Here is a 1,153,433-nt window from a genome sequence, read left to right on the forward strand (position 1 = left end):
GTACAGAGGGGTTACAATTACACGAGTCAGGTAATGAGTAAATTTCTTTCAAATAATGTCTTTAGTTCCCTCATTCTCTTCCAGTCCCTTCCTCCTGTCTCCACTCCCTACAAGTTGTATAGTTCACTTTCACCAATGTCTAGTGAGCTCCACTGCTACACTTTTCTACCCTTTTTACCTCAAGTTCTGTAACCCCCCCTCCGCCCCAAGGATAATACATATGAATACATATGTAAAAAAAGGAGTTAGAATCCTCAACTAATAGACATTTAAAAAACAACTAATGTTTTTAATGTACAATGTGATTTTTTTATATGTTCTTCCTCTAACTTGGGGAGGGAAAGAAGAGTAATAAAATGCTGAAACAAGGACACAGGATGACCCATTGCAACAACGAGACTCACAAAACACTATGTTGGAAATGAGCCTTACAACTTTGTGGGGTGGGGAGTGGGGTAGGTAGGGGAGAGAAGGGATAGTGGGAGAAAAACAAAGGAGGGGATAACAATGCTCAACAAGAAATGTACTCATTACCTTACTGATATAACTGCAACCCCTCTGTGCAGCCTCTTTACAGTAAAATAAAATTTAAAAAACCCCACAAAAAAACAAAAAGAGATGTCTTGTTTCCATATTTTGGAGTTTGTTTTCATATAGATATATGTATATACATAAATATATTATTTTATACATATACAATACATTATATTATACATACATATTTTATATAAATATAAAGAGACATATAGGCATTGTGGCTATATTGAGGGCATTCTTACCTCTATTGATCTCACTGTGTGTGTTTAAAATCCTGTATAATTTTTCATGTCACAGTGTCTTTTAGAGGGGACATGTGCAGTTTATCTGTCTGAGTTTGGCTTACTTCACTTAACATGATTTGTTCTAGTTCCATCTATTTCCCTGCAAATGGTATTATTTTATTCTTTCTAATGGCTATGTAAAATTCCTTTGTGCATAGGTACCATATTTTTTGGATCCACTCATCTATTGTGAAACATCTGGGCTGCTTCCATATCTTGGCTATTGTGAATAGTGCAGCAGTGAACATGGGTGTGCAGGTGTCCTTATTCTCTCCTGGCTCATGATGTTCAAGATAGATGCCCAGGAGTGGTATGGCTGGGTCGTAGGGAGAAATCTATGTTTAATTTTTTGAGGAACCTCTAGACTGCTGCCCGGAGTGGCTATACTAGTTTGCATTTCCACCAACAGTGCAATAGGGTTCGTTCCTTTTCCCCCAAATGTGGGTGGGGACCCACATTTGCTGTTTGAGTCCACAATGTTGACCAATCTAACGGGTGAGATGGAATGTCAGAGTTGTTTTGATTAGCATTTCCTTTATGGCCAGGGATGATGAGCATTTCTTCTTGTGTTTCTTTGCCATTCTTACATCTTCTCCCTAGGGCCAAGTGAGCAGAATCTTCATAGTTCTTTTTTCAATGTAGAGCAATTGAAGCCACTTGTGGCTTAACTGAATGTTAGGAGTAACATGTTTTAGAAAATCCAGTTGCCACTCCTTGAGTCCTTTCCTTTCCACCCAGTTTTTAGTGACTGAACCCAAATGCCTCTGGCTTCCCCCAAAATGTCATTGAGAACCACAGCAAATCATGCCCTGAGTTCAACCTCAAATCTTGCTATTCTGCCGCTGTCCTTATAGCGTGACACCTTGGACGTGGAGCCTCCTTTGAAAAGCCAGCCCTGGAGGCCCTGCTTGAGGACCCCTGGCGGGTGGCTGTACCCTTGAAGAGAGTTCTGGCTCCGGAAGCACTGGGCTTTGCTTCAGAAGCAGAAGAAACCAAAGAGAAGAATGGCTCTTTGCCAATATGGCTTATTCAAATTTCAGGCACTAGATTCTCAGTCCAGAGCTTGCTTTAAAGCCGAGCCCTTACACCGAAGCCAAACAGATAAAATATTAAGCACTAGTGCACTCCCCAAATCATTAGCGCGGAGTCCACAGGTAATGAATTCAGCTTGAGGCTATTTGCAGCCTGTTGTTTTTATTGCCTACCCACAGTACGCCCTTTGCAATAACAAACTGCTGCACAAGTTGAAGAGACACACTCCATGTCCCCAGCAGACTTGGGATGTCTCTTCTGCCAGATGTTCCAACCCTGGGGGCTCTCACACTCTCCCCCCCCCCCCCACACCCCGCCCCCACCCAACAGAGAGGAAGAAATGGCATACATGCCAGTCTAGGCTCACTGAGGAGAAAACTCTTCCTTAAGCCACAGTACTGATTTGAAACTATGTGGAGGATTTGGACTATCTATATACAAATGGACTGAAAGTTAAGTAGTACATCTTTCCCTTTTCTACAAATATTTTAAGTTGCTTCATTAGTTGACCAGTATCATCTCTGATTCTCATACTCATCTTAGGAGACGAGTAGCTCTGGCCTCATCATCTCAGAGCTCTCTATAGAAAAGCCAGTTTTCCAGAGAAATGGTTTCAAGAGGTTCCTGACAAGCAAATAGAAGAAAAATTTTGAAGATAGTCTCAGTCTGCCATTGAAGTTCCTTGTTTTTCTGAGAGTCTTACCCTGGTCTAACTCTGATTATGTGGGGATGGCAAACTCACTTTGCACAGGAGCTACCCAAATATTTTCAGCAAAAAGAAGCAGCAGCCAGGTGCTAGTGGCTTAAGGCTGTAATCCTAACTACTTATGAGGCTGAGATCTAAGGATCAGAGTTTGAAGCCAGCCTGGACAGGAAAACCTGTGAGACTCTTATCTCCAAGTAACTACCAAAACGCTGAAGTGGAGCTGTGACTCAAGTGGTAGAGTGTAAGCTTGGAGCACAAAAGCTCCAGGACAGCACCCAGGCCTGAGTTCAAGCCTTAGGACTGGTATGGGAAAAAAAAAGAAGTATACTTCTGTTCTAGAGAAGACATCAGCCAGATAGATAAACTATATAGCTTAAAGTGGGCTACTGAGCTGCAAGACTTGAATGGAACAAATTCCATTCATTAAGCTGTCAAAGAAACTTTGTTTTATGTACATTTGTGATTATAGGCATGCGGGCGAGGGAGTGATAATATCAGACTTTTGCCGATTGCCCTTTGGAATATAATAATTATACAGTTTAAATGTAAGGTATTATTTGAAACTTCTTTCTCTGTACTAGACTCATGAAGTCAGCTACTAGTTATTTCCTGCCTGGCATTTATAAAGGCTCTATGGCCTTTTAGTTCAGTGTTCTGAATCATAGCAAAGGATTTTAGAGATTGTGCTTAAGAAGTTATCTTCAAAAAATACAAAACAGTAAGTTAATGTTTAGTGAGCTTGACTATCTGATCTTTAAATCCAGAAAAATACCGTGGAAAGACAGAATGAGGGGTAAGATAGGGAGAGAAAAATAATTCTACTCTAATATATTGTAGTGATCAATGTATTTGAGGGTGAATATATGGTGGCTAATACTAGGCACTAACTAACACAGCATGGCAGAATCAATGGACAAGTTGGTCAGTAAATTTGTTTTGTGTAATTATCAAGTATCAGGACTATTCTGTTATGACAGAAAATTCAACTGATTTAAGTCAAGAAGAAATTTATCTGTTGATGTAATTAACCATTCAGAGCATATCTAGTTTCAAGCAAGACTACTTATCAGGAAACCACCCATGTATCTATTGGCTTGGCTCTGTTTTGTTGTTTCTTGTTTTTAATCATGTGTTGGACTAATTCATGGACTTTATGTGGTAACTATTTACTCTCAATATGCTCAAATTCAGGTCCAGAAGTGTTATTAATAGCTGGCCATGGTGCTACATGCCTGTAATCTTGGTATTTCAGATTGTTGAAGCAAGACAATCATGAATTTGAGATCAGGCTGGGCTACATAGTGAGGCCTTATATCCAAAAGAGAACAAAGAAGAAAGAAGAGGCAGAGGAGGAAGAGAGGAGAGAAGGATGAAAAAGCAGAAGAAGGAATAAAAGAGGGAGTAGGGAGTAGAGTTTTATTAACAGTTACATTTCATCTCTTTATTTCTGAAGGCTTTCCCCTGACCCAATTGCAGTCACCAATAGATCCTTATACTATGATTGTGACTAGGTTTTAGGCCATGTGACAAATTCATACCTTGGTCCAAAGTCAGCCATTATTACTGTGGGCTGAGCCTTGTATGAAGTGAAAACTCATAACAGAATGAAGAACTGGTAAACAAATAAGGTGAGTGGATTCCAGAGAATCAAAACTTCATTTCTACTACACATAACATAGCCAATAGTAGTAAATCAATGGAAAAAATACATTAATACAATAAGTTAAATAGCATTGAAGATGAAGCAATACCTTAATGAATGATGATTAGTCTTCCATGTTAGAAACACTCACGTGCCTTTTTGTATCATATGCATACTTCAGAGAAGATCTATTAGCTAAAGACCATGACATTTAATTGTTGTAGGAGAACTAAAGTATTTCCAGAAGTTGTTGCTAACCAGGTAGACGGCTGATTCCAATGGTTGGTTGTGTGTATGCCAGTCTAGGGGCCGGAACTCAGGGCCTAGGTACTGTCCCAGAGCTATTTTGCTCAAGAACAGCCCTCTAGCACTTGAGCCAGAGCTCAACTTAGAGTTTAAGTAGCTTTTAGCTAGTTAGCTGGAGATAAGAGTCTCACAGATTTTCCTGCCCCAGCAGATTTAGAACTATAATCCTCAGATTATAGTTCTGAATAGCTAGGTTTACAGGCCTAAGTCACAGGTGCTCAGTTTGATACCTTTCTTTTCTCCCTTTTTTTAGTGCTTAGTTGGTGTATTTGTAGTGAAAAAAAAAACATGACTTGGACTACAGAAGTTTTTAGGTAGTACTGAAGCCAGCTGATGATCATTTTTGTCTTTCTCAGCCTTTAAAGTCATGTCTGAGAACTATGCAGGTGAGTAGGAGTAATGGGAAAGTAATGAGAACAAAAAAGATACAGTTGATGGACTCTGAACACTGAGAAGAAATTAAACCAAAGGAAAAAACCCAGCCTTCTGGATTCTTTATTTGTAGATTAGTTTTATGATGACCAGAATGCAGATAATCCAGCAGGGGCTAACATAGGAAGTCGAAGCCTTGCAACCTGGCCTCTGCCTTGTCCTCTGCCTGGAATATATATGCCCCAGCCTTCCCAATCTTGGCATGCACTCATCTTTTAGAGTGCAACCTTCAGAGATGCCTTCTTACTCCCTCACTCAGTCCCATGCACTTGGCATGTTTCTTATTTCTTGTACAGCACATCCTAAAATATGACATTAGTGCACTCATTTACTTCTGTTGTCTTTGTCTTCTCACTACAATTATGGTCGTTGGAGGCCAGGGCCTAGTTTATATCAGTCAGTGTTTTATTTTTGGTGGTGGTGGTGGGGGGAGGGTTGAACGTAGGACCTTGCATTTGCTAGGCAGATACTCTACCACTTGAGTCATGTCTCCAGTCCTTTTTCAATTACAGCTGGGCATTTTTGCCTGCAGCCAGCCTTAGAAATCATGATCCTTTCTTCACGGCTGGGATTATAGGCATGACCCACCATGCCCAGCCCATATTACTCACCTCTTAATCCCCAGTTTCTAGAATAGTACCTGGCATACCTGCAGGATCAAATAATGTTTGTTGAATAAATGGGACGCAGAAAGAACAAAGTGTGTTGGAAAGACAGCCTGGTTTGCTCAATGAAGGCAGTAGTATGAATCATCATCACTCTGGCAGGGTTCTACACACATTTTTGTGCAATAGACCATCTGGCAGTCTGGTCCAGTCTATAGACCTCCCTCTCAGAATAGTTTTAAAATGAATCAAAATATATTTTTGATTAAATTTTCAATCAATATTAATTATACAGAAAGAGAATTACTAAAATACTTAAAATCTGTGCTGTGGTATCCTATATTCTGTATACTAGTGTAAAAATAAAAATGCAGTTATGGATCACAGAACTAACATGATTTCAAAGTAATAAATAAACACTCTTTTGCAGCATTCATAATGGCTATATCATGGCATGAAAATATGTACAATTTATTTATTTTTCAATATTCGACATTCCCATTTACTAAATACATTAGATGAATAGCTATGTAATGTTCCTTTAACCCTAATTTTAACATAACCTTAACCTTAACATATTACCCAGTTGGATATTATTGCATAATTTTCCTTTAATTATTCATTTATTTTTGTATTATAAATGTCCTGGTTATAAATATCTTCTCCCTTTTGCAGAGTGGAAGCAATATACCTTTATATCCTCAATTATTTATTTAGGGTGATTTTCCAAAAGAGAAATGGCCAAGGTAAAAATATATACATTAGTAAAAATTTTAAGAACACTTCAGACTGACCCAGGAACAAAAAGTTTCATTTACTTCATCTCGGAAAATATTTAGACATATCAGGTTATTGGCAGCATAAGATGTTCTTGTGGGATTTTACTGAAGACCTGATGGTAAAATATGTCCAGTTTATGTAGCTACAAAGTCACCGATAACTGACACTATCCATAGATTGTTAGCTATTATCATAATTGAAGGAAATACTAAATTTAATCAAAGAAAATTAAAATGAAGATGTATTATTTTTTCCTAACAACACAGATCTCCCTTTGAATTCTATCTATAGACTTAGAAGTTTTAGGAATCATTAAGCTAAGGTCTTCACCATGCCATAAATCTGGTAATGTAGAGCTGACTAACAACTTGCCAGCCAGAGAGCAAGTCAACAGTGATCTTATCAACAATGACTTGCCAGTGAGAACCTTTACATGACTGTATAGAACTAATCTGTCGTGATAATTTAATTCTGATTTAAATATTAAAATAATCTTGCCTTTATAGAATATCGAGCTAATTAGTGTTAAGAAAAAAAAATAACCTGACCTGGTGATCTCAGACATATTGTTATTCTAGTTCTGTGATTAGATAAATGAGGGAACAAAACTTTATAAAACAGATACGCTTGCAAGAATAAACTATAGCCGGACATTGGTGGCTCACACCTGTGAGCCTAGCTACTCAGGAGGCTAAGATCTGAGGATCATTGTTTGAGGCCAATCCAGGCAGAAAAGTCTGTGAGACGCTTATCTCCAATAAAGTACTCAGAAAAGGCTGGAAGTGGTTCTGTGGCTCAAGTGGTAGAGTACTAGCCTTGAGCAAAAGAAGCTTAGGGACAGCACTCAGGCCCTGAGTTCAAGCCTCAGTACTGGCTGGGAAAAAAAAGAATAAACTATAGCTTAGGTGTGCCAAGACCCTTAACATATGCATGGGAGTTTGGGCATCTTGCAGTTCTCATCTCCAACATGGCTACACATCACATTTTTCTTTTGTATGGGAAAATAATCTGCTTACAATGAGTTTTACTTTTTCCAGTAGATACTGAAATATAAATCACAGTGGCTATGATGTGATATGCTTACTTTCCTGACAGTATATGTTTAAGATTTCATTTTTTGGCAGTACGGAGGTTTGAGCTCTGGAGCTCTACCAGTGAGCCACAACCCAAGCCCAATTTCCTTATTATTCTTTTTATAGCTTATGCTAAATTTCGTGAAAGAAGAGATCAACTCATACACTGCTAGTTTTGGAAGAGGTAAAAGGAGCAGAAGCTTCAGACTTCATTTCTTTCCCTCTCACTCATGATCAGAGAACAAGCATCATTTTAAAAAGTAAGAAACAGGGACTCAGAATAGGCTGTCCCTCTTCAGCCCGCTGAGAGGGCACCGAAGCAGCTCCCAGGGCTGCCGTGAACACCTGTCACGACCCTCAAGCTGGAAGACGAGGCTGTGAGTGAGCATGTCCATTTCAATAAGGGTTTCAAAGAGATGTTTAAGAATTTACTTTCCACTATGACCCCAGGACACGCTGTGTGATCCTCACGCAAACTTTTCCTTGATTCTTCTAAGGTATAATTAAGAATTTAGAGACATAGTTATAACTTTAAGATTTTTCAGACCTTTGAAGTATAGTTATATTTAATCTGAGGGTCTTATTTCTTGGGTGTTTTCAATCATTTCTATACCAGCAAGGGCACGATTTTCTTGAATTCAGTTTGACACAGGTGCATCAGTGAGTATATAGTAAGCTTGTCGTGATAACAAACAACCCTTAAATCTAAGAAAAGTTTCTTAGATGCATTTTTTCCTGTGGTACAACATAGGGACCTCTGTTGATTAGAGTAACTTGGGGACTGAGGCTGATAAATGCACCATCTTGACATATGCTTACTCAGTGGCAGGGAATACGTAAACTGTGAACTAGCTCAGCACACACATCCCTTCTCATATTATTCTGTCTAAGGGAAGTAGCATAGCCACACCAAACATCAAAGGGTAGGGAATTAAATACCTACCATGTGCCTGAGAGGAGAGCTGAGCATGTCTGTGAAGCATCTGACAACCTTTTCCTTCTCGTTATCACTTAAACAATACACTGAAAGAACAAATTGCACATCATTTGCATTATATGTGATATTCTAAGTAAACTAGAGATAAATATACTTCTGAGTATATAGAATTATCTGAGTGGGTTTTATGCAAATGCTGTATCATTTTATATCAGGGACTTGAGCAGCCTTAGATACTGGTATCCACAGTTGGTTCTGTAGCCAATCCCCTACAGCTATTAAAGGCTGACTATATTTTATTTATTTTATGTGCTCAAGAGAGATACCCCTCAAGATCTAGCCCATTGGTAACATCAAGCTCAGAGATCAGAATTTCTGAGGTGTGTTCAAGGAGTCTTTGTTTCAGGCCAAAGGGTTAAAAACTTCACAAATATAAACATTCAGAAAGGGTAAGTACAGAATACCCTTAGGAATTCTGTAAACCCTCTGGGCAGAAATAACAGGAGCCACTCTCTTCGTCTTTATTAGACAAAATTCTGCCCTTTGTTCCTCTCTCCGAGAGGCTCTTTCCTGTTATCTCCCGTCACATGAGACGTGAGCACTGGAAATTAAGCCTTCTTTGAGTACTAGCAGCTTGCGTGCTCAGCTTTCTGCTGTCTAGCCTCTTTTGTTGTTAGTTCAAGGGTTTTTTTTAAACCAGTCACAATCTGTTTAAACCAGGTTGGTGGTTCTACTGGCAGCACAACTCTCTACAAAACTTGGTCAGCTTATATATTTGATTCTAGTCAGCCTTATGTGCCAAGAGCTCGCTCACATTTTTAAAGACATAGTTTCTAGATAATGCTACATTTCTTTGCTTTCTGTCCCTTATATTACCCCATTATTTCTCTACTTGACTGTGGGCTTTTGGATTTATTAGGCCTCCAAGTGAGAGCTACACTTTTAATCTCTTTTCCCAAATGTTTGTATCCAATTGAAAAGACTTGCAGGGTCTGTTGGAATTCACTCTTTAGCATGTGGTTGTCCAGTAGTTTTAGAATCATTTTTAGAAAAAACCACATTCTTTTACCATTGAATAATCTTAGCATCTCTACTGAAAAATTTCCTTTCTCCTCTTCTCTCCTCTCCTGTCCTCTCCTCGCCTCTGCTTCCCCTCCCCTTCTCCCTTTCATCCCTTCCCTTTCCTTCCCCTCCCTTAGTACTAGGCTATACTTAGGAGAAATGATGCTTTATTATACAATAGAATGATGTTAGATAATGGTAATGTATTGCACATTTCATGAAAAATTCAGAAGAAATGATTTTGAATGTTTTCACCACAAATAAATGATTACTATTTGAGAAAAAATATATTACATGGTACCCTGTAGATATGTATGATTTTTGTATGATTACTAAGAAATATAAATAAATAAAATGTAGAAGAAATAGCCATAGCTCATCTATTCAGTTCCTTTTGTCCACTCATATTTACAGGAAATTTACTTCATCTTTTTCTCTGGGGTCATAATGTTTTTTTCTGAGCCAAGTTCTTCCCAGAATTGACAACTTTGTGGTAAGAGGGGAATGTCTGCTTATCTTCAATTGTTCAGGGTGACCACAGAAAAATTTCCTACCATCAAGACCCCAACAAAGCTGAAGCCTCTCTTGTCCATGGTCTTCAGCAGTTATATTCTCACAGGGGAAGGAATGGAGAAATGAAGTTGGGTTCAGGTTTTTATCAATCTCCCTGCATATTTCAGGGAATATCCTGGGTTGGCAAAATATAATTTCAGCGATGCTTGTATTTGTGGTGATGGAAAACCAAGTTTTATGACTGCGAGAGCAATATTACATTAAAAATGTTTAATATGGAACTGTTCATGTTTTGGTATAATCAGTAGATAAATGGATGCATAGGCAGATAGATGAATAGATGACAGACAGAAATGTGAAGGGATTTATTAGGAGAATCGAGTCATGCAATCATGGAGGTTGAGAAGTACCACAACAGGCAGTCTGCAAACTGGAGAATCAGACAAACTGGTAACATGGCTGTGTCCGAGTCTGAAGGCCTCCAAAGCATGATGATTAGACTAATGGTATAATTCATTGCCCAAGGTTAATGCCTAAGAACCAGAAAGAAAACCTAGATCCAAAGGTTGTAGAACCTGAAGTTCTGATGTGCAAGGACAGGAGAAAGAAGAGAAACAAGGTGTCCAGTGGAGAGGGAGGGAGAGAGGGAGAGTATGGAAAGTATGGGGGAAGGATAGAGAGAGAGAGAGAGAGAGAAGGAGGGAGAGAGAGAGAGAGAGAGAGAGAGAGAGAGAGAGAGAAAGAGAGAGAGAGAGACCTTCTCATTCTTCTAGGACCCAGGCAGTTGTGGTCTTCCAGATTGATGATGTATCTTTCCAGCAACTTCACTCTACCAACTCACATATCGATCTTGCTTGAAATCTTCTCAGTGTCTACTTCAACGTTTGTATTGTAATTTAATTGCTATTATATCAGTGTTAGGAGTTGGTACCTCTAAGTGGTGGTTAGGTCACAAGGACTCTGCTATCATGAATGGATTACCCATGTTATGATGGTAGTGGGTTAATTTTCACCTAAGTGACTACATGGTAAAATGGCGGGTTTGGCCTGGTTTTATCCCTGTGATTCACATGTACTCTCTTGTACTTCTGTTATGCTATGTGACACTGCACAGAGGTCCATGCCATCCTTGCCAGATTATGGTGCCATGTCATTTGAAACTTGCCAGCTTTCAGAACCAGGAGCCAGATATACTCCTACTTTTTATAAGACGCCCTTTATTATTTCACTCTATAGAATTCTATTATAATAGCTAAGAGACAAAATACACATAGGCTAAGAGACAAACATGTTCATAAACAAGTAAAATTGTCAAGTTGACACCTAAAATTAACCATCACAAGCACTGTTTTCTCAAATTACTTACACTGACTTTTTTTTTTGTCTTAAAGCAGGCAATGTATCAATTTTTGGCTTTATGATATCTCTTCAGGATATTAATAGTGAACAGAAAACTCATGTAGTTGCTGCTGAAATACAGGGAATCAGGTGACAAATGGTACTTCAGCTATAGTCTTTGTACTTACATTGCTGCAGTTTTAAAATCTTATGTCATAGATAAGTGAAATGTCTTTCAGTTCAAATATCAATAGATTTTTTTCAATTTTAAAATGCAGAGTAGTTGAAAACACGTGGATAATATCCTAATATCATTTAATTTATTCTATATGCAAGTGAAATGACAGATCGTTGTATATTAACAACCTCACAAGTCATCTTGGAAAATCAAATTGTATCAAAGATTTATAAAGTCAGATGAGTAGGACTGGTTGTAGGAGAGGAAAACAGGTGATCAGATCAGATCAAGTAAAGGACTTGAATTCTAAATTCATTTGAAATAAATTTTAAGTACATTAAATATTTTGCCTTCTCTAAAATTATTTCTGGGTAGAGGCTGGAGGAGAGAGTGAACCTTGATATCTTGCCTATTCTTATTCTTATTTTCATTTTTTAAAAATTTTGCCAGTACCATAGCTTAAACTTGACTTTAAACTTTCTCTCAGCTTGCTCACTCCTGGCTGGCTATCTGCTACTTGAATCACATCACCACTCAGGTTTGTGTTGGATTGGAAATGGAGTCTCAAAGACTTTCTGTCAAGGCTGGCTTCAAACCATGATTCTTCAGATCTCAGCCTCTTCAGTAGCTAGGATTATAGGCCTGAGTACTGGCATTGGGTGGTATCTTGCTTTTAAAAAAATCTTAATTTTAATTTGTAAATAGCTTGTGTTTGTAGATAGTTAACAAATTTAAATCCATTAACATTTTATTTACAATATTACATTCTTATAAGAATCTTGGTTATACATACAATCTATAGATTTGTTGTTGAGTTGTCTACAAGACAATTTTCATTTGCTGTAAAATCTACCACTATCTTATACTCTCTGTACTTTATCTCTAAAGGAACTTGGAAAGGCCCTTCATGATGAGACCTTTGCACAACCCCAGGTATATAAAACACTTGCTTGTATCTTAAGTTAGCTTAGTATTTGAATGCATAAAGAGATATCCTTGTGTGAGGTTTCAATATCATATATTTATGGAATCAGAGTTTAGATTATTGGTTTCAATGATCAGAAAAACTACTTGACTTTTTGCTTCTTTTGAGTCATCAGAAATATATAACCAAAGTGCCAATACATCCTTACATACAGAAAATCATTAAAGCTGTGCTGTCTTGCTAGGTTTGTCTAGAGGAAGCATTTCTATGTTCTTTATTGCCCATTTATCTTGACTGATCTGGCAACATAATTCTTGATTTTCTGCATTTTTACAGGCCCAGGTGGCCAAATGCTATATCTGTAAGTCTCATTTCTTTTTCCCTCTTCATGGTTCTAGCAAGAACAGAAAAGACTAGTGGGACACAGCCACTTATAAAACACTGTCTAAACACCTTTTAGGTCATTGGCATAGTTCATTCTTACTTTGAATGAGAAAAGGAAAACACTGGCTCCTCATTCTCAAGGACCTTGCAGCATGGTATAGGGAATCAGTACATAAAACTTGGGGACAAGAAAGAACCTGGTCATTTGTATATGAGATAAATTCTGTAATTGGGGTAAGCTCATAACAAAGTTTAACAGTTACAACTTTAAAATTTAAACACTCCCTATGGATTTACTTTACTAATTATTTTTTCTAGTATAGACCACTTGTTTTTGGATACTTCATTTTGTTAGATGCTAGAGTTCTTTAATTTTCTTCTATAGAGCAAAACAGATACTCTTTGCCCTAAAGTATTTGATATAATATTTCCTACTCATAAGCTACTACTTTTTATTGCACACAATTGTCTGTTAGGGGATTTTCATGAAGGCAAGAATGCTTGGAACACTAAATTCTTTTGGTTTCATTCAGCAAGTGCCTAAGAGACAAAAGAGATATTGAATGGACAGTTCAACTAGTAAAGAATGCACCATGGCCTCAATAACTTGGGGAAGGTGTTATGAGAGAAATTATTATACATCCTTCCTCTTGACTGAGGATATGTGGGAATTCAGGCATGTGACAGATGGTGTGGAAGTCAGTCAGACAGAAAATACAAAATTAGAAATAGAATCTGAAGCCAAGGATTGGTGACTCATGCCTGTAATCCTAGCTACTCAAGAGGCTGAGATTTGAGGATCATGGTTCAAATCCAGCCCAATCCAGAAAGTCCATTAGACTCTTATCTCCAAGTAACCAAAAGGCCAGAAGTAGTGCTTTGGCTCAACGCGGTAGACCACTGGCCTTGAGCACAAAAGCTCAGAGACAGGGCCCAGTCCCTGAGTTCAAGTCCAAGGACTGGTACAAAAAAAATAAAAAGGATATGGATCCAGTATCCAAGAGAGGAAACTCAGAAGAGTATGTTTAATCTGGAGAATACAGTCTATGTGGTGAGTAACAGGGGGCTGTGTGCTAATTAATTATCAGTGTTTAACACATCTGTATCATGGAGTAGGTACGCAGACACAGGAACAAGAGCATCCAGAATCTCTCCATTCTGCCCAAAAGGCATGTACTACATTGACCAATGATAGGATCTAAGAGTCACCTGATATATGCCTTAAATGTACCTTGAATTACCTCACTTCTGTACCAAAGTCATCATTTCTTAATTTTCACACATCATAATTGCTTTTGCCACCCTCCAGACACAATAAACCTCCAGTAAAGGAAGGCAGCTCCCTCTGTAAGCACTGAAAGTCATGGGTCTCACGGACGATATGCATTTTCCTCATCCGTGGTGCATGACAGCTGCCTAATCTGCTTAGGCAGCTGAACACTCGCAGGTAAGTTAGATGTGACGGTGCCAACTGGATGGATTACAGTGTTCAACATCAGGTCACTCTTTCACTTGAAATTCTTAGTGAATGCAGACAAGGCTGGAGCCATAGGAGGAATGTAATCCTTGGAGCAGAGCTGCAGCTGCCTGGCTCCTTCCTCTAGGCATCAGACATCACTAACTAGGTCTTCTTTGTCCTGTCCCAAGGACATTGCAGCTCTGTCTGTCGATAGCAAAGTCTGTGTGTATGGAGTTCTGTATTAGAGCATGCTAGGGGCTATGAGCTGTGGTGCTGTGTATTAACCATCACTGCCAGGAGGCCAGCAGGTCCCCTCAGGTACTCTGTAAGGCATCTGAAATTCTAGTTGCTTACAGAGCTGAAATGGTGCAACTTCCTAACAAATCCATCAGAACAGGACTTTAGCCTCTTACTGCCGCATACACAACCTAAAAAGGGTATAGCTGAGACATCTTTTAGCAAAATCCTTTTTGGAAACAAGAATTAAAGATTTAATGATCATTAAAGAGAAAATGTCCATTCTTTGCTGATCCTCAAGGTTACAGTGGAAGGGTGTGTGGGATGGAAAAAGGAGGAGGGAAGGGAAGGGAGGGGGGAGAGAGGAGGGAGGTAGGGAGGAAGAGAGGAGGAGGGGGAGGTGGAGGGGGAGGGGGAGGAGGGGGAAGGAGGGGGAGGAGGGGGGGAGGAGGGAGGAGGGGGGGAGGAGGGGGGGAGGAGGGGGGAGCGGGAGGGGGGAGGAGGAGGAGGAGGAGGAGGAGGAGGAGGAGGGAGGAGGGAGGAGGGAGGAGGAGGAGGAGGAGGAGGAGGAGGAGGGAGGAGCAGGAGGGAGGAGGAGGAGGAGGGAGGAGGGAGGAGGGAGGAGAGGTGGTAGAGAGAGGTGGTAGAGAGAGGTGGTAGAGAGAGGTGGGGGGAGGTGGAGAGGGAGAGAAACCTGGAGGATTATCAGCTCTGTTGCAGAGAAAAATAAAGATAACAGATGGAGAGAGCCTGTCTGGCTTCCTATTTTTTGCTCCAAATATTTGTGTATCTTTATTTCATGAGAATTATTTATACCCTCTCTCCATTATGCCCTCCCCCCCATTTTGCTTTAGCTAACTCAAGTCAGTTTCTGTTGTTTACAGTTTAAGGATCTTAGCAATTATGAGTGTTTCTTATAATGGACCAAACTAATTTCCTCCAAAATACAATTATAGTAGTCTTTTTCCAATTCTCAGAAAAATGTTAAAGTTAATGAATAATCTCCTTGATTTTATGTTTTTCTCTCACAAATTACTTCACAAACCATTGGAAATTGTAACCGTTTGCCTGGTTGTGAATACTAACAGATGAGAAAATGAACAAGCTGAGAAATGTTGGGGGAAAACTGAGAATCAGCCCCTGTGTTAAGCTCACCGCTTGTTTTGCTAGACATGTGGTAATGATTTTATATTGTGTATATGTATTTATACACACATATATCTATCTGGCACACAGAAACACATACAGCAATATAATAGAGATACTTTCTGCTAGTCTAATGGATGCTAGTTTCATGTTAGAATTCAAGGAAACAATAGACATTTTTGGTTCCTTGAAATATTTAGGAGCCGCTGCCTGCCATTTACTGAAATCTCCTGTTTTCCTCATTTTCACCTTTCCCAGGCACTGCAGAGCCATACGGATCCCCATCTGTCTCTCCTGTTGCAGTGTTGTTTCCTGCCAGCCCAGTTTCTAGCCTTTCACAATGGGAGTATCCTTGCAATACTCAGGCTTAGGGTGTCTGCTGTGTGGAGAATAGAGGGTTAGCAAAACCATGCTTGCTTAGCTGTGGGTGGGAGGCCAGACTCTGAAAGCTGTTGTGTGGATATCTGGGAGGTTTTCACAGCAGTGGGTCAGTCTCTATGAAGAATATTTGCTTATTAGATTGCTTATTTATTGGCTTAGAAATTCCCACCAGTGGCCTACACTGTAGTCCTAGCTACTCAGGAGGCTGAGATCTAAGGATCATGGTTCAAAGCCAGCTCGGGCAGGAAAATCCCTGAGAGACTTATCTACAATAAAACTACTAAAAAAAAGCTGGAGATGGAGCTGTGGATCAAGTGGTAAAGTGCTAACCTTGAGTGAAAAAGCTCAGGGACAGCACTCGGACCCTAAATTCAAGCTCCAGGACCAGTGCCCATAAATAAATATGTACATAAATAATTAAATTTTAACAAAGGGAGTTGGAATATCTTAGTGAATAAGATGGTTCCTATCTTGAATTTACAAGTTTTTAACGTTCTGTTTATTGAATATCTCATGAATGGTGTTCTGATAAAAAAAGATAATTTTTGTAAAGACTGAGCTGATTATTTTCTTGCCATTTCTGTAGTTTAACAAGGAGATAAATAGTAATTATTGAACCCTTCCTTTCAGAAAAAGCTGTTTCTTATGCAGATAACAAGGTAAATTTATTATTAATGAAGCTGAGTTTTCTATAAATAAGGAAATCCAGCAATTATAATTCTATTTGCTGAAATTTCAAGTGAACCAGATTTCTCTTGGGAAGATCATTTATTTATTTATTCATTCTAATTTGGCATTTAAAAGGCTGTTGTTCGTTGGATCATCCTTAAAGTTTTTGTGGTTTAGAAAAATCATATTGTTCCAAATGGAGTTATTCACTTTGGTGTTTTTAGATAGTAAAGTTGTTGTCTTCAAAATTACCCATCTTCTCCTAATTTCCCCTACTGCATTATATTTGAGAACTGTGCTTTGTTTATAGCTAATGAGTAAAACAAAACACTTGATTAGGCCTTTTTCTAGACATAAATTTACAGTAGATATTACTTTATATTGTAGACTTTTTGCCTGACTCTATCATCTCCTTCCGTGTCTTCCTCTTGTCTATAGGTTCTCAGTAATGATGGTGGATAAGGGATAAAGATTGGGTTCATGGTCCACTGAGGAAATCATTTTCAAATAATTACTTCTTTTTTTTTGTCAGTCATGGGGCTTGAACTCTGGGCTTAGGCGCTGTTCCTCCACTCTTCAGCTCAAGGCGAGCGCTCTACCGTTTGAGCCACAGTGCCATTTCCAGTTTTCTAGTGGTTTATTGGAAATAAGAATCTCATGGACTTTCCTGCCGGGGCTGGCTTTGAACCATGATCCTCAGATCATGAATAGCTAGAGCTATTCATAGGCGTGAGCCACTGGTACCCAGCATAACTAATTACTTCTTAAGCCACCTTCTGATATATTGATTCAGTTGATCTGGGGACAAAATCAAACATGAATTTTTATATTTATTTATTGGCATGTATTTTTATGTTTATTTATTGGAGGAAATGTATCACACTGCCCTAGATTTGTGTTGCACAACTGAGGTTTGGTCAAATCATGAGAGAGCTTCCTGTTTCTACATGATCCACAATTCAGTCACAGATGCAGAATTGAGATAGGTGGGTGGACAAGAAGTCAGCCAAGGCTAACACCGAATAGATTCTTTTGGAGTTGATTTCTATATGTCCACTCCCACCCCCTGATTTAAGGGGGATGGCCTTTGAGGCCCTAAGATTAAACCTTGGTACATGCCCTCTCCCCACAAAAAAACCTAAAGAATTTATAAGTACTTTATTATAGAAGCAACAAAAAGAGAGTGGAAGCTTACCAGGGCTTGGTGAGGCAACTCAGTGATTAGTGACACCAGGAAGCTACTCACCGTCTAAACTGGAAGGAGAAAGAAAAAGTCAAGGCAACCAGAACTCAGGAGCTGGTAACCTACTGAGGGCTAGGAAAGATTCTCCAAGAGGGTAGCAGCTGATGCTGGAGAAATCCTAGGCAAATAAAGATAGGGAGAAATGCCCTTTTTAACACTCTTCAATCTTTTCTTTTTTCTTTTTTGTTTAATAGAGCCGGTGAGGTTACCTCTGGTATGTATGACACAGAACAAGGGAAGGGCAATAAATAAAAAGTGAAAAATAAAAAAATGAGTATAAGGACATAAGGCACTGGTACTATCCACAGATTGCAATAGGATGTAATTATTAGTCAAATAATCAGAGCCATACTCTGAAAACATCTAAGATGATAACACTAGTAATTTGTCCTTTGCTTTGCATTAACTATAGGCAATGCATAGCCAAATGACTAGGCTATCTGAAATCTGACATCCCTTAATATTTATATTCTTCTCTCTTTCTCTTCTCTTCCTGGTTTGCTCATGACATCCCTTCTTTCAAGAAGATCTCAATATTTATCTTGCATTTTCTTTTGACACTGGTTTTCAGTGTCATCTCTCACATGAAGATATTTCTAATAACCAACGCCTTCTACAACTAATTCACAGAGATTTACTTACTGTGGACCCCACATATTTGGCTTATTCAAAAGGCTAAGACAATGTTTGTGTTTTTAGATGTCTGTCACACTTCCCTACATGGATTTTAAGGTCTTTTAAGACAAGGAATGTCTATATTCCTAAGCAAAGTGATAGTTACAATCGAAGATATAACTATGTAACATCCATTGATGGGGAGGGAGTCCACAGTTATCCTAACACATTGACTGTGTCCTGCCCATTTTATTTTGTGTAACTTATATCTTAACAAAGCAACTAAGAAAACTTCTCCTTAGCCATTTCCCTTTACTCTCAGGGAGATTAATAGTATAGAGATTTCCATTTTGAATACTTGTTACAAAGGTTGAAGCAAATTAGGGGACTCCATATCAATACATATTTATTATGTGCCTTCATCTTCACAGGCTAACTCATAAATGTAAATTAGAGGAGGGGACTCATTCAAAGTCACATTATTAGCTAGTTCATTGTAAGATGGGAACCATACTTCTCAGCTTTCAAGGTTAGTTTATTCAGTATTAAAGAAAACAATAGCAACAATAGAACAGTGCAGCATGCCCAAGGAGGTATAAAGGGGTTGCGGATGCTAGAGCTTGCTGTCTCCCAGGATGTAATCCTAAACCCTCATTTGGGTTGAAGAGCAATTTAGGAGCAGGCAGATTTTCTGTGGTGCTGCAGAAGGCCTGTGCTGACCATGCTGAAGCAGGGAATGCGATCTCAGCAGGAAGCATCTCCAGTCCCCAGCACTCCTCTGGTTCTGTAACTTTACCCAAGTATTTTCCCTAGACTTTCAAGTTTTCCCTTCTAGGACGGGCTTTTCAAGTTTAACCTCTGAGGCACCACGTCTGCCATTAGCGTTTTCCTTTCTAAGGCATTTTCTAAGGATGTTTCACCACACTCCGGAATTCTCCAGGGGCAGGAATCACAGCTCACACATCCAACAGTGGTGGGGGCTGAATGTTTGTGGAGTCACTCTAGGTATTTAGCAACAAAGAAGAAACCCACCCTCATTTCCATCAGCAACAGCTTGCAGTGTTTTGCAAGCACTTTGACGCAGCTTCGTGAACTGCAGAATTAAATCTGCAACCACAAAAGAAAGCAACTGATTTCTCATGGCCCATTTTGTAACTTCAGAAAGCGTTTGGGAAGTTTCTAAATTAAATTTAACTGTTGAGCACAAGCTGAACTTAAAACCTTCATCTGTTTTAAGTCATCCTCCCTTCCATACACTGTACACTCAGGCAGTAGCTGAATCCTAAGTGCTTTGGTTGAGGACATATGCTCTGGGTGAAAGGCCATGGAGCCCAAAGTGCTGAGATTACTGTCTGCACCACCACATTCTTTTTCTTTGAATCTACTCAGCTAAAAACCACCGAGTGGTGGTTGAATGTCTTGCACATAGCAATGGGGGACCAGCTAGGCCACAACTGGGGTGGACAGAGCACTGGCCCACCAAGAATATGGCCTTCTGAGTAAAAACAAACAAAAAAACAGGAAGATGGGAAGGAACAGTAGATATTTCTCAACAATAATACTCCCCAAATTTTCTACCTCATAAAGGAGGTGTAATTGACATCTACCTCAGAAGTAATACCCATGGAAATTAATTTTTTTTCACAGCACTGGCTAAGTTATCTCATGGATACTCAGTGAATCTCCATGAACACAAAGAAAGTGCATATGTTCATCAGGATCACTGTTTGGGGGTAAGAAATCATTGATTTGGGGGGCTAGATGACACAAGAAGAGTCATTTTCTTGCTGATGGTGCAGCAGGGGCTAAATGGGGAAGAGGTGGTAGTGGTGCATGTTCTTTCCTGCAGTTATTCAGAGACTCATGGGCCTTCTAACAGCATGACTCTGCCATGGTTGAGTGCTTGTTCTTTGCTGTGTTAGGCTGATAAGTGGGGAAAGCAAATTCAAGGAGGCCAACTGAGGAGACTTAGGGATTAAGTGTTAGCATCATTTCTGCCCATATTCCATTGTCCATAACTCAGTCCATTCCAGAGAGGCTGGAAAATGTGGCTCCATTTTGTGCCTAAAATAATGAGGGTTTCATGAGGACATTGCATTGTCTCTGTCACATTAGTTAATGGCAGTGACATAAATCTTTATCAGGTACTTAACTATCTCCTGACAAGTGGTAAAAGGTAAATATCCTATTTAGTCTTCCTAAGTGAAATTGGTAGAGCTTCTTGGGAGGTTCAGTGTAAACAGGGCCCAAAACTTTTATACCATCTTCATGACCCTTGTCTAGTCTTTAACCTACAACTTGGCAATTGTCACTAGTTGCAGAAATATTTCCACAAGCAGATTTTCTCTACAGGCCTAAAAACTTTCATGTTTTGTGGAATATGCCAAGTCTTTAGCTGATTAGGAGTCAAAACTCAGCATTCCACAACAGAACTTCTACATCATCTTATTTTGTCACTCCCTACCATTACACCGCCAAGCAGAGTTATTAGTTTGTCCCATTGAAATGAAAATAGAAGACACCAAAGGTCACTTAAAAAATACATCCTCTGGGCTGGGAAGGTGGCTCAGTGATAGAGCGCTCGCCTTGCATGCTTGAGGCCCTGGGTTCGATTCCTCAGCACCACATAAGCAGAAAAAAAAGCCGGAAGTGGCACTGTGGCTCAAGTGGTAGAGTGCTAGCCTTGAGCTGAAGAGCTGAGGGATAGTACCCAGGCCCAGAGTTCAGGCCCCTTGACCGGACCCCCCAAAAAAATACATCCTCCAAATTTCTGTTTTTCTAGTCAGACAATAACAGTTTCAACACAAGGTGAAGCACCTGTCAGAAATGAGGCTCTCAACTGGCAGCTGCTTCAAAGGATGCTTCTTAATTTAAAACAATTATAGCAAAAAAATGAGGTTCTCATCAGGTGGCAGTGTCAAGGGCAGAGAGAAAACTAATTCCAGATCCAGATTTCTAAGCAAGGAAAGAAACTATATCTGGGAGTTGTTGTTTTCCGTCTCTAAGCGTACAACAGTGTGGAAGGTACTCAGGGTGCCAAGGTCCTTGGAAAAACTGTAAGTAGTGAGAACAGGTACAAAAGCAGAATTCTTAGCTTCTGTTTTCCCTGATTTGGGGCAGGGGGTGTAGGCATTTCTAGCTGATCTTCTCTTTTGGTCTTGATACAATGTGTTAAGGGTGAATGAATTGCCTAACCCAGACTCCAACAGATTCTTTTGGCTGGTCAGGCATCTAAAATCCATAGTACCTCTCATAGGCCAAGTCTTAGCCACACCATCTCAAAATTTCCTTGGAGTTTCTTTTGTTTTTCAAATTTTTATTGTTAAAATGATATACAGAGGGATTACAATTACATAAGTCAGGTAATGAGTACATTTCCTTTTGAACAGTGTCACCTCTTCTCTCATTTTCTCCATTTTCCCTCCCCCCACAAGTTTTATGGTCCGTTTTCAACACAGTGTCCAGTGAGTATCATGGCTGCATTAGTTAACCCTTTGTCCCACCATTTCTGTGCTCTCCCTCACGCTCCCCCCAAACAGGAATTTCTTTATCAAACACTTGACATAAAACTACAGGATTAAAGAATAGTTGCCCTGGTGATAACTAGAAATCCAGGCTGCCATCTCTTCCTGCCAGACTGTAATTCTCAAGAAAGTCACTATTTCATTTCTTAATGAGACACAGTTTAGTTCCAAGGGTCTTTTCAGTTCTTGGTGCTCTGAAAGCTATACTATGCCACAGACTGAGTAACTCTGAGGTGTCATGGCCTACACATCCCAGTGCAGTTAACTGTAACAGCATGTGACAGAAGTGTGCACTGAATATGTAATCTGATGCTGGGAATGGGACAGTGTCAGGTGCATAACACGCTTGAGTTTGTCACCATTTTTGTCTTTCATGTGAAAGAAATTACCTCATTTTGAGTTTGGAAACTTGCCAAATAGTGAGAGCAGGGTAAATTTCTCTCTTTGTCATAAAAGGTTGTAGGATTTGTTGCTAATAAGAAACCTTTAACACAGGCCTTTGTGAAAGCATTTCTTTACATCTGTCTCATGTGTGTGTTCTTGACCTCATATATCTAGGGAGGGAAGAGGAAGATTGAAGGAGGGAAGAGGAAGATTGAAGGAAAAGAAACTAGAAATCTCATACATGGGTCGATGCTGAGGATAGAAGTGAGGCTGAGGGAAGAGACGAAAAGGAAGATAATAGATTCCAAGAACAGGGAGGAAATAGTATCATAGAGACTTGAGAGTAAAGGGCTTAGTGTGATTGTTGCATTAGAAATTAATTCAAGGAAAGAAGGATAGCATCTGGGCTGGTGTCTATAACCCTAGTTACTTGGGATTCTGAGAGAGAAGGAGCACTGGAGTTCAAGATTTAGAGTCAGTTTGGGCAACATGGTGAAACTGTGTCTCAAACACATACCAAAAAATGAAGAAATCACCCCATAAATATTAGACCTCAAGTCAAAAAAGTGGTTTCTTCTTAGATACCTGACATTAATCCACAAATAGATACCATCCTTACCAGTGGACAAATCACATAACATGTTCCAAACTATTGTTTCATATGCAAAAGACAGACAATAGCCCACTATAGTGATACAAGCCTGTAATTCCAGCAGTCCAGAGGCTGAGGCAGGAAGATTTGAGTTCCAGATCACCCTGGGCTTCAATGTGAAACCTTATCTCAACAAAGGGGGAGGACATTGATAGTAGGTCTTTAGTTGAATTATTGTGAGGTGTACATGAGACGGGCTACGTTCGGCAATTAACACAGAACTCTATCATGAGAGTTCCATGTAGTTTAGGGATGAGGTTGAGGTTGGTGATACAGATGATGAAAGATATCAAAGAGGATGTTGTGAGAGTTCAGTCAATGAAATGCATTTAAATGAAACAATTTATTTTCAGATTAAAGTTACTGGGTATTTCCATCTATGAGGGAGCTATAGGGTAGCCACAATTTATTTTCACCTCCCTCCAGTTCCTTCACTTGTCAAATATATGGATAAAAGAGGAAATAAACACTAGGGAAAAATGCCAAACCTGTGTTGTTTTTGTATCTATGTCCTCAGTGATAAAAGGTGCATCATGAAATCATCTTTTATCAAGAATTATACTTAAAGATTTAAACATCTTAAGACAGGTGAGTGTCTATTCTGTTCTTTAGGGCTTCCCAAAAGTGGGTTCAGGGTCTAATTATCTGGATATTTAACTCAAACACCATTTCAATCTGGTTCTCATCTCCTTGGCAATGCACAACAGCTGGAATTCTCTAAAGTAACCCATGACCCACAGGGTTGGAAGATAGAAATAACATCCATGCTACAACCTGGTGGCGCTAAACCAGGCTTAGCACAGTTTCCTAAAGGTGAGCATAAGGTCGTGTGTCATCTGCCTTCAATCAGAGATGTTTGTGGGGAAAATGAGAAGCATGTCATGCCACAATGCAGTCCAGCTGTCGGAAGAACCTCCAGGGAAGAGAATAAGAGGCATTAATGCAAAGCAGGCAGAGTTCAAGGTGATTCATATGGCTGCCTAGGATTGGTCCATTCTGACATCAAAATAGCCATGAAAGAGTAGATGTTCCATAGTGGGAGTATAGTCTGGAGAGTCTCCTCAGAAGTCATTTGGAGTTTGATCCATAGTAGAACTGAACAGGAATGTAGATATAAATATTTCTTCTGTCAGCTCCTTTGGAGCCTTCCTTTCCAAGTCTTCATCACCTCTGTGGATCTCCACTGGATTTCTTCCTGTATTCCCACGTCTGAAATCAAGGAAAACTACTGGTCTGACCACAGGTTATTAATTAGAGTAACTCACAGAGTGTGCAGCCTTAAAATCTCTCTCTGATTGTTATATGCCAATAGTGGAGTTTTTGCAGGGATAATTTTCCTTTAGCGATTCATATACAAACAAACAGAACAAGAGTACATCTTTCCCGATTTTATATACCTTATGCATTCCAACATGTGAATGTTTTCCATGCATTTGGTCTTATATTCTTCCTGTTTTAGTTGCATAGATTGTTTTGGGTCTCTAAGCATATATCATGTACCTGGTAACACTGACAGGTCCCTTATTTCTCTATTGCCTTACATAGTGCCAACACTATAAGGGAATGACAAGTACTTCTTGAGAAAATGAATGAAAAAGGCTTGAAAGAAAGCATCCATCTTTTTGCTTACATTGATTTTTATTTCAGACCCTAAATCAGGGGCTTTAATACACCAATTTGCTCACACACAGCTGGATGCAATACTCTTGTTTTGCCTGCTACCATCTGCCTCATCCCCTGAAGGCCAAAACACAGAACAAAAGGAGCATTGGGAAAAAGGGGAAAGGAGGTGTGGAGACTGGACAGGAAGAGGTGTTTAAGGGAAATGGTGTGCATTAGCAGATGTCACAGAGATTTATTTCTTTTTCTATGGGGATTTACTCCAGTGACCGAACTTTGCTTTCAGATTTTTTTTTCCTCCCAAAAAGCACTTGGAGCATTCATCAGTTGCTCTAGGGGATTCTTTTGTGGATAAAACTTTCCTTCTGTTCAGATTTTGAACTTAGGTTTTGACTTGAGATATTACAAGGAGTAATACTTTGAAGTTTTGGGGAGATGGAAAAAGCGCAAAGTGTAGGCGTGGAGGAGTTGTCAAGATGAATTCTCTAGGCGCCTTTTTCAAAAGCTTTCTTCCCCTACTCTCTACAGAGCAACCGCATCAAGAAGTGTGAGGAGTGAAGGCCTCAAACCCTCTACATGGTAGAAATGCAAGAGGTGTGAGCCCTTGGGGTAATGTTTTTGGCTATATTCTTCAAACTAATGCCCAGACAAGTCATGGGTGTTCCTGAGGGAGCATCCTCAGGATACGGCTTAGAAGGTTGCCAGCTACCAGGGAAACCCATGTATAAGTCCATACACTTAGGAGACTCATTAATCCTCCTGATTAAGTCCAGACCAGAACACCTATCCCAATTGAAATCTTTCTTAAACATGTTTGTGGAAGATGGGGAGTTATTGGAAGAGTTTTACAGATGCAAGTCTTTTGATTTCATTTTTGGTCATATTTTACAATGAACTACTCAATAAAGAGGTGGGGGAGGGGAAGTGAGGGAAGGTATGCCAGCCCCCGGCTTGAATGCTGGGTCTGGGTGCTGTCCTTGGTCCTTGCACTTTTTAAATTAAGGCTAGCATTCTACCACTTGAGCCACAGCTCCACTTTCAACTTTTGGGTCATTAATTGAAGATAGAAGTCTCAAGGTACTTTCCTGCTGGACTGGATTTGGACTGTGTTCCTCACATTTCAAGCTTCCTGAATAGCTAGAATTTACAGGTATGAGCCACTAGCACCCAGCTAAAAGTTTGTTGGTTTTTTTTTGGGGGGAGGGGCTGGTTGTGGGGCCTGAACTCTAGGCCTGGGCGCTGTCCCTCAGCAATTCAGCTCAAGGCTAGCACTCTACCACTTGAGCCACAGTGCCACTTTCGACTTTTTTCTTTTTGTTTATATGGTGCTGAGGAATCGAACTCAGGGCCTCATGCATGCAAGGCAAGCGCTCTACCACTGAGCCACCTTCCCAGCCCATTTTTTTAAATGACACTTTTGTTCAAGTGTAATAAGTAGAAATTTATGTATAATAAGTCGAAATTTAAGTATAATAAGTAGAAAATAAGTAAAAACTTAGGAAAGATAGAGATCACTGGGAAGATGACTTGTTTCTATTTAGTACAATCAAAATGAGTTTATCAAGTATGGATATTTATCAAAGACTAACAGAAAAGTTAAGTTTATCTCCAATAAAATATTATCCTTTTATAATATTTTTTATGTTTTTATTATAAAAAATAGTGTACAGAGGGGTCACACTTACATGAGTAAGGTAATGAGTACATTTCCTATCCAGCATTGTTACCTCCTTCTTTGTTTTTCCCCTACCATCCTTTCCCTCCCCACCTCCCTAACTCCCCCCTGCCGGCCCCCGGTTGTAAAGTTTGTTTTCTTTTTTTTTTTTTTTTTTTGTAAAGTTTGTTTTCTACATAGTGTCTTGTACATTTCATTGTTACAATGGGTCATCCTGTATCCTTGTTTCAGCATTTTGTTATTTCCCTTCCCCTTCCCAAATTAGAAAATTGTATATATAAGATGCAGGACATCGAATGCAGTGAAAACAGGGGTTATACTGTGGGGGAAGAACATACAAGAGAAACAAAAAAAATCACATAGTACATTTTAGATACATTAAAAACAATAGCAAGAAAGAAAAAACAAGTTATGTCCCTATCTTTGGGTTCATTTCACTTAACATCATCTTATATGGTCATATGTACATAGCTTTTGACCTTTTCTGCTTGTCCTCTACTTATACTAGTTATTGCAAAAAAGGGAAACCATGAGACCTATGTTTTTTTGCACCTGGCTTACTTCACTTAATATAATTTGTTCCAAGTCTTTCCATTTCCTAACAAATGGGGCGATGCCACTTTTTTCTGATTGAGGTATATAATTCCATTGTATAAATATACCACATTTTCTTGATCCATTCATCTACTGAGGGGCATCTGGGTTGGTTCCGTATCTTAGCTATGGTAGATAATGCTGCAATAAACATAGTTGTGCTGGTAGCTTTAGTAAAATATGATCCTTTTAAGTAGGGCATGTTTGCTGCTGTAACAGGCAAACCCTACAAGTTTAGTGGCTTTCACAAGAAACTTTTTTTTTCTTTTATATAATTAGTAGTTCATGTGGCTATTACTAGTCAACAGTCAACATGTGGAAGGCATTGTTCCTCTACTTTTTTTTTAAAAGATCAAAGTTCAGTGGCTTTGTCATCTACAACAAGTACCTTTCATGGATAGATACCTGGAACAACAGAAGCCAGTAGATTGGCTATCCAAGAAGTTTTAGTGACTGACCAAAACTCTCCAATATGTAAGTGGGGGGTTAGTTAGGCAACTGTGATATGAGCGGAACTAGGAAATGTGTTGAAATAGAGGGAACAATGAAGCTGAGTTTATAAAATCCCTTGGAGGTCTGACTCTGCCACCCACTAACTTTGATCAATAGTTTCTTCATTTACAAAGTCAAGTTTATAATAACAGCACCAAGGACTAAATATAGCACTAATTATGAGCTTCTTTGTAAACAAGAAAAGAATGAACTGCTGTCCTGCTTCTGTGGATAAGCAAAGTTATTTTTTAATAAAATTAGATTTATTATATATTTTTGAAGACTTACTCTCCAAGTCATTTGTTAATTCATGACTGAAGAAAAACAAGTTTTCTTAAGCTTACATTATATTTATTAATTATTGCATAAGAAAAGGATCATGAATTTTTAAAAGTACAGTTTAAAAATGTGGGGCTACCATTTGTTAGGAAATGGAAAGACATGGAAAAAATTATATTAAGTGAAGTAAGCCAGGCCCACAGAAATATAGGTCCCATGGTTTCCCTTATCTGCAATAACTAGTATATGTCTAGGACAAGCAGAAGTGGTCAAAAGCTATACACATATGACCATATAAGCTGATGCTAAGCAAAATGAACCCCAAGATAGGGACACGAGATTTTATCTTTCTTGCTGTTCTTTTTAATGTACTTATAATGTACTATGTGATTTTTTTGTTTCTTTGTATGTTCTTCCCACATGGTATAACAACCCCTGTTGTGACTGTATTTGATTCTGGTGCCTTGCACCTTGTATATACATTTTTCTAATTTGGAGAGGAGAAGGGAAACATCAAAATGCTGAAATAAAGATACAGGATGATCCATTATAACAATGAGATGTACAAGACACTATGCTGTAAATGAACTTTGTAACTTCGGGGCTGGGGGGAGGGAGGATATAGGGAGGAAAGGGGAATGGTAGGGGAAAAGCAAAGGAGGGGTAACAATGCTCGACAGGAAATGGACTCATTACCTTACTCATGTAACTGTAACCCCTCTGTACTGTATCTTTACAATAAAAAAATAGAATATGTGGGGCTAGGGTAATAGAAAGAAAGCTGTCCCCGACTGTGGCATTGACATTGGTCAACTCCTTGACATCAATCTGGTCACTTTGTTTGTGCTTTAATTTCCTGCTGCAAAGAATAGTAGTTCTTTCCAATCACTGTTAGTAATGTGGCACTGGCTGTAGAAACAAAAAATGTGACTGACAGGTGTTTCCTGGTATATGCATATTTAACCAAGTTGTTATATTTGGATTTATGGATAGCTCTTTCTTATTTGCAAAGAGTTTTGTTGGTAATTTATAAGGTATAATTTTGAATAGTGTAAATTGTAAAAATTTAATGGGGGACCAAACACCTCCTGTTTTACAGAGTGAAAACTGATATCAGAAAAGTCTGATTTGCAGGGAAAGATCAGAAATCAGATGTGTTGGTTCCAGTCATTTTTTTTTTTTTTTTTGTGCTCTGGGGAATAAGCTTCACTTGAGAACTGAATCTTGTTTTTGTCTCTTAAAATTCAAGACATTTATTCTAAAAAGATTGATAGCTCAAATGAACATTGGAAATGGGCTCTACCTTTCATCTTCTGAAATCCTGCCAGAGAAGGCCTCCAGCACGCTCTTCTCTAGCTTACCTTTTCTAAAGTTTCTCTGTCCCTGGATGACGGCAGTCATGGACTCATCACTTGTTAACACACAGATGACTCCAGAATTTTCTGCACTTCAAAGTGAATCTTTTATTCACCTGAGTGTTTAACTGTGTCAATGTGCTCTCATTATCAGATTTAATTGAATAATTCAACAAGGAAATGTGCCTGGTGCACACATTGTACAGATGTGTTTGCCAAAGTTATCTTGGCTTACAGGAAAGAGCAATCCACGGATGCCCTGAGTTATTTAGAAAGGACATGGCAGATGTCAAGGTAATGCAGAGGAGATAAATACTTGTAGTAATATGTAAATACCAAAATTCATCCTTAATTTACTCTTCCATCACATTGCTAGGAAGTCACTTTGTACCACAATTGTACAAGGGAACATCTGGCCACGAGGAAGTGTACTTAGTCTCTTACTGGATGCTAGATTATGCTTGGTGGTTTCCAGGCCTGTCAAAAGTGGCTAAACTCCAAGATGAAGTAAAAGTCCTTGCATGTATGAAGACCTTACTAGCTTCTGACCTGCTGATAGACAACAATTTAAGTGTGGCCTTAACAAGAAGATGCAGTTTTCTGTGGTTTGAATGAATTTGTCCCTCCACAATTCAAATATTGGAATTTAAACTCTAAGGAGATGGCATGAAGGGAAAAGCCTTTGAGGAAGTGATTAAACATATGAGCTACGGCCTTGTGAAAAGATTAGTATTATTAGATCAGAGGTTTTAAAGAGCTTCTTGGCCTTTCCATCTTCTGCCATCTGAGGACATAGGTTGTCCTCTTATTCCTCCTTCTATGTGAATATGTAACAAGAAAAGTCACCTTAAAGGGAGAGGACAAGTCTTTAGCAGACATGAGATGGGCTGATTTTTTTTTTTTCTTTGCCAGTCCTGGGGCTTAAACTCTGGGCCTGGGAGCTGTCTCTGAGCTTCTTTTGCTTGAGGCTAGTGCTCTACTTCTTGAGCTGCAGTGCTACTTCCTGATTTTTTTGAATAGTTCTTTGGAGGTAAGAGTCTCACAGCCTTCCTTGCCCGGGCTGACTTTGAACTGCAGTCCTCAGATCTCAGCCTCCCGAGTAGCTTGGATTACAGGCATGAACCAGTGGTATCTGGCTTGTCTGCTGTTTTGATCTTGAACTTCCCATTCATTATTTATAAATTACTATTAAAATACTTACTATGTATAAATTACCTAGTTGGTAGTATTTTGTTAGAGCATCAAGCATGGGATAAGACAGATATATTTTTATTGTACTTACCTAAATGTGGTTGCAAAAACTTTTTTTCTTTGCTAATTCACGCAGAGGATCAATGAAGAAAGGCATGAAAAAATGAAAAAGGATATAATATAATTATAATATACAATATAAAAATCACTGACATTTTTGTGCTTATAACAAAATTTTGAAACATTAACCGAAATTAAAAAGAACTAGGAGAACTGAATGCCATCAAAATTAAAATTTTTGGAGTTTTAAGGATATATTAATGAGTAATAACACTATTTCTATTCTATTCTATTCTTACTCTCAAAAAATTAGTATTAAAGTAACACATTCAAACACATTGAACAGAGTAAAAAATATACAGTACTATATACCCTCATGAATGTTCAATTGATACTGCTCACAGTACTTTTTGTGTTCAAATATTATTTTTCTTGTTAACATGTCTTTTTCTGAGTGTCACTTTAAAAAACTAACCGGAAGTGGCGCTGTGGCTCAAGTGCTAGAGCATTTGCCTTGAGCTGAAGAGCACAAGGACAGAGCCTAAGCCTAGCGTTCAAGCCCCAGGACTGACAAGACAACAACAACAACAACAAACAAAAAACAAAAAAACTAATGCTGCGTACTGGTGGCTCACAGGAGTAATCCTAGCTACTCAGAAGGCTAAGATCTAAGGATTCACGTTCAAAGCCAGCTGAGGCAGAAAAGTCCCTGTAAGATTCTTATCTCCAATTAATCACTAAAGAACAGGAAGTGGAGCTGTTGCTCAAAGTGGTAGAGCTCTATCCTTGAGCAAAATAGCTCAGGTACAGTGCCACCCAGGCCCTGAGTTCATGCCCCATGACTGACAAAAAAAAACAAACAACCAAAAAAACTAATAGCTTACAAGTTTTGAGAAAGACAATATAAGTTTATCTTTTTTTAAAATTTTTATTTATTTTTATTGTGAAAATACTGTACAGAGGGGTTACAATTAGATGGGCAAGATAATGAGTACATTTCTTTTTTTTATGAGTACATTTCTTAACAAGCATTGTAGCCTCCTCCTTTGTTTCCCCTTCCCATCCCTTCCCAGCCTCCCCTCACCCCCTCCCCCACCCAATCCTCCCCCATGACAACTTGTACTTCTCATTGTTGCAACAGGTCCACCTGTATCCTTATTTAAACGACTTGTTTTTCCCCTTCCCCTCCACAAATTATACCGACATCAAATACAGTGAAAGCAGGGGTTATACTGTGGGGGAGGGACATACAAAGCAACAAAGAAATAATCTTATAAATGCATTAGAAACAAATGCATGAAAGAAAAAAAAACATTTGAATACATATCTTAGGGTTATCTTATTAGTCAAACTATTTGCTGTGAAAACAGAGACAAGTGCTAGTGAGTAGAGTCTGCAGGTGGTGAAATATCAGCATGTGCCCTGGAGAAAGCACTCTGATTTTGTTACTGCTCTTGTTTACCTGCATTCAAAGAAGGGCCTAGGCTTTGGCTTGATGGTGGAACTCTGTTCCCAGTGTCTATTTGGATTCTTAGTTCTTAAGGAAATCATTAGAAACATGAATTCACAAAATTCATTCAGTTGAACATACATAAGGCACTGGAATATATTTGAGAAAATATTTATTTGTGAAAATATACACCATATAATGGAAAGGGATAAAGGTAAGCAAAATTAGTAGGCAAGTAACTTTGCTTCCAATAACAGAAGTCAAAAGTAATCATTGAAGCTCTGGGAAAACTAGATCATTTTTGTCTAGATTGTCTAGATTTTGTCTAGATTTTTCTCTCCTGTGGGATGAAGTCTAGGTTACTCAGGGACATTAAAAACTTTTTTCCCCCTGCTTTATTTCATATGCAGTGCTCTTCTATTGTTTGATATAATACAGATCTTAATTATAGCTAATGTAAGAAGTTCCTGCTTGAGGTCAAAGAGAAAGGCACAGTTCATATACAAAAATAGGGAAGGTTTTTTGCTTGACAAAATGTTGAAGAAAACTAGAAAGGGAACATAGTGATTAAGCAAGTGTCCTAGAGAAAGATAAAGTCCTCTTAGAGAACAAGGCTAGTTTGAAGCAGGATGAAGGGCTTATAAAAATGTCAGGGACTCAGTGGAATAGATTTTTCCTCTGAGAAATTTAAGGTATGCTGCAAACATAGATTTGTCCTCATAATATTTGTTTGTGTCTATATATGTCTTTCTGAGTGTGTTTCGCTTAGATTTTTAATAGTTGTTTGATGAATAACATCTTGTATTACAGAAAATCATTGGAAGAATGGCTTTAGTGCTCCCCTTTTCTCTCTGTAATAGGGCAAAGCAGTTCTCAAGCTTAATTCTTTTACAAAGAAGATCCTTATTTGGTATGAAGGCCAGAAATTAAAAAAATGAAATCTCTCTTTGTGTTTCTATGGCTGTGATAGTTCATACTCTATGATTTGGATTACATTTAATTTTATTAGTTGAGTTTTTCCTTACTAAATTTGGAGAGTTGGGATGATAAGTTTCCTTATATCAGAATAGAGACTAAGTGCCAAAGAGAAAATATATTCAGATGTTTTATTCCCATAACATTTTTAAGCTAGTCTAATGCAACTGGATTTCCAACAATGTAAAAACAAAGCAAGCATTACTGAGAGACCTAAGCAGTTCCAGACTGACACTGAAGGGAATTTCCTTCCCTTTCACTGGTAAGCAGTGAAATAATCCTTGACCTGAAACAATGCTTCACAATGCTAAGGTATGTTTATTTTCCTGGGGAAGCCTAAGTGATCCAACTATAACTTACAACAAAGAGATAGGACAGTAGCTAAATATGCTCATTGAAATTTCTTCAAATGCCAACATTATATAATAGTCTTACTGAAATTTGTCTGTTACAAGCATGCAATATTTTGATAGTCTTAAATAATCTCGATTTCCTTTTCTTCACCTGCATTAAAAATTGTAACATTATGACTATTAAATTCATTATTTTAGAAAAGAATCACGAAGAAGAAATAATCCTACCCAAAACCACATGTCCCATTATCTTCTCATAAATTGTTTTTTATTATTAAATTTATTTTTTAAATTGAATTTCATTGTGAATATAGTTACATAACATAGAACCATTAGGGGAAAATTAGAAAGTATAGATAAATAGAAAAAAGTAAATATAATATCAAAAGTAAATTAAAAGAAATCCTGATTGAGTTTGGTCTGTATCTGTTCACGTGCTTTTTTATTAGTGTGACTATAGGTGTGCAAAACATTTTAAATATCACATTGTAAATATCCACAGTTTATACTTGGCCTTTAAAATTTTTGTGGTAATATTCCAAGTACCAGTGGCTCACCCTTGTAATTGTAGCTACATATGGAAGCTGAGATCCAAGAATCAAAGCCAGCTGGGGCAGGAAAGTCTGAGAGATCCTTATCTGCAATTAACTATCAGGAAACTGGAAGTAGTATTATGGATCAAAGTGGTAGAGTGCTAGACTTGAGTGAAAAAGCTCAGAGACAGTGCCCAGGCCCTAGTTCAAGCCGACAAAAAAATTGGTTTTGAAAATGTGTTGTAATATGAACATTTTTCTATGTTAATACACATACTTGTAGATCAGTTGGAAATGTTACATCTTATATTTCAGAATCTTTGTATCATGTTTTCATTTTCTTTCATTCCACAGTATTCTCTAATTTCCTGGGTAATTTCTCATGTGACTCATTGGTTGAGAGTGTCTTTATTTCTACATATGCGTGAATTTGATTTTCCTTTGCTATTAATTTTTAGCTTCATTCCATTGTGGTCTGAGAAAGCATTTATATAATTTTAGTCATTCAAAATTTATTGAATCTCTCTCTTTTGGCTAACATATATTCTGTCTTAGAGAAGATTGGCTGTGTATTTACAATGAATATGTGTATTCCAGTACTATCAAGTATGCTCTTCTGTAAATATCTAGGAGTTTAGGTTAGTTTATAGTGTTGTTGTAGTCCTTGATCCTCAGTTTTGTTTTTATTTTTTATTTTTTTCCTACTTTTTTTAAAATTTGTTTTTATTTTTTTTTTTTGAGTGGAGATGAGGTTTGAACTCTGGTCTTCGTGCTTACCAGGCAGGCACTCTAACTCCTGAACCATGCCTTTAGCAATAGTAGATCTTGTGTGTGTGTGTATGTGTGTGTGTGTGAGAGAGAGAGAGCTTTTATGCTCATGGCTGGTATTCTACCACTTGAATCATGACACCATTCCCTCAATTTTCTTATTGGTTTTCTATTGCTTTATGTTTTTTTCCGGTCATGGGGCCTGAACTCTGGGTCTGGGCACTGTCCCTCAGCTCTTCAGCTCAAGGCTAGTGCTCTACCACTTGAGCCACAGTGCCACTTCCGGCTTTTTCTTTTTGCTTATGTGGTGCTAAGGAATCGAACCCAGGGCCTCTGGCTTGCAAGGCAAGCGCTCTACCACTGAGCCACCTTCCCAGCCTTCTTATTGGTTTTCTGACTGATTGCTTTGACTATTACTGAAAATGAGGTGTTGAAGTCTTTATCAATATATAGCTCCCAATTTCTCTCTTGAGTTGTCATTTTTTTACTTTCCATATCTTGGGGCTCTGCTCTTTGCTGTGTATATATTTTTTAACAATTGTATCTTCTTGCTGTATTGACCCTGTTGCGATCTTATAACATTCTTTGTGTCATACGTAATTTTTGATGTAGTCTATTTTATCTGCAACTAATGTAGGAACCCCAGTTTTTATTTGGCTACTATTAGCATGTAATACATGAAGTTTTTAAATCTTTTCCTTTCCTATTGGTGTCCTTGTTTCTGAAATGAGTCTTTGGCAAACTCATTTATAGTAGCATCAAAAGAAAAACAAACAAGAATCAAAAACAAAAATCTGTTCCTTTTTGTTTCTTAATTCCTCTGTTACTGCCTACATCTGTGCCTAGTTGATTTTTTTCTAGTGAATTGTTTTTGTTCCCCTTTGATTTCTTTTTTGTATTTAAAAATATTTTCTTATTGATTAACCTGGAAATTACAATTCGATTTTCTATTTGTAACAACCTAGTTTGAATTAATATCAACTTAGCTTCAATAGCATAGAAAAATATATCTATTCCTATATTTCTCTGTCTTTCCCCCTTTGTCCATATCAAATTATAAAATATGCTCACATGTAACCTTATAAATAGTTTTAAGTGAATTCAATGAAATTGAAAAGGCTCAAATATTTTGTTTTCATTTAGATGGTATTCTATATAACTGTTAAAACTTGTTTTTAGCCAGTCTTTTGCTTTAGTCTGGAATGTAGGAGCCCAGTCAGTGACTTAGATGGGCTGCCTGAGAATGAAAGCATGGTATTCTTGGGTAAAGTCAGGAAAGCCAGGTGCTGGTTTACCCCTGTAATCCTAGCTACTTAGGAGGCTGAGATCTGAGGATCTTAGTTCAAAGCCAGCCCAGGCAGGAAAGTCCATAAGACTCTTATCTCCAATAAACCACCAGAAAACCACTGTGGTGCTGTGGCTCAAGTAGAACAGCGCTAGCCTTGAGCTGAAAAGCTGAGGGACAGCGCCCAGGCCCAGAGTTCAAGCCCCACGACCGACCAAAAAAAAAAAAAAAAAGAAGAGGCAGGAAATTATTCAGTGGAATGTTTAATAATAATTATTATATGCAACTTGTTTCTCCCCTTTTCTCTCCAAAATTTCTGGTAGAAGTACCAAAATTCTCAAGGACTTCTTGTAGAATCAAGATGTCCTTCCAGCTCTACTAGAGCAGGAAGTATTACACATTCTCCAAGGAAGAGGAGGCTTTGCTGATCCAAGAAAATTCTAAATTTAACTGTTCATATTTGGACTAGATCTTCATGGAGATTTTTGGAATCAGGTTTCTACAGCCTTAAGTTGCTCATTGATCTTCAATAAAATCAAGAGTTCCTGAATGTGCTAGCCAAAAGTGGTGGGAATAAGTTGCCACCATTTAGCCCATCATTTTTGGAATGGACAAAATGTCAAGTTAGAAAAACTGTGGGTTATGAAGTTGCAGCACGCTTCCCCCTCCCTCCCCCCAAATAAAGCCCAATGTGACATTTTATATACTGCATTTCTGAAAATAAGGAAATGGCATCTTTTCTAATCTGAAATTAATTTGCTTTTTGTCCTTCAATGGCATATGTAGCAACCATGTCATAAAAAAGTATTTATCTTTTGCAAGAGAAGTACAAATAGGTCATTAATGTATTTTTTCCATACAGCTCTTTAATTCAGTTTCAAAATCCACAGCATTTTTCAAGCAAAATGACACAGTCACATTCTTTAAATGCCAGCCATGAAAAATCATCACTTAAAAAATAAAGAGAAATTAGTTGCAGTATATAGACACAAGTCAAATCACTAATGTATTTTGATGCTGGGCATAGTACTTTCTGATAGCCAAGACCATACTATTAAAGAGATATACAGAAGACATGGGTTTGTTTATCTTTTGAGTTCCCCCATAATAGATTAACAAAATTGACTCACCCATTCCCACAGTTTGGGAAGATAAGGATTTATAGATGATTTTTTTTCATGTAGACCTGATCCAATAGGGTAAAAATAATGGTATTCAAGAGACAGATCCTCTGTAAAATGAAGACTATTGATTCTTTGAGAGGAAGGGTAAGTCTCTTGAATAATTTGTAGCAACACTAAGGAGACATTGTATCTAAAAATAGGCATGTATATTTTGAGCCATCTTGCATGAAGATAGTACAGGAAAATGAAGAGGAAGACAGTGGTAACATTTTAACAGAAAGGAGTTTTTTTTTTTTACAAGATATTCTACCCATATTTCAGAATTGTAAGAAAATCATATTTGTGGAAAGGAAAGATCAATGAATGAAAAAAAATTGGGCCACTAGATTATAACGTTAACCTAAAGCCACCTAGAGCAAGTGACAATGGTGGAAATAAGAATGCTTGTCCAAGTTGTTACATATGGTAATTGTGAGGATTCAATAAATTAACTAATAATGAAATTCCTTGAAAATTAGTAATTACCTCCCCCCCCCCATTTGTTATTTCAGAGCAGGTTTAACAATATGCCATTAACAGTTGGACAGATCTTGTTTAATCTAAATACATACATACATACCTACATAAGAAAAAAGCATATGGTTTGGTACATAAGCAATCCTATATCCTAAATCTGGGACTATTTTCTGTGATGTCTTAGGTTCCCATATTAAGCTTTAGCTTTGATCATGGTGTATGGCACTCATTTAATTTTTTTTATATTTAATTTTTTTAATTGTGAAAATACCGTACAAATGGGTTACAATTACATGGGCAAGGTAATGAGTACATTTCTTATCAAGCATTGTTGCCTTCTCCTTTGTTTCCCCTTCCCATCCCTTTCCATCTCCCCTGCTCCAGCACCCCCCTCATTAAAATTTTTCCTTCTTCTGAAGTCTTTATTTTATTTTATTTTCAAGGTAATGTACAGAAGGTTTACAGTTACATAAGTAACATAGTGAGTACATTTCTTTTTTTTGTTTGTTTGTTTTTGTTTTTTTTTTTGGGGGGGGGGGTCCGGTCGTGGGGCCTAAACTCTGGGCCTGGGCGCTGGCCCTCAGCTCTTCAGCTCAAGGCTAGCAGTGAGTACATTTCTTGTCTAACATTGTTACCCCCTCCCGTAGTTGTACAGATCATTTCCAACATATTGTCTTAAAGTATCGCATTGGTTCCCCTTTGTCCTTTGTCTCACCATTTTTTGTTCCCCTCCCCTTCCTTAATTCAGATAAGCATATATACTGTACCCAAGTGTACTCATAAATTGAAATGTTGAATTGAAACCCTTTTGTACAAATACTTAAAGATAATTTTAAAAACCTTTAAAAAGGAACATCTTTATGCAGTTCATGACATCACAAATGCAGTGAGGATCTCTGATGAGGATGGATGAGAATTATTAATGGAAGACTCAAAATGTAAAATAAAAGAAAACCCACACTACCTCCTGTGCTCTCTGTAAACTGAGCTGTAGAGTATTTTAGTAAGATTCTTGCTGCCTACCTGCCTTCTGACAGGCCACTTTCACAGGATGCTTCAGGGACTGAATCAGACCCAACCCTGACACATTTCTAACTGGAAGGGCATTCAAATCAAATAGTTCCATAGAATTGCTTTAAAAAAAAAAAAACCTCAATCTTATTACTTTCTAAGAGAATATTTTAATACTAATTCTTTTTGAATCAGGGTAGAGAAATCATTAATCAACTAACAAATGATTCATCAAAATGTCAATTTGAATCTTTGGAGGCTCTGCTTTATTAGTGAAAGTGATTGCAATCAACTTATCTTCATTTGTGTTGAAAAAATGGTTACCTATTAAACATAATGTTATGAAATCTTAGTTTTACTATGAATTTCCTGGAAAATGTGTATTGTTAAACCTGGTGACAGTGGCTCATACCTATATTACTCAGGTGGCTGAGATCTGAGAATTGAAGTCCAAAGCCAGCCTGGGCAGATAAATCTGAGAGACTCTTAACTTCAATTAAGCAGCAAAAGCTGGAAGTGGAAGCAGATCTTCCACTTCCATAAGTGCCAGCCTTGAACAAAAAAAGTCCTAAATTCAAGTGCAAGTTTCTAAATATAAACCCTGGTGCAGACACTTCACCCTCCACAGCCATATCCCTCCACACACACAAATCAGGTTGTTAATCAAAGCTCAACTCCTACTTAGCTTCCACTGAGTTATTCTAAGTTTCTCAAAATTTAAAGATCTTTCTAGAATTTGCTAAATGTCAGAATATTGGAAATATAATATCATTTTTATTCTTTCAAAATTTGGTTTCATGTTTTTCTTTTCCCTTTCAATTTAGAGAGAGAGAGTTGCTTAAGAACCAAAAGAAAGATTGTTTTGACAATACTTAAGTCCAACAGGAAGCTCTGTAAATATCCAAAGAAACCTCACTCTTCAGTGATTGTCAAGTCTTTTCTTTTATAGATGCAAGATATTCAGATAGTCCTAATTAGCTCAATTTCCCCATCCTCTGGCATTCAGAACTCCCAATATTAAAAGAGTAATAAAATGAAGAAATACTTTTAAATCACAGGAAAAGAGAAATAATGAATCACCCATCCATTGGAGTTGGGAAAGATTAGCTGTTTATTTCCTGAAGACTGTAACTTTTTATTCTCCTTGAATAGCTAGGTGGAGACAATAGATTTAATGATTGTATGAGTCAAGATTCTGGGTTCTATTTTCATTTCTGTGTTCTTGCATCTAGTTATATTTTCTCATCCACCAAATATAGAGATTTTGAGAGCATTACTGGGCAAATGTTTATATAGGCTTAAGAGTTTTGGACTCAAGAAGCTATAAAGGAAAAGAATATTATTGTTATTACTCATGAGAAATAGTTGTAGTGATGGTTTTGGCAGAGGCTGGACGCCTTCATGTTGGCTAGTAAAGAAAAGTCAACACAAATTCATCAAGCATATTTTTCTGTATTAGGTACTAACAAGAGCTATCAAGCTTGAAGTGAAAAATACTTCCTTTAGAAATTGACCACCAAGTATGAACAATCAAGTCTCTCAGGAAAATGATGTGGACAATATATCTATTTATGGTTAAATTTACTTTTTTATTGTACCTGATTAATTCTATTCACTTTTGGTTTTGAGTTTTTGGCTCAGGAATTTAACTTGCTCTTGTTAGAGCAAATTCCCTACTACTGAGCCACACTTATAGTCCTGTCTTTTGTTTGTCATTGTTAAGATGGTGTCTCTCTTCCTGCCTAGGAACATGCCTGAACTACAATCCACCTATTTTAGGCTTCCTGTCATTGCTAGGATCAGAAGTGTATGACACTATATCTGGCTTCCTTCCATGAGATGAAGGAGTCTCTCATATTTTTCTGCCTAGGCTGGTCTGGAGTCTAAACCTTTCCATCTTGGCCTCCTAGATAGCTTAAGATGAGAGGCATGGGCTCAGTTATGGTACAGTGGGAAGAGATCTCATGAACTTTTCTTCCCATGAACTTATGGTTCCCTTTGAACCATAATTCACCTATTGTTAGCCTCCCAACTAGTCAGAATTACAAGCACAAGCCATCAGTGCTTTAAGTGGTTAATTCTTTTCTATATCCAACCCATCTGAAACAGAGTAGGTTGTTCTGTAAAATTCTTTGTAACCAAATAATTTCTCCGCTTGGAGATCCATATTTCCTTCCAGGGAGATTCACAGAAAATGAGTATTTACCAGCAAACTACATATTTCAGAGAATTTTCATGTAGATGAGTGTTAGTGTGAGTCCTTAATGATAAAGTTAGTTCCTATTGCCTAACTTGTCAATTAGGATGCATTTAATGATAGGTAGTAGAGCATCTCTATTAGACAGGTTGCAACTATTTTTGCTCAGAGAACTTAGACACAGTTCCAAAAAGTTTCCGTCTTTTTAACCTCCCTTGGGTCTGCAATACTTGCATGTTGATGACATTCTCAGATGGACATCAAAATGGCTACAGGAGTTTGGGGCATCATATCAAATATAACCCTACTTAGAGAAATAAAAGGGACCATGTCTTATGAACTTTTCCCATGAATCTTACGTACCAGATCTTCTTTCACAGATTGTTCAGTCTCATTGTGTCCCATGAATAATCAGGTCCCATACTCTTCCAAGCTATTAACTGGACATAAATGAGATGATCAAGATTTGTAGGCAAGTAGCTTAGGGAAAAATCTATATTTGGAGAAGGCCACTATTGATGTCCTTACCTGAGGAGTATTTAACTCAAATTTCCCTTCATGTATCAATTTCATAATTTATGTGTTCAGAACATATTTGAATTTGAGTAAAGTATTAAAGTTGAGAGTTTGTTTTTTAATGACCTAGCCATTAAGAGCATTCAGAGCTGAGGCTGTCTCCTTGTCTTCTTAAGAATATGTATGCTTGATAGAAAATGGACTCATTGCCATACTCATGTAACTGTAACCCTTTTGTACAGTATCTTTACAATAAAAATATATTAAAAAAGAATATGTATTTTATAAATTCTAAAGGATGAAACTAAAGGACCGAAGCAAAAATCAGCAGACTCCATAGATACAAATATCTCACTCATTACAAGCTCTGGGTCTTCTCCACTTCTTAAAAGTCGAGGACTTTACAACTTTGGCATGGGGATGGGGGTGAGGTGGAAGATGGGAAGGGATGGGAAAGGGAAACAAAGGAGAAGGCAACAATGCCTGACAAGAAATGTACTCATTATCTTGCTCATGTAATTGTAACCCCTCTGTACAGTATTTTCACAATAAAAAAAAAACCTCATGAACATTTATCTACAAAAAGAAGTCTAGGCAAAAAGGAAGAAAGGGAAAACCAAACATCATCATTTTAACAATCTTAACAACATTTAACAATTCTTTTGTACCAATTTTCTTTACTACTCAAGTTAATTATTGCTCTGGGCAAAGATTCTTTCAGGTCATACCCAGCTTTGCTATTTGCAGACATGGTCTTGTGATCAAGGTACTTTTCTCAATATGCTTGTAGGCTTAGGTAACAGAAGAGTCTGCACTAGAGTTTCTAATGCCATTTTTAATTCTAAGAAAACATGCTATATTGTTGTTCTTTACTTTCTGCTATAACTCTTTGGAAGGAGACACTATTAAGGAAAGAAATTACTTCCAAGCAAACAACCTAAGAGAGATCCAACTAAACAGAGCTAGGCTTGATCAACTCTGGAATACTTGAATATACTCTTTAAGCAATCCCATGACGGTTTATAAGCATTACGGTTTATAAGGTCCAGAAGAAACACCTCCTGGACCTCAAACGCCTTTAGCAATAAGTATGTTCAAGAGAAACAGGTGGAAAAGAAGGGGGTCTTTTCTGGTAAAGTATAAACATAGAAGAATATAGAAAATATTGCATATTTTACTCTCTTCAGTTTATGGAGCATTGCTATTTGCTCACGTGCTCTTCACCACTACCCAAGAATCTGGAACTAAAATATGCCATAGCTTTCAAATTACAGGTTTAAAATAAAAAAGATTCAGAGAGCTAAAAGTATAGAATACTATTTACAGAACCAGGAATAAAATTATACCCTCAATGAAAAAAATAGTTTTTAATGAATTCTACCCATCGCTTAAACCACTGAGATAGTTCTGTTTGTGAAGGACTTTAAAAATACATCAAGCGTTTAATAAAGTTTTGATTGGTTGGTATTATCATTTATTCACTCAATAAGTATTATTGAATATTTAATAGTGTCTCTATATTCAAGCATGTTTATCAATGCCTCCTGAATATTCCTTCTGACTTGAAAGCTGTGATGATTGCCTGAGATATTTTGATTATCTTAAGATTAAATACCTCCTTTGTATTTATAGTCAAATAATTATTCTAAACTTTCTATTTTTTGTGTTAAAAATTGGGAATAGAATGACCAGTGAAATAATATTTAGTGTCCTCTTTGGAGATTTCCCCCAAACTGCAGAAATAAAAGCTGCTTAATCTTTCAAGTTGCTTTACCTTCTTGCCTGGAAAATCATGGAACAGATTAACATTGTTTCCCTCAGTTATATTTAACATCCTTATTCCCCACCTTTTAAACTGCAGTCACTTTATCAATGCAAATTCATCAATTCGTTCCATTATTATGAATTATCTTTGCTTGTGTCTGGCACCTAATTAGGGAACTCTCTGATTTAACCCCTCTTTGTTCAAGAAAAGAAATGCTCTGGTAGGATAGAGAACTCCTGGCAGGTAATGTTTTTTTTTTCTATAGAAGGATGATGAGTAAAATCACTGTCACCTTACTCAGGATGCTTAAATTATGGCCTTCCACATGCTCAGCATTCACTTCCTTCTAATACATTAAAGTCACCATTAAACATCTGAGCTGCCTATAATCTGACCCACAAAGAAAAGTCAATGGTGAACTTGGTAGACCATATTATTATTGCATCAAGTTTTAGGATTTCCTTTCCAAGAAAGGAAATTTCTTGGAAATTTCTGCTGCTGGATCTTTTGTTTTGTTTTGTAGAATGACATTGAATGAGATCTTAGCTACTTTTGATAAAAACATAGTGGATTGACTAGGGAGAACACTGGTAAATGACAGCTTTTAGAAATAGAATTAGTCCCAAATTTCAAGATGGGACTGTTGAGTTGACGTTATCTTAACCATCATAACCATCTCTCCATTATCCTATCTCTCTCTTTCTTACACACACACACACACACACACACACACACACACACACACCAATAGCATCAAGATATAGTTTGTCATTAAAGATTTTAGAATAATTCCATGATCACTATTTGAATGACAGCTTCAACTTCTTCTCACAAATGGAGCTACTTGCCAAATAAAGATGTTTAACTGACCTGGTTTTCCTCAAGTGTCCAAGCTTCTTTTCCAGTGGGGAAATAGACAATTTTTGCTCAAGCATCAAAAGCATGAAGATACAAGGTACTTAGATACTCCACAAAGAATAATCACTCCTTGAATTACCAAATTGCAATGCATTTTTGAGTGCCTTCAAAATATTAATAGGAACAAGTGGGTTTTACTGAGAACTATCACAGAAGGTTCTTCTATGAGCTCCTCAATCATTTTAAGAGGCTAGAAAATGGGAGGAAATTGCCTCTTAGACCATCAAGAAACAGCTTCTTCAACAGTTGGCTCTATTATATAAAAATGGTAACTTGTGCTAGTACAAATTCAAAATTCTCTAAATTCAAGTGCATTTTGATTTTTTTATCTTAGAAGTTGATGCTTGTAGTGGATAACATATCTTCTGTATATATCTAGTCATTGATAATGCTGGACTAATTATTAAATGTTTGTTCTTCACAGAAAATTACTAAAACTCTGGCAAAATTTATGTCACTTATATTTCACTTATATTTCTAGGCAGTTCTCCCAACATTTTTACAATTTTTAATCCATCGTCCAATAATCAATGTGCTATCTTAGAGGCCAGTTTCCATTGAGACAAAACTTGAGGCTTCTCTTTGAATAAATATTCTAACTCCCTGGGTTTCATACTAACTACATATTAGAATTAATTTAGTTAGTGCTTGGGTGCAACAACATCAAGGACCAGGTACCTTCGATAGGCTTCCCGAGTGAATCTAATAGGTGTCAAGGGTCGAGCGCCTCTGATTTTGTCTAATTAATTACTTTGCAAATCAGAATATGGATATTCAAAGTAAAAAATATTTTGTACTAGGTTAACTAAGCATAGCTAATATAAGAGTTAGGATTAATAGTCATATCATCGACCAACATATACTCAATATCACTTTATTTTCAAAGCATTTTATGTATCCATAAGGTGTTCACATTTTGATACATTTGGTTCTGTGGTACATAATTTATGTAACTGTTCTTTAATGCAGATCTGAGATATTTCCAGCACTCCAGTTTCCTCAAACTCCTTGGAATCAATCCACTCCACCTTTTGCCCTAGACAAACGCTTTCCTGATTTTTATAACTATAGATGATTTATTTACCTGTTCTGTGTTTGCATATAAATAAGTACCTGTAGTATATTCTTTTTGTGTCTGAGTTTCACTCAGAAAAAAATGGTAATTTTTTAGATTTGTCAGTGTTGTTCATATTAGTAGCTCTTCTCTTTTTCTCTGTTTTTTCATTTATCTGCTTACAATTCTTCATGTTATTTTCAGTTTGGAGTTAATATGAATAATTCTAATATGAACATTTATGTCTTTCTATTCTTGTTAAATACCCTGGGATAAATTTACTGAATTATGTGGTAAGTTTTATTTAACTATATAATTTTTTTCCCTTAAAGTGTTTTAGTATTTAATAATTCTGAGCAGAATCTGGGAGAGTTCTAGTTGATGAGCATTCTCACCAACATTTGGTGCTGCCAATCTTTTCAACTCTAGCTATAAAAATGGATACAAACTAGCATCTGATTTTGACAGTATTTTGCAATGGTGTACAACATTTCTTGTGCTCATTGGCAATAAATTCTTAATTATGAATTTAACTTCTTGATAGATATTATTATTCAGACTTAAAATGTTTGAGTCAGAGTTGGTGTACTGTGTTGTTCGAAAGGTTCTATTTTATTTAAGTTAGTGATATTCTCTCCTTAGCATTTATTAATGACTGTTCGTTACACCTCTCTCCCACTTTTGATATTGATAGTCTGTGTTTTCTCTGTCTTTTAAAAATGTTTCTTTTGCCATTTTTTATTACTTCATTATTAATTTTTTTCTTTTCTACTTTGGTCTCCTTGACATACTGTCTTAAAGTGAAAATTTAGAGAATTTATTTTAAAAACATTACATTCTAGTTTAAGCATAAAAGCAATGACTTTCCTCCCAAACATTGCCTTAATAGCCCATGGATTTTGCTATTTTATGTTTCCATTAATTTTTAATTATTTTCTAATTTCCCTTTTGATTTCTTTTATGACTCATGTTGTTTGTAAATATGTGATTATATTTCTATTTTCTTAAAAAACTTGGTTTTCCTAATGTGATTACAATGTTGTTGCAATTTATTGAGATTTATTTTATGGTGCATAAATAAGTAAATATCTTGGAGAATATTTCATGTATACTTGAAAGAATGTGTATTTAACATTAATTGGTTATAGTATTACATAAACGTTAATTAAGTAAATATGCTTGATAATTTTTTCAGATCTCTTATATTCTAACATATATTTTAAATCTCATCAATTACCAAGGGATATGTGGTAAAATCTATAATTATGTAATACATGTGCTCCATTCCTCCTTGTCCCTGATCCTGTCAATTTTTGCTTTAGGAACTTGAAGCTCTCTTACTGGATGGATGAATATTTAGATATTCTATGATGTGGTGAAGTCATATCATCTTGGAATAGCTTTCTTTATCTCTTATAAAACCCTTTTATATTAGTGATACAATAATTTCCTTATGTTCACAATTTTCATGGCTTCTCTTTTTCCAAACTTTTATTTTAAAACTTTTGAATATCTATGTGCATTTTATATGCCTTTTGTTTACTCTTGCTGTTTTGTTTTTATCCATACCAATTTTAATTGTATATGGTTGATCTTAAATCTTTCTCTCTCTCATCAGGTATTGTTATATAATCCAGGCTGACCTTGAAACTGGTATGCAGTCTAGGCTGGCCTTGAACTCATCACCCTTTGTCTTCATCTGGCCAGTCCTGGGATTACAAGTACATGCTACCATGCATGATGAAATATATCTCATTGATTTTCTATCTATCCATTAGTATTTTCATCTTCTATGAATACTTTTCTGCCTTATTTTGGGTTAACCAAAGATTTTTAGCACTCCATTTTACTTTGACTTATATCTTGGCTAAGCCTTTTAAAATTATAATTACTATGTTTTTACATAGTTGCTTTAAGTCTAATGAAGTCTATCCTTAACTTACCAAAGTCTATTTATAGTCAGAAATGGACTATTTTACCTTTCACCTTCATATTTAAAATTTCTACTTTTTACCTCATAATTTATATTCTTACAACTGTATGCAGTTCATTTACTCACCATATTAGTTTTCCATTTCTACCACAAGAAATTATCTCAAATTTAAAAGCAAAAGTAATACAAATTCATTATATTATTCTTTTCTTTCATTTTTATTTGCTTTTTATTGTAAAAATACTGTACAGAGGGGTTACAGTTACAAGAGTAAGGTGATGAGTACATTTCCTATCCAGCATTGTTACCTCTTCCTTTGTTTTTCCCCTACCAACCCTTCCCTCCTCCAACTCCCCACCCCCACCCCCACCCCTGGAAGTTGTAAATTTCATTTTCAACATACTGTAAAATTTATATACAAGATGCAAGGTACCAAAATCAAATACAGTGAAAACAGGAGTTATACCATTGGGGGGGGGGGGCATACAAGAGAAACAAAAAAAATCACACAGTACATTTTAAACACGTTAAAAACAATAGCAAGAAAGAAAAAAAAAACTGTGTCCCTATTTTGGGGTTCATTTCACTTAACTTCATCTTATATGGCCATATGTACATAGCTTTTGGCCTTTTCTGCTTGTCTTACACATGTACTAGTTATTGCAAATAAGGGAAACCATGGGACCTATGTTTCTTTGGGCCTGGCTTACTTCACTTAATACAATTTGTTCCAAGTCTTTCCATTTCCTAACAAATGGGGCAATGCCATTTTTTCTGATTGAGGTATAGAATTCCATTGTATAAATATACCACATTTTCTTGATCCATTCATCTACTGAGGGTCATCTGGGTTGGTTATGGTAATAATGCTGTTATGGTAAATAATGCTGTGATAAACATAGTTGTGTTGGTAGCTTTAGTATAGCCTTGTTTGTGATCCTTTGGGTAAATGCCCAGCAGTGGGATTGCTAAGTCATAGAGGAGCTCTATGTGGAGTCTTTTGAGGAACCTCCATACTGCTTTCCAAAGTGGTTGAACAAGTTTACATTCCCACCAACAATGCAGTAGAGTTCCCTTCTGTCCACATCTCCTCCAGCATCTGTTGTTATTAGAGTTCTTGATAATAGCCATTCTAACTGGGGTGAGGTGGAATCTCAATGCCGTTTTGATTTGCACTTCTTTTAGGCTAATGAAGTTGAGCATTTATTCCTTTGAGTGTCTATTAGCATTCTTGTTTCCTCTTCAAAGAAGTTTCTCTTTAAATCGTTAGCCCACTTATTTATCTGAAAACATTACAGGAAGGAATAGGAGAAACTCCAGGGCTCCTTGGTATAGGCCGAAAATTTCTTAATAAAGACCCAGAAACACAACAAATCAAAGAAAGGTTGGACAAATGGGATTGCATGAAACTGCAGAGTTTCTGCATGACAAAGGACATAGCTAGGAAGATCAATAGAAAGCCTATGGATTGGGAGAAAATCATTCAATGGACAAGGGTCTCACATCTAAAATATACTTAGACCTCAAAAAACTAAATCCTCCAACAACAAATCCTCAAAAAATATTATATTATTCTTTAGGGTAGAATTCTGACATAATCTGTCTGGGAAAACACCAAATTATTTCAGGACTTATTTATTTCTGGAGACTTAGTGGAGTCTATATTTCTCACAACTATAATTCATAAGAACATAGTCCTTATGGAAGAAAAACATTTCAAGGCAAGGAGTTCTATTCTGCCTGCATATAGACCCTTTTAGCTCCATAATCACATTAAAAAAAAAATCACACAATGGTAGCATTCTCTTTCTTCACTTATTCTGTCCCAACCATTATTTGAAGAGAAAAATGGCAATACGTTTTATGTTTGTGAACAATTGTTTAACTTTTCTTACCCAATGCAATGTCTTAGTTTGCCTAGCAGAATTCAGAGAGCAAGTATTTCTTCTTCTGTCTGTTCACAATCTAATACAAGACCTACAAACTATGATTCATTTACTGCCCTTGCAGTATATATCATTTTTTGGAACATCTATGACATCTCTGATAAGTGACAACATTTTGTTTCTCTAAGCACTTGCTTGAAATACTTAAGCTTTTGTAAAGTGGAATGAGTCTAACATTTTTCTTGTAAGCTTTTGTAAAGTGGAATGAGTCTAACATTTTTCTTGTAGCTCTATAGGATTGGTGGCAATGGTGAACACATAGTAGATTATTAATTTTTACCTAATTTTCTACAGAATTGAACCTTCTAAATATCTCCACAGCACTTTCAGAAAGGGTTTTCACATTACTCACTTTGGAGCAAGTTTACAGCATCCAGGCTAGTGAGTTCTAGCATCTGCCCACCCTTAGCAATTCTATTACTTCTCAATAATCCTGTAACCAGACATTCAACCTTTATTCTCTGCCTCACATTATCGTCTCATTGTGTACCAGTCTACATCTTTCTCTAGAAGGGATTAGGAACATCTAGCTTGTGGGCCAGATGAGTCTTATGACACCATTTGGTTGGACCCTGCCAAGGCAATCATAGATGGGACTTGAAATTCAATGTCTAGAATTTTTTTCATAACAACATAAATTTATATTAAGTGATCATAATAATACATTTTGATGGACAGCAAAAACATATATTATAGGAGGTTAGGCAGGTTACATGTACAGATGTGGTGAGACAGTTACATATGTTTCTTGACAGCTATATGAGTCCTGTCTGCCTGTATTGTGGTGAATCAGAAAACAGTGAGTGCCAGGCATGCTGCCAGAGTGCACACTGCGGAAGTGTGCATGCAGTTTGGTGAAACTATAGTGATCCGGTGAGGATAAGACAAGATGCAATCAGACGATTTCTCAAGATGTTGAAGACTTTGCCTCCAATGATTGAAGATGATGTTGTCAAATTTGTTGTCAACACAGACAATAACTTTAATCCAAACTTTATCTACATATTCACAATCAAAAGAAAATTACAGTACACAGGAACAAAGAGACAATGATAGAAATGTTGAATATATTCCAAATCCAAGATATAGGATTAGAACTGAGATCAAAGCAAAATAGTCATTGATATACTGACAACACAGCATACACACACTGGATAATGTTTAAAACTTAAGTGGTGTCACAGCCTGCAAATGGTGACTACAAAGAAAAGAAAAGCTGAAGTATAATCTCCATCTTTCCAAGGGAAAAGGACAAATAACTTTTTTGTTGTTGTTGAAATAAAAGACAAGCCTTGTGCTTAGTTTGTAGCAATGCTTTAGCAGTAATAATGAAAAGAGCTAGTCTAGAGTATCATTACAGCTCAACATGTGTTCAGCTCAAGGAATTGGCAGGCCCAAGATGTCAAGATAAAGTCAGTGTTCTTCAGTAGAGTTTGAAATCACAACAGGCCACCAGGCCTCACTGTGTGACTCGTACACTATTAAGACATGTTACATAGTGAGCAAGGTAATTGAAAAGAAGCCCTGCCCTCATACAGAAAGAAAGGGAGCTTGGTGGTATCTGAAGAGTTATTAGCACAGACAGAGCAAAATTGTTTCAGGATGTTAGTTTGTCTCAGAGAACCATCTCAGATTGATTTAGCATAGGATACTAAAACACTGAAAAACTCTGGAGGAAATTTCCCATTATTTGGTCTGGCTTGTGAGGAGACAATGGACTTTGTCATTCACAGTCTAACTGCAAAGTCCGGCAGGTGAGAAGAGCTACTACTGTCACTGGAAGTTATTCATGCCACTGTAAGAGGCTCATGCCTGTAATCCTAGCACTGACAGGAAACTCTTATCTCCAATTAACTACAGAAAACCCGAAGTGGTGTGGCTCAAAAGTTCAAGGACAGTACTCAGGCCCTGAGTTCAAGCCCCATGGCCAACCAAAAAACAAAACAAAACAAAAAAACAACAAGCTTTTGCTAACATTTGAAAAGTTACGTAGACTTATTACAGATGAAACTCTAGCTTGGTTGGTTTATAAGAGCCAATTGCCTTTGCCAAGGAAGAAATGAATCATCTCAGTCTTGATCTGAGTGATTTAATTAATTACCGCTGCATCATACACAGGGAGTCTCAGTGCAGTCATTGCAGATCCACCACATGCTGGCAACAGTGGTAGCATGCACACATTTTGTCAAAAGCGTAGAGTTTTTTGTATATATTTTTATTGTGAAAACACTGTACAGAGGGGTTATAGTTACATGAGTAAGGTAATGAGTACATTTCCTATCGAGCATTATCTCCTCCTTTGTTTTTTCCCTACTATCTCTCCTCTCCCCTTCTCCTAACTTCTCCCTTCCCTCCTCTCCCATGGAATTGTAAAGTTCGTTTTCAACATAGTGTCTTGTACATCTCATTGTTACAGTGGGTCAACTTGTATCCTTATTCAGCATTTTGTCACTTCCCTTCACCTCCCAAGTTAGAAAAATGTATACACAAGATGCAGGACACTGGAATCAAATACAGTGAAAACAGGGTTATACCATGGGGGAAGAACATACAAAAGAAAGAAAAAAATCACATGGAACATTATAAATACATTGAAAACAACAGCAAGAAGGATAAAACTATTTGTGTCTCTATCTTGGGGTTAATTTCACTTAGCATCATCTTATATGGTCATATGTACATAGCTTTTGACCTTTTCTGCTTGTCCTAGACACATACTAGTTATTACAAATAAGGGAAACCATGGGACCTTTGTTTCTTTGGGCCTGGTTTACTTCACTTAATTTTTTCCAAGTCTTTCCATTTCCTAACAAATGGGGCTATGTCATTCTTTCTGATGAAGGAATAGAATTCCATTCTGTGTGTGCATGTGTGTGTGTGTGTGTGTGTGTGTGTGTGTGTGTGTGTGTGTGTGTGTGTATACCACATTTTCTTGATCCATTCATCTACTAAGGGGCATCTGGGTTGGACAAGGGTCTCATATCTAAAATATACTTAGAACTCAAAAAATTAAATCCCCTAACAACAAATCCTCAAAGAAACAACTGCCTGATTAAGTGGGCTAAAGACTTAAAGAGAAACTTCTCTGAAGAAGAAAGAAGAATGGCTAATTGACACATGAAGAAATGCTCAACCTCCCTAGCCATAAAGAAATGCAAATCAAAACAACATTGAGATACCACCTCACCCCAGTTAGAATGGCTATTATCAAGAACTCTAATAACAACAGATGCTGGAAGAGATGTAGACAGAAGAGAATCCTACTGCATTGTTGGTGGGTGTGAACTTGTTCAACCACTTTGAAAAGCAGTATGGAGGTTCCTCAAAAGATTCCACATAGAGCTCCCCTATGACCCAGCAATCCCACTTTTGGGCATTTACCCAAAGGATCACAAACAAGGGTATACTAAAGCTACCAACACAACTACAAATCAAGTAGTTCATGTTGTTGAGGGAAAAACCTACCAGGGAACTCAAGGATAGCAAATGGCAGTGTGGTTGAGCAGTCAAGGTCCACTCTACCAGGTGTGTCTTAGAGCTGATTATTAAGCTGAACCAGGTTCTCAGCTTGCTTCTTTCAAATGTGAAATCACTGGAAGCTAAATTGAGGCATCTTGCATTTCCCCACTCTAGTAGGACAAAAGCCTTTATGATATTTGCGTGTGTTGTTGAATGTGTGAAACTAATTGAGGTATTCAATGAAAGATTCAAGGCCAAGAAACGTAAATAAATGGGATGGGCCATCCCTGCCACACCCTTCAGTGCAGAACCAGACCTATAACCTGCCACTCAAAACCATTCAGCTGCAAAACAAAGGTGAGCTGAAAGCTAGACTTTCAACTAGCTTGCAACAACTTCCCACATTTGTATTGAAATGTGTATCTAGATTTGAAACAATTTACTACTGCAAGCAGTACTCCCTAAAACTTTCCAGTTCCAAGAGTTAACTGAGTTCCAGATTGACCCAGGTTAAGTTGGAAAAGCAATTCAGAGTAACAGCAACATCAATATCAGCTAACATCTCATACTCATCACAGAGAAGCCATTTCAGCCAGCACATGAAGGGTAAGTTAATTAAATTCTTGATCAAATATAACAGGTTAATTTTTAAGTTGATTATTGTGTATGGCCTGTTTATGATGATCCTTGGTAGATAAATGTTTCCCACTCCTGCTATGCTCTGTTCAATGTCATTGCACGGTGCTTTTTATTTATCATTGGTCTATTGCTTTAAAATTTTGCGCTTGTTTTCCTCATGAAGGCACTATCTCTATATAATTGGCAATTTGGAAAAAAATGAAAAATGAATAAGATTAAACAACCACTATCAGTAGTGGATGAATTTCCAACTAGACATACTTCCTATATAATAAAGAAAATTGAAAATATGTTAGAGTAAATATTTTCTTTAAGGAAATAATAAAAAAATATAAAAACATAATTTTTTGAAATTACTTAATTCTGACATTTTACAGAAATGGGAAATGAGACTGAAGGAGATTGAGGCCCTCATGTTCACTATATAATCAGAGGCATTTCTTAGGCAATGGCAGGCATTGCCTAAATCTGCAACTCTAACTTCAGTGAGTGAATCACCTGGTGAGTTTTACAAGTGAAGTCCTTAAGGCCCCACTCCAATATTCAGATGATTCTGATGATTGTAACCAAGAGACTATGCTTTAAAATATTAAAGAGGTAAATGTTTATGTCACAGTGAACCTGCAATTCTTGCTAAGCTTAGAAAAGCCTGATCATCATTATAGGGCTTCCCCTATAATCATGCCCAAGAAGCATGATTGAGATTAACTTTTCCCCCCTGCCATGAACTGAGTAAACTCTCACTGTGAAGAATCAGTTCATGGTACTAGCATATTGGTATATACCTGTATTACCAGCCCTTGGATTATATGAAGACAAACTTAAAGGTATTTTCTGTGATTCATGAAACCCTATTGTACTCAAGCAAGAATACCTACGTAAGTCATTTACATGGCTCATCTAGAATGGTATTTGGATTTTTGTTTGGCTATTTTGATAGGAGAATTACACTTCAAGAGGTTCTTCCATATATTAGTTAAAATTAGTTGATGAAGGTGCTAAACAGAGCAGTGGGATTCTAGGTTTTGTTGGGCAGAAAAGTTTATAAACATCTCAAGTAGAAATATTCCACTCTAGACTGAGAGAAGCAGGTCTTTTCTCTCTCACTGAGAGAGAATCTTGGACTTCTTTCCAGTTTTGTGGGTAGTGTCATACACAGGTAATTCTATAGAGACCACTTGTGTGGGGGAATATGAGGGGGTGGGAGAGTGGGTCCCCATCTACAGGATTCTAAGTACTTCTTGATTTGTTAATGTTCTCTAGGCCAAGCATAAGTACCAGAACTCAAAGAAGGTACTCACATTGCTTTTAGAAAGTCTCAAGATAGTCTCATTGAGCAATGCCGGGTTTTCTCTCTTTCCTATTACAAGAAGGTGTGCATTGAGCTTGTAGACTTGTATTTTTCAAGTATTTGTATTGTGGAAGGCATAAGGTGTATGTCATGTGTTTATTCTTCTTTTCCAATCCTCTTTTACTCTATTTAATTTCTTCTCTCATCCTCATATATCTCTTCCTTCTAGACCCCCAGTCCAGTATCTAAATTTACCCCTTAAGAACCTTTATTGATCCTGACTGGTGTTCTGTCTTCTGTGTTCTTTCTGATGTCATGAACTCAAGCTTCTCCAGGTTTTAAGACTCCAATGGGGGAGAAGTAAGCTCTAGATTTATGTGTTGAAAAGATGAAAATGGTTTTGATTTATTTACCCACCCAAAGAGATATAGCTGATTTCTTCTGGCCCTAATAAGAAAGCTTATTCATCAAAGCACACATTCATTTCCATTCACCCCTCTCTCATACCTACCCCAAAGAATTTCACAGAACACTCTCATATGAATAAGGCATATTTCCAGGGAAATAGTAATACTGACATTATCATGCCCAAGCATTTATACTTCGAGTATGAAAGTCACAACTTGAGTTGAATGAGTTTGTTTCATGTGAAAGCTACATCAGCAACAGATGAGTCTAATGCCAATTGTATTATTTTCTCATGAAGGAGATAGGCTAGCACATATGTGGTGGGTCTAAGTCAGTTATGCATAGCTTCAATTTTAAAATTAAATTTCTTTTGCAACCATAATTCTATATAATCCTTACAGTGACCAGCAAGTTTAAAATTACTAAACATTTCATGAATGATGAATAGAAGGGTCAATAAATTAGAAAATTATCCAAGGTTTCACAGGTAGTAAACAATGAAACTGATATTTGAGCCCAAATCTGTCTCCAAAACCTCATGCTCTTATATTATATGTACATGAGGCAGACAGAGACAGAGTCAATAGTGATTTTACAGAATTCCATAATTCAAAACAGATACTTATGTGCTTGCTCTCACTTATTAGGGAATGCAGAAAGCAAAAAATATTTTCCTTCCTTCCTTCCTTCCTTCTTTCCTTCCTTCCTTCCTTTTTTCCTTCCCTCTTTCCTTTCTTCCTTCTTTCCTCTCTCCTTCTTTCCCTCCTTCCCTCATTTCTTTCCTTCTTTCCTTCCTCTCTCCTTCCCTCCCTCCCCATTTCTTTCCTTCCTTCCTATATGAAATACCTATAATAGTCATATAAAATAAAAAAATCTCAGAGTGAGTATAAAACAATCTTAAACCAACATCTGGATAAAAAAAATCACCATGAAAAGTCTTTTTATGACCTCCTTTTAGAGTGAGCATTATATTTATAGCTTTTCCCCTGAATATACATTAAGGTAATATTGAACTTTTGGTAAAAAAAATTGTACCATATATCTCTGCTGACAGCTTGTTTCCTGAACACCAATCTTTATCTGCTACTTTCATCTTTTGATATTTTCTCCAAAGAACTAAGTTAGGGCATTAAAAGGTCCAGAAAGAAACACAAAACAGATGGAACCAGATTGCTTGTGTGAAGTGACAACAATATTGAATCTAATGGAAAACTAGCTTTGAGAAGGCCTAAGAAGGAAGTCTACAAAGCATGTTTGGGTATGTCCTGGCTTGGCATGGATTTTGAAGAGTATATAACATCTAGTTTACCATTATAGGCAGATTTTTAAGTTGGAGAGTCTTTTTTTTATTTTATTTTATTGTAAAGATGCTGTACAGAGGGGTTACAGTTACATCAGTAAGGCAATGAGTTCATTACTTGTTGACCATTGTTATCCCTTTCCTTGTTGTCCCACTATCCTTCCCCTCCCCCACCTCCTCCACTCCTCCCCCCTCCCCCAAAGTTGTAAAGTTTTTTTTCCCCAGTATACTGTTCTGTGGGTATCATTGTTACAGTGGGTCATCCTGTGTCGTCATTTCAGCATTTTGCTATTCCCCTTCCTTTCCCCAAATTAGATAAATGTATATACAAGATGCAGGTTACCAAAATCAAGTGTAATGACAGGGGATATACCATAGGGGTAAGAACATTCAAGGAAACAAAAAAAACACATAGTACATTTAAAATAATAACAACAAAGACAGACCTCTTGCGTGCATATCTTGGGGTTCATTTCACTTAGCATCATCTTATATGGACATATGTACATAGATTTTGAGCTTTTCAGCTCATCTGATAAGATTATCCTATATGTATACTAATTAATGCAAATAAGGGTAACCATGGAACCTAAATTTCTTTGGGACTGGTGTACTTCACTTAATATGATTTTTTTCCCCAAGTCTTTCCATTTCCTAACAAATGGAATGGTGTTATTCTTTCTGATGGAGGCACAGAATTCATATATATATACCATATTTTCTTGATCCATTCATCTACTGAGGGGCATTTGGGTTGGTTCCATATCTTAGCTATGGTGAATAATGTTGCAATAAACATAGTTGTGCTGGTAGCTTTAGTATAGCTTTATTTTCATTTGGGTAAATGCCTAAAAGTGGAATTGCTGGGTCATTGGTGAGCTCTATGTGGAGTCTTTTGAGGAACCTCCATACTGCTTTCCAAAGTGGTTGAACAAGTTTACACTTCTACCAACAATGCAGTAAGGTTCCCTTTTGGCTACATCCCTTCTAGCATCTGTTGTTATTAGATTTCTTGATTATAGCCAGTCTAACTGGGGTGAGGTGGAATCACAATGTTGTCTTGATTTGCATTTCTTTTATGGCTAGAGAAGTTGAGGATTTCTTCATGTGTCTATTGGCCATTTTTATTTCCTCTTCAGAGAAGTTTCTCTTTAAGTCTTTAGCCCTCTTATTATTCAGGTGGTTGTTCTTTGGAGGATTTAATTTTTTGAGTTCTAAGTATATTTTAGATATGAGGCCCTTGTCTGTTGTATAGTTAGTGAAGATCTCCCAGTCTGTGGACTTCCTATTGATCTTACTAGCTATGTCCTTTGCCATGAAGAAGCTCTGAAGTTTCATGCAATCCCAATTGCCCCATCTTTCTTTGATTTGTTGTGTTTCAGTGGGAGATTCTTAAGATGGAGTAAGACAGCGGGCATCAGCCCTTCCTATTGTGGGGGAAATATTGCTGACCATTGAGAAGTACTACCATTCTTTGAGTTTAATATTTTATTCCTTCTACTTCCTATCATGGTCAAGTGAAGAGATGAAGGATATGACCTAGGTAAGGTTCCTAAGGTCCATGGCTAGGCTTTGGCTATACTAGTGATGCTAGAGGAAAGAGGACCTCCAAGAGTCTAGGACAAAATAGAAGTTGATGGTTCGAGATGCCAAAGTAGAAGACAATGCAAGGTAGAGAAAAGGTTCATTTCTGTGTTGTTTGTCATTAGCGAAGAAGGGTATGGATGAGGGTTTGATGCTGCTGTGATCACTCCTTAGACCATCCAGCCAGTGAGGACTTTTTCCTGTTTATTCAATTCACCCATCTCCACGGGATCATTCCCTTTAATATTTAAATATCCTCTGATTGCTTTAATAAAATGAGAAGTTTGCCTTTCTACCTTCTCTTTTACTTCACAAAGAAATTTGTCAAAATTCTATATTTACTCCCTGCATCTCCTCACATTCCACTAACTCCTCCAGAGATCTATTTCATTTTGACCTTTCGTCCTTCACTAACAAAATAGCTCTTTCTAGAGTTATCTGCTTCTACCTCGTTTCTAAATCCAATGATTTCCAATTTTTGTCTCATTTGACACTCTCAGAGCATTAACCCCTATCATTCTACCACTGATTACATTTTCTATCTTGAAATATTCTCTCCCCCTCCCACCCTTTCCATTGTCCAAGTTTTCCTTGTGTCTCCATGTGCTTGTGTTCAGTCTCTCTGCTGGTGCTCCTCTTCTATGGCTAAATGTTAGTGCTAGCATAGATGTCTCTTTTCTTGGTTTATTCTCTTTTGATGGACCACCTCATCCGTGCCCATACCTGAATTATCAGTACTGATGAAAGTCTCTCTTTTGAGCTCTAGTTTATATTTGATTGATCAGACAGTATTTCTTGGCTGTAAAAAAAACCTCAGATTCAATATGCTGCTTTACTTTTTCATTTCTCATAGCAGACCCTCTCAGAACAGTGTGTCTTCACAGTGAGTATCATGAATTAAAATCCTGAGCTAAGCCTGCTAGACTGAGCGAAACTCCAAGTAGACATGTTTTTATTATTATGAATATTATTACTTGTCTTGGTTTTCAGTACTGGTGATTGAACCCAGGACTTGCACATGCTAGGCAAGTGCTTTACGACTGAGCTATACTGTCAGCCTTAGACATCACTGTCTTTTCATGCTTAGGCTGTTTTCTTTCCCTTTTTACTTTGTTTTGTGTGCTTTTGTTAAAGTTTGTCCTAAATTATCAAATGAAACACACACACACACACATATATATATGTACATATATATATACACACACATGTTTTTATTGTAAAGATGCTGTACAGAGGGGTTACAGTTACAAGAGTAAGGTAATGAGTACATTTCTATCCAGCATTGTTCCCTCCTCTTTTGTTTGTCCCCTACCAACCCTTCCTTCCCCACCTCCCTGACTCCTCCCTCCCTCCCCCACACAAGTTCGTTTTCAACATAGTGTCTTGTACATCTCATTGTTATAATGGATCAACCTGTATCCTTGTTTCAGCATTTTGTTATTTCTCTTCCCCTCCCAAATTAGAAAAATGTATATACAAGATGCAGGGTGCTAGAATCAAATACAGTGAAAAGAGGGGTTATACTGTGGGAGAAGAACATACAAAAGAAACAAAAAGGGGCTGGAAAGATAGCTCAGTGGTAGAGTGCTTGCCTTGTATGCATGAGGCCCTGGGTTCGATTCCTCAGCACCATATAAGCAGAAAAAGCCAGAAATGGCACTGTGGCTCAAGTGGTAGAGTGCTAGCCTTGAGCTAAAGAGCTGAGGAACAGCGCCCAGGCCCAGAATTCAGGCCCCACAATGGACAAAGAAACAAAAAATCACATAGTACATTATTAATATGTTAAAAAAGAATAGAAAGAAAGGAAAATCCATTTGTGTCCCTATCTTGGGGTTCATTTCACTTATCATCTTATTTGGTCATAGGTACAAAACTTTTGACCTTTTCTGCTTGTCCTAGACATATACTAGTTATTGCAAATAAGGGAAACCATGGGACCTATGTTTCTTTGGGCCAGGCTTACTTCAGTTAATACAATTTCAAATAAAACTTTTAAAAACATAACAAAGCAAAAAAAAACCCAACAACAAGAACTTCCTAGGAATTTAATGTCTCCTCATTTAATAGCCTGTTGTAAGTTAACCAAGATTTAACTACATCATTCTTAATAACTAGAAAGTTTCAAATAAGAAGTAGTCATCAGAAGCATGAAATACTTCTATAGATTTACAGAAACTTTAACAATTCACATTATTTTTCACTGCTTTTTCTTAGCCTAGACTTTAAAATGATACTGAACAGAAACAGGTAAAACAAAACCCTTCACCTCTGGTTCTCTTGATACCAGACAAGTTGAAATAACAGGTCATAGTCTTAACAAAAGGCTTGAAGCAGGCGAGGAGGGTGAGATAATGAGATCCTGTAACCTGATTCTCAGCAGACATGGACAGCTTTTCTCAGAGTCCTAATGAACCCTGGACCTTTACACATCCCCCACTGGCAGAATCTGACCCTGATGGGCACAGGCAAGTCCTGACACCATGGAAAAAGCTTTGCAAATAACAGGGAGCTCTTACCATGAGATTGACTGTCTGAAAAATGCCTATTCATCTTCATTATGTTGCTTTTCAGGGGAGAAAGAGAGGGACTGTACATTATTGAGTATGATGATGGAATCAGAAGAGAATGGCATCTCTCTAACTCAGTGGGTTCATTCAATAGTCAGGTGGAATCTGTAGGGTAGTCTCTGAGTGCTGAGCTGTCTTCAGTGTCAAAGACAAGTATCTTTTAAAAAAGCAAGGATGTATCCCTATCTGGGATTACCATGTCATAGATTTCATCTTGCAGTTTCAACCTGATCATTTTAATTATTAACTAACTCATTCTTTCATAAGATATTGGAGTGAATACTACATGCCTGGCACTGTGTTAGACATAGCTTATCAAGTGGTGAATAAAACAGGCACTGTACCTTCATTGATGGATTGGTATAATCCATGGGGCAAAAAGATAACACAAAAAAGTCATCAAATATACATGTGATCATAAATGTAAAATATGCTCAAAAGTAGGAGAATAAGTTACCATAAGGGAGAACAAGAGGAAGAAATTGCTTTAGAGAGAAGGGTGGGAGTAGGGATGGGTGATAGAGAGACAGACAGAGACAAAGATGGCTTTAATTTGACATGTGAAGAGTAAAATGGAAAGAAGATTAGGTGGATAAAGTACATCATAATGATGAAGTTCATTTTAATATAAATTTTAAAAATTAAATTGCAATAGAACTACAAAATACTCAGTGAACACCAAATAGCCCCCAGATAGTATAAGATGAAAAATAAGAACTTTTCATCTACTTCCTTACAAGTGTGGTTAATAGGTAGGAATATTTAAATAATTCTTACTTGATTGTTTCCCATCTGTGGGAGAATACAAACTTTTGGGGTCTTCTTTTGAAAAGAATGAGCAAACTGATCCTAAAATAGCGAAGGGCAGCATATTACTACTGTCAGCACATCTTTGCAACATTTTATTATGTTTCCATTGGTAAGATAATTTCATCTGGGGTGAATCAGTGGACATAAAGTTTTGTGCAATCAACATTCCCAAATCTTTTTAGAATTTGCTTGAAATAAAATTTGGACTGACCTCTTATCTTTCTGACAACCAATAGAGCTAGTAAAACTCTTTCGCTCCTTGTTTTGGCAGCTCAGATCTCAGTTTGGGGTCATTCAAGTTCCCTGTGCTTTTGCTTATGTATGATTGATTTTGTAATATTGGTGGATACAGAAATAACAAGCTCTCTAAGTGCATGCACAAGGCATATGACATTACTCCATGGTAACAACCATACGATTCTTAGAATATCCAATTAATAACACTCTTTTTACTAGATCAAAAAATACTTGCAAACAGATTGGATTTATCTTAAAAATATAGTTTAAAAAGGTCATAAAGTCAGAGTGTCTCCCATGAGGAGAAACAAACCCAAGTTTTAAACACAGAGAATACTAAGCATTCAGTTTCATGTGAAATTATTTACTTTCTGGCATTGAGTGGTTTATGTAGGGAACCTGAATTACTAGGAGTTCTGTGTTTCAGTTGAAACCTAACCACAAGGAAAAGGAAAGCAAGGGCCCACAGATCCGTGACTCCCCAAGAAAAAGTATCTATTTGAATTTTCTTAAAAAACAAATTAAAGAATGATCAATCTAAGTATGTGTTTAATACTGAGGTGTTACTTGTATGGCTGCAAACCAGATTAAGAAATCAATTGCCGTTGCATGAAACTGCAGAGCTTCTGCCTGACAAAGGACATAGCTAGCAAGATCAATAGAAAGCCCACAGATTGGGAGATCTTCACTAACCATACAACAGACAAGGGTCTCATATCTAAAATGTACTTGGAACTCAAAAAATTAAATCCCCCAACAACAAATCCTCAAAGAAACAACTGCCCAATTAATAAATGGGCTAAAGACTTAAAGAGAAACTTCTCTGAAGAGGAAATAAAATGGCCAATAGACACATGAAGAAATGCTCAACTTCTCTAGCCATAAAAGAAATGCAAATCAAGACATCATTGAGATTCCACCTCCCCAGTTAGAATGGCTATAATCAAGAACTCTAATAACAACAGATGCTGGAGGGGATGTGGTCAAAGAGAACCCTACTACATTGTTGGTGGGAGTGTAAACTTGTTCAACCACTTTGGAAAGTATTATGGAGGTTCCTCAGAAGACTCCAAATAGAGCTCCCCTATGACCCAGCAATTCCACTTTGGGGCATTTACCCAAAGGATCACAAACAAGGGTATACTAAAGCTACCAACACAACTATGTTTATTGCAGCATTACTTACCATAGCTAAGATATGGAAATAACCCAGATGCCCCTCAGTAGATGAATGGATCAAGAAATGTGTATACACACACACACACACACACACACACACACACACACACACACACACACACACACACACACAAAATGGAATTCTATGCCTCCATCAGAAAGAATGACACCACTCCATTTGTTAGGAAATGGAAAGACTTAGAAAAAATTATATTAAGTGACGTAAACCAGAGCCAAATAAACATAGGCCCCGAGATGACTTCTTGCTGTGTAGCTCTAAGCTAGCCTGAAACTGTGATCCTCTTGCCTCAGCCTAGTCAGTGCTAGGCATGTGCTACGATGCTCAACTCTCACTTTTTCTTTTTCTTTCTTTCTTCTTTCTTTCTTCCATCCTTCTCTCTCTCCTTCTCTCTCTCTTTCTCTTTCTCTTTTTCTTTCTCTTTCTCTCTCTTCCTTCCTTTCCTTCTCTCTCTCTTTCTCTTTCTTTCTCCTTCCTTCCTTCCTTCCTTCCTTCCTTCCTTCCTTCCTTCCTTCCTTCCTTCCTTCCTTCCTTCTTTCCTTCCTTCCTTTCTTTCCTTCCTTTCTTCTTCCTTGGGTTTGAACTGAGGGCCTTACATTTGTTCAATGGCCTTCTGGCTTAACGGATGCTTTGGAGCCACACTCTAGCCCTACCTTTTGATGGTTATTTTGGAGATGGAGTCTAGAACACTTTTCTGCCTGAACTAGCTTATCTATTTTTCCCCAGAGCCGAGGAAGACAGAATTCAGGGCCTTGCACTTGCCAGGCAAGTATTCTTCCACTGAGCTAAATCCCCAACCCCCAAACTGGATCCTTGAGTAGTTAGGATTATAGGTATGAGCCACCTGTGCCTGGCTACTTAAACATATTTTTAAAAAGCTTAAGTGGACTGACTTTACTCACTGTTCCATGTGCCATCTTTCTCATAAATACATTTCTATTATTCATAGTACTGTTTTAGAGGCCTCTGTGGTTTAAATCGGCTATTTGTCAATTTTTTAAAAGCAGTATCATGCTGTCTTAATTACCATGTTTTTCTAATAAGTTAACTTACATGTACACTCACATTTAGTATGTAAGTCCAATCATATTGTGCTTCTTTATGAGGCACTCTTAGATCATCAAATTTCCATATATATTTTAGAATTAGCCTGTCAAGATACATACACAGTAATCTTTTCATCCAGAAAGCAAATATAGCCATATATTTATTTATTTAACAGAATTTATTACTGTGTTATAACTCTTTGGGTCTTCGTTAATGTTTGTTAGTAAGATATAAATTTTGCATGAAACACATCTTTCATTATGTTTACTTCAAGTGTCTGATATTTGCAATGGTATTTTGATAGCATCTTAAAATTTTAAACTGTGTTCCTGGTATGTGTATGTGTGTGACAATACACAATTTAGTAGGTGGTACTTTTATATGCTTTTGTATTTTATAATCTTTCTAATAGTTTAGTGACATTAAAGAAGTGCAAAATATTTTGTGTTCCCTTTTTATTCTTTGCTGCTCTGGGTAGCTCAGAATAGTGATTAATAGAAGTCATTGAAAGGACCATTCCTGCTTGTTTCTGTGTTCCCCTGATAATTATGATGTTCTCCTATAGTTGAGTTTTTTTAATATATAGCATGTATTTTGTCAAAGAAAATTTGTTTTTCTTCCTAATCTTATGAGTTTTAAAAATCCAAAACAACATTGACTTTCATTGATTGCTTTTTGTGAAATTTATTCAATTTTTCATTTAAAGTTTAAAGAACATGCAAAAGTTTAAACATTTTCTTTCTTTCTATTACTTTCTTTTCTTCTTCATCTCTTCCTCCACTTCCTCCTCCTCCTCTCCTCCCCCTCTCTCTCCCACATCCTCTCTTTTTCCCTTTCTCCTGTTTCTTCTCTTTTCCTCTCCCCCTCCCCCTTTTTCCATCTCTCCCTCTCCCTCTCTTTGCATGATTGGTCTCGCCAGAGGTTATTAATTTGGTTAGTCTTTTCTAAGAATCCGCAATTACTATTCTTATTGTGTTATATTATCTTTCCTAGTTCATTGACTTCTGCTTTTATCTTACCTTCCTTCTTTGAGTTTATTTTGCTTATTGGTGGTTTTCTACCAGTTACATTCTGCTGCCTTTCTTCAATTACTAAAATAAATTTTCAGACTTCCCCCCCCAAATTACCAGAAGTGTCAAGTGTTTTCAGTTACTAGTATTTTTCTTTTTAAGCAAGAGCTTTCCTTTGTGTAAGGTGTTGTACAAATGGGGACTACCTAGCCACATTGTATTATCTTTCCTCTCTCTTCAATTAGAGGCTCTTTGGATAATGTTCATTTTCATATTAAATTTATTGAGACAATGGTTCATAGTAACAGTTATAGCTACTAGTTAGCTATCACCATAAATCAGCTAGTCTTTTAACCACTTTTTGTGCATTATTTCACCTAATGCTCATGGCAACAATATAAAGTAGACAAAGCTATGACTTTGTAATGGTTTTATTATTATTATTATTACTACTACTGCTGCTGCTGCTACTACTACTACTACTTCTACTACAGCTTTGTTAGAGTTTGAAGCTTGGTATTGATATTCCTCCAGCACTGTTCTTCCCGCTAAGGACTGCTTTTGCTATTCAACATATCCAGTTATTCTGTATGCATTTTGGGATCGCTTCTTCTATGTAATTAAAAAATATTGTTGAGATTTTGAAGGGTATTTGTTGAATTTGTAAATATGTGCAATATTGTCATTTTTACAATGATGATCCTCCCAATACAGGAGCATAAGTTTTTTCATTTCCTTCAATCTGCTTTAATTTCCCTTTTTCAGGTTTTAAAAGTTTTCATCATAGAGGTCCTTCACATCTGATTAAGTTAATTCCCAGCTTTTGGTTTTCTTTTTTTGAGGCAATTACAAATGGAATTGCTTTACTGATTTCAGCCTCACTCTTCTCATTGTTGGCAACAAAAAAGTTACTGAATTTTTTGTGTTAATATAATACCTTGCTGCTTTGCCAGTTTCCAATCATCTCAACTAAGCTGGGAGAGGAATCTATGAGTTTCTTTCAATGCAAGATCATGTTATCTGTTCCTGAGAAGAATGTATATTCTTGTGCTCTGGGTGAGATATTCTGTAGATGTCTGTGAAGTATAGTTGTTCAATGCAGTTCTTTAGTTCTTAGGTTTCTCTGATTAATTTTTGCTGGGTTGGTCTATCTATAGGTGACTTTGATCTGTTAAAGTCACCAAAAATCAATGTGTTTGGATCTATGTGTATTATAGGGTAAGTAGTATCTGTTTGATGAAGGTGAATGCTCCGTCACTTGGGGTATAGATATTTAGAATTGTTATATCCTCCCATAGGAAAGATTCATTTATTAGTATGTCATGGCTTTCTTAGTCTCTTCTCACTAATTATAATTTGAAGTATATTTTGTCTGATCTTAGTACTGCTATTCTGACCTGCTTTGGGGGAGTATTTCCTTGATAGAATTTATTCCACCCATTCACATTCAGAATGTTTGTTTCTGTGGGCAAGGTGTGCCTCTTGAAGTCAGAAAATAGATGGGTCTTGTTTTTTGATTCAACTAGTCAATCTATTTCATTTAATTGGGAGTTAAGTCCATGAGTATTGAGGAGTGAAAAGTTTTGGCAATTCCTGCCATGTTATCCACCTTTGTATGGTCTGTGCTTTCTCATTTTTTTTTTTTCCTTTTTTCTTTTGTGGTCATGGGGCTTGAACTCTGGGCCTGGGAGCTGTCCCTCAGCTCTTCATCTCAAGGCATCTCAAGTGCTCTACCACTTGAGCCACAGCACCACTTCGGGTTTTCTGAATGGTTTATTGGAGATAAGAGTCTCACAGACTTTCTTGCCCGGGCTGATCCTCAGATCTCAGCCTCCTGAGCAGCTAGGATTATAGGCGTGAGCCACAGATGCCTGGCTCTTTTCATTTCTTACTATATTTATGTAGTTCTCTGGCAAACAGCTTTTTCTCTGACAATATCAAGACTCTTATCTCAAACTCCTCAGAAAAAGTCAGAAGTGGTGTTGTGGCTCAGGTGGTAGAGCACTAGCCTTGACCACAAGAAGCTAAGGAAAACCATCCAGGCTCACAGTTAAAGTTCTAGGATCAACACATAAAAGAAAGATGGAAGGGAGGGAGGGAGGAAAAGAAATACAGAGACCCAATTTCCTAAAGACCTTGTCATAAAGTTGGGCTGGGTGCTCTTCTTTTCTTTTTAATTTTATCATATTATAAAAGTGCTACACAGAGGGGTTACAGTTACATGTGTAAGGTAATGAGCACATTTATTGTTGAACATGGTTACCCACTCCTTTGTTTATCTCCTACTATCCCTTTCCTCTCCCACCTCCCTCCCCCCACCCTGAAGTTGTAAAGTTCATTTCCAACACACTGTCTTGTGAGTATCTTTGTTGCAATGGGACATCCTGTGTCTTTGTTTCTGCATTTTGTTATTCCCCTTCCCCTCCCCAAATTAGATAAATGTATATACAAGATGCAGGGTACCAAAACCAAATACAGTGATAACTGGGGATATACCATAGGGGGAAGAACATGCAACAGAAAACCAAACAAAAACAAAAACAAAACCATTAAAAACAACAACAAAGAATAAAAAGTTTGTAGTGGTTTTGTAAACATTTAGTATTATTAGTATATATGTATGTATAAATACATTATGTAGGATTAGGGTTTGAATATAGGTTCTGGTGCCATTGCCCCTATTCCTAATTAGTGTATTAAGCTTACTTATCTGTCTCTAAGAAAAACTGCAATTGCAACCATGGAATATTTCAGAGCTGTCTAGAGGAAGCGTTAGTAAGATATTAGTATTAGTTCCAACTTCTGTTAGGAAAATCGTTTTTAGGAGACCTACAGAGCAACTGGGGTGCTTCCTATAATTGTGGACTCAATTCTAAATAGAGTAAATAGAACTGTGCTCATTTATGTCACCTCTCAGAAGGAACACAGCTCCCATTACAAACGGCTGCTCCTGTTAGTCCATCTAGATTGGTAGCAGAACACTGACAGAGAGCTGCTAGGCTTCTGTGGTGTTTCCCTCCTCTCATTTCACAGGAAGCTGAACAGCCATCTGCTCATCTTCGAAGCATCCAGCATTTCCCCTAGTGATATATATGAGAGAAAATGTAGTTAGTGATTCTAGGCAGCCACTCTGCTCTCAAGTTTAAAAACTGCTGTCCTAATCATGTCCTTCAACTCCATACCCCACTTATACTCTATCAGTGCTTTGAAAAAAATTAGTCTGAATCCAAACACTGTTATGGAAATCTTTATAAATCTAGTGCAATTTAGGCAGAAATTCTTCCAAATCTCTAGAAATCACAGGATGGCAACATGCCTATGGTTCTTCAATTGATTTTTTTCAACTGCTTCTCTTTATCTTTAAGTCCAGTATTTTTAAAAAGTTGTCTTTTTAAAGTAACTCTACCTTTGTTCAGGAAAGCTTTTCATTAATGATACCATAGAGTTATTAAAGACTTCTGAGGAATAATGACTGATCAAATGGAGCCATTCATAAAGACTCTACAATTATTTCATCTAAAGGATTTTTCTCTTGAGTTTCCAAACTATGCAGTCTACATTCCTTTATGAACAAGTGTCATTAAATTGTTCTCTACCTGCAGTACCATTGAAAGTAAACCATTGTTCTGTTTCCCTGGTGAAACCTTCAGAATCCTATTCATTTCTAAACCTTTCACTGTTTGTTATCTTTCCAAGCTATCAGATTGAGATCCTAAAACTCTTTTTTTTCCTTCCTCTTTTTTCAGTACTTGGGTTTGAATTCAGGGCCTCATGCTTGCTAGGTAGGCCCTCTACTGCTGAGTCACACCTCGAGCCAAGGCATGCTCTATTATTGTCCTTCTGTCATGGGTTTATATTCTCTATGTAACCTCCTATTTTTTGGAGAGTAATATAATATAGACTACATCTTTCATGCCTTGATTTTCTTTTTTGTAAAACAAAACTAGCCTCTTGTACTGTTTATAAATCAATTCCATCATTTTACAATGCTGAATTTGTTCTCAGCTAAGTTTCTAGGCCAGGGACAGACAAACCAACCAAACCCATGGCAAATATTAGAATCTACAAGCTGAATGATCAATAAATGAGTCACTTAAGATCATACAAGTATATTTCAACTAAATCTTAGAATAATCATTAGAAATAACCACAGGGAGAGGGAATGGAATTAAATATTCTCATAAAATGTAAACAGGGCCTATGTTAGTATGAAAATGAAACACTGAAGCTTATCAAAAATGGTTTGGGAAGAGAACAGGAGGATTAAGGGAGAGTGATGAAGAGGGTGAGTCTGATTAAGGTACATGTGTATATGGACAGGTCAAAATGAAAGGCCTTTGTATAACTAATTGAAGCTAATAGAACAAATATTGTCTTGAACTAGAGGAAAAGAAAGAAAGAAAAGAAGAAATAACTGAAAACAGTGCAATAAAAAACTTCTTGTTTCCATTTCTTAAAGTTCCCTTTGGTAAGCATTATTTTATATGGTCATATGCACATAGCTATTGAGCCATTGTGATCCTCTCCTAAGAATATCCTCCTTTGTTCTCAATGTGTGAATGCTTAGAGTCCTGTTTAATCATGTCCAAGTGTAATTATTCATCTTTTACTATCCATTGCATTGTAGACATAGAGCTATATTCTAGTTATTACAAATGAGGGAAACCATGTAGCTTATGATTGTTTGGGTCTGGCTTACATTGCTTAATATTATTTTTTTTCCAAATCTTTCCATTTCCTTATGAAGGGGGCAATGCCATTCTTTCTGATAGAAGCATACAATTCCATTGTGTATATATACCACCTTTTCTTAATCCATTCATCCACTGAGGAGCATCTGGGTTGATTCCATATCTTAACTATGGTAAATAACACTGTAATGAACATGGTTGTTCTGGTAGCTTTACTGTAGCCTGGTTGGTAGTCATTTTGGATTACTGGGTCATAAGGAAGCTCTATGTTTAGTCTTTTGGGAAACCTCCATACTGCTTTCCAGAGTGGTTGAATAAGTTTACATTCCCATCAGCAGTGTAGTAGCATTTCCTTTTGGCCACGTCCCGACCAGCATCAATGGCCATTCTAACTGAGATAAGGTGGAATTTCAATGTTGTTTTGATTTGCATTTCTTCTATGGCTAGAGATGTTGAACATTTTTCAATGTGTCTATTGGCCATTCTTCAGAGAAGTTTCTTTTTATGTCATTAGCCCATTTACTAGTGGAGTTGTTGTTTCTCTGAGGATTTGTTTTTGGGAGATTAATTTTTTAAGCTCTAAATATATTTAAATATGAGACACTTGTCTTATGTGTACCTAGAAAAGGTCTTCTCTCATTCTGTGGGCTTTCCATTTATCTTTCTAGCCATGCCCTTTGCCATGCATAAACTCTTCAGTTTGATGCAATCCCATTTATCCAGTCATTCTTTGATTTGTTGTGATTCTGGATCTTTACTTAGGATGTTTCAACCTGACACACAGTATTTTTATAAGTAATCTGCTCTAGTCTCTTTTGAGCAACACATTGTTGGCAACTATGTTATGCCAACAGCAAGACATTTTGACTGTTGGTTAGCCAAATAAAATTGCCACACTCTATGGTGATTTGATTTGAAATCTGTTTATGTATGATAAGCAATATCATAGGCAAAGGAGACCTAGTATTGTTGTAAATAGATAAATTGTTGTAGAATATTGTAAATAAATAAGTTCAAGATGCACTTTACATATGAATTCTTTTGTTACAAGGCAAAAATAAATACCTAATTTAAAATTAAGATAAGTAAGGAAAGGGATGGGTTAGGAGGGTTGGGTGAGAATGTTGAAAGGGGTGACAGTTATCAAGGTGCCCTGTATTCATAAACTGCTTTCGTGAACAGCAACTACTTTGTACAGCTTCTTAGATAAGAATATTCAAAAAATAAATTGTAGAATAAACATGGGTGAGTGAATGGATCTGGTTCTCTTCATTGTTACTCTAGTTTTTAGTTCGCTCTTTTAGGCCTAATTCCTTATATGGCGAAGAGACTCCAAACTCAGAGTTCTCAGAGAGTTTTCTACTCTACCCTGCAACTGTTCAGTGCAAGCCTAGTCTGAGCACAGGAGTTCTGCTCAGAACTGTTAGGTATGTCCAAGTTATTGGAATGGGTAAAACTCAGAAATAGGGGTGAGATGTGTCCCTAAAGCAACTATGTGTTATTTTCTAATAGCTCAGACAAAATAATCAGGATATATGTCCCCGAATCTAGTATTAGAGACAATGTGAGAGCCCAGGGCAAAGAGCAGGAAAATACCAAAGGCCAACGGGTGGTCATGTGCAATGACCTTGATAGCTATGTCTGAGGCTCATTGTGTTTAGGAGCTCCTACACCTGACAGGCTAAGGACAAGCAGACAAGTATTGTGTCCTGGGACTCTGTATTCCTAGTACCTGGTTTTTAGTAATTTCAACTGTGATCTTGAGGTCAGAATTGTGGATTTCTTGGTCTCAAGTCCGAGGAACAAGACATGAAAAACAACTTTTCTTCATTTTGTTGGGTCAAGTGTGAGTAAGAGAATAAAATATCCACTGGTGTCTGAGATGACGCACTAATTAACAAACATAGGCTTACAGCCCAGATTTTTGCAACCAACTTTTAAAAGTAAACAATCTCATTTCTCATACTGAAAAGATAATGAAAGTGACATATCAGTGGTTATACAAAATTAATTCATTACTTGAAAACTAATGAGTCTATGTTATTAATTCTAATTCTCTATGGATCAGTTTCTTCCATGCAAGTCTGCTCATCAAGCCATTATGAATGAAGTACAACCAGCATATAATATTACATAGCATTGTGGGGTTAGATTCCAATTATTATTCAGTAGAAGAGTTTGTTCCTCAGAAATTAATGGTAAAGCTCATAAAAAATACTGTGGAGAAAAAAAGATTTTTTTGCAAGAATAAACAAGAAAAAAATTGTCCTTTCATCTTCTTCTAGGGAAAAGGTTCCAGCTTAGGATATTCACAGACTCATTTGAAGAGATTGGTGTTAGTCCTCAGTCTATAACTATAACAAAATGCCTAAGATAACTGTCTTAGGGGAACATTGTTTTGGCTATGTTTTGGAGGTTTCAGTCCATGATCAATTGGCCTCATTTGCTTTGGACCTTTGGAAATGCCAAAACACTTGATGGTGGAGAAAAACATACTCAACTCGAACTCAGCTTATGGCCAGGAAACAAAAGAAAAAGTGGCAGGCCAATCAATGCCAAAATTTCCCTCTCAGGCATGTCTTCAATGACATACACACCTTCCCCAAGGTGCCATCTTCCAAACATTACATTATCTCTCTCCCAGTAGTACCACCCTGGAACCTATATTTTAACAGAATTTTGGGAAACACTCAAGACTGAAAATACAGCAGCATCACATTCTTTTATGTGCTTGAGCCCTTTCTCTTCAGTCCAGAGCAGGGAGAGGCTGCCTACAAGTGTGGCATCTTCCATCTGGGGACCCTAGGATTTTATGAGTAAACTGATGAGACTAATTTAGCTTTTGTTAAAAGATTTCTGAAGGCAGCAGGAAAGTAACTATCAATTTCCATTGTCCTTGGCTTTGTTTCTCATGGCATCAGAGACCAGTTAGGAAATGAAATGATCTAACTATATTTGGCGCTAAAATTCTCTAGTCTTCTTCAAATATACACAGAAGGAGAAACCCAATTTAATTAGTTGATATCCCAAGTTCGTTGTGCCTTTCCCTGTTGTTAGTATTATACTTGGCAAATGTATCTTTTCCTTTCTTTTCTTTCTCTGGTTTGTTCTTTTTCTTCTTTCTTTGTGTGACAAGTATGTTCTGGCTTTGTGAAATCCCTGGAGCAAGTTGTGAATGATGTATGAAGTGAAAAGTCTTTACTCAGGGCACAGTAGGAATACAGAAAGAGTTATACCTTCACTGCTGGGCTGAGTTTTTTGACTGAGCTGTAGAGACAGATATTCTCCATTCATTCTACACTGCCACAAAAATCTCAGGAACTCTCGATCCCTGAGCAGAGGGCACAGTCCTGAAGGAAAGCAAAGAGATAAATTTATTGACCTTCAAAATTCTTTGTGACATTATTATTGTACATTCACTATGGACTCTTTTTTTCTGTGATTTTAACAGAGACAAAAATAAGGATCCAAATTCTGAGTCCACAGAGAGTCCCTCTCTGTGATATAGGGAAGTGGAACAAGGGCATTAGTGACAGCACTCTACTGGTTAATCTCTCTTGGAGAGGATATGTCTACTTCACCCTGGCTTGTGAGAAAATATTGTTATGTCCCCACGGAGCCAGGCAGAGAATTATTGGAGTGGTATTTTCTTTTCAAAAATACAGAATACTGAAAATTATTATGATTTTCTATGACTATTGTCACATTTGTACATAACTGAAAATTCCTTTGTGTTTCCAGACTAGATGCCCAGATAGATAACCAAAAAGTAGCTTATACAATTAATTTGACATTGTCCAATATTGAACTGTCTGAGGTATGGATTATTCATGGCTTTGATGAAGTAGGATTATGGGCACATCCTCATGGGAGACAGGAGATGAATACTTAGGCAGTAGCTGATTACTGGTGGTTGTAAGTTTCTTGGGAGGGGAGCAAAAGGGAGGTAGAAGAGCCCTTCAGCTAGCTAGGGGTTCATTGAAGCAGCAGGGACAGAGCCCTAGCACTCAATTTGTTCCTCATTTGTCTTAACAGGAAGATAGGAACTTCAAGTCTCAGCTCCTCTGTGTGTGTGTGTGTGTGTGTGTGTGTGTGTGTGTGTGTAGTGGGGGGGGGGAGGGAGGAGGAGTAGGAAAGAGTTCTTTTAACTATCCCTTAAGGGGCTAAACAATATCTAGATACAACTCTTCTTAGCCATGCTTAGGTCAATGCTGAACAGGTAACCCACTCCAGTGACAATGAACCTACTTCAACTTTATAGCATCTGAAGATGGAGAGTTATCCAAGTTGGCAGAGACCAATATTCAAATAGAATCACTGACTTCTTCTCAGTTACTACTAGATGCTCATTTGTCCATCCTCAATAGTCTGGCAACTTCCCAGCTATGAAAAATGCATAACCCAAAGAGGGAGAAAGCAAGAATGGGGAAATAGGAGAAGTACAGTACCCGCACTTAAGTTAAACCTGCATATTTTCCTTAAAGGAAGACCCAACTTCTGGCCTCTTATAATCTTAGAAATATATTTTTCTTCTGAGACTCTTGTTAAGAACAACAGTCTTTAAGAATAGACAGTAACAAAAACTAAGAAGTCAAAATTCAGTAGATTCTATCACTCAGCACATCATGAAAAGCTCAACTGGATTTTTAAAAACATGGCTGCAGCCTCTGGATCCATTAGGAGCATATTAAATTATTGAGATTCGAAACCTTTTTCCTCTCTCACAGTGAAGATCAAACCATGTCCAAATGCAAATATACCCCCATATCTTCACTGAAAGATTATTTCCAACAGATTATACAAATACTAGAAGAGGCAGTTGAAAGATTCCGAACTTAGAAAGGAGACATGTCTTAACTTTATAGACAGACCTGTCAGTAAAATTGCAGCATGAGGTGGGCAATGCCAGTGTATTCCATGCATTTCATGTCTATTTGTAGCATCATCCACAAGTCATTCCATTCGGAAACCATGTCCTCCGAAGACTGTTATTGGATGGAAGCACAATCTATCCACACCCCAGCAAGGGGAGAGTGTGCCACTCCACAACACATGATACTACAGTGCACAGAGGGCTTCTCTTCAGCCCTCACTGATTTCTAACAGATATTTAGTTAGCACATGGCATATAGAACATTCAAAGGGCTTCAAAAAATCCCTCAGTTTTCAACTTCTGAAGGATTATTAACTTCAAAGTCTGAAGAAATGTCGCCCTTCTATCTTTGGAAATGCCAGGAGCCTTTGCATATCCCTACCACAGTACCAAGCAACCCCCAGCAGAGAGGAGCGATTACTGCCTCAGTGGCGAGAGGATGGCTTTTGATCTCTTAACATATTGGAAATTACTTAAAGGTAAGCCATCTGCAAGCTGAGGAACAAAAACAGATTACATCACACCCTGCTAGAAAGATTGTGTTAAATCCTGTATATCAAGGCTTTTAATAATTCTATATTAAGTCAGCTAATAGGATTAGGTACACATTTTCTTTAGGCTTATTTCCTCAACTACTAAAAAAAACTTTTTTGTGTGTGTTTGACGATTTGCAAAACTCAAGAGTATTCTACTGTGAATATAAAGGGGGCTTTCAAGAGGAAGCATTTCTTCAGATCATCATTGCTCTCCAAGGAGATGTGCCACACAAGTGGTTTTCTAGAGGAGAACTGGCATGCTCTTGCTACTGCCAATATGGTGTATTACATGTGTATTATGAAGCTGCATGTAAGCCTTTCATACATTCACCATTCTCCAGAAGGTCATGGACAATTCAGGCAGGTGGAATTGGTGAGGAGGGCTGATTCCCTCAGTAATAATGATTTACAGTATTCCATCAGGTAAGTATGCCAACTGATTGTTAAAAGTTTAAGCATGTCTAAGACCCCTTTAAGGTCTCTAGACTCAATTGCATCTCATTAAAGGATGCTCTAGAGTAGATATCTACGGACCAGAAGAATAAGTAGTGCCCTCCATCTTCATTGTCTTCCTATTAGCTATAAGCCAGTCACAGACCCCATCTAACCACAAGAGAGGTTGGGAAGTACAGTCTAATTGTGTATCCAGGAAGAAGATAATATAGACTTGGGAATCAATGAGCTGTTTATGCAACGGTATTTTGCATCAATCTATAAAGAAAACCCTGACTTCTAGAATAAAAACAAAATCATTCGGGTTGAAGCATCTACCCCAGGCTACCATGTATTGGACTGCTAAAACTGAGAGGACTCACCATAAGCACAACAACAGTTGAATTTGAGGAAAAAAGGGTAAGAATTCCTTCTAGGTATGTCATTCAGCCTGAATTACTCTTTTTCCTGGTGTTCTACAATTCTAGTGCCTGTCACAGTTCTAGAACTCAGGAAGCACCCAATGAATATACTTTCAGTGAATGACTATCATTCTAGGATTGCATATATTTTAAATTAGTTGGCAGAGATTGTGGCCCAAATGTCATCATGAATCAACATTGCTCCTCTTGCTGATATTTAGTGGTGGTGTGTCTGCTGTGGCAGTGTTCTAGGACTTACTTTCTCATCACTCAAAAATGTAAAATGTGTGTTTATATTTGTAATGCACCTTCTTTACTGTGCATGATTTTTTCTCAAAGTTTATCTTTGCTAATCTATAATCCTGGGAGAAAAACTGTGGCCATGGCATATAATGGAAAAATGGAGAGGATCTCCGTTAGGTAATTTACCTTTCTCATCCTTTGTCTTGACTTTTTCCTAGTAAGCCTCTATTTCCTCAGTAGAAGTGAGCATGCTAACACTCACCTTGCAGAATTTTAAATACAAAATATTATATAAAAGCCTATGAATTAAGTAGTCATGGAATTATTATTACCACTAATGATTGATTGTTCACAATGTTTGCATTCACAGTATAAATTATACTCCCACTCAGAATTGTTTCCTATTACATTTATAAAATAATAAAGCCCTAATATTTGGAAGCATACTTTTTTCCAGCAGCCTTCCTTCATCTGAGTCCCAACAGAGCAGATATATTTTGGGGGACTAATACCATCCACCAGAGACTCTATCAGCTAAAATCTGGAGTTATGTTTGCATTAGATTGGGTCAATCTGCTTTTGGCTCCCACAAGGGTAAGTGGAGGATAACCAATGAAGCTCTTACTATTTATAGCCCCACAGAGTCATAGTAAAGGTTCTATCTATTTTAATACCTGCCAGCAGGTGCAGATTATTAGAATATGTTTACTGAGTATCTACTGCTGTTTTGAATTAGCAACTTGGGCTCAGAAATGATGTATTTTCTCTCTTTATTGATGCATAACATTCTAAAAGACAGGAATGGCCTTCAGCTAGTACAGATCAATTTTCCTTCTGTTTCAGTCACTATTTAACTGCTCTTCTTTAACCTTTCTCACTTCCTTTATGGATTATATTTCTTTTTACTCTATTGCCATTTAGTTTATTTGATGACATAATCAAACTTATTGGGTCTCATATTTTTCATTCATGCCTTTTATTGTGCTGAATTTATTTTAATACAAATTCTTTCTGGCAAGAGAAAAAATTAATGAGTTGATTTTTGCTTAATCTATTTTCACCTCTGAGATACTGATCTTTATTTAAAAGAGCACACTTCTAAAAACTAAATAAAGGAGCACACTTCTATTTCCTCCATTACATTTCAGAATGATGGAAAAACCTTCCTGACCTAGGCGCTCAGGTATGGAGCAGAGAGTTTGAGCTTTTGACTTAGACAATTTCTGATTCAAAGCTTGGTTTGACTACACATAAGCTATATATCCTTTGACAAGTCCCTGACTTAACTATACATATTTGTCTCTCTCCCTATTTGGAAAATAGAAACAATTATTTTACTTCTCAAGATTGTCATGGAGACTAAGTGAAGGGAACTATGTAAAATTTCAAGCGTCTGTGTCCTCTAGCTGTAAGTAAGTACATTTGAGCCTACCATTGAAATCAGCCTGAGCCTGGGTACATTAGTCAGTTCTCCTTCACTGTGACAAAATACCTGAGAAAACTGACTAAGAGGGAGAGATTTATTTTTGGCTCAGATCTCAAAGATTCTAGTCTGTGGTTACTTTGCCGCATTGTTTTGGGCCTGAGGTGAGTCCAAATATTATGGTAAGGAGCATGTGGCAGAGCAAAACTATCCTCATGGTGGTAGGGAAGAAGCATAGGTGGGAACATGGACAGGGCCCCATTGAGGAGGAGCTCTGGATTTTGTATCAGGGAGCCCTTCAATTGTGAGGGCCTTTGGAAGAATGGCCCAGCTTCATCAGACCTTCTGCACATCATTCCTCAAGTTGAGAAGCCAAGCAACCCTGAGTTTGGGACAGTTTGCTTCACCGTGGAGCCAGTCATTACAAGTTGTACAAATCTGAAAAGGTTTCCAGCTACAAGAAGAAGAACAGAAAAGGATGAGGAAAAGATGAGGAAGAGGAAGAGGAAGAGAAGGAAGATCATGAACGGCTACTTCATTCACAGTAAATCACAGATCGAACATCTAGTTATATGTATCATAAGTCACCATCACAAGTCACAGAAATTTTCAGGGCCAGAGAAAGCACTGAAGTGAACAGATAGGAAAATTGGACTGTGGACATAATGGGGGCTGTCAGTCTTGAAGCCTTCAACTCTTTGAACACTAATATCTGACTTTCTTTTTGGCAGCATTGCTGCTGAATTACGGCCTTAAGCAGGGATCAAGGAACTTTTAGGGGCTGCAATCCTTATGTTATAGATCTTGGAACCTATGAGGGTTCTCAGCAGATAAATACAGTTATTTCAGTTATACAAGCAGAGTGTGGGTGGAATCATAGGATGGATGTGTAAACAGTAACAGATTATGAAACAAATTTGCCCAGAGGTCTATTATCACTTTGTCTTGATGAGCTTCCATTCTTTTTGGGGGGTGGGGAGGAGAAGGAGGTCAGTCGTGGGGCTTGAACTCAGGGCCTGGGCACTCTCTTGAGCTGATTTTTGCTTTAAGGCTAGCGCTCTATTACTTTGAACAACAGCTCCACTTCCAGTTTTCTGGTGGTTAACTGGAGATAACGAGATAAATAGACTTTCTTGCCCAGGCTGGCTTTGTTTATTTATTCATTTATTTTTTTATTTTTAAATTTTATTTTATTTTATTTGAGAACATACTGTACAGAGGGGTTACAATTATATGGGCAGGATAATGCATACATTTCTTACCAAGCATTGCAGCCTCCTCCTTTGTTTATCCTTAACCTCCCTTCCCAGCCTCCCCCCTCCCCCCACCCAATCATACCCCCCTCCCCCCCCCCCCCACACTGACATTGTAAAGCTGGTTTTGACATGACATTTTGTACTTCTCATTGTTGCAACAGGTCCACCTGAATCCTTAAACGACTTGTTTGTCCCCGTCTCCTCCACATGTTATACTGACATCAAGTATAGTGAAAGCGGGGGTTACACTGTGGGGGAGGGACATACAAAGCAACAAAGAAATAATCTTATAAATGCGTTAGAAACACATGCATGAAAGAAACTAAAACATTAAAATACATATTTGAGGGTTCGTTTTCCTAACATCACATTCTCTGACTTTTTCCGCTTGACTCATACCTATACTAGATATTGCAAATAAGGGAAACCATGGGACCTATGTTTCTTTGGGCCTGGCTTACTTCACTTAATATAATTTTTTCCAAGCCTTTCCATTTCCTAACAAATGGGGCAATGTCATTCTTTCTGATGGAGGCATAGAATTCCATTGTGTATATATACCACATTTTCTTGATCCATTCATCTACTGAGGGGCATCTGGGTTGGTTCCATATCTTAGCTATGGTAAATAATGCTGCAATAAACATAGTTGTGCTGGTAGCTTTAGTGTGGTCTTGTTTGTAAACATTAGGGTAAATGCCCAAAAGTGGGATTGCTGGGTCATAGGGGAGTTCTATGTGAAGTCTTTTGAGGAACCTCCATACTGCTTTCCAAAGTGGTTGAACAAGTTTACATTCCCACCAACAATGAAGTAAGGTTCCTTTCTGTCCACATCCCCTCCAGCATCTGTTGTTTAGTTAGAGTTCTTGATTTTTGCTGTTCTAACTGGAGTGAGGTGATATCTCAATGTTGTTTTGATTTGCATTTCTTTTATGGCTAGGGATGTTGAACATTTCTTCATGTGTCTACTGGCCATCCTTCTTTCTTCTTCAGAGAAGCTTCTCTTTAAGTCTTTCGCCCACTTACTTATTGGGCAGTTGTTTCTTTGAGGATTTGTTGTTGGGTGGTTTAATTTTTTGAGTTCCAAGTATATTTTAGATATGAGACCCTTGTCCATTGTATGGCTAGTAAAGACCTTCTCCCAATCCGTGGGCTTTCTATTGATCTTGCTAGCTATGTCATTTGCCCTGCAGAAGCTCTGCAACCTTATGCAATCCCATTTGTCCAACCTTTCTTTGATTTGCTGTGTTTCCGGGTCTCTATTCAGAAAATTTCGGCCTGAGCCAAGGAGACCCAGGGCTTCTCCTATTCCATCCTGTAATGTTTTCAGAGTGTCTGCTTTGAGTTCAAGGTCTTTGATCCATTTGGAGTTGATTCTGGTGCAGGGTGATATATAAGGATCTAGCTTTAGTTTTCTACATGTAGTTAACCAGTTTTGCCAGCACCATTTACTGAAGAGGCTGTCTGTCTTCCATTCTATTGTTTTAGCTCCCTTATCGAAGATTAGATGGCTATAGGTCTGTAGGTTCATTTCTGGGTTTTCAATTCTATTCCATTGGTCCTGAGGTCTGTTCTTATGCCAATACCAAGCTGTTTTGATTACTATAGCTTTATAGTAGAGTTTGAAATTTGGTATTGATATTCCTCCAGCAGTGTTCTTTCCGTTGAGGAGCATTTTTGCTATTCGGGGTCTTTTATTGTTCCATATGAATTTTTGGATTGCCTCTTCTATTTCCTTGAAGAATGAGGGTGGAATTTGGATAGGTATTGCGTTGAATTTGTAGATAGCCTTGGGAAGTATTGCCATTTTCACGATGTTAATCTTTCCAATCCAGGAGCATGGGAGGTTTTGCCATTTTTTAAGTTCTGTGTTGATTTCCTTTTTCAAGATTTTAAAGTTTTCATCATAGAGGTCCTTCACTTCTTTAGTTAATTCCTAGGTATTTTATTTTTTGTGGGGCTATTACAAATGGAGTTGCTTTCCTAATTTCAGCCACACTTTTCTTATTGTTGGCATACAGAAAAGCCATTGATTTTTGGGGGTTAATTTTATAACCGGCTACTTTGCCAAAGTTTTGAATCAGCTTGAGTAATTTGGGAGTGGAGTCTATGGGATTCTTTAAATACAAGATCATGTCATCTGCAAAGAGGGAGAGTTTTATTTCTTCTTTCCCTATTTGGATCCCCTTTATGTCTGCATCTTGTCTTATTGCTGTAGCTAGGCACTCTAATACTAGATTGAAGAGAAGTGGAGAGAGTGGGCATCCTTGTCTTGTTCCTGAGTTAAGAGGAAATGGCTTTAGTTTTTCACCATTGAGTATAATGCTGGCTGTAGGTTTGTCATATACAGCCTTTATTGTATTGAGGAATGTTCCATGGATTCCTAATTTTTCTAAAACCTTCATCATAAAGGGGTGTTGGATCTTGTCGAATGCTTTTTCTGCGTCTATTGAGATAACCATGTGGTTCTTATTCTTGCTCCTGTTGATGTGATGAATAATATTAATTGATTTGCGTATATTGAACCAGCTTTGATCGTGGTGTATGATTTTTTGGATGAATTGTTGAAGTCAGTTGGCCAAAATTTTGTTGAGAAGTTTTGCATCAATGTTCATCAAAGAAATGGGTCTATAGTTCTCTTTCTTTGATGAGTCTCTGCCTGGTTTTGGGATGAGGGTTATGATGGCTTCATAGAATGTGTTCGGTAGTGAGCTTTCTCTTTCAATTTCATTGAAGAGTTGGAGGAGAATTGGTGTGAGCTCTGCTTTGAAGGCCTTGTAAAATTCCGCTGTAAAACCATCTGGTCCTGGACTTTTCTTAGCTGGGAGGTCTCTTACTGCTGTTTCTATTTCAATGCTTGATATGGGCCTGTTAAGATAGTTTAACTCATCTTGGTTTAGTTTTGGCATGTCAATATTTGCTAGGAAGAGGTCCATTTCTGTCAAGTTCTCAAACTTATTAGCATAAAGTTTTGAGAAGTATTCCCTTATAATGTTCTGAATCTTGGTTGTTTCTGTGGTGATGTTTCCATTCTCATCTCTGAGTTTATTTGGGTGTGTTCTCTTCTTTTTCTGATAAGATTTGCTAAGGGTCTGTCAATTTTGTTAAGTTTTTTGAAGAACCAACTCTTTGTTTTGTTGATTCTTTCTATAGTTTTTTTGGATTCTAATTCATTTAATTCTGATTTAATTTTGATTATTTCTTTCCGTCTACTGGATTGGGATTTATCTTGCTGCTCTTTTTCAAGGAGGTTTAGATGTGTCATTAAATTGTTAGTTTCAGATCTCTCCAGTTTGTTGATGTAGGAGCTCAGATCTATAAACTTGCCTCTGAGTACTGCCTTTGCTGTGTCCCAGAGGAGCTGGTATTTTGTGTGCTCATTTTTGTTGAATAGCATGAACATTTGAATTTCCTTTCTAATCTCTTCCATGACCCACTCCTGATTCAGCAGTGTGTTGTTCAGCCTCCATGTGATACCGGACTTTCTTTGGTGGCTTTTGGTGTTGAGTTCTAATTTTATTCCCTTGTGGTCAGAGAGAATGCAAGGTATAACTTCAATGTTTCTGAATTTAGACAAGTTTGCTTTGTGGCCTAAAATGTGGTCTATTTTAGAAAACGTTCCATGTGCTGCTGAGAAAAACGTGTATTCTGATGCTGCTGGGTGAAATGCTCGGTAGATGTCTGTTAAGTCTAGTTGATCTATGCAGCTGTTTAGATCTGCGGTTTCTCTGTTGAGTTTTTGCCGAGTTGATCTATCTAGTGGGGAGAGTGGTGTGTTAAAATCCCCAACAATTAATGTCTTTGGATCTATATGGGATTTGAGGGAAAGTAGTGTTTCTTTGATAAATTTGGGTGCTCCATTGTTTGGCAAATAGATATTTAGAATTGTAATATCCTCCTGAAGGAGAGATCCTTTAATTAGTATGTAGCGACCTTCTTTATCTCTTCTCATGAATTTTAATTTGAAGTCTATTTTATCTGATATTAGGATTGCAACTCCCGCCTGTTTATGGGGGCCGTTTGCTTGGTAGATTTTGTTCCAGCCTTTAACATTAAAAATGTGTTTGTTTTTACAGGCAAGATGTGACTCCTGCAGGCAGCAGATAGAAGGGTCTTGTTTTTTAATCCAACTAGACAGTCTATGTCGCTTAATTGGATAGTTCAGTCCGTTAACATTAAGAGATAGGACTGAGAGGTATTTGGGAGTTCCTGCCATGTTATCTACCTTCTTGGGGGCTGCGAAAACTGGGTTCTTCCTATGGTTCTTGGATTCTCAGTTTGGGTGCAGTTTCTTGGCCTTTATTGCGGTCTTGTTGGTTTTCTATGTGTAGGACATCTTTAAGAATCTTTTGTAGGGCTGGTTTGGTGGAGATGTATTGTTTCAATTTTTCTTTGCTATGGAAGGTTTTTATTTGGCCTTCAGTTATGAAGGAGAGTTTAGCTGGGTACAGTATTCTTGGTTGATAGTTGTTTGTTTTTAGGGCATGGCATACATCATTCCAGGCTCTTCTTGCTTTGATTGTCTCTGCTGAGAAATCTGAGGTGATTCTAATTGGTTTCCCTTTATAGGTGATTACCCTTTTCTCCTTGACAGCTTTAAGGATCTTTTCCTTGTTCTGAGTTGATCCTGTGTGGATTATAATGTGACGGTGGGATGTCCTATTCTGGTCTGGTCTATTTGGGGTTCTAAAGGCTTCTTGTATCTGGACAGGCCTATCTTTTTGCATGTTTGGGAAGTTCTCTGCTAGGATCCTGTTAAACAAATTTCCTAGACCATTAACTTCTGTTTCTAGGTGCTCCTCTACACCCATTATCCTTAAATTAGGCCTTCTGATGGTGTCTTCCAGGTGTTGGATAGATCTATCATATTTCTTGGACTTGTCTTGGATGGTTGTATGTTCTTTCTCTATAATATCTAGGCTGTCTTCAATCCCTGAGATTCGATCTTCTGCATGGTCTAACCTGCTGTCAAGACTCTCTACTTTGTTTTTTATCTCTTTTCCTTCTAGTTGGTCAGCTTTGATGGCTTCAAGTTCTTTGTTGAAGCTCTGTTTTAGGTCTTGTATGAATTTCTTTACTTCCTTAATTTGGTGTTCAGTGTTTGTCCTCAAATCACTTAGTTGATTGGTTATGGTTTCTTTGGGCTCCCATTCCTTCTGTTGGGTTCCATTCAGCATTCCCTTTGTGGTCTCCCTGACTTCCTTCAGCTCTTTGTTAATGGATTCCATGAATGCCTTTAGTGATCTTTGTGTGTTCTCTACCTGGTCTCTCAATTCCTTTATTACTCTTTGATTAGCTTCCTCCCGTTCGTGGGATTCCTGCAGCTCTCTTTGAGTGTTCTCAGCCTGCTCACGCCATTCCTCCCTTTCTCTTTGAGTATTCTCAAGTTGTTCATGCAAATCCTGTATCAGTTTTTGAGTAGCTTCCTCACGCTTATGATATTCCTGTATAAACTTCTGGGATGCATCCTCTCTCTCCCTATCACGCTCATACAGAGTCCTTTGTACGTTGTCAAACTTCTCATTTATCATGTTTGCCAGCAGTGTTTGTAGAGCTATTTGGGAACTTTCCTCTGGATTATTCATTATCTGTTCTAACCCCTGATTATCAAGATTGGGAATTGAGATACCCGAATTTGCCATTTTTCTTGTGTTTTTCTGGCTTACTCTGCCCATTTGAGATGAAGATATCACCAGTTTTGTGCTAGAACACAATCTTAAGGCAACCATCAACCAAAGTTTGCATTTGTACAGTCAATAGTCTATAGATACAATCTAGTTCAACAGATACATCTATTCGACATCAAACAACTATATGTTAAAGGACTTCGAACCGCAGAGAAGAATTTGGAAAACCAGAAATTATTAGGGTTAGGGAGAGATGTGGGTAAAAAATAGGAATAGATTGGTGTGGGGAGGCACAGGGAGAGTTAACTATGTCCTAATCACAATGCAGGAAATAGGTTGGGTAGGATGCAAGTAGAGAGAGAGAGAAAAAGAAGAAAGGGAAAGGGGAATGAAAAGAGACCAGAAAAAAAATAGACACGTAAAAATTAATGTTATTATATAGATTAAAAGACCATCTATTTAGAGAGGAATGTGAATATGTTGAGAGAAAGGGAGGGACATAGAGGAGATGTGAAAAACTTTAAAAAATGCTTAAAATATTATATAGGTATAAAGAGGTAGTACTGCTATTAATGAATTTAAGTCTCAGAGGTTTTGAATTGAGTAATAAGATTGTGGATTAAGTGTGTACACAATGGGGGATAGGGTCTACTAGTTAACTACGGGTTTATCTGAGGATGTGCAGGACAAGAGTTAAGTCACATAAAGAAGAACAAAAGAGGAAAAGGTGGAAAGGATAGGAAAGTGAGAAGAACAGAAGTTCAGTAGAGCTAGACAAAAAACAAAAAGATAATTAAGAATGAAAGAAAAAGAGAAAGAAGACAAGAAAAGAAAGGAAAACACACATTCACGTATTCCTAAAATAAAAATTATAAGAGGAGAAAAAAAAAGTTACTGGAAAAAAATTATTTTTTCAGAAGAGGCAAAAATTAAAGATTAATAAAAGTTTTAGAAAAGGAAAATTTTTTTTTATATATATAAGGTAACAAAAAACGAAAAAAAAAAACAAAACAAAAAAAAGAAAAAAAGAAAAGAAGAAGAAGAAAAAAAAGTTCTTTGATTTTTTTTTTTTTTTTTTTTTGCGAGGGGTGGGAAGAGTCTTGTATCTCCCTTTTGTCTGTAACCAGAGTCTGGTTGGAGTCTCTGGTCAGCTTGAGGTCCTGTGGCTTGATTGGTTTCTTAAGTCAGTTTGTTGGAACAGGCAGAAAAATGCTCTGCTTTACCCAAGATTTTGAGATCCCCCTCCCAGGTTAGTTTACTGGGAGGGTGATCTGCTTTGAGAATCACAAAAGAGGGGGATGCAGTGATGAGGCTTGGTTCGGGGTAGAGTTGAGGCCTTTCAACAAACAGTAGCTTTTCCCTGGGGCTATTTTGTGAAAAAAACTCACAGCACCCAGCCTGGAGCCATTCTCAGGGTTTCTGTTTTTCAATTGATTGTGGAGGCTGCTAGAGGGAGGGGCAGCCTCTGGCTCTGGTTACCAGGTGAGGAGAGCCACTCCAATGGCTGGCCCCTGAGCTAGGTGACTTTTCCCTGGATGGAAGTGAGTCTGTGAGGTCACTTCGCCGTTAAGTTCTTGTGACCTGCTAAATGACTCATTTTATTCCAAGGCCTGAGCTGGAGCTAGCCGCTCCTCCGAGCTTTGTCGGTATCCAAGATGGAGATCACCGGTGCTGGGGAGGGAGGGGTGGCCTTCCCTCCTCTGCTCCCTGAGAAGGAGTGAGGAAGTTGGGCTTCTACTCACGCGGAGTCTTGGATCCTGGGTCGTCTCTGGTCTGCAAAGTGCAGGATGAAGTTGTCCGCTCCTTGTCGGTTCTTGCTGGTGTTGAGTAGAATCCGCTCGACCGCTGCATCTGGCTCCTTCATCCCGGACTGTGTCTCAGGTATGCCCCCGCGGCGGTGGTTGCCGCCCCGACCCTGCCGCCGCAGCGGCAGCTGCTCAGATGTGTCTGCTTGGCTTCCCCTCTCTTGGCTAACTCTCTGTCCTGTGATGGCACACTTGGTGTGATTCTCTGGCTTGGGACTGTTCACTGGAACTCTGAAACTGTTTTCTATGCAAGAGCTTGTTCAGATTCCAGCTTCTCCTCCACCATCTTCCCGGAACTCTATTCATTTATTTTTGTTTTGGTCGGTCATGGGGCTTGAATTCTGGGTCTCAGCTCATCAGCTCAAGGCTAGCACTCTACTTCTTGAGTCACACCAGTTTTCTGGTGATTTATTGGAGATAAGAGTCTGATGGACTTTCCTGCCTGGGCTGGCTTTGAACCATGATCCTCAGATCTCAGACTCCTTAGTAGCTAGGATTACAGGCTGGAGTAACCAGTGTCTGCAGCTTATACCCCTTCCATGGTATTTCATATCCCTTGGTATCATCTTGATTCCAGTCCCTTATCTAACAGACTTTACCAGGTCTAGATTTTTCAAAGTGGTTAATAGAAATTTATTTAAATTGATTTTCTATTCCAGGACATGCAGACAGCCAGCTACCTGCAATGAAAACATACTTTAAGCCACATTTCTTGGTTTGAAGTTCAATTATTTCAAGTTTAATTGTCCTTAAGAGAAAGCAGATTTCTTTTTTAAGCAATGTGTAGTTGTGCTGCCACAGGTACACTTCGGGTAAATACAAAAGCATTGCTCTCCATATATTCTGGTGCAGGTTTTGGAGGGTTCTCCTTTGAGGGAGTTAACATCCCCACCAACCACTTTAGATTTATGAGCTGATTTAGAACTGCAGACTTGCAATAGATGGCAATTTTCTAACATATTAGTTTTTTTTCTACCATCCCCTCCCTCTCACCTACACAACTATCCCCCTCCCCACAAAGTTGTAAAGTTTGTTTTCAGTGCAGTGTTTTGTACATCTTATTGTTACAATGGGTCAACCTATATCTTTATTTAAGCATTTTGTTTTTTCCTTTCCCCTCCCCAAATTAGAGAAGTGTATATACAAGATGCAGGGCACCAACATCAAATACAGTGAAATCAGGGATTATACCATGGGGGAGGAACATACAAAGGAACAAAAAATCACATGGTACATTATAAATACATTAAAAACAACAGCAAGAAAGAAAAAAGATATTTTTTTCCCTATCTTGGGGTTCATTTTGCTTAACATCATCTTATATGATCGTATGGACATAGCTTTTGGCCTATTCTGCTTGTCCTACACATACTAGTTGTTGCATATAAAGGAAACCATGGGATCTATGTTTTTTGGGCCTGGCTTACTTCACTTAATATAATTTTTTCCAAGTCTTTCCATTTCCTAACAAATGGGGCAATGTCATTCTTTCTGATGGAGACATAGAATTCCATTGTAACATATTAGTTTTTGTCTTGCCAACTCTGAAGACACATCTTAACAGATTATCCCCATGAGCTCTTTTAGGAGTTGAATTCCTTGTAGGACATTAAATTTGGGTAGGAGTATATTCTTATATTAGTAAAGGTGTGTCTATTAGGGAATAGCTCCAGACTTGACACCTACATGCTACATTAATGCTGTGATTGTATTCTGACTATTCTGATTAACTCTAGTTTAAGACCTTCAAGCTCTATCTTCATATTTGCTCCCCTAAGTTGTGTTTGTTAACTTCTTTTGAGAGTAGAAGGGACTTGAACGGGGTAGCCACTGAAGGTGTCTCAGGTAAGACAGCATGTATTGGTGGCTCATGCCTGTAAATCCTAACTATTCAGGAGGCTGAGATCTGAGGATTGTAGTTGGAAGCCAGTCTGTGAGACTCTTATCTCAAATAAACTACTCAGAAAAATTTGAAAGTGGCACTGGGGCTCAAATGATAAAACACTAGCCTTTAGTAAATGGAGCTCTGGGACAGATCCCAGGCCCCAAATTCAAGCCCCAGGATGGCACAAAACCAACCAACCAAACAAAAAAACATTAAAAGTTCCATTTCCCCAGGTACAAAAGAGAACATCTTCTTTTTCCTCAGGAGTAAGGCTAGCTTTGCAAGCCATATATTATAAAACATCCGTTACCAATTTCCAAATGGATGGAGGCATCTCAGATATGAGCAAGACCATTAGGAATAACTTTGTACAAAAGGATGACTATAAAATCCACTGTGAGTTTCATAACATTTCGAAACTCTTTCAAAATATTAAGTACACAAACCATGGCACCAACTAAGGAAATAGGAAGATTGAACTTTTTTGTTCTAACAGCTCTAATTCTTTTGTGACAACACTCAAATATTCCTCCAAGGGGAACATGTAACTTACCTCTGGGCTTGAGAATCTGAGCCAGTATCATTAGCTAGCCAATTCCCTGGGTCATTTGTACTGTTTCTGTGAAGTCTGTCACCTTTGGGGTTAATGAGCCCCAAGAGCTGCAGCTGCTAAGCATACTTTTCTAACAGTTAACCTCTGCTGTGGCTCTTGTGTTCATTGCAGCTGTCAGTGGTAGACATGGAAAACAAAGATCTTGACTTGTTTCAAAGGCTTGAGATATATGGAGATACTGATTACACCAGAATCTCTATCACTGCTGTTGTGCTTGTTTTCATTGTCTTGGTAGATACTTTCCATCAGACACTTGTGTTCTGGGTTTTTGAAGCCTTTTAGTACCAAGTTTAAGCCAATGAAAACTATGTTGGTACAGACTGGTGGGTAGTGATGAAATCCTGAGTCTGATTGTCTGGATTCAAATTGTTCATCTGCCAGGTACGCTTGTGTGACAATGGGCTTGTTACTTTCTCTAAGCATTAATATTTTTTTGGGGGGGGGGTCCGGTCGTGGTGCCTGAACTCTGGGCCTGGGCGCTGTCCCTCAGCTCTTCAGCTCAAGGCTAGCACTCTACCACTTGAGCCACAGTGCCACTTCTGGCTTTTTTCTTTTTGCTTATGTGGTGCTGAGGAATCGAACCCAGGGCCTCAGGCATGCAAGGCAAGTGCTCTACCACTGAGCCACCTTCTCAGCCCCAGCATTAATTTTTTTGTAAAAAGATAGATGAATTGGTAGCATCTAGGCAGGATACGTTCTTGTCACATAGTGAATTATTTTGTCAAACTGGAGAACAGCAAGAGGACATGGTTCAAGTTGCTCAACAGAGTCATCTGCAGTGACAATATTGTGAAAGCTGCCTTGTCTGAAAGGAGATCACATTTGGTGTCAACCAAGTAATTTATTCACCTTAGCTGCATCTCCTCTGGGTTCCTTAGATATGACCACTAAATCAGACTAATAACTGTCTGATCTACCCCAAATATACAAGGATAGATTTATGTACAAACATATAAAATGCTTCTATATAGACATGAACATATGTGATTCATATGCATAGAATATATATCATAAATACATATATAAATATACCTATCTGTTTACATGTGTTATATACATATATATAATATATTATATGAATGTATCTTATATATGCATATATATGCCTTTTATGCAGAGAGAAGCTTACTCTTATATCTTCCTTGCAGCAAGTTCTTATCTACCCTTTGGTCTAGTAATTAAACAATTAAGTATCATTTATTATAATTATACATTACAACAAAGTAAATAGGCATTAAGTCACTTGAGAAATACATTTTGTTTTAGAGCCAGCATAATGCAGTAGCCAAAGTCAGCAATGTGTTCATTTTCTACACAAGGCTTAGTGTGAGCATCTTGCATATGCCAGCCCTGAAATATCACCATTCAGTTGGCTCTACTTGCTAGTGCTTCCAGAGATGTTCATTACTGTGCCACTCTTAGGAGAAATAGGGAGGGTCTGTGTCTGACTGGCTCCCCTACTTCTTTGTTTTTCATATATAGACATCTATTGTGAAGTATCAAGATCATTAACCTTAAATGAGAGACAGGAGACTCCTTGCTTTTCTTAGCTGCTCAACCTACACTGAGCTTAGAGATACATCATGAATCTTAGCATTGGATCTTCAGGTCTAGCCCCACTTGAGGGCCAGTGTCTTCTCTGTAACATGCTGTCCTAGCCCTACCTATGAGACTGATCGTAGGCATGAGCAGGCCCAGCTTTCAGTGCAACGTAGAAGAAGGATTAGAAAGCTTGAAAATATCTCAGCCAGACCACTACCAGAATGTCCAACATAGAGATAAAGAAACAAAGTCTCATTTGTGTTACTCATTTCAAAGTGTAAAATCATTGAATATTTCTAGGAAAATCATACCTGGAGAATCTGCTTCTTCTGCTGGTTGAGCATTTGCAGTGTTTCAGATATCAGTCTGAGTTTGAAGCACACTTGACCATGTATTAATGACCTCAAGGAAAAGTAACACAAAATACTAATGTTTAGTTAATAATATATGTTTTTGGTTGGTCATGGGGCTTGAACTCTAGGCCTGGGTGCTGTTCCTCAGGTCTTCACCTCCAGGCTAGTGCTCTACCATTTGAGCCACAGTGCCACTTCCGGCCTTTTCTGTTTATGTAGTGCTGAGGAATCAAATCTGGGGCCTCATGCATGTGAAGTAAGCACCTTACCACTGAGCCACCTTCCCAGCCCAGCTAATAATATTTGATCTGACAAAATAGAGTCCACAGGAGATAGGGAAGCAGTAGTGAGATCCAAAGCTGAGGGAGGTTCGATACTAGTCAGATGCTATAGTCGTTCAGTCTGGTAATCTGCCATTCTGGGATAGATATGGCAAGGAATAACTGAAAGACTAGATACATGGATGAAAAATCTTCATAAAATATAGACAGAAATCAGCTAGGTTTCAACTCTGCCTTCTAAAAGTATTAAGCTTTGATCTGAGGCCAAATCTCTCCTCTTCCTTAGCCTGGCTGAGGAAGAAGAGTGATGGCATAAGAATCTTTCTATTAATCCTAGTAGTTTTAATAATCATAGATAGAATTATTTTTTAATAATTTTATAAATAAATCTGGGCAAATATCCTAAGGGCACAAAGGTTCCTCTAGGGAGATTTGCAACATCATTGTCACAGTGGGCCATGGTTATTTGAGAATTTATATAATTTTGTTATATTTAGGGTAGAAGAAAAGCTGGGTTGGAGGGGTTTCGGAAGATGCAGAATTCCTAAACATTCTATTCTCTACAAACCATCATTCATTCATGAAGTGTGGTTTCGAACCCCCATCCTCCTATTAGTTTGCCGATTACCAGTTCAAGAAGACAAAGACAAAGGATATGTATTTATAAGCTTTTTAACACTATAATAACATTTATGAAGTGAAGGAGATTTATTCAACTTTGGGTTTTGGATATTTAAGGGTATGGTGTCTGTACTGGCTCAGGTTGACACATTAAGACCATCGCAAGCCAGAAAGAGACAGAGTGCTCAAATCTATGTCAAGGGCTCAAGCCCCAGTAATCCAAGGATCTTCCATGAAAACTTGCCTTTAAAAGATTCTGTCACCTCTCAGAGTGCCACCCCAAAGACCAACCCTCAGCACAATGAGTCTCTGGGGAACACTCAAATCACAGTAAAATTATAAAAGGCTGATTTCCACTTAAAGACTGTTAAGATTCACGGGTGACTTTTGCTCTTTTAATAATAATAATAATAGGATCCAGAGCAGAAACCTGCCTGTTTTTCTCTGGTGTGAAGCTGAAACTCAGGAGAAGGGTCTTTTATCTGCTTTTTAAAATAAATATCTCAAAAGGCCATGATATGAAATAATAAGATTGGAGCATATGTACACTTTTTTTAAAGCTTATATATATTCTGTAAATAGATACAACTGAACTGTTTATCAACTAAGAAGGCTCTCCATCTTTCAGAACAAATTCAAAACTTATTACTAGGTGAAATGGAGAGGGAAAAGTGAATAAGTAACTGTTGTATAAATAACTGTAAAGAGAGAACAGGCCCTGATGCCATGTGTTCAGAGATATGACAACTCTCACATGATATGATATGATATGGTATAATATGATAACTACCTTGTGTGAATAGATCCATTTGAGGTAGTAGTAGATGCTGCTGTCCCTTTTGGATCCAGTAGACCCATTACTACTCATTGCTTCACTTAAGCCCATAACCATTAACCTAGATATTTGAGGATACTATATTATAAAGCTCTGACTTTTAATGTCCAACTGCTATTTTTATTGTTATATATTATTCTGTGCTTTCAAATGTTTTGAGGCAATTAACGTCAGCCTAATTAATAGTTCTCCATTTGGAGATAGGGCAAGAAAAATGGTGGCCACTTTGTTTTTCTTCAATTTTTATCCAGTACAAAAAGCATCATGTAGGGGACAATCATTGGAAAAGATCCTGGTCTCAGTTGTAGTTAGGTTTCCTACTACAGAATCTAGTGAGAGCCCCATCAGGTAATTCAGAAGAGCCCTGAGTTCACATTTTTTATTTTTAGGATGAGCCTCGGTTTCCTCATTCATAAAGTGAGACAGAGTTAGGCTCCCTGTGGTCTTTTTACAACTCTGATTTTCAACCCCACAGGTTTCAGAACATGAAGTGTTTAAAAATGATTGTAGTCCATTCCTTTGAGTCTTTGTAGCACCACTCCTCATGGAGTTCAAAACATTGTCTTTCATTCATTTCTGATGGGTAAAATCACATTTCAAACGGTGAAAGTGAGAACCAGAGATTTTTTTCTACGAGAGAGAAATAAGGAAGCAGGACACAAGCACTCACTCAGGGTTAGTTCTGAGCAAATATGAATTTGAGGAAGACAACTCTGGCCTCCATGTCATTCCACTTTCTAAATGCTTCTGCAGATTAGTTATTTTTTTGTTATAATATTGACTTTTAAAATCCCTCTCAGGGAGACTATCTTAGAATACTAGAAAGTGAATGACTGTCACTATCCCAAGGTAAAACATTAGAAAAGAAATGTATTTGGTGAAGAGCATCTGGCCCACTAGCAACTACTACCACTCTTTGCCTCTATGTCTGAGCTTCTATTTCTGAGAAATTTAAACACAGATTGGAAATAAAATAGGAAAGTTTTCCCCTCCCTCCTTGTAATAGCCTCTCAGGTTGACAATATTATATACTTGGAAACTGCCTTGATAAAGAAATGATGCTATTTCCTAGATCTTTCCATCCCTCCATAGGTTTCCTACCCTATCCCTGAAGTTCCTCTCAAGTTTTCTCTCTGACCTGCTGCTTCTTCCAGGAGAAGCTGTGTCCACTGGTAGCTCAAGATACGTTTGACCAGTGCAAATGTTACTAATGTCATTAATCTACTTCTAACAGCCTTTTCTACTTATGAAGGGAGCTTCAAAGCTCCAGGAAATCAACTACAAATAGCCTCACAATAGTAGCAGGATGGCATTTCAAAAGAAGGCATCAAAGAAAATTCACCAACAGTGATACTTTTTCCTAATGGTTCTGAAGGGATAATTAAGTTGTTTATCACCTTTGATGCTTATAACCCTAACACAGGTGTTCCCTGGAAACCAATTAAAAATACTTACAGCTGATAAAGAGTGCCTCTCAGCTCAACAAATTTACTATTAATTCCAATCCCATTTGAAAAAGAATCTTGTCATGTCCGTTGACACCAAAAGGCAACTTTCACACTCATTTACACATTGGTGCCCACTGTGATGAGCACACACAAGGTATTTACTCAGCATCCCTTGATCTCAGGAGAAGAGTCTACTAGGAAGCTTCCCCGGGCTATTGAATGGCAACTTTAATTTCAAAGTATGGATTGTGTTCAGGAGCTTGGGACTCCCTCTGAAAGGAATAGTGTGGCATCTTACAGATGATACTTTTACTTAATTGTTAGAAAATAAGATGCCTAGAATCTATTGCCCTCATTTAGTAACTTTTGGTGGACACTGAGTTGATTACTTTTAGGGCTCATAGAAGATGGAGAAGGTTCCATGTAAAGTCCCAGGTGGTAATAGGTGGCTGATGTGGCAGACCCATTGAAAGAGGACTTGAAAAGATAGAGTATTTGAGGCAGTGACCATTTGTTGCTTGTTTCAGAGCAGAGCAACACATGGTGCTAAACCACCTGGTTGTGTGCCCTTATAATACCTGCAAATCCTTAGCTCGGGGCTCTCCTCCTGGGCTCCGCTGTGTCGGAGTGTAGGACTAGGCCCAAGCTGCAGCCTGTTTAAATAAAACAGCTGTAGAGTCTGACTCTCGGTGGTCTTCTTGGTGGGGGTCCTGCGACCTTGGCATAACAGACTCTCGTTTGGTACTTTGTGTCTGTAATAGGGCTGAACATGGCTAAAAATTTATTAACTAAATTCCTGATTCTTGTACTTAAGGCTACCTGGTTTTCATGGGTGCATTGCTGGTTGATTACTGCAGTCTTATCCAGACTGATTCTTCAGTACTTTAACAACTATCAGGACTTCCTTCCTTCCTTCCTTCCTTCCTTCCTTCCTTCCTTCCTTCCTTCCTTCCTTCCTTCCTTCCTTCCTTCCTTCCTTCCTTCCTTCCTGTCTTTCTTTCTTCCTTCCTTTCTTTCTTTCTTTTCTCTCTCTCTTCCTTTCTTCATTTTATTCTTTTATTCTTCTTTCTTCTTCTTCTCCTCCTCTTCCTTTTCTACCTCCTTCCCCTCTATCTCCTTCTTCTTCCTCTTCCCCCCTCCTCCTCCTCTATCACCTTCTCCTCCTCTACCACCACTTTTTCTCTTCTTCCTCATTTGCCATCACCTTCTCTTCCTCCTCTACTATCATCTTCTTCTCTTCCTCCCCCACTACCAACTTTTTGTCTTCCTCCCTTCACTACCACTTTCTCCTCTTCCTCCTGCTCCATCACCACCTCCTGTCTTTCTCCTCTTCTTCCTCTTCACCTCTTCCTTCTTCCTCCTCCCCCTCTTCCTTCTCTTGGCTTTATAGATAGGTGTTCTACCACTTGAGCCATAATCTAGTCCTTTTTGCTTCTAGTTATTTTTCAGATAGTGTCTTATGTTTTTGCTCAGGCTGTCCTTAAACTGTAATCCTCTTATTAGGTTGGCTTTCTTCCTTATTATATACTCCTTCTTTGGTTAGGGCAAGAAGTGTGGTTTGGGGAAATAGCATTGTGGCTCAAGTGGTAGAGCACTTGCCCTGAGCTGAAGAGCTCAGTGACAACGCCCAGGCCCAGAGTTCAAGCCCCACAACTGACCAAAAAAAAAAAAAAAAGTAAGTTCAAAATAAAAAAAGAAGTGTGATTTTGGAGTTAAGTATCCCTTGCTGTGAGACTTCCCAGCCCCTACATCTCTCTAGAACTTCATTTCTTGGTTTTCTTATTTGAAAAAATAGAATTAGACTTGATGATATGTGAAGAATCCTTCAGCTCTATGATTGTGTGATAATTTGGCAGAGAGCTGATAGCAAATTTTCATATGCAACTTTCTTCCTCACTACTTTTCTCTTGTAAACTAGTTATCATAAAAAAAAAGTTCTTATCGGGGCTGGGAAGGCGGCTCAGTGGTAGAGCACTTGCCTTGCATGTGGGGTCCTGGGTTCGATTCCTCAGCACCACATAAGCAAAAGAGAAAAAAGCCGGAAGTGGCGCTGTGGCTCAAGTGGTGGAGTGCTGGCCTTGAGCTGAAGAGCTGAGGGACAGCGCCCAGGCCCAGAGTTCAGGCCCCACAACCGGACACCCCCCCCCAAAAAAGTTCTTATCTAGTCCTCTAAAATGTATAGGTACATTTAGGAAATTAGTTTCTGTCCCGTGTTACCATAACTAAAAGGATGACAATGACAAGAGCGGCTTGCGGTCAAATTGGAAAGAGATGTTTGGACTCCTAAGGAGCCACAAAAATTTCCAACAAGTAAAAACATCACAGTAGCTGTAAATGTGGAGACTAAAAGGAACATATGGGCAGGAGGTCTGAGATAGCGTAGGAGTCTCGGAGTCTACAGTACTAGTAGTTTAGCAAGACTGTCAAATTTTGTGACTGTGAGGGTGAGGAGAATCATATAGATATAAGAAGTTATAAGAACTATTTGGGAAGTGAGATTTATAGGAGCCACAGATGGGCTGTTAGTTTTCTGACTTATTCATTAGCTGCATGGAAGCATCATTTACTGAGATGTAGAATATTAGGAAAGTATCAGGGTTAGCATAAGCAGATGTTTTAAACTTAGTCAAGATAGAAATAAACTTTGAGACATCCAATGGAGATATCATGCAGACAACTGGATATAAAAGTCAGATTAAGAAAAGAATTTGGATTGGTCATACAAATTGGGAGTCATCAGTAAATAAATTACCTGAAGAAGAGAAAATAGATGAAAGAGAGAAAAGGGTCTCATACTAACTCCAAATTGTAATGGCCGTCTGGAAAACAACAGGCTGGTAAAGATTTTAAAAAGAAGAGATTATAGAGGAAGGAACAAAGCCAGGAGAGTACAGAGCCAGGAAGTTGAGCTTGCTTGCTTGTTTCACAACATCGGGAGAATTGGTAACATCAAATCTCATTTAGAAATTAGATAGTGTCCACATGATTTGGCCACCATGGGTAGTTGGTGACTGTAGCCAGAGCTGTTTTCATAGAGTAACATCAGAGTTCGACTGAAATAGGAAGAGAAAGAACTGAGAAACTGACTGAGGGCAGAGGTAGTATCAAGACCCCTTTAGAAACCTACAGGTGAGGGTAAAGGAATAGGTCTAAGGAGATTGTGGGGTTGAGTGGCAATTACATTTAAATGAGAACTGTCCACTCCACACACATCTTTATTTTTTAAGAAAAAAAATCAAATGTTTATCTGATGCAATGTATGAGGCAATGGAGATTCAACAGAGAATACTGAAAGTTCCTTTTTACATTGAACAGTCTGGTGGGGAGATTGACCGTGAACAGACATGAAAAGGTTCAGTATACTGAATGATGATGAAGCGTGGAGATCAAGGAAGGGTGACAGCAACTGTCTGAATGGGGATGAGTACTGTTTTATACAGTAGGTGGGCAAGAAAGACTCTCTGATATGTTACTGAGAGCTTTAGAAAATAAAAACACAAGGCACCCAGTTAAACTGGGATTTCAAAGATGAACAACAAAAGCTTTTTCAATGTGACTAGATGACATGCAATATTGGGGACATTATTACACCACTATATTATTTGTTGTTTGTGTGAGATTTGTTGTTTGTGTATTATGTATTTTATCAAACAATCCAACTTTGGTTAAAAATGCTATTTTTAATGTTTAGTGTCAGTGGCAAGTCTATGGTTTGAAGGTGTCAGTTGATTATACACAGAAAGAAGAGAGGAACTATTCAGGAGTGGTATAAAGCCTCTGGGAAATCCTAGGGTCAAAATCACTATCTAGGTTTACCTTAGATATTGGAAGCAAGAGAGCAGGCTTGTAAAGTGAGTTGAAGCAATGAGAGGAGAAAAGGAAGCTTCCTGGGTGGTTGGTATCTCTGATGTTTGTCTGTGAACAGAATGCAAAGACAGGTGTGTGGTTAGGGGGTGTGTGAGAGGAAGAGGATAGGCTGGCCTGATCATCCACTACCAGGTGAGCATGAAAAAGTGAATGCAGTTGCTTATCCATACAACTTTTTATCCTGCAACCTTTACTGGGGGCCTGAAGGTGGAAGGGGGGGGGGAGAAATCTATCTTTTCCCTTACTACTTCTATTCCTCCTCTACCTCTTGTGACTCCTGCAGTAACAGACTTCAAAGCACTTATTCCCACCATCTTTGCCTGCAGCTTCTGCAGAGAATTAGACCCAATAAGCATGCAAGCTATTTTCTTCCGTTGGAAAGGTTGTTGCTTCTATAGAAGCTGCTTTAATGGCCCCTCTTTGGGAAGAAGATTAATTTAAAGATAACATCAAAAGATCCATGTACAAGCATCTAATTTTGACTGCAAGCTCCATCTACATAGCTTGAAGTAAACAGGAGATTTAGCAACTGCCCTGATAATTTGAGTACTATCAACAACCACTATGAATTGGTGAACACATTGAACTTACCTTATTGTTTTTTGGCTTTTGTTTCAATTGTATTTGGGTTTCTGGCTTTCCCACACATTTTGGATGTGGCATCCCTTACTTGTTTTAATTGCACACATTGCATTTGAGAAAGAAGCAAATAATTTTGAACAAGTTGAAACATTTTATTAACACCTTGCACTTCGTAATCATATTGTTGCATTCTTAACAAGCATAATAATTGCTTCACATTATTTCATTAATATGCAGAACATTTTTGTGGCATGTGCCTTCATGTTTCATGAACAGGAGACTAAATCCAGAACTTCCCAGAGTACAAAGAATGGGAGTTTAACTTTCTTTTGTGTGAAGATTAGCTCCCTGAGCCCTTACCATAGTGCTCTTCTCCATATAAAATCAACAATCAGTAAAAGTGCTGGGATTTCATCACATTTTCTTTGTACACATGAGCACTAGATGCAATGAGATCATTGGGCAATAGTGTGAAGCCACCAATTAGGAAAAGGTGTTTTGTTGGGGTAAGGAGGAAGCTCAATGCAAAGAACTCCACTCTAGATAAGTTTCTAAGTCGAGTAAAGGGAAGAGATTACCTATAAAAGCAAACAAACAAACAAACCCCCACCACTATTTAGTAATCTTGAGACCATAGGAAAAGAAAATAAGCAGGACAGGGACCCCTGATAATCAAATTTTTGGTATTTGGTCTTGTTAACTTTCTTAGATCCTGTCATCTGTCAGCTTCTTTCTCTTCACCTCTGTCAACCTCTTTACGTATCATAGAACTTTTCTGCCTATTGTTTATAGGCAAGCCAAGCAGAGTAAGGCAAATTCTTATGTTTACAGAAGAATGTTTATGTTTACATGGACAAAATGAAATAGGAAATGGTCCCTTAATTAATATTTATTTTATTCATGTATTTATTTATTATTATCTTTAAGTAGTTGTACAAAGAAGTTCCCTTTCTACAAAACAGTATATGAATACAGTGTCACCCATCTCTCTTAACCCATCCCTTCTCTCACTTTTTTCTTTGAGGTTAGGTGATCACATAAATTTCACATATTTCACAGTATTGTGGAATAGTGATACTTAGAGTCACAAACACATTTTAACTTTCACAAGGCAAATTATCATTATCATGGTCTATACAGTTTGTAAATTCTATGAGCTTTGACATTACAAGTTATTGTTTCCACATCAGGTGATGTTTACATTTGCTTAGTGTAGGCTGTTCCCACTTATTCTGTTCCTCCTCCTGGCTTCCCTCTGTTGCGTGCATATAGCTACCATATATATGGTCTAGAACATGGAGTCATTTAGCAATGACATGACAAAATGGGCTGCTGTCCTTTGTTTCTTGAGTCCTGTTTGCCATATCTTCTTGTATTTTGGTTTTAGCATCCACATATCAGCAAGACCTTTGTCTCTTTGTTCTTGGCTTACTTCACTCAAAATAATCCTCTAGTTCCATCCATTTCCCTGCAAATGCCATTATTTTGTCCTTTCTAATGGCTGCATAATATTCCATTGTATGTAGGTACCACAATTTTTGGATGCAATCATCAGTAGTAGGGCATCTGGGTTGTTTCCAAATCTTTTTTTTTGGGGGGGGGGGTTGTCGTCAGGCTTGAACTCTGGGCTTGGGTGCTGTCCCTGCACTCTTCAGCTCAAGGCAAGCACTCTACCACTTGAGCCATAGCACCACTTCTGGTTTTCTAGTTGTTTATTGGAGATAAGAACCTCATGGACTTTCCTGCCCAGGCTGATTTTGAACCGTGATCCTCAAATCTGAGCCTCCTGAATAGCTAGATTACAGGCGTGAGCCACTGGCACCCAGCTTCCAAATCTTGGCTGTTGTGAACAGTGCTGCAATAAACATAGAGGTGCATGTGTCTTTGTATACTGGTTCCTGTTGCTCAGGGTACCTTAATTAATATTAATTAGTGCATATGAGGATCTTAGAAAATTCAGGGCAAGATCCATATATACTCCCTATGTGCAGACTTGTAAGATGGAAGAACACAGATGAGAAACTTATTTGAAATTTGTAGATAACATATTAATGATAGAGAATTCAGTTTCTATCTTCTAAGTTAAAATTAATATTAATATTAATAATATTTCTGCCTCAATGACAAAAGACCTGTTAGAGTTCCATCTTTACTCGGAGGATAATTTAAAACAAAAATAAAACAAATATCATCCCTGATATCCACATAAAACAAAGCCAAAAAGTCTATCTTTACTCACTATATCGGATATGAATACTTCTTTTGACACAGTTGACTTCATAGGTTTTAACTGTTAGTTCTATTTTATTTACAAAAGTGAGTCACAAAGAAATGGAAGGGCCTGAAAAAAATTATGGTAATCCAAGTTAGGCCCAAAGAGACCAAGGTTACATATTTTCTAGAAGCTAGAATTAGTTTATAAAAATACCAATTTGGGTTGTATGCAAATGTATGCAGATATAGTAACTGAAATATGGTAGATTAAGGGGAGAATTCAAACACTGTGATTCCTTAGAAATGCAAAATCATAGTTCAACTAAGTAAACAGGAGGAAATAGATATAAGAAAGGGGTGTGATTGGGTCAAGGGAAGGGGGCAGAGGAATGAACAGAAGAAAGGGAGGGGAATGCAGTCAAAATTCAACGCATATCCTACAAAATTAGGAAAAGTGAGGGAAGGAGTGTGTTGGGAAGGATGGGTGAGAACGTTGAAAGGGATGACATTGATCAAGATGTACTTAGAAATTGCTTTGTTTAATGTGCAGCTTTGTTTAATGTGTACAGCTACTTAAAGATATTAAAATACATAAAAATAAAGCTTAAAAAGAAAGATACAGGAGTTATTTACTGATATTACTTTATAGTATAAGACTTTGGTTGAATAAATAGAAGTTAAGTACCACACAAATATGAGTTTTTTTCCTGGAGATCCATGAACTGTTTCATGAACTTCTTTGTCAATAGTTCTGTCCACCATGCAATGAACCTGATTTGCAAATGATGATGGTGATTCTGCATGGTAGGCTGTGTATTACTTCTGCTTAGCTACATCTTCAGTGTTTATATCCAGACCTGAAAGCCTGGAATCAATATAGTTATGTCATAGATATGAGGTTGATAATCAAAATTATGTACAATATTTAAATTATGCCTTATGGTTTATTAAGCACTTTCTGGTATATTTTATTCTTTGGACCTTATTCAAAAAATCAGAAAAGAAATTGCTGAGCAAATTTTGTAACATCTGTGCAGTCATATATTTTATAATGATTAAAATAGGTTCAAGAATTGGAGGTATAGTTTAGGTGGCAAAGCACCAACCATGAGCAAGAAAACTAATCAAGAGTGTGAAGCCATGAGTTCAAGCTCTGATAGTAACACACACACACACACACACACACACACACACACACACACACACACACACACACACACACACACACCAAAATAGGATCAAAATGAAGAGAAATTGTCCTAAGAAAAAGAAGATTTTATAGAATATGAGCAGCATGATTTCATTGTTAGTTAAGAAATTATGAGAATGGATTTTGCACATATTTACATATGCATACGTGTGTGTGTGTGTGTGTGTGTGTGTGTGTATATGTCTAAATTTTGGTATGGACTCATATGCATCAACCTCTGGGAAGCTATTGAATGACCAGAGAATGGCACTGTATGACCAGAGAATGGCACTGTCATTTTTTTCCTATATGCTTAAAAAAAAACTGTGTGATTATGGATGATTAACTATTTTATGTTGATTAACTATTTTATGTTAATCCATAAACTGAAGCTGAGTTTTAAACGAATGGATGGTTTTCAAAAATATTCTCTTTATTTTGAAGCTGGTAAAGCAAGTCTCAGAAAGCTTAATGACTATTTTAAAGTCAAGCAGCTTAATCTTAGGATCCAGCATCTTGACTGACCACCCTACCCTAAAGAGAGATTTCTGGTTAAGCATAATCACGAGCTTCAACCACACTTTGGCTTTCTATTACCTCAAGACTTCTTGATCTGCAGCATTGATGTTTTAGCATAGCTAGCACATAAAATATAAAAGTCATTAAGTGCTTACATTCTGCTCTTTCTGGGATGAAGGCAGCCTAGTTGAATGAGATCCCAGATATGGAAATGCAAAAGTTTGTGTTCCTACCCTGGCCATACTTGAGTGAAGCCTCTGAACACTGTATCTCAGTTTCCTCACCTGTGAAAATATTGTGCTGACCTACTTTTCCAGGATAGCTGGGTGGGCTGCTTCATGATTTAAAACTGCTTTGAAAATATAAAACTCCATTGAAATTGTTTGTTAAGAATTCCTCCTGGCTTACTCCTTCCTTCCTTCCTTCCTTCTTCTGCCCTTCACTGGAATAGACCCTTTATAGAATGGTATTTTTCTCTGTATCATCTAAAAGTCTACAAAAATGAAGCCATTTCTTTCATGTTGGAAATATGCTGTCTGTTTTTGGTTCAAATAAGAATCGACAAAGCATTATTTCTTCAAAAGCTGAATATAAAATATGTGTGTGCTCCAACTATGTTTATTGCAGCATTATTCACCATAGCTAAGATATGGAACCAACCCAGATGCCTCTAAGTAGATGAATGGATCAAGAAAATGTGGTATAGATATATACAATGGAATTCTATGCCTCCATCAGAAAGAATGACACCACCCCATTTGTTAGGAAATGGAAAGACTTGGAAAAAATCATACTAAGTGAAGTAAGCCAGGACCAAAGAAATATAGGTCCCATGGTTTCCCTTATTTGCAATAACTAGTATACATCTAGGATAATCTTACCAGATAATCAGAAAAGCTCAAAAGTTATATACATATGACCATATATACGTATATATGACCGTATATAAAATGAACACCAAGATAATGGACACAAGAGGTTTTTCTTTGTTGTTTATAATGTACTATGTGATTGTTTTCTTTGTTTCTTTTGTATATTTTTCCTCCTATGGTATATCCCTGTTGTCACTGTATTTGATTTTGGTACCTTGCATCTTGTATATACATTTATCTAATTTGGGGAGGGAAAGGGGAATAACAAAATGCTGAAACAAGGTCACCGGATGACCCATCGCAACAATGAGACTCACAGACACTATGTCGGAAATGAACCTTACAACTTTGGAGGCGGGGGGGGGGGGAGAGTGAGGGAGGTAAGGGACAGAAGGGATAGTGGGAGAAAAACAAAGGGGGGTAACAATGCCCAACAAAAAAATGTACTCATTACCTTATTGATGTAACTGTAACCTCTCTGTACAACATCTTTACAAGAAAATAAAAATTTAAAAGAAATGTGTGTACTCACAATGTGTGTGTGTGTGTGTGTGTGTGTGTGTGTGTATGTGTGTGTGTATGTGTATGTGTGTGTGTTGAAAAGTGTTAGAAACGCATGGAGCCTGGAGGCAGTTTGGAATGCTGGGCCCTTCCCGGCACTGTGAGGTTTAACATTCTTTGGCTAGTAAGAATTAATGGTGTAGCTTAAAGGAGGGGATGTAGAAACTAGCCATTTCCACTTCTATCTCTTCATGTTCCTTTCCCTGTCTGTCCCACCAGCATTCCCTCCACCAGTAATACAGCATTGAAATACAAGGAAAATGATATCCATAAACAAAGCTGAGAGTTCTCATGAGTTATTTTTCACCAACTGAAACTGGATGAAATTAAATGCTCCCATCCAGAACAGTGTTCTTCCTTATTTCACTGTACCTCAAATCCTAGCCAGGTCCAAGAAATAAATAGAAGGGACATGGGTTGTCTCATTATAGCCCACACTTGGAGAAGTCTTCAACACACACATGGAAGGGAAACAGGGATACATAGCCTTCTAAGTTATAGCTTGTGATTCTCTGCAACTATTCTTTTTTTAATAAAAATTTTCTCAGTGTTGATCTTGAGTTTTTGGTTAGTAAAAATGTCTTTCTGCATATATATTACACTTGCCTTGGGTCATAAACATCTTGTCACTCTTCCAATGCCTACAACTCTTCTAATACCTACAACAGCGCTCAGCACAGCGGGCCATTCAGAATGTCTAAGAAAAATAGTTTGAGATGCTGTCCAGTGTGGCCCTGTGATGATTTCTCCAGACTCCTGCCAGCTCACTCCTGCAATGTGCATGCTTGCTATTGAGAGGGCTTCTTTTGGCAAATATGGAAATCACTTTGATACTCCCCAGCATACTCAGGAAGATCTAGTAGAACTTATTCTATGCCTCTTCCCCTCTGACATATCCCCAAATTCTTCTCAGTTGTGGTTTCTTAAATTTTTTGAGGTACAAAGGAATCTTCATGGAAACCAAGCCCAGTTACCTGCTAGGTTTCCTCCTCATGAGATGGTGCCAATGTCTACTGACCCTGACAGCCCCTGCTGAAGCAGCCTTTTCCTCTTTGAACATCTGTGTCTGAGACACCGAGCTCCACCACACATGGAGTAGAAAGATCTAACCTGGAGTTCTGCCTCACATGGCCATTGAGAATAAGCCAATCCCGGATAACTCTCATGTATCTCTCCTATCTTGGAAGCCATCTCTGTCTTCTCTCACCCTATTTACACAGTCTTACTGCCTTCCAGCAAACAGCTGCTTGGCTGCTTCATGTGTCATATGCCTAATGGGACACAGATGAAGTGTTATGACTCTCAGAAGTTCAGAGCAGACCTTCTCCCTCAACAGTGGGTTCCATGACCTTTGCTGTACTCATCCAGGAAATGCTGAGTGCTGCCCAGGTAGGTAGGGCACCGTGTGTTACAGTACCCTCAAGGCATAGGCAAGAGTGACTCTGATCTGATGCCTGATAATAATAGCACCAATGTCCCAACATTTTATTCTACCACATCTGCTGCCTTAGGAGCTCATAAATGAGAGGATAAGGACAAGCAGAGTTTTCTCTACTGGAAGATTTATTTTTAGTTTTACTAGTAAGAATAGCTAAAAGTAATCTAGATGTTTCTGTGTGTGGTGTACATCCTGATATGGTATCATCATGTTCTTCATCATGGGAAATGCTCCTCAGGATCGCTCTTGGGACGGAACAGACAGGCTAGGGAAGGTTTTAATTCTTTGTTTTAAAGTTAGTCATAGAACTATAGCTTATGGAGAATAAGGCAATTAATCACATCATCAACTCTACTCCTTAGTGAACGTAGCCAAAACAATTAGGCAGCATAGTGTGTTCTCTTTAGGCTCACCTGGTATACATTTTGATTTAGGATGGTTTGTGGGAGACCACAATAGACATATTGAACACACTTTACATGAACTATTCTATCATCTTTGATTCTAGGAAAACCTGTGGAAAATTAGCTAGGGCTGGAGTTACCTAGAGCAGGAAGCTAAAGTGCTAGCCTTCTGTTGTCAGTATTCAAACCAGCCTCGGAAGCTGGGTCACTATCTGAGTTCTGTCTGTTTCTTGACAGCAAAACAGTTAAATTGTTTTTAAATGTTTCCCACTTCCCCTATTGGGGCATATTTGCATAGATTGGATCTCCAACTATTAAGCACAAATGCCAACTATTTGCCTCTGAAACATACCCACAGCACATGAAACCTAAAAGAATCATATAGGGTCTTTTCTTTCCGCTTCTGCTTCCTCCCTCTTTCCCTCCCTCGCTTCTTCTCTCCCTCCTTCCCTCCCTCCCTTCTTCCCTCCCCCCCTCTCTCTCCTTCCCTCTCTTCCTCCCTCCCTCCCTCCCTCCCTCCCTCCCTCCCTTCCTACCTTCCTTCTTTCCTTCCTTCCTTCCTTCCTTCCTTCCTTCCTTCCTTCCTTCCTTCCTTCCTTCCTTCCTTCTTTCCTTCCTTCCTTCCTTCCTCTTTTTTCTTTCCCTTTTCTTTTGCTTTCTTGAGAATATGGCTTTCCCTGCCTGTTGGGATGTTTCTTCCTCTCATCTTGGGTTGACAGTATCCAAAGTCACAGCTAATATTTATAGAAGATTTATTATATTCCAGACATCATCCCTGTATTAGTGACTTTATTTATATTTTTTTTTCATTTGATCCTCCAAGGAACCCTATTAAGGTAAGTGAACAAATATGGTCCTCTGTGTTTGTAAGCTGAATAGGCCAATTTATTCAACTAACTTTAGCAGAAACACACAATCTACTGAAAGAAGGTAGGATAGCTGTAGAACAAAAGGTACTGAACAAGTAGGTCCCAATAACAGCTATCTGGTGGCTCAGAATTTTCAGACTACTGAAGGAGAGTCCCTTCCTGGTGGTGTCTTCAGAAAGAATCAGCTCCAACCATTTTCTATACTTGGGTTACTTCACTCAAAATTTCTAGAAGAACAAAATTTGTTGGTCCAGGAATGGATAGGCCACTTTGAATGACATCAAGACACTGCCTGAAGCATTATTTACCATAGCTAAGATATGGAATCAACCCAGATGCCCCTCATTAGATGAATGGATTAAGAAACTGTGGTATACATACACAATGGAGTTCTATGCTTCCATCAGAAAGAATAATTTCGCCCCATTTGTAAGAAAATGGAAAGACTTGGAAAAAAACATATTGAGTGAAGTAAGCCAGACCCAAAGAAATATAGACTCCATGGTTTCCCTCATTTGTAATAATTAATATATGCCTGGCATAGTGTTAGCAGAGGATCACAGTAGCTCAATAACTATGTACATATGACCATATAAAATGATGCTAATCAAAATGAACTCCAAGATGTGGAAAGAAGAGGTCTTTTTCTGTTGTTGACCTTGTTGACATCACTGTACTGAAGTTCTTTCTTTTTCTTTTTCTTTTATTTTTCCCTCTGGTTTATCCCCAGTGGTCACTGTTTTTGATTCTGGTACCCTGCATCTTGTATATACGTTTATCTGATTTGGGGAAGAGAAGAGGAATAACAAAATGGTGAAACAAGGACAAAAGGTGATTGACCCAATGCAACAATAATACTCATAAGACACTATGTTGGAAATGAACGTTACAACTTTGGGAGTGGTGGGGAGAGGGGAGGGATAATGGGAGAAAAACAAAGGAGTGGGTAACAATGTTGGACAAGAAATGTACTCGTTACCTTATATATGTAACTGTAACCCCTCTGTACAGCATCTTTACAACAAAATAAAGTTATATAGATACAGATATAGATATGTAGATATGACATTGCATGACTGGGGAAAATCAAAGTGTTTTTTACTAGAGAAGCGGTAAAATATGCTGAATGGACAGAAACAACATCTGTTTACTTTTTAAATTTAACTTTATTGTCAAGATGATGTACAGAGGGATTACAGTTACATATATAAGATAGTAAATTCATTTCTTGTCATTGTACAGTTGTTCATTAACACAGAATTGCTATTGCTATTGTACAGATCAGAACTGTTGCTCAGAAAAGCCTAGCCACTCTCCCAAAATTACACAGAATATAATTAATAGGGCTGCAGTTTCAATCTGATATCTCTAGCTGTAAGACCTCCCTGCTGCTCTTTGCCTGAACTGTGTATGGCTATTGCCTTTGGCATCAAGCCATGCTTGATAGGCTTGAACTTTTCTTCTAGTCCCAGAGGTATGTCTGTCTACTTGTTTCTCATCCCAGTTCCTAAGAGATGGCTCCACAAACAGGTTTCTGTCTCCCCACAGGAGCCCTTCTTGCTGTGAGGAAACAGCCATGATCTGATGCGCTTGTGGGAGACAAGACAATATTAAACCACAGCCTGTCTTTCCAGTGTCTACTGGATGACCTTATTTTGCCCTTGGGAGCAATACACAATATGCCCTTCTCCATAAGCCAAAGAGAAGAGTTATTCATATATTTGAGAAGAGTTATCTTTCCCACCCAGGTCTTCTCTTCACAAAGCTAAAATATTCCTGTTCCTTTAACAATTCCTCATACTGCCATCCCACATGACCGCATGGGGATAATTTCCATATGTTGACTAATTCTCCAAGACTTACATCAGATGAGAATCTGGCCCTGTATGAAAAGAAAGCATTTCCCCTGCTTTCTCTTTCTGATTCATTAGATTTCACATAAACCTTTCTGATGACTACCTGCTGTTTTCAAATTCAGCTGCAACTCAATATGACTCAATAGGCAAAATTGTCATTCTTCAATCTTCGTTTATCATTTCCCACCAAGCCAGGACTCCAACAGCACCTTTCTAGCCAACAGGTGATGCATACATGAAAAGCACATTTTGATTCTTTGCCATTTCTTCATTTATAAAAAGTCCTATGACTTTTGGAAATCCAGGTTTTTGTTCAGTGTAAATAATTTTAAGTTTGAACAGCTGTAGTCATATTCTCCAAAGAAAATAACAGGAAAGGTGGTTGATTGACAGTGTTGTGGGGCACACCTTCCCCCTACATTTCTTTGTTCTCGCCATTAAAAAAAAAAAAAAGGAGGAGAGATTTAAAAATTATTTTGAGATTTTGAGCATTTGTGGGGGAATTTTCTCACAAAATTGTACTATTAGTGAAATAAAAGTGTCTGGTTATATAAACAGCTTTAAATCCTCAAAGTTCGAGTTGAAAGAAAAGGAGGAAAGGAATTATAAATGCAGAACGATTAATTTGGCGTTTTTCTGTTCAAAGTCTTAAAGCCAAGCAACTTTAAATGCTGTGGATGGTTCATTATTGAACTGATAGAATACTGAAAGTTGGACTGAACTAGACTCAGCAGGTGGCTCAAACACAGACAATTACCCCCATCCTAACATGTTCAAGGTCTGCCATTTACAATGTAAGTGGCATAGAACACAGATAGCAGAGGTCACTGTCCGAATCTCTGCCATCACTCAGCGAGGTATCTTTGAACAAATGGCTAGGTAAGTTTGAAGGCCCCTTCAGTGGCCTTCTCTCTAGGGAGACAATCTTTAAGGATGAGTCTAATAGGAGAGAGGCAAGATGAAGGAGCACTTTCTATCCTTGTATTGAATTGTTCCACTCAGGATAAAGGGACTGAGAGGCTGAATTTAAGATGTTCAGGGTAAGAATGAATACCTAATGAAACTTCTAGCTTCTGTGGTATGGGGTCAGAATCCCAATACTGGAAGGCTCATTAGATCTCATGTAGTATAAAGTTTCCTGATGTATAAATGCCTCTCTAAGAGCAGTTCATGGAGGCCACTTGAACAAAAGGAGTAGAATTCCTGCTCCTTTCTAGAGCATCTCTTTCTGTTCTTGGCTGTTTCTAGATATTAGATTCCTTCTATAATGGACTGAAATCTACCACCTGTTGGCCCTGGGTATTTCCTCCTTAGCCACAAAGAATAATACATACAGCATCACCACACTTTCTTTCAACTACTTTTTATATTATATAATTTTCAAACTCTTCTGTGGCCAATTATTTTTTAATGTACTGGTCCTGGGGGCTTGAATTCAGGGCCTGTACACTATCTCTGAGCTTTTGTGCTCAAGGATAGCACTCTACCCCTTAATCCACAGCTCTACTTCCAGCTGTGTGTGTGTGTGTGTGTGTGTGTGTGTGTGTGTGTGTGTGTGTGTGAATTACTGGTATGAGCCACCAGTGCCAGGCTAGAGGCCAGATTTTTAATGTACATCTCATTTGTTTTGAAATCCTTTGTGCATAATTTGAATCTAGCTTTTCAACAGAGGAATATCCTAGATCTGTAGAATTATAAATGGTGAAGGCAAGGATTATATTGTCTTGTTTCTCCAGTAACTAGCAGTGCCTGACATGTTGTCAATATTCAGTAAATATTTGTTCAATGAATGAATCTTCCCTTCCCTCTGGTTGCTTGGAGTAGGAATCCAGATTGTTGAATATTCATTCTTCTAATAATAAAAAACCAAGCCCTTTGTGTTTTAATTTGTAAAAAGGGACAATACTCTCTCTCTCTCTCTCTCTCTCTCTCTCTCTCTCTCTCTTTGGAAGAGCCAGGTTAGATTGGTACATTATGCTTTAAAGTTATATGTTAAACAATGTGGAAACATCATTACTAGAGAATAATTTAGACATAGGGAAACTTGGGTTCAACATGTGTTGTACTGATGTTTTCCCCTGCCTTCGTGATTCATAAAACTTTCTGAGATCTTTTTATTGATAAAGAAAAATTCATAAGTCAGCACGAAATAGACTGTGGATTTTTTCCTCAACTTAGAATGTTAACTAATCACCTGAAATCTACATAAATCTGCCCATCATCTGGTTTCACAGATGAGTGGGAAAACACACTAATTACTTTGGTGTGTACCTCTCTATCTGACTTTAGATAGGGGAGGTTTTGAAAAACTCCAGAGGAACAAAACACAGCTCTTGAATTATTTATGTTCATTTGAAAAGCACAAACCACAAAAGCCGTGTGTTTTCACCTTACTGTTTCCAGCTTCCATGAATGAGCTTTGGCTAGTCCTTCACCAATGGGTGGATCCAGGTCATGTCTCCAAGGGTCCAAATGTAAGGTATAACTTAACTGTAAGGGGCTGCTGAATGGCAGTTACATCCTTTTGAGGACAAGAAAATAATGTACCAAAGGAATTTATTATTCCCTCCAGTTTTACCACTTTCACGTTTAGTGAAATCAAAGTAGTGTGAACGTACTTCGTCAGTGGTAGTATTCTGCTCTGAGCTGTGTGTATGCATATGTGGGTGGGTGTGTATGTGTAGGCATATGAACTTTGTTTTATTTTATGTTCTCACAGCCAGGAGACTAAAGGGGTCCTTGCCAATTAGTCCTCTAGTTTCTGGCAAGGAATTACAAGCTGAAGGAAATCAGCTTTAAAAGCTTTTTTGGCCCCTCATGTTATTATTAAGCTAAATCTAAGAAGGATATGGTGGGAGGGTGGTATACTTTCCAAGAAAACCAGCCTGAAACTATTTAGAGTCATGGCATCTACAATTTTTACTTGAAAAAAAATTGTTCTCAATACCTTCCTTTCTTCCTGAGATTTGAAATAATCCTTAAAGCCAATATAATTACAGTATTTATTTCCAGTCAACATCTACTTAGTTAGCCTTCTCCAATCTCAAACTTGTTTACCCCTTCCCACTAGAAACCACCTCATTTAAAATTAAAAAGAGGAAATTACTGTAAAACAAAAGGAAAAGCAAGTTCTTAGAATCATATGTGGTTCTAACTCTAAATCCAAACAGTTTGTTATGGAAGAAAATAAATTGATGGTGAACAGAACAATCAGTCTTTTTCTTGGCTGATTCCCTCCTCCCCCCTCGCACCCATGTCCTTCTATAGCAATATCTATTGAGGGGCAGGATTCAGTCTGTGAAGGAATGATTATAATTCACAGAGAAGATTAAATGTTCACTAAGAAGCTTTTCATGTTTTTTTTCTAAGCTTGCTGGACAAAACCTCACTAGCCTGGACTTCTGTAATTCCTGCACAGGATTTCACTCAGAATTTGGGCTAATTTCCTTGCTGTTTCTCCGTTGCCCACTGCTGTCAGTTGAAATTCTCCACAGCTAATAACTTAGGGTCTGATTCACTTTAGTGACTGAGGATAAGGGTCTTCATATCCTAAAAGCCAAGGCTTCTATAAAAAAGATCAGATGGTACAACCACAACAGGTTAAATAAAGACCCAGGAGGAAAGGAAAAGTGTTTCTGGGGGAAACTCTGGTTTTACTGAAGACTTGTTGATATTAGTTTCCTTTTCTGCTTCTATTCAAATAAAGAGATTGGTATAAGGTGCTTATATTTAGTTTCTTAATTATGAATGATTATTGAGAAACATACAGCATACAGACTTTAATCTCACATGCTCCATCTATAGTAGCAACGCATTACAATTTAGGGGCTCAGAGGACAAGTACAGTCCAAAATATTCCACTATTATTTATTTGCTTATAGGTTTGTCTTCCTTACCTGGAAACTTAATCAAAGGCAAGAACTATGCCCTTCTCATCTTTTTATCCCCACAACCTCATTTGGGACCAGGTACATGGCCAATAAATATTTGTCAAATTAATCTATGAGGGTAAATTGAAAGTACACCATTAGTGTTAATTGTTTCTGCTGGCAAGACCTTCTGTGGGCAAGTAAGTGGGCCCACTTGGTCTTTGTACCCACAGTGTCTTTTAAGCCCAACATTACGCCCTTTTTCATTCACCTCGCCAAGTCCAGAGCCTAAGCAGCCCTCAGTTTGATTTCCATATTTGGATCATGCTGAGTGCAGACCCCAATTCTACAATCCATTTCTTTTGGAGGCCGTTGGCATCTCTGGAGTTAGGAAGTAACATCTGCTTCAGTGAGCTGATTACCAATGAGAAGAAAGAGGTAAAGGCCAGCATTAGGTGGGGTCTGGCTTAGCTTCAAAGCAGGCATATGGCTGCTAGCTTAATGAGAGAGTTTAAATATTCAGGAAAGACACATCCGAAGGGCAAATTAGCTGGTTCAAGACTGAACACATAAATGTGATGTGGCTGTCAGATTGCCCTAAGTTGATGGCACACTGTCTTGTAAAAGCTTCATATCTATGCTGCTCTCTTGCTCCCTTTGTGCCACTTTAGGTGGTGCTGATTGCCTCAAGCCAGGATTACTAGAGTGGCTTCTCATATGAACAACTTTTGCTAGTTGTCTTTTTGCTCCAAACCTGTGCCACAAACTAGAATGTTAATTCCCCCACCCCAACACTATTTGCACTTCTCCAAGCTTGCGTTTGGTCAAAGATACATCTGATCATTTGATCTTCAAGATTTCCTCTCTGTTTTTGGCATTTAACTACTTCCATGAGCATCTGATCTTATGTCACATTTTCATGCTACCTGGCGATAGAGTTTCAATCCAACTCTGCATCCTACTAGCCTGGTCCACCTCGTCATCATCTCCATCCTTTCAGTCATGTTTCTCTTATTTACCTTTAAGGCCTTACTTCCATTGCTTTACTTATCCAAATTTCACTCTCCTGCTTAGGTTTAATTCAAGCCACATCTATTCCATGAAGCATTTTATCATCATTTCAAGCCTTCCCTCCCCTCCTCCACCTAACTTCTCTGAACAATTGTGGAACTATAGCTGAGAGGGAACTAATGACTATCTATGTTTTAGATATTTTTGATTAAAATGGTTCAATAATTATTCATCAGGACAAAAGCATATTTTTAAACACATAATGAATGTTAGCTCATTGGCTGTCCAATGTGAAGAACTCCTGTGATAAAGAGAACAAAGATCAATCTAATGAAATAAGATGAGTGTGGCAGGATTGGTTGTTATATCCACTTCATGCCCTTTACCCTTTCCCATCATTGTCTCCACAAATAAATTGTCATAACAATTTATTCATGTTATGAGAGGATTCAGGTAAAAAGAATTGGTCAACTTCTTTGAGTCTTAATTTTCCCATTTCACTAGAACATTCCCTATTTGTAATAGAACCGTTATGAAGATTAAATGAGGTAACAGTTTATGTGAATTATAGGCTGACGACTATTAAAAATGTAAGGTGCCATTAACAGCCTTGGGTTCCCATTAGGGGTGCTGGTAAATGTAATGAATTTTGTAAGTTATTTGGCATTCTGCCTGAAAAAAAAGATTTATGTTCAGTGAAATTTACTTTCCTTTTATTCTTCTAACACCTTACTGTAAGAAATCTGAATTGGAGCAGCCCAACAAAGTCACATATACTTGCTAGACTGTCAAGGTATAGAAAAAACAAGCCAAGTGTGCCTATCAGAAGGGTAGCAATGAGAGCTTAAAGGCCCAACTTCAAAACTTTCCTGTTCATGTTCACAGATGTTCTTCTACTAGGAATCCTAGGTATAGATTGTATCAATGGAGACCAATGTGAATGTTTGAATGCAAGGTTGACAAGAAGAAATTTCAGTTAGAGGGCTGGGAAGGTGGCTCAGTGGTAGAGCGCTTGCCTTGCATGCATGAGGCCTTGGGTTCGATTCCTCAGCACCACATAAGCAAAAGTAAAAAAGCTGGAAGTGGTGCTGTGGCTCAAGTGGTAGACCGCTAGCCTTGAGCTGAAGAGCTGAGGGACAGTTCCCAGGCCCAGAGTTCAGGCCCCATGACCGGACCCCCCTCCCCCCCCCAAAAAAAAAGAAATTTCAGTTAGAGCCTCCTTGCCTTTGGGAAATAAGCAGAAAACAGAATCAAGCAGTATTTATATCTCCGTCTGTCTTGCATAACCCCAGAAGAATTCATTGACTTGGGAGGAGATGAAGGCAATAGGAGACAGTGCTATTCCTATATGAATTGGGGTCACTGATATCTAACTGCTTTCCAGAATCACTATAAGTAGCTTAGCTTAGCTCTCCAGGCACTTCAACTCAGTATCAGAGTAATATCATTGTTTAGTGTTGATTGCAAAACTAGATTTATCTAGTTACCTAGAAGTGAAGGGACCAAGAAAACAAAGACCTGCTCTCCTAGATCATCTTTCTTGCCTAGTATTTCTGCCACAGTTGATGATTTCCATGCTAATCACACTCCTTTTTCCTATCATTTTCTTTTGGATGCAATTTATAGACTTTCTTCTCTCTTTTTGTATATTTGTCTCTCAACTTATGGAGAAGCTCTATTTGAGAATGTTGCTAAAATCAACTTCTAGCCTTACCTCATATGTGGCAAGGTAGTAGAAGGGTTCACTGCTAAGGGCCAACTTCAGGATGGAGTAATAACATTTCTCTGGTGTCAGATGATTTGGATCATCTCCCACCAAAAAGATGATGGGCAGTATGTAAAAATCAAATAAGCCGCTTCAAGTAAACATGCTTTGTAGTTTATAAAATATTTTACAAATTTAAAGTTCTTTTTTAAATCAGAGAGAAGGCCTAAGACTCACTTCCATTTTATACAGAAAATAGCATCAAAATTTGTATTTTCTGTTTCAAGCAAAAAGGTTCATAATTGATTTGTTTGATGGACTTTGTATTCTGGTCTTTCAATTACTGTCCCTAAATAGAGCTATGGCTCAAGTGGCAAAAAATCAGTCTTGATCAGAAAAACTAAGGAACAGTGCTCAGGTTCCAATACTAACACACATATAAAAAAATACTTACCCTTTATTTAACTAGCTGGGATTAATTAGGAATTGTGTTGTTAGCAAAAGCATGAATTCAGGAGCAGGGGTGATAATGGAAGTTAAGAAGTTACTAATGGGTGAGTTAAAGGTAAGTGAAGAAGCATTAGGTTGTTTTAGTAATTTATGTGTACCCAGTATTATACAATAACTTGCAGCAGTAAAATTACTGAGCTATTTTTAAGGTCTATTTTTGAAATTTAAGCTTAAAAAAGAAATGTATTGTAGACTTAAATTTAATAACCAGAATTTCCTGCTTTCTTATTAAAATAATTGTTTTGTAGCACACATTTTCTCATGAATACAATAATAATATTATGAAAGACAAATCATGTTTTGGTTATGAACTATCTGCCTAATATCTGGAATTTGCTAGACACAATAAGGGATGGAGAACTGAAGGAGATATATACTATCCTCTAAAAAGCCAATAGGAGAAATAAGGAAAGACAACAACAATATAGTATGATATAGATGTATAGCTATAATTAAAACTGAAGTAAGTACTCAGAGATGGGTCTATATACATACTAAGTAATAGAAGTAATAGGGTAGTACCTTAAGAGTGGGGGATGACAATGTCACTGGGAAAGACAGAGACTTGGGAAAGATTTTAAGGAAGAAATCGCTTTTGAATTGTGTCTTTGGAAGCTGATGTTATGGAGCATGCTCGACAAAAGGAATATTGAGGGGGGCAAAAGTGGATATACTGCAAATTTATGAGATGATTTCTTTGTTGCTTTGTATGTCCCTCCCCCACAGTGTAACCCCTGCTTTCACTGTATTTGATGTCGGCATAATTTGTGGAGGGGAAGGGGAAAAACAAATCATTTAAATAGGGATACAGGTGGACCCATTGCAACAATGAGATGTACAAGTTGTTATGTCCATAACAAACTTTACAACTTTGGTGTGGGGGGCTGGGGAGCGGGGAGGATTGGGTGTGGGGGGGGGGGGGTAGGGGAGGATGGGAAGGGATGGGAAGGGGAAACAAAGGAGGAGACTACAATGCTTGATAAGAAATGTACTCATTATCTTGCCCATGCAATGGTAACCCCTCTGTACAGTATTTTCACAGTAAAAAAAAAAAAAAAAAAAAGAAACTAAGTCTCCTATTGACTAGATTTACCAGAGTGGGCAAAGAAGGATAGAATGTTCAGTGAAAACCATGTATTGGAGAAGTATTCACGTTAGGTAAGGAACTGTGAACTCTGCTTTTCATAGCATTGGGATTTTGTGGTTGAACCATGAACGAATTGCAAGATGTCCTGCCTGTTTAGTATACTTGAACCTTGGGTTTAATCTACAAATATTGGACGAAAAGGAGGTCCTTTGGTAATTGGCCAGGTAGCACTAATGTTTGCTTGTGGTAGAATGATGGCTGAGAGAAGTGCAAGGAAAATGTGAGTGAACTGCTCAGAAAGAACTGATGGCATTTATTCCAACCCCATTCTTCAAGGAAATAGAAGAGGCAATGCAAAACTTCATATGGAACAATAAAAGACTCCGAACAGCTAAAACAATCCTCAACAGAAAGAACAGTATGGTGGAATATCAATAACTAATTTCAAACTCTACTACAAAGCCATAGTAATCAAAACAGCTTGGTACTGGCACAAGAACAGACCTCAGGACCAATGGAATAAAATTGAAAACCCAGAAATGAACCTACAGACCTACAGCCATCTAATCTTCAATAAGGGAGCTAAAAAAATAGAATGGAAGAAAGACAGCCTCTTCAGTAAATGGTGCAGGCAAAATTGGTTAATCACTTGTAGAAAACTAAAGCTAGATCCTTATAAATCACCCTGCACCAGAATCAATTCCAAATGGATCAAAGACCTCGGAGTCAAAACAGGCACTCTGAAAACATTACAGGATGGAATAGAGAAACCCTAGTTCTCCTTGGCACAGGCAGAAATTTTCTTAACAGAGACCCAGAAACACAACAAATCAAAGAAAGGTTGGACAAATGGGATTGCATAAATTGCAGAGCTTCTGCATGGCAAACAACATAGCTAGCAAGTTCAATAGAAAACCCACGGATTGGGAGAAGATCTTCACTAGCCATACAAAGGACAAGGGGCTCATATCTAAAATATACCTGGAACTCAAAAAATTAAATCCCCCAACAACAAATCCTCAAAGAAACAACTGCCCAATAAATAAGTGGGCAAATGACTTAAAGAGAAACTTCTCTGAAGAGGAAAAAGGATGGCCAATAGACACATGAAGAAATGCTCAACCTCCCTAGTCATAAAAGAAATGGAAATCAAAACAATATTGAGATACCACCTCACCCCAGTTAGAATGGCTATAATCAAGAACTCTAATAACAACAGATGCTGGAGGGGATGTGGACAGAAGAGAACCTTACTGCATTGTTGGTGAGAGTGTAAACTTGTTCAACCACTTTGGAAAGTAGTTTGGAGACTCCTCAAAAGACTCACATAGAGCTCCCCTATGACCCAGCAATCCCACTTTTGGGCATTTACCCAAATGATCACAAACAAGACCATACTAAAGCTACCAGCACAACTATGTTTATTGCAGCATTATTTACCATAGCTAAGATATGGAACCAGCCCAGATGCCCCTCTGTAGATGAATGGATCAAGAAAATGTGGTATATATATATACAATGGAATTCTATATCTCCATCAGAAAGAATGCATTGTCCCATTTATTAGGAAATGGAAAGACTTGGAAAAAATTATATTAAGTGAAGTAAGTCAGGCCCAAAGAAACATAGGTCCCATGGTTTCCCTTATTTGCAATAACTAGTATATGTCTGAGACAAGCAGAAATGGTCAGATAAGTTGATGTTAGGCGAAATGAACCCCAAAATAAGTATTCAAATGTTTTATCTTTCTTGTGATTGTTTCTAACATATTTATAAGATGATTTCTTTGTTGCCTTGTATGTCCCTCCCCCAAGATATAATCCCCGTTTTCACTGTATTTGATGTTGGTATAATTTGTGGAGGGGAAGGGAAAAAACAAATTGTTTAAATAGGGATACAGGTGGACCCATTGCAACAATAAGATGTACAAAGCGTTATGTTGAAAAACAAACTTTACAACTTTGGCGGCAGGGGTCGGGGGTGGGGGAGAGATGGGAGGGCAGGGATGGTAAAGGGAAACAAAGGAGTCAACAATGCTTGAAAAGAAATATATTCATTACCTTCCCCATGTAATTGTAACCCCTCTGTATGGTATTTTCATGATTAAAAGACAGAAAACAAAAACAAAAAGAATTGATGGCATTGAATACATGGACATCAACCCAGAAACCATCATGGCCCATTTTCTTGAACAGAGATTCCTCTCCTACTTTTGTGATTTTTTTTTCCTCCTCAAGAATAAATTTTAAACCTAGGTAAACACAAGTTAGCTTCAAGCTCCTGATTTTCAAGCATTTCATTTTCAGAGCTAGATGAGGCCTTACAAGGTAGCGTACCTAGAAGCTTCCAGCCTGGCTCTCTACCCAAGCCAGCCCTTTTATATTATTCATGCACAAGACTGCCATGTACCATTTCCTTTGCAAAAAGTGTTTCATAGCCACCAGATAACTTGAAAATCATAATTAATCCAAGCCTTATAGAGGAAGGAAATAGAAGGACATCACAACTTCTGGGCTCCAGGTCAGTCACTGAGGAAACACATAACAAATTCCCTTTTCAATGCACTGAATTTCCAATATTCCTTTCAATGCTACTATCCCTGCTGTGTCATTATTATTCTGTGTTTCATCCTGGCACAATATTAGCATCAGAGCTGGTTATAGATTGATCAGTATTCAGATGGAGAAGAAATCAATCATTTACAAAAGGAATGCTAGCGTCCAGATGGATAGGAGTGGAGCCACTGTGATAGGAGAGCCGGGACTGTCTTTTGTGTTTTCTGCCTTGTTTAATAATTTGTGTGCCATACCATTTTACTCAAATAGCTAGGATTCCAACATCAGCACACATTAGAGAGTCAGGCTGTCATGGGCTTGGTTTGTGGCTGGAACACTTGTTGTTGTTTTTAATCAAACAAAATAATTACAGGCCATGCATCTTCATGGGGATGATAGTAAATTGCAAGAGAATTTAGCAATCTAAAAAGAGATCCAAAAGGTCAAAGTGAAAAGATAAGCAAAATAGATCATCACAAACTCACACTCCCTGAAGAAACTGGGATAATTGCTAATAACAAATCATTAAATTTCTTGGGAGTGAGAATTTCTGATAGAATGAGCTCTGGCTAAATTTGGGTGAGCTCTTCTGGTAGATGCTGTGTGTTGTGAACTCATATGAGCTTTCTCCCACCTCCTCCCACTGTACCAGGGCCTCTGAAATGCTAAAGCGCAAATAATTCAGCAAAATACAGACTCTCACCCAGTAGGTTAGGTGACATTGCTGGTCTGTCTATACTTTGAGGAGCAAAACAGTACTGTTCTGCTCTCATACTTTCAAGTTCCCTATATCCATACCATAGAGAATTTCTTTTACAGACAGGACTCCCTGAAATTCTAGAGAATATTAGGCATTGCTGAGGGGATAGGTAGGATCCATAAATAGACTCATAAAAATATGGCTAAGACATTATACACAGATTCTGCTAGCAGAGTTTTATTTTTATGAGTTCGACCTAGCTTACTGTGGGAAGGAAGAGCACCAGTGCTTAAAAAGAGAGTTAAAAAAATCTAGAAATAATGGCTCTAGATTTTTCCACTTCCTCTTCCTCAAGGAAAGCTAATACTTGCTGCTAAGAACACATAATGTGCCTGCCCTAGGCAAAGGGGTCATTCAAAGTGATGCATTTGAGAAGCAGTGAAGAAGACAAGATGGGATTTTTGAACTATCTTACTTCCACTACAGCTGGAGTTATTTCACATGAACCATGTTTCCTTTCTGTTCTGCTTCTAGTCTCAGGGGTCTCTTGCTCTGGTGTGAGCTAAAAAATGAGAAATGATTCAGAACTTGCTAATGGGCTCTACAGAAATCATGGGAATAAAAGGTCAGCACATATATCAATTGTATTTCTACTTATGTACAAGCAATGAAAAATGGGATACTAAAATTAAGAAATGTACCTGTTTACAATAGCTTCAAAATGGGAGTACTTGACTATAAATATAACAACTGCAACAAGTGTGCAGTTAATATGCTGTAGTTGTTCAAATACAACTCTAAAATGCTAATGAGATAAATCAAAGAAAATCTAAATAAATAAAAAGTTATAATGTGTTCATGGTTTGGAAAAATGATTACAGTAAAGGTGTCAATGCTCTCAAAATAAGTCATAGTTTCAAGCAATACAGGTTGAAATCCTGGAAAAATTTTCTACAGGGACAAACAAGCTGATTCTAGAATTTATGTAGGAGGGAATAGGAATTAGAAGAGCTAAGATAATTTTGAAAAATAAAGTTGAAACGCCTATGAAATTCTTGTTTTATTTTATTCATTGGCAGTGCTAGGGTTCAAACGCAGAGATTTGCATGCTTTAAGTCACAACTTCAGCCCTTTTCTGTTTTTGCTTTTGTTTTTGAGACCAGGTCTTACTGCTACCTTTGCTCCAGTTGACCTCAAATTCAAAATGGTCCTTCAAGTCCTTAGTAGTTGAGATCATAGTTAAGAAAGCTTAAAACTTGTACTTTGAGTAGAAATCATAGGACTTCCTGTAAAATTAGAGTTATTAGGAGTTTAGAATAAATGAAGCAATAAATATACAAAGCAGGGGGAAAATAGAGTCCAGAAATAAACTTACACAGTGTGGCCATTGGATCTCTGATAAAGGCAATTAACAAAATCAGTTTAATGGAGGAAGAATAGTCTTCCACCCTTTCTCTCCACTCTCCTTCTTCCCACTGATATCCCCCTGCAACAGAGCCTGTTTTTCATTCCTATCGTTCATTTTACAGTGTTTAGCATGTTTAGTGTAGATTCATTACACCAAAGGGTTTCACATAGTATTTCTCTCATGCATGTAACAATCCGAAGTTCACATTTAACAATTTTAATAGCATCAAATATTAAATACTTAGATATACTGCCTTAAACATGAAGCATAGCAGAAAGAATTGTTCAAAGCCCCTAGTAAGTGGAACTATTCTGTGTTCATGACTTTTAAGAATCAATATTATAAAAATGTTAATTTTACCCAAATTTATGTGTAGAGTCAATGCAACAAAAACTGAAATCCCAGCAGGCTCTTTTGCACTACTTGAGAAGCTGATTATAAATTTATATGGAAATTCAAAAGGCCTAGAATGGCAAAAACATCTTTTCAAAAGGACAATGTTGAGCCCTTACACTATCTGTTAGAGAATTTTTAGAGCATAAAGGCAGACCAAGGGAGGTAATGACCCTCATTGTATCTTGGAATGGTGAGGATAAGCTTAAATAAGCTTTTCAGCTTACATACTGTTTCAAGACACACACAACAGTTCTCACAAGGTAAAGGACTTACCTAGCATTCATGAGATATGGATTCAACCCCCAATAACACACACACACACACACACACACACACACACACACACAAATATAACTGTGAGTTGTATATTGAAACATCAGACCATTTTGAGAAAATGCCAAAGTCACTGGGTGTGGTTAGTCTGGAGAAGATGGCCTATAATGCAAAGGAGAATAGGAGAAATGTATGACTTACTTGTGGTTTCAGAAGGAAGAGCCTGCATGCATGGGCAGAAACAGTTTTCCCAGGAAACCTTTCTAAGATAGAATGGGCTGTTAAGAGAGGTAGAGAGTTCAGAGGAGTTCAAGTAGATGCTGGAAGCCACCTGTCATTTAGATTAGTGTTTCTCAGAGTCTGTGGTCTTCCTGCAACATAATCTTGTGTTCAGAATTTAATCCTAATCTAGACAATATATATTTTTTTTAACAGTACTGGAGTTTGATTTGAACTCAAGATCTCATACTTGTTCTGCTTAGTTGCTCTGCTGGTGCTCTAACACTTGAACCTCATTCCTTCTTTCCACTGGCTATTTTTGGAGATATATTCTGAAGGATTTTTCCACTTAGGCTAGCCTTGAACTGCAGTCTGCCAGATCTCAGTCTCCTGAGTAGCTAGGATTACAGTGATGAGCATCTGGCCCTAGGTTATAAATTTTAAAGTCTGGGAATTGGACCCAGAAAATTGAATTCAGCAACCATTATAGTTAAGGCATATGTTCATAAAAATGAGAAATTATTGAGATGACTGACAAGGATTGAATGTATAGAATCTCTAATTCTCATTTTGCTGCGTGAATATGAGAGACTTGCTTTTCTTTACAATTATTTTGTTGTTCCAAAGAACTCCATAGCTAATTAACCATGGGAGCACAAATTGTTGGGAATATTTAATAGTAAGATGACTCAATGTGTTATCATGTGTATTACCGTGGTAGAGTGTCAAGATTGCATACTAATTACTAGCTCCACTTTACTACCAGAATTTCAGTAATTAATTTTTGAACCAATTGTAGTCTACCACTCACAAACACAAAAACCAAAACCAAAACAAGCAAACAGCTGGGCCCCAGTGACTCATGCCTATAATCCCAGAGGCTGAGATCTGAGGACAGTTGCTCGAAGCCATCCTGGCCAGGAATGTCTGTGAGACTCTTAACTCCAATTAACCACCAAAAAAAAAAATGCTGAAAGTGGAGCTGTGGCCCAAGTGGTAGAAGGCTAGCCTTGAGCACAAAAGTTCCATCCAGTTTCCCCAATCTTCTCCATGTCCACCTCCGAATGCAAAATAGATTTATTTTACCTCTAAAAGTCTCCAAAGACGTAACAGTTCCAGCATTGTTCAGATATTCAAGGTGAAAGTCTCCTCTAAGACTCAATGTAAACTTTTAGCTGTGAGCCTCCGTAAAATCAAAAGAAAAATTACATACTTCTAATATATAATGGTCAAGAGTAAAAAAAAAATTATTCCAAATGAAGGAATGGGGTTATGGAAAAGGATGATCAGACCTAAGCAAGACTGAAACCAAGCAGAGCAAATATTAATTTCTGTAGACCTTTATCTGGCATCCAAGGCACATGGTATCTTGATGTGAGTTCTAAGTGGCTTAGATTGAGCCATTGTTATGGCATTTCTAGTTGCTGCCTACAAGAGATCTGCTTTGGGCTGCCTTCAATCAATACCCATAGCTTTCCTCCATTGACAATTCACATCCTGGAATTTCTAAGTCTTTGGGAATTCCTATGCAGGTTAGAATTTATTCTCTGGCTTCATTCATTGCTCTTTGGGGAGCTAGCTGAGATCAGGAATCCTGATCATGTATTTCCTAGCCTTCCAGACTTTTCTTTGAAATCTGGGTGGATGCCTCCATATAGTAATTCTGTAACTCTCCCATTCTACATGCCGGTATCACCAATGTCACTTGAGTAATCCCAGGGTTGCCACCTCAAGCTATAGTCTGATCCCCTTGGACTATGGCTAGAATGGCCTCTGAGAGCCTACTGGCCAAAAAAAAGGGGAATCAGCTTCTTAGACAGCCTGTCTGAGCTAGGTAGGGGTCTCCCTACCTGAAGTCTTCCCAAAGTAAAGTCTTTCAAATGAATTAATACCTTTATTTCCTAAAATTGGTATGGTAGGTTTGGTTAATTCCTGAGATGCCGTGAAGACAGCTTTTGTATTGGGCCAATGCAAAGTAATTGGTTGCTTTTATTGACTCTGGTCTCCAACCGCCACTCCTTTGCACTTCTTTACTGGGCAAACAAAGCTTTTTTTTTTTTTTTTTCCCTTGCTCCCAAAGTTTTCTGTTCTGTAAAATTAGCTGCTAGCAATAACAATGCCCTAGTCTAAGTGCTGGTTGCCTTTGACATATGAAATAGTCCATTATCTTCAATTTTAGCCTTCCACAAAGGCTCAGGCCATGGGCAGAATATATGGAAATTATTTATCAGAATATAATACAAATGACCTAAAGTCCAGTTTCCAATAGAGTTCTTGTGCTCATCTGGAAGCTTATAAGCAGTCTTTACTGTCACAGTATCAGTATCAGTATCTGAATCCAGGTTTTTTGTTGTTGTTTGCTTGCTCGCTTGCTTGCTCTTGTTTGTGGGGTATTAGAGTGTGGAATAAGGCCTTGCATTTGCTGAATAAGGAATTGGTCTACAACTTGATTTCTATCCCTAGTCCTTTGGCTTTTATTTTGTTTTTGATCATATCTTACTAACTTTGTAGTGATGTTGATGTAAAGAAATCTGTGGGGCTGCCACTTGTAGAAAAGTGTGACACTTAAAATACCTATGGTCTGTACTTGCTAGTGGTAATAAATTACTTTATTACTGGTTTATGTATTTGTTATACATTTTATTATTGTTTTAGAGCGTACATCTACATATATACAGTGTGTATGTGTATATGTATGTAGATATCTATAATATGGATATGTAAATAAATATTTCTTCTTTCCCAGATCAAATACTATACTGGTTTTGCCTACTTCTACTTCTGGTCATACTCCAATTACTTATTACTTATTCTTTACATTTCATCCAGAATGTATAATGTCTGTAGACATTATCTAATAACCACTACTTTGCTGTTATAGGAATTGGGATTCTAATAAGTAGTCTGAGTGTTTACTGTTTTGAATCCTCCACAGTATCTTCTTTCAAAGACCATTTTCTACCATTGGGTCAGGAATTTCTAACCCATGATGTGAAATGGTTCCAAACAGACTATAGTTTTCAAACCAATTATTTTGTGTTAAAAACAATGAATCAAACTATGGTTCATTACTTTAAACATTTTCTCTTGTTATTTTAAAGAAAATATATAACCAAATTGAGAGGGTACACCTGAAATAAAATTCCGAGGAACCCAATGTAACAATCTTTAGGTAGAACCACTCCTTTTCAGGATATAATGCTTTGAATTATGAGCTCACATTTTTATTTCATTCCACAATAAAAGCAGAGTGGAATAGACTGTAAACCTAAGTTTCACACAACTCTACAGAAGACAGTAAATGACCTGTCTTTCTGACTGTGGAGGAAAGACAGCCTGCTGGCAAGTAAGAGCTTTCTCTCTCCAGGCTGAGCCTGTGCCCAGTGGAGCATAGAATCTTTCTGGAAGCTAGAGTCCACATAGCTACAGCAGCCTCTCTTGATTATAGAGCAAACACAAGGCAGGGGGCAAGGCTGGGGGCGTATGCCACTGCTATCCTTGACTATTCTGCCACGGGCAGAATAATATTATGAGACTGAGATGTCAGGTGTCATCTGGAAATAGCCACCATCCTGGGCTGGGCTTTGATTAAGGCAGTATGGAATTGTGAGGGGGACATTGACCAGGAGTTGGGAGTCCTAGGCTAGGATCTAAGACCCCTCCTAAGTCTGACCACTAGTCACCCTCTTCAAATCTTGCTTTCTCTTATCTCTTATATCTTTTTTTGGGGGGGGTGTTCCGGTTGTGGGGCCTGAACTCTGGGTCTGGGCGCTGTCCCTCAGCTCTTCAGCTCAAGCCTAGTGCTCTACCACTTGAGCCACAGCGCCACTTCCGGTTTTTTTCTTTTTTGCTTATGTGGTGCTGAGGAATCGAACCCAGGGCTTGCAAGGCAGGCGCTCTACCACTGAGCTACCTTCCCAGCCCTCTCTTATATCTTATATATCTGCTTTTCTCTTCTTTACAAGGTTTATTTAGAAGGTGAAATCTAAAAATGGGTGTGGACAATGTTATTGGACAAAGGTAATGTATATTTTATTAGCAGAATCTTTCCTATTAAAATCATATTTTATTGTCTACTAAAGGTAAATGAACTGGAAGCTTGGTCCCCAAGGTAACAGGGACCTACTGGGAAGGGAATACCACTAACAGGATAACTACATCCTGGGCTTACCACTCTTGAGAATCCCAGCACTGTCCTCACAAGACTAGATGATGGTAAAGCAAAGCCACCCTTCTTGTGCGTGGCAGCCTGTGCTAGCAACCACTTCCTTTCTGCTTCTCTGCAGTGTTGTGACATGGCCTGGGGGAGGGGTTCCTCCGATTCCATGATCATGTTATTTGGACTTTCCAGCCACTAGAATCATGAGCATAGTTGATTTGGGCTTTTTCTTTAAAGCTAAAAATGATTCAGTAGTTAATTGTCAGGTTTTACCTATGCTTAATTCTTTGTCACTATTTTTCATTTGTATGGGAAATGAAAGAATTTCAAGTTCCTTCCTTCTAGTTCTCAACTGGCTTTCCCAGAAGACGTAGTCGTAAGAAAATGCTAGGATTACAGGTGTGAGCCGCTGGCGCCCGGCTCTACCAGAACTCTTTATCAATGCAGTTTCCACATTGTTTTTAAAACTGCAAATTTAAAGCCATGTTACAAGTCTTGGTAGGTAGTGTTTTATGGTCATTCAGTTCTAAATATTGCATACGTCCCATTATTATTTATTCTTTGACTCATCAATATTTATAAGATTATTTTAGTTTCCAAACATATGACGGTGTTCTAGTTCTTTGGTTGAAGTGTAATGTCTCATATTATTGCCTTATAAAGAAAAAAAGAATATGGGCCAATTAATCCACTCCTTGGTATTTGGATTTCTTTCTGCTTATGTCAGTGTTTCCAATGGTTTCCAATGGGTACTTGAAAGGAAAAGGAATTCTCTATTAGAGAAATACAGGTTTTCATATAGATTTGCTTTAATCTGGATTAATTGTATAATTCAAAGTCTGAGTCTTTGTCAATGTTTACTATTTGATCAGTTTCTTTTTTTTTTTTGGTCGGTCGTGGGGCTTGAACTCTGGGCCTGGGCGCTGTCCCTCAGCTCTTCAGCTCAAGGCGAGTGCTCTACCACTTGAGCTAGAGCGCCACTTCCGGTTTTGTGGTGGTTTATTGGAGATAGGAGTCTCTCCTGCCGGGGCTGGCTTTGAACCGCAATCCTCAGATCTCAGCCTCCTGAGTAGCTAGGATTACAGGCGTGAGCCACCAGCGCCCGGCTGATCAGTTTCTAAAAGAAGTAGGAAAAATATAATTTTGGTAGGTAGACCAAATGTATTCTATATGTTTTGTGGAAAACATATTTATTCAGCCTATCTGTTGCTTCTGTTTTCTTTTTTTATCATTAAAAATATCTTTACGTAGTTTTTCAAAGGTGTTTTCATTCAACACAGCAGTTTATGAATACAATTCATCTTGATCAATGTCACCCTGTTTAACATTCTCACCCCTTCCCGCACTTTTCTTAATTTTATAGGATATACATTGAAGTTTTACTGCATTCACCCACCTTCTTCTCATCATTCTTCTACCCCCAACCCCCTGAACTTACTTCACCCTTTACAAATACCTGTTTTCAAATATTTATTTTGTTCACCTTTGACTTAGCCTTTTAAAGGACTTACACTGAATTCTCCCCCGTTTCTGTCTTGTTTCAGTTCATATATTTGTGTACAGTTGCGTACAGCCTGAAGTACTTACATATTTGTAAACTAATTCTAGCTTCCACTTATGAAAGAAAACATGTAACCTTTATCCCTCTGAGCCTGACTTATTTTACTTGAAGTTAAATCCCAGCCTTCTTTATTCCAGATGGTGATCTTTATTGCGTTAATGTTAATTCTGTCTTCTTCTGTTTTGCCTTTTGACATACTTTTAACTTATAAGCATTATCATGCTTTAGATTTATTTCTTATAATGCACATTAGATGGGTATTGTTTATTAAAATAATCTGAGATTTCTATCTTTGGAAAGTTAATCTGTTTATCTTTACCATGATAACTGATACACTATATTCTGCCTTTTCTTAGCTTATTTTTCTCCTTCCTGCTTCTTATTGTATCATTGTGGCATTATTTACTTTTTTTTCTTCTGTAGTTTTGTTTTATGCCTATTCATTCCAAGTTACTTTTCAAAAGAATACTTCTTTAACTCCAAAGTGAAGTGGCCTCTGTCTTCCTCCTAAATAAAACAATGGATTTGGATTTATAATTTCGATCTCTAACTTTGTCCATGTTATTGTCTTCTAGCTTATTATCTTGTAATACCTCAATGAATTGTAAAAAGAAATGAACAAAATTAAACCCACTGCTTAGAGTTTCAGACACATTTACAAATTACTTTGCTCATCCTCTAGCACCTCACTTCTTATTTTGTGTCTAAATTTCCCATTTCCTGAATTATTTCCATTACAAGTTCTTTCAGTGAAGACTTAAAGTTGGTAAACTCTCCTTGTTTCTCTTTATTCCACACATAAATAATAATCAAGTCTTCTTACGTTATTTTAAGTTAATTTTCTATCCACATTTTGGATATATTGTTCTGTTATCAGGAAGGAAGAATGCTTTGTGTTTAACTTGCAGTTTCCTTTGTAGCTACTATGTATTACTTTTCTAAGTGACCATGTTCGTATGTTCCACACATCCCTGTTAGAAGTGCCTGTTAAACAACTTCTCCTGCCCTGCCTTGCTAAGAGGGTTTTGCAGAGTCCTCTGAGAGTCTCATAGCCAAAGTCATGCCCATAAGCCCCTGCTATGTGATCAGGTTTGGAGAGCCCATCATGTCTGTTTGAATCTTGTTAAAAATCTTTGCCTAGAGTTCCACTTAAACAAACAAGCAAACAAAAGCAATAAATGCCTGCTAAATGAATTAATGATGTGATTCAATTTGGATAGATGCACAGTGGATGTTGGGGAATCCTGGGTAAATGCTGTCACTTCAGCCATCTTGAGAGTTAACTCTTAACAATTAACATGACTGAGAAAGATCATTTCTCAGATTGTTAAAGGAAATAGAAACAATGGACTACTATTTGCTTCTTAGAAATATATCTTTTGTTTAGAGACAATTTGTCGACCATTCTGTCCATAAGGTAATACCTTTTCACTTTTAAAGGTTCTGAAACATTTCCACAGCTCTTCCTAATTCATTTAATCATCTGCTAAATACATTTGAGCTAATATTCTTGTCTATCTATCTGCCTATCTGTCCTTCTGTCAGTCTATCTATCTACTCAGTGCAGCTAACGAAACCCAAGCTGTGAGGCAATCTGAGTGGCTTGCTTGAAGTTACAGCCAAGTAGCTGGATGTGACCCCATTCTGTTCTCTCTGATTTCGCTTCACCTGCTCTTTCTCTTTCATCTTTTGTTTTCTTTTGACTTAGTTTGGACTGTTATGAGGAGCTAGAGTAGAGGACTTACAGACAACAGGAGTTTCTTTCTCCCAGTTCTGGAGTCTTGAAGGAGAAAAGCAAGATGGATGCTGCTTTGGACAGGTTCTGATGAGGGGCTGCTTCCTGGTTTATGGACACTGTCATCTCACTGTGTCATGTGTTGGAATAATACAGCGAAGATACACACACACATATTCATACACATCACAACTCAGCAAGTTCACTCTTAGGTCTGGATCCAAGGGAAGTGTGTGCATATGTTCACCAAGAGGCATGTACAACACTATTCAGAGCAGCTCTATTAATAATATCTCCAATCTGGGGAGCTATTCAAACCCTTATCAACAGTAAGATGATACATCAATTGTATGAAAATGACTATAGTATGAATAAATCTTATCAGCATGGTGAATAAAAGCAGTTAAACAGAAAAAAGCATATATTGCATGATTTTCCTCAAATTTAATATAAAACAGGTAAATTAACCTCAGCTGATAGAAATTAGGGCATTAGCTACCTTTGGAGGGAGTACAAGCTTGAAGACAAGGGACAAGGTAAACTTCTGAAATCCTGGTAAATTTGAATTCCTGTTCTGGTTTCTGGTTACCTGAGGGTATTTAGTTTGTTATCTGTTCATTGATGGTATTTTTACTATTCGATATGGATATTATATAATTTAATAGGTTAAAATATACCTTTGCCACAATTTATTTAAATATATATGTCTAAGGATTTACATAGACCACATAAACATATATGGAGTTAAACATTCTAATCTATTCCCTTAAAAGTATCAAAGTAAGTCACTCGTATTATCTACCAGCTGAGGCTAGAGCTGCGTCTTTAACTTTATCATTTCCCGAGATATCATTTTATTGCCCTCCTACCCAACCAAACCAAGATCAGTAGAAGAATTACACACAATAGCTAGCCCTGATAAAAAAGCAATTATATACCTTAACAGCTGTGTGCTTCTGTTCATGTTAGAAAATTAGCCAAAAATGTCTTCATAATTATTTTAAAGAGCACTTGGTAATTTAACCATCTAACTCTGAAGGCTTATCCAAAAGTTATTAAAACCTTCAGTGTGGTAAAGATGGCAGTTGGTGCTGTTTCAGCACACTTAACAAAACCCAAATGGCTTTGCAATTTCATGGATCTCTTCTGTGTAACCAATCATTATAGCTGGCAGGTCAGAGCCAAATTTGCTTTTTTAAAGTTTTTATTATTTTTTCTTTCTAAAGGATAAGTGTGTCAACTCTTTTAAAATGATATACAACCAAAATGAATTCTCAGCCTCGCCACTGCACTTTCTGATCAGATGAAAGCACACATGAATCACTGCCGTGGTTATTAAATCCATGTGCTGCCTTCCCTCTCTGTGAATAGGACACATTCAAAAGACAGAAATCAAGAGAGGTTACCAAGAGGGAGGTGAAAGCAAATGAGGGAAGATTGGTTTGAGAGATCACTCATGGCCCACCCAAATATGGATACACTTGAACACTCCCGTGTTGCACTGATCATAACAATATACTTGACAACATGAAGTTTCAATAGGAAATATATTCTATTTGGAGGATTGGGCTTCACCAAAAATAACTCATTGCTATGTACCTGGAAAGACACTGGGAAGTCACTGGTACAGGCCATTGGTTTGTTCTAACACTGGGCTTTGGTTTAGAATAGCTATACTCAGTTCTTAACCAGGCTCTGCTTTTATCACGCAGCTTCTCAAAGGCACAATTCTTGCTGCTAAAACAGAAACCCTGGAAGCAATTAGAGTGGTTCTTAGAGCTCAGATTGGAATCAAGCTGCACATGCTCGCGGTCTCAGGTCTGCCCTTCCTAACTCTATGACCTTAGACTTGTAGTCACTTAGCCTGTCTGCACTTTGGTTTATTTTAATAGTGCCTGTCTCACCTGGTGGTTGAGAACTTGTCTTATTCTATTCATGCGACTGTAACAAACTGCCTAAGGCTGGATATTTATTTCTCATAGTTCTGGAAACTGACAAGCCCAAGATTAAGGTCCACATTCTATATCTGGTGAGAGATCTTCTTGCTGGGTCCTCACATGGTGGAGAAGATAGAAGTAGACTTATCCCTCTGAAGTCATTCCATATAGTGGTGATCCATCCACTGAAGCTTCCCCTCATCATTTAATCATCTTCTAAAGACCCCCTCTTCATACTATCATAATGATAATCTGGCTTCAGTACACAAATTTTGTGGGCCACACTCAGACTACAGCAGGATTAGGCAAATAAGCAAACAGGAAGCACTTACAACTTCCTGGCACAGAATTAGCACATTTATAGATGGTCTCTACTGTTGTTTTTACTTTCAATTGTTGCTAGGGAGCATAACATAAAACTGTGTATATGAAAGTGTGACTTGAATCATAAATCCTTGAAAAGATGCTTCAGTTTCCCAAGGACAACCCACTAGTGATTCTCTAGGGAAAAAGTCAGTCAGAAGAAATTCACTATCTAATTTACTAAGAACAAACTCAGGTTAATGCCCCTGGGGAAGAAAACCCCACTACATAGCTTCCATCAATTAATTAAATCTTCACAGACCACTGCAGGCATGGCTCAGCTGGAAGACAGTGACTGAATAGTTAAGTCCAAGGAAAGAACAAAAGATGGAGAACTATTGCTCAAGAAACATGTGGTCTGCCATTTTCAATACTATCCCCTTGAGATTTACTGCTAATGGGTTTAGGATTTCTTTTTAGAGTGATGAAAACCTTATAAAAACTGATTGTGGTAATGGTTGCATAACTCTATGAATAAATGAATCCCATCAAATAGTGCACTCAACTGGATGAATATTATGGTATGTGAAGTATGTATCAGTAAAGCTATTATTAAAAAACAAAAATCTCTTCCCTCTGATTCAAGTCATATCAGTCATATCATTTCTTTTAGAAAAGAAAGGGAATGCATTTGTCTTTGGGCTCAACTCCTTGGGCTGCTCTTCGGGTGCCAATGCTGACACCAACAGTTACAGCACTGGCTAAGTGAAGATGACAAGTACTGAAGACCCTGGCAGCCGAAACTCTCACTGGACCCTGGGAAGGCAGAAAACAAAGTCAATTTGTTTCTTTTTCTATTATTTGTTTCTAAATGCAAGGAGAGTTTTAAAGGCAAAGGCCACTTTCTTCAAGTCCAGTGGTGGTTCTCTCCAAAGTCCTGGGAGAATTGGGGAGCAGTCACAGGACTGGGGTGGGAAAGGGCCCAAAGCCAGCAAGGATTCCTTCTCCTCCTTGGGAGAGGTCGGTGATGGTGACAGTACAACATCTCCCAAACTGTTCGTTTTCAGAGTCTCCAAAGAAACAAGAGACTGAGCCGGGAGTGTGGTGGAGGTGAGGAGGGATTTTTTTAAATAAATTTTTTATTGTAAAAATACTGTACAGAGAGGTTACAGTTACATGAGCAAGGTAATGAGTACATTTCCTATCAAACATTGTTGCCTCCTTTGTTTTTCCCCTACCATCCCTTCCCTCCCATCTCCACAACTACATTCCCTCCTCCCCTCACCCCCCCCCCCCACGCCTAAATTGTAAAGTTCGTTTTTCAACACAGTGTTTTGTACATCTCATTGTTACAATGGGTCAACCTGTATCCCTGTTTAAGCATTTTGTTTTTTCCCTTCCTGTCCCCAAATTAGACTGACATCAAATACAGTAAAAACAAGGGTTATACCGTGGGGGAGGGACATATAAAGCAAGAAAAAAATCACATGGTACATAATAAATATGTTAGAAACAATAGCAAGAAAGAAAAAAATCTCTTGTGTCCCCATCTTTGTGTTCATTTTGCTTAACATCATCTTAGATGGTCATATATACATAGCTTTTGACCTTTTCTGCTTGTCTCAGATATATACTAGATATTTCAAATAAGGGAAACCATGGGACCTATGTTTCTTTGGGCCTGGCTTACTTCACTTAATATAACCTTTTCCAAGTCCTTGCATTTCCTAACAAATGGGGCAATGCCATTCTTTCTGGTGGAGGCATAGAATTCCATTGTGTATATATACCACATTTTCTTGATCCATTCATCTACTGAGGGGCATCTGGGTTGGTTCCATATCTTAGCTATGGTGAATAATGCTGCAATTAACATAGTTGTGCTGGGTTGGTTCCATATCTTAGCTATGGTAAATAATGCTGTAATTAACATAGTTGTGCTGGTAGCTTTAGTATGGTCTTGTTTGTGATCATTCGGGTAAATGCCCAAAAGTGGGATTGCTGGATCATAGTGGAGTCTTTTGAGGAACCTTGAGGAGGGATTTTTCTGTGGCTCCCCATTGACCACCCCACTAGTCTCCTAGTTCAGACCTGGGCTGGGAATTTCCGCCTCCTCTGGAGACCAGAGTTATCAGTGTCCAACTCAAACAAGGAGAAGGTATTATAAGGAGTTCCATAGACATGACCAAACAAATGCTCTGCAGAAAGTACCAAACGAAAATCAGCAGATGATGTTTTCTGGGACAGAGTTGAGACTAGCAAGGGAGGTTGTCAGGAAGTGTGTAGAGTGTCTGACACACTTCAGCTTGGAGAACTGTCAAAAAAATTTTCTTTCCCAATGACAAGGGAGGTAAATCTTTTAAAACTTACCATAGCTAAGTGCTGGTTGCTCAGTAATCGTAGCTGCTCAGGAGGCTGAGATCCGAGGATTGCTGTTCAAAGCCAGCTAGGCAAGAGAGCCTGTGGGCACTATCCCTGCATTTTGCTGCTCAATGGTAGCCACGTGAGCCATAGTTCCACTTCTGACTTTTTGGAATTTAATTGGAGATAAGAGTTTCTTGGGGGCTGGGAAGGTGGCTCAGTGGTAGAGCGTTTGCCTTGCATGCCTGAGGTCCTGGGTTCGATTCCTCAGCACCACATAAGAAAAAAGAAAAAAGCCAGAAGTGGCACTGTGGCTCAAGTGGTAGAGTGCTAGCCTTGAGCTGAAGAGCTGAGGGACAGTGCCCAGGCCTAGAGTTCAGGCCCCACGACTGGAACCCCCCCCCCAAAAAAAAGAGTTTCATAGATTTTACTGCCCAGGCTGGCTTAGAAACTTGATCCTCAGATCTCAGCCTCCTCAAGAGATAGGATTAGAGGCATGAGCCACCAGTACTTGGTTATATATTTTTTTTAATGGCACTCTATTGGGTATATGTTTGACATTCTTTTTATCCATCTAACGGGTGTTGCCACCTAAGCTAATTCCATGATTTAGTTACTCTGAGTATTGCTGCTATAAACATGGTGTGTGGCTCTCTCCATACTCCCTTTCCCCTTTTCAGCATATAGTGGCAAAGATGTATTATATCTGCAACTTGTGCTCAAATGGTTAAGAAATAGTACTGATGTAATTAAAAGGAAAGAGAGAATGGTAAAGCAAAATGTGAAAATGATATTTGGAGAATGTTGGTGAAGGGTCTGTGAGATTCTTTTCACTAGTCTTGCAATATTTCAAAGTAAAGTCATTTAAAAAACTATTTTCTCCTGGGAGAAAAAAGTGAAAGAAATCCTACATGGCTGGTTGCACTGAGCTTTGTCTGTAGTGATTCCAAAAGGAGAAGGCAGACTTGGAAAAAGCACTTCTTAGGGAGGCTCCTCGTGGTGCGCTGGGCTTCATCTGCAGCTCTGGAATTTCAGAGAAATCTCTTCCACGAGGTTGCTCTGTGGGTTGCCAAATTCATCCCATCCTAAAGGGAGCCAAACTGTTTAATGGTTAGGTGAATGTGAACCTCTCTCTTGAGGCTCAACATTTGGAAATAATATCTAATGTGATGGAGAGGCCAGAGACCCTGTCCAGGGAAGTATTTCCCATCCTTCTCCTGGGTTGGGCATGGAAGAGCTGTAGACTGTTAAAGGATGAGATGTGAACTTAAACGACAATGTTTTAGACTCTTGAAATGTGTTCTTACTAGATGTGAGCCACCTCCTCCCTCTCCCTAATTTTTTCTTTACCTGTTACATGTTTACAAGCTCATTAACTGCTGTTGCCAAGCACCCCAGGAAGACCCTGGGACTTTGTAATTTATCAGTTGCCAAATGATTTTAGGAATTTTGGTGCAGCATTCTGCCCCTACCTCTCCAAGTTGTATTTCTAACCAGTAAAAAGAAACAGAGACAGAAGCAAAGGAATAAAAAAAGGAAGGAAGTTGGGATGAGAAGGAAGGGCAAGGGAATTAACAGATGCTTTATATCACTATCTCATTTAATTCTGAATCTTGGAAGATTTTTGGTAGCCATACACAGACTGTATAGTTCATCAAGGTGAAGAAGTGGCTTTTAGCCTACAAATCATAGGAGCAGAGCAGAGATTTAGGTCCTGCTTTATTTAATGCTAGACTCTAATGCTATTTGCACTTAGTGTTTAGCACAAATGGACTCTGATTTCTTAATTTCTCCTTAACAGTAGGAATCTTTCTCTAGGCACCGCTCACTCATGCCTTTAATCCTAGCTACTTAGGAGGTTGAGACCTGAGGATAGCTGTTTGAAGCCAGCTCAGGCAAAAAAAAGTCTCTGTGAGACTCTTACCTCAAATTAACCACTCAAAAACCAGAAGAGGCACTGTGGCTCAAGTGGTAGAACACAAGCCTTTGGTACAAAGAGGCTCAAGGATAGTGCCCAGGCCTGAGTTCAAGTCCCACAAAAAAGTAGGAATCTTTCTACCTGTAGGGAGATTATGTACCAAAAGGCAGAGAACACAGCAAAAGACAGTGAAACAAATTCCAATAATCATAACTAACCCATGGTTACCCTTTTTCAATTCATGATTATGACTTAATATTTAAAAGGAGTGCTAAAAGAGGTGGATCAAGGGGTCCTAAATTCCACGTAGAAGGAGTAAGAAGTTCAGGTGAGCTATATCACATATTTTAAAAAAACTAGAAAAAAGTGTATTTTCACCATAAATAAATGACAAATATTCAAGGTAGATGTTAAACTCAATTTAAATATCATACCATGAGTATGTTTTTTATTACACAGTACTTACTTTATAAGAGTGTGTAATTTTTGTCTTTATATATTAGTAAAAATTAATTTAAATTTAAAGATACCATTCATAAGTTTGTTAACTTAAAATAATTTTAATCACTTTAAAATAGTATGAGAAACTTAAAATGATTTTAATCTATCTTTAAAATAGACTGAGAATTCAATGTACAATTTTTTTCTATTTCTGTATATTATCATAATTGCCATAAATATTTTTAACATTTTAATGGGCTTCTCGGTATGGCATTTTATGCATGCACATGATATATTTCAATCATAGGAACAAAAAAATTACAATTTCTATCTTCAATAGTAATATATTTTTAAAAATATCCTTTCAGGGCTGGGAAGGTGGCTCAGTGGTAGAGCACTTGCCTTGCATGCCTGAGGCCCTGGGTTCGATTCCTCAGCACCACATAAGCAAAAAGAAAAAAGCTGGAAGTGGCACTGTGGTTCAAGTGGTAGAGCGCTAGCCTTGAGATGAAGAGCTGAGGGACAGCGCCCAGGCCCAGAGTTCAGGTCCCACAATCAGACCCCCCCCCAAAAAAAAATCCTTTCAGAAACATGATCCTAAGAATATTAATTACAAGAACATTTCAGCATCTTCCAACTTGCTAAAAACTCTACAATAGAAGCTGATGTGACAATGATGATCGGAACAACCAGCTTTTGACCTGACTCTGCTTTTATCAGATTTATTTTTATTGTCTTTGAATTAATCACATAGATTTGCTGAGGGTCACTGACAATTTTATTTTTTTTTTAGAAAACTTAGAGAAAATTGAGTGTGTATGTAACTTAGAATATAGGTATTTCCTTTGGTGCAGGGCGGGGGGATGGGAAATGATGGGAAGGGGAAACAAAGGAGGAGGCTACAATGCTTGATAAGAAATGTACTCATTATCTTGCCATGTAATTGTAACCCCTCTGTACAGTATTTTCACAATAAAAAAAGAACTAATTTAGAAAAAAAAGAGAATATAGGTATTTCTTAAGGGATAGAAATAACCCTGAAAATAGAGGGTGACTCCAACATTCATTGCTGCCTAACCAAGATGTGTGAAGGAACTAAGGTTTCCATAAACATTGGGTGGCTAAAAAGGGAACCCAACTGCATTGTTGGTGGGAGTGTAAACTTGTTCAACCACTTTGGAAAGCAGGATGGAGGTTCCTCAAAAGACTCCACATAGAGCTCCCCTATGACCCAGCAATCCCACTTTTGGGCACTTACCCGAACGATTACAAACAAGACCATACTAAGGCTACCAGCACAACTATGTTTATGGCAGCATTATTCATCATAGCTAAGATATGGAACCAATCCAGATGCCACTCAGTATATGAATGGATCAAGAAAATGTGATATATATATATATATATATATATATATATATATATATATATATATATATAAATTCTATGCCTCCAGCATCAGAAAGAATGACACCATCCCATTTGTTAGGAAATGGAAAGAGTTATACTAAGTGAAGTAAGCCAGGTCCAAAGAAATGTAGGTCCCATGGTTTCCCTTATTTGCAATAACTAGTATATGTCTAGGACAAGCAAAAAAGGTCAAAAGCTGTGTACATTGATGCCAAGCGAAATGAACCCAAAGATAGGGACACAAGAAGTTTTATCTTTGTTGCAGTTGTTTTTAATTTACTTATAATGTAGTATGTGATTTTTTTTGTTTCTTTTGTTTGTTCGTTCCCCATGGTATAACCCCTGTTTTCACTGTATTTGATTCCAGTGCCCTGCATCTTGTATACATTTTTCTAATTTGGGGAGGGGAAGGGAAATACCAAAATGCTGAAATAAGGATACAGATTGACTCATTGTAATAATGAGATGTATAAGACACTCTTTTGAAAATGAACTTCACAACTTTGGGGGGAGAGGGAGCAGTTGGGGAGATGGGGAGGAAAGGGATGGTAGGGGAAAAACAAAGGAGGGGGTAACAATGCTTGATAGGAAATGTACTCATTACCTTACTCATGTAACTGTAACTCCGCTGTACAGTATCTTTACAATAAAAATATATATTAAAAAATTGGATGGCTAAATAAAATGTGATATATAGGCATATATTACACAAACTATGTTCCTATATAGCATATAATATGTTTAGATAATATATTTGTATATATTATATATATTAGTTGTAATATAATACATATAACAGTATATTTATCTCATATATATATATATATATATATATATATATATATATATATATAACAAGGAAATCCTTCCATTTATGGCTGCCTGGGTAAACTTAGAGACATTGTGTGAAGTGAAGACATAGTATCTTTACCAATAGTATTTGAGCTCACAAGTCGATTACATGAAAATAAAAACAAAAAAGCAAGCACATGCCACTCATCTAGGGAGAGAATAGGATGGTGGTTGCCATGGCAAGGGCATGAGAACATAGGTAGGAGGCAGTCATCCTTAAACCAAGAAAGGAGGCCCCTTCTTGCCTTGGAATACGTTTACTTTTGGAGGTGGTCGGGAGGAGGAAGGCTAATGGAGTCACAGATCTTTAACAAGGAGCAGGCCTAAAACACAATACCCAGAGGAACCAAGGAAGAGCATCTTCAAAGTCACATGCCTTCCCCTAGGCCCAGCCTATCTTTGCCTTGGAGAGGTAGGCAATGGGATTCTGATACTCACCCCCTAAATTGAGCATTAATAGAAAAGGCATTGAAGAGGAAGCAAGTGATAAAATTTCTTGAAACAAAGTCACAACAATTGAGTAGGTTTGGGGGAGGTGTGGAGCCAAGGCTTCTGTGCAGCTGTGGGGACAGTCTTCCAGCTTGGATTTCAGCCTGTCCCATGCTTTCCAGTGAACCAAGAGACAGATCAGGAGGTCGCGACCCGAGGCAGCTGGCTGGATTCACACTCCCATCACCATGCAGTAGCACTCAGAAAAGCAGTGAAGAGATGAAGGAAATAATACCTTTCTTCTTGAAGGAAAAAAAGAGTGCTTTCTATTGAGCTCGGTCATCTTGTTATGGATTTCCTAGGGCAAATCTTTGGTCTCAGTGCTTTTGGTTTTAATGCTGCCTCCTGATCCCTGTGCATCACCTTGATTGGATGGATGGCAGTGACATCTTCACCCTGATTTCTTGATGACCAATTTCTTCTTCTTTGTGTGAAATGACAGTTTTTCTTCTTGGCTTGCTTTCCAAGGAGCCGGAAAGGCTGCTGTCTGACTTCTTGAACCAACAAGTTCACTATCAGGGCAGCACAAACACAGCTCGGTGCTGAGGGCATCTTGGTTCTCTTGTAGCAGGTGTTGCTTGTGAGAGAGCCTTAAACAATGATCACAGGAAGACAGGAGGGAGCTATAAAACGAATTATATGTAGTCATTTGGGGGAAAAGAGATGAGAAAAATCTAAGGAGTCCCAACACAGCATAACTAAGCCTCACAGGCACAAAGACAAATAAGTTGATTTTTTAAGGAAAAAAAAAACTAACCAAAAAACCCAAACAAACATGAACTAGCATGAAAAATGCATTCAAATGAAGATATGTACTAAGTGACTCACAAAATGACTTTCAAGCTGCTAAATAAGGAGAGAGTGGGAATTATTCTTTTTAAGGGTTTAGAAATTGTTATCTTGCTCTTGTTGTAAAGGAAAGCAAGTCTGTCCTTAAGAAAACTTGTAAGACAATCTTCTCTTTAAAAAAAATGCTCTGAAAACAATTAAGTGCCACAAAACTTTGAAAGAACTAAGATCAACTTCGTGTTTGACAAAGCTAATATAAGAATGGTAATCAATCCCTTGGCAATGGTAATTTTAAATTTAAAATAAGCTTCCACAAAGCCTTTGAACCTTCAAACACTTTATGCTTAAGAAATTAATGGGTCCCTGAAGAAGTCACATGTCCTTTTCCGTTTCTAGAATATATACTTCAATTGCATTAATCAACAATGCAGCAAAATAACTGACATCAACCACTTCCAAATGGCCCTTCTCTCCAGCAAGCTTAGCCTTCTCAGTGAGCTAATTGAAGTTTATATAAGCATGAATAAATATTTGGTGAAGCTGGATTTCCCATCTTGCTATCACCCTTAGCTTGCCCCAGGATGCTTTTCTATCCCTTCCTCCCTCATGCTGTCATTTCTGTTGAGTGTGAAAAAATTTGGCTGATAGAAATATTGAGTTAAAATTCCTTTCCTGGAGCATCTATGAAGATTTCAGAACACCTCACCCATCAGATGACCATTCTTTTAGAACAAAATTGAATTTTATAAGATACTTTGTTTTTCTCTAGTTGGCCTCCTATATTTTCTGCTCTAAGCTAAAGAAAGGAAGGAAGGAAGGAAGGAAGGAAGGAAGGAAGGAAGGAAGGAAGGAAGGAAGGAAGGAAGGAAGGAAGGAAGGGAGAGAGAGAGAGAAAGAAAGAAAGAAAGAAAGACAAAGGAAGGAAGAAAGAAAGGCAAAGGAAGAAAGAAAGAAGGAAGGAAAGAAAGAAAGAGAAAGAAAAGCAAAGGAAGAAAGAAGGAAGGAAAGAAAGAAAGAAAAAAAGGAAGAAAAAGAAGGAAAAAAGAAGCGAAGGAAGGCAGAAAAGAAGGAAGGAAAGAAGGAAGGAAGGAAGGAAGGAAGAAAGAAAGAAAAAGAAAGTGTATGACATCCCTTCTTTTACATATGATTTTATAAACTAGCTGGTGCTTTCATTATGTCTGCCCTCAGTTTTGTTACTACTCTCACTACTACAGTTTTGGGCTTCACATAAATTTATTTCTCAGAGAAAATATCTCCAAGGTTCCTCCTTCTTTCTCTTTCCCTGTCTCTGTCTTTGTCTTTCTGTTTGTTTTTCTATTTCTCTCTGTGTGTGTCTCTCTCTTTCTCTCTCTCTGTTTCTCCATTAGACATAAAAGCCTTGACCATAAAACACTCTGAAATTTAATTATTGTGTAATGCTCCACAAAACACACAAAAATTTTAAATTTGGTTAAGTATGGTGGTTCATTCCTATAATTCCAGCTACTCAGGAAGCTAAGACCTGGAGGATCATGGCTTGAGGTCTACAAGGGCAAAAGGTTAGTAAGACTTCATCTCAAACAATGTAGATGTTCATGCCTATAAATAATCCTAGCAATTCAAGAGGTTATCTGTATGAGGACTGGCCCAAGGCCAGCTTCTGACAAGAAGTGCTAGGCCCTATTTCTATAAAGCAAATAAGAGCTTGGAGGCATGACTCAGTGGTAGAATGCCTGCCTAGCAACAAGACCCTGAGTTTAATTCCTATTACTAATAGAAACAAAACTAACAAACAAAAAATTAGGTTTTCGTTTGGGTATTTGCCTATTTGCCAGTGTCCATCTTTGTAAATGGGAGATGATTTCTCCTTTCTATCAGTGGTCTTGCAATCCATATAGTATAAACATGACCATCTCACCCTGATGCTCTGTCAGCCCCTGTTGGACATTTCCTCTTTATCATCTCCTGTCTGCAAGGCAGAGTTACTGAATGCATCCCTCTCACTAAAGCCCTTGCTTTACCCATTATCTTAACAAATAGTCCAATAAACTTACCCTTCCTAAGGCGAATCATTTCTTCAAAGGCCTTCCAAATTTAATGGGAGATCTTCTGAGTGAAAATAAATTAGTTTGCAATGGTAAAAGTACCTCCATTGCATAACGTAAGGTTCTTGAGTAGGTCATGCAATCAGTTAGGCCTTGAGTCAATTGCCCCAGTAGCTTAAACCCTTGCAATCACATGATTCATCATTTAGAGAAATAATTACCTATCATCACCTACAGAAGTTCTAGTATCTATAGGTCAGATACATTGCAAGAGAATTTATAACATGCAAAATTTATGTGATACAATGCATGGCCAATACTCCAACGGTTACTGCTATACTGGAGTCAACCAAAAATGTCCTCCAAAGGTGCAGGTGCTAAAGATTTGGTCTCTAGCTTGCTGCTGTTAGGGAATGATGGAGTCTTTGAGAGACCAGAGTAGTGGGAGGCTTTTAGGTTATTGAAGATGAGATAAAGCAACTGCGGTCGCTTCTCTCATTTTCTTACTACCTAGAAGTGAGGTGAGTGGTGTTGTTTCACCCTCCCATGATGATGCTCTGCCACAGGCCCAAAGCAACATGACCAATCCATCATGGAGGATGCTTCTGAGACTGTGAGCCATAATAAGCCTTTTCTCTTTACAAGCTGATCATCTCAAATACTTGTTACAGAGGCTGCATGCTGACTAACATAGTTGTCCCACCTGTTTTAAAACCTGCTTGCCACTGAGAGACAAGCAGATGCCTCACAAACAAGTCTTCTGTACACCTGGTTGGATTTTCCACTGTAGGGAATCCAATGACCAGAAATCCATGATTTGGCTGTCAAGGTTGACTGAGCTCCCTACAGTCTCACCTTGTTGCCCTTTGCTTTGCTGTCACCAGGAGATTGACCATCTTCCTGTAGCTCCTGAGGAGAGTAAAGGGCCTTTCATGTGTCCTTTCTCTATGCCTTGAATGTAACTTTTATTGGTGTGTTTTGGTTACTTCCTTGATAAGATGGGCAGATATCCAATAGGTAGGATTGGCTGTGACTGTCTGCCCACATAATAACATCCAAAGAGAAAGTGTGTCCATTAAGAGAAACTGGGTCAAAATCTTCACTGGAATTAGACATGAATTCAAAAGAAGGTCTCTGTGGGCAGAGATAGGTTTAGATATCCTGACATTTATGCAGTAAGGAAGGAAACATGAGCATTCAGCTACTCAAATTGGCCACAAGCAAAGCTCAACACTTCCCCAATCTCTGGGAAAATGAGATGTTACATGTTCTTAGCAGGAGCTGACAATTAAGCTGAGTGAACAATGGTGCCAGGCAGGGAAGTGGCGGCCCATGCTGCTCAGCCTCATGCCTCGGGTGCTCGGCTGAGTGTGAGGCCGAAGGCCAAAAGCTTTCAACCACCCAAGAAGCTGGGGATCCTGAAACCTACAACCCTATGGCATGTTATTCTGTTTATTATCATGGAAGACTCCCTGTTCCTTCGAACGATTTCCTCTGGCATGATAAGGATTTTTGTGAGGTGCCAGGGGAGGTATAATTCATTAGAATCAAGTAATGATTTGTAATATTTAAACTATTCCATTAAATCAGGAAGCAGGTCAGAAACTAACCTTTAAATACAGCCAAGGGAGAAAGTCAGCCCAGCAGCTTAAAATATATATCTTTTGCAGGAAGCATGGAGCGTATAATTAGCTGTAATTTCTGCAAGTGCAGTCAGGAAGCTTTATTTTTTAGGCAATGTTATCTCCTGATGGCCTGGGAAACCAAATGCTGGGGTTACATTCCTGGCTCCCTCCTAGACCCTGGTGGGTGGCTTTAGGGGGGGGACTGGGCAAAGGAGCAAAGGGAAAAATGGGTGGAGTGGAGCTAGAGGAGTTGCAGGGCAGGAGTAGGGTGATTGCCTCCTAGATTCTTTTGTTAGATGACTCTGAATTTCAAGACTAATATTGCAACCTATTCATATTTCCAGAGTGATCATATCCCCCAAGACATTTTTAATGCTTAATATATTGGGCAAATGCTATATTTCTTGACTCCTGCTGTTAGTTTTGGAGGAAGTTAAATGTGCTACTGTTAAAGGATCACTTTTATTTGGGGCTGTTTGAACGAGCAGAGATTTTTTTTTCTAGTGGGCAAGTCTCAGTCTGGCAGAGGCATTAAAAATTAGTAAAGGTGGAAATGCTTTGAAACATTTGATCTCTTCTCAGGGAGGCTGAGCAGAGAGGAGGGGAGTCTCTCAGGAAGCCTTGCTGTGTGGAAGCTTATACACCAACAATGAGATTTTTCTTAATGCCTCCTGTGGCCTTGAATTCTTCCCTATAGTCAGGCACCAAAGGAGAAAACACCCAGTTCTTCTCTCTGACATTTGATCTGAATCTTCGAAGCCATTGGGGAGGCTGGGGAAGCTTAGATGAGGGCAAGAGAGGAAAACCAGCAACATGGTAATAAATAAATCTGATTTTCTTTTCTTTTTCTGTCCATTCCAGCCAAGGCTGCTTTGGTTTTTCTGGGAAGTGATTTCTATTGCTTTTGTTTTGCTAGAGATTGTCAAACTCTGGGTCCATTTGCCCTCTGAACCACACCAACCAACGAATCATCCACACATCGATGAGCTAACACACAGCTATCCATCCTTAGTGAGAGGGATGTCAATTGGTATTTCTAAAAGCATGACCTCTTCTAATTATTTATTAGGTTTCAGCAGTATATTAAACCTCTTTTCAAACTATTTATAAAATACCTGCAGTTCATTTGGGAAAGATGATATATCATTTTTAAAGGATTTAATCTTTAAAAAAAAAAAACCATGTATACTTAACCAACCACCAGAGAAAAAAAAGCCCAAAATGCTATTTCTCTCTTCTGCTTCCTGGGATGATCTCCCTTTGATGGGGATCACGTCCAGATGTGTATTATACTGATATTCCCCAGATAACACATCCTGAATTACAAACCCGAGCATCTTCCAGGTACTGAGAAGGAAAGGATAAAGCAAGGTGAACAAACACTCATTAAATGAGAAGCGGAAAAGCACAGGGTATCCTTCCAGAGGCTTCCATCACCAGCATTTACCCTACAACATCCACAGTACCCAGATAATTGCCTGCAAGCTCTGACTTGGTCAGATAAATCCGCTCGCTGCCTCATAAAAACAGTCCGAGACCATTTCTCAGAAGGCTCCCATCCGTCTCTTCCACAGTATCTGCTCATCTCTAATGAAACAGCTCTGCGCAGTCCTCTAGAGCCAGAGCTGCATTGTCCCAGCTATGAATAAATCATTAACCCTATTTTATTAATAAGGCTAAGCTAACAATACGCCCATCCTGGCCCTGCTCTTCCTTTCCAGCAGAGCATCAGAAATGAGCGCTACACTCTTCCTGTGCGGAGCTGCAAGGGTACGCCTCACAGAATCTGGGGTCTGAGGCACAAGGAAGCTGTCAGGAAAGAGTCAGCTTTCAAGAGTAACCGTTATCTGGAACATTCCCTGCCTCTGTGATACCCATATGAGGTGAGACAGCCATGCGGTACCCCAGGGAGAGAGCATGGCTGAGAGACAGAGTTCAGGAATGACTGGCTGTCATCTGATTTTTTTTTTTAAATGAAGAAGTAACTGATGGGCTGGGAAGGTGGCTTAGTGGTAGAGCACTTGCCTTGCATGCCTGAGGCCCTGGGTTTATTCCTCAGCACCACATAAGCAAAAAAGAAAAAGCCGGAAGTGGAGCTGTGGCTCAAGTGGTAGAGCGCTAGCCTTGAGCTGAAGAGCTGAGGGACAGCGCCCAGGCCCAGAGTTCAGACTCCATGACCAGACCCCCAAAAAAAAAAAAAAAGAAGTAACTGAGATTGATTTTCTAACTATTCCTTAAGAAATAGTATTTTAATGTCTTATCCCCTCTCACAATGTGACCTCAGATCATTTCCCTTCTTCCCTGGGGAAACAAATAGAGATAGACTCCAAACTTTGCTTTAAAACACTTTATCATCTCTCATCAGACCTGTTAATGCTATTTTCTGAGTTCTGTTTCTTATTGTATTCAAGTTTATTTGGGGAAAAAGTGGCAGAAACTCAATATAAGCAATAAAGAAGATGAGAAATTGTTGACTTAATGGAAATTTAAAGAACCAAGTTGGTCTTTAGGCACGGGCTGAATCTGACTTATAAAATGGTTAACCCTCTGTATATCACCTCTATAATAACAATAAAAATCAAAAATACTTTTCATCAGCAGACTTAATAAAAGAAAAAAGCAGATGTCCATTTACCTTATAGTTAGGTGATGTAAGTCTTGTCTTACAAGTGGAGTTTGTTGGGAACAGTTGTCCATGTGGAGGGAGGCAGCTGATTCCTGAAGGGAGAGGCCTCCAAGATCTCTAAGGTGTCTCTACACACTCAATGAACAAAGCAAGGAACATACCTGCAATACATCTATTTCTTCCTGAGGACGTGATTCCTGTTCTCTGTTTCTGTCCCAGGTTGCCAGTATGTTGCTGACCAAAAACTATAGAACTTTGCCAATGGGCCACACTGTTTGGTTATGGGCCCATTGTTGCCTGCCAGCTGTCTTTAGAACTTCAGGTCTTTTTATTTAAATCAGTTTTCCACCCTCCAAGAAATATGTGAAACTTTGCTCTGCTCCACCCTGAGAAATCCTCCTTCAAACTTCCCAAGACAATGAAAGACATTCACTAAGGAATTCTCTAGCTTCTCTCTTTAAACTTTGCTGCAAAATGCCTCCCTTTCCTATTCTTTCTACCATTTGCCTTCAAAATAAAGTCACGTTTTTCTTTTCCTATAATAACAAAATGTCATCCTTACTTGGAGCACATTTTCAAGATGAGAAACTCAAGATCACCCATATTCAATTCTGTTTTATGTAATATGCCTTCCAGGATTTGAAAAATAAAAACAAAACAAAACAAAAAACCTCAAACTTCTATTCATGCATGAGTATAACATTCTGTACCTTAGTAGTATCTGATGTGTGCATGCTAGTTAATATGCTCTAATCTACTTATCCGTTAGCTCTTTATCATTTGCCTAAGCTTAGGGATCAGTTTATCTTTCTGTCAATGGTATTATCTTGGCTCTCTCCAAATATGGTCTGGGCCTTCAGGTGACATAGCAACTTCTGCTTTTGGACTCTGAGATTCCAAGTCAAGAAGCCTCTTGGTCATATCATATGAAGAGAGAAAGGGAGATGTGTCTAATTTCCAGCCAACATGGCTAATGTTTGACACAAGCAAGTGGGGACATAATGAATGACTCAGCTCAAGCTCTTACTACAAGACAAACTCTAAGTGAGAGTAGAGAACTACTTAGCTGAGCCCAGTCAAACTTAATAAACTACCACCAGTCCTGGGGCCTGAACTCTGGGCCTGGGCGCTGTCCCTCAGCTCTTCAGCTCAAGGCTAGCGCTCTACCGCTTGGGTCACAGAGCCACTTCCAGCTTTTCTACTGCTTATGTGGTGCTGAGGAATCAAACCCAGGGCCTCATGCATGCAAGGCAAGCGTTCTACCACTGATCCACCCTCCCAGCCCCCAACACAAGATCTTATGTTTTGGAGTAGTTTGCTTAACAGTAATAGCCATGGTAGACACTCACTCTCTTCACCAGTCTCCTGTTCGTTTCACATAATCACCACAACTTCCATTACCAAATCTATTGCCAGGTAGACACAGGCAGTCAGCATACCAAATTGATGTATTTTAAGTGATTGGAAACCAAAATCTATCTTTGCTTGCACAGTTTGAACTTCTTCTGAGTTTTTTCCCCCAACTTTTTGAGGCTCGGCTCTAGGCTGCCATTCAAATATTTTGCCAATGATCTTACAGCACTGGCAGTTGTGCTTTGCTTGAAATTGCTGTAGAATTCATTTATATTTAAACTACTTCAATATGGACATAGTAGTTGTAGTCAAAAACACAGCATGTCATTTAAATTTAATATGTTTTGATTGCTGTGAATGCCTTGTCTGATACTGAGGTAATTCATAAATGACATGATGAGATGATTCCTCCAAGCTTTTCAGCTGTTCTGTAAGAATATTGTTTCTAGCCATGTGTCCCAGGCTTTTGAAAGGAATAGTCTACAATGCATGCCAAAGGGAAAAATAGCAACTTGAAGGACTGAAAGAAACATGGAACCAGTTGCCATACTTAAGGAACAAAACTCTTGGTGTAATTTCAAGTACCATTCATTTTCCCAGGCTAGAACATACCATGTGTCAAAATTGCAAATCAGGCTCTTGCTTGCAGAAATACTTCCCAAGAATTTCTACTGGGGGTCTCCAGTGAGATACTCATGTCCACTCTTGCCAAAGTTCCCTCTTCTCTGCCATTGTGTCATTTGATGATCCTTCCATGACCTTTCATAACTGCTGTTTTCCCTCTGCTAAGATACCAACCTCATCCACACACCAGAGAGTCCGAAATTTTGCTTTGGTTTACATTCTGTGCATCTTGGGCAGAAGGTTTTGCAGTTTTCTTATAACACAATTATTTTTACAAACAGTCACTCCTCCCTAGCTTATCTCAGGACTCATAGGAGCTTACTGGGCTAACGGAGCATGCATCTTAAAAAAACATTTATTATCATTTGTAAAGGTGATATACAAAGGGATTAACAGTTACATAAATCAGATAAAGAGTACATTTGTTTTTGAATAATGTCACCCCTTCCTTTGGTCTTTCCAAGTTTTTCCCTCCCATCCTAACCCACAAGTTGTATAGAATAGTTCATTTTCAACATAGGGTCTAGTAAGTATCACTGCTGCATTTGTTCACCCTTTGTCCCATCATTTCTGTGCCCCCCTTATCTTCTAAAACACAGATAAATAAACAAGCAAGACAAAAGGAAATGAAAACAAAGACATCAACAAAAAGCACTTTTTGCTTTCATTCTCTGGAGTTCATTTTGATAAATATTATTTTCTGTGATCAGATGCACATAGCTATTGCACCTTTTTGTTCCTCTCCTAAGAATATCCTCCTTTAGTCTCACTCTGTAAGAATGCCTACTGACCTGTATAATTTATCATATCCTAGTGTATTTTTTCTTTTTCTTTTTTTTTTTTTTTTGGGTCCGGTCGTGGGGCCTGAACTCTGGGCCTGGGCGCTGTCCCTCAGCTCTTCAGCTCAAGGCTAGCACTCTACCACTTGAGCCACACTGCCACTTCAGGCTTTTTTCTTTTTTGCTTATGTGGTGCTGAGGAATCAAACCCAGGGCCTCAGGCATGCAAGGCAAGCGCTCTACCACTGAGCCATCTTCCCAGCCCCTGTATTTTTTCTTTTACCCCCACCCTAGTGTGTTTATTTGTAGATTTATAGGCACATTCTAGTGAGCACAAATGAGGGAAAGCATGGAACCTATGTTTCACAGGATCTGGCTTACTTCACTTAATATGATTTTTCCTTTTTTTTCCATTGCTATGAGTCTTTCCATGTCCTTAAAAATGGTACAATATCATTCTTTCTGATGGATGAGAATTGTGTGTGTGTATGTGTGTATAGTGTATATATATATATCACATTTTTTATCCATTCTGTGTTGTTACCATATCTTGGCTATGGCAAACAAGGTTGTGCTGGTTGCTTTAGTGTGACCTTGTTTGTATTCTATTGAATAAATACCCAGGAGTGAAACTGCTGCATCATAAGGAATGAACATGCTTCTTTATGAACACTGTGTGACACATTCCTTCTGCACTCAGCACAGCTTAACCACCATAATCCTGAAGTTCTACTAGCCCACACTGACAAGGCTCCCTCTTCCCTTCAGTAAATTTGGTACCTTTCCTGGTAGCATTTTATATCAGGTCTGCTTAGACATGTCCTAAAGGTATGAGTCGTACTCATAAAACTAACTTGAGTTCTAAGTGGGACTTTGTCTTAGTCTGTTTTCTGATATAACAGAGTACCTGAGACTGAGTAGTTTCTAAAGAACAGAGATTTGCTTGTTTTAGTTCTGGAAGCTGGGAAATCCAGCACCATGGTGCTGGCATCTGATGAAGTACTTCTTGCTATGGGCTGGCAGGACAGCAAATGTATAAACTAGAATTTCTCTTCCTATAAAACCCCATCATGTGGACATCACCCGAATGACCTCATCCAAACTCAATTTCTACCAAAGGCCTCACCTTCAAATACCAACATATACGATTTGTGGATTAAGTTTCCAATATATAAATTTGGGGAGAACCCACAATAGATACAAATGTAGTAAGAAAATGCATGAAAGTGAAAACCTGAGTTATAAGCATAATGTTCTCATTGATTTTTCTCTAGTAAGAAGTACAAAGAACATATAACGGAGGCCGGAGGCCAGATTTATTCCCAACTCACTCCCTTGTGGAATAGCTCAAGAAGTTAGGCTTAAATCGTGGAGGGCAGAGACGTTACCCTGATTGCCATTTCTTTCCACCACCTCTTATCCCTCCTCTATCAGTTCAGATGGTTTGGAGAAGAATTACATACCTGTTCCAGACAAATGTTTAAATCAAGAGGTTTGTCTCAGAAAATGACTACTCAGAAAATGAGAGGGGGAAAAGGATTATCCAGCCTGCTGCTAGCCAGTAATGGGTAAGTGGATAGAACTATCTGGGATTGAAATTTCAGTGAGACAGTACTGCATTTGGGACACCTTGGAAGAGATCACCCAGTATTTTTTCATCTAGCCAGTCCATCACACTGATGAATCAGGAAAAAAACAACAAAGAAACCAGAGCAAAACAGAATATATTACTTTCTGGCTAAGACATCTGCATGGGGTTTCATTAAGTTTTAAGAAAAGTTCAAAATCCCCAAGCATAGCCTTCAGCCTCCACCAGAAACATATCATTCCCAGCTCTTGGCCTTTTTTTTCCCTTGGCCTTTCCTTGTATCCTTCCAACAGATGTTTGGTACCTTTTCACATGCAGTTTGCACCCTGTGAAATGCCACAGCCAGGAAGAGCTGGACTAGTCACCTATTTTAAAAGCCCTTAAGTCCTTTCACCCTGTCTGTATAGCAATTAACTATTTTGGATTATTTTTCCCCATGTTTCTGTCTCACTAGAAGTTTGATCTCAGTTTTGTTCCTTAGCAAGATGTATACATTACTCATGGGATTTCTATGAAGACTGAATGAGAGACTATAAGAAAAAGGCTTAGCATAATGTTTAGTAGGGATTGAGTGCTCAAAACTTAGCCTTCTCATTGTCATTACCATCAACATTGCTATGAGTGTCTAAGATTCAAATTAGAGCACATATCTTGCAATGTTTAAACTGCAAAATAATCCCTGGTCTATATTTTTTAATTACTAAGAATATAATGTTTGTCTCAAGAATTAATTAAGCATCTAATCAAAGGATTTCCCATTTCAAGGGTACTACTCACAAAGCTGTGGCTACTTTGAAGAATAACCAGTGTTCCAAATCTGTTTGTCATTGTTGGGCAGGAAGGCAACTAATGTTTATAGTCTCCTTTGTTTTAAGTCATCACAGCTGGGTTAGTTATGAATATATATTGCCCAAAGTTGCAGCTGGGGGCAACCAAATGATTGTAGTTTAGACTAAAAGCTCTACAAACTCTCCTCAGGCAAAGACCAAGACCTTTTGCTTCTTTGGCACTCCCATGACACTCAGCAGGAAACACAAGTGGATGAGCAGAAAATACAACAAATGCATAGATTTTGTGTATACTAAAAGACTCTAGGCCATACTTTCTAGGTAATGAAAACTTCCATAATGCCAAAGAGGAGCAAGGGATCCTGAAAACTCTGCTGCTTTGCCTGTAGCTCAGGAGAAAAGCACATAGCTTTGGTATTATGCTAAACAAAGCCTGAGTCATTTTCTACCCAGGCATTCGTACGGTGTGACTTCAGACAGCGTAGCATCTCTGAGTGGAATGTTCCAGCCTCAGCTGTGGCATTGAATGGTTTGACATATGTTGATCATTACGGCACATTATACAATGCCTGGCACATAGGAAGTGCTCAACAAATTAAAGAATTTTCTTTTACCTCTTTCTGTCTTCTGCATAAGAAATCAAAATAAATGTGGGATGAGGGAAATTGTCCTCTTGGGATACAGTTCATAAAAGAACCATTCAGATAGGGATAAAATTGTGTGCAGGGTTATTTTAGTATAGGATATGGGTTCTCAGTTCCTGGGGGTGTAGGGAATTGAATTTTTAAAATCCTGTAGACAATCTTGAGATGCATTTTTTTTTCAAAACATTTTTTGGTCAACTACTGCTTAAGTTTTGAGTTTTATGTTGAAAGTCCAGATTGAACTCTTTTAAAAGTGCTAGTTCAGTGAGTGATGGGGGAGTCTATGCTTAGTCTAGGGCCTCCTTCCAGAAAAGGAAGGGCCCAGATAACGGATGATAACAGCAGTGGTGCTGGGCTAGTTCTCACGGCTTGTGCACACCCAGAAGGAGTTGCTAGGATTTCACACCCTAAGACTGACATTCATGATGGAATACACCAGTGACATATGCCTTCCTACTACAGAACAACCACGCCTGCAAACTCACATACATGCACGCAGTTTGACGTCAGGAAGGCTGAACTGGTTGAATTTGTACAACTATTTATTTTGTGTCTGAGATTCAGTTTTGCAATGGGAGCTACATTTTTTTTCTTGCCTTAATTTGATTATTTTGTGGATATCTAAATAACTTAGATGTGGTAGTTTCTGGGAAAAGTAACTACAATCTCCATGTTCTCCTGCTTTTTACCCCAAGGCTTCCCATACTTTTCAGCTGCAATAATTTCCCCGACTCACACAACACTCAGGTTGTCTGTTCTGTTTACACACAGGATTGGCATAAGGATTTTAAACTCATTAAAATCTTGGTTGCTATATGTCTTCATCATTCACTTTCTCATACAGCATGAATATTTAGGAAGGAGATTGTTTTAGGCTGGTTAGGATGTACCTCTGCCTTTCATTCCCATTGCAGTACCTACAAGAATCATCTGATGGCTTTGTACTACAAAGCAAATTCAATATACATGCCTACCTACAACACACCCACTTCTAAACAAAATTTGAAACAAATTGTAACTGAAATTACCACAACATTTAAGGAAGCATTCATCAACAACCTTAGTTTTTCACAGAAAATAATTTAACAGAAAAATTAAAATTCAGGAACTGTTATTTTGACAAATTTATCATCTAAATATAGCATAGCTTTTCCTTCTAGAAAACTCTTACATTATAATTAATTTTTTTATCTCATGGAAATGCAGAAGTAAAAATATAAACATTCCTTTAAAAACCCTATCATGAGTTTATCCATGATACTTTTCTTGATATCTTCTTCTAAAAGACAATCTAATAGCAGATGTGCTTGCTTGGGCCTGTGATTCTAGCTACTCAGGTGGTGGAGATAGGGGATCAAAGTATAAGGGCAGCCTGGGCATAAAAGTCCCATCTGTCAAATTTGACAAATAGAATATAACTGGCTACAGTAGCACGTACCTGATATCCCCAGTGGCAGAGAGACATAAAAGTCCTAAGGATCACAACTTAGGCCAGTCCAGGTATGACTGGAGATCCTATCTCTAAAATAAATGCAAAAAATGACACAGAGGCAAAGCATCCACTTAGCAAGCACAAGGCCCTGAATTCCATCCCACGTACCTCACACACAAAGATAATATATGAAAACACATCTGAATTTCAAATATTTATTATCTGTTTATCCTAAATATATATCTATGTTGTATAATGCACATATATTTATGCATACACATATGCATACATATTTAGGTGGTATTGGAATTTGAATTAGGGGCCTCATGCTCCCTTGGCTTGCTTGCCCACTCTGCACGCTACCACTTGGAACATGACTACAGCTCTGCTTTGTTGGTTACTTTGGAGATGGAGTCTTTTTGACTTTTCTGCCCAGGGTTGGCCTCAAACTACCAACCTCCAGATCTTAGCCTCCTTAGTACCTAGGATTGTAGGGATGAGCCAATCAAACCAGGCCTAAAGATACTATTTTTTTGAGGGGGGGTCCGGTCGTGGGGCCTGAACTCTGGGCCTGGGCGCTGTCCCTCAGCTCTTCAGCTCAAGGCTAGCACTCTACCACTTGAGCCACAGCGCCACTTCTGGCTTTTTTTTTCTTTTTTCTTATGTGGTGCTGAGGAATCAAACCCAGGGCCTCATGCATGCAAGGCAAGCACTCTACCACTGAGCCACCTTCCCAGACCTAAGATACTATTTTTTTCTTTTTTTTTTTTTTTTGTCATGGGACTTGAACACAGGACCTTGGCACTGTCCCTGAGCTCTTTTGTACAAGGCTAGAGCTCTACCACTTTGAGCTACAGTTCCACTTCCAATGTTTGGGTGGTTAATTGAGAGATTGAAAGATAAGAGTCTCACGGTGACTTTTTTGCCTGGGCTGGCTTCTAACTGTGATCCTCAAATCTCAGCTTCCTAAGTAGCTAGGATTACAGGCATGAGCCACTAGTACCTGGCTAAGGATACTTTTTGGATATATAAAAAGGTATCCATAAATATTTAAATTGCAGAATGTGTTAGAATATGAAAAACATCGTATTGTGTCTTACAAGAATGATTACACCACTTTCTCAGGCAATATAAGAAACCATTTGAGAGAAGGCTATGGAAAGAAGTAATGGGCATGTACGTTTGGTTATTATGTGTTTCCAAAAAGAAATTAGGAAGAGGAAAACTGCATAATAAACAGTGACAGAAGATGCAGATTTTATTGAAAAGGTCTGGTGGAAATCCACTCAAGAGGAAATGTTGCCATCCTGGTCAGGCCTGAAGGCAATCTGTATTGGAGAACATGAAAGAACTTTTAACTACAACAATAAACTGTCATATACTCACATAACCAAGTCAGGTACACTGCTATTTCTTGCCATTTTCTTTTTCCTCTTGTGGAGCTGCCATCATTTCACACGTATTTTCACATGCATTGATAGAAGGGGTTTCATTCCTGCCTATCTAGGATGGGGAAGCAAATATATCCTATCACTGAGTTTTGACAATTTTGAATTTCCTTTCTTGAAATCTCCCTCTATTATAGCTCTATCCTCTACATCCTTTTTTTAAAATGTTAATAGAATGTATCTACAGCACACAATCGTGAGGTTTGGACAAATATCTGCTCCATTTGAATTGCAAAAATGCAATTAGCCAACTGAACTGATGGTTGGTTCAAAGCAACTTGGAGATAAGACAACATTAGACAGATGGTATGTAGGTAAAGCAACAATTAATCCAAACTATCAGAAACTAGACATAAGGTAGAGCACCCGTAGCCTCAGTCTCTAGAATTGCCACCACTCTCACAACCTTCCTGCCACCAGCCATTCAAAACAAATAGTTTGTGGTGCCATCGGCTAGAGTTGCAGTTGTTTGTATGCCTTAAACAACACAGCGACTCATGAGGTTACTTTAAGAAATGTTCATTGCCTTCTGTGTTATTGGCTGTGACACTCAGCAGCAAAAGGGGAAAGATCAAATAGACAGGAACTAAATATGCTGTTGGATTTTATAGACTTTTTCCCAGTCTTTCTGAAGGGAATTTCTGTAATGTTCACACCTCTGGTTTGTCACACTATGCCTGAGTAATACAAAGGGAAAAGTAACTCTCAAGAGAACAAATCACATATACCACAGACTAATAGAGCAATAGTAATTGGCAGTGCTGAGCCCCCAGAAACAAGTGAGATTAGTTCCATTCCAGCTGCAGAAACAACAGGAATCAGTCCACATGTTTGTATCTTAGTGGAAGCAGAGGAACAGATCTCAAAGCAAGGCTAGATTTAGCAATCAGACAGGAATGAAGTCCCCTCCTGCAAATCAAAATGAAATAATTGCTAGTGGCAATTTGCACGGGGTCCTAAGAATTAAGAGACAAAAATTTTCACAAAAAGAACCATGGGGGAGCAAAATGAAAATAAATTGCTGCTGGTTCTAGACATTCTTTGTACCTGGGCACTGGCTATCTTAGACAATATTCAGGGGGAAAAAATGGATGATTCAAAAACAAAACAAAACACTATAAAACATAGCAAGAAAACACAAGCAAAGATTGCTTGGCCCTAAATGAAACAATTCAGGTCTCCCAAGTTGGTTTCTGGAGTTTAATAAAGACTTTAGATTCTGCCTGAGCAGTACAACTACTTTTGTCTATACCAGAGTAAAAACACAAACAAGAAAATTGGTAATGAAATTTTCTAAATTACTTCCACACTGGAAAATCAATATCGGAGACTTAAAAAAGAAAAGGTGAATGTTTATTTGGTTCCTACGTCCTCCTGAAAACAAACAACCCAGAAGTGTGCTCACTTGGATGTGAGGTGAGAATTGAGATCTGTCTTTTCCCATTTCTGCCTTGTTATTTTTATTCTCCTCCACCTCTCTCTCCTGGGCTCTTTATGATTTCCTCCCCTGTTTATACCCAAATGCAGATGTGAACTGTGAAAAGCTGTTTAAGCCCTCTGAATATACTGAGAAAGGAAACTATCTGGCTGTTGTTTTTTCATATTCCGTGATATTAAAGTAATTCATCTGAGTTTGTGCTAATGATGGTAAATCTCTTGTGCTGACAAGTTGTGGTCAATTATGCTTTCTGCAGCCTTTTAAATCCAAAAGCACTAAGAAGTGCACCCGTGTTGGATAGGCTTGCTTATTCAAATGAAGCAGACTTGAACTTCTCTCTCTCTCTCAGTATAGCATCCCCATGCTTCTAGCCCCAGACAGCCCTCCCAGGGCCAGCACACACTGGGCTGCTTCCTGGGGAATTTATGTGTATGGAGGAAATGGTTTAAATAAAGTGGTGTGTTATAATGAACAGTTTAACAGTGACAATTAGAAAGGAAATTCTACAAGCCCGAGCTCCAGTTACTTATTACCAACACTGAAAGTCAATTAAAGTATCTAAATAATTACAGGAATAGAGATCATCTGTCATCTGGAAGACTGTATTAGAGAGAGGAGGGACTTGTTTTGTGTTTGAAAGTGTGCAATGTAGACTCCATTGTGTTGGTTCACATTTGAACAAGGGAGTGTGTGAGGGGTTTGCCCCACATATCTGCAGCTCCATTCCTCAGGGAGAGTAGTAAGAAATGTTAGCTGAATGTCTGTCTAATCTCAGCTATCATTCAAAGAGCCACAGTTGGCCCAGAAGGTGGATGGAAAGATATGCACTCTGCCAGACCAGTCACCTGCAACATTGTTCTTTATCTCAAGATCTTACAGAGTTCTTTGCTGTCTACCACCTCAAGTTCTTTTTTCTTGACCACTTCAAGGCCAACCCGCTTCCTTGCCATTCTCCAGTACCTCCTTCAGCTATCTTAGTCAGCTGACTTTCACAAACATAAGCATCATGACCCAAACCACATCTATGCTTTTTCTTGGTGTTCCTCTCTCTCTTCTGCCCCCAAAATTCCCTACTCCCTTCAAGCCTTGGCTCTGGTTCTGACCCTTGCTTCAAGCAGAATGTAGTACCAGACCTCTCCTTTTATGAGCCACCTGTGTAGGGCAGAGTAGAGTACTGCATTGTAAGTCATTGCTTCGTGCTCAGTGTCTGGAGTCCATTTACGTTCTCCCAAGTGCTAACCTCCTGATTCTTGATTTATGCTATTGCTGTTGTTTACTCTCATGTCTAGTTATGGTGCCTTAATCACGGTAACTGGCATTCTTTCATTGGTTTACTCTATTTATTCAGATTGGTGTTTCGAATAGTAACTTAGACAGTACACTTGAGCTGTGACTGCTAAGTCTTCATCTCCTACCATGTTGCTTCAGTTGGAAGTGATATTTCCTCCCACATTCTGTACAAACCAAGAAGAAGTCTCTCAATGTGTATCCTTTCTTGCTTGGTTGGCCCTTGCAGGGAAATGATCCTAAACATTCACATTCATAGAAAAAAGAAATGAGCTATCACCCTTGGCTTTCAATACGGTTCTCCTCAGAACAGTTGGAGAGCAAACCAGGAGATAGAGAGGAAAATACTTTCAAATTATTTTTCAAATAACTTCAGAGCTTATGTAAGGTTCAAATGTGGGCCAAGGGATGGGCAAGACTTGGGTCAGCTAGCTATGTTAGGGTCAGCCAGATATCGGGGTCAGCCAGCCATGCTTGGGTTGAATCAAGAACATTTCTGGCTTTCAGATCCCAAGACAGATATTGGAATTTTAACTTTCCTTCTTGCAGGCTCCTTATGTTGAAAACCTTTTTTTAAAATCTGGGAATGAGACTCCTCAAGGGACCTATTTTCTCATTCTCTCCTTGCATGACATGCCCTCATGTTCTGTACCTGTGCTGCTGAGACTCCCAGTCCCTCTACTGTACTGCTTGTGTGAAAGTGGACATAGTCCTTGTTTTCACAAAACCTCATCAGCAAGAAACAAGAAAACTCACCAATGGAAAAATCCACAAAATGTTTCCATAAAAAGCTTGACACTATTTCACAAGGAATGTTACCCAAACCATAGCATTAAGTGTAGAATGAATATTCTTAGGTATAAAACAGTAAGGCAGGACTGATGACATTAGGTCAAAGAACTTCTTAAAAGCCTCTAATGGCTTAACTGCTCTGGAGGTGCCCAGCTCATTTCATGGAAGTCATGGCACTTTTATGTAATACCCACACTACCAACAATTCGAGTGTGGTGTTGTATGTCTCCTGTGGTAGTACCCTGCCTAACACACAGTAGGCCCACCATAAACATTTGTGGGATGAAAACCTGTCACTATTTGGTTACATAAGTACCATACAGGCTAGGTGCAGGGGTTTCAAAATACAGGGATATGGTATCCATCTTCCATAAACCCACACCTGAGCTGTCATTACAATTCTTACAAAGCTCTGAAAGTAAAAGTATCCATGCTTTACCACCATGGGTGCTAATTTTATAGGTCTGCCTAGGGGTCTAGAATTCTGTATTTCTAGTAAACTTCTAAGACTCCTGTAATGATAGGCCAAATTTGCACCCATTGGTCTGAGTCACAATATGTTTTTACATCTCTTTTTTTTATTTAGAAATGATCTCCACTTTCTGTGGAGAGTAACATTCCCTACAGGTTACAAATAAGGGTGAGCAAGCTGGAGAAATCACAAAGTGAGAGAGGTCAAAGATTAGATTTTTTTTGGTCATAGGGCCCACAGAGCCACTTCCAGCTTTTTCTGCTTATGTGGTGCTGAGGAATGGAACCCAGGACCTCATGCATGCAAGGCAAGCACTTTACCACTGAGCCACCTTCCCAGCCCCCAGAGACTAGGTTTGAGCCTAGGCTTTCCATCCAAAGACTCCATCACTAAGGCCCTCCTGAGACTGAGGAAGGATCATCACTTAATGATAAACACAGGCCATTAAAATAAACAGACTGGCTGTTCAGGTTCCCGGCCTAGATCCTTGGGGAGAATACTACTTCTTCAGGTACACACTCCTGAAAAAGACACTGGACCTGTCCCACAGGGACAGGTCCTCTCCATGATGGCAGGTAAAAGAGTTTATTTCCTTATAGTTGTGTTTTTCATGGAAAAGAAATCAGCTGACAAATCAGTCATATGAGTAGAAGAAGCTTGGCTCATATTCTACATAGCTTCTCGGCAGGAACTACATAGTAAGCTAAATGGCCAATGTAATCCTTTAACCAAACATGATTCGTGGGTACAGTCTCTTGCTTCTCACTACTCACCCACATTATTTTGCTCTACTCTCTTCAATATGGTAGACATACCTTGTTAAAGAATTGATCCCACAGTTATCATATAATCCAGTATGACATAACAAGACATTTAATAGCTGACAGATGAAAATTACAGCTGCTTCTCGCGTAACAAAGTAAGGTTCATTGTGCAATTACAAGCTACAAGGAAAAAGAATGAGCAGAAGACATCTCCATTTTCTATGCAGGTACATAACCTGAGGCTTTTATTTCCCAGCCTTGACAAGAAAAGGCCAGGAGTTTGATAATGTGGACACAGAACTATCATTATTCAGAGATGTGGTTTCCCTGGGCAGGAAGACAGAAAATAGAGCTCTGTGAAAACACACAGAAGACAGAAGAGTTGTGCTAAACACACACACACACACACACACACACACACACACACACACACACACACAGAGACAAGAAAAATAAGAAATAACAATTGAGAGCTCTTAGTTTTTAATCTCTTTAAAATGACACCTAGAAGTACTAATGGTTGGAGGAATATTTCAACAAGGACATTATTTTTCCTCTTCTTTGTTAAGCTCTAAGTGTGATCTGAAGTAGTTAGGGAAAGGAGAAGGAAAAGGATAGCAAGTGTGCCTAGCCATTTGTCAGAGCACTGATAAACCTGTTAGGCTCACACCTATAACCCTAGCTACTCAGAAGACTGAGATCACAGGATCTCAATTCAAGGGCAGGAAAATTTGTGAGACTCTTATCTCTAATTAACCACCAAAAAGCCAGAAGTAGGTCTGTGGTTTAAATGGTAGCCTTTAGCAAAAAAAGCTAAGGAACAGTACCTGGAGTCTTGAGTTCAAGCCCCAGTACACACACACACACACACACACACACACACACACACACACACACACACACATACACACACACACACACACACACAATTAAGTAAACATAGCTGACAGCTTTGTTTGCTTATATTCATAATTGAGAAGATGAGTGTTCTGATGATAAAGGTAAGAAACCTTGATGTCACTCTTCTTACTGTCTGTTGGGAGTTTTTGGCCAGAAGGTACAAAACCAGACTCACTGGATTCACTAGATTTTGTAGACATGTACAATTTCAGACTATATTTGAAGTTATCACTTTGGGAAGCTGCTTGTTCTCTGGATACTTTTCCTCTTCCTCCTGTTTTTTTTTTTTTGTTTTGTTTTTTTGCTTTTTTTTTTGGTTGTGGGGCCTGAACTCTGGGCCTGAGCACTGTCACTCAGCTCTTCAGCTCAAGGCTAGTGCTCTAGCCCTTGAGCCACAGCACCACCTCTGGCTTTTTCTACTTATGTGGTGCTGAGGAATCGAACCCAGGGCCTCATGCATACAAGGCAAGCGCTCTACCACAGCCCCCTCTTCCTCCTTTTAAAATGAATTTCACACTGAATGGCATATTTATTCAATCATTATATATAATTATACATTATAATTAATATATATGTTATATGCTTATATTTGTTATTAACGAAAAGCCACTGCCAGAATGAGATATTGTCACAAAGATTGGTAACCAAGATGGCTGTAGATTCTCCTGGGCAGGTGTGGATTTGAGAAGAGCCTATCTGCACCCACCCCTGGCTGTGCTTGCTTCCAGTCATGGATTGAAGCAGAGGCAAAAAGGAGCTGGAAGCTGCCTATAGAGGTTCTAGGAGGGAGGTCTAAAAATTTGAAGACTGAATTGTGCTGTCCCCAATACCAATACCTTCTCTTTTCCTATAATCATGTGATTTATAAAAGCTTCTTTAGTAGCAAATGCTACAACCAATTGAATTGAACATAAGACTTTTTGTTGGTGTAGGGTTATCTATGAGCTCTAGTATTTATACTGAGGACTATAAATCCTCAAATTTATTTTGAAATTTATTTTTATCCTCAAAAACTTATTTTGAAATAAAACAAAAATAAGGCTATATGAATAAGATCTAAGAGCAGGTCAACATGCATATCATAAAGAACGGCTGCAGAGGGCTGAACTACTGTTGATAGGAATAATGGCATTGATTGCCAAGTTTACTGCTCATCCATCCAGACCAGTCACCTTGGCATTTCCTTAAAAAGTTTTCATTGTCTTTAGAGAGGTCTGCAGTTACAGTCTTTCATCCTCAAAAGAAAAACTCCTCAAGAACTTAAATAAACTGTTTTGTAAGCAAAAAACTTAAATAAACGGTTTGGTGATCCATCTAAGCCATTTTTGCAACCTGATGTTCATTGTAGTCTTGATTTTAATCTCTGTGCTAGAATCTCACCATGAAAAGCAAAAAAAAAAAATGTAGTACATTACCCTCTGCTCCATACGGATGAGTTTTCAGTCTGCTGTGTTAAAGCACTGGGCATTGTTTGTAAAGACTTTTCTGCTGTGAAATCTCCACTGAGAGGTCCCTTGGCCTGGATTCCTTACTGTGTAAACATAAGACTGATTATCTTAAACAGGACTCTGAACATTTTGGACTCTTTTATATGTAGCTCCAAAGTATTGTCTTGTACCTCTTTAATTTCCTCAGATTGGGCTGTGTGTGTGTGTGTGTGTGTGTGTGTGTGTGTGTGTGTGTGTGTGTGTGTTCTTGAGAGTCATACTCAGGCTAAGCCAGTTAGCTACCACTGAGCTATATCCCCAGCCCTCAACTCTTATTTTTTTTTTTTTTTTTATGGTACTTTGAATGGCTGCTTAAAATTGTCATGGGGTATCATTGTTTCATGATTCTGCTTAATGTGGTGCAATGGTGAAATCCCTTTTGAGAAGATGAAAAAGCAATGAATGTAATCTCCTTAACAGTCTTAATATCTGTGCTAGTCTTAGTAACAATTAATAAAGTTTAATTTGTAGAAATGAAGACAAAACTTGAAAATTTATCCCCCAAAGAAATAAAAATCTGACAGAATTTTTTTTGGAAAACAGACTTGAATGAAGCACTATTCCATTATTCTGATCCAAATTGAGTTTAACTTTCAGAATATATATGAAAATGACATTGCTCTATTTAAAATGTTCTCTAGCGACAACTAATTTTTAGAATTTCATTGATTTGGATCAAGAAAGATTAATATTCTCATATTTATACTATGGCAGGTAAATAGAATGACTTTACCATGTGTCTGATTCCTATTTCTATTTGTATTATAATATAGTACTGAATACATAAACTTTTGATTCCTAAACCAAGAAATAATGTATTAATGGCAAATTTAAGTGTAAGAAGTGATTTATTTCTTTGTGGGAATTGATCAAGCAAAATAAAAGAAGAAAATTTAAAAATATTATAGCTGGGTACTGGTGACTCTCGCCTGTCATCCTAGCTTCTCAGGAGGCTGAGAACTGAGGATCATGGTTCAAAGCCAGCCTGGGCAGGAAAGTCCGTGAGACTCTTATCTCAACTTAACCGCCAGAAAACCGGAAGTGGCACTGTGGCTCAAGTGGTAGAGTGCCTGCCTTGAGCTGAAGAGCTGAGGGACAGCGCCCAAGCCCAGAATTCTAAGCCCCATGACTGACAACAATAACTAAATAAAATAAAAATATTGTAAATTTTTATTTGTGGAAATTAATTTTGGAGGAAGATTTTTTTTGAAATAATCAGTTCCCATAGATAAAATATCTTAGCAAATATAATGATATCATTTTGGAGGATTTATGACTATAATAGAGAGACTACATTTGCTTCTGGCCCTAAGATGACTCTAGCAAAGAGATAATTGGAAGCTGATTGGAGAAAGGTCAGTAACAACAGAGGTCAATGCAGTGTTCTCAGGTGCGACTGCCTTGGAATGTCTCTCACTGATACTTAAGGATAATGAAATGTTTACCTATGTATCTTCAGTTCAAAAGAAAAACGTGAGAGGTCAAGTTCAAAACATTTGATTGTTAAAGTTGAGAAGAATTATTTTTTCAGAAAACAAAACTCTTTGTTTGTAAGCATTATCCAAGTAAAATCATCTAAAGTTACATCTGGCTAAATAATTTCAAAGTCTTTTTTATTTACCAGATTAAAAAAAAATCTACCCACCCAACATTCTTTTCTATGCCTAAGAGATTACTTTCTTATGACTCGAGGTAATAACAGAGAAGTCATTCTAAAGTTAATTGAACATTTTAATGCAAGACACATCTGCTGTAAGAAAATTGATGTCTACATGTCAAGATTAACTACATAGTTTTCTTTTCACATTTTTGACCACAAAATACCATGGGGGATGTAGCTCAGAGCTCTTGCTTAGTATCTGTGAGGCCCTACATTTGATTTCCAGCTCTTAAATAAAAAAAATAAAAACCTGAGGGTTGGGAGTGTAGCTCAACTGGCCCTAACTTTAAACTCCAAGTTTACCATAGATAGATAGATGATATAGATATATCAATGCATAAGTAGATACATAGATAGATAGAGATGGATAGGACATGTATTTGATAGAGGATAGATTGATAGTTGCCTGAAATTTAGTAAAGCCTCTATTTTAAAAGAAGTTGACTTTTAATTCTCTTCGCTGTTTACGTAACATGTATTTTTACATGCTAAGATAAATCAAAGGAAATTATGTCTGGATATGTCCATTATTTTTACAGTGTTACTGTGGTTATACTGGATTGCAAATAAGTTACAAATATTTCAGTGTGTAATTTAGTGCTTCTTCATATATAAATTACCATGAAACCACCACCAGAATCAGTATGATGAATATATCCATCACCCCAAAAGTTTCCTTATTTCCTTTGCAATCCTTTTCTTCCCATCTCTCCTTTCCCAAACAACCATTAATTTGTTTCTTGTCTCTATAGATTCTGTCAACATAAAAATTTAAGTATTAATCATATAATACCTACTGTCTTTTTTATGTCTTCTTTTATTTCATCTATTTACTTTGAGATTCTTCCAGGTTGCATGTATCAGTTCTTTATGGGTTTCCCGTCAGTTTCTCTCTGGTTTACCTCAAATTGTCACTTTTCTGTTTCATTGTATTCTACTTGCCTTTCTGAGAAAATAGGCCTCCTATCTTAGCAATGTTAACAATGGCAAATGTTATTAACTGTTTACTACAAACAAAAAACAAGGATTACTTCCAATTGCCTACCAAATACCAATGCCATCTATATCCCTAATATCAAAAGACCCTGCTTTTTAGCTAAGTTAATCAATGTCCAAGTAAAATTCTACTTTCCCAGCTTCTCTAGAAGCTAGATGGAACAGTGTTATGGAGTGTGATCAATGAAATGTAAGAAGTATGATTTGTCAGCTTTTGGAACAGTTCCTTTAAGAGAGGGCTGTGAGCATGCCATGGCGGTACAGTGCCTGTAACCCCAGCTCTTTAAAGTGTAGAGAGGAAGACTGCAGCCTGGGGCTGGCCTTGGTGAAAGTATGAGACTCTAGAGGAAAAAACAAACTAAAAACAAAAGAACTGGAGAGTAGCTCAAGTCACAGAATGCTCACCTGCCAAGCATGAGACTGTGAATTCACTTTCTATAACAACTTTTTAAAAGATGTATTTGTACCCCTCATCTGCCAATCTTCTGCTTGGAAAGCTGATGTTCACACAGTTCCAAGACTGTTTTGGCTATCTATTTATACAGAACAAACAGGCATAGAGCTTAGTGCTTTGAAAGAGCAACCTTTTTACTATCCTTCATGATTCTGTGCTTGACTGGGCTCTGTGATGTGACTGTTCTCCACGATGTCAGCTGGGGATATATTCTTCTGGAGTCTTGACTTATCAGGAGCTGTTCCTGTGATCAGCCAATGATCAGATGATCGTTACTGTTTGTCAGTCAGAGTTCAATTCCTTCCACAAGGCCTCTCAAAGCAGGATGAGTGAATCTTGAAAAGCAGGAAGAAATGCTGCTAGTCCTTTTAAAGTCAGCAGAAGTCTTAGAATATCATGTCTACCATATTCTAGTGGTCAGAGTCACCCATAATAAAAAGATTGGGGTAACACATGCATGAAGTAAGGTAAGACTTGTAGAAACCAACAGAGAAACATTACCACAGACCATTAGAGTTACATCCAACGGTTGTCAGGGTTTGGAGCTCAAAAGATCCTGTAGCTGATGTATAGTGCCTTAAATTTCTCTTGTGTGACAGGAAAAATAAAATTCCATTTTATTAACAACTATTATTGGCTTCCTCTTACGTCTGAAGCAAATCCTAACATATGAACTACCCAACAGCTTACGTAACTATCCACCTGACCTTTTCAACCTGATCCAGTCACTCCTACTCTCTTTTCTATCATGTATTTTACTTTCCTTTCTGCTGATTATTCTCCCTCACCTATTCCCTTCTCTTTCCTTATTGCTTTGTCCATTCATTAAATACATATTTACAAGGTCCTCTTATGTGACATGCATTGTTCCAGATGCCAAGGTATGGAAATAAACAAGACAGAAAAAGATTCTCAGTCTCCTGGAGCTTATCTTGACGTGGAAGTTCATTCCATTAGAGTCTGAAGGATCACTTTATCTCTCTTGCCTTTTCTCACCTCTCAGCCCCTTCACTAACGTAGCAAACACTACTAATCGCAGCCTCCTTGTAAACTCTCCTTTCCTTGACACAGTATTAGTGTAGAAGTTCTCTTTTCTATAGCTGCCCTACAGTTTCCTCCCTAACTCTTTCCCTTTTCTCTCTTTTGTTATAGTCTTATTCCAGGACTATTTCCCATGAGCATTCTTCAAACAAAGGTAGTGATTGAAACCAGGGAGACTGGGAAGGTGAGCTGTTGAGAGAGAGCACAGGGGGCATGGAAAAGGACTTATATCTGTTAAGAGGATATAATGGATCCCATTTAGGGGGATTGGGGTCATTTCTACAACAGCCAACAAGATAAAAAAAAATGAGTGTTTAAATGAGAATCTTGTGCCATAGGTCAGTTATATCCATTACTCAATATGACCCATATCATTTTCCAATATGTATTAAACACACACAGACACAAACAGGCACACACAGACACACAGACACAGACACAGACAGACAGACAGACACACCCACACCCACCCACCCCTCACACACAGAAAAAGTTGGATATTTTGATGTCTATTGGAGGGATCCTAGAGGTCAGGGCTACTTGAGGAGTCGGCATTGCATGGACAAATAACCATGATTGTGTGGGGAAAACAAGGCTAGTGCTCTGGGCTGTCTTAGCAGATAAATTGGGCTCTCCATTCTATTTTTTTTTAATGATCTAAAGGAGCTCGTGCTTACTCAGACTTTGAAACCAATGAGGCAAACCCATTATCCTTCCCTGTGGATGCAGGTTCTCACTTCCTTTTCAAATACTTCTACATCCATGCTTCACAAGCAATGAAAGGTTTTCAGTAGAAGGCCCTATTTGTAATTACAGAGGCCATATCCCACTGCATTGCTGCAGGTACTCTGTATGCCACATCTCCCAGTGGGCATCACTAGCTCAACCTGGGCCCTGCACTGGTACTTCTGTCAATCCATTGGAATCTTTGGAATGTCACAGCAGTTCAGTGTTCCTAAATGGCTTAAAAATGAGACTAGCAGTTTCTCTTCATGGGTCACTGTATTTTACTTGCTCCTAATTCTCAAGGCTCTTACTTGAATCATAATTGCCTCCTATTTGAAACACAATAACCTTCCACATAACAAATCATCCAGAAAACTTAATGGCTTAAAGAAACAACACTAATATATTCATTTTTCTGTCCTTTCTGTGTATGAGGGTTTCCAATGGGTTGTTCTGCTCCTGCAAACAGCTCGAACACACTCTGGGAGTGTGTGTGTGTGTGTGTGTGTGTGTGTGCGCGCGCGCGCGCGCACATGTGTTTATCTGTGCACGTGTGTGTGTGTGAGGGGGAGAGAGAGAGAGAGAGAGAGTGGGATTTTACCATGTCATCTTTTCTTTGCCATCCACCATCAGGTTATAGAGCCTACCTAGCTAGATGCATACTAACATACCTCAGTCAAAATATGTTTAAATGAGGCAAATTAGAGGAAATGGCAGGTGAAAGAAATGTAGAAATGTACCAATTCACATAATGTATAATAATAGTAAAATAATAATAAAACTTACCAGGAAGAAATATGTGTAGTCACATCGAAGATGGGCAAAAGTAATATACAAGCATATTCCAGATAAAGAATTACATATTTGTCCATTACATAGAAGGAAAGAATCACAATCCCACAGAAAAAAAATTGACAAATTACATCTTTTAAACAGTGAGATATGTATTTACCTATCAGCTATCAAATATTGGGGAAAAAAAGTCTGACATCCTACACCTTTGTTCAGGTGAAAAAGAAGGAGCCCTTTCCTAAACGTGGTAGCTGTGAGCTTTGTATTGACACAGCACCAGCCTGGAGGGCAATTTGAACATTTCTATACCATTTCTATGAAAAATTTTATAAAATTGGTGACCTAGAAACACCACTGGCATGAATTTATCTAATGAAAATCCTTGCCCAAAATACCTAAGGCTATTTTTACAAGCTGTAAACTGTAGAGTGGGTTATCAAATCAAAAACTGGGAACCTAAGAAAATATCCACTCATTGATTAGTCGTTTAAAAATAGAGAAACCGTATCCTCTCCTTTGGGGTATTCTGCTGTCCTAAAAAGAACAATGTTGCTTTCAACATAACCCTTAAACATACCACCTGGAAAGGTGCTCATGACATATAAAATGAAGAAGCAAATTGTAAAACAGTATGTACAGAGTAATCCTGTTTGTGGAGGGACAGAAATAGATGTTTGAATATTCATAAACTAACATCTAACTCAGAAACTATATTCCAAGTGACAGAACTGAGCAGAAACTAGCCTAAGTTAAAAGGAGTGCTTGGTTCACATCACAAGGAACTCATATAGGAAAGCCTACCCAAGAAGAAGCTAGATCGGCAGGTTCAAGTTATGTTCTGAGTATTGTCTCTCCACTGATTCTACCTCCCTTTGTAGTTTGTCTTCATTCTTTTCCATTCCAGATAGCTGCCTCCTTCATGCTTCTAAAGAGTATGGGTGGACTTTTGGCCACATCTCCTCCAGCATCTGTTATTAGATTTCTTGATTATAGCCATTCTAACTGGGATGAGGTAGAATCTCAATGTTGTTTTGATTTGCATTTCTTTTATGGCTAGAGAAGTTGAGCATTTCTTCATATGTCTAGTGACCATTCTTATTTCCTCTTCAGAGAAATCTCTCTTTAAGTTTTTAGCCCACTTATTAATTGGGCAGTTGTTTCTTTCAGGATTTGTTGTTGGGGGATTTAATTTTTTGAGTTCTAAGTATATTTTAGATATGAGACCCTTGTCCATTGTATGGCTAGTGAAGATCTTCTCCTAATCTGTGGGCTTTCTATTGATATAGCTTGCTATTCCTTTTGCATTGTTGATGGAAATATAAACTTGTTCAACCACTTTGGAAAGCAACATGGAGGTTCCTTAAGAGACTACACATAGAGCTCCCCTATGACCCAGCAATCCCACAATCCCAAACAATCCCAAACAAGGCCATACTAAAGCTACCAGCACAACTATGTTTATTGCAGCATTATTCAACATAGCTAAGATATAAAACCAAACCAGATGCCCCTCAGTAGTGGAATGGGTCAAGAAAATGTGATATATATATATATATATATATATATATAAGATATATATACACACATATATATATAAGATATATATACACATATATATACATATATATATATATATATATATATATATATATATATATAAAATGGGATTCTATGCTTCCATCAGAAAGAATGATACTGTCCCATTTGTTAGAAAATGGAAAGAGGTGGAAAAATTAAAGTGAAGTAAGCCAAACTCAAAGAAACATAGGTCCCATGGTTTCCCTTATCTGCAGAATAGGTCAAAAGCTATGTACATATGACCTTATAAGTGAAATGAACCCCAACATAGGGACACAGAGATTGTATCTTTCTTGTTGTTCTTTTTAATGTACTTATAATTGAGTGTGTGATTTTTTTTGTTTCTTTGTTTGTTCTTCCCCCATGGTACAACCCCTGTTTTTCACTGTATTTGATTCCATTGTCCTGCATCTCGTATATACATTTTTCTAATTTGGGGAGGGGAAGGGAAATACCAAAATGCTGAAGTAAGGATACAGGATGACCCATTGTAACAATGAGATGTACAAGACACTATGTTGAAAACAAACTTTACAACTTTGCATGGGGGCGGGTAGGGAGGAGTTGGGGAGGTGGAGAGAAAAAGGATGGTAGGGAAAAAAAAAGGAGGGGGTAACAATGCTCGATAGGAAATGGACTCATTACCTTGCTCATGTAACTGTACTTATGTACAGTATCTTTACAATAAAAATATATATTTAAAATTTTAAAAAAGAATATGGGTGGCTAGCTAACTTCAAATCATCCTAATAGAATGACCTGCTAGTTCTATCAGGAATGAATTTGACAAAGTGATCTGAAAGTCAAGGAAGGACCAAGCACTTCTTCAAATGTCAGGGTAATTCCAACTGTCCAGTCAAGCTCTTGTCTCTATCTCGAGGAACCGCTGGGCATAGATTAGGGGTTGGGATGGCTCTCCAAAGGAAAGAATTCCAGTAAAAACCTGAGTGCACTCACACTTTATGCCTTTGACAGTAACTTTAGGGTATAGATTCCAATGGTAATTTAAAAACGCAACTGCTAGAACTGTAAGAAGTAAGTTTCCCCTCCCCCCCAATAACTTCCATATTAGGAATCCTACATTGATATGTTCTGATCAAATGCCTCTTAAGAAAGACAAAGATGGAATTCTAAGCTTCCATCGGAAAGAATGACATTGTCCCATTCATAAGGAAATGGAAAGACTTGGAAAAAAGATGACGTGAAGTAAGCCAGACCCAAAGAAACATAGGCTCCATTGTTTCTCTCATTTGTAATAATTAGTATATGTCTATAATAGTCCTAGCAGAGGATCACAATAGTTCAAGAGCTATAGACAGATGACCATGTGAAATTATGCCAATCCAAATGAACTCCAAGATATGGAAACAAGTGAGTTTTTATTTTGTTTCTCTGCTTTTGTTTTTTAATGAACTGTGTGAAGTTTTTTTCTTTTTTCTTTTTTCCCCCCTTTGGCTTATCCCCTGTTATTGCTCCTTTTGATTTTGGTACCTTATCTCTTGTATATATATTTATCTGATTTGGGGAAGGGAAAGGAATAACAAGATGGTGAGACAATGGACAAAGGGTGAACCAATGCAACAGTGATATGCACAAACACTATGTTGGAAATGAACTTTAAAACTTAGGTGGGGGGCACAGAGTTGGAGGGAAGGAAAGTGGGAGAAAATGAGGGAGGGGCTAACAATGTTTCAACAAAAATTGTGCTCATTACCTTACTTATGTAACTGTACTTAGGTATTTATGTAACTGTACTTATGTAACTCAGCTGTGTTATGTGAGTTTGGGGAATGAGGAACTGTATAGATCTTTGGGTGAAAGTGGCAATGCTCTGTGTGAGCGAATTCTGGGGCCCTTCTGGGAAGCAGGATTCCAGAGCAGGGCTGGCCTTAAGGCTGTGCTGCAACCCTGGAGCCATCTGACAGTTTTTGTACTGTTGTAAACACCCCTCTGATATCACCCTTACAATACATTTTTTAAAAGTGCCAATAATCATAAGTAAATATGTAATAAAGAAAGTTTTGTAAATGATGAAAGATGTTAAATTATAAGATTATAATAAAGATATAGGAAGTCTAATAAAAAGAAGGCAAAGATCAAATGTACAGATGTATGACTTCCCAAACCAGTCCATAGGCAGACCAGTTGAGGAGGGTACAAGAAGAACACTTAGGAGCCCTCCTACTGACCAATCCTAGCCTGGACAGCTGCCACACAATGAATCCTCACCCAAACTGACCACTTACCCCTTGAGGTGGGCTGCCTGGGTTTAGGGAGTTGCCTCATATCATCCCTCAGGTGTATTTTTGCTTCCAGTCATTCTTTACTGTATCATTAAAGAAAAAAAAAAGAATCAAAGGAACATAACACACACACACACACACACACACACACACACGCATTTGTCTATGGTTTGATTAAAATTGGCCTATATTTCTTGGTAATGAAGTGATTTATTTCTTCGGGAAAGACACAGAGGGATTTTTATTCTAAAGCTGATCCAACCTTTTCTGTGAGGAGACTTAGCTGTGTCATGTGAATTTGGGGAATGAGGGAATACATAGATCTTGGGGTTAAAATGGCAATGCTCTGTGTGAGCTAATTCTGGGGTCCTTCTGGGAAGCAGGATTCCAGAGCAGGGCTGGCCTCAAGGCTGTGCTGCAGCCCTGGGGCAATCTGACAGTTTTTGAACTGTTGTAAACACCCCAGAATATGTTTTCTCCAAAAAGCAGCTAGGTCACTCTCTCTGCCACACTTGCCATGTATTACCTTTCCTGCTACATAGGCATGCCATAGATAAAGTAAGAATGCAATACCTAATTTTTAAACTCCCCACAGTATGGATTCTGCAGATTGGAAACTTGAGATAAGTCAGGAACTATAATGAAGCTTCTGGGTTTTTTTTTTATTATCCCTAAATAAAATACCTTTTTTGTGAATTATATGTGAATAAGATTGTAGAGGACTATAGGAAGCTACTTCTCAAGGGCCATGCATTATTTCAGAAGACAACCAACTGACAAGCTAAGGATCTGTTATAATACAATGCTAATGAGCTATTCAATTGGGTGTTTAAATAATAAGATCCAGTAGTTTGGTAGTCTAGATCTTAGTTACTGTATATATTCTCTAAGTCAGAATGCTTTACTGATTTCAGATTACTGGAGAGTTTTAGAGTAGAATGACTAAGACTATTTCTGTAGATGTGATATGTTCCTTAGTCATAGAAAAGAGTCTGAATCATCAGAGATATCAAATAGTCTAACAGAAGAATTATTCTCCACCAAGTCACAAAGGAAATTAAAAGGGTTGTACAGAAGCTGGGCCTCATTGGAAGTCAAAGGGATTCAAATTCAAGCAATACTGAGATGGCTACTATTGAAGAGCTGATTTGTAAAAGTTGCCATGACCAGTAATATCCAATTCTAAGAATTTCAAAACATAGAAATTCTGTGACATAAATTTTGCTTGTTTAGAGAATTATATGTTTCTTCACTCCTCCTTCTGTTTTGAGTTATATAGTTAGTTCTTATTTTCCTAGTTTCTTAAAGTGGAAATTATCAACTTTTTTTTTTTTGATGGTCGTGGGGCTTGAACTCTGGGCCTGGGCGCTGTCCCTCAGCTCTTCAGCTCAAGGCAAGCACTCAGTGCCACTTCTGGTTTTCTAGTGGTTTATTGGAGATAAGAGTCTCATGTACTTTCCTGCCAGGGCTGGCTTTGAGCTGCGATCCTCAGATCTCAGCCACCTGAGTAGCTAGGATTACAGGCTTGAGCCACTGGCACGCGGCTTCAATTTGAATGCTTTCTTCTTTTAAAATTTTTATTAACATGAATTAACTGAACAAAAGGGTTTTATTGTGAGATTTACTTATATGAATATCGTATATATACTTTGATTAAATTTACCCCATGTTCTTTCTTAACCCCACTGCTACCTCCCCTCTCCTTAAGAGTTTTAGGTTTTGATTTTTTTTTTATCATCTTAAGTAATTGCACAAGGGTTTTAACTAAATAGTTTTAAATACAATTCTTTAGAACTATAAGTTTTCCTATAAGCTGTAATTTAGCTACATCCCATATATTTATTTGTATATATACTTAAAATCATTTCTAATTTCCCTTGTTATTTCATCTTCTACCTATTGGCTGTTTAGGGACAGTTTAAAATTTTTTCTACAAATATGAATCATATAAATTTTTTTCAGTTTTTTTCAATTTAATTTCATTATGATCTGAAAATATGCCTTTTATGATTTCAGTCCACTTAAATGTATTGAGACTTGTTTATGGCTAACATACAGTGTATGCTGGATACTGCACCATGTAAATTTGAGCAGAATGTATATTTTTTTCACTGTTAGTTGGACTAATAGATATGTACTTCTAGGTGGCTTGTCGTATTGGTCAAGCTTTTTATTTCTATGTTGTTCTTCTGCCAATTTAATCCTTTACTGAAAGTAGGATACTAAGATTTTTAACTATTATTGTTTTGTCTCTTTCTCTCTTAAATTCTGTTGGTTTTTGCTTTATGTAGTTTGAAGTTCAATTGCCAAATGCATATACTCCAATTTTGTCTTAAAGTCTGTTCTTATTTTTTCTGATATTAGCATAGTCATGTCAATTCTCCTTCAGTTATTTCTTGCATGATATAATTTTGTCTGTCAGTATTCATTATCTTTGTGTTATTGTGATCAAACAGCTGAGAAAAACAACTTAAGAGAGGAGGGACTTACATGGGATCACATTTTCAGAGATTTCAGTCTGTAGTCCTTGGTTCCATGGTAAGGTAGAACTTCATGGCAGCAGAAACGTGGAGTTGTAGTAGGCTGTTTGAGTTCTGACAGATAGGAAGCAGAAAGTAAAACAAAGGGACTGAGGAGCAGGTATAACCTTCAAAGGCATATCTCCAGTGGCTTCTTTCTTTCTTTTTTTTAACTCAAGGGGAATTTTAATAGGTTACTTGCAATTGTTATTACAGGCAACAACGTTTACATGATTTTATTTCCAAATCCACAAAAAACAAATTTTATACAAATCAGCACTGTAAAAAATGTCAATTACAGCCAGTGGCTTATTTCGTTCAGCTATGCCTCATATCCTAAAGTTACCACTATCTCCCCTAAAAGCAGCAGGAGGTAAGGAACAACATTCAACACGTAAGCCTATGAAGGATGTTTCATATTCAAACCATAACATTATTCTTTCAATTTCAAGCTTTTGTATTTTTTTAACAAAGTGTGTCTTTGTAGATTAAAAAAATAATTGGATCATTTAAAAAAAATCTAGTTGGATAATTTCTGGCTTTTAATTAAAGTATTACATCCTTTTACATTTGATGTAATTATTGATAAAGGAGAATTTATCACTGCTATTTTCTGTGTGTCCCATGTCATTTTTTATTCCCTACTTATTTCTTTCCTCTGAATTAAAAAATATTTCCTAATCCTCTTGTTTATTTTACAGAATTTTTAGAGATATTTCTCAGTGCTTATCCTGGGGATTAAATTAGCATTTTAGCTTAAAATAATCTGCTTTGATTAATACTAATTTAATTTTAATTTCACAGAAAAGGCTTGCTCCAGTATGACTCTTCCAGCTCAGAACCTTGTTTAGTGAGAGCATCCTTTAAGGTGCACTCAGTGTCTTAGTGCTAGTAAGCACTCATTATAAATCCTGAAGAATTCCTAATTTCTGTTTGGAAAATCAATAAAAGTATGAGATGGCTGGTTAAGCAGGGAATATGGCAGCTTTATTTCACAAAGGAGTTATTGAAGAAATGTCCTGCTCATTGAAAATTCCAATTTTTCACTTGGTTGCTTAGAAAGCAATTTTGTGTGCAACTAAAAAAAAAAGTAAAAATTGCTTCCCAGAGTGCTTTTTTTTTTATGCTTCCTGCTGTAGCTGTGATGACAGGTGTGAGCCACCAGGCCCAGCTTCTTTTACTGAAATGGAATCTTGTGAGACTTTTTGCCGCTATTCTCTCTCTCTCTCTCTCTCTCTCTCTCTCTCTCTCTCTCTCTCTCTCTCTCTTTTAATTGTGAAAATACCATACAGAGGAGTTACAATTACATGGGCAAGGTAATGAATACGTTTCTTATCAAGCATTGTTGCCTCCTCCTTTGTTTCCCCTTCCCATCCCTTCCCATCTTCCCCCCACTCCCCACCCCCAGAGTGCTTTAAATAAGTTATAATGCATTTTCAGACACAAAGGATGATGGGGAGATTTCCCAACAAGGTTGAATAAAGGTGAGAGAGTTGCTGTTTTTTTATGAAATGTTTCAGCACCGACTTTAAGCTATCCTTGGTAATCTCACTTTTCCTTGAAATGAGCACATTGTAACTCCCAAACTGAGGAGATGTAAATAAGAGTTCTAGGATATGGAAAATAAAACATATTAGTGCTATTTGTTAGGCATACTCTCTCTCTCACACACACACACTCACATACATATAATTACACAATTTATAACACATCACTTTGCATTGCAATGATTTGTTTAACCATAAAGTGAAATAGGAAGTATAAGTGGAATGTGGTAGCTTCCAAATTGTTTTCTTAAATGTTTATGTTAGTTTTATTTTGTACAATTACTTTCTTCTATCTCCAGGTTTTTGATCTCTGTCGATAGAGGTAAAATAGCCTTTCTAAGATTCTCTGTACTTTGAGACAGCATTCTAACATGCATTTTATTATGCAAATAATAGAAGCAAAATGCTACTCTTGGAATGGGGACAATTGAGACAATAAGTAGCTAAACTACTTTGCACAAAGATGTAAATATTTGACTCTACTGTGGAAACAATTACATCTTGTATCAATTAGTTTTGACCACAATAATGGTGTATATAAAACAACCTCAAAACTCAGTGACTGAGAAATATGACTTTCTCCTCACAGATCTGTATCCGCTAGGCTGGTTTCACTTTACAAGGCAGGTCTCCAGGTCTGCAGATCTACTCTTCCTACACATCTTTCACTCTAGTTGGTCCCACTGGACTATTTAATGTACATTCTTCTCATATTGATAGTAAAGGCACACCCAGGGGCCAACTCCTTCTTCTAAGTACATTTCACATCTGCTATCATCAGCCAGAGTTAGACACGTGGATGAGCTCAAAGTTAAGAAGTAAGGAAAAAATAGGTTTACTTTAGAAGGAGATAATGTAAAGGTACAATGTATGTGTGTGTGTTTGTCTGTGTGCAGGAAGTAATAAAGAAATAAGTACAATGATTCAATAACTTCCATTCAAATATTTCAATTAATTGAAATGTGTTTCAAATTGAGATAAAGAGCTGATGGATCAAAGAAAGAGACATGGAAAATATGTGGTCATAGAGGAAGATAGAGGATCCTTACAATATAACACAGGAAACAATGAAAGAGAGAGTTGGCTGTGGTCATTTAGTAGACTATACAGTTCCTGACATATTCCTGCTTATATTAGCTAACTTAGGGGAATTTAGGAACAAAGCTGAGCTAGGAACATTGCATAGGCATGATATTCTTGGAATGATTTTAGTACATTTATAATAGCACGCCTGGCCAAGAAGACAAGTGACAACAAGGGTGCATTGTAGAACACACGAGTGTTCCTGTTAGTTTTTGAGGAATATTTTAGATGTTCAACACTAAAGAATACTAATTTTCTGTTAATCAGGACAAGTAGGGTCTGGTCTTAAGATATCACAATTTTAACATTTATGCTATAGGCTACCAAAGCAAGGTGTAATTAGGGTTTCCTTAATTCAAGGAGAGTTTTCAGTGATGATGATAATAATTACAACTTCTATTTCATATTAGATTAAAAATTTTATTCACTTCCCTGGCCTCTAAGCCCAAAGTCAATTTATTTGGAAGCAAAAATAATATCTCCCTCGAGGCTTAAGTCATGTAGTTCATGGGCATTTCTATGTCTTATAATTTACCCAGTCATAAAATATAAGACCTAATCTATACAGAGGAGGTAAAACTATGTAAGGCAGTTTCTAATTTCAAATCATCATCCCCAATAAGACAAACAAAATGCTAAGTACCAGAGGAGTCTGTAAATTTTTTTTCTTTTTTTTTAGGAGGGGGTCCGGTTGTGGGGCCTGAACTCTGGGCCTGGGCGCTGTCCCTCAGCTCTTCAGCTCAAGGCTAGCGCTCTACCACTTGAGCCACAGCACCACTTTCAGCTTTTTTCTTTTTGCTTATGTGGTGCTGAGGAATCGAACCCAGGGCCTCAGGCATGCAAGGCAAGTGCTCTACCACTGAGCCACCTTCCCAGCCCCGAGTCTATAAATGTTTTGAAGAGAAAGGAGTGCTAGTCAATGAAAATCTTGACCTATACAAAGCTGACCATAGAAATAAATCCCTTAATGTTTTGAAACGAGCCATGGCAATCGGTAAGTAGCTAGCTCAGCATTCAGAATGTTGAGTACATCATGGGATTCCCAATTAAGACTGTAACACAGAAACTCAAAGCAATTAAGTGTGCCCATTCACTTATATATTCATTAAAAACAAGTCATGGGGGAGACAGGGCTCAGTATGTGCATGACACACACAAAGGACAGAGCAGGGAACAAGGTCCGAAAGAGCCCCCGTTCTCTGCAAAGTGGTTAGAAGAAGAGATAAAAATTAGCAAGCAAAGAAAATGAACACATAAATTTGAGGAAAAAAAACACCATTGTCTCAAAGAAATGAACAACGTGACAAAGAGCTACTTTCTCCTGGGTTTTCAGGGAAGGCCTCTGAAGAGGTCCATTGTCTTGTGGCCTCAGTGCATAGAGGTCATTGTGTAAGGCAGATTTGGGGCAGGGCACCTTAAGAAGAGAATAACAACTCTGAAGGCTCATCAGTGGCTGTAAATGGAGAGAATGCCTGTATGAAATCATATCTTCCCTTTTACTTCTTGCTTTGTTTAATAAAAGTCCGTTTTAATCACTCATGGTGATGGAGGCGGTCAATGGTTCTGTTGTATTTTAGATTATGGTAGACACAGTACTAGAAAATGACTGTGTCTGAAATTTTGGAAATTCAATGCCATTCTTTAAAAAGTGAGGAGAGGGGCTGGGAAGGTGGCTCAGTGGTAGAGCGCTTGCCTTTCACGCAGGAGGCTCTGGGTTCGATTCCTCAGCACCACATAAGCAGGAAAAAAAACAGAATTGGTGCTGTGGCTCAAGTGGTAGAGCGCTAGCCTTGAGCTGAAGAGCTAAGGGACAGTGCCCAGGCCCAGAGTTTATCCCCCACAACCAACACCCCCCCTCAAAAAAAAGTGAAGAGAATAATGACAGGAAGGATCAGCTCTGAAGATAACCAAGAGAGTGCCCAGCTATCCCACCCAGTTAACCCTTTCGCTCCATGGCTCTTCACTGTACACTTGCACTATGTAAAATGAGCTTTTCTTCTGGAAGAGGAGATCCCTAGAGCAGCTTTCCCATTTTTCATTCACTTTCTCTAGACTTTCTTTTCAGAGCATCTTCCTTGAAGCCTTCCACAGCTGGGAGAAGAAACATGAGCAGAAGAATGTGAAGAAATTGTTTGAAAATAATTAACTTACTATTTAGTCATGAAGATGAATAACAAATGTCCTTCTGCTACAAACTCCAACAAGCCTGTATATAGGCTGCTAGAACCAAATGAAATGATCACGTCCCTTACAAAGTGAAAAATAGGGTCTAAGCATTGTGGCACACGTCTCGGAGGCTGAAGCAGAATTATGAGTTCAAAGCCAGCCTGAGCTACATGAAGAGAGACTCCCCTTTCTGTTTTACAAAAATGATACGGGGTGGGGGGGTGGTCTTTACTGATGAATTTCTTCTCCTAGCTCTACTGCTCAGAGCTGAAAACTCTCACTATGTAGCTTCAAAGCTGATACTTCATTCCCTCACTGATTTCAAAATTTTTATATCTTGAGCATCTTGTTCGAAGTCAGCATTCTTCATGTTTATTAATGGAGTAATGTTTTAGTAATTATACTGTATGTCAGGTAAGAAGTGTTAAAGCACAGGATAACAATACATAACCCCAATATTATTATTATTCAAGATTTAATTTTGCAGCCTAGCTTTTGGTTGTTGTTTTGGGGGTTTTGGTTTGGGTTTGGGTTTTTTGCATGCTAGTTTCTGTCATGGCAAAATTCCGGCTCCATCCCAGCCTATTTAAGGCCAACTCCACTTAGCTGAGACAGGAGGCTTTAAAAACTAAACCAAGTGAAAAGAAAACCCATGCCACTTTAAAGAATATAAAAAAGGAAAAACAGTTCTTCCTCCAGTAGGCAAACATTTTAAGAATGTTAATTGGGACAAGTTTGATATAAACATTTTTTGTCACATTCTAAAATAAACCCTAACCAACAAGGAAGATTCTTCACTCAGAAAGCATTGTTGATGGTGAGATATAAGTACAAAGTTGATAATAATTATTTTTTTCCATTTAAGGGAATTGGACTGACTCATATATAAATTTTCCACAAAAAGTTATGTGCTGCATTTATACCCATTTTCCAAACTACAGATAAAATGATAGCCTACAATATATCTACTGATAATTTACCATTCTCGTTGGTATAACACTATGTAAAGAAAAGGCATAGTTTGCTGGGCGCCGGTGGCTCACACCTATAATCCTAGCTACTAAGGAGGCTGAGATCTGAGGATCGAGGTTCAAAGCCAGCCCAGGCAGGAAACTCCATGAGACTCTTATCTCCCATAAACCACCAGAAAATCAGAAGTAACACAGTGGCTCAAGTAGTAGAACACTAGCCTTGAGCTGAAGAACTGAGGGACAGCACCCAGGCCCAGAGTTCAAGCCCCACAACTGATAAAAAAAGAAAAGAAAAGGCATAGTCTGAATGTGTTAGATTCGATTATGTTCCTTTTATTTCTTCCAGATAGATAAAATGTGGCAATATTAGAGTTATTACTTTCCTTTGTCACACTGACCATTAAATGATGATTTTCTCCAACACTGGAAATCAGTCAGCTGGGACAAACAAAATCTAGAATGCAGTCAAAATTCAATGTATATCTTACAAAATTAAGAAGGGTGAGGAAAAAGGGTGTGTTGGGAGGGATGGGTGAGAATATTGAAAGGGGTGACATTGATTAGATGCATTGTACTCATAAACTGCTTTGTTGAATCACACAACTCTGGTGTACAACTACTTAAAAATAATGCAATTTTTTAAAAAAATAGAGTAGGAAGCCCTGATTAAAGTAGATTGAAAGAAATTATTTAAAATGGCTGCAGAATAGTATGTCCACATGGCTGGCTTCCTATAGATAGTTCTATTTTGCTTCTTTCTTCTGCTTCCTTAGCCAAATCTTCCCTTAGGCAGGTTGAGCTCTATGTCTCAGTGTTCTTTTGCTATGTTTTCTCATGGTCTCTTCTGTCTTCTTGATGTGATTCCCATGCTTCAAAAGGACTTCTTTGAAACCACACGGATTTCCCACAACAGATGCCCATGTTTGGAGTAGCAGTATGAGTTCAGACTCTGCTCATGGGATGAGGGGAAAGTTAAGCAAATGTCTCAAAATTTCTTTTATAGAGTATCCTGGTGATGGACCTGTATTTCATGCGGAGATGAAGATAAATCTCACTCTTCTTTTTTAATGTGGAAAATCTCTTTATTTTTTAATTAATTTATTTTTAAGGTGATGTACAGAGAGGTTACAGTTACATAAGAAAGGTAGTGAGTACATTTCTTGTTAAATTTGTTACCTCTCCCTCATTTTTCTCCCACTTTTCTTCCCCTCAAATCCCCCCAGTTGTAGAGATCATTCCCAGCATATTGTCTTGTGAGTGTCGCTGTTGCATTGGTCCCCCCTTTGTCCTTTGTCTTACCATTTTGTTGTTCCCCTTCCCTTCTCTAATTCAGATAAACATATATACAATACCCAGGGTACCAAAATCAAATCCAGTGACAACAGGGGATAAACCATAGGGGAGAAATTCAAAATAAACAAGAAATCATAAGCCAGACCCAAAGAAACATAGGTCCCATGGTTTCCCTCATTTGTAATAATTAGTATATTTCTATGATAATCCTAACATATGAGCAGAATAGCTCAATAGCTATGTACATATGACCATATAAGATGATGCCAAGTGAAATGAACTCCAAGTATGGACACAAGAGGTTTTTCTTTTTTTGTTGTTGCTTTTAATCTCACTCTTCTTATGCAGTAAATGCATCATTTTCTCAGTCAAAAAGCATAGACATTTTCATTAGGTGACCTCTAGGCATAGTCACTTATAAGAGTTAAGTATTTAAGTACCTGATACCTTTTCTCACACAGCCATTCTCCTCCCACTTTATTTTCTGTTTCCTTCTTACTGCCAATACCTCACCCTGCCCCTTCCAACCCACCACCATCCAGGCTGGAATCCACAAATGGAAGTAATTCTGCTGAGAGTTTTATATTCCACTAGATGACAGAAGTTCACTGCTGGAGTTATTGTAGCTGAACTATGCAGATGGTTGTCATAATTCTTCTCTTCTCAGCGTGCTTGGCTATTCTATCTCCCTTTGTCCATCATCAACACAGATTTGAGTGTTATCTTCTCCAAAGATTGGAAAGGTGAAATTTCAAGTAAGGTGAGTCTAGCCTAAGTTAAATTTTCACTTCAATTCAGAAAGGAGGCTTTTCAAAACAAATATTGACTGAAGTAAGAAGATTAACATGCTTTTAAAATGTTTGCCTTTTCTGTATTAAGTAGGCTTATTTATTAAAGTCATTTAAACAAATATTTTTTTCTGACACCCACTATGTGCCAGACATTGTTCCTCATTCTTAGGATATCTCAGTGCACAAAAAAAAAAAGACTTTGAGCTTGCGTAAGAGCTTGAGTATCAGGTAGTAATGATGTTGGTTGTTAAAAGCTTTCCAAGACACAAGAATCTTTCCCATAGGACAAGGGAAAGGAAGAAAGATAAGTACAATTAGGAGAAAAGGAGTTTGAGGCCCAATTTAACCTAAGATGACTAAGGCAGGATTTATTGAGATGATGATTCCTGCATAAAAATGGAAAGTGCTTTTCCAGGAATAGGAAGTGCAAAAGCCCTTAGATGGGAGTTTGCCCAACATGTTGAGGACCAAGAAAGTCAGTGTGATGAAATGGAGTGAATCAGGTGGAGAAAAGAAGAATCAGACCCTTAACAGATCAGAATGAACAGAATTAGAAGAATATTAGTTTCCCTCTAGTGAGCTAGAGAGAGATATGAAGTTTCTGGGCAGAGCAGCAGACTGCTTGAGAAAATTAGGTATAAATGGTTATATTAGTATTTAAGCTGAGAATAGATAGTGGGGAGAGAAGAGGATGGAAACAGAAGATTAGAAAGCTGGTAACCATGGTTTAGACCCAATAATAGTAGACATAGCCTTGAGAAATAGTAGTCATATTCTGGATAAAGGATATTGGTAGAATCGGGTTTTCTGAAGAACTGGATATAAGATGTGAGAGAAATATGTCACAGATGTGACTTGAGCCCTGGGAAAATGGGTGTTGCAATCTACCAAGGTCTGGGTAGCAGTCAGAGGTGTAGGTGCTCTACCTGGAGTTCAGTTTTTGACATGTTCACTCTGAGACAACCAAATGGGTAACTGTGTAAACCTGAGGATCAGAAGGAAGGTTTGAAGTGAAGAGATAAATTTAGGAATGTTAAGCATTTTCCTGGTACTTAAAGTTTTGAGATTAGATGAAATCACCATTGAAATAAGTATAGAGAGAAAGAAAAAAAAAAAGGAGAATCAGCAAAAGAGCACCAGAGACATCCAACATTATTAACTGGTTAGGGGAAAGGAAAAAGCCAGCGAGAGACTGAGAAACAAATAAGAAGATGGCAGAAATCCAAGGAAGTATTTTGTCCTAAGAGGCAAATGAGGAAAGGGCATGTAAAGTGAGAAGTGACCTTAGATGAGCAAAATATAATCTATGCACATCTGGAATAGCATGGTGAAACTCCTTGGTGCAATTAAATCACACTAAAAGAAAACAATTATAGTAAAATAAAAGCAAGCTCTATTGGGGGGGGGGGTGGCAGGGGTTCCAGCAGGATCAGGGAGGACTAACAAAGCAGGTGAATGGGGATGAATATAGCTGAAGCAGTATGTTTGTATGAAAATAGAACAATGGAACCTGTTGTAATTGAGGGGTTTGGGGAGGTTCTTTGTGATTTTTTTTCCAGTCCTGGGGCTTGAACTCAGGGTCTGGGTGCTATCCCTGAGCCTCTTTGTGCCAAAGGCTAGCGCTCTATCACTTGAGTTACAATGCCACTTCTGACTGTTTGTTGGTGGTGGTCATGGGGCTTGAACTCTGGGCCTGGGCACTTTCCCTCAGCTCTTCAGCTCAAAGAGAGCACTCTACCACTTGAGCCACAGTGCCACTTCCGGTATTCTGGTGGTTAATTGGAGATAAGAGTCTCACAGACTTTCCTGCTTGGGCTGGCTTTAAACCTTGATCCTCAGATCTCAGCCTCTTGAGTAGCTAGGATTATAGGCATGAGTCACTGGTGCCCAGCTCACGTCTGGCTTTTTTGAATAGTTTATTAGAGATAAAAGTCTCATGGGAACTTTTCTGGCCAGTCTGGTTTCTAACTCCAGTCCTTAGATCTCAGCCTCCTGAGTAGCTAGGATTACAGGTGTGACTCACTGGCATCTGGCTGTAATTGTTTTCAGAAGGGAGAGTGAGATGGAGGAGAGTGATAGAGGGGATAGAGTTGACTGGGATACATTGTATACAGGTGTGAAAATGTCACAATAAACTCCTCCACCCTTGTACATTTCATGTTTGCGTTAAAAATTAACCATCAAATTTAACAATTTAATGGAGGTTATTAGTGAAGCCTAAGAGCAGTTTTAGTAAAGTAGAAAACCCAATTTGGATTGGTTTTAGAAGAGGAGAAGGAGAATAATCAGGAATTGCCATTGGAGAGATCGATTCCAACTATTTCCTTTGAAGAATTTGAAGAAATGGGGTGATAGCTTTTAGAGAAATATGGGAAGATAACAGCATGTACTCTGTTGCTTGAAATGATCCAACAGAGAAAAAAAGATTCTGAAAGAGAGAAAGGATGGCTGCTAGGGCTGTGTCCCTGAGTAGATGAGAAGAAATGGGATCTAGTGCCCAGGTAGAGGTGGAAAAGTAGCACGTGAGAGACAGGTGTAATAGGGTAAGAAAGTGATTGAGAGTCAATACAAGTTTTCCTCTAATTACTGCGTGTATCACTGACTGTAATATCATTAGCTAAGATTACAGCCATGGAAGAGTGGGAGTTATGAATGTCTTGAGGAGAGAGAGGAGAGTATCAAATAAATAGTGAGTGGGCAAGTGAGTGGACTTGAGAAGACTAGAACAATTCTTGTAAGCACTGTTTACTTGAAGTTTTGCTAACAAAAGTAAGACCAATCTTCACAGCTGTTTTCTTTTCTTCTCTAAATATGTAAAGTACCCAATTAAGACAGAGTAGACAGACTAGAATCTGACCAGCATTGGGGTTTTGTCAAACAAAGTTGATAAAGCAAGAGAGAGGGGCAAGGAAATTGGAAGTGTGTGTGCAAGTGAGGATATGGAGGAGGGAAAGGACAGGCAGGAGGGAAAGGGGGGTAAAGGATAGGGGAAAGGTGGTAGAAGAGTTGGAGGTCCCAGAGAGTGAGAGTATTGGAGTACCAGAGAGGCTGGTCTGAAAAGACAGGAGATAATGATCAGAATGGAATATAGAACACCGGGACACAAACCAGCAGCCCTTTGGAGTGGGTGACTACAGGGGGAAGACAATGGCACAGACAAAACTAAGCCCTAAGCCTACCTCTTTTCTAACGCGTGGCATTGGAAGGATCATTCATCTGTACAATGAAAGGAGCTGAAATCAAAAATAGCAAATTAAGGTAAGCAAAGTGACAGTACAACTGAGCAACAGAGTACTATACAGCACTTATTAGAATGTTAGGAAAATATTTAAAAACATATGGGGGGGGGCTGGGAAGGTGGCTCAGTGGTAGAGTGCTTGCTTCGCATGCATGAGGCCCTGGGTTCGATTCCTAAGCACCACATAAGCAGAAAAGGCCAGAAGTGGCACTGTGGCTCAAGTGGTAGAGCGCTAGCCTTGAGCTGAAGAGCTTAGGATGGCATCCAGGCCCAGAGTTCAGGCCCCACGACCGACAAAATAAAAAATGGAAATGATGAAAGAATGGTAAGTGGGGGAACCCAAGCTATACCATTTTAGATGCAGTACCAATCCCATTATCTCAAAATATAGCTTATGAATACAGAAAAGGCTAAGGAAGTGAAACAATGTTAATGGCGCTTCTATCTAGGTAGAATTTATTTTAATCTTTCTACCTCTTGTCATTTTCTAAATTTCCCTTAAAAAGACATGAAAATTTATTTGAAACAAAATGCAACCAAAGAAAGCCAACACTGAATTATTCCAACTGCATTCATTAAATGTCCTGAGAACATTTTCCAACACACACACACACACACACACACACACACACACACACACACACACACACACAAACACACTTTCAGCTGCCAGACTTTCCATTGTCTTCTTCATAATGGTTCACTTAAGTTTACATTTTTGCAAAATGTGACATAGTTTTGTGGCAACTTTTGAGTTGTCTTTTATCTGCAAAGGATGGTTCACATAACACCCCCCGCCTTCTTTTGTAGTCAACTAAAGTTCTAGGAACTTATTCTTTTCCCTAAAAAAATCTATATGAGTATTCAAATTTGAAGTGATCTTCCATTGTAGAGAAGATGAATGTGTTTCACGGGCACTATGAGAAAATAGCAGTTCTGTAAAGATGAGGCCTCTAGATCAGGCCTGGAGAACCCAAGTGGTCCTAAATTAGGTTCCTTTGGTAGAGATCTCTGCCTCTCAGGGCTGGGTAGAGAAAACAAAGCCACCACTACAGACATATTTCAGGCTGAATGCATTGACGAGAATGACAGTTAATTCTAGATTTGTGATTAAGCAAACTCATGCATACACATACACTGCGCTCCCTCCAGGAACAGAGTACACATTGGTGTTTGTGAACCTAGTGGTTGTCTTATGTTCTGTCATTTTTCATTGCTAGATTTTCCTAAAGATTTTTTTCCTAGCATATTAAGAGAAATTCTATTTGGTATGAGAATGACAAAGGCCTTCTTTTGACTCAGCATCCTGTAGATATCTATAGTGCTAATCTCTACTACTTTCTATCAAATTTACAATTTAAGGACTAGGAAGACAGTGTAAAAAGAGATCCAAGATGAAGTCACATGACATTTGACTCAAAATGAAATGACATTATAGCACCATTCATCTTACATTCCAAAGCCAGACCTCACTCATCATTTTAAAGGTACATTTCATTTTTAATATGTAAGGTTAGAGAGGAAAAGTTATTTTTGTTTGAAAGCAATTTATATGCATTTGACAAGAAAAAATTTTGAAAGGAAAATATAATTGAACTTTAGCCACTGAAAGATTGTATGTCCAATCATCACTGCAGAAAAGTCTCTGGAATGATTTTAGAGGAAATAGCATATCCTGGAAGCTGAAAAAAAAAACATCATTTTAAGGATGAAATTTCCTATATCATGGGAATCATAGCACTATTTCTCTGGTTATAGCTGACTCCAAATCTTTGGCACTCTCGCCTGAAAATCTAATACTGCCATGGAGTGGGGATGCCCAGCTATAAAAATCTTGGTTTTATAGCTTATTTTTTGTGTCTTGTTTTACCATTGCCTTTATTCCTAACCAAAACCCAAGTAAAAAAGTAAACCACTATCTCTACTCAAGTTTACATTAGAGCTTCAGATCAAAAACAGAAAATGTTAAGTGTCCTTACAATAAGGAAGTTCATTCTACTAGTTAGTTTAATCAGCATAGAAGGTAGAAGAAGCCTAAGAGGTACCTAGAGCCTAATTTTGCAGCCTAGATAGGCAAATGACTCAGCCAAGGTCATGAGGCTGCCCAAGTACACTCAAATGAATGAAGACCTCAAAATTAGATTTTCTTGTATATGTGTATCTACCAACAATTCTCTCCCTATTACACATCCATGTAATACACATACTCACTAAGCACACACCTTAAAAACCTCAAAGAATTCAAGAAACAACAATGTAAAATTTGGCTATAGTTACTGACACAACCGTTTGCTCACTATAAACTGGAATTGCTTCTCATTTAAAATGTAGCATTTCCATTGCCCAAATTTAGAAACTTTGTATCCTAAACAATCCTCAATGTACAAATATTTCAAAGGAAAAGTGTATGCTAAATAGAAAATTGTCTTTTATACAGTAATGATGACCTTTTCAATTTCTTGAATGCCAGTTCATGAAACAGCTGCTAATTCTAAAACAGAGTAAGAACTTGATTGTGTGGTTTAAATTTATGTTGAGAAGGTCTGGCCTGCCTCCTTTAAGAACTTTGTGCAATTAATGTGATTTTTTTATTAAAAACATATTTTAAATGAAATGAACTTTGTAATTATATAAAGAAGCTATGTTAGAACTGAAATGAACACCTGGAAACTGTAAAACAAGTATAAAAAGTAATAAGGATACTTCTCCAGTGGTTGCTATCTAGTATTTTACTATATTGTTTAATTCTTCAACAATCCCATAAGGAGAGCTGCCCCTATTAGTCTTATTTTATAGATGTGGGAACTGAATTCTGAACAAATTGTGGAATTGTCCAAGATAATTTATCAAGTAGCTAAGTTGAGATTGGACCCCAGGTAATCTTAACCTTTCTACCAACCAGATGATAGAGTAGTACAATTATTAGTGAGTTAGAAAGTAGGCCTTTGTGTGAATTCAATTCTCAGTTAAATGGTCTGTGTATTTAAGTGATGGCTGATATGATTAGCACCTTATATGCTTTAGAAATGGTACTTCTCATGCATGGATAATTGACATGTGTGTGCTTGCTTTTCTGTTGCCAAGACTAACTTTTTAAATTCCACTAACATGTTAAGATAGTAATAATGAAAAAAATCAATCATGTAAACACACCATTAGGTCAAGAATCCAACAGAAGTATTACCCACCAGTTTTGCAAAGAGATGGTAGAAATTAGTGAGTGGATGGACTTTAACCATTGCATTGAAAACAACCCACCATGCCCTTGTAAATCATTGTTGAATTCATTACTTATTAAAGATTGTCCTTCTCATTATCCTGCCCTATGGAAAGTCATGACAAGATTTGCCTGACACCCAACCTGAATCTTCAAACTCAAGTAGCCCATTTCTCTGGCGTGTCAGCCTGCTGCAGGTGTTTCTCTATCACAATGAATAATTACATCAAACAAAGACAAGAAATATTCTAACGCTGACAAAACCATGCATCTGAAATCTGTATTTTCTGTCTCTTGGGAAATTAAAATCTACAAATACAGGGGGCTTCAGTGCCCATGACTTGGGGGCATTCCAGGATTCTAAAGAAAGACCTTTTCTTTATAAGCTCAAAGATTGCAGTAGTGCCAGAAATTAAACTATGTTTCTAAACTGGACACCAGTATACCAGCATGCTTTCCTAACTCTCTGAATCTCCCAACAAAAAAACAAAAACACTAGCAATCAAACGAGTGAGCAAGAAATGACAAGTGTTTTGACAGCTCTAAAATACTTTGAGGTATTTTTAGCATATTTCTGAGTCGTATTAGCTTAACCTGTAATAGAATATAAATGAGCCCATATGGCACAGATGTAATTATGTTCCATGCGAGAAATCCCTGTGGTAGGTTGGGGAGGGGACTGAGGGAGAAGAATGCACCAGCCCCCACCTCCTCTCTCTCTCACACACACACCCTCTTTCTCTCTCTCTCTCTCTCTCTCTCTCTCTCTCTCTCTCTCTCTCTCTCTCTCTCTCTCTCTCTCTCTCTCACCACATGTGCCTTCTGGAGGGCATGATTTACACATCATTTGCATTGAGAAGAATACAAAGAAACACAATGCTAACAACACAGCACTGAAAAGGGCAGGCAAAAGATTGGGAATCCCTAAGGGTGCTGCTTTCTGTGACTGACATCCAGTTAGGAGCTGAGGCAGCTTCCCCTGGGATCACATTTGATGAAGTGATCTTTGATTATGTGGGCACAGCAATCATAAGGCGTAATTATTATTACTGCAAGAGAATGGGCAACAAGTCTCAGGGGTGGGGGTGGGGATCCCCTGTCACAGACACTTCTGATGCACGCTGGAAGCAAATGTTCTCCCAAGGATCATTTTCATTCCAACCTGATATTTAGCTGAAGCTTCTTTGACTACCAGTCATGAAACATTAAATATAGATTAGAGCCAGTGAGATGTTGAAAGTTGAAATTCACCGGAGGTGAACACTTGTGTCCTTGAGAAACAACCTCGAATGCTGTCCAGATGTTGCAGCAATAAGGCAGAGTGGTCCCAGGCTGCAAGGAGGCCACATCAGAGGCGCAAGGAGATGTTTAGCATTCCACTGGCCTTCAGTTTGGTTTATTTGTACTACATTAATTTAGCAGTGAATCCTAACAGGCTGTTAGTGGTAGATGTAGCAAAGTGTTCACTGTCCTCAAAGAATGAAGAAGTGCTTTTGTGCCAAAAAGGGGAGTCATTCAAAGATGTAATTGATTTTCTACAGTTTCAAACTGTGATAACACCTAAGGTCTAGCCAGGGAAACATATGTTAGCAGTTCTGTCTCTGATTTGCAATGGATCCTAAAGAAAGAACCACTCCCATTACTAGTAGATAGTTAACTGGCTTTGAACCATTCACTAGATATTAACAGAGAGTGGTAAGTGGAATCTGGAATAAATTGGCCTGTTTTGGAGCATGCTGTAGAGGTCTGCTAAAATTTGCCCCCTCTCTTTTACTCCCCACCAGGTGTGTGGGAACACAGCTTGTGTTTCCTCAATATATCATATGTGCTGCATTGACATTTGAGAATCCCCATAGCCACCACACACTCTCACAAAATGTGAATCAGATAGAGGTTCTTCTGCTACATTAAAGGTATGCAACACTCTCTTCAGAGAAGATTCTTGATCTCTACTGTCCTGGTAAGCCAGAGATTGAATCAGTCATCATGGTGGCCACTGACCAGCTTTTCTTTCTATTCATTAGACATGGAGCTACAAGAGCTGAACAGATGAACAGTCAGACAGCTAGAAAGGGAGCTCTAGGAACTCCTTACCAGTGCAGGTGACAAGTGCTGGTGTTGCTGAACAAAGGAGTTTTCATTCCCACAGACCTTTAGAAACAGGAGGACTGGTTAGCTCTTCAGGTCTTCCTAGAAGCAAAGTGATGGATTAGATGACATACACTGACCACCCCCACCCCCTTTCTGAAGCTCTAAGATTTTACCTTTCTATCAAACTAGCTCCCAGAATTGCTGAGTCTTTCCCCATCAGAAAGAGAGAGAGAGAGAGAGGAGAAAGAGAGGAGAGAGAGAGAGAGAGAGGAAGAGAGAGAGAGAGAACCAAAAGCTCTGTCTGAAGTTGGAGTAGTCACTGGGGGCTATCATCACTGTGCTTCAGGGCGTAAGGTGATCATTAACAGTCAGCCAAGCAAATGCCTGAGGCATGAGATAAGGTAGAGTAGACTCTTACCTTTTGAATATCCCTCCCCTAGCTCCAGTTAGACAACCCCTCCTCAATGCCAATTTTGTGTTTATGCTAATAGGGGAAATAGATTTGTAGGAATAACCTTCAAATCATATTAAATACAATTTGCCTTCAAATCATATTAAATACAATTTCATCAGAAATAGAGAAAAAGCCAGCCTCTGCTCATTTTTTTTGGTCATGGGGCCTGAACTCTGGGCCTGGGCGCTGTCCTTAGGCTCTAGGCTAGCATTCTACCACTTGAGCCACAGCACCACTTCCAGCTTAGATTTCTGCTTATGTGGTGCTAAGGAATGGAACCCAGGCCTCATGCATGCAAGGTAAACACTCTACCACTGACCCACCTTCCCAGCCCCCTCTACTCATTTTTTATCAGGCCTCTACCCATGTATAAAGGAGCCTGGCAAGTGGGCACAAAATTAACCTCTAGAATATGGCCATATTCATATTATTGGAGGATGGCTCCCCTACAATGGAGTTTGGGGTGGGAGGGGTAGACTGGGGACTAGTTCACCAGGGAGGTAGCCCTTGAGTTGCCTCTTAAAGAATAAAACCAATTATGCAAATACTTGGAGTTGGGGTTCAAAGGAGAACATCCTGCAGCGGGATGGACACGTGAAAGCACTGAAACTGGAACAGACACAGTGGAAGTTTCCAGGGAACTGCAAATAGTGTGGTAGGACCAGAGGGAAACAGGTGAATGTATAGAAAAAGGAGCTGGGCAGAGAAATGATGGCCATCCTAGAGACTCTTCCTTAGCTTTGAAGAGTTCTGAAGTGAGGGGAATCACTGATTGGACAGAGGCTATAAACGCAGTTAAATGGCTTTCTAGCAGGCATAAGGAAAGGATGAGTTCCTAATTAGGCAGCAAGTGATGGTGAGGCTGGAGACTGCGGAATGGATGGGAGAAGCGTTAGGGGAGAAGATTCTACTGGTCTCAGACTTTTATAATGTGAAGAATGTGGGAATGGAAGAGTTTGGGGTGATTCCAAGGTAAAATGGGCAAAGAGCAAATCATCTCCATCCAAAGCATTTGACCTTCATTTATAACCCAATTATCAATCACTTGAATAACAAGTTTGTCTCTATATTTGGTTTTAAGTTCATTTTCGAGGCTTTACTTGGAATTTCCAGAGACCCCTTCAGAGGCAGTAAGGAGAAGAGACACAGAAAAGAGTGGGACCATGAAATCTGTGCTGGGAGACCCCAGATTATGGGTACTGGAGAAAGACAATTGATTGTCATGTGTAGAACCTTCTGGCAAAGTTATATGGAGCTTAATTATTGTTATGGATAGAACCTTCTGGAAAAGCAACATGAGTTAAATGTCTTTAAAATGATCAGAACTTCTGACCTCAAAACTTATGTTTGTGCAATCTATTCCAAGGAGGTTTAAAACTATTGTACAGAACTATATAACTATATAACAGAACTATATATAATGTTCACTACAGTACTATTAGCATTCAAAAAATCTCAAATGATCAATAATCAAGACATAATTAAATAATTGCTGTAGAAGTTAAGAGTTACATATAAAAGAAAAAGTATGGGAAGCAGTGACATTAATCAAGATGCATTGTTTTACAAATTGATTTCTTGAATGGTAACTCTTGTGAAACTACTTAAAGATAATAGAAATCTAATTTTCATAAAAAGAAAAATAAGCTTAAAATTTGGAAAAAGCTCAACTATTCACAATTATTCACAAGTGAGAGGTGTGGACTTGTGAATCAACTAAAAACCCACTGAGATCTGAGGAAGTAGCTCACAAGTAGTCTTCCCTATCATATGCAATGTCCTGGGTTTGATCCACAGCACTGGGGAAAACATAAGTTGAAATGACTATTTAGGCAAGCATGGTGGCACATGCCTGTAATCCTAGATACTCCGTAGGAAGAGACAGGAGAATCTCAAATTCAAGGTCAGCCTGGACAAAGTTAGTGAGGGTATGTCTAAAGTGCTTGCTTAGCATTTGGAAGGCTTTGGGTTCAATTCCCATTACAAAACAAACAAACATACAATAACAACAAAATCATTGCTATGAACAATAAGAAAATTCAAAAAACGACAGGTGACTTGTAAAAATGTCATCAGCTTTCTTCTATATATAATGTATAACAATGTTATACATTATATATAATGTTTTACAACAACAGTTGTAAAATGCAAAATATCCAATTTGTTAAGAGAACATAAATGACAATAGAAATATCCTAATTGAAAAAAATAATAAAAGTAGTTCAGCATAAGAAAAGTCAGTCCTAAGAGTTGGTTCTTCGAAAAACTTAACAAAATTGACAGACCCTTAGCAAATCTTATCAGAAAAATAAGAGAACACACCCAAATTAATAAACTCAGAGATGAGAATGGAAACATCACCACGGAAACAACCAAGATTCAGAACATTATAAACTTATTATGCTAATAAGTTTGAGAACCTGACAGAAATGGACCTTTTCCTAGCAAATATTGACATGCCAAAACTAAACCAAGATGAGTTAAACCAGCTTAACAGGCCCATATCAAGCATTGAAATAGAAACAGCAATAAGAGACTTCCCAGCTAAGAAAAGTCCAGGACCAGATGGTTTTACAGCGGAATTTTACAAGGCCTTCAAAGCAGAGCTCACACCAATACGCCTCCAACTCTTCAATGAAATTGAAAGAGAAAGCTCACTACCGAACACATTCTATGAAGCCATCATAACCCTCATCCCAAAACCAGGCAGGGACTCATCAAAGAAAGAGAACTATAGACCCATTTCTTTGATGAACATTGATGCAAAACTTCTCAACAAAATTTTGGCCAATCGACTTCAACAATTCATCCAAAAAATCATACACCACGATCAAACAGGATTCATTTCAGGGATGCAAAGCTGGTTCAATATACGCAAATCAATTAATATTATTCATCACATCAACAGGAGCAAGAATAAGAACCACATGGTTATCTCAATAGATGCAGAAAAAGCATTCGACAAGATCCAACACCCCTTTATGTTGAAGGTTTTGGAAAAATTAGGAATCCATGGAACATTCCTCAATACAATAAAGGCTGTATATGACAAACCTACAGCCAGCATTATACTCAATGGTGAAAAACTAAAGCCATTTCCTCTTAACTCAGGAACAAGACAAGGATGCCCACTCTCTCCACTTCTCTTCAATCTAGTATTAGAATGCCTAGCTACAGCAATAAGACAAGATGCAGACATAAAGGGGATCCAAATAGGGAAAGAAGAAATAAAACTCTCCCTCTTTGCAGATGACATGATCTTGTATTTAAAGAATCCCATAGACTCCACTCCCAAATTACTCAAGCTGATTCAAAACTTTGGCAAAGTAGCAGGTTATAAAATTAACCCCCCAAAATCAATGGCTTTTCTGTATGCCAACAATGAGAAAAGTGTGGCTGAAATTAGGAAAGCAACTCCATTTGTAATAGCCCCACAAAAAATAAAATACCTAGGAATTAACTTAACTAAAGAAGTGAAGGACCTCTATGATGAAAACTTTAAAATCTTGAAAAAGGAAATCAACACAGAACTTAAAAAATGGCAAAACCTCCCATGCTCCTGGATTGGAAAGATTAACATCGTGAAAATGGCAATACTTCCCAAGGCTATCTACAAATTCAACGCAATACCTATCCAAATTCCACCCTCATTCTTCAAGGAAATAGAAGAGGCAATCCAAAAATTCATATGGAACAATAAAAGACCCCGAATAGCAAAAACGCTCCTCAACGGAAAGAACACTGCTGGAGGAATATCAATACCAAATTTCAAACTCTACTATAAAGCCATAGTAATCAAAACAGCTTGGTATTGGCATAAGAACAGACCTCAGGACCAATGGAATAGAATTGAAAACCCAGAAATGAACCTACAGACCTATAGCCATCTAATCTTCGATAAGGGAGCGAAAACAATAGAATGGAAGAAAGACAACCTCTTCAGTAAATGGTGCTGGCAAAATTGGTTAACTACATGTAGAAAACTTAAGCTAGATCCTTATATATCACCCTGCACCAGAATCAACTCCAAATGGATCAAAGACCTTGAACTCAAAGCAGACACTCTGAAAACATTACAGGATGGAATAGGAGAAACCCTGGGTCTCCTTGGCTCAGGCCGAAATTTTCTGAATAGAGACCCGGAAACACAACAAATCAAAGAAAGGTTGGACAAATGGGATTACATAAAGTTGCAGAGCTTCTGCAGGGCAAATGACATAGCTAGCAAGATCAATAGAAAGCCCACGGATTGGGAGAAGATCTTTACTAGCCATACAACGGACAAGGGTCTCATATCTAAAATATACTTGGAACTCAAAAAATTAAACCACCCAACAACAAATCCTCAAAGAAACAACTGCCCAATAAATAAGTGGGCGAAAGACTTAAAGAGAAACTTCTCTGAAGAAGAAAGAAGGATGGCCAATAGACACATGAAGAAATGTTCAACATCCCTAGCCATAAAAGAAATGCAAATCAAAACAACATTGAGATATCACCTCACTCCAGTTAGAACAGCAAAAATCAAGAACTCTAACAACAACAGATGCTGGAGGGGATGTGGACAGAAAGGAACCTTACTTCATTGTTGGTGGGAATGTAAACTTGTTCAACCAGTTTGGAAAGCAGTATGGAGGTTCCTCAAAAGACTTCACATAGAGCTCCCCTATGACCCAGCAATCCCACTTTTGGGCATTTACCCTAATGTTTACAAACAAGACCACACTAAAGCTACCAGCACAACTATGTTTATTGCAGCATTATTTACCATAGCTAAGATATGGAACCAACCCAGATGCCCCTCAGTAGATGAATGGATCAAGAAAATGTGGTATATATACACAATGGAATTCTATGCCTCCATCAGAAAGAATGACATTGCCGCATTTGTTAGGAAATGGAAAAACTTGGAAAAAATTATATTAAGTGAAGTAAGCCAGGCCCAAAGAAACGTAGGTCCCATGGTTTCCCTTATTTGTAATATCTAGTATAAGTATGAGTCAAGCGGAAAAGGTCAGATAATGTGATGTCAGGAAAATGAACCCTTAGATGTGTATTTTAACGTTTTTTTCTTTCATGCATGTGTTTCTAACACATTTATAAGATTATCTCTTTGTTGCTTTGTATGTCCCTCCCCCACAGTATAACCCCTGCTTTCACTATATTTGATGTCAGTGTAACTTGTGGAGGAGATGGGGAAAAACCAGTTGTTTAAGGATACAGGTGGACCTGTTGCAACAATGAGAAGTACAAGTTGTCATGTCCAAAATGAGCTTTACAACGTTGGTGCGGGGAGGGGGGGCTGGGGGTGGGAGGAGAAGGATTGGGATTAGGGGGGGAGGGGGGAGGCTTGGAAGGGAGGTGAAGGGTAAACAAAGGAGGAGGCTGCAATGCTTGGTAAGAAATGTACGCATTATCCTGCCCATGTAACTGTAACTCCTCTGTACAGTATGTTCACAAATAAAATTAAATTAAATTTAAAAAAAAAAGAAAAGAAAAGAAAAGTCAGTCCTTCCAAATCACTATAAATTTCATGAATTTCTCAGTAAGCACACTAGTAGTTTTTGTTGATAACAATAGTTTGGTGATGTTCATTTTGCTTTGCTTTGCTTTTGTATGGGCAAGGTGACTGGTAACATACGTAAGGTTTAATTTTTAGAAATTTAAAAAGGAATAAATGGGAAGTGGTCCTGCCTTTAATAGAATTTCAGTAAATAAAACCCTTAGGCAAAGGTAGTTAAATACTTGGTGAAACTGATGTGAAACAACAGAGACATAGGATCAAATACTTGGAATTTAATATAGGGCATAGAGCCCTACGTCTGCTTGGTCTTATGTAGTATTTCAAAGATTTTGTGGGTTTTAAACAAGTAATAATTTGCCTACCTAAGTAGCAGGGTATAAAATTAACCCTCAAAAATCAGTGGCTTTCCTATATGCTAAGGACAAGAAGAGCACGGCTGAAATTAGGAAAGCAACTCCTTTTGTAATAGCCCCACAAAAAAATAAAATACGTAGGATTTAACTAAAGAAATGAAGGACCTCTATGATAAAAACTTTAAAAACCTGAAAAAGGAAATTAAAGCAGAACTAAGGAAGTGGAAAAACCTCCCATGTTCCTGGATTGGAGGATTAATATAGAGAAAATGGCAAAACTGCCAAAAGCTATCTACAAATTCAATGAGATACTCAACCTCATTCTTCAATGAAACAGAAGAAGCGATCCAAAACTTTTATGGAACAATAAAAGACCCCTAATAGCAAAAGTAATCCTTAGCAGAAAGAACAGTGATGGAGGAATATTAATACCAAATTTCAAAGTCTACTATGAAGGTATAGTAATCAAAACAGCTTGGTACTGGCACAAGAACAGACCTGAGGACCAATGGAATAGAATTGAAAACCCAGAAAGGAACCCACAGACCTATAGCCACCTAATCTTTGACATAGGTGCTAAAAAAATAGAATGGAAGAAAGCCTCTTCAGTAAATGGTGCTGACAAACTGGTTAAACACTTGTAGAAAACTAAAGCTAGATCCTTATATATCACCCTGCACCAGAATCAACTACAAATGGATCAAAGACCTTGAAGTAAAAGCAGACACATGAAAACCTTACAGAAAGGAATAAGAGAAACTCTAGGTCTCCTTGGCACAGGCTGAAATTTTCTTAAAGAGACCCAGAAACACAACAAATCAAAGAAAGATTGGAAACCAGGCGCTGGTGGCTCACACCTATAATCCTAGCTACTCAAGCAGCTGAGATCTGAGTATCATGGTTCAAAGCCAGTCTTGGCAGGAAAGTCCATGGGACTCTTATCTCCAATAAACTACCAGAAAACCAGAACTGGCTCTGTGACTCAAGTGGAAGAGCACTTGCCTTGAGCTGAAGAGGAGAGAGAGTGCTCAGGCTCAGAGTTCAAGCCCCATGGCTGACAAAAATAAAAAATAAAAAAGAAAGAGAGAGAGAGAGAGAGGAAGGAAGGAAGGAAGGAAGGAAGGAAGGAAGGAAGGAAGGAAGGAAAGAAAGAAAGAAAGAAAGAAAGAAAGAAAGAAAGAAAGAAAGAAAGAAAGAAAGAAAGAAAGAAAGAAAGAAAGAAAGAAAGAAAGAAAGAAAGAAAGAAAGAAAGAAAGAAAGAAAGAAAGAAAAAGAAAGAGGGGCTGGGAAGGTGGCTCAGTGATAGAGTGCTTGCCTTGCATGCCTGAGGCCCTGGGTTCAATTCCTCAGCACCACATAAGCAAAAAGAAAAAAGCCGGAAGTGGCGCTGTGGCTCAAGTGGTAGAGCTCTAGCCTTGAGCTGAAGAGCTGAGGGACAGCGCCCAGGCCCAGAGTTCAGGCCCCACGACTGGACCCAAAAAAAATAAAAAAGAAAGAAAGAAAGATCGGACAAGTGGAATTTCATGAAACTGCAGAGCTTCTGCATGGCAAAGCCCACAGATTGGGAGAAGATCTTTACTGGCCATACAACAGACAAGGGCCTCATATCTAAAATATACTTAGAACTCAAAAAAATAACTCCTCCAACAACAAATACTGAAAGAAACAACCACCCCATTTATAAGTGGGCTAAAGACTTAAAGAGAGACTTCTCTGAAGAGGAAATAAGAATGGCTAATAGACACATAAAGAAATGCTCAACTTCTCTAGCCATAAAATAAATGCAAACCAAAACAATATTGAAATTCCACCTCAAGAACTTTAATAACAACAGATGCTGGAAGGGATGTGGCCAAAAGGGAACCCTACTGCATTGTTGGTGGGAGTGTAAAACTGTTCAATCAGTTTGGAAAGCAGTATGGAGGTTCCTCAAAAGACTCCACATAGAGCTCCCCTATAACCCAGCAATCTCACTTTCGGGCATTTACCCAAATGATCACAAACAAGTCCATACTAAGGCTACCAGCACAGCATTATCACAGCATTATTCTCCATAGCTAAGATATGGAACCAACCCAGATGCCCTCAGTAGATGAATGGATCAAGAAAATGTGATACACACACACACACACACACACACACAATGGAATTCTATGCCTCCATCAGAAAGAATGACATTGCCCCATTTGTTAGGGAATGGAAAGACTTAGAAAAAATTATAGTAAGTGAAGTAAGCCAGGAGCCAAGAATCATAGATCCCATGGTTTGCTTTATTGCAATAACTAGTATATGTCTAGGATAATCTTACCAGACAAGTAGAAAAGGTAAAAAGCTATGCACATATGAGCATATAAGTTGGTACCAAGTGAAATGAACCCCAAGATAGGGACACAAGAGGTTTTTCTATGTTGCTGTTGTTTTTAAAGTACTTATAATGTACTATGGGATTTCTTTTGTTTCTTTTTTATGTTCCTCCCCCATGGTATAACCCCTGTTTTCATTGTATTTGATTCCAGTGCCCTGCATCTTTATATACATTTTTCTAATTTGGGGAAGGGAAGGGAAATAACAAAATGCTGAAACAAGGATACAGGTTGACCCATTGTAACAGTGAGATGTACAAGATACTATGTTGAAAACAAACTTTACAACTTGGGGGGGGGGGGGAGGAGAGGGAGTATTTGAGGAGGTGGAGAGGGAAGGGATGGTAGGGGAAAAACAAAGGAGGGGGTAACAATGCTTGAAAGGAAATGTACTCTACCCTACTCATGTTAACTGTAACCTCTCTGTACTGTATCTTTACAATAAAAAATATATATTATAAAAAACAAAAAATAATCATTTGCCTGTCTATTGGAAATAGGCAGGGTTGAAAAGTATATTTGTTTCCATTGAGCTGTGTTCAATGATGTACATAATTAAAGGATTGTACATAAATACATTTGTATTTATAATGTAAACAGATACCCAACCTGTATCGTATGTGTGGCATTTTTCTCATCACAGACATTCTTCTGTGCCCAAAGAAACAAAGCCGTTTATTTATCACTTTTTAGCAAAAGATTTTGATAAGTAAGGCATTTAATATTTCTGGCTAAAATAAGGTTTGGGGATTATTAACAGATTTCATTTCTTCAAACCAGCCCCATGACACATTACCATGACTAGCTAAGCATTAACTGGATTTTCCATCCGTTTCCCATATTGTTGAACTCACCCTTAACTTGTCAGCTTGGGCAAATCCCTTAACTCCTGTAAGCCTCAGTTTCTTCTGTCAAATGAAAGGGTAACATGAATTATCCTTCCAGGCCCTTCTCACTCAAAGCCTCTGTTATTCTGGGTATAGCAGCCTGTAGTTTAACTCCATTGTACCAAGCATGAGGTGGAATAAGAGTGCTTAGATACAAACAATGCAGACAACAATGGTTTCCAGGCTCAGAGCCTGAAGACTTCTATTTGAAACAAGCAACAGGAAGAAAACATCCATCTCAGTATTTGCGAGTGCACTCACTAATAAATTATGTACACTTATTGCTACATATATTTATATATGTAGCAATGCATAGCTATATATATATATATATATATATCTATATAGATACACATCTATTTACATATCTATCCAGATACATATCTATATATCAAGGCCTGCTGTAATGCTGCACTGCCTTCATTTAATCACATTCAGGATTTAAAATGCAAAGTTCTAATATTTTCATTCCATATCCCAATGAATTACCTTACATACATTCTAGAATTACAGGGTTACAGATATAACTAGTTAATTCTCTACTTAGTGTATTTTAATATGAGTGAAAATGCTAAAATCTATAAGCTTTTTTAAAAATTAACTTGTGACAGATGGGCAGTTTTGTTTTAAAGAAAAATCTTTTGAATATAAAATCAGAAATGCCTGCTCAGGCAATGAATGGAATACCAACAAAAAAATAGCATCTCAAACAGGTGCTGGTGATTCATGCATGTAATCCTAGCTGTTCAGGAGACTGAAATCTGAAGATCGTGGTTTGAAGCCAGCCTAGGCAAGAAACAACTGTTCTTTGCCATAGACACTTCTGGTTGTCTGTCAGAGCTCACTAATGATAAACCTCAACTTAGTTTGGAGCAACATAAATTAAGGTTCTCTGTCTGCAAAGAAATCTTGTCCAGGCATAAGGGTGTGCGCATGTGATCTCAGCTATACAGAGGTAGAAGCAGGAAGGCTGTGGTCCTTGTTGCCCAAGGCCAACTCTGGGCAAAAGTGAGAACTTATCTGGAAGATAAAGCAAAAAGGGATGGGGGTGTGGCATAAGTGGCATAGCATTGTCTAACTAGAGTAAGGCTCCAAATTCAAATCCTAGTCACAGTAGTAAAGAAATACTAGGAAATACTACTGCTTTCCTGCTGGGACTGATGTGGCCAGCTGTCATGGTTCTCAACTTATCCCAGCCTCTTTGGACCTTGGAAGGTCACTATCTCAGAAAGACGACAAGGCAGAGCGTAAAATTAAATAATTCAGGTGGACACACCAGAACCTCTGGGAAACACAGCCAGGAGAAGCAAGCCAGGGACTTTGCGGTTACCTGTGGGTGATGAAAAGTGTACAGATTTACGTTTCTAGATTGTAATATGGGGTTGGGATGGTGGAGGGAACCATAGTCACCATAGTAATATAAATATCTTGCCTCTGTCTTTGCCCTGTGCTCTTGTAAGACCTGTTGCCCTCTTTCTTTCTGCAAGTTCCATGATTGTATATATCACTCCATTTAAATTAACATGCTAAGATAAAAACCATAAACATTATAAAACTAAGAGAGTTGAATGGACAGTTCCTCCTAGCATGACTGTACATTCCACTTGGTGCAGCACTGTGGTAGTTAGCATCTGTTGTCTTGGCATACTTATGAATAGCAAACCCTTTATTCACAAAGGCAATCCTGTTGGGATAATAAATTATGTGTTATTCTATGCATCTGAGGCTCAACAAGATTAATTTATTTGTGTCAAAAATTCATCCTCACCCACTAATTTTCAGAGCTCTGACAGGTGTCTTGCATGTGCTCCCAAACCTTATAATGCCCACTATCTTCTCCTTCCTGAGATTTGCTTCTGCAGCATGCAGCTCCCATGGATAGCTTCTAATATCTGATAGATAGCACCTGCAACTTCTCTTGCTGCTCTCATTGGCTCTTGCCCACCTCCATTTACTTTATGTCCCTGCACCAATAATGCACTAATATGATGGCTCTAATGAACCAGATACATTCCTAAAGCTGTGAATGAGACAACATGTTAGCGTTACAAAATCACAATGGAGCCAGGGGACGATATCTCATGCCCTGTAATCCTAGCTACTCAGGAGGCTGAAATCTGAGGATTGCAGTTTGAAGCCAGCCCAGTCAGGATAGCCCATGAGACTCTTATCTCCAATTATCCATCAGAAAACCAGAAATGGCACTGTGGCTCAAAGAGGTAGAGTGCTGGCCTTGAGTGAAAAAGCTCAGGGACAGTGCCCAGGCCCTGAGTTCAAGCCCCACAACTGACAAAAACAAAAACAGAAACAAAAAAACCCACAGTGGATTATTCAGTGTAGTGGATACCCCCTTCATGGTTTGGGTTGCCAATACATTGGTGCAGAAGGCTACTAACATCTTCAAATATTTTCAATAGCCATTCACAGGCTGCCTTAGTAGACTTTAGGCATGGTTTCATGGGTATAGCTCTAAGGGCACAACGTGAGCACATCCTACTCCTGAAGCTGAATACTAATCGTTCTCCATGCTGGGAGGATTCAGCCCTAACCTAAGTGATTTATTCCTGGAGAGATGACTTGGTCCTCATTAAAACAGAGCTCTGATGGTGCTCCAGATACACAGGCATGTTTGGCCCCCTGTGTAGTCTCACTCGCCACATACCATCATTTAAAAATTTTGTCTTCTTTATCTTTTACCACCTTTTTGCCCTCTTTTATCCGTATTTTCTTGACAGTTTTTCAGTGGTGTTTAATTCATGCAGTTTTTGTTCATGTTTCTTAATTTTCTGGATTTTATTGGTCTTTTTTTTGTCACAGTTGAAGTAAAGGGAAAGAAATGTTTTATCAAATGGTGTCTCCTTTCCATTATCTGTTTCTAGAGATCATGATCTTGTGCATATGAATCCTAAGTGACTATTACGCTGATTCAAAAAAATAAATCTCAGGAATTATCCTAAGTCCTTCATGTTATAACTTTTTTATACAGCATAAATATAGGTGTCAAGACTTTGAAAAATATTAGATGGATTCAGGAAATAGAGACTTTTTTTATTTTTACAGAGCTCAATGCCTACCCAATGAGAAAGAAGCAAACAGGAATGACATTTACCTTGTCATGCTTTTGCTAGCAGAAAACTTGTTTCCTTTAGGATTGACCTGTAAATGTATGCCAAGTAGTACACCAGATAAAAACCCTTTAATTTCATACTTTTCCATTTATTTTATTTTATTTTTTGCCTTCATGAACCAGAAGTTTCTCTTGCCTTTTACTCAATATCTTGCGGTACCTCCTGACAATATAGACAAATAGAAGAATTCAGTATCAGGTCAAAACAACACCAACAAAAGACTTTCTGAAGTCTGAAGAGAGCATCCAAACCTACCCATATCCCTATATGTAACCATGCCACATTTCCTAAGACCCTGGCTTAGTGTGGCAAATGGGGCAAGTTAAGAACATTTTAGGGGCTGGGAAAGTGGTTCATTGTAGAGCGCTTGCCTTGCATGCATGAAGCCCTGGCTTCAATTCCTCAGCACCACATAAGCAAAAAGAAAAAAGCCGGAAGTGGTGCTGTGGCTCAAGTGGTAGAGTGCTAGCCTTGAGCTGAAGAGCTGAGGGACAGCGCCCAGGCCCAGAGTTCAGGCCCCACGACCAGACACCCCCCCCCCAAAAAAAGAACATTTTAAGCATTCTTAAATTGCACTGCAGCATTTTGTATAAGGAACTGCAACTCTGTGCTAATTAAGAATATTGATATCGGGCTGGGAAGGTGGCTCAGTGCTTGCCTTGCATTCATGAGTCCCTGGGTTTGATTCCTTAGCACCAAATAGGCAGAAAAGGCCAGAAGTGGCACTGTGGCTCAAGTGGTAGAGCGCTAGCCTTGAGCTGAAATGCTGAGGGACAGCGCCCAGGCCCAGAGTTCAGGCCCCACAACTGACCAAAATTTAAAAAAAAGAATGTTAATATCATGGAGATACCTTATGCAGTAGAATTTTTAATTTTTTTAATTTTTTAGCTTTTTAAATTTTTTTTAATATTTTGTCGGTTGCGGGGCTTGATCTCTGGGCCTAGGCACTGTCCCTGAGCTCTTCAGCCCAAGGCAAGTGCTCTAACGCTTGAGCCACAGCACCTCTTCTGGTTTCTGGTGGGTTATTGGACGTAAGAGTCTCACAGAATTTCCTACCTGGGCTGGCTTTGAACTACAATCCTCAGATCTCAGCCTCCTGAGGTGAGCCACCAGTGCCTTGCTTCAGGAGAATTTTTAAAAACGTTATTACACTGAATTCTTACCCTACCACTCTCCCTAAATGTTCTTTTTCCAGGAGCCAGTGGATTCTACTGAGAACCTTTACTGCTTTAGAACAATCTTCTTGATAATGTCTAAGATGCCCTCAGCAGGTTCAGCATTCATATAAATCTGTGGACAACAAAAAAAAAGCCTGAGATAATTAATGTTTGGCTTTTTTCACCGATTATGCTGGTCTATATTTTTGGAGATTTAAATGTTACTGACTGCTGTGGCTGGAAAGGTGGCTCATTGGTAGAGTGCTTGCCTTGCATGCATGAGGACCTGGGTTCAATTCCTCAGTACCACATAAGCAGAAAAAGCTGTTGTGGCTCAAGTGGTAGAGCCCAAGCCTTGAGCTGAAGAGCTGAGGGACAGTGCCCAGGCCCTGAGTTCAGGCCCCATGACTGACAAAAAAAATGTTGCTGACTACTATTATTTCATTAGTTTATAGTAAAAGGTCCTATCAAGAGAAATAATATGACCTACTGGTTGCTTTCCCTTTCCCTAGAAGAATATTGCTTGCTATTTTGATATTCAAGGGATATTTTCAGTACCTTTTATTGAAACAAGGAAAAAGACTATGTTATTTAGAGATGTATGATGTGTCTAGAGTAGATTGAAAATTGTTAAGGAAGCAAGAGGATTGTACACTAGTGTGTCATGCTCTATAATAAGGAAGGTTCAGGATGTTACAGGAGGAGATAGCAAGGCACATTCACAGCTCTCTAGGGTCAGGGAGATATGAGGAAGAAAAAAAATATACTGAATGATGCTATATTTTTTCCAAAATTATTTTTTAAAAATCTTAAAATTTTTTGGGAGGTTTGTGATACTTGGAAGAAGGAATGTCATATTCCAGAATCTTGAGTTAGAAAGCAATAGAATTTCCTAGGAAATAATTAAGAGTAATAATTGATTTTTTTCACTAAAAAAGGCAAATGCATATTTTTCACATTAACCCTTATGCAGATGATATCTAACTACTGGAAGATAGAGCAGACATGACAGCAAAATTAAAACACAAATCAATCATTTTAGTCTGCACGCGCAGTTATCTTTGTTAGCAGGGTATTAGATTACATTTATCAGGAGTATGTATGAAAGTTTACATTTAACTGGGAAAGTGGTCTGTCAGTGGTTTGCTTAGACAGAAATCAAATGTTCTTTTTAGGATTGCATTGAATACATTTATAACATTTTAAAAGATACACAGCAGAAGTATAATTCCCAAAGCAATGGGCATTTGTTATATGGATGGACTAAAATATAAGAAATATTTTTTTTGTTTTTCTGGTGTCCACTTTCAAAGAGAAGCAGTGCCAAATCCACATGGCCTTAGAGCAGAATGAGAAATAGGAATGCTGTATGAAATCGATTTGATACAACTATCCTATTGTCATTTACCTGCTTTGAGCACGGAGAATACCAAAATGAAGAAGTGCTGTCCGGTGAAACCAGTCAAAGTCCACTGGAGAGACAGACAAGGAAATGTAGACTCTGTAAAACAGCTACTTTAAACATATTACGATAATATATAAAGAAAAAATTATTTCTGCTTGGAAGAGTGGTAAGGAACTAACAAGGGGCCAGAAAGTTTGGACTGAAACCTATGGAAATTAGATACCCCATTGGACACTTGTTATAGGAAAAGCTACAGTATGTGTGCTTAACATCTTCGAATGGCTGCTGTGCCATTTTTATTTTTGTTATTGTCTCTGAGTAGTTGTATAAAGGAGTTGCCATTTAACAAAGCAGTTTATGAATCCAACCCATCTTAATCGTTGTAACCCCTTTAAGCTGATTTTGGCTCATGCATCATGGGGAATGTTTTAGCAATGTGAAGAAATACATCAAGACTCAGAATACCCTTGATATTAGAAGGATCCTGCAGAGAATAGATAATGATCTAACACTAGTGGGTAAAGGGTTCAAATTTATTTTAAATTTCATAACTTTATGGAGTTTTCATTTTCCCAGGAGGATTTTTGGCTCCTAGGAAGTTCAAGACAAAACATGAACCCACCTTCGACTAGTGTGCAGAACCCTACAATATGCCATCGCACATTATGAGCTGTCTTGCCTGTTCTTCCCATCACCCTGCATTTCTACACCTGTGATATGTTACACATTTCGATAAGCCGTATGAAGCCTTTTTGTCAACCAAGTGATATATAAATAAAGTAGGGTTTGAATTGAATTCTAAAGTCACCTTCCAATGTGTTCAGAGGTATGAACTCTTCACATCAGTGAATAATGTCAAAATATTGCAAAGTCAGAACTAAAGCAACATATCTTTTCACATTCATCGAAATGCCTGTATTCAGCAGAAAGATAATAACAAGTGTTGGCAAGGATGTAGAGAAATTGGAACCATCATATGTTTGTCAGTTGGAATGTAAAATGATTAAAGTCTCCTTGTAAAACAGGATAGTGGTTTTTCAAAACATTAAACATAGTTGAGTGCAGTGGGATAAGCCTGTATTCCTAGCTACTTTGGAGGCAGAAATGAGGGGATTATGGTTTGATAACAGCCTGGGCAAAAGAAGAAGGAGGAGGAGGAGGAGGAGCAGGAGGAGGAGGAGGACCAGGAGGAGGAGGAGGAGGAGGAGGAAGAAGAAGAAAAAAGAAGAAGAAGAAGAAGAAGTAGTTTGCAACTCTATTTCAACTAATTCTTGGGTACTGTGGCTTATGCCTGTCTACCTAACTACAGGGGAGGGCACAAAAACTAGCAAACATTAGGCCCTGAGTTCCCCAGAACCTCAAAACAAACAAACAAAAACAAATTAAGCGTAGCATCATTATATAAGCTAGTGTAATACCTAGGAATACATGCAAGAGAATCACAAGCAAATGTCCACACAGAACTTGAATATAATTGTTCATAGCAATATAGCCCAAAGAGACATCAATCCAATTATCCACTAACTGATGAATAGATAAGTAAAACAGGTGATATTTATACATTAGACTATCATTTAGTCCTAAAATGTAATAGCATATTTACTGAACTTGCATAATTTTATGACTAAAACATGGATGAATTTAGGTAAAACTATTCTAAGTTAAAAAAGTGAGACACAAAAGTCATTTGTATGATTCCTGTAACATTGTGAGTATAGACTAGGCATATCTATATTTACTAGTTGCAAGAAGATAGGGGAGGGAGAAAGGAGAACTGTTTTCTAATGGTTCAGAGTTTCTTTTTAGTGTGATGAAATATTCTGGAATTAGGTATTTGTGAGGGCTATACAACTTTGTGAAAAACTAAAAACCACCAAATTTTAAAGTTAAAAGGGATGAATTTTAGAGAATGTAAATTATATTTCCAATGGAAAATAAATATACATTGGAAGAATTTTATTGGGGACAGGTGGAAAGTGTACTAGATAGATCAATTTTAGTTTCTGACAACTAATTTTACTTGTTATCACCTTGGCCATCTTCACTTAATTTAGCTACTTTCTGTTACAACTTTCTTTACAAATAACATTGAGAGTGTATGCTTACCTTGGCCTTGAAATTTACATCACCTGTTGTTTGGAAGGTGCCTAAATGACTGTGTATTAGCCAATTCTTTTTTTTTAATTACTCATGAACTTCCTGTGAGTTAAATAATAAGACTATGTACAGGTAATTAATTTAAAACTAATAGATATTCAATACTTATGTACACATGGAATGATTTACGTATTATTATTATATTTATGTAAATGTATGCAAACATTTTACACAAATATTTTAATATTAAAAAGTGATCTGAAAATGTTTTCCTTAGCTACCTGCTAGCGTACAGCCTATGTAGTCAGAGGATATAATGTCTTTCCAGAATTTTCCACAGCAGAAAGGAAGAGGCTGTTTGACACTTTTCATACCATGGTTAATTCTATAGAAGCAACTTTCCTTAAACAAAAGACTTGACCGTCTTTTCCTTTCTGCTGTGATTATTTCCTGTGAAGAATTAATGTTATTAAGATGCTTAAGATGATATGAGTTTAAATATCTTAGGTCTGGCTTTCAGTTTCATCTTGTAAAGTCAGTTGGGATAGATTTGAGCCCTGCCTTCCTCACATTTCCCGGTTACCTGGACTGATTGATGTGAGCAGTGATCCTGGCGTTTGAAGCAATCAGGTACAACAGTGGAAATGATCACATTTCATAGTTAATGAATGAATTGCTCTTTCATAAGGATTTGTTTATGGAAATAAATGTAGTAGTACCTTGATTAGTGAATTCCCTGGGAAGGACGGGTCTTCTAAGAAGTCATTTGTATTGAAGAGCTAAACAAACAAGAGGCTCCGAGAGGATGGGAAGCCAAGCTGCCTGAGAAACCCCCACACAAGCTTCTGCCACGGCTACCCACTGGAAGCAGAGAGGCTACCCTAAGGGGAGGCAGGAGCCTTTTAAAGCCCCTCTTAACTTCCCAGCAAGCCCACATCTGCTGTCTAGACGCCCACTCTGTCTGAGCAAGTTTTCTAATTCAAGAAATAAATCTAAGTTAATTTCTGCTTGCCGAGTTTATTCTCTCCTCCCCCCCCTCTTTTTTTTGAGAAAAATCAAAGTTTAGAAATTTTAGACTTGGGCAGATAGATAACTTAGTGGCTCATAAGAGTGACATACTAAGATGCAACCTAGGTATTTCCTAATTAATCCTTGGGGGTTAATTTGTAGGCAGAGCAAGTTGCTCCCTACTGAGAGTGGTAAATGCCTAGTCATCCTTAGAGTTCTTAGGTTTGAAGTCCAATGTCTTTAGACCGGAAGGTTTGTACCTAGGAGGCACTGCTAGGGATTTGTCTTAAAGTTGATTTATTCCAGTGTTTCAGAATAATTCAAGAACACCACCCTCACTTATGTAACTGTAACCCTCTGTACACCTTTATAATGATCATTTAAAATGTTGGAATATAGATACAAATTTAATTTTTATGGTAATTTGATGTAGCATGCATAGAAAATGAATACACTAAACCACGTGGAGTGATGAAGGCATCAATGTGGCTATCTATGCTTTATTTGTGAGACAATAATGAAATTTCACCAATTTATTTTGGCATATGCTCTCAGTCCCACTTGATTAATGCACCAAAGAGAGCCAATATATTTCAGTAGTATCAAAGGGACACTTTTGTAGTTGCTATTGAATATTTTCCATTTGTGCAGTACAGTCAATGAAGATAAATATATTAGCAACCCAGTAGAGAGGCATATTTCTAAAAGGACATTACAATTCTCTTCCCAGTTATGATTTGATTTAGAATGGCTTCAAAGGGCTTGTTACTATGTTAACTTAGCGCATAACCTCGGTCAGCCTTGTTAGCAACCATTAATGAGTTTAAAAGAAATTGTATATCCTGAAGTATGCATGAGTGCACAGAAATGTACTAGGCTTTAAGAGTAGTATCAATAGTTCATTACTGTAGTATGTAATTTGTGTCACTGAACCTTAAGGTTTCCCATTGATTTCATCTTTATGTGACTAAATCTTACAGAAAACATAATTAGCCTGAAAAGAGGATGCAGGAACAATATGGCATTAGTTTGCCTTATGTCTTTTCAGGTTCCAGAGGTGGCAATAGAGGAGTATGGGATGAGTAGCAAAGAGGAAAGAATGAGTTAGGGAAGAGAAGGAAGGTGGGTTGGAAGGATAGAAGAATAGAGAGAAAGGCAGAGAGAGAAAAGAAAACTGCAGGATGGAGAAGATTCAGATTTGTAGACCACTCTCTAGTGCTAAAAAATGCCATTCCATACCTTTATTTCTTTAATCTTCCTAGTAGCCCTGTGAATTAGCAAAAAATTGCTATCATTACCATTTTAGATAAATGGATCTGCGGCTAAGAGCTGGTGAGGATTCAAGCCAGGTCTTGCAAATCCAACATTCTTTCCAAGATGACATTTAACTTCTCCGTACTGTGCCTTATTACCTTGAAATTATTTTTTTAAGAAGGGGAGGAGTCATTTTCCAACCTTGGGTTATAGCTCTATTCAAAGGATGTTTCCATTTCACTTTTCTATTCACTCACACCAGGACCAGTCCCAGAACACTGTTGCTGACTTTAGTTTTCATAATACCGTTCCTTATTTTCCCCTTCTAATATCAAATGACCTTAGCCTTCCTGCCATGAGGACATAAATCACTCTGCCAACTGCTCCTCACATCACCCATAACTTGTCAGTGACCAAATGGACAAATACCACGGGGCCGTCTTTACTACACGGAGAGGGTTTTCTGTCCAGAATGTCAGCCATTTACAGGGTTCTAGGTCCAAATGTGGACCTAGATCCATATGCCTAAGTCCCTAACCAACTCCCTTCCCTAACACACATATCCTCTGACCTCATAATTTCCCTAGAACAGAATGATTTCCCTATGCCAGATTTCTCAGACAAGAGTTTCCTTCCTCCTAAGAGATATTCAGCTCCAATCAAATGACAAGCAACTATCCTTCCAACAATTCATTGTCAATTTAACCAGAGTCTGGAAAAAATTAAAACTGGAAGAGAGCCTGGATATGTCCAGGAGAAACCAAGTGTAGTGGTACAGTCAAAGTTGAGATAGCTACTCGTTGGGGGCTGAAGGATAGGCCGCCATCACGGTTGAGCAGCAATCTTCAGGCCACTCAACTTCCTCCTTAATCACATTAATGTGAAAGATGATGACAAGCCCTTACATTTGTTCTGGGCTTCACTATACTCAAAGGGCTTTCACGTTTATTATTTCATTTAGTTAATTAGATCCTGTGGGTCAAATTCACTCAAGATCTGTTTCACCTAGTGAATAAAGACTGGAGACCAGATTTTCTGTTTCCTAGGATAGAATTCGTCCCCCATACCATAACACCTTCTGTGATGCAAGAAAGTGTAAAAAGAACCAGGCAAATGTAGAATATATCTACAGTAGCATAATATTAACACATACCTTTAATATTTTTATTAAACTCATTTAATGCTATTTGCAACTTTTCTTCCACTGAAGTGATGATATTATAAATTCCTGTATAGATTTAAAAAAATTAAACTAAGGGGGGAAAAAAAGGAAGGGGTAAGAATGCTTGATAGGGAATGTACTGATTTCCTTACTCATGTAACTGCAACCCCTCTGTACAGTATCTTTACAATAACAAGTATCAAAGTCCTAATCCCCACTGGGGTCCTATGAGGAAATGTATCTTTGGATAGGTAAGCAGCCTCAGATAAGGTCATGAAGGCAGAGCCTTCACTATGGAACCAATGTCTTCATAAGAAAAGGAGAGACAGAAACCTCTCTCTACCTGCCTACACCAAGCAAAGACCACAGGGCATCTAGCAGGGAGGTAATCTTCTACAAGCTAGGAAGACATCAGGGACCTAACTGGCTGGTACTTTGGTTGTATTCATCAGCCTCTAGGACTGTGAAAAATAAATGTCTTGTTTAATCTACCCAGTATTTTGTGGCAGCCTGAAAGACATGTTGAAATCACAGTAAATCCAGACTTTTCTCATTTGTAGTTTATAAATCTAAAACATGTCATTGCTTTAAAAATTTGTATTTCACAATTTTAATCACTCCTGTGGAACAGGGTTTCTTAACTCTGGCACCTTGTATCAGATAATTTGTTGCTACAAAGGGCAGCCCTGTGTATTATGGAAAATTTAGCAGCATTTCTCTCTGCCGTGCACCAAGTGCTCCTAACATCCGTCTCCACAGTCTTGACAAGCAAATACATGTCCAGATATTGCCAAATGTCTCCTGGGGGGGAAATGTCCCCTGTTGAGAATCTGCTATACAGCTTAATGTGTTCCTGAAGTAATTACATTATCAGCATGTTTTAAAATTCATTTACATTGAGTATAATTAAGAGATAGCAAGAATGGTATTGCAATTTTCAACAACAAAGGCTGTGAAATTTTATGTGCATTTGCAAGGAGGATGACATTGAACTTCAAAAAAGCGGGGTGGGGGTGGGGTGAGTGGATCAAAAGAGTTTCATATGGAAATTTAAGGCTATAGATCCCATGGCACATGCATCGCATTCTACGCTTGTCAATAAGCACTGAAGAATTTTAAGATGTAGCTTAACTTAATTCTTTTTCCTTTTTAAAGGTACAACTTTTTGTCTTCACAAAAATATGATTGCTAACCCATTATTTAAACATTAAAACTCCTCTAGCCATGAAATACTTTCAAGAATATTCTCTTTTTAAGAATATTTTTGTTATTATAAAAGTGATGTGCAAAGGGGTTAGTTACAAAAGTCAGGTAAAGAGTACATTTCCTTTTGAAGAATGATACCCATTCCCTGGTTTCAGCTTTACTTTCCCATCCCTACCTCAAGAATATTTTCTATGAATAGCTATGTAACCTACTCATACTTAGCAAGATTGGGGAGTAGTATCTAATTAGATCTTGGTATCTATGCCCTACTTTTTCAGAAGGAAGAATGGCTAAGATACTCAATGTAGTTTGTTCCATTATATCTTCATGTTTCTACTCTGCTTCTATGCATTAGTACTCACTGTGAAGACTAGATACAAAGGTTTTGATCTTCCATCTGATCTAAGAAAACACTATATCTTCAGTAGAGTAGTTTTAATGTAGTGTTACTTTAATTTATGGAAGCATGGTTTAATCTATAATATAAAAGTACAACCGCCCCAGTTTAGCCAGGAATTTCTTGGTTTTATCAGTGAAAATATCCATATCCCAAGGAATCCCTCTCTCTAGGGGAAACCTGGATGGTTGTTCACAGTATATGAAGAGTCCTGAGGTGTTTTTTGTTTGTTTGTTTTGCTTTTTTTTGGTGCAGAGTATTTGTTGAAGTTGACTTTTTTTAAATGTTTTTCAAGAGTTGGAAAGAGAAGGTCAAGAGTAGTCTCTAAATCTACTGGTGTTTTTTTTGTTTGTTTGTTTTTTTATCTTTTGAGAACTTTTTTTTCTCTCTCAGTTATGGGGCTTAAACTCTGGGCCTGGGTGCTGTCCTTGAGCTTCTTTTGCTTAAGTCTAGCGCTCTACCCCTTGAGCCACAGCGCCACTTCCAGCTTTTTCTGAGTAGTTTATTGGAGATAAGACTCTCATGGACTTTCCTGCCTGAGCTGGCTTTGAACTGTGATCCTCAGATCTCAGCCTCCTGGGTAGCTAGGATTACAGATGTGAGCCACTAACACCCAGCAAAAATTTACTTTTTAAAGGAAAAAAAAAATCACCTAGGTGTTGGTGGCTCACACTGTCAATAATTCTACCTTCTCAGGAAGCTGACATCTGAAGAATTGTGGTTCAAAAGCCACCCCAGGCAGAAAAGTCCATGAGACTCTTATCTCCAATTAACTACTAAAAATCCAGAAGTGGAGCTGTGGCTCAAGTGGCAGAGCACTAACCTTGACCAAAAAAGCTAAGGGACAGGCCCCAAGTTCAAGCTCTAAAGCTGTTAGAGAGACAGACAGAGAGACAGACAGAGAGAGATAGAGAAGAGAAAGCTGAGGATGGAGTTGGAATATCTTATCGAATACTGTATAATAAAATCCTCCTTGTAATGAAATAACACATGCCATTTGGAACATACAGGTAACTAAACTAGCTTGTGTAACCTGCAGGTATTTGCAGCTGTGGTTGTGAAGACAGGTATTCCAAGGGCAAGAGAACAGTCTGTTTCTGAGTACTGCATTTAAGCAAGGACATGCTGCCAACTTGAAAGGAAATAAAGGCCACAGTTTGTCTATGGGGGGATCCTGCAGTTATTCCCCTGCACACTTAATTCAAACAGGTAGTGAGATCTGAAACATGGAGATATCCACAAATTAGAGAATACTTGGTTTTGAAAAAGGAAAGAAAAGAAATTCAGGCCACAGAGAAGCATCTCAAAGCAGCAACAACGGTTCTTTTGATGTTAATCACTGTGTGGCTATGAACATGTTTTGAAAGTCTAAGCTGAGAAGGAAATTTCTTGAGATCTTTGTATGAAATATGCATATTATTAAAAATTTAAACCTAAAGATGATTGTTAAGGGTCAATTTCACCTTTTCTAAAAGTGTATTTAAAATGTACAAATCAATGTTATCCAAATACTTGGCTTTTAGAATTGTTAGTTGCATATATTCAGTCTAACTAGTGTATTTGTGATGTCTGAAGGAAATGCAGGATTATTTGAATTTTCTTCCAAAATTATGTCTTTTTAGAGTACTACAATCTTACAATAAAAGGATTTAAATATATGTCCATTGGAAAAAAGACACCTTATGTTTTTCAAGCAATTGAAAAATGTTTGACTCATACAACTGATTATGATCTATTATATGTTCACTTTAGCTGTATTTAGAGATGTATTTACTGATTACATGAAACAGATTTCTATGAAAAATCCTTTTATTTAAGTCCCCAAACTAACTTCTAAACAAGAATCCCCTCTGGCAATTTTAAACAATAACTTGATTCTGTAATGCTAACCCCCCAAAACTTAGGAAAATTGGTCTAAAAGAATGTGTTTTAACTGCCACGTTCTAAGCTAGTTGGGTTTTCTTTTTTCCACTGTAATTGCTATGTTTCACATACCCATTACAGAAGGTGTGAACAAAGGGAGAAAATACTTATGCCCCCAAATTTTATGGGTATTCTGAGTCATGTTTGAGCTTCAAATAATATTTCTTTAATTTTTAAGGGATAAAAGCATTTGCCAATATCTTGAAATCATCAAAATAAAGTGTATCTTCTCTTTTAAGATCCCTCACTTCAAATGTAAAGGACTTTTTAAAAAACCCTTAAACTAGAATGTCAATTCCTCTTAGTTATGTAACTGGAGAATTCTCATATAGACCCATGTATAACCTATGTCATATTTTGGCTCCTAGAGTTTAATCCTGAAAGACTTTGAGATTCAGTGTATTTTGTGAAGTATTAAGGACCATTCCACTAGTGTCCCATCTAGACATATGTCATGACCATGTTGTATTGCTAATCTCTCATACCCCAGTTGTGTAGAAGATGATCGGAAATGCATCAAGGGTATTCAATGTCACACTAATGGTTTCAATTAATTGCATGTCATTACATAAAAGGTGGCCTGCAGCCGATAAATGGATTAGAAAGAAAAAAAAAAGTAACTGAAGTTGAACACAGGCGTGCGCGCGCGCACCCCCCCCCCCCCGCCCACACATACACACACACACACACACACACACCAAGATGCCTTAAAAAATGTGCATCTAGGTTAAAATATGATAACAAGGAAAGTGACCAGAAGCCACACAAGTCCTGAGATGGTCTGTGATTTTAGTCAATTTCCTTAATTGGCTACCAGGTCTTTGGTGCAGTCTCCTTTCCTGGTTAATATTGGAGTTTTTATGAATAAAACAACTGTAACAGAAGGTTTCATACTGACAGTGGAGACAAAGGGACCATGACTATAAATTCAGGCTGACGGGGGACTGACTACGCAGGACAAGCTGAAAAATCCAATCCAGTTCTTTTGTATATGTTTGAGATTGACTGGCTCTGAGATGAAAACTATGATTCTTTGTCCTCACTAACTTACACTGAAAAAAAGATCAGCATCAGAAGCTTTCATACTACATATACATTTACTTCAAAATCTAAATCATGCAAACTATGTATATGGGGTGGGGCAGGGGAGAATTGACTCCAAGCGATGTCTGGTTAAAAAATATATATGGGTGAATCAAATCTTCTGAAAACAGGATTTGTCATGGAAACAGCATGCTAATGGGCCAGTATCTCCGGAACCTTTATGTTTTTTGTTTTTTTTTTTCCAGGTAAGTCTATTTTGCCATTGGTATCAAAAGAAAGAAACAAATACACAAACACATCACTGATTTTCTGTTATGTTACATGATATGTGAAAAATAAATTGTTGTCTAAAAATAAACCCTTATTGTGACCTAAAATGTCTTCCGAAGCACACAAAATCCAGCATAAAAAAAACTTTGTCTCAAATTTATATAATTTTAAGGACACCCACAAGAAGATTGCTTTAACATTTATTCCTTGGATAGAGACCAATAGTCCTAGGTATTTTAACCCCAGAAATTATCTAATTTAACCACTTAGCAAGGAGATATGTTTCAATTTGGCTAGAGAATTAGTGTTTTTGTGTGTGTCTACACAACAAACCTTTCTCAGATATCTACTACATTACATTAATGTAACAAAATAAATAACAAAAATTGCATCTTGTTGCTTACAATTAAATGTTGCACTTTCAACTAGATTTAATGTTTTTATTTGTCTTAAAATGAATAATGAGTTATGACACTATGCCTTTACACCCATGAAAGTAATTGTTGTGTTGATGATTTTGATTTTTAGCTCCTTGTCATGTTACCTAAAATGATTTTTATGGAAAACTTTATTAATATTTCTATCTAAAGGTGTTTTATGTTAGAATCTTCCATTTCTTATAATACTATTTCCATAGTATGCTATTGTGTATTTCTATTCCCAAATTAATGTGTGTATAGTTATATACATATGTATGTATATATATATACACACACACACACACACACACACATATATATATATATATATATATATATATATAAGCACACATACACACACACTCACACACACATATAAACTTTGGGTAGAAGTAAACCAATTAGAAATTTCCTTTAGAGGTTCCTTGAACAAAATAAAAATCGAATCTTCAGAAGCAAATGATAGACATTACAAAATCCATCTGCTGTTAAAATACTATGCACACACAGTAACCACTTACTGATTTTGGAACCACTTATGACTTAGGAAGATCTGAGATTCTGAAAGAGATAACCTCATAAAAACCATGACAAAGGTGATGATTTAAAAATATACTTCCATATTATAAAAGTCATCTAAATTTACCTCTTGCAAAAAAGGCTCAAATATTAAAATTTGTTTTAGCTTTTAATAATCTTCTTTGAATAAAGAAAAATTTGCAAACCTCTAATTTCCTCTCTCATCAAAACATATTCTTTTCTTGGGATGTTGTTCTTTGGAAGGATTGATCTGAAGACTGAAAGAGACTTTTTCATTGAAAACCTAAATTTCTATGCTGCAGGAGTGACTAAGAGACACCAAAAAAATGTATAGACAATTCAGACAGTTCAAGCGCTATTATTTTCAAGCACAAAACAATATAATTTTGTACAAAACTTTGATTTTTTATTTGCGAAATTAAAAATATGGTATTATATATATTTATATATAAACTTCTATTCTTCTATAAATATAGATGACTTTGTGATAGTGAACAGAATAAATGCATACCAAAGTCAAAGACCAATGTCATTTTAGAGTATGACAGACATAGATAAATTTAGGTCCTATGTACCGACCGGTATTTGAATAAACTCTTAAAGTTTAAAACTATACAATCAGAAGGACTGCTTTTCTCCTCTTCTTCACAGAGAACTAAAATAATATTCTGAAATGGCTTTCAAGATTTACATTTGACACATTCCTGTAGATCCCAAAAGGAGCATACAAGATTGAATGATAGACCTGGACACATTTCCCTTTAGCACACATGTCCCTATTTGGTTCTTTCAGGACCTGGGCCCATCAATGATCCCACCTCCTTTCACTCCTTTCCCCCTCCTGAAATTTGACCAGGTTATCATGGGTGGTGAGGACGGGGTCCTCCTTCACAATGTGTTGCTGAGTAATAATCAGAATATGTTCAAAGTGTACAACTTTTACATTTTAAATTTTCTAATTGATATCTAATTGTTATTTGATTACAATAAGAAAACAGCACTTCATTTTGAAGTGAAATCTCCAAGTTTTCATATTCGACTTACGTTCTGCTGTCCTATTAGGAAAGCAAAGTTCAACACTTTCGCAAAGCTTTCCATTTTACAGAAGGGTAAAATCTAAATGCAGCTGCCTCTCTCCCCAAAGGCAGGCTGCCAGACATCCATGTACCAACAGAACTGCCATTTTATACCCCCTTCTTCGCCCTCCCAATCCACACAAAGCTTCATGCTCTTCCCAAATCTCTGTAACCACATCTTTCCATGACGCTGGCCAAACCCATGCAAGTTTGAAACACTAGTGAGTGAAATGAGCTCACTCAACCAAAAAAATACTTCAAAAAGTTTGGCATTGCTTATTTTACTCATCCTCTAACCAACTGAAGTGCAAAGAGGGAGGACGTGGGCATTGGATGCCAGAGTGAAGGGAGGTGGGGCACTGCCAGAGTTCGATGGAAGGTTCCCAAACACGCAGCTTCAGGAAGTCAAAGGGACAAGCCTTGGAACCAGGAACTAAAATGGACCAAGGAGCCACAAGTTCCCATAAAGAAGAGGAGGGAGGGGCTGAAGGGGGTGGGGAGTGACCCCCTCCAGAGCTGAACTCGGTTTAGGAGGTGGGTCCCCAGTAGGTCAGTCTCCCACTGTAGCCGGCAAAGGTGAGCAGGCCACCGGCTTGCCCCATTTGCCTGTGCAGTCCTCAAAAAGAGGCAAGGGAGAAAAGCTTCAAATGGTTACACCGCCCCCAAATAATTAAAACTTGAAAAGGAAACAAACAACAACAACAAAAAACGCGTGACCAGTTGTCCTTAAATACAAATACTTACAAAAATCTTACACAGGCTATTTACAATCATAAAAGCACATAGTCCTGGCACCAGAGTGAGGACGGGAGCTCAGTCCGTGCCCCTCTGGCAGTCGGGGCCCTCGGGTCCTCTGGCTCCTGGGACGGAAAGTTTTGCAGGAGTCGGGCTGTTGGAAGGGACCTGCAAAAAGCGAGAGTCTAGGGAGAAAGGCTCCAGCAGCTGGCCCGGCAGAGATCCCAAGGGGCCGGCTTTTGGGAGGTGGCTGGGACCCGGCAGGCCAAGGGTAGGGATGGAGCTGAGTCCCGGATCTCAGACCGTAGTCTCCCCCTGTTTGCTGTTAGTGAGCCTGGTGTAGAACTTCCTCCAAGAGTTAAGTGTCTTTCCCGACCAGATCCAGAAACCCGACGTGATGCCCACGATCAGCGTCATAAGGTACTTGATCATGAAGACCGTGAAGTCGGGGCTCATAGGGGGGTGTGGCGGGGCACCTCCACCTCCCTGGAGGTGAGGGCACGGGATGGCGTAGCTCTTGCAGCTCTGGGCCACCCAGCTGCGTTCCCACTGGTCCCGGAAGGCCTGCTCGTAAAAGTAGCAGGCGATGACGATGGTGGCCGGCACAGTGTAGAGCACGCTGAAGACGCCGATGCGCACCATGAGCTTCTCCAGCTTCTCGGTCTTGGTGCCATCGTGCTTCATGATGGTGCGGATGCGGAAGAGGGACACGAAGCCCGCCAGCAGGAACGAGGTACCGATGAACAGGTACACGAAGAGGGGCGCCAGCACGAAGCCCCGCAGCGCGTCCACGTTGTTGAGCCCCACAAAGCACACTCCGCTCAGCACGTCCCCGTCCACCTGGCCCAAGGCCAGGATGGTGATTGTCTTGATGGCTGGCACAGCCCAGGCGGCCAGATGAAAATACTGCGAATTGGCCTCGATGGCCTCGTGGCCCCACTTCATGCCGGCCGCCAGGAACCAGGTGAGGGACAGGATCACCCACCAGATGGAGCTGGCCATGCTGAAGAAGTAGAGCATCATGAAGAGGATGGTGCAGCCTTCCTTCTTGGTGCCCTGCGCCACGGTGCGCGCCCCATCCTCGGAGAACTTGTCGTTGCACACCACCCGGTCCTCCAGGAGGAAGCCGGCGATGTAGGCCACGGCCACAGCCGTGTAACAGCCAGACAGGAAGATGATGGGCCGCTCCGGGTAGCTGAAGCGCCGCATGTCCACCAGATAAGTGAGCACGGTGAAGAGCGTGGAGGCGCAGCACAGCACCGACCAGATGCCGATCCAGGTGCGCGAGAAGCGCAGCTCCTCGGGCCCGAAGTACATGAGTCCGTACACCTTGGTGGGCTCGCAGGGTGCGCCGCAGTCCTTCTCCCCCAGAAAGTGGTAGTTGAGGTAGGAGGGCACCTTGAGGGCGCGCGGGCAGGAGAACTTGCCGCGCTCCGCCGAGCCGGCGCCCCCCGGGTAGCCGCCGCGGTGACTTCCGCCGCCGCCGCCGCCGTACTGGGGGTTGCTGGTCCAGAACTCCGGCAGCAGCGAGGGCGTCGGAGTCCCTTTATCCGAGGTGTTCTGACCCACGCACAGCTCTCCCGCGCCGTGCACCGGGAACTTCTCACACTTGAGCGTGTCGGGCCACTGGAAGCCGAACTTGTTCATGAGCGCCTCGCAGCCCTGGCGCGCGCGCTCGCACAGGGAGCGGCAGGGCGGCAGCGCCTGCTCCAGCACGGTGCACACCGGCGCGTACATGGAGCACAGGAAGAACTTGAGCTCGGCCGAACACTGCACCTTCACCAGCGGGTAGAACTGGTGCACCTCCAGACCCGCGTCCTCCTGATTCGTGTGGCCCAGCAGGTTGGGCATGATGGTCTGGTTGTAGGCGATGTCCGTGCACAGCGGGATGGAGATGGGTTGGCAGTAGCCGTGGTCCGGGATGGAGATGCCCCGCTCGCCGTTGTACTGCTGCCCGCTCTGTTGCTGCTGCGGCGGCGGAGGCGGCGGCGGAGGCGGGGGTGGCTGCTGCCCCGGCCCGGGTCCCTGGCCTGCAGCTTGCGCTCGGACCCCCAGCAGCAGCGGAGCCTCCAGGAGCCAGAGCAGCAGCAGCAGCCGGCGCGCCCAGCGCGCGGGATCCGCTGGGCGGCGGCGGTGGCGGCGGCGGCTCTCGGCGTCCCCGTTCCCCTCCTCCGGGGTCGGCCCGGCTGGGAGCGCCCCGGCACAAAGTTCCCAGCGTGCGCCGCCACCGGCGGCCCGGGACTTCTTAGGCGCCTCCTCCTCAGCCATACTTTCTCGGCTCCTTTCTGGGCGCCTCTCGGTTGGGGCTGGTCGTGGCGCGGTCGGCGACCGCACCTCCCGCGTCCGGGGAGACCCGATCCCCGCGGGCACCGGCCGTCGAAGCCCAGCCGTTCTGGACCCGCTCCCCCGGCTTCCCCTCTGCGTCCCGCAGCCGCCGCCGCCGCCGCGGAAACTTGCGGTTCATGTAGCGCCGGCGGCGGGGAGAGCCCGGGTGGCTCCGGCGCGCCGGGGGTCGCGTCCCGCCTTCCCGGCCCTCTCCTCGCAGGCTCCTGCCTGGCGGCGGCGCGCTAGTGGTCGCGACCCGGCAGAGCGCGCAACTCCCCGCAGCCTAGCGGCCTCCGCTCCCCCCGGCTCCTCCGCCTCCTCCTCCGCCGCCACCGCCTGACCATTTGTGTCAATCCCTCAACTCGCTCGCTCTCCTCTCCCCCGCGCGCCCTCCGACCGGTTTCCAGGCGCCCCGCAGTCTGTCTTTCACCAGGAGGGAGGAGCCTTGAAACCGACGCGAAACTGGAGGCTCAGGGACCGTCGCCCAATCGCGCCACGAGCTTCCCGGCGCAAAGGGAGCCCGCTGCCTCTTCGCTGGAGCAAAAGCCGGCCGCCGGCGGGAGGTGCGGGAGGCGGGAGGTGGAGAAGGCGGGAGGAGGAGGAAGTGCTGCTGGTGGTGGCGGAGGCACCACTCGGGCACAAAGAGTGGGTTTGCTGCGAAGCGGGACAGGCTTGTGTTGCGTTTGCTTTTGCAAAAGAAAGGGTTTGGGCAAGTAGGGGAATGGTCCCATATGCTGTCGGAGATAATGAATAGGAGTCGGCGGACCTCGGGGTCCCTCTCCGTCTGGCGCGCCCTCTCTCCCTCCTCTCTCCCTCCCTCCCACCTTCCCTCTCTCCCTCCCACCTTTCCTCCCTCCTTCCCTCCCTCCCTCCTTCCCTCCCTCCCTCCCTCCCTTCCTTCCTTCCTTCCTTCCTTCCTTCCTTCCTTCCTTCCTTCCTTCCTTCCTTCCTTCCTTCCTTCCTCCCTTCCTTCCTCCCTTCCTCCCTTCCTTCCATTTTTATGTTTAAAAATACTGCTTTTAACGCTAGTTACAAACAGCCAAACCCAGCTCTGAAGGAAGGCTCAGTCTTCCCTGAGTTTGAGCCTCCCGAGGTTTAGGGTTAAATATTACTCCAGTAAATCTTAGAGTCACAGTCAGTGCTTGGCGGGCCTTGGACGCGCCCGGTCCCCAGACGGGAAGTTCACGGGACTGCTTGTCAAGACGAAGAAAAACAACAAGAAAACACAAACACAAACTCTGATGGACTTTAAGAAGTAAAACCAGATGCGCCTTCTGCTACTATCATTCTTGTGTCAAACTCTTTTTCTCTCCTCTTTAATCAAGTCGGGAACAGAAGCAAAAGAAAAACGATCCAATACACTTTTGGAGAGGACAAACTTGGACACAATGTCCAAGACGCTGGAGCAGGGAGGGGGGGTTAGAAATGGGGGTCTCCTATTTGAGATCCCACGGTGACTTGATCCCGGGCCGCACTACCTGGCCCTTGGGGAGCTATTAGGAGAGCTCCTGGACTCTGTTAGGAACTCCTGGGATCCTGTAGCTGAGCTGCAGCAGTACCTTCCACGATATTCAAGAGCTGAGATTACAAAACACACACACACACACACACACACACACACACACACAGAAAAGCACAAAACACGGAGTCTGAGAGCGAAAAGCAAACCACACATTCCCTACTGAATTCCAAAAGCAATACTATCCATCTCGGCAGATGCACATTCTTCTTGTTTTCATGTAAGATTATTTTCAATAATGGTTTAACTACGACTTGGTTTTATTAATGAAGCACTATTGTAATTAGGATTCTACTCAGGATTTTTTGGGGGGAGGGGACTTTTGATTAGATTGTATTAAGAGATTTTTCTTCAACTATTTTCCATCCTTTCTGTGTCTGTTCTTATGTTTAGTAGACACTTAAGGAGCACCCATTCTGCTGTGTGTCCTGTCTTTAGTGGGAGGTGTGTCTTCGAAGGAGGTGTGGTCTTAGAGGAGGGTAGAATACAGTGGACAAGAAATATAAACCTGTAATCTGAAAGGGCACCGGGAAAGCAGCTAGCTCAGTTATGTGTTGAGCTGGGGGTGGGAGGTAGATAGTGGGGGAGGGAGGATAAAAGAGGTAGGCACAAAGTGCAAAAGAATTGCTGAGGGGCACGGTGGAGGAGACAGAATGACAGTTAAGAGAACTCAGTCCACACTGAGAAGTAGAAGCCAAATTCTGCAGGCAGTAGGGAGCTGTTGAAGGTCAACTTTCCTCCCTACAGAATAACTGTGTGTGGCTCCAGAATGGCTGTGAAGGGCACAGGATGTGTGTGGGGTTGGAGGCTGTCTCGAGAAGCTGTCAGGGTTCATTACTTAAAATGAGGAGCACACAGACTCTGAGACCCTGAATTTGTCATCGGGTGCATTTGCATTTCTCAGCAGTGTGCACTCATCTACTGTTGAAGCAAATGACTTTGTCTCAGATACATACATATATTATTATTTTCAAATATTTCCAGAGGCAGTAAATTCATGCATATATATGCATATATAATTTAATATTTCTCTCCCCCCAAACAATGTCCAGCCTGGCATCAATTCACAATTCTACAGCATTTCTGTGTCAGCGTCCCAAATAGCTACAATTTCAGGAGCAGATCACCACATCTGGTTTGTTTGGAAGTACTTCTGTTTCTTAGTTCCTTTTGAAAAAAGCAACAGGTACTGAATATATAATGAGTCTGTAGGTATTACATGTGAACTTGTGTATTGGGGGGGTGCAGTGGGCAGTAACTTACAACACATTTTGATACTGAAGAAGAGTAGAAGCACTGGTGCTCAGTGAGGGCTTCTAAGCACTCACATTCAGTAACTGCTTGACTCAACCACATCCTGGCCTGGGGACTCTTGTCTTTAGCCTTTCATTCTTAAACTCATACTCTTCTCCAGTGCTTAGGACATTATCAAGCCACCTGTTTTCCATCCCTCTTATAAAGACTTACCTCTCCCATGTTTTACTTTCTTGGGGTCATTCTAGGTGACCTGGCTGGATAAACATCTAATTTTACTCTAAGGCACTAATTGCCAAGAAATACCATATGAGCTTGAGTAAAGCATCCACCATCTCCATGTCTCTAAATCTTTCTTCTTCTTCCTGTGAATATGGCAGAATCCAATGCTCTGTTTCTCAGAGTAGGCAAACACTCTCTTGCTGTTGTTGTTCTGTGTTGTATGCATTTTTTAAACTTGTTTTCTTTTCTAAAGTTTAGTATAGAGGAGTCTCAGAAGTCCCGCCAAAGGTTTTTAAAAATATGTAGGAGGTAATAGGTAATAGAAATGTTGTTTTGGTCAGATGATGGAACTGGAACCGAACCAAGGACATAATGTAGGAACTCATTTTTCCAGGTTACAATGAAGAGCACTAGATCCTGAGTGTTAAGGATTGTAACTCAAATGGTACATCCTTATTTGACTTAATTTCATTAGATGCTTATTTTAGCCATCTCTACATTTGTTCAAATAACTACAGTTCTTTTCTATTGTTCTTTTAAAGTTAATTTTCAATAGAACTGCAATCTCAACAGATTGCACAAAAGAATCCTGTAAAAGTCAAACAGACATAGGGGCTGGGAAGTTGGCTCAGTGGTAGAGTGCTTGCCTTGCATGCATGAGGCCTTGAGTTCTTCAGTACCACATAAGCAGAAAAAAGCCCAGAAGTGGTGCTGTGGCTCAAGTGGTAGAGTGCTAGCCTTGAGCTGAATAGCTGAAGGACAGCACCCAGGCCCAGAGTTCAAGCTCCATGACTGACAAAACAAAAAACAAAAACCTAAAACAGACATAATTTTCTGAATTCCTTAAATGTTAAAAAAAAGTAAACTCAATTTCCTGTTTATGGTACACCAGTAGAACATTTTATGTATGAAGCTTGTGCAACACAGAAGAGACTATTAAATCAGAAACAGTTCAGTCACAACCAACAACAGCCAGTGTTATTGAAGAGGTCTTTTGGGGAGGTAGGTGATGAAGGTTTTGGTTACTAAAAAATTAAAAGTGAAATATGAGTGGCAAAACTTAACCTCAGTTCAAAACATACTATTTTCTCAGGACAGGGAAAGCTTGAAATCCACATATAAATTTTTTTAAACTAGGTATGAACTTGTTAATGAAAACTACTCAATTAGTTCACGCACATGCTATAGCAATATTTCGCTTGACATTAATGCTCTGTGGAATACAGTTTTGAGAGATGCTAGGTTAGACCTAATATATTTTGAAATTGTTAGGTTATAAGATTGAGTTATGATATATACCATATGTTATATGATTAGGTTCTCACTTCTGTATCCCTTTGGTTTATCTGTGGGGGAACAGACAGTGTAAACATATCCTATTGTGCTTTGAGATCCTGCCTTTCCTCCTTGAATTCCCAGGGAAAGGATGCTGATGGGTCAAAAGATTTTGTGATAGAGAAAGATCAGCCTCTACTAAACTGGGCAACATCACCTAGGAATCTACTATATTGTTGTTCTAAAAACATATTGTGTCTACCTAAACTTTTAGTCTATATTTTTGCTCCATTTGTTCTTGAATTCTCACTCAAGAGATGTCTGAATAAGCTCATTATTTCTCTTCTTTCATTCTTTCTAACTGTAGTTTTTCTCTTAAGAGGCAGAGTTTCACTACTGTTGTACAGTCAGGTTTGGAACTCAGGAGCCTTCTGCTTCAGCCCTCTGACTGCCAGGCCTGCAAGAAAGTGCTACTCAAGTAAGCTGCATAAGCTAATTCTTATATACCCAAACATTTGTGGTTTTTAATTCCAAAAATAAATGACTTTTTTCTGCATTTTAAGTTCTTACTTCACAGAGTAAGATAAGATATATAAGACAGATAAGATAGTTTGTACATTTGTTCATGCCCAGAGACTATTTATAATTCTCTTTGAAAGGTGCATTCTTTTAATGTATATGTGTGTATATGTGTGCAACATCCTATCCAAAGAGAGATAGTTGAATACTGAATTTTCTCTCTCATGCGTGAATGGTTAAAAAATATTGACCCGAATTTAGAAAAGTGGATGAGAAAATGAAGGAGACAGTGGATAAAGGGGTATCTGGATATAGTCAATATATGCTGTGTATTTGTCTTGAATTATTACATTAACCTCCAGTGAATTTGTACAATAAATACATGTCAACCAAAATACAATGAAAGAGGCAGTGATATGATTATCTTGACATTTATCTTGTGGGTACTAATAGTTGGTTCATATTAAGATCCTAATCTAACATATCATTTGAAAGCCAATCCCAATTTGTTAGAGCATTCTAAATTTGTAAAATGTAAAGACTTTCTATAGATGAGTGTACTCATTAGGTATAAATATGAATCATAGATTCATGATCTTCACAAGTATAACAATAATTTTAAAATACAATTATGAAAGGAAAAATGCCATTTGACTTTTCATCAACAGTGTAGGATAACAATTACTTTAAATTTTCTTTCTTTTTGGGGAGGAAGGGGGTCCAGTTGTGGGGCCTGAACTCTGGGCCTGGGCGCTGTCCCTCAGCTCTTCAGCTCAAGGCTAGTGCTCTAACACTTGAGCCACAGTGCCACTTCTGACTTTTTTCTTTTTGCTTATGTGGTGCTGAGGAATCGAACCCAGGGCCTCATGCATGCAAGGCAAGCGCTCTACCACTGAGCCACCTTCCCAGCCCCTACTTTAAATTTTCTTGTAATTCAAAGGTTAAACTATAATGGAAAGTTTTTCTGGATATATTACTCTGTTTCTCAAAAAGACCATCTATAAAGATTGCCTTAATTAGTTCTGTTGGCATTGTGCAATTGGAAATACTGTTTACTATCTTGGAAAACTTCTGCAAAGCAAAAGTTTGTATTGGATTTAGAATCGAGTCTTTCTGTGAGGCCTTGGCAAAGAAACATAGATGAGCCTCTTATAAATGAAAAATGTATGCCTTATGTGCTTTAAAAAATCCTTTCTGGATAGCTGTGATGTGAGGAGCTGAGTTTGCCATCGTTTTGGTGTAGAACGAAAATTTGAAGAGAGCAAGTTAAACGTGAACTTTTGCAAGTGAGCATTTCTGTTCTCCCTCCTTATTGACTTTATGTTTTTGGTGTGTGTATGAAGTAAACAATTTTATAATCTTTTCAAATCAGATTTGATCAAATTGTTTTCATTTTCTTTACTTGTTTCTTTGTGTGACCTGAAATCTTCCAGCTGAAAGTAAACAGGAAGTCAATCTAGTTTCCACTACAATTGTTTATATTGGAATTATGATAAAAAACATAGAACATGTGCCCTGCCATTTTCAATACAGATATGACCATTTTTTTGGCCCAGTAAGGAAGAGCACTGAGCCTTTTGTGCTTTATTAGAAATGTAAGGCTGAAGATACTTTACTGCTTAAAAAAAAAAGAGGGGGTGGAGGAGAAAGAAGAAGAAAAAGACAAAAATATTTCCCCCCTGATAGTTGCCATTCTATCAGTGTATCTGACTGTATCTTCACAACTCTGAGACAGGCAGCAGCATGGTCGCCCTCATCTGGGATGCAGAAATGGAGCTTTAAGCTGACTTGTCTGTCAGTGGGATAACCAGGATTCAAATGTAGTTACCACATGCATTACAACAGCTGCGTGCCAAGGAAGACAAATGCATTCCAGGCCTTTTGTAACCTAATTAAAGAAAGCTCATTAGGAAATACAAACTCTTCCCAGAGCCTAGCTTTTAAGACCATCCTTTGGATCTTCTAGTATAAAGGGTATGGAATACCATAAGGATAATGTTAGAAGACTATTTCTTATACTTAATCATGAAACAAACAGACAAAAGGCTGTTATAGTAAATCAATCTTAGTTTGAAAAAGTGTGTCTGTGGCAAGTGAAACAATAGATTCAAATATATAGCTTTCCTGAGATTGGAGTCAAACCAGGATAGACCTTTCTGGAGTGTTTCCCAGTGCTGGATAAAAGGTCCCAGTGCTGGATAAAAGTCATTGTGATGGTGGGTTTTGTTTGTTTGTTTGGTTTGGTTTGGTTTTTAATCATGATGAATTTGTCTTACTTTATTTTTCTCATTTAGAAAATTAAACTGATAATTTAGTGGATATTGTTCATCTTTCTGGGTTCAATCTACTGTAATTTTGATCACAGAAGGAAGTATGTGTGTTTGATTTAAAAGTCAGAATATTCATCAATAAGTAAGTGCATTTGTTAAAACGCTCAGCATATTGATTTTAGAAATCACTGCTTTATTGATCTCCTAGAATAGAATGTATTGGAGTCCATTTAAACCAAAGGCTTTAACTTTCAGCTTTCATTTCCCCTCAGTTCTTTCCAGCACAGAAGTTAAGAAAAATCTTTGTCTTCTTGGGCTAATGTGTTTTCCCTTGGAGCCTTTTTGTCTGTGGAGGTCATGTGGCATTCTGCTGAAGGCTTTTACATTAACACAGAACTTTTAACTTTGGAAGAAAATAAACTTTGCATTCATTAGGAACTATGTATGTTTTTTTAAAAAAAATCATGCCTAGATATCAAGATTGATTGTTATTATTAACCCCCCCCCTTTTTTTTTTGGTAAGCTGTGGAGCTTGAACTCTTGGCCCCGGGCACTGTCTCTGAGCTCTTGAGCTCAAGGCTAGCTCTCTACCACTTGAGCCACAGTGTCGCTTCCATTTTTCAGAGTGGTTTATTGGAGACAGGAGTCCCATGGACTTTCCTGCTCAGGCTGGGTTTGAACCATGATCCTCAGATCTCAGCCTCCTGAGTAGCTAGGATTACAGGCATGAGATTACAGGCATGAGCCACCACCGGGCAATTTTTCCCTTTTATACTATTACTATCTCAGCTCTTATTACTTCCTAAATGCTCCCCATTTCTACATAACAAAGAGCCTCAAATTGGGTGGCTTAACACCATACCCATTCTATTATTCTTGTGAGTGCTGGGGTCAGGAATGCAAACAGGGACAGTAGCAACCTCTAGAAACTCAGCTAAGAGATTCTAGTGACTACAGCAGTTGAGGGCTGAAACAATGGTGATACAGGATCCATTTCCTAAATGCTTTGCCCCTTGGCAGGATGGCTGGACTCTGAGGGGACTGTCAACTAGACAGCTTACAAATTGCCTTTCCAGCATGGAAGTCCCAGCATGGTTAACTGCCTTTTACATGGTGGCTCAGAGAATAAAGTGAGAGCTACCTGTTCTTCATGGCCTAGGCTTAAAAGGTGCACAGTGCCCTGTATAAGTATGTCAAAAGTCAAAGCAGTCACAGCTCTGAGGAGACATATCTCTTCAATGGAACCAAGGAGATATATCTCTTCAATGGAACCATTGGATATATGGAATGTGTAAGCTGCCATGCTAAGAAATATCAATTTAATTCTCTTAAATTATGGTATAAAGGATAGCTGTAGCCATACTATTTATTGTGTGCTTACTGTTCAGTAGTTAATTCTCACACCAGTTTTTTGAGAGGTGTACTTTTGTGACCTCCATTTCCCAGAAGAAGAAAGTGAGGCTTAGGTCAAGGAACTGATCACACACTACAGAACAGGAAAATGGAGTTTTGAGCTGCTTTACTAGAGCATAAAGGAGCTTAACCACAGGGCTACATAATTTCTCCTTAGCTAACTAGACTAAAGCCTTTTAAAACTGTTCAGAATTGTAAAGCTATGGAGTCTCATCAATATTAAGAATTGTCTCAAGTAAAATAGTTACTAAAACAGATTTGGTGGCTTTGGACTTACAACAATTGAGCAAAATGCCTCACCTCTACACAGACACCTGTACCCTAGTAGACTATTTTCCTAACAAGACAGGGCAAGCTCCAACTGGCAGAACTGAAACCATCCCCAAGAAGAACCAGTGACTCACGAGGCCCAAGGCTTACTGTATTGTGACTATTGGGAAATCAGGCATTTATCTTGACTCTTAGCTGAGTATCATTCCCTAGTTCAGAACTGATTTTGCATCTACAATTTTACTGTTCACAAGACATAATCTAACACCAAGTTATTTCACCTTTTAGGCTAATTAGAAAGCAGACAGCTAACAGCTCAGAAATATAACTTTCTCCAACTCAGTTCACGTATCAGACCAAGACCTAGTGAGTTCTGTCCTACCCAAAACATAAAATTACCAATACACATAGGTTGGAGTAAATTAAAATCCAGTGTCCTGCAGGACCTCTGGTGAGTAACTACTGGCAAATAGAAGAGTGTAACCTCTATGATGCTGGCCATGAAAGTGCTGAGGGGCTTGGAGAATGGGAGCAACCCTGGAGTTCTGTGGCTTTAGAACTCATCGGGGTACAGAAACTTCAACTCCTTGGTGGGGAGTGGTATAGATAGGAAGTGTTATTCTCATCCATCACTAGAAGCTCTCATTGTTGCAAACAGCTGTCATGGCTGCTCTATGTTCACATACCAGCCATGGAAGACTGTTAGCATGATTCCTGCTGCACAACTTCTCTCCTACCAGTCAGTCTATGGTGAGTCACAGAGCCCTGCAGTGCCCACTGCTTCCCAGAGCTGCTGCACAGCCCAAGTTTAAAGAGACTTCTTCCCCCTGTACTCTGGTAAGTAGTCTCTTTCAGCCAATCAGTATCCAAAGGTACACAGGGATTTTAAAGTTTAATCTGTGTACTGTCTGATAGCATCAGATGTTTCCCAAAGGTTGAGATGAGTGACTTATCAACTCCATACTGGATTTCAACTCAGTGTTTCTCACTAATATAAAAACCAAGACCAAAATGGTTTCATCCCACCAAAATGAAGTCTCATTCTTCCCCAGGCACATCAGACTTGTATCTCCATCTATTTATTCAAAACACATTTATGAATAGTTACCACATGTTTGACGTTGTGATTGGTTCCCAAGATAAAATACTAAACTAGGAAGATACTTTCTTATTACAGAGCTTTCATTCTAGATAGAAAAAAACCTGGACACAGAACAAATGTTTGTACAATTCACCCATCCATGCATGTATGCACAAATTCATTCCAGTTGAAATAAATTGTGTTGTCTTTGTTTGGAAGTTACAGATAACTTTGGATAGCTTTATCAAAGAAAGGAATGCATGGGAAAGACATGGAAATGTCTAACAGGATCCAAGGAAGAAATAAACAATAGCAAGAAGCAAATCAGCTGTACCTCTTTGGCAAGAGTTTGAATCTTCCATCTGATATGCTTCATTAATATGACTTCATTATCAACACTTCTGTGTCCTTCAGTTAATAAGGGAACCAGCGTGGCATCTGCCCTTGGACTAATTGGTCTGAGTCACAGATTCTCTTAGAGGATAAGCATGGTTGTTGTGGGCTATATCGGGGTTAAGATCCCAGAGAAGACAAGTAGCCTTGACAAAATTGTTTATTCCACAGAAGGATTATTTGTCCCAAGAACATGTGACTTAATTTGGGGGAAATGCGTAGGTTCCAAGAAAGTTTGGTTGTAGTTTAGAAATATAATTCTGTCACTACAAGGAAGAAGAGTTAGCTAAGTCAAAGGGCAAAGTGTGGGAAGGAGGAAGAGTAGAACATCACTATAACCAGAAATGGTATCTGCAAGAATTCTGAGGAAAGGAAGAATGGTAATTATGAGAACCGATGAACAGGCTTGTTTGCAGTCAATAGCACATCTTAACTCTGTAGACTGGTGATCTTACTCAAATACCATCACCTCTCCCAGGAAGTGAGTGTGAGTATTCTAATATCCAATGAGGGCACATCCGAGTTCCTGGGCCAGGCCATCTAGAGCTGCTTCTTTTCTAGTGATAGTAATAAAGTCAGTTGACACTTCTGATTTATAGTTGTTGTATTCTAGAAGTGCTTATTTTCTTGCAGAAATATATTGGCGTTTTTTCAAAAGAAAGGCTGATTAAAATTCATTTCACCTACTTTCTCTACATTTCATAGGCATGCCATCTGATCTTTGTGTCTATGAAACAGGCATGTATAAATTTGAACTGAATTTTAAATACTTTTAAAGTAGTTCTTGAATTCTAAGAGTCTATAAAATTATTTTTCCATTAACCTAAGGCCAGAAATTGGGCTGCTTTGTTCTTTGGGAGAAACTGTAACTATTAGGAGTTGTATAAAATGAGATTCTGACCCAGATTTATTAACACTTTAAGGAATAACTCCAACTAGATATTATGATAGCTGTGGTGATTCTGTCAAAATGTGAAGGTTTGTGGTAAACTAAAGATAGCCCCAAATTCCTTGTCATTCTTTCTAACGTGAGCCAGGCTTTACTTTCCTTCCCCTTGGATCTAGATTAGACTTGGGGTTTGCATTGAGCAGAAGTAGAATGAGGAGGAAGTAGTACAGTTCTGTCTGGGCCTAAACCTTCACAAGGCAGGCAGTTCCCATATCTGTACTTCCAGAAGCAGGTGCATGCTGTCAAGAGAACATAAAAAGTCCTAGAGGCAGCATTATTTACCATAGCTAAGATATGGAACCAACCCAGATGGCCCTCAGTAGATCAAGTGGATCAAAAAAATGTCATCTATCTATCTATCTATCTATCTATCTATCTATCTATCTATCTATCTATCTATCTATCTATCTATCTATCTATAATGGAATTCTATGCCTCATCAGAAAGAATGACACAACCCCATTTGTTAGAAAATGAAAAGACTTAGAAAAGATTATATTAAGTGAAGTAAGCCAGATCCAAAGAAACATAAGTCCCATGGTTCCCCTTATCTGCAATAACTATTTTATGACTAGGACAAGCAGAAGAGGTCAAAAGCTATTACATATGACCATATAACCTGATGCTAAGTGAAATGAACCCCAGGATAGGGACACATAGATTTTATCGTTCTTGTTGTTCTTTTTAACATACTTATAATGTACTATGTGATTTTTTTTTTGTTTCTTTGTATGTTCTTCCCCTGTTGTCATGTATTTGATTCTGGTGTCCTGCATCTTGTATATACATTTTTCTAATTTGGGGAGGGGAAGGGAAATAACAAAATGCTGAAATAAGGATACAGGAATGACCCATTGTAACAATGACATGTACAAGACACTATGTTGAAAATGAACTTTACACTTCGGGGTGGGGAGGGGGGAGTTGGGAAGGTGGGGAGGAAAGGGATAGTAGAGGAAAAACAAAGGAGGGGGTAACAATGCTCGATAGGAAATAGACTCATTACCTTGTTCATGTAACTGTAACCCTTCTGTACAGTATTTTTACAATAAAAATATATATTTAAAAAAATAGTCCTAGAGGTAGAGGTACCATCTTGTGAATACCAGCACCAGCCAACCTCCCAGCTGAGAGCAATTCCTGAGGGACACTCAGCCACACCACAGGGAGAAGAATTACCAGTCAACCCACAAATTTATAAAACGTAATACAGTTTTTATTGTATTCAGTTCTTAAAGTTATTTAACTTTTTGGTGATTTGTTGATGCAACATAGACACCCTTGTGTGTGGTTTCATTCTATTTCTGAGGAAGAAATCGATTTTGGGTTATTGTTGTTTCCTTTGTTTTTACCCTATTTTGAGTTTTTTGTTTTATTAATACTTTAAAAATTGCTTTATTTCATTGCCCTGCTAATATAATAATGATTATGGGACATGAGGGGCTCGGCAGGAGTAGGGAGGGGCCAAGGAGTGGACCCTGGAGTGTGAACAGGATTAAAGCTTGTGTTTATCTACCTAGCTATAGGTTGGAAGACAGAATTAAAAAAAAACAAAAACCTTTTAAATATTGTTTGGAAGGGGAGGAGAAAAGGGACTAAGGGAATACAATGGAGGGGTTAAACTTTTTTTTAAGTGTAAGGTATACATCTATGGAAATAAAATGAAACCCACTTGTACAACTAATGCTAATGTAAAAGGGTAATTATAATGTTACCATTATAGAAAACCAATCATAGATAAGACAGCAATATTACAGAGCACAAAGAAATGATATATATTTAAAATGATAGATACACAAATTAACTGATCCAGTCACTGTACCCCACAAATATGAATAAGTATATGTCAGTCAAAATATGTGCTAATGAAAACAAAAAGGACAATTATTTTACTAATAGTTTATACTAAAAAAATAAAGTGAAAGCTTTTTTTCCCCTCTTATTCCTTTCTCTTAGTTCTACTGACAGAAGTAACTGCTTTGACTATTTCTTCTTCAAAATTAAAATATAAGCATGAAGGTTGGAGGTGACACAAACACTAGTGTGCTTGCCGAGTAAGCAGTTGAGTTCAACTAGTTGAGTCAACTAGTAATGAGGAAAAAAAAATAAAAAGCTATATGAATGCATGTATTGTTTTTTCGTTTTTGCATTAGATAATAAGTTGCTTTTTTCTATATTTTTGTATCTTCCTTACGTCACTTATCAATATATTTTGGAGGGGGTTCCATACTTAACAAACATATAAAGTTGCCTCTAAGAGCCATGTCTTTGCTAAAACAGCATTCTAGCACTCAAGACATGCCTCCAGCCTTCTTGCTTTAGTTTGATTTTAGATAAGGTCTTGTGCTTCGGGCCAGTCTTAGACCACAATCCTCCTACTTCCACTTTCTGAGTAGTTAGAAGTACAGACATGCAACCCTAACTTGCTAACTTTTTGCCCAATTTGACCTCAAACCATGGTCCTTGAACCTCCTATCTCTGCTTCTGGAGTAGCTGAGATTGTAGGCATGCACCATCACACCTGGCCTAAGCTGTTTCATTTTAAAAGAAAAATGGCATTATATTCTACTGCATGATACATTCTAATTTATCTAGTAAGTCTCCTGATGATGGGCATTTATTTCTAATCACTCATTAACCATTAAGTAAATGATTAATAAATTTCATGCTATCCATGTCATTTTTGTACATGTACAAGCATATGGATTTATTTTTACAGAGAATATTGTAGCGTGAAAGGGTATGCTTCATAAGTGATTCCAAATCATCCTCCATATAAATTACATACTCAGGAGCAAATTACACTGACACTAACAAAAGGTAAAGATGCTTACATTCCTGTTGTAGTGGTGAATCTGGATCAAATTGAGAGATGGTGAGAAAATTAGTGAAGAACATTTTTGGGCATGTCTCTGAGGGTATTTCCAAAGATGATTGGCATATGGAACAGCAATTGAGGATAGAGACCCATGCTGAATTTGAGTAGTTCAGTCTAATCAGCCAGAGGCTTGTGTGGGACAAAAGTGGAAGAAGGCGGTATTCTACCAATGTCGCACTACTCAGTCTCTGTCTGTCTCTACCACCATATGCTTGTCCCTCATAGGCCCATGGTAATGGAGCCAGCCAACCATTACTGAAAGTAAATCTTTTCTGTACATTGTCTTTTCTCAGTTATTCTCCCATAATGAAAAAAAAAAAACCTGACTATCACAGACAATTAGTACTAAGAAGTGGAATTGTTGCTGTGACTACCTGGTCATATGGTTCAGAAGATATTGCAACTAGTTTGGAAGATGAGTTTTGAAAAGTTTGGAGAAAGCCTAGAAGGCTATTCTAGGGCTATTCTAGATTGAAAAGGACCATGAAAGCTATCCTCATGATGTTTTAGATGAGAACAAAGAATCTATTGGGAACTGGATGGGAGGCCAGTTGTGTTACATTCTGGCAAAGAATCTGTCTACATTTTACCTATCCTTTGGAAATTTTTTGAGACTGAATATAAAGGTGAGGATCACATTAATCTGGCAAAGGGCATGTTAAGGCAGCACAGTACAGTTATGGAATGAATATTGCTGGCTGATTTTTTTTCATGCTTCTAGTGAGACTCAGGAGCAAAATGCATAGTAGAAAGAATTGAAAAACATTCAGTTTGTATATAGTTTAAAGGAATGTATTCAAGGTCAAGTTGGACTTCTGATGGTTAATATTTTTAAAATATAATTTTATTGTTATTATTAAATTGTTGTACAGAGGGGTTATCATTTCATAAGTCAAGTAATGATTCTATTTCTTTATGGACAGTGTCAACCTTCCTTCTCTTTCCTCCCATCCTGACCATCCCGACCCACAAGTTGTTTTCCATATAATGAGATGGTAAACTTTGATTGCCAACTTAATTAGACTGTGGGATATTAGTAAACTATACTTCTGGGAATGTCTATGATCAAGTTTTCAGAGACAATTTGACAAGTGGGACAGTAAATAAGATGGAAAGAGTCCTGCTGAATGTGGGCAGTATGGTCTGATTGGCTGGAGGCCCTGGGGGGGACAAAGTGGAAGAATGAGGCATGCTACCAGCACAGCATCATTCTCAGTCTGTCTGCTTCCTGGCTTTTATGAAATGACCAGCATCTTCTGCCACACCCTCCCAATGCCATGATGCTCTACCTCAACATAGTTCCATAGTAATGGAGTCAGCCATGTATTTCAGCCAAAATAAGTCTTTTCTCCTTTTAAGTTGTTTTTTTCAGATATTTTTCATAATGATAAGTACTGCTACACATTGTCTAACATATCTTAAAATTTTTTCTATTGCTTGTTCTAGTTTTTAGTTGATTCTCTAATATTTTCTAATACTTTTCATTTCATTTTTTTCTTTTATGGTGTTAGTACTTTTAGAAGAATGTTAAATGATGCTGATATTGAACATAACTGTTGTATTCTCTAATAACAAAACTCCTATTGCTTTCCATTAAAGATAAAGTAGGAGCAGGAGCGAAAGAATAAAGCTGAAATTTGAGATGAGAGAGGTTCATCATGTTAAAAAACAGTATCCGGGCGGGGAATTTGGCTTAATGGTAGAGACTTTGCCTAGCATACCTGAAGCCCTAGATTCAATTCTGCAGCACCACATAAGCAGAAAAAGTGGCGCTGTGGCTTAAGTGGTAGAGTGCTAGACTTGAGCAAAAGAAGCTCAAGGACAGTGCCCAGGCCCTGAGTTCAAGCCCTAGGACTAGCAAAACAAAACAGGCAAAAACAACAACAACAAAACCCTAAAGAATCCATCTATTCCTATTATCAAAATTTTTGTGAAGCAATGATATTAAGCTTCATTAATTTCAACATCTGTGGAATAGTCAAATAAGTTTTTTCCTCAAATTATGAATACAATGAATTAAATAAAAAAAATTTCTAATTATAAGACCATAATACATTAGTATTGATTTTTTCCTGGTTCCTAGTTCCTAGTTATTTTATTTAGGGCACTGCATTCATATTTATCAATGAACTGATATGTTATTTCAAAGAAAATTGCTAAAAATATTTCATTAAACACAAGTGCAAATGGGTAAAACTGAGCGAGAAATTTGAATGAATAGAGAAGATGCTGAGAGAGGCACTGGAGAAGGAAAGCCAGGAAATCCCAAATTGGCAGAAGGGAAACCGAAGGAACTGGTATCAGACTATTGGATCCTTGTTAACTGGAGGTGATGATCCTATGCAGTGGAGGAAAATCAGTGCTTATAATAACAACTTATTTGGAGGAAAATCCAATCACATGTGTAATGGGTAGGGAAGAGAAAATTTCAGCATTCTGAAAAGAAAAATAGCCCATTCTCCAAAGTAGCAGGGTATAAAATTAACCCTCAAAAATCAATGGCTTTTCTGTATGCCAACAATGAGAAGAGTGCGGTTGAAATCAAGAAAGCAACTCTATTCATAATAGTTCCACAAAAAATAAAATACCTAGGAATTAACCAAAGAAGTGAAGGACCTCTATGATGAACACTTTAAAACCTGAAAAGGAAATCAAAGCAAAACTTAGAAAGTGGAAAAACCTCCCATGCTCCTGGATTGGAAGGATCAACATCATGAAAATTGCAATACTTCCCAAAGCTATCTACAAATTCAATGCGATACCTATCAATATTCCAACATCATTCTTAAGGAAATAGAAGAGGCAATCCAAAAATTCATATGGAACAATAAAAGACCCTGACTACCAAAAATGATCCTCAACAGAAAGAACAATGCTGGAGGAATATCAATACCTAATTTCAAACTCTACTACAAAGCCATACAGCTTGGTACTGGCACTTGTGCCAGTACAAGAACAGACCTCAGGACCAATAGAATAGAATTGAAAACCCAGAAATGAACCCACAGACCTATAGCCACCTAATCTTAGATAAAGGAGCTAAAAATAGAATAGAAGAAAGATAGCCTCTTCAGTAAATGGTGCAATTCAGTAAATTTTGCAATTGGTTAATTACTTGTAGAAAACTAAAGCTAGATCCTGATCTATCACCCTGTACCAGCATCAACTCCAAATGGATCAAAGACCTCCAAGTTAAAGCAGACACCCTGAAAACATTACAGGATGGAATAGGAGAAACCCTAGGTATCCTTGGCATAGGCTGAAATTTTCTTAATAGAGACCCAGAAACACAACAAATCAAAGAAAGGTTGGACAAATAGGATTGCATGCAATTGCAGAGCTTCTGCATGGCAAAGGGCATAGCTAGCAAGATCAATAGAAAGCCAAGATCAATAGAAAGCCCACGGATTGGGAGAAGATCTTCACTAGCCATACAATGGACAAGGGTCTCATATCTAAAATATACTTGGAACTCAAAAAATTAAATCCTCAACAACAAATCCTCAAAGAAACAACTGCCCAATAAATAAGTGGGCTAAAGACTTAAAGAGATAGTTCTCTGAAGAAGAAAGAAAGACGGCCAATAGACACATGAAGAAATGCTCAACCTCCCTAGTCATAAAAGAAATGCAAATCAAAACAACATTGAGATACCACTTCACCCCAGTTAGAATGGCTATAATCAAGAACTTTAATAAGAACAGATGCTGGAGGGGATGTGGCCAGAAGTCAATCTTACTGCATTGTTGGTGGGAGTATAAACTTGTTCAACCACTTTGGAAAGTACTATGGAGGTTCCTCAAAAGACTCCACATAGAGCTCCCCTGTGACCCAGCAATCCCACTTTTGGGCATTTACCCGAATGATTACAAACAAGACCACACTAAAGTTACCAGCACGACTATGTTTATTGCAGCATTATTTACTATAGCTAAGATATGGAACCAACCCAGATGCCCCTCAGTAGATGAATGGATCAAGAAAATGTGGTATATATACACAATGGAATTCTACACCTCCATCAGAAAGATTGACATTGTCTCATTTGTTAGGAAATGGAAAGACTTGGAAAAAATCATATTAAGTGAAGTAAGCCAGGTCCAGAAAAACATAGGTCCCATGGTTTTCCTTATTTGCAATAACTAGTATATGCCTGAGACAAGTTGAAAAAGATAAGATGATGTGAAATGAATGTGAAATGAACCCCAAGATAAGGACACAAGTGGTTTTTTTCTTTCTTGCTATTGTTTCTAACATATTTATAATGTATCATGTGATTTTTCTTTTACTTTGTATGTCCCTCCCCACAGTATAACCCCTGTTTTCACTGTATTTGATGTTGCTATAATTTGGGGAGGGAAAGGGAAAAAACAAATTGTTTAAATAGGGATACAGGTTGACCCATTGCAACAATGAGATGTACAAGACACTATGTCGAAACCAAACTTTACAATTTAGCACAGGGGGAGGGAGGCAGGGGAGGCAGAAAAGTAGTGGGGGGGGGAGCATAGTTGTAGAGATGGGAGGTGGGGGAAAAGGGATGGTAGGGGAAAAACAAAGGAGGAGGCAACAATGCTTGATAAGAAATGTACTCATTACCTTGCTCATGTAACTGTAATTCCTCTGTACAGTATTTTCACAATATTCATTACCTTGTTCATGTAACTGTAATTCCTCTGTACAGTATTTTCACAATAAAAAACTTGTTTAAGAAAAATAGCTATTTCTCTATGGAAAACATTTGCTAGAGAAAGTGAAGGTTGTGAGATTTGACCTTGGGGATTCAACAACTAGCTCTTATATTGTTTATCAAAGCAAAGTATCATGTCGCTCCTTCAGCGGCGTGTTCTTCAGCACACATAGCCCTTATCACCAAGGAGGAAAGAACACATACCTGGCACAAGGGAAATGGTTCTTTTTAGGACTTAAGGCTTCCCTGTTCTCAGGCAATGGGCAGTGTCTGGACAAGCAGTCGAATGCAAGTCCTACGTATGCACCAAGTAGCCATCTAGAGCCCCTCCTCCTTTCTATGACTCTAGAAGGACTAGTTGTGTATTCTCACAAGGATATGGGAACTGAACCTGAAAACCATTACAAAAAGTGCCCTGAATGTACAGACAGGAATCCCAGGAAAGATTTGCTGTGCCTTTTATTTGTTTAAATGTTTTAAGTTTAGCAATGATATCACCAGAAGCTATTAAACTTAATATGAGATGAGATAATTTACAGGGCTTATTAACATATGACACTGGTCACACATTGCTTCTGTAGCTCATTATGTGGGTAACTTTGGACAGGTTTACTTAATGATGCTAAGCTTCAGTTTTCTCATCTGTAAAATGGCTGTTATAAAATAGTTTCTCTCATTACCTCATTGAGGTGTTATGTAAGGATCAAATGAGATAATGGATATATAGACCTATATCTATATCTCTATATATCCCATTGAAACCACTCTCTAAATACAACACACATTGCATAAGTCATCTGTGAAAAACATCTTGGCTGACTGTAATGACTCAAGCTAATTCTAGGACCAATCAATGGAAGAATTTTGTCTTTCATTTATCCAAAGCACAAAAGAAGGGAATTTCTTTCTTCTCTATTTTTAGTAGGTGCTTTATCAGACTCTGCATGGGATAAATTGATGAGTTGCCAAGTCTCTTAAGAACACTGCCAGAATCCCAGCTAGTCATCACTATAGACTATAAGAACCATCCATGTGGGCAAGATCACTAGCTACCTAGGGAGATTCTACAAGAAGAAGGCTAAGAAGCATAGGGAAGACCCTTGGATAGGCACAAGTAAGTGAGAACTAGTACATTTTTTCAACAGATAAAGATTACAAGCTTATAGTGATCTTCAGTGTTTGATATAAGCATAAACTTAGGAATACCAGCTATGGGATCATGGGCAAGTTACCTAACTTTTCTATACTTTAGTTTTCTTTCCTGGCCAAAGGACATAATGGTACCTCTTCAAAGGGTAATTATGAGGATTAAATGAGTTAATATTTATAAAACACTTGGAACAGTATGATGCAAAGGCTGCATGAAGAGTTATTAAATGTTTTCTAGCAAATAGTAGTTAGTATGTTAGGTTTTCAAATTAACCCCCTGTGATGGCTAATTAGAGAAGGTACATACCATTGATTCTACATTAAACATAAGCTTTAAAGGGTCTCTAAGTTTACGTAAATGCAAATACTTTCAGAGACTTTCTGTTTTTAGTGTTGAGGGGAAAAAAACACATACCAATGTATATTACAAATACTTTCATTAGACAACATCAAGCCAATTTGAGATCTGTGATCACAGATTGGATCTCAGATTAGGCAATCCATTTAACTCTTCATGTCTCAGCTGCTCTCTGCAGAAGTACAATAAATGCTGGCTTGACAAGGGTGTCATGAGATGAGAATGAGATAATATTTGTAAAACTCTGAGGGCTTGCCAGGAGAGGCGCCATCTAAATATAGATTGTAATTACTAACATCATCTCATAGCCTACTGAAGACTGGTTCAAATGTCTTTCTCTTATTAAATGACTAAAGCCAATCTTAGAAATTACCATGTTGGAGGTTGGATAGTTAGGACCCTGCTGCCAGACAGCTTCCTGTGGAAAGCATTTGGGAAGGCGCCACTGGATGGCTTTGTTAAAACTCCCTTGTAGCACTACCCACATCCTCCTCAGGTAAAGCCTAGCAGAGAGTTGATACACTTGCAGACCTGGCTCCCTCAGTTACTCCTGATTCTTGAGTGTTAAGCAATGCACAGAAATTTGGAGCTGGAAGATTTGGAACAGAAGTTTCTTTTTTTAGTTTTAGTTTTTTTTTTTTTATTGTAAAGATACTATACAGAAGGGTTACAGTTACGTGAGCAAGGTATTGAGTACATTTCCTCTCCAACATTGATACCCCCTCCTTTGTTTCCCCCTTACTATCCCTTCCCTCTCTACCTCCCCTATGAAGTTGTAAAGTTTGTTTTCAATATAGTATCTTGTACATCTCATTGTTACAATGGGTCAATCTGTATCCTTGTTTCAGCATTTTGTTATTTCTCTTCCCCTCCCCAAATTAGAAAAATGTATATACAAGATGCAGGGCACTGGAATCAAATACAGTGAAAACAGGGGTTATACCGTGCAGAGGGACATACAAAGCAAAAAAAAAAAATCACATGATACATTATAAATATGTTAGAAACAATAGCAAGAAAGAAAAAAACCTCTTGTGTCCTTATCTTGGGGTTCATTTCACTTAACATCATCTTATCTTTTTCAATTTGTCTCAGACATATACTAGTTATTGCAAATAAGGAAAACCATGGGACCTATGTTTCTTTGGGCCTGGCTTACTTCACTTAATATGATTTTTTTCCAAGTCTTTCCATTTCCTAACAAATGGGGCAATGTCACTCTTTCTGATGGAGGCATAGAATTCCATTATGTATATATACCACATTTTTTTGATCCATTCATCTACTGAGGGGCATCTGGGTTAGTTCCATATCTTAGCTATGGTAAATAATGCTGCAATAAAAATAGTCGTGCTGGTAGCTTTAGTGTGGTCTTGTTTGTGAACATTTGGGTAAATGCCCAAAAGTGGGATTGCTGGGTCACAGGGGAGCTCTATGTGGAGTCTTTTGAGGAACCTCCATAGTACTTTCCAAAGTGGTTGAACAAGTTTACACTCCCACCAACAATGCAGTAGGTTCTCTTCTGGCCACATCCTCTCCAGCATCTGTTGTTATTAGATTTCTTGATTAAAACCATTCTAACTGGGGTGAGGTGGAATCTCAATGTTGTTTTGATTTGCATTTCTTTTATGGCTAGGGAGGTTGAGCATTTCTTCATGTGTCTTTTGGCCATTCTTATTTCTTCTTCAGAGAAGTCTCTCTTTTAAGTCTTTATCCCACTCATAAACGGAGCGGTTGTTTCTTTGAGGATTTGTTGTTGGGGGATTTATGGAGTTTCTTACCTGAAGTTCATTGGCTGCTTGCAATGTTCTTTAGAAGAGTTTACAGTGTGGGAGAACTCAATGACTTTAATCTTTTCTTGCCTATTTCAGCCTATATGGATAAATAGTAGATGAAAACTGTGAGTAAATAAACACACCAACAGATGCATCTTCCTATAAAATTCTCCAGTTTCGGGGCTGGGAAGGTGGCTCAATGGTAGGGTGCTTGCCTTGCATGCATGAGGCCTGGGCTCCATTCCCACCACATAAGCAGAAAAAGCTGGAAATAGCACCGTGGCTCTAGTGGTAGAGTACTAGCCTTAAGCTGAAGAGCTGAGGGACAGCGCCCAGGCCCGGAGTTCAGGCACCACACTGACACACACACACAAAAACAAAAAAACAAAAAAATCTCCGGTTTCTAGGGGGCAGAATATACCAACATGAGACACAAAATTAGTGTTTAGATTTTAGGTGGTACACATGACTATTTTATACACACACATGTGTGTGTGTATAAAAGGTAATTACAGACATGAAACCTGTGCATGTTTAGGATAGAATAGGTAGTTGATAAAAAAAGTATGGTAGTAAATAAAAAATGCATTTAACTTAAAGAATAAGAACAGCAATGGATAGTAATAGAAAGCAATAATGCAGTTTTTTCAGTTTGTTTTGTTTTGTCAGTTGTGGGGCCTGAACTCTGGGCCTGGGCCCTGTTCCTCAGCTCTTCAGCTCAAGGCTAGTGCTCTACCACTTGAGCCACAGCACAACCTTCAGCTTTTTCTGCTTATGTGGTGCTGAGGAATCGAACCCAGGGCCTCATGCATGCAAGGCAAGCACTCTATCACCGAGCCACCTTCCCAACCCAATACTGCAGTTTTAAAAAGCTCATGACTAAAACATTTTAGAAGACAAGAACATCCATTCTCTGTTTCAAAATTTCTGGGTATGAGATTTAGATCTTACGGTAGAAGTTAGGGGAAATTATTTCTAATATCTGGATTGATCACCACTATTTATAAAGCACTTTTATATGCTTTCAGTCATTTTCAGCTCAAGCATAGATTGCTTCTTTTTAGTAGGTGTAGAAGCAGACTTAGTGTCCTTGAAAAATTGGGCAAGAGCAAGCTGGCAGCCAATCAACAGAAATCTGCATATGTTGTAATACTGTTTCCAGAAAGGAATCATATGCTAAATGGATTTTTATAAAGTAGAGAGCTATTTACTGAAACTAGTAGATACCTATGTGTGGTCTTGTGATGTCTTGTGCATCCAAGGTCTCTTGTCTTGTGTCGAACACTGTGCTATGTGCCCAGGCCTTAGTGGGTGTTACTTGCTCTGCTCTTTCAATGGAGCAAGGTAATGCATTGTTAACTCAGTTTGGTTTCCTTCTTTCGTTGTACATGAATAAGAAGGTGTTAAATTGTTTAAAATATGTTGTAATTAAAGTAACTCTCACTTAAAAATCTGATGCCTGCCTTCTCTTAAGTCATCAAGGTCAGGTAGGCCAGGGCAGAGTTTCTGTGTAACTAGCTATACAGAATCTGAGCTATGTTCTCTGTCCAGCTTTGCATGGTCCTTTTCTGACCTCCTGTGGTATGCACTCCTTTGCTTTGAGGAGCCTAAATACAGACAGTAAGCTGACTAGTCAACAACTCTTACCCATTCTATCTCCCTGGGGAGTGATAAAATGAGCCACTAGGCATTTGCCAAAAGTGTAAAAAAAAAAAAATCCAAGTTGTGGGAAGTCGACCATATTTTCATATAACCTAAGGTTAATAGCAAAATAAATACTATTTAGCACATTGCATGAAAAATATTTTTACTTCTTTGGCTGTTAACAATTTTTTTCTTCACATTATTTACAGTTTGCACCACAAGTTTGAGAAATGGGCAGGAACCACCATTCACTGGAAATTAAATGTTCAAAGTGGAAAGAAATTTCCCGAAGCAGAGCTGCGACAGGCATCAGATACAGGTGAATTCTTAAGAAACTGCTTTCCAGGGAAATCTTGACAAGGAGGGTAGAAGCAGAAGGGGAAGGGGAAAGATGAGGAAGTCCAGCTTTGGTGTGGACTGTGGAAGGGAGGGTCTCTGAGACATTAACTTTGCCATAGATGTGCCCTTGTTGAGGGCAGGGTGGCAGACTTTAGTACAGGCCTGACGATATTAATGTGTCACTGGCTGTGGTCTTACCCTTCTAATCTTGGGTGAAGTGGTTCCTTTGTTAGTCCATAGCAGTTTTCCCAGAAGCAGGGGCATCTCTCAGCAGTCACGTGCAAAGCAGCTTGAGGAGGCTTCAGCAGTTCAGTAAGATCTGGAAGAGGGCACCAGAGTAGTATCCATCCAACACCAAACATACACCGATCATATACATGGTGCATTCCAAGAAGTAGCAATTTTGGAAAATACATTAGGAGCTGGTGACTCCTACCTGTAATTCTGGCTACTCTGTAGGTTTGAGATCTGAGAATCATGATTCAAAGCCAGCCCAAGCAGGAAAGTCTATAAGACTCTTATTTCCAATTAACCACCAAAAAGTCAGAAGTGACGCTGTGGTTCAAGTGGTAGAACACCGGCCTTGAGTGAAAAAGCTAAGGGATAGTATCTAGGTTCTGAGTTGAAGCCTCATTTCCAGACAGTCATGCACACGTGCGTGCACGCATGTGCGTGTGCGCGCGCACACACACACACACACACACACACACACACACACACACACACACACACACACTCAGGCTCCTTTCCAAACTAGTAAGGTCTCAGTCTACTTTTGGAAAGTCTCAGCTTTCTCTCTCAACTATTTCCTCTCAGGAAATAGTCTCAGCTTTAAGAATCAGTTTCATATGTAATTGTTAGCATTATGCCCACCTTTTAGTAATTCTCTGCAGACTATGGAAATAATTGAAAACTAAGCTTTTACAACATTATAGATCAAATAGATAAGATAGTCACTATATGTGTACATATATACACATATAAAATGGCTGTGTAAACAAATATGTCTTGATGTAAATATAATATGCAATTGTAAATGACTTTTTGGAAAAAAATCTTGCTTCATAAAATGGAGAAGCTTTGTGTTCAAAAGGTTTAGAAAATAAATTCTTCTTTGACATAGCCTATCCCCTTGGGTGTTGTCATAAGGAGGAAAGACTTTCCAAGAAATATCAGGTTGTCCTTCTGGCATATTCCTGTTTTGTTCTGAAACAGTCTGATCTCAGAAGCTCATTTCATCAAGTATAGAAGCATTAGTTTTGCTGAATATGAACAGAAGAGAACAAATGTGAAAGGAATCTAAGATTTCAAGAACAGAGTTATGTTTTTAACATTTACAGACTACAGATTGAGATTTACATCATTCTCCTTATTGTGAATTTTCCTCAAGATGGAGAATGTCAGTATAGCAGTAGTGGCAAATTAGGGAAGAAATAAATAGGAGAAAGTCCAAGGTAAAATAGAGCGTTTGATTTAATATTGTCCCTTATTTCTTTTCCTAATACCTTCCAGATGCCACTCCAAAGCTATTATCATAACTGAATATTTTACATTGCAGAAAGCACTGGCACCTCAGATCTTCTTTTGCATGACAAATGTTTAATTAGAAAAATAATAGGATGGAAATGAAGTTGGTATTTACTATGACTGGAACAGAGACGAGTCCTCCAGAAGAAAATTCAGCTTTAATTCACCAAAGGCAAAAGAAAAGGGGGTGGGGCACAAGTAAAAAAGAAAAGAAAATGTTAAATGAATGTTGGGGAAAAATCAGACTATACTGCATGGCTTGTGCCTATAATTAAGGTGTGATAGCTGTCTCTCTCTGTCTCTCTGTCTCTGTCTCTGTCTCTCTCTCTCTGCCTGTTTGTCTCTCTCTCGAACACACACACACACACACACACACACACACACACACACACACACACACACACACACACACACACCCCAAACCCCAATACAAGAATAAAAAAACAGAATGTGATATGTGATCTTAAAGTTGTTAAGCTGAAGGAGTGTTTTGTAATTGCTTGTTAAAAAAAAGTCAGGCCCTCTAAATGTTATATTTCCATCAGATTAGATTAAGTGTACTAAATTAGCATAGAATCCAATTCTGCACTGTATTAGCAACCTAATTATAACTGAATAATTCAGTGTGGAACAATATGCTAAAATATGATAACTAATATTGAAAGGCTTTGGAGGAATTAGTCATTTTTTCCCAAGGTCCTTTTGTTGCGGCCTGTTGCCTTCCATCAGTGAGTCAGAGGTCATAAGGCTCTTCTTTATCATAGAACATGAGAATTATAATAACTTCCCCATCTGGCATTTGTTTATACCTCTTTGTTGCTGTACCAGATAGAATGTTGTCATTGAAAAAAATGGATAAGGTTCCACATAGGTTGGACCCCAAAATTCTTTATTCATCTCAGCCTTGCTCTTTGGGTGATGGGTGATGAGTTGAGCTTCTTAAACCATGGTATACAACTATTGCCAAGGTGCTCTGTGCATAGAATGGGTTCCCAGGTCTCTGAAGCTGGCATATTTAGTCAAGCACAGCTATCTGCCAGGGTGATCTGTAACAGAACTACCTGTGGGACACTGTGAGAAACAGACGTTATAGAGAAGCCATCAACTGGAGCCCTAATTCCTACCCAACACCTTCTTCTGTGAAAGAGACTAGAGCCCCATCTTCTTCTGTGAAGGAGGACTGTAAGAGGACTGTGAGGGAAAGGACCATGTATTGTATTAAATGGAAGGAAAGTTAGAAACTATTCCAATCTGTTCAGTTTTTATCCAGGATCCTAGGTTCTGGGAGTCAAAACATGGGATATAACAGAAGCTTTGGGAGGATAATTAATCCCAGATAAAATATGAAATGTGAAATCAGCAGGAGCCGTTTCTTGCAAACATCAGCAAGGAGCCACAGGACTGAGCTGTACTCAGCCACAGAGGCTGAGCTGTAGGTGCACTGGTGGCTGGATGAGCTGGGCAGGTTGTGTGATGTGGGGAAAGTCTGAGGAAGTACTTTCCTTTCTATCCCTGTTGCTAAAGCACAAATGCAGACCAACATGACTTCAAACTAGGATTACTGAAGGCAAGGGACTCCTGACCTATCTTTTTGTTTCCAGTTTTGTCCCCTTAAATTCATCCTCCTCACAATTCTGAAATTATTTTTCACAAGGCAAATCAGAGTAGTTACCTGAGTTGCTTAAAGTCCTTCTGAGGATCCCTTTCACCTGGAGAAACACAGGCAAGCTTGTCTAGAAGGCCTCCGTAGCCAGCCTCTGCCGCTTCTTTCCATGCATGGAAGTGTTTGTGTGCTCATCATGCCAGAGGGCTTCCGATACCTCGCTTTCATGTTCTGTGTTTAGGGTTCTGTACATGGCTGACAGAGGGCTCTGGGTTTGACTAATCTCTTCTGACTCTTTCCCCTCGGGTAAGTCTGTCTCCCAAGCCTCAGTTTCTGAAGTAGGGTTGATCTGCTCCAGAGGATTCTGGTGGGAACTAAATAATAAATACACAGAATGTGTAACAGAGTTCCTTGTATATAATAAGTGTTCAGCATGTTTTACTTATTTCTGCTATTGCTATTTAATTTGCTAGGTGGACAGTGAGTAAACCTTTTTCTATGTTCCATCTCCAGTTTCACAGGTAGCATTAGACATTCCTCATAAGTGATCCTTATTACTTGCTTATAATTTTGGGGCTTTGTGTCAGACTGTGAACCTCCTGAAGGCAGGGGCTATATGACATTGCCATTCCCAGATCCTGAGTGTCTGGCACTGTGCCTAGCATCAAATGGCTGTTCTATTTGAATTTGTAGGCTGAATAACCACAGCCCAGAGAAGTCAGTAGAAGAAAGAAATAGCGAGAATATACTATGCCTCATGGAAGAGATGGCTTTGCAGTCTCAGCCAGGGATCCAGGCAGGGAGATAGAGTCATAGAGGTCAAGGAATATATCCAGGTAGTCAGATGTTAGAATCTATCAAAGAAGTCTGGGCAATGAAAAGGCTTAGGATAGATTCGGAGTACTATGATTCCTAAGGTGGTATCTTCCTCCAGGAAAAAAAAAAGAACCCTGGATTCATCCTGACTGGAGTTGAGAAGAGGGAAAAGAAGCAGGGCAGTTCCTCAAAAACAAAAAGACATGCAGTTTTAGAAAATCTTGGAAAAATCAGCAGCTTCTTTACTATTCAGCTAGCATTTTCTTTTTGTAATTTGAAATACTGTGGAATGAATGTATTCTCCTCTGGAAAATTCGACCTCAGTGACTCATAGTAAAAGTGATTTCTCACTGCTGTGTTCTTCATTCTGGTTTTATAGTTCCAGATTTCAACGCTGAAGAAAGAAAACAAGTTTCAAGATGGCCCATGGATCTCTGAAGTTGCTCTAACCACCCAGAATAGAGCGGCATATTGAGAAAAGAATTATAAAATCAGCAGAGACAAGCTTCCTTTCTGTTTATGAGTTGCAAGATTTATGTGCATGCTTTATGGGCAAGCCTAGTCTGGGCATTTTTCCATGTGACCAAGAGAAAGAAAACAAAGTCGGACAGACAGAAAGGCAGGAAGTTCTGAGAGCTGCTTCATGGTTATTGTTACTAGGGAAACCAATTCTTTAGTATTCATGTGTTCAGCAGACGGCTGCACTGAATCTCTAAGGCTGAGGCGGTGTCTCAGAATGGCATGAGGGGGAAGAAGGGATGAAAATAGCCAAACAGACAAATAGGGAAGCTGTTTAAAAATATGTCAGTAACTTAGTCATCAACCATGGCTTCTAGTGGCTTTAAAAATGAGATCATTGCAAGCATCAAGTAACTTGAAGGGTGATCAGAGGCTTGTCTCCACTGCTTTCCTGTTTTCATATGGTCTATCCACTTACAGGGAGGAAAAGCTTCTATGCTGGGGATAAAGATTCTTGAAATATCATTGTTGCATGAGAAGACCCTCTGAAATGTGTGTCTATTTATTCTCCTCTTCCAAAAGGCCTTCCCCTTTGTATCTAAAGATGGTCATGTTAAATGCATTGTCAATGACCTCAAAGGTGACATTTTTCCCCCAGCAGAGAATAGAAGCATTTCTCAAAATTTTTTTTTCCTGAACATCAGTCTTAAAATGTAAAAGCTAATTCTACGGAAATAAAAATCTCACAAGGAACGCTCATAATTCCATCAACCAGCTTGGCTGGTGATCAATTCATGGAGGGTAAAGACCTACAGAATGTGAAGAGCCAAGGGAGGGACAGTATAACCCTGAGTCACTGACCACAGACTGTCTAAGTCAGGACCTGGGAAAAAGAGTTCACTCCTCATCCAATGTGCTACTCAAGTTTTTGTCTCTGGGACAAAATACCTGAGAGAACCACTTAAAGGAAGAATTTGTTTTGGCTCATGGTTTCAGTGGCTCCATTGCTTCTGGGCTTATGGGTAGTAAGGCAGAATCTTGTGGCAGGGAGCAAGTGGTGGCTCACTTTATGGTAGACAGAAAGTAGAGAGAGACAGAGACAGAGACAGAGAGACAGAGACAGAGACAGAGAGACAGAGACAGAGACAGAGAGAGAGAGAGAAAGAGAGAGAGGGAGGAGGAGGGAGAGAAGAAGGAGGGAGAGAAGTAACAAGAAGGGCCAAGGACAACATATATCCTAGTCCTCCAGTGACCTATTTTTCTCCAACCAGGCCTCCTAATAACCCATTGAGTATGAAGTCACCAATGGATTAATCCATTGATGAGATTATCACCCTTGGAATCCCGCCATTCCTCAATTGAATCACCTGCTGGGGCCCAAGCCTTCAACACATGTTCTTTTCAGGGAACATTTCATTTCATAGCTAAGCCATAGCATCCCACATACTCCTCCTTGCCCCCAGTGCTTATTAAGTGCAATTGAGATTGTAGCTGACTAGTGATTCTCCTAGTGAGAATCTGAACAAAGGGAAAGCTAAGTACTCTTCTAGAAAAATGATCTAAACTGAAATGCTCCTGGAATGAAAACTAGAATGTCCTGGCCTCTTCACGTCTGATCTGCATGGCGAAGAATCATTAGGAGCTCTGAGGAGAGCCTCCTGGTTCAGAGGCTACTACTGTCCACTGCACTCTATATGTCACCCTTCATAGCCCAGGGCATGCCATGGACTAACTGAACACCAGCCGTATGCAAAGTCCTCTACTGGATGTGTTGAGAGATATAAAATGAGTGTGTTGCAGCCTTAGTACTCAAAGAACCCATAATCTAGCAGATGAAAAAGTGAGTGAGAAATGTAAATCCAAACAGATTACATCCTGATTTATTATTACCTAGAATTCATGATGTGTCCTGAGTACCCCCACTCCCTAACACTACAGCTTCATGGAATCTAGCCAGTTATACTCCCAGCACCCTTCCAATTCACCTCTGCCTTCTCTTTCAATCTTCAGGTTTCAGTTAGAGAGTAACTTCTTTTGGTTTCTATTTTTTCTGTTTGTTTTGAGGCAGAGTCTCTCTATAGTCAAGGCTGGATATTAAGAAATTAAGATCCTCCCGTTCCCCCAGTGTTACGGTTACAAATATGTACCACTGAGGTTTTCCAACTCAACAAAGGTAATATTTTTGTGTGCCAGTCCTGGAGCTTGAACTCAGGGCTTGGGTACTATCCCTGAGTGGTTTTTTTTTTTTTTTGGCTTAAAGCTGGTGTTCTACCACTTGATCCACAGCTTCACTTCTGGCTTTTGGGTGGTTAATTGGAGAAAAGTGTCTCACGGGACTTGCCTGCCTAGACTGGCTTCAAACCACTTTTTTCAGATCTCAGCTTCCTGAGTAGATAGGATTACAGGTGTGAACTACCAATGCCCAGCTCAAGAGTCACTTCTTAAGGAAGGTTTCCCCAATTCTCCATGTTAGGCACCTTGCTATATCTTCTCATTGTGTCCTGCTATATCTTCTTATTGTATTTTCCATGTCACATTAATTGTAGCTTAATTACATATTTCTGAGATGATTTGGTGCTCTCCATTTTCATCATTAGGTTCCAGTCTCATGGGACAGAGACTGAGCAAACTTTTGCTCATCACTGAGTTCTGAGAGTCACCAAAGGTCCTAGTACAGAGGTAACTTGATAATTTTTTTTACGTGATTAAATATTCCACAAAGACACTTAGAGAAAAAGGGAAGATTCAGAAGTAGCAGACCATTAAAAGATGCAACAGCAAGGTGGTTGTTTCTTCCCCAAACCTTTACTCTGTACCCAGTACCTTGCAGAAACCAGTTCTGGAATGAATAAAATATATGTAATTATGAATGAATGAATGAACAATGAATTGGGCAATATAACTTCACACTCTCTTTTTATTTATTTAATGATTATACTTTATGGAAACAGTAATGTTTAAAAATCTGTTTTTTAGCTGGGTGCCATGGCTCATGACTATAATCCTAGCTACTCAGGAGGCTTAAGCCAGCCCTGGCAGAAAAGTCTTTGAGACTCTTCTTTCCAAGTCAACACCAGAAAATCAGAAGTGGTGCTGTGGCTCAAAGTGGTAGAGCGCTAGACTTGAGCAAAAGAGCTCAGGGGCTGCTCCCTGAGTTCAAGTCCTACTACTTCCCTCACCAAATTTATTTTTTTATGTATTTGTACCATAACTTTATGCAAGACGAGAAAAAAAAACTAATCAATCTTTTTATTTTCCCTAATGTAGCTGGTGGCTCACATCTCTAATCCTAGCTATTTATGAGCATGAGACCTGAGGATCGTAGTTCAAGAAAAGTCCGTGAGACTTTTATCCCAATTAACTATCAAAAAAATCTGGAACTAGAGTTGTGGTTCAAGTGATAGAACACTAGTGTTGAGCAAGCAAGGTTTAGAACAGTGCCCAGGCTCTAAGTTCAAGCCCCAGGGCTGTCATGCGATCATGTGTGCGCACGAGTGTGCGCGCACACACACGGTGCAGCTGATAAGAGAGTCATTTTTTTTATCAGTTACATGAAAAATTGATTCTGGCTCACATACTTCTATAACAAAAGACTGGACAGCTTCAGTTTTTTTCATTGAGAACTCGGTGAGTTTGACAGTAATAACAATAAACTGCCACATGTATCTTCGGAGCTTCAGATATACTTCATTGATTTGTTCATTGATTCACTCGGCACAAATTTACTGAATTCATATGTATCAGTCACTGAATGAGCTATATGCAGGAGGGAGGAGTACAGTCAAGACCCTCTCTCAGTTTACCTGGGAAATTTCATCTATAAGAAGCTTGAATCCAACTTAGTATAAAAGTTGGAAAGCAGACATCATTGGCACATAACACGTCTCCCATTTTTAGGCCTCATTGTCATCCATTGCTTTACTGAGTCCTCACACTAACCCACCATGAAGTTGCCAGTATCATTTCCATTTTACATGACAGAAGTGAGGCACTGAGAATCCAAGGAGCTTGGTAAAGCCAGGATTCAACCTAAGACTGTCTGACATATACTTGATGTGCTCGCCTCTTTCTTAAGCTCTTCTGACTTATAGAAATTGAAAATGGATAAGTAGTTAAGTAACAAGAGTACTAATGTAAGTTCATAAACAAAATAAATGGAAAGTTACATTTGGGGTGCTAAAGAAGCTAAGCAGGTGTCACCATATGGGGCCGCTTCCTGCAGCAGCCTTGCAGGATGGCCAGAGACTGACTAGTATTTCTGGAAGAAGGATAAAAAAGAAACATCAGTAGTCACATCTTCGCTCCTTAACACATATACTATGGGCCCAGTGTGAGCCAGACTGTATGTCTATGGAAGGAGCAAGCAGAACTTAGAATCACAGAGAAGGGGCCATTTTAATAAATTTCATGTATTTATTATTGTCAAGTGGAGAACCCTGAGGGTATACAGGACAGATACTCATGTAGAAAAGACCAAGAAAGGGCCAGTGGTTCAAGCTGGTAGGATTATAGAATTCCAGTTTGGAGAGCAAAATGAGAGAAAGTGGACACTATTGGGTAGAGCTGGGGTGCCTAGTATGCATCAGATCCTGAATGCAGAAGAGATACAAACACACATGTGTGTACATGCAGTGTATGTGCCTAACAGAATTGGGCTCCTATTGAGTTGAGTCCTTTGGTATCATAATAAAGTATGATTTGTTAAGGGATGAGTACACAGAAGGCAGATTTGCTTGAAGTTGTTGGGATGGCAATGTTGAAAGCTTGGAAAGATATTCATATCCAATCAAGTTTAGACCTGACTAACTCCCAAGGGTTATCGGAATACTGTGGGTATTCTGTAAGATGCAGACATTTGACTTAATTTATGTAATCACTGGAAAGCTTCAATTATGATTCTACACAAAGGATTCTGTATGCTAGAGTCCACTCTTTAAAACCTCTCTTTGGGGGCTGGGTATGTAGCTCAGGTATAGGATATGCTTACCTGGTATGCTGAAGACCCTAAGTTCAATGCCCAGTCTGGGATAACTTCTCCCTGGATATTTAATTCACTTGGGTTTTCTCTGTTTTAAGTTTTATATTCTTGGGGAAGATATTTTACTAAGATACGGAGTTCCATCTCCTCTTCTTCTTTCCTCCTCCTCCTCCTCCTCCTCCTCCTCCTCCTCCTCCTCCTCCTCCTCCTCCTCCTCCCCCTCCTCCCCCTCCTCCTCCTTCTCCTCCTCCTCCTCCTCCTCCTTCTTTCTTCTTCTTTTTATGTCAATTGTGAGGCTTGAACTCTGGGCTTGGGTGTTGTCCATGTGCTCTTCAGCTTAAGGCGAGCGCTCTACCGCTTGAGCCACAGCACTACTTCCAGTTTTCTAGTAGTTTATTGGAGATAAGAGTCTCACAGACTTTCCTGCCTGGGCTGGCTTTGAACCGTGATCCTCAATTCTCAGCCTCCTGAGTAGCTAGGATTACAGGTGTGAGCCACCAGCGCCTGGCTCCATCTCCTCCTCTAAGTTGAGTTAAAACTCTCTGTTTTCTCTGTCTCACTGTCCTTCCAAGTGTCAAGAGTACATTATGGTCTTTAATGTGTGCAATATGATTCTTAAGTTGACTATGTTGTGGTTCCTCTGTTCTCTCTAATGAGACAGACATCAGCCAGTTTTATTCCCCATTGCCATTCCAAACAACTGTAAACAGAGATTACTATCATGGATCCACTTCTGAGCACAACATCACACATAGCCTTTACTGACAACTTGGCCATATAAACCATTAATAATTACTGGAGATACATAGGCAGAATTGGATTCCTTAAATCAACCCCACAAATGTAAGACCATCTTTAGTAAAGACAGATCGGCTTAGCCCAAACTTTGGGAAACAGGAAAGTGGAATATTAAGTGGTTGAGATTGAAAGGGGTTTCATTGATCAAGATACATTGTATTTATAAACTGCTTTGTTAAATGGCAACTCCTTTGTACAACTACTCAAAGATAATTAAAAAAAGAAATTAAGATAAATCAGCAAAAATATACCATTCTGGTTAGGAGCATGGGTATAATATTGATATGTTCTTTGAGATTTCAAGATCAAGAGTTGGTTACTTGTCTTTCCCTTAGTACAGTTAAGGCAATCGGTTAGCCTGCCTACTGTATATAATAATCAATTATGTTCTGTAGAGGTGGCCAGTAGCCACCTCTTATCATGGGGGAGCTGAACAGAGAGGAAGTGATACGGTTGTTAATTGGGGATTTTCCTTTAAGTCTTAGTTTTCTCTGGCCGTTGTAATTCCAGGATCTTAGCCAACAAAAATCCACCCAAACAATGGAGTGTCTTTACTTCCTTCAGGTGAATTTAAACAACAACCTGTGGGAAATAACTATGTCTAATGTCCTCACCACATACAAGAACAGGGCTGGCAACCCTGGAAAACAGCAACAAAGGGAGTTTATGCTGCCATCTGTCTCTGGCAGATTTAAATGTTTATGGCACACTTAGCTGTAGGGTTTTGGCAGTAGTATTCTGGATACCCAGGACAGAAAGAAAGATGTGACTGAAATTAAGAGTACTGCAAGTTGACCTGATCCAATATGAAGCCTATTGTGCCACTTCCTTCCTTCCTTCTGGGTCTATCACTCATCTAGAGATATGAGCTTCATAGACTCTAAACAATACTTATCAACAATGGGGAAGAGAAAGCTAACATGATGTCTTGAAAGGAATTCTCTGGAACAATAAACAGATTCTCACCATTCAGCATCAACCAAAATACTTGGAATATGCATTCCCCTCACAGCTCTCTCTAAAGCTTTGTGTATTTCAGTCATTTCCTTTCTGGTCCCAGAATATAGTATCTTTGGATTACTCAAAGATCTTTTTACAGTTGTTTTCTACACCATTTATTTTAATAGCATAAATTATTCACGGAATCACAAATGTATACAAAATCTCTAATTTTTCTCCTCTTGAGGAACTCAGTCTCCTTAAGGATTTGAACAATGGGATTTGTGTTTGAGCAAGTTGTGAAATATAAGTCTTAAGCTTTAGGAATGAATCACATGTGATTTAGTTATTTTTAAACATAAATAAGTAAAGCCTGGAGAAAGGGGGGGCAGTGAGAGAGAATGGTTAAAGGGGGAGAAATAAAAGCAATGAATTTTCATGAACTGTGAGACAGTCTAAATATAGAAAAGGAGACACCAGTCATCTTGGAGGGTTGAATATCACCTCCCTCTGTACTTCCCCCACTCCCATATATACACGCTCATTTGTCAGTCTGCAAATAAAAATCTCAGCACACCTAGAAGCTTTTTTTTTAACATTGGGAAAATGTTAGCTATCTTAGCTAAACCACAGAACTTATATTCCACAGTATCTGAATCTTTACTGGCTTGGATGACATGAAGTTAGAAACTTGATTGTCCCAAACATGTTATTTTTCACTCCCTGTGAAATATTTAAGGCGAAGTAGTTGCTTATCCAATTATTTGGCACACTGGGTTTAGTATAGAACAGAATTAGGATTTTTAAAAAGTTACTTCCCTAGCCTAGGTCAAAAGCAAGCATTAGCAAGTCTCAGAGACTAGAGAGGAGTGAGTACTGTTTGCTGGCTACTTGATGAGGATTTCTTTCCTCTGGGACAGTGACTGCCTGGCTTTGGCAAACAGGAAGTTAATGAGGGACAGAGAACAAGACTCCCCTGTATAACACATAGTTTTCTGTGAGTCAAATGGGACTCTAGGCAGTTAGCACCTCAGAATTCCAAAGTGTTAGGATAGGCAAAAGTTTCCCAAGAGGTTATGGGGGCTAACATTCAGCTGCAGATAATTGTAAAAGCAGGAGACCTAACTCTCAGAAGTTTGAAAAAAATTGCCATTGGGGATTTTTTCCTCCAGTCTATGTCATTCATCCTGAGCAAGCAAACACTTCCTATGTTGTTCAGCTGCAAAGGGAAGGTGGGGTGTTTTTTTTTTTTTTTTAACACATCTGAAAATTCTTAAGAATTTTTGGAGGTGGAGTCTAGATTCCTTCTCGTTAAGTATTGGGCTAGTCCTAGTGACTCAATTCTAATTCAGGGAAGGAATAGAAGTGAATCGGTGTGTCTTTCAAGGCTAATTATAAAAGACCCTAGAAGTTAAGCCTGACTCCTCTCTCTGTCTCTGTCTCTGTCTCTCCCTCCCTCTCTCCCTCTTCTTCTCTCGCTTTTCCTTTGGAGCATGAAAACCACATACTAAAAAAACCACAGATTGCAAGACCACATAGACAAGATGCTTGAAGTGAAGCTGTAGTTTTAGCCCCAGCTGTTCAAATAGTCCCAGCCCATGTGCCAGATGGAAGAATTAAACAGCTTTTTAGTTGGCCCCATTCCACAACATCTGATGGCAATAGCTCCTGAGACAGAATCTCAAGACAAGCTGGTTCAGTGATGGATCCTCAGGAACCCTGAGAAAGTAAAAGGAAGATAAATGTTGTGTTTTTAGGCAGCCCGTTTCATGAACTGAGGTTTCACAATAGATAACCAGACTTTCTTTTGTTACCTAGATGTGAGGTATGACTTAACAAAACTTAGAAAACCATAGGTACATTGTTTGAGGTCTGAATGGAGGGTAGATTGAAAAGATTTTGAAGATGTTTGTGAGGTACTAAAGGAGCCATGGACACATGTATCATAAGGCAGAGGAAAGAGGAGACCCTGATTGAAAAGTAGTGGAAAGTCTATCAATGTGCCAATCTGAGAGCATGCAAAATAAAAAAAAGATGCCCAACGAACTCTTGATCTAATAAGGAGATTTCCAGCAGAATCTGGAGGTGCTGCTGGTTCTTGTAGCTATCTTAGTGAAATTAGAGAGAAGATGAACAAAAGAAAAGGATTGAGCCAAGACTTTGGGAATTCAAAAGTCAACTACTTCTTAGTCACCTCTCCAGGAGGCAAATGAAGCTAAAACCAAAGTGTGCAATTTCCACTTAAAGATGAGGCAACAATGGCCCTAGACCCTCTTTTTAAAGTCCCCATGTGCCCTGTAGTTTCCTTCAGACAGAATACTCTAAAGACCTTAAAGGAATGCTTTGTAGAAAAGGAAAAGAGGCTTTGGGACACTTGAAATTCAATAGGAAAGGAGCAGGTGGAGAAAAACATTCACTCATAAAGATGGGGCACTTACATACAACAGGAAGGATAATCCAGAGGGAAAACCCTAGAGCCCAAAGAATAGAGCTAAGAGCCAAGGAGAATCATTCTTAGGGATTCTTCTGAGCACTAATCAATGAACAGGCTGCTTTTCAGTATTACTCCCACCACTGACTACTGAGTGTATCTTACCTATATGGGTAATTTTATGCCTGTTCTTCAGCAGCCTATTGGATGGGGGTAGGGAGGGGCAGGGAAGGCACGCGGAAAATATATGCACCTGCATCTAAGAGTCACATCTGAAGCACCTGAACCTTAGATTTGGATAATAAGACACTGGACAGAGATGGATCCCACTTTAGATGATGTCTTTGGGATGTGAGGATGAGGGTATTTTGCATGTGGAATCAATATCATAACTTATCCCAGTGAACAGAATGCTACATCTTTAGAATATAATCACATTTCTTTGGCATTGCTTCCATTAGAGGGTGGAATTGAATTCACTTCCTCTTAGAGAAGGGCTGGTCATAGTGACTTGCTTTCAACAACAGAATGCTAGGTTATAGAAGGTTACACAACCGTCACCTTGTTATCTTGTTGGTACATGGATTTTGGAGCCTTGAACCATCATATAAAATGTTCAGCCAGCCTGAAACCATCAGGCTAACAAAATCTCATGGAGATACATGTTAAGTTAGAGCTGCTCTGCTCCAGCTGCTTCAACTCCAGTTCATTTCATCATCCCAAATCTAATACCAGATGTGGAATGACAGAACTTCAAAGATGACCCAGCCCATCTGCATCTGCTTGCAGCCTCACCTCATGAAACATCGCAAGTTATAGCTACTTGGCTAAACTGCTTCTTAACTTCTGACCAATAGAAAGTTTGAGGTAATAAATACAAGCTAGTTTAAGAAAGTAAATGTTGTTCCTGGTTTGTCATATAGTAATAGATCATAGGAACAAGGGAACTCCATTTACATGCTTCTGTCTGGAGAGGAAACCATGGACCTCACTAGCAAGTTGGTATCTTGTACCAACACAGTGGAGTAGGTACCAGAGGTCATTGCAGATGTTAGGTGGGCCATTTTTCCTCACTGTTTCCTTCCTCATTCTTGGTTTTCTACCTCCACTTGGCTCCATGTCATGTTTTCATTTGACACCAAGGCTTTAGGCTATACTCTAGTAACTTCTCTTGATTTGTTCATCTCTTTGGGACATTCTATCTTGTTCTCTTCAGGATTTCAACTCTAGCACTGTCCTAACATGCATTCTGGCACATTTGTGTCCCACCACACCACAGAGGCTCCTTCTCTTCCTATTTGTAGATCCTCTTTGGCTGTAGAGAATCCTGAAGCATGCCCTAGTCAGTTCATGTACCAGGCTCCAAGATCAGCTTAGGGAAACTGCTGCCCTGCATTTCCTTCTAAGACTTCAGTTCCCACAAGGGGAATACACATAGTTGGCCTTCAGAAAAACACAGAACAGACCCGAATAGACCCTACTCCTGGGGTTTGGGAAGGGTGCATGCCTTTCCCCTTCAGACTGTAGGAAGATACAATCCAGAGGAGGACTAACTCTGGGGCACTTGATAGCACAGGGTTCAGAAGAGCTGCTGATTACCTTAACTAGGGCAGAGCTATCTTGACACCAGCCAAGACTGTGGGTTAATCCTGTATCCAGTGCTCTCTTGGACCCAGAAAGACAGCTTAGCTAGAGGAAGTAGAGAAGGGAGGCTTGGAGTCTTGCTTTTAGTGTGATGATGAGTCTTCCAATATATGGCTTATCATCATTGCTGTGGTTTGCAGAAGCTCCTGCTTGTGTTCTACATTATTTTTTCTTGTTGTCAGTTAAATTTGACAGAATTCCATGGTCACTGTGGACCAAAAAAATATGGGAGAGTTCTAATAAGGCCTGGAGGCTTGAAGTGACCCTAGTAAAGGAAGATAATTTCCTGAGTTACAGCCACAAGCACAAAGATGCTCATTCATGGTGTGTCACAGAGTTTAAACATGATGCTGAAGTCATCATAAACAGAGAAGACATTAGCTCATTTACTTTGTGGCTACAGTGGCAGCATTTGCATTACACTTCTAGGGTTCAGTTTAGCTCCCTTCCCCCTGCAAATGGCCAGTCTGAGGCTGTAACTTCATCACTTACTGATGTGTGACTTTGCAAATATTACTTCATCATTCAGGCCCACTTGTGGATTGAGAAGTTGGGGCATGTACCAGGCTTCAGCAAGTCCTCCCTCCCACCATGCTGCTGAAAATGGGGTCAAATTGTCATCCAAATGCAGACCCTGCACTCTCAGGGTCTGTCTCCTTTTTAGCCTGTAAGACGAGATGATCAAAAATATCATGATAAATATATGCATTAGATGACATAAGAGATCCTTAAATAACATTTAAGGACTGTGTTGATTTTCTATTTTGGTGACATTTGGAAATATACCACATCACCTGCATATTAATAATCAGCAGCAGCAAAAAAAGTCAGCTTTCTTTGCCTGCTGTGAATTCTCCAGTACAGTTGGAAGATAATGGACACAGAGACTGAGGACAATTCAATCTCTCTCCAGCAGGTATGGCTGGGTGTCAGTAAGGCAAGCCCATCAAAGCCACATGTCCTAATTCCAGCATGCACAGAAGAGGTCCAAAGGTTCAGTAACAATCCCACCATTTCACAGAGCATGAGAAAGACTCAGGAATTTTATCTGTTGCTCTGCTTTGTGAAGAAAAAAGAAAAGATCCGTGCCAACTTATGTGCCTAATGTAAGTTTCTATGTAGCACAAATATCTGGGGATCACGAATTATGCCGGGGACAAACTATAGAAATGAAGTGAGTAAAAGCAGCTCCCCCTGAGGGAGTCCTACATTCCGTGGGGCATCAGAAAGGTACTGCCTAGAGAAGTCAAATGGAGAAAGGAATGTTCAGAATGCCCTTGGTAGATCTGTTATTTGAAAAGCTGAGAGATACCTTGAATCGTACTTAGCTTTAGTAGAGAAAATTTGAGCCAGGTGCTGGTGGCTCCTATTTGTAATCCTAGCTACTCAGAAGGCTGAGATTTGGAGATTTCAGATTGAAGCCAGCCTGGGCAGAAAAGTCCATGAGACACCATCTCCAGAATAATGAACAGAAGGCTGGGTTGTAGGTGTAGCTCAAGTGGTAGCATACTAGCTGAGCAAGCAGGCTGATAAGCAAGCCAAGTAAGTGTAATGCCTTCAGTTCAAATTCTGGTCCTGGCAAAATCCATGATATTTTAACTACTGGATCCTGGAAGTTGGGGTGAATTGGCATGAGAGGTGCATCATGTCTCATTTTACTCTGTGTGTGTGTGTGTGTGTGTGTGTGTGTGTGTGTGTGTGTGTGTTGAGGGGGGGCAATAAGGTGGTACTATGGATTGAATTTAGGATCTAAGATAGAAGCTCTGTCATTTGAGCCTCCAGTTTCTTTTTGTATTGTTATTTTATTTTTTTATTGTGAAAATACTGTACAGAGGGGTGACAATTACATGGGCAAGATAATGAGTACATTTCTTATCAAGCGTTGTAGCCTCCTCCTTTGTTTCCCCTTCCCATCCCTTCCCATCCTCCCCTCCCCCGGCCCCAATTAATCCTCCCTGGGTTCTCCCCCCCACCCCCACCCCCGCACCAAAGTTGTAAAGTTCGTTTTTGACATAACAACTTGTACATCTAATTGTTGCAATGTGTCCACCTGCATCCCTATTTAAACGATTTGTTTTTCCCCTTTCCCTCCACAAATTATACCAACATGAAATACAGTGAACGCAGGGGTTATACTGTGGGGGAGGGACATACAAAGCAACAAAGAAATAATCTTATAAATGCATTAGAAACAATCGCATGAAAGAAAAAACAACATTTGAATACATAGGGTTCATTTCCCTAACATCACCTTATCTGACCTTTTCTGCTTGACTCAGACATTGTTATTTTTGAGATAAGGTCTCACTTTATGCCTAGGCTGGCCTGTGTTGTATTCCTCCCACTGTGCTTCTGCGTATTCCTGGGGATGAAAGGTATGTACGACTGCATCTAGTCGTTATGCTTTCCCTGTAGCTGGGGCAACAGAAGAGTGCCACTGTTCCCAGCCTTTGATGAGCGTGGAGTCTTGGCAACTTTTATGCCCAGGCTAATTTTAAATCATCACCACCTGATTTCCACCTTCCAAGTAGCTAGGATTACAGGCTTGAGCCGCCATCATGACATCATGGCACTTTGTGTTGGCATTTGCTCTTCTATGTGCCTTAGGAAATTCTTTTGTGTCTTTCTCAAGACAGTCTCCCTGCTGCCATTCTTACCCCTTATCTTGGAACCAGTGCAAACCATCAGGTGGTCTTCTGTATCACTTCTGTGACTGTTGCCTACGTCTCTATTGCATGAAAATAACATCAACACCAATGCAACTCTTCCAGTGGGACTGAGGGAAGGATGGTATCTCATGGGGCACTACCCAAAGTGTCCCTGCACTTGCTAGGCAGGTGTTTTACTCCTTGAGTCTCACCTTCAGCCCTTTTTGCTTTAGTTTTTAGATAGGGTCTGATGTTTTAGTCCGTTGTTTTGAAGCATGGTCTTCCTACGCATGCCCCCTATCTATGGGCAGGCCAATGAGGGGCCTTTGCCAAAGGTATGGACAGAGTGTGAAGAGTAGGATTTACACACACACACACACACACACACACACACAGCTTACCTTGTGAATGGAGCTGAGATTGGGCAGCTTGTTTCCCATATTGCCAAACTTTGGTGAAAAAACCTGGAGTACAAGAATTCTGTGCAAATCTGGTCTTCTTGGCCATGAGGAAGGCCTGTATGCCAAAGTAAGAGAACAGAATGTACTTACCATTTTGTTAGTTGGATTTGTTTTAAATATTTTAAATATGTAGATATGTCCTGACTTTTCTTCTTATCCAGACCTTGAAGATGTTAGGAGTGGTTCTTTTACTACCCCATTCCCAGAACTATGTTCTAAACCAAGTTATACACACTACAACTCCCCTACCCCAGCTAATTTCTGTCACAGACATTTTATATGTGATCGGTGAATTAAAAATAATTCTAAAATGTTTAGTTTTAAAAAATTAAAAAAAACATTAACGACTTGTTAAAAATTATATGAGATCCAAGCTCAAATTCAAGTATCTACAAGTAGTTTTATTGGAACATATGTATGCTTATTCACCTATGGATTATGCCTGGCTGTTTTCTCTACAACTACAAATGAATAATTGAAACAGAAGTTGTACAGCATGCCAAGACTAAGGTGTTCTCTCTCTGGCCCTTGAAGAAAAAGTCAGTAGACTTTAGGCCCCTACTAAAGTAGCAGACAGGTCAGAGGAAGGGAGGAATCTAGCAGCTCTCACACTGGCTGCACAAGAGAATCACCTGTTGAGTTTCCATATAGGCTAGTCTACCCTCCATCTTTCTAGAATGTTGGTCAATGGGTATGTGGGGAAGGAGTAGGAGTTGGTAGGTGTGGAAATGTTTTAAAAATTGCCTGGTGATTCAAATGAGTCAGGTGTTAAGAACCATGGGGCTATGGGAATGAAATACATGAGGCTCTGGATGAATCTTTCAAGTGTCAGTTCCTGGAGGTGGGTCTTGTTTTTTTCCCCCAAGGTTCTCAATGGGTTATAGCCTTTCTCTGGGGATAAAGATACTGTTACCAGATTTGGCTGAAGAAGAGGAGAAGGTAAGAATAATTGTTTCTCCCTGTAATATGATGGATAAAGCTCAGCTTTATTATAACTGAACTCTTGAACTGCTGGTTCAGATGAGTCCCTGGATTTCCCTGACACCATGAGTCTGCCAGGTTGGCACACTTGGGGCTGGATAGCTAACATCTGTCAGATCACTTCTCAGGATATACCCCAACAGAGAACTCTTACCCCATCTTTGCAGTGTGCCTTCCATAATTATTGGTGGTCTCGCAGGGAAAGAATAAAAAAGACAACTCTATTGGAATCCCATTCTCCACTAGCACAGTCAGCAACATTGGCAGAGGATGGCTTCCGGGCTGCAAGGCTGCTCGGAGCTATTATTGTGCTGGGCTCTTTCTCAGCATGACTCAACGCAGACAATATAGCACACCGAGAGCGTGGGGGATGAACAGTAAATACGAGGCCTTGGATTTTTTTTTTAATCTTGTCAGTTTTCCCCTGATTTGTGTCCTTTATACTAGCCCCCTCTCCTATATAAGCTTCTCAAAGCTAATGCCCATAACGCCACCACCCACTGGTAGCAGCAGGCTTCTGGGCCACTGTGAGGCTCTCATTGCAGAGATTTACAATGCCCGCCATTATTCAGCAACTGTACGTGTTAACCCAGTGGCACAAGGTTGCTCCAACACCTTCCCCTCTGGTTTTTCTTTGCTCTGGGGGCCGATAGCAACTACAGGAGTGCCGCCCTCCTGACTCCAGCTGCTTCCCTCAGCCCGCTCCCATCACACCCTCCAACCCACCAGTGCAGGAAGAGCCCTGCTGAAAAAGACTGTAACAGTGGGCAATTATGAAATTGAGAGGATGCTTGACAGCTGTACTGCCACGTTTAAAAAGTTAAAAATATTTCTCAAAGGCATTTCTTTGGTCTCCTATAGATTCCAGCCCTCCATCCCCTTTCTTTTATTAAGAGTGCATGTGATTAAATCATTATAGACACACAGTAAAGCTCTAAAATGTGAGCTAGCCGCTGAGGCTGCTGGGAGTGACCTCAACAAACGGAACATAGCTGCTTGGAAGTAAAATAAGGTTATATATTTTGCTCCCTGAAACCACCACCCTGGGCTGGGTGTGGTAGTTCAAGCCTATAATCCTAGCTACTTGCAGGGTTGAAGATGGGGAATCAGGGTTTGAGGCCAGCCCAGGCAAAAAAGAAGTTCCCTAGACTCTATTTTTAATCAATGGCAGGGTGTGGTGCCACATACCATTATCCCAGCTAAGGTGAAGCACAATGGTTGGGTACAATGATGTGCACCTGTCATCCCCAGCAGCACAGGTAGCACAAGTAGAAGATTTGCATCCCATACCAGTCCAGGTTAAAAGCAAATAACCAATACAAAAGAAAGGGGGAAGGTTTGGAAGCATGGCTCAAGTGGTCGAGGGCAAGCTCAAAGATTTTAATTCAATCTTATGTACCACAATAAACCAAAAAGCAAACGACACCCCAAATCCAACAACCATGAAACTCAAAAAACAAGCTCACCCACCAGATTCCTGGAGCATCACTCTTTTGACTTTTTAAATTATATTCAGTGCTTAGGATTCTCATTCAAGTAATAAATGTGCACATTATCACTATGATGGATACTGGGAAGTCCACCTCTGTGTAGTCTCCTGTTCTAGAATCTGGTGGCGGTGGCAGTGACTGTGTAAAGATGCATTTGCCCTTAGCACTGGCACCCCAGTGCTTTAGTGGAAAAGCAGGAGCAGCTAGAGGTGGAGACCTGCCAGCTGTACTGGAACTTGCCCTGCCTGGGAGCATTCAGGCAGGTCTACCTCTGTGGGAGAGGATGCTGCTTTGTGAAGGGTTCACAAACAGAAGCCCCAGAGGTTATAGAAGAGCAAAGGTAGCAAAATCAGCTGCTGCTCATGGGTAAGCGATCTGGCTAGGCGAAAACCAGGTTTCCTGGAATTAAAAAAAAAAATCCAATATAGACTCACAAACATTCAAAACACTAAATATACTCTGCAGATTGATGGCCATATTTGGCATAAACCTTAGTAGTAATTTGTTAAATTATGGGGGTGTGGCAGGGATGTGTGGAATTATGAGAGAGTTGACAAGAAGGTAGTGACTGAAGTAGGACCAGACTTCCAAGCCAGCAGTACCAGTCCACTGTGGGGTTTTGACAGTGCCCTGCCTGTTCAGGGCACATGCAACCATGGGTGTGTTTGGGGAGGTGTACTGAGCTCAGTAAGAAACAGTGAAGCTATTTCCCAGAGCATCTGTATGTGAAGCTTTGATCACATGTAAAGCATTCAATGGAGTGGAATCTACAGAGAGTAGATAAAAGCTAAATGGGACCGTCATGGAAAAGACCAGATAGGCTCCAGCTCATCAGAGATGAATAGACCCTGTGGTGACCATGAGCACAGAGCCAGAGAGTAACCTGCAGCTCACAGATTCATTTTGCATGGCCCCCACTCCTTCTCACATAGTGTGTTTGCCTTTGGTGACAAAGAATTTTAAGACAATGTTTCTTTATTACGGGAGATAGTCTTTTGGGCACTCATGAAGGTATATCAAGATGTATGGAGAATCTTCTATACTTTATTCCATATCATGTTACAATAAAACAAGTGACAGCTGACAAACCGTTACATCCTTCATAATACAGACAAATTACAAGTGGTAACAAATATGCAACGCATAGTATTCCGTTCTCCTTACTAGATGTCCTTTTGAAGTATAATAGTTTTCTGAATGATGCTAGCACATTTCGTAGGTACCAACCTCATTAGAAAGTACATATCTCAGTGCATCATACACACAAAAAAGACAATAAAAGGGAAAAGTCCACTTCCAAACAAAGAGTGTAGATTTCATATATGCTGCTATGAGAAGGGGAATGGCAATAGGTAATTGCTTATTTTATTTGAGATTTGGAAGGTTTTATTCTGATGTATGAGAAAATTGCGAGGCAGTAACATACAGTTTCCTCTGCCTACAAGCCAGTAAAGGAGATGGACGTTACACACAGTAATGCAGCATATTCCTATGTATAAGGGGCAGGCAACAATCTACCCCAGTATGTACAGCCTAAACATCCTCTTATATAACAAAGATTACAAATCCAGTAATATTCACAGATGAGAATCTTATATGAATGCATACCTAGGGTGCTTATTATATCGGCTGTCCTATACACACCGAGGAAGGATACTGAGCCTTGATCTCTGTGAAGCCTTGGAGGCTCCTTTGCAGAGTCCTCTGATCATTCTTGGAAGGGAGAAGTAGCTTCTAACCCATGCATCATAGGTAGACAGCCACCCCAGCTTTCTGCCCTCTATATTTTCATTGAACATCATTTCAATCAAACCAGTCCTTTAATGAAATGGAAATGAAGTCCTGGTATCTCCTTCCTGCATATTTCCTGTGCAGTGAGGTCATGTGAATGCAGTCACCAGGCTAAGGTGTTCATGCTATTCTCACCAGCTGGTGGACCTCAAGTGACTCCTTCATACAAAAATAATCTCACAAACATTCCAGTGCTTCCCTTTTTCTGATATATTCCAGTATAATTAATCTGTTAATGAACATAGTCTGTATTGATTTTCATGACTCCCCTCAGGGAGCCTAGGAGTGAAAAGCAGGTGTGGGTGTGGGTGTGGGGGGAGGAGGGATGGGTCTGTGATTGCAAAAAGGAGAGGAAAGAAAGGGGCCAAACCAAACTTTGGATTTCCTGTGTGGTTGACAAGGATGGGGATCTGAAAAGCTTTTAACTTGCTGGGAGCATGTCTCTGTCATAAGACTGATTCCCTATGCTACGTTTTATTTCCCAAGAGAAGTTGTCTACGAGAAGGGCATGATCTTATCACCCTCACATTCCTAATTGAAGTCTTTCAACCTTAAATAATTTCAAATTAGAAGCCTTATTAAATGGTAAGGTTTAATCAACCAACTCTTTGATTTAAACTTATAAAACACGAGCATTACGCTTCTCCCCCAAATAAGTGAACAATTCAAAATAAGGAACAGGGAAAAGGCCGTTTCTGATTACATATACAGTTCTTTCATATGTTTACTTCAAGAAATCCTAATTTAAGTATACTTTAAATCAAAATAGCTCTAAAGACTTCCATGGATTGGAATGTATGGAAGAGGAATGAGAAAGATCCCTGGGTAGTAAAGAGTAAACATTCTAGTATTGGGTTTTGTTTACTTTCTTTAAAAACCAACTAGTAAACAATTCCTTGCCTAGTATTCATGAGTTCATGATGAACAAGACATCTGGTTAGGACGGGTTTTGACCTGGAATATGCACTCACACCTCACTTCACTCCACAGACAGTACCATTTTATAGAGAGGTATTCTGGGTCCACTTCTCTATGTGTAATGGGTTTGACTATAGGGAAGTTTCCCCAGACCTGACTCTCAGAAAGCCCTTGTAGAGATGGATCATAATTCTTAGTTTTGATCCTAAAAGTGTATGGCATATTTCAAAATTGTCATTGCTCCTTCTTTCTAACAAATAGGAAAATGTGAAGCAATGGACACAAAGGTATTTCTGTGGGAACTGTGCATGCAGTAGATGAAAGTCTTTAAACTGCTTCTTGACCCCAGTAACACCAGAATTTCCCATGGGAGCCAGCCTCCACCAGGCAGCCCCTCTCCAGATCAAAAAGGTCAATACCAGTGCCTTTTCTGCATTGCCACAGGCTCCTGGTATCCTTAAACAAGAGAAGCTGGAGTCTCCTTTTTCCTATTTCTATCTTTAAAGCAAAATTCCTGCATTGTTTCTAAAACCTGCATTTGAACAGTTATTCCAGAAGACTGGTTTAAAGTCAGGTACCCAATGATATCTTCTAATGAGCTTGGAATGTTTTCTAAAAATATAATCAAAGGTGTGTGTTGTAAGTGAGAAAACCTTTCACTCTGGGTAAATTAATCCTTTGCGTTTAAGTATTAATCATCCAAGGCTGTGTTCAGAGTTCCTCTGAACTATGATCTGAATCTTTTACACCCAAGTTTTAAATATTCTGTTCCTCACTCTTTTCTCCATATAAAACACAAGGGGTTAACAGAGTAGAGATAGCAAAAAAAAAAAAAAAAAAGATGTTGACAAGACACAGAACCAATGTAAAAAGTTACCTCTATTTCTTGAGGTTGAAAACTATTCGGTATAGCCCTGTCTTTGTTCTTGATGCTTAGTATGTGTTTTCTTCATTTCCAAACTGCTCTGAAGACAGTTATGCTATTTGTGGCTTGAAAAGGCTAAGTGAGTTTCACTATCCTATACAAATGTGTGGTTATTTCCAAGAAACAACAAAACAAAACAAAACACATTTTGCAAATTCTTCAAAAGGTAAGCGACAGGTGGGCCCCACAGTCTGGGGCCCTGCTGTCTAAGTCAGTCAGAGAACAGGGGTTTGCTGCAGTGAAAAAGGTCCTTCCTTAGTGGTTACAAAATATGCACTGCTCTCAAAGAAAACACATATTTTTTTTTTGCCACTGTGTGGCTTTCAAGTACAGACATTACTGAAGAAGTGTGAACACCAAATGTGTTGTCTTAATGTATTTAAGACATGGGTGGTGAAAACATAAAAACCTTTACAGAGACGCTGTGCTGCAGAGGGAAATCAAACAAAATCAAACACAAAAGACTGAAAAGAATACATGCCATGTATCAGTAAGCAAAGCTTAATCTTCACATAGTTCTTGGAAATCACAAGGTATCCAAATGCGTGCAAGGTTTTAAATGAATTGCAGAGAAAACAGGGTCTTGCCAGCTTCAATTTTCTTGTAAGTGAAATCCACCACAGGGAGCGCAGGGAAACCAATCCATGATTCCCTTCACATTATTGGCCACTTCATTAATGTTTTGTTTCTTTCCTGAATGATGACAACTTAATCCTGAAAGGAGGAAAAGAGAAAATGGTTACATTAAAAAAAAATCATTCATTTTCCCTAAATTACCCGAGACTTCAAAATTGGTCTGGCTAATAGGAGTCCACTGGGCTCTCCACAGCCGCCCAAGAACATATATTTCAGGTAGAATGATTTTCTTAGTCCAATCAACAAATACTCTTCCTGTATTTTCCTCCTTTAAAATAGCTAAACTGGGGCTAACTACCTCTTGGATTATTTACAGAAAAATCCAGCAAGTTTCTTTTCCCAGATCATTAGTAGTAGTACAGGTCTTAACTAAGTACTTGTAGCATCACATAGTCTTTAAAAGGGCAGATTGTGTTCACTTTAAGGAACATGGAATAGAAAATGGATCCCATCCTTGCTTTCACAAATTAGCTAGCTCTCTGTTGTTTTCTGGTTCCCTGTAATCAGTATTTTACTTTTGGCAGAATGAACATTGACGGGTAAGACTGAACTGGCAGCTTGTTCTCAATACCCTGCATCAGACTACATGCTTCCAATACTGTCTGCTTAAAACCTGGTATGATTTAAAGAGAAAGAAAGAATTCCCACCCCAACTCCTACCCCCCCTCCCCTGGTACATCTCTCTGTAATTCTTTTCAGTTCTAGCATCTTTGGTGGATTTTAGGATGGGAGAAGAATATCTATCCAGGTACAGTGTATGATTCCCAGCTTCAATGCACAGCTGAAGCATTGGACACATTGGCTCCACTCTGTTCCAGAACCACTCACCACCCTAGCCTTAGAAGCTGGTTCCTGGTTACTGACACTGGGCCAGGCCTTCCTATCTCCATGTCTAGGGTGATTCTGAGCCTGGCCCAAAGGGTTTTGGCTAATTTTGGAACCCTCACGGTACTGTGGTCCCACGGCTGTAGCACCATGGACACTGCCCCACTTGGCAGCAACTCAGTGATACCTTGACCTGGAGAGCAAAAAGTTCTACTCTTACTCTTGAAAACTATTAACATGGCACTGCCCACTTACTACTCATCTCTTCTACTTACTCTGATGATCTTTCAGAATGTGTACTTTCTGCTCAGTTTCCTATTATTAGGCTGAAGTTCATGACATAAAATTAACTATTCAAAGTGTATATTTTATTGGCATTGGGCATCATGATGTTGCACAGCTATTTTTCCAAACATATTTGGGACATTTCTAGTTCCAAAACATTTTACCATTCCCCAAAGAGAATTCACACCTTTTAAGTCAGCATGACCCTTCTTTCCTTCTCACATTATTTGGCAATATATTCTGGATACCATATAAATGGAATCAGAAAATATGATGGGGATCTCATTGCTTTCAATTAGCATAACATTTAAAAATACATTCATGTTTTAGTATGTATTGATACGTCATTATTTTATTTGGATGAAACTCATTTTGCTTATTCATCAGTTAATGTATATTTCAGTTGTATTTCTGGGTTTTTATTAAGAAAGTTTCAACCTGTGCCAAGGAGTCCTATTCCTTCCTGTAATATTTTCAGGATATCATCTGCTTTTACCTCGAGGTCTTTGATCCATTTGGAATTGATTCTGGTGCAAAGTGATCTGACTTCAGTTTTCTATATATGTATAGACAATCCTGCCAGTACTTTGTCGAAGAGGCCGTCTTTCTTCCATCCTGTTTTTTTTTTTTTGGTTTTTTTTTTTGGCTCCTTTATCAAAGATTAGGTGGCTGTAGACCTGCAAGTTTATTTCAGGGTCTTTAATTTTATTCCATTCGTCCTCAGGCCTGTTCTTGTGCCAGTACCAAACTATTTTTATTACTATGGCTTGTGAATAAGGCTATTAAGGTCATACCTGGACAAGTGTTCATTCCAATTTCTGTTTTTAGTTCTTTTGGTTATGTACCTAAGGAACAGAGTTTCTGGGTCATATATTAGTTCTTTATGGAGCAGCTGCCATACTGTTTTTTGAAGTGGATGTAACATTTTGCACTCTTACCAGTAATGAAGAAGAGGTCCAATTTCTCTACATCCTTGCCAATATTTATTTTCTGTTTTTTAAAATTATAGTTTTCTTTGTGTGGAAAACTGGTTTGCATTTCATTTTTATTATTTTCATTTCCTTAATGATTAATGATGTTGAACACCTTTCCATGTCCTTATTTTCTATATGAATATCTTCTTTAGGGAATTATCTATTCAAGTCCATTGCTTATTTTAAAATTAGGTTATCTTTTTGTTGGTGTAGGAGTTCTTTATGAATAATGGATATTAATCCCCTATCACATAAGTAAGAATTTATAATAAATCCCTTATTTGTAAATCACAATTTACAGATATTTTCTTCTGTTCCATAGATTGCCTTGATGAAGTCTAAGTTCAGATGTGTTGCTTTAGTTGCTTGTTCTTTTGGTATTATATTTTAAAACAATATAAAAGTATCATACTTAAAAAATCCAAGGTTATAAACTTCCTCCTAAGTTTCTTTCTATGACTCTTACAATTTTAGCTCCCACTGTTAAATCTTTCATATATTTTGCCTTAACTTCTGAATACACTATGAACTAGGAATACCTTCTATTTTTCTGAGTTATGTCCTTTGATGAGGTAAAATGTAAACAAGAACCTTTTTGAAAAAGGCCAGAAAGTAGAATCAGTACTACCAAGGTACACATTTTTAGTAAAAAGATAAAAAACATCCATCTCATCTAACGTAGTTTAAACAGATGTTGAGATTCTGCTTTTCCCAGAGGCTTGCTTATTCTAGAGAAAGGAATCATGGGTTTTGTTTTTTAACTTGACATCTGCTTGCCTAGGAATAAACAAGCAAATGACATAGTTTGTGCTTGACTCCCCTCCACTCTTCCATTGTAATCACCAGAATGGAGGCCTGGTGCCCAAACTGACCTCCTGAACTTGAGACTTTATTTAGTCCCCCTTGACACACTTCCTCCCAAGAAGGAAGTAAAGGTGCAGCCGCTATCATGATGTTATTGATTTAGCTTGGTGCTGTTACCCAATATGTCTGCAAGGGCACAGCTCAGGAATGGCTAGGTTATGAATGAATAAGAAGTGAAAAAGGTAGACTCTGAAGCTATCTTCAGAGTGGAAGGTTACTCAAGTGTAGAATTCCCTTATGGCACATTCACTGAGAGAATATGCTATGCCTGGGTTCTTGTTTGTTGCTGAAATAACTGGTACAATGCAGCCATTTCAGCAGCAGTAGCCAACTACTGTGCTGGGCACAAAGTACAGCATCTACATACACACCACCATTGAAAAATGCTGGGTAGAATTAATATCCTTTTGTAGGACAAAATTACCTTTTTTCTTTTTCCATTCTATGATGTTAGTTTTGAAATGAATACTTTGTTTTCATGTACCATTCAGCCAATGTCAGTACAATAGCACTTTATAGGCCTACTGAATTCATTAAAGAATTCAATGTTTTGGAAACTGATAATGTTTGCCTCTGTCTTTGTCTTGCCTCTTTTTTTGACTACCATTACTAGAAATATTACATATACACCACTTAGGATGCAAACAGAATTGGACAATATGGGATTATACATATGAACAGTAACTAGATACTAAATGGTGAATCTAGTGATCATTACAAGTCTGTTACTTAATAAAAGAAAGCCAAGAATAAGAAAATAAAGGAGGTGCCATCTCCTCTGCCTGATGCTTCTCAGACCATGGGATGTCTTTTGTTGGGCAGCATTAGATTTGATTTGTAATGAGTGTACATAGTTCACAGGTCAGTTTACTGCGAGGAAAATCTTTAGAAATCTAAATGCAATCATGCATTTGATGATGGAGATTTAGGTGGAAGGAAAAGAAAAGTATACCATAGGGAAGTAAAATATGATATAAATATAAATCATTACTTATACTTGATTGATAATTCAACTATAGTGTATGCATAATATTAATCAACAGTGAATATGATCTATAAGCTCAACCATGGACACATCTGCTCATAGGTATATGTCAGAAGATTAATGGATGCCATTTTTATCTTCCTTTTGCTTTTACAATGTTCTTTCTCCAGAAATGAATGTTTTAAGCAAGAAATTGGAATCAATTGATAAAGTCCTTATTCAGAAATATCTACATAAGGCTTCTCAGCTATAAATATTAATTAATTGGATCGCTAGTACCCATAATGCAACTTTGTTCTGACCCATGTGCCCTATGAACTAGATATTTTTTGGATTCAATTTTCTTAAAACCAACTGTCAGCCTCATGTGATGGGGGAGATGAAAAATGAAAATGAGCAGTCCTGCTGTGCAGGTGGGTGACCTGTGGGAGAGAGTCTGCCTGGTAGGATTTTTACACGAGCCATCAGACACAGACCAATTGATTAGATCATCTCATACCCGCCACCAACTAGGCTCAAGAGACTAATTAGAGAGAGTACTGCCTGCGCAGGCACCCCATTGACACCTAATTTGCTCAGCCAAAGCCTTTGGGGAAAATGTATTATCTCTGCAGCTACACTTCATGCATTTCTGATTTGAGGCATAAGTAAGGAGTGCTTCATCACTCTTTTGAGCAAACAGAATGCAGAAGCCCTTAAGTGCTAAATGCAAGCACAGACTCAGATTAGGAATGGACCAAGCTCTTCCTCATTCCCTCTTTGCTCCCCAATAACTTTCTGTGTACATATACATATCCCTACATATATGTACATGATTTCCTGCTAGAGGGACAGCACAGCCGAGAACCCATCTCAGGGTGCTCCAATGTGATCACACGTTCTATATTTCATGCTCTTCTGTTTATTCTATAGAAGATTTTTTTTTTATTATTTTCCCTCCTCTTAAGTCTCACTAGAGAAAAGTGATTATTTTGATTGCATATTAAAACAACTGTAGGTTTTCCTTTCACTGCCTCAAATGTGAGCAGGATATTTTCCAAGGATGTATGTGAGGCTGAGAGGCAATTTCTCACTTCTATTTCACAGACTTCTTTATAAAGAAGTCTCAGCTTAGTGGAGACAAAAGAAATACTAAAACCTGACAGAAAAAGGCTACCTCATAAGAATGAATATAGTATAAAATTTATAAAGCAACTAGGTTCTCTTGAAGAAAAAAAAAAAACATTATTTGATCAATTTAGCTTAAACTGTTTCCGACCTGGAGTAAAACTAATTCCAACTTTCTTCTCAAATGTAGAATCTAAAATGCTGAGGAAATGAGGCATTTAAAGACTGAATTGTAATTCTTTTTTTTTTTGGGGGGGGGGGTCCGGTCGTGGGGCTTGAACTCTGGGCCTGGGCGCTGTCCCTCAGCTCTTCAGCTCAAAGCTAGCACTCTACCACTTGAGCCACAGCGCCACTTCCGGCTGTTTTTTTCTGCTTATGTGGTGCTGAGGAATCGAACCCAGGGCTTCATGCATGCAAGGCAAGTGCTCTACCACTGAGCCACCTTCCCAGCCCTATAATTCATTTTATGATATAAAGAAGGAAATAAAACTAGGTAATCAAGTGATATAGAAAATTATGGTCATTTTTTGGGCTCAAACCTAGAGAATATGGTGAATCTTTTTTTTTTCTTTTGGTCGTGGGGCTTGAACTCTGGGCTTGGGCGCTGTCCATGAGCTCTTCAGCTCTTGAGCCACAGTGCCACTTTCAGTTTTCTAGTGGCTTCATTGGAGATACAAGTCTCACGGACTTTCCTGCCTGGGCTGGCTTTGAACCACCATCCTCAGAACTCAGCCTCCTGAGTAGCTAGGATTACAGGAGTAAGCCACTGGCGCCAGGCTGGTGAATGGTTTCTTATATGTCAGAATAAAAGACAAAATAGAACAGAACAAACAGACTTGTGGAGGTGTCTGTTAGTGAACTTGCTGATTTTAAGCCTTTTTACTACTAGCATGATTAATGAATTCATTTATCTCCTTGTTCTAGAAAATCACAACTCTGCGTTGTAATTTTGCATATTTACCCTATTCTTAAGAATTTAATGAAAAATTAAAGTCATTTTAGTAGTGTGCTTCTTACACCAATATTCAAAATTGCATTTATTTGGGTACCTAAGTCAGTGTGTTCTAGCAGCATCAGAATATTTTTTCTGAAGGCATGTAGATACTCCTTCTAGAAGATATATTTGTAAATAGTTGTAAAATAAAGGCCTTTATTAAATGCATAAATGTCTGTAGAACTTATTCTGATTTTGTGGAAAAGAAAGTCCAGAAAACTTTCTTTTCCCAAATATCGTGTCTACAACATGTTACATGAAAAATATTTGGAAAAACCAATCAACCAAACTACACGGCTCTGCCATGTTCAGTTTTTCTTAAAACACCAGAAAGAACAAAGTAAATCTTGGTACATAATTCATCAAGGCCCAATTAGCAATTGTACATAATGAGGCCCACAAATAAGTTGTCAAGCCAAAGCATGTATACAAGCAAGACATTTATAGACACACAAAGGCCTGTATACACCCACATTCTCATTTGTGTGTATATGTACACACATATACACATAAAGCACAATATACTTTTATAGTATAGATTTCATACTAATTTGGACCTCAAAATAATTTTTGGACTCCATAATGAATTCAGAAAATGTGAAGACAAACTAACTTTTGGGCACATTTAGTTACATTGTAATTTGGCTAGAAATAATATTTTCTTTTAGAACATCTGTACTCAGTGTTTTCTAGTTTCTCTGACCCTGTACTGAAGCTCCTTGAAGGAAGCAGAAAATTAGTCTGTAACTTACTTCTGATTTATGATAATCATGCTTCTTCCCTTCAGAGGAGAACACATCTTTGAGATCAGCAAGATAATATTAATTAAAACGAACGCAGAGATAGAGGGGCTTTGTTTTAAGCCTAACAGAAGGTCTATCACTCAAAGTAGCCCAAATCCTTTAAGTTGAAAGCTGTTTGGTGACATCCATATGGATTCACAATGCACTAATTGCAGGGACTTTGCACATTTTAAGCTTCCTGCCAAAGTGGTGATTTTAATTAAAAAAAATTCAGGCAAATCTGTAAGTCTAACATTTTAAAACAAAGCATTTCTCACATGAGGAGATGGGATTTAACATATCATTTTAATAATCAACAGCAAACATTTATTGAAATCCTCATGAAAGACCAGGCATTATAGGATATGTAATTAGTCCTGACTGAAAAGAATTCTTCATTTTAATGGTGTGGCTGTTTATTAAATCAGATTTATGTAAATGGGTAATACTGGTCCTATTTCAGAATGGTAATTCTGGGATGACTTCCTGACTCAGTGGATGTCAAAGAGTACAGCAAAATTCCTGACCAAGGCCTTTTCAGAACTATCAAGACATAACATACTTAAACATTATATATATAGATAAGTTCTAATTATATAAATATTTTTACATGCATGAAATAAATGCATAAAATTGTGAAAATTGAAATGATATACATATGAGCTTAAAAAGATTACATGGGTAAATATATTAAAGACATATCTGAATAGAAACTGTGAAGTTTGAAATAGAGCACTGCAATCAACTTAGTGACAAACAAAAAAGCTTTCACCAAAAGTATCCTGCTCTTCTCAGGTACTTCATATTATGTGAAGATTTGTTTGACAGCATACCCTTATAAATGACTGGTTCCCAAGTATCGCTAATTAAGCAGGATTGTGATCCTTTAGCCCTCTTTTTGCATTTCAGCCTTACTAAGCTACTGTATTTAAATAAGTCAAGCACAAAGACATATAACAAAGCAGTGTACCATGTTTATGTATGATCACATATGATTTCGAATAAGTTTTGTGAATAATTTTATTGAGCAGCAACTTGTAAAGCTAAAATATTCATTTCTGTAGCATGGTTAGATCACATAGTACTGTTTTATAGGGAATGATATAACATAAACCAGAAGTCATGTTGGTTTACAGAGATTTCCTTCCAATGCTAAACTCTGAGCTACCAAGGAGCAACAGCCAGGTGCAGGACACATAAACATAGTTGATGCAAGCTGAAGAGATGTGTGGTACTATATGTACTGCCTATTCATCGATTGCACATCCTTCTTTTCTTCTTGGTTTGGCTGCAGGCTCTGTCCTGGGATTATCTGAGGGTTTTTCCCCCTGTGCTGGGGTTTGTACCTAGTGCTTTTGCTAGGCCTGCTTTTGCTATATCAACCTTTTTTACTGCCTGGGGCCAGATGTTAATCCTCGTACTTATCCCTCCCATAAAGCTGAGATGACAAATGAAAACTGTCACACCTCAGTTTGCTCCTTGAGGTAGCTTTTACTGGATTTTTTCTTTTCTTTGTTTTGTCCAGGCTGATCTCAAACTATGATCCTCCTATCTCTGACTTCCAAGTAGCTGAAATCACAGATGTGAGCCCCGGTCCTAAGTACTTAGTTACTGTACAGATCTTGGTAGGGTTTCTTAGTTCTATTTAAATTTCAGTAGCTTCAACTTTTACATTAAGCTTCTTCTTCTCTTTTTAAACGGATTTAGTATTTTTATTAGTATTTTTGTGAGTGCTACATGTTAGCAGGTTGAATACTTCTGAAGTGGTCTGCCCCTTATTCTACTCTCTCCCCATGAGCCCTCTCACTTTTCCCTCTTTGCTGGCCGTGGATATCATATTATGAGAGACACATCTATTCCTGGGGATACTTTCCCAAACATCACAAAGCAACACATGAACAGACATTGTCTTAGCGTTCTTTTCCTATCAGTCAGTAAGGTGGGTCTAACACGTCCATCTTAGGAGATGCAGATTTTGGACATCTAGCTAAGCTCCTAGTAATTGGCCACTTCACAACCTCAAGCTGATTAAAATAGCATTAATGAATATCAAGGGCAAATCAGTGACCACTCGCATGCTAACACTATACATGTAAAGTTCTCTAGTATATACTCCATTCACAATTACATGGGATCATTTTTAAGTATTTTCATATTAGGTATGCTACTATGAGTTGCTTTATTTCTATGATAGCCAAGAGATTTTCTACATGATGTAATTACAGAAAACAGATGTCTTTATGAACAATTTTTGGACTCGTGGCATTTTCTTTTATCCAAAGTACTTTCCCATTTATTCTGATGCAAATACTTGAAAAAAATGGACCATGACCTTTAGAAGAGAGCTGGATCTCAAAGAATATTTGAATCCTTCTAGTCCTCAAGCTGGTATCTTCTGGAGTATGGCAAAGACTTCTAGGAAGTCTTTTGCAGGGGTAAATATTCACAATATTTACAAGAGTGCCCACAATTTTTACAGGAACTCAGGAGCCTGATAGCCTCAGTCTGTTGGAGTTAAGGGGTTTCTAGAATGGGGCCTAAAACTGGGGCAGACTAGAATATGGTTGTGCAGTGTGACATGGAAATAACTAAAGCCACTACTCTGAACTGGCAAGAAGTGCATATGTAGCACAGATCATTGCAGGAAGCAATGGGCTGTGTGAAGAGGTACTAAGCAAATTCAGATAGAACTTGTAGGGGAGAGGGGTTGAGAGGGGAAAAAACTGGTAGAAAATGAAGGAATGTACTCACCACCTGACCTATGTAACTGTAACCCCTCTGTACATCATCTTTACAATAAAATCATAAAAAATAAACTTAGGGAACATCCATCTTTAAACACACACAATACTTAGAGTGGGAGGGAGAATACTATCAGAAGTATTAAAGCAAGGTCCCAGGTTTGTTCTGGAATTGGCTTGAAGTAGACTGAATGAGCTAAATTACTAAATTTTCAACAATTTTCCAAGCCCACTGTTAAACAGAGACACTCTTTACATCAGTCATTATGGGTCCATAGAACTCAGACAAGCACATTAGGACTGCTCTGTAGTTTGAAGAGCTCAGCATAGCCTTAATAAATTCATGGATTTGAAGGCCAAGATGGCCAGGACAACAACTAAGGTCAAAATGGAAAATGTCAATAAGATCCTCGAAGTATCCATGCAGCAAAGACGACCTGGGCTTTGAAAGTTAAGTCCAAGCTTAACATCCAGAAAGTGAGGAAGGAGGCCAGGTCACACTGGCAAGGGCTCTGGGAGGCAGCTAATGGCCAAGGCAGCAGGCACACATTTACAGGCCAGATGGAGATGGGTAGAGGTAGAGAACGATGGTAGGGAGCTGAAGTATAGGAAAGGGTGACAGGGACCCTGCTCAGGAGTTTGGGCTTTACTCCACATGCAGTGATGGAGTGCTGGAGGATATGAGAAAGGGGAGTCTCAGGTTCCAGATCAAGGGAAATCACATACTTTTCACACATGTGTTGTCTCAAGTTGATGCTGGAAAAGCAAGGGGGAAATCAATGTCTTCTTGAAGATGCTACTGGTTCTTCAAATAACTGCTGCAACTTGTCATACAGCATTTTCTAATATTTAATGGTGTTTTTTTTGCTTCTCCTCCTGAGAAATAATCAGTGTTAGGGATGACTGGTGACAGCGAAACTAAGTTTCTTCTTGAGGACCATAATTTTCAACACACAGCTCTTCAGATAATTTGGAGATTTTTTTTCATACACCACAGAGTTTTCAGGTTGGTAAATAGTGCGTGCATTTGTTTACATTTGTCTCAGCAGATAGAAGAAAAACAATGCATGCATGGCTTCAACTTTACTCTTTTGTCCTTTGTAAGTCAAACATGACCTGCTGTTTTTGATTAACACACAACCTCGGATGACTTTGTAATTGCACGGCTTGGCATTCTGAAATACCATCAAACCGTTTAAAGAGCAACTGTACCAAATTAGGAAACGTCATCACCAAATCACTTGTCTTGATTCACTGTAGTTGCATGTCTGGGACTAGGAGTTTCAGCTCATTAAAAAATGTGAAGCCTGTAATGTCTGATGAATTAGATGCTCACATCAACACAATTGGTTTCTTCCTGGTGTAAAACAATGAAAGTGCCAATAGCACAGTGGTTTAGGGGCAGAACAGAAAACAGTGGTTGCAAGCCTAGGGTCAGTATCTCTCTTCCGTTGGCAAGAGAGCTGGACAATGCAAGGAGAGAAGCCAGCAAACACCAGGCTGGTGGGATTAAGGGATATTTCATGCTTTCTTACTGTCCACTGGTAGAAGACTGAAGCAAAAGCACCGACTGAGCTAAAGGAATTGAGCTTTTATTGTGAGAAGCAGCCAAATGCCCTTTTGCCTTGCCCCAAAGTAGAATTCCACTTACAATGCTGTAAGTCAAGAATGTGACATTTTCTCTTCCACACCTGCAAGAGGGAAACACATCCCAAAAAGATCTGATTTCCTCTTCACACAGATGCTGAAGAACAAAGTCACGTCTTGTCTGGATTGTGCTGTTTATTTTCCAGTCTGTTGGCATTAAAATTGCACTGTAAGCACCTAGCACGTCCCAGGCCTCTCTGTTAAGTCCTTTTCAAAAGTTCCGACTTTTCAAAACTGTTGTCATTTGGAATTAAAAAAATCTAGTGACTTAGTTGTTTTATGTTATCATGAGGAAAGATCACTACAACTCCATTAAAGCATAATAAATAGAGTTTACAATGTGCAAAGTATACAAAATGCAAAAAAAAAAAAAAAAACCCAAGCCAATTAGCTAAAATAGCTGTTTGGTATTGTTCTTTTGTAATTATTACATTCAGTTGTTCTGCATGAGATGTAATGCACAAAGAGTGGCCTGACATGCTAAAATGAAAAAAAATCCTTTGTTTTTTAATTAGTAATCTCCTATGCCTTGGTACTAGCGTCTATATAATTCTCACAATTAAGTATTGAATATTTTGGTCCAAATAGGAAACAGAACACTTGTGCTTGGATTGACAAGATAAAGCTAAATTTATCTTTTGCAGCATTTCCTTGTTAAAGAAATCTTAACAGATTGTTTGTTAGGGACTGGTGGGTAAATGTGAAGGCCAACATGGCAACTTTGTCTTTAGCTCTTTGGGATGTGATCTAGCTAAGATTATCTATTAAAGATGGGTGACAGGAGAACCTGACAGAGTGGAGTTACTCCATTTGATTGTACATGTAATCAAGCAAAAAAAAATTTAGAATCTTGCAAAAAGAAAATGAAATTTGCTTTATGTCAGAAGACCCTCTGAACAAAATGGTACAGACACTACTAAATACAACACCACATGCAATCATAGTTAGCATATTGTGTATTAGAAGGCTATATTGCTAAGCAGTCATATATCACAGCAATCTCTCTTGACCACAAACTCCTTACTACTGAAATTCAAACATGCAGATTTACCTCTGTAGAGTCAAGTTAACTGCCTCCAAGTTGAAGCTACAAGCTGTGAAACCAACTTTCATTCATTTCCGCCCATCTGTCTGCTATGCCATGTCTATCTATACATACTCTGCTATCATCAGATATTTTTCAATGTTTCATTAAAGTTTTCAAATGTAGAATAAATGGAAGGATTACAAACAACCACATGACCATTACATAGATTCCACAACTAATATTTTGAAACATTTGTTTTTAACATTTCCATCTTCCTAACTAGCATATTATTTTACTGCATTTCAAAATGAATTGTAGATATCAGGATACTTTATCCATGAACTAGAGTTTAATGTATATTTACACTTTTTCTTTGAACAGAGATTATAAGCAAACTATCATATCTTGCAAAGAATCAGCAATTATCTTTTTATTTGTTTAGTTCAGGGGATTGAATCCAGAGCCTCATACTTGCTAGACACATGCCCTACCACTGGGCTATATCTTAGTCCCTCTATTTGCATTTTTTTGGTCTCCAGTTTCTCACTGGCTATTTTAGGATCTCGTCTTGCTTCTCCTTACTTGGGCTGTGTCTAGGCCAGATCCACCTACTCTAGACTTCCTGTTGTTGCTGGTCTCACAGGTGCCTGCCACCACACCCACCTTTCCTCTGTGGAGAAAGAATCTAGCAGACTTTCTCTGCCCAGGTTGGCCTCAATACCCGATTCTAGGATCTCAGATTCCTACATAGCTTGGGATGACAGGCTTGCACCACTGCCCAGATATAAATTGAGAAGGGAATCTTTGAACTGTTTTTGTCCAGCTTGGGCTCAAACCAATATTCTTCCATTCCCAGTCTCCCAAGTAGTGAGGATTATAGGCTTGAAACACTTTTGGCACAAAGCAGCACTTCAGGGACCAGACATCAAAAGCAATAGTAGGAAATGAAGAATAGATAACTAAAATGTGTCATAGCCACAGAATGGAATATTTGGCAAAAAAGGGAAAAGAAAGAAAGGAAGGAAAGAAGGGAGGAAGAGAGTAAAAGGAAGTGAGGGAGAGAAGACAGGAGATGTCACTGATGACAGCTACAACATGAATATACCTTTAAAAATACTACTCTAAGAAGCTGGTGACAATAGACCACATATGTGTTATTCTAGAATGTAAAATGTCTAGCCATCTGAGGCTGTAAGGGACTTGGAGGAGCAGGAAGGGATATGTGGTTTCTTTTCAGGGTGATGAAATGTTTTGTGGTGGTGTCTATACAACTCTGTAAATAATACTAAAACTCATTCAATTGCATTCTTTAAATGGGATAATTTTATGGTGTGTGAAATATATCCCAATAAAGTTGTAAAAAATAAAAGAATTCTATGTTTTTTCTAGGCATGAAGTCTAAAACCATAATTTTGGGAGTAATTTCCCCATTTTATAATGGTGCTCACAAGCATGATGATGACAATGAGATACTGGTGGTTAGAGGAAAGAAAAACCTTAGGGAATATGTATTAATGAAAATTGCTTATGTATGAGAAGGTGAAATTATGTTCTATGTTATGTGCTTCTGTTGGTTTTAGATTTATATATTGGACATAGGATTCTCCTATAATCAGATTTTTTAAAAAATTTAAAGCAGGTTTGCAGGAAAGGTTCAGTAGGGGCCAGAAACCAGGCAGGGTTCCAACCAGCTGGCTGGAATAGAGCTGGGTTTTTAGGGTGGGAAGAATCGGACAGAGAGAAGCCAAGAAAGTATAATAGTCTTCTATCTTTTTCTCTTTTTCTTCTCTTTTGGAGCTGGTCCTAAGGCTTGAACTCAGCCTGGGCACAGTCCTGATCAAGGCTAGCACTCCACTACCTGAGCCACAGCTCTGCTTCTTGCTTTTTGGTGGATAACTGGAGATAAGAGTCTCGTGAACTTTTCTGCTAGCTTTGAGCCACCACAGCTCTCTGCCTCCCAAGTAGATAGGGTTTCAGGCATGAGATACTGGTGCCCAGCTTGGACAAGAGCCTTTGAAAGTACCTGCATTTCTAGTACCATCACTTACTTTCTTTGGACTTTGAAGGCAGAGATGTGTCTGTCTTGTTTATCACATGATGCCTGAGTCACAGAAGATACTCTGTAAACATCAACTGAATTATACAAACAAGCAATTATTACCAGAATCATTTCCCTAAAATACAGAAAGACAGCTGTGGCTAGTACCACCAGCAGCATATGCATACCTGTGTGAGAATTAGAAAAGGCTATCCTTTCCTCCCAGGTTAATGGAACTCCTCTCTCGGCTTTGTGATGAAGAGTCAGTTATGACTTTCTAGCACACTCATAACCTACTCCAACCCCACTGCTTGGCCAGTCTCCCTTCTGAGGGTCCTGCCTACAACTCTATAGAGGAGCAAGTCCAGGTTTCTGGGCCTGACAAACCCCTTCTCAATCTGACCTTGGTTTTCTTGCCCTAACAAAATCATTTATATCAATTATTTTGTGTTAAATTCTGCAGTTGAATGCTTCATTCAATGGACTCCAAGTAGTGTGGTCTACTGCATGGAAGTTCAGTGCCCTTAAACCAAATATCTACCACTAACAAAGATGAGCCACATACATTATAATACTGATCTCAGCAATGTTTTAAGACTCTCACACTGGACCACACATGCTTCCGTTTTGACTCTCATTCTTCTTGCCTTTGACTATAGTCACACAGCCTTTTGACTTTCGACATTCCCTTCCTTTGGTCTGACCTGGGCATACTTTGGACAAATTCTCTGGTCCCTTTGGATAAAACAAGCAGCCTACCACCCTTGAATTGCCTTAGATCTCAGGTAGAATCAACAGCTGTTCTCTTCTTTGAACTTAGCACATTGTACAAACAATGTTACAGTCGTAACTTAAGTCTCCTGTCTCCTCATACATTTCTACCTTAAGATATACAGAAACTGTGCACTGGTGGCTTGAGCCTGTAATCCTAGCTAAGGAGGCTGAATTCTGAAGAGTATATGGTTCAAAGCCAGTCCAGGAAGAAAAGTCCTTGAGACTCTTATCTCAAATTAACCACCAGAAAACCGGGAGTGGCTCTGTGGCTCAAGTGGTAGAGCACTTGCCTTGAGCTCAAGGACAGCTCACAGGCCCAGAGTTCAAGCCCCATGATTAAAAAAAAAAGACATACAAACTTCCAAAAGAAGGAATATGACAGGTGTTTAATACATTGTTAGGGAGAAAACAAATAGATGAATCATAGAAAGGCTTTGGAGGTAGATTCCATTTGGACTGATTCAGATTGTATAAAGTATTAATATTCAAATAAGGAGGCCAGATTTGAGGTGGGAAGAAATGAGGGTCACTGCAGAACTCTGGAAATGGATTGGTATGATATGATGCAGAGCACTGCAAAAAACCTCATGTGTCACCACCATTCTGGGTAGGGGAGAATAAGAGAGGATCTGAAACCATAGGAAACACTCATTTTTTGCTGTTTGGCTGAGCCTGGAGAACCTTTATAGAAATCAAAGTGTGGGAAGTTAGAGTGAAGAGAACGGCAGGAATTCCAAAGGTTGTTAGAACCAAAGATGGACAGGTGTGGAAGCTGATAGGAAATGATGGGAAACGCAATACTAGGACTTCTGGGAGGAGCCCAGTGGGACCAGGAGTGAGAACCGCAAAGCTGTGTGGTAACTGTGTCTATCACTCAGACTCTGTGCTGTTCTAATCCCCCTACGCACCACTTCCATCCTGGGCTTTTCAGCCAACAAAAACAAAATCACTCATAAAATTAATGGAAACAGTCTGCTTTATTCTTCCTATAGAATTATTTTTTTCTTACTTAGCTTTTTGTTTTGTTTTAGCTTTGAATCCTCTATCTTGTAACTTGTCTAAATACTTTAGAAATCAACTAAGCTAAGCACTTGCAGTGTGAATTGCAAAGCTGCTATTTATACCTGTTGCATGCAAATGGGTATGCCCTGTACAGCCCTACCCTCAGCTAGGGTAAGGAGCCGATATTGTCTGTCCCTCTATGGTACAAAGTATATTCTTCCACATCTTCTAGCAAATAGGAGCTGGTGGAAATGCTAATACTCTGGATAATCTCTAAATGTGAGGCTAGCTTCAATATGAATCTTCCATTTGTATGGTTCTTTTTTACTCTGTGTGTGTGTGTGTGTGTGTGTGTGTGTGTTTACTGGGGCTTGAACTCAGGGGCTTAGGCTCTCATATTAGCCACACTTTCACTTCTTGAATTTTGCTGGTTATCTAATCTACATGCAAGACTTTCACAGACTTTTCTGCCCCAACTGGCTTTGAATTGTGATCCTTAGATCTCAGCTTCCTGAGCTGTGAAGATTATAGAAATGAGCCACCAATACCAAGTAATATAGGTCTTTTCCTTTTTGAAAGAAATTAAGTTTCATCTGTATTTTTCTTTTGTTCTAATTCTTCTTAAAAGAGGCATAGCAGGTAGCAGGTGTGGTGGACAAAGCTCAATAGCTATGTACAGATGATCATATAAAATAATATTCTGTGAAATGAACTCCAAGAAAAGGAAACAAGAGGCATTTTTTAGTTGCCATTGTTGTTTTGTTTTCTTATCCTTTTCTCTTGTTTGTTCGTTTGTTTGCATTTGGGAGGGTAAGGCATAGCACATAAAATGTGGAACAAGGATAAACAAATACAACAGTGATACTCACTAGACACTATGTGGAAAAGGAACTGGATATCTTATGAGTGGGGATGGGAGGGACAGACTGAGAGAGAGCAATGGAAGGGGAAACATGGGTCAAAAGAATTGTACTCATTACTTATTACCTCATTCATGTGACTATAACCCGTCTGGATATCAACTCTACAGTAACAATTAAAAAAAAAGAAAATAGTAAAATATGTGTGAACATGGTGTCAGGACTAGGCTTTTAAAAAGTTAAGTACTGGTCAGGAGCTGGTGGTTCACACCTGTAATCCTAGCTACTCAGAAGGCTGAGTATTGCAGAAAAAAAGTCTCCTTTAGACTCATCTCCGATTAACTACTCAAAAAACAAAACAAAACTGGAAGTGGCACTGTGGTTCAAAGTGGTAGAGTGCTAGCCTTGAGCAAAGGGCTCAGAGACAGTGCCCTGACTTAAGTACTTCAAAAATATAGACTGAAATATTTAGACAGTAACCAACATTGACTTGTATTTACTATAAAACAATCTGGATAGAAAGGGGAGAGTGGGTGGAGACCAAGAAGAAAAAGAATAAAAATTAGGAGATGGGAATAGTGGAAACTAGTGACAGTGGATTTTATACTTTTCTGCACTTAAAAAATGTAACACACTACTTTTCATCTCTGGCCTACTTGAGTACTCCTTGCTTTCTATCTCCTCCAAATCCAGCTGACCAAGCACACTTCCTTGGTGCCTTGACCACTGTCCTCTTGGCTGCATATACAGACCCTCCCTTATTCTGGTAATTTATAGAGCATACAGAGAATGTTTTATGTCTTTTAATTAAAATAATGACTTTTACTTCGTCCCTATTACCGAAGGGATCTCTGTCATAAAAGATATGAGAAAAAAACAATTCTACTTACTCATAATATGACTAAAACAGAGCCACTGTTAACATTTTGCTTATATTTGTCATATTTGTGTATATTTTCTATGTGTATTTGTCTATATTTCCACTGAAGTTTGCATTATGCATAGCTCTTTTGCAACATGCTTCCTTCATTTAGAGATAGGGATAAAGTATAATTCATGCTAATCAATATTACTTAAAAGACTAATAGCTACATCATGAGCTGAGTAGATTTATATAATTTTTTTTTGGGTCCGGTCGTGGGGCCTGAACTCTGGGCCTGGGCGCTGTCCCTCAGCTCTTCAGCTCAAGGCTAGCGCTCTATCACTTGAGTCACAGCGCCACTTCTGGCTTTTTTCTTTTTTGCTTATGTGGTGCTGAGGAATCGAACCCAGGGCCTCAGGCATGCAAGGCAAGCACTCTACCACTGAGTCACCTTCCCAGCCCTAGATTTATATAAATTTTTCTTCATAGCTAATAAATAAACTCCTTGTAAACAAGAGTGATGTGAATATGGATTTTTCATCTTAGGTATCTAGAAAAAACATCTTTCCTTTTACCATTTATGATCACATGAACTCAAGAGGAAGCTCTAATTGCATTCACTGTGTAGTTATGCTTCTGCATCTCATTTAACAAGGAGAATCTGAAACTTGTGGATCCAATAGAAAGGATTCTCTAGCATCTAATCCAGATGTCCACAAGCTTCTGGTATTTGAGTGAAAGAAAAAAAATGAAGAACAGAAATCTGTACATCTAAGAAGAGTTGACTATCTAAACCCCAAAATGAACACCAACCTCAGGATTCAGCTTCTTTCTTGCTAGATGAGCAGCAAGGACAGCAATCAAAGCAGGGATATAAATATATTTCTATTGTAGGACATGTTATTTCCATGGAAATCCAAGGGATTCTCCATGACTTGAGATCGGGCAGGCTCCTTGCTAAGGCCCAGCTACAGAGATTTACAGAAGGTCTACATATTGGGTGGTCACTGATCAGACTTTGGAAATATTATATATATATATATATATATATATATATATATATATATATTATATCCACAGCAGTAAAATAAGATAACATATCAAGAGACAAACATTTGACACATTTGATCAGTACTTCTGGGATAGGAACCTCTAATAGTCCTTGCCCTTTTTTGTTTGCCTATTCTGTACATGCTTTTGTACATGCCTATTCTGAACACAGTGTGGCTATGATGGACATAGTTGGCTATGAAGTTAAATTGTCCAATCTCTTTGTTTCTGTCAAACCCTACTGTACACTTTTAAGTGACATAGCATTATTTTAATCAGAATTTTAAATAGTAAAGACTGTAATGTTTTGCTTGCTAAAATTATTTAATTTAAAAAATAAGGGTTTTTACATCAATCTTTAAAATGTGTCTAATGAATATGCTTTGATCTGTCACCTGCAATTGTTAAAGTATGTAAATAAATTACTCTTTAACTTGTGGAAATTTTATATCATTAAGAAGCATGTACTTTTGTATAGCCAGAAAATTTTATTATCTCTTTACAATGGAGGAGAATTAATAGCAATGTTAATTTGCATGCTCCAAGTCACACAACTAGACTAGAGTCCAGATATCTCCATTTTTCCTTAAACTGAAACATGTAGTTTGAATTTTCAGGATGTACCTATCTTTGGATTCATATAAACTATAACTTCTTTAAGCACAAAGATTAAAAGTTATTTATTAAAGAGTATCTTTATAGTTTAATCACTAATGAAGAAATTGAACATTAAAATTGTTACATTTTAATATTACACTCATTGTTTTCCAGAAAATTTAAATATCAAGTGTCATGGAAATTTAGCTACTAGATAAATGTGAAATGCTAGATAACAATGCATATGTTTTTTTGTAATAATCCTGTACTTCTAATGCATAGAATTTTATCCCAATTATGGTAGTACCCAATTATCTGTAGGGATGAATTCCAAAATCCCCAGTGAATGCCTGAAACCTGAAACAGTACCAAACCTATGTCTGCTGCCTTTGGTCCTATACATATAAACCTGTAATAAAGTTTACTTTCTAAATCAGACACAGTAAGAGACAACAATAATAACAATGATCACAACATGCTGTTACAAGACTGCTAATACTACCCATGTGGTTTGGTCACATTATTAAGTAAAGCAAGGGTTACAGAATTTAGGATTGGTACTGAGTAATGACTGGATGAGTGCCTGCATAGTGTGGCTCTGATGGACAAAAATAAATAGCATGTTACATGACACTACACTGTACAATGGCATTTCCTCCAAGGTGTTTTTTTTCTTATTCATGAAAGTGTCTTCTCACTCCTATGACAACACTATCCCTATCCATGCAAATATGGAGGTAATGCTGCTCAAATGTAAAACCATTTAACAAGTGGGTTGAAGACAGAATTAAAGAATAATTGTCATAAAATTTACTTGGTTTAATAAAATCATTTAAAATTACTTTCCCTTTAACTTAATGAATAAGTTTTGTGTGTGTGTGTGTGTGTGTGTGTGTGTGTGTGTGTGTGTGTGTGTGTGTGTGTGTGAGAGTTGTGGGGCTTGAACTCTGGGCCTGTGTACTGTCCCTCAGCTCTTCTTGCCTCAAGACAAGTGCTATACCACTTGAGCCACAGCCCTACTTCTGGTCTTCTGGTGGTTTATTGGAGATAAGAATCTCATGGATTTTCCTGCCTGGGCTGGCTTTGAACTGTGATCCTTAGATCTCAGCCTCCTGAATAGCTAGGATTACAGATGTGAGCCACCTGCACCCAGCAATAAGTTCATTTTTTAAAATGATTTATTTATATCTTTTCACTTTAAGCCCAGTCTGTCTGGAAAGAAGTATGAAAAGTATACACGTTTGTGGTTTTTAAGTAACTCTTAACTATTAGTATCAGAAAGCTTGCAATATATATGCTATCCAATTCCTACTACACATACACACACACATTTATTTCTGAAGGGTAGATTCTTACCAACTTAGTGAAGTCCTTCATGATACAGACATAAAAATACTTAAAAATGAATTTATCTTTCTTTATAAAATTACCCTCTTAGTATATATTTTTTAAAAACGTCCCAAACCTAGTATCTTGAAGAAAAGGTGCTAAAGTGAGCACTTCTCATTATTTTTAGGCCTTTGAGGAAGTATGGGCTCCAGCCCTTTCTGGCTATGTGAGTGCACTGCCAGCATCTTCTCAGAGTGGCCCCATCTGACCTCCCAGGACCAGCTCATGTCACCACACAGCCAAAGTACTGGCGAAACATTTATCTAGATGAAAGACCTCAAGCAGTTAACCTGCTCAGCAGAGGCAATGCAACCAGGCGACAGGATAATGACCTCTATCCAAATGTGGAAGGTGCATCAATTTAATACCCTGACAGCTCCACAAAAGATGACGGCAGCTCTGCGGGAGAACATTAGCCATGATAACGCAGGGTACTGTATGTGAAAAGAATGAATTATAAAGCACGATGCTATTCAGGCTGAGGAGGGATTTTTTTTTTTTTTTTTTTTACCAACTTTATATTTAGGACAGTAGTCATGCCTAAAGCTTCCTTCCATTCTTTCCTACCTGAAGAATATCCTGATAAAAGTAAGAAGGCAATGTGGATTAAATTGACAGCTTAAATACAAATCAAGTTTCCTAACTAACCCAGGAGAGGGGGAACACCATTGCTAGCCAAGCCTGTTGTTTCAAAGCAGAAAACTCTAGGTAAACTAATCTGCAGGAGGATAACTAGGAACTCCAATGAGTAGACATAGGAAGCGATGATACCTATGCACCTGAAATTATATTAATAATAAAAACAATAGCAAAACAAGCTTACTGGGTGTTAAGTTAATTTTATTTTGAAAGGGAGAAGATAGTTGGCACAATTTGGGGGGTACTTTCAGACCTTTAACTGTAAAATGTCCCCACTGCCGATTCAGTTTAAAAACAAAAGGACAATTTCATTTGAAAGTAGTAGCATGATGGTGCTCGTATGTTTACCCAGGGACCTCTCCTCAGCAGCAGGGCTTCTGCCTGTGAGGTTTTCTCTACACATGGCAGGCAGCTGTCAGAACCAGTGTGAGGGGTGAAAGGGCAGCCCGGCTGCTCTGTTAAATCACGGGGTTCCATCAACATCTCAGAATTCCTGCAGAGTGGGAGCTGGGAGACCACAGATTAGAGTACACTGGAGTGTGTACATTAGGTCACTCAGTGTCTATCAAAGCACTATCACGCCAGTGAGCTGTACAATGGATTTTACTGTGCTCTGTTCAAAGAAAACGTAAGGAAAGTAGACATGTGTGTAGCAGACCACAGCTGAACACTGAATTCCCCTTGTCTTTAAATGGATGAATGAAGAACGGGGCACAATAAAGGGCTATGGGAAACATGCAAGGCTGCTGGTTTTGTTCAGTTTCTGAAAATGACTGATCTACAGACATGTGACAGAGCAGGCAGGGCCCACGACCCAGACCCACAGAAGGGAAAAGGTCCTGCTCAAGGCCATGTGAGCCATGGATGGTTATCTCACTTCAATTTTCCCAGAACTTCAATGTCATTGGTTATAAAGATGTTAATAATATCTGTTTTTTCTACTTCCCAAATATTAAATTCAAAAAAGAACTCTTCAATGAGAAAGGATTTTTAGAAGGCTGCAAAGAATGCAGCATGATGGCACAATGCCAGGTGTAATCATTTATGCCTGTGATCCTAGCTAGTGGGGAAATGAACATCATGATTTGAGACTAGCTCAGGAAAAAGGTTTGAAGACTTCATTTCAAACAATGAGCCAGGTGTAATGACAAATGTCTGTATAAAGGAGGTATAATTTGGTGGGCTGCGGTCCTAGGCTAGCATGGGTAAAAGTTTAGTGAAATTCCCATTTTAATCAATAAGCTGAGTATAGTAGTCCACAACTATAGCTCATGCTATGTGGAAGACCAAAGATAAGTGAACTGTAGTGTTTAAGGATAGCCTTGCGGGGAGGAGGGGTTGTTGGTGGTGGTGGTGTGAGCTCTACTTGAAAAAGTGCAAAAGGTTTTATTGCTCAAGTGTGGTACAGCATCTGCAGAGCAAGCAGAATGTCCTATCGGCAGACCTCATGACTGCCACAAACCAAAAAATGTAACTTGTGTTAATGGTTATTCATTCTACATATAAAAAATAAGAAATATTTGCCCTTTCAACAATTACTGTTTAATGGGCTGGGAAGATAGCTCAGTGGTAGAGCGCTTGCCTTGCATGCCTGAGGCCCTGGGTTCAATTCCTCAGCACCACATAAGCAGAAAAAGCCGGAAGTGGTGCTGTGGCTCCAGTCGTAGAGCGCTAGCCTTGAGCTGAAGAACTGAGGGACAGCGCCCAGGCCCAGAGTTCAGGCCCCATGACCGGACCCCCCCAAAAAAACAACAATTACTGTTTAACTTTTTTGTAATAGAGTAAAAACTCATGTTCCCCAAATCACAACAATAAAACATATATAAGGAGAATAATGCCTTGCCTGACAAGTAAACTTTTAAAAAGTCTTAAAACTTTGTTTTGTATTTTGATTTAGTATTTAGCATAACATATGCAAGGTGTTCATTGACGGTGATAGCTGTGTACGTGAATTTATATTAATAATAACAACAACAGTAGCAAAACAATGACCGTGTGCCTAGCACTGTTTAACTACTTTATAAATGTTAATTTTAAGCTGGGGTGCTGGTGGCTCATGCCTCTCATCCTATCTACTTAGGAAGCTGAGATCTGAGTTCACAGTTCAAAGCCAGAGTGGAAAGACAAGACTCTTATTTTTAATTAAATCATAGAAAAAGCTCAAAGTGGTACTGTGGCTCAAGTGGTAGAGTGCTAGCCTTGAGCAAAAGTAGCTCAGAGGCAGCACCCAGGTATAGAGTTCAAGTCTCAGGGCTGGCAAAAAAAAAAAAAAAAGAGGAAGAAGAAGAGGAAGAAGAAGAGGAGGAGGAAGAAAGAAGAGGAAGAGGAGGAGGAGGAAGAAAGAGGAGGAGGAGGAGGAGGAGGAGGAGGAGGAGGGGGTGGTGGTGGTAATTTAATGTGTCTATGCATACACATTGTGGTTGTTTATCATCTTAGTGAGCATAAGATTATGCCTTCTGAATTTCATTTTGGGTTACATTCCCTAATCTTATGTGAATAAACCAATTATCTGTACAACACAATTTTATTTCTCAGGGGTAGATACTGATTTTCCTCATTTTTTAAAAGATGAGAATATCATGCTCCTACATATTAAGTGAATTTATAGCCACCAAATGGTTGACCTAGGTTCACCCCCAGGCTCTTATTACCCTGACAGCCCCTCTTAGCATCAGAGGGTCTGGAGCCAGCTTATTTATTATCTGTGGGCAACATCGCAGTATCCATTAAGCACATCTGGAATCTGGAACTGTGATACAGGTTGAGACCTAATTAGCAACCCAGCGAATAGCTGAGACAGACAACATAGCATGGGGATGGAAGTGGAGCCATGGCCCTGTGTGTGGTTCAGCATCAGCTGGGAAGTTGTTTTTGTGTAAGCGCAGCTGTGGCTTCTGCTCTAACAATTCCAGGGGAGTGAACTAAAAAAGATGCCTTATGGGAGCTCACCTACATTCCTCCAGGTAAACTGCAACTTGACATAACATTTGCTGCTCTGGATGCAGAAATGATACTGGGCGTGGGGGGAGGGCTGTTTCATCTCTTTCTAAAATCAGAAATATTTTTCATCAGTGTTTGGAAATATGTCCCTAAAGAAGAACTTTAAAAGATCGTAAAGAAGTTCCTAGATTGAATTCTATTTAGTCTGTTATTGGGTGACAAGAGGGACTGAATACATATAGGTCATAGATTGAGCTGCAGATGGCATCTATGTAGCTTTCCCTTCAATAAATGTAGAATGTCTTTATATTTAGTGACTTTTTAAAAAATTTATCATCTTATCTGACCTTTTCTGCTTGTCCCAGACATATGTAGTTATTGCAAATAAGGGACTTTTTAGGGGGGGGATTTAAAATAAAAAGGAATCGGAAGACGTAGTGCAATTTGACTATATCAAAGACCTAATTATAATTCCCAGTCTCATCCTTTATGGTAACTTTTCAAAATTCAGCTTACATGAGCAAGAGGTAAAAAATATCCCTCCTTTTTTAGGATAATATCCTCTAGTGAAGTGAGGCCCTGTACTCCTTCCTAGCCCTGTGAATGATTCGAACTGGTGATTGATTCTGTAATGAGCTTCCCCAGCAGGCCCTGAGCAGAGACTGCCAACTCTCTAAATTTTAATAGTGATCAATTCAGGCACAGATTGAATTGTGTTGGTTGAGAATGGTCAGAGAGGACCATTGCATAAACTCTATGAATAAGAAAAACTGAAACTGAGATACATTTACAAAAACATTCACCCATACTCTGACCTTATGAATAAAAAGCAAACATGCCAAATTACTTGGAAGGGAAGGAGCCTCAACAATTTGCTCCTGGATTGATTAGCATCTGAAAGAAAAATGTAAGGTTCTTCATTATGTTCCTATGACAAGGTTTAACTTTTTCACATATTTTTAATTTGAGGACAAGATGCTAAAGTTTAGTTTTCGGACATTTTATTACTGGTGTTATGAAACATAATTGGGGACATTTGTAGGATACAGTATATTTTGCTATATTCAATGTAGAATGATGCAGTCAAGCTAATTAATATAATCCATCACCTCATTCACCTATGGTTTTCATGGTGAAACATTTTGAAATTCACTTTTTTAGTTATTCTGAAACATGTAATACAATATTGACTACAATCACCCTGATATGCAACAGATCTCAAAGCTTGTTCCTCCTTTCTGAAGCCCCCATTTCCACCCTTCTCATTCCCACTCAGCCTGAGGAAACTTTTGTCTACTTCCTACTTTGATGCCTTCAGTTTTTATCAGGTTCTACATATAAATGAGCTCACGCATTGTCTGCCTGTATTTTGCTTATTTCACTTATGATGATGTCCTCTAGATTCATTCATGTTCTCATAAAAGATAGGGTTTTCCCTTTTTGAGGCTGAATAGTATTTTGCCGTATAAATATATTCTTGATCCATTCATCACCTGATGAACAATTAGATTGATTCCATATCTTGGCTATTGCAAACAGTTCTGCAACAAATTTGAGAGTACAGATAACCCTGTCTGTTCCTTTTAATGAAAACTATAAAACAGGATTATTGGGTTTTACGGTAGTTATTTTTGAGCTTTTTTTGAGGGCTCTTCATTATTTACATTTTCCCAACAAGGTATTATCTTCCCTTTTCAAAAATTCCCCTCCAACACCTGTCATTCATCTTTCTGACAAAAGTCATCTAACAGGTGTAAGGTGATGTCTCATTGTGGTTTTAATGTGTATTTCTCTATTGATGAGTGATGCTAAGCTTTCTTTTTAAATGTACTTACTGGCCACTTGTAATTTATTTTTGTTTGAGAAATGTCTGTTAAGTCTTTTGATAAACTAAGTTTTTTTGTTTTCTTGCTATTGAATTGCTTGGGTTCCTATGTATCCCAGATATTAATCCATAACAGATGTGTGGTTTGAAAATATTTTCTTGCATTCTGTGGGTTGTCTCCTCATTTGGTTAATTGCTTCCTTTGCTGTGCAGAGACTTTTCAATTTAATGCAACAGCATTTATTTTTGCTTGTTTTGTCTGTGCTTTCAGGTTCAGTAAAAAAATACTGTCCAGACCAATGTTTTACAGCATTTCTCGTGTTTGCTTCTAGTATTTGTATAGTTTCAGGTTTTACATTAGAATTTAAAAGTTTTTAATCTGTTTTGAGTTGATTTTTGTATATGGTGAGTTTTATTCTCTCCATATGGATAACCACTTTTACTAATACATCTATCAGAAACTGTTCTTTCCACCCAGTGTGGTTGTGCTTTTGTGAAAAATCAATAGAGATAAGCATATGTAGTTATTTCTGTTGTTTTTTCATCCTGTTTAATTGGTCACTAGTGTTATTTTTTAATGTCAGTATTATATTGTTTTGATTACAATAACTTTTAATGTATTTTGAGTATGTGATGTCCCTAGCTTTGTTCTTTTTGTTCAAGAGTGTTTTAACTTTTTGAGGTCTTTTGTGATTTTACATGAACTTAAGGACCCTTTTGCCCATTTATTTGGGGAAAAAACGGATATTAGAATTTTGACAAGGATTACACTGAACCTGAGGATACTCTGGGCTATACGAACATCTTCACAATATTACTTCTACCAATCCATGAGCACAGAACATTTTTCCACTCATTTGCATTTTCTTCCATTTCTTCCATCACTGTTTTAGAGTTTTCAATACATGCTTTTTACTTATTTCATTAAATTTACACTTTGCTAAATATTTAAACTCTTTGTTGCTACTGTAAATGAGACTGTTTTCTTCCTCTCATATTTTTTGCTTAGTACATGGTGACACTACTATTTTTGTAAGTTTTTTGGTATCATACAACTTTACTTTATTTGCTTACTAGTTCTAACAGATTTTTTGGTGAAGTCTTCAAGGTTTTTTGAAGTACAAGATCGTGTAATCAGAAAAAAGAGATAAGTTCACTTTCTTCTTTCATAACAGATTGCTTTTAATTTCCCTCTCTTACCTCATTTCATTATAAGTTAAATACATTTTTTTAACCTGAAAAATGTCAATAATCCAGCTGCCTTCTACAAAATAGTTTCATTTCATGGATTTTTATTTTTGCATCAGTAGGTCTGATATAGGCTGCCGCACTGCCTTTAAAAATTAATTACAAGGCACTTCGAGCTTCAGCTCTTCACAGGCCGTCCGATTTATTTATAACTTCTTAATTCTGAAGTCAGTTGCTCCTCAATGGTGGTATTTATGCCGAACTAGGTCAGGTCTGCTGGGATGATATTTGGGCTTTCCTAGAAGACACACACAGCCTGTAAGGACAGCAGGCTCAAACTACCAAATATACTTCCTGTCTCCAGGTATGACTACATGAGTTTGTCAAGACTTTTGTGGGGAAAAAAAATGTAGAAACCCAGGTATTCATTGAATTCTCTACAAGAGACCTTCTATACATAAAACTATTAGTATTAGGGAAAGAGGCATTTGGCAAGTGGTTCAATTGCGACATGGTTTGCTCGAGCTTGTCGTGGGTAATAGTGAAGAATATCCACAGATAACAGGGAAAAGGAACACTGAAAACAGCTCTCTCACATTCATTGATCAAAAAAGTTTGAATTTTCTAGCAAAATTTAGTTTACTATTTTTAAAATATGCAACAGTCAAATAAATACAATGTGGTAAAGACGGGCAAAGTAAAAATTAAGTCTCATGCTTATATTTCTAACCAATACTTGTAAGAGGCAGATTTTGATAGTGTTAATGACAGAAATGAATTCATAGGTGAATACAATCTATATGAATTTGACATTTACAATATTCAAATGTAAGTTAATACTCCCACTTCCCTTTCTGAAAAGTTATGTATAGCTTAGCTGCAGAAAGAATGGTTAGAAACACATCTGGTTGATAAGGAAACACTAAAAGCATCTGCTTGTCCATTTTCTGGTCTTCTCTCATTTTACTTTGTGGAATCTGATGAACATTGCATTGTGAAGCTGTTAGGCCAGAACTATTCACTGATGACTTAGCATACGATACTGGAGTAGAGAGGGGTCCCAGCAATCCCAAACGATTCTTATTTCATGGAAAGGAATTAGAGGGCTCATAGAGATTAAGTGACATGCCCAAGGTCAAAGTCAGTTGGTGACAAGATTAAATTTAGTCCCAAACCCATGTCTTTGGACTCCTAATAAGGGTGCTCATTCACTCTACCCCTTATAGGTGATGAAAGACAGAGAAATGATACCGATTCCTCACCATTTCTATGTCAGCACATGATTATTAGATGTACGTTATTGACTGTGAGTCATCTGAGGTTGGAAGAAATGTGTAGCAATCTAAATGTCACAGGCCTGGAAGTAATCAAAAAGAAGCCGAATACTAGTTACAACTGTGCTTAATGCTTGTAACAGATCTGTGGTTGGTTGCAATGTATTATTAGAGCATGGTTTTTTGTTGTGACTGTGTGAACCAAGCAGCACAGGGAACGCTGAAGAGCGATCACAAAAATACCTTTCTTCCCCACTGTCCCTCAAGCAGCAGGGATCAAATAACTGTTTCTCAGCTGTCTGTCTTTTAAACAAAAATATCTCCTTCACTCTACATGAGTCTGTGGCAAGTTGGTGTCTGCTTCCTCTTCTGTGTTCTGTTCTATTTTTTAAACCCCAACCTTGAATCACCAGGGGACACTGGGACTAGAAAGGACCTGACATGATGTTTTACAAATTTATCTTGGATTCCTTGGGTACGTCACAGTTTGTGTTCAATAAAGGCAGGCAGTGTACAACAGGCAGGCAGAAATTGGTCTGTGATGGGATATGGGGTGTGCAGAATCAGCTGCCACCAATATCAGAATCTGTAGTGGGCAGATACTACTGCTCACCGCTCAGTATTGGTATCTCAGATACCAATGATGGTACAGGCAGTTTTCATTTGAACTTTGGCCCAGCTGCCCCTTTCGCCAAAATGTGAAAATTGTGTTTTTTAGTCATCAGTAATCCAGCTAAGTCTTTCTACGTTTGTCTAGGAAATCACAGAGGTCAGGAGCCATCTTTTATCCACAGGATTTCCAATCTATTTTCCACTCTTGGACTGTTACTTATCAGCAGGATATGTCTCTTAACTTTATTTTGCCTTGGCAGCCTCGTGTGAAACGGAGATAAATACAATAGTAGTAGCTCTTTTTGGACTGTTGTTAGCATTTGAAAAGTAATAGGTACAAGACATACAGAGAACAGAGCATCTAACTACTATAAAAGTTTTGTTGTTATAATTATTATTTCTATTTCATCAGGTTAACACTTCCCCATACTTTTGGGTCTGTAATAGTTATACAGTTGACTGTAATAACCTTTACATTAGGGAAGAAATGGTTAGTTAAGGCAGTAAACATCATGTGGTGTTATCATAATTTATTTAATCTTTCTCTTACTATTGGACCCAATGTTTCCAATGTTCTACTATGTAAATAATGTTAATTATTACTCCTCGCTTCCAGTAATCTATTCTTATAGCTTCCCCATAAAGAGGGTGTATTTAATTCATCTCTTGACCTCTAAATGATGAAACCAAGACAATATATATGCAATATAATCATACAAGTAGTTGGTATTAGATGAAACATTCAAACCCATGCTTTTGGGACCCAAAACACTGATCAATTACCTTCTTATCCAAAATGGCTATAACAATTAGTTTGTGCACATAACATTGTAAACTCCATTTATCTTAAATGTTTATCATTGGAGTACCTCTATCTTTAGTGATTCAGAGTATTATCAGAAAGTGAGGGACAGGAGGGAATGGGTTGTTGATAGAAGGAAACAAAGTTTCAGTGAGAAAAGAGGAATAAGTTTAATTATCTATTACATACTAGGGTAACCATAGTCAATACTAATGTGCTATGTATTTGAAAATATACAAGAATATGTTTCAAATGTCTCATCATGAAAAATAGTAAGGTGAATTAGCTTGACAATCACCTACACTGCATACATACATCAAATCATTATATCATACTCCATAAATATAGTATATTATAATTTGTCAACTGAAATAATTTAATAAAAATAATTCAGACAGTGTTAGTGGTATTAGTGTTACTGGTTCATTACTAGCTACAAGGGAAGGTGAGACTTAGAAGACAAAGGTTTGAAGTCAGCCTGGGCAAGAAAGTCTGAGATATTCCATTCCCCAAAGTAACTAGCAAAACACCAGACTGGAAGCATGGTTCAAGTAGTAAGAGTGTCAGCTACAAACAAGAACACCAAGTAAAAGCCTGAGATCCCATGTTCTAATTTTTGTACCATAACATTACTAAAAAATAATTCAGAGTAACTAAAATGATATTTTTCCCTTGGACTAGAATTCCTCCACTGAAAATTCTTGACCTATTATTAGAACCACATTGCACTATTACCAGTAGCTTCATCATACTTTGCATTAGTGTTTAAAGGATCAGGCACTCCCTGGCACCAATTCATTCCAGGCTGCCTGAATCAGCAAACAGACAAGAAGACACATTTTAAGGACCCAGGAGGATAATATAATCACATTCTGTCAAGAAGAAGGTTTTTTTTTGTTGCTTTCTTCTACTACAAAATTGTATAACACATTTATCAAACTCTGACTAAGTATCTTATTAGTCAGGGGACTGAATCCCTGTCATCACTTCGGGGAGCAGTGTGAACAAGTCAGATAGGTGTTAATTTTAGGGAGATGGAGATAAATTTTTCTTTTGATGATAGAGATGTTAACTGAGAAACCCCTGTACAGGTATTCTAAGTATATACTTTGTATTATGTGTACGTAGCGACTGAAATAGTTCACAGAGAACGGATGTTATTGGCCATATCAGCTGAGATTGTTCTCTGTTCACATGTCCTTTCTCCAAGAAGATCTATAACCATAATAATTGGCTTAGGCCCAAAGAAATATAGGTCCCATGGTTTCCCTTATTTGCAATAACTAGTATATGTCTAGGACAAGCAGAAAAGGTCAAAAGCTATGTAAATATGAACATATAAGATGATGTTAAGTGAAATGGATCCCAAGATAGGGACACAAGATGTTTTATATTTCTTGCTTATTTTTAATGTACTTATAATGTACTATGTGATTTTTTTGGCTTCTTTTATATGTTCTTCCCCCATGGTATAACCCCTGTTTTCATGTATTTGATTCTGGTGCCCTGCATCTTGTATAAACACTTTTTTTCTAGTTTGGGGAGGGGAAGGGAAATAACAAAATGCTGAAATAAGGATACAGGTCGACCCATTGTAACAATGAGATGTACAAGACACTATGTTGAAAAGGAACTTTACAACTTTGGGGGAGTGATGGTGAGGGAGCAGTTGGGGAGATGGGGAGGAAAGGGTTGGTAGGGGAAAAACAAAGGAGGAGGTAACAACACTCGATAGGAAATGTCCTCGTTACCTTAGTCATGTAACTGTAACCCCTCTGTACAGTATCTTTACAATAAAAATATATATTAAATGATATTGGCTAAGGTTTACTGATCACTTTCTATGTGCCTGACAGAGTTCTCAGTACTTTAGATGTTTTAGTTTAATTCTCACCATATTACTGTTAATTTTCTTTATCTCGAAAGTAGACAATGTTATGGTTTAAATTTGAAATATATTCTGAAGGCTCATGTGGTAAACGTGCAATTGCCAGTTGATGGTTCTGGGGAAAGTAAACAGATTTGAGGGCTCTGCTATAACTGGATGAATTTGTAATATCATGGTATTATTGGGAGGTGGTGGAAACTAGCAGGTGGTCTTGTGTGTCACTGGGGGCATGTTTAGAATGCATCAACTTTGGATGGTGAAATTTGAACAAAGCCTTTTGAAAACTTAAGCTGGGATGTTTTTGTTGGGTTGCTTTGAGATGATGTTCTCAAAGATCAGTTGTCTGGGTTTATATAATGTCAGACTCCAGCTGGTACAGTCTTCCAATAGGAGTTTCCCAGCAATCCTGTCCAAGCTAATGTGTGGGTCTACCAAAGACTGCAGTAGTTGTTCTCATTTTTTTGTGCCTTTCTTTCATGGATTTTGAAAAATAATGAACATTTGAGTACATTTCCGGAAGATGGCGGAGGAGAAGCTGGAATCTGAACAAGCTCTCGCATAGAAAGCAGTTTTAGAGTTCCAGTGAACAGTCCTAAGCCAGAGAATCACACCAAGTGTGCCATCACAGGACAGAGAGTTAGACAAGAGAGGGGAAGCCAAGACAAGGAGACACATCTGAGCGCCTGCCAGCAGCCACCGCGGTGGCGGCAGGGTCGCAGCGGCGACCGCAGCTGCGGCCATACCTGAGCGCTCACACAGAGAGTCCGGGACGAAGGAGCCAGACGCAGCGGGCGAGAGGATTCTACTCAACACCAGCAAGAACCAACAAGGAGCAGACATCTTCATCCTGCACTTTGCAGACCAGAGACGACCCAGGATCCAAGACTCGGCATGAGTAGAAGCCCGACGTCCTCACTCCTTCTCAGGGAGCAGAGGAGGGAAGGCCACCCCTCCCCCCCCAGCACCGGTGATCTCCATCTTGGATACCGACAAAGCTCGGAGGAGCTGCTAGCTCCAACTCAGGCCTTGGAATAAAACGAGTCATTTAACAGGTCAGCTCCAGACTCAGCTCCATCCAGGGAAAAGTCACCCAGCCCAGGCACCAGCCATTGGAGTGGCTTTCCTCACTGGGTAACCAGAGCCAGAGGCTGCCCCTCCCTCTAGCAGCCTCCACAATCAATTGAAAAACAGAAACCCTGAGAATGGCTCCAGGGTGGGCTCTGTGAATTTTTCACAAAATAGCCCCAGGGAAAAGCTACTGTTTGTTGAAAGGCCTCAACTCTACCAGAACCTAGCCTCATCACCCCTCTTTTGTGATTCTCAAAGCAGATCACCCTCCCATTAAACTAACCTGGGAGGGGATCTCAAAATCTTGGGTAAAGCAGAGCATTTTTCTGCCTGTTCGAACAAACTGATTTAAGAAACCAATCAAGCCACAGGACCTCAAGCTGACCAGAGACTCCAACAAGAGGCTGGTTACAGACAAAAGGGAGATACAGGATTCTTCCCACCCCTCCCAAAAAAATCAAAAAAAAAAAAATCAAAGAACTTTTTTTTCTTCTTTTCTTTTTTTTTTTTTTTTTTTTTTGGTACCTTATATATATAAAAAAATTTTTTTCCTTTTCTAAAACTTTTATTAATCTTTAATTTTTGCCTTTTTTGAAAAAATAATTGTTTTCCAGTAACTTTTTTCTCCCTCTTATAATTTTTATTTTAGGAATACGTGAATGTACGTTTTCCTTTCTTTTCTTGTCTTCTCTCTCTTTTTCTTTCTTTCTTAATTTTGTTTTTTGTCTAGCTCTACTGAACTTCTGATCTTTTTTTTTCTCCCTTTCTTATCCTTTTCACCTTTTCCTTTCTTTTGTTCTTCTGTATGTGACTTAACTCTTGTCCTGCACATCCTCAGATAAACCCATAGTTAACTAGTAGACCCTATCCCCCCATTGTGTACACACTTAATCCACAAATTTATTACTCAATCCAAAACCTCTGAGACTTAAATTCCTTAATAGCAGTACTACCTCTTTATACCTATATAATATTTTAAGCATTTTTTAAAGTTTTTCACATCTCCTCTATCTCCCTCCTGTTTTCTCATTATATTCACATTCCTCTCTAAATAGATGGTCTTTCAATCTCCATAACTATATTAATTTTTACGTTTCTAATTTTTTTTCTGGTCTCTTTTCATTTCCCTTTCCCTTTCTTCTTTTTCTCTCCCTCTCTACTTGCATCCTACCCAACCTATTTCCTGCATTGAGATTAGGACATAGTTAACTCTCCCTGTGCCTCCCCACACCAATCTATTCCTAATTTTTACACACATCTCTCCCTAACCCTAAAAATTTCTGGTTTTCCAAATTCTTCTCTGTGGTTCGAAGCCCATTAACATATAGTTGTTTGATGTTGAATAGATGTATCTGTTGAACTAGAGTGTATCTGTAGACTATTGACTGTATAAATGCAAACGTTGGTTGATGGTTGCCTTAAGATAGTGTTCTAGCACAAAACTGGTGCTATTTTCATCTCAAATGGGCAGAGTAAGCCGAAAAAACACAAGAAAAATGGCAAATCCGGGTATCTCAATTCCCAATCTTGATAATCAGGGGTCAGATCAGATAATGAACAATCCAGAGGAGAGTTCCCAAATAGCTCTACAAACACTGGTGGCAAACATGATAAATGAGAAGTTTGACAACTTAAAAAGGACTCTGTATGAGCGTGGTAGGGAGAGAGAGGAAGCATCCCAAAAGTTTATACAGGAATATCATAAGCGTGAGGAAGCTACTCAAAAACTGATACAGGATTTGCGTGAACAACTTGAGAATACTCAAAGAGAAAGGGAGGAATGGCGTGAGCAGGCTGAGAACACTCAAAGAGAACTGCAGGAATCCCACGAACGTGAGGAAAGAGAACTGCAGGAATCCCACAAACGGGAGGAAGCTAATCAAAGAGTAATTCAGGAATTGAGAGACCAGGTAGAGAACACACAAAGATCACTAAAGGCATTCATGGAATCCATTACCAAAGAGCTGAAGGAAGTCAGGGAGACCACAAAGGGAATGCTGAATGGAACCCAACAGAAGGAATGGGAGTCCAAAGAAACCATAACCAATCAACTAAGTGATTTGAGGACAAACACTGAACACCAAATTAAGGAAGTAAAGAAATTCATACAAGACCTAAAACAGAGCTTCAACAAAGAACTTGAAGCCATCAAAGCTGACCAACTAGAAGGAAAAGAGATAAAAAACAAAGTAGAGAGTCTTGACAGCAGGTTAGACCATGCAGAAGATCGAATCTCAGGGATTGAAGACAGCCTAGATATTATAGAGAAAGAACATACAACCATCCAAGACAAGTCCAAGAAGTATGATAGATCCATCCAACACCTGGAAGACACCATCAGAAGGCCTAATCTAAGGATAATGGGTGTAGAGGAGCACCTAGAAACAGAAGTTAATGGTCTAGGAAATTTGTTTAACAGGATCCTAGCAGAGAACTTCCCAAACATACAAAAAGATGGGCCTATTCAGATACAAGAAGCTTTTAGAACCCCAAATAGACCAGACCAGAATAGGACATCCCACCGTCACATTATAATCCACACAGGATCCACTCAGACCAAGGAAAAGATCCTTAAAGCTGTCAAGGAGAAAAGGTTAATCACCTATAAAGGGAAACCAATTAGAATCACCTCAGATTTCTCAGCAGAGACAATCAAAGCAAGAAGAGCCTGGAATGATGTATGCCATGCCCTAAAAACAAACAACTATCAACCAAGAATACTGTATCCAGCTAAACTCTCCTTCATAACTGAAGGCCAAATAAAAACCTTCCATAGCAAAGAAAAATTGAAACAATACATCTCCACCAAACCAGCCCTACAAAAGATTCTTAAAGATGTCCTACACATAGAAAACCAACAAGACCGCAACAAAGGCCAAGAAACTGCACCCAAACTGAGAATCCAAGAACCATAGGAAGAACCCAGTTTTCGCAGCCCCCAAGAAGGTAGATAACATGGCAGGAACTCCCAAATACCTCTCAGTCCTATCTCTTAATGTTAACGGACTGAAATATCCAATTAAGCGACATAGACTGTCTAGTTGGATTAAAAAACAAGACCCTTCTATCTGCTGCCTGCAGGAGTCACATCTAGCCCGTAAAAACAAACACATTTTCAATGTTAAAGGCTGGAACAAAATCTACCAAGCAAACGGCCCCCATAAACAGGCAGGAGTTGCAATCTTAATATCAGATAAAATAGACTTCAAATTAAAATTCGTGAGAAGAGATAAAGAAGGTCGCTACATACTAATTAAAGGATCTCTCCTTCAGGAGGATATTACAATTCTAAATATCTATTCGCCAAACAATGGAGCACCCAAATTTATCAAAGAAACACTACTTTCCCTCAAATCCCATATAGATCCAAAGACATTAATTGTTGGGGATTTTAACACACCACTCTCCCCACTAGATAGATCAACTCGGCAAAAACTCAACAGAGAAACCACAGATCTAAACAGCTGCATAGATCAACTAGACTTAACAGACATCTACCGAACATTTCACCCAGCAGCATCAGAATACACGTTTTTTTCAGCAGCACATGGAACGTTTTCTAAAATAGACCACATTTTAGGCCACAAAGCAAACTTGTCTAAATTCAGAAACATTGAAGTTATACCTTGCATTCTCTCTGACCACAAGGGAATAAAATTAGAACTCAACACCAAAAGCCACCAAAGAAAGTCCGGTATCACATGGAGGCTGAACAACACACTGCTGAATCAAGAGTGGGTCATGGAAGAGATTAGAAAGGAAATTCAAATGTTCATGCTATTCAACAAAAATGAACACACAAAATACCAGCTCCTCTGGGACACAGCAAAGGCAGTACTCAGAGGCAAGTTTATAGCTCTGAGCTCCTACATCAACAAATTGGAGAGATCTGAAACTAGCAATTTAATGACACATCTAAACCTCCTTGAAAAAGAGCAGCAAGATAAACCCCAATCCAGTAGACAGAAAGAAATAATCAAAATTAAATCAGAATTAAATGAATTAGAATCCAAAAAAACTATAGAAAGAATCAACAAAACAAAGAGTTGGTTCTTCGAAAAACTTAACAAAATTGACAGACCCTTAGCAAATCTTATCAGAAAAAGAAGAGAACACACCCAAATTAATAAACTCAGAGATGAGAATGGAAACATCACCACGGAGACAACCAAGATTCAGAACATTATAAGGGAATACTTCTCAAAACTTTATGCTAATAAGTTTGAGAACTTGACAGAAATGGACCTTTTCCTAGCAAATATTGACATGCCAAAACTAAACCAAGATGAGTTAAACCAGCTTAACAGGCCCATATCAAGCATTGAAATAGAAACAGCAATAAGAGACCTCCCAGCTAAGAAAAGTCCAGGACCAGATGGTTTTACAGCGGAATTTTACAAGGCCTTCAAAGCAGAGCTCACACCAATACTCCTCCAACTCTTCAATGAAATTGGAAGAGAAAGCTCACTACCGAACACATTCTATGAAGCCATCATAACCCTCATCCCAAAACCAGGCAGGGACTCATCAAAGAAAGAGAACTACAGACCCATTTCTTTGATGAACATTGATGCAAAACTTCTCAACAAAATTTTGGCCAATCGACTTCAACAATTCATCCAAAAAATCATACACCACGATCAAACAGGATTCATTTCAGGGATGCAAAGCTGGTTCAATATACGCAAATCAATTAATATTATTCATCACATCAACAGGAGCAAGAATAAGAACCACATGGTTATCTCAATAGATGCAGAAAAAACATTCGACAAGATCCAACACCCCTTTATGATGAAGGTTTTGGAAAAATTAGGAATCCATGGAACATTCCTCAATACAATAAAGGCTGTATATGACAAACCTACAGCCAGCATTATACTCAATGGTGAAAAACTAAAGCCATTTCCTCTTAACTCAGGAACAAGACAAGGATGCCCACTCTCTCCACTTCTCTTCAATCTAGTATTAGAATGCCTAGCTACAGCAATAAGACAAGATGCAGACATAAAGGGGATCCAAATAGGGAAAGAAGAAATAAAACTCTCCCTCTTTGCAGATGACATGATCTGCATAGACTCCACTCCCAAATTACTCAAGCTGATTCAAAACTTTGGCAAAGTAGCAGGTTATAAAATTAACCCCCCAAAATCAATGGCTTTTCTGTATGCCAACAATGAGAAAAGTGTGGCTGAAATTAGGAAAGCAACTCCATTTGTAATAGCCCCACAAAAAATAAAATACCTAGGAATTAACTTAACTAAAGAAGTGAAGGACCTCTATGATGAAAACTTTAAAATCTTGAAAAAGGAAATCAACACAGAACTTAAAAAATGGCAAAACCTCCCATGCTCCTGGATTGGAAAGATTAACATCGTGAAAATGGCAATACTTCCCAAGGCTATCTACAAATTCAACGTAATACCTATCCAAATTCCAACCTCATTCTTCAAGGAAATAGAAGAGGCAATCCAAAAATTCATATGGAACAATAAAAGACCCTGAATAGCAAAAACGCTCCTGTATGGAAAGAACACTGCTGGAGGAATATCAATACCAAATTTCAAACTCTACTATAAAGCCATAGTAATCAAAACAGCTTGGTATTGGCATAAGAACAGACCTCAGGACCAATGGAATAGAATTGAAAACCCAGAAATGAACCTACAGACCTATAGCCATCTAATCTTCGATAAGGGAGCGAAAACAATAGAATGGAAGAAAGACAACCTCTTCAGTAAATGGTGCTAGCAAAATTGGTTAACTACATGTAGAAAACTTAAGCTAGATCCTTATATATCACCCTGCACCAGAATCAACTCCAAATGGATCAAAGACCTTGAACTCAAAGCAGACACTCTGAAAACATTACAGGATGGAATAGGAGAAACCCTAGGTCTCCTTGGCTCAGGCCGAAATTTTCTGAATAGAGACTCGGAAACACAACAAATCAAAGAAAGGTTAGACAAATGGGATTGCATAAAGTTGCAGAGCTTCTGCAGGGCAAATGACATAGCTAGCAAGATCAATAGAAAGCCCACGGATTGGGAGAAGATTTTACTAGCCATACAACAGACAAGGGTCTCATATCTAAAATATACTTGGAACTCAAAAAATTAAACCCCCCAACAACAAATTCTCAAAGAAACAACTGCCCAATAAATAAGTGGGCGAAAGACTTAAAGAGAAACTTCTCTGAAGAAGAAAGAAGGACGGCCAATAGACACATGAAGAAATGTTCAACATCCCTAGCCATAAAAGAAATGCAAATCAAAACAACATTGAGATATCACCTCACTCCAGTTAGAACGGCAAAAATCAAGAACTCTAACAACAACAGATGCTGGAGGGGATGTGGACAGAAAGGAACCTTACTTCATTGTTGGTGGGAATGTAAACTTGTTCAACCACTTTGGAAAGCAGTATGGAGGTTCCTCAAAAGACTTCCCATAGAGCTCCCCTATGCCCAGCAATCCCACTTTTGGGCATTTACCCTAATGTTTACAAACAAGACCACACTAAAGCTACCAGCACAACTATGTTTATTGCAGCATTATTTACCATAGCTAAGATATGGAACCAACCCAGATGCCCCTCAGTAGATGAATGGATCAAGAAAATGTGGTATATATACACAATGGAATTCTATGCCTCCATCAGAAAGAATGACATTGCCCCATTTGTTAGGAAATGGAAAAACTTGGAAAAAATTATATTAAGTGAAGTAAGCCAGGCCCAAAGAAACGTAGGTCCCATGGTTTCCCTTATTTGTAATATCTAGTATATGTATGAGTCAAGCGGAAAAGGTCAGATAATGTGATGTCAGGAAAATGAACCCTTAGATGTGTATTTTAATGTTTTTTTCTTTCATGCATGTGTTTCTAACACATTTATAAGATTATCTCTTTGTTGCTTTGTATGTCCCTCCCCCACAGTATAACCCCTGCTTTCACTATATTTGGTGTCAGTATAACTTGTGGAGGAGATGGGGAAAAACCAGTTGTTTAAGGATACAGGTGGACCTGTTGCAACAATGAGAAGTACAAGTTGTCATGTCCAAAACGAGCTTTACAACATTGGTGCGGGGGGGGGGGGGGGGTAGGAGAAGGATTGGGACTAGGGGGGGAGGGGGGAGGCTGGGAAGGGATGTGAAGGGTAAACAAAGGAGGAGGCTGCAATGCTTGGTAAGAAATGTACGCATTATCCTGCCCATGTAACTGTAACTCCTCTGTACAGTATGTTCACAAATAAAATTAAATTAAATTTAAAAAAAAAAAGAAAAAGAAAAATAATGAACATTTGACATATACCAAGAAGAGATAATCTTTCCTAAATATCAAGCTTAGAAAAGGCAGAATGGTTAATTTGCTTTCTTAACTTCTGTGTAGATTTTATTATTTTAGTGTTAAATGAAAATGCACTTACATTTCACGATGACATGCCATTTTATGAACTGTTAATAATAGAAATTATTGATTCACAAACTAAGACTGATATTTTATTTATTATGCTCTAGTCATGTGCTGAATACTAAGAAGAACTCAGCAGTAGCTACAATTCTTTGATACTCAGTAATACTTTGTTTTGCAACCACACCTTAGATTTTTAAGTCACTTTAGGATCAGTTGGGTTTTATTTATTACATAGGAATTGTCTGTCTCTAATTGTTTTGAAACAGTAAACACAAAGATTTGATAACAAGGAAGTATAAACAAATGAAGAGGTAGTGACTTAATTGTAAAAGTGTGGTTTTGGTACCTTCGTTTGAAGACTTTTATAGAATCAGCCTGTTCTGGGAACAGCTTGTGCTGTTACCTAGAAAGTTGTCATTTTGCTCTGGCATTATAGAAAAATACGCTGCTCTGTGCAATATATCTTACATCTCAGGAATGTCAACCAATCAGATTTTCCTCATGATACTGTACATTACACAGAGAAGCTGTGATTTCTAAAAGAAGATCATATATCCTTTCTAAAAGAAGATAAATACATCAATTCTTTCTAAGAAACCTACTGGCTAGCCAGTGCTGCCATCAAGGCCAACCTCGGCTGCTCAACAGCAATTCTATACAGATAAGCACCTCAATTCTTCTCCGTCCCCCACACAGGATCTAAAGTCCAACAGACATACCCCAAGGGATATGTATATCATGAGCCTTTCTCCTTTGTAATGTTTTAAAATTTTACTGTAAAGGCCAGGTGAATCTTTCAAGTCAGAATGTGCCCACTGACTGCCTGTGATACTTCACATCGTTGCTCTCCTGAGTTGCTTCCGCATGGCTGTATCACTTTCTCAAGCAGCCAGTGGCTCTGGCAATAGACAAGAATACATTTTATCTTTAGAATTTTATATGAATCTGTGAACTTCCTGCAACCACATGATAAATGAATTGGGGCATAAACGTATGAAGCTTATAAATTACAAAATAAAGAAGGATGGATGTTTTTTGGATGGCCATGAAGAACAATTACATTATAGCGATCCCTTATACCTGTGAAGCTCACTAGAGCTCACGTGACTATCATACCTCTATGAAGCCTCATCCCTGGCTGGAGCTGTCTGTGCCCGAGAACACCATGACATCATCCTACAGAATCTACCACTAAGTCACACTTGGAATCTTCTGTCCCAGGCTGCTAATCTCAGTTTATTTAACACCTGTCTTATGTTCAGCTGTGAAACACAACTCAAACTACTGCACTCTCCAATTTTACATTTTTTTCCTTCTCTCATTAAGATCACTGTGTTGTTCTTGAGCCCATGGTTCAGTTCTCTTTCTCTGCCTTAACCTGTCCAGACTGCAAGTATGAGTCAGTGTTTTAGATAATAGAAGCCATCGATAATAGCAAATTAGATATATTTTACATTGCAGATGTCATTCTAAATTTCTGGGTGCTGATGACTCTCCCATTGTTAAGTTTTCTCTTCATGATCATCTTTTCGCCACTGAGGCAACAGTTGGAGGATTAAGAGTTATCTGAGAAAACTCAGCAAAAAATAATAGTGAGACCAAACTTGGCACCTTTAGTGAGTAGACTGATGTAGATTAATCTGTACCATGATACTGTTTTACATGAGTAGCCAGAAGAACTAGATTCTGTGCGTTCTTATCATCTTCATTTTTCTCAGCAAAACTGTCTCCACAATTTATTTTCAGCTAGAAAACACAGTACTCTCATAGTCATGATACCAAACCAATGCATTCTCTGTTTTCAGTTAGAGAACTACAAAGATGCCAGAAAACATTTTCTCAGACAGTGCTGTTTTTCATTAGAAGGGTACGTATAGATTCTAGTTTCTGAAATATCAACTCTGTTTTGTTTTACTGCCATGAAGTACACAATTGAAATAGGCATGTTTTCTACCAGCAGCTTATCACATTTGTTGGGCATTAAATAGTGCTCAAAGACATATACGTTTTCTTTTCCTGGGAAAGGTACAGCATTGCAATACAACATAATTTCCACTCTCTTTTGCAGCCCTGAAATTTAATGATCAATTCTCTGAGTTCTATTTCTCCATGTGTTTATTGGCCATAGCCTTCCTTTCTGTAGAAATCTTCCCTTGATTATAACATACCTCAGAGAGGACATGTGCTTACAGAGAAATCTCAGAAATCAGATGATTTCACGTTCTACTAATGTGTAAATGATTACCACGTCACATCTCCAATGTAATGAAGTGTGAGAGCCTGAGTGGATGTCACAAAATTGTACATTTGGCAGCAGCCACCATAAGAAAAAGAAAATTTCTTGGAGCTTCTGCCCTGGCTTTGCAGCAGTACAGCAGCATCACACAGGTGAAGTGACAGATCAGATGCTTCTCAGGCTGTGAACCAGGGCAGCTAATCAAGGATCTTCAAGAAGTGGGGCCATGCAGGATGGCAGAGAAAGCGGTGACCGCTTACTGTGTATTCAGGACAAATCCAGCAATCACAGCCATTAATGCCACCTGCTCTGTCAGCCTGCAGGGTTAGCAAATGAGAGTGCTGAGCGTTCTCCATCAGGCAGTTACTCATCTAAGTGCAAGCTGTACATGTGTCATCTCAGCCAATTCTCACAAGTCTGTGAGACACAAGTGTGATAAGCTTCATAGATATGTAGGGGATGAAATAGAGGTGGTGTTCTTGAGGGCACAGAGTTAGTCATTTTCAGAGCTGGCATTCTGGACAATTGATCTGGAACCAGAACTCCTAATGGCCAGGCTGCAATGACTCAAATGCCTTTTCAGGTAGTAGAAGGGACTTGATATCCTTCCTCAGTTCTCAACGACAGCTTTGCAAGGCCAGTTTTACCTACTTAGAAATAAAGACAATTAGCTTTTGTAAGTCTGAGCCACTTGCCTAGGGACACACAACAAAAAATGATGTTGCTGGGATTTGAACCTAGTTTCCAGGAAAACGAAGTGCAAGTGGAAACAGTATGGAAACTCTGAGGGATGAGTCACAGTGAGCCTCATGAGCAAAAGCTCATTTTCCAAAGATTCAGAGGCTACAGGACAATTTCAGTAAAAATTGTGTTATAGACTTAGCAATCTTTCTCATTATAGAAAAAGAAGAACCAGGAAATGTGTGATTCAACAACTTCCCTGATGAACTTTTTCCTTCTTCTTACTACTACTCTGAACCCACTGTCAAAACCTTCCTTAGACATGTCTCTCTGTTTGAAAAGTTTTGCAGAAATTAATCACAGAGACATGTAATGCAGAAAATATGGAAATGATAGTTGCTTAAAAATAAAATATATGTTGTGTCATCCAAATGAATGCCGATCCAAAAATGGCATCTCAAACCACCAACATTTCCTTTATTGCCATTTGCATGTTCTTTAGTTGTGTCTACAGCATTTTCATGGGTCTGCTCATGTTCCAAGTCTGGACTATGCCAAGAAGCACAGCATAAATAGTTTCAGATGCACAGAATGTGATGGGAATCTCATTTGAAACCATATGGCTTTTCACAAATGCTCCAAATGGCCACTACTCAAAGGCACAAGACTTAAAAAATAACCGTCACACTATTAAAAATGTAAGAATCAATAAATGCTTGCAATGAGTTCCTTTTCCCCACTGGATTCATGGATGGGTTATGGAGAATAGATCGCTTCTGCTCTTTGGATGAGTTTTGGTTCAGATATCTCATCTTTATTCATTTCCTTTCAGTGTGATGAGCCATATTGAATGCAGCTGTAGGCAAGAAAGGCGCTCTCTCCCTTCCCTCTTTCAGTCACTGTCAAATAGCCATTGCAAAGAACCCGTTTGGGTTTAGTACTACGCTGGACACCCAAGAAATTATAGGAAATAGAAGAAAAGAAAAAAACAACAATTTAAGCTGAATCTTAGAGTGATTTTAAAAAATCATCTGGCCACATGTGTGGGGAGAAAAACTACCTTCAGAATGATTTAATGCCAAGTCAGGTAGAGCCAGCCTGTAGGGAAATTACTTCATATTAATTTAAAAAATGAACCAACCAAACTATAATTTAAAGGCAATGGGAAATACTAGTAGCAAGCAGGCAGTAATGAGAGGTTGGTGGCTGATTCCAGTAAGAGTTGTACAGAAAGTTAGAAGGTGATAAATGAGTGCTGATAAGCTAAGTCTTCATATGTAAGCACAGCAAAAATGACTACAGGAACACACTTGCTCAAAGTAGGTTCAAAGGAACATAAATAATTTATATTAGTTACTGAGTTTTTACATCTGAAAATATCCTTCCAGCTTTACCTAGCAAATGAATTAGAAATCAAACCAAGCTTCATTTTGTTTTTCACATTCTGAACAAATGGTGAATATTTTTTTTGGACTGAGCTTGGTCTGAGCTAGGAAGTAAATGCTTTTGACATTTTATTTAAAATGATTTCATCTGTTTTAATATATAAACCGAACAGAAATCTTGTTTATAGATCATTCTACTTTATTTCAATGACACAAAAATGGCTTCAGTTTCAAAGGGGAGATTTGGCAAGCGATTACTGCATAAAATATTGCAGCCTTGTTTATTTTACAGCATTTTTGTTCATGTGTTTTTAATGGTTACATGAACCAAATGCTTAGGCAACTATTCTGAGGATGATAATGAATGAGGAACAAAGATCAGTTGCAGGGGGAGTTGGAGGACCAACTGCTTCACAAGCTTTCTTAAAATATAATTTGCAGAGTGAAAGAGTTCCTAAGTTGTGTTTGAAAACAACTGAGGATACGTAATGGCAAACAAATAATAAGGAAAAGCAACAAAAGAACCATCATGTCAAAGACAAAAAATTGCAAACTGTCTTACTTTTAACTTACAAATTGTAATTTGTACTTGTCCTCACTTCCTGTTTTGCTGAGCACGCTCTCCTTTGTGACATTATCTTTGACATTTTATCCATGTGGTTCCCAAATGTGTGAACTGTGTTTCTCCATCCATCTCTGTAATAGTGTCTTCTCAGTCTTTTATGACTGCTGCCTGCTTTCCCACTGCTTCCTACTTCCATACCTTACCGCAGTTTAGAATCTTCAGCCATGTGCTTATAACTCATTCTTCATGGGAGACCATGCTCTTGCATGTCAACAGGTCACTTCCTATCATTACACAATCCTCAGTCTCAGAGACCAGCTCAATCCTCAGAGACCAGCTTGTGTCCATCTCCTGCTGTGTTCACTTGAGCATGGTTAAAGCCAGAAGCCCCACTGAAAGAGCCACTCAGGCCTAAAAATTTTGACTTTTTACTTCTTTTTCCTTTGGCTAATATAGCCAGTTAGACATCAAATCCCACTGATTCATCATAGACATCTTTCTCTCTCACATTAACTTAACCTAGCTTCCTACTACTTCAAATCTAAATTACTGCCATGACAATACTAACAAGGAGCTCATCAATATTAGGTTTCATTTATTAAGCATGACTCTTAACTGTTTTACATGAGTTATCTCATTACAGAAGAAAAAAAGTAACAAATGAAGACTATCCTGAAGCTACTAATCAAGAGGACCCAGGATTTGAATCCAACTCAACTGAGTCCTTCAGAAGCCACATAGCCCATTATATCACTTTAGTTTTCCTAAATAGTGTTTTAAAGGTGGCAGGTAACATGCATCAGCGATCTTATTTTTCCATACTTGAGGGCTCAAAAGTTATCTCTTACCTTTCCATACTTGATGGCTCAAAAGTTATCAAGTGAAGTTGTCTGGACGCTTACATTAAGAGAATACTTAGTAATAAAAGTAAGGATTTATATACAGGATTCCTGTGCAACATGAATATTAATAGTTTAAGCTTAGAAATAGCTAAGCTAGTTAAAGAAAATGGTGGCACATTCAATGTCATTCTGGATGATATTGCAGAAGAATATTTGCTGGTAAGAAAAAAAATGCTCAAGAGATACTGTTTAGAAAAGTATACACGAAAGTTATTGAACATATGAAAACAAGTTTGTGTCAAAAGAAAAAAAAGGCAGAATTCAAGACAAAACTACTCTCAAATCTGAAAAGATTATATACCACAGTGTTGTTGACTAAAATATTTCTTAGGACAGGGGACCCATTGCAACAATGAGATGTACAAGACATTATGTCAAAAAACAAACTTTACAACTTGGGGGGCGGGAATGGGAGGGCAGGGATGGTAAGAGGAAACAAAGTAGGAGGCAACAATCTTGATAAGAAATGTACTCATTACCTTGCTCATGTAATTGTAACCCCTCTGTATGGTATTTTCACAATAAAAATTATTAATAATAAAAAATATTTCTTAGGATGTGGGACTCAAAGAGATTTATTTTCATGCTGCTTCAACATTTTATAAGAACATATGATACATTAAAATCAGAACCCTGTGCTATGAAGAATGTAAGTTAAGATAGTGTTCAGTGTTGGAAATCACATTTGTTACATAATGTCATTTCCCTGATTGACGACACATTTTTTTTAATTGTATGTTGTATGATGATGATCATTTCTGTAACTAGAACTGAAGTTTCTATCTCTAGAGCTTCTCATTGGCTTTTTCTTTAACCAATGGGTTATGATGTTTTTGTTTTTATATATCAATATAATGTTTTCTTGGTTCTTCTTCCCAAACCTCTGTATCTTTCCAGGAGAATTTCTGGCTCCAGTCAGACCAGGTACCTCACCTCTGGCTTACTTTCCCTAGGACACATCAGCTCAGCAATAGGTTGAGGCCTATTCAAGATTTTACTCTATTTTCATCTCTCAGTGGTACAGATGAAGAAATATCTTTCTGGGTTTCCTAGAGCATAACTTGGATTTATTTGTAAACTGTTTGATGGCTCTATGTAATTTTGGTAAGTGTGGAAAATGGTACATGATCTACAGGCTGCACAGTTTTTATAGATGTCATCATTACCAAAGGCAAATTTATGAGCTGTAGTTTAGTATTTACATTTTGACTTAGCAACTATTCTCTGTCTCCTTCATCATCACATTGTTTGCACTTAGGCTGTTATACTTCCTGCCTGATACATTTACATGAATACCCCTGTTGCTCAATGGTCACTTTCTTAAGCACAATAATGATGCCTAATTAATCATAATAGCTGAATAGCACATAGAACACAGTAGCTACATTTGATGCATGGATTTCAGATTATAGGACATAAGTGAATCTGTATGTAGAATAAGTTATTTGAAGAAAATCCTGGAAGCAACTTTTACAAGACTCATGAGTGAGGTACCACAGAACCAGAAATGACTAATTGTATGAAATAAATGAAAAGGATGTTAAAGCTAAATAATATATTCTTTATCTACTTAATTGGCCAATCAGGTGGCATTCAAGACTGTGGATTTAGTGGAACTCCAAGACTGTGATTTAGTGATAAAGTAGGTGAAGGGAGGAGGAAGAAAATAACTTTTTGATTGTGATTCCCAAACAGTAACCATAATTGATATATCATCTCATACCCCTCTAAGTTACACAGATATCTATGGAGACCAAAGATCCTACTATGATTTATAACACATAACACCATATGAATAAGAGATCTACATGGGAGCTATAATTTTTCGTTGGGGCTTTGGAAAAGATGTAACCACATGAGGAAAGTATGACTTGTCTACATAGCCAACAAAGCCCACTGGTTGTAATTACAAATACCATAATCCCAAACACAGAGGTTTGGTTTTATATAATGCAAGGGTGTAACCCCAAGTAAGTATGTATACTGTAAGAACCACTTCATCTCATGGTGGTTCTGGTTTTCAGTTCTTTAGGGTATTTCACTTTTCTCTTTTGAGCTATAGGCCACAACATTACATCATACGTACACAAAACTGAGACTTTCCGCCATCCTAACAACATGTTATTTAGCTGACAATGGATTCTTTCATGCATGTAGGCATGAACCTGGATCAACACGATGAATATGCAGAGTATGCAGAGGACAGAGAAGCAGTTTTCCTCTTCTGCAATATGTGATGAAAAACAAAACAAAACAAAAGGCCTTTTGGGATTAAATAGCAGAACTCCAAGATGAAAGTGATTCTTGTTTTTATTAGATTGCAGCAGAAGTATAGCAAATACTATACAAATACTTTACAAAATACTATTGCAAAGAAATATCTGGGCACTGATGGTTTATATCCATAATCTTAGCTACTCAGGGGGTTGAGATCTGAGGATAGTGGTTTACAGCTAGCCCAGGCAGGAAAGTCTATGAGACTCTTATCTGCAATAAACTACCCCTCCAAAAGCTAGAAGCATTTAGTGCTCTACCACGGTGCCAGTGGTAGAGCACTAGTCTTGTACAACAGAAGCTCAGGGATCATGCCTAGGCTCTAAGTTCAAGGCCCAGGACTTGAAAATTAAAAAAAAAAAATCAGAGCAATAACATCAGGGAATGAAAAAGGGTTTTAAGTAAATCCTTATTATATCTTTAGAGTTAGAAAAATTGATTCCGTGTGTGTGTGTGTGTGTGTGTGTGTGTGTGTGTGTGTGTGTGTGTGTGTGTGTGTGAGATTATGTGTGTATGAATATGGGTGTGTGTATGTGCGCACTGGTACTGGGGCTTGAACTCAGGGCAGTGTCCACTAGCTTTTTTGCTCAAGGCTAGAGCTCTATCTCAAGCTCCACTCAGATTTTTTGGTGGTTAATTGGGAATAACTGAATCTCACAGACTTTCCTTCCGTGGATGGCTTTTAACCTCAGTCGGCAAATCTCAGCCCCGCTAAGTAGCTATGATTACAGGTGTGAGCCACTGACCACCCCCATAATCTTACTCCCTTAGGCTTTTAATGTCCAGATTTGAGTAACAATAAGCTTATTTTAATAGGTCTGTTCTGTATCAGGTAAATGATTGTATCATGAAGATACTCTAGGTTTACTGGGTTAACTGTTAGCAAATCAGAGATCCCCTTTGAAACTGAAAATTTTAATTCTCCGTCACAATCACCAGGCAGCCTGCAAACTGGGATGAGGACATGCTTGGGGAAAAAGCCGGAGCATAACACTGTAGCAGAGACATACATGCTGTTCCCCACACGGGAACTTCAGTTTATGAATAAATGATATCTGTTTCATGGGACATGCCATCCTTGGAACGCTCTGGGCATCACACAGGAAATATCAATAATGACTTCTGTGCCTTCCTAGTAGAGAGTTCTTCACATTAACATGACAAAAATACTTACTCATTAGTGAGGCAAATGAGCAAAAAAATCTGAATCTCATGTTTAATATGGTAACATCTAATAACCTAATGTTATTTGAATCAAAATTTAAGTCCTAACATTCATTAAAAAGGCACAGTAACATTATCTTTAAGTATGCAATGATCCTAGAAGAGGGCTAATTTTAAGCTGAGGTCCTTTAAGGGCTCACTTGGAGTTAGCATATTAAGAGTAATTCTAACATGCATACAGACAATTTTCATAACACTTTGAGTTTCTTTTTAGAACATTCATAGACTTAGAAACTGCTTTTGACAGATGAAAGCAAAGGTCAAGTTTAACAGGTCATCTGACTTATCAAACATCATTATATACTGAAGTGAAATGTCTAAAGTGCTATGAATTCAATAGCTTTGTAATAAAATGTTTATAAATACACAAACATTTATTGTGATATTAATATATGTACATATACTTATTCATGTGATGATATATGATACATGTTAATTTGCAATATTTTAATATATATATTAATATATATAATTATATATAATATATATATTAATTCAGGTTAATATATACACACATATAGGCACATAGCCAGAATATTAGATGGATTTTGTATTTTTTTTTTTGGATTTTGTACTTCTTTAGCTTTTGTAATTCTTTTAGGACACTATAAAAAAAAATCACAAGCCGGGTGTGGGTGGCTCACACCTGTAATCCTAGCTACTCAGGAGGATCATGGTCCAAAGCCAGTCAAGGCAGGAAAGTCAGTGAGACTATCTCCAATAAACCACTGGAAAACTGGAAATGGCACTGTGAATCAAGTAGTAGAGCGCTAGAGGTACAGCACCCAAGCCCAGAGTTCAAGCCTCACAACCAACTTCCTCCCCCCGCCAAAAAAAAAAATCACAACAAGGTGCCGATGGCTCATGCCCATAATCCTAGCTATTGAGGAGGCTGAGATCTGAAGATTGTGGCTCAAAGTCAGCCTGAGCAGGAAAGTCCAAGAGACTTTTATCTCCAATTAACCACCAGAAAACCAGAAGTGTTCCCTGGAATGCTAATTTTTCCAGAACTTTCATCATAAAGGGGTGCTGGATCTTGTCAAATGCTTTTTCTGCATCTATTGAGATAACCATGTGGTTCTTATCGTTGCTCTTGTTGATGTGATTAATTATATTAATTGATTTGCATATATTGAACCAGCTTTGCATCCCTGAAATGAATCCTGTTTTATCGTGGTGTATGATTTTTTTGGATGAAGTGTTGAAGTCGACTGGCCAAAATTTTGTTGAGTTTTTGTATCAATGTTTATCAAAGAAATGGGTCTATAGTTCTCTTTCTTTGATGAGTCCCTGCCTGGTTTTGGGATGAGGGTTATGATGGCTTCATAGAATGAGTTCAGTAGTGAACTTTCTCTTTCAATTTCATCAAAGAGTTAGAAGAGTATTAGTGTGAGCTTTGCTTTGAAGGCCTTGTAGAATTCCGGTGTAAATCCATCTGTTCCCACCAAGATGCCCCCCAGTAGATGAATGGATCAAGAAAATGTGGTATATATACACAACGGAATTCTATGCCTCCATCAGAAAGAATGGCATTGCCCATTTGTTAGGAAATGGAAAGACTTGGAAAAAATTACATTAAGTGAAGTAAGCCAGGCCCAAAGAAACATAGGTCCCATGTATATGTCTGAGACAAGCAGAAAGAGGTAAGTTGAAGTTAGGTGAAATGAACCCCAAGATAAGGATTCAAATGTTTTTTCTTTCTTGTGATTGTTTCTAACATATTTATAAGATGATTTCTTTGTTGCTTTTTATGTTCCTCCCACGGTATAACCCTGTTTTCACTGTATTTGTTGGTTTAATTTGTGGAGGGGAAGGGAAAAAACAAATTGTTTAAATAGGGATACAGGTGGACCCATTGTAACAATGAGATATACAAGATGTTATATCAAAAAATGAGTTTTACAACTTTGGCAGTGGGGGGGGTCGGGAATTGGGGGGATGGGGATGGGAAGGGATGGGAAGGGGAAACAAAGGAGGAGGCAACAATGCTTGATACAAAATGTACTCATTACCTTGCCCATGTAATTGTAACCCCTTTGCACGGTATTTTCACACACAAATACACACACACATACATATATATGTGGTATTATAGCTCAAGTGCTACAACACTAGCCTTGAGCTGAAGAGCTGAGGGACAGTGCCCCAGACCCAGAGTTCAAGCCCCATGACCAACCAAAACATTATATATATATATATATATATATATATATATATATATATATATATATATACCAAAAATAAGTGGATTAGCCCATCACTTGTGGGTCACACTTATAATCTTAGCTACTTAGGAAATTCAAATCAAAGGACTGTCATTTGAAGTCAGCAGAAGTCCAAGACTCAGCAAAAAGCTAGGGTGGAGGCATGGCTCAACTGATAAACTAACAGCTGAGCAAACAAGAGACCTTGAGTTAAAATCCTAATACTGCCAAAAAAAATCAGTAGGTTGACTAGGTTTCATTAATTAGCTATTTAGTTGGTTATCCTAATAAAAATTAATTTAAAGGAGATGTGTAAAGGACAATTGAATAAAATGCTTTATACATGGGAATATTCCCTTGTAAACTGGCAGTAAGAGGTATTTCATCTTGCTTGGTATTAAAAGGGTTAAGTTCACTACTAATGTCCCTGCCACTGCTTCTCAACCACAGGATGTTGTAATTTTTTAGATTTATGAATTGGTCAGGCCAGTCAGCATCTTGAACACAACAGACTCTGTCTGGATCTATCCTTACCTGCTGGGAAGAGACAATTCCCCTCACACTTGGAACCCTGAAGCCCTTTAAGCTGCTTGCTCTGTAGTCGTGGCAGCTGGACCCTACACAATTCTTCATCTCCTGCCACCAGGCCTCACTAAATAAAAACTATGGTGCCTTGTTAGCCAACAACTGAGCGTGAAATCGCTACATTGCAATCCCCGACTTTCTGAGTCAATCAATTTTTTTCCCATTATAGATCTGGATGCATAGGGTCCATGAGGAGAGGGGGGAAAATGGAGTGGAAGAAAATGAATGTTTCAGAGCAACCGTAACACATCCATATGGCATATTTAATTTCATACAGTGAAATTAGTTGCTGCATTCATACAAATCAGTTAGGAGTTAGCTAATAAAACCAAGATGTGTGCTTTTAATGTTATCATCAGGCTTTGAACTTACACAGGATACACAGTGGAGACAACTGCAGAGACAGATATGCGGCCAAGAACAAGCTTCTGTCAACTGAAAATTGCTAACAGATTAGTGTGCTTGACAAGGCACTGAGATTGTAACATGTGTTCTTTTTACGGAGTATTAACATTTTATGCATTAGCTACAAGCTAACAGCGAGAGTAAGAGAGATTGAACAGCTAAAAACTATTAGAATGTCATTTGCACTCCATGAGCAGTTTACTTCACACTCAGCATCTGCATGTGTGTGTGTGTGTGTGTGTGTGTGTACCTGTGCCAGAGGATAGGGAAGGTAAGAAAGGGTTAGAACAAGAATTAGCCTTTCATATGTGCTGAAAGTGGTGTTTTAAACTTGAAGGGATTTTCAATATGGACGGTATGTTCCCAAGAGGGGCTCAGAAGGGGGAAGAAATTTTGAAATAAAGATGTTAACTTTTCTTCCTACCTAAATAACATTTCCTATCTGTTGTCAAAATGTCCCTTCTTTGAAGGCCATCTACACAGTATCTGGGAATAATCCTTTTGCTTATAATCTTAGGATAAGACTTTTTCACAAGGGATAAAGTTGTTTATGGCAATGATTAGCATGTTAAATGAGTACTATTATTAAAAATAAGCTACAAGTTGGGTGCCATTGACTCACACCTGTAATCCTAGCTACTCAGGAGGCAGAGATCTGAAATCATAGTTTGAAGCTAGCCTGGGCATGAAAATCTGAGACTCATCACCAGTTAGCTAGAAATGCAGCTTAAACCTCAGGGACACCCAGCCTTGAGTTCAAGCACCAGGATTGGCATCAGAACAAAAAAGAAAAAGAAAAAGAAAAAGCTATGAATGTTGGTCCATCCAGAGGGCTCTAAAAGCATTAGGTCTGGGATGTATGTCACAGTCAACCTCATCATAAATCTAGACATTTGGAGCATTATGTTCCTATATACTATTCAGCAATTGTTAGTCTGCAGCCTCCTCCATCTTTACTTTCTCCTCACAGGTAGCATCTATATCTTGTCTTTTGTGGTGTCTGGTAATTAGTGGAAAGTTAATGAACATTTGTTGACTTGTACTGATGTGAAGGAAATTAAAAAAAATAGTGTAGTTGTCTAGGAGGGCAACCCATGAACAGCTTAATTTATTTATATCCCTGTGTAAGATACTTTTTTCCTCTCAGTGACAAAATACCTAAGCAAGCCACATAAGAAAGGAAGGATTCATTTTGCTCACAGTTTCAGAGATTTCATGGCAGGGCGCTTGACAGAATGAAGCAGCTCACATCATGGTGGTTGGGATACAGAGAAAGTGAATGGGAACAGGGAGCAGATGTAACTTTCAAAGGTCCACTCCCAGTGACCTACTTCCACGAACTAGTTCCTACTTCCTGAAGTTCCCACCACCTCCCAAAATAGTACTGCTAGCTGGGGATCAAAAACACGTTCAGCACATGACCTGTGAGAAATATTTCATATTCAAACCATAATCCCCTCTCTACAGTACTCCCAAGAGAGTCATGTGTGTGCTTGACCACAGTCCTAATTAGCCTAACCAGACTGTCTTCCCAGAAAGAGTGCAATATTCTGAAACAAAGCACTACTGCTCACTTGAATTTGTATCCTATACCTATACTAAACATCTTGTGTCCCTATCTTGGGGTTCATTTCACTTAGCATCAGGTTATATGGTCATATGTACATGCTTTTGACCTCTTCTGCATGTCCTAGACATATACTAGTTATTGCAATAAGGGAAACAATGGGACCTATGTTTCTTTGAGTCTGGCTTATTTCATTTAATGTAATTTTTTCCAAGTCTTTCCATTTACTAACAAATGGGGTGATGTCATTCTTTCTGATAGAGGCATAGAATTCCATTATATATATGTACACACACACACACACACACACACACACACACACACATATCACATTTTCTTGATACATTCATCTACTGAGGGGCATCTGGGTTGGTTCCATATCTTAGCTATGGTGAATAATGCTGTGATAAACATAGTTGTGCTGGTAGCTTTAGTATGGTCTTGTTTGTGATCTTTTGGGTAAATGCCCAAAAGTGGGATTGCTGGGTCATAGGGGAGCTATATGTGGAGTCTTTTGAGGAACCTCCATACTGCTTTCTAAATGGTTGAACAAGTTTACATTCCCATCAACAATGCAGTAGGGTTCCCTTTTGGCCACATCCCCTCCAGCATTGTTGTTATTAGATTTCTTGATTATAGCCATTCTAACCAGGGTGAGGTGGTATCTCAATGTTGTCTTGATTTGTATTTCTTTTATGGCCATTGCATGGCTAGTGAAGATCTTCTCCCAATCCATGGACTTTCTATTGATCTTGCTACCTATGTCCTTTGCCATGCAGAAGCTCTGCAATTTCATGCAATCCCATTTGTCCAACCTTTCTTTGATTTGTTGTGTTTCTGGGTCTTTATTAAGAAAATTTCAGCCTGTGCCAAGGAGCCCTAGAGTTTCTCTCTTCTTTCCTGTAATGTTTTCAGGTTGTATGCTTTGACTTTGAGGCCTTTGATCCATTTGGAGTTGATTCTGGTTCAGGATGATATATAGGTATCTAGATTTTACTTTCTACAGATGTTTAACCAATTTTGCCAGCACCATATAGTGAAGAGGCTGTCTTTCTTCCATTCTATGTTTTTAGCTCCCTTATCGAAGATTAGGTGGTTATAAGTCTGTGGGTTTATTTCTGGGTCTACAGTTCTATTCCATTGGTCCTCAGATCTGTTCTTGTGCCAGTACCAAGCTGTTTTGATTACTATGGCTTTGTAGTAGAGTTTGAAATTTGGTATTGATATTCCTCTAGCACCATTCTTTCCACCAAGGGTTGTTCAAAAATCTTTTGATAGGGTTCTTCATCAAAGATGGTTTATGAAAACAGTTAACATGGGATTAAGGAAGCATTTCTCATGAAAACAAAAGGAAAATAAGAAGATCCATATTTTCCACTGGTTTTTAAAGTACCTAGTAATTGGCATTAGGTAGGTGTTCTGTTTAATGTAAAAACTACCTTAGAAAGAGTACATAAGCATGTGTGTACTCACAGAATCTATAGAACCTTTCTGGTAATCCAATAGCTAAAGCCATGGAATCATGCATGTGTGAGTGGGGTGGGTGGGTTGATGGAGATGGGTCTCTTTGAAATTCACCAAGTTGATCCACTTATATTTGCATCAACCTGGTTTGATTACTATGTGCTGAGGAGGACATGACTGAAAAAAAAACAATGATAAGGTTTGTGTGTGTATATAAGTGATCGGGATGCGGGGGTTAGGGGATGGGGGAAAGGGAGGGAGGAGAAAGGGAGTATAGAAGGGACAGAAGAATGGAGAGAGATGAAAGAAAAATGGAGGCAGACAGAAGGTAGATAGAAAATGGAGGCGGTTCAGCAAGGAAACACAGAAGTTGAGAGGAACAGGTGGAAAGTTCATAAAAGCCATTAAGAACACAGAGAGAGTGTCACTATGCTCCCTGGCTGAAGAGTAAAGCTTGGAAAAGGCTTTTTGGGCACAGGATAGGACGGACTTGGATTTACACAAGTGGCTGTTTCATGCTCAGCATTCAAAGAAAAATTCAAGCAAGCTTAGGGAGTTTGAGAAATTCAGGGAGGCTGGACCCTCAACTGGGAAATGAAGGAGAAGGGGAGCTGCTAGCTGTAGTCTCGCCATTTGAAATAATCTTCAAGACAGCCAGGCTGAAGCCCAGCCCTCAGTGAACATCCTCATGGACAGGGGCTGAAGTGTGGCTAGCCCGGCAAGCCACATCTCCTGTTCCTCTCCACTAATGCAGAAAATTGAGCATGATTATGGATGTTGCATTAGCCATCACTGTTGTCAACACGAGTCACTAATGACCTCATTTGGGGAAAGCAGGGTGGAGGGGAGAAGGTTAGAGCCAAACAACAGCCCTGTCTAAAGATGTAAAAGATCCATTTTTTTTTTATTGAGGTAATTAAAAAAAACGTTGGCAGCTTTAAAGACTGCCTCTCGTATGTGCAGTGCAGCGTAGAACAGCTTGTAGGCTGCAGATCAATACATTCTAGTTAACTTTCAAGTCATGTCAGCATGCAGCCTTCACTAGTTTATTAATTTAAATTTCACTCTTCCAAAAAAAAGGTAAGGCACTGTGTGGATCGGGGTGAGATGGCTCAATCTGAACAGGTTTTCACGAGCACATGGGTTACCAATATCAACAATATCCTAAAACACAAGGGAAAAGGTTACCCCTCCCTCTGTCTTTCAGTGAGTGTTTTCCTTAGGAGCCCTAAGTATCCATTTTCCTGCGTGTAAGAGTACCTGCTATCTGTGGCAGCAAACGCCTGCCACATCTTTTCTCATACAAGCTTTAGAAATTAGTTACGTTAGCATAAGAAGGTGAAAATGAAAGGCGAGAGAGATGCCATGTATGTCAGTGCTTAAACCTTTAGGAAGGAGCAATTTCCTTTCTTTTTCATTCTCCCAATGTCCTAACACCTCTCTAATTATTATCCTGGAACTGGAAAGTCCATGGTAAGAAACGAAGTGCTTGCAACAGTCCAACTGTTATTTACCTTGCTTGATTTTAATCATGTTATTTTTTCTAAGAGCTATCTTCTAGTAGATCACCCCTTTTTGTGGCCAAGGAATCAGGATGTTTTCAAATTCCTGTTCTGAAATGGTTAATATTTTAAGGAACACAAAGTATTGACTATTAGACTATTTCTACCAAAAAATTGCTAGGATAGTACAGTATGGCTCAAACAATTCATCCTCAGAACAAATGCCTTCCGTGATCTGTGTCATTTCTCCTGTGCCTGAGATAAATGAGGGAGAGCTGCCAGGGTCTTTTAAAATTGGTCAGAGAGCTGTAGTTGGATTCTGTAGTTCTTAACACATTTTGTCCTGACAAAAATATTTATGGAATGCCAATACTACCCAAATATGACAGAATTATCAGTTCGTTTTTTAAAAAAACAAATGTTTATATAGAGATCTCAGGTATTTTGAGACTAATATGAATTCATGAAATTTGTTACCATTTTATTAATAACCAACTGTGATATATATTTGAAGAACCAATGGAAATAATGACACTTGACTCACATTTTCATGTTAAGGACTTTAGATTAAAGATGATTCACATGCTTTATTTCTAAGCACATTCAGTTTTAATCATGGTTTCTGGGGCTTCTGACTCACAGTGAAATTGTATTTAAATAAGGCCTTTAGGGTGTTCAAGTTACAGATTAATTAACTCAATTTAGACAGGGTTTTGGGGGCACTATAGCTCTTGAATCTCTAATTTTATCTCCAGAGGTAGCCAAAGTTCCTCTAGACATTAGGAACTCGATAATTGCGCAGGGCTTACACTGATTATGAGTGAAGCATCTAAACTAAAGCTAGCTTGTCAGAAGTCAGAATAAAAAGGCTACTGATTAGTGCAATGAGATGCCATGTTTCTAGTTTATAAATGTTGCTCTAGCACTTCTCAGTCTCTTCTTCTGCAGAACGGGGAAGGGTAGTTCTCCCTGAGGTTCTGATGATGAGGACTACACGAGATCGTGCATGCACAGTACTCTACATGGCTTCTAGCATGCAGTAAGCACTCAATGAGTGAGATGACAAGGGCTGGAGATGTGGCTCTGTGGCAGAATGCTTGCCTAGCATGCATAAGGTCTTGGATTTGATCCCTAACATCATAGGAAAAATGGAGATGCTAACACTATTGCTATCATCATCATCATCATTTATTAACCATATTCTGCTTTATGGTATGACAGAATCCTCTGAAGAAACAAATAAAAAGTTTATGGAAGTTTCTGGGCACATAATTTTCCTGCCTTCTGTAGGGAGTCATGCCCGGGCTCACATAACCCTTCTGTTGAAGTTCTTACATTTCTCCTCCACCCTCAAACACATTCTGGACAGTTCATTTCTTCTGGGCATGATACCCTTTATTGGAACCTGCTCCTGACTATTAATATACCACCTATTCTTCAGTCTCTATCTCAGAAGCCATCTTCTCAGTAATCCTAGACTCCAAGAAGTCTGTTCTTGCTCTGTTTTCATTGCTTTTTAGTTATGCATTTGTAGTGTTTTTTACAATTAGCCTGGAATAGATGGAGTTAGCCATCTGCATTTATGTCATTTGTGACAATTAAACTGCTGGACAACAGTGACTGGGTCCAGTACACCTTTGTACCTACACAACATGTCTTTATGTGATTGATGGGCATGTAGTACATGTTTTATGGTTGTCTTCTGGTTTTCATTCTTTTAGGCCACTTACTTCCATGAAGATCTTTCTTCTTTGGAACCTGTAATATACCCTTTGCTTCTCGTTTTCCAGCAACTATATGCAAACATTTCACTCGGTGCCATATGCTTTCAAATGGGAAAGTTTGCCTCAAAGAAGTTTTATGGTCTCCTTGAGAAAGGAAGGCAAGCACATATAATAATAAACCTGATCAGCTGCCCCCAAATAGAGAAGATTCTAAGATAAATGCCAAGAAAGTAACGGAAGTAGGTAAAGTGGGCTAGATAATTTTTATAAAGAAATATGCTCTTGTCTATTCTTCCAACAAAAGACTCCTTTGGGCTGTTTTTTACATTTGACATTTAAGACAGAGACATAGTTACAAGAAATGTTTTTACTTTTCTTTTCCTCTACTACAAGATAAACAATAGCGAAAAGGCAAAGGTCCCAGTGGCAGGGAGACAAAAAGGAGTACCATGGTCTTTAGCAAACTTCAATCACAATCTTTCCAAGGAAGGCAGTCACGACTCAGCCCTAGCTGGTCACTGGTGTTAGAGAATGTGCTCAGGGTAGCTCAAATTCTCTCTCTCCCTCTCCCTCTCCCACTCTCCCTCTCCCTCTCCCTCTCCCTCTCCCTCTCCCTCTCCCTCCCTCCCTCTCTCTCTCTCTCTCTCTCTCTCTCTCTCTCTCTCCCTCTCCTTCTCTCTCCTTTTTGCCAGTCCTGGGCTTGACCTTAGGGCCTGAGCACTGTCTTTGAGCTTCTTTTGCTCAAAGCTAGCACTCTGCTTGAGCCATATGCCACCTCAGCCTTTTCTGTTTATGTGGTGCTGAGGAATTGAACCAAGGGTTTCATGAATGCTAGACAAGCACTCTTCCACTGAGTCACATTCCCAGCCCTCCCTTCCCGTCCTTTCCCTTCCCTTTCTTTCCCTTTCTTCCTTCCTTCCTTTCCTTTCTTTATTTCTGAATTGAGATGTGCAAAAATGTATATTTTAGATAAAACCTACATCTGCTTTCCCTTAAAAATTTAAAATCACTTATTTAGGAAAATGTGAGGTTGTTTGTGCAGTATCTGTTAAAGGCAGGCTTCCAGGTTATACCTGTAAATGTTCTTAAAATAAGAGACATATCACAAGTACAAGCTAGAATGCACTGGCTTGTGAAGAAAAAAATGGTAACTGGGATGCAACTGTAACTCTTTCCTTTTTTCTGACCTCACTACCTCTTGATGGCCTATATTGACCTTTATCCACAGCTTAGTGACAATGACCTGGATTTGAATTTTGACATTTATCCCATCAGAACTCTAGCATGCTAGAGCGATCACTTCCAGTTCACATCCCCAGACGTGGTTAACTTATCTTTCTTACTGCTCACTTCTGAATTCGTTGAGGCCACCAATGAATGTTCTATCTAGCCAATTTGGCAGTTTGAATTCTTCTCTGCCTATCCCTTCCCATTTCCACCACATGACAGTGTTGCATTCATTGAAGACTTCTTTAGAATGACTCCACTGAGGACTGTGAAACTTACACAGTCTTCTCCAAGCACTGTTTTCACTTAGTACTTTCTCTGATTTGCTCTTGCATCACCTGCACGCCACATGCTCAGTCCCACATTTGTGTTTTTGTGGATTAAAAAAAATCTCTCGCATATCTTTTCCCAATTGCCAGCAATCCTTCTTCTTCATTTCCTTTAAAACACATGAGATCCAAACCCTGATCTCCTCCTCTTCTACTCATTTTGTACCATTTGTACAAGCAATGAATTGCATTGTAAGGCTGTTCTGTTTCATCTTAGATAAAGGAAATAAGCATGTGAGAGAAAAATCCCATCGCTCACCAAAAAGTACCATAAATTATCTCAAATCTGTCTTTTATTATAGACTTTCTGAAATTCAGAAAACATAATAGTTACTGAGCACTTATTATAAATCATAGAACCACTAAATACTTTACATTAATCATCTTGTTTAATCATCCCAAAAAGCTGACAAGATATTCTATTCCTGAAACAGAACTGGGAAAATAGAGGCTTGGTAAAGCTAAGACTTAGCCAGGACACAGAGCTGGAAAGTATCACAGTGAAGAACAAAGCCCAGAATGCAGGTATAAGCCAGGTAACAGTCCCTCCTCCACATCATTTCCTGAGTTAGAAAGTTGCTGTACCGAGTAAAGCCCACTGGAAACAGGCCAGATGTTAAGATAATACATGACTAACAAAAGGACAAAAGGCCCACTACCAGCAGGTAAAAATAACAGAGCCCCTCACACCTTCATGTCTTTTTTTTTCCAGATAAGGACCATGAACTCATCATTAAATAAAAGAGCTTAACATAATGTTCTGGCTTGAGGATATTCTGTGTCTCCTGGATCCTCTCAGACAATGTCAAGGGCAGAAAAAGCAATCACTAAATCGATTTCAGCTTTCCAAAGGAAGTCATATAAAAGTCACTCGTTTTCTTATTTAGCCTTTGTTCTCTTACTATTTATTTCTGTTAAAAAGATCGCCTCTCTTCATGATCCTCAGTTCTCTAAGGACCTTATTTGAGCATGTGAGATGCAGCCCAAGTCCTCCTCACTCCTGTCACCTTTGTTTGCGTTTGCATAAAGAGCAGAATAGAAAAAAAAGAGTAGAGAGGACTCACTGATTTTCATTTTTTAACTGTAAGGCTATTTAAAGGTTTACATGCTAAGTCTCTGCATTTTTTAAAAAATGAGATTAAGTAGAGAAATTGCATTTCAACTAGATGGACAGAGAAAAAGGGGGGGGGGAGAGAGAGAGATAGAGAGAGAGAGAGAGTATGAATGAGGTTAAAGAAAGAAAATCAAGCCAAAATACAGAGGGCTGGATGATTTCCCAAACCTTCTCTAAAACCGAAAACCAAAATAATGTCTGCTATGGTCCCAGAGGTTACTGTACTTAGCTCTCAAAGTCCCCAATGGCACCTGGGAAATCATTCATTCAAAGTTTTGGCCACTGCAGCCTTTGTTTAAAATAATATCTTCCGTGGAAGCATAAAGTGTAAAGCAGATTAAAGTCGTGCTACTTTGATGGGAGAGTGATGGGGTTGGAGCTCTGCCCGGTGCTCTCCCCTCCCCCTGCCTCCCAAAGGAAGCCTTGAAGGGGATCTGAGGAGCAGTCACTGCTTTGAAACTTGTTTTGGCCACAATTCACCATAAAAAGAAAATGCATTTTATTAAGTGACTCGGTGTAGTATTCATGCACAATTGTACACACAAAGCATACACATACTCACATATGCACACAGCACTGAAATAAAAATTTTAAAAGAAACAGAACTTACTACATTTCACCATCACAAACAATTTTCCTTTCCATTTAGTCTGACTTACGAATCACCATTTCCAGTCCGTTAAAATCACTATCCATTAAAGGAGTTAGAAACACTGCATTCACTGACCTAATCTTCAAAATAATTTTATAGATGAAGGACCATTGGCTCTCGTTTGCACTTCCTGCTTCCTCAATGAACTGATGAAGCAAAGTGCTTTGAGAAGTGGTAAGTAAACGCCCTTGAGTTTGACTGTAGGCTGATTCATTTGGCCTATTCCGGGGGTGGGGAGGGGTGAGGGACTGATTCCCTTTGTATGGAGTTGGAAATGCTTACCTAGAACAACGTTTTCTTCTTAAAACAGAATGTAGGACAAGCTTTCCTGGTCTGTCATATGGACTAGAGAAGTGGGGAAAGTCAGAGAGGCATCATAAAGACCTGGAGGATGCAGAACTCAGCCATGCTCAGTCCCTGCTCCCAGTTTCACTTTTTGTCTGTCCTTAGTTTCACACAATATCCTAAACCCCTTATTATCAATTATTTTATATTTTAAAAAAAGGAGGAGAAAGAAGCGGGAAAAAGAAATCATAGCATAGTCAAATCAATTGGTTTAACCACAACTTGTCATTACTACCTATTCTTGTTACAAAATTATCACCAATATAAGAGGCCTATTTACTGCCTTCCACCTTTAGGGTATCAACTTGCCCTGTCAATGCAGTGGCAGCCACACGATTGAAAGGTTTTACTGAACTTTCTTTACTAATGTAAAATTAAAAAAAAATATCTCAAATACCATTTATGTAAATGTGTGCCCCTTTTCACTTTTCATATGAGGAAAGGGATCTAAGAAGTACACCCTACAAAAAAATCTACCCACAGAAAACCTACACCAACGCTTCAAACATATGCACTTCCACGCCAGATCACAAAACGGGCCTTTATACATTTCCTTTCTACAAAAATAAATAAGAGAAAGTAATAAAAAAAGATAAAGCCTTCATACAGAATTGCAGCAATTATATCCCCACAGCTACACTATAACCCAAAAGTTTGCAAAGGCTTTGATTACTGAACCATGGCTGAAGTGAATAATTTGCTTTTCACTAAGAAAACAAGCACATTCAATCTCACCACAATGGAGGGAGGCAGTTTTAATTAAACCTTATCAAAAGATGAATAAAGAATAAACTCAATACCCATTCCACCAAACTCTATTTTCATCTGTTTAGTTTAAGCTTGCCATGTTCATGCAATAATTATCCACTGTCCAAGGAATGCTGGAGTTGTGTTAATGTTGGTAAAGATTTAATTAGCTCAATTATCTGGAGAGTATTGAAGTGAGGCTCAGCACAGTACAAATTTCTTCAGGCTTTATACATACCTCTGATCCAAAAACATGAAACTGAAATCTAAGTGAACAAAAGACTCTTACTTCTGTAAGTCCAATGTTGAAACAGTTCCATACTTCATAATTTTATTACTCCAATTATACCACACACACACACACACACACACACACACACACACACACACACACACACACACACAATCTTCAGAAGTAGAACACAGAAGAGAAGGCTTAGCTTGGGGGGAGGGGGTGCTAACAATGAATACAGTTAACTTCCTGGATCTGTAAATATGTTCTTAGAAAGTTAATTAAATTTGCCTTTTAGATAAATATTAACATCCAAAGTCCAGTCTTTGAATTCTTTTAATTTTTTTTCCAACATAACCTACCTATATTACCTTTTCCAGGAAAGCAAGCCATTTAAACAGCACTGAAAGCACAGCCACAGAGACAACTGTTTCAATCTGTCAGACACCAGGGACCAGGCAGTAGGGTTCATTTCAAAACACAGATTGGCCCCCAGCGGCCTGACCTTCCTGGTGGGAAAGTGAACACAGCGCTGTGCGTGACAAGCTCAGCAACAAAGAGGTATATTCAAGTCCCCCCAATTCAGACACGCTTCTCACAGGGAAATGCAAAGCAGGAGAAAGAAACGCACCACTTCCAGCAAAGAGTTTACTTAGATCAGAGACAAGCATCTCCACCACCACCACCACAACAACAAAAAACATATTTAGGAAAGGAACAAGTAGCATTTTATCACAGCCTCTTCCAACTTCAGAAGGCTCTATGTGGCCATTGCCAATGTCTTAGCTTCCAACCTCTTCTATGATGCCTGCCTACCAGCATTAGTGCAGCAGTGGACAGCCTCAACTATGTACATCCTGATAAACGGTTTCCTAACGACTCTGTCAATAACAAGGGCAGAACTTTTCTCCCAGAAGCTGGCTCATGTAAGTCTCTGTTCTTTTTTTACGTTACCACGTTTTGCTTTTCTTTTGAAATTCAGACAGATATATCCTTGTGTGTTACATAATATTAACAAATATTTTTCATTACCTTTATGTTATATATGTGTAGTCACCTAATAAAGTTTTGAAAACAGCCAGAAATACAGCAAAAGAACCAAGAGTTATAAAAAATTAATAAAGCAATAACCTCAATTAAAAAGTCTGGCTAAATTCATTGCTACATATAACTATGTATATATATATATATATATGTTTCTCTAACTTTTAATGTCAGGTGTTATTGTATGTCCAACTTGATCAGTTGTCAGAAATGTTTGTGTGTGTGATGCATTAAAATATCACATTTTTGAAACCGTTCCATGTGGAAAATCATAAATTTAAAAGCAACTCACAACTTTCCATATTACCCTTGTAAATACACTGCATTTAAAAACAATCTTACAGAGTATGTGTTTTGAATGAATTTTTTTTTTTGGCTGGTAATGGACCCTGAACTCTGAGCCGGGCTGCTGTCCCTCAGCTCTTCAGCTTAAGGCTAGCATTCTATCACTTGAGCCACAGCATCTCTTCCAGCTTTTTCTGCTTATATGGTATAGAGAAATCAAACCCAGGGCCCCATGCATGCAATGCAAGCACTCTACACTAAGCCACCTTCCTAGCCCCTTGAGTGCATATTTTTCTTAGCTATAAGAACTATAGAGCCGGGAACCAGTGGCCCAAGCCTATAATCCTAGCTACTCAGGAGGCTGAAATCTGAGGATCACAGTTCAAAGCCAGACTGGGCAGGAAAGTCTGTGAGAGTCTTATCTCCAATAAACCACTAGAAAACAGGAAGTGGTGCTGTGGCTCAACCGGTAGAGCGCTCGCCTTGGCTGAAGAACTCAGTGAAAGCGCCCAGGCCCAGAGAACAAACCCCACGACCAACGACAACAACAAAAAATTATAGCCGGTGAAAATCCTACGATAAACACAGTTGTACTGGTAGCTTTAGCATGGTACCATTTGCAAGGAAATGAAAAGACTTGGAAAAAATCATATTAAGTGAAGTAAGCCAGACCCAAAGAAATATAGGTCCATGGTTTCCCCCTTATTTGCAGTAAATAGCATACATCTAGGATAACCTTAGCAGATGAGCAGAATAGCTACATATATATGACCATATAAGATGATACTAAGTGAAATGAACTCCAAGACATGGACATAAGAGGTTTTTCTTTGTTGTTGTTGTTTTTTAATGTACTCTGTGATTTCTTGTTTTGTTTGTATGTTCTTCCCCCTATGGTATATCCTGTATTTGTCACTGTATTGTATATACGTTTATCTGAATTAGGGAAGGGAAGGGGAACAACAGAATGATGAGACAAAGGACACAAGGGAAACGTATGCAACAGCGATACTCACAAGACATATGTTGGAAATGATCTGTACAACTGGGGGGAGATTGGGGGAAAAGGGTAAGTAGGAGAAAAATGAGGGAAGGGGTAACAAGTTTGAGAAGACATGTATATATTACCTTATTTATGTAATTGTAACCCCTCTGTACATCACCTTGACAATAAAAAATTAAAATTAAAATAAAAAAAACAGAATTATAGCTGGGTGCTGGTGGCTCATGCCTGTAATCCTAGCTACTCAGGAGGCTGGGATCTGATGATTGCAGTTCAAAGCCAGCTGGGGAAAGAAAGTCTGTGAGACTCTTATCTCCAATTAACCACCAGAAAACTGGAAGTGGCGCTATGCCTCAAAGTGGTAGAGTGCTCCCTCTTTGAGTGAAGAGCTCAGGGACAGAACCCAGGCTCAGAGTTCAAGCCCCACGACTGACCAAAAAAAAGGAAAGAAAGAAAGAAAGAAAAAGAAGGAAAGAAAGAAAGGAAGGAAGGAAAGAAGGAAGGAAGAAAGGAAGGAAGGAAGGAAGGAAGGAAGGAAGGAAGGAAGGAAGGAAGGAAGGAAGGAAGGAAGGAAGGAAGGAAAGAAGGAAGGAAGGAAGGAAGAAAGGAAGGAAGGAAGGAAGGAAGGAAGGAAGGAAGGAAGATAGATAGGGTCCTAGGCTCAGATCAACAACTCAAGTTGAAACAAGCCCTGATTTCTGGCCCAAAAATGGCAATATGACTCAGAGCATGTATCACAGATACACACCCCTAATTATATATGCATAGATTATTAGGAAAAAACCACAAAGGGTAGACTATCATAGAGTATCATAGACCACGACGCATATTTTAGAAAAAGAAGGTAGTGTTTAAAAAAAATTGGACACAGACCCAAATCAGAAGATTATCTTGCTAGATATTTTTTTTTTATTGTGAAAATACTGTACAGAGGGGCTACAATTACATGGGCAAGGTAATCAGTACATTTCTTATCAAGCATTGTAGCCTCCTCCTTTGTTTCCCCTTCCCATCCCTTCCCATCTCCCCCCAGCCCCCCTCCCCACTATCCACCCTTCTACCCCTTGCTAGATATTTTATACTGGAAAGTGTGTAAAAAAATTACCTCAACTTTTTTTTGTTTGGTCAGTTGTGGGGCTTGAACTCAGGGCCTAGGCATTATCCCTGAGCCTCTTTGTACTCAAGGTTAGCGCTCTACCACTTTGAGCCACAGTTCCACTTTCAGTTTTTGAATAGTTAATTGGAAGAAAGAATCTCATGGGGACTTTTCTTCCTGGATTAACTTTGAACCATGATCCCCAGATCTCAGCCTCCTGAGTAGCTAGGATTATAGGCATTAGCCCACTGATGCCCAGCTACCTAAACTTTTGACATAAAAACTACCAACTGAAAAGATGTTGTAAGGAAATGGGGGCTGAAATGATCCATGATAGTCCATAAATAATTGTTTTTTTTATTTATGGGTTTTTTTTGAGTCATCTCTCTTGGAAGGGTGTTAAGGCCTCCTTAGAGCCTGTATATCCTACAAAATTATGAAAAGGGAGGGCGGGGATGAGTAGGGGAAGGATGGGTGAAAATGTTAAAAAGGGTGATGATCAAGATATATTGTATTGATATATACTGATTGCTCTGTTAAGTGGTAACTCCTTTGTACAACTGCTACTTTAATACATATATTTATAATAATATATATGTATATACACACATATATATGTGTGTATATATACTTACATACACATAAGTTTACACACATGTGCATGCGTGCACATGCACAGGCACGCACGCGTGCGCGCGCACACACACACATACACACAAGTTAAAGACAAGTGGAGTTTTTTGGCCTGCAAAGACTTTTATAATACGACTCAGTCCGGCCCTAAAAAGGCACCCTTGGAACTTCAGAGTATTTTGTTCAAGAACAAAGGGTGCTTGAGTTTAGTCTGCAACACGAGTCATTTCTACCACACAAATTCCCTTCTTTTGAACAGGCAAAGGGGAATACTTTGAGCCCTTTGGGTTTAGAAGATCTTCAAACAGACAATAGTATGCAAACATCCCTCAAGAACCTAAGTTTTCTAGAACAACTTCAAGGCTGAGACCAAGGCTTTGAGAAAGGCCCCCATTAGCTGGTCTCCCTCTGCTCTTCACCCTGAACAAAGCCAGACTGACAATACTGAAAACTCCTTCTTTCTTTCGATTAAACCCCCTTTGCAGGAAAACTATGCAAATGCTATCTGTGGCTCCCTTGTGTGAAGCAACTCTTACCCAGCTATCTTTTCTGTCTGGCTCATGTGGCAGAACGTTAACTGCCTAGTAAGGACCAGCCTCCCAATTGAGCATCTTTCAGAGCTGTGACAGTCAGAGCTGGCCTGCCACCATCTAAAAGCGCCTCAGTTGTAATGAACTACTCTTGCCTATTTCCTAAGGTATGGCAATTGTGCTAAAAGCCAACAAGCGAACCATTCATCCCGCTTTTCATTTAAATATGTTCTCCCCTCAGCAATCATCTTCCCTCTGCCTTCTCTTCACTCCTACCTCCAATTTTGTTTTTTTCTCCTCCTCCCTGGAATAAAGAGAGGCAATGATGTTAGAAATGGGAAACTACAGGGAAAGAGACAGATGAAAAGCTTAGGCATACTGAATGACAAAGCACTGTGTGGAAAGTGAAAAGTTACAAATGAAACACGTTATTCTTGACTGGATATACATGCATATAAATACACACCTATGCACATTTGAGTATTTTCTTTTTGTAAAATGGCCATATAATAAGCTATTTTGGCCCTCACACATCTTTGTACATATACGTAATATAAAAAATTATACAAAGTCACTTTCTTAATGTATAATTCTTCTCAAAATTAATTTTGAATTACAAAGGGTACAGAGAAAAGATAACGACCTTCTCTTCTTCTTCTTACGCTGTAAACAAAACAGAAATAAGGTCAAGAATCTTAATTTTTGACCTGTTACATATAGTTTCAGGTCCTAACAAGTGGGCAGTGGATCACTAAAGACGCTGATGGAGGCATAACACCACCACCATGATCAGCAGGTATTTGGGGCACTGGGTGAGATGACAGATTTCCTTTGCCTGGAAGACTTTTCGTCAGTCACGCGCTGTTTTGCTATGGCCTGGTGGAATAATCTGGAACCTAGGTCTTGCAGCATTGCCATCCACTTAATCCACAAAGCACTGTTGTGGACTTAGACTTAACTATTTATGAGGGAATGTATATACTGTTTGGGGCATGGCTCAAGTGGTAGAGCACTTCTCTAGCAAGTGTAAAGTCCCGAGTTCAAACTCCATTACCACTAAAGAAATCCAAACAAACAAAAAACCAAATGGACTGTTTTACTAAAAAGACTAAAAAAGCCTGGCTTTTGAAAACCCATTGCAATAGGCAGGAGGTGAAGAAGTCCCAAAATCTTATGCTGACATAGACATAACTACATTAGCTCTTTTAGCTTCTGACTAAATCATGATTCCATGCTGTTTCCTAATCATCTGGATACTACTGTTTCTAGTATTAATTTAGCAGCCTTTCATAGGGGTAACAGAGAATACTTTAAATGTTAACTCATAAGATTCCCTGTGTTTGTAAAATGATTTCAGTTAGCTTAGTTTAGGACTTGTCATCATGTATCCAAAAGTGTGGGAATGAGAAAACATACAAAAAAAATCTAGGGCCATTAAAGGGAATTGTGAAGTTGGCGTTCTAGAGAAAGCCTTCTATGACTATCTAATTGTCCATTAACGAACTTTCCTAACTGTACCAAAAAAAGTGTAAAACCAAAAGCAAGAATGTAGAGGTTTAATGTCTTTCCTTTTAGTTATATTTGCTACACAGAAATTTTATAAACACAAGCAAAATAGTGTTTTATCACATCATGACAATGTGTTTCCCTAATCATAAGAGCCACCGCCAAAAGTTATGAGGTAATTTTAACAATATGACTACCAGACATACCAGACACTGAAGAAAACTGAAGGCTTTGATTTTTCAATAGTTTTTCAACTTTGAAAATGATCTTAATTTTTTATACCTGAAAAACAATTTGCCTCACGTTAGTTTTTCCATTTCCCCTACACAGTATCAATGTGTTTTAATCTATGGAATTCTGTACATTTGAAACCAGCTTAAAAGGTTGTAATTCATTTACGAAAAGATGTGCTAACAACGAAGAAATATTCCTTCAACTAAAATAAATAATTTATGTGTAACTTTTCAAGAAACATACTTAATACCTTTTTGATAAATGCTAAATTAAAGCCCCCCCTGTTCAAGCCACAAAATTTGGGGGCTGAGGGTTGAATAAATTTTAGCCCACAGAACAGGTTAAGTGCTAGCAAACTTTCTAACATTTTGGTAGACAGAAATGTGAAGGGAATTTTGTGCATTTTCTTTACTTCTTAAGACAGTGTCTCTATCATGATAAGTGAAAAAAAATCTTTCAGAGTTGTTAAATGCTTCTTAAAGGATCTTCTAGCTTTAAGATGTTTTCATTTCTTCTGAATCTGACCAGGAATTCAGACACATTTCCCCACAGGCAATCACATTAAAATCTAAGTTCTTCAGCCTATCATTCAAGACCTTTCCCAAGCTAGCTTCAGCTTACATTTATAGTCTCATCGGGGCTCACTCCCAAGACTCCCTGCCCTTTACCAAACCACTGCTGAAGAATGTGGCACTGTGGGAGAGGACTTCACTTTTGGTATCTGTCTCATTTGTTTGAAAACACCCTCCTTATCCTTCAGGTCCATCCAAAAGCTAAGCTACCTTTTGTTCTAAGTGGGAAAACTTCTACAAACCTGTCATCAAAAATAATAATTCCCTCATTTGTCCTCTCATGTATGTTCATGCAGACTTCTATTATAGTCTGACATTTAACTAGACTGTAATATTCCTAAACTGTGTTTGGAAGCTAGATGTGGTCCTTTTTAGTTACTTCTGCATACAGCATCAATATAGTGATTGATGAGAAAATATTTGCTGAAAGACTGAAGATGATGATATGGGCAGGCAGTTGGATATTGACTTTTTAGTCAAAATTTAAAATTGTATAGTGGGAATAGACCATGTGCCATGCTTAGAGATGGAGGAGAAGAATATGAAATAAAGATAAAATAAGAAACAAGTCTCTGTACTCTGAGGCTTAGGTTATGGTAAAGACAAATGAACTGAGTTGAAGAACTATATTGATGACTTCATTAGCGAGGGACTGAAACTTGCTTTCCTCTAAACATTTGAAGAATAGCCACTCATTTATTCATGTCCACAAAATATATTTCCCCCTGAGCCACACATCTTGCCAAATCCCATGACTGAAGGTAAATGCTGCAGTGTATCAGTGTTCTAAACTCACTTGTTTGATGGCTTCTCTCAGTTTCCACTCATTTTGTGTTAAAAAGTCAGTCTTTAAGAATAATTTCTTTTTTTTTTCCTGATGCTGATGTGAGGCAGACTTGGCCTCAATTCCAGGAACCATCTTGAATTCCTTCTGTTTGACTGAGAGCCTATGGCAGAGCTCTTGTTTCTCTGACTTTACTTTCTGGTTATACTCATTGTCTGCCTTAACTGAGTGATCAATGTTCACATTGATAGTGTGGTCATGTAGGTATCATGTATTTCCCAAAATGATAGGATGAGAAGGGCAGTGTATATTACTAGTGGTCTTTCTCCAAACCCATAACCAACCGCAGACTAATCATGAAAAAAATACTGTTAAACCTGACCAGCAATTCATACACATTTCCTCATGGGAAATCATATTAAACACTCCACAAAATATCTAAGCAGGTGTCCTAAAAAGCATTAAAGTCATGAAAAACAAGGAGAGGTTTGAGAAACTCTCACAGATTAGATGAAGGAGACAAGGGTATTAAATACATGTGGTATCCTGGTTGGGCTTCTGGAACAGAAGGAGGACATGAATGTGAAAATAAACGCAATCCAAAAAGTACTGCAATTTGTTGTATGGTATTTATGTTAAGTTCTTAGATGAGTGTGCCAAGGCAATAGAGAATGTTTGTAATGGCTTTACGACTCATGTGTAAATCTGAAAGTATTTCATAGTTAAAGACTTTGGAAAATACATCCCTGATCTGACTGCTACTCATGATGAGTAGTTGTTTTGGATTCGGAACCCCAAAATGAATCCAGATTTTCATGAATGACTTCATAGCAACTGTGTTAGGAAAAGTCACTTCTGGCAATAATTCTGCATGCATGCAGTGTCGCATCTAGGCTCTAATGAGAGCCTCTCTGCACCTTACAATCCAGCTATGCCAAATGGCCTGACGTATCATATGGCTAGTGGCTCTCACAAGAAGATCAAGCTTACTGGATATCAAGAGGAAAGTCATTGTCCCAAACTCAGCATACATACATACATGCGTGTGTGTGTGTGTGTGTGTGTGTGTGTGTGTGTGTGTGTGTGTACACCAAAAGTCTTTTAAGGAACTGGTCTACCCTAAACATGAAGGGGTGCAGTACATGGCAATTTACTATGATTTTTCAGATGATACCTGTGTGAACACAAACTTTTGTTTGTTGTGCCCCAGAGAATTTAATATTTTATATTGATAGAAGTGGAGTAATTTTATATAACAAAAATTGTAGTGAAGAATAAAACTTCTTCAAGGAGGGAATCAGTGAAAAATTAATTAATAGGTATAGTAAACATGAAACAGTGCAGTTGTACAACAGTGCTTCTCACTCTCTGGTCTCAACACTTCTTTATACTCGAAGCACTGTGGAGGACACTCAAAGAACCTTTGCTTACATTGACTATAGCTTAACACTCAAAATTAAAATTGTTAAGTCTAACAACGAAACTAAAAAAACCATTACATCTTAATGTCAAAGTGTTATTTTAATTAATGACAATATTTTTGTCAATGTTTAATGAGAGGGTTTGCATGGCTTTATAATTATTCAAGGATTTCTAATGTCTGGTAGAATAAAAGAGAATGAGGTTCTCGGATCTCCTTTTGCATTCAGTCAGTTTGCTGTTTCTATTGAAGCAAATCTCTGACATAGATGGAAAAGGAAGAAGTATTTTAATAGCCTGTTCAGATAACTAGATAGATAGATAGATAGATAGATAAATAGAGCTATGATAGATAGATCTATAGATCTATAATAGATCTATAAATAGATAGATCTATAAATATAGCTCTATGATAGATCTATCTATATTTATAGTTATAAATACATATATAACTCTTCAAACTACAAACATTACAAACTTTGGATATATTATCTATAGAAAGAATATAGTTTGTAGAGTACAACAAAACAAATGTGGCAATGTCTTAAAAAGAGGAATATAAACTATTTCAGTCAACTCTTTGCATTGTTATATTTTAACTCTATTAGTTGTTTTTACACTTTCAGTGACTATTTAACCCCTGCATGACTTTGCTAACATCATGTTTTGATCATTAGAGAGAACTGATTCAATGGCTTAAGCAGATCTTTCAAATGTTAATATATATCACTTTAGAGAGTATAAAAAAATCCCATTTGGTTATATCACTGGCAATCACATTAGAAAAGTCTTTGGGGAAACTGATTGGCTCACAGTGTCAAATCAAAGTTTTCTATAGTTTCTTCAAATTCTATTTTTGTATTGAAAATTCTAATGTTATTACTGGCAACAAATATTTTTGGTTGTTTTCCTGAATGACAAGTTCATGTTTTGCTTAGTTTTTGAGAAAATGTCGGTGAAACAGGGCCCCAAGTCTTAATAAATATAAACTTTTGATCATTTTTTTCCTTGTAAAAACTGTGCTGTAGGAAAAATAAAACAGATAGTTCAACTTAACTAAAATAACTCGTAAAGGGCTTTTCCCTGAAACAAGCATAGTAGTTAGACATACACAATCGTTCCAAGAAACATGTGTGTGCGTGTGTGTGTGTGTGTGTGTGTGTGTGTGAGAGAGAGAGAGAGTAAGATGAGAGAGAGAGAGAGAGAGAGAGAGAGAGAGAGAATGTTCCTGGGCTTGAACTTAGGGTGAACTTTTATGTTCAAGGCTTGACACGAGACATGCTGGTTGACATCAGAGTATCACAAACTTTCCTGCCTGGGCTAGCTTTGAATTACATTTTCAGATCTCAGCCACTTGATTAACTAGAATGGTAGGCATGAGTGACCAGACCTGGTCTGTTTCATTTTTAATTGTAACTGTGGGGTAGTGAAGAATTTAGTGGCCAGGAATGCTGTCTGGTACCACCACTGTGCTTTGGACTGAGGAGTCAGTGAGTTTCTCACGACTGCTTTGGTACCACTACTGCAGGTGCCATGACTGCCCCATATAGAGAATATCTGAATATTCTTCTAAAGGGTGTTTTGACCACCTACTGCTGCTGGGGATCTGTAAGGATACTGGACCATTCTTTGAGGTTGATACAGAGTACATTTATGAGGATGCCATGTCTTTCCTTAGAACCTACCCCAGGAAACCTATTTTAGGGACCTAAGGAGAATCCCAAACCTGAAGGGGAGCCTTTTAGCACACTGACACTATCCACCCATGATTCTTAAGTCTATAAAGTTAGCGAACACAAACTCACTTTGGAAGTGAGTCCAGGGCAAGGAATGGGAGAAAGAGTAGACAGCAAGACCTGGTATATACAATTCCACATAGTGAGCCACCCAGGCTTGCTTGTCCTGAGAAGTAAGGCACTTAACTGTGAGCTGAAAAATTCACTCCTAAAACCATACTCAGTTCCTCCCTCCCTCCCTCCCTCTCTTCCTTCCTTCCTTCCTTCCTTCCTTCCTTCCTTCCTTCCTTCCTTCCTGTGTTCCTTCCTCCTTCTTTCTCCTCTCTTTCTTTTTTCTCTTCCCATCCTCCTTCCTTCCCTCCCTCCCTCCTTCCTTCCCTTTCTCCCTTCTTCCCTCTCCCTCCCCCCCTTCTCTTTTTCTCTCTCTGGTTGCTGTTGTTTTGATTGTTTGTTTTGTGGTGCTAGAGATCAAACATAGGGCCTCACAAATGCTGGGCAAGTGTATTATCACTGAGTTACATCCCCAGCCTCAAATTCCTTTATTTAAAAAATTCTGAAAATGTTTTCCCTCAAAACAGGTTTTTTTAAGTAAGTCTGTCATTGGGGAAATTGAGGTTCATTGGTGCAAAGTGTTAACATCAGGTGTACTGTTTAAAAAAAAATTGGAGGCCAGCTTTTGAACCACACAAGAAAATTTCAAAATGAGAGAATGAATGGATTCACAGTGATGTTAAAATTTTTAGATTTGACAGAACTAATGCTGCCATCTATTTTGACAGCTATATACCAAAGCTTAGTTCTAAGCTTTTTATGCTGAATGCAGAATAGAAGGAATTTTGCACCAGTGTTTTGACTGGAAGGGTTTAAGATTCCTATTCACAAGAGACAGCAGTCTGAGACTGTTTGATAAAACAAGCCTTGGCTATTTAATAATTGCCTCATAAAATGCTTCAATATTGAAGAGAAAAGAGAAACTCAAGGCAAAGACATTTTGAAAATATATGTTTTAACCAGAATCGGGATGCTAAGTAAACATCCTTTAGTGGTCAGCCACAAAGCCTTCCAGCTGTGGCATTTGGGACTTCAAATAACAAGATGAAGATCCCCATGTGAAAGATAAATGATATCGTTAAAGTTTCTTATCAAAAGAAAATATATTTTCTAATGGAATTTATGGAGGAAATGGCTTTATACTAAGGCCTATTTAATACATCGTGAAAATAGCAGGAGCCTTAAATTCAGAGCTTAGCGTGGATAGATATTAGGAAATACTGCCTCTTTGTCACCATTACACCCTCGTTTTACAAGCTGCAGGTTAATTTACACTATAAATACTTCTCAGTTTAGTATTATTTGTAAATAAGGTATTATAAACTGTTGAGTCCATAACACTTCTACATGAACTGACATGTAGGCAGTAGTGAAATTACAGCACTCCCCTTTAAAAAAAAACTGTAGATTAACTATGTATCAAAATATTACACAGTCATATTCTAAATACACATATCTGTTTTAACGAGGATTATATCTAAATCTCCCAAAAGGCTCATGGTTGCCTCTACCAATGAGATAACATGTGAATCAGAAATCCCAGTTTGATTTGTGTGGCCTAGCTAACCACTGAATAGAAATACCAGCCCTGTTATAATTCAGTATGCAACTGAGCTAGTCTTCCACACTAACAGAAGGGGGAAAAATCCCTCTTATTCTCTATCCATTTCTGTCAAATTGCCACAATTGCCTAGATAAAACATTTGAGAGTATGTCAGCTTTAATTAATGTAACATGACCTGATCATTTCCACAGTTAAGAATAAAGAAGTTTGCATTCTTTAAATCCAAAGCTCAACCTGGAGATTATGCTAAGTTGCTTCATTCATAGTCCACACTCCTCCGCTTATGTCAGAAGGACAGCATTTGTCCCCTCTAGTGATAAACAAATTATACATGAAATCAATTCCACTTCACAATCATTTTCCCTATTGGGTATTATCTTTCCTTCCCTGCTCCCTCCAGTTAAGCCCACATCCTGTAACTTGCTAATGAGCTGAGGGCTTTCTGTTCCAGGTGGCACCCCCTGCCTGGAAGTCATGACATTTCCCATTTCGAATGCTGCTGGCATTTTTCGACAGCTCCTGCTAACTAGCCTTTTTGACCTGCACTAAGAGGAACTCATCTGATCGAATCCTCTAACCTGCCAATCATTCCAGCAAATGATCTTCACAGTCACTCCCAAGGCAGGAATGGAAGGGGGAAAAAAAGGAAAAGCTAGTGAGAGAATGAGGGAGTCTGCGAGGCTGCTGCCTCTGCAGATACCTAATGAGAATACTTTAAGTCTCTGAGGCAGCTGAAACACTGAAAAACTGGTGGGAAAATTAGGACACAACTGAATGCCTGGCTCTGTAATTACTGATTTCTTTCCTTCCTGAGATCATTTTGAGAGCAACACCTCTGAGATGTGCCAGTTTCTAAAGAACACAAGAATACCCCACCTCACTGAGAGAAAACAGATTTATTTCTCCTGCCATTATCAATATGCAATTCTCATAATCCCATTCTGTCAAACAGCATCCTTTGCAGAATTAATTATATGCTATAAGCTCGTTAAGTGTGCATTTGTAAACTAGGGATGATTATAATGTTAGTCACAGGAAAGAAAAGCCTTCTTTTTTTCTCAGGCATATTTTAAATACTGCCACTAGTTATGGATGTTGTTTTTGCACATATTCACATAAAAGAGAACAGGTATGGTGCAGGTTAGTATTGGGCTCAGAGAGGATTAAATTCTTGACATCAACAAAACAGAATAATCTGGGCATCCTTAATAGAGGTAAACTATTTTTCCATTCAGATTTGTCCTGTTTGTGCAGAATCCGTTTCTTTAAATTATAGTTAAACTTATTGGGCCCCCAGCTCACAGAAAGCCCATAAAAAAAGATCCAGTAGGTGGTTAAATTGGCAATGGATCACGACTCTATGGATCTTAATATGGACTAGATTTGTTGACCAAGTGGTGATACAACATAATTGGGTGTTATCATTCCACCATTGTATAAAATAATGTAAAATAAACACTGCATATTATTTAGCTGCACATGATAATCATACATCTTTCCTCATGTATGGTAATTAGGCCAGTAGCCCCATTTATAGTAATTATTATATGTAATTGAGGGCATTTAACTAATTGCATATTGAAAATGATAATCCAGAGCAACTAAAAATCCAAGGGCATGATACATAACACAAGCTACATTGAAAGAAGGATGATAATTTTCAGGGAAAAATTTCATCCATGTATGTACACTTACAATATTTTTATTACAAGCTTGGTAATGTTGATTATGAGGTAAATTTTCACCAATTTCTTCACATTTCATTTTTTTGTCCAAATCTTTATATATTTATTATTTCCTTAAATGTAAAGGTAAATCCTTTAACTAAGCTACAATATTATCCTAAGAACTCTAAGACTGTTTAAAAAGTATGCTGTTTTTTCTTCTGTGTGCAGGTGTGCAATGTGTAGGTTAACAGAAACAGTGGCTACCCTAACTTCCAAAAGAGATTCCATAATTTACTCATTTGCACAACCAATTTGATGCTTTTAAAAGCCTTACTCATAGGGGAGACTCAGAGTATGACAAATAGTTTGGTAATTATGATTGTAATAATTTAGCTAAAATGTTTAACTTTGTTTATTAGACACATTCTGGTTCTGTTTTACATTACACTTTCTATCTGTCTAGAATTTTAATATATCTATAGATCTGAAGGCTTCAGTTTTCTTGTAGGGCCCCTCCTCGATTTACCTCCCCCCAATTCTACCCAAACAAAGCTCCCACTCAAGGAACATCACAGGATGAGTATCTGTGGGACAAGGGAGATTGTATTTGAGCTTCTTTCTGCCTTCCCTTCTCAACATTGTCATTTAGACATTGTCCTCCTTGCATTCAAATGTCACGCCAGACGATCAGCCCACTTAAGCTCAAACAGCCTCCTTTTATGCTCAGGCACTTCTTAGAGTACCAGCAGACCACAAAGATGGTCTAGTGGGAACTCAGCTACTATCCTGGTATTAATAATACAATACAGTGCACTTAGGGCATAGACGATTCCCTGTATCTCCCAAATCCATAAAAACCAACATTAAATTAAAAGGGAAAACAGGTGCCTGGATGGTGCATAACTGCAAACTCTAGGTGAACGCTAACTTCTAACAGTTTGGTCAAACATTATAATGGATATCTTGATTACCAGCCATACCTATAACATATCTTGTGTCAACCATCTATAAGAAAGCTTGTTCCTATACTGCTGTTGGCTAAATAATCCCTAAGAAAATCATTTGGGTTTTAAAAATCCATAAAATATAAACTGTAAGGTTATATTCTCAATCTTCCCTGAATCCTAATTTGAAAACTCATTAAATCTGGAAGTGCTGAATCACAAAAGTATAGTCAATTTTCAAGGCCCTATGGACAAAATAACTACCGTTTGAAGGAAGTAACAAACTGGTTTTCTTTCTTTTTGCATTTTCCTTTAAAAATTTCTCCAATCAAACCAACCCAGATGCCCCTCAGTAGATGAATGGATCAAGAAAATGTGGTATATATACACAGTGGAATTCTATGCCTCCATCAGACAGAATGACATTGCTCCATTTGTTAGGAAATGGAAAGACTTGGAAAAAATTATATTAAGTGAAGTAAGCCAGGCCCAAAGAAACATAGGTCCCATGGTTTCCCTTATTTGTAATAACTAGTATATGTCTGAGTCAAGCAGAAAAGGTCAGATAAGTTTATGTTAGGGAAATGAACCTTAAGATATGTATTCAAATGTTTTTTTCTTTCATGCAATTGTTTCTAACACATTTATAAGATTATTTTTTTGCTGCTTTGTATGTCCCTCCCCCATGGTATAACCCCTGCTTTCACTGTATTTGAGGTTGGTATAATTTGTGGAGGGGAAAGGAAAAAACAAATCGTTTAAATAGGGATACAGGTGGACCCATTGCAACAATGAGATGTACAAGTCGTTATCTCAAAAAACAAACTTTACAACTTTGGTGGGGGGGGGTTGAGGGAGATAGGGGAGATGGGATGGGAAGGGGAAACAAAGGAGGAGGCAACAATGCTTGATAAGAAATGTACTCATTATCTTGCCCATGTAATTGTAACCCGTCTGTACAGTATTTTCACAATAAAAAAATTTCTCCAATCAGAGAATGAAAAATGAAAAAACTATTGTCAATATTTTTAATTTGAAAATAATCACTCTGAATTTTGTTTTCAAGATACACAATGACATATTTAAAGATAAAAACCAGCATGTGAATAATATATATGATTTTGAGAAACATTCTGTGTGTGTGTGTGTGTGTGTGTGTGTGTGTGTGTGTGTACATGTGTGTGAGAGGATTGGGGAGAAAACAAAAAGATGACTACGATAAAACAAAGGTAACAAATGTGAAATATTAACATTTAAGGAATGTGACTGAATATTACCCGGATTCTTTATGCTATTCTTGAAACTTCTCTATAGATCTGAGTTCATGTTAATATAAAAAAAATCCCTAAGTACTTTATCAATGTACTCTGGGTAAATCATGGTGTAACTTTATTTTCATTCTGCTTTATGACAATTCTAGTTCATAATTAAGCAGATTAGATGCCTAGTGAATGTCTAGATCTCTTACTCTCATCCATAGAGTTGGGGACAGGGATAGTGATGGTACAGTACAGAAAAGAGATAACTCAAAAGAGGAGGAGCCAATAGGTGCAGAGAAGATAAACTTCTGTAGCCTTGTTGAATTAGAATTTACAGAGATGAGAGACCATTTGGCACAAAAGGATATAAAGGGGGATGGTAGCGGATAAGAACAGAACAATATTCCAGCCTCTTCTCCATCTAGGGCTCATAGTATGTGTCATGCATTTATGGCTTAAAGTGTGTCAATTATCCAAATAAGATGCATTTTTCAATCTGTTGTATTGTGGGAACATTGACAATAATCAGAGATTTTCTTTTCAGAGAAAACCATGAAGAACAGTTCAATTGTTTCTCCTTTTACCAGCAGTGTAAAATGCATGGGGCAATAGAGATAATAAAACTGTGCTTGTTCGATACGATCATATAGAAAATAACATTTGTAAGGACAAAACAAAAGCCCAAACAAACAAACAAAAAAGAAATCTTGTAGCTAGTGTAAGAAACCTAGATTTAATACTTGAAGTTTTATATCATGGTTATGTTCTAATGGGCATTGTCTTCTTTGGTATCTATAGTTGAGCAAATGTGATATGATGTTAAAACACCATTAGTCAATAGCCAAAATTATCACCCAGAGAATATCCTAAGTGTCACACACTAAGTGTTGACGTCATTAACACTGTACTGACCTAACTTGGACTTTATAGTACACAAGCCAGTTATGGTGCTTTCCAGGCACATAGTGTGCTGCACAGAAGCTTCTGAGATGGCCAAGCTTGGAGCTCTCTTTTGAGAAGATCTTTTGCATAGGCTGGCTACCCAGTTCCCACACCCAGGCTCAGAACCTGACCTAGAGGCAGCTTGCCACGCATATTGAGTGCCTGGATCCAGCAGCCTCTCTCTCTACTTCCTGATGCTGATTATTCCAATCAGAGCCATTTTTAAGGAAGGTTTGAACTGAGCAGAAACAGCTCAGCAGCAGACAGTCTCAGAAGCAGAGGGATAAAGACAAGTGGGAGAAATGTTCTTCATTAGCACTGCGCAGTAGAACACTTCATGATATGGAATGTACCTAAGCTGTTCTGTACCTAAGCTATTTGGCAGGGTGGTCAGTACCACAAGAGCTATTGAGCACTTGAAACATAGTGCTGCTACTGTAGGAAGGAACTTCACACTAATTAAGAATTACATTTCAATAGGCACATAATGCTACATGTTGGACAGCATGACACTGTTCTCTCTCAAAGCAAAGGAAAGAATGAAATAAAGGTGGAAGGAAACAAGGAAGGAAGGAAAGAGGAAAATGAAGAAGCCACAGAGTTGTTTTACTTTGTGTGACAGAGCACTGATTATTTTCCTAGCTTGTCTTTACCCTATTCTAATCTAAAGAATTTAATTATTTTACTTCTTAAATATATAATTATGCCTATGTACTTCAGAGTTCACTACCTGTGCTTCAAAAGCCACCTGCATCCAAGACCCCTTGGATTTCTTTAAAATGTAGATACATGGGCCCCAGGTACTGGATTTGAAAAATCCAGCACGAGTGTCATACTCTGAGTATGAGGATACTGCTGACGTTTGAAGCAGCAGTACACTGGGTTCTGTCAAGAATTTGGTCCTTAAATCTTGATGTCATTTAATTTAGACTTCTTGAGCAATAAATACATAAAATAAATATTATCAATACATTTGAATCTCTTTACCTAATGTGGTATCTTAGGAAATTGTTTAGTGACTGAGTCAAGCATAAAGTGTTTAGCCATTTTCCATTGTCATGATTCTTAACTATTAAGGGCAGGCCAAGGGAATATGCAAAAATGCAAGGAAAGGGTCAACACCGTGTGCACAGCTGACCTCTTGCACTTGAACCAAACAATGTTATTTCATGTACTAGATAGATATTTCTAAATTTACTATGAATTGAATAAGAGGTGAAGACCAACTGATTCATTGAGATATTTCATAAGGAATACACACTATTTTCAGAAATTATAAAAACAGATGTCCAAAAAAGTAGCAGCCATTTTTGTCCCCATATCCATTCAGTAAAAGGAGAAGAAAACAGTGGGCATACACTTCGTCCCAGTTTAGAATGACTGGAAAACTAAGCTCAGCGCAGGGGCATGCTGGATATCATCTGAAGCAAATGTAAGTGATTCTAATGAATGTAGCATATTCAATATATCCCCAAGTCTTTTCCTTTGGGGAAAATACCAATGGATTTTTAAGGCTTTCTCAGACTTAGAAAATCTTGCCCTTCAATGGTGATCAAATGAGTGGGAACAATCTACGAGATCTTTAGTTTACCACCATCTTTCAGGATAATAAAATGTACAAAGCTCAGAATTCTGACAGCAATCTCATCTTTTAACTTAGGTGCTTGTGGCTTGCTTTTCATTTAATTTTGTAACAAGATTCTAAAACCAAAATTGCTTTCTGCTACAAAGCACAATACATCTCATTAGCTTTTCAGCTAAGGCCCATTTATGCAAATTCAGCATTGTTAACTAAATAATTGAAGTGACCTTAGTATGCAAGGAAAGAAATAATGTGGCACTGAGGTGTGGGAGAAGTATCAGGACTTGAAACACTACAGTCTGCCTAGTGTCCATCATTTCAAAGACTGAGTGACACAATTCAGTTTCCACCCTTAGCACACTGTTTTCTGCCAGAGAGAGGTAGTTAAAATGCTAGCCCCATTCAGCTTCTGAGTGTCCAGTTTTTCCTCTCTTCCCTCTCCTTTCCTATTTCTCTGGGCTTTACAAAGAGCTAGGATGTTCAAGGGAAACTTAAGATGTTACAGTCTTTTCTAAACAGTTAATGAATCCAGCAATAATAAAGAAATCAAAGTCCAGGGAAATGCATGCTGTTCTCTAAGTTACCTTATTTGGGTAGAGTTTTTGCTGTATAAGATCTGAAACTTGATATGTAGATATTGGTCAGACTAAGGCTGTTCCATATGATGTATGGGTCCAATAATTAGGCTATATTATTTGCTCTCTGAGATGACCCCATTTGATTAAATGTTTTTAAAGTGTATAAAGAGAAAAAAAAACAGTGATTTTTTTTTTTCTGTTGACTGAGAAAACTATTTCAGGATCCAGCTTTCCTGTGGCTTTTCTGAAAAGGAAATATTAAGATGTTTCCTAAGCATCATCTTAAATCAAACTAAGGCATTTGGATTTAGAACAGCAAGAAAATTAAAACCTTGAAAGTTGATTTGAAAAATGCAAAATTCTATAGAGAAATTAATGTGTATTTCAATCAAATGATGCTAGAGAAAAAGCTTCTACTTAGCTCCAACTTAAAAATATATTGCACAGAAAATGAATGTTTGTAAAGGTTTTCAAACACAGATCTTTGCTGTTATGATCACTTAAGAATATCTCATAAGCCTGGCTGCTGGTGGTTCATGCCTGTAATGCTAGCAACTCAGGAGGCTGAGATCTAAGGATCATGGTTTAAAGCCAGCCCAGGCAGGAAAGTCCATGAGACTCTTATCTCTAACCACCAGAAAACCAGAAGTAGATCTGTGGCTCAAAGTAGTAGAGCACTAACCTTGAGCAAGAAAGTTCAGACACAGCTCCCAGGCCCTGAGTTCAAACCCTATAGACTTCCACTGCCCTCCCCACACAAAAAATACCTTTTAAATCAGTAATTATTTTGCGACTTTCTGGGCAATCCTCTGTCAAGTTATCTTGAATTAATTTTATAAGGATGAGCTGACCTGAAACACACTTTCGCTGATCTGACTTGCCAGGCACAAGTAAGGACATCTCAAAAGAGTCAAGAAGAAAAGACATGACCCTGTGATTGAAATGAAGACATACATGCATGCGCATGCATGTGTAAGTGTGGAGTATGTGTATATGTGTACGTTGTGTGTGTATATAAGGCAATAACACAAGGAAATCTCCTTTCTGCTATTATTTTACTGGATTTGCTCTGGGACTTATGAAGCCAGGGGTCTTCAGTATGATAATACAAGTTAAATACTTTTATAAACATATACCACAACCCTCATGAATGAAAGCCATTTACCGGGAGGTAAGTAGTCAGAAATTGGCTCCACTCTGTCTGTCAGACAGCTCAAGGTAACAGCATGTTTGTGTTCCCAGGTAACTTCATATCTAATAGGGTTGAAGAACCCCAAAGAAGAAAAACCTTACTCCTATCTGTAGATTCACAAGCTTTTATGTAACATCAGCTGACATTTATACATTAGATTTTATCTAAGAATTATTTTTCTCCAAATCATTCAAAAATTACTGCCATATCCCTACGAATTTAAAGCTGGACTCTATGTTGAGAATACAAAAGGCTAAGTCCTGAAATAGCTCAAGATACTGGCAGATCTCCCAGAAGACAATGTGCACAGATGCATTTGCTATCTTTGCTACATTGTCCACTTAGCTTCTTAACGTATATCATGTTAGGAGAAGGGAGAGCAGCTCCTGTAATTCTGCATGCTCTCCAATTCACTTCAACATTAATTTCTGAATATCTTCAGGAACAGGGAACAAGTACACACTTCTCTACATAAGCCAGCAACAGGCTTCCAATAAAGGGAAACCCTGTATTTGCTTCAAAATACCATGTTATAGCTGGGCACCAGGAGCTCATGCCTGTAATCCTAGCTACTCAGGAGGCTGAGATCGCAGTTCAAAGCCAGCCCTGGCAGGAAAGTCCATGAGACTCTTATCTCCAATTAACCACCAGAAAACGGGAAGTGGTGCTGTGGCTCAAGTGGTAGAGCACTCGCCTTGAGCTGAAGAGAGTAGGGACAGCACTCAGGCCCAGAGTTCAAGCCCCACGACCCACAAAAACAAAACAAAACCACGTTACAAAAGGAAGCTAAAAATTTCATATATATATATATGTATACATATAAATAATATGTATATTTCAAAAAAAAATGAAAGCTAGACATTTCCATCTGACAATCAAGACAGTGATTTTAGGAGCTGCTGTCTCATGGGTGTTACTAGGATTGGCTGACCTGCATAGACATGACTATGTTTAGGTTATATTTCCTATGTATAAGATGAGAGGTCAAAGAATTCAACAGTGAAAAAGAGATGCTTCCTTATACTAAGAACAGTATCAGGGGCCAGCCAGGAATCTGAAATGGGTGCCAAGGCCCAGATGGCAGCCGAGTTTAAGGAGAAGCCTTGTCTATTCCAAAGGAGGCAGACAGGATTTAATTACACACAGAAACCTCAGGATGGAATGGGGAAGCAGTGTTGCCAAAGTTATTGATTGTTTTTTTAAGTGAGAAATCTAGATGTTTATGTGAGATCTCTCATTTCTAAAACTGAGAACAACAAAGCAGAAACAAACCAGGTGTGTAGCTTAGATAATGTATGGAGTGATACTTCTTTCTAACCTCAAGGAAGAGGGCATGAGCAGGTAAGATGCTTCGCTCCCCCTGTGCAGCATATTTACAATTAAATAAAAATTAAATTAAAAGATTCTTTGCTTATGTCACAAGTGGTTTGCTTGTGAATATGCAACTGAAGGTCAAGATTCAATATAATTTTGGTGAGAATCTGGCAGGTGCCTGAGGTTATAGAAATGACTTAGATTCTTATCTCAATAGAATGCTTGATGAATGCCATAATAAGTCTATGAGATTCAAAAGAGTTTCAGGGGAAATTGTGTCTGAAATATTTCATTTATTAGATCTGCTCAGTATCTATTAATTATTACCTTACAAGTAAAGTAGGTCACCTTACCTGTGCTCTCTTGAGAATGCTGTGCTCCTCAGTGCTTGCTGTTTGATAGACTTTTGCCATAACTATTGTTTTTCCCAAAGGCACGCAAGCTCTCTCCAGCTTCTGGCTGCAATCTTACATTTGGGACGGTAAAAATAGAAGACACTGGGGAGAGAATAAAGAGTTTTCATTTGTATATTTATAGTGTGTTTATAATCTTTAAAAAAATTGGAATTGAGAAGCAGTTGTGGACACCTGCACATAGAATTTTGTGGTATGTTCATCTTTGAAATGTCAAGTAGCCACCGGCATGCATACACACACACACACACACACACACACACACAGACACACACACACACACACACACACACACACACACACACATGTGCGCGCGCATTGAGAGACTGCTTTTCCACTGCAACCACAGCTCATATGGTTACTTAAGAGTTCTCTAATCTAGAACAATTAACTTGGATTTATGTTCCTTTTCCTTTATTCATTCATTTGAGAAACACTTATTGAGTCTCATGGTTTTCAAGGAATCGCAGAATCCTACAGTGAACAAAATCAGAATTAAACAAAATTCTGACTTTTGTAGATTCTGGCTAGGCAAGACAGGTAGTAAACAACCAAAAAGACATAACAAATAGTGGTGAATTTTCTGAAGAAAAATGAAATAGGAAGGAGAAATTGGTGGCTTTGGATAGAAGGTCAGGGAAGGCTTCCCTGATTAAAAAAAAAAAAAAAACAGAACAGAGACTCAAAGTAGTGGGAGGTCAAGCCTTACATATACAGAGGGAAAATGAACAAAATGTCAAGAGAAAATCACCAGAAGTCATTGTAGAAGTGCAAGAAACAGGTAAATTGGTTAGCAAATTACTATAAAAACACCAAGATGGGAATGACTTGGGGTAGGTGCCAACAGTGAAGTGAGGACTGATGTGATTCTGGATCTATCTTAAAAGTAGCACCTATGGAATGTGACAAGAAGAAGAGTGAAGGATGACCTCTGCCAACTGGAAGAATGGTGGTATCATTCATTCACAAAATGAAGACTACAGAGGAAGCAAGTTTTGGGGGAAAGAGTAGGAGTAAAGTTTTGGTAATAGTAAGTTTGTGATGATTACTAGATGGTTAAATGGCTAGACTCAGAGGAGAAAGAACCTTAGAAGCTACCTATATTTAGATGGTATTTCAGTCTTCAGATTTAATAACTGATTATATTTTCAGATTTAACAAATTCTGAAACTTAGATAATGTCTCCAGGAAGTGAATAAAGAAGATATACCTATATATACAATGAGAGATCTGGCAGATGAGGTGAGATTAGCAATGGAATCTGGGAATGAGAGTTTAGGGAACAAAAGGAAATCCATAAAATCCTTTTCTGGAAACCAAGTATTACTAGGAGAAACTGGTGACCAATTCTGCGAAATTCTGTTGATAGACAAGATGAAGGCTGGGAAAAGACCAAAGGTTAAAGACTTTGAAGACAACAGTTCAGGAGTTATGGGTTCAAAAACCTGATTGAAAAGGAACTGAAGGGCACAGATATATTTAGAATCGTTGTGTTTACTTTGTTTGTCAAAAGGATACCATGAAGCTTCATAATGGTATCATGTTGTTTTAGAACAACAGACTAGGTGGGAAAAAAAACCTGAAAAAGTTAGATGGGGAAAGGTCCTTAGGGACTTCCCAATTTGTGAACCTTCTTTTACTCATTTTGGGTTTTGTGAATTAGCAAATCAGTGTAATAAAACCAAGAACTCTGAGCTATGAAGTGTATTTTGTTTATTTACTTTGACAAGGGTAGTTCTCCTTCAATAATTTATGTAACTTGAGGGTATACACAGGAGAATGCCCTGTGGTACATTTGGGGAAAGCAACAGATTTCTTTTAAATTGGCCTTCCCTTTACTTTCCCTCAATTCAATCTTTGTGTAGAAGTGGGTTAAGGCTGTGGAGGGTTTCAGGACAGAGGGAGAATTGTGGGATGCCTCTAGAATTGGCCAACTCTTAACTGCCAGATCCTAGAGTATCTCTGTCATTATTCTTGCTTGATGCATTGATAATTCCTATTTTAGTGACCTACCAGTACTTCTAAATTTTGGCTGGAATAAATGCTCAATGTGCTTCAGCACAATGGGATTTTCTCATGCTAAATGCAGAGCTCAGTCACCTTTGAGACAGTTCCCAATTTTACCTCTTCCAGGTTCTATTCCTCTGTGTGATAGATCCCAGGGGACCACTTCTCTATGGGATATCTAGACCCAGCCTACTTGGTTGGCCCTAAAGACACACCTCACATCTTGAGTGAACTGTGCTCATGGACTGCAGTGACCATTTCCTGGTCATAGTGACTTCTGAATACTTGTGCTTGCTTGCTTTAAACCCACCAATCACAACTCCTAAGGAAAATCAGGGTTGATGATGCTATGGGCCCCATAATAGCATTTGCCCATGGGTCCCTCTTTCTGCCTGTGTTCCCTGAAATTGGATCCAGGCATGCATATGCTTGTCAGGAACTGTAAGTACTAAAACTCTTAAATGTTCACATTGTGGTTGTCTCATGGAAGCTATACCGTGAAGCCTTCCCGTAGGAGTGGGCCGGATGGTTCCCTTGAAGATTCTCCTCTGACTGTGCCTCAGGTATCTGCTGGGGACAGAACCTATCAGTGGATAGAAAAACTCAAAGAGTAACCTGATGAGGTTTTAAGAAAAATGCTGGTTGATAGTGGCTCATGCCTCTAATTCGAGCTACTCAGGAGGCTGAGATCTGAGGATCAAGGTTCAAAGCCAGATGGGCCAAGAAAGTCCATGAGACACTCCAATTGATCACCAAAAAAAGAGCTGGAGATGTGGCTCAAGTAGTAGAGCACTAGCATTTAGCAAAAAAGCTCAGGGACAGTGCCCAGGCCATGAGTTCAAGCACCAGAACCAGCAATAACGGAATAAACTAAAAAAGATCATATATTTTAAAAATTCTTCCAAGCCAGTTGTCTAGTCTAAGCATACCACCTCAGTTTTATACTAAGCCTCAGAATGGCTACAGTGACCTGTGGTACCCAGGGTTCAACAACAGTGATGTTCTTTTCACAGGATCTAACATGTTAACACAGGCCAGGAAGGTTGGAGCTCAAAATTAACTTATTTTTGTTCTGATCTTCCTGCCTAAGTGTTTTCCTTTGGTGGACATTATTTGGAGAAAAAAAAAGTGCTACGAGCCATTACAGAGAATGAGACAGAAAGAACTGAATTGTGTCCCTCCCTCCCTCAGATTCTATGTTGATTCCCTAATTACCCCCTCCCCCCAATGCATGGGTATTGGAGAGGGGGAGGGGAATTATGGGAGATTAGGTTTAGATGAGGTCATGTGGAAGGTGCACTCATGATCAGTAGCTTTATAAGAAGAGGAAAAGAGAAATGTTGTCTCCTCCCTATGAAGATACAGCATGGTGGCCTTTTACCAGCCAGGCAGAGAGCCCTAACTAGAAACAGCATCTGCTAGCACCTTCACCTTGGATTTCCCATTCCTGAACTGTAACAATGTTTAAGCCACCCACTGTGGGGCATTTCATCACAGCAATCTAAACCTAAACTGACTAAGGCAGGGAAGTGCCTGGAATCAGTGAGTCTGCATTAGGACTTGCTAAGACAATGCACTCAGTGGTTCTGCAGCACTCCAGTGGAGCTCCTTCCAAATCCCTCCAAAAGGCACAGGAGGACTTTCAGCCTCTGCCTCTGCTGGAATTGCTACTTTCCAGACACCAAACTTTAAAAAAAAGATTCTACACTAGTATGAAATTTAATTTGAAGAATGTTAAAGAATTTCTAAAAATAGTTTACAGAACACTAACCCAGAAAAGGCAGTCAACAAAAGCAGTCATTTCACTTTTAGGAACTAAATTCCCAAAGTCTCCTAAGTCTGGGAATTCTTTGTTTTGTAAACATGTTTACAAGTATAGCCACGATGTTCTAAATGGAAATGACTGTAGTATTTAATACTGGGATGGTCCTTTTCTTGAGACTGGATTTATGCTTCATAATGATTATCTTCTAGACACAGAAATAGAATTTCTGTAACTCAAAATTGTTACCAGAGGCATTTAGTAGAATCTTGCTTTAAAAATATAATGATTTTTTTCATCTTTATTCTCCCCCCTTCAAAAGGTTTCACTGCTCCTGATGTTTAACGTTATGCAAAGACGTGTTTCTGCCAATGAATATCGCCTTATGGTTATGCTTCTGCAAATAGCCTGCTGTGAGCTGATAAAGGGATTAATGCAGCCAAAATTCTTAATCTGTGAAATTACAAATTAAATTCTCATATTAAAAATACCACCCTGAGGTATTTTTTGTGGTTTTAATTCCCCTCTGGTGTTCTGCATACATTGTGCTTGTTAATGATGGGGACAAGGCTGTCTCTGCTGGCAGTCTGCTGCCAAGTGATAATGTGTAGGCATTTACTCACTGATAGAAACTGGATTTAACCACTGGCTGATAAACTAAGTGGCAAGTGGGTAATAAGTCCATATTAACAGAAAAGTACTACTACAGAATTCAGAATCCATAGACCATCAAAATCCTGGCTTAAACTCAATCATCAAGTCAGATGGGATTGAGATGTCACCAAGGAGGAGTGCTATCAAGCTACAAGTTACACTACATGGGAAAACCATCTGCTGAGTGTGCTGAGTCTTAAACTAATGAGTCCATTTGCTTTCTCTCTATAGGAAGATGTGTCTCCAATTCCTTGTTTTTTCCATAGGGATTTTAATTTTATTTTTGTTGTAGATCATTGCAATAATGATCAGTGAGCAGTTTAGAAAGGAAATAGGCAAAATATAGAGAAAATATGGGATCAGAAATTAGGAAATCTTAGTAAGGGTAGTCACTTCGGGGCAAATATGCATAGGCTAAAAAACCAGTTAGGAGAGTTCAGTCCTGTTTGTTTTTTAATGCATTGGATTTATTATATGAGTTATAATTCCAAACACACATAACAACAAGGAAAATCCAATAGTGTTGTAAAGGAGAATCGAATAGTGCAATGGGGGCTGGGAAGTATAAAATCCAAGAGATAAAGGAAATAACTGTAAATGATGTATATACACAAGGATGAATAAACATAAAACATTTCTGCATATAGGTAGTATGCTATTTTTATGCAATCAGCAACTAGTATGAGAAGAAATATCTGTAATAAGCTTTTGAAAAAAAACATTAACGCCACTGAACAAAAACATTCCGACAGCAATATTGTTTTGCAAAATTTCACAAGAATTCTGTTTCACACTTGGGAAGAAAGCTGAGACCCTCCCAGCCATAAATCCAGCCCCAGATATTTTAAATGTAATTGAAAAAGCCTGTATAAATATGAACACTTTTGTAAAAACAAAACGAAAACCCACCCAGGAATGTGTTTTGTTTTAAAAGACCCAGAGAGGAGCTGTCTGTACGAATACCAAGAAAATGTGTAGTTAAAGTGAATTATATGCCTTCAGTTCCTGCATGTCAATTCTGTGCATTAGCCAATTGCCAACTCTGTTCTTCAGCTCACTGCATAGCAGTCCTTTTTAAGGTTATTGTTACAACCAAGATGGTCTCTGAGAATCAAACAGAAATGAATCATTTTTTTCCCTTTCTGTGTACTGCAGCCAGTTAAAATAGAGCTATATGCATAAAGCACTAAATATGTAAATCACATTTTCCTTTTCCTTTATGAATGCTCAGATCATTTTTTGGACACACACATAATCAAATACAAAGACGCACAGCTGCAGACTGCAGAGGAGAGATAGCAAAAAAGGAATCCATTTTCTTCCTGTGTCTGGTAAGCTAGCAATTGAATGGCAGGATTCTACTAATATATATACACATAATCCCCCTCTGGCTTTTGCATGCTCCCCCTCACTTTTCTTTTACACACACACACACACACACACACACACACACACAGATGCATCTACAGATAAATCTCATGTTTGTGCACATATAAACAAACCCATCTCTCTACACGCATGTTGCATATATATGGAATAGTGCTCTGGTTGGATATTGCAGGCGCGTAGTACTCACTATCTGTCAGTTCCCAAAGCCGTGGGGGCAGGTCACTGAAATACTCATGGTTCAAGGCGGCCTGTGCTGATAGTCTGTTCTTTGGAGAACACTGGAGGAGCTTAGAGGCCAGATCCTCTGCATGATTCACATAGCTGAGCCTAAAATCATAAGCAGAAAGAGAGAGAAAAATCAGACCCAAGAAAGAAAAGTCCACTAAATAAGACATAAAACTCGTAATTTCTGTAGGTTAATTTATTCCAGGCCAGAAAAATAATGAAAGTAAATGAGCAGAACTCATATTGATTCTTAGCATATCTCTTAGTCATACTATTACTCTGGTTATTCTAGCATCATTGATTTAACATATTTCCAATATAAGCAAAGACATGACACTTTCAGCTGAATAAAATAAGTTCAGAAGTAGAGCATTTCAGAGGTAAATTATCAAATAATAAGTTGACAGCATTTCATAGAATCTAAGTACTTCATGGACATCTAGATGCATTTACAAGAAACTAATACAAAATAGGGTAATTAAAACAGAACTGAAATTAGATTCTTTAGTCACAAAAATGACTAGTTCTCCAAGATTTTATATTTTCTTGTGCCAAATATGAAATCATTGAAACAGATGTCTTCTCAAATGCCAGTATCATAATATTAATGTATAGGCTCAAACAACAGGGATACACTTAAGTGATACGGGGCTGAATCAATTCAAAATGACCTTTAAAACAACGGTAGACAGAAAATATGGGTTTCAAGATTATCGAGGAAAGGATAGAAGTAAAGTCTTTCATGTGGTATAAGCTTTCATACGGGCGGCAGCAATCTCAGTGCAGCCACACTGTGCTTTCTGTGGAATCTGTTTTTCTGCTCAGAGAAATCAAACCTGGACACTTAATTAAAACTGATAATAAGAGTATTTCTAATACTAGTTACCATTCTCAAACATTTCTCACATTCTCTTATAGTCCAGCAAGGTTACTATTCCCATTTGATAGTGCAGAAAGAAAGGAGAGGCCAGAGATGCTGGGGATTACTCCGGTAGTAATTCATGTTCTCTTAAAGGCTTTTAGCCATGGTTCCCTGAGTTTTAGCAATACAGTGAAACATGTGCATTGACTCTCAAAGGCAGCCAGATGGGGTCAGGGAAAGTTGCTTCTGAGAGTACTTTTTAAAAGCCTTGAAGGCATGGAACACACAATTAATTAGCAAAAACAAAAACTAAAACCCAAACAAACATATTTCTTCAATGATCAACACAATTCTCCTTAATCTGCTCTTTCGTATGGATTTAAATTTGTTATATGGTTAGTGAGAGTCAGGATGGGGAACAAGAAAGAGGGTAATGAATTTAATTAGAAAGACAAAAACAAAGAAAACATTATCCTCTCAGCTAGTCTAAGGGACCTACTTGCTAAAGCTTTCTATGTGAACATCTCAGAAATGGGTTCAGTGCCTGGATGCAATGGCTGTTTTGTACAAATGGATCAGTAAGATTTTTTTCCTTCTTTTTTTTTGTATGATTGTTGTTGTTTTGTTTTGGTGGTTACTTAGGTTTTGAATTCAAGAGCCTTCCATGTGCTAGGGAAACATTATACCGCCTTTTAGCTTCAGTTATGTTTTATATAGTCTGGTATTTTTGCTTAAGCTAGCTTGGACAATGATCCTCCTGCCTATACTTTCTGTGATGATGGAATGACAGATGTGTACCACTGTGTCCACCTTTTTATTGATTGAGATGAGGGGGGGGGGGTCTCATGAACACTTTTCCTGGACTGGCTTCAAACCATGATCCTCTCTAACATCAGCCTTGCAAATAGCTAGGATTTTAAGTATGAACTACTATGCCTAGATAATAGATTTGTTTGAAATGCTGGGCAAAGAGAAGTTTGTTCACAGGGAGAGGATATATTTTCAAATTTTATGCTTTCTTTTTGATTTCTTTTTTTGCTTGTTATGTGAATTTTTATTTTATTTTTTAAATTTATGTTATTTTTATTGAAAAAGTGATGAGCAAGGGAGTTACAGTTACATATGTAAGGTAATTAGTACATTTGTTTTTAAACATTGTTACCCCATCCCTCATTTTCTTCCCCTTATGCTTCCCTCCTCCCCTCCTCCCCCAAGTTGTAAGGTACATATCCAACATAGTGTCAAGTGAGGCTTCTTTTCTTTTGACAGCTGTCAAATCACTGGGTCATCTACATTATTATTTCCTCTTCCTAATATTTTTTTAAAGATTATGAACTTCTCATTTACATTTTTTAAACTCAAATGAAAAGTCTGAGATAGCAAGACTTACTGGTAAAAACTGCACTTATAAAGCTAGAAGCTGTTGGCTACACAGAAGGCTGAGACCTGAGGATGGAGGTCTGAAGCCAACCTGGGGTTGAAAACTTGGGGTAGAAAAGTCTTTGAGACTATTAATAGCAAAAGAAAAAAGAGAGATAGAAAAATAGAAAAAGAAAAAAGCCAGAAGTGGAGGTGGAGTTGGCTCAAGTGGTAAAGCAATAGCTTTGAGTGAAGAAGTCAAGCCAGAGGGTGAGGCTCTGAGTTCAAGTCCCAGTACTAGTACACAACAAATAAGCAAACAAAACTGCACTGATATTGAAAGTACAATAATATATATGTGTAATGACAATGCATTCATATCAATTTTATATAGATTTGATTAAAAATAGCATAATAGAGCCAGTTTGGGACTAGATCTGATTTGGAAGCCTGGCTGAATTTTAAATAATTAAATAAATAAAATGTACTTAAAGGAAAAAGGAATATTGATAAATACTCAAACTTGATATATTACATAAACAATGAAGACAAAGGTGATTTAAAAACTTGCAATTATTTATCACTAAATTCATGACTATAAATAAATACATGAAATACAAAGCAACACATATTATTTTTGGTCGTATAAAACTATAATGGTGAACAACATGAGTCAGTAACCAACCTTTCCTGCTCTATCAAGCCCTGAGGTAGACTTGAATCCAAACAAGTTTTATTGCTTGGAGGAATTATCAATATGTATAAGTCTATCTTTGTCTTCATAATAAATTGTTGATTACCTTTAGATAAAATAAATACATCTAAGTTGTAGAAATAATTATATAATTATTGTTATTAGATATAATAAATATACCTAAATTCAAGAAATTTACCAACATAAAATGGCTTCATTTCAACCATTAAATTAATTATTTCACAATTAAAATTATTAGCATATATTAATTGTACAAAAAGTTCTATTATCATATTTACATATATACATACAATGTATTTGATCAAATTTACCTATCTATATTACTCTTTCCTTTTTGTTTATGTTTTTTGGTGCCAGTCTGGGTGTTGAACCCAAGTTCCAGTTGGGTGCAGTCCTGAGCTTTTTTCTTCAAGGTTAGAGATCTACTTGAACTGCAGTTTTATTTCAGAATATTTTGCTGGTTAATTGAAGAGAAAAGTCTCATGAACTTTCCTGCCTGAGCTGGCTTTGAACCGTAATCTTCATATCTTAGCCTTATGAGTAGTTAGGATTTCAGGCATGAGCCACCAGTGCCAGGCTTTCTTAATTTTCCCACTCCTTCTCCTCTTTAACCATTTTAGTGGATTTCATCTGCCATTTATATACATATATGTACATATGTGTATCTATACATGTACATATTTATAGATACACATATATACATATATACACATAACATGTGTGTATATATACTTCAAAATTGGCTAAATTTAATGTTGGTGAAATAATTTTTTATTTGTGGTATTGAACTCCTATACAAATCATTATTATATGAAAGTTTAGAAATTTTAGTGTTTCTCATCTATATTTCAAGAACCAATTTTATTCTAATTTTACCCATGCATTTTCCGTATCAGTGTCTTTGTCATTGCTAGAAGCATTTTTTATCCATCTACACTGTATGAAACTTAACATTTCAGAGAATATATGTATGATATCATAATTAGAAGTCCTATATAAAGCCATAAACTTACCAAGAGGCATTAAAAGAACTGTTGTTTTCAGTATTCCATTATGGAGGTTCAATTTTCTTTCATTTCCTGTAAGTCTACCAAATTTGGTTTCATATATTGTAAATGTGAATAATCAAACACATAACAGTCTAGCACTGTTACATCTTCCTAGAAAACGGAGTCTTTAATCTTCACATTGTGATCTTTTTCATATTAAGTAAAACTTTTAAAGCTGTCATTCATTTTTCTTACATTAATTTAATAATATCCATTTCTTTTGTTTAGTATTTTTACAGCATGACTTTTGTTATCTACCTTCTTTTAATGTTCTCTATCCTAAGTTTTAAGTTGTTTCATATATATTATATAGCTGGGCTTAATTTTTACCCAATTAATGTCCTTTTACATTCTGTGATTACTGATATATTTGGAATTACTGCTATGAGCTTATCACAATTTTATATTCTGTCTTATCTTCTTTTACTTTTGTTTTTCTTCTTTCAAACTAAGTTTTTAAATTCAACATATTCTGCCATCTATTTTAGATAGTGCATGCTATATATTTCAGAATTCCATGTACTCAATGGTTATTGCTAACTTTTCTTTTTGCTTTCTGAAAAATAATCTCATTATATCTTTACATGTTTAAGCTCTTATAGTAAGTTTTTACCAGCTGGTAAACATTAACAAATTATTTTATTCAGAGAACCCTAGGCACATATAAGGCACATTCCAGATAACTTTCTGTATATGATTAAGCTAACATCAACATACATCACCATTTTTATCAATTATATATTATAACAAATTGTTAGATATGCAAATTTTAAGTTACATAGCTCCACAGGCATATAAAATATTAAGTGTCTGCTCATTTCATTAGCAGAAACTCACTTCTCTCTTTGGTGGGGTAGACTAGGAAAAAAATTATACTTCAAACAAAAATATTTGGCAAACAACTTCAAATAAATATGGAAAAATTACAGGATTTTCAAGTTTTTTTAAGAGTAAAGAAGTATTTTATCTACAGTCATAAGCTGTGTCTACCTTTAAAAAATTTACAAAATTAAAAGTCCTATGTCCTGCAAAAGGCAAACACATTTTTCTAGAAATATATAACAGCTCACTTTCAATCATTCTTCAGGCCCTGGCTTTCAAGTTGCAACCTGAAGTGCAAAGATTAAGACTTTTCTGTCTGAAGACATTAAAGATATATAATCCTATACAATGTGGACTTTACACAAGCTTTCCAACCAAAGTGTATGATTTTCAAAATGGAAGTTTTCGTGAAAGCACAAGATAAAATTTATGGAAAGACAATAAGCAATCATCCTAAGACTTGGACAAGGGCCAAAAATAAACAATAGTTATACAAATCTGATGTGTACTGTTTTTATAAGTGTAGGAGATATACATTGTAAACCAGCAGACAAATAGCCACAGTGGCCCCCCTACTACCATTGTATTGAAATGAGCAAAGGTCTAAGCCAGAGGAAGTCTGCACTGTAGGTCACAGCTCCTTAGGATTTCAATTTTGCATGATAATAAAAACATGCAAAAGAATTCACCTTGATAGTTGGCATTTCTTATATATTGGCAAGATTTGCCATGGTATGGACATATAGGAATATATATATAATAATATATAATAAATATATAAATAATAAATATATAAATAATATAATATATAAAAATATATAAATAATATTGCATGGGGTCAATTGATACAAATGCTATGTACATCCTAAACATTGGACAGCAAGCATCTTTTGCAAGTGTCCAAATAGGCTGATTATAATCCAAACATAGAAGCTATAATTCTGTCACTCTTGAGACTGGGTAAAATTTGACTATGAAAGCTTTATTAGACTTAACATTCACTAACCTATATAGTGGCTAATACATAACATAAGCTTAGTTCTGTTTAAAGTTCCAATTCTAATACAATAGTACCAGTCTAGTTTTGTTGACTACAATAGGTTTTATTTATTGTTTTTTCATGACTGCTGATCTATGACTGTCTTTGAAATGCAACTGTGTTTTAGGAAAATATTTCTCCAGATAAAAAATTTAATTTCACTCTCCTTCAATTTTGTAAACTTTGCTGCGCCTTTATATTTTGGCCCACCTCCAAGTAATACAAGGGCAACAAGCATCAGTGAGCTTTTCCAAAGCCTGCAATCCAACAACCAGTGTTCCAGGAATCATGATTTTTTTTTTTTTTTTTTTGGTTGGTGGTGGGGCTTGAACTCTGGGCTTGGGCACTGTCCCTGTGCTCTACAGCTCAAGGCGAGCACTCTACCACTTGAGCCGCAGAGCCACTTCCAGTTTATTGGAGATAAGAGTCTCATGGACTTTCCTGCCTAGGCTGGCTTTGAACCATGATCCTCAGATCTCAGCCTCCTGAGTAGCTAGGATTACAGGCGTGAGCCATGGGGGCTGGCTCATGAGTTGTTTTTTTTTTTTATAAGCTCTAATGAGTCATCAGATGGTCACATGACCAGTATGGAACTGGTATATATTCCTTCTTAGAAAAGCAGAGTTCTAAGTTGCTTCACATAATCTCCAGCATCATGGTAACACCATACTTTAAAGTTTTGTATAAATTCCCAGTGTCACAGGTTAGACTATCCTGTGTATGACTTTAGAAAAGATAACTGATTTGTTAAGAGGCATGCTTGATAAGACACACTCCATAGGATTACTTAAGGATTTAAAGAATTTGAATGTAGAAGACAGAGGGAAGGGATAGTAGGGGAAAAACAAAGGAGGGAGTGACAATGCTCCACAGGAAACGTACTCATTCCTTACTCATGTACCTGTTACCCCTTTGTACAGTATCTTTATGATAAAAAAATTTTTTTAAAAGAAATGTCAATATACTACTCTTGCAATTCTCAGTGCTTAGAGAATGAAGTTGGAGTAAAGGAATGTGAAAGTGACCTCCTAATGAGTAACAGCAATTCTTTAACCCAGTGATGAGATTAACAGAGGACCTTTCTTCAGGTTACTCATCTAGGCCAGAACCTCTCGTAAAATGTTTCCCTGATTTTAATCCAACCCCCACCCCCCTACCCCCCTCTCCTAGCTTGCCCTGCTTCTTGGTGGGATAGTAGTGAATTTCTATAGTTCACCTGAATGCCATACAAGTCTGGCTGCCTGCTTGCCTGCCAAATCTCCATGGTCCTTCAGGCACTTTACAAATGTGTGTTCATGAGCACCACAAAACTGTCCAAACTGTGGCCTCTCCTAGAGCACGTTCACCTTAGTGTTTTGTTTTGTTTTTTACCATCAAGGAAGAAAACTCCCACAATTTATACATGCTCACAATTTATTCCAGCACCCTAAGTTTTCCAATTAGATGACTACTTTTTTTTTTCTACAAGAACAGACCCAGGGCCTTGTGTAGGCTAGGCTAGGCAAATGCTCTTCCATATTTCTAGCCCACTCCTTAGTGTGTGTGTGTGTGTGTGTGTGTGTGTGTGTGTGTGTGTGTGTGCTTGGCTGGCACTCTTGAGCCTTGCTCTTCCTTCCTTCCTTCCTTCCTTCCTTCCTCCCTCCCTCCCTTCCTCTCTGCCTGTCTCCCTCTCTTCCTCCCTCCTTCCTTGGAGTCAAGTAAACTTTTCTGCCTAGGCTTCAAACCTCCACCTTTCAGATTTCAGCTTCCTTAGTAGCTAAGATTCCAGGTGTAGACCACATTCCTTAACTTTTACAGTAAACTTTGGCTATTAAAGTTAGAATTAAATTTTATTTTTAATTGCCTGCCAAACAGGTAAGAACACTGGCTATTTAATTTTAATGTTAATTTTAATGACCCCAATCTCCTCCCTTATGGTATTAGTGTCTAACATCATTTCTGTTATGTTCTGAATATACATATTTAGACATTATTATCAGTGATTATTTATTGTTATTTTTTACCCACATTTACTAATTTATCAAATCACCTTCCTTCTCATGTTTTGTATGTCCCTTCATGTATGTTTGTATATAAGATGATACATGTACATGTATGAATACACATATAATATTAAATAGTTTATATATAATTTGGTGGTAGATTGCTTTGTTTTCATATGAGTCAATGATCTCTCTGGGTATTTCATTCCATACTCAGATTAGAGCCTTTTTTCTTTTATCCTTCAAAGACACTATCCCACAGGCTTCTCTTGCTCCTGCCTTTTAATTCTCCTCTTCTTCTTGTGAGTTCTACAACTGCAATGTAAGGAGTCTCTTTTATTTAATCTACTTAGTATTAATTGTGTTTTTAGAATTTGAGATTTCATGAAATCTCAATTTGAAATTTCATTTTTTTCTAGAAAGAATAATCTATTACATTATTTTTCAAATATTCCCTTTCCTCAATTCTTTTGTCTCATTGTAACTATTGCAGTACAGTGTTATTTTGTCAGATTTCTTTTTTCTTTTTTGGGGGGGTCTGGTCGTGGGGCCTGAACTCTGGGCCTGAGCACTGTCCCTCAGCTCTTCAGCTCAAGGCTAGCGCTCTACCACTTGAGCCACAGCACCACTTCCAGCTTTTTACTTTTTGCTTATGTGGTGCTGAGGAATCGAACCCAGGGCCTCAGGCATGCAAGGCAAGCGCTCTACCACTGAGCCACCTTCCCAGCCCTTTTGTCAGATTTCTTATCATTCACTGTTTTATGTTTTCCATCTGTTAGTCTCTCTGTTTAAATTGTAGATAATTATCTCAGAGGCATCTTCATTTCAGCTAATTCTACAAACAACTGCATCTAAAATGCAGGGTTTTTGGGTCAAATTTTGATAAACTCTTGTTCAAGTGTTTAATTTGATCTTTTATTTCTTTATAACATTTTAAATATAGTAAAGTATGATAATTTCCAGTAACTGAAGTTCTTGATGAGAGTAGTTAAATTATGACACTTTGTACTGATCCTTACTCTCAATTTTTTACAATTCTTTACAATTTTGAATTGTGAGCTAATGCTTGGTCAATGCTGATCCATGGGTACCCTGAAGGCACTAAATTGAGAAAGTTTCTCTATAGGGATTTTCTTTGCTTCTTCCAAAAGCCCCAGAGCTTTTTCAAGACCTAAACATTCCAAGTTCTTCCTGTTGATTTTGGAGACATTGCAAATTGTTTAAATTTAAGGTAATCCTGTAGGAGTTCTCAGGCAATATTTTTTTTTTTATCTACATCTAGACAAAGGCTGGTGCACACATTCTTGCAGTCTCTTTGCTGAAAGTAGCTTTTACCTCTTAACCCATACTATTACTGAAACTGAATTACTGAAGCCAATGACTGTGCTTTGAGGGTCTCTAGCCTGTGAAGAATCTCAATTCCTATGCCATACCTTTCTCCTGCCTGAAGTATTGTTTTCATGTTCCTACTTTAGACAACTCCAGGTAGCTACAACTTTATTTCTGTGATTATCTCCTTTCTTTCTGTATTCTTGGCTCTCATGGAGATTTCACTTATTTTCTTCTTGGCTCTGCTGTGCATTTCAAAAGATGTATCTTTATCAATATTGAAGGTGATTTTTTTAAAAGGTAGTAAAGAGACCTTTTCTCTTCTTCTGGCATATATTTGTACTATCCACAATTCAATTAGGTGATATAAAATTTGTCTGCATTTTTAATTTCAGGTATTTCTTTCTAAGACAATTACTACAATTACTGCATTCCTTGTAACCGTCTTCCACTCCACACACAAAAAATAAACGACAGTACACAACTAATTCTGCTAGATCCTATAAATTGTAGCCTCAACAACTAGTTGTCTGACGTTGGTGATGATTCAGGTTACTGTTCCTTCATTGAACAATTTTTTTTTGCAGTGCTAGTGATCAAACCCAGGACTTCACAGAGGCTAGCCTAGCACCTTGCCACTGAGTTACACACATCTGCAGACTACCACACAACTCTTAGATAGAAATAAAATGTATTTGCCTAAGTAAAGAAGCTAAAGATATTCTCTGAATTGTATGAATACATTCCATTTACATGACATTCTACACAACTCAAAAGTTACAGAAACAGAAAGTTCATCAGTGCTTGCTGGAGGCTATGAGCAGCATGAGAGAGGTTAGCAAATTAGAGTTGCAGCATCTTTTTGGATCAGTCTAATCTTGACCTTATGAGTGGTCAGGATCAGGGAACTAGCAAGAAAAATCACAGAAAGGTAAAATAATTAGAGAGTAAGAGGGTTACAGACTATTCACATGAACATTCAAGCATGGAGAGTGCAGAGTTGTCCTTAAAGTGGCTGAAGTTGGGTCGTTCCATGTTCTAGGGGATTCTAAATGAAGCTTCAAGCAACTGGGGAGACATTGCTCAATGGCAGTGCCCTGCTATGGATGTCAGAGCTCTCTTCCAGGTCACTGTGTGGAGATCGGCCTCTGGCTGATGAAACTGTGTCATCAGGTTGGTGAGCATGGACTCAGAGAGCTTTTATGTGCAAAAATGGTTATTGCCCCAAATATGGGGCAAGAGATTATGATGTCCATTTTTATATTCACTGTTCTTTTAAAGAAAAAAATATTGCTTATTGTTTATAGAAACTCTGGGAAAAACCTAAGGAATTCTAAAATTATAAATCAAGATAACAAGAAATAATCCTTACTGAATTTAGAGTGTGTGTGGAAAGAATCTTAATGATGAGTAACTTTCAAACAAATGCTTCTGAAATAGATTAAAATAGTGGCATGCTGCTATTTGCATCATAACACATTTTCTGCATTCCTCTACTCCTTATCCATTCAAAATACACACACACACACACACACACACACACACACACACACACACACACATACTTCACTATCGTTTTTTTTAATAACATGAAAAAAGATAACATGAGTATTGAAAATAGCTGTGGACCATAAATATCCAATAGGATATTCACTTTTCTTTTGCTACAGGACTATTTTGTGACTCAGAAATGAACAGGGAAACAGCTGTTTCAGGGTTATTCTAGGTCTAACATTACATATCTTCCACCTAGGAAAAACTCGATTGTGAACTAGAGACAGGAGGGTTAGCAAAGCTATCCCAGCCTGCCAGGACTGACTTGCAGAATTTTGCGTCTGTCATCAATGAAAAGATCAAACAATGCCTTTCATTTCTCTCCACTCAACCTTGCAATGAACTCTGCTTTAAAAGATCACCAAACTTCTCAGTCTTCCTGAAATATACAGAGAGAAAAGAAAATCTAGACATTTTTTTGTCAGACTAACATTTGTCAAAGCTGAGAAGAGAAAATTGGAAGTGTAGAACAAAATGATAGTGTAAAAAGAGGAAAAAGAGGGTACCTGGGCTATGGGAAGGTGAGGAGGGCTACATCCTGTGGGACATTCCTGATGCAATGTCAGGCACATGTGCTGAAGGAATCTGTATTTGCTTAGAGACTAGGTCTATATTACACCTACACCTACAGAGGTTTCATCTTACTTGAGAAACAAGAAATTTAAAAGCAAACAATCATTTCTTTTTTTAAGTGAAAACATCTTTAAATGTTCAAGATCTGGTCCTTATAGAATCTCTCCAAAAATGTGTCCTCTCACAAAATATATCCCTTTGTTTCTTGGAAGTAGGAAGGATTCAGATCTTAATGTTCTTTGTTCTTTTGTGGTGTTGGTTTGTTTTCATTGTGGGGCTTGAACTCAGGGCTTGAGCACTGTTCCTGAACAAGGCTAGTACTCTACCACTTTGAGCTACAGTTCCATTTCTGGTTAATTGGAGATAAGCGAATCATGGACTTTATTGACCAAGGCTGGATTTGAACCATACTCCTTAGATCTCACCTTCTGAGTAGCTAGGATTATAGGCGTGATCCACCAGCACCCAGCTTCAGACCTAATGTTTTTAAAGTTACCTTATAAAACAGAAATTCTTTTTTTTTTTTATACTATGGTTTCCAAAGAGCCCCTTTAACACCGATGATAGGCCTGCTTGTAGAACAACTAAGACAAGTACATTTTGTTCCTAAGGGTGGACTAGGGAGCAACTATATAAAAAACTTCACTGAAATTTATTAACGCGTTTGCTCATGAAAGCTGGACATAAAGAATAGAGTTATAGCCAGTTTAATTTACTTACCAGGGTACTCAATAAAGGCATTTATTTCCATGTAAAAATTTGAAAAAAAATTCAAAGGGACAAAAAGTTCTAACCTATTCCTCACTTGTAATCTATATTGTATGTGGGGTAGAATTACACAAAACGGTGAGCTGCGGAACAATGGTGTACTGTGTTGAATGGAAGTTGGAAGCAGAACAATCTGGAGTGATGTTGTGGGTCTCTATGCTCATGACCTACTCCCTACACGCAAAACACCGGTAGAGGCCCTGGATCCTTTTATTTGACATTATGTGTGCTGACTCTATGGCACAGATGCCAACACAGGCATTGGATTAAACATCTGATCTCTTAAGAAGGTTCAGGTAATTTTTAAACACTCTACCCACCAGACCTTAATAGTAAGTGTGACTGTCAAATGCAGCACTGTCCAATTCACATATCAAAAACAAAATGCTCATCTAACCATTTTCTTATCGAAGCTTTTGGATTACCATGGTCATAAAACTTTTCATTTTTTAAAAAAGAAACTTATTTTTTTTTAAGAAAATTAAGCTTAAATGTAAAAAGAGGGTCAGTACTTGGTCAAGTATAACGCGATGGAATTCCTGACAGTGGAATAAACTCTTGAAGGAAATAAGGATGATTATAAGGAAAGACTTGGGCCTGTGCAGTGAACCTCTCAACCCTGGCTAATGGGCTGTACAGAGCAATGAAAGTAAAATCCTTGTCACATTCATAATGAAGACAAAGAGTTGTTTAGTATTGAGATATCCTTTGTCAATGCTCTGCTTGTAAAATTCCCACAATTCCTATTCATTGCTTCTAATGGCTTTTATTCTTTGTTAGTTGTGATGTTTGAACTCAGGGCCAAGGTACTATCCCTGAGCTCTTTTGCTCAAGGCTAATGCTCTACCTCTTTGGGCCATAGCTCCACTTCCTAGTGGCATGGTTTAATGCCACAGCTGACCTGGCAAACACTTGTTCCCATAGCAGTGAGTGTATTTGACTGCGAGTGTTTGGTAATGACAATGGTGTTTGGAAGGAGTTCTACAGTTTATGAAATCTTTGCATGTATTATTTGATTCACATGATCGAAAGGTCATACTTTCAAAATGCAGAGTATCAAGATTTCTGATTTATAAATGTTCATGTCTTCTGCACACTACCTCAAGTACTACTGCTAAGTTTTGGACCTAGCAGGCTTTTCCCAACTCAGATGATACAGAGGTTCTCGAGTCATTCGTGAATCATTTTCCGTAAAAACACTTGACATTTTCTTATTTTTCTGTATTTATTTATCTTCTTTTTTTTCTGATTTCTATTAATGTAGAGACAACCATTTCTTTGTTCACAATACCTCTACTGTCATGTACTTAATAATGACAACAGAGAGACTCCAGTCTCAGCATGGGGAAGATGAAAAATCCCTCAGGCCAGGGACACAGGCCTCTCCAGACCTAACCCTTTAGACAGTACAGGGTGGTCCTTGCAATCAACGCTACCTGGTGGAGAAGTACAGAAAGTACTGAAGAGCCCTCAGCAGGATCCATATGAATCAAGTTTTGAAAACACTCATGCTGATATTCTTTAGGCTATTCTAGCCTGTCACAAAGTGAACCAGAGCAAGAAAAATATTAAATTCTTGCTTTCGAACTCAGAGATTAGCTTGATTTAAGAGCCTTGATTTTATTGATTAGTATTTTCCTTGGGAAAATGTTTATGCTCATTCTAAAATAAAAAAAATGAAAGTTAATAAAAAATAAAAAAATGAAATGAAAGTTAAAAACAGATTATGTTATGAAAACATTATACCATTTCTTTTCATGAACTAATATGGCACATTTCACAAATCTATTTATGTTGGTTTGTTTATAAAATTCTCATGGAAAAAAACTAATTGTGAGTAAACTTCTTGCTATATTCTTTTCAACAGGATACCTTGTATAAGCTTTTTATTCTTTGTTACTACAAAAGCTGATCAGTTTCCACTGTATGTTCTCATAGGGAGGAATCAGACAACTGCTTTATTGCATTGTTGTAGCTTTATGTCCTTCCCATTTCTCCAGGGTCAAGTGGTAGTCACTTTTTTGAGCTGTGAAGTTTACTGCTTTAATAGTATATAGTACATACAAAACACCATATCTACTTAACCTATAATTCTACATGCCTAAGTGTATACTTTTTAAAATAAAAAGTACACTATCATCATTTGTCAGAGAGCTTATCAAACATTAATATTTTTCTTACATTAGACTCATATCCCACCTATGTTTTAGAAGAGTCTTAAGATTTAGTGGGCCAGTGATTTTATGATTCTACTTTTATTAACTATTTTACTCTAATAATGCAGCTGAAAGCAGAAGAGGTACCAAATAGTTATTTTTTAAAATCCCATGACTGAAAGAAAATATGGATATATTTTATTTAGTCAAAGACTTCAACAATATAGTTACTTTAGCATACCTGTCAATCAGAAGCCTAAATCTTGCAGAACACTTAAATGAAAATTCTAAATTTATAAGTTAGTATAGACTATCCTTAAAACCCAAAGATACATATTTAACAGAACTATTTCCAATTGCCCCATTCTTTACAGTTTTTTATCTAGTCCTAAGTACAAGACCTTCATAAGCCTGCTGCACGTGGAATTAGATTGGTCGCTCAAGGACATCAGGAAACTCGCCTTTTCCACTTCTGGACACAGATTAGGATGGAATTAATAACCTTCTTTACAGTCTGCTGCAAAGACTGACCTTTTCCAACTGTAACTTGTTTAAATTGATTACAGACTTATTTATTTCACTTCACCAATTCTTATGGCATTTTAAGGAAAATCAAGAGTGAAGCAAAGTAAATTATCAGTAAAAGAATTAGTGTCCTCTATAAAGTCTTGGTGTTATTGATATTTATGATGCTCTTGATATTTATACTATTGAGAAAATAAAGATTATCCATTTTTTGGTGTGAATTCAAAGTAGCTGATTAAAGCATTATTTCATCTGAAATAGGTAATTTTCACTTTTGGTAAGAGATTGATTGGGAGTTCAGATCAAAATCTTTATGAAAAAATTCAATCCATGTTCAATTCTTGAAATGGCATCTCTTGCAGATAAACAGTTATAAACATTTAGTTCAAATTACATGGGCAGAGTGAAAATCGATTTTTACTATAAAAGGCTCTGGAGAAACCGTTTATATGATTAGCACATCTCTATATGGTAAACAGAGTGTGGAAATGGTAGCTTCATAGCATTTGTTATTCTGAAACCCTATGGAAGGCACAAACATTAGAGAGGAGTTTTGAGGGCTAATATGTGCTTCACTGGCATGGAACAGTGTGTCCTTCAACTGTAAACAGTGCTAAAAATAACTCCTGAAAGGCATCATTTTGTGTGATATTTAAGCAAAAGAGAAGTAAAAAAAAAAATCTTTAATCCTGAACAAAACCTCTTCAAAGTTTATGTTCTCAATAAACCTTTCCCTGAGAACTGAAAATATAACTAAGTAAATGCAATAAATGCCCTAACAAATATATCAGATTTTTCACTTAATGCTTTTTACAGGCTTAAACCAAATGGAGTGAAAGGAAATCACCTTTTACAGTCTGACTCCTACAGGAAGAATGCCTTGCTGTTCTGCTCTTTAAAGAAGGCATGGTGAATTTATATCAACTTTAGTGAATCTTGGGGCATGATAAAAGGAAGAAAAATAGCAACGCAGTTAACATTCCACAGAACTCTCTCTTCACATGTTTATTTTCTTGCAGACTGGACACGATCCAAGACAATGAGAAAATGTAAAATGAAATTTTTTTAGGGGAAAAAGATACATAATTGAGCATTCTATGCTGGCATAAAATAAATGTTTTCCTATCCTCTAAAAAATTGCCATCTTAAATATGAAAGCTATTACAAAATGAGAATTGCAGAAAATCACCGAAAATACTGCATTTAAATAAACATGAAAGTTAGTTCCTTTAGGTCAGAGGTCACAGATTACTGAATTTTAGCTCCAACAAATGAAAAATTTGTTTGCTGGGGAATCAAATTTTAGCTTATTTACCATATGATAAATACATCAGGAATAATTTCATTTTGATATAAAGGGGAACTACACCTATGTGTCCAGAAAGAATTGAGTGTCTTCTAAAAAGGCCTGATGTTCTAAGAAAGAAAAATTACAAATCCCTTTCAAGGCTTATAGTTTCCACAGGGAGTCTCCAGCCTGTCTTCCCTGTCATATAGTGTATTCCCATTCCGTGTGCTGAACCAATTATCTGTGGGTCTATCACAGAAGACCTGACCAGCCAGAAGGTCATGAAACCCTTGCTTTTTCTGGGAAGGCATATAAGAAAAAAGGCAACATTTATTGAGCATTTACTAAGTGCACATACGTCTTCACACGTCTCTCCCCCATTATGCTTACTGCTCCTCTGTGACTGTACTTGCAGATCAGAGGGCTGAGATTCAGAGAGTAGAGCAGTGTGGCCCTGTTCACGCAGCAGGTGAGAGGCAGAATCTTTCCTGTCTTCTTTTCTGGTGCTCAAATCTCTACATCTATCATCGGAAGGCTCTATTTATATCTTCATTTTTCTCATTTTAAACAAGACATTATTGCTCTAGAGCAATTAAAAATTCATAAAATGTATAAAGCAAAAACATCTTATTAGGCTTATTCAAAGATAAGTGATTTTTAATCAAATCAAATATTTACTCTGCATGTAGAGGTCAGAGCAAATATGTCAGAGCTGTTAATATCTGTTAATATTTGTTAATATCTGTATTTGCTACATCTGTATACATCATGTTAGTTGTCTGTATTTGCTCATAAGTGTATGCATCTTTCATATGATGAGATTTCTTTTCCACATCTTGAATTTAAAAAGTTCTCTTTGTTCAAAGCCCTCAAATTTAGGCTTAAGTCCATATTGAGGTCAAATTAGCATTTCATTTTCTCTACTGAAAAAAATTTAAACTCAACACATTTAGGTATCCATAAGAATTGGATTCCTTTGAGGGTATGTGGCTTTTCTTTTATGTTGTCACTCAATATTTTATGCAGTTAACTTTTACCAAACCTATACCATATACAAAATATGTTCAGAGGAATTTTATATTTTAGGTTGTCATACTGTGGGATGCCATGATTAAAAATAAACAACCTAATTTTACTACACCATTTGCGCTCTGTCTTTCTGTCTCTGTCTCTGTCTGTCTGTCTGTCTCTCTCTCTCTCTCTCTCTCTATATATATATATATATATGTATATGGGTGTGTGTATTACATATATATGAAATTTCTTTAAAGGGAAAGATATGCATAGTTGAAAATTCTACGATGGTATGAGATGTTTCCTCATCCTCTAAAAATTGTCATCTAGTATATTAAAGCTGTTACATAATTTGAGTTAGAGACAATCACCAAAACTATTGCATTTAAATATATATATATATATATATATATATATAGTTTGCTACACTAAAAACTTCCCTTAATAGGGGAGATAATTAAACTTCAAACTGGTATTTATCACATACATACAAAGACAGTGATAGCGGAAGAAAGATGGAAAAGTTTTCATTTTCTTTTTCCTTTTTTTTTTTTTGGTCAGTTGTGGGGCTTGAACTCTGGGCCTGGGTGCTGTCCCTCAGCTCTTCAGCTCAAGGCTAGCGCTCTACCATTTGAGCTACAGTGCTACTTCTGGCTTTTTCTGCTTATGTGATGCTGAGGAATCGAACCCAGGGCCTTATGCATGCAAGGCAAGCACTCTACCACTGAACCACCTTCCTATCCCCCCCTTTCTCTTTTTTCTTTAAATAATAAAAAACATATATTTACTATCATCTACAGTTTATTTTTAATTTTTTGTTTTTTTTATTGTGAAAATACCGTACAGAGGGGTTACAATTACTGAGCAAAGTCATGAGTACATTTCTTATCAAGCATTGTTGCCTCCTCCTTTGTTTCCCCTTATCATCCCTGCCCTCCCATTATCCCCCTCCTCCCCTCCCTGAAATGGATTGGGAGAAGATCTTCACTAGCCATAAAACAGACAAGGGTCTCATATCTAAAATGTACTTGGAACTCAATTAAATCCCCCAACAACAAATCCTCAAAGAAACAACTGCCCAATAAATAAGTGGGCTAAAGACTTAAAGAGAAACTTCTCTGAAGAGCAAAGAAGGATGGCCAATAGACACATGAAGAAATGCTCAACCTCCCTAGCCATAAAAGAAATGCAAATCAAAACAACATTGAGATACCACCTCACCCCAGTTAGAATGGCTATAATCAAGAACTCTAATAACAACAGATGCTGGAGGGGATGTGGACAGAAGGGAACCCTACTGCATTGTTGGTAGGAGTGTAAACTTGTTCAACCACTTTGGAAAGTAGTATGGAGGTTCCTCATCTATAGTTTCTGAGCATCAGGAATCTGAGAAGAGCTTAATTGGGCAGTTCTCACTCAGAATATCATCAAGTTGATGGTCTGGGCACAGTCACTTGAAACTTGCCTGATTAGGGCTGGAGTGTCTATTCCTCGGTGGTTCCATCTATGCGTGTTGGGAGGAGGCCTCAATTGCTTGTCAAATAGACATCCCTGTAGGTTGGGTGGCATCACTTGCTTACTGGCTTCCCCAGAGTGAGTGATAAGAGTGGGATGAGCCAGAACCCAAGACAGATGGCAATCTTTTATAACCTAATCTTGAAACAATGTATAATCACCACTGCTGTATGCCATCGGTCACCAAGGCCAACTCTGGTCTGTAGAAGAGACAATTTGGGTGTCAAGACTATTGTGGGGGAAGCTAACTGTATCAAGTGATAATTATAGAAGATATTGGATGTTTGTAAATTGCATACATTAACACTTCAGACATATAAAATTGCCATTTTGACTATTTTTTAACTACCGAACTTAGTTTCATTAATTTTCACAGTATCATATGATTTCTATTACCTATTTTCAAAATTCTGTTTTCTCCCTAAACAAATTTTACACAAATCAAGCAATGTATTTTCTTTATTAAAACAATGACATTAAAGATCACTTTCAAAAGTAGAAATACAGGGGGCTGGGAAGGTGGCTCAGTGGTAGAGCGCTTGCCTTGCATGCCTGAGGCCCTGGGTTCCATTCCTCAGCACCACATAAGCAGAAAAGCCAGAAGTGGCACTGTGGCTCAAGTGGTAGAGCACTAGCCTTGAGCTGAAGTGCTGAGGGACAGTGCCCAGGCCCAGAGTTCAAGCCCCATGACAGACAAAAAAAAATGTAGAAATACAAGCACTCAAAATATTCTATTTCCCCAACACAACAATTTTCATAGTATGTATTGCATTTCAGTCATAAATCAAAGACAAGTTAATAGTTTTATGGTATAAGTACGAATACATTTTTTACTCTGCTCAATTTAGAAGTTTCTAGTTTGAAAAGTCTTCCTAACAATGTTGCATAATACTCTACTGGGTTTGCAAGTCATGATTTATTAAATTTATATTCCTACTCCCTTAATCTTCATTAAATTGGTGGCTTATCTTTTCAAAATTAGTTTAATCTGCATCCCACTAATGAGGGTCTTTGGTAACTAGTTTGTTTCTTGGTTGATTTATTTCCACAAAGCACTAACAGTAAAGTTACAAAGCAATACATAATCTCCTAGGTTTTCTAATAAAAGAAAAATCAAATTCCAGACTCAAAGAAACATAGACTTCATGGTTTCCCTCATCTGTACTAATTAGTATATGTCTAGGAAAGGATATCTGCTAGGATAGTCCTAGCGGAGGATTACAATAGCTCAATAGCTATGTACACATGGCATATAAATGATGCTAAGTGAGATGAACTCCAAAATATGGAAACAACCATTTTTCTTTAGCCCTTGAGGCTATTCCCAATGCTGAGTCTCTGTCTCTACTGTCTAATATCCCCCCCCCCCCCGGCTCCATCTCCCCATCACATTAATAGAGTCTGACCACCAGACACTTTTGTTCTCTAGTAGCATTTATTGAGTGCTTTGCTTACTATTTGACAGGCTCTTTTGTAGATTCCTTTGCATGGTACCTGCTAGTGGCCTTTCAAATCACATTGCCCCACATAGCATTCTCTGAACCTACCTTGTTTATCATTCACTTTCTGTATGCACTACTCTAGACAGTTAAGATCTAGAAGAACAGGAGCCACAACATTTAGATGATATCAAATCAAATTGCTTCAACATGCATGAAATCATTATGGCCAATATTTCAGTAGCTGCCTGTGTTGTGTTTTAGTCTTCCAGGCCACCAGCAGTAATTAGAAAGGCTTAGCTTTCTATAACCTCACTAGCATTGGTGTTCTCTAGGAGACTGTGATACCTGGGAACAGGTGCTAACAAAGAGTAGGTCATTTGATGGAGAACAGAGAAACATCGGAACTATCTTTCAAATTAAAAAAAAATTGTATGTATCTTGGGGGCTGAACATGGTGTCACAAGCCTGTGATCATCGGAGTTTTGGGGGAGGAGGATGGAGGATACCTGTTCAACACTGGCCTCAGCAAAAATACAAGGCTCTAACTGAAAAATAAAAGACAAGAGGTATGGCTTAAGTGGCATGGCATTTGCCATGTGACACCCTGAGTTCAATCCCTATTAAGGAAAAGAAAAAGATGTATCTTCACCACTGAGACTTTTTTGACATTGAAAAAATTCTGAAGGCAATGAAGTGCCTTTAGTGTCCTACATTAGTCTCAGCCCTACTACAAAGAATATGGTAAATGAGGAAAATATTAACAGTCTGCTCTGAAACAAAAAGTAATTGAAGACAGGAAAAATAGCATTTCTAAAAGAAGCTTGAATGTATCTAAGAGGGAAAATATTTGTGAGTTGTTTTCAGGATTAAGTGAGATGATGCAGACAAAGCGGCTGGCATGCTGGGTAGCCCAGCTGTGTGTACTAAGAACAAACACAGATGTCGGTTCCAGTTCTCCACTATATTTTTATGCGCAAAAAAATTAACTAGCCCTACTAAGTGCAGTCAGGAGCTCCTTTTTTTTGGGGGGGGGGCGGTCGTGGGGCCTAAACTCTGGGCCTGGGCGCTGTCCCTCGGCTCTTCAGCTCAAGGCTAGCACTCTATCACTTGAGCCACAGTGCCACTTCTGGCTTTTTTCTTTTTGCTTATGTGGTGCTGAGGATTCGAACCCAGGGCCTCATGCATGCAAGGTAAGCACTCTACCACTGAGCCATCTTCCCAGCTCCTGACTTGGGAGCTCAACTTCTTGCTCAAATCAGATTACATCCTTTCATAGGAGACTCCTCTTTGGAGAGTTATAATTAATGGGGGAAAAACAAAACAGAACCAAACAGGAGGATTATGGCCAGCAGTGAACTAATACATAAAAGATCTTATAACTTAAAAATACTCACTAAGTGATGGTGAAACTACCTTCAGTTAAAAAAATGTTTTCAGTATTATTTCATATATCTTAAATAAGAAACACTGTCTTGATAAACAGAATGTTGAGAATCTACCTCTAAATTTAACAGTTTTTAAAGTGTGTCTTGCTGGGTCACACAGAGCATGTGCCCTTCTCTGCCAATCTGCCTTTTACTCCTACTGTGCTTTATCCTCTTACAGTGTGTTCTTGTTTTATGAACTGCCTAGATGGGTTCTGGATTCTCTGGCCTATCTCACTCTCCTATGACTTGATTTTCTCTTGTCCAGCACGCAGAGGGTGCTGACCTCAAATCTAGATGGCCAAGACAACAGTTTAAAAGCATGTCCTTAATTCCTCCTTTCTTCTTGCCAGCCCTTTTGTTCTAATGCCCACCCCCCCAAATAGTGAATTACAAACATCTAAACCAATTCATAGTACTAACCTGACATCTACTAGAAATCAGAGTAACCATGCTGTGTGTTTGGGGTTATATTACTTTATGTTCTTACATGGAATGTGCTAAATTTAGTATGGAAGAAGTATTTCTTATTGTGATTGCTTTGGAATCTGGACAATAGTTTGTTGAGCTCTGTGTTGTATGTTGCTAACAGAATACGCTGGTCAGGTGCCAGTAGCTCACGCCTGTAATCCTAGCAACTCAGGAGGCTGAGATCTGAAGATCCTTGTTTGAAGCCATCCCAGGCAGGAAAGTTCTGAGACTCCTGTCTCCAATTAACCACCAAAAAACTGGAAGTGGAATTGTAGCTCAAAGTGGTAGAGTGCTAACCTTGAGTGAAAAAGCTCAGGGACAGCACCCAGACCCTGAGTTCATGTCTCATGACCCACAAAAACAAACAAACAAAACAAAAAGAGAACACACTGGAGGAAAGATGTTAAACACATTTACAGAAAATGTTTTATAAATTATGTTCAAAACTTCATTTTCCCCTTCATTAGAGTATGAATGCATAATTTAAGGATGATACTTCCAAGCTCTTGTCTTTGTTCATGTTCTTCCTTAATTTATGTGAACTTATACCTGCCTGCATCACCATTATCAAAAGTGCTTACAGTGCTCAGTGTTTGCAAGTGGAAGTAGCTGTTACTTTACAGAGTTCAACAGGAAGATTTCTATGCAGATAACTTATATGGCCAGTAACAGAAAGCGGGGAACTATTTTGTTGGGAGCTCAGTCCTACATCCCAATACTACTCCACATTGATATGAACTTCCTGATCTCTCCAAACTTCTCTCCGTCATGTCTTGTTTTGTGCGCGTGCGCGTGTGTGTGTGTGTGTGTGTGTGTGTGTGTGTGTGTGTGTTTTGTTTTGTTTTTCCCCCTGATCATAGGGCTTGAACTCTGGGCCTCAGCTCTTCAGCTCAAGGCTAGCACTCTATCACTTGAGCCACAGTGCCACCTTCAATCTATCATACTTTGTGGGAAGAGAATTCCTAGGTTTATCTAAGAGGTTGCTCTCCTAAGGAACAATCCAACCACCAATCAGACTTGCATTCCTCTAGCATGTGGAGGCGGCCATGAATCTGGGGGAATGGAAGTTACAAAGGATGGTTGAATGGTAAGCATATATATGAGTCTGCCTTTGAACATGACTATAACTTCTGATTTGCACATTCCTTTATTTGTTATTTTAATTACCCATATGGCTCTTGTTAGAAAATAGTTTATAACAGAAAGGTGTTGCTAGGCTCCGGTGGCTCATGCCTGTAATCCTACCTTTTCAGGAAGCTGAGATTTGAGGATCATGGTTTGAAGCCAATCCAGGCAGGAAAGTCAGTGAGACTCTTGTCTCCAGTTAACCACCAGAAAACCAGAGTGGTGCTGTGGCTCAATTGAGCACTTGCCTTTAGCTGAAGAGCTCAGGGACAGTGCCAGGCCCACAGTTCAAGCCCCACAACCAACAAAAAAAAATTGTCAGCCTCCCCACATTCCTGGTTTAAGAAAGTCCAGAATAGCATGATGGCTACAGATTTTTATTTTGAGACATCTATCTTTACAACTGAAATAAAATATGAATAGAATTGAAAAGCTGCATATTATCACCTGAGGTGAAACTATTTATAATTTCTAGGTATATATAGGTAAGAGCATATTCAAGCATATCCTTAATATGAGTCAGAAGCTGTGGGCATGACACATATTTGAAAAAAAGTCCATGTCTTATAACCCACAGCATCAGCATGATAGAGAACATGGAAGACACAAATCTGCAGTTCATGTGTAAAGATATGAAAGCACTTTTTTAAAAAATGAAAGAGAGGAATATTTCATCAGATAACCTAGGAACTTAGAAGTAAATTTCAAAAGAATATTAAGGTCACTTCAAAACAGATAGTACACACACAGACCTTATTTGTAGTCAAAGTAAATAGCTCGCTCTCTCTCTCCTCTCTCTCTTCCTCTCTTTCCCTCTCTCTCTCTCCTCTCTCTCTCACGCAGATACACACATAAAATCAACTTAAGAAATATACTAATAATGTGTGTGTTGAGCTTTTTTGTGAATCTGGGCACACTGTAGCACATTTCCTTTTATATTTAGGAAAAGCAGACATAAGGAGAGACAAGACTCAGATTGTACAGCGGCCAGCACCCACAGAATCGGTGCTGCCAGAAGCCACGCTTTGAAACTCCATTCTGGATACCCAAGAGAAATGTGTTCAATATTCAACAAAATTGAAGAATTTGAAATATGAAAATCTCTCAGATGTTCTGAGGGAAAGTAAACCCTGGAGTAGAGTAGGAGGATTGGGATCTCAGTCTGTAGCTATAGGAAGGGGGAAAAAAATACAAGTGAGAAAACAAAAACCTGGGCAGTAGTATTTTTTGTTGCTGTTGTTTATTTCTTTTTAGCTCAAGATCCTAATACACCTCAAGATATATCCTGGTAAAACATTTACTTTAAAGTGGTCAGAATTCATATTCTACTATGCATTGTCCAACTGCCAATTGGGTAACTAACTACCAGCCACATATAACCAACAAAATAAAGCAAAATGAAATAAATGTTAAAAAAACAGTTCCTCAGTTACACTTGCCATACTGTAAGTTAATAAGTCTCATGTAGTTAGGGGCTACTATACTGGAACATGAAGATGCAGGTATGGCCACCATTTCTTATTCACCTATTAGACAGTACAATTCTGTATCCTTAAAAGATTTCATGCAATTCCCAGAAATTTCTTTAAGAAATTGTGTAGTTCACTACTAGGTGGTTTTCATGCTTTAGATGAATAGTAGCAATTAGATTAAGAAAATCAATGAGTTTGGCAATAGAGAAGAGCTTTAGGTCAGAAACTAACCATAGAGATGTGCCAGCACCACAAGAAGAAACCCATATTTTAGGCCTTTAAAGTCCATAATGGAGAAGGGAACTGCCATTCCCTATGGGAATGCTTTTCATTTCCTTGGGACAAATAAGAGACAGTGGATTTCCTTCAGTGGGTCATACTGTCAAAATAAGGGATATTGGACATCAGAACTCTAAGATACAAAAGTAAAGCCTCATATCACTATCAAATAACATTAGAGCTCTGGGTACAATTTAAGTCAAATTACAAATGTACTGACCATGACAAAAAACTAAAAGGCAAATAGAAAAATCCCATTTGTATTTATCTTTATAAATAAAATGATGTGCTTAATTCCATATGGAAGCAAACACACAGGAACTATAACAATCCTTAATTAATTAGCATCAGAGCAGTTGAGTCAATTAATAAAAATATCTATCATCCAAACAGATCCCACAAGTAGCAGACAAGGGACAAGATTTAAGGCATGTGGCAGTTCTGGGTTGTCTACCAGAGATATTTCACCTGTTTTATTAAAGGAAAAACACATATAAGTACTTAACCTTATATTTTATGGAGAGGCATAGATGCTTTATGATGTTTTTCCTCCAGAACATGCTGCCCTCTACAGGTTACAAGAAATATATGTGTCTAAAGATATGCATCAATAAGACAGTTATAGCCAAATTAATGCAGTCATTAGCAAAGATAAGATTTGTAAAAAAGAGGAGACAGGGGTGGGGATATCTGTTTGTCTGAAGGGTTTTAGTATCATAATGAGAAGCAATCAACATTTATAAGACTCTAATAAATCTTACATCTTAGGGTAATATATATATGAGAAGTCATGCATAGTACTATGGTCTTATGGTGGCATTTTAATTAAGAAACTTAAAAGTATGACCATGGTTGTTTTTGCTTTTGTTTTAACTAGGGAGGACAGAGCACAGAAGAAAGAAGAGGAAGGGTAGATAGGGTAGCTTGCTGTATCTTAATAATATTTCTAAAGTATCAGTGTCTGTTTTGATCTAAAATTCAAATTGGTAAATCAAAGCAAGTAAATTAAAAGAAACACTACTCTGTCTGTAAGAGTTAAATCTTTTAAAGTGTTGGCTACAATAAAGTGATTAAAATCATGTCTAAATATAAGAGTTATCCATCTTCAAATCAATTTTTCTTCAACAGTCATAACACACACACACACACACACACACACACACACACACACACACACACACACACACACACACACACACACACGGCATGTTTATTGGCTTAGCCACTAAAGGATTTAGCTGGACAAACATCACAAAGATGATGGCTGATTTAATTGAATTTATGATCAAATGTTTTCCATTTCAGGAAGAGTGGGAAATCACTTATGGGGAGATTTGAATAATTTAAGGGAAGTTCTCTATTTGGCATCGTGTTTGTATATCAAGTCTTGAGGGATTCAATACAGCTGAGGACTAAGGGAGATTTCACATACAGATCTACAAAGTGATGTAGAGTAACCATGCAACAAGGACAGGGCCAGTACATCCATACCTTTTTATTGTATTTCTGTTCACTTACATATCATTTATAGATTGAGTAACCACACATGCACACACATGTGCATACACAAATGAGACTTCAACTGTAAAAATCACTGGATCTTTGTGTCAGGAAAAAACCATTGAAATTATGTATAAATATGCTTTTTGGGTAAGACAGAAACGTATTTGAGAGTTGTGCATAAGTGTGTTGAAGGCATTTTTATGTATATTTTTTGTTGGTAAAGACATTGAAACCTAATATCTACTCAACCACATGTTAACCTAAAATAACACAACATAGGATTTATGCCTTGGGGTATGTCCATCGCTACTGAAGGAAAAAGTTAGATACTTTTGAATCCCTTGCTGTTTTACTTCACCAGCGATGAGAGATCCAGCCAGCCCATGCTCCTAGCCTCTGTCCATTGTGTTCCAAGAGATGAATTATCTATTTTCATTCCAATGCTTCAAACAGCAAGAATCATTACTTTCAGTCTGACCACTGAAACACTGAGTCTAGGGGACACGCAGGATCTGGCTCAGGTTTATCCTTGCTGGTACAGACAACATCATGGAAAAGGCCTGGCAGATATTTGAGCTTGGTAAATTTGAACTTGGTAATAGTGATTTATACATGAGTTTCTTTCAGTCTAATTAGGAAATTTGTCTGGTAGACATGTTTCTAGATTTAGGATAAATCACAGTTTTACATTAATTATGTAGAATGCTATTTGTTAACATATCACTCTTAGGAAGGAAATGTTGAGGGAAATGAAATCTTGTTTCTACATAAGAAGTACTTGCAAATAAAGAAAAAAGAAAAGAAAGCAAAGACCCAGCAGCCAAGTATGTACCTCTAGGAAGACAGAAGAGTAATCCGGATGACTGGAGACAGAGAGAGAGAGGAGAGAGAGAGAAGGGGAGAGGGAGAGAGGAACATAAGGAAGGAAGAGAAAGGAAGAGAGACAACAGGCGGCCCCCCGGGGGGAGGGGGTCAGGAAGGGAGCTCTGTAGCAGGTGCTGGATACTTCCACTATTCCCTCTGTAGATTTGGTGTGCTTATTGGGGCCTCCAGAGCTATTATCTCCTCTGCATGTTTACAAATAAAAGATGGAATAAAGGAAGATATATGGACACTTTGTGAGATGGCAACTCCTTTATGCAACTACTTAAAGATAATAATAAAAAAATTACAAAGAAGAGAAAAAGAATGCAAATTGTAAAAAAAAAAAAAATCCATGCTGTTAAACAGTTTCTCCAGTGTTAGACATCCATGCGTGCAGTCATTAATACATGAATATCTCATGTATAGATTTAGAACTGTGCTCTTGAGATGATAGCTACTAATTACAAGTGGCTCTTTACATTTAAATTAATTAAATTTATATTATACTAAGTTTCAGTTCCTGAATACTTGTCATAATTTAAGTGCCCAAGAGCCCACAGCAATGCAATGGCTACAAAATTAAGTGTACAGATAGCAACAACACACTGCAGAGAGAGAGAAGTCAAACTCGTGGTCACTGGCCTTCCACCTCTCTGAATCAGGATGGACGGTGCTTTCCTTCCTTGACATGGCTTCCAGACTATCTATTGTGAAACCATCCGAGTCACAGGCCTCTGCCTGTCACCCGAGGGACAAAGTGGGCGGCAACGGGCATGGCTAGGGCTGGGCTCGCTCCCTTGCTGTACTTCACTTGTGGCTCTTGACTGACAGGAAACCCTAGTCCCCTCTGTACGCATATAGTTGCCTTCAAAGATGTCCAGTTGTTAATCCCTGGAGTTCTTTCTAGGGCAAATGGAACTTTACCAATGTGATTAAGGTTACACTCCCTCAATGGGCAGATTAACTGGGTTCAGTAGCTGGTTCCATTTAACCACATTAACTTTTAGGAGCAGAAAACTTCCTTCTGTTTGAGTCAGAAGAGATGGGGCAGGAGGGGGAACCATGAGAAGTATAACGAGGTGAAGAGGGAGGTGGCAACAGGTTGAAGCATGCAGGAAGCCTTTAAGGGCTGGTGGAGAATATCCTGACTGAGAACAAGAAAGACCCTGGGGAGGCTCAGCAATCCCGCCACAAGGCAGTAAATGCTGCCAACGACCTGAATGAGTCTGGGAGACAGCTCTTCACCAGAGTCCTCAGGAAAGAGCCTAAGCTGGTCTGTACCTTGATTTTGGGTTTCTTGGAGTCAGCCACACACATGAGATGATGTCTGAGGTGCCTTATGCCAAAGCATTGGCGGTCATTGGTCACAGCAGTCACAGAATACAGATAGCCACTTTAATCTGGGAGGGATAGAGTTTAGTTCATAGTGCAGCTCAAGAAACCCCAATCCATCCTCCATGAGAAAAAGAGCAGCCCCCTGCCCCTGGGGGCTCTCTGCTGCTTCAGAAGTATGGCCGGGTTTCCGTCCTTAATGAGCTGCACCGCAGAAGGGTGGCATTAGCTGCGACAGAAGTGCGTATTTTTGGATGAGGAGCTCAATACGTAATCTGAAAGGCTGAAAAATAATGGCTGGCTCTTGCCAACTTCCAAGACTGGCATGTCCCGCTAATTAGTAAGAGAGAAGATGGATATTTTCTTTGTCCATTCAAAAGGGAACTAAAACAAAAAACCCTGTGCAAACAACATAGGGACTGCCCTTAGCTACCATCAGAGATGATTAATGACAGTGAATTAATTGTTATGAGAGAAGGGGAGATGGGTAGAGGTAGAGACTGAGGCATGGACAAGAAACCTGACAGTAATACAAAATGTTAGGGGTGAGTTCCTGGGGTCAGGGAGAGGTGTGTGAGTAACAAGTTTCACTCGGGCTGTGAATAACTGGCTGACATGTCCGTCAGCTAAAGAACTTTTTGGTCACAAGCCCAGCCTTTATTCTACCACCGGCACACGCCCCAGCAGTGGTGAAGGAGATAGCTAAGCTGCTGGTGTGGGTGGTCAGCCTCCTCTATACATGATTTCCCCCCACAATGGAAGAAGTCCACTTTCTGCTCCATCCTGGTTTATTTTTTGCTACATATAACTTAGACCAAGCATAACAACAGTTCTAGAAGAGATCTCTCCAACCACCCTACCCCATCTGCCAGAGCTGTAACAAAACCAAAACCAGACTACATAGTGGTAAGTCCTTAGGAACATCAGAGTTTTAAAACTGATAACACTGGGTTGGATGGATCATTCGGCCATGAGCATGGCTTTCATTTTAAGCTATAAAATGAAGATCATAGTACTCATCCTGTATTTCAGAAGCCTGCTGCAAGGACAGAGGATGCAACCATATCATGAAAGCAAATTCTGCATTGCAGAAGTCTGTTCGCATGTTAACAACCACTACCTCCTCCATTACCACTGCAGCTGTGAGCAATGAGTTTTGACTAGATTTGTGCCATATGTTTTTACTTTTATGCTGCTGCTATTTCTAGTGATCCAGCATTTGGCAAACTTAGTGATCTTTCTGATTACTTCTGCTTCATCCTTCTGGAACCCTTCCCCCATCTGTGGTTTTGGACAGACTTTAATTCTATCTTCTCTGAGGTTCTCTAGAACGCCCACAAGGGCCTAGAAAGCATCTCCTATTTCAGGTGTTTCTCTTTTCCCTTTTAGGAATCCACTCTGCAATTTCCTGGAACTATTATTCTCTGTTAGGTGGCAAGGGGTTTAGTGGGTCTGAATTACACCACACGCACAAAATGCTTTCAGTAACTGACCCAATGACTCATTCCTGTAAAAGCAAGTGTTCCCAGCAATTACTCTGAATTACAACTTTCAGGGAAGCAGGTAAGCATTGGAGGCCTTCAAACAGTATCATGTACGGGTGTCAAAAGTCAGGAAACCTCCGTTGAACTTACTGCTCATATGTTGAAAACTACATCTTCCAGGAAGCAGACTGTGGTGAGGAACTATACTCCCATGTAGCCTTCTATTGCTGGATTCAATTTCATCAAGGCCATCCTTTCACGTAAGAGGCTGGAATTCCAAATACCTGTTTTGTTCTCTGCTTAAGAGCTCATCATCCCCAATAGATACCCCCCCCCCGCCAAAGTGAATCTGTAATGCAGAGAGTAATTTATTTGAAAATATTATGTGAAGTTTTCAGGCATTAAGTAAAACTGCTATGTTGAAGTAAACAGAATTATAACAAAAATAACAGTGAAGTGGGGGTGGGGGGGAGGAGGAAGTAGAGAAAGATGATCTGACTCAACTCAACTGCTCCCCCTAGTGTACAGACATTGTTCTCACCTTCCTCATTTCCAAGCTGGCAAAGAAATAGGAGAGTACCAATTTATTTTGCAGTTTGTTATTTTGTCAAGGAATTTTTGAATAGAGCAGAATGAAAAACAAGAGCTTTCACTTCTTTGAGAAGGCACTTACTCATATAAAAACATTAAATAGAATACTTCTACTAACAAATACGCAAAGTGAAATTAAGAATAGTCTTCTAAATACTAGCTTAAATATACTGTTTTATATGTAACACAACTATCTAGCAAATTATTTTTAAAATATGGTTTTGGAAGTTAAACATAGTGTCAGATAAAGGGAAGTCCAAGGTAAGTTCAAGAACACCAAGTTAGAAAGCAGCCTATCTCTTCCACGTTATGACTTGTGACTTTGCTGGCAAATTGAACTATATCAGGAATGTGTTTTCTTTTCTATTTTCACATCCCTCAAAATTTAAGTTCTAGGAAAAATCCAGCCATCCTAAACTGAAGATAGATTGTAAGCAGAACTAGCTCCTGGGGGGAAAGCAAGAAAAGGTTACTGTGTACCCATTGTTCTTCCCTTCCCCAGTCCTAGCTGTGTTTTGTCTTGTCTTTTCTGTTTGGAATGCATTTATTTATGTGTCATTCATCAAAGGCAGCTAGTTAGTCTCTTTTAAAAATTTTTTCTTTTCTAGACCCTTCTCCTGTGACTGACTTAGGAGTTTATCCTTGGTTCTCATTTCAATACTTTCAAACATCACAAACTGTTCAGCTGTTAAAAAGTTCCAAAACAAGCAAATATTTTCCTGGAATCTTCCCCCTTCACTTCAGTGGAGAGAATACACTAAGGCTTCTTCTCCAGCCAAAATAATAAAAGACCTGTAAGTGGCTGGAATGCTTAGTTGGTTGCACATACATGCCAATGTCAGACAATGATCAATAGGGAGATTTGGAAGAGTAATAGGAGTGTCTGAACTCCATTGAAATAAAATGGAATGTTTTGAAGGCAGTCAGAAAACAGTATGTATTTTTATAAAAAGAGTTTGTCTCCATTTAGCCTTAAATTCTTTTTGCACAGGAAGCGTCCACATGGACCATAACAGTTTCAGTATGAAAAAATAAAAAGGTTTTTTTTCCTTTGCTGATATAAGCTAGCTAGAAGGAATACAGTTCTTTCTCCTAAAATGAGAGTTGTCAATGATGGCTGCTAAGTCCATCTGGAGGGGGAAAAATCCATATTACAATTAATATATTTGAATTCTTAATTCTCTCTAAATTTCAGTGCATTTGAATTTGCTAAAAGGTAGAGTTCAGCTCTCCAGATTCAGGTCACAACACTGGTGTAACAGAAGGTAATGCTTTGATACTATTTTTTGGTGATGATTGTAATATTAGTATTTCTGAAATAAAACCATAAGGCAACACAAGATGAGATTTAAGGGTACTTAAAAATAGCATGATATTAAATAAACCAGGTTGATAATTTAAAAATCTTACCTTAAACTTAAATATTTTTCTTAAAATATTTAAAAAGTAATCTACAAGTGGGATTCAGTTTATTAAATGACTTAAAATTCATTATATCATCCTAATGGTCCGTTTCCAAATTATATGTAAATGATATGCTACCTATTAACTGTCAGGTTTTCCTGTTACTTCAGATTTAGAAATTCAACTGTTTGACTAGTATGTTCCATGCCCTGGTTTCAATCCCCAGTATCACAAAATAAATGAATAAATAAATGCATAAAAATAAGTGAATAAATAAATAAGTAAAAATGTAAACATTCAACCTTATTACCAGGAATTGTGACATTTTTGTATGTTACTCTGGCAGATAAAACTCTTTAGCAATTCAGAGAGAGGAATGTGCTTGGATCATTAGTTGTCCCTAGTAGATTATTACATGCTTCTATACAGAAGCATAGAATAAGCTCCACCAGTGGTGAGAAAGTTTGGGGGGTGGGCGTGTAAAGGGAGAGGAAAGCGCTGGTGTGCACTGCGTATGGTGTGGCTCCCAGGGGAGATGGCAGGGGTTGAGAACAGATTCTTCAAAGGGAAAACACAAACCTTTTTACTAGGCAAATATGACTATGTTAGTGTGCCCTTCAAAGCACAGAGTTAATAAAAATAGATAGCTTTATCACTTAAATAAATGACTGGCGAGCTTAGCATATTCATTCTACCAGTTCCTCACAATCAACTATACTGACAACAACAATTAAAGGCATTTTAATATGAAAAAGTTCTTTTAGCTTTTATTTCCATAATTCATGGCAACCAAACTTGGACATGACAGAAAAAATGAGATTTTCATATTGAATTTCCCATAGACAAAAACGCTGTGGTCACTGATAATTTATTCATTCAAAGAAGGTCTGGTTATCATTCCCCCCTCTCCCTACACCCCAACCCCCAGCCCATAGCTTGAAGTATGATGCTCAGAACTAAAACCAGAATGACTCGGTGATTCTTGCTTTTCACCTTCTAATGATTTTCTCAGGTGTGCTGGCAATACAACACGAGTAACTTGCAAACACCTAGATCTTTGTATTTTGTGCAATTTTGAAACCAATAAATGAATCTATTTAATCAGAAATAGAGAATAGATATGAAAACAGTACATACACTTCAAGCAATGAATGTATCTAGTATCCTTAAATAAGGTTTAGGGAAAAAATAGGCAAGCTGAAAAAATAGCACAGATATCAATTTTATCTTGCCCCAAAGATGTCAACAACATTTAGCTAAAACTTCAGTCTATTATTGCATTTTAAAAGTGTCATTCTGCATGTACTAAAATGTTTCATAAAGCACAGAATATACTTGTTGGAATATGTAAGAAAATAGATCACTTTTTAACCCACATAGGGTTTATTAATGGTTCAATACTTCAATGAACAAAGGGATGGTTGACTGATTAAAAAAATGGTGTGACAAATCTAACAGCTATAAATATTCAACAAGCTAGAAAGAAAATGAGCAAAATCTGAATACTTACTTATTCCATGCTTGTCTAAGGTTTTTAGAGCTGTACAGGGTAAAACGTTCTGAAAAAAAAAAAAAGAAGAATTGAAAACAATCTTGGCATCAATTGTACATAGTAGAAGCACTTTGAAGATAACTTCCAAAAGAGCATTTGACGCAGTCATAGTTAAGATGAACTATAGCTAGTTTATGGTAAGGCCTTTCTCTTACATTTGAGGAGTTTATAAACCATGAGAGAGAAATATTTTAAATAATGAAAACTTTTATTTGCCTAGGATGATTTACACAGACTAGCTTCTTCAGGAATTATTTGTGTTGACAAAAGAAATGGAAATTTTACTCTCCAAACTCTAAGAAAATTTGCAGAAAAATATTGACACATTGGTCACATAATGCTTGCTAGCTGTTTTCTCTATGAAGATTTCTCTATCCAAATGTAACAATTCTGGGTCTCCTTTCTTATATTTCTTGGTATTAACATATGGCTAAAGGCAAACTCCCCATGTCCTGTCGTGTGCATTTACATTTGTCATTGAACAAACCTTATAGGTTTTTGATTACCAAAGTAAATAATAAAGTAATTTGGGATAGGTATTAGTAACCTTAACTCTTCCCCACTTTCCATTTTTGATGACATAGCAATTGTTAACAGCACCATAGGTCTCTCTCTCTTCATATTTATTTACAAATACACATATATGAGGGGCAAATATTTAAAAATTTTAATTTCAGATTGATTTTATAATAAACTGGCATTTAGTAACACATAGCAATTATTCCTTCAAATCAAGAAAACATAGGTCACATTCCATTGGATACAATTACTGTAACTTATTGGATGACTCTATCGGTGTACTTTCTATTTCTTGTTTTCCTTGCAAACAAAGCTTCAGTGAATATTCTGGCCCATCTATCTCTATACACAATGCTTTCATTTCTGTCAGATAGATTCCTCAATAGAAAATTGCTTGGCAAATAGTACCAACACTTTATATCTTGGTAGAAGCTAAAGGTTTACTTTTAATTTTTCCAGCAGCAAGGTAAAAGCCCCTCTTTCTCCATGTGACTTCCAGTACCAGTTAATGTTCGTGTTTCATATTTCTGTCAAAGCTGGGCTTGATAAAACATCCTTAGGCTTCTTTTCATACCCTTTCTGGCCTGTTTACATTTCCTCTTCTATTTCAAATTTCAGTTTTCACAGCTGGTAGTGATTTTAATATTGGATTGTTGGTCTTGATCAGTTTATACAAGTTTTCTGTATCTGATTAAATTGTCTCATATACTCAGAGTAATGTACCCCATAATGGATCTTTGATCAGTAATACTGTATGATTACAATGGAGCTGATAGGTGCCCTGTAGTGATATTGTAGTCATTGCAGTGTCATAGCACAATGTAGTTACACTGGTATACACACACACTGTGCTGCCAGCTGTATAAAAGCATAGCAGATATAATTATCAGATAATTATTCATAATATATTACTTGTAAATGCTAATAGATAACTATGTTACTTGTTTACAAAATTATATGCCCATGTGTGAGTGTGTGTGTGTGTGTGTGTGTTTGTGTGTGTGTGATTACCAGGCTTTGAAATCAAGTTCTTGAGCTCTTCCTTAGCTTTCTTTTGTCAGTTGTGGGACTTGAACTCAGGTCTGGGTGCTGTCCCTGGGCCTCTTTGTGCTCAAGGCTAGTGCTCTGCCAGTTGAGTCACAATGCCACTTTTGATTTTCTGGCAGTTAAATGGAGATAAGAGTCTCATGGAATTTCCTGCCTAGGATGGCTTGAAACCACAGTCCTCCTGAGTAGCTAGGATTACAAATGTGAGCCACTGGTACATGGCTTCCTTGGCTTTTTTGTTCACTGTTGGTGAGCTGTCTCTTGAACCACATCTCCAGTCCAGCTTCCTTGTTATTTGAGATGGAGTCTCATAGACTTTTTTGTTTCTGAGCAGGCTGGCTTTGAACTGCAATCTTTACAGTTAAATCTCCTGAGTAGCTGGGATTACAGGTTTGAAATATCAAGGTATCAGCATCAACTCTTCCATGTATTATTGTTCTATTTATCACACTATATTCTTATTGCTATTTTAGAGCATACCCTTTTTATATACTTACATACATATCATCTCTCATCTCTCTAAATATATACATATTTATATATGTGTACAATATATTTAATATATTTTACTATAGTGTATATGTCTACATCTATATCTATAGTTATATCTCTATGTAAAGCCCAGGTAGGACCTTGAAGAGGAGTTTCAGAAGAAATGCTTCTATCATGAGAAACAACAGATAACTTCATGTGGTTTCTTTTCCCTGGGGGCCTTCCAGTGGAATGATGTATGAGCTGAAGACAATGATAATGATTATTCTGCCCTGTGTATATTATTTTTAATTATTATGCATTAGTTATATAAGGGGTGTTGTATTGTGATATTTCCAGACATGTACACAATGTTTCTCACCTTCCCTATCGCTGTCCCTTATCCCTCCCCCTTCTTTTTTTTGGGGGGGGGTGTCTGGTCGTGGGGCCTGGACTCAGGGCACTGTCCCTCAGCTCTTCAGCTCAAGGCTAGCACTCTACCATTTGAGCCCCAGCGCCATTTCCGGCTTTTTTCTTTTTGTTTATGTGGTGCTGAGGAATCGAACCCAGGGCCTCATGTATGCAAGGCAAGCACTCTACCACTGAGCCACTTTCCCAGCCCCTCCCTCCCCCTTCTTAAAACAATCCCAATAGGTTTAACTTTTCTGTCTTATACCTGTAATAAACTACTGAAAGCACATTCATGTTTATTCGCCTTCTTCACAAATGTTAATTTACAAGAATGTCTAAAAAGTGAAAAAGGACAAGGGTTTTTACAATAGAAAAAAATCTTAACAGAGTAAGAACATTAACAGGGATGTTTTGATATAGCTGTACAATGACTATTTTAAGGTAAATGTTATTTTTGAAGAATTTAAAGCTTACAAAAAGTTTGTAAAATAATGAAGTTATAGTAAACTAAGATTATTTCTTGAAAGCAATTGTTATGGGTTTCGTGTGGCATTTAAAGTCTGCAGCATTGCACAGTAGCATTCTCCGCCTTGTCACGCACTGATTCACCTAGGACTTCCCTACCTGCAAGCGTTACTCACGGTTAAGTGTCCTGTGTAAATATATACAAAAGATCCTTGGGATAGAGGAATGTGTGGTTCTAAAGAGACTATCACTAAGGAAAACACATAAATGCTCAGCATCTACAACTTAGTGCTCTAGATTTATTCAAATTTGCCTATTCTATGTACAGCATGTCTGAGTATCTACAACTTAAAATTGAATGGAGCTGTGCTTCAGTGGCTCACGCCTATAATCCTGGCTACTCTGGAGGCTGAGGTCTGAGGATTGTGATTGAAGCCAGTCTGGGCAGAAAAGTCCCTGTGAGTGAGACTCTTATCTCCAAAGAACCACTCAAAAATTGGAAGTAGTGCTGTGGCTCAAGTGGTAGAGCAATAGCCTTAAGCACAAAGAAGCTCAGGGACAGCACCCTGGCCCTGAGTTCAAGCCTGACAATTGACAAAAAAAAAAAAAAAAAAAACGAATAGAGAAAACCACATTAGTGTCACAAATTTAATGCTGTTCACATGAATACTGTGCACCAAAAAACTAGATTTGTTTTATGTTGATCTATGGTGATTCCAAAGGTATCTAACATGTATTACTCATGGAGTTTCTGAGATATTTTTCTTTTTTTCTTTTGATTGGTCATGGGGCTTGAACTCTGGGCCTGGGCGCTGTCCCTCAGCAATTCAGCTCAAGGCTACTGCTCTACCACTTGAGCCACAGCACCACTTCCGGTCTTTTCTATTTATGTGGTGCTGAGGAATCGAACTCAGGGTCTCATGCATGCAAGGCAAGCACCCTATCACTGAACCACCTTCCCAGCCCCTCAGAGATATTTTTCTAAGCAGGGATAACTAAATATTTCACCATCTCTAGGTGCCAGCCTGGATCAGAGCAGATACCAGAAGTCCTGATCCAAGGGTATTTGCTAGCTTAGAGCAGCCCTGATGAGACTTCCATTTTCCTGATACAGGCAGAAGTGCTCATCAACAGTTAGGATTTATTTCGTTCAGAAGAATATATAATTTCTCAATTTATTCATTACCAGAAAACATTATAAGTTGCAACAGAGCTCAGCAAATTAGTATTTGACGATGAAATGACAAGAGCAGGAGAAACTAGAGGGCTATTCTATCAAGTTTTTATAAAAATAATAAGAAACTCTCATATTAAAAATTAATTACATCAGAGTACTTGTAAAATGAATTTGATTCTCTTGACTTTGGATTCCCCACAAAGCAATTTTAATAATTTCTTGATGAGCAAGAATTCTATTATAGATAAAATTAATACAATCTTGCATTTACAAGTAAATTATAATCCTTAGCAATTAGTAAATGCACATAAATATTACTTCTAAGAGGCTCCTCTATTTATAGCTTAACAAGGTATGCTAATATAATCTTTTCTGGAAATACCCTATATCAACGTTAGTAATGCACGAGAGACAACTTGATAGTAAACCATGCTAATAAAAAAATAAAAAAGATTGGATCTTCATTCTCATTATATTACCTTCCATCATTATTCACATGAACATTTTAATGCTTTTAGCAAATATTGCCTGGGAACCTATGTGTCAGGTGACGCACATAAAATGCATGGAGACATAACAATGATTAAATGCAGATCAGTAGAAGAAAAACATAAATACAGACTTATAGATGGAGAGTAGGAACTACTACAAGGTAGAACCAGAAACAGGTGCTGGAGCCACTAAATACATCTGCTTCTTTTCCAAATGAAGACAAGATAAACCCAAATATCTGTAGCTGGCTCCAAGAACACACAGGACCTAACCACTCACACCCACTATCTTCTGCATCTTAACTGCTAAAGCTCACAATTTCAAGTGGAGCTATTTCTAACATTTTCTGCAGTGACCATTACATTTATAGTATGTCTAAAAGATCATACTTTAAAAGCTACTTTCATCCATGAATAAAAATAATGTCCCATTAGAATGAAAGCAACACATTAAGCTCTGGGAGGTTTGGAAACAAAAGAGATGTTTAATACCCTAACACAGTATTTCATAAAATAGGCAATCACCTGCCTATAAATAAGATTCAAGATTTGCATATGAATATTATACACCATTCACCTTCAGATAAGTTTATTCTCACTTGCTACTTTAATGTTTAATTTCTCCTTCCAATTATGTTTAAACTAGAAGTTTAGATCATCATTATTTAAAGCATTGGCTAATTCATAGCATAACTGAGAAGTGCAATTAATTTCAACCTGCAGGCTGATTTTCACCTTCTCCCCTTGTTGCAGGTACATTGCAGAGAATGTTCACAACACAGCTGGAGACCAGGGAGAAAGAAGAGCCTGCAGAGGAATCACTGGCTACATTAGGTATCATGACATGGGAGATGTGTGAGGAGGGGGGAAGCTGGAAAAGTTTTCCTCAAATCCAGGGCTTGTGCTCTGCAGTGTCTTGTTATTCCACAAGAAAGCAAGCAGAGAACAAGATTACACAGTGTAAAGTCTCCTAGCTTAAAATAGCAAGACCTAATATGGCTTAAAGCACTGTGAAAGCAAACTGTAGCCCTCATAAAGATAGAATCTGTTTGGATTTCATCCATGTGTTTATAAGTATACATATATGTATTATAGGTATGCTTATAGGTATGCTCCAAGAGAATAACCTTAAAATTTATTCTCATTGTTCTCTTATTACCTATCATTTTATATCTTACAAGATATTGCTTAGTTTTTAGCTTCAATAACGGGAGGATATATGAATAAAAAGTTTTACTGACCAAACAACCAACGAAAACCTCTAGACTGTGCAAAGGTCTTGAAATGTTGAACCAGGAATCACAGAGAATACTTTTCTTTTCAGACAAGGGGACAGACAAGGGTGGCAACAGAGGAGATCACAAAAAGGCTCAAACTTCAGCAGTATATCTGTTACAGAGTTGATAACACACAATAATAGCTCCTCATAATAATAATGATAAGTAAACATTAGTTTATAAATCAATATACGTTGATTATGCCTCTAATTCCATATGCAATACTAAGTTCTAATATCATTAGTTCTAAAAAATGTATTTGACTATCTACAATTTAAATTTAGGATTACTTTGCCTCTTAATAAATGCATTCACTTTTACTGAGCCGGTAAGATAGTAGTACAGATTTAAGCAAAGAGCTGGGGTTATTCTAAAGGGCACCCTGTCATCCAGTAGAGATTTATTGGCAGGTTCATGCTTTGGGATACAGTGGAGGAAAAGACTCCAGTACTTCATAAGGATAAACAGCTAGGATAGCTAGTCCTGAATTATTTTGGTTACATTTCAAATGAGTGTCCTAATTATGTATGTCACCCTCAAATCCTTTTGGATAGAAGGCACAAGTACTCACTCTCTTTCATTGTACTTATTCTGTGTCTGCTATGTCTACTGTATGCAGACACTATGAGTACAGCAGTACACTAAACACACAAGGATTTAAGTAGTCTCTGATAAATCATGCAAACCAGAGAGCTAAAGAACCCCTCAACGAAGAAACCCATATTCCATATAAATTTCTATAAACAAGCATTCTATTCAATTCATTCATGTATGCAAACATGGGTTTGTGAGCAACAGAGCTCTTGGTGAGGTGTCCTATCTCCCCACACTGTGTCAAGGCTCTCCAAAACCTTTTTGTCTAGAGAAGTACACTCAATCAACTGGGCATATATTAAAGCCAAAAATGTAAGATTCACAAACAGGAACAAATTTGCAGCTCCCACAAAATGTAGAAAGTTCTCCAAAGAGGAAAAAAAGAGTAGCAGGAGTGTGTGTGTGTGTGTGTGTGTGTGTGTGTGTGTGTGTACATGTGTGTGACTCTTGACTCTGCGTGTGTATATGTGTGTGACTGTGTAACTGTGTGACTGTGTGTGTGAGACTGTGTGACTCTGTGTGTGTATATGTGTGTGTCTGTGTGTCTGTGTGGCTGTGTGTGTGTGTGTGTGTGTGTGTGTGTGTGTGTGTGTGTGTGGTCCCCCCATTCCAGAGGATCTGCAAGCTGTGCAGGTCCAACCAACCAGGCATTGTCATCACTTCATCTTACCCTTGCACAATGAAGGCCAGAAAGGCTCAGTTGCCTGAGACTGTGATACAGGCCAGGGCTAGAGCCTGAACTAGGACTCTGCTCTTTGTGTCCCATTAGCCACAAGGGCACACTCAATTCTCCCATTTGATATTTAGCAAACATTTCCTGTATCCTATGTGGTTTTCAAATATGAGCTCACTTTAAACTCATAATAATGCTGTAGAGTAGGGGTGACTGGCTCTATTTTATATGTGTAGAAACTGCGGTATCAGACATCGAACACCAATACTGCTCATAAGTGGCAAAGCTGTCTGAACCTAACATTTCTTCATGTTGAGACACACGACATTTTACCCTGAAGTGAATCAAGCCAACGCAAGCAGATTAAACTCCTTCAGCAGCCACAAAATGTGCACACTAATGATCTCCAGGTTTCCTCCTCCCAATACTTGCTACCTGCTGTTCAGATGTCTCTCATTTTAGTTAAAGAGAACAAATCTTACACTCATAGAAAAGCCAAGACCAGTATCTTTCAAATTCTAGTGATCCTGGATACAGTACCTAAACTTCCTGTGCCTCAGCTTCCCCACATCGCAGATGACATCCTCCCTTAGAGAGATCAAATCCTACCTTACATCCAACCTTACAGAATGCACAGAGGAAAGTGCATCTCAAGAGCTGACAATAATCAGTCAGCCTTTACTACTGTCATCATAGCTAATACGAATATTCCTTAAGGCTGACCACCTAATACAATTACGTAAAAATATACCTGGGAGACATGGTATCTAGAAAGCAGTGTTGTTCCAGTTATGCTAAATAATTCTTTTCAGGCAACAGGTAAATGAGTGAACCACAGACATGTTGATGATCTCACCATTTCTGCTGCATAATTCTGAGATTATTTTTTTCAGTGCAAGAATTGAACCGAGGGCTTTAGACACACTAGACAACCACTCTACCACTGAATTGTATCTCTAGCCCTTGTGAATTTTTGTTTGTTTTTCTTTGAGACCGAATCTCACTATGTAGCTTAGGCTAGTCTTGAAGTCACTATATAGTCCAGTCTGGCTTTGAACTCATGATTTTCCTACCTCTGGCTTCCAAATGCTGGTATTATAGGCATGTATCACCACATTAGGTAGTAACTCTTTGTGATTCTAGTGTACTAGTAGAAAGTGAAACTTGGTGTTCTAAGAGAGTATCAATTCTTTTTCATGGTACAGATTATTAAATGAAATACCAGCTGATCTAGAGACATAGCATATGTATTCACACACACACACACACACACACACACACACACACGCCCTTAATATTATCCACTGCAAACATTATCTCTTGTTAGCTACAGAAAGGGGACTTTTGTCAGTTCCAACAACCCACCAATTTCATTAGTAGTTCATTGACCTGTCTTGAATATTTGGGGAATAAAATATTACTTGCAAGCTGGGTGCCAAGGGCTCACGCCTGTAATCCTAACTACTCAGGAGGCTGAGATCTGAGGAATATGGTTCAAAGCCAACCCTGGCAGGAAAGTCTGTGAGAATTTTATCTCCAGTAAACTACTCAGAAATAGCTAGAAGTGGCGCTGTGGCTCAAGTGGTAGAGCCTTGAGCACAAAGAGACCAAGGGATAGTGCTCAGGCCCTGAGTTCAAGCCCCAGGACTTGCATCCTACATAATGGATAGTTAGGTTTTTCTTTCATCTCTACATTATTTTATAGACATGTATTTATTTGTCTTAAAGGAACCCTAGGATAACTGTCTAGTGAGTTTTTAAACAAACAACAGGACAATATGAGTTTGATTCACTTCTCTTAGCCAGGAATAGCTGGTAAGTCTAAAAGTGAGAAGATTTGGTAGGAGAGACTGAATTATTCAGCAAATGACCCTCCCTCTCCTCATGAGTGGGCTAGATACGTTTCTATGTTTCCCTGATAGCCTGTGTCTCCAGTGGAATGCCAGTTTTCTGTTGATCAATAGAGGCTTGAAATGTGGCTATGGAATTGGGGCTGCTCTCTGGACTTCTCCCTTTCACCAGAAGCAGAGCATTCTTCCACAACTGCTACTCCAAGGAGAATGAGTAGCATGTAGGACATACCTGAGTTGGACTAACTTTTGGCTAGTTAACTGGAGATGCAGTCTTGTGGATTATTTTCTAAGGCTGACTTTGAATCTCTGGATTTTGGGAGCTAAGTAGCTAGGATTACAGACATCAACCACTCAGTGCCTGATTATCCCACATTTCTCTGGACTGACTAACAAGATTTCTGTCTGCTTTTTTCTTCTTTTTTACTAAATATAATTTTTATTGTATGATACTATACAGAGGGGTTACAGTTTCATGAGTAAGGTAATGAGTACATTTCCTATGGAGCATTGTTACCTCCTCCTTTGTTTTTCCTCTACTATCCCTTCCCTCCCCACCTCCTCAACTCCACCCTCCCTCCCCTACCCTGGAGTTGTAAGGTTCATTTTCAACACAGTGTCTTGTACGTCTCATTGCTATAATGGGTCAACCTGTATCCTTATTTCAGCATGTTGTTAATATATCAGTGGCCATATCCAGAGCCTTTCATATCAAACCCTTGGCAGAAGGGTTTGATCTCTGTGTTTGTGTCTTTGCTGCTGGTGTGACAATAATTTCCCTTGAGTCAAAGCTGGCCGTGATAGTCTCTCTCAACCCAGAGCTGTAGGCATGAAGGACAGATTAAATGGAGTTCACACGTGAAATGAAGCCTCTTTGCAGCTTGGCAACAGGTATGTGACCTCCATAGCCAGCATGTCTTTTTGAAAACACAAAACATCAACTTCCTCCCCTCTCAAAATCCTCCAGCAATTTATCTCACATTCCAAATAAAATCCCAACTCCTCTTTGGAGCCCTCCTCTGTCTCTCCCTGCTTTCCCTCTCACACGTCTCCATCCACACTTGAAACGTGTAATTTGTAATCTGTTCATTGGAACATGGGCTCCACAGGGAAAGAAGCTTGTTTCTTGGTTCACAGCTGTATGGTCAGCACCTTCAATGTGCCAGGCACAGCGCTCAGTATGAATGGTGCTCCTCAGCCCTGAACAGACTCAGTACCAGCATCTGTTCTGCAGCCTGTGCCAGACAGGCCCTCCCAGTGTGACTGCCACCACTATAAAGTAAGAACAATCAACTATTCCTGCCACTTCCCAAGCTAGTCTCCCTCCTCCAGAAAGTTCACCTCGCTTACAAGTTCACTGGCTTTTCCACTCCATGTGGAAAAGGACTGCCATTTGCTTTTGGGAGAAAGACAATCAAAGTTGATGGAAGTTCTGGCTGATAGATGGGGAGAGAGCGCCATGTCCTAAATCTATATCAAGAAGACCTACAGGACTTCCAGTGGTAAAACTGAAGACAAGAAGCAGACACTGCATAATAATTCTTAAAGGGATAAGTCTACTTTATAGCCATCACATTGCCATATTTGTATACATGTACCTAACCCATTATCAAACCTAGTTGCTACCAATCTCTTTTAAAAAGGGCAAAAAGTTTCTCAAGGAAAAGTATGGAAACCAAATAGGAAAGAAAATACCAAGAAGACATGTATTGTTAGTGGTAAAGATATTATTTTATAGCTATAAGCTAAGTCTTTAAAAGGTTAAAAACACTGGGTTGGGAAGTTGGCTCAGTGGTAGAGTGCTTGCCTTGCATGCATGAGGCCCTGGGTTCAATTCCTCTGCACCACATAAGCAGAAAAAAGCTGGAAGTGGTGCTGTGGCTCAAGTGGTAGAGCACTGAGGGACAGTGCCCAGGCCCAGAGTGCAGTCCCCACAACCCACAAAAAAAAGGGTTAAAAACATTTTGGAATCAATCATGTTGGCTGGCTCATTTTTTTTTTACAATAAGGTACAGTAAAAACAAACAAATAATAAACCAATAAGCATAACTTGTCTGATTTAACTTCCACACAAGTGTACAGGCTGGATGGACCGAGCAATCTTTCTAGACGAGTAAGGAAGGAGATCTCTGCAGGGCACAGGAGCAGCTCCTTGGGTGTGACCTGTGCTGTCTCTTTCCCCTCGTCTTTCTGCATGACGTACCCACCACTGCCATGGCTATTCTTTCATTCTCCTAAAGACCCAGTGAGAATAAAGCTTAAGGGTTCAAACTCCTTGGGCACAAGAAGGACAGAAGCGGTGTTTCCTACATGGGATACTGCAGACTGCACACCCCATTTGAAGCCATCAACTTATTGGAAGAACAGATTGCCTGGCTTAGGAAGCTATCCATAGAAGACAGTGAAAGGTGGGTTAAGGTTGCTACAGGAAGATCCAAGGACTTTCCAGGAAGCTGTAAGGCATAGCTGAGAAGACCCAACCGTGCTCCCTCCTAGCTCAGGCCTGCAGGAGAGGGGCTCACCGCAAAGAAAGGAAGGCACAGTAAGGATGCAGGTGTCAGACTTGGGTGTGATTCTGGCTCTGCTCTATACTGTAGGGGTGGGGCCTGGTATTAAGCCACACATTCTCTCAGTCTGTCTCCTAGAGTCTTTCACTGTAAAATTGGATAACAGTATCATGATGCTAATCCTGTAAGTTCTCAGCGTTATTCTGAATATAAGATGAGATATATGTTGTTTTGTAAATAATATGATATAAAATGTAACGTGTCACCACCATAGAATTATATTTCTGAAATAATTTACATCCTTTGTTTGGAATTTAAAGTCTGGATATAATTGGTTTGCTGTCCCCCTTACCCTTCATGAATAAGGAGGAGCTAAGGGAAAAGTTTTCACTTCATGACAATGCTTCAGTGTAATAAAGTATAAATGTTGATTTCAAGGCCAGTATGTTTACAACCTCTGGTTTTTAAATCACCACCTCTACTTTGTCTCTGATAGAAAATGCTCTGTATTTACCTTTCTTCATCCTCTATAATATATTCTATCTTCATCAAAGTTTCTTCAAATAGCCCCCTGCATTAGATAAATAATCTTCAGAAATAGTGTTGTGCATGGTGGTGACTGTTAATCACAGCTACTTGGGAGATCAGGAGGATCATGGTTCAAGACCATAGAGGGGAAGGTAGCAAGAGCTCTTTCTGCATCTCAACAAATAAGCCAAGCATGATAGGCATAAAAAAAAAAGACATAAGCAGGAGGATCATGTTCTGAGGCCAGCTCTGGACAAAAGCATGTGACCATATCTGAAAAAAAATAATCAAAGCAAAAGGGGCTGAGGTATGAATCAAGTGGTAGAGCAAAGCCCTAGATTCTGTAGTCCTAGAGTTCAATACCTAGTACCGCTCAAAAAAAAAAATAAATGAAAAAAGAATAATATAACATTAGAAGTGTTCTGTTACCATGCTTGATTTTGAAAAATAGAATTATTTTATTCTAATTTTAATATGCTTTTATGCATTTTATTTTCCTTCCTTGAACTTTACAGTGTTTTCCCGCGTGAACTCTTGAATATCTGTCATTTAATCACTGCTGAGTGGCCCTTTTGTTGGATATATTTAAGAGCTGGATGAAAATATCATACATGGAGTTCTCATGTATTTTGATAAGAAACTATTTTATATAAAGTGATTTGAGGGTTTTGTGTACAAATTTACCAAATAGAGAGGGGGGAGCTCTCTATTTCTGAGACATTAAAAAACAACAACAATGGCCAATAAGCTGTTTTGCAAAAGGAAGTCAATGATCCTCATTACGTAAAAAAATATTCTAAGGTGTATATAATGAATAGAATTAGGGAAAAAAACATCCCTGACCCCCCCCAGCTTTGGCAGTGAGGGGAAAGAAACTGAAAACAGTAGAGTTCAGAGAAGACACAGAACCACTGACCCATTATTTTAAGAGAAATTCAACTAGATGTGATAGAAAAGCAGCAGCTTCCAAGTTTAGATTCCTCATTCTATGAAGCACACACGCATTCCTCTATACCTATGTGTATGTACACATATATACATATATACATAGGTAGTAGCTGTACACATTCATACGTGTGTGTAATACAAGGTGGCTTTTCATGGTTACCTGTTTACTTTGAGAACCGACTTTCGGATCAGCATAAACGTTAAGTACAGAAGAAAATATATACAAGCCCTCTTACTATTTCAATTATTATTTTTGAATGTCTCCTCATACTTAGGGGGACCCTCTAGTTCTGAGCTGCTTTAGAGGAGCTGAAAAGGTCACGTCATTTCTATTCATGGCCTATTGCCTCATCGTTCCCTTGAACTTTTAAACTACTTTAAAAGCTACTTGAACAGTAGCTTCCTTGAACAGCCCCTGCTTCTGCCTGGGCCTGAAACTCTCAGCATAACAGCCAGAGTGCTGCAAGCAACGCATGACCCAGATCGTGTGCTTCCTGGTTCACGATCTTTCAGGACTGTCGAACACATCCAGAATGCATGGAGAAAGGCTCAAGCTTCCTCAGCGTCCTTGGTGGCCTGTTTCAGCCCCAGTAGCCTGTAACTTCATTTTCAACTGTCTTTTTCATATTAACTTGGGGCATTTGTATGTACTGTTCTCTGTCTGATGAGTTCCTCCCTTAGGCATTTCCATAGTTCTTGCCTTCATATACTTAAGTCAAATATTAGCTTTATAGGAAGTCCTTCCTTGACCCTCCTGCTTAAAATTCTAAGTCAGTTCCTCCCCTGGAAATTCCTGAATATGTTTCTTGTTCTAGGATTATTCATAGTTTTCTCTAACACTAAATTCACTATAAACTTTACTTTCTGTGTGAGTCTCCTGATTGAGGTATTTAGTGTTTTGTTCAGTGTAACATCCTAGACATACAGCTGATACTCAGTAAATATTGTTGAAACAATGAATTTTCTTTATTCTACAGAATTAATGATAAAAAAGTAACTTTAAAAAACTGATATACAATGATAGAATATCTTCAAAGCCATCTAGATTTACTTTGACCTAGAATATCACCCCAAAGTAAACTGTTTGAAAACCCAAACTAGTTTCTTTGACATAGATACAGAGTAATGAATGGTATGTGTACCCTTAACAGGAACTGGTCTGTAAATAGCATGCCTGCCTTACCCTAAAAACACCTTGAGATTTTTCTGAAGGTAAAATGTATGCAGCTAGGCAGTATTCAGCTAGGCAAGACAAGGAAGACACAAGTGAAGATTTTGTTCAATGTTGGTTCAAAACTAGAAACGGTAAGTTTAATTCTAGAGAAGCAAAAGTTTTTCAGGAGTAAAGGGAAAATTTCCCTAAAATATAAAGAACTCTAAAACTGCTCAGAAAATGATGCATAATTCCCAATTGTAACTTTGCCAAAAGATATAAACAGTGGATAAATAAGGAAAAGTGAATGGCCCTGAAACACATGAAAAGATACTCAGCCTCTATGTTAAAAAGGAGCCTGCAGGAAGTGGTGCTGTGACTCAGAGTGGTAGAGTGCTATCCTTGAGCAAAAAGAGCTGAGAGACGACTCCCAGGCCCTGCGCTCAAGCTCCATGACTGACCAAAAGAAAGAAGAAGAAAGAAAGAAAAGTAGAAAGAGGAGCCTGAAAACTGCAAGTAAGACGCCCATGCTGTTGACTGACTTGACTGTAGTCACACACGGCATAGAGAAGGTGCTATGGAGAAGCATTCCAGGGATACTATTTATTTGGACAACAATTTGACAGAAGCATTAAAGGTTGTAATTGTTTACACTTGATTCTTTCATTTATTCTTCAGATGGACATGCACATCTGCAAGATGTGTGCATGTTACATATGATTATTAACTGTATTAACACTTATAATAACAAAACACTGGAAAGAGCTTTAATATCACCAATTAGGGTGACATCCAAAAATCAGCTAAATCTGGCGAAGAGATCAGTGTTGTTTGTGTTGTTTGTGAGAAGGCTAGAATCCTGTGGGCAATTCAGAAGACCTGACTGTGTGCTTGAAGTATGAATGACACAAGTGGAAAACCCCGGATGAATATTTTATTGTATGTCTAAAGACACAGGATTATGAGCATTGACCTTTTGCATTAATTCTTTCTGTATGACCGAGTCCCTGAATGTAGTTATCCTAGTGAAGAAATTCTTGGATCCCTTACTGAAGCTGCTTAAGTGCTTCCTGATTTTGTTTGTCATCTACCCTTTGGAATGTGCCTTTTTGTCTATTTTCCTGCAACTCCTTTGTTTTCTCTGGGCTAATCTGAACAAATAAAACAAAGGTTGGTTAAGCTCATTCACTGCCTTGTCATTGGAATATTAATTATTTAATAAACAATATTCTGAGATATCACTGCATGGACATCTGCCCCCTTTTCCAGAACCCTGCCTCCACTCCCCATCCAGGCCCTAAATGTGATGTCCCTCTCACTCCTTCAAGAGAGACATCACCTTGCCCTCCCCTCCCCATGCAGAGAACCTGGAAGAAACACAAAATTGTATTTACCATAGAAAACTATACTAATAGCTGCTTACATTTGCATCAAGAAAAGAAACATTGGAAACGGATACATGTGGAGCCTTGGGTGGAGGCAGTAGTTGTGGGGAAGTGGGAGTGGGGGAGAAGGCTTGGGCTATGCCTCTTTTGCACGCTGTCTGCCTTTGCAAATTAGCTTGTGACCTATTAAAAACTATTAGTATGTCTTCAAAGGTCAATTTCTTTCCTCTCAGCACCTCTATGGCATTCTTTGGTGGGGGGGGGGGGGGCAGAATAAGGAAGTGGGAGATGGGGTGGGACAGGTAAGCTCTGCACTGAAACTCTCTTCCTTTGGGCTTTCCTTCCCCAGGGGCCTGAGGTCTGGGAGGTCCCATAGTGGGACTCCCCTGTGGGTTTGGCTAAGCCCAGGTCCTCCAAGATATGCTTCTGTTGCCTCAGTACATAGAACTGTCTTGTTTGGCCTCCTCAAGGCAATTCAGGAATTCCTAACCACACTGATTCTCATCTGTAAGCACAAACTTTGGGCTTACATATCTTAACTGTTGATGGGCACCAGGGCCTCTCACCATCCAAGCATCTGTTGCTCCCCTCCCTCTGTCCACCATGGGTGCTGTATCTGGTACAGCACTTAGACCACATAGCCACACAGTCACAGAAATGTGTGCTTTAAACAGTTAAGGGAACCTTACTGCATTGTTGGTGGGAACTTGTTCAACCACTTTGGAAAGCAGTATGGAGGTTCCTCAGAAGACTCCACATAGAGCTCCCCTATGACCCAGAAATCCCACTTTTGGGCATTTACCCAAATGATCACAAACAAGACCATACTAAAGCTACCAGTACAACTATGTTTATTGCAGCATTATTTACCATAGCTAAGATATAGAACCAACCCAGATGCCCCTCAGTAGATTAATGGATCAAGAAAATGTGGTATATATACACAATGGAATTCTATGCCTCCATCAGAAAGAATGACATTGCCCCATTTGTTAGGAAATGGAAAGACTTGGAAAAAATGATATTAAGTGAAGTAAGCCAGGCCCAAAGAAACATAGGTCCCGGGGTTTCCCTTATTTGCAATAACTAGTATATGTCGGAGTCAAGCAGAAAAGGTCAGATAAGTTGACGTTAGGGGAATGAACCCCAAGATAAGTATTCAAATGTTTTTTTGTTTTTTTCCTTTCATGCAATTGTTTCTATCATATTTATAAGATGATTTCTATGTTGTTTTGTATGTCCCTCCCCCACAGTATAACCTCTGCTTTTACTGTATTTGATGTCGGTATAATTTGTGGAGGGGAAGGGAAAATACAAATCATTTAAATAGGGATACAGGTGGACCCATTGCAACAACGAGATGTACAAGTCGTTATGTCGAAAAATGAACTTAACAACTTTGGTGGGGGGTGGGAGGAGGATCGGGTGTGGGGAGGGAAGGAGAATAGGAAGGGATAGGAAGGGGAAACAACGAGGAGGCAACAGTGCTAGATAAGAAATGTACTGGTTATCTTGCCCATGTACTTGTAACTCCTCTGTACAGTATTCTCACAATAAAAAAAGAAAAAAATATAATTCAGGGCAACAACTATCCTTTTTTTTTTTTTTTTTGCCAGTCACGGGGTTTACACTCAAGGCCAGGGTGCTTTCCTTGAGCCTCTTTGTGCTAAAGTCTAGTGCTCACCCACTTTAGCCACAGTGCCACTTACAGCTTTTTCTGAGTAGTTTATTGGAGATAAGAGTCTCATGGACTTTTCACTCTGGGCTGGCTTTGAACCACAATCCTCAGATCTCAGCCTCCTGAGTAGTTAGAATTACAGGTGTAATTACAGGTGCCACTGGCACCCAGCAACAACTATCTTTTCAACACCAATTATGTGCTATGTATGTTCCTGGTCTCATGAAACTCATAATCTATTGGCTAATTTGCACATCATAGCACTCTCCAGAACATATTTAATTAATGTTTGTGTATGTTGTTAATGAAGATCAAATTACTCAGTGTTTTCTAATCAGATACTTGGTGGAACAAATGATTGCCTTAATTGCTCCTTTCTGCACCTATAATCTTATTCATGTAAATTTTTTTCAAGTTCTCCTGTGCTAGGGATGGAACCCAGAGCCTCATGTATCCCAGGCAAGCACTCTGCCCCTGTGCTACACCCCAACCTTCCAAGTTCTTTTGTTTTATGTCTAAAACTAAAAATCTTATCATTTAGCGTGGCAAGCTAACCTCCTTTAACAGCCCATCACTATAACATTTATAAAGAGCTGTGTTCTTGACTTAAGGCTCCACTGGGAGCAAGTAAATTTGTTAGAGGATACTTCTTATTATTATTTTTTTTAAATCCATCTTAAATTGTTAAGCTGCTAAGAGTCTTTCAGAACACACAAGTCTTTTAGAATTTTCAGTACAAAGTACAAAGAGTCTTTGGGGCTGCTAAAGAGAGAGAAAAAAAAGAATTTTCAGCAAACAGTACACTTTCAGAAGAAAAATGAGGAGTAAAAATAGTTTCCCAACTCAGTCATTCTTTGAAATGGATAATTTATTCCTGATTATCCCCACCAGAGAAGAAGAGGAGAGAAATAGCATACATGGCTCCCCTAACAGATATCATTCATAGCTCAATAATCATAATGATTATTGGATCCTCCATAAAATCCTTTCCGTAATTTTATGGTGCATCTGCATTTTATTAATTGATTTGTAACTTAGGAACGAAAAATAACAACAGAATTATTTTATAATAATTGAATTTACTGACATTTCCAGTTCCAAATCTTTCTTCCCTCTTATAAAAATTAAGCAGTCCAGTTGAGATTTTGCTGTAATCATGAAAACTGAAAGTTTCGTGACTGCCATCTACTGGTGAAAGAAAGTGTGAATATATTTAAAGTTTTTTGTGTTCTCTGAGCTGCCCAAATTTAGGGGCTGCTATATTTTTCATTAAAATGCAATGAGGGCTGTCTAATAGGAAATTAAGAACATTTTAGATGTTTAAACTGGTCATGTACTATGAGTTTTACAGGAAGAAATCAAGATGTGATGTTCCTTTTGGCAATTTAATACTATCCTAGTATTATTAAAAGAAGTGATATGGATGAGTTACAGTGCTTCAAATTAAATTTCACTGTTATAGATGTGGACGGTTCACACTGATAAGTAAGTTAACAGTTACTGCAAGAGATTTAGTCAAATCAAATAAAGTTCATACTGTAAAAATAGTCTCCCCAGGGGAATGCCATTATTTTTATTTTTTGCAGATAGAGAATTATGACAAAAAGTTCAATATCATCAGCACATAAGTATACATGAGAAAAAGAAGAATTTTTCAAGACAGGCTATTACTTGAAAGTGAATATTTACCTATTCACCTTCGCATGTAGGAAGCACATAGCAATTGTAACTAAAGAAGCATACCTGGCTTAAAATGTGGTAAAGAATGAACTCCAGGCCACGTATCTTCATTTGGTGTTCCAAGAACCTAGAGCAGGAAACAGACTTATTACTTTGAAAGCACTCAAAATTCTCAAGTGTAGAAAACATACACTGATATGTTATGAAACTCTGAATTTCTTTTTTTTTCCATTATCGTGTGCCAGAGTTTTTATTTTAATGAAAACAAATCCCAGCTAAAGAACCACCCAAGATGAATCTCTGTGTTCTAACAAACACAGCCAAATGTGACAAGTTAAAGCTCCTATTATTTTTTTACTATCAAGCCTAAACTTAATAAATAAGCTAAGTAATCAAGTGGCAGGTAGGATGTCTTCTTCATGGACATGAACAAAGAACATCTGAGTCCAATCATGATGCTTTGTCCTTCACACCAGTAACACGTGTCATTATTTATAGTCCTAAGACTGCCATCTCTTCCCCCACATCCTCTTAACATCGCATTATTTCCAATTAGTAACAGCTATAGCTTAGAATGCTTAAGTTCATTACCATTAAAACTCTTAATGAGGTTATTTATCATTTCTTTTTGCTCAAATGCCATTCTTTCCACAGTTTCACCTTTTTCTATTCCTACTTCCACCTTCTTTTGCCATCTACATTTATATCACCACAATGTTTGATCCATTGAAAGGATTTCAAGGGCAATTCCAGCTGATATAAATCTGGGAACATTGTCTTTACTGCCCCAACCTATTGCTCTTATACTCAATGACCAGTGACAGAATAGCAGTGTTAAAAGGTTAAGAGACCAGATTGTAAATGTATCCTTGGGTGTGCATGCTTGTTCTCCTCCTTTCTACCCATGTAGCCTTGGGCAAGCAAGAACCTTGCTGAGGGTGATAAAAGTGCGTGCCTCATCTGCATGCAGACCAGTACCTGCCACATAGCAACTGCTATGTTAGTATTAGATGTTATTCAAAGTACCCACAGAGAACTGGGCCAGGTCAGGAAGACAGATCCAAGTGGGAGAATGCATAGCACCCACTTTTTTCTCCAGATGCTTCCTGGGCAAGGAAGTCGGATGCTGTCATTCAAACAATGACAAACATGGATAGTCCAGTGGCTTAAAAATGGCAAGGGATCAAGCTGGAGAAAGGGAAACGGGGAGGAACAAGGGCAGGCTTTATGGGAGAAAGGGAGGCATACTCTATCTCTGGGATTGGCAGATACGCTAGGCAAGGAAACAGCGCAGGTTTCTTATTCTTTGTGCATGGTGGGGCAGAAGTGTGATGTCAAGGGGGACACAGAGTGAGTGCTCAACTCACTGCTTCCTGCTCCTCCCCTCCAGTGAGTCAGGGCCAAATTCTGCATTGATGTTTCCCCTGGAACCCCTAGTCAGCATGGAAGAGAGTGCTATTCTCCTTTGAATTCATAATTGGTAAATTTTATGAGCATCAATTAATATTAGCATTAACAGGTAGATGTATACAAATAAGATCACAAAACTGATGGGCTGGGTGGGGAGGGGTCAGTAGGCAGACAAGAGGGACAGAAAAGTAGACAAAGGTATTGTCTGTGACAAACACAATTATGATAACAATGTCTCTGCAAAAAGGCACTTTTGTCTTTATTTTCAATAACTTGTGACTTTCTTTCTTTCCAGAAATCAAGTTTGCAGGCCATGTAGCTTCTCCAGCTCTGTTCCTTTTGGATTTCAGGCTGGCTGAATTTTGCATGAAGGACAAAGGCGTTCAACAACACTTCTTTAACAGGGAGAAACGTGCAATGAAAATCACAATTTGAACACAGCCAGAGCATTGCATAAGAAACAGACAGACTCTCAGAAAGTTTCATAAACAAACAATCCAGCCAGAACTTGAACTCTGTTCTCTTGCTTTAAGTAAAAGTGTAATTGTTACCACATCCTTGTTTCTACAATGCCAGTGGTAACCACACTTCTTCCTAGACATAGACATTATCCTCATTCATGTATAGTGCTTTGTTGTCAAGGTGATTATCAACTATTATGGCTGGCTCTCCAGGAAGGAGAAAACAAAGCTTCAAGCTCTGAATCCTGGGTAGATGGCAACATCAAGCTTACATTATTTCACTGCTTTTAATTTTACTTTGCTTTCTATGTATAGCAACTTACAGATGGTTTCTGCTTTCCGTCATGAGGTACAAAACAAATAAAGTCACTCAAAAAGGACTGAAAGAAAAACATTGTCAAAAAGCATACTATGTGCTATAGCAAACATCTTGGAAGTAGAAAGAGCCAATCCAGGATCCATAGTGCTTCAGGAAGAGAGAGGAGATTCTCTAATAAACATCATCAAATAGACCCCCAAGAGGGCATCTTTTGGAAGCTGTTCTGGAAGAGAAGAAGGGCAGGGAAGGGGCAGGATTTGTGGCTTTATCCTCCAAAATCAATGGTGAAAACTAGATTGTTGGGGACTTCCTGTGACTAGACTACTTCAGAACCAGTCAGGATGGTAAGCCAGAGCCAAGGGCTATGAAAACAAGATAGGATTTCCTAGAACATTCTTAATTGTTTTCTTTAGGTATATATATATATATATATATATATATATATATATATATATATGTATATATATGTATATATATAATGTATTTATATGCATTATATATGTATATGTTTACATATATAAATCTAAAGATAATATATAGATGCCATCATCTCCAACCATACTGATGTCATACTTTTTTTTTTAGGGGGGGGGGGGGGGTCTGGTCGTGGGGCCTGAACTCTGGGCCTGGCTGTCCCTCAGCTCTTCAGCTCAAGGCTAGCGCTCTACCACTTGAGCTACAGCGCCACTTCTGGCTTTTTTTTCCTGCTTATGAGGTGCTGAGGAATTGAACCCAGGGCCTCATGCATGCAAGGCAAGCGCTCTACCACTGAGCCACCTTTTCAGCCCTTGATGTCATAATTTTTTATTGTAACCTTCACGTATAGTCTTGATCATCCATCATCCCCTTCTCCTAGCAGCCTCAGTAATCTTCTAAGCCCAGTAAACTCCCAACAAGTCTACTCACTTCCATTCTTGTCCTTTTTAAAATAACATTTCATAGTGGCTTTCTTCCCAAATAGACTTTATTTAGTATAACTGTGAATAAAATCCTCCAGTGGGTCCATGGCTTCTAATTGTTCCTACATCCCCTCCCCCCGACCCAGTGGCACTGCTTGGCTTGGGTCTGTCAACTTCTTCCCCCATTTAGAATTACTTCTTTCCCATGGATGCTCTGTTCATATGATCTCCAGAGCCTTGAATCTGTTCTGCACTCTCTTCGCCCTGAGCCTTTACACACATAGTTCTCCAGCCTGGACATCTGGGCTCTCTCCACCTAATTAGCTGCTAATTAATTTTTCAGCGTGGAGTTGAAACGCCACTTTCTCAGGTCAAGCCCCCGTAATCCCGCACACTAGGGGAGAAGCTCTACAACGTGCAGTTATGTGCACTGGGTCTTCTTCACGCTAACTGTCACAGCTCAATTTTTACATTTATTTCTGTGAGAACAAACATTGCACAAATGCTTGTTTGTTTCAGTGAACTCAGTGGGCTTTCATTGTTTGCTTTTGTTTACTTTCTTCAAACCTTGTGTATCAAAAGATGTGGCATAAAGTAGATAGATATTTAAATATCTGTGGAATGAACTATATAAACTGTAAAGGTCCTTCTGGAGGATGGACAGACAAATAAAAGCAGATGTGAAAGACTTCACTTAACGAAAGTCATGCTTCACCTTTTTAAGAGTAGAGGTGAGGCCTCTAATGCCCCAGTCTGCTTTCCCTGCCACTTCACTGTGCTTCTCTGTAAAAAGCAAGAATACATTCACATTTCCCGAGAGCCAGGCAGGCAGCTATTGAGGGAAAGGACTCGGTCTGAGGAGTGCTGGCTGGGTAAGTGTGCACCAAGCCCTGTCCACAGAAGGCGGTGGCCACGCAGAGCAGATGAACCAGACCTAACAAAGCTGCAACCATCATCTGTACCTAACACAGGGGATGTTTGCAACAATAAACATAAAGTCCAAAGCTTAGGTTCTATTTCATTACTTGAGATGCGAAGACTGGATAGACAGCGAGTTGAATAAGGAGACTTGTAGTTTTCAGTTGAAAATACATTCCAGGAGATTGTCAAGGGGAAATCAAAGGAGATTGGGGTAGACTGATGCTAACATTTGGCTTTCTAAATCTCTGTCCTGATTTTCACACTTTTCCTCTGAGAAGGGGCCAATGACTTCCTTCTAACCAATACAACAGAGGCATCTTGAGTGACTGTATTGTATGCAATGCGGACTCCCATTGTGTTGGAAGCCTCAGTCCCTTGCTGGCCTTGGGGAAGCAGCAGCCATGCTGGAAAGGCTGTAAGGCATGGAGCCTTGGGTGACCTCAACCAAGGCCCAGCCAGCACACAGACACATTCACAACACATTCACAACAACTACATGAACTTGAAAACAGATCTTTAGCCAGTGGATCGTAAGCTCACATGAGATCCAGTTGATTCTTTGATGATGACTGCCTTGTAACGCCATGAAGCAGAACCACCAGTCCCATGTGTAGGGAACATATAAGGTTCATGAAACCATTTGGTACATGACAAAACACATAGATGCTTCTTGTCAGCTGCCTGTGGCCATCTGCCTATATTAATAATTTTGTGTGTGAAAGTGATGTTATACATATCTAAATGGCCTCTAGTCTTGGGCCAAACCTAGAGACTCCCTATGCTCAGAAACTGCTGGGCACTACACATTTAGGCTTTTGTGATATTGCTACACAGCAATAAACAGCAAATACAGGTCAAATCACTGAGTAATACCATATACTAGCAGAGTACACCTGTGCATTGTTGTGCCATTAGTAGGTACCACATGTTAGGGGGGACAAAAGTAATTAGGGCAGTCTGGCAGGGAAGGCACTCAGAAAGGCCAGGGTGTGATAGGCCCAGGCCCAGACATTTCCAAGCTGACTGGAAATGTTCACACTTGTTGGGAAAAGAATATTTTGGGATATCACTTACCATAGGCATCCACTAGAGGAGGCTAACTTAACATAGTACTGAGTTAGAGAAAAGCAAGGAGCAATTAGTTAAGATACTAGTGTACCAAAGACAAAGGCATTTTAGTGGTAAGAGCCGAACAAAATGGGACCAGCCTGTTAATGAAGTTTAAGTAGAGTTAATGAAGTTTAAGTAGAGTTAAAGGTAGATTGCACTGTATTGTTCATTGAGAGAGAATATGGAACAATTTTATTCCCCAGAAACTCAATAGTGAAATGCATACACAACTATAACTCTGATATAATTATATGACATATAGTTTGGGAGACATAAGGTCATACACAAATGCCCACTTTTGTTTTTATTTGTTATACATTCAACTTAAGATGACGGCAGCCAGATGTGAGTTGGTAGAAGATGCATGATTAATTAAAGGAAGGTAGAGAAGGTAGATATGAAAGATTTCCTTCCTTGGTTTCTCATCCACAGTAAAAGTAATGCTAATTAATTTGTAGAAAACCAGCACAAATCATATGGATAGTATTATTGTATTTTTGGTAAGTGACACGAGCAAGATGTTAGTTTGCACACACATATATTTAAGTCTTTGTGTGCTAGAAATACTCACATTTGGCCATGATATGCTGGTTAGATGTGGGGGGAAAAAAACCTTAAAATGCCATAATTGTACATTGTGCTGTGCAGAGCAGCGGAACCCATAAAGTTCTGTAGACCAGTGAGTGCTACCTAGGAAAGGCCAGCAGAGGGAGCCACAAGACTGAAGAAAAGAAAGCCACTAGGATTTCACACAGACGAATAATTTAATTTGCTGCTCCACTGAAGGTGCTGGACTGAGCACCTTTTCAAAAGAGCCAAGGTTTAGGTGAGAAGCAATCCAAAGGACAGCTTTCAGAACTTAAATGTGAATTCAATTTACTTGCTACAATGATGAATGTCTGATTTAATGGTTTTGGTTGCACTTGGAAATCATTTAGGGTCATTAAAAATAATCATTGCAAATAATAATAATAATGACAATAAAAAGAAGAGGAGGAGGAGGAGGAAAAAGAGGAGGAGGAGGGAGGAGGGGAAGGAGAAGAGGAGGAGGAGATGAAGAGAAGGAGGAGGAAGAAGAGAGGAGGAGGAAGAGGAAGAGGAGGAAGCAAATGATTGAGATCACCCTGCATATTCTTTTTTTTTTTTTCCTGTTTATGTGATACTGAGGAATTGAACCCAGGGCTTCATGCATGCTAGATAAGCACTCTACCACACTAAGGTACATTCCCAGCCGCAGATTCTCTTTCAACTGGCTCAAGGAGCAGTTGGGAAAATGTGGACTTTTCTAAACTCCCAGGAGATTCTGTCAGCCAGGGTCTGAATCCCAGATGATTCTGCTAGCCTTGTCTAACTAGGCAATCTCTAGAAGATGCTCTATTAAGAAGGTTTATAGATTTGCTTTTTAAGTTTCTTCCTTAGATCCAGAGGACCATAAAGGATTTGCAGTAAATAACAAGATAAGCAGTTGACCATTTGAGCGATTAGAGGGGAACAAAAAAGTAACTTTGGGATCCATTCTAGAAAATGCTCTAAGTTTGGAGAATTCTACAGTAAGAGCAGCTCATTCTAAAGTGCTTTCCCTCGTTTCAGATTCCATTTTTTCTTTTCTCCTGTAGTTCCTATTCCCTGGCTGTCTAAAGCTTGACTCCTTCATCGATTTCACTCACATCTCAACAACTTCCCTTTTCAGGCTGAGTGAAGTTATTGTGACAGGGCCTCAACTGTCAGTCCCCAACTGTGCGCTGTGGGAGTCGAGGTAATGAAATGTACTTGTGCTCTGAGCCGTCTGAGGGTGGAGGCTGCCTAGGGCTGGAGAGATGCTGCCAAGCAAGCCCTGAACCACACTCATTCAGTGCCTGCCAAAGGGAAATACAGGCCCCGGAGCGGGATCTGTAGGTAGAAGACTGGTTGCTAGCACTCCTGCTGAAAGCCTGGTCCTTCAAGTAGAAGCATCACGCTCAAGCTCTGCCAGCTTCAGAGTTGAATCAGGAGCTTCAGCACAATGAAGTGGAAGAAATACTAGCAATACCATAATACTAGCTAATCACAAGGCTGAGATCTCGGGATTGTGATTGATTCAAAGCCAGGCAGTGCAGGAAAGTCTATGTGATTTTTATCTCTAACTAAGCACTAAAAAAAACTGGAAGTAGAGCTGCAGCTCAAATAGTAGAATGTCATCCTTGGGTGAAAAAGCAACCTAGGCCCTGATTTCAAGTCCCAGTACCAGCACACATACTGAATACCCATTCTAATGCGGCTTTTCAACCTAAAAAAGCACAAGTAGTGAAGAAGTCATAGCCACAGATCCACTTTCATCTCGAGGACCTCTGTAAGGTTATTCATTAAAAACAGGACCTAGAGGAAGAGTTAGGGGCTAGCTCTAGTTCATCAGTATGGGCGCCTAAAAGATCAGGACATACCACTAATCTGCAGAGAGCTGGCTCTGTGTTCTGCAAATTAGAGCTTAGTAACACATCCTTCTACTCTGACATTCTCATAGCCTGTTGTTAGAGCGAGAGGCTTCAAGTAGCTTGTGGAGACTGGCAGGACAAAACTACTAAACCCTCGTTCACCTGCTGATCTTTAAAGCCAATTAAAATGTTGACACACATATATGTCATATATGACACACATAATGCATGAGATGTGTGACATGTATGATATGTCATATATCACCTATAAACATGCCCAAACTGGCCAGTATCTTCTTTGTTTAGAATAAAAGCAGTTTTCTTATTGCTCTTCATTTGCTGATTTTTTAGCTGATGCAAAAAAAAAATGCATCATTAATCTTTTCCCTCAAAAATGTATTTTAAACGTATTTTAACTTGAATACTGATTTCGATTATATTAGTAAGTATGTCAACATTATCAAATGGTTCATGTAAGGTTTGCCTTGGGAAGGTGAGGCAGGCTCCTCCTTCCTCTTGGCTATGTCTCTGCCCAGTACCTGTGTCACCCAAGTACCTGGCACACCTGGAGGTCATATCCTGGGCTGCCTCTTCCTGTTCCTCCCCCCCCCCACCCCACCACCAGTCACACTTCCTATGGGACCAGGAGAGGGTCGCAGGCCCTGAGGTCACATCCATATCCATTGTGGCCAAACCCTCCCTCATCTGGCCCTACTTTCTCCCCTCCCCTTCCCCACTTAAACCCAGGTCAGACTTCAGCTAGCCCTTTTCCACCATGCACAGCGAGGGCAGTAGTTCATAAACAAACTTCTTTTCCTCAGGCTGGGAAGTTGGCTCAGTGGTACAGCGCTAGCCTTGAATGTCTGAGGCCCTGGGTTCGATTCCTCAGCACCACATAAGCAAAAAGCAAAAAGCCAGAAGTGGCGCTGTGGCTCAAGTGGTAGAGTGCTAGACTTGAGCTGAAGAGCTGAGGGACAGTGCTCAGGCCCAGGGTTCAGGCCCCACGACCGGACCCCCCCCCCCAAAAAAAAAAACAAAAAAAAACCTTCTTTTCCTGCCTGAATACCACTTAGTGTTCTCTTCATCGACTACCTAATGAAACCTACTTATTTAACACACCTTACAGTTTACAAGGACTTGAAAATTTCACAACACTATAAAACATCATCATACTCAAGTCTGTTTCAAACCCCTTTCAATGTGCATGTATTAGTTTCTTATGCTGTCACAGCAACACAAACCTGGCGGCTGCAAACAAGAGGACTTCATTCTCCCAGTTCTAGAGCCAGAAGTCACATATTAATTACAATGGGCTAAAACCAAGATGTCAGCAGGGCCTTGCTCCTTGAGGGGATAAACAATTTCTCACTCCTAGCTTCTGGTGTTACTGGTGTTCTCTGGTATACAATCACATAAGTTTAGTTTTTTGGCTTTGATTTCACAGTTACTTTTCTTTTGTTTCAAATCTCCACCTGATTCTTAATAAGGTCACAGATGATTGAAGCGTATGGCCTACCCGGAGGGGGATAATCTGCCCAACTTTAACTCCATTTGCCAAGATCCATTTTTTTTTTCTGAATAAAGTTAAGGTTCTAGGTGTTAAAGGCTCAACTGATATGTAGGCCTCTACTATTTTATTATAGACCAAAATCACCACCTATAAGATCTTACTTAAAGGTAATACAGAAGATGTATGCTTTGAAAAGGCTTGGAAATGTGTACTGCAGCAATAACTGCACATAGCTGCTTTACTATTTGCAACTTTTACGGCAGGATTTCATGAGCTATACATCAACCCAATGAAACTGAACAATAAAGATGAGTACAAGACGGGGACCTGCTATGTCCCCTAGAGAGGAACAAAATCAGGACACAATTTGGACGTATAATCCTTTCTCTGTGTCCCACCCACCTCGGCAATTAGAGGTGTCTGGTGACACATTATTGGTAAGACTTTACTTCATTTCAGATAACTTGTAAAGCAGATTATATATTCAAGACCTGCAAAGATTGACAAGCTGAAGCTGAGTAGTCAGCCATCCCATCCCCTGATACATGAATCCTTTGCCCTTCCCTCCCTCTCCTCCCCCCCCCCCCCCCCAGGTGCTGCTGACCTCCTGGACACCCTTGGTTTCAAAAGTCAAGGAATGCCATTCCTGTATGGCTACTTCCTATAAAAACCAACTTTAGGATTCATTTTGACTTGACTCTAGCCAGCGTAATAGGGATGTCTATCCTTAAACCATGGAGAAAAAAATGTGTATTCATTTTTTCCTTTGATAAACAGAATTTTATTTCAGTCAACTTAATAAGCACCCATGAGCCATCATCCCAGAGAAGAGCTATAGATTGCCTGAGGTAGACTGAAGCAAGCTCTGGAAGTTACCCTCATATCTTTCTTTCTTTCTTTTTTTTTTTTTGCTTTTCCTTTTTATGTAACTCTGTTGTTCTTACAGATTATATAACACTTTGTCTTATTTAAAAACTTATATGCAGGATACAATGTTGTAGCTAATCCCTGGGGATATTTTTTTCGCTTTACACTATCTTGCTAAGATTCATCTAGACTTCCATGCAATGGAATACTGCTCACCCTTTCCCTTGAAGACATTTTTATTGTTTATAGGTTTCAGCACATGTTACAGGGGAAAAATATGCCATGCAAGAATGGCAGGTTGAAGGTTCAGCAACAATATTATTGGCCCGTCAGTCCATCATATCAAAACACAAAAATGAATAACAGATACCTAAAATGGATTTGTGCTCCAATAGTGGAGAGCAGTATGCGACACACACTACATTTCCCTAAGGCTCCAATTCTCTTCAACAGCACAGAAGGCTGTTGAACTCATAGTAAATACAGAAGAACAGCTGAGATAACTTATTCTAGTCAGGGGCATTTGTGAGTAGAACAGCCACAATAAAAATGCATCCACCAAAGACATCACAAGAGCTCCATGGTTACAGCCCAGGAGGTGAACAGAGCGTCCGGTCTCTCTTTCCCAAGTTTTAACCTGGGGCAGCAACTCCAGGTCAGGAGGAGGCACACACCATCTGGAGGCTTATAAGCTAAAAGAGACGGTGGGATGAGGGCTGAGACCAAGAACAGAAAGGGAACTACATACAACAAGAGAGGAGACCAGAACTGTACTGGAAGGAGTGAGGGACGGCCAAAGGTCAGCAGTGTTCTCTGTATTTTTAACACCAGGTTGACAGGTAGTAGTAAATTGCAATGTGAAGCAAGGAGCTTGCCAGAAATCTCCACTGGGTGACAGGAATGGCTTTTCTTTCTTTTCTTTACAACTTCATAACTTGTTGCTGAGCAGTCTACTTGCACATAGGATGGAGCACTGGAGAATGGCTCTCTGAAGAGATGGCAAGTTATGAGAGGGGGAGTTCCCTCTTCTGTGCTGTTGTGTCTGCATTGGAGCTAGGTGGGGAACTGCAGAGAGAGCCCTGTGGACTGTGCCAGCAGGCTGCAGAGAGCCCTGCGGTCTGTGCCGGCAGGGGGCTGTTGGTTGCTACACTGAAGTATGTAGGTCAAGCCCAGCCTATGGAAAGAAAATCCATACACTTACCTTTTCTAAAAAAAAAAAAGTGCTATTTTTAGAGCTCTGAATGGAGATATGTAGAAATGTGCAAGTTACAACTAAACCTCTGTAAATGAGTGAACTGACAGAATATATGTTGAAATTTAGGTCAAAAATTTTTAATAAAATATACTGAACGGGTAATATTGTATTACTGTTTTTGCAACCTCACTCACACATATACACATACACTTATTAAATATAAACCAGCTTGCCACGTGTATGTTATCACCTGCTTTTTATTTATAAAAAGTTACCTAACTGCAATCCATCTGTCATATCACCTTTATAATAGCAAAAATTAAAAAACCTAAAAACTTAGCAAGAACTTATATTTGCCAAGGACTATACCAGGATACAATTTTGGGGAAAGGCAGTTGCTGGTAAAGGGAGACACTCATCCTAAACTACAGGCCCAATGGGGCCAACAAGCCTCATTCCGGTCAAGGACTGACCTTACCAACAATGCGGTGCTCTCTTGGCAATTGCTAAGGTAATCCCTATACATGAGTGCCTAGTTCCTGACAGTCTCAGTGGGGCAGGGATGGATACTCACAAACCTAGTAAAGAGGAATGAAGATGAGGCATTCTCTCCGGAAGTATGGGTGTGTCTGTGATTCCTTGGGGATACTCCTGATAGCTACTGGCACATGGATAGAGCTGAGCTGCCACAGTTTTCTGGGCCGCATCGAGATGTGAGTTTATCACCCGTGTCACTGCTGCTACAGAGTTACCAAAGTTACAGGTAGGCTGTAACTTTCAGTGGCTGCTCTTCTTTGTTTTAAATTATAAGTCATTTAGCATCTTATCAGCTTAGATCATTGTGAGCTATCTGATTAACTTCAGATTATATAGAGATACATATATATATGTATACATGCTATATACAGACATATATATGATATATACAGATGTATATGTGACATGTAATTGTATATACCAAAGAAATGTAAATGGGAGCCTGTCACTTTTTCTCACTTGGATGACAAGAAACTCACAAAGTTTTAACATGCCTTGCATCATAGCGGTTTGGACAGTTTATTGAGAGTTTATTAAGACTTAAAGGACAGGGCTTTCACATCTGTAATTATTAAAGGTGATAAAACAAGCAATATACTCTAAAAAAAAAACACTCTGCACAATGCTGCAGGCACCAGGTGGACTGAAACTTGATTGGGAAAGGCCAAAAAATAACCTGAGGCAAGAAAGGAAAGGCAGTCATACTTTATTCAAAGTTCTTACTACAGATTTATCATCCTCCTCCTCCTCCTCCTCATCATCAGCAGCAGCAGCAGCAGCACATTCCCTTTACAGGCTCACATTCTGTCCACCAGCAACCTGTCCAGCAGTGGTGCATGCTGATACTTGGCCAGATGCCCACATATGTCTTCAAGGTTACCTAATGTAGCATGTGTACATGACTCAAGGTTACATGAAGATGCTAAACCAGCTATATCACAGTCCCTGGGAAAAGCAGGCCCAAAGCTCTCTGGAAGTTATGGTGAGAGAGCTTGACTTAGGTCATTCCCCCTCCACTCTGGTGTATATAGAAAGATAAAAATAGTTTCTGAAATGGGCTAGTGACTTGCCAAGGGTCACATAGCTAGCAGTAACTGGCAGAGGAAGAGAGAAGGGACTGCCTTTGAACTCTAAGGATATTCTCATTAGATTACACCATAAAAATAATTTTAACACTCACGTTGACCTTTGACAGAGAATTTTACCTTCATCTGAATGATGAAATGGAGATCAAAGAGACAGAGCTGAATTAGGGGTAGTACTTCAAAAGGACCATCCTATCTTATTTCTTGAAAAGTCATTTTCACTCTGGATTATAAATGCATCACAAGACATCACCAATGACTTACTATTTTCAGTGAAAAGCAAAGTTCCCCTCATGTTAGGAGCTCAACCACTGATGGCGTGACCTCCTTCCTCACTGAGCTGCAGCAGCTGCTCTTCCTCTGATCTCTGCAGAAGGCAGTGGGGTCATCTCATCATGTCCCCACTCTCTTCTCCTGCTGAGTGTTACTGGGGGGAGGAGAAAGCCTTGCCAAATACAGTGAAAGCCGGGGTTATACCATGGAGGAGGGACATACAAAGCAACAAAGAAATAATATTATAAATGTGTTAGAAACAATCGCATGAAAGAAAAAAAAAACATCTGAATATATATCTTAGGGTTCATTTCCCTAACATCAGCTTATCTGACCTTTTCTGCTTGACTCAGTCATATACTAGTTATTGCAAATAAGGGAAACCATGGGACCTATGTTTCTTTGGGCCTGGCTTACTTCACTTAATATTTTTTCGAAGTCTTTCCATTTCCTAACAAATGGGGCAATGTCATTCTTTCTGATGGAGGCATAGAATTCCATTGTGTATATACACCACATTTTCTTGATCCAAGCAATAGGATCTTGCGCTCATGTATTGATAACATAAAGCATGAGCCAGTATTCCATATTAACATGTGCTATGAAAAGCTCTGTTATTTCATTAGGAACAAAGGGCTCTGCATACTCCCATCTCTAACCAAAAAGGCCTCATATTTTAGTTGATGTCAGTGGTACAAAGCAGGCAATCAAACAAACTACCTACAGGTATATATCCCCAATTCCTAAACAACTAAACATTATTTGTATTTGAGGTCAAGCTGGGTGATGGACAGACAGCTCTTTTTTGGGTAGTAGAAAATGTCAGTGTAGCCAGACATGGCAGGTTAAGTGTTAGGTGTGTGCTCACAGGCTGCTAATTATCCCGGGGAGGGGCATTAGGGAGTGCCGGCAAAGTCTGTGCCACACCACGTCATCCAATCCTTACCAGGTAGGTCAAATTTTCCCACATCGCAGATGAAGAAACTGAGACTTAATGAAGCCAAGTCTTTTATTAAAGGTAAAGAACTGTAAGACGCAGGGCTCACTAATAGTCACTACTGTTGGGCAAGTATAAATGTATGAAAACAGAAATATCACATGATCTAGCAATCCCAATTCTGGGTGTATATCATAAAAACTTGAAGTTGGTATGTAAAATAGAAGTCTTCCCTCCCATGTCCCCTGAAGCACCATTCAAAATACCCAAGATAAGGAAATAATGTAAGGGTCCATCAACAGCTGATAGCGAAGAGCAAATGGAGTAGGACTATAGTTCACGAGTACAGTGTTTGCCTAATATACATAAGATTCTTGGATTAATCACCAGAATTCCCCTCTGCACACATACAAAGAGGGATGTATGCCCAGTGAAATGTGATTCATCTTTTAGAAAGAAGGATGTTTTACGACTGCACAGCATGGATAAACTTACACTAAGTAATAAGCAGGCAGAGAAAACCAAACAACCACAGTTTTCACTTATATGTAGAATCAAAATCAACAGAACTCAGAAGTAGAGAATGATTGCTTTTGGCCCAATGGCAGTGGAGATTTGAAGAAAAGAGAGGAAAGGAAAAGATGAGGTCCCAATATTTCCTTCAAGAGAATGACCCCAATAACCTAACTTCCTCCCACTAGACTCCACATCCTAAAGGTTCAACTATTTCCCAAGAGCCCCACAGACTGGAGACCAAACTTTTAACACCCAGGCCTTTGAGGATACTTCCTTAAACCATAGCATCAACCAATCAAGATTCTTGCTGAATGCAAACTATGAGGGAGATGGTAGAAAGAGGAGTAGGAATTTTACTGGTGAAGGGTTCTGGCTAAACTGACTTGGCATAACTCATGTATCTTACAAGGAATTGTACAAATGGGTCCAGTACAAAATTCAAGAACCTGGATAAAGTTTACCTAATAAAAATTCTTTGTCAGTGCTAGTTGAGTTAAATAAATTGTATAAGATGCTTTATTAAAAAAAAGAAGTAGAGGGGCTGGGAAGGTGGCTCAGTGGTAGAGCGCTTGCCTTGCATGCCTGAGGCCCTGGGTTCAATTCCTCAGCCCAACATAAGAAAAAAGCCGGAAGTGGTGCTGTGGCTCAAGTGATAGAACGCTAGCCTTGAGCTGAAGAGCTGAGGGACAGCACCCAGGCCCAGAGTTCAGGCCCCACGACCGGACCCAAAAAAAAAAAGAAGTAGAGAATGAAGTGGTGATTACTGAAGGGTAGTTGCTGGGAAAATGTGGAGATGTTGGCCAAAGGGTTCAGAGATACCATTACCAAAGTAGGAATAAGATAAGTATTTAAGCTTGTGGATATATTAGTTATATTGATTCAATAATACCACATTGTATACATGCATCATAATATCACTGCACAGCCCACAATTGTATCGACTCCAGTCCAAATAATAATACTCTTTAATATAGCTCGGTTTCTAGGCTCTAAGGCTCAGTTTGTATCCTTCCTTCTAGGATGAAACTGACTAACCCAACAGATGCACACTGGGGCATCCCAGGTAAACAGTTAATCCTAGCATGATGAATAAACTCGTTGTATTTCTTCTTCATCCCTGACAACTTCTCTGTGTTATACAATTACTCTACATAGTTCAAAAGAAGGTTAAATGATCACATTCCATCCTGAAAGATACTCTATCAAATAAAATTAGTGAAATTATTTTGCTTGGTGATTAAGAGAATAACTATCAGACATAGGTTTGGGGCCTGCCATTTACCAAACATTTAATCATGGTAGTAGATCCTATAACAAGACTGTGGCTGCCAAAATTGATCTATATGCATTTGAATCCTAACTGAAAATATCTTAAATCCTTGAAAAATGAGGGAAGGGGTAATAAGTTACATAAGAAATGTACTCACTACCTTACTTATGTATAACACCTTGACAATAAAATTACAAAATAAATTTTTAAAAATCCTTGAAGCTCATTTATTTTAGTAAACTTCTCCATGTGTCTGTTTCTACTTAGGTAAAGGGATGGTTGTTAACAGGGGCTACCTTGTTGGATTACTGGTAAGAAGTTGAAAAAAAAATTCCATGTTAAGTACTAATAATAACATGGTGACACTTAGTAAATATTAGCTACACCACAACCACCACCTCCACCACCACCATTACTAATATCACCACCACCATCATCATCATCATCACTATCACCACTACAATCACCGTCATTACCAACATTACCACCACCACCATCATTTTAGATGGACCGCTTTGCTTCTTTGTGGCACACTTAATTTTTATGGGATATGGAATAATAATAAGACTTCTTTCAGAGCCTTCTGGGAGTTAATAAAACAACTATGTATGAAATGCTTAGCATGGCAAACTTTGTTAGTGAAGGGGAATAGTAATAGAGGCAGTGGTGGTAGTAGTGGTGGTAGCAGCGGCAACAGAAACAATTTGTCTATTCTCTCTATGTGGACTTTTCAATTCTGAAATCTTTATGCCATTGTGATTATTTAGCAAATCTGAGAAGCCTAGTTTCATAATGAAATGATAGGGCTATTTAAAAATGCTTTTAAATCTGTTCTGAGGAACCTCAGAGGAACCTGTATCAATTTATAATCCTATCAGGAATACAGAAGTACTTACTTCATTTTGCCAAAAGTAACAAGCATTATTCTGAAAGATCTTTTTGGGGTGATTGTATATCTTGCTGAAGCTAAGAAACTCAGCTTTAGATGCAGAAGAATATCACTGCCCCTACTGCCAATGAAAGCCAAACTTAAATTTTCTGGTACTAGAATACAGAAAACAGATTTACTGAGTATCAGAAACAGCAATGGATTTATTATTAAAAAAAGAGTAAATCACGCATACTGCTAAATGACCATGCTTTGATGTGAGCATTGTATTCAGTGGTGCAGTAGGTGGTGCTTTAATGTGAAAAGTGCAACATTCTGATGGCCATTCTGTCCTTGGTGGCAAGGGAACATCAATAAAAGCAAGTTCACATACTCCCAAACAAAAAAGCAGCTGTTAGGAGTTTTGAAGGATTCAGTCATTTCATTAGATGAAAAATGTATATACTTCAAGAGCTTAATTATTGATGCTCTTGGAAGTGGCGCTGTGGCTCAAGTGGTAGAGTACCTGACTTGAGCTGAAGAGCTGAGGGACAGCGCTCAGGCCCAGAGTTCAAGTCCTATGACCAACAAAAAAATATATAGATATAGATATAGATATAGATACAGATATATAGATGCCCCAAAGAGCTCTTTCTTCCAATGATAAGGCATTAGTCTTAAAAGCAACCATGGTGAGAGGCTCCAGAGGCCAAGGGAATGGGATGGTGGGCTAGCTTTCCATCGTGCAGGGAATGTGCTCCTAGAAATGTGTGTATGAGTCCAGAAGGAGCTGACATGGCTTTTTAAAAGCACAAAGGAAACAAACGAAGGCAAATTCATTCTGGTCATGTTCTCTCCCTCTTGAATACCGATGAAAATGAGTTGTTAATAAAAATATGAAATGCATATCTGCAAGTATTATAAGTCTTCATTAAAATCTGTACTTGCTCACCTTTTGGTGCAATCTCTGGGCATCTCTTACAACCTAGTTAATTATCACGTTTACCATCTAAAAGGTAGCTTGTTGCTGGGGTAGAAAGGTAAAAATGTATTTCACGATTCACCATTTTTATGGTTTCAATTTATTACAATTATTCATGTTTTACCTATTTTAAAGACTAATGAAAATAGCTAAGTGGGTAAATATAGTAAAGGTACTGGGGATATTTGTTAATGTCTATAGTCATGGCTGCTGCAGCTGCTATCAAATAAAATATAATGCATAGGAGCATGCCAAAACAAAGAATGACCTGGCTCCAAAGGTCGAAAATGCTGCTGTTCAGAATCTTTCTCTAAATGATGGGCCTTCTCAGAGAGAATGTAAGCATGGGAATTATACAAACAACCTCTGAGGCTGACTCTTGGCTTTCACTACTCCATACCATATATTATCCAAAAAGGCAGAATGGAAGTGCGCCTGCACACTGTGTCTCTCCAGCAGTTTGACGCTTGCTCCGGGAAAAACAGCTTTCATCAGCAGCTCTCAGCAGTAACAGCAAGAACTGGACCCTTCCTGTCGCCCCAAGGCATCTTAGAGAGAAAACCACAGGCTCTCTCTTCACAGGCCTATAGGGTGGGAAAGGGCACCCAGGGGCTATACTACCCTGGTTATTCATATTTAAAATATTTGATTTAAATGCTAAGCACACTTTCATACCTCAGACTTAGCACTGGCACTCAAACTCAAACTGTTATATTATAGGCCAGTGGCATTATCCAACAGTCTACTTAAGCTGCATAGGCTCAATTAGTTTAGAAAACTCTTTATAGAGAAGAGATCCCTATCAAGCAGCATTTGCACGTGATCACACTACTTTTATTACTGCCCTCTCAGACTAGAATACGAATTCATGTGATAACAGATGTTTGATCATTTTGTTCACTGTGTTATTCTCATCACTAGAACAACACCTGAGATTGGATTGGTGGTTTTGACAAAAAAATGAAACAAATATGGATGTAATCATTGAAAAGGTGAAGCCTAGAAATTGCTCAGAGTATTTTGATAATTACTGGTAGAGCTAGGCATGGTCAATTTTATTACTGTTCTAAATTCTAAGAAGTTACATACTTAAGTTTTTAGGTTCCCTACTTTCCCCCCGACTTGCTACACTTCCTGTGTTGACACTTAATTCCCCAAAGAAATGCTATTAGTAGGTCTTGGGAACAAGATTAAATCATGAAAGTGATGCCCTCTTGAACTGGATTGAAGACCAGAATCTGTCCCTGCCACTCTTGAAGATGCAGTGAGAAGGCACCTTCTGTGAGGAAGAGGCCGCCACCACGCAGCAAATATGCCAGAGCCTTGAGGTCAGATACCTCAACCCAAATGATGAGAAACAGCTTTCTATTTTTTATAAGCTACTCCACTACTTTTGTTCTACTAGACAGACAGAGCAAATGTTCTTATGCTCATGATACAGATAAGGATTCAAAAGTGAAGTTCAATGTATGTGGATAAACAAAAAACTGAAGAGGAGGAAATGTAGTAGAAATTTCTGGCACCAAGGACTAAATTTCTCAGAAGCTCATATTGCTTTTCTGATTTCTGAGCCAACATGATTCCCTTTCACTTCTGTTTCTTCTTACTTCCTTTGTATTGAAGGCTTCAAATGTATCCTGTCTCTACTCTTCATTGCTGTCATGAATGAAATAATGAAATCACTCAGAAATAGCTCTGTCCCTATGCTTAATTTTTAGACAAATGGCCATACTGTCTACTGTTTGCCAGCACAATCTCTGGCTGATGCAAAGCCAATCTATTTGGTTTCATCCAACTTTTGGAATTGGATGGAATTGTTTAGTAGCACCATCCTCTAGTTATGGAAAGAATACAGAGGCTGGGAAGCATTTGCCTCCTGGTAGTTCTGTAATTCAAAATGCCTTGTTATCTCTGTGCACAGATTCATCGACTCACAAAACACGAGCAACAGTAGAATACATTGGTATCAGCTCTTCTTACCAGAGTTCTGTGAATGCAAAGCCCTTTCAGAGGCTCAGGCATGCATCTATCATAAAGCATGACCATTCACCCTGAGTATGTCAAGCATAAACACTAGTCAGGCATCTGAGGTCATCAATAATAGTAGGAAACAGTCCGGAAGCCCAGCATTCAGGGAGTATCTCTGAGTATTCAGTGGAGCCAAAAATGTTTGTTTAAAAGAGGTTGCTTTCAGAACTTAGAAAGTGGCAAAACCTCCCATGCTCCTGGATTGGAAGGATCAACATCGTGAAAATGGCAATACTTTCCAAGGCTATCTACAAATTCAATGTGATACCTATCAACATTTCAGTCTCATTCTTCAAGGACATAGAAGAGGCAATCCAAAAATTCATATGGAACAATAAAAGACCCCGAATAGCAAAACCGATCCTTAACAGAAAGAACAGTGCTAGAGGAATATCAATACCAAATTTCAAACTCTACTACAAAGCCATAATAATCAAAACAGCTTGGTACTGGCATAAGAAAAGACCCCAGGACCAATGGAATAGAATTGAAAACCAAGAAATGAACCCGCAGACCTATAGCCATCTAATCTTTGATAAGGGAGCTAAAAAAATAGAATGGAAGAAAGACAGCCTCTTCAGTAAATGGTGCTGGCAAAATTGGTTAATCACTTGTAGAAAACTAAAGCTAAATCCTTATATATCACCCTGTACCAGAATCAACTCTAAATGGATCAAAGACCCTGGAGTCAAAGCAGACACTCTGAAAACATTACAGTATGGAATAGAGAAACCCTAGGTCTCCTTGGCACAGGCCACAATTTTCTTAATAGAGACTCAGAAACACAACAAATCAAAGAAAGGTTGGACAAATGGGATTGCATGAAATTGCAGAGCTTCTGCATGGAAAGGACATAGCTAGCAAGATCAATAGAAAGCCTACAGATTGGGAGAAGATCTTCACTACAATGGACAAGGGTCTCATATCTAAAATATACTTGGAACTCAAAAAATTAAGTCCCCCAACAACAAATCCTCAACAAATCCCCAATAAATAAGTGGGCTAAAGACTTAAAGAGAAACTTCTCTGAAGAGGAAAGAAGGATGGCCAATAGACACATGAAGAAATGCTCAACCTCTCTAGCCATAAAAGAAATGCAAATCAAAACAACATTGAGATACCACCTCACCTCAGTTAGAATGGCTAAAATCAAGAACTCTACTAACAACAGATGCTGGAGGGGATGTGGACAGAAGGGAACCTTACTGCATTGTTGGTGGGAGTGTAAATTTGTTCAACCACTTTGGAAGGTAGTATGGAGGTTCCTCAAAAGACTCCACATAGAGCTCCCCTATGACCCAGCAATCCCACTTTTGGGCACTTACCCAAATGATCACAACAAGATCATACTAAAGCTACCAGTACAACTATGTTTATTGCAGCATTATTTACCATAGCTAAGATATGGAATCAACCCAGATGCCCCTCAGTAGATGAATGGATCAAGAAAATGTGGTATATATATATATATATATATATATATATATATATATATATATACACACATACATACACACACACACACACACACACACACACACACACACACACACACACACACACAGTGAAATTCTATGCCTCCATCAGAAAGAATGACATTGCCCCATTCGTTAGGAAATGGAAAGACTTGGAAAAAATTATATTAAGTGAAGTAAGCCAGGCCCAAAGAAACATAGGTCCCATGGTTTTCCTTATTTGCAATAACTAGTATATGTCTGAGTCAAGCAGAAAAGGTCAGATAAGTTGATGTTAGGTGAAATGAACCCCAAGGTAAGTATTCAAATGTTTTTTCTTTCATGCGATTGTTTCTAAATATTTATATGATGATTTCTTTGTTGTTTTGTATGTCCCTCCCCCAAGGTATAACCCTGCTTTCACTGTATTTGATGTTGGTATAATTTGTGGAGGGGAAGGGAAAAAACAAATCGTTTAAATAGGGATACAGGTGGACCCATTGCAACAATGAGATGTATAAGTCGTTATGTCGAAAAACTAACTTTACAACTTTGGTGGGGGGGGGGGATGGGAAGGGATGGGAAGGAGAAACAAAGGAGGAGGAGGCAACAATACTTGATAAGAAATGTACTCATTATCTTGCCCATGTAATTGTAACCCCTCTATATGGTATTTTCACAAAAAAAAGAGGTTGGTTTCTTATACAAAAGTGTTTAGGCTTTTGCTTTTAGAAAAAGGAAAATATCACAAATAGTAAAAAACAACAAGATTTAATTTTTAAAAAAGTCAGGTAGCACAGGCCCACTCCTGTGAGTGTAGGAAACTATCAGATGGAAATGCTATACATCTCCCTGAACATTATATCTGTTCATCTATTCAGCTGCTCCCTCTTCATCCCACTGAAGGCACTTAAACCTAGATTGTACTTAGCTTTTTTTTCCTTTTATATATCTTGGGAGATTCTATATTGGAGAAAACAGTGGGAAATAGAAGTCTTAGGTCAGTTTCTTTTGAAAAGTGGAATATATCTCACTAAGAAGTATTAACTTCAGAGAAAATAGACCTATGTCCTTAAACCATTTTTGCTCATTATGAATGGATTCCAGCAGAGAAAGTAAAGAAAGGAACATCAGTGGAGACCCATGAACAGACAAACACACTGTCTCATAGGAATTTTTGCTGCCTTTCTCCTTGATATAAAGGTTTGGGCTCTTATTTTCTTTTCCTCTTTTACTGAATAGAAATAGTAGGCATGTACACATTTGTGAGAGGTGTTAACAGAAGTCCTATCCAGGCTACCTTTGTGTCTCTGTAACACTGGTGTATGTGAACTAACTGTAGATAATGCTGTTTAGTTTTGTTTGAAAGTTTAACCGAGGGTAAAGAAAAAAAAATCACTCATTCCTCCCCTATCCATCTAATAGAATCTGGTTTCTAAAACCTTAAAAGTTGCTAAGATGATGAATATAAAAGGCATCTGGTATACATGGAAACGGTGGATTTGCCACAGCAAGACTCCTGATGAATGATACGTTATTCAAGTTCCACACACAGCCTGAAATTTTGCTTTTGACTTGGAATATAAATCTCTCAAAAAGCACTTTTTGAACAGCTGAGAGCAAAGGATTAGGTAAGGTTGGCTGAAAAAGAGTTAGGGGAAGGGGGTGGGCAATTCACTTTCAAAAGTGACAATCTCAGGATGGGGTGGGAGCTAAGGCAAAGACTAAAACAATTTCAGGGCAATCTGTAAATAATATTATCTAATTAAGGGGAATACCTGTCTAGTTGATCCTATCACCTGGGATAATGGGTTTATAGCTTTGCATTAGTACTCAAGGATATGTTCAAAACATTGTCCCTTTAAATAGAAGGAATGCAAACTTCAGTCTTTCAGTCTTGAAGGGCTGCCAGAAATCACTGAAGTAAGAGGCATATGTAAAAGAGAGATTGCTAGAAACATGACAGAATATTATGATTTTGACAGGAGAGAAAACATGTTAGAGTCCAAATAGTCTCAAATCGAAAATCAGAGAATATCAGGGACCAGCCTATAGGCATTGTTCTGCATGTGAGGACGTGCTTTAGGGCTGCTTTCCCCATGGGCAATTCTCTGCAGCTTAACAGCAGCTGCTGTGATGGTTTATTTACTGATGGCTCCTACAGATATTGCTCAGTTTAGGTCAGAAGTCCATTTCTAGAAATCCAATGTTATGCATGAAAATGCTGAAAGCCTATTTCACATTACTTTAAATTTGACATTATTAGGTCAATTTCCCCAAAGTATTTAAATATCTCACTATTTAAGTCATTGTCATCTTAAGATGATTCTTGAAAATGTAACAAGTGCTTTGTGACATATTCATATGCTTAAAAGTCACATAAACATAAAACCAAGTCTTACCTATATTCCATGATGTAGCATATGAAAAATGTTCATGTTCTACTTTTGGAAGACACATATCACAGGGTACATTTGAAATTACTGTGAGCAATGCTAGGTTCAGTCATCGGGCTTGAACTCTGGGCCTGGGCGCTGTCCCTGAGCTCTTCAGCTCAAGGCAAGTACTCTAATACTTGGCCACAGCGCCACTTCAGGTTTTCTGGTGGTTAATTGGAGCTAAGAGTCACATGGACTTTCCTGCCCCAGCTGGCTTTGAACCACGATCCTCAGATCTCAGCATCCCGAGTAGCTAGGATTACAGGTGTGCGTCATCACAACTGTAAATAACTTATTTTTATTGTTAGCTAGTATAGTTTAATGACAACTCTTGCAAGGCTTAAAATAGTAGCTTGTTTAATGCTCAAAAGAAATCTCTACACATGAGCAATACTACTTTTTGATCTGATGGCAATATACATTTTCCTGATAAAAGATGAGAGAAAAAGTTACCATCAGGATATGCTGCAGAATGGGTAGAAAATGTTGTCCAATATTTGTCTTGGAAAAATATGGGCTAGACTATTCCATAAATGTGATCTCATATTTGGACTCCAGAAAGAGACTCACAAAAGAATCTCTTATTTCTGTTCTAGATGTCTTTGGGTTTTAGCCTTCCCAGTTCCATCATACAGTGTCATGTTTCAAAAGAGAAAATCCTTAAAATATAAACTTGAGAGATCAAGGGAAGACAACTGATGGGCAGTTTGATATAAAAGGAACATTTGTTTTGCAGTTAAATGCTGTTCCCTATTTCTCAGCCCCTGACTACAATATTCTTTATTAGGAACAGAAGTGTTAAAACTTCATTTATTTCTAATATGTGACTTCAAAAATTACCATCAGGCTATTAAAAAAAAACCCTGAAGGTGATATCTGGTAATAGAATTAGCAGAAAGACAAAAGATGTCATTTAGTGTGCTGTTTTAAGGTTCTAATATCCTGACAACTAACAAAAGTGTCATCACCTTAAATGCCAGAAGGGTTTGGGTGAGATGCTTGACACATCTGTAATTATAAAAGACAATAAAATTAGGTCACCTACTTTCCAGTTCAGTTTTCTCAGTCTGAAGAGTTTCCTCAGCAGTCACAAGAGTAGTGCAGTGCTGGGAAGATTCTTTGGCATTTGCTCCTGTGCAAAGCTAATAAACCTCTTGAGATGAAGTCTTAATTACATGTTACCTCAAGTAATCCTGTTATTTAGAGTTTATGATCATGATAGTCAGACACTAAAATTCTCCTAACTTACAACCTACTTTTGTTACTTCAAGGTAAATTAAGAAGGAGCAACAGGAGGAAAACCCCATAAGGATATAATGAAACTGTGTTTTACAAAAACATCTCTCCTTAATAATTGGCAAATTTCTAGGATGGAAACTTAGTTTTTCAACCAGATTTCTCAAAAAGGGGGGTAAGAAGAATGGGGAGGGGGAATAAAAGTTCCACATAGAAAATAACCTAGTAGATTCCTTGATACCTAGACTGCCTTTCTTGAAATCTTGACTCACATTCTGAGCTTGTAGAATATTGAGAGTTGTAGAGTAAAATACAAAGAGGACCTAATACATTGTAGAAGAAAGTGGTGATAAGCAATGGAAAATCTACTGCCATAAAAGTGAGACTCATAGTTGATGGAGAATGAAAAACAGATTGATTCAGCCCTGATTGGTTTGAAGGCAACTGTGTCCCAACAAAAACACAGCAGAACCCCTGTGCAAGACACTGGGTTAGGATCCTGGAAAGAGGAAATTACGGTAACAAAGGAAGAATGCAATGTGGATTTTGTTTACCATGCAAATCGAAGTCTGTGTTTAGGTACTTAAAGGACTTAGGTACTTAAGGAGACTTCCCCTCTTGGCTTTGATCAATCAGGTCAGATAATAAGCTATAAAGTTTTATATCTATGCTAATCCTTCCCTTCTGTCCCCTCTTCAACCCACTCCTTCTTATTCTTCTCCTCCCATTTTCTCTCACTCTGCTTTTCTCTTTCTCTCCCGAATCCTTCTCTATTTCCTCTCCCTCCCTTATTCTTTCCCTCCATCCTTTCTTCTCTTTCCCTCTCTCTTTCTCTTGAGACAGGATCTACACACCCAAATCTCCAGGTTATTTGTGTTATTCAGCAGTACTGGAAGAAGATAAGCTTCTATTATATCATGAGGTCCCTACTGATACCCTGAGTAACTGACCAGAGCATGGTACAATTCCAAAAACCCTGTTCAAAAATGTTCTGTTGCCTGGCATTTACTACTTAGTCTCATGCTCTAAAATTTTACTTATTTTTGATCACTCACATACCCACTTACACATTTACTTGCATATAGACATATATAAGAGACAGTATTCACTCAGTAAGGAGTACTTATTGTATATGTAAAAGCATGCTAAATGTTAGGGATTCTAAAGAATTGTCACAACTTCTGCTTCTAATTAATATCAAGTAAACAGACATTTGAAGCAACTGAAGGACCTAAAAACAGATATAAATAATGGCTCTCAAAAATTTGTACATTAGGTAAATGATGGACAGTAATTCTCCAGAGCCAAAATTGAAACTAAACAAAAACCTCACAAATACAAAAACAAAATGAGATCTACGGTTACTCTTATTTACCATCTAAAGGAAACTTCTAGGTCATGATGTAGAAAGAAAATCAGAAAGACTCTGATAATTCTCCTTGACCCATAGCCAGAAATCAAGCATCCAAGGCTGCTGTAATATACAAAACAGACAATCCAAAACATGAATCCACATCAAGAGAAAATTCTAAAATTCAGTGCAAAATCCTTTATAATGATTAACTACTAGAAGTGCATAAAGACATGACACAATATTAGGAAAAGAACTAATTGCAACTTTAGGGAGAATATTGCCCAGAGCTCAGACAGTATATATTCCATAAGGCAGTGTAGGAAACTTCATAATCCATAGGGAATTGTTTATATTACTTAGAAGGATCTTGCTTCATTAGTATAGAAAAGATTAGTCTCAACAAAGCCATGAAACAAGACCAAAAGATGAAACTGATTTGAGAACCATTAACACTTCACAGAACAAGCTAAAGAGTATTTGGGGCAACATAAAAGCATACAGAATCTGGCAGAAAGGACTATGCATATAGTCCTGTATAAAAATTATTAGGCATTTGAAGAAGAACAAAAATACAACCCATAATTAGAGTAAAATAAACCAAGTCCATAAAAATCATTATGCAATGACAAAAATGAGAAAATTTGTATAAAAGACAGTTATTACACGGGTATTCCATATACTTAAATATTAGAAGAAATATTAAACATGTTAAGCAGAGGCATGAAAGAATTTTTAAAAAATAACCCAAACAAACTTCTAGAGATAAAACATATTATATATGAGATCACCAGCAGCCACAATGAAAATAATGACAGATTAGACTTTTGAAGAGGCAAAGATTAAAGAATCTGAGGACAGAGAAACATAAAACAAGAAGAAAAAAAAAGAAACAAAAAGAGCTAAAATGAAGTAAAAGTAAAAAGGCAAGGAGAGTCAGCGAGTTGTATAACCACCAGTGGCTCAGCAGGCATGTAGTTGAAGTCCTTGAAGAACAGAAGCAAAAGTGGCAGACAGAAAAAAAATCTTCTGAATCAATGGCATAAAACGATGCTAATCGAAATGGACTCCAAGCAATGGAAACGAGAGGGTTTGTGTTTGGTTTGGTTTTTTAATGTGCTGTGTGAAGTTATTTCTTTTTTCTTTTGTTCCCCCGCCCCTTTGATTTATCCCATCATCACTGTTTTTGATTTTGGTACCCTATGTCTTTTTATTTTTTATTTATATATATATTATTGTAAAAATACTGTACAGAGGGGTTACAGATACATGAGTAAGATAATGAGTACATTTCCTATCAAGCATTGCTACCACTCCTTTATTTTTCCCCTACTATCCCTTCTCTCCCCACCTCCTCAACTCCTCCCTCCCCCATCTCTGAAGTTGTAAAGTTTGTTTTCAACATAGTGTCTTGTACATCTCATTGTTGTGATGGATGAACCTGCATCCTTATTTCAGCACTTTGTTTTTCTCTTCCCCTCCCCAAATTGGAAAAATGTATATACAAGATGCAGGGCACCAGAATCATATACAGTGAAACAGGGGTTATACCATGGGGGAAGAACATACAAAAGAAACAAAAAAAAATCACGTAGAAAATTATAAATACATTAAAAACAACATCAGCAAAGATAAAACCTCTTGTGTCCCTATCTTGGGGTTCATTTTGCTTAGCATCATCTTATTATGGTCATATGTAGCTTTTGACCTTTTCTGCTTGTCCTAAACATATACTAGTTATTGCAAATAAGAGAAACCACGGGACCTATGTTTCTTTGGGCCTGGCTTACATCACTTAGTAACATTTTTTCCAAGTCTTTCCATTTCCTAACAAATGGTACAATATCATTCTTTCTGATGGAGGCATAGAATTCCATCAAACACACACACACACACACACACACACACACACACACCCCACATTTTCTTGATCCATTCATCTACTGAGGGGCATCTGGGTTGGTTCTATATCTTAGCATGGTGAATAACGCTTCAGTAAACATAGTTGTGCTTGTAGCTTTAGTATAGCCTTTTTTGTGATTGTTTGGGTAAATGCCCAAATTTATCTGATTTAGAAAAGAGAAGGGGAATAACAAAATAGTGAGACAAAGGACAAAGGGTGAACCAATGCAACAGTGATACTACCTTGGAAATGAACTTTACAACTTGGGAGAGAGGAGAGTTGGGGGAGAGGGGAGGGAAAGTGGGAGAAAATGAGCGAGTGGGTATCACTGCCCAACAAGAGATGTACTCATGATCTGACTTATGCAACTGTAACCCTCTGTGTATCACAAAATAAAATAAGGTGTTCACCATTTGATGAAATTTACCAAAGCCCAGGCACAAAAAAAACATGATGTAAAGTACATGAAAGCACATTCTAAACAAATTGCTTAGGGCTAATGATGAACAATTGAAAAGCAACCAAAGAAAGAAGATATAACACATACAGAGCAACACAGAGAAGCAAAATGGCAGATTTTTTTTTCATCCAAGATGATATGATTATCTCAATAAATGAAACAAAATTTTGTGAAACATCCCTTCTTAATTAAGTAACACAAACACCCTCTAAAAACTAGAAAAAGAAGTCTCTCATATATATATGTATATATATATATATATATATATATATATATATATATATATATACACACAAAATATATCTAGGAAGTGGCGCTGTAGCTCAAGTGTTAGAGTGCTAGCCTTGAGCTGAAGAGCTGAGGGACAGCGCTCAGGCCCAGAGTTCAAGCCCCACGACCACAAAAACAAAAGGGAGAATCAAACTATATCTATATGAAATATACTATATATCTATAGTGTATATATGTATATATAGTATATATATATATAGCATATATCATAGTTATAATTAATATACTATATATCTATACTATAAATATTATATATAGTATACACACACACTAAGATGTCAGTTATTTCCAAACTGACATACACATTAAGCAAATTCAAATTCAAATGTCTGGCAGGTTGTTTTGTTTTGTAGACACTTAAAAGCAGAGTCTAAAATTCATGCAGGAATACAAAGGGTCTAAAACAAGTTAGATCACTTTGGAAATGTCCTTGTGTAAACTGAAAGACTTACAGAACTTATGTTCAAGACCTTTTTTACAACCATGGTCATCAAAACTGAATTACTGATATCAAGATGAAAGAATCTAAGAATCTTTACATAGTCAAATGATTATCAATAAAGTTGCAAAGGCAATTAAGTGGAAAAGGAATAGTTTTATAAAAATTGCACTACAAGAAATAACTGCCAAAATTAGCTTTTATCTATCTTTTGGCTCCAAAACTGGCCTAAAATTAGGTCATGGACCTAAACCTAAAACCACAAAAGATAGATGTATGATATGTAAATACGCAAAACTATAAAAATATATATCATATGATAGGCTAAGGTAGTTAGGTGATTTCATCAAAATTATATTATTTGTTCTTCAAAAGAAATTATTAAAAGGATGAAAAGGCAGTCCAAAAGCTGGAAAGAACATTTACATTCCACATATCTGTTAATTGTTTTCTACACAGAATATATAGAGAATTCTCAGAACTCAATGATCAGAAAACAAATAGCCCCACTTAAAATGACAAAAAAATCTGAAGACATTTCATCAGAGAAGACATAAGTACTATTAGTTATTAGACAGAAACAAATCAAAAGCATTACTAGATATCAACACACTCTTCTAGGAATAAAGATGTGACAACTGTAATTCTCATATATGGCTGATTACAATAGAAAATCATATATCCATTTGGAAAGCAGAATGACAAGATTTTTAAAAAACTTAAGCATACATCTGTGATATGACCCAGTCTTCTATATTTTTTCAAGGCAAAGGAAATGTGTTCACATGAAGGATTTTCCATATTCATATGAATATTCATAGAAGCTTTACTTGTGATAGCCAGTAAAAACAAAAGTAGAAACAGCTAAAATGTCTACCAATATGTAAATTGTTAAAAAACAACTGAATGAAACACTTCTCTTAGCAACAACATGGTGCAAATTACAAAATAGTTTATGCCCAGTGAAATAAGACAGAATCACCATAAAAAAGAAAAATGCATACTCTGTATTTCTTATTATGCTCATTTTAAGAAAATGCAAGATAATGTACAGTGTCAGCAAACAGATCAAAAGTTGTCTGGGGATGGACATTAGACTATAAGGAGTACAAATAAGTTTGGGTTGTTATGCATACATACATACATACATATAAATATTCTGAATGTGATTATGGTTTAATGAGGGGTACATACACAAACACACACCTACATACACAATACAGCAATTAACATTTGTAAAAAGTGAAATAGCATCAAAGATAGCATACAATGCAATAAATAAATAGCATACAATGCAATTTAGTATGCTTATTCTAGGATAGTCTTTCATTGATTAGTTAACTCACTGTCCACAATCTTCTATGAATATTATTTCAAATTTTGTTACTCCAATATTTTATTATTTCAATATTGGTTTGTTATTTCAATATTTTCAACTTTTCCTAACAGAAAAAGGAAACACAAAATATACTTTATTAAAATTCATGCTTTCCTGCACTCAATTTAATCAAACTCCAGCCTCTTTGAGATCTGATTTTAAAGATTTTAAGGAAAAAAAAAAGACTCATAAATTTCAGAGACATAAAGCAATATATAAGCAAAGAAGGAAGGAGGGCAGCAAAGAGGTAGGAGGCAAAATTAACAACACACTAGAAATCTCAAATTACTTCAAATGCAGTCTGAATTCAACGAAGTTTACATTTGCTCTATATACTAAACTTAGATCAAAAGTGACAATGTTTATACAGGTGAATTGGTCTGTTCAACTTTCCTCACCTGCCTTTCTCTCACCCCTTATTACTCTGAACATTTCACTAGCCACAATTCTAGGTTGCTAGCTGGCTTCACCTTAGAGAGGTGCTTGAGAGAGCTTTGCATAGTGTCAGACAACAAATTCCTGACGGGAATGACAGCAATTAATATTTTCCCTGTCATCCATGTTTTTTCTTCTCCCTGCCCTGACTCATGGTCGCAGGCCCTGATATGCCCAGAATGAACAAGCCAAATCCACTACTAGAATATTTAAAGTCATAAGTGTTTTTGCTGGGGAGGCTACACCATCCCTAGCTAACACACACTCACTATAAACACTGCAACTATTCTATAGACTGGATGATAAAACACTGTGTTTAAATTGAAAAAAAAATCAAAATGTAAAATTATATTCATGAAAAGATTTCTACCTCATAAAAATACTGACAGATGGATAAAAATTAGAAAGACATGTGTAAAAATGAAAATAAAGAAATTGACGGGGGTTTTGTTTTTCTCCCTCCTATTTTCACAAACTATCCTTATTGTTGCTATATTGTCTTTATAGAAAAAAGAAAAGGTTTATTGGCAGCTGCTAGCTTGAAGGCTTTTTCATTCTATCCAGCTGAAATGAATCTGAGGTTTCTATTCATCTGGGGAAAAAAGGGAAAAAATAACATTTATTTTGCTCCTGTGGTGGGTGGTTGTAGCTGGGGCGGATCTGTTTGACTGCCAATTACTGCTAACAGTTATCTGATTGTCATACATTTTGTAAATGTGTCTGGCATTCACTGCCTGTAATGAATACAGTTCAGAAAACACCTATCATCATCTCCCACTCCCCAGGCTGAAGAAAACTGACCCTGGCAAATTTAGCAATGGGGCTAATGTCTCACTGTAAGCACAGCACATCCTACAGTCAGTCTCAGGAAAACGGTCTGAAAACGATTCTCCAGGGAATAATGCTACTGTGGCAAACTATTCAAGACAGGAAACAAGCTTTTGTGGAGTTGAATGCATGTTAGAAAGGCAAACCAATGCTGAGAAAGAACACTGACACAAGTGTCAACCATCAGTAATGCTGGCATCAAGGTGGAATAGGAGCTTGCATACATTACTGCTAATGGCAGTGCAGACTGATTTCCCACTTTTGAAGACTGACTTGTCAAAACTTATAAAAAGTGTTCAAGGTGCACCCAGCAGTCCACTTGGGTATGGACGTAGCTACTACCCAAAGCAGACTTGTCTTTTTAGAGCAGAAATAATTTAAAAATTGGAAAACAATCTACATTTGTAGGAGTAGATGGGATAAATATGTTCCAGCACAGAGAGGATCAATCACGGATGTTCAAGAGAAATTTAAGATTCATGGGAAATGACTGCAATGGCTGTCCATGACACATTTAGGTGAAAAGAAGCAGGTCGAAAACAATGAATGTGGCACTTTTGAGTGAAACATACCACTCATAAACAAATATTATATAAGTGGGTACATCGGGTAAACGGAAGGACATGCAGGGATTTTTAATATTACTAGGAAAAGGACTACAGTGATGGTGAAGAGAAGCTAAGTTTACAAACTTACAAAGTTCAAAATCTAGTGGTATCTTGATTACTTTTTAATTTAGTAAATCAAAAAAATTCAAGATCAAATAAATTTAAGTAGATCAGGATATTGATCAGGTGTTCAGAATGGAATGTGATCAAATTAAGAATGTAAGTTTGATTATACTGGTAGTAAGGAATTCCTATCAGGAAAATGTGTAATATTTCTTTGGCGAAAAACAAGAGTACATATTAAGTGATTTTCTTCTTCCTATATCTTTTAATTATCTTTTAATTAGCCAGACTCTAAATTTCTGAATAAATGCAGTCACTATAGCAGATGGAATGGGAATAAAATAACATTTCAGAGGGACCCTTTGGTGAAAGTCTTGTTCAATGTTAGAGTTACATCTCTAAGAACAAAGAGGGCTTAGAGAGAGAGAAAAAAAAACCACTCCGACTTCTATTTCAGATTAAAATAGGAATGGCTATGCTAATTCTGAGCACAGACAGCGGGCTGAGTTCCCAGCCGCCCAGCAGTTCAGGGATTGCATGTCTGCAGTCCAGCGGTATCCACCCACAGGGATGGCTGACACCATGTTCTTGCAGGGTTGCTTGGACCAGCCTGTAGCCACCCTGCTCTAGGCTGGGATGGGAACAACACTGGGTGTCTTCATGAGCTACTTCAGATCTTAAACCACAGCCTCCCACATCACCATCTGTTAGTTAAGTGCCATGTGGACCCTAAAAGAAAAATCCGGTTTGCTCCTAAAAATACTATTTGCTTCACAAGGAATGGTCTCCTATGGCTCTGCCTCACAGGCCTCTGCTTTACATAACATTAATTAGAGATGCTAATTCTGCATCAGAATGTTACAGTGGCCACACCTTGGAATATAAAATTGTGTACCTACCAAAATACGTCACTTTACCCAACTGTAGAACAATTAGATAAAATTGTTTATATGTTAGGGTTCTCTGACTATAAGCCCACTGGACTGGAGTTATAATCTTGCCTGGACTTAGAGTTGTAACCTTTGACTAATTATATAGTAGCTTGATTGCATTATACTTTAGTTAATAATAAGATTATATGAATGAATAGCTAATTGAAAAGAAATAAGGCCCTTGAAAATTTTAATTAATTTTTATGGTAGGCCTTAAAAACTGTTTCTATTAACAATGCTCCAAGCATACATCCAGGTACCTCCTCGTGACTCTGAATATTTCTCCCTTGCTGTAAAAGATGATGTCAGAAACAAATCTTCAAAGAAACAACTGCCCCATTAATAAGTGGGCTAACGACTTAAAGAGAGACTTCTCTGAAGAAGAAATAAGAATGGCCAATTGACACATGAAGAAATGCTCAACTTCTCTGGCCATAAAAGAAATGAAAATCAAAACAACATTGAAATTCCACCTCACCCCGGTTAGAATGGCTATAATCAAGAAATCTAGTAACAACAGGTACTGGAGGGGATGTGGTCACTGTTGGTGGGAGTGTAAACTTGTTCAACCACTCTGGAAAGCAGTTTGAAGGTTCCTCAAAAGACTCCACATGGAGCTCCCCTATGATCCAGCAATCCCACTTTTGGGCATTTACCCAAATGATCACAAACAAGGCCATACTGAAGCTACCAGCACAACTATGTTTATCGCAGCATTATTCACCATAGCAAAGATATGGAACCAATCCAGATGCCCCTCAGTAGATGAATGGATCAAGAAAATATGGTATATATACAATAGAATTCTATGCTTCCATAAAAAAAAACCCACCCCATTTGTAAGGAAATGGAAAGACTTGGAAAAAATCATATTCAGTGAACTAAGCCAGACCCAAAAGAACATAGGTTCCATGGTTATTTGTAATAATTAGTATACATGTAGGATAATCTTAGCAGATGAACAGAATAGCTCAATAGCTATGTACATATGACTATATAAGATGATGCTAAGTGAAATGAACTCTAAGACATGGACACAAGAGGTTTTCCTTTGTTGTTGTCATTTTTAATGTACTATGTGATTTTTTTTGTTTCTTTTGTATATTCTTCCCCCTATGATATATCCTCTGTTGTCACTGTATTTGATTTTGGTACCCTGGTATTGTATATATGTTTATTTGAATTAGGGAAGGGAGGGGAAACAACAGTATGTGAGACAGTGGACAGGGGAGAACCAATGCAACAGCTATACAGATAACACAGTATGTTGGAAATGATCTGTACAACTTAAGAGAGGTAGCAGTGCGGGGAAGGGAAATTGTAGAAAACTGAGGGAAGGGGTAACAAGTTCAACAAGAAATGTACTCATTACCTCAGTTATATAATTGTAACACCTCTGTACATCGCCTTGACAATAAAAAAATAAAAACATAGAAAATAAAAAATGAAACAAAAGAACATACTTCTTGTTTCCACATTTCCTAGCGTTCACCTCAATAAATACTATTTCATATGATCAGATGCAACCTCCCCCCCAAAAAAAAACATGATGTCAAATTTTCTCCTTAACATCAGACCTGAAACTTTGAAACTACTGAAAGCTAGAGTAGGAGAAACATGAGCGCTTGGAGGCATAGGTAGGAACTTTTGGGAGAGTCCCGGGGACAGAGCAAATAGGAGAGAGGCTTGACAAATGGGATTAAAGCAAAATAAAATGTTCCACAACTAAGGATGTAATTATTAAACCAGAAAAACAGTCAATAGATTTGTAGATCTTTACCAGGAATACTTCCAACGAAGGCCTAATATCCAAAACATCAAAATACACAAGTGACTCAAGAAATTACGCCCCCCTTTATAAAACCCAATAAACCAATCAATAAATGAGTAAAGGAGCTAAAGAGAAGAAGGATGGCTAATAAACACATGAGGAAAGATTCATAAAGGAAATGCAACTCAGAACAACTTTGAGATTCTACCTCACCCTGGTTAGATTGGCTAATATCGATAATTCTAGCAATAACAAATTCTGGTGGGAACTGGAGAAAAAAGAAATCTACTGCACTGTTGACTGGCATGTAACTAGTACAACCACTCTGGTTGGTGGTTTGGAGATTCCTCAAAAAATTAATCTAGCCATACTACTCTTGGGCATCCACCCAGAACATATAAGCCAGGATACAGTAAAGAGACTTGCACATCCATGTTCATTGATGTACTATTTACAATAGCCAAGTTACCCTATAATACATGAGTGGATTAAGAAACTATGGTACTCATCCATTAGAAAGCATAATATTAGGCCATTTGCAGGGAAATTGATGGACCTAGAACAAATCATATTAAGTTTGGTTAGCGAAGCTCAAGGAGACAAAACAGAGTATATTTTCTCTTATATGTGGAAGCTAGATCTAAAACACAACTGGACATGACAACTTATATATGGCTGTATGCATGCATACACAAACAGACTAAAGGAGGAACCCAAAGGCATAATTCTCCTGAACATTTAAAATACTACCTCCTTACCAAAACATTCCAGAAAATGGAAACACAACTTGTTTGTTGTTATTGTGGGGCTTTTTTGTCTTTTTTTTTGGTGGGGGGGGGAGAGGAATGGGGGGGGGTTACAGAAATAGAGGGAAGGAAGGTGAACAAATGCAGTCATGGTTTTCAATATACAGTATGTAAAACTGAAATAGGCAAATTACGGGTAGGGATGGGAAAGGGGGAAGTGGGGTAGGGAAGGAAGAGATGACATTGTCTAAGAAGCATTGTACTGATTACCTGACTTACGGAATTGTAAACTCTACAGGTGACTCCTTAATAACTTCAATTAAAATATTCCCTTAAAGCCCTGATTTAGCTGTATTCCAAATGGTCTGTGTATTGGAGGAATCTGTTTTGTACTGCCGTCAAAGTATAATACCCAATTTTATAAGTTTGCAACTTCAGAGTCACAGCAGTAAGAAAAATTCCCATATGCCTACATTTTGATGCTATGGTGGCTGGTTAGCCTGAACCATGTGGATGACAACAATATCCAGAGAGGGGCCTCAGACATAAGAAATGAAGGGCTCTGGATAGCTCACACAGCATAGCTCTGGGATGACCTGTCCGCTTATATTTCACATAAGATAGGATTAAATCATCTATACCCTAACAGATGTCTTTTTTAAAATGAACATGTTAACTAAAGCATTTTGGCTGCCATTGTAACTGCTGCAGTGACCAGGTGAGGCAGACTGGAAACCTGGACAAGTGTGGTAGAGTATTATGGGTCAAATCAGTATTTATTTTAGATCTATCTGATAATGCTGATACACAAAGTGAGAAGAGAATAAGGAGTAAGAATAAGTCAAATTTCTGGCATAGCAACAATGGATAGGGATACTGCCATTTACTTAGGGAAGAACAAGTTTGAATGATTTCTTTTGTGATATAGCTCAAGAGCTGTGACTTAAATGGAGGATGGATTAATAAGGAAGATGTATAAGCAAGGCTAAGTGTCAGCACTTACCACTTTGTATCAGAACTTTTTGATTTCTAGTCTTTTTTTCCAGTCCACATTGTGAGGTTTTTGGAGCAAGGGAACATGTCTTATTTATTTGTACATATAGGTTCCAAGATAGTGACTGATATCGGGTAGACAATAAATATTTATTATTGTCAAGGTGATGAACAGGGGGCTTATAGTTACAAAAGTAAGGTAATGAGTACATTTCTTTTTAAATACTGTAAAGGGTTACTTCATAAATAAGTTTTAGTAAAAAGATAATTCACACTACCAACTATGAAGCTAAAGCTGATAGATTAAAATCCCACCTATAATGTACAAGTGAACAAAATAGTTAACTAATTGAAGAAAATCAGAAAACTAGGATAAATATTGTAATGAATGTGATTCTTTTAAAACAGTATATAGATACATAAAGGGATCCATATGACATTAATTTTCACATATAAGTAGACCAAAAATAATTATGGCCTAAAAATTGAAATTTTTGGAAATACCATGAAAATCATCTACTCTATTAGTTCTCATACTATGTTCCCTGGAAACTTATGCTTTCTTGGAGGCACATGTTGGGAGTTTGAGTCAGGCAGTTAGGTAAGTGGAACCCAGGAGTCTCAGGATTATCAGTGACTTTTCATTTCAAAAAGAAATTACATGCACAATTTCTTTGAATACTTTAACCTCATGACTGTGATAAAGAAAGAGAAGACTAGAAGGCAGATATGGAGATACTGATCTTTTGTTCCAGGATTTATCTTTAAAACATCCTTGACATATTTTGTTATTTACTGTCAACACTTGGACTTGCCATGTTCCAAGTGCTTGTAATATACTGTTAAATTTGTATCATTTCTCTTGGGCTTACATACAATATAATACAAAGAGAAGTAACTTTGAAGACCATAATTGGGTTTTAAGCTCTGTCAACTATTGTTATATAAAAGAGTTATTTTATTGGAGGTAGCAGAGCTTGTTGGGGTCCAACTAATTTGTCCCAGTAATACTGCTAGAAGATAAATATACAAATTACTAGAACTTATCCTAATTTCTCCCTTGAGGTTTCAGAGGAATTAATTAAATACCAATCAGAATAAAAGGATAAAAGGGAAAGTTTCTTTATATTAATATTTGAAAATATATTGCTTTTCTCATGAAAAGAATAAAACAAAAGTAGAGACAGTACCAAAGTTACCTTCAATTTTTTTGTTTCCCTTAACACTATATTATTTATCCAGCAGGTTAAGCTACAATGTACTGTAGAGAAATTTTCATTATTTGCTTTCTTCTTTCTTTTCTGAACAAATTTTTTATCTCATCATCTGATATGACAGGCAGGTGTTATCAAAGCTGTTTCTAGAGAGTCAGTAATAGGACTAAATTTCTTTTTTTTTTTTCATTACTTTTAGTAGAATACACAGACACAGAGGTAAGCTATCAGCCATAGTTTGGCATCAAATTTTCACTAGGCTCCCTTAGGAGAAGAAGGTAATTAATCTATTACCCTGATACAGTAAATAGTTTCTCTACAATATTTAAAAGTTGATTTTTATCATTGTAATGAAATTTGATCATAATAGATGAACTAGCAAAGAAGGAAGTATCTTTAGTCAAAAGCTGCTGGAAAATAAACAAAAAAGCCCAATATTTTTCCTGCCAATTGTTACCTATTTCTGAAAACTGATCTTACATGTGGTTCAAGCTTTATTTCAGTGAGAACCATATAAGTATGAATAAAAAGAGATTTAGAAATGCATTCATTTTTCAGTGTACAATTCTTCTAGTTAACATGCTGATCTGATAGTTTCCTGAGTCATGCAGATGCATTCTGGATCATGCTCTTTACAAGATGCTCTTTTGAAAATGTAGCTCAATGTGCTAACATCGCTAGGAACATCTCTTATTTTAGATTTGAGAAAGAGTCTCACGAATTCTTATCTGGCTCTTTCTTTTTCTGCTTTGTAAAATTCATCCTACATGCTGTTACAAGTATAAAGTTTATCAAAGCACAGCTCAGGTTGTGTGGAAGGCAAAAGGAATACCTTGCCACTTCAGAAAACCTTTAAGGAAGGGCTTGTACCATTATGACTCTCAACATCCTCCCAGGAACCTGTAGGTGTAGCCACATCTTTCTAATATTGTATGGGATCTCATCCCAATGCAATAAACGTAAGTCTTGACTCATCAGACCTGGTTGACACCAACAGGAACAACACAGAAAAAGTTTGCAGATCAACAAGAAGTAAAATAGCTATATTATGGGCAGGATCATAGGAGAAAAGATGGTAAAATACTGAACAATGAAATGAACGTAGCTTATTGAAGACTTGTAGTTTCATTTTAATTTAAAAAAAAACACACTACGAATTATAGGCTAGGTTCTTGGCACTTGTTCAGTTTTTAAGCTTCAGAGCTGATGGAAAGTCAAAAGGTAGGAAGAGGAAATAGCATGATGTTGTGCTTTATTCAGTTAACTTTCTGAGCAATGGAAGAACAAGAAATTGGCTTAGTTTTTTAAAAATCCAACATTGGGGCTGGGAAGGTGGCTCAGTGGTAGAGCGCTTGCCTTGCATTTCTGAGGCCCTGGGTTCGATTCCTCAGCACCACATAAGCAAAAAGAAGAAATCTGGAAGTGGCGCTGTGGCTCAAGTGGTAGAGCACTAGCCTTGAGCTGAAGAGCTGAGGGACAGCGCCCAGGCCCAGAGTTCAGGCCCCACGGCTGGACCAAAAAAAATAAAAAAATAAAAATAAATAAAAATCCAGCTTGCTTCTTACAGGATTGACGATTACTGTAGAAACTTGAGGTCAAAGGAACATATGTATCCATAGAGAATATAAAACTATTTCAATTGAATGGCCCGCTAATTACTTTATTAAATTGATATAAAAATGCTAAAATGGCAACTAAGAGCAGTCACAATAATAATATTTATACAAGTCACAGAATATTTATGATTGAACAAACATATCACTATCTCACAACTCAAAGATAAAGCATTCTTTTTGTAATATGATTTAATTTTATTGTAAGGGTGATGTCTGAGGGGTTACAGTTATGTAAGTAAGGTAATGAGTACATTTCTTGCTGAACAGTGTTACCCCCTCTTTTGTTTTCTTCCACTTCCCCTGAGTTTTGTGTGTGTGTGGGGACAATGTAATAGAGCATCTCTTTCCTTATTGAAATAATTTTTTTGTGTGTAAGTTCTTTTTATTAGACTTATTTTTCCAAAACATTGTAGCAAAAGGTCTTGAATATATTCATAAATTCTCTATTGCTCAAATGAATGCTCCCATCTCAACCAACTCTTACCAACGTAAATTACACAGAAGACTAAGGATATTGCTCAGCAATGCGCTCCCAGCAAGCGCTTAGCCAGTAACCTAGGTTAAGGTTTGAATGCTCCAACTTGTTTCCATCACTTCACTTGCTGCAAGTTCTGATATTTATTGGTCATTGTATTTCCCTACCTCCCCTATCATACTGTCCATTAAATTTCCAGACATTTAAAAAAAATAAAAACCATGGTCCTCCGAGCTCAGTCTCCTGACTAGCTAGGATTACAGGGATGAGCCACTGGCTCATTTTGACTAAATGTCTATTTTTGACTACATGTCTATTTCTTTCTATACTGTGTCTCACTGAAAGATAAACATTCCCAAAGGAGAATTTTACTATTAGTTCAAAGAGCTAAATGTGTGGACAGTATTATGCTTCAAATTCATTTACAGAATATTTTATATTATTATTATTATTATTACTAGTGGGACTGAGGTTTGAATGCAAAACCTTATGCTTGATAGGTTGGAACTCTATCCCTTGAAGCCACACCTTTAGGATAACTTTTGCTGGTTACTTTAGAGATGAAATCCAGTAAACTTTTCTGCCCAGGCTGCCCTTGAACTGTGATCTTCCAGGTCTTATGATCATAGGATTATAGATATTTTCTCAACTAATACAACCTTTGTTTAAAGTAGACTTTATTTTCTTTTTACAACAGTTTGTAGAGCCAGGGCAAAATTAAATGGGTACAGAGATTTCCAATGTAGAGCCACTTTTTATTTATTACAAAAACTGAATTGAATGTTTGGAAAGAAGAACAAAAGCTTTATTACATTTGTGTATTTATATTTTTTTGTTAGAAAGTTATATAGTTTCCCTAAAGTTAATGCCTTTAATACTTAATATTGTACCATTAAGAAAAGATTAAAATTATGAGATGAGCTATTCTATGCACTTCCTGATTATATCTTATTTAAAAGAATTTTCACTATGGAAAGGAAAATGATAAGGAATGGTAATAAAATTTAGCACAATTATAATTTTAGTTTCCTAATTCCATTCACAGTAGCACTTCAAATACTGAGTATTACAAGAAAGTTCAAAGGAAACTGACACATTTCTTCGATATAAACTAAATGAAGGCTACTTCTGGGCATATCAAACACATAACTGCTGAATGAATTTCACCATATCCCACAAGTGAACAACCAGAGGAGTCCCGGGAAGATGGCGGAGGAGAAGCTGGAATCTGAACAAGCTCTCGCATAGAAAGCAGTTTTAGAGTTCCAGTGAACAGTCCTAAGCCAGAGAATCACACCAAGTGAGCCATCACAGGACAGAGAGTTAGACAAGAGAGGGGAAGCCAAGACAAGGAGACACATCTGAGCGCCTGCCAGCAGCTGCCGCGGCGGCGGCAGGGTCGCAGCGGCGACCGCAGCCGCGGCCATACCTGAGCGCTCACACAGAGAGTCCAGGACGAAGGAGCCAGACGCAGCGGGCGAGAGGATTCTACTCAACACCAGCAAGAACCGACAAGGAGCGGACATCTTCATCCTGCACTTTGCAGACCAGAGACGACCCAGGATCCAAGGCTCGGCGTGAGTAGAAGCCCAACGTCCTCACTCCTTCTCAGGGAGCAGAGGAGGGAAGGCCACCCTTCCCTCCCCAGCACCGGTGATCTCCATCTTGGATACCGACAAAGCTCGGAGGAGCTGCTAGCTCCAACTCAGGCCTTGGAATAAAACGAGTCATTTAACAGGTCACAAGAACTTAACGGCAAAGTGACCTGCCAGACTCAGCTCCATCCAGGGAAAAGTCACCCAGCTCAGGCACCAGCCATTGGAGTGGCTTTCCTCACTGGGTAACCAGAGCCAGAGGCTGCCCCTCCCTCTAGCAGCCTCCACAATCAATTGAAAAACCGAAACCCTGAGAATGGCTCCAGGGTGGGCTCTGTGAATTTTTCACAAAATAGCCCCAGGGAAAAGCTACTGTTTGTTGAAAGGCCTCAACTCTACCAGAACCTAGCCTCATCACCCCTCTTTTGTGATTCTCAAAGCAGATCACCCTCCCATTAAACTAACCTGGGAGGGGGATCTCAAAATCTTGGGTAAAGCAGAGCATTTTTCTGCCTGTTCGAACAAACTGACTTAAAAAAACAATCAAGCCACAGGACCTGAAGCTGACCAGAGACTCCAACAAGAGGCTGGTTACAGACAAAAGGGAGATACAGGATTCTTCCCACCCCTCCCAAAAAAAAAAAAAAAAAAATCAAAGAACTTTTTTTTTTCTTCTTTTTTTTCTTTTTTTTGGTACCTTATATATATAAAAAAAATTTTTTTTCCTTTTCTAAAACTTTTATTAATCTTTAATTTTTGCCTTTTTTGAAAAATAATTGTTTTCCAGTAACTTTTTTTTCCCTCTTATAATTTTTATTTTAGGAATAGGTAAATGTACGTTTTCCTTTCTTTTCTTGTCTTCTCTCTCTTTTTCTTTCTTTCTTAATTATCTTTTTGTTTTTTGTCTAGCTCTACTGAACTTCTGATCTTTTTTTTTCTCCCTTTCTTATCCTTTTCACCTTTTCCTTTCTTTTGTTCTTCTGTATGTGACTTAACTCTTGTCCTGCACATCCTCAGATAAACCCATAGTTAACTAGTAGACCCTATCCCCCTTGTGTACACACTAAATCCACAAATTTATTATTCAATCCGAAACCTCTGAGACTTAAATTCCTTAATAGCAGTACTACCTCTTTATACCTATATAATATTTTAAGCATTTTTTAAGTTTTTCACATCTCCTCTATCTCCTTCCTGTTTTCTCATTATATTCACATTCCTCTCTAAATAGATGGTCTTTCAATCTCCATAACTATATTAATTTTTACGTTTCTAATTTTTTTTTCTGGTCTCTTTTCATTTCCCTTTCCCTTTCTTCTTTTTCTCTCCCTCTCTACTTGCATCCTACCCAACCTATTTCCTGCATTGAGATTAGGACATAGTTAACTCTCCCTGTGCCTCCCCCCACCAATCTATTCCTAATTTTTACCCACATCTCTCCCTAACCCTAAAAATTTCTGGTTTTCCAAATTCTTCTCTGCGGTTCGAAGCCCATTAACATATAGTTGTTTGATGTTGAATAGATGTATCTGTTGAACTAGATTGTATCTGTAGACTATTGACTGTATAAATGCAAACGTTGGTTGATGGTTGCCTTAAGATAGTGTTCTAGCACAAAACTGGTGCTATTTTCATCTCAAATGGGCAGAGTAAGCCGGAAAAACAAAAGAAAAATGGCAAATCCGGGTATCTCAATTCCCAATCTTGATAATCAGGGGTCAGATCAGATAATGAACAATCCAGAGGAGAGTTCCCAAATAGCTCTACAAACACTGGTGGCAAACATGATAAATGAGAAGTTTGACAACTTACAAAGGACTCTGTATGAGCGTGATAGGGAGAGAGAGGAGGCATCCCAAAAGTTTATACAGGAATATCATAGGCGTGAGGAAGCTACTCAAAAACTGATACAGGATTTGCGTGAACAACTTGAGAATACTCAAAGAGAAAGGGAGGAATGGCGTGAGCAGGCTGAGAACACTCAAAGAGAACTGCAGGAATCCCACGAACGGGAGGAAAGAGAACTGCAGGAATCCCACAAATGGGAGGAAGCTAATCAAAGAGTAATTCAGGAATTGAGAGACCAGGTAGAGAACACACAAAGATCACTAAAGGCATTCATGGAATCCATTAACAAAGAGCTGAAGGAAGTCAGGGAGACCACAAAGGGAATGCTGAATGGAACCCAACAGAAGGAATGGGAGTCCAAAGAAACCATAACCAATCAATTAAGTGATTTGAGAACAAACACTGAACACCAAATTAAGGAAGTAAAGAAATTCATACAAGACCTAAAACAGAGCTTCAACAAAGAACTTGAAGCCATCAAAGCTGACCAATTAGAAGGAAAAGAGATAAAAAACAAAGTAGAGAGTCTTGACAGCAGGTTAGACCATGCAGAAGATCGAATCTCAGGGATTGAAGACAGCCTAGCTATTATAGAGAAAGAACATACAACCATCCAAGACAAGTCCAAGAAGTATGATAGATCTATCCAACACCTGGAAGACACCATCAGAAGGCCTAATCTAAGGATAATGGGTGTAGAGGAGCACCTAGAAACAGAAGTTAATGGTCTAGGAAATTTGTTTAACAGGATCCTAGCAGAGAACTTCCCAAACATACAAAAAGATAGGCCTATTCAGATACAAGAAGCTTTTAGAACCCCAAATAGACCAGACCAGAATAGGACATCCCACCGTCACATTATAATCCACACAGGATCAACTCAGACCAAGGAAAAGATCCTTAAAGCTGTCAAGGAGAAAAGGTTAATCACCTATAAAGGGAAACCAATTAGAATCACCTCAGATTTCTCAGCAGAGACAATCAAAGCAAGAAGAGCCTGGAATGATGTATGCCATGCCCTAAAAACAAACAACTATCAACCAAGAATACTGTACCCAGGTAAACTCTCCTTCATAACTGAAGGCCAAATAAAAACCTTCCATAGCAAAGAAAAATTGAAACAATACATCTCCACCAAACCAGCCCTACAAAAGATTCTTAAAGATGTCCTACACATAGAAAACCAACAAGACCGCAACGAAGGCCAAGAAACTGCACCCAAACTGAGAATCCAAGAACCATAGGAAGAACCCAGTTTTCGCAGCCCCCAAGAAGGTGGATAACATGGCAGGAACTCCCAAATACCTCTCAGTCCTATCTCTTAATGTTAACGGACTGAACTCTCCAATTAAGCGACATAGACTGTCTAGTTGGATTAAAAAACAAGACCCTTCTATCTGCTGCCTGCAGGAGTCACATCTTGCCCGTAAAAACAAACACATTTTCAATGTTAAAGGCTGGAACAAAATCTACCAAGCAAACGGCCCCCATAAATAGGCGGGAGTTGCAATCTTAATATCAGATAAAATAGACTTCAAATTAAAATTCGTGAGAAGAGATAAAGAAGGTCGCTACATACTAATTAAAGGATCTCTCCTTCAGGAGGATATTACAATTCTAAATATCTATTCGCCAAACAATGGAGCACCCAAATTTATCAAAGAAACACTACTTTCCCTCAAATCCCATATAGATCCAAAGACATTAATTTTGGGGATTTTAACACACCACTCTCCCCACTAGATAGATCAACTCGGCTAAAACTCAACAGAGAAACCGCAGATCTAAACAGCTGCATAGATCAACTAGACTTAACAGACATCTACCGAACATTTCACCCAGCAGCATCAGAATACACGTTTTTCTCAGCAGCACATGGAACGTTTTCTAAAATAGACCACATTTTAGGCCACAAAGCAAAATTGTCTAAATTCAGAAACATTGAAGTTATACCTTGCATTCTCTCTGACCACAAGGGAATAAAATTAGAACTCAACACCAAAAGCCACCAAAGAAAGTCCGGTATCACATGGAGGCTGAACAACACACTGTTGAATCAAGAGTGGGTCATGGAAGAGATTAGAAAGGAAATTCAAATGTTCATGCTATTCAACAAAAATGAACACACAAATTACCAGCTCCTCTGGGACACAGCAAAGGCAGTACTCAGAGGCAAGTTTATAGCTCTGAGCTCCTACATCAACAAATTGGAGAGATCTGAAACTAGCAATTTAATGACACACCTAAACCTCCTTGAAAAAGAGCAGCAAGATAAACCCCAATCCAGTAGACGGAAAGAAATAATCAAAATTAAATCAGAATTAAATGAATTAGAATCCAAAAAAACTATAGAAAGAATCAACAAAACAAAGAGTTGGTTCTTCGAAAAACTTAACAAAATTGACAGACCCTTAGCAAATCTTATCAGAAAAAGAAGAGAACACACCCGAATTAATAAACTCAGAGATGAGAATGGAAACATCACCACGGAGACAACCAAGATTCAGAACATTATAAGGGAATACTTCTCAAAACTTTATGCTAATAAGTTTGAGAACTTGACAGAAATGGACCTCTTCCCAACAAATATTGACATGCCACAACTAAACCAAGATGAGTTAAACCAGCTTAACAGGCCCATATCAAGCAATAGAAATAGAAACAGCAATAAGAGACCTCCCAGCTAAGAAAAGTCCAGGACCAGATGGTTTTACAGCGGAATTTTACAAGGCCTTCAAAGCAGAGTTCACACCAATACTCCTCCAACTCTTCAATGAAATTGAAAGAGAAAGCTCACTACCGAACACATTCTATGAAGCCATCATAACCCTCATCCCAAAACCAGGCAGGGACTCATCAAAGAAAGAGAACTATAGACCCATTTCTTTGATGAACATTGATGCAAAACTTCTCAACAAAATTTTGGCCAATCGACTTCAACAATTCATCCAAAAAATCATACACCACGATCAAACAGGATTCATTTCAGGGATGCAAAGCTGGTTCAATATACGCAAATCAATTAATATTATTCATCACATCAACAGGAGCAAGAATAAGAACCACATGGTTATCTCAATAGATGCAGAAAAAGCATTCGACAAGATCCAACACCCCTTTATGATGAAGGTTTTGGAAAAATTAGGAATCCATGGAACATTCCTCAATACAATAAAGGCTGTATACGACAAACCTACTGCCAGCATTATACTCAATGGTGAAAAACTAAAGCCATTTCCTCTTAACTCAGGAACAAGACAAGGATGCCCACTCTCTCCACTTCTCTTCAATCTAGTATTAGAATGCCTAGCTACAGCAATAAGACAAGATGCAGACATAAAGGGGATCCAAATAGGGAAAGAAGAAATAAAACTCTCCCTCTTTGCAGATGACATGATCTTGTATTTAAAGAATCCCATAGACTCCACTCCCAAATTACTCAAGCTGATTCAAAACTTTGGCAAAGTAGCAGGTTATAAAATTAACCCCCAAAAATCAATGGCTTTTCTGTATGCCAACAATGAGAAAAGTGTGGCTGAAATTACGAAAGCAACTCCATTTGTAATAGCCCCACAAAAAATAAAATACCTAGGAATTAACTTAACTAAAGAAGTGAAGGACCTATATGATGAAAACTTTAAAATCTTGAAAAAGGAAATCAACACAGAACTTAAAAAATGGCAAAACCTCCCATGCTCCTGAATTGGAAAGATTAACATCGTGAAAATGGCAATACTTCCCAAGGCTATCTACAAATTCAACGCAATACCTATCCAAATTCCAACCTCATTCTTCAAGGAAATAGAAGAGGCAATCCAAAAATTCATATGGAACAATAAAAGACCCCGAATAGCAAAAACGCTCCTGAATGGAAAGAACACTGCTGGAGGAATATCAATACCAAACTTCAAACTCTACTATAAAGCCATAGTAATCAAAACAGCTTGGTATTGGCATAAGAACAGACCTCAGGACCAATGGAATAGAATTGAAAACCCAGAAATGAACCTACAGACCTACAGCCATCTAATCTTCGATAAGGGAGCTAAAACAATAGAATGGAAGAAAGACAACCTCTTCAGTAAATGGTGCTGGCAAAATTGGTTAACAACATGTAGAAAACTTAAGCTAGATCCGTATATATCACCCTGCACCAGAATCAACTCCAAATGGATCAAAGACCTTGAACTCAAAGCAGACACTCTGAAAACATTACAGGATGGAATAGGAGAAACCCTAGGTCTCCTTGGCTCAGGCCGAAATTTTCTGAATAGAGACCCGGAAACACAACAAATCAAAGAAAGGTTGGACAAATGGGATTGCATAAGGTTGCAGAGCTTCTGCAGGGCAAATGACATAGCTAGCAAGATCAATAGAAAGCCCACGGATTGGGAGAAGATCTTTACTAGCCATACAACGGACAAGGGTCTCATATCTAAAATATACTTGGAACTCAAAAAATTAAACCCCGCAACAACAAATCCTCAAAGAAACAACTGCCCAATAAATAAGTGGGCGAAAGACTTAAAGAGAAACTTCTCTGAAGAAGAAAGAAGGATGGCCAATAGACACATGAAGAAATGTTCAACATCCCTAGCCATAAAAGAAATGCAAATCAAAACAACATTGAGATATCACCTCACTCCAGTTAGAATGGCAAAAATCAAGAACTCTAACAACAACAGATGCTGGAGGGGATGTGGACAGAAAGGAACCTTACTTCATTGTTGGTGGGAATGTAAACTTGTTCAACCACTTTGGAAAGCAGTATGGAGGTTCCTCAAAAGACTTCACATAGAGCTCCCCTATGACCCTGCAATCCCACTTTTGGGCATTTACCCTAATGTTTACAAACAAGACCACACTAAAGCTACCAGCACAACTATGTTTATTGCAGCATTATTTACCATAGCTAAGATATGGAACCAACCCAGATGCCCCTCAGTAGATGAATGGATCAAGAAAATGTGGTATATATACACAATGGAATTCTATGCCTCCATCAGAAAGAATGACATTGCCCCATTTGTTAGGAAATGGAAAAACTTGGAAAAAATTATATTAAGTGAAGTAAGCCAGGCCCAAAGAAACGTAGGTCCCATGGTTTCCCTTATTTGTAATATCTAGTATATGTATGAGTCAAGCGGAAAAGGTCAGATAATGTGATATCAGGAAAATGAACCCTTAGATGTGTATTTTAATGTTTTTTTTCTTTCATGCATGTGTTTCTAACACATTTATAAGATTATCTCTTTGTTGCTTTGTATGTCCCTCCCCCACAGTATAACCCCTGCTTTCACTATATTTGATGTCAGTATAACTTGTGGAGGAGATGGGGAAAAACCAGTTGTTTAAGGATACAGGTGGACCTGTTGCAACAATGAGAAGTACAAGTGTCATGTCCAAAACGAGCTTTACAACGTTGGTGCGGGGGAGGGGGGGGAGGAGAAGGATTGGGATTAGGGGGAGAGGGGGGAGGCTGGGAAGGAATGTGAAGGGTAAACAAAGGAGGAGGCTGCAATGCTTGGTAAGAAATGTACACATTATCCTGCCCATGTAACTGTAACTCCTCTGTACAGTATGTTCACAAATAAAATTAAATTAAATTAAAAAAAAAAAAGTGAACAACCAGAATAATGTGACCCTATCAGTTTTCTACATGAGACATAATATTTCATTTTGTCATGAATGAGATTCAAGAAATAAGACTAACATTATTTCCCCCTCAAAAGGTATCATTAACATCTTAAGTTACATCAAAAACATGAAAAATGTTAATACTGACTGTTGCTTAGAGAAAACTGATAGCAATTTGTTCTATTGAGCTCTAATAAAATAAAACTCTGCATTTGGATGTTAAATGATATCTGTATTAGCAACTTATTATTAAAAGTATGTACAAAATGAAAAACTAAAGGAAAGGACAAACTCATATGTACACAAATGAAAAAAGAAAAAAATCATCTTTAATTTTTAAACTGTCTCTTCAAATCTTCCCCACAGAGCTCTCCAAACTATACATTTAAAAAGAAGAGAGCTGGGTGCTGGTGAGTCAAACCTGTAATCCTAGCTACTCAGGAGGCTGAGTTCAAAGCCAGCCAGTGCAGGAAAATCTGGGAAATTCCTATCTCCAGTTAACTAACAACAACAACAACAGAAAAAGCTAGAAGTTGATCTGTAGTTTGAGTGGCAGAGTGTATGCCTATCATTGTCAAGGGAGATAAAGGAGAGGTAACAGATTTATCTCAAGCTCAAATCATTTGTTAACTAAGAAGAAAATTGTTCTCTAAGGGACATGCGCCAATGATTGAGTACATTGTTTTATGTGATAAATTTTAATCAAATAGCTATAGCTTTCTTTTTTATCACTATATGTAAAAAAATAAGACATGAGAGATCAATTTAGAACAATTTTGAGGTGGCTTTTTTCTTGCATGGGGTTTGGACAGGAGATAATGTAAGGTCATGTTTTATATGAACTCATGTCTCTGAAAAAGATTAACAGCGCGGACAGGTTTATCCTTGAGGGCAAAGTCTTCAGCAGTGAAAGAAAAGGTACATTGCAAAGAGGGAGACAGAATGCTAATCAAGTGATCAGGCAAGATACATTGTAGTCTTGGGATAAGATACTTCCAGACCTTCACTTTCTGTGTACACAATAATAGTCAAGCAGTACTAGAATTCTAGCAGGAAGTAATTATCTTCTTTCTTTTTTTTTGTAAATGAATCTGAGTAGCTCTAGCACATCACTTCTGCTGCATTCTATTAGAAGCCAACAAGTCCAGCCAAATAGAAGGGTGTTATGCAAAGCAGAAATAGCAGGTATAAATAGCAGGTTCATTGGAAGCCATCTTAGGTGCTGCCTAAACAAGCTAATTATGAGATGATTTTAGGAATAATGATGAACATGTAGACACACAGACACACATTGCAAATGAAAGGAAGCAAACTTAAAGATAGAATTTGAGTCTTACAAAAGTCTGATTTAGGCAAAACATTCTGGGAATTTAGTGCCACCCACCACCACCTCCACACTCACAAGTGTCACATTATGACATTATTTCACCGTCTTTTCTTAGTCTGCCACTCTCTGAACTTGTTAGTTAAGTGAAGAAGGGAAAGTGAGTTAGATGACCCCCAAGTAACACTGTGACAATTCAGATTCTTATTAATCATTGGAAGCAACACTGCAATAGTTAATGGAGATGGGAAAAAATACAAAAGATTAGGAGCTTGATAAAATTGCTGAATTTCTCCCTTGCTACAAAGCTGCTTATTAGTTTGACATGATGATATACCATGAGGGCCCAAAGACTGTCTAAAGGGGAGACAAACATATCTGGACAATCTGTAACTTCTCTAGCTCCTGCTTGATGCAGCTCTGGCTAACACCTGTTTGTAAGCCACGTCCAGAACTTCTAGGCCAAACCTTTACTGATTATGAACCCTGAAATTATATAATGATAATTTTAAAAACTGTTATGGATTCAAGTGACAATTTTTGGGTGCTTGTATGTCAAGGGATAACTGGAAAAGTGAGAAAGAAAGCTACACTAACAACCAATGCATATAATACTATAACTTGTTTAGTAATAATATGCATTTTATACTATATATTGTTTAATTTATTATAGTATTTATTCATATCTCCCTGTTCCCTTCTTTCTTTCTTTGCTATCTTAATTTTTTTCAACCACATTTCTTTTTTTTTTTTTTTCTTTTTTGGGTCTGAACGTGGGGCCTGAACTCTGGGCCTGGGCACTGTTCCTCAGCTCTTCAGCTCAAGGCTAGCGCTCTACCACTTGAGCCACAGTGCCACTTCTGGCTTTCTTCTTTTTGCTTATGTGGTGCTGAGGAACCGAACCCAGTCCCTCAGGCATGCAAGGCAAGCGCTCTACCACTGAGCCACCTTCCCAGCCCCTCAACCATATTTCAAGATGCCATCTATTCCATCCATCCTCATAGAATGCTCCTTGATCCATTACATATATTTTTCTATATTTTCAGGGTCTGTCACCTTACAGATACTTGCTTTTATTATAAAATATTTGTAGCCAGGTACCTCTGGTTCACTCCTATAATCCTAGCTATTCAGGAGCTGAGATCTGAGGATTGTGGTTCAAAGCCAGCCCAGTCAAGAAACTCCATGAGATTCTTACCTACAATAAACTACTCAAAAAAGCCAGAAGAGGCATTGTGGTTCAAGTAGTAGAGTGATTATCTTGAGCAAAAAAACCTCAGGAACAGTGCCCAGGCCCAGAGTTCAAGCCCCAGGACAGGGAAAAAGAAAAAAAAAATGACATCATAAAATGTATAAATATTGATTTAAAAATATTCTTAGGAAAGACATCAAAATGGTTCACTTACCCAATTCTTAGAGTTTTTAATATTAATAAGATTTTTATTGTGAAAATACTGTACAGAGGGGTTACAATTACACAAGCAAGGTAATAAGTACATTTCTTACCAAGCATTGTTGCCTTCTCCTTTGTTTCCCCTTCTCATCCCTTCCCTCTCATCTCCACACACACCTCCACCCCCACGCCCCTGCCCGCCGCCAAAGTTGTAAAGTTCATTTTTCAACATGTCTTGTACATCTCATTGTTGCAATGGGTCCACCTGTGTCCCTTACAGGACGGAATAGGAGAAACCCTAGGTCTCCTTGACACAGGCCGAAATTTTCTTAACAGGGTTTTTTTTTTTTAACTCAGTGATTTTCAAATTTTCACCTCCCTCTCATGTGTCAAACTCATTATGACCTGGCTTTAGAAAACTTGTCTTAATGTCTTCATATTTGAGCTGTTAAATATTTATTTTTCTAATATTTTCATTGTGTCTCTTCCAACATTTTCCTTCCTTCTATGTAGACTTTATTTTTATAGAACTTTTGATGGGGAGGACCTTCAGTATCAGATATTAGTTCAGGATTTTCAAACATTCTGCATCAGCAATGGTATTTATTTTATTTATAAAATTTTTGTTCGTTTGTTGCAATCAGGGTTGAATTCAGAGTCTCACAATTGCTTGCTTAGTGTGTGCTCAACTACTTAAATCACATTGACAACCACATTTTTGGCTTAGTTATCTTAGAGATGATGTCTTGCAGACTTTTTATTCCAGGCTGGCCCCAAATTGTGTTCTTCTGGATCTCAGTTTACTGAACAGATAGGATAATAGGAATGTCCACCAGTATCTGACTATATACAAAACTGAAACAAAAGCAGAGCCAGAAGTGGAAGTCTTGCTAAGTGTCTCTCTATGAAGCACAGCCATTTTCACTCCAGCATTACTGGGAAACCAAAGAGAATTGCTGGTTTCTTTAAGAAAAGCATGGGCCCACACTTTGCTATTTAAACTCAGATGTATTTGCTGTGGCAACTTTCATTAGGGGTGGGGGCAGGAAGCCCTTGTCTTCTGGGCTTAAAACATTTACAAAACACATATATGATGCTAGACACTTTATGGGCATTGTGCAGAATGTGGTGAGAGAGAGCTCAAGAAAGGAAGAAATCACTGGCTTTGTTATCTTTGGCCCCAGTAGTAGAACAGATAGGTGTTGAGCATTCAAGAGTTGAGCTTTCAAGTGAATGGGGGTTTCTCCTTTATTATCTTAACTTCTCCCTTGTTCACTCATCTCTTTGTGTCAGTGTACTGACTCTCTTCTGATCTAGCTACTCATCTAGCCTCCCCCCATAAGTAGTGAGCACCCCCTAGGTTTAGTGTTCCATCACAAGATCCCTCTACTCTCTTATGATTGGAAAATGACTGGAGCTTGGGATTCATCATTGTCCTTTTGATAAAAAGAAGGAGTGGCCACTGGCTCTCATCATTCTCCTAAAGTCTATCAGCAGTACACTGGTTATTTCCACCACAAGTCACCAGCTATCACATAAAATTCCAGTACCTTCCCCACCCCCACCCCGCGACCCGACTCTTTTATTGAAAGTACTGGGATTTAAATTCAGCCACTCTAAGAGTTGAGCCACAGTCCAACCCTTTGCTTTGGTTATTTTTGAGATAGCGTTGCACATGTATGCCTAGGACAACTTAGATAAAATTCCTCCTATGTATGCTCCCTGTAGAACTAAGATAACAGGTTTATACTATCATACATAGTTGTGCTGCTTGAGCTGGGGTTCTGCAAACTATTTGCTAAGGTTGGCCTTGAACTGGAATCTTCTTGACCTCAGTTTCCAGAGGAGGTAAGACTGCAGGTGTGAACCACCCCTCCATCCTTGCATTTGCTTCTCTACTTTCCTTCAATGGTTCTCCTTTTTGACATTGTCACTATTTTCAGTGACCTCATTAATCATTTAGTTCCCCAAGCTTGAAACTTTAAGCTATCTTTGACTCTGTTCTCTCTCCACTCATTTATATCGTCCAATGCCTATAAAAACAGTTGTGTTGCTATACTCTTCTGATTTGATTTTCTGAAGCTTTTCAAATGTGGTTTGTTGACTGTTCTTTTGAGATGTGATTCTCCCATCGCTGGTAAGTGCAGCAACTGGGATGTAATAAGTGCCTAATGCCCTTCATGAGTGAATGAGTAACTGAATGGGGTCAAGACATAGAATGTTAGCCTGGTACTGGTGGCTCACATCTATAAATCTAGATACTTAGAAGGCTAAGTTTAGAAGAATCAAGATTCCAGGTCAGCTCAGGCAGAAAATTTCAGGATATTTAATTTCAACAATGTGATACTTATCAATATTCCAACTTCATTCTTCAAGGAAATAGAAGAGGCAATCCAAAAATTCATATGGAACAGTAAAAGACCCCAAATAGCAAAAACGATCCTTAACAGAAAGAACAGTGCTGGAGGAATATCAATACCAAATTTCAAACTCTACTACAAAGCCATAGTAATCAAAACAGCTTAGTACTGGCACAAGAACAGACCTCAGAACCAATGGAATAGAATTGAAAAGCCAGAAATGAACCCACAGACTTATAGCCATCTAATCTTTGATAAGGGAGCTAAAAAAATAGAATGGAAGAAAGATAGCCTCTTCAGTAAATGGTGCTGGCAAAATTGGTTAATCACTTGTAGAAGACTAAAGCTAGATCCGTATATATCACCCTGCACCAGAATCAACTCGAAATGGATCAAAGACCTCGGAGTCAAAGCAGACACTCTGAAAACATTACAGGATGGAATAGAGAAACCTTAGGTCTCCTTGGCACAGGACACAATTTTCTTAATAGAGGCCCAGAAACACAACAAATCAAAGAAAGGTTGGACAAATGGGACTGCATGAAATTGCAGAGCTTCTGCATGGCAAAGGACATAGCTAGCAAGATCAATAGAAAGCCCATAGATTAGGAGAAGATTTTCACTAGCCATACAATGGACAAGGGTCTCATATCTAAAATATACTTGGAACTCAAAAATTAAGTCCCTCAACAACAAATCCTCAAAGAAACAACTGCCCAATAAATAAGTGGGCTAAAGATATGAAGAGAAACTTCTCTGAAGAAGAAAGAAGGATGGCCAATAGACACATGAAGAAATGCTCAACCTCCCTAGCCATAAAAGAAATGCAAATCAAAACAACATTGAGATACCACCTCACCCCAGTTAGAATGGCTAAAATCAAGAACTCTAATAACAACAGATGCTGGAGGGGATGTGGACAGAAGGGAACCTTACTGCATTGTTGGTGGGAATGTAAACTTGTTCAACCACTTTGGAAAGCAGTATGGAGATTCCTCAAAAGACTCCACATAGAGCTCCCCTATGACCCAGCAATCCCACTTTTGGGCATTTACCCAAATGTTTACAAACAAGACCACACTAAAGTTACCAGCACAACTATGTTTATTGCCACATTATTTACTATAGCTAAGATATGGAACCAACCCAGATGCCCCTCAGTAGATGAATGGATCAAGAAAATGTGGTATATATACACAATGGAATTCTATGCCTCCATCAGAAAGACATTGCCCCATTTGTTAGGAAATGGAAAGGCTTGGAAAAAAATTATATTAAGTGAAGTAAGCCAGGCCCAAAGAAACATAGGTCCCATGGTTTCCCTTACTTGCAATATCTAGTATATGTCTGAGTCAAGCAGAAAAGGTCAGATAAGGCGATGTTAGGGAAATGAACCTAAGATATGTATTCAAATGTTTTTTTTCTTCCATACGATTGTTTCTAATGCATTTATAAGATGATTTCTTTGTTGCTTTGTATGTCCCTCTTCCAAGGTATAACCCCTGCTTTCACTGTATTTGATGTTGGTATAATTTGTGGAGGGGAAGGGAAAAAACAAATCATTTAAATAGGGATACAGGTGGACCCATTGAAACAATGAGTTGTACAAATCCTTATATGGAAAAGCAAACTTTACAACTTTGGGGGGGGGGAAGGGAGGGAGATGGTGGAAGGGATGGGAAGGGGAAACAAAGAAGGAGGCAACAATATTTGATAAGAAATGTGCTCATTATCTTGTCCATGTAATTGTAACCCCTCTATATGGTATTTTCACAATAAAAAAAAATCAGAAAAAATAATAATAAAGAATAAGTTTTTTTTCTAGAAAGCTCCCTGGGTTAATTCTAGTATTATTGGAGAGAAAGCTTTTATTTAACAAAGCGGGTTATAAATATGATGCATTTTGATCAATGTCAACCCTTTCAAAATTCTCACTCATCCCTCCCCAAGAGAAAGCTTTGACGTATGTGAATTAACTTAATATATGTATGAAATACAGGTAGAGTAATAGTAAAAAAGAAAATAAGAAAGAAAAACAACAGCAAAAAGTAGAACTGGAGGGTGTGGCTCAAGTGGCAAATCATCCATATAACAACTATGAGATGCTAAGTTCAAATCTCAGTATCTTCCCAAAAGACATACACAATTTATCACATCATTAAAAACCAACCAAATAATCAATAATAAAAGACTGTGTTACTACATTTGGACATGTTTATAAAATATTGTTAAAAACATTGTAATATAATTAAAATAATGTTTCAAGTATACAATAATGGCTTAGAAATTTCCCCCTAGTTCATGTGGGACATGTGGCCCAATGGTACAGTCCCTAGCAATCACCACAATAACTCAATCCAGCAGCAAAAAAATTAAGAAAGAGGAAAAGCCCTGATCCTCAACAACAAAAAGAATAAATAAAATGAATAAATAGAATAAATATTAACTAAATATAAACCCTTAATTTATTATGATGGCAATTATGGAAAACTAGAGAGGAGAAATAATACAAAATTCCTAATATTAATTCTTTCTGAGCAGTGATTTTGTTTATTCTTATACTGTTTTAAATTTTATTTTCTTTTTCATGTATAAAAATAGTTGTCAGCACATGTCTGAAAAATAGTTGTCCGCACATAATGACCATGACTACTGATGAGTCTGGAAGGAACTATATACAAGTGAAGAGGTATTTTGACCAGAATTGGAAGTATGGTAGACTCTTGCCCCTACTACGTTTTTCTAAAATTGACTTTAAAATTGTGACTTGATGTTTTCAATATTCTTCATCAACAAGTTTCATTTAGTTCTTTACTTCAGTCTTCATACAGTTGAGTTTATTATTCTATCACATTCTCTTAATTTTGCTAAAATGCCAATTTAACATTGTCAAAATTTTGTTAAAAAAGTATATTGTCTCTGGCCCAGCAATTCCACTTCTAGATACATGTCCAAGAGAAATGAAAATACACAAAAGCTTGATTACAAATGTTCGTGGGAGAACTATTCACAATAACCTAAAGTGGAAAAACCAAACTAAACCAAACAGTTGTTCACTAGCTGATAAACAAAATGATGTATTTCCATACATCATACTTGTCAATAAAAGAGAATGAAATACTGATATATGCTAGGAGGATGAATCTTGAAGATAGTATACTAACTGAAAGAAGCCAGACAAAAAGGATCCCATTTGATTCTATTTACATTTATTGGCAGGAGGGCAGAAACTATATTACTGGTTGTCTAGGACTGGAAGGGCTGAAGGAAATAGAAGTTGACTGTTAGCATGCATGGAGTTACCTTTTCAGTTGTCAGAAAGACAGCTTTCTAAAATTGACTATAGTGATGGTGGCACAATTCTATTAATGTGTTAAAAGTCACTGAGTGAATTTTACGGGATATGAATTATTTCTCAATAAAGCTGTTTCTCAATATAGGTGTACTGTTTCCTAGAATACAGTAAAAAAAGAATCCTTAACTTATTGAAGTCCAGTCTTGAACATCCAAACTCACTTCCCACCCATACAGAACACATTCCACAGTCCCCTCCAACTTTCAAACCAGTGCAGATATCCTTTTCTTCTTGGTTTCCCATCTCCAAATGTTATACTCCCCTTAATGCTTAACAAGCTTCCTGTAATAGCTTCACACTTTTAGAATTAAAAAGGTTGTAACTGCACGGTGACAATGAAATCATTTAGCTCACCTCTTCCTTTTGCAGATGTAGAAACTGTCATCCAATTAGAAAAAGTGCTTTGTTCACAGTAAAAAAAAAAATAGAGCACAGTATTTAAACCAATGATAATAAAGATAATAAAGGTCCACTATTATTACTGGGTCTTCCATATGCTGATCAACTATTGAGTAATTAATTGTGACTCAACTTTTAAAGTTATGTCTTACCTACCTGCCTGTGCTATCAATATTCTACCCTACCAAAGTGGCTGATAACATTCTCTTAGATGTTAATCAGTTCCAAAGAAGGTCGTATCAACTTCCCTTTACATTCTTACAATGCTCCCCTAGCCTATCATGAAACTTCAGGATTATGAGTCCAGTTCTAATACTCTATAAACAAAGCCATAATTAGGAAACAGGACAGAAACTCTCTGCAGATTCTCGACTGTCAGTCTAAAGCTATGCACAGAGAATCTAACTCCAAGCTTCAAGTAAGGATCAATGCCAAGATTCTAATTCCCCTCCCTTTTCTTTCCCTCCCCTTCCTTCCTTCCCCTCTCCTTACTCTCCTCTCCCCACTTAAACTCTGACTTTTATATGGATGAATATGAGGCTTTTAACAAGTGTACTAATCAAATAAAGTATAACAGGTTAACAAATGAAATTCTTTTACAAGCCAAGAGACTCAGTACATAGGCAGGGGCAAGTCAGACCTTTAGGGTTATTAATATTCAAAGATGGAAGAAAGAAACAGACTTAAAACACAAAATTATGCACTCCCTTTGTTATGACTATTTTGTCCTGGGCCATGGGCCACACAAACCCAGAAGCATCTGCCAAAGGTTTCAGACAGCTGTACAAGCACTCTCTGCCATTTGTTCAGCTGTTTTGAATATGAGATACATTCCCAAGGTTCTCTCAAGTAGATTTCTTTTTTTTTTTTTACCCTCAGGACAATGTGTCTAGAATATAAATTATTTTTATTAGCTGTGATTTTGTCACTCTGCATATGTATTCACCTGAATAGTTGTTTCTGCTGCTTATATTTTGCAACAAATGGAAGAGAAGAGAATAAATATATTATGCTACACTTAAAAATGGGTAATGCTGAAGAATGAAAATAAATCGCCTTTTCCACCTGAGAGCAGAGAGTTCTTGCTCAGAGAAATAGGTGGTACTTTGCAGCTCTAAATGTCTTGAATAACATTTGTCAAAATTCTATCACCTTTCTTCCTTTCTTGCATATGAGCATCCCAGTTTCAAGGAAGATGATTTAACGCGAAATCTCAGATTGTAGCAAGCCAGCTCATCCTGTATTTTTGAACACAGTTATTATGTTCTGGAAATGAATTCATTGGATTTATTTAAAATGTTGCTGGCTTCCATCAAAGGAGAAGAAAAAAGGAAGAAAATATAAAGGCTTTCATTAACTGATCTTATTGCTGTCCAGATTTTTGTTTATAAAGACTCGGTATGTGGAAGCTAATTATATTGGCTATCTTGGGTGAAATGCTATTAATTTTGTGCTTCAGCATTATTAACCACCTTTCTATACACAGTTCACCAGCAAATGAATGGGCTTAATCCTGCTATTAAAAACATGAAATTAACTAAACAATCCTATGTTTCATGACTTTTCAAAGTTGATTATATCCTTGGCAGTAATTTACCAGAGTCCAGGAACACAACGTCACTTTAGAAAGCACTGTCTGGCTTGTTGAAGAGTAGTTGATTTAAATCTAATAGTCATTCCTCTTCAGATCAGAAAAATAATTTTTTCCCAGTGACTTAACCATGCTGTTTGCAGAATTTCCTCTGCCAGTGATCACACAAGTCCTGACAGAGTTTGCTCATTTAATGTTATATATTTAGTTAGTATTTGCAAATTTAAACATTTCAGTAGAGGAAAAAGAAATGGTAATGTTTGATGTGAAAGGTTTTGGAATTTTAAAAAAATTCTAATTTTTCAAGGCAAAATGTAACCTCACTTAATTCTAAAGCAGTAATTTTATATAAATGAAGATCTTAAAAATTAAAAGCATAACACAAGCAAAATAATTACAGTATACTAAAGAGTTAATGCCATCAGTCATGGAGTCAGCTGCATTGAAGAGTCTCTGTGTTCTAACAATAGTAGTTTAGGTTATCAATAATCTCATGGGGTATTTGTAATTATATTTTTCCCTGGCTCATTAAAAGCCTGGTCATAGCTCAAAGGTTTCTGAATACGCATAAAATTAGAAAAGTAGTGCCATAAAATTAAGAAATAATAGCAAAATGTCATAGAGGAAGCAGTCCAACAAGATACTACCTATTGGGAATTATTTACATATACAAATACTTTAAGTGAACAATAACTAAGCTATGCCAACAAATGGATTTATGTTGTGATGAAATACATTTTTTGTCTAATGGTATAAAACACAACTGATTTGTGTAAGCCCTTATTTTCCTTTTAAAAGCATCTTGAAGTAATAGTTAGAGAAATGATTTCTTTATCTATGATTCATTCTGAATTTTCTAATAAAAAATTTATAAGAAATTTATAAAGAAAAAATATTTTAGCATAAAACAAATCAACAACTTGACATAATTATTAGTTACATTATTATTTTTCAGCAGCTAGATAACAGTGTATAGGAACCTAAGTAGAATCAAAAGTTTAGGAAATTATTCTCAGACTATAATAGCATGGTATTATTATTATACTTGAGTTTTAAATAAATTTGAAGACTATTAAAATATGCATAAAAATCTATATAATACAATCTAGAACTCACCAAAATTCCCTCTATTTTTTCTAGTAACAAAAAGTATGGGAAAGTCTATTAATATTTAAGAAAATATTTATAAAGTTATTTAAAATAACTGAATAAAAATAAAGGCTGAGTAGAAAAAAGTTAAAGAAAATACTTTTATAAAAACTACAAGTCTACATGGAAAGACATAAAATATAAATGATTTATTCTTGTTTGGGAAAGTTTAATATTAAATCATTTTTCCTAATAAAATATATAAGTCTAATATCATCCAATGGAGTAGATCTCTTAATCTCATATGTTAGATGAATGAATAAGAATAACCAATAAGTTTGTGAAAATCAAATTTTATTAAGAACTTTTAATATTAAAAATTATTATTAATAGGACAAGTGTACAATATATGCTTCTAGTAGGACTTTATCATTCTGAAAATCTGTAAAAACTACCAGCATCAGGTTAGTTACTAAGAAAGTCTGATTCACACAATGAGACATTTCTCCTGTCATTAGGAATGATGATTAGATGCTAAATTTACTTTTCAATGATGAGTGCTCATTGCATACTGTTATGTGAAAACAGTAAGTCACAAAATTGTGTATATGGCATGATACGATTTTTTTAACATGTATAGGAAAAAAGTCTATGGAAACTATAAACCCAAATACTAAAACATGTATGGAAATTGTGCTTGCCTTTGAAGTTAAAGTCCCTACATGGCAATCTTTGTTTACCAGCAGAAATGAAGAAACATCAATTGGCAAGCTGGAGACAACCTAAGAAGGGATGAAGGCTTTCTCCATATTGAGTTGGTAATTAGTTATGCATGGATCATAGGTTGGTGATCAGTTTTGTTTCTCAGAGCATTTCTGCAGTCCTTGATATCTACTTAAGCTATATAAATAATTTTTATTCTGATTTTCTATTATTTGATAATTTCTACTAATTTGATTGTTTCTCTATGACAGACCATAAAACTTAGCAATTAAATCCTCTCATTTATTCAAGAGTTTGCACTTGATTTAAAATACTAAATGCATTTTTTTCTGGTTAGAAAGAATGTTTTTTTCAGTTTTTGTACCTTTTGACATAAAAATATTGTTTGGAAAAATTAATGTTTGTGTGTGGGAATTTATAGACATAAGTGGAAAAACAATGGATATAGACAGCTTCTGGGAGAAAAAAAATCAATAGTAGAATTCCTTGAGTTTTTGTTAGGGATGCTTTTAGTTGTCCATATGCTGTTAGGGCACAGGCCCTCTCCCCAACACAAGATATTGCATGCAGGAACCCAGTACTAATGGAGTCCTAGTTCATGTCACTACATCCTCCCTTGGTTCTTACATTTAAGATGAAAGTCATATTTTAATGTGGCACTTATAAAAATAAAACCAACAGTAATCTAGTCACTTGACCTGGACAATACTAAAATCTATGTCAGTGATTTATATGAGAGTTTATCAAAGAAAGGAGAGGTGTGGCAATGCTAGCAAATACAACATAGTTTGAATCCGTTTAATTGTAATTTATTTTCAGTGCTAGGGCTTGAAATCATGGCCACTCAGGACTGATGCTCTATCACTTGAGCCACACCTGTAGTTGCAGTTTTCGATGATTAATGGATGGGAAGAAAAGACTCACAGATTTGTTTGCCCAGGTGGGCTTTGAACCTCAGTTCTCATATCTCAGCCTCCTGAGAAGCAGGTTCATAGCCATGAGCTATATGTACTCTGCTAGTTTGAATACTTTTATGAAAAGGATTAACAACTTTACAGTTGTCTAGTTCTGATTCCATGTTCAAATAATCGGTTTATATAATCACAAGCTTATTAAAATAATAAACCTAATATGAAATGCCTATTAAATAAAAAGATATTCAGCATAAGACTGATGTGAAGCAAACAACTTGTATTAAGGAAATATTTACTCTGTGTTAAACATTCTAAAGCGCTCTTTATAGTAAGTCAATGATTCTTCAATGTAACCTGTGAGGTGAGTGCTATTCTTATACTTCACTTCACCCATGGAGACATCAAAGCTCAGGGACCTAGGAAATGCCTTGCCTAAGGCCACACTTTAGCCAAAAAGTGAGCAGGGTGCTAAATCTAGATAAGCTGGCTCCACAACACTTTATTTTTTTAAGTATTTTAAACAAAAAAGGTAGCTTTTATTTCGATCAGGTTTAGATTTATAGAAAGTTGCAAAGAAGTTTACAGAGAAGTCATGCACACCCTGCCTTCAACTTCCCCTTGCTAAAGTCATATGGCACATATGGCACATTTTTGGCAATTATATAGCCCGTATTGGTATGCTAGTAATAATTAATACCATGCTTTCTTCAGACTCTACAGTTTTTCTCTAATGTTTTTTTTTTTTTTCTGGTCAAGAATACCATGCATAAGACCACATTATACCAAGTTGTCATGTTTCTCCAGACAGTGTTGAATAGTGGTAGTCTCTCAGACTTTCCTTGCTTTGGATAATGTTTTGAGGAATACTGGTGATACATCTTGTGGAATGTTCTGAAATTCCGCTTAATGTGGTATGCTTTTCATAACTAAACTGAAGCTGTGGCACACTGGCGAAATCCCATTCTCAACACGTCGTTTCAAGGGTACATGGTACTACCATGACTTATCACTAATAGGATGAGTCTTCAAAATGTGCCCAAGGTATTATATACCTTTTGTCTCCAGTGTAAGGTTCCTATGTTCCATTGTATACAACTTCCTCCCCACATTATAATAGAAACCAGTACCAGTCAAAGTCTATGGGCCACAGAGAAGTTTTACTTATGTGAATTGGGGTGTCTATAAAAATTATTTACATTGTAGCCCATTTGGAATTATAACTCCTTACTCTATATTGCCTCTACTATCTCACTCTTTCTTATTCATCTGGCACATTATTCATGTATAAGAGTTTAAAAACAAAATTCTTGTCAATTTTTTGTTTTTCAAATGCCTCAAAAATGTTAGAACTAAATGTGACACTATATAAATTTGTTTTACAAAGTGTAGACTTTGTCACTAAGGGGGCTCATTAGAAGTCCGTTTTTTGTCTCGGAAGTACTTTGCAAAGAACTTACCAGAAATATTCGTTCAAGTTGATCCTGAATGTCTTTCATTCCTGGAAAAGCAGCAACTCCTTGAATCATCTCAACAAAGATGCAACCAACTCCCCTGAAGAAAAGAAGGAATTATTAGGGAAGCTTCAACACATTCTATTTAGAAGACAAAATCTGAGATTTTAACATCCATTCCACAGGAAAGAGGCAGCAATACATACCAGTAAGAGCAGTGGGATACATGGAGAGCATGGCTCTCCTCCCATGGTGTGTTTACTACCTTCAAAGACTTCCTCAAAAGTATTCTAAACCAGTGCAGTGACACTGGCTTCAGAAAATGGTGAACACCTAACATAGGAAGCCTCCGTGTCTTCTCACTTGAGGATACAGCTGATTAAGTCTTTGGCTTGACATATAAAAGTCACTTTATAACCCTGTTCTAACATTCTTTCCAACTATGTTTCTCAAATTCACAATGTACTGTACTCTATAGCTGTTAGCATTTCTCAATCCTCTGCATCAGCATTGTCTGGAGAACTTTTAAAAGCCACAAATTCTCTCACCACAAATTCCAGAGAGTCTGCTCAGGGATGAACATGAACTTCTGGTATGGTATAGAATGGCTAGAGTGAGGACTGTCAAATGAGAAAGATCTATTGCTAAGTATAAATCTTTGGATTTGGCTCACATTACCTAGAATAGCATCCTTTTTACGTATTTGCTCTTGAAAATAAATACAGTTAAATCTTTATGATATTGTTTCAACGTCACCTCCTCCAGGAAACCTTCTAGCAGGCAAGTAGCTCCTCTTATGAACTCTGGTTATGCCCTTACTCAATACATCAGTCATCTACTATGTTCAACTTCCTCTCCTGCCTTAACTGCTGGGCACAGAGTTCCCATCTAGCAAGGCAGTCAAGAGTAACAAAAGGCACGGCTTCCCAGACATAGCAGCCTGCATTTACCTCCCCACCCCACCCCTCACCAAAATGGGCAGTCCATAGTCATGGGCAGTCAGTTAGATTAGTTCTGCTGGGAACTTGGACCAGGATGATAAGAAACTGGATATGTAGATGAGTAAGTCATATAAATGGCAGGGAACAATGGGAATAGGCAGCATTTCTACACATTAAGTTTCCTAAACTGATGCTCATACAGAGTGTGCAGTCAACCCAATTTTTCTAGATCTCTCTACCTTCTAGCAACCCTCCATAATTTCTTAATGACTCTGCTTTGAATGGGTTTATGTTTCCTGGAACTATACAAATAAGAGCATAAACATAATGGGACATTTGTTCAATTGCTACATTTATCTTAAATCTAGGGCAAGCAAGCCCATGCATCTTTAACTTATTTCAGAACCACATGGGGTAAAACACAAGTGACCTACTTCTCTATAGCTGCACCGTGTTTTTCATAGTTGTGTATAAGTAATACATTTTCAAAAATGCCTTTCCTATTACACCATATAGTTTCTGTCTAAACACAGACATTCAACAAACATGTAAGAGTGCCAAAATTACTAAAATCACGCACATTTTACTTTATATAATAAAATAATTTAATTTAAGCAATAAAAAATTAGTTTTAAATCAAATGTTCTAGCTAGATGGATTTTTAAAGCACATTGTTTATATGTTAGATTTGAGCGATGGCAAAGGTATAGAGAGAATTATTTTATTGGCACAATAAAATGCAATGGCATGTTTGTAAATATTGGGGTTTCAGATGTCTGATTAAGTGTAGTTAAAATTCCAGCATGGTAGTTTTCCAAATTTTTCTGCCAAGAACTCTTTTAAGGCTCCTGACCAGCATTTCCATTGTATTCATAAGTTTATATTTAGCATCTTGCATATTCAAAACCTGTTCCTTTCTTATATCTGAGAATGAGCTCTATAATTACCTTATAGCTTTCATTTTTCCCACCACAGGCTGCAGCTCTGAGTGGGAAGACCCACAGCAGAAGATAAAGTGCCATTAATTCACAGCTAAGCGGGCTGGCTGGGAAGATAACTTTCACACGGTTACACCTGCCTATTCATTTTTTTTTTTTTACTACTACTTGCTCTTAGTTGATATCATCTCCCAAATATGACTCCTGGAACAATTAAAAAATAAATCTTTGCTGCAATGTTATTCCACTTGAAAGAAATGGTACAGATTTTCTATTGGTTATTATCTGCTTGGCAAACTACAAGATGTTTCCTATGATGTCATTTATTTTTCAAGGATGCTTGAGGGTGTAGTAATGAAGCTGAGAGAATTATACATAAAGGACATAAGCAAAATTATAATGCACAGGAAAATAAAAAGTAGAATTACAGAACACATCAGCATATTAATATAGGAGATTGCTTTTTTACTGGAGCTTCCTTATCACCAAACAGCAATAAAAGCTTTTCAATTTAATACGAATGGACCACTGCCTGCTTTCCATTTTTCCCTCTTTCTACCCTCCATTAGTCCTGCATTTTGTCTCTCCCTCTCAATAGATTAAGCTGACTACACTGAGTGGTTCTCTAAAATGAATTCATCCACTTAAGCACTATACTTAAGATATATAACTTGGTATGAGGAAATGTCTAATTTATTGCTTCTTTTCAGAATCTGAATGATTGTGTAATTATCGCCCACTTAGTCTAAATTTTTCAAGAAGAAGCACTCATATAAGCTTACAATTAAAGATATCATAAAATGCAATATGTTCAAACTCTTATTTCAGGGTTAGTCAACTGGTAAGGTAACATATAAAACACCCACCCATGCTCACACATCAGTTAGTTATTTTGAATGATAGATTTCCAGATTTGACTCTCATCACAGGTATAGGAATGATCTTTATTGTAGTTCAAAATGAGACTTTAAACAAAATTGAGTTATTTTTGTTGGTACAAGCAAAGATAGATTAGGACTGAAAGTCACAGAATTTGGGCATTTTTATTATTAAAAAGAAAGCAAACTTAAGTAGAAAAAGTGGATTTAGGATAAAAAATGAAGAGATACCACCTTTTAAATACAAGCAAGTAGAAGAACTTAAAATTAAAAAAAAATAAAGGAGCATTTATTATTACCTAAGAAAACTTTCTAAATCTTTTCTTTTGGTTGCATAATCTTCAGTGAATTCATAACAATCTTAGAATCAAACTTAGGACCTTGAACATTTATCAAGTTCTGAACTTTTGATCTAATTCCTCAACCCAATATACTTTTTTTTTTTTCCGATCATGGGGCTTGAACTCTGGGCCTGGGCACTATTCCTCAGCCCTTCAGCTCAAGGCAAGCACTCTACTACTTGAGCCACAGCATCGTTTCTGGTTTTCTGAGTGGTTTACTGCAGATAGTCTCAAGGAATTTCCTGCCTGGGCTGGCTTTGAACCACAATCCTCAGATCTCAGCCTCCTGAGTAACTAGGATTACAGGCATGAGCCACCAACGCCTGGCTTATTTTCTTTTTCTTTGACACTGAGGATTAAATTTAGGACACAGCTCATAACCACTGAAGTCTGTCTACTCCCAGCCTTATCTTTTCCTATGAAGAGAATATTCAGATACATTTTCCTCTAGAATGGTAATGGCTTTTTTCTAAATAGTTGAGAAAAGACTGTTCTTAGTTTCACGTCTCATATTATGTATGATCATATATAAACTTTTTGGGGTGTTGTTCATTTTAGGGAAATATTACATTTCTATACACTTTAGATAGCATATAGCAATTTAGTGGATTCTGCTTTATACAATTTAGGACTAAGAAGCAAGAAGAGAATAAGAACACTCCTTGTTCAGTCTGGAAGGCTCAGAAGAATTCACACATCTCATGCAAAAAGGACTAGAAAAGTTTATTTGGCATATTATGGGGAAATGGAACCGAGGGTGAGCATGGACATTCCAGGCAGAGAAAATAGAATTCACTGAGGAGTCTTAAATGTAATGAGTGCTAGTGTTAAAATGGAAGAAAAGGTATAAATGAGCAGAGGACTATAGTCTTTGCTGTTTGTTGTCCACTAGAATGTTTTGATCTTTTTTTTTTTTTTTTCATTTCAGTACTCATAAGCTGAACCTAATTAACAGGATAGACCTATGGAAAAACCACTTATGCTGATTAAGAATATGGTAGCTTAGCTGGGTGCCTGTAATCCTAGCTACTCAGGAGGCTAAGATCTGAGGATCTTGGCTCAAAGCCAGCTTGGGCAATTAAGTCCTTGAGACTCTTATCTCCAATCCGAAGCTGGGAAGTGATGTTATGCCTCAAATGGTTGAGTGCTAGCCTTGAGCAAAAAAGCTCATGGACAGCTCCCAGAACCTGAGTTCAAGCCCTACAACCATAAATAAATTTAAATAAATAAATAAAGTAGCTTTCAACAGAGAACAAAATATAGGTAGCTACTAGTTGTAAGGTTATCACTTTCTTTCTTATTCAGGTAAGTACATACAAAAGACTAAGGATCACAAATTATTTCACCCCTGGCAGGAGGGCAATACATAATACTGTCAAGGGCTCCACGAACTACGGCAGGCAGGACAAATCCCTTTTGCTCACTGCTTGTTTTTATGGGGCCTGTGATATAAGAATCACCTTTACATTTCTCTCCAAGTTTGTTTATTTATAATTGACAGACAAAATTATATGTATTTATTCTGAACAACATGTTTTGAAGTATATTACATGATATATGTATATTATATACATACATATATGTATATGGATATATATATATATTTATTTATTTGGTTAACTAACATCAGCATTACTTCAGAGAGCTATCATTTTCATTGTGAGAACATTTGATATCACTCTCTTGGTGCTTTTCCAGAACACAATATATTGTCATTCACGGCAGTCAACATGCTATACAGTATGAGGCCTTGAGTTTACTTTCTTTCCTACATTTTGCACCTTTCATCAACAGCTCTTGATGGAAAGTAGATATTTTAAAGTATTTTTGAGAAATAGAGACTATACACAATGTTTTCTGTAATGATTTCCTCTCAAAACAGATTTAATGAATTGATTTGCACAATAGAGGTAGAAGTGAGTTTACTTTTATAAACTTTTAGTTTTTGTTTTATGTTTAGAAGATACATTAGCAATGTCTCATTTCTTGACAGCCTTGTCTTTCATGTACACTAGGAAATTTTGTCTGTTAAACTGAATTTTATAGCTATACAGGTATCAGGCTCTATCTTCATTCCAGGGGATATTTTTTCTATCCTCTTGCACACTTATATCACTGCCAACAATGGGGATTGGAGGTTATATTCATTTGCATTTTCATTAATAGATGAAATTCTTGAGGCAGGTTATCTTCCTAAGGAAAAGAATCTCCAATTCTGGAGGCTGAAGAACCAAATGGCAGGGTGCAAGGTCTCTTGAGAGGTTGGTATCACGGCTGCATCATCTCATAGTGCATGGTTATTCTGGGAATGTGTGGGAAAAAATATATCTGGATGTGGTGGGTCAGAGAGACTAAGTGGGACCCAGCTTTTATAATAACCATTTTGAAAGCACCAACAAGAAATAAACCAATAATCTCCAAGGTGTAAAACACCACTGATCCACAGAGCTCCCACAAAGCCCCATCTCCTACTACCACCTTGAAATATTACTCAACTGAGTAAATTTTTTCCCTTTTTGGTGGTACTAGGAATTGATCTCAAGGTATTCTACTCCACTATTTGAGCCGCACTCCCAGTTCTTTTGCCTTTAATTTGTTTTTTCCAATAGGGCTTTTTTTCCCCTCCCAGTCCAGTTTCCTCTGAGAACAATCTTCCTAAATCTACCTCTTTGTAGCTAGGATTATAGGTGTGAACCATTGAATCTGCCTCCCAATTGGGTATTATGTTCAGACTTGCAAAGAAGAATCTTTAATAAGGAACACATTTAAACTCTATTTAATCCACAGAGGTTAAAAGACTTTGGACCTTTATTTTCAAGAGACTGACTCTGTTCTGGTTACATAGCTCCATCTTCCATGTCTAAAACATGTACAAGCTTTCTCAACTCAGGATCTCTGCACAAGTGTGTTCTCTACACCTAATCTGTGACTGAATAAATGTTTCTTGTTTTTCAGGGGCAGCTCAAACATCTTTCCCAGTTATCATATGTAAGGTAAGCTTCCTGCTACCCAGCCTTCATGTCTCACCTTCCTCGCCTTAATTAGTTCTCTTTATAACATTCAAAAACTTGAATTGGTTTATAGGGATACAGGTGGACCCATTGCAACAATGAGTTGTACAAGTCGTTATGTTGAAAATGAACTTTACAACTTTGGTGGGGGGGGAGGATTTGGTGGGGAGCAGGGAGAGGATGGGATGGGATGGGAAGGGGAAACAAAGGAGGAGGCTACAATGCTTGATAAGAAAAATACTCATTATCTTGCCCACGTAATTGTAACCCCTCTGTACAGTATTTTCACAATTAAAAAAACAAAACTTGAATTGTCTGTGTCTTGGGGCTGCTTCTCCGCCATTTAGAAGATCTATAAGGCCAGAGACAAGGTCATAGTTATTACATTATCCCCAGGAAACAGCAGAGTGTCAGGTGCATAGAAAGAGCTCAGAAGTATCTGCACTGAATGAATCAAAATTGGCGCAATCCTTCTTCCCCCTGGCTATGCAGTGTGAGCGGAGCTTAGTGACTACATGCAAAGAGCACTACAGTATGAGGTAGAGGCCGGGATAGAGAGCAGCTTTACAATGGAGAAAACTGGCATACAGTACCTGAGTCGTATGGTCAAGGTTAAGATCATGAGTGATGTCATGTTGATATCATATATCCTGAAATGCTATAATAAGAATGTGTGCTAGACAAATTACAAAATACCTGCAAGTACTGGTCAAAACTGTCGAGATCATCAAAAACAAGAAAAAGAAGAAACTGTTCTAACTCAGAGGAGGCTGCGAACATCTGATAAATAAACAGAACATGGTATCTTACATGATATCTAAAAAAGAAACAGGAAGTTAAGGGGAAACTACCAAAATGGAAATGAGTTCTTTTAGAAGCCAGGGTTGATAGTGATACCCATAATACTAGCTTCTTAGAAGGCTAAGGCAAGAGCATTAGTCCATGTACTTAGGATCAGTGTGGGCAATAAAGTGAGATCAATTTCTTAACAAGAAAAATAAAATAGCTAGAGGTATAGCTTAATCAGTAAATGATAAGATAGTATGAACAAGGCCCTGGATTCACTACCCAATCTCTCTCTCCTCTTCTCTCCTCTCCTCTTCTCTTCTCTCCTCTTCTCTCCTCTTCTCTTCTCCTCTCTTCTCTTCTCCTCTCCTCTCCTCTCCTCCCCTCTCCTCTCTCTCTCTTTCTCTCTCTGTCTCTCTCTCACACACATACAAATAAAAGGTATTTAGTCAACAATAATGTATCAATGTAAGTTCCTTACACTATGACAAATGTGCTCTAGTGATAAAAGATGCTTACCAATGGGAGACCTAGGTGAGAAGTATTTCTGATCTATTTCCCACATCTCTATATTCATAAAATGATTCTAAAATTCAAAGTTATTTTTTTTTATCAGTAGTGGGGCTTGAACTCTGGGCTTGGGCACTGTCCCTGTGCTCTTCAGTTCAAGGTGAGCGCTCTACCACTTGAGCCACAGTGCCACTTCCAGTTTTCTGGTGGTTTATTGGAGATAAGACTCTCACAGGCTTTCCTATATGGGCTGGTTTTTGAACTGTGATCCTCAGCTCTCAGCCTCCTGAGTAGTTAGAATTACAGGTGTGAGCCACCAGCACCTTGGTTCAAAGTTAATTTTTAAAAAGGCAAAGTGGAAGAGGACAGCATTTTCTTAGTGGTGATTGATTATAGAATTAATCACAGAAGTAGAAAAGCCATATCATTTCTAGTTTTTTGTATTTAAGTGGAATCAACAAACCATAACAACAACAACAAAATCTCTGTTCAGTCAAATGTTAAAGAAATTGAGCAGCAAATAAAATGATTAATAACCCAGATACAAAGGTATTTGAAAACTGACACATTCTGGGATAAAGACATTCCAGAAGAAAGCTTGACCTGAATTCTTCTACATGGGGCAATGAAGAGATTAACTGTGTGGAGAAGAGCTGAGGACACTGAGGATGGGGAATGAAAAGTTCAATGTTACTCCTTTGAGAAGTCTTACTGATCTCGGACTATGCTAGGATTCTAACTCCATGTTACCCTGTATACTTTCTACAACTATAATTTACTGCAATGAAATAAATATTACAACTATAATTTGTAATTGAATACTTCCATACATATTAGCTAGCATCTTCCTCCAAAAGATGATCTGGTCATTTGGCTTTTAAAGATATCTTCTACCATTGGGGAGGGACATACTAAGCAAGAAAGAAATCATCTTATAAATATGTTAGAAACAATTGCATGAAAGCAAAAACATTTGAATACTTATCTTGGGGTTCATTTCACCTAACATCAACTTATCTGACCTTTTCAGCTTGTCTCAGACATATACTAGTTATTGCAAATAAGGGAAACCATGGGACCCATGTTTCTCTGTATTTGATGTTGGTTATAATTTGTGGAGGGGAAGGGAAAAAACAAATCGTTTAAATAGGGATACAGGTGGACCCATTGCAACAATGAAATGTACAAGACTTTATGTTGAAAAATGAACTTTACAAATTTGGGGGGGGTAGGGTAAAGGGAGAGGGGGGAGGGGGAGATGGGAAGAGATGGGAAGGGGAAACAAAGGAGGAGGCAACAATGCTTGGTAAGAAATGTACTCATTATCTTGCCCATGTAATTGTAACCCCTCTGTACGGTACTTTCACAATAATAAAAAATAAAACAATTCTGGATAAAAAATAAATAAATAAAAATAGTTATCTTCTAGATGAGTAAAAAGGGTGAAGGCAGTATGATAACACTGCAAGAGCTGGGCAACATAGGCTAGGTCACTAAAGTTACCAGGCAAGATACATTCTGAAAGATCTTTGTACTAAAGTCCGGTTAAGCTTTTGTGATTTAAGATAACTTTACATTTTTCAGCTTCAATAGGGATTCTTGAACCTGGGGGTATGTGTCTGTCATCTAAACATGCAGGAAGCTATGATGGCAAAAGTTCTAAATGAAAAGATCCTTCACATTCACCAAGAAACAAAAATATAGGGATTAATTGACTCCGTCATCTATACTCAAGAAATCTCTGCCTTTGACATCTTATATTTCAAGCATTACATAACTCAAGTCAATTTTCTCAGTAAGATATTGTTGTTATATTACATGATGGTAATGAACCCAGTAAACTATTTACCCATGTAAAGAAAAGTAAAATAATACCTAGATGGTATTATTTCTCTAGTAGACATTAATCTAATTTTGGTCTTAGAGTCAAAACATTAAAAAAAGCAAAATCCTACATTCCTTCCATAATTCTCAAAACAGATGTTTGGTTTAAGATCAGTAAACAGTTCAGAAAGAGTTTCATTTTAAAATATGGTACAGTTGAACTCTACAAAAAAGTTGCATTAATTCTGAAATTTCTAATTTTATCCATTTATTAACAAAGTTTACTATTCTGAGGTGCTTTCAGAGTGAGAGTTTCACACTCAAGTGGCAGAATTTACCCACAAAGCCCAGGAGAAATCACAACACAGCCCACCGTGCTTTTCTCTGCATGTAGAGGGGGCAGTGGATGGCACTGTCACAACAGAAGGAAGTCTGTCTCTTCCCATACAGGCCTTCCTCACTGAAAGTCACAGGAGGCTTCTATGCAAGTTCAGAGAATTATTTAGAGCCATGGAGAACCATCTGCATTGTCAAAACATTTGGAAAGAGGCTTGTAGATCAAGATATGTCAAGCTGCTTCTGACAGGAGGCAAGCAGATGAGCCAAACCATAACTCAGTGCAAGCTAATTCTCTTGCCTTCTCCCTTTCAACATTATGCTAGCACCAGAAATTTCCTCAAGGCTCATGTGTCCATGCAAAGAAAAGCACTGGAAGCAGCACATCTCCCTGGTTAATGTGTAAGCTAGTCACATGAAATCTGGTTAGAATCAGTATTCTGATTTATTAAGTGTACTTTGAAGCCAGCCTTAGATTCTGTGCTTCTAGCAAGCTTCCAGGTAATACTAAAGTGGCTGCTCTCAAAATCTGATACTGAAGAACAAGAATCTAAAAAAATGTAGGTTATTCTGTTTTGTTAACTGAGACTCTGAGTCTCTGAACACATAATCAGGTCTTCACCAAAGGAATAACAAAGAAAGAGTAGAACAGTAAAATAAATTAGATCAAGAGCAAAACACAATCTGAATGTAACACAGGGATGCCATACTAACTCAGAAAGCCTCCACATCCATTAACCTAGCAGGTCATTTTATTTAGGCATGGTTCACTGAAATAAACCATTATGCAATGAAAGCTGGAATTATTTGATCCACCAAGGCAGGCATATGTTGCTTCTTTTTTCTTTGAAGGAATGTATATGCTTATAAAATACACCAAAGAGCTTTCTCAAAGCAATCAGCTTCTAAAGGAAAAAAAAATTAAAAACCAACTCTTTTTTTTTGCTATAACCTCTAAGAAAATGTACCATATATAACAAATGTGATCTTTCATTTTGGCATTCACTGTGGTTGAAAAGTGAAAGACTAAAAAATCACATTCCAGCATACCCTTGGTGACACTGAAGGAACTGAATTGATTAAACTGTCACTCATCATTTACTGTGGTGAGTGCTTCATTAGGCACCGATAGGCGCGATATATCTTAGTCAAATACTTCTATGGAGTATTTCACTCTCAAAGCAATGAGGTTTTGATATAAAGGGAAAATGTTAAACCTTGATTTTCAAATGAATTATCAAAATTATTTTGATTATAAGGTGTACTTATTAAAAACTGAATACATCAGAATAAAAATTAAACAAAATTAAAGGCGAGGTACAGAAAGCTAATGTAGTTCAGAAAAGTCAAGTCCCAGGGAGGCCTCCTGCCAACTTCAGGGTGGGCCCAAGCAGATGACTTGAAGTTCATGTCTAGAGTCCATATCCAAATAAAACATGGAAAGCCAAGAAGGCCAACCATCTTCCAGTGCCAACTGGAATATACATTCCTTAAGGTCAACTGGTATTTTTTGCTACTAAAGTTGAAGTAGTATGCATATATGTATGTGCTTTTTTCTCTCTCTTTTTTTGTTGGTCATGGGGCTTGAACTCTGGACCTGGGTGCTGTCCCTGAGCCCAAGTCAAGTACTCTATCATTTGAGCTACAGCTCCACTTCAGTATTCTGATGGTTAATTAGACATAAGAGTTTCACGGACTTTCCTGCCCAGGCTGGCTTTGAACCATGATCCTCAGATCTCAGCCTCCTGAGTAGATAGGATTACAGGCATGAACAACCACTGCCCAGCTATGTATGTATTTTATTACTAGTATTTTCTAATCAGATGACAATCTGTATCTTTTTAGGCAGGTATCTTTCTTTAATGTGTATTTACTCTTCTTTTGATAGATGCCCACTTTTAATATGGCTAAGAAATAGGTGATGTTATTTTTAGTTTTTTATTTTTATTGTAAAGATACTGTGGAAAGGGGTCGCAGTTACATGAGTAAGGTAATGAGTACATTTCCTATCCAGCATTGTTACCCCTTGTTTTTCCCCTACTATTCCTTCCTTCCCCACCTCTTCCCTCCCCTCACCCCGAAGTTGTAAAATTCGTTTTCAACATAGTATTTTGTATTTTTAGTTTTATAAGGAACCTCCATACTGATATCCAAAGTGGTTGTGCTAGTTTATACTCCCATCAACAGTGCAGGAAGATTCCTTTCCAAAATCTTCACCAGCATTTGCTATTATTTTTCTGTCCCCTTATTTGCAATAAATAGTATACATCTAGGATAATCTTAGCAGATGAGCAGAATAGCTCAATAGCTATATACATATGACCATGTAAGCGAAATCAACTCCAAGACATGGACACAAGAGGTTTTCTTTGTCATTGCTGTTTTTAATGTACTATGTGATTCTTTTGTATGTTCTTTCCCCTATGGTACATCCTCACTTGTCACTGTATTTGATTTTGGTACCCTGGTATTGTATATATGTTTATCTGAGTTAGAGAGGGGAAGGGGAACAACAAAATGGTGATACAATGTACAAGCAATAAGTCAATGCAACAGCGATATTCACAGGACAGTATGTTGGCAATGATGTACAACTTGGTAGGACTGGGAGTGGAGGGAAAGTGGGAGAAAAATGAAGGAAGGAGTAACAAGTCTGACAAGTTTGTCAAACAGTTACTTTTGTAACTGTAACCCCTCAGTACATCACCTTGACAATAAAAAATAGCATACTAGAAATAAAAAAACTCTGTATTTTTATACCATCCTATTACCTGAGTCAGAAACCCAAGAATAATCAAATCCTTACCTTTCCTTAACTATGCACCACAAGTGAAGGTGTCATATCTTAAATATTCCCAAATACTTCTCCATTCTAATCTCTTTTCCTTTCTTCTTCTCTACCTGCTTCCCAAATGCTATTTGCTTTCACTATCCCTACCTACCAATATCAGTTATCATATCTCAGGGATATCTGTCCAAGTCCAAGAACAGCTCTGTCAGGTCAGACTGGTTACCCAGAATGAAGCACCCTTTGCCCTCTACCTCTCCTAATCATCCACCAAGGATAAATCTGCACTTTTACTTTACAGCTTCCATTCTATTAAATGGAAATATGTTGCAGATCCTGACACTATCTCTCTCTCTCTGATCTGCAACATATGCATGGGGTCTTTCTTGTGGAGTCTATTCTTATATCTTGAGGACCTCACAGCGCTTGGCATAAAATGTTCAATAACTTTAAAAGGAATAAGTGAATGAATGAAAAGCAAATTATATCCACCAGTTTGCAGAGTTCATACATGAGATAGCACTAAAGAAAGACGACTGATTGAGAACTTATGCTACCATATGAAATTAAACATTTTTAAAAATCAATTCATTAATTCTACCAAAACATCTCAACCCTAACTTCATTTGTAAGAGAAGAAACTCCAGCCGTCTCCATGGAAACCTACGGTTCAGCAGTACAGTCTGCTAAAATTTAGAGACGGAAGGACCCGAGAGAAAAGTTAAAACAATGTTTTGAAATCGGCACATAAAGTACCAGAAGCTGTACCTCTCACCTGGGCTGGAGATCCCTTCCCTATGACATGCTGACACCCTAGTCAGAATCATGTGCTTCTCAAGCTAGCACGTCAGAATAAAGAAGACACTTAGACAGCAACTTTATTTTCTCTTCAGGTGACTCAAATGCTAGCAGGGATAAAGATAAAACTCAATCATATATTCAAAATTAGAGATTTGGACACAGAGAATAATAAAACTATCCAGATTTACCACCACGGGCTGCATCTTCAAAGTATGATGGTTGTTAATGCCCCAAAATGCTTGAAATTCAAAATAGGTAAGTATGGATAATGAAGGCTCTAGAGAAAGTCTCAAAATAACAGCCCTAGGTTATAAGAGATGACTGGGAATATTTAGAAATATTCAGAAACCAGTAATAATATCCAAACATCAGTCTCCGTAGATAAAAATGCAGAGAATTGTTTTCATGGAGGAGTAATCTAAACAAATACATCTATGCATGTGTATTTATATATTTATATGTAATGCAAAATACTGCATTGAACATCGTATATATCAACACTGAAGAAAGAGAGTACTTCTAAAAAATAAGCATAAACCATACAGGAGAAGAAAAGGCACATCTTTAATTTACGCAAAATAAGAAAGTAGTATTTTAGGACTTTCCTCTGTAAATGTATTGATCTTTGTGCAATAAAGTAGTGAATTAACAAGAAAATTTGTAATTATATTAAAGTTCAAAGCAAATGACATTCTAAATTTTTCTGAGAAACCATATTTGAATAAACATGAAGAGAATGCACAACTGAAATATCCATATAAATTGTTCTCCTACAAGGATAATATTGAATTTCACCTTAAAATATGTTTAGTTGATATATTTAGATCCAGTCATCAAAGTGAGAGAAAATCTCTGATGGGAAGTAGTTAGGAATATTGAAATGGGCTCAACAAATCAGAATAACTAATAAACATTTATCAGTAACATACGTAACAGTCATTTAATATCCTAGGTAAGATATGAAAATGAAGAGGCAGACTTTTTACTGCGAATCCTCTTGGTACAGGTTTTGGTGAAAGCTGTGGCATTCTTGGAGTACTGTCAAAGACTTGCCATAGAATATTGTCAGCATAGACTGGACATTGAGCACTGACTAAAGTTGAAGTTGTGAAATGGACTAGAGCTACTGGATACTGTTTGAGAGCACGGGCCAGTCTTTTTACTCTTGAGCATTCTGTAAGCTTTTGGGGAAGAAAGAGGGAAGGAAATTTCTATGGAAGGGGGGCTGTCTGGGAGTTTAGAGTTATTGCTTTGTGGTTTGTGTAAGTTTGGTTTTTTTCAGTAGTTGTTGTATATCTGTGCCACCATCAAACAATGAGCTTGAGAAATATAACCAATTTTCTTCAGATTTCAGGGGGTAGAAAGTGACCATAGGAAAACAGTATAAGAAAATTACCAATTGATTTCAGAGAATTACTAAAAGTCTAAGACGATAGATGAGCATTTATATAGTGGCTATAATAAAGTTTTTACTTGAGTTTCCATGAGGCTGTGAATATATTTAATTTTCAAAAACAAATATGGTAAAATTAGCAATAAAGGAAAAATCATTTAAATTATCAAATTATTAATAACAAAGAATGAATCATAAATTATCAACAATAACAGGGCACAAAACACATTATGCCTACTCTTAGTTTTCCTTTCCAAACAGACAAAATTATCAATCAAGAAACAAGATTTTAGTCGGGTGCTGGTGGCTCATGCCTGTAATCCTAGCTACTCAGGAGGCTGAGATCTGAAGATCACGGTTCAAAGACAGCCCAGGCAGGAAAGTCTGTGAGACTCATCTCCAATAAACCACTAGAAAACTGGAAGTGGCACTGTGGCTCAAGTGGTAGAGCACTCGCCTTGAGCTGAAGAGCTGAGGAACAGTGCCCAAGCCGAGAGTTCATTCCCCATGACCAACCAAAAAAAACAAAAAACAAAACACACAAACCAGAAACAAGGTTTTACCCAACAGTAAAAGAAACATTTTTTTTTCCTTCGATCATAGAGCCTGAACTCTGGGCTTGGGCACTGTCCCTAAGCTTTCAGCTCAAGGTTAGCACTCTACCATTTGAGTCATAGCACCACTTCCAGCTTTTTCTGCTTATATGGTCCTGAAGATTCGAACCTCATGCATGAGCCAAGCAATCTACCACTGAGCCACCTTCCCAGCCCCCTCAAAAAACATTTTTAGAAAAGATGTGGGTAAGAGAAAAGCTGTTTCCAACAGATGTGGATGAAGGTATAGAAATTAATGCAGATCACAGGCAACTATAACTTGATGTTATAGTTAGATGATTTAACTGCATAAACTCAGAAAAGGATAAAGACTTGTAGGCATGGGTGATAAAAACTGTGAAGATATAGAATTCCATTGTGTATATATACCACATTTTCTTGATCCATTCATCTACTGAGGGGCATCTGGGTTGGTTCCATATCTTAGCTATGGTGAATAATGCTGTGCTAAACATAGTTGTGCTGGTAGCTTTAGTTTGACCTTGTTTGTAATTGTTGGGGTAAATGCCCAGAAGTGGGATTGCTGGGTCATAGGGGAGCTCTATATGGAGTCTTTTGAGGAACCTTCATACTACTTTCCAAAATGGTTGAACAAGTTTATACTCCCACCAACAATGCAGTAGGGTTCCCTTCTGTCCAGCATCTTTTGTTATTAGAGTTCATGATTATAGTCATCCTAACTTGTTAGAAAATGGAAAAACTTGGAAAAAAAATATATTAAGTGAAGGAAGCCAGGCCCAAAGAAACATAGGACCCATGGTTTCCCTTATTTGCAATAACTAGTATATGTCTAAGACAAGCAGAAAAGGTCAAATAAGATGATATTAGGCAAAATGAACCCCAAGATAAGGACACAAGTGGTTTTTTCTTTCTTGCTATTGTTTCTGACATATTTATTTATTTATTTTTGGGTCCGGTCATGGGGCCCGAATTCTGGGCCTGGGCGCTGTCCCTCAGCTCTTCAGCTCAAGGCTAGTGCTCTACCACTTGAGCCACAGCGCCACTTGTGGCTTTTTTCTTTTTGCTTATGTGGTGCTGAGGAATCGAACCTAGGGCCTTGAGCATGCAAGGCAAGCGCTCTACCACTGAGCCACCTTCTCAGCCCTCTAACATATTTATAAGATGACTGTTTTGTTGCTTTGTATGTCCCCTCCCCCACGGTATAACCCCTGTTTTCACTGTATTTACTGTTGGTATAATTTGGGGAGGAGAAGGAAAAAAAACAAATTGTTTAAATAGGGATGCAGGTAGTCCCATTGCAACAATGAGATGTACAAAATGCTATGTTGAAAAATGAACTTTACACCTTTGGTGGGGAGGGTGGGGGGAGTGTAGTTAGTCGAGGAGATGGGAGGGCAGGAATGGTAGGGGAAAAACAAAAGAGGAGGCAACAATGCTTGATAAGAAATGTACTTATTACCTTGCTCGTGTAATGGTAACCCCTCTGTACTGTATTTTCACAATAAAAAAAAAACTTATTTAAAAAAAAAAGGACTGTGAAGATGAAACTAACACCTGGAAATAGGGTGGCAGGATGGAGAGTTTATATGAAAGAGCATTTAATCCATAGGCCTCCTCCATCTCCCAACTCACCCCAAATAAACAGCAGTGAAGCACATGAAAAATAATCCAAAAGGCTTCAAACTGAAGAGCGAAAGTTTTTTGTAGGAGTGAACAATGAAGAAAAGGACTCCAGTGGAAAGCATGCACTGGTCTATTAGCCCCCTTCTTATATGCTGGTCTGAGATGTCAGTTGCCAGGAATAAGCATTTGAGATAGATTCAGGAATAGTTTTGCAACACTGATATATGTGAATCTCTCACTGTTCTTTGCCTGAACATGATGCAATTAGCTGACCAGTCAATTGGTCCCTCATAAATATACAGATTTATAGTGCCATGTTTATAAATGTAAATAGACAACATCTCAATACCCTATATTTGAAGAAAGTTACTAACACAGAGCAGAGAAAAAGGAAGATGCAGCAATTATGTGTATGTTTGTGTATAAGTATGAACATACATTTAAATCACAAGTACACATACACAACTTTTAGTATATATTTTTATTGTAAAAATACTGTACAGAGGGGTTACAGTTACATGAGTAAGGTAACAAGTACATTTCCTATCAAGCATTGTTACCTCCTCCTTTGTTTTTCCCCTACTATCCCTTTATTCCCCCAACTCCTCAACTCCTCCCTCCCCCCCTCCAAGTTGTAAAGTTCCTTTTTTTGGTTTGGTTTGGTTTGGTTTTGTCAGTTGAGGGGCCTGAATTCTGGGCCTGGGTGCTGTCCCTGAGCTCTTCAGCTCAAGGTTAGCGCTCTACCACTTGAGCAACAGCACCACTTCCAGATTTCTCTGCTTATGTGGTGCTGAGGAATCGAACCTAGGGTCTCATGCATACAAGGCAAGCACTCTACCACTGAACTACATTCCCAGCCCTGGAAAGTTCATTTTTAACATAGTTTCTTGTACATCTCATTGTTACAATGAGTCAACCTGTATTCTTATTTCAGCATTTTATTTCCTTTCTCCTCCTGAAATTAGAAAAATGTATATACAAGATGCAGGGCACTGGAATCAAATACAGTGAAAACAGGGGTTATACATACAAAATAAACAAAAAAACACATAGTATATTACAAATACATTAAAAACAACAACAAGAAAGATAAAACCTCATGTCCCTATCTTGAGGTTCATAGCTTTTGATCTTTTCTGCTTGTCCTAGACATATACTAGGAAGATTGGGAAATGGAAGACTAGGAAGATAGCCAGTTGTAAAATAAGGGAAAAGGCTTATTTTAAATACAGGATAAAGTTAGGAGCACCCATATTAAATAAGTATAAATTTTCTGGAAAATACAAGTTTTTAAAATAACAAGCAGAAGAGTCTTTATATTGAAGAGATACGACTCATCAGCAATAGAAAAAGACACTAATAAAGCATTTATCATGAAATTGCAGAATATAATGGATCAAGAAGAACCCAATACTCTCTAGGGGAAATATCTGAGGGGCATAAAAATGACTAAGAATCAGAATAGAATCAGTCTTCTTATCAGTAATACCAGAAGCTCTACAGAAATTTTTTAAAAAATACTGAAAATGCGGAGGAAAACCAGACTTATTTTTAAATGTCCAAATGCATCTGTTCTTTAGAAGCCTAAAAAGGAAGTCATGAAATACAGAATATAGAAATCGGCAATCAACAAAGCTCTAGATGAAAAAAGAACACATTCGAGAAGTGACTACTAAGAGGTCATATCAAAATAAGATCATATTGAAATTCCCAGAAGCTAGCAAGAGAAATAATCCAGGTAACTAAAAGGTTCTAAGATCCCTAGTAATGAACAGTTGCAAGTTTTTAGAGTCCAGTGAGAGTTAGAGTAATGCAAGAGGAGCTTCATGAACAGCGAGTACAGCCAACCCTTTTCAGAAATCAGTCATAAAGTAAGGAATAATTAGGGGAAAATATCTAATCTAGTTCTTCTTTTGCTCTTTACCTGAAGTGGAAGCCAGCAGACAAAACAGGATCTAGTCATCAGGATTGAGCACAGAAGAGAGAAGAGAACTAGAAAGAAACTCCAACAATGTAGTAGGGAGCATTCTAGGATGGCAGATATTCAAGAAGAAGGTAGTCTAAAGCAAGAAATCAGAATTCTGGGAAAAGAAAGTGTCAAGAAAAAAGATAAGAGAGAGAGATGTCCAGAAAATTAAATGGAAAAAATTGTATTAAATGAAGTAAGTCAGACTCAAAGAATCATAGGTCCCATGGTCTCTCTTATCTGCAATAACTAGTATATATCTAGGACAAGCAGAAGAGGTCAAAAGCTATGCACATATGACCATAACCAGATGCTAAGTGAAATGAACTCCAAGATAGGGACACAAGAGGTTTTATCTTTGTTGCTGTTCTTTTTAATGTACTTATAATGTACTGTGTGATTTTTTTTGTTTCTTTCTATGTTCTTACTCATGGTACAACGTCTGTTGGCACTATATTTGGTTCCAGTGCCCTGCATCTTGTATATACATTTTTCTAATTTGGGGAGGGGAAGAGAAATAACAAAATGCTGAAATAAGGATACAGGATGACCCATTGTAACAATGAGATGTACAAGACACTATGTTGAAAATTAACTTTACAACTTTTGTGGGGGGAGCAGGGAAGGAGGAGTTGGGGAGGAAAGGGACGGTAGGGGAAAAATAAAAGAGGGTCAATGCTTGACAGGAAATGAACTCATTACCTTGATCATATTAAGAAAAAAGAAAATTAAATGGTAGCAGAATGAAATAGATAGTGCTCACTGGAAATGGGAAGGGAAAATGGGGAAGACTAGATGAAGAAATTCAGTATAGGCCACCAAACAGGTACTCCTTTTTCTATTTTGTTTTTTTACAGAGTAGGATAAGTATCACACAGAACAAACTATGATGTGTTTCAAAATAACAAGAAGGGTACAAAATTATCAACACATAAAAATGATGATTGAAGAGATCAAAATGTATATTACCCTAATATGATTAATACACATTGCATAAATATATTGCATAAATGCACAGTGTATTCTATAAAAATGTATAAACTTAAAAAGAAACAAAAAATTAAACAATACAGATAAGAGTTTTGGATGAGTAGTTAAAAACATGTTTTTATAGCTACTGGACAGATATTTTACAAATAAATAACAGAAGCAATGACAACAACACACTAATAATGTTATAGACCATTATTAAGTACAAGGAAAGCAAGATGTATAATAGGAATGATATAATCATGAACAATACTTGATTTACTACAAGTAGGTCATGTTTAAAAATGTGATGTACATTTCACATTGAGGGAATGAAGTAAAAGTGGAATGGGACAAGGATGATAAAGGAAAGGTAAATCTTTGGAACAAGGATGATAAAGGAAAGGTAAATCTTCATCTATCATAACACCTTATTATGCAATCTCCCTAAAACCAAATCCAGCATCTTCTTTTTCTTTTATATATTCCATACGACCGTTGGATGCTATACTCTAACAGAAACACTATATTTTCCTTGGTTAAACGACATACAGAGAGCTAAGAAGAACACTATTCTCAGTATTGGTTGGATTTTTTTATTTTCTAAAGAACTTCACATGTACTCTTGTTATTCTCACTAATCAAGGAGACAGATGAGTACACAAAAGGTTACAATAATGACATGACAGTCAGTCACTGTGATTGGCTATTAAGATAGTATCCAAACCAGTTTTGGGCAGTCAGCTAATTTGCCAATATTCATTTTAAAAAACAAGAGAAATTTTATTTAGTAAGGAAGACAATATACAAAGCCACATTACATATATTATAATTTATCACTAGCTATAGCCCAAATATATTGATTGAAAATAAAAATACACATCCCTTCTTTTGCAAATACACACATAAATTAAGAATGAGATGTACAAATTATAAGTATAGTACATGTATGACAGAGAAATGAACTGTTTCCTTTGCTCCTTCCAAAGATGTACTAAATGGTAGCAACTCTAAAATGCCGTAATAACATACTGTCATAAAACTGTACTTACAGAGATAAGACATAGAAAAATGTAACCTAAGGTATTATGCAAATATTTTAAGTTTGTATTCAATAGTCCATAGGTGTGAACTAAATACCCCAATGCGCCAAATCTCTTCTGACCCATGGATTTAGCAAATTGTTTCTTTTGTTACATGAAACATCTTTCTTACAAGAAATGTAACACCTCATACATACACTTACTCCATTTTCTTATGTGTATTAGTCTTACAAAATTCTTACTCTTAAAGGTGTCAGAGTATGATGCTAAAGTCTACATTAATCTTAAATTTAAATCTTCAGTAGCAAGAATGGGCTCAGAAACCATGTTTGTTTTTGGAAACTCAGCTTTAAATACTTAGATGCCCTCTGATGCTTACCAGTTCCTTTGTAGCATTCTACTGAAAGTCATTTCCATCAAGCATTATTTGAGCAATTCTTAAGAGTTCTTAAAGAGTTAATACATTTGACAATGACTGATTCCTGTCCTCTTTGGTCTTAAGTCCTGATTGATTAGAACTGTGCAAACAATATTGACAGAGAGAAGACTTTATAGAGCTTAGGAACTTGAATTCTCATTCTTATTAACATTCTTTTAAAAATGGGGTTATTCATTTTGGCAGCAGTGGTAAATAATGACTTGTTTTTGGAAATATATGTGCCACCACAGATAGTGGTACTATGAAAATAAATTCAGTTCAGTGATTCATGTTTCAGTTTATTTCAAGAATTCTTTGAATAAAGTTATATCGTACAATCTATTAAAATGTGCTATCAGGGGAGAAAGTCAAAAAGCCATTGAGAAGTGTGAAAACCATCCAAAAGATTTGAACTACGGAAAGGACCTAACACATCACAGAATATACTCTGTTAAAAAAATGGAAACTTTATTGCATTTGTATTTTATGGTTTCTTTAGTAGTAAAATAAGACCAATTTATTATAAATCATCTTAAGGTAATATAGTGTGTTGTAAAGAAAGAAGGCTTTGAGTGGGTTGGCCTTGAGTCTGAATGTTGGCTGCAGTTAACTGTTCTTAACTATACTACTACTGAGCCTCTCTGGGTTTTATATTATTTCAATGCATTATGGTACAATAGGAAAGTAATTAAAATGCAGAATCTAGAACACAGTTTATGTTCAATAAAGCATCTGTTTTTATACTGTTATTATAGCTAAAGTTTCAAATTAAACCACAGAACCTTATTTAGAACAAATAATTTTCAGGTTGGAGGTTGTAGCAAGGTTTTACTCATGATTCTTTTTTAAAACCATGGTAAATAAATCTGAGTCCTAGAAAATTTAGTTTATTCCATAGATCTTCTTCTCTCAAAAGAGATCATTAAAGATGATGGCAGGATTTTGTACATTGCCAACATGTATGGTGATTAGGCTTATTTAATAGAAAGCAATAGTAAATGGTTTTATAATACTTAATAAACAGGCAATTTCTTGTCTGGTATATGCAAAATCCATTTCAATGCAGACTTTCTCCTATATATTAGGCTGGTATGGAAATTTTTCTTAACCACCCAGCTGCTATAATGTTAAATAAATTAATTTTAATCTTAAATCAGAGATGTAATAGAGAAACGGGTGATTTAATATGCAATCTCATTACATTTGACAGGCTTATTTATAAATGATTTGCCTCACATTTTGACAAGCATAGTTAATATGTTAATTAGCTTTTTAAAAGATGATGAAAGGAAGAAACTGACATGCTATCATTCTTTGCATACTGTGTTGGGAAGAAATGTAACTGATACCCTCCAACCTTACAAAGGCACTTAATGCTGAAGAGACAGTCATTTGAGACCTACAAATAATGGAACTACCTGATATTAATAATCCTTAAAATCATCCCAAACAGTGGTCTGCTTTAGAAAACAAATACAGCTCTAAAATATTTCTGAGAATCTATAAAGGAAGTCATTACTGTAAATAAACTTTTAATTCCTTTATAGATTCTCAGAAATATTTTAGAGCTGTATTTGTACAGTAATGACTTACCTAAACAGCCACAGCATAACTCTATGGGCAAAGGAAGAGCTATACACACAAACTGTTTCTCTTATAGGGGTTTCAGAGCCCTGTAAGCCTTTGCAGTTTACAAGCTAAGCAATGGCTTCCTACACCCTTGACTTTCAGAGGTACACTGCTCAGGTCTTCTCCAGACAAATGTATCAAAAACTATCTTCCCTGATGAGTTCTCAATCAGACAGTGTCTCCACACATTTCCATAATGCTTGCGAACTAGGGAAGAAGCTCATAACAAGGCCTGCTCTGACTTCTATCACTTACTGACAATGTTAATGCATATGTGTCTTCATTAATATTTTTATTGCCTGTGGCTAAACCTAGAAAATTTAGTGCTGTGTAGGGATCGCTAGTTTTTAGTTAATACTCTCCTGCCCCAGAATGGTAAATGAACTGCAAAAATAGCCTAAAATTATTGCCACCTGCCTCCCTGCTATTGTCCATAAGTTAATATTTGTACTTCTCTTTGGTGCAGCTGAGCCATGAGTCAATTATAATCCCATTTCTAGGTGTCTGAATATCCAGCATGGATGTCATTGATTATGCAAAAATCAGTGCCCTGTGAACTTCTCTCTAACTGGTAAAACCCATATATTTTACCTGACTTGTAGCAAAACTAAAAAACGGCTTTTAGAAAATGTCAGGGAATGTAATCAGATTCAGAATGACAGGCATCACACAGATATAACTCAGGTTTTTGGGCTTAGAAATGGAGTGAAAAATAAGCATGGGAAGCTGCTCAAGCCTAACACATTTGCTATTTTTTTGGCATCAAATAATCTTGAATGTGGACAAAGGGGCATTTGGGGTCTACTATTTCTACCAGTTTTCTTTCCTTCTTCTTAAATAATAGTCTTCTTATAGTTCCATTATGCTTCTGTTCAAAGTAAATTGGCAAAAAGAGCCCAAGTCATCTTTCTTAAGAAAATGAACACACACACACACACACACACACAGAGATCTTTCCATGAGAAAAGGTTGGGGGAGGAACACAGACTGGAAAACAAATATTATACATTAGAAACAAACATCTGAGCAAGTCAGGTTCCTGTAGATTTTATATTTTAGAAGCACTCATAAGTTTTGGAAAAATTAGTCACTAATGTATTAAAAACAGCTTCTGATGATTATAAGGATACAATCCTAGCTGAACTGCCAAGAAACTAAGGCAAAACAAGTTTAGGCCACAAATGTTCCTCAGATATGTTTTATTAGACAAGTCCTTAACTGAACTCAATGAGAGACAACCTAGAATTTCCACATTCAAAAATAGAGAAAAACAATTCTTCATGACTCAAAAATATTAAGTAATGATTATTTGTATAGTCAACTCTCAACAAAGTAAGAAGGAAATGAGAGATCTAGTAACTGATACCCAAATGGATTCACTGGCCTTTAGTTCTAATCCTTTCTTCTACTATAACTAATGGTCTAAATGTCTGTCTTGCCCCAGGACATAATTATCCTTGAGGAAAATTTTTGACTGAATAAATAATTTAAAAAAAAACAAAGCAAGGAAGTGTGATGGAGAAAAATAGACTAGTTTAATCACTCATTAATAGCTGGTTATCTTTAGTCTCTGCATCTTAGAATATTACTAAAATGATTTTAGGTTTATTATGACATTCCAAAATTTATAATGGCAGTCTTAGGGTTTTAATTCTTTTATCATATTACTGAAAGCTATATATTTATACTTTACAAAAATAGTCACATAAACATCAAGTGTTACGTGTATTTTCAGTGGCTTTACAGGTCTTCAAGTCCCCTATCTAGAGGATTAATGAAACCTAAATTGGGAAAGTCTCCTGTGCGTCTTGCATTTCAAGTAACTTAGTTATTTTTTTTTTACCATATTTTTTTATCAAACAGAACAGGAGCCAGACCTTAGCATTGCCTAATTTACTAAAAGCCAAGATCCCTGGGGCAGAGGACTGAAGAACATATATAACAGTAAGATAAATAAGACATGTTGTTGAAGTTTCACTGAGGTCATAAACACTATAAAACTGCATAGTAATTCTGTAAGACAGAGACATAATTATTAAAGGAAGAAAATTTCTGGGGATAAAATAGCCATGTACTGTGTGAACAGTTTTACACTGAATATTATAATGAGTCCACAAGGAAACTTTTTTTAATCAAGAAAAGACATGCTTGGTAGCCATGAGTGAGCTTGTCCTGAGTGCTAAAAATAAGATAATGTCCTTATATAATTATTATTATCTAAGTCACACTTAGTTGAGAACTCCGAGTAGTCTATAATTAATAATAATAAACTTTTCTTACCAGTTACTGAGCTACATAAAATGTATTTCTAATCTCTGTTGAACCACTGCCTGAAACTGAGACTCTCCTAAAATTAAATCTATAATATTTTTTTAAATAACCATTTCATTCCACTTTGAGTAATGTATATCAACAGTTTTCAGGGGTATATTATTAGTCAATTTATTGCCTAACATTTACAACCCAATGTTAAATATTTCCTGAACTTTGCTGTGACTTTAAACATATCCCCTGCTACTTCCAACTATATTGTTACTTGCAGGTACACACTTCCTTGTTATAAAATTACAAATTAAGACCCTTAGGGGGAGAAAATCACAGTACTGACAGTTAGAAAAATGTTTCTGCCTTTATCCATCAAGAGCCAGTACCTGACACCATCTGCAGGCAGACTGATTAGGGAACATTCCCAATCATGTTATAAAAATCCAGTGGAATGGCCACACGCAGGCACCACTCCTGCATCATCAATCTTCATCTAAACTGTTAGGATGTTTGTCTAGACTTGACCCACACCAAACACTGCACACAGATTAGCTAGTATAAAGCATTCACTCCTTACCACATGTCAAGGCAGGTGGAATATTCTGTGGAGCCCAGTAGGACATCTGGAGGTCTGTACCACAAGGTAACCACTTCATTGGAGTATGTGTGACTAGGGACAGATTTCGCTCTCGCAAGACCTGTGGGTTACATGAAACATACAGAAGTTAAAAGGACAATAACAGAACAAGGATTTTATATTTGAATGTTGTCTATCTTAAAAGGTCAATCTCACTACTGTAATTTGAATCGTGAACTCAATGTCAAAGCTCACACAAAGGTTGAAGAGAACATATTGTGGTCTCTATGTTTTAGACATAAGCTAATAACCACTAACTTATGTTTGCAAATACAGCACTGCTGTCATGAATCTAACAGCATATCAGCAAAGAAAACAATATCTTAAAAAGTGTTAGCTGTAACAGGAAAGCTTAGCAATCAGGATTTTTTCAAGTCATGTTTCATAGAATTCTATTTCAAATAGCTTACAAGTTTGTAAGTCATACCAGAAAGAGTTCCTTGTCAAACACTTTTGAGAAAATATGGATTTGGAAAGATAAACAGTCATTCAATTGTAAGACTTCTCAGTGCCACCAGTTTTTGTAATATGTAATATGAATCTGCAACACTTTTCTAAAGGCATTGTCCACAAAACGTGTGTTTTCTGTGTTTTGTCTAACACTAAAAATTGTGTATTTGGGATCTTATTTGAAAACCAACAAAGTAATTATAAAAAAGAATAGTCAAATCTGGTAAATCAGAAAATGACACAGAATATATAAATTAAAATGTCTTGGTCTAATAAACTTTAACATGGAGAAAACCATCACAATAATACCAGCAAAAGTATCTACAATTTGACCTAATAACCATAAATACTTGAAACAATTGGCAGAAAAATATGCAAATATCTCCAGGGGTTTACTTCTAAAACATAAGATTACCATTTTTTTTAAGTTAGTAAGTTATTCTAAGTCATCTCCCAAGATTTGTGCAATGAACAAATAACGTTTTTAAGTGACAAAACCTATAGACAGTGAAGGAAAACAATAGCTGTAATAGTTATGTACCTGGCTGTGCTCATTAATGTAAAGTACAAACAGTATGAAGCTGGAGTGTCCCCCAATGGCCTACATGTTAAAAATCTCAATCACCAACCTGAGGTTCCAACCTGGGATGGCAGAACCTTTGGGAAGAAGGATCTAGTAGGAAGAAGTTGGCTCCTGGGGACATTCTCTTAAAGGAGATAGTAGGATGCTGGTCCCTTTCTCTTTATTTATGAGTTGAGTAACTTTGCTGTAAACATGCTCCCTGACATGAAGCTCTGCCTGCCTCTCTGCAGGTGAGCCAAACACAGACTGAAACTTTTGAAACCATGAACTGAAACAAACCTTTCTTTCCTTCCTTTAGGTAAATTACCTCAAGTATTTTCTTTGACAATGATTGAAAGCGGCTGATAAAAAAGTAAAAAGTGTGCACCACAATGATACCTAAAGCGCATAAAATACCTCAATAGTCAACATATTGTAGTGTATAGATTTTCCTATGTTTATACTATTAAAACTGTTTATGTAGCATTCAGGACCATGACTTAGACCTATTTATTGAGTATAGCATTCTAGTTTCAGAATTATATGCAGATTTTAAAATTAATAGGACAGCTGGCAAGACAAAGAAGTCTAATAAATTCAACTATGGTGGCAGTCATAATTTTTTCCTGTAATGAAGTTTTACAATACACAATGGCATATTGTAAGATTCTTCATGTTTATAAATAATCCATATTAAAATGTACAGATTACATACAAACATACACATTCATGGTATTCAATTTTTCTGCATATAAATAAGTATTTTTAACAACAGATTTCCATAACCTCTTATTTATTTTTCTCCACAGGCTTTCATCCTAACTGAATTTGGGCAAACTAAAAAAAAAAAAAAAGGACAATCTGGATGAGAAAGTGTTTCCAGAATCTAATAGTCAGATCACATCTGGTTCCTCAAAGACAATGTTTCCATCAGAGACCAAAGAGCTAACAAAAGTCCTGAAATAGGATCTGACTCATGGCATGGTTTATTTGTCAAGTCAGATGAAAAAGAATTCACAGTCTGAATTCCCTTGGTATTCCAAGGTCCTACTGTCAGATGTTAGGTGATGCTAGAGAGATAGGAGAATAAAAGTTTGTTTTGACAGCTCAGCTGACTAAGCTACTTACTTAAAAGTGTAATATTCATAGTTATAAAGACAAAACAAAATTCGAATATATAGTATAACTCAAAGATATAGCATAAATCAAAATATTATGTGTGGCTTCAAATCAAACTATATGTAGTTGGAATATATTTGGAACATATAAATAAAGTAATCTTCTTAAGTTATATTATTTTCTTCTTTTCTATATATTTAGGTTAAAGAATGTCCCAACTTCATTCAGAGGGGCCACACAACTTCCTAAAACAACAATCAGAAGGGTGTATATTTTAAACATAAAACCTTTCAAAGTTTCTTAAGTTGGTTTGTATTCATAAGAATCAAGAATATTATGTTTTTAAGATACAATTTTCTGAATTGCTTTAAAAAAAGCTCTCATAATCTCATTTTAATATAACCAATTGACATAGTATGTTGTTAAAAGAGTCTTGTATGAACAAGAGGTTTTTCACCTTAAATATGAGGTTTCTGTCCAGTTAAGATAAATTCTAAAACGTTCAGAGAAGCAAGTTCTTAAAACAATGGTTCAAATATAAAAGAGAAAGAAAGGAAGACAGAACTCTTGAAGTATGATTATATAACTACATTTTCTAAATAGTTTTAGTAAAGATGATGCTATGTATTTATACAGTTCATGAATCAAACACGCTTACTCATGCAAAATTTATTAAACTGCATCTTCCAGCTGAAGGAAAACTGTAGGATAGGATTAATTAGCACAGCATGTGTGAAAGCTTTCTTTCTCTGTTCCTTGTCAGTTGCTATGGTTACACGACAGGAAGAGAACTACACTACCTTTTAAAAAGGATGAAGTTCATGGGTTAGTATCAAAACTTCTTATATTAATGTTTAGTCTGAATTAAAAGTCAAAAGGCAAAGTGAGATGCTAACCAGATGAGTGCACATTATTTACATGCTGCTGATTTGGCTGAAGGTTTACAAGTTCTTTCAGCCACTTAAAATGCCTTGCATAACAATTCAGAGTATCAGCCTTAAATGTGGCCATTTCTAACCAGTGAAACATCTTAGAGTAGAAGACAAAACCATTCTATTCAAGATTTACAGCCAGTGATTAAAAACTGGGCTGTTCTGATTCTAATATAGCAGAATATTAGACTTCCAGAGGATTTAAGAAGCTTTATAGCTAACAACTTCCCAACAAAAAAGTTCCTTTTCATACCTCTATAAAATGGCTAACTGACAGACATAACATCTGCTGCTATCTTGAGCCTTTTTATCCTCTAGTAGAACAGAGAACAAATCCCACAAAACAGGGCTCCCAGCATTTGTTTAAGCAGGTCAGCCTTTCAATATTAAACAATGAAAACTCATCAGGCTTTTTTTTCTTACTCATTCTCTCTGCTGGCTTAGACCCTGATGGTCTCAGTAGACTCCCCAATGTTTACATTTCCATTCTTTAGTTCTAGGCCACAGAACAGTTAACCAAGACTTGGTCTCTTCCTGGGATCTTTCTCTATTTTTTCCATACTAGTTTTGTATAGGGCTATATACTCAAATTCAGTATGTGACCATTTGCAAATGGGCAGATGTTCCCTAGAGTGTCATTTGTTGATTAATTGGTCTTTAATTCAGTGTTCAGAGTAGGGTTTTTAAGAAGTGATTGGATCATGAGGGCTAAATCAATGGATTAATGCACTTATTTTAGATGGAAAAGCACTGTTGAGAGATGCTGGAAACTTGGAGGTGATACTTCTTTGGCAGAAGCTGGTCACTGAGGCCCTAACTGGACACTTCCTCTCTAACTGTCATGAGATGAGCAGCTTTGCTCTACCACATGCTCCCTGCCAAGATGTTCTGCCTTGTTACAACCTGTGATAATGGAGCTGAGCGATGAGGGGCTGAAACCTTGTTTTTCTAAGGTATTTGGTTACCAGGATGAAAAGCGATTAGCATACAGAATGCTTTCTCAAATGCATTCACCCTGTAAGTCATGATGGATAATGTTATGTTTCAACTACCTTCTATAAATGATTACTTCCAAAATTTTACCTCTAGCTCACACTTGTCCTTGGGCTTCAGAGATCTGCTCTACTAACATCCCCACAGGCACTAAGATGTCCTTTTAGTGCTCAGGACAACCTCAGCCCAAATCAACACACATAACATGACTTAAGAGTCTGGGAAAAAACCCATTTGAAATCCTCGAAGTTGCTGGTTTTGTCTGTTAATAGATTGGTTTTGTTTGTTTGTTTTTGGGTTGGTTCTGGGGCTTGAACTCTGGGCCTAGGTGCTGTCCCTGAGCTTCTTTTGTTCAAAGCAAGAGCTCTACCACTTGAGCCACAGCACTACTTCTGGTTTTTTTGAGTAGGTTAATTGGAGGTAAGAGTCTCACAGAATTTCCTGCCTGGACTGGCTTCAAACCGTGACCCTCAGATCTCAGCCTCCTGATTAGCTAGGATTACAGGCATGAGCCACTGGAGCCTAGCTCAATAGACATCTTATATTCCATGTACATGTATTTATTGCTTCAGGTGCTAATTCATCCTTTTCTTTATAAAGGTGGGAAAATTAATTGGAACATGGTAATCTAGTCTGCTAAGAAAATTATGAATTTAGATGAAGAGATCAGAAATGATAATTCCCATTAATTTGCTCTAAAGGAATTGAGAAGGAACTGGAAATTTGTTCTTTTCTAATGAAGTGGAATTAATAACGGCAAAAGCCAGATGGATTTGCAGTAGTCAACTAAAATATACAATACAAGAGTGTCGTTGACTGCTTTGGAGACTTTTCACAGGACAGATAATTTTTTGTGCTTGATACTTTGTCAATGTCATTGACTTTCAGTTAGAGCCATTTCTATACCTGTTTCCCAGTCTTGTCCTTGGACCTATAAATTATTGGGAGGGGAGAGGGAAGGGCTTATTATCTTATAGAACTCCAAGAAACCATTTCCCCCACAAAAACCTCAAGCCAGATGTGGTAAAAAGCCAACCAAAAGGACATTTAATAAAAAAACACTGAGAGAAAAGGAGCAGAGGAGGAGAATGCAGTCAAAATCCAATGTATATTCTATAAAATTAAGAAGAGTGAAGGAAGGGCTGGGTGGGGAGGAATGAGTAAGAAGGTTTGAAAGGGTGACAAGACTTAAGATATATTGTATTCATAGACTATATTGTTAAATAGCAAGACCTTTGTGCTACAACTTAATTTATGTGTATATATACATAATGTTTGTATTTATATATATGTATATACACAGAAAAAAGTACCGTGACTAAAGTAAATTTTTTACATATTCCATGAGATGAAAATAGGATATTATAGACTTTCAAACTTGAACTCAGAGGTTTTTACATTTTTATAACAGTAAATGTCCATCTACATTATGAAAATCAATGAAGTAATTTTAAGCAAATTTTATTTAAAATTTGGGTCACACTGAATTATTCTAATACTTATTATAGTCATTATCCAACTTGCCTTACTTATTTTCAGCTATGCTACGTTTGTCTTTTCTCTTGTCATACTTTTTTATTATGTTTTTTTATTGTAAAGACATTCTACAGAGGGGTTACAGTTGAGAAGTCAAGTTTATTTTGAGGTGTCAACACTATTCTATTTAGATTTCAAACAATAAAATTAGAGGGAAATATCTGTTAAGAGGAATGTATTATCTTTCATAATCTTAAACGTAGCTTGTGACAACAGATGGAAAGGCTTGTTATTCTGAAATTGGAGTTGGACATTGCTAATATATAGTAAATATATGTCATAATTTCAAATCTCCAAAATTGAGCAATTTTGAATTCCATGAAATGGATATCACACTCAGTACAGAGAAGAACCATTACAGTTCCCAAGCTGAAAAGGATCTAAGATATTCTGTGTCTTCATTTTTTTTTTGGGTCCGGTAGTGGGGCCTGAACTCTGGGCCTGGGCACTGTCCCTCAGCTTTTCAGCTCAAGGCTAGCGCTCTAACATTTGAGAGATTACAGTTCCCAAGCTGAAAAGGATCTAAGATATTCTGTGTCTTCATTTTTTTTTCGGGTCCGGTAGTGGGGCCTGAACTCTGGGCCTGGGCACTGTCCCTCAGCTTTTCAGCTCAAGGCTAGCACTCTAACATTTGAGCCACAGCACCACTTCCGGCTTTTTTTCTCTTTTTTTTTTTTTTTGCTAATGTGGTGCTGAGGAATTGAACCCAGGGCCTCATGCATGCAAGGCAAGCGCTCTACCACTGAGCCACCTTCCCAGCCCTGTGTCTTCATTTTTGAACAGGAAGGAAACCGAGGTCTAAAGTTCTGTCCACACTTCTTCCACGGACATCTCTAATCCATTCTCTTCTTTACTGGCCCTTACTCTTGGGGGGGTTTCCTTAGAGAGAACTAGTTGGCCTTTAGCTGCAACATTGGTCCTTCCTGTTCCTATGATGAAGAGACAGTTTCACATATGTGCATCAAGTCAGGAAGGACCTCCACTTACATACTGTGTGATCTAGAGCAGAAGAGTTTCCACTGCATTGACTGTCAAATGCATGCACAAAGCAATTCTGCTGGATAATCTGTTTGCCCCTCCTGATGCTTTCTGGACTCTTTTTCACTTTATTTTAGGCTCTCCCGGGCCTAAATAGAGACCTTAATAAGTCTCTGGATAATTATAGAGTCTTTAGCCTCAAGATAGGTTTGGCCGAGAAAGGCATACAGGCCAAAATCAGAGGGAAGGAAAAAAGTGAGGTCAGTGTGTTTGTCACAGCTGGGAAGGACTTGGCAATAACTCAGTCCTCTCCTGGAAGGCCCAGTTAGTGCTCAGGAGGTTCCAGAAACAATTTAGTTCTTTACACTGAAGGGCAGAAATAATGCTATTACTAGCAGGGTTTTGAAATTCTTAACTTTGCTCTCTACTTCATAAACAGTCCCTTCACCCAACTCTCCTCAATGCCTCATTTAAGTTGGCCTGGATTTCCTTCTAGGATACTGATACCAAGCTGTATGCATCTGCATCTATATGCATAAAATGAGACCTGGGAAATTGCGCAAGTGGCCTAATAGCACCGAGTACATTCTGAGCCCTACCATCAGCTAATATCACCATTTGAAGAGATTGTTCCTCTACTAAAGAATTCAATGGATCCTCTGGGCTTTATTCTGAAATAGTAAGTTCTCAGGAATAAAAGTACCTGACACCATTATAGCCATGGTTCTTTCAGATATTTTCTTTGTTCGAGCCAATTGGTTGCAGATAATCAAACTAGTATAGTTTTCTCTTATGTCCACTGGTTGGTACAATAGGTCTTCATGCCCTACAGAACTTTACACACACTGAATTACTACTTTTCAAAACTCCAGTCAGGCTTTGCTGACTCACCCAGTCCAGGCTATGGGCTTTCCCCAGTGCTCTGAATGTCTTCAGCCTTGCACAGGCTTACACAGAGGCCCCAGGTGTATCATTTACATGCCAATCTTCACCTGTTTCCCTAAAAGTGGGACCACAGTTCACTCACTCTTGAGCTGTAGTTCCTGGCATGGTGTCTGGCCTGTAGAGACAGTTGCTCAAGCTACACATGTAGTGGACCAGTGTTCCCCTAGCCAGAGCATGAGCTTACAACCTTGCATTGTGGGGAGTCACATACGGCCCACTTAATCTACATAACTTCTTTTATAACCTGTATCACATTTTGAGACTTTCAACATGAGAACCTGCTCCTGGTGTTTAAAATGTTTAAACTCCTAATGTAATTAAAGTCAAATTACATGAAAACCAAAGATTCATTTGGGTTATAAGTAATCTCAAAACATACAATAAAGCACTCTAAATCCTTTATGATGCTTACATAATACTGCACATAAAATGCATAAGGATCTCATACCATAAAGCAATTAACATACTGGCTTTTCCCCACCCCCCCCCCATTATTTGTAGGATGCAGTCTTGCTATGACTGGCCTCAAACTCAATCTGTATCCCAGGCCAGGCTGGAACTCAGTCCTCCTGCCTAAGTGTTCCAAGGGCTGGAATTACAGATATATGTGCTTGAATCTGGATTGATTTTGGTGGGGGTGTGCAGCTTGCTAGGCAGGTGCTCAAACACTTCAACTGTATCCTTAGACATTCTATCTTTAGTTACATTTTGGATATAAAGTCTTGCATTTTTGCCCAAGTTGGTCTTAGACCTTGATCTTCCTATTTATACCTTTTACAAAGCTGGGAATATAGGTATATAACACCATGCTTAACTTATTAGTATGAGATGAGATCGTGCTAACTTTTTGACTAGGCTGGCTTCAAATTGTGACCTTTGTATTTTCCATATCTTGGGATTATAGGTGGCCACTTCACCTGGTCCTATAAGAAATCAATGAACTTTCTTGTCAGATTTCTAAAATTTCTCAAATTTTATATAATATGACATTTCAAATGTACATAAATGAGCATGAAGAATTCATCTATATCTCTTCTAAATTTCATGTTACCTCTCTTTTAGATTATTTGGCAATCAACATATGGAACTTGTTTTCTTCCTATATTTACTCCTCCGTGTTTAGCTCTTTTGCTATATTCTAAGCTCCCCCAAAGCAAGGATAATTTCTTATGATTACATCATTTCTTACCTCCACTCTCCACTCCTTTTACAACCCAACATAACAGTAGATCTTCTGTAAATGAAGAACTTAGACAATGCTAAGCCTGTCTAAGGCATGTTCAAAAAGGGATACTGATTTTCCTGTTATTTAAAACAATGGCTATAAAGCTGAGACTATAAATTACAATAGTCAGATGTGATAAGCCAGCTTAAATGTCAACCACAGCAGTGTCAGGCTCCCTTGATTCTGCCTGACACCTTACCTGCTTAATGTAAGAGTTTTGAAAGCCTTGATAGGCAAAAGTACAAAAACACTCGTTTCAAAGCTTCCAGCTGTTCAGTTTTACTGAAGAAAGAGACCTGAATTTACCTTTGAGGCTGTTTCTTTGTTCTACGAAAACGTACTTAATGACAATTCCTGTTACATAAATGTAAAGCAAATCCTTCCCTACTGTTCTGGGGTAAGCTGTGGAATTAACCTGAATCTTGATGTGTGAGCCAGAGGAAAAGGATTTAACATAAACTGGGTGCTTGTGCTGGTAGAGCTGTTTCAAAGGCTCTTTGAGAAAGATGTCTGCTGCCTCCGGAAACAGAGATATACTTGCCCGGTTCTTGATCATGTTTTCAGAAACCAGAAAACTGGAGAAAGGGTGTGTAATGAGAGATATTGATCATATTCCAAAGGACAAAACTAAGAAAGTCCAAAGGTAGTAATACTTAAGTCTAAATCTCACAAGAAGTACTGATACTGGGTTCGATGTGTGTTCTGGTAGAAATATTAAGCACTATTATTACTTAAGTAAACCCTAAGATCTCAAATTGAACCTCATAGCAGTCCTAAACATTCATAAGGAAGTCCCTTCTCCATGTGGAAACCTTGGACTGGAAACCATGAATCACAGGTAGAATTTTGAGAGTATAATTAAGGAAGGGAAGAAGCCAGAGACAGGAATATGGATCTCTCTGTGAAATATGGATCTCTAGATTCTGAAGAGTGAACTTTGTAGAGAAGTGATAACCCTGTTCCTAACCAGTCCTTCCCCCAAGTGTCAAAAGTTCAAAAGGTTTTCAGGTGCATTGCAGTGGCTTGCTTGACCATTGGGCAGATGGCAAAGGAGCCTAGACTAGCTGTGGCAGTGAAGGCCACAGGGAGGAGCCAAGTAAGCCATAAGGTCATAGCTAAACAAGCTGCAGGTGTCCCTAAGAGGAACATCAGAGGAGAGGAGAGAGGAACTTGTCTCCGACAACTACCCTTGTGCAAATGACAGGGCCAATGCAGAAGAGATCGAGTGTGCTATGTGCATCACTGAAAAGGGAACAAGGGAACAGTAACTGTGTGGAGAGGACTGATGGAGGACTCTGAGTTCAGGTAACTTGGCTCATGGTAGCAGTCCTGCCATGTAAAGATGGTGAGAGGCTCATGAGGTGGAGTGCCATTGAGTGTTCTTTGCGCTTCGGTGCACCCATGCACTTGGGCGGTTTCCCTCATGACTGTTCTGCAGTTCCTATAGCAAATTCCAACTCATCTTCACATTCTTCCCTGATCTGGTCTCTCTTCCTCAAATGACTGTACAAGTCATGTCTCTGTGATGTAGAGAATTCTGTATCAAGGGCTCATCTCTTTCCTAGCACTCTTGATGCACCACTGTCACTGGAGTGGCCCAAACCTAGTTAAGGAAGGAGGCTGTGTCTGATTCTTGAAAGCCCTCCAGGTCCAATGCAGAAATGTACACTGAGTGAACTCAACTTAGAAATTTCTGGTTGTTTCAGAAGTGTCAGAGAGTGATAAATCGCAGCTTTAGGTATTTATCTGTATATTTTTACACATAAAGAATTAAGTGCATGGAGATTCACTGTGATATTGTTTGTAACAAAAGACTAAAACAGTCTAACCTCCTGGAAAGAACGAGCCAAATAAATTAGAGTACACACATAAAGTGTAGACAGGGACAATAAATTTATAAATACTAAACAACAGTAATATGTTGTTAAGGGAGTAGTGAAGTAAGTAACGAAGGTATATTATGGACTATTTGTGTCAACGTATGTGCTTATGCATGCACATTTTGTCTCTAGAAAAGTAAACAAAAGACATAGGGAAGGTACAAAAGATCTGGAAGAAGTAGAAAAATGAATTTTCACTGTCCTTCCATTTTACATTCCTTGAAATTTCTATTATTGTGTGTGCAAGTTACTTATTGGAAAAATGTTTTTTAAAAGAGAAAAGGTCAAATAGGTCCTCAACCAGTCCAAAACAATCTCAGCAACCTATCACCTCTAAAACTCCAGCCATATTTCTTTATGATATGGTCTTAAAATAGTCATCATTGGTTGTAAATGATAGGCTTTCCTGGAATGGCAGGGAAACTGGTGGCTGGCACAGTCAGTTAATGATTGGGTGGAAGAAGCTGAGATAAACCATTATTTAACTATCAGCAGGAGTAAAACCAAGTTGTCTTCTAAAGCTCAGGCTTGTCTGCATAATAGTCAGTTTAGCTACTAAAACCAGGGAGAAGCTTGCAAGAACAGTCTGAATCATCAGGCATTGCTGAAGAATTTTGTTGTTATTTTAGATCTGCCTTAAAGGGGACAGTTGCAGCATAAAACTTACAACAGATTTCTCTAAAAAGAGGAAAGTATCAAAACCGGCCAAGTAGCTAGCTATAGAAAAGCCATGAATGTTTCATTTGTATGTCCAGATACGGATCTCAATAAAAGCAAGGACTAATGAATGCAAGAATATAGTTAGATTCTGAGGAGTTCAAACTCACAGTCAGCACCCTGACAATCCTGCCTCCTCACTTGTCAACAAACATCACACATGCTAAGTTTAGAGGACCCAGTGTGTTCCCGGAAGACTGCTATGGTTTTGAAAGAGCTGTCAGCAATACACCATAAACTCAATACTAGGCAGCTGTCTTATCTTCAAGAGTTACACAGGGAAACTTATCATATGAAGCCCATGTCCTACTTCTGACTTTAAATATGCCCATCTTGTCAGTACAAATAATTTATTGAAAGCCATTATTTTTTCTAATAAAGCTTTATTTGAAATCTTATAATGTACAAGACATTTTAAACTTTCTTCAAGCCAAATCTCAGTGCCAGAATCATAAAGTACTCAGTATCTTGCTGTCAATTCTTTTTAATTATTACCTTTATTAAATAGTTCACTACAGAAACAAAGAGGGAGGCGAGTGCCAGTGGCTCATGCCTGTAATCCTAACAAATCAGAAGGTTGTGATCTGAGGATCACAGTTTGAAGCCAGCCCAGGCAGTGAGACTCCCAGTCTGTGAGACTTGTGTGTGTGTGTGTGTGTGTGTGTGTGTGTGTGAGAGAGAGAGAGAGAGAGAGAGAGAGAGAGAGTCCAATAAACCACTCAGAAAAGGCTGGAAGTGACACTGTGACTCAAGTGGTAGAGCACAAACAAGATCAGGAACAGCACCCAGGCCCTGAGTTCAAGCCCCAGACTGCCAAAAAAAAAAAAAGAAGAAGAAGAAAAAAGAAAAGAAAAAGAAACAAAAAGGGGAACCTACGCTTGAAATACATGATGTCTAGAAGGAAAGTTTTGTTAATATGCATTGATTAATACTGAATTCATGATTGTTATGTCAAAAATACAATATCTAATGGGCATATGTTACTCTAAATCTATGACAGGCTTATAAAAGGAATACGATCAAATTTTAGCACGTACTTCTAAAATTATAGTACACATTTCTAAAAATGAATTTCAAGAGAATTAATGTTCAAAACAAAATACCCATAAATTTTCTGATAAGTGTCTAAGATAATTGAAAACAATAATACAATAAAACAAATGCTTTCAATATTATTATCATAATGTCACAGATGACTAGATGTAAAAATGGTGGACTTATGCCTATTTCTATGACAAAACCATTATTTGGTTATGTGTAAAAGCGTACATTTTGGTTGAGGTTTTACTCGAGAACTTATTTTAATCCCCAAATTGTGTAGCAATAAACAATGTGACATTGACAAACTGGAGAAAGAGGATTCCAGTGACAAAGACCACATGTCCTGAGGTTGATTTAGAATCCATAATTTAAGCTGAGTACTAGTAGTTAATGCCTATCTATAATCCAAGCTAATAAGGAGGCTGAGAATTGGAGAATCATAGTTTAAGAACAGTCAAAGCCTAAAAGTCCATTAGACAATCTCCAATGTAACTAGCAAAAAAACCCAGAGCTACAGTTGAACAAGCAAGCTTAGGAGAGTGGAAGGTTCTGAGTTCAAACTCCAGAATCACCAGGACCCAAAACAAAAAGATGCCAAACCAAAAAGACTCTATAAAGTTTAGCTTTCAGCATAAGTATAAACTCAAGCTATGTATTTTTTATAATCTCTTTGCTACTATCACAAAAATTAGGCAACATTAACTTAATTGTACTTATACTTTGAAAATATATATTACAAATACCACATACTTTTGGAAAGTATAACTTTCAAAAGTAATGAGTTTTAAATATACATATATAATTAACAAATAATGTGTAATGGATTACTTATCAATATATTCCTTTGAATTCCTATTAAATAAAAACACATGTTACTATAAACTCACTGGCTATTAGTAAGAGCAACTAAAATAGGAATTAACAAAATGCACCCTAGAAACTCAAACTGACCACATCTATTTGCTGACATATTTTTTATAGCTATTTTTCATGAAAACAACAGATTCATACAGTTTCAACAGACCTCATGATCAAAAATATTTATTACATGACTATTATATTCTGGTATAGAATACTGCATAAGACATATATGTGTGTATATATATATATATATATATACATATATATATATACACACACACACACATATATTTGTATGCATGCTATATGTGTATATATATACATATACATCTATGTATACTTATTTATATATATTCATTTATATATATTTTATACATATGTGTATATGTACATGTACTTCATATATATATATTTTTTTTCCTGTTGGTATTGGGATTTGAAGCTGAGGTTTTGATGTTGTCTCTTTGCTTTTCTGTTCAAAGGTAGTACTCCACCACTTGAACCACACCTCCACTTCAAGCTTCTTGGTTGTAGTAGCTAGGATTATGGACATGAGCCACCAATGCCCATCTTATGTTGTTTTTGAAGCACTATTTTATTATCTGTGATCCTAATTTTTCCTTACTCATGTAACTATAACCCCTCTGTATCATATCTTTACAATAAAAATATTTTAAAAAGAAATGTACTAATTACCTGACTTATGTAACTGTAACCGCTCTGTATATCACCTTTCCAATAAAATAATAATAAAAACAAAAAAATAAAATGTTAGTGAGAGAAATAGTATTTACTAGACTGTTGTAGGTAATTCAGATACTTTTTGAGGTAATGACAGTGTTTTAAACTTGACTGTGCTAGTGGTAAGAAACTAGGTTTGATGTAGCATTAAAGGATCTTTTTTGCCTTATTTACTATTTTTATGTGTGCTGGGTCTAGGGTTTGAACTCAGGGCCTTGACAATGTCCCCGTGGTTTTGACTCAAGGTTAATGGTCTACCATTTGAGCTACAGATCTATTTCCAGCTTTTTGGCAGTCAACTGGAGATAAAAGTCTCACAGACTTGGAGAAAAAAAGTCTCACAGACTTTCCTTACTTGGGCTGGCTTTAAACTTCCATTTTCAGATCTCAGTATCCTAAGTAGCTAAGACTACTGGCATTAGTCAAATCCCTTATTTACTTTTATTTTCTTATGATCTCATTACTTTCTTTTTTATTATTTACTTTATTGCTATTATACAAGTGTTGTACAGAGGGAGTACAATGACATGAGTCAGGTAATGAATACATTTCCTTTCCTACAGTGTTTTCTGTTCCCCCACTCCCTTTCCCTCCCCCTTCGTCTCCTCCCATGAGTTGTATAGTTCACTTTCATTAGTGTCCAGTGAGCTTCACTGCTGCACGTTTTTACCCTTTTTTCTTGAGTTCTGTACCCTCCTGACCCTCCAGAAGATATACACTTGAATATACCATACAGACAGAAGAATCATCAAAAAAATAATATTAAAAAATGAGTGATCTCTTATTTCCATATCTGAGAGTTCATTTTTGTATATATACATATATTATTTTATAAAAATATAAAGAAGCACATAGGCATTACTTCTTTCTGTTTTTCTTCCGAGTAACCTCTTTTGATCTCACTGTGTATATCTAAAATCCTGTATAATTTTTTATAAATCTCATTGTCTTTTAGTTCTGCATATCAGAGAGAACATGTGCCGTTTGTCTCTCTGAGCTTAGCTTACCTCACTTAAGATGATTTGTTCCAGTTCCATCCATTTCCCTGCTTAAAACATTAGTTTATTCTCTCTAATGGCTGTATGGTATTCCATTGTGTATAGGTACCATATTTTTTGGATCTACTCATCAGTTGTAAGGCATCTGGGCTGTTCCATATATTCAGCCTATTTTTACTTTTAAAAAAGCTTTCTGAGCCAGATCCTGGTTTCTCACAACTGTAATCCTAGCTAATCAGGAAAAAGGCAGTCCCGGGCAGGAAAGGCTAGGAGACCTTTATCTCCAAGTAACCACTTCAAACCAGAAGGGGAGTGGTGGCTCCACTCAAGTGTGAGCCTTGAGGGGAAAAATAAAGCCAGGGACAGCACCCAGCCCCTAAGTTCAAGCCCCATGACTGACCAGAAAAAAAAGCTTCTGAAAACATTGAATAAACTGAATTATGAATGCTATGATTTTTTTGTCCCATCTCAAAACCATGTTCAAATTTGAATGCAGTGTAACAGTATTAAGAAGGAGTATTCTTAAAAGGTGACCAGGGCATGAGGGCTGTGTTCTCATGAATGGACTAATGTCATTACAGAAATGGGTTCATTATGAAAAGAAAGCCAGCTCTCTTTCTCTCTCTCTGTGACCCTCTCTCTCACATACACATATATACACAGAGGTTGCCCTTCTACCTTCAATCATGGGATGATGCAGGAAAATAAAAAAGCCTATTGCCAAATCCTGGGCTTTCAAGACTCCAGAGTTATGAAGAAGTAAATTTCTGTTCTTTATAAATTACACTGTCTGTAGTATTCTGCTATAGCAGCACATAGTACACTAAAACCATTAGAAAAATTTTTATTTTAAATAAATTTCAAAGTCCTATATTTGCTGATTTTCCTTTATCTTTCACAGACTAAGCAGAAATGCACTTTGAAATGGGCAAAAGCATGTTCACAAAATTGATTAAAAATTTTACATACCTCTGGCAGGAAATGGAAAACACTTAACAGAGATTTTAAAGGGACATTTTAATATATTAAACTATAGAATGTAAAGTATAAGGATCACTGGGAGAAAAAAAGTCTTTTGTTTTTAGTTTACAGAAAGCAAAACTATCCAACTGGGGGACTAGTTCAAGGTCAGTCAGCTCAGTAGTGACAAAGTTAGAACAAATACTTGTTTCTATTCCTTTCTACAATGTTTTGTTTTAACTTTCTCTGCTGCAAGTTACCTTTCTGCTTCTATCTCCAGCTCAAAGGAAAGGGTATGGAGAATGTGATCATTCTTAACTTTTGCTGTCAGCCTTCTAACTCAGAAGATTAATGAGCTGAACCAGGCCATACTCTCTCAATGTTGGCTTCCATGTATCTGTTAACTGGTTTGTGTGTAGCAAACTGGACAATTACAGGCATCTGGCTCAGGGCTCTGCCATAGTTCCAGCAGGACTTGGTTCTGGCCAGGGGGCACTACCTTACTGGCAGTACTTTCTAGCTAATAAGATGCCTGAGAAACGAAAGCTGAAACCCTCCTGTGTCACAGCCTGGGGCCTGTCTCTCTATATTCCAACTGCCTTTGCAGATGCTTGGGAGTGAGGGGGAGTTCAAAGACCACCCCTGGAAGAGGGACCACAAATCTTCCTAGCACAGCTTGCTGGCTATACTGGAATAAACCTATCAGACCTCAAATCAGCAGCTGTTCCATGGCCATTCTGGAAAGAGAATAGGGATAAACACACAGTAATAATTTAAAAGAATATAACTGTTGTTAGCTGTTGCTGTTGTCACTATCTAATTGATATGCCATCTACTCTTATATGGATGCTCAGATAACCATCATTTCTGTTTATGGCTACTCTGCTTATGCTGTCTGATATGTTACTAGAAGAGAATTAAGTATCACCATTATGTAAACTTTATATATACTAGGGTCTAACTCTGTTCTTATTTCAGAAACTTTATTACATTCTACTGAAATTCTCTGAGAAGATTTAAGCTCTTCTCTTCCAGATATCCCAAGCAAAAACTAGACTTTGTTTCAGGTCTCATATCAGACAGTAGTCTTGCAATAGCGTTTGAAGCCAAAGTCCTTGGTCCAATAGACTCAAAGGACTGATGATTCCCGAGTTCAGCCTGCAAAAGACCCAGTTGATTAGTTGTAACCTTGTGAGAGACCCTGAGTACCCCAGATAAGCCAGGCCCAAAGTTTTAAGCACAGAAATGGTGAACTATTAATAAGTGCTGTTTTAAGCAGATTGATATGTGATAATCTGTGACACAGCAATAGGTAGCTGATATAATGTTCCCTAAAATTATGTCCCACAGTTGTCAAAAATCTATCATTTGGGAGGGGAAATGCAATGACCAATTTCATTTGAAAGGCAAAAAGACCAAGTGGCTAATATACCTTCTGATTCCACCAGGAGGGGAGATGAGGAAGCCACATTCAGTGTACCCCTAAATGGATTTGAACAAGGAAAATTCAAGTTCTGTTTCCATTAAGGTATGTACTATGGACCACAGTTTCAGAAATAAAGTTTTAGATTTAGATTTATGTAAGTAGCAAAGGACACCAAAATCTAAAGCTGGCTCAAAGCAAGGCAGGATAGGTGACCAAGGAGGAAAATGGCCACCTCATTCAAGAAATTTACTCTTCCTAAAAATTCCATCAAGGAAGAAGAGGATTCACTTCAAATTTGTCTGTAATCACTTCTGGGCTTTTAGCTTTCTAAATATACAAAGCATGGTATTTTTATAAGCAAAGCTAGATTACACACTTGTGTAACATCAAGACAATTTCCAGGTGGAAGGAACACTAAACGGTAGTTGTGGGCTTTCCTGCTCCTCATTGTCCTTATCACATTACAGTATAGATCATCTCAACAGTACCGACCTACTCAATGGGCAAAGGATGTGTCAGGGAAGCCTGGAGAGAAGAAGGAAAGGAAAGAAAGAAAGAACCTTGAGTGGCTTGTTTCATATTGTATTGTCATTTTAATAAGTTTGTTTTTTACTTTTTGTTTTACTTCACTTTTATTGTGCTGGTCTTGGGGCTTGACAGCGCCTGGATGCTGTCCCTGAGCTTTTCTGCTCAAGGCTGGCACTCTACCACTTGAATCACAACTCCACTTGTGGCCATTTGGTGATTCGTTGGAGATGTATCACGGACTTTCCTGTCTATGCTGGCTTTGAACTACAATCCTCTGGACCCAGCCTCTTGACGAGCAGGGATTATAAACAGGAGCCATGAGTGCCGGCTTTTAACGGTGATTCTCTAGATCTCAGCCTCCTTAATACTTAGGATTACAGATGTGAACACCAGTGCCCAGGCTAGGATAACAAGACAACAAGAAGTCTTACTCACTATCCAGACTCCCAGCATTAGTCTGGCTTTCCTCCTGGAACTTCAGCTCTGCCCTCCTGGCTCTCTAAGCAGCTTCCCACTGACCTGGTTCTTATAACAAGTCATTAAAAAAGTTTTGACTTTCATTTTTGTTTTGTAAATACTGATTTCTGGAGATTTGGCATCTTTGGAAAGGAAAGGGCAAGTTGGCACATACTTGAGTGTTCAACCTTGTACTTCTGTTTTATAGATAATCCTTCAGTTACAACTTTTACAGATTGTAATGCATACATATCCCTTTAGAGTTGGGCCACCTATCAATTAGATAAATTCGAATGTTTATTCTAGCATTCAAGCATTCATTAGTTATTCAAAGCCATTTTCAAAATTTTTATCAAAATTTCCCTAGTTAGGTGCATTTGTAAGCTAACTCATACTATATCTTAATTTCAGTATTATTGATACTAGTTTTTAGTCTAAATGTAAATACTGAGTGAGAACAAAGAACTCATTTATAGCTATTCAATTAATACACTGCTGATTTGTAACATTTATCTAGAGTGTATTTAAAAGATCACTACTAATAATACAAAGGAAAACTATTTGAAGATTCTTAATGTTGTTATGAAATGATTTTATGGTATTACATCTAGACAAATTAGTAAACTAAAGACTCAGCAGACATTGTTCATGTCCAAATATGAGTTATTCTGATCCTCAAATTGAGTAAATATAATAAGCTGTTCTTTTTTAAAAAAGGTAATAAAATTTGTACAGACTACTTCACAGGATTGTGAGAACAAAATAAAAAGAGCCAAGAAAGAACTTCATAAATAATAAAGGGCTGTTATTGTGACTATTTGAAATGACTGAAGTTTGAGTCAATATCACATTCTATAAGTGATCTTGTGTTAACTGCTGAAGATAAATACTTGTATGATTCAGTAAGTAGACTGGTTCCAAAAGTTGAAGCCTATAAGCAGAAGTAAGAACACTCTCAGGTTCTGACTTCTCTATTTTGGACCAAACAAAACACTTGCCCTTTGTTTCAGCACAGATACCCCAAAGCATACCACAAAACTGTCATTCACATAGAAGATCAAATAAACAAGTCTCAAATTTTAAATGAAACAGTTTGCTTTCCCTAGCCAGGGCTCAAAAAAATGTAAGGTACAGATATTTTTTATCAGGATCACTGGAATCACTTATTAATTTGCTGAAGAATCTACAATTGATCACTGCTTTCAAATCCTTAATTTTGACAATTTGTCCACTTTTAATTAAAAAATTCAGGGGCTAGGAAGGTAGCTCAGTGGTAGAGTGCTTGCCTTGCATGCATGAGGCCCTGAGTTCAATTCCTCAGCACCACATAAGCAGAACTAGCCTTGAGCTGAAGAGCTAAGGGACAGTGCCCAGGCCTAGAGTTCAGGCCCCACAACTGACAAAAAAAAAGAATTAAAATGTTGCCAGGCAACAGTGGCACGTGCCCATAATCCTAGCTACTCAGGAAGCTGAAATTTGAGGAATAGCGGATTTAAGCCAGCTAGGACAAGAAAGTCCATGAAACTCCTATCTCAAACAAACTACTCAGAAAAAGGCCAGAAGTGGAGCTGTGGCTCAAGTGGTAGAGAACTAGCCTTGAGCAAAAAGAATCTGAGTGACAGTGCCCAGGCCCAGAGGTCAAGCCTCAGGACCATTAAAAAAAAATCTTCCTAATATAGGCATAGCTCTAGTTATATATCTCTCTTCTTGATGGTGAAAGACTAGTCAAATGAACTCTAAGAAATAAATTGCCAAAAAAGTAGTAGAAAAACAAGTTGCAATGGTCCTTTATATTATTTTCTTCTAAGCAAATTTCATAGTCTTACAGAGCAGTGAGCCACTAAATACTTCTAAAATCAATGTCATTTCACATTTACATTTCTGATACTTGACAACAGACAAGTATACTTGCAGCAAGATTTATTATTTAGAGAACACAAACACCAATAGTTAATAGCAATAGTATACATTCTAGAAGAGTGCATTCTCATCTAGCATCTTTTAAACTGCTATACAGTCATCTCTTTATGCTAAGGGGATTCCAGGAATCCCCTCAGACACCAAAATCTGAAGATGCTCATTTTCTTATATAAAATGTATACTATTTGCATATAACCTATGCCAACCTTCCTTTATACTTTAAATCATTTTTAATGTTTCTTATAATAATATAGTATGAATTTTTTTTCTTACAATAATGATTCTAGAGAACACATGCACTAGACTTCAATGATTCATTTGCTGTCACCCAAGATCCTAGCATAAATCATGCATATTGATATATGTAATGCACTGTCTGGTTGGCTTCTTAGATGACAAAGAGCAGGAGATGGAGGATGATCAATGAAGAAGAAACACTAAGCATGTCTAAACAGCCTTTTACATTTAATCTTTCACAACTAATGTCACACAACTTATGTTCAAGTATAATCACTGTTGCCTTTGGGCAAGTAGGTGTGTGGTGTAGTTCCTACCCTTCGTATTACCATCTGCCATCCTTCCCCTCGGGTCACCATGCTTTGCCCTTAAGTTTCCAGTCATAGACTACCTTAGGATACAGACTGTATTTCTACTCACACCCCACATTACTTATCTAATTTACTGCCTGAAAAATCTTCCCTCAATCTGTACAGGGGTAGGGGGAAGCCCACAATATTTTAGCACATTGAAATTTCTCAGTCTAGAGATATTCCTCAACAGTGGAGAAAAGAGGATCTTTCCTATTTGTAGCACTGTGCTCTGCATTTAAAGATATTGCATTATCTCACATGCATGATTTGGCTGAAATTGAAGTAACAGTCTTTCAAGTTTCCTCATTTCCATGGAGTTTGATGCTGCTATTCTCAGCAATCAACACCATCTACTATATTGCTTTCTGCTTCAATGACTGAACAGAAATGTTACATTGATTCATAAATTCATATTAGTTGCAGTTCATATGTATCCTTCATCTTTCCACTGAAAGCTTTAAAAATTCATCTAGATGACTTTTAGGGCAGCAAAACTATTCTGAATGATGACACAATGATAGTATGTTACTTTGACCAATATGGACAGGTAATACAGCTTCATCAATTATAACAAACTCTTCTGCTAGTTGTTGGTAGTGGTGGAGGCTACATTCATATAGAATGAAGCATACAGAAACTCTGTCATTTCTGCTCAATGCTGCCTTGAGATTAAAACTTTAAAAATAAAATTTACTCAAAAGGAAAATCCTCATAATATCTAGTATTTTAATGAGTTTGGGAAATGCTACATTATGATAACACAAAACATAAAAAATATAACTAGATTAAGTGAAGTAAGCCAGACCCAAAGAAACATAGGCCCCATGGTTTCCCTTATTTGCAATAACTAGTATACATCTAGGATAATCTCACTAGACAAGCAGAAAGGTTAAAAGCTATGTACCTATGACCATATAAGATGATTCCAAGTGAAATGAATCACAAGATAGGGACACAAGAAGTTTTATCTTTGTTGCTGTTTTTTTAATGTACTATGTGATTTTTTTGTTTTTGTTTTTTTGTATGTTCTTCTCCCATGGTATAACCCCTGTTTCCACTGTATTTAATTCTGGTGCCCTGCATCTTGTATATACATTTTTTTCTAATTTGGGGAGGGGAAGGTAAATAACAATATGCTAAAACAAGGATACATACAGGACACTATGTTGAAAACAAACTTTACAACTTGGGTGGGAGGGAGGGAGAAGTTGGGGAGGTGGGGAGGGAAGGGATGGTAGGGGGGAAAAAAGGAGGGGGTAACAATGCTCAATAGGAAATGTACTCATTACCTAAGTCATGTACCTGTAACTCCTCTGTACAGTATCTTTACAATAAAAAATACATAAACTATAACTAGGAGACATCATCATCACTACCACTGTTATTTTTCTTAAATGGAAAACAAAAACCTTTTGGAGGGAGGAATAGGATATCAAACAAGACTTAACTGATGGAACTAAGGGATGATTTCAAGAACAGGGATAAGGTAATTTTAAGGAACAATATTCCTTTTTAAAAACTACAGTTTTTACTCATAGTTACATGGAGAGAGAAACTGAAAAGATAAGGGTCTGAGACCAAAATATGCAAAAAGTTACCTCTCCCTCCAACCATATCCATAAATAAATCAGCATGCCTGTGTTTCTAGCTATGTATGAGAATGTAAGTCTAAGTTAGAGTATAGGGGGAAAGATCCCTATGTATAAAAAGAATCTAAAACCAAGAATATTGTTGGAAGAATGGTTCAAGTGGCAGAGGACCTAAGTAGCAAAAGCAAAGCTCTTGAAGAAAGAAAGGAGATGGAGGGAAAAGAAGAGGGAGAGAAGGAGAAGGAAGAGGAAGAAGAAAAAGAAAGGATGGGTAAATAAGGGACCTGGCTTACTTCACTTAATATAATTTTTTCCAAGCCTTTCTATTTCCTAACAAATGGGGAAATGTCATTCTTTCTGATGGAGGCATAGAATTCCATTGTGTATATATACCACATTTTTTTGATCCATTCATCTACTGAGGGGCATCTGGGTTGGTTCCATATCTTAGCTATGGTAAATAATGCTCAATAAACATAGTTGTGCTGGTAGCTTTAGTGTGGTCTTTTTTGTAAACATTAGGGTAAATGCCCAAAAGTGGGATTGCTGGGTCATAGGGGAGCTCTATGTGAAGTCTTTTGAGGAACCTCCATACTGCTTTCCAAAGTGGTTGAACAAGTTTACATTCCCACCAACAATGAAGTAAGGTTCCTTTCTGTCCACATCCCCTCCAGCATCTGTTGTTGTTAGAGTTCTTGATTTTTGCTGTTCTCACTGGAGTGAGGTGATATCTCAATGTTGTTTTGATTTGCATTTCTTTATGAGTCAAGCAGAAAAGGTCAGATAATGTGATGTTAGGAAAACGAACCCTTTAATATGTATTTCAATGTTTTTGTTTCTTTCATGCATGTGTTTCTAACGCATTTATAAGATTATTTCTTTGTTGCTTTGTATGTCCCTCCCCCACAGTGTAACCCCCCGCTTTCACTATATTTGATGTTAGTATAACATGTGGAGGAGATGGGGACAAACAAGTCGTTTAAGGATTCAGGTGGACCTGTTGCAACATTGAGAAGTACAAAATGTCATGCCGAAACCAGCTTTACAAGGTCGGTGTGGGGGGGGGGAAGGGGGGGTATGATTAGGTGGGGGGGAGGGGGGAGGCTGGGAAGGGAGGTGAAGGGTAAACAAAGGAGGAGGCTGCAATGCTTGGTAAGAAATGTATGCATTATCCAGCCCATGTAATTGTAACCCCTCTGTACAGTATGTTCTCATATAAAATAAAATAAAATTAAAAAAAAAAAAAGGATGGGTATATCCAACATTTTGAATGTACTGGATTTAGGGAAAGAAACTCTGTCTAATTTACAGGTCAAATAAAAATTATATTCAACTTGTAATATTGGAGAACTGGATAGATTAAAACATGCATCTTTTCATTTACAGTTTCAATAGACTTGATTAGAAAAATGAAGGCATGGGGAAATAAAAGAAAAATGAAGGCACAGGGAATAGCCCTTTCTGTATCTCAGACTGGGTTCTCAATTATTCTAAATACATTCTTCTTTTCAGATCTACATAAAAGCAACTCTCTAAACCTTGCATTAAAACTATTTATGGGCTATACTGTCCAAAGGATTCTTTTGGTAAATTAATTATTTACAAAACATGTGATATAACAAAGATATAGTAAGACTGAATCCCTTTGGCTCTAAAAAGGAGCTCACAAGTTAAAACAAATTGTTACAAGAAAAATTGTAGTAGCCTTAAATTGTTAACTCTGGTGATAAATTTTGCATGTAAATATTTTTTAAAGTTTTATTTAAAGTTTGCTTCCTTGGGAGCAACAGCTCTTTATCTACAGATTCTAAATTTACCAAATGAATCAGACTGTACTTTGAATCTGAAAAAAATTAATTTCCCTCTCTTCCCTAGTATTTTCTATGTGATTTCAAAGGAACGTACACCAAATAAACTATGCTTGTGTGTTCTTTAAATTAATCTAAATTGTGATTTACAATAATTGCCTTTGTAAAATCTAGTCAAGGCATAACCTGGAGCTGTAAATTATCAACATTGGGAAGGTAATGTTTTAGGGCTCTGATGGTTTCAAAAGAGACTTGTGTAGTTTTACTCAAAGACACAAAGCTGTTTAACTTGGCTCCTTCATTAGAAAAGACAATAAAAAAGACAAGACTTTTAAACACTTGTATTACAAACGTGCAGTTTCTCTTTTTCAAGAGTATACTTAGCCCAGTTGTCATTTTATATGGTTATAACATGAACCTTAAAATAGGGAAATACTAATTATTCCAGCATAATTTTACATGAACTAAAGGAAGCTGCAGTTTTACAGCTTCATCTATTTTTCTTTAATCTTACTTAGAAAAATACAGTTATGTTTTCATACTAGTATATTGCAAATAAACTTTAAGTACTTGATGAAATTATGCATTTCCTAGAGTAACTCAACAATTTTCTTTCAATGCGCTCTCATTGCATATGATAAAGGTATGACATCTATTTGAATTTGTAAAAGATAGAATCAAAAGTCAGATTCTAGGGAGGGATGGTATAGCACTGATTAAGTATATTAAATAGACCAGCAAATAACTGGTCATTAGAAAACAGGCTAATAATTTCAGAAATGTCCAACACATAAGGCCAGCAGTAAAAGGACCTTAGACAGTATCTTTTCAATCCCCTCCCCACAGAAAGTTAAGCCTCAGGAGAGATCATTGATTTCTCAAATGTAATAAACTGGTATCCACTTATAGACTGCTTAGAACAGTTCAACTACACTTAATATAATTTCTTCCAAGTCTTTCCATTTCCTAACAAATGGGGCGATGTCATTCTTTCTGAAACATAGGTCCTATGATTTCCTTTATTTGCAATAACTAGTATATGTCTGGGACAAGCAGAAAAGGTCAAAAGGTATGTACCTATGACCAGATAAGATGATGTTAAGTGAAATGAACCCCAAGATAGGGACACAAGTGTTTTTTTTTTCTTTCTTGCTATTGTTTCTAACATATTTATAATGTACCATGTGATTTTTTTGTTTCTTTGTATGCTCCTCCCCCATGGTATAACCCCTGTTTTCACTATATTTGATGTCGGTGCCCTGCATCTTGTATATACACTTCTCTAGCTTGGGGAGGGGAAGGGAAAAAACAAAATGTTTAAACAAGGATACAGGTTGACCCACTGTAACAATGAGATGTACAAGACACTGTGTTGAAAAACAAACTTTATAATTTAGGCGGGAAGGAGGGGGGGAGGGGGGAATGTAGTTGTGCATGTGGGAGGGAAGGGAGGGTAGGGGAAAAACAAAAGAGGAGGTAACAATGCTTGATAGGAAATGTACTCATTACCTCAATCATGTAACTGTAACCCCTCTGTACAGTATTTTTACAATAAAAACATACTTTAAAAAAAAAAGAACAGTTCAACTAGAAAATGATTCAAGTCTGCACAGTAAACTTCAAACTTTATGCATCTTTTCAGCATATTTACATACACTCAGTGATGTTTATTTCTTCAACCTAAGGTTACAATCACAGTAAATACTAAGAGGGTAACAAAGGGCCTTATATGTAAAAATCTCAAAGCAGTCCAAGGCTCAGAACAACTTGAACTCGATTCCATCTGCACAGAGAGAACTGCAAATTGTACATGGACAAGACAGCAAATTTCTAGTTTGCTAAAGCTAATAAAACAGAAATTCAATTAGTCTTCAGACTGAGAATTGGTTTGGTCATGTGTATTTCATACTCATATTACCAATATTTACTAAGCAACAATGATGTGGTATTTATTATGTCGTTCTTTCTAGACATGGTAACACAACACTGAAGCAAGACAAGACAAGTTTCTGTACTCTGAGAATTTATAATCAAGTATCTAAAGGAAAAATAAATTTTAAAGTTAATAGAATAATCAGTGTACCAGAAGTTCTACTCAAGAAGTGAAGCTGGGTGATTGATAGGAAGTTCTATTTTGGGAAAGGTGACATGAGCTCTCCCCCTGTGATGAGAAAATACAACGTAAGAAGCAGGCGGATAAGAAGCAGGAGGAGCAGCATCCCAGGCCAAGTTTTTACTTGGCTGTGATAAGCGAATGAGTTTGGGTCTGGCTGTACCACAGTACACATGGAGTAGAGCAAGAAGGTGACAATATCAGTTGGCTAAAGGACTTGAAATATTTTTCCTCACTTAAGAAATGAGTGGCAGCCCCTACTCAACTTTATCATACCCAAGCCAAGCAAACCTTTCTATTATTACAAATCAAGTATAATTTACTTATTCCAAATATGAGTAGAAAATAAAGCTTGACTACGTACTTAACTATGACTTTGCTTATGAGGAAAAAGCAGCTAAAGTATTTTGACCACTCAGAATTTAGAATTCTGTTTAATAAATAAATGTACTATTGTCTACTTCTATTGTGAAGTTTACTTTGTCAGGGGACAAAATCTGCCGAGTATCAAGGATGAACTCATTTTTAACTACTGAACTAGTAAAAAGACAAAAATATTCTTTAAATTATTTGATACATTTATGCATTAGTGCAATTGACTGATAGTAGTATAATTAGTGCAGTCTCTCTCTATATATATTTTATATGTAAGAAACAACATACATACAATGATTAATACTGGAGAATTGATCTGCCTTAAAAAGGAAATAAAGTAAAATTAAAGAGCTCGAGCCACCTGAGACTGGGCGATATGGATCAAGTATTTGCAACAGATCTTTGTATGACTAAACCTGGGCTACCTTCTAACCCTCTTTGAATCTCAGGGCACTCTCAAAAAAAAGTTATTATACCCTAAATTAGTTAAGGAGACAATGAAAGAAGAATTTTAAAGCAAGAAAAGGCTTAATAATTTTTTAGTTATTACTCTGCAATATATCGTTCCAATAAGAAAGTATCAGGGGAGATACAAGCACGAATACATTTGTTTCTTTTAATCAAAATGTTATAATATTGTTCACATAGAGAAATTATTTCTACAGCTCTTCCTCCTCATATGCAAACTCTGAATTAATACCTGTGTTTCTAATTGTTCTGCTAGTACCATCTCGTTTTGACTATTTAGCCTCTCTACAGTTTCTAGTGTGTTTCCTTTGTCTCAGGCCATGCCCAAACACAGAAAATCACAGTTAATTGTATGTCTTAAATTAAAACAAAAAATAATGCACAATTAATTGGAGGAAACTGTCAGCTGGCGAATGAGTCTTGCTCATTACACTCTGTGAACAGGATGTATGCCAAGCAAGCATTCCAAGCTAGAGAACTGGTTCATGACACTGAGAAGAAGCTGATAGACACAACCCTTCATAGAGCAGTATGGGCTGAAGAATCAACTGCCCTAAAACATTTGCATTCTAGCACTGGTAGAATTTACTACACAGACTTTCAGTAGAAGACTTTCTTTCCAGAATTATGAATAATCAGACTAAAATAGTCACTGATAAAGGACTGGAACAGAGGCCAAATCTGGGTCCAAAATGGAAATGTCTTCTTTATACTGTTGTAAGTAATTTTTTTCAAAGAGAAAATGATAGAAAAATGAAGAGGAGAAGATGGAGAGAAGGCAAGAGAAGAATCCAATGTATATCCTACAAAATTTTGAGTGAGGGAAGGGGTAGGGAGGGGAGGGATGGTTGAGGATGTTGGAAGGGGTGACATTGATCAAGATATGATCAAATATCAGGTTTAAAGATTCACGAGACTTTTAAGATCAATTTATCTGGCTATTATTTAAAAACATGTTAAAAGTTAAATGTAACCCTCAATGCATACATATAATCTTACTCTTATTCTTATTTTATTAAAAACATGATTTATCAATATACAAAATACATTGAATACAATTACATATTCAAAATTATAATTTATCACAACAAATGATTTACAGACTGAAATTCTTTTAAAATTTACTGGTACTTAACAATTACAAAATACACTCACAGTAAAGGTAGTGATCTTAAATTTGAGGAACTCGAACTTCCCCCACACCCACCTACTCTCCCATTATTTTCTATCCTATAATAAAAAGACTGTACATCTAGCTACTTACTATAATCTTGACGACAGATTTAGCAAAAAGCAACTCTTAACACATACATACAGACTTTAATTATTTTTAACCTAGTAGATGAAAACAAACCACAGACTTTTGCAGTATATTATGAATCATAATCACTTTTGCTTTAGTTAATTTCTGGAAAGGAATAATACACAAGCTGAACACATTCATTCCAAAGGCATTCGTTTAACAATCTACTAACCTTGAAATGAGAAATAATCATATCTTGTGTGCTTTTATTTGTTGAGGGCTCAAGTCAGAGAAGATAATCATATTTCAGCTAAAGCCCACATCTCAAACTCAGGCATATTATGTCCCAAGGGTAATATTTTAATTCCATTCTTAATGGAGCAAATTTCTAATCAGAATATGTATTAAAAATAATTGAGGCAATGGATGTCAACACATCATGCTGCTATCAGGCTTCATCCTCTAGTGCTAGAATGATGTCTGAACATGATGGCTAGTAGGACAGAGCCTGCTCAAGAAAAGGAATACAAGGAAGGAAGAGATGCGAGTTTTTGCTCCCTTCTGGATCCTCACAAGTCTGTCTGGAGAAAAGCATGCAATATAATAGGGCAATATGAAAAACTTCTAAAGAAGGAATGACTTATCATAGGCCTAGCTAAGACTTCACATTTAAATACAAATAAATGTCTAGTATTTATAATATTATGGGAAAAAAAACCCTGAAACAACGGTGACTTCTAGAAAAGTTAAACTATCCCTCGATTTCTCAGTAATTAAAATTTTAGGACAAGGAACTCTACTGAAAATGATAAATTATATGTGTCCAGAGGTTTCACTTTGAGTTCGTTAAATTTTGACAAAATACCGATACTTGAAGTTAGATAATGTGACATACTATTCAGTTTTGAATGAGATTGACGTTTTCAAAATGAAAAATTCTTTGAGAACTTTGTGCCAAAAATTTTACTGATTTTCCTTTGATAATGTATCTGAAAATAATTTCTGCTCCGGTTATTTAAGACCCCTACAACCTCCAAAAAATAGTATGCATTGTTAGAAAAGGTAGAAAAGATTTAATCTATGCAGCAGTATTTTTACCATGATCTATGATGACAGAAGAGCGCATCTAAACAACTTCAGTGCCACCATCTGCCTGGTATTCTCACAGTGTGACAAAATAGACTGGTAATTAACTGCTTTCCTACCGAAATCTGCCAGCTTTAACTCCCCCGTGTCGCTGATCAGAAGGTTTTGTGGTTTCAGGTCTCTGTGCAGAATATAACGCTGGTGGATGTAAGACAGTCCTCGCAGCAACTGAAATAAAAACAACTGGGGGGGGGGGGGGAAAGAAGACCAACGTTAAATGTAAATTTAGATACATGCCACCCTCTGCATCCAGTCTACCAAGTGACTGCACTTAGTGAAATGGGTACCCACCACTAATGTTCCTACCAAATCATTACAGATTTGCATTAGTAGCCCATAAATCCCTAATCCACTGAACAATAAATCTGAGTATTTCTAACAACTTGTTAGAATAACCCAGAATAATACTTACTCAGCCAGAGATCTAAAAGCTGTGTTTTATAAACAAAGCAAATGTGAAAGATCAATGGTCTGTAATATCTTATTTCAGTAGGTATAAAATGACATCTAATAAGGAAAGAAAAATCTACATGCAACACTGCAAAGAATAAAAATACGGAAGTGTTTATCAACTTTATATGAATATATGTTTTAATATCCTAAAAATGACATAAATATGGCAGCCATGAATTTACCAATTAGCATGCTTTAAAAAGAAACTGAAAGATGAGAAGATGTGAAATAATTAAAACAACAGTAATCATATGTTCCAATAATATTACCTCAAAATTATACTACTTTTGTACATATATCCATACATATACTAGGATTCTGTCTATCAGACAAACATGCACCTTTACTAATTACAGAGCAGGCTAACCTAAAGAAAAAGGAAATAAAACAGAGACAACAGGATTCAAAAATAATATAATTACAATAATAATTTCTCTGTGAAGTTTTATACATCAAAAGCTTTTGTTATTTTTTTTCAAAAATTGTTATATTGATGACAAAAAGTTTGACTCACTGGTTTCCAATTTTTTTTCACAAAAATGAGGTTAAATGTACTCACTATCTTACTCATATAACTGGAACCCCTATGTACATCACCTTGACAATAAAATTTTTTAAAGTAAAACAACTTAGTTGCTAAATATATTCTAATGTACACTGTATTTAAAAAGTCAATTTCCTAGAACAAAAATACAAACAAATGTTCTTACTTTAAAATGCCATCAATATATTCTATACTACATAACCAGCTATTATCAAAAGGGAGTTTCCAGGAATATCTAAAGGAATTAAAGACGAAAATGTTATAAGGATTCTGGAACATATAAAGGAAAGTATGAACAACTACTTGAGGGTTCTAGATACTAGCATATGAGAGGTGCCTGAACAGACTATAAAAGCCAAGTGCACATTATTATAGGGATGATATCTTGAAATAAGAGTAGGATCAATTCATTTTAAGTTCTTGTATATATTTACACGAGGCACTGAAGACCTGATTATTTCTGGAGTCTAAGTACCCAAAAGTGCAACTCTGCTCTGTGTTTGTGTGGATTGAAATACTTGCTTATGAGCCTGCAGAGGCAGACATTCTCTGGACTTCTCTTAACCCTTCTAGTACTTGAACAAACACAGCAGCCAATTCCAGCCTCATTCCTTATGGCCAATACTCCTTGCATCCTGAACCTTAAAAATTGTAACTTCTGAGAGAATCCAAACTCTTTACTTCAGATGGAAAAAAATGGCATATAAAATCTTTTGTATGTGCAATAGTTTTAACATACACACACAAGGCAGACTACATAACAAACTAACTTTCAAAATCCAACATTTGGAAAGAAAGTTGTTTGGGATTCTGCAGGATGCTAACAGAGCTTTGGGACCTATCAGATACTTAGCCATGGCAAAGTATTTTAACAAGCATATAACACTTACCATATGCCAACATGTGCATTGTAGAGCACCATCTCAATTAAGCTCAGATAATTTTAATGATGCATTAATATTATTTCCAGAGTGCTAAGAAAATTGAAGGCAGTTTAAGATCACACAATTCTATGGCAGAGCCATAGCTCAAACCTAGTTTGATTCCAATCACCCTCCTATAGGAATTGTGATTGTAAATGAACACAAGCATGTGAAGTGTGCCTAGAAGGTGCTTCCTCCAAATGGAAGGACAAGATATAGGGACCAGATAACACATGGTCTCCCAGGCCACCATGCTGTGCACTGATTCCCACTGGGTATTCAGTCATTATTACTCTGCATTCCCTAGTTACAGGTAATCTTGTGCATGCCCACACTCAGAGCACCAGGCCTTTTAATTCTGTTCCTGTGTTACCACCTCTTTTCTGTCAGAAAACTCTTCTTTATCCTTTGCCTACTAATCTCCATTTATTCCTTAGGTCTCTCCTCAGGAATCCCCTCCTCCTGGAGCCTTCCCTGACAAATGCCTCCAACCCTCAATTTCCATCCCAGAGGTCTGTGCAAGGTGCTCTCTGCTAGGCTATCAGTGTGGCCTCTGCACTGGGCTATCACAGTATGCTGTTCACCCTATCACCCTGGTACATAGTACAGGGTGCTCCAATATCAATATTAGAATTATTGAGCCAAGTTTAGAGACATCTGGATGCTAGCAGATAAAATAGAAAAGAATAGAGAATAAACCCTATATTTCAATTCTCTAGCAGTGAAGTGCAGATGTGGGTAGACCCAACACTGCCAGAGGGCTCTTCTTCTAATGCCTTTGCTAATTAGTGAAAATATATAATCCTTCTGCTACTCTAGAAGCTATTCAAACAGGATACCATGTTAAAGGAGATTAGGAAAGAGTATTAGGAAAGTATGAGACTACATGCTCCAGTTATGTGTATACAAGCCCCCAAATGGTATTAGCTCTTTGAACAATGCAGAAAATTAGATTCACAACAAATCCCCATGGAGTAAATTCACTGGGGGGGGGGGGGGAGTGATTTATAATGCATATGTTGCAGGTGCCCTCAGCAAGAGGGATGAAAAAATTGCTAGAGGTAAGAAATGGTCTCTACCCTGAGCTTTGTGCATGACAGACACACAAAGAGCTCACTTCCACTTAAAAGTGACTTCACTTTAAAGTCAATGAAGATGAAGAAGATCTAACAGCAAAGAAGCATTTGGATTGATCCTGCCTTGTAGGAAAAGTAGCCTGAAAGAAGAAAAGGAATCTGGTAACTTGCCACTATGAAAACAGAATTCATCATACATAAAATTTAAAAAGAGATCTGAGAAGCATTCACTGAAATAGAAGCTAAAATAATAATAAACCTCTTGTGTGAGGAAGGGGAACTAAGAAGACAACACAAACAGGTATAATATAAATTCAGAAGAAGAAAAATAAAACAAAAGAAGGTAATATATAAATGTGTTAAACTATTAATCATCATCATAAAAGTAATATTGGGGCCGGGCGCTGGTGGCTCACGCCTGTAATCCTAGCTACTCAGGAGGCTGAGATCTGAGAATCGCGGTTCAAAGCCAGCCCGGGCAGGAGAGACCGTGAGACTCCTATCTCCAATAAACCACCAGAAAACCGGAAGTGGCGCTGTAGCTCAAGTGGTAGAGCGCTCGCCTTGAGCTGAAGAGTTGAGGGACAGCGCCCAGGCCCAGAGTTCAAGCCCCATGACCGACAAAAAAAAAAAAAAAAAAAAAAAAAAAGTAATATTGGGGAAGTGGTGCTGTGGCTCAAGTGGTAGAGCACTAGCCTTGAGCTGAAGTGCTGAGGGACAGCACCCAGGCCCAGAGTACAGGCCCACGACCGACCAAAAAAAAAAGTAATATTGGCAAGGGCAAGACAATAAAAGACCCACTGAAACATGTGATTGTCTGCATGTAGTAGGGGTGGGAAGTACTAAGGAGAAAGCCCCTAACTGAATAAAATGGAATGTTGGTGCACTATTCTTAGTTACTATCTACAGTGTCTAACTATACCACTTAAATTTTTGAGAAAGTCACTTTTCTTGGTTGTCATGTAAAGCATATCAAAACAAGCTATCCTTGATCTTCTGTGGAAAACAAGAGGATACTGGGGACATTAGAGGGACCACCTATGAGAAGATAAGACAGAAAAAGAACACAAATCAGTTTTTTCCATAAAAGTTGAAAAACATCAGAGGAATCTCAGACACTAAGAAGAAAAACAAAAAAAAAATAAGGCTAATACGATGAAGTTGAAGTCTCAGCCTAATTTGGAAGCCATTCCGAGTACTTTTAAATACAGTACTTAATCTATTTGATCTATAGTCTTGTCATTTCCTTTCCCATTTGAACATATGAGAAAATTAAAGCTTTAAAAGAGTCAGAGTTACCCAAAGTCATCTACCATCATCATACAATGCTTGTGAACCTTCCACTACATCTCATTATCATAAATCAGACTGATGTTTACTAACTGCATGGATGAATAAAGTTACACACCCCAATAACCAAAGTGCTTTTATTAGCAAATAAACTCAACTTTGTAAAAGCCTCACTTAGCACAGAATAAGCACGTGGTTTTGGATTTCTATGCTTTCTATTTAAAATCTTAGAAATAATATGCATCAAAGCAAGGTCATGTAGTGAATTTAAGAAATAAATATAATTTATTTTAAAAATTATTTAATAATATAAAACCTGACATCCTGTATTTCTAGTGTAGTAGCCCTAAAGTCTTCCTAAGAACACTTTGTCCCTGTGGGATATTCTACTGAACCTTTATAAAAGCAGAGTCCTCTGAATACAACAGGATGACTACTGAAGATTCACATTCTAGTTAGTATGTCCAGTTTCTGCAATTAAAAATACTGGTGACAAACGATTTAAAAAGTGATGCTATGTTGAGAAGAGATACTTTTATTAGCAGTAGATCTACATTTGACAACTGTCTTGCCATCTCCTGCAGGAAGGCCTTTCAAATTCTTGGTGTTATGTCATGTTTTTTCTTGGGTTTATTCTTAATATTTCACCTATGTCCTTCTGCAGCTTTTTAAACTTTGAATAGGTGAAAAAATATCACAATTAGGTATTTCAACAAAACTGTTAAAGGAAGTTGGTAAAAGGCAAACACCATTGGACTTCATATATTATTCTTACCACTCAGAAGAACTACTGGAATGTACAGTGAGCTTTATCAACTTTATAAACTTTCACCCAAGGCCTAAAGATGTGAGATAAAATATACCCCGTTTCTCAAAATCTAGAGTTGTTAGGTTCCATACAGATTCAGAAATACATAAGATTCTTCAATATGTGGTTTCCACATATTTGAGGTGGAGCACAGTAAACAACATTCAGGTTTTCAATAAATAAGAGATTCCTTTCAGAATGTCCAGGATTGCTTTGTGAGTACAGGGGACTGCAGGCTAAGTTTCACATCTCTGTTATCTTAGGTTTGGCATCTAGAAAACGACTGGTTGAATCCTTAGCCTTAAAGGAAATGCAAATCAAGGCTACACTGGGATTCTATTTCATCTTAGGTACAATTCATTCAAGAAAACGAACAATTGTAGGCGAGGATGGAGTGGAGGAGAAATCCTTTCTTTTCCTTTGGTGGAAATGCAAATTAGTAGAGCCACTTTACAAATCATTATGAAGGTTCCTTTAAATACTGAAAATAGAGATAGCATGATCCTTGGGCCTAAATCTGAAAGAATGCAAGTCTACATATAATAGAGATAACTGCACATCCATGTTCATAGAGAGCACCATTATTCTCAACAGGCAAAATATGTAATCAGGCTAGGTGTCTATCAACTGAAGAATGGATAAAGGAAATGCATACATACATAGTGAGATATTATACAGTCAAGAAAAGAAGGAAATCATGTCTTTACCAGAAAATGGATGGGATTGAAAATAATCAAGTGAAATGAAGTAAGTAAAATAAATGAAATAAAGAAAAATACTGAGTTTTCTAACACATATGTGAAGTTTAGCCTTCAAAAGAATACTAGCGTAAATTGGGGAAACTACTTGGGATGAGGGCCTGTGTGAGGGCAAGATTAAAAGGAGAAGGTAAAAGTATGAAAATAGACTAATAAGACCCACTTTCACAATGTTTGAAGAAGAGAGTAGGGTTAGAAAGAATAATAGGGGTTATGTGTTTGACAAAAGTATACCATATACATATATGGAAATACAATAAAATTTCTTTGTACTATTAACATATTCTAATTAAAATAGAAAAGAGAAAATGAGTAGTTGAGACTTCAATATTAATAATAGCCATTTTCATATTTATATCATTTCATAATTTTATGAGTAGAAATGTATAGCTGTACTATCTCCCATTTATTGAAGACATACCTTGTGCTACCTACTATGTATGTGTTAGATAATTCAATACTAATAACACCCTTCCATGTAGATATTATGATCTGTTTCACAGATAAAGAAATGAATCTCCCGTGAAATTATGTGAATTAGACAGAGATACACAGTAAATAAGAGTTAGTACTGGTCTGAACTCACTTGTCTTACTCTAATACTATGACGAAGAATACTAACCCCCCCAAATTATGTATACTATTTTAATAAATTAGTTATAACTTATAGGAGCCACGGCTACAAATGTGATACTGGCAAATAAGCTAGTATCTAGATAATACCAATGTCTACATGTGACACCACCCCATTTAAAAATACATTGGCTTCACAAGCATTAAATTACTCATAGATGCAAATTTCTAAAATTATAATTAGAGACTTTGAGTCCCCAGGATATCTCATGAATGTCAGAATATTTTATAATGTGTATTGGATAATAGTTTTATTGTAATAGGAGACCTTTCATTTGTAAACACCACAGATTCAGTCATCATGATTCATTCTATTTGAGTTCAAAATATATAATGCAAATACTAAGCCCTAATTTGTAAAGCAATGAAGCACACACCCATCCAAGTGCTTTTAATTTCACAAATAATAACTATAATTCAGTGTGTTGAATTTGTTGCATGTGTGTGTGCACGTGTGTGTGTGTGTGTGCACGCATGCGTGTATATGCCTGTCCTGGGACTTGAATTCAGGGCCTGGGCACTGTCCCTGAGATTTTGTGCTCAAGGATAGTGCTCTCCCACTTGAACCACTGCTCTGATTCTGGCTTTTTGGTGGTTAATTGGTGAGAACAATCTCATGGATTTTCCTGTATAGGTTGGTTTCAAACTGTGATAATTAGATCTCAGACTCCTGAGTAACCAGGATTATAGACATGAGACACCACTAGCTGTCTGTGCTGAATTTTACATAGTAATTAGACAAGGTATAAAGAAGATAGAAATAAAAACCTACATACTCAACATCATGATATAATTGGTCGCCTTTGTCATACTTAAAGATATTGAGTGTGCTAGAATCATAAATCACTTCAGAGCACCAGGACACACATGTACTTTTTCACAAAGCACTTCATCTAAGCACAGCTCTTAGACAATCTGAATACCAGAGGGAGTTTGTCATGCCACTTTTCTTCCCTTTCTGATTTTTTCCGTTCCACTTCCCACTTCTTCAGTCCATTCCCTCAAGACCCTGGGATACCTAGTGTTTCCTATTTTCTAGTTACTCTAATAATATCTCCAAGGTCTTGTAATATTAATATGCTTTCCCTAAAACTGATAGCTTTCTGAAGGACATGGCAACTTTTTGAGGAAATAACTACTTCCCATTTTGTAAGGTTACCAAGTCAGTTGGTTTTCCATTCCATTCTTCTTTCTTTCCTTTTTTTGGCCTGGCCTTCAAAGTCTGAAGGATTTGCTTTATTTTCTTATTAATTTATTTTTATTGTGAAAATACTGTACAGAGGGGTTACAATTACATGAGCAAGGTAATGAGTACATTTCTTATCAAGCATTGTTGCCTCCTCCTTTGTTTGCCTTTACCATCCCCCTGCTCTCCCACCCCCTTACCCCCCATCCCCCCACCCCGCCAAAGTTGTAAAGCTGGACGTAACGTCTTGCACATTTCATTGTTACAATGGGTCCACCTGTATCCCTATTTAAACAATTTGATTTTCCCTTCCCCTCCCCAAACTATACCAACATCAAATACAGTGAAAACAGGGGTTATACTGTGAGGGGAGGGACATACAAAGCAACAAAGAAATCATCTTATAAATATATTAGAAACAATAGCAAGAAAGATAAAACATTTGAGTCCTTATCTTGGGGTTCATTTCACCTATCCATTCTTCTTTCTATTTAACACCATGGTAGATAACAAGCACAGTGCTGTTCCAGGACGGAGATACCCATAGTGAACAAGGAGTCAAATGGAGCTTGTAAAACAGACTTCTGCCAAGCTCTTTGAAAGCTGACATAGTAGAGTTTTCAAGTTATTAGGATATGTTCGTATGAGGAAGAATGTGAGGAAGACTGAGTCAAACTTCCCTTTAAAAGTTGGTCAGGGGAAAAACAAAGGAGGGAGTAACAATTTTGATTTCATTAGCAATGGACTCACTACCTTTCTTATGTAACTGTTACCCCTCTGTACACTATCTTTACAATAAAAATATATATTTAAAAAAATAGTATTCTTAGATGAATAGAAATTCTTAAAGACAAGAGGGTAGGCTTCAGCTGTCCAGGTTGCCAAAAAGAAAATTATCAGTAGGCTCATCTTTCTTTGGGCACCTTTCTTTTTCAATCTGTATTTTTAACGCACCTCTGAGGAGGCATATAATGTTTAATTAGCAGACCTTGTTCCTTTGTTGCCTTCAAAGTTAGCAAGCAGATAAGCACATGGTGACAAGGATTCAAAAGACAAATTCTAAACCACTGAATGCTGCTCTACATCTTCACTGTAAAAGTCTCTTCTCAGCTCTCTTTAATGTCTAACATGATATGAACTGGTAAGTGAATTTCACATTTATTCTATTACTATTCCCTCAATTTCTAGATATAGAAGATTGTCTTCTCATTATAAAGTTAGGATGGAGGGACTGGGAAGGTGGCTCAGTGGTAGAGTGCTTGCTTTGCATGCATAAGGCCCTGGGTTCGATTCCTCAGCACCACATAAGCAAAAAGAAAAAAAAAGCCAGAAGTGGCACTGTGACTCAAGTGGTAGAGCGCTAGCCTTGAGCTGAAGAGCTAAGGCCCAGAGTTCAGGCCCCACAACCGCCCTCCCCCCCAAAAAAAATAAAAGTTAGGATGGAAACATTCAGAAGAAGCCTTGCCAGGCACTGGTTGTCAAATTTTTAAATCTCTCTTTAATAGCCTCATGAAATACTCATATTTCCTAACATACAGAATTAGGAGAGGCTTTATAATATTCCCAGTAATGCACACTGATAAATCATTATGAGCTATATGGGAGATTCAGTGAAGAATGTGTCATTTGATTTTCCTAGCCGAACATCAGGAAGTCTCATTTGGGAATCAATTCTCTGTGCCATCTGTAGAAGACAATCTTCGTTTGGTATAACACTATTCTCTGTTTTACTCCTGTTTGTCCCCTGGCCTACTACAGTAAAAGAGCAACTTTTTGACTGAAATAAAACTCCTGTCTTTTTAATTAGTATATATACTGAGATGAAATGTAAAAATCATTTTTATGCTAATAAGATTTTATATCCTTGGCAAGGGTAGGGAATCTTTTTTTCTGCCAAGAATCATTTGGGTATTTATAACATCATTTGTGAACCATACAAAATTATCAATGTAAGTACACAGCAAAGGCAGCCAATGAGAAGCATACCTGTGGTCTGTCCTGTCCTGTACCAAATTATTCTGTGGGGTTTACTTGGCTATGAGCCCAATGTTTTTTGCCCCCATGGTGGTGAATAAAGAAAGGAGTTCAAAATTACCTTGGTTATTCTCAATTAGTTAAAAGAAACTGCAGATGTAATTTTGCAGGAAATCTTCTAGAAAAAGAATTATACCATGGAAACAGAAGTACATTGTATAAAAACACAGTGGATTCAATCTCATCATGATAATAAGATGCGAGCATCTACAGTTCAGGACATCAGCTGGGGACAGCATCAATTAATCTCTTCTTCCTTCATGAACCTTAATTTTCAATATCTCATGCTTATCAATTTTTAAAGAGTACATGAAAACTGGATAAATGAGGAAATTTAGACTGCCATGGTCATTTTTAAAAATTTAATAGTCAATTTGCTACTCACAGAAAAATTTAAAAACACAAACTAAGTTTCTATTAAACTTGACTAGGTCAAGCAAATCTAAATATAATTAGAACCAAATAATGTATAAAAGTTGAAAACATTAACTACTTCAAATAAATTTAAAGTTTCCTATATAACCAATTACCATGTTCTAGAAACAGGCTGCTATGCCTTTAATCGTCACAAATATTTATAGCAAGGTCAATGTCCTCAGGCTTCTTGTTCAGGTTTCAAATTGCCCTCCAAATAATTGATAAAATTACTCACTTGTCAAAAATTGATGTAATGCTTAGAAACAAGCCATTAGTTAATAGCGAACATTTATTTCAGAGTGCCATACTGATAATAGACACATTCTGAAAACAAAGTAGAAAACTGATTCTAAGAATTTCAGTTAACATTAAATATACTAGTACTTATAAGTAATATTCAGCTTTCAAAAAGAGATAAATTTTTCACAAATATTTCACAAAGAATATAAACAAGCTATTTCATGTTTTGCTGTGAAATTATTTTTTAGCTTCTACTCTTCAATAATGCTTGAAATTCTACCAAAATTACATTAAGAAACAATCTGCTCATCTTATGTGCATGATATACAAAGTTTTACAGTAAACAAATATATATGAAATGAAAACAAAATACGTACATTTATTAAAATGTTAAAAATATTTCTGTGTATTATCATGTGGCAAATTAATGCAGCCTGGCAAATTTAGGAGCAAAATAATTTGATAACTATGTTTATCCTTTAACCACTGTAACAAATATCTGGGATTCATTATATTTTGATCATGTAATAATGATCATTTAGCCAAACACCAAGCATCAGAATTGTTAAAATTATATGGTGTTTTAAAAGTAACAGCTAATCTCACCTAATTTTCAGATTGCCTCAAATTTTGGTAGAACTATTAGTGACTTATTTCATCTCAACTGTTTTTTTTTAAACTAAGATCCCACACAGCATTATGAACAGCTGTTCACTGAGTAAATATTATTTTATGCCCTTCATTTAGTATTCATAGATTTATGTGACAATAAATATCACCCCATGAAAAAAATGTTAATGCATCAAAAAATATCCATGAGACATCTATCACCGTCATAGTCTGATTTCTTTGAGAATAATTTCACCTGCAATGCAGACCCTAAATGTTACTCTGGAGGAGAGCTCAGGCTCAACAAAACAGTGAGGGCACAGCAATGAATAATTAGGTGAGTGGCCTCCCACAGAAATCAACACAGTAATAAGGGCTGTCTGCACACAACCTCTGCAGCTCAGACACCAGAACACAAAATATTAACAGGCTACTTTCATTTTCCATAACCTCAGAGATGATATCACTATTATCTTCAATGTGAAAATTATGATAAATCTACATGACTGAATATTTATAAAGTCACAATGAATCAAGCTCATTAGAGTAATTTAATGTATCCGTCATGTGGCTTAGGGAAGAAAACACTGGACAAGGACCCAGAAAGCTCTTCAATGGCTCATTTCCATGGTCCTGAAATACATTTTCTATGAAATTTGGAACCAGAATGATCGATGATCTGGGAAATGCTGGCCCAAGAATGAAAATGGTATCACAGGAGCTCTGAAAACAGTGATTTTTGTGGGTCAGTTTCTGTCATCTGAGTGACTTAGGAAGCAGAGATAAGTGGATCAGAATTCAAGGCCAACCCAGATATAAAAGTTCCAGTGGCTCTATCTCAACCAAGGTAGGGCGCCCTGGTGCATATCTGTTATCCCAGCTACAGCAGAAGCACAATAGCTGGGTGCACTGCTGCACATCTATTGATATCCCCAGTGACACAGGAAGCACTGGTAGGAGGATAGCAGCTCAGGATAGCCCCAGGCTTAAAGGGAGACCCTACCTTGAAAATAAGGCTCACATGGTAGAGTGTCTATGGGCATGGGGTCCTGAGTTCAATCCCCAGTACTATCCTCCCCAAAGTGATTTTTGTGTTGTTCTTAATCACATCAGCATTCGATGTTTAAATTATGATCATGTAAATGCTACTTACAACAGATTAATCATATAGCTTATTATAAATGTTTTTCCCTTGTGCAAATGTATTTTTATAGGACCTTAGAAGTGACCTAGACCTTTGGTTTGATGGTTTGCTTTCCTCTGTTTTGTTTTCTTTGGTTCGTTATTTCCCAATTCTGCACCAAACTCTTTTCCATATATATAAGGGGAAAAAAGCTCAAAAATATTGTGTATTTTTTAGGTTCATATTTTGGTATTGGTGCTGGAGCTTGAATTCAGGACCTGGGTAGTGTCCCTGAATTCTTTTTGCTCAAGCCTACCACTACAACTTAAATGACAGCTCCATTTGTGGCTCTTTGATGGTTACTTGGAGGTAAGAGTTTCCTGCCCAGGCTGGCTTCAAACCTCAGTCACACCTGAGAATGCAGCCTCTTGAGTTACAGGCATGGGTCACTGGTGCCTGGAGACTTTGAACCTGTCTCTACTAGAGAGAAAATTTCCCAGTCTCTTGCCTACCTGTCACCTTTCAGTCCCTTAATTTTTCAGGGGTCTTCCTCAACCTGTCTTCTGTCATAGACTCTGTCTATTGATAGTCTCTTCCTCTTTGATTGCCTGAATTTTAGTGGAGTCCATTTTCAAGAGTTTTCTGAGAAGGATTTAAGGTATGAAAAAAATTCAAATCCTTACGCAACTTAAATGATCAACTTACTTTCACATATCCAGAGTTTGTATAGAATTCTGGGTTGGAAATAATTTTAAATCCAAAATTTCAAGCTATTATTCCAAAGTCACCTCCTTTGTGGTTTTGCTTTTGAGAAGTGTAATGACTGCATTCTTCATCTCATGTAGTAATAAACCTGACTCTTTTTGTAGTATTTTTCTTTGACCCTGTGTTCTAAAATTTTACAATAATTAACATCACTGTCAGAGAATTTTCACTGAATGTTCCAGAATTTACTGAGCCTTCTTGATCTAAATATGCGTAACCTACACTAATGGAGAAAGTATATTTTAATAATTACTAGTTTAATGATTCCTTCCTATTTCCTGCAAACTATTCAGATATAAGATCTGCTGAACTAGACTTACCATTTGCGGGTATTTTCCTATTTCTATATAGTTTCCTCTATTTTCTGGAAAATTTCTTCAATTTTGTTTCGATCTTTTATTGTTATATGTTTAAATGGCTATATTTTTAAATTTTTCCATAACTCAAATTCATTCACTAAATTCTGTTTTTAAAAATAATGCGACTGGGGCTGGGAAGGTGGCTCAGTGGTAGAGCACTTGCCTTGCATGCATGAGGCCCTGGGTTCGATTCCTCAGCACTACATAAGCAAAAAGAAAAGAGCTAGAAGTGGTGCTTTGGCTCAAGTGATAAAGCACTAGCCTTGAGCTGAAGAGCTGAGGGACAGCGCCCAGGCCCAGAGTTCAGACCCCACAACCGGACCCAAAAATAAATAAATAAATAAATAAAAATAATGTGACTTTCTGAGTGGTTCTTTGAATAAAGAATTATAGTAAACTTCAAAAAGTAAATGCATCATTGGTCCTATTAGTTGATATCTTTTAAATCCCTAACAAATATTAAGAAGAGTCTTCTAACTGCTTTAAGCTTGAAATTTTGGAACCATTTCCCAAGATGGCTGTTAACTGTAGCTCTTAGTTATCAAATTTCTTTTTTTTAATTTAATTTAATTTTGAAGATGCTGTACAGAGAGGTTCATGTAACTGAGTACATTTCTTGTCGAGCATTGTTCCGCCCTCCTTTGTTGTTCTTCCACTATCCCTTCCTTCCCTCATCTCACTCACTCCTCCCCTTGTCCAGAATGTAAAGTTCATTTCCAATATAGTGTCTTGTGGGTATCACTGTTTCAATGGGTCATCCTGTGTCCTTGTTTCAGCATTTTGTTATTCCCCTTCCCCTCCCCAAATTAGATAAATATATTTACAAGATGCAGGGTACCAAAATCAAGTACATTCACAACAGGGGATATACTATAGGGGAAAGAACATAAAAGGAAACCAAAAAAATCACATAGTACATTAAAAGCAACAACATAGAAAGACCACTTGTATACACATCTTGGGATTCATTTCACTTAGCATCATCTTATATGGTCATATGTACATAGCTTTTGAGCTTTTCTGCTCATCTGATAAAATTATCCTAGACATATACTAATTATTGCAAATGAGGGAAACCATGGGACCTATATTTCTTTGGCTCTGGCTTACTTCACTTAATATGATTTTTTTCTAGGTCTTTCCATTTCCTAACAAATGGGCGGTGTCATTCTTTCTGATGGAAGAACAGGATTCTAGTGTGTGTGTGTGTGGGTGTGTGTGTGCGCGCGCGCGTGCGCATTCACATGCATGTGATGCGCGTGCACTGCTATGGTGAATAATGCTGAGGATAAACATAGTTGTGCTGGTAGCTGGACATTTATCCAAATGATCATAAACAAGGCCATAGTTATCAAATTTCTACTAAGAGAAATGGAGGGGGGTGGAAATAACTAATAGACGAGGGACTAGTAGCTAACATCTATAATCTTAACTGTTCAGGAGTCTGAAATCTAAGGATTATGGTTTGGTGCCAGCTCAGGCAGAAAAGTTCAAGAGACTGTATCTCCAACTAACAAGCAGAAAAAGTGGGTTGGAGGTGTGACTCAAGTGGCAAAGCACCCCATGAGCGTAATATTTGAGGGAGAACACAAGTCTCAAGTCTAAAGTTCTGATACAAACAACAACAAACCAGTAGGAAACAGGCCTGTTTCAGTCTCTTTGTGCAAACCAATGAAAATGTGTGCACTGTAAACCCACTGTAAACCCTGTTTTGGATCATGCAGTGCTTTATGTTGAAATCAATTATTCTTTAGTTTGAGATTCCAAGGGAGAACCAGATTCCCCACTACTATTGATACTGTTAAAGTAACATTCCAACATTTCCTACTATTGATGGCAAAGATATTCCATAAAAAAAGAATAAGGTCAAATAGACACTCTCTGGTGACAATATTTGCTGTTAGAACACAGTTTCTACCAACTAATGTGAAGTCATTGCTTATTATTACTTATTTTTATACAGGAAGCTCTTTAAAATTAATTATGACCAAGATGTTAAAGTTAGACACAAAAATACACGTGAAAAATGCTAACCATTAGCTGAAAGATCTCTTTTCCTACCTTCACATTATCTGGATGGAGTCCCCCAGGGTGCTTGTCCATGTACTGACATAAATCAGTGTGCTAGAAGAAAAAAAGACAAAATGTATTAATAACCCTCTGGCTATAAAATGATGAATCAATATTTTTCTACTTCAGAGTCACCATTACCTTCTAAACAAAGCAAATATAAGACAAGTGGGTGGATTTTTTTACTAGTGTATGAAATTTCGTGCTCCCTCACCCCTCTATTTTTCAAACACAATTGAACTATTATATTTACCTGTGGTTTTATGTTAAATATGTCTGTGTATCTAAAGAATTCCTGACCACACTTTCTTAAGTGTCTAATTTCCTCCCCACTTAATATATATATTAATATATAATATATATAAAGAACAAAAGTCTAATTGATGTTTAATTTTAATTATCTCATATTTTCCAATTTCAAATTCAAATGTTTCCAATATTTCTTGAATATACTTAATTTGGAATATATTTAAAATATTTAAATTTTTAAATATTCCAAATCTAAGAAAATCAATTGCAGTTTGTATTAAATGTTCATATCTATATTCATAAATCCTGAATATATTTGATTAACCACACCTCTTAGTTGTTTTGTTAAAGGCAATATATGTGTATCCTATAGTTGAGATTGAATTACTGAGAAAGACATATTTTATAATATAGTCAAGAACCTTTCTATAGACATCATGACAAAGAGTCAATTTTTATTTGATCTTGAATTTTATTTATATTGCATGCCAGAGGATGCAGCTGCTGAGAAGAATGTAGCCTTCACTCAGTCTTCATGTGCTGCTTCTGTCCCTATGTTCTAGGCACTACTAAAGGACACAGAATGGAATGAATAAAAGAGAGGAGAATGTGAAGCCATGTCAGACATATACAGTGCATGTTCCAACAATTTTGTGTAATGATTAAGGCTATGACGGGGAGAAGAAACAAACCATGGGGGAAGTCCTATGGATGAAATAAGTTCTAAGACAAAAAGGATGCTAGTCAAGCAAAGGGCAAAGCAAACTAAAATGGAAGTAAGTGCTCAGGCAAATATGTCTTGATCTAGGATCTCACTCAAGGTGTTCAGGTTCCCAAAGGCAAACTCTGATTTGGAAATTAATGTCTACATGGTCCAGGCAGTGCTAGACACAGAGAAGGAAATAAAATTTCGACAGGAGTGGAAGGGTGAATGGGAGGGCAGGGATGGAAAGGGGAAACAAAGGAGGAGGCAACAATGCTTGATAAGAAATGCACTCATTACCTTGCTCATGTAATTGTAAACCCCTGGGTATGGTATTTTCACAATAAAAAAACGCATTAATAATAAAAAAGAAACAAAAGAGTATCATTTACTAAGATAAGCACATTAAAAAGAATGCTAAAATGTAACAATAGTGGTCTCCATTGTATATAAACCTTATTTGTTTGTTTGTATTTAAGAAACTAATGAAACTAATAGAATTTAGAGCCCAACTCCCACTTCTCCACTGTTTTAAATACAGATAACATTTCTTTCTTAACAAAAGTCAAACAGGACAGAAGAACATTTGTTTTTGAAGAAGAAATAGTACATGAGAAAGTACTTCTTTCCTATGGGAATATTTTTACATGAAGACTGGTCCATTATACAATAAAGCCATATGGGAAGATGCTACATTGTTTCTTTAATATTTTACATACAACAAACAATGTACTAAAAATTAGTACAACCAGTCATATTATAGTCATTACAGTATTTTGAATATGTTTTAAGTGTAATACAAAGGTTGATGTTTAAAGGCCTGATTCCCAGAGTGGACTGTTAAACTGGTACCATTTTTTTTTTTTTTTTTTTTTTTTTGGTGGTGGTGGGGCTTGAACTCTGGGCCTGAACACTATCCCTCAGTTCTTCAGCTTGAGGTAAGCATTATACCACTTGAGCCACAGCGCCACTTCTGGTTTCTGTGGTTCATTGGAGATAAGAGTCTCATGGACATTCCTCCCCAGGCTGGCTTTGAACTGCAACCCTCAAATCTTAGCCTCCGGAGTAGCTAGGATTACAGGTGTGAGCCACTGGCACCCAGCCACAGGTAGTATTTTTAAGAGGTAGAAACTTATAAGAGGTCACCAGATTATCAGAATGTACCCTTGGGAAGAACTGATTAAGGTAACTTTAAGATGAAAATGTAAACAAGAGACTAAGAAACAACAAAGAATCCTAATGAAAATAGAAAGGAATACTGAAGTTAGTAGCAAAATTTAATAGAAAATATAGAAAATAACAGGTTGAATCAATTAAATATAAACATGCTTTTTAGAAAACTTCTTAAATAACCCACCCTTTAAACTCTGACCTTTTAAATATATATATTTTTTACATGAGTAAGGTAATTTTACATGAGTAAGTTACATGAGTAGGGTAATGAGTACATTTCCTATTGAGCATTGTTACCTCCTCCTTTGTTTTTCCCCTACTATCCCTTCCTTCCCCACCTCCCCAGTTCCTTCCTCCCTCCCCTCAAATCTGATTTTTAAGGGAGGGGTTAAATGAAGTCTAATCATTGGGAAAACTATTAGCCAGGCATAGTGAAATGTGCCCCAAATCAGGATCTTGAACTCAAGAATACTCTGAGCAACATAACTAAAGTATCTCAAAGAAAATTAGATCTTGCCATGTCCTTTCCCATGCAGAAGCTCTGCAATTTCATGCAATCCCATTTGTCCAACCTTTCTTTTATTTGTAGTTTCTGGGTTTCTACTAAGAAAATTTCGGTCTGTACCAAGGAGACCTAGGGTTTCTCCTATTCTATCCTATAATGTTTTCAGAGTGTCTGCTTTGACTCCTAGGTCTTTGATCCATTTGGAGTTAATTCTGGTGCAGGGTGATATATAAGGATCTAGCTTTAGTTTTCTACAAGTGATTGACCAATTTTGCCATCACCATTTACTGAAGAGGCTGTCTTTCTTCCATTCTATTTTTTAGCTCCCTTTCGATGGCTATAGGTCTGTAGGGTCATTTCTGGGATTTCAATTCTATTCCATTGGTCCTGAGGTCTGTTCTTGGGTCAGTACCAAGCTGTTTTGATTACTATGGCTTTGTAGTAGAGTTTGAAATTTGGTGTTGATATTCCTCCAGCACTGTTCTTTCTGTTGAGGATCATTTTTGCTATTCGGGGTCTTTTATTGTTCCATATGAATTTTTGGATTGCCTCTTCTATTTCCTTGAAGAATGCGGTTAGAATATTGATAGGTATTGCATTAAATTTGTAGATAGCCTTAGGAAGTATTGCCATTTTCACGATGTTGAATTTCCAATCCAGAAGCATGGGAGGTTTTGCCACTTTCTACGTTCTATTTTGATTTCCATTTTCAGGTTTTTAAAGTTTTCATCATAGAGGTCCTTCACTTCCCTGGTTAATTCAATTCCTAGGTATTTTATTATTTATGGGGCTAATACGAATGGAGTTGCTTTCCTGATTTCAGCCAGGCTTTTCTCATTTTTGGCATACAAAAAAGCCATTAATTTTTGAGGGTTAATTTTATACCCTCCTACATTGCCAAAGTTTTGAATCAGCTTGAGTAATTTGGGAGTGGAGTCCATGGGACTCTTTAAATACAAGATCTGCATCTGCAAAGAGGGAGAGTTTTACTTCAGCTTTCTCTATTTGGACCTCTTTTATGTTTGCCTTTTGTCTTATTGCTGTAGCTAGGCATTCTAATACTAGATTGAAGAGAAGTGGAGAGAGTGGATATCCTTGTCTAGTTTCTGAGTTACGAGAAAATGGCTTTAGTTTTTAACCATTCAGTATAATGCTGGCTGTAGGTTTGTCATATACAGCCTTTATGTATTGAGGAATGTTCCATGGATTCTTAATTTTTCCATAACCTTCATCAGAAAGGGGTGTTGGATCTTGTCAAATGCTTTTTCTGCATCTATTGAGATAACCATGTGGTTCTTATCCTTGTTGATGTGATGAATTATGTTAATTGATTTGCATATATTGAACCAACTTTGCATCCCTGAAATGAATCCTGTTTGATCGTGGTGTATGAGTTTTTGGATGGATTGCTAAAATTTTGTTGAGAAATTTTGCATCAATGTTCATCAAAGAAATGGGTCTATAGTTCTCTTTCTTTGATGAGTCCCTGCCTGGTTTTGGGATGAGGGTTATGATGGCTTTATAGAAGGAGTTCTGTAGTGAACATTCTCTTTCAATTTCATTGAAGAGTTGGAGCCCACGGATTGGGAGATCTTCATTAGCCATACAACGAACAAGGGTCTCATATCTAAAATATACCTGGAACTCAAAAAGTTAAATCCCCCAACAACAAATCCTCAAAGTAACAACTGCCCAATAAATAAATAGGCTGAAGACTTAAAGAGAAACTTCTCTGAAGAGGAAAAAAAGGATGGCCAATAGACACATGAAGAAATGCTCAACCTCTCTAGCCAGAAAAGATAATCACTGTATTTGATGTCAGTATAATTTGTGGAGGGGAAGGGGAAAAACAAATCATCTAAATAAGGATACAGGTGGACCCATTGCAATAATGAGATGTACAAGTCCTGATGTCGAAAACAAACTTTACAACTTTGGTGTGGGGCGGGGGGAGGATTGGGGAGGGAGGATGGGAAGGGATGGGAAGGGGAAACAAAGGAGGAGGCTACAATGCTTGATAAGAAATGTACTCATTATCTTTGCCATGTAATTGTAACCTCTCTATATAGTATTTTCACAATAAAAAAATAAAATAAAATATAAAAAAACAATATTGATATACCACCTCACAACCGTTAGAATGGCTATAATCAAGAACTCTAATAACAACAGATGCTAGAGGGGATGTGGACAAAGGGAAACCTTACTGCATTGTTGGTGGGAGTGTAAACTTGTTCAACAACTTTGGAAAGTAGTATGGAGGTTCCTCAAAAGACTCCACATAGAGCTCCCCTATGACCCAGCAATCCCACTTTTGGGCATTTACCCAACTGATCACAAACAAGGCCATACTAAAGCTACCAGCACAACCATGTTTATTGCAGCATTATTTACCATAACTAAGATATGGAACCAACCCAGATGCCCCTCAGAAGACGAATGAATCAAGAAAATGTGGTATATATACACAATGGAATTCTATGCCTCCATCAGAAAGAATGACATTGTCCCATTTGTTAGGAAATGGAAAGACTTGGAAAAAGTAATATTAAGTGAAGTAAGCCAGGCCCAAAGAAACATAGGTCCCATGGTTTCCCTTATTTGCAATAACCAGTATATGTCTGAGACAAGCTGAAATGGTCAGATAAGTTAATGTTAGGTAAAATGAACCCCAAGATAAGTATTCAAATGTTTTGTCTTTCATGCGATTGTTTCTAACATATTTATAAGATGACTTTGTTGTTGTTTGTATGTCCCTCCCCCATGGTATAACCCCTGCTCTCATTGTATTTGATGTTGGCATAATTTGTGGAGGGGAAGGGCAAAAACAAATTGTTTAAGTAGAGATCCAGATGGATCCATTGCAACAATGAGATGTACAAGTCGTTATGTCAAAAAACAAACTTTACAACTTTGGTTAAGAGGCGGGGTTGGGAGATGGGAAGGGGAAACAAAGGAGGAAGCAACAATGCTTGATAAGAAATGTACTCATTACCTTACTCATGTAATTGTAACCTCTCTGTATGGTATTTTCACAATAAAAAAAGAAAATTAGATGTTATAACTAAAAATGTGAATTATTTTAAAATATACCATAAATATAGCATTATAAACTAAACTGGAATACTGCATACCACCTTTAAAGCAATACATTTGTTATTAATATAAAAGTTAGGAATAGAGCTAAACTCAAGAAGAAATAAAGTGCAGAAAATTCTCCAAGTCTTCAAGAAACATATACAGAAAAGAATTTGATGTGTCACAAACCCATACCCCAGACACATACAAAGGCTGTCACTAGCTATATAACTTTGGACAGGTTACCTAACCTATGTATAGCCATATTATCTTCATTTGTGTATAGGGTAATACCATTTTTGGCATTATACTTATTACACAACAATAATACTATTATTTTGCAGGATAAGAGGGAATATAGTTCATTCAAATTCAGGGCTCCACACTTAATAGGAAGCCCCCTTTTTACATCACCCATTAGTTTGAGATAAGGTTCATTGTAGGCATATATAAACAAGTCAAACTAAAGCAACCTATACAACTAACATGAAGAAAGGAAGGAAGGAAGGAAGCAAGGAAGGAAGGAAGGAAGGAAGGAAGGAAGGAAGGGGGAGGGAGGGAGGGAGGAAAAGAGGGAAGGAAGGAAGGAAGGAAGGAAGGAAGGAAGGAAGGAAGGAAGGAAGGAAAGAAGGAAGGAAGGGGGAGGGAGGGAGGGAGGAAAAGAGGAAAGGAAGGAAGGAAGGAAAGAAGGAAGGAAGGGAGGGAGGGAGGGAGGGAGGGAGGGAGGGAGGGAGGGAGGGAAAGGAAAGGAAAAGAAAGAAAAGAAAGATCACAACTCCTAGAGGTGGTTTTTGATGTTTAAATGTCTGCATAGGAAGGCACTGTCATTCACAGGTCACTGCTCTCCTCACTCAACCATTCAAACTACACCTACCAAATACATCATGTGCCTTAAATGACTCTGGGTGATTTATTTTTGGTATTCCAATTTTTTTATTGTAAAAATACCATACAGAGGGGTTACAATTACATGAGCAAGGTAATGAGTACATTTCTTATCAAGCATTGTTGCCTCCTCCTTTGTTTCCCTTTCCCATCCCTTCCCATCTCCCTGCCTCCAACCCCCCCCCCCCCCGACTCCACCACCCCAAGCCAAAGTTGTAAAGTTTGTTTTTCAACATAATGTCTTGTACATATCATTGCAATGGGTCCACCTGGATCCCTACTTAAACAATTTGTTTTTGCCCTTTCCCTCCACAAATTATACCAACATCAAATACAGTGAAAACAGGAATTATACCATGGGGGAGGGACATAGAAAGCAACAAAGAAATCACCTTATAAATATATTAGAAACAATCACATGAAAGAAAAAACATTTGAGTCCTTATCTTAGGGTTCATTTTGTCTAACATCAACCTGTCTGACCATTGCTTCTTGTCTCAGACATATACTAGTAATTGCAAATAAGGGAAACCATGGGACCTATATAATTTTTTCCAAGCCTTTCCATTTCCTAACAAATGAGGCAATGTCATTCTTTCTGATGGAGGCATAGAATTCCATTGTGTATATACCACATTTTCTTGATCCACTCATCTACTGAGGACTCTGGGGAGCAAGAACTTGGAGAATTTCTAGTGGAAGCATGAGCTAAAGTTGACACAAGCCCACACTCTGTACCCCAATTTCAATATTTATACTTATTGCCACCTATGCTTAAAAAATGTTTCTTTTTCCATCCTCTTTTAAAATACACACTGTTGTGCTCAGGACTGTGCTAGGTATATCTCAATTACAATTTCATAGTATCTTTTGGTAAAATCTCTATTTAGTTCTACTCTTTTGATTATGCAACCCTTATGATTTGCACTGATACAGAAATACAGAAGTAAATAATGATGCCTGAAGGTACATCTTAGTCATTCCATTTTTCAAAGTCAATCTGAGTATAAGAGTCCTGAAGAGAAGATCCTTATGGCATATGACAAACTGATGACTCTCCTAGGATGACCCACTCCATTTGGCTTGATATCCAGCTATTCCTTATTCTAATACCAAAAGGCACTCGCAGCCTAGCTCCCTAGTGACTGTATGTGAAAAGGCTTACTGCCCTCCAGTGTCTACCATGGTTCTGTGCTAACATTTCATTCCTCCCATAAATATGCCTCACATCATTTTCCCACATTTTCCTCTTACTCAGTGCATCACTGCTTGTGTTCTTCAGGCTAAGGCCATTAGAAACACTGAAAGTACTTGTCTGCCAGGTTGATACTCAAATACCTAAAAAACAGCACATTAATCTCCCATGTAGTAGGAAGTCATCAAGCCAAAGGAAGCTATCAAGGCTGGCTAGACATAACACCAAGCAGAAGATAGAAGGAACACAGATAATACTCTAAAAGCTCCGTGCCTGAGACTTAAAGTCTCCTTCTTTACCCAACAAATAGCATTCACTTGGTACAAAAATGATTCTAAGGGAAGAAATCTGAGGAGACTATATAAAATTGGAATCTCTAGAAGCGAAATGTCCCATCACTCTCAAAGAATTGCAAGATCAGTTGTTTCTAATGTATTTGTAAGGTACCATGTGATTTTTTTGTTGCTTTGTACGTCCCTCCCCCATGGTATAACCCCTGTTTTCACTGTATTTGATGTTGGTATAATTTGGGGAGGGGAAGGGAACAAACAAATTGTTTAAATAGGGATACAGATTGACCCATTGCAACAATGAAATGTCCAAGATGCTATGTCAAAAAACAAATTTTACAATTTATGCGGGGGGGGGGGGGGGTGGTGTAACTGAGGAGCTGGGAGGGAAGGAATGGTAGGGGAAAAGTAAAGGAGGAGGCAACAATGCTGGATAAGAAATGTACTCATTCCCTTGCTCATGTAACTGTAACCCATTTGTACAGTATTTTCACAATAAAAAACTTAATAAAAAAGAATTTCAAGGTGAGAAATTGATGTTTCCCCTATGGACTTGATTTCTTATGGCTATATCAATTTAAAAAGCAAGAAAAAACTGTCCCTTTGTAAAATGGCAGATTATGGAAACCACACACAAAACTAAAAAGCCTTTTTATTCTATAGGTACTATCACACAGAAGGGTCTTAGAGAAGTTCAATGGCCAGCGTTAATCATGGACTGCTCACAGTCACAAGGCTTAAATGGAAAGATATGAAAGAAAATGACACTCAAGATACATTATACTTCTAAACTGATTTGTTGAGTAGTAACTCCATTGTGTAACTACTTAAAAGTATAATAAAATAATTAAAAAATAAAATGATGAAAGATTCATAAAAAGAAAATTACACAGATAAACTATACCATGACAACTCTAAAACAGGGCTGAATGAAGAACAGCTGAACCTATGAGGTCTCAAAAGAGGAGCAGGAGGGAGAGGGGTCAGCAGAAAGAAAAGATGTGTAAGTACTGGACTATGAGGCTCACCTTTTCATAGCTTTCTTTCTACATCCTTTATCTTTTTTGAATCTGACCTGAGTCAGGGAAAAACCAATATATCTCTACCCAATGCCACTAGTAAGACTAACTGAAACTCAGACCATCTTTTAGACATGAAATTTTTCCTTTCCCAGGGTAGAAATAAGTAAATGTCAAGTGTTAAGTATTCATTTTGCATTTATGTGTCTTTATTTAATGTAACTTATTAATCATGAAATGAGGCTTACTAATGATTGATCTTTCCAATAATTAAAACTCTTCAAGAGATACCAAGGTTCCTTAGAATAATTTACCTCTTGCATTAGCCTTGGCTTTCATACTGGACTTTTCTCCTCAAGCAAATTTAAAGCCTGTTCATCTAATGTTAAATATGGTGTCCACAGTATTTGTCAGCTCATTCTGATGTTCCTCAGAAGCACTGCCAAAATATGTGACTAAAAATGGTAAACACCTATTTTTAAGCATCCAGGCTAAAAATAAAGAAGTTTTCCCGTGGAGATAACCAAAAGAAATCCTCATTTTGTACTTAGGCACAGCCTCCACATTCTTTAATTATACTTCATTTAATTTTCTTTTTGACAGCCAGAGAAGAGTTCATAAATCAAGCTGTGTGGAGTTTTTATGACACATACACACCCATGAAGAGATACTTCATTCCACAAGAATATGAATATGTAAAGCTTCCACAAGATAAAATATTACTAGTTTTTATATTTTTGCTGATACACAGGTATTTTGCTTTAAACCAGGGCCTTGCACTTGCTTGGATTGTTTGCTCAACTACTACTCTCCCATTTAAGCCATGCCTCCAGTCCAGTTTTTTGTTGGGTATTTAGGAGAGGGAATCTTATTGGCTTTTCTGCCCAAGATGGCTTTGAATTTTAATGCTCCAGATTTTAGCTTCCTGAGGAGGTAGGATTATATGCATTAGCCACGAGTGCCCAGCTGAATTTATGTGGTTGGAATATGTAGGCAGATTTAATAATATGTTCAAATTCCACAGTTCAGATATACTTTTATTATAAAATAGATGAAACTTGATATACAAAAGAACCCTAAGTGGAAGACTACATTTTACATTAAAAAATTTGTATTTTAGAACCTAGTTGATGACTAGTCAAATAGAAGTAATTTCTGTTTATGAAGGCTTCTAAACAACATGCAAGTTTGATTCTAGACACCACGTGCTCACAAAAGCAAATGACCCAGTATAGAGAACCTTTAAATATCATCCATGACAAGAGATCAAAAACCTGGAAATCAAAAATTTATAATTTCCTTCAGGGAAAGGGCAATTATTTTCCACTCTTCAGTCATGTCTCATTTGGTCCTCAAACTTAAGGCAGAGGCAGAGACAGTAAGTGTTAGGGTGACCAAGGCAGCAATTATAGTCAGACTGTTACCACTGGCTAATGGTACTTTCATTAAAGTTTCCCCATGTCTGGGACATACACACACACACCTGCATTCTAACTAAAATCACACTTGGAGGGTTGTTCTGAACTTTGTAAGAATGTACTATCGATGTAGATTTTAGTCTACTTCACTTGCAACTCATTACAGTCACACAATTCACTGAGGAGCTGTGACTGCTAGAGGGAATTGAAGAAAACAGAAGCTGAGCCCTCCTTTCTTCTACAGCAATCACTGGCATTTTCCTGGAGGTATAATCTCCATTTTAATCAGTCCCCACTGGTGTTTGAATTAAAACATCAAATTACCTAGCAGTTAGGTTCAAACTGCTCTTACAGGCAGCCCACAGATTGAAACTGACTTTCAAACTGTATTTTTCCCTGTGAAGCGTTACAGTCCTCATGTCCTTTATACTCCCCAATCATAACTAATGAAATCATGAGTTCCAAAACATGAGGATCATTCATTAACAAGGAAAAATAAAAAGAAATTTTAACCAGCCAGTCCTTTAAAACAAAAACAAAGGCATTCAGAATGTTAATGGAAGAAGTTTGTGTGCCCATTATCAAAACTGGTACACACACACACACACACACACACACACACACACCATTTTAAGTAGCCAATCAAATGTTAAGCTAATATAATGTAAACCATCTTTAACAAGAAAAACTGCAAAAATTGTAAACAAGCACAAGTCTCTTCTTTCTTAAGTAGAGCTTCTAATTACAACTAGATTATTGCGAGTCAAATTACATCAAAGGCATGGAGTGAAACAGAAGACTACCTCACAACTCCTGCCATTTACCTTTTCACATGACAAAGCCTACTTCTGGATTATTTTATTTTTACTTAGTTTTAGGCCACACAGGAAATGTCTGAAATTCCACCAGTAAACCACATATGTAGTCACTCATATTAACTAAGGAAGGACAAACGCGGTTAATGCACAAAGTAGTTTAAGCTACTTAACAAAGCTTCCATGGTGCTACGGTTTATTCTTAATTAAATTATCCATTTCTTTTTAATAATGTGATGTACTTTGCCCCTTTATTTTTGGTAATAATGAACCTACATGTGGCTGGCCCATAATTCTGCCTAAATGGTTTCAGCTGTCATTTCTGAATCCAAAATGCATGAGCAGCCTGGGGCTGGCTACTGGAACTGGAAGCTTTTCCAACCACATTCCCATCATGTAAAACCAGTAACCTGAAAAATTCTTCCATTAAAACAAGAACCTTCCTATTTGACTTCTGGTGATAACATCGCAAGAGACAAGTTGCAGAGCTCAGCCAAAGCAGGAAGTCCCTCATATCATTCTTCTCTTATTAAAAGGGAAGCAGACATTCATGCTCCTATTGTTTGCCTCTGAAGTTGTTTTGATTCTAAGAACTAATTCTTAAATTCAAGTGTATCCACATCTTTATTTTCTTAAAGTTCAAAACAGTATATATCATTTTTTCTTTTTAATGTTAAATAAATTTAATGTGTAATTTATTTGGAGGATTTCAAAAATGTGTAAATCCAAAGTATAATTTCAGATATTTCAAGAAAGGTGTGTAAACTTAGAAAACATTCCACAGACATACATACTACATTCCGGTGTTAGAGCAATGTGTAAAATATGCTTTCTACACAGTAAAGGAAAAGCTACCTACTATGGTTTATATTTCCTGTAATAACCATTTATAAGCCTAAACCATATAAAATTATTAATATTAACATCATATGGCTACGTTAACAATGATATCAAATAGATACTTTGAAATCAAGCTTAGTTTATTAAATAAAAAATATAAAGCTGATAGTAAAGAAAGAATAGCAAAGAAAGGAAAGTTCTGATAATCCAACTTCCTCAAGAATTTGAAGAAAATAAGGAAGAAAGGAAGAAAGAAAGAGAGAGAAAGAAAGAAAGAAAGAAAGAGAGAAAGAGAGAAAGAGAGAAAGAGAGAAAGAAAGAAAGAAAGAAAGAAAGAAAGAAAGAAAGAAAGAAAGAAAGAAAGAAAGAAAGAAAGAAAGAAAGAAAGAAAAAAGAAAGAAAGAAAGAGAAAGAAAGAAAAAAGGAAAGAAAGATCATTATAGTGAGCCACACACAAAAAATTTTGGACTCAAAACTTGAGACAGGACCAAATAGAATCCAGAATAGCCCTCATGAATAACTTAAGCTTGAAAATATTAGAGTTGCCTTGCTAAAAATATAGAATATCCTAAAATTGCAGGGTGAAAGTAAATACACTAAAGAAATTAGAAGCAACAGAGAAGAGACGAGAACGTGGAGGGAGGACAGCAAAAACAAAGATTTACATTCTGAGATAATTTGTGGTGAGTACAGAGACTGAAAAATTATTTTTATAGATTGGGTCTAAAGGGTTAAGAGGAACCGACTTAGAGGTTGGTCAGACTAGGCACATAGCATAGAAACCCATGAGCTGTACACATCACTGAGTTTCAGGAATATGTTATTCTTACTTTTAAAGATAATTCTAGGGCACATAATCTAAAGGAGAATATTCAACAACGACAACTTGTTAGGTTTTTCAGTTATTTTTTGGCATACTACATCAAAAGCAAAGCCAATTATCTAACTCTAATGAGGGAAGGATGGTAAGATGTGCGAAACTGAATAAAAACATTCACAATTTAAGAGACTACTACTGACAACCACAGGGTAAATAAAAATGACAATGCATTCTTTTTCTTTCCTTTTCATTTGCTAGTACTGGGGTTTGAACATGGGCCATTGCACCTGTTAGTATTCTACCACTTCAGCCACACCAGCAGCTCTTGTCATTTAGTTACAGGATAGCCCAGAGCCAGACTCTAAATGTGATCCTTTTACCGTTGCCTCTCTTTTCTTTTATATACCTAACTCTTAGCTAGGCTCAAGGTATGCAATACCACCAAAATTATACCTGGAGATGAGGGCTTTATGCTGAGGTTGGCCCCAAACTGTGATATACTTGACCTCTAGTCTTTTTTTTTTTTATTGTGAAAATACTGTACAGAGGGGTTACAATTACATGGGCAAGGTAATGAGTACATTTCTTATCAAGCATTGTAGCCTCCTCCTTTGTTTCTCTTTCCCATTGTTTCCCATCCTCCCCCCCACCCCCCCCATCCAATCCTCCCCTCCCCCCCCCCCACACCAAAGTTGTAAAGTTAGTTTTCGCTCTAGTCTTCTTTTATATATATTTTTTGAGACACATTTTGTTTGGTTTTTCTTTATTGTCAAAGTGAAGTACAGAGGTAGTAAGTACATTTCTTGTCAAACTTACTACCCTTTCCATCATTTTTCTCCTAATTTCCCTCCCCCTCACCACCCTCAAGTTGTACAGATCATTTCCATCATACTACTTTGTGTATATCACTGCTGCATTGGTTCTTTGTCTCACCATTCTGTTGTTCCCCTTCTCTTCCTTAATTCAAATAAACATATATAAAATACCAGGGTACCAAAATCAAATACAGTAACAACAGAGAATATACCATAGGGGGAATAACATACAAAAGAAACAAAAAATCGCATAGTGCATCAGCAACAACAGCAGTGTCCATGTCATGGAGTTCATTTCACTTAGCATCATCTTATATGATCACATGTACATAGCTATTGAGCTAGTCTGCTCATGAGATGTACAAGACACTATGTTGAAAACGAACGCTACAACTTCAAGGAGGCAGGGAGGGAGGGAGTTGGGGAGATGGGGAGGGTAGGGATAAGGGAAAAACAAAGGAGGGGATAATCTTTTTTAAAAAATATATTTTTATTGCAAATATACTGTACAGAGGGGTTACAGTTACATGTGTAAGGTAATGAGTACATTTCCTATCGAGCATCTTTCTGATAAAGGCATAGAATTCCAATATATATATATATACATTTTCTTGATGCATTCATCTATTGAGGGGCATCTGGGTTGGTTCCATATCTTAGCTATGGTGAATAATACTGCAATAAACATAGTTGTGTGGGTAGCTTTAGTATGGCCTTCTTGTGATCATTTGGGGTGCCCAGAAGTGGGATTGCTGGGTCCTAGGGGAGCTCTATGTGGAGTCTTTTGAGGACCTTCTATACTGCTTTCCAGAGTGGTTGAACAAGCTTACACCAATAGTGTAAGTACCACTGCACCAACAGTGCAGTAGAATTCCCCTTTGGCCACATCCCCTCCATACTAAAGTTTTATTCAATTACTATAACTTCAGAACATCATAGAGTATTTGGGGGAAGAATGTCTTTCAATATTTGCTCCTAAACAAATTAAGTGGGCTAGGCATAAGCAACATAGAAGCTTAGTGTGCAGATTTCTGTCCAGGAAAAAAGCATAAATCTTACTTGGCAAGGAAGGTGACTCACGTGTTCTGACCTCAACACTACAATACAATAGCAGGTGATAAGCAAGCTGACCCAATGTCCTCATCAAGGAAACAGGAGGGTCTTAAAGGTCAAAAAGCCAAAAGCAAATGAGTAATAATAAATAACCATTATTTAAGTTTATTTTATATGTAATTATAAATTTACAAAAAGTTTAAAATGACATCAAAGATGAGCATGGAATTTTAATGTTAATACAAAGTGGGTGTGAATTTTACAATGTGAGTAAACACTGATATGTAATCATATTTTTACCTGGAATGATCATATCATTAATGTCTGATTATAAAAGTAAAAACAGTTACATGTACCACATGAGAATAGTATATGTGTAAATAAACAAACATTATAAATCACAACCCTTCAAAGATAACACATGGTAGCATTGGTTCTCTCTGAGGTGGCTGGATATGGAGTAATTTGGGATGTATTATTAGTCAGAATATATCAAGTTATATTGCAATAATTACATTAGGCCATTTCCACTCAGTTTTTCATCACTGATATAAGAATATGGAAAGATTGTATATATTCATACTGAAATTTTATTATATTGTTCAACTTCCCCCATCCTCTGCTCTCTATTTCAACTCCCACTTTGATGGTTCTGGTGTTTGAACTCAGGTTGGTTAGGTAGGTACTTTTACCACTTCAGACATATACCCAGCAACTTTTGTCATTTTTAACAGAGGCTCTCTTCTCTTTTTGTCCCACTGTAATTCTATTTGCATTCCCCAAATCTGAGATGACATTTGCATACTACAGACTCCAGCTTTTGATTGGTTAAAAAAGGGACCTTATGAACAATTTTTTTATCAGATGATCTTTGATCTTTAATTTTCCTGAATTCAGCGTCAATAGCTAGGATTATAGGCATAAGCCACTGCCCATGGTTTTCAAATGCTTCTCTTTTAAAATTAATTTTCCTAGAAATCTTGTCATATTTTGTTATTGTTTTCTGAATTCTAAGGATTTTATGATTTTCTAGTATGTACGTGTTTTAAAAACCACATGTCCTGATGGTAACTTATTTAAAAGATAAGACACAGAGTTTAAATGTATTTATACTCTTTACCACTCTAAAGTAGGTTGGATTCTCCAGATTACGTCTGAAGTACAGTATTTATTAAATAAATAGAATAAAATAGATTTATGTTTAAATTGTGTTTATGTTCAAACTAATGATAGAAAAGGAATAAATTAAACTAAAATGAAAGTGAAGCAGGTGAGTCTGGATAATCCTTGTATTGTCCTTCATTGGGCCAATAGTATGACCAGGGCTTTTCTACCTTCATCTGTCACAGTCCCCAGATACAAAAGCATGGTAAGAGTCATAACCTCATTTCTGATGACTGCTTTTACAGCTGACACAACTATGAGTCAGAGGCATTCTATGGATATTATTTCCTATAGCTAGACAATAAATTCTCCCTTGAAGTAGATATAGCCACCATAGCTTAGTGTCAGCCATGCTCTGCAAGAATATTTAATGAAAGCCTTGAAAAATTACTCTTTATTCTGTTACACACAAGTACACATGCACATGGAGACATCTATTCCCCCCACATCAAATTGGCCAATATTTATAAAGCACCACAATAACTGGTACTAAAAGGTATCCCAAATGAGAAACTTACCCTAGAGCTCAAGGATACTGGCTGCTCATTCATCTTATACAGACGTTATTTAAACAAATAAGAAGAATCACGTAACCTTTTGCCACTCAGTTTGCCACTCAATACAGGAAGTTTTTCGGCTTGTGATTTCTCTAATTTTTAAATTTTTCATTTAGTTTTTATTTCTGCTGATTCTCGGGTGTGAACATAGGGACTGGGTGATGTCCCTGAAATATTTTGCTCAAGGCTAGCATTCTACCACTTCTGGGGTTTTTGTTACTTAATTGGAGATAAGATCTCAAGGACTTTTCTTGCCTGGGCTGGCTCCAAGCCATGATCCTCAAATCTCAGCCTCTGGAGTAGCTAGGATTATAGGCATAAGCCATCAACATCAGCCAAATTTTCATTTTTTAAAAGAATAGTGAATATATCTCACATTCTTTCTCATTTGAAAACCAGCAGAGGGAGAAGAGTGGAGAATGGAGTAAATATGACAGAGTTACTTCATACACATGTATGTATTATATTATGCTATGGCTCCCACCTCTAACCTTAGCTACTCAAGAGACTGAGATCTGAAGATCAATGTTTAAAGCTAGCCTAGGCGGAAAAGTCCAAAATTCTCTACCAAAAAAGACTGGAGGTGTGTCTCAAATGGTAGACCAAAGCCATGAATAAAAACGCGGAGGACTCTGGATCCCTGAGTTTAGGACTCTGGCACACATGTGTTTGAACACCTCCCCCGACACACACAAATCTTTAAGTAAAAATATAAAAACTTGTTTAAAAATCAGGAGAGAAATATAAGAAGAGAATAATAAAGGGGGAGAATTTGTGAAAAAATTATGTGCACATATGGAAATATCACAATGAATTCTCTTTGTAAAATTAACATAATAATAAAAGTCCTTTCTTTTATAATAATAAACAAATATTAATGTTCATACTATACTTGCTTAGCCTTGTTAATAGTCTTGTTATATTTAGATAACTTTACTCAACATATTTCTTAAAATTATGTTATTCAACATTTTGTCTTTCCTCAGTGTTTCTAATTCCATTCAAAAATAGGAAGGGTAATGAAACAGAAGATAGGGGGAAAGAGAATCAATTCAAACTTTCAGATGTTCTACAAAATGGCTAAAACAGAAGTTATTAAGACCAAGGACAATCCCAAATGATAGGCAAGTGTTACATAGTTAGCAAGCAGCTGTCATGACAAATTAGCTTTTTGGTTCCTGAATTATAAATCTGAAATGAGGCATAGAAATATGCTGTAGATTTATAATTGGGTTTCATGTACTGATGAAGAAAGAGGAAATTACTCACTAAAGCTGAAAGTTAACTCTGAATACTTAAATGAGGTCTTTAATAATATATGTAATACAAAATTGCAAAATGAAAAAATGTATATCATTATTAACTACTTATTAAAATCAGATCATTATGCACTTTGTACATTCATATTATAAATGTGATCTTCTTGCTTTTAAAATGTTATTAAATTTATGAACTCATATTTATGTCAACATCCTACAACCATCATATCAAATCACAACAAACACCAAAGTAATGACTAATCAAATAATTAAAAAATACTTTCCATCAAGATAGTACAATAAAGTCACCCTAGTAATTCAGACTTTTTATATGCCTAACAATAAAGTCACCTTAGTAATTCAGACTTTTTATATGCCTAAAACTTTAATGATTGGACAATAATCTAGAAAACTAATTCAAATATCTTTACTCTGGCTATCCTGTGACCTTTCATGTACTGACAATTGATAAGCAGTAAAAACTTATATGCATCACAACATTAATGGTTAAAAGTTAACCTTATTACACTAGTTTTCATGTTGACAAGTTTAAGCATTTGTTCATACTTATCTTATTTACATTATTTAGCATATTCACACACGCCTGTAATCCCATCATTCAGGAGGCAGAGGCAATAGGTTGGTAAGATTGTGCAACAACAAAAGGCGGCAAACCAAACATACACATTCACCTTGACCTCTACCAATTTTCACTGCCAAATTCTAGATGCTTCAAAACAAGACTAGAACAGCAAAAACAAAACAAAACAAAACAAAAACCAAATAGACTACTAAACTGATGAAAAGGAGAGTGTAGCACAAGCCAGGACCAAGCAAAAGGCTCAGGAATTGGTGTCACTCAGAGGTAGGAATGAATGGAGGCCTGTTTATGGAAGTCTAAGACACAGGTTGAAAAAAACTTGTCATTATTAAATAGCTAAATCCCTTCTCCCACTCTGTTTATACAGAGAGATTCCCTTCCCAAGTACAGACACTGTGTCTGAATTAGAAACCCTACCAATTAAGGACAGGGATACCATCCTGAAACAGGTGAATTAGTGGGATCCTATTCCGGCTCTGTTTCTAGAACATTAGCAGCTAAACATCAGGCAGGGTAATAGAAGACACTTCACCGGGAATCTCACAGCATTGAAGGAAAGATGGATTCTGCCATCTGAAAAAAAAATGGCTTGTTGAATTCCTCCAGTGAAGCTGACAGTGAACAAACCACCTATATACCTGTCATGGTGTTTCTGCACTAGCTACTTAACCGAAGCTATTAATATACTATTAAAGACAGAGAACAAGGCACCCAAGAAAGAAAGTTTCTAACAACTGGGCAGAAAAACTATTAGAAAAACTTCAAAAAGACTTACAAATACTTTTAGTTAGTAAAAAAAAAAAAAAATTTCAACATGAGAATAAGAAAACATGGGATAGAGCATGGCTTAATGAGTAGAGTTCCTTTCTAGCAAGCACAAAACCCTAAATTCAACCCCTCATACCAAAACAAGAATATTAAGAGATGAGATATTTTAGAAACAATTATAGCTTTAAATTTCAATCAAATACATGAAACACCAAGTTGAGGGAAGAGTAACTTTTCTAAAAATTAGAAAATGGGACAGAAAGCACAAGAAAATTAGAAGACTAATACAGAGGTCAGATATTCAGTAAGATCCAGAAAACAGAGCAAAAGAAGATTCATATCAAAGCAGGAAATCAGATCTCAGTCTCTTGAGTAGCTAGGATTACAGGTGTAAGCCAAGAGTGCCTGGCTAAGGCTTCTTTTACGGGTGATAAAATATTCTAAATTACATACTGGTGATGGTTCCAGCAACTGTGTGAATACACTGAAAACCAAATAGCTCTTATATATTTTTGAAAAAAAGAAAACAAAGTTAAGAATGAAAGGACATGAGATTCCAGATTGAAAGGGTGGGCACAATCTAATTAACACGGTGCCTTGTTCTCATTTTTTTTTTTTTTTGCTTCCACACACAGTTGATGAAGAGAACCTATTTTAACAAAAATAACGCAAACCACTAGACAAAAATATGGCAATTTCATTAAAATTCCAATGGAATTATTTTCCAATCAAAAATTCAACATCTAGCCAAAATGTCAATCAAGCCTGAATGTTGAATATTTTCACAAATGCAATGCTTCATAAAAAGAATCTTTCATACATCCTTTCACATGAAAGTGTTAAAAACTGTGTTCTCTAAACTAAAGCAATGTAAGATGGGGAGGAAAAAGTTCCAAACCATGAAAGAGAGGAAAAGCATTCCAAGAAATTAGGAAAAAATACATCAGGCACTGGAAGCCTGCAATTCCTAATCAAAATAAGAAATAGGAAACTAGTATTATTTCCAGGAAAGCAAAACTTAAACAGGAAAAAGTGATCACTGAAAATTATCTTCCTCAGAAACAAAAACTTATATTGATACAGTACTATAATTATAATCTAAATATTGAATCCCAATCTAATTAGAAGTATAGTATAACTCTACTGAAAAGATGAGAGGTTAGGGGACTGGCAGAAGAAGATGGGTTTACTTGTTTTAAAATGGGGAAATGAGAAAAGGGAAACACCTACATAAACATTTTTCATTGTAAAATAATTGACCTCAGAGAATAGAAACCAAGATGTGAATTAAAAGAAAGCTTTACTAGGTATCTAGAACAAAAACAAAAACAGTGAGGGAGCAGAAAGTTAAGATGTTTCTCATATCAAATCTATAACTAATGGGCTCTTTAGTACTCTTTAACTCTTGTAAATATACCACAAAATCATTTAAAACTAGAGTGATTTAATATTCCCATACCAAGGCAAAGGTTCTACATTAAGTGAAAACAATGTAAAATGTTAATTAAATATTTGTGAAATTCATGAAATAGAAACTAAATCTTTAAGCAAGATGAAATACACATTTTAATGTTAAACATTTACCAAATTACCAACTGAAAACTGGTGAAAAGCAATAGTGATTCAATGTTGTATGGTATCTAATAATGTATGCTCTCCACTTAGAACTCAGTTTGCTAATGATTTTCTTCAATTACTTAAAAACTTACTCCAACTTAATGCGAAGGTAATTGGAATTATTGATTGTCTTCATCACCATCTTGGGAACTCTCATCAAAAAAGAGACTTTTCTACCTTTAGCCAAAGCTTTTCTCTAATTTCTCCAAATTGATCATTATCATCAGTTTAATGTCACTTTTCTGCCTTTCAGACCCTCAAACATACAGTTTTTGAAGATTATTGTTTTTGTAAATTCATAAATCTGACAATTATTGCTGTGAGGATAAAGAAGATTTAAAAAACAACTTCTTCATGCATGTGTTTCTAACGCATTTATAATATTATTTCTTTGTTGCTTTGTATGTCCCTCCCCCACAGTGTAACCCCTGCTTTCACTATATTTGATGTCGGTATAACATGTGGAGGAGACGGGGACAAACAAGTCGTTTAAGGATTCAGGTGGACCTGTTGCAACAATGAGAAGTACAAAATGTCATGTCAAAACCAGCTTTACAATGTCGGTGGGGGGGAGGGAGGGGGGTATGATTGGGTGGGGGGGAGGGAGGGGGGTATGATTGGGTGGGGGGGAGGGGGGAGGCTGGGAAGGGAGGTGAAGGGTAAACAAAGGAGGAGACTGCAATGCTTGGTTAGAAATGTATGCATTTTCCTGCCCATGTAATTGTAACCCCTCTGTACAGTATGTTTTCAAATAAAATAAAATATAAAAAAAAAAAAAGAAAGCAGATGAGAAGTTGCCAAGAACTAAAGACAGAGTGTAAAGAAGGAAGGAAGAATTATAAGAAGGTACAGAACAAATTTGATAGCATTTATTAACTTAATTGTGCTATCATTTCATGTATATATATTTCAAGTATATGCATATATCCAAACTGATAATGTAATGAACTTTAAATACATATGGTTTATTTCATGTCAATAAAACTTTTTAGAATGCCTTGATAAAAAAAAAAAAAAAAAACAACTTCTTTGCTTCTCAAAGATTTTTTTTACTGTTTTTCTCTTCCTTGTGAGTTTTCTAAAATGTCTTCCATTTAAAATTCTAAAATAAAGTGAAAAACTAATTAAAAGATAAAACTTCACAAGTTAGTTAGAAGAAGAAAGTTAAAGAACAGACACACTTCTATCTTAGATCATGTAAATTAAAACCCTAAGTCATTATTAGGATGACAAATTATGTCTAGGACAAGTACATGAAATGAAACTAGAACACAGAGTATAGATACAGGATCAACTGAAAGATAGAAACTACGATCTTAGCACACAACATGGCAGCAAACCAACAGTTGAAGATTAGCTAAAACAAAGAATTATTCCTTTTTGAGGAACCTCCATACCACTTTCCAGAGCAGTTGAACAAGCTCACATTCCTACTGACAGTGTAACAGGGTTCCCTTTTGGCTGCATCCTCACCAACATTTGTTATTGTTCGTTTTCTTGATAATGACCATTCTAACTGGGATAAGGTGGAATCTCAGTGTATTTCCTTTATGGCCAGAGTAGTTGAATGTTTCTTTTATATGTCTACTCGCCATTTTTACTTCTGAGAAATCTCTCTTAAAGTCATTAACCCATTTATTAATTGGGTTGTCAATTCTTGAGGGTTTAATATTTTGAGCTCTAAGAACATTTTGAATATTAGGCCCTTATCTTATGTATAGCTGGGGAAAACCTTCTCCCATTTTGTGGACTTTCTATTTAGCTTGTTAGCTATGTCCTGTGCTGTGCAGATACTTTTAAGTTTGCTGCAAGCCCATTTATAAAGTCTTTCTTTAATTTGTTGGGTTTCTGGATCTTTACCTAGAGAGTTTCAACCTGTGCCTAGGAACTCTAATGTTTCCACTGCCCCTTCCTGGAATAGTTTCATTTTTTTCCAGTCTTACATTGAGATATTTGATCCATTTTGAATTGATGCTGGTGCAAGGTGATCCATAAGAATCTAGTTTCAGTTTTTGCATGTGGGTATCCCATGTTGCCACTACCATTTGTTGAAGAGGCTGCCTTCCTTCCAGCCTATGGTTTTAACCCCCTTATTGAATATTAGATAGCTATAATGGAATCAAGAAAATGTGGTATAATATATACAATGAAATTCTACTCATCCATCAGAAAGAATGATAAAAAAAATGATACTGTAACTAAACATACTAGGTGGCATACAAGCAGTTACAAATGAATTAACAAATAAAATAGACTATGGGGAGTTCAAACAGTATAATTCTTTAGAAAGAGTAAGTCAAAGCCCAACAAAATAACTATCATGAAATAGATACTTTCAAAAGAGCTTTGGGGCCAAGCAGGGAGGGGTAGACAAATGAAGTGGGAGGAGTAGACAAATGAAGGGGGGAAGGAGGGAGAATACAGTCAAGAATTCATTGTATGTATCCTTAAATTAATAAAAATAAGAGAAGGGGTGAGTCAAAGGAGGTGGAAAATGTTGAAAGGATGACAAGGATCAAGATGCATTATATATATGAACTGCTTTGTTAAATGGCAAACAAAAATTCAATACATATCCTAAAAATTTAAGAAAAGTAAAGAAATGGGTAGGCTGGTAGGGTGGCATTGATAAAGATGTACTGTATTAATAAGCTTTTGTTTTTATACAACTATTTAAAGATAAAAAAATTTTAACCTATATCCTATTAAATAAGGAAAATGACAGAAGGACATTAGCAAAAGGACAGAAGTTAATTGATTTTATCCAGCGAACTAGAGAAAATATGAAGCATGACAAAGAGCACTGACTGAAAGCTAGCTTGTTTCTTTCTGCTTCTTTACTTTCTTGTTATATATATCTCATGCTGCCTGAAGATTCAGTCTTCCAGAATGCTTACATATGTTCATTCACATGTGGTACCTGATTCTGAAAAACTATGCCCCCCTTCAAAATATACTATGATAGTATTTTACTGTGTAACTAATTCTCAGTCATGAAACAGCTTTGAAGATTTCCCTAAAGAAAAGTTTGTGAGTCAAATCCACTTTTTCAGATGTTTTCATGAAAAAACAATTGTAGTTCCATGACATAATTCAGATCTGTGAAAGTAACATAGAACTCAATTGTCTAATGGCCTAAAGTTCAGGACTTCAAAGTCTTTTAAAGCAGGAGATAGAACTAGATTATAGATAGATAGATAGATAGATAGATAGATAGATAGATAGATAGATAGATAGATAGATAGATAGATAGATAGATAGATAGATAGATAGATAGATAATGTTTTTTACGAGCATTATTCTACTCTGTTGTTTTTACATTCAGTTGAACTTTTTATTTATCTGATTAACATACTGTTTAATTATTTCCACACAATTCACTTATTAGGTTTGTTTCATCATTTCATCAGAATCTTTTCTGAACTTTCATTCAATTACAACTGCAATCACAAGTGTGTGTTTATGTGTGCACACACCCACACATATCCCCACCCCCAAACAAGTCAGACATATAATTATCACATCTTCATCTGAGTCATTAATAAAATGATCAAGTAGATCAAGGTCAAGGACAATGCCCTCTAGCATACCCTAATTGATTTTTCTCATCAATGAGGTCAATTCATTAATCAATAGGTTTGGGGTAAAGTTGAACAGAAGATAAATTTTTAAAAATCCTTCTGACAAGTAGATTTCATTTCTACACTATTTCTAGGGGAAAGAATGAGAATGAAGATTATTAGAACTTAAGGTTTAGATATTTAGGTTTGAATTTTAGACAAAAAAAAATCTGTTCCCCACCTTTTTTTTTTTTTTTGTCGGTCATGGGGCCTGGGCGCTGTCCCTCAGCTCTTCAGCTCAAAGCAAGCACTCTACCACTTGAGCCACAGTGCCACTTCCAGTTTTTTGGTAGTTTATTGGAGATAACAGTCTCACAGGCTTTCTTGTCCGGGCTGCCTTTGAACCGAGATCCTCACATCTTAGCCTCCTGAGTAGCTAGGATTACAGGCGTGAGCCAATGGTGCCCAGCTTCCCCACCATTTTTAAAAAGCAGACTTACTCTTACCTATCTGCATTCTTGATGGTTTCTCAGAGATTATCAACAATGAATTTTTGCCTGTGCCACCTGCAATTTATTTTGTATTCTAGATGGGACTTACACAGACTGGATAATGAAAGTATTGCAGTGGATGTTTTGGAGATGGTTTAGGTAAACATGTCCTATATTGAAGTGCATTTCCTATACTAAGAAAAATCCCTTGTTTTATAAATCTCAGTAGGAGACAGGATTATAATGCCAAACCTTTCTTGGGGTCCTGGGCAATTTACACACGGCATGTGACCTCCTCTGAGACAATCAAACACAACCAGTACTGGTTTAACAGAAGAAAGTAAAAAAGGTAAAGATAACATAATTTTATTACCATTAAAAGAGCAGAAACATCTAGTCACCCAGGGCAAGCAGGCAAACAAATTAAGAGACATTATCTAGTTTCTACACTCTTAGTGAGTAGAGTAAATGTGATACAGTTTGGTGCCTTGATTCTGGCCATGCTAGTAAGCTCTGATTCTTTTCACTATCTTCTGTTTATATCAGTGATAGAATTTCTGTTGTTTGCAAAAAAGAGCTTTTGACTAATACATTCACTCAGAGTCGCCAGATTCTCTCATTCATTTGACACAACGAGGTGTCTGTAATTATGCCATTTTCTGATGGCTACTTAGTTTCTAGGAAGTCTGATTGTTCTAAATATACCACCAGCAGTTGTTTTGCTATAAAAAAAATAAAGATTATATATAGGAAATACAGGTAGAATATAGGTAAAACTAACAAAGAAATTAAAAAAATAAGTACTACTTTCTCTTTGCTACTTCACTTATATAGCAAACTTACTACAGTCTCTTGTTCTTCCTGCCTCAAATATCACATACTTGTTCATTCATTCTGACATAAAATACTTGATGAGCCAGGTACCCCTAGCTCATGTCTCTAATACTAGCTAGGAAGGTGTCTTGAAGGTGAGATGGAGAGGACGGAGGTTCGAGACCAACCTATTATTTGAGCTACGATGAAAAGTTTAAAATAGGTGCAGGTATGTTCATGAACAGGAGATGAGATACCATCTCAAAAATAATAAATAAATAAATAAATAAATGGCAGGGCTGGAATGTAGCTCAGTGGCAAAGCATTTGCCCGCATGAAAAAACCCTGAGTTCAATGCCCAGTACCAAAAAAAAAAAAAGACAAGAAAATAAAGGGCAAGGGGTTTTATTAGCTGAGCATCTGCCAAAGAGTTTTGAGTTCAAACCTGATCATTAAAAAAATTGATAAGCATCTACTCTGTTCTACATATTTTGGTAGGTGCTACAGATAGCCCCTGTCCTGTGAATCTCAATTTAACTAGCTCATAGTCTTAATACACACATGAAGAACTGCTCAACCTCTCTAGCCATAAAAGAAATGCAAATCAAAACAACACTGAGATACCACCTCACCCCAGTTAGAATGGCTATAATCAAGAACTCTAAAACCAACAGATGCTGGAGGGGATGTGGACAGAAGGGAACCCTACTGCATTGTTGGTGGGAATGTAAACTTGTTCAACCACTTTGGAAAGTAGTATGGAGGTTCCTCAAAAGACTCCACATAGAACTCCCCTATGACCCAGCAATCTCACTTTTGGGCATTTACCCAAATGATCACAAACAAGACCACACAAAAGCTACCAGCACAACTATATTTATTGCAGCCTTATTTACCATAGCTAAGATATGGAACCAACCCAGATGCCCCTCAGTAGATGAATGGATCAAGAAAATGTGGTATACATACACAATGGAATTCTATGCCTCCATCAGAAAGAATGACATGGCCCCACTTGTTAGGAAATGGAAAGACTTGGAAAAAATTATATTAAGTGAAGTAAGCCAGGCCCAAAGAAACATAGGTCCCATGGTTTCCCTTATTTGCAATAACTAGTATATGTCTGAGTCAAGCAGAAAAGGTCAGATAAGTTGATGTTAGGGAAATGAAACCTAAGATAAGTATTCAAATGTTTTTTTTTCTTTCAGGTGATTGTTTCTAACACATTTATAAGATGATTTCTTTGTTGCTTTGTATGTCCCTCCCCCACCGTATAACCCCTGCTTTCACTGTATTTGATGTCAGTATAATTTGTGGAGGGGAAGGAAAAAAAAATGTTTAAATAGGAATACAAGTTGACCCATTGCAACAGTGAGAGTACATGTCGTTATGTCAAAAATGCATCTTACAACTTTGGTGGGGGGAGAGGATTGAGCAGGGGGGGTGGGGGGGTGGGGAGAGTATGGGAAGGGATGGGAAGGGAAAACAAAGGAGGAGGCTACAATGCTTGATAAGAAATGTACTCATTATCTTGCCCATGTAATTGTAACCCCTCTGTACAGTATTTTCACAATAGAAAAAAGCATTTTACATAAAACCATGAAAAAATTTCCTGTAGTGGTAGACCTTTTCAGTATCCTATGGTGGTCATTCCTTAATGCTGAAGGGTTCTATCCAAGGACCTCTCTTCCATTTTCAACATAAATTTATTCATATGGAGCACTGGGTATTGATTGATACATAACAAACTAATTTAAGACCTAGTATCTTAAAACAAAACCTATTCTACTACTATAGATTTATAGACTGGAAACTCAGAAAATATAGAGCAAGAACAACTTCCCTAGGCTACATGCTGTATCTGAAAGACTGGAATATGTTGCTGATTTCTACTGAAAAGTCCTTTAGTGGCATATCTGGACCTTGTCTAGCCTGGGGAGTTATGCCTGGGGCCATGTTGCTCTGTCTATTGAGTTCACAGTTCTTCAGTATAGATTCTCTTTCTCTCTCTCTCTCTCTCTGATTCTCTCTCTATCACTCTCTCCCTCTCCCCCCACCTTTCTCTTGCTCCTTAAGTCTTTTTATATGGCTTATAAGAAAATTTAATTGTAGTCAGTGTGGCTTTCCATCATATTGCTTTATTGGTCAGATCAAGTTGAAAGCTCAGCTCCAATCAAAGGGACAAAAACAAAGAATATGAGTATCAAAAGGTATGATTCACTTAAGCGTACTAATATGACAATTATCACATTTGGTGACCTTATCTAATCTTCTGGTTTAAAATAATATCTACAATCCAGTTATAGTTATAAATTCACGTACATCTCTCCAAATCCCTAAAATCTTACAGCCAATCACTCACATTTTCACTCACATATGCAAGGGGCATCTCAAAGTTAATCCATTTAAAGTGGGGTTACAGTCTCCATACTGCTCCTCTTATAGTTTCTCCTATCACCTTATAAAAGCTTAAATATTATAGTTGCTCAAACCAAAATCATTGCAAGGTTATTCTGAAATCCTGTTTGTCTTTCAAATTCCACACCAAATTTCATTAGCTTAGCCTTCTAAATAAATCCAGAACTAAACCACTTCTTACCACCTCTGTGTTGACAACATCTCTGGCTTAGACTATATGGCAACAGCCTGGTAATGGTCTCCATGTTGCACACCTTGGTGTCTTTACAAAGTATCCAAGAAAAGCCAATTAAGACATAGGTATGATAGATAATTTCTCTACTTAGCACCCTTTGGTGTATTTCTGCCTCACTGTGCATTAAGGCTAACCCAATAAAACAAAATTTTAAGGCCAATACAATCTGGAATCTCACTCCATCTTGGATTTTGTCTTTTTTTCCCTGTCATTCTTTCTGTTCCCAGACTCAGGAGTCCTGCTGTTCGACACACTGTTTATGTAGAGTGCTCCTCATAAATATATATGCCTACCTTCTTTCATTCCTACAGAAAGGTCTTCTCTCACCATCCCTACTTAAATTTGCATGTGCAAGTTTATGTGCACATATAATTTATTTTGTAGCAGAGCAAAAAAATGTTTGCCAGATAGTTTAATCTGGAAACCAGAATATTGATGGGGAGCTATGGCTTTTCATGAACAGATGTTATATAAAAGCATGCTAATTAAAGCATTCTTCATAGATTTGGAAATAAAAATGTATGAGGCAGAGAAATGAAATCATTAGGTAAACCACGTGGCAGGGTTTAAAGACAAAATATGACTTTCAGCATCCAGGCCCATATCAAGTATAGCTTAGTTCATCATACAAAACTCCTGTAGGGCAAAATGGATTAAAGAGATATTAAATACAAGAAACATGGATTGTAATCTTATCTTTATCCTTTTAACTTAGTTGAGTGACTTAAGTAAATCTGCTTTAAATTCACCACACTTATTACTCTGCATCAATAAAATACTGGATATAAATGTATGGTCTACATTCCTCAAATGTTTAAGATGAAATTTTTGAGACAACATAGGTGGAGGTCCTTTGTAAAATGTGCAGCATTACAAAAAACACTGAATGGGACTTTGAATAGATTTTATAAAGCTTCCAGATCATTGTATCTATACACTGTGTAAATGTGTAAGTACCTACACTACAGAATGTCTCAGATGCTTTTCATAGCACTTAAGAAAAGTCCAACAATATCCTATTATCTACCGAATTGCTTTAATAATTACCTTCAAAATCATTTGTGGGACTTGTATAAAAGAGCTAGGATTAGAATTTTCTTTTAATCCCAAGAACAGAAATTTTATGTATTGTCATATATAACAATGCTTCACTTGGTGAAATTCATATTACAGAGGAACCTCAGCAAACCTTTAAAAACTTAATTCTAAAGTCAAAAGGAATTATCAAATAGTATCTAATACACCTTAAATTATTTTGTTTTCCCCTTATATCAATGGTGTTAATGAGCAGGGGAATTGGTTTTTCCTACACTGTTCAACTTGCACTCCAACAAAAAGATGTACTGTTGATTACAGGGAACTACAAAAATCAACATTAGTTAGAAAATAACTTTAATATTAACATATTTGAAATACAGTAATATCATTAACTTGGGAAACTATCTTCATATTGACTTTTCCAATTTCTAAATAACAAAGTTCTCTGTTTAAGTATGCACATGTGTATTTACATATGCCCAAGTAGAATATATGAGGCATTACAGAACTTAGGAATTTACTCTACAGAAACATAAAAAAATTCAAAATTGAAATAAACCTTTTATAACTGAATAGTTGTCCTGATTTTAACCTTTCAGTGTGTGACCAACATCTCTGTTCTGAAGTGACATTAGAATATATGTGGAACTCTGCTCTGCATTTCTAACTAATTACATTGGTAACTCAAATTTTCAGTCAAAATTCTGCATGTAGATAGGAGAGAGATTTGGCAAATGGGACTATATCAAAATGTTTCTGCACAGCTAAGTACAGAATTACTAAACTGGAAAGATGGTCAACAGATTGGGAGAAGATCTTTATGCGCAATACATCTGACAAAAGCCTAATATCCAATATATACTAGGAGATGAAGAAATTAACCCCTCCCCAACCTAATAAACCAATCACTAATGAGCAAGTGAGCTAAGGAGAGACTTCTCATATGAAGAGGTAAGAATGGCAAAGAAATACATGAGGAAATGCTCATCATCCTCAGCCATAAATGAAATGCAAATCAAAATAACTCTGAGATTCTATCTCACACAAGTTAGATTCACCAACATTGTAAATTTGAACAACAACAAACGTTGGGGACGTATGGGAAAAAGGAACCCAATTGCACTGTTGTTGGGACTATAAACTAGTACAACCACTCTGGACAGCAGTTTGAAGGTTCCTCAAAAACAGAGATCTTCCCTATGACCCAGCCATACTACCCAGAAGATCATGGTTAGGAGACTGTAAAGACACCTGTATATCCATGTTAATTGCTGTACTACTCACAACAGGCAAGGCATGGAAACATCCCAGGCAATCAGTGGATCCAAAAAATGTAGTACCTATATACAATGAAATTTCACCAACAGCATTAGAAATATTACATCGTTTTCAGAGAAATAGATGGAGCTAGAACAAATCATGTTAAATGAGGTAAACCAAGCTCAGAGACACAAATAGTGCATGTTTTCTTTCATATGTGGAAACCAGATCTAAAATACACTGGGACATGATAAATTATACAGGATTATAAACACCTCACATACAGTGAGACCAAAAGAGGATATTCTGAGGAGAGAAACACAAAAGTGTAATGCCTATGTGCCTCTTTATATCAATGTAAAATAGCATATATACCAAAATGAAATCCAAGATATGGAAACAAAAGTGTTTTTTGTTTGTTGTTTTTTTTCTCTTCTATATATATTTTTTAAATTGTGAAAATACCATACAGAGTGGTTACAATAACATGGGCAAGGTAAAGAGTACATTTCTTATCAAGCATTGTTGCCTCCTCCTTTGTTTCCCCTTCCCATCCCTTCCCATCTCCTCCCCCACCCCCTAACACCTCCACACACCCCCCATCTGCCAAAGTTGTAAAGTTCGTATTTCGACATAAGGACTTGTACATCTCCTTGTTGCAATGGGTCAACCTGGATCCCTACTTAAATAATTTGTTTTTCCCTTCCCCTCCACAAATTATACCGACATCAAATACAGTGAAAGCAGGGGTTATATTGTGGGGGAGAGACATACAAAGCAACAAAGAAATCATCTTATAAATATGTTAGAAACAACACCAAGAAAGAAAAAAACATTTGAATCCTTATCTTGGGGTTCATTTCACCTAACATCAACTTATCTGACCTTTTCTGCTTGTTTCAGACATATACTAGTTATTGCAAATAAGGGAAACCATGGGACCTATGTTTCTTTGGGCATGGCTTACTTCACTTAATATAATTTTTTCCAAGTCTTTCCATTTACTAACAAATGGGGCCATGTCATTCTTTCTGATGGAAGCATAGAATTCCATTGTGTGTATGTAGCACATTTTCTTGATCCATTCATCTACTGAGGGGCATCTGGGTTGGTTCCATATCTTAGCTATGGTAAATAAGGCTGCAATAAACATAGTTGTGGGGCTGGGAAGGTGGCCCAGTGGTAGAGCGTTTGCCTTGCATGCATGAGGCCCTGGGTTCGATTCCTCAGCACCACATAAGCAAAAAGAAAAAAAGCCAGAAGTGGCGCTGTGGCTCAAGTGGTAGAGCGCTAGCTTTGAGCTGAAGAGCTGAGGGACAGGCCCAGGCCCAGAGTTCAGGCCCCATGACCGGACCCCAAAATAAATAAATAAATAAATAAATTTATAAAAAAAAAATAAATAAACATAGTTGTGCTGGTAGCTTTAGTGTGGTCTTGTTTGTGATCATTTGGGTAAATGCCCAAAAGTGAGATTGCTGGGTCATAGGGGAGCTCTATGTGGAGTCTTTTGAGGAATCTCCATACTGCTTTCCAAAGTGGTTGAACAAGTTTACACTCCCACCAACAATGCAGTAAGGTTCCCTTCTGTCCACATCCCCTCCAGCATCTGTTGTTATCAGAGTTCTTGATTATAGCCATTCTAACTGGGGTGAGGTGGTATCTCAATGTTGTTTTGATTTGCATTTCTTTTATGGCTAGAGAGGTTGAGCATTTCATCATGTGTCTATTGACCATCCTTCTTTTCTCTTCAGAGAAGTTTCTCTTTAAGTATTTAGCCTACTTATTTATTGGGCAGTTGTTTCTTTGAAAATTTGTTTTTGGGGCATTTAATGTTTTGAGTTCCAAGTATATTTTAGATATGAGACCCTTGTCTGTTGTATGGCTAGTGAAGATCTTCTTCCAATCTGCTGGCTTTCTATTGATCTTGCTAGCTATGTCCTTGGCCATGCAGAAGCTCTGCAATTTCAAGCAATCCCATTTGTCCAACCTTTCTTTGATTTGTTGTGTTTCTGGGTCTCTTTTAAGAAAATTTCAGCCTGTGTCAAGGAGACCTAGGGTTTATCCTATTCCATCCTGTAATGTTTTCAGAGTGTCTGCTCTGACTCCGAGGTCTTTCATCCATTTGGAGTTGATTCTGGTGCAGGGTTATAGATAAGGATCTAGCTTTAATTTTCTACAATAGTTAACCAATTTTGCCAGCACCATTTACAGAATAGGCTGTCTTTCTTCCATTCTATTTTCTTAGATCCCTTTTCAAAGATTAGATGGCTATAGACCTGTAGGTTCATTTCTGGGTTTTCAATTCTATTCCAATGATCCTGAGGCCAGTACGAGGTGTTTTGATTACTATGGCTTTGTAGTAGAGTTTGAAATTTTGTATTGATATTCCCCCAGCACTGTTCTTTCTGTTAAGGATCATTTTTGGTATTTGGGGTTTTTATTGTTCCATATGAATTTTTGGATTGCCTCTTCTATTTCCCTGAAGTTTGAGGTTGGAATATTGATAGGTATGGCATTGAATTTGTAGATAGCCTTGGGAAGTATTGCCATTTTCACCATGTTGACCCTTCCAATCCAGGAGCATGGGAGGTTTTGCCACTTTCTAAGTTCTGTTTTGATTTCCATTTTCAGGTTTTTAAAGTTTTCATCATAGAGGTCCTTCACTTCTTTGGTTAAGTTAATTCCTAGTTATTTTATTAGTTTTTGTGGGGCTATTATGAATGGAGTTGCTTTCCTGATTTCAGCCACGCTTTTCTCATTGTTGGCATACAGAAAAGCCATTGATTTTTGAGAGTTAATTTTATACCCTGCTACTTTGCCAAAGTTTTGAATCAGCTTGAGTAATTTGGGAGTGGAGTCCGTGGGATTCTTTAAGTACAAGATCATGTCATTTGCAAAGAGGGAGAGTTTTACTTCATCTTGCCTATTGCTGTAGCTAAACATTCTAAAACTAGATTAAAGAGAAGTGGAGAGAGTGGACATCCTAGTCTCATTCCTGAGTTTTGTTGTTGTTGTTGTTTCTGTTTTCTTTTCTTTCTGTATGGTTTATTCTTGTGTCTATCTTTGGGAGGGTAGAGGTAGCACAGAACTCTAGATAAAAAGGGTGAAAAAGTGCAGCAATGGAGCTCACTGGATACTGTGATGAAAGTGAACTATACAAGATGGGTGATGGGAGGGAGGGGCTGGGAGAGAGTGAGGGAAGGGATGACACTGTAGGAGAGGAAATGTACTTATTACTTGACTTATGTAACTATAATCCCTCTGTACATCACCTTTATAATAAAAATAAAATTTAAAAAACTCTGCATGTATCATAGTTATTTCCCAATGATCTCAAGGATCATTTTTATTAAAACTGAGATTGGTTGAAAGCACAAGCAATCGTGACAGACCCATTACTGATTATGAAATGCTAATTTTAATACATGATTAAAAATTTCCATTGTTACATGGCTGTAGTAGTTGTATATGCATTTATTAATAATGAATCAATAGATGCTTAATTTTTTAAAAAAAGATTAAATGGTTAACCTGTTGGTAAAAACTGTGTGCAATCTACAACATTTTAATTGTGTTTAAGAGTTAACTGGTTAATGGTCTTAAGTACACGGTTATGGAAAAAATGATGAAAATTCCTTTCCCTTTTTTACCCATCAAAGTAAAATTGCAAAAATAAACAGAAAATATATTTGGGATATATATATGTATATATATATTTGAGATTCAGAGTAAGATAGACATGAGTCTGCTTTTTTACTACAAGACTTTGGACACACTCATCACTGTCCTCATCCTTTGGTTTCTCCCATGCAAAGCAGTGATAGCCATAGCTCCACAGTGCTGTCAAGAATGGAAAGTGGCAAGGAATGCACAGCTCTCAGCATAGTGCCCAACACAAAAGTCAACAAGCTAAATGTGCTAGTTTTCAATACTGTGGTCATGCTTGTCTTAAACATTTTCTTTCAGCTCTTTTTCTTTATTACTAACTCATCATGCCAAGCCCACAGCTCCTGCTTGATTCCTACCCTTTGTCCCCCAACTAATGTCTGCTCTAATTCCCAAGGATTTCATGCTACAAAATTACAGTCACCTCTCACTGATATGAAACCTGCAGGAAAAGGGTAGAATTTATTTCTGCTAAGATACTGTGAGAAAAGCAATCCAATTAATCCATTGAAGTACCTAACCTAAATTTTCCTTGCGGCATCAGCATATTTACAAAGAATAAGCAGTTTAAAAGCAGTGCAGGAAAATTTTTTAAAATGCTCTTGACAAAATTTAGAGAATTCTTTTGGTTCTTTTGGTACTGAGCAATTGCCACAGAAGCAAATATTCTATATCTCCCTCATCCTAAGTGGCAAAATTCTTAAGATGTTCTGGAGCCCACCGCTCATGACTTTGCAAACTCTGAAACCTCTTTTCACTGAGAACAAATTTTAGATATAGCAGTCAAAGTGCTTCATCAGAGATAGTAGAATTATAGCAGTACAGAGAATAAACAGAATGCTTAAAAAGGCATGAAATGGAGGTAAGATAAGAAAATAGAGGCTGAGAAGAGAAATAAAGAAGAGGGGGGGTCACCCACACAGCTTGCTTCATTTTCTAAAACCAGTATCTGTATATAGTATGAATGACATCCTCAGAAAAGTAAAGAAGGTAATATTACTGTTGGAGTACCACATATGCCCAAGCTATCACATGGTTGATTTTAAAAGACCTAATTGTGACCAAGGAAAATTTCACTCCCACAAGGAAAAATGATTACGTTCAAAAATTAATTCTAGGGGCTGAGAAGGTAGTTCAGTGGTAGAGTGCTTGCCTCGCATGCATGAGGCCTTGGGTTCGATTCCTCAGCACCACATAAACAGAAAAAGCCGGAAGTAGTGCTGTGGCTCAAGTGGTAGAGCACTAGCCTTGAGCTGAAGAGCTGAGGGACAGAGCCCAAGGCCTAGAGTTCAAGCTCCACGACCAAAAAAAAAAAAATCAATCCTAATCGGCAAATATTACAGGAATATGAGTTGCTTCCCTTTTTTTTCTTTTGGCAATTCTATAAAATCTAAAATCATCAAATAATATTCAAGTTATTATCATTGTTTGACCTAACAAAAATATTTCAATTTACTTTAAGATTTTTGAGAATGTATTTCCACTTTATTGATGTTAGTTTCTCTACCAATGTTAATGATGAGTTGGGTAACCAAAATATTTTTATTACTGTCAGCCGAATTATCCAATTAAAAGGAAGAAATAAGGTCACTTTTGAAATACCTTTTCTGTAAAACATTATAAAAGTGTAAGTGTAGTTAGAAAAACCTAGTTTTCATTGGCATATGTAAATGAGACCTACTGGAAAATCTGAATCCAAAGTTCCAAGTATAAACCAGTTAAATATGCTATTGACTCCAAATCATGGATTAAACAAAAGAAATTATATTTGCATTGATGTGTGAATCTGCATCCATTCTTAGTAGCATGTAATATATGCAACTGCTTAGCTCTAGCTGTCCTTTTAGCCACATTACCATATTATTTAAATGTATCTATCATTTATATGTAAATAGAAAAGATGAATGGTTTTTTCATGAGACAACAATTTTCAAATGAAAAATAGATACTGGCAGACATTAGCAAGATAAAAATGTTGCAAATATTCACTCTTTTATACTCTTTAAGACAAATGGAAAATATATCATGGAGCTTTTTTTTTCAAAAGAATGTGGTAATTACAAAATGGGTCCTTAATACATTCACAATACCAATAGCTATTCTTCTCAATAAAAAGTCTGCACTGATGTCATTTGTATCCTATAAATTACATGCTCTCAGATCCATCTGTGAAAATTGGAATGTTAATTATCATGGTTACGTTTCATGATTCCACAGTTAAATGCTGAAGTGCTGCTACACAAACACCATATGTTTTTCTTAAGGAAATGAAGAAAGATTAATTAAGAGTTCATGTCCAAGTCTTCTAGCAGTAATACTCCCAACACAATAAGATCGTTACATTGGGTGTCATGCAAATTGGAAGTCTCAATTAATAGCTGAAATAACATTTGAAAGGGAAAACTTCAAAACATAAAGTTTCAAGCTTTCTTCCAAAAAAAGAAAATTTTCATGAGGATTTGGTTGTAAAACCAAGTTACAAGTCAAAAGTGGGGGGGGGGGGGAGAGGGACAGATTTTTAGTGTCTTTGAAATTCCTTTGATAGTGATTCTCATGTTGTTTAACTGTATTCAGTAAATCTAGAAATTACAATGTATGCTAAACACATAGACTACAAATAGATAATACATATAACAAAAAGTCACCTTCACAGTTCTGGATATTCTTCTGAGATATATTTTAAAACATACATTAAAGGACCACTATTTTATGCAAAATTATCTCTCATTCATTCAGATAAAAACACTCACTTCTGTGTAACAATCTAAAAGTAAATCTCCATGATAAAATGGCGAGATTTTCATTCAAGTTTTAGAAGCTTAAATTCTTATTTAACTTACCACATATTCAAAGACAAGTGTCAGTGTCTCCTTGGTATGGATGATATCATGAAGCAACACTATGTTAGCATGTTTTAGTCCTTTTAGTAGAGAAGCTGTAAAATAAAGTGGACAGAGAAACACTTTATCATGGGCAACAATAAATTAATACATTTAGTTATCATTTGGGCAATGTACATTGTCAGAAGGAAGGTAATTATTTTTCCCATGTTCCAGTCTGATAACGTAAACAATTCAGAATTCTGGGTGGAGGATCAAGGTTTTGCACTTAGATAAAACTCTCCCATTTGTTTCATCTGTCACTTGTCATTAATCTCTAGCTAGGTTCTATTATGTTCAGAGAACATATGATTTCAAATCTTTTGTTTTTTGTACACTTTTTATTGTATAAATGCTGTACAGTAGGGTTACAGTTACATGAACAAGATAATGAGTACATTTCCTATTGAGCATTGCTGTCTCCTCCTTTGATTTTCCCCTAGCATCCCTTCCCTCTCACCTCTACAAATCTTTTAAATTGCTAAGTTTCTCTTTAAATAAGTAAGGCCCGTGTCCTAAGAAACTTGATACATGTTCTATGGTATTCTGTTAAGGTTCTGTGGAGAGTTTTATAAAGGTCAGTTAAATATTGTTGCTTCATAACACAGTTGGGTTCTCCTAAACCTTTGCAGATTTTCTATCAATTACTAAGATATTCTCCCCTAGGAGTCCTGTTTACCAGGGACTGAGAATAGTAGTCTTAGGAAAATCTTACTACCAAATCCTCTCCCATAGCCAGTGCTGTAAACCACATTGACTCTTGTTTTCTTTTTCTGAATTAAGTTTTACCATCTCTTTTATTTGCACTTTTTTTCAGTTTCTGACTTGGATCTTAAGCTATCCCAAGATTACTCTCTGCAGCCACAGGCTTACTAATGATCCTATTTTCTAAAGATGCTGAAGCTGTAGGGGTATGATCTGCATGTGCTTTTATTTGTTCTCCTGTTAAGTCTATGGCTTTTAGGAATTTGAGTCAAGAATAAGAACATGCAATTACTGCCTTCCAAATCTTTCATCTCTAAGAACAGAGAGCTTCCTCTTCCATTGGTGTTTCCTGGTGGCTAGATCAAGACCTGACACACAATAGAAACTCAAATTTATTGAATGTTAATAATTTGTCCAGGGATGGGGCTTGGGAGGGTGGCTATTCCTAGAGTAAGAAGGGCCCACTGTCACCTGACAGCTCTGATCAGACCTAGTTGTCTCTAAGTCTGGGACCAGGACCAGCCCCCCACTTCAAGCTAAAGACACTTAGTTTCAACAGAGTCATTGCATATACACTTGTCCAAAAACCAAGAGAATGCAAGCTTTCAGTGGTAGGAATTTGAAAACCTAATACTTCCTCTTAGGTCCCACCCCTTCCCGCATTTAAGCTTCTTCCTGTTTGAAAAACCAACAGCAATAAACTAGAAGCCCCTTCAAAAAATTAGATTAAGATTTTAGTTTTTATAAATATTATACAAGATAAAAGTAGGTGGTTAACTTTTTTCTTCTTTTGGAATCTCAAGTACAAAAAATTGTTGAAGTTGGAACAAGATAAAACAGTCAAACACATTAATCATTAAATTTGGGTATCACAATTAGACATATCTTTCTAATACTGTATAAGACTAGAAAAATACAAACATGAAAAGAAAGGGAAAATATGGGAAAGGACACTATTCAAAGTAAGTTCAATCCTTTAAAATAACCAAAACCTTTGTGCTAATGTAGAATGTAAATTAATATACATGAGCATTCAATGATAGCAACAATTGTACTACTCTGTTGGGGATTACTGATGCTTTTAAATGCTGTGCATTTATGCTGGGCTACAGGGTACGTAGGAACTCATACTTTCTGCCCACTTTTGCAATGAACCTAAAATTGCTCTGCAAAATGATAGTTATTAAAAATGGAGATATTTAACCATGTTTAAATATATTTTAAAAGACAAATCAATGTTATTTAGCATTTCACTTAAACATAGTGGTATTAATATGCAAATAGAAGGCAAAGGTAAATCATGCAAACTCTTAGGTAGTACTATAAACTCAAAGACTGAGATATCTTACTTAATATTGCTATGGGTTTCTCTTGTCTTCCCCAGCCACATCTGCATCAAAACAATATACATTATCACGAAATCAGGATAAACCTTTATGAACCTACAACTAGTCAAAAGAAGATGACTGTACTAGCAGATTATTGATGTGTTTGTTATAACACTAATACAATAAGAGGATGTTCTCCCACTGCAACTGAATCACTAAATTCAATTATCTATTCCAAAACCAGTGAAATGTCTTTTCACCTCACATGTGTCTGGCAAGAATGAGTTTGTTTTGCAGAATGAAAATCTTATAGTAAAAAGTCTACAAATTTATGTCTATACACATGTGAGAAAATAATTGCAAAAATGTCAATAACATCATAGTGCATGAACTTTGAAGAAACAACCACTGCACCCTACAATAGACTTTCGTGTTGTTCACCTAAAAGTTCATTCAAATTATTTGACTAGCCCATCAGTCTTAAATAACTACAGCCTTAAAAAATAGCTACTATTCAGATATTAATCTAAAGGACAGATTCACATGTATACATTTTTTAAAGGCTATTACTTAATTGATTCATTTCTTTGTTGGTTATGGGGCTTGAATGCTGGGCCTGGGCACTGTCCCTCAGCTCTTCTGCTAAAGGCTAGCACTCTATCACGTGAGCCACAGAGCCACTTCTGGTTTTCTGGTCATTAATTGGAGATGAATCCTAAGATATGTACTCAAATGTTTTTTTTTCTCTCATGCGATTGTTTCTAACACATTTATAATATTATTTTTTTGTTGTTTTGTATGTCCCTCCGCCACAGTATAACCCCTGCTGTCACTGTATTTGATGTCGGTATACTTTGTGGAGGGGAAGGGGAAAAACAAATCGATTAAATAGGGATACAGGTGGACCCACTGCAACAATGAGATGTACAAGTCGTTATGTCAAAAACGAACTTTACAACTTTGGTGTGGGGGAGGAACGGGGAGGATTGGGTGGGAGGGCGGGGGGGGGGGGGGGGGGGGAGGATGGGAAGGGATGTGAAGGGGAAACAAAGGAGGAGGCTACAATGCTTGATAAGAAATGTACTCATTATCTTACCCATCTAATTGTAACCCATCTGTACAGTATTTTCACAATAAAAAATAAATAAAAATTTAAAAAAATTTAAAAAAAGAGTCTCACCGAGTTTCCTGCCCAGGCTGGCTCTGAACCACAATCCTCAGATCTCAGCCTCCGGAGTAGCTAGGATTACAAGTGTGAGCCACCAGTGCCCAGCTGACTATTCATTTTTATGCTAGGATTCTGAGGTTGACTTTCTTCAGATACCTTTATTTCAATTCATTTTAAATGATAGGCAGATAAATCACTTAACACCTACCTATGCAGAAGCATTTACAAGTGAAATGAATTAAGGACTTACTGAATATTGCTTTGTAAGAAACAAATGTGGTTTGTGAGTCAAATTTTGGGAACATACACGAAACATTATTTTTAATCTTGTGAAACTTCATTTTTCAAGTTATCCCTTTACATTGTCAAATTCAATGATGATCCATCTTATGGGTAGCAACTGTGAAAAGACACTGACACTTCCACTTTGTTAAGAACCTCAGACCCTCAAGATGCTTGGCTTTGAGGTTTCCTGATCCATTTCCCACTGTTATTACCTCTCTTCTCTCACCACTTACACCTAAATTGTTTCTCATTTCTCAAAAGTAATATCCTCACACCCATTATATCCCACTGTGTTTTTCCTACAATTTCAGTAACATCAAAACCCTGCCATCATTCATCTGGGGGGAAAAGTCATGCCTTTTTTAAAAATATATTTTTGACCAATTCTATGTGAAGTCTCCAAGACTCCATTTTTCATTCTAGTAAGTTTCAATTACTACACATAATGTATTTCAGAAGACATTTTTATAAACTCTTTAAACACACAGGCAGTTAAGTATCAATGTCTGAATTTAAAAGCAAGCCTCTTTTTTGAAATTAACATAATGAATTCATAATTGGAAAAAGACCTAACCACTAATTCTAAGGTGATGGCAGAAAAGTGGCACTCAAGGGTGGAAAACAGCCTATAATCTACCAACATTGGGGTAAGTGACAGACACGATCAAGTTGGAGGCTGCCAATGCAACAGCCACTGGTCACAGCAAGGTGCCAGATACAGCTCCTGCTGTCATCCAGGCAAGTAAGTCTCCTGGGTGCCAAGTAAGCCCAATGATTAGTTTGTCCCTCTCAATGACACTGTCAAAACAATACTAAATGTAATCCTAATGCTATCATAAATATACCACATGTTATCTTCTCATCATTTGTATACAAATCAAATCCTGCAACATTTGCTTTGGTAATTCCAACATGCTTGCTTTCCCCAAATTTTTAGGTAAATACATGGCAACATTTCAAATTCATTTTTCCAATAAGGTTCAAAGCAGTACAACTGTACATTACATAAACGACTGAGATCAGCTATGGTGGCTCAGACCTCTGATTCCAACTTCATGGGAGGCAGTGGTCAGAAGTAGGGAACTGCCCTGGGCAAAAAAATGTACAAGATCCTATCTGAGAAATTAAGAAAAAAAGGGCTGGAGACACCAAGTTCAAATGCCAATATTGCGTTTTCCTTCCCCTGACACTCCCAAAACATGTTTTGCAATTGAGAGTTGAGGGTAAGAATCCTAACAATAGATAATGTAGAAATGATAATGATTATAAAGGCAGCTGTGCTTATGGCAAAGTCCCAGTAAAATAGACAGACACTGGAAGCCCTTCTTAATTGGCAGCAGGCTTCAGACACACTCAGCCACATTCACAAGCTAACCTCCTACTTGAAGAATAATCTTGTTTCCACTCTGACTTGAAAGTGGTGAATTTCATTTCATTTAAATCTATCTAAATTCCATCATGATGAAAAGTTGATTTAATCCAGAAAATCAGAACAGGCACATTTTATAATTCCCACTGTAGTGGCTAAGAAAAAAATGTTCATAAAAATAAAAGAACTTTTGCCAGGTACTGGTAGCTCATGCCTGTAATCAGGAGGCTGAGATCTGAGGATCGCAGTTCAAAGCCAGCCTGGGCAGTAAAGTCCATGAGACTCTTATCTCCAATTAACCAGCAGAAAACCAGAAGTGGCACTGTGGCTCAAGTGGTAGAGCGCATGCCTTGAGCTGAAGAGCTTGGGGACTGTACTCAAGCCCAGAGTTCAAGCCCCACAACCAACCAAAAAAACATATAAAATAAAATAACTAATATTTGAAATTATTTCCTATACTCTTCCTACACATACTAGAATCACTTTTCCGTAAAGGTGATCACAAATAAACACAACTCATCCTGTGATGAGTGCACTCACATTTCCTTTTATCCTCTGTTATTTACAGTGGAATAGAAGGCAGAGATTGTTGCCTGATCTTTTTCCAGACAAAAACTATTAGCCATAAAACCCAAGGACAGCAAGCTACACACAAAACAGACGTCAACATTGTCTTCAATCCAACAGCCAGAATGTTCTCAGATTTTTAAATTTTTATATCACGTGGATCCTTATTTTCATAGCTAAAATATTCTGGGTGGGAAAAATCTCAAGAAGTAATCAAATAAAAATACAGGGGAAGAACAATATTGCTTCTTGTTTTTCTTGTAAAGAGAGAGTTTAGATAGAGGAAGAGCATAATACGACCCTTGAGGACTGACAGGCAGCTCCTGGTTAGTTGGCCATGTTCTGTAAGGCATGCTCCTTTTTAAGAGAGCAGGTTCTCCTCAGTTCAGGCACTTCCCCTAATGAGATCTAATATTGTCCACACAAATATACACATATGGAACTTTAGACTAATAAAAAGTAGGATTGTATCATTGACTTCACATTTTCTTTTTATATTTTACCAAATATACCTACAAAGAGTCAACTGTGGTCTATGGTGGGGGAAGGGAGGCGGGAAGAGCACATGACTAACCCAAAACACCAGGTATAAACAGGACATTATATAAACTTAAATCATATTCTGGATTTAGAGATACACTTTTCTTCGCCATATGTCATGTAAATGTAAAGGTAATAAAACAGGTTACAAAAATGTTATAAACAGCCCTTTTTTTCTATATATCAAAAAGTTTACCTTCTAATTTTTCTTGCTCTTAGCTGAGTTTTTTTCTATTCACTCACACTGTGTATTTCTCCTATTCTATCTCACTGATTTCTGCAGCACCCTCAAGCTGAAGTGCCGTGTGGGAATTACAGCCTCTACCACTTTTACCATCAATAATGTGTCTTGCATTCATTTAACTACTGGCAAAGGGTAGAGCTACACTTACAAAGTCACTTCCAAGAATAAATTCCCCCAATAGTACATCCTAACCACTTGAAATGCTCAATATTTGACAAGTTTGGCCAATGAACACAGCAACATTGTATGGTTCAATCTAATATAGATTGCCTGATTAAAAAACCATTGTATTAAACCAATTAATCTGCCATAAAATGGCCACAAACTGCCTATACAGAAAAGAAATTAGGAAGAGCATAGTTATAGTTAACTATAGTTAAGAGAACATAAAAAATAATTTTATATGTATCTTTCTGTATCATTTGACTTGCTTAAGAATAATAATAGTTGAAAAGCTCAAAAACCATGAACAAATGACCATATAAGATGATGCTAAGTGAAATTAACCCCAAGATATGGACAAAAGAGGTCTATCTTTATTGTTACTGTCTTAAATGTACCATGTGATTTTTATTATTTTTGTTGTTGTTGTTTCCTTTGTATGTTCTTCCTCCTATGGCATATCCCCTGTTGTCATTGTACTCGATTTTGATACCCTGCATCTTGTAAATACAAAATTTAAAAAAAATTCCTTTATGGGAAGTGGCGCTGTAGCTCAAGTGGTAGAGCGCTCGCCTTGAGCTGAAGAGCTGAGGGACAGCGCCCAGGCCCAGAGTTCAAGCCCCACAACCGACAAAAAAAAATTCCTTTATGGTTCACAATTGGATTGACTAAAGAAATGAAACAATATTAGGAAATTAAAACCATACAAATGTTTAGCTACACAATTAATATGCAAGCGCATTGCAATTACAATACTGTATCATTATAACTGATGAGATTCTTTACTACTGTCAGGAGGGCCCATTACAGTACTGGTGGAAATAGTATAGTATAAAGGTCTTGCTCTCTTTATTAATCCTAGTACACAGCAGCCCCCATATCAACCCTTAATTTGCTCTCAGGTCACACATTAGAAATATTGCCTATCTTCCTTACAGTTGAAATTAATTCACTCAGGACAAACATTCCAAATCTTCTCACCTAGTTCTACCCGTGAATAAGAAATCAGCTGGCTTCCATGATCTTGCTAATCTTGTTCCTATTTACCACGGGAGGAATCTAGGCATGTGCTGGACACATGGTTCCTCTCCAGTGCAAACACACTGCTAGGAACTTCTGCAGGAACTAAAACAGATCATTAGCCACAGAGGTAGCAATAGCAGTGATTATGTTCCACACACCTTCAGGCAGAAAAGTCTGATTTCGGAACTGGAGTGTCTGGAAGACTTGATAACATAAGAATGAGTTATTTGGGTCTTATTAGGCTATAAAAGCGGGATTTAAAAGCTACTTGGAAGTTTGACTTATTTTAACTATTTTATACTTTATTACTCATGGACTTCATATATGGTCACTAGAAACACTAGAATGTATGCAATAAAAATATATGTATTTTGACATTATTCCAAATCTAATGAAGAAGAATTATAGCTACTGCTGTTGGACCAGACTTAAATCAACTTCTTTTAAAGAAAAAACTGTGAATAATTATTATTTTTATACAAATTCAAAGTTAGAAATGTCTCCTTTGTCATGGCTACATGTCTCAAGGCCTGGAATCTTACATGATCCCTTAAAGAGGTGAAGCCCTGTCAGACTCCTCCCCAATACTGGACAGTTCTGGAGCACAATTCAAGACATATAACTCAGTTGAGAAGGAGGCTGTTGGCTTCATAATAGCCATAGGTCAACATGTACTGCTTCTCAAAATATGGTCTTCCAACCATTTATACCAAAGTGAACTTATGCACCTGATATCATTAGAGTCTATCTTCAAACTACCAAATCAGAGTTCATAGAGTAAAAGTGCAGGGATTAATCTTGATTGTCAACTCAATTAGGCTGAGAAACACTCCAGACATTAAAAAGACACTACTGAATTTGTGCAGGAATTTCAAGAGAGGATTAACTACAGGAGAAGACCTCACTGAATGTGGGTGTCACCATTCCATAGGCTGAAGGCTAGATGGAATAAAAGGGGACAAGGAGATTGTGTGAGCACAGGCGATCTCTCTCTCCCATCACCATGATGTGAGATGTTCTGCTCTACCAGGCTCTGAAACCATCAGCCAAAGTAAATCTCTCCTCTCTCCCATAAGCCATCCTCCTTCCTGTAACTTGTTTTACCATGTATTTGTCACAACCATGAGAAAGCTATCATACACAGAAAAGACCCAAGAATCAGCTAACAAATATTTGTTTAACGTTTATCATGTGCCAATAAATAGGCAGGAGGAATACATCAAGACAAAAAAAAACCCTCTTGTTCCTAAGAAGCTCATATTCTATATATTGACCAAGCTTGCTATTCAATATTAATGCATCTGAAATTTTGGAATAATGCTCTATGACTTTGATATGTGGGAAAGGTTGTGTGTGTGTGTGTGTGTGTGTGTGTGTGTGTGTGAGAGAGAGAGAGAGAGAGAGAGAGAGAGAGAGAGAGAGAGAGAGAAAGAGACAGTTAATTCTCTGGTTCATTTACCTCTTTCTTCCTCTCTCTCTTTCACTCCCTCCCTCCCCCTCTGTCTATCATACTCTAACACACACACACACACACACACACACACACACACACACACACACACAGCCACTGAGATAAGCTCCACTGAAAGTTAAGAGCTTTTTCTGTTAAAATCAGAGATAATCTTATATTCTGAAAACTTGATAGTGTTTTAAACTTGTTCTGTTTTCTCCTGTATCAGCTCACAGTTTCTCACTGAGAATAAAATACTGATAAACAGTTCTAAAGTCTGTGTATATCTTTTCTTTGAGAAGCCGCTACCTTAGCAGGTATGGAGATCTTGTAAGGAATCCTGAGCACCAGGGTAAGAGTCAAAAAGGAACACATAATCTAAAATTAAATTTAGCACTTCTTCATTTGACGAAAGAACAAAGTCCAAGCTAGCACACTACACATTAGAGCACAAGGCAATGGAAGCATTGGAACATAGTCTTTCTCAGAACCAATTCACTGTCAGTTGGCTGTGCCACCACCCCTCCCACAACACGCCCTGGCAAAACTAGAAACCAGTAAACTGTTGTTAGTCCTGAATAAGGCCTTCATGTCCTCCAGGTGGCCTCATCCTATCTGTGGCCCTGAGGGAGCTAAGTCACTTATGGGAAGGATGTGAACATGCCAAGCCCCAACTTGCTTTCATGTCCCCCATGCTCATTTTTCCTTGCACTGTCTACCAGTGCTTAACTGAGAATCACACAACGTGTGCCCATTCTAGCACTACACAAAGGTGCAAGATATTCTCTAGTCAATGAAAAGTGATTATGGATTCAGTCTGGCCCTCCAACCATCTGGTAGAGAAGACTGGAGAATTCTGACTCTGTGTGGTCTCATTTCCTGCTTCACATTACTCTGTCTAGTGCAGCAATCCAAGACTGTGATCATAAAAATAAAATTGTTATATAAAGTTACACGTAGCAAAATGTTATTTTATGGTTTGTGGAAGATTCTCCAAAATGTAAGTAATGTCTAGAAAAGGCCCTTCATTACAAGCAATACCAATAACTGTGATAGATTTTGGGGGGATACAGGCAGTGTTCTCAATGTTGAATTCAGTACATCACACACTTGTTAGTAAATCACACTACCAACTAGAGACACATTCCAGCTCATTTGGCTTTAGTCGCTTTTCAGAGCAAGTCTTTGCTTTTTGCTGGGCTTACCCTGGACCACAGTTCATTCACCACTGTCTCCTATTTCAGGTTCTGACCACTATACATGACTTGTTCTTTGAAAAATGTTTTTGCTAATTTTTGCCTACGCTGGCCCTGATTTCTACTTCATAAGTACCTGGGATTACAGTCATAAGCAACCACACTCAACCCAAAAGACTTTTTAGTCATGTACCACTTGTTAAATTCTGGCAATACCAGAGAAGTGTTGGATTTCATTCAAGTATTCTACAATTCCTTAACACAAGATACTTGAAAGGATGATCTATTATGATAACTATATGAGGAAAGTAAAAAACAAGGAAATCATATGTATTTTACATTTCTGATTTTCTACATTTTTGAGTTAACAAAGTAGCTTCAAATTGTTTAAAAAGTACTATTATTGAATAAAGTGACAAAGGCTTTAAAAAAAAACACATTTCTCTACTATGTTAAATTTCCATAAAATTTCAGCTCAGTCTCTAACATTACCAACCAGAGGAATTGGAAGATAAGATAACCTGATCATACATATTACCTAATATTGACACTTTAAGTCTTAACCATAGTGATGGCAGGGGGGTTTTATTAGTCTCTCTACAAGGTACATTTCTGACTGGTACTGACTTAGCTCTGCTCATCCAACCTGCTTCTCTGTGTAAGAAAAGCAGTTCCAGAGAAATATAGCAAACATCCACCCATTAGCAATACCTTCACCTTCACAAATGCATTCGACCCACATTTCCCTTTCTAAAATCTGTCATCGTTTCATGTACATTATACCTATGTATGAATACACAGACATATATAAACATACATTTAATGTATTAAATGCATCCATAAATTCATTCATGCAAAGGTGACTGATTCAATATGCACAACTAAAAGAATCCTCACAGAAATGTAAAGGTAAGTGCCATCTTCAAGAACATGAGAAACTTAGCCACAGGTCTCAAATGCTTATCTTCCCACTCCCGAGGCAGTAAATTCTGTTTGGGGCATCAAAATAAGAATATTCTGTCTCTGCCTTTGTCTTCTATTTCATATCTTTGTTCCTGGTATGTGGCTGTGGGTGTTGGTTTCCCTTTACATTCAAATGTTTTCAGGCATTGAACGCTAAGACATCAGATATAGCATGATTGTTGTGAAAACCGTTTTCCTGCAGCACCACCCTGATGTGATAAGAAGAGCTAAAGGGGAAATCACTGTTGAAATCAGCTAGTTAAAAATTGCCTGTATCTGATCAAGCCACTTCTCTTAAGGCCTTTCAACAGGCTTCTGAGGACCTGCACAATAGACCCTGGAAGGGAGTTTTCCCCACAGCCCTCCTGACCATCCCTAAGACACTGACAACTCCAGCCATGTGATGTCATTCCCCTTGGATCTCTGTGGCCTCTCAGATTCCTGGGAGGCTCCCATCTCATAGCCTCCCACCATACCATCAGATCTAGACTTACCTATGCTTTCCAAGTCTTCTCTGACCTTCCAAATTTAAGTTATGTGCATTTTTCTATCAATCCATCAACACAGCTTGCTGCTCTGTTATAGTATTAAAATTACCTGATGACCGATTCCACCTGTCTGCATCCCCTACTCACTCACCATTTTCACTTATTCCTGCTGTGCCCTAACATTCAATTCAACACTGAGTTTATAGACAGTGCCTATTCCGTGCTGACTGAATAATGCAGGCAGGAATGAAAAAAAAATTAAATCCTTAAATGATCCTGCATACAATGTTTCAAGCAGCACAGTTCCTAGTATTACCAGGAATGCTGCTACAGACCAGTGATCAGACTACAATGTGCTTAGCCTAAATATGCTGATTAAGACAAATTTGTTCCCATTATCATATTATTGACAACCACACTGGAGCCATATGTTTCCCTGAATATTAAGAGGAAGCAAAGAAACATTCTATAGGGAGTCATCAGAAGCTTTCCTTTCACAGTGGGTGAAATGTTACCTCCTAATGCTATCACTAAAAATGCATTATTCTATTTCCACTCAAATTTCAGATTATGGAAAGATGGTAAAATATTTGCTTTGCAAGTATCATTTATTTCTGAAAGCTTTCGAATTACAGCCCTAACATTGTATCCAGCATGAGGTAAGCTCATAGACAAGGAGGCCATACTAATGAGAAACTCAAAGAAACATGTTTTCAAAAGCTATGTACATATGTCCATATAAGATGATGCTAAATGAAATGAACCCCAAGATATGGACACAAGAGGTCTTTTGTTGTTGTTGTTTTTTTTAATGTACTATGTGATTTTTTTTGTTTCCCTTGTATCTTCTTCCCGCTATGGTTTAGCCCCTGTTGTCACTGTACTTGATTTTGGTACCCTGCGTCTTGTATATACACATTTATCTATTGATTTTGGTACCCTGCATCTTGTATATACACATTTATCTAATTTGGGGAGGGGAAAGGGAATAACAAGGACACAGGATGACCCATTGAAACAATGATACTCATAAGATACCGTGTTGGAAATTAACTTTACAAGTTCAGGTGGCGGGGAGGAGTAAGGGAGGTAGAGGAGGAAAGGGGTAGTGGCAGAACAACAAAGGAGGGGGTAACAATGCTCAACAAGAAATGTACTCATGACCTTACTCATGTAACTGTAACTCCTCTGTACAGCATCTTTCCAATAAAATATTTTTTAAAAGAAGAAAAAAGATACATGTTCTCCCCATACAAGGATTCCCAGTAGAATTAAAGAACAGACACAGAAATTGGTTTGTGTGGATTGTAAAAATTTCTAAAGCTATATTAAGTACTTAAAGATCAGAAGATTTCACATAATATACATACCTCCATATTTTCTATTCAAATCAATATCCTTACTGTCTCAGGCTTTGTAACATAGGTAAACAATGCATAGGAGGAGCTACACAACTTGCTCCTCATATACAAGCATCAATGCTAAGTCTCTGAGCCTATCTCCAGTAGAGGTCCCTAGACTCTCTTATTTGAATTACTATTAGCATGTATGTGTCCAACTTCAATTTAACTTTGATTGCACATGGAAAAATAGTAATGACAAAGAAATTGGAAGTAACCAATTCAATGTAGCGGTATCACAGGTACAGGTATCACAAAACTAAAAACAGTAAGAAAAGGATCAAAGAGAACAAAGGATGGTGATATTGCATATTACTATTACAGGATGGTCATAATTCCTGCCAAAGAAGAGCATGCAAAAATTAAAGTCACAATCATTTCAAATGATTTCACTTTGTAGAAGAGAAGCCCACTACATTTTACTAGCACAGGAATTCTCTGGAGATGTTTTCCCTCTCAGTACTTTTAGAGTAAATTTGCTGACTAACAGACCTAAACAGATGTTGGAAGATGCTCAGACCGAATGATACATTTTTTTCTTGGTTCATAAAGAGTGTCAAAAATCAGAAAAATTTGATATGTTTCTTCATATTTCTGTTTTGTCCAAATACTGTCACAAGCTTTGGCAAATCAGCCATTAATTCCTGACATTTACATCTAGAAAAATAAAGAATAAAAGAACAAAATAGACTTATTCAAGGCAGAAACAAGGTGCCAGTAGCCATGTGGGTCAAGAGTCCAGTCTCTGATGTGCAAGCATTTCTGCTAAGCTTCCTTCAACCTGTAAAACTATAGAGGTGAGCCCAATAAAGCTATAGGCAATGCTTAGTTATGAAGGCTAGAAAAAAATGGCAAAAGTTCTGTTCTAATACTTATATTCAAGTCATGAAAGACTATCAATTAAAGAAAAAAGGAAAGTGTAAAATATGTATTTTGTTGAACTTTGATCTGTGCCAAAATGAAAAATAAAGGGCTTTCATATTTGATGCTTTTGTCTCTTTCCTGACAGCTGGTTACAAGCTGTGTTCTTATGGCTGACTTAAGGGTTACAATTTAAAATGAAGCCAACATTAAATTAAGAGCTCAGAGATAAAGGGTGGATATCACACACCATCCACAGCCTCAGTTTTCCTTGGGACTCCCAATTATGTGAAATAATACATTTTGTATTTTATTGAATTTTTGGAGAACATTGTATAGGATGTGCAGTTGAAAACATCTGGATACACACATAGCAATGAATCTTTTGGGTCCTTCCTTGAATTCAGATAGGATTAAAATCATATGAGGCATAAACATGGGGCTTAGAAAAGAAACTTAGGATCTTCTGCAAGTTTGTGCAAATAAAATAGGAACTAAAGTCACAAAACAGACACTGTTCTATCTAGATGTTCTCAGAACATGTATTTTTATTTCAGAAGTGACCAAAATCCAGTGCCAACTATGGTCAGCACTCTCTCTCCACTTGGTCAGTTCTAGACAGACAATGGGAGCTAGGTAACAGATCCTAGATCATTTTAACCAAGCTCTTCCTTTGGCAGTCTAAAATCTATATACCTTCTTATTCCAAATCCCCTACACAAAATCACGTGACATGTTGGAAAGTCAAATTTCCTGACCAAAGTCAAAAAAAATAAAAGGCAAATTATGTTCCCCTCTCTAATTCCCAGTTATAAACTAAATTTCCATAGGTCACCTCCCTCCAGGCTCCAGTATTAATTGGCTTTGCAATCAGCTATTAAGTATTGCTCTGATTTTTAAAAACCCTTCTAAACTTTGAAGAGCTTGTTATTGCTGTGTTACATGTCTATTAATAAGGGCACTCCATGAACAATGAAAATAATTTTTTCAGCTGCAGAAACAAAATAAAACTTGTAGAAAATAGCTCTGTAGAAAGAGGATGGTAAACATCACCTTTTTTCTTTTCAACCGTTTTCAAATTGCTATCCCAATAGAAGATTTGTAGTACATTATATATAAATATGTAGAGACTATATTAATGTATACCATATATGTAATTTTTACTAATCTATATCTATATATAAGATAGATCAGTAAAATTATTCTATACTATATACTTAATATCAAAAACTTTGTGGCTTAAAGCAGAAAACTTATAAAACCCATTCAGATAACAAACTATTCTATTAAACTCCTATATCTGACTTGAATACAGATTTTTCCCCTTTAGTAAAGATGTATATTTTGGCTTCCAGACCAGAAAAGTACCTAGAGATCCCAGTTCTTATAAAGTGAAGAATATTCATTTCTAGGCAATCAGGATTCTGTTCCAGGTATCCTTGCTGTAAGTCTGAACACAAAAAGACCCCTGCTATCAAGTCAGCACTAAGGCAACCAAAGCTACAGTCATGCTCCAAGATACTTTTTTACACACACACCAAAAGTGACTAAATATGTTATTTTCCCTAACAATCACTGCCTACAAAATTCAGAACTATAAAAGTATCTCTCATATATACATATGTATGTATATATGTATATACATACATTCTGAGTGGCTTAAGAAACAGCACTGTCAGTTAATTCTGCTGAATAAAATATCAAGTCATTAAATTTTTTAGATCTTTTTTTCTTTGTCAGCCATGGAGCTTGAACTCAGGGCCTGAGTATTGTCCCTTAGCTCTTCAGCTCAAAGCGAGCACTCTACCACTTTGAGCCATAGCACTACTTCCAGTTTTCTGGTGGTTAATTGGAGATTAGAGTTTCACAGACTCCCCTGTCTAAGCTGGTTTTGAACTGTGTTCCTCAGATCTCAGCCTCCTGAATAGTTGAGATTACAGGCATGAGCTACCGGCATCTGGTTAAAGTCATTAATTTTTGATAAAACTAAAATTAATGTAAAATCAAACTAAATCATTACTCTGTCATCTTTTTAGATGACAAATATACATGAGATATACTAAATCTAAGTATGAATTTTTGACTATAGCTAATGTTCTAAAGAACTGAAATATTAAGGCTAGAAAAAAAGCACATACTGTTTGGCATAAAGTTGTTCCTTATATCAAATTAATAGGCCCTGGTTCTTGAATCAAACATTATTAGCTCCAGTTTTTAGTGAGGATGGATACTTAGGAGCTATCAATTTTTCTCATTTCCTTGAAACTAGCAAACAAACAGATAGAAGCAGAACATTCTTTGTGACTTACAACAATAAGCTTTGATCTCAATACAACCTAATGTGTAAATCTTTCTTATAAAAAAGCCACAATATCACTAAAGGTGTTTCTACACCTGTAAATGATTTGTAGGGCAAATTTACAAATGCTATTCCATTACTCACTTACAAGTTCATATCCTTATCCAACTCAGACTATAAGAGCAAGCTGGCTGAGTTTTTTTTAATTATTATTATTATATTGTTTTTTTTTGTGAAAATACTGTACAGAGGGGTTACAATTACATGGGCAAGATAGTGAGTACATTTCTTATCAAGCATTGTAGCCTCCTCCTTTGTTTACCCTTCCCATCCTTCCCCAGCCTCCCCCGGCCCCTCCACCCAATCCTCCACACCCCGACCAAAGTTGTAAAGTTCGTTTTCGACATGACAACTTGTACTTCTCATTGTTGCAATGGGTCCACCTGTATCCTTATTTAAACAACTTGTTTTTCCCCTTCCCCTCCACAAATTATACTGACATCAAATACAGTGAAAGCAGGGGTTATACTGTGGGGGAGGGACATACAAAGCAACAAAGAAATAATCTTATAAATGAGTTAGAAACAAATGCATGAAAGAAAAAACCATTTAAATACATATCTTAGGGTTCATTTTCCTAACATCACCTTATCTGACCTTTTCTGCTTGACTCATACATATACTAGATATTGCAAATAAGGGAAACCATGGGACCTATGTTTCTTTGGGCTTGGCTTACTTCACTTAATATAATTTTTTCCAAGTCTTTCCATTTCCTAACAAATGGGGCAATGTCATTTGTTAGGAAATGGAAAGACTTGGAAAAATTATATTAAGTGAGTTTTACCCAGTAGAAACCCAGATTGACATTATCTTCATGTTACATAAGAGTCCTCAGTAGTAGCCATTTGTTAAGTGGTGTACCGATTTTTCCAAGCAATGGAACTGAGTATGTATGAGTATATGTTTGCATGTACAGACATATGTGTGTTCAGCTTTTAGAATGATTCTTTTATCTCTGATTCTTGTGGTGTGTGTGTGTGTGTGTGTGTGTGTGTGTGTGTGTGTGTGTGTGTGTGTGTGTGTGCGTGCGTGCATGCTCACTACTCCTGGGGATTGAACTCAGAGCCTACATTCTGTGCCTCAACTTTTTGCTCAAGGCTAGCACTCTACCACTTGAGCCACAGCTCCATTACTGGCTTTTTGATAATTGGAGATAAGAATCTCTTGGGCTTTCTTGTCCAGGCTGTGTTTGAATCACAATCCTCAAGATCTCAGCCTCCTGAGTAGCTAGGATGACAGGTATGAGCCAATACCCAGCTTAACTCTGGCTCTTCTAAGTAAAGAATAACTTCTTGTTTTAATAGACTTTCCTGGCACTTTCTGCCTTCTCCAATGTGTGTCACTTGTTCCTAACTTGCTCTTTTCGGCCCTTTATTTCCTTAGTTATAGTAGAAGACTATTTTAATATGCACTGCCACTGTCATCTTGGCTCATGATGATTCAATAAACAGTGAACACCTCCCACCTTAAGCCAGATCCTTTCAAATCCTCCATAAAGCTCTCATATACATATATTATCATATAAAGCTCTCGCATCTACTATCCTATACACATATATCATATATATATATATATATGATCAGAAAAAACATCTTGTGGTGCAACTGTATTAACTAAGATACTAGATTTACCTAGTACATAAAAAAATAAAACAAGTTATGCCATAGTTCTAAGTACAATAAGCAAAAGAACTCAGAAACAGCTGTTCTGGTTTTCAGGCATTTTCACTGTTAGCTCTAGCTCGTGACCTTCCTCCTTGTTTTTTTCCTTATCCATAACATGAAGACAAGACCTACATGACAAAGATACAAAGACTACATGAGGATACTTGACAAAGAACCCAATAGAGAGAGAACTCTATAAAAATTAACATACTCCTTTCTTTTTTGATATATATGTTTTACCGTAAAAATACTGTACAGAGGGGTTACAGTTACATGAATAAGGTAATGAGTACATTTCTTGTCGAGCATTGTTACCTCCTCCTTTGTTTTTCCCCTACCATCTCTTCCTTCCCCACCTCTACAACTCCAACTCCTCCCTTCCCACTCCCCGCCCCCCTGCACCACACTCGCCCCCCGAAGTTTTCAACATAGTGTCTTTACAATGGGTCAACCTGTATCCTTGTTTCAGCATTTTGTTATTTCCCTTCCCCTCCCCAAATTAGAAAAATGTATATACAAGATGCAGGGCACTGGAATCAAATACAATGAAAACAGGGGTTATACCATGAGGGAAAAATATACAAAAGGAACAAAAAATTACATGGTACATTATAAATACATTAAAAACAACAGCAAGAAAGATAAAACCACTTGTATCCTTATCTTGAGGTTCATTTTAATTAGCATCATCTTATTTTGTCATATGTACATAGCTTTTGACCTTTTCTGATTGTCCTAGACATACACCAGTTATTGCAAATAAGGGAAACCATGGGACTTACGTTTCTTCAGGACTGGTTTACTCAGACCCATATCAAGCATTGAAATAGAAACAGCAATAAGAGACCTCCCACCCAAGAAAAGCCCAGGACCGGATGGATTTACAGCTGAATTCTACCAGGTCTTCAAAGCAGAACTTACACAAATACTCCTCCAACTCTTCAATGAAACTGAAAGTGAAAGTTCACTACCAAACTCTTTCTATGAAGCCATCCTAACCCTCATCCTAAAACCAGGCAGGGCCTCATTAAAGAAAGAGAACTATAGACCTATTTTTTGATGAACATCAATGCAAAACTTCTCAACAAAATTTTGGCCAATCAACTTCAACAACTCAGAAAAAAAAAAAAAAATACCACGATCAAACAGGATTCATTTCAGCTATGCAAAGCTGGTTCAATATATGCAAATCAATTAATATAATTCATCACATCAACTAGAGCAAGGATAAGAGCCTCTTGATTATCTCAATAGATGCTTGCTCCTTTCTAAAAGTGAGTGTCCAGGACTTGCAGGGATAGAAGAGTCACCCTCAAAGGGGAAGTCAGATAATCAGTCGCAAAACAGAAACAGATAAAGTAAGCTCTACTATTTTATAGGACAGAGTTTTTATTATAGGTTTTTTATTTTTTTTGTTATTTTCAATTTCAATTTTTATTAAGATGATGTACAGAAAGGGTTGCAGTTATATAATTAATGGGTACATTTCTTTTAGAACTGTGTCACTGAATATAGTTTATAATAACCAATTACATATTAAGCAATTCTCTAGAAGAAAGAAATTCACAGGCTAAAATTATAAGGGAAAAAATGTTAATGACCTTTCTTGGATCAGTGTACCATGTATGCATGTGCTGAAAAATCAGGTTAAATCCCACTGATATAAACAACAAATACATGTTGATCAAAAATAATAAAATGTAACACAACCATAAGCAAACCTTTTATCTTCCTATCTCCCTTAGTTCTATACCAGGCAAGTTGATGAAATCATCATTAAGCTATCAGAAACCTCACTCCTAAGTACTGCTTTATGCAAAGCCCTGTTCAGAAATAACAAAGCAGCATGGTTAATTACATGGTCAGTTTATTTTAAAATAGTAAATCTTATTTTTAAAGTGGTTTTCTGGAAATTGAACGCAATTATTGAAGGACTCCTGTATTTCCTCCCTTTTCTTACTTTTCCAGTTTCCTTTACTATAACATCTTATATTCATGGATGGACCACATTTGTTACAGTTGATAAAGTAATAACAATCATATTTACTGACTAAAGTCCACAGTTCATGTTTACTATGTTGTACATCTGATGGGCTAAGACAAATAATAAATGTATCGACCACAGCACGTTTCTATGTTCTAAGAACCCTCCTGTGCCTTTTATTTTTAAGTAGGAATAATTTTCCCCTTGATTATTAAAGAAAAATATCTGCAACTCAAAAAAATCGTTTAAGGGCTTCAAAAGGTAAAAGGTATGCTTAAGTCTTAATACATAAAAAAAAGTTTTAATTTTAAGAGAATGTTCCACAATGGCTCTGTTGGATATTTTTGGTAGATCACTAAGACTTTAAAGATCACTAAAAATCCCTTATATTTAGCACTTTCAATGTTCAAAATCTTTCTAAATGCTATGACTCAAAAAATAAGACTTGATTGTTCATCCCTTGATTCTTTTAATTTTATTGTAAAGGTTATGGACAGAGGAGTTACAGTTATATAAGTAAGGTAATGAGTACATTTCTTTTTCAACAGTATTACCTCTCCTCATTTTTGCACACTTTCCCCACCCCCAAACTCCCCTCTCCCCCTAGCTGTAAAATTCATTTCCAACATAGAGTTTAGTGAGTATCACTGTTGCACTGGTTCACTTTTATCCCACCATTTCTGTGATGCCCCTTACGTTCCCCAAATCAGATAAATTTATTTACAAGACAAAGTGTACAGAAATTTAAAAAAAAAAAAAAAAACTGGGTGCCTGTAGCTCACACCTGTAATCCTAGCTACTCAGGAGGCTGAGATCTGAGGATCGCGGTTCAAAGCCAGCCCAGGCAGGAAAGTCTTATCTCCAATAAACCACCAGAAAAACTGGAAGTGGCGCTGTGGCTCAAGTGGTAGAGCGCTAGTCTTGAGCTGAAGAGCTGAGGGACAGCGCCCAGGCCCAGAGTTAAAGGCCCACGACCGATAAAAAAAAAAAAAAAACAGAAAGAAAGGAAGGAGGGAAGGAAGGAAGGAAGGAAGGAAGGAAGGAAGGAAGGAAGGAGAGAGAGAGAAAGAAAGAAAGAAAGAAAGAAAGAAAGAAAGAAAGAAAGAAAGAAAGAAAGAAAGAAAGAAAGAAAGAAAGAAAGAAAGAAAGAAAGAAAGAAAGAAACAAAAAAGTGAGAACAGTGGATAAACCAAAGTGGGGGGGGTGGAGAAAGAGGGGAGAAAAAAAGAAATAAATGCAGATAGTATAATTTACAAAAACAAAAACCTCTTGCTTCCATTTCTTGGGCTCAATAGTGATGTGGATATGACCATTTTAAATGATGCTCATCCCTTGATTCGTTGAAATAACTTGTCCAATCTCTCTAACCAGAAAAAAATGTGCCCACTGTCTCATTTAAAATGAAGTAGGACTTTGAAAGGGAGATATGCAGTTGCTAGCCTAGGGGAAAAAATTGGAGAAAAGAGCTTGACAAACAAGTGTCTCTGGTGACAGTGACAAGGTAATAAGATAGTGAGTCCTTCTTAGAGGGAAAGGCTCTCGCCCCATTCCCAAAAGCTTAAATAACAGTCAGCTTCATTCTCACCCTTTGTTCTTTTTATATCTTGTCAGATGTCTGCATGGTAGACATCCAATAAATGCTTCAAGTTTGACTTGAAAGCTCCAACAAGGAGACTTGTATATCCACAGAAAGGAAGCATGAAAAATTCCTCTAACATTAAGAAAGAATTTAAAAAGGCAAAAACCACTCTCAGAAAGCATATTTTGTTATAAATATACTACTTTATGAATGAATACCATACATAAAAAGTCTATTGTCAGGACAGGCACAAACGGCTTAAGAGGCTGAGATCTGAGGATTACAATTTAAAACTAGCCTGGAAAATCTTCCATGCTCTTATCTCCAATTAATCATCAAAAACCCGGAAATGGTGCTGTGGCTCAAGTGGTTGATCTCTAGTCTTGACCATAAAAGCTCAGGGACAGTGCTCAGGCCCTGACACACACACACAGACACACACACAGACACACACACACACACACACACACACACACACACACAGCCTATTGTCTAGTTCTAAGGGTGTGGCTCAATGGGTATAGCACTTACAAAGTAAATGGGATAAGGCTAAACCCTCTATTTGTGTAATAAGTTATATTTATAAACTAATCATTTATACTAGAAAGGGATAGTAAGCAGAGCAGTCAGTAACAAATCTGAAAGAAGTCTGAGAAACACAGAGAAACAACCTGAGATCATTAAAGTGCTATATGCTACAGAAAAGGACAGATGGAATGAGGCAAGTAAGCAAGGGGCTTTCTTGCTTAAAACCTTTCTCATCTGAAGCTACCATTCCATGGATTCCACCACACTAGAACAGCAAGAATGTTCACTGTGGCTAACAGTCTAGAATTTTATGTCATTTATGACTAGTACTAAGAAGTATAACCATTTTAATATAACTTCTCACTGGGCACCAGTGGCTCACACCTGTAATCCTTGTTACTTAGATGGCAGAGTAGCCCTCTGAGATCTCCAGAGCCTGAAGTCTGAGGATCATAGTTCAAAACTGTCCAGGCAGGAAGGTCCAGGGGACTCCTGTCTCCAATTAACCCAGCAAATAGCCAAGCAACAAGCGGAAGTTTGGTTCAACAAATAGAGTACCAGCCGGCCTTGAGAGAAGTTAAGGAACAGCATCCAGGCTCTGAGTTCAAGCTCTAGAACTGGCACCAGAAAACAAATTAAAATAACAACAACAAAAAATGTCTTCATAACATAGGTACACTCTTCGTGTCAACCTTAAGAACTCATTCATCAGTTAATCTTCCTACTGATTTCGTCAAGCATCTACCAGCTACTCCACTACCTACTCTAATATGGCATTATCCATATCTTTTATTCTTTATAGTCAATTTCTGTCTCTCAAAAATATTCCACTAATTTGCTCTTACCTTCTTGAATACCTCTATTCTCTTACTTATCTTGCCCCCTAAATCCCTTGTCCATTGACTTTGCTACTTCCTCTTTTTTCACTTGATGTCTAAACATAGGGCTGTGTTCTGAACTCTTTCTAGCTGCATTAAGCCAACAGATCATTCATTTCTGGGACTTTAAAGACCATCAATTCACTGACAAACCTCAAGTTTCTCCCTCTTGTCTGGGTGACTCCTTGAGCATTAGCTTTATATATCTAGTGGTCACAGAAATATCAGAACCAGTAACTGATAGCCACCTCAAATAATTACTTATGTCCCTTGATCTTTCCCCAAATCTGCTACATAACAATAACATTTTCTTGGATAATGAAGAAATAAAACTAGAAGTTGGCTTTGATTCCTGTTTATCTCTCATCCTCAACTGAGCAATATTACTTCCAAAATGTATCCCACCAAGATTTACTATTCTTCATCTTCACACAATCACTCTAGAAACTCGTGTGTGTGTATGTGTGTGTGTGTGTGTGTGTGCGTGCGTGCGCGCGCGCACACACGCATGTGCAAGCATGCCAGTCCTTGGACTTGAACTCAGGGCCTGGGCACTGTCTTTGTGCTTTTTTTTTCCCTCAGGGCTAGCGCTCTGCCACCTGCACCACAGCTCCACTTCTGCCTTTTTGGTGTTTAATTGAAGATAAGAGTCACACAGACTTTCCTGCTCAGGCTGACTTCAAGCTGGGATCCTCAGATCTCAGCCTCCTAAGTAGCTAAAATTACAGTTATAGAGCAACTGTATTCAGCTTCTAACAACGTTTTCTCTCTCTCAATCTCTTTTTGTCAGTAGTGGGGCCTGAACTCTGGGCCTGGGCACTGTCCCTCAGCTCTTCAGCTCAAGGCAAGCGCTCTACCACTTGAGCTACAGCGCCACTTCCTCTAACAACGTTTTGTATGTAACAAAAAATTACCTGATTATTACTCAGTGTCCACATGTCATTTGCCAGTCTCACTTGCAGTTTAGTACACTTCAAATAAGAAATTTTCATACCTGATGTATTCTCTTTGTTCTTACAGACAGACTTTATCTTATAGTCATGGTTCTCTTCCCAAAAAATACCTATTAGCATTAGCCACCAAACATAACATAAAGTGTAAGAATGAATCATTGACTTCATCACCACTGAGGAGTCTTTTAGTTATTCCCAGACAGATCCCTAATAAAGCAATTAAGTTAACAGTGATCTAAATGTTTTAAATTGATTTTAAGATTACCAAAACTATCCTACAATATCCAAATTTCTCATTCTTAATGAACTTTGAAAGGAACTGTAACTCAATTTATGAAAAATGCTGTGGTTTCATTCATATTCACAATAAAAATGAATTTAACCAAAATGGTTGAGTCTATTTTTAATTCCTGCTTAAAAATCCTACCAGCTGTGAGAGAAGAGGAAGAATATTATTTAAATAGTGCCGGACAAAAGCTATGCTAGTAATTGACACACTAAATTAAACGTTGTTAAACTGACACACTAAATTAAACGTTGCTAAACTATTCATGCTATCTGGTACCTCACCTAACAATAAATTAGATGTTTAGTCACATGCTGTCTTATCTAGACTCCCCTCCATTCACATCAATCAAACACACAGATGGAAAAAGTACAATACATTGTCCAATTTTGTCTTTCATGTTTATTATCAAGATTCAAGACTTTTGAAGGTACAACAAATTCTTGTGCCTTCGAGAGGTGTGATCTCAAACACTGAAATACATCAAAGTTCCTGGGAAGATTAAAAAAAATAAAATTCCTCAACAAAAATGATTCAGTAGATTTTAGGGATGCTCTCAGTGTTTGAAGGAATTCTGATGTGCAGGTTATGTTCCCAAATGACAACCTTAGAGCCTTTAAGTAAGGTGATTTCCAATGTAACATATGGAAGAAAGTTAAAATTGAGACCCAATGACACAGTATGTGACTGAGCTGACACCATGCCCTTGAACTGGTTGCTCATTCTGAATTCCAAAATCTCACTGCTCTGCTTCCTCTGCAGAGAAAAGAGAAGAGTGAAGAACTAAGCACAAGGCCAGGACAGGGTGAGGACTGGCATTATGGGAAGAAGATGGACACATGCCCAGACTGCCAATATTACTATTAGTTCTAGAAACATCCATCAAGGCCTTGCCTTTGTGAACTCTGATCTACGTGATTCACTGTAGGCATAGTGACCCAATGCACTGGGTGGCATTCTCCGAAAAAAATACTGTATCTTGGCCCATATCAAGCATTGAAATAGAAACAGCAATAAGAGACCTCCCAGCTAAGAAAAGTCCAGGACCAGATGGTTTTACAGCGGAATTTTACAAGGCCTTCAAAGCAGAGCTCACACCAATACTCCTCCAACTCTTCAATGAAATTGAAAGAGAAAGCTCACTACCAAACACATTCTATGAAGCCATCATAACCCTCATCCCAAAACCAGGCAGGGACTCATCAAAGAAAGAGAACTATAGACCCATTTCTTTGATGAACATTGATGCAAAACTTCTCAACAAAATTTTGGCCAATCGACTTCAACAATTCATCCAAAAAATCATACACCACGATCAAACAGGATTCATTTCAGGGATGCAAAGCTGGTTCAATATACGCAAATCAATTACTATTATTCATCACATCAACAGGAGCAAGAATAAGAACCACATGGTTATCTCAATAGATGCAGAAAAAGCATTTAACAAGATCCAACACCCCTTTATGATGAAGGTTTTGGAAAAATTAGGAATCCATGGAACATTCCTCAATACAATAAAGGCTGTATATGACAAACCTACAGCCAGCATTATACTCAACGGTGAAAAACTAAAGCCATTTCCTCTTAACTCAGGAACAAGACAAGGATGCCCACTCTCTCCACTTCTCTTCAATCTAGTATTAGAATGCCTAGCTACAGCAATAAGACAAGATGTAGACATAAAGGGGATCTAAATAGGGAAAGAAGAAATAAAACTCTCCCTCTTTGCAGATGACATGATCTTGTATTTAAAGAATCCCATAGACTCCACTCCCAAATTACTCAAGCTGATTCAAAACTTTGGCAAAGTAGCAGGTTATAAAATTAACCCCCCAAAATCAATGGCTTTTCTGTATGCCAACAATGAGAAAAGTGTGGCTGAAATTAGGAAAGCAACTCCATTTGTAATAGCCCCACAAAAAATAAAATACCTAGGAATTAACTTAACTAAAGAAGTGAAGGACTTCTATGATGAAAACTTTAAAATCTTGAAAAAGGAAATCAACACAGAACTTAAAAAATGGCAAAACCTCCCATGCTCCTGGATTGGAAAGATTAACATCGTGAAAATGGCAATACTTCCCAAGGCTATCTACAAATTCAACGCAATACCTATCCAAATTCCAACCTCATTCTTCAAGGAAATAGAAGAGGCAATCCAAAAATTCATATGGAACAATAAAAGACCCCGAATAGCAAAAACGCTCCTGAATGGAAAGAACACTGCTGGAGGAATATCAATACCAAACTTCAAACTCTACTATAAAGCCATAGTAATCAAAACAGCTTGGTATTGGCATAAGAACAGACCTCAGGACCAATGGAATAGAATTGAAAACCCAGAAATGAACCCACAGATCTATAGCCATCTAATCTTCGATAAGGGAGCTAAAACAATAGAATGGAAGAAAGACAACCTCTTCAGTAAATGGTGCTGGCAAAACTGGTTAACTACATGTAGAAAACTAAAGCTAGATCCTTATATATCACCCTGCACCAGAATCAACTCCAAATGGATCAAAGACCTTGAAGTCAAAGCAGACACTCTGAAAACATTACAGGATGGAATAGGAGAAACCCTGGGTCTCCTTGGCTCGGGCCGAAATTTTCTGAATAGAGACCCGGAAACACAACAAATCAAAGAAAGGTTGGACAAATGGGATTGCATAAAGTTGCAGAGCTTCTGCAGGGCAAATGACATAGCTAGCAAGATCAATAGAAAGCCCACGGATTGGGAGAAGATCTTTACTAGCCATACAACGGACAAGGGTCTCATATCTAAAATATACTTGGAACTCAAAAAATTAAACCCCCCAACAACAAATCCTCAAAGAAACAACTGCCCAATAAATAAGTGGGCGAAAGACTTAAAGAGAAACTTCTCTGAAGAAGAAAGAAGGATGGCCAATAGACACATGAAGAAATGTTCAACATCCCTAGCCATAAAAGAAATGCAAATCAAAACAACATTGAGATATCACCTCACTCCAGTTAGAACGGCAAAAATCAAGAACTCTAACAACAACAGATGCTGGAGGGGATGTGGACAGAAAGGAACCTTACTTCATTGTTGGTGGGAATGTAAACTTGTTCAACCACTTTGGAAAGCAGTATGGAGGTTCCTCAAAAGACTTCACATAGAGCTCCCCTATGACCCAGCAATCCCACTTTTGGGCATTTACCCTAATGTTTACAAACAAGACCACACTAAAGCTACCAGCACAACTATGTTTATTGCAGCATTATTTACCATAGCTAAGATATGGAACCAACCCAGATGCCCCTCAGTAGATGAATGGATCAAGAAAATGTGGTATATATACACAATGGAATTCTATGCCTCCATCAGAAAGAATGACATTGCCCCATTTGTTAGGAAATGGAAAAACTTGGAAAAAATTATATTAAGTGAAGTAAGCCAGGCCCAAAGAAACGTAGGTCCCATGGTTTCCCTTATTTGTAATACCTAGTATATGTATGAGTCAAGCGGAAAAGGTCAGATAATGTGATCTCAGGAAAATGAACCCTTAGATGTGTATTTTAATGTTTTTTTCTCTTATGCATGTGTTTCTAACACATTTATAAGATTATCTCTTTGTTGCTTTGTATGTCCCTCCCCCACAGTATAACCCCTGCTTTCACTATATTTGATGTCAGTATAACTTGTGGAGGAGATGGGGAAAAACCAGTTGTTTAAGGATACAGGTGGACCTGTTGCAACAATGAGAAGTACAAGTTGTCATGTCCAAAACGAGCTTTACAACGTTGGTGTGGGGGGGAGGGAGAGGGGGGGGGGGAAGGGGGAGAAGGAGAAGGATTGGGATTGGGGGGGAGGGGGGAGGCTGGGAAGGGATGTGAAGGGTAAACAAAGGAGGAGGCTGCAATGCTTGGTAAGAAATGTACGCATTATCCTGCCCATGTAACTGTAACTCCTCTGTACAGTATGTTCACAAATAAAATTAAATTAAATTAAAAAAAAATACTGTATCTTTTATTTAAAGTCCTCTTTATGACCTAACTTCTAAAGAATAAACATTTTTATTAAATCTGATCTCAGGTCCACACATGAATAAAATAATGTTGGGGTAAGTGCTTCCTTCCATGTATAAGGGAATACTTCATTCTCAATTATACTCCAACACATAGCAATATATTCATTTTTTCCACTCTAACAGACTTATTTAAGAAATTTTCAGGTCAATTCCTCTTAAACAAGCTCATTTTATTTTACATAGTATGTATTTTACTACAAATTACTCTGATATAATGTACTTTTAAAAATATAAATAGCCTTTTAAATATAAATTCTTTATTGCATTTGACAAATTACCAATGCCAAGTCTTCAAATAATTTCTCAAGTATTCTATTTTATTCTCAGCTTTGTGCTCATACTACTAGCTGTCAAGAAAAACTTTAGGTTTTACTCGACATAAAAATTTAGGACAGAAGGAAGGCTAAACTACCCAGTTAAGGGTCTTATCCCAAGTATATGAATTCAGTTCTCTTACATGTTGTTTACACAAGACTCCCTTGGAGATTCTGTCACGGAACAGGTGAAGCTGCACTGAAGATGGGAAGAAGGCTTCTGCCACAAGAGGACTCATGGTCAGGGGAATCTGAGACTAAATTTTGAGACTTGATCTCAATTCATTCCATGAATATGTATTGGGTGCTTGATATCTGTTAAGCATTGGAATGAAGCTTTCCTTGAACATCATTTTTTTTTATCTGTATTGAACATCATTTTAATTATGAAGCTCTTCCTTCAGTCAGTCAGTCACCAAGTATGTGTGCTACACATACAATAGTTCCAGGAACTATTCGAGTGCTAAAGTTATTGCAAATGCACTTGTAAAAACAAAAAACAAATAAATATACAGCAAAATGCCAGCTATTGGTTAGGACAGAATTAACCAGTGAAGAGACCATAAGCTGGCACGATATTAAATCAAACGGATGATCACATGTATGCTCTGAATGTACCTGCAAGAAGAACTTTGAGACGAGATGTAGTAGAAGTGAAGAAAAGAGAATGTTATATGTGGGCAGAGTTGAAGGATGAAGTACACTACGTCCAAAGGTACTGAGGGAGAACTTCATGTGTGCTTAGTGGTCAAAGAACAATAAAGGACAGCCTGGCTAACAACACTGATGGGACACGAAGCTGCAGAGAAGCCAGGATCTATACACAAGTACAGAGTGGATTTTAGCCCTTTATAACTAAAGCCATCAAGGGCTGATTTCATTCGAATAATTATCTGATTATGTTTGGAGATGGTTGCAATTGCTATGAAGAAGGTAGACTACAGAGAGAAGGGAAGTAAAATCCAAAGCCGGAGATAATGGAAACCCGGCAATGGAAAGAAGTTGTCAGATTCCAGATCTATTCTTCCAGTAGGTAAAGCCTACTGTATTCACTGATGGACTAGATTTGGGGGGCTGAAAGAGACTGGTCAGTGCTTTTATGAAAAGCCTTCACTTGTATTTGAAACTTACTCTGGCACGTAAGAGATCTACTAGTTTACAGTAGAAATGTATTGCCAGAATCAAATAGCTGAATTCCAAAGAGCATTATTTCTTTATCTTTTATAAGAAAAATACATATGGGCTCTGCTCTTTCAGTAAGTCACTCAACTAACAGATAAATATATCTACTGAAACTCAATTAGACATAGCTTTCAGACAGACACCAGTATGAGGAAGAGAAGAATTCAAGAGTATTAGATTAAAATAGCCTTAACAGGAAAAATATATGAAAAGAATTGATTTCAATGAGAATTGACAAGATCATTAGAGGGGAGATAAATGCCTCCTGACTTGGAAAAATGTAATTTCAAGATGAAAGAGTCCAGACTTCATATCTTCTCTGAGTGATACTGATAACACAAAGTAGCACCAGGTATCCCTCGATGAATGGATGAAGAGAATATCAGTCAACATTGGTAGCAATTTCTACTACCCTCAGATCTCTAGTTGGGTATGTCACCTTACCTCACTTCATAGACTAAGGCTATGCCTCCTGGGATGATAACTCCAGATTACTCTGGGTGCAAAGAACTTACAGATTGTTTACTTTTAAACAGAGACATAATAATTTTAAATCAACCACAGTATCATAAAGGTTAGGAATCAATGTACAAACTTTTATTTTAATCTTTAGTTGATAAAATATTTACTATTTTTAAGATTAGCCTGGGATATTAACAAACTATGATTCTAATTTTTCTTTTTCTGTCACTTATGGGGCTTGAACTCAGGGCCTGGGCACTGAGCTTTTTTTTTTTGCTCAAGGCTAGCACTTTACTACTTTGAGCCACAGCACCACTTCCATTTTTCTGGTGGTTAAAAAAAGAGAAGAGTCTCATGGATTCTCTACCCAAGCTGGCTTTGAACCACATTCCTCAGATCTCAGTCTCCTGAGTAGCTAGGATTACAGACATGAACCTGGCTATGATTATAATTTTAATTTAGCTAAATTTGAAATTGAGATATATGAAAAGGTATGAGATAATTTTATTAGGTTTCCACCAAAAGTAGAATACTTTAAACTGCATTTAAATTTTTCATTTTATTAGGTTTACAAGAAGAGGTTAAGTGATTAGAAAAGTAGGTGTTGATCAAGGCATTCTGAATGTTTTAAAAGAAACTAACATATTAAAGTTATATTTCTTTAGGACTGGCTTGCTTTGCTTAATATAATTTTTCCTAGGTCTTTCCATTTCCTTACAAATGGGGCAATGTCATTCTTTCTAATGGAAGCATAGAATTCCATTGTGTATAAATACCACATGCATTCATCTACTGAGGGGCATCTGAGTTGGTTCCATAGCTTAGCTATGGGAAATAGTACATATGACCATATATAATGAAGCGTATCAAAATGAACTCCAATAATTGGAAACAAGAGGTTCTAATTATGCCCTTAATGCAGTTAGTTCTTTTTATCCATTCTATTCTATTTGCTGTACCTTTTGTCTTGTATATAACCATATCTGATCCCTGGAAGGGAAAGAGAATCACAGAAACAGCAAGTCAAAGGATGAACTAAAAATGCAATAATGATACTCACTAGACAGTATGTTGGAAATGAACTTTACAACTTGGGGTGGGGAGAAGCGAGTAGGGAGTGGTTAAGCAGGAGAAAATGAAGGAGTAAAAATATTAAAAAGAAATGTAAACCCCCCCATTCATCACTTTTAAAATAAATTTTTAAAAATTAAAAAATAAAGTTACAAATGTAGTTTTATAAAGTGTTTATAGGGATTGAGTAACTAGACTTCTAGCTGGGACTCATTAGGACTGGGAAACTGTTCGTTATGTTGCTATAATAGTAGGTAGGTGACATTTGCTAAAACACACAGACCTACACAGTAGAGTGAACCAATGTAAACTGTGGCTACATCAATATTTACTCATTACTTATAACTAAGGTACCATACCACTAAAAAGATACAATCAGAGAAATTCCATGTCAAGAGGAGAGGTTTCTGGTATTTCTGGTCTTTGTAATAATTTTCCCGTAAACTAAAACTAGTCCCAAAATGTATAATTAACTTAATGTGAAAAATACTGATTAAATATGCAATTTAAAGAAAAATTTAAATAATAAAGTGCTCAGAAATTAAAATGTAAGCCTTTAAAAAAGGCATTTTCTTCAACCTTTCCTCCTTCTAAAAAGCGGTTTAAGTGCCAGGAATCCAGGATTCTTGACAAATGAAATGAAGAAACAAGCTTCATTCAAGAATTCTGTCAAAGTGGATGGACTAAGACATTACAACGTTTTGAGTTGCTAATTATATTTTAGAGCTTTCCCCTAAATTACTGAAGGTTGAACTCACAGGCATTCCCAAATCAGTCACTTGAACATCTGGAATTAAATGGCATCTTTGCTCAATTTCCCTGGAAAGAATTTTCCTAAGATAGTTATAATTGCAAAAGCAATTAATTAAAATTTCTATCCCAATGACTAATCAAGACATTAATTTGAAAAATTTGCTAGAAAATTTGAAAAACAGGCACAAAAATGCCCACATTCTTTTTTTAAAATTAAGTTTTTTATTGTGAAAATACTGTACAAAGGGGTTACATTTACATGAGTAAGGTAATGAGTACATTTCTTGTCCAGAACTGTTGCCAAAATGCCCACATTCTATGTGGTTATTTTTACATTAACATATCCTGAAAGAATGCTTTCCACATGAGTAATAATATTTTAAAACAATTGTTCTTGTACAGAAATCATATCCATCTAAATCAATCCTCTTAACATAACAGCTTATTAAAAATAATTCACAATTCCTTACCATCCTTCATTTCAACAGTGATTAAGCTTTAAGCACCAAATGAAAATCATCCAAATTCCAAATATTCAAGTTCATTCCATTAGGAAAACATAACCGAATTTTATTTGCTATAGTTAGTATATTACACTAACTTTTTCTGGGGGGAAAAAAATTCTCTGTATCTAAGAATAGTCCAATTCAAGGTAATAGTTTACAAGCACACACTCCTTTTCTTTTACCATAGCAAGGAAGGCAAGGAAATGAACTACGGTTAGCATGTAGTAAATGTCTTCCAGCTCTGAAGATAATTTTTAGAAATAATTATGCTATGGTTTTAATGGGTTTCATGAGCATTGTACTTAAAGAGAGGATTAGAGAATGACTGCGATGAGGCCATTATCTGTCATTTATTCATTCATTTTCATGGAAGGCTATGGGACTCTTTATCACTGGCTGGTGTGGACTTGTCCTCCATTAAATTAGCTAAGTTCCAGCCCAAGTCATGTGTTCACACATGGATAAACACCATCACTGACCTTTAGCCACCTACATTGCAGGGTGACTGGAATACCGGAGGACAGTGCCTCTTTGGGGCTGTATTGTAAAACCTGAAGTCACTTTAGCTATGGACATAAAGTCTTAGTTAACTACATAATCTTACTCTTTATGAACAGACCTCCAGTGATTCAGATATTAATTTGTCCAGAAATCCTGAACTGAAGCCAAAATTTCAGCAGCATGAGCTATACAATCAAAGGTAACCTTTCATGATTTCCTGAGGAGAATTTAATTGCTAGCTTGAGCCAAGAAGGACATAACTGCAAACCTACCAAAACAACTCAATCAGCAAATTTTGAAATATTGCCAGCTAAGAATAATTCAATCTTTGTGGCCATCTGACTCCTAGCTATTATTGTCTTTTTATTGCTTCTTAAAATTCATATTATCATTGGAGTTATCATCATAATATTATAATATCATAGTATTATCACCACCACATAATTATTACTGTTATCATAATGTCTTTTGGACTATTAACAAAAATAATTTATATTATTAACAAAAATAATTTATTCTGTAGATCATTATAATAGCTCCAAAATGGCAGCCTACATTATTTCTTGACCATCTTTTACATGAAAGAGAAATTCAGCTTTGTTGAGTAACTTGTCCATAACCACACAGCAGCTGTCTTGTGGCAAAGACTAGAAACTGGGCCTCACTTTTAATCCACATTCCTTTCCCTGTACAACACAACCTTCCATTAAGTCACTGCTTTGTTGTGCTTTAACAGAACAGAGGCAGAATTATTGATTCTCCAATTGACTCACAACTCCCCTGAGAGCAACTGTTTCCAAAACTATTTTGGCATCATCCCCTACTAATACCATAGTCACTCTTGGGATGATTCAGATAACCACAAGGACATTGGACACTCCATTAATTATGTGGCCCTAGGTTAGTTATGTCTTTTCCCAGTGCTCTGGTTCATCTCATCTATAAAAGGAATAATGCCAATAACTATACCTCACAAGGCAGGTGTGTGGATATGATGAGATAATGCATGTAATGTTCGGCAAGAAGTCATGTCCCCAGCTTATAGCTAATGCAGAATCAATAATGTGTATCACCACCATGATTAACTTTCTAAAACACAGCTCTAGGCACATCTACATCTACAAAGATGCCCTTCTCTGATACACTATATACTGCAACAATTTTCATTTGCTTTAAATTCTCTTTGTATTTATGAAAGATTTTGGATTACTTGTCAATACATCATTATGAAATTGTGATTTAATATTTTGTGCTTATTATTTTAGGGAGGAATTGAACTCAGGGCCTTAACAAGCACTCTACTTGAGACATAGCTCCAGGCCATTTTTCTTATGTTGTTTTCCAGATAGTAGCCTTTACTTTTGCTCAACTTGGCCTTGGACCATGAAGCTCCTATGTACGTGCATGCACACACACATGCACAGCTAGAAATAAAGGTTTGAGTCACCTTACCTAGCCTAGTTAAGTTCTTTTATAAAAATTTGTTTTTGCTTAAAGCAGAGATTGTCCCCTTCTATTTGTTTTTATATTCTATGGGAACAAAAATTACGCACTAAATGTGATCCCTTTAAAAACTGTATATACTAAAAATATCCATTAAAAATGTGTGTCCTCTCTGATCCACTTTTCATAACATAGCTTTCAACATCTTGGTCTAGAGTTTTACATTATTACATATAGTACATACAAGCATCCGGCACCTAATACACTGGACTCCCTGAAAGAGAACAGGTGAAACAACCTGTCTAAGTTCACATTTTTAAAATGTACCCCAGGATAGGGACAATTAGGCCTTCCCAACTTCCTTCTCCTTTGTCCTGTGACTTACTGCACACACTCCTGTTCCTTTCTTCCATCTTTCCATTTTGTGTAAACTAATGCTCACCACCTGAGTAAAAGTGAAAGGGCACAACAGGGTCTCTACTCTGTTGCCGGAAGCCTTAGGATCATATAAAGAAAAAAAATCCCACTTGTTGCAGTCAAGGTGGGGGGAGGGGGGGTTGGGTAGGGGGGTGGAGGGGAGGATAGGAAGGGATGGGAAGGGGAAACAAAGGAGGAGGCAACAATGCTTGATAAGAAATGTACTCATTATCTTGCCCATGTAATTGTAACCCCTCTGTACAATATTTTCACAATAAAAAAAAAAAGAAAGAAGAGCTGATCCTTACAGTTCATTCTTCTCCTCTAGATTCTAAGAAGTTTCCAGTGGGAGAAGTTGTTCAAACGAGATTAACTAATTTAATATCTAAGGAAGACTGTGGTCAAAACTATTCTTAAACCTTCCTGATGATTAAGAATAAGAACATTTCCTTAGGGTAAAAGAATTAAATCTAAGAGCAAAGTAGTACAACAGCTTGGCTCAATTCAGAAGAATTTCAAAGAAGAATTTCATGAGTTTAGAGCATGCGCACTAATGCTCAAAAACAGATGGGCTTGAAAGCCTCCAATCTCTCCCCAGAAGAAGGCAGATTTAAAGGACCACGTTTATTTCTACTATTTCTAAGTCTGTACTCATTTGAAGTATAACACATTATCTCCTAATTATAAAGGACACAAACACATTAATGATTTCAGTAACTTTTTAATCAGAGCATCACACACATACAAACAAATACAAATTACAAATACAAAGTCCAGTGTGAACATTCATGTAAACTGTTCCTGCATCAAGAAATAGTACTCTCGATTTATAATAATAGTACTAGAAATTTGTAGTGCTCTAGAACTCTTTCACATTCCCTTCTAAATAATATTTCTTCCATAAATTATCACCACCCTGATCTCAAGACCATAGAGTACTGTCATGCAACTTTTACAATACTGATGCTTCAAAAAAGCACTATGTGGTCTTATGAAGTCATCTTTGAGTGAAGATATGTCCTATTGCTTGTGAAAGTGTTCTTCGTTGATATACCTAGAATGTGAAAGGAAGACTAGTCACAGTGATTGAGAACTCAGGGATCTTGTTAATGAGAGGTATCTGAGCATAAAGGATGAGAGGCAATACTGCACAAAGCAGCTGAGGAGAGGCACCAGGACAGAAAAACATTCCTTCAGGTGGACTGAAATCACTGACAAAGGGCTCCAGGGCTATTATAGCTTCCCCTCAGTGTGCAAGAATGAACTATGACAAGGGCAGAAAGAAACAGAAGCTACATAATGATCCTATTTCAAGTCATTTATGCAGGAGCCATACAGTTAAAAACATGTTAACTTGGAAATTGAGGAAAATATACCTTGAGCTCAAATACAATCTTCCTAGAAAACTTCCTCCATCTTATCTTAACAGTCTCATGATAAATATCTGGGAGTGCCACTTCCAAAAATAAGCAATAGAACAGTTATTCACTGAGCCTCTACTGTCAGTCTAGCATTCTGCTAAGAATAACACCCACAGAGCTAACAAGGAAATAGAAGATAAACAGTGACGATAAAATTATACAATATTAACCAGATCAGAGGTCAGAGAACAACAACTTGGAGAAGAGGGACACACTAGAAGAGAGTGAGCAGACTACTAGGCAAGAGGGTACTCATCAAAGCTACAGCACATATCTTCCAAGTGTGGAGAACCATTTCTCAACTGCAGATAACAAGAAGCTGGCAAGGAAGATAAGAGAAAGAGAGAAAAAAGAAAGAAGGAACAGAAAGAAAGGAAGGAGGAACAGAAAGAAAGGAAGAAAGGAAAGGAAGGAAGGAAGGAAGGAAGGAAGGAAGGAAGGAAGGAAGGAAGGAAGGAAGGAAGGAAGGAAGGAAGGAAGGAAGGAAGGGAAAAAGAAAGAAAGAAAGAAGAGAGAAAGAGGGAGGGAGGGAGGCAGGAAGGCAGGAAGGCAGGAAGGAAGGAAGAAGGAAGGCCCATCCACACAAAGATGATAGGAGTACTTTAAGCTATCCAGGTCATTCTTACAATTAAAAAGAAAGGTTATTTATCGGTTACATGAAATTCAGAGTTAACTGGCTATTCTTATTTTTTTTAACATCAGAATCTTAGGATACAAACCAAAAGAACCTCAAACAAATTCCAAACAAACACTCTCAGAAATGCATGGCATAACAGCATCTAAGGAAAGAGATAGTTGTAACTGATAGCAGCAAATGGTGTCAAATGGCAAAAGGTATCAAATATTTGAAAAGGTAATGAGTTTTGAAAAGCCACTGGTAACCTTTTGAGAGAAAAGACTGTAATTGTGTATTTCAAAAGGTCTGTAATAGGTTAGCTGGTTCCTATGTTTGAATTAATGTACTTTTTATCAAATTATAGAGTACTGACTTGATTATTCTTTTAGGAAGGTATTTATCTGAAAAATGAATAACTGTTTCTATTCCAGAAAAAGGAAAATTAGGTATTAGAAATTCTCTCATCCAAATAGGAATGGATTAACACATTCCTTCACAAATCTGGGAGCTTGCAAAAGACTGGCTTCTTATATAAACATATTCATCTTAAAGGGCCACTAAAAACATTTAAAAATGTCTCCTCTCACTACAAATTGCTCAGAGTGATTCCATAAATCAAGGGCCTAACAGTAATTAAAATATGTTGTAAATCTTTCTCACCAGGGAAAGGCAATAAACAAACTGAACTTATTAAATATGAGTTGCCTAAAATAAGAGGTTAATTTGTAGGAGTATGTGTATATTCATGTGCATATATATATATATATATATATATATATATATATATATATATATATATATATAGAAAAACTGTATCCTGGAAATATTAGCTTTAAATAAGGCTTACTAGACACTCTCTGGATTGCATTCACATCAGCAATCATTTCAGTTACTTCCTTGTAACCAAAGCAAAGCAAACACTTTTCATAAGAAAGGTCTATAGGTTTGAAAATCTTAAGTGTTTTAACTGTCATCTCAAATTTACTCTTGCATTATACATCATCTCTGAAATGTAAGAGGCTATATACTGGCCTCCAATGACACATAAAGCTTTCATTAACAACTCTACAAATAGACATAAGCAATATATCATTCTACTTCAGAATTTGCCTAGATATTTTATGAAGCCCCAAAGTCCCACATATTTATCAAATCATACAAATAATATGCTCATACCTTTCTCTGGTCACATTTTTTTCTCCAAATACAGCAATCTGCATGCATCAAATGAAATTTTGGCAACAAATTGCATACATTCAAAAATATCAGCCATTTTCTCTTTGGAGTTATGATTTATTTTGTTCTATTCAAAATATTTTAGGATTAACGAATGTTTTCCTTAAAGAAAGTAGGACTTCCTATTAAATGCTGTAAGAATTAATGCCAGTTGTTTTTCCTTTAAACTGGACAGACTTTATTGTGGAGGGAAAATATTTCTAGCAAACCAAATTCACTGCTTATTCACTCAGTATATTCCATGACTTCATTTTTAAGTTCAAGTCAGTGTGAAATTATACCCTCATATGCTTACTTGTCAAGTGTTTCCAGTAAACTACTACTGAGGGAGAAATATTCAAGACATAAAAGAAGTATCCAGAACTACAGCTATTCAAGTTGTAGCTAAATTGAGAGTTATCTTCAATTCTGAAAACCCCATGGCATGTATTTGAAAACCAACAGAGTAATATAGCAGCTATACTGCCATTCATTTCCTACGTTCAGTTTAGCATTCATACTAGAATAATCCTTTAATGTTTTTTTTCCTTTGCACTTGTTCCATCATGTAAAGTATCATTAAGTTCTGTCATATTAATTACTTTATGAAATAGCAGTATGTTTAATATTTGGTTAATCCATTTTTAAAAGATTGAATTGGTTGTAAGTGAATTCCTGCCAGGCATGTTTAGATTGTTTCCTAATACATCAACAAGCAAGCTATGGTAGACTGCACATAATAAGGCCAGAAAAGAAACCTTGGTGTAATCATCTAGTTTCTGACCAAGTGAGTAGCAAATTACTGACGTTTGTTAAGTTTCAACCAGATTTCTATCTGTCTTATCATCAACTCTATGGATTTACAACCTGCTGGTTGGAATGGGTAGGTAATGGGAAATCAGATGCCTTAACTACCATCCATCAACCTATATCTGCAGTATTCCAAATGTGTTAGCATAAGACAAGCAGGGGAAAATTATCCCACATCCAAATCAACTCGAAAGTTTTAGTCAGTAATAATGTTTAACTGAGTTGGGTGCAGATGGCTCACGCTTGTAATCCTAGCTACTGAGAACTGAGGATAACAGTTCAAAGTCAACCCAGGCAGAAAAGTCCATGAGACTCTTACCTCCAATAAACAACTCAGAAAAACCAGGAAGTGGTACTGTGGCTCAAGTGGTAGAGCTCAAGCCTTAAGCATTAAGAAGCTCAGGGACAGCACCCAGGCCCTGAGTTCAAGTCCAGGACCAGCAAAAACAAACTACAACAACAAAAAACACCTTGAGAACTTAGTCCCTATGACAGATTCTCTGTAGGGCAATTCAATTTTTTATATGTAGATATTTTTAAGTAGACTTGTATGTGGATATTTAAGTAGATTTATAGACTAAATAGATTTGTATATGTGGATATTTTTAAGTAGATTTGTATGCTGATAATTCTAGGTCAAAGTAAATATGACAGAATATACATGAAAACAAAATAAATTTGCAAATATTTTCTGTAATTGTATTCCTCATATAAAATGTTGATAACGTGATAGTTTCAGTATTTTGATAAAAAAAAAAACCTGACTTTGTAATTCTGTATATTCTTGACAACTTATAACTGAACCATTTTAAGACAACCTGGTCATGTTTTTTATTTGTTAACTGTGAAACTTTCAGGAGTGATGCTTTAAGTCTGCATTGAGTATATAATGATCATTTGCCACATTAACATCTGTATTTGGATTAGAAGATATTATTAAATGCGGATGTGTTAAGGTTTGGAAGAGTTTAATTTTATTTTTAGAAATAATAAATACAAAATTGTTTTGCTCAAATAAAATAGCTTAGTCCTTAAAAAAGGCATTTAACTGCTTCTCAATGGTTTATAATATTTATAGTTGAAAGTGTTAGAAAGTAGTATGAGCTATAGTCATGATAGAAAACACCTATAATACCAGAATTAAGAGGCTAATAAAACAGGAGGATCCTAAATTTGAGGTTAGCCTGAGTTACATATTGAGATCCGGTCCCCACCCCCTCCCAAAAAAGGAGAAGGAGAAGCAAGTGGAAGAAGAGGAAGAAGAGGGATGTGGGAAGAAAGGGAGGAAAGGTAAAAGGGAGTCAAAGAAGAAGGGAGGGAAGGAGGAGCAGAAATATGACTGTTATGTGTTTAGCACTTAAAAAAAAAAAATCAGCTAGGTGTCCAGTGGCTCATGCCTATAATCCTAACTACATGGGAGGCTGGTATTGAGAGGACTGAGGTTTGAAGACAGTCTCAGAAAGAAAAGTTCTTCTCAATCAACGCATTCAATGTGCGTCGGCACACATCTGTGATCGAGTGACAGGAAGATTAAAATAAGAAGATTTTGGCCCAGACATACACCTAAAAAAGGACTGGGAGCATATAGTTCAGGGATAGTGTGCCTGCCTAGCAAGTATTAAGGCCCTAAGTTGAATGCTCAGTATTGGTACATACATACACACACACATACATTCATACATACATCTGATACACGTCACCTTAAATGAACAAACTCCACAGGTTTCAGCCCATCATAGAAGACACTGGAACAATTCTTGAGAGGGAGGACGGGGGAGGGGAGGAAGTGCTCTTAAGTGCCTTTTAACTATTGAAAATTTAATGCCAGTCTCCATTAAAAAATTTACAATTATAAATATTTCTGTAAAACAAAGTTATCATTATTAAAACTGACCTCCACTGCTTGTCCTGGCCCTCACCAGTCCTAAACTGCATGACAAAAAGACCCAGAGAATCAGCTCATAGATAACAGAACCACTGCCAAGATTGTGCTTATTATTTCCTTTAATTCTTTTCCTTGGGTTCTGTTCAAATTACTGAGGCTTTAAAATAGTACTACTATCAATTCAATTCTCCTGAGTATACTCCGTGACTTAGCCGGGATGGCATGTATCCAAAAAACATAAATGTCCCATGCTAAAGTTTCCTTTGACTCTCTACATCTAAACTTTTCCCACAATATACTACATGGTACATTGTACCTCACATATGCTATTAATTTGGTTTTTTCAAATTAAAATAAGAATTATTTGATGATTTTACTGAGGGTCTCACCACATTCCAAAATGTCGTAAGAAAATAAGAAATACAGAGAATAGCCTATTTTTTTTTTTGGCACTTCACACAGAGATCAGATATAATCTGTGGTGAGAGCTACATTTAAAAGATGTGTCTCACTGCCAGACCTCAGAGACAGTGATGACTCTCAGAACTTTTACTCCAAGCCTGGATCCTGATGATGTTTCAACATTTCTTCTTCGAACTCAGTGGCTCATTTGTAAAATGAAAGGCCCAGATTATGTAATTTCAAATGCTCTTCACAGCTCTTGTGCCCTGTGATTCAGTAAATCCTAGGACGAAGAGCTGCCATGTCAGGTTCAACATAACAGAGCATGACCTCAGTAGCCAGGGCCCAAACAACTGCTGCCATATTGGACTTCCTTCCGTCTGTAAATGGTTCTATCAACTCCAATTCACTCTGACTTAGTAAGACGCTCAAATGGTTCTTGGAAATTTCTAATGCCCCTTGAATAAGACATGTTCTGCTATATTTTTTCTATCTCCCTTTTTCAAAGCATCGTGACATTTTGATCGACTCCTCGGACACCTAATTTTCTTATCACCCATCACCAATGAGACCTAAATCTCATTAAACCATCCAGTCAAGCAAATGGCTATCATAACAAAATCACTAATACCATAAACAATTCAAAATAAGTCCTAAATCTTGCCCAGAATAATATGCAGATTAAATTTTTCATAACAGGAAACATGAGAACAGTTTGAGTTTCCATTAGAAAACCTTTAGCAAAGAACCCATGTAGCCCACTGCCAAGCGATCTAATTCCCTTTGTGCCAAACTGGTAGGAAGGTTGCTGCCAAGGAAGAAGTTTCTAGTTCAGCTGCAACCTTAGCAGGCTGTCTTTCTCCATTCATTTCTTCTTTGGAATCCTATCTACAGTGAAACCTCAGACTAAACCTTGTCTCTTTCAAGATCACAATAGTGATTCCTTCCTCTTTTCATTCAGAAAATTTTTTATTACTAATTGGATTCTGAATTGGCTCCATTTTGAGTAGGGAATTGACTATTCAATGCTTGCGTCACACTAAAGACCTACAAAGTGCCAAGAAGTTATCAGTAGTTTTTAATTGAACTCAACTGACCATATCATAAAATACATGTGGTACTAAAAGATAACTTATATGAACACAAAAAAAGCAAACAAAAGTGATCATTTAAAAAAAAAAAAAGACCTCATATCTATGAAAGCCAAAAAGATTTCAGGGAATCTGTAGTGTTTTAAACAGATCTTGAAAGATGGGCCCAATGGAAATAATCAGAAGACCTAGGAGGGGGACACAGGCTTGAAAAGGAAAAATGAGATTCACCTTCAGACATCAGCTTCTCTGGATGCTTCTACCTGATGGAGTCATAAAAGCTCAACCTGTCAGTGGCCATTTTCAATTATCTTTTTGTCTGTATAAGTTTTTAGGTGTTTTTTTTTTTTGCTTGATTGGTTTCTTTTCTCTTACTGAACAAGCTAGTGTGTTCTGATTAAAACTGTTTTTCAAAAACTGACAGCAATGCTGATTTTTTTAAGTCTCTGATGTGAAATGTGATCTATGTTTCTTGTCTTGAGAAGACAGGCTGGATAGCAACAACAGGAGCCCCTAGAAAGCATTCTGATAACTGTCTGATAACTGGCTCTTGTCAGGTTTCTGTCTTACTCTTTCCCTTCAACAGACTTTGTAATTGCAACCTTGTAATTTAATCAAAAATGTTTATTTACCTTCATTAATATAATTTAAGAGAATAAGAGATGGCAGTTACATGAGATTATATTCAACAATAAGTTTTATTTCTGAACAAAGTGCTAGTGTTAACACAATCTTTATCTTTGTCTGAGTATAAAAATACACCTTTAATTAATTTTTAAAATTAGACAAAATTAAAAACAATTCTGTTTGTGTAATTCTGCAACCATTGTCAGAGTTCTGAGTTGAATACTGACTGCTACAAATTCCATTCATTTTAAGTGTATACTTCATTAGTTTCATCAATTTAAAGAGCTATACAATCATAGGCAGAATTCAGTATTGATATATTTTCACTCCAGCAGAGACCTGTGTCTACAATCAGTCTTCACTCCCAAGCACAATGCCAAGCAGCTTTCCCATGTCATAGATAGGTCTTTTCTGATAACCCTGTATACATGCAACCATATTTCATTGATTCAACATAATACCGTTGAGGTTTATACATGCTGAAACATTCTACCAGCTGTTAATTTCAACAAGTGATGGACATCTGGATGGTTTCTCGAATGGGAATATTCCACGTAGTAATGTTAGGAAGACTGTTGCAAATGCCTTTGTATAGAAATGTGTTTTCATTTCCGCACAAAGACACAGTCATGTTAGGAGTCTGAATCTCATGTTTTCTTATGGCGCAACTTTATTTCCTTCTATATGTCACCCTTTTTGATAGCATATTTTTAAATTCTATTTATTTTTTAACTTATTTTTTGTTTGGTCGCTCTAAGAATTCAAACTTACTGCTTACCTTACTTCAGGTTAATAATACTGGCCTAATATTTATTACATACAATTGCTTGGTTCCAATTTTTTCTCCCCTCCTTTCTATTATTAGTCTCACCTGTAAACCTTTCATACATGTTTGATATCCAACAACATGGTATAATTATTATGCTGAACAATATAGTCTTTTTACAAATTAAGAGGAAAAAAGAATAATGTATTTATGGAATCTTTATATTTACTCACGTGCCATCATTTTACAATCATCATTTTTTCTCCTCTGTAAGTGAAGTATTGTCTAATGCCTCTTTTCTTCTTTCCTTTCCCTTCCCTTCCCTCCTCTTTGCTTCCCTTCCATTCCCTTCCCTTTCATTCCTCCTTTTCTCCCCGCATCCCCTGGCTTCCCTCAGTATGTCTTCGGGCTTTACTGATCTCAAAATGTCTTTAGTCTTCCTTTTGGAAAGACAGTTTCTGTTGGATATAGAATTTTAGTTGACATGTTTGTTTGTTTGTTTTTGTTTTTAAGCATTGTGAATAGCTCAATACATTGCTTTTCTGTCTCTAGTGATTTAGAGGAAAGGTCAGCTCTTAATCACGATTTCCTCTGCATGCCCTGAGTTGTTTTACTCATCCTGTCTTAAAGATTGTTTTCTTTGTGTTTTTTTTTATTGTAAAAATACTGTACAGAGGGGTTACAATTAGATGGGTAAGATAATGAGTACATTTCTTATCAAGCATTGTAGCCTCCTCCTTTGTTTCCCCTTCCCATCCCTTCCCATCCTCCCCCTGCTCCCCACCCAATCCTCCCTACCCCCCGCGCCTCCCCCCCCCCCCCCCCCCCCAGCACCAAAGTTGTAAAGTTCGTTTTTGACATAATGACTTGTACATCTCATTGTTGCAATGGGTCCACCTGGATCCCTATTTAAACGATTTGTTTTCCCCTTCCCCTCCACAAATTATACCGACATCAAATACAGTGAAAGCAGGGGTTATACTGTGGGGGAGGGACATACAAAGCAACAAAGAAATAATCTTATAAATGTGTTAGAAACAACCGCATGAAAGAAAAAAAACATTTGAATACATATCTTAGGGTTCATTTCCCTAACATCACCTTACCTGACCTTTTCTGCTTGACTCAGACATATACTAGATATTGCAAATAAAGGAAACCATGGGACCTATGTTTCTTTCTTTGTGTTTTATAAATAGTTTTACTATGACAAATATGATATTGGTTCTCTTTGAGTGTCTCTTAATTGTGATTCGTTGAGCAATTTGGGATAATAAGAGTTCCAATTAATGTAGTAATTTTATGACATTTAAAAAAATTATTATCTTTAAGTAGTTATATAAAGGTGTTGCCATTTAAGAAGGTATGAATGCAATATATCTTGATGAATGACACCTCTTTCAACATTCTCGCTCCCACCCCTTCCCTCACTCTTCTTAATTTTGTAGGACATCATACACTGGATTCTTTTCTGCATTTTCCCCTCTCCTTCTTCGTTGTCCTACTCCTTTCCCCTTGGCCTCAACCCACACCTTCTGAGTATCCACTTCCAGGTGTTTTCTTTTGCTTAACTTTGATTTTGCCTTTTTAAGGTATTACATTATTTAAGACTGCCCTTAAAGCTTCCATATTTAAGTTAGTATTCCTATATTTATGTCCACTTTTTCTGAGCCTGTTAAATTTCTTTCTAGAAAGTTTGTTCCAATATTCATGATATATCTGCTTTATTTTTAATGGCAAAAAAATCTCTTATTTGCAATAACTAGTATATATCTGAGACAAGCAGAAAAGGTCAGGTAAGTTGATGTTGGGTGAAATGAACCCCAACGTAAGTATTCAAATATTTTTTCTTTCATGCGATTGTTTCTAACATATTTATAAGATGATTTCTTTGTTGTTTTGTATGTCCCTCCCCCAAGGTATAACCCCTGCTCTCACTGTATTTGATGTTGGTATCCTTTGTGGAGGGGAAGGACAAAAACAAATCGTTTAAATAGGGATTCAGGGATTCATTGCAACAATGAGATGTACATGTTGTTATGTTGAAAACCGAACTTTACAACTCTGGCAGGGAGGCGGTGGGAGTTGGGGGGGGGGGGAGAGGGATGGGGTGGGGCGAGGAGGGTGGGAGATGGGAAGGGATGGGAAGGAGAAACAAAGGAGGAGGGAACAATGCTTGATAAGAAATGTACTTATTATCTTGCCTATGTAATTGTAACTCCTCTGTACGATATTTTCACAATAATAATAAAAATAAAAGAATCTCACAGACTTTCCCGCCTGGGCTGGCTTTGAACCTCGATCCTCAGATCCCAGCCTCCTGAGTAACAAGGATTATAAGGAGATGTAAGCCACCAAGCGCCCGGCTGCCAAGGAAATTTTTAAGTAAAGTTCAATCTATTACAGTTAAAAATCTCAGTTTAAAGCCTTTTTAATAAGACATTGTGTGTCAAAGGATAGTTACTTATCTGTAGGTTTCGACTTCTCCATCTGCAACATGGAGATAATATCTACAGGCTAATATAGGATTATATGAGGGGGCATTTTTGAAAGGTTGGCAAGGTAAGAACTGAAAGATTCATAGAGCACAAAGAAGGACACACTAAAGCCATCACCACAGCCATGTTTACTGTAGCTTTATTCACCACGGACAAAATACAGAATAGCACATATGACCCTCAGTGGATAAGTGGATCAAGAAAATGTGGTCTATACTCAATGGGAATCTACTCATCCATTAGAAAGAACAACATTGAACCATTAATAAGGAAATGGAAAAAAACCTGGGAAGAATTATTTTAAGTAAAGTAAGCCAGGTGCAGAGAAGCACAGGTTGCATGGTTTTCCTAATGAGGGGGAACTAGAATGTGCCTATTAATCTAGAAGTAAGCACACATGAATTAACTGAAATAGAAGAGAATTTATGGAGAACAAAATAGTGAAATACATTAGAAAGACTAAGTCAAAGCTTAACAAAATGAAAACTAGGAAATGGATAGTTGTGAGGGGGGTCAAGAGAAGAGGGGGCAAGAAGAATGAATGGTGACACGATAGAATTCAGGCAAGAATGCATACGTATATGCATACGGAAATTGGTCGGTAGACGGGAGGGGAATGTTGAAGGAATGACAAAGATCAAGATGTATTATATACATAAATTGCTTTGTAAAGGCAAAAAAATTCAATACATAACCTAAAATTAAGAAAAGAAAGGGAAGTGGTGGGGTGGGGTGGGAGTGATGGTTGAGCGCTGTAAAAGGGTGACATTGATCAAGAGGCCCTGGACCTATCAACTGCTCTGTTGAATGGCAACTGCTTGATATAACTACTAAAATAAAATAGAAGAATCCATAGGGATTCTTAGATAGTTAAAAATGCATTCTGAGGCGAACTCATCACATGATACTTCTAAAATGTCTTAAATATAAAATTAGTGATCTCAATTTTTATTTCCACTTGACAAAAATAAAAGATAAAATGTAGAATACATTTAGGAAGCTAGGAAATCAATTTCTTGCTTAAAAACAAATTTTAATCTTTAAAATTAATGACATGAAAAATAAAACATGACTTCCACAGATTTAAAATCATACGATCTAACAGTTTATAAATTTTTGTTGATATCAGTTGAGAGATAATCGCCAAATTATTCACACTTACAAAGAATAACAATTGTGGCAATTTACTTGTTTATTTAGAATCACAGACTAGACATAGGATTTTTGTCTTCTATTTATAAAATTTTGCTGTCAATTGTAAAATGCTCTGAAACAATCCATGTTAATTTTTGTAGGGACAGATAAAAGGGATTATCGCTAATGGGTTTTAGAAGAAATATTTAACACAATAAAAATGTATCACATTACTGTATGTATGGATGGAGAACACTGGTTATACAATCACTAATTCTTCCCAGGTAAAAGATTCATGATAGTACTATTATTTTAATCAAAATACTCTAAAAGTGTAAGTTCATTTCAAAAATGAAGAAACAGAAGATGAAATATATTAAGTGCTTGCTCATCACATCTTGTAATACAGACATCACCAGAACTTAACGTTTTCTGATTTAACTTGCAGTGCTTTCCCAACCTCATCTCTCTGATTCTTAGCAAACTAAAAACATCTGTATATAATTTTGATAACATGAATTTGTCTCAATAATGATAATGTATAGAATAAAAAGGATAGACTTCGATTTGAGGGAACAGATGGGGCAGATAATGAAGCGGTGATGTTGATCAAGATTCATTGTACTCAGAAATTGATGTGTTGAACTGAAACCCCTGTGTACAACTGCTTAAAGATAAAAAAAAAATTTAAGAAAAGACTTTGCATTTATCCATCCACTCATTGGATCTCTGTACTGCATGCTAGATACTTTCCCAGTCACCAGTTACCAGTTAAATGCAAGCTCAACTGTGTAACTACTATTTATATTTTTATGTAACCTTGGACAAGAATTCCCTGATAGTACAGCTTTATGATAACTAAAATAAAGATAACATCTTCATAATGTTTAAAAAATAAATAAACCAGATCATGGACTTGAATATGACCAATAAGGTCTTTAATTTACATAAAATTAACCTGTTATATAAATTACAACACCCTGTGAACAACTGGCACATGGATGTTGTTTCAAATCTGCCATGTCTATGACTGAGTTCAGTATCCTACCCATATTATTTTTCTTCCTCTCACAGTCCTTGTCTTATCATTGGCTCTTCTGTTCATCCCATTACACAAGCCAAACTCCTGGAAGTCATCTGAACAACCCTATTCATCAAACTCTCTGTTCTAAGGCACATTTATGTCCTTACCAAGTTTTCCTCTGAAGTCCCATTTATTCATTTCCTGCCAAGGGATTTTTGAAAGAAATACATACAATTTGGGGTGCCCCTAAGTGTTTCAAATACCTTTTAGTTCCTCTACATTACCTGTAAGACCTGAACTAAAAACTAGGGAGGTTCAATAAATACATGTTGAAGGGTGAGAATTCCTTGTAAATCTATCTCTTACTGGGTACTCATAAAGTAGGCAGCAAAGTTAAATCTTATAGGAGGAGATTAATAATTCTTCCCTGTGGAAATTGAATCTTCCTGCCAATAAAGATGTCCATATTCTTACATCTGACCTACCACAGGGAAAAAATAACTTATCGCCACCACTGTATAGTGAAGCCAACAAACCAATGTCCCCTACCAGACACCCACAGCTTCTAACCAACATATTGTTGACTCTTATTAATGAGTTGAACTGGGTGATGGTGACTGACACTTGGGAGGCTAGCTACCCAAGAGGTAGTCAGGAAAATATAATTCAAAACCAGCTCAGGCAACAAGTCCACAATAGCCTATCTTAACCAGTAGTTGAATGCAACGGCATTACAACTGCTAATCTCACTACATGGGTGACTGAGACTGGGAGGTTCCAGACCAGCCTGGGAAAATGATTAATGAGACCCCCACCTCAGGAGAAAATATGGACATGATGGAATACTTGCTATGGTAGATAGCATAAAAAGGAAGATGATGGTCCAGGACCATCTAGGCAAAAAGCAAGACCTTATCTAAAAATCAAGGCGAGACAAAGGGCTTAAGGTGTAGATCAAGCAGTAGAAAGAGTACCTGCCTTGCAAGTATGAGACTCTGAATTAAGCTCTCATGCAGTACATATAAATATAGATATACACATAAGTATATACACACATATATTCACAAACATATAAATGCATATATCTGTGTGCATTTACATATATATACACCTATGCATTAATCTACCTATCTATATATATTAAAAATCAAAATCTCCAGGTTGCTGAAAGATGTTTCCAATAAGAGACTAAAATATGAGGCAGAGAAAATACAGAACCAAATCAATAGAACTGTATCACTTAACCTCTAAGATGTAAGAGACGAAATGCTTCTGATAGTCTTCAGATCTTTTTAAAATCCCAATATATTTTCCTGAATTTTCAATTAATGTTAATACATTTTTACTTCCAAAACATTTTTCATTAGTCCTTATTTGTTTTTTGGCCTCATTTTTATATTTAATGGATATAATATCATAATAATTTATTAAGTATTTTCACCGTGTTTTATAAAAATGGAAAGTGAAGTACAGAAAGTTTTAAACTTTCTCAAAATCATGTGGTTAGGAATTCAGGCAAAATTTTAATTCAGTGCTTCAGATCCCTGACACTTAACCATCTTAACTACTAGACTGATTGCCTCTTGGACATGAACTTATTGATAAGAATCAAATATACATGGGATTGGGAATGTGGCTTAGTGGTAGAGTGCTTGCCTACTATGCATGAAGCCCTGGGTTCGATTCCTTAGTACCACATAAACAGAAAAAGTCAGAAGTGGGTCTGTAGCTCAAGTAGTAGAGTGCTAACCTTGAGCAAAAAGAAGTTCAGGGACAGTACCCTGAGTTCAAGGCCCAAGACTAGCAAAAAAAAAAAAAGAAGAAGAAGAAGAATCAAACGTACAGCTGGAGCCCCATCACTACACAAATGAAAAACTCCTCAGTGAAGTATTCTGTAAAGTCTGCTTAATTCCCAACTTAATTCATATAGCATTGATGCATTCTAAGTAACCATGGTACCCCTGGAGCTTTAAAATTCTTGACAGTCAGGTGCTTATAGTTCATGCCTGTAATACTAGCTACTCAAGAGACTGAGATCTGAGAATCACAATTTGAAGCCTGTCCAGACAAACAAACCCAAAAGACTCTAATCTCCAATTAACCACCAAAAAGCCAGAAGTAGAGTTGTGGCTCAAGTAGTACAGCACTTGCCTTGAGCCCAAAAGCTCAGGGACAGTGTCTAGATCCTGAATTCAAGGTCTAGTATCATCATACACACACATTCTCTCTGTCTCTGTCTCTGTCTCTGTCTCTGTCTCTCTCTCTCTTCAATAAAACAGCTGAATTCAGAATGCTGAAACCTAAAGTTTTTAAGACATAAAGAGATACATAATTTTGCCTATCATCTATTGCATTAACACAGGGTAAAAGATAATAAAAATCCTGATTATATTCTTCTTATTAATTTGGAAATCATTACTAGATGATGAGCAATTCATACACTGACATTGACAAAACTTGGTAACCAACAGCTAAGTTCTCAAGCTCCTCTCTAACATCTTCTTCCAGTTCTGATACATATGGAGATTTACACAAGGAGACTGACTTGTCCTCTTTGTCCCCTCAAAAGTAGTTTCCAAGTCAGGACCCTGTAGTTCACACCTGTAATCCTAGTTACTCAGGAAGTTGAGAGCTGAGCATCACAAAGCCAGTTGGTACAGAAAAGTCTCCATGAGACTCATTTTTGTAATTTAGTTTTTATTTTAAAGATGTACAAAGGGATTACTGCTACATAAATCAAGTAATAAGTATATTTCTTTTTGAACAGTGTTATCTCTACCCTAATTTTTTTTTGATCAACTACTCAAAAATAGGACTCGAAGCAGTAGAGCACTAGTCCTGAGCAAAAGAATGAGGGCCTCATGAGAGACAAAAATGTAGTTTCTAGGAGCCTAAGCATGAGAGTCCCCAGGTCAGTGGAGTGGGAGAGGATGGGAGGCCTAAGTTCCTGAGTTCCCTGTGGTAGAGGTTCTCTGCACTGGAAAGGTGACAGAAAAAGTGTGCTCTGGCATCCAGGAATCTGATAATGATTTAGATTACAACCAAAGATGATTATATACCTATCAATTAGTCCTACATATATGCTGAAGTACTAATTTTTGCAAGCAAATCTTTTTTTAATTTTTTTTTATTGTGAAAATATCGTATAGAGGGGTTACAATTACATGGACAAGATAATGAGTATATTTCTTATCAAGCATTGTTGCCTCCTCCTTTGTTTCCCCTTTCCATCCCTTCCCATCTCCCACCCCTCCACCTCCCACCCTCCCCCACTCCCCCACCCCCCAGCCAAAGTTGTAAAGTTCGTTCTTCCACATAACATCTTGTACATCTCATTGTTGCAATGGGTCCACCTGTATCCCTACTTAAATGATTTGTTTATCTTTGAGTAAATGTATTGGAAACCCCAACAACCAATTTACAGAAGTAGTCCTTTATCATTCCACTGAGTAGATTTTGAGATTCCCACTATATCAGTTCTTCCTCCTTCTAACCCCAAACTACCAACATTTCAACCCTGTTCAAAGCCATTACAAGACATAATCTATCTTCCACACTAGGTGGATCTGATGAGTCATTCAATCATCCACGAATGATTCACAATAGTCTTAAAAAAATAAATGAATATTGAAAGACCCAAGTCACCTTGGGGAAAGTTAATGTATTCATTCATCTGCTATATGTAAAACTTCAGTAAATGGAAAACAATGACAAATGTTATCAAAACTACTAAACAGTTCATTTTCACCTAAGGTTTTAAAGATGAAATGTAGGGCTCAGTCCACTATTTTCTACCAATGTGTCAGTCAAACTAAGAGGAATAAATACTGTATTGGATTGAATACTAATTCCAAAAATTTCATATCCACTTAGGACTTAAAATTATAACTTTACTTGTGAACATTCTTCACAAATAAAATTAGCTAAATTAAAATAGAGCCATTCTAGATCCAAGTAGCATGGAAATCTAATGCATGGTGTCTTATAAGAAGGCAAGGCACACAGTGCCACACAGAAAAAGCCACATTTAAGACAGAGGAAGAATTGTACCATTACATAATTAAGCTAAGACTGCCAGGCCCTAGTAAAGATTTTCTTCTATTGCTAATAACTTTTAGAGTTCTAGCGTCTAAAGCCATACAAATGTAAACTACTAAGTTTGTGATAATGTATCCCAGCAGCCCTACGTAGAAGAGTGACATAACATCCTGAACATGAAACTCCAGTTGGTGAACTACCAATTGAATTTTAACTCAATTATATATCAAACCTCACTTTCAGTTTTCACAAATAATTACACAGTATGGCTTCAAGGAAGTGGTTAATTTTTTTGAAAAGTATGGTTAATTTTTAAAAAAGTAAACATAATGAATAAACTTAAAATACAAAGAAATGATATCAACATAGCAGCCAAACACTACGTGTCCACACCGGTTTTGGCTTGAATTCAGGGCATGTCCCTGAGCTTTTTTTGCTCTAGATTAGTACTCTACCACTTGAGCCACAACTCCACTTTCAGTTGTTTTCTTGTTGTTGTTGCTGTTGTTGTTGTTGTTGTTTAAAGTTGGTAGTTAACTGGAGACAAGAGTCTCATGTACTTTACTTTCCAAGCTCATTTCAAATCATAGTCCTCAGATCTCAGCCGCCTAATATCTAAAATTAATTGTTTTATTAAAATCAGTTTTATTTTCTATCTCATACATACCACTAACAAATGTATAAAACAACAATTCGTGTAATTTACATATCAGGCTTACATTCTTAGAAATGTTTATTGTGGAATTCAAAACTAATAACAAAGGATCAAATAATTCATTATATGAGCAGATTAGTTATTTCCAATTACTATCTAAGTTAAATTATTTTCCTTAATCTCCTTCTCAGCTACTACTGTTTTTCTTGGTAGCACCATTTACTATTGGAAAGCTAAACTATTCCCATAGAATTTCAACAGAACAAATAATTAAAAAAAAAAAAAACAGAAAATATAGAGAAAGAGAAAAAGAACAAGTGAAACTTATGGAGATATTCTGAATATTGTTATTTCCTCTTTTTGATCCTTTCGTGTGCTAATTGAGTAGTGTTCATCTATCTTTATTAATATTACCATCACTTAATTAAAAATATTCCTTTGTCCCCTCCAAAAAAATCCCTCTTTTTGATTCAATAATAACAGAATCAGTTGTAAGGAATTAAAATGAAACATGAATTCAAAATTTCTACTTAAAGTCTCTCTGTCATACTGGAATGTTTAAGTGTAGGCCTGTGGTATGACTTACAGGATTAATTTTCCTATCTACAAAAAACTAGCTGTGACCTTACACAAATGAATTAACCTTCACATGCCTAACTTCCTTCACACTAAAATACAATAAAAAATAGTACTAAATTTTGAGAGAATTAAATGAGTCTATAAGCTTGGCTATGCATGTATTATTTGTAAAGATATGCTAAAAACTTATCTATTGAAATTGTTACTACTTTGATTTAAGTTTATTCTTTATCAGAATATGTAGGCTTATTTGTAGGCCTGCCTATAGAAACTATAATGTATTCAAAAATATATAAAGTGCATGAAAAGTGTACCCCTACCATCCTCGTCTGAGAAAATGCTAGAGCAAAACATTCTATCTAGAACATATCACAGAGTAAGGAAGTTGTGTTAACGATAGGATAGCCTAAGACCTATAATCCACTCCTGCTCAAATCTTTTCATATCTCCTAACTTCTTGTGAGGAACACCACAAACCATAATGGTATCATATAAGGATTCTAAATTAAATACAAAAGCTGGCCCTCAGTGGACCTATGTAATTTTTCTAAGATGTCATCAAAGACAGTAAGTTTCAAAGCTCCTGAACCTGAATTAAGCCATTACACACTCTAGCTGGAGAAGATAATATTCAAAAAGTCCATCTCTGGATACAAATCTAGATAAGATTACAGTTGCTAAAGATTTCCAATTTAAATGAAAATTATGTGTTAAAATGTAAATTCCTACCTAATCCTATAAGAGGAAAGCATCTATTTGAAAACTACTTTACTGCTCATGGTGTTTCCCCATTCTGTGTCCCTGCTATTCACAGATGGAGAATAGGAATTGACCAGGACAGAGCCAAATTCAAATTCAAGTGTTACCTCTCTACTGAATGAGCAGAAGCTAACCCTGTCAGTGAAAAATGAATGCATCTCAGGGCCTCACACTCTTCAAGTCCCACCACTAAATGCACACAGGACTTACTGTGCATGATTTATAGAAGAATTAATAGAAAAGACAGAAAAGCTTTGAAATAGTAATAGCTTTTGTTGCCACACATAAACAGCAGAAAAGTTAACTGTGAAAGACAGGGATGCCCTAGAATTTAATCCTTTGTACTACCATAAAGTCACTTTGCCAATACTAGCCATCACTTAGAATTTAAACTTTATTAGGGAAACCCTAAAATACTGCATGCAAAGGAAAAATGAATGTTATTTTGTAATCAGATCTATCACTTTTGATATGTACAATAAGAAAATATCTCACTTCTTAGGAAATTAAATCATGGTGCTGAAGTAGATGCTTTGTAAGAATTGGAAGGCACATTTCAACAATTCAACAAGTAGCATTACTACTAAGCAATTTTATTGGCTTGTGCATCCCACTCCACAAAATTTGTATGTTCAAGCTTTAACCACAGTTTTTTAAACTGTTTTTGTGACTTTTGAGATAGGACATTTACAGAGGTAATTTACAAAGGTAACAAGGCCAATAAGATGGACTCTAATCCAGTATGACTCATATCCAACTGATATCCTTATAAAAAGAAGATATTTGAAACTAAGTCAAGCCCAAAGAAAAGTAGGTTGCATGGTTTCCTTCATTTGTAATAACTAGAATATGTCTATGATATTCTTAACAAGGGATCACAACAGCCCAATTGCTAAGTGCATATGACTATATATAATAAAGCATATCAACATGAATTCTAAGATTTGGAAACAAGAGGTTCTTATTATGTCTTGTATGCAATTATTTCTATTTTTTTCTGTTTTAGTTTTCTGAACCCTTTGTCTTGCATGTGAGTTTATCCAATCCTTGGAAAGGAAAGTGAATTACAGAAACAGCAGAACAAAGGGCGAACTAATACAACAATGATACTCACTTGACATTATGAAGGAAATGGACTATATAACTTGGTGGGGAGGGCAGTAGGGAGTGGTAAGTGGGAAAAATTGAGGGAATGGGTAACAGTGTGTAGAAAGAGATGTACTCATTATCTTACTTATGTAACTGTAACTCCCTGTGCATCACCTTTACAATAAAGATAGATAGATATAGATATAGATATAGATAGATATATATATATGTGAATGAAGATATTTGAACATGGACAGTCACAGAAGGAAGACCATGGGAAAACAAAAGAAGACATCTCCAAGCCAAGAAAGAAGGCCTAGAAAAGATTATTCCCTCATAGGTCTAAACAATGGTCACACAGCCAGACACTAGTGGCTTACTACTGTAATCCTAGCTGTTCAAGAGGCAGAGACTTGAGGATCACCATGAGACTGTGAGTCTGTGAGATGCTTGGCTCCAACTACCAGAAAACAAGAATGGTGCTGTGGCTCAAAGTGGTAGAGCACTAGCCTTCAGCAAAAGAACTCAGTGACAGCCCTGAGTTCAAGCCTGAAGACCAAAAAAAAAAAAAAAAAAAAAAAAAAAGAATGGTCATAGAACCTTTACCTCTGACTTAGCAGAACTCAGAACTATGAGACATCATTCAAGATGTTTAGAATACCAGTTGTGTAGAATCTTCACACATCACCTTAGTAGATTAATACAGACAAAGACAGAATCAAAACCAAGCATTTGAATACTCATGAGGTTTCCATCATTCCAATGTCTTGTAATCAAACTCTCTGTTTCAAAGACCTTAAATGAGTCTCTTGTCTTTTGCTTTCATGCCTACTTTTCCCCTTTGTCCTTCTGCCTTGTGGAATGGAAGAACACAGAAAAATGAACCAACCTCATCAGATGGTAGGACCATGCTCTTAGACTTCCCAGCCTCCAGAATTGTGAACCAAATAAATCCTTAATCAGTGCTTTAAAAAAAATCCTAAATTTAAATCAAAACAGAACTTAGAAAATGGAAAAACCTCCCATGCTCCTGGATTGGAAGGATCAACATCGTAAAAATGGCAATACTTCCCAAGGATATCTACAAATTCAATGTGATATCTATCAATATTCCAACCTCATTCTTCAAGGAAATAGAAGAAGCAATCCAAAAATTCATATGGAACAATAAAAGACCCCAAATAGCAAAAAAAGATCCTTAACAGAAAGAACAGTGCTGGAGGAATATCAATACCAAATTTCAAACTCTACTACAAAGCCATAGTAATCAAAACAGCTTGGTACTGGCATAGTAATCAAAACAGCTTGGTACTGGCACAAGAAGAGACCTCAGGAACAATGGAATAGAATTGAAAACCCAGAAATGAACCCACAGACCTATAGCCATCTAATTTTCAATAAAGGAGCTAAAAAAATAGAACGGAAGAAAGACAGCCTCTTCAGTGAATGGTGCTGGCAAAATTGGTTAAGCTAGATCCTTATGTATCACCCTGTACCAGAATCAACTCCAAATGGATCAAAGACCTCGGAGTCAAAGCAGACATTCTGAAAACATTACAGGATGGAATAGGAGAAACCCTAGGTCTCCTAGGCACAGGCCAAAATTTTCTCAATAGAGACCCAGAAACACAAGAAATCAAAGAAAGGTTGGACAAATGGGATTGCATGAAATTGTAGAGCTTATGCATGGCAAAGGACATAGAAGGCCCACAGATTGGGAGAAGATCTTCACTAGCCATACAATGGACAAGGGATTCATATCTAAAATATACCTGGAACTCAAAAAATTAAATCCCCCAACAACAAATCCTCAAAGAAACAACTGCCCAATAAATAAGTGGGCTAAAGACTTAAAGAGAAACTTCTCTGAAGAGGAAAGAAGGATGGCCAATAGACACATGAAGAAATGTTCAACCTCCCTAGCCATAAAAGAAATGCAAATCAAAACAACATTGAGAACCCCAGTTAGAATGGCTATAATCAAGAACTCTAGGGCTGGGAAGGTAGGTGGCTCAGTGGTAGAGAGTTTGCCTTGCATGAATGAGGCCCTGGGTTCGATTCCTCAGTACCACATAAGCAGAAAAAAAAGCTGGAAGTGGTGCTGTGGCTCAAGTGGTAGAGCGATAACTTTGAGGTAAAGAGCTTAGGTACAGTGCCCAGGCCGAGTTCAGGCCCACGACTGGACCCCCCCCCAAAAAAAGAACTCTAATAACAACAGATGCTGGAGGGGACAGAAGGGAACCTTACTGCATTGTTGGTGGGAGTGTAAACTTGTTCAACCACTTTGGAAAGCAGTATGGAGGTTCCTCAAAAGACTCCACATAGAGCTCCCCTATGACCCAGCAATCCCACTTTTGGACATTTACCCAAATGTTTACAAACAAGACCACACTAGAGCTACCAGCACAACTACGTTTATTGCAGCATTATTTACCATAGCTAAGATATGGAACCAACCCAGATGCCCCTCAGTAGATGAATGGATCAAGAAAATGTGGTATATATACACAATGGAATTCTATGCCTCCATCAGAAAGAATGACATTGCCCCATTTGTTAGGAAATGTAAAGACTTGGAAAAAAATTGTATTAAGTGAAGTAAGCCAGGCCCAAAGAAACATAGGTCCCATGGTTTCCCTTATTTGCAATTACTAGTATATGTCTGAGTCAAGCAGAAACTGTCAGATAAGTTGATGTTAGGCGAAATGAATCCCAAAATAAGGATTCAAATGTTTTTTTTTCTTTCTTGTGATTGTTTCTAACATATTTATAAGATTATTTTTTGTTGCTTTGTATGTCCCTCTCCCATGGTATAACCCCTGCTTTCACTGTATTCGACGTTGGTATAATTTGTGGAGGGGAAAGGAAAAAAGAAATCATTTAAATAGGTATACAGGTGGAACCATTGCTATAATGAGATGTACAAGACATTATGTCAAAAAACGAACTTTACGGTTTTGCCTGGGGGGGGAGAGGGGCCGAGAAGATGGGAAGGGGAAACAAAGGAGGAGGCAACAATGCTTGATAAAAAAAATGTACTCATTACCCTGCTCATGTAATTGTAACCACTCTGTATGGTATTCTCACAATAGAAAAAAATCCTAAATTTGTATTCAATTTCCTAAGTACCATGTTAATCTTCTGTGTATGCTAACCTCTAAACTCTTGTATTAACTCCACTCCCATGTCACCAACAAGACATTTTCCTATGGATGTCTCATGGATTCAAAATCAACCTCTTCAAAAACTTAAGTGATTATAATATTTTGAATTGTAACAAGGTCTAGGCAAGGTCCAACTTCTTAGGCAAATTTTTTATCTGTCCTTTCTGGGCCTAAATGTTATATTTATAGTATAAATTCTATAAACAATATAAATTCTATAAAACAAAAAGGGAAATTCTTCAAAGGGATAATCCAAAGACTTAAGTTGAGAAGCATTGAAAAGAAGTGTTGAAAACAGTTCTTCATGCAATGACAAGCTATCTCTGGCTCTCTATTGATATTTCTCTTAAATATCATCTATGATCAACAGTTTACATAGCTTTGACCTTTTCTCTCAGGATCAATTTTATTCCTGCCTCCTAACAAATCCATAATTTCTAATTTTTAATACTTTCAAGGACTCATTTATCATCAGCCTCCAGTTTCTTCTTTTATCTAATACAGATCACCATCTAATATCACAGTTCTCTTCCTGATCAACCGAGCTCAAAAGCATTCAGAGGCCTACTAACCACCAAAAGAGTTCCCACCTATGCAGCCCTTCATTCTACAGCACAACTGCAGCCCAAGTTCATCTCAAAGCTTAAACTAAAGTATTATTAGCATTCAAGCTCAACCCTCAGTGTGTCAAAGTTCATTGTATGCTTATTCCCTGTGCTGCCTTGAATCCTCTTTCCAGTGACTAGGTACCTTGATGTCACAGTCACATACTATGAACAAGGATATCATAACAACTTCAATTTTGATCTACTTGCTTGCTTCTGTCCTTGAACCTATCCATTACAGTGAATTCTATAACACTGTTATAAATTTTCTCCTTTTTTAAGGTTTACTTGTTATCTTTAAGTAGTTGCACAAAGGAGTTGCCATTTAACAATGCAGTTTATGACTGTAATATATCTTAATCTTAAACCTGGAGCAGCAACAACAACAAGGTTAAGATGGTTAATTCTAGAGTATAACCCACAGACTAGGGCGCATACCTGCTAGTCAGTTTCATTTTTTTTACTTCATTTTTGATCTTCTATTTCTTGTGCCTCTCCTGTTTTCTCACATTCAAGGACTACCCGCAACAAACTGAGTAACACTGACAATTTTTCCTTCCTCTAGAACTCAATAAGAATCTAACATCCCATCTCAGCCAGTGAGCCTTTTTATATATAACAAATATTTTACTACTTTTTCTTTTCTTCTCCTATTGTAAAAGAAATCCATGGGCTGGGAAGGTGGCTCAGTGGTAGAGCGCTTGCCTTGCATGCATGAAGCCCTGGGTTCGATTCCTCAGCACCACATAAGCAAAAAGAAAAAAGCCAGAAGTGGCGCTGTGGCTCAAGTGGTAGAGCGCTAGCCTTGAGCTGAAGAGCTGAGGGACAGCACCCAGGCCCAGAGTTCAGGCCCCACACCCCCGCAAAAAAAAAAAAAAGAAAAGAAATCCTTACACGATAGCATGTGGAGAAAAATAGAAGTGGTGAGCACAGAAAGGAAGACCTACCTCCTTGGAAAATCTGAGGTTACTGAACAGAATGTTTCAACTACCAGTGTGCAATCTGCTACGAAACGGTTGAATGAAGTAAGAGAGAGAGAGAGATCTATTTTTTTAACTTTTTTAATTTTTATTTTTTTATTGTGAAAATACTGTACAGAGGGGTTACAATTACATGGGCAAGATAGTGAGTACATTTCTTATCAAGCATTGTAGCCTCCTCCTTTGTTTCCCCTTCCAATTCCTTCCCATCCTCCCTCTCCCCCCACCCAATCTTCCCCCCCCCAAGTTGTAAAGTTCGTTTTCGACATGACAACTTGTGCTTCTCATTGTTACAACAGGTCCACCTGTATCCTTATTTAAACGACTTGTTTTTCCCCTTCCCCTCCACAAATTATACCGACAAGAGATCTATTTTATTTGGTAAAAATAAAGTAACTGACAAACTCGATGATTGGTTTAGATAAATAGGAATAAGCTGAGATAAACTAAAAAACAATGAAGAACAGATGATGCAAAAGTCTTCAAAATTAAACAGAATGTGACATGATTATAAGAGGTACTGGATTCTTGGTTTGCTTTTTTAGCTAGGGCCTTTGGCTTACTAGGCAGTCACTGGACCATTTGAGCCAGGCCCCCAGCACATTTTGTCTTTGGTTACTTTTCAGGTAAACTTTTTCTCAAGTTTCTGCCTGGAGAGAGACTCAGACTACATTCCTCCTTCCTAAAGCCTCCCTTGTAACTTACTGATTGAAATAAATCTCTGTAACTTTTTTCCCATTGCTCCAACCTTGATCTTCCCAATGTCTGCTGAGGGTTTTCTGACCCCTCAGCCTACAGAGTCCAATAAGAGAAAGAACAATGGACATTAAAACCAGCCCATACAGAGATGTATAATGCACCATTTTAAGCCTCATACAAACACAAACATGAGTGCCTACCTTCCCTGATTGCTGTGAAAGGTGTACCTTCTTCTTCTTGCAGCCTGATCACCTTCAGGGCTACTAATTTCCCATTTACCCTGTGGGAAATGAAAGAAAAGATGAGAAATGAATCTGTGAAAATATGTGCCTAATCGCCTTCCTTATGACTTATATTTTATGCAATTTTTGCACTGAAAATGTCAGTGACTCAATTACACCACCACAGCAAGATTAATTCCAGAAAGATTGGGAATGCTATAGCATCATCAAAAATATTCACATTTTAAATATTCACACTTGCATTGGCCAAGATTTCACTCCAGTTTTCTGTGAGTCACTCTGTCCCTTCCAGAATCAAAGTAATATTTAACAAAATCACACACACTTGATGATTATTCTCAGATCAATTTAAAATGAAGCAGTCAAAATAACACTTTTCCTTTGTTTCGCCAAACTCCTTCTGGGTTGATTTTGCTGATTTGTCTATCTTCAGTTTTAGATAAGGTCAATCAATTCTCAAGGACAGAAACGACACTCAATTTTCCTCTCCTTTCTCCCTCTCAGTAACACACCCCCCATTTTTCCTTTTAAACAAAAGTCTCCTGGATTTATATTTGATCTGGTTGTTTTTGTATTATAGCAGATGATGACCAAAAAGTTATGAATATACTATTACAAGATGACACAAGACCCAGCTATCCAAGGCAGATGGTTCTTCCAGACACATTCTAAATGTGTGTAAGCTCAAATGAAAAGTAAGATGAAACTATGGAGATAACTATTTATCCAGTTACTCCTGTCAGTAGTCAAATTTATGACTATCTAAATCAGTTTTGTTTGATCGATATTCTACGTTTGCTAGGTTGAGAGATATACTTTATTTGGTTCATTTGTTAAAATGTGAATATTACAAGAAAGAATTTGGTGAGATGTAAATTTCCATTCCACATAGTTCTTCTGGAACCAAGCTCTCATCCTTAGAGTCAGCACTTACCATTATTCTTATTTTCACATCTATAGAGTTCCATATATATCACAAAAATAAATGCACACACATCCATATTCATGTAAAGAGCATATATAAACAAATGATAGTATGTAATACAAAGTATACTATATATTGTTTTTGTCCTTTAACAATGTGGTAATTTATGAATTATAAATTCACAGAAAACTGCTTCTAGTTTTTAAAAGGCCATAGGGTATTCCTTTGTATAACAGAGCATAATAAATTTAATTCCAGTCCTCTACTATTGGGCATTTAGCTTGTTCCCAATTTTTTGCTACCTTTATGGTGAAATGTATATTCTTATATATGAAATTTCACTCATAAGCATGTCTGTACGATAAATTCCTTAAAAAAGAATTGGAAGTTCAAAAGGTATGCATATTTAATTTCTTAACTTTGATGAATATTAGAAATGTATGGTAGATAAAGGATAAATTAAGCCTTTCTTATAGTAATGCGAAACTTCTTATTCCTTCCCTCTATCAACTATACAATAATACAATGATGTTTGATTTTGCCAGATTGATAGGTCAAAATGGTTTCTTCTTGCAATTTATAATGCTACCAAAAATCTTGAGAATCATCATAAAGGAGAGTTCAGGTGGCCCAGACAATCCAGTACCTGAGTTTGAAATTAAAATTTCAGTTTGTTTAACTATATCTACTTTGTCTGTTTTTACTAAAAATGCAAAAACAGAAACAAAGGCCAAGGCATTCACCAAAGCCCAACCATCCTAGTGGCATTTCCTTCTGAACTGATTGACTTCTGTTATTTTATTATAGGTTTTGGTAATGCCATAAGGACATCCGGTTACAAGGCTCCACAATTTGGCTTGTCCTCCAGATTAGTTGTGCTGACTTTTTTCCTTGGCTTTCAGCTGGGAGGATAGATCTACCTGCTGTTTTTCTGCTCCACAATCTCTACTCCTCATACATAACCTTGATTCCTCTAATCCTATGTGTGCTCCAGGTACCCAGGTGCAGGCATAAAGAAATGATTATGCATATGGGTTCAGCTGGAGACTGTACTTTGTCCTTCAGGACTGAGGGAGCCTTTGGCAGGACTTGAGGCTGCAAGGCAGTCAGTGCTGACATCTGTACAGATTTTTCTCAGCCCAGTTGAGCTCATCACTGGCTCCCTGAGGAGGCAGTAACTGATTCCAGGAATGACTTGGAATTTTCCCTTCATTTACACATATTTTCCCCTCACCCATAAAACACATACATACACAACCTTCTTCCCATAAAACCTCTGCATTTCTCTTGAGAAGTATTGACTTGCATGTACAGGAACTGAATTATTAAATAAAGGGTCCTCATGCTTTTGAAAATTATTTTTATTTATTTTTTTAATTTTTTTATTGTGAAAATACTGTACAGAGGGGTTACAATTACATGGGCAAGATAATGAGTATATTCTTATCAAGCATTGTAGCCTCCTCCTTTGTTTCCCCTTCCCATCCTCCCTTACACCCCCCTACCCAATCCTCCCCACCCCCCCCCCCACCAAAGTTGTAAAGCTTTTGAAATTATATACTTAAAATCCGCAAAGCAATGACTAGTCAGTATACATTGAAACCAGGCAAGCCTTTAACTGAGTATCTAAATGTAATTAAAGTTGGAACTCCTGTGAGTAGTAATGTAGACCGACTTGTATAATTCTGTATTGAGGAAAAAGAATTGAACATACTTTCTGTCACTGTTTAAAAGAGAAAGAACCACATTATGGAATTCTAATTCTGAAATCAGCATAAATTAAATTTCCAAGTGTTCCTTTTTTATAGGCCATGAGAAATGCAATGGTTGACTTTGAGATTTTATGTATCATATTATCTGAAATTAAAATTTCTTTAAAATTTATAGGACACTACAGCTTCTGGAGTTAAGAGATCTATTAACTGATAAGTGCTCAATACTTGGAACTTTCCTAGTACAGGGTGTGTGTTACTGAATGAATACAGATACTGTTAATACAGATCCACTACATTTGCCCGTACATATGCATAATAAAATATAAGGCGTACAATTATTTCCAAAAATTCCAGAAATATTTAAGCATTCTGTAAAACTTTCAACATCATCTTTCATGCTTTATTTAACTGTTCCTTTACTTTCTTTTTTGAGGTAGAATATGAAGTCCCTGTTGTTGATGCATGTAAATAATACAGACAAGTTTTCATTCTCCAGAAGTTTTAAAATTTTAGAATGCTTTGTTAATTAACCTTTTCACACCCAAAACATGTTTGAAAACACTGTCGTTTAGTAATTTGATGACAGACTACTAATCAGCATCTCACTCTTCTCCAATTATTTCATTGGTTTTTCCATTAAAAATCATATTGATCATCAAATTGCTCTTTAACCTGAGTCACTATGACTTTCTCCTGTCTTAATTAGTTTTTCCTCTACATATCTGGACACTTACCAATGGCTGAGTCCCTCATTTTTAAGGCCAAATAAACATGTTAAGTTATTAGCTCTGTCTTTGGTAAAGGGATACTTTCAGAAAAAATATTAAGGAATTTTGAATGTTCTAGAATTATGTGTATCTGTCTTAAACTTTAGGATGGCTTGAATTACTTGAAATTCTAAGTTACTAAGTGATGCAAAACATGACCTTTTAAAGATATCAAAAGAAGCTATTGTTCTTTGATAAACAAGAATATAGTATCTTTCAATTATCTTGTGGATTTAAGTACTTTATGAAGGCTCAAAACATATAATTTAAGCATTGATGTAAAATCATTTAAAGACAAAATTCAAGTCAAATCAATAAATTCAAGTCCTTTAGAGGAAAACACTGAAGGTTCCTCTTGAATACGTCTTATTAATTATATCAAAAGCTAATAAATAGAAGGCAATCAAGGTTTGATTTCTAGTGGAAACATTAATTCAGGTAAATAATGTAGCTAGAAAAATGTTTCAAAAATTGTTGATATTACCATAAAATGCTCTAAGCTACACAGAGACCCATTTCATTTAGTGATCTTCTATTATGTTATTAGGTTATACACCTGCCATTGCCAGCAACGTGGTTTCACTGTAAGACACAATCCAGGATCATCACGTGGGTGGAGATTCTGATTACAGCACAAAGCAAAGCTGCAAACTTAGCCTAGACAGCTCCATGCCGAGAGACCTGGGACATAGGATGGCAAAGCTGTGCTGAAGTGGATCAGGCATTCAAACTGGTTCAAATCCAACCTCTGCCAAGTTCAGAAACCTGCCTTCAATTCTTGATACCCTTTATATCATAGATTAAAAATTATTAAGTGAGAATGAAAGTGTGAAAGCTTTGAATAAAGAGAATAGCTCGTTATTTTATTCATCTATTCATTCATTTGCTCATTCAAAGATTTACAAACTCTATAAAGTAAACCCCTTGCTTCACTCAGGGTATATTTTGTAATTTGAAAAGATGATGGTCAAAGAGAATTTCCTTACAGATAAAAAATTCTTATAGGAAAGCCTACAGGTTTTCTATTCCATTACTTACCTCAAATTAATAGGATAACAAAATACAATAAAACAAAATTACAAAAATTATCTAGGTCATCTCTAAAAAGATGTCCATGTGCTAACACCTAGAAGAAATTATGACTGGAGGATATAAAGGAAATTAAAGCAATATACCTAAAAAGAAATTTAATAAACCCTGGGAAATTTAATATATTCTGCCTCTCTCATCCATTTTTATTTTGTCTCAAGAGAAAGTACTAAGGAAAATATTACCAAGTGCAGGCAGATACACCTAGCCTTTTCTTTCATACAGTTAGGGCTCAATAGTGAACAAATGAGCCAAACCCTTACCATGTAAAGGAGATTCTAGAATCCCTGCTGTTCTTAGTTATTCAGCCTCTTCCAAATCACCACAAGCAACAACACACAACTACCAGCCTGTGACCCTTTTAGGTAGTCATAAACATTTACCCATGTTTAATAAACAAATAAGATATTCATGATAAGAGGTATTCTCTCATCCACTGGTTTAACAACCTGATCAGAAAATAAGGCTATTTATTATCATTTTTATCTCTTATTCACTCTTTTGCTTTCTAACTGCTCAGCAATCAAATGAACAATAATCAGTACTAAATATGTATTGTAGGAGGTAGAACAAGGGTGTACACAGGAAAGATCAAAATCGCTTCCTTCCGTGGATGAAATTCATAGAATTCTTCTTTTATGACTGAGGATAACTCAAGATTCCCATTGTCTCTCTAAATGTCTATAGGTTCTCAATATAATTGATAGTGTCAAAATAGTCTCAACTTTTAAGTTTCCTTAAAATTCCATGATATAATCATCTCAGATCTTGAAATGGAATTCATCAGAGAAACACAGGGCTATCATATTCTCAGACTTCTGATAATTTAATTCACTTCTACTTTTGTTCTGCACATTTATGACTGAAGCTGTCATTGACAGCAAGGATGCAAACAGAACAGAAAGTAAGTGAATGTCACACCTTTCTATGCCAAAAACATCTTACATATGGACGGTAAGCCTGAGCTCATTCTTGAGTTCTCCCCAATTCCCACAGAGCTGAGTGGTCAACATCTGGTTTGAGGTTCAGCTATTTAGTTTTGAGAGACTTTTTATCATCTATTTTGATAGATGAACTCTCAAGAGTAGTAGTGGAGTTGATTGTACATTCCTCAGAACTTACAAAATAAAATACCTCATTTTGATGCAAGAAACTATTCTGTAGTGAACAAGAAGTAATCTGCATGTATCTCCCACAGGAGGGAAGATCACATCAAAAGCCTGGCATGATGGTGCACACTTGCAATCCCAATACTCTAGAGGCTGAAACAGAAGGATTGTGAATTTGAGTCCAGCCTAGGCTACAGAGTAAGAGAGGAGAGGAGAGCATGGGAGGCACCAACAGATGTAAAGACAGGTGGCTACACAGCACTGCTAAAATGACAAGAGAAGGGCCATGAGAATTTGATGAGAAAAGCTGGTTTCACTAGAAATAAGTAAAATATAATTCCTTAAGAAGAGTTTAACATTGATTCCCAGACTTAGTGAGATCTGAATCTTACTATGTTAGTCCACTAAGTTTGTCTCCATAAACATGCTTCTATTTTAAGCACATGGACCTGATGTGCTGAAAATGAAGGAAAAAGAGATGGAGTAAAGGCAAAGAAACATCAAACATAAAAACTGCAGCTGATGCTCAGAAATTTTGTTTTTTCCAAGTCCCACTTTCAAGTGTACTTATCTGGAGAAACACATTACTGAGGGCTTTGAAAATCCCACATTTTTACATTTCTAACAAACCAAATTTTCTCTCTCTGAGGTCAAGATGCCACTTCAAACAGATTTTTATCTCCAGCAGTCTTATTTTTGGTCCCCACAGAAAATGTTTCTAAAAAGCAGAAAAGAAATAGATATACTTGATGTTTCCCTAATCTTGAATTACATAATACTGTGGCTAAACTTAACATAAATATCCAACACTATATCTAAAAGTTAAAATCAAATTCATTCATTCATGATTTTCTTTGTAAAAAACAAAAACAAAAAAAGACTAGTTCAAACAACACAATCAGTGTGAGTCACAATCATTGAGTGACTGGGATTAAAGGAAAGAGGATAAAATCACATACTCAACCTAACAGCATTTCAAGCTTCCTGGTCCAAAGACACGCTTAAAGCATGGTGTTCTATTTTTCTTAACAGTCATAAATGTTTCTTATTCTTTAGCAAAGGAATGCATATCAGACCTGCTAATAACTGCTCTGGAAAAAAAAAAAAAGCATGTCGAAACAAGTTATCACAATGTAACAAAAAGCACATCACCCATCCACTACAAGGCTTTGAGACATCCCCATACACTCATTCTTGCATAGCATTAACCACAGAGATCTTGTATTTCCCATTCAAAAATAGACATGCAAAATTAAATGAAGTTTGGAACAGCAGGAGAAAACAATTAAAGCAGCTCTAGAGACTCATCAAGGCAGGACTATTCAGAGTTCAGACTACACTCTACCCATTCTAACAAAAAACAAAACAAGCACATACTCTTTGAGTTTGGTGTTGTAACTAGGATAGTAGCTACAATTTTCTGTTTGTGTTTTGACTGCAAATATACATTAGGAACTAATTAACAGAAAAAATTTCTCAATAGCCTCGTGAAAAGACCAGGAAACTAGAGGAGTCGATCCAATAAGAAAATGACTACTTTGATAATCATTGAAAATGTGAATAAATATACTTTAAAATTCAAAATAATATCAAGCAATTTAGATATGTCTTTTATAGTAAGAAGGATTATAGAATAGTGCTATAGTGCTATACAGCATCATCAGATACCTAAATCTAAATGACTATTCTCCTAAAAATAAATTTACAAAGGCAAGTAGAGTGTCAATTAAAAAAATTATTCCATTAAATATACAGCTGAAAAAAATCACATGTTAAAGAGCAGGGCTTATCCTAATTAATGTATTACTAAGGAATAAAGAATGGCCCTTTCAAAAAAATTACTGACATTTGGTGTGAGAAAGAGCTATGACTGTAAACTAAAAAGGGAGAAGAAAGAAGGAAGGAGGGAGGAAAATCAGAAAAGAAATTAAGAGAGAGACAGGAAAAGAATGTTTAGGAAAAAAGGAAACAAGAGCAGAAAGACAAAAGAGAGAAATATGAAAAGATGATAGACACAGACAGACAGACAGACAGGCTTTAAAGTATCACTGATGGTGAAAACTGCTGTTCAGGCATTATGACAAGTCCTAGGACAAGGACTCTTTTAACATTGTCTCATTTATTACCTATTTCATCTCTGTGTAATAGATACTATTACTTCACTTTACAAGGAAAATGAAATATGAAGTAGTTCAATAAGTGGTTCTAAATCATCATCACTAGAGGTCCACTTTGCAGACCTGGGTAATCAAACATTGTTTTTCATCATTTATTATGAAACTCAAAATAAAACAATATATTTTATAATAGCATTCACAAGTCATATCCTAATCATAATATTGTTCTAGGTTTCTAGTAGTGTACTTGCGCAATACAGGTAAAATTTAAATCAACAATAATCCCAGGATTTAGAGGTAAACTCTTCAACTTAGGTCCATATAGCTTCTACAGGATTCTTTTTATAGGCAGACACTTTTCCAAAATAGTTTCCTACAGAAATTTCATGATTGATTGTTTACTTGGTGCATGACTATATGGTCCTGTATTCTTTTACTGGGAAGGCTAAGGCAAGAACCTATGAATGCTCAAGTTCAACATATTTACCTTTTCCATTTAAGGAAAATGACCTTAGAACATTTGTCTTTCATGAAATTTAATAAGTCCTATCCATTTTGTTTATTGACAAAGACAAATTTGCTAACAAAGCATCCATGGACTGATTGGGGAAATAGTCACACAGAGGCAGTCTTATGAGGCACATTGTTTCTAAGATGGCCTGGCTAAAATTTAGCCTAATGGAGTGTTCCAGATGCCATGATAGATAACAATAATCATATCATGTCCATGATGAATATGCCAGCAGATTTTACTCTTTAACATCTACATGAACTTAGAAGAACTGAGACCTGTAAGTGGGCAACTTAAGAAAGAACTTCCTGGAAGTGGCGCTGTAGCTCAAGTGGTAGAGCACTCGCCTTGAGCTGAAGAGCTGAGGGACAGCGCCCAGGCCCAGAGTTCAAGCCCCACGACCGACAAAAAAAAAAAAAAAAAGAAAGAACTTCCTTAGCAATCACAAGGCTCTGAGTTCAGACCTAAAACTAGCCAAAAAAAGAAAAGAAGAGAAGAAAAGAAAAGAAAGAAAAAAGAAAGCACCAGTTAAAAAAAAAACTTCTTGTATCCTGGCTACAAATCCCTATTCCCAAAACCATCTGTCAGTCTCTTGTTATGCATTTGGCCTGGACCCCAATACTATTACAAAGGGGGATAGATTGGCTCTTTCTCCAGGAATTAGTAAATGAAAAAGTACTAAAAGGAGGCAAGAAGGGCTAACCTGACCTAACAGAATAATTGAAAGGGCAGGCAAGATGGTTAGATGCTGGGTAAGGGGTGGAGAGTATATACAGTGACCTTCCAGGATTCTTGCTAAAAGTGGTTTATCTTGACAAGGATTGGGACCAAGTTCAAGGCCTAGTGAAGACAAGAGCTTAGAAAGGATGAACAAAGTTAGGTCAATAGACGTATTGTCTCATATCTGCAAAGTTTCATGGCTTGGGTGTGACTGAGTTAAGTCGTAATGATGGAACCAAATATACATTAAAGGGAGAGAAGATTCTCTATACATGAAGGAAACTATCACAAACAACAGTGGAGAGAAGTGGGGAGGGAAATGTACAGAAAACCTAGAGAAAAGAAACAAATTGTGCATATCTGTATCTGTGTCTGTCTGAATTTAGTCTAGAGCTTTGAATGGAAATAAATGAGAACCAAAGCTAACATTAAAAATTGTCATAGATGTTGTTTTTGTTGTCATTTCCTTTTGTCTTGTTCATTAGTTTATTTGTCTTTTGGAGGGTAAGAGGGCACAGAAAGGGTGGGACAAAGAGTGAAGACATACAGCAGTGATACTAGACACTGTGGAAAATGAACTATACAACTTGTGGGTGGGGAAAGAAGGGGAAATCTCGGAGAGAACAAGAGAGAAGGGGCAACATGGTTCAAAAAGAAATCACTCATTAGCTGACTTAGATAGTGTACATCACCTCTACAATAACAATAAAAAATATTTTTAAATTTGTCATCTAAAGAAGTGAAACATACATGTTTCTGTTAGGGATTAAACCTGCTCGTGGCTGGTGGTCTAACATTTGAGTTATACCCTCCTTTCCAGCTTTCTGCTGGCTAACTGGAGATATCAATCTCTGTGATTTGTCTTTCAAATCTGGCTTCAAACTTCATTTCTTAGATCTTAGCCTCCTGTGCAGCTAGGATTACAGATGTGAGCCACCTGTGCCTGGCTTAAATATAAGATATACTATAAAATACATGATGATGCATCTTTTTTATTACAACAAGGACATCTAAATATATAATGGGTTAAGCACACTTGTTCTACTTCAAGAACTTTCCAAATACCTATGTATTCATCATCATCAACCAGGATACTTGAATCTCTTTTCTACAGAGCTAAATGTTTTGCTAGGCTTAGTGTGACAATAGGAAGAAAATTAACTAGGTTTTCAACAAAATGCTACTCAGTACAGTTAAGCCTCTACTACCAAATTTAGCCTGTAATAAGAAATCTAAGTTTCTTTCATGTGACACAACATAACATATCCCTTTTGAGAAAAAATAAAGAACAACAAAACATGCTGTACAGCTTTTCCTTGTACTAACTGTTTTCATGCAGTCTAGCTTCAATAAATGAATGAAACAAATGAAGTCAACTATCTCAAATGTGGAATAAAACAGCAAATAACTACAGAGGACAGTTTCACAGAACAGTGTATGTAATTAAGAAGTCACAAAAGTCAGCTTTCCCAAATGTCTCTCTTTCTTCATGTGTCAACTCTCAGAATCACTAACAGAAAGCACTCGGGCACATTTTCACTTAAGGTGATAATGAACGTTAAAGGAGAAGTCCATGCACTCATGGACAACATACTCAAAAGCAATGAGCAATTTGCTCAATTTTAATCCAAAATGTGCAATGAATATAGTCACCACAACACTCTTCCATGTGATACCAACTGGCAATCCTCAGTTGTCATCCTGAGGAATCCCTCTATTATACAACCATAGATAGATAGATAGATAGATAGATAGATAGATAGATAGATAGATAGATAGATAGATAGATAGATAGACAGACAGACAGACAGACAGACAGACAGACAGACAGACAGATAGATAGATAGATAGATAGATAGATAGATCCTGTTTAGCTCAAGCAATATTTTACCTTACAAAGAGTCTAAAAATTTGAGTAGTATATATGTAAATAAGCTAAAATGAACATAAGATATTTAAATATTTCTATGTCAAATATTGGATGACAAAGATCTTAGTTTCTAATTACTGTCTACTTTTTTTTCCTATAATATTTACTTATTCCCTTTTTGTTAAAAATGGAATGCAGCAATGCAAATTACCATTAAAAGTACATACTATAAAACTTACTTCCCACCTACAATTTCAATCATCAAGAATACAAAGAATGCTGATGTGGATGTGGGCAAAATGGCATCCTAATACACACTCTGTAAAGCAGTATGGAAGTTCCTCAAAAAACTGAACATAGAATTACCCTATGACACAGCAATCCCACTCCAGATCATTCATCCTAAATGTTACAAACTAGGGCACGGTAGGTCACCTGCACAACAACCACATTCATTGGAGCTCCACTCACCATAGCCAAGATATGAAATCAACCCAGATGCCCCTCAGTGGATGAATGGATCAAGAAAATGGAATCTGGGGCTGGGAAGGTGGCTCAGTGGTAGAGTGCTTGCCTTGCATGCATGAGGCCCTGGGTTAGATTCCTCAGTACCACGTAAGCAGAAAAAGCCAGAAGTGGTGCTGTGGCTCAAGTGGTAGAGCACTAGCCTTAAGCTGAAGAGCACCTAGGCCCAGAGTTCAGGCCCCACAACTGACCCCCCCAAAAAAAGAAGAAGAAAGAAAGAAAGAAAAGAAAATGGAATCTGATTCATCTATCAGAAACAATGATATTGCATCATTTGCAAAGAAATATAAGTAAATACCTTGGGTGGTGCAGAAGTGTACATAAATGTACACTTAACTGAAATAAGGAAGATTCAGGGGGAAAACTCAGCAGTATAATTACCTAGAAAGGCAAAGTCCATAGTTCAACAATATAAACACCAGGAAACGGGTACTTGAAAGGAGTGGAGTGGGGTCAAGGAGAGGAAGGTAGAAGAATTAAGAAAAAGAAAACAGGGTGAATGCAGTCAACAATTCAATGTATAGCTTACAAACTAAGAAGAGAAAAGGTAGGTGGAGAGGGATGGGTAAGAATGTTAAAAAAAAGTGACACAGATCAAGATATATTTGTATTCATAAACTGCTTTACTGAATGGCAACTCCTTTGTACAGCTACTTAAAGGGAATAAAAATATTTAAATAAAAAAACAATGTCCTGTACCAATGGCAGAGAAACAACTTTGATTACAACATATAAAATTATCTTTCTTCTTTATTTTGAAAAAGAGTAGGTGGCTAAACAGATAACATGGCTAAAGACTATATGTAATTCTACGTACTTGAGATGTGGAAATCAAGGAACCAAAGTTAGAAGCCAGCCTATGTTTAAAAGTTCAGAAGATTCCATCTCACTCAATGTGTGCCCAATGGCACCTAAACTGTGGTGGTGGAGGGGGGGAGTACAATGTCTGGGTGTAGTTCCACATGTTTTTCATCCCAGACAAAAGGAAGCACAAATAGGAGGACTGCTGTCTAGGCCTACCCAGATGTGAAATAAAGTCCTATCTTGAAAATGGACAACATAAAATTGGACTAGAAGAAGTGCTCAAGTAGCACAGCATCTACTTAGCAAGTACAAAGTTCTGGGTTCAAACACCAGTACTAAAAAAAAAAAGATTTCAGATGGGTGAGAATGATGGAAGGGGTGATATTAATCAAGATGCATTATACTCATAAAATGACATGCTGAACTGAAACTCCTTAGCACAACTACTTAAAAATATTTTCTTTTAATCACAAAAGTCTTGGCTGGGTGTAGGTGGCTCATGCCTGTAAACCTAGCTACTCAAGAAGTTAAGATCTGAGAATCAGAGTTCGAAGCTACTCTGGGCATGAAAGGGCATAAGACCCTTATCTCCAATAAGCTATTCAGAAAAAGCCAGAAGTGATGCTGTGGCTCAAAGGGTAGAAGAGAAGCCTTAAGCCAAAGAATCCCAGGCCCTGAGTTCAAGCCCCAGGACCAGAAAAAAAAATCATCAAAGTCAACAAATAAATTGTAGATCTGATTAAAGCTAAAAATAAAGAAAGTATATGAATCATTTTCTTTGTTTTATCATGATCTTAAAAATCCAGACCACTGGGCTGGGCTTACATATTTTGAATTTAAGAAAGTGAGAAAATACATGAACTCATCTGTGAGAAACATATCCAATCAGTATGCTACAAGTACTCAATAATTTTGAAGGATTTGGAAGAAACCTATGACTGGATTATACAGGATACTGAGGAGAAAAAAAGAAAGGTTTACTCATTTCTAATAGATGTAAATTGACAAATGAGAAGTGGAGAATAAGTTTTCAGTGCATATATATTATTAATCAAGTGTATGGACCTAAGTCCATCACCCAACCTACAGACTACAAACTATATTTCTACTTAGGTTAAAAACAGAAAAGTGTCTAAAACTGAGAACAAAAACTATAGAAGAGTTTCAAAGGATACAACAGATACAGAGAATAATTTTCTCCTCATGTTTCGTCTTTTTAATAATAGCTAACTATATTCAGAGCAAAGGTTAGGGATAAACTTCAGGTGGAGTTAAATAGTACTGGGTGTCTGCTTTGTCAAAAAATATTTGAAAGAAATAATTTCAAGGCATAGCTCACAGAATCACACCAGTGCATCTTCATTTGTGAAAAGTATTAAGGGTTATAATGCTGGCAGGGCACAAGTTGGGCTTGCCATATACTCATTTGGCAATGAATGAAAAGGTCATGAAACGAGTGTCATGAAATCGAGGCAGAGGTCCATATGAGAGGGTGGAAGCAAAATGGAAAATTCTTTCCCCCAAAAAATCTAATTAATAGAATAAAAAGGAAGCAGTGAGTAACCTAATTCAAGTAGGCACCAACATAGTACCTGCAATACATCTTGACCATTAGGGTTTCTATTTTTTTAATCTTAAAGTGAGACAAACTGGCTTATTTCACATCTTTTCCAGGATTACTCTACTGTAAAAATAACAGCTAACATTAACAAACTATGTACTATACATGTAGCAATAGTCCAAATAATAAGTTCACATATATATAACAATTATATATAGCAATTATATAAAGCCAATTCTATTACTATTTTTCAGGGCTTAAAAATACTCAATAAATATTGCCTTTTTCACCACTTTCAATTACAAAGAGAAAAGTAATATCAAAAGGGCTTTACAAAAATAAGTATTAATTTTAAAAATCACAATGTGGAACCAAAAAGAACAGGCAATATTCTAAATAGATTTTCATGATGTAACTACTTAATTAAAACTCCAGCTCTTATTTTTTTCATATCCCTAGAAACACTATCCCACTAGTCCACTAAACATATTTAAGAAAAACCTTCTTTTTTTATTTAAATTTTATTGCAAAGGTACAGAGGGGTTTTTGTTTCATAAATAAGGTAATGGTACATTTCTTGTCAAACTTTGTTACTCCCTCCCTCTTTCCCTCCTCTCCTTCCCTCCTCCACAAGTTGTAAAGTTCATTTCCAATATAGTGTCTAGTGGGTATCACTGTTGCATTGGTTCATCCTTTGTCCCACTGTATCTGTGTTTCCCCTTCCCTTCCCCAAATCAGATAAACTTATATACAAGACAAACAGTAGCGAAATCAAAAACAATGACAACAGAGTAAACCACAGGTGGGAAAAAGAAAGAAAAAGAAATAACTGCAAACAGTATAATGAAAAAAACCTCTTGTTTCCATTTCTTGGAGTTCATTTTGGTAAGGATCATTTAATATGGTCATATGGACATAGCTATTGAACCATTGTGATCCTCTTCAGACTATCCTCCATTGTTCTCAGTGTGCAATGAGGAAAAGCTTCTTCATTGTAAAACATCATAACTTTGTCTCAGAATTCATCTGGTCTGATTTTCTGAATATTTGTCATCACTATCTACCCACTATCTATTCTTTTCCCCTCTCCTCTCCTCCCTCCCTTCTTCTCGTCTTCCTTTCTCAGCAATCCGCATCCCATTGTTTCTTCCTTTTTTAAACTCTCAATATTGCTGCTCAGTTGTTTTTTTTTTTGTTTTGGTTTCGTTTTTTGTTTGTTTGTTTTTGTCAGTCATGGGGCTTGAACTCTGAGCCTGGGTGATATCCCTGAGCTCTTCAGCTCAAGGTAAGCGCTCTACCACTTGAGTCACAGCACCACTTCCGATTTTCTGGTGGTTAATTGGAGATAAAAGTCTCAAGGACTTTCCTGCCCGGGCTGGCTTTGCACTGTGATCCTCAGATCTCAACCTCCTGAGTAGCTAGGATTACAGGCATGAGCTATCAGCACTTGGCTTTGTTCAGTTATTTTATCCTTCCTATTTTATTCAGAAAGAACATACATACAATTTTTAATTCAATAATCTGCCACATTTTACTGTGGGCACAGTCCCAGGTATCTTCCACTCTATACAATGTAGCGCTGAAATCCTCCAAGAACAAGAGATTAAAAAAATTGTTTGAAAAAAGAAAAGAAAAGAATGTCACTGCGTAGGCTATTTCCTTCTCATTAAGAGTTCAGCTTCCTCTGGGATCCCAATGGGCCTCATTTGTAACACTACTTACTTAGTTTCTCAATATCTCAATTTTCCTGTTCTTCTTCCTGAGAGATTTGATCAGACACACAACAAAAGTCTGTGGTTCCTCTTTTGCTTCCTCTGGGGCTTTTTCTTGTCTGTCAATACCTGAACTGACTGCTAAGCTACTTTAGAATTCATTCTCTTGTCTACTCTTCAGACCAATTAGGTACAACTTCTATCTTATTCCCCCCTGGATTACAACAGGGCTTTCAACTATTAACCCAAATGCCTAATGTTTACAATTTCCCTCAGCTCAAACAATACTTACAAATCTATAGGATTGCTAGTTTAAACCTAGGAAACAGAGATAGTTGAACATACTGTAGTTCCAAAGAGACTATTCTGAACTGGAGACATAATACTTTTGAATTTTCAAAGAATTTGTTTATTCAGGAAAGTATTTCCTTGGAACTCTAGAAGGAAAGGAGAAAGTATTTCCCTGGGAAACAATCATTAAAAATGAAAACTATGTTGGTCGTCTTTAAATAATTTCCTTTCTGTCAGAGACTTTTCAAGCTCAGATATTTACTGACTCAAAACCAATGAGCTCATATAATTTTTTCAATTTTCAGATTCTACTCAGAAAAGCAAATATTACTCTTCAGTGCTTCATGATGAAGCCACAAATCAGACCTTAATGTTTAAGAGAAGGGCCAACCATACACTTTAAAATCTTTCCAACATCCAGTGTCAACAAAACAACCCCTTACTAGATTAACTTTTATATTTTTAATACTAAACTCTTCAAATATGTGATGTCTCTCTGTTAATCTGCCTAATGGCATAATATATACCATTTGTGTGAGTCAAACTAATAGAATGTAATCATTTGACTGAAACTCACAGATGTTTCATTATGTTTACTTTGAACTTCAATAGCACTGATTCCATCCAAGCCCCAGCTTACTTATTAACTCTTGTTTCAGATGTCCACCATGTAAACTATCTCAAATTGCTTTGAGCCTTTCATTTAAGTTACAAGAAGCAAAGGAATCTGGCAAGTCCTTTGAATTTTACACTGATCAGTAGCTAGTTCACAAAAATGATGAAGTCTGATCCCCAAGTGTTTTACCCCAAGCTCATTAACCTGTCCTGAAATTCTTTTTAATTAATTGACAAATCTTCATTGCAGAAATTTACAATCATATTCACAAACTAGTCACAATACCTTCATAGAATCAATGAAATCGATGGTTCTGAATATTCAAAATACTTTAATTTGGGGATCTGGCACGATATTTTATTGTTTTCACAAGCATAAAGAATTATATAAGGAATATATTGTCATCCAAATAGGAACAGTATTTCAGTAAAATTAAACACTTAACAACTGGTCCACACCTGCCACCCAGCACTCAGGAAACTGAGGCAGAAAGATCCCATTCAAAGCCAGCTTCTCTCTCTCTCTTCATCTTTCTCTCTCTCTCTCTCTCTCTCTCTCCTCTCTCTCTTATACACACACACACACACACACACACACACACAGAGGAAATAAAGTTCCTTTCTACACAAGACAACACAAAGCAACTTATACCACATCCTTATTCTCCCAGAGAATATATCTTTTAAAATTAGTAAGGTTAATCTAAAAAGAGTGCTCAGAAAAGACTAAACACCCCATGTAAAGGGAAGAACAAAGAGTTGAGGAAAACTAGAATAACCTCTAATTCTTGCTACTCAGGAGGCTGAGATCTGAGAATCACAGTTTAAAGCTAGCACAAGCAGTAAAGTTCATCATTCTTATCTCCCATTAACCAACACAAACTTAGAAGTCAAGCTGTGGCTCAAGTAATAGAGCACTAGCCTTAAGCAAAAAAATACAGAGACAGTACCTAAGCCCTGAGTATAAGCCCCAGGACCAGCTCACATACACACACAAACACTCACACACACACAAACCAGGAGAATAAAATCTACATTCATGTGAGGCTTTAAAATGTTTCTACTCTTCTTTGTGGTTAAATAATAATCCATTGTGCATATATATGTTTATGTATTGCATATACACACATATATAATATGTATTGATGCATATATATACATATACATATAGTATACATATAGTGTATTTATATATGTGTATATATGTATATATATACATATGTTATGTGTATATATAAAGACACACATATATGTATATATATGCCTTATAGTAGAATACTCTCAATTCCAACCTCTCACCCACTGTAACACTGTTTTCATTTATTTTCCTTATAATAAATTGTTGCTATAATTAATTTTGATAAGCAGTATGTGTTTAGATCAACTAAAAAACTATTAAAGATTTTAATCTTGATTTAGTCCTGTCTAATCCACTTCTTTTTAAAAAAAATTGAAGATTCTGACATAATCATTCTGCATAGAGAATGTCTTTTAATGTTTCCTGAAGGACCTGGCTACTCGTGAAGAACTCCCTCATCTTTGTTGGTCTTAGAAAGTTCTTACTACTTCTTCACTTTCAAAGGATAACTTTACTGGATACATAATTCTAACTTAGTAGAGGCTTTATTTCTTTTTTTATTTTTATATTTTGTGAACATACTATACAGAGGGGTTACAATCACATGGGCAAGATAATGAGTACATTTCTTATCAAGCATTACAGCCTCCTCCTTTGTTTCCCCTTCCCAACCCTTCCCATCTTCCCCCTGTCCCCCCACCCAATCCTCCTCCCCCACCAAACTTGTAAAGTTCGTTTTCCACATAACGACTTGTACATCTCATTGTTGCAATGGATCCACCTATATCCCTATTTAAACGATTTGTTTAATTTCACCCCACCCCACTCTTGTTCCTTATGAAATGTCTGATAAGAAGCCTGATATGATTCTTGTATAGAAGTTTCTCTACAAGCATGTTATTTTTTTTCCTCTAGCTCCTTTCAAATTTTATTTTTCTGTGTTTGGTGTATATGTGTGCATATGTCTGCCATATTTGATGTTCTGAGCTTGATAAATCTGAGAATGATATTGGTTATTAATTTTGTAAATGTATCTACTCATATTATTTCAAGTACTTCTCCATACTTTTTCTGGTATTTCAATATGTCTATCAAACCTTTTTTTTTTTTTTTTTGGTCGGTCGTGGGGCCTGAACTCGGCCTGGGTGCTTTCCCTCAGCTCTTCAGCTCATGGCTAGCACTCTACCACTTGAGCCAGCACCACTTCCGGCTCTTTCTGCTTATGTGGTGCTGAGGAATCAAACCCAGGGCTCATACATGCAAGGCAAGTGCTCTACCACTGAGCCACCTTCCCAGTCCCTTTATCAAACTTTTTGATATTTTCCCCACAGTTCCCAGATTCCCCCTCCCCACTTCCCTTCCTTCTTCAGTTTGCTAATATTTTATTGACATACCTTCAGGTTCACTAATTCATACAGCTACACTGAGTCTGCTACTGGGTATATCAAAGGTATTTTTTCATTTCTGTTAAAATACATGTTTTGTTTCTAGCTGTTTCCTTTGATTCTGTGAGTTTCTATCTGATCTTGAAACACATATTTCCTTGCATATTGTCCCTTTTTTCCACAAGAGCCCTTAACAAACTAATCATAGTTGTTTTACATGATTATTAATCCCAGCATCTGTCTTATATCAGAGAATAGCTGTAGTGACTAGTCTTTGATGTTTTTTTCTTCTTTGGAATGTTTTATGACCTTTGGTTGAAAGCCAACCACATAAGTACTTAAGATTCACCTACCTAAGAATTGGGCTATTTTTACAGGGTGCTACAGTTCAAGGTATAAGAGACTACAGTATTTTCTCTGGTGTTTTGTTCTTACCTTCTTTTGAATTTGAGATTTCTCCTCAAAGAAAGTAGCTCTTCCAACCAAAACCCACTGTTGTCATACTGGAGGCCTTTGAGTATAGTGGTATACTACAACTATCAAGATCTACTGTCCGGGCTGGGAAGGTGGCTCAGTGGTAGAGCACTTGCCTTGCATGCATGAGGCTCTGGGTTCGATTCCTCAGCACCACATAAGCAAAAAGAAAAAAAGCCGGAAGTGGCGCTGTGGCTCAAGTGGTAGAACGCTAGCCTTGAGCTGAAAAGCTGAGGGACAGCATTCAGGCCCCACGACCGGACCCAAAAAAAAAAAAAAAAAAAAAAAGATCCACTGCCCTGTGAGTATCTAAAGCCTCCTGAACAAAACTAAACTCTTTCAGAAGGTTTGCATCCTAGGGATATGACCCTTACAAGTACCTCTCTAGTTGCATGGCACTTTATCCTTTTACATCTATTTTCTTCCCTGGATGCAGTGTTTCCTATATACTTCCTTGACTCTGGCTACTACTGATCCATTTAGGTGAGATAGGAAAGCTACAGAGAATAAAATAGAGGAAATTTCCATTGTTCATCTAGGATAAGGCTCTGGAGAATAGGCCTTTGTGCACTGAGAATATTTTTTTATTATTTACTCATTTCCATGCCAAAACCACAAGGATCTGGCAGGATCTCTACTATGGAAATGTAATAGGTTCTTGGAGGTGAAGCCCCAAGACTGGCCTCCAGAAGTTCTCATGCTTAAACATGCACACCCAGCAATTTACCAAGATTACCACTTAAGTATCACCTCCCTTTTAGAGCTACAGTGCTTGTTCTCCCGGAAAGTAGATTTGGGCTATGTTCACCTGAATGCCTTGGTCTCTCTAGAGATTAGAATAGTGGCTAAACCTGCTCTAATTCTCTAAGATAGTCTGTAAGGGCAATATTCAGAATTTCCAAGGTCACCTGCTAGAGCTATAGCCAAAAGTCTATTTACTATGTATTGGAATGCTAACTCGAAGAAATAGTCATCATAGTCTTAGGAAATCCAGCTGATATGAAGAACCAGTACTGACTTGTAATAATGTCAGAGAACTTTTGTAGTGGGTCCTTCATATTCAAGCTGTATGCAATGCTATCACTTTAAGCAAAAATGAATTTTCTTGCCTACCCCTTTTCCAACCACAGATTCATGAGCAAAATAAATAATAGTTGTCCTCTTCTAGTGGGATTCATTTGCAGCAATATACAATACAGTTTTAAGGTCCTACAAACTTCTCAAAACTCAACATATGTCACTCTTCTCCACACAATCCATCCTCACAATCCATGCCACAGCTCTTTCTGCTTGCCCTATCTCACAACAAGCTATCACCTAATAGGCCTGGTCGGAAACACCCAAGCCACCTTTTTACCTGGTTGGTGGCAACACCTCCTTCAGATCTAAGCATAAATATTCCGTCTTCCTATCTATCTATTTACCTAAAGTATTAACCTCTTCTTTTTATGCAAATATACATAATCTACCACTCTTATACTTCTCTTTTCCTTCATAATACTTGCAATTATAGATGATTTGGTTAATCAAATTAATTTGATTTGATTAATTTCTGCTTCTTCTATTAGATGATAGGCTCTACAATGAAAGGAATTGGTCAGCTTTGTGCATCACTATTTATTACCTGACCAAGTATACAGAGTACAGTACAGACTTTGTAAACATCCCAGAATAAATGTGGCCTTTTAAGTAGACACGACCTCTATGCTTTCCTTGTTTAGACCAAAGTTTCTCAATCTTAGCACTCCTGACATTTTAGATCAACTGATTCTTTGTTGTAGGAGACTGGTATGTTACTTTTGCAGCAACCTTGGCCTCTACTCCCTAGATGTCAGTAACACCATCAGCACCTCCCAAGCTATGAAAAACAAAAAACTGTCTGCAGACACCATTAACTGTATTCTGGTGAATAAAATCTGTAGTTGAGAACGGCTACTTACATGCATCCAAATTTAAAGTATAAGTATAATAATGATGAAGCAACTCAGGAATATGTGTGGTTAAACTTAAAACCAATCTCAACATATCCTTCTCCTAACTTCCTTCAAAAGTTACTTCAACTACAGAAGAGTGATTTTTAAGACCCTGAGTTTTGTTTTAACCATTTCTGCAATTAAAAATTACCACACTAACTCCTTCAAAAAGAGTTCTGAAGACAACAGAAAATTACTCAACCTAAAAATGAAATTACATCATTGACAGGGAAGGGAGAGATCCAGAAACCATCATATTAGGTAAAGTAAACCAGGCTCAGAAGGACAAAGGACATGTTTTCTCTCATATATGAATGTTAAGCCTAAAATGTATGTGTAATCACATACAGGATCAAGTATGCATGTATGTGTGTGTGGATCAGTATGACTAAGGTATGGTAAGTGCATGTGTGAGACACCATGACGAAACCCCTTTAAACAATCAACATGTACTTTTAACACACACACACACACACATACAAAAGAACATTAGGAAGTTGAAATATTTCTTGTCTGGGTGTATGCATTAGTGGGAAGGGAAGATAATCGGGAAGGTAAATGGAAGGTGATTGTAGACAAAATACTTTATAAACATGTGAAAAAGGAACAATCCACTTGATGAGACTGGCTTGCAAAGTAAGAGAGTACTAGAGGAGAGATTATGAACCAGAAGCATTGTATACATAAATGGACTAGTTCAAATTAATCCCATATATACAACTAATTGATGGCAATAAAAAATAAGCATACGAAAAAATAGTTTGTGAAGATACCGACACCTCAGATATTTGCTGATGACAACCAATAGCACTGTTGGTTGTTCTGAAGTTTGCTAATCCAATGATCAAAGAGCCTTGACAATGAAAGTGATTTAACAATGGCCAAAACATGTAAACACTGTCTAATAGGAAAGTTATTCCAGTATAATTTAGTCTAATAATTGAAATCATACTTCTTTCTTAAACAATAACCTCATTGCCACTTGTCAAAAAGATTGAGCATTGTTTTATCTGGTGCAAGCTAAATGAAAACAGCTGTACCAATGAACAAGACTCTACTGCCTGCATTCTTCTTCCTAAGAAAGTCAGGATTGAAGCTGAAATTTGAGTAGACTTTAAAGGTTTAAAAAAGTAAAATCAGCAGATGTTAGTGGACAGGCTATAATCTTCTTTGGACTAAACATGGCTAAGAATCTTACTTTTTCAAATTGTACCTAAATACAGTAACACAGATCTGAAAATCCCACTCAACAAACCTCATTTACTCCATTAGCTACTATTTTTAAAAAGTGGTGGGATAAAGAGTGAACACATGCAGCAATGATACTCACTAGAGACTATGTTGAAAATGAACTATACAACTGTGGTGAAGGAGGGCTGAGAGGAAAAATCTGAGAGAAAATGAAGGAAGAGGTGATACTGTTCAAAAAGAAATATACTTATTACCTGAGTTATGTAAACTATAACCCTTCCATACATCACCTTTACAATAAAAATAAATATAAAAAATCCAATTTTTTCTCTTGCACATTGTAATGTCATTTTTGTACATGACAGTACAAACTAACATTGCTTGTAGTATAACAAAACACAATTTAATATCCATAACTAATAACATGGTCATAGACTTGATCTTTGATAAGAGATTCCATAATAAGCTTAAGCCAATGGATCTTAAGTCCAAAAGACATCAGTGTGGACCAAATGAGGAATAGAGTAAGCCTCAAAACATCTTACAGCAAAGCTTATAAAATAATCAGGTTTGTCTCTCTTCCACCCAAAGTGAACAGGTGACCTCTTGGGACACTGGAAGTCAGTATAACAACGTAGGTACCAATAGTTTAAGATTGAAACTTCAATGAACCAGTGTTTTCCACTTGGGAATTTCTACTTTCAGAATTCTTCCAGCTCCTCCTGATAGTGTTTCAATGGAGCTGACCTTCTGGGCAAGCAGTAGGAGCCATATCTTTAATCTCACATATTCTGGAAAGGTGGTTAACTGTTATTGCCTTTCTTCTTGCTGCTGCTTGTTTTAATTAACAGCATTTCTTTCCCCTATTTCTCCTGGGGCTTTGAAGAGCTCTTTGAAATGTATTTAGTATATTTCAGTCTGGGCTTGGCTAGTCTCTCAATTTATGAGGTCATTTAATTCAAGTTCAATTATTCAGCACAAATTGGCAGAATGAAATGCTAAAAGAAGATTGGCAGTTTCAATCACATAAATCTCCTGTTACATAAAGTGAGCAAATTCCTCTATTGTTCTTACTGACCTCTGAGATAACAATTTACTGCTGGCACAAACCAGTGTGGGCAGGCTTCTCTTTAGCAGCTTAGCAGGCTCCTCCAGGAGCAAGGTTTGGCAGCTTCACCTCACCAGAAACTTAAGATAAGTGGAGTATCTGACCAGTGATCAGGACCATCTGGGGGATGACTTAGATGGAATAAGCCCCATACTCCAATTTCAGAGACACAACAAAGAGCACACTGTTCTTCCTTGAAAAGGCACACAATGCTGAGAAGCAACTAGTCTCACATTCCCTTAGATTCAGTTAGGGAGAGCAAAGGCTCCCCGCTTTACCCTAGTATGGGGGTGGGGGAGGTGTGCTGCCAGCAGATGCCACTGCACAGAGAACATGGATCCCTGTATCTCTTCTCTGGTGGGTGGCTAGTGACTTTAGCTGTTACTCCACAACACAGGATTTCATGGGCACCTACAGATAAGCAAACTACTGATCTACCTAATTATATCGCTTAAAGCCAATTCCACTTTAAAACTCCAAAACTCCTATACAACACTCGAATACAATCAAAATTTGTACAAAAACAAAACAAATCTGTCCACTTTTACTATAGTGTCCTCAGGGGTTTAACAAATTTAGTCCAATAGCCCAACATGAAAATCTCATCATGTATAGTCCCAGGGCTACGTCAAGAGAGGGAAAGCCATGCCAAGGCCGCCACAAGGACAGGCAATAGAGAAATAATTTATAGGCATATGAGACTATGGCTTCTGCATTCAGCCACCAATGCAGAGAACAGATATAAAATAATGTAGTCAACGTCACCTTTCCTTTCTGTTTATATAGACTTTTATCATTTTATGTAGGTCTTTCTTAATACATTCTAGTTTACAGAGCATATCCAACAATCCAATTTAGGCAGAATTATTTCTATGCATGCACCATCTCCTTACAAGACTAAGTTTCCCTAGGGCCACATCTTAGTTATCTCTTGTCACCTATAACATACACACACACACACACACACACACACACACACACATATACACACACACACACACACACATCACTGGCAGAAAAGGGTCCCAACACTGAACTGGCTCTTTAAATTATGTAGCATGTTGGATCCACATCAAACTAATTCAGCTCTCAAGTCAAGCGCAGCACACATACTGGGGCTGCTGTTCTTCATCCCGACCTTGGCACTTTAAAGCAACCAAATCCAGGCAACCTGTCATTTCTTAAAGCAAGTGAGTGGGCAGAGACTTTCATCTCCACTGGAGGAAATTGAATCCTACATGTGACCAGCAGACTTGAAACTACTCGAGAAATGCTGACAAGATAAATTTAGACCTGCTGGAGTAAAAACTATCAATGTCCAGAGCTATTGTGCTCATGGATTACAGGGGATTTTTAAGCAATGGTGATGAAAGAACACGCAGAATGATGCCAAAGCAGGAAGGTACGAGGGAGAAGAGGGGAAGTTTGCAGCTGCTTTCTAGCTAAGTGACTTTTTTGAAAGATGGAGTACAAGCTCAACTTATAAAAGATATCAGGGGGCTGGGAAGGTGGCTCAGTGGTAGAGTGCTTGCCTTGCATGCCTGAGGCCCTGGGTTCGATTCTTCAGCACCACATAAGCAAAAAGAAAAAAGCCAGAAGTGGCGCTGTGGCTCAAGTGGTAGAGCGCTAGCCTTGAGCTGAAGAGCTGAGGGACAGCGCCCAGGCCCAGAGTTCAGGCCCCATGACCGGACCCCCCAAAAAAAAATTTTAAAAATAAAAGATATCAGGATAATACTACATTTATTTTTATCAAACTATTACTCTTATTCTCAAAACTAAATCTCCAAGAGCAAATAACTACATCATTCGCCTGGAAATGAATTCTCATTAGAGGCTTCCAAACTCACTGATAGATAAAAGAAACAAACTTGGGAGTAGGAGTAAAACAGAAACTAAATTAGACAGCCTGCAAAAGTCTTTGCTGGCATGTGAAAGTAATTCCACTGGTTTTTATAAATGTTTGAAAAAAATAAACAGCAGAAAAGCCTATTAATACTAAATGACAATAATTAAAATGTGAATATTTAGTATTAAGATAGCACACATTTTAAATATTGAGTATTACAAAAAAAATGAACTTACTTGCTTTTCCCTTTGTAGACTGTAGCATAAGATCCTTCTCCTAGTTTTTCCAGTTTTTCATATGAGTCAGCTTTGCCAAACTTGGGACTTGTTGGCTAAAAATGAAACAGAGGGAAAGCAAAACAGACTGTATTAAATTAATTTACAATGAACGTCCTGATTTTGCTGAGAATTTTTGCTGAGATTCTATCATTTGTTAAATAACATTTTTCTGATATACTATTTTGTCAAACAACATAGTAAACACAGTACAGATCTTAAAACACGCCAACAAGCACATGTAGAATTAAATTTACCCAAATCTAGTTAAGGAATCACACTGTAAATATTTTAGTATTTCATCTTCTGGTGCTTTTTTTTTAACTGGTGATTGCTTTTCTTTAGAGATAATATTACACTATACATACTGTTTTATAAACTACCCTTTTTAAAAAAATAAATATATTAGAACATATTACTATATAACCTTACAAAGTAAGGGCATGTAAATTGCATCCAGCATACTACATAGGTTTGGTCATTCAATGATCTTAGAATAGCTTTTCCATTTTGTAAATTGTTGGGGAGACATGAGCAGAAGAAATGTCATGGTTGAAATTATATAAAAATGATATGTGATTTTGTTGTTGCTTTGTATGTTCCTCCCCCACAGTATAACCCCTATTTTCACTGTATTTGATGTTGGTGCCCTGCATCTTGTATATACACTTCTCTAATTCTGAGAGGGGAAGGGAAAAAACAAAGTGCTTAAATAAGGCTACAGGTTGACCCACTGTAACAATGAGATGTTCAAAACACTATGTTGAAAACAAATTACAACTTCGGTGCATGGGGGGGAGGGCTTTAATTGTGGAGGTGGGAGGAAAGGGATGGTAGGGGAAAACAAAGGAGGAGGCAACAATGCTCAATAGGAAATGTACTCATTACCTTGCTCATGTAACTGTAACCCCTCTGTATAGCATTTTTACAATACAAAAGTACAAAAAATAAATAAATTATGTAATTATGTGACTAAAAAAAGCATAAGCTCAATGTTTGAACAAAATTCTCCAGAAAGCTTAATGAAGAGACTGTATCATTTTTTTAAATTAACAATGGCTGTAAAATGTATTATTTGCAACACTGAAAGAAAAAATTATTTTATATCAGTAATACCATATTCAGTCTCTCAAAGAAATATGGAAACAGTGAAATTGTATCACCCACAGGGGGAGAAATCCTAAACATAAAGGTTCATATTGTGTCAATATAAGACTCAGTTGGAGCAATGGAATTTTAGGAATGTAAGAACAGCAGGGAAAAAGAAACAGTATCATGTTGAGATTTCTTAATCAGAATAGATTGAAGATATTAATTAACTCCAAATGAACAAATTTTAGTATGCTTCTTAACTCCCAACACATGGTCACTAGGTTATGATAAAATGAGGTACACAAACTTCAAATAAACTGAGGAGAAAACGAATAGAGTACAAATTCAAAAAAGAAAGAAGATAAGGAGTGTGAGGTTAAGAGGTCTTAATAGCAGATCATGGCAGATAAAATATTATCAAGTAAAAAGAAAAGCAAATTCAACCTGTCAGTGATAATAAAGAGCATAAAGGAATCGCATTCACCTAGTAATAGAAAAGCTCTCATATTGAAAAAAAACGAAAAATTGACAATGTGCTAATGACAACAGAAAAAACTAAAACAAAAATATAAACTTCAAATAAAGGAGTAAGAACATATAGTTAATGAATTTTAATGACCCATTACAGTAGTATTGATGGGAGACAAGTCAGAATGCACAAATCAAGACATAGATTAATTTAGTAACATCAATATTAAAATAGAGAATTTTAATAATAAGCTAGTTAAAGTCTAATAATTAGCTTTGAAATATATGAAACAACTGCAGGTAGCAATAAAATGAGAAACTATCCACCAATCCACAGGAAAAACTGAATACAGAAAGACTGCTCAGACACCTACAGGGCAAGCAGATACCAATAATTCGGGAATCTATATGTTTGAATTTTAATTATATTTTAATCTAATATAAATATTAATTTATATTTATATGATCAAGGATATCTAATATTAATTTTTAATTAACCATATATAAGACCACAAAATTCATCTAAAAATTGAAAATTACTTTATCTGAGTAAGACATGGTAAGATTAGACATTAAAACTACACACAATAAATACATACTGCCTTTGGTATTCTGGCTACATGACTATAATTCATCTTATCATGATACAATAGGAAAAAAATTGGGTAGCAGTCAATATGTTCATGTTGCATACTTTATAATGCCAAATAAAATTTTGAAATCATAAAAAGGAAAACAAAAGTTAAGTCTCATAAATTAGAAAGAAAATAAAAATTGAAAATGCTTAATTAAACATGTGGCAATTAGGACATGATGTTTTAAGACCCGCCAAATCAACATATGAAGGATAGTATATGTATGTCTAGGCCAGAAAGAAGTAACATGATTTAGACTTTTAAATACAATTAGAAAAGCGTAGCAGGTAGGCATTAATACAGAGAATGAAAAATATTCACAAAATATGAAGCAAAAATGCAACAAGAATTTCTACTAAGAGGAACTTCTACTAATATGTAAGTACTAATTACTAAATTATATGAATACTTGAATTAAATCAAATACTACCAAATTCATATTCTAAGACTAGCAACCCCTTCCTACATCATGAACATATAACTAACAAATTTAACTTCATCCTAAATGTCATTTTATGCTAACTTTTTATTTTACTTATTTTTTTTTATATTTGTGAGGGGCAATACTCAGGCTTGAACTCGGGGCCTAGGAGTTGTCCCTGAAGTTTTCTTGTGGTTGTTTTGTTTTGTTTTTTTCCTTGCTCAATGCTAATGCTCTACCACTTGAATCACAGTTCTACTTACGGATATTTGGTTGTTAATTGGAGAAAAAAGTCTCAGAGACCCATTCCAGAACTAGCTTCAAATCTTGATCCTTAGATCTCAGCCTTTCAAGTGGATTATAAATGTGAGCCACTGGTACCTAGCTTGTTGCTAATTTTTAATGAAATATAAAACAAAAACAAAACTCTTGCTTTTTAAAATCACTTGATCCTGTAACTACAGTCCTCTGTACTGTATTTTTACAATAAAAAACGTGCAAAAGATAAATAAATAAAATCACAATTCCTAGAGCTCTGTAACACTTTAAAGGTCATCCTCTCTAATATAAATGTATAAACAGGATCTCCATCAGAAAGACCAATTAGTCAAAGACCATACATTGACTTTCAGTTAAATTTTTCCTTGAAGCAAAACCCATATATATTTAATCCACTAGTCATGCAGAATGAGACAAAAAACAGTAGAAAAACATAAAAACATTAACAATATTTTAAGAAAATATCACACACACACAGACACACACACACACATATTAGCTAAACCTGCCAAAATGCTATGTATTGAGAAGCTTTCACCACAACAAAGCAATAATTTTCTCATAGTTCTGGAAGCTACAAGTCCAAGGTCAAGAAATACATGGTTTTGGTTTCTCCTGAACCCTTTCTCTTGTATCTTTGCTCAGCAACCTTCTCTCTGTATCCTCACAGGGTCTCTCCTCAAAGTATCTGTATCCCTCTTGTCCTTTTTACAGGTAAATCCATTATATTGGATTAAGGGCCTATCCCAATGACCTCATTTAACTTAATCATCTCTTTTAAAGAGCTTCTCTCCAAATATGGATACATTCTTAAGTGTTGGTGTTTGGAATTTCAACATAGGAATTTGGGAAATACCTAAGTTAGCCTATAAAAGGCAGATGAAGCAATTTCAATTTTTTGTATAGAAAGTAAGGGAGGGAAGAAAGGTTGAGACATTATGGGGTTTTTTTTCTAGGAATTTAATGAGTTTCCATGTAATAACTTAATTCTCTGAGTTCTAAGCATTATATTTATTTAGGTCCACTTATTTTCTTCTACTTCAAGAAACTCTGATGGTCCAAACCATATATTAAGTTGAATCAAGTAAAACTTAATGGAAAATTACACTCAGCATTGCCTGACTAGTACTGTGTGGGTTATGTTCTCATGCATTTTTCATCTCCAGGAAACAGCTTGCGAATGTCACACTTTACCATCACCCTCCTGAGCCCAAGTTGTAAATGGAAATTTTAAAAACTAAATTAAACTTCAGTATAAAATGATCTTCAATGGGGAAAATATTATGTTCACAGTTCCACTCTAAATTATTTAAAATCAGAATGAGAGGTCTGTGTGTTTGGTTTTGTGCTCCTTTACGAATGAATCCAATTTAAGTTTGGTTTTTTTTTTTAAGTAGCTGTAAAAAATCACCTCTTAATTTCTATCAGGAGATAAGCTGCTAACACATATTTAGAGAAAGTACAAGACATCAACTTGCAAAATTGGCAAGAGAATAGAGGCCAATATATTCTTTTCTAGAAAAGTAAAAATAATTTCCTAAAAATTATGTGCTGTATATTTCACAATCTGCCATATGCCATATATATATATTTGTGTGTGTGTGTGTGTATTTACCATGAGACATATATCAAAAAGTGAATTGGGAAAGTTAAAAACAAGGAGAATTTCATTCTTATAAAAGCAATCTCCCATTTACTTGTAAGAAAAATAAGAAAAGACACCAATGGCACACAATAGTCTATTTATCTAACTAAATAGATTTAAATGCATTAACTGCCATGGTTAAAGGGTATTCTATTAACATTGCAATAGCAGAAAATTAATATTATGTCACATTTGGTGGTAAAACACACAGATATTTGCCCTACAAAATGAATATGTAGACACTATAGAAATAAACTGTAATTTACAGATCAATCATGCCAGCTTCAAAGGAAAATTTTAAAACATGCAATTTTTTCTAAAAATTATCCTGATCTATAAAAAAAGTCCTAAATAATAAGCCATGTCTGGAAGATAGCCTGGGCTTTGAGAGTTTTTTTTATAAAGTAAGACTCCTATATATAGAAACAGTACGATTTGTAATTACTATGCATACAAATAAGGAAACCAAAGGCAAAATCTTTAAAGAGACGAAGCCTTCAAAGTGAACAATAACAAAACCCTTCCTATCAAATGAACAAAACTAAGAATAATTCAAAAGGAAAGGTCCCATTTTGTTCAATAATTAAAGTTCAGGTTTTTTGTTACTTTTTATGTTGCAACTATAGTAAATTATTACATTTAAATAGAGACACAACCATAAGGTAATCAGCTCTATATGTTTTCTTTGACTCTGACTCAGGTGCATGAATGGATGGAAAACAGCTTGGTGGGACAACTTTTTTTAATCGCTTCCCTGCTTAGAATGCAAGTTGAAGATACTACGTTAGGGACTTAGAAATGCAAAAGGCTAATCTGCAATTACTAATAGAAGCTAACTACAAAGAAATGTAGTGTTTAATGAAATAATGTTAATACTATTTTCTCAAAAACATAATAAAAGTGCAGAGATCCATCAACCAACAGAGGTAAAGAATGGTATAGATAATGAAAAGTGAGAATAATGTTCCAGCTGAACAGTTATCTGTGTGTTTCATCATGCATCTCAGTAGCTCTAGTTCATATACAATAACAACTACCAACAAATGTAAGGCTTACTTCATACATAGTACTATATTTAAGTGCTATAACATGTGACATAAGTTCTAGTACTATCCTGACTTAAAAGTGAGAAATGCACAAACCGGGGAAATAATGTATCTCACATAAGATCCTATCACAACTGGCAAAATGTGAATTCAAACAAAATTGATCAGAACAGAGAATCTATTTATCATTGCTATCCCTGGTTGAATATGCTCATAAAATCTTAATTCCCACACAAATGAAAGAGATACTGAACATGAGTACATCAACTTAATGGAATCTCATTCCTGAATTGACACAATGATATGGCCATAAAAATGTCTTTAAAAATGTTCAACATCCATGGCCATAAAGGAAATGCAAATTAAAACAACACTGAGAATCCATCTCATCCAATTGGAAAGGAATATAAACAAAAATACAAACAAATGGAATACAAACAAAAACAAACACTGGTATGGATTCAGAGAAAAAGCAACTCTGACACACTGTGTAGTGGGCATGTAAATCAGTGCAACCATTATGGAAGACAGTATGAAGACTCCTCAAAAACTAAAAATAGAACTACCATTGAATCTAGCAGCACTTGTGGGTATTTATCTGAGAAACGTTAAGTCAGGATGTAATAAGGGTACTCACACTCATGATAGTGCAGCCCTATTAACAAGAGCCAAGTACGTCAACAGTCCTGATGAGGTTCAACCAGCAAACTGATCAAGAAAACATTGTTCATATACACAATGGAATTTTATTCATCCATGAGGAAGAATAATTATGTCATTTGCAGGGAAATATATGGATCTGGGAAAAAATATATTAAGTGAAGTAAGACAGGCTTTGGAAGAAAAAGGGCACATGTTTTTATGCTGTATGTATCTGTATCTTAGACCTAAAATATAAATACCTAAGATAGGGTCAAATGCATATATAAACCATCAAACAGACCATCTGAAAAATAAAATGGTACTGTCATTTCCAAGTCTGTATCTTCTTCTTCTCTCTCTAGTTTAAGCCTGCCTATCATAGGACATAAGCTTTTAATGGTGATGAGAAGAGACATGTTTGAAGCAATTCATAAACTGTATACAAATCTTAACCTAAATATGAATTTCTGAAAATATGATCTGTTTAAACTCAGCTTGTAACAGCACATCTCTGACTTAGGCCAGCAAGACAGGCAAGTCCATCTATGGTGTTTCAAATAGTTACAGCTACTGGGTTGGAGAAAGTGATAAGAAAGACTACTGAAAGATTAACATGTCAATGACAGTATCCAGAGAGTAGCCCTGCTGTAACTAAGACTCAAAAAAAAAGCCTGAAACAAATAAATTAAATTTATTAAATAGAAACAATCCATTGATTCTATTAAATAAAAATAACATAACAAACAAAATCTATTAAACATCCACGCCCCACCCTCCCTGAAATACACCACTCAAGAATGAGAGGCTGAAATGTAGCTCAAAGATAGAATACTTGCCAAGCATGTTCATGGCTCTAAACTGAACCTCCAACACCACAAAAAGAAAAATAATCCAAGGCTGAGAGTCAAAGTGGGTTAAAAGGAAAATGGTTAGGAGGGGTGAGTTTAAGAAGAAAGTGTTTTTCCCCAGAATCTCCCAGGCAGGGATCTACCACATTCACATTCCATCCCAGCAGAGGTTACTTTCTGAAGAACTGAGACACTAAGAATGGTGTATCAAGGGTAAGAGTCATGCTAAATTAAAATAAACCATAGAAAGTCTCCATAGAAAACTGAGAGGCTTGATACACATCTTGGTTAGCTCTAAATAAAGACATCTAGACTTATATATTTAAAAAAACAGATGGACAAATCTGTTTAAGGAAAACCGTCCAGACAAAAATGAAAAGATCAAAAGGTAATAAGCATCTTCACTAAAATTCCCTAACCTGAAGCCCAGTTGACAAGCCACCAGAGAGAGCTTCCAATCAATTTACAGTACTTTACTCATAATATGAATTGAGAACCAAAATTTTTTCCAATTGGTATAATCTAGAGCCAAAAATGTCAAAAGGTGAGTCAGAGACCAAAACAAATAAACAGAACGAAGGAATTCAAAGAAAATGAGAGGTAATTTAAAGAGTGTATAAAAGAAAAGAAGTTTTCCAAATTTCTTCAATCAAAACCTAAAATCCTTAGAAGATTATATATGACTTATTGCATTAAAAATAATTTTTATTAAACATTCATATAAAAATTTATTGAAATGGATGTTGAAATTAAATAATAAAATTTTTGAAGGCAAAATAAATTAATTTTAAAATTGAAAAGACAAAGCTGTGCACTAGCTATAATTATAGCTACCTGAGAGATGGAGACCTAAGCACTGCATTTCTCAGCCAGATAAATCTTCAAGACTCTTATCGCCATTAAACAGAAAAAAAAAAAATCAGAAGTGGAACATAGCTTAAGTGGTACAGAACTAGCTGGCAACAAAAAAGCCAAGCGATATGTGAAAGTCCCAAATTCAAGCCTCAAAATTGGCACAAATAAAACTCTGAAAATATATATTTATTAACCAAAATACAGTTCCGCACCAAGAATAAAAGGAAAGTCCCAGGAGGTCCCACAAAGAAAGGAAGCAAATAATCGTGAAAGAAAGAACTGGAAATCAGAACAGTCTAGAGTTTCCAACAATATAAGAACTAACAAAACAACAAAACAAGGTCTTAAAAATTCTAAGGAAGCTGGACACCAGTGGCTCATGCCTGTAATCCTAGCTACTTAGGAAGCTGAGGATCATGGTTCAAAGCCATCCCAGGCAGTAAAGTCCATGAGATTCTTATCTCCAATTAACCACTAAAAAACGGGAAGTGGCGCTATGGCTCAAGTGGTAGAGTGCTTGCCTTGAATGAAAGAGTTCAAGCCCCACAGTTGACAAAAAAAAAAAAAAAAGCTAAGGAATTTTTTTCTATACTAGATCATATACCCAGCCAGACTATCCAAAGTATGAAAAAAGTTTTAAACCATTTTTCCTCAGAAAAATGTGCTTCCACAAAAGAAAAATAAGAAAAAGGATAACTAGTAAGTCAGAGAAATAAAAAAACCCTAGAAAATGGTGAACCGAAGCTCCTAGCTAAAGCTTGCAGATTAATCAAGAACAATAGAGAACTGCAAATGCAGCGTGGTGAGGTAGGAGGTGGGAAACAAATAGATTAATGATTCTGATTAGGACTCTACTTGTGAATAAAATTATACTAATATTAACAATAAGATAATGAATACAATTAAAACCAGGAAATTTTCATTGTTCATTATTATTCAAAAGGCTATACATAAAGTATATGAGGCTAAAAAGTAAGAAAAACATACTTGGAAACAGAAACATTATGGAAAAATTCATTTTATGTATTCCTTTAGTTTCCTATCCTGTAAATCACTAATTATATCTAATATCTGTTTCCTTCCCAGACTTCTGCCAGGATCTTGTCTTTCCGGGGCCCACAGAACCTGCCCTATGAGAGAATTTGCCCCAGCATTTGTTATTCAAAGCAGGAAAGAGCTTCCATTTGTCACTTCAGAGATGTCCCAGAAGAATGGCCACTATTCACCCAATACCACTGGTCTTCCCAGAGTCTATATGTATTCACTCACACACAAGACCCATCCAGGCCTCCTCCTAATTGTCACTAGTATACCAAGAATAACTCACAGATCTGCCACTAGGTATCTAATGGCAGTTTGAGGTCCTTAAGGTTCTAGAGGAGTCATCCACCCTGAGGCTTCCCTGAGCTTAATCTCACACATTTTCTGATACTACTTCTTTAAAATGTCTGTGGTCTGTTTAGCCACTCCCATTATAGGTTCTGGAGAGTCTTTGTAGTCTATCATTATTAGAAATATTATCCACTGGTTTTGATTTTACTAGACTATCTTCTGTAATTAAATGAGGGACTTCAAAACCTGTGCTACTGGTATCTTCCCAGAATCTTCCCTTATTTGATCTTTTAAGCTAATTTCAAATAAAAGTACAATAAAATAAAACTTACCTTTAAAAAGAAAGAAATATAAACACATCAGACAGATGAGTCTCAACTTTCTTGGATAACAATTTTAACTGTAACATTAGTAAAGTTTTAACTTGAATATAAAAATCCTACTTCTAGTATGATCCATTCACTGACTTTCACAACTACATGGCCTCCATCAGCAAAAAGAACACTCAGACCCAGATCTGGGTTCTAAATATTATTCCCCAATAAAAAGAACAAGAATTAAAATGTAGAGAAAATATAATTATAAACCAAGAACATCTAAAAGGATCAGAAAATAAGGAAACACTCAAAATAAGAGGGTGGACACAACTCAACAGAACACCACAGAGAATTAAAATAGGAACAATTCAAACCATGTAAAATACAGGATAATCAGTGAAATTTAAATTTCAGATAGAATGTTTTTAGCATTAAAATGAATCACTGTGATTCTTGCCAAATTTTATATATCTTTCACAGGGTTATATATAATAATATTAAGATAATTATGCCATAAGGTGTAATTCTCTGCATAAAATAGGTATGAACAACTCCTTACATTTTTAACATGAACTTAAGTCTAAAAGATTTCTCTGAAGGTACTAATACATCTGGATCCTGTCTCATAATCATAGATAAAGATTATAAGAGACAATTTGGAGAAAACCAGAAAACAAATTCTCAACAATGTTTTATTAATATATTTATTCAGTTTTATCAATATAACTAGAACTCAAGATCTGTGCAAAGCAATATAGTCTAAACTGAAGTTTATGTATTGTTGTTTTGGTTTGTATTCATACTCAGGAAGTGGAGCTGTAGCTCAAATAATAGTAAAAAGTTTAAAGATGTTTTTACAGTGCTAAGTCCAAGTCAGACCTGAAAATATGAGTTCCAACAAAATAACAGAATATTCAGAAATCACTGAACACTTCTTTTATGAAATGAATATTGTGTTCTTAAAAATCCATGTGGAAAATACTTAGTCCCTAAATGAACAGTATTTGGAGATAGGTTTTCTGAGAGGTAATTATGTCATAAAAGTGGAGTTCTCATGAATGGGATCACTGATCTTATGAGGCATGAAAGACATAATCTCTCTCATCTATTTTTCTGTCTATCCATCCAAAAGTCTATATTGAAAGAATGCCCTTATGAGACACCAGATAATACATGTTCTATGAACTTCACTTTGGAATTCTAGCTTGAGAATTATGAGAAAAAAAATTTTCTGTTGTAACATCATTCAGTCTCTGCTATTCAGTTATGAAGGCCCAATTTAAGACATCCACTTGATGTCAAAATACAAGAATGGCTTGATTTAAAGTAAAGAATTTCTCTTTGAAGATCAAATTCAATGTCAACATCTTAAGTTTCAAAATACTTCCACTGGATATAAATTGCAATATTATGTGTGAATAAATGTCAACATTACTTCTGAAATAAAATTTTGTGAGTTTGCCGATTTCAAAACTGTCCACAAACACAGTAAAGTTCAAGAGTCTTCAAGAGTCTGAAATGCAAAGGAGTTTTCATTATAAATCACTCTGACTAAAACCAAGGGAGAAAGAAAAATTATCCCAAAAATAAATTGCCTCAGTTCATTAATTTGTTTGCTGGTTGCTTACATGTCAAGTCTCTACATCTACTTTGTTCACTCTTCTTTCCTCTCTCTCTTTCAAGACATTTAACCACTCTGGGAGAAAATACATAAAAACTCATAACACCACCTGCTCTCTTCTCACACAGCATGTTACTATTATAAGAAGGCTAGTCCTTCTGTTTCCCCAGTGATAAATAAAAGGACTTCACTCACCGAGCTGGGGCTGGAGTGCCGTCTAACTTTAGGCGACTCTTTGCCAGTGGAGGAGGACTTGAAGTTAATGCAAGCATTGTTCTCAGAATGCACCCTTTTTACTTGATTAGTTGGTTTCTCAAATGGGTCAAAAGTGCTCTGTGTCCTCTGAACCCTGACTTTTTTATCCTCAGGAATTGTATCCAGGTGTTTGATCACCGAGTCCATTCCCTGGCAGTTCCGTGTAGACATCTTTGTGACACATATCTGAAAAAATAAAAGAATCTAAATTCAGAATTCCACTGAAACACTAATATCATTAACCATGCTGACATGCTACTCTATAAAGAGGGCTCAATTCAGCTTCAGAAAATATCCACCCCCCCATAAAAGCTAGTCTCACTTCAATCACAATAAGAAATAATCCAATAATAATCCAATAATCATATATGCTTTATTACAGTATTTGTAAAAGAATAAAACACTATTCTTAAAACAAGAAACTCACATTATACCATTAGTACTCATATGGATTTTGAACCCATCACACACATATTTTATCATCTGAGTATAAGTGTATATCTCTGAATCACCAATTTTAATTTTTAAAAACCACTAGGCTGCATCAGATGGACAGATTGATGGGTGATGGGGGGGGGGGGGGCGGGGGGGGAGGAAGTGGGAAGGAATGGGAAGGGGAAACAAAGGAGGAGACAACAATGCTTGTTAAGAAATGTACTCATCATCTTGCCCATGTAATTGTAATCCCTCTATACAGTATTTTCACAATTTAAAAAAAAAAAAGAACTAGTAACCTCAGGCTAGAGGAAGAGGATATTGTTTTGTTTAAAAGGCTTAGGTCTAAATAGAAATAGTTAAACTCTGTCCCCATCTTGAGTACATCTCCAAATCACAATAATAAAATACTTAGATTAATAATAATTAGAATAATGTCTTTAGGGGTTAGAAACATTAAAGAAAGGTATTTGTACTTTTTTTTTCTTTTCAGTTCCAAAAAGGAATAATACTATCAATAAATAACAGTGAGTGACACTCATTTCAAAAGTTTGTCTTACATCACTAGACCTCTATCTTAGTTCACACTATCTAGTCTCTCCACACAGCCTGCTCCACTCATTTTTAGTCTCTCTTTCACTCCTGTTTTTTACTTTATGTTTATCCCTTCATTCCCAATCTTCCCGGTCCTTTCTGAAGAACTGTAGGCTCTAGCTTATTCTTTATATAAAGGTACTTACTATTGTTTGGATTTTAAAATGTCCCTGAACCGGCGCATGGTAAAGACCTGGACCTCAGACATGGTACCACTTGAGTGGGGGCCTAGAGGAAGGAGGTTAAGTCACTGGAGGCGTGCCCTTCCTCTGTCACTTTGCTTCATAGCCACTGTGAGGTGAGAGATTGGCTCCGCCATGTGCTCCCCACCATGATGTTCTGGCTCAGCAGAGGGCTAAAACAACTAACCAAGACCAAGACAAGCTGACCATGGGCTGAAATCTCTGGAACCATAAGCCCACATAAACTGTCACCACTTCTAATCTGTTTATCACAAATATGTTATCACAGTGATAGGAAGCTAACTCATCAAGTAACTTTATCACCCTCTCATATATGTGTGTGTGTGTATATATATATATATGTGTGTGTGTATATATATGTATATATATGTGTTATATATATATATATATATATATATATATAAAACTCAGAATGAAATTGCTTTAACAGTATCTTTTACTTGAAACTTCCCATCATATATGCTATTGATTTTGGAAAACCAGACAATATTTTTAAAAAATTCATATTGTTAATAAAAATACAAAATAAATTTCTTAAAAATTATACTTTTACAGACACCTCTGTGGTCTATATTTAAAACATATTTCTTCCTAACTAGTTCCAGGTTCTGTCCATTGTAAAATATGTCAGTATGCCATAGTGGTTTTCAGAATTCCATGCTTTCTCAGCAGGCCACCTACAGAATACATAAAACTCGATACCTTTTTTTTTTATTATGAAAATACGTACAGAGGGGTTACAATTACATGGAGTTTTTCCTAGGTTCTATGCAAACAATATTTCTACATTATGGCATCTTTTTTCCTACAGTGCTTTACTTAGTGACTGAAGTTTGCTTAATTGGGGTTTGCTAAATTACTAAATTTCAGCAAACATCATTCTAACAATTAATCTTGGTATTCTTTCATGCTAAAAGAGCTATTTATTACATTAAAGTTATTTTCAAAACAGTGCAATCTTGAGACAATAATAAACATGTCTTTTAAAAACTTCTGTCAGCTTGGTATTGGCTCAAAAGCTGGCCTGATGATCAATGGAAAAAACTAGAAGATCCAGAAATAAAACCATCCACTTACAGCTATATATCATTTGACAAGGGTGCCAAAATATATGGTGGAAAAAAGATAGCCTTTTCAATAATTGTGCTGGGAAAACTGGACACTCAAACACAGAAAACTAAAATTGGATACATGTTTGTCACCATGTGCCAATATCAATTCAAAGTGAATTAGAGATGTCAACATCAGACCTGAAATTTTTCAAACTACTGCAAGATGAAGTAGGAGAAACACTAGAACTTATAGGCATAGGCAGGAACTTTTTGAAGAGTCCCAGGGGCACAGGAAATAGGAGAGAGACTTGACAAATAGGATTACATCAAAGTAAAAAGTTTCTGCACAGAAAAGGACATTGTTACTTAGAAAGACAGAGAACAGCTAGGAGAAGATCTTCACAAGCAATACATCTGACAAAGACCTACTATCCAAAATACACAAAGAACTCATGAAACTAACACCCACACTCCCCCCACAAAAAAATACAATAAACCAATCAATAAATGAGCAAAGGAGAGACTTCTCAGATGAAGGACGGCAAATAAACACTCTAGGAAATGTTTATAAAGAAAATGCAAATCAAAACAATTTTGAGATTCCACCTCACTCCAAGTTAGGTGGGAGAATTTAAATATCAAATACTGGCAGGGATGTGGGGGAAAAAAATGAACACTATTGCACTGTTGGCGGGAATGTAATCCAGTGCAACCACTTTGGATAGCAGTCTGGAGATTCCTCAAAACACTAAACAGAACTTCCTTAAGACCTAGACACACCACTCTTCGGCATTTGCCAGAACACTGCAAGTCAGGATATAGTAAAGACACTTGTACATTCATGTTCATTGCTACACTATTGACAATAGTCAAATGATGGAAACAGCCCAGATGCCTTACAATAGATGAGTAGATGAGTGGATCAAAAATTATGTGGTACCTATACATAATGGAATTTTACTACACTACAAATTATGACATTATGTCATTTGCAAGGAACCTAGAAAAAATCATATTAGGTGAGGTAAGCCAAGCTAGAGAGACAAATGGTGCATGTTTTCTCTCATCTGGGGAAGCTAGATCTAAAATAAAACTACATATGATAACTTATATAGGACTCTAAGCATTCACACACAGCAAGACCAAAGGAGGATACTCTTAGGGGAGAAACTTAAAGACATAATTCTTCTGAACATTTAAAATATTATTTATCAAAACAAATTTCAAGAAATGGAAACATCAGAGTTTTTGGGTTTTTTTGTCTTATGGAGACAAAAGAGGAGCACAGAAATGGAGGAAAAGTGCACTAATGAAGTCATGGTATTCAGTATACACTATATCCAAAATGAACTCTGAACTCTGCAACTTGTAGGAGGGGCTGGGAGGGGGAAACTGGAAGAAAGTGAAGTCAAGTAATGGCTACAAAAATAATTGTATTTATTATCTGACTTATGACATGGTAACCCTTCTGTACAATACCTTAATAAGAAGAATACAAATGTGTTTTTTAAAGCTGCTGTCATTTTCTATTTTGATAGACAAAATTCTAAAATTATACCTATATCCCTCCTTTGCCTAAGAATAATGTCCAACTTTTGAATTGTTTATGATGAGATATTCTATTTTTTTACTTAGGTCATATGATAAATGGAAAATTACTTGGGTAGGCCAGCTCATGGCTGAAATATAAGTCACAGAGATGTGGTCAGGCTTTCCTGGAAGAAAGTAAATACCCACACCATGAACTGTCTACCTGGCCACATGGCATATGCTGATCTTCACCTGACACCTTGCAGGGAAAAAGGGAACATGATTTTGCTTACATAAGAAAAATAGTTTTGCTACCAACCAGGGATCTCCTAAGAGGATCCTGAGTCTCATGTGAGGACCACAACCACAGACAGCATCCTGATCTCAGCCAGCTGATATCTCAGGCAAAGAGACCAACAATGTCAAGCTGCAAACCTAGAAAAGCTGTAAAATAGTAAGCCAGTGTGGTTGTGATACTACGTCACAGAGCAATAGAAAACTGACACACTCACTTTACCGAAGTTGTTTGAAGCATTTTGATATTTGAACAGAGCATTCATAAAGAAAACAAAGGAGGAGGCTGCAATGCTTGGTAAGAAATGTATGCATTATCCTGCCCATGTAATTGTAACCCCTCTGTACAGTATGTTCTCAAATAAAATAAAATAAAATTTAAAAAAAAAAAAAAGAAAACTGCTGCAGACACCCTGAAAACATTACAGGAAGGAATAGGAGAAACTTTAGGGCTTCTTGGAACAGGCTGAAATTTTCTTAATAGAGACCCAGAAACACAACAAATCAAAGAGAGGTTGTTCAAGAGGGATTGCATAAAACTGCAGAACTTCTACATGGTAAAGGTCATAGCTAGCAAGATCAATAGAAAGCCTACAGATTGGGAAAAGATCTTCACTAGCCATACAGTGGACAAGGGTCTCATATCTAAAATATACTTGGAACTCAAAAAATTAAATCCCCCAACAACAAATCCTCAAAGAAATAACTGCCCAATAAATAAGTGGACTAAAGAAACTTTTCTGAAGAGGAAATAAGAATGGCCAATAGACACAAGAAGAAATGCTCAACCTCTCTAGTCATAAAAGAAATGCAAATCAAAACAACATTGAGATTGAGATTCTACCTCACCCCAGTTAGAATGGCTATAATCAAGAAATTTAATAACAATAGATGCTAGAGGAGATGTGGCCAAAAGGGAACCCTACTGCACTGTTGGTGGGAATGTAAACTTGCTCAACCACTTTGGAAAGTAGTAAGGAGGTTTTTCAAAGACTCCACAGAGAGCTCCCCTATAACCCAGCAATCCCACTTTTGGGCATTTACCCAAACAATCACAAACAAGGCTATACTAAAGCTACCAGCACAACTATGTTTATCGCAGTATAATTTACCATAGCCAAGATATGGAACCAACCCAGATGCCCTTCAGTAGTTGAATGGATCAAGAAAATGTATTTTATATATGTGTGTGTGTGTGTGTGTGTGTGTGTGTGTGTGTGTGTGTGTGTGTGATATATATATATATCACTATATATGTATATATATATATATATATATATCACACACACATACACATATATAATGGAATTCTATGCCTCCATCAGAAAGAATGCTCTTGCCCCATTTGTTAGGAAATGGAAAGACTTGGAAAAAATTATATTAAGTACAGTAAGCCAGGCCCTTATTTGCAATAACTAATATATGTCTAGGACAAGCAGAAAAGCTCAAAAGCTATGTATATATGATCATACAAAATGATATTAAGTGAAATGAACCCCAAGACAGGGATATAAGTGGTTTTTACTTTCTCACTATTGTTTTTAATGTACTTATAATGCACTATGTGATTTTTTTGTTTATTTTGTTATGCTCTTCCCCTATGGTATAACCCCTGTCTTCACTGTACTTGATGTCGGTGCCCTGCATCTTATATATACACTTTTCTAACTTGGGGAAGGGAAGGGAAAAAACAAAATGCTTAAATAGGGATACAGGTTGACCCATTGTAACAATGAGATGTACAAGACACTATGTTGAAAATGAACTTTACGACTTGTGGGGGGAGGGAGGGAGGAGTTGGGGAGGTGGGGAGGGATGGGATGGTAGGGGAAAAACAAAGGAGGAGGTAACAATGCTTGATAGGAAATGTACTTATTACCTTACTCATGTAACTGTAACCCCTCTGTACACTATTTTTACAATAAAAAAGTATTTTAAAAAAGAAAACTGCTGCATACACCACTTCCCAAATCTCCCACATAGGATTGAATCCCCGAGAAAAGAAGTAATAGCATGGCTGTTCCCAATAGTTCGCTGAGAGTTTGTGGTACATCCTAGCTCCATCACTAGCTCATGAACAAAATCTCCACATAATTAAGTTGATACACAATTTATGCTGCTCTCCATGTCAGCTAGGTTTGTGTGAACAGCACCTGGTATCAGCATGCATCTTCATCCAGGTAAGTAATCTATACTTGAATTTTCCACAGAGGGCAAAGAAACAGTTCTGGAAACGTTCCCAGTTTCCAATATTTGGGGCAAACTACGTAAATGTAATCTGGCCATCTCTGTTAACTACAAGCACAATAGAAAGCACAATCTAGGCCCTTCTTAGAGGTCTGGAGAATGAGCCTTGTTGCCCTCCCAAGCCTGTCTGGCAGTTCACTCTGCACACCCTAAACAGAAAAATGAGAGGTTTGATTCAGATAAAGACATAACCATGAGAAGTAAGTATAGTGTTCATTCCTTGTAGAAAGCTGCATTTCCTGGCAACTCTCAATATAACATTATGGGTACACCCAGAATGCAGGAAGAGAAGAGTGAGCACCTTGTCCCTGCTGGGAAGGGGGACCCTGGAGTGCAGATTACACACTAGTGCTACCACCCAGTACCTACACTTCTCTGTGAATCCTTCTAGCAAGCTGTCAGCAACCTAAATAAACTCCTCCCTTTCTCAAACATAACTTGTCTTCTTTTTTTCCCAAGACAAAATGCTAATAGTCAATATAAAAACAAATAAACTCTTGGTTAAAAAAAAAGAAATGTAACTTCATATATAGAAAAAATCCAAGACAGAAACATGGCATATCAAATTATTTTATTAATAAAGAGAAGGCTGGGAAGGTGGCTCAGTGGTAGAGTGCTTGCCTTGCATGCCTGAGGCCCTGGGTTGGATTCCTTGCACCACATAAGCAGAAAAGGTGAAGTGGCACTGTGGCTCAAGTGGTAGAACGCTAGCCTTAAGCTGAAGAGCTCAGGGACAGTGCACAGGCCCAGAGTTCACACCCCATGACTGACAAAAAAAAATAGAGAACCCCCAAACTTGAAAAAGCAGACTTCTCTAGCCAACATATAGTAAATATTTTTATTTATCCATTATTAACTTTCATGTGCATCCCCAGAGCATGCCCAGATTTTGGTCTGTGTTATAAGCTTCCTCTAAGCAAAACTCTTGAAAGTTAACAGCTTCTGGTTCACAGGTCAAGAAGCAGACCAAAGGATCAGGAGACATCTGAGAAACACCAGGTATTATCAGAAAAGCAAGATCCTTTCAAAAATTTCAAGATGAATACTAGCAAGACATAGAATTGTACCTTAAGAATCCTGCTGACAGTGATTATTCATTGGCTCATAATCAAGAAAAATAAATGTGTGGTTCAGTAGAAAATGTTATTGAAAGACTATGAGTTTATCATTGCTTCAAAAAAAGAAATTTCCTATAAAGGGAAAGTAGCAAGTATAATATAAAAAGAATAGATATAATAAGATATATATATATATAATAGATTTTAACACTGAATCTGGTAGTAGTCAAAAAGTTCTGGACAAAGTAGGAACTGTACTAACATTAGTCATGGCTTCTCACAGGGCATGGGGAGAAATTCTGTGTAGCACCAGTGGAGAAAGGAGGGTATGGGGTCTGATCCAGGGATAATAGTCCAGGGCATCATAACACAGCATTATGCTAAAAATGCAAGAGATGCACTCTAAGCAACATTTCTACAAAGTACACATCTGTTTCTGAGAAATCAGGCTGCAAAGAAAACTTATGTAAAACCAGGAGAGACAGCATTTTTTAAAATAAGTTAGTTTTCAGTAACACATGTGAAACTTAACAACTATAAAGAAAACTGAACTTGACTGGCAGCCAGTGACTCAAATAATTAATATGGGGGAAAAAAATCAAACAAGACGCCAATGTTCAAAAACAGAAAGCATACACTAGGTTGTTCTGAGAAAGCAATTTTTTTACCTACAAGTCTAAGGATCACACACATGCTTGCACAGATGTATACACACATACACACACAATTAATTACTCAACTAGACATCATATGAGTATACGTGTATGCCTGAGAAGGTATAAAGTGCAATTAATAAAATTAATTCAACCCATACTGTTGGTGTTTGGAAAGAGTAACTGTAAGTGTAGTCATATAATTTCCAATAATATTTGTGCCTGTTTTAGCTGTTTAAAGAATCTGAAATATATTAAAATAATCACTCACATGGAATTTGTGTTTGAAATTAGGTAAATTAATTAAGTCAGTAATCAGTGCTTACACAGAGGCAAATTTGTTTTTAAATTAACTCTTATTAGCCACATATTTTGAGCATATGGGTGGTAGGCCAAGTATAAAAGCCATGAGCAGTACCTGTTCCAAGTCCATGTGACCTCAGACATCCGGCCTACCTTCAGCTCTCACCGTCCTGCACAAATTGTCCGTGGTCTCAGTTTGAAAAATATTCCTCTCACAAGCCACCAGCTGGCCTCAAAACTACCTTTACCCAGAAGTCCTGGCTGATTAAATTTCCACCCACTCAGCCAAGTCTTTATCGAGAATTGCCTCAGTTACTGAATTTAGTCTTCTCCAATGGTTTTCATGCCTTCAATTGTACTTATTCCTTTTAATAACAATTTCAAGAACCTGATTATCATTTCTACAATGCAATGGATGTGCTCTATGTTCATTTAACAGCCCCCAAGAGCAATGTTGCCTTCAACTCTCCTCAGGAAGAGTCTAGTAAAATTTTGTTGGCTAACTGATGAAAGGTAAGAGGCTTCTTCAGTGCCATAAAAGAACCCTGGGTACTCTATCCGAAGCCCATCATGGTAAACAGCCATTATCACCTCCAGTATAAACAAGGCATTCCAATGTTAATGCTCATGACTGCATTGTACCATTTAGAAACTCAAGGAACAAAAATCTCATAGGCAAGAGTTGTCTCATGATATTGGAAGCATATAAAAGAGAAGAAAGATCACAAATAGTGAAATTAATTCATGAGGTTTTTCCAGTAAATTCTAAATAAGTTAGAATCTCAGTCTAGGTAAAAAGATATGCAACCACACTCATGGATATTTATCTTAATTTAGTCTACTTATCTTTAACAGAGATTTGTTATTTTCCTGGCAGACCATAAGCTTTGTAAAAATAGTTAGAAACTCAAACAACATTAAAAGCTCTAAAAGTCACATTTTGACCTACAATTTTAGCTCGGAGCCATCTCAGCAGTTGATGTGAAAGAGCAGAACACAATTCAGTTAAGGCTGGCATTCATTTCAAACGAATTCATTTGGGCTAAAAATTGTCTTTTTGAATCAACCATTTTCCTGGTGATCAGCATTTTTCTAGGATCCTACTGGGTCTTCTCTATTTCAACTCCATATACTCTGTTGAAGGCAGACACTGACAGAAAGCTGGTTCAAAGCACTTTAAGCTGACCACAGCCACTATGTGTCATGTACCAGGCAGTGGAGAGATCAGAGTATTTCAGCATTCAAGAAAAGAACTATCTATCACAGGAACAATGAAAAACTACAAAATAAGCAGAAAATTTGACAACATACATTTGTTTTTCCTCCTTTCCATTACCTTATGAATAACTTCTCCAAAAATCCATTCCCAATAATTAGAAAAAGCACCACCAGTCATGTACTAGTTTTAAAGTACTTATGTCAAAGAAGTAACTCTCCCAGAGTTATTAAAACATTATAAAAAAAAAGTTTGGGGCTGGTAAGGTGGCTCAGTGGTAGAGCGCTTGCCTTGCATGCATGAGGCCCTGGGTTCAATTCCTCAGCACCACATAAGCAAAAAGAAAAAAGCCACAAGTGGCGCTGTGGTTCAAGTGGTAGAGCACTAGCCTTGAGCTGAAGAGCTGAGGGACAGTGCCCAGGCCCAGAGTTCAGGCCCCATGACCGGACCCAGAAAAAAAAAGCTTTTACTCCCCTATTAAGCAATTTCAGCTATCAAGGCATATGAAGGCACAGTATTTGGTGGTAAAGGGAATAGGAGTAATTTCTAATGCCTATGTAATAATATTCATGACAGCTGTCTTCAGCAGTAATTTCAACCTTCAGGATCTGAAAGTACACAGGCTTCTCTTTGGCTGTGATTTTTTTTTTTGTCGGTCATGGGGCTTGAAATCTGGGCCTGAGCGCTGTCCCTCAGCTCTTCAGCTCAAGGCAAGCGCTCTACCACTTGAACTACAGCACCACTTCCAGGATTCTAGTGGTTTATTGGAGATAAGAGTTTCACGGACTTTCCTGCTTGGGCTGGCTTTGAACCTCGATCCTCAGATCTCAGCCTCCTGAATAGCTAGGATTACAGGTGCGAGCCACCGGCGCCCGGCATTGGCTGTGATTTTTTTCTCTCTCTCTCGTGTGTGTGTGTGTGTGTGTGTGTGTGTGTGTGTGTGTGTGTGTGTGTGTGTGTGTGTGTGTGATGTACACAAAGATAGCAATATGAACAGGAAAATGGAACAAAGATATAGTATGATATTTGTATGTATATAGAGAGCTATATGTAAGAGTGGCTTACTTAAATCAGCATCTAGCTCTTGCCCAAAACCACATGCACACATGCCAGAATTAATTCACTTATAACATGTCCCAGTCTCTCATAGGTTAAATGACGCCACTGAAGTTAACATCTCCAACATTCTACTATGAGCCCTGGGCAGCAGTTTACAGCTGGAAAATTATTTAAACTAGATCAATTAGATAGATCAAGGAGATGAATTTACTTCTTTGTTTCCTTTTATATACCTTTTCCCTTAGGATTTTAGAGTTTCCAAAAGATGAAGGTAGGTACATACAACAAACAGTCCCCTTGATGTTTATACTCTCCAGAAATATATCATTCATAATCACTTATATCACTTTATGTCATTTAAATGTATGTGGCATCATATATTTTTACATAAGCTATGTATGCTCAGAGTATGTTATTTAGGGCAGGGGAGAACAGAAATATGTCTTAGTTAAGTATTCTTTCTCATTTGTTAATTATATTTCCTGACTTGACCATAAACACCTTGTGTCAATAAACCATATTTTCTGATTCTTTTATGTCCCCAAAGCACAGAACACTGCCATTAAAAGGAGTGTTCCATAATAGTTACTCAGTGATGGCTTGTTTTCCTTGTTGTAAGTGTATCCTTTTAACTTAACAGTAGGCCCTTAAAAATTAGTCCTGAGAAACTACATTACTATGCAGTACCTTCCTTCAGAATCAAGATCTTTTCTAGCAAATGAAAACACTTTCTTTCACTGTTCTTACTCATCCCAATTTATTGTCTAATATTGTGATCTTGTCTTTAAATGCTTATTTCTCTACTGGCTAGTTTCTTCGGGATCTGACCTAATTTCATTTGTGCCCTGAATCCATCAACTAATGGATACAGTTGAATGGAAAACTCTTGAGGACATTACATTCTTTTATGCTGTTTCAGTCCTTACTGGGCTTCAATGCTTTCCCCAAACAGGATGGATAACAGTTGTAGTAATTCTATTGGTCCTCCAAGCAGTTTAAGCTCTGGTAAATGTTTCTAAAAATATTTTACTCAGCTGCTTTCAGCTACTTATGTTTGTTAAGAAAACTATGTGCCCTGAAACAGGTCCTTCCTTAAGAGGGAAGGGGGAATGCCCTTCTCCCACATGACAAAACTGAACATTTCACCTCCTGGCTGGACAAAGTGCATGAGCTTATTCCTATTATGTAGAAGGCCACATGTAACTTCCTTTAGATACTATGTCCTTAAAAAATGAATTAAATATCCCAAGAGATCAAAAGGAAAGTAAATGGTACATACATTTTCCCATTTGATACTTAACACATTGGTAAAAACTATCATGGAGGGTTGGGAAGGTGGCTCAGTGGTAGAGCACTTGTCTTGCATGCATGAGGCCCTGGGTTCAATTCCTCAGCACCACAAAAGAAAAAGAGCCGGAAGTGGCGCTATGGCTCAAGTGGTAGAGTGCTAGCCTTGAGCTGAGGAGCTGAGGGACAGCGCCCAGGCCCAGAGTTCAGACCCCACGACCGGACCCCCCCCCCCCAAAAAAAAACTATCATGGAAAAAAAGACAAAGTCAAGAGTACAATATTTATATAAGATGTCCACATGAGTATCCAGTGTTAGCAGGTGAAATGTTTGAACAGATCTCTATGTCTATCTGCCCACCTCATATCTATAGCTAGAGGGCTCAGGGCATATGAGAATGTACATGCAAGGCAAGGGAGACTTCATCCTAAGAGTTAATACAGCAAAACCTATCCCAATCTACAAAATTCCCATAGCCACAGTGGGGTAATGGAAAAGGGAATACCCATTTTCAACAAAACACAAGAATCAAACTACATGAAGTGATTTACACTGCATAGCTAATTAGTTTCTTCATCAAGTCAAGATTCCCTCAAAGCTCCAATTCTAGTTAAAGAAGCAATCTTTTCCTGTAATAGGGTTATTCTCCCCCTCTCCCAGAATTTACACATTTAAATGTAGCTTTTCTTTTCTTTTTATTAGGTTTTGCCTTGAGTCATGCCTGTGAGACACATCAGTGTATTTTCAAAAACTTCACCATGGTGAAGTAGTATGAAAGAACCTAGCCACAACAATTTAAAAATTAAGTACATATACCATGTGAGCATAATTAAAAATGTAAAATGGGCTGAATTTGAAACCAATACTATGATCCAGAATTGTATATTACTGTGCAAACATGTTAATGTGTGTGAGTTTTGGTTTGTCTTTTGTTTTTATGGGTTGTTTTTGGTGTACAGGGGCTGTTCTTCCTATCAAAAGTTGTACGGGGCGGGGGGGGGGGGGGGGGGCGCGGGCTGGGAAGGTGGCTCAGTGGTAGAGCACTTGCCTTGCATGCCTGAGGCCCTGAGTTCGATTCCTCAACACCACATAAGCAAAAAGAAAAAAAGCCAGAAGTGGTGCTGTGGCTCAGTGGTAGAGTGTTAGCCTTGAGCTGAAGAGCTGAGGGACAGCGCCCAGGCCCAGAGTTTAGAGTTCAGGCCCCATGACCGGACCCAAAAAAAAAAAAAAAAAGTTGTACACAGGACAGACTCATGTGCTATTTAAACCCTGTTATTCAATTAGTGAGTTTCACCGAACCCTCTCTAGCTTATTTGTACTAAACCAGTCCAGCCTTTCGTTCATGTTTATACCTTTCGAATCTCTATCACTTGCTATTTTGTCCCTCAAGCAAGATAGAACATCCATAAGGTGCAATAATATAAAAAAGGAAACTTAAAAGAACATACTGTGAAGGTATGACTGATCCAATAGGACCTAAATTCCTTCCCCTGGTTACCATATGAACAGCATTTAAAAATAAAGATTATAAATATTTTTAAATTCTTTCCTTGAAGGAGAAATGAAATTGTGTACTCTGATTCTTACTCTGAAGCAGATGGCTATATAAATAAATACAACTTACATTTCTTCACCTATAACAACCGTCTTTTAAAATTTAAATATATTATTAGTATAAAGAGAATAATTTAGTGACTAATATCAACTGCTATGCTCAAGTTTTAAAAGTTTCATGTTTGTCTTCCAAGAAAATAAATCTACACACAAATCCAACCAAAAAATTTCAGAAAAATATAGGGCATCACTCAATGTAGGACTGACTTTTGAAGCTCTTCACATTTTCACAGACTCATATGTGGGTCACTAACCAAACAGAGCTTATGAAGAGAAATACAGGGAACAATGAGCCTTTGAAAAGCAAAGGGAAGTATCTTTGAATGCAGCTCTAACAATTGGTTCATCTACTGCAAAGAGCTAAGATTTCAGGGGTAATAAGTTTGACAGCAATCCATTAATAATGAAGACCTAAATTATTTCATGAAGACCTTTGTAAACCTTTCCTACAACTGAGAAAAGTCAATAGTGATTCCTAACAGAGATGTACAAAGTGAATGGAGCAGAGCAGTTGGAAGCTCAAATCCTGCTGCTTGTCTGCCACCTGAAAATAAACCTCAGTGCCTCCAGAAGCATGTTACTGTCAACTTTGTATTTTTAGCAAGATCTCATTTAGCTGAGGAATAGGCTTCTGGGGCAAATGTGTTACCAACTGGGAAGAAGAGCAACTCTAGTGAACACATATACTTCTAAAGCCTGTCATCTGAGAAACAAAGAACCAAAACATTTGATTTCATCTTTTTTTAAATCCACTCAGCTATTTAATTATCCAATAACCCAAAGAATTATTCCATAGTCCTCTATAAGCAAGAAAATTAGTGCTGGGTATTTAGCAACAAATAATGCAGTTGCTAGAAAAAAGATGGATACTGAGGACTTCTACATGAGATGATCAGCTAGCCACTTGTCACAGTTACAAAGGAAACAGATTTAAAAATAGTTTCTCAATCTCTAGAACAACCCTATAAGGATGTATCATTTTTAAGGGTGATTAAATTAAGGCACATAGGAATTAATTGTTACCTGTCTTACACGTCTCCAGAATCTTATGTCCTAGGAGAAATAAACAAAGGACTGACATGACCTGAAACATTTCTCTCCATTCCCTTTCAGCCCTTCTTATGTAAAAGCAAAAGCAGCTTGGAATCAGCACAAAAGAACTGGCCTGTGGTTGTCTTCTCTATTTCCCTAACCACCCCCACCCTGGAACACACTTCACTGAATCATCTTCATATCAAAGATCAGGCCATAAGAGAAAAACAGAGAGGCAATAAGCAATAAGATTCATTAAGAAGGACTAGGCTACTTGGGAAGATAGAAAGACTCAGGTAATAGGCTTTACCATGTTGACTCTTCCTTTTCTATATATGTTTGGTTTTCTGGACAGGAAATTCAAAGCATGAATGTAAAATGCTAAGTGATCCACTCTAGGAATCATCAAATCACTTGGTGACAAACAAATGGACAGATAAACCCCTATCATGGCTTTCTCAAAAGTATACCTGGATCAAAAAAACATCTGAATTAAGAGAAGCAGTATGAGGGAGAAAGTCAAGAAAGAGAAAACTAGTCTTTCATCATGCAATGGAAATCTACCTACTATGACATCATTCTTGTATCTTCTTGTGCGCTCTCAAATAATTCAGAGGATGTCTGGGGGTTTCTGGTCAAATGTCTACTGAAAACAGGAATTTGGAGTAGAAGACAGCCTCTAGTGGACATCAGGAGACTTGAACAGGGTTTTGACAGTCCTTGATTAAATCAGACTGAGTAAGGGACTAGAAGAACAGTAGGTAAAATCTGAATGTTAATGATGACAAAAGCCACAATCAAACTCTCTATTGAGCTATCAACTAAGAACAGACATGAAAATCTTAGCAGTTATCATGTGCAATTACCAGGATATATAAAAAGTCCAAACAAAGGCGGTAGGTAGCTCATGCCTGTAATCCTAGCTACTCAGGCAGCTGAGATCTGAGGATCGCAGTTCAAAGCCAGCCCAGGCAGGAAAGTCCATGAGACTCTTATCTCCAATTAACCACCAGAAAATCAGAAGTGGCACTGTAGCTCAAGTGGTAGAGCACTCGCCTTGAGCTGAAGAGCTGAGGGACAGTGCCCAAGCCCATAGTTCAAGCACCATGACCAATAAAAAAAAAAAAAATTTTTTTTAAGTACAAATAATATATACACGGATCTTTACTTCCCTGGATTTCTATACCTTGTTTTTATGAATTTCTATGCCTTTTCCCTAAACGTCTATGCTACTATTTTGCTTGGCTCTAAATAACCTATTATGATGTTTAAATCAGAACTAAAAAAAATCAGACCTAATATAATATGGCAGGGGGAAGAGAGAAAGGGAGAATGTTGTCTTTTCCACATAAAAATCAAAGCATATACTAAAAAATAATGAAATTTTGCAGCATGCTACAGTATAAGTGAACTCTGAAAACATGCTACTCCAAAACAAAAGGCCTGTGGAACTTGATATGAAATGAGGTACCTGAAACACAAAAATCCATAGACACAGAAAGCAAAACACAGATTACAAGGCCTAGGGGAAGGAAGAATGATAATTATTAAGTAATGATTTCAGATTTAGGATGATGAAGAAAGTCTGGAAATGAATAGTGGTAATGACCGCAAGGAACTGAATGTAGTTGATCCCACTACATTGCAATTTTAAAAATGCTGAAACAAGGATACAGGTTGACCTACTGTAACAACAGCATGTATAAGACACTATGTAAACGAACTTTACAACTTGGCAAGGGGGGCAGGAGTTGTGGAATTGAGGAGGGAAGGAAAAACAAAGGAGGACGTAATAATGCTCAATAGGAAATGTACTCATTACCTTATTCATGTTAACTATAACCCCTCTGTATACTAGTTTTACAATAAAAAACAAAAAATAAAAATAAATTTAAAAATAAGTAAGATGGTCACTTTTATGGAATGCAATTTTAAACAGCATTTAAACAATTGAAATATACAGCATCTCTTCACAATTGCCAGTGGACCCATTGCAACAATGAGATGTAGAAGACGTATGTCAAAAAATGAACTTTACAACTTTGGGTGGGGGGAGGGGTGGGAGGGCAGGGATGGAAAAGGGAAACAAAGTAGGAGGAGGCAGCAACACTTGATAAGAAATGTACTCATTACCTTGCTCATGTAATTGTAACCCCTCTGTATGGTATTTTCACAATAAAAAACTTATTAATAATAAAAAATAAAAATAAAAAAACAAGAAATGAAATTAAAACTTTGCCACAAAAATTCTCTTGAAATATTTTTTTTAAAAGTCTATCATAAGCTTCATGAGGACAGGGGCCAGGTCTGTTTTATTCATCACTATTACGTAGTAGGCTATCGATAAATGTCTATTTACTAACACAGGCCTAAACAGAAGTGAATAGGAGAATGCTACAAAGTATGGTTCTCTTTAAAAAACAGATCTAATATAGTATTCATAAGAAAGTATGATAAAGCGTATTTCAGGGGAATCACTAATACTACTACTACATCTAAACTCCTTCTCTTTCCTCCATGCTTCCTTCACAGCATGTTTTGCAATGTCTTATATATAGTAGATGGTTAATAAATGTCTGTACGGGGGAGGGGGAATAAAATTACAGAATCAATGTCACACTGCTTCCTTACTATTCCCCTTTAAAAAATTACTTTTTGCAGATGCACATTTCCTTCTATTACAAAATGAAAATATATACATATAAACCTCACAGCTTGCCCAAAGTGAAGGCAAAAGTATAAACAGCTAGAACATATATAGACCCTGAGAAAAAGAAACAGTAAACACACAAACAAACCTTCTAAATAAAATTTTTAAAGAATAGCTTGTAGCTCATCTTTGTATTTTTAGTAAATAAACAATCAAAATAAAAGGAATTTCAACTCTCTTTGGATAGAAATTCAAATATTCATTCCCCAAAATCAATATCCAACCTTTATAGAATAAATAGAGAAGTACATTTAAAGCTTCACCTCCAGAAATTACTTACTTTGCACTATGACATATTACCAATATTTCTCTCAATTAGCCTATCAAACAATGAAGTACTCTTTCTAAAATATGCTTGTGTAACAAAATTATACAGAACAAGCTTACAGCCAACATCCAAGTTACAGATGATTTTTCGCAACAAATATTCAGTCTATTACATTAACATGTCACCTGCATTACCAAGTTACAAATACATAAGCCAAATATTTAAAGCCAAAAAAATGAATAAGTAATCAAATACTGGCATCCTTAATACTCAGCACCTATATAATAGGTGGCTCTATAGAAACTAACCAAGACCATACAATGAAATTACTTTCCCTGTGAACAATATTAAAACATGCCCTTCAACTTCAAACCCCTTCACTACCAAATACCATGTGCCAATTAGGAAAGAAAAGAGAAATTCAACCTTAGTAGCGTCAAGGTTTACATTTCAATCTCTTGATTTTTATCTTCTTTGGGAGCAGGGAAGCATCCTTTTGGAGTAACCTGTCTGCCGCCCTGGTCTCTCAGGCACAGAGGCTCTCCATCAGCATCCAAAATGTTAACAGTCCACTAGGAGAGCCAGCACTTCAAGCGGAACTGCATGAAGGATGAGCACTTCTGTACATGAAAGCATAACCACTACAGGTGTAATGATGCAAAATACCAGCACACTGACCTCTGCTCGGCAGCAGACACTTAGAGCAGGTGCATTTCTGTGCTCCAGGAGGGAAGGGGAAAAGCTGGGATGAGCAATGAGGAAGCCCCAGATCCCTAAATATATTAGAGGTAATTATTCCACTCAGATCCAATCCAGCTAAATTCATGGAAATCAGTTTACCCAAAGGAAAAAAGTACTCTCCTGTCCTTCACTTGCTTGACTCAGAGGGCATTCAGCCAGTCAAAACAATCTACATAATCTCTTCAGGCTATAATAAATAAGACTAGTTTTCAAAGAAATAAGACTCAGATAAGGCAAAGAAGCAGTGGCTGCACATTTTCCTCATCACTGCTACTGATGTTTACAAACTACAAGCAAAAGCCTGGGGAGCCTCCGGAGACTCTTTCATGAGTAACCTCCTTGTCAGATCCCTAATTTAAATACCCCTTTATCAATCTGTGATGGTTTTGGCAGATAAATAGAAGAGAGTGAGTAAAATGACATGCATAAAATGAATCCTTTTCAAGTTGTAAATGAGTGAGTCAGGATTCAGACTTGCCGAGATGCTCCAAATTAAGCCCTTGCTATAATTTTAGGCATGCTCTGTCTTACCGTTCTGCTGTTGTCTCCCTCAGGCTCGATTCACCTGGAACTCTTTAACATATCTCTAGCAGTGTGCTTGCACCAGGCCAGCCTCATACAGCAACAGAATTCACATCTTTCTGCACTAGCAAGCTGAAATGGTATGGCCGTACTACAACCAAAAAAGGGGGAAGCACAAGCAAAAGGGGGGAAAAAATCCAGAAATCACTTATAAGAAGCTGATCTCGTGAAATAAGACCAAAAATGGTTTCAGAAGAGCACAAAGAACATGCTAATTCCCAGTACCAATAGCTTTACCAGTTCAGCTTTTCCCTCCCCCAAAAAATCCTAATTTTTTTTTTCCTGCAAACACGATGGACTTGCCTGTGGAGTTCCCAGGAAGGCAGAGTAACCGGGCGCTGCAGCAGCATTGCAGCCAAAGTAACCGTGCATATGCTGTCCAGGCAATTCAAAACACAGACTCTTCCGAAAGATATTGATTTGCAATGCAGGCTGCTTCAAAAGAATACAGAATGGGAGCCAACAGATAATGGTGATTGCATAGGAGGTAAATCATTTAATCAAGGGGATGCACCTCATTATGCTCAATTCAATTTTTAAAAAGCCGAAGAAAAAATCTAGTAAGTGTCCTGAGTGACAACCCATTAAATAATAATCTGAGATCCTACAGAAGTCCAAGTTTAGGCTACCATCATGAATGCTGAAGAAGTAGGAAAAATGGTTTAATGTATTATGTGCATACATTTGTCATATGCAAATGAGCCATAATGACAACTCTAGAATAACCATGCTCCAAATATATGAGGTTAAAAAAAATGCACAGGTGTAGCATTTATAGAACCAAAGTGACAAGAATGTATAATTGATGAGCCTGCAGAATTCTCTGGGGGCTCAGACTTTATACCACTCTCAAAAATGAAACACTAACACAAACTAGATCTCACAATCCCTAGGCAAATTGTGCCAAGTCATGCCACAAAGGTGTTGGGTTGCAAAGGAAGAATGCCAAACTACTACTCTCTTAGCGACCCCTACAGGTGAGTGGTGGATGTACAATTCGTCCTTGAAACAGAAACACAAAAGTTAATCAATTAAATCAATGCACAACAACAAAACTGAGAAACCTCAGACAAGAAATTTGAAAGCTGCACATGAATCTTACTTCATAAACATTCACTTACTTAGAAGCGAAGACACAATAGGAAGTAGTTACTGTGTCAATGGTGAGTGGTCACTATTCCCCAAGCTCCCAGAGCTTGAACATAAACTGGTGATCAGAAGACTCAGGGCAAAGCGTTTCCCCTTCCACCCTACTTGGTTTAATCACCTCCTCTCTCATATTGGAAAACGATTATTACCTTTACTGTTTTTGAATAACACCATGAAGATAATTCAACTTTTTTTTTTTCTTGAAACAGAAAAACTCATTCAAAATAACCTTTCAGAAGGCTCTTCTTAAAACACAAATATTATGCATCAAAGCCAAGAAATAAAGTTGTTTTCTTAATATATGAAAACCACTGAATCATTCCAACACCTTTCTGCAGACTTGAGATTTTGGTTGTGCTCATTCCTCTACCCACAAATTCTCTTGTTCAAAACCAACAGCACTTCTTCCTTAAATTGTTAGGATTTAGAAATATGCTGCTCCTAAAATTCTCTTGTATCATTAGAATTTGTCCCATTTTAAGGGGACAAATTCTTTTTAATTCCCCCATCAAATGTAAGAAGAGGTTAAGTATCTGGCAATATTAAATAAAATAATTAATGAACTTCCCAACTCCACATTTTAGGGCTAAAATTTTTTCTTAGATAATCTATCTTTCCTGTCTTTCAATGGTGCCTGAAAAAAAATCTGTTATAAGTGCTACCTTAGTCATTTCATCTAAACAGTTTCCTATGTCTCTTTTTCCCATTAAATTGGCTGAAAAGGGTATGGAAAGTGTTTATGTTTACCAAGGTATCCTGTTTAAAATTCCAATGAGCATAACACAATAAAATGTCTCTTTTATTGCTTTATGTGGTCATTCAACAAGTCCATATTGCTGTGTATAACAATGTTTTCTACATTCAATAAACAAATGAGTGAATACAAACAAAGCAAATCAGGGTTAAGTGTGCTTGACTAGCATACATACACAGGCCCTGGGTTCAATCTCTAGCATTAAAAAAGCATACAGATGTAGAATAATGAGATTATCTGGAATTACCAAATGCATATGTTTGTGAGAAATCAGATTAAAATTGTAAGCAGATTAGATGAGATCAAACTTGAGAATAGAATTTAGATTAATAACTCTAAATATTTAATTGATAATTCAATGGGGAAGTGAATCTTAAAGCCAGATGCTGATGGCTCATGCATATATTCCTAGCTATTCAGGAGGCTGAGATCTGAGGATTGTGATTCAATGCCAGCTCAGGCAGAAAAGGGTCTGTCAGACTCTTATCTCCAATTAACAAGCAAAAAGCCAGAAACAGAAATGTGTCTCAAGTGTACAGTGACAAATTTGTGCAACAAAAGCTAAGTGAGAGCATGTGGCCCTGAGTTCCATTCTCAGTACTGGAACAACAAAAAAAATCTTAAAACAGAAAGCATAGGATCAAAGTACATTATATTCATGTTTGGAAATGTTATGATGAAGACCTTTACTACGTACAATTTATTCTATGCCAATAAAAATAAAATTGAAGAAAATAAAATGACTATAATACAGTATAATAAGTTTTGTTTCGTTTTTGAGATAGGGCCTCATGATATATCATTATCATATCATCATACTCATTCATGATCACTCTCCTGAATGCTAGGATTATAAGACTGCACACCATTCTAGACAATATAAGTTTTTGAGAGCATTCAGTTAGGTAGCTCAGGTTAAGACTTCATATAGGAAGTAGTATAATGTGGCGGCTCCTAGTATCTGCACAGGCCAGTTGGGAAGAATCTTTGAATAACTTGAAGAACCACATAAGACCTGAAACAGGAAACTGCTTAAGGAAACAACCAAAGTTTCCATATAGCAGCTGTGAAGGCTGAAGAAAAGGTGGTACAATGGTAGAGCAGGAAACTACTATTGAATTCAAAAGGGAGGTCCTACAGGACCATAGGCAGAGGAGTGGCTAGATACAACTCCTCATTTATAATAAGTAGAAAATGGATTTGTACAGGTGAAGGACTGGGAAGAAGGAAGGCCACATGAAAAAGCTATGGGTTTACGGTTTAGATAAGATCCTAAACAGAGCAATGGAACTGAGGATGGAAAGACAAAAGGGGTGAGAGACATTTGATGTAAGTAAGTTGATGAGTGACTGAACAATGAGGTCAAAATTTCTAGTATAGTTAGGTGAAAGGTGGGGTCATAAACTAAAGTGGTAGATACACAAGAACATCAGTTTAAGGAGGACTATATATATATATATATATATATATATATATATATATATATTATATAATATATGTAGAGAGAGAATCAATTATCTACACATCGGGTTCTAGGTATCTCAAGTACACACAAGTGGAAGTGTGGAATGGGCAGCTATAATATAAGGGTTTGGAGCTCAGCAGCAAAGTCAAAAATGTATTTGTGTGCTGTGGATCCTGGTTTCCTAGAAACAAAGCTGAGCAAGAATCCTTGCTCCCAAGATTTAGTGTGGGCATGCTGTCATGGAAAGTAGGAAGCATGGCAAGGAGGGAATCTATCAGTTAATATGGTTTTCAGATGACATACTTGCACCCAACATTAGCCCCACTTGAAGCAAGATGGACAGCCTTTTGTATCCCTCATCCATTATCAATTGACTGTGGCCTAGACAACAATGGCTTCTACGTATGTGTGTATATACATGTACATATAGATATACTACATAGACATGTGAGTTATATATGTATGCATGAATATGTGTGTGTGTGTGTGTGTGTGTGTGTGTGTGTGTGTGTGTGTGTGTGTGAATATACAAGTTAAACATATACCAACCAAAGCAGATATGATCAGGGCACCTACAGCATCAGTCAAACTATGGTTTAGTCACAATGGACAATTTTCCTCTTTGAACACTGATTCCTGCCTCTAACATCTTTTTCTTTGGTATTCTATCTGCCTAGAATATTCATCCTCAGGTGATCACTTGGCTCACTCTTTCCCATGAGTCAGCTGAATCTCAGGACATCTCCTCTCCCAAGTCCCCTTTGCCCTTATCATACTGCTGGGTTTTGTCCACTAATTTGCTTTACTTGTTTATCTTCCTCCCTCACTAGAATGTAAACATCTCATGAGCTGGGGCTTTTATGTATTTGTCCTCTTGTGTCTCCCCAGACTCTAAACCAGCACTTAGTCCTTGCTGAATAAATAAATAGTAGGAGGTGCTGGTGACAGTTCAAACGAAGTCTGTGGATGCATGCAGCTTGAAAAATGGATGGAGAGCTTAAGGAATGTGTGAGAAGACAAAAAGCAATGTCAACAAAATACAACTTTATGGTTGTCCATAAAGCAGCAGTAAAGATAGTGGCTAAATGGTAAAGCTACAGGATATTAATCATTATATGCATGCTATGGAGAATATCTTTATTGGGGAACACTACCACATATCCCAAACCACATGGCTTAAGAACACTTAAAACAAAAACGCTTAAAAGAAGAGACAAAAGTTCTTGGCCAAAAACCTCCCACCATTTCATGGATATATTTTAAAAAGGGGACAAAAGAGAAGCAACAAAAATGATAGTATCTGATATTTAAAGCTCTAATATCTGATATTTAAAGCTCCAGCCACTGTAAGCATGATTCTATTCTTTGCTTCTACGAGTTCAATTGTTTCAGATTCTGCATAAAATGGAGAATGGGGCATTGACCTTCTATGCCTGGCTATACCTTGCATGTTCTCCAGCTCCACCAAAATTACTGAAAATGACAGAATCTCTCTCTCTTTTTGAAAAGCCAAATAAGGTTTTATTGCAGGTACCACATTTTCTCTGTCCATTTATCTCTTAAGGGTATCTCTTAAGTTGATTCCATAGCTCAGATATTGTGAACAGAACTTAGAAATTCCAACATTCACTCAAAAAGCTTATCTCAAATCTTTCGGTTAAAAATTCAGAAGTGAGACTATATATGTGTAAGTTCATCCCTACATTCTCTTGAAAGTTGATTCCATATTGCATATGCTCTATAGATAAATCCTAATCTGCTCATTGCAAACTACAGAATATATGTCCCGATGGAAAAAAACACACAATTATAAACTTAATCTAGGTTGAAAATTAAACGTCCCAAGACAGAGCTACTGCAGAAGAACTTTAAATAAAAAGCAGCATGCCAGGTAAGAATCATGACTCTAATAACAGAAGCAGGTCAATAGCAGACTGCAGTAATAAAAAGGCAGGCCTCATTTTTACCTGGCTTTCAAAAAATTTCAAGTCAATCAATGCTCATATATGCTTCTAGCAAAAGTTTACAGATTACTCCTTAAAGAAGGATTTTCCTCGTTCCTTCATGTTGTATCTTTAATCATCTTGGGTAATACCTTGTCTGTACCTCAGCCTTTGCTTCCTATTGTTAAATTTCTAATCCTGCCATCATAATACCTGTATTTACTTTACAACATACACTAATTTTCTACCTATCACAAATATGGTTTCCATGTGTGTGTGGTGGACATACACTCATACTTATATATTTATTATTTTTAGGGGTTATATCAAACAGGTGGGCATTTATTCCCATGCCACCTAACTCAAATACAACTGCAGCTTTGATGTGATGTCACATGCCAAGGGGGTAGAACAGAGAAGACTCAGATATAAAAGTGCTTTTTATTATAACCACATTCATAGAAGAATAGTATCAAAGAATCCAGATGTTTAGAACTAGTATGATCTGAGAAATATTAAGTTATAAGACTCCAGTGGCCGACACAAAATCACTAGATTGCAGCAAAAAGAAAAGCGAAAGGCACTGAGAGAGGATGTGATGAGTTTTTCTCTTGGTGGTGTCATAAAGCGAGCGAGAATGGAAGGTACACACCAACAACTATCAAAAGGCTCCTGAAGGAACGAAGGCTCACCTTGTAAAACTTACCCAAGTTTCAGAACTAACTGTGAAAGGGAAGGACTTTTCTAGCTCAGGATTCTAAGTCAGTTTTTACTTCTTTTAGGAACTTAATCCCAACTTTCTATATTTTCACTTAATTAGAAAATGGAAAAAAAATTCCAAAAGGAAGAAAACCTTCCCAAAATGTATGTCAAACAGACATACAGGAATAACTTTAATTGCATTTACATTTTAAATATAGAAAAACTGTTGCTAATCTACTGTTTATTTTAAAATAATAAAACAAAATGCATTCATTAATTTGCTTCCTTTGTCTCATTTTATATACTGAGGAAATAAAACAAGAGGCCAGACAATGGGAAAAAATAGGTAACAAAGCTGTACATGCAACCATAAACAAATGACTATGAAATGATAACAAACCAAAGAAACTCAGGGACCATTATTTTGGCATTTGCCTTTATTAATACTGGTATGACTTAGGTCAAAAACCACATGTTCATTACCCTCAAAGAACAGAAAGCAATCAGAAGTAGGCATTGCCTAACTCAATCTCATGGTACCACCAAGAATTCGCTCACTAAAAATATGACTAACAGAGATATTAAGAACTCTGAAATTAGCCGGCCACCAGTGGCTCACACCTGTAATCCTAGCTACTCAGAAGGCTGAGATCTGAGGATCACGGTTCAAAGCCAGCCTGGGCAGGAAAAGTCCGTGAGACTCTTATCTCCAATAAACTACTCAGAAAACCGGAAGTGGCGCTGTGGTTCAAGTGGTACAGCACTAGCCTTGAGCTGAAATGCTGAAGGATAGCGCCCAAGCCCAGAGTTCAAGCCCCACAACAACAACAAAAAAAGAACTCTGAAATGATTTTACTTATTCCACCACCCTTCTGTACACAGGAAAACAGTGACAACGTATCGCTCAAATACTGGTTGAACTGTTTTTGTCATTTCTTGTGTACTGTTTTCCTTGAGTGCTTATTAAAATGAAGTAGGTTCCGAAAGAAAGTAGAATCAGTTGTGGCCAGCGTACCCTTTCTGTTCCTCTATACCATCCACTACAGACATAGGACTGTGCCCTGTCCAGGATGTGCCCTGTCCAATGAATCCAACTTACACCAGTCCTTCTTCTCTGAGGCTCAGCTGCATTCAATCCCTTCACCTTCAATGATGGTAAAGCAGAGAAAGTGTCAGCTTAGAGGCAGTTAGTAGTGGTATCTCTACCATGAGAAGCAATAGACCCAAATCCTGAAACTATCAGGTCCTAAGATTGAAATCAGGGAAAGAGACAGAGGGCACTGATAACGTAGGAGGTACAGTCACAGTTTGGGGTCCCTGGCACCAATGAATGCTTGATTTTCTAACAAAGCCTCTCAGCCCTTGTTTCTATTCCACCATTTTATCTTTCCACTTAATCCCTTTTTTTCCCTTCAGAAAAATGTATGCACAGGCATTCATCTAGGCTGGTGAGCTGCTGTGAAGCACCAATGCCAAAACTAGGGCTAAAAAATTTTTGAACTCTAAGTTTTGAACTCTGAGTAAAGAAGATAACAGGTTGATGTTAATTTACATCCGAGTAGGACAGGATGGATTTCTAAAAGTGACAGATTTTACTTTGCACACTTAACTCTCTTTATAATATATATAGCACAATCATCCTATAAATTTAACTTTGTTATTCATTCTTAACATTTATAAAATAAATCATGAGCATTAAGTAAACATGAAGTGTCTGCATCTATGGACAGCCTGAATGCTTTGACAATTAGTTTAATCCAGTGTCCAAATAGCTATCATAGCATATACTAAAACTTTAGGCACAATACCTAAAGGAATTGATTACCCCTAAAGACACCATCTATAAATTCTTGGTAATTATCACCATCATAATGATTTATGATTGTCACAGAAACTAGATAACTGAAATCAGTTTGCTGCACAAATCCTGATCTTTTAAAGCTTCTAGCCATGAGAAGAAGAGGGCTATTAAAGAAGAACAAGTGGGTTTTGGTGGGGGGAAGTACATAGGGACTTGTTGAATGTATACAGAAAGTGCTGGGGCTGGGAAGGTGGCTCAGTGGTAGAGCGCTTGCCTGGCATGCATGAGGCCCTGGGTTCGATTCCTCAGCACCACATAAGCAAAAAGAAAAAAAGCTGGAAGTGGTGCTGTGGCTCAAGTGGTAGAATGCTAGCCTTGAGCTGAAGAGCTGAGGGACAGTGCCCAGGCCAAGAGTTCAGGCCCCACGACCGGACCCAAAAGAAAGAAAGAAAGAAAGTGCTAAGAAGGCCTTGTAAAGTAACTGTGTTTCACTCCTAAGGGATCTTTTTTCTATGTTCTATTCATTTACTAGGCACTTACTGAGCTTTGTATTAGTCACTACAGGGGGTATCAAGATGAGTGAGATATAACTGCTGCTCTCACAGATACTTACAAAATAAATGCAACACAAGAAATGGTTCCTATAGAAAATGCAACAGAAAATATGTTATGAGTTGAAACTGGGGGAGCCTTCAGAAAGACAAATCAAGCAAAACGGGCATATTTTCACTTTAAGTAATCAAGTTCTAAAGAGTGGAATCACAAAGAAGTTCATAGGCACATGAAGACTGGAGGTTTTATATCCAAAGACAGCAATGATCATTTTCTGGCCCAAGAATTGTCCATCTATATCTGAATATAATGTGGTAATATAACAAAGAGGCTTTGCAATATTACAGGAGCACAGCCCAGGAGAATGAAACTAGTTCTGTAATTTGAACACAAACGAACAGGGTTCTTTTCTCCCCTCTGATTATTTGGAGGGTCTCTGAGTACACGGCCTACCCATATGCTCCAAAGATACATTTTTCCTAGTTGCCCTGGAGGCAGACAAACAAACTTTTTGCCATTATTCCTTAAGGAAAATGCAGCTTCAAGAACTGCTGCAACCAACCAACATGAGAAACGTGAAAGCCATGTTTATTTCTCTTTCTCTGCAAGAATACAAACTCAATTTAAATTTTTTGGAGTTTTTTTTTAAATTTATCACAATACAGAGCAAACTTTAGTTTTATCAATTCTACCCCTGCACCTGACGCCTTCATTAATCTTGTTTCTTTTACTCATTTAAGGTGCTGAGAATGGGCACATAAAGCAGAGATGCTTCGTCACTGGCCCCACCACAACTAGTTTCTCTCTGTCCCCCTCTCTCTGTTCCTCCCTCCCTCCCTCTTCCTCCTCCTCTTCCTCTTTCACCTCCTTCCTCCTCTATCCGCCTTCCTCCTCTTCCTCCTTCTCCTTTTTTCCTGCTCATTCTCTCCACCCTCCTTTTACTTCCTCCTTCCTCCTTCCTCTTCTTCCTCCTCGTCCTCCTTCCTCCCTCTCCTCCACTCCTCCCTTTCTCTCTCTTCCCCCTCTCTCTCATGCTCATATAGGGCTTCAACTCAGTAGCTCATGCTCCCGCTTGGCTTTTTTGCTCACATTGACACTCTATTACTTGAGCCGCTCCTCCCATCTTCTATGATCAAGTGCTAACTAACCACAACAGCAGCAGGAATATGTGACTTTAAAGAACCACAGCGCACTATGGATCCACTTTGGCTCAGTTGTTTCTTGGCACACCCACCAAAGTAATTTACCTCAAAACTCCGGGAGATAAAAAAACATGTTTGACAGGGAGAAAAACAACAAGATGAACTACATAAACAGGTATACTGGAACACTAAATTGAACATGAATTCAGAGGCAAAACACCAAGATGAGGTCCGTTAGGAACTCTGAGTTCCCAATCCAGGCCTTGAGCAATATTCCTCACTTTTGCTAATAATAATAACAATAATGTGCTTAGAAAGGTTTTTCAGAGGTATTAGAAACTGCTGGCATTCTGCTCAGAACAGTGCTCAGCAAGGCAGGAGCTGGCACAGCCCAGTAATAACATAATCTATATGTAAGAGTGAGCAGATGCTAAGTTTCTAGGCACCACAGATATTCACTGTCCTGGATTCACATTCACCAGTCATGACTGTTGGTTCAGGCAAGCTGGGTCACGTCCACTGCCTGCATGAGCCACGGGTTGTCAGGCCTATAGTAGTCACTCCATAGTTCCCCGGAGGATTTTTGTTGTGGTGGTTGTTGTTTTGAATTTTGTTTTGTTTTGTTTTACTAATTCTTCTCCAGTATCTTTACTTGTTTCTACTACTGTGGCACTTCACTTCTATACCAATCCAAGAGCTAGAGGGCTATGCCAATAGGTTTTCTTTGTTTTCCTTTTGGTTAAAGGTAAAAACAAGCTATTTCCACTAAGATATGGAAGCAACCCAGATGCCCCTCTGTAGATGAATGGATCAAGAAAATGTGGTATATATACACAATGGAATTCCATGCCTCCATCAGAAAGAATGACATTGCCCCATTTGTTAGGAAATGGAAAGACTTGGAAAAAATTACATTAAGTGAAGTAAGCCAGGCCCAAAGAAACATAGGTCCCATGGTTTCCCTTATTTGCAATAACTAGTATATGTTGGAGTCAAGCAGAAAAGGTCAGATAAGTTGATGTTAGCGGAATGAACCCCAAATAAGTATTCAAATGTTTTTTTGGGTTTTTTTCCTTTCATGCAATTGGTTCTATCATATTTTATAAGATGATTTCTATGTTGCTTTGTATGTCCCTCCCCCACAGTATAACCCAGACTTTCACTGTATTTGATGTTGGTATAATTTGTGGAGGGGAAGGGAAAAAACAAATCATTTAACTAGGGATACAGGTGGACCCATTGCAATAATGAGATATACAAGTCGTTATGTCGAAAAACAAACTTAACAGCTTTGTTGGGGGGTGGGAGAAGGATCCGGTGGGGGAGGGGAGGAGTATAAGGAAGGATGGGAAGGGGAAACAAAGAGGAGGCAACAATGCTTGATAAGAAATGTACTCGTCATCTTCCCATGTAATTGTAACTCCTCTGTACAATATTCTCACAAAAAAAAAAAAAGCTATTTCTAATTCAACTTAATCTGTAATGAGAAAGTTTAGTAACCATTCTCCTTTTCTCTTTTCTTCTCCCTTTTTGCTTCCTTTCTTCTGGACCATATTTTCCCACTGTCATTTTAAAGCTGTCAAGTCAGAACTGAAAACCCATGGTTACATGGCAAAACTACAAAATAAGCTGAGGAAAGGGTTATTGGACAGATTAGAATGATGAGAAGAGCTTTTACCATCCTCTGAACGTTCAAAGGAAATGTGTGAATTTTTCTAAGCAAATTCCGGCGAAGGGTTGAAGTCTACATTTATCAACAGGAAAACCAGCTATATAGCATATTCATAACCAACTTTGAGAGAAAATATTAAGAAAAATCGAAACACGTCAAAAATCACTTTCACCAATAGCAACCAAATAACTTTTTCAAATAAATAGTTCCAAATTGGCAGGCAAGCATTATCAAAATAATTGCGGGTGTTTTATGATCACTGATGTCAATCAGGAAGCAAGACTGTCTTCTGAGAGAGTGCTAAACAAAATGTTCTGTCTGATCAAAGAAGGAATGAAACTATGATATGAAGCACTGGCTTTTAAGACATACACAATAACTAGCTTCCTTATGAAGAGCTGCTGAATCATCCACAGTATGTGCAACTGAATAGAAGCAGAACTTATTCACATGTGTGCATCTCCATGAGAAAGCTTACCACCATTCTCCTCTTCCTCTCATGTACACAAGCACTCTACCTATATGAGTAGGTAGCATAAGGGACCACAACTAAGAAAATGTATTGTAGTAGTAGGTGGATAAGGAAGATTCACTAGTATTCTACTTGTGCAATTAGCATGAAATGAGAATATTAGTTAAAACTAGTTATTATTAGAGCAACATATACAAATAGAAGTAAAATGTCACTATTCCAAGAGCATGAAGAAGTTGTTTCAATGGAAATATTTCTCCTACATAAACACATTAGTATATAATTGTATGTTCAATTAATTTTCCCCAAAGCTAACCCTTCCTATCAGTACAGACAGCAAGCAAAGTATGTCAGCTGGTTTTTGTCGAGTATTTAAGTACTTTAGATATCTGGCATCGTTATGAAATGATCCTTTTTAAATAGGAATAATTACTTGGAAAAATGAATGACTCTTATAACTCTATCTCTAAATGTCTCAAAAGAATTACTACTTTATCAACTTTGCTTCAGAATAGAAGTCATCTCTAAAATTTTTGTTTTGCAATTACTTCTAGAAGTATAAAAAAAAATCTCATACAGGGACATTCAGCTTTATGTTAGTCCAAAGATAACATCTATCATCTGAAAACTGAAAGGAAGAAAATATACGATAACTATAATCAGATCTAATATCTCATAAAAAAGACTTTCAGTACCACAAGGAAGATAAGCTATATTTCTTCCAATGATTATTTTCTCATGTTTCTAAACCTGTAAGAACTAGTTAAGCCACTGGTGAAATTGTTTTAAGTCTTAATTACATTTTTGAAAGAGGAAAAAATGTGAGATTCTTTGTATTTCCAAAATTGTTACCTTAAAGCTTCTTAATCCTTCAACCTGTCCCAGCTACAATTCTATTTCTTTTTCTCTATACAAAATTTCTTCCAAAAGAAAGAGTACTTGACTACAACTTTTTCTCTTTCCATTCATTTTTCAAGCCATTTTCATTAAGCTTCTGCCTTTTCCATTCCACAAGCACCAGCAATGGCCACCACAAGACCAATCTCAGTGGGCAATTTCCACACCTTCCCTGAACTCCTCAGCAGCATCTGTCACAAATAATCAGCTCCTCCCTTCTAAAACTCTTCTTTGATGGACACAACACGACACACCCCTACATCTCTCTCAGCCGCTGGCTCCACTTCCTCTTTCCAACCTGAACACTGAAATATCCTAGTACCAGGCTCTCAGGTCTCTCTCCATTTCTGTCCATATTTCCACCAGAAATGATCTTATCCCATCTCACCATTTAAATTTTATCAGTACACTGACGGTTCCAAAATTTGTATTCCTAGCCCCTATCTTTCCCTCATCTTCAGACTCACACATGTAATTACTTATGTAATTACTTATGTAATAATGCCTTGTAGATATCTAATAAAAATCTCCAAATTAATAAGTCAAACACTAAATTAATGATCCCATAAATCTTTAAAATTAACTCAACTCAAAATTATCATTCCTCTTACTTCACTATATTTCTCTTGATAAAAACTCAAGAATCCTCTGTTTGTGCTCTGGGGCCCTACATCTAATCCATCATTCTCTTAGCTGTAATTTTATTTTATTTTTTTTTTGGTTCCGGTCATGGGGCCTGAACTCTGGGCCTGGGTGCTGTCCCTCAGCTCTTCAGCTCAAGGCTAGTGCTCTACCACTTGAGCCAAAGCACCACTTCCGGCTTTTTTCTTTTTTCTTATGTGGTGCTGAGGAATTGAACCCAGGGCCTCAGGCATGCAAGGCAAGCGCTCTACCCCTGAGCCACCTTCCCAGCCCTTAGCTGTAATTTTAGAATCATTCATATCCCTCCACTTCTCAGTAATTCCAACGCTTCCATACCAGTCCAAGCCACCATCCCATCTTACTGAGATGACTGCAAAGGCTTCAGAACTAGTCTTTTCTGTCTCTTCTCTCTGACCCAGGCTATGCTCTACAGCCTGCTCAAAACCCATATTACTTTAGACTTAAAATGAAATGCCACACTAGGGCTAGCAAGGAATGTTTCTGACCTTCTCAACAAGCCCTTATATTCACTGCACTTCAGCTACTCTGTGTTCGGCTTTCATGTTTCTGAAGAACATTAAACCCTCTAAACATCCAGATGTTATACCTTCTTCTGGAAGCATTCTTCTACCAAATATTCCCAGAGTCTGGTCCCTCTTTTCCTTCATATCTACCTCAACTGGCAGCTTTTCAAAATTACCTTCCCTGAACATTTTATCAGTGCTCTCTAGTGTCTCTTTTCCCTTTCTTTGGTTTATATTCCTTGTACTATGACCTGACCAGATTATACATGCTTATTATCTGTCTAATATTCCCATTGAGGCAAGTTTTTTTCCTTTGTTGCTTACTCTTATATCTCCAAGACCAAACAGTGACTCCTAAATAGTAAGTTCTTGGTAAACATTTGTTGGATTAATAAATGAATGAATCATTTCCCTTCAGACACATTACTTACAAGGTAGAAAATTTATATTTCAGTTGTTTGCTGCTGAAATATTTATGGTATAATGTCAAGATGAACCAATAAATATTTTCAAGTTATTCTGTTACAGACTGAAAGTGGCAAGTAGGAGATTTCTAGGCAGAAAAGTAGAACATGGAAAATAAACAAGGGAAGATATACAACATGTTTGGGGAATACAGGGAGTTTCCCACATGAAAGCTGGAAAGAGTAATGGGAATAAGGAAAAGGGACAGGAGTAAGATAAGGTGTGGGATAAGGTGGAAAACATGCAAAGAGAAATCAAGACAGGTCTTGAGTGTGAGCTTGAGTGTTAGGTGTCAATTTATAGGCAGAAGGGGGGTCATGAAAAGTGATTGTGGACACTTAAGTCTATGTAACCCATATAATCATGTCTGCTCTTTGTTGAAGTAGCAATATAGCTGTTTCAGAGAAGCACACAGATAAAGCATACAACAAGCACATCAAATCTTAAATGATTATTTAATTCCTTATTATTGACACCTAAAAGCTATTCATAGCTTATTGCTCAACTGATCAATGTTCCCAATGAGATATTTTCTAAGCATGTTTCAATTTGAATATTCTTAGCTTTACTCAATTAGCTCTTGAAGAACACTCATACACAATCTGTAATTAGCACACAGATTCCTGTGTATGCACAATCAATTTACTTACAACATTAAATTTATACAGCTTTGAATAGTGATGTATTCAACAAGAAAATTCAATTATGGTTGTTTTAATTAGTTTTAAAACAACTATATCTGATATTTGCGTCTGATTAACCTATCAAAATTTCAGAGTTTATCCAATATAAACTTCAAATTAAAATGTAAGTTTATAGAAAGGCAAGAATTGCAGGTTTTGTTTTACATGTGAAATTTCAAAAAAAATAATAAAGACATTCAAATAGAAAGAAAACTATTAGGAAAGAGGAAGGGAATCAAGAGGAGAGTGTGGCTAACATGCAGAGTGAAAATGCACGGACAAAAATGTCACATGTCCTTATGTGTATGGATGAAAATGTCTACTAGGGCTTGAACTCAGGGTCTCAACTCAGAGCCTGACACTTCTGCTATGCTCTTTCATGCTTTATTGGTGCCTTACCATGTCAACCACATCTCCAGTCCAGCTTTACTCTGGTTAATTGGACATAGAGTCTCACAGACTTTTCTGTCCAGACTAGCTTTATACAGAAATCCTCAATCTCCTGAATGGCTAGGATTACAAGCAGGAACCACCATAGCCAAGCTACACCAAGGATCTTAATGTAAGACCTGAGATTTATTTTTTATTATATTGTAAAGATGCTATACAGAGGGGTTGCAGTTACGTGAGTAAGGCAATGAGGACATTGCGTTAACCCTTCTCTTGTTGTTATCCCATGATCCCTTCCCTACACTACCTCCCATACTCTTCCCCACCCCACCCCATAACCACCCTCCAAAGTTGTAAAGTTCATTTCCAATATACTGTCCTGCGGGTATCCTTGTTGCAATGGGTCCCCTGTGTCCTTGTTTCAGCATTTTGTAATTCTCCTTCCACTCCCCAGATTAGACAAATGTATATACAAGATGCAGGGTACCAAAATCAAGTACAGTGACAACAGGGGATGTGCCATAGGGGAAAGAACATACAAAGGGAACAACGAAAACAAAAAATAATAAAATCACATGGTACATTTAAAACAATAACAATAAAGACAGAACTCTTATGTCCATATCTTAGGGTTCATTTCACTTAGCATCATCTTATATAAGACCTGAGATTTTTTTAAACAACTATAGGAAAGTAGGAAAAGCACTAGAAATTACCAGAATAGGTAGTAACATCCTGAACTGAACTCCAAAACTTCAGCAAATAGGGCTGAGAAATAGGAATATATCAAGCTATGAAACTCATGCACAGCAAAAGAAATAGTCAGCTAGGCTTAAAAGGCAAACTATATAGGAGAAAATATTTGCTACCTCTACATCTGACAAAGTATTAATAATCAAAACCTATCAGGAGTTCATAAACCTAAACTCCTCCCAAAATTTTAAAAAACACTTGAAAAATTAGCAAATGAACAGACACTTCCTAAAAAATACAAAAGGCCAATAAATATTAGAAGAAATGTCCTATGTCTCTGGCCATAAAGGAAATGCAAATCAAACCAACACAGAAATTTCATCTCATACCAGTCAGAATGACCATCATGAAGAACATAACAACATATGCTGGCAAGGATATAATGAAAAATAACCTTTAAACACTGCTAGTAAAAAGGTAAAAGAGTGTGACCGCTTTGGAAATCAGTATGGAGTTTCTGCAGAAAACTAAAAATAGAACTACCCATCAATTCAGCAATAAAATTCCAGTGCTTTTATCCCAATATAAGCAGTTTAAGTACACCTGTGTTTGCTGCAGCACTATTCATAACAGAAGAGCCACACTATGAAAACAGTCCTGGTGCCCTTCAACTGATGAGTGGATCAATAAGTTTGTGTGTAGGTGTATGTGTGTGAGAGAGAGACACACAGAGAGGCAGAGAGAGAGAGAAAGAGAGAGAGATCATTTGATTGAATTATAATATATGCATATGTGGAATATGATGATGAAGACCCTTTCAACAATAAATATTCCCTTTGCTAAAAAATGAGTATTAGGAAGAAAAACATGTCCTACAGAGAAGGTGAGTAATGGTGGGAGAGAGAGATGATAGGAGAGGAATAAAATGCATGTGCACATGTATGAAAATTATTGAAATTGGTTTGAAAGGAAGGAAAAAGGAATGTGAAAGAGGGGTGAGTCTGACCAAGGTATATTATAAGCACATGCAGACATGTCAAAATTAAACCCCTTGTGTAACTAATTCTTGCAAATTTTTTAAATGTTAAATCATTTGCCTAATTTTCTTGGTATTCTCTATGTCCTTAGTATTAAGAATGCAATTATTACTTTCCTCTTAAAGCTACTATCCATATCTCAGTTGCCAACTACACCATCTTTGCTACCCTACAAAAATATACTGGATAGATACTATACATACCTACACAAATGTATGTATACCTATACACCCTATACTTTTGTGTTTCAAACACAAAAGTACAACGATATAAAAGGTAAGATCTTCAACATGCAGATCCTGATGCCAGCCAGTCCCTTCCTTCCTACCTACCACTTGTGAATCCACAATAGAATGCTAGACTCTTTACAATACAGACCCATTTTTCAAAAGAAGCAATCAGAAAACAAAAATACATGATATGAGAGCCATCCTAAACCCCTTCCTCTGCTTTGTTAACAAGTCTATGACTAATACCATAAAGAGAGGACTTAGAAAGAGAATCATTCAGAAAAAAAAAAACAGCTGGGCGCTGGTGGCTCACCCCTGTAATCCTAGCTACTAAGGAGGCTGAGATCTGAGGATCACAGGTCAGAGCCAGCCAGGGCAGAAAAGTCCAAGAGACTCTTATCTCCAATTAATCACCAGGAAACCGAAACTGGCACTGTGGTTCAAGTGGTAGAATTCTCACTTTGAACTGAAGAGCTGAGGGATAGCACCCAGGCCCAGAGTTCAAGCCCCATGACTGACAAAAAAAAAAAAAAAATAGAAAAAAGAAAAGAAAAGAAAAAAAAGGCAGAAGACCCAAAATCAGTAACTAAATGGATGTTTCTTTCACTGTTACTTTTTCATAAGCACTGAGACTGAAGTTTTAAATCTAGGGTCAAAGAAGCAACAAAGCTCTGTTTTTAATTCTGTCATTGTCTAATTTCTCGTCCAACTTGTCCAGTATCTGCACTCTTGATCCACTTCGATGAACAAGTCTTTCCTGGAAGTTCTGAACAACACAACCATGAATGCATGCTGTTATAGGGAAAGCCAAAAAGATGGGAACCTGCACACATTATTCATCTTTGCTACTCTACAAAGATAAATTATAGAGATAAATTATACAGATAAATTATAGAACAATAGGAAAACTCCTGAAAAAAATGTCTATTCTATCTGAAAACACCTACCTGTTAGGTGATAACCTTGGCCTGCCTTCTCTAAATCTTTGTTAGCATTACAAACAAAGGTCTATTCCAGGTTAGAATTCCCCACCAGCATATGTAACTTATACAAACTTCTGTTCAATAAATATTTAAATATGGAAGAGTGCAGATGTTTTAAATTTTAAAAATGACCTTTAAACGTCAACCTTAATATTTACATTCCATGAAAGTACTCACATTTTAAATACCTTTGGGAAGAATGCACAGAGAAATCATTTTAAAATGGGAAGAAGAACAAATATATACAAAAATCTAAAATATTCCCTATAACAACATCAAAAAGGAATCTGATTTTTTATACACAAGCTATAAGTACTGGTCTTTCATTCATGTCCTTCACATTTGTATGCACGTTTTCCTAGTATACCTCACAAGCAAGAGAACCGTACTGGCAACATGCTTTTCTCTGGAGAGGAAAAAAAAAAGTTAACTTGATAGAAGAATTGGCCAGAATTTAAAGCAGGTTTTCTTTCTCACCAGAAAAGCACATTAACCTCTATGCAAATTATGGAAAATGCAAATTAATGATATAGGATAGAAAATGAAACTGCATTTGTACCTACAAAGATACCAGACATATAACTTTAGAGTTCATTCACACAATTGAAACAAAGAAAACATAGATAAGTCCAGGCATGTAGGATTCCCTTCTTGGTAATGATATCTCCCACAGGAGACCTGAATCCTACTGGGAAGCTAATTCTGATCATCAGCCTTATTCTCAAATTCTCTATTGTCAAAACACATATGCAGAAATAATGGTTAAGACTAAATAAGATAAAAATACCTAACAGACAGAACACACTTCCTATCACAGTTCAATAAAATTTCCAGTCCATAGTAAACACAAGAATTCTTTACATGAAAAAGATATCAGATTGAGATTCAGGAAGAATAAGTCCATTTAGTTCATTCCTAGAAGGATTGCCATAAATATTTACTAGCCTGACCGAAAAGCTGTATTATAAAGGCTAGAGGTCTTGAGATTATCTCCTTTTCTTCATAAAAGTAGACAACAGCAATAATGATGGATATTCAGTGACCAACTCCTACATTTAGGACACAGCAAAAAATCCTAACACCATTCTTTGATTTGTTGTGTTTCCGGGTCTCTATTAAGAAAATTTCGGCCTACGCCAAGGAGACCTAGGGTTTCTCCTATTCCATCCTGTAATGTTTTCAGAGTGTCTGCTTGAATCCAAGGTCTTTGATCCATTTGGAGTTGATTCTGGTACAGGGTGATATATAAAGATCTAGCTTTAGTTTTCTACAAGTAGTTAACCAATTTTGCCAACACCATTTACTGAAGAGGCTCTTTCTTCCATTCTATTTTTTTTAACTCCCTTATCGAAAATTAGATGGCTAATAGGTCTGTAGGTTCATTTCTGGGTTTTCAATTCTATTCCATTGGTCCTGAGGTCTGTTCTTGTGCCAGTACCAAGCTGTTTTGATTACTATGGCTTTATAGTAGAGTTTGAAATTTGGTATTGATATTCCTCCAGCAGTGTTCTTTCCGCTGAGGAGCATTTTTGCTATTTGGGGTCTTTTATTGTTCCATATGAATTTTTGGATTGCCTCTTCTATTTCCTTGAAGAATGAGGTTGGATAGGTCCCATGGATTCCCTTCTTTGCAATATCTAGTATATGTATGAGTCAAGCAGAAAAGGTCAGATAAGGTGATGTTAGGAAAATGAACCCTAAGATATGTATTTAAATGGTTTTTTTCTTTCATGCATTTGTTTCTAACATATTTATAAGATTATTTCTTTGTTGCTTTGTATGTCCCTCCCCCACAGTATAACCCCTGCTTTCACTGTATTTGATGTCGGTATAATTTGTGGAGGGGAAGGGGAAAAACAAGTCGTTTAAATAAGGATATAGGTGGACCCGTTACAACAATGAGAAGTACAAGTTGTCATGTCAAAAACGAACTTTACAATTTTGGTGGGGAGGGGAGATTGGTTGGGGGATGGGGGGAAGCTGGGAAGGTATGGGAAGGGTAAACAAAGGAGGAGGCTACAATGCTTGACAAGGAATGTACTCATTATCTTGCCCATGTAATTGTAACCCCTCTGTACAGTATTTTCACAATAAAAAATTTAAAAATTTAAAAAAAGAAAAAAAATGAATGAGGTTGGAATTTTGATAGGTATCACATTGAATTTATAGATAGCCTTGGGAAGTACTGCCATAGACTCAGAAACACAACAAATCAAAGAAAGGTTTGACAAATGGGATTGCATGAAGTTGCAGAGCTTCTGCATGGCAAAGGACATAGCTAGCAAGATCAATAGAAAGCCCACGGATTGGGAGAAGATCTGAACTAGCCATACAACAGACAAGGGTCTCATATCTAAATTATATTTGGAACTCAAAAAATTAAATCCCCCAACACAAACCCTCAAAGAAACAACTGCCCAATAAATAAGTAGGCTAAAGACTTAAAGAGAAACTTCTCTGAAGAAGAAAGGACGGTCAATAGACATATGAAGAAATGCTCAACCTCCCTAGCCATAAAAGAAATGCAAATCAAAACAACTTTAAGATACCACCTCACCCCAGTTAGAATGGCAAAAATCAAGAACTCTAACAACAACAGATGCTGGAGGGGATGTGGACAGAAGGGAACCTTACTGCATTGTTGATGGGAGTGTAAACTTATTCAACCACTTTGGAAAGCAGTATGGAGGTTCCTCAAAAGACTCCACATAGACCTCCCCTATGACCCAGCAATCCCACTTTTGGGCATTTATCCAAATGTTTACAAACAAGACCACACTAAAGCTACCAGCATGACTATGTTTATTGCAGCATTATTTACTATAGCCAAGACATGGAACCAACCCAGATGCCCCTCAGTAGATGAATGGATCAAGAAAATGTGGTATATATACACAATGGAATTCTATGCCTCCATCAGAAAGAATGACATTGCCCCATTTGTTAGGAAATGGAAAGACTTGGAAAAAATTATATTAAGTGAAGTAAGCCAGGCCCAATGAAACATAGGTCCCATGGTTTCCCTTATTTGCAATATCTAGTATGTGTCTGAGTCAAGTAGAAAAGGTCAGATAAGTTGATGTTAGGGAAATGAACCCTAAGATATGTATTTAAATGGTTTTTTCTCTTTCATGCAATTGTTTCTAATGCATTTATAAGATTATTTCTTTGTTGCTTTGTATGTCCCTCTCCACAGTATAACCCCTGCTTTCACTGTATTTGATGTTGGTATAATTTGTGGAGGGGAAGGGGAAAAACAAGTCGTTTAAATAAAGATACAGGTGGAACCGTGGCAACAATGAGAAGTACAAGTTGTTATGTCGAAAACGAACTTTACAACTTTGGTGGGGGGGGAGGATTGGGTTGGGGGGCTGGGGGAGGGTGGGAAGGGATGGGAAGGGTAAAAAAAGGAGGAGGCTACAATGCTTGATAAGGAATGTACTCATTATCTTGCCCATGTAATTGTAACCCCTCTGTACAGTATTTTCACAATAAAAAATAAATAAAATTTTTTTAAAAAGTAACTATGTAGCTTACTAATTTAAAAAAATGTACTCATTGTCTTGCCCATGTAATTGTAACCCCTCTGTACAGTATTTTCACAATCAAATATAAAAATTTTAAAAATTAAAAAAAAAAGAAATCCTAACACCAATTCCTTCTCCAAGACTGTGAAAGGCAGCCTGTGACAACTGAAAACATGGGCTAAATACACAGAGATTCTCTTCCTGTAACTATGAGAAGAAACACTAAGAAGTATATGTGCTTCAGTTCCATGTCAAATCAACAGAGTTTTCCTAACTGCTGTGGGAGGACTGAACAGGACTCAACAGTAAAAAGAGATGAGAATCACTGAGTATCAGAAAGCTCACTAGCAAGAAGTATGAGGATAAATTCTAGATCTATAAAAAGAGTCAATGAAGTCAGTCCAAATTTTCTATGGCAGTACAGGAGAGAGATGAAAACCAAAACTTAATAAGAGTGGAAAAGAAGTCTGAGAAATACCACATGAATCATCAGGATGAGGATATTAAAGCAGAGAGATACTGATGTGGCCGAGATGATAATGATTGTTGTAGCTATATTATTACCATTAGAATGTACTAATTGTTTCAGTGGTGATTACTAAATGTTTGTTTATATTATCTCACTTATGTTTAAGGGAATGGATATTCTTCTTCTTCTCCACTTTAACTATGAGTAAAGGAAGTTTAAAGATGCTTAAAGTAACATGTCCCAGATCATAAAACAAGTAATGAAGCTGGGATTCAAGCCCACCTCTGTTAATGCCAGAGACCACAAGCAGGTACCTACATTGCTACCTACACTTCAATAGTTTTAAGATTCTGAATTTATGAATGATCAGAAAGCATTATTTTCCTAAAAGTATACAATTCTTACAGGAAGACATACATAACAATACTCATTCTAGTTACTAGGTGTTTGGAGAGATGGCCTTTAACAGTAACACTAGTCTCTCCTTCATACAACCAATTATAAGTGCGTTTGGCTTCAATCATAAAGACATTTTATATTTCCCTCTTGAATTCTGTGGACTTGCAGCTATAGCAGGTTTGGAATTAGTGTCCACAGTTCTCCATCCAGCACATTCTTGTTGATTTGCCTAGAAGGCTTTTTATTTTTCCCCAACTTGATCATAATCTGGGTGATTTGGTATTCATCAACCAAATGCACAAATGTGAGAAGGACCCAAGTATCAATCTGTCTATAATCTATCGCCTATGGACTAATATATTAGACTGTTGCAAGGAAAAAGTATAAATGCTCCAAGTTGAAGGCATCAGATTTATTTTATGACCTCTGAAAATATGCCCAGTCCATCTCTTCTCAGCCACTCAACGTGGATGTTTAGAGAAAGAGGGGGATTAGTAGTGTTTTGTTGATAATATATACCTTTGAAATACAGGAGGTATTATCCTTCCTCCCCTCTTCATGGCCCTTTGGCTCTACCAAATTGGTCTCTGTATTCATTCAAGATATCCAAAGGGTCTCAACATGATAGAGGAATGCCATCTCCATAAACACTAGGCAAAAGCACAGAACTTCTGAGTTCATCCACTCTACACACTACCTTCCTATACAGTATACTGACAAGTCATGTTTTGGTTGTTGTATGAGCATTACAGGTGAAGATTGGTGAGGTTATTAATTTGCTCTTTTTATTGTACTAATACTAACACAATCAACAGTTCTTCCTTTGACAGACATTCATTTGGAATTGTATAAGTTACTCTGCAAGCCCTTTAATATATGTCATGATTCAAATAAAAGGTGAAGGAACTTTAACAGTTTTATATGGATGCAAAGTCAAAGCAGCTCTGGTGTAAATTTTTAAGTCACAGTGGTGTAGATCATGGATTCTAAGGCCAGACTGCCTATACTTTTGTCATAACCCACACATCGGATGTTTTACCTCTACCAAGTTCCTTCATCCTGTAAGTTTTACTTGCCAGGAAACTGGAATAGTAATAATACCAACCTCTGAGGACTGTTATGTGACTAAAGTTAATTGATCTTCATAAAAAACTAAAACAGTATTTTGTACATAATAAACACTACATGTATGTGTGTATGTATTTATATATATACACATATTTAGGTACATTTTACTTCTGTCAATTTAAGAAAGGTAGCTAATAAATATGTTATTATCTAACAAGAATCATAAGGCAACTGTGCTTTTTAAAAGTGTGTTAGTCAGCTGGATGCCATTGGCTCATGCCTGTAATCCTAGCTACTCAGGAGGCTGAGATCTGAGGATTGTGATTCAAAGCCAGTCCAGGCAGAAAAATCCTTGAGATAAGCCACTTCCAAAAACCACTCAGAAAAAAAACATAAGTGGTAGAGGGCTAGCCTTGATTACACAGAGGCTCGGTGACAGTGCCCAGGCCCTGAGTTCAAGCCCCAGGACTGGCAAGCACAAAAACATGTGATATCTATATAACATGTAGAAAATATGTGTTGGTTTTTTGATAAAACTAAATAATTAGACAACCCTATTGTCACTAGTTAATCCAACACAAGTATAAAATGGTTCTTGTCATTGTAAACCTTCATAGAATTATTCTATTTGTTAAAACTAAAAATTCTGAGTTTTTATTTTAAAATTTACATTTAAAAATAAACTTTCCAAAAACTTATAGTGGTTATAGTCTTTTTTAAGATGCACACATCTCTAAGGCAGTCAAGAAATTGTGCCTGAAAGTAAACTTGACCATTTGAGCTATTTTGTGTTTTGTTTTTCTTTGGGTGGGGGGGGGGGGGGGGAGTGGGGAGGGTTAAGATAATCTAGGTAGAAATGACAATGGTTACATAATTCAGATACCAAAAATCACAGATTGTTTAATCCCATTAAATTTTATCCCTTATTATATTGTATTAATGTTTCATTCAGATTTCAATTCCATGTTCCATTGTACACTGCAGTTTTGTATCTATACATATCACCATCCCTCAAATTTTTATCTTTTAAAAATTATATATATTTCAAAAATTATATATCCAGCCTTGTTCCAGAAATGATTTCACAGCAGATTGTGAAATACTTACAATTCATCAAATTAAAATAAAAATTCATATAGCTGGATGAGACATCTGCTTAAACATAGCAGATGAACCACTTAGACCATCTCTTTCCTCGCAAAACATGCATCTATACTGGATCCAAAAGGGTATAAACTCACTAAGACACAAAGTTGAGACAATGCTGAGGGAAAAGTTACTAGTTTGTGAGAACAGAAATCAACTCACCCAACAATTTCCTCAAATGTCACCTATGGTAACCACAACCTTTAAAATTCAGACCCAAAGCCTTGATCCATTACATTACTAATTTGACTTCCTATCTGTTAGCAGTTCTTTTTGGCTCTACTTCAAAATGAAGAAAGAATACAACCACTTCTCAGGACAACCACTTTCTCCAGGACAACTACTTAGCGCAGTGACAATTGATGGGCGTCTTGCAGAATATTCAGGAGCCTCACAAGTGGCTCTGCAGTCATTTCTCAGCATAACTAATAAAGTGATCCAGTATGTCACTTCAGTAAACTCAAAAAAATACCCATAGAACAAAGAGTGAACAAATGTGGCAGTGGTAGCCACTAGACACCATGTTGAAAATGAACTATACAATTTGTGCAGGGAGGATGGGAGAGAAAAACTGGGGAAGAGAGAGCGAAGAGTTGACCTTGTCCAGAAAGAAATGTACTCTTTGCCTGACTTATGTAACTGTAACTTCTCTGTATATCACCATTATAATAACAATAAAAAATTTAAGCCTACCCTTAGATCCCCCATTTCATTTAGGGTAAAAGTCAACCTTTGAGCAACCTGAGAGACTCTTGTACAAGGTGACTTACATTTGAACTCATTCCTAGTACCCCCGCAATCTAACTGTTCCACTGACAGTGGCCTCCTTACTGTTCCCTCTACAGGCAATATAGCTCTTCACTGCATCCTCATGCTTTCTAATGTATCTTTGCTGTCTCTTGCTCACCTTATTGTTTTTGTGAAGTCTTCTCCGACCATCCTATTTAAAAACTGTCAGCCTTCCTCTTCCCTTGCTGACTTTGTATTCACAGTACTTATCACCATCACACAAACAGATTTTACGTATATAGTTACTACCTGTTTCCTTCACAATTAAACTCCATGAGGGATCTTAAATAAGCTACTGTTAAACAGCTTATTTTTTTCAGTGACCCATTCTACCTTACCTGTAAAATGTAATGAACATCGTATCTACCTACATCAAAAGATTATTAGAGATTAAATACAGCAATGCACATAAAAAGCTTGTCTGTTTTGTTCACTTCATATCCTCATGGTCCAGCATTGAGTCAAACTCATACCAGATGTTTTATAAAATTTGTGAGTGAAGTCATTAAATCACACATTGCATATAACCAAATGGAAATTATGTTGTAATGTTATCTTAAAATATTTGAACTAATTATTGCCATAAAAGTAAAAAAAATACATACAGAGAAGGCAAAGTCCTTAAACCTGGGTTGAACACTAAGAGAACAGTGGTCATATTTACAGTTAAACTTACAGATTATTTGTTATTTTTATTTTCTACTTTCTAAAAATAATCTTTGTCAAAAGGAACCCTGGGACCATGTATCATCGGTTGGTCTTAAATACTTTAATATTCAATTCATATTCAAATTTAACTGTGAAAAATTCTGTAACTTTGCCAGATCAATTTTTTTAATTTTGTGTTAATTACATTCTAAAGTAATGTATGTGACTTCTCATAAAATGACACAGCTAACAGGCTCTTCATTCTGTACTAGAGGACAAGAATACCATCTGGCTGCCAGTGAGAGACGCCACAATGATGTTTTGCATTAAATGAATGTGATACACACCTAAGGGGATTTACTTTTAAGAAAAAAATTAAGTTTATGGTATCTTGCTTCATAAATACTTCATAAGCAAAAACTATATAGATATTAGAAATCAACAGAAATACTGAATACCTATTATTTTAAATAAAGACAATAATGTTCCTAGCAAGTTTTGATGTACATTGCCATATTTAATCTGTAATATTCCTTTGAGATGGGTAGGTATGATGTGTACCACATTTTACAGGTAAGGAGATGCAGGGCACTGAAAAAAAAATCAGCAACTTAACAGCAATCTGAATGTAGTTACAATTCAAACCAAGGTGGTCTGTCTCCAAAGACCACACATTTAATTTCTACCTTATCTGTCTCTCTAAGACAAATGCTAAACATAGTGCATTTAAAAATAAAAATAGTGCATTAAAAAATAAAGCTATAGACCTTCAGTTTCAGCAGAAACTTAAGATGACAAGATAAATTATTAGGTTTTTATAATTCAGTTTCGTAATAAAAATACTATTTTTAATTTTTAAACTAAGAATGTAGGATTAGGCATCAATAGTAAGAATCCATAAATTTTAACAACTGAAAATTCTAAAACTCTATAAAAATTTTTTCTCAAAGATCTAAATTTTCCTTTTCATTGAATCTTATACAAGAATGATTTTGCACATTATAAAAATGAAAAAATTTCTGAATTTGTAATTATTTTTGCAACTTCTAAATTCTTCTATCAACTTAACAAATATTAACTACCTAGAATAAAAAAATGAGATAATTACAATTCATGTCATCACATTATTTAGATCAAGTTATATGAGATAGGTTTATACATACATACATACAAACAAACAAATATTCAAATGTCATTTCAAAATTCCCTAGAATAAAAAAATAAAAATAAAATAAAAATAAAAAATAAAAAATTCAAATTTCCAGGTCAAAAATTCCCTAGAATAAAAAACACTAGATAATTACAATTCATGTCATTACATTATTTAGACCAAATTATATGAGATAGGTTTATACATACATACATACAAACATAAATATTCAAATGTCGTTTCCAGGTCAAAATTCCCTGAGTTATGTAAATTTCATCAACACTGAATATATAAAAAAAAATGATCATTTCCCAGCAACCATGGATCTGCTATTCTTCCCCAAGAGAGACATCTTATACGCAACTAAACTACTATAGGTTAACTGGTTCCTTGGGCCAAGCACAGGAAAATTTGCTTGTAACAATATCTGTAAGCATGTTTTCTTCCTCAAAGATGACCAAAGGCTCACACAGTTCAATTAATAAAACATTTTTATGCCAGCATATATTCTATCTTCATTACTTTTAAGCCCTGCTATTTCTTGCTCAATAACTTCAATGGTTCTCTATTTTCAGTCTCCCTTAAAATTCTTTATACAAAACACTGAATGATCCTGGTGATAAAAGGTAGTATCTACTCTGTAGCAAATAAATAACTTTTGAAGCTAACCATCTGGATCCACATTATCATCTTCTACAGCTGCTAAAAATAACCACAAGTTAAGAACTCTGAAAGTCTCTTTCCACTTCTTCAACCACAGTCAGCCATGGGTCCTACAATTCTACATAATTATATAAATAACTCTAGTATTCATATTGGCTGAAAACTGAGGACACTGAAGGTAGATCACAAGAGCACAGTTCAAGCTCCACAAAAGTAAACAAGAGCAAGGGACTCATTCTTGTTTATTATCTTGGTCTTGTTTATTGACAATTGCAGATGTCAGCCCCCTCAGGAGCCAAGATGACAGGGGTGAGTCACTGGTGCCTGCTCCAAATGTATTTTTTAAACCAATGAGTTACAAACCACAGAGGGAAATAGAAATTCATACCAATAAGAATGAAAGAGAATATCCTCCTTCAGTTTCATTGTATGTAAATGATTAGAGTCTATTTTCTTTAACCAGACTTGTTGATTTATAGGTACATTTTAGATACCATAAGTGATGGAAACCATGAAACCTATGTTTCTCTAGGTCTAGTTTACTTTGATTAATATAATTTTCCCAAGTCTTTCCATTTTCTTACGAATGGTAAAATATTACTCCTTCTTATGAGTGGGAAGAATTCCATTGTGTATACTTACCATATTTTCTTGATCCATATGTCCACTGAGGGACATCTGGGCTGATTCCATTTCTTTTTTTTTGGGGGGGGGGGGGGTCCAGTCGTGGGGCCTGAACTCTGGGCCTGGGCGCTGTCCCTCAGCTCTTCAGCTCAAGGCTAGCGCTCTACCACTTGAGCCACAGCAACACTTTGGCTTTTATCTTTTTGCTTATGTGGTGCTGAGGAATTGAACCCAGGGCCTCATGCATGCAAAGCAAGCACTCTACCACTGAGCCACCTTCCCAGTCTCCCTGATTCCGTATCTTCACTATGGTAAATAGTGCAAAGGTGCAATAACTATGTGCATCTGATCATATAAAATAATATTTACAGAAATGAACTTCAGGAAAAGGTAACAAGGTTTTTTCTGTGTTTTTGTTGTCTTTTTGTTTTATCTGTTCATTTATCTGTCTTTGGGAAAACAAGGGGGCACAGAAATAGTGGGATAATGTGTGAACAAATGGAATAGTACTCTTTAGACACTATGCTGAAAATGAAATATACAATTTGTGGATGGGATAGGAGGTTGGAAAAATTGGGAGAGAGCAAAGAAAAGGGTAAGGCTGCACAAAAAATGTACTCTTTATCTGATTTATGTAACTATAACCTCTCTATACATCACTTTTATAATAACAATAAAAAAATGCATGGGAATGCTCCTGGACTGAAAAGAACAACATCGTGAAAATAGCAATACTTCCCAAGGCTATCTACAAATTGAATGTGATACCTATCAATAGTCCAACCTCATTCTGCAAGAAAATACAAGAAGGAATGCAAAAATTCATATGGAACAATAAAAGACCCTGAAGAGCAAAAACCATCCTCAACAGAAAGAACAGTGCTGGAGAAATATCAATACCAAATTTCAAACTCTACTATAAAGCCATAGTAATCAAAACAGCTTGGTACTGGCACAAGAACAGACCTCAGGACCAATGGAATAGAATTGAAAACCCAGAAATGAATCTACAGAATCTATAGCCATCTAATTTTCGATAAGGGAGCTAAAAAAATAGAATGGAAGAAAGACAGCCTCTTCAGTAAATGGTGCTGGCAAAATTGGTTAACTACTTGTAGAATACTAAAGCTAGATCCTTATATATCACCCTGCACCAGAATCAACTCCAAATGGATCAAAGACCTCAGAGTCAAAGCAGACACCCTGAAAATATTACAGGATGGAATAGGAGAAGCACTAGGACTCCTTGGCACAGGCCGAAATTGTCTTAATAGAGACTCAGAAACACAACAAATCAAAGGAAGTTTGGACAAATGGGATTGCATGAAATTGCAGAGCTTCTGCATGGCAAAGGACATAGCTAGCAAGATCAATAGAAAGCCCATGGATTGGGAGAAGATCTTCACTCGCCATACAACTGACAAGGGGCTCATATCTAAAATATACCTGGAACTCAAAAAATTAAATCCCCCAACAACAAATCAGAGAAGTTTCTCTTTAAGTCTTTAGCCCACTTATTTATTGGGCAGTTGTTTTTTCCCTTCCCCTCCACAAATTATACCAACCTCAAATACAGTGAAAGCAGGGGTTATGCCATGGGGGAGGGACATACAAAGCAACAAAGAAATCCTCTTATAAATGTGTTAGAAATAACTGCCCAATAAATAAGTGGGCTAAAGACTTAAAGAGAAACTTCTCTGAAGAGGAAAGAAGGATGGCCAATAGACACATGAAGAAATGCTCAACCGCTCTAGCCATACAAGAAATGCAAATCAAAACAACATTGAGATACCACATCACCCCAGTTAGAATGGCTAGAATCAAGAACTCTAATAACAACAGATGCTGGAGGGGATGTGGACAGAAAGGAACCTTACTGCATTGTTGGTGGGAATGTAAACTTATTCAACCACTTTGGAAAGCAGTATGGAGGTTCCTCAAAAGACTCCACATAGACCTCCCCTATGACCCAGCAATTTCACTTTTGAGCATTTACCCAAATGATCACAAAGAAGTCCACACTAAAGCTACCAGCACAACTATGTTTACTGCAGCATTATTTACCATAGCTAAGATATGGAACCAACCCAGATGCCTCTCAGTAAATGAATGGATCAAGAAAATGTGGTATATATACACAATGAAATTCTATGCCTCCATCAGAAAGAATGACATTGCCCCATTTGTTAGGAAATGGAAAGACTTGGAAAAATTATATTAAGTGAAGTAAGCCAGGCCCAAAGAAACTTAGGTCCCATGGTTTCCCTTATTTGCAATAACTAGTATATGTCTGAAACAAGCAGAAAAGGTCAGATAAGTTGATGTTAGGGAAATGAACCCTAAGATATGTATTCAAATGTTTTTTTTTCTTTCAGGAGATTATTTCTAACACATTTATAAGAGGATTTCTTTGTTGCTTTGTATGTCCCTCCCCCATGGCATAACCCCTGCTTTCACTGTATTTGAGGTTGGTATAATTTGTGGAGGGGAAGGGAAAAAACAAATTGTTTAAATAGAGATACAGGTGAACCCATTGCAACAATGAGATGTACATGTCGTTATGTCGAAAATGAATTTTACAACTTTGGTGGGGGGGGAGGAGGATTGGTTGGGGGAGCGGGGGGGAGAATGGGAAGGGATGGGAAGGGGAAACAAAGGAGGAGGCTACAATACTTGATAAGAAATGTACTCATTATCTTGCACATGTAATTGTAACCCCTCTGTACAGTATTTTCACAATAAAAATTAAAAATGCATGGGAAAAAAGCACCTTACTGTTCATCTCAAGTGTACACAATATTATTTATTAATAATACTACAATAAAGGTTAAAACAAAAATTAAAAGACTAGAGAGAAGCAGAGAGAATGAGAATGAGAATGAGAAGAACAGGACAGGACATTTGGCTACATAAGAAGACCAAAGATGAATGTGGAGAGAAATCTCATCATTTTGTAAACATTATAGTAAAGGGTAATTGATGAATAATAATTTAGGAAAGGTGAACAATTTTTGAGTATATACATGGAGTATATACATTTTCCCTATAGTAGCAAGGGATGAAATGAGAAATTAACTAACACCTTGACTAGATAATCAACATTAGCATCAAGTCTGAGGAGCAGATGGACATAATGTGCCTCCAGATGTAAAAATCCTGAGGGAGCAACATCGGTTACATAACATTCTGGATAGGAATGCATAACCTAAATTTAAACAAGAGAAAACATTACACAAACATAGAATGAGAAGTATTCCATCATATTTAAAAAGGAGGAAGCCCTATAGTTAGAAATATCATTGTCATAAATACAAAAGAAGGCTGATCAACTACGCTAGATTAAAGGAAACTAAAGCACATTACAAGTAAATGCAATATATGATTCAGACTTGGATCTACCTGGACGTGAAAAGGTATCATAAAACAGTATAGTTTAGGGGCTGGGAAGTTGGCTCAGTGGTAGAGCGCTTGCCTTGCATGCCAGAGGCCCTGGGTTCGATTCCTCAGCACCACATAAGCAAAAATAAAAAATAAAAAAATAAAAAAAAAACAGTATAGTTTATTGAAATGTTAAATACACTGAAGCTGACAACTTTATATAAGAGAATATCTATGTGGAATTTACCCTTCAGAAAAAGATATAAGTGTCTACTTATTATCTACACACAGTAGTGATGGATAGAGAGACAGAAAGATATATGCATACACACATACATAGGTACATAGATACATAGAATAGAAACAGAGAAATATAGAAACAGAGAAGTGCAGGAAGGACACAAAAATAACCAATAAATGGTGAAGAATACTTACTGTGCTTACTTCCATATAAAACTTGTAAAATGTATTTAACTTGCATTTACAAATTCAAGAAGTCTTCTAGTAGATTTTTATGATTTCCCCTAATTTTTTCTAGCTTATTATTGCCTTCTAGATATTTTTACTAGATAGTGAAAATATAAACTTTAATATTCTAGGCCTCATAATTGAATTATAAAAAAATTAATGAAACTCAGTTGTAAATCCCATGTATAGATTCTAAGAAAATTAGTGTCAAATGTAAAGTTATAATATACCATTAGTAATGCAGTGGATACCACCCATAACTGGCCAAAGTAAAATGTCATTTAAAGTGGAGATTCACTAAAATAAATGTTAATAAATGCTTTAATCATTTTATTTAACTTATTCTAGTATCCATAGAAGTAAAGATTCTTGTTAAGAATCATTTTATTTAAGTTAATTTATTCTAGTATCCGTTGAAGTAAAGGTTCTTGTTAAGAAAATGCACACTGGAATTCTATGCCTCCATCAGAAAGAATGACATTGCCCCTTTTGTTAGGAAATGGAAGGACTTGGAAAAAATTAGATTAAGTAAAGTAAGCCAGGCCCAAAGAAACATACGTCCCATGGTTTCCCTTATTTGCAATTACTAGTATATGTCTGAGCCAAGCAGAAAAGGTCAGATAAGTTGATGTTAGGGAAATGAACCCTAAGATATGAATTCAAATGTTTTTTTCTTTCATGCGATTGTTCCTAACACATTTATAAGATGATTTCTTTGTTGCTTTGTATGTCCCTCCCCCATGGTAGAACCCCTGCTTTCACTGTATTTGAGGTTGGTATAATTTGTGGAGGGGAAGGGAAAAAACAAATTGTTTAAATAGGGATACAGGTGGACCCATTGCAACAATGAGATGTACAAGTCGTATGTCGAAAACAAACTTTACAACATTGGTGGGGGGGAGGGTTGGGGGAGGTGGGGGAGGATGGGATGGGAAGGGGAAACAAAGGAGGAGGCTACAATGCTTGATAAGAAATGTACTCATTATCTTTCCCATGTAATTGTAACCCCTCTGTACAGTATTTTCACAATAAAAAAAGAATAATCTTTGTGGAAGATGACTCTTTTCTTTTTCATAGCAACCGTATCTACAAAGCTACAAATTCCAAGATTTAAAGCCTCTTGGGAAGGCAAGGTACAGGAGTATATCCCTGGAGATATGGCAGGAGAATTATGAGTCTGAGACTGTTTATAGAAAGAGGACAGAAACAGAGGGTAGAAGAGGGGGAAAAAAAGGGAAAAGAGGAGAAAAAGAAATGAAAGGGGAAAAACTGAGCTACAGTCTTCTAAGGTTGTACAATCTTTAAATTGTACAAATCTTCATCTGAATCAAAAGAAAGAAAAACATTTCATAACATGTTGTATCCTACATTTCCAATTAATTCAAGTTATTTCTTATAGAAATAGAAGTAACCACATTCTTTCAGTATAAAACATGCAGATGGACAGTATGAACAGCAGTTCATGGGCATCCTAGACACTAGCTGACACCACCAGGCCATATGTTTCTCAAGGACAAGAGAAAGGACCTAGCAATCCTCAGTGCCTGGTAAGTGGAAGTGGGTTGAGAGGGCCTAGAACAGACTCCAAGGGAGGCATCTCTACTCAGTATGTCATGAAAACATTTGTCTTATACAAGGTAACTAGACACTTTGTGAAGAGCTCTCAGTTTTCCTGAAGTACAAGGCAATTAAAGTGACATTTAGTTAAATTTAGGGCTGGAGATGTAGCACAGTAGTAAAGCACTATCCAAATACGCACAAGGTCCTAAGTTCAACCCTTACTACTACAAAGAACAAAAGCAAAAGCATACAAATCAACAGAAAGCAATAACACAACACAGGACAAGAGGAAAGTTAAAAATCTAGCCTTCAACTCTCTTTTTAAATAAATTATAATGTTTATATCTTCAGTCATGTCCAACAACACAATAGCAAGAAATAAAAACCACTTGTGTCCCTGGTCTTGAGGTTATCCCTGTTTTCACTGTATTTGATTCCAGTGCCTTGCATCTTCTGCATCTTGTATGTATACTTTTATAATTTGGGGAAGGAAAGGGAAAAAGCAAAATGCTTAAATAGGGATACAGGTTGACCCACTGTAACAATGAGATGTACAAAAACACTATGTTGAAAACGAACTTTACAACTTGTGGGGAGGGGTGTTGAAGGAAAAGCTGGAGAGGTGGAGAGGGAAGGAATGGTAGGGGAAAAACAAAGGAAAAGGTAACAATGCTTGATAGGAAATGCACTCATTACCTTACTCATGTATCTGTAATCCCTCTGTTGACTATTTTTACAATAAAAAACATTTTTTTAAAAAAAGAATTTCACGAACTGGGAAGGTGGCTCAGTGGTAGAGCATTTGCCTTGAATACCTGAGGCCCTGGGTTCGATTCCTCAGCACCACATAAGCAAAAAGAAAAAAGCCACAAGTGGTGCTGTGGCTCAAGTGGTAGAGCGCTAGCCTTGAGCTGAAGAGCTGAGGGACAGCGCCCAGGCCCAGAGTTCAGGCCCCACGACCGGACCCAAAAAAAAAAAAAAAGAATTTCGCTGGCAATTCTTCCCAAGGCTATCTACAAATTGAATGCGATACCTACCAATATTCCAACCTCATTCTTCAAGGAAATAGAAGAAGCAATCCAAAAATTCGTATGGAACAATAAAAGACCCTGAAGAGCAAAAATGATCCTCAACAGAAAGAACAGTACTAGAGGAATATCAATACCAAATTCAAACTCTACTACAAAGCCATAGTAATCAAAACAACTTGGTACTGGCACAAGAACAGACCTCAGGACCAATGGAATAGAATTAAAAACTCAGAAATGAACCTACAGACCTACAGCCATCTAATCTTCGATAAGGGAGCTAAAAAAATAGAATGGAAGAAAGACAGCCTCTTCAGTAAATGGTGCTGGCAAAATTGGTTAACTACTTGTAGAATACTAAAGCTAGATCCTTATATATCACCCTGCACCAGAATGAACTCCAAATGTATCAAAGACCTCGGAGTCAAAGCAGAAACCCTGAAAATATTACAGGACGGAATAGGAGAAACTCTAGGACTCCTTGGCACAGGCTGAAACTTTCTTAATAGAGACCCAGAAACAGAACAAATCAAAGAAAGGTTGGACAAATGGGACTGCATGAAATTGCAGAGCTTCTGCAAAGGACATAGCTAGCAAGATCAATAGAAAACCCACGGATTGAGAGAAGATCTTCACTAGCCATACAATGGACAAGGGGCTCATGTCTAAAATATACCTGGAACTCAAAAAATTAAATCCCCCAACAACAAATCTTCAAAGAAACAACTGCCCAATAAATAAGTGGGCTAAAGACTTTAAAGAGAAACTTCTCTGAAGAGGAAAGAAGGATGGCCAATAGACACATGAAGAAATGCTCAACCTCTCTAGCCATACAAGAAATGCAAATCAAAACAACATTGAGATACCACATCACCCCAGTTAGAATGGCTAGAATCAAGAACTCTAATGACAACAGATGCTGGAGGAGATGTGGACAGAAGGGAACCTTATTGTACTGTTGGTGGGAGTGTAAACTTATTCAATCACTTTGGAAAGCAGTATGGAGGTTCCTCAAAAGACTCCACATAGAGCTCCCCTATGACCCACAATCTCACTTTAGGGCATTTACCCAAATGTTCACAAAGAAGACCACACTAAAGCTACCAGCACGACTATGTTTATTGCAGCATTGTTTACCATAGTTAAGATATGGAACCAACCCAGATGCCTCTCAGTAGATGAATGGATCAAGAAAATGTGGTATATATACACAATGGAATTCTATGTCTCCATCAGAAAGAATGGCATTGCCCCATTTGTTAGGAAATGGAAAGACTTGGAAAAAATTATATTAAGTGAATTAAGCCAGGCTCAAAGAAACTTAGGTCCTATGGTTTCCCTTATTTGCAATAACTAGTATATGTCTGAGTCAAGCAGAAAAGGTCAGATAAGTTGATGTTAGGGAAATGAACCCTAAGATATGTATTCAAATGTTTTCTTCTTTCATGCAATTGTTCCTAACACATTTATAAGATGATTTCTTTGTTGCTTTGTATGCCCCTCCCCCATGGCATAACCCCTGCTTTCACTGTATTTGAGGTTGGTATAATTTGTGGAGAGGAAGGGAAAAAACAAATCGTTTAAATAGGGATACAGGTGGACCCATTGCAATAATGAGACGTACAAGTCATTATGTCGAAAAACGAACTTTACAACTTCAGGGGGGCGGAGGGTTGGGTAGAGGAGGTTGGAATGGGAAGGGGAAACAAAGGAGGAGGCTACAATGCTTGATAAGAAATGTACTCATTATCTTGCCCATGTAATTGTAAACCCTCTGTACAGTATTTTCACAAAAAAAAAAAAGAATTTCTCTCCATAGAATCCACAAAACAGACCATTTAATTCTCTAAAATGTCTTCTGAAAATACATGTGTACAAAGCTAGGCTTTAAAACACATCTAACTAAGCTTCAAGAGACATCTAGATGCAAAACCAGGTTTTGATTTACCCTCAGGTTCCAAATGACAGAAACTGAGCTCTTTGTCTTCTAATTAGGGAACACATGGTATTTAACAAAGAATTGTGGACTGTGAGTCAAGAAAACAATGATAGTAACCAGAGAAACAAGAGATCATTCTTTGCACCCCTTCTCTACCTCTTCTCTACCCCATAGAGTCACAGGAACACAAGTACCCCAACATTCACACCTGATGTGAATCACTACACAATGTGCACATCTACTCTGCAGCAAGACATGCTACCTAATACACTCGCGTAAATTACAAAGCACCTTCAGAAGGAATCTGATGAATTTGTCCAGTAGACTTCCAATGTAATATATTTCAGAGCAAGACAAATATGAACTCATTCCATCTAACCTGAAGGTTTTATGTGGCTCCTCCTATACCATGGTTTTAAATTTATTCTGCGTGCTTATTTTATTTCTCCAGACAGAAAGCGGCACTCATCTACCTTGTAGTATTACAGATATAGAAACTTAATTATATTACATATTTGCTGACCTAAAATAACATTAAAATAAACTGAGGGCTTTATTTATTTATTCATTCATTCATTCATGCAGTCCTGGGATTTTGAACTCAGAGCCTCGGTACTGTTCTTGAGCTATTTTTGCTCATGGCTAGGGCTCTACCACATTGAGTCGCTGCTCCACTTCTGGATTTTTGGTAGATTATTGGAGATAAGACTTTTTCCTTCCTGCTCAGGCCGATTTTGAAACACAATCCTCAGATCTCTGTCTTCTAAATAGGATTATAGGTAGGAGCCACCAGCACCCAGCTTTAAATTGAGTGTTTTAACTAGATATCAGAAACTATGTTTAATAAACATACCTCAAATAAATTGCTATAAAATTCAAAGATAATTTTGAAAGAACTGTGTTTAATAAATATACCTCAAATAAATTGCTATAAAATTCAAAGATAATTTTGAAAGAACTGTCCCAAGGACCTAATGTCATTAGCTAAGGTAATATTTCAAAATATAAAAAATAACTTCAAGTTTTACACAAGATTCCTATATTAATACAGAGATGTCATTATTTAGTCCTCCTATTACCATAAAGGTTTTATGGGAATGTACATAAAAACACACAAATATGCATACATTTATGCACACATATCTAGTACTAATGCCATTTGCCCTTCATGCTGAATTTCACAGAATTATTCACATCCAACACACTATGAGAAAGACAATGAAGGTAACAGCCTCTGAAAGCCAAGCCTTTTTTTGAGAGATATCCACCTCCAGCAATCCCAGTCTCTTCAATGACAGCATTGACTACAAATCTAGAGAGCAAGAGATGAATTTTCAAATTCACTGCTAAAAATGTGATTCACTGATTTATACAAAAAAAATCCTAAAACATGAGTGCACAATGCTAGTAAGCATGTATTTACGTGCGAAAGGAAAAATTACCTTCTCTGATGCACTCAACTCCTGATCACTTAGAACATTCCCTGTACATTCAAATTGTGCAAAACATTTTAAGAGGCTAAAAAATTATATGTTTTTTTCCATTCTTTGCAATGGTACTACTATTTTTGTTGTTGTTGTTTTTCTTTAAAGAAACAGGGCCTCTATGTAGCTAGAAGTGGCCTAAAACTCTAGCCCATGTTGGATCTCAAATTCAAGATCTTCCTACCCCCACCATTCAAGTTTTGATATCACAGGCTGCTACCACTATACCTGATGTCCTAGTAACTCTCTTAACCTGCTAGAAGTGCTCAGAAAAACAACATGGTAAATAATTTAACAAAATACACATGGATTCAGCAGTATTATTTCCACTACAAGCAATTAGAGACAGTCTACTACCAGTCCTAAAGAAATCAGTATCCTCAGAAAAAAATACGTCTTAATTAATAAGCTTTTTTTTGTTTGAATAAGTAGCTTAAATTGTCATACTTCATATTGCCATCATTTTGAGCTCAACACATAGTATTACTTTTGAGCTCGATTTCTTAAGAAATTTTCTCTAGTCAGTTCATAACTCTAATGTAATTAGAGACAGTTATGCATTAGATAATTATTCTTATATCATTTTTACCTCAAATAGAGAAGTCTGTGCATTCCTTTCTAAGGACATTGCTGTCTTTGCATCCTAAGCACCTGGACATAACAGATTAGTGTCCAGTACATAACAGATGGATGGATGGATGAATGGATGGGTGGATGGACTACTCAATGATGGCTTCTTTCTCTAAAGATGATCTTGCCCTCTGCTCTTTTACAATCTTCCTTCAATAAGTCCTACATCTTTAAAAGAAGGTAAAGTGATATTATATACCCTGGACTCCTCAGAATATACTTAAATAACTGGTTACCACCAACCTCAAAGAACTAAAAAACAATATTACATTAAAAAGAGAAGACCCCTTCAGCTTCTCAGTTAATTTCAATGACACTGAAAATATAGAATTAAAAAGCAATGAATATCACCCTCAGGGCATACACAGTCAAATGAGGGAGATATAAACTCAACAAATAATAATATGGGTAAATCTTCCCTCTTTGGGTAATGCTTATTTGTTCTTGTCCCAGTTGATGTCATCAGGGTACAAATAAGCAACAACTCACCTTCATCCCAAGCAGTAAACTACTTCCATCCTATCTTGTGCTCATCTTTTAGCACCTACCAACCAGGAGTCCTCCAATACTGTGGCTTCATCAAGTATTCTAAACATAAGTGGCTCCCATCAAGCCCCATGTTCTATTTCTCCAACAGTATTCTTCTCTGACAAAGGCTGTGCCTTTTCTCCACTTGCCTCTTATCAACTAATAACCAGAGAAGAGAGCTCTGCTCCCAATCATTTAAACTAAACAAATGTTTGCTCTCATTGCTGAGTCACAGACTTTTTGGCCCAATTGTTGACTCTACATAGCCAAGAGGGGCCTCCATGGCCAGCTGCCCATCAGCCATACAGCTGGCACCACTGGGCATCTTCCTGACCTATTTCCCTGGCATTCAAAGAAACAATGCTCCTGGAGTGGGACACTAAAGTATCACCCACAGAGACCTGACCTTTGAAACAGTTGCTCTCATTTCCCCCTCCCATTAAACAAAGGGATAACATTCACAAATGTCACTAAAATGGGAGGAAAAAAAATCAAGAGGAAACACACTTGATTATACTCACTGCAGCTGGTAGGCTATCCTATTCATAAGAAGAAAGAACGGTTTCCAGAAAAACACATTATGTATTCTTCTCCATCACCTCCAAAATGCAATGTGACTTAGTGGTTTTTCTCCTTTAGTGAATACATAGAAGAAACCTCTATAAAATATCTAATATGGTTTAAAAAGCCATGGTTTTCCACACATTACACTATTTTCTTCCAAGAACTAGATAAGAAACAATCTATAACTGTAAAACAGCATTAAAATGATTACAGGACTTCAGCTGCATAATTTTAAGGCACCTTTGTCTAAACAAAAAGCAAAATTTGTCTGAAATTAACTACTACAAGCAGCTCAAGTTTCAGAGTAAGACTTGAGGACCAATAAATATGATGGGAAATTGAAAGGTAGGTGGATAACAGAAAATTTTATTTGCAACTCTGACTGCTTATGCAAGATTAAAAACCACAAAGCTCACTGTCGTACATGGCACACTACTCTTATAGTAGGCATCTGTCTAAATGTTCATACTGTCAAGCAGATCTATACACATGATCTCTTATGCTTCCAAAATAAATAGTGATTTATCAGACTTGGAAGTACACCCTTAAGTATTTGCTAAGATTGCAAAATGGTCTGTGTCAAAATAAATATGAACGAAATTACCATAAACATCTATCATCTACATAACTATTTCTCTTTATTCTTCAAGATGTTGGAAACCCCAAGCACATAAAGAGACTTAAGAAACATAAAGGAAGCATGGTAGAAATGGTTTCTGGGGATTTGTTCGTTTCAGGCAGTACTGGGATTTGAACTCAGGGTATATTGCTTGCTAGGCTGGTACCTAACTACTTGAGCACCACCCTTAATTGTTTTTGCCTTATTTTTCAGATAGTTATTTGTGCTATTTTCCTAGGACAAACCTTGGACTTCAACCCACCTACCCATACCTCTTCTGTTCCCAGGATTATAACATCTACCACGTTTGGCTTATGGGTTGAGATGTGGTCTTACTAACATTTTCCTCTGGCAAGGCAAACCTTGGACCAAAATCCTCCCAATCTTTACCTACTGAATAGCTTGGGTGACAAACTTAGACCACCACATTCATTCTTTGGTTTGCGTTACTGCCTTTTCCTTTCCAAAGACCTCAACAGAGTTACAACTGGCCCTACAGTAGCCAGTGTTAATCATAATTCACTTGCTACGTGCCTCTCCTCTCCCGCCCTTTCCTACAAGCATACCAGAGCCTTTGCACTGGCTACTCCTTCTAAGGGAAGGTCCCTTCTCTGATATCTCTTTGGCTCCCTTTTAACCTTTCATCCAATGTCAGTTTCTCAGTTTCTCTCTAACCACCAATTGGAAATGTAACCCCCACCAATGCCCAATACCTGCTGTGTCCCTTAAATACTTAGTTTGCCTTCATCAATAGAAAGTAGATGGCCTATTTTGTTGAATGTCTTCAGTAAAACGTGAACCCTATCAAGCACAGGATTTTGTCTGTGTAGCTTACTACTACCTAAAATAGTTTTAGGCATATGGCAGGGGAAAATGTGTGAACCTATATAAACTGCTGGTAGGCTGGTCTCCAGCATACCTTCCTAATGAGTTTTAAAGTCAGCTTACCCCATCTCACAGGACCTTTGCCAGGTCAGAGTTCTTAACCTCACGTCCCTCCCCCTCTTCTTCTAGGCTTCTTCTTCCTTCCTGTGCTTACTTGTATCTATCTCTACAAAGGGACTTTTATTGCAGGCAACTCGGAGTTATTTGTGAAAATAAGCAGGGATGTGAAGAAATCAGTAAGTAGAAGTGAGGTCATGGTTGCCAAAGTTTCTTCTCTTAGTCTTCATGTTTTATAAATGTTGAATCATATTACTATGAGATCACATGACATGGAAAGGAGCTGCGCATGCAAAAAAGAAGAGAATGCACCATGGGCACAAGAAATTGGTTCTACTTCCCACTAAAATTCAAGTGATTTTGAAAGGAATGCATAAAATGCTTTAATAGACGTTCAGTGGGCTGGCTATTTTATAAAGCACATCCCTTCGTCACAGTTCCATGATAAATGAAATTAACCACTAAGGCTTTGCTAGTGATTGTCAAATTTATAGTTTAAGACAATGTTTTCAATGGCCTATGCCAAAAAAATGCTTTAGGGGGAAAAAAGTATAACCAGACCAGAAAAGTAAAATGATTAAGGGGGTAAAAAGGGTTAAGTTTGAAAACAGAATTAAAGACCAAATTAACCACAGTAGGCATTAGGATGTGTTGTAAGACAAATTTTAAAAAGCACAGTTTTGCACAAGAATAGACATGAAGATGAATGAAAAATAATGCCATAAGAAAAAAATCCATACTGTATATGAAAGATCAGTGTATAGAAAAAGAAGTTCTAATGGGACAGGATTCTAAGCAATCTTCTCAAAATAATTCTAAACCCTACAGGGTGAACCAGTGCAACAGTAATACTCACTAGACACTATGTTGTGGAGTGGAGGAGAAAGTGGGAGAAAATGGAGAGGGTAATACTGTCCAAAAAGAAATGTATTCATACCTTACTTATGTAATTGTAACCTCTTTGTACAGCACCTTTACAAATTAAAAAAGTACTGTGTTCATAATACTCAGGTTAAAATTACAATGTTATTGTAATACATATTTACACATACACACACAAAAATCTCTATATTAAGCAAACTTTTTGTAGATAAGCCAGCAAAAAGCTTCCCACTATCTCAAGTCATGCACCAAATAAGAACTATAATCAAGCAAGGTGGCTCCTAAATTTGACTCGTTGTGATCAGGGAACTATTTAAATCTTCTATACTATCTATCAATGCATGTCAGATGGACAGGGATCTCTTCATGGGCTGGGTGCCCCTATTCAGGCATGAAAAGAAAGGGGACAGAAGCATCTATGTGCCCCTTAGATAGCAGACTGGGAGTCCCAGGAGGAGAGACTTGCTGTGCTGGGAGATTCAGAGGGCTGGATGTGTAGAAAGGGAGGAGCCCTGCTTTGTGGGGGAAAAGGCAAGCATGTCATTGTGGGTTTTATTCACCATTTTTAAAACTGCCCAGACAAAATTGTTTTAGAAAAAGATATTTGCACAAATGATAATTATGCATTTTATTATTTTAGGCTTTCTACAGAGAATCCTAAATATCTAAAAGCCAAAAACTGTTTTTTTTTTTTTTTACTTTCCCATTGTCCAAGTACAATCATGGCTATGAATTACACTGGTGAGGTTTGGCCTAGAGTTCATTCCTCTTCTCACCCTGTCTACATTTGCAGAAATCCACCTTTCATACTTCTATAGGAATGTTCCTTTGTATGTAACCATCCTTCTGTACCATCTTTACAGAGTTTTAAGATAAATTAAGACTGCAATTTCCAACCCAAAAGCTAACAGTCCCACCAACTAGTCTCCAGCCACCTCTCCAAAGCAAAAGTTCACTACTAGACTCTCTCTCCTAACTTACCCTAGCTGACCCACAGCTCAGTAATTCAGACAGACTTTGAAACTTACATTTTTGTCTTTTCTGCAACCAACCATATTTTTGTATATATTTTTATTGTAAAAATACTGTACAGAGGGCTGGTAAGGTGGCTCAGTGTTACAGCGCTTGCCTTGCATGCATGAGGCCCTGTGTTCGATTCCTCAGCACCACATAAGCAGGAAAAAACAAATCCGCAAGTGGTGCTGTGGCTCAAGTGGTAGAGTGCTAGCCTTGAGGTGAAGAGCTGAGGGACAGTGCCCAGGCCCAGAGTTCAGGCCCCATGACCAGACCAAAAAAAAAAAAAAAAAACTGTACAGAGGGGTTACAGTTACATGAGTAAGATAATAAGTGCATTTCCTAACAAGCCTTAAACAATCATATTTTTAATAATACTTCCCATCTATGGATCCAACTTCTAACAAAGTTCAAAAACTTCCAGAAAAAAAGTGTTATCCCCTGCATTACTGTATTATATCCAAAAATGTGTGGGATAACAACAAAAAAGAAAAAGTATTATATATTGCAAAAAAGTAACCTAGCTTCTCACTCAGCTTTTACAACTTCAAATTTGAACATGGGCACATGTGTAAAATGATGCCTTTGCTGACACTTGCAGGATGACACATCTACCCCATTTCTTTCCTAAATTTTGGAGCCCTAGAATGGTACCTACCACACAGGCTTACCTGGATGTTTGTTTCCTCTACTGTCTGTCCCTCAATGTCCCTTAACAAACACTACCACAGGGTCCCTGTGATTCTGATGGGACAAACTAAAGACAAAGTAAACTGAGACAGAAAAAATAATAATAATTCCCTAAACTGGTTAGAATGGAATCAACTTGAAAAGTTCCAGCTCAACTAAAACCAATCTTCTAACTTTTCCTATCTTCTTCTTAGAAGTAAACACAGTGTCTTATGTTTTAAATGGTCAACTAGACTTTCAATGATAATCACCTAAATTGATTCTGATATCTTAGAATAATTACCTCCTATGATCTACTGACCTTTCTGTGTTACTGAAATAATCGTAAAATATATACACAACTATTTATGGTGTGTCCATACAACAAAATATTGTTCAGTTCTAAAGGAAGGAAGTACAACATAAATTAACTTTGTAAAGATAACAATAAATGAAAGAATACAGATACAAAGGTATACAACGGAAATAGGAGAAAGGAATCTGTGATTTCCAATGATTGTTCCATCTCAAATTCCATTTGCTAGAATTCCTGAAGACTGGGAACAGGAGTGCTCACAACTTCCTGCCTAAGTTAACAGAACAAGGATTACCATCTGGATGAAAATGGCAGTTGTACAGACATTCCAGTGGAGCCTGGGTACCAATGCAGAGGATGAAAACATCCAGCTGGCACTGTGATAAACAAAGGCCCATCCACTTAAACCACCCCATTTTTTATCTTCCCCCCAAGAAATTATGCTGCAAAGCTCACCAGCTTTGTTCTTCAAGAATAAATTCTTAACTGGTTCTTATGAACAAGCGAAAGTACAAGGAAGGAAGGAATGGAGGAAGGAAGGGAGGGAGGAAGGGAGGGAGGGAGCGAGGGAGGGAGGGTAGGAGGGGAGAGAGGAAGGGAGGGTAGGAGGGGAGGGAGGGAGGGAGGATGGGGGAGGGAAGGTGGGAGGGGGAGAAAGAAAAGAAAAGGAAAGAAATTATGAAATAGCAAAGAAGACTAAATCAAGAAATGTGAAAACATAACAGTTGCAGACTTGATTGACTACAGACAAAATCTGCAGCCTATCTGTGCTATTTCTCTGTGAAATTAGTGAATAGTTATCCAAGTTTACAGGTAGATTACCGAAGCCACTATATTACATTGAAGCTTTACTAAAAAAAAAAAAAAAACATGAAATTAAGTATGATATCAAAAACTTGAATGCACTTAGCAAATCTTTAATTTCTGATAAGCTGTTATGGCTAATTTCTACAGACTCTTCAAAGCTATCAGAAAAGTTCCATGGTATACCTACTTGATGGTCAGTGCCAAAGCACTAACCCATACCCAACTTCTCAAAGATAACAGAAATTAGACTTAGGTATCTGAAAGGTCATATATAAGTAGTCTAATCAGGCACAGCTAAGTCCACCAGCTGTGGAGACTACCATCCTCCATCTCTTAGCCCATTTTCCTTCATGTTGGCTTTATAAGCAGACAAAGCTCATTTATGGTGGTTGAAATAGCAGTATTTCCATGCTTTGCTAGTTTTCCTTTCTACTAATTATACTTATCTCTCTCATTGCTCTTTTTCCATCTATTTCCATCTCTGAACTATACTATGACTTTAGAGATAAAAATCTTATTGGCTAAGTGAGTACAATTTGTCCAATCACTGAACAAATTCAATCTATACACTACATTCTAGAAAAAGAATCCTATCCAAAAAGAGTAAACCCCACTTCCAGAAAAAATAAACATAAAAAGAGAAGGTAAAAACAACAGATGTCCATTATAACTCAGTTGTTTACTGAATTAAATTTGCAAATAGAGACTTTGTCCTCTCACAAATTCTAATGTGTTACTATCTACTATACAGATTTCAATAAAGCATATTATTCTTTAATTTAATTTTATTTTATTGTACGGGTGATGTACAGAGGGGTTACAGTTATGAAAGGTATTGAGTACATTCCTCATCTAATATTGTTACCCCCTCCCTTGTTTTTTTTCCTACTTTCCCCTCCTCCCTACTTTCCTCCTCCACCCAACCCCATCCCCCCACCCCTGCCAAGTGGTAAAGTTCATTTCCAACAAAGCATCTTATTAGTATTACTGTTGCATTGGTTCACCATTTGCCATGTCTCACCATTTTGTTATTCCCTTTCCCTTCCTCAAATCAGATAAATGTATATATAAGACACAGGGTACCAAAATTAAAAAACATTGACAACAGAGGATAATCCAAAAGGGTTAAAAAAAAAAAAAAAAGAAAGAAAAACCAAATAACTTCACACAGTACATATATTTTAAAAAAAAAAAACAAAAACCTGGGGCTGGGAAGGTGGCTCAGTGGTAGAGTACTTGCCTTGCATGCATGAGGCCCTGGGTTCAATTCCTCAACACCACATAAGCAAAAAGAAAACAGCTGGAAGTGGCGCTGTGGCTCAAGTGGTAGAGCGCTAGCCTTGAGCTGAAGAGCTGAGGGACAGTGCCCAGGCCCAGAGTTCAGGCCCTATGACTGGACCAAAAAAAAACAAAAACTTTGTTTCCATATCTTGGTGTTCATTTCAATTAGCATAATTTTATATGGTAATATGGACATAGCTCTTGGGCTATTGTGATCCTCTGCTAGGACTATCCTATGCATAGACTAATTATTACAAATGAGGGAAACCATAAAGCCTGTGTTTCTTTGGGTCTGGCTTACTTCACTTAATATGATTTTTTCCAAGTCTTTCTATTTCCTTACAAATGGGGTGATATCATTCTTTTTGATGGAAGTATAGAATTCCATTACATGTACATACCACATTTTCTTGATCCATTTATCATTATACTTATATACTACTTTGGTGAATGGCAACTCCAAGATAAAAATAAAATTAGAAATTAAGTATATCATGCTTGGTAGAGAATGGAGGAATTGGGATGGGTGATAGGGAGCATAACCAAAAGGTATAAAAAAAAAAATAGTTCCTCATTAAGTCGCCCTGAAGCCAAGATAAAACTATACTTCTAGTAATACAGTCCTTGCCTTATAGCATGTGCAATTACCTCAAAATGGATGCATGCTCTAATGTAAAATTAAAGCCATACATTTGCAGGGAAATGGATGGAGCTAAAAGGAATCATGTTGAGCAAGGTAAGCCAAGAGCAAAGAGACAAATGGTACGTGGTCTCCCTGATAAGTGGATGTTAAATCCAAAATATTAGGTGATACAACAAAATTAACAGGACTTAAGAAACAAAGAACTCCCAACTCATCTGGTCGAACCACTACTAAATAACCCCATGCTGCTGATCACATGTATGGTGTATATGTGTACATCGTTATATGTTATAGACCGTGATAGACAATTTGCTCCAGGAAAGTTAGAATGAGCTTGTGACTCTAAATGAGCATCATTATTCCACAATACTGTGAAATTTGGGGAATTATGTAATCACTTAATCACAATAAAAAAAAAACACCAGAAAACTAGAAGTGGCGCGATGGCTCAAGTGGTAGAGCATGAGCCTTGAGCTGAATTGTTCAGGGACAGCTCCCAGGCCTAGAGCTCAAGCCCCATGAATGACAAAAAGAGAGAGAGAGAGAGAGAGAGAGAGAGAGAGAGAGAGAGAGAGAGATATCTTTCATGTGATTGTTTCTAACATATAAAATTATGTCTTTGTTGCCTTGTATGTCCCTCCCCCATGGTACAACCCCTGCTTTCACTATATATGATGTTGGTATATGTGGAGGGGAAGGGAAAAAACAAATTGTTAAAACAGGGATACAGGAGAACCCATTGCAACAATGAGATGTACAAGTCATTATATCGAAAAACGAACTTTACAACTTTGGGGGGAGGGTACGGGGTGGGGGGGAGGATACGAAGGGATGGGAAGGGGAAACAAAGGAGGAGGCTACAATGCTTGATAAGAAATGTACTCATTATCTTGCCCATGTAATTGTAACCCCTCCGTACAGTATTTTCACAATAAAAATATATTAAAAATAAATAATCAACCAGTTAAAAAATAAAAAAAATTAAAGCCATAAAACTTTCAAAACAAAACAAATGTATGTCTTAAATTAGAAAGTGAAGTAAGCCAGGCCCAAAAAAACATAGGTCCCATGGTTTCCCTTACTTGCAATAACTAGTATATGTCTGAGACAAGCAGAAAAGGTCAGATAAGTTGATGTTAGGTGAAATGAACCCCAAGATAAGGATTCAAATGTTTTTGCTTTCATGCAATTGTTTTTAACATATTTATAAGATTATTTCTTTGTTGCTTTGTACGTCCCTCCCCCACGGTATAAACCCTGCTTTCACTGTATTTGATGTTGGTATAATTTGTGGAGGGGAAGGGAAAAAACAAATCGTTTAAATAGGTGGACCCATTGCAACAATGAGATGTACAAATCGTTATGTCAAAAAACGAATGTTACAATTTTGGCGGGGGGGGGGGGGAGAGGGGGGTAGAGGGGGGGAGATGCGGGGGGGGGGGGAAGAGGAGATGGGAAGGGATGGAAAGGGGAAGCAAAGCAGAAGGTTACAATGCTTGTTAAGAAATGTACTCATTATCTTACCCATATAATTGTAACCCCTCTGTATGGTATTTTCACAATAAAAAGTTATTAAAAATTTCAAAAAAAAGCATGCTAAAGGATAGAAGCCATTATTATCAAGGAATAATTGCATGCCAATACTATTTAGGTAGCACAATGATCAGGTTTACTGTGATTAGAGTAGTTCAGTGGTAATACATTCACAAGACCTTCTGCAAACTTCACACTGACTCCTCCTCCCAATCCAAAGACAAGAGATTAATAGTGATATAACATTTTTCATTATGCTTAAAGATAATCGAAAGAACATGTTAACACAATTTTGATAACTATTCTATTTTTGTGTTTGACATTTCTCAAATAAAAATCACCCAGAGATTGTACTACAAAATCTACATTTGTTTTATTTGAACTGTATGGCAATTAGGCCAACTATGGTTTTATGATAATGAAGTAAACATTTAAACACTGAAATCAAATCACAGAGTCTATCAGCGAGTTATACAAGAGTGGTTAGGCATTTCAATTACTTCTGGAATATTCCTTCCTAAGACATTTCCTCTAATTAATCAAAATCATGTTTTAAAGCAACATTTTTCCCTAACTATATTTTATGAAATGCCAAACATTTCTCAAGATAGAAGCAGATGTTCTTAAATAGAAGTGTCCCATTGCCAAAGAAGTTTGAGAAACATCAAGTTAATGTGTGTACTATATTAATTCTCAGAACCATTATGCTCATGTGTAGGGTGAATTATCCAAAAGGAGCTATAGCATACCTCATCTGGAAAAAAACATATGAGTCCACCTCATGCTATCATATATGTACTAAGCCCATCAAGTACTTTTTGGAGAAAAACAGTGTTAGAGTTATGTAAGAGAATCTGAAGAATCAGTTCCAGAGCTTGACATAGGTACACCTTTTGTAGGTACCTGTTTTTTGGAGGGAACAGGCAGAAGGAAAGGGTCTTGCTATGTAGCCCAGACTAGCCTTGAACTTGTCATCTTACTGCCTTTGTACTAGAATTACAAGTGTGCATCACCTTACACACCTAGCTCTTGTCTATATACGTACAACCTAGAGTTTATCGAATTCTTATAATTTGAGCTAAGCCTGGAAATAAAGAAGTTAACCAAACAATGCTATATTCAAGGCAAGGAAAGTGCCAGATACAGAGATCCAAAAGTACAAGGTTCAAGGAAGCAAATGGAAGCTGAGAATAACAGGAACAGGAATGGATGGGAGAAGGGATAGCAGAATATGAGGCTGCAGGAGCAACAGGCATCAGGCTTAGAACTCTACTGTGCTACAGTTAGGTAGGGGAGTACTGAAAAGTCAATTAAAAGATGGAAGAGTGATGTGGTCAGCCCTGCAGTCTCTTTGGAGTTCCAAGCAGATGCACATCCATCCTGAAGCTTGATGTGCACTCTGGTTAAGTCATGTTCCCCATGAAAACTAGTCTGTCTTTATTATTCAGCCTAGGTATAATTCGCCACTATTAGGTCCAATAGTACTATTCCCAACTGGGGCTACTTTAGGCAGAAAATGAAGGCATTCTAGCACATGTAATCCCTATAAATTCAAACAGTGGAAAACATCTTTCTAAAATATTCTTTTTCTCTCTCTCTAATGCTGAGTTTATGGAAAGAGGAGAATGCTTCCATAATATGCCACCATTTGAAAGCACTTCCCCTCATTATTTAAAAGCTACTCTACAATCATTTCTAGTGTTGCACTTTCAATTATCATCCCTGACCGTAACTGAGCTTTAAAAAAAATGTCAGAAAAGGCAGAGACATTAGCACAGATAACCCACTATGGGACTGGATCTGGGCTCTCCCACTTTCAGGATGCAGATAACTACCACTTGTGTAGTTCACACATCTGGTAAGTGGAGATAAGATGGTATTCTTTACAGTAAAGCTCAGAGAAACTGGGAAACCCATCTTTGGCATGCAGTATGTTTTATTTCTTTTCCACTTACTGGAATATCTGCACATACTCTGAGGTTATTGGAATGAAGATACACACACACACACACACACACACACACACACACACACACTTCTAGAAATTTAAAAAATTACTTTCCAACTTTCATAACCTCTCTCTCCACAAACTGTATCACCTCATTTCATGTTTGTTGGCTTGCATGACTTAACATCACTTTTTAGTCAGTTTATCCAGAATCAAAATGCATCTTGAGAAACAACAATGATTGCACTTATTCTAGGCCTCCTTTACTTCAGTACTTGCCTTCAGGAAGAGATGGTGATGCTGACTGATGAATCCATGACAAAAACAAATGAGTGGATCCCACCTAAGTGTCCCCTAAGGGCACACATCTCAGGAGAGAGAATAAGAAGAGCAAAACAAAGCTTGAATTTCCCTGGCCTGGCATAACCAAAGGACCAGTTTACATGGTACCACTTGTGGACTCTGTGACTTTCCACAAGCTACTTAGCTTGGTTTTGTCACCTGTGAAATAAGGAGCTCATGACCCAGCATACCCGAAACTCTTCAATATCTAAATGCTGCTGGTTTAAGTGGACTTGCTTTCAACCAATACTGCTAACTATGAGACAGGAAAAAAATAAACCTGGGCATAAACAATCAGTGGTCTGATTCACTGATAAGTAAATATAGATTCATACTAAACTGTATAAGGAATATATAACATCTGGATTACAGCCATCCAAACTTAGAGGTTTTTTTCCTCATAAGTGAAAATCACAAGCTTAAAGTATTCCTCAACATGCAGAGCAATGGTGGCTCATACCTATAATCCTAGCTACTAAGAAGCTGAGATCTGAGGATCACAGTTTGAAGCTAGAAAATCTGTGAGACTCTTACCTGCAATTAACCACCAAAAAAAAAAAAAAAACGCTGGAAGTGGAACTGTGGATCAAGTAGTACAGTGCGAGCCCTGAACAAAAAAGTTCAGGGGCAGAGCCCAGGCCCTGAGTTCAACCTCCAGACAGACAGACAGACACAGACACACAGACACACAGACACACACACACACACACGTTTTTCTCAACATATTCACAGTTGATTTTACACAGTTGATTTTAAACTGAACAGTATATTGTATGAGCATTTTTCTCAGGGAAAGTGACATCATGGACCTCTGACAATGTTTTTACGCCTATCTTGAGTGAGTTGTAATCCCTAGCACGGAGCACATTCAGCCCTTCTTCCATGCAGGAGAGCTCTCTGGCTGCCCTCAGCAGCTGCTGCAGTTGCCAGAGACTGCCTGAAGCAGCTGGCGGCACAACCAGCCTTGCTGTTTGAGTAACAACAGCCTCTTACACACAGCAACAACACGTTTATAACCTCTCAGACCTTCAAGAGGCAGAAAGATCAATTCTATTTACTAATATGAAATAACCTTAAAAGTAAAAACATAAAAATAAAAATGTTTAGTGGAGTCCCAGCATACAAGGGTTAAAAATTCTTTAATCCAGTTAGTAGATGATGAAGTATATCGTAAAAACGTAGGTGGACAGAGTGAGTTTGGGTTAATGCCATTTAGACACAAAGGCATGTGGCTAAACATAGGATCAGCTGAATCTATCAGTTCAAGGGCCCATCCAGTTAAAGAACAGCACATGCTCCAAAGAACTTGTGATAACTGGTTCTATGAACATGACCAAGAGGCAAATTCAGTACCAGGACCTCCACGTGGGTCTGTGCGGGTCATGTGTTTCACAAATGCAGAAAGCACAATTTCTATAAACTCTCTGAGTTGTGTCCCCTGGAGCTGTGTACCACAGTAGCCCTGCTCAGCACTATTCTATCACAATGAAGCCTGAAAGAGGAGTAACAGTGGACACAAGTAATTTCGCCAAGAGAAATTTTCCTAGAGATGTTGTATTGTTTTAAGTAAGCATCTATTTGAATATGTTATATGATTTGTGATATATATGTATCAATTATAGACTTGTAATACATATATCAATACATGTTATTTTACTAATCTGTGAAAATTCTGACACTCAAATTTCTTTTATCTAGCCTCTCCTTTAGCACATTAACAATTGTTACAACTTCATCTTTCTTAGGTACCAAGTATGGTTCTGTTTGTACACATTCATAAATTGAATCCCCAGAGTAATGCTAAGAGGTATTAAGATTATTATTCCAATCTTACAGAAGAATACACTAAGGCTCAGCAAAATTAAGTAACTTGCCCAAGCCCCAGAGCTAGTAAAGTGGTAGCATCAATATTTGACACCAGGGAGTATGAAGCTAGGATCTGTGCACTCAGCCACCACACTATTCTTCCTCAATATATATTATCAATAGATGATGCCTGGAATAATTTGCAGTGGATCTTCATTATACAATTACTATAAACCAGTATCTTCCTCTAACTAGGTCACTGACATTATTTGTGCCATTAATTTCGGCAATGGTTAATCTTGGTTGCCAACTTAAGAGGATTGAAAGATAAAACAAAAAAAATAGTCAAGCACACTTCTGAATGTGTCTGTGAGGATGTTTCCAGAGACAACTGGCTTGTGGGTCTGTGAGCTCAGTGTGAAAGCCTGCTTTAATCATAGATGCCCCCACCTCATAGGGTGAGAGACTGGCTGAACAAAAAGTAGGAAAAGGAGGGAAGATTATACATGTGCACATTCCACTTTTCTTCAGTGGATGAAATCCAGCTGCTGCCATTGCCCATGGACACCAGATGCCATATCCCAGCCTTTGAACATGCAATTACACCAGCCACTTGCCAGGGAGTTGCCAGCACTGTATCTTTGGCTCCTCTTGCTCTGATGCTTCCAGCTTGTTGGGGGCAGCTGCTTGCAAATGGCCATTGTGGATCTACCCAGCCTCTGACCATGTAAGCAAATTGAATAAATCTCCTCCTATAATGATAAATACATTCTATAGGCTCTGATTCTCTGGAGAAAGCTGAATGAAAGAATTTCCGAGAAAACCGTATCTAAGTTGTAAGCTCAATTCTTACTTAATTCATAAAAATTTCTACTGATTGAGAATTTATCAGGAACTAAGAAAGTTGTGGTTTTAACGTTAAGAATCAATCCAACCACAGAAATGGAGGGACAAAGGATGAGGAAATACAGCAGTGTACTCACTGGACATTATGTTGAAAATGAACTGTTCAACTTGTGAGTGCGGCTGGGAGGGAAAGAGCAAAGGAAGGGTGACCTGGTCCAAAAAGAAATACACTCATTACCTGACTTACGAAACTGAAGCCCCTTTGCACATCACCTTTACAACAACATTAAAAAAAAAAAAAAAGAATCCAAAAGACACACACACACACACACACACACACACACACACACACACACACACACACATCCCCAGCTCCAGGATTCCAGCTGGAAAGGGCTTCAGACCACTGAGCTCTTTCTGAACTACTTGGAACTTTCCCACAGCCCTTCCTGAATACTTTAATTCATTTCTGCCTATGTTATTATTTGCATAAGCTTCTTGATAAAGCTTTTTGATAAATCAATGTGTAGACTGGCTTCTTTTTCTTTTCTTTTCTAAGCAATTGTAAAATTCAGGATTATAGTCTTACAGCTCATCATATCCTTGAGTTTTATTAAATGATGTATGGAAACATGTTAGTAAACTATGTGCATTTTTAAAAAAGTAATTTCAGATTTGTGTCATTTTGGCAAGAAATTCATTGATCAAAAAGCAGTTATATTGCTTTAAATTTTCAGACTCAATAGGATGACATACAGTAATCCTTCAGTGTGTGAACATAAGACTTTTTTAAAAAATGCTATAAATTAACATGGATTACTGTCCTGCTTTGAGTTCATAATTTTTCCCAAATATCTTTAATACTTACTCAAAAATGAAGATTGTGGCCAGCCTTAATGGCTCATGACTATAATCCCAGCTACCAGAAAAAGAGTTTAGGAGAATGGGAGTTCAAAGCTAGCCTGGGCAAAACAAGCAAACAAGTTTCCATCTCTACCAAAAAGCAGAGTCAAAGTGGAGTGAGTCAACTACATGGGAAGTATCAGGAGGAAGGCCATAGCCGACGCTGGCCCATAGAAAACACAAAAGGCCATATCGCCAGTGTTTAAAAAGAAATGTACTCATTCACTTACTTATGCAACTGTAACTCCCCCCCCCCCCGCATTCATTGTCTTTATGATAAAGATAGAAAAAGAAAATAGAAAAGCAAAAGACCATATCTCAAAATAACCAAAACAAAAAGGGTAGAATGATACCTCAAATAAAGCCCAGGGTCCTGAGTTCAAACTCCAGCATCACCAAAAATAAAAATTTAAATGCAGATTATTTCAACCAATATTCCACATGAAATCTATGGATTCCTGCTGTCCACATTATTCTGGGACTGTCACACACACACACACAAAACAACTCTTTTTTTTCAAACAGAAAATTTAAAACTCAAGAAAGAAAGCTGTCGTGAACTTCCTTAAATCCCCAATATTTAACAACATCTGCAAAAATTCAAAAGCAAGTACTGATTATTTAAAATACAAAGTATAACCAGAACTGTTTAATTATTGTTGTCCTAACTTTTTTCTCTGTTGTAACCCTAATTTACTACTAGATAGAAAGCACCAAAGGGAGAGAAGAAACAAACACCTTTATCAAAAAGTAACTTCCTCCGATTTGGGCATACTAAATATAAAGATACATATAACCCACCAATTCTATTGTCCTATATCCAAATAAAGTGAAACTCTATTTCCCCATAAAAACCTACATGTGGATGTTTATAGCAGCATTACTTATAATCATGAATAGAATGAATCTCCATCAATAAGCAAAGCATGGCATATCTATACATGAAATATTAGTAAACCATAAAAAGAAATAATGCACTAAATAGGCAATAATATGAATGAGTCTTGAAAACATGGCAAATAAAAAAGCCAATCACAAAATACCATAGGATCTGAATATGTGTGCCTTCCCCTCCAATTCATTGTTTCATTTTAATCAACTATTAGAAGAACAGCAGAAGATAGGCCTTTGTAAAGTAATCAGAGCATAAGGGTGGAGCCCTTATGAATTTTATTGGTGCCTTTATCACTTCTATAATGGGTGGATACAGTAAAAGGTGAATAGTTTCTAACACAAAAGAATGGCTTCACCAGGACTGGACCATGCTGCCATCCTCATCTCAGACCTCCAGCCTCCAGAACTGTATATAATAATGTTTGTTCTTTATGAATAACTATCTGAAGTTTTATGTTATACCAGCCTAAATGGACTAGGACAGTATGTGATTCCACTTAGGTGAAATCTCCAGAATAGGGAAATCTTTAAACATAGACGGAAGGTAATTCGTTACCAGGGGCTAGAGAGGATAGAGATGGGCAGTTACTACTGGAGGGTATGGGGTTTCATTCTAGGGTGAGGAAACTATTAAGAAACTACAATCTAATTATAAAAAAATGTCAGGCAAACCACATAAAGGAAATTTTACCAAATAATTGATCTCTTATCATTTGAACCAAAATTAGATCCTATGACAAAATAGAGCAAAGATGTGAACTATGACCTCGGTCAATTTACTTGTGCTCAATAGGCCTTGCTTTTTGCAGTAAAATAGGAGCTCATAGGATTCTTGCATATAGCAAAAATTAAATAGCTGGTAGCATTTTTAGCACAAAGTAAATATAGATGCTCAATGAATTCTTATTTTTGTTGTTAAGTCTTCTAGGACATTAAGATAAAGTTTAAGTTCTACAAAACCAAATGACTTCTGTCCATTGGCCTGTCCAATAGAGTAGCCACTAGGCATGTGTGACTCTTTAACTAAAAAAAAAAAAAAAAATTAACTTCCTTAATTCCATGAGTCGTATTCCACATAGTAGCTAGCCCTAAGTGTCTAGCAGCCACAACATTAGATTTTACATATCTCGAAAAATATCGATACATAGATATATAGACATATAGATATATACACAAAGAAAGAGAACATTTCTATCATCACTGCAGAATTAAGACACTCAATTTATAAATTAAATTACTAATGACATTATATTTATCACATGTTTATGTCTAGTTTTGAACTTTTACAGTATATTTTAAACATTACTATCAACTACTGAGATTCTGTCCAGACCAAAAAACATGGAGAAAAGTAATAAATCAACTGTTCACTGAAAATACTTGAGTAGTATATTTAAAACAGAAAAAATGAATCAGGTTGCAACCAAAGTTCCTGATAGTTTAGCATGATAAACACTCCCAACTATTATTGTCTCCTAAAACTACTACTGCCTCCTAACATAAACTATCATTGTCTCCTTCTATAAAATGAAAAGGAGGGATTAAAATGGAAAACAGCCATCTCTAGTGAACCAAATCTTTGTGACACCAATTGTTCACCCAATTTTTCATCAAATATCATTAGCTAGCTATCTTTCTACAACTATGTTCTCTCACATGGGCCTGTCAATGTTCTCAGAAGTAGACTTTAGTCTCCAGGAATACTGAGATGCTTATCCAAAGCCATTTCTATGAAATCAGTTGACATTTTTACTGTTTTTAGTTATGTACATTTTGTAAATGTATAAAAAGCTTCCTCTTACAATTTTTATGAGAAAATGTAAGAAATTAAAGTTATACCTAAGTGTTGCTCACTTTTTGCAGGGTGGGGGTGAGGGGGCCCATTTATGGTCCAACCCTAAGGGACAACATTGCCCCAACCAGATCAGAAGCACTGAGGGGCTCTTCAGAAAACAAGAATGGGAGCCATCTTTTTGGTTATGGTTATGGAAGATTATGGTTAAGGAAGATTCTGGGCCACTGCATATGATATACTTAGACTCTGATATCAAAATTTAAACTCCTGATTAATGAAAGAATATTAGGTAATACTTAAAATATTCCCATTGCAATTCAAATGCTTCCCCATTCAGCATAAATTACCTTCTCAAGGAACCAAACAGAATCTCTAGAAGAAAGGGTTAGCATTTGGCTTTTGAGTAAGTGCACTCTGTTTGCCTTATTCCAGCTGGAATACACCAGTAATTATGCCTGGAAGTTGCAAAGCACTTTCCCCAGAGGGAATTTTTAAAACATGGACTAATCTGCCTTTAAAATATCCCCAGGCTGGTATTCTCTAAAACACAAAAAAAGTTGAAGTGGCTTTCCTGAAGTTATAGCACTCAGACTTAGGCTTTCAGTAGGGAATTTATATGCTCATACACTGAGCCAGAAGTTTTAAAAGACCACTAAAACCTCTATAAACTTGCTTCAGCATGAGTCAAAGTTTCTAAAGAAAGGCTGGAAAAGACCCAGAATGTCAAAGCTCTTGGCAGAATTATTGGTGGCCACAGGAAGTCTGGAAAGAATGGCCCTTTACTTACTCAAAAGCCAGCAGGAACCACATTCGCATCCCAGTGATGTCTTCATACTCTAAATATGCATTTGTAATGGATTTGGTGTTTTTCACTTGAAATAAAACTTACCGGGTAAATTGCTCACATAAATTATAAAACCTAAGTATTTTACCAACTTGCTTTATTCAGATATGAATTTGTGTTATGGCCCTAATTCTTTGCTCATATACAAGTATGTGATTGATTAATCACTTAATTAAGCCTAAGAATATCTGGCAAGAAAGTATCTTTCCTTAGCTTGACTGGTCTGAAGAAGTCCCTTTTTAAGGATTAGAGATCATACTTCCTCCATATAAGAAAATGTAGTTTATTCAAGAAACATTTCCTTTCCAATGTTATCTTCTAAGGCTACTTTCTTACCATAGTGCTTATCTAATCTGTTAAGCCATTATAACACAGGAAGAACTGAACACCAGCAGAGAGAGAAAAAAATACTATATATTTTTCTCCTATCTGTAGGGGAGGAAAAAACCCCACCTGATATGATACTCTTTTCCAAATGCAATCTTTAATTCTAGGATACTGATCTAAAATGCATTTCCACACAGAACTCTAAACAAGAATATCAACAGCCACATCATTAAGTCTATTACACACACACACACACACACACACACACACACACACACACAAATAGGTTTCCACCAATAGGCCTTCCCAAACTTCACATACATTTTAGATCCAAGAGCATCAATCAGGAATGTTATATGGTGAACTCTTGTTAGTAAAATGAGGAGTTCTGAATACCAAAGTTACAGTTAACCACGTCATTTAAAAAGAAATATCATTCTCATCCATGTGTTCCAACCCATTCTTTTCTTAATTTTGTAGTAGATGCACTGCATTCCTGACTGCACAATCCCGGAGGACTGCCAAGCCAGAACCACCCAGCTGGGCCACTCCCAAACTGCTGACCCATAGAACCCTAAGAGACAATAGATGTTTGCTATTGTCCTAAGACTATATATTTAGCAATAACTTACTATGATAATTTACCAGATAACTAACAGATCCTCTAAGGGCTCTCTTATTCCTTAGTCAGATGGGACAGGATTCATTAAACATGCATTGTTCTTGGTTCCACAAATGTGCTTGGAGCTCCATTAATGTAGTTTATTTAAAGAGTCCAGCTGCTCCCATCCTATCTATTCAACTACTCTTTTAACATATCTTCAATTTTCTGTTAACTAAAGCCAACAGAGGAATTAGAAGCCCGTGGGGCTTTAAGCCCCTTAATACTAGAAGCATTCAAGCAGATGATCAAAGACTAAATTGCAGAGGTTATAAACATGTTTCATGTACAACTGGAAGGTGGAAACAGATCAGCAAGGCTCCTAATGACACAAATTAGTAGAAAAGCAGCCAATCAGGGAATTGCAGCCCATACAGCTTGCAGATGGCAGGATAAGCTGATAAAGCAAAACCTGCCTGACAATGAAACGGGTTAGGAGGCTTGAGGAAGTTAGAATGACACAGTAAATATCTGGCATCACAGACTCACAAGAAATAGAAAGGAGACCCACCAATCAGAAAGCCATCTAACCCTCAGTATTTAAACCAAGGCCAAGTTCTCTAACAAGGACGACAGGAAGATGCTTTGGGCTGTCTTCCAGTGGCTTTTCTATGTCACCTGCTCTCATTCACCGTTGTATTTCTCTTCTAACAACTTTACTATCACCTTTACTACGTTTGTGTCTTGTGTCACTTCTCTTGCCTTACCTACGGACTGAGGTTGTTTGTTCAGCTGCTCTAAACGTTCTGGTAACATATCTGATGCATTGGCAGGGAAGTTTGAGATTAAGTACCTCTTTTTCTGTCTGGAACTCAGACAATGGTTACACTTAAGGATACTAGGAGCATCTAAGACACAAGCATCTGGGTGGCCACTCAAGTTTTGTGATAATTCTCATCAGGTATAACCAAGTATGGAAAGCAGCCAAGCATTCACAAGCAAAAATATTTAAAATGGCTTATATACAATAAAGAAAACATGCTCTGCCAAGCTAATAAAGCAATTCAAATTTAACACAACTAGCAAAGCATATACACATTATTTCCATGGGCCTGATTGGGAAAACCTTCAGGTTTCAGAAAATACAATAGGAGGGACAAAGATAGGAACATGTACATTCTGGGAACTAGGACACCAGGCAGCTGTAGCAACATATAGATATGCACTGCGTAATGGTCTTTCAATCAAGATAGATCATATACACAACAGTGGTCCCATAAAGTCACAGCGCCTAACAATGTCATGACAATCTCAGTTTGGGTAGGTATATATACTCTGTGGTGTTCACCAAACAAGGAAATTGTCTAACAATGCATGTATTTCTCTGAAAGGATCCCTATCATTAATGTGTATTTAAAAATTTAAATGTAAATAGCCTGTGTGACTCACCATTCACAGAGAGCACTCACCATTCACAGGTGACCACCCAATTCTGATTAAAAAATGAAACCTATATAAAGTCAAGTTGGAGGCAAAATCCCCACGAATATTTATGAAAATGAACTCCAGGAAATAGAAAAAGAGATTTTTTTCCTTTCTTGCTGTTTTTGTGGGGTTTTTTTCTTTTTATATTATTGAAAAGGTGATGAGCAAGGGGGGGGGGGTTACAGTTATATAAATAAGGCAATAAGTACATTTGTTTTTAATGGTTGTTACCCCATCCCTCATTGTCTCCCACTTACCCCTCCCATTCCCCTTCTCCACCCCAAGCTGTAATGTTCATATCCAACACAGTGTCAAGTGAGTATCCATGTTGCTTTGGTTCATCTGCTGCCCTGCTGTTTCTGTGATTCCCTTTCCCTTCCACATATTGCATCACCTTATATGCAAAACATGTAGTACAAAAAACTAAGAGAAGTGAAGAAAAGAAAAAAATAGGGAAAAAAAAGAACAAACTACATACAGGGTCTAAGAAGAATCTCATCTTGTTTTTTATCTGTCTTAGGGAGGGTAACAGGAGGCCCAGAAATGCTGGGACAATGGGCAAACAAATGCAGTACTGGGACCCACTAGACACTAGGTTGAAAATGAACTATACAACTTGTGGGTAAGAATGGGAGGAAAAAACTGAGGGGGTGATACTGTCCCAAAAGGAATACACTCATTACCTCACTTATGGACTGTAACCCCTCTGTACATCGCCTTTATAATAACAATTAAAAAATGCATAGAAAAAAAAGTCAAGTGGTGAGTGTGGCTGAAGTAGCAGAATGCCTGCCTTCCAAGCATGAATCTCTGAGATCAATTTTAGGCATAACCACAAACTCCATATACAATCCAAATATTCACCCATGTAAAAAAATAAATTACAGCAATAAATAACATAAAATCTATCAACAGAATAAACTGGTACTATACATGAAATAGTTTAAAACATCCAAGATACCCTGTTAGGAAGAAAAACAAGTTATGTCCCATTGGCTTAAAAGAGGAGGGAAAGGATCTATGAACCAAGAGCCTGGAAGTAATGTTTAAACGTTGTTCATGGTCACCTGCGGGGAGGATGCCAAGGCTACGGGGATAGGATGAAAAAATTTTATTATAAATACTTTTGTGCAGTATACATAATTTATAGTTATAATTTCATAAAATGGTGCAAAAAATTTAATGAAGAAAATAATGAGACAAAAAAGAAAGGCTTATGTTTTACTATGCCAAAATTAATTTCTAATGCAGTCCATCAAAGTGGCCAGTCTCCAGCTTTGGGCTTTAGACACTCGGACGTACATTCAACCGTAAAAAATCACCTCTAGGAGAAAAAAGGTCCTTTACACTGCCACTGTGCCTCACGGTAATTAGGAACTGAGTCCTTTCTCTTGCCATCTTAAGCCACTAACTCAACAACAGGAGAAGCCCATGAGATAGCTATTTCCTTCCCTTATCTTTGCCTCAGTGATGAAACCGCTTCTCTTTGAGTGTTTGGGTAGAGTGGCAGGTTAAACAAAGAAAAGGCAAGCTTCATTTTACTAACTGGCAAAAGTCACCCAGACAGCACACAACTGCTGTCAAAAAGCTGGCTGCTTCTGCCTGGACTCCACCTAGACATGTCAGCTGTGATTTTCTTCTCCACTGACCAAACCTTTTCTGAGACTAAAACAGTACTCCCTAGATCCCCTATCTGCTTTACAGAGTGCTTGCAAGTGGCTGTTAATTATTCTCAGTGTGCATGACATAAATGAGAAATTAAAATAGGACAACATGCTTTCAGGAAGAAAAAAATAAACATTTTCTCTTTCCAGTGTGTTGAAGATGAGACCCTTGTGGCTTGAAATTGGTTTGTGTTTAGAATCAGAAAATGAATTTTTTTGTTCATCTGAGTGTAAGTACTAGGCCCAAAAACATTTTAAATGTTACCAAGTATGTGCTAAGACCTACACTTTAAAGTAGGAAAATACCCAGAGTTTCCCTTGTAAATTATTTAAGCAATGCTATCATGAGACCAGACAGGAAACCTTCCAAACAACTTTACTGACACCTCACCTAGCTGCTCAATTTCTATTTCAACTCAGAACTCAAAAAACAGAGAACTTTTATAAGAAAGTGGAGCCTCTTTAAAGATTTTTAAGCTACTTAATAATAAACTAAGCTAAATAAATAAACTAATAAACTAAACTAAATAATAAAGCTTCTAATAATAGAAATACAATTCATATGTAGACTGAAGCATTATAAACCATGAAGAGAGCCAGTCACTTTTCATAATTAAAATACCAATCCCTGAATATAAAGGGGACTCATTACAAAGAAAATGCCAAATACCCAAAGACACAGAAGCAATAAATCTTCCAGTGATAATTTGTAGAGGCATAAAAGCATATTGAAAAGAACAGCATAACCCTGTCCATATCTCTGTACAATGTAACTTTTATAAGAGTCAGGCACTTATTTTTTCTGCCCTATAGAAATAGAGCAGTATAGAAAAATAGACACTTATTTTTTCTGCCCTGTGCCAGGTACTGATGGCTCAATCCTGTAATCCTAGATACTCAGGAGACAAATCTGAGAACTGTGGTTCAAAGCCAGCCTAGGCAAAAAAGTCGAGGAGGAGGAGGAGGAGGAGGAGGAGGAGAGGAAGGAAGGAAGGAAGGAAGGAAGGAAGGAAGGAAGGAAGGAAGGAAGGAAGGAAGGAAGGAAGGAAGGAAGGAAGGAAGGAAGGAAGGAAGGAAGGAAGGAAGGAAGGAAGGAAAAGAATAAAGAAATAAAATGAAATGAAACCCTGCACCACATTTAATGAGCACCAAATGTAATCCTTATTAAAATAAAAAGGTCATTGTTATAGAACTACATGGTTTCTTCCCTTAGAGGTAAAGTGTCTAAAGTTCATGTCTACGCTGTGAATTTTGTTTAAGATTTATCCGAAAAAGAAAAACTAAATTATGAGTTTTTCAGATTACTATGGACATTTGCTTTATACATTTTTTAATTCAATAAATTCTAATGAGTACGTATGTCGCTGTGGTTTGGCTCATACATGTCCCCTGGTGCTCATGTGTTGTAAGCTTGGTCTCGGCCTGACGGTGGTATTGTGAGGTGCTATTAATGGTGGTGCCTAGAAGAAGGAAGTTAGGTCACTGCGGGAGTGCCCCTTGAAGGATACCTCAGGATCCTGGGCCTCCTCTCTTTCTTTGCTTCCCAGCTACCATAATTTGAGCAGTTTTTTTTTTTGCTCCACCCCACATTCCCTACATGATTTTCAGCCTCGTCACAGGTCCAAAGCAAAGGGACTAAATGTCCATAGCCGGAAACCTCTGAAACTGTGAGCCAAAATAAACCTCTCCTCCTTTTATCTAGGTATTTTATCACAGTGCCAGAAAGCTGCCTAAAATATTCTCATTGAACATTTAATGCATTTTAAATAGGGCTTTAGTGGCAAATAGGGGATCTAATGAGTACTTTGCTGCAATACTACCTAAACTGGTATCTAGGAATCGTTGCTCTCCAGGATTATGATTGGGGAAGCCCTTAGGAACCAAGTGCTCCTAGAAACATGAAGGTCATGCTAAGTAGAGTTCTTTACTGCAGGATTTACCAGAGCCTTAAACATTAAATGTGATCCACCAGGAAGAAGTCAGAAGTTTCCAAACTTACTTAAGCAGAAAACACTTGGTTAACTACACGTGTTTGCTTCTGCACTTTTTCTTAGTCCTAAAATACGTTCACCAACTACACAGAATTGTTTCATTAAATCAGACAAAAGCTTATGAAGGAGCCACAGATTCAAATTCCCAGCACTGAGACCTGAGACAAGTTATTAGTCATAGCTCTCTACCTCTATAATTGAGGTAAGGATGTGACTCAATACATAACCACTATAGGAACAAACAAAGTGGACATTTATTAAGCAATCAATACTTGTTTTGATTACTATCAGTAATCCTGCCTTAGCCTGCTCAGGCTGCAATAACAAAATATCACAGATTGTGACTTCAGCAACAGGAAATTATTGTCTCAGTTCTGGAAGCTGGAATGTCTAAGACCAATGGTTTGGTCCTTGGTGTGTGCTCTCTAACTCCAAGCACATGGCAGAGACAGAGAGAGCTCTCTGGTATCTCTCCCTAATTCTATTGGGTCAGGAATCTGTGACTGAACGCATTTAGCCTCAAGGTCCTCTGTAAGGACCTTATCTTTGAATGTAGTCACATTGGGGATTTAGCGTTTGAATGTATGAATATGGGGGGGGTGGAGACAAAATCAGTGCATAGCCATTTCTCTTCCATCCTTGCACTCCCCAACTCTCTACTGTATTACTAAAGGAAGAAATATTTCAGAATGCTGAGATGTGAACATGTTTGGCAATTTAATGCTGTTACACACTCAGAGAGATCCACTAAGAACAAAGAGTTGGCTTGGTTCCTCTGGTATAAATGAATGAAACAACTCTTCCCTGAGTAGATGGACAATTAAGAGAAACTACTCTCTTGTTTCCCCAACACAGTCATCAGGAAACTATCAGTATGGGCATTCAGACATAGGAAGAGCCCCCACATGCATCTTACAATTCTTCTCACTTTAACTGGAAAAAAATCACACTGGACTAAGTCCATAAATGTTATCAACTTAAACTTTTTATATGGCACACATCAAAATGAGTTATCATAATTCAATATGAGCAGAATAGAAAACCAAATGTAAAATAACGAAAGGACAGAGTAAATGACAGTATCTGTCATTAAAGGGACAAAAATAAGCAGTATTATTTATATGACTATGACATGCAAGGAACAGGTGTATAGCAAAACAGCATATCCTAAAGAATAAGTAGGAAATGCACAGTGCGCTGCAGTCAGTGGAAACCTCTGGCAACTTGTCTACATCACAGAGCCTGAAGGCTGGATCCAGAACAAAAAGCAATGCCCTCTCCTCACTTCTCATTCTTGCCATCAGGCAAAAGTTATTTATCATTCAAGGTGTACATATGTATTCCTCCTCCCATGCTATACTGCATTCTACACTAAGTTTCTCCTCAAACATTTTGTTATTCTTCAATTAAAGTCTTCATTTTTATTTAATGTAATTAATATTCGCATAAGATAAGCAATTTTTCTGGGTGCACAGACCTTTTCATTTTTGGATCTCCACTTTGGAGACCCAACATCTGGCACAAGGCCTGACACATAGCAGGCAGTTAGCCAACACTCTTTGACTAAATTAAAACACCTATCGCTCCTGAAGTAATGGCAGGAAACAAGCACGGGTTTAAAAGCAATTCGCTTAGTCAAAGAGGTACAATTTAATGCAAGTAACACATTTTTAAATGATACCAAGCAGACAAGTAACAGCAATATTTATTTAAAAGATCAGTAATCCATACATTCCTAAAAGTAAATTAGAATTTGATCTAAATAAGAAAACTAACATGGAAATAATTGTCACTAAACATGAACATGTACGAAATACTTATGTAAAAGGAGAATGAACAGAGTATCTTACCTCTCAATGATATATTATGTAGCCATAAGCAAGCATTTAAGTCTGAAAAAAAGTATTGTATTTTCTTGGATTTTTAAAGTGACATCTGGAAGAGGTCATCATGAATTTTTGGAAGATACGAAGTATATCATTTGGAACATATTTTGAACATCTCCTTTTAAAGATAAAACCACTGACTCAGGCCCAGTGGCCAACACCTGTAATACTAGCTACTTGGGAGGCTAACATCTGGGCAGCCTGGGCAGAAAAGTCCATGAGACTTTTGTCTCCAATTAACCACTAAAAAGCCAGTAGAGCTGTGGCTCAAGTGGTAAGCAGAACACTAGTCTTGAGCACAAAAGCTCAGCAACAGCTCTCAGGCCTCAAGTTCTAGCTCAGGACCAACACACACACACACACACACACACACACACACACACACACACACACACACACACACACACACACACACACACACACACACACTTATATTACTCTAAACATCCTGAGATACAATTTGTATAATGTACAATAAACTCATTTAAAGTACATAGCTTAATCAATTTAATGCTTTTAGCATATTCACAGTTGTGAAATATCAGCACAGTGTTCTAAGACATTTTAGTTACCCCAAAAAGAAAACTATACCCCCTTAGCTGCCAAGTCCCTACCTTCCCATCACATTCTACCCACAGGCCCAACAAAACCAATAATCTACTTGCTACAATTTATATGAATGGAGTCATAAAACATACGGTCCTTTGTGACTGACATTTCATTTATATCACAATGTTATCAAAGTTCTTTTGTGTTTTACAGCTGTCAGTGCAGTACTTCATTTAATTAATGAGTAACAATGTACTGAATACATATATATTTTTTACTCAACTGCACTTAGAATGTTCCACTTTCTGGTTGATAATCTTCTATGAACAAGGATGGAGAGGGTTTGGGGGAAGAGGGAGTTGGTTTGCTGATGTGTGCTTTCATTTATCTTGAGTAAATGCCAAGAGAATTACTTAATGATGTCACAACTCTATGTTAACAATTTAAGGAACTCCTGACTTTTCCAAAGCAATAAACTTTTGCCACACAGGGCAGAAGGATTCCAACTTTTCTGCATGCTCACCAACACTTATTACCCCGTCTTTTTTATTCTAACCATCCAAGAGCTTATAAAAGAGTGTTTCTTTATGGTACTGCTTTGTACTTTCTTGACTAAAGATGGTCAATATCTTCTTGTGTGTGCACTGGTCATCTGCATGTCTTTGGAGAAATGTCTATTGACACTGCTTCCAGTTTTACTTGGGCCGCCCTCAATTATTGACAGTTTAACCACTTTTACATATATATGTATATATATATATATATATACATATATATGTATGTATATATATTCTTGGCAGTAGCATATTATCAAATATAAGATCTGCAAAAGCTCTTTCCCTTGCAATTCCCTATTCTCATTTTCTTAGCATTGTTCTCTTAAATGTACCCAAAGAATCCCAGATACAATGGAACTTATGTGAAAAAAAGACTCAAAAATTTTATATCATATATTTTTTGCCATGAAATCATAGTTCATTCCTCAGAATTTCACCCAGATGAACTATATTTATGCTTGAATGTCTTTTTCTGATTTAAACTCTATCACATTTCTCTGCATGGAAAGTTTCGATTATACCTTAAAATTTTTAAATGTCTTTGATTTCCCATGACAACAAAACTCTAGCTTTAGTATTTTTCTTTGGATTTGGTTAATGTAATTACTCATACAAAGTAAGCATACTATTTCCCCTGATACAGTGAATGGTTACAAAGCATAAATTGTATTGATAATGCATTGCTGGGCAAGATAGGGTAAGATCTTCCTGATATCAAAACCATGAACTGGTCCTTTGATGAGCAGGGCTGGAATCCTTGAGTCAATATGCCATTGTAAATTATGGATGGGGAACAGTAAGAGTTGTTGTTGTTGTTGTTGCTGCTGCTGCTTCTGCTGCTGCTGCTATTTTGTAAAACAGAACAAAACTATGGTAGAAGAAAAGGTGGAAAAGAAGATTGGGCATGATACCCAAAACAAAGGTGTGTTTTGAGGCAGATTAGTTTTCAGAAAGAACACATCAGACGTTGAGGATCTTTAACCAGTTTTCTTATAACTAGCTAGGACTGCATATCTCTTAGAAGGTCATTCTATACTCCTGTGTGTATATCATCCTTGGATGGAAGAGGTCTACTAGAATATTTCAGAGATAGTAAGGCTTTCTTGATGGCTATGCAGGTTGAACTTTATATTCTATATTACACACATAGTTTCTCTTTGCTAACACCTCTTTCTCCTTTTTTTTCGTTTTTCTTTGTCATTACTAGGATTTGAACCCAGAGCTTTGTACTTGCTAGGCAGGAACTCTACTAAGCCACACCTACAACCCTTTTTGCACTGGTTATTTTTGAGATAGGATCTCACTTCCTGTTTGGGAACATGCCTGAACAATTTGTCACTTCTCACTATAGCAAAGATGACAGGTATAAACACCATGCCCAGCTATCAGTTCAGAAGGAGCCTCATACAAACTTTTCTGTGCAGGATAGTCAGGATCCTCCTGTTCTCAGCCTCCCAAGTAGCTAGAATGATATCCACGAGCCACCATTGCCTAGCTGCTAACACACCTTTCTACACAAGACCAAAGTGGTAACATATGAAAAAAAATTACTTTCTTCAATATTTTATGATAAAGTAACAACACAGTGGAAACAATTCAAAGTTGGTTGGAAATAGATCCAAATGATGATTTAATTTAATGTCATTTTCTATTTTTCTCCCTAAAAGTGTGATGATGGCTTCAAATCACTTGCTATGGTAGACAGTGATAACCAATTTTGTTTTTAAATGTTACTTTTAAATCAGACTAAGCTTGACAAAGCTTATGACTGAATTAATATTGCTTACCGCCATCTCCATGTCACTTTGACAAACTAAATGTTTGTCTTGATGACATATCCCCCTAGGCATATGCTGCCTCCATTAACACCAGTATTATCTTTGTAGCATAAGATGCTTCTTTGTTTTCAGAATATTCATAATGTACAGGGCATCTCTTTGACCATGACTGATTACTGCTCATAATATTGAGGTTAAAGATCCTTGCACAGATGCTACCCACTATGTCAGGGTCATTATTATTATTATTATTTTCAGAGAATAAAATGTTCTCTTTGAAATAAATATTTAACAACTATCATTCAAATATTAGTTCAAAATGTCACTTTATAAAATGTAACCTAAAAAAAGATTCTGGGATTAATTTTGTAATGGTAACCTTGAGTCACTCAGAGAAATTTTGCAAATATTAAATCCTGTAAAAACATAAAATCACAATATTCAGGAATCTCATCCACAACTTACCTTGGTTGACACCCTATGATAAAAACTATGGGTGATTAATACACTCAGCCTTGAAAATATTCTGACTGTGCCAAACACATAAAGAATCTGAGGGTTAAAGTTCATATGAAGCAGGTACTAGGTCTCAGATAGACTGCCCTTCTAAAGACCTCAGACAATAGCCACCAAGTCAACCAAGGCATTTTCCACAGATCCATTCATAAAACACTTACTATGATTGTTCACACAATGATGTGTTACCTTATCAGTAACGATGTGGATCAGCTAGTGAATTCAGAAGAGTTAAATAACAGCTTGGGCAAATAAGCCAGCACCAGAACTTAGAAAATCATTGATTCCATGCTGCTTCCATGGAAACCAGGATTCTCAACTCTATCAGTCTAGCGCCATCTTTTGATAACATATGTTTGTAATCTATAGATTCTTTTCAGAGGGAGAAAAACAACAGAAAGCCTACAAAGCAAAAAAAAAAAAAAAAAAAGTTCATTTTCTTTCATATAAGTCATTTATATATGTATATATACACAATCCACATTTCAAGATGTAAATATTAGTATCTAAGTACACTAGATGATTTAACAATGTAGTAAAATGGTTATAACTATTTTTAAAGAATAATTCTGAACTTTAAACAAGTAAAAGTAATTTTGTTTCATCTGAGAATCTTCAGCAGTTTTTATTGGATTATTTGGGGGGAAATTTTAAATATATATATATATATACACACACACACACACACACACACACTCACACACACACAAATGTACTATTCATCGTCACCACTAGTTCCTACTATTGTATGTTAGTGTGTGTATATAATTCAAATATCACAAGCAGCATTGCTACTAATTTCCTTACAAAGTAACCAATAAATCAAACCAACTTTTGAAAAGCTCAGAAGCGTTTTCCTGAAAATTTCAGTATACATTAGAACTGTACATTGCAAACACACACACACACACACACACACACACACACACACACACAGAATTTGCCTATTTGTTAGGTAAAGCTAAGTGTGGGGCTTGGTAATTTCAGATAGACTTTTCAAAATTTCAGATAGACTTTTCATTAACCGAATCTTCAATATGAACATTCAAAGATTTAACAAAATACACCAATCTTTAATTTGATTGGCTATTCTATACAATAGACATGTCTAGCACCCTTTGTCATCCCACCTACTAAGTACAAATACCCCACCCAATGCCTTAGAATAACTGTTAGGTTCCACAATGTTCAAAACACCCCATTAGGAGGCAGTGCCTCACCTACTCAATAAAACCACCATAACAGTATTGAGTGGGAACAAATACCAAGATTCAGTGCTAGGCCACTAGTAACAAAGTGATTTTTTTTTTAATGGAGCTTAGAGCTAATGAAGGAATTGACATAAAACACCTACCTAAAGAGTTACATAGTACAAATGCAATGAAAGGAAGTAATAAACTTCTAGTTTCAATACTAGGATGACATTTTACCTCGGGAGTTTGTGGACCAGTAAAATCATTTTCTTTTATTAACTCTGAGTCATATTTGTCAGTTTTTAAATTGTGCTGTAAAGGGAAAATTTAAAAAGTAACTACCAGTTACAATAACTATGGCAAGAAGAAAAGAAGGGAATTATATCTGAATTTAAAAAAGAAACAAAACAGGCCATATGCAAGTGACCTGTAATTCTAGTTACTCAGAAGATGAGATCTGAGCATCAATGTTCAAATCCAGCCCAGGAAGAAAAGTTACTGAGACTCTTTATCTCCAACTAGCTAGCCAAAAGCCAAAAGTGAGCCAAACACTTGATGGCTCATATCTGAAACCCTAGCTACTCAGATCTGAGATGTGAGGATCATGGTTCGAAGGCAGTCCAGGCAGCAGAAAAGTTCCCGTAAGACATATCTCCAATAAAGTACTCATACAAAGCCAGAGTGGTGCTGTGTCTCAAGTGGCAGAGTGCTAGCCTTGAGCAAAAAGAGGCTCAAGGACAAAGCCCAGGCCCAGAGTTAAAGCCAGAGTGGGGAAAAAAAAAAAAAAAAAGCTGTAAGTGGAAGTTAGCTAAGACTGTAGAGCACCAGCCTTGAGCAAGGCTAAGGGACAGCACCCAGGCCCTGAATTCAACCCCAGTAGACTGGCGCGCGCACACACACACACACACACACACACACACACACACACGCACAAAAAAAGAAAAACACAAAACAAGAGGTACTTTTAGCTTGATGAAAAACTTTACCACCTTATTCTTTTACTCTATTGACTCCAGTTGGCAAAAGATTTATGAGAGACACTTGATTTGTTTCCATAGTGTTCCATCCTTGCTTCGAGTGTGGTCTGTGGACTAGGAACATAGTACCACCTGAGAGTTTGTGGAAAAAACCCTCATCGGGCCTCAACCCAAATCCAGTGCATCAAAACTTATTTCAACAAAAAGATTTCTTTTTTTTTTTTTTTGTCGGTCGTGGGGCTTGAACTCTGGGCCCGGGCGCTGTCCCTCAGCTCTTCAGCTCAAGGCGAGCGCTCTACCACTTGAGCTACAGCACCACTTCCGGTTTTCTGTGGTTTATTGGAGATAGGAGTCTCACGGTCTCTCCTGCCCGGGCTGGCTTTGAACCGCCATCCTCAGATCTCAGCCTCCTGAGTAGCTAGGATTACAGGCGTGAGCCACCAGCGCCCGGCTCAACAAAAAGATTTCTATCTACATTAAAAGTTTGAGAAGGCCTATCCTAGATCATATGAATTCTTCAATGACTAAAACTCATCCACAATCACCTCCATTTAAAATTCAGCAATGATCTTTATCACTTGATAACCTAAAGAAGGTAACTGAGAGATCCTGGGGAGAAAAATCAGAGTGCAAGGTGAGCCATAAAGCAGACAAATTGGTACCCTAAAAATCAATGGTGTTGCACAACCACATGATTTTGAAAAGTAATTGGAGAGAAAAAAATCACAGTATAAATCACAAACAAATAACAATTCACAGCTTGGCAGAAAATCTCACATAAAACTGGGTTCCACAGCTTATAGGTGAGCAAATGCATCCAGGGATTGTGCTAAATGCTGAGACTTGTCCTGACTGCTAACAAGTGCCGTAAGACAATGAAAAAGTCTATTGCCGTTTCAGTGACCTAACATGCTAGATGTAAATTTAACAAATGCTAGATGTAAATTCATATTTTGGAATCTTTTTTTCCCAGAGTTAGAGAGGGCATCTTTCTACACCTGCTCTAACTATGGGCAAGAACATGAGGCACTGACTCTGGACTTCAATATAATAATCATGCCAGCATGATTCAATGCCTGATCCACTAGTGAACAGTAGTGCTCTAGATGCTCATTAGAATTAGACATACATCAACTTTGAGTTTAAAGAAATTATTCAGAGAGATTAACTCAAAATCCTGGAGAATAAATAGAAAATATGTATAGGAGGTAGCCAAATAAAAATGAGGACAGGTAGGTTTCCGGCATTATCAACATTGTATTTTAGCTAGTGCTGAGTAAGGGAGTCCTTTCAGAAAGGTCCACATGGAGGACCCTGCAGTCACCCTAAAAAGAAACACAGCATTTAATAAAAATGAAGGAAGAGGAAGAGCTGAAAGAAAAACCCAAAGTGCACACACAGGGATGACCAGCTCTCTCACAGTCTAGGAATGTAGGAGGGGAAAAGATAAACAAATTCCATTGACAATAGCCAATAATTTCCTGGAGTAAGCCATTCAAATAACTAACCCTTCCCACCTCTGAGTAAAATGAGGAAAGCAAAAACCACAATCTTAACACTTGCTTGAGAACAAGAAAGCTGCTTACAACATGGAAAACACAATTGGAGGCCGATTATATTGACTTGTAGAGGCACAACTATAGGTTCCAATTAAATCACAGTTCTTCCACAGTTCATGGGAAGAACAAAAACAAAGAAAAAAAATCTTCATGAGGGTTAAAAAGTAGACTCCAAAAAGTCAGTTTTCAATAGCAAGACCTCCACACATACCAGTGATAAAAGAGCAACCCTAACACTGGAAAATGACGCAGGGTCAAATTTAGCTAAGGAAATAGGACGACAAATTGGAAGTCCAGAAAGTAGCTCAAGCCATCTCCAATGTGGGCAGATTCCTCTCATTCCTGGCGGGGAACAACCTCATCACTTAGGAAATCTGGAACTCTGCCAACACACTGCCTGTGCAGCCTGCTGGGGGATGGGTGAGGAGAGTGGAAAACGTCTGGGCAGCTGGCTTTCATCACAAAGCCTTCTCTCTTAGGAAGGCTTAGACATGGGGCAATGTTTTAAGTGACTGATAGTGCTAAAATACCATATTTTTAAAATAAATATCCAAGATGTAAAAGCCCAGGAAGTATGTGAATTAAATTTGAGGCAAGTAGCAAAATATTATATTCTGGTCATTTTTCAATTCCTTTCATGAGCCTTCACTTCACCACATGGTTATAGAAGACAAAGAAACAAATTAACAACTCATTTGTACACAAGTGTGGCAGCCAGGCTAGGGCTGCAATGTATGACACCAAGCAGGTCAGCTCTAGCACCCTGACTCCACCCCCTGAAACAGTAGATGCCTTCACTCCCAGATGAAGAAACTTAGACTCAAGAGTGATTTGGTGATTATTCATGGTAACTAAATTCTGGGGCTCACACTTGAACCCATATCTAGTGCTCATTCCTTCTCATCAATACTTCCGGTGGTCACTAGACCTCTTCTTCCGTTTGTAATGCTGTCAGAATTGCCTTGCTTTCTCGTGTTTTCCACAAGAATGGTTGCTAGCCATTTCTCCTGTTTCCCCTCTCCGTCGAATTGTCAATATTCCCACCTTCATTTGAACTGTTGGCTCTTCAGGAATCTAAAAAACACAGCATAGACTTTATGCTTTCTAAACTACATAAAGTTAAGCAGTGGCATCTATAAATCTAGAACTTAAAAATACAGAAGACAGGAAACAACATGCATGTGTCAAAATGGACAAATTAGTGAATGGTCCCTATTATTTGTCATTTGTTTTATAATACTAAGGAAGTAACTATCATTTTGATATCCACACTACTAGGGTCTCTATATCACATCCTAGAAACCCCTAGTCTGATGCCAATTGCAGTATCAGTAAGCCCTGACTTTTTCTAATGATGGGAACGATGAGGAGATGCTAAGAGTGCCGAAAACCTGGGTTGCAGACAAATCTGTGCTGTGAGAATAGAAAAAATGAGGCCTGGAGTGTCCTCTCTCTCTCTCTCTCTCTCTCTCTCTCTCTCTCCCTCTCGCTCTCTCTCTCTCTCTCTCTCTCTCTCTCTCTCTCTCTCGCTCTCTCTCTCTCTCTCTCTCTCTCTCTCTCAGCAGAGAGATAGACATAGGGATAGATATATAAGGCCACTACTTCACAATGCACTCAGAAATATTCAGAAGAAAACATGAAACTGTGTTGTAAACTCTTAATGACATTTTTGCCTGAGTAACCAGCATAAGAAGGGTCCCAGGACCTGTAATAATTAAAAAGAAGAAAGCTATCTGTCACCTCTAATCCCACATACCTGGTAACTGACCTTTCAGACAAAATGATCACTGGATTTGAAGATGCAGAAACTGTGTTTTTTAACAACCCATGGAGATTTATTTAAAAAAAAAAAACTTCTAAAAAAAAAATTAAAAAAAAAAAAAAAAACTTCTGATTTATACAAACGGCTGAAAATTCCAGGAAGATGTTATCAATATTACATCTGCCATCCTAAGCAAGTCTTAATGGGACGGTGAAGTGGAGTGTTAATTACTAGACTCTGATCTAGTGTGGGCTGGTAGAAAAACCACCATAAAATCGTTTTAATCCTAGCTACTCAGGAGGCTGAGATCTGAGGATAACGGTTCAAAGCCAGCCTGGGCAGCAAAGTCCATGATACTCTTATCTCCAATAAACCACTAGAAAACCAGAAGTGGTGCTGTGGCTCAAGCGGTAGAGCGGTCACCTTGAGCTGAAGAGCGCAGGGACAGCATCAAAGCCCAGAGTTCAAGCCCCACAACCAACCAAAAAAAAAAAAAAGAAGACATGCTAGGCATAATGCTGTGTTCAGCACTGCCATCAACCTTGGCAAAGAAATACACAGATGGAGAAGAGTACCTCAAAAAGAACAAAATGACTAATGATCTCCAAATATGACCACTGAAACAGCTACGCAGCTACCTATCTCTTAACAAAAAAAGGTATCTAATTACTGCACATCATACAGTTTGACTCTACCCACAGAAGGGCACAGAAACACTCTTTCAGGGCCTGACAGAAATCTTTTTAAGCTAACTGTCAACGTCAACCTGCACCACTCAGATTTAGATCTATACATGTGCCTCTCTTGGGGGGTGTGGGGGGAAGAGGAAAAACAACACCTGACTTGAAGAACATCTCACAAACTCTAGAAAGAAAGTTTTTAAAAAAGAACAGAAACCTAAAAACCATTAAAATAAAGATTTTTTTAACAGAAGGTAAGAGCTGACAAATGGCATGTGATTATATTAAAATGGAAACTGTGAATATTCATCACACAATAGTCATAAGCCAAAGAAATGAAAACCAGAGGGTAGATGGGGTCAAAACTCAAAAAGCCTTTGGAAAGAAAGAAGATCTAGATATACCGCAGATACAGCTCTGTGGTACAGCAGTTGTCCAGCAAGGACAAGGCCCTGGATTCAAAATAGTAACCATAGCAAAGTTAAAGGAAATTTTTTAAAAGAAAGAAACAAAAGGAGGACTGGAAGCCTCATTTAATACTATTTAAATAAGATGTCTGGGTAGAAACTTTGATCTAAGATAAGATGGAATGATAAAGAAGGAATTTCCTTACACAAGGTAAATAAATAAACAACATAAACTACTCAGAATGACAGGAAGAGCTTTCAGTAAAAACAAGGCCCCAGTAGTGTTTGCTTGGGGTGTTTAAGGAATAAGAAAATATATCTCCCAAAACACTAATAAAGTTAGTATATACTTTCTTACCCTTCCACATCTCCAACTCCCCTAGAGAAGAGACAACCCTGATACAAATCCAATATACTCAGGTAAAATCTGAAGGGGAAAACCAGACACAAATAGAATTAATCCCAAAATATGGGCTCAGGAATCAACTTTTTTAAAAAATCTAATTACAGACTGAGTGCTGCTGGGAAAGCTTACCACACTGAAATTTCTAGAAGTTTCAAGATTAGCACATAATGTCAGTAAGTTTAAGATACGGATACACAAAACACTGGGCAAAAAAAAGCACTACCTCACTGGTGACAGTCATTTTTATGTTTTTAAACATGCACAGATTATTCTACATTGCTTTCAAAAATAATAGGAGGAAAAAAAAGGTGACAATACTGAATTACTGGCAGTGCACAACATCTGGTTTGTATTTTTTTAAACTAAGTAAGAAAGATTCCTTAAGGCAAACAGCACAGAATTTATCGTATCTAACCCTCAGTAGGAAAATCAATTTGTTTGCAGCACTTTTTTCTATTTTTTTAATTTATTTTTATTAAGCAACTGTACAAAGGGTTTTCAAGGCATCTTGATCAATGTCATCCCTTCTATAACTCACCCCCATTTTTCCCTATCCCATCCTTATCTTCAGGTTACAAATAATGTACAGTGTACATTATATATGAAGACTGCATTGCTCACCCTTCCTGTCTCCATTGGAGCACTTTTATTTCATACTAGTTCTTCAATTACTCCCACAGCCAAGGGCTCCCTAATACACTTTTAGGATAAAACTGCAACGGTGAATTTAGTAATTCAATTATCATTCAAAGCAAGGAACTTTTCAGAGTCCAACAATCCAGCAGGCCTCTCTCAGCTGCTACTATACTTAGGTCAGGGATCCAGTCAGTCACCCTGAATTCAGAAACCTCACCATCCCTGTGATTCTCCACTAGCTACTTAACTTCTCTGAACTTGTTTTCCTAACTGTAAAAGCAAAAATAATGCCATTCTTAATTGGCAAAATTAAATAATGTATGTAAAGAAAAAAATTAAGATTCATTACCATCATGTAGTACTGGTGAATTACCAATGGTATTCTGGAAAAAAAAATAAGGCAAGAGAAAAAAGTCCAAATTATAAAACAAACTCAACAATATACTCAAATACCTCAAAAGTAATGGCTGTTCTTTTGAGAAGCATGTATTAAGTACCTACTAGATGTCAGGGACTATGCTAAACAAATGAGATCTGGAGAGTAGTATAAACATTGCCTCTGCCCTAGGGAAGGCTATAGTGCGGTGGGGGGAAACGGACATGACTTGAAGGATATGAACATCTGTGCCCAGTCAACATGTCTAAAATCTTGATACTCAGTGCCTGTGAGTGGAAAACACTCAGATGGGAAAAATTTCTTAGTTACTCAACTTGTACACACCGGACACGTGACACTGAGACAAAGGGGCTTCCGACAATGAGTATGTCTCAGTAGAAATTCAATAACCTACAAAGAAAACCCAGTAGAACTAGTACAGCCCACAGAGGCAAAATCCAGATGCAGCAGGAAGGACCAAGACAATCATCTCCTAGCTCTCTAGAAACTGCAGGTGTTCATTATAGATGATGCATGTCAATCTTGTTTCCATAGGAAGCATTGGTTAATAGTACTCACAGTGGCTCCTCTGGTGGGATGTAAAATCCGACCTACTAAAACCCAGCAGGGACATTCCCACCAATGAATGTCCCTTATTGTCAGATTTGATCAGGATATGGCCACACCACAGCCATGGTTTGGAGGTAGGAAAGAACCAGAGTAACAAGAGGAAGACTAGGTTTGGACTTTACCATATCTGTTTCCGTATCTTTAAAAATGAAGAGACCGCTAAAAATAGATCACTGGTATCTATGTTAAATCGAGGCAGGTGCTGTGTGCTTCTGAGACCACAGATGTGAGATTCACAGGGATGACACAAATGTCACATCCACACCACGCTGAGCATGATGGGTACTGCTGTAGAAAGTGCCTTCTCTCTGCCAAGACCTTTCCAAGGATTTCCAAGTATTTTCTTAGTAAAGGTTACAACAATTTTGTCATGTAGAGATGACTATAATTGTACAGGTAAGGACATGGAGATTAAGGAGAAAGTATCACAAGGATTATCAACAGGGAGGAGGGAGACTGAAAATCTGCTGATCCACTCACACACACGCCCTTCCCAGCATTGTTTCCAAGTTACCTGCTTAGTACCCCAAATGACAGTAGATATTCCACATAATCATGATCATAAATATTCCTCAAACGCTTAGTAGTTAAACACTTCGCTTACAAGCATAAGGTCCTGGGTTCAATCCTCAGTAGTACACACACAAACAAATAACACAAAACGTTACTGTCTCAGGGTTCCAGTGAGTCCACCTACAGGACATATCTGTGGTTTTCATTACAGAAGCATTTACTATGTATGCTTCTAAGAGCAAAGGGAACTCAAATAAAGAATTAATTTTGACATATATTTTAAAGTTCCTCAAAATTGCCTTCAAGACATTAAATATAAGTGGCAGTTCTCTACTGCAATGGGCTTCTGAAACTCATCAACAAACTTACTGGAAGATGCATCAGGAGACCTTTTTATTAATTATCTAGAGAAAATGAAATAATCAACATTTTACATTCATTAAAATTTTATATTGGAAAAAATACTCATCTGAGACCTAAATGAAAATAACAACTTTCATTTAGAAAGTTACAAGCACCAAGAGAAAAAAAAGTTAAAAAATGAAGAAAAAAAATCCCACAGAGTACTAGAAAGGAAGATATAAAAAATAACTTGCGGATGGCATGATTATACACCTAGTAAACCCCAAGGAAAGCTCTGAAAAGTACTGGAATCAACAGTGTTCAGTAAAAATCCCAAAAGGCAAAGTAAATGTATAAAAATAAATAACCATGGAAACAACGTAAGTTGATTTCCATTCTTAAGTAGCAATTACTTCTTAAAGGATACCTTACTGAAGACAAATTTTCTTTTAAAAGTGTATTTCTTAGGCTAACAGAGAAGCAATAGTTTATGAAAAGATCTTTATTAAAAACAAAAACAAAAGAATTGAACAACTGGGGACATATCATGTTCCATCATGGGGCAGGAGGAAGAAACTATAAGCCAAAATGAATATTCACCTTAAAATATTTTTAAAAATTGTTTTGTGCTAACCTGAAAATCTATTTTTCTAAACTTACATGTATTTTTTTCATCTTTATGTTGTTAATGGCCTGGTGTTATTTTATACTGTAAGATGTTAACACTATCAGAATTGATTTTTTAAAATTTCAAATGTAATCTTTGAAGTTTCCAGTTTTATCTTTAATCAAATGTCCAGTTTTCTTAAGGGAGCTAAGCTTAGGAAGATGATAGCTCAAGGCCAACCCTAGTAAATAGTTAGTGAGTCCTCAACAAAACAACCAGGCATAGTGGTTCTTGCTGTAATCTCAGCTATGAGAGTCACAAGCAAGAAGATCGCACTCCCAGGACAGCTCAAGCAAAAATGTAAGACCATATCTGAAGAAAAAAAGGATGTAGGCAGGAAAGTAGCTCATACGGCACAGCACGTGTCTAGCAAGCACAAGGCTCTGAGTTTGAACTTCTAGCCTGTCAAAAACTAACAAATGAGCCTGGTAGCTCACATCTGTTATCCTCGTATGCAGGAGGCTGAGATCTGAGGATCGAGATTCAAAGGCAACCCTGGCAGGAAAGTCCGTGAGAGACTCTTATCCCAATAAACCACTAGAAAATGGGAAGTGGCGCTGTGGCTCAAGCAGTAGAGCCCTCGCTTTGAAATGAAGAGCACAGGGACAGCGCCAAGACCAGCGTTCAAGCCCCAGGACGGACCAAAAAAAAAAAAAAAGGTCCAGTTTTCTTAATCTCTTGCAAATGAGTCAGGCAGATTATTAGAAGTGAGTTTAAAGCACTAGGGATGTTAAATACCATTTGACCAAAATTGAGCAGTAAACACAAACAGGAAAAAAAAATGGCTTAGCTTCATTTACCCTCCGTGAAAGTATAACTGAAAGTAGAAGAAGCAAACGTCACAACCCGGCTGAGCACATCACACTAGCCTCCAGCCTCGGCACTTCTGAATGTGAAAACTAGTCTGGGGCTCTCAGGCGAACATGAAATTCCTCCCAAACAAACAGCAGGAAGGGCTGGCAAATACATTCATTTTAAAGTAAATATTAACTTAAAAGAGCTTGGTGACCGGAAAACTGATTCTACTCTCTTGAGATTTTCACTTCCCTGCTCCTGGAAAATGGGAAAAAATAAATAAATAAAAGGCTAATAAGGAACCAATTCTCCTACTTACTGAGTCCTGAGTCCAAATGAAATCACTATGTGTATTTTCCCAACTCACATGTCCTATTTTCCCAACTCAACTGGTGGTGAAAAGCAGAAGACAGAGGAAATGCAGTGCTGTCCACCCCGCACATGCAGGGAGGACTGTGAGGTACTAAATCTTCCTGCAAGTTGAAGCCATGGGTCTCTTGTTCTATCAAAGACAAGGTGGGGTCCTACTTCCCAGCCTCTACCAATCATGCACCAAAGTGCTCTGTCTAGCTCCATGGGAGAACAGCACTAAAAGGTCACTGTATTTACTGGACCCAGTACTTGAACTCTGAAAAAAAAAATTAGGACAGAGGCCACTCAGTGACTGGCAGCTAAACAATTTGCTACAGATAAGCTACAGCTGTCTGTTTCCACTAAAATCAGACTATGATCCACAAAAATAAAATATATTTTTTCTAAAAAAAAAGAAGAAAATCCACTAAAAATGGAACCATATGGAAGAGGAGGAAGAATGGAAGGAAGAAAGCACATCTCTATTTCTTTGCTCTGCCTCTGTATCCACCTTACCAGTTAAAAAGGGGTACAACATCCTCCCCCATGCTTGATGAGACTCTCACCTTTGTTTCTAAATGTAAATATTAATACATCTGCCTGTTTCCTCTATATTTCTAACCTTCACAAAGATTTCGGCTGTCACAATATGAAATAAAGATGAAGGTAGATCTGTTTCATACACACCAACCAATAATCCAAGTGTATATATTCAGAACTCGAAGAAAAATAATGAATTTATTATCTGGCCCCTGCTGTTCAATATTAACTATCTTGCTTGTTCCATAAAGGCAATTTACACCCACTGTTTCCAGGACATGCCAGCTGAATCACAAACCCACAGCCCTCTCCTTGGGCCTCCCTGGCTCAAACCAGCCTGAAGTTAACGCAGCTGTCAGTGGACCTCATCAAAGTCAACCCTCCAAGCCTACACGGTCCACAGAGCTCTCACGCCTAACCAGAAATCTGTAGTAAACAAATTCACCACTAAAAGGAAAAAGCTTATACCTCACCAAACAATTCCATCCAATCCCCAAGTACAGATAAAAATGACGATGTAAACACAGATTAAAATAACTTTGAGACTGAAATTGAAGATGTAGAGACTCCTTTGATTCCAACTGCATTCTCTTCAACAACGTTTAATTATGTAACATCCTTAGCCTTCAGTTTCTTCTCAATAAAAATGACAGTTCTACTGCAAGGATCTTTTCGGTTCACTTAGTATTGTGCTTTAATAGGAAAGTCCATTCATTTCCTGGAATTACTGTCAAACACAGTTGTCTCTATTAAACCTGGGTCCTTCCTGGTCTATCTGCATGTGAGGTACCACATAGTACCTGTGTGGTATTTCTCCCATCTCCTGGGAAATATCCAAGGAAGATTTTGCACACATACAATCTGAAGGCAGAGAGATGAGGTCGGAATCCTAGATAACCACTTTCTAGCAGTGGACTCCATGCAAGCTCCAACTTCAAGGAGCTCAGTGATTCAATGAGGCTGGCTAGCTTTTTGTTGTATTTCCTCCTCTGGATGTTATATCCCAAACAGAGGATCTTCTATCTACAAAGCTGATGTCTTACAAAGCTAAGAGCACACTCTTCCTATAAAAGATTGTGTTTCACTTTAACACAACAATTTTATTTTAAGCTTTTTAATATATTATATGTTTTTGAAACTAACACTATTTCTTAGTAGCAAATACTAAAATCATTCAGTGAAAAGTACATAATGTGGTAAAAAGGAAAAGTTCCAAAATTGAGAAATGTCCATGGTAAGATTAATAAGCCTGACTATGTTGCATGAAAAAAAAGATATTCAAATGGAGGAAAATGTATATATATATATATGGATATAATACAGGAAATAAAGGGAATGCTGAAGATAAGGTGAATTTGCAAAAACTGTGGTCATGCAATTCATTTCAGCCACATGGATTACAATTTTTTAATCTTCTCATACAATAATATACACCGTACCACTTCCAATGTGTCTAGCAAAGTATATATTTATTTTTTCAAAGTAAAGTACTTTTTCATTGCACATGAGGCAAGCACATTTACTTAAAGTGATGCAAACCTCTTGGGGAAAGTTCTAAACTCAATTAAGGCATCTAGGAACAGGCCATATGTTACCAAGCCTTGTGCACACCTGAACCCCAATATCTAATGGACTAATGATCCTCATTTATAAGATTAAAAGTCTGCCTTTTAAGAGAAGAGAAGCGGTGCAAGACATTTTTCATCATATTACTTGAAAACAATATAAAGAGAGCGACAGAGCTGAAGATTTAAAATAAATGAGGACCTACACAACAAAAGAATTTGTAATTCATGACTTGAATGACTAGTATTAACATACAATTCTGTCTCATTCATCTTATTCCTTATTTATCATCAATCCTTTTAAACTAATGAAAAATGTTTTAATTTTAAAAAATATCCATAGTAATTAATTTTAGCTGCTATAAAATTGAGTACTTATCCCTTGCTTTGGTAAAACAAGAAAAACAATTTGGTGTCATTGTCTCAATTTTTCTGTATATGGGATATTAACCTAATATTAATAAATGCACAATCAGTACTAAGAAGACTATAGTTTCTAAAAAAAATCAGAAAGATCTGAAATCAGACATTTTTATTTCAGAATAATGATATCAGGTGACTATACCAATATTCACCTCAATCCTTTCTAAAAGATCAGTGACAGATACTTTTAAGATATAGGTCTCAATCATTTTATCAGCCAGTGACACTTAAGGGAAAGAGCATATTCCCCACATCCACCCTGCTTCAACGTAGCAGTGTATCATACAGCAGTAGTACAGTACAAGCCTGCAACTTTTGGCCAGGGTAAGTGGAAGAGCCTGCACCCCAAATCTCCAGGGACTAATCAGCTGATTCCCACCCTCTACCTTCACCACAATGCCTCACTGCTTTATAATATGGGTGCAGTCTTCTCTTCTGAACCATTTAAAATAAAACAAATAATGCTCAAAGATAACTACGTGATGGCGAGAAGCCTGGCCTTAAAGTAAGGAATGGTCTAAAGAAACATATTTCTAGTTGCTTCCACTAAGACATGTCAGGAGTAATGATTTCACACTTGGCACATTCCCATAGGCAAACTCTGGAAAATGCCACATGCTACTAGTCTAAATAAATGCACCTCTGCCTCTTTCTTTCTCATTCCAGAGATTCATCAAGACACAACTGAGAGACTGACATCAATCTGTTCTCTTTCTTTTTTCAGCATTTCTGCTTATTGAAACACTGTTGACATGCAACATGTCTGAAGTCTGACAGACTAAAAAGATGCTCTGGAAACTCTGAATACAAAGAAACCTTACAAATATCACACTTTACTGAACCCAAGAAAACACAAATAACACAAATATTTGGAGACTTGAGACTTCTTTGTTTCTCTCTTCAATATTAAATCTCATGCAATACTTACACATATGATTTGAAAGGTCCGAAAAAAGTCAATAAAAAGTCAAATATGTACTTTCCTGGCACAAGTCAGTCTTCCTAGGTATACAAGTACATTTCTAAACAGTTATTTTTTTCCTATTTTAACTACAGGTCATAAAAACTTTAAGTATTTTTTTAAACATTACTTTCCCTTACATAGGAAATTTAAAGTTTAAAGTAACTATTGAAAAGACAAAAAGAAAACTAGTGATCTCATCACTACAAATTAAACATTTCATACTATACTATAGGATACTGTAATTAATAATACTGCCAGAGTCTCACATCATTAAAAAAAAACTAAGGCAATCTCCAGGCTTCTATGCTCAAAAATACAATTAATGAAAGTTAATAAAGTTATTAAGAGAATAACATATTTAACTAAATATAAGAGAACAACATATTTAGCTAAGTAACAAATTGAAAGAATAACCAGGAACTTTATATATTACAAATAAAATAGACTCAGAAGGAGAAAGCATTGCTTCTTTAAATGGTGATAGAGCTCTCAAGAAATTTTAGAACACTGAGTGCCTAAAGATACTAAGTTGAAAATTTGAGAACAAACTGCTGACTCCAATATTGTTTTAATCATGCCATTTACAAATTTTATGACACAAAATAAGAGGTAGATTTGTTTAAACAAACAATTATCAAGGGTAGACCTCAGAGTCTAGTCCTTAGAAAATCTTACTCATGCTATTATCACTTCAGCTGAGCTGATTTCAATTATCATTATGATTACTAGTATGAGGGACCATCTCAGCCACAGGCAAGTAATTTAAGGATTATAAATCGATGTCTCATATTCCCATCAAAAGAACTGGGCATAATATAGTGCCTGTAGCTGGACCCACTTTGGATATGTTGAAGAAAATCCTAAATAGTAACTGCACAAAAAGAAACCCATCCTAAGTTACGTCCGTTTTCTAAATGAATTTAAACATGTAAATGAAGGCATCACTCCCAAGGAAGCACTCACCCCCTTACAAGAAGACTTCCTGCAGCTTGATGAACTTGCCTTCCAGATGCTGGGTGCTTTCAATATAATAGGACATAACTCAGGCTTTCAAGTTCTGTAACTCTCTCCCTTTGGGGAATGAGGAACATGAAAGTGACTAATTCTCCAAAATGTCATCCATTGTGTATTTTGTGACATGTACTTCCTCTCTGACTCTTCACAACACTACCCAGACGTTCTAACCACTGTCTGGGACTAGACAAAATTACAGTAATTATATCTACCATAATTAAGAAGAGGGTAAATCTGATCAAACATTTATTCAAAGAAAAGGCCAAAACACAGACAGTTTTAAGTATCTGAAAATCTAAACTAAATTTCCAATGAGAGAAATAAGGAGGAAGTGAGATAGGTTCTTTTTCAAACGATTCAAAAATGTTGAATTTGAAATATGATGATGTGCTGGATTTCTTCCATAATCAAAGAAGACTGAAGATTTCTGAGAGAAAGGTTCACCACATCTAATGTTGGCAGACATGACCAACAGGAAAACGTAACAGGATATAGGTGATGAGAAATCTTCCAGTAAGAGAGATTGGTGAACCTCTGCCCAGGTCCAACACTGAGAGACAATATCTATTAGGCAACCTGTAAATGACTTAACATTGACCTCTGTGAGTTTGACTAGATCTAGATTCAGGTAGAAAGCACATCCACAATCTGACACAAAACAGGCATAAATGACACTTGATACATATACATCTTTGGGTGGCTTTTTTTCCTTCGGTTTTGTTTTCAGACAGAAAGCTTGCTGTGTAGCCCAAGCTTGGCTTGCACTTGTAATCTTCCTGCCTCAACCTCCCAAGTGCAAGGGATCACAGGTGTGTCCCACCACATATGGAGAGATGCATGAATTTCAGTAGGGAGTATTATGACAAGAAAGATATTTTGGGAAGACTGCAGTACAGGAATGAGACACAGAGATGGCTGTCAACGAGTAAAGATGTGGAGCAGCAAGACCAAGAAAGAGTCTACAGAGATAAGAGATATAAAACTGTTATCTCTAAACTGGATGTGGCACCTGCTGACCTGATAGTGCAGGCACTAAAATAAAAGATAACTGATACAACTGATAAAGTAGATAGGAAGTCGATCATGAAAGACCTTGAAAGCCAAGCCCAGAGACTGGGCTTGAGATTCTGGCTCACCAGGGACCTTTCAAGTAGGAAACAGTAGAAAAACACAATGTGCATTTCAGATCCATTACTCTGTTGGGAAGCAAGCAGTAGACACAGGGAAGCCAGTCGGAAGACTACTAAGTGTAGGCAAGAGATGATGAGACTGAATATTCAAGTTAGTAGTGGGAATGGTAATAACATCAAGAGCAAGGCACAGGCCAGTGCCTGGGTGTGGGATTTGGAGAATTTAGGATGGTGTCAGGTTTCTGCCTCGGAAACTATATGGCTAGGAGAGCCAATTGCCTAGTTAAGGGGTAGTCTGAGTAACAGAGGAATTAGTAATAGTGGAGGTGAACAAACCCAGATGACAGCCTCTGTGAGCAGAAGCATCAGCTGGACATCTGGGTGTGTGGAGTTCAGAGTGGAAAGCTGAGTCGGCCATATTGATTTGAGCATAAAAGGAGTGTCCAAAAGTGAGGGAGGGACAGGGGACCCACTCAGGAAAAGCATTGAAAAAAACCAAGCGATCACACAGATCAGAAAGCCACACAGATCAGAAAGACATCTGGGGAGATGTACAGAAGAATGATCAGACTGAAAATAAAAAGGAGGAAGAAAAAAATAAGAAAGAAGGACTGAATTATACCCACAAAGTAGAAAGGAAAGCCTCAAATAGAAGAAACAAACATCCTCCGCTGAAATGGGCAGGAGGTAGGTGAGCTGACTCGCGCTCCCCTGAAACTGGCAGGGGATGGTGGTTGACACTGGGAAAGGGACATGTATTGGGCAGGCAGTTAACACATGATAGTTGAAATTTACACTTGATGGGCTGAATTTTGTTCACTAAAAAGTCACTTGTCACCAGGTACCAGTGGCTCACACCTGTAATCCTAGTTACTCAGGAGGCTGAGATCTGAAGATCATGGTTCAAAGTCAGCCCAGGCAGGAAACTACATGGGACTCCAATAAACTACTCAAAAAAAGCTGGAAATGATGCTGTGGCTCAAGTGGTAGAGTGTTCACCTTAAGCAAAAGAAGCTCAGGGACAACGCCCAGACCCAGAGTTCAAGTCCCTTGACTACAAAAAAAAAAAAAAAAAAAAAACCTCATGATCTAATTTAGGGTAAAAAAAAAGAGAGAGAGAGAGAGATTATTCCAGCTGTAATTCGTTAAATAAAGAGCAGGCCAAACTGTGGTAGGGTTTGCCTCTGAGACTCTTAATCTGAGTAATCAGGAGAAATCAGAATCAGCAGTTACAGGCCAGCCAAGGTTACCTAAAGAGACACTTGACAACTAAGTAACTTTGAGTAAACAGACATATACTGAGGAGAAATGACAAAAAAAAAGACACATGGGAAAAAGAGCCATCTACAAGCAACGAAGGGGTACCTACAACAGATACTTCCCTCATAGAAAGCAGAAGACCTAACTTTTCCCACACTTTGATGAGACTTCAGGTCTCCAGAACTATGATATCATCTCCAGCCTTAGCTGAGGAGAGCAGCGAAGGGTGCAACAGAAAATGGGCCAGGGGGCACAGAGGCAGGAGAGCAAGGCTGGCAATAACGAACAGAGTTGAAGAGGGACTTCCTCAAGCAGCTTCTGGCAGCTATTTGGTAAGCGAGAAAAAGATTGGCAGGTCAAAATCCCAGACAGGAAGAGTAGATTACAAAAAATACAATGGAGGCCACTGAGGCTGCACCCAAGAAAGCGAGTGGACACAGGGGCAAACAAAGGAGGGTGTGGATGTGGACTGGGTTGTGGGCTGGATGAGTGAGATGGGGCAGGCCTACAAGGGGCCAGGGCTAAGAAGAAGCCAGCAGAGATAAAGAAAGTAAAACAGCAGTGAGCGAGCTAAGAAAGACTGAGATTCAGTACCTTAAATTTCTGACTGTCTCAGAAAAATGATCCATTTTCCACAGAAATGGAGAAACTCTGAACCTGGAGAGCTGTGTTCAGTGCATACATTGTCCATATAGACTTTGAGAATGCCCATGACCATGGCAGGGGGAAGAAAAGACTGAATCAGCTTTCGTTGATCTTAGTAAATGGAAAGCAATAGACAAGAATAGCCCCCAAATGATCTCTTGTGTGTCTGCTGGCCTCTGGTTCTCATAGAAAATCACTTTTGCATTTATCATCACAAGTATTATACCTCTGCACATACTAGAGGAACATGAAGTAGAAGCTACGATCAATGTACACTATCTCTAGCTCCAGAATTAGTATATTAAACATATAAGTGGGTAATACACGAAATGTGTTTAGACCACTCGCATATCAGCTATAGACTTTGTTAAAATGTATTTTATATACATTGTACAATGAATCCTTGGATTCATAGGTAAAAATAGGTAGGAAAAAGACAAAGTAAGAAGTATTGGCCATATCTTCTGTTTCACAAACCTCAGTAACTGAAGAGAGGAAAATAGAAATAATTAACTTTTCAACCACTTTGGAAAGTAATATGGAAGTTCCTCAAAAGACTCCACATAGAGCTCCCCTATGACCCAGCAATCCCACTTCTGGGCATTTACCCAAACGATCACAAACAAGACCATACTAAAGCTACCAGAACAATTATGTTTATTGCAGCACTATTTACCATAGCTAAGATATGGAACCAACCCAGATGCCCTTCAGTAGATGAATGGATCAAGAAAATGTGGTATATATATATACAATGGAATTCTATGCCTCCATCAGAAAGAACAACATTGCCCCATTTATTAGGAAATGGAAAGACTTGGAAAAAAATATATTAAGTGAAGTAAGCCAGGCCCAAAGAAACATAGGTCCCATGGTTTACCTTATTTGCAATAACTAGTGTATGTCTGAGACAAACAGAAACTGTCAGACAAGTTGATGTTAGGTAAAATGAATCCCAAGATAAGGACTCAAATGTTTTTTTTTTCTTTCTTGAGATTGTTTCCAGCATATTTATAAAATGATTTCTTTGTTGCTTTGTATGTCCCTCCCCCAGGGTATAAGCCCTGCTTTCACTGTATGTGATGTTGATATAATTTGTGGAGGGGAAGGGAAAAAACAAACTGTTTAAATAGGGTTACAGGTGGACCCATTACAACAATGAGGTGTACAAGACGTTATGTCAAAAAATGAACTTTACAACTTTGGGGGGGTAGGGTGTAGGGGTGGGGGTAGGGGGTGGAGAGGGGAAGGGATGGTATGGGGAAACAAAGGAGGAGGCAACAATGCTTGATAAGAAACGTACTCACTATCTTGCCCATGTAATTGTAACCCCTCTGTATGGTATTTTCACAATAATAATTTTTTAAAAAATAATTAACTTTTTTGTTGTTGTCAATTGTGGGGCTTGAACTCAGGACCTGGGCGCTGTCCCTGAACCTCTTTGTGCTCAAGGCTAGTACTCTACTACTTGAGCCATAGCACCACTTCCATTTTTTGAGTGGTTCATTGGAGATAAGAATCTCATAGGGACTTTTCTGCTCTGGCTGGCTTTGAACCCCAATTCTCAGATCTCAGTCTCCTTAGTACCTAGGATTACATGCATGAGCCACCATTGCCTGGCATAATTAGCTATTTTCATAAATAAATATGTGCTTGATTCTCTACATTATGTACCATAAACAAATGAAACTCCTGACAACGCAAAGGATTATTTCAATCACTAAAATTTTTGTGCTTCCATCAATAAGCTGAACCCTGTCAACATTTTGTCTGGCTCTTCATCCAAGCCTGTTTTAATACAGGCATGAAGAAGAACTATACAATGTAACCTTTTAATTTACTCAAGAACAATTCATAAATCACTATTGTTTTAGATATTTCTGTTTCTGTACAGAAACAGAAGCTTTTGTCTCCAAAGTTATAAAAGTTATATGATTAATCCATCCAGGTGAAAAGTATAAATTGAGACCACAGAACATCAATCTTCTAACATTTTAGTCAGGGCCCAAAGATACAAGGAATGAAAAGGGAAAATGATTATCATTAAAATGTCTTCTCTCTGACTCTGTTAAGCTTCAGCAAAATTCCCTATCATTTGCCTTTCATATATAAATCCTTTATTTCCAAACTCAATACTTTATTTCCAAACTGTTCACATGCACACACACACACACACACACACACACACACACACACACACACAGCCTTCTGTACAAGCATTAATACAGTTCCTGAACACAATTGCAAGCTGTTTTGAAAATTAGTACTCAAAGTTTTTTAAGTAAATCATTAAATCTATATTTTTCCCATCTGTTCATGATCAAATATTTACATACGTTCTGAAGGAATCCTCTTCCTGAGTGGGGGAGTAGCAACTCTTCTTCAGCTCAGGAACCCTCTAGAGGAGGCCACTCCTTAAGATAAGGAACTTCCAGCTCATAAACAGAGAGTAATAAGAGGGCTCCCACATATTGCTGCATAGCGAGGAAACTGACACAGTCCTCAGTTTCAAGACTCCAAGTTTGAATGTATTCTAAAAGACTTTAGAGATCCCCAACTCCAGGAGAATAAAAGTTGAAAATCACACATTTCAGAGAACTTCTACTGCTATAATCTGAAAATGGTCAGATACACTCAGTGGTAGCACAAATCTGTAAGCCCAGCTTTTGACAGACAGGAGACAAGAGTCTCAAGACTTTGAAGCCAGCCCCCCTGCCACACACACATATATACAGAGGAGAGAGATGGAGAAAGCAACTCAGTTACTTGCTATTTATATAAACATATATCCGGTGCGTTTCTCTGATATAATAAAATAGTAATTTTACGTGGGTAATCATGTTGCTTAGAATTCTACACTTAGAATTAGAAAGTGATAATGCAAGAGAAATACTCATAAGACACAGGGTTGGAAACAAACTTTACAGCTTCAGGGGGAGGGAGGGAAGTGGGAGAAAATGAGGGAGAAGGTAACAGTGTTTGACAAGAAATGTACTCATTACCTTACTTATGTAACTGTAATCCCTCTGTACATCACCCTTACAATAAAATAAAATTTAAAAAAAAATATAAAGTGACAAGAAGATCACAGCCCAACTGATTCATTTGACAAACGAAAAGCTGGGATTTAGTTAAATAACTAAATACTAAATAGCTACAAGTGCCAAATAAGAACCGAGACCACCCGACACCTATGGCACCTGGTTCATCAGTCTTTACCTTTATAATTCAAATATAATCACGTCCTCACAGTCATACAAGTGGTTAATTTTATAAGTTTTTATACACAAAGGTTTATATAGAATTCTAGAGGAATCGGTGAAATTAACTTTCCTCACAGCCCTAATTCTTAATTTCTCATTGACTCCTCCCATCCTCCTTGTAGCCCTTCCAACTATGAAACATGGATGTCTGAGTTAGGGCATCCATGATGACTGAATGATTAATTGATGATTATGGTGGTGGTGGTGGTGAAGATGATGATGATGATGATGACAGTGATAAAAATGAATACCAATTATAAAATACCTACTATGTGTCAGTTATTACTTTGGAAAATTTTCAACTACCTTAAGAGGAAAGAGGTATTATTACCTCTACTCTAAGAAACCTGTGAAATAAGTACTCAATTGTTGATCATGGAGTAGTTGCCTAAGGTTTGTCCCCTGCCAGGTCTTCATTACTACTACTTCACAGGTCGTGACTCTGGGTTTTTCCTTGACTAGCCAGAAATTACTATGTCCTCTGGATCTTAAGCTCTTCATCTGGGAATTGAGAGAGTGGGGAAATGATGGTTTCCACCAGTTCTTTTAGGTTTCTCATTCTGTGATTTACTGTTTTGTGGTATTTAACCATTACAATGTGTACAAAAGAAGGAAAACACTGTAAGAGCTGAGGATGATTTTGCTCAAAATTACAAAATCCAGGCATCTAACTGTGCTAAAGTTTCAGAATGAAATAAGAATAAAGGAGCAGTAAAAAGCTTCATATTCTTTTTCCTTTATTTACTCTTAATTCTATCTAGATTCTAGCCCTAGGTGTTTTGTTATTTGTATAAGCTTCGCGTATAGCAATATCACAGAATAACACACATAAAAGTGTGTTTTAATTCCTAATGATGATTAGCAGAAGTCTGTAAAAACATGAGAAGACAATATGCTGGGGCCTAAAAGGCAAAAGCAGGGTGAAATTACAAGCTACGGCTGCAAAACACAGGAAAAGAAACTAAGACTATTCATCAGTGGTTGTAGCTGGATAACGGGATTTACAATTTTTTTCTGGTTTTTTTTGTTTTTTTTTTTTTACTTTTCTTATTTAAAAAAAAAGCTTAAGTTACCTCCATAATTAGAGAGAAGACCTATCCTTATAAAGAAAGGGTACCCTGATATTCTCACACTGATTTCTTCAAAGAAGAAAGGAAATACTCTCCTGAAAACATCTAACAACATGGTGGAAATTCCAGAAATACAGGTTTGGAGGAAAACATCATTATTTCCTAGTATGGATGGTTAATAAAAGAATTCTATTGTTTCTGGTCTAGAATAATTAAGATTTAGAAACTATTGCAGGAACACTGGCAAGGGGAGCTGCTTTGGAGTCCGGGGCCACTGCCCAGGAAGAAAAGAACAGGTGCAGCCCATGAGGCAGCAGACCGTGACAGCCAAATGACGCTGGCCCCTTCCAGAAATCCCAGCCCACAGCAGGTTCTCCCCAGTGGACCTGCCAAGCACCACGGACAGGCACAGGCAAAGAGGACATTCCATGAGCAAGTCCACCCTCACATCACCAAAGCACTGCAACAGGAGGAGGAAAGGAAGTTCAAATTAAAGAGACAACAAGTGTGCAAACGAATCAACCAAACCAAAGGTATGCCTTCTACAGGCTGTGGGGTCGCGTTCTGTGGAGACACCTCTCTGCTCCTGCATGAACACATTCATTGTGCATAAGTGTAGCCTGTCTACAACACATGTAGATTAACTACTGCTTTGTGTGGTTACAGTGAAACACTTCACTCTCTAGCACTCTGAAGACAGCAACAAAAGGCCAGGCAATAGAACAATCTATAAATCAGATTCAGAATGCTGTTAATTACATGTGAACCCTCTGTCTCATTTGCACTGTTCTGTTGTTTGCTTGTTTGGTTTTAACAAGACTTTGTAGCAAGTAGATAAAGACAGAGGAGAACTAGAACAAGAAATGTCAGCTAATCCTTTGAGAAGGTTTGAGGTAATACATGATGCCAACTTCATATCATACTTTGACTCTGTTCAGGTCTTTTACCAACAGCTCATGACTTGCCCTCAGCTTGCTTCTCAAGCAGCACTATGACCACTGAGGAGCAGCAACACAGCCAACCCAATGCCACCACCTTTCACTTAGGTTGTCTACTGATGTTTAGCCAGGCTTCTTATGATCACCACAAAACTCTTTTGAGAAACTGTTTAAAATGTGAAAGTAATATAATATAGCTAAACAAATATTATCTCCATTTGTTCCTTAAGGCATGTTTTCCTGTTTTTAAGTGCAAAGTTGGAACCAACTGGCTTTTCCTGACAGTAATTAAACACATCTAACGTTAGATAAAGAAATGTAGCCTACCTCATCAAAGGTGGTGTCGTCTTTCTTCAACGCTGTAAAATAAAAGGGAAAGGACAGAGTTATTGTAAAACATCCCAAAAGAGACCAAGTACCCACATTCTAGAAAACAGGGGTGGGGAAGAAAGAGAGAAGAAGCAGTGTGGTGTTTTCATTTCAGACGCAAACTGTACCCCAACTGGAAAATAACAACACTGTGATACAAATACGTAAACTGTAAATGGGAGAGAGAATTGCACAGCATGCATCTTTGTATTTTTCATAAATATGCAAATGGAACTGTCCTCCCAAATTGAGCAGGGTGCGTATCTTTCTTTCTCTTTTGCTGAACATGTTTTAATGAAAATATAAAAGTAGCACAAAGTAATCTTAAAGAAATTTCCACTCAAACTCCAGACTTTTGAGCATATATCATCTCTCAAACCAATCAAGATTGCATCCTTTTTACATAGTGACCTAAATGTCTTCATCCTAGAAGGAGTTTAAGTGGAGTGATTATAAGACCAAAACCGTAAAATGAACAGTGCAGAAAGAAATATAATTCAGCTGGGTACTGGTGGCTCACACCCGTAATCCTACTCAGGAAACTGAGATTTGAGAATTGTTGTTTGAAGCCAGCCCCAGCAGGAAAGTCTGTAAGACTCTTTTTTTTTTTTTTTGGCCAGTCCTGGCACTTAAACTCAGAACTTGGGCACAGTGCCACTTCCAGCTTTTTCTGTTTATATGGTACTGAGGAATCGAACCCAGGGCTTCATGCATGCTAAGCAAGCACTCTACCACTAAGCCACATTCTCATACTCATCTCTTACGTAACCACCAAAAAGCCAGAAGTGGAACTATGGCTCCAATGACAGAACATTAGCCTTGAGCAAAACATCTCAGGGACAGCATCCAGGCCCTGAATTCAAGCCCAAGTATTAGCACAAGAAAAAGACGAAAGAAAAGAAAACGGAAGCAGAGAGAGAGGAAGGAAGGAAGGAAGGAAGGCAGGAAGGCAGGAACGCAGGAACGCAGGAAGGGAGGAAGGAAGGAAGGGAGGAAGGGAGGAAGGGAGGAAGGAAGGAAGGCAGGAAGGAAGGAAGGAAGGGAGGGAGGGAGAGAGAGAGGGAGGGAGGGAGGGAAGGAAAGGGAAAGCAGGAAGGCAAGAAGAAAGGGAGGGAGAGAGGTAGAGAGGGAGGGGGGGTGAGGGAGGGAGGAAGGGAGGGAGGGAGGGAGGGAGGGAGAGAGGAATGGTTAAATATAATCCTAACATTTTGCCGAGACAAATTTTACAGCAAAGTGTTTCCAAAGAAAAAAATATAAATATTATATAGGAAATTAAAAAAAAATAATTTGATTATTCTCCTCTTGGCAGCGTTAAGAGTTTGAACTCAGGTCTTCCTGCTTGGTAAACTAGGATTCTACCATCTGAACTATACTCTGAACCCTCAAAATTTAAATATGCATAGTTTTAGAACTAGAATTTTATTTCTCTGGCAGAGGTTGGGGAACCTTTTTTCCCAAGGACCATTTGGCCTCTGATTTCAGCTGATATCGATGTTTATGTTGCTATGAAGAAAGCTCCTAGATTTATTAAATTTTGAGTCCTGCCTGTGGTTTCCGTGACAGGGCCAGACCAAATAATTTTGAAGCTTTCTATGGCCCACAGGCCAGATGTTTCCCACCCCTGGTCTAAAGAGAAGAATATCACTTATAGTTGGCAAACATCTACTGGTTAAATCCTACAATTACTCAGAGTGCTCCATCATAAGGGAAACACACAAAGTAACTAATTTATCTGAAACTGCTACTTGCAGAAATCACTCATATTCACAGAACTGGGCACAGATCCTTTACTGACCTATATTAGGTAGTCCTAGCTTGGATAGAACCCACTTGGGTAGCTATTGTATAGAAAGGTACAGTCTAACAAAAGCAGTGGGAAGCAACTTATTGTGATAATTAAGTTCTGAGAAGAGTATTGTGCCTGAATGGAAGCTATCACATAATAACTATTTTACCTCATAAATTTTTCTTTTCAGAAAGATCAAGAAGTATTTAATTTCAGTGTTGAGTTACAGGGGATGCAGGCTGGTTGAGGGAGATAAAATATTTCTCCAAGTTTAGTTTATTTGACCTAAGAAGCTGATCTATAATAGACAGATTACTTTATTACAGAGTGGTTCACGTTGAATGGACAATTAAAAGGCAATGTTTTGTGTCAGTCTCAAATGGCTAACCCTGCATTCAATTATGTATGTTTTATTATAGAGTTGACTTCATTTACATTAAGTCTAGAATATCTATTTAGACAAGAAGGTACAAGATTCTAGTTGATTTTTTCCCCAAACCTTATTTTCACAATAATTTAAGTCCTAACCTGGAAGATTCTCTTTCCAAGAATATTACTAGACAGTACCCTAACGCCTACTCCCTCAACCCAAGGAGTCTTTCCCTTAATATATTTGACTAGTGAGTCCCTTATAAAGTACTCCTGATAGAATCCTAAATACAGACAAGTTGATCCATTCAAAAATCTAATGCTCTGGGACTGGGAAGTTGGCTCAGTGGTAGAGTGCTTGCCTAGCATGCATGAGGCCCTGGGTTCGATTCCTCAGCACCACATAAGCAGAAAAATCTCAAAGTGGCTCTGTGGCTCAAGTGGTAGAGCGCTAGCCTTGAGCTGAAGAGCTGAGGGACAGCACCGAGGCTCAGAGTTTAAGCCCCACAACCGGACCCAAAAAAACAAAACAACAAAAATAACTAATGCTCTTGGAATAAGAAATGAACCACTGATTGATTTCAAATATAAAGTTACACATACACAAATAATTATATCTATTCACTTATTTAGTTATTCATTAAAAGATTAATGAGGCCCACAAGGTACATCTGCTATACAAGAGACAAAGCTACAGAAGAAAGTTTATAATTCAGCCAGTAAAAATTTAACCGTATTTCTCTACCTTAGACATTAGAACAGTTCAGACAAGTGCTATCCAAAGCAAAGTTGAACTATCAGTAGATGCCATCGCTTTGAAAAATTTCAACCATGACGTGAAGACCTCCACCCCTGAGTTGAGAAATAAAGCGTGCAGAAACCCCAAAACAGTCTGGAACATCCAAGCTGGTCCAGTTTTTGTTGCTCCCTATGTCCTGACAATTTCCCAGTATCCTGGATAAAGAAGTGGGTAGCAAGAGGAGAAAATAAATTACATGTACATGTGCTAAGATTAAATGAGCACAAAGCCAGATGCTCTCCTTTGCACAATACTTTTAAGCCCTACATACCATGAGAACATAATTATACCAAAAAGTCAACTGCTTAATTGAACTTCTCCATTGCTAGACTGACAATTGATATAGTTTCTTCTTACCACCAAAAGCAGTTGACAGTGACAACAAAGACCAATTAAAGGTATCCTTGCCATGTATTTTCAGGTCACTGATGAATAAGTTCTGACCTAAACATGCATACAACATCTTCTTATTGATTACATTCCCTGACTGTCATTAATCATTTATGTAAATGTAAAAACACAATTGTGTTCAAGGATATCATAAAGCTTTGTGTTATTCTGACTCAACAAAAGGATATATCCTAAATCATTTAATATGATCAGGAATTCTATTCATTCTTTGCTCAGGCATTGCTCCCTCTAGAAAGTGTCCCATGCCCTCCCCAAGATCCATGTCTTCCATTAAAATTCTTAGGAAATGGACAAGCCACACTGGTCACTAAATCTGAGCACTGCACAACACTTAGCACATAGGAGGTACTGATAAAAATCTGAGTTCATGAGTCCTGCCTCCATGAAGAAAATGGCACCTTACATTTGAAGATACACTAAAGGTTTAGCATATAAAAACCATCCATTTAGCCAGGAGCCGGTGGCTCATGCCTGTAATCCTAGCTACTGAGGAGGCTGAGATCTGAGGATCACGGTTCAAAGCTAGCCCGGGCAGGAAAGTCTGTGAAACTCTTATCTTCAATAAACCACCAGAAACCCGGAAGTGGCGCTGTAGCTCAAGTGGTAGAGTATTTGCCTTGCACTGAAGAGTGCAGGGACAGCGCCCAAGCCCAGAGTTCAAGCCCCACGACCAACCAAAAAAATAAAAGAAAGAAAAGAAAAAAAAATCTAGTCTTCTTTCTTATGAAATACCTACAGATAAGGTTTTCTTTCTGTAATTTTCAAACTAAAATCTTTTTTTGTTGTTGTTGTTTTCCAATACTGGGAATAGAACGCCAGAGCCTTGTGACTACTGAGTGAAATTAAAATCTTTCAAAACTGCTTTGGGAAAGAATGTGGCCCAATGGTTCATTTTGTGTGAGAACTTGTGATCTCTTTTCTAACAGGCTCATCAAATGACAACTGGACTCTAGAATTACACAGTTGCAACAGAAGGTAATGAATCCCAAACTCAGTGCAATCACAGCCTCTTTTGATTCAGTTCTCTCACAAACCATATCCTTTAAAGAAATTGAATACAAAGGTTCGTCTCAAATATCTCAGAGCATAACTACCTTTCTCTAGGAATGGATCCAAATAAGTGTGAAGAAATGAATTCAAGTGAATATGGAGAAGTGTCAGTTTGACGTATTCATACACTGGATAGTACACTTACACAGAGCTTGTGCAAGAAAGCGAGGAGGAGGGAAAAAAAGAAATGAAGATGAAAGAAAAGAACAAAAACTATTCATGTATTCAAACTATGTAGCAATTAAATTCTGGTTAGACCTTTTTATCCTAAAAGGAAAAAAAAAAAGTGAGTCCACTACAGCAATTCCTAAAGAAGTGACCACACTGACACTAGTTAGCAGAAAACCATAAATACTCACTACTGAAATTGATGGTTGACTTTAAAATTCAATTACACCCATCTTATAAAAGAAGCATGGCTTTATTATAGTCACTCCTTGGCAGCTGTCATAAATTATAACATTGGCTTGAAAGCCAATGGGTTTCACTAGACCTTTATAATGTAGCAATCTCAAGTCAGCTGTATTTGGGTGGTGGTGACAAAGTCAGCTGATCTCTCCATGTGGGCAGATTAAACATTAGCATTCCTGCTTCTGTTATTCAGAATGATTATTGTTAATAAGCATTAATTGGTTATCACATCCTTTCAAACACTGTCCTCATTTCTACAGCTAAATCCTTAGTGGTTTCCTATGGCTGAACAATGGCATTGTACATTTCACCACATTAACCAAAAACACTTTGGGGTCACACTAAGAAAACAAAATAAAATCAGTATATTCATTTTAAAAACTATCTGAGACTAGTTAAAGGAAATTAATATACTAAAATTTATTGGTATGTCCTACAAAAATAAACCACTCAGCTTTTATCACCTCGTGAAGTGCCAAAGGCTAAAAAAGAAGATATACTGGATAAACAAATTGGAAAGACTATGTCTCCAGTATTGATTTTCACTACATAATAGTGCATCAGATATTTTAGGCATTTTATATAAGTTACTCTTCACAATAACTGTATTAATACTCACAAGTGAGAACTCAGGAGTTTAATGAATTACTACTGATTATCCAAGATATACAGTCTAACAGCCTAACTCTTAAACCCATCTTGGTTTCATTCTGGTTATAGTAGAAATTAGTGGCCACTAGTTTGTCTTCCTCTTGCCTACTACATATACGATCAGTTAGTTTCAGTATAATAAAATCCCCAATTAAAAGAACATACCACACAAGACGTCCTATGTACTATGCCATTAAATGCCAACAGTAAAACTAAGTTATCCATGAAAAACGAAAGCTCAGAGGTTGAGGGACCTGTCCAAGGTCACTCAGTTCCATAGAGCAGCAGCAAGAACCAGGATCATCTGACACAACCCATATTCCTAACTCATGCAACACATAAATCCATAGAAAAGCCTCAAGTCAATAGCTTGGACTAGTCAACTAGCCTCAAGGCAATTAGGCCCTCAAAAGTCCCTAAATCTCAAAATGCAATCTCTATTTTGATTTGGGGGGGGGGGGGATATCAAGAAAATAAATGGCTAAGAAAATTTGGTGGGTTTTTTTTTCTGTGATGCTATTTCTAATAATTATATTAGGCCTGGTACACATAGAGTAATCACTTGAAACTTCAATACCTCTTTTACAGTATTCCACCATAAGATTTGCTATTCTGAACCATACTTCTTCAAGAAGAAATAATCAATTATATTCACAGCACTGTACTGTTTCCTAGAGGGAGGATATAAAAATCCACTAGATCTTAGATTTTTTTTTAACAAGAGTTAGACTAAAAAGGAGTTTCACATCACTAAATCTGAGTAAGCTAGAAAATCCAATTAACTATAATACCCAGCTTGCCAGCACTGCAGATAATCCAAATTTTACTGATTGTCGATCAAAACCTTGAAATTATTTAAACATAAGGAATTTTGATATGAATGTCCTTGGTTTCTTACTGAGACCCAACTGTAATGAATTATTTAGCACAAAACTGGAGGGACTCCAGCAGAGTCATTAGCATTAGTAAATAAACAGTTAATGTGTTTTAGAACAGAGCTTAATGGACTCCAGGACCGGCCTGCGTGATGGTTTGGGTGGGGGGCTAAAACATCCTTGTTAATAATGCACGGGACTCCTCACCTCACACTCTTCTCGGTTTCAAACTTCATCCCTAGGTCTGAAGAATGAAACTACAAACCCATCTATGCAATAAGTAAAATCAGCACTCCATACTGGTTTCTTAACAGACTTGGAGTCAGCTTGGGAAAGATGACACTTGAATGCACTAACACAAATGTTTAAATCAAAACCAGTAACAACAACAACAAAAAAAAAAAGGTGACTAGGTTCTGTTCCCTGTATTCTGTCACTTGATGAAAGTTTGCTTTTCCAATGAATGGGTGACACTTATTGGCACTCCAGGGTTTTATTTCCAGGGATTAGCACCAGTATGATTAATCTCCATTAACACCTTCATTAACATGGATGGCGAGTAAAACAAAGGCCAGGGGGTTTCCTGGGCGCGCTGGGGGGTGGTTTTCTGTGCCCGCGGGTTTCTCTGGCTCGGGGCAGTTATCAGTGAAAGTTGTGACAGTTGGGGAGGCGGCTCCATCTTCAGGGTAAAAGGCGTTCTCCGTGGCTCAGCCTCAGCACGGACCCAGCCTCTTCCCCACGGCACTGCGATCACCCGGCTACAGCTCGGGTCCTGGACTTTTTTTTTCCCCCCTCGAAGAATCCTAAACACTCTTTGGCTCGGCTTTTGTTGGTTAAAGACAATGGCCCCCGAACTCGAGCGAAGGGAACAAGTTCGGGAGCCTCCATGTCCAGACAAACTTCGCTCCAACAGCTGGACGCTGGGGGACACTTTGAGGACGGAATTACCAAACCTCGATTTCTAGGACTCGAGGTACGGAACAAAAGGTCCCCAGGTATTCGTCCCACTTCCCTTCAGGCTGACTCTATTAAACAATACCGGGGCGCACTCGTCCACCTTTCGCTTATTCCCAACGCTAAATTGTCCCCCGAGTCCATCATTAACAAAGCCTAAAGCGTTCAGAGCAGGGCAGCCTGGCAGCCTGGGACGGCCCGGTGGAGGTAGGGGCCGGTGTCCCCTCGTCCGTCCCCCGCGGGCGGGAAGACACCGCAGCGCGAGCGGCAGGAAGGAGACACCCAACTTGAAGGCTTGAGATGGTCCGCCAAGGCACCCCGGATCCGGGGAAAGCGGGGAGGGGGTGTCTCTCCTTTTCGTCCTGGCCCTCCCGCGGGTCCCCAGCACGGTTGCCTGCATCCCTGCCTCCCTCCCTCCCCACCCCCGGCCCCCGGTCCGCCGCTCACCCCGGGAGTGGCCGCGGCGGGGCCAGTCCCGGGAGCGGGACGCGGGGCGCGGGGCCGAGGGGCCGAGGGGCGGGCGCGGCGGGGTCCGCCCGCCCGGCTGGACGCCGGGGACAGCTCGCCACTCACCAATGCGGCTGAAACTCTCCGACAAAGTTCTCCGCAACTTCTTCATCTTGCCGATCTTCTCGGCCGGCTGCGGTTCAATGAGGTCGCACATCTGGGCGACGCGGGGGCCACCCCGCCGGGCAACTTCCCCAAAACTGGTCCACGGAGCGGAGCGCAGACAACGGCGAGGGCGCGCGGCGCGGGGAAGGCGGCGCCTCCGCCGCCGCCGCCGCCGCCGCCGCCGCCTCCTCCTCCGCCTCCTCCCGCAGCCGGGCGGCGACGCGCAGGCGAGCGGCCGGCTTGCAGGCAGCGCTCGGGCCTGGGCCGCGGGGACAGGCGCGCGGGCGAGCGGACGAGGGCGATTTACGTGGTGCCGGGAGCGGCTGCGCTCGCCGCGGCCGCGATGACCCCGCTCCGCGCCTCCGCCGCCGTCGCCGCCGCCGCCCGGCTCATTTTCCCTCCTTTGTAACCGGGAGAAGCGCGGCCGGCGGCCGGCAGGGGGGGAGCGCGGCTCGCGGAGGAGGCGGGGGCGGGGGCGGGCGAGGGACGGGGGGCGCGGGACGCGGGGCGGGGACGAAGAGGGGGGGGACCAGGTGCGGGAGCCGCGGGGACCGGGCGCGCGAGGGGCGCGGGCGCGCGGGAAGAAGTTCTCCGCGCCGAGTTGCGGGCGCTCGGCAGAACCAGCCGCGGGCCCGCACGGCCGCCCGCACCGTCCCGGCCGCCTCCGCCGTGGTCCGGCCTCTTTCTCGGCGAAGGCCCCACGGGGCGGTGCGACCCCCCGGCTCTGCGCTCCGAGTCCGCGGCGGCTCTCCAGGGCCCGCCAGCGCCCCCTCCCGGCCGCCCCGCGCCCCTTCCCGCACTCCCGCCCCGCCCGCGCGGGGACCGTGGACCAGAGGCCGCCCCCCTGGACTGAGCTCGGGTGGTGCGCACTGAGCCAGTTACCGAAAGGCGGAGGGCCGACGGGGCCTGGTGTCGGAGCGTTTCTCCGTGGCACCAGCGTGTGCTCGCACCGGGCGCGGAGTTGGAGGGGGTCGCCCCGGATAAAGGACAAGAAGGCCGCGGGGACGCACTAGAGTTTGGTGGAGACTTTTTTTCTGCGCCCCCCCCCCCCCCACTCCGTAAGTTTGCAGACGCAGCTATGAAGTGAGAGATGGAAAGGGGGAAATGGGCCTGCTTTTCTAAGGCCAAGCGCCCGGGATGAAGCGGGACACCTCCCTCCCTACCCCAGAAGACAGACCCCATGCTGCTTCTCCAGGGCCCCGAGTCTCACACTGGGAGATGGGGTGGAGATGCTGGCGATGGCTGATCGGGAATACCTGTCACGCTGTAAACAACCCCCTGGCTTATTGGGTTCCTCCTTTCGCAATCTATTTCTAAATTGGAAGAGTTCGAGGCTAAAGATTCTGATTTCCTTTCACTCCACCTCAAAAATGAACTTCAACGCAAGAGGATGGGCCACTTGGTAAAATCCCAGGACAAACAGTTCGGGCAGCAAACACACTTCGTCTTTATTCTAATGCACGTGGTTCTGTGAGAACTCCAAACGTCAGTCTCCCTGGGGGGAGAGGAGGAAGAAGGGGAGGGCCTGAGTGTGCTGATTTGGGGCCAACAAACTCCTTATGAATAGAAATGTTGGTAATCTTGAGTCATCTGACTGTGTAAGAAATAAGAACTTGTGAGGGTGTGACAATGCTGTTTGGTTTAAGGGAAGTTTTGGGGAGTTTCGTGAGAAGGTTTTGTCTTAAAACAAAAACTAGCCCCCTGCCTTCCTTAAATTGTGAGGTAGAACACTGATTTGTTCTGCCCTGCACTGAATACATTACAGGGTCTTGATAGATTGCCACTGATAAAAGGCAGGAAGCCAAGCCAAGTGCTAAGGAAAGGAGAGCCAGAATTCGTGAGCGAAGTCAGTGTGTGTTAAAACACAAGGATGTTGGATCCTGGCCACTGTATCTAGATAATTACAGACCACACCAAGTGTGGCCCAGTGCAGGAAAAAATTTTTGAAGTTTTACCACTTCCTCGGATTAAGAAGGGAGAAAGTTCTTAACACTTATGAATGAAAAAGAAACAGGCAAGCAATCAAAATGAGGTGAAGAAATGGTCACTACTTTAATAAACTTTACAATAAGTCTATAGCTATGAATTGTTCACTCTGACAAGGGCTGTTTCTAATACAATATATAGGTTCAGTGGTATTATGTATAAATAAGAGTAAATATGTCTTTTACTTCCAGTATTTTTGACTTTAAAATATATAGTCAACTTTTGCTTAAATTACCATCTATGCACACAAAGCTATAGTATACAGCCATTTTAAAAATATAAAATAGATCCACATATACTGATAGCAAAGTATGTCTAGGATAAGTGGAGAAGAACACATTTAACATAAAATCACTTGTGGTAATATATACATATATTCACATTGTATATATAGAAACTTTCTGGGGGGAAGGACATGGACACACACACACACACACACACACATGTTTGTACCTAGAAAATAATTTTGCCTTTGCACCTATACCTGTAAATATAGTCTGAGTGTCTAACAGCCAAAGAATGTATTGCTTTTATATAATAAAAATGCTAATTTAAATGTAAGATTTCTTCCTTTTTTCAACCTGACCCCCAAACCTCACTTCTCACAACTCCAAAAAGAAGAGAGAGGGGAAAAAAAAGTGTAACTGGCAAGAGTTTAGTCACAGGCCAGAAAACACTTCATAAATATAATAGCTTACTTTTTCATTACATATTTATCTGCTTCCTTTCTTGAGTATATATTAAAAGTTGCAAATTTTGCAAGAAACTACAACGCAAAGCAGAAAATTAACTGTGCTTTTAAGATATGTAATCTGGTACTTAAGTATTCAACACTTGATATACTTACTTGTTTTACACTTGCATTCATGTTAGACTGTAAGTCTCTTGAAGTCAGGGACCCTAACATGGGAAAAGCAGTGTCTACTTTGTAGAGGACACAAATGTTTAGCAGGTGAATGCAGAATGGATCGCTATCACTGAGAAGTGATATGTTGCTTGGGGACACAAAGATGACGCTCCAGCATTTGCGTGGCATATGTGCTTTCAGTGGGAAGATCGGCCTGTGCCAGTTCTCTGGATTTACTTCTGATTCAGAAGGTTATCATTTTGGATGGCCTGAATTAAAGGTGCAGTACTGCCTATCTATGAACAAAAAAGCTTATCTAGGGACAGAACCCACTATGAGTTTCCCTGAACCAGATTCTTCAAGTCAAATATGCAAGTATTCAACAGTGATACTCACCAGACACTATGTTGGAAATGAACTATACAACTTGGGGGGAATGGGTCCAGGAGGGGAAAAAAACAGGAGAAAATGAGGGAGGGGGTGACACTGATCAAAAAGAAATGTACTCATTACTTACATACCTGTAACCCCTCTGTACTTCACCTTGGCAATAAAAAAGAAATAGAGTATATGGCTTGGAATAGTAGTACCAAGGATTTAGGAGTTTAGTGCCTACTAAGTGCTATGAAAGCTAAACCAGTGATTTACCAACTTCCTTACTGATAAAAAGAAGAGTTTGAACTAGATAACCTCTAACGTCACTTGTAGCTGCAACTATCTGTTTCTAAAATTTTGATATTCCCTCTTACATACTAAAGGTAGATACCTAGATCAATGGAGAGTAAATCATATAAAAATAGGATAAAGACCCATTGACAAAAATTCTATGAAATCTAAGATACATTATTTTAGCCATATTAGACAAATTATACTTTGCTATAAAATATAATGTAATATATTATTTCATATAAGAAAAATAGTAGGCTACTATGACAACAGTAGATATTAAGGAAAATAATGCTAATCTAACTACATAAAATATAGAGGATAGAATCAAAATTCAAATACCAACAGAAGCAGCCTCACTGACCTGAAACAGTATGAAAAGATGTTATCAGAGAAAAGAAATCCATGTGAAAAGGATGCTAAAGATGTGGATAATAGAGATGGAAAATGAAGTTGACAAAAGAAAATACGTTTATTAATATAAAGTTTTTTTAATTTTAATTTTAATTTTTTGTGAACATACTGTAGAAAGTTTTATAATTCAAAGTGTACATAAAGATTGACTTCCAATCAGTGTAATTTTTATTGCAGTGATAGAAATTTACATAAGGAAATCACCTCTTAGTACTCTTAAAAATTCACTCTCACCCCCAAAGACTGAAGTAACACACAATTTAAGTGGTTTATACCACTTTTTCCAGTGAGTCATCAGTGCAAATGGATCATGGAATCCAAAACTTTTGTCACTGTCTCTTATATTACAACTGTTGAAATCTTTATTTTATTTTATTTTATTTTTGCAAAAGAGTAATTGGAATCAGAGAGGGAGGGACATACGGTATTGCAGGAACTAGCGTGTTTACATAGTTCAGATCCTTTCACTTTTGCAGACCCAGTTCTCGGCTGACACAAACCTCCAGAAATTCCAAGACCAATATTACCTAATTATTTTATGTGTAACCCTATATTTCTCATCATACATTTGAGGAGTCCTAGAGATCTAAATAAGTTTATTTACTTTCAAATGGTTGTAGGAACAAACTTCCAGACAATGTCACACATAAATTGGTTTTGAAGACAAAAAAACTACCAAGACCAAAGTATATACTTAAAAACTTGTAAATTCCCTTCTCCTAGTAAACCATGCTTAAAGATTATAATGGCATATTATTCCTAGTTTTCACTGTTACATAATTTATACTTAAGAAATTTATATGGAAAATATCTGTCACAATTCTAAGATACAATTTACTTAATAATACCCTTTGGTATTGTTTTATATGTTGTACAAACATGTCATTAACTAAAGTTAATGTCATTAACTGTCATCTATGAATGTCAATATTATAGTTTATCATGAGCATCAGTCAGAACTAAACTTCAGAAGCCAGTTCTATGTAACTGAGCTTCAGACATAGATGTGAAAGTGGTCAGGACATATTACTTTATAGAACTAAAACCTTATGTTTTTTGGTCAGTCCAGGCAAGTCATGTTAGGAGCAATTGAAAAATATAGCTTTCTTATAAAAAAAATATCCTTACTCTTTCCTTCCATGATCCTTAATAGTTCATCTGTATTCATGGTCTATTCTCAAGTACTTATGCCATAAAAATTATCTACAGAAAGATAGTATCATAGTACATTCCCTACCCAAAATGACAATTATAATTTTTAAATGAAACCCAAAGAATTTATACTTTTATAACAGGCTATGAACTGATGAGTTCATTTTTATCTTAACCCATGCTACTCCAGGATACATGACCATAATCCCTATTACACATGGATATTGGTAAAATGCCCAATATATCCAAAATTATCACACAGGTTCCAATTTTAAATGGGGACATACTTTATGAAAAAACATAGGGTTGCCGGGTACCAGAGGCTCACACCTGTAATCCCAGCTACTCAGGAGGCTTGAGATCTGAGGATCACAGTTCAAAGCCAGCCAGGGCAAGAAAGTCCATAAGACTCTAATCTCCAATTAACCACCAGAAAACCAGAAGTGGCGCTGTAGCTCAAGTGGTAGAGCACTAGCCTTGAGCTGAAGAGCTGAAGGACAGCACCAAGGCCCAGAGTTCAAGACCTACAACTAACCAGTAGTGAGTTTGAACTAAGAGCCTCATGGTTACTAGACAGTGCCCTACTGCTGAGCTATTCCTCCAGCCCATTCCTGTACTAGTTATTTTTGAGGTAGGGTCTTGATTCCCACCATAGCATGTGCTGGAACATGGGCCTCCTCTTTTCACCTCTCATCATATCTAAGATGACAAGTGTGTGCCAACCACACAACCCAAACAGATTAATGCATAAAGTATGATAGCACTTCCTACAATGTGCTTGACCCTTGAGGACATGACGCCTAGTGTGATAGCAAAAGACAAATAGTGCTCATACATATGTGGTATGATTACACTTATGCAAGGTACTTACAGTGATCAAAGGCATGGAGGCAGACGGAACTGTGATGGCCAGGAGCCAGGAGGAAGTTATTAGTCAATGGATATAGAGTTTTAATTCTGCAAGACAAAAAGAATTATAAATTCGAATGATAGCAAGGGTTGTACAAAATTATGGATGTTTAATAGTATTAAATTCAACATGTAAAAATGGTTAAGATGGTAAATGTTATGCGTTTTATTTGACACAGTGAAGCCTGGGGGAAGAGAGTGGAGAATAGACTAATTGTCCTAGTGACCAAGGGAAGAGGAAAAGTAAAGAGTAGAAAAATGTATTCAATGTGGGAATCAGAAAAGAGAATTTTCAGAGAGCACAGTATTGTCGAGAAAGGTAACTGAAATAGGCATGGGATCACACGGAAAGGCACAGACGTTAGAAACCCTGACAACAACAACGTCTGTGCACCAGGGTAGGTGGATTACATGCAGCGGAAACACTCTATTGAATAGATTATAATAGCAAAATTTCGCAAGATTTTATTATGGGTTAGGTGGTATTTTAAACATTTCATTTTATTTAATCCTAAAATAACAAGCTTTATGAAGAGATGCTATTATTAACATCCCCATGTTTTAGATAAGGAAACTTAGGTGGAAAGAAGGTAAGCAGTTATTCAAAGTAATTAAGGCAGGCAGCAAATAGTCTAGAAATGGAACAAATTCTTAAATATTGTTCTGGGCCTTTCAAATGATCTGCACAAAATAAACCCTACTCACCCATCTATTCAGCAAGCCTACTGTGTACCAAGAGCTGTTCCAAGCTCTGCTAATTCAACAGTGCACAAAGCAAAGCCTCACTTTCCACTGGAGGAGATACACATCACCAAACATTAACATTCCTGTGTTCTTTCAGTACTCAGTGCAGTGAACACCAAAAAGGTACAGTAAGAAGATAGTTAGAGAGGAAAGCTATTTCATTTGATCACAGGCTTTTCTAAGATGATAGTCCAGCAAAAACCTGAGTTAATTCAAGGTTTCAGCCATAAGTGGATTCATCTGAGGCTGAAGAAACCGAAGTTTCTGGGTCAAGGATGAACTTGACCCAGCAACAAGAAGGCCTGGAGCAGGGGAAACTGGAAGGCTACTTAGGTCAGTGAAAGAGCAGAGACAGTGCTATCTACAGCCTCATTCCAATTGTTCCAGGTGGGACAAGAGGCCTTTGGAGGATTTGGAGCAGAACAGTGACAAATTCATAGATAGATAGATAGATAGATAGATAGATAGATAGATAGATAGATAGATAGAGATAGAGATGAATATAAAAACATACATACATGTGAATGCATACATATATGTGTATATATGAATATATACGCATATGTGTAGATATATAATTTGATATATACATGTGACTTGTGACTTTGAATTTTGTGACCATCACCTCACCTTTCTTGATTGCCTAGAGTTGTGCTGTCATGTGACTACTGAACATTTGAAATGTGACTAGTCCAATCAAAGAGTGTGATTAAGTGTAAAATGCATATGTTAAGTGTATGTAACATTTACATAACATTTAAGAAAATACATTTAAATTCATTACATCAATGTTTCTTTCTTTCTTTCTTTTTTCTTTCCTGTGGTCGTGGGGCTTGAACTCTGGGCCTGGGCGCTGTCCCTCAGCTCTTCAGCTCAAGGTGAGCACTCTACCACTTGAGCCACAGTGCCACTTCAGGTTTTCTAGTGGTTAACTGGAGATAAGAGTCTCATGGACTTTCTTGCCTGGGCTGGCTTTGAGCTGTGATCCTCAGATCTTAGCCTCCTGAGTAGCTAGGATTACAGGCATGAGCCACTGACACTGGCCAGCATCAATGTTTCTTCTCTCTCTCTCTCTCTCTCTCTCTCTCTCTCTCTCTCTCTCTCTCTCTCTCTCTCTTTCTCTCTAAGGAAAATGTAGCTACTAGATAATTTTGTTATGTGTTTGACTCAAATTAGATTTCTGTTGGCCAGCAGAAAATCTTCTCAACAAATTTTCCAAAAATCTTCGTGTGGGGTTGTCTTAGCATCAGAATGCTCTGAAAGCACAATAAAGTGTTAAGTGTAGGGTTTGCTGAGTCTTCTTCAAGAAACGTATTATTTCACAATGAGATAAAATAGTAAGATGGCACTCAGCCAAAAAAAAAAAGTACTGTTCTTTGGGACATAGATAAGGCTATAAACTGGGCTGTGGTTTGGGGTTGATTTTCCTGGTTGAGGTGACATTTGTATAAAGCAATCTGCAATGTTTCCCTCCCAGCCTGCCTCCTCCCTGCATCTCCTTATGTTCCAAACATACCTGGGCCACATTAAGAATGCACTTTTTCCCAGCCATGGAAGGTTTTATTCTTGCAAAGCACTCGGCCCTTTATAGATTTGAACCTCAGCTTATTTAACATGATATTGTAATTATCCGATCTACTCAAGCAAACAGATTCCAAATGTTAGTAATTACATCTATAATCATAATTATAGAATACTCCTGGTTCTCCTATGCAATCCAAAATGTGGCCCATTGGAATGGGCATGCTTGCTCTAACCAAGAAATTTGTTTTTGTGTGTTTATATCTATGGAATACTTCACAGGACATCACTTAAGTAATATTTTTATTTACTTGCAACAACGTTATTAAAAAAAATAAGACACTGGGCTTTGGTGGGAATGATACAACTATAGTATTGTATCCCCAGGCCTTGATTAGGAAAAAAGGAGAAAAAAAGAAAAATATTTATATGGAATTTTCCTCTCATTTTTTTGCCTATTTGGCCCCCTTATTCTTTTGTGTGACAGGCCTGTATTCTCAATTGTCAGTCTTTGTGTTTGGAGTTTTCTCCTCCTTTCTCTGAGTTCCTCTAGTCTTCTCTCTCTCCATGTCTCTCTCTCCCATCCTCCAAGGTCATCTTTATCTTAAACCAAGCAAGTTGTTTGTGTCTTTTTACAAAACAACTTACCGGAAGTAAGTTGTTAATTACAACTTAATGAACCACTCTTTTATTTTGATTTTTATTTTGAATATTTTTATTTGAATATTAACTCTTTATCGCCCTATTATTCTTTATCACATAAAGAGTTTGTAAATATTTTCTCCAGTTAATTCTGTCTTCGGTCTGTTGACCATTTCCTTTGCTGTGTGCAAAAGCTTTTCAGTTTGAAGTAATCCTATCTGTGTATTTTGGGCATGCTTATAGTTTTATGTCAGATAAAAAGAACAACATTGCCAGACTTACATCATGAATTATTTCCTTTATGTTTCCTCCTGGTAGTTTTATAGTTTCAATTCTTTAAGCTGTTTTGAATTGATATTGTATTAACTTATATAAGGGTCTTATTCTTCCGAATATGGATATTCAGGGGTTTTGAGTTCATTTAGAAATAAGCCTATCCTTTCCCCATTCCATTAATTATTGAATTCACTTCAATTAGCCTATCCACTGCCTATGATACAATTGACCACTTCTGCCTTGAAATAGTCTGCCTCTCTTTTTTTTTCTTCCATGATGCTGTACTCCGGCTCTTGACTTCCCCAGTTGGCTACTCATTCTCAAACACCTGTCTGACTTACTTGATTCTATATGACCTCTACACACTAGGGATCTCTGGTTCTATAACAGATACTTAGAAACTGCTTTTGCTAAAATGCATACTTCTTCCTTGGACCCATAAGTAAACTGCAAATGTAATTAAAGTTGTCCTTTACTCGACTTTCTCCCGTGTAATCACCATGGATTCCGGGAAGGACAGGAAAGAACAATACTATCTTTATGATGAGAAACTGAAACTACCCGCAAGGAAAGGAAGAACAGAGCCTAATAGGATAGATTATCCCCTAAGTGAGGACAATTACCTATAATGATGTGGCTCCATCCTGCAGCAGGAGGAATCATCTCATGGGAACCAGACTGTAGCCCTCAAGTGATGACAGCCATAACAACGTCTCCAGAATTTCTCATAGAACCAGAACTGGATGAGTGCCTGCCTGTGGCTCACGCCTGCAATCCTAGCTATTCAAGAGGCTGAGATCTAAGAATCCTGGTTCAAAGCCAGCCTGGGCCAGAAAGTCTGTGAGACTCTTATTTCCAATAAACCACCAGAAAACCAGAAGTGGTGCTGTGGCTCAAGTGGTAGAGTGCTAGCCTTGAGCTGAGGAGCTGAGGGACCAGTGCCTAAGCCCAGAGTTTAAGCCCTATGACCACACACACACACACACACACACACACACACACACACACACACACACACAGAACCAGAACTGTGGAAATAATCAACCAGGCTACATTTTGCCTAGGACTGTTTAAGTTTGTATACCTCTCTCCCTCTATCCTTAATTCTTCCTCTATTTAAACCTAAAGCTCATGTCAATACCCCACAAAATGGACTGCCTCTTCCCATGGCATACCTATGCCAAATAATAAATGTTTCTCTGTTCTTCACCTCCATTTATTTGTCTCTTTATTTGGGTATGAAGGCAAGTGGCTGGACCTAAGATGTGGAGTCCATGAAGTTGGTCTAGAGCTCTAGTTACAGTACCATCTATCTGTCTGTGTATCTATCTGTCTATCTGTCTGTGTCTGTCTGTCTGTGTATCTACTATCTATCTGTCTACAAACACACACACACACACACACACACACTTGTATGGGTATGTGTGTCTTCTTTTTGCCCAAAAGTATGGAGATCATCCATTCAACTATGTGCTAACTTGAACTAACCAGTTCCTATAGCCAAGAGTATTTTGATTGACCTAGATCAACTGCCTATGAAAAGTTTTAGGTAGCAATTTTCAAATGGATGTGGAATATATTGCTTTTGAAAAGACTACATTGGACACAGTAAAAAGAAAATGCAGTGTTAGATAAGAAACTGAAGTAGAAAGAACAGATCCATTGTTTAGACTTACTACAACGCAAGATGATGACAAAGGGCATGCTATCTAACATTTGCTTCTCTGTCCTTTATCAAGTCTTCTGAGTAAGAGTGATTGAAAGGACAATGGTAAAGAGGAAGAGAAGCACAATATGGAAAAAATGACATTATAGTCCCCTGTGGAGCCAGAGAAGACACAGAGAGAGAATAGCAAAGATCTTAGTTGGGCAAAATTGACTCCAAATTCTGAATCAGCCAATTATTATTGGTAATTGACAAGATGGTGACCAGAGACAAGATGCTTTACTCAGCCCATCTGTATTTTAGGTTTAATGTGATTTCTCACATAATAAACTTCATAATGAATGTAAAGTGCTCTGCATAGATTCAAGTACAGCCCAACATGAATAGTGGCTATAATACAACATCCTTTTCTGAGATAGGATATCATTATTTTTCACAGCATTATTTACCATAGCTAGGATATGGAACCAACCCAGATGCCCCTCAGTAGATAAATGGAATATATATAGTGGAATTCTATGCCTCCATCAGAAAGAATGACATTGCCCCATTTGTTAGGAGATGGAAAGACTTGGAAAAAAATTATATTAAGTGAAGTAAGCCAGGCCCAAAGAAACATAGGTTCCATGGTTTCCCTTATTTGCAATAACCAGTATATGTTTAGGACAAGCAGAAAAGGTCAAAAGTTATGTACATGTGACCATTTAGGGTGATGTTGAGCGAAATGAACCCGAAGATAGGGACACAAATGTCATTTTTCTTTCTTGCTATTGTTTCGAACATATTTATAATGTACCATGTGATTTTGTTGCTTTGTATGTTCCTTCCCCATGGTATAACCCTTGTTCTCACTGTATTTGTATATTCCTCCCCACGGTATAACCCTTGTTCTCACTGTATTTGGTGTCAGTGCCCTGCATCTTGTGTATCCACTTCTCTAATTCTGGGAGGGGAAGGGAAAAAACAAAATGCTTAGACAAGGATGCAGGCTAACCCGTTGAAACAATGAGATATACAAAACACTATGTTGAAAACAAACTTTACAACTTCAGCAGGGGGGATGGGGGAATAGTTGTGGAGGTGGGAGGGAAGGGATGGTAGGGGGAAAACAAAGAAGGAGGCAATAGTGCTTGATAGGAAATGGACTCATTACCTTGCTCATGTAACTGTAACCCTTCTGTACAGCACTTTTACAATAAACATAAAAAGTACTGAGGAAAAAGGAAAGCATTTCCTTGTCATGTTTAAATTTTTTTCCATTTAACACCACTTTAAAGAAAAACTAAAATGTTAAATTATTAACATGAATCTCCTCATTTATCTTTGCATTATGTAATGCTAGCTTTCAATGCCAGGCAAAAGCATTAAATTTACAGGCAAAATCATCACAATTATATGGTGCACATTTTATGGGTTGAATATATATATATATATATGTATTGTTTTCTTTTTTATTGTAAAGATACTGTACAGAGGGGTTACAGATACCTAAGTAAGGTAATGAGTACATTTCTTGTCAAGCTTGTTACCCCTTCCCTCATTTTTCTCCTACTTTCCCTCCCTCCAACAACCCCCCATGCTGTACAGATCATTTCCAACATACTAACATATTGTCTTGTGCATATCAATGTTGCATTGGTTCTCCCCTTTTCCTGTACTATTGTTTTCTTACAAGAACAATGGAAAAGCCGGGCGCTGGTGGCTCACGCCTGTAATCCTAGCTACTCAGGAGGCTGAGATCTGAGGATCGCGGTTCAAAGCCAGCCTGGGCAGGAGAGACCGTGAGACTCCTATCTCCAATAAACCACTAGAAAACCGGAAGTGGCGCTGTAGCTCAAGTGGTAGAGCGCTCGCCTTGAGCTGAAGAGCTGAGGGACAGCGCTCAGGCCCAGAGTTCAAGCCCCACGACCGACAAAAAAAAAAAAAAAAAAAGAACAATGGAAAGACCACACAAAATAAATGACTATGTTTTCCACTACTTTACATCATCCCAACATTCTACCTTTTACTGCAAGAAAAAAGAACTACGTTTTGTCGTACACTTCACTTTCTTTCTATTGCATTGTTGTTAGTAAAAAAAAAAACAAAACAGCTGGTTAATACAGGCAAGTAATGTAAGAAAGGATATGGTGGGGCTGGGAAGGTGGCTCAGTGGTAGAGCGCTTGCCTTGCATGCGTGAGGCCCTGGGTTCGATTCCTCAGCACCACATAAGCAAAAAGAAAAAAGCCGGAAGTGGCGCTGTGGCTCAAGTGGTAGAGCCTTGAGCTGAAGAGCTGAGGGATAGCGCTCAGGCCCAGAGTTCAGGCCTCACGACTGGACCCCCCCCCCAAAAAAAAAAGAAAAAAAAGAAAGGATAAGGTAGGGTTCCTTCATTGGTTGTGTTTCTTAGAATAGTTGCTCTTTTCTTGTACTGGAAGCACATTTTGGTTGAATTGGAAAGTGTGGCTTGGCTTCTTGGGGCTTTATCAGATAGTCTTAGCTTTGCTTATTTTGAGTCTTCCTTAATGCTATCATAGTAAGATTTCAAGCCTTGCCTAAGAGACTTTGGGAATGGTGAACATACTATTTACTTTTTGTCTTTCTTTCTTTTTCTTTTTACTGGTCCTGAGGCTTGAACTCTGGGCCTGGATGCTGTTCCTGAACTTTAGTTCCCAAGCCTAGTGTTCTACCACTTGAGCCACAACTCCACTTCTGGTTTTTCTTGTAGTTTAGTGGAGATAAAAATTCCAAGTATTTTCCTGACTGAGCTGACTTAAAACCATGATCCTCAGATCTCAGCCCCCTGAGTAGCTAGGATTACAGGTGTGAGCCACCAGCACCTGGCTTACTATTTACTTTTGATAAATTTTGGAGGAAGCTGTGTTTGTGTCTGTGTGCACGCACTTGTGTGCACATGTGTGTATTTTAATGATAGCAAAAACATCACTGGGTAGTGATGTTACTGTTACTCACAGTATCTGTTACCCACAGTTCATGTGGCTGGGAAATCCAAGTGAAGATGCCTGCTGATCCCCTGGTGTGGTGAGGAACCTCTCCTTTGTTTGCAGACAGCATTCTTCTTGCTGTGGAGGGAATAACCTAACCCCATTTCCTATGGCTTATTCTCCTGACCTAATCACTTCTCAAAAGCCTCATGTTTAAGGAGTTACTAGGACAAATTTGAGGAACAGGGCACACAAGCAGAACTGAGCTTAAAAATAGTGTGGGGCCTAAGTAGAACAGAAAGCAATAGTGCATTTAGTGCATGGGTTTAAACTATACCTGATTCCTTGGAAAAGATATTGGTCAAGAAGTTCATTGTGTGTGCTTCAGTTTTCTCATGTATATGTTACGTGATGGTATGTCACATCAGTTAGGTTACATTGTGTTAAGTTTGTAGAGCCTATCTCACACTGTAAGAATTAACTAAGCCAAGGAACTACTTACAATAGTTCTTGGCATGTTAAAATTAATATTAAAATTGCTGTTCAAATTAATAAATCATTAGCATGAAAATGACTTCAAATACAATACTTATGTACAGACAGACATTTAAACTACTCAAATAAAAACTCATTGACACGGGCTGGGAAGGTGGCTCAGTGGTAGAATGCTTGCTTGACTTGCATGCATGAGGCCCTGGGTTCGATTCCTCAGCACCACATAGGCAGAAAAAAGCCGGAAGTGGTGTTATGGCTCAAGTGCTAGCCTTCAACGGAAAAGCTGAGGGACAGTGCCCAGGCCCAGAGTTCAGGCCTGGCCCCACGACCGACCAAAAAAAAAAAAAAACTCATTGACACATGAAGAGTCTGTTCTTATTGTGTACATTAAAAAACTATCATTTCCAATGAATACATCATTTCATGCTTAATCCCTAGCTACAGATAAACATTGTGAAATATTCATGAACAAAATTCAGACATTTCTGAAGTTTTCATACCCAAAACTAGAGGTTAGGTTTACCTTTTCAGCCCTTGGAAATAAATTGACCAACTCCATCATCCCCAAACAGTAAGAAAATATTTGATTTTCTTTGTAACCTTGGTCAACATATGTACGGACATATGGAGATGAAGTGGAATTTCAGATACCACTGAGCAAAGAGCTAGAAGGGGTTCTTTCCTCATTAATGGCACATTCGATTAGATTACATTTTGATCTAAAAACTTGAGGATACTGGTTATCAGTCTTCCTCACTTATAGAGGTCAAGTTGAATTATGGGTGGGACTCGTTGGCATCTTTTGAACTTCTGAGTGAGCAAGCATATCATACAACCTCCCTGACTTCGTGTCTTTATTCACAAAAGAACCATGGGGAAACTCCTAACAATCTAACTCCTAAGGGTCCTGTGTAGGTCATTAAATGCATAAGTATATATACATACATGAACAAGCACACATGTACATATATATGTATATATGTGTGTATATACATATATACATACATATATATATATAACATAGTAGTCTAGAAAACAAGTAATCATCACAGATTCAAGACATAAGTAAGTGCTAGCAGCATGAAAATGTTGGGAAAGAAAAACAAGATTTTTCTGCTGTTCACAGAAGCTATCTTCTACAACACATACACATACACATACACACACACAACTAAAAATCTGAAAAAGAAGAAAGCATTCTACACATGCAAAGAAACAAAATTTACTCCAATAACTTTGTTCTGAATCAGTTCTTTTCTGTCTGTTACTCAGCAGCGGGTAGACTGGCTTATCAGCCTGGAGCACCAACACTGAATGACTCCCATTCACATCTTTGAAGTACTCTTACCAGTGTCTGTAAGAGAAAACTCACAATTTATCAACTGGAGTTCTTTACTGTTGGTTAGAAACAGAAAATGTCTGGCAGTAGTAGGCACTCAATAAATGTTTGTTGAATGAATTAGGAAGTGCTATAATTTTAAACATTTGACAAGATTCCACTCAAGGCCATTAAACGTCAAAACAATGGCCAAAACAACCTAGTTACTAGGGAAACACAATTTCATGAAGAGGGAGCTGAATAATAACAACAACCAGAGCCTAGTGGTAAATACTCTCCTGGCTGAATCAACGATGCTGGTGACTGTCATGAATGTTTAATTTGGCACATCTTTTTATTTAAAGACTCCAAAACTTGAAGATGGCATTAAACACATTTGTAATTCATTCCAATATAACATGGAACAAAAAAATCCACATGGATTCGATAAATTCTGTGAGGAGACAGACATTCACAAAGAAACACGAGTTCCTCAGGAGCAAGAGAAGGGCCAAGTAAATCTAAACTAGAATACTGGAGACCTAGAAAATGGGTAAAGGAGTTAATTATATTAGATTCAAGACAGTGGTAAATGCTGGCTACAAATCATAAAGTTGGAAAAGAAAAGGAGAATTACCTTTTCATCTCTTCAAAGAATCTGTCTTTAGTCTTTGTCCCAACATTTTATAACGACGTGTATTTTTTAAAACTTTTTTCAATCGCTTTATTGAAGCACAATTTGCATGCCATATAATTTACCCAAGTAAAGTGCACAATTCAATTATATCTTAATATATTCACCAGGGAAATTTTTACTACTATCTAATTTAACAATATTCCCTCCTTATTTCCACTTCTCCTGTGGGCACCCTTTAATTGAATTTCTGTGTCTATGTTGCCTATTTGGGGTGTTTCACATGAATAGAATTATACAATATGTGGCCTTTTGTAACTGGCTTCTTTGACGTGACAACATTTTCAATGTTTAGATTGCTGCAGCATGTTTCAAGATTTTACTTCTTTTCACTGTTGATATTCGTCATATGGATATGCAATGCTTTATTCTCTCATTTACTCATAAAGATTTGGTTTGTTTACACTTTGATGCTATTGTGAATTGTGATGCTACAAACATTCATGTATGTAAATTTTTGTGCAAATAAAAATACAATATATATATGCTATATATATAATTGTGTCTAACCTTTTACTTTTTAAAAATTGAAACACAATTAGCAGATAATTGTCTATTTTACTAGATTTTAGTAGATCCACAAAATTACACAAAGTCATAAAATGCAATGCATATTCTACAAAATTAAGATAATTGAAAGACAATGATAAAAGGGGTGACATTGATCAAGATTCCTTGCATTCATGTGATACTTTGTTGAATAGCAACTCTTTTATACAGATACTTAAAGATAAAAAATTTTTAAGTAACTTTTTATAAACTATACAAGCATCACCATTGTCTAACTTAAAAAACTACCCACGCCGGTAATGCTAACTACTCAGAAGGCTGAGATCTGAGGATCACGGTTCAAAGCCAGCCCAAGCAGGAAGGTTCATGAGACTCTTATCTCCAATAAATCACTAGAGAACCAGAAGTGGCGCTGTGGCTCAAGGGGCAGAGCGCTCACCTTGAGCTGAAGAGCTGAGGGACAGTGCCCAGGCCCAGAGTTCAATCCCCACGACTGACCAAAAACAACAACAACAAAAAAAGACAAACAAAAAAACTACCCACATAGAAGCTGTGTGCCCACTGACCTCATAGAAGTATTAGATCAATAAGTCTAGCGCCATAGGCTCTTCCTTCTGCCTTGGAAAAATGATTTAGAATGTTTTGCCCTTTCACTCAATTTGAGCACACACTTAAATTTGTGTATTTGAAAAATAAACACACAGACTTTTTTTTTTTTGTCAGTCGTTGGGCTTGAATCTGGGTTTGGACACTGTCCCTCAGCTCTTCAGCTCAAGGCGAGCACTCTACCACTTGAGCCACAGTGCCACTTCGGGTTTTTTGGTGGTTTATTGGAGATCAGAGTCTCACGGACTTTTCTTCCCAGGCTGGCTTTGAACCGCGATGCTCAGATCTCAGTCTCCTGAGTAGCTAGGATTACAGGCGTGAGCCAGTGGTGCCCGGCAGCCCACAGACTTCAAAAAAAAAAATGTGTTTATTAATATATAATTCACATGCCATAAAATTCACCCTTTTAAAGTGGCTTTTAGGGGCTTTTAGTACTCTACAAAACTGAGCAACCATTACCCCTCTCTAACTTACACAAAGAAACATGAGTTCCCCAGGGGCAAAAGAAGGGCCTTGTAAATCTAAACGGGAGTGCTTGAGACCTAGAAAATGGGTACGACACCCTGTGCCATTCCAAGTCACTTCCCATTCTCTCCTCTTCCCAAAACCCCAGTAAACACTCTACTTTCAGTCTTTATGATTTTCTTCTTCTAAACGGTGGTTCCTAAAACACTTTTTTCAAGCAGAAATTGTTTGGTTAAACACACAAACAACGATTCAGTCTGCAGTCACCGACATTTCCAGACCTTGGATTGTCGCTTTCCCTCACTACAGAAGCTCTCAGTACCTCCTCAGATCCCAGAGTGGAGAGGAAGGCAGGTGTTGATAACATATGGCAAAGTACTGGCATCATTAATAGAGAGTGAAATGTATCCATCCACACGGAGTGTGTGAGTCCCTATAATCATGTAATTACAAACCAAAACATGATGATCATGTCAATTGAAAGATTTTGTTCCAAGAGAGAATTTAAGCCTTTGTTGCTGAGGAAGTAAAGAAACATTTTTTAATTTATTTTATTGTAAAAAATGTTGTACAGAGGGGCTACAGTTACATGAGCAAAGTAATGAGTACATTTCCTATCAAGCATTGTTACCTTCTCCTTTGTTTTCCCCCTACCATCCCTTCCCTCCTATCTTCACAGCTACCTCCCTCCCCCAAAGTTCATTTTCAACATAGTGTTTTGTACATCTCAACCTGTATCCTTATTTAGGCATTTTGGTTTTTTTCCTTCCCCTCCCCAAATTAAAGTGTATATATAAGATTCAGGGCACCGATATCAAATACAGTGAAAATAGAGGTTATACTGTGGGGGAGGAACATACAAAGCAACAAAAAAAATCACATGGTACATTATAAATACGTTTGAAACAATAGCAGAACGAAAAAAGATATTTGTGTCCTTATCTTGGTGTTCATTTTGCTTAACATCATCTTATACGGTTATATTTACATAGCTTTTGGCCTTTTCTGCTTGTCCTACACATGTACTAGTTATTGCAAATAAGGGAAACCATGGGACCTATTTTTAAAGAAGCATTCTTATATACTGTCAGTTGGCATTTGAAATAGTATAACATTTCTCAAGGCCAATTTGGCCAGATGAAAGAAAAAAAACCATAAAAATATGCCTACTGTTTTATCCAGAAACTCCACTTTAAGGATTGTACTCTAAAAATTGTCTTTAGGCCAGGTTTGGTAGCACGTATCTTTAATTCTAGGCTGAGCTAGGGGAATCGTAAGTTTGCCATCCATCTGAGCTATGTAGACTTTCTAGACCAGCATGGACTACATACTGAGACCAGTCTCAAAATTAAGTAATGGCTTAATTAATTCAAATAACATTTAAAAAGGGAAATGTGTTTGGAGCTCTAAGCACATACATAGCTGGGCTCTAATGACTCATATTTGTGTAATCTTGGCTACTCCAGCAGCTGAGATCTGGAGAATTAGCTTTGAAGTCAACCTTTGCAGAAAACTTCTCAAGACTCCATCTCATTAAATAACAAAGAGCCAGGCTCCAAGTTTACATCAAGTGGCAGAACACCAGTGAAAGAGAAAGACAAGTGAGCATGAGCCCCTAAATTCAAGACCCAGTATTTCCATACATGTACACACACATACATATACACACATCCACACACATACATGTACATACACATACATGTACATGTGCACACACACAAACACATACATGTACATACAGACACACATACATGTACACACGCATACACGTACACATATACACACATGTACACATACATGTACATACATCCACATACATGTACACATAAAGGATTTATGTAGATGGTTATTCATAATCTTATTAATATTCTTAATGACAGAAAAATAGCATTTAAAATATTACTAAGACAAAAACAAAAGGATTAAGCTAATTAACCTACCAAACAGCCATACAATCATTTACCATGTAGGCGTGAAGATTCATATTAAGAAAAAATTATTTGGGGAAAGGTTCATGAATTTTAGGTTAAATGTAAACAAACTGGTTAGAAAGCTTTATTAAGTATTCCAATGTTATCAGAATTCAACACTATGCATAGAAGAGAGACTTAACAGATTGTCAACATTTTTATAAAATTTCTTACCAAGGTAAGAAAACTTAGGATAACTTTTGTGTAGGTGTTAATAATTTCAAAGCCACAGCACCAAGATGTAAAAATATTACTTTATGACTCCAAACTTAGCTCCACTTACTTTGTTTTTTTTTCATTTTATTTTATTTTATTTGTGAACATACTGTACAGAGGGGTTACAATTACATGGGCAGGATAATGCATACATTTCTTACCAAGCATTGCAGCCTCCTCCTTTGTTGCTCCACTTACTTTGAGATCTTGCCAGTTAAAAGTAGCATGGTTACTTTCAACATAATAAATTTTCCCTTTTGGAAAAAATCTGATCGACATTGGCTAAATATCCTTTCTAATTTTGAGTTCTGTCCTTCCCCCTTCTCAGGATGTGGGGGGGACAGTTTTCAGAACGTGATGGACTGGGTTGGGACTGGCATCTGGCTCTCCTCTGCTGGTTCCTACTGACCCTAGTGAGGTACCCCATCTCTCAGCTATGTCTTTAACTGTCCACACCCAAGTCTTCCTGGGGAGGTTGATCACTTCTAGGTAAACTTCCCCTCTTGTCCCTGCTTCCCAGAGGCTTGATAAGCACTGGCTCAATCTTCAACAGCCCCAATCTCCAGCTTGTCTCTTTGCCTTCTGCAAACTTGGAGGAATTAGAGTGATATCTCTTCTCCATTTTTGTTTCTGCCTAAAAATTAGATGACAACAGTGTACCTAGGTAGTCTCATGCTGCCTTTAGGCTTTTTTATATAACACCTTCATTCGAAAATTCGGAGTGGAGCCGCACTGGTGGCTGAGATCTGAGGATCATGTTTCGAAGCCAGCCAGGGCCGGAAAGTATCTCCAATTAAATCACAGGAAAAGTGGAAGTGGTACCACTGTGACTCAAGTGGTAAAGTGCTATGCTAGCCTTGAGCAAAAGAAGCTTAGTGACAGCACCCAGGACCAGAGTTCAAGCCTCAAGAGTTGCAAAAAAAAAAAAAAAATCAAAGTGAACGAGGAGCACACATCTACTGGTGATGGGTGCTGAAAATTCTCTCTGAAAGTCTCTGGTTTTGCAGTTTTGATGGTGGAGAGGGAGAGAGAATCAACTACAAAAATGCTTGATCTATTTTCTTGCCTCTCTTCTATCTTCCTTTTCTTTCCTTTTTTGTGCCTTCCCACTGTGGGTGGGAAGAAGTTGTGGCCATCCATCTCCCCAAATCAAGTTTGGGAAGGTAGTCAAGGCTCAGGGTGCACACTTGGAAATCAACATAGGGATGATGTCTGAAGCTGTCATGCTGATAAGCTGTATCATGCCTCATGCCAGAGTCTGAGAGGTCATATTTTATTAAGAGTCACAAGAGTAGTCCATTACAAGAAGTAAAAACAAATTCTGTAAAGAAAACCTGACCATTCACTTTGTCATAAAAGGCATTCAGAACCACTAACCAGGGTTTGGGACATGGGCTTAGAAAGTCAGGAGTCAGGGTGAATTGGCCACAGAGAACTGTTTAGCAAGATTCTTGGACTAGATGTATGTATTGAGAACACATTCTTCTCCCAGTCTGTAGTTTGTCTGCTTCTTAAGTTTGACTTGTGAATTTTTAATTTTGATGGAGTCAAATTTACCTTTTTGGTACAGTGTTTGGTGCTTTTAGTGTTTTCCTTAAGAAACTGTTACATATACATGTTCCTACTATTTCTTTTGGAAGCGTGATAGTTTTAGATTTTTCTACTTTGGTCTAAAATCCTCAAGTCACTTAATCACTATATAATGTGAGTTGAGATCTGCTTTTTTTCTTCCTATAAATGCCTAGTTGTCCCAGTACTGTCTGATGCAATTATGCCAAGGAAACTTTTAAAAGATTACCAAAGGAAATTGTGAGTGCAAAAGGGTACTTGACTCATATTTGAGTCATTCTTTGGACTCCAACAGTAACCATACAGAATGATGACGAATATTTTTAAAAATAGTCATCACACAGAAATTTCTGACAATAAAATCTATTACCTATTAACTAACAAAATGATTTTATTATCTTCCTGAATGGCTAGGTTTTTGAAACCTTTCAGTATTTCTTTTATTTTACTAACTGTCTTTGAAGACAAGTATATTCTTTTTTTTAAGACAAGTATATTCTTTTAGAGAGACAAATACTGATTCTAAATTTTGGTCAATTTTATGACCATACTATGATAAAAGCTAAACCTCCTCTAAATTGGAGGATTTTCATTTCTCCAGAGTTAAACAAAAAATGATAACACACACTAGGTGGGAGTTTTGGACCTAGAGAAGAAGAAAGAATTAGATTGGGTGGGGGGAGGAATGGCCTCCAACCACAATCCTCCTAGTCTTGGCCTCCACTAGAGCTCTGGTGTCAAAGCTACTAATTACATGAAGTTACTGAACTTCAAATTGTGTAAGATTAAATACATGGAAACATTTGTTTCTTTCATCACATGAGGCATATTTCAAATACTTTATAACCAGAACTCAAAAGGCTTTACAAATAAAATGATCTTATGTCTCATTTTCATGGACTTAGTTTGCATACCTGTCCCTTCATAATTACTAATAGAAGTCCCTTTTCACTCTCAAAGTGAAACATTTGTTGTAGCTAGAAATTTTGACGTAAAATTTTGACTATATTCTAAGAGCATTGGGAAGATATTAAAATTTTTAAACTGGCGGGGGGAGGAGGGGAAGGGATGGGAAGGGTAAACAAAGGAGGAGGCTACAATGCTTGATAAGAAATGTACTCATTATCTTGCCCATGTAATTGTAACTCCTCTGTACAGTATTTTCACAATTAAAAAAATTTTAAACTGGAAGCGGATATTTTCAAGTGTTTTGGAATAACCCTCAGACTTTATAGAGAATAATGAATTGGAGACCAGTTAAGACCAGTTATTATATACATCAAGGCAAGAGATGATGATTATAGCCATGGCGCTCTGGATGGAGAGAAGTGTACTGGAATGTAAAGATGAATAGATATTTAGACAATAGACAGGAGAATAGATAATATCTAGGCATATGAACAAATGGGAATCCATTTAACTATTTTTCTAACTTGAAGTGATAACCAGTTGTTGTGTTATTTTCTCTGAAAGGAAGAAGATGGAAGATGGAAGTAGCAGCTAATGATGGAGTTAGTCTCATATTTTCTCTGTTAGATACTTGTGTCTGGAGTTGAAGATACCACTCTGAAAAGATTGCCCAGATAGTATACACACACACACACACACACACACACACACACACACACACACACACACACACATATAGTGAGAAATACAGATAACCTAGGGCTGACCCTGAAGGAGGAAGAATAGACGGTGCTGAACGATATGAAAATGTCAAGGAGGGAATAGTTTAGAAATCTCCATTGGGTTCATTTCTGTTTAGCTGCCTTCCCTGGAATTTATGTTTGCCAATGAAATCAAAACCATCAAACACAGAAGAGCACTAGAGGTTTTTCATTGATTGTATTATGATGATTATCTTATAAAGAATTCCCCAAATAAGTGTTTGAGATATTTCTCAAAGGTCTATATGTCTATCTTCCAAATAAAGCCAAATTAAATTACATTTTGATGCTTTTACTTATTACACATAAAAATTGCCCTCATCTCGGGAAGAATGAGACAGCTTCCCTCGACTAGAGGGCTGGACAGCGCAGACCACAGAGGTGACTGAACTAGGAGGGCCACTAGCTATGGCCTAAAACAGGGCTTGAACTCATAATCTCTGGGAATTTCATAGTATCTTCAGAGTCTTGGCACATAACTGCTGCTATGCATGGAATAATTTACAAAGGGGAATTTTTTCCAGATTAAATACACAAACATTTAATTCATAACCATTCTTGGAGTGGAGACTTCTACCTACATTAAACAAGAAGAAAGAAACAGCCAAAATAGGCCTGGAGAGTCACTAGTAGGTATAAGAGCTAAGGAGAAGGCATTTTGTCAGAACAGAGCAGGATCCATGTTGTCCTCACTCTCTTCCCTTTGGCTTCCAGCCTTTATTCCTAATTGTCAGATCTGCTTATGGACAATAGCTTCAAACGTGTCACCCTATGCCTGACTGCATATCACCAGAGGCAGTAACTTTCCAGAGATTTCTCCACAAGACTCCCTAGGGGAAATGTGACATTTGTATCCACATTAGCAATGTAGACTACAGGCACCAGTTGTCCACCCACACCAATGGAGGGGGATTAGTGAATGACTATGGTTCTCAAAACTTCCCCATCTGGGATTTCATTTCCCCAGCTTTCCTCATGGTTGTGTAAGAGCTATTAATATAGCATAACCTTTATTCTGTAACTTTTCCAGTGGGTCTGCTTTCCTGTCTAGTACAATATGAGTAATGTTTGATGGTTTTTGTTACATAGTGCCAGATTACTTTTCTGAAAACTTATAACTAGTTCCATACCCACCACAAGTTTATGAAAATATTCACCTCAACCTTTGGACAGTATTAATGTTTCAAGTAGCTTTTAATTTTACAGGGAAAAGTTAAATATCTAGTTTTATTTTGTATCTCTTTGAACTTCATGAAACAACTATTTTTTTCTTATTCTTCAATACTTTCTTTTACCTTTAATATCAAGGATAATTACTTATGAAGACTTTTGAAAAGTTTGGGAAAACGTTGTGATAACTTATTCATATTTCCTTTTGTGAATTTATCACTAGGTGGTTCCTGCCTACATTATTTGATTGGCTTAAGGTTTTTGTTAGGATTTATGCTATTTATTTTGAGTTATGGTTAAATATGGTCAACTTATTATTCATTAGGTGGAAGGTTAATTGGGCCTTTTGAATTGGAAAATAATGGAAACTAAGTCTACTAGACATAATAAATGGAGTAATACAGGAAACAATTTTAAAAATTATTCAAATCTTTGAGGATTTAGCCATAGGCACAATGTGCAGAGTACCAATGTGGAAATGAGTAAATTATACCAACAGGAGTTTAGCTTTCATTTCTTTTTTTTTTTGTGGGGGGGAGTCCAGTCGTGGGGCCTGAACTCTGGGCCTGGGCACTGTCTCTCAGCTCTTCAGCTCAAGGCTAGCGCTCTACCACTTGAGCCACAGTGCCACTTCCAGCTTTTTTCTTTTTGCTTATGTGGAGCTGAGGAATCAAACCCAGGGCCTCAGGCATGCAAGGCAAGCTCTTTACCACTGAGCCACCTTCCCAGCCCCGGTTTTCATTTTATTTGAGATTTAAACTCACAGGAGTGAACTCTAAATGGTCTTAGCTAATTTCAGGCCCTGGCCTCCTAACTCTTTCCAGTTGTTTAGTGGGAGGGAGATCACTGTGGAAGGGGCCTCAGAAAGTCCCTTTGTCATTCACAATAGAAATTTATCACAATTTATTACTTTGCCAAAAGTATTTTCAATTCAAAAGAAGCAATTTCTCAAAGGAATCTGGGATGCTATTGAGGAGGCATGACCATTGGCCAACCTCCAAACATCCACAGGCCAGCTCTACTTGTCCCAGATGAATTGTCACTGACATTCCATAGTAAACTGATTTCGAACTTAAAACAAACACGAATTTTATGAGCTGTCAGTTAGAAATCTCTCTAGGAAGAAAATAAAAGAAATGAATTTCCATTTTAAACTTCTGTAAGATGATCTGAGTTCTATGGAACTTTTAATCAGTAGTAGATTAAAACTTATGGGGATGCTTTGTAGATGCTTATTATGAAGGAAAACCTTTTGCTAGGAATGAAAGAATGCTGATGGTAGTAATTTCTAATCTGTGTAACAGCTTTTTTGTGAGCATTATTTCTTGAAAATGTTGATGAACTCAACAGAAGAACTTACTCATCCCACAAGCCTTATCAAGAACTTTTAACATCTTTGATATTATAACAGGCCTTTTTATTCTCTGCAGTTACAGTTTAAAACATCCGTGTATATTATCAAGCAACATGGGACTAACCTCTTTTCCATTTGTTATCATGGCAACTATTTTATAACAAGAATAAGTAGTATGACCTGGTTTTCTGAATTGTTGGTTGAAAGTCTGTACTTTCTTGGCAGGTAAGTGGGCATTGAAAAGACATTTTGAAAGGAAACAAAAGCCTGAGTTTATAAACAATTGTATGTGAATAGAAAGTGTTACCATATCATGAAGGATCAAAGTCAGGATCTAAGAAGCTTTAGGAAGTACAGTTTCTTTCTTGTTTGTCCTTCTCTGGACTTCTGACCTCTGATTTTCACTTTTCTGTACATCTCAATCTTTCTCCATCTCTTTTTTATACCAACTTCTCTGCCTACACATAAGGTGCTTTCTATATAGAATTAGTTCCTAGTCTAGTCTCTGTATTGGTGAATTTGTCATGTAGAAACAATTGAAACCAAGAGGTAAAATTGAGTAATTTTAGCTGTGCTAACGATTTCAACATTCATAATTAGTTACGAGTCTTATGATGGCTAAAGAATTTGGGGGAAAGATCTGTGTCTGTAAATTCAGAGAACATTGCAAATTGCACCAAATTTCAACCATTACCTATGGTTGAAACGACTGCTTTAAATAGAACTTTCTTTGGTAGCAAAAGAGCAAATACTTTTTCATGACAGTAATTGCAGAATTTCAAGATATGCTCAGATTTTTTTAAGTTACTCTTAAGGTCTTTTTGAAAGTTTAATAAACTAAAGTCTATAACTAAACACAAGTTAAAGATAGACTTTTCAAAAATCTATGTTTTAGTTAAGAATTTCTATTTAAGGTAGTAAAAAAATCTACTGAAGCCAGACTAAAAAGGAAAGCCCCACACTTGATGAGAAAGCTATGGGAAGTTTCAGAACTGCTAGGCAGGAAAATGTCCTCAAGTCCCACTCGAACTAGAAAAATGTCAAGATATTTGGGCACCACCTTTGTTCTGTGTGTGAGACTCTTGGAGGATTCTTAGTCTCTCATCCCTGCTCCTTTGCTCATCAAATCTATTCCTACCGCATGCATCCACCTCCTTCCCTCTGTCCCTCTGTCGCTCCCTCCCTCCCTCCTTTCCTTCCTTCCTTCCTTCCTTCCATTGTGTATACATACACAATGGAATTCTATGCCTCCATCAGAAAGAATGACATTGCCCCATTTGTCAGGAAATAGAAAGACTTGGAAAAAATTATATTAAGTGAAGTAAGCCAGGCCCAAAGAAACATAGGTCCAATCGTTTCCCTTATTTGCAATAACTAGTATGTGTCTGAGACAAGCAGAAATGGTCAGATAAGTTAATGTTAGGTGAAATGAACCCCAAGTTAAATGTTTTTTCTTTCTTGCTATTGTGTCTAACACATTTATAAGATTATTTCTTTGTTGCTTTGTATGTCCCTCCTCCACGGTATAACCCTTGTTTTCACTGTATTTGATGTTGGTATAATTTGTGGAGGGAAAAAAACAAATTGGTTAAATAGAGATACAGGTGGACCCATTGCACCAATGAGATGTACAAGATCTTATGTGGAAAATGAACTATACATCTTTGGCGTGGGGGTGGGGGGGGAGATGGAAAGGGATGGGAAGGGGAAACAAAGGAGGAGGCAACAATGCTTGATAAGAAATGCACTCATTACCTTGCCCATGTAATTGTAACCCCTCTGTACAGTATTTTCACAATAAAAAATACAAAAAAAAGAGTTTTCAAAAATGCAACAAAGCTAAGATGAAATCTCTCCAGTAATAAACAAATAGAATGATACAAGACAGGTCAGTTTCTTTTGCTAAACTGACATTAGAGCCTTAGGAAGATTTAAACTGATTAAGTTTTTTTTTTACTTTTAAAATTTTATTGTCAAGGTGCTATACAGCGGGATTACAGTTACATAAGTAAAGTAATAAGAACATTAGGTTCTTTTGGAATATTGTTACCGCCGCCCTCATTTTTCTCCCACAATCCCTTTCCCCCCATTCTCCATCTAAGTTGTAAAGTTCATTTCTATTTTCTTTCTTTTTTTTATTGTCAAAGTGATGTCGTGAGGGGTTATAGTTACATAAGTAAGGTAATAAGTACATTTCTTGTCAAACTTGTTACCCCTCCCCTCATTTTTATCCTACTTTCTCTTTCCCCACCTCCCCACACCCAAATTGTACAGACCATTTTCAACATACTGTCATGTGTATATTGCTGTTACACTGGTTCTTTGTATCAGCATTCTGCTGATCCCTTTCGCTTCCCTAATTCAATAAACATATATACAATACCAGGGTACCAAAATCAAATACTCTCTTCAGTATATATGCTACTCATTTTAAATCTCAATATGGATATAATGGGCTCAGAAGTATAAATAAAAAATTATAAAATCTCAGTGCTTCATGAGTAAATGATGGTAAATTCTTTCAAAATAGTCACCATAGAAAGCTCTGTGTTCTTTCAACAATTGCTGAAACCATTTCATATTTTTTATTTACAAATCATCATAATTAGCTTGTGCACCTCCTTTTCTTCTCAGTATTTTTTCAGTTTTCTCCTCCCACACATGTAAAAAAGTTCTTCATGGCTTACCCCTGATTTTGACCAAAAATTTATTACTTAAAATAACCAGTTACCTATTCATTATATACAGCTCTGAATGCCTTCCTATTTTCATAAAAACTAGTTCTTTATCCCTTTCTCAACTATCTTCAAAGATTGCTGACCTGCACCACTGAATATTTATATATTTTAAATACTCTGCAGGCTGTTAAGGGCATTTCAAAGAAAGAGGTCCAAAGACATTTTAAATATCAGTAGCATTAAAATAAGTAGACAATTCCCTTTAGTAAAAAAAAATGCTCTCAAGAAAGAAAATTACTTTGAATACTTTATTTTAGAATGTTTGGTAAAAGATGAGCTCATTAAACCACAGCTATATATCATATTTATGTGTACATATTCATATACACATATAAACTCAATACATGTATTTGGGTGTGTATAATCTGAAAAATGTCTTCGCATCTTTAAAAGGACAGTTAAACTTGAAAGACAGCAGTGGAAGAAAAATTAGCATATAAAATGCTATGGAAAGAAACATTAGATGGGAGAACATAGACGTTAAAGATATTGGACAGACTTCTTTCATAATTTCACCCAGAAAAGCAGTAATATTAAGGAATAAGAATGTTATGAAAAGGCTATTTCATTTCAGTACTTTTTATACATTTAAAGGCTCAGCACCAAAGTGATGTCAGGAACATAAGAACTTGTAAGAACCTTTTATTTTTCTAATATATTGTTTATTGTTTTAGCTGTTTTAATGGGAGAAATTACAGGAATATGTATTAACTTTGTTGATGACAAATTTTATGTCTTAATGATATAATCCTTAATGACATTTCTGAAACTTCAGGAATCATAAATGCATTAACCTTTTGCTTCTGAAGCATGCACACAGACACTTTTAAATAATTCAAAGAGTTTTCTATAATGATAAGTCATACTAATGAACTTAAGAGAAAATATTAATAATACCAAACAAATGTTAAATTATTCACTGTAGAAATCAGGCATAATAGAGCAAGAAAAATACATTGAAACTGGCCAAAATATTTTGCTTTTTTTTAATGCTTGTGCCTATTTCTTAAATCATCATGACAGCTAGTTATATACTGCAGCAGATGCAAAAGATAAATGCGTTCCTGTTTCAGTCAAGCATGTCAGCATTCCATGTGCAATGATAGGCAGGCCTCCATCATTTTTGTGTAAGATATTGCCTGAGAAAGCTATCGCCAGATCGTGTTACTACAATGCCAAATTATTCTCACCTCAATTTGCTATTCTTCAAAGGCACTCAGTTGATTTGTACTTTACATTTGTTAGATTCACTGATGGGTGATGAAAGTAAAAAAGTCAAACATAACACACAGAATAAGGTTGTTAATTTAACATTAAACAAATCCTAAATCTAAAACTTTTAATATGGTATTGTGGTTTAAAATTATGGTATACTGACAATGAATAGACCTGACATTATAAAATACCATTCAGATAAACAGAAAAAGTTAGACATGGTAGGTAGACACCTGTAATCAGAGATATTTGGGAGGTAGACACAGGAATTTGGAGTTTGAGGCAAACCTAGAGAAAATGAGCAAGATCCTAGCTCAAGAACAAAATACAAAATAGGTGGGGGGAGGTGTTCGGTGAAGGATAGAATCACTAAGCTAACTAGCAGTCTACAGTCTACTTTGTTACCTATATTCCTCACAAGGGTCTAATAACCAATACACAAAGACTCCAAAAACTGAAGCCCTCCAAAGAATAAAAACCTGTAAATATTAATAATATTAATTATTAATATTCTTCTCAGAAGAATAGGTACTGATAGCCAATAAATACATGAAATGCTCAACATCCTGGCCATATAGAAATGCAAAGCATGACAACACTGAGATTGCATCTCACTCCAGTCACAATAGCCATCACCAAGACTACAAACAACAAATGCTGGTGAGGATGCAGGGTGGGGGTAGGGAGGAGAAGTAACCTAATAAACTGTAGGAAGGTAAGTTATTGAGACCATTGTGGAAGTCAGCATAGAGATTCTTCAAAAATGAAAAATATAAGGACCCTATGATCCAGCAATGCCACTCTTGGACATTTATCCAAAAGATTGCAAGTCAGAATGTAATAAAGGCATCTGCCTAGCCATGTTCACTGAAACACTATTCACCATATTCAAGTTGTGAAAACAGAATGGATATCCTGTATAACCAACAAATGGATCAGTAAACTGTAGGATATTAATACAACAGAATTTCATTCCATTGGGAAAAATAACATGCAACTTTCAGGGAAATGGATGAGCATGGAAAAAATTATGCTGAGTAAAATAAGGCTCAGAGAGACAAAGGGCAGATATTTTCCGTCATATGTTTTATATAAACATATAGATAAAAATATAAACAGGGCCAAATATATATATAAAGAATTAAACTGACTAAAGTATGGTATACACAGATATGGATTGCCATGGTATAACTCTTTTGAACTATTAACAGACAGTTTGGCAAAATGAATATCAGGAAACTGAAACGTGTCTTGCCTGAGGGACATAAAAGTTAAAAGGAGGGTGGCAGACAAATGGAGAAAGGAGTATTAGGTGAATACAGTGATACTACTCAATGTATGTAAGTGAAAATGGAACTAGGAAGCCTGAAGTGATAGGTGTTGCAGAGAAAATGATGGAAAGAGCGACAGTAATCAAGATATATTGTGCTCATCATTTTACATGCTCAATTGCAACACCTGCATATAACTTTGAAGATAACTATTTTGGTAAACAGCTAGAGGTCATGGCTCAAAAGACAGAACACTTGCCCAGCATGTGGGAGGCCCTGTGTTTACTATGGCTTAGTCTCTTTTATTTCTTTTGATGTATTCTATAAGTATAAATCAAAAGCTAAACTCAAGTTGTATAAAGGAATTTTTTCAATTTTTTTATTGTAATATGACCTCTAGTAGACAACACAGCCTACAAGTATATTCACAGCCTGAATAATTTTGAATTAAAATGTTAAAGCAGAATTTGTTGTGGGAAAGGAGAAAAGAATTAACCTTCCACAAAGTTATCAACTAATGAAATTTTTAAAGATATTAAGACATCTTCATTGCAGCACTAACTCACAATGTGGAATCATCCCAGATGCCCCTCAGTGAATGAATGAATGAAGAAAATGTGATTTATATACGTATACACACACACACACACACACACACACACACACACACACAATGACATTTTACTCATCCAATTGGAATGAATAAAATGGTACCATTTGTAAAGAAATGGAAAGACTTGGAAAATTCAGGCCAAGAGAGACAAAGATTGCATGGTTTTCTTCATATGTGAAAGCTAGAATTAGCCTATAAACCTATAAGTAAACACACTGGGTGGTATACAAGTGGTTACAAATATATCAACTGAAATATGGTAAAGTCAAGGAAGAATTCAAATAGTGTAATTCCTTAGAAGGCCAGAGTCAAAACCCAACAAAATAAACATCAGGATATGGGTAGTTGGAATGGGAGGGGATAATTAATAAAATACATAGAGAATTAGCAAAGACTGGATATGCTTTTAGCATTTGAAAAGTTAGCATATTTTGACATATGAATCACTTCACAAAGAGATATATTTAAAGCTAGTGATGTTAACCTTGTAAAATTTTAAAATAAATACACTCTAATTAGTCTTTCTAATTTTTCTACATATAAACATCCCACTTTAACTCTGAATTTTGAGAATAAAGCACTAATCTGTGGCAATTTTAACAAAATATGAATTTCCTGGGTGTCATCTGTGTGTTCACTGTATCTTGTGCCAACACTAGTTTTCCAACTGAAGAATGAATCTGGAAGGCATTTACATTTGGAAGGCATAAATATGCATGGAAGGCATAAATCCCAAGAAAACTGCTGGAAAGAATTATCACCAAAGAATCAATAAAGACAAATTGGTAGTATTATAATTATCTCCTTTCACAATGAGATTCAGCATCCACTCTAAAGTGAGCTCGGGCTCTATATGACTGAAGTGTAAAGAAATAACAAAAACAGAGGAGAGAAAACCTCAGTTAGACAGCCTCTAGCTTAATGGGACAGAGGAAGTTCTGGGATTCTGGTAGAAACAAATAGATTACTTATTTCCATGTTACCATTTCAGCTCTTTAACCAAAGTCCCTTTCTGGCTACTATCCTTTAAATCTTAAATGTCCCCCCAAAGATGTTAAAAGCTTGATCTCCAGCATGTGGCTCTATTAGGAGGTGGTAGAGTCGTTAAGAAGTGAGGCCTAACACTAAAGCTACCAGCACAACTATGTTCATTGCAGCATTATTTACCATAGCTAAGATATGGAACCAACCCAGATGCCCCTCAATAAACGAATGGATTAAGAAAATGTGGTACATATACACAATGGAATTTTATGCTTCTATCAGAAAAAATGACATCACCCTTTCATAAGGAAATGGAAAGACTTGGAAAAAATCATAGTAAGTGAAGTAAGCCAGACCCAAAGAAACATAGGCTATATGATTTACCTTATTTGTAATTATTATTATATGCCTAGGATAGTCCTGGCAGAGAATCATAATAGCTCAGTAGCTATGGACGTATGACCAAACAAAGTGATGCTAATTTAAATGAATTGCAAGACATGGAAACAACAGGTTTTTTTTTGTTTTTTTTTTTTTGGGGGGGGGGGGTTATTGACCTTGTTCTCACCAATGTACTGTATATAGTTCTTTCTTCTTAGTTTATTTCATTTTTCTTTTTCCATTGGTTTATCCCTGGCAATCTCTGTCTTTGATTCTTGTACACTGCATATTGTATACACATGTATCTGATTTGGGGAAGGGAAGGGAAATAACAAAATGCTGAAAGAAGGACCAAGGATGATCCATTCAACAACGATGCTTACAAGACACTACGTCAGAAATGAACTTTACAACTTGGTGTGGGGGGGGGGGGGCAGCGAGGGGTAGTAGAACAACAACAAAGGAGTGGGTAATAATGTTCAACAAGAAATGTACTCATTACCTTGCTCATAAAACTATAACCTCTCTGTATATCATCTTTACAATAAAAAATAGAAGAAAAAATAAAATAAAATGAGTAAAAAGAAGTGAGGCCTAGTTGAAGAAACTTAAGTCATTAGGATCCTGTCCTAGGTGGAAACATTTAGATCTCAGCAACTTCCTCTCCCTCCCTTCCTCCCTCCCTCTCTCTTCTCTCTCTCTCTGTTTCTCTCCCCACCTTCTGTTTCTCTCCCCTTCTCTCCTCTTCTTCTCCTCCTCCTCTCTCTCTTCCCCCCTTCCCTCCCTTCTCAGTCACATGACATGAGTAGTTATAATCCCTGGCCATTATGTTCTTCCTGCCCCAAACTAAAAAATAAAGCCATTGACTGAAACCTCTAAAACTGTGAGCCAAAATAAACCTTCCCCCCTTTTCTGTTGATTTTCTCAAGTATTTTGTACAGAAGTATTTTGTACAGATTTTCTCAAGTATTTTGCTACAGAAGGTTGACTAACATAGTGGGTAAGACAGAAATTAATCATTGATCCAATGGGATATATATCTTGCTGGAGATAGAATCATCTCAACTTAGTCAAATTTACTTTTTCTTAGTACAAAAATTCTATATTTGATATCTTGGAGGAATATTTAACCCTTTATATGCAATGGATATTATTTTATTTACATTTTTATATTGCATGTATTATATCCTTAAATTCAACCAAAACCTTATTAATTTTATATCAAAGTACAACTCCAATATTACCAAATTTTGCCTAACATGCAGAAGTGTTAAAAAAAAATGATGATACCAGTCAGATCTCATTCTTTTTTTTTTGGGGGGGGGGGTCCAGTCGTGGGGCCTGAACTCTGGGCCTGGGCGCTGTCCCTCAGCTCTTCAGCTCAAGGCTAGCACTCTACCACTTGAGGCACAGCACCACTTCCGACTCTTTTCTTTTTGCTTATGTGGTGCTGAGGAATCGAACCCAGGGCCTCGAGCATGCAAGGCAAGCGCTCTACCACTGAGCCACCTTCCCAGACCCCTCATTCTTTTTATGGGCAGCTAGGGTGCAGAGGGTGGTTATGGTGGCTGTGACCAGGTAAGTGGTGGCTCATTCACAAGAAGAATGTTGTCTACCTGGATACTTTGCCTAATTGACAAGAGAGCCAATGGGTGCACATGAAATGAGACAGACAGCTATGTTCTCTCCTGTTGTACCTAGGGCATGACGTTTACCTGTCAAACAGCTGTTTGCCAGCTGGAAGGCCTTGAAGGAAAAGAAGGAGGTCTCCAACAGCAACTTATCCAGGTATAATATAATGGAATTATATCAAATTCAAGTGATGAGATGAACAGGGTAGTTGTAACATCTCTGTGTCTTCATAGACCTCACTTCCTATGTTCTCATCTGGGAGAGAAGTTCTGTGAACAGCACCATCTCACACAACTTTGACAAAGTGTGATTGGCCATCCAGACCAAGAGGATGCTTGACATGAAGGTCAGCCCTGTTCAGGGCTTTATTGCTGAATGAGTTGAAAGAAGAGCCTGCTGCCTTTGCAACTGTCATTTCGTGCAATTTATCACATCTACTAGAAACATACACATTAAGTCACACAGTACTACTGCTAATAAAGGACTGGTACCTCACAGCTGTAGTCTTAGCTACTCCACAACCTAAGACCTGAGGACTAAGGGGTTGAATCCAGCCTGGGCAAGAAAGTACCTGAGACTTTTACCTCCTATTAACCACCAAAAAGCCTTCAGTGGAACTGTGGCTCAAATGGTAGAGCATTAGCTTTTAGCAAAAAAACTCAGGGACAGCACCCAGGCCCTGAGTTCAAGCTCCAGGACTGGCACACACACATATATCACACACACACACACACACACACACACACACACACAAGTCTAAAACAGTCATAGGATATAGCCTCCAAACTTTTACTATATACAAATTTATATGTAAAGTGCTTGAACATTTTATATTTATACCACCTTTAACTCATGAAGAGGAATACAAAGATTATAAAACTAGCAAGGAGATTACTTAAAAGTTGTTTTGCCCAAACTAACTAAACATAAACTCTTAAAGATTTTTTTCAACCCTCAATCTCAGAGTACTATGTAAGTCATAATGTAAAAATAATGAAATAAAGGGATAATGGAGGAAAACAAAGGAGGAGGCAACAATGCTCAATAGGAAATGTCTCTGTCTTGCTCTTGTAACTGTAACCCCTCTGTACAACATTTTTACAATAAAAAAATACCAAAAAAGTAATGAAATACTCTACACAAAAATTATTGATGAATTTCACATTTTAACTTCAGGGAATTGGATGGTTAAACTTTTCTCAGAGAGATTTGTAAGGATGTTAGAAAATCCTGAAGGGAGCCTGAAAGAAAAAAAGATACAGTCATTACTGGAAATATAATATCAACTCTTAAGTTGCATGTCCCACTAGAAAGCTAAAGTTCAAGACATCATACTACTTTTTATAGAAACGTCGTTTTCTCAAACTCATGGTTCATCCCTTGAAAGGCTATACATAGGTAATGAGTATAAATTCAAATTAGTCACACATACCAGAGTAAATTGGAAATGAAAAGCTTCAATTACCCAAACAAACACAAATGATTTATTCCCTTTTGCTGACATAGAAGGAAATGAATTGGTTGCTTTTGAAGAATAGCAGTTTACCCCCGCCCTGCCCTAATCTTAGAGAACTCACCCAGTACAAATATTCCCAGTAAAAGTTCAATTTGGCAGCAAAGAAGCCATTTCTTCCAAAAGGTCATGTGTCATTCAGCTTTTGTTCCACTTTGAGGAAAGCCAACGGAGCCCACAGCCGCAGAGCAGCAGCTGGGTTGTGGAACTGTTCCTTGCTAAGAACAGTTTCTCAGGTTACCCATGCATTGCCTCAACTTCACACCATTTCCCATCTTCCCCAGCACTGTTCCATGTCACCACCCCATGACTTTGCCTTTCCATCTCCATGTTTACTTCTGAACCTATCTCTGTGTTTACATAGTCTTAAATTCCAGCTGAAAATGGTGCCCTCTCATTCCCATCTAATGCATTCCCAAATCCTTACAATTCCTTATACATCTGTATAAAATCTGATCCTTGCTTGTGTCTCTGGCCATGCCCACCTTCCAGCTTCTGTTTGTCCTTAGTCTCCTTTCCCTACTCTTCTTCTGCTTGATTTCTTATATTTTGGCCTTTAATTAAATCCTTCTCCCCCCAGAGACTTACCTATTTATCTCAGATTTCTCACCCTATTTCTTACAATTTTACTCTATTCTTTTCTTCAATAGTGTTAGTAGTTTTTTAAAAAAAATATTTCCCTGCATTTTATCATAATGTTATTGTTATTTCCAATTACTCCTCATTGTTTGTGTCTACACTAATAAACATATATTCCTGAAGGAAGAAATCTTTGCTTGTCTTGTTCAACTTGTATCTCTAACATCTGAACCACAGTAACAATTCAACATACGTTTTTTCAATCAGTCCACTACTCTGATTTACTCCTTTCTAACTGTCTTTATTATTATAGAATTCTGTGCAAAATGAACTCAAAGTACAGTGTGTATCTGTTTTATGCCAGGAATTTTAAGCATTCTTCTTGCAGCTACTATTTGTTGGGGGTTTATTGCTATGAGTGCTTCATATATGTTGTATTTCATTGTATCACCACTAACCATGAGAATATTTACTTATTTATATTTTTGTTGGTTGTGGGGCTTGAACTCTGGGCCTGGGTTCTGTCCTTGAGCTCTTCAGCTCAAGGCTAGCACTCTACCACTTGAACCACAGCTCTACTTCTCATTTTCTGGTGGTTAATTGGAGATAAAAGTCTCACAGATTTTCCTGCCCAGGCTGGCTTTGAACCAGGATTCTCAGATCTCAGCCTCCTGAGTAGCTAGGATTACAGGTGTGAGCCACTGGTACCCAGCTGAGAATATTTATTTTTAGTATCTATTATTTATAAAAAAGGAAACTGATACATAAAGGTTAATAATGTATCCAAGGTATGCATTCTACACTTAATTATTGAATAAACACAAGTCTCACCTTACAATGATAGTAATAATTGGAGAGAATAGGAGAGTGGTGAAAGAATAGGGAGATGGAAAGAGAGCATTGTTTAAGGGAGACCAGGAACATGTGTTGGAAAACAGTAGCTAAGCTGACCTTTGAACAAAGGCTAGCTCCGCATTCCTTCAGATATATGTTTTAGAATGGTAGGTCCAGCAAGGTTGTATGCTAGCTTTAGCTTGTTGGATACACTACTTTTACTCAACATACAGTGGAGATATTTGCACACAGATTTGTTTTTTTCTGGTACTAGGATATGAAATTAGGGCCCTGTGCTCTCTCTTGGATTTATCTACTCACAACTGGCTCTGTACCACTACATCTACTTAACAGTTTTCTGTTGGTTAATTGGAAATAGAGTCTTGAAGACTCATCTGCCCAGGCTATCTCCAAACCTCAGTTTTCAGTTCTCAACCTCCTGAGTAGCTAGGATTACAGATGTGAGCCACTGTTACCTGAAACTATACAGATGTTTTTAAAAGTACTAGTCACAACAGACAAAATGTGGAGTCAGCCTAGATGCAAATCAGCCAAAGACTGGATAAAGAAAATGTAGCCCTGCTCAACCATAAAGATTAGCAAGATTTTGTCATTTGCAGGAAAATAGATGGAACTAGGGGTCATCATGTTAAATTAAACAAACCAAACTAAGAAATAGCACATGTCCTCTCACATGCATAGTCTAGTTCTTAAAAGTGAATGACAGGATTCTGAAATAGTTTCCACTTGGGGATGAATCCAATGGGAAGAGAGAAAATAAAGAGGGGGGGGGAGGGGGGTGACATTGTTGAAGCTCACTGAAATTGTTTAATAAATTGTTTTGATAAGTACGCATTGTATGTATATATGGAAGCATAATGAAACCCCTTTATAGAATTAATATGTGCTAATAAAAATTGGAGAAAGAAAAACAACGTTAGGATTTTAACATTGATATCTATCATATCTTTATCAGAAAAAAAATAGAAAAAAAAAAACCCTACAGGGTTTAAAAGGGATACTAAGTGTGAAAAGAAACAAGCAATATTGCACATTAATCACATCTTGTCCCATATATTGAGTACAAATTGTGAGGGTCCTTGTGCACCTCACTAAGGAATATATCTGAGGCTGAAAAGGGATAACAAAATTTAAATACAGTGTTAATTCTGTAGACCTTATTCTCAAAATTATTAACAACAATCTCTGTTCATTAAGCTTTCTGATGGCAGGCATCACCAAAATCATATATATCCCTCATAATAGGAGTTATGAGAGCACTTTGCAAATGTTGGTGGGCAAGAAAAAGAAGAAACTAGAGAGATAGCAGGGATTATAATAGCCGACATCCATAGCACACTAACACATATTGTTACTGCCCTCAAAAGGCTTACGTTCTGATGCAGAAATTAGGACTTCTGTAAATTCTTGCAAAAACTGTTAGAGGAAATACAAAGGTCTACTGACCTCAACTTTGTGAAACAAAAGTATTTAAAAATTAACTTTAATATGTATTTAAATTACAAAGGTATTTTTTTTTTGTTCTTTTTTTTTGTCGGTCGTGGGGCTTGAACTCTGGGCCTGGGCGCTGTCCCTCAGCTCTTCAGCTCAAGGCAAACGCTCTATCACTTGAGCCACAGCGCCACTTCCGGTTTTCTGGTTTATTGGAGATAGGAGTCTCACGGTCTCTCCTGCCCGGGCTGGCTTTGAACCGCGATCCTCAGATCTCAGCCTCCTGAGTAGCTAGGATTACAGGCGTGAGCCACCAGCGCCCGGCCAAAGGTATTTTATGAAATGGTTTATGTATTATTTTTCAAGGTTAAACGCAATAACTTCAGTGGTGAGTACTTAGAACCTCATCAAGGTTAATTGCATAGAAAAGTAGAACGTCTTATCTAAAACTTATTAATATGGTTCTCACAAATTCCCCTCAGTAGATAAATCCAATTCAGTGTCTGTTCCTTATGTTTCCTACCTGTGGCTTTCTGTAATAAAAGTTGTAGAGAAACTTAAATGCCTTTTCTCTGTTTCAGTAGGAAGCAACCACCTTTAATTCTCCTTACACATTCCTGCCATCTACTCCTTACAATAGTTAAGTAAACAACTTAAGCAAACAATTTAAGGCATGTACATACACACAAAAACACACAACAAATATATACAATTTAGATCAGGAAAGGAGAGGAGTGTAAGGTCTATAATTGTCCCTTATTTATCATATCAAAAGTGCCACGCCACCTCCTGCAGAGTCTGCGTGAGAGATCGGGTTAGACAAAGAGCTTCAAGGAAGCATGCCTGCAGGAAGGGGGTGTTGGTTCAAGGCTTCGCATACACTTGGCTGCACCTTTATAGCCTCTACCTTTATTCTTACTATACTCTTCTTGGCTGTACATTCGTTGCCTTTATTCTCGTTTTGGCTATTGTTCTATTGATCCGCGAACAGAGCATGTTGTATCTTTGCAGTCCAAGAGAGACAGCTTCTCTAAGTAATAAAGACTAAGACCAAAGATTAAATGTGGACAATGCCCCAATCAATCTATCATCTGATGTGACCTTGCCTCCAGAAACTCCTACAACTTCACAAGCAGTTTTGCGGCTCATGCATAGTAAATATAGAGACTTAAAATTTCCAGATATGTCCAACAGACAAAAATCAATGAATTAAACTAAGTTAGAAAGAGTTATCCCAGTAGTTCAGAGAGTTCTAAAAAAAAGGGACCTCCGATTATAAAAGAAAAAGAAAGATTCTCCCAACAGTTATGATTAAGTTTAGTCCAACTTACGTTATAGGGATTGGTGGTGGTTTCACACAAAATATAAAGTTAGTAACATCATATTTCCTGAACCAACCGAAGAATCATTTCCTTATACAGGAGCTTATAAAGATGAAAATAGTTGGATAAAAATAAAATTAAAAAGAGTATAATGTAAGTACAACCCTGTCTTAGGTTTGTTAATTATTAAACATAAAAAGGCTGAATAGATGACGCATTCTATTAAACAATATGCTAGACTTGTTTCGCACCACTTAGCTTAAACAGTTGGTGGGATAGTCATCAATTTTCATGTAATTCATCAATGCTTTGCCTTTTTAAAAAATTGATTACGTGCTTAAATAAAGAATCTATTTCACAATCACACACTGTATAAAAATGTTAATTCTCCTCAATAAAGATACACTCAGATGCAATTCTTTTGAGTCTGTGTCTGTTTGTCACTTCACCGACTCCGTGCCCACCTATCCCGAGATCCCTGTCCCGTTGGTCCCAGTGCTCCGGCCGAGCTGGTCCGTCGCACAAAAGCACACTTTTTCATTCTCTCTAGAGCTCCTGTCACTCAGCTTCATTATACAAATCTAGGCATTGGAACACTGCTACAAAATCATGAGGAGACATCTACCTGCTTTTTATTCTCTCCTTTTGAAAATGCTAATATGTATGATAAACTAGATGTTGATGACAATTTAGCTTTGACAATGCTTAAGGATACAGGTTGACCCATTGTAACAATGAGATGTACAAGACACTATGTTGAAAACGAACTTTACAACTTTGGGGAAGGGAGAAGAAGGAACTGGGGAGGTAGGGGAAAAACAAAGGAGGAGGTAACAATGCTTGATAAGAAATGTACTCATTACCTTACTCATGTAATGTAACCCCTCTGTATAGCATCTTTACAATAAAAAATATATTAAAAAAAAAGAAAATATCAAGTTAGGAGATGGAGGATGGAGGCATGGTTTTCCTACACCTTCACACAGAGCAGATCTTGCAGAGATCAGTGCTCTTTCCTACTGTGGCTGGGCATGGTTCAGCCTTCTTTTCTACAAGATACTTCAGGCAACCTCTATCTTGCAGTAAGAAACATTTATTTACTGTTCATGGTCATTCTCTTAGTGTATAAAATGTATCCTGCCATTCGAAGCACTTTCGAAAACTATAATCTATTTTCAGCTGCTCTAGGACCTATTATTTAGCAAAGTGCTTCTTAGTGCCTTGAAACATCCTAACAATTTAAAAGCATTACTGTAGTTTACAAAATATACTATGTGTCTGAGCAGGTTTTGCCTTTGTCATGCGTTCAGCACTCCTTACTGCATTATCCTGCACCTCAGCACTGAGTGTTCTGCCTCCTCCACCTTCCTGGGGAACATCACGACCCTCCCCACACACTTGATAACCATCAAGTCTCAGCCTTGTGTTCTCTCTACATATTCCACAATCATTCTAACCCACAATGAAGTCTTCATGTGCTTTGTTTCTTCATTTAGGTCTCTAAATGAAACATTTTTAGCTAAGACCACAATCCCAACTTCTGATTGGAGCTTCCTTTTGCTTGCTATTAGCATAAATTCATCATTCTCAGGGAAACTTACTTGCCTTCCCACTCATTTCCCTTCTGCATGTTAACAGCACCACTATCATCCAGTCATCCAAGCTGAAACCTTAGAGGTTCCTCTAATGTCTCTTTTCATTCCCTATCTCTAAACGACTGCTAAGACCTCTCCATTCTAACTCTGAAATGTCATTCAAGTTTGCCACCTCTTCCCAATTCCAATGGACTTTCACCTGCACTCACTTCAATGCCTAACATATTTCTTTCAACTGATCTTCTTCCCTGTGTCTCCTTTGTTTAAACCATTCATGGACCAAGAAATTTCCCTGTATCTTCTAATAACTCTAAGAAGAAATGTTTCCTTACAAATTGGGTTAATGTATTCTTCATCACTTCTTTTAAAAAAAATCTCCATAGTCCTTCAGAATAAAATTGTGTCTCCAGACTGCCTTTAAAACAGTCAAAATTGGGGGAGCAGGGGAAGGATGGGAATGGATGGGAAGGGGAAACAAAGGAGGAGGCTACAATGCTTGATAAGAAATGTACTCATTATCTTGCCCATGTAATTGTAACCCCTCTGTACGGTATTTTCACATTTAAAAAAACAGTCAAAATTGTATTTTGTAAGTGTATTTTAGGGCAACCACATATAAGGGCCAGGTGCCTTTCTCATTACATAATATTATGTGACTGACCCCACCAGAGGCACTGCACAAAATAGTGAAGCTGAGGAGCTCCTCCTGAAACACAGGGCCAATGGCTGGCAAATAGAGCCCATGGCCATCACCAACCCATGTCTTAGCACAGGGCTGCTACAGGCAGGAATGGCACTATTTTTCTGTCATAAGAAGACAATACAAAGGCTCACTTTCCTTATTGGTACAGTATAGATAAAAATTACATCATGGAATTGTTGTGATTATTCAATTTACATATTAATATCTGAAAATACTGGTGCACTTGTTCTTTGTAAGAGGTTGGTACAATCTCAAAGTTATGGTTTGTCAACTATAATAGTTTTCCAGACAAGCCTGCCCATCCTTAGTGGAGATATGTCATGTAAACAGAGTCTTTAACACTGAACCTAGAAATTTGAATGTTGAAGCAAACTTCTTAAATTTAGGGTAATACATCACAACCCAGCCACTACACAATTTTACATAATATCTGGAAACTGACAACTAAAAAGTCATAGGAAATTGAAATCTCCACCTAAACTTGCCCCAGATGAATAAATCTCAGTGAAAACCTTCCACCAAATCAAACAAAGAAGGCAAACTATGTCCTCAAACACTCCACAATAAGAGGGAAAAATTCAAACAAAGAAATCAACAATCAATGACAAGAACAATCAATGAATTTAAAGAGAAGATGAAAAACTGTGGAATAAATTTAAAGATGATACAAATAACCAACTAACTGAACACAAAGAGAATTCAAACAGCTGACCGAGAGACAGAAAACAATGCAGGTATAAAAGATACCTATATCAATAAAAATATAGAAATCTTTTTTTTCTGTGTCATTGGAACATTTTCTTTTTTTTACTTTTATCTCTAAGTAGTTGTACAAAGGTATGCCATTTAACAAAGCAGTTTATGAATACAATGCATCTTGACCAATGTCATTCCTTAAAACATTCTCCCCCATCCCTCCCAACACTACCCTTCTTTCGTGTTTCTTAATTTTGAGGCTATACATGGAATTCTTGACTGCATTGTCTCTACTTTTCTGCATTTTTCTAACCCTCGTCCCTTGAAATATTAGAAATGAAGAGCTCAATAGCCCAAATAATAAACATAACTGAAAGTCTACCTAACAGAGCAAACAAATTAAAAATAGAGCACCAGATTAAAGATAAAACAGAGGAAATAAACCAATCAGCTAAGAACACTAAAAATAAATCATCAACAAAATATCAATATAAAACACAAGACTTCTGGGACACCATCAAAAGATCAAATTTATAAATCACAGGTATAGAAGAAGAGATACAAACCAAGGGCCATTAGATTTTAAAGAATCTAATTTTTGTAATTTTTAAAAGGATTTTTTTTTTTTGTTGGTCATAGGGCTTGAACTCTGGGCCTGGGTGCTGTCTCTCAGTTCTTCAGCTCAAGGTAAGCATATTACCACTGAGCCACAGCTCCACTTCTGGTTTTCTGGTGATTTACTGGAGTCTCATAGACTTTTCTGCCCGGGCTGGCTTATTACAGGCATGAGCCACCAACGCCCAGCTAAAAGGAAAATTTTTGAAGCAGGTATGCCTTGCTAATAAGAAATTAATCACAATCTAATACATCAAAACGATACTTAAAGTATTGATATAATTTACTTACATGATTTTAATACACAGTCTTGCCAGAGGCTCAGTACTTGATCCAAAAAAATCCTATTGGCTTGGACAAAAAAAAAATACAAATGAAGAGAACATAGATAAAGACCCTAAATGTTCCCAAGAAATGACTCCAGGAGAGTAATGCTGATTATGAATGTTTTAGTTTCTAGATCCCAGAGTAAATAGACATTTACAATGCATTATAAAATTTTAATTATCATTTAAATGGATGAAATAAGGCTGATGAGTGAAATGTGAAAATTGCATTTTCTTGCAGCTAATCAAAAAGCTAATATTTCAGGCAATAGTCATTTAATCCTCAGCGTCAGATTCACAAAGTTCATCATTCTTATCATTCTGCCTGACATTATCTACTAGAAGTGATCAAGTCTTTCTTCATAGTTTTCTATCATAATTTGCTTATTAGGCTCTTCCATGCTCAATACATAACTTAGACCATGTTTATCAAAAGACAGCCAAGTGCCAGGCATGTTGGTACACACATCTAATTTTAGCACTGGGGATCTCAAGTTTCAGGCCAGCTACATAGGAAAATCCCTACCAAAAAAGAAAAAAAGAAAGAAAGAAATGGCTAAAACAGTAGATGTGAACTACCCTCTACATAAAAGGGCTTAACAGGCATACACAGAACATTGCATTTCAACAGCAACAGACTATCTACACCTCTCAAGAACATGAGGAACATCTTCCAAGATAGTTAACATTCAGCCACAAAGCACACATTAAAAAGAAGATGTAACTGTAACCCCTCTGTACAGCATCTTTACAATAAAATAAATTTTTTAAAAAATTAAAAAAGAAGATTGAAACTAAGAAGTACCTTTACTGACCATAATAGTATGAAACTAGAAATCAGTAACAGGAAAAAATTTGGAAAATTGGCAAACATTTGAAATTAAGCAAACATTTGAAACATTTGACAAACATTTGAAACACCATTAGGACAAAGAAGTATTCAAAGGGAAAATAAAAACTAAATTGTTATAAACAGGATATCAAAATTTGTAGGATGCAGAAAAAACAGTTCTGAAGGAATACTTAGTAACAAACAAACAACCGAAAAAGAAAATTCTCAAATAAGAAGCTTAATGTTACACATCAAAGAACTTAGAAAAGAAAAATGACCTAGGCTCAATGTTAGTAGAAAAGCACAGTAGTAAATATTAGAGCAGAAATAACATATAAATTGGAAAAAGACTTTAAAAGGTGAGGCATTGGTGACTCATGCCTGTAATCTCAGATACTTTGGAGGCTGAGATCTGAGGTTTACAGTTGAAAGCCAGCAGGGAGGAAATGTCCACGTGACTCTTATTTCCAATTAACCACTCAAAAACTGAAGTGGAGCTGTGGCTCAAAGTGACAGAGCTCTAGCCTTGAGCAAATATGCTAAAGGACAGTGTCCAGGCCCTAAGCTCCACAACCAACAAAAAATAAATAAAGAATTTGAAAGGTAAAACTACCAAGTTTTTAAAACATTTTCAGGCTTGACAGTGCATATCTATAATCCCAGCTTCTCAGGAGATAGAGGCTGGAGTGTTTCAGCCCAAGGCCAGTCTACTCAAAAGCTCAAGATCTTAAACTAATTCAAAAGAACTGAGGGTGTTTGTTTACCAAATCCCAGTTTAGATAGCAAGATAATCTATATCAAGAAATTATAGCTAGCCTAAGTCTAGATTTCAGCCTTGAAGACAACCAAATTGAAAATTTGTCTATATTTTATAGATTTTATTTCTATTTTCTATTTTCTTATGATTTTAAGTACATTTCTGAAAAGATGCTTGATAGGAGAGAGAAAAAGCATGTAAGAAATTCATACAATATTATTGAAAAATCTTACCATTGAAGACACTTCCTCTTTCTCACTCTAAAAGATCTTTTTAGTCTCCTATTGATCATATGAAAAAAAAAAGAAAATGTTTAGCTCCAATTTCTAACAAAAGTCAATGACATTTTATGTAATTCAAAATATCCATAAATAATAGGATTCTTGAGTTTTATGTTACTGCTATTTTAATATTTAGGGGTCAGGTAAGAGAAGGTTCCATCAATCTGGGTGTGAATTTGACAGAGGGGAAAAGGTAAGCATTTGACAAAACCATAATACTAGCTGTTTTCAGTGACGGAAAGTCTGAGGGTGCTCAATGAAACTGAATCTATCCTACGAGTCACCTTTGTAGAATTCTGTTTACTTTTGCAACCCGTTATATAGGCATTCTTCTCAACCCTCTCCTAGATGGGAAATAATTCTGCCTTATGAATTTGATTTCTTTTTTTCCCTTCTAATGTAATTAAAGAGTCGCAATCTATGAGTTGCATCTGCCTTAAGAATTATCCAATCTTGCACAATTTTCAAAGCATTTCTCCTAGAAATTCCTGTGGAAATTTAAATGGAGTAAAGTTGCAATGCAGTATTATTTTCTACAGGCTTCTGGCTTGATTTCAAGACAAGAAGTATCTTGTTAGCTCCCTTTCTAAGACATAATAATTCCATTACTATTTCTCTATTAAAAGATTCAGCAATTAGCAATGTATGTATATGTGCTTAGCATTTTATTCTTGACTTTTAAGGTTTACCCTGATTTTCATTTAAAATTTTGTAACCTAAAATATGCTCCCCGGGTTTTTCTACCTTGCTTAGCATTATACCTCTACAGTCCAGAGTAATATAATACTCTAGATTCCCCCTGCCTTGTCAAGTTATTTTCATGGTAATTATAATGGACTGTGAAGTACTCCTTCTTAGTGTTAGTATTCACATCTGAAATTTTGTGGTCCAATTCTCAACTGAATAAGAGGCCACAGTTCTGAGTCCAGCTGGGTTCTAGACCTGAAGCTTTGACAGAGTTGTAGCAATGCATGGGTCTGCCTAGGAACTATAGAACCAAAGGAAGCCAGGATGTGAACCCTGAGTAAGAACGAACCTTATACCTAAGGAAACATTTAAAGAATCCAGTTAAACAGAATGGACACTGAGTGTTGCAGGAACTATATAAGATGAAATGTGTTCATTTGGACAAGCTTATAATGGCTCCTTCAGGCAAGGGACATCTTAGGTAGACTTGTCTAGGCAGAGTGGGAGTTGGAGGAACTGGAGAAGCAATCCATTCCCAACATTGTGAATTTTATCCATCCTAGAGTAATTAGTGAGGTTACAAAAGTATATATTAGAAAAGATGAAATTAGAACATTGAAATGTCATGTTTTCCTACGCATATTTTACTTCTGATGACTGAAAAAATTAAGGAATTCTTTCTGACTGTTAATTACTGAAAAAGTTTAGAGCATTTTATCAAATAAAAAAAAGCACTTGCCAGAAGGGTCCCAGTTTTCAACAGTAATTCTTCCATTTCTTCTATAAATATAGGTCTGAGGTCTGTTCAAAATGGCAAATTTAGAATTTAACATAGGGTTATAGATGAAATTATTTTATTTAATCATATATGTCATACTTAAGCAATAGTTCATTCCTTGTCATATTAAATTGAATTCTTTCATTTATCCATCAGAAGAATTAAAGCATTTAAGAAAAAATATAACTAAAATTAATGAAATGTAAGTCAAAATATCAAAAAAGCAATACAATTTATAATTGTTTATTTGTATTCCCTTTAGTACTATGTAAGCTTCATGAAGGCAAGTATTCAATCTTTCTTTTTTATGTATATGTGTGATTAAAAACTTTGGAATATCTCTAGTAGAAATTCAGAGAGAAGAAATAAGTGAAGAGTTAAGGTACACCAGAAGGAAGTACAAGTGTTGAACCATATTTGAAGAGAAGACTCAGGTTTCTTCCTTTAAATTGTAGATAAATGACATTTTAGCAATAGGTTTTGTTCTAGGCCTTACTGTTAGAAGGGAGTTAGCCACTTTTTTTCATAATCACTCACTGTACAAAAAAGTGATGAGGCAGTCAGCTAGAATTATGAAAAGAAAACATAAATAAATAGCAGCCTTTTGCCATTGACATAATGTGTACCATTAACTTTTATCTCTTGGTTTTTTGTTATAAGGTAAAGAATGAGAAATATCAGGCAGGGCATTGGTGGTATGAATATGGCTGTAATTCTAGCTACTCAGGAGGCTGATATATGATGATTTTGGTTCAAAGTCAGCCCCAGACAGGAAAGTCCATGAGAAACACAGCTCCAATTAACCAGCACAAAGCTGGAAATGGAACTTTGACTCAACTGGTAAATGGTCAGCCTTAAGAGAGTAAGCTAAGGAACAGAACCAAGGCCATTCAATCCACTGTTCTGGCATAAAAAAGGAGGAGGAGATTACGGATTACAAATATTACCGATTTGTGCTTGTATATTAAAAATGAAGGGATATGAAGTATGAAGGCAATAAAAATACACATCTCTAGATGAAATGGAGGAGATCAACAAGAGAACAAAATATTTGGCTAACATTCATTATTTTTATAAGCATGTGTGACTTACAGGGAGGCTTTTTAATATATATCTATTTATCTTTGGTTCTATCTGCTTTGTCTAATGAGTCCTTCTTAGAAAAAGTAGTTAATCTGAAAAAAAGGAAAATTATACCATGCTGGACTATAGGAGAATGGAGAAAAGACAACAGTGTAGGAAGGTATGAACTATAGAAAAACTTTCTAAAACATCTGTAAACCTTTTTGGAAAAAGTTACTTAAGATTTAGTCTAAGATAATGGTGGACAAAAGAATCCTAAAAAGAGAAACATAAATGACAGCAAAAATAATTTTTGTAACTTAGAACAGGATATCAGAAGAATATTCAGGAGAATGCCTAGAGGACACAGATGAAAATAAGTAATCAAATATAAATTTTCCAAGTGATAGGAATAAATATACATGTGTTTTTGTTAACAAGAAGTAATGAAAATAATTTTAAACTGGGAAACATTAAAATACATTATGACTTTCTTATACATAGAACTAGAAGAAATACAACATGATTTTAACAAAAAAGAAGAACAAGGGAATCCATTCAATTCTCATACTTGATCATTTTCTTTTAAGCAATACATGTCATCATGGCATAGAATTACATTTCCTACTTTCACTTTTTTCTTTGATAAATAATATTTAAAACAATTATAGGTTAAAGCAGTTAAAATTTTTGACTAAACCTTTTGTAATTATAACTACAGGAAAAAAGTATAAATATTACACTGATTTAGGAGATAGAAGGAGAAGGTTAAAGAAAAATCATAGATAGTCCATTTTATTTTAAATAACAAGAGAACTGAGATAGAAATAGATATTTAAAAGGATTATTAAAGTCAAAAAAGTAGCCACCAAACATATTAGGATACTCTTAGAAGATTCATAACATAAAACAATTTTTAAAATCACCAAATCACAAAATGATAATATCCACTAATAACAAACTGACAAAAAGAAAGATATAGAGAGTTCAAGATTTTCAGCTTCCAGGATGGGGAAATCAATGAATAATATGTAAGTTAAAAAGACATGAAAAGTCTGAGACAAGCAGAGATCAGATAAGATGATGATGTTAAGCTAAATGAACCCCAAGATAAGGACACAAGTGGTTTTTTTCTTTCTTGCTATTGTTTCTAACGTATTTATAAGGTACCATGTGATTTTTTTTGTTGCTTTGTATGTCCCTCCCCTATGGTATAAGCCCTGTTTTCTCTGTATTGGATGTTGGTATAATTTGGGAAACAGAAGGGAAAAAACAAATTGTTTAAATAGGGATACAGGTTGACACGCTATGTCGAAAAACAAACTTTACAATTTAGGTGGGGGGTGCAGCAATTAAAAGAAAAGAAAAGAAAAAAGAAAAGACATGAAAAGAGTCCAACAAATCAACAGAAGTCCTACAAATGGACCATACTTAACAGGATTACTTCTGGAAAGAAAGAGTTAGAGATAGACATAGGCTATACAAGTTAATTTTTTTTAAATCTTACAATATTCTGTACTTTTTGACTTTCCCTTACTATGTGGATATATTGTTTTTATTACATTAAATTATAAAACATTTTCTGATAACTAAGTTAGCATTCTCTTCAATATCGTCTCAAAGCATACTCTTACTAAAGATAAAATGAACATACTGACTCGTGTAAAAGGAATAGACACAGCAATACCAGGCGAATAATAGTAACAACATTCCAATGATTATCAGCATCATGATTCCAAACATGTCAACTGAAATATACGAAAGAAATATAGTTTAGCAACAAAGTAAAAATATTCTTACATTTTTATGTTTTCTAGAATGATGAATCATGATTTAAAATGCATTCTTATACTCTGATTCTTCAATATGCAAATAAATAAATAAAGCTATAGAAATAAATAAAGCTACTAACATAGGCATCAGTGACATTAGAAAATAATCTGAGTTGGTAAAAGAAGGCCACATTTAGGCCAGGCACCAGTGGCTTATGCCTGTAATCTTAATTACTCAGGAGGCTGAGATCTGAAGATCATGGTTCAAAGCCAGCCCAGGCAGGACAATCTGTGAGACACTTATATCCAATAAACCACTAGAAAACCAGAAGTGGTGCTGTGGCTCAAGCAGTAGAGTGCTCGTCTTGAGCTGAAGAACTGAGGGACAGTGCCCAGGCCCAGAGTTCGAGCCCCATGACCGACCAAAAAAACAACAACAAAAAAAAGGAGGTGGCTTTTGGATTCTTTCTCTCCAAATTGACTAAATAGTAAACTACTGGGATTATTTTTTTCCTTTATCTCTAATTTTATTTCCAGTACTCTCTCAAAGATAATATATCAGATACCTCAGATGGCTGTTTCTATGAAGGTCATAGCACAGATTGCTTGTTGTTTAAGTGTCAGCATTTCATTATCAAAGAGATGATGGTGCTTATTGTCAGATCTCTGATTATAGGAAACTTGCTCCCCTTCAGTGCAATGTAATGTATTAGTCCAGAATACTATCAAATGAAACTAGAAGGTGAAAACAGGAAACTAGACTTTCTGTTCCCAGTAAATACACAAAAGTGTTAGTTCTTTGGACTAACGTATGATTTAAATGTGTCTGTCAATACCTGGAACTAGTAGCAATTTAAGGACAAAATATTATCTTTTTCACTTCACTTAAGAGAAAACCAACTAGATATTCTAGATTAGGTTTCTTTATATGATAAGGATTTAGCTGGAATGTCTTTTGTTTCAATGTTTCTGGGAAACTCCTTCAAAGAGATTGGTAGATTTTCCTACCTTGATAATTAACATATAACACATTAAAAGTGTGACATTACAGATTCAATTTAATTTTTTTGTGATTGGTATTTTCTCAGTCTCATAGATTCATTACTCTGAATGGTGAGTCTCAACACTGGGTTATAAGCTAATCAGCCTATTTCTGAGTTGAAGAAATAGGTTATAAGGCTACTAAGCATATCTGTTCATTCTAGGACTAGTTTATAAAGAACTCTTAGAATTTCTAAAACAGCATAAAAATACAAATATTCCCAGACTAGGTTGTGCATATCATACATGGAATACTGTTAGAAATGAAATTCAAGTATTTAACAAATGCTATGGTAGGGCTTCTGCAGACAGAATGAGTGGAACTTCATCTGAACCAACAATGGCTGGAAGAACCAATGAGGCCACATCAGGGAACCTGCTGATGAATAGCCCTGAACTGCTATGTTTTGCTAAAGGAAACATAATAGTTTAAAATCCTTCCAATGTAGCAAATCACTAGTATTTGCAAGTCAGTTGAAATAAAGTACATAAAGCTTTCAATAAGAACAACTTACCTTTACAATTTCCCCAAAATATAGAATTGAATTTACACCCAGCATATGGAAAACAGTATTTTTTGCAAGTCCTTTCTTCCCTGCACCAAATACACTGTATTGGAAAGAAAAATACATAAAAGGAGTATTCAAGAAAAATAAGAACAATCACAATACATGTTTAGGGCTAGTTAGCTCAATGGTATTTAATAAATAACAGCCATCATCATTTATCATTATTATTTATAGTAGATTCCATTGGTGGTCAGCCAAGATTCTCCTTACTTGGCCTATGCACTTAGCACTCAGAGGTAGTGAGTGCTGACTGCCAATGGCTCACAAGTTTTCTTCTTAAATGATTACCCTTGATGGATGAGGCCTACCTTGCCCTTGAGATTAATGTTCTCTTAGATCAGTAATGGATTAATATGGGGTTCCAAAGAGTGGGCAGCCTTATCTCAAGTCAGAAGTAACTCTGCTATATGTAATGTTTTTGCCCAAGTGCTGGCCATGAGTTAGGCTACATGTAGCCTTTAGCAGAGACTCCATCGTTCCTAACTCTGGTCCCTTGTTTACCTTGAACCCCTCATTCCTTCATGGGATTTTGCTAAGGAGCCATCACTCAAAAGTCACATGTACCTAAATCTTTTTCTCCATCTTTGCATGTAGGGAACTAAACCCAAGACATTATTTCATGAAGTTCTAAGTACTGCATTAGATACTTTTAAAAATGTTTTCAATACTTTTTCTCATTCCCTTGTCTGCAGCATTAACTCTGTCCTGTAGGGACACTGTCCTGTAGTGGCACTGTTAGCCAGACTTCACTTCCTTGTATCTGTGGACAACTGATGATCAGATAATGTGGAAACAGGAAAAGTGAGTTATAAGTCACTTGTTGAAGAATGAAAAATAAAGATATAATAGTGGAAACCCATTGGGAGACAAGATTACAACCCCGTAGAGTAAAAAGTTGGGGACAAATTTGTAACAGTGGATGTCACTAGGGTCTACACCAGTATGTTCTAAGTCTTTCCCATATGTTAACTCATTCCTTCCTCATAAGAACAGTGTGGGGGCTACGTATTAGTATGTACTTTTGGTAGATGAGAACAATAGACACCCAGCAATTAAGTGGCTACTATAGGCATACACAGTAAATAAAGGAGGCTGGGTTAAGCAGCCTGTTTCTGTATTGATACCCAGTTGTTTAAGACTCAGCCCAGACCTCTCCTAAACACTTCTTGATGAATATGTTGAGACCAGAAGAGGTAATGATTCACCAAATGTAAAGAACCACCACTTTGACACAACTTGAGAGATCATAGGCCACCTTTCATTTGGTGTTGGCCAAGATCAAAGGTCAGGTCAAGACATTAAAGAAAAAGACTGAAACTATTGTTGAATGGACTCTATCTTCTTTCTGCAGTTACAGACTGGAATTGTGAAGATGAAGCTTCGATTCAAGCACTATAACCTTCAAAGACTGGCTCTGGTTATTAGAGTTTCTAGGAATAAACTCCATAGCATTTGACAATTTTAATTGCCAGACTAAATCTAAACCCAACAGAGAGAGCTTGTGATTACTCAAGTGCTAAGCTGACTCTCCAGCTTTAGTAACCAAGTCCACAGCAGGTGATCTCCTAAAGCAGCAGTCCTCAGAAGAGACATTCTTTCCTATTCACCTCTCCGATGGGGGCTCAGAAAATTCTGGAAATGGAGATACTTCAGTAGGCTAGCCTAGAGCTGTCAGACAGGTAACCAACCAACTCAACATCCAATTAAGGAAGCTCACAGAGCATATTATAGGCTCAAATGTATAGTAATGTTAGCTGCTATCCTCTTTTCTAAAGGGGAGATTTTGCTGTTGCTATCTTGCTTTCTCTTTTTTATTGACTAGAAATAGGAGTTTGGGAGTTAGTTTATTGATTATATAGGCTCAAAAAACACACGGAGCTAGAGGAGTCCTATTAAAATACAACCAAGAATAGCATATCTCTCAGAGACTTCCTGACTTAGAGCTGGGACAATAACTAACAATGGTGCTGGGTACATCTAATTTTAGTTGAAGGCTGATTATTTTGTGAAGAACATTTTTTTAAATATAGAGATGAACAACACGCATGCTTTAAGATATGGGTAAAGATATATAATTTATATATTCTGAAAGAACAAAGAGTGAAATAAGCAGACTAAAGTAGCTTGCTTTATTTAATGTTGTATCTGACCACTGTGTGTCCCCATTCTTCTGAGAATCATACCCTTTTCTTCATGGACCTCTTCCCCTAATGTTGTGTAGTTTTGCAACTGTCACTCTGCTTTTCCCTGCCCATTTTCTACTACTAGTTTTATGACCCATGTAGTATCACTCAATGTAGCTCATCTCTTTCTTCCAGTAACTCATGCTGGTTTGAGCATAAGACCCAAACAGAACAAATTAGACTCATCTGTGGAGTTACATACAGATCATTGGGAAAGAGATGTAGGCAGCAAGTGTCTTCCTCAGCTGTATGGAGAATGTACATTTACTACAGGGGAAAATGAGGTCAATAACCAGGACAGGAAGAGCTAAAAGGTAAAAAGAAAGAGAAAAATAAGAATAACAGTCTTTGAGGAGTGGCGCTGTGGCTCAAGCAGTATAGAGCTTGCCTTGAGCTGAAGAGCACAGGGACAGCGCCAAAGCCCAGAGTTCAAGCCCCACGACTGACCAAAATAAATAAATAAATAAATAAAAATAAAGTTTCCGAGTATTATAAAAAAAAAAAAGAATAACAGTCTTTGAGATTGAGCTGAGCATGCCCAAAGCAATCCAAATTTGTAAAGTATGAATTCTTCATGTCATTATATTAGCTTGAGTTTCTGTCACTTATCCACAAAAGATACCTTAACAACTTTAAGTCTAAAAGTCTTCAAATACCAAAACTTCACACTCATTGTCTAGAGGAACAGTATATTAAAATCCCTGAATTAGTCATGTGTAACAAGACAAATTACATGGATTTTTTTACTTGTAGCTAAGTAAGATGACCCCTAGAAATATGAAAAACCTCTGCCTCTAAGGTGTGTGACAACTGGGAATTCATCTCAAAGGTTTCAGAATAATGGTTACTATTACACCATGGGAAAACTAGAGTACTCCTTTCAGGGCTCAAGCTTGTTTTAATAAGCTTTACTAAAACTATCCTTGAAATGAAAACATGCAGAAAGGGGGAAGGTATGTAATAATGTTTAGTGGCTTGCTAATGTTAAAAAATGGCAAGGAATGAAAATGAGTGTTCTTGTGTAAGGGGAATTTCAAAGTAGTGGACACTAGAATGAAAGAGCGTTTACAAGTTATACAAATGTTCCATAGAGCATAGATCACATAGGTATATAAGTATTGGCTTTGCTTTCTAGTGGGTCAATTTAATTAACAGTCTAATATGTAGACTTTACACAGAAATAATACACATCTCTAAATGTAAGCATGGAACATATTTAAGATGTAATCGAAGTTATTAAGAAAAGCACTCACGGGGCTGGGAAGGTGGCTCAGTGGTAGAGTGCTTGCCTTGCATGCATGGGTTCAATTCTTCAGCATCACATAAGCAGAAAAAGCTGAAAGTGGCACTGTGGCTCAAGCTAGCCTTGAGCTGAAGAGCTAAGGGACAGCCCAGCCCCCAGTTCCAGAGTTCAGGACCTACTACTAAAAAAAAAAAAGAAAAAGAAAAGAGAGAAAGAGAAAGAATGAAAGAAAGAACGAAAGAAAGAAAGAACAAAAGAAAGAAAGAAAAGAAGGAAGGAAGGAAGGAAGGAAAGAAGGAAGGTAGGAAGGAAGGAAGGAAAAGAACTCACTTCTAGTTGAAATGACCAGGCAAGATTCATTTAAGGAGTAAGGAAACTTTATTCTAGGTCATGAGGGCTGGGTAACATTTGGGAAGATAAGAGAAAGGACTTTGACCCATAAGATAATGAAAGAATGAGAAACATGTCCCATGGATGGCAAAGGTGAAAATCTGTCATGGTGGAGTTTTGTGAGATCACTGGGAAAGATAAATTTCTCTTTGATTATTCTGGGTTCTACTCTCTAAGAGGTTTTATTTAATAATAAAGATTCAATTGAATTATTTACAGCTAAAAGATGACATAGTAAAAGAAAATTAATAAGGCATCAAGATAGACTATCAGGAAAGAGGTGGAGGGTAGAAATTGGATGGGGTCGAGAGTACAGGATAACTTCAGTTGAAAGAAGGGAATAGGTTATAAATGTTTTAAACATGACAAAGGAGCCAGGTTTATAGATTTAATCCTAGTTACTCAAGCAGCTGAGATCCGAGGATTATGGTTTGAAGCCAGCCCAGGCAGAAAAGTTTGAGAATCTTATCTCCAATTAGCCACCAAAAAGCCAGAAGTGGAGCTGTGTGAAAAAGCTAAGGGACAGTGCCTAGTAACTAAGTTCAAGCTTTACTAACAACACAAAATAATAAATAAACAAATAAATTCATAAGTAAAGAAAACAAAGGACTTGAAGATTTCTAAAATTAGAGCTCTGGGAGAATAGAATGAGGAACAAATGAAAAGTGAATAAAATAAACATCTTTAGAGAAGACAAATGATGATTTAGTTATAGATATTTGAGCTTGAAGTGATTAAAAATACCATTCTGAAGGCTGGAGTTATGGCCCATGTGATACAGCACCAGTCTAGCAAGCATAGTGCCTGGAGTTCAAACTCCAGTATCATCAAAAAGAATAAGAAAAAGGGAAATATTATGGAGGAAATATCTATCGTAAAAGACATCAAAGGCATCAACTTAAGATTCAATTATATGCAAGTAATTATAGAAGCCATTGGCTAATTGTGAGATGCACAAGTTGAATGCACAGCATTCAGAAATGCTCTCATTGAGAACACAGAGAGAGGGGAATTGGAAAGAGAAGAGAGAAGAGGTATGATAATGTGCAATGTCAAGATCACCAAGGAATGAGCAAATTTCCAGAGAACAACCGGCTAACCTGCAAAGTCATTGCATTTGGTTATAGAAATGCTTTTGTAGCCGGGCACTGGTGGCTCACGGCTGTAATCCTAGCTACTCAGAAGGCTGAGATCTGAGGATCTCTGAGATCTGAGGATCGCGGTTCAAAGCCAACCCGAGCAGCAATATCTGTGAGACTCTTATCTCCAATAAACCACTAGAAAACCGGAAGTGGCGCTGTGGCTCAAGTGGTAGAGTGCTTGCCTTGAGCTGAAGAGTGCAGGGACAGCGCCCAGGCCCAGAGTTCAAGCCCCGCAACCGACCAAAAAAAATTTTTTTTTAAAAAGGCTTTTGTAAACTTTAAATCATCTTACTAAAGATTAAATTGTTTCTTTTTCTTCTAGGAATGTAAAAGATGGGTACAGAAAAGGAGAGAGGAAGGGTAAACAAATGCAATTATGTTATTGTGTATATACTATGTGGAAAATGACATACTTAATTTGTGGGCAGGGATGGGAGGAGAAAACTGGGGGAAAGTAAAGGAAGAGGTGACATTGTCCAAAAAAAGAAGTGTACTCATTACCTGACTTACAAAATGGTAGCCCCTTTGTACATTACATTAACAGTAGCAATAAAATTATATTAAAAAAATAAAATCACACTATGTAACAAGCAATAGTAGCATAAGTACTTTAGCTACTTTTTGTTCAGAAAGAGGAGAAAAGCAATGTGGCAGAATTATATTGGATTTGTCATAGAGAAAGCAAGGAAGTAAGAAGGGTTCTGAGTTTGTGAATGCACATGTATTTCTATCCATGCCCAGGCATGGATAGAATAAAGAGTTAAACGGATCAGCCTTAGAAATTAAAATAGGTTTTGTTAAGGGAAAGAGAGTATAAGAGAAAAGACAATAGGGTTGATTCAAAAGAAAAATAAGAGAAGATGGTCTTTATAGATGGTCTCAATCTTTAAAAAATAATCAAACTCCAAAAGGAGGGTATTGCCCAAAGCAGGTAAGGTGGTGAAAATAGTTGCCAAGGAAAGTAATACATGGTCTCTCTTTATTCCTTCAGTAAAAGTGGTATCAGGATGTCCACTGGCATATCCCCTGAGTATAATTCTGTTCACTTTCCCTTCTTCTATGTTCTACCACCCTGTGTGTGCCCACATGTGTGCACATGTACATACACAAACACACACACATTTTTTAAGAAAAATCAGTGGATATCTTTGTGTAATAAGAATTATGTCCCATATAAATGTATTTTAAAATCATGCGAATAATGATCATTTCTTGTGAAGTATTTAAGAGATGTTAGGCTCTGGGAGTTTTACAAGTCCCATTCGGCTTGTAGCTTCACTCCTTCCTGTCCTGACTAGTTATCCAAACCAGGATGAAATGAATGATAGAGAACTGATTATAGAGGAAAAGAACTGGAATCTACTCTGATTTATTTTTAAATCAATTGCCAAACTCAGTCTTACAACTCTCATTTGCACTTAGGACAAGGTCATCATTGTGGCATCATGACTGAGAAATAACATTCCAAGGTTTCAACAATAATATATAACAACTCTAAATGGCAATTAAAGCCCTGATAAAGGGGCGCTTAACCTTTTTTACTTGGCCTGGTTTTTGAAGTTTTCTTTCTAGTAGAAAAGATTATGTCAACCAAATAAATGCTGTGTTTATGAATATGTGTTGGTGTTAAGGTTATAAATTACTTGCTTTATATGGACTTGGTTTTGGTAAGAATATTTTTTAATTGTAGGAAGGCTAGTTTCCTACTATTAAATCACAAAGGAAAGATATTATTTAAGAAAATAGATTCTAAGTTTCAGGTAGATTCAGATAGATTCTCTCAGAGCTAAGAAGTATAAATGTCTCATTTATTACATAAACTTGAATACTTTTGGAAATTATAAACAATTTCTCTTGGTCAATGAACATAAAGTGGGATGATCCCGGACATACAACATCTGCTTACCCTCTTTTTAGTCTAAGAAAAACTCATGTATTTTTGGTTGTTTTATAATCTGTCATTTTTAAATCTGCAGAACCCATCAATGAATGCTTGAGTATACCTATCCCCTGAATTTCCTTATTCCTAGGATTCCATGAAGATATTGTGTGAGAATGCTTTAAGATAAAACTATCTTGTTGTATTATACAGTGTACTAAGTGCCATTTGTCCACCTTCTAATGGCTCAAGAGTTAATTCTATAGTTATTGAATGCTTGCCACATGCAGGGGAATGCATGAGGAGTCAGAGATACAAACTTTGTCTTCAGGAAGCAGAGTAAGGGAAGGTGGAAATAAGACTTTTTATATGCTATGACCTAAAATCTTGAAATGTATATATTTAAGTCCAAAAGGAATATAGAGGAATTTGAGGAGGTTTATTTATCCTAAAAGGATGAGTAAGGTTGTACAAAAATGGCAGCAATTTTTATCAATTTGCAGAGCAAAGTTAATATCTAGAGATATGTATTTTTATCTACACAATGAGAGTAAAGACAACTACTGAGACCGATAGGATGTAGAATAAAATTGGAATTTTAAGGATATAGTTTTGGAATTACTGGTATGGAAAATTTAGGAAATGCTACTAAGGCAAATAACAGGTAATATTTTGGCTCAGTTAAATCTAGAAATTGTATATTTGTACAAATTGTAAATTGTATAGATCCAGACTTTGATGTAATATGCTTAAGCAAAAATCACCCAATAATACAGGAAATGAATAGATAAAACCAATCCAAGCTGGAGGATATAGACAAAGTACAGTTAAAAATAAAACTACTGCTATTATAGTCTTAGTTGTTGCAACTGCTAATGATATATATATTATATCCTGTCAATAATCATCACCTGCTAACATCACCAAATCATAGGCAGTGGTCCATATTTATTTTCTAATGAAAATCTTCAGCATGAAATACTACTGCCAAAAATTAAGCTAAAACTGATCAATCTCCTATATTTAGTTACTACCTTATAAGAACAGAAGAGGAGGCATGATAAAGCCAATCACATCAACATGGATGTGACCAACAAAAATCCACAAAGAGGGAAAGGTCAAATTAGGCCTATTTGCAGATGGTATGATTCTGTACTTAGAAGGCCCAAAAGATTCCACCACAAAACTATTGGAACTGATCACTTCAGTGCTGTGAAAAAAGGCATAAAATCAACAACAACAACAAAAAAAATCAGTAGTTTTTCTATATGCCAACAATGAAGGGGCTGGAAAAATGTCAGAAAAATAATTTAATTCACAGTAGCCTTTAAAAATACTTAGGTATGAAGACCTATAGCCATCTAATCTTCGATAAGGGAGCTAAAAAAATAGAATGGAAGAAAGACAGCCTCTTCAGTAAATGGTGCTGGCAAAATTGGTTAACTACTTGTAGAAAACTAAAGCTAGATCCTTATATATCACCCTGCACCAGAATCAACTCCAAATGGATCAAAGACCTTGAACTCAAAGCAGACACTCTGAAAACATTACAGGATGGAATAGGAGAAACCCTAGGTCTCCTTGGCACAGGCCCAAATTTTCTTAATAGAGACCCAGAAACAAACACAACAAAGAAAGATTGGACAAATGGGATTGCATGAAATTGCAGAGCTACTGCAGTTTCATAGCTAGCAAGATCAATAGAAAGCCCACGGATTAGGAGAAGATCTTCACTAGCCATACAACAGACAAGGGTCTCATATCTAAAATATACCTGGAACTCAAAAAATTAAATCCCCCAACAACAACTCTTTAAAGAAACAACTGCCCAATATATAAGTGGACTAAAGACTTAAAGAGGAACTTCTCTGAAGAGGAAAGAAGGATGGCCAATAGACACATGAAGAAATGCTCAACCTCCCTAGCCATAAAAGAAATGCAAATCAAAACAACATTGAGATACCACCTCTCTCCAGTTAGAATGGCAAAAATCAAGAACTCTAATAACAACAAATGCTGGAGGGGATGTGGACAGAGGGAACCTTCCTGCATTGTTGGTGGGAGTGTAAACTTGTTCAACCACTTTGGAAAGCAGTATGGACTCCACATAGAGCTCCCCTATGATCCAGCAATCCCACTTTTGGGCATTTACCCAAATGTTTATAAACAAGACCATACTAAAGCTACCAGCATGACTATGTTTATTGCAGCATTATTTACCATAGCTAAGATATGGAACCAACCCAGATGCCTCAGTAGATGAATGGATCAAGAAAATTCCAATACACAATGGAATTCTATGCCTCCATCAGAAAGAATGACATTGCCCCATTTGTTAGGAAATGGAAAGACTTGGAAAAAATTGTTTTAAGTGAAGTAAGCCAGGCCCAAAGAAACATAGGTCCCATGGTTTCCCTTATTTGCAATATCTAGTATGTGTCTGAGTCAAGCAGAAAAGGTCAGATAAGGTGATGTTAGGGAAATGAACCCTAAGATATGTATTCAAATGTTTTTTTCTTTCATGCGATTGTTTCTAACACATTTATAAGATTATTTCTTTGTTGCTTTGTATGTACCTCCCCCATGGTATAACCCCTGCTTTCACTGTATTTGATGTCAGTATAATTTGTGGAGGGGAAGGGGAAAAACAAATTGTTTAAATAGGGATACAGGTGGACCCATTGCAACAATGAGATGTACAAGTGGTTATGTTGAAAATGAACTTTACAACTTGGTGAGGGGGTGGGGGAAGGTTAGTAGGGGCAGGGGAAGGATGGGAAGGGATGGGAAGGGGAAACAAAGGAGGAGGCTACAACGCTTGATTATTATCTTACTCATTATCTTGGTCATGTCATTGTAACCCCTCTGTACAGTATTTTCATAAAAAAAAAATAACAAAGAAAGACTGCCATAATGAAAACTATAAAACCTTGAAGAAATAATATGAAGAATACACCAGAAGATGGAAATTTTTCACATGCTCATAGATCAGCACAATGAATATTGTGAAATGGCAAGATTACTGAAAGCAATGTGGTACTCATCAAAATTCCAATGTCACTCCTCACAGAAACAGGAAATGGAATCCTAACATTCATATGGGAGTATGAGAGACCCCACATAGCGAAAGTAACCCTGAGCAGAAAGCGTAATGCAGAAGGTATCATGATACAGGGCCTGAAATTATACTACAGAGCTGCAGGACACAAAATCATCATGGTAGTGGCATAAAAACAGATACAAAACCAATGTAACAGAATAGAAGATCCAGAAATAATGCAATATAGATACAACCATCTGATTTTTTTACCCAAAAAAAAAAGCCAAAAATATACACTGGAGAAAAAAGACTCTTCGCCAAATGGTGCTCAGAAAACTGACTATATACATACAGAAAACTGAAACTAACCTCCTATCTCCTACTCTGTACAAAAATCAAATCCAAATGCATCAAAGATCCAGTTTAAAACTCTGAAACTGCTATAAGAAAACAGGAAAACTCTAGAAGATATATGTGTAGGTGATTATTTTCTGAATAGGTCTCTAATTGCCAAGAAAATAAGAAAAAAAATTACATATGGGACTTCATTAAAAAGTTCCTGCACAGAAAACAAATCAGCATAATAAGATATGTAAAAATGGGAGATTATCTCTCCCAGCTATTGAATGGATTAACATGAAGAATATACAAAGTACTCAAAAAATGAAATAGTTAGAAAACAGATTATCCAGATAATAAATGGGCAAATGAATGAAACAGTTCTCAGAAGAAATATAAATGGCTAATAAACATGAAAAAGCTCAACATCCTTAGCCATAAAGGAAATGCAAATCAAAACTACTCAGATTCCATCTCACCAGTCAGAATGGCCATCATCTAGGAGACAATAAAAATGCTAATGCTGATGTGAGAAAAAGGAGACCTTAAACACTATTGGTGGGAATATAAACTAGCATAACTACTACCGATGAGTATGGAGATTTCTCCCAAAACTAAGAACAGATCTACTGCATGACCTTGTCATATTACTCTTGGCATATATCAGGAGTGCAAATCAAATACAAGAGATATAAATGCATACCCATATTTATTGCAGTTCTGTACATTCCAAAGTCAAACTTTGGAATCAACAACCAATGAATAAGAAAAATATGGTTCATATGTATACCATGAAATATTACTCAAACATAAAGAACAATGAAATTAAGTCATTTGCAGGAAAGTGAATGGAAATATAGATCATCATGTTGAGTGAGGTAAGTCAACCTCAGAAGGGAAGATCTATCACATTTTCACTCATTTGTGGAATGTAGATAAAAATATACACACAAAATATATTCACACACATACATACATACACATATATACATATATGCATGCATGTATATATCCATATACATTGTATGTATATACAGATATACATATATACATTCATGTATATATATCCATATACATTGTTGCATTTATAGATAAATGTATAGTGTTAAAGAAATAAGTACACTGTGACACAAAAGTGCACCATTTCTGGCTATGGAAAACATGAAGGACATAATAGGAACTTGGTAGAAAATTACATGCGCCAGAATCCCAGATCATCCTTAAGGCAGTCCAGTGACCTTTAATAAAGAAGATTAGAGGCAGAAGGAGGCAGAATGACAGTAACAATTACTGTCCTTTTTTCAAAATAGTGATTCTGCACTTCTGTCTTTGGTTCTATCAGTTCTCCAAAATATGTTAAACTAACAGGTTTGTAAGGAGTTGATGCAGAGCTCTTTGTTGCACAAAGTAATAACTCCCCTGCTTTCTTCCAAATCTGAAGTGCAGAATATCATCAGAAATTTAAACATCAAAGAAGCTGAACTTAGCTACATTGCAGGTAAGGAATTCTAACTAATGGTTAGAAGTGGCAAAGAAATATTCAGCACAGAAGTATATCTTTTCCTTTGCCTACAAAAAAAAATCTGAAAATTTCAGTATGAAAATCATACCAAAATTTCAGTATGATTTTCTTTTACCCTCAAAGAATTGCTTTCTTCTTCAAATACAATTTTCTAGTAAAATGTTTGTACTGAATTATTCCCATCATTTTTTCTAGACCTTCAAAAGACTCTTTAAATGGAGAAATAATCTTAATAATGGTTATTAGTCATTCCTGTTGTCAAATTGTATAAAGTGTAGCCTTTTAGGTGACAAAACGTGTGAGCTTATAGTATTCAAGAAAATTTCTATATAAGAAAATTCACTTACTTTCCTATTTTCTGTGCACAATTGACAAGTCTTCTTTTGAGCACATACTACAAGAAACAAATTAAGTACAAATATGAAAATCTAAAGCCTATTTATTTATTGCCCAATGTTCTTAAAACGAGCATTTCATTTCGTTAATCCTGTTTCAGGCTATATTCATTCATTGTCAAGAATTTTATTTCATTATTTTCTTATCTCTAGATACTTTCCCAAAAGCATATCCCAATCCTTATTTCTTCTTGTTACTGAGAAAACTATGAAATGGCATTATTCATTGTAGATTAGCAAAGTTTTGCAAAATAATTTCCTAACAAATGAATTGGCAATCTTACAATAATCTTTAAAACATCATGGGGGAAGCATGGTAGAGACTTTCTTCCTCTGACTCCATGAATGAACAGTCTGAGAACAAAGAAGAGACTATTTGAAAAAAGAAAAAAAACAAACTGAAGAAGAGCACCAAGAACAATGAACAGGACAACTGGAAAGTGTGGAAAAACAGAAGGGCAATGGATAAGTCTAGCAATCAGCTTGCAGCTTCATTCCTTCCTTCCCTCTTGGGGAGAAGAGCAGATAAAGACCCCTACACAAGGCAAATCACATGATCTCTGTATCAGAACAGAAGACCTACATGATCCTGCAAGCATCAAACGTAAGTGTGGGGATTTGGTGGACATTTGGTGGACTAGTAACTTCCTATATCAGGAAGAGCAACCGGGAGGCACAGGCACCCTCTGGTGTGAGGGCCTCCTGGTTGAGATAGTATCCAGGGTATGGGATTTAATTATCAGCCACTTTTAGCAGCAGGTTTTAAGAGACATACAGGGGGCCTGGGCCAGAGAAACAATCCGTGATTGATGTGATTGCAATGCACCAGGTAGCTAGAAGCCATAGAAGTTTACATAGAGAGGGAGAAATGACCTTCTGTTCAAGTAGAACAATTTCATTGGCAACCTTAGCTTTATAGGGTATTTCTAAGTAATTCAAATTCTACCTCTGCCTATACAGCTCCCATTTAGGATATTAAAAGTCTCATTTCCAGGCTCATAAATTCAATGTGTCATAACTTTCATATTTCAAAATTTCTTCAGATGAAAGGAAAAGGTACAAACAGAACTAATCAGCTAATCAGTTCTTGAAGAAAAAACTACAATTAAGCAGTTTATTAGCTAACATCATAAAGCACTAGGAATAATAGCTCTGGTTATTAAGTTGACTCTAATTAGAATATAACCCAGAAGCTCACTCACATCACAAAGCTTATATGCTATATGGCTCATGCAGAAGGTGAGAGTTGCTTCTCTTTTTTCTTTTCTTTTTTCATCTTTGAGTCAAGTTCTTTCTAAACAGCCTGAGCTGACCCTCAACTTGTAATTCTGCTTCCCAGGTTCTCAAATGCAGAACATCTGGCTATTTTTCATTAATTTTGTGTTTATGTGTCCTGATTGGCCGGATGTTGGGGGTGATGAAAACAGGGCCTGGGTGTTTCCCTGAGCTGATTTTCCTCAAGGCTAGTGCTCTACCATTTGAGCCACAGCTCTACTTGCAGCTTTTTGCTAGCTAACTGGAGTTAAGAACTTCATGGACTTTTGCCCAGGCTGACTTCTAACAGCAATCTTCAGATCTCAGCCTCCTGAGATTATAGTAATGAGCCACTAGTGTCCAGAATGCTTCTCATAAATTTAAATTTACTTTACTCCATTTTTCATAGTTTAGATAAAGCAAATTAATTTGAACCTAATTCAAGCAGATTTCCTGGAAACTGTCCAGAGTCTTTAAAAATGTCTTCCCAACAGCAAACAGCAACTTTACTTGTGGGGGGAAGGGTACTAGGGATTAAACTCATGGCCCTGAAAGCACTCCACCACTGCAGCCATACCTCAGCCCTTTTGTTTGTTTTTTGGTTTTTTAGATAGGTACTCTAGCTTTTGCCTAGGCTGCCTTCTGACTATGATTTTCTTACCTCTCTTTTAAGTAGATGGGAATACAGGCTTGTGCCACTGCTTCTAGCCCAAATGATAATTTTTAAGATGGAAATTTCAAGTGATCCGGATGCCACAACCATTGGAAAGATGAATGGTGGTGTTTATGCACCACCAACCTAAGAACTATGGATCACTCACCTTCTTCAAGGGACATATTTGTGTCTTGATTGTTCCTGCTGTTGTAGATTTGGGAAGATCTATTATCTGAAAAGCTGATAAGGAGTTGGATGAGAACTAGGGAAAGGAAGACTGGCAGGAAAACCTGGCTCCAGACCCTCAACCAGCACATTGCTCCTCCCTCCTAGCAGTCAGGTCAATAGGAAATAGGGGGATATTGAGCACTGAGTTGGTAAAGTGGACCTGCTTAGAGACTGTGACCCATGACAGCCCAGGTCTTGAGGTTCCCTCTTCCAAGAGCTGGATTCCACACAATTAGCAGAATTTTAGAACTGTCAGTATTCTGGCCAGAATGCAGAATGTTGAGAATGCAATCCTAGCTTTTTAAAAATTTTTTATTGTGAAAATACTGTACAGAGGGGTTACAATTACATGGGCAAGATAATGAGTACATTTCTTATTGAGCATTGTAGCCTCCTCCTTTGTTTCCCCTTCCCATCCTATCCTCCCCCCATTCCCCCACCCAACCCTCCCCCCCACACACACCAAAGTTGTAAAGTTTGCAATCCTAGCTTTTTGCTGGACTGGAGGACTCTGGGTCCTGAACACCATATATATGTTCATTCACGGGACTTGATTCAGTCTCTTTCTCTCTAAAGCTAACTTATTTTCCTTGCTATTATGCAGTTTCCTAACAAAGGCTAAGATTTCATATCCCACTACTCCACAACATCTAAACTAGTTACTCCTTTCTGGTGGCCTTTCTTCACAGGGAAACAAGGAAATGAAACCATGCCATGCCATGAAAGTAAGTAGCCATGTCATGAAACTCCAAGCTCAGAAAATGCTTGATTTTTGTCCTTGACTAGTCTGATGATCCTCTCAGTGTACTATAATACAGTTTCCCCTTACAAAGTATATTTTAGGTGGTATAAAGATGACTATCTTCTATTCTTATAGCTATGGATTTATTTTAATATGTATTAGAAAAATATAAGTATATATGTATTAGAAAAATATAAGTACAACAATATAATAGAGACTATGAACTTTCCTTTTAAAAAAAATCTATGTTAGCCAGGCGCTGGTGGCTCATGCCTGTAATCCTAGCTACTAGGGAGGCTGGGATCTAAAGATCATAGTTCAAAGCTAGCCAGGACAGGAAAGTCCTTGAGTTTTTTTTTTCTTTTCGCTTATGTGGTGCTGAGGAATCAGACCCAGGGCCTCATGCATGCAAGGCAAGTGCTCTACCACTGAGCCACCTTCCCAGCCCCAGTCCTTGAGACTCTTATCTCCACTAAACCACTAGTAAACCGAAGTGGCACTATGACTCAAGTAGTAGAGCACTAGCCTTGAGATGAAGAGCTAAGGGACAGTGCCCAGACCCAGAGTACAAGCTCCATAATCCCTTCCCCCCCAAAAAAAAATCTATGTTAAAATAAATAGAAAGTCTATGGAATGGGATATGATTTCTTTTACCAGCCTCATACCTAAAATATACTTAGAACTCAAAAATTAAATCCCCCAAAAATAAACTCAAAGAAACAATTCAATTAATAAATGGGCTAAAGACTTAAAGAACAACTTCTCAGAAGGAGAAGTAAGATTGGCCAATTGACACATCTCTGGCTATAAAAGAAATGCAAATCAAAACAACATTGAGATTCTACCTCACCCCAATCAGAATGGCCATTATCAAGAAAACATGCTGGCAGGGACACAAATCTCTTTTTTCTTTCTTGCTATTGTTTCTAACATATTTATAATGTGCCATGTATTTTTTTGTTGTTGTTGCTTTGTATGTTCTTCTCCCATGATATAATCCCTATTTTCACTGTATTTGATGTCGGTGTCCTGCATCTTGTATATACACTTCTCTAATTTGGGGAGAGGAAGGGAAGAAATGCTTAAATAAGGATACAGGTTGACCCATTATAACAATGAGATGTACAAAACACTATGTTGAAAACGAACTTTACAACTTTGGGGGGAGGGGGTAGAGTAGTTGTGGAGGTGGGGAGAGGGATGATAGGGGGAAAACAAAGGAGGAGGCAACCATGCTCAATAGGAAATGTACTCATTACCTTGCTCTTGTAACTGTAAGCCCTCTGTACAGCATTTTTACAATTAAAAACATACAAAAAAATGCTGGCAGGGATGTGAACTCTACCACACTGTATTTGGGAATGAATGTAAACTTGTTCAACCACTATGGAAAGCAGTATGGAGGAACAGTATAGAGCTTCCCTATGGCCCCGCAATGCCACTCTTAGACATTTAGTCAATTGACTACAAGCCAGGCCACAACAAAGCTACCAGCACAACCATGTTCCTTGCAACATTACCATGGCCAAGATAGGGAATCAACACAGATGCCCCTTCAGTGGACACAACGGAATTCTATACATCCATCAGAAAGAATGATATTGTACCATTCATAAGGAAATGGAAGGAATTGGGAAAAAAATTAAGTGAAGTAAACCAGACCCAAAGAAACATAGGTTGTATGGTTTCCCCTCATTTGTGGTAACTGGAATGTGCCTATAAATCTACAAGTAAAGATACTGGATGACTAAAAGAAATTCCCTGGGACATGATAAATTATACAGGCATTCACACAGAGTGAGACCAAAGGAGGATATTCTTAGGAGAAGATCACATAGGCACAACAGCTATGTGCATCTGGCCATATAAAATATTTTTCAAAATGAACTCCAGGAAGTGGAAATAAGAGGTTATTTTTTTTTCTTTTTGCTGTTTTTGTTTTCATTTTGTCTGGTGTGTTCATTTATCTGTCTTTGGGAGAGAAAGGCAGGGCACAGAAAGGGTAGCACCAAAGGTGAACAAATGTAGCAATGATACTCACTAGATCCTATATTTAAAATGAACTATGCAACTTGTGGGTGCGGTGAAAGAGAAAAACTGGGAGAGAGTGAATGAAGGGGTGACATTGTTCAAAAAGAAATGTACTCTTCATCTGACTAAGGTAACTGTAACCCGTCTGTACATTCCCTTTACAATAACTATATTTTTTAATCTGTTAAAAAGTTGCCTTTCAGAAATAGTAGTATGCAACTTAAAGGATAAAGCAAGAAATGGGAAGATGTGACAGAATGACTGAAATTCAAGCAAAATGAGTGTAAAAATGAGACAGCTGAGAGGAAAGTGATGGAAGCATGTCTTAGCTACTCAGAGTATATAATGCTCCATTTTTTCAAAAATAAGTGATGCAGTTGTCTCAGACATTTCTGGTATTTGATCTAGACTGTGCTTTGAGGATAATGGATCTAGTACTGGAAATAAACATGGGGAAAGAGAAATGTGCTCAGAGATTGCGTTTTCCTTGCCTATTTGCAATGCAAAAAGCAGAAAGAAGACTATCAGTTATATGAAATGTGCTCTTATTAACTATTAAGAAAAGGACAAAAAGAAAATAGCAACATAGATAGGGGATATAAAGAATCTATCTACAAAAAAATCAAATTCAAGTCCAGAATAAATACCATGGAAAATATTCAAACACTAGAACTAGAAAATTAATCAATGCAATTATGAACTATCAATTTGTACCTGGCAGGTAGGCAAGCAATTAAAAAGAAAGCTAATATACATCACTGACAAAGATGTGAAGGGAAAGCTACCATGATGCCTTTTGTGGCTGTGAATTGTTTCAGTGTTTTTGAGGAGCAAAGTTACTAAAATTAAAGATCCTCTATCTATATAGGGAATATACGTACTTGGGGACTGTGTCTCACTGCTCTTCAGTTCTTATAGTTTAGATGAAGCATAAAAACATAGAACTAAGCAACCCAGAGCATGGGATTTTCCTGGCATCATGAATGGCTAGTTGGTAGCACTTAACCTAAGTGTGCCCAATCTAAGACAATCTGAGGCTTTTGCTGAGCTTGCTGTGATTGAGATGCCCCTCTTTTTCTGGATTCAAACTTGGAAGGATTTGGCCTCCTTGGCTGACTCTTGGACTCCTTTGCTACTAAAATCCATACTGGTATTGTATGGAGTATGGCTATAAAAATGCCTATGTCAAAGCATAACTGACTGACAACCCCTCAGATTTCTGTACCATACTCATTCCAAGGCCAAGGATTTCATCTACATAATAGCTTGTAGGACTTAGAAGTGTCCCTCTGTCAAGACTAAATGTGGCAGGGAGACTAGTGTGGAATACCTTCAATGGTATATCTATATCCAAACCTACATGTGAGAAGTGTTTTTGGAACTGTGCTGTACTTAGAAACACTGCCAGTTCATTTTCCTTCTGTTTTCTCTCCTTCACAGAAGTCAAAGCTGAACCACTGTTTGAAGGTTCTCTTTACTTTCAGTAGCTCCCTCTGCTTTGTCTTTTCCAATATTTCTTCCAATAAATTTCTTAAATTTCTGATCCCAGTCTGGCAGATGATTCTCAAAGAATCCAAACTAACATAAATGGCAACAGAAGTGTCTCTGTCTTAGTCTGTTGTAGAATACTGCCCATTTGATACTAGTCTGCTAGGAGTTCCACACAACTTAAAAGTTGTGATTCTGGAGACTAGAAAGCCAAGATCTAGGTGTTGGCAAGGATGATTTCTCCTGAGGCTTTATAAGTGCAGACAACCAACTTCTCATTGTGTCCTGACTTATTCTTTCCTCTGTGTATATATACTTTGTTCTTCTTCTTCACCTAAGGACAGCAGGCCTCATGGGATATCGCCTACTCTTATGGCCTCATTTAACTACTTAGGATTGGCTTCGTAAAGGCCCTGTCTCCAAATACAGTCAGGATAAAGTTTAGGCCTTCAATATACAACCTTGGGAGGGAGATATAATTCAGCCCATAACAATTACATAAGTCATCATTTTATTTACTCTTCGTCTTTTGGAACTGTTCAAAAAAGTAAAAAGTAAACATTATCCTTATGCATAAACCACTTATATTGTTTTCTTTCCTTTTCCATGGTTTCAAATTACCTCTATTCTTGACTTAATCATTTCCTAATCAAAAGGAAACGTACGCCTATTAAAATTGCTTTTCAATCCTCACCAACTTTGCATTTCATAGGTGTAGAGATCATATTTGTAAAATATCTAGACAGGAAAGAAATAGCCTCAGACTCAGAAGAAGCAATTCATGGCCCTAAATGTGTAAATGTTACTATTCATGCCACAGAGATGGCCTCTTTTTAGTTGAATTTTGTTCTGATCCACTGAGAATGTATGCTAAAAATGTGAAGGTAAACTGACTTCTATTACTTTTCTATTTTTCTTTTATTATTCTATTATTTTCCCTATTGTTCTGTATTCCTTGTGTCAGTCAGTAGACAAGCAAGATGGTTAATTGAAAGAATTCAACGAAAGGACAAAATACAAAGGTGTGACAGTAGTAAGTTGGACAAAGGATGGCAAAGCACCCGGGACAACAGGTCAGAAATTACCAGCCCTGGAACTTCAGGGATTGAGTCACAAGTGGAGAGTCCAGCATCAGAGACAACTGAAGAAGAGCTGCCCCGTAGGAACAGGTTTAGCTGAAACAGGTTTAGAAGTGAGAAAGTAAATGCAGGAACTCTCTTCTCCTGCTATCCAGTCCCCCCAAGCCAGGGTAGTAGAGAAGTCCAAGTAATTCAGCCTACAAATTGCAGGCAGAGCAAGCAGAGGAGGGTGGAAAATGGATTTGGAAGGCACTTTTCCCCTCAAATAAAACTTCATTCTCTTCTTACATATATAAATAAAAACCACTTCACATTACAGACATTGATTTTGGATACTTACCTACCTGTATTAATACAAGATTGAGTTTTTAACTGCCTCACCCATGGCAGTAAATATTCCTACATCCATTAAGGAAAAGAGATCGAAATACATATTTTAAAAAATAAATGGAGGAGTCCATGCTTATTATCCATGTTATGATTTAATATCTTGCGGGAAGGAAAAGGGGGGAAATGTTTCACATTCAATACATTGAATTCCAATTCTAAAGACAACAAATGCATCAAAAGTAAAATAAGTTTTCTTGATTACTGGCTACAAGTTTATGTAATTAAAACAAATAACATTCTAAAACAGCTTACCCACAGTTTGTATTTTAAATATAAAATATATATTATAACTTTAAAATGTGACTAACTTACCTATCTTTATATCTGCCTAAAAGTCCATAACAGAAGCTTTCAATGGAAGTGAAAAGTCAGCTTTATCTCTAAGAGCAGCTTGAAGGTCAATGCTGAGATACAGTCTAACAAATATAGTCTAACAGGTAAATGTAAAACAAAACAAAACAAAAAAGTTTGCTAATTGCAAGCATATTTTTTAAAAGTCTCAGTATACTACAGTTCAATCAGTGAGTCCAGTTACAGCCAGAAACTATACTGCTTCTCTCACACAAACGTTTATGAGGATACTGACCACTGTAATTGTCAATTACCAAGCTGTGGAAATGTCTGATATGACATTCAAGACGAATGTACACATTACTATCTGTCTAATTATTACAGTTGCCTTAATGACAGGGTCATCAATTTTTTAGCAGTACTGTCACACTCTAAGTCTTAAGGCAGATAATTTTCCCAAGGCCATATTCCCTCATAAGTCCCCAATAAATGTAGGAAAAGGGAAGCATAATGGAAATTGTTAGCATTTTGTTTCCATAGAAAAAAAAGGAGTATTTATAATCTATTAGGTATTTTCAGGGCACATATAACTTGAAAGGACATTTCAATGAAAAACATACATTCTGCTTGGTTATTGTTGCTAAGTGTACTGTTCAGCAAATGTTCCGCTATATTGAATTTCAGGCATCAGTTGAATTATATTATGGTGAGATTTGTGATTAAGGTATGCTAACTCAAAATGACAAGCCAAGGGCTTTTAAAACCCGCATTTCAATGAAATCTGGCAGCACACAAACAGCTGCTCTAAGTCTGCCCCTCTAAGATTTCAAAGGCAGAATAGCAATGGATTTCTGATACCACATGTGCCAACTGCAGAAACTCTAGAACAGCAGGAGAGAGCCTGGGTGAAAGGTCACACTGCCTTATACAGATGGCATGTTTAATTATTAAGAGCAATTTTAATCATTTAATCATTCCAGACTTTGAATTGAAAGGTTTTCTCAGGTGTCTTGAAGTTTGTTGCAACCTAAACTCTGTTGTCAAATGCGTATGAAGCCAGTAAGGAACATATGTGATTTCATATCCTAACTTGATTTATATTCTCATGTGAGTTGAATTTGTTTTGCCAGCTCTAAGAGATATTTCTTGAGGAAATAAAATTGAAGGTCATTCCATTGGCAGAGAGTTTAAAATCAAATGTAAATCTTCACTTTCAGCTTAAATCAGGCTCACATTCCTCAGGAGGATGCTGAATGATTCCTCCTTTCAGCAGAATTGTTCACAGATCTGCTAGAAAAATTTCCACCTTCAAAAAATATTCTCATATATTTTGCCCACTACACACAAAAAAAATAAATAACTGGAGCAAAGTGTCTGTCTTACAATCATACAAAGTTTAGTGAATGCTCGACCCTTCTCTCACATTTTCACCAAATGCATGTATGCTCATATTTGCATGATAGATCACAGTTCATTCTTATGAAATTTGCCAAGAACATGTAGGATTAAAACAGGATTGTTCAACCATTCCTTAAAAGCAGCAGCAAATACAAAGCTTAAAATTTGTAAGCTGACTAGATGAAGAAAAATGATACCATAGAAAACTAATAAGAATAATTCAATTGAACACCAATAATGATTGACATCAGAGAGATGGTAGAATAGAACCCGCCAGTGTTTCAGCCACCACTCCCACCCTCTCCCCCGAGAAGTTTCAGTATGATTAACGATCCATATCCAACCTAAAACATACCTGTACAAGCAACTACTTTAACATGGTAATTTCTACAATGCTGATTAAGGGATGTAAATATAAAGAGATGTACTTTGTGACAGAGGAAGCCAAATCTGTCTGCTGAGGACGCCATCTAATAGTCATAAAACCCTGAGCCAAAGACATAATACTTTAATACATAAATGGGTAAATGAACTGAACAGACAACTTTCAAAAGAAAAAGTCCAGTGGAAACTGGGGGAAATCAAAGGAAGGGATGGCATTGTCCAAAAAAGAAATGTATTCATTACCTGACTTGTGAAATGGTAACCTCTCTGTAAAACACTTAAAAATAACAATAAGACTATATTTTTTTAAGTGTAGTGGCCAATAAATATGTGAAAAATGTACAAACTCTAGCCATCAGGAAAACGCAAATCAAAATTACATTTATCATCTCACCCTCTTCCCCCATGAGAATGGCAATCACCAGCACATAAACAAAAACAAATAGTAGTAAACAAAAACAAATAGTAGTAAGGAAATGTAGTGTATAAGGCCGTATCCTTATACACTAGTGATGAGAGTGAAAAGTCTGTAAGGAGGTTCCTCAAAAAAAACTAAAAATAGAACTAGCATATGATCCTGCTATATGATTCCTGGGTATGTACTCCAAGAATGAAAATGAGCATACAACAGAGTACCCTGTACACCATGATTATTGCATGGTCATTAAAGCCAAGTCATGGAATCCATACATGTGCCCGTTCACAAATGAAATGCAAAGAAAATATGATATAAATGAAGAGGAAAGAAACTGTCATTTGCAGGAAAGTAGATGAAACTGGAAATCATGCTAAGCAAAATAAGCTAGATTCAGAAAGATGGTATCACATATTTTCTTTTATATCTGGAATTTAGGAGCAAAAAGACATGAAAGTAAAAGAAACTGCCAGGAATATAGAAGAGACAAAGGGGAAGAAGAGAGGAGAAATAAGAGAGGGTGTATATGATCAACGTATGTTAAATGCATGTATGAAAATGCAACAATAGGGGCTGGGAAGGTGGCTCAGTGGTAGAGCACTTGTCTTGCATGCTCGAGGCCCTGGGTTCAATTCCTCAGCACCACATAAGTAAAAAGCCGGAAGTGGCACTGTGGCTCAAGTGGTAGAGCACTAGCCTTGAGCTGAAGAGCTGAGGAACAGCACCCAGGCCCAGAGTTCAGGCCCTACGACTGGACCAAAAAAAAAAAAAAAAAAAGAAAATGCAACAATATATGCTAATTAAAATATGTTCAGATACCAAATAATCATGATGGCTCAGTGTTATTATCTATCAAGGAAATAAGAAGTTTAAACCACAGTGAGGTCTGGGGATATAATTCAAAGACAAAGTGCTTAACTCTCAAGCACCCGACCCTGGTTTATTTCCTAGCATTGGGAATACAAAGAAAAACAAGCAAACAGACTCTTTAAAAAAAAAAATCCACAATCAGATTCTAGATACACACTTATTCAAAGGTATAAATGAACATATAACATGTTAAAATGAAGCGATTACGAAGCAGACAAAAATTTATTGTTAAACTAATACCTATTATATGATCAGGTCATCCTGCTATGTGTTCAACACACACACAAAGGTTACCACTACTGAGCCTTTACTTCTGACATCTCAAAATTTGAGTTAAGCTAAATGTTTATCAAGTTCATGAATAAAAAAAGCTTGACCACCCATGAAGGGGAACATTGCTCAATAATAAAAATTAAGTACACAAAAACATTTTAAAATAATTATGCTGTATGAAAGGTCAGTCCAAAGAGAATACATACTTTATGACTCCATTCATAAGTCATAAAAATGCTGGGTGCCTGTGGCTCATGCCTGTAATCCTTACTACTCAGGAGGCTGAGATCTGAGGATTCAGGTTCAAAGCCAGGACAGGTAGGAAAGTCCATGAGACTCTTATCTTCAATAAACTACTCAGAAAAGGCCAGAAGTGGGGCTGTGGTTCTGGTGGTAGAGCGCTAGCCATGAGCAAAGAAGTGCAGTGACAGTGCCCAGGCCTAGCGTTCAAGTACCAGGATGGGCCAAAAAACAACAATAAAAAAACCAACTTATATAGTAACATGAAATAGATGTTTATTCTTGAGAATAGGGGTTGGGACAGATAAGATAGAAATATTATAAAATGGAACAAGGAAATTATAGAGGTGTAATGATTGTTTAACGTATACACGTGTCAAAATTTGAATTACACTCTTTAAATATATGATTATGTGTTAATTTTACCTCAAAAAATATGCTTTTAAAACAAAAAATAAAGAAAATCTTTAAAGACTTTACATAAATTGCTAAAACTCATAGGCAAATTCAGAAAAGTTAAGGGATTCAGAATCAATACATAAAAAGAATTATAATTTACATACACTCATAAGGAACTATCTGAAAAAGCAATTGAGAAAAACAACTCCATTCATAATACCTAGACAGGGTCACATAGACACAAACACAGATACACATACACATACACACACACACACACATAAACATCACAAATACACACACACACACACACACACTTATTAGTATAATTCATAAAAATGTGTAGGCCTAGCCAGGCACCATGAACTCATGCATGTAATCCTAGCTACCCAAGAGGCTGTGAACTGAGGAGAGACTCTTACCTCCAACTAACCAGCAAAGAGCTGAAGTGGAGGTGTGGCTCAAGTAGGAAGGTGCCACCCTTTTGCAAAAAAAAAAGCATGATTATAAGGCCCTGAGTTCAAGCCCCAGTTGCTGGTGCGTCCATGCACACACACACACACACACAGAATGTCTAAGTCTATACTGAAACTATAAACATTGAAGACAGAAATTCAAGAAGTCATAAATAAGTGGACAAATAATATTGTCAAAGTGTCTATACTTCCTAAAGTGATTAACAGATTCAATAGAAACACTTTCCAAATTCCACTATCTTTTCACAAACCTAAGAAAAACTAGTCCTATTGTTTATATAGAAGTACACACACACACACATACACATATGCACATATACATACACAGACAACATACACAAGGCACTAATAAATAAAAAGAATAAACCTGAAGTCATCCCACTATTTGACTTCAAAATCTAACTACAAAGTTACAATAATCAAATGGGCTCATTAAACTGTTCATGTAACTGTATCCTCTCTGTTACAGTATCTTTACAATAAAAAAATAAAAAACAAAAACATTATAGCACGGGTATAAAAATACAGATCAATGGAGAGAACTCAGAAATAAAGCTGTGACAGAGTCAGTTCACTCTTAATAAATGCCTTGAACACACAATGAGTGAAGCAACAATTTGTTCAATAAATAGTGCTAGAAAAACTGGATATTCATACACAGAACAATGAAGTTGAGCCTTCACCCTTCTTCATACATAAAAAACTACTCATGATACATTAGAGACTTAAATATAAGCCCAGAAGCTGAAAAGCTACAAGAAAAAATGCTGAGAGAGACTCTCCTTGACACTGATGTGGGCAAAGGTATTTTGGATATGACTCCAAAAGGATAGGCAGCCAAAGCAAAAATAGACAAATAAGACTGCATCAAACAAAAAATTTTATACACCAGAAGGAAGAGGAGAGAAAACAAACTACAAGAAGCAAAAAAACTTGCAGACCATTTATTGGATAGAGGATTACATGCAAAATATGAGGAACTCAAACAACTCAATTATAATAAAGCAAAATAATCTAATTAAGAATGAGCTGAGGACCTGAGTAGAAATTTCTACAAAGAAAACATAGAAATGGCCAATGTATAAGAAAAAATACTGAAGAGCCGGGCACTGGTGGCTCACGCCTGTAATCTTAGCTACTCAGGAAGCTGAGATCTGAGGATCTCGGTTCAAAGCCAGCCCAGGCAGGAGAGACCGTGAGACTCTTATCTCCAACAAACCACCACAAAACCGGAAGTGGCGCTGTAGCTCAAGTGGTAGAGCACTCGCCTTGAGCTGAAGAGCTGAGGGACAGCACCCAGGCCCAGAGTACAAGCCCCACGACCGACAAAAAAAAAAAAAGAAAAAATACTGAAGAACATCAATATCAGAGAAATACAGACATAACCACAATGAGATACCATCTCATACCTGTTAGAATGTTGATTATTAAAAAGAGAATACAAAGGAGGGGATAACAATGTTCAGTAGGAAATGTACTGATTACCTTACTCATGTAACTGCACCCCCTTAGTATAGTATCTTTAAAATAAATATATGTATTAGAAAAATAAAAAGAAACACATTGGCCAGGACATAGAGAAAGGAAACTTTGAAACGCTGATGATAGAGATGCAAATGAGCACAGCCATTATGGCAAATAATATGGAAGTTCTTAGAAAAACTAAAATAGAACTACCATATGTCAGCAATTCGACTACTGGGCACACATCCAAAAGATATGAAGTAAGTGTCTTCATGACATATTTGACTTCCTAAGTTCATTGTTCACAATAGGCAAGATAAAGAATAAAAATATGTGTATATTTCAAAACATTATGTTATATACTATAAAAATACTATTCTCTCTCCTCTTCAATTTTTGTCAAGGAAAGAGAAAGTTAATATAATTGGTAGCTTGTAATATGTTGAGCCCTAAGCTAAGCTTCTCACACGTACTAACAGTACATTCAATGAGGAAACTATTATTATCTGCCTTTTTTATAAGTTACTAAAGTACAGAAAGATTATACCTGATATTGCTGGTATATGGTGGAGACAGGATTCCACACAGATCATTCCATTTTTAATGTTCACAACTCCCACCAGTGGTAGACCACCAGGAGCCCCTTGGTGGCTGATGAGCTGGGGAGTTTCCTTGTTATTAAAATAGAACTCAGCATGGGGAAATGTGGGGTGACATAAGGGTTCTTGAAATTTTGGTCTTCAGTTGGGGGTTTTAGAAGATGGCTTAAGGAAGCAGGACTTTCCCCTGGATTCGAGGCTGACAGGAAGTAGAGGTAATCCTATGAATATGTATCTTCTAGTCTCTTAGAAAATTAGTGAGTCTAAAGCTGGAAGTATAAGGTGGCAGCAGCCACTCATATTTACTGGTATAGGGGCTGATGAGATCACCTCCAGAAAGGAGGTACAAGAGGCAGGATTTGAACCTAGAGTTGACCCTAGAGCCTGTGAATTTATAGAAAGAGCAATACAAACTGTAGGGGGGAATAAAGAAATTGAAAGATGATGAGAGAGGTCTTATAGGAAGAAACCTGAGCTGGTTAGTCAACCTGAGAAATCAAAGTAGGGCATGGGTGTCAAAAGATTTGTCTCCCACAGGAGCTACTGCTCCAACAATAGAACAAAGGCAAAATAAAAAGTTCCTTTGGGACCCTTTTTTGCTCTCCTGGAAGCTTTCTAGGTCAACCTACCCATAAGCACTCACTGTTTTCAAGCCTCAGCCCCATAATTCATGTGTGTGTGGTCAGCTTCAAGAAGACTGAGGTCTGTTTTGGTGACTTAATCCTCTCAACCCCTTGGACTTGATGAAAGCATCTTTCACCACATTCTCCCATCCCTTTCATTGCAGGGGTCTCATTCCGAGGTCCTCGAGCTCTTTGGTGCTATGCTGGGAGGTTCTTCCAAGAGAATGCTCTGTTAATCTTGACAGAAGGAGTGCAATACATATCTGTGATGTTCTCTTATAGGGCAATTCTCCTTCTTCTTGAAGAAGAAAGCCTTGATTCCTTTCTCCAAGTACAGAGTCAGCAAGGACATGAAATGAAGGTCTCTTCTTGCCTCTATTTACAACCAGCACACATATCAGGAAGGGGCCATTGGGCATGAATCCCACAGGTCATTCTCTCTATTCCAGGCATCTGGATCTTTCATGGAATGACATACATAGGAATATGTTTGAGCTGACATGTGGCAGTCTTTGAAGACACTATCCATTTGTGCAAGATACTCAGATTCCCAGACCTTTAATATTTGACATTTCCTGTGATTCCCTGAGCTTGACCAGATATTTACACTAACAATTTGCTTGTTAATCAATATTTCATGTTTGTATCCAAAGAATCCTAATTCACACACACACACACACACACACACACACACACACACACACACACATTTGGTGATGGTTTCTATTGATCAGAATTTGGAGAAACTGTCCTTTATCAATGCCAGTTCAAAATGAGGAGAAACGATGCTCAGTCAAAGCTTTAGCCTTCCAGTTCACATGGAAACCAGATGATGCTTTCCCAGGAGACTGGGCTTATTAAGATTACTGGCCTTTTCCCCTAGCACTGAGAGGTGGTCAGAATAAAGGCCAGAAAGATAATGGGTGTTTGACCTTTATTTTCATTATGTGACTTTGTCTCGATGGGAACAAATGACGAGGAACTCACAGCTTTTCTCTGGTTTGTGTTTTTTATAAGAGAGAGAGAACTTGCTTCAATCTTATGCAGAAATTTGATTAGAAACTTCCTAAATCTAAATATCATTTCTCCAAAAAGTACACTGGTACATGAAAATTACAACTGTGAGGTAATCTATAGTTCTTGAAATAAATCCCCATTTGCTTACAGTTCTTTGAGTTTATACTGTTCTATTTGAAGTCACACCAATGAATCCTTGAGAGACAGAGCAAAAAGGAGCCAGGTTATGACTATGTCTCTTGCAAACAACTGCATAGTACTGAATATCTGCATTGGAACGTACATTTCTAGGGAAAGTGAGCTTAGTTAAAAAATGGGATAAGCAAGTATATTTCTTTTTGAACAGTGTCACTGCTTCCCTAGATTTCTCCAGTTTTGCCCTCCCAACGCCCCTCCCCCACAGGTTGTATAGTTCATTTTCAACATAGTGTCTAGTGAACATCACTGCTGTATTTGTTTACCCTCTGTAAGAAATGTACTCATTACCTGACTAATGTAACTGCAACCCCTCTGTACATCACTTTTACTATAACAAGAAAAAGTTAAAACTCTCTAAAATAAAAAAATGAGAAAACCTTTGACCTTTATGTTTTACAAAATAGCAGGTCATACTGAGAACACTGATCATTCAAAAAAAAAAAAAACTAACTCCTACCTGTTCTTATTTGCAGCTGTTTGTTTGCGTAAAAATCCCAGAATACTATTACAAACTATAATGAACTTGATTCCAAGTCATTACAGATCCAATATACCATGCATAATCAATTAGAAAAGGTACTTAAAGCAAAAATCCATGCATACTATCACAAAAGATGAAAGTCATTAATTCATGAACTCTCAATATCAACATAAATATCAAAACAGCATAGAATGTAAATAAAAACACGATATGGAGTAGCAGACATATGACATTTACAGGAATGATAAATTTATCAGGAGTCTGGATTTTTCTGGAATAACACACACTGCAATGTTAGAAATGACATGTGGCAAGTCTGTTAAAAATTTCCTGTCAAATAATTTCAGATAATGTGGACTTTGTTGCCAAATGATGTACAAAACCACTTTTGGTGTTTTTAACTTTGTGGATTTTGACATTGTAGATGGTGGATGTTTGTGCAGGTTACCTAGACTCCCAGACATTCTTTCCTGAGGTTTAAAGTCTTTACATTTTCTGTGACTCCCAGAACTACCAGATATAAATGATAAATTTATCACTTATATAAAAGAAATCTTATATTTAAAAACATTCAATGCAAATTGTCTATATAGTTGAAAAATAATATACAAAATTCAGATTCCTGATCATATTTATGAATCAAACAAGAAAACAATAGTCATATTTATGAATAGTACAAGAAAACAATGGCACTACATACACAGTTTCAAGGATTCAATTTTTTAGAAAAAGTCTTGGCAAAATGTTAAAATATGCTACAACTGAGTGGCAAAATATTATATTGTCCTCATTTTTCCCTATAATTTTATTATTTTATAATAAAAATGAGGTTTTTTGTTTTGTTTTTTGATCAGTTGTAGGGCCTGAGCTCAGGGACTGGGAGCTGTCCCTGAGCTTCTTCATTCAAAGCTAGCATTCTACCACTTTGAGCCACAGTGCCATTTCGATTTTCTGTGGTTCACTAGAGATAAGAGTCTCACAGACTTTCCTGCCTGGGCTGGCTTCGAATCATCATTCTCAGATCTCAGCCTCCTGAGTAACTAGGATTACAGGCATGAGCCACTGGTGCCTGGCAAAAAATTAAGTATTTTTGTGCTCATGAGTTTTTCCTTTATTAGTCCTTATTTCAGTTGTAGAATCTAAGAGTGAGATAAGAAGAGAACTGAGTATGTGAATCATTTTGTTGTTTTGGATAAAAACTTCAGCAATTTAAGCCAGCAGATCAAGTAATAATCTACATGTCCAGAGTTTATATACTTTTAAACTATTTTCCCATATGGAGAAACTTATCCCTCAAGTTCATGGGGCATGAAGTGGGAAGGGAGGGAGCAGGAGACAATTTTGACAACTACTGAGTGACCTTACAAGTCAGTTTCTTGTTTTGGGTTTTTACATTTATAAAATGTGGGTATTTGATACTTTCCCTTCTTCACAGATGTTACATAAACTAGATGATACAGATGTGAGACTGTTACTATTATAGAAATGTTACCAAATTTTGCACACAGTTTTCACTGATTTCCAGACAGAGATTAATTTAGTTATGAAAAACACAGCATGCAAAACCATTCCTTGGAATTACTCTGTTTTACCACTAGATGGCAAAATTGTTCCATTAAAATAGAAGATATAACCAGGTGTACTATTGAGAAATTGGAAAGAATTCTAGGTAATTCTTCAGTTTAAAATAAGTGATGCCACTCAGTGTTATGCTAAAGAATACATATGTACTTTTCAAAACAGCAGTGCATAAAGTGATGGTCAAACTATCTTTTCGGGGCTGGGAAGGTGGCTCAGTGGTAGAGCGCTTGCCTTGCATGCCTGAGGCCCTGAGTTTGATTCCTCAACACCACATAAGCAAAAAGAAAAAGAAAAAAGCTGGAAGTGGCGCTGTGGCTCAAGTGGTAGAGCACTAGCCTTGAGCTGAAGAGCTGAGGGACAGTGCCCAGGCCCAGAGTTCAGGCCCCGCGACCGGACTCAAAAACAAAAAAAAACCAAAAAACTATCTTTTGAACACAGCCTCACAATGAAGACTCAGTGAGATTGTATATATATTAAAACACTTTAGGGTAACATAGGATACATTTCCTGGTATGATTTGGGGTATTCCAAGAGGATCTCTGATGTCAAAGAATCTTACCTTTAACCTGCTTGGCACCTGACCTACTACACTGAAGATTCATTTTCAAGCATTTAGTGTTTCCAGTTACTTAGAGCAGCATTGTCAACTATAAAATACGTCTGGGAAGAGTGACTTCCTCAAGTAATATTGCTGAATGGTTTTAAAAGATTGCTGCAGTTTAAATAAGAAAAAGGCCCTTTGTGAATGAAATGCAGGACAGACACTTAGAAAAGGGATGGCAAGGGAGAAGTGAGTCTGAGCCTGGGCTCTCCTCTGTTGTCTGTTACATACTCAATAGCTAAGCGAGATCTTACCACTGAGAAAGTGACTACATTAGGAAACCTGAGCCCCTCCATAGTGTTCATCAAAATCCATACTGACACAGGTATTCCACACTGCTCACTTAGAAGTGGTGCTGCACACTTTATGTTGATCTAAAATAGATAAGCACAAATATGTTAGGAACTGTATATTTGTTTCTGTACTCATACTAATCATTAAAACAAATATTGAAACTAAGCCCACAGTTAAGTGTCTGATTAAAGATTCCCAAAGAAACATAGGTCCTATGGTTTCCCTTATTTACAATATCTAGTATATGTCTGAGTCAAGCAGAAAAGGTCAGATAAGGTGATGTTAGGGAAATGAACCCTAAGATATGTATTCAAATGTTTTTTTTTCTTTCATGCGATTGTTTCTAACACATTTATAAGATTATTTTTTTGTTGCTTTGTATGTCCCTCCCCCACAGTATAACCCCTGCTTTCACTGTATTTGATGTCAGTATAATTTGTGGAGGGGAAGGGGAAAAACAAATCGTTTAAATAGGGATACAGGTGGACTCATTGCAACAATGAGATGTACAAGTCGTTATGTGGAAAATGAACTTTACAACTTTGGTGGGGGTGGGGGGGGCAGGGAGGGTTGGTGGGGGGGTAGGGGAGGAGGATGGGAAGGGATGGGAAGGGGATACAAAGAAGGAGGCTACAATGCTTGATAAGAAATGTACTCATTATCTTGCCCATGTAATTGTAACCCTTCTGTACAGTATTTTCACAATAAAAAAAAGAATTCCATGTAGACACAGGGCTGAATAAAATGTTTGGCTGTATGTATGTATACACACACACACACACACACACACACACACACATGATACTGTAGAGAGGGGCTACAGTTACATGAGTAAGGTAATGAGTACATTTCCTATCGAACACTGTTACCTCCTCCTTCTGTTTTTCCCCTACCATCCCTTCCCTCCCTACTTCCCCAACTCCTCCCCCACCCAGAAGCTGTAAAGTTCATTTTCAACATAGTGTCTTGTACATCTCATTGTTATAATGGGTCAACTTGCATCCTTATTTCAGTTTTTTGTTATTTCCCTTCTCTTCCCCAAATTAAAAAAATGTATATACAAGCTGCAAGGAACCAGAATCAAATACAATGAAACAGGGGTTTGGGGGAAGAACATACAAGAGAGACAAAAAAAAAATCACATAGTACATTATAAGTACATTAAAAATAACAGCAAGAAAGATAAAACCTCTTGCGTCCTTATCTTGGGGTTCATTTTATATAAGATGATGCTTTAGCATCATTTTATATGGTCATATGTACATAGTTTTTGACCTTTTCCAGACATATACTAGTTACTGCAGATAGGGGAAACCATGGGACCTATGTTTCTTTGGGCCTGGCTTACTTCACTTAATAAAATTTTTTCCAAGGTAAAATAATACTTTTTGATTCAAACAAAGAAGCGGGAGGCTAAAACTAAACAGAACAGTACATCAACTATGTTAGGTAATAACTTTGAGAAACGGTAATAAGAGCTCATTCTAGTAAAATCAAATGTGGAATATCAAACATAAAGACACAGATGTTTTCTAGACATCTTTTATTTGAAAGGAATTACATTAACAGTCATATTTATAAATACTATTTAACTATAAATTCTCCAATTCCCACTACTCTTTCTACAATTTTCAAAGGTTCCCATGCATTATTTGCCTTTATCCTGAAGAATTACTTATTTGTACAGATAAAAACACACCAGGGCTGGGAATGTGGATCAGTGGTAGTGTGCTTGCCTAGCATGCATGAAACCCTGGATTCGATTCCTCAGTACTACATAAACAGAAAAAGCTGGAAGTCCCATTGCAACAATGAGATGTACAAGTCCTTATGTCGAAAACGAACTTTACAACTTTCGTGCAGGTGGGGGGGGGGGGGGCGGGGAGGATTGGGGGGGGGAGGGGGGGAGGATGGAAAGGGATGGGAAGGGGAAACAAAGGAGGAGGCTACAATGCTTGATAAGAAATGTACTCATTGCAATGCTTGGTAAGAAATGTATGCATTATCCTGCCCATGTAATTGTAACCCCTCTGTACAGTATGTTCTCAAATAAAATAAAATTAAAAAAAAAAAGAAAGAAAATTGCAACACTCTTACCCAGCATTCCCTTTGTCTTGTCCTTGTTTTACCTTTGTCTCTAATACTAGAGCAGAAATGCTATATCTTATTTGCATAATCATTAATTAGTATTGACTAACACAAACTGCTTAAGGGTAGAGACATTTGATTTTATAGTTCATTTCTGTAACATTACTACCTGGTAGGTGTTCAATAAAATTTACAGGTGAAAAAAAAAAAAAAAGAAATGTACTCATTATCTTGCCCATGTAATTGTAACTCCTCTGTATTTTCACAATAAAAAAAATGAAAGAAAAAGCTGAAAGTGTCTCTGTGGCTCAAGTGGTAGAGTGCTAGCCTTGAGCACAGAGAGGCTCAAGAATAGCATTCAGGTCCTGAGTTCAAGCCTCAGGACTGGCCAAAAAAAAAAAAAAAAAAAAAACACTAAGTTTATTATCAATTTTCTCTAGCTTATCTGCAGGTTTCATTAACTTTCATTAAATAGTCTTTAATCTGATGCTTCAAAAAGTCTATTGAGTTTACATACAAATTTCCCTTAATCATTCAAGCATGGTTTTGTTCCCTGAATAAACTGAATTTGTGCTCACCATTCACTTTCTGGGCCATGTGAAATTCTTTTCCCTCAAGGTGTTAGGACTTCTTTAATTTCTGTTCAGTGTCACAGCTAGCTTAGGTACTGGCATTGTGGTTAGGACCATTGAAAAAATTAGTCTATCTCACTCCACTTTACCACTAGGGCTTTCTCAATCTTAGTACTTGCCATCATCGGTTCTGAAAAATCCTACTGGTAACTTAGGTCTGCCTCTCTCCATGGAAGAATAAATGCCAAGAGGTGGGGTCATTAGGAGCTGTGTTAGTGGCTGGCTACCATATTTGTTAACCCCTCTGCCATCATGCAGGAAACAGAAATCCCTTGAATAAGGAATATTCTCAATTTACTTATATAAAAGGGTTTTCTCCATTATTGAATGTTAATTACTTTTTCACATTAGTCTTGTGAGATATGGGCAATGTCAATAATCAGAGTCTGATCAGTGTTAGACACAATGAGAAATGTCTCCTTCTACATTACACCTGTATTTCTGTGCTGTGCCATACAATCTGCTCTTCCTGACCCCAGGAAAAAGATATACTTTGTCCTACTACACAAGACCTTTCACTTGGAATTAAAGCAAGAGCTTATACTTAACTCATGAGGGGATAGCTGTTGAATATTAAGAATGAGAGACTAGGCTATGGTTGTCTTTTATTAGGATCATAATTTTCTGTGTTCAATTTGGATTCATGGTAAAGAGGGAGAGTGAGCAACACTGGAAACAGAAATACGGTATGGGACTATTTTGAATGGTCCCTTTATTTCAGGTTTTATAAGCCTTAGTATTTGCTATGGTTCATCATTTCCTCATTAACTAACATACAACTCAGCAAATTACTCTTTCTGGAGAAGTGTGCTGGTGAATGTTTAACATTTAACTGCAGAAAAGCCCTAACGCAGCATCTACCAATTTCCAGGGTGACTTATACCAATTCTAAGCTATTAACATGATGTCACTGCTTAGCATATTGGGAAAAGTTACACAGTTGGATCTCATGGGCCAGTACCAACTGTTGGATCAAGCATTTCATAGCTACCTTTGAGCTTTTAAAAGCAGAAACAGCCAGAGGACTTAAAGGATGCAAAAAGCAAAACAGGACCAGTTTATGTTCCTTAAGATTAAATGCAGGCTGTGCACTGTCAGTACAATGAGTCTTATCACTTCATACTAACACAAAGTCTGATATTGTTCTATCTCATTATTGGTGATGGATTTAATGTTAAGGCTATCTGCCAAATTGATCCATTACAAAGTTACCTTGAAATCACGCCATTTTGTACTTTGAGACTTCTCATCAGACTTTTACCAGGTTTTTGTCTTTTATGTTTTTTTTCCTAGTTGTAGCTCCTTCAGGCTGGCTTCTGTATAATTTGCAGAGCCTTCATGTTTCTTTGAGAATTTCTTTTCTTCCTGGCAGAACAAGATGTGCTGGGCTCATCATGTACATTCCCTGCCCAAACATTGTAATCGTATTGTTCCCTCAGGAGTTCTGTGCAAAGTGCATTAAAACAACTGGTCTTAATGACTGCAAATAATATGTATTCTCACTTCTGGTTGGTAAACCAGTGTCTTGTGAATCTGGTTAGTGTAAAACGATTCTCTTGCACTCAGTCACCCATAGTGAAGAAATATGTTCAGGGCACTCTGGATTGTCGTGCTCCGGAGTTAATTGGCTACAGATACCCAGCTTGAACTTCAGATTTCTAGGACAACACACGGCTTTCCCATTATGCTATCTTAGACAGTATATATTATATATCCAATACTATCATTTCAGTGAGGAGTGAATACAAATCCCAAACTAAAAGCTCATCACAGGTTTAGAAAATGTTGAAGCAACCTACCTGCCACTTCTGGTACCCTCATGCTTTGAAATTCTCCCTACTTATCTGAGAATGTCCAACATCACAGGCCTTTATACAAGTTCGCAGATGAGGCAAATTTGGCACAAGACTTTATTCAGTGTCTTGCAGGCTGTCAAAAAAGCCAAGTGACCTCTTAGAAACTATTCTTAGAAGTAGATAAAGGGTCTTGATATTTCAGAATAATTACTTGAGTTCCAGTTCCTATGCTATAAGGCCTTAAATGGGTTGTCTTTTTCAATTTACATGTTTGAAAAACATTTCTCAAAGTATTCTACTTTAAAGTTGACAAAATAACAGAAGCAGAACTTGTAAAAATACATTTTTAATAAACATCAAGAAATACAGTACACATTTATTGAGGCTTTACTTTGCAGTTTACAGCAAACATACTATCTATTATTGTGTATATATACAAGTAAGGTCAATTCGGGTTCTTGTTTTTATTCCATGGCTGGACAAACAAGATCCAGATCCAGGCACAAGCATCTACAGTTCATTTTCCAAGTTTGTTTTCCCACTTCTGTAGAAGTCCTTTAACATTAATAGGCTCTTAATGAAAACAACAAAAAAGTTAACTCTCCATCATAATGACAGCCTGGTAAGTATTCAAATGGCATCTTAAAAAACAATGGTAATGCTTTCCTTTGATGGTTTAAAAAACAGCTAATGATAGCAAATCTTTTCCCAAGTGAATCTTTAATAAATATCAATTTGAGGCTATACCACGTAACCAAATATTCTCAAATGAAAGCTTCGTATCTATAACCCCATGAACTAAAAATTGTCTAATGTCATAGTGGCAGAGTCTATTTCTTTAACACTGTTTATACAAAAGAACAAGAGATGGTGGCATTCTTGATTCTTCTGGACCAAAGTTTAGTGACAACAGTTACTGAATTAATTAGCAAAGGTGGAAATCAATATTCATATCTACATACCACTTGCTATTGTTTTGGGATGACCATGACTCTGCTATATCTGACAAGAATGCAAAGAATCAGAAACTGGAAAGAAATCAGAACCTATAATTTAAAAATTATAGCCTTGCATGCTATTGTTGATGACATCTAAAAATTATACATGTGGAAATAGTTGCTATACACATAAAGTACTATTAGAAATAGAAAAAGTCCATGTATTTATAGAAACACCAGGATCATACTCAAGTTTGCAAAAGAGCAATAATAGGTTTACCATACAACTAGCTGTTTGTGACGTTTGTAATAGTTAATAAAACAATCTTTAGATCATAATGCTAATATGTATATGGCAAATTATACCAAATAAATAATGAGCTAAAATCTGTAAGTTTCTAATGTCCCTGAATTTCTAAGAGTTATCTCAGTGTTAACACAGCTTCATTTCATTGATACTACATGAAGAGAGGTTTCTTCGCCCCCCGCCCCCCGCCTTTTTTTTTTTTTTTTTTTTGTCGGTTGTGGGACTTGAACTCTGGGCCTGGGCGCTGTCCCTCAGCTCTTCAGCTCAAGGCGAGCGCTCTACCACTTGAGCTACAGCGCCACTTCCGGTTTTCTAGTGGTTTATTGGAGATAGGAGTCTCACGGTCTCTCCTGCCCGGGCTGGCTTTGAACCGCGATCCTCAGATCTCAGCCTCCTGAGTAGCTAGGATTACAGGCGTGAGCCACCAGCGCCCGGCCCCCCGCCTTTTTTAAAGACAAGGTCTAACCATCTAGCCCTAGGACTCATAATGCTCCTGCTTCAGTCTCCTGAGTATTCACACATACACAATACACACACACACACACACACACACACACACACACACGTGTGTGCACACATGCGCCACCAAGCCCAGCTTCAGATTTTTAAAGTCATCAACCCTTAATATACTATACTTTTAGAGGTGGAAAGGGTATAATTTATCTACCACTTTTGCCCATTCTCATGAATCTGACATAGTATTGTTATAACATGTAAGCTAAAGTAGATGCCCTAAGGATCCAATAGACTGAAGTGATTTTCTAAGATCTACGATATTGCTGGTATTGTACAACAGGCCTGTCTGTCAGGAAGTCATGAAGTATATTCATAAATCAATGACTGAGAAGGCCAGCTGCCCATGAAGTCAGATTTTTCCCTAATTGTCAGTTATCAGTTTGGTCTTCTATAGATTAAAATTTCTTCATGGAGAGGACCAGATCTCCTTCGTTTCATAAATCCTCTGAAGCATCTACTAAAGTGTTAGGCAGAGATATATATTCAAGGATATAATCAAGGATGGGGGGCAGGATTGAATTGAAGGTAAATGTGGTCATGGTAAATCTATCCCCTATTTCACCTATTATTACTCAGTCAACTTAGTGAATCTCTACCACATATATCTAAGAGAATGACCTATTATGTTTGAACAACCTTTCATCAATTTCTCCTAGCCACTAAAAGACTGTATATGCACATGAGTTAGATTTAATGGATAGTATCTGGCAAAAAGGATTTTCTGCCCCTGAGGAAGCACCAACCTGTCACATGGTACGTTTTAATACAGCAATGTAATTTATAAATTCACTAGCTTTAAAAAGTGTTAAGTGTTAACAATAACTAATAGATATTTAAATTTTTAGTCTTATTCTGAGATTACTTAAAATGCATTTTTACTTTTAAACAACTGGCATGAGGTAGAAGATAAAGAACTCACAACAGTTAAGTAATCTTTAACATACTGAAGCCTATTCAATAAGATTAGCCCCGAGAGAAGTTACAGCTGTAACTGGTAGATTATTATCGAAATATTACCTTATCTGAAAGGAAATAGTTACATTTGGAATTGTATTTCTTTTTCTAGTCCAAGGTCTTACAGAAAAAGGACAATCCACAATGTGAGTATTCACACTGTACACAATGGCTTCTCTTACCGATCATTCTTTAGCATGTTGTTTCAAATCACCAACTGCAACATAGACCCTTTCCACTTCAACTGATCAGATAATCAGTAAGGACGTTAAAATTCCTTCTGGTATAAGAAGCAATATAAAAGGAATGTTTCACATTTAAAATAATTAATTTACACCTCATAAAAACTAGCAGCACTTCCTTTTATCAGGACATACTAATTTGGCTCTAGTGACTAGTCACAAACAAACAAAGAAAAATTATTCTAGCCCAAAAAGGCTCTTTACACAGGGAAAATGGAAAGCTACAAGAAAAAATTTAAACAGCTAATTACATTCCGATTAAGTAGTGTGTGAAACTACTGGAATGTCAATTTCAATGGCGGATAGGCGGGAACGTGCTGAATAGGGCTGTGAGTAAGTGTGCATACTGGGAGGATGGGAGTACAGTGGCTGCCAGAAAGGAGAAGGCAAAGATTTGCATGCACAATACCAAATACACAGCAGAAGTGCAGTCATAAACAGACCCCCTGCACTCGCAATAGTAACATACACTGCATAGTCGAATGTAAAAACGGGCTCAAACTTCTTGTTCAGATGGATATTGTAAAAGATGACCCAGATGGATGGAGAAAGGCTCACAGTACCTGCCAGAAAAAACAGCAGTCCAGCCACCAGATGGCAGCCTGCACTATTGACCAGACACTTGGCCAGCTTGATATTGGGCACTGAAGATCTGAAGGCTGTGTTACACATTCCAATCAGGCAGAGCAGCAAGGCACCCATTGCAATCAGGATGCTGAGGGGCAGCGCAAACTGGAGGAGACGTAGGTCCAGCTGGTCAACTGATGAGTACCAAGTAGTGTCATACATCAAGCAGTCGCTGCTTCCATCATACCGGGCACATTTTACCCACAAACCTGTGTAAACAGTCAGGTTCTTCTCGTTCCTATTGAATGTGATCAGTCGCAATTTTCTCCAGTTTGGAAGCAGAGTCCCTGCAAAGAGGCCTGCTACTGAGGCGATTCCACACAAGAAGGACAGGACTGTGGCTGCATGGACATCCCGACAGCCCATGGCAGGCAGGCTTTATGTAGTACTGTCAGTCAAACTAGGAGTGACACACAAGAAGACAAATCATGAAGGGATAACAGAGAACACAGCAGGAAGGCAACACTCACTGGTAACACATCTACTAATGAAATGTCAATGCAAATAGGGCTTGCCTTTGTTTCTTCTCTATACAATGTGAAAAATTTTAAGAGCACATGTACATGGGCCCAGAGTTCAAGTACACATATATTTGCCTGGTTATCATTGTCTGTGTTTTATAGCAGCTCACGTCTGTACCATCAGTATTTTTTCACAGTTATTAGGACAACAAACAAGGCAAAAAGTTGAATCACAAATAACTGCTCATAGTTGCCAATATTCACTCAACACACACACAAAGTGTATATGTATGTGTATGTAAATCTACAAATAGCACTATTCATTCAGCTGCAGATGTTCATGCAGGTGTAAAACAAGACTAGTGCACAGCAGTCATATGGCTCTTTATGAGACAAAAGTCTGAGGAAAACAGCACTGCAGGACAGCAGAGCAGTAATGAACTACATGAGTCAGACTGCTTGAGTTCTCATCCCCACTCCTCTTTAATAACCAACTGACCTTGGACCAGATGCAGAACTTCCCTGTGCCTCATGTCACTCATGTAAAATAATAATGCCTAGCCCCTACAGATTCAATGAGTTCATATAATGTCAAGTGCTGAAAACATCTTTAGTGCTATGCTTCCTGAGGCAATTTCTTAGCACTCAAAGAACTGCCCAGTGCAATGAGACTACAGTGTGATCTGAGAACATATACATTGGGAAAGGCTATGAATGATGCCAAGCTACAAAACTCATATCCCTCTTGGATCTCTCTCTCTCTCTCTCTCATCATACACCTGTCTCCCCATATATGAAAGTAATTTCCAGGGTTTTGCAGAAGTCATCCTAGGATAATTTGAGGAAGTGGGTATTAATACCACAGTATTAGTGGTATTAGCTCACATAGGTGAGCCACTGATAATGTAGAAATGTACAAGGAAATATTTATCGCTAAGCATTCATGTCGAGTGTGCTGAGTACTTTACATATGTCATATATTCTGTTAGGCCCTGAAAGGAACTGGAGAATTATGACCAACAACTTGTTCAATGAATGTTAGATAAGCAAAGCCAACTAATTTCATTTCTATATATCAAGCACACTAAGAAATTACTAGTAGCAAATAGGCTCATCTTCAAAGAGTTAATAAGTAAAAGAATGAACACAAAGATGTCTAAAAATCATCCTGTTCAACTACTTCCTGTCTGGTTCAAGATGACCCAAGTTAGTGCTTTTCGGGGAAATCTGTAAGACTCTAGTTATTGTACTATGATTGATCATATAAGAAGAATGCAAAGACCTCTGACATAATGGCAAGCTGTTTCTATTATAACTATGGTAAGAAAAATAGCAGGCAAATCTTTCTCTTATTGCAAATTAAAACTGTATTGTTTTTTCCTGCACCACCAACTACAAAAACTGGTATCTTACTCAGCATTAATTTTATCAAAGCACTATTCAATTCACCTCAAATCACTATACAAACATATTTGCCACCATGACACAAGAGATAAGACCACTTTAAGGTAGCACATTTACTTTTTGTGGTCAGAACACAATGAAAGAGGGGCTGGAAAGGTGGCTCAGTGGTAGAGTGCTTGTCTTGCATGCATGAGGCCCTGGGTTCAATTCCTCAGCACCACATAAGCAAAAGGAAAAAAGCCGGAAGTGGCACTGTGGCTCAAGTGGTAGAGCGCTAACCTTGAGCTGAAGAGCTGAGGAACAGCACCCAGGCCCAGAGTTCAGGCCCCACGACCAGACCCAAAAAAAAAAAAAGTTTGTAGAACACAATGAAAGAGGGCAAACTGAGAATAATTTATATTTCTGGATATAATTTAGAGGTATTGATAGGTTCCAGCATATCTAGCAGAATCAAATACAATTGGCAGAGATGGTAGAATATTTCCAGGAGGTCAAGATCAGAGAAAACCACCATGACTAAAACACTAAGAACCTGAGTTGGACCTGCTTCTATATGTGCGCCATTAGGAGGGCACAAAGTTCTTTAGAAAGCCATGTTGTTTGCATATTTACTCCAGTCTCATATAACTTAGGAGTAATTTTACTAGCAAAAAGTATATGCCACTGTACATATATTTTCAAATTATGTCTGACTCTTTGTACAATATAAAAGCAGTTTGAAGACAAATGACCTCCCTCAAATTGAAGAGCCCAAAAATAAACATGAGATTATTCTTCAGTTTTTCAACTAATGTGTAGCATTACCCATGGTATATGCTCCTCATTGTTAAGGGTGATTAATTTACTAAATTAACGTTAATTTAAAGCTATATAATTTATATTTGTATTTATATATCTTTCCACAGCAATGGAAGGAAAAGACATCTTTCAATATAGAAAAAGTCCTGATGGGACTATGGGAAATGTACAAGGCTAAGAATGGGGTTTAGCACATGAGAAGCCCTCATGAACACTAGCTAGCTGATGACTCTTCAGATGCGTGAGCTTACTGTTTACACCTGTGAGACTGGTTGGTATTGTTATCTAGGAGACCAATGATACACCTTGCAATCAGCCATAAACTATTATGAACACACTAAGAAGTCACCTATACATACAAAATTACTTTCTTCTTCTTCCCCTTTTTTTTTTCTTTTTGCAGTATTGGGGTTTGAATTCAAGGTTTTACATCTCCAGCCATTTTTGTACTGGTACTTTTGAGATAGGGAGTTACTACCTACCAGGGCATGCGGCTAGACTGAGAGCTGGTATTTTAGGAGTAGTGGGGATGATAGCTATGTACCACTATGCCCAGCTTCTTTCATTGATATAGGAGTATTTCAACCTTTTCTACCTGAGATGGCCTGGAACTATAATCCTACCAATTTTAGCTTCCTACATAGTTTGGATAACAGATACAGATCACCATGGCCAACTGGCTACAAGTTGAGAAGGGGTCTCATGAACTTTCCTCCCTTGGCAGGCCTTAAACTACAATCCTCCCATTCTCAGCCTCTCAGGTAGCTAGGATCACAGATACCAACCACTGGTACCAGGCTTAAACTTCAAATTTCTAATCAGTAAACTTCTTTTAAGGTAGTGTGAGATGATCAATAGCAAAGTTGTTTGTATATGGAATGTTGACAGAAATTTAATTCTGTAATGATTATCAGTAGATTATCACATAGAAACATTTTTTCTGGATTGTCAACAAGCAATATTGTCACAATAATTATAATCATATAACAATAATGGCAGAACATTGTTTTTAGAGGAATTATAAAGACTTTCAAAACAGCCACTTCCCATTAGTGTTCACCTGTTACACAAGGATTTTCACAATTCAGTGTTACACAAGGTATCATTTTGAATAAAAATATTTTCAGGAGGATTTATTTCTTGTGGTTTTGTATGTAGATGTCTTAAATCTTTAATTTGTTAAAGAAAATAAGTATCATTAGTAGAAGGAAGGGAAATAAGGCATGACCAATAGACATACTTACCCTTTTGAGGTATTTATAGTTCTAAAGTAGCTTTAGTCAAGTTAGAAGAGACATGCACATATGAACAAGAGTAGAGATAATCTGGGCCTGAAGAAATAGGAAAAGTACTCACATTAATATGTTACTTCTCATTTGAATTCAAGTGCAATTAGAAAAATAACACTCACCTAAAAACAACGAAGTGTTATGCCAAAAAAAATGCAGGAGATAAGTTTTTCAAAAAGACAGTTTCAGACTGGGGTGAAATCCAGGTGTAGAACACTTGCCTAGTATAGGCCTGGATTTGATTACCAATACTACATAAATAAACAGAGTAGTCTATTTTTAATTCATATATTAGTATATGTAAGTAACTTATTTTGTGGTTTAAGATAGAATTAAGGATAAAAATTATTTACTGAGCAGGTCACAATGTTCGCTATGAAATGTACTCACTACCCTACTCATGTAACTAAACCCTCTGTACAACATTTTTACAATAAAAAATTTTACTTTCTTGGAAATATCAACATTTAATGGATTTTTTAAAGTTCCTTATGACTATAATGAACGAATAGTGAAGATAAGGAAACACTATATAATAGTCTTGTAAGTAAACTACACTTAACAATGTTTTTAAAAGCATACAAGACAAAACTGATCTGCATTGTACATTCCAAAATTTGCAACCAGAATGCAACTGAAGTTTTTGTTTCCACCAATGGCTCAACCTGCCACTTAAGGATGATTCCATGTCTCTAAAATCAGCAACTTCCTCTTCAAATGCTTTTTAACTCAAACAGGTAGGATGAGTGAAAACTTGTAAAGCCGGAGTGTTTCCTGTATTAAGGTGTTTATCACTGGTCCCATTATGATCTTTATGTACAACTTTGAATCAAGATTTCAATCAAGTCTCCCACATGATTCCTGGGTAGTTATCAAGCACCATTGTCTCGGAGTTAAGAGGAGACCGTTTTATAACAAATAACACACAACAGGCCCCCTTAGGCCATTTCTTGGAAAGCTACGGAATGTGGTCCTTTTCAGATGCAACGACGTGACAACTGCACCTTTCATGGCGCTCGGGACACGGACAGACAGACCAGACAGACGGACGGACAGAGACACAGCAACAAACAAAACAAAGACCTTGGGCCAGAAGAAAGTCAACTGAGCTTCCCAGCAACCCACTCCACCGTCCCCGCTCCCACTCCCACTCCTGAGAGGTATCCAGGGGGAGAACTCCAGCTAGCGGAAATGGAGGCGGGAGAGCCCTCCGGTAGAGCCAATGGAAATGGACGAGGGGCGGGAGCCCTCCGGGTCAGAGCCCATTGAAATGGACGGGGGGCGGGAGCCCTCCCGGTCAGAGCCAATGGAAAGACAGCGCAGACGAAGGCCGCGGCTCCCGACGCAAAGCCGGTCCCCGCCACCCGGAGTGGGTTTGAACAGCTAGCAGGTCACCATTACACAACCAGAATCAGCTGGTCGTTCAAAAATAGCAACTCAACAACCGCACCGCCCGGCACCGCCGGCCGGGCGCCCAGCCCAGGCTTCCCCAGCACGCGCTCCGGCGCTCCCACTCCGCTCTGCGGACAAGCGATTTGAAAGCTTTATCAACACCCCCCCCCACACACACACACACAATTTTCACATCCACAAATGTGGTCAACCTTTCTCAGTGTCTCCTCTTGATTTAGGGTCGTGACACCAGGCCCACAACGATTCGAGCAAGACTCCGAAATCCTATCCGTCTTGACCACACCTACCAGTACCTGCTCCCCACAGCCGGAGCGCCGGAGTCGCCCGCACCCCGAAGCCGCCCCAAGCTTCTCCCACTCAGCGTCCCCGGAAGTGCGTTCCCAGTGCTGCAGCTGCCCCGGAGGCTTCTGGGAACGCAATCCCGCTCCCGTGGACTCGAGGTGGAATACCTCGCTGTCAGGGACTACAACTCCCAGAATGCACCGTCCCGCCCCCTCCGTCCTCCGGGAGCATCCTAGGACCAACTCTTCCCTGCAGGTCTCCAGACCAGTCCTCTTGCACTGAAAGACTGTCTAGATTTGGGTTAACGGTTTAAAACACGCGCACGCGCGCTCGCACACGCACACACACGCAGAGAAAACTGATAGTCGTCTAGATTTGGGTGCTCTTGAAAACGCTCTAATATGTTAGAAAAAATATCTTAAATCCAGACCCCTCTCCCACAGAAGTATTTAGCTAGGCTCATCCTAGAACCAGGCAACCTGGGTCTGCAAAAGGCTCTGGCTGAGCACCTCTCTGAGCTGATCTGTAAGTGTTAGGGAAAAAAGACAACTGCAATTTACAGTTGCCTTGAAAGGTAAGAGATATACTGTACACACCATTCGTTGTTGGATTTTAAACTAACCTACCCACATAATTCGTTCCTTCTCTTAAAAGTGAGGTTCTGTAGCTGAGTATTTGAATTGAACTATTCCTATACGGCACTGACATTAAAAAAGAAACGACAACTGCTAAAATGTCGTTTTCTAAATTATATTAACACACATATACCCTCACAGAAAGATACAGAAAATGCTGCAAATATTAACAAGTATTGAAGCTTAAGAATTTACGGGTGATTATTCTAACAAATCCTCTTTGAAAGGAATTCAAAATAAAAACAAGAAAAGATATATACCTAACCCCAGCAACCTCAGAGTACACCCTAATTTAGCGTTAACGTAATTACAGAGGTAATCAAGTGAGGTCATTAGCACAGGCTTTCATCCAATGACTGGTGTCCTAACAAAACGAAATGTGAAGAAAAGAGATGAACAAAAAGAAATGTGAAGACAGATCCACACAAGAACACTACATGAAAATGAAGACAAGAGATTGGGGTGGTATAGCTACAAACCAAAGACTGCCAAATACTGTCAGCAAACCATCAAAAACTAGAATACACACATAGAACAGGATCCTTGCACAGCCTTAAGAAGTACCCAGTCCCACTGATGCCTTTATCTTAGACTTCTAGGCTCCACAGACGATTTTTGTTTTATCTAAACCACCCAGTTTGTGGTATTTTGTTATAGCAGCCCTATGAATAAAGGAAGAAAACAGAAGTTAAGCAACTGTCAGGTAGAACTGGGAATGGTGACACACTGTCTCAGCTATTCAGCAGGCTGGAACAGAAGGAGCCCAAGAGTTTGAGACCAGTCTCAAACAATAATGTGAGACTATGCCTCAATTAAAGCAAACGAAGAGAATAAAAGAACTAAGGGCAAGAGGGAAACGCTTCCTGTAATGATTTCCAATAAATAAGAGCACCTGGTTTCAAAATGGTAAAGAAACTATTGGCAGTGTATCAGGCAATAGGTAAGATGACAGTCAATTTGTTTCTAATCTTCAGTAAACATAATAGTAAAGAGGAAAGAAAAATATAGAATTTACTGTAAGACAAATGAAGACTTTCAAATATTTTAGACTTTTGTTTGAACTATGACTACAACTATCATTAGGCTTTTCTCCTTACAGTTTAGAAACAATAACAAACTTTGAAACAATCTGTTTTGAACTTGGCTTTTTAACATGAATGGTTCTTCGAAAAATAAGTTTTTCTGGTTCACATTTTTATATTACTCATTGTATTGTTCTCACCATTTCTCTTGATCCCAAACGGTACATCTTCCTGGAAAGATTTGTCATGAAACTAAGACTCAATTACTATTATATAGTACTCTTATTTCCCCAACAATGAGTCAGTTGACCAAGAGCTTTTATTTACCATTATTAACTATGCTTCAAATCTATCCAGTCAAAAGCTTTTACTCAATATTTGTCCTTAATTTGAAATATTCCTCATAACCCTCAATTTGTAGCAAATCATATGTAAATAAAGTTATATTTTAGCTGCATAATTATGTCCTATTTCTTAATATCAGAAAATTATACCACATTCTTTTTTTTAACCACATTCTTCTTAAAGCTCTTTATACAGAGATGATACCAATTATGTTTGATAACCAATGAAAAATAGTCATTTGTCAGAAGATATTGGCAATTTTGGGAAAATACACTTGAATATGGGCCATGAATATAAGAAGCTTTTGTCCTTTCAACTTTGAATGCACTCAGTGTTTACAATATGAAAAATTACTTTGTCATATATTGCTCCAAAATTAGTTACAAAATAAACTGCATATCCTGTTCTTCAAATTCCAAGTATTTCCAAGGACATGATTCAGCTGACTGCTATGCTTCACATAGCTTGGTAACTAGGCATTCTGCAGGATTTAACCTTTATTATAAACACTTAATTATACACACTAAGGTGATTACTGCCGCTGGAGTCTCCCAAGTACCCAACAACTGTTAATTAAGCAACTGACATATGGCAAAAATAATTTTTAATTAGAATTACCAAGATTATTGGGCAGTTATGATTAGAAATGGTAGCTAAAATTACCCTTGGCCTTTTATGCTTGCAATAACCAACTGAAACAATGACCCAATCTATTACCCTGAATGACCCAGGGACATACAACTTTCCAACATTCAAATTACCTCTCTTCTTTTTTCATCATTTCTATTAACTACTTGGTTTTATTTTCTTTCAGCTAGTTAGTGACACTCAAAGAAAAAATGTTGCACTAATACTTTCCTTCTACTAGCCACACTCCAAACAAAAACAAAAAATAAGACATGTATGCCTTTAAGACAAAAAAGGTAGATGTTTATTTTTCATTACTAACTTTGAAGTAAAAATTATGTTTGTAAAATGTCTGCCAACACTTTTTTCCAACTACACTTATTTATGGCTTAATTGCCAAGTTACAAAATTTTGTAAAGCAGAGTATGTTTTTAAATGGCTATACAAGTAATAAAATATTTTAGACTCTCGAAAGGTTTTCTTTAAAAAGATTCTTGTATGCCCTACTGGACTTAAAAAAATAACAAATGATCAGAAGGCAATATACTATAGTTATTTAAATAAATTAATGCATGACATGTATTTAACACATCAGCAAAGCCTATGGCAATATCAACATTTTAAATTATCTGGATCACCAGCACAACCTATGTACTCAGTCTAAAACTCTGGATTCCTTCCATTTACCTATTTTATAAGGCTAGATTTAAAACAAATTTCACATATTCTTAAGCATTTTAGAATATACATAATATTCCATTTGTTCGTAAACAAAATTTCTATACCAAATTATCTTTTGTGTATTTAAATTATTACATATTTTTCTTTATCAACGTCTAGTTTGTGAGTGTATTTAAATATTTCTTTGACTCATTATTGTTACTGATTTGTTTTTCCTTCAGTGCTGGTAATCAAAGCATTCTACCACTGACCCACATTTCTGGACCCTGAAGCATTTTTATTGTACCTTCATTACATTTTAGACTTATGGGTGAAACTTAACTAAATTGCGTTAACTGGATTTAATTTGAAGATTTTTCAGAACCTATGAAGCTGCTTAGAAAATACTTCGTGTGCATATGCACATTTTTGGCAAGGAAAAAAAAACTTGTAGATTTCATTAATTACCTCAAAGGAACCTCTGATTATCTTTGCAGAGCCAAACAACTGAGCTCAAAAGAAACACATGAAAATGAATCAGAAAAATCTTGAAATAAAATACCTTTGACCTTTTTTTAAATTACAAAAACAGGCTTTTCTCCTGATGTATGTAGTACATGTTAATCATTTAAAAGAAAAAAATTATCTTGCTGTGATAAATAGTAAGACATTATACAATCATGTATAAGGTTTCAGTCAAGGGCTGATTACACAGTGGTAACCCTAGACTATCACCCAGTGATAGGTTAGCTATTATAGGCTATACAAGTATACTTATTCTATGTGTGTACAATCATGACATCATAGGATACATTTCTCAGGTCTTAATCTCTGTTGTTATAGTAAAACACAACTGCATATCACAACAGCACAATATAACAGATATCCTGAAATTTGCATATTTTAGGTAAAATTATATGGAACTTCATATTGCAATGTTACTGGACAAATAAGTATCTGATAGTATAAACTTGTATTTCACTGTAAAGCTTTATACATGGCAAGCTTTACAATAACAACTGGAACTTAGTAAAAATGTGTTGTACACAGCATATTGATGGTCTGGTTATTAAATGCTATAAATATTCCATATAGCATGTATTTTGAAAAACTTATTTTGAAAGGTAAAAAGACTTGCATGAAGAAAAAAATGCATATGCAATGTTAAAACATTACATTGAAGTAAGTGTCTAAAGTTAAATAGAGTGTGTTGTAGGGAACGCTGGGGTAGAACCCATGGTGTTGTATGTGCTGCAAGTGCTCTACCACTGAGCTAGCTACACATCTGGTCCTATTTCTTTCTTCCTTCCTTCCTTTCTTTCATTCTTTCTTTCTTTCCTTTTCTTTCTTCCTTTTTTTTCACCAGTCCTAGGGCTTGAACTCCAGGCCTGGGCACTGTCCTTGGGCCTCTTTGTGCTCAAAGTTAGTGCTCTGTCCTAAGACACAGTGCCACTTCTGGCCTTTTCTGAGTAGTTTTATTAGAGATAAGGGTTGACAGACTTTCCTGCCAGGGCTGGCTTGTAATTGTGATCCTCAGATCTCAGCCTCCTTGGTAGCTAGGATTACAGGCATGAGCCACTGGTACCCGGCTTGGTCCTAAATATTTATCAAAGACAACAAAAAAGAATCTGAAATTCCCATCTTTTGTTTAGAATACAAATAATGATCAGAAAAATATATAGTATATATAGAGTATACTTTCAACAACCAGAAAATGGTAATATAACAAATATATAACAAATTATGAAAAGTTGTGATCATCAATTTGTGATGATGAAGCAGAATCCTCTGAAGTGTCAATATTACTATGTGGTAGGACAAATTAAGATTACAATGTCAGAATGTTTGACAATCATCTCACAAAACTGTCCTTATATCACTACTTGTTTACATTCAGGCAATCTGAAACTAAAAGACATTGAAGCTGCAAATGTGGAACATACCTAGTATAAAATATGGTCACAGTGATCAGTGTATGTTCCAAATGTTTTTCTCCACTCTTAGTTTATGATATAAAGTAGGAGTAGGTTATTGCAGTTCTCTGTGGTTTCTGCTATGGAATGTGAGCTCCAAAATGGCAGCTGGTCTTCCTGCTCTTTTCAACAATGCATAAAGAACATCCTACACAGGGTCTGGAAAGCAAGATATGAACAAGAAAGGATAGTCTCAGACTAGAACGGGAGACTGGAAAGGAAAACAGAAAACAAAAGTGTGCTAATACTTTTAAAAAGCCAGCCACATTGCCAAATCAGGAGAACCTTAAGGCCAAAATATGACATTTGCACTGTACACAAGAATGAATAGCCATAATCACTATTACGTATTAAATTTCAAAATAACTTCTAATACAACTCATCAACTTGATACTTTGTAAAATAAAGACAAAAAACATGAAACTTTATAAATTAACTCTTGTTGGGTTCAAAATACATACATTAAAATTTTCTGCAAGAACATAAACTGTTAACAATACTTTTTCTGGGAAGGACTTAGGGACTTCATGTAGAAAGAAGAAAATATTTTTTCCCATACGTTTTATCTACTGTTTGAATTTTTTTTACAATTAATATGTACATTTTACCAAAAAAATAGGAAAAAATCCTATTTGTGATTATTTTTATATACCCAGGCAGAAATTTATAAATTCTGAACTCTCCCAAATATACTGATGTTTCACACTATGTAACGTCATCATGTCTATTATTTCTCTTTAATAAATATAAAAGTGGAAAATGAAACATAATAGGAAATAAGAAACTGTGACATATACATCAGTCTCCTCTAAAGTTGAAAAATAAAATTCTTAGGATACATAAAAAAGAAAATTTTTTCCAGAGCTCAAATCACAGACAATGCTTGCTGGTTTCTCTGAAGTATTATCAGTGATCTGTATTGTTACTGAATATTGTGTTCAAATGTAGGGATTTGAGATGCTTCACAAAATAGAACTGTTATACATTTTGCGCAACCAGGGACATGACAGACCCAAAAGCAAACCTTAGTGGCTCATTCTGATGATAATCTAGGGAAACCTCTTACATAATTTTAAAATAATGATCTCAGTAGGAACATCATAATATCAAAGGGTGTTGTTATAGGATTATAAATGTAATTTTTAGTTCTTAGTTGCATTTCTACTTTTAATATACTCCATTATAAAGCAATAACGAATAATTTAAAAAGCAGTAGCGTTTACTAGGTCTGCCATGTGACTTAGGCCTACCAAGTACAAGGCCTTGAATTCAAACTCTAGTATCATTAAAAACACACATACACACACAATAGTTCTTGAATGATGACATATATAACATTAGTAATAATACTAAAGTGTGTAAAACTTTCAAATTAATATAATTTCAATGCCATCTTTAATTAACACACAAATAGTATATATGTTTATCATATTAAGCATGGCATTTTGAAGTAAAGTATGTATACACTGTTGGAATGGCTCAATCAAGCTAATTAACATACACATGTCCCTAGGTATTTCTTTTTTGTGGTAAGAAAACTTTCTTACCAACTTTCAAAATATGATACGATGTTGTAACTATAAATAGCATGCTGTACCACATAACTTATTCAAAATAACTGAAACCCTTTACCTTTTAAACTAATATCTTGCCAACCCATCTCCCTGTCTCTGCTACCCATCATTCTAATGTTTTTATCAGTTCAAACTTTTCAGATTCTTCATAGAAGTTAAATCATGTGGTATTTATCTTCCTGTGCTTGGTTTATCACTAAACACAATGTATACCAGGTTCATCCATATTGTTAAAAATAACAGAATTTCTTTCTTAGGACCAGACAGTATTCTCTTTTTTACTAGATTTAAATAATACCCTTTCTGGAACTTGTAAAAGCATGTTTTAATGGCAGCCTACTAAATGACTGTATTGAGAGTTCTTAAATTAAGCAACTGTTTCTCATGATATGCTTCGTTTTCTTGGTTGGTGTGTTCATCTAGTGATTTCCTTATACAACTCTTTAATTCTTCAATTCCTTCTCCTGTAATTGCAGAGATGGGGATGACATGTTGGAACTCTACAATCTTTTCTGGAATCATTTCTTTTTCAAATAGATGCAAGAAATCTGAAATAAAAAAAAAAGTAAAGAAGATTTCCACTGTGCATGAAAGGAAGACAAGACGATGCTGGTATTAGAGTTTTGATTTATAAAGCAGGGAATCCAAAACTAACATTTTAAATTTCCTTTTTTCCTTCTTTAATAAGCTCCAACAACCTCTGAATTTTAGTAATAACAATGGTAAGGTACTTGGCATGCAGTAAGTTCTTAATAAGTATTGGCTGAATATATTTTATTTATTTATTTTGGATGAGTATGTTTTAAAACAAACTGAAAATAAATACAAGTTGAATCAGATGATGTACTTACAGAAATTGATAAATTTTGCTTTTTGAGGGAGTTCGATAAAGTATCTGTCAATAACACAGCTACTCCGAAAGAAGTTTCTCATAAAAATAACGTCATTTATAGTTTGAAACGTTGTCTTTGGTCTAGTTCCCAAAGTATAGGCTTATCATCATTGATGCCAAGATGAACATACTTAAAATTGAAAAGGGAGCAGGAATAGTCCAAGGAATATCACTTCAAATGGGCACAATCTACTATTCTCAGTGTAATAATAAATATTACACTTTTTTTTAACTTTTCTCTGCCCACAGTAATGGGAAAGGGGAGAGCAAGGTCACTGGATTAACAATGATATAAACCAGAAAATCTAGATAAATTAGACAAGCTGAGCTTGGTTTCTAAGAAACCAAAAAAGTCTGAAGAAGTTAACTCAAGAATTAAATTGGTTGGTCCCAAATAGTTACAAACTCTTGGATTGCCCTCACTTCTGATACCACCTCTAAAAATACTCTTCTTCACAAAAAATAACTACCAAACAGAACTAATGACTCATAAAGCAAAGGGTATAAAGGAATGAAAACTATGAACAGTATTAATGAAGACGTAGATCATAAGAATGACTTATTAATTCAAGGATAGCTCTGGCACAAGCAATTACTTAGAGCAAAGATTTCCAGAGACAAAGGACCTTCTGGTATTGTCTTCTATAAGTACACTATAAGCTATTTTCCCCAATTATTACTCCACCAATAAAAAGAGAAGCTAGTACTATTTATACTTTTCCTTACTTGTACATGAGGTTCTGAATTATACTCAGTAAACTGAAGCACCATCACCATAAGATAGAGGTATTCTCTAATGGTCACTAGTGATAGAATATAATGTTCTGTGTCACACATACCCAAAGAACTAAAAAACTTCTCTTTAAAAAGATGTTTTCAAGCAAAGTGCTGGTGGCTCATACCTGTTATCTTAGTGTACTAGGGGACTGAAATTCTAGAGTTTGTAAAGTATGTTAAAGTGAAAGACTTCACAGATGCTGACTTTCCCCAACTTTTATCTAAGTCACAGATACTCTTTAAGAACCCAGTTCCAGTTGAGCTTCTTCATGAAGCCAAACCATTTCACATCAAATTAATCTTTCTTTTCTTGTGTCTCATTTAGGCTTACAGTCCATAACACATATTTTGGAATTTGGTAATAATGTTTTATATGGCATATGTTGTTTTCTTCAAACACACACAGATTTATTTTTTTGGGTGGGGGCGAGGGGGGGGGTCCAGTCATGGGGCCTGAACTCTGGGCCTGGGCACTGTCCCTCAGCTCTTCAGCTCAAGGCTAACACTCTACCACTTGAGCCACAGCGCCACTTCCGGCTTTTTTTCTTTTTGCTTATGTGGTGCTGGGGAATCGAACCCAGAGCCTCAGGCATGCAAGGCAAGCGCTCTACCACTGAGCCACCTTCCCAGCCCACACACACAGATTTTAAGAGCAGAAACAATTAGATTTCTTTTCCAGTGATTAGAAATACTTAACATTAACATGGTTAGTGCTCATTAAACTGGGATTACATTATTGAGGGATTTACCTTTAGGATTCTGGAGTTGGTACATCAGTTCATGAAATTTATCTTGGGCATCTGGCAAATCCATTTTATTAATGACCAGGAGTGCAGGTTTTGCATGAAGTTCTTCTTTGTACAACTCCAACTCCTTTAAATAAAAAGAAGAAAAACCAGACATGGAAAGATCTAGAGAGCTCATTCTTTGCACTAAAATGCAGTAAGTCTCAACAACCACAGAACTAACAAAGGAGCTTCAGAAAATACTTCTGGTTAAGTCATTTGAATAATGTTAGCCCACTTGACTACCTAGAAACAGTTGATTTATGTATGGAGCCAAATACAGATATCTGGATTTCATTAAAAAGTTGTCAAAAACAATAACCTTGGAGAAAAAAAACTCATGTACTAAAATCTTTATAATCATGAACTTAGCAACTTTCTTAGACATAATCCAAAATCACAAGCCAAAAAAAAAAAAGGAAGAAAATTTTGACAAGGTAGATAAATAAGTCTTGGTCAGAATTTAAAAACAGCTTTCTTCTCTGCTCAACAACAATAGGCAGGAAAATGTAAATAAACCCCAATAAGATTTCATATAGCCTAGCATGATAAAGCATGTTTGTAATCTTAGCTACTCAGGAGAAGGGAAGATTATTAATACAAGGTCAGCCAAGGCAAAGGTAGACAGTCTTTGAAATCTTGTGTCAAAAACAATATAAACAAAAGGACTAAAGTAATGATTTGAGAATGCTTGTCTAGTATGCATGAGGCACAGGGTTCAATTTCCCAGTAATGCCAAAACAAAAAAGAGAAAAATGTTATCAATTTAGATGGCTATTCTAGAAAAGGCAAACAGTGACCAATGTTCTCAAGGGTATAAAGAAAGAAATCCAGCCGAGTGCTACACATGAGGCTGAACTCTGAGGATCACAATTCAAAGCCGGCCCTGGGCATAAAAGTTGAAGACTCTTATCTACAATTAACCACCAAAAATCTGGAAGTGGAAGCTCTGGCTCAAGTGGTACAGTGCTAGCCTTGAGCAAAAAGCAGGGATAGTGCCCAGTTCCTGATTCAAGACCTAGAACTTCCAACACAATAACAACAAAATCCTTATACACTATTAGTGCAAATGTATATTCTTATAGAAAACTGTGGAGGTTACTCAAAAATTTATAAATAGAACTACTGTAAGATCCAGCAATTACCCTACTGTGTGTAAATCCAAAGAAAATGAAATAAGTACACTGAAGAAACAAAAAAAAAATACATACATACATGTTCATTATAACTCTATTCATAATTGTCAAGAAATAAAAATAATATAAATGTCCACTAACTGAATGGAATAAAAAAAATACAGAGTAAATGGCCAGGCACTGTTGGCTCACACCTGTAATCCCAGCTACTCTGAAGGCTGAGATCAGAGGATTGTGGTTCAAAGTCAGTCCAGGCAGGAAAGTCTATGAGACTCCTATCTTCAATAAACTATTCAAAAAAGCCATAAGTGATATTTTGGCTCAAGTGGTAGAGTGCTCACCTTAAGCAAAAGAAGCTCAGGGATAGTGCCCAGGCCCAGAGTTCAAGCCCAAGGACCAGCAAACACATACACATACATACACACAGAAAAGCACAGTAAAGTTGTGTAGCTGGGATTACAGGTGTGAGCCAACAGTGCCTGGCCATTTACTCTGTATTTTTTTTATTCCATTCAGTTAGTGGACATTTATATTATTTTTATTTCTTGACAATTATGAATAGAGTTAAAATGAACATGTATGTATGTATTTTTTTTGTTTCTTCAGTGTACTTATTTCATTTTCTTTGGATTTACACACAGAAAAGCACAGTAAAGTTGGCCATCAGTAGCTCATGCCTGTAATCCTAGCTACTAGGATCTTGGCCTGGAGCTCAAGCCCCAGGACTGGTTAAAAAAAAAAGAAAGGGAAAAGAATACACAGTACATGTACAGTAGAAAACTACTCAGCAATAAGAAAGAATAAAATTATGACAATTGCAGCAACAGATGAAACTGGAGAGCATTTTGTAAATGAAACATGCCAAGAAAATACAAATACAACATGATTTACTCATATGCAATCTAAAAGAGTTGAACTCAAAGAAGTTGAGAGTAGAATGGTGGATACTGGAGGTTTGGGTAGTATAAGGAAGGGGACAGAATCAAAGTAAGGGGTGCTGATCAATGGATAATAAATTATAATTCAAATTGGGAAAAGTTTTAGTGTGCTTATACAACAAAGAACTTTCAAAATTTTTACTATAAAGAAAAAATGTTTGAAATAAGTATGTTTGAACTGATTTAAACATTTCATGTATACATGTATCAAAACATATAGTACAACTTAGATGGATATAACTTTTATGTATTTAGTTTACACATGCAAACACAATCTGAATAAACATTTCTTTAAAGACATACAAATTGCTATAAACACATGAAAATATGCTCAATATCAATCACAAGCAATATACAAATAAAGATCAAATAATACTGCATTCCAACAAGATGATTAAAATAAAAACATCAGACAACTAGCATTCACATTGGTATATAATATTGAAACCCTCAAGCGTTGCTGGTTGAGTCAATGTGGAAGCAGTTAGATAGTTCCTCAAAATATGAACCAAGTTAACAGAGAACCAGCAGTTTTACTTCTAGGTATATATTTAAAAGAAATGAAAACATTATGTCTTCACAAAAATCTCTACATAAATATTCACACCATTATCCATTACAGATAAAACAAATAAGACTTACACACTTCTGAAGGTCAGAAACCTCATACTGTGCAGAAAAATACAGAATGCAGAAAATGCAGAAAAAAAGGTAGGGGAGGGGAAGAAGAGCTACTAAGCAGGGAACCAAATTTGCTAGACCTCACTGACCATGGTCAGGTTAAACTTTAATTCTGTTTTGAACAGAACAAAGAGGAGCTTGGCTCTTTTACAAAGACCATTCTTTGTATTGTCAGAAAAAATGGACTGGAGAGAAGCAAAACTGGAAGCAAGGAGAACAGACAGGGACAGATATGATATGAGAGAGCATAATGATTACAAGTATAGATAGCTTTTAGAGATTCAGAAAATACAACTGACAGTGATTCATGCATATGGTGAGAAAACAGAATCAAGAATACCTTCCAGATTTTTAGCTACATACTAAATGAAAATTCTAGAGGGAGGTAAAGAAATTTTTTTGTTTAATTCTAAGCATATTAATAACACATCCAATTAAAGATGTCTAATAAGTATCAAAGCACAATCAAAAGGTTGTCACATATAGATCTGGAATCTTGTAACTGAATATATATTCATTTATATATATATATTCATTGTAACTGAGAAATGAGAATTGGTAGGACTGTACAATAGCTAGGACAGAAATTTAAATATTATTTAAAGGATAAGTGGACGCTGGACACAATGGCTTATGCATGTAATTAATCCAAACTACCTGGGAGGTAGAGATTGGGAAAACTGTGGTCTAAGGTTAACCCAGGCAAAAGTTTACAAGATTCTATCTCAACCAATAAAAAGTTGGGTGTCATCTCAGGTAACTGGGAAACATAAATAGGAGGATTATGGTCCAGGCTAGCTGGGCAAAAAGTTATTTTTTAAATTCAAAATAAAAACTAAAGCAGAGAAAGGGATGGAGTAAGGTGCAAGGGGAAGAGCTCCTGCCTTGCAGGAAAGCCCTGAGTGAACTCAATACTACAAAAGAAATCAAATCTAAGAAAAGAAAAAAGAAGACAACAAATAAGAAGAGAATCAGAAAAGAGACTGAAATGTAGACTGAGAGCAGGCACAGTGGCTCCATCAGTGAGCAGACTAAGATTAAGAAGACTGCATTTCCCAAGCCAGATGAGCAAAAAGTAGACTAAGAAACAGTCTAGAAAGTAGGAAAAGTATCTAAGGTTCATCAAGCCAAAAATGAAGAATGTTTCAAGAAGAAATACACATGTCAAAATTGACGCAAGATAAAATATACAAAGTAATGGATTTGGAAGTTGGGAAATTTTTATCTATTTCAATACTTTGAGAAGCAGTGAATGCTGAAGAATCAGACATCAACCTTAAATCAGCTAAAAAATTATAATTGAGATTTAAAAATATTTAAGGATATAAAAATCTTAAAAAGGTGAATTACAATGTTACGTAAAGGATGTTAGGTTTTTAAAAAGAGGTAACCGAGTAAAAACCACACCACGCACGTGGTATTCAGGTAAGGGGGAGGTTTATTTATTGTTCTGGCTGGCACCAGGCCATGTTGACCCTCCAAGCGGATGGGAAAGGCCAGGGAAAGACCTGGGAAAGAGAGCATCTGGGCCTGAGCTAGGCCTTATCTGGGGGGGGGGGGGGTGTGTGGAAGGGGGGAAGGTGTGGCCACATTGAATCCAGATGTGACCTGATCGGATGCGACCTCTTCCAGGTGTGCCAGTTGCCTAGGTAATGCAGGTACTGGGTGGAGACTTTGCTGTGAAGAGGGTGGAGTCTGCTTGCCATTCAGGAGCGGACCTTACAATGTTAGATATAAAACTCAAAAAAACAAAGGACCTACTTTTGTAAGTAGCATTACAGTTTCAAAGGCAGTTCTGTACTGAGTTTGGGAAGAAAGCTGAAATCCAGAAACATCAACCTAAAAAAGAGAAGAGACAGTCTTTAACATAAAAATGGTTATATATTTCTATATATTGATAGGAAGTATTCTTTCAAGCTAAAACAATTTCTCAAACTACAATCTACTAAATTTTCACAATTAAAAACAAGTAACAGAAACCGAGGTGTCAAGATTACTAAATTACTTTCAAATTACTAATAATATAAGCCTGTAATCCCATAAATGTGTTGTTCATGATGAATTTTCATAATATTACTTAATATTACTTAGTATTACTTAATGAGAATCTAGTATATAGAAGTCAATTTTTAATAATATAGACAATCTCATATATAACTCAAGCAATATCAATAAAAGAGAAAAGACTAAAGAGACTAAATAACATAATAGTATGCCAGAAATCTTAAGGAATTAAATCTTGACAAGCACGACCAAACTAAATGCAGTAATACTGACATTTCCATCCCCATGACTACTGATTACCTGCCATACTTGTTCCCCTATAAACAGACTTAGAAAGTGAAATTATACTACTATAGTCAGAGTTAATGATGGGGATATTATACTGAGAAATGCATTATAAAGTGATTTTGATCAGTGAGTGAACATCTGAGAATAGCTATGGCACAATGCAATTAAATCTTATTGCATCAACATAAGATATATGCCGTTCATTACTGATGAAAAAATGAGGTAACATAAGAGTATTTTGTCTTTAAATCACACTTATAAAACATTCCTGGGAAAACTAGGTCCATTCATTTGAATATCACACTAGTACACATATGACTTACAACAAAGAGTAGTTGTCTTGTTCTCTCTATATGCTTGAGGAATTTGTGGCCCATTCCTTTGTTCTTATGTGCTCCTTCTATCAAACCTGGGAGATCAGCTACTGATATCTAATACCAAGTTAAGGATTTGATGAAAAAGAAACATACATGAAAACCACAGCTCAATTATACTCCAACATTTTCATGTTATTTCAAATATAAACAGTTTCTAATTTATGATTCCTACTATATCTTTGGAAAAATAGGATACCTTTTTAGCTACATATTGTATGTGTGTGTGTATATATATATGTATATATATATATATATACATATATATATACACACACACATATATATGGAATAAAAAGTCCTTTGTTACCAAATACTGTTTTACTTAAATTTATGAGTCCAACCATCTGTAGATCTGAGGGACTGGTATAGCATTTATTACTTCCAAAGTAACTAATCACATAAGCCTGTAATTCCATAAATGTATTATTTATGATGGATTTTTTTGTAAAATTATAACTTTCACTATCTGAATTCATTAAAGTTTACATGGATATTATAATATTTAGTAAACATTTACTAAGTGTATCTGCTTAAAGTTCCAAATTTATTTTTTGAAATGGCATCATTGTTCCTTTCCTGATATTATACCAGCATATTCACTAGTATTTCAAGATAGCAGAATGCAGTATTCCTAAACTCTTTTGAAGGTGGTAAGAATTATAAACCATCACTCTATACTTGAGCTTTTTGGAAGTCACTATAAACCATAACCATTGAGTAAAAGAAGTCTCATGTCCTGAGATTTCCTTTAAAGGTTCTCTGCTGATTTTTTTCAATGTATATATCCACCTAAAACAAATAACTCTCGGGCTGGGAAGGTAGCTCAGTGGTAGAGCTAAAAAAAATAACTCTCGGGCTGGGAAGGTAGCTCAGTGGTAGAGCGCTTGCCTTGCATGCCTGAGGCCCTGGGTTCCATTCCTCAGCACCACATAAGCAAAAAGAAAAAAGCCGGAAGTGGCACTGTGGCTCAAGTGGTAGAGCGCTAGCCTTGAGCTGAAGAGCTGAGGGACAGCGCCCAGGCCAGAGTTCAGGCCCCACGACCGGACCCAAAAAATAAAAAATAAAAATAAAAAAATAAAAAATAACCTCTCGATTCTACCTGTTTATCACTCCTTCCTCCCATGCCCTGTAAACCACTGATCTTTCTGCTTTTCTCTAATTTTGCTTTTGCCAATGTCAACTGATTAGAATTATACAATGTATAGACTAATCAGACTGGCTTCTTTCACTTTTTGTAACTTTCAAGGCTTGAGAGCGCATTTAGTTTTTGAACTGAATATTCTATTTTCTGGATAGGAATGGATACATAAATCCATTTATGTACTGAAAGATACCATAATTGTTTCCAACTTCCAGTAGTTAAAAATTAATAAAGTTGCTATAAACATCACTGTGTATATACATTTTATATTGTGCATATTGTGAATTATATTGTGTATATACATTTTGTATATACAAAAAAAAAAGCAACTCTACAATTCTTCTTTATAAAGGAAAAAAAAATGTGTGTGTGTGTGTATGTGCGTGCATGTGCACACATGTAGTGGTCCTGAAGGCCTGGATGCTGTCACTGAGCTCTTTTGCTCTCGTAGACTTTCCTTTAGAGCTGGCTTCAAACTATGATTCTCAAACCTCAGCCTCCTCAGTAGCTAGAAATATAAGCACGAGCCACTACCATGTGATCCATAAAAATAAATTTTAGTAAGTGGATGAGATGAAAATCTCATAAAACTGTCTTCTAAAAATGAAAGTGCAAAAAAATCATTTCCAAACTTTAGAAATTGAATGGAGATCAATAATCCAATGTTAATAAAATACAAATCTGAATTGAGAAGAAACAGAAATTAAGGAAGACACAATGTAGAAACAACATGGTAACTACATATTGAACACATATTGAACATACATTTGGAAGAATAATTGATTAGTTTCTAATTTTTTTTTGAGTGAGAGACTAGAGATTGAACTCAGCCTTGTACTTGCTAAGAAGGCCTCTATCTACCACTTTAGTCATTTCTCCAGCATTTTACTCATGACAGTGGAGAGCAGAATTAATTCAATCATAGTTTTATTTATAGAACAAATCTTATTACATTATCCCCTCAGAAACAGGCAGATATTATAAAGTTCTATACCAAAACAAAGTATTTACTCTTTTAATCAAGTGTTTTAAAATACCTGTTTGAAGTCACTGTACATAATCTTTCCAAGTTCAGGCTTTAATGTTGTAACTGAAAGGAAAAACAATGATCAGTTAAGACTAGGAATAAAAGCTGTCTTTTCTCAACACTTTTTTTGGGGGAAGGGGGGAGGGGGGTCCATCGTGGGCCTGAACTCTGGGCCTGGGTGCTGTCCCTCAGCTCTTCAGCTCAAGGCTAGTGCTCTACCACTTAAGCCACAGTGCCACTTCCGGCTTTTTTCTTTTTGCTTATGTGGTGCTGAGGAATCGAACCCAGGGTCTCAGGCATGCAAGGCAAGCGCTCTACCACTGAGCCACCTTTCCAGCCCCTCAATACTCTTAAGATTATATATAGAATAAATTCTTATGTTGTGTGAATAGTTTAATTCAGACTTTTTAATTTGTTTAAATGGAAGCTATAATTATTTTGTTCACATATACTTGAAACAAAATAGATGTGTGTGTGTGCGTGTGTATGTGTCTGCGTGTGTGTCTGTGTGTATACTTATAGAGAATGGTATATTAGGGGGCTCACAATTTAGATTTCCATCACAGAATCTACAGGTAAAATTCTAGTCCTTTTTCATGTTGCCTTATTTTAAGCCATACGTACTAATTAGTTGCTTTCCAACGACCCTTTTGCTTTTCCTTTTCTATTCTTAACATTCCTATATATATAAAACTAACACCGAACAGGAAATTTATACTAATTTGTTCAAAATAACTCTACTGATCAGAGATTAATTTCTCAATTAGTCTAACTTAATTAGACCAATTTCTTATTTTCTTTTCCCAGTATATGTCATTCTTTTTGTTTAGTAATGGCAAGAGCTTAAATATAACAGCAGGTTCTTTTTGAGAAGGGATGTATTTACAATAAAAATCTGTAGGTTTGGTCAATACCGTTAAGATATACTGGAGTCACAGAACAATATACATTAATATACAGTTCATAAAAACTGAGCAAGTAAATTAATTTCTTTAACAGTTACATGAAGACAAATACACAGACATATCTAACACTAATACTACTATAGGACTTCCATAAAATCCAACTTTTTTGATTAAAAAAAATACTAGCAGCCATAAATCCATATCTCAAAAGTCTGAATGACATAAAAATATTAATAGCATAAGTATATTCTTGCACAGGTTCTACAGATGACAATACATAGATATCATTGTATTATACTTTAAAGAAAGACTCATTTACAATTTCACATTAACTCATATAAGTAAAAAACATTGTTAAATTTTCAAGCAGCAGAGGTATTGAAGTAAAGAGAAATTAAAGAAAACTACATAAAAACATCTACTCACAAAGGCAAATTATGAAAAGCATGATTAATTTTTTGTAGTTTCTTCTCTGTACATTTATACTTGTGCCTAAACCATTTTGAATATGAGAGGAACCCATAGCTGAGTTACTTTACCCACTCACTGCTCTATTCTTGAGGGTAATGTTTAGAATCAGTGTCAAATGAGTAATGAGAGTTTTCACATTCATGGGATAATCCATATTTTCATATTCTACACTGAGGTGGTTTATGTAATTATTACCTCCTTCCAGTTCTCTCCTAGCTGTTGGATACCTTATTTATCATCCCCTAGAGAAGGTAACCCTCAGCAGTGTTATCTTTCCTGGGACATTCAGAGCTGGGTAACCTTGAGTAAAAGAGCTGCTGTTTTTGTCCATTTGCTAGAAGACTGCAGTCTTTACTTTTGCCCTCTGTCTGCTATTGACTCAGAAGATGTAGGCCTGCCGGTACTTGAGGGTAAAGCTTGAGACTTTTACTGTCAGACTTTTACTGTTACTGGTTGGAGAACTAGAATGGTATACAGCATAACTTCTACTACTTGTCAAGTTGAATGATAAAGTCATTTAGTTCATCCTGATTAATTTTAAGGTACTAACTGTAAAGCCAACTCTTTTTAAGCTGTTCAATATAGCCCTGGATAGCTGCATTCCTCTTGGTTCTTTTGAATGAGCACTGAACACTTAACTATGAACTTTTTGTGTGTTTGGAAATGATTTGAACCATTAAGAACAAACGTAAGTTATCCTTGTTAAAGCTGCACTTAAACACTGGGACAAGGTAGATTTATCTTCCACTCATCTCCGACTCTATTATCACCAAGCAGAAATTCAAACCGATGACTTACCGAATGTTCTACTTTAAAAAGTTTACTTCCAGGCTTGGATGAAAGTATGAAGAAAATAGTGCCTCATTTATCTAAATCATCAATGAATTTGGTAGAGATAATCACTATACCTTTTCTCAATTCATAAAATGTCCCTGTGGTCAGCCCACTGTCTCAACACATTATTTACTCAGTCTTCTCTCAGGTATTTTTGAGTCTGTCTCATATTATTGTTTCAATCTCAGCGTTAACTCATCTAGTGTCATAACCTTCAAGTCTATTTCACTTAAATAAAGTTTCTTTGAAAGAGGATCTTCATTGGTTACCTTGAATCTGTGTGGCCTCATCACTTATCTTCAGCTAGGTCCCATTTGAGAAGAAAAGGCTGGGAAGGCTGGCCTGATTAGGGCCTCAAAGAATAATAAAGTAGCCACTCCCTGGGAAAATAAGGGCCATTCCCTGGAGCATGGCCTTAAAGTCCCACGGGCTCACTAAACCTTAATTCTCAGCTCTTTTTTTTTTTCTTTTATGAACTCTCAACTCTTTTTTTTTTTTTTGGGTCAGGTGTGGGGCTTGAACTGTGGCCCTGGGTGCTGTCCCTCAGCTCTTCAGATCAAGACTAGCACTCCACCTCTTGAGCCACAGAGCCACTTTGAGCTTTTTCTGCTATGCGGTGCTGAGGAATGGAACCCAGTGCCTCATGCATGCAAGGCAAGCACTCTACCACTGAGCCACCTTCCCAGCCCTCAACTCTAATCTAAGTTTCTATTATAGCTCATCTAGTTTCTACAATTGTCAAATTAATCTTCCCAATTCCTAAAAGTTTCAAAATTAGGACACCTCCAAGCTGTCAATTTTATTTAAACTCAGTGAAAATTAGGTCTTCAAAAATCTTCCCTGAGCATAAAAGTCTATCTTTTCTCTTATCTCTAGTTAATTAACAAAAAAGCCAGAAGTAGAGCTGTGGTCCAAGTGGTAGAGAACCATCAATCTCCAAGTCCCAATATAGGCACACGCGCACGTGCGCACACGCACACACACACAAAATTAAAAGCCTGACACTGGGCACTGATAGCTTATGCCTGTAATCCTAGTTATTCAGGAGCTAGAGATCTGAGGATTGCAGTTTGAAGCCAAACCAGGCAGAAAAGTCTGTAAGATTTTTGTCTCCAATGAACCACCAAAAAGCCAGAACTGGAGTTGTGGCTAAGTGACTGAGCACTAGCTTTGAGCACAAAAGCACAAGGACAATGCCTTCAGTTCAAGCCCCAGAACCAGTGTTCACACACACACACACACACACACACACAAGCCCCAGAACCAGTGTATACACACACACACACACACACACACACACACACACACACAATCTGCTTCCACACAAAAAATACACATTATACTTACATGCATAATCTGCAATCGCTGGTTTTGCACGAGAAACCTGACTTAGCAAAGACGATTTTCCAGCATTTGGGAATCTGAAATAAGTAAATGTGGCTATACATTACAGTAAATACCATATTACTAAATGTTGCTTATTTCTGAATCACAGCAATTCAAGAAATAGGCTTCTTAAATGTATCTGGGATTAAAAGTTGAACTCTGGGATGTAGTCAATGGTAGAATGTATACTTAATATGCCTGGTATCAATTTTGGTATTAGATTTATTGTCACTATGATAAAAATGTCTGATACAAATAACTTGAGGGAAGAACAGATTTAAACAGATCTATTTAGGCTCATATTTTCAGAGGTATCAGTCCACTATGATTAGGTGAGTAGAAAAGAGCAGACAGATGTGAGCCAGACAGACAGTGAGGGACAAAAGAGAGAATGTCTGCACTACTGGGTTTTCTCCTGTCTCCTTTTTTTTTCCATCTAGGCCATCAATGTATGGATGTTGCTCCCCACATTTGAAGCAGAGCTGCCACACTTAATTCTCTCTGGAAATGCCCTACCAGACGTATCTAGTGGTGTGATTTACTGATCTCCTAGATGCCTTCCAATCTAATAAAGCTGACAAACAAAGTTAATCATTACCATACCTAGTGCTACCTGAAGTCAAGACAAATATAAGCAAATATAAAGATGTGGCATTATAACATAGCTACATAATAAACTGGGCATATATTAAGCTACTGTAATAATTTTGTAGCCATTTTCTGATACTATTTGCAGTCCATTCAAGTGCTAAAAAATACCTCCTTAGATGGAATGCCAACCATCTCCATGAGTAGCTTATCTCTCAAGAAGAATCCATTTTAAAGTAAAAGTTCTTGCACATTTTTCACCATATATACAACATGTGTTGACTTCATATTATTTGTAAGGTTTCTAGTTAATAAGAGGAATGCTATTAATTAAATCTGGGTGGATTGAAAAGTTATATGCAGATTTTTGACTGCAGGGTGAGTAGTGACAGATGGTTCCCAAGTCCTTCTCTGTCCAAGGGTCACTCATGACAAAGTTTATAATTCCAAATGAATTCTAGCCTCAAATTACTATTGACATGCATGCTTCTTCATGAACTATCTCCCTGAAAGTATACTAAAAACATGAATAGTGCTTACCCTACTAGGCCAACATCAGCTATCAGTTTTAAGTCAAGGTAAATTGTTCTTTTCTGGCCTTTCAAAGGTAGGAAATTTGTAAGTAATTTACCACCAAGACCACCTCCAGCTACCAAAATTCTGTCTTCCTCTTTGTTGAGTTCTCCTTTAAAAGAAGGAGAGAAAATATAGCAAAGATCAATGAAATCAATAATATGGTATTTTTCTTTTAGAAATTATTTGGAAAAGCATTCAAACTTATAAACTTGAAAGACTAAACCATAATATGAAATTTAAGTCTCACCCTGTGGTTGGGGGGGAGTGGTAACAGCAAAAATTGCTTTCGCAGCATACTTGGGGCCCTAGGCTAGGCTTTCAGCACTATTATTAATTAATTAATTAAAAATATGACCCTAGAAAAACCACTTTGGCAATCAGTTGAAAACAGACTAGTTATATGGTTTAAAATCAAATAGTATTGTATCTAAAATCCAGCAGTAAATTTTAAATAAATTTTATATGCATTTTAGTAAGTTTTTTTTTTTATAAATTAGCAGCTAAAATTATTGGTGCTAAATTTTTTCCTAAAATTCAAGATAAGTTATGCCCAAAACCCTCAATCAATACACTCACCTATAATTTTACCATTTTCATCAGTTACTGAAATACCCACAGGAACAGGGATTTCACAGTCTTTTCCTTTGGAGCCTTTCAAGGCATTAACCCTATCAAAAAACAAAACGAAACAAAAACCCTAAATTAAGGTAAGAAAAACCCACTAAATGAAATGATTTAGACTTTAAGCAAATATAATAGTTTACAAAGAACAGTAATCAGCCATGCTATCTAATGCAGATGTTAAATAGTCAAATACTAAAGAAAAACTAAAATTATCCCTATCAAGTTTAACTACTGTATATTATATAACTGGTAATGACTTAAGTTACCAAACTAATATACTGAACATCTCTAATGAAAACTATTGTTACAAAACAAAAAAGCTAGGGGGAAAAAAAACTAGAAAATCTAACTAATGAAGCTTGACAGTACTTATAACATCTACTCTCAAACTGCTCATAAACTTCTTGATATAAACTTCTAACTTAGTAGTTGCAAGTCTAGAACTGTATTTTTTAAAAAATCAACTATATGAAAAATCTTTACGTAAGGGTATTACATTATGGCTATGACTGAAAATAAAACAAACACAAATCAAATGATACAATTTTAATCCCAGTACTGCAATATTATGTAGCATCTTGAATAATGTCATGAAAAAAGCTGTTATGTAAGATGATGTAAAATGGTATATTCTCATTTTCTTTTCTTTGTGTCTGATTTTATATACATATATACAATATATTACAACTACATTTGTGTTACCATGCATAAACATCTTAGAAAGTGTGGAAAACTTAATTGTAATTATCTCTGGGTGACCAATTATTAATGATTCATTTTTTGTGTGACTATTTTTTTAATGGTGGTGCTAAGTAATTACATTACCAAATCTAAGAGAGGTTTCTTAGAGGTTGCCAAGGATAATGTTAGAATAGTAAAGATTCAAATTATTTTCTGCTTTTACAGAAGTACAAAGAAGAATACAGGTGCACACTGGGAGACAGGTTTTTTTTCCTAAGTGTTTGATTTTAGAAAATCCAAGTCATTCACTAAGCACTTACCGACTGTTTGCTCCTTCTCCAGCCACAAACCGTTTCTGAGGGTATTTGTCTTTCAGTTGTCTTAATGTCATTCTTTTGTGCGCTACAACCCATACATCACCACCTTTTCCACCTTCTCCACCTAAACGAGGGTAACCCATTCCACCACTTCCTCCCTTGGTGAAGACTCTTAGCTTATCAATGAATTTTCCATACTTAAAAAGAGAAAAAAGAGAAAATATTTGTATAACAAATACATTAATTAACTTAGAAGTCCTAGTTTCGTTCCACCAAGATTTCATTTAGTGAAGAATCAATAATGGCTATCTACATGCCATGTATATAGATTTTTTCTTAGCTCACTTAATGTTACCTCTTTTTTCCATTTATCTCTTTTATGGTATTGTTTTTCAATGTTTAATTATTGTTCTACTTATCAACCAGGTCTCTGATCTTGGTCCTTTTTTCATTTGGAACTTCCTATATTGGGTGGTTTCAGCCTGTACTAATAACCATCATTTAATTGAGATATTTTCTATATCTGATCTGTTGGAACTTATTGGGAAGTGGTTAGTAGTTTAAAGCAACTGAAAGACCTGTACTTTATATTCTCAACCCCTCCAAACATATAACTTGGTGGCTATCAACTGAATGGAAAATAGTCACCTCATAAAGAAAATGTTAACACACAAATAAACCTTCCTAAATTTGTTCCTCCAATGTTCCCTCAAAAAATAGGATCAGCTAATCATTGAGTCTGCAGACATCCATTTCTTTCCCAGAAGCCCTCTCTCCTTTCCTGTACTGTGCTGGAGAACCTTGACCAGCATATTAACTCCTAAATGATCTTCCAGTGACTATTCATTCCTTCCTTAATGCTTCCTCCATCTTGCTGTCAAATGCTATTTTTTTTTTTAAGAATTTGATGTTTCTCCTCTATTCATAAACCATCATGGTTTTACTATTTCAAATTTATAATACTATATTCAAAGTCCTTACTCTACCTTTCCAGTGTCATTTTCATTTGTTCAACCCTTTCCATTGTCCTGTCCCTATTTGCTCTTTCTACATGATGTACTGCCTCTCTAAACCTTTCCCATTGTCCTGTCCCTATTTGCTCTTTCTACATGATGTACTGCTTCACTCTATATCATGCTGCTGCTTTTCCTCTATTTAGAAAGGCACTTGTTATTTTCTATCATAAACCTACCTGAATGCCATAACCTCAATGTTCTTTCAAGTAATGAAACCAAACATGGTTCCATAATTTGAGAGTGTATTGGAAGCCTTTTTCTTCCTTTGTACTGGTAGTGGAACTTGAACTCAGGGCCTGTTGGCTGTCCCTTAGCTTTTTTGCTCAGGGCTAGCACTCTATCACTGGAGCCACAATTCTACTTCTGGTTTTTCTTGGTGAATTGGGTTAAGTCTCATGGACTTTCTTTCCTAGAGTGGCTTCAAATGCTGATTCTCATCTCTCAGCCTCCTGAGAAACTAGAATTACAAGCATGAGACACAGGCAGCCAGTAGAACACTGGCAGCCTGCCAAACACTATAACTTTTCTGGCTTTCCTAGCAGTTTGATTATACATGTATCATTATGATATCTTACACTATGTTTAGTGCTTGTTTTCCTCACTGAACCTCCAAGGCTATCAAAATAATTTCTTAATCGATACTAGTTCAGTCTAGGAAGTCTTCAAACTGAAACACTGACCACTCTAATTAACTGAGGAAGGCCCTTACATTTTCTGTTCAATGCTTGACTTTTTTTTTTTTTTTTGTGGGTCGTGGGGCTTGAACTCTGGGCCTGGGCGCGTCCTTCAGCTCTTCAGCTCAAGTAGAGCGCTCTATCTTTTGAGCCACAATACCACTTCCAGTTTTTGAGTTTATTGGAGATAAGAGTCTCACGGACTTTCCTACCCGTGCTGGGTTTGAACCGCGATCCTCAGATCTCAGCCTCCTGAGTAGCTAGGATTACAGGCACAAGCCACGGGTGCCCGGCTTAAAACAAACAAACAAAAAAAACAAAACAACAAACCTCTTCCGGCTGGGAAGGTGGCTCAGTGGTAGAGCGCTTGCCTTGCATGCCTGAGGCCCTGGGTTCGATTCCTCAGCCCCACATAAGAAAAAAGAAAAAAGCCGGAAGTGGCGCTGTGGCTCAAGTGGTAGAGTGCTAGCCTTGAGCTGAAGAGCTGAGGGACAGCGCCCAGGCCCAGAGTTCAGGCCCCACGACTGGACCAAAAAAAAAAAAAAGACACTGTATTAACACCAAATGTTTTAGCCATCAATACACACTCTTGGTGTCTGATATTCGTCAGAAAAACCTTAAGATGTGCACTAGAAGCTGGGTGCCGGTGGCAAACGCCTGTAATCGTAGCTACTCAGGAGGATGAGATCTGAGGATCACTGTTCAAAGCCAGCCGGGGCAGAAATGTCCCCATAAACCCTAATGCGCCCAGGCCCTGAGTTCAAGCACCACAACCGACCGAAAAACAAACACAAAGTGCACGGGCGCGCAAGACTTATAAAAAATGCCCACAACATGTAAGCGGAACAGAGCGAGAGCCCCAATGCTCCATGTATGCTGCACTTCGTGTCTACACGGCAGGTAGGTGCCCCGGGCCGCCGTCTCAGAGCACACGGCGCCCCCGAAGAACCCCGCCCACCATCCCCCCAAACAAGGCCCACACGCGAGGGGCTGAGACCCCCGTCCGCCCCCGAGGGCGGGCACCCCGCCTGGGGCGGCGGGCGGACGGTAAAACCCAGCGGGGAAAACGGTCCCGACCGAGGAAAGCGCCGGGGAGGGCGCGAGGGGCGCACAGCATGCCCAGCCGGCACGGGAGCACCGGTACGGACCTTTCTGAACAACCCGCCGCTGCAGTGCACCATGACGGCTCCCGACCAGGACAGCCTCTTCCGTACGGCGCTCTGTTTCTACGTCACCGCCGGACGCCGGCCCGACTCCCCGCCCCTCTCGGCTGGCGCATGCGTGGTGTGTAGCGCGCGGGCTGTGAGAGGCGCGGAAGCTTCAGGAGTCGGATCTGGGTTCCGGCTTCTCTGCCTTTGGAGGCAGAAGGAGGAGGCTTGTGTTTGGAAGCCGAGCCAGGGAGTTAAGAGCTGGGCACACCTGGCAGCAGTGCACCCGCTGACCGTGGGAAGCAGAGCAGGCGCCTCGGGAATGACAATTTTGAATCAAAGACTGAAAAAAGGAAGTCTCCAAAAATCGAACTTAAATTACCTTTACTCCAAAACAAAATCGGAGAGAGGAAGAATGCCCCGAATCTTCTGGAAGTATCCCTAAGCCTTAGCCGCCCTGACCAGCGGCTCAGGAGGACTTAGCAATGATGGAGGACTTCTTTCCTTCCTTCCTTTCTTCCTTCCTTCCTTCCTTCCTTCCTTCCTTCCTTCCTTCCTTCCTTCCTTCCTTCCTTCCTTCCTTCCTTCCTTCCTTTCTCTCTTTCTTCCTTTCGTTCTTTCTTTCTTCTTTGTCACGGGGCCTGGGCACTGTCCTTCAGCTCTTCAGCTCAAGGCTAGTGCTCTACTTCTTGAGCCACAGCTCCACTTCTGGCTTTTTCAGCTTTTGTGGTGCTGAGGAATCGAACCCAGGGCCCCATGCATGCAAGACAAGCGCTCTACCACTGAGCCACCTTCCCAACCCTTATTTATATCTTTTAAATGGTGGAATATTTTCCCTACTATTAAATTTGAGTTCCAAGAGGGTTTTTTTTTCTTTATCTTTTTTGCCAGTCCTGGGCTTGAACTCGTGGCCTGGGCACTGTCACTGAGCTTTTGCTCAATAACACTCTACTAATTGAGCCACAGCACCACTTCTGGCCTTTTCTGTTTATGTGGTACTAAGGAATTGAACCAGGGCTTCATGGGTGCTAGGCAAGCACTCTACCACTAAGCCACATTCCCAGACCAAGTTCCAGGTTTTTCTGCTCCCTTTTAGATAATGAGGTTCCTAAAAACAAACAAACAAAAAACAGCCCGGGAGCAGGGAGCAGTGGCTACTCAGGAGGCTGAGATCTGAGGATTGTGGTTGAAAGCCAGCTGTAGCAGCAAAGTCCCTGAAACTTTTATCTGCAATTAACCAGCAAAAAAGACCAGAAATAGAGCCCTGAAAGCTCAAGTGGTGAGCATTAGCCTTAAAAAAAAAAAAAAAAAAAACTCTGGTACAGTGCCCAGGTCCTGAGCCCAAGCCCCAAGACCTGCACATACAAGTGAAAATAGAGCATTGCCTCTCTTTACTTCTTGGTTTCACTGGACAGGCAGAAGACAGTAAGCTGTCTGTACAGGCTTGTAGGAAATTCCTGTCCATCTAAAAGAGCATGAAAATAGGGATCAAGTACGTATCCCATTCAGTGCTCCCATTGGGAATGAAAAGCCTGAAAGGTTAAAAAAAAAATCTGAGTTGGATCAGGCACCTTAATTTGGTTTGAAACATCTCCATTATCTTAATAGGCAATCTGGATGCACTCAATATATTGAGTGTTTTTTGTTTTGCTTTTGCTCTTTCAGTGGAGGAAATATAAAATTGGAGATTGGGGCTGAATCTTAGCAGAAAAACATGTTTTGTATATTCCTTTGCTTCTCAAGAGATAGGAAACTTGTTGTTTTTCTTCTGTGTGTGTGTCTGTGTGTCTGTGTGTCTGTGTCTGTGTCAGTGTATGTATCTGTGTGTCTGTGGTTTGCACCAGGGCTTTAACTTAGGGCTTCATGACCTTGGTTGGCTTGCTTATTCACAGTTCACACTGTTTCTGAACCAATCCTAGCTTTTTTCACTGGTTACTTGGAAAAACTCTCTCAGTATTTACTGACTGGACTGGCTTTGAACCACGATCTTCCTCAGTCTTCCAGGCACCAGCCACTGGTGTGCAGCTTCATTTGTCCTTTCTTAGTGAATTCATAATTTAGGATATAAAAAGGACTTAAGAAAGTGTTTAAATTATTCTTTTCTCTTTGAAACATTTTGTTATAATGACCAATGTGTTCTGGGGAATGTCTTTCAGATCTTTTTTCTTTTGAAGTGTGAAGGAAATAATTGGCTCATTTTGTATTTTGAGAGCTGCTCTTAGATGCCATTGGTTTAAGTTTGGACTTACCTATAATATCTATGATAAAAATGATTATATCTCTCCATTAATGAAATCCGGGACAGGTCGTCTTAGAAAAAAATGTCAATAATGTCAACCTTGCCATGTCAGATTTCTAACATAAAATTATCTTATAGATGATAGGTTTTTTTTCCTTTTTATAAAAAATAAATGATGTCTTATTAGTTGAAGAAAACTCCTCTTTAAAGAAGATGAAATATATAATGTATAAAAATTACTTGGAGATCACAGAGGAATAAAAACCAATAACTACATCAACATCACATTATTTCCTTTTAAGATACTGAAGAGTTGCAACAAGAAAGCAAACAAGATTACTTACAAAACATTGTTGTAGGCTAGATATTAAAGACTATGGCAGAATTAGAGACAGGACATAAAACTGAGTAATCTTGACCTATTTTATTTTATATCGGTACACCGGAAGTATGACTGAGTCAAAGCTATGATCCATCCAGCCCAGCATTTCATTAATAAGAATTGTACAAATACAGATGGTACTGAAATATATTATGGTAAATGACATAAGCCAAGCCCAGAAAGACAACTATGATAACATGTATTCTCAATGATTGTGGAAGTTAAGAGATAAGCTCCTGGAAGTAGAAACCATAGAGGCCGTAAGAAGTTGGGAAGGGTAAAGGAAGAAAGGACACTGAGAGATTAGGTGATAGGTACCAAAATACAATTACAAGTGAGAAGTGGAGCCTGGCGCTGTTGGCTCATGCCTGTAATCCTAGCTACTCAGGAGACTGAGTGAGCACTGAGGATCACGGCCCGGACAGGATATAGTGCATGAAACTCTTATCTCCAATTAACCACCAGAAAACTGGAAGTGGCGCTGTGGCTGAAGTGGTGCAGCATTTGCCTTGAGCTACAGAGCTGAGGGACAGCACCCAGGCCCAGAGTTCAAGCCCCATGACCAACAAAAAAAAAAGAAAAAGAAAGAAGTGAGAAGTGGTTATAATGTTATATATCATAATTGAATAACTAGAGTCTACAACAGTTACACATTTCAGTATAACTAGAAGTGTTTGAAGTTTGTCTATACAGAAATAATACATAAGAAAATGAAAATGCTAAATACCCTTATTTAACATTGTACATTAAATATACATATTGAATTATGAACTATACACAATAACTAAGTTCAAATATTATATGTTAATTAAAAATAATTTTAAATAATATTAAATTTAGAAGCTAAAGGCATATGTCTTTTGTAGTGCATATATTTGTTAGCATGCATAAGTCCTGGGTTTAATTACCAGCATCAAAATCTTTGTGCTTATGGTTAATACTCAACCACGTAAGCTATTCCTCGTTTCAATTTTTTTTTTTTTTTGCTAGTTAAATGGATATGAGTGTCTCAGACTCATTTACCTTGATTGGTTTCAAACTGAGAGCCTTATATCCGAGTTTCCAGAGTAGCTAGTCTTACAGGTGTGAGCCATGGACACACAATTCTAACACAAATTTAAATCTTTTAAATTTAAGAAGTTGGATGCATAACTCAGTAGTAGAGCACTTACCTAGCAAGTGTGAGGCACTGAGTTAAAACCCCAGTACTGCTAAAAATATTTTTAAAGAAAACACTATCCTAAATTCATAAAAGAACAGCTACACAAGTGTCAATAGTTAATCTTGTCAGTGGGATTAGACATACCTAGCAGGAAAGTAAAGCACACTTCTGGTTGTGTTTGCCAAGGTGTTTCCAAATTGATATTAATAGACAGTATTCATCTTGGCTATGCAGAACCATTATCCAGTGGTTGGAAATTGCTAGGAAAAGAAAAAAGACTACAGATAGAAACTATGATTTTCAGACTTTAACTCTTACTTTCTCCATTTCTCCTTTTTTATTAAATATATTTTTTATTGTAAAGATGCTATACAGAGGGGTTGAAGTTACATGAGTAAGGTAATGAGTACATTTCCTATCGAGCATTGTTATCACCTCTCTTGTTTTTCCCCTACCATCCCTTCCCTCCCCACTTCCCCTACTCCTCCCCTTCCCAGAAGTTGTAGAGTTCCTTTTCAACATAGTGTCTTGTACATCTCATTGTTAAAATGGTTCAACCTGAATCCTTATTTAAGGATTTTGTTATTTCCTGTCCCCTCCCCAAATTAGAAAAATGTATATACAATATGCAAGGCACCAGCATTTCTCCTTTTTTAAATTATGCTAAAATAAATCCTTATTAAAACATTGTTTGTCGGATTGTTTTTGTGAGATATTAAAAATGCATTTTATGAGTGGATCTCAATTACTTGCAAATTTTCATTAAAAACTGGAAAACTGAGCCCTTCATTTGATAACTGGCATTAGTCAGAAGCAACCATTTGGCCTGCAAACCCAGAACTGGCATAACATCTGGTTTCTGAAATGAAGGAAAGATTGTGCCCTGAACTTGTGAATTCATTAGAAATTTCATGGCATGCACCCAAGTGCCTAGTTATCAAACTGCAGCAAATGGAAGTTATTCTGAAAGCTGTCAGAGAGATATTATACGGTACATACAAGAGAACTGTGATTTGAATGATTAATAATATCTTAGAATAATAATAGAGACAAGAAGATAATGAAGAGTCAATTTTAAAGTTCTGATCTATATCCAGTGAAAATGATCTCCTAGAAATAAAATGAAAAAATAAAATGAAAAAAAATCCTCAAATAAAACTAAAAATTTGTTGCCAGTGGATGTTCACTACTAAGAAATAACAAAGAAGTTCTTCAGGCAAAAGGGAATAAAATCAGATCTTGGATACAGGGGAATAAAAAATATTCGAAATTATAACATTGTATTGTATTGTGGGGTTTTTAACATATATGGATATAATGCATTTATATTAACTATAGTGGAAAGGATGGGAGATTAATGGAATGATAATTCACAAGATTTTTACATTTTATGTGAATTGATTCAATAATAACCCAACTCATCTGTGAAAAGTTGAGTGTAAATTGTAGCCCTTAGTGAAATGACCAAAATAATTCAGAGAGGAAATGAATAGCTATATACCTTCAATTTTTCAATATTTATGTCCTAATGAGATAAAACTATACTCCCTGTTTGTCTTAAAAATATTTTGAAAGGGTTAAATACTCATGATCTGTTTTTTAACTTCTGAACTGAACTTTTTCTTTCATCTCAGAGTGCATTATCTTCCCCTCTGTTCCTAAAAAAAAATAGTCCCTTCAATTTGTCAGCAAACAATAAGTGCTTGTTTTCTCTGCAAAGCACTGATATCAGCTTCATTTCCTGTACTCTTTTCCACAAGGTCACCTAATCACACTTTGATAAATATATTGTTACTCGGGTTTACTAGAGGCAAACTGGAATTGTAGATATTTTAAATCAGTATCTTTCATTATAATGAGTTAGAAAGTCAGAAAAGTGACACATTATTCCTTCTGTAGGAAGCAGCACTGCTCATTCACCATGTCCCTGCTCTGTGTGTGTGTGTGTGTGTGTGTGTGTGTGTGTGTGTGTGTGTTTATACTTCTGCTTTCTGGGAGTGATAGCAGTGTTTCAAAAGGAAAAATGATGCTTAAAGGAGAGCTAGAGTAAAGATGCGTGTTATGAGTAGATCTCAAGTACTTGTAAATATCAAATAAACTGGAAAACTGAGCACTTCATCTGGTATCTGGTAGTAGTCAGAGGCACCCATTTGTCCTGCAAACCTGGAACTTGTATAACACCAATGACTGTGAGGAGGAAATCGACTAAAACTCTTCATTGAATACCCTTTTATTTTATGCCATTCACTAGAAAAATGTGAAATATTGACATCATTTGTGTAAACTAATAGGGCAAACAATGTATTCTAGTAGTAAAATAAAAAGCTAACTGTTATAATAATTCACAAATGGATGCTATGTTATGTAGTAAAAGTGCTTATTTAGTTATAGTGATAAAGAAAAATTATATGAAAGGGACTTAGGTATGGGATCATGGCCTAAAGCAAAGATAGTCTGTGTTCTAATTTGGAGATAAGGTTTGTAGACAGTGCAGATGTGTTAGCATGGTCATGATGGGATGATGGATGCCCTTGCTGCTTAGGAAAGTGATTTGATAAAATTAATGAATGGCCAGGTGCCAGTGGCTCACACCTGTAATTCTAGCTAATCAGGAGGCTGAGATCTGAGGATCATAGTTTGAAGCCAGCCTGGGCAGGAAAGTCCATGACAATCATATTTCCAATAAACTACTCAGAAAAAGCCAGAATTGGTGCTGTGGCTCAAGTGGTAGAGTATTAGCCTTGAATTAAAAGAGTTTCAGGGACAGCACTCAGGCCCTGAGTTCAAGCCTCTGCACTGGAAAGGGAGAAGGGTGGGGGGAGAAGAAATAGAAAAATAACCCCTAGGAACACACCTACAAGGAGGCGAAGAACATGTATACAATCCTTATATGCTATCAGTCAGAATATAAATTAGCCCAACCACCATGAAAATAAGTATGGAGGTTCTTCAAAAACAAAAAATAAGAGAACTGCCATATGATCCTGCTATACCACTCCTGGACTGATATCTGAAGGAGTCTAGTTCAGCATACAATAGAGATACTTGTGCCCCTATGTTTATACCAGCAATATTCACAATTGTCAAACTATGGAAGCAGTCTTGGTGCCCACCAACAGATGACTCAACAAAGAAAATATGACAAATATGAAATAGATAATTGTAAGGAAGAGTAAAATTATATTATTTTCAGGGAAATGACTAGAAGTAGGAATAGAGCAATGTAAGACAGCTACAGAAAGATCTATCACGTTTCTCTTCTATGTGGAATTTAGACCTGAAACAAAATATAAAATGAATGTAAAAGAGGGGCCTGTTTGTGGGTAGAACCCATGAGAAGGAAGTATAAGTAGAGCGTGATAGGGGAGGAAAGTGATCCCAGTATGTTATGTTCACAAATAGTAATATCACAGTGTACAATTAATATGCACAATAAAATATAAAAATAAAATTGTCCATGAGTTATGCCACTTTTTTTTTTTTTTTTTGGTCAGTCGTGGGGCCTGAACTCTGGGCCTGGGCACTGTCCCTCAGCTCTTCAGCTCAAGGCGAGCGCTCTACCACTTGAGCTACAGCGCCACTTCTGGTTTTCTGGTGGTTTATTGGAGATAGGAGTCTCATGGTCGGTCTCACCTGCCCGGGCTGGCTTTGAACCGTGATCCTCAGATCTCAGCCTCCTGAGTAGCTAGGATTACAGGCATGAGCCACCAGCGCTCAGCAGTTATGCCACTTTTTAAGGTAAGGTCTTGATGCATAGTCCAAGTTGTCCTTGAACTTGAGAACTTCTTGCCTCAGCTTCCTGAACAATGAAATTATAGATTTTTACCACCATACCTGACATTTAAGAACGGGTTGTATGCTGAGTTTTGCTACTGCACTACTTTTCACTACATGTATTTTTTTTACAGCCCTTTGTAACAGTCTAATGGATCTTCAACTATATGCTTCTTTTGATTCTGTGACATTACATTATCTGTTTTTTTTTTTTCTTTTTCCTTCATTGGTTTGATTTGCAGTTTATGGTGCCCTGAATTTGAGCATTGTTCCCCAAATTCACGTTAAATCTATTTCATCGACGTAGGGAAGCAACCAGTTTCTGTCAAAACAGAAGCCTTGCAATCTAGCTGTTTTTCTAGATAACTTTTCAATATGCAAAATCAATTCATGAGCCTGTGAGGACAGGTAGCCAGTTTATGAAGTTGCTAAAGCAATTGTTTTGGATTGACTTTCCATCCGGCCCCATCTGACCATTATTAATGGGGTTTGGGTATAGATAGTCCAAATGAAGTACAGAGGCTGGACTTGATGGACTGGAATGACACTTAAAGGAATGGCCGATCTTCTACTAGAGAAGGCTAGAGAAGATTGAGTTAAACTGTGTAACACAAACACAGGTGTGTGTGTGTGTGTGTGTGTGTGTGTGTAAATTCATGTATGAATTAGTGTTAATTTAAATAGTTCCTAGTTAGACCTTAGAACCCATCAGGGAAATTTAGGATTTTAGCAGCTGTTCAATCTTAATACACAACACTGGCAAGAGAGCAGGGTGAATAGCTCCGGGTATGTTGACACATCGCTGGCGATATTGTCAAAGAGAGGAGAGGAAAGGGGAGGGGAGGAGAGGGGAGGGGAGGGGAGGAGGGGGGGAGGGTAGGTTAGGAGGGGGGAAGGGGAGGGGAGGGGAGGGGAGGGGAGGGGAGGGAAGGGGAGGGGAGGGGAGGGGAGGGGAGGGGAGGGGAGGGGAGGGGAGGGAGAATGCCAGTGTGGAAGCCCCAGAGTTCGAGAGACGTTGGAGGAGACTGAGGCCAGGGCACAGGGTCTAGGGGCGGGCCTAGGGCCCCCGCGGGGGTGCGCAGGGAGAGGGCGGGGCCTCTGGCTGGGGGAGGTCTGACCCCCGATCCCCCGTCCCCCGCCCGAGAACCCGCGCAGCTTTCAGGGAGCCTCAGCCTGCCAGCGCTGGAGCGCAGTGCTGCCCAGAGGGTTCCGCAGAGCAGACCGAGGAGCGGGGAGAACGCCCCGGGCGGGACCCCGGCAACCCTCTCCGCCTTTCCCCGCCTGCGGGACAGATCGCCTCCGCGACCTCCGGGTTTCCCCCACCGGGAGCCGGAGCGGAGGCGCCCGCGTGCGCTCAGCGAGCTCAGCGTGTCCAGGGTTCCCCGACGCGCGGGACGCGCGCCTGGAGACGCGCACCGGAGGCAGAGGTATGGATTCCCACGCGGTCCCCTCTCCGGCGTCCGATGACCCCACTCGGGGCGGAGAACACTGGGCGTGAGCCCACCTGCAATCCGGGGCGAAGAGAAGTCACTGACTCTTAAGTTCCCTCCCTTTTAGAACTTGTGGTGCCATCTGGCCCTGACAGCTCAGTCTCGACCCTATCGAACCATCTGAATACCATCTGGACGCTAACTTTCTTAGAGGGGGGTGACTCCAGGCAGCATGCATACGGGAGGTTAAGTCCTGTGTTCTGATCTGCCCTCCTCCTCTTAACTCCCCGAGCTGGCTGTCTAAGCTATGTCAGGTTCACGAGGGGGTATTTCCACGGCCAGGCTGGAATAGTAGCTCTGTGGTCATTCATTCCAGTAGGGTCCGTGAGTTCCACCTATGTTGTGGAAGGGCTGATTGACGGAGCAATCACTTGGCAAAGCAATGGAAAATGTCAATACTTGACTGAATGTACTTGGTTCTACTAGTTTATAGCTTCTGTTTCCTGCTCCATCCCATATACTAGTTTATATCTTTATTTTCCTGCTCCTTTGTGTGTTCAGCTCCAACTAGTTCCTGAATAACCTAAAATAAGCCAGAATCTATGAGGCAACTGCTCTTTTCCATTTAAAAAAAAGTGTATTTTTTTTTAAAAAAAGACTTAAAATGGTGCATGTGGTATCTGAACCACTTATTAATAGATCTGTAATAAACAGAAAACAAAAAAAACTCATTGAAAACAACAAAGAGCTTCTCGTGATTACAGGAATTAGGCTGCAGTTGGATTCACTTACTTTAAATGTAATATAATGAGAGTCTTATGGAGGCAGGAGACCCAAGAACATGCGGAGACACATCACAGGGTATTTTTCTAATCTCTCTAATGGGTAAGAGTTGAGCAAATGGTCTGTTTCTTCCAGCTGTAAAAATGTGTGAAGAAATCAGTCTTTCCTGTTTTCATGAACATGTTGGCTTTCAAAGAGAGTTGGAACATTGGTTGTGAAGTTAGAATTGTCATGTTCTTTCACAGGAGAGTCAGCAACTTAGAGGGAAACCATTAGAATTAAGTTGTACCATAAATATATGATAAAATTGTAACTAATGTGATATTATAGATATGATTAAATCACTAGTTATTCAAAGTTAAATTAGATCCCCAAGTAGCTGTATAATTAATATTAAAGTTAACAATATACTCCCTCTTTTTTCCTTTTCTTTTTCTATATAGAATATGACTTCTGCCACAAGATGGTTCTGCCTACAACTGGGCTGCATTACGCTTGTTAGTCTGGCTAATTCTGACTTTGAATTTCAAAAGGGGGTGCTTGCCAGCATCAGCCCCGGGATCACAGAAGACATTGATCTCCAGTGTTGGAACACTTGCTCTTTGACATTAATAGATCTCAAGGAACTCAAGATAGAGCACAATGTGGATGCATTCTGGAATTTCATGTTGTTTTTGCAAAAATCTCAGTGGCCTGGACATTATGATATCTTCTTAAACATAGCTCAGGATTTCTGGGACATGTATATAGACTGCTTGCTTTCAAGGTCTCATGGAATGGGCAGAAGACAATTAATGCCTTCCAGGTATGATTTTCCACAGAAAACAAGAGGAGGCAATTTCAATGTATACTTAAGAAAATAGCAGGTTTAATGATGAATTTAACATTTAATCCTAATTTTACATTTATCAAACAAGATAGTAACTTCACCACAGTTTTTTTTTCTGAGATAATAGCCCTTCATTTTTACTGATTTAATATTATTTAAAGATCTTATAAGCACTTGGAATATAACACATTTTGGTAGATCATAAAAATTACCTTATTTTCCCTGTGAGTGTCCCATAAATCATTCAAACTTGTAAATTTTAATGTGTTGAAGAATTTTTAAACATCAGACATGTTTTTAGCTTTTGGAAATCAAATTTTCCATTAGGGTTGTATGAAAAGAGTGGACTCTTAAGAGTCCTTCTGAATAAATATTAATTCTCCTTGCTAATCTTTCAGAAATAAATGTCATTAAACATGAGTTTTATATTTAAGATGGGAAGCACAAAAAATACATCAAGCAAGAGACTACCACCTGAAAGCTTTACTCAGTATTTATAGGATCAAATGTTTCCTATTGTAATCACAAATACAATGTTTATTTCTTTAGTGTTGATGGTTTTATTTTTACTGACATGTAATTGCTTTATTGATATTGAATTATCATTCTCATATTTCAGGCAATTTGTCAAGAATTTGATTTTAGAAAGCATCTTTGCAAAGCATCCTTGTTTAAAAAATATCCCTGGAAATAAAAATGTGATTTTTAAATACAGTAACTCATGGAGGAAAACTGTAACCAATTTTATAAAGTATTGATTTTAAAATTGTGCCATTTTTGTGTACATTATCCTAAAAAGTGATAGTTAATCTTGATTCAATATACTGTGCAACTCCTGAAATGTACATTTCACCATGAAATCATATATCAAAGTCTAAAAACTTTGTTCTCATCTTAATTTTGAAAAAGAAACAACAGAGTCAATAAGAACCTTTATTTTAGTAAAGTGATCAAATGTTTTATGTTTTACATCTTATTCCAAAAATGATATAGTGTTGTATAGAAATATATCAAGCAATGGGATGACATGAAGTAGATTAGGAAATTAGAATGCTAGGAAGTAAGAACAGAAAACTAATACTTTGCAATTACAGTTTATATTAGTGGATTTCATGAATAGAAGTCTGTATATTTTTTTATAAAGGACACATGTAAATTTGGTCTGAGTTTCTCTTTTCAAAGTGAAGAGTAACTCATGAGCACATTCAAGATTTATGGGTTTAGAAGAAAAAAACAAACCACATAACTAGAGAATCCTTTCATTTCCCAAGACTATAAGAATGAATAGAAATGTATTATGTAGATTTTCATAGTGGCTATTGTGTAGAATACTGGTTTCAAACATCCTTATGATAACAGACTCTCTTCTGTGAAGGTTGATAGGCACACTTGAACTCAAACAAAGTTTTAGAAACAACAAAAATAATATGGAGAAAGTATATAATTATCTGATGGTTTGACATGATCTAAGAATAAGCTCTAAATTAAAGAGGGAGATTCTCTGAGTTTTGGGCCACTTTGAAATTCTGATGAATGAATATATAGTAGATGTTCAGTAAGGACTTCATACATACACACACATTTCTGGATAGTACATGAATATTGGACTAAGAATCTTCAATATTCAAGGATGAATGGACTTCACAGTCTTTTAGGTATTCTTTTTTATTTAGTTAAAAAACCTAGAAATAAGGGCAAACATGATATTTACTTCACTATTCAAACTGAAAGGGAAAAGAATAGATTTTTTTTTTTTTTGGTCGTGGTTCTTAAACTCTGGGCCTGGGTGCTGTCCCTGAGCAGTTCAGCTCAAGGTTAGCACTCTACCACTTGAGCCACAGCGCCACTGCCGGTTTTCTGGTGGTTAATTGAAGATGAGTCTCATGGACTTTCTTGCTCGTGCTGGCTTTGAACTGTGATCCTCACTCAGATCTCAGCCTCCTGAGTAGCTAGGATTACAGGCTGAGTCACCAGCATCCTTTAAGAGTAGGTATTTACTAGTAGTTTAAGCCAGTACTTATTTCTGGCATTCTTACCTGGGATTTCAGAGGAGTAATAATGCTATGATGCTAGTGCCACAATAAACAAGTAAATAACAATGGACAATGATTTGACAAAATTTAGTTTCAAATCTGAAAGTAAAGATCAGTAGCTCACTCAAGTCCACCTCAAATACCTTACTGAAGCCTTGCTTATGGAAACTAATACAATTTTGGCATTCTTACCACACTTCATCACAGTTTAGCACCCCTGGCATCTGAGTCCTTTGGCTCAGTGATAATCATTTCAGTCTGGTCAAATACTATAGGGGAAAAAAATCCCCAAATAGAATAGATAAACCACTTTTAATATGAATAATCATATGCAGATCAAGTTCTTTGGCAAAAAGTATGTCAGTTGATTTTTTTCCTCATGATTCAAATATTGCTATTTTTTCTGCCTTTACTAAAACCACGTGTGTGTGTGTGTGTGTGTGTGTGTGTGTGTGTGCGTGTGTGTGTGTGTGTGTGTGTAAGTGTGTGTGTCCTAGGCTTGACCTCAGGGTCTGTGTGCTGTTCCTGAGATTTTGTGCTCAAAGGTAGCACTCTACTACTTGACTTATTGATCTACTTCTGGTTTGGTTTTTTTTTTTCTGGTGATTAATTTGAGATAAGAGACTCATGAACTTTCTTTTCCAGGCTGGCTGCAAACTGCTATCCTCAGATTTTAGCCTCTTGAGTAGGTAAGATTACAGGCATGAGGCCACTGGAGCTGGTGGCACTTTTGTTTTATTTACATTTTATTTTATTTACATTATTTTTTTCTTTTTCTATTCTCTTTGATTGATTCCTTAAATTATTCTTTTCGATATGTCTTCTAATTCCCATTCCAGAATATTTGTTCTGTGATCAATTTTATCTTACTATGTGAATGCATTTATCAATCAGTGAAAATCAAAACATAAGGAAAATAAAGCAATGAACTTAGAGTTGACCACATATTTTTAAAAGAAAACCATTAATTTTTATTGCAGAATCAGAAACCATTATTATATTATGATACTGTGAATCTTTTAGCATACTCAAATAGACTGACATTCGATATGGATAGCAATCTAGCTCACAAGAAATCAACTGTAATTTACAAACACATTCAACTTAGAGAATCTCAGCAGCCTGTTAACAAAGTGCAGAAAACTTTTTTTTTTTAATGGTGTTAAGATCTCCAGAAACTTCTGGGTATTTTTAGTAAAGTTAGGAAAAAGCTACTCTAGTCAAGAGATAGACAATCTTTAGGTTTTAAAAACTGGTTGTCATAAACCACAATGAAACATTAGTCCTGGCATTCTTTTAAAAACATTTCAAATATCTAAGTTATTTATAAAAATTTAACAGCGAGGTAGAAAATACAATGAGATTTTGGGGGGGGGGGGTACATTTCTAGATTGAAAATATTTTGTCTTCTTAAGCACAAGAAATCAACTGGTTGCTGAGCTCAGTATTTTGCTGCATTTGCAGAATTCCAGGAGAAGACTGCTAGAACTTAAGGCCGCTAGTATATCCAATAATTAATTTACTGAAGTGTTTATTACAAAAATGATGTAGGGTCTTTATAGGGAACTTAAGACTGTCAGGAAGAGCTCCAGTCTACACATGGTCGAGATTCTTAGCCATGGACACTTTGAATTAATTCTGGGTATATTTGAGGTGGTATGGTGCCTTTTGTACAAGCATATTGTTAGGCATGCTTCAATCTATACCCATTTTTTTTTGTCTTGGTAACTGTTACATGAAATCTTTATGGTTAAAGATTCCAGTGAAGGAAGAAGTAAATTCTGCCTTCTCATATCTTTTTGGGAATGGTGATAATAAAATATTTTAAGAAGGAATAAGGGGGCTGGGAAGTTGGCTCAGTAGTAGAGTGTTTGCCTCACATGCATGAGGCTCTGGGTTCAAATTCCTCAGTACCACATAAGAAGAAAAAGCCAGAAGTAGTGCTGTGGCTCAAGTGGTAGGGCACTAGCCTTGAGCTAAAGAGCTGAGGGACAGTGCTCAGTCCCAGAGTTCAGCCCCCACAACCGACCAAAAAAAAAAAAGGGTGTATATATATGCTTGATTTTGGCCATGCAAATTAGCCAATGCTGTAATTCAGAGCTTTTTACCCTAGAGAGCCAGTTGTTACACCTTTACCATTTTGCTGATGAAATAAATGCCAGTTAACTTTTCTGACTAAGAAAACAACAGATTTTTCTCTCTCCATGCACTGGACAAGAATTCAACTTTGTGCTTTCCTGGCTGGAGGAAGGGTTTGATGGTGATGAAGATAAGACGTGGAAAAGCCACATTGGCATCTAGAGACATGGACACTTTGCAATACACCCTGCCTTATGGCACCTTCCTTCTATTCCTTGATGAGCTACTGCTACTAGCAAAGGAAGGGAAACACCACACCCTATTCTATCTTTTACTTCCCTATTAGGGAATGAAAGTTGATCTCCATATTTTCAGTGTTACTGTTTAGCTCTTAAGGTTTGCCTTATACAGCAGATAAAACTTACTTTACTATGACCAACACATTTGTTGTTGTTTATACATGGATATACTTCTGATAACAGTCACTTGATCCTTGATTCCCTTTCCATATTTTGGATGGTTTTGGTCTGGTTCTGGTTTCAGATGTAGAGAGTGCTCAGATTTGACTAGTGTCATAATGAGGTAAAGAGTGGCATGTAGCTACCTAGTCAAGGGTTCCACCATGCAGAGACAGTTGCAAAAACTATTGAGAAACAGTCATACACTCTTCTGTGCTGGGTATGAACCTGAGAAAATATAAACCAGAAGCCAGAAAAGAAAAAGATCCCACTAACATAGTTGCAGTTCCTTGATAAAACAACGCTTAGACTATGTTACTTTTAGATATATGTGTGTGTGTGTGTGTGTGTGTATATATATATATATATATATGTACATATATATATATATATGTTATGGAGCCTCTATAATAGAAGGAGAATTGAAACCCAAAAAAGTTTGTGACTATGGTTTCAGTCTTTTCTAGCAACTTGCCCAATTATTATATGTTGATATTCTCAAAAAATAATCTATATGTCCTTATTTTTGTAGAATTTTACTAAAATATGTACTCTAAAATATTTGCTTTACATTTAAATATAAATATATATTTTCCTGAAAATTAAAAGCAGAATTTATTTCAAAAGGCCTCTAGTGTCTCTTCTTAGGTAGGAATACTCTTTTTTGGCTCATTCAGAATTTTGACTGTTTTCACCTTCTGCAAGGCTCCTCCTCGAACAGGGAGCTTTTTAAGAGCAATATCTGTATCAGCTAGAGGGCCTCCCAATAAACGGACAGGCGTGCTTTCCACTGTTACTACCGGACCAGAGGATACCTAAAAAAGCAAATGTAAATACCTAAGTATTTTTAAAAAGTCTCAGTGAGGAAAAAAAAGTTATCCTACAGAAATAACATGTTGAGGGTCTAAACTTAATATTAAGAAAACAATGTGGAGGAAAATAATCTTACCGTTGTGTTAAGGCCTTTAATAACTGTTCGGTGACATACTGCATTATGTGGTCGTTCATTGTATTTGGAAGATTCTATAGCCTTTTCTTGAAGCTTCTTTGCTTTCTGAAGATTAAGTTAGAAAGGAAATAGTTGTTATTAAAGCATTAACTCATATTAATAATTACACATAAAGATTAAAGGTACATTTTATTGCATTTGGATTACTTTTTGCTATTTCTCAGGCAGTTCTGGATTTGTCTGCATTTATGCATTTAGGCTTAGAAGATAGTTATTAGTGTTAAGTTGAATCTTTTGTAAAGTAAAGAGACATCAGGAACCTAAAAAAATAATCCAATGATTTCCTGAGGAAATGGTCAGATTTGACCAAAGAGTAAAGCAGGTCTTCAGGAAGTCAGATTTCATTAACACATAATTTAATAAGATACTATATTTGTATCAAACTATGAATGTTTCTAAACAGGATGTATACAAGCTACTAGAATTGATTGATAACTTTGGCAAAGTATCAAGACACAAAACAAACCCACAGAAATCAGTAGCCTTTCTGTATATCAAAAATGTACAAGCAGAAAGGGAAATAAGGAAAACAACTCCATTTGCAATAGCCTAAAAAAATAAAGTACCTGGGAATAAACTCAATATATCAGACAAAGGTCTAATATCCAGTTTATACAAGGAATTCAAGAAACTACCCCCTCCCAAACCTAATAAACCAGTCACTAAGTGAGCATGGAAACTAAGGAGAGCTTTATCAGAAGAAGAAAGAATGGCAAAGAAACATATGAGGAAATGCTCATCATCACTGGCCAAAAAGGAAATGCAAATCAAAACTACTCTGAGATTCCATCTCACTCCAGTTAGATTAGCCAATATTGAAAATTTGAACAACAACAAATGTTGGGGATGAGGGGTAAAAGGTACCCTACTGCACTGTTGGTGGGAATGTGAATAGTACCACCACTCTGGATAGCAGTCTAACGATTCTTCAAAAAACTAAACATTGGCCAGGCGTGGTGGCTCATGCCTGTAATCCTAGCTACTCAGGAGGCTGAGATTTGAGGATTGCGGCTCAAAGCCAGCAAGGGCAGGAAAGTCTGTGAGACTCTTATCTCCAATAAGCCACTCAGAAAACCAGAAGTGGTGTTATGGCTCAAGTAGTAAAGTGTAAGCCTTAAGCTGAGAAGCTGAGGGACAGTGCCTAGGAACAGGGTTCAAACCCCATGACTGACAAAAACAAAAAACCAAAAAGGAAACATGGATCTTCCCTTCAACGCAGCCATGATAAAGACATGATAAAGACACCTGCACATCCATGTTCATTGCTGCACTATTCACAATAGCCAAGATATGGAAACAGCTCAGATGAGTGGATCAAAAAAAAATGTGGCACCTTTAGCCAGTAGAAAGAGTGAAATAATGTCATTTGCAGGGAAATGGGTGGAACTAGAACAAATCATGTTAAGTGAGGTAAGCCAAACTCAGAAGGCTCATGTTCTCTCTAATATGTGGAAATTAGATATAAAAGACACTGAGATATATGATAAGTTGTACAGGACTCTAGGCATTCATACACAGTGAGACGAAAGGAGGATATTCTTAGGAGAGGAACACCAAGGTGCAATACCTATCTGCATATGACATATAAAGTAATATTTATGGGTATGAACTCCAGGAAATGGATACAAGAGTTTTTTTTCTTTGTTGCTGTCTTTGTTTCCTTTATTTTTTGTCTTGTTAGTTTCTTTATCTGTCCTTGGGAGGGCAAGAGGGTCACAGAAATGGACGAAGGGTGAACAATTGCAGTAGTGGTACTCATTAGATACTATATTGAAAATGAACTATATAACTTGTGTGTGTGAGGATGGGAGGGGCAAGCTGGGAGAGAGCCAGAGAAGGGGTGACATTGTTCAAAAAGAAATGTGTTCTTTACTTGTAATTGTAACCTTTCTGTATATCACCTTTATATTAGCAATTAAAAATTAGGATGCATAAATTATGTACCAGTTCTGTATACTTAAATGTTTCAAACATTCAGAATAACATAAATTATATAATTTGTTCAATTGTTCCCATATCAATACTAAAGGCATAGAACAGGTGATGTGTGAAGCAACAAATGATCTTCAGGAAGAAGTTTCTTTTCATGAAAAATAGAGGTAATTGTAAGATTATCCCATGAAGTTAGGAAGAAGTTAGAAAGAAAGGGGAGGTATCTGGTAACTTGAGCAGGCTTGTTCTTATGTTTTGCTTTCTCACTTATGTTCCTCTATTTTCATGAATTAACAACACTTACCAATACCAATATTATGTAGTATTCAATGAAATATCCAAGGGACTCATGATAATGCAAAATGCATTATAGGATTGTTATGAGCATTTTTTAGACTATTTTCTCTTAGCTGAAGCAACTTACCACATTTTCCCCCTAAAGGGATGTTTGTATCAACTTCCTACTTCAACTTTGAGTTCTTTCAGTAATTACCCAGGGTAAAAGTCCTTGTGGAGAGAGTACTATGGGGTAGCTGCCTTTCCTGTTTACTCTGATTCTTACAAAAATATTTGAATATGAAGGCTCAAAGTGGAAAGTAATGCAGTTCTCCTGCTCATTCCTGGCTATCATCTTCCTTTACCTGGGCGTGAACATCACCCTTGCACTTTCTCTGTCCTTCCAAATCAAATGCAAAGCAGCCTTTCCTGTGACTGAAAATGCAGTTTGGGCTACTTAAATTGCATGTGAGACTCTAATAATGTGTGTATTCTACAGATAGGCCATCAGAAGATAGTAAATACATACTCATTTTGAAAAATACATGTCCTGTACAGCTGGTTATTTATAATAACTTTTTAAATAATAACTTTCAAATCTTACCTTTAGTGTTTTAATATTAGATGTTCTAGCCAAGAAATTTTCCCATGACTTATTAGCCAGTTCTCTTTGCTTGTTTGTTCCTTGTATCTGAAAGATAATTGAGGATTATAGTATTGATAAAAGAATACTAAAGGGCTTAGAGAAGTCCCTCTTATTTGCTTAAGGTAAATTTTAGGCTTGTTTATCAAAAAGGATTAAGTATTCATAGAACTTAAATTTTAAAAAACTCATTAAGTGACTGAAGTTTTATTTATTTTCCCATAAAAATAATGTAAAACTGATGAATATGTATTGTAAGGTCTGCACAGGGACACCTCCCTACCTCTTGGCTAAGTCTCTGCCCAGTATCTGTACCAGTACCTAGGTAATTGTCAGACCTGGAAGCAGTCACCTTCCCCTCCTGCTAAGTCACATCCTGGGCCTCCTCTGGTCTTATGCCTCCCATCTGACCTTAGGAGGGTCCCAGACACTGAGGTCATATCCAGATCCAGTGTGGCCACACCTTTCCCCCACCACACCTCTTCCTATCCCTGGCCTAGATAAGTCCTGGTCCAGAGGTGGGTTCCCTCCCCCCCACCCCTTTCCTTTTTAGCCATGCTTCTCCACCATGCATGGCAGGGGCAGCAGTTCTGTAAAAAACCTTCTCCGGCCTGAATAGGGCGTGGTGTTCACTTTATCGGCTACCTAATGAAACTATTTAATATACCTTACATGTATATATATATATATATATATATATATGTATATGTATATGTATATGTAATTTTATTTTTGCTGGCAGCCTGGGTGCTGCCACTGAGCTTTTGTGTTTAAGGCTAGTGTTCTACCACTTGAGCCACAGCTTCACTTCTGGCTCTTTTTGTAGTGTTTTGGAGATACAAGTCTCATGGACTTTCCAGCATTGGGTGGCTTCAAATTGTAATTCTCAGATCTCAGCCCTTGAGCAGCTAGGATTACAGGTATGAGCCAGCAGCACCTGGTGCATAACTGCTATTTTAATAGTAATTCTCAGCAAGACTGATTGTTTTACATGATTATCATTTATGAAAATAATACAATCCAAAGTATACTAAATACATGATTTAACAGTAAATTCACAGGAAAAAATAAGACATTCCCTGGTGGCTGCTGAAAATTAGTTTGGACAAAATTATGTTGGTGAAACTACTTCTAATTAAGTGAGTATCACGGCAGGCACTTTTTGTGAGTATCAAATTTGTTGTGGCCATGTAATCTAGAGAAGTGACTGACAAACTACAAAATGTATTCTCAACAGGCTACCTGTTATAATAAACATCATTTAGTTACTTTTTTTTGTTGTTGTTGGTTGTGGGGTCTGAACTCTGTGCCTGGGCGCTTCCCTCAGCAGTTCAGTTCAAGGCTAGTGCTCTACCACTTGAGCCACAGCGGCACTTCTGGCTTTTTCTGCTTATGTGGTGCTGAGGAATGGAACCCAGGGCCTCATGCATGCAAGGCAAGCACTCTACCACTGAGCCATCTTCCCAGCCCCAACATTTAGTTACTATGTCAAACATCCTGGTATTTAAAAGCACTAATGGTGATAACAAAGCAGCATAAGGTGCATCACAGAACAAACCATAGGTTAAATGGCAGGATTTACATTTTTTAAAAAGCCTTGTAAGAGTGGAGGTATGGCTCAAGTAGTAGAGTGCCAAACATGAGCATAAAAATATTTAGGAAGTAAAACTTTTGTTCAACTAGGTGTATAAGATGGAGTGGACTCCATAAGTGCACACCCACATTGTTCCTACGAGGCTGAAGATATATTTATAGTCTATGTGAAAAAGTCAGGCGTTAGCAAATACTTTGGAAATCACCAAAAAGAATTTAAAGTACATAACTGTACTTATAAAAGATCACAAAGCAGAAGTGAAGAATCACCATATTTCTGGGCAAGTTCATTTAAGAGACCACTTACCTGCTCAAAAACAAAGACCCATTCACTTTTCTGCCCTTGTAGCTTTAGGCAAACAAGTGATATGCTCCTGATAAGCCTTTACAGATTAGAAATAGCCAAAGACCAGTTTTTCCTCTGATTTGTAGAATGGGTGCTCATAGTATTTTGGCACTGGGATGAGGATGAATTTGATTGATTACTAGTTGCAAACTAGTAAGAATGAGAGAATAGGGCCAACTTTCGCTCTTATGGACTTATGCATGTAAATTCAAATAAATGATCTTACAGAATTTGTTAGATATATACATTTAAATAAGCTATAATTTTTGGAGCCTTATTGAACATTTCAGAAAACGGAAGTGATTTGGGTTCTCTTTACCTGTTAAAATATGACTATAGAAATATAATAATAATTATAATGCCATAAACATTATTGAACATATTAAAGCTTAAATTCTTAGTTCCATGATTTCTTTTAAAACTGCCAGAAGACACTCACAGTAAGTATGAGAAAACAAAATAAATCCAGCCTAAAATATTCATAAATATATGTCCTATATATAGTTTATAGTTTGAAATTAGCATCCTGTGCTTCAAACAATAGTTTCTGTGGCTTACTTTTGAATACACTTTTTGTTCATTTTGCATATCTTGGCGTATTTGGCTTTCAATCATTTCACTTTGCAAAGAAACAACCATCTTTCCAATATTTTGTGATGCTGTTATAATAGATTCCAAAATTGTTCTATCTGAAGTGACTGGACTTAACTTTTCCAATTTTATTTCTTCGTATATTTCATTCCATATTTCTCCAACCTGTTTAACAGAAGTTTACAAAATTAAATTAGCCAAAAATAGTTGATACAATTAGGTCATCTTTTTTATGTGGGTGGTCACTCCTGTTAACATTCAAGCTTTGTTTGAGGCTGGGAAGGTAGCTTAGCGGTAGAGTACTTGCTTCCCATGCATGAGGCCCTGGGTTTGATTCCTCAGCATCACATTAACAGAAAAAGCCAGAAATGAATGACACTGTGGCTCAAGTGGTAGGGCGCTAGCTTTGACTCAGAGACAGCGCCCAGGCCTAGAGTTCTAGCCCCACGACTGACCAAAAAAACAAAACAAAAAACATTCAAGCTTTTTAATTTACTTTTGGGGGATAAAGGGATAAGTCGTTTATTGGGAATGACTTAGGAACTAGTTACATTTGAGTATTCAGAAGTAATTTACCAAGTGCCTAGTTTACACCTGTAATGAGAGTCTGAGATCTGAAGATCATGGTTTGAAGCCAGCACAGGAAGAAAACTCTGTGCGACTCTAACTCCAGTTAAAAAGTTAAAACAAAAACTAAAACAAAAACAAAACAAAAAACCCAACTGGATTGGAGGTGTGGCTCAAGTGGTGGAATGGCAGCTGTAAGCATAATGCTGAGTAAGGGTAAGGGGCCCTGATTTCAAGCCCTGGAACTAGCACTAAAAGAAAAAAAGTAGAGTATAAAATGTTTTTCAGTGATTTAGTGTGTTCATTTATAGAGATCTACCACCTATCTATACCTAGTTCTCTGCTGTACTCCATGCCCTTTGGATTATAGTTGCTTTGTTTAGTTAGTTACCACAGAAATTGCTATTCTCAATTTTCTGAACTAGTGCTACTTTTCCTTCCTAAATCCCCATAATGAAGGCTAGGTCAAGCTGAACTGGTAGGAGAATGAACACATGAATTCCTGGGACCCCATTCAGGTCGAGCACTCACTGGCCCTTACCTAGCGAAGACAAGTCACAATTGAATGTTAGTTCTATGGTTCCATCAGCCAATAGCTTCATCTCATATTCTGATATGAATGTGCTGGAGTATTTAAAACTAGAGACGTATTTATGCAGCTAACAATTTGATAACTAATATTGTTTGCAAAGTATGAGCTTATTCATTAAAATTCATTCATTCAAAATTAGTAGAAAAAGGATATTTACTGAAGATTTTCTTAAAACTGCAAAAGCATTTAATTACTGATTAAAAATATAGACAGTAGTCAACTTTATTTCGTTTAACTGACTTTGGTGAAATGATGATTAATAATATATTGATAAAATAATACATAAGTGGTCTTTGATTTTCTTTTTGTCAGTTGTGGGGCTTAAACTCTGGGCCTGTGCACTGCCCTCAGTTCTTCAAGCTCAAGACTAGCGCTCTAGGCAAGAATGCTTGATAAGAAATGTACTCATTATCTTGCCCATGTAATTGTAACCCCTCTGTATGGTATTTTCATAATTAAAAAAAGAAAAGAAAACATGAAAAAAAAATACTAGCGTTCTACCACTTGAGCCACAGCGCCACTTCCTGTAAGTGGTCTTTAATAAATATAATTTATTTTAACTCCTGATGCTCTCCAAAGAAAAAAAATTATATGATAAATTTCTGTTAGGTTCCGTAACAGCTCTATATCAGTAATATCATCTTCTTTTATAAATACATAGTTGGGTGGAATTTTAATTTAATTTTATTTTTTTAATTTTTTATTATTTTGGCCAGTCATGGGGCCTGAACTCTGGACCTGGACACTGTCCCTCACCTCTTCAGCTCAAGGCTAGCGCTCTACCACTCGAGACATAGCGCCACTTCTGGCTTTTTCTGCTTTTGTGGTACTGAAGAATAAAACCCAGGACCTTATGTATGCAAGGTAAGCACTCTACCACTGAGCCACCTTCCCAGCCCATTGGATGGAATTTTATTCCTTGAAAAATACCAATTTAATGTTTTTTAAACAGCATTGATACAAAATAAAAACTATACATGAAAAAGCATGTGTATACAGATATGATCATATATTTTATTTCTCAATTTATTTTCTGCTACAAAATATTTTAATAATAAAGTTATTAAAATTACACTTACTTTAAAATCAAGATATCTGTGTATGATACAGAGGGTGACAAAATCTTCAGCAGATAGACCAGGTAAATTTTCAAAATCTAAACCAAGTGTATAAAGAGAAAATCACTTTGATTCCAAGAAGCATGTATTTATCATAAAAATAAATGTAAACATTTACTTGTGTTATAATCCTGATGTATGAAAACTTTGTGTGAAAATCAGCTTCTCCTGCCAGATCATCCTTATCTAGGCATTAGAAGAGAAATCATCCTTTCTGTAAGGTTCACAGAAAGGAAACTTCCACATGGTTTAAGCAGAAAAGAGTTTATTAGGAGGAGGGGCAAACTGGGCACCCGCAAGAGATGGAGTGGTGAGGACACTGAGGAGAAGGTAGAAGAGAAAAAGAAAGAGAGGGGGACTCGTGCTGAGCCAGACTGTATAAGAAAAGGCAGGAAGTGGGACCAGAGGGGATGCAGAAGTGATGCCTGGAAACCTCACTGTCTGAGGGAGATGTGACCAGGAGGCCCGGATCCTTTGCTGATTCAGTCAGGTGAAGAGAAGTGAGAAGGGGCCGTTCTTCCGAGCAGACCAAACACTTTCAATGTTGTGGTTAGAAGCCCAAGTTTAAGAGAACTTTTTCATTAATGAAAGCAAAGACTTAAAAAATCCCCAACCCAACCCAACCCAAAAAAGACTCAGGTAATTCAGAATGTTAATGTTTAACCCTAAACATCTAAACTAACTTCTTTAGTCCTGGCTGCACACTGGAAACTTTTAAAAAGTACTGCTGACTTAGAGACTCTGTGGTCAGCATTGCTGCTTATGTATTGGGAGACAATAGAACATGCATTTATTTGCATACAGGAAAGTTGATTCACAGAGGAATGGACTCTACAGTAACACTCAGAAACACAGAGGAGCAGAAGCAGCTTCTTACCTAGTTTGCCCAAAACTGCGTAAATTTTTGCTCTGATATTCTCAGCAACATCCATAACTGCAATGGATGGGCAGTTAGCAGGCAGTGGAATGATTTTTTGCTCTTCTTGAAAACTAGTAAATAGAGGGTTCTTTGTATCTAATCATTAGATAGCATGAAAATGTAAAAGGGGCAGATAAAAATGAAAGTAAATAATCCTGAGGGTTTGATCTACGTATAAACTGTATTACAACATCTACGTATAAACTGTATTACAACATTACAACAGGAAAACAGTGCCATCTATCTCTCTCTCTAGTTATAGTTTCATATATAGTTACCTTTCTCCTCTCATCTTTTCCCTCCCTTGGTAGATAAAGAAGCCTATTCATGCTAGGCAAACCCTTTACTACTGAGCTACATTTATAGCCACGCTTTGTTGAACATATAATCAGAAGTTTTCCTTTCTATTCTGTGGCAACCCATAAAGCTTTAATTTATATTACTTGTATGAAATACGAAAATCTTACAAAATTATTCATTGGCTGTGGAATTCTTATATAAATAAACTTCTAAAATTTTTGAGATCCAGAAACAAAATAATGTCTGATTAACAATGTCACTTCCTTCAATTTTGTTTTTAATACTACGCTACTAATATAAAAGCTATTTTTATTATGATATAGATCAAAATTCAGATATCACCAGTAGATTTTCATTAAAAAATAGTAATGCTTTTATAAAATCACAGTGAGAATTTAAAAAATGTGATAGGAAAGTGTATTAGAAAAGAAATCTGGGGGCTGGGAAGGTGGCTCAGTGGTAGAGCACTTGCCTTGCATGCATGAGGCCCTGGGTTCGATTCCTCAGCACCACATAAGCAAAAAGAAAAAAGCCGGAAGTGGCGCTGTGGCTCAAGTGGTAGAGTGCTAGCCTTGAGCTGAAGAGCTGAGGGACAGTGCCCAGGCCCACAGTTTAGGCCCCATGACTGGAACCCCTCCGCCCCCCCCCCAAAAAAAAAGAAATCTGGCAGAGAAAAGGAGCACATGGCATAGATATGCCATGGGAAAGCACCACTTAAGCCCATCCCTGTAGTTTTGGGGTGTCTTCCACATTAAGAATCTTGAGGGCCTTCTATACGGTATTTTCACAATAAAAAAAAGAAAAGAATCTTGAGGGCTTCAGAAGATGTAGTATTATGGAATATGTAAGAGAACAATACATTCTGACACTAAGCCTCATTAAAGTAAGATAATAAAAACTATGAACACTTGATTGATTTTTTATTAGAAAACAATATATTCTTCATGTAAAAAGTAAGTTACACAAACACTTATTAACGATAAATTGTAAAATTTGCTTCCAAGCATGTTATTTACATCCCCAAACTTTATTGGTAGGCATATGTTCCTGAATGCACTTTTAAAAGCAGGACATCTAATTAAATTTCCTTATAAAGAACTATTTGTTTTTGAGTTAAAGAACACAGCCAAATACAACTTTTGGGAACATTTTACAAAAATATAAACCTATTACCGATTTGCTTAGATTACTTCCAATTGTTCAAAGTATGTTGGTAAATTCTTCAAAAACTTTAGAAAGTGGGGCAAAGTCTTCATATTTTCTTTAAAAATTAAAAAAATTGTTATTTAAAGGTGATGCACAGAGAGGTTGGAGTTACATAAATGAGGTAAAAGTACATTTCTTTTTGGACAATGTTACCCTTTCCTTTGCTCTTTCCCAGTTTTCCCCTCCGATCCCTACCCACAAGTCATATAGCTCATTTTCAACATAGGGTCTAGTGAGTATCAATGCTGCATTTGGTTAGCCTCTGTCCCACCTTTTCTGTGCCTCTCCTTACCCTCCAAAAGACAGATAAACCAACAAACAAGACAAAAAGAAAAGAAAACAAAGATAGCAACATAGATAAAACCTCTGTATCAATTTCCTTGAGTTCATTGTTGGTAGATTCTGGGGATTAAACTAAGGGCCTGGGCGCTGGCCTTAAGCTCTTTTTGCTCAAGGCTAGTACTCTACCACTTTGAGCTATACCTCAACTTCCAGTTTTTGAGTAGTTAATTGGATTAGACTCTCACTGGGACTTTTCCACCCAGGCTGGCTTTGAACTGTGATCCCCATATCTCAGCCTCCTGGATAGCTAGGATTTCAGGCATGAGCCACTGGTGTCCATCTGATAAATATCATTTTATATGATAAGATGCACATATTATGACTTTGTGTTCTTCATATTATCAAATACTCTTTAATGATCTATTTATAAAAAAATACATCTAATAGTATCTACCAACAATTATAAATATACTTACCAACAATCTTCCCATTTTTGTCCCGTTTTACTCCTAGTTCTTTTTCTTCTTTTCTCCACAATTTAATTAAAAGACTAGCAGCTGTCTGATCCTTTTTCCCTCTCCAGGCATTGATATGAGCTGCAGTTTTGGGATTATCACAAAATTCAACCATTATTCCAAGTATTAAATTGCAGAACTTCTTTTGGTTCAACTTCAGTAAGAAAACAGAAAAAGAAAAGAGTTATGATAAATATTAAGAATGATTATCTTTCTAAAAAAGGGAGATATGCTTTTCCATGTGGCAAAGAAACATATAACCTTTTTAATTTAAAGGATATTTCCTTTTATAAAAGGTACTATTACCTGCAAAGTTTTGCCTTGATTTTTTGCTGTGCCTGAATTTTTGTGCTTAAGGCTAGCACTCTACTACTTGAGCCACAGCTCTACTTCTGGCCTTTTGGTGGTTAATGGAAGATAAGTCTATGGACCTTCTTGTTTTGGCTGGCTTTGAACTGAAATCCTTAAATCTCAGGCTTCTAAGTAGCTAGGATTACAGATGTGAACTATGGGATCAGCTTTATGAAGCTTCCTGACACACAGCAAGCTCTGAATAATATCTAATTATTGCTAAAAATTATTTTGGTAATTCCAGATAAATATCCTAGAAGAGCTATGTTAAGCAGACTCCTTAATGAAGAGACTTTTAAAAATAGTATATTTCAGTTTTTGGAGAGGCAAATGTAAAAGGCTGAAATTAAGCTGTGTACAGGTGGCTCATACCTATAGTCCTAGCTACCTATGAAGCTGAGAACTGAAGATCACAGATTTAAGCCAATCTGGGCAGGAGTTTGTGAGGCTCTTATCTCCAATAAACAACAAGAAAAAACCAGAAGTGGTGCTGTGGCCCAAGTGGTAGAGCACTAGCTCAGGGACAGTACCCAGGCCCTGAGTTCAAGCACCAGGACCAGCAAAAAAAGGGTTGAAATTAATATAGAAACTTGATTAAAATATTTTATAATTAAGTTTATTGGATTGATCTACAGTAAACATAAAATAACAATAATATAATAGCAAACTCATAGCAATATGTGCCTAATACATAATACGTATTAGTAATGCATATGTGTATATACTGATGCATATGTGTATGTACATGCACACCCAGGTTCATATGTACACCATATGTATATGTATGTGTGCACAGGCACACATGCAGTATCATACATTTAATCCTTCCAATGGTGTGATAAGTTAAATACTGTTGTTATCCTGATGTACAGGTGAAAATTAGTAATTTACCAATTTTCTTTTAGAAACACAAATAATGACATTTGTTAAAGTAGACTTATTATTCTGTTAATAAAATCAAGAATGGTGGCAATCATAAGACATGACATAGCTAGAACTTTGCATGAGAATCTCTCAACATTTTACATTGTCTTCCTCACATATCATTTTGCCTATGGACCCACTTAGAACTGAGGTTTATATTATTCACAACTGCTAATGGTGACAGTCTTTAAATGAGGCCTCAGTAGGCTGGCTCCAGCTCATCCTGTAAAATAAAACAATGGTCAAGACACACCGGGCCTCAACATACTGCCTCCAATCACACACAATTCTTTAATAATGCTTACTTTTGTCTAATGTGGACACTAACTTTTAATACTACAGGGAAGGTTATGTTATTAACACGTGTCTGGTTTCTTTTATAGATTAGTTCATCACACACTGTTGGCAAGTTGATGGAGTACAGAGAATAAACCCAAACCTCTGTCTGCTTGTATTTGGAAACAGTGACCTGAGTAAACTTGATTTCTTAACTGGAGGAGTTTTTAGAGTATTTCTTTAAGTGTTTTTTGAGACTCCAGAGAGATTTGGTGTAAAAGAATACATTTGAGCATAATGAAGGTGCACAATCATTCACAAACATGGGTTCTGTAGTACCTGGTTTGCCAAGTTTAACACAGACCTACTTATCTTTTGTCTTAAAATTGTTGTAACCATACTTACTGCCAATATATCCAAAAGGAGAAAAATGCCTTCCTTTTCAAGAAAATAATCCTCTGAGGGATAACATCCCAAAATACAGCACCTTAAATTAAAGGAAAGTTACTTGTTCACTATTAAATTCATTTTGTAGAGCTTTCTGTCTATCCAAACACTCTCAAGGAAAACTTTTTTTAGTAACTGACTTAGATAACAATTGACTCTTACTTACAAACAGAACTTTGGAGAAACTTCACCAGTGTAGTTTAACTTCGACTATCTTAAGTAATTCTAGTTAATTTTTCCTCCTTGGTGCCTAGTTCTTTTTTTTTTTTTGGTCGGTCATGGAGCTTGAACTCTGGGCCTGGGCGCTGTCCCCATGCTCTTCAGCTCAAGGAGAGCGCTCTACCACTTGAGCCACAGTGCCACTTCCAGTTTTCTAGTGGTTTATTGGAGATAAGAGGGTCACGGAGTTTCCTGCCCGGGATGGCTTTGAACTGTGATCCTCAGATCTCAGCCTCCTGAGTAACTAGGATTACAGGCGTGAGCCACCGGTTCCCGGCTTGCCTAGTTTGCCTAATGTAAGTGCACCACTCTGCTGTGCTGTGCTTTCATGGCATTATTCTGAAACATCTTCACTGTTTTCTTTAAGAACTATTTTTTTTTTGGGGGGGGGGAGTTCCGGTCATGGGGCCTGAACTCTGGGCCTGGGCGCTGTCCCTCAGCTCTTCAGCTCAAGGCTAGCGCTCTACCACTTGAGCCACAGTGCCACTTCTGGCTTTTTTCTTTTTGCTTATGTGGTGCTGAGGAATCGAACCCAGGGCCTCATGCATGCAAGGCAAGCGTTCTACCACTGAGCCACCTTCCCACCCCTTAAGAACTATTTTTACACAGTTTATCTACTTGTTATCTCTCACACAGTATTAGCATACCTCAAATATTTGACAATTACTGATCTTATATTTGCAGTTGAGATTATTTGCTGATGAGCCTGCAGATCATGTTGGAGTGAAGGACTGAAGTTGCTGTCATGGCTATTTTTATTGTTTTCCAGTGTGAATATAGCTGAAAAAGTTACTTGCTGGTAATAGTGGTAGTATGGACACTCATTCCTGGTTCCTTCCAGGAGGCTATGCTTACCCTCCTGGGTAAATATGGTTCTCTTTTGAAAACAAGATGCCTTGTTTCTCTGCTTGTTTCATGGCCAGTTTGATGGGGCTTCCACATGGAGGGTAGAGTTGGGCACTCAAAAATTCAAGAACTTTGTTCTGCCAACTTATATGGTTATAGGTTTTTCTATACCTTTATGTGACTAGGCAGTTAAATCTATAAGAGTTTTCCTGGCTGATATAACCAGCTGAATTAGTGAAGAAAGCAGATGGCTCTCCCAATTTACAGTCAATTGAAGATCTGAACAGAACAAAAGGGCTGAATAAGTAAGAAATCTGCTTGATAGCTGAACTGGGATGCAAGCCTTCAGACTCAAACTGAAAAACTGGCTTCCCTTGGTCTCAAGCCTACCAGCCTACCAGCCTACCAGTGTTGGCTCTCCTAATTCTCAGGCATTCAATCACAGAGAGGAACCACATCACCAGCTCTCCTAGGTGTGTAGCTTGTTGATTTTTTTTTCTAATTTGGGACTTTTCAGTATTCATATATAATTTCTATTGATTCTGTTTCTCAAAATTCTGAAGATTTAGACATTACTTAAATTCCTGATAGTGTAGAAAAAAATTGGAAAACTTACTATACCAGCTATCCAGCCTCAGTAAGAATATATAACTATTAAAACAACTCAATATAGAAACATCTGGATATTGGTTGCTAATTTTAAATGAGCAGAAATCCTAGAAACAGAGGCAAAGGATAAGAGCACTCTATATGAGCAACAGTGGGTGCTAGTTTTCTTCTCACCAGGTCTTTTCTATTTGAAAAATAATCAATATTGTTTTCCAAATGACAATGGCATCACTTTAGGTTATCTATGAAAAAGACATGGAGAAAGTGATTTTTTTGGTAAAGTTTTAAGGGAGAATATTGATGTACATAGTAGAATAAGTTTTCTTCAACTGTGATTCTACTGAACTTAATTACAGTAATACTTACCAAATGCTGTCCAATGTACTAAAAAGAAGCACATTATAACCCAATCCACTCTGTAACTTCTTGGGGTCAGTTTTCATTACATGGAGAATTATATTCACCCCTTCAGTTCCAAAAATTTCCTGTTTAAAAGATTTGTTTTAAATAATTTCTCAAAATATATATGTAATATCTTATTTCTCCACTTCATCCTATCCCATGAAACTATTTTTCTATGAGAAAAATATTGTTAGTGGCAATAAAAAATTGCATTTGTAACTTGTTCTCTGGAATTTAAAACAAAGTTTTATAGAGTGAATCATTTAAAGAGAGGGTATTAATCAACACATCTACTTAATGTCGCTTCAAAATGTGGGTATTTTCTATTTTTCTTTAAAAAATAACTGTGAGTCTTACCCTGTGGATTTTTCCATGTTAAGATGAAAACAGTATAGAATTACATCAGATGGCTATGAGATATTAACAACTATCATAGAAGATAATGCTCTCAGAGAAAGTAGATGTTTAACTAATAGTAGTTATGCTTTTATTAATTTGTATGAAATGATTAGCATTTAGTATTTTCCCCTGACCATTGTCTCTGTATTGCCTTGTTTTCATCTGGTTCCTAGCAAGCACAGACACAGGAAAGAAAAACACAAGAAGTGGTACTAAGGCAGGGTGCTAACTCGATATGCATTATTTCTGTTGCCTTTCCCCCAAATCTGTCTGTCTAATCATTGTGACTTTGCTTTCCTTCCTTTCTTTTTCCCTCCTTTCCCTCCCTCCCTCTCTCTCTTTCTCTCTCTTCCTTCCTTCCTTCCTCCTTCTTTTTCTTCACTTTTTTTTTTGGTTGGTCATGGGGCTTGAACTCAGGGCTTGGGTGCAGTCCTGGAGCATTTTTGCTCAAGGCTATTCAGAGATAAGAGTCTCTGGCCTTTTCTGCTGGGGATTGGCTTCAAGCTGTGATCCTCAGATCACAGCCTCCCGAGTAGCTAAGATTATAGGTGTGAGCTACTAGTTCATTCTTATTCTAACTTTCAGTTTTAGATATGAGCCCAATTGAAATCTAAACAACAGGAACAATAATACAGTTCACTTTGGAAAACTATTCGTCAGTTTCTCATAATAATAAGCATATATTTACTTTATGTCAAGCAATTCAATTCTTAGGTATGTATTCAAGAGAAATTAAAACATTATACCCACAAAAAAGCCTAATTTGAGAATGTTCATTGGAGAATTGTTCACAATGTCCCCAAATGTCTATCAATAGGGGAATGAACAAACATATTTTGGTATACTCATACAATAGAGTACTATCAAGTAATAAAATGAAACTATTGATAATGCAGCACTAGTGATATATTTAAGAATATGTTATTTTTTCTAGGTAATGGGAATAAGTCATAAACACCAGTGATTCCAGTAAGACAGTGTTAAAGAATAGACAAATCAACCCGTGGCTAAGAGGAGGCATGGTTGCTAAGGAGATAAGGCAATTTCATACAGACATGGGAATGTACAAAGAAATGTATATGCTCAAATTGGAGTATAGGTTAAGCTGGTATATGCTTGTCAAACCTACACCAAATAATCTATTTAAAATCATGCATTTGCTATGAGCAATATTTTAATTATAAAAACATCAGAATACTTTATTACACTGCAAGTAATATTAAAATAATATCTTTATTATAAGATATTAAATTGCGCTTTGACAGAATTAAAAAATATTTATTGGCTTCCTAGGTGTTTGGGAGAGCTGAACAAAATTTACATTTACAGTAATACATACCTTCCTTTGAATATGATACTCACAAAGGCCAGATAAAATAAGTAATATATCAGATTGGATTTCTAAAACAATGGCCTCTTCCTTTTCATTGGGATCCTTTATTGTATTTTTGAAGATTCCTGGTATGAAAATTTTAAAGAATAAAATTATTTTGTTTTGGTCAGTTGCTGCTGAAAAAGCTCTTCTAAAAGTTTCTTTGGCTAGAGAAACTACTTAGAAACTACTTAGGGCTATTTTCATTGCATAATAATCTAGAGGCTGTCGACTGAGTATGATAAAGACTCCTTAAACTCTTAATACTCATCCATCAGTACCCTCATATATATAGAATTCCTACATAGACCCAATTGTGTTTCCATGAATACAGAATGTCTCAAATACAATCATTAGTCTCACATAGATTAATTTGTAGCACAGAACTAATGGAGTGTCTTTAAAAGATGCCCTAATAAACTGAATCTTTGCCTGCCAAACTCTCTTTAAAAGTATGTAGACATTCAAGCGGTAGAGATGAGTGCCTTTATAAATATATAACCAAAATGTATGATTGTACTTTGCTCCATCTCTTGTGGTTACAAAGCCAATACACGTGAATGAGCTCTCTAAGTGTGTCTTCTGTCTGTTACTTCTTTTGGCATCTTCTCCTTATATCTACTTGAAATTGCTCTTCAATAACTTTTGAGATCAGCATTCTCTATCCTTTAAAATCCTCCCTTTGCAATCAAAACTGCAAAGGACTTAAAAACAGTAACTAAAATGTCACTTACAATAAAAGAACCATCTTTTAGGCTTAAATAATTCACAAAAGTCATTTTTTCCCCTCTCTTAACTGTCATTAGAAAGAAGGTATGAAGTCACATTTCCAAAGAAGACACTCCCTAATAATTGGCCCTGGGGAACTATTCTTGGTCCTTTAAAGAATAAATTAAACTCGTGTAATCAGAATGTGGCATGGACAGAGGGTCTATTGTTCCTTTATCAGGGGTGCCTTCAAAAAACTCCTATGGACTGGCCCTCAGTCTCCAGTTTTCTTCTAGAAAGTCTCATTTTCTCTGTCTGGGTGTATGTTCATAGATTTGCCTGAGTCAGTAACATATAGTACACTAATATGGAATTAATTTCTTCATATTTAGGTACCCATTAACTCACTGTCTTTATCCTCTCTTTATTATAGCTTAAATCATTCTATTTCTTTGAGATTCTCTTTCTGATAATATAGTAAATATTGCATATAAAGTATCAGGACCAAAACCCCCAATGTCTTTTCATTTGGGATGAAATTCAAACTTAAAACCTTTTCTAGCTTGGTTCCTGACTATAAAATTAACCTTGCCTTATAGCATTTGTATGCATAAAACACTTAGCTATCTTTAAACATATCATCATGAATATTTTAGCACTGTTTCTCCTCATACTCTCTTTGCTGGAAAGACTAATCTCTTTCCATTTTTAAACTACCTTTCCTCTCATAGGTTTCTAAGATTGCACAAGCTTCAAAACCACTCACACTCATTAGTTTCTGTGACATTTACACACTATATGCCTAATTGATGGTAAAGGGTAACTTACATGATTTCTCTCTCTCTCTCTCTCTCTCTCTCCATATATATATATATATATATATATATGTATACATATGTATGTATGTATGTTGTTCTTAAAAGGGAGATCCTGATCCCTGTACACAGTTGCAATTCTTTAATCTACACAGAAGGTACCTATTATATTTTTTGAGCATGTTACTAGAAAATCCTGTTAGATTAAAAATGAGGCCGCCTTGCATGCATGAGGCCCTGGGTTCGATTCCCTAGCACCACATAAGCAAAAAGAAAAAAAGCTGGAAGTGGCACTGTGGCTCAGGTGGTAGAGCGCTAGCCTTGAGCTGAAGAGCTGAGGGACAGCGCCCAGGCCCAGAGTTCAGGCCCCACGACCGGACCCCCCCAAAAAATAAAAAATAATAATAAAAATGAGGAGGCCCTTACTTTTACTCTCAAAAGTAAGCTTCTTAGCAAGAAGGTAAATGTCTTGTCCAGTCCCCCTTCCAAAAATATAATTTTTTCCTATACACAATGGAGAGCACCATCCCTTTCTCCTAAAGACAGAAGGAAGGTACTTTGTGTAGGTCTTTGCAATAAGCATCTAGCAGGGGTTTAGTTTAGAAGCCATATATTTAAGGTTTGGCCCCAGTCTATGGTGCTATTGGGAAGTGCTGGAGGAGGATATTGTGGAAGGAGGAGATATTGGGATATTGGGACTCTGGCCTCTTTTTGTTTCTCGCCAGCTTCTATGCCACCAGAGGTGAGTGGCTTGCCCTACCAACTGCTGCCATCACGATATACTGCTTTACCATAGGTCCAAAAGCAATGAGCTACTGACCATGGACTGAAACTTTTGAGCCAAACTATGCATTCATTTCCTATATAAGTTGATTTATCTGAGGTATGTGTCACAGTAATACAGAGATAACACATTACATATGTTTCCTGATATGTTATATGATTGATTCTAGACTTTTTTTTTTTAAGGTCATGTTTTTTCTTGATTCTAGACTTTTCCTGGGTATCAAAATCTAGGATGCTCAGATCCCCTGTGTAAAATGATGTAGTATTTGCATATAAGCCATGCATTTCTTCCTGTGCACTCTAACTTTAAAATGCTAAGAAAACAGTTCTTATGTTGTTGAGAAAATGACAAAAACAGTCTATATATGATCAGTACAGTTCATGCTTACTTCTTTTCTTTTTCTACTTTTTATCCATGGGGGGTTGAATTCATGGATGCCAATGCCAATGATACGGTGAGTTGACTTCCTATCATTTATAGGAGGCAGCTGTTGAATATGAAGGGGGAAACCACTCTAACTTTGCAAAGTAAGAAAAAGTTAGGGCTAAAATATGATTTTTAATAAGATGGAAATCAGCTTTAATTATGAATTGAAAATAAAAGATTTTTTGATATTTTGTTCCATAAAAGAAACTCCTTTATATGTTTCTGTTGTACTAATTCATCAGTGTTTTGATATGCCAAATGTAATGTTATCCTCTTTTAAAATGGTTCCAAAAGGCTTGGCCAAAAAGTTTGATCTTATTAGTAGAAGAACAACAGTATTTTAAAAAGAGATAATCATTGATGAAATGGCCTCTGAATTGAGGATTAAAGGATTAGTGATTATGGCATTTTGATAAGAAGAAAATCTGATTTACAAAATAAAACAAAGATTAAAAATTTAAAGCAAAGTAAGTTTGTAGAAAAATGTTTGGGACAAAACAAATTCAATGCGATACCTATAAATATTCCAACCTCATTCTTCAAGGAAATAGAAGAGGCAATCCAAAAGTTCATATGGAACAATAAAAGACCCCGAATAGCAAAAATGATCTTTAACAGAAAGAACAGTGCTGGAGGAATATCAATACCAAATTTCAAACTCTACTACAAAGCCATAATAATCAAAACAGCTTGGTACTGGCATAAGAACAGACCTCAGGACCAATGGAATAGAACTGAAAACCCAGAAATGAACCCACAGACCTACAGCCATCTAATCTTCCATAAGGGAGCTAAAAAAATAGAATGGAAGAAAGACAGCCTTTTCAGTAAATGGTGCTGGCAAAATTGGTTAATCACTTGTAGAAAACTAAAGCTAGATCCTAATCTATCACCATGCACCAGAATCAACTCCAAATGGATCAAAGACCTCAGAGTCACAGCAGACACTCTGAAAACATTACAGGATGGAATAGGAGAAACCCTAGGTCTCCTTGGCACAGGCCCAAATTTTCTTAATAGAGACCCAGAAACACAACAAATCAAAGAAAGGTTGGACAAATGGGATTGCATGAAATTGCAGAGCTTCTGCATGGCAAAGGACATAGCTAGCAAGATCAATAGAAAGTCCACGGATTGGGAGAAGATCTTCACTAGCCATACAACAGACAAGGGTCTCATATCTAAAATATACCTGGAACTCAAAAAATTAAATCCCCCAACAACAAATCCTCAAAGAAACAACTGCCCAATAAATAAGTGGGCTAAAGCCTTAAAGAGAAACTTCTCTGAAGAGGAAAGAAGGATGGCCAATAGACACATGAAGAAATGCTCAACCTCCCTAGCCATAAAAGAAATGCAAATCAAAACAACATTGAGATACCACCTCACTCCACTTAGAATGGCAAAAATCAAGAACTCTAACAAGAACAGATGCTGGAGGGGATGTGGACAGAAGGGAACCTTACTGCATAGTTGGTGGGAGTGTAAACTTGTTCAACCACTTTGCGAGTAGTATGGAGGTTCTTCAAAAGACTCCACATAGAGCTCCCCTATGACCCAGCAATCCCACTTTTGGGCATTTACCCAAATGTTTACAAACAAGACCACACTAAAGCTCCCAGCACAACTATGTTTATTGCAGCGTTATTTACCATAGCTAAGATATGGAACCAACCCAGATGCTCCTCATTAGATGAATGTATCAAGAAAATGTGGTATATATACACAATGGAATTCTATGCCTCCATCAGAAAGAATGACATTGCCCCATTTGTTAGGAAATGGAAAGACTTGGAAAAATTATATGAAGTGGAAGTAAGCCAGGCCCAAAGAAACAGAGGCCCCATGGTTTCCCTTATTTGCAATAACTAGTATATGTCTGAGACAAGCAGAAACGGTCAGATAAGTTGATGTTAGGCTAAATGAACCCCAATATAAGGATTCAAATGTTCTTTTTTCTTTCTTGTGATTGTTTCGAACATATTTATAAGATGATTTTTTTGTTGCTTTGTATGTCCCTCCCCCATAGTATAACCCTTGTTTTCACTGTATTTGATGTTGGTATTTGTGGAGGGGAAAGGAAAAAAAACAAATTGTTTAAATAGGGATACAAGTGGACCCCATTGCAACAATGAGATGTACAAGACGTTATGTCAAAAAACAAACTTTACAACTTTCGGGGGGGGAGTTATGGGTTGGGGGAGATGGGAAGGGATGAGAAGGGGAAACAAAGGAGGAGGCAACAATGCTTGATAAGAAATGAACTCATTACCTTGCCCATTTAACTGTTAACCATCTGTACGGTATTTTCACAATAAAAAAAATTATGAGTATATACAGTAATTTGTTACTTTACTTTCAGAAGTAAAATAAAAACTGCCAGGTTGTATTTTACCTATCAGTTGTTGAATTGTTTCCTTTTCACAAAGATCTGTGTTTATATTCTCATCCTCAAGAGAGACCATGGCTCTCAGAAGTCTTAATGTGTAACGCATCTGGGCAAACTTATTGCCACGGCCACCTGTGCCATGAAAACTATTACCATGGCTGAAGAAAGGATCTGTGGAGAGAAATTAATAAAATCAATTTATGTGAAAACACCTGAAACATTTAATATAAACAATGTACCAGATATCTTATGTAAAACATAAACATGTTAAAGTTTTGTTATATTTGCTTTTTATTCAGAGAAATAAATATCCCTTCTACTTCCTTTCTACTCTCAGGATGGATATCATTTGTAACTTTTGCAACTTTTGTTAGAAAATGTTATCGATTTGAGTTATTTATATTGTCCTAAGAAAATCAAGATCACCTGTTTCAATCTCAGCATTAGTATTATAAATGATCATTTATCTGCTTACTAGACAAACTGCCACAATGAACATTCTGGTTTATTCCCCCCTTCCTACCACTAAGATTCTTCAAGTAACTAGTGAATTAAACAAGCATAGTCATTTTTTGTTACTATAGTAAAATGACTACGATATATAAGAAGACTGATTCCTCCCCAAGTCTGTTAAATGTGAAATGCTAGTTCATTTTTATCTTAAGTTGCACTTCTCTGATTACCAGACAGGTTGTGTGATGGAAATTATTTTTCAAAGCTTAAAATTTTCTTGTATGACAGGCTCTATCTTTGACATGCTTCTCTATGAATTTTATTCCTTTAAACATGTAGAAGCTTTTATGAATCTTGATCCTAGCTTATCAGTAAAGGAGTAGTAAACACTTTTCAAGTTTATATTAATACATTTTTCAGACTTTTTCATATACGAATTTCTAGGTTTTATAACTGGAGATTGGGAAAACAATTCCATTCACAACAGCCTCTGGTTGGTGGGCTGGAGGTGGGGGGAGGTTAGGGAGAAATTTAGCAATAAAATTAATCAAGAATGTAAAAGACCTCTACAACTGAAACCATAAAATGTTGAAGAAAATAAAGAAGACTCTAGAAGATGGGAAGACCTTCTATGTTCATGGATTATCAAGGCAAGCATTGTAAAAACAGTCATGCTGTTGAAAGCAATCTACAGATTCAGTGTAATCCTCATCAAAATTCCAATGTCATTCATTATAGAAGTAGAAAGATCAATCCTTAAATTCATATGGAAGCACAAAGGACCCCAAATAGCCAAAACATTCTTGAGAGAAAGCAGGGGAGGGATGGAGGGAAAGAGAGGGAAAGAGAGAGAAAAAAAGAGACATTCTGGAATAATTACAATACCAGACTTCAAATTATACCACAAAGCCATAATAAGAAAACCAGCATGGTACTAGAGTGCAAACAGACATGAAGACCAATGGAACAGACTAGAAGACTCAGAAATGAGCTCACACACCTACTACCATTTGATTTTTGTCAAAGATTGGAAAAAAAACTTCAACAAATGTTGTTTGGAAAAATGAAACTAGACCTTTATCTCTTGCCCTGAACTAATGTCAATTTCAGAGTAAGTCAAGGATCTTAATGTAAGACCTGAAACTCTGAAGTAACTACAGGAAAAAATAGGGAGAACATTAGAAAATATGACATAGTAACTTCCTGACTAGAAATCCAAAAAGTCAGCAAATAGAGCAAGAATTGACCAAAGGGATGCAATAAGCTAAAAACCTACACAGCAAATTAGTCAGTAGGCTGAAAAGACAGCTTAGAGAATGGGAGAAAGTGTTTGCTAGCTGTACATCTGACAAAGGGATCAAAAATTTAAACTTCCAATCAACAACTCAATTAATAGATGAGCAAATAAACAGATACTTCTCAAAGAAGTACAAATAGCAAATTAATACATAAAGAAATGCTCCATTTTCCTCACCATAAGGGAAATCTTAGTTAAAACAACTAAGATTTTATCTTATTTCAGACAGAATGCCCATCACTAACAAAAGCAAAAATAAGATATGGGGAAGGAACCCATATACACTGTTGGTGGGAATGTATACTACTACAATACAAAATCAGTATGGAGCTTCTTCAACAAAACTAAAAATAGGAGTCTTTAACTTCCATTTTCTGTATGTGGAACAGAAAATTCCTTAACTTGGCTCTTGAGCCATCTGGCTTGAGCCTGCTATTTCCTTTTAATGATGTTCCCTTTCTCCCTCTTTCTCTCTCTGTCTCTCCTCTCTCTCTGTTTCTGTCTCTGTCTCTCTCAAACTCCTTGCTGTACCACTTAAACAACAAAACTAAACTAAAATTAGAACTACCCTATGATCTAGCATACCACTCTTGAACATACATTAGAAGGAATGTAAGTTAGGATACAATAAAGGCACTTGCACACCCATGTTCATTGAAGCACTATTCACAATAGCCAAGCTATGGAAATAGCCCAGATGTCCTACAACTGATGAATGGCTCAAGGACAAAGTTCACATGCTTTCTCTCATATGTGGATACTAGACCTAAAAAGACAAACATAAATGTAGATACATGATTACATATAATCCATCTGATTGAAGTATGGTGTATGCATGTATGAAATGACACAGTGAAGCCCTTTTGAGCAACTAATATGTACCTTAACACAAATTAAAGGTGAAACAGGGTGCAAATAGAAGGGCAAAGGAAGAGAGTGAAGGAGAGTAAATGTGGTAAAAATACTTTATGTATATGTGTGGAAATGGATCAGTAAAGCTTGTTGAGGTTGTTTTCGAAAGTGGGAAGCAGTGAGAAAGGAAGCGATAGAAGAAGGGAGTCTGATCAAGGTACACTGCATGCATGCATAGGCATATCAAAATGAAATTCCTTTGTACAACTAAGTGATATTAGTAATAAAAACAAATTTGGGCTCCAGATGTAGACTACATATGGGATCATTACTTCTAGTTAGAGACCTACATAGATTTTAAACTCTATAAAGCTAAGAATTCTTTTTCTTTTTGTCAGTCATGGGGCTTGAACTCTGGGCCTGGGTGCTGTTATCCTTGAGCTCTTCAGCTCAACGCTAGCACTCTTCCACTTGAGCCACAGCACCATTTCTCATTTTCTGGTGGTGATAAGAGTCTCATGGCCTTTCCTGCCTGGGTTGGCTTTGAACTGTGATCCTCAGATCTCATCCTCCTGAGTAGCTAGGATTACAGCATGAGCCACCAGTGCCCAGCTTAAGATAAGAATTCTTATTTAAGCACAAAAATATATTAAACAGCTAAAATAGCATATGATACTTTGTAGACATTCAATAAATGTTCATTGAAAAGCAGCATTAAAATATCAGAATTTATTGTTTCTAAATATAATTTTTGATAGACCTAATGCAAAGATTTAAATCAATTATATGCATAATTTATTTTTATTAGCAGATATTAAATTGTACAAAAGGGTTTCAGTAAGACGGAGACAGACAGACATGCATTTATTTTTTGTTACTTGAATTAACTCTGTTGCTTTTTCTGTGCATGTATTGAGTTCAATTCCAATTATTTTTGACAGGAATCCTGAGGAGCCTCTCACCTTGATTCTCACACCATTCCAGAAATGCCAGGATTCGAGCATTTCCCTGGCATGACATATAGTCCTCTATTAACAAGGGCGCCACAGAAGACAAGGTGGCAATTGCATGTAGCTGTAATTCTTCATGCTGTGCCAGAGACCACTCAACTATTTTCTGTTTCTCAGGTTTCTTAACATAAGTGAACAAAGCCAAAACAACTTTGCCATCAATTAACAGCTATGAGAAAGGGCAGAGGATAATTTGTTAGAAGGATATTTTAAATAAGAAAGTTAGATTTACATATTTAAAATAATCAGGAAAAATTAAAGATTTCAGATACAGGGTTTTTAAAGTCATTTATGTTTTTATACTTGGTGATACAAGGGATTGAACTCAGGGCCTTATGCCTTCTCATACCCTATCACTTGAGCCATGCTTCTAGTCATTTTTTGCTTTAGTTATTTTATTTATTTTTTTGGTCCAGTCGTGGGGCCTGAACTCTGGGCCTGGGTGCTGTCCCTCAGCTCTTCAGCTCAAGGCTAGTGCTCTACCACTTGAGCCACAGAGCCACTTCTGGCTTTTTTTCTTTTTGCTTATGTGGTGCTGGGGAATCAAACTCAGGGCCTCATGATTGCAAGGCAAGCGCTCTACCAATGAGCCACCTTCCCAGCCCCCTTTAGTTATTTTTTCAGGTAAATTCTCACATTTTGGGCCAGTACTGGACCAAAATTCTCCTACCTAAGCATTCTACATAGCCTAGATTACAGAAGTGAACCATCAAACAAGCCTTGTTTATTGACATGAAATCTTGCTAACTTTTTTCTGGGTTAGCCTCAAACCAAAATCATTTTATCTCCCATAGGTTCATATGTATACATCATCTTGCTCACCAAAATGTGATGATCTTATTGGTAGTTATTTAAAAGTACTCCCTTTCTAAATATCAAATTTATAGGAGATATCAAAAACACACAAAATAAAAAGGCAATGAATAAATGCACAAGCATTCTTTTTTGCTCACAAAATATAAAATATGTTTTTGTTGTCTATAATGCTTACACATGTAACTTATCTCTTTCTTATGATAAAAGCATAAAAGTAGAAAATATGGGGTAATAAGCCACTGGTGTTTCTTTCTTCACTCTTTCTTCCAAGAAAGGTATTTTGTTTTTACAGTGCTAGGGATCTGACCCAGGACATGCTAGGCAAATATCCTACCACTTAGGTCCACCTCCCATCACCAAGGTAAAAATTTCATTAACCTGCATATAATAAAACACAATTTTTCCTGAAGTAGTGAGTATGGCTTATATGTAACTACATACAATAGAACTTAAATACACATTCCACCAAACAAATGTCAGTCAGGCCATACTTAATTACATGCCCAATATTTAAAATTTTTATTGAATGTAACATTGCAATACAAGCAAAACAGATGTATACAGAAATTTCAAAATGACAATAGAATTAATAGTATAGCTGATTTTGATGGGTACAAAGTGATGTAATTTGCTGAGATTCTGCATTAAAGCCATTACCACTAAAATATCCCAGTTTAACATTTGCTGTAATGATAATGAGAGACTTAATCCCCATTATGTTTTTAATGAAAAGGAGCTTAGAAAAGTTTTAGGACTAATTTAGCTAATGGAATTGTTAGCAATATATTCTTCTAGCATTTCATGTCAACCTCACAGGAGATCCATGAATGGGGAAGATGAGTAATCATCTTTTTTGTCCAAAGGAAATGGAAACTCAGGAAGTTTCAGCATCGAAAACAAACAAACAAACAAACAAAACCATCTAGCTAGTAGGTAATAACCCAAATTGGAATTTAGTCCTAGAGTATTTCAAATTACATTATGCTGTTACATAGGATGTAAAGTAGTAAGATAAATTCATGACTAATACAAAATTAAAGATTGGGGCTGGGAAGGTGGCTTAGTGGTAGAGTGCTTGCCTTGCATGCATGAGGCCCTGGGTTCAGATTCCTCAGCACCACATAAGCAGAAAAAGTCAGAAGTGGCGTTGTGGCTCAAGTGGTAGAGCTAAGCCTTGAGCTGAAGAGCTGAGGGACAAGGTCCAGGCCCTGAGTTCAGGCCTCATGACCGGCAAAAAAATAAATAAATAAAATAAATAAAAATTAAAGATGTTAGATTTGTGTGGAGAAAAGGCATGTTTAAACAGGTTTGAGACTGGTGTTACAGAGGCTTTTGTTTTTTTTTAATATGGTCAGAGACTATTTAACTGGTGTGGGAATAGAGTTAGTAATAGCATGCTTGCCTAGTATGTTTGAGTCCCTGGATTCAAGACTAAACACCTTAAAAGGGAAAAAAGGGATTGAGAAACTGAGGGAAGGAGGAGAGAACAATGGGAGAAAGTGAGGAAACGAGGGAAATAAAACTGGATGGGTCTGTATGAACTTCTTTTATGTTCCCTTATTCAGAAGATTAAATATAATAATCATTTTCTTAGTATGTGCTTACCTCTTTTTTTGGTTTATTTTTTTTTAACATTAGGTATCTCACTGTGTATTAAAACAGAAGCAAAGGAAAATTTTAACAGCTAAACTTCAGGCTGGTAAATCTGTTACTCTTTGGACATGACATGTGCTGATCAAAGGTTTGCAGTCATGGCTAAACTCATTATAAAGAAGATGATTTTTATTAACTTTCTTGTTACGATTACCTGTACAGTAGGTAAATCTTTACATAAGATCACAATTATATTGAATAGTAATTTCTTCAACTCAAAATCTTCATAGGTATTAGAAAGCTTAAGACCTTTTACCAAAGGATTTTGACTTTTAACTGTGAAGGAGAAAAAAGAAGTGAAATGAAAGCTAATATGACATACACCATTCATCAAGACAATACAAGAAGTTTAGAGTTTTATGGCTTTTACCTTCATTAAAGGTTGCAAATAGTATCAAATCCCTGGTAAAGCCACATTCCTAGTAGAAATCCATGAAATAAGATGAAAGATTAATTAGAATGACCGTTAAGCAACAAGTGTCCATCTAATCTACTATTGAAGTGCATTTTTATCAAATTCTTCTACTATAATTACTTTAAAATTTAAGTTCTAATACTATCAAGGAGTAAATGCACAAAAATAAAAGCATATAGCTAGACAGACTTGTAATTAACTTAATTTTACACTTGCTTTTGATGCTTCTAAGTATTTTACATTCCTTTATGAATGCTTCACTCACAAATTAATTTCAAATTTAGTAAGAACAAAATCATATTAATCTACATAGTTCTGTAATTCATTATGTGTATCTTCAAATGGCATTGTAAGGGAGGAATGACAAAAAAAAGAGTGAATGAATTTAAAGCTATATATTAATATAACAATCTAATCTGACAAATAGACAAATGAGTGAAAACAATGAACACAGACTTACATATTTATAGGATAATATAAAAAAGTCAAACGTACAAGTAATTGGATTCCTAGCCCAAGAGGGGAAGAGAACAGGACTAAAAATATTTCAAGAAATAAAATGACAAAAGCTCTCTTAAGTTTTGTTAGACTTAAACTTGTAAGTCCAAGATAGTTTATGAACCCCATGAATAAAGAAAAAGAACACAACTGGTACATCACAGTAAAACTGTTGAAAACCAAAGATAATACTAAGAATATGGAAACTACCAGAATTAAAAGTGATATATTACACAGAAGGAAAAATAATTTGAAATGATACATGCTTTTTATCAGAAACAATGAAAGCCAAAATACAGTGAAACATTATTTTTAAGTGCTAAAAGAAAACTTTTTAACCTAGAATTTTGTCCATTGACACACTTCAGGAATTAAGATGAATTAGTGATATTTTCAAGTAAAAGAAAACTAAGACTGGTGGGCAGCAGCTATTGTATTCTCCATTTAAAATAAATAAAATTTTACTGATACTTACAATCATTGGTGCTCCAGGGTTTTGAGCTATAATTGTTGTGATCACTAATAGGTCATTTCTAAGTTGATGATCATAATGAGTAAAACCTCTCACGAACAAATTTTTAAATGCTTCCTTCAAAGCCCTAAAAATAAAACGTATTTTTTAAAATATTGTTATGGACAATATTTTGTGTCTCTAAAATTGTCTCTAAAATTTTTTGCCTCTAAAATTCCTTTGTTGAAATCCTAACTCCTTGTGTAATGGAATTCCGAGAGGGGCCTTGGATGTGAAGGTGATCTTATTGTGACATTTGTCACTCTACGCTTCACCAGGGGTGATTCAGCTGACATGGCTGGTTGGGTGGGTGTCCCCTACCTCCCTCACTGCTCCATGGGTGCTCCTCCTGAAGCTTGGTTGAACAAGACCATCCCTGATAGAGGAGAGCCATTCTTCAGTGAAGGGTATGAGTAGCTGTGCTACCCTGCTAGATCCTCCAAACAAGCTCTCAAGAGGTAGTGTCTTTGTGAGATAATTAGGCCATGAGAGTAGAACCTTCTAAAAGGGACCCCAGAGAGTTGACTTGTTCCTTTTCTTCCATATGAGGAGATAGAAGAGTAACCTTGTCAGATTTTGCCGGTTTGTGGCCTCTAAAACTATGAGAAAAAAAATTACTGTTGTTTGTAATCAACCTGCTCTATGAAACTTCGTTATAGTAGCTTGAACAAGACACTATTTCTATGGAAATACTAGTTAAGTGCCTAATCAGAAAATCTTACTTTTATATTATTCATCAAAGTGTTTCTAAAGTTTTTCACATTTCCCAATCTGCCTTTAACTATGTACCAGATGAGAATGCATTAAAGCAAACTGTACATGGTACTCAAAATGACTGCTTTACTCAATCTGTAACATCCAAAACAATCCTGGTAACTTTTGACATCTTGCCTATAAATTAGAGACTTAGGTTTGGGATCAACTTTATCTTATTTATCAGAAATGTTTTGGACTTTTGAATGTATTCATTGAGTTTCTAAAATGTATTCTGTTGGTATGCAAATTTTATGCTTGAGTTCTGTTTTTACTTTGAAATAAAATATTCAGTAGCTTAAAAAAAGATTTAATCATGCCACATTAAAGTTACTAAAAGGCTTTAAAGGACCACTTATATCTTTTGTTGAGTTTTAGGATAAAGTCCTCCCTCCCTAACAAGGTTTGTCAGGTCTTTCATGTTGTGGTACATTATTAGCTTTATCTTCATTCTATTAGGCTCTTTGTGTTCTGACCATACTCAACTTCTTTTGCGTTTGCTAAATTTCACTTTTTTTTCCCCTGCCTAGGATGTTCCCTGCGAATAAGAAGTTTTCTGTGATGCTAATTCCTAATTAGGGTTCAGATACTGTTAGGAAGCATATATTAACTCTTCAAGTCTGAATGAGGTTCCCTCTATAGTGGCCATTTATTCTGTTGTCTCTTGGGACTCATGTGACTTTTCTATTAACCCTATCATCGTTTTGATTTAGTTATTCATTCATCCTCAACTTGTGGCCCTATGAAGCTGCCGTTAGCTGCTTTTTAACCAATTAGAGCATTCCTTCTCCCTGGAACTGGAATGTTCACCAGCCAACATTACACCATTATAGGCCAACAGAGAATATTATTTTTTCCCTATTTGGTTGGTCGTGGGACTTGAACTCTCTGGGCCTGGGTGCTGTCCCTGAGCTCGTCAGCTCAAGACTGGTGCTTTACCACTTGAGCCAAGTGCCACTTCCAGCTTTCTGGTGTTTATTGGAGATAAGAGTCACGGATTTTACTGCCCGGGCTGGCTTGAGCTGCGATCCTCAGATCTCAGCCTCCTGAGTAGCTAGGATTACAGGTGTGAGCCACTGGCATCCAGCTTGAGACTACATTTTAAGACCTTGTTTTCTTTGAGTTTTCAGGCAGCAGCTCTCCTCTGCTTAATTTGGGGTTGAGATGATGTGAGCCTTCACTTCATAGTTGTTACTATATGGAGTTCAGGAATGAAGTCGATATAATAGATGATAATGCAGAAGAGACAAAGGATCAAGTCCTGATATTTGCTGAGTCATGCATAAAGTTGCACATAAATTCAGTTTTATCCTTCACTTTTAGTTACATGAGCACACAAATATTCTATATTGCTTAAGCCTTTGAGTTGTAGTTTCTGTCACTTGCAAATAAGAATGGGCTGCTTCACTTCCTTCTGAAGAAGACAGAACATCTTGTGATCATCTTTTGTGTTTATATCACTTCTTTTCAGATGTCAATTTATTTGTCCTTTTCATCTAGATAACATTAATTTCTTGAAAATAAAGACTATGTCTGATTTGTTTCCAGTTGTATTTTCATGATCTAGTACCAACTTTGGCACAGAGCAGAAATTTGTTGAATAAATATGTAAACAAACTTGAAGGCTTACTCACATTTTATGGCTAATTTTCTTGCAATATCTGGCAAATAGTAAGAATCTCCTACAAAATTTAAGGATTAAGTGAAATAGATCTTTAATGTCCAATTTTATTTTAAACATATATAAAGATAAAAACTTAGCCTGCACATGCTACTATAAAAGATTTGCACAGAGAAAAGTGTGGTTTGATAGCAGACTTATCCTGCTCTTTACCACCAGCACTAATTAAAAGAAAAAGAAAGGAAGAAAAGACTGTCCTCTTGTTGAGAAGATTCACTTAAGCAATGGCAAGAATATTCAGAAGTATTTATTCCACGAATCAAAAAATTAATTGAAATAGACTTTAAGAAAGGTATCACTGTATCATTAGCAAATATAATAATTTTAAAATAAAAGATATTTCTATCTAGCCACATATACTTACAGCAAACATTCCAAGTTACTAAGCTGTTGTATGATTTCCTCCTTTGAAGACTTTTCCAATAAATTCCAAAGTATTTCTGATGAACGGAACAGAAGCTGTCCAGAGGGATCAGGGTCATTGAGGTGAGCACAGATTCTGCTTGCTGCTTGTGCTTTTAACATTGAGGCACAATTAACTTCTGAAAAATAAAATTAAAAAAAAGATTTAGGTTGTACTGTGTTAACAGTGTTAGGTGGAAACAAAATAGATGTCAATGAAGTGTTTAAGAATGCTATACAAACCAGATGTTGAGAGATGCTGCAGAACTTTAAGCACCCAAAGTTTCTCAACCAGTTGATTTTCAAGCAAGATCATTGACTGGACCATTGTTCTAGCCAGTCCTCCAACCTCAGCCATTTTGATCTTGTATGATGAACTAACTTGCTGGTAACCTAGCACAATTATTTAGAAATATGCAGTTATTTCTCATAATGGTCAAGAGAAGAGGATGAGCAATTTACCATTCAACAAGAGAAACAACAAGAAAAAATTTAAAATAGTATGGCATTTAAAAATTATGTACATACAGATGGGGAATCTTTTTCTGTAAAGAGCCAGGTAATACATATTTCAAGTCAAATTGTGGCATGATATGTATTGTAGTAAGTGACAATAAACAATACCAAAATAAATGGAAATGGCTGTGCTCTAGTAACATTTAATATGGGGTGGGCCAGTTTTGACCTGGGGTCCATAGTGTGTGTATTTCTGATGTTAGTGAATACAAATAAGCCCACAGATTTGTAAGCAATCTCGAAACCCTCCTTTTCCAAACAACACCTTTGTCAGTCGACACAACTTTTTGTAAAACAAAATAGAAGGACTGCAAATAGTGAACGTTTTCATTGTTTGGACAATGCATTTACCTCAGTGCTTTCAAGGACAATAATAACACTGTCAGAAACAAAGTAATAAGAAAAATGTAATGCTGCTCTGATAAATGCTTGTTAATGTAGTGATACTTTACAGAATCTTAGTGCATAGTAATAGTCTTATAAAAATTTCCTATTCGCAATGGCCTAAAAAAGAAAGACAGGTGCCAGTGGTTAACACCTGTTAATCCTATCTCCTCAGAAGGCTGAGATCTGAAGATAGCATTTCAACATCAGTTCAGTGGGGGAGAGGGGAAGGAAAGTCTGTGAGAGTTCTATCTCCAATTAACCACCAGAAAACTGGAAATGGTGCTATGGCTCAAAGTGGTAGACTGTTAGCCTTGAGAGCTCAGGGACAGTGCCCAGACCTGGAGTTCAAAGGCCCCTCAACCCCCCAAAAAATGTTTCTGTGTTAGGTCCTGTGAGATACACTACTTTAACTTCAGTCATATAGGTGCCTCCCTAACTACATTTAATCAAAAGGATTAAACACCTGAGAATTCATACTCGGAGAGATGAAGCCATTTTTCTCTCAAAGTGATCTTAATAATTCCATGATATGTTTACTTTTGAGACGAACTGGCTTCCTTAACTTTGACACAGTTCTGTGTCACAGAATTGAAACAGTTCTGACATAGTTCTATCATGTCTATTTTGATAAATTCTAAACCTGTTTTTTTTACCCATGCTGTTTTTAGTATAATGCCTACTACCTAGCAAACACTTTTACCTACCACATTAATATTTCAAAGTTTATATTTACTAATGTCCTCATTCATTTCTCTAGTTCCAATGTCTTCCCATTTTCTCCTAGTTATAAAAATACTATGGTGAGTTATCATATACATTCTACCCATATTAAAGAATGTATTACTCAAAGTATTATTCATATCTTCTCTCCCTCCCTACACTGATTATAAACTCTACAAACTCTGGAGAAGACTCTAGAGTAATATAGTATCCTCCCAGTCTTAGTGCACAGTCTTGATATTGTTCACATTAATTTGTCATTATACACTAATATTCTTAGCTGTAACATACACATTTTTTCCTCGAAATATAATGGAGAAGAGTACCAGTATTAAAATGTTATTATCTAACTAGGTGAATAGATATTATCATTAATAAGATAATAGGAATATATTTATCAACACTATTAAGCAATTATTAATTATCAGTCCTGGGAATGTGGTTCAGTGGTAGAGTGCTTGGCCTTGAATGCATGAAGCCCTGGATTCAATTAATCAGTACCATGGCTGTGGATCAAGTGGTAGAGTGCTAGCCTTGAGTAAAAGAAGCTCAGGAACAGTACCCAAGCCCTGAGTTCAAGCCCCAGGACTGGCAAAAACAAAGTATGAATTATAGTTATATGGGTATAAAGATACAAATTATGCCCAAATATTTAGCCTTCAAATGAAATTTTCATGCAAACCCCCAAACTGAAGAGAATACATGTAGTTTTTAGAGATGACTGAAGAGGTCAAGATTACAATAAAAAAGTTATTTTCAATGTAGTTCATTTGTGAGACTACTGTTTCTTTGAAATTTAGCAGGAAGTAAGACAAAATTTTCTGTTTTGTAAAAATACAAGTTATTATTGAGAAATTATTTCAAACTCTACCTGGAATATGCTTCTTTGGAGGCTCTGCATGATAGAAGTCAATAATACACTTACAAATATGTATCCTCAGTTCAGAACTTGGTATTTTCATTAATTCACCTGCCAGAAGGATAAATGAACACTGGTGTAAGTTTATTTAAAGCATATAGTATTAATACTAATCAGATTAAAACTATATCCTTTAATTTCATACATGCATACACAGACATATAAAGTCATATTCCATTCATGATGGAATATATTCTGAGAAATTGTTACTTGAATTGTTAATTGAACTTCATAGAGTGTACTTACACAAATACAAGATCAAAGTAAGCATAAAACAAACTGGTTCAATTAAAACACGTGGTAATCCAGGGTGGGTGGCTCCTTCCCACAAATAATCTCAGCTCTCAGAAGGCTGAAATAGGAGGACTGAAAATTTGAGGCCAGATTGGGGTACATAGTGTGCTCTGAGCTAGACTCAGGTACATAATGAACCATCTCATGAAACACATAAAAGAATATAAAACAAACAAAAATAAGCAAAAGGATAACTCTAAATTATAAAAACCAGAAAATACATGCACCAGTAACATAGTTGCTTATTATATGTGCATAGAATTTTCATACAACTGACAGTGCAGGTTTGTGAGTAATGAGATGTGATGTGGTAGTATACCATTATTACATGACAGAAATTTTTTCACTTAATTGGGTTTTATGGGTTCCCATCTTTTATGTGATCTCCTGATGACTGAAATGTAGTAAGTACCTGGAGTGCATTACTATATCTACAAGCACATATACATACATACATACATATATATACACACACACAACATCTTGAATCTTTCCTTATATATTTAGCCTGTCAATCAATTCAATCTTTGCTTTCTAGGGAGAACAGAACTTTATAATTAATAACATAAATACTGGAACCATACCACCTAAGTTTAAATCTTGGCTCTTCTAAATATGTGTGTAATTTTGTGTCATAGCTTTTAATCTGTAAAATGAGTATAACACTAGTTACTACATTTTTGAAGATTTAATGAGTTACTATTGTTGGGACCCCAGTCTAATAACAGTACTCAGAGAGGACGTGATATCCTCCTTGTAAGCATTTCCCTATCCTCACGTCAGTGACAAATGGGTATGTGACCTGTTAAACATCTATCTTCTCTAGATTAAAATTAACCCCGACCCCCATGAAAACTGAATCAGCTTGGAGGGCTAACAAACCCAGGAAACTCAGCAAACAGTGGGCTGTGAATTCCTGATAACAGAGCTCAGAAAGCAAAGGCCAGGAGCCAGAGAGGCGCATCCAATCAGTAACTAGCACATGGGTAGCCCCCTTCCCATCACAGTTACTAACCCCGCTTTTTGCCCACCCAAACTGCGCGCCAAAACCAGCCAGAGGGACAGGCCAGCTCAAACAGCTGTCAATAAACAAGTTACAACTCTATTGGTCACTTGCATGTATCCGGCTTGTCCCTCGTGGTCAATATGCTATCAAAATAGGGTCAGACAATAGCCCGGGGTTCATCTCCGTGGAGGTGGTCCCTGACTGGCCAGTCCATTTCCCGGCGCAAAATAAAGCTTGCTTAATTTTCGCTTTGTGTCAGGCTCGCTTTTTTTGTTCACGGACCCGATATTGGGGTGCTGCCTTAATTGGGCTACCCTATTAACTATACGGGTTGAGAACATGTCAAAGAAACAGTAAGTACTTCACGTTATGTACTGTTTTGGCAAGGTATGTGTTAGTAATTTGCTTCTTAATGAGTGAGCTGGCAAAAATGTTCTCCTTTCCTTAAAGCTAGCTTTGCTCTTCAACTTGTTGGGAGTGTGGAGAGATTGTTTTCTAGCTAATCATCTTTGCCCACAGGCAATAATTTTACTAGGTGGGGTCAGAAAAGTGACTTCCATATTGCTAAGTTTGCTTTAGCTTTTTAATAGTCTAAAGTAGATTGCATTTCCTCCATGGAAGAACATTCCTTGAGGTAAATGTGATCCATTCGCCTTTGGTGCCTTAAGGACACTACAGTCAGCAGCTAAGCAAGCAAGGCTGAAAAGCGAGAAGGAAGTCCAAAGGAGTCTCATCCTGGTTTTAGGACAATCTGCAAAAGTTACCAATTTTATTTTTGGACCTTTCTTTTGGAGTTTGAAAATCACTAAGTAACAGGGAAAGTTTTAGGCAACAGGAATAACTAAACTTTTTGAACAAAACTACCCTAACATGCAAGATAAAGGGAAATTCCTGGATTTTTCCTTTTCTCCATCCTTTAGTTCCTGTAAACTTAGGTCACTTTTCACAGCTTCCTGTTTTTATCACCTTGGGGAAGAGTACCAGCTTCTTTCCTGTACAATTTCAGAATTGTATTCTAGCTCAGAAATATCCATATATCATTAGAAGAAAACATAACTTATTAGTACATAGTACAAATGGGCAGTTATTAGTACAAGTCACACGTAGTTTTTGTTCAATACTTCTTATTGTATACAATCACTTTGGTTCAGACTTGTGTTAACAGCAATTTAAAAAGTGAGGAGAGCAGTACTTGAAGTAAGCAAGCAGTGAAGGGGGTTCATAAGAGTCCTGACCGCTGGAAATAGTAAGGTATTCTGTTGGTGGACTGTCACTAAGCACTGAGTTGGCTGGCACTCAAGAAATGGGCACGATTGGAATACAAATGTATGTCAATACTCTTGAAGGCACAGATACAATTAAAATTAAAATAATGTTACCAGCGAAACCTGCATTTTTTTATTGACAATGCTACCATGTCTTCTTTAGGATTGTTTTCTAGTTTAAGATTGCTACTGAGGCTGGGAATGTGGCTTAGTGGTAGAGTGCTTGCCTTGCATGCATGAAGCCTTGGGTTTGATTCCTCAGTACCACATAAACAGACATAGCTGGAAGTGGCGCTGTGGCTCAAGTGGTAGAGTGCTAGCCTTGAGCAAATGAAGCTCATAGTGCCCAGGCCCTGAGTGGCCTGGCACTGGCAAAAAAAAAAAAAAAGTTATCTACTGTAACTAAGGTTTATAGAAATAAAATCTCCCATTATGTCTTACCCCACCTACTATACAAGTTCTTCCTCTTTAACGATTCATATTTTAATTTTAATTCATATTTAATGTGTTTCAATTTCTATTACACCTAGAGTAGGCAAACTCTTGATAATTTTTCACTGAACATACTTGACATAAAAGAATTGAAAAGGGCTGGGAAGGTGGCTCAGTGGTAGAGCACTTGCGTTGCATGCATGAGGCCCTGGGTTCGATTCCTCACCACCATATAAGCAGAAAAAAAAAAGGTGGAAGTGGCGCTGTGGCTCAAGTGGTAGAGCGCTAGCCTTGAGGTGAAAAGCTGAGGGACAGCACCCAGGCCCAGAGTTCAGGCCTACGACCGGACCCTGCCCCCCGCCAAAAAAAAAGAATTGAAAATAAAAATGCCATGTTAAAAACAAAATAACATAAAAACATAAAACAACATGTTAAAAATAAAAATGCTTTTTACTGCAGTTAAATCACTAAAGCCTTTTTTTGGCATGGAGTAAAATTCTTGTAACATTCAGTAAATACTTTAAAAAACTTACTGGGTTGTTCTTTTATCTTTATTTCTCCTTTACAAATAAACACCTAAATTAGTTAAGTACAAATTGTATATAGGGTTTGTTTTGGGAACATGCTGTCATGTCCCAGGGTCTGACTCAAAGAACTAGAGTTTTACTGATCTGTTTCCTAGGAAATTATATTCTTTTTCTAGAAAATCAAGGAACAACCAACATATAGAAGCATACTTTTTTGTGATTAAGAAAAATATTTGTGAACTAAACATGGTTCCTGCATCTTTATGAATGTTATGTTAAAGTTCTTAATGTTCCAGTTTGTGCTTTAGTTATTTAAATCTTGGATTGTTTAAAGAAGCAAGAGGGACTCAGTGATTCTACTAACTTAGTACGAGAGTTCAAGGTTGAAAACAGAGTTGTTATTACCGAAAGAAGAGGATATATGTTTTCAAAACAACAAAAACAGTTAACAAACATTTCATTAAATGAAGCAACATCAAGTAAGATGAAATAATATCAATTCAATAAAGCTTGAGAAAATATTTTCTAGCTTTTGCATTTAATGCACATTGAATGTTGTTGATATCATGAAACACCTGAGCAGAAAAAAAAATACCAGAATCCTCACCTTGCACACTACAGTTAATTCTCAAGTAGAAAACAGAAACTTCGGTCTAGTTAGAGAGTACTTCTAGTAAAAATAGCTCATTTGCCAGTAGGGCCTGTCACATGCTATATCCTTCTACCTTAAGGCAATCTTAACTTACCCAGAAGTGCAAGTGAATTAGCAGTATCTTCAGCGTAAGTTATTTCATCTGATGCTTTTTTTTTCAAAAAGGGCAAGCTTTAATAAGAATGAAGAATGTCAGAATTAATTTTAGTGAGACCTTTAATTGAAGCATCATTTTTAAACTGGAGAGCCAGGTATGGTGGCACACACTTGAAATCCCCACTAAATAGGAGGTAGATATATAGGAAGATTTACAAGTTCAAGGCCAGCCAAGAAAAGAGACTCTATTTTGTTTGTGTGTGTGTGTGTGTGTGTTTGTGTGTGTTGGGTGGGGAGGCCTGGGGATATAATTCTGGTGGTAGAGTGCTTCTCTAGAATGTGTGAGGGTCTGAGTTTAATCCTCAGTATGTGAGAGGGGCTGAAATTCTAGTTAACCATTTGAGGTTTATTTGTTTTCAAAGATCAGTGCCTTTTATTAACTGGCTTAGAAAATATCCACAAAAGAATAAAATACCTTTGGACACAAGAAAGGTATCTGGGGTTGTGAGGGATGGAGAGAACATGAAAGGGGTGACATTGATCAAGATGCATTGTACTTTTCAACTGATTTATTAAATTGCAATATATCTGTACAATTACTTGAAGTTTAAGCCGAGCACTGGTGGCTCACACCTGTAATACTAGGGACTCAGAAGGCTGAGATCAGAGGATCATGGTTCAAAGCCAGCCCAGGTAGGAAAGTCCATGAGACTCTTATCTCCAATAAATCACTCAAAAAACCTAAAGTGGCACTGTGGCTCAAGTGGTAGAGTGCTAGCTTTGAGCTGAAGAGCTGGGGGACAGCACCCAGGCCCAGAGTTCAAGCCCCACGACTGACAAAAAATAAAATAAAATAAAATAAAAAATAAAAAAATTCAAGTTTAAAAAGTAATTACATTAAAATGACATTTCACAACTACTATAAACTTGTTTGAAATATATACTTATAAATCATAAAAATCAGACACAAGAACCCACCATCATTAGTCTAACTTTCAAAGATTTGAAAGTTGTTCTTATTTTTTTCTCAACTTATATTAGTTATATGGGCAGTGCACAAAAGATTTCATTTTTCCATCTCCACATTTTTATAATGTATTCCAATTAATTGCATCTCTTTTCCTGCCCACTTTCCAGAACAATTACGACAGGCTTAATTTTCTATTTTTATAGTTCCAACAATCTATTTCAATTGTATTTAACCTCATTTTCTTTGTTAGCACCATCTCTTCACACTAGTACTCATCCCCACAGGGCCTACTTCTCCTTCCCTGACTCCATCCCTTTCACTGATCAACAGCTTCCATTCAAGTTTGCTGTTTTCACATATACTTGTAATATATTATGGAATCACTCACACTCTTTTTCCTTTCCCTCTTCCCCTCTTGCATAATCTTAGTCTGATTTATATTCGACATTTATTCATATAAATATATATAAATGTACATGAATATGTATGTCATTTAGATCTAGCTTCCATACATCAGTGAAAACATATGGTATTTTGTTTTTGTTGTACAAATGTTGTCTCACTCAATATAGAAATATTGAGTGAATGAACAAAGTAACACTTCCAGCTGGATGTGTGGCTCAGCCAAACAAGCAGATAAAGTGGGCATGATATTCTGAGTTCAAACCCCAGTATGACAAATAACAAAAATTTCAAAACTGGTACATTATAATATATATCTTGATTAGTCATTATGTGGAACACAAAAACTTTATTATATCTTGAAGCATTATATATGTTGTAGAAACAACAATAGAACATTTAGCACATCATTTAAAAAATTCTCACCTCTAGTTTATATTTTAAAATATATACCAAACATAATTGGTGACATTCTATTCTTTATTAAAAGTAGGAAAATAACATAAAATAAGAATACAACCTAATTTATCTTTGAGAGACAGATTTTTTTTTCCTTTTTTTCTTTTTGTCAGTCATGGGGCCTGAACTCTGGGCCTGGGCGCTGTCCTTCAACCCTTCAGCTCAAGGTTGCACTCTACCACTTGAGCCAGAGAGCCATCTCCTACGTTTACTGCTTATGCGGTGCTGAGGAATCGAACCCAGGGCCTCATGCATGCAAGGCAAGTACTCTACCACTGAGCCACTTTCCCAGCCCTGATAAACAAATTTTCTAAAGAGAAAGTGTGGAACAAAAACAAACCAAGGATCATAAAACCATACAATTTAAAAAATTTTGGCTATCAATCTTAAACTACAAGAAAAGTGACACACTCAAAATTCTAACTGCTGGAATGGATGAAGTTTTCTGAGTTTTGTATCACTCTGCTACATGGGAAAGCATAGAATCTTTGTAATACAAAACAAAACAAAAAAACAGAAAAAAACCCAAATCATAATACTACATGTTAATACAAAATGATGTAACTGAAATTACTTACCCACACAGTTTTAGGATCTCATATACAGATTCTATAAAACGTGGCTGGTTTTCAACTTTTATTGCACACAGATTCAGAATCTTAAATATCTGTGTTAACTCCCTTAAGGGCTTTAATATTTTTAGTTAAGAAGTTAACGTTAATTTCTTTATTAATATGCAGCTCATTAACATTTGTCAAAAACTAAAATATTTTATTTTTTAGATATGGCGGGTCTTATTTTAATTATTATTTTGAAGTATAAAGAGAAAAAAATTAAACTATATTTTTGCAGTACCATTTAATTTTTGCCTCTGTATCTTTATTCAAATTTATTTACACTTACCACCACTTTAGTATTTGATTATCACCTTTTATACCACATATATAGTTGGTTAATAACTTACTGTCGACAATGATTAAAAACACATTGAAAAAAATTAACTTGATGGTTAGGCTAAACCATACCTTTAATTTCTGCTCACACCTACAAATATATACTCTTTTGGAACAATTTACTCTACTGTATTACTTTATTAGCACTTAACTCAGATGTATTTCATTGTATTTAAAGTTTAAATTAGGATTTTACTTCATTTAAAACTAGCATTGAAGGAAAAATACAGCCTCTCTAAATTCAGGTAAAAGAATGCTTTATTTTATCTGTTTTAAAGACCTCTGGGTATATAAATAATTTCATTCATTTAGTTTTATGGCTAAAAAGTCATAGCAGTTATGACTTACATTTCTTGACTGAATTGTTTTATTTCTAGCTTCTTTCAAGGAGCTTCTTAGCAAGAAAAGTGACTGCTGAATATGCCAGAAATATACACCTCTGTTAACTTCCTTGGGAAGCAGCCAAGACACTACCCTAACTTCTAAAACCCGTCTACTAAAGGCATTCAGAAATAGAGATATGTGCCACCAACTGCCTAATCCTGAAAAAAATGATGGAGGTGTTGAGGGGTTAGGTTAAGACAGAAAAAAAAAAACCCCACTTGTGAGTACGCTTTCTTGATAAATAATGCTTAAACATTCACAGGTTTTCATATTTACAACATATATAATATATAAAATATAAAATCAGGCTAAAAAAAGAAACAATTTAGATGAAATTATGTGACACATTTCTCTGAAAGAGAGGCTTGAGATATATTGAAGTGAGACAAACTAATAGTAGACTGACATATTCTTTTTTTTTTTTAGACTGACATATTCTTTAGAGCAAATCAGACAGCTGTCAGAGATGTCAGATCAATTCCACTCACAGTGGGGTCTACAGTCCACTGCCTCTTTGGAAATTACATTACATTACATAAATAAATATAGACAGTGGATATTTAAAACTTTTATAACAATCTAATATTCCTTTTACTCTATTTTTACAATAAGATGTTTACACAAAAAAAGCAAACTAATCACTCAGCCAGATACTGATTCTTTTGTACAGATAGCTCTTAAGTCTGAGATACACTGCTGTCCTCAAATACAAACATATATTGAAATGTTTTGCAGATTATGTTTCAAGCACTTCTATCAACATTATCCCATCTTAATGAACATGATCTCTAATTTCTTAACAACCTCATTAGTTATCCATCTATCTTTCATAGGGTGGAGAAGTTAATAAGTTTATCAAAGTACACTGCCCAGTAAATTGGCCCTCCTGACTATATCAAAGATGTTGTAAATCTATAGAAAGTCATTATCCACAGATCATAACAATATAATGAACAGGATAATGGCCTCCCCAAGATGTTCATGTTCTAGTCTCAGGAATCTGTGAATATGTTACCTCAGATGGAAAAAAGAATTACTCATATGTGCTTAAGTTAAGGATCTAATGATGGGAAATTATACTAGATTATCTAGGTGGGTCTAGTATAAGGGAGAGGAAAAGTAGATGTGATGACATATACAGAGATGAGAGTTATAACACTGGGAGGTGGAAGATCATGAACCAAGGTATGCAGAAAGCCTCTAAAAGATGTGAAAAGCAAGGAAAGAGACTTCCCTCTGGCATCTTTAGCAGGATCAGCCCTGCCAACATCTTGACTATAGCCAAGAGAGATTGATTCTGGATTTCTGACCTCTAGAAGTATAAGACAATAATTTATATTGTTTTAAGTTACTAAGTTAGCAATAATTTATTATAGCAGCAACAGGAAGATAATACATTTTCTAATACAAATTCTTATGTTTCAAGATAAAAAAATACACCTATCTGTAAAGGATACAAGTCCATTTTGATAATATTGTACCATTTTCTTGACATATTTAAGTTGTTTTTCTTCTAAATCATCCTAAAATAAACATACTATTTTAGTTTTGTGCTATTAAATCTGCTGATATTTTTTAAAATTTTTCTTTAACCTAAAAAGTAAGTAAAAAACATTAAAGTTATCAAGTAATTTTTAAATTATTATGAGTATAAAATGTTTCCTAAAACAGTGGAGGTAAAATGAGCTATTACTTAAATTTGATTAGGAAAAGTATAAATCAAAATTAGTTAATATAAAGCTGTAATTGTTTCCAGAAATCATATTAACAATAGTTGAAGTACATTGAACTTTTTCTTTGTTGCGTATCATATCAGCATTATGTATAAAAATTACTTCATTTATCTTCAAAATGCACTATTGCCAGGGTATTATTCTTCTTCTTTTCCAGAGCAGGACACATAAACTGAAATACTTTATTTTTTCCAAAAATATTTGGATAAAACTGGTTCTGCTTGGAGTTTAATTTGGTAATTTGCTCCAGAAATAGTATTTGCATTGTCTAACACATGCTCAGTGTACTGTGCAAACAAAGTAGCTTTAGTCAACTAAAAACAAAAACAGGCCAACATATATACAGTAACGTATTTTTGTTGTTTTTGTTTTTTGTTCTTTTGTCGGTTGTGGGGCTTGAACTCTGGGTCTGGGCGCTGCTCCTCAGCTCTTCAGCTGGAGGCGAGCGTTCTACCATTTGAGCCAAACGCTACTTCTGGTTTTTGGTGGTTTATAGGCGATAAGAGTCTCAGGGACTTTCCTGCCCGGGGTTGGCTTTGAATGACGATCCTCAGATCTCAGCCTCCTGAGTAGCTAGGATTACAGGGGTGAGCCACCAGCGTCGGGATAGTAACGTGTTTTTAAGACTGAATTTTTTCCGTTCTTCAAACTGTGAAAGGCTGTGACTTTTTCTACCGTCTTATTTCTTCAGTCTTACTTTAAACAAAAGACAGACTAGCCTTTCTTTACTCTTACAAATCTTTCTGTTTATAGCCACCATGGGTTTGTCTATCTCATAAAACAAATTTTCCTACTCCAGCCTTCCTAACTGCTAAAATACCCTCCAACTAAACTTAGATATGCTGTGTGAGAATTTTCAATGAAAGGAGGTAAGTGAGACATATACTCAGGGAAATAAGTTTGTAAGAAATGTAGCAGAGTAATTTTTTCTCAATACTACTTACCTTGTCTTTCTCTTCAAGTATTGTGATGATACGATGAAGGTCCATAGGCTTGAAAACACTCTAAGAACATACAACTGTTAGAATTCTATGTCATGAAAGCATATCGTGTACACTATTTTTACTTGACATTTTTCTTTAGTAAGTTAAAAATATCTATAACAATAAGACAGTAAGGGGAAGAATAAAAAAAAATGAGGCCTTATCAGAGAGCAAATACATTTTAGAGTAATAACAAAAATCTCTCTTAAAAATCCCTCTTAAATCTATTATCTTATAAACTTAATGAGTTAAATTTTAACTTGCCATAAGAAGCCAAAGAGCCTATTTGGAAAAATAGCACTTGTCCATCTTGTAGAAGATAAAATTTTCTAGTGTACACATACATATTATACAAGCTTTGTCTATGTAGATATATGATAAAAACTACCTGCTAAATTATAGGTAGATGAACTAGGTATCTCCCTCTCATTTGGTATCTTAGGGCTCCAGTCATCCACACCAGAAAACAAGAATTCAAAACTGTACAGATTTCGCTTAAGTATTTCTTTAGCTAATTTCAGTGACTTGCTTCATTATCATCTCTCACTCATTTTCACACTTATTGGTCTTCTCCCAGGCTCTGCTCTAACACCCATAGACAAGGGCTCTATGGTCAGAATAACAAAACTAATCTGGACTTAACCAATGGAAGCCATTTAATGAGCCCCCCACACTGACTGCTTATTCAATTCTTTGAGTTTCACTTAAGTTGTTACAATCCTGTTTTTTTTTTTTCCTTGCTTAATTCTCACCAGTCCTTTAGAATGAAACTCAAGTGCCACCTCCCAAAGCATATAAAAAAACTAGAAAAATATCTCTTCTATACTCCCATAGAGCCTAATGTATACCCATCAAAATTTCCACCACTTTCTTTTTTTTTTTTAATTAAATTTAATTTTTTTTTTGTGAACATACTGTACAGAGGGGTTACAATTACATGGGCAGGATAATGTTTCTTATCAAGCATTGCAGCCTCCTCCTTTGTTTACCCTTCACATCCTTCCCAGCTTCCTCCCCCACCACCAACGTTGTAAAGGTCGTTTTCGACATGACAACTTGTACTTCTCAGGTTTATGTGTTTATACCGTATGAAGTCTGCTTGAGTGAGAGGGCTTTTGTTTCTGCTGTTCTTAACACTCTGGGCTTGGCATGCAGCATTGTTAGTTGTTCAATAAGTGCTCATTAAATGTAATGATTTATAGGTAAGTGAGGACAAAACCAGGAAATGTTATCATCGAAAGTTTAAAAACTTACAGAATCCTTGAAATTTTAAATGCAGTTGTGGCTATCTTTCTCTGGAAGATTAATGCTTTTTTTAACTCTGATTAGGTTAATATTGCTTACTCCAGCTATGGGAGGTAAGCAACCCAAGTTCCCCACCTCCTACATTCACACTTAGTTGTACTTTAATGAAACTGTTTGAAAGTGTTCCAGGAATTGGTTAGAAAGTGTTGTAGCATGGTTCATACCATCCCTCGGCTATCATGAAGTAAAAACAAACAAACAAACAGGGTGCTCCAAGCAACAGCACAAATATCACCTGGAAACTAGAAAAGCAGGACCCAAAGGTTCAGTTGAAATCCATATTATAGTAAGATCTGCATGTGCTCCCCCACATTAAAACCTGGGAAGTGCTGCTCTTAGAAGACATGAAACAACATTAAACTACATAGAAAACATATAGAGGGTAACCATTTAGGCGCTTGGCAAATTGCACCTGATTAAGGTAAATTTTATTGTCCTGCCCATCTCCTCCCAGGAGAAATGTACTTCATCTTTAATCGATGTCACCACTACATTCCAGTAGAAAGCTATAGTACACAAGCACATGAGAGTAATACTAGAAAACCCATCTGAGAATTGTTTTTCTACTTGGCTGCCCTAGAATTATACCTGGTAAAAATTCATCTGAGTTACTAATAGGAGGAAAAATTTAAAAAGCTGTCATTAGTCATACATAAAAATCAGAATAGTTACCACTTATGGGCACTTAAAATGTGTGCTAAGCTCTGTGATAATTAAATGCCTTGCAAGTACTTTGAAGTTTAGTTCTTACACTATTTCCATGAGGAAGGCATTTCTAAATGTCTTTACAGATGAGGAAACCAAGACTTGAAAAAGGTAATTAGAAAATGTCAAAATTTCTAATACCATGTTATGAAACCTAAGACGTATGATAAACTGGTTTTTTAAAGAAAATGTAGAATAATTATAACAGCAATCATAAAACCTTTTTTTTTTTTTTTTTTGCCAGTACCAGGACTTGAACTCGGCCTCATACTCGCTTAGTTTGCTTGATCATAACACTTTACCACTTGAATCAAACTTCTGGCCTATGTTTTTGCTAGTTAATCAGAGATGGTGTCTCATGGACTTTTCTGTTCACTCTAGCTTTAAACTGTAATCCTCTAGATCTCAGGTTTAGGGTTGTAGACATGAGCACTGGCACCTACTTTATAAATGTTCTCATAGATAGAAAATTTAAAAATAGAGTGCTCAGGTAGAATATCTTTCTGTAAAAGCACAACATGGACCAAAAATTACAATTAAAAATTCCAGATTCCTAAACTGTTGTTTCTCTTAGTTATTAACTGCAAAGTCATAAGCTGTATTTCAATTTCCCATAGTTCCATCTATAAGCATTTCATATTTAATCAAGCTAAAAATCTAATATTCTGCAAATAAAATTTTGGTAGCTTAGTATTTACAGTAACTGCTGTCTTCTGTAAAAGTTATTTGTGTGGTCTTTCTATATTAGGAAATCTCCAGCTGATATTTTAGAATTCCAGAAATCCATTTATTTTAAAACCAAGATAATTTTTAGGAACTCTAGTTTCCTGGATGAAGAATGATGATGCTATTGATGTCAATAACTGCCTATTTTCCATATGCAAGGCACGGGATAATATTATTTCACTTAATCTTTATACAATTACCTCCATGGACTTAGGGTACTTCCATAGCTGGTACATGATGGAGTGGCTGCACCTCAATTTCAGCCCTAAACCATTTAGCCACTGTCTCAAGCATAGGCAGAGGAAAAAGCTCCAAAGTTAGTAATCTGAAAGGACTGGAAGCATTTAGATAGTTTCCAAGGTCTTCCCACCACAGCCCCAAGGCAGAGGTCTAAAATTTCATCATTTTTACTACTTGTAGTAACACTACATCTCACTCTTGGACTAAGGAAACTAGGTAACTCTTAGTTTATTTCTCATAACTTTACTTCCTCATTAATAAATGCAACCACAAATTCCAAAATACAAAGAAAGCCTAAGCAATTGGAAGACTCCTCCAAGCAAACCATTCTGTTCTATTTCATTTCTTTGGATACAAACTGCCTTTCTCCTCAATATTTCTAAAAACGTTAAGACTTCTAGAAGTAGAAGCAGAAATGTGAATGAATGCAAATTTTTTTTCCTGAAAAAGATCCTAAGTCTGCTTAGAAGGAGAAATGGCAATGCAAGAAAAAAAGAAACCAAAAGGAAAAGAGAAAGACACACATACATATACGGAGGAATACTCGTTTTGTGGTGTTTCCTATGTGAAAGTTTGGCAATGCCCTGTTAAAAGTATTTCTCCTTTTATCCTTTTAACCTATACTTGCCTGCCTCATATAACCTTGCCTATTATTTCTTACACTGAATAAAAAAAAAAATGCGAGCCACCAGTCACCAAATTCACCTACTTCTCAGTTTTTCCCTGTGCCTAGAAGTCTTATGGTCTTGAGCTTCTTGGTAGGCTTCTGAAATACGGTTGCTTATAGTTCTCCCCTCCTGGACTGGAATATCTCCACAAAACCGATTAGGTAAATTCCCCTGCCTTCAACTCTCCAACAAAGGAACTGTTGCTCTGCAAGTTTTTGCGTAAATGTCTGATGTTCCTTAGAGAGCTCAACCCTATTCCCACAGAAGATGTCTCCAGCCACCTGGCCACCCTCAAGGAACTCTCCAAGGGTCCAGGATATGAACGCAGAAGATCAGTTCCTGACGCAGCCTGAGACTTGTGAAGCCTCAACAGGAATTCCCAGCGTGGCCCCACGCCATTAGTGGTGAGGCAGCTGAGGATTCCTCTCTAGGATTCGGGTTTTCAGTGCAATCATGGCTCTCCAGGGATGCATGGCTGCTAATGATACAAAAGAAGTGGGGTTTCCTAACACCCACACCAGGAATGCAGACCCAAACAGGGGTCTCCAAGTGCAAATTTTGTCAACCAAACTTGGAGGAAAAAAAAAAAAAAAAGGTAATTTTGTATTCAAAACAAAAAACACATACAAGCACAATGAAAAACAAACACAAAACACATTTTCCTCCTAATTCTCTCTAACCTCCACCCGGTTAACAATCACTTTCTAACTCCACAGTGCAAGTTTACAATAGCTGTAAATTAAAGCCCGGGGAAATTTATTGTCGGTATTGAGAATATTGCTTGATATCCGAGATGTACAGATTAAGATCCCAGTGTAAACAAAGCTATCCAATCAGGTTTCACAGAGAATCATTCATTCCTCCTCAGGGTTCCCAAAGAGCAGCAGGGCCTTGGCTACTCGGTGTGGAGAGGGATGCTCCAAGGATGTCGCAGTCCCCGAACAGGTTGGTTGACGACAGCCAGCCCCCTCCCCCCCCCCACCCCCCACCCCCCCCCCGCCAGGGCACAGGCCGCAGGGGACCGGCTTTGCGCGGGAACCGCCCTCGCTCCCGCAGGCCCCCGAGTCTGCACTTGGATCCTCCTTTCCAGCCTCCGGCCTCCGGGCCTCTGCCCTGACCCCGGGCTTCTTCCCCACTGCCCGCCTCCGAAAGCACAGACGCCTGCTTGTACCTGCATCTCCTCATCCTCGGTCACCACCCCGATCACCGGGATCTGGCGGGGACTGATGGACTTGCTCCGGACGCCACGACCCGGGGCCTCGGCCGGGCCCGCGGCCTCCGCGGAGAGCATGGCTGGGGCGGGCTGGGGAGGCTTCTGGTCCTTCACTGTGTCTGCAGCCGCTGGACTCCGGGAGGCTCCTACGGAATAGGAAAGGCGGCCTGACAGCTGCTAGAGTCGCCAAAGGTCCCGAGAATCTGGCGGTGGGCGCGAACCCCGCGCAGCAGCCGGCATAGCGCAGCCGCAGCCCACCCAGGCGCCGCCGACCGCGAGGTTGTCAACACGCCGCCGCGTTGCTAGGGGGCGGGGCCGAGCGCAGGTGCCTACGGAAAGCCGGACAGGCAAACTTCCCCAAAAAGTGATCGGTGGGCCTTTGAGCTCCAGGTGGGTGCGCTTGTGGATGTGGAGGAGGTGGGGACCAGAGATGGTGAGTGGAGAGGGAGAGTCGGAAAATGGAACGTTAGGCTGCGAATGAGGCTCTGTCATGAGGGGTTGCTAAAAACAGGCATGTGTAGCGCAGTGGTGAGGGTGGAATTGGGAGATGCATTCTGGGTGTTAGGATGGCCAGAATGTTGAAAGCAGAACAGCCCACCTCCCTCACCCCAGAAATAGGAGCAGTCTCACCTAAATTCCCGGACTTGTACGTCTCTTGGACTTCATGACTCAACTGGACAGTTAAAACGAACAAGGCATTGTGCACAGGTTAAAAAGCTTTTATTAGGATTGGGAATGTACCTCAGCGGTAGTATTTCTCTAGCATGCACCAGGCCCTGGTGTTCATTCCTGGCAAAATGAGTGGGTGGGTGAGTGGCTGGTGATGGTGATGGTGAATCTAGAGCAAATTAGCCCTTAAGGTCTTATTTTCTCATCTGTGAAGCAGAATTGTTGCTGTGCTTGAATGAAATGATAATAGTGTTCCCTTAAATGGTCCTTGATATATCATAAACACCCAGTATGATCAAGATTATTCTCTTTACTATTTCTGGCCTTTATCCATGAGTTCTAGGTATACTCTGAATAATATGCATGGGTCAGGAGTTGAATAGAAAGTGTCATATAATGCTCACTAGTATAATTTAGCTCCAAAGACAATGATTTGGAAGTCTTAAAAAAATCCTTTAAATATATATTGTTAAAAACTTCCAAAAAGTCTTAAAGATTTAGCTATATCTATAAAATATATAGAAAAAGTCATGTCATTTCATTTCTCTCGGCTTCTGTCCTCATTTGTAGAATGAACAAGCTGTCATCGGTGATTTCTAGATTTCTTTCTGGCTCAAACATTGGCCCTAAAATGGAAAAGGAAAAACTAGATTGGGTCTGGTAGCACTTAATGTAAATCATAGCCAAGAAAGTAAGGTACTTTGATGAAATACTGAACAAAATTCAAGTCTCTATTTCCACATAAATCTTGTATTTCTTCTCATTCTGTCTTCTGAACTGCTCTGAGATCACCAACACTTATCAGTATATGAACACTATTCTGTCCTCATCCCATTGTACTGTAATCCATAGTTTGCTTTACTGTTTCTTTCTTAAAACCATCTTGCTGATATTTCCACATTCCTTTTGCTTTGCTTTTGTCTTTACAGAAATGCATTAGTGTCTTTAAAGCCACTCACTCTCAGGATGTGTGCAAATTCAGTAAGTTTAAGGATACTATCACTCAGGAAGTGTGAAAAGGGTATTCTAAGTGTTTTGTCCACATGACTTAACTTACTAGTGAACAGTCCAAGGACACAAAGAAACTAAAACCACTTGGATAAACACAATGGAATCTCTTGATGATGAGACCCCCCAAACCAATATGGTGGTGGAAAGCTGACCATTGAATCAGTTGTGTATGCTTTCTGTCTTTATTCTGATGGTATCTCAGGATAAAGAAAAATAAATGGTAAAGGTTGCAAAACAAAATTTTCCACTTAAAGCAGAATTTGTCCAAAAGATATCAACTGAACATTGTGTTTTATAGCAGGCTTGAAGCTGGTAAAGGTCTTTAAACATCAGTGACCTTGAGAAATCAGGCTCTTGTCATTGGACCTACATGAAGGCACTTTCCTGAGTAATGAACAATGTGATATTTTCCTTAACCAACTGTCTACAGACATGTAGATTCATTGTGTCTTATATCCAGAGTGCCAGTTTCCACTGCTTAACTAGCAAACTTCATGAACATTTTGTTTCTTACACTTAGAAACCTTCACTTTTCTCACTCAAACAGTAAAATCTTCATTGGATGAGTTTCCTACCTAGCAAAATTAGTAACTCAATTCTCTAATTGTGGAGGGTGGAGCTTAGATGGTATTGCTTTAGTCATTGACAAGGTAAGATGCTATGAGGATGGATTCTCAGTAAGTCACCTTGTGTAGATTACTTTTAGTTTTCCAAAGGTGCTACCCTCCTCTTTTTGATGTACATTCTACTGTTATCCTTTCTTCTCCTTGGGAGTTTGGTTCCTGGCTACTCTCAATACCAAAATCCCAGGATATCCAAGTCCCTTACATAGAACATAATGTGTATGACCAATGCACGTCAACTCATGTACTACTTTAAATCATCTCAAATTACAACGTAAATGTTATATAAATAGTTCAACTGTTAATTAACAAGGAAAGTAGTGTGTAGATGTTCAGTACATTTTTCTCATACTTGCTTCACTACTGGCTAAACCCATTGATTCAGAACCTCCTATGGATTGAAAGGGCCAAGTGTACATGCCACCATCTACCATCATAGATCAATGAAAACTTGTCCTCAGGACTGTTAACAAATCTAGATTTTGAGTTTTCAGGGTTTAATGTCTGATTTTATTAAAACACTTATTTCATGCTTCGTTTTCTATTCGGAGACCCTACTGTGCTAGCCTAGATTCTCTGAGTTTGCCGACAATGTACAATAGCCCATACATTAGTGGAGAATGTTATCTCTGGCAGTAGTTGGGAAAAAATGGAAGTAAGTCAGTAAAGATTGGGTGGAAATATAGATGTTATTATTGTAGTCACTGCATTAGCACAAATCAGTCAATTGCTTTGTCTTTTAGGATATTTTCACGAATGCCTTTTGAATTGTAGTTGGAACAGACTCTCTGGAGGAATGGAAGGGAGGATTTATTCACTAGCTTCATCTTTTGATATATTTCCCGTGTAATATTTATCACAAATTTATACTAAAAAGTCATTTATTGTTCATCTGCAATTAAAATTTAACTGCGAGTTCTGTATTTCATCTATCAGTCCTGCTGTCAGGATTCACATTCATATTTTCAAGCAGCATCTCTGTGACCCTATGCACAAACACAGAGGTTGGTTTCTCCTCCCCTGTGCTGCACTGTACAGGACTCAACAGAAAGCAGGGTGCAGGGTTGATGGCATGGCTATGACTTTCCTCTAACAGAACAGGGTCACTTTAGGCCACTGCACAGGAGGCAAGGGAAGAGAGGGAGCCAAGAGAGAGGAGAGGTGTGGGAAAGCAGCACAAGGAAATAGTGATAGCTGTATGGACACAGAGAGCTAAATAACATTATTTTCTGTGAAAAGAGTCCTGATTCGTTATAATATCTCTAGTATCTATGGCACTAGATCCTGGGGAGTTAGTAATGAGTACAACAATATTCATGCTACCAGGAAGCTTACAGAATAGCTTGAATATTACAGGCAAACCAACTGAAAAATGCTTAATGAAATGATTGTAAAAATATCACCTCATTAAATGGAGGTTTTTCTAAATGACTAGTTTGGTAAAACAACAACAATAACAAAGTTACCCCTTCCAAGCAAAACTATCATTTGGATTGCTTTTATCAAATGGATACTTCCAAAAAAGATAGAAAAGCATTGGCATAACTTCACCAAATATAGGAATTATTATTCAGTAATAGCAACAATAAATTGTATACACATCAAAAAAAAGAAGTTAAAACACTAAATAGATATTTTTTATTTGGGTTTTTATAAGGCAGATCTATGAGAATGGTATAAAAACATGGCATGTATTTTGGTAACAATACTAGAGATTACAGAGTTTTAGCAAGTATGAGCCACACACATTTACAGAGAGAACAGTATTTTCCACGCAGGTACAAAATAGACAATGAAAAAAATCAAGGCAAGAGAAAGATTCCAATTAACAATAGAAAATCAATTGTAACGTAAATTGCATGTTACCTTTTAAAAGCTTTTAAAGGTAAGATTTATTGCCATCTATCTTATTCAACAGTGTTAAGCGGTATTATGACAAAGGACTGAATGGCAGAAAAGATTACTCTAGATTTCACATAATACAGAACTCACATCTAAATGACTTACTTGGAGGAAAAAAACACAATGGAAGTAGATAATAGTGGTCTTTAATCTGCTTTCTGTAGGGTGTGGATTGGGCCCTCTGGGGGCAGTTGTCATAGATGCACACTATCAACAGCAAAATGGATGGAGGAAGAGGAACACATCTTGCTGTCCTTGCAGACTTCATCTCACTGGCCAGCTCTCAATCAACATCTCTCTCTCTATATATATGTATACACACATACACACACATATGTACACACACACACACACACACACACACACACACACACACACAGGGCAGCTAGGAACAGTGACCCATTGAAGCTGTTACAGAAGCAGGGAAACAGACATTGGGAGACAACTTCCAATCCTTGTTTATAAAGACATCAGCAAAACTATAGAAAACCTTCAAAGAGGATCTCTAAGAGAGTATGTTCCTCAAATTGGCAATTTGGAAGTACTGTAATTTGGAGAATCCATACATCTTGCCCTAACTTTGGATGAATGCATGGTGGATATTCATGCAAAGTTTAAAAAATTCTCAGTATGTGTGTTAGGCTAAATACAACCTCCACCCCCTTTTAAAACTATAATATGGATAGAATCTCTGAAAATTAAACATGTTATAATTTTCCTATACTCAAAAAAAAAAGCAAAAGAACCCATTCATCCTATAACATTCAATGTTCAAAAGCTAGAACAGATTCATCTGGAGTTAGTCTAAATATATGGCAGAATTTTTTTACTGACTTAAGAACAATTGAGAGTTGAATATCTGATTTTCCTTACAATACATCATAAATATAACTTTACCACTGAACTAAGGTATCTATACTACATGTAACATTTCTATGAGTCATAATTTTACAAAATCATTTCAATACATCATTTTAAATGTTAACATATAAGAACAGGGACTTTATAGACTGATGCAGCTAAATGTGTTCAGTGTTTACAGTATTCTGAAAGAAATACTTATGAATTATATTTAGGGTACTTACTTAAAATATAACATTCATAAATATATTTTAACTAAATGTCTTTTTCTGGAGAAAATATTTTATTATGAAATAGTTTAATAGCAAAAGTCAATTAAAAAGAATTAATATTATATTACATAAGAGATTAACATAAAAATTGAGGTTATTCTTGAAGCACTTTTACAGAAATAATTTTTAAAATGTAACTATAATATGACTACAAATACCTTAATTTAGTATTATCAAATTAACCTTAAAAGTAAAATTCTTTATCAACTCAAAGTTATTCTAATTTTATGTTTATAATCAGGAGTTTATCAATGGAGCTCATTAGCTACCTCATATGTGGAAGAGAATAATTATCTCTGAGAAATATCTGTAAATATAATTTACTCAGACTTTTACATACTTTAAAAGTTAAACAAAAATCTTGCATGTAGATAATCTGTGCTAAACTTCGAGGTATGCTTTTAAAAATAAATGTTAGTATGAATATATTCATATTTAAATGTGATTTAAAATACTTTTAATAGAGGATACATATGAAAACTGTACACAAAAGCTATATAAGCATAATACAGCTCATGGTTATTTTCCTCATAGGAAAAAATTATTTGATATTCTTTGCATAGGCTCAAACCTGGGTATATTTCCTACATTCTCATAATTTTTGCAGGGGCACTTCTTGGGAAACAATTCTCACATGTTGTAACAGCAAACTTTAATTCTTCTGAGGCCAGAAAAAAATGATCCAAAGGTGATTATGAAAAACAATGAAAAGAAAAATAATCATAGAAACAGTAAGACCATCAAAATTCAATAGATTTAAAATTTTAGGAAATCATTTAAACATTTAGAATTACAATGAATGCATTTTATTCTGAAACGTCAAAATTATTCCACTTTTTTCTAGCAATGCAAAGCCATTTAAAATAACACTTGCATCTTTTGTGCACTGCTTTATCAGATTTTCAAATGCCCAATTTATCTATAATAGTGACAGTTTTGTATATTATTGGCTATTTAATATCTACATACAACACCTAACTAGTCATTTAAAATTTAGAACTACTTCATTGTATTTCAGTATTAAATGGTTAAAGTGTGATCTTAAGAATAAAAGAAACAAGAAAGTACTGATACGTTGTTATTTTCACTAATTCCTAGCATCAGTATATTTATCATTATCACCCTACTGAATACTTACTAATAACGCAGTCTTAATGAAAAGGGAAGAAAAGTAATCAATATAAAGAAAATGGGTAGCTCAGTAAGTACAAGATATTAAACTTCACCAAACAAGAAAAGTTTAGGGAATCACGAGTGATTTCCCAGAGCCATTGAATGGGAAAGGTAGATGGTACTAAATTAAGCCCATTCACTGGGCAGCTGGATTCAAGTTAATGGGTAACTCAAGAAATGATATAGTTTTAGAACAGAAATGCATATGATTGTATCTTGTCTGCAACCTTCTGTTTTAATAAAAAAGGAGAAAATGTAGGGCATCCTGAGACTTGAATGGAATGCAATTTACGCGTAGAATTTCAGCACTAAGAAATTTTATGAATAATTGCTATGATGATATGTTTCCATCAGATTTATAATTGACCACTTATTTTAATATCCTTCATGATTAGTATAAATTGCTCTCTAATGAATGGTTATAGTGGCAGAGGGGTTTCTCAGGAAGAGAAGAGGAGATGACTGCTTTTACAGAGATCTATAAAGTGTCTTCAAGTCCTCAGCAACTCATTAACACCCCCATGGTCCTCTCTGATTGAGGCCTCCCTTGCATAGAGAGGCCTATGGACTCTGGTAGATCGCTAGGTCAGACCTGTGTAGCTAAGTCAGGACTTCCCTACCAGAAGCAATAAATTTATGGATTGGGTATTTCCCTACATCATTGGATGCACATAACCCACCTCAAATGATTCCTTCGTATAAAAGAGAAAGTATCTAGACTGACCTTATGAATGTAATGTATGGAAATAAAACAGGGTTAAATACTCTAGTAGTTAAAACCCCAGCTTCTAGATGATTACTACCTGGACTCACCCTGTACTTACTCATGGTGTGACCCTGAATGAATTACTTTCTACCCTCCATTTCCTTATGCATAAAACATGGACAATTACCTATTTCATGGGGTTATTGCAAGTAATAAGTAGAATAGATCTTGAATAGATAATATAGAATAGATACTTTAAGTAAAGTGTTTACAACCATGCTCTCCCCACCCTGACACTCCCGGGGAACATCAGTAAATTCCACACCATGTATGGTGGTTACTGGCTAAAGATCAATTTAATGATCAGCTGCTGAATAATTACTCATATGTAAACTTGACAACTAAGAAAAGCTGTACAAATCCCAGGATTGGTACTCTACTATATTAGACATCAGCTTTGAAAGTGAAATGTTACCAAATCCTTTCCCTGTCAGACATATGAATTGTACAGTAAAACTGCTCTGAAACATATGAAGAACAAAATCTGTCATGATTATCACTATGTATTTTATGTCTCCAATGAATTTTAAATATAATTTCATGTTTTTAAAAGAATGTGTTTGGTTACACAATCACATGGCTTTGCACAATTAATGGCTTTCTTTAAATCCTGTCTTCTGAGAAGTATAATAATCTTCTCATGAATACTTACCAAGATGCTAATATTATGTGTCCTTTCTTAATGAGGTCTGATGGCATATTTCTACTTCTTAAGCTGGGTAAAAATTAAAATCTTAAGTTACAGGATATGGGTATATCCACTGAGCTATATTAAAAGATCCTAATTCTGGCTTGTAAAGTATTTTTAAGATTATGTTACATCTAAGGACTCTACCATTTGAGCCATGTCCCAGCCCTTTAGTTTGCATGTTGTTTTGGAGATAATCTCCCTAACTGGGTTGACCTCTATCTCCAGATCCTCTTTTCTCTGCCATCTAAGTAGCTGGGATTACAGGTGCCCACCACCATGCTTGGCCTTACATCTATATTATTTACTATAAATGTTTGCCTGATTATGAAATATAGTTAAAATCACAATACTATTACAATTTGCAAAGCCAAAAATAAATACCTAAATTTCAACAATACATTGGCTACAAATTTTATGTTGACCAGTTATGACATTTATGGAAATTAACTTGAAAATACGATCACTATGTCCATTGATATCTCATTTGACATGTTTCAAATAGACAACGCACTTACAACTGAACACAGAGCACAGCATTTTAACAATGGCATGAATAAAACTTCATATGATGGCATCAGTGAGCACCATTTATCATCACATTACTGTGACCTTCTCTGGGGAAAGTTGAGGAAGTGTTTCCTCAATTCCTTCTTCTAGAAATTGGCTCTTTTCCCAGCCCTTTTTAATTCTTTTAAGCTTTCGGTTGATGCACGGAAGGAGTAAAATGATCTTACCCACAATTACAATGGAGGGCAAAACAAGAGCAAGAACAAAGTTTGGTGGTGTATAAAACCTGTAGTACTCTTCTTCAAAAGCTCGCTTCCACCCGTAAATCAAAACATGGAATGTACTTATGAGTAAGGCCACATAGCCAAGTGTAGACTTGGGGCAAGGAAGAAAGGAAAAAAGAGAAATATAACAAAGAAATAAATTATTCACTCTCATAAATTAATCTATATACAGAGAATGTTTATATTTTGATAAAACTACTTTGTCTAAAGTTGATTTAGCTACTCTTTGTCCTCTGCTGAATTAGGCAATTTAAAACATTTTCATCTATTTCCTATAGACAAATACTGACATTATTTATTTGTGATCTTTATTTTATGCTAGTAAGAGTATATTGGTATATACACACATGTATATGTATAATATATATATACTAATAAAGGTATATGTTTAATAGTCTGAGTATTTTACTTATATCATTAAGAAAATGATTTCACAAGGCCTATTCTAGGTATATGTAGAATTATCACAATGCAACACCCTCATTAATCTATACTACTTCAAAAGTTAAATTGAAAAACATTTTCGTGTCATTGCAAAATGACAAGAAGATGTTAACAATAAATAATGTCATGTTAGGCCTTTTCTATATTTTGGTTATTTCCTTGGAACTGATTTCTACTAGTGGAATTGTTGATTCAAACATGCAGCTTTTCCTTCAGGATGTTGATATACATTGCTAAGCTCTTCTTCATAAAGATTATTACAGTCCTACCAGTTATGCATATACATGACCTATACATATATAAGAATATATATGTATTCATATAGATGTACGTACATATGGTATATATGTACGTACATCTATGAGTATATATATAACACTAACATACACAGACATATATACATATACTACTAAGAGCAAAATTTCAAAAATCCTTCAATATTAATCTATAAGTAACAATTCAAATATATACACATTGACTACACTGAGATTATTCAGAGTATTTAACTTTGTACCTTAAGTTTTAAAAGGCCAGCATTTTTCAGTTTCCTAAATTATTATGTTTAACACAGCTTACTTGAGAAATGATTGATGTTACAGAAAATATTACATCATTAGAATGATGTAATGTCTACTTCACTAGGAAAATACCAAGTCTCCAGCAGGCATAATTTGCAGCTACTCATCTAAATCTATAATGACAATATGCATCTCTTTACTACCTGTTATCAGAAGGCCTGCTATTTCTTTTCAGGTGTGATTAAGCTAGCATTTTGGAAAGTATTCTCCTTCTTTTTTTTTTTTTTTTTTGGTTGGTCATGGGGCTTGAACTCTGGTCCTGGGCGCTGTCCCTGAGCTCTTCAGCTCAAGGCAAGGGCTCTACCACTTGAGTAACAGCGCCACTTCTGGTTTTCTGGTGATTAAGTGAGATGAGTCTCATGGACTTTCCTGTCCAGGCTGGCTTTGAACCACAATCCTCAGATCTCAGCCTCCTGAGTAACTTGGATTACAGGCATCAGCCACCGGCACCCAGATCCTTATTTCTTAAGGATAAATGGATCTAGGCAAAGGTATGCCCTTAATTTGAATGAGATTGTTATATATTTTTTAAAGCCCAAAATAGGTGAAGAATAAAACTTGGTGTAAAATCACATGAAATTTGATGGTTTGATTTGTTCTATACACCATTTGGAGACAACAGATTTTGTGATCAAATAGGTATAGTCTGAATTTGCATTATGAATTTTAAAAGTCTGCAAATTTATTTTGTAGACATTACTGGAGAAAATGAATGTGTAACTTTTTTTTTTTTTTGTCAGTTGTGGGGCTTGAACTGAGGGCCTGGATGCTGTCCTTGAGCCTCTTCCTGCTCCAGGATAGCACTGTACCACTTGAGTCACAGAACCATTTCTGGTTTTTGAGTGGTTAATTGGAGATAAGAGTCTTATGGAGACTTTTCTGCCCAGGCTGGCTTCAAACCACAATCCTCAGATCTCAGCCTCCTGAGTAGCTAGGATTACAGGCGAAAGCCACCAGCACTGGCGAATGTGTGACTTTTTAAAGAACACAATGGTGTTCTGAGATCCCTTTATATATACTTTTAAACATTAGTTTATGACTGATATCTTAAATACATATACTAACAAGACTCACAAAGTTGGCTATCATAATCAGTTACCTAATTGCATGTAACACATGCATTAAAAAATATTACCTTTTCTCCACTTAAATTAATGAAGATTTCCTGCTCTTTAGACTGATCAAGATGACTCAAAATATATAAAATAACTTACTCATGTGGCTAATACTAAACTGTTTTAATTTGATCTAAGATTACTCCTGTCTCCATTTCATTCTTTTAAATAATCTTTATTCTTAATATTGTAGACAGTGCTATCATAGTCTTCCTTAACAATGAAAACTAGTCTTTCTCTTATTAAACAGACTTAACTGCCCTAAGCTGGCCTGTAGAAGTATGTGTTGTTTGAGCAAAATATATAACCATGGCCACAAAGACACTGTTTTTGTAAGGAGCATATTTAAAATTCAACCGTACTTAACAATTAAATTCTAAACTGTGCAATCCCTTAACAAACAAACCCCACCTACCTGAATAAAACTGAATTCCCTCCAATTTAAAGCATTGCTCACTGAAGGGATGGAAGTGACTGCCAGAAGAGAAAGTAAGCCAAGGCTCATTATGCCAAAGGAGATATACATTTCAATTCTCCAGACCTCTTCCTCATTCCAAGAGTTTTCAATATTTGCATGAACCTAGCAAGAAAACAAATGTGATTTTCTTTTATTTGGTGGGATTTGAACAGATTCAGTCAGTAAGAAGAACTGGGTAACAGATGAACATATTTAAGTTGTATTCCTGCAAACTATTATGGAAAACACATTAGTTTTGTATTGTTTCAAGTATAAGGGAAAGGGAAGGAAATGTTAAATAAAATCAGGACTAAGACTTTCTCCTTCTGGGTAACATTGATCAAGGTGCACTCTGTTTGTGCACTGTATTCATACTTTGTTAAATGGCAACTCCTTTGTACAGCTATTTAAGATAATAAAAAATATGCATTTAAAAAAGACTTTCTCCTTAGTGTATACAAGAAGAGGACATTTCCCTCTTTTGCCATAAATGCAAGGAATCAGAAATTCTGGAGTCCAAAGCTGGTTTCCTGGACAAGAGAAAAGAGGCCTTGGTAGATTTAGTTCTGAGGTATTTTTATATGGTAGTTTAAACTTGGTCAAACAGTTTGGTACATTGTGGCCTTAGTTTAACTTACGTTACAGGCAGGGGTTTTCTATATTCTTTCTTTCTCTCCTACCTGTATATTATGTTTGTATTGATTTATCTCTCCCTTTTTTTTTTCCCCAGGAAGCTGGGATTTTCTAAGGTAAAAGCTCTATGGATAATATCTTACAAACTCCAATTGCCTCATTCTGTATGTACAGTTCTTTGAAACACCTTTCTCTTACATCGATAATGCATATATAATCAAACCAGACAATGAATTTGTGATCACTTGGATAGGAAATACTTTCAGAATTGTTTATGTACTCACAAAGAGTATATTAGAGCTTAAGTCAAGAGCGGAATTCTTTTGGTTGAAGTTTTGAGTTAAGTAACTTCATGGAAACATTCTTACAAACATCATGTTAACTCTGCCTAAGTTTAGTTGGAAAAGCATAAACTTTTTCAAAAGCTATGTCTTAGCCATTTGTTTCCTGAAGCAAGAATGACAATATCCTGAAAGAGCTAAAGAGCTCCATGGCTGAAGAAAGATCTGCTTGTTTGATATCTACCCCACACTGCAGTGTAATAGATACTCTGATATGCCTAGACACTACAACTAGACTGATTTTCCTCCTAATTCAATTCCTCATCTCACAAATACGCTTCTTGAGTGTCTGCTTTATCTAATCACAGCATTAGACATTGGCTTGGTATCTGTGAACGACACAGAGACCTCATACAATCCAATGGAGTGGGCAGACAACAGTAAGTATAATGAGGAAAACATAAAGTGTGTTATAAGAGTAATAAGTACATTTGAAAAGAAAAAAAAGAAGCCAAGAGGCTCTGAGAGTCCTGAGCTGCATTGGGTGCGTATGGCAGGGTTGAAAGTGTCCACTGTAGGTCACATTAGAAGAACTGAGGAAGCTAAATATACATATATCAAAACCTGACGTATTCCAAGGCCAGGAGGGGAGATGCACATCTGCAATCCTGGCTTCTCAAGGGGCAGAGATCGGGAGGACTGCAGAGGCTAACCCAAACAAAAATGTTAGCAAGACTGTATCTCATTAGATGTCAGTGGTGTGTACCTCAGCTACTGTGGATGTGGAGGGGGAGCGAGCATAGTTCGAAACCAGTCCTGGGGGTGAGGGTGGGGTGGGAAACACAAGGCCCTATCTAAAATTATTATTAAAGTAAAAAGGAATGGAACTGTGGCTCAAGTGGTAGAGCACCAGCCTAACAAGTTCAAAGCCCTGAATCCAACTTTCCCCCTCTCAAACCTTACTATTCAGCTAAGAGAAGTAGAATTTTCAGAGAGCAAATGACTTAAAGGACATGAATCTACTTACTTTACAAAATGTATTTTAGGTTTTATTGTTGAACCTTATTTAGATAAAACGTACTTCAACTATGTCTAATCTTCTTATATGTATACACACACACACACACACACACATAAAGGTGTTTACACATTTGTTTTGATGCAATGTCTGGCTTTCACTGAGAAATGCTACATCAAACATTGCAGTAAAACCCTGTGCTTTCCATCTGTGCGATGGGAGTTAGTGAGCTCAACCTCTACCTCATCACCAAGCCCTTCCATGAAGCTCTCTTCAGGCTTCTCTTGGAGAGCTAGGTGCTAGGAAAGCTTTATGAGAGAAACTAGTATCTTTTCTGCTCTTTCATAATAAGAATTGTAAGTAGCAGTTTCTCCGTTTTCACTGCATCAGACAGGAGCAGTATAGACGCAGCTATGCAGCCAGCAGAGCTAGCCACTTTTTCACTTTATCTTGATTCTTTATTTTGTTTTATATTTTCACTGGTTCTAGTTTTATGTGTGTTTATTACTGAAAACTTCATTAATAGTTTGGGCACCATAGAAAGTTAAAAAAAACTATTAAAATAATTAATGTTATAACATTAACAGTGTTATCATTCAATAGTGTAAACAGGCTCGGAATGTGGCTTAGTGGTAGAGTGCTTGCGTAGCATGCATGAAGCTCAGTACCACATAAACAGAAAAAGCCAGAAGTGGTACTATGGCTCAAGTGGCAGAGCGCTGGTAGGGCACCAAGAGGCTCTGGGACAGTGCCTAGGCCCTGAGTTCAAGCCCAGGACCCGGAAAAAAATGTTGAAAACAGTCAAAATCATAACATATTCTTAAAAAGGGAGGATCCCCACACAGTTCTTACCTTCTCTTGTATTCTGCAAAGAAGGGGATGGTCTCTGCTTTTACCCTAAATGATTTACAATTAGCCACATTCTCACACAAAAAGAGTGTTTAAATGATCATTCTTTCCCTTCCCTAACTAAACCAAAGAAAATTTCCATTCTGAGAGATTCTTACACCATTTACACTTCATATTTTACAGCTCATATTAATAAAGCCTTTTACTAGAGGCAGAGAATTAACAAGCACATCCAGTACCTGCTGATAAGCCATGTTGAGAAACAAGTATCTTTCTGACCTTCTCATGGGTAAGCAGAGGCTGTAGGCAACATGGACAACAGCGAAGAAAAAGCTCAGTAACCCCAGCTGTTTCCTGCACTGTAACCAGGTCTCCAACCAAGGCGGGAATCTTCGATACTTAGTACCATAATACAGCTGATAGGCAGCTGCCAGGAGACCTGCTAGGTACACCAGGGACAGCAAAGTGATAGCAACAATAGGCAAAGTTTTATTCACAATCTCAATAGGAATCTTGTAGAAGTCACTCTGCTGGTTTCTTGCATATGGATGTATCACATCTCTGACAAAGGAATAAAGAAAGAAAAATGTGGCCAAGCTTATGGCTACCACCACTGGCCCTCTCCAGAGAGTAAACAGTCGTAGGGGCAAATTTTCAATCTCCCTGGCTGCTGACAGTGATCCCAAGTCAACAGGAATGAAATTCAGCTGGCGAGCAAGCTCAATAACTTGTTGACGAGCTTGGATGTTGTTGCTGCATATATATACCTGAAGGAAAAAGGAAGAAAGCTTATTATTACTATTGTTGTTTATAAGCATGGCAGTGATCACTTTTCCCACGTAAACTACAGTGCATCAGTTGTAAGGCAAGCACTCTACCACTGAGCCACCTTCCCAACCCCAGTGGATCAGTTGTAACGACCTTGAGTGGATTCAACTGATTAGAGATGAAGCATGAATTTACAAATCTGTCTTTTAAAAAAAGATACAATTATTTTATCACCATGTTTAATTTTAGTGCATACGCACATAAAGACTTTTAAGATGAACTATCTTATTTGCTTACATTTAGAAGTTCTCGTTTCAGAAGCATTGATAGAACTTGCCATTTGCTTCATTCTCAAGCTGAAGTAAAAATTACTATCCATAGACTTGTATGGTAAAAGCAAATCTAAGAAATCCAGTGTGAAGTCTGAAGGCAGTGACTCCTTAACTGTAAGAATCCCAGCTATGAAAGAGGCAAGGATTTGGAGGATTGTAGGTTGAGGCCAGCGTGGGCAAAGAGTTAGCAAGTAAGTCCCCTATCTCTACATTAAAAGCTGAACATTTTGGTCCATTTCTGTTATTGTAGCTATGTGGAAGGCAGAAGTAGGAGAATCATAGTCCAAACTAGCCCAGCCCTTCCTCCCACAAAGAAGTGAGACTCTGTTAAGAAAAGTAACTTATGCAAAAAGGGCTGAGGTTTGTCTCAAATGGTGGAGCACTTGCCTAGCAAGTACGAGGTAGTAAGTTCAAACCCCAGTATTGCTTCCCCTCTGCTCCCCAAATCCCACCTGCTTCCACTTGCCACATATGGATCAAGATTTTTGCTTCAACCAAACTGTGGTATTGTATATTCTGTGGCTATTTTAGTCTATGTAAAATAAAAAAAGGTTCTTCTTAAGAATGATATTAAATAGCATTTTATTCAGAGATGGAACATTGTGTTACCAAGTCGCTGCAGGAAATGAGAATGAAAGAGCTAAGGAGGGAAAAGAAGGACACAAAAGACCTATTATTTTTGCAGTTTATTTGGTTGTAATGAGGCTAGAAGTTAGTCTTGTACTTGCTAGACAGGTGCTCTATCACTTGAGCCATGCCCATAGCACCTGTAATCCTCTTGGTCTTGCTTTTTCAAATAGGGTCTCATGGTTTTTCTTGGGCTGCCTTTGGACCATGCATCTCCATTAGCGGGGCTTATAGGTAGCTTGTGCCTGTGATTAGCATATCTGTTGAGATACAGTATTGCTAGCTTTGTGCCTGGGTTGGTTTTTAACTATGACTTTCCTTATCTTTACTGAGTGGCTGAGGTTAGAGGTGTCAGACACTCACTCAGTCACTTTTATTGTTTTGCAGAAGCCAAGAGAGTAAATGCAATGGGACACACTGCTCATCAACCCTGCCTTTTCTTTAATTGGTGATGACAGAAAAGTCCATGTTATTTAATATGCTTTCCATTTCAGTTTGGGAATGAAAACGTACTCTTACAAGGTCAAGACGTTATCTTCATATAATCATCCCAAGTTTTGAAATAATCATTGGAAAGTGTCAGAATTTGGTTTCTGAATGCCCAATATTTGATCAACTACCAAATGCCATTTAAACAGTAAAAATTAAGAGTACTTACCTGGCGGCTGGCATCCTTAGGTCCTAATTGAAGTGCCCACGCTGAGACTACATTAAATCCTTTGACAATCAAGGAATCTGGGAATAGTGAAGCCAGGTATTCAGCATTGGATTCGGGGTATTGATTTATCCTCATGTTATTGCTCACATCAATCAGGATTTTACCCACAAGCAGGTGTCTCAGGTCCCACAGGGAGGTGTAATGTTCTCTGTGTATAGCAACAAATATTATATTTGTTTTTGTCAGAGCATCTTCATGATGGGTGACATCTACCACATGAGGAAAAAATTCAGAGGCAAACTTGGGATTTCTACTTCCTATGACCACATGATAGCCACATCTAATAAGACGAATGGTCAGAGACTTGGCAAAATCTCCACTTCCAATCACACCCACGGTCACTTTCCTCGCATCTTTGATACCATTTATGCCATTAGGCAGAAAAGTTTCACTCAGACTTTTAGGGCTTCCCATCATAGAGATTGATTCCATGATACAGGCTCTCCTCAAATCACCAGGAATGTCCTACAAGAAAGAAAATAAGATGGTCACCAATTGCCTGTTAGCAGACACTAAAGCATTTCTAGGTACTGTGATTTTGTCTTACAGGTACAATATTGTATGACATGTAATACAACATGAAAACCAGCAAGGCAGAATTTGTAATCTAGAGAAGATATCTAATTAGAAAAATTAGTTGTCACAAGGCGATATGCTAAAGTGGGACTTCATGTGTTCACAAAGCACCTGGAACTCTTGTTAAAATGAGTGAGTGGAAAGGGATGCCCAATGTTCTATATTTCTAACAACGTTGATGCCAATGCTGCTGCTTTGCAGACCCTCCTTTATACAGCAAAGCAGTGGGGCACAAAAAGAAAGAGACTTAAGTTTTCACACAGAACTTTAAAAACTAAAAACAAAAAAACCCCACATTTCTAACAAGCATGATACCCAGCAGCTCAGCAAAATAGACAGCAGGAAAGAAATACCATAAGAGGTAAAAAAAACAGGGCCTTGGTACTAAGTGATAGCTCACAAGGAAATAGGAAAACCACAAAACAAACAACTAACTATGTAAACCAAAATTGTCTGGAATCATTTGAGATGAAGTTTATAAAACACCCTGTTCATCTGAGTAGGTAGTAACTTTTTCATAAAATGAGAGTATGGTAAATCAGCCAATTAAAAGAGAAAAAAAAACACCTGACACTTACATACTATTTTTAAGGAGGTAAGTATCAAATTTTTTTTTAAAAAGGAGTGATTAAATAACATCACTGTCTATCATTGATCCTATGTCCTATAACTTACCATTAAGTAGCTTCTCTAAAGAAAGGGGGTTTAGTAATAAGTTCATGGCTTTAACTTACACAATACTTTAAAATCTTGTTTTCTCCCTTTCATTTGTTGGTTACAAAGACTATAACACAGTTATTTTTCTTGGAAAACAGTTAGACTATTTTTTATTAACATCTCAGATATTCATATCAATATTAACTTGCTCAATAATGCAAATAATATGGGCATGGATCAGTGTCATTGTTGGTTCTGATGAAAAATAATGTATCATTCTATCCCCAGGGTACAGTGACTTTCATGCTAACAGCTGAGGCAGATCACTTCTTGAGAGAATTCAATGGATATTACATGCATAGAAGGGATATTTAAGAAACCATTTTGTTCAGTTTTTAACTGGAATTTGAAACAATTGAATTTAGGAAAATGCAACCTTGATCCTAGAAATTAATCACACCCAATGACTACAAATACATCAGCAAATTACACTTTGGAAAGGCAATACTATCAGTAATGTTGCCTCAAGCTCATTCCTATGTAGTAACATATAGTAACCAAATCGACACAACTATACTGTGAACTAGGTGCTACTGCCATGCTCAGTAGGTATATGAGGAAACCTAGACAATCAGAAGAGAATTGTTTGTCCTGAGTCTAAAGGGAAAAACTGGAAGATCTAGGATTAGAACCCTGGCATTCTACCTAAGGCATGTATCATCGAGTGGATGTTAGGAAGAAAAAGGTTTTTGCGGGGGGTGGGGGGAGAGGGTGGCTATGGGGAGCATGGTGAAAGTTATAGTTATCTCCATATTATTATATTATTTCTCCTTTGGCCATCTTATCAGCTACTCAGAAATATCCAGTGATCTTAATGTCTTAGATCCTGGGAAAGGAGAAAACTCACTGTTGTTGTTTTTTTAAATATCTGTTGCATATTTCATTTTGTTTCAGTATAGAAACAGTAGTAATTATCTGCCTTCCACTGGAGGAGTCCCATACATCCAGAAGATTGGAGAGGGGGCTATCAGAGGAACTGAGGTAGTCCAAAGTGGTCAACATTTTCCTGGAGATACTGTTAGCAATTTGGGGGATCAGGGACAATTAAAGGAACCAGAAGTTATGAAATCAGTATTTATTTCATTCAAAAATTAGGGATGAAGTACCCATCTTCACTCATATACATCATATATCCTGTAAAGAAGGTACCATATTCACATACAGTCTCAGTCCTGTATATATATACACACACATATGTATATAGGTATATGTATATATACACATACATAGATGTAATATATATCATAGAATTTAAGATATATTAATTTAAAAATCTTTAAATCCAATGATCATGATCATAAGGCCTTAACAAAGTAAAAGCAAAACAAAAACCTGCTAGATGTCTATTTATTTTACAAAGCATGTTCTAACTCCTTTAAATCAGAGTGTGAACAGGTAAAAATACATTAGGACCTAATAATATCATCAATGGGTCCCCAATTAAAGCACATACAGTACACATACTATATATGTGACTCTGGTGTAACATGTTTGGGCCTTCTTCATATGGTATTCCTAATGACAAGTTCTAACTGGCCCCTTTAAAAATAGGCCTGTGGCTAGAATGGTAATTGCACTAATAAACAAAACTCTTTCATGAGAGTGTCAAAGAATGTAAATGCATCAGAGAGAGAGAGGGAAGACAAAGAAAAAGAGAGAGGGAGGAAAAGGAGAGAGGGAAGAGGAAAGAGCAGGAAAGATGGAAAGACCAAGGAAGGAAGAGAGAGATAAATCGATAGTGGATCTGAGATGTGGATTGCGTATTGCTGAAGCACAGACAGTAGGTTTACTATTTATAGTAAATTGAGGGTTTTCAGAATAATATTCCAATTTAACTCTCAAATGGCTATAAAATATATAACTATCTTGGGGGGGAGGGGAGCGGGGAGGATTGGGTGGGGGGGCAGGGGAGGATGGGAAGGGATGGGAAGGGTAAACAAAGGAGGAGGCTACAATGCTTGATAAGAAAATGTACTCATTATCTTGCCTATGTAATTGTAACATATCTGTACAGTATTTTCACAATAAAAAATATATATAACTATCTTAAAGATAAGGCAACAGAGGCTCAAAGAACATCAACTGTTCACCCATGACAGTGCCGTTGGCAGTGACGGCAACGATTCAAATACAAGCATCCTCAGACTGCAGTGCCAACATTACATGGGAAGCCTTAAAACTGCTTAGCATCTCCCAATGTCATCCATAACCTATACTTTGCAAAGATAATACTAACTTTAAATAGCTAAAACTATGAATCTCAGTTTAAGCTACTTTTAGATAAATCCATAGCATATATGCTTGGGAATTTTAGCTACAAAACAGATTAAACTATGATAGGAATAATTATTTTTGATAAAAACACTCTGTGAATTTATTAATGCTTCAAAACACAACATGACCGGTTGTTGTATAACTTTTTTTGTGTGTGCCAGTCCCAGGGTTTGAACTGAGGCCTTAAGGTCTGTCCTTGAGTTTCTTTTGCTCAAGGCTAGTTCTCTACTACTTGAACCACAGTTCCACTTCCAGCTTCTTCCATAGCTCAGTGGAGGTAAGTGTCTCAAGGGCTTTCCTGCCTAATTAACTACCAAAAAACTAAAAGTGGAGTTGTGCTTCAAATGGTACAGTGCTAGCCTTAAGCAAAAAAGCTTAAGAACAGTGCCCGGACTCTGAGTTCAAGCCCCAGGAATGGTGCACATACACGTACAAACGTACACACACACACACACACACACACACACACACACACACACGACTAATATAATCATTTAAGAAAAAATATGTGAAAAACTTTAGTACATTTCCATTGATAAGGAATGAAGCAAGCATAATCTCATGGCATATCTACTCTGCTGTTGCTAATATGATTTTTTTAATGGTCATTGTATGCTTTGTTCATCAGAGATAAGGACATGGTGCTTATACTTAAAATTTTTACACTCTCATCAGGGAAAGTCAGGGTGTACCTGTAATAAAAAAGAGTATAATAATAATAATAAACACTTATAGAAGTATAGCTGTGGCTCAAAAGTGTGAGTGCTAGCCTTGAGCAAAAGAGTTCAGGGACAGCACCTAGGCACTGAGTTCAAGCCCAATGAACAACAAAAAAATCAATTTATAATAGGAATTAGGTTCAGTGGTACTCACTAGACACTGTTGAAAATGAACTATATAACTTGTGAGTGGGGACAGGAGGGAAAAACTGGGAGAGAGCAAAGGAAAAGATAACAATATCCAAAAAGAAATATACTTATTACCTGACTTATGAAACTGTAACCACTCTGTACATCACCTTTACAATAACAATATTTTTTTAAAGAAAGAACTAGATTGTATGGTCAACGCATGCCCTAGAAAATTAGAAAATATTGCGTGGTGTTTCTTCCTCTCCTTCAAGTCATCTTTTCTCTTTCTTTCTCTCTCTCTCTCCTTTGCCCCTCTTTTTTCTCTCTTTTCCTCCCTCCCTCTCTCTCCCTTTTCCTGTTCTTTCTCCTCTCTCTTTCTGTATGGATGTGTGTGTGTGTGTGTGTGTTTGTGTGAATAAACTCGTATTTCCAAACTAATGTCTAATTCACACAATTTCCACAGGGCACTATGAATGCATATGAACTTAAAAGAAGAAAGGCCTCAAAGTAAATTTAGCATTCTGTAGCCATGCTTTGAAAATTCTGTGGCATTGTTACCTAAGGAACAATTTAACAATCTATGGCAAGAGTAAGAAGTTTTTGATAAAATTATTCGACTTGTAGAATTATCTTTAAGTCTTTCCTACTTTGGAGATATGCCTTGTCTACTTTTAGAAATCGAATGAGATAGCAATTACGTAGTTCCTTTCCCTACTTTTTATTTAACTCGTCTATAAAGGCAACGAACAGTTCCAAGGGCTACTGTTTTCAAAGACATTAGGAGGCTCTCTATGTGAAAGTGATCCTTCACTTGTTGGCAAGAAAACTTTTCCTGAGAGTGAGAGTACACACGTGGAAACTAACCCCTGCAACTGAGGTATCTGCTTAATAATCCTGAGGATGGGGATGCATTCTAGACATGAAGTATCAACTATCCCAGCCAAGTTTTCTGTAATTAGATGGTGAGGTGTTTTTTTTTTTTTTTTTTCATTATTACATCCTTTGAGTTGCACGAAGATAACCCCTAATTCTCTTGGAAGTTAAATAAACAAGTAAACCCAACTGTTGTTTATCTAAGACAATCACAGTGGTTTCAGAATGGGGAAAGAGTGGTTTTGTTTCGTTTTCAGGCTTTTATTTCACAAATTCTCGAGACCTTTTAGAAAACTTGAAAAGCAAAGCTACAATTAATTCTGCTTAAAATAGGAAGGTGACTTCCTAAGGCAGTGTTTATCCCTGAGGTCACTGAACCAACAGCATCAGCACCACCTGGGAACTGGTTAAAAATGTGGGTTCCCAGGTTCTTCCCCCACATCCTTCAGATAGAAATCCCAGGGGGTGGACCTCAACAACTGTGTCTCATAGAGTTTTAGAGGTGATTATGATGCTTGTAAAATTTTCAGAACAACCCCAATAGTTTATTCTCCATTTGCTGTTTGTGTGAATATTAAAATAAGATTATTAAATATGTAGATTAAATATTTTAATCAGAGTGTTAAATTCTTTCCTTCAGCTAACACTTGGGTAATTTGAAAATCATTTCCCCAAAATTATCAGTGAAATTATTACTTTTATTAAAACGACATAGGTTTACTCATTGAAATTCAATTTATAAACTACTGCAATTACAAATGACTTATTAATATGTTAAACATGGATCTGAGTGTCTGGTGTTCATATTTTATGAGACTAACTGAAGAATCTTCAGAAAACACTATAGCATTACAGTTACACTTGACTAATTCAAACTTTCCAGGGTTTTTGAATAACTAGAATTTTAATAAAACAAATTCAAAATGAGTATTTCCTAAGGCATTTTTAGGTTCATGTATATTCAACATGTAGCTTTATATGGTCATGAATGCATCACATTTCTATGTTCTAAATAACCACAATAAAATTTTATGTTCACCACATTGCAATTACAAGGACAGGGGGGTGCTCCAATTCATGTCAGAAAGATTTTCAACAAAAAACTTTAAATCTAGGTTACTTCAGAAATTAAATTAATATTTTCCCCCAAAGACATCAATTAATAAAATTTTAAATTTCATCCAACAAATTAAAACATCTCCCCAAGGCTTTTTCCTCTATGTTCTTTGATTGCTAGTGCTGAGGAGAATGTTGTATACATCCATCAAGACACACAAGTAACCTGTATCTCAAGCAGATTCTTGGGTGCTTTGCATACCTGGGTTCATGTAACCCAAATTAGCATGATCATGTGGTATGTCTAAAATGAAGTGAGTCATAACACATCACAGGTTGCTAAAATAAATTCCCCCACCTGATAACCCTTCCACATACAGTATTATTACTAACAAAATGCAGGATTTTCTGTGTTACAGTAATTCACTTATGAATACACAGTTCTACATTATAGTTTCCCTGAAAGCCAATTTCCCTACTTTCAATTCCTTACCACTTAACAAGCAATATGTGTCTGTGGTTACAAATGGCACTAATAGCTGGGTGTCAGTAGCTCACACTTACAAATCCTAGCTAAATTTCAAAGCCAGTCAGGGAAGAAAAGTCTCTGAGGCTCCATCTCCAATTAACAAGCATAAATGCTGGATGGAAGTTGTGGTTTAAATGATAAAACATCAGCTATTAACAAATAAGCAAACCAAGGGCATGATGCACTAAATTCGAGCCCTAGTACTGGCTCACACTGGCCTGTGTGTGTGCAGACACACACACACACACACACAAACACAAAGAGAACCAGAGAGTGATCAGCTCTGGGCATCCCTAGTGATTGACCTCAGTTTAGGAATCATAATCCATCTATCCATCCATCAATTGCAATCTCTCACCTACCAAACCTCTTACTGAGAACTATCTACTTGACATTCATCTGATGCTCCAATGACACAGAACAGGACCTCCTGATGATATTATTAACATAATGAAATTATGAACATTGACACATTCACAGCAACTTAAACATTTCACTGAAGTATAATTTACTCCATTCTGAAAATATAATACAAATATACAAATAAATAACTTTCAGTAAATGTATAGAGTTTTCACCAACAGTTAGCTTAATAATCATTTTTTTATTGGCCTAAAGTAGTCTCCTCTTTAAAAACCAAACAAATCCTATTTCCATCAGTTTTCTGAAAACCCTACTAGTGAGTGGATGTGGTCAGAGTTTAGCTGCCTTGGCTTGGTGCTATGGTACTAAGGGAGGTCCCATTTTGGTGGGTGGAAAGTCTCAATGCAGCTTCTTTTCACAAGGGTCTCAACAGAGTTATGGAAGCAAAGGATCTCAATGGGGCAACACTGTCACTTTTTCTCCATCTTTTTTAAAAAATAAATTGGGAGATACAGCATGGGCGTTACGATTTTTATAGATTACCAGGTGTGATGAATATTCATCCAAGTGTACAGCAACTTTACTAAAACATTAAGGATTCAACCCAATAACCATTTTGTCAGTTAGACAGTAGAGATGACTTTTAGATCCTCACATATGTCCATTTGTTTTACATTGTTGTTTATAACAATGAAAATAATGCTGGCAAGAGCATATAGTTGCTCTTGAATACGGGACACCGAAGATGATGGATGCAGTCCTGTCTCCTTTCCAGGCCCCAGCAGCATCCCAAGGCTCACTTGCTATTTTGCAATTTCCTCTCTTCACTTTCTGAGAAGGGCAATCGTTAGTCATCTCACCCCACAGCACATGTTGTTCACTTTGTTCCTGTTGTTGTATAATATTCAAAATTCAGAGTGTTCTGAGGATAGCATCTTTTCTGTCTCCCCTACAAGGGGACATCACAGGTCCTGACCTTGGCAAACCACAGTTGGCAACTAGACCTTAGACTAGAATAGAAAACTCAATGCAAATATGATTCCTGGCAGTTCTTGTTAAAATGTACATTCACAGTTTGTCTAAGTGTGGGGTGATATTGAATTCTGCATTTCTCACAAGCTCCTAGGTGATGCTTATTGTGCTGGTCTATGAGCCACACTTTGACTAACAGAATCCTAGTCTTCTCTTTTGCTGGTATTCACAGGCAATCTAGATTACCTGTCAAACTATGACATTTACAGAAACTTTTGTTTTTGTGGCATTGAGGTGATAGGAGGTTTCTAAAATCATCTGTATCCTCTTTCTTGGTATTTCCCTTTGTTAAATGAAAATAAAAACAGGTTGTACTGGCCTCCTTTTGTTTGTAATTCTTATTGCTACATAGTGAGGGTATGCCATCATTTTACATTTAAACTTCAACTACAAGAGCTTCATTTGCAATGGTTTAAGTAACATAGGCTCCTTGAAATTTCAAGGTCACATTGAATTTTTTGAATAGATGTTTGACTTGTTGTATCCATTTAATACTTAAGAGCATATAAGCAAGGTAAGATAATTCAATTACACTCAGCTCCACAACCTCTTAATGGTGTTCGTTTTTTGTTTAGAAGGATTCCTTGACAATCCTCTAACTGAATGGTAGATGTTTGCTAATTTTGAAAAAGAGTCTAATATATTTACTATCTCTGTCTCTGTCTGTCTGTCTCTCTCTCTCTTTCTCTCTCTATATACACACACACGTATTACTTTCCTAGAAGTACCTAGGACAGTAATTATTAGATAATAGTAAATCTATAGGAGCTGTTCTCACAGGCTTGATGATACAACCTGGTGATTTGGCTAGATTATCAAGCTGAAACTCTTTGGATTCATGGGGTAAGTAGGTACATTCTTTGTAGGCTTACACACATCTCTAATAAACATCCCATTCTTCTGAGGCTTCTCACATCTCATGACCTTCTCCCCAACTATTGTCATCCACTGACTTTAAGCTTATTCCTATCACTAGAGACTGTCCCCTCATATACACAGTCATTCTTTGTACCCCAACAATGGCTGTCATCCCTCTCCAAGACTTCATCAGCTGGGGGATGGATCATTCAACCTCAGGGTCTCTTGCTTCTTCAATTCATCAAAGCAATATTCCTGCTTCTACTCTGCCTAGTCATTCACTTCCTGGTATCTCCAAGCACTATCTGCTAGCCTTCCAGTAATCTTAGTTTTAATCAGAAACTGAATCTGATCTATGTACCTCACGTTCCTTGTCACTCCCCATCAACCTGTTTCTAGTTTTTCTTTAAACCTATTTCCCTTGATGTAACTGCTCTCTTCCCTCACCAGCCAATAACACGCTCCTTGAGGGTAGAACCATGGTTTTCTTGTTGTTACTGCCTCCATAATGTCTGGCACAAGTAATCAAGCATGCAATACATATTCTTTATTGTTGATTGCATCAAAAACATGAGAGTCAACAAAGATGCAATGGGTTTCTAGGTCAAATCTCACTTATTGCTGATCAAGACGTGTGGGCCCAAAGGGATTAAGTGTCAATGTTTTCCTCAGGTCAATGTTCAACTTGCCTCAGTACCATGGTTACAGGCTAAGCAGGGAGTAAATGCATGTCCTGATACTCTTACTATTGTTTATTACAACCACAGGTGGAATATCTCTATCAATCCATCTATCACTTTAATTTCTTAAGTGTAGCATTTTTTTCAGTATTGAAATTCAGTTATGCTCATTCACCTTAAGTATATTTTCCATGGTAACAGTATAATAAAATGTGACTTGGCTATAAAACCTCCACAATCCCACCCTCCACAATTAGCTTAATTGATCGTTATTGATACTGTCTCATTCCCCACCCCCAACAGACTGACTAGCTGCAGAATTTGCAGCCTGGCCTAGGGCAGCCTGTGGCCAGTGGATTTGCTCTTTTCTTTAACCTTTGAGAGGGAGTGAGTGAATGAGAATTAATTGTGGTTTGAGACTTTAAAAAAAGGAAACAGACAAACAGAATAAAGAAATAATAAAAGGGTGCCGGATGGGAAATGGTTTGGAGAGAACTAAAAAGGTTCCTAGCCATGGGGGGGCTGTTAACTCAACTACAATCTAGGTCAGAAGGGCAAGAAGTGGAGACAGGAGTCAGAATTTTATTTCTCCTGAAGTGAATAGCAACAATTGATCAATTAACCACGGCCTGGAATAAGTTTTTTTTTTCCATTAAAAAAACTATCTGCCAGAGGAATGAAAACTGACATCAATCTTTCTCCACAGGATGGTGGGGGGGGGGGGGAGATCATAAATCGAAATCTCTGGATTTTTTTTTTTAAACAGCTCTATCTTTCTGCTCTATTTTAAGAGCAAGATTTTTAGGGCATAATTTTCAACAAGTTTTGGCTGAGACTGAATACAGAGCTCAAAGACAATTTAGGACACTCAAAGAAGGGGTCAACTGCTATAACAGAAAATGGCCTAATCACACCAATTATTACTGGGCAATAAACAAAACGCCTCTGGGAATACTTGACCTGTTCGCAGTGCAGCACTGCATCAACCCAAAGTGGCAGGCAGATACACCACCAGCGGGGTGAAAGTTACCTGGCTGGCTGTCCTCTGCCTGTCTGGGGACATCCTACCTACGTGGGGCAATGTCTCCCCTGGCCTCCTTTCTCCTGGGCCCAATCTCAGGACTTCTCTGGAGCTCCAGGAAGACCCAGAGGCGCACGGGGGGGGGGGGGGTGCGGAATCGGTGGCAGACACCCTTCTGCACCCCTCCTACTCCCCACCTAGATGTCAGGCACCCCGCCAGCCCCGGGGTGGGTAGTGGGGCGGTGGGGGGGGGAATGCCCTGGGATGGCGCGGAATGCGGGGAGGATGGATGGTGCGGACTGCATCTTGACCCTCACCTCGGCCACCTTCACCACCTCCTCCCCAATCCGCTCACCTCCGCGCGCTCCGCGCCGGCCAGGGGGAGCCTGGCAGCTCTCGGGCTGCGGCGCCGACTTTCCCAAGGGCCGGGCCGGGCTCCAGGGCCTGCGGACGGCACCTCCGGCTGGCGGCTGCGGGGTGGGCTGTCTCGGCCGGTCGTCGCGCTCCGGCGGCTTCCCCGCCTCCCGGAGCTGGATCGCGTAGCGCGTGGGGGGGGGAAGGGGAGGAGGGAGCGGCGGGGGAGGAGGAAGGCGGGGAGGCCGGGCTCGCGGTACCCGCGCGGCGCCGCTAGGGGCTGCGCACCCGGGGGTGCGGGTCGCGGAGCGGGCACCCCCCGCTAGCTTGCAAGGCGCGCGCCACCGCGTGCAAGAGGCTGGGGGGGGAGCGGAGAGCTCTTGGGGGGGGGGTGCCACGAGGCTCCCCTCGGGCGTGGGGCGCAGCTGAGAGTCCCTCGTGGGGGAGGGTAGCTGTAGTATCACCAAGTCCCCCCACCCCCCTTCCTTTTTCCACCGCGCGGCTTTGGAGGGCGCGGGGACCGGGCTTCCACCGGTACGCACCCCTCCCCCGCGCCCACACCTCCCTACTCCTAAACAAGCCGGAAGAACAATTCTTTTATCTTTTCGCCAGGGTTAGGTCCCGGGAGGTGAAGGCTCCGAGGCGCGCTTTCCTGCGCCGGGGGTGCGGGGGCTCCTCGCCTCCGAGGACGGCGCGGGGCCAGCCTGCGGACTCGGACCTTCACTCCGCCGCCGGGGCCGCGCGGAGCTCGGGTGCTGGAGGAGAAGCCGAGGAACCGCAGCCCGCAGGCAGCAGCCCGCAGGCAGCAGCCCGGCGTCCCGGCGAAAGCTGCCCGGCTCCGGAGGGTGCGGCGGCCGGGGAGCGCTCTGGGGAATCTCCGCGCTGTTCCGGGGGGGGGGGGGGGGCGGGGAGGGATTCCTCGGTAGATCTGTGTTTGTGAACGGTGTCGGGGGAGATCCGAACAGAAAGTCGATTTATCGGGAAAAAAAAACCCAAACCCCCAAACTCGAGAATCGGGGGAACATTGTTTTAAGACGTTTAGTAAATTTCCATTTCAGCAATTAAGTTTAAAAATTATCTCTCCCCGTGGTTTATTAACTAGGAAAAAAAAAAAAGCAAACAGTAAAACGAGAAGGGGGTCTTGGATCGATCCTCGGGGCGCTGCCCTTTCCCCTTTCTAGGCCAGACACAGATTAACATCCACAGGTGCAACTTGGGAAACGCATCCTTTGTTTGTCTGAAATGCCTTCCTCCCCCCACCGACAAATAGAATTAAGGTTTAAGGTTTAGGCATAAACTAAGCTTTTAGTGGTGTGTCAGGGGGCGTTAGTAATAATGACTTCCATTTCGGTAGCTGGAAAAAAAGAAATTTGATACTTTTTTTTAATCATTTCACTTCACTCTCAAATAATGAAATTAGTGGGGTTTTCCTACCATCTGTGAAGTTGATGGATTTTAGTGGTTAATGAAAATACATGGCTTCTCTGTGTTGTTAATTGTGTGTGTGTGTGTGTTAGTATTGGGGCTTAAACTAAGGGCCAAAGTTCACTCCCTTAGCTTTTTCCACTCAAGTTTGGCACTCTATCACTTGACTACACTTCCACTTCTCGCTTTTTTTTTTTTTCTGGATAATTAGAGCTAAGAGTCTGAAGGACATTTTTGCCGGGATAGCTTTGAACTGAGATCCTCCTGTCTCAGTTTCCTCAGTAGCTAGGATCACAGGCATGAGCTAACACCACTGTCCCATTTGTGTTGTGTTTTTAAAAATCCAATATTGTGATGTACTTTTCACAGAGTTATTGAAAGACATAACAAGCTCTAAGAATCTCAAAACCATAAGATCATTTTCAAAATGTCTTAATATGGGCTATGATTATCCAAAAAATATATATGGGAAATCACTTTATTCCCAAGGAGAATGAATGAGTCAACAATGTGCAGTTTCCGGAAGGAAAATCTGCTTTTTATGCTTGAAGTATTAAAATAAGCAAACATCTTGAAGGAAAATCCAATGTTGCCAAATATGTTCCCAAAGATTACTCATGTTGATGCAAAGCAGAATTCCTTTTGGTTCATTTCATGGTAACTGTCATTTTTACCACTGTTTTATGGTTGGTGTTTCAGAGGATAAAGATGATTTCACAAGACTTTTCCAGGTCATGATGTGCTGCTGTCTGAGAAATCTTGTCAGTTCCCTGAGGTAGTAATTTATTCCACTGAAGTGTAGCAATAATTTATTAAATGAATCTCTAGTGGCCTCGAGGTGTTAACACAGTTTTTATTTGAAGTTATTATTCTATTGAATAGCTTCAGAATGATAGTTCCCAAAATAAATTTAAGCATGAGTCCACCCAGATGCATCTCAGCAGCTCACATACAATGAAAATATTTATTGAAGTCCTGCTATGTACCCTAGCTGGGGCTCTAGAGAAAATGGCAAAGAAGAAGAATTACTGAATCTGATGAAAGTTATAGTTTGGTGAAGAAGATAAATTAGTAAACAGTGCAAAGGAGTGGACACAAAGTTATTTATACAAGTAAAAGGTTATGCATGACAAGCAACAGTAAACTTTAAGTTAAATTAAGTTAAGAGATTCTCTATGTAGATGAGTAAATATAGGGTTATGAGAATTTCTGCAGTAAATATGTTCATTAAACCCATTCTCCACAAATCCCCAAATCTGTAGGGAACATTTACTTTTTCAACCATGTGTATTAATAAAACAGAATGCTTCTTTGTGAAATGCTCCTATTTTTAAAATCTAACAAGTCCTTAAACATAAAATTCTGTTAATATTACCTGATACTTACTTTCACACACTTCAGTAGATTTGCATATAAGCACTGTTTGAAATAGATTCTGTTTGCAGACAGAAATAATATAGGAACATGTTTAAATCTATTAAAGCATATCAAAGTACATCTGTACAAAACAGACATTTCTAATTAACATTGTTTCATGAATGTACAAACATGGTTCAGTCTATTGTTGTTGTTATTATTATTATTAAAGTAGTTGTACAAAGAGGTTACAGTTCCATAAGTCAGAGTATAAGTACAATTCTTCTTGCTCAGTGCCATCCCATTCTTTGTTCTCCCAGTTTTGTTCCTCTCCTGTCCCTACCATCAAATTATATAGTTCATTTGTAACATTGTACATTGAATACAATGGCTACATTTGCTCATCCTTCCCTCCATTCCTGTGCCTCCACCTCTGCCCATACCCAAAACATGTTTCCACTTCCTGGTATTAGTTTTGATAAATAGTACATTAGCTGTTCAGAGGAGTTATACCTTTAGATTGAGTCTTACTACTCTTGATGACCTGGCAGAACATAATATTTGTATATAGTAAGCCTGCTTTAGAAAAAGCACATTTTCTAATTACTTTCCTCCTATAAGTATTGCTTGAATTTCTCTGAACAATTTACTCTTTGGGCTATAAAGTGAACAGAATATTTCTTTGGAGAAAATTCTGGAATATTGGCTTAATAAACTATTTCTAAATATGAATTTCATTTTTCTATCAATTTAAGTGTTAGGAAAAATATAGATGTATTCTTTTTTTTTTTTTTTTTTTTGGGTCCGGTCGTGGGGCCTGAACTCTAGGCCTGGGCGCTGTCCCTCAGCTCTTCAGCTCAAAGCTAGCGCTCTACCACTTGAGCCACAGTGCCACTTCTGGCTTTTTTCTTTTTGCTTATGTGGTGCTGAGGAATGGAACCCAGGGCCTCATGCATGCAAGGCAAGCACTCTACCACTGAGCCACCTTCCCAGCACCGAGATGTATTCTTATCACTTAGATTCAGTATCTCATAGAAGTGAATTTTATTATTTTATATTTGTGATAGTAGATTAAGTAAGCTTTAAAATGCTTGCAATTTAAATCTGTTCACACGTAATAACAAAAATATCTGAAGAATCTGTGTTATTTTGTCATTAGTTAATGAAGGTTCTTGGCACCAGTTCCTCTTAATATCTTTGTGCATTTCTTTGAGTTAATTTTCTGGTAATCATAAAGCATTTAAGTTATTAAAATGTTCAAACTGTCAAAATTGGCTCAAGATTTAGGATTAGAGTAGGTCAGCAAAGCTGGCCTCGGAACAATATTTAGATTGTAGCTATTTTTTAAGGATTTACAGTTCGCTATTAAATTCTTAAAACATGTATTAAAAAAAATGATCCAGGCTTGGTGGATGTCCTGCCTCTCTCTAATTTTCTGGCATCAGTCTTACTGTACAATTAAATTCTCCAAAGTAGCAGAGGGTATAGAGTCATAAGCAGGTATATTGAGATTGTCTATAGATTGAAAAATGAATTAGAAAATTCCCACTTGCCTACAAAGTCCTGAAGAACAATTTCTGGGTTTTTTTCCTTACCATCTTCAAGCCATCCTATTCTTTTTTTTTTTTTTTCCTTTCTTTCTTTTTTTGGTTGGTCATGGATATTCTTTTCTCGTTACTTTAGGTATCATCTTGACCAGTCTTTATATAAAATGCTCTAGAAAGCACTGCGGTAGCTGGTCTCTCAGTGAATTATCACTTTGGGTATTCATGTTCTTGTGCAGTTTCCCCTACACTTAGGATGCTCCATTATAACAAATTAGGCATTGCTTCCAATAATAAGTAGTATGGTGATACTTGTGACTTCCAAGGACAAATCAAAAGACTTGCTGTTTCTTCCTTGGTCTCTTCAAGGGAAGCAGAGAGGATGTGAGTAATATACCAAGAGCAGCACATGGAAGAAACCTGAAGTAGCCTTATAGAAAGACCACATGAAGGGATTATGCCCACCAACTCTCACTTGTTCTATTGTACCCAGAAGAGGGAAAATTGTGTGAGTGAAGAAAGGACCTTTGATGTACAAGAGGAAACCTTGAATCCCAATTCGTGGCAAATGGTGAAAACTCCCAATGGAATCACCAAGCTGAGGGCAGTAATTCACAAACATGGGAAAGAGAATGACTTATAAGCTGTTAGTTTAAGAGGAGTGATAGACAGAACACAAAACACAAACCAAACAATGCTTATTTTTCATCATTATCATCATCTTCATCATCATCATTATTATTACTATTAATTTAGTGCCAATCCTGGGACAGGCCTGAACTCAGTGCATGGGTGCCATACTTGAGTTCCTTTTGCTCAAGGCTAGCACTCTATCACTTGAACTATACCTCTAGTTCTGGCTTATTTGCTGGTTAATCAGAAATGAATCTCATGGACTTTCCTTCTCTGGCTGGCTTTGATCTGTGATTTTCCTACTTCCCTGAGTAGCTAGGTTTAAAGGTGTGAACCACCAGTGCTGGGCTCATTTTCATTTTTTGATTAGTAATATATATTCTATCTCACATGAATGGCTTACAAACTCTTAAAGCACAGATGTAGGCGTCTTTTATAGTAGAGATTTCTTCCTTATGCTATTATTTTTAAGATCCACAAAGACATTATTTCATGGTTTCATACCATTTCATCATCTTTTTGATGTTCTGCTTAAGATAGTGGGTTCCAGAAATAATGAAATCTCCAACATAAACCTTGCTATCAATGCCTGATGAAGGCAGCCAGCTTTAAGCAGCAAATCCAGTGCATTTCAAAAAACACAAATGCTTGACCTTCATGACTGTAAAGGGATCAGCAAAGCTTAGTAACAGAGGAATTATTAAAACAGGAGTCAGTGCCAACTCCTGCTATTATCTTTTTAAATGTTACTATGTTGTAAAATATATTTAATTTAGCTCACTTATTTTAATACACATTTCAGTAAAACACGCACATTTTATGAATCCAAATCCTGTTATCTCTGAAAAAGAAGTAATTTCTTTCTAAAAAAGTAACATTTTGTAAACATACCGATCACAATGCTTACAAATAAGCAAATGCTCTACACAGCATTAACTGTGTAGAACATTCTCTACATAAATTAACTGTTATGGAGAAAAGTATTAAGAGTTTAAAAGCCACATGAGAAAGTCAGTTAGAAAAAAAACAGAAATAAGTATCCAGTTTTTTTTTTTGTGAGGAAAGGAAAACTTATGCTTGAAAAAATGAAAGCAGTCTGAAAGATAATTTTTATGTATAATTTTTTAAAATACAAGCTTAGCAAACAATAAATGTCTTAAATATTATAAATCATGTCACATAAATTCAGAAGAGAAGTAAAAATTTAGGTTCCACTACATGGGAAAAAATACTTTTAATTTTTTTTGTTGGTGGTGGCTATAGGCTTGATCTCAGGCCCTGTGTGCTATCCCTGAGCTTTTTTGCTCGAAGTTAGCATTCTATAACTTTGAGGCACAGCACCACTTCTGGTTTTCAGGTCATTAACTAGAGATAAAAGTCTCAGGGACTTTTTGCTCAGGCTGGCTTTGGACTGCGATCATCAAATCTCAGCCTCCAGCTTAGCTAGGATTATAGGTGTGAGGCACTGACGCCTGGCTAATACATTTTTTAATAGGAAGGAAATGAAATTGCTTTATAAATAGAGTACCAACAGAACTTCTGTAGTGTTTTTTTCTTTTCATTTATTTTTTGCTGGTCATTACTACTAATCCATTCTAAAATATTTATTGAATGTTTTGTGGGTGCTACTCTCTAAAGGCAAAATAGACTATATATACACATACACATCTATGTATATATAGTCTCTCCACACACACACACACACACACACACACACACACACACACACACACACACACACTTCATTATTGCTTCCCTCCTTTAGCCTGTGATCTGCTTAGGTTTGTCTGCCAGGTATATGACAATGTACTGCCCAAAAGCACCAGGCAGAAGAACAGAGTGGAAAGTGGAGCTCAGAGGTAAAGCTCTTCATTTTACACTTCGATTCCAGCAGTGCTCTTTTCTTTGCACATATATATTTTCTAGCTACACCTTGTGCATGAGGTAAGATGAATGTGTATGTATGTGTTTATTTGTGCTTACAGATAAGCACAAAACATAGAGAGTGTTTAATAATGATGGATTTTGTAGGAAAAACTAAAGTAAGAAAATAAGGATGTGGCAGGGAGGGCCTCCAAGATGACATTTTAGTAGGAAGTTAGAGATGAGTAAGTGAGCCATGTGGACAACTAGGGAAAAAGAGTCTGGGAAGGGATGAAGTCAAGGGGAAAAAAACCACAAGGTCAGATGAGCTGTGTCCAGAGAGCTGGTTGGTTTGGCTGGAGCAGATCAAGTGAGGCTGAGTACTTGAATGTGAGGTCAAAGAGCCTGAGCAGGGTATGGGGGTGAGGGGAGTGCAGGGGAGATTTGTTTAGGAGCCTGCAGGCTAATAAGTAACATTTGATTTCTACACTGAGTGAGAGGAGATAGTGGGGGATTTAAGTAGGCACCACAGGACTTGATTTATATCTTAACAGACTAACTGGAGCAATAGTTCCCAAAATAAACAGAAGGCAGACAAAGGTGTAGGCGGGGAATTAGGGGACCACTGGAACCACCAGGTGTGAGTGATATATTGAACAGAGAATGCAATGCACTTGGGGAAATGTAGAATTTTCAAGGTATTCTAAAGGCAGAGCCCATAGAACTTGGCTTACACTCCTGAACAGTGTGTGGGTAATGTATAATGAGCTCTGGAGAAAGTTAAGGGTAGAGATGACAAGTAGGGGGTTGGATATGTGAGTGGGGTCAGAGGAGAAGACTGATCTAGTGGTAATAACATATTGGCATGTAAAATATTTAAGTATGAGGTTCTCCAGTGGAGTAGGAGTAGTTAGAAAAAAGAAACTCCAAGGACTGAAGTTTGGAGCATTCTATTGTTTGTGAGGAGAGAGAAAGAGAGTACATTTTTTAGAAAATGAGGAAATATTAGTGTGGCTGGAGGAAGAGCAAGACAATGAGCATGTCCTAACAGCCAAGTGGGAAGAATATTTCAGGGAGAAAGGAGTGGGCAGCTATGTGTGTGACATAGGATAAGAATCAAGTGCTTCACTTCTGAAAAATAAACTTACAGGGCTAGGAAGGTGGCTCAGTGGTAGAGTGCTTGCCTTGCATGCATGGGGCCCTGGGTTTGATTCCTCAGCACCACATAAGCAGAAAAGGCCGGAAGTGGTGCTGTGGCTCAAGTAGTAGCGTGCTCAGGCCCCAGAACCAACAAAAAACCTTACAGATTAATAATAACCATCAACCCCCCCTCCCAGCAATCCTAAAGAAAAAATGATGAAGTAGATGTGTAGTTATTCAGCCTGGCAAAGTTCAGATATATACCTCAGATGCTTTTACCTGGGAACATATTTACATTCCTAAAATTTACTGAATAATGCCCCCCACCCACCCACACACACACCAAGAGCTTTTATGTCTGTTGGTTATCTCTGTCAATATCTATCTTAGAAATTGAAACTGTGAAATTTAAAGCATTTACTGTTTTATTTGAAAATGACAAACCAATGACATTAGCAGACATAAAAAATTTTCCTGAAAAATTACTGATTTCTAAAAAAAGTGAGAGGAATGACATTGTTTACTACAATTTTTGCAAGCTAATGTCTGGCTCAGGAGAGAGGAGAGAATTATCTTCTTTTTTTTCTTTTGCTGGTCGTGGGGCCTGAACTCTGGGTCTGGGCACTGTCCCACAGCTCTTCAGCTCAAGGCTAGTGCTCTACCACTTGAGCCACAGTGCCACTTCTGGCTTTTTCTGCTTAAATGGTGCTGAGGAATCGAAACCCAGGCCTCATGCATGCAAGGCAAACACTCTACCACTGAGCCACCTTCCCAGCCCGAGAATTCCCCTCTCATATCTGCCTCTGCATCAGATCTGCACTCATATCACAGAGGCAGACAAAATAGTACGATATTACACTGTTTTGCAGAGGCTATGTGGGCTCTGAAAACTGGGAGAAGGAAATAAAAAGCCTAGACTAGTCTTATATTATTTTGCCATTTTTAAAATAGATGACCTGCCTAGGTGCCAAAAAAATAATTTCTTTTTAAATTTTTATTTTTTATTGTGAAAATACCGTACAGAGGAGTTACAATTACATGGGCAAGGTAATGAATGTGTTTCTTATCAAGCATTGTTGCCTCTTCCTTTGTTTCCCCTTCCTATCCCTTCCCATCTCCCACCCCCCCCATACCCCTCCAATAATTTTTTTTTTTTTTTTTGCTTATGTGGTGCTGAGGAATCGAACCCAGGGCCTCCGGCATGCAAGGCAAGCGCTCTACCACTGAGCCAACTTCCCAGCCCAATAATTTTTTTAAAGCAAGAGATTGACATACCTAAGAATGGGGATGGTTTCTATCTCTTGAGAGTCAGAGTAAGCTCCAATTGTGAGGGAAACACACTTGAAGGATGTCTGAATCATTGCCATTTTGCCCACCGTTTTTAGAGATGGGCTACAACTTAAACATAACGTTCTAGTGAACTTGAACTAAATTCAGAACAACCTACTCATTTTTATAATTAAAAGATCCTGTGGTAGAAGAGCTTCATGTAAGGTTTGCTCCAGGGTCCAATCCTTATAGCAGAGAAGAAGTCATCTTCTTCCAGGGTACATGGACTATCCTGGGAAAGGTTGAATTACAGAATGAAGAATAACTAAATCTGAACAGGAAAAATTAACAAATGTTTAGAACTGTAAAGCATAAATAAATAAAATAAATGTTTTGATTAGTATTTGTTAGCCCAATGAGCTCCCTTCCCATAGCTTAGCATGCTCCTTCCCTCTCCACAGCTATAGCATAGTCCTTTCCTAGGCAACACTAGGCTCATGTAGTAAAGGCAGTAAATAATCAGCCTCTAACCCCTGCTTTGCCTTGAGATGGCACTCCTCTGGGGCACCTACCACCATATAAGGCAACAAGGGCACCTTAGAGTGACTTTCAGGTTTCTTCAGCTCTTCAGCTGCAGGACTCCTTATCTACTACTTGGGCAGCAGCTGTAAATCCTAGTCTGCCATGATGAAGCTCTTGGGCCACAAGTCTACACTAGGGTTTCCGCCTCCTAGCCCCTCCTACCCCTCCTAAACCTCCTTAGGTTATATATAGGCCACCTCAGACAATAGCCGGCACTTCTCACTCCTCTCTTGTGAGGAGTCTTGCTGGTCCCTTTACTGGCAATAAACCTTTTCTTTGTTCTTTGTACCTGGATGTCTGTGTGGTTTTCTGGCAAAGTCTAATATGCTCTAACAGTATTTTTCATACTCAGCTTCTAAAATTCTTGTTTGTCTTGTTTGAGTTTTGTGTACCTGGGTTTCTAGCTAGCTGTAATGCAGCTTAAGAGGTATAATGATTTTATTATACTCCCCAATTACTTTGTGCTCATCACATACTAACGTGCACTGTTACTTTTGGAAGTGAGATATTTTGATTCAGTAATAAGACATCCTTTAAAGTGGAATACCATTCTGAGAAGCAGTGTTAAAAACTTATTGAATAATTGACTTCTAATCTTGTACACTTCCACACTTCATAATTAGGGCTAGATTGATATTTCATATTATTGCAGCTTTTTAACTCTTATAAGTTATTTTTATTAAGTTTTCATATTTTTTCCAATTTACAAACAAATAAAGATTAAATGTATTATGGAACTTTTCCAACCTAATTATGATGATTGTAGTGAAGGGTCCAACACATCCATCCCGGAGGACTATGCAGAGGCAGCAGGCTCAAGAGAAAGATTATTATAAGGTTTATTAGAGGAGCCATGTTTCCCCAAGAGGGAGCACATGGCCAAGAGGGAGCACCATCCAGGTAACAGGAGGGATCTGAGGATGGGAAGTGAGGTGAATGGGAGCCCAGGAGGATCTGGGTGGAGAGAGGAAGGGACCAGCTGTATGGTGGGAACTCCAGGGATGGGAGGGGCTCAGGTTTGGGTGGAGCTACCAAAGGTCTGCGTAATGCTTACAGTAGTATATAGTTTATTAAAAAAACTATGAAATTATTTAGATACTTGAAAATTTTCCTTTATAAGCCTGAAACCTCTCAGGGAAGTTATTCTTATAATAATCTTATAAGGTTTCCTTAAACAGACTAAATTGCGATGTAATTGCATGCTTTCATCTTGATACAGGGTAGTTAGGAAATAAATTACTTTATCATAATTATAATAATTTTGGATGCTTTTATACTTCTGAGGACTTATCTAACCAGTTTGATTAAATTTCTCATGACATTTTTGTCTCTTCTCTGAATGTTAGCTTTAATTTTTTTTTTTTTTGGGTCCGGTCGTGGGGCCTGAACTCTGGGCCTGGGCACTGTCCCTCAGCTCTTCAGCTCAAGGCTAGCGCTCTACCATTTGAGCCACAGCACCACTTCCAGCTTTTTTTTTATTGCTTATGTGGTGCTGAGGAATCGAACCCAGGGCCTCAAGCATGCAAGGCAAGTTCTCTACCACTGAGCCACCTTCCCAGCCCCAGCTTTAACTTTTTAATACTACCCTTATACCATTTTCTGTATGCAAAACTCCTCTAGCTTGTTGTATAACTACAGGGCTACAACCTAACAAATGGTTAAATATATAACATAACTATGCTATGTATTTATAAACAAGCTCTGGGTAAAGTGCCCACTAAACATAAAATACATGAAATCTATAGTATGGCACAGGACTTTTATTTTTTATATTTATTTGTTTATTTATTTATTTATTGTCAGTCGTGGGGCTTGAATTCTGGGCCTGGGCACTGTCCCAGAGCTCTTCAGCTCAATGCTAGCACTCTAGCATTCTACCACTTGAGCCACAGCACTATTTCCGGCTTTTTCTGCTTATGTGGTGCTGAGAAAATGAACACAGGGCCTTGTGCATGCAAGGCAACTCTCTACCACTGAGCTACTTTCCCTGCTCCCTCATGTTGCTATTCTTTCTAGAGTAATCTCTAGATGATTTGTATATTTACAATGTTTGGCACAGTTCTGATTCATAATAACAAGAACAGTGTCTTAGTGGATACTTGGTACGGATGTAATCATTAATTTCATGTTGAGTATGTGTCAGTATTCTTGACCTTTCATGATGAAGTTCAGTACCATGAATTTCCTTTTGGCAAAGCATCTTTTCAGGTAGGATACTGTGTATACACATTTCTACTAGGAAGGAAAATAGACAGTAGAAGCCAAAACTCAAGGAATTCTGGCCAAAGATATAAACAGCCAAATTCTCTCAGAAATGGTTTCCTAGAAGCAATTTATATTGACTGTGCTTCAGTCCAAATAGGCTTCTTTAAAAGCAACATAGCACTATGTGGTAAATCTAATCATTATAGTTAGCTAGCTTGGAGAAGAGGTATTTAAGTGTTCCCTAAAAACAGTTGGATCATTGGATCAAAAACTTAATTGATTTAGGAGTTAGAAATTTATAATAGAAAGTGTACATATGTTCAGAAGTGGAATGTTTTTCTAAGCATTTAGCATCTTTTCTTCATGTATAGATTTCTGTAGGAGCTAACGTGTTAAAGGAATTTTCTTTAAAAGTGTGTTATTGTATAATGACTAAAGAAAGAATCAATGGGGGAGAATGATGGAAGGGGTAACACTGATCAGGATACGTTGTTCTCATAACCTGGCTAATGGAATTGTAACTTCTTTGTATAATTAATAATAAAAAAATTTTAACAAGCTACTTGAAAGGGAGATTTCAGAGGAACGTGGTTTGAGGCCACCCCAGGCATGAGTTTAACAGACTGCATTTCATTCCAGGCCTGTTTGCAGTGGCACATGATGTCCTCCCTAGTGACATGGGGACAGTATGACAGGATTACCTCTGAGCTCTTTCTGCTATACCCATCGGGAGATGTCTTTTTCTTTAAGGATTCTAATGCTGGCCATGGCTATCTTTCCTGTCGTGTAATTTGATATCCTCTAAGGTGGCCTCCCATGTATTCCCTCCTAATACTCATGCCCTTGTAAACTCTTCTTCTATATTATATCAGCATTTGACTGGGCGAGGAATGAGAATACGGCAGAAGGGATGGTATGTATTAGTGAAACTGCAAAGATAGAGATGCTATGCATTCCAAAATGGAGTAAATAAGACTTGATAAATGATTTGATTTTTTACACCTTCAGGAACACAATAGGTTTGAGTTGGGCCAGATGATTATATGATTAATATACGTAAAAATGTTTGGAAAAGATTGGACGGAGTGTCTGCCAGTTGGAGTAGAGCTTGCCAGCCCAGGGGCCAAACAGAGATGCAAAGCTCATCAATAAAATACTAGCCAATAGAATCAAGAAAGAAATAAAAAAAAATACATTATGACCTACAGATACAAGGCTGATTTAATGCACACAGACCAATAAATGTAATTCACCATGTTAATAGAGTCAAAGAACCACATGATCATTTCAATAGACGCAGAAAAAGCTTTTGACAAAATACAACATCAATTCATGTTTAAAGCTTTGGAGAAGCTAGGAATGGAAAGAATATTCCTTAAAATAATAAAGGCTATATATAACAGACCCACAGCCAACATTGTATTGAATGGGGGAAAAATTAAACCCATTTCTCCTAAAATCAGGAGCAGGGTAGGATATCTACTCTCACAATTCCTCTTCAATATAGTTCTGGAATTTAGTTCCTAACCAGATCAATAAGGCAAGAAAAGGACATAAAAGGGATTCATTCAACTATCCTTATTTGTAGATGACATAATCATATCTAAAGGATCCAAAAAGCTCCATCCCCAAGCTCCTAGAGCTGATCAATCACTTTGGCAGGATACAAAATTAACCCAAAAAATCAATAGCCTTTCTGTATGCTAACAATGTATAAGCAGAAAGGGAAATCATGAAAATAGCCTCAAAAGAATAAATACCTAGGAACTAACGTAACTAAACTTGTAAAAGATTTTTTATAGCAAAAACTACATAAAACTTAAGAAAGAAATCAAAGGGGACACCAGGAAATAAAAAAAAGCTTCCATGTTCATAGGTAGACTCAATATTGTGAAAATGACCACACTGTCAAAAATGATATACCCTGAACATCATGAGCCTGATAAGGACACCTGCATATCCATGTTCATTGCCACACTATTCACAATAGCCAAGATATGGAAACAGCCCAGATGCCCCATGATAGATGAATGGATCCCAAAAATGTGGTACCTATCTATGCACAATGGAATTTTACCCAGCCATTAGGAAGAATAAACTAACAGCATTTGCAGGGGAATGGCCAGAACTAGAACAAATAAATGTTAAGTGAGGCAAGACAAAGCTCAGAGAGACAAATGGCACATATTCTCCTTGACATGTGGAAATTAGATCTAAGAATACACTGGTATATGATAAATTATACAGGATTCTAGATACACACAGTGAGACTGAAATAAGATACTCTTAGGAGAGAAATACAAAGGCACTATGCCTGCCTCTTCATATTTATATAAAATAATATACATACTAAAATGGATTCCAAGGTATAGAAACAAGAGATATAGAAGGTATAGAACAAGGTATAGAAACAAGAATTTTTCCCTCTTTCTCCTTTCTTTCCTTTCTTTTCTCTCTCTTTCTTTCTTTCCTTCCTTCCTTCCTTCTGTCATTTTTTAGTTTTTAGTTTTTGTTGAGTCTGTCTTCTTTACCTTATGTATGATGTATTCAAGAGTACATTTTCGTAAGGGTTGAGGGGAGGGTACAGAATTTGAGGAAAAAGGGTGAGAAAGTTCAGTAGTGGAGCTCACTGGACACTGATCAAAGTGAACTATACAACTTGTGGGTAGAGACAGGAAGAGGGCTGGGAGAGAACAGAAGAGGGAAAGAACTGCATGAAAGAAAATACAGTAAATACTTGACTTGTGTAACTGTAATCCCTGTGTACATCACTTCTATAATAACTATAATAGAAAAGAGCCACAGACTTGGGGTAGACTTGGACCATAGTCTCTAAAAAAATTAATGTCTGGGAGGGAGGGGGGAGGCTGGGAAGGGAGGTGAAGGGTAAACAAAGGAGGAGGATGCAATGCTTGGTAAGAAATGTATGCATTATCCTGCCCATGTAATTGTAACCCCTCTGTACAGTATGTTCTCAAATAAAATAAAATAAAATTTAAAAAAAAAAATTAATGTCTGGAAAGAAACTTTATTGCTGTTGTGAGAGATAGGATGAAATAATTTATTTTTGATTGAGCCTCTAAACAGCAATACAAGAGACAATATGAATTATTGTCACCTAATAGGATGTAGGAGACTGGGCTTTTTGTAATATAGTATTTGGATTCTAGTAACTATTAAGATATTTGGTTTATTCTATATCTACTAGTTTACATATATACACACATACCACTCATACACACACAAAGAGAGAGAGAGAGAGAGAGTGTGTGTGTGTGTGTGTGTGTGTGTGTGTGTGAGAGAGAGAGAGAGAGAGAGAGAGAGAGCTTCTTGTTTTCCATTTGTTGTTTCAGATGAATTCTCGTCTCTGTTGGAACATTCCTAGCTTGGTGGACAGCGTAGAACCAGGACCAGGAGAGCTGTAGTCATTCTTATCTCTCAACTGTATCAATTACTTCAGTGTCACAACTTTATTTCAGGCTGAGTAACACATTGGCTAACTCAGAAAATGCTCAGAAAAACAAAAAGTACTTTGTCAAATTGTCAGCTAATTTCCATTAGAAATAACTTTATGTGTAAATGTGTCCCCTGTATGGCGCACTACACACCTCTGTTTTCTTTAAATTTTTTATTTCAAAAATCTAAGATTATTTTTAGCTCACAAACTTAAATAACAAATCCTAAGTATTTTGTTTCTGCATTAGGGAACTCCTTTCAGGTGATTGAATTCTTGATGAATTGTTAAACATATCTTGATTGATATAGTCACACAAAATCTGTTTTTGATGCTTTTCCATCATATTGCTGTAAAATTTTTGCAAGCATTTAAAGGTGCTTATAAGCTTGAAGAAGCTAACATCTTCCTATATTAAGGTTTTATTCATAAAAGGCCAAATCTTGATAATCAGCAGGTTTGTGTAACACAATAAACAAGGAAGTAAGACTATTCAAGGAAAATGGACCCATCAGATTCTTGCAGAGCCTGCCTGTCTTCTTCAGTACACACCTTGGATTACATTCACTAAGTACTTCCTTTTTCAAATCTAGTGGAACTATCTTCTGTTTGCCTTATTTGCTAGAGCCTGCCTTAGGAATTTACCAGTTACTTCTCCTGCATCCAATTATTAAACACTGTGGTGAAAAATGGAACTTGTTTTACCCCCAAACTTTTATTCTGGTAACTTACCTATAAGAAGACCCAGAAGAAGTATAAATAATTTTAATTAAATTTCAAAACCTTTCATCATTGGAAATATACTTTTTAAAAAGTTTTTTTTATTCTACCATCTAGGAATATAAAAATTGACTAAGTTGATGTAATTGTTACTCATCAATGAAGGCAGGGGAATTCCTAGTTGGTCATCCAGTAGTAACTATGTGACTTTTAAATTCTGCTTGCATTAATAAATGCAAACCAAGTGAGCATCAGGGACAACTTGCTTTATAGTGATGCTTTCCCTTCCCTCTGTTCCTCATTCCAGCCTCCCCTAGCACTTTCCATTGCTGATTCATCTTAAGATAGTCTTTTTAGAGTAGAGAGGGTATTATCTTTCAGGACATCGACAGAATGCCAAAGTGTGAGGCAAAAGTTTGGCCATAATTTGGATTTTCTTAAAGCCAGTATGCTTCTACCTTTGTTCCTTAAGAAGTGTAAAACAAATCTCACTAAACTTTAATAGAACAAATTTTTACCTGACAAAATGTGATTTGTTTCCCCTACAGTTTCTTGAGGGAAATGATTCCTGAGCATTTTTCATGCAAGAATGATACTGAAAAAAAAATTTTGCTTTTACTTGGGTTTGACTTGCTTCATACTTGAGTGTAATTTAATAATAAAACCCCAGTTTTCATGCTGTGAATCTGGTTAACCTAGTTTAAAATTATATGTTGAGTTATGAAAATCAAACATTTGATTTGCAAGGAGGAAAGAATTTTATCCTGGAATTGTTTAACCATATAGGCTTGGCATATTTCCAGCTCATATTTTCATTCCCGAAAACCATTCTTCATCTACTAGTAATATTGTACAAATGTAATGAGAACCTAAGAGAATTTCGATCATTTCTCATTTGCAGCTAGTGAATTAGTCTTGGCCTCTGATAAAAAAAACACCACAAAAACAAGACTGAATTTTGTCAGGACTAATGTAAAGTAAGAAATGTGATTTTTTTGACTGATGAATAGAGAGTAAGACTCACCTATTTTGAAATAATTAACTTTAAAAACTCAAGGCTAATATGACTAGGTTTGCATTGTATACATAAAGACAATATGTTAATTCTCTAACCCATGTCATATATATTTATGGAACTTGTATAAAATTCAGGCATTAATTTTTGTTAATCAGGGGCTTGGAATGTGGCTTAGTGATAGAGTTCTTGCCTAACGTGTATGAAGCTCTTCCATTCCTTAGTACTACATAAGTAGAAAAGCTGGAAGTGGCATTGTGGCTCAAGTGGTAGAGCACTAGCCTTGAGCAAAAGAAGCTCAGGGACAGTGCCCAGGCCCTGAATTCAACCCCCATGACCACCAAATAAAAAAAAAAGTTGTTAATAAGCTATATTTTGTGTTTGATCATCAAGTTTTTAAAACATTGTCCAGTAAATTTCATATTTGATATGTTTTTCAATATATTTAAAAAACAAAATTTGGTAGCTCAGTGACAGAGTGCTTGCCTACCAAACAGAAGGCCATGAGTTCAAACCCTGCTACCACCAAAATAAAAAACACACCCCAACACTTCAAAAGGATTAACTGTTCAAAAAAATGTCTCAGTGTTTGGACGAATCTATAACATTTCAATGATTATTCTGTGTTTGCTTTTGGCTAGGAGCCATTGCTGGATTGACTTATTTAAAACTTTAAGCATGGGGACTTAAGCACTGAAGCCATAGCCAGAGATGGGCCAGGTGAATAATGGAGGCATCAGACTGTGGCCTTCTGTGCCACTAGAAGGGAGAATCCGCCACAGGATAGTTATTACCTGTCATTGAACAATGCTTGGGGTTTCACAAGGCTCCTTTCCCCGTACTGGTACACATCCCATCCCTTTGGTAACCTGAAGCAATCTTGTAATTCAGTGCCTCTGGTGAGCTCATGAACCCAGGGTTTTTGCAAAAGACGGAGCAGATCTGCCCTCTTTCCACCTACTCCAAGGGGATAAATGCACATCCTTCAGGACTAAGCTACACATCTGCAAGAGGACAAAGAATCAGGGCTCAGCACCCCACCAACGCTAGCTACAAAGTCAAGAGCTCTAGGTTCTTTTGTCACCTGTAAGTGTGTGACTCTGAGGATACTTTGTCTCCCTAGCTTCGTGTCATTTATGAATAGAGATTTTTCAAGGGTTAGTAACTTGCTAGGTGGAATATACAGAAATAATTTTGGATGTGTTATTTCATGAACTCTGGTTCTCATGGGAATTGGATTAGGCTGAATAATGATGAATAGTTGGGTGATGATGCCTTGGCAGCAGTCCAGTTGTAACTGAGATCAGAGTTGTAATTGCTTTATTCCTTTCACAAGGAAAGTGAGAACTGTATTCTTAGCTCATTATGAGTGTCATTTCTTCTAGCACTGCCTTCCACTTCCCAGCTTCTTCTAGATTTTAGCAAGATGCATAGTCACCCACATTCTCTCCTCAATTACTTGAAATTTAGTTATTTTCTCCAAAACAAATTGTCTTTTTTTTTTCCTTAGGGAAGTTGTTGGGGATTTTTTTCTCTCTGTCTTTGTTTTTTCTCCTTATCTTATGTTTGAATCTGAAGTAGTGCTCCAGGCTTTCTCCATCTTAATTTTACAGAACTTTTGATTTGAAGACTAGTGTTCATTTTACAAATTCATTTGTTTGCCAAGTCTAGTGTTAAATTATTTCATTATTTTCATTATACTACTTTATCCCATTCTTCTGCAATTTACATAATTGATGTTTGATATCCTCTGTCTTTCTTTTCATGTCTCTTAGCTTTTCCTTTGCATTTTCCATCTTACCAGGTTTTTCTTTTGTGCTCTATTCCAGGAGAATCCTTCAGTTTCATCTTCAGTTCTGTAAGTTGTTCTCCAGCTACATGTATTTTACAATTCAGTTTGTTTACTAGTAAAGTCCTTCCCCTTTAAATCCATGGGTGAAAATAGTTGACGTCATTATAACACCTTAATTCATAGCAAAATCTTCTAACTTACCAGTACAAGAGTCTTGTTCCATCACTTTAAAAATCTACATGTTCCATTCATATTCTCACAATTGTGTATTTCTATTTAAGGTGTTTGAGATATGCTCTTAAAAGATGAATGTGGCCTTCTATGCCACTGGAAGGGAGAATCTGCCACAGAGTAGTTATTACCTGTCATTGAACAATGCCTGGGATTTCACAAGGCTCTTTATTATTTTCTGTGAGTACTTTTTATTAACAAATAATATGGTGTTATAGTGCACATATATAGTTTATTTTAACTTACTTTCTTTACTTCTGTTACTGGGATTATAGCTGTTTGCCACCATGATGAGATTGTGCATTGAGGTATAGCTTGCATTTTTGCCTAAATTGACTTCAAACCTTAAACCTCTTATCTCTGCCTCCCATGTAGCAGAAATTACAGGTATGAACCACCATATCTAGTCCTAGAAATTGTGTGTGTGTGTGTGTGTGTGTGTGTGTGTGTGAGAGAGAGAGAGAGAGAGAGAGAAAGAGAGAGAGAGAGAGAAAAAGAGAGAGAGAAAGAGAGAGAGAGCATGCACATGTGTGCTGAACCTTTGGCTTGACTCATGGTCTGGAAATGTTGTTCCTAAGCATTCTGTGCTCAAGGGTAGTACTCTACTACTTGTATCACAGATCCATCCACCTCTGGCTTCTTTTGATTAATTGAAGATAACAATTTCATGAACTTTCCTGCCCAGGCTGGCTTCGAACGGCACTGAGATTATAGACATGAGCTACCATTACCTGGTGAAAAAAATTTTTAAAAAGAAAATAATATTTTGATCTTCAAGAAATCAGATAATTTCTCTTATTTTGGTAGAATCATAGTTTGCTAATGAATTGAGATTTTCTCAAATCTCTCCAAGTAAATAATGTTAGGTCTTACTTTGCTGTCTCCATTAATTGTTTATAGATTTTACTTCCTGTTATTTGGTGATGATTTGTTCTATTGTTATTGGGATCTTCTTTGCTTATTTTGAGAATTCATGTTTATTTGTCTGTAATTCAGTTTCCTTTTCTGTTTTTTCTTTAAATAACTTTTTTATTGTGAAAATACTGTACAGAGGGGTTACAATCACATGAGCAAGGTAATGAGTATATTTCTGTTTTTTTGTACTGAAGATGTCATTTGGTTTTGTTTATAGAAACAAAAGGGAGACAGTTCCTTTGAATAACTAAAATGTCTTAACTTGTAACAATAACAGCAATGAACAAGCAATTTTTTCATTTTTTCCCATTCATAGAGACAAGCTTATCTTTAAAAATAGATACAAACATTAAATATTTTCCAAGTGAATACTATGTAGACTCCATTAAAATAAAATTGATACAATATCAGCTCATTGTAAACAACAGGACTGAATACAGGAGCCAATTCAGACTGTCTGGTGTTTTAAAATGACTTTCCAGTTAATAGTATCTTAGCCCTTTTGGGCTCATTGTGGTGTCTTTTTATATAAATTGGTTTATTTCAGGCAAATAAAAATAGATTCCATATTTCTCTGCTCGGTATATACTTCTTGTGTCTGGAGGTACAAATTAAGGTAGGAAATCCAAGAACTGACTTAAAGATATCAGTTAATAATATCCACCCCCTCAAAAGTATCTTTTTTGGGTAATATTGCTGACATTTGGGGGAACAGCTAATGAAATAATATACATTTGTTGAAAACCCTTCATCATTTCTGGTACGGAAGTCTGACAACCCAAAGGTTTTCATACAATAATGAAGTCATGTTTAGTCTTAGATGCGAATTTGCATGCGTAAGAATACTGAGTTCTGACAGCCATGTCAATAATACACAGAAGCATGTGAGGACATTCCCTCACTAACCTTTACTGCACTTCACTAGTTCTTATTCCCCTGGTGACATGCCCTTCCAGTGGTAGCTGTGAATTATGCTTGTAGAAGCAAGTATTGATCATTCACACACCTATGCCATTGGTCATCTGGGGAGGAGAAGCAAAGTATCTGGCTTGGAAACTGAGCAGGGTCTTTGTGAGAAGGGGGAGGGAGTTGATTTTCTTGTGGGTGATGCTTCCTGCATAGCACTGGAGAAGGGGAAAGCACACATTTCTCTTTTTCACTTTGAATGGGGGAAAAAAACCCGAATCCAAGAGCAGCAACAATGCTTTCGCCCTGGAGCCTTATTCGAAGGAAGCAGCCTAGAATCTCACAAGCCTGGATTCTCAGATGCACTTCCTTCTTCCAACCTCTGTCCTGGATATGTTGTTCCCCCTACCTTCATCTGTTGTTTTACTACCCAGGTTATTTGATCCCAATGGAAGATGAAAGGCTTTGACTAAAAAAATTAAACAGTGGTAAACCCAAAGTACAGTATGGAGTCAAGCTTATCACGTACCCTGATTTTCTCGTAGGTTTTTTTTTTTTTTTTTTTTTTTGTCCTGTTACTGAGACCAGGTTTCAGAATGCTGGAATTCTTTCCTTCTTTGGAATTTCTTTGGAGGAAAATAAAAATGGAAATAACACTCATCCATCTTCCATTCTTTATGGTTCAATAAGAAACTGATCAACATCTGAATCCTCCACTTGATACAGACCACACAGATGTAGTTGTAAGGATGTAAAAATGCTACATAGAGAGAGGCAACTTGTAAACTAGATGATTTTTCCCCTTCTTTGGGATTTGAGGGGATCAGACCTGCTAAGCAGCCTCTTGTCCACTGAACTTGTATCAGAGTAACTTGTAAACTTAAAACTGGATCACACAACTGGGTTCCAGTGGCTCATGCCTAGTTACTCAAGGGGATGAGGTCTGAGGATCATGGTTCAAAACCAGCCTTGAGGTCAGACCCCAGTACTGGCACAAACACTCACACTCATACACACACACACACACACACACACACACACACACACACACACACACACATACTTAAGAATGTGGAGACAAAATTACCCCTGATAATGTGGCACTGTTGTACATGCTCTGTCATCATTAGTCGGTTCTTCCTGCCATTTGGGTGGATTCTATTGTATCTCATGAGTTGGACTACTGTTGCTCAGGTTAGATTTACTGACTAACAGATAGATCAGGGCCATGGGGAAACAGAACAATAATGAAAACTAACTGGAAATGCTATCACATGATGAGACTATTTCAGATGGCACATAGGTAGAAAGGAAACAAAGATTTTTTTTTTGACATGGATAAATGATTCTAGATTTCTGCATTAAACTCTGCAAGTTAAATCTGTATGATTTTCTTCATTTTATGTTTCATTCTGAACTCTGTCATTCATGTTAGAAATTTCCACTTCTAGGTTAATAGGTTCTCCAAACTCTCTGACCCCATGAATATGACAGTAAGTAACTTGAAGTATCTATGATACCTGTTTATAATAAAGAGTTTAATCTAAAGACAGGTTGTGTGCCAAAATTCTCTTCGTGTTGCCTAAAAATAACATAATAATAATAATGAAAAATAATGAAAGCAGATCTTCTCTGAATCTTTCCCTGATCATTTCAGATTCCCCCTGGCTATTAAAATAATAGTTTAGGAAAATAAACTTAGGACAAATACTAATGATTCTTCGCCTTTTTGTTTATTGTTATTCTTTTTGTAATGCAGATCCTGTTCTGTTTTGTTTTGTTTTTTCCTCTTGAAGCTAGTGTGCTCTGGCTACAGCTCCATTTCTAGCTTTTTAGTAGATAATTAGAGATAAGATTCACATGGACTTTTCTGCACAGGCTGGCTTTGAACCACAATCATCAGATCTCAGGTTCTTCAGTAGCCAGAATTGCAGATGTGAGCCACCAGTGCCTGGCTTCTTCCCTGTTTTGTTTGTTTGTTTGTTTGTTTTCTGGGTCAAATATTTAGATACAAATTGATACCAAAGTACAAAGTGATTCTGATATTGTCTCATGCCCTTATATTGAATAGTTAATATGGAACAGAGAAAATAGATTACGGTTTAGGGGAAAAGGACTGATTTGAGGAACAAGAACAAAGTTCAGAGAAAGGTGAATCCATCATTGCACAAAGATTTAAGATGATAGTCCATCTTTTCATACTACCTTTTCTAGTATGAAAATATTGGGAAGGAAGATGGCTTCTGAAAAGAGAGAGTTCAATTAAAATATGAGGATGTCAGTAATTATCCTGTATATTCTGCAGAGAAATGAAGAAGAGAGAGGCTAATATGTTCCTTACAATTTGATGTGAAAGAAAATGAGAAGTAATGAAGATAAGAGGCAGAGACAAGGAGAAGAGATATGAGAACCAAAGTAAGATGCACTAAACACCGAAGAAAGTGACATGCAGAATTAGCAATGCAAAATGTACACGCAATAAAAGTCTGAACCTCAAAAAATAAATGTGATTCTTCATAGTAAGCTGTTGAAACCATTTTAAGTACATAATAATAAGATCAATAGAAAGAAAAACAAACAAAAAAAGCAAAAAAACCTTGAAGTCTGGTACCAGCAGCTCATGCCTACAATCCTAGATACTCAGGAAGCTAAGGTCTATTAACCTGGGTTAAAAAAAAAATCACAAGACTCCAACCATCTACAAGTCAGAAGTGGAAGCATGGTTCCAACACTACCCATGAGCTAAAAGACTGAACAAGAAGATGAGGCCCAGAATTCAAACCCAAGAATGGGCACTAGAAAATAAAAATTGAAAACCAAAGAAGAGGAAAAAAATCCTTGAACTATTTAAAAGGTAGATGTTGTAGTTGGGGCATCATATAATTTTCAAGGAGGGAGAATTAAAAAAGAATAATTACCAACTAAAGAGAACAAAAAGTAAGATAACAGAAAATATCTTCTTACTGAACTAAATTTGGGGGGATAATGAAACAAATGACAAAGATATTTAAAGATTAAGTATGAATGCCAACGATTTTGATATATTTAAACTATTGCTTTGAAACCAAAGGCATCTGATTTTTTTGATTAGTTGTTGAATTCAGTTAGCAGATATCTAATTCAAAAATTTGTATCTATGTTCATAAAAGTTATTAGTCTATAGTTTTCCTATTTTATCCCTTTCCAATTATGGAATGTGTTTTTATTGGTCTTTAATTGGTAGAGTATTCGGGTTGGCAGTGGTTAACTTTCAGGGCTTGAAACGAATCATTCTTAATCCTCTTTACTTTTAATGTTTCTGTCAACAAATTTCCTCTATGCTGTTAGATTTCTCATTGTGAATTGACTTGTCTTTGTTTTCATTATTCTGAAACGACATTGGTTTTAGTAAATGACTTGACTTTCAGTATTGTTTCCTTATTTTCTGTAATTATTGTTTTCTGAGCTAGTACATTGTAAAGATCTTTTCCCCCCTCCTGGTATGTTCTATTGAGTATTCCAAATTATTGCTGTGCATGGATGGGCTTCTGTTTTTCAAAAATTTGGAACGTTTTCTGCTGAACGTTTTTTATGTGTTTAGCCTTACCTTCATCTAGTCCTATCATTTATAGATTTGGTCTTTTAAATAAAGTTCTGAAGTTACAAATTCTTCTTTATTTCTTTTATCTTTTTTAAAATCCTATTTCTTCTACATTTTGTACTATGTCTACTACATCTTCAACCCATGACATTTTGTCTTCCATTTCCCATATTCTGCTTGAGACATTTTTTCCTTTTTTGACTCTAGGATTTCAATTGATTTATTTTCAGAATTTCTAGCCCTTTATTAAGATGTTTTGTCATGTCTTGCATTGGCTTCTGTGCACTATTTCATTTGTTTATACATGTATTGTTAAAATCTCTTTTATTTAATTAGCTGTTTTCTCTAGGTACTTATTTAACTATTTGATTTGGAGCACCAAATCCCAGCTACTCAGAAGATTAAGCAATTATTGAGAAGAATGGTTTTAAAAAGAATCAGTGAAAATGTACAAGGAAACTTCTAACTTACTGTACAGATGTCGTGACAATTCAGGATATGAACATGAGAAAGCTGTTAGGAAGGAGAAAAATGGAGGACGAAACACCCATTTTCCCCATATCATAAGCCAAATGAGCAGTTTCATTCTTTTTAAAATCAGAATAAGACACATTTGGCATTTTGGTGTACTGATCTGATATTTGTTTACAAAGAAAAATCAGATCTGACCAGATGGATAAGAATTTTATTATAAGGATATTTCACAGTCTTCACCTACTGGCAGGTACCTGGGAGAAACAGGTCCAGGTAAAGGCATAGGCAAGCAAATTACAATGGGTATCAGGATATGTGTGAAAGATTATTTATTTAAATCTCATCCCTAGACCCCCAGCCCAAGCCACTTGCCAGCTTGCCTAGTTGCCCCTGACCCCATTACCAGTGGATAGACTATTCTTGTCAATAGGGATTAAACTCGGGGTCTCACACTTTGTTTTGGAGATTGTAATAACATTGTAGACTCTGGAAGTAATCTCTCTGTGATCCTGCAACTTGAGGTCACCAAATGTGCCAATGCTTTCAGTGGTGGACATCAATATATGCTAAATTAGGCCTTAGGCAGCAAGAAGAGCCAACCATTGCTACCTTTGCCCTGCCTGCAGCCTGGAGAAAGACATCCCCAGTTTGGAAGTGTGAACAACAAATGTATACCTTAAGAAAACAAATAAATATGTATGCAATAAATATGTATGCAATCTACCATTTTTAAAGTAACATGAGAGACCTTTAATGAAAAAAATAATATATGTGAACTGAGTAGGGTAGAGGATCAATCTATTTATCATCTACTTATACTTTTTTCTTTTAAAAAATGGATTTAAAACAGCAAAAGCTGACCATTATTTCAAACATAATGATTATAACAAGAAAGATCTCCCTTTTTCTCCTGTCATATTCCCTGCTTCTCTGAGGTGAGGACCAGAGTCACATCTACATTTGGCTTGAAGACTAAATGTGGAGTTTACAAAGCAAATGCTTATGTCTCTAATATAATGATTCAGGTTAACCCAAAACAACTTTTTTATCCCAGTGAATTTTACCTAAATATCAAAAGCTGTGTGGCAGGATTAGCTCCAAATATTTCATTGCCACCCTGATATGACTTAGAGACAAGACCATAACTTAGAGGCTCCAGCTGCAGTGAGCTTAGAGTTGGATCACTTTTATTTTTATAGGGATTTCCCTTCCAAGTTCTAAAACATGGAAACTTACATTAGCATGCTGGAGATGGTATACAGAGTGAGATTTTGAGGGAATGTGTCCTTTTTTTCCGTAGGTTTCTCCACACTGCTGGAAATTAGAAATGCTCATGGCTTTCAGCTCCTTTAAACATTGTTGCAATTTGTTTGATATGTCTTTGGGTGGAAAGATATCAAGACACTATATTCCTCTCCTTATTCATTTTCCTTCTTACTTAGATAGAAGTGCAGTAACATTATATCGTTTTACTGAAGTCAGAGAATCACAGCCCCAGGGTTTATTTAGTCTTTTAGAATGTGAATTTTAAACTGATACCAAAAACAATTAAGGAAAGGGTTTCCTTGCCTTGTGGCTAATTTTATAATTCATATATTTGACTTTATTCTTTTTTTTTTTTTTTTTGGTCAGCCGTGGGGCTTGAACTCTGGGCCTGGGCGCTGTCCCTCAGCTCTTCAGCTCAAGGCGAGCGCTCTACCACTTGAGCTACAGCGCCACTTCCGGTTTTCTGGTGGTTTATTGGAGATAGGAGTCTCATGGTCTTTCCTGCCCTGGCTGGCTTTGAACCGCGATCCTCAGATCTCAGCCTCCTGAGTAGCTAGGATTACAGGCGTGAGCCACCAGCGCCCGGCTGATTTTATTCTTAAAACTCAAGAAAATTATATCAACTCATAATATTAGGAACAAACGACACATTTGATACTTATTTGATGGGAGGTTGGCTAATGATGGTTTCCATATTATTTAGCAAGTGTTAAATTAGATTTAACACTTGCCTGTGTACTGTAAAACACTTCTTTGACCAGTATATACTACATTCCACTAAGGCAATAGACAGAATAAGAAAATTATAATGAATGTTACAACTTAATTGTTGCTGTGGATAAAATAGAAACCATGGAAAAACATTATAGATGTGGTTATGCAAGGATTATTTCAAAGGTGAATTTACCAGGTGAACTTGCACAGTGTCAGAGGTAAGGCCTGCATAGTCCTGGAAAGATACTTTCCAGTTAGAGAAAATTACCAATAGGATCTGATAGACTAGAAATAAGAGTATGGAAATTAGAAGCAGAAAAGAAGAAGAGACTAGCCTGAGGAAGGGCCAGAATGACAGTAGAAGAATGGATAGAGGTGAGTGAGATCATGTTCCTGAAAATTCATTCATGTGTCCCCAACTCACAAAATGTCCTAAGGATTCCAAGACCAAGGAACATAGCATAGGTAACCCCTGTGTTAAATTCAACAGCAAGCTGCCATTCATACTGAAAGGAAATCTCATAGCTATTGCGTACATGTGGACAGATATTACCTTAAATGCTGCAAAGGCTTAATAATAAACATTTTTTCCGCTGAAATGAACCTGCGTATGCAAACAAGAAAAATTGTAAGAAAAAACTATTCACGTGTATATACACATGTATATATGCAAACATATATGCATATATACATACATATACATATATATATATAGTATGTATAGAAACATGTACAGCATATATACCCTCCCCCCACACTTTAATTGATAGTCTGGAATTTAAGAAAGATGTATCTCCCTAATATTTCCTAATCTAGTTCAATCTGGTTCAGCCTCACTCAATCCAGCTTGATCTGGTTCAGTCTGGCTCAATCCAGTTTGATCTGGCTCTATCCAGTTGAATCCGTCTCAATCCGGCTAGTTCTGGTTCAGTCCAGCTCTATCCAGCTCAATCCAAGTTGATCCGGCTCAATCCAACTTGATCTGGCTCAATCACCTTAATCCACCTCAATCAGGCTCATCACATTTGATTTGATTTAATCCTATTCAATCCAGTTTCATCCAGCTTGATCCGGCTCAATCTGGTTCAATCCTGCTCAATTCCATTCAATCCAGTTCACTCTAGCTCAATTCCAATCCAGCTTGATCCAGCTCAATCTGGCTAGATCTGGCTTCATCTGGCTCCATCGGTCTCAGCTTGGCTGAATCCAGCTGAATCCAGCTCATTCCAGCTCAATCTGGCTCCATCCAGCTAAACCCTGCTCCATCTGGCTCAGTCTGGCTCAATCCAGCTCAATCCGGTTCATTCCAGCTCAAATCCAGGCTCCAGGGCTGGTCCTGTCCGATATGGTGGTCATTGTCCTTTGTCCTCGTCGCATCGTTGCTGTCTCAGTCATCATCTTTGTCATCATCTATGATTCGTGGAGTCCCTGTTCTGTCTGTCTGTCGGTTCAGTCCGACAGCCATTCTGTGAGATGGCTTCCTACGTGTGCAGATGGAGGCTGGTAGGCCAAAGCCTGAGACATGATGGCTGTTCCAGAAAAAAAGTAAATAAGTAAATTAATAAAAAATAAATAAAGCACATATTTTTGGAAAAAGAAATTATTTATCTAGAAAACAGAATCATGAGAATTGAAGTGAGAGGAGAGGAAAATCTACCTATGCATATATCAGCTATCTATTTGAAATAGCACATACATTCATGTGTATATAAATATATATGTATTTGTGTGGATAGAAGCATGCATGTATATATACATGTTTCCATCTGGACATAGAAAAAGCCATTTATAAATTTTGAGCTAGTTGTTAAATCAACGAAGAAGAGACAATTTTGGGTTCAATTTCCAAGAAAATTCCTACGACTGAACCAACGTTTGCTATCTGTCAGTGAAGAGCAGGTGCCTCCCTACATCCACCTTCAGGAAATGTAAGGAGGAAATACAAGTAAAGATACATTCTTGGGTATAAGCAAATTACTCCTTGATGAGATTTGGGACAATGGCCAAGGAGATCATTCCACAGGAAATCTCACAGGTTGTTTCATCTCCTTATGGCAGCTTGCTTGTAAAATCTTGCTGCATGTAAATTAAGATTTATTCAAGGTAGACCTGAAACAGATAGATGCTTGATGAAGATGTAGTTGTAAATGAAGTAAATTACTTGTGTTGTTTTTTTCTTTTTTTAGGGGGGGGAGGGTCCAGTCACGGGGCCTGAACTCTGGGCCTGGGTGCTGTCCCTCAGCTCAAGGCTAGCACACTACCACTTGAGCCATAGCACCACTTCCGGCTTTTTTTTTCTTCTGCTTATGTGGTGCTAAGGAATTGAACCCAGGGCCTCATGCACGCAAGGCAAGCGCTCTATCACTGAGCCACCTTCCCAGCCCCTTGTGTTGTTTTTTTCATGTTAACAGAATATATATTTTCTCTAGACAAGTGTTCTAATAAACAGTTGGTTATATTGTACATTGAGGAAGAAAGTCTTGAAGATTTGGGAAGAATCACCCTTAAGGGTTAGGTAGAAAAAGAACAACATTCTTCACTCGGGAGGCTTAAAGGCCAGAAATTCTAACTGAACCGTTATATTATCCCCAGATACTTTGCTCACATGCTAATCCAACATAAATTTATGAATGTAGAACTGTCTTGTCCAACTGCAGAATTTCATGTTCAACTGTAGTAGAAATGGGGAAGCTCATGGGTGATGGAAATAAAAACAATTTAAAAATGAGTGGGTGGCCAAACATCTTACTCCTGTAATCCTCACTCTGTAGTAGCCTTTGAGAGATAGAGGACCAAGGTGCATTTCCAGGCTGGACAGAAAAGCCCAGGAGACACCATTTCCAAAGTAACTAGCAGAAACCCCATATATAGGCAAAGATCAAGTGATAGAGTACCAGCTAAATAAGAGTGGGTCCTCAAACTCAAACCTAGGCACCGGAAAAAAATAGCTTAGTTTCTATTTGCTTTTAAATTGTATGATGTTTGACATGCTGCAGATTCTCAATGAATATTCATATAATTTTTACTGAAGGTAAATGTGAAAAAGAAAAAAATAACAAATTAGGCAGGGTAAAAAGGCTGCAAAGCTTTAGGAAAGAGGCAGCTTTCACTATGCCAGGTGTGCCTATGAGAGTGAGCAGGATTTCAGTACACAGAATGCCTGTGTACTGAATGCCATTACTCTCACAAATGACATTCAAGGCTTAAAAATAGAAGAATTGTTTGGCTCAAAGGTTTGAATGTTCCTTTCTACTGGCAGTTGTCTGTGTTGAGATAGGACATGATGGCCATGTAAATATCCCCAATCCACCACCAGGAAGCAAGAGGGAAGGAGAAAATGGGGTCATGAACTTACTCTCCCCTTCAAGAACTTTCTGCCAATGACATAAAGACCTCCCTCACCCTGTCTCCACCTCTTACAGGTTCTAGCACTTTGCATGAGTGCCACTCTAGCAAATCTAAACTGTAGGCAGTTCAGTGTTAGAACACTTGCCTAGTATTACAGCCCTGGGTTGACTTTCCACCATCAAGTTCAAACAAACCAACGAGAAAGACTTGATCTAAATTTCTGTTGTTCCTCTTAAGCATTTTTCAGGGCCTTCTAATTTACTATGGGCTCCAAGAAACCTTTCCCTGTGTATGCAGGAGCCATCTCTCTTTCTGTTGAATACCTTAAGTTATACTTAGTTGAGTAAACCAAGAATCAATATAAACATTCATTTTTGATTCAGTTAATAAATTCAAGAAGTCAGATGAACTTTAAAAACTTAAAATTTTTCAGGGCATTTTTTTTTGGACTGAGAATTATGTTTGGTTTCATTAGTAAATGAGTCATATTAACGAGCAACCAGGCACTTACCATTCAGTCCCGGAAGTCCCTTTGTGCTCTGTTCAGATAAAGATGCTATGATGTATTTTGTCTATGAAACGTGTCTCCCCCCCATACCCTCCCAAATTCATAAAGTTCAAGATATGAGTCAAGGCAAAGAGGAAGATTCAGTTTGGGATACTTGCAACATTTTAAACCCTATGATGGTCCATTAGGAATTCTTGGCTTTGTTGAATGTAACCTTTCAAATATCCTTGATAATCATTCCTCCAAATTGAGTTCGTCACATGATACTCTGTATGAAAGCATGGACATGCAAGATGTGTCTGATTTTTATGACCTTTTCTTTTTTATAAAAGTAATAAAACAATAGAGAAAATTAGTCCTGTGTAATAGGTGCCAATCACTGGCACCTAAATGAGCCTGAATTTAGTATACTTAGCAATAATTCCTTGAGACACTGAAATCACATGATGAACATCTTATCCCATCCTGACCTTGATAACTCCATAAACAAAACTTTTTTTTTTTTTTTTTTTTTTACCAACGGGGGACTTTGCCCAGTTGATTTCTTGGTTTTATGAATTGCTGATTCATCTTCATTGTTGTTTTTTTCTGTCTGAAAAAGTTGTGATAGACTACCAGTACTAATTGGCTAACCTGACCTAGAAACCTGGAATTTTCACTCTGATAAACATCTATATCAAGAGGTGACTATCTATGTCAGCCAGATTTAGTCTCTCCAGGCTATCTAGAAACTTTGTCTAGCGCTTTCCTTACACACCCACTATTAGCCCCATGAGACCAAACTTTAAAAGTCTTTATTGGGAAGAATTAACCTGAGTCTAAGAATTGCTAGACACTAACATTCATTGAATTCCTTACTTGAAGATATATTGCTCACCAGAAGTTTTTGTTTGTTTGTCTAACAGTACTGGAGTTTGAACCCAGGGCCGTATTCTTATAGTCCATACTCTATCGTTTGTTCTATGTCCTCTGCTGTTTTTGCCCTTATCATTTTCAAGTTTTGTCTTGTATTTTTGCTCAAGCTGGCATGGGCCGTGAACTTTCTTGTGACTGCATTTGTTACCAATCCTCTTTCCATTTGTCATGTTTGCAGTGCTCAAGGCTAAGAGTTTCAAATCAAGGAGTTGGCTGGACTGTACGACCTTTATAACCTCCCAGAGAGAAGACTTCTTTGCTTCTCTCTGTTTCTGGTAGCCCTAGCTGTTCTCTGGCTTGAAATAGAATTCCAGACTCTGTCTCTGTGTCTTAACATGGCTTTCTTTTTCTGTGTCTCCCACCACTTAGAAAAACATGGGCCATACTGGATTAAGGAACCATTATTACTTTATGTTAAGGAATTACTTTAAAATGACCTCTTTCCAAAATAGGTCACATTCAGAAGTACCAGCATGCACTATTTAACCCATAGGATTGGGAAGGCCAATTGGCTTCCTTCCTTTCCTGGCCTACTTCTTCAGGCTCAGAAATTACTCTGTCTCTTTTCCAGAATTCTCATCATAGTGACCAGAACATGACATTTTGTTCTGTGGTGAATGCTCTGGTAAGAATCTGATGTCACTGTGGAAGTGTTGGTGGTGTTTGCTAGCACCAAAGCCAGAAGCCCTACAAGAAGTCTTCGACTTTGTTTATAAATGAGTTTGTAGCCAGCTGTTCTGACCTTTGGGTAGAGGTATCACTAAGCCAGCTCTTCTGACTCTGGCTCTTCAATGACTCACTTACTGATTTCTCCAGGGTTGATTTGGTTAACTTGGATCACAAAACATATCTAACATTTTCTTAGGAACTATTGCTTCTCTTGGCAATGTGATTGCCTGCATCTGTTTCTCGGTTCATCTGATCCCATCTACTTTCCTTTCCCCCAATACTTTTTGTTGCAGGGTTTTCCTCAGACTTTCTCATTCACTGATATCCTTTTCTGTTTTTCAGTGCCCAATAGAAAACAAAGCAAAACAACAACAACAAAATACATGGATATTTTACTAGGGTAACCAGGAGAGGTCACTGTGAAGACAGTAACTGGGTGGGAATGGAAAGGAAATTAAGTTTTTTTTAAACTTTAGAATATTATGTTGGGATGCTGTTCAGATATTCAAGAGAAGTTGTCAAGAAGTAAAATGCAATAGGCTGAAGCTTGGGTAATGGGTAGAGTTACAGATTGACTTGTTCATATACTTTGGATGTATTTTATTCTGAGGCTGTAGAACTCAAGATTACCTATGTTGAAGAGAAGGATATCAGAGTATTACCTTGTTATCATGGGTGTGAAGACACTGGAAGAGGAGGCAGCAAAGGCAGCAGAGAAGACATAGAAGAAGTAGGATTTCTTGAAGCCAAGTAAACAAAATGCTTTAAGAAAGACAGAGTCATTAGTCCTAATGCTTGCTCAGTGTTCCTGGGTGGACAAGTAAGATGAGGTCCAAGACTAGATCTCCTTGGCAATCTTACAGAAGTAGTGCAGTGAAATAGTGGAGGATTAAAGAGAGACTTCTCTGAAGAGGAAATAAGGATGGCCAATAGACACATGAAGAAACGCTCAACTTCTCTAGCCATAAAAGAAATGCAGATCAAAACAACATTGAGATTCTACCTCACCCCTGTTAGAATGACTTTAATCAAGAAATCTAATAACAGCAGATGCTGCAGGGGATGTGGCCAAAAGGGATCCCTACTGCATTGTTGGTGAGAGTGTAAACTTGTTCAACCACTTTGGAAAGCAGTATGGAGGTTCCTTAAAAGACTCCACATAGAGCTCTCCTATGACCCAGCAATCTGCTTTTGGACATTTACCCAAACGACCACAAACAAGGCCATACTAAAGCTACCAGCACAACTATGTTTATTGCAGCATTATTTACCATAGCTAAGATATAGAATCAACCCAGATGCCCCTCAGTAGATGAATGGATCAAGACAGTGTAATATGTATATATGTATATATATATCTATATATATATACATACACACACACACACACACACACACACAATGGAATTCTATGCCTCCATCAGAAAGAATGACATTGCCCCATTTGTTAGGAAATGGAAAGACTTGGAAAAAATATTAAGTGAAGTAAATCAGACCCAAAGAAATGTAGGTCTCATGGTTTCTCTTATTTGCAATAACTAGTATACATCTAGGATAATCTTACCAGACAAACAGAAAAGGTCAAAAGCTATGTACTTATGACCATATAAGATGATGCTAAGTGAAATGAACCCCAAGAAATGGGACACAAGTGGTTTTTTGTCACTGTTGTTTTTAATACATTATGTGATTTTTTGGTTTCTTTTGTATGTTCTTCCACCATGGTATGACCCCTGTTGTCACTGTATTTGATTCTGGTTCCCTGCATCTTTTTTTTTGTTTTTGTTGGTCGTGGAGCTTAAAGTCTGGGCCTGTGTGCTGTCCCGCAGCTCTTCAACTCAAGGCGAGCACTCTACGGCTTGAGCCACAGTGCCACTTCTGGTTTTCTAGTGGTTTATTGGAGGTAAGAGTCTCATGGAGGGGCTGGGAAGGTGGCTCAGTGGTAGAGTGCTTGCCTTGCATGCCTGAGGCCCTCAGCATCACATAAGCAAAAAGAAAAAAGTTGGAAGTGGCGCTGTGGCTCAAGTGGTAGAGAACTAGCCTTCAGCTGAAGTGCTGAGGGACAGCGCCCAGGCCCAGAGTTCAGGCCCCACAACCGGACCCCCCCCCCCAAAAAAAAAAAAAAAGAGTCTCATGGAGTTTCCTGCCCAGGCTGGCTTTGAACCGTGATCCTTGGATCTCAGCCTCCTGAGTAGCTAGGATTACAGGCTTGAGCCACAGGCGCCTGGTGTTCCCTGCATCTTGTATATGCATTTTTCTAACTTGAGGAGGCGAAGGGAAATAAAATGCTGAAAGAAGGAAACAGGTTGATCCATTGTGACAATGAGACATACAAGACACTATGTTGAAAACAAACTTTACAACTTGGGGGGTGGGGAGGGAGGAGTGGAGGAAGTAGGGAGGGATGGTAGGGGAAAAACAAAGGAGGAGGTAACAATGCTCTATAGAAAATGTACTTATTACCTTACGCATGTAACTGTAACCCCTCTGTATGGTATCTTCACAATTAAAAAAAAAAAAGAAATAGTGGAGGATAACCTATTCAGAACAGATACTTTTCTTTCATATAAAACAATGGAACTTTGCCTAGCAAGCATGAGGTCCACAGTTCAAACCCCTGTACCCCACCCCCCACATATATACCACACAAGAACTTTTTATGCCTTGGAAGAAAACAACTGGCAACTTTCCAAAAATGTAAACATAAAGAGTGAAGATGAAATAAAGATGGTTTCAGAACAAGTATTTTCTCCACATGCAGTTATTATGCACCAGAAAACCAGTACTAAGGTTGTGTGTTTCTGATTTTTTTTCTTTTTACAGGTAATGGGGTAATAGCACAGGTTGAAGCATGGACATGTAGGAAGGAGCCCACAGGTAACAGAGTAAATACACATAAATCCAGTCAAATCCAGGTAAAGCCAGGTTAGACTAGGGCCTTAGTTTCTGTATATCAATATTACATTCTCAAATCAAAGAACTTCCCTGTCTCTCTGTTCTTGGCAGATGATGGTAGAGAGATGGTGGTTAGCTGAAGAGCTTTCTCTCAGCAAACCTCTCTGCACGATGAGCTATTCTCTGAGAATGAGGGTTATTTAAATGGAGGATGGTGGAACCCACATTGTAACAGGGTCTGTAAGAAGGATGGAGGAAGTAAGAGAAGACAGAGCTCCTGTTGATGACATTAGCACAATTCTATTACACACTGGGATTTTGTTACACATTTTTGCTCAAGAAGATTGTTTTACTATTGACAAACAAGAAAACAAAATCCACACATCCTTCTCAGACTCTTACTAAGAGATGGTGTTGGTCTATTAAGCTTTGTCTTTTGTGATAGCAGAATTTTACTTTGCAAGATATAACTAGATTTTAGAGCCTTTCTCTGGGTTATGTGCTTCATCGAGCTACTCCTGGTCTGTTTTTGTTTGTTGCTGTTGTTTTTTGGTCAGTCATGGGGCTTGAACTATGGGCCTGAGTGCTGTTCCTGAACTCTTCAGCTCAAGGCAAGTGCTACCACTTGAGCCACAGCACCACTTTTGGTTTACTGGTGGTTAATTGGAGATAAGAGTCTCACAGACTTTTCTGCCCTGGCTGGCTTTGAACCGTGACCCTCAGATCTCAGCTTCCTGAGTAGCTAGGATTACAGGCGAGAGACACTGGTGCCTAGTGAGTGCTGGTTTTAAGATTAACGATTCCTATTGCTATGACTTTGATGTTTCTTGCCTATTTTTTTCCCGTCAAATGTTTTTCAGAAACATAAAAGTTTTGCTGAGGGAAGCCTCATTTCACTGGGGTCATGCCTCCAGGCAAGGGATAAGAGGACTCACGTGACCTTCCCACTCTCTTCCAGTTCAGTAGATTTTGTAGCTTCAGGATTTGGCAACTTGCTCTTGGCACAGCCAAGAATGAATAATTCTGGTAACGTGACATACTCACTAGCAATAAGGGAGAGAAATCTTGAACTGAAGGTGTATGAAGCATGGAGACTTGGAAGGTATTGGACTGTAGCTTCAGGTCATGTGTAATGGTCACAAGTGAGTGATTTATTAATGTACTCAAGCACAGACTTATTTTCAACATGTAAGAGTGAATAATTACTTGCTTTTTCAAAAGGCTCTTAAAAAGGCTCTGGAAAAGTTGGCATGAAGAAAGAGAACTTTTAATTAGCTGAGTAAAACAAGAGTCAGACCACACTGGAAAATTTCTAGCAAGTTTACTTTGAAGACAGGTTTTAGAACAAAGATTCTACTGCATTTCAAACTCATCACCTATATACAAAGAGATACATTAAGATCCTGAGCTTGGCATTTTATTTATAAACACAAAGTTGAGAATGTTGATAGTAAAATATATCAATATTAAATAAAATTTGATGAACAGGAATTCTACAACTGGGAGGATATCTCTGCTTTGTTAATTTTAGTGACATCTTCCCAACCACGTCTAATCTTCAGTATCTTCTTCCTGAAGCACGGTAAGAAGAGTATGGTTTTACATACCAGGACCACAGTTGGGAGGAAAATAGCTATCATAAAAGTTGGAGGTGTATACCATATAAATTGCTTTATATCTACCCATTTATTCCAGGCAAAAATCAATGCATGTATTGTACCCAGTAGAAGGGAAACAATTCCTAGTTTGCTCTGAAAAAGAAAAAACAAGATTACCTTAGTGAAAATTGGCTCAATAATAATTATTTCATTCAATCTCACCTGGATCTGTTCTTTGCTTGGAAATCTTTTTATCCATCTATTTTCCTAACACATTTCTCAACAATTTTCATTCACATCTTCACATTCTTTTTTATGTTCCTTCTTACTATATCACTTTTGTGTAGTCTTTGTGTCTCTAACATAAGCTGAGAAAATTTACAATGTTTCTTTTAGTATTAAATGATCCGTCTTATCTTTCCTTTCTCACCATTTTGTTCATTTTGTGAGATTTCTATCATGGCACTTTGCTACTTGTTCATTTCCCTCAATATTGCCAATCAAGAGTCTTCTAAAACCAGGAATTATGTCTTGCTTGTCACAGGATCCCTGCAGAATGGTTTGCTCATATTAGGTGTTCAATAAATACTGGCAGGATGACTGAAAGTTACCACAAAGATCAATTTGACTTCAAGTATCGTTATCAATTGTGAAGCCAACTAATGTAATTCATATGGATTGTGCTAAATGAATATAAAAATGAGTGGAGTTGGTCTGTGTTCTCAAAACATTGGATATTCTCACAAAATGGAAGCGTGTTAGCAATTATTTCAGTGTTTAAAACAAAGTCAACTTCAAGATATGAAAAAAATTTTTCAATTTTCAATGGAATGTTTTGGCATCATCCAGATAAAGCTCCTTACAAATAGTTGTTCACCTAAGTAATTTTATGGCATTCTGACAAGATGACTTTTGACTTTTGTTCATTTTCCTGGAAATGGTCATTAGCCTGTCAGTACAAATCCAACTCAGAATAATTCAACTGGACTCTTAAGCCCTAATGAAGACAATTAAGTAGCATAGTTTATGTTTTTAGATAAGAAACTACAAGGTAAATCATGATAAAACTAGTTCTTAGATTCTAACTGAAAAGTTTCTAAGTAATTGGAAAATACATGTGTATGATTAATTGTAGATTAATCTTATTAAATATGTATTATATACTTATCCTGGTCTATGCATTACACATATGATGGAATATATGGTCAAATTGTTGTGCTGATAGTTCATGTCAGTTATCTTAGTTACTTGGGAGGCTGAGATCTGGGGATCCCAGTTCAAAGCCAGCTTAGGCAGGAAAGGCCATGAGACTCTTATCTCCAGTTAACCAGCAAAAAGCTGGAAGTGGGGTGAGGATGGGAGAGAAAAATTGGAAAAGAGTGAGGGATGGGGTGACATTGTCCAAAAATAAATGTACTTTTCACTTTAGTTACGTAACTGTAACCCCTCTGTACATCACTTATATAATAACAATTTAAAAAGCTACAAAAAAGCTAGAGGTGGCTCTGTGTGTTAAGCAGTAGTGTACTAACCTTGGGCAAAAAAGTTAAGGGACAGAGCCCAGGCACTGAGTTCAAGCCTTAGTACTGACACACACACACACACACACATACACACACACACACACACACACACACACACACACACACACACGATGTACTTGAATATAAAAAGTGTAGTATTTCCACCTAAAAAATGGGACTCAGCATATGTGTGACAGGTAGGGCAATGCAAGAAGGAAGCCAAGTTTCATGAGGAACAGAGAACCCAGATGGCCACCAGGAAGAAGATGAATAAATACTTTACTGGAAGGATGTGGAACCATCTTTAAACCACATTGGAATAATCTGGATGGAGAGATACTTTCCAGCCAACCAGATGCCCTGGTAAAATATCTGTTGGAAATATGTGTGGACATGTAGAAAGATAGTGAGAAAGTTTTACTTTGTAGCCATTTCACAAAGGCCAACCTATTGAAGTTAAAATTATGAAATTAAAAAAAAATGACCAGCAATGTTAAACATAATCCTTTTCTGAATTCTGATGCATTGTCTTTGTGTGTGTGTATGTGTGTGTGTGTATATATGTGTATGCATGTGTGTGCCACTAGTTGGGCTTTAAATCAAGGCCTCAAGTGTTTGCTTGTGTTATTCTACCACAGAAGCTGCACCTTCACTTCCAGCTTTTTGGTGATTAGTTGGCAATAAGAATCACTTTGATTTGTATGTCCTGGTTTAACCATAATCCTCAGTTCTTAGTCACCTGAATAGTTTAGGATTATAGGCATGAGTCACCATTGTATTTTTAAGTATAAACTCCACTAGGTGATAAACTTCAGTAAATGTGAGATAGTTTTGAATTATAGAAATATTTAGAAGATTCAAATGAGCAAACTAAAGGTAACTTGGAAAAAGCAGGTCTTAATATAATAGAACGTCTTTGGTAGATTAAACTCCATATTCTGAGGCAGAGCTTCATAAAATATCACATTAGTTAAAACTATTCTTATTAGATTGAAATAAATTGCCTTAATATACTTCAAATGTTAGAAGGACTATTTTTCTTATAGTAATGACTTTTATTTATGCCTACAAGATGTATCCTATTTAGAAGCAATAAGAACAACAATAAGAAGACACATTACTATTGGGAACAAGGGTGAGATAGTGACTATTGGAAAACACTTATTTTTTATGGAGTACAGTCAATGTACTTGATGTTACAAACACACAAAGATTGCCTTCTCTGAGGGACTAGAATTATTTTCTATCTCATTTACCTGAACATAGTGAAATTCTCTCCATGTCAAAGAGTCGCTCACAGATGGAATAGATGTCACAGCCAAGACAGCCAGGATTGCAAGTCCCACAATTCCCAAAGACACATAAATCTCCATTCTCCAAACATCATGCTCAATCCAGGCATCTTCTTTATTTTGCTGGACCTACCAGAAAGTAAAGAAAGAGAGAAGGAATGCAAACCACTTATTTCCCACATGTTAATCTCTCTGTATTCCCCTAGTCTCTATGGTAGTCTTGATAACTAGGGGCCTACATAAATTAATGATCTTTTTGCAAAAATTATTATGACCTCTTTCCATCATCTCTCCCATCTGTCTCATCCCTACTTATCTGTACAAGTTACCTGGTTCTATTTTCACATATGTACAATGAATATTATGATAGAAGAGGTGATCCTGATCAAGATGCATTGTACTAATATGCTGACATGTTGAATTGAAACCTCTTTGTACAACTCCTCAAACAAATAAAATTTTTAAAAAATAAAAAATGACATCTCTTTTCAAGTCCTCTAACAGGAATAAGAAAGGACTTATTATTTCATTACCTGAATGCAACACTTACAAATAGTTATAAACTAAATAACAATAATTTAATAATTTACTTGGATAGAATTGGAATGTACATGTAATTTGTGGCCAATAAGTGAAAGATAAAATAATCAATATTAAAAAAGTAATATTGTGGGAGGTAGTAGGAAATCTAAATGTGGCGCTGTCCATAAACAAAATATTTTTTTATGTTGCTAAAATTATACCATGTCAGCCTAAAAAGCTTTCCTCAATATAAAACCAGAAAACCAAGTCTTACTGAGGTTAACACACACAAGCACCCAGACACCCAGACACCCAGACGCATACACACTACACAGGTTACTTTCTCACCATAAGGTTTCAACAAGGAATTGGGGTATTGCTATCACAATGAGAAAGGATTAGTTCATTTAATGACTTAGATTTTTTAGTTTCCTAACACTGTCAGCATCCTACCTGTTGATATGCCCAGTTTAACAACCTGTATCTGTAGGACCGCCTCATTGGATAAGATAGACTATAAATTGCATGCAGTACAGCAAAAAAGAAACTGAGAAGCCCAAACTGCTTCCTGGTTGACATCCACCTAGCTAACCATGGTGGAAACATCTTATACTTGGTTCCATTACGAAGTTGCACCAGCGAGGCTATGACACCGGGCAGATAAACCAATGCTAAGAGGGTAATGGAAACCATCGGTAAGACTTTGTTGATGACCAGGATTGGAATTTTATAAAAATATTGTTGATGTAAAGTTACTAAAGGGTGAATTATTTCCCTCAGGAGAGTGTACAAAAAAGTCAGAGATGCTACAATAGCAGATATTTTGATTGGCAAGCGCCAGTTGGGAAAGAGTTCCTGCTTGTGCTGAAGATCTGAGGGGCAATCAAATTCATCCACATGGGCTGTTTGTTGCAAATGCGAAAGCACAGGTCTTTTCAGCATGCTGGTCTCTCCCAGGTTCTTATTCTACAAGAGGAAAGGAAAGAAGCATCTTCAAGGTAAATGAAGCAATGCAATTTCTCCTTTTCTAATTATTTACAAATGAAATCATTAACGAGGGCAATTCTCAATGAATAAGGGCAGTTGGAATCATGCTTTTGGAAAGTGGTTAGCTAAAAATAGCATCAAATATATAGTACTGACCAAAAGGTGCACTTCTGCTATTCATTTGTTTTTAAGACAAAAGCTAAAGCTTAGGCCAAGTGTCTGTTTGATGATGTGAAATAATAAGTAAGGAAACAAGGAAACTAAAATTTAAAAAGCATTGAAAAATGCCTATAATGTTTGGTAAAAATAATAACTTGTACATTGTAGTTGTGTGTTTTCCAGTGTTTTCGCTGGTTTCTTGACAAATATGCAGAATTGTCTGATTCTAAGGAAAATAAGAGTTATAAAAGACATACCCCGGAACAATAACTAATATAAATAATACCACAAAATAATTTTTCTTATCCAAATCTGCAGAATTAACAGAGAATTTTGCAGAATACAAAGGATCAGGAATAATGTGGTCATTACTAGTAGATAAAATATGGAATTTCATCATGTAATCTTGTGCTTTGATTTTATATTTTAAATAACTCCTTTGTCTAAGCACCATAGACAAATATATTATCAGGAGGTAAGAAAGTGTATATAACTAGTTAAATTCCACAGAGATGATCTGTTTCCTGAGAAAGTTACATTTCTTTATTCATTTGCATTTGTAGGCAGTCAGCAATCCAAAAGAAGTTTTCATTGAACAATTTGTCATTTTCTCAACTCACTGGTATGTTGAAAATAAAAAAAGAAGAAAATAGTAAGATCTTCTATTATAGTGTTTCATATTGTGCTGCTTTATGAATAATTTACTTCTCATCCAATATGGGCTTTTTTATTTTTATAGTTCTGGATTTGGAGTCAGAATATTTTAGTGCTTGACATGATTTTAGTGATTATCTTGTTCATCTCATATTGTACAGAATAAGTTGATTCACATATAATTTCTGATGTTGTAAAATGACCTCTTTTGCCATTTAATTTTACCCCCAGTAATAAGCCACTCTTATATTCAATGCTCTTTTTGGCAATTACTCCATCTAGAAAAGATATGGCTTTGGTCATTTCTGAAGCATGTGAAGACAACCTTAAGTGTAATCAGCTGAGATCAATTTTCTGGTCAGGAGTAAAGAATTACAGAGTTGCAAGATAGACAATTCACTTGAAAAAAATAAAAGCGATTTTGTATTATTATTTATAATAGTCATTATTATGGAGGATATGTATTAAAATTCTCATTTTTCTTTGACAATGATAAAGGTAATTTCTGTTAAAATTGCATTTGAAATCATTTAGAAAGGTAAGAATTTAGAGAAAAAAAGTTTTCTTCCTTTTTAGTAAGTAGTAAGAACCATTTAATTTTGTGAGGCTGACTGAAAAGAGGGGTGGTGATTCTTATCCCAAAGTGAATTTATTTGGTTAAATAATGAGTCATCCTTTTACTTGGTGATCTCTCAGTAGGCTGCCACAGTGTCTATGAAAAAGAATAAAGCTTTGCTTATAAAACAACTGCTCTATGGGCATTTACAACTTATTTTTATTATATATATTATATAATTAAGTAGTTGCCAAAGGAATTACCATTCAACATAGCAGCTCATGAATACAATACACTTTGATTAATATCATCCCTTTATTCATTTTTCCCATCCCCTCCAACCCTACCCCTTCTTCAATGTCTTAATTTTGTGGGATACACATTAAATTTTATGACTGCGTTCTCCCTCCTTTCCTCTCTTCATTTGTCTACCCCTTCCCCTTGACCCTGCTCCCTGTTTTGTTTTTAAACTTAGAACCCAGACAGTAGGATTGGAAGACCTTGGAGACAATCTGGACCAGCTCTTTCACATACTAGACAATGCAAGACATGGGATTTTCACTGACTTACACAGATTATTACGCTAAGTCACTGACAGTCAAGGCACTATTTCTATACCATATTTACAGTAATACTGGAGCAAAGATGGGAAGACTAGAGTGAACACTATCAGGGTTTACAACACTTGTAGATTCTTGTAGATTAAGAATACCATTCAGATTATATTTAAAATTTAGATGAGTAACTATTATTTTTACCAAATAATGATCATCCTCTAGGTCTCTGCTAGGCTTCATTTCCCAAAGTTCTTCTTGATTAGTAATGTCTTTTCCGCACTCCATTGATGCTTTAGAATAGAATAGCTTCAGCCACCTAAAAAAACCCAAAACTATTATTTTCAAATCTATTTTATGAATCAGTATTTGATGGGACAGTGAGAGATTTACTCATCTGAAGACTAGAGGGGGCAGATAAAGAACACTTAAATAGAAATATGCTTAATTTTCACATTTAAATAGTCTAAAACAAGTGCACTCATGTTAACAGTAATCTTATCTTCTCTGTCTAGCTATTTGTATAGGAAATGGCATATATCTATAACTTTAGGTTCTCATTTAGGGGAAGTTAACTTACCCCAAAGGTAAATAGAACTTGGAATATTTAGAAATATAGAGTGTTTTTGAAAGTAGCAATGCTATCAGTAGAGGTTGGAGGTAGCTAATATATACATATTTTTTGTGTGCATATCCTGGGGTATGAATTCAGGGACTAGGTGCTGACCCTAAGGTTATGTACTTATAAGCACATAAGCTACACAAACTTTGGCTCTACCAATTGAGCCACAGACTCATTTCCAGGTTCGCCCCCCCCCCCCCCCCCCCAGTAGTTTATTGGAGATGAGTTTCATGGACTTTCCTGCCTGGGCTGGGTTTGAACTTGCAAGCTTCAGATCTGAACTTCCTGAGTAGCTAGGATATTAGGCCTGAGGCTCCATGCATGGCAGAAGTTTCATGTTTAATAGACGTTTGGGGTTTGGCACTGGAATCTGAAACAATAATTAGTTGCCTTTTTTTTTTTTTTTGTCAGTGGGGCATGAATCTAGGCCTGAGCACTGGCCCTCAGCTCTTCAGCTCACAGCTAGTGCTCTACCACTTGAGCCACAGCATCACTTACGGCTTTTTCAGCTTACGTGGTGCCGAAGAATCAAACCCATGGCCTCAAGCACTCTACTACTGAGCCACCTTCCCAGCCCAATTAGTTGCTTTTTATGGGGAGATATTCCTGAGTTTCAGACAATGAACAAAACAGACACAATTAGACAGGTGAGCCCTGATAATGGCATTTTGGGATGCAATTTTTAAATGAGAACAATGGGCTGGTCTTTGTTAGTAAGATATAAATTGTCATGCTCAACCATTGACATGCCCAATCTTCTAGCCAATCCTGTAGAAAACAATTCTGTCATTTTTTTCCCCCCAGATAGAGCAGTTTTCCCTTAATAAATTTCAAAAACCTTAATCCAGGCTTGGTGTAATCTTTTTTAAGGAAAGATGATGTCATGATATTCATTGTTTTTATTAGTTGTAATTTTATTTCCAGAGGAATGCATCTGCAATTTGTACTTTATGGAACTGAATGAGAAAAATAGATCAGACAACAGACTGGCAGAAAACACAAGTATTTATGAATTTTATACTACCTATAATACCTTATAAGATGAAAATTGTTTACAGGAAGAGTTTAGAATATGTAAAGCATTCTTCAAGTTTTAAAAGTCACCTTTATATACTGTCAGTGTTTCTTTGTTCAGTAGTTCTTGGAACAATTTCCAGATATTATCTTAGAGATTCACAACATTTACAATGAGGATACAGAACAAGCATCCCTAACTTGAATATCAAAAATCTGAAATGCTCCAAAATCCCAAACTTTGAGTACTGATCTGATGCTATAAGTAGAAATTTCTACACAGGATGACATGAGATAGGTTGCAGTCTTTCTGTCTGTCTATCTATCTATCTATCTTGTCCTTTATATTCTATAAAATTATCTCAAGCCATGTGTGTAAGATGTGTATGAAAGCTGAGTGAATTTCATGTTTAGACTTGGGTCCCATTTCCAAGACAGGTTTGTATATGCAAATTATTCAAAATAAATAGACTCTACATCCCAAACACTTCTGGTTCTAAACACTTTGGGTGAGGGATATGTGAACTATATTTTTACTGTTTTGGTTTTTTCTTATTTATTTATTTATATTTTTTGTCGGTCGTGGGGCTTGAACTCTGGGCCTGGGTGCTATCCCTCAGCTCTTCAGCTCAAGGTGAGCGCTCTACTGCTTGAGCCACAGCACCACTTCCGGTTTTCTCATATTCTTTTCCCACTTTTTTTCTTTCTGATTTACAATGCTTTCTTCATTTGGAGAAATACCCCTCTTCCATCCAGTATGGTGTAAGGTTGTCAGTTAATTATAAAAACACTTTGGCCATAAAAATGAGCCTATGACTCAACTTTAGTCAGATGGTTTTGGAAGGACAAGCTACTCCAGTTGACCAATTATAGTCTTCTGATATTCTTATCTGGAAGTGGTAGAGAAAGAGTCAAAGAGGAAAAGACTTTTTAACTTTTTGTTAAGTTGAGATGGTAAAAATCTATCATGCTTTTCTCCCCACTTCCTCCAATGCTATGAGGAAGATTTTTTATTTCAACAGAAGAATGTCAACCCAAAGAAGCAGAACAAGAGATGTAGAAAGATAAAGAAAAATCCTGGTGACACATTTTGAGTAGACTCCCAGGGGCCAGATCCCTCTCCTTTCCTCTTCTCCCCTCTTTTCCCCTCCCCTCTCTTCTCTTCCTTCCCCTCTCTTCCCCTTCCTACCCCTTCCCTCCTTTTTTCTTAAGTACAAGTCACCATCTTCCTTTTTTGAGTTTGCTTGAGTATTGACCACTGGCATTTGAAGAATTCTGGGTAAGGCATATACTTATCACTAGGCATTCATGAACCCAGTTCTGTTGGTGCTTGCTCTGGTGGAGTTTAGGGCCTGTCCTTAGGAAACATTATTCCATGTCATTTGGTACCTTAACCAACATTACAAATAGAGTCTTTGGGAGGGTGATCAAATATAAGAGGTAATATGCCATATTTAGAGGATGCTCTAATTCTCAGTATGGAAAGCAATGAACACATAAATCTGTATTCAGTATTATTTCATTAACTGTACTGTGAACAGCGGTATTAGAGAATAGAAAAACAGTTAAATGAGGTCTCACAAACCTTGAGGTCTAGGAGAGAAGGCACATAGTCACAAAATAGTGCAATGTTTCCTAAAGGAAGATAGTCTTCTATAAACAGATGGTAGCACGGGAAGGGAGGAAAAGGGTGTGATCTCTTTTCTAGACACTATTCTGGGACATCCAGTAAGTTGGTAAAATCTGCTAACAGAGAGCCACTTGTAGATTTCTGGATAGAAAACCAGAATGGCCTTAGAGAGGTACCCAGCCAGCCGTTCTTCGGCAGGGCACCCTGCTGAAGAGCAAGGCCAAGAAAAAGCCCATAGCAGTGAGAAGACAGATATCCTGGGTATTGCAGTCTACCAGGTAAACAAAATGTCACTCAAATAAAACATGTTGGTTTTCATCAGATATTAACCAAATATACAGTTGAAGTTTTACCATCATTTCTTTTTCCTTTTTATAGAACAAACAAACAAACCTAACTGGAAACAGCAGAGTGTGAAGATGTGTAGGAACGCCAGAACTTCACTCATTATTCTCTAATTTTGCCTCCATATTAAAAAAAAAAAAAAAGGTGGAGCTTAATTCCCAATGCGACTTCTGTTTTGCTGTACCAGGATGGCTGGCCTGATGATCCTGCTAAATATTGACACAGCTCAACTGACTGATGTTTATGGCCAAGAGTTTAGAATTTAAGAAACTCAGTGAGTGGAATACACTGTGGCTAGCATTGCATTTCCAGCCTTCTAGATTTCCAAGTGCATATTTAACTCTGTGACGGACGGGCAGTTTTCATGGATGTGTGTGTGTGTGTGTTCAGCATTGCTCTCCCTACAATCTTGCACTTAGCATCCTTGCTAAATAAGTGATCGTTTATGGTTTCTGTAAAAAATAATACACTTATTTATCATCAAAAAGAACAGCTTAGCACATTTTGAAGCATAAATCCCTTCCAGTGGATTTGGCCATTCTGGCATTTTTTTTTAAAAGCCTTCATAGCTTATTTTAGGGGGTAGGGGGAGTTTGAACCTTCTCTCCTCATTGAAAGAGTGAGACTGGCCTTCCAAGGACTTAAAGTGAAAAGTGTCCTTGTTGCTTAGGGAACCTAAAGACCAACTTGCAGGGTTGTAAGAAACCCGTGTGCCACACACTCTCCAGTGACACGGAGGAGACTTGGCCAAGTTGGAAAAGTCCCACCAGAGCTCAACCCGAGGACACCTTTAGTATCCCAGGCTATGCTACGCTCAACCTCCCCACTTCTCCCCACCCTCACCCAGCGAGAAGGCCTCAGCGGGTCCCTGGCTTCTCCACCCCCCAGCGGCGAGGAGCTCGGCGGGGAGACCAGCGCTGCACACAGGTCGAGCGGAGCCCAGCTGGCCCAGCGTCGCCCCCAAGGGGCTCCTGACCGGACGCGCTCACGCGCACGCGCGCGCGCGGCCTCGCCACACCCCTCCCGAGCCTGGGGACCCACTTGGCGGGCGCACGCGGATCCGGGGAGCGAGTCCACAGCGGGGACGACGGGAAGGACTCACCTTCTCCTTCTCGGGCCCGGCCGGTGAGTCGTGCCTCTGCCGAAGTTGCCAACCCCTCACGGCGAGAACCCGGGCAGCGCGCGCCGCGCAGACCCCGCCTCCGCCTGCGCCGCGCGCCCAGCGCCACCTGCGGGCGCCCCGCGGCCCCGCGCCCCGGCCGCCGGCCCGGGCCCCGCGCGGCCCTCCGCGCCGCCCCACGCCCTCCGCAGCCTTCGCTACCCTTCGTCAACACCCAGCCCTTTGGGACTCGTGGCGAGACGCTGCGGGGACGCACCCACTGTCTGCTCGAGGAGGCCCCCCAGTTTCCCTCAAGTCCTCACTTTTTCAGACTCATTCATACTGCGGGATGGACTGTTTCGGAGCTGGTAATTCCAAGAGACCTCATTTAAAACCGTGGCTCACGTCTGTAATCCTAGCGGCTCAGGAGGTTGAGATCTGAGGTTTGCGGTTCGAAACCAGCCTGGGCAGAAAAGTCCACGCGATCCTTCCATAAACCACTAGAAAGCCGGAAGCGGAGCTGAGGCTCGGGTGGTTGAACACACCAGCTCGGCGGCCCAGGCCCTGAGTTCAAGCCCCAGGACCGCTACAAAGCAAACACAACTCCACAAGACCCCTCATTTACTCCTTCCCCCGCGCCTCGGCCCTAGGTGCACCTCTCCATATCCCGGTTCAATCAAGCAGGGAGTGCCAGAGGAAGATTCCCCCATCCCCCCCCATGGGAAGCAGCCTCTGGCGGGAGGGACCTGAGTTGCAACATCTGGGGATTTTGCATGCCCCATTCCCAGAGCCAGTGTGTCAGCAAATGCCAAGACCAACAGCCTTTTCCGTATTTATCCGTTACTCCTGGCTGGGGCCTGGGGGTTAATCACCTTTTAACACCGCTTGGAATGCTGTGCAGATGGACATTCCTCAGGTAATCTTACAGACCATGGGAGACTGATTTTACCATCGACTGACACCTGGTGGTGGAAGAAGAATCTTGCACCTTTTGAGTGAAAACCAGAAAATTCATTTCAAAGTTTTTTGGGGAAAATCAAGCTCCTTGCTTGTGTTTATAGCATGGATGATCAAGAAACAAGGCCAATTGGTCAGTGTGTATGCACACTGTGAGTTTGACAAATGACCAAAGCAATAGTTATTATTTGCTCTTTCTTCGTACTTGTTTCCATAGCCACAGGACAAACAACACATCGTGGTAATGGAGATTGACTACGTTTGGAATGCTAAATCGCTTTTTCCTTTTCTAATTAAAAGGTTTATAATTAAGTCAAATCCTTTTAGTTTTCAATTAGATTTTAGTAATCTTATTCCTGCACTTCTGGTGAATATAGTATTCTCTAGATAGAGTAAAATCATATTAAAGGATTCTATGAGCAGTCAGGAGTTTTGAAGCATCTGCAGCTTTTATGTGTGAAAGCTTTTGCATAGTAAATCTTTTGCATAATTTCATATGGGATGGAGAATATATTATAATATATGACATACTATATATATATATATCTCAAAATTCTCCATGTCAGATTCTTTGGTACATACTTTTCAAAACTAGGCTGCCTGTGGAGAACAATGTTAGGCATTGCAAATGTTGAGACGCTGATTGCTAGTTTCACTATGACTCATAAGAACTAAAAGTCTTAAATAGGGATTGAACTATGAGTTACACACCCATTTAGATCTTCCAGAGTGTTTTGTAATAAAATTACAGCACATCAACAAAACTGTCCTGCAGTAGTATTTGAAGTTCCTACCTCTATAGACTACATTATAACTTGTGGAGAAAATAGAATATTTTAGAATCAATGAGTATTTACCTGAACATTTAAGTGGCCCTATCTTAGAATCTTGTGGGGCTATCACTTTAGAAATACAAGGATTATTGTGGTGTGAATGGTGAAATAAAAAGATCACAGTATTCAAGATAATTATAGTAGGGAGGAGAGGGTAGATTTGATGAGTGTAGGTTATACATATGTGTTGAAATAGCATGTTGACCCCTGTGAATATGAACAATTGGTATACATTTAATAAAAGCATAACATAAATAAAAACAACTAAGCATTAGGCACTAAGTTGTAAGTGTATGATATAAATTATAGCTTTTTCCTTTGGAAATTATACCAGCACCTCTGGGGATAGCAATTCAAATCATGTTTGACATTTTCAAGTCTGCCTTTTATTGTGTAAGAATAATCATGCTTTCATTTTAGGATGATGTGGAAGTTAGTAAAAATTGAAAGAGAAATATTTTGTTAAATGATCTATTTCGTACAGACAGTAAAATCTCACTGGCTAAAATTGCTAATCCTGACAGCTTTAGATGACATAGTCTCTTCAATAGTTCAAGGTCTATTAGTATACTGATAGAGTTGTCTTCAAAATATATTGTCAGTTTATTTCCACTCTCTGTGTATAAATGGTTTGGGGTAGAGAGAAGGTTTACCTTTGGGTCTGGAGGCAAGAGAGAGGGAGAGAGAGGGAGGAAGTGAGTGAGAGAGATAGAGAGGAAGAAACAGAGGAAGAGACAGAGGAAAATGAAGAAAAAGTAAAAGAAGAAGAAAAGGTGGAAGAGGAGAGAGGAAAGGAAGAGGATAGGGAGGAGGGAAGAGAGACAGAGCATTTGTTTTGATCAAATTTTAATCTCTTTGCTAGCTTTATTATAAAGTAATTTTTGGGAAGTTCTCCAAAAACTCTTTGAAATGTGGCTTTATATCAAGCATAGTGAGAAAAATCCTACTTTATTATCTTGAGATATTAGCTGATGATGGTTCATGTATGTATGTATGTTTGTATGTATGTATGTATGTATTGATGAGGTTGGAGGTGTGGCTCAGGTGGCACAGTTCTAGCCATGAGCAAAAGTTTCAGATATCAAGTTTAAGTCTCATTTCTAGGACATGTGATCCAAAATTAGAAAGAGAACGTGGAAAGGTTCAGTAGAGGAATTGCTTCCTCTATCCTGCTTTCCTTTACTCAGCCTTCTCTGATAGACTGTAGTCTGTAGGAGGTGGGCCAGGGGCCATTTCACTCCATTTTCCTCTAAATAAAGAACATACAATGTCATAAGAAGTTGGTAATACTGAATAAATGTGCTTTGAGAATTTCAAGAAGGAGCCAGTGGCCAATAGGATCATTCTGTATTAAAAGATCGAGTAAAATAGAAAATACAAAAGAATCTGTTGGGTCTAAAATTTGAGTACTCTATTCACTGAAGAGAGCAATTACTATGAGCAGAAGCTAGATTGTAGTCTGCTATGGAAGAAATGGGAGGAAAGATTAAAGATAACTATGGATTTCCAGTAAAGTGGGATAAGAAATGAAGAAGACAATTGGGGTAGCCACCGAAAAGTAGGGTGAGAGGGATTCCATCCTCTTTATAAGCCAAGAAACACATAATGTAGAGAGATTTAAGGTGGATGAAAGAAGTACAACTGGTAAAACAGAACTGGAGCAGAGTGAACAAAGAGGAAATACAGAACATGGTGGAAAGGTTCTCTTCGAACAGGAGCAGAGACACTTCTTTCTCATAGAAGAAAGGAGAACATAGATGGAGGTTTGCACAATTTTTTGAGGGCATGCTGAAGGCTGATAAGTACGTTCACAACTGCTGGGGATGAAGTCCAGCTGACAGAAATGCGTGTGTGTATTTGGAAACTGCAAAAATGGTGGCAGTGTTGCCTGACTTTTAAGTTTACAGTGTTTATTTGGATGAAATGGGGAGCCGAGACATGCAGATATATGGCTTCACTGGAAAGAAATGTGTAGTCAGTTAGAACCAACCATTAGCTCAGGGATGAAAACTATGAAGGTGGTGGAATAATTTGGAATTTATCTGGTTAGGAATAGCATAATGGAGGACTGAATGTTTTGAACTTAGTCTTAGAAAAGTGAGAGATAGGGGCTGGGAAGCTGGCTCAGTGGTAGAGCGCTTGCCTTGCATGCCTTAGGCCCTGGGTTCGATTCCTCAGCACCACATAAGCAAAAAGAAAAAAGCCGGAAGTGGCGCTGTGACTCAAGTGGTAGAGTGCTAGCCTTGAGCTGAAGAGCTAAGGGACAGCGCCCAGGCCCAGAGTTCAGGCCCCACGACCGGACCCAAAAAAAAAAAAAAAAAAGAAAAGTGAGAGATAGTTTTCATTGGGGAGAAGGAAAGGAAATGGTATTGTGTTTTCAAGACCAAAAGTTTTATACAGAGATTAAATTTTCCTTTGTTTTAACAGCATGTCTGTATCCAGGAGTTAGCTTTATAAACAGCCCTGCCCCTATCTCTACTATGTATGGTGTTACCCAGTGGCTGTGATTCTCTCATACATCTTAAAGATCTTCCCAGGTGAGCACCTGTGGGTTAGCTATCTCCCTAGCTCTAGATGGCAGCAGAGAGCATGATATACAGTAGTGAGGACTCAAAATATTTACTAAATTGAGTTCTCTGACTCAGTCCTTTCTGCAGGCTTTGCTTCTTTATTCCTGTTAGGTGCCTTCAGTGCCAGTGTTCTGTCTACCTCATGTGTACACATTTCTATTAAAGCTCTTTTCTGGTTCTGTTCTAATCAGTCACTCGACATGCCTGTCTCCTGTGGATTGGCAGCTGCATAAGCCATACGAATCCACTGGGAGAATGATTCGTTATATGAATTAAAAAACAAAGCCTGTAGGTAGATGTATGGGAAAAGGGTGAAATTTGTGCACTTTTGTCTGAGATGGAAGTGGGTCCTTCTACTTACTTATGGAGGAAACCATCTAGGATGTCCCACCTTCTGTGGAGCTGTTTGGTGGTGGGCTGCTATGTAGCCACAAGGTGGCTCCAAAGACTTTTGCTGTAAAAGTCACTGTTGTCTGGCCCCTCCTGCTGCTGCTTTCACTTTACCAGTTTCTCAAATTTATTGGAAATAGATAAAGATGATATTCCTTGTAGTTGGGTTGCTATTATGGTCTTTAAGAATAATCCAAGTTCAGAGTAAGCATTAGGCTATTTCTACTTGTCTATCTGTCTGTCTCTGTCTTCTTCTACCTATATAATATGTGTATGTTTGCATAATTATGTATGTATGTTTACATAATAATTATCTATTGTTATCTAGATCTACATTTCTATATTTAATTGAAGGCCTACCATTTGAAATAAGTTGTCTTATTTAATTTTGAAAAAAAAAAAAAAAACTCCTGGAAATAGCTGCCTTCATCATTTCACTATTGAACACATGGAGACTTAGAGTAAATAGCCTGATCAAGGATACAAAGCTATCTTACTCTTTCCAAACCCAGAGTTTGGTTGTCGTCAGAGTCCTCCTGCCCTGCCCTCCATCTCCTTCCTTCGTTCCTTCCTTCCTTTCCTCCTTTCCTCCTTCCTTTCCTCCTTCTTTTCCTCCCTTCCTCCTTTCCTCCCTCCTTCCCTCCTTCCCTCTCTCCCTCCCTCCCTCCCTCCCTTCTTTCTTTCTCTTTCCTTCTTTCTTTCTTTCTTTCTTTCTTTCCTTCCTTCTTTCTTTCCTTCTTTCTTTCTTTCTTTCTTTCCTTCCTTCTTTCTTTCCTTCTTTCTTTCTTTCTTCCTTCCTTTCTTTCTTTCCTTCTTTCTTTCCTTCTTTCTTTCTTTCCTTCTTTCTTTCTTTCCTTCTTTCCTTCTTTCTTCTTTCTTTCTTTCCTTCCTTCTTTCTTTCTTTCTTTCTTTCTTTCTTTCTTTCTTTCTTTCTTTCTTTCTTTCTTTCTTCCTTTCTTCCTTTCTTTCTTTCCTCTTCTTGTCCTGGGACTTGAACTCTGGGGCTGGGCGCTGTCCCTAAGCTTTTTGTGCTTAAGGCTAGAACTCTTCCACTTGCGCCACAGCCCTACTTCCAGTTTTTTTCATAGTTAATTGGAAATAAAATTCTCATAGACTTTTCTGCTTGAGCTGGCTTCAAACCACTCTCCTCAGATCTCAGACTCCTGAGTAGCTAGGATTACAGGCAGGAGCCACCAGTGCCTGGAAGTCTGAGTTCTTTTAAAATTTACAATTTCTATGAGTTTAAATTTGGGCAAAAGCAAGTTACAATCAATTATCAAGAGAAGAAAGTGAAGTAAGGAGACTGGGTCTATGCTTCCTCTAGATAACTGGCCCTTGATTTCCCTGATGGTTTTCCTAGATGGTTGTTTTCTGTTGGGTTTAACTGTCTTCATCTGGTTTGCTTTGTGTATGTGTAACACTTTTGTTAGGTTTAATTCTACACACCTTGTGTGGTTTTGGCCTAGATAAACTTTGTACTAGCTGCATTTAGGGTACTGATCTTTGAGACATAAATCTACCAGTAGTCCTCTGGCTCTCCAATACAGGCTCATAATTTGGCCTCGTAAGTGTTGGCTTCTCTGTTTCTTGTGGCTGAGATTCTTTACAATGAAAGTCACTGTGACCAAAACATTATTTGTTTTCTATAGTTTGGGAATCTTGCCTTACATCAAAGCACACAGATCGTCTCCAAGCTTCAATTATTGCTGAAGCACCCTGGATCTCTGAAGACTATTGTAGGGAGACAGTTAGAAAATCACTGTCATCTGCTAAGTAGCTTTATGAGTTCTATGTAAGCCCTAGTCATTATTTAAATCTTTAAGAATAACAGAGGGAGTAAAGAGAGGATGGGACGGAGGAATGGAAATATGTGTAAATTTGTTCTAAGTGCACTGTGGTTATGTATGGAAATAGTATAATGAAATCCTCTCATTTTAAAATATGCTAAATAAAAATATTAGAGGGGTGAATATGATCACAGTGTATTATATTTATATATGGGAACATCACAATAAAACCCCATATTGTATTATTAATATAAAAATGCAAAAAATGAAGACTCATGAACAGCAGCCTGGGGCTGAGACATTGCGAGAAATACACTTTTCATCCTTCTAATTGTTTTCACAATGGCCCTCAACCTCATCAAAAGAATATAATGGCTATTCTTTCATATCTAACAGGGTACTGACATATGGGTAGAGCAAAGGAAATATTATCTTTCTGTGTCTCAGGCTCACTGATGGTAAAATGAGAAAGCACTTTTACCTATTTCACAGATGATGGTCAGGATTAAATAAAATAATGTACAATGGTCATCACAGTGTTTATTACATAGGGATTTTTATGAGTGCCATTTTTGTTATTGGGGAATAGTGGGTGGTAGTGCACAATGAAGGAGTTGTTAGAAAGTAGAAGGAACAGACCACGATGAAGGATGGAACACTACCCGCCCTGAGATGGAGGAGGCAGAGAGAAGAATCCCTTAGTTGCATCCAACTTGGGGGGAAAAACACAGTTAAATCCTCAGTTCTAGGTGCAAACAGCCACAAAGCTCTACAATTTAACAATAATATAACTGAGTCCCAAGAGAAAACAGCTTCTGGGATTTACCTAAGGTCAGCCTGTGAGAGCTCCAGGTGTAGAATTCTGGCTTTGATTTTGCTGTTATTTACTATTCTTCAACATTGTTTATGTCCATTGGGGTATTGGCAATGGTGAGACGGAGATAGTTTTTGTCTGTATTGTAGGAGCTCACATTAGAGCCTTGAATGCCGAAATATAATGTCATATGGACCAGAGGAAGGGCAGTGTTTTATAACTTTAAATCAAAAGGACAGTTTACATAGTGACTGATTTCTCCTTGACGTAGTATTGTCAAGCTCATGGTGCATTCAATGTTTTTCTTCCTAGAAAACTTACATATAATGTGATTTTCCCCATTATAAGAGAAATATGGCTTTTCTTCTGTGCAATCTCTTCAAGATGCTTTCTATTATCTTTACTTATGTTCTAACTGTATAGAGACTTATTTCTCAGTAAGCTTCCGAATAAGAATAGCAGTAACTTGGTTTTATGAGCTAATATATTTTCAAAGGACTTACACTTTCAGAGGTTTCCTCAGAGGAAAAATTGTACTTAAGTAGGTATATGAGCATCTGTCTTGTACATACATGGCTATTGGATAAGTGAGCATGAAACAGCCTATTGAGTGGGTTTTTCAAGTTTTGGAGACTGGCTAATGTATATTTTCTCTAAAAATTGCAAACATTTTCATTTATACTTCCAGATATACTGTAGCTTTACAATTTTCTTGGTCCTTTTTAAAAAATACCATAAAATGGGCTGGGAAGGTGGCTCAGTGGTAGAGTGCTTGCCTTGCATGCCTAAGGCCCTGGGTTCGATTCCTCAGCACCACATAAGCAAAAAGAAAATAGCCAGAAGTGGTGCTGTGGCTCAAGTGGTAGAGTGCTAGCCTTGAGCTGAAGAGCTGAGGGACAGCGCCCAGGCTTAGAGTTCAGGCCCCACAACTGGACCTCCCAAAAAATACCATAAAATACTTTTAAATTTACAATTGTTTTGTAGTACTATCCATTTAACACATCCTCATGCTCTCTTCCTACATATCTCTTCCACCACTACATCCATTGAGTTTCTTACTTGTATTTTCCCATATGTACATTGAGTATGATGACTATATTTACCACCACTCCTGTTTTCATTTATCTGCTCCTCCCATTAGTTTCCAATCCTCCAGTCAAAACATGTTCCAGTTTTCTGATACTAAATGAATTACTTTTATGAAAGATTACAACTTCAACCACTTTGGAAAGCAGTATGGAAGGTTCCTCAAAAGACTTCACATAGACCCAGCAATCCCACATTTGGTCATTTACCCAAATGATCACAAAGAAGGCTATACTAAAGCTACCAGCACAACTATGTTTATCACAGCATTATTTACCATAGCTAAGATATGGAACCAACCCAGATGCCCCTCAGTAGATGAATGGATCAAGAAAATGTGGTATATTTATACAATGGAATTCTATGCTTCCATCAGAAAGAATGACATTGCTCCATTTGTTAGGAAATGGAAAGACTTGGAAAAAATTATATTAAGGGAAGTAAGCCAGGCCCAAAGAAACATAGGTCCCATGTTTTCCCTTATTTGCAATAACTAGTATAAGTTGAGGACAAGCAGAAAAGGTCAAAAGCTATGTACATATATAAGATGATGTTAAGTGAAATGAACCCCAAGATAGGGACACAAATAGTTTTTTTCTTTCTATTGTTTTTGACATATTTAAAATGTACTATGTGATTTTTTTTGTTTCTCTTGTATGTTCTTCCCCCATGGTACAACCCCTGTTTTCACTGTATTTGTTTCCAGTGCCCTGCATCTTGTATATATTTTTTTTCTAATTTGGGGAGGGGAAGGGAAATAACAAAAAATACTGAAACAAGGATACAGGTTGACCCATTGTAGCAATGAGATGTACAAGACACTGTGTTCAAAATGAACTTTACAACTTGTGGGGGGAATGGGAGGAGCTGGGGATGTGAGGAGGTAAGGGATTATAGGGGAAAAACAAAGGAGGAGGTAACAATGTTCAATAGGCAATGTACTCAATACCTTACTTCATGTAACTGTAACCCCTCTGTACAGTATTTTTTTTTTTTTTTGGGTCGTGGGGCTTGATCTCTGTGTAAGGTCCATTCTTGGATGGCGAACAGACCCTGCCCAGTACCTGCATTACCTAGGCAACTGGGACACATCTGCATCTGCTGAGGTCACATCTGAATCTGATGTGGTCACACTTTTCTCCCACCTGGTCCCGCCTCTTCCCTCGTCCCACTTCCCTTTACCTGGACACACCTTTCCCTACTCTATGTAAGGCCTAACCTAGGGCCAGACGCCCTCTTTTACCAGTTGCGTGGAGTGCCAACCTTGCCTGGTCCCAGCAGGTCTACTAAGTAAACCTACCCCTTACCTGAATACCACGTGCGTGGTGCTGTTCTTACTTGGCTACCTCTTTTTAAAAACCTGACACTCTGGGCCTGGGCACTGTCTCTCAGCTCTTCAGCTTAAGGCTAGTGCTCTACCACTTGAGCTACAGCGCCACTTTGGGTTTTCTAGTGGTTTATTGGAGCTAAGAGTCTCATGGACTTTCCTGGCCAGGTTGGCTTTGAACTGTGATCCTCAGATCTCAGTCTCCTGAGTAGCTAGGATTACAAGTGTGAGCCACCAGTGCCTGGCTGTACAGTATTTTTTATAATAAAAACATATATAAAAAGATTGTAACTTCATTTCCACTACTATGTATACACATCAAGATGAGTAGACAATTATAACTATGATAATACCGTTTTTATCTTATATCGTGCCTCCTCTTTCTCCTCGTCATCGTCCTCCTCCCCTTCTCCTCCTTCTTCCTTCTCCTCTTCTTCTGTCATTGTACAAGTATGTTTTAATTCTATAAGCCTAGTTATGAATACAATGCATCTTGCTCACTTCTTTCCCTACCCTCAAGTTACATAGTTCAATACTTACACAGTATACATTGAATATAATAACTGCATCTGCTCACCCTTCTCCCCTCCGTTTGTGTACAGTAGTACATGAAATTGAGCACTGTATACTATTTTAAAATTACATCTTTAAAAGCTTCCAATTCCCAAAGTATATGTTTCTTGAATGAAATGTGGGAATTAGAGAACCAAAAGAAGGAATTGAGGATGAATAGTCATTCCACCCACTGAATGTTGTAAACCTAAGAATTTGGTATGACTTTCCCGAGAAAGAGGGCATGAGAAAGAGATAAACACATGTGTGATGAAGTCTTTTACTCTTTGTACTTCATTGTTAGTTTGACTACATGTTGAGCTTTACTCTGGATATCACTTCCACACTTTGAAGGCATTGATCCATTGTTTTCTACCTTCCAATTTTTTGCTTAGAGAAGGCCACAGAAGGCCATGGAATACCAGGTAGATGAAGCAATTAGTTAGATTTTGTTATATGTGACTGGAATTATTCTAGACATCACTGCTTTTTTTTTCCATATCATTACTACTTGGGTTCCCGAAATCTCAAAAGCAATATCTTAGTAAAAGAGGTGTGATCTAAGGGGAAACAATGGATCCATAGAGATCAAGGATGGTTTGTTTCTAACGAAAAGCTCTGAACATGTGACTGCCCCTGTGCTTGGCAAGCATTTTGTTAATATGGGGTTAAGAGATTTGAAAGTGCTTGAGATGGATACAATCAGGAGATGGTATGTACAAAAGAAAGTGGAAAGAAAATACAACCTATCTTGTTAAGTCCAGGACAGTGTATAAACTGAGCTTTGTGTGTTGGTTCAGTTTTTGTAGCTTAACTGATTGAAATTGCTGTTTTTGTTGGTGGTATCATTAAAAATCCCTCAGTGATTTATTTTTTACTTCAGTCATTGCTGCCATAATCATTTTCCTGATATTTGGACTCGTTAAGGTTTTTATCTTTATGTGATAGTTATCTGAGTCTGAGATTGCTGTTTTTGAGGCTTGCATTGGAAATGCAAGATTGCTTTTCTTTTCCCCTTCCTCCTCCTCTTTCTTCTTATCTACCCATCAGTTAGTAACCTATAAACATTAGAGAGAATGGATTCTTGGTGGGCTTGGTTACTATTATTGTGGTCTAGGCTTACTCAAAACATAGGGAAAATAAGTTTGATTTTCAAAACCTGGCATTTGCCAAACTAGACCCTTTATTTTTTCTTTCTCTATCTATTGAAAGACTTTGTAGCTTTTTAACATCTCAAAGGAGAAGATTTATGCAGGTAGGCCCTTTCCAGGCTCCCTATTTTTATAATTTATCATCTGAAAGAGAGGAGTTTGCTTCTCTGAGTTTTTAGTTTTTACTTACTGGTTCTGTTTTAATTTCATAATCTATCCCTTTCAGTATTAATTATTTCAAATTTTCCTGTCATCTCAACTATCTATCTTGACTTGTTTTTCGTAAATTATGTGTTAAAACTTACATTCAAGTCTTTCTAGATGTAACTTTGCGGGTTTCCTTGTTCGTTTCCCTGTCATGTCTCCCAATTTACAAGTGGCTAATTAGCACAGTGGCTTAGTTGGGAAGGTGGTACTTGCTGCAAGGCTGATCTCTACTGTAAGGCTGAGTCACTTAGCCTAGCTGAAAAATCTCAATGGATTTTGTTGCTTAAGATGTTAAAAACTGTTCTCCTTTACTGTTTGGTTAAAGAAGTGCCAGATTTTTGAACTCCAAAAAATCCTTTGTACTTTGGATGTTTCCCATTCTCCTTTTGAAGCCAGTCAAAATCTTTACCTGAGTCTCTGTTTTTCATGTAATACCTTCCTGGAGGCAGGGAATCGTAGCTAAAATGCATGATCTTTCTCTTTCCAGCCACTGCCCTAGAACTGCCGACTCAGTAAGCAATGGCTTACTTTTGAAACTACTATCTTCAAATGATTTTCTTGTATTTATAGAGGTCTACATCTCTGCTGACTCTCATATATGTTTATATGAACACCAAATTAACCTCATATAGTTTGTTTAGTTTCATTTTGTTAGTAGATTCCCACTTAGGAATAATAAGCTCTGTAAATTAAGAAGCGGCAAACAAATTCTTAAATCAGAATGGCTCAATTCAATTTAGTTTATACCTTGCTTATCCAAAGTCTAATGGGTAAGCTTTTAACAGAAAGCTTTCTACATAGTTATTAAGGGAGCCAGTTTTTGTTTTTGTTTTTTTCAGTCTTAACGGCATGAACTGAAGTTATGCTGGATCCTTTGTATCTAGTTGGCCAAAAGGGGAAAAAAAATGAGGTATCTGCAGACAGATAGAAGGCTCTGATGAACTCCAACAACTGGAATTCAGTTACATGACCTGACCGCATTGCGTGGGAGGTTGGTAAATGTCAGTTAGCTGTGTGCCAGAAGGAAATTGAAATCGTGAACATGTACTAGTGCCTGCCTTTTGTTTTATCTTCTGTAGAGACTGTAGAGTCTGTAGAGACTAAAACCTCAGATTCTACCAACATAGAAGGACAGTTTTCTGTCTGGACTGAAAGAAGGAGAGATTTAGGATCTGTTTGCTACTTAAATAAATTTTCAACCAATATTCTCTACTTGGGCTACCCATGCTTCCAGAATTGTTTCTGATCCTTTTTACATTGGGAGTTTTGCAGTGTACCTGGCTTTGTTATAGCTTTACCTAGATGTTGATCCAGGATTTAGCTTTCTCAAGTCTGATATGTGATTTACAAAATAGTCATTTGCTTTCTAGCTCTCAAAATGTGGTTATTGAACATTCTTTTGTTTGTTCTGTCATTGTGAATTTGTACCTATGAGATATACTCACCTACCCAAGATCAAAGAATGGACTTGAAATCACAAAGTATAGTTGAAAGTGAGACTTTGATGGTTAATAGTGGGAAGACTCAGAACAGTTACAGCAAACATTTTATCCTTCTACTGCACAGGCCCTTCCCTCATTGGCAGAGTACTATGGGGTGTATACTCTTTTCAGATGTTGTTCAGTTTCATTATTTTTTATTGGGTAAGTCCAACCTGTTGGGGTTGGTTGAGTTTTGGAAGCAAGCCTTGGTTGTCTCCACTGTGCTCTGTTCGCAGGTGGAAGGAAGACTTTCCTGGGTTCGTACTTTTCTGGCATCAGTGTTAGTATTACTTACGTCCTCATTTTATTGTGGTCCACCTTTCTGTTTGCCAGTTGGCTCTCTTATGGTGTCTTATTTGCAAACTTATTTGCCAACTTGGTTTGTGTAGGAACCTTCCAGGTGTACAAACTTCATGGCTGCTACGATGAACTCAGGGTCAGTTCTGATATTTTGCTTTAAAAATTAGCCACCAAAAAAAATTAGCCACCAATAATTAATTTTTAATAGTAATGTAGACAAAAGTCCTGCATAAGTAATTTTGTAAGCAACTAGAAAAGAGCAAAGTAATTACATGTATTTTATCCACCTTCTCCTCTTTCCCCTCAACACTTGGATAATTGTCTTTACAGTTTTTGAAGGGATGACTAAATGCATTTTGAAATATTAATAACATGGGTATGATCGTATAAAAATTAGGTTTTGCTATTTATTATGCAATTTAGAGGGATTGCCAATGTACCGTGTTAAAGAAAAACCAACCTGGATCATAGTTAAGTAATACAAATGGACTTTATAGGAATTCCCACAATAGGGGAAAAGGACATCAGGATAGAACTGGACTTAATTCCACATGGACATATGAGGATTTACAGCTAAGAAGAGTGTAAGCCAAGCTGAGTGCCAATGGCCCACACCTGTAATCCTAGCTACTCAGGAGGCTGAGATCTGAGGATTGTGGTTTGAAGCCAGCCCAAGTAAGAAAGTCAATGAGAATCTTATCTCCAATTAACTACCAAAAGACTAGAAGTGGTGCTGTGGCTCTAGGTGGTAGAGCACTAGCTTTGTGCGGAAAAAGCTCAGGGACAGTACCTCAGCCCTGAGCCCAAGCCCTTCAACCAACAAAAGAAAATAAAAAGAAGAGTGTAAGCCATTGGATGGTTAATGACTAAGAGAAAACTTTAGTGTTAAAGGAGCATTGCAGCTAACTTGATTTGATAGGATTCTTAATGAAGGCAGGCCAGAATATGGTAATCAGATATGGAACATGAGAAGGGAGGGATTTGATTGGATATTGAGGAGGATCCAATATCAAAGATGACTTTTTCCAAAAGGAATTAATAGGATTGCTAGTGTAGGCCAAACAAAGTTGGATACTGAGATCCCAGGGATAAACCCTAGGTTAAATAAGACTTAGAGGAACCTAAAGGAGGTTTGCTCAAGGAGACAATGCTTGTCAATTGTCAAATGACTAAATAAAAATGATGATGATGATGATGATGATGATGATGTGTGTGTGTGTGTGTGTGTGTGTGTGTGTGTGTGTGTAAGTATGCCAAGCATTGTTATATAAATCTAGTTAACATTTGTTGCCTGGGTAGAGGCATGTTTGGGAGGAGAAGAATTAAATGGAGGGAGGAAGCATGTATAATAAAAATAAACTGTCTTTTTAAGCCTGACACTAGTGGCTCATGCATGTAATCCTACCTACTTAGGAGCTGAGATATGAAGACTGTGCAGGCGGGGCAGCAAAGTTCATGAGACTCTAACTCCAATAAACTACTCAGAAAAAGCTAGACGTGGTGCTGTGTCTCAAGTTAGAGCCCTACCATTGTGCACAAAGAAGATTAGGGTCACTCTCAGGCACTAAGGACTGGCAAAACAACAACAACAACAACAACAAAATATAAACAAAACAAAAAATGTTTGATAAAAACAAGTCCATAAAAGCATGATTTGGCATATTTCCATTTGCACAAAATTAATTAATAGGTATATGCATGAGCTGTATAAATTCCTATTGAATAGGTCCTCCAATTATATTAAATGTGCTATGGCATACTAAAGATAGTCATCTTGAAATTTCTTCTATCAAAGGTAGCCATGTAGAAAATGTACACTGGATCCAAGCGAGGCCCATGTTGTATGATCAACAGAACACATCAATATAATTATCACTTTCCAATTTGAAACCTGAAGCAAACGATGGCTTCTACTGTTTTCTTTTGAAATACTTGTTTTTAGAGACTGAAAGAAGATTCTAGAGGATGAAACACTAAATGAAGAGAGGTGAAAGTGCAGATATGTGAGTGAAGAAGCTGTCTTGAGAGTGAAGGTATTTCTAAACCTGTTGAAGAATAGTTAGCAAAATGTTAGTTGAATCATCTCTCAAAGTTAGCATTTCCACCACTCAGAAGCATGTGTTCTGGAGCTAGGCTCCTTGTATTCAAATATCATATAGATCATTCTTAGCTATTTTGAGATGAAATTGTTGTGACTATCAAGTGAACTAGTTCATTTAAAGAGTTTACAACAATGTCTGATAAATGTTAATTACCTTTAGCAACAAGTGTCTTGTGCAGGTTCTTTTCCCTGAAACTGAGGAAAGAAGTTACCAAGAATAGCAATAGCAATGTATATTACCTTCGACTCTTAATAAATTCCATACAAAAAATCCAATATACAACTTAAGGAAGTAGGAATAAAATCTCACAGATAGCTGTTTAGAGGCTTATGTTATACCTTAAGTGTGAACTATAAAATTGGTATCAACAAGATGGGCAAATGTAGCTTAATTCCACAATATCGCGTGGACAAATGGACGCTGGAAGAAGCCCATTTTAGAAGCTGTGAGAGGGAAATCAGGGAGTCCCCACAGACGGAAGAACTTGTTGAGGACTAGCAGTGTAGTCTACAATGGAAGGGACTTAAATGTTAATATTCTTTAAGTAGTTAGGAGAGCTTTCCTAGTTCCTGGTATTTATGTGTATATCAGAAGGCTATCGCATTTCACACGATTTTGTTTGGATTCCGTCTCGCCAAAGTTTTAACTCCAGCTTATTGGGAAATATTTTCTATGAAATAAGACTTAAGACAGTAAAGGTAATAAATAAGAAATGTAGGATTCTCTCCATGGCTCAATTTAAAATAAAGCATTATCTGCAGGTTAATCTCCCCAAAGCTGTGGCAATGAAAATAAACTAAGTGGAGAGGAAATTCTCCTGATGATACAGGCCAATAAAATCCACTTTTAAAGTATTTTGGGTTTGACTTACGCATACTGACTTTTTTGCATTTATTTGAATGCACTTGTTAGCTGTACTACAGTCCTGCCTCTGGCTACACAAGAACATGCAAATTATATGGTAATAAGGTGCATTTGACCCAGTTCTCAGGCATTTGACCCAGTTCTCAGGAACTATTAAACTACAAATGGATCATTCTTCATGATACTTTATGTCAAAGGATAATTTCTTCTTCTTTTTTTTTTTTGTCAGTCAAGAGGCTTAACTCAGGACCTGGGTATGGTCCCTGAGCTCCTTGGCTGAAGGCTAGTGCTCTACCACTTGAAGCTATAGTGCCACTTCCAGTTTTCTGGTGGTTATTTGGAGGTATGAATCTCTTGGATTTTCCTTCCTGGGTTGGCTTTGAACTGTGACCCTCAGATCTCAACTTCTGAGTAGCTGAGTATAGCCATGAGCCATTGGCACCTGGCAATATTTTGTTTTATCTTCTTGTTTTAAGAAGTTTAGTTCAGTAAGTATGGATCTAGATGGAGGATGAAGAGAGTATAGTAATGGACACAGAGTTTTTTCTCCTAGAGTAACTCCAAATAATATCTCAATTCTGGATCATCACTTAATGGGGGAATATAATTGAGTGTTTACTCTATGTAAGATATTCTACAAAATTTAATGAAAGATCTAAAGTTTGAGACAAATGGATACATATTTTTGGAGGCAAATTATATGTAATTATGACACAAGGCAGTATTACTATAATATTTCATTTAGTACATATATTAATATCTAATTCTGAAATGAAAAATAGTTGAAAAATCCTTTAGTACTGTGTGATCTTAGGAAATGAAATTATTAATTCTACTCAAGTGGATCAGATAAGGCATTTTAGCTGAGTCTTAAGGGTGACTTGGATTTTGATTAATAGGGAAGAGACTGTCTAAACAAGTATGCAAATGTCTAATGTAATCAATCAGGGGTATAAAATCTGTTTGAGCAGTCACCATACTAAAATGGCCATAAAGCCTCAGTGTGATAATTTGTAGGAATTATGATGCTTGAAGACTTCCCTTAGGTTTTTCAGGTATTCAAAATTACTGTAATTTAACAATCTCCAAATTACCTTATTGAGAACGTTAGTTTGGCATAGTATCTAGAGGTGTTCCAAGGAAAAAAAAATCACGATTAAAGGAATTTTGGAACTCATAGGGTAAAACAACATGGTTTTATTTGTTTGTTTTGATTTTTGTTTTGGTACTGGGAATTGGACATATGACTTCTCACATGCCACTCTAGCCACACTCACAGCCCAACATATTTATTTAGTGTAGGATTTTTCAGGGCTTTACAATGATGGAATAACAAATTAACGTTCTAATGTGAATTTTTGACTGTGGAATTTGAAAGTGTTTTGAAAATATTGTTTTGTTTTAATACTACATTCATTTTATCAGCAACATTTATCTCTTTTTTCTTGTTTCTTTTCCTCTCCAGTCTTACCTTGTTCTTTCCCTTTTTGTAATTCCTTTCTCTTTTTGATTTTTCAAGCCTAAGGAATTTTCAATTAAGTTGTAATTTTAAGAAATTTATGATGCTCAAATTGATGTTCATCTCAAAATGAAGCACACCTCTTTAAGAAGCTAATTCTTATGGTACTGATGAAAATAAATATTCACCACTATTGAAATTGTTTCTTGGTTCTTATGCTGTTTTCCTTTGGATATGAAATATGGTTAGTCTAATACTCCTTATGTAAAAATGGTTCTTTCTAAATGAGAGATTATCTCCTAAGATTATTTTATTTCAGTTTTAACCTATAATGGACAGGAAATAAATGTGACACAACATTTCTATCTGCCAATGTCAGCTGAATATCTCTACAGGTCACTGGGTGATATGAGTCAGCCAGTCAGCCAGCCATAGTAAAACTAATTTCTAGTGGCTTGTAGGCTTGCTATATGCATATGTTGGAAATTAAGCATTTCTTTTTCTGATTGTCATTCAACTTGTGTGAGAGGTCGGGTTACCCTTAGAATCCAGGAATCTTTGATTCTATAATCATTATATAACAGGTACTTAAACTGCTTTGCTGAAGAGCATCTACTCCTTATTTAGGCCTATGTATTAACAGGAAGAATGGTAGGCATCTCCACCTCAGTTACATGCTCTGTATCCATGCTTGCCTTAACCATTGTCACCTTGGGATCCAGGGAGAACGGAACATATTGATAACAATATTAGGAAGAAAGAAGGAATGCATCTGCTCCAAAGGAAGAGAACATCAAAGCAATAACAGAACAGGATAGCCATAACAACTTCTCTGGAGTCCCTCAGAAAATAAGGCATGAGATAATTCATGGGAACATACCTGTGAGTAAGACTGTTTAGTAATATGCATTCCTTTCACTTCTTCCCAGTTCTTTGTCTACTTAAACCCAAAGCTCATATTTGTACCCCCCGGATGTTAAAAATGGATGGAAGTGCCCAGGCCTTTCTCTGCTCTTTGCCATTGTTAATCTCTTTATTTCATGAGTATATATTTGGTATACTTGGTATAATGGAAAATATATATTTACAATATTGTAACATATATAACATCTTTTGGGATACCATAGTAATATAAGCATTGTTCATATGAAGAACAGAGATAGAAACATCGTGACAGTTCAGTTTTACATTTGGATTAAATAAAACCTTTTTTCAGATTATTTTATCCTACAAAAAAAATTAGAAGAGTACATTGGTTACCATTTGTGGTTAGTTTAAGGGCTCACTTAATTGTGGTTAATTTAGGTCTTTAATGAAATGTGGTCAATTCTGGTTCTTTATGAAATGTAGATGATGTGTTTTTAGAAATAAACATTGTAGAAACTTAATTATAAAAAGCTAATCTAAAATAGAAATGAATAATGCTGAGAGGTATGTTTAATTTGAACCCTGGGAACATTCAATCATCTTTGACACACGTTCAATGGGGACCAGTGCCTAGTAAGTCACCCTCCTCAGGCTGAATATGGATTGGAAGTCTGAATAAGGAACCAGACATGTGGAATTGGTTTTTAAAAAATGTGAAAATGTTGCTGTTGACATTTGTTAAAACCCCTTCCACTAAAATGCTATAATTTTTAATAAATACACAAGAAACCAAATGTCAAAAGATGAATCAATCTTCTCTGTTAAAATCCTTTGGAGCTGTGCTTTCCTCTCCCCTACTGTGACTACTTCACTTGGAAATTATTCACAACAAAAGGACAAGTCTCTCATTTCTGTAGCCATGAGGGGATAAGAGAGCTTCTATTTGAATTGTAAAAGTTCTTTTTTAAAAAAATACTTACTTTAAAATAAAGATGACACTTTAATCTGAAGAACAATTCATTTTCACATTTTTCGTGTAATACACTGCAGTTTCAACTGATCATCCTGATGACTTTAATTATTAAGTATGAAATAATTTCTCTTTTCCATTAGGCTATTTAACTTCGATTTTTCATAATGTCATGAAGTAGTAAAGGTCAAGGGTCCCCCTCTTAAAATCCAAGTAGAAAGTTCATTCATCTTCTGGGCAATGTAGCTTTTAGAATAGATCAAGTTTCTGAGGTGCCTAAGGAAATAGGTTCTGGGAGGCAATGGAGGACCTAACACTTTTTAGAAAGGTTTTTCAAGAATGAAATATGTTCCACTCTGACTCTCTAACCCCTTTCCTTAGGAAAAACTAACCTTGCTGCCCATAAGGGATTTCTGCTGTTGGCAGGAAAAGTGATGGAACTTCACTCTTTTCCTCTCTCTCCCCCTCTCTCTCTCTCTTTCTCTCTCTCTCTCTTTCTCTCTTCCTCCCACTCTCCCTTCCTCCCTTCCTCTTTCCCCTTCTTTCCTTTCTTTCTCTTCCCTCCCTTCTTCCCTCCTTTTCTTTCTAGTGTCTGAATCTAGAGCCTTGCACTCTAACTCATAAACTCTACATTTAATTTGAATTTCTCGCTTGCTTGAGCTTCAACCTATCATTTGTAAAAAAGAGCTCATTAATATCTTTTATTGTGGCACAGCTCACATTAAGACTCTGTTTGAGATGAGCCCTATTCATGGTGGGGTGCTAAATAAGTGTTTTAATTGGATCATCTATTAATTATTTTAGCAGATTTTTCTTTGAATATTTTATTTGGTTTTATGTTTCATTATTTTTGCCTTGACTTCTTAAATTAAAAGTTCACTTGTTAATACATGCAGGGAAGGAAATCACTTGGTGAATTATGGCTTGTACATAGGAAAAATATTGCTTCTAGGAACAATGGGATTGTTTAAGGTTGCCATGTGATAATGGGTAGAAAATGGATATCCAGACAGATTAAGAGGTTGTTTGGGAGGAACTGCTAATGTGAAATATCATTGAGACTTGGATTTGAACCATGAGGGTTTGTTTTCTTTTTTAAATTAGCCTACATTATCTTTACAAGGTAGTTTTATTGTATATTTTCATAGGTGCATATAATAACATACTTTGATGAGATTCACTCTATTATACTCTACGGAAACCTTTCCTTCCTCAAACAATATTCAGTGGGTTTCATTATTATTCTCATATATATGTATTGAATTGATCACATTCATTCCCAGAACCCTCTGCCTTTCCCCTCTGTTGATCATCCTTTCCAGACTGTCCTTTTATGCACATGGACTATTATTATTATTATCATTTAAGTTATAGATAGTATATATGAGTGAAAAATGTAGCATTTGGATTTTTGAGCTTGGCTTATGTCCTCACTCAACATGACCTCTAGTTTCATCTGTTTTCAGCAGTTGACATAATTTCATTCAGTTATGGCTGAATAATATTCTACACAGTATGTATGCCAGATTTTCTTTATTCATTCATTGGTTGATGGTACCTAGCCTGAATCCTAGATTTTTAACATATCAGTCACTTTTGAGCAACTAATATGTTTCCTCCTATAAAATATGAGTTTGGTAATAAAGACAGCCTCCATGTAATAGTAAGTATACTTAGGGTTTTTTTGACTTTGTGGTAGTTCAAGACTAATACATTTGTGAAAACTGTATTTGAAATGTTCAATTTTGATATTTTTCCTGTGCCAGAAATATTCAGTAAGAAAACAATAAAAGGACATGGACCATGAGAATATTAACACATCTATAAGATCTTCCTTAAAATTACTGCAACATTCTACAATTACCATTTTATATCTATTCACACTTGGAAGTATTTGTGTACCTTTTGGCAGTGCTTCCAATGTAGCTTTTTCTGTGTTGAATCCAGTTAAGACATATGAACACACCAGAAAAACTTAATTATTTTTTAGTGACAAAGCACATATTCCACTGGACAAAATTAAACACATAAAATGACATTAAAAAGATCTATCTATCTATCTATCTATCTATCTATCTATCTATCTATCTATCTATCTATCTATCTATCTTTCTATCTATATATTCAAGTATACAAATAACCACATGAAGAGACAGATAGGGAGAAGGCTGGGGCTCCTAAATGCAGGAACTTCTTCGCCATGGAGTTGGGTAGCAACCCTCCTGTCACAGGACATGTTCTTGTTTTCCTTACTGGATGCTCCCTTGATTCAGCTGTCCTGTAGTTCCAACAGGTTTAAAGAAAAGGTTTACAGCTCAAAGACACAGAAGAGATGTACAATTCTAGTTGCTGAACAAAAGTCCCACTAAGAGTTTTAGAGTAAAAAACAAAAAAACCTGTTTCAAGTTCAGTCCAGTTGAGGGCAATGCCAAGGCCATGTTGATCAATGATATCTCCTGTTTATTAGACAAAATAACAAATGTTTGTGATATTTGCCTTCTGTAAAATGTCAAAAATGGTTTTGATTATAAAAGAATCAGGCATTCATTGTACAGGAGTGAGTTAGGATATCAAAACAGACAAGACCAGAGAAAACTGCCTCAAGACATGCTATAATTAAAACCTTAAGTTTGCAAAACAAGGAAAGAATATTGAATGCTGTAACAGAGAAATGCTTTGTCACACACAAAGTATGCACACCAGAACACAGGGAGATTTCCCACTAGAAACTTTAAAATAAGGAGAGCCTGGAATGATGAATTGGAAGGGATGAAAGCAATTGAATACCAACCTAGATTAATCTACCTGGCAAAGTTATCACTTATGACTGAGGGTCAAATAAAAAAATTCTGTAATAATCAATTGTTAAAACAATTTATGATACTAAACCAACACATCTGAAATAGTGGGTAGAAATGGAGATCATACTGTTAAGAGTGGTAAGCCAGGTTCAGAAGGACAAAGGCTATATGTTTTCTCTCATATGAAGAAGCTAGACCCAAAATATAAATACATAATTAAACACACACACATACACATATACACACATACATACACATACACAACATATTTATAATTGTGGACTGTTTGAGATGAGACTAAGAGGAAATTGTTAGAGGGCAAAGAATATGAAAATATACTGTATCTGTCAATGAAGATGGCAAAATGAAGAGCGCTGAAAACTATTGAATTAAAGGGAATAGTGGGGATGGAAGAAGTGGAAGTAAACAAAGTGATTTAAATACTGTATATGCATGTATGAAATACCATGGTGAATCCCCTTTGAAGAATTAATATATGCTAAAATAAGAAGGACAGGAAAATAAAATGGGTTCTGACCATGAGGATGCTAGTAAGAGAGGGCAGGGAGTGTGAATGCAGAGGGTACAGAAAGGTGACTATAAAAAACTAATTTATTTGCATTTGTAAAAATGAACAATAATCTTGCTGATCTTGGTTTGGAAAAAGGAGGAGGTAAGAAGAGGGGCTGATTCTGGTCAAGGCCCATAGTATGCATATATGACCATCTCAAATGTAACCCTCTTGTACAACTAAGTAATGTTAATAAAAATATTAAAAAAGCAATAAAATGGAGTTCTTCAAACACATAAAATAATTTGAGTGATTTTCCTTTACAACATTTTATAATTATATGTGATTTATCAAACTAGGTTTTTGAGTTGTATAGTCTCTTATTTTTAATAAATCAAGTAAAATGTTCTAGTGTGAATATTTTCTTTTTATCTCTAGGAGACCATAAGAAGATTCATTTTGTTGGTAAATATACCTAAAAGATCATTATGCCACTTTGTGGTTTGAATAAATAGTTCACAAAATAATTTGAGTGGGTTTTTATGATTAATGTTTATATCTAGTGATACAAAGCTATGGAGCATTGTAAGTGGGAAATAAATGGTTTTATATGAAGTCTTAAGGATGTTTCTTATTGCATGTCACAATACAGAGTGGTTTACTTCTTTAAGTGTTGCTGATAAAACGGATGTACTATGATGCTTTTAAAAAAGCAATTAGGTTTTCACTGACTTAGTTCTGATAGAACATCTTAGGAAATTTAATTATGTCTCATATATTAAACATTTCCTTTTATTTGCTTGAGCAGTAAGGAATTGTACCTTAAAACATCTTCATAACACTAAAACATTATGACAAATACAGAAGAAATATCTCTGGGACAGGGAGGTTATTCAATGTTTTGTTGTCAATTTTTAAAAATGTAACACAGTGTTTGAGTCTCTAAGCATGGACGGTTACTAGATATTTAATAATATTTTTGACTATTAAATCATTAAAATTATAGAAAACTTTAACATGAAAATTTTCTTTCACTTTTCCTTCCTTCCTTCCTTCTTCTTCTTCTTTCTTCTTCTTCTTCTTCTTCTTCTTCTTCTTCTTCTTCTTCTTCTTCTTCTTCTTCTTCTTCTTCTTCTTCTTCTTCTTCTTCTTCTTCTTCTTCTTCTTCTTCTTCTTCTTCTTCTTCTCTTTCTTTCTTTCTTTCTTTCTCTTTCTCTCTCTCCTTTTCCTTTCTTCCTTCCTTCCTTCCTTCCTTCCTTCCTTCCTTCCTTCCTTCCTTCCTTCCTTCCTTCCTTCCTTCCTTCCTTCCTTCCTTCCTTTCTTTCTTCCTTTCCTTCTCTTTCCCTCTCTTTTCTTTTCCTTCCTTCCTTCCTTTCTTGCTTTCTTTCTCTTTCTTTCATCTTTCTTCTTTCATTCTTTTCTTTTCTTTCTTTTGTGTACCTGGCACTGTCTCTGAGCTTTTGTGCTAGGCTAGTGCTCTACCACTTGAGCCAAAGCTCCACTTCCAGCTTCTTGGTGGTTAATTGGAGATAAGAGTCTCATGGACTTTCCTTCTTTGGCTGTTTTTTGAACCATAATCCCCAGACCTCAGCCTCCTGAGATGTCAGGATTACAAGTGTGAACCACCTGGCATCCAGCTGAGACAGTTTCTTAATTAAAATTTTTTTACCTTAGAATAAAGAAAGATTTGCATTTCACCACCTCACCCCAGTTAGAATGGCTAAAATCAAGAACTCTAATAACAACAGTTGCTGGAGGGGATGTGGACAGAAGGGAACCTTACTTCATTGTTGGAGGGAGTGTAAACTTGTTCAACCACTTTGGAAAGTAGTATGGAGGTTCCTCAAAAGACTCCACATAGAGCTCCCCTATGACCCAGCAATCCCACTTTTGGTCATTTACCCAAATGCTTACAAACAAGACTACACTAAAGCTACCAGCGCGACTATGTTTATTGCAGCATTATTTACTATAGCTAAGATATGGAACCAACCCAGATGCCCCTCAGTAGATGAATGGATCAAGAAAATGTGGTATATATACACAATGGAATTCTATGCCTCCATCAGAAAGAATGACATTGCCCATTTGTTAGGAAATGGAAAGACTTGGAAAAAATTATATTAAGTGAAGTAAGCCAGGCCCAAAGAAACATAGGTCCCATGGTTTCCCTTATTTGCAATATCTAGTATATGTCTGAGTCAAGCAGAAAAGGTCAGATAAGGTGATGTTAGGGAAATGAACCCTAAGATATGTATTCAAATGTTTTTTTCTTTCAGGTGATTGTTTCTAACACATTTATAAGATTATTTCTTTGTTGCTTTGTATGTCCCTCCCCCACAGTATAATCCCTGCTTTCACTGTATTTGATGTCGGTATAATTAGTGGAGGGGAAGGGGAAAAACAAATCATTTAAATAGGGATACAGGTGGACCCATTGCAACAATGAGATGTACAAGTCATTATGTCGAAAACGAACTTTACAACTTTGGTGCAGGGGTGGGGGGGGGGTGGGAAGGATTTGGTGGGATGGGAGGGGAGGACAGGAAGGGATGGGAAGGGGAAACAAAGGAGGAGGCTACAATGCTTGATAAGAAATGTACTCATTATCTTGCCCATGTAATTGTAACCCCTCTGTACAGTATTTTCACAAAAAAAAAAAAAACAGGAAAAAAAAAGAATAAAGAAAGAAAAAATGATATAAGCTCAATTATTTTTTGTAGAGCTACCTCCCCAAATATTGTAATCATATTCTTTGAGAAAAGTTAGAAACAAATTTACTTATGTATACTTAGTAATATGTGCCTAATTATCAACATATTATAGTTATTAATATATTTGGAAATGATTTTTAAAACACATGTGTGTGTGTGTGTGTGTGTGTGTGTGTGTGTGTGTGTGTGTGTGTGTGTGTGTGCTAATCCTGGGGCTTGAATTCAGGGCCCGAGCATTGTCCCTGAGCTTTTTTGCTCAAGACTAGTGCTCTTTCACTTGAGCCAGAGCTCCACTTTTGGTATTTTGGTGGTTAATTGGAGATAAAAGTCTCATGGACTTTCCTTCCTGGTCTGGCTTTGGACTGATATCCCTAGATCTGAGCCTCTTGAGTAGCTAGGATTAAAGGCATGAGGCACTGGTGCCTAGCTTAAAACATGTGTTCTTAACTAAAAAGGTTGTATGTTTTTCCTCTGCTAGCATTGGCTACCAATTTTTGTATTGTCTCAACTGCACTTGCTAGCTTTGGCTACTGATTTTTGTATTGTATCAACTGCACTTAGTCTAAGATCTCTCCTAATCTGAGGAATACTTCCTACAGCTTCCCTTTGCCTACTTTTAACCTGACCTTCACCAAATTCTGTCTGCTTTTTGTTCATTCTCCAGTGTTCAGGTTCTGGCTTTCTATTATGTGTAAATTTTATAGTTTAATCCTTTCATGGAGGCTTAGTGCATCCATCACCATTTTTTATATTCTCATTTTTTTCTCTCTTGATAACTTCATGCTGATCTACTTTCCATATAAGGTTGGCATGCCTTCTTGAGCAGTTTTTTTTTTTCAGAAAGAGTACCAGGTAGTATGGATTGGACTAGCTCAATAAATCTTTTTTCAATCTGTCTTGATAAATTGCATTTGATCTAATAATTTGTATTCCCTCTTTTAAAGAAAATGCAAGAACTGTCAGTTTAATTTTCTAGGTTTTCTTCCTTTTGCTTGCAGGCTCCTCATTGTCTTCTGCATTCTATGTCCTTAGTTCAGATTTACACTTCTCATTACTTATCCTATTTTTTCTCAGAAGGAAGTTTGCATATAATGTTGTTCTAAAGTAACATTTCAATTTTTTCTCACTATTTCTTTAAAATTCTTGTAGAGGGACTCTTGTTTTCTTCCAAGGCCTCAGTTGGAGGTAGCCTTCCCTCCTCTGCTCCCTGAGAAAGAGTGAGGATGTCTCACAACAGAGTCTTGATTCCTAGGCTGTGTCTGCTCTGCGATCACAAGGATGAAGGTATCTGCTCCTTGTCAGTTCTTCCTGGTGGGAGGAACCTGTATAGAGGCAAATTTGACACATGGTGTCCTTAGATCTCTATTTGGTCACTGAGATCTGACACCCTACAGTTAGCCCAGTCCCTGCTGATCTGCATCTTCCCCAGAGCACTGGCCAAGGACTTGATATCTGCTTACACACTGTGCAGTAGAATGTTGCAGTCGGCACACAGCATGGACATGAGGAACCCTGCTCAACTCCTGGGGCTCCTGATGCTCTGGCTCCCAGGTGCCAAATGTGATGTTCAGTTGACCCAGTTGCCATCCATGTCCGCATCTCTTGGAGAGAGAGTCTCCATCACTTGCAGGGCCAGTCAGGGCACTAGCAATGATTTACATTGGTGCCAGCAGAAACCAGGGAATGCTCCTAAGCTCCTGATTTATTTTGCAACTCGTTTGCAATCTGGGTTCCCATCAAGGTTCAGTGGGAGTCAATCTGGGGAAGAGTTCACTCTCACCATCAACAGCCTGCAGCCTGAAGATGTTGCCACTTACTACTGTGAACAGAGTAATAGTTACCCTCCCACAGTGATACAAGTCATAACAAAAACCTCCCAGGAAAGCAGAAGTGAGAGGTTGGGCAGCCCCAGCTGCTCCTCCTGGGCCTCCACCTGCTGACACAGCTTCTCAGATGCAGCCAGACATTATGGTCACAGGAAAGTATTGGGAGAAAGGTCACGGAGATATCTCCACACCATAATTCTCTGTCCTTCTGCTCATCCCAAGCAGCACACATCTGCCAATGCCAGTTCTGACTTACAAGTAACACACATTTGAACTCAAGTGCAGTCCAGGTTGTATTATAAAATTATGTTCACTCAATAAAGAAAAAAATCTTTCTAGATATGTCAAAGCAGGTTTTAACAGCCAGGCAGTATAGTTGTGAAAAAGATTTTTGAAAAAAATAATTTGTATAGAAAAAAGTCACTAATTTTTTAAAGCAATTTTTATTGTCATGTCATAATTGTATTAAGTACATGATGTGCATACATTTTGCAATGTTGTAAATAATGTAATTAACAAGAGCACCTGAAACATTATCAATTTCTTCTACTCAGGGAATTTTTGTTCTTTAACAAATGATATCTTTGAAAAATATTCCAACATTTTAATCTAATTATCAGATAATTAATTTCTTTTTGACGCTTAGTGTCGAATTGATTATTATTTCTCAATACCATTGTTTCATCTCTTGAAAGCAGAACAGAATAATTATTTTATAGTAACTTGAGGAAATGCAAAGGAACAATCATATAAATTTTGTACTTTGCTTTAAAATTATTGAAAATCATTTTATTCTATTGCTTAATCTCAGGATGTTATTCAGAGCTCACATGGATAAGCACACATGGCTTCTGGCCTAGTTAAATGAATATACACATAGACAAATACAAATATGAAACTATGTGAATAACTAGGATGTATTTAGGATACTCATAGGACTATACAACAGGTACAGAATAGTGGCCCATATTGCATCAATATGTGGGAGAGTAATTTGAAGAAGGTCTTCCATATACCATACATACATATAATGTTTAATAACTTAACGTGTATCTTTATACATGGAGATATGTAGGGAAAACAGGGGTTGGATAGAGACGGACAGAGTAGAAAGATGAAAATTGTGACATTGATCCAGATACATTGTATTTATAAACTGTCATGTTTAATGATAACTCTTTTGTACAACTACATACAGATAATAAAAGTAGAAATTAAAAACAAAAAATGTGAATGAAAAAAATTCTTGTAGAGGTTATCCATAAGATCCCTTTATTCATTTGTATGTCTTAACTTCTTTTTGCTGCTCCTTTGGATTTTGCTTCCCCCCGCCCCCCCCCCCCCGCACCCCCCCCCCCCGCCAGAGATTACAATATTTTTTAAAAGAAAGTGGAAGTGAAATTACATTTAATTTCTTTTAGTGTCTGTAGTTAATAATTTTAGAGGCATACCTTTTATTCTTCTTTACCAATTCATACTTTTATGTATTCTTCAGTAATTTGAATTAATGTCATTTTAATTCCCTCCCTTTGTTCTTTCTTATAATGATAGTCGTCATATACTGAGTGTTTAGATACTATGCTGGATAATTTTATGGATGCGTACCTATTATTTCTATTTCATACAACAGTAAGTTCAGGTTTCTAGTAGAGAATTTAGTATTAAAATTCAGAGTGTTCAACATCTCTGGCTATAAAAGAAATGCAAATCAAAACAACATTGATATTTTACCTCACTCCAGTTAGAATGGCCATTATCAAGAAGGCTAACAATAATAGATATTGGGAGGGATGCAGCCAAGAGGGAACTCTATCACACTTAGTGCACTTGTTCAAGCACTAAGGAAGGCAATGTGGAGGTTCCTTAAAAACTAAATGTAGAGCTTCCCTATCACCCAGCAATCCCACTCCTGGACATTTAGCCAGTTGACCACAAACCAGGTGACACTAAAGCTACCATGTTCATTGCAGCATTATTTACCATAGTCAAGATATGGAATCAACCCAGATGTCCCTCAATGGATGATTGGATCAAGACAATGTGATATATATATATAATGGAATTCTACTTATCTATCAGAAAAAATGATATTGTACCATTCAGAAGGAAATGGAAAGACTTAGAAAAAATTATAGTAAGCAAAGCAAGTCAGAGGCTTGCATGGTTTCTTCATTTGTGGTAACTAGAATTTGTCTATAAATCTACAAGTAAATGATTAAAACACATATATGCTACATATACGTGTGTGTATATATAAACATACACACACACTGAGACATGATAAGTTATAAAAGACTCTAGACATTCACACACTGAAACCAAAGAAGGATATGCATAGGATTGGTTGGCAAAGGCTCAATAGCTATGTTCATAGGATCATATAAAATAATATTTTATGGAATGAACTCCAAGAAAAGGAAACAAGAGACAGTTTTTAGTTGCCATTGTTGCTGATTGTGTTTTCTTTTCCTTTTGTGTCGTTTGTATTTGGGAGGGTAACGGGGCTCAGAAAAGGTAGAACAGGGATGAACACATACAAGAGTAGTATCAAGTAGACACTATGTGAAAAATGCACTGTACATCTTGTGGGTGGGGATGGGAGGGAATAACTAGGAGAGAGTGAGTAAAGTGGGGGGGACATGGTTCAAAAAGAATTATATTCATGAGTCACTACCTGATTCATATAACTGTAAGCATATATACTCTAGCAACAAATTAAAAAATATAATTCATGTCAACTTAGATTAAAGATGATGTTTTTCCTGTGATCTCCAGAGTTAGGTAAGTTTTTCTCCAATGGATATTTATAATCTCAATGGTTGGATTTTATGTGTCCAACTTTGATACAAGTTGTGCAAGTTAGCTTTCCATCTTTGTATTAAAATACTTAAGACAAACAATTGGTTAAGACCAAGAGATTTGTTTTAGCTTAGAGGTTTCCGAGGTTTCAGATCTTGGTTGGTTGGTTCTGTTGTGTTTGGGCCTGTTGTACATCAGAACATCACGGCAGGTAGCTCATGGTGGATCAGAACAGGCAAATAGGGAAATAGATCTCCCTTTCCTGTTTTGATATATTGGTTTTTTTTGTGGTGAGAAGTTAGATCTAATCTTCATCTACAGAAATAGAAGCTGAAGAGAGAGTTACGAGGTAGATTGCTAGAGCTTCAAAATACAAATCTACACAATTTGAGGATATATTTTTGAATGTGTGACTGATAGTGTCTCTTCCCTATATCTTCTTTGATTGGCAGGTCATTATTTCTTACTTCTTAATAAGTTTGACCATTGATCTACAAAAGTAGAGTTACTGAAAAGCTCAGCTGGATTGTAATAGGTCTCTTATCAATCTTAATTTTGTCATTTTTCATCCCTTTATCTGTGTATTTTTAACAGATAGAGATGGGGGCAGGTTGCATCAAAGAATGAAAGCCAGCTGCTTTTCTAAATTAGAGCCTTCAGTAGTTTGGCCAACAATTCTTTATTTTACGAGTATGTTCATTTTGTTAATGTCTGTTTCCTAGAAATTTTAGGTTTATCTTACCTTATATGTTAGAACAGAGGGTTCTTTGGAGTTAATGAAAAATTCTGAATTATTGTTTTCTTTTTCTGCAGTCCTTTTTATTAGATTTGAAAAGAGGAGAATGGCCTTTGTTTCCCCATCACCACAGGAAAATGCGTATTCCTTCGAAAGAGTCTGCCTTCTTTCACATTTTCTTCTTTAGGCAAGACCTTCGCCTCATGTTTCTATGGGTGAGTAATTTAAAAACACCCTTAGGAATATACATGGTTTCCGTTGTTTTTTGTTTTTAAAATTCAATGGTGTCAAAACTTCAGTTTTCAAATTTTATATTTCTCAAACATCTTTCTCCACAATTGCTCTGAAATGAATTGAAAACAATTTATATAGGATTTAGAAGGGAGTTATTTCTTGGTGTGCACAAGTGCAATATTTCAATACAGATTTCCTATGTGTGTATATCTAGATATAATGTATAAATAGTCAATGATGATTAGCAGTTAAATACCTCTAATGTTAACTTCATATTCAAGGTGCAAAGAATTAGTTCTCAGATGAAACAGCAAGATCTTTCATCTTATTTCAACAACTCTGGGAGTTACAGAGTTAAGTTTATATAAGGTCAGCAAAAACAAACAAAAAAAAAGAAAAAAAAGAAAAAAAATATGTCCCTGAGTTTCTGGATCCCTTTCAGGCAGTTAATGACATTTGAAGGGCACAGTGAAGCTTCCAGAGGCTGCTTAATAATGGTGTTGCAACAGGTTGAGTTTAGAAACTGTATGAACTCAGTTGCCTTCCGTCGAATAAATAGTAAAGGAGAAAACATATTGGAGAGTAATGTCACTTGTGATAGTCTGAATAAAGTCTCCCCTAAAAGACCATATTTTAATCCCTGAACCTGTAGCAAAAAAGACTTTTAGATGTGATTAAATTAAAGATATGAGATGTACAAGATGCTATGTTGAAAAATGAACTTTACAACTTGTAGGGGGGTGGAGATGGGAGGGCAGGGATGGTAGGGGAAAAACAACGGAGGCAACAATGCTTGATAAGAAATGTTCTCATTAAAAAAAGATATTTGGATGAGTGATGAATCTGAATACTCTGGGACATGTTCAAAAGAGTCTTGGGGATCTTGAAAGGGAAGTAGGAGGTTGAAGTTTCAATGTCAAATAGGGCTACCTGGCTTTGAAGATGGAAAAAGATCATGAGTCAAGTAAAGTCAAGACAAGTTAAGAAAAGAAGATGCTTCCTTAAATGCTGAAGCCTGCTGTCACTTTTCTTTCAGCTAGGGAGATGCTTTGCAAATATCTGACATCCAGAACAATAAAGATAATGTATTTGTGTTGTTTTGAACTAGTAACTTCAAGGTAATTTTCTACAAAAGCCATAGGAACTAATATACTATTCACTAAAGACCTCTTAAAATTTATTTACATACATTAATTGTAGAAAAGGGCTTTATTGTGATATTAATAGCATGCAAATAATGTACTTTGATCAAATTCACTCTATATAACTCCATTTTAACTCTCACCAAGTTGTCCTTTAAAAAAATACATATTTTTAGTGGGTTTATTATGCTATTTTTTTGGGGGGGGTCCAGTCGTGGGGCCTGAACTCTGGGCCTGGGTGCTGTCCCTCAGCTCTTCAGCTCAAGGCTAGCACTCTACCACTTGAGCCACAGCACCACTTCCAGCTTTTTTCTTTTTGCTTATGTGGTGCTGAGGAATTGAACCCAGGGCCTCAGGCATGCAAGGCAAGTTCTCTACCACTGAGCCACCTTCCCAGCCCCTATTATGCTATGTTCATACCTGTATTTAATGTGCTTGCTTCAGTGGAACTCTCTTCTTTTTTTCCATTTTTATTTTTTGGGTGCCAATCCTGTGGCTTGACTTGGGGCCTGGGCACTGTCTCTGAGTTTCTTTGGCCCAAAGCTAGAAGTCTACCACTTCTGTTTTTTTTGTTTTTTGTTTTTTGTGTTTAATTGGAGATCAGAGTTTTGTGGACTTTCTTTCTTGCCAGGTCTGGCTTTGAACCGTGATCTTCAGATCTTAACCTCCTGAGCAGCTAGGATTATAAGCATTCGCCACCAGGGCCTACCGCTCCCTTTGTTTTCTTTTTCGTTTTGGTTGGTCATGGGTCTTGAACTCTGGACCTGGGCACTGTCCCTGAGCCCTTCAGCTCAAAGCTAGAGGACTACCACTTGAGCCACAGCGCCACTTCTGATTTTCTAGTGGTTTATTGGAGATAAGAGTCTCCCGGACTTTCCTGCCCAGGCTGGCTCTGAACCATGATCCTCAGATCTCAGCCTCCTGAGTAGCTAGGATTACAGGCATGAGCCACCTGCCCTGGGCTCCTCCCTTTGTTTTAAAACCCACATGATTCTGCTGCTCTAGATTCGTCAGAGAATCCCCAGGACTCTCAACAAAAATGAGACTCTCCAGTTTGACTCCCCAGGACTTTTACCTTTTAATTTTGTTAATTCAGAGCCTACCCTGTTTTCACTCCCTGGTTTTCATTTTATGTGCTCTCATGAAAAATATTTGCTGCTTTTAATACAACTTTCTCATGCTCTTGCTCTTCTGTACAGACTATTTTTCCTGCCTTGGAAGCCTAATTCTTGTGCTTCCAATTATATATGTGTTTCATATATATAATTATATATTATATAATGTGTTATATTAAATTAGATTATATATATATAATATGTTATATTTTCCCACTGGATTGAGAGTTTCTTTTTTTTTTTTTTTTTTGAGAGTTTCTTGAGGGAGATCATGATGCCATGTTTGTGTGCTTGTACTTAGTATATTGCTTGATTCATGGTATTCCTTGATAAATCCGTTTTATTGATTGTTCACCTATTGGGGATTGCCTAATTCCTGTGTAATGATTCATTTTTGTGATTTAGGTCTCAAACACCATTCTATCATATGTTCATCTGAACCTTGTCTTATTCTGTTGCCTTTAAGCAGTATTATATAGCAAGATTTAATTTCTGTAATTTCTTATCAGGGGAAAAGTGATAAGAAGTTTGACACTTTTAAAAAAGTTGCCTTTAATTCAAATATCTAGTAGTACTAATATTGAGAAAAAGTATAAAAATAAAATGAAAAGCAAGATTAACCATAAGATTGCTTAGATTTCCAGATGTTTGGGGAGCAAAGCCTGTGGAATGTGAAGAGTACAGGAGAGTAAAGGAGACAAAGATGGGTTCAGGCTAGCTGGTTGTATGACTTCTAGCAAGTTAATTAACTTCTGTGCTGTAGAACATGCCAGTGAATGCATGTAGTGATATTGTCCTATTGTTTACCTGAAGTAATAGAGTCAGGATTAATGAGGTTGTACTGAGAAATGTTTTCAGTTACATGAAAGAGAAATTTAACAAAAACTTAAGAGACTTTTCATTTTCCCATTGGAGTTGGAAGGGCAGAACACAAAGAGGTTGGTTTACAATGAAACTGCTATTAATTGTGTCTACATAGGCCAATTAGAACAGAAGTCAACAAATGTTATGGATCTGATCAATATTGACAGGTAAATAAATTAACTCAGGCGGACTTGTATTATTTCATTCTTTAATAAAAAGATTTAGGGTATAAATTATTTTTTATCATGCCTCCTATTCTCCAATTAATGAATTTTACTTTTGTATGGTCTTGTGGAAAAGTCACGAATACATTCCTAATCCCTTTTTAGGAATAGATGAGTATTTAAAAATTACATTTTGGATAAACTTCACTGACAAAATTAAATTCATAATAAAAAACAAAATAGAAAAGTTTATGAGCTACATAGCTGATACTTTTGTTGCCAAGAGAAAAGCCAAAGCAGATGGACAAGTTGAAATACATTTGCATGCCAAACCAATGCCCAACTTAAATTATCTTCTGCACTTGATAAATAATAATAGTATATGTGTTTGAAAGGAGGTAATGAATATACAGAACAAACTGACAGCTGTTGCTCCTAAAATAAAGATTATTTTCAATTTATAAAAGCACATAGAAGAATGATACGTTATAGGGTGCTCAGCATTTATCTGCTATAGTCATAAGAAAGTGATTAATCATATTTCCTCTGAGGAAACTTGAACTCACTATCCTCTCCTTGCTCACATCAGCCTCAATAAGTAAAAATAACAGAGAGGAGAACATTCCAGATTACATGTATTCAGTCTGTGAGATTTATTATCACAAAAGATCATCAGTGGGGGGGGGGGAGGGGGAGTGGGGAGGATTGGGTGGGGGGGTTGGTTGGGGGGGAGGGGGAGGATGGGAAGGGATGGGAAGGGGAAACAAAGGAGGCTACAATGCTTGATAAGAAATGCACTCATTATCTTGCCCCTCTGTACAGTATTGTAACCCCTCTGTACAGTATTTTCACAATAAAAAAACATAAAAAAAGATAATCAATCCAGTTTTAACAGTTGGATGAAAAAATGAGGTTAGGAAAATTTTACAACCACTGACATTCCTATAGTGAAGTAACATAAGAGATTTATTCTGTAGATCATAAGATCATGGTTAGTGCATGAAATATCTAATAATGAGTTCAGGAAAAAATATTCCTTTGCAAAATATCCTTGGGGATCATGATAAGATTACTTCTAGTGGATTATAAATAAAACTGTCTTAGCCCAAAGTAACTAGCATATTATTGAATGACAAGTCCAATATTTATACAACAGCACAACCTAATACAGCAAGCAAAATCTGAAATTTTCCTGTATCTACACAGTGACAAGACAACTGGTACAAACAGATAAATTTTTAGTTCAACAAAGATTTGCTGTTAGGAAGATATAAGTTCTTGATGATTGTTACTGCGTTAATACATGTACCTATTATGAGAGACTAGAAAGACAAACAGGATAGTACCAGGCCTTCCTTTCCAGGAAGAGCTGTCAAATAGCAGAGAGGTATTTTTAAAAATATGATTCAAGTTTTAAATGTGCAAACTTGTATATATACTTAAATATATGGATACTCTCAACCAGTAGCAAATTGATCCAATTTTTAATATACAATTTCTGATTGTATGTGATGGACATTTAGGTATCTCTAGTAAAGACTGTTTCATTGTCTTTCTCCTACTTAGACTTATGGCACCATTCTTCATCCGAGTACCTTATTTGGCAAGGAATTAAAAAACTTAAAATGTAATATAATGGTATCGAGTTTTCAGAACTTTTGACTTTTAGATAATGCGTAGACTCAGAGATTGTGGAAGCAGAAAAAATGTTACATCAATGCTGACATTCAAAAGTCTTGCTTCTTGGTTTCAATTAAGATAATCAAATATGTTGTATTTGTGAAACCGTATAATGTGTTACTTTGATCTTTAGTGCACATCACTAGGTTCTGATTTACAATTCTCATATGTCAGTAGACATAGACTAATTCTCAGTTTCTTCCATGTTTAGGTCCTACTTCTCATTTGCTGTGGAGAGCTGCCAGACAGAATCATGTTTGGGTGGCTAGTTCTTTCTAGAATTTCCACTTTCTATATTTGCTTTAGATGTTGCCTACATTGCTTATTTTCTGTGACTGACTCTCAAGCATAGAGAAATACATACTGTTGATTTAATGTCAGAAACATGGAAACTTTAAAATTGGTTCTTGAACTCAGGGTAACGGGTAGGGTCGAGGTGAGAGATGAGACAATGGGGAGATGTTGGTCACAGGTTACAAAGTTTCATGGAGAGTGAAGTAAATTCAGCAAGTCTAGTGTACTTCATAGTGACTACAAGTAATAATAATATATTGTAAACATTTCCTCATAATCAGGAAAGACAAGAATGCCCTCTCTTGCTACTTCTAATCAATGTGGTATTAGCCAGAGCAATTAAACAAAAGAAAGAAATCAATGCATCTTGGTGGGAAAGGAAGACATTAAACTGTTTCATTGCAGACTATAAATATATATACATATATATGTATATACAGTATATATAGAGTATAAAGTAAATATGTACACAGTATTATATGTAGTAGCAATTTTTAAATGCTCTAACCATGCACGGTATAACCCCTGTTTTCACTGTATTTGATGTAGGTATAATTTGTGGAGGGGAAGGGAAAAAACAAATTGTTTAAATAGGGATACAGGTGGACCTATTGCAACAATGAGATGTACAAGACATTATGTCGAAAAATGATCTTTACAACTTTGGCCAGGGGTGTGTGTGTGTGTGGGGGGGGTGGGTAGAGATGGGAAGGGATGGGAAGGGGAAACAAAGGATGAGGCTACAATACTTGATAAGAAATGTACTCATTATCTTGCCCATGTAATTGTAACCCCTCTGCATGGTATTTTCACAATTAAAAATGATTATTTAAAAAAGTATAAATTTATGGCAACAATGCTTGATAATAAATGTACTCATTACCTTGCTCATGTAATTGTAATCCCTCTGTAAGGTATTTTCACAATAAAAAATAACAAAAAGTCAAAAAGAAGAAAGTATAAATTTATGTATTAATATATATTATTAGCTAGAATTAGCCATTACATAGTGTATCAGAACTTCATATGGTATGATACCATAAATACATCCAATTTTTTCTTGTGAAAAAGATTGATTTTTTTAAAAAATATAACACATGTGAGTCAATAACCATTTGTAGTAGCAATTCCCAAACTTGCTAGATTTGTAATTCCTTCATCTACTTAATGGCATTTTAATAAGATATTCCTTTTTAAGTAGACAAAAAGAGTGGACAAAAAGTATTGGAAATATTTTTTGGAAAAACTTGTAACTTCCTTTAAAGATAATATACTTACATAAGGATCTTTTCATTTATCTTTTTCTTAGAGTTGAACTTTTTCTGTTTTCTAAAATACCAAAATTTATTTTAAATTTAAACATTACCAAAGAGTATATCACAGAAAATAGATGGACCCAAATTTCTTTTTTTTTTAAATTTTATTTTATTTTATTTGAGAACATACTGTACAGAGGGGTTACAATTACATGGGCAGGATAATGCATACATTTCTTACCAAGTATTGCAGCCTCCTCCTTTGTTTACCCTTCACCTCCCTTCCCAGCCTCCCCCCTCCCCCCTACCCAATTCTTCCCCCCCTCGGACCCAAATTTCTTATGTTTATCTAAAAGCATCTATCAAAAAAGTTTAAATTTCAAGCTCCTTCCCCCAAGGATTTATTCTCCACTTCTTCACCTTACAAAGGTCAACAATATCAGAGATGTGACTTGCTCACAGAAAACTAATGTGATAATTTTATGACTTAACTGGACTGGATCAGTGGTACCCAGATGTAGTTGAGTAACAATTCTTTCCCTTCCCCATACTTTCTGGTTTCTGGATGGGGTATTTAGCAAAATATCCACAGTCTGAGTGAGACAGATAATCCTCTTCAATATGCATCCATATCATCCAACTTATTGAGGGCCTGAATAGAATAAAAAGGCAGGGGATGAAAGGATTCACTTTTCCTGATCCCTTGAACTGCTCTTGGACTGAGATTCACATTATTGGCATTCTCCTAGCTTTCAGTCCTTCTGAAGTAGAAAGATACCACCAGGTTTCCTGACTTTTCTGGTCTCTTTGCATATGGCAAATTATGGCTCTTCTTAATCTTTGTCAACACATGATCCTTATATTAAATATGTTTCTCTGTTTACACACACATACACACACACACACACACACACACACACACACACGCTTTCTCTTCTCTCTCAAATTTACAGGACATTTACATGTATTAATGGAAATATATATATATATATATAATAAATACTATATATATGCTATATGTACTATATATACTCTACACACATATATAAATACACAATATTATATATAAATGTATATACATTTATTATATATAAAAATATATATGCACATTACTTCCTATTGGATCTGTTTCCCTGAAGAGTCATCATTAAAGAGTTAGGAAGGGCAGAGAATGCTCTAGAATTCAGCTGTGAGTCAGCTCTATGTGTCTGAGAGTGCCTGATGTGAAAGAGGTGTGTAGTGAACGAGTTTGAAGTGAGAATGAATACTTATTAAAGAAAACAATTCTGACTTCATCTTGAATCAAATAGGACTGATTATGTTGCAAATTTTCATGTTTTTATTGTTCGTTGCATATTGAACAGCTCTCTCTTCTCAGAAAAAAAAAGAGATAGAAAATAGAAAGCTAGCCATGATCATATTCTTTCCCTTTGCCTTAGGTGTTAATTTACTTATCATAACAGAGAGTATAGCTTTGGGTGAACCTACTTTTTTTGGAACTCTTTTTTTTATCTCTACTCTTATGTGACCAGTCCTTTGCATAAATTGGTAGGAAATTTGAAAAACTGATCAATTTAATGTAATGACCACATCCTGAAGCAGCCTTTAGGCACTGAGGTTTATTGACCCCATCTGCTAGATCTTTAGAGATAATAGCTTCAGTTAATCTAAGCGACATCTTGTCTGAGCACAAGGGATAGAGCAATGCTTCAAAACTGTACTTGCATACAAATCACCTGGGAAACTTGTTAAAATGCAGAAATTCTGATCCATAGGTTTGGTGGGCTCAGAGACTGAGGATTCCACTAACCCTGGTGTCTTATTTTCGACTTTTGTTTTCTGACCTTAGTACTTTGTCAGAAATCTTATATGCCTGTTAGTGAGAATGTACATCCTTCAGAATTTAAATAATGTTAAAAGCCCTATCTATTTTGAAACGATCATTTTATCCTCCAAGCTTTGTAAATAATATTCTTAATCGTTTTGAAAAAAAATCTGTCTTTGTGTATAAAGATTTAGAATGATGTTTTATCTCATTCTATGGTTATTTTGTGGCTATCTATTGGAATTTAGAGCCTCTTAAAACATAGATAAGCAAGTGTATATTTGGAAATACAATTCATTTAAAGACCCACAGTTTAATTCAGAGATGAAAAGAAGACATCTGATTTAAATAGATACCAGACTAGAAGTGTGCTCAAAGAGTGCTTTCCTAGCAAACAGAAGGCCTAGGTTAAAACCCCAGTTTTGGGGTGTAGCAATAGATACTACTGGGACTATAATTATGGTGTGTAAATTTACCATTTCAAAGAACTGTTATCTACACAAACATATTTGTAGAGAAAAAGATAGAAAAAATGTTTTAACCACCAGGTGGCAGTCAGATATATATTTAAAAGGGAATTTGAAATAAAAATTGGCTTCAGTTAGATCTTGAAGGAAATAGGCTTTCCTAAGGCAGTGCATGCACAAATACCCAAGCCAGGCTACTTGTGTGTGGTGCCTGGGCAGGAACATTACTTTGGAAGATGAGAGGCTAGCTGTTTCCTGGATCTCACTGAACATTTGCCTAGAGCAATTTTGGATTAAAAAGAAAAAAAATCCGAACAAATCTCATAGTGTAATTTTTTGTTTTGATTCCATTTAATAATTAGTATTATACTTTACAGGTAAATACTCACAGAGCTATGAATGTCAAAAGTTGTGAAAAATCTACAACTCCATGGCATGCTTAATTTAAATTAAGTGTGCCTTTAATTATGTTTCATATGGAGACCAAAGGAAGCTTTGCTTAGGAGAGCATCACATAGGCACAAAAGTTATGTGCATATGACCATATTAATATTTATTGAAATGTACTCCAGGAAATGAAAGCAAGAGTTTTTTTTCTTTGTTCATATTTTAGTTTTCATTTCCTATTGTCTTGTTTGTTCGTTTATCTGTCTTTGGGAGGGCGAAGCTGGGGCCCAGAACTGGTGAGACAAAGGGTTAACAAATCCAACAATGATACTCACTAGACACGATGTTGAAAATGAACTATACCACTTGTGGGTGGGGACAGGAAGTAAAAACTGGGAAAGAATGAGGGAAGGGGTGATATGGGTCAAAAAGAAATGTACTCTAGCCAGACACAGGTGGCTCACGCCTGTAATCCTAGCTACTCAGGAGGCTGAGATCTGAGGATGACAGTTCAAAGCCAGCCCGGGCAGCAAGGTCTGTGAGGCTCTTAGCTCCAATAAACCATTAGGAAACCGGAAGTGGTGTTGTAGTTCAAGTGGTACAGCGCTTGCCTTGAGCTAAAGAATTGAGGGACAGCACCCAGGTCCAGAGTTGAAGCCCCACAACTAACAAAAAAAAAAAGAAAAAAAGAAAAAAAAAGAAATGTACTCTTTAGATGACTTAATGAAGCCATACCCTTTTGTTCATCACCTTTACAATAACAATAAATAAATAAAAAATAAAGTGCGCGCACACACATACACACACACACATACTGCCTTTTTTTTTGTCATGGGGCTTGAACTCTGGCCTTCGGCGCTGTCCCTCAACTCTTCAGCTCAAGGTTAATGCTCTACCACTTGAGCCACAGCGCTACTTCCAGTTTTCTGAGTAGTTTGTTGGAGATAAGAGTCTCATGGCCTTTCCTGCCCGGGCTGGCTTTGAACCGGGATACTCAGATCTCAGCTTCCTGAGTAGCTAGGATTATAGGCGTGAGCCACTGGTGCCCGGCTATACTGCCTTCTTTTGAAGACAAATTTATTAAGTTTTGAAAAAAATGTTTTACTGTCCCATTCCTTGAGACACTATATTTCATTTTGTCTTGAAAGTATGCCCTATTTTCTTTAGCCTCTTCATCTTTGTCATGAAAATAACTGCTTGTCTACTAAAAATCTGACTGTGCTGTGGGTACCCTGTTGACAGAGCACTGGAAAGCCCACTGAGATGTACTTTACCTAGGCAGTGTCTAAGAAAAAAAGTGAGATAAATATTGCAAAAGCTATAACGGTGTGTAGATGAATGAGACTTTCCTTTTGGTAGAGGACTGAAGGTTTCTTGGCTGGGAATGTTCCAGGGCTGTGTAGGTGGGGGGTGGTGTCTGCAAAAGACAAGGAGATATTGACCAAAGAGTCAGTATCTGCTCCAGCTCTTTAAATAATGTTCACAGGGTGAAGCTACACTCCACACATATTCATAACTTGAACATACCTCAGAACTCCATCTACCAGCTCGAACTCTTCATGGTGAATTGCAGATGGCCAAAGGAAAAATCTCTGGCTGAGGTAATGGGTGAAGTTCTTCTCATTTCCACTGTTGGCAAGATGTCTGCAAGTCTAGCATTCTGGTGGCTGGAAGACAACCAGAGCAGAGCTGGGATTGAAAAGACAAGGTGTAACTCCTGAACAATTGTGTCTCATGTTTTTGCTCAGGCATTCCCTCCTGTAAACCAATAAGGAGTGTATTTTGTTTGTTTTAGACTCTGCTGAATGATTGGGAAACATTATGTAAATTGTATGTCTAAATCGGAGTACAATTCCCTTAAAACTGGCATTCAGATACGAAGGGGAATTTTTTTTAGGAATTTATGAATACTAAAGACTTCAGGTTTACAAAGTCTGTCATACTAGGGTGCTCTTTCAATTACTCTACTTTGAGTTTTAAAACACTGTGTGAACTAGCTCAAACAACAATCCTAATCAAAGCTCCATTAGGATGTTTATAACGGTTAGATGACAGAATTAATAAAATATGAGCAAAAAAATTGTCTAGACTTACTAAACATTTCAGAGTATGTAATGGTATAACCAGAAATATTGCTGGCAGTTGAAATCACTGACAAGGAAGGATGGAAAAGTGTTAAAGCCAGAGCTTATTATTTTAGAGATGTGGTGGTTAATGAAGCAAGGAAGCCATCAGAGCCCATTTACGTATAAAAGATGCAAGTACAAAACTATAAAGCTAAGTTCAGTTTACTTCAGAGTAAAATGATCGTTGTTGTTTAGTTTACTATTGATACACTCAGAAAGGCTATGCCTTTTCTTAAACAAAAACTAATACATAAATCAATCCAGGGATGATGTGTCTTTTGCCACTTTAAAACTAAGTTGAAAAATAAATAGTACACACTTTATTAACTTTCATTCTTAGTTTAGCAAGTAGATTTATATGTTTACTTTGAAAATAGGCTTAATTAAAAAAAATGTTATGGGGCGGGAGCTTAAGTGATAAAGCATTTGCCTAGCATGAAATGAGGACTTGGGTTCAATCCCTAGTACTGCAAAAAAAAAAAAAAAAGAAAAAAAGAAAAAAAAAAGAAAAAAAATGGCCGAGTTTGGTGCCAGTGGCTCACATCTATAATTCTAGCTACTCAGGAGGCTGAGAACTGAGGATCACTGTTCAAAGCCAGCCCAGAAGATAAATATGAGTGAATCTTATCTCCAAATAACAGCAAAAAGCTGGAAGTGAAGGAATGCCTAAAGGGGCAAAGCACAAGCCTTGAATGAAAAAACTAAGCAAGAGCTTGAGGTCCTGAGTGCAGGCCACAGTATGGGCGCACACACACACACACACACACACACACACACACACACACACACACACACACACAAATTTTATTAAAAATTAAAGTCCTATGGCAACAGCCCATGTGTCTAGAAGGCTACCCCCCCAATTGTATAGGAAACACAAGCAGCACAGGAACAGCTGCACTTGATGGCATGATTTAGCCTGAGTAAATACATGCATCAACTACAATGGATACTAACATAAGTTGGAGAGCCAGTACATACCACTCTTCAGTCTCTAAGCACTTCCTTAAGGGGATCCAGTAAGGGTTAAGTAAAAAGACACAGTATCTCCTGGATTTTCCACTTTATTGCATTCAGAAAACTTGTGTCATGTAAATTATAAATGTAATGTTGAAGGATCAACTAAAAACCACACAATATTCTTAAAATAACAAGAATATATTCCTGGCTACAGCAATAAAAGAAGCTAAGTAAACTAAGAAATTGTTACTATGAGATGAGGACAGGGCACAGCAGTGACAAAATAACACACAGAGAAAGCCATTGTTTCTTTTACAGAGACTGATTCAGTGGGAGAGTCAATAGTGGATGCGTTTACCCCAGGTGTGATTCCAGTTCATTTCAATGCTAATTTATGTACAATTCAGTCACCTCCCAAACTTAAAATTTCCTTTTCTGCCCAAAGCTGCTTAGAGAGTTCATGTGGCCTTTGTACTGGACAAATAAAGCATCATGAGTTGGCTCCTTATTTGCCTTGTTTGCAGTGGGGAGGCTCTGTCACCACTGTATAACGAGAGTACAAACTGATGAGACATTGACAATTGTGTGGTCCCGCCAATACTATTAGAGCCTGTGAATTAAGGAGATGAGAAATCCTACGCTATGGCTTTGGGGTGAACAGGTTCCAGTTATAATGGCACCAATGTTTTTTTTTGTCTTCCTGAATAGAGACCTGAGGAAGAGAAAAATGATAGCTTTAGGCTCTGGTAGTGCAGAATGGATAAAAAAAATTAGAAGGAGGCACTTATTGGCCATTTAAAGTGCAAAGAGAATGGGAGAATCAGTTTGTTTCTAGATCAGGTGGAGATGCAAAGCCTGCTAGGAGTGCTGCATTTCCTTGCGGAGCTCATGCTGCTTTCCTTTACTTCTTGGGAAAGAAGAAAAATGCTTCATTTCTTCCCAATGAGTTTATAGTAGTGATACATAAGATGTAAGTGGATTCCCCAAGAGAAAAATGTGACATAATAAATGCATTTGTATGCCGCTGCTGAATAAATAAGTTTTGAATGAATAAAATAGAATTCAGAAAATATCTTTTTAAAATATATATTTATTGTAAAAAAAAGTTGTATAGAGAGGTTACAGTTACCAGAAAATATCTTAAGAGCAGAGATTTTTTTTTTACTTGTCTGTGTAGTACCATGTTGTTTCATTTTTGCCCCAACTGAATAAAAATTGTCTTGTATATAAGTGTATCTGAGCCGGGTGCTGGTGGCTCACGCCTGTAATCCTAGCTACTCAGGAGGCTGAGATCTGAGGATTGAAGTTCAAAGCCAGCCCTGGCAGAAAAGTCCATGAGACCCTTATCTCCAATAAACCACTAGAAAACAAGAAGTGGCACTGTGGCTCAAGCGATAGAGCGCTCACCTTGAGCTGAAGAGCGCAGGGACAGCACCAAGGCCCAGAGTTCAAGCCCTACGACCTACCAAAAAAAAAAAAAAGTTTATCTGGTTTGGGGAGGGGAAGGGAGTCACAGAAATGGTGGGACATTTAGCCGTGATACTCACTAGACACTATGTTGGAAATGAACTATACAACTTGAGGGAGGAGAGGGGTCAGGAGAGAAAAATTGGGAGTAAAGGAGAAAGGGTGTGACACTGTTCAAAATGAAATGTACTCATACCTGGCTTATGTAACTGTGACTCCTCTGTATATCACCTTGACAATAAAATAAAAAAACTACCACTATTTCATACACAAAAGTATATATAATGGTTGAGGTAAAGGAAATTTCTTTGTTTTTTACAATATTTTTATATTTAATCAATTTAGTGAGGCTCAAATTTCATGCACCAAAATTGTCTATGTTAATCATGCAACATGAGTTTTAGGAATTGTATATATATATATATATACATATATACATAATCAATTGCATCACAATCAAGATATAAATATAGAATTCCAAAAGTTTTCTTGAGCTTCTTGGCAAACAGTCTCCCTCATTTTCTATCCCAGGCAACCCTTGATCTGCTTTCTGTCAGAGACTGGTTTTACCTAGTTCAGAATTTCATATGGAAGAAGTTATGCAGTATGTATTCCTTAATGACTAAATCTTTTATGACTAATTATTTTGTTTTAGAACATCATCATCATTTGCATGTAGTTTTTGATTTGCAGCAGTTTATTTATTTTACTACTGAGTAACATTCCATTGTTTAAATATTAGTTGAATATCAAGCACTAGTTTTTTTTCCACTTACTAGTTTAGGGACTTGTGGGTGATTTTGTATTTTAAGCTATTAAGAATAACTATGTGAACATGTACTTATGTGCTGGTCCCTGTGATTGATTTATCAATACTAGTATGTAGAATTCCTGAGTTATCTAGTAAATGTTTGTCAAATGTTATAAGAATAATGGCGCCAATGTTTCATTAGGTAAATGATCAACTTCTTTGGTAATTTATATACTTTTCATTGTGCTCATATTTTTATAGTCAATCTAGTTCTTTTTGAAATGCAGGCCTAAATGTAGTTACTATATTTATTGTCAAATATATTGTTATATAAATTCAAATATGACACTCAAATAAGAGAAAGTGTTCCTCTTGCCCCAAACCCTGTCTTTAGATATGGCTCTTCCTGAGGCTTTTAGGAGATTAAATTGACTGAGACATGTAACATGCTCAGCACAATACCTGGCACAGAATTCATGTCTAGTGGGTGTCAATGGTATTTATGATCTGAGTTTGTTGATAGATAGCATGAAAGAGAAGATGTATTCCAAGGCTGGAAGTTAAACTATGACTGTGCTGTACTGTAGTCATTTTTCCTGGAATACTCAGCCTCCAACTGCAGGGGCTTCATCATTTGCATTATTGATTAAAAGCATATTGTCATGTACACTTAGTGGATGAAAGCCAGCTCCCAACATAAAAGCAGAACAAGGCAGAATCTAACAGTATTCTAAACTGCAAAAAGAGAAAATAAATAAGAGCAGAATCCCAGTGTAGGAATTACAACAATTTAAGACTCAGTATGCTTTCCTGCAGACTTTCCAAGAACTTCTTTAATAAGTTTTCTAAAGTATAATCATTTTGTTAAAACCTAGGAAGGCAGGGCAGATTGGGTAAAAATAAGGTATGGGAAACAGTATCCAGAAATGCAGAGATAAAAACCTATTAATAAGTACTTTTATGAAAAGCACACAAAAACTACTTGCTTTGCTTTAAGCCCTTGTACTCTCTCGGAAGCAGCAATATGTAGTAAGAAGGAAAAGAAAGTGAAAGAAAGAGCAGCCTCTCCCCTCTGACCTCATCTGCTTGCCTAAGTAATTAGTGTGTTCTGGGAAGTGAGCAAGGATACTTTTTTAAAAAAAGGTATTTATCCCAGTAAAGATAAAAGGAAAACAACAACAAACAACAAACAACAAAACACCTCTCAAAAGCAGAAACCAGCACTTTTGTGCCTACGGGCACAAATAGAATGTGTGTGAAAAGATATATTTGTTTTAACCTTGGATACTTGTCTCCAGTGTCAGAATCTATGTTTTGTTGAAAGGGTGCTCAAGCATCTGTGTCACAATAACCCATAGATAATGAGCAGACAGACTGTGAAGTCTCCTGGCCCCACTGATGAAATAGTATAAGAATGTTGGAATGTACTGGATGTCAGAACAAAGGGTCTAAGCTACATTTGAGCCAGACTCCCAACATACATTCCTGCCATGAATATTGGTGATAGTGAAGCCCTCATGGCTGTTACGTCCAGGTCATGTTCTATTTTTCCATCTCACCTTTGCTTTGCTCTATTAATAAACAACTTTCTTGGTCTCCATCTCGTTGTGTCCTAAAATTCCACTATTTTTTTTTTTTAAGACAACAGCTGGAATCTAATATCCAAGGGCCAGGCAGAGCTCTCTGTCTTTTGGGAAACCTTCTTTTGGAGCATCTCCAACAGGAGAACACTGTGACTAATTTTAACTTACTGGATCAACCTTGGTGTTTAACTAGTTACTTCGAGGAAAGAACCACCTTTTACCTTTTTGTCTTAAAAAAAAACGAAACCAGCCTTTAAAGCTCCTTCATCTGTGGGTGTTATTTTTTAAATCTAGAGGTGAAGAAAATTAAATCCGGTTTATAAAGTAGGTGCACGCCAAAAACCAAGGGACTTTCCATTTGAGTTTTACTCAGAACTATAAGCTACTTAGTTTTGCTGCTTGGCCAGCAGTGTGGCATCCTGCTGCTAATCTTTGAACTCATCATATCCAAGGTACTCTGCACCTTTTCCAGCCAAAAAAGTTAGGGGGGACATCTTGCTTTCAACACCATTGAGGGTTATCTGTGTAGTTACTTTTAATTTTTAATTAATTAATTAATTTATTTTTATTGTGAGAATACCATACAGAGGAGTTACAGTTACATGGGCAAGATAACGAGTACATTTCTTATCAAGCATTGTTGTCCTTTTTATTTATTTTTATTTTTTTATTATGAAAATACCGTACAGAGGGGTTACAATTACCTGGGCAAGCATTGTAGCCTCCTCCTTTGTTTCCCCTTCCCATCCCTTCCCATACCCCCCATTGTTGATTAGCATTCTTGAGCTACATAATCTGATGGAAAATTGAAATAATGAGAAAGGATTTGGGTTCCTACCAGCCAGGTGCTCACAAATGCCCAAACAAGAGAAAATGCCAATGAATTAAGATTCTGGACCTGCAGTGGGGGAGGAAGATGTTGAACATGTGGAAAAGTATATAAAACAAGAGTGTGTGAGGTAAAATAAATTGTGGTGATGATTTCAGTATTATTTTGGGACTATTCATCATCAATACATTGACCCATCTGTGTACTTCATCTCTATGTTCACCCACATAAAAATTATGCATTTCCCTTTGTGACCATTTAAAAACCAATACTACAAAATACAAGGAAAGAAAAAAAGACAAGATTTTATAAGCCTTGAAAAATCCCAGTGGATGCTACTTCATCTTATTGCATATTTCATCCTGATTCTTGAAAGTCAGTGATACATTTATCTTACTCATGGTTCTCTTACTAAAAACGCTTACCAACCATAATGTGAACCTCCTTCAAATCCATACTTCTCACCCATTCTCCCTACAGCCTAAGGAACATAGAGCAAAGTTCCAGAAACCACGGGGTTAGTTTGAGCACATTTTCCCATTCAGAGATGTAGAAAAGGGCACGGTAGATATCAGGCAAAGAATACTGCGACATATTCTTGCAGCTCTGAGGCCACTCCTCTGCAATGTGATTTAGTGAATCTTTCGGGCAGCAGGTGTACTTCTATATCCCTCCATTTTGTTCTAGTCTGGTCTGGTGGCTTTGACTAGCAGCAGACTACAGCAGATGTGACATTTTCTGATTTCTGAGTTGAGGCTTTGGTGTCTTTATGGTACTACTTTTGTAATCTGGATTATATCATGAAGAAGCTGGGAACAGTCTCCTTTAGGATAAAAGATTACGTGGAGAGTAAAGTCCATGAGATAGCCAGTACCATTTGTCAAGCAGGCAAGGAAGGCCACTTGGGGCCATCCATCTCGAGTTGAACTACCAGACAGCCGACTCCTGAAGCTACATGAATGACCTAGCCGAGCCCAGGATTGATGCATACTATGGCTCATGTGCAAATAAAATAGTCATCTTAAAGTCACCGAATTTTGATATGGTTTGTTACATAGCCATGGATAATATGGATGCACTGTGGAAAAGAAGACACTGTTTGCATTAACTTCTTTTTCTTCCTCCTTCTCCTCTTCTCCGTTCTTCTTCCGCTTTTTGCTATTATGGTTGTTACTGTGTTTTGATGATATTGGGGCTTGAGCTCAGCCTACGTACGAGGAATACATTCTGACACTTGCGCCACACCATGGCCCTGTTTCCTTTAGTTGTTTTTCATTATATTCTGGCTCAGGGCCAGTCTCAGACTGTTATCCTTCCACCTATGCCCTCCCACACATCTGGGATCAAAGCAACTCATGGTACTGGGCTTATTGATTGAGATGGGGACTCATCAGCTTTTTTTCCCCCGCTAGGCTGGCCTCAAACTATGATCTTCAGGATTTCTACTCCACTAAGATTCTAGATGTGAGCTACTGTGTTCCTGGCCAACTTGAGTTTCTAAAGTGAAAGGACACATTTCAAAGAAATAGCGATTAAAGCTCCTAGACTGTCCTCAGAACAGCTTTTCTCCAGTCTGTCAGTTGGGGGTGCATCACTGGAAGAGTTTGAGATCACCTACATTATGACAAAAAGCACATCCTTACGACATTAGAACATTAAAACCAGTAGCTTGGACATTGCCCCTCCTACATCTTCCCTCCTTATGATCAAGTGGTTTGATTTTTCTAGTTTTTAATCAGAAGCCTCTTGACATTATTAGAGTTCTTATACTTTTCAGTCTTGTTAAGAGACATTAAAAAATTAACTTCTAAACTAATTTTTTCTTACAGCCAATGAAGTAGAAAGTGACATGCTATTACTATTGCTCATTGGTTTAAGGATGAAATGACAATAGTGACAGTAGTTAATTCAAATTAATTTTAGTTCAAGTGAGACATAACGGTACATTTATCCTTTCCCCTATATCTGCATCCATGCACCTGTGCATGCAGTCATCTGTTTTAATCATCCCCCATTGACCTGTTCATGACAGAGGGATTCTTTTCTTTAATTTAAAATTTTTTGTAAAGGTGACGTACAGAGGGGTCACAGTCAAGTAAGTCAGGTAATGAGTACATTTCCCTTTGAACAGTGTTACCCCTCCCTCATTTTCTCCGATTTTCCCCCTCCAGACTCCCTCTTCCCCCAAATTGTAGAGTTCATTTCCACACGGTCCAGTGAGTATTACTGTTGAATGGTTCACCCTTTATCCCAGTTTCTGTGATTCCCCTTCCCTTTGCCAAATCAGACAAACATACACAAGATAAAGGGTGCAGAAATAAAAAAAAACCCAGTGACATCAGGAAATAAACCAAAGGAAGAAACAAAGAATACAAAAGAAATAACTGTAAACAATACAATAAAAACCCTCTTTCCATTTCTTGGAGTTCATTCCATAAGCATCATTTTATATGGTCATATGCAATAACTAATGAGCTATTGTGATGAAACAAGGATACTTGCTCCAGTATCATGACCTAACCCCGAGCACATACCAACAGCCCTGAGTCCTGTGTGTCCTGTGTCATAAGCAAGTCTAGACTTGTGTCATTGAAGGAGAGAGAGAAGGAGAAGGAAAGGAGAGGAAAAAGAGAGAGGAGAGGAAAAGGGTAGACAAAAGCCATCACCAGCAAAAAATAGGCAGATATCTACTGAGATTCCAGTGGAAAAACACACCATAGGAGATACAGGGGTTTTACTCGTGGATGGAGGTTGCAACCAGGGGCCTGCTTTGTAGTAACATATGTATGAGGAGCCCTCTAGTTGTTACAGGAAAGTGTGATGGTATTGTTTGAATAAACCTACACATTCTAAATCTCATTTTACTTCTTCTAAGATACCCTTTCTCTTTCCTTTCCTCCATTTCTCTTCATTTTCTTTCTCTCCCACCGTATTTGTTGCTATTGAATTTATTCGATCATTGAATTTATTTTGTTATTCTCTGTGTATGTGTGTGTATTATCATTCTTTTGCTAACGTACAGACTTAATGAGCAAATGAGCATGTCTATCATGTGCACCATTGTGCCTCTAGCACTTAACACCACAGCTCCATGTGGACACTCAATTTCCAAATGAACCAATAAACTGAATGATAAAGTCCTGGGAGGCAATGCTTGATGGGGAGTGATGATGACACACTTAATCTGGATATATTTATTTATCACCCTGCACCAGAATCAACTCCAAAGGATCAAAGATCTTGCAGTCAAAGCAAACTCCTTAAAACATTATAGGAAGGAATAGGAGAAACTCTAGGGCTCCTTGGCATAGGCTGAAATTTTCTTAATAAAGACCTAGGAACACAACAAATCAAAGAAAGGTTGGACAAATGGGATTGCATGAAACTGCAGAGCTTCTGCATGGCAAAGCACATTGCTAGCAAGATCAATAGAAAGCCCATGGATTGGGAGAAGATCTTCACTAGCCATACAACAGATAAGGATCTCATATCTAAAAATATACCTGGAACTCAAAAAATTAAATCCTCCAACAACAAATCCTCAAAGAAACAGTGCTCAATTAATAAGTTGGCTAAAGACTTAAAGAGAAATTTCTCTGAAGAGGAAATAAGAATGGCCAATAGACACATAAAGAAACGCAATGTCGTGCTTTCTGATGGAAGCATAGAATCCCATTGTGTAAATATACTACATTTTCTTAATCCATTCATCTACTGAGGGTCATCTGGATTGATTCCATATCCTAACTATGGTAAATAATACTGCAATGAACATAGTTGTATTGGCCTTGTTTGTGGTCATTTGAGTAAATGCCCATCAACCTGGATATTTTAAATGTGAGAAGATAGGAGATATTCAGGTGGTTGACCCAGTTTGCACACACTGTTGGTAGAGATATTTTAAAGCTAAATAGTGCAAAAGGGAATAGATTTTAAGGAAAAACAATAGTTTCTTCATGTTCCACTTTAGTCCCTCTTCTCAAAGGTAGACATTTAACATCATTTAAATTCTTTCATGGTTTCTGCAGTGGTCTGTATTGTTAAAATATTCTGCTCTTTTCTTCTCAACCTATGAACTACTAAATTATCATTGGTTATTTTATAGATAGGAAGCTTTTGTACATTTGTATCAAATTTTCATATTTCTTCCTATTTCCTTCCAATATACTTGTATTTTTAAATGCTTCTTGGTTGAGTACATTTGTGAATTTAAATATTTTTCATAAGTCTGTACCCATCAGCTATAAGGTACCTTTTTTCTTTCTAAGCTGTAAAATGGGGATGTTTGTATGTTCAGACTTCCTTCATCTCCACTAAGTTTCTGAAAGTTGTACTTTAGTCCACAGAGCCAGGATTGATAGCATTTATATTTTCCTGTCAACTACTAGCAATTCAAAATAATGTTACCTTGGAATTAGCTTCATGTTTGAATTATATTGCTTTTGCTTGTATCTTTTTAAAAATTGTAACTAGAGTTCCTGATTCTTTTTCTCCTCTGATGGATAAAGAAGCCCATTTCTATTTTATTGATAACATTATCTATTTTCCTGCCTATTCTTATTTATAGAATGACATTTTTTTCTCTCAGCTATTGACTTTCTGTTTTAATTAGTGTTGTTACATGAACCATGGCTTGATTGTACAATGTTCTGCTTTCCTGGTGTCTTATATTTCCTTTTTCCTTTTGAGCCTAGTAAAAGCAATAAAGATAAGTTCACACAAAATTCTCCAAAGAAAGCACAATTTCATTAGAAATGGAATAAATTCTATAGGCATGAAATTACTTTATGTTGTATAAATAAAACCATAGACCTCAGACTTTGACTGTAATTTATAACATTTAATTTTATAGTAAGTTTTATAAATACGCATGGATGACTTTTTACAGTTTATATGGTTCTGGACTAAACAAACCTTGTATCATTAATTCTTATTTTTTACATTAAAATCAGAAGAAAAAGATGAGCAGGAAATTTTGAGAAAAATTCTTGCTAGAATCAAAACTGTAGCCAAGGGATGGGAGATGTGAGTAGGCAGTTTAGGTGGTGACCTGATCTTTATTATTTATTAAATAGATAAATATATTTTGAGATGGAAACCTGGCTGTTAAAATGATGCAAAGAAGAGTAAAATTCTAAAAGAATACAACATCATTCAGGTTGTTCTCATACTCTGAAATGTGAAGTATGACTACTTAGATATCTCAAAAATAAGTCATTTTCATTTTGGCAAATAATATTTAATGACATAAAATAAGTATTACACACCCATGTATATGTTGGCACTGAGACCAAATTGACTCAAGGCACAGTAATTGTGCCAGTGTAACCATCCTCATCACATTAATGTGCTCCATTACACGGTGATTAAACTTTTCCATTTATCTAACTTGCCATAATGTTTGCATTCCAAGCAGAAATGAGAATTACAAATTATGCTGAGGCAAGGAAAAAGCTGCACCTGAAATAGTTATGACAACTTAACAGTATAGAGTGCATAGGAAGTTTGCAAAGTGCTTTTCACTAGATTTGTTCATCTCCTTACCATAACAAGCTTGAGAAATGTACGCTGCTGTATTATCTCCTCTTTATTACTGATTAAATCAAGAATCAAAAATGTTACATTTTAAGGAGCAGAACAGAAATTCTAACTCAGGAAAAATCTCTTTACTATTCCACAAAATGATCTCCTTATCACTTGGCAGTGTTTATTATTATTACAGTATTAGAATAATAAAGAAAAGACATTGTCTAGTTGTAGATATCCAATCTTATACAAGGTTCTCTGGGGTTCCTAATATACCTTCTAAAGGTCAAAGTATAGTAGTCAGAAGACTTCACTCTCAACCTTGAGTATTCTAAGGAGAGTTTATGATTAAGGAGAATAGTGTGTGTGTGTGTGTGTGTGTGTGTGTGTGTGTGTGTGTGTGTGTGTGTGTGTGTGTGTGTGTGGCCTTCTCTACCTATCACCTAGGTAAATTCTTGTAAATGGTACTCAGCAAAACTTTGAAATGGAAGGTAATTCGTTAATATTAGGGTAGATTTCCCCTAGTTTTCCCTCAATGGTGGTGTTTGGGGGTTGAGGGGAAATATTTTATTCACTGTATATATTTTTAGAATGTAGAGAAGTAAAACAATAATAAAATGATCACACTGAAGTAAATAATATAAAAGATCACTGAAAGCTCTGCTGGAGAGTGGGTTGTATTCTTACTGCAGTGAAAAACCATATCTGCTTTTCAAAAAAAGAGGTAATATAATCTTTTAAGTGTTACTAACCTTGCCTTTGCTTAATTCTAGTAGAATATATGCTCTTTGGTCTGTTTTACCAAGTTAGAATAAAATGGTAATCTATTTTCATTTTTTCTCTTGTGTAGATAACAGAGTATGAACTTAGGCGTTGTGATTCTTTCTTGGCTTTCATGTTAAGAATTGATATGAGTTATACCTCCAGTCTAGATTTTTGCTGGTTAATTAGAGATGGAATCTTGGCAGATTTTTCTGCCTTGGCTGGCTTTGAACCACTATCCTCTGGATCTAAGCTTTCTGAATAGCTAGGATCAGAAATGTCTGGTTTAGTCACATTTTAAGATTTAGAGAATGATGAGGTTGATGGCTATGCCAACTTGTTGCATTTTAAACTGATGTCCAATATAATTATGAAACTGGGGTCTGCCTTGCATGCATGAGGCTCTGGGTTCAATACCTCAGCACCACATAAGCAGAAAAAAAGCTGGAAGTGGAGCTGTAGCTCAAATGGTAGGGTGCTAGCCTTGAGCTGAGGAGCTGAGGAACAGTGCCTGGGTCCAGAGTTCAGCCCCCATGACCGACAAAAAACAAAAAAACAAAAACAAAAACAATATAATTATGAAACTAAAGTATATTAAAAACCCAGACTATTTTTGGATCTTTTGATGTCTAGTCTGATACCTAAGACTGCAAAACTTTCAATTTTTTCAAACTATTTCCCTTTTGTCTGAACTGTTTCTTGAGAATTTAAAATGCAATATTTAATGGTTTTATTTCTGAATTGTTCTTAGTAATTAGCAAGGTATTCCATGCTTGAGAATTTTTTTAAGCCTGACTTTTTTCTGAAAGTTGCTAACAACTGAGTAGATCAGCACACCTTAATCACATATTTTACCAAAAAATTCTTGATACATACTTAGATTTCATAAGAGTTGCAGTTGAAAAGTTGACTCATGTAGTTCCTCATATTTTTAAATGTTTTCCGGCAAATGTATTAAGGACTAGTTTTAAAATTAAAATTACTTAAGGCACAATTTAAAATGATCAAGAATGTAATGCAATTTAGAATCAGTTGCATTTAATTGAAATCAAACAATTTGGTCCTTTGTTTCTCTAATTACATTTCAACATCCACAGGTGACTGGTGACTATAGCATTGAACAACACAGGTTTTGATAGTTTTCACTAATTCTCAGGAACTCTACTTGCTTCCCTAGAAAAATTTTAACTTATACGCACTTTTACAATAGTATATTTGACATGCAATATTATTTTTCCTTTCAGGTAATTTAAAGTCAGAGTGGTTATACTCTGGCTCCAGCAGCCTCATGTTCTTTGCTTTTATAGTTTCATGGTCCTTCCAGTGGCTGTCTGAGAGCACATGCCTGTAGCTGGCATTTATTACCAATTGCCCATGAAATGATACTTATTTTAGGGAATGACATTTTCATCTACTGACTAGATGACTGGTTTTGATTCCAGTTTGGGTGCATATAATCTTTCATTGTTTGCTTATATATTTGAGTGTCAATTGCATACTCACATTTTGCCAGAATATTTTAAAAGAACACTGTTAGATAATTTTTATAGATGGCATGTCTGAAGCCTTCTTGATGTATTTACTTGTAATGAATTCACATGTGCTAATAGAGATTTAGTGTGGAATTTACTTAGAATGTTTATGCTCTCATTTTGTGAAATGAGCTCAGTCTACCTGTCAGGTTGATGGAGGGAGGGAGAGAGAGAGAGAGAGAGAGAAAGAGAGAGAGAGAGTTTGCTTATGTGTTTTAAACTTTGTACTATCTTAAAACTATTTCCTCTTATCCAGAGTATCTGGTGTTTGCATCATAGAAACTTCAGGAAGATTTATTATAGAGGAATAATTTTAAGTTCTTCTTTTTTATTTTGTCAGTCATGGGGCCTGAGCTCTGGGCCTGGGCACTGTCTCTCAGCTGTTCAGCTCAAGGCTAGTGCTCTACCTTGAGCCACAGCACCCCTACCGGCTTTTTCTGTTTATGTAGTGCTGAGGAATCAAACCCAGGGCCTCATGCATGCAAGGCAAGCACTCTACCACTGAGCCACCTTCCCAGCCTAATTTTAAGTTCTTGCAGATGGCAAAACTCCAAATTTAGATGGATTAACAATTTACTTAGTTGATTATATATTTATAAAGTTCCTACTATGTTCAAAACAATGTAATATTGGGGCTGGGAAGGTGGCTCAGTGGTAGAACGTTTGCCTTGCATGCATGAGGCCCTGGGTTCGATTCCTCAGCACCACATAAGCAAAAAGGAAAAAGCCGGAAGTGGCACTGTGACTCAAGTGGTAGAGTGCTAGCCTTGAGCTAAAGAGCTGAGGGACAGCACCCAGGCCCAGAGTTCAGGCTCCATGACCGGACCCCCAAAAAGATGTAATATCAAAAGGAGGATTTTGACCTCTTTCTTCTAATAACACATTTTAACTGACATATGTCACTTTACTCCAGGTTTAGCCAGGAGAGTCATACCACTGTCTTGGCTGGACTCATCTGTTTGTTCTTGTCAGAGTATAAAGGAAACAAAAGACTGGAGCTGAGCTCTGTTTACCACTTCATCACTAATTACAGAATGTCCCAGGGAAGACTAACCCTTTTCTTCTTGCTCCCACTGAAAGTCAAGGATTATGATAAATATTGTATTTACCACACTGAAAACGTTCAAGGCTCATGGTTAGGCTTAAATAAGTCTTGCCTGTGGCTAACTGGTTTAATGTTAGACAGTCCCCTCTCCCACAATCTCTAGGTTTGAGAAGGAAGAGGAGATGTACCATAAGTGTTCTACACCAAATTTGCAGGACTTAAGAGTCAATCCAAGAGGTAGAAGAAAAGGGACACAAGAAGCACAGCCATGAATAATAGTAGGGGGTCTACAATGGAATTTTGTATGTTCCAACTGTATGTTCACCTGGCCTGGACCAGGTGAAAGACCATGTTGACTGCTGCTTTCTGAGCCTGCAGAAAGGCAGAGCTTAAAGCAAAAGGTAGGTTTGAAAGCATTTTATTTTACATTTATTTCTTATTTTTAAATTCTTAAAAATTATCTGAGTATGGATACAAAGGGAATTCAATTAAAAACATCAATGTATGGGTATAATGTATCTTAATAAATATTACTCCTCCATTATTCTTCTACATCTCTCCCGACAGACAAGGATCTAGTTTCAGTCTTCTGTGTATGTATGTCCAGTTGTTTTCAACACCATTTGTTGAAGAGGTTGTCTTCTTTTCCAACATATATTTTTGGCTCCCTTATCAGATCGCAGTAGGTATATGGATTTGTTTTCTAGGACTTCTAGTCTGTCCCATTGATTTTCAGAACCATTTCTGTGTGTCAGCATCAAGCAGTGAGGGTGTATATGCCAGCTTTTATACCTTCTCCAAATCAAGATAAAGTGAAATCTTTACATACAGTAGGAGACCATTGATCGCTTCCTCTATATATTCAGTCTCACTATATGTATGCACAGGGGGGAAGTTTTTTAAAATATAGAAACATAGTAGTTTTTAAAATATAGAAACATAGTATTTCAGGTGAGGGGAGATGAGAGAAACGGTATGGAATAAGGAAGATGGTGAGATGGAAGGGGGGTATGCTCATTGTAGGTATGGAGACCATTTGTGAGGAGGAACGGTGATGTAAGTGGTTGATATAAGTTGGGAAGATGAAGAAGGTTCTAGGGTAAGGAAAAAGGTGAAGTAAGTTACTAGAAAGAACAGTGTGGAGAAGAAAAAGAAAGAAAACAGGACAGGAAAGAAGAGGTTAAAAGAAACCCCATTGCAACAATGAGATGTACAAGTGGTTATGTCAAAAAAGGAACTTTGGGGGGGTTGGGGGGGTGGGGTGGGGGGGAGGGAAATGGAAGGGATGGGAAGGGGACACAAAGGAGGAGGCAACAATGCAATGATTCTCAACCCAGAACCAAGATAAAAACAACTCAAAGGATCCCAAGTCAATACACTGAACCCACACCAGAACATACTGTTTAGAGGTCCCCCCAAACAGTCAGCATTCTGTCTCTGTGGAGGTTGTAGTTTATTTCCCATTAAGTTCTTTCTTGAAGAAATCTTCACTTCCACTCTCAGGTCTTGCTGGCTGATCTGGCTTGACTGGCAGCAATCCCTCCAGTAGGAGAGGAAGCCCGTGTCTCTCCCAAGGCCCTGGAAGGTTGAGTTGTATGTCCTGGCATTGCTCCAGGATAAGGAAGGCTTTAAACTCGCTGTTGGTGTTCAGGAGATACAGCTGCTTTGTTTTATTTCCAATCAGCCCAAGGCTGTGAAAGGTTGGCTCAATTGTCTGTTCCCCCTGCTTCCCTGCCTACTCTCCTGCTGGAATTCCCTTGTGATTTGCCCACTGGGACCCACCTGACTGGGGTGGGCCGCTGCCCTGGTGGGGAGGATTATAACCACAATGAACCATGACCCTCACTCGGCCCGCTTAGGTAGTGTGGGCAAGCGTCCTGGGGGAAGGTGGCTATATAATAATCATGCTTAGCTATGATCCCACCGAGTCCGAGCAGCCTAGGTCCTGAATGCTTGTAGGAAAATTCAGCAGCTCTTCCACTGCTCAGGTGCAGCTTGGGAGCGAATCACTCACCTGCTGTGGAATCCTTGCCTGGATTCAGCTGTCCTGGGTTGTGGGGAAGATTGTGTGACAGGTGTGAGTTCTTTGTTTACTGTTGCTCTGTCTGTGTCACTGCCTCTGTCTGGCGTTTTTGTTTTGCCAAACCTCTGACTAACCAAACTGGTGTAGTGCTTGTGTGGCTCTCACAAGGAGCTTAAAAACATCTGCTGTTCAACCGGGCCTACAGGCAGTCACTGCAGAACTCTAACCTTTGTGGTGGCTCCTGCCCATCCCTGATATGTTTAAGTCAGGTATTTGTTCTTGTTGTTGTTTTTTTTCTTCGTCTCCACTTTTAGAAGGTTAATATTTCTGGATTTGTACTACACTTTGTTTACTTAAACTTTGCCTGGCATCCTCACTTAAACTACATTTCCCTGGGAAGTCCCTGTACCTCCAATTGGTGGGAGTAGACTGATTTTCCTGTTAGCCATCCTTCCTTCCTTCCTTCCTTCCTACCTTCTTTCCTTCTTCCTTCCTTCCTTCCTTCCTTCCTTCCTTCCTTCCTTCCTTCCTTCCTTCCTTCCTTCCTTCCTTCCTTTCTTCCTTCCTCTTTCCTTCCTTCCTTCCTTCCTTCCTTTTTTCCTTCCTTCCCTGAGTTTTATGAGATGTGCATTCTGTGGAGTAGGAGTTACAGTGTTAGCCAAATGGAGAGGAGGATGCATTGTGGAATTAGCCATGACTATTGGTGACTCTTATCTATATCTGTATTTATCTATTCTATGGGAGCATCAGAAAATATATACGGTGTGAATCATGCCTCATCTGTCAGTTCTCGCCAACTCTTGGCTAAATGTTACCCTAGCAAGTGTTTGACTCCTGTGTGTGTGTGTGTGTGTGTGTGTGTGTGTGTGTGTGTGTGTGTGTGTGTGTGTGTGTAAGTGACAGGTTTGGAGTTCTTTTACTATTCCTCTGTCACCCACTGCCTCTGTTTGTGTCACTAAGTTTGAGGGCTGGACGTGTGCTAGGTTGTCATCTCATAGTGCAGTCCTAACTTGAAGGCTGATCTATGTCTTGCATACTGTCACTAGTCCATGAAATGATAAGTATAGAAGCTAAGAATAAACATTCAGAAATTTTATAGCATTTTTAGTTAATTAAGTTTTGTGGTACTGGGGGCTTGAGCTCAGAGCCTTGTCTTTGCTAATCTGGTACAATACTCCTAAACCACATCCCCAGCCCTTTGATAGTTATTTTGACTGAGAAATTTTATGTCCTTTGGGTCTAATAGTTAAAAAGAAATACTTGTCCTTTGTGCACTTCTTTCCCAGTTTGTTTTTCTAGTAACTTAAAAAAATATTGTGTTACAAAGTGTCAGTCTGGATTGGATTAAAAATTGATTGTTCATCAAAGATAGCTTAAAATAACTGCCTTTATTTAAATAGGGAAGACCTGTATAGGAGGTGAGAGCCATTGTAGCTTTGTTACAAGGTAGGACCAGGTTTTTCTTGATGGTGTTTATCAGACTCCTGCTGAGCTGGTCACTGCAGAGGTGGCTAGATCAAATAGCCCAAATCCCCAGAAAAATGAGGCTGAGTAACAAAACCTGTTATTTTGTACAATTGGTATATATTAAAATATCAATAAGGAAGAAAAGGATATGGAGAGGATCTGAGGAAATGGATAAGAGAAAAGAAACAGTTTATAAGAGGATGAGACAACTCAGAAATACCTGGATAATATAAAGTACTAGTTCTCAAACTTTTTGGTCTTAGGTTTCCTTAATAGTCCTAAAAGTTACTAAGGAGACCAAAGAACACACACACACACACACACACACACACACACACACACACACACACACACACATTTCATTGGCCTATATCTCTCAGTATTTACCATACTGTAATATAACTGAAAACTAAAAGTAATTGTGAATTATGTTGCATAATGACATACAAGTAATGCCCAATGATTCTATGATATCATACTCAATGACTACACTTTCTAAGACAAAAATTACTTACAACGATATGAACAATTGTTCATATCTTTCTTCACATGTTTGGATTAATATATGACTGGATTCCTACATCTGTTTCAGAATTCACATGCTGTGAGAAAGTGATCCTTTAATAGATACTTAAGAACAATTAATTATGTTATTTGCTATGCGTAAATATTGATCCTGTAAACATGAAAAAACCTCATATAGAGGTATATGACTACATTTGGATTCAAAGTTCAGAGAGAAAAGTAAATTTAAGAAATGGGAAATGGAACTGTGGCTCAAATGGTAGAGCCCAGCACTGAGTGGAAAAGCTAAAGGGTGAAGCCCAACTCCTGAATTCAAGTCCCAACCCTGGCAGCAAAAAGAATTAAGAAATGGCAATAGGATGTAGCAAGCGGCCCGACTCAAGCAGCATTCTGAGGGAGCAGTGATCCTGTACTTGGGAAGGAATTGGGTGTGGTGCATGGCAGATTATATATAATTCAGTATAATTGTATTTAAATTTTAACTAGGTCGAAAGGTCATAGTTCTGGTGAAGAATGAAATATTGCTCACATTTCACCAAGCCAAGACTGGTGAAATGAGCCAAATAGAAAATTTTAATAAAATCGGAGAAAAAAGTTTTCTGGAAAGAAAATGCGAGGAAGAAGGTGGAGAAAAGCAGAAAGGTGGAGGTAGAAAGATAACTAGAGTCAGCCTGGACTTGGTGATGAGGACATTAAAAAGACTTTTAAGAGGCTACAGGGATTTTTAAAACCAGGACAAGACAGATGTCATGTATAATTTATTACCTGAAAACTGTTAGAGTAGATATAAAATTCCAAGGTAGAAGAGGCAGGTGTGGGGAAAAGGTGCCCTCCCGAAAGTCAATGTGCTAAAGCAATATGCTTTCAAAGTCAGTTAGTGGAGATTATTGAGAATAATGGGAGGCAGAGTGGACAGCTGTGGTGAGGATTTATGAGGTAGCAGTGAAAAAAGAGAGCAAAAGACAAGCCAGAACTTTGTTATAGCAAAAATGGCCAACCTTGCATATATTTGAAAGAATATACAGCTGATCTAGTTTAAAGGATAAAACACATAGTAGGAAAGAAGGAAGGAACAAGTCCAAAAGAAACGATGACCGTTGAGGATGGTCACTTTGAAATTGATTTTTACCTGAAAATTCTATTTCATCATAAAACTTCCCATGAACAAATCAAGCTTGAACATTTTTGTTATAAAGCAATTCACTTGATTATTAAACATTTATACTTATTAATCTCTTATTTTTTCCTAATGTGTGCTTTTGGCATTAGTAAGATGTCAATAATACCATTTAATCAAGTTTGGTGGATTATAGGACAAAGTAATAGTACAAAGACTTCATCAAGATTTCTTTATAAATAAAAGCCATGAAGGCCAAGTGGAATTATGTATAAATTATGTCTTGTATTGTAGCCCATTTTGTGCTAACCATTGCCAAAACTATCTCAAATGTTCAATCTTGAGGAAGCTTAGCTTATTTTGGCAAGTAGGGAAGAATATTCTAGTGGGTGTGGTAGTCAATGTGGAGTGGGTATACTATTTGTAGTGTCTTTTAGCAGAGTTCCTGAATACTTTATAAAAAAATCAACAGTGATTTATATATCATCCTTTTATCTTCTCTTCATGACCTTGTTTGATAACTGCTTTTAGATCTATGCTACTAGAGAACGAAGGGACAGATCAAAAGTTCATCAACTCTCTGATTCTAGTACAAAGTACTAGCCCAGGGTGGGAAGGGAGTCATCTCTAAGCTTTGATCTTTTATTTCAAGAGACCTTTAAAAATAGCCACATGTATGCCTCCTCACTCCACTACATCCTCAGAGAGAATCAGATGCCCTTCCTTGTAACCTATATACACTTTAAAATACTTGATTTCCATAGATAGCTCCATTATAGCAGATGTTTATTTTTTCCCCTCTGAATTCTTGTTTTAAGTCCTAGTATTACACATTTCCAATGTGTGGAGATTTCAAACTGATTTTAGAATGTTCCATGCATTTTATTTTTCATCATTGTTCTTGGCAATGGATATGGCAGAAACACAATGCTACTGTTTATTGTATGAATGTCTTCATTTTTTTCTTTGATAAAACCATTCCCAAATATATGACAAATGGATTTTGTAGAATGCTTCCTTTGAACTGAGATTCTGGGCTTTCTCCAGACTATTTCTATCTCAAGCCATCATGTGTATTTGAATCACCTGGGGAAATGTGACTCACGGGTCATACTCTCTGGATGCACTTATTCACTAATTGGAGCCTAGTCCCCTGCATTTTTAGCAAATACTTGGAACATTTATATAGTAGGTTGACACAGGACCTTACTTTGTTAAATACTGTTAAAGGTTCAGGAAGATTCATGAAGAACTGGGTCTGTGTTTGCTTAATTTGATGATACAGTAGAAATCTGGTTTTAGGAACAGGTATTATGCCAGTCTTTCCATCATCTTTCTAGAGAGATTCCCTAGGGACTATCTAGTCTTAGTTGTATGTGCAGAAGTAAGTAGCCTGCCAAATGTTATCTTGCCATGAATCAATCTCTATGACATCAAACCTCATCTGAATAAAGAGCTGGCCATTATTAAAAAAACATGAAATTTCCTTTGCAACATTTCATTACCACGCTCTGATAAAGGAAGGGTTACTTAGTTAAACTGAAGAGTCTGGTTGGCTGATGAACAAATAGACTTGCCCTTGCCATAACTTGATACTCCCTTTAAAACTGGGATTTGTCCATGTGCTCATTCTTGGAGTCACCTTTAACACCTCACAGTAGAAGTAGATGGATGTCTCCATGGCCATATTTCCTTCTGTGGTTTCCTTGCTTTGAGTTCCAAGGCCCTCCCATCTTGAATAGCTGCCAAGGTAGCTTCTCTGTGTAGGAGAGGACTAGTCGGGTCATAAAGTATGTGACTGAGAGGGAATGAGGATGAATGGTCTACCTGATGAATTTCCACTTGCGTATCAGTTACTCTGGTGCAGTTGTTAACATCTTCTTAGTGACTTGTGTATTAAAAATACTTGTTTACATGACACTACAATAAGAATAAAATTCAACCTCTAATTTCCCAGACAACCAAACTAATGATTTCCCCAGTAACTAAACTTTCAACAGAAATATTTATGAGTATTAGAAAAGTGATACCATACACATGGAACTTTTATATTATTATAGTCTGGAGACCTAGAAAGGATAATAGGCCTTACTATGATGACAGACAAGTTCTGTGACTAAGTTGGTAAAGAACAGAGGGGACCATTTACTCCTTACTTCTAGAATTTCCTTCTGTGTGAGAGTCATCATCAGCATATCATTCCTGGACTATCTCAATTCTACACTTAGAGCAACATCATGTGATGGGTGTGGGGCCAGAAACTATGTGTACTCATCATTTTCTTGAGACTGTGAAAACTGTATCTTCTGGGTCTACATCTTTATTTTTATAAATTTTCAGTGGACCATTTCTGTGTATGGTCTGTGATTGCATAGCACTTATCTGTACCAGATGGGAAATGTAGTATGGGTGTCCTATTGAAAAAAATCTCCAATATTGTCTTTTACATATGAACACGTGCTGCTCAGAGCACTTCAATAAATGATATGCTACCAGCTGAGGAGAAGATGGTCAAAAAGAATGTCTCCAGCTTCTTTTTTCTTTAGTGGCTGCATTTAGACTTTTCTAGGAAGTCTACATCTGGCAATTGAACTAGGGAAGACTGAAAAGGCTCAGGCATTTCAGTGAATGATGAGATGACATTGATGGGTGATGTTCATTTCAGAGCTTTCTGTCAAGTGTTTTGGGTCTGCATCTCAGTCTGACTTTTTAAAATTGAATCATATATAATATATAAATACATATAATATAAATATCTTTATTATTTATTTATATATCTATATATAGCTGAAGGATTTGGCCTATGATATAATCCCTTTTGTTTTTACATATTTTTCATCCTTCATAGTTCTTGGTTAGTTCAAAATTCAAGACTGTTTTTGGTATCCTTCAACTCTCAACTGTGTAGCTGAGATTGAAAAACCACTGATTTAAATGATCGCCTCAGAGGTGTAGGAGGCTTCATATGGCTGCTGAAAGTTACTTGCCATCCTGTGATTTAAACCCTGATATTATAATGCATTGCCTCTGCCTGTTGATGCTTATGAAGTTGTTCTAATGTATTGAAGGGAAGATTGATGAGCTGGAAGAAATGCTTTCTTGGTGCTATTCATGATTAGACTGGAAGAAGGCAAAGCGAGATATTGACAACATTCATATTTGGTTCTTAAAGTAAAAGGGAACAAGGTTATTTGAAAATCTCTTTGAATGTCATTAAAATGGCAAGAGGCATAAGTTAGAGGCATAAGAAAGATTAGACTCTTTAATCTGCTTTTGGAACTGATGGTTAAACATTTAAACATTTTTCTTGTAAGTATTTCTGTTAACAGTGTAAATTAATTTCTCCTTCAGGAAAATAGTAATTATGCCATAGAGATCTAAGGAGGAACACCTGAAACACTTGTATTAATACTTTGTAATACAATGCTGAATTCACTCATGGTTGCCATGTGTGGGATTTAATGTGGTAGAGAGGAATTGATGACAGAGGCAGAAAATCAAAACCATTAGGTGTGAAAAATTCACCTCTAGCTAGTACATTAAGATAAAACCAGACAAACTAACTTTCCCCCTTTTAGTCTCATTTGAGGCTTAAAGAACATACTTGTATCTGGAGTATGGGACAATTCTTTATGTGGAACTGAATATAGCAGAGATATGTGCTGTCTTTAGTAGGTGGTTCAGATTTAGAATCCCTAAAAGTAAATATTTAATATTTAATATGAAATCTGATTAAAATTATTTTTATTTGTGTGAGCTTTACTGCTGGGACTTGAATTCAGGGCCTCACATTCTCACTTGGCTTTTTTGTTCAAGGCCAACACTCTACCACTTGAGCCATATCTCTACTTTTGGCTTTTTGCTAGTTAATTGGAGATAAGAGTCTCACAGACTTTCCTACCCTGGCTCACTTCAAATTTTGATCCTCAGATATCAGCCTCCTGAGTAGCTAGGATTATAGGCTTGAAATTAATATTTAAGTAAAGGAAGTTTGCCAGCACCAAAGGAAGACTGAAATATATTGGCCTTAATGCTGGGCACACTAGGCTTCATTTGGAAACCTAAGTGGGTAGCAGACGCAATTCAAAGAATCATTAGCTTACCTACTCTGCTGCCAGAGTTGAAGAAGAGTTGCAGGAGGTGTGGAGTCCATATTTGTTTAAAATCTCATCTCATTTGTTTTGTCTCTACGGTGCAAGATAATCCAGACTTAGCTTTAGTCCCTGAACTGGGATGGAACAGAAGATTCAGTTGACTCATTTTATGTTCATCTTTGAATTGCTAACAAGTTTTGTTGTAATAGTAGCTGAACTGGATTCTGATTCATTTAGGTTTATTATATGAAGTGTTCTACCTGTACTTCTCTCTAATTTCATAATTTCAAAGAGAATATATATTTAACCTATGTCATTTTACCTATAATTTCATGAGCTTGATAATAGATGACCAGAATTTTATGCCAATTGTCTAGTGTGGTAATGAACTCATATACAATCTGACACATCTGGCTGCAAACTTGGTTTCCTGTTTGCAAAAAAAATGGCTGTAAGTAATATATTGCTGCTCTTGTATAGCTAAATCAACTTTTCTCTTTTAGTTTTCCCCTGTTGCTCACTCTCCTATTATTGATCAGAATTGTCCTAGATGAAGTGCTACTGACGAGGCATGTCTCTAAGACTATGCACTTTATTCCCTATCTTGCCATTTTTGTTTTACTCTCTCAAAGAGTCTGACATAACAGAATTAGGATCCAATTATCTAGGACTGAACAGAAACTTATGATGTGGAAAGTAGTCCTGTAACTCCCAGCCTGCTTAGGAGAGTTAGATGATGAAAAACTAAACCAAACCAAACATTTCAGTGGCTCCCAGCTAGAGCTGCATGTTAGAAATCTTTGAGAGAACTTTTATAAACTGTTAGGACTCTGTTCATCTTTAGGGAATCTGAATTAACAAGTCAGTTATAGAGCTGTGGCTGAAGGATTATAGAAATTCTGTGTCCAGGTATAGTGGGTCCTGTATTCAGGACTGAGAGAACCTGGGGATTCTGACATACAGTGAACACAAATTCCATTACAAGACTTCATGATAAAATGTTCTGAGAGTCCAGGAAACCTGGTTCTCAAATTAGAACTCATGAGCCCTAGTTCTCTGGGCCCATCATTCCAACTCTTTGATTTTTGATTTCCACATAGATAAATTTAAGAAGCCTGCCTGGGCTTCTACTAAGAGCCAAGGTTTTAATGCTGTTAACTTTTCATTAAAATATCTTTATGTATTTCTGGAATATGTGCTTAAGATATCTTTAAATAATTTAGTATGTTTCAACTATCACAAGTGCTATATTAGTCTACATGGTTTAAATAATTTATTTTTAATTTGTAATCACTTCTAACTTTTGTAAGATTAGCTATCAGTCCATGGGGATAAGAATCTAGATGTATATATTTGTGAATTTTATCTCTTCTATGAATAGTGGGAGTTAAACAAATGATCACATAATCCAACTGAGCAGTCCATGAGATATTTGATTTTTCTGTGACACTTTTTGTGGTTATAGATACTCACTATAGGTGATTTTTAAAACTGTTTTCTTCCCCTGAATCTCAATATACTTTATATGAAGACATTTTAGATCTTTTGGTTTTCATTGGGGGAAGGAGTGGAGGAAGGTGTTATTTAAGATACTATATTAACACTCACTAAACATTTGCATCATATTTTTTGAAGCAATTTCTTAAAAGCAGTTTAAGAGAAGAAGCAGTTTGACCTTTATTTTTCAGAAGGACGGGGGTGGGGGTGATAAATGGAATTTTGCCTTTCCTTGTCAAACAGCAGACCGGAAAAAAAAGCCTTTAAAAATAGCCTCCCAATTTCCAACCATTATATTTTAAGCCACAGGAGCTTGTGAGTTATCTTTCATCTTGGTTCTATCACATAACCAGAGAAATTACACAGTGTCTCCCAAAGGAGTAGTCTAGCTGCGAAGCAATTCAAGCAAAAATATATTATAGAAATGTGATTGTTCAGTGTGTCATTATAACAGTTATTCATCTTTCTCCCTTCATCTATGGTTTTCTCACTCCACTCCTCATTTTATGTTTTATGTGTCTGTGCTTTTCCATGGGTGCCTGTGGCAGAAAGAGTGGTCATAAGGTAAATGACACCAAGGGAAAAGAATTCAAGAAATTTATTGGGCTTAAATGTTACAGTGTAACATCTGCAGTATCTCTGTATATAGAAAGCAGTTGAATTTGATTATTCTTTCTCCTCAACCTTGACTTGAATGAGTGGAAACAGAGAGCTGTGTTTATGATTAACAAGGCTTTGTATTGATAGTAGACAATAATAATATTTTTTCCTGTTTCAATTTTTATTATCTTTGTGAAGTTGTAGAGAGGAGTGTCAAACCAACATGTCAGGTTATAAGCACAGTGCATCTTGAGCAATGTTACTCTTTCCATCATTCCTACAACCATCTATCCCAATCTTATCCATCCCCTCAAGCTACTTAGTTCCATTTCCAAATATGTCATACAATAATAATTTAACTCATAGAAGTTGAACAGTATTCATTCAGGTCAATCATCACTACAAAACAAATTTTAGAGTTTATTCCTCTGTAGGACCAGCTTTCCAATTTAAAAATAGTAGTTATTGATACATCAAATGATAACTAGACACATTCTAATTCTTAAATCTTGATTGTATTGGAAAATGGGAAACATGGTCCTTCATACATCACCATAAGAAACCACATGAAATAATAATCCATTTTCTCCCTTGTGAATATGTAATTTGTGCTGGGCTTGCTGGGAGGTTCTGATCTCCCTTGGGTTTTACTCACGTGGCTAAGTCTTCAAATCTCCTGGGACTGGATTGTGTAAAGATCATCTTATGGACAAGTCTGTCAGTTGATGCTGGTGATGGTTGGCTGTGTAGGATCTTGAAATTGGTGTGATTCAGACCTACTCCAAGTAGTCTCTTCTTCTCCAGTTGTCTATATTGGTTTCTTCATGGCAGTCACAGGGATGTATTACAATGGGGAAAAGGAGCTGCAAAAGTTCTTGAGGTTGAGGACCTGGATCTCCTAAGACACAATAGGAGATAATCCATTTCTAAAAGTGACAAAGAACAATGCCCCATGGCACTGGTGCCTTTATATAGGGATTAGGGGAACTGTTGTAGACATATCTGTTACAAAAATACAATTATTATTCACCTTTCACATAAAATCCTATTTACTTCTTCCATAGACTCTACTTCTTTTGTTGGTCCTAGGGCTTGAACTCTGGGCCTGGGCGCTGTCCCTCAGCTTGTCAGCGCAAGGCTAGAGCTCTACCACTTGATCCACAGCACTGCTTTTAGTTTTCTGGTGATATATTGCGGATAAGAGTCTCACGCACAAAGGAGGAGACAACAATGCTTGATAAGAAATATACTTGTTACCTTGCTCATGTAACTGTAACCCCTCCTCTGTACAGTATTCTCACAATAAAAAAACTTATGTGTTATGTATACACAATAGAATTCTATGCCTCCACCAGAAAGAATGACATTGCCCCATTTGTTTGGAAATGGAAAGACGTGGAAAAAATTATGTTAAGTGAAGTAAGCCAGGCCCAAAGAAACATAGGTCCCATGGTTTCCCTTATTTGCAATAACTAGTATATGCTGAGACAAGCAGAAATGGTCAGATAAGTTGATGTTAGGCGAAATGAACCCCAAGATAAGGACTCAAGTGTTTTTTCTCTCTTGCTATTGTTTCTAACATATTTATAAGATGATTTCTTTGTTGCTTTGTATGTCCTTCCTCCATGATATAACCCTTGTTTTCACTGTATTTGATGCTGGTATAATTTGTGGAAGGGAAGGGAAAAAACAAATTGTTTAAATAGGGATACAGGTGGACCCATTTTAACAATGAGATGTGCAAGATGTTATGTCGAAAAAGGAACTTTACAACTTTGGCAGGGAGGTGGGAGGGGGGAGATGGGAAGGAATTGGGAAACAAAGGAGGAGGCAACAAAGCTTGATAAGAAATGTACTCATTACCTTGCCCATGTAATTGTAACACTTCTGTACGGTATTTTCACAATTAAAAAAAAAGAGTCTCACGCACTTTCCCACCCAGGCTGGCTTTGAATTGTGATCCTCAGATCTCAGCCTTTTGAGTTGCCAGGATTACAGGCGTGAGGCACTGGTGCCCAGCTGACTCTACTTTTCTCCTCTGCTGAGGATTGAAATTTGCACATGTGAGACAAGTGTTCTACCATTGAACTCTTACTCCCAGGACTTAAAAATTTTTATTTTTATTTTTTTTTTATTGTGAAAATACTGTACAGAGGGGTTACAATTACATGGGCAAGAGTGAGTACATTTCTTATCAAGCCTCCTCCTTTGTTTACCCTTCCCATCCCTTCCCAGCCTCTCCTCGCCCCTCCTACTCCTCCTCCCCCCACCAAAGTTGTAAAGTTCGTTTTTGACATGAAAACTTGTACTTCTCATTGTTGCAACGGGCCCACCTGTATTTTTATTTAAATGACTTGTTTTTGCCCTTCCCCTCCACAAATTATACCGACATAAATACAGTGAAAGCAGGGGTTATACTGTGGGGGAGGGACATACAAAGCAATAAAGAAATAATCTTATAATTGCGTTAGAAACTAATGCATGAAAGAAAAAAAAACATTTGAATACATATCTTAGGGTTCATTTCCCTAACATCACCTTATCTGACCTTTTCTGCTTGACTCAGACATATACTAGATATTGCAAATAAGGGAAACCATGGGACCTATGTTTCTTTGGGCTTGGCTTACTTCACTTAATATAATCTTTTCCAAGTCTTTCCATTTCCTAACAAATGGGGCAATGTCATTCTTTCTGATGGAGGCATAGAATTCCATTGTGTATATATACCACATTTTCTTGATCCATTCATCTACTGAGGGGCATCTGGGTTGGTTCCATATCTTAGCTATGGTAATTAATGCTGCAATAAAAATAGTTGTGCTGGTAGCTTTAGTGTGGTCTTGTTTGTAAACATTTGGGTAAATGCCCAAAAGTGGGATTGCTGGGTCATAGGGGAGCTCTATGTGGAGTCTTTTGAGGAACCTCCATACTCCTTTCCAAAGTGGTTGAACACTCCCACCAACAATGAAGTAAGGTTCCCTTCTGTCCACATCCCCTCCAGCATCTGTTGTTGTTAGAGTTCTTGATTTTTGCCATTCTAACTGGGGTGAGGTGGTATCTCAATGTTGTTTTGATTTGCATTTCTTTTATGGCTAGGGAGGTTGAGCATTTCTTCATGTGTCTATTGGCCATCCTTCTTTCTTCTTCAGAGAAGTTTCTCTTTAAGTCATTAGCCCACTTATTTATTGAGCAGTTGTTTCTTTGAGGGTTTGTTATTGGGGGATTTAATTTTTGAGTTCCAAGTATATTTTAGATATGAGACCCTTGTCCATTGTATTGCTAATGAAGATCTTCTCCCAATCCCTGGGCTTTCTATTGATCTTGCTAGCTATGTCCTTTGCCATACAGAAGCTCTGCAACTTCATGCAATCCCATTTGTCCAACCTTTCTTTGATTTGTTGTGTTTCTGGGTCTCTATTAAGAAAATTTTGAGCTGCGCCAAGGAGACCTAGGGTTTTTCCTATTCCATCCTGTAATGTTTTCAGAGTGTCTGCTTTGACTCCGAGGTCTTTGATCCATTTGGAGTTGATTCTGGTGCAGGGTGATATATAAGGATTTAGCTTTAGTTTTCTACAAGTAGTTAACCAATTTTGCCAGCACCATTTACTGAAGAGGCTGTCTTTCTTCCATTCTATTTTTTTAGCTCCCTTATCAAATATTAGATGGCTATAGGTCTGTAGGTTCATTTCTGGGTTTTCAATTCTATTCCATTGGTCCTGAGGTCTGTTCTTATGCCAATACCAAGCTGTTTTGATTACTATGGCTTTATAGTAGAGTTTGAAATTTGGTATTGATATTCCTCCAGCAGTGTTCTTTCCATTCAGGAGCGTTTTTGCTATTCGGGGTCTTTTATTGTTCCATATGAATTTTTGGATTGCCTCTTCTATTTTCTTGAAGAATGAGGTTAGAATTTTGATAGGTATCGCATTGAATATGTAGATAGCCTTGGGAAGTATTGCCATTTTCACGATGTTAACCTTTCCAATCCAGGAGCATGGGAGTTTTTCCCATTTTCTAAGTTCTGTTTTGATTTCCTTTTTAAAGTTTTTAAAGTTTTCATCATAGAGGTCCTTCACTTCTTTGGTTAAGTTAATTCCTAGGTATTTTATCTTTTGTGGGGCTATTACAAATGGAGTTGCTTTCCTAATTTCAGCCCCACTTTTCTCATTGTTGTCATACAGAAAAGCCATTGATTTTGGGGGATTAATTTTATACCCTGCTACTTTGCCAAAGTTTTGATTCAGCTTGAGTAATTTGGGAGTGGAGTCTATGGGATTCTTTAAATACAAGATCATGCCATCTGCAAAGAGACTCCCAGGACTTTTATGGCAGTCTTATGAATTGTCTTCCTAGTCCATTGTTAATCCCCTGAGATTTCATCTCCTGGAGTGGCCCGGGTTTGTCTTTTAGATGTTTCCTGAGTTGAATTCTTACCAATGGGAAGCTGTAGCCCTAAAGCTTTTTAATTTTGATTAAAGATTGTATTTTAAAAAATATCAAAGAAAGGTAAGGAGGCAGAATCTTAAAGCATGAAGATGATATTTTGAGTTAAGCTTATAAGAATTTTTTAAATCTACTAAAATATAATGCCATTTTAGAATGAGATCTTATATCAAACGGATATGCCATTTGCCATTACTGCCAAAGAGAAAAGAAAATTATGTTAAAATTTGTTTGTTTATTTTATAAAGGTAGTACTGTGGTGAGGGATATTGCTAGTGGTGGAAACTATGTTCTTATGTAAAATCTCTACTTTCTGTTGACCTTTGCTATGCACTTAAAGCTGTTCTGAAGAATTAGTCTTAAAAAATAAAAAATTGGTTTCATAAAGTAAAAAAAAAGCTTTTTTATTTTGAAACTGTTAGTATCTACTGGGTGTGTTTTGCCAGTACAACTGCTTCACAAACTACATTTCCTATGAGTCTTATTAGGGTTCACTACATGTCTAGATTCCATATACATAATTCTTTCTGGGGTGATTTTTCTTTCTCTCTTTTGGAGGTACTGGAGCTTGAACTCAGAGATTTCTAATTCCTTGGAATATCCTCTCCCACTTGAGCCACTCTTCCCCTCCTTTTGATTGAGCTATTTTTTCAGATCAGTTCTCCAGTTTTGGCCCAAGGTCAGCCTCAGATGGAAAACCTTCTACCTAGAGCCTCCCTTCCTTCCGTTCTTTCCCTGAGTCTCTCTTCTTCCTTCCTTGCTTCTTTCCTTCTTCCCTCCCTCCTTTCCTCTTTTCTTCACTCCTTCCCTTTTACCCCTTTCCTCCCTTCTTCCTCCCTACTCTCCTCTTATTATATATATATATGAATATAATACACACACATATATATTGTTTTTTGGTAGTACTGGGTTTGAACTCAGTGTCTAGCTCTCAGTAGGCATGTGCTGCACCTCTTGAGCCATTTCCCTAGGCTTATTCCATTGTCTTGATCTCAGCAAGTATCAAAGATGGCTCAGATGAAAGTGTGGGGCAAGTACTCTCTACTCTTGACAGGATAAACTGCAAAGGCCGATGGTAAAGGGTGATGTGCACCCTGGAGGAGTCTTGTGAGTCTTCATAAACAATCCATCCTAAGCATTTAAATTAACTGAAATTCTACAGGACATTCCACCCTTTTTTGATAAAGAAATTGCTTAACATATAAGAAATGATATCATTTTATTCCACTGAAAAGTGAAATATGCAAATAAATGATTCAAGATAGTTATAAAATCTGGGTTAGAAATAAAGGAGCCTGTATTTTTCTGGAGCTCTCGAGACTTTATTTGTAGAAATGACATTTCTTGCTCTAGCACTCCTGGAGATAAACAGTGCACAATTGCCAACTCATGAAGCTTCAATTCTGTTTATGAAGAAGAATAATAACAAAGGTAGTTCTCTGAGTTTGGCTATGAGTATTCTGAGTTTGGACATTGTTTCCATTTGAGGATCAGAGTCTGTGCACCTTAGTAGCATTGAAGAGGCCTAAGGAATTGGTATGAAGAACAGAAAACATTGACCAGAATAGTTTTCTTATACTCTAAACCTGAATATCACACTCCCTAATTTGGCTGGTAGAGAAAGGGAGTGGCCATTTCAGTCACCCAAGAAGAAACAAGCTGTGGTAAATATCCAAACTGAAGATTAATTTGTAGTCATAGACTTTAGTATGGCAGTTGCATGGGAGTTGAGGAAGAATGAACAAGACCAACTGTTTCCAGACTTCTTGGCTGGCAGTTTTATGTCATGGAGGCTTCCTACCTCATAGTGTTCTGTGATCTTTGAATGAGCCTGTATTTTAATGCCCATCTGTAGACATAGAAAATGTATGAAAAAAATGTTTTTCTTCTTTCCCCTAAAGCTACTTTTCAACCTATTCTCTGAGTACATACATTTGAAATTACATTCTCTTGGTTTCCCCATGATTTTCTTTCTTTTCAACAGCCTAACAGGATACACTCTTTCATTATCTTCATATCTCTTCACTATCTCCCTATTCTGGCCTTGGTTTGCATGGATCCTGACAACCAACTTCTAGGGTTTCAGGAAAACTTGCTACTCGTATTGGAATAATTTACCATTAAAACAACATCCATGAAACTTCAAGAGAAAGATATGAACTTTTGATTGGCATTTAATGATTTAGTTTATTTTATTATTTCTGAGAAGCATCATTTGGAATTGCTTATTGAGGTTTCATAGGATAATGAATTTACTTGTTCAATGATAACACTATTTGCATAGCTAGAAGAAAAAGCAAAGCATTGACAGTCTTTCTGTTTTGGATGTGCTGTGTGCAGTTCCCAGCAAGATATTTCCAAATACTCAGACTTTTTAGAAAAGGGGGCTTCAAAGAGGCAGGATTGAAAATCAGGAGAGCCTATAATTAGAGGAAAGTTGTATAAAAGGCTGAAATGAGATGAAAAGATAAAAGGGCAAGGAATAACTGAAAACTTCTGTTAGGAGGTAGAAAAGACTCCGAATTATTTCATGAAAGTGCTGGAAGTAGAGTAGGGAGTATTTTTATTTGTCCTTTCATAATTATATATATATATATATATATATATATGATGTAAAATGCTCTTAGTTTGGAAGATGATTAAAGCAATTACTATTGAATTAAATATCTGTTATTACCTTACACATCTTAGCTTGGGTTAATCTGGGTTAATCTTCGTACTGAAAACCTTGAAGCTGGCATCAGAGGAATGGCATATTATGTTGAAATGAGAAACTGAGAAGCCAGCTGCTCTTTTTTTTCTTGGAGTATGACACACTTAATCCTTCATTTTATAATCTTGCAGTTTTAAGGAAAGTATTTCAGAGAGGTGAGAGACTGGAAGACTTTATACATTTTAATTTTCTAGCACAAGTAACATTAAGTCCCTGTTGCAGTTCTAGAAATGTTTACTTGGGATCATTTGCTATGTTTGGAGAACTTGATGAAAATCATGAAAGGGGCAGCCTTTTGATTTCCTCACCCTTCTATAATGATATTTACTGTTTGTACAGCCATCATTCAATTTTCTGAGATGCTCACCACTTTCTCCTGCTGATTAAATTCCTGTTGGTTTCCCTGCCAAGTCTGTTGGATTAAATTAACAAATTCTGTTTGCTTTAGTAGGAATGCCCTGCATCAACCTTCAGCTTGTACAAAATAATAATCTCATCAGTGATATATTGATTCACGGCTCCTTATCTACTTTTAAAGAAATGTGCAGTGAAAATGTTAGTCTCAGTTTGCTAGAATTTTCAGGCCTGCACTATTCATTTTAATATGTTGGAAATCTTGATTTTCTACATTCAATAAATTCTTTTTTTTTCTTTAAAAAATAATTTAGGTTATTCTAAGGGATCATTCATCATAATTACTCCAAGGAAACACTTTAACATGATCTTTTAGTCTATTAAGTATAATATTAAAATACGTGTCTTAAAAACACATCAAAGAGTTAATTTAGAAAGAGTAAAGTCCTGCTTGTCAAAGGCAATTCCATTTTTTTTTGGTCGGTCGTGGGGCCTGAACTCAGGGCCCTGGCACTGTCCCTCAGCTCTTCAGCTCAAGATGAGTGCTCTACCACTTGAGCCACATCACCACTTCTGGTTTTCTTGCGGTTAATAGGAGATAAGAGTCTCATGCACTTTCCTATCTGGGCTGGTTTTGAACTGTGATTCTCAGATTTCGGCCTCCTGGGTAGCTACGATTACAGGCATGAGCCACGGGCATCTGACACGGCAATTCCAATTTTTATTGAATTTTTTCTACCCCTCTTTTATTTGCTTTATATTAAATCCCTAAGACGTATTGAGAAGTTATTTAAGAAAAATTAAGTAAAAATTTGTGATATAAGGTTATAAATTTTAGACAAAGCCTAAGCCATTGCATTATAACAAGCATTCAAAAATGGAAGTGACATTTTCTGTTTCAATTTTAATTTATTTTTTTGTATTTTTTATTGTGAAAATACTATACAGAGGGGTTACAATTACATGGGCAAGATAATGAGTACATTTCTTATCAAGCATTGGAGCCTCCTCCTTTGTTTCCCCTTCCCATCCCATCCTCCCTCCCTCCCCAACCCTCCTCCTCCTCCCACCAAAGTTGTAAAGTTCGTTTTCTGAGTTTCAATTTAAAATAAATAGCAATAGTAGAATAAGGATTAAAGACCAAAGGAAGAATAGTACATGAAGGAAACCTGCAGTTGTTATGTTCCAGGACTATAGTGTCTGGTTTGCTAAAATTTCAAATATATTATTGATTTCCTCCACTCCTCATGTGAATTCTCTTTTACAGGTGAGGTAAATGAGGAATGACAAGATTAAACAACTTACCTAAAATCAAAGTAAACTGAGGCCAACCTTTTGCCACTCTCAATTTACTATCAAAGCCATTTTCTTTGCCACAAAACACACTCCATCTTTGAGAAGTGAGCACTTCAAATTCTCAAAGCTCTATTCTACTTTCAGCATGAAATTTGACCAATGATTCTGTATACCACTTGATAACCATATAACAGGTTATTGGAGAAACTTCCACAAACTCCAACATGGTTCTGGCTTATTATATTTACCTTTGAATCTAGTTGGATTCTTTCATATAGTACAGTGAAATTCAACTCTTTGTGATTGGAATAAAAGTGAAAAAAACCAATCACAGAGTTATGTTTAACTGGATGGTCCTCAAGAAGGTACCACTGAGGAATGAGACTTCATTGGATGCTGTTTATTGGTGGTTCCATCATTCTGTTTCAGGTTCCTCAATGTGAGCTATTAGCAGTTTCTATAGGTGTTTTTACACATCATAACCCTTGCCATTATCCAGGTATTTAATCTGGTCTTAATGGAAGCATAACCTTCTGTTCCAATGTTGAAGGATAGCTGGCTGAATGGAATCTACTGAGATGTGTTTAGGCTGTACCTATTGGGTCATTAGAAGTACTGGGAAAATAATACTGATGGTGGCTTTTTACCTTGTATGCTAATGGACAGCTTGTTTTCCTCATCTGTGTAGTCCTTGCTTCCTCTCCATCTACTTCACTACTGCTTCAAGGACACCCTTGAAGTATGGTGTTCTTGGATGATGCAACTTGCAATCTTTTCCTCTTGAGGTCCTGCCACATTTTCAGTGAGTAGAAAACAGGTTTCCATATCTGGAGATATCCACAGATTATTGTTTTTCCAAGCTTAAACAACTAGTTTTGGTCATCCAGAGAAAGGCCCATCTCTTCCTTCATGTTTCTGTCTGATTCCATCAGGTCCTGTTTATGTCAAGGAATTACATCACATATCTTCCCTAAGTCGAAGACACATAAACCCCACTATTTCTTTCAGTTGGGGAAAAGAAGGAGGGAAGAAAGAGCATTCAGATTTCAAAAATTTGCCTATCATGCTGTGAAGAACAGTTGCATTGTTTTCCCATCCTAGGAGTTTCTGTATAAAAGATAACTGATTCAAAATCCATAGGAAGATAATGGTGATACTAACCAATAGGATTCAAAGTTGTGGCACAAGTAAGACTTAAGGAAAGGATACAGACACAGTGGAAATTAGACAATGGGGTCTCTCTTGAGAGGGTTTTGTTTCTCTAGGATGTATCTACAATTGTGGTGACGGCTTAACCAATGTGTGCCCATTTCCTGGGTTGGAATTCATGTTCTGGTTTTGACTTTGGTTTATTAAATTTCTAAGTACCATTATTGTCTCTTGCTGGCATCAATAACCTCTTGTACTTCAATTTTTCATTTTAGGAGAAAGAATTTTGTATTCATGCACTGTGAAGGAGTTCTGGGGTTATTAGGCTAACATTTTTCTAAGACCCCATTTATTAGTATTCTTCCACTATCCCTCAGGTTATCTACAGAAGAATTTCAATTATTCAACCTTTCTATTGTACTAGAACAGAGTTCTTGAGACTATTGCTTCTTTTTTTTTCCTCAAGTGAGTTGTATTTTTCTCTGTCAGTTTCATTGACACTACATCAATATCAAGAAATGATTTCCAAGTAGTTGTGCATACATTGAAATTTCCAATTGATCTTTGCAACTCTTTTCCTGCAAATGGAGGTTGCAGAGCAAACAAACAAATGAACAAACAGAACAGTCGTTATACATTGAAACAGAAAGCAAAAAGGGATTTATAACTGGTGCAGTATTCTAACCAATGGATTGGGTACTGACACTGATGAAGGGTGATATTGTATAGGAAAGAATGATGAGGTAACCAGCTATTACTCAGATAGCAGTGTTTTTGTACTTTATCGCTGTCTGTGGAGAATGATAAGGAGTGAGGCGGCCTTCCAAACTAGGACATAGCATTTGTAGTTGTTGCCAGACCTTGAACAAGCCTTTTTATGGGTTGGCTATTCATCAATTCACAGAACACTATAATACACTTGGACAATGCCTTATGATTAATTTTTGGCGAGCAATTTCTACATTAAAGCACACCAAAAAGAAAAGAAAAGAAAAATCACCCAATATGTGAGATTATCAAAAGGAGCTATGATGCATTGTTGTTTTTCTTTTTTAAATGGAGAAATTTGGTGTTAGAATTTGAAGGTGGTATAATAGACTGGTAGTGCTGATTTGTGTACATATTATTTTTCTTCTCTTTCGAGATAAGAGCTTTCTATTGGCAATTCAATGGAAGGTCAGTGGTAAAATGCCAAATACTATTAAAACTCTTGCTCTGGAAATGCTAGCTCAGATGGACAGATGGATTAATCAACATTTATGATTTTCCTTGTTATTTAGGCATCTTTGAATTCAACATGTTAGCTTCAGCTATTTCTCTCTTTTTTGGTTAATTTTCTTTTTTTCCTTGGTATTTTGACATGCTTATTTATCTTGGGAACGATGTTGTTTATTTTTCTGTATCAGCTACAAATTTTGCTATTTCTATTACTATTTTAAACTCCAAATACTTTACCTTATGTTTCAAGCAAAAACCAATGGCTAACTAATGTTTGCATACTATGCTCATAATATTTTATATGTCTTATATACTTGTGATGCATGTGAATGGTAAGAGACATTTTCCATTTCCTACTCATTTTATTCTTGATTGACTTAAAAATTGCATATATTTCAGCTTCATTACAACATGGTATTTTAATGCTCACAGTGAAGTGATTATGATAGGTAGCAAATTAACATATTTATTACCTTCCATAGTTAGCTGTTTTTTGTGAAAATATAAAATTATTATCTATATATTGACAAAGTATTAATTATAAGTCTGTTGCCTGATTCTTAAGTTTTTTTTGGGGGGGGGTCCAGTCGTGGGCCTGAACTCTGGGCCTGGGCGCTGTCCCTCAGCTCTTCAGCTCAAGGCTAACGCTTTACCACTTGAGCCACGGTGCCACTTCTGGCTTTTTTTTCGAGGAATCGAACCCAGGCCTCATGAATGCAAAGCAAGTGCTCTACCACTGAGCCACCTTCCCAGCCCCCTGATTCTTAAGTTTATGTGTACCTCAGCTTTATAATGTACAGGAGATTGAGTGTAAAGTGCAGTATCTCTAGTAACTTCTTGCCTGGAAAGATGGTGAAAAATGCAATAATGGCACATGGATGTATCAGGGAGGTACACAGCAGATGGACCTCATTTCTGTAAAGGACACGTTTGAAACCCTTAATCTGTAGAGACAGAGAACTTCAGAACCATATGGCTGTTACAGAGTTAATTATATAGAAGAATGGAAGTTATCTGGTTAGCACTCTTGACTTTCTCTTTTCTGCTCACTTCTTTGCATTCTGGCCTGCCTTTCTTACATTATTGCCCTACAAGGCTGTCCAAATATGTCCTCTGTTCTTCATCACTGGTCACTTCAGGTCCTGTTGAGAGGGGTGCAATGAAGCTAGTCCTAGAAATGGCATTAGCTGCCATTGAGATGCAGGGTGAGTGCTAGGTAGGATAGATTCTGGTTTTCTTCCAGGGACCCTTATCCTTGGCTTTTACTAAACAAGAGCTAGCTGGCAAAGGACAAATGTAGTTTTCAGGGTCTGGTATATTTCAAGGTAAGAGATTTAGAATTTTGGGGTGTAGCTTATAGCTTAGAGCTGAAAGAAATCTCTATGATGGCCAAAGAGAAAGGAACACTGTTAGAAAATAAATGTACTCATTACCTTACTTATGTAACTGTAACCCCTCTATGCATCACCTTTACAATAAAATACAATTAAAAAGAAAAAAGTAGATAATATTATGGGGCAAATAATTCATTTAAAAAATATCTTCCACTAGTTATACCAAATTTATGCTTTTTGCAAGTGATTAGCGGTTCTTTTACCTCTTATAACTAAATATTTAAAAGACATTAATCTTTGTTTTCAATTTTAATGCCAGATTCAGAACATTTTTTCACACAACACATAAATAATTATGGTAAATAACCATCACAGTAATATGTCATAGGATTTGAGTTTTTGTGGGAGACAGCGAAGACTCTAAAATCACCTTTCTATTATTACCATTTTGTATTCTACCAACAAAAGTATGTGATCTGATGTTTCCCACATCACTGTGATCTTACTTCAACATTCTGATGATATGAAATCAGCATAAGATTAATATTTATCTTAGGATTGGTCTTCATTTGGAGAAGTTGCAGAAGATCTGAGTCAGCTTTCCATTGCTGTGTGAAGACACCTAAAAATCAAGTTAAAGGAGGGAAGATTCTGGCTCATGGTGTCTTAGGGTTCAGTTCATGGACAACTGGCTCCAGTGTTTCTGGACTGTGGTGAGATAGTATATCATGGTGGTTGATTGTGGTGCAACAAAGCTGCTCACCACATGGTTGTTGGAAGCAGCTAAAAGATGTTTCTTAAAGGGCGCACTTCCTGTGATCTACTTCCTCTAACTAGGCCCATCTCCTAAAACTTTGGCCAACTCCTGATATTGCTATCACAATACATGTGTCACAGACATGATCCTCCTACCACATATGAACTGCTACATTAGGGACCAAGTGCTCAACACAGGAGGACACTGCATATCCAAACTATGACAAGTAATTTCCTAGCAGCAGTACACAAGTTTTTCTTTGTTGCTATTGTTTTTAATGTACTATGTGATTTTTTGTTTCTTTTGCATATTCTTCCCCCTATGGTATAACCCTTTTTGCCACTGTATTTGATTCCTGTGCCCTGCATCTTGTATGTACATTTTTCTAATTTGGGGAGAGGAGGGGAAATAACAAAATGGTGAAACAAGGATACAGGTTGACCCATTGTAACAATGAGACATACAGGACACTATGTTAAAAATGAACTTTACAACTTGGGGGCAGGGAGGGAGGAATTGGGGATGTGGGGAGGGAAGGGATAGCAGGGGAAAAACAGAGGGGCAACAATGCTTGATAGGAAAAGTACTCATTACCTTACTTATGTAACTGTAACCCTCTGTGTAGTATGTTTTCAATAAAAACATAAAAAAGAATAATATTACATTTCCTATCATTTATTTGGAGTCACCCTCCTTTTATGCTGCTTCCTACATTATTAATTTCTCAATAAAGGTGTGATGTATGTGGGTGTTAGAAGTGGAATCATAAGAAAGACCTAGAAAAATCTTAGTAGCCTTGCCGATTGTATTTCTCTTCTTGGACTGCCATGATACTATATTAAAGACTGGATAATTTAAGCAACATTTCTAGAGAATAAAAGTCCACGATCATGGTGGCACCAATGATTTCTGGTCAGGATTTGCTGCCTGGCTTGCAGATAGCTGCCTTCTTATAGTAGCTCTGTATTAACATGAGAGCGAGGTCTGGAGAGTAGTTCTAGTGCTTCTACTAATGAAGAGATGGGCTCCCTCTTAATAACTAATTTATTGTTAATTTCCTTCCTTGAGGCTCTCTCAACATATACAACCAGGATTCATGGGGAATTTTGGGGGCAAAAGCATTTAGAAAATAATACTCATGGATTCTGCTTCTTTGATATTCTCAGCACAAGTGTTAGATAACATAGATCCTTCACTTTAAAGGTCAATAGAAATGCTTAAAAGTAACTGGAGCACTAATGATAAGAGTTATATCCCCTGAAGTTAATTTCTCTTCTGATAACCATAATGTATGCTCCCAGTCCTTTTCTGGTATAGTCTTATTTTACTTGAAATTCTTATTACTGAAATTAAGTGAAGCTGAAAGGCAAATTCATCTTCAGCTATATAATATTCGCTTAGTGAATGGCATATTTTTACATAAAACCTTTTAGCACTTTGGAAAGCATTATTATGTCTAGTGAAAATTAATTTCCTTTCTAATTAAGCCTCTAGTGAATAATCGGGTGTTTGCATGTAGACCAGAAAAATATTATATGTTTAGAGATGCTGAAAAAAATAAAACATGATGGTTTTGTGTCTAGTGTATTTTGTGAATGTGGAACAACTTTACTTTGGAGGTATGAGAGGCCACACATAGACATTTTAATCTGCCTGCACATTCTTGTGAAGAAATGATCGCGGGTGGAATCCAAGATATATTCTGAATCTTATTTGAAGGCTCTTTTGATACTTGGCCTATATTTTTGGACATAATTTCAAATCGATTGCTGTGCTTTAACTTGTGAGGTTTATAATCATGGCCAGAGGTTATTTAACACACTGTATGAACTTTCTCTAATTTTAATAAGAGTGGTAAAATGCCTGATTTCTTATTCTCAATTGGGAAGAGCAAATTGATCACTGGAGAGTGTGATA

The 1,153,433-nt window shown here is 37.4% G+C and overlaps 9 protein-coding genes, 1 long non-coding RNA gene and 1 gene segment (V, D, J or C); 2 read left to right on the plus strand and 9 right to left on the minus strand.

Annotated features, from left to right (window-relative positions):
- Positions 1–216,559: 216,559 nt before the first annotated feature.
- Positions 216,560–220,377, minus strand: Fzd1 (frizzled class receptor 1). Its single transcript, XM_042684729.1, has 2 exons — positions 218,304–220,377; positions 216,560–218,272 (listed from the first exon to the last, which is right to left on the minus strand). The coding sequence occupies exon 1, from the start codon at positions 220,294–220,296 to the stop codon at positions 218,326–218,328; it is 1,971 nt and encodes a 656-aa protein (XP_042540663.1). The 5' UTR covers positions 220,297–220,377; the 3' UTR covers positions 216,560–218,272; positions 218,304–218,325.
- Positions 220,378–266,150: 45,773 nt separating this feature from the next.
- Positions 266,151–804,816, minus strand: Cdk14 (cyclin dependent kinase 14). Of its 3 annotated transcripts, XM_042684716.1 has the most exons (16): positions 804,628–804,816; positions 796,707–796,738; positions 683,640–683,885; positions 672,205–672,299; positions 646,541–646,620; positions 585,558–585,652; positions 548,404–548,466; positions 533,184–533,307; positions 503,465–503,585; positions 477,859–477,952; positions 414,007–414,070; positions 395,048–395,096; positions 361,559–361,698; positions 355,500–355,643; positions 343,783–343,789; positions 337,973–337,983 (listed from the first exon to the last, which is right to left on the minus strand). In XM_042684716.1, the coding sequence occupies exons 1-14, from the start codon at positions 804,716–804,718 to the stop codon at positions 355,528–355,530; spliced, it is 1,410 nt and encodes a 469-aa protein (XP_042540650.1). In that variant the 5' UTR covers positions 804,719–804,816; the 3' UTR covers positions 337,973–337,983; positions 343,783–343,789; positions 355,500–355,527. The 3 variants fall into 3 exon arrangements, with proteins under 3 accessions (XP_042540649.1, XP_042540653.1, XP_042540650.1); XM_042684715.1 differs by lacking the exons at positions 337,973–337,983; positions 343,783–343,789 and adding an exon at positions 266,151–269,474; XM_042684719.1 differs by lacking the exons at positions 337,973–337,983; positions 343,783–343,789; positions 796,707–796,738; positions 804,628–804,816 and adding exons at positions 266,151–269,474; positions 696,052–696,057; positions 703,495–703,498.
- A 728-nt stretch (positions 804,817–805,544) lies between these two features.
- Pttg1ip2 (PTTG1IP family member 2) lies at positions 805,545–871,058 on the minus strand. Its single transcript, XM_042684522.1, has 6 exons — positions 870,908–871,058; positions 868,785–868,831; positions 856,646–856,739; positions 854,972–855,065; positions 805,844–805,979; positions 805,545–805,742 (listed from the first exon to the last, which is right to left on the minus strand). Exons 1-6 carry the CDS (start codon positions 871,056–871,058, stop codon positions 805,545–805,547), a joined length of 720 nt encoding a protein of 239 aa, XP_042540456.1.
- A 24,057-nt stretch (positions 871,059–895,115) lies between these two features.
- Positions 895,116–906,657, minus strand: LOC122111832. The gene is made up of 3 exons (XR_006148053.1): positions 906,337–906,657; positions 906,287–906,296; positions 895,116–895,126 (listed from the first exon to the last, which is right to left on the minus strand). It is a non-coding gene; the product is annotated as an uncharacterized LOC122111832 (long non-coding RNA).
- Cldn12 (claudin 12) lies at positions 895,826–902,173 on the minus strand. 4 transcript variants are annotated; one of them, XM_042684574.1, is made up of 3 exons: positions 902,056–902,173; positions 900,311–900,397; positions 895,826–896,803 (listed from the first exon to the last, which is right to left on the minus strand). In XM_042684574.1, exon 3 carries the CDS (start codon positions 896,767–896,769, stop codon positions 896,035–896,037), a length of 735 nt encoding a protein of 244 aa, XP_042540508.1. In that variant the 5' UTR covers positions 896,770–896,803; positions 900,311–900,397; positions 902,056–902,173; the 3' UTR covers positions 895,826–896,034. The 4 variants fall into 4 exon arrangements, with proteins under 4 accessions (XP_042540508.1, XP_042540507.1, XP_042540510.1 ...); XM_042684573.1 differs by having other exon boundaries at positions 901,960–902,173; XM_042684576.1 differs by lacking the exon at positions 900,311–900,397.
- Positions 906,658–907,333: 676 nt separating the features above from the next.
- On the minus strand, positions 907,334–928,217 carry Gtpbp10 (GTP binding protein 10). The gene is made up of 10 exons (XM_042684572.1): positions 928,153–928,217; positions 925,318–925,511; positions 924,269–924,360; positions 923,657–923,801; positions 922,490–922,563; positions 918,943–918,995; positions 916,711–916,818; positions 915,857–915,934; positions 911,305–911,428; positions 907,334–909,434 (listed from the first exon to the last, which is right to left on the minus strand). The coding sequence occupies exons 1-10, from the start codon at positions 928,183–928,185 to the stop codon at positions 909,226–909,228; spliced, it is 1,110 nt and encodes a 369-aa protein (XP_042540506.1). The 5' UTR covers positions 928,186–928,217; the 3' UTR covers positions 907,334–909,225.
- Positions 928,218–938,368: 10,151 nt separating this feature from the next.
- Positions 938,369–938,785, plus strand: Fam237b (family with sequence similarity 237 member B). The gene has a single exon (XM_042684527.1). The coding sequence runs from the start codon at positions 938,369–938,371 to the stop codon at positions 938,783–938,785; it is 417 nt and encodes a 138-aa protein (XP_042540461.1).
- A 5,147-nt stretch (positions 938,786–943,932) lies between these two features.
- Positions 943,933–994,322, minus strand: Cfap69 (cilia and flagella associated protein 69). Of its 3 annotated transcripts, none has more exons than XM_042684679.1 (23): positions 994,035–994,322; positions 989,181–989,240; positions 987,961–988,026; positions 985,745–985,854; positions 983,334–983,410; positions 979,070–979,114; positions 976,765–976,914; positions 976,484–976,661; positions 973,650–973,773; positions 972,632–972,680; positions 972,416–972,537; positions 969,745–969,961; positions 966,187–966,351; positions 961,023–961,141; positions 959,249–959,367; positions 957,167–957,248; positions 955,172–955,364; positions 952,866–953,003; positions 951,950–952,026; positions 949,679–949,876; positions 947,143–947,229; positions 944,271–944,375; positions 943,933–944,136 (listed from the first exon to the last, which is right to left on the minus strand). In XM_042684679.1, exons 1-23 carry the CDS (start codon positions 994,152–994,154, stop codon positions 943,966–943,968), a joined length of 2,772 nt encoding a protein of 923 aa, XP_042540613.1. In that variant the 5' UTR covers positions 994,155–994,322; the 3' UTR covers positions 943,933–943,965. The 3 variants fall into 3 exon arrangements, with proteins under 3 accessions (XP_042540613.1, XP_042540612.1, XP_042540614.1); XM_042684678.1 differs by having other exon boundaries at positions 979,016–979,114; XM_042684680.1 differs by lacking the exon at positions 952,866–953,003 and having other exon boundaries at positions 979,016–979,114.
- Positions 994,323–997,997: 3,675 nt separating this feature from the next.
- Positions 997,998–1,021,972, minus strand: Steap2 (STEAP2 metalloreductase). 3 transcript variants are annotated; one of them, XM_042684683.1, is made up of 5 exons: positions 1,021,803–1,021,972; positions 1,010,596–1,011,120; positions 1,008,450–1,008,977; positions 1,005,388–1,005,552; positions 997,998–1,002,926 (listed from the first exon to the last, which is right to left on the minus strand). In XM_042684683.1, exons 2-5 carry the CDS (start codon positions 1,011,085–1,011,087, stop codon positions 1,002,639–1,002,641), a joined length of 1,473 nt encoding a protein of 490 aa, XP_042540617.1. In that variant the 5' UTR covers positions 1,011,088–1,011,120; positions 1,021,803–1,021,972; the 3' UTR covers positions 997,998–1,002,638. The 3 variants fall into 3 exon arrangements, with proteins under 3 accessions (XP_042540617.1, XP_042540615.1, XP_042540616.1); XM_042684681.1 differs by having other exon boundaries at positions 1,021,841–1,021,915; XM_042684682.1 differs by lacking the exon at positions 1,021,803–1,021,972 and adding an exon at positions 1,021,537–1,021,621.
- Positions 1,021,973–1,058,509: 36,537 nt separating this feature from the next.
- On the minus strand, positions 1,058,510–1,069,882 carry Steap1 (STEAP family member 1). The gene is made up of 5 exons (XM_042684684.1): positions 1,069,817–1,069,882; positions 1,065,308–1,065,422; positions 1,062,647–1,063,159; positions 1,061,636–1,061,800; positions 1,058,510–1,059,009 (listed from the first exon to the last, which is right to left on the minus strand). Exons 2-5 carry the CDS (start codon positions 1,065,389–1,065,391, stop codon positions 1,058,752–1,058,754), a joined length of 1,020 nt encoding a protein of 339 aa, XP_042540618.1. The 5' UTR covers positions 1,065,392–1,065,422; positions 1,069,817–1,069,882; the 3' UTR covers positions 1,058,510–1,058,751.
- A 27,170-nt stretch (positions 1,069,883–1,097,052) lies between these two features.
- On the plus strand, positions 1,097,053–1,097,496 carry LOC122111795. The segment is given in 1 exon segment: positions 1,097,053–1,097,496. A coding segment is annotated over 1 exon segment (444 nt).
- Positions 1,097,497–1,153,433: the final 55,937 nt, after the last annotated feature.

This window comes from Dipodomys spectabilis, unplaced genomic scaffold, assembly GCF_019054845.1.
Source record: "Dipodomys spectabilis isolate Male_0828 unplaced genomic scaffold, ASM1905484v1 ptg000089l, whole genome shotgun sequence".
Taxonomy (NCBI): domain Eukaryota; kingdom Metazoa; phylum Chordata; class Mammalia; order Rodentia; family Heteromyidae; genus Dipodomys; species Dipodomys spectabilis.

Excerpts from the sequence above, each read along its gene's own strand:
- Fzd1 (XM_042684729.1), bottom strand. The coding sequence starts at position 220,296 with ATGGCTGAGGAGGAGGCGCCTAAGAAGTCCCGGGCCGCCGGTGGCGGC.
- Cdk14 (XM_042684715.1), bottom strand. The coding sequence starts at position 804,718 with ATGTGCGACCTCATTGAACCGCAGCCGGCCGAGAAGATCGGCAAGATG. Across the intron at positions 646,621-672,204 it reads GTCTACAAAGGGAAAAGCAA|GGTAAATGGGAAATTAGTAG; the intron begins GTAAGTTCATTT and ends CATTTCCCACAG. Across the intron at positions 533,308-548,403 it reads TCCATCCAGATAATGTGAAG|TTGTTTTTATTTCAGTTGCT; the intron begins GTAGGAAAAGAG and ends CCCCCCCCCCAG.
- Pttg1ip2 (XM_042684522.1), bottom strand. The coding sequence starts at position 871,058 with ATGTGCTGGTTGAGGGTCTGGAGCCAGGTTTTCCTGCCAGTCTTCCTT. Across the intron at positions 805,980-854,971 it reads TATTCCTTTTACACGAGTCA|AAATAGATTGCGAAAGGAGG; the intron begins GTATGTTCATTT and ends CTTCCAATTTAG. Across the intron at positions 805,743-805,843 it reads CCCTGGAGAAGCAGCATGGG|CTGCGTCTGCAAACTTACGG; the intron begins GTCTGTCTTCTG and ends CTCACTTCATAG.
- Cldn12 (XM_042684576.1), bottom strand. The coding sequence starts at position 896,769 with ATGGGCTGTCGGGATGTCCATGCAGCCACAGTCCTGTCCTTCTTGTGT.
- Gtpbp10 (XM_042684572.1), bottom strand. The coding sequence starts at position 928,185 with ATGGTGCACTGCAGCGGCGGGTTGTTCAGAAAG. Across the intron at positions 916,819-918,942 it reads TGTACAGTGACTTCAAACAG|ATATCAGTAGCTGATCTCCC; the intron begins GTATTTTAAAAC and ends ACTTGGTATTAG. Across the intron at positions 909,435-911,304 it reads CCAACTCCAGAATCCTAAAG|ATTTCTTGCATCTATTTGAA; the intron begins GTAAATCCCTCA and ends TTTTTATTTCAG.
- Fam237b (XM_042684527.1), top strand. The coding sequence starts at position 938,369 with ATGACTTCTGCCACAAGATGGTTCTGCCTACAACTGGGCTGCATTACG.
- Cfap69 (XM_042684678.1), bottom strand. The coding sequence starts at position 994,154 with ATGCTCTCCGCGGAGGCCGCGGGCCCGGCCGAGGCCCCGGGTCGTGGC. Across the intron at positions 976,662-976,764 it reads GCAGCATCTCTCAACATCTG|AAGTTAATTGTGCCTCAATG; the intron begins GTTTGTATAGCA and ends TTTATTTTTCAG. Across the intron at positions 959,368-961,022 it reads AGTATCATATTCAAAGGAAG|GAAATTTTTGGAACTGAAGG; the intron begins GTATGTATTACT and ends TCTTTTAAACAG.
- Steap2 (XM_042684683.1), bottom strand. The coding sequence starts at position 1,011,087 with ATGGAATCAATCTCTATGATGGGAAGCCCTAAAAGTCTGAGTGAAACT. Across the intron at positions 1,008,978-1,010,595 it reads CTAAGGATGCCAGCCGCCAG|GTATATATATGCAGCAACAA; the intron begins GTAAGTACTCTT and ends TTTTTCCTTCAG. Across the intron at positions 1,002,927-1,005,387 it reads GGGAATTCAGTTTTATTCAG|TCTACACTTGGCTATGTGGC; the intron begins GTAGGTGGGGTT and ends CCTTGCCCCAAG.
- Steap1 (XM_042684684.1), bottom strand. The coding sequence starts at position 1,065,391 with ATGGAGTGCGGAAAAGACATTACTAATCAAGAAGAACTTTGGGAAATG. Across the intron at positions 1,061,801-1,062,646 it reads TAAACTGGGCATATCAACAG|GTCCAGCAAAATAAAGAAGA; the intron begins GTAGGATGCTGA and ends ACTTTCTGGTAG. Across the intron at positions 1,059,010-1,061,635 it reads GAGAATTTCACTATGTTCAG|AGCAAACTAGGAATTGTTTC; the intron begins GTAAATGAGATA and ends TTTCTTTTTCAG.